Source organism: Gopherus evgoodei, chromosome 2 (genome assembly GCF_007399415.2).
Source record: "Gopherus evgoodei ecotype Sinaloan lineage chromosome 2, rGopEvg1_v1.p, whole genome shotgun sequence".
NCBI lineage: Eukaryota > Metazoa > Chordata > Testudines > Testudinidae > Gopherus > Gopherus evgoodei.
Genome location: NC_044323.1, coordinates 182,309,289 through 183,462,721, shown reverse-complemented (window position 1 = coordinate 183,462,721; position 1,153,433 = coordinate 182,309,289). Strand labels below are relative to the sequence as shown.

General features: G+C 42.8%; 3 protein-coding genes across 8 annotated transcripts; 2 read left to right on the top strand and 1 right to left on the bottom strand.

The window, feature by feature from the left end:
- The first annotated feature begins 376,513 nt into the window (after positions 1–376,513).
- On the top strand, positions 376,514–705,942 carry JARID2 (jumonji and AT-rich interaction domain containing 2). Its single transcript, XM_030552478.1, has 18 exons — positions 376,514–377,408; positions 516,469–516,604; positions 562,402–562,543; positions 617,636–617,805; positions 641,022–641,198; positions 652,710–652,939; positions 660,188–661,205; positions 665,590–666,083; positions 672,027–672,119; positions 672,667–672,785; positions 672,968–673,038; positions 681,201–681,315; positions 689,010–689,115; positions 693,019–693,201; positions 697,024–697,154; positions 699,344–699,527; positions 702,801–702,908; positions 704,065–705,942. Exons 1-18 carry the CDS (start codon positions 377,364–377,366, stop codon positions 704,236–704,238), a joined length of 3,696 nt encoding a protein of 1,231 aa, XP_030408338.1. The 5' UTR covers positions 376,514–377,363; the 3' UTR covers positions 704,239–705,942.
- DTNBP1 (dystrobrevin binding protein 1) lies at positions 702,919–879,475 on the bottom strand. 5 transcript variants are annotated; one of them, XR_003999052.1, is made up of 12 exons: positions 879,310–879,475; positions 875,559–875,609; positions 873,585–873,635; positions 858,963–859,023; positions 854,358–854,490; positions 829,303–829,435; positions 804,667–804,689; positions 718,004–718,159; positions 714,630–714,770; positions 707,161–707,370; positions 703,295–704,002; positions 702,919–703,099 (listed from the first exon to the last, which is right to left on the bottom strand). XR_003999052.1 is itself a non-coding variant. In XM_030552481.1 (11 exons), the coding sequence occupies exons 1-11, from the start codon at positions 879,363–879,365 to the stop codon at positions 703,092–703,094; spliced, it is 1,023 nt and encodes a 340-aa protein (XP_030408341.1). In that variant the 5' UTR covers positions 879,366–879,475; the 3' UTR covers positions 702,919–703,091. The 5 variants fall into 5 exon arrangements, 4 of the variants coding, with proteins under 4 accessions (XP_030408341.1, XP_030408340.1, XP_030408339.1 ...); XM_030552481.1 differs by lacking the exon at positions 703,295–704,002; XM_030552480.1 differs by lacking the exon at positions 702,919–703,099 and having other exon boundaries at positions 703,149–704,002.
- Positions 879,476–1,078,109: 198,634 nt separating this feature from the next.
- Positions 1,078,110–1,101,116, top strand: MYLIP (myosin regulatory light chain interacting protein). Of its 2 annotated transcripts, XM_030552475.1 has the most exons (7): positions 1,078,110–1,078,313; positions 1,079,870–1,080,060; positions 1,095,796–1,095,981; positions 1,097,143–1,097,340; positions 1,097,845–1,098,009; positions 1,098,669–1,099,089; positions 1,099,624–1,101,116. In XM_030552475.1, exons 1-7 carry the CDS (start codon positions 1,078,212–1,078,214, stop codon positions 1,099,711–1,099,713), a joined length of 1,353 nt encoding a protein of 450 aa, XP_030408335.1. In that variant the 5' UTR covers positions 1,078,110–1,078,211; the 3' UTR covers positions 1,099,714–1,101,116. The 2 variants fall into 2 exon arrangements, with proteins under 2 accessions (XP_030408335.1, XP_030408336.1); XM_030552476.1 differs by lacking the exons at positions 1,078,110–1,078,313; positions 1,079,870–1,080,060 and adding an exon at positions 1,094,469–1,094,925.
- The last annotated feature ends 52,317 nt before the right edge of the window (positions 1,101,117–1,153,433 follow it).

Sequence of the window (1,153,433 nt, the reverse complement as noted above, 5' to 3'; positions counted from 1 at the left end):
CTAAGAATTGTCAGAGCATCCTATGTACTTTATCTTTCAGGTGTCTTTAATTGCTTAAGGACATCTCAGTTCAAGGGAAACCTATAAAGAAAATAATTGTCTTGCTAATTGCATTTTAAAATATATAATATATATACTTGAAAAATTAAAACTTTAAAAAACTTCCTGAATTTGTGTTTCTTTATTGCTTCATTTAGATTTCTGGAGAATTCCAAACAGATTTATTACATTAGAAATTCACATGTTGTATCCTGATTTCCTGGACGCTGACATCAGATATACTATGCAAGTGAGATGGGAAGTGATTTTTTTATTCAAACTCTTTGTTTTTTTTTTTAACTATTTAACTCAAACACTAACTATTAGGAGAAAAGATATCCATGGTAAAGATTTAACACAACTGCTGTGCTTTCATTTATGTGATGAGAAAGATCACAATCAACTATAAGACCTCCAAGTAAACACTAAGGAAGACCAGATTTGACATTCAGGTATTTCTAAGGTAAAAAAAAAGGGTGGGGGGAACAACCTTTAAACCATCTCCCTTTTATTTTGCCTTTTGGAAAACATAAAACTTGCAGGCTATGTTCATATGCTATAAAGAATGTTAAAAAAGCACAACTCCATTTTTTTTCCTTTGCTTTTTAAGATAAAGATGCCTGTTAAGGGCTGGTTAATTAAGATGCTTTGGTTATAGGGTTGCCAACTCTGCAATATTAAAAACGGACACTCCAGCAGGAGTGCCGGAACCTCCCCTGACCCACTTCTTCCCCTCTACCGAAGGCCTGCCCCTGCCCCACCTCTTCCCCCAAGACTCCCACATCTAGTTCAATCCTCTTCCCCTCCTCCCCCCGTCGCTCAATGCATTCCCCTCACTCCCCTGCATGGAGGTGGCCCCAGCTGAGTTGGGGCTGGTGCAGGTGATTATCCGCGGTAACTGGATTTTTGGTGTCCGTCAATAGATCTGACTGGACACCGTCAGGTCTCCTTTTTTAACCGGACTTTCTGGTCAAAAACCAGGCACCTGGCCACCCTATTTGGCTAATCTAAAATGCTTTATATTAGTGCTGAAACACTTTCAGGAAAATTTAGCAAACTTTCCTCTCTTTTTCTTTAACAAAGAAAATTAAGTGCAAAATATGACTGTTAGGGAAATTTTCAGTCTTAGAAATTCAGCACAGGTCATGAAATTTAAAAATTAGGCCCCTGTTCCATAAAGACTTAAACATGCAACTTTACACATGTGAGCAGCCCTATTAAAGTCAGTAAAACTACTTATTCATGTAAAGTTATGTAAGTGCTTAAGCTTTTGAAGAATCAAAGCTTTTAAAGAGTCTTCAACCTAACCTGCATTTACACAAACACACAAACATACTTTGCGTAACTTGTGCTCACAACTTGTGGCAGTAGGTCATACTGGCTATCCTGCCCTGGATCTATTCAAACACCAAGCAGAAACCTTCACTTCTGGATTTGAGTGCACTGTTCTATTCAGGTTCATATATATCACACTTATCAACACAGTATCTAAGCATCATCCACTAATGCATCAAGCAAGCTGACTAACATCTGTCTCATGTTTGTTCTCTCATCTTCTCCCCAGGGGAACAAGTGTGTAGTGTTTTGTTTTGGATTTTATATATATGTATTTACATACACATAAGACACTGCTATATGTTTATGCTACAGAAGGCAAAGCCAAAGAAATGTGCCTCGACTCTGAGGGAAATGTGGTGAGGTTTTTGATTTCTCAACTTCAATGACGTGTTAATGTGAGTTTTAGCATTTATTATACATCTATATTCTATCTGAAATATTTGTTTTATATATTTTGTATTATATTTTTATTCTGGATCTGTATCAATTACTTATACCTCCAGTAGGAGAGAGAAACTGAGAGCAAGAGATCTTCATTTATTGTTCCTGATTAAATCATTTGTTTGCATAATATAGAAGAACTGTAACAAAATCACTTACAGAGAAATCCAAGCTGCTCCAAACTGGAATAATTGCCTTTCAACTTAATCTCAGGGACTGCATTTAATTTAGTTGATTTAAATGGATTTACTTTGCCAGGAGTAATGTAGTGGATCATGTTCATGGCACATTTAGATAAAAGCACAAATAGGTTCCCTATAGGAATAAAAAAAATTGTTTATCTAAAAAACAGTGCTTTATTATTATTGCTTGATTAGTTCAAACAGCAACACAAATGAGTTAAACAGCGGTAACCTAACAACATTAGAATCATTTGTTACTTATAAAATATCAAAGTCTGTACTAATAGCAAACAAATAAAATCAAAAGCTCCATATTCTCTCAATAATCACTAACATACATAGTGCATTCTCTATTAATGACTGAATTGTTCTATAACTAATTTAAATGTTGTTATATTTTGAATATAGTAATGCTAGAATAATAATGTCAGTAATTAACAGCAGCAATCCAGGGCACTGGATGTTGCAATAAAATTATACATTTTTAATACATACGTTTTTTGATCAAAATCCATCTTATGTTTTATTTAACATGATTTTTTGACTGGGTTATGCTTCCCATTGAAAGTGCAAAAACATTAATTGAGGTCATATACCATCCTTTTTAGTTTTTAAAGTACGTTCACAGATTGTCATTTCTCACAAACACGGGGCTCGTTCCTTGCAGGATGGGATGTTCCTTTTTGGTTACAATTATTTTGAAGTAATATACTTCTATCACACTGTATCTGATTGGGAATCAAAGCAAAACAAAAAGATTCCAAGACACTAGTGCAGGAAATATCTCTGAAATAAAAGAGAAGATAATTTTAGCCTCTAGCAAACATTTGTGATTTTCCAGAACAAACAAACACACTAGAATATCCTTAATTAATAAGCAACTGTTTATTGTCTAGAAGGAGGTGGGGGTGGGGATTGCTGTTCCTTATCACCATTCCAAATGTGACATGCTCACCCCCATTTAAGTTCATTACTTTGCTTGTAAAAGTGGACCAACATTGAAACTTTCCTCTGAATCCCTTCAAATTTGTGCAGGGTTCCAATCTGAAGCCTTAGGTGCACCCTCACCCCTACTACCCAACCCAATCAAGCAGGGGCAAGCATAATTGACCCCTTAGTTTCACAAATCCAGCTGTGAACTTAAAAAAATAAGTTTGAGTGAATTGTTGTTTCTTTAAGACTTTTATTCAAAAGACCTCTGAAATTACAATCACACTAATCACCAGGCCAGGCTGGTCACTGAGCATACATCTACACTGCAACAACCAACCAACCAGCCTGGACAGTGAGGCCATGTCTACATCTAAAATTTTGCAGCGCTGGTTGTTACAGCTGTATTAGTACAGCTGTATAGGGCCAGCGCTGCAGAGTGGCCACACTTACAGCAACCAGCGCTGCAAGTGGTGTTAGATGTGGCCACACTGCAACGCTGTTGGGCGGCTTCAAGGGGGGTTCGGGGAACGCGAGAGCAAACCGGGAAAGGAGACCAGCTTCGCCGCGGTTTGCTCTCGCGTTCCCGAACCACCCTGCAAACCGCAGGGAAGGAGACCTGCTTGCTCGGGGGTTCGGGGAACGCGAGAGCAAACCGGGGAAGGAGACCAGCTTCGCCGCGGTTTGCTCTCGCGTTCCCCGAACCACCCTGCAAACCGCAGGGAGGAGACCTGCTTGCTCGGGGGTTCGGGGAACGTGAGAGCAAACCGGGGAAGGAGACCAGCTTCGCCGCGGTTTGCTCTCGCGTTCCCCGAACCACCCAGCAAACCGCAGGGAAGGAGACCTGCTTGCTCGGGGGTTCGGGGAACGAGAGAGCAAACCGGGAAAGGAGACCAGCTTCGCCGCGGTTTGCTCTCGCGTTCCCCGAACCACCCTGCAAACCACAGGGAAGGAGACCTGCTTGCTTAGGGTTCGGGGAACGAGAGAGCAAACCGGGAAAGGAGACCAGCTTCGCCGCGGTTTGCTCTCGCGTTCCCCGAACCACCCAGCAAACCGCAGGGAAGGAGACCTGCTTGCTCGGGGTTCGGGGAACGCGAGAGCAAGCCGGGGAAGGAGACCAGCTTGATTACCAGAGGCTTCCTCAGGTATGCTGGGATACCTGCTTATTCCACGGAGGTCAAGAAAAGCGCTGGTAAGTGTCTATACTTGATTACCAGCGCTGGATCACCAGCGCTGGATCCTCTACACCCGAGACAAAACGGGAGTACGGCCAGCGCTGCAAACAGGGAGTTGCAGCGGTGGTGGTGCCCTGCAGATGTGTACACCTCCTAAGTTGCAGCGCTGTAACTCCCTCACCAGCGCTGCAACTTTCTGATGTAGACAAGCCCTTCAGTCTCACAACCAGAGACTCTAAGTATAATCAGACTAAAGAATTGCTTAGAGCCCTGAGCAGCTCAAGGGAGCCCCCATTCACTTTTTTAGTATGTGTTGTGGATTTAAAATCATGAAGACCGGTACTAATATTATCATACCTACGCTTGGCATTCTCCTCAAGCCCTTCAGAAGACATGATTTAGCCTTGGTGTTCCCCATTCACTCTGGACACCAAGTTACAGCTAGCTTGCTGCAGACCCTAGATCTCAAGTCAGTCTATCTGCTCATCAACATCGCTGCAACGCTGACCCTGTGGTCCCTGTCATCTTCCAGCTGAGCACATCCCCACCTTTCTGCCAGGGCACCTCTTTGCCTCCTCAGAGTCTTTTGACCTCGACCCTAGTCTTGGAAAGAGAACATGCTGTAATCTGCATGGTGCCAGGCAGGTAGGTTCTCCTCCCAACTGTGGCTCAGCCTTGTTTGTCTTAGCCTCTCGGGTATCTATCTCAAAGAGGTTATCTGATCGGTGTCATTGATTAATCCTTTCTGGGTTCTTTAACAACCCCTCTTTATAGACTCCTTTGGGAATGGAACTAGGAAAACAAGTCAGACATAATATTCCCATGAAATAATACCGACATTTTCCCAATTTGTCACAGCCTTGATTCAGGGTTTTAGTTCAGATTCATCTCTAATATTTAGTAGTAATGTTCTGATTGAGACACCATGCTTCTCTTTTAGGACAGGCCTACACTTAAAATGCTGCATAAGCACAGCTGCATGAAAGATGGTAGCTATGTCATCGGAAGAAGTCCTCCCCTCAACACAGTGCTGTCTACACCAGGGGTTAGGTCAGTATTACTGTGTCTTAAGTGGGAGGATTTTTCACACCCCTGAGCGACGTAGTTATACCAATATAAGTCTGCGATGTTGACCTGGTCTTACACTCTTAAGAGTAGATTTCCAACTCTCTCCTGTCATCTCCATAAAATATTAGGTCTTTATTTGCAATGTGAAATTAAACAAAGCCTGCCTGATATCAGATTTCTTTACAGACCTCCGCATTCCAGAGTCACTGAGGGCTGCAAACCTTAATGCGATCTTGGGCCATGTTGCAAACAAACTGCAGGACAATTTATGGTTTTGGATGGAAATCATGTAAAACCCAGTGCATTTGGCAGAGTTTTGCTCTAAGTTTTGAGTTCACTGAATGCAAAGCTCAGGGAATGCAAACCCACGTGAACTGATAACAGAATGAACATACATGATCCCCTGTTAATGGGAACCACTGCAGTTTTCACTGCCATAGCCACTATTTTCACTGCCATAGCCACTGTGTGATAATAAATATAAAGGGATGGGGAGAACTTCCAAAAAACTAAGGGCTCAGAGAAACCTGGGTCAGAACTTTGCCCTGATGCAAGTTATCATAGCTCTGGTGACTTCAGTGTTGCTGTGCTGACTTATGACAGCCAAAGATATGCACCCCTTTCCCCAATCCTATTTTTTTTTTCTATTTTGCAAAACAACTAGAACTTTTAGGCTCTACCTACACTGTGATCTGGTTAGCATCGGCGATCCCTCAAGGTTGAGAATGATCTGTTTCACAGTTTAATTTTTTATGGGTCATTTGGTGACTGAGGAGCGCAACCTTTGAGCCAAGGGGATCGGAGCCTTCCCAAAAGTGTAGGGGGGGCCCACTCTCTGCTTTTCCCCCTGAGGTCGCCTCCACCCCTCCTCTTCCCCCTGAGGCCCCACCCCTAGCCAAGCCAAAGTGGGGCAGGAGACCTCGCCCCACCACCCAGTGTGTGGGGGGGGGAGGGGCAAAAGCAACCCTCTGCCCATGTCCTCACTCTCCCAGTTTCACCACCCAGAGCAGGTGGAGAGACCCAGACTCACCACATCTGCCCACGTGGTTCTCCTCGACTCACCTCTGGCTTGGGGGGGCGGGACCTCGGAGCAGTGACACGGACCGTCCAGCTGGCCCCAGAGCAGGGGGCCTGTTGAGAACAGCCCCCGGCCCATGTCCCTGCATACTTTGCTGAGTCACAAGGTGGATCTGCCTTCTCTCATGGGTCAATTGTATAGGTGATGGTCCTTAATGGGCCATCAAGCAGGCGAGGCAGAGCTAACACCACCTTGTCTGAGGTGTCACCCAGAAGCACAGCATAAATTTGAAATACAGACAATATAGAGCTAATATTTATAACTTCAACTACAAAAATGATACACACATATAGACAGCATAATCATAACCAGCAAACCATAACCTCTTCATAGACATCTTATTTGACCCCCTTTATACAAGATTTGGTGCCACTACAGGACTTTGGTTGCAACAATGATTTATACCGTCCCAGTTTATGTCAAAAATGTCACATGTTGATCTTAGTAAATTCATTAAATAAAAACATTTCAATCTCCCTGTCCCCATTTAAGAACACAAACCTTGAAAGGGTCTAAAAAAAACCTATGTGAAATGATAAAATATTCTTTGTTATGGAGTTTGGTAGTTCTTATCTAGGAAAGCTCTCTCATTCTCATCTATTACACCCCTTCCACAGAGGGGATCCGTCAGCATCTACACTTTATACTTTTACTCCGCTATTCTCAAGTTCACCTAAGAGGAAACCACAAGCAAATTTTCAGTTGGTATGCTCATTCTCAGCTCTACTAGTCCTTGTACTGAATTGAAAGATTCGAGCTAAAGGCTGTTAGTTTTCTGTTTTGTCTGGGTGACATTTGAGTGGTTTGCATATATATGCGTGTGTGTGTGTGCACGCACACGCGCATGCCTCTGCTGCTTTTGTCAGGAAACAGAGCTGATGCTCGCAGTCACAAAGTGTGAGTTCCTCTGGGCCTCTGGCTCCCCACAAGAAGTGGCTCACTACTTTCATCATCAGATGCATCAGGAGAAACCTCCTTTGTAACAACAGTCAGAGATCCTAATCTCATTTCACAAGCAGCCTCTCAAAGGCTATTTCTCTGAAAGCGAGCATTCAAAGTTTAGAGATGTTGTCAAGAAGAACTTGTAGGAAAGTTATTTATAGCTGCAGTAGCTTGTGTTATAGTAAATAGTAGAAGTGGCAACATGAAACCGAGACAAGCAAAATTATTTTTCATTGACAAGTACACGCCAGCTTGTTTATAATATAGAAAGCAAAAGGACTTTGACAAGAAGCTCGAGAAGTGGTAGGTTTTTAAACCAGACTGTCTCAGGCGTGAATGCCTAAATCTACTTTTGGCACTTAAATAAAAGTGGCCTGATTTTTCAAAGATACCGAGTACCTGTGTTCCCATACTCCAGTTAGAATCTGGACACCCCAGAACTTTGAAGTGGTTGGGTCAAAATCCATATCTAGGTCTAAATAATGCAATTAGACCTTCTCCCTAAAATATATGAAATTCCAGCCCCAAACATGATCACCTCATGATCAAAATCCAGACCACATCCCGGAATCAAATTTTGTGACTCATTCCTTTCTCTGATACTGCAGAGATCGGGCTGGTGTGGACATGGGCCGTTGCAATTAGAATTCTCAACAGCATGTCACAGGTGATCTATTGCTAACTAGTAAGGGAGAATCTTGTTTCGCTCATGCAGCAGCGATCTGTCCTTTTGGAGCAGACTGATTGGAGTGCCAATCCAGCTGCCTTCACAATATCGTCAAAGAGCAAACAAACAAACAATTGAAAATGCTCAGCCTTTTATCTATATAGTACGTGTTATTTTACTTTCTGCCACATGCACACAGCAGTTAAAGATACCAAAACAAGGAAAATGTTGCTACATTTTGCAAAGATGACAGACAAATTCACCAAAAAAAGTATATTTGTTCAAACTGACTTTAAGCTGAGGGGGGCTACAAACATAAGCTTGCAGGCTGTTAGCACCAGCTAACACATTATTAAACATTATTGTCTTTTTCCACACTTGGTATTTAATGTGTTGAAAAACCTGTTAATTTAAATGCGTTAACTCATATGTTTAAAGCAATACACATTTTCCCAGCCTAAACAAATCTTTGGAAAGTTTTCTTTGCAACCATAAGGGCTAGAAACAAACTTTTATTTTAAATGAAAGCTTAGATTCCGCAGTCTAAATACACAATGCAGACCACATGTATACATCATGAAAACCAGACACAGCTGCTTATAGACTGTGGTTGACACACTTGTTCTATAGGGGTTTTTTAGTGTAATTCACTGAGAGAAAGCTAATTAGCAGGCATTTAGTTCTGAAAATGGTGAAGTACATGATCATTCTTCTCTCTTATGAGTTAGGTCCATAGCCTACATTAGAAGAGGTTTACCAGCATAGCGCTTCTGCTGGGATAGCTTATACCAGTTCCCCGAATGAAATAAGCTATACCTGCAAAAGATCTTCTTTTGCCAGTATAAAGATGTCTCAAAAAAATAAAAAATCACATCCCTGACCAACATCATTGCACTGGCAAATGTTTCTAGTGTAGACCTGGCTGAAGTCTAGATCCTGAGATAGTTCTGTCTCCCATACTTGTAAGGCTCCCCATTATTCAAGAGTCATTGTAGCAATAGCTCATGTCAGAGATGTGCCCCAAAGGAGACTACGCTTTTTAAAAAAAGAAATAAAGAGGCATTTCTATGGCACTCATCACAGTATCCTGAGTGCCTTTCAAACAGTGATAGATTTAGCCTCACAATTATCTATACGCTAGGGAACAATTTATTATCTCCATTTTACAGATAAGAAATAGGTAAACTAAAAGATTACTGTTCAGATTTTTGAAAGTGATCAGTGATTGTGGAAGTTTCTGGTTTTTGGATGCTTTAAGTTAGACCTACTTTGCAGGAAGTGCTGAGCACCTACCCTTTGAAAAAAATCAGACTTCTTTAAAGGGTCTAAATTTGGGCAACCAAAAACTGAAGCACTCATAATAGCGTGGCATTTTTAAACTTTTTGTTGTTTGTAAAACACAGGTTATAATTAGAACACCATCCTTCCTCCTCCAGGTCCCAAGGTGGTAGTAAGGACGTGGACTGTGCCTTGGTCAGCACCAAGCATGAGCAAATCCTCAGCAAATCATCCACAACAGTCCACCAGCTAACCAGTATGAGGGCATGGGGAATAATATTCAGAATTGTGGATCTTCTGCTCCTCCAAAAATACAGATTCTACCACTTAAACTACAGGAGAATTTCTATTAGTTGTAAGCACTTTTAAAGGTTTTTCTAAGCTTTTACAATCAGCTGCCCAGATGATGATATATTCACAAAAGTTTAAGCAGTTTGATTTCATCCAGGAGAAGGCAGTGGTGCAGAGCCAGTGATCAGTGCACTGCAGCATCCCGGATGCCATCCCCCATTTTTAAGATGAGAGACCTGTATCATGTGATCTATTGATGTTCTAGGGCAAAGGTTCCCAGGTCCATGGACTTCTGTCAGTCTATGGGGAGCTGGCTGATCATGTTGTGAAGTCCATTGCTCCCTATTTCCTGATGCTAAATTGCACTAAAAGGTTAGAATGGTTTTCTAAGATTATTTTTTCATAAAAGCAGTTGTTGTAGTTGCTACAGGGATATAATATAACAAGATGGAGAGGTGGTCCGGGAAAATGTTTCTATATTAAAGGGTGGAACAAAATATTAAAATGTTTGAGAACCACTAATCGACAGCATTTATTATCCACATGTCCTCTGACACTGATCAATTTCTTACTAATTCTGATGGGACAAATCGCTTTAAGTATAAGATGCATCTATTTCTTGGCTAGGTACCTACAAAACAACACCTTCTGCTACAAAATTGCCCTCTCTTTTTGCAGTCATAGTAGTTTTCATTTCTGAAATCACATTTGCCCTCCAAGCAGCAGCATTTTCAGAGCAGGTAAGAAGTTTGTTTGAATTACTGATTTATACTTCTATCAAGCATCTAGAATAGTGAGTACAGTTAATGATCTCATGAACTGAGCTATGGTTGTTGGTGGAGTATCTCCAGTTGGAAGTACATTGGAGCTCATTCTATGTCTTTGCTGCCTGATGAGTCATAATGGATCACAGATTATGTAAAAGGAGATGGGGGGTACAATGAAGCAACATAGAAATTGTTGTATAACATTTCTTCTAGTCAAGAGATGCATCACAAATAAACCTAGTGTTACGAAATGGCCTCAAGAAAAGTATTAAGGGATAGGGTCAATCAGCTGTCCCATTAATCTTGCAAGTCTGTGCTTTTCATAAGCACATGAAACCCTTGGGATCAGTTTACAAACCTAAGTTTCTTCGTCCTTGGGTTATCACAGGTGAGAGCTGCAGAGGCAATTCCTGGTTTGGGCCTCTGCAGTGACTGCTCTGGCTGATGTATGAATAGTTTAAATGACCCCTGAATAGGGCTGGGTGGGAAATGGTTTTCCTGTCTCCTGAGACTTAACAAGATTTTGACTAGTGTTCCTGTCCTGAAAAGCAAGACAAAAAATCAAAGTCTCCAATATTATTGCAAACTGAAAATCCCCTCAAATGTTTCAGACCAGGTCAACGAAAGGTTTCATTTAGATAATTTCAAAAAGTTTCATTTCAATTTTGTACTGTAAACATTTCAAAATGAAAACTGGTTCCAAACCAACAAATGGGACTTTTTTGTTCTGAAAATGTTGAAACAGAGTGTTCCAACAATTCTGAAAGTTCATACAAAAAAATTTTAATACAGGAAACCAACCTTTGCCCGCAAGCAGTTGCATTTTCCGATAATAAACATTTAGTCAAAACATTTCCAACTAGCTCTACCTCTGAACAGAGCCTTTGTAATGTACTAGCTGAAGAGGCATGTGATGTAGCCGTCTAAAGGCTGGCCTGCAAAGAGTCTATGGCAATCTACTACTATTAGATAAAGTTGTGTTTGCTCCGTTGGCAGAGGTCTGTGTTTTTGGAAATGAAGGACCAGGGTTCCAGCCTCAGTTTCTCAGCTGCAAGCATGTGAGATTTGTACAATAAATTTGTATAGTCAGTTTGGCCCCTCCCTACACATTTTAGTTACTGAATAATTCCAGTAGTCACTTGTATGAGTAAGGAAAGCAGGACATGACCAATTATTTGTTGTCTTCCCATGAATTCATTACACTATGGGCATGGCTACACTTGCAAATGTAGAGTGCTTTGAGTTAAACACGCCTTTGTAGAGCACAGTAGGAAAGTGCTGCAGTCTGTCCACACTGACAGCTTCAAGCACACTGGCGTGGCCACATTTGCAGTGGCATTTGGAGTGGTGCATTGTGGGCAGCTATCCCACAGAGCACCTCTTCCCATTCTGGTGCTGTGGCTTGTGGGAAGGGAGTGGGAGGTGCAGGGCATTCTGGGTCCTATCCCAACACCCCATGATGCATCGGTTCGCATCCCAGCAATCCTTCTGCTTCTGTCCACAACTGGCATCATCTTTCAAAGTTTTTTGTACTGTGTGCTCTGTCTTCCCTTTCGGTCTGCAGGAATGGAGCTCAAACTGCTGATATCAACTAGAGTAATGCATACGACATGAGATTGCTTGTGGCATTCACAGACATGCTCACCACCATGGAACGGCATTTCTGGGCTCAGGAAACAAGCACTGGATGGCGGGATCACATCGTCATGCAAATCTGGGATGATGATCAGTGGCTGCAGAACTTTCAGATGAGAAAAGCCACTTTCATGGGACCGTGTGATAAACTCACCGCCACCCTGCAGCACAAGGACACGAGACTGAGAGCTGCCCTGACAGTGGAGAAGTGGGTGGTTATTGCAATCTGGAAGCTGGCAACTCCAGACAGCTACTGATCAGTTGCTAATCAGTTTGGAGTCAGGAAGTCGATCATTGGAATTGTGTTGATGCAAGTTTGCAGGGCTATTAATCACATCCTGCTCAGAAGAACCATGACTCTGGGTAACATGCATAACATTATGGCTGTCTTTGCACAAATGGGTTTCCCTAACTGCAGAGGGGCAATAGGTGGGATGCATATTCAAATTCTGGCACCAGCCCACCTAGCCTCCTAGTACGTTAATCAGAAGGGGTATTTCTCTATGGTTCTCCAGGTGCTTGTGGATCACGTTTGGCATTTCACAGACATTAATGCAGGGTGGCCCAGAAAGGTGCACGATGCACACACTTTCAGAACACTGGCCTGTTCAGGAAGCTGCAAGGTGGGACTTTTTTCCCAGACCAGAAGATCACCGTAGGGGAAGTGGAATGCCCATTGTGATCCTTGGAGACCCCACATACCCTTTAATGCCATGGCTCATGAAACCCTACACAGGGAGCCTGGACAGCAGCAAGGAGCAGTTCAACAACAGGCTGAGCTGGTGCAGACTGACTGTGGAGTGTGCTTTTGGCTGTTTAAAGGGCTGCTGGTGCTGCCTATAGGGAAGGCTGGACCAGGATGATGACAATATTCCTATGCTAATAGCCATGTGCTGTACGCTCCATAACATTTGTGAAGGGAAGGGTGAAAGATTCACTCAAGCATGGAACTCAGAGGACACCTGGAGGCTGAATTTGAACAGCCAGAGAGCAGGGCTAAGAGAGGCCCAGTGTGGGGCTGCAAGGATTAGGGATGCCTTGAGGGAGCAATTTGAGGCTGAAAGCCACCAGTAATGTCTGGTGTCATGCACAGGAGTGAAGTGCAGTGGTTCAATGTGAGCAGGAATCTGTGTTTGCTGCATATGATACACTGACTTGCAGTGCCTGTTGCTTTCCTGGGCTAAGGTATCTTTTACTTTGTGCAATAACAAATAATGTTTTCAAAGCCAAAAAATCCATTTATTGAAAAGAAAATGCATTTATTGAAAGTAAACACAACTGCTTGGGCAAAGGGGTGGAGCAGGGAATGGTACAATAACAGATTTGCATATGTCCTGTTATTAGACTCAGCCTTCCTGTCTGGAGTGCTGTGCAATGAGTGCTGCACTTCAGGATGGCTATGCTGCATGGTGATGGGGGTTGAGTGCAGTGGGTAAGGGTTATAGTTTCCAGGGCTGGGTGGTGAAGCTACAGGTGTTGGAGGCAGCTGGTGGTGATAAGAATCTGGATGTTGGGGAAAGTGGGTTGGAGGTGACATGGAGACACAAGGGAAAGAGTTTTGGGACAAGGGCTGCAGGGCGGGGTGCGGACACGGTAGTGCTCCGCCTGCATGGCTATGAGTGCCTGGATCGAGTCCACTTGGCGCTCCATGATGCTTATCAGCCACTCCGTGCTTTGGTGCTGGCGATCCGCATTCTATTGGCGGACCCTCCGTTCACTCTCCCATCACTCCTGCACTTCTTGATTTTCATTAAGGGAGTGCTGCATGACTTCATGCAGCATGTCCTCTTTGCTTTTGCGTGGCCTCTTCATGATTCTTTGCAGCCTCTCAGCCAGTGATAACACAGATGGCTGAGATCTCAAGGTTGCATCTGTACAGGCAAAATGCAACACTTAACAGTGGCATCATTGTTCACACCAGACAGAGCAATGATTCCCCCGTACTTAAGAAGGGCAAGCACAATCTACACAATAGCATAATTTGTTTGTCCCAAAGCGAGCACACATAACCCATGGGAGCCCCAAAATGGTAAGTAAGCACTCGGTCAAGGTGGACTGATTGTTTCAGGGCTGTATTGTCCTCTGGGTTTCTGTGCCTTGGGGAGAGTCAATAGCTGCAGGGGGGCCCTATACTGAACACATTTTCCACAGGAGTTCATCCTGGAAGATCTCAGTGCTGAGGGTGACCTGGGAAGCAAGGGAGGGTCTTCTACCACAATGCGGCTTCTGCCCTGGCCCATATGCAGCTTGTCTGTGTGCATCAATGGTTCCCCCGCCCCTCATGGCACAGTGACGCGGACATGTTAGCCTGACTGGGACAAGGACCACAGTGGCTCTCCCACAAAACCTATGCAAGCGCATTGCCCAAGTTCTGGGTGAGATCACTGAAGCCAAGTACCGCGATGTGAGAGAGCACATCAGTGCCCTATTCCACACCTAGGTATGCATGCAGCCCTAACCCCCCTTGCCCCAAGAGCCCACACTGAATAACTTCCTTCCCAAAATAAAAGCTTCTTACCGGGCACCTCCTCTGGTGTTTGTCCTTCCCCAAGCACCGTCCGCCGCGACTGGCTACCTTTTTCCTAGCTTGAGAACAGCTCCTGGCTGCATGCATCTAGGGATGCCAGGTGTGTCTTCCTCCTCCTCAGCACCCTCACCCCCGCTTTGCTCCACCTCCTCCTCCTCCTGCTGCCTTGTTGGACTGGGCTCTGAAATGTCCATGGTGGTACTCAGAGTGGAAGTGGGGTCACCCCCAAGTATCACATTCAGCTCTTTGTAAAAATGACTGGTCGTGGGGGCAGCACCAGAGCAGCTGTTTGCCTCACAGGCTTTGCAGTAGGCATTCCGCAGCTCCTTCACTTTAACCCTGCACTGCAGTGCATCCCAGTCATGGCCTCTTTCCATCATGTCCCTTGATATCTGCCTGAAGGTATCGTAATGCTTATGGCTGGAGCGCAGCTGGAACTGGACAGTTTCCTCCCCCAACACTGATGAGGTCAAACACCTCACCATTGCTCCATACTGGGGATCGCCTGGTGCGTGGACACATGGTCACCTGGAAAGATTCGCTGAGGGCACTGCACACCTGGCTGAGCAAACAGGAAGAGGATTTTCAAAATTCCCAGAGAATTTGAAGGGTGGGTCTGACAGTTGGTCACCTGAGGGCAGAGCAGTAGAGTTCAAACTGATGACCAGAGTGGTTAGAACAGGCATTGTGGGTGTCATAAACAGATAGTTAAGGGTTAATGTCTCTTTTAACTGTAAAGGGTTAAGAAGCTCAGTAAACCTGGCTGACACCTGACCAGAGGACCAATAGGGGGACAAGATACTTTCAAATCTTGGTGGAGGGAAGTCTTTGTTTGTGCTTTTTTTTGTTGTTTGTTTTTCACTCTTGGAGCTAAGAGGGACCAGATGTGCACCTCAGGTTTCCCCAATCTTTCTGAAACAGTCTCTCATGTTCAAAGTAGTAAGTACTAGCTAGAAAAGGCGGATTAGTCTTATATTTGTTTTCTTAACTTGTGAATGTGTATTTTGCTGGAAGGAGTTTTACCTCTGTTTGCTGTAACTTTTAAGCTCAGGCTAAGGGGGAGGAAGTCCCTCTAGTCTATATGAGCTGAATATCCTGTGAACATTTTCCATCCTGAGTTTACAGAGATAATTTTTACTTTTTCTTCTTTTATTAAAAGCTTTCTTTTTTAAGAACCTGATTGATTTTTTTTTCTTGTTTAAGACCCAAGAGGATTGGGTCTGAACTCACCAGGGATTGGTGGGGGGAAAGGAGGGGAGGGGAAGGTTAATTCCTCTCTGTTTTAAGATCCAAGGAGTGTGGATCAGTGTAGTCTCTCAGGGTAACCCAGGGAGGGGAAAGTCTGGGAGGGGGAAAGGAGGGAGGAATGGTTTATTTCTCTCTGTTACAAGACCCAAGGGATTTGGGTCTTGGGTTCCCCAGGGAAGGTTTTGGGGGAACAGAGAGTGTGCCAAACACTATATTTTGGCTGGTGGTGGCGCTATCAGATCTAAGCTAGGAATTAAGCTTAGAAGGGTACATGCAGGTCCCCACTTTTGGATGCTAAAGTTCAAACTGGGGGAAAAATACCTTGACAGTGGGACACTTCTGGAGGCCGATCGGAGCGCATTAACAGACCAGGGTGTCCACACTGGCGCCGCGGTGCTCCAGCAGGGGTGCATCAAATGTTATTATACTCTCTGAGGTGGATTACCAGGATTGCTCAAGCCATGGGGTCGGAGCACTCTACGTGCCTTGCCAGTGTGGACAGGTCATGAGTTAGAGTGCACTGGGTTGCTTTAATGCACTCTAACTTGCAAGTGTAGCCATGCCCTAAATCCAGCTCAACTCAGTGTGAGGATGATGTGGGGGCTTGATGAGAGGACAGCATAAAATGAGGAAAGGATATTTTGGCTGGGGAATCCCTTATCCCCATCCAAAAGGTCTTTTTATTATTATTTGTATTGTGGTAGCTCACAGAGGTCCAGCCTCTGTGGCTCAGCCTTTTGCTGTAGTCATCCACCCTAAAAATTGTTATAAATGGCTGGGAAATGTTCTCTAGATTGTCCATATCAGTTTAAATCAATACAATTGATGTTTTTTATGGAAACCTCCACAATACCACCTGCTTTCACATTAGCAGCAACAGCAAATTTACAGGTATTAATCCCAAAGCCATGAACATGTTGCTGTTAACACCAATAGGGGCGGCAGATTTGTATAATTTTTGGTGGTGCCCAGAACAGGTCCAAATACTGCCTCCCCACACACACACACCCCTGCCTAAGGCTCTGGAACGGAGTTTGGGTGCGGGACTGGTGAGTGCTCTGGGAGGAAGTTTGGGTACGGGAGGGGTGCAGGCAGTGATTTCTCCAGGAATTGAAATGCAGGGGGTTGAATTTGCGAGGGGGATGTCAGGGCCGATGAGGGGTGAGACTGTGCGGATGGAGGTGGGCTGTATGGCACCATAGTAAAAACTGAAAAATGTTTCATGACCATTTTATTAGATTTAATTCATGTTTTAAAATCATCACACAAATTAAAGTTGGCTTCTCAAGCATCTATGAAGTACAACATCTACATCCTTCTTGGTTTCTTGTTATAATTTTGTACAACTCTGTTAATGAACTTCTTGAATGCAATACATTCATCTTTGGTGGCTTCTATTCAATGATGAAAAAGAATGCTCAACTGTAGCTATTGTGACTGGGAGTAGCAAGAGATGAATTCTTAGTCGTTTCATCCCAGGACACATAGCACAAAGAGCAGATCGAGCGACTAGTGATGATAAAAAAGAAGTTGAAGTCAAATCTTCATTCATTCGTCGTATGATATTCCACTTTGTGTTCAAATTCTCTATTTTGTCCTGTTCACATGGCAGCCCCATTGCTGGTAGTGCCTCACTCCACTCAGCTGTTGGTGCTTTATAGTACTGGCATCTGTAAAAGCTACATAGAGGTTGACTAGAATCTAGAAGCTGCTGTTGTAGATTTTTAAGAATCAAGTCTGTACTTTTTCATTTGTCTTAATAAACACATCTTGTCCTTTTCGCTTAAGAATTCCATAAAAATGCCTTCATTAGTCAACTTCTGGACTGAAGTCTTTGCTTCTTCCAGTACTTTTTCAATGGATAGCTCTCTGATTGATCCAAATGTAGCTTCTATTGCTGGACAATCTGCTACTACAGTTGTAGCAGATTCCTGGATGGCATTGTTTAATGATCAGTAGCCTTACGAGAGAGAGAATGGTAATAGTCTTCTCTGAACATAGTAGCAAAAGTAATCACCAGCCTCACTACTTAGATCCATCCCATCTTGGTAGATTCTTTCCAAAGTCAGTAATAATGGCTGGAGTAATTTTAAGACAACAGCCAGGGATTGCTCATGAGAAAGCCAGCGGGTTTTCCCAGGTTGGACTAATTTGAACTTTAGTCCAGGTGTATTTTTCTATATTTTCCAAGATATTCAGTCTTTTTGGACTCATGCTGAAAAAAGAATATAATAAAAATATTACATTTATAGCTTTTTTAATGCCTTTTGATGATTCTGCAGCTAGTACTAGTGCTAGTTGGAGTAGATGGCCTCTGCAGTGTATATAGGAGAGATTAGGGTTACATTTTTCTCTGAGCAGAGCTTGTACTCGCCCATGTCTTCCAGAGAAGTTTGCAGCTCCATCAAATGCACAAGCAGCCATCTGTTTGGGATCCAATTGACAAGCATTTAACTCTTCTAAGATGTGGGTTGTCACAGATGCAGCCGATGTGTCTTCTATAACTTGAACATCTAGAAATGCATCTACTGGCCTACCACTGACATCAAGATAACATACACAATGACTTAATACTTGATGCCCATTTGCATCGGTGCATTCATCAGCCATGTATGCAATTTTTTTGAATGTGGTTAGAGAGTTCTTCACTTTTTCAACTGCTGAGTCCTTCACTGTTGCACCGCATGCATCTAGCCAGTCAGTTTAGTTTCTTGCAGAATGATAGTGAGCATTTGCTGGTCTTGTTCAGAACCAGTGTCCAAGTTCAGGATGAACAAGTGACAATGCACTTAACATTGGCCTCCAGTTTATAGTGTGTGGTATCTCTTGCTTAAATAGAAAGTATGATGCCACAGCCATGTTTGTTCACATGAACTGTGTTGTGTCTCCAGCATTCTTAATAGCCTCTTTAAGTACTTCTAAAATTGGCTTTGAAAGTGGGCTAATAAGGCTTTCTGCATGTTGATGCACTACAGAGGCCTGGTGTTCTGCTGCCTTTTGACATAGTTTGTCAGCTTTGGCTTTGCTGATCGGTCTGACAAACCATGCTCCTCCACTTTTACCATCTATAGCTTTGGAGAGCTTCCCTTCTTCGCAAGAGGTGCACCAGTAGCCATCTTTTGTAACTTCAATAAATGGGAACACTTAGACCAACAAACATCAGGAACTGCCTTTAGGTTTTGGAGACACTGTTTCTTCAGTAGATAGCTGTATTTGTGCTTTGGGCTGGTCAGATGTAGATACACCACTTAAACTGTCAGATGACATGTTGATATATTTTTGGTTCTTGATGTGTTCTTCACCTTGGTTAATTTTTGAGACCTCTGAGTGGGAAAACTGTTGTATTGTTTTTTGTCTTTTCATTTTCACTTTGACCTGAAACATATAAAAGAGATATGAATAAAATAAATGTTTTGTTAGGATAATGCAAATTTAACATAAGGATAATGCAAAATCCACCAAAACACATAACAGGTCTAGATTTCTAAATAAAAAAACAATTTAAAAAATGTATTTAATTTAAATTGACTTTTGGAAAGTAAGTCATCATGGGGTAAGAGGGAAGTCCTCTCATGGATCAGTAACTGGTTAAAAGATGGGAAACAAAGGGTAGGAATAAATTATCAGTTGTTAGAATGGTGAGAGATAAATAGTGGTATCCCTGAGGGATCGGTACTGGGACCAGTACTGTTTAACATATTCATAAATGATCTGGAAAAATGGGTAAACAGTGAGGTGGCAAAATTTGCCGATGATACAAAACTATTCAAGACAGTTAAGTCCAAAGCAGACTGTGAAGAGTTACAAAGGGATCTCACAAATCTGGGTGACTGGGCACAAAATGACAGATGAAATTCAATGTTGATAAATGAAAAGTAATGTACATTGGAAAACACAATCTCAACTATTCATACAAAATGATGGGATCTAAATTAGCTGTTACCATTCAAGAAAGAGATCTTGGAGTTATTGTGGATGGTTCTCTGAAAATATCCACTCAATGTGCAGCAGCAGTCAACAAAGGAAACAGAATGTTGAGAGTCATTAAGAAAGGGATAGATAATAAGACAGGAAATATCATATTGCCTCTATATAAATCCATGGTACATGCACACCTTGAATACTGTGTGCGGTCACTCCATCCCAAAAAAGATACATTGGAATTGGAAAAGGTACAGAGATGGACAACTAAAATGATTAGGGGTATGAAACAGGAGGAGAGATTAAAATGACTGGGAATTTTCAGCTTAGAAAAGAGACAACTAAAGAGGGATATGATAGATGTCTATAAGATCTTGACTGGTGTGAAAAAAGTGAATAAGGAAATGTTATTTAATCCTTCACATAACACAAGAACTAGCAGTCACCCAATGAAATTAATGTTTTAAAAAAACAAAAGGAAGTACTTCTTCACACAACATGAAGTCAACCCATGGAACTCTTTGCCAGGGAATGCTGTGAAGACCAAAACTATAACAGGATTAGAAAAAGAACTAGATAAATTCATGGAGAATAGGTCCATCAGTGGCCATTAGCCGGGATGGGGAGGGATGCAACACCATGCTCTGAGTGTCCCTAGCCTGTTTGCCAGAAGCTGGGAATGGGCAACAGGGGATGGATCACTGATGATTACCTGTTCTGTTCATTCCCTCATACCTGGCCTTGCCCACTGTCGGAAGACAGGATACTGGGCTATATGGACCATTGGTCTGACCCAGTATGGCCATTCTTATGTAAAAATTAATTATAATAATAAAAATGTTTAGTACAGAAACTCCCCAACATAATGACCTCTCAAGATAGCAACATTGTGAGATAGCAACCTTGGCAAATAATGCATTTTAAAAATCTTGGCCTACTAGGAAACATATTTAAATAAGTTTCCATTCCCAGTCACGAATCTAGCATTCTGGGGCAAAGTCACTAAAATATAGTCCAACAAACAAATGTTTATTTAACGTACCCCTCACTTTTCCCTCCACCGCACCCCACTCAGCTGTGTTGTCCTTGGTCAGTGGAGACTCAGAGTTCAGAGGTGCTTTCACGTGAGTTCACCTCCCAGGTTGGGGGCAAGAAGGCACCTTGCTTGTTCCTCCAGCTGCTCACTATTCGCTCTGCCCACTGATGTTCTTTGTGCCACCATTCACTCCATCACTCTGTTGCCAATGGCCCTGCTCTGTCACCTTCTGGTGCCACCTGCCAGTGTGACCTCTGTGAGTTGGTCTCTTGAGATTCCACCCAGCTGTCAGTGATTTCAGCTGAGCCCTCAGTGGGGGAACCTCACTGCTAGGACTGGGATATCTCTTCCACAGAAATACCATCCCAGTTTCCAGCCAATGGGAGCTGCGGGGCCGGGGGCAGTACGCAGAGACACCTCCCCCCCGCAGGACCACAGGGATGTGCCGGCCACTTCCGGGAGCACTGCGGAGCGAGGGTGCGCAGGAAGCTGCCTTAGCCCCATGGCATTGTCTGTGGTGGCGGTGGCGTCTGGGACTCCCGGACCCTTTTAAATCACCCAGGGGTGGTAGGCGGGGTGAGGAGGTACGCAGGGGCAGCAGGTGGGGCTGGGGAGAGACCTGGCTCCAAACATTGGTGGAGCCGGACTCCAGGGCCCTGAATATTCCTGGAGTGCGGGCACCACGGGCCCATATAATTTGCTGCCCCTGAACACTACTGATGATTTACAAGGAATTAAACAAAAAGCAGCCCCTCTGAGCCCGAGCTGAGTGGTCTTGGATGCAGGAGCCAAGATAAAACCGATCCCTGTTTGCTCAGGGTGAGAGGGAAGAGACAGACAGACAAAAAAAAAACATGACCATGTGAAACTGTAAATTTTATATGGATTTTCATAAATCAGCCCTTGCTAACTCAAAAGATTCATGAGCCTTCTTAGAAAATCTTTCAGTGAACCATGCCTGAGTTTTGAGTTTGTAAAGAAACCTGAAACCAATCAAGTTTCAAGTAATTTCATGTTTAGCAATGAACATTTTGCTTAGCTCAAGTCAGTTTGCTCAGGAGTTTAGGCAAGCATGACCTTGGCTTACATAAGAAAAAATTTTTTGCAAATAAAATATACTACACAAGAACATAATTATAGAAAGCCTTTCCCTGAATACGTGCTGACTTCCTGCTCTGTGTGCGGTACATTTTATTTGTAGTAGCAAGAGTTATAGTTAAGGTTGTAATTCAATTTTCGTTTCAACCCTTTTTATCTGCTCATGATTTTCTCACTCTGGGATTGATTGCTAGACTGATTGCTTTCAGTACAAAGATGAATTTTAAGTGAGCACAATGATTTCAGCCATTTATAAGGCAGGCAAGCTGAGGGAAAATTTACATTTCCCCATTACGCATTAAAAAAAAAGAAAGATTTTCTTAGCATATGGAGACCTAAAATTGCCTCATTGTTTCATTGTGCTCCCCAGTCTGTCTATGTCCACTTATTCTTTCTTGGTTTGTAGTTAGACTGTAATCTCCTTGGGGCAGGGATGGTATGTTTGTCCTGTGTTTGTACAGCTCCTGGCACAAATGGCATCCTGATCCATGACTAGGACTCCTAAGCATTATGATAATAGAGATAAAACAAAACAAAAAACCAGTCACCCACATCTGAACTTTCAGAGGACACTGCCCAGTCAATTTAGGCTAAAACCTTAGGCCTAAATTTTCATAAGTGTTTTTGGTCGCCCCATTTCAGGTGCCTTGAAGGGCCCTGATTTTCATATGCGAGATCTGCTGCACTATCTGAAAGCCTGGTCACCTTATGGTGTTTGAAGTTGGGCCCCCCAAAATCAATAGTTATTTTGTACAAGGTAGGCTTTGTATAGTGCAAAATTCCATTCTTTTTAAAAAAAAGAATTTCAAAGGTAACAATGTATTTTAAAAGTCATTGGGAATTTGCCTGAATAGGGACTGCATAAAACCTGAGTAAGAACCTCAGGATTTGGCTTCCTGGTATTAAACACACACACACACACACACACACACACACACACACACACACACACACACACACACACACACACACACACACACACACAGAGTACGTTAATGCAGCATTACTGTTAGAAATTTAAACAAAAGTGAGAGGAAAATACAGATGTTATGGTTCCAATAGCAGTATTCCAAGCCCAGATTTGAATGACCACATTGTACATGCTACATATAAATTCTAACAGCATATGTAAATACTTACAGTATGAATTATGTGGCAGAGTTAATGTGGCTGCTGAAATTTAAACCATCATTTCCTGAATTTGTTTTGTTTATGTATCGACCACCTTAATGTTGCTTTAGTGTACAGTATGGTTTTGCATATATTATTGGCAAAGGCCCCCATGAATGCTTCTTTCTGGAATTTTAATGTGCTTTCATGAGCTACTGGAGTGACATCAGCTACATTAAGCCACAGTGTTCCTTGGAATTGCCCAAACCATTAGTGAAAACACTTTATAATTCCAGAAAGAGGAAGGCAGCAAAGAGCTTACCAACATAGTGTATCACATTATAATAGTGTGACACTTTGGGGTTCAACCCAGACCAGTAAGGGCTTATGTCACCATCTTCCCTACAACTCTGTGTGCCTTAAATGCTGTACTGCTGTGGCTCACAGCCCTGACACCAGTAGCCAGCAGACAAGCACGCAGGTGACACACTGGAAGCCACTGCCCAGTTACTTTTTGCAACCCCAACACCCTTCCAATCCCGAATTTCCCCAAACCATCTGCCAATGTGACAGTCCCATGAGGTTCCCTCTCAGCCTCAGGGAGTGAAAGTTTTGCTCCTGCTAAATTGTTTGACAGCTCCCTGACACATTAGCTTGTCTGCCTATGTCAGCAAACTCTTCAGGACTCTGCCAGTGTTACCTGCAAGGCAAGGTTTATAAACAGTGACACCTACCTCCTGAGTTCCCCAGTGACATCTCTCTGCAGTGCCCAGCTCTCTCCTGGAACACTCACAGAAGTTATTGATTGTTGTTCCTTCAAAGAGACAATTAATCTAGCAATAGCCTGAGTTTCCAGATGGTTTTTTTCCCCTCTGTTTTAATAAAATTTACCTTTTTTAAGAACAGTATTGGATTTGTGTGTCCTAAGAGGTCTGTGCACGTTGTGTTTAATTAGCTGGTGGCAACAGCTGAGTTCCTTTCTCATCTCTTCCCTGGAGAGAGGGTGAAAGGGTTTGAGAGTACCCTAATGGAAGGAATTCCCAAGTGCACCTTCCTTGGTCCTCAAAGGGGTTTTGCACATGGGTGGTGGCAGCATCTACCCATCCAAGGTCAGAGAGAAGATGTAACCTTGGGAGTTTAATACCAGCCTGGAGTGGCCAGTATTAATTTTTAGAATCTTTGTGGGCCCCCACCTTCTGCACTAGACGTGCCAGAGCAGGGAATCAGCCTTGACATCAAGCTTAACAAGAGTTGCTGACATAAAGTAGTGAATCACCAAGGGGCCTTTGTGTTGCAAACAGATTATAACTATTAGTTTTTCTGGTACACAGCTATGAAGAGCAGCTCTATTTTTAACAATCTTCTCACTCCCTACTGTCAGCAGTTTGTGCAGCTAGATGGAATATGTCAGATGCTCTGTTTCTCCATGTGCCTCTTCTCACTGCTTTTTTGAGGCCTATAGCAGGAGCCAGTAAATAGTCAAGAGTAGATATAAACCAACTAGCTATAAGGTGATATTTTTAGGGGAGCATGGAGTCCAAGAATCACAAAAGAGCTCCAGCATGGACCGAATGGGAGGTACGGGATCTGATATCTGTAAGGGGAGACGAATCCTTGCTATCAGAACTCCGTTCCAAAAGACGAAATGCCAAAATATTTGAAAAAAATTTCCAAGGACATGTAAGACAGAGGCTATAACAGGGACCCGCAGCAGTGTCACATGAAAATTAAGGAGCTCAGGCAAGCCTACCAAAGAGGCAAACTGCTGCTCCGTGTCAGACCCCCAAACATGCTGCTTCTATGATGAGCTGCATGCAATTCTAGGGGGTGCCCCCACCACAACTCCACCCCTGTTCATGGACTTCTGCAAGGGGGAAGTCTCACGCAACAGGGATGAGGATTTTGGGGACAAGAAAGATGATGAGGAGGAGGAGGGTAATGCAGAGCAGGCAAGCGGAGAAACCGTTCTCCTTGACAGCCAGGAACTGTTTATCATCCTGGAGCCAATACTCTCTGAACCCTCCCAAGGCAAGCTCCCAGACCTTGAAGGTAGAGAAGGCACCTCTGGTGAGTGTACCTTTGTAAATATAATACATGGTTTTAAAGCAAGTGTATTTAATGATTAATTTGCCCTGAAGACATGGGATGCATTCGTGGCCAGTACAGCTACTAGAACACATTCAAGCAACATCCGTTCTTAATCTCTCTGTGTTATCCTCAGGAGAGTTATATCATTCATGGTCACCTAGCTGAAATAGGGGAATTTTATTAAGGGGACATTCAGAGGTGGCCTTTCCTGCTGGGCTGTGTGCCTGTGGCTGGAAAGAAATCATCCCCACTATTAGCCATGTGGTGGAGGGAAGGGTGAAGCGACCATCCCAGAGAATTGGGTGTGTGTGCCGGGGGGGTTAGTTGGGTTTGCGCTGCACGTTAACCCGAAAACCACAGCCCCTCTGAAAACCGGCGGGCCCTCCATATAAGAGGCAAAATGCAACCTTGTACCGAAAGCATATGTGCTATGTAATGTTAACAGCTTGGTTCATTGTGAAAGAGTCTACCCATTGTTCTCTAAAATGTGTCTTTTTAAAGAATATTCTCCCTTTTTTTCCTCCCGCAGCTGCAAATGTTTCAACGCTCCCACTATCATCTCTGTCCCAGAGGCTAGCGCAGATAAGAAGGCAAAAAAATGTACTCGTGATGAAATGTTCTCTGAGCTCAGCCAGTCCTCCCACAGTGAAAGAGCTCAGCAGAATGCATGAAGGCAAACAGTGGCAGAATCCAGGAAAGCAGAAAATGAATGCGAGGACAGGAGAGATGAGCAAGAGGAAAGGTGGAGGGAGCAAGAGGAGAGGAGGCAGGATGCAATGCTGAGGCTACTGGAGGATCAAACTGATATGCTCCAGCATATGGCTGAGCTTCAGGAAAGGCAGCAGGAGCACAGACAGCCACTGCAGCCCCTGTATAACTGCCTGCCCTCCTACCCAAGTTCCGTAGCCTCCTCAGATGCCCAAGAATTTGGTGGGGGGGCGCTCTGGGCACACAACCACTCCACCCCAGAGGACTGCCCTAGCAACAGAAGGCTGGCATTCAATAAGGTCTGAAGTGCAATGTGATCTTGTTCTTCCCTCCTCCCTTACCCCTTCCCGGGTTACCTTGGCAGCTGTCCCCCTATTTGTGTGACAAATTAATAAGGAATGCATGATTTTGAAACAACAATGACTTTATTGCCTCTGCAAGCGGTGATCAAAGTGGGGAGGTCAGTTGGTTGGCTTACAGGGAAGTAGAGTGAACCAAAGGGGTGGGGTTTCATCAACAAGAAACAATCAGAACTCTCATACTGTAGCCTGGTCAGTCATGAAACTGGTTTTCAAAGCTTCTCTGATGTGCAGTGTGCCCTGCTGTGCTCTTCTAACCACCCTGGTGTCTGGCTGCACATAATCAGCAGCCAGGCGATTTGTCTCAACCTCCCACCCCCCATAAACATCTCCTCCTTACGCTCACAGATATTGTGGAGCACACAGCAAGTGGCAACAACAATGCCAATATTGATTTCACTGAGGTCTGAGTCAGTAAACTGCACCAGCACACTTTTAAACATCCAAATACACATTCTACCACCATTCTGCACGTGGTCAGCCTACAGTTGAACAGCTAATGACTACTGTCCAGGGTGCCTGTGTATGGCTTCATGAGCCATGGCATTAAGGGGTAGGCTGGGTCCCCAAGGGTAACTATAGACATTTTAACATCCCCAATGGTTATTTTCTGGTCTGGGAAGTAAGTCCCTTCCTGCAGCTGATCAAACAGACCAGAGTTCCTGAAGATGCGAGTGTCATGTACCTTTCCTGGCCATCCCACGTTAATGTCAGTGAAACATCCCTTGTGATCCACCAGTGCTTGCAGCACTATTTGCTGTTTATGTACTGGCTGCCAAGGTGGTCTAGTCCCAAGATAGGGATATGCTTTCCTTTTATCGCCTCACCACAGTTAGGGAATCCCATTGCAACAAAGCCATCCACTATGACCTGCACATTTCCCAGAGTCACTACCCTTGATAGCAGAAGCTCAGTGATTACATTGGCTACATGGATCACAGCAGCCCCTACAGTAGATTTGCCCACTCCAAATTGATTCCTGACTGACCGGTAGCTGTCTGGCGTTGCAAGCTATCACAGGGCTATCGCCACTCGCTTGTGAACTGTGAGGGCTGCTCTCATCTTGGTATTCTTGAGCTTCAGGGCAGGGGAAAGCAAGTCACAAAGTTCCATGAAAGTGCCCTTATGCATGTGAAAGTTTCACAGCAACTGGGAATCATCCCAGACCTGCAACACTATGCGGTCCCACCAGTCTGTGCTCATTTCCCAGGCTCAGAATTGGCATTCCATGACATGAGCCTGCCCCATTGCCACCAGTATGTTCAAATTGCCAGGGCTTGTACTTTCAGAGAAGTCTGTGTCCATGTCCTCATCACTCTTGTCACCGCACTGTCGTCGCCTCCTCACCTGCTTTTGCAGGTTCTGGTTCTGAACATACTGCAGGATAATGTGCAAGGTGTTTACAATGCTCATAACTGCCATGGTGATCTGAGCAGGCTCCATGCTTGCTGTGGTATGGCATCTGCAGGAGAGCAGAATTGCATTGGAAGTGGTGGTTGACAACAGATGCTGCAAGAATAGATATTTATAGAGAGATGCCACGAGAATAAATCTTTATAGAGAATGAGACAGGACCCGCAGGGTGGATTCATGAGAGCAGGAGAGCAGAGTTGCAGCGGAAGCGGGAGCCCATGACAGCCATCATGGAGAAATTCACTATCAATCGAGACAAGAGCAGGAGAGCAGAGTGGCAGCGGAAGCAGTCGTTCGATGACGACTGTTAGCAGTCCTACTGCACCATCTGCTGAAAGCAGTATGGTGCCCGCATGAAAAAAAGGCACAAAAAGGTTGTCTGCTGTTGCTTTCACGGAGGGAGGGGTGACTGACGACTTGTACCCAAAACCACTCGTGACTATGTTTTTGCCCCATCAGGCATTGGGAGCTCAACCCAGAATTCCAATGGGTGGCAGAGACTGCGGGAACTGTGGGATAGCTACCCACAGCGCAACGTTCCGAAAGTCAATGCTAACCTCGGTACTGTGGACGCACTCCACTGACTTAATGCATTTAGTGGGGGCACACACAATCGACTGTATAAAATTGCTTCCTAAAAAATAGACTTCCATAAATTCAACCTCATTTTGTAGTGTAGACAAACCCTTATTTAACTACATATATACAGATATAGAGCACTCCTGTAACAGATACAGCCTCCTGCTATGTAACAGAGATATAACCTTTTACAACCCTGTCCCTTTTCATGTGCCCAGGTATAGAAAATAAAGAACAGACTCTTACCAGCATTCCTGTATGGGGCACCACATCTATATTACACTGCTAGAATTGGAACATGAAAATTCAAAAGCAAAAGGTAATTTATCTATTGCAAAATAAAATAAATAAATAAATAAATAAATAAAGAGGTGGGGGAATTTTGAGGGGAGGCGGAAGTGTTTAAACTATTAGTGTGTTCTCTGCTGCAATCAGCGCATTAGGGTTCATAACTTAACAATCATCTAGAATATTCCCTTCAACCCTTTTACTAAGTGGCAAGGAATTTTGTAATAAAATACTGTAATAACTGCAGAAGGTTCTTCTCCTTTGGCAGAGCACAGATACCTTTTCTGAGGTAAATATCAAATTCCAGTACTTAGGGGTCTTTTGGAACTGGAAGAAGTGTGCCAAGGAAGAAGCTGTATCATTTGTTAAAGTGAAGGAATAGTAAGTAAGGCTGTCAAGTGTTTAAAAAAACTAATCCGCTGCTAAACAATAACAGAATACCATTTATTTAAATATTTTGGAAGTTTTCTACATTTTCAAATATATTCATTTCAATTACAACACAGAATACAAAGTGTACAGTGCTCACTTTATATTTATTTTTATTACAAATATTTGCATTGTAAAAAACTACAGAAAAAGAAATAGTATTTTCCAATTCACCTAATACAACTACTGTAGTGCAATCTCTTTATCATGAAAGTTGAACTTGCAAATGTAGAATTATGTACAAAAAATAACTGCATTCAAAAACAAAACAATGTAAAACTTCAGAGTATACCAGTCCACTCAGTCCTACTTCTTGTTCAGCCAATCACTCAGACAAACAAGTTTGTTAACATATGCAGTAGATATGATGTCAGCTTCTTGTTTACAATCTCATCTGAAAGTGAGAACAGGCATTTGCATGGCACTATTGTACCCGGCGTCGCAAGATATTTATGTGCCACATGTGTTAGAGATTCATACGTCCCTTCATGCTTCAGCCACCATTCCAGAGGACATGCGTCCATGCTGATGATGAATTCTGCTTGAAAACCATCCAAAGCAGTGCGGACAGATGCATGTTTATTTTCATCATCTGAATCAGATGCCACCAGCAAAAGGTTGATTTTCTTTTTTGGTGGTTTGGGTTCTGCAGTTTCCAAATCGAAGTGTTACTCTTTTAAGACTTCTGAAAGCATGCTCCACACACAAAGTAATAACTACCCAGTTGAAAGTTCAGCCTCTTTGTCTACTCCCCTATGATTCAAATGACACACACACTTCACATTCCTCTGCTGATTTATTACCAGTCAGTAATACACTTTTAGCAGGATTCTGCTCCTCTAATGACTGAGGTGGTAGCATTTGCACGATGCCAAACTGTAGCCACTTTAGCTGACCTCGTCTCCTGACATAACGCGGGTTCTTCAGCATTTACTTTACAAAGAACAGAGAAATTCAGAGGGTTTGAATAGGCTGCCCTACAGGTACCCCAACCGGAGAGAAGGGGAGAGAGAGAGGGAGAGAGAGAGGGAAGAAACAAATGGAAGAAGGGAGAGAAATCTTCTGACAATACTGAAAAGGATCCTCTGTCCATCCACCCATCTCTCAATATCTCTGCTGAGATAACACCTGCAGATGCTGTGTGCAGTAATGAGCAGGTTTCTCCCACACGCCTCCACAAATGCTAAGTTTACAGAATTGCTTTTCTTAGCTCAGAATTTAAAAGCAGAAGTTATCTGGGCATAAATCACCCTGCGCTTATTTGTGAAGTCTGTCTGGTGAGATAAAGGCAAGACAGTTTGACAAACTGGTGGGAGAAGGGAGGAGAAGAGGGAAAGAGGTAGGAGGGAAAAGGAAAGAAGCACACAGTTGACCTTCTGCTGTTACAGATCATAAAAAAAAGGTGCAAATAAGATCAAGAAACTGTTTCCAAATGTTTTAAGGCTGAATATTGCTGCATGCACCAACTGCAGAAGAGAGTGTAATAAATATCACGCTCACAGTGAGCATTACATCACATGGAGGGAAAAGCCAGAGGATGAACTCAGACTATAAAATATTTACTTGATATCTTGCCAAGCCCACATGGAAGACCCCATTATTAAAGAATTTAAAGCTCCCCAGAGATTGCCACATTTTCTACCCTCTATTCCCCACACTGTCACCTTTGCCTGCATAGAAAGTGCAGCAACTCTACCATCATTCACACTCCTAGAGCCCTGCCAACTGCCAATCCTGGACTCAGATATCACATGGTATAGTAGGAAATGCTGCAAAACAACAAGCCAAACATCTAGCAGATTTTGAAAGCCTGCATCTCTCTCTCCATTCTTAAAAATAAACTTCCCACAAGCCTGAAAACCTTAATTTATCCACACAAAGGGCCTGATTCTCATTTACACCAAGACCCAAAGGAGCATTAAAGTGGATGAAAACTTAATTTATGTCCATTTATAGCTAGAGATGAGATGGGAATTCAGCCCCCATGCCCAGTCAATCCTTGGCCTCTTTGCTGAAACTCCTGACAATTTGTATCAGTGATGGTGGCAGTTTTTGTGATGTGGACACCTGACCACTAGGAACAGGAATGAGACCTTCAGATTATAACAACTTTCATTCACTATCATCATGGGTGTTGATTTGAACATACAACCTAGACACACAACAGCCCTACTCACTAGCCAGGTGTGTTGCTGGCACATATGTCATAAACAGATAGCTAAGGGTTAATGTCTCTTTCACCTGAAGCACCTGACCAGAGGACCAATCAGGAAACCGGATTTTTTCAACTCTGGGTGGAGGGAAGTTTGTGTCTGAGTCTTTGTTTTCTGGCTGCCTGCTTTCTCTGAGCTTTGGAGAAGTAGTTCTGTTTTCTAGTCTTCTGTTTCTAAGTGTAAGGACAAAGAGATCAGATAGTAAGTTATATGGTTTCTTTTCTTTGGTATTTGCATGAATATAAGTGCTGGAGTGCTTTGATTTGTATTCTTTTTGAATAAGGCTGTTTATTCAATATTCTTTTAAGCAATTGACCCTGTATTCGTCACCTTAATACAGAGAGACCATTTGTATGTATTTTTTCTTTCTTTTTTATATAAAGCTTTCTTTTAAGACCTGTTGGAGTTTTTCTTTACTTCAGGGAAATTGAGTCTGTACTCACCAGGAAATTGGTGGGAGGAAGAAATCAGGGGAGATCTGTGTGTGTGTTGGATTTGCTAGCCTGATTTTGCATTCCCTCTGGGGGAATAGGAAAGTGCTTTTGTTTCCAGGACTGGAAACGGAGAGGGGGAGTCACTCTGTTTGGATTCACAGAGCTTGTGTCTGTGTATCTCTCCAGGAGCACCTGGAGGGGGGAAGGGAAAAAGGATTATTTCCCTTTGTTGTGAGACTCAAGGGATTTGGGTCTTGGGGTCCCCAGGGAAGGTTTTTCAGGGGGACCAGAGTGCCCCAAAACACTCTAATTTTTTGGGTGGTGGCAGCAAGTACCAAGTCCAAGCTGGTAGCTAAGCTTGGAGGTTTTCATGCTAACCCCCATATTTTGGACGCTAAGGTCCAAATCTGGGACTAAGGTTATGACATGAGTGGCAGTGGTGGGATATAGACAGAATCCAGAAGCCAGTAGAAATATTTTATTTTTCTTTTCTCTGCTAGGGGCTTTTTAGCAGAGAGAAACAGTTTGGTTTTAAAAAGGGAACCAGAGAGAATTTTTTTTTCTGCTCTCTCTGGCAGTTTGTGGCTTGCATGTTAAGCAAGAAGCCATTAAGGTGCTATTAAGAGTCTTTTGTCACACAATAGCACTCCCATTGAGAGTCATTACCAGCACTATATATATATGCAAATAAAGTGGTTTTTCAGGTTTACTTAACATTGAAAATTAGCTAAAGGCACTGTTGCTAGGCAGACTGCAGGAGGCAACAGAGAACCTGCAGTTCAGAAGATAAACACCGGAGGGCACCCCAACACAAGAAAACAGGAACCATGACTTCTAAGGCAAAAATTGAGGCCGAAGAGACCAATTCAGAGAAGCTGAACACAGGCGACAACTGGAAATAAAACAAAAATAAATGGAGATGAAAGAAAGAGAAGAACAAATCAAAGAGGCAGCACACAAAAGAAAACTAGAAGAAGAAGAGGTGGCCCACCGAAGGAAACAAGCAGAAGAAGAGGCGGCCCACCGCCGAGACATGGAAAAACAACAAAAAGAAAATGAAGAGAAGGAAAAACAGAGAAAACATGAACTGGAGTTGGCAAAAGCTGGGCTGCATGTGCCAGCCAACCCTAACAACCCGGCGCCAATTATTGCTCCACAGCACAGGAAATTTCCCACCTACAAGGCAGGTGATGACACCGAGGCCTTCTTGGAAAATTTTGAAAGAGCCTGTCTTGGGTACAGCATCCCCGAAGACCAGTACATGGTAGAATTAAGGCCACAACTCAGTGGACCTTTAGCAGAGGTGGCAGCCGAAATGCCTAAGCAGCAAATGAATGACTATAAACTTTTCCAAACCAAGGCCAGATACAGAATGGGGATAACCCCAGATCATGCCCGTCGGCGCTTCAGAACCCAAAAGTGGAAACCAGAGGTGTCATTTCCCAAACACGCCTACTACATTGCAAAAAACTATGAGGCCTGGATAACAGGAAACAACGTTCAAACCTTGGAAGAACTGCACTTCCTCATACAAATGGAGCAGTTCTTGGATGGTGTTCCTGAAGACATCACACGGTACATACAAGATGGAAAACCCAAAGATCTCGCTGAGGCGGGGGAGATTGGAGCCAAATGGATGGAACTGGCAGAAAGCAAGAAAGCTACTGTCAAGGGGAATGATTACCCCAGGGGGCACACAGACCATAAACCCTACAACCGAGGACAGCCAAAGACCCCACATACCACCCAAGTAAAGCCACAAACACCCTACCCTTCCACCTCACCAGTCTCCAGTAACTCACCTCGGCCCAGTGACCCATCAGATGGAAGATGCTTTAAGTGTAATGAACTGGGACATATCAAGGCCAACTGTCCAAAGAACACCATGCGAGTGCAATTCATTACACCACCATCACACCAAAGATCCCCAGGCCCGGATGCCTCTCAAATACCCTTGGAGCGAAGGGAAAATTTGAGAGTGGGCGGAAAGAAGGTTACTGCATGGAGAGACACGGGGGCACAAGTGTCAGCTATCCACCAATCCTTCGTTGACCCCAAATTCATCAACCCAAAGGCCAAAGTGACAATTTACCCCTTCATGTCACAAGCTGTAGACTTGCCTACAGCTCAACTGCCTGTCCAGTACAAAGGCTGGTCAGGAATGTGGACTTTTGCAGTCTATGACAATTATCCTATCCCCATGCTACTGGGGGAAGACTTGGCCAACCAGGTGAGGCGGGCCAAGAGAGTGGGAATGGTTACCCGTAGCCAAACCAGGCAAGCTTCCAGACCCATTCCTGTTCCTGAGCCGTCCACAGAGGCCCCGTCTGTGTTACCAGAGACCCAGACAGAGGTAGTGGACCCAGATTCCATGCCTACCACTGAAACAGCCACAGCATCTCCAGTCCCAGGCCCGGAACTGGAACAGCAACCAGCACCAGCAAGTGCAACCACATCTTCAAACTCAACGCCAGAGGGCGCCAGCGAGCCAGAACTGGCAGAAGCACAAGACAGCCATACCCAAAAGGCTCAGCCAGAGCCTGAAATACCCTCAGGTGCACCAGCGGAGAGCGGTTCACCAGCAACGGAAACAACCCCATCACCTACATCGCTTCCAGAGGGACCAAGCCCAAGTCCACAGTCTGAGGAAGAACTGGTGACCCCAGCCTCAAGGGAACAGTTCCAGGCTGAGCAGGAAGCGGATGACAGCCTTCAAAAAGCTTGGGCGGCGGCACGGAGCACCCCACCGCCTCTCAGCTCTTGTTGCTGGCACATATAATCTCCTTTGTACGGTAGAAGGTACGATAACTCTTAGCTACTTTTGCCCTGACATTTTATAGTACTGTGTCAGATTTCTCCAGGGATCTGCTGAAAGCAGATGAGATATTGGGACTCGGGGGGGGGGGGGGGAGGCAAACTGGCCCACTGGGGTTCTCTCTTTCTAATGCCTTCATTCTATCAAAATTACACTTAATCATATTTTGTTACCGTTGTTGTTTCCAAATAACCTTACATGACTTCTCCCATAGCAACTCCATCTGGTAGGTCACATTCTTCACACTGATTGCTCTTAGGATAAAAACATGCTCATTGGGGTCTGTTGTTTTTTTTTTTTACATTTCCTCCATGCCCAACTCAGCTCTGTAGCTTCCCTGACTGATCAGGGATAACTATACCCTACCCTCTTACTAATTTCACCAAGTTATCTAGAGATATTTATTTATTTAGATTTTAAAACCTACATTCTCAGAACACTCTCAACATCCCTTCCAATAACTAAAACAACTTGCTTATAAAGTTGCAGTGAACCACTAAAATTCACTCCTAAAGTAACCACCCATATAATCATTATTCAGTTCCACTCTAAGTTGTTGTGATCCGGTAAGTAATAAATGAACACATCCCCTCTTTCCACTCCCTCCTCAAATGGCTGCCAAAACAAACCAGCAGAGCCTTGTGCTTTGTCCTGAAGGTCAAAATCACTACATCACAAAGAGAATGGGAAGCATGTTTAGGGTTGAGGGGCTCTCAGATTAAAAAAAACAAGACTCTGCCAGTAACCCCTTCTCTTCTACATCAAGGGAATCTAGCCTGAGCACCTCCATTAGTCATAACTGTGGCAGTATGGCTTGCGGAAAGAGACACTCTCAGGCAATATGGACCCAAACCATTTCATTAGATAAACCATCCGAAATCCTGGAGCGAACAAAAGCTAGCCCCATATCACTGTCTGGGTTCTCCAATTAAAATAAAACAAGAGTGAAGCCACTTCAAAGTGGTTCACCTATTCATTTCTCTTAGACACACAGGCAAGTTAATGCACCTTCTAGTCAAATGCACCTGAGAGATGTTGTTCTCATAAAAATCCAGGAATTACCCTCAAGCAAGGCTACTATACCACAGTTTCAGTCTCATACCCAATACTATCTTGAAAGTTGAGGCCAACTAAAAGTACCCACAGCTGTCCGAGGCACACAGATGTTGGGGGTTAAGCAATCTGCATGTTTAGGGCCAAAAATGAAAAATCTCCTATTCTGGAGAACTTGAGAGAAAGTGTGTTTGTGCAAATGAGCTCCTCACCTCCCTCTCTTGTCCCACAACCTCTCCCTTTCTCTCCTTGACCATCACCAGTGGAAGTTCCTAGGTCCCGCAAAGGGGAAAAGTACCATTCCTGTCTCTGATCCCAACGAGAGGGAAGTAGGATCACTTCATTGTGACATTGCACTCTATATGATTTTATGAAAGCATGCGCAGTGTGAATATAATGTAACTAAAATATACTTTATGCAAAAGGTCTCCTGTAAGGTATCATTACAAAGCTTATAATCTCCTGAGTGTGGTCATCCTATTTGTATAAATGTATCACTCTTGTATCAGAAACTAGAAATATGAAATATAACTCTGAGGGCCTATTGTAATTATGTAAAGTGTGGGCCATTAGTGGTGGTTTGGAATCTTGATGGCTCCCATTAACCAGGACAATTGACTGTAGATGGCTCTATTTTACTTGTAAGACTTCTTGTATACCTGTGTGCTGGCAAGGGGATAATGAAGTTTTACAGTGACATGTGATCACATCACCTGAACTGGGATCCATCTTTAACCTGGTGCTTTTCCATTGAGAAAGAGCGGGTGGGAACTGTGATCCAGCATGGCCAGAGGGCAGCAGGAGAGGGTTAGAAGGGAGCCTTATTCCCTGTAGAAGGAAGAAAGTTTGCTATAGGTTAATTAAAGCATCTGAAGCCAATTAGAGCACCTGAAGCCAGTCACCTAGTTTCCAAAATGTTGGGTCCGCCTAGCTGAGAGCCAATGACAGCCAGACAGGGATAAGGAAAGGTTGCTTTATTCTGCAGGAGAAAGGAGAGTTCTGTACTTTGGTACAAAACACTTTACTCCATACAAAAACCAAGAATCTTTTATACACACTCACACACAGGCTTCAGTCATGTAAGCATTTGATTGGTGGTTAGCAAACCCTGCACTTCTGCAATCTGCTCAGCAAAAGCCGGCTTAGGACCAGCTTCAACTGCCTCAAGACCAATAAGGGAAGACAGTTCAAAAGTTCAGGCTACTGTGTCTGTGAGATGTCCAATTTCTCCTAATGTTTGCCAGCTATTATAAGGCTACTAGCTGTTAGGGAGTCGCTGCTGACTGTCACAACCTGATAAAAAAACCCTGCTTTAATCAGACAAGTGGAGGTGTTGGAGCAGAAAGGATTGGTATTGGAGCAGAGGACAGTTTGGAGAAGTGCTGCGGTGGCCTAAGACAACCAAGACCGTAGGTAAAGGGACACCTGGCTTGTGTAGAAGGAGAGCAGGAAGCCCCCACAAGCTGAAGGGCAGGAGAGAGACGTAGCCCAGGGGAAGGAAACACTAGTTCAAGTGATTTATCTCTATCCCTAGGGCCCCTGGGCTGGGACCCGGAGTAGAGGGTGGGCCCGGGTCCCTCCCTCTCCACTCCCCTCCTCTAGGACACTAGTGGAGCAGTTAATATCCCAGTTCAGGGGCAAGAAATGGCACTCTGGACCCCTCCCCCAAGAAGAGAAAGTGCAAGACCCATCATAGTAGTGCTGACAATTTGCCACAGAACCCAGATTGGGACAAAGGATTCCCACCTTATGCAAAAGATATATAAGTGGGTGGAACAGAACAAAAAATGTGGCCATCATGAGAAATCCCCTAGCTACCACCTGAACTGGAACAAGGGCTGTATCGGGGAAAGGATTGTGCCTAGACTAGGAAGGCATCCGGTCTGTGAAAGAAACTTATTGAAACATCTCTGAGGGTGAGATTTTATTTTTATTCAGTTTTATTGCTGTATTAGGCTTAGATTTGCATGTTTTATTTTATTTTACTTGGTAATTCACTTTGTTCTGTCCGTTACTACTTGGAACCACTTAAATCTTACTTTATGTATTCAATAAAAATCACTTTTTACTTATTAATTAATCCAGAGTATGTATTAATACTGGGGGTGGTGGAGGGAAGCAGCTGCGCATCTCTCTCTACCACTGTTATAGAGGGCAAACAATTTATGAGTTTTATAGAGAGTAAAATGGATTTATTTGGGGTTTAGACCCCAATGGGAGTTGGGCACTTGAGTGTTAGACAGAAACACTTCTCTAAGCTGCTTTCATTTAAGTCTGCAGCTTTGGGGCACGTGGTTCAGACCCTGGGTCTGTGTTGAAGCAGACTGGTGAGTCTGGCTCAACAAGACAGGGTGCTGGAGTCCCAAGCTGGCAGGGAAAGCAGAGGCAGAAGCAGTCTTGGCACATCAGTTGGCAGTTCCCAAGGGGGTTTCTGTGATCCAACCCGTCACACTCATTAACTACAGATCTTTACCTCTAAGGAAATAGTTACCAACAATATCCACATTCAAACACATTTTTAAATGTATTTTTACTTAATCCCTGTGCTCATTTCCGAGCCACAAAAACCAGGTAAATGTAGATTTTTAACAACATTTATAAATAGCCTGGAAAATTGCAGCTCTTAAGCCATTTTTGCTTTGCCCAGCTTGTGTTTTTTTGCTTGTACCTGTCAATATTTACAGGCTCCACCATTTCTTGGGTTATTTCTTTTCCCTGGCCTATTTCACTGAATGAATAATCTCTCTAGCATGGGAGCTGACAGTTTGTTGCTGATATCAGTCTTCATTAAGTTCACTGCTGAAAATACAGAGGGTGATGCTTGAATATGGGGGAAAAATGCTCCTGGAATAGCCTGCTGTTTTCAGTGTCACTTTTTTTATGGATTTTACTGACAGTCACTTTTCACATGTTTTTTTTTTAAACACTAACAGTCAATACATTTACTGACAGTTGGCAACAGAGCTTCTTCCCTTGACACCACGAAGGCAGCCCTTCCTCCTGTCCTTCCTGTTCACTCTTCTGTTTAGAACCATGACAGGGAGGACTTTGGCCTGATGGGTTCCCACTTCTTGTCCCTGTCTAAACTCCAAAACAGAGCTGTCTGCCAGGCCACAGCAATGTCTCTGAGCCTCTTTTAAAGGTGACCAGCAAAGGAAAAATTGTATTTGTTCTTTTTTTTAAAAAAAAGAAAGTATTCTTTATGATGTAGATAAAAGGCTGGAAGGGGCCTTTCCCTCCTACTACCACAATAAAAAGAAGGTGGAGATGAATATCTGCTCGGTCTTTTCACTTTGGAAATTCAAATCTTCTCTACTCTTATTTTTTCTGACTCAACGTACAACTGGAGCAAGGGGGAAATTGGTCCCCCTTGCAGCTACTGTTTTATCTGGCGCTTTTCACCTTGCAGTCCAGAATCTAACCATTCATTTTAAACAAAGTTTCTAGCCTCTGTGGCTTTAAAGATAGTTCACATCTTGAAGGTTATCTATAAACCAGTACAGTGATATTTGTGGCTTTGGGCTAACTAGGATCTGAAGATGTGAGGTAAGACCATGTTAGCTAGCTTAGTCTAATGAATACATTTTAAAACTCTAGTCAAGACAAGGTAAGTCACTTTAGCATGTGCTAAGCTGTTTAGGTCAAAGTCCTAAACTTCCCAGTAGGTTTTAACTTAACCAGTTTAGTACATGCCAAAAAAAAACTTGCCTTATCTTTACTAGAGTTTTAGGTCATGTCTACACTAGGAAAAGAGACCACCAGATTTACAATGAGATAGCTCAACAACAAAACAGTGAAACCCACCATAAAATCCCAGCATAGACAGATCAAGCTGTAGTTTTACCTCAAAGTAGTTAGTGGACGTGAACCATAAGGTTGTAAGACACCTGTTCTTGCCTACTTTAGATATGGCCGTACAACTTCTAAGAGCAAGTTACCAAACATGATCTATCATCATACCTTTAAATCCTAGTCAAGATTAAAACAGAGCATGCTGAAATCCTGAAACTGCAGCTCTGGCAAGTACGAATGGCTTCATTCATCTTTATGAGAGTGGACATGAAAGCTAACGATAACAATGTGGAAAATTTAAATTAACTATTGTGTACACAAAAAAGAGGGATGATTGTATTATGAAGGACTATTCATGCTAGTTTAAGCAAGGTGACCTTTTGGTGTCATGTATGAGTGGAGCTTGAGGGAGTCCCAACATTTCCTTTAACAAAACCAAAACTCACCTCACCTAACTAACTAACTCCTGGACTGGAGAACTAGGCTTATGAGAGAGTTGCCAGGCATGTGAAACCTGATTAATCAAGAGGATAACCAATTGCTGTTCACTGTTTCAGATAGTGACGTACTACTAACATTTTAACAAAGAGCATCCTCAAAACTTTACCATCTCAGTCAGTGATGCCTGCAACATAACCTGGGGAAAATACTCTTTTCCTGTCTCCCCAAAAGTATTCATGAATTTCTGTGTTGTTTTGCTCCCCTCAACCCTATCAGTGTTTCCACCCCTACACGTCTTGGTACACACCATGCTTCCTGCTCAGGACCCTGGGGAGACTCTCCTAACTTGCTCACACACCACATCTCTATGACCTCCAAGAAGAGGTCCAGCAAAACTAAGGCAGAGTTCATAGTCTTAATATTTCTAAGATAAGAAGACAAGCTAAAACACACCTTTAAAAACACTATTCAGGCCTTGTGTATACATCATTGAGAAGGGAAAAGGACACATTTTCCCATCCCTCACCCCACTCTCTTTTGCAGATCACCTTTAAGTTCTTTCCCTGTTGAACAGTATGTGATCGTGTGATCACAAACCCTCATATGCTGTATGTGACTCCAGTTATTGTACACATTAGAGAACATCCTTTCATAGTCTGTCTACTGCTCACTCAAGTCTGTTTGTTTATAGGTAGCCATAGATCTTGTTGGCAAAGTATTGTCTATCAGTTCATATGTTATTTCTCCTTAGCACTATCAACATGTACTAGGAGTGTCTGAAAGCTGATGGACCTGCTCTGGCTTACTTTTTGTGAAGCCCTGTAGTCATAATACAACTTATTTGTTTCCAGTTTGACAGACTCTCAGTTCAAAGTGGTTTCCAAATTTCCTCCCTACCCACCTGTAACAGCCTTGGATTAATTTTGTCTGGGGAAGACTTGTTGCCTTTGAGTCACTGCAGTTTGTTTACCTTCTCTGCTTACTGAACTCAAGTTCAGATGGCATTTAGTTAACACCTACTTATCAATGCACCCTGAGAGTATTCAGTGAGGTTTTTAATTCTTCCTTCTGGCTTTCCATTGCCCCATATCTTTTTAACTTTCTCCTTGAGTAATCTTCTACTGTCACAATACCAGTACTACTTGGGAGCCTTTTGAAACTGTAGTTAGCTTCATTATCTACAGTACATGTACAATATCATTAGTGATGTTTACAGTACTTCAGAAGCTTTCTATGTTCATGTCACATGTGCCAAAACTGAAACACCAAATAAAAAAAACACACTTCATGTTTTGGAGTGGGTTCAGATTCACATCGATGGGTTTGAATCTGCCCCTACAGCAGGGGTCGGCAATCTTTCAGAAGTAATGTGCCAAGTCTTCATTTATTCACTCTAATTTAAGGTTTCACATGTCAGTAATACATTTTAATGTTTTTAGAAGTTCTCTCTCTATAATATACAACTAAACTTTTGTTGTATGTAAAGTAAATAGGGTTTTTTAAATGTTTAAGAAGCTTCATTTAAAATTAAATTAAAATGCAGATCTTATCAGTTTAGTGTGATCCTTGCCCTTGCTTTTCCTTGCTGAGTTTTCCAATGTCTGGCACATATTTGAATACTTTAAGCTGCACACAGGCTTCTGAGTGATCAGTTGTTAACCGGCTCCGAGAGGGACAGAGGACAGATTTCATGTGTGAAAATACCTGTTCACACAGGTATGTGGATCCAAATGCTGAAAGCATTGCAAACGCAATTTTCTTCAAACAGTTAAATTTCACTGACAGGGACGTCCAGCAGGTCAGAATAGAGGCCCCTGATCTCTCTCGGTAGCTTTAAGTGCACTCTGCAGATCTCCAAACTTTGATGCCCACAATTCTGAGCTTTTTAACTGAATGAGCTGCATTTCGAAATCTTTAACACCCATCCACTGAAATACAGACAAATCCAAGTCACTTTCGTTGAACTTTTCAGATTTAATTAGAAAGAAAAGAAAGTATTGGGCCAAATCACTGGAAATCTTGAAATTGTTAGAAAATTCTGATTCCAGTTCTTGCGTGTACATTACAATCTCATCGACACTGACAGTGCAATGTGTCGATAGCTCTTTTATGTGTTGGAAGTAGAAGAAAGTCAAAGTTTGAATATCACGAGAAAAAACTGCTAGTTTTAGAACAAATGCCTTCCAGGCTTCATAAAGATCCAGAACTGTTTGCCCTGCACCCTGGGGACAGAGGTTAAGTTTGTTTAGGTGAGCGGTGATGTCAGTTAGAAATACGAGCTTACACAGCCATTTGTCATTATCCCGTTCGGGGTAGTTTTGTCCTTTTTCCGACAAAAAGGCCTTGATTGCAATCAAAACAGTTTACAAAGCACACCAAAACCTTGCCACAACTAAGCTACCAAATGTTGCTGTGAAGTGAAATGAATGGACATCTAACTTTGCTTTCTTAGGAGCTGACATTTTGTTAAATGTACCTCTCAACTTACGGTGGGGAAAAAAATCGTGACAGACACACTGTTCTATGTGCCATGATAGTGATGTAAGCAGCAAATCAGAACTTAAAAATATCCCAGTACAGTGGTGCTGGAACAATTTTTAAGGTGGGGGTGCTGAGCTGTGCCCTCTCTTGCCCCTGTCTGCACCCCCCACTGCCTCAGGCTGGGGCCAGTGGGCCACAGCTGGGGGCGGCTGCAGAGCCCCGGGCCAGCGGCCAGGACCCCAGGATGGCAGCAGAGCCACCAGGACTGGTGGTCAGGACCCACGCAGTGGGAGTGCCACTCAAAATCATTTCACATGCTGCCTTTGGCACACATGCCATAGGTTTCTGACCTCTGCCCTACAGCTTTAGCTCTGAGTTGGAGCCAAAACCAATAAAGGACAGTTTTTCAGTTCCAGTTCAATTGCAGCTGAAATCTGTTAAGAATGGTCCCTCTTGTCGTAAGAACAGACCCACGGAAGCTGGATCAGGCCCAGATTGCAGAAGTCTTGAGAGATCAATCAATTGATCTTGTGAGATTTCTATCACTTTGGGCTAAACATCATACACAAGTTGTAGCAATTATCATCAAACCAAAGCCAAGCCCCAGTTCTGATTTGATCTGGAGCTGAAAGCAAAACCTAATTTGGATCCAAACACAAGCTACTCTGCAGATCTCTAGTGAGCATTAAAGCCTCTTGCTTTATCCCCTTTGATTTCTCCTGCATCAGAATGGCTATTACCAACTTTTATTTGTTTTGTTCTGTAGAGTGTTTGTTTACTTACTTACCAATTTATTTGCCAATTTATTTATTGATTATCACTTTTTGCGTCAGCGATAGTTCTTACCACTTGGCATTATTGTTCAAATTTATTCCTATTTTGGCGTGTGATTGAGGGAAAGAGGAGAAGAACAATAATGTTTTACAGCTCTTCACACTTAGTTTGTTGGTGAATCAGTAAAATTGCTGATGAATTTTCAGTTTTGAATGAAAAGAACAAACTGAATTTCAGCTAGGAGTCATTTTAGCAGCATGCAGCAGAGAAGGAAAGGGATAGCTTTGATTCACTGGCATAGGCTTGAGCAGCTGTGTGTTTTCTGTGCATAAGTGGAGGTGTAAATACCATGCATGACTTTGTCTGGAGTGACAGTATCTCACACCCATGTCATTCTGCAAGATAAAACCATACATGAGTTTCCCAAAAGTGAAATGCTCAGACTGGCTATGCTCACTGCTGGTTTTATTTATTATTAGACTTTTAAATGATGTACTTATTTTAGAGAATTCCATTAACTTTGCTTTATTTTCCAAATTTTATGATTTATTAATTTTAGATGAAGTCCCTCACTAAACACTTCAGCATCTATATAATTTGCTCCTAAATTAAATTTCAAGGTCAAATCATAACTTGTCATTTATCAGCTGAGCATCTTCTGAGGCCATATTCTATCTAGTCATACATATTGGGTTATCACCATGTTACCTGAGTGCCCCCAAATCAATTTGGTTCTACCAGTGTAAGAGAATTTGTCCCAATATCCCAGTATCTTTTCTATCTCACATTTGTCATTAGTTATTGGAGACAGAAAAAGAAAATCAGACAAATATTTTGATCAGAATTTTTTTTAAAAAAAGAGTAAGCAAGATAGTGGGAACCAACAGATTTTAAGTACTTTCATGAATACTGGGAAAAGAAATGCTGCCATGTGGAAGAGGACTCCTTGGCAGTTTTGGAAGAGTTGACAAAACACGGAAAATTAATATTAAAAAGAAAAAAATTAGACAATGAGGAGGGCACCCTGATCTCTTTTCAACTTTTCTAGTTCCTTTCCACAAAATCATTTGGGGGTTACAGAGGCAATAGGGAAAGAAAAGAAGAAGAAGAAAAAAAGGAAAAAGTATGCACTTAATCCAAGATTTTACAACCCACTAAATCAAAAGAGACTGTGAAATTCCAGCTGGACAAGCTAACAGTGAGATTAAGTGGATTAGTCTACTGTACAGGAATTCAAGGAATGCAGTCCGCATGTGCTTTTGTTGTGGATTACTCAGCGCAACATTATGGTTTAACATCTCCCAGAAACATACAGGCATCTGTACTTATGCAAACCAACAAGAAACTGCATTTCCATGGCATGTGTCTTCACTACCCTGGGCTTGCTGATTTCATCAGATACAGGTTACTGTGTTTTCAGAGAGAGAGAGAGAGAGCATTCATAGCTAAATATTTTGCCACATCTGTTGCAAACAAAATGGCAAACAAGTTATTCAAATGAGGACTACACACACATACTTACGTGCTTAATTCACAAAGAAATTTCCACCTGATCGTTAACTGTTCAGGTTAGGTTGAGGAGCCCAAACCAAAAAACTCCTGATTCAGACAGCCCAAAACTTTGGGGAAGTTTGGATCCTGATCTGAAAGTTGCAGCTCAGACTCATATCTAAATAGTGTTTTTTAAATATAGTGTGTGTGTGTGTGTGTGTGTGTGTGTGTGTGTGTGTGTGTGTGTGTGTGTGTGTGTGTGTGTGTGTGTGTGTGTACAGGCTACACACATAAATAATCTGTGGAGGAAAAACCAAAAACAACAACCTAAGAAAATGAAGCAGTGACTGGAAGATAAATGAACAAACTATTACTAGCCAGAGTTAACAGTTTATATTAAGCAGTGAGGAATAAATAATTAATATAGCATAGGAGATATAAAGCCATTGTCATGGTATGTCTCATTTGGCTCTAAATAGAACTCTGGATAACCTACTTTGAACAGTAATGTGTTCACAGTATGTGGGAATTAACTGCTCAATATAATAAGTACTATTGAATTTCACATCTCTGCATAGATAAAGGACAACTGCCACCAAAACACAAAGTAATACCAGTAACTGAATGATAAAAAAAAAAAAGCAAACAAACCTGCTTTTCATTACATCCTTAAAATATTATAGGTTAAAATAACCCTAACGGGTTTAAAAAACAGCAATTAAGTCTTTCCATTTCTGTTTTCCAAGACTGCAGCTGAGAAAACGAAAGAGGCCTAAGTGCCATGCCGTGCTAGCCTTGCTAATAACTCTCTGTGAAAAATCTCATTAATTCAGTCTGCCTCTTCAGATCAGCCGCTAAGACCTTGTATTGTCAGTCTTCCTCTGGCCTTTTCAGGATTTCCATAGCCTAACTAGCAGTGTCTCCATGGAAACCAAGCAGTCATGCTTTGCACATCCGCGGAACTTTTTGTTTCTGACAAAGCTTGAAAAATCACATGCGGCAAGGAGAGTTTAACATAGTGAACTAAATCCTGACCCACGCTTATAAATGATAAACCTCAGCATATCAGCTTTATTATAAATTATTTCCTTACAAGATACTTAACCAAGCCAGCAAAATGCTGAACCAGACAATTTATCGGAAACACCGTTCTAGAAAGGGAAAATAAATCAAGCAAGCAAGCAAAGCTGAGATGCAGTTTCAGACTAGCTCTGCTTCCTTCAAAAGCACCAAAAATATGGAAACAAGTACACCTGACCGAGCATATGTTTTAAAGTCACATTTCCCTGAAAATGTTGTCCCTTTACTCCTCTAAAGTGAGTTTAGTCATCTCTCTTGGACCATACATCACGCTGTTGCCAATTCAGTTGACTGGAACACAAGCTGTTAACATGTTGCCAGGACCGGTGGAAGAGAAGATAAAGTAAGCACAGGACTGGGAGCCAGGATCTCCCAAGTTACTACTGCCTTTGACACTGAGGTCTTGTCTGGTTTAATGGAACATGTGATTTTAAACTGGTTTAGTTAAACTGGTACAAAGGCTGCATGGATACTTATTTCAGCTTAAACAGGGCTTATTTCCTGTTAGCTTACTTCTGTGTAAGCTAAACCAAAATCAGCCATTCTTAAACCAAAATAAGATGGCCACACAGACTGTTGTACCAGTTTAACTAAATCAGTGCAAATGAGTGTGCTGACACACACTGGTGATTTGGGCACGTCACTGACCAATATCTCTGACTGAAAGTAACTCCATCTTTAGAAGGTGGGTAAGAAATCCTTACCCACCTCACACAGTTCTGAGGAGTATTAGTTGTCAGTAAGTTGTTTTAAAAATGGGAAACACTGTCTGAGCCTGAGAGGGGCTGAGCACACACATCTCCCCTTCGAGTCAATAGAAGTTTCAGGTGTTCAGCACAGAGCTCACACTTGTCAGGATCTATGAAAGTAAAGTAATATTCTAAATGAGGAACTCTGCTTTCTGGCTGTTAAACACATGTGGAGGTTAGGGTATTAGTCATGTGCGCAGTCTGTAGTGAAGACAAGAACCACCTAGAACTTGTGTGGAGTTGTGAATGGAACCTGTCCCTGGAGATTGTACTTGGTCTGGTATGTTGATTGATGTTACCAAGCACTACAGCCAGTAATAAATATGGTCCTGATCCCCTGCTACTGCTCCAAGAAACCAAAACTCTGGATAAGTCACTAAAACACCATTGCTCTTTCAACCCCTGAAGGCTAGTGATCAACTGTGAATAGATACATATTAAAGAGAGTGAGCTGCAGGCTGCTACCTTTATTGTTGTACGCGGCTAGCATGCACACTACGGACACATCCCCTTTTGGATATCTTGCAGATCTGTGGAAATGACAGCCATGATTTTTGGAGACGGGCCAAATGAAAAGCTTAGCACTGAACATCCTGACCTTTGGGAACTGGATGAGCACTTGGAAGTGCAGGCTCCTCTCTAAACAGATTTTGAAAGGTAGGAAAGTCAAAATCGGTTGGCGGAACCCCTTCTAAAAAGAGTGGGCTCATTTCTCCCTGGCCTGCCCACCACAGCTTTCACTTTCATTGAGGAGTTTGTGAACGAGCTCCAAACTGCTCCACACATTCTGCGGCAAAATGGACGTTACTGAAATACTACCCGGGGACTGGTGAACATCCAAATGGCAATCTCCACACTGAGGAGCAGGCTTGCACATTCCTACACACAAGCTGAAGCCCAGTAACTCAAATGCTAAAGGACATGGTCCAGCTGAGAAGCCCAAGGCTTAATTTTTAGCAGCCTGAGAATGTCCTCCTGGTTCTGAAAAATCTATTGATCTCTCCCTACCTCAAATAAGGGCTGCTGCTTTGGTAAAACTTCATCTCCTTTGGTGGGTTAGCCTACAACCACCAACCCAGGGCTCTGAATGCCTCCCTGTTCTGCATCTCTTCTCACTAACATGCTGAGTGTTAAGTTAGAAGAGGCCAGCATGACCATCTATCAGTAGCATGAGCACGGGGCCAACTCTGAGATTAGGTTGATCATATACTCACATGCCAGCCACTCCTAGGAGTGCTATGAAGTCAGCATGCTTGGCCCATCACTGGAAGAGAGGGCTTCATAGCATTCAGCTCTAAACCCCCTGGGCTAACCAGGTGTTACATTGAGGCAGCTTGGAGAGACCCACTTCTAGCCTTCAGACATAAGGAGGGTCATCATGAAGTGGATTGAGAGAAATGAGAAAAAATGAAGGGGGGAGGAATTCATTCCTCAGGGCTGGGTTGGGTGAGAAATATAAAAGTGCGTTCTCATAATACATCAGAAAGCAGGTTTCTCGTGTAATTCAATACTCTGCTGCTTCTAACAATGGAACAGACATGCAGATGCCTGCGAACCAAAACACAGCTGGAAGATCTAATTTTAGGTTTCTCAATCTTGGCAGTGTCCCTGTAACAAGTGAGGAGTGTAGGATTTTCAACTATACACGCAAACAGTGAAATTCTAGTTACTGTAGAGAGTTACTCCTGTAATTTGGGTAAGGTGCCACCAACTGTGACTGGCATCCTAAAATAGGGTACTCACACCAATATAGGATAACAGAGCAGGTCTTTGGATATGTCTACACTACAAAATTATGTTGTCCTAAGTTATGCTGACATACAGCCACCACAATAATTGAATCACTTCTGCATCTCCACACTATATTCCTTGTGTTAGCACACGTCCTCTCCAGAAGTGCTTGCACAGACTGAACTGTCAGTGTGGAGCACTGCGGGATAGCTTCTGAAAGCCAGCAACAGTCGATGTAAGCAACACAGTGTCTACACCAGGGGTCGGCAACCTTTCAGAAGTGCTGTGCGAGTCTTCATTTATTCACTCTAATTTAAGGTTTCAAGTGCCAGTAATACATTTTAACGTTTTTAGAAGGTCTCTCTCTCTACAAGTCTATAAACAATTTTTGTAGGTAAAGTAAACAAGTATTTTTAAATGTTTAAGAAGCTTCATTTAAAATTAAATTAAAATGCAGATCTTATCAGTTTAGTGCAGTGGTTCTTAACCTGGGGCAGATGCATCCCCTGGGGCAGGGCCAGTGCAAGGATATTTTGCACCCTAGGCGAAACTTCCAACTCCCCCCCCACCCCTCCTTCCACATCGGTTCATTGAGGGGCAAATCCCAACGAGCCTTTATAAACCCCAGGGAACAGCCATGCCAGGGGCCAGCCATGCCCAGGGGCTGCTCTCCAGACCAGGTTCCCCCTCCCCACCCCCGAACTCCCCTGGAGGGTACACAGCCCCCCCACAAGCCCTCCCCACCCCACCCCACCTAGGTGGCCCCCTCCCCAAGTCCACTCACTGGCTTTGCCAGGCTTGGGCTGCTGCAGGAGCTCTGCAAGGGGGAGCCGCCTTCCGGAGGCACCGGACAGCCAGAGCATCCCGCTTGCAGCACCATCGAGCCCTAGCCATGGAGAAGCCGGTGCGGTGCAGGGGGGCAGCAGCCCTGCAAAGGCGCCAGCACCGCTAGTGGGGAGCAGCTACACCCCCTGCCCCTCCTGCCCAAGCTGTGGCCCGGCGTCCCCCTGGGGGCTCCTGCAGGCTGCAGTGGATGTATGTGGGCACCAGCCCCCATGCACCCCCCCCCAGTTCCCCCCTCGCCTAGGTTACCATATTTCAACAATCAAAAAAGAGGGGAGAGCCCTGCCCCAGCCCCGCCCCCATCCACTCCCTCCCACTTCTCACTCCGACTGCCCCAGTCAGAACCCCCAATGCCCCCCACTCCTTGTCCCCTGACTACCCCCTCCTGGGACCCCCGCCCCTAACTGCCCCCAGAACCCCACCTCCAACATAAGTCTCCCTGTTCCTTGTTCCCTGACTGCCCCCTCCTGAGACCCTCCCCACCCTAACTGCCTCCCTAGGACCTTACCCCCTACCTGTCCCCTGACTGCCCCAACCCTTATTCACAACATCACCCCCAGACAGAACCCTAGGGACTCCCACGCCCCATCCAACCACTCCCCTCCCCCTGACAGGACCCCCAGATCTCCTGACCCATCCAACCCTCCCCCTGCTCCCTGACTGCCCCACGGGACTCCCCTTACCAGGCCCATGCCGGTCAGATGCTGGCTCCACGTGGAGGCAAAACCACGTGGAAAGCTGAGGCACCTGGGGGGGGAGGTGCGGGGGGGAGTGGCGGCAGCAGCTCACACTTCCAGGAGCTGCAGAACCTGAGCGCAGTAACGGGGGAGGCGGGGGATGTTCCTGCAGTGGATGTATGTGGATGGCGGTCCCTGTGCGCCCCCCGGCTCCCCCCTTGCTCAGGCTCTGCGGCTCCCAGGAGTGTGAGCTGCTGCCACCGCCACCCCTCCCACAGCAGGCTCAGGGCCCCGTGCCCTGGTGGCTCACTCCCGGGAGCCGCAGAACCCGAGCGCGGTGAGGGGGAAGCCGGGGGGCATGCCTGCCACCAGTCTGGGGTCCCGGCCGCCGGCCCCACTCAGTCTCTGCTGGCCTGGGCTTCCGTTCACTCAGCGAGCCCCGCGCTGAGCTGGACTGGCGGCCGGGACCCCGGCTGGCAGCCGCGTGCCAGGCAAAATCAGCTCGCATGCCAAAGGTGGCATGCATGCCATAGGTTGCCGACCCCTGGTCTACACTGACACTGCATCGACCTAACTACATTAACCTAAGCACAACGCCTCTCGTGGAGGTGGAGTTATTAAATTGGTGTAGCAGGCAAGTTATGTAGGTGGGAGTGATGTTTTAGTATAGATGCTTACAGAGTTAGGTTGATGTAACTGTGGTGTTCACCAGGGCTTAGTCACAACATAATTCCCATATTTATAAAATCTCATGACAAATCTCACGCACCCTAACTATTTCTCAGCAGCAACTCAAGGAAGGAAGACCAGCATGCAGCTACAGAGTTTGAAAAGGTTTTTATGGATTACTTACAGCAGCATCATTACAACATATCTCTGACCTAGCTCTAGGTCAGATTTACGGAAACAAATAATTGAGAAAGAAAGAATGAGGAGTGCAGCACCTTGTTAAACTAAGTGTAGTGTGTTTAAGTGTGTTTAAGATACATTAGAAGAGTTAGAAGGGGAAAGATATTTTCCTTGTTACAATAAAAGTTTGCCATTCAAACTCCATTTGTACTGCGGATGGGCAGAAGTGGTGAGCTTTGATTAGGGATTTGCAAATCCAAAACCCAGAGTGATTTGGATTTGGGTTCCATTTTAACTGAACTAGAAAAATATTGAGCAATACTGGGGTTCTGCCAAAGCTATTGGTTTGGCCTTATGTAATGAGCAAACTGGGATGGGTTCTCTTGTTCTGGATTTGCAAAACCTCCTGGTGACTAGAATCACCACAGGGTGATTGGAATGAAAACTGTATTTTATGTGACCCACCAAAGTTCAGGTGGTGAGGAAAGGTGATTTAGATAAAAAGCCCTCCGAATTCTGGGTCTTGCCCATGGCCTTCAGCCCCCTGGCATAATTTAGACCTGTTTTAAGTTACAGGTTTATTGGGTGACCACCTCTGAGCTGAACTGGCTCAGAGTAACCAGACTACAATGCACTTCAGCTAGCATCCCTCATGCTCCAGACCACCATTTTATACTGGGGGATATGCAAGAAGATGGCATAGGGGATGCTCTCCACCAGCAGAGGAGCCCCTCTACATCATGGGAAAGATCTGCTGGGGCTTCAGTCCCTTTATGACCGTGGAATAGAAAAAGGGCCTGTATTTTCGCTCCTGCTGGCATACAACAGGAATTACTCCACTAAAGTCAACGGCAATACAGCAGTGTTATATTGCTGAGAGATAAGCATCAGACCCAACACTACACCAACCAGCAATAATCAAGGACATGAAACATTATACAGCCTAGGTGGATAAAACACTGTTCCAAGATCATCTTTGCCCAATACATATTAGAGAGAGAGACTGGAAAGGATTGATTTTTGTACTGAATGATGTATCTGCATTTTGTGAAAATAGGCAAAAGAGAAGGCTTGATGCATAACTCTGCTGGCTGCATCACCAGGTCTAGCTAAGGCTTGTTTTAAAATGCATGTACCAGACACTTCTCTAGTCTGTTCTCAGTCTGCTATGTAATAACTTGCATGACACTAAAGATCATCTCAAATACATCTTTCCATCTCTTTTTATTTTCCAGAGGCATCTGTCCCATCATTTACATAAGAAACTGACTGGATAATTTATAGAAACAAAAATAGTCTGCAACATTGACATAAAATACTTCAATAGATGGCAACAAGAATGAATGAAATAAATTCTGTCATCACAAAAACATTCTCTAGAATTTTACAAAGCTTGTGTGTACATTCAGAGCTAATAAAAACATGAATCCCACAAGATAAAAACAAATAATAAAAATGCATCCTCTACTTTTTCCATATGTTCCTGAGAGGCTGCAACATCAAGCAATGTCTTCATCCTGTGCAATCTAACATTTCCTAATTCAGTTCTAATAAAGAGGAGCCATTCATATACCAGAGTGTGTCTGCAGGTCAAAAAATACTTAAAATAGGGTGGAGGATGTGTTTTGATGAAAGTTGTATTTCACCTCTGTTTTCGGCAAACATTTTTTTGAGGAATGATTTAATGCTGCTTTTTAGGAGCTGGGGCCACCAATCTCACAATTTTCCAGGTACAGCAGCAAACACTGAAAAGTACTGTATTCCTTCCATCTCCCCTGAGGACCAATCTTCCAAACTTGATCCAGCCTGCATGTATAGAAACAGAGATGGCTGAAAGGGAGTGTCAAGGCAGGCATATGGGAGGATCTTTTTCTATTAATGAGCTGTTCATTAATTGTTCTTCAAATCACATTGCTTTTAAGCCTTAGAAATATATGATTGCTGAGTCATTTTCAATTAAGAGTTTAAACCAAACCAGTGTGACCTTTCTGAGCAGTATGGACTAGCCATAGTAGAACCACAAAACAGATGTTTAACAAATCCTCTGGAATAGGTAGGTCTGAATCAGTTTAAAACCAAGCCAGGCCCCAAATTCAGATACAAATTTTGACCACCTAAAGTCTGGGGTATTCTCATCAAGCCCATTGTAAATACAGGGATCATGTGTAAAATTGAGATAATGATCCATATTTTGATTTTGGCCAAGTTCCAATAAGGACCCTGAGCATAATAATAAAAGTATATCAGCTCTGTCTGAAAGACAGACACTCCAGACAGATATAGTCACTAACGTGAACTGTCCTCACTCCAGAAATACTCCTTCAAAATGCCTGCCCTTGGTGGGATTGTTCACTTCTGGGCACAGCTAAAGTCTACCCGTATTCATGCTGCTGAGCACTCAAGTAAATTTTCTCATTAACGTCCATGGAACTACTCACCCGAGTAAATGTGCAGCATCATGAGTTAAGATTTACACCAGGGGCCCTGAATGAGTCACTTTCAGGGCACTGTATTAATGCTAATATTTTAATGTTACTGGCTAACAGACTAAAATCTCTCTTGGAGGAGAAGTATAGCCAGGGCCTCATGCATTCCATGATTTTGCCACCAAAAATCCAACCTTAGCAGCAGAACTGTGCTCCAGCTTTTATTAAAAAGTTACAAGCTGTTACGCTTATAACGTAAACCTTCCAAATATGAACCGAGGGTAAACCCGTGAAATGTCTGCCTCAGGGCTTGTCTACATCAGAAAGTTGCAGCGCTGGTGAGGGAGTTACAGCGCTGCAACTTTGAAGGTGTACACATCTGCAGGGCACCACCAGCGCTGCAACTCCCTGTTTGCAGCGCTGGCCGTACTCCCGTTTTGTCTCGGGTGTAGAGGATCCAGCGCTGGTGATCCAGCGCTGGTAATCCAATGTAGACAGTTACCAGCGCTTTTCTTGACCTCCGTGGAAGGAGGAAGCCTCTGGTAATCAAGCTGGTTTCCTTTCCCGGTTTGCTCTCTCGGTCCCGGAGCCAGCCAGCAAACCGCGGGGAAGGAGACCTGCTTGCTCGGGGTTCCGGGACCGAGAGAGCAAACCGGGAACGCCGCGGTTTGCTCTCTCGGTCCCGGAGCCAGCCAGCAAACCGCGGGGAAGGAGACCTGCTTGCTCGGGGTTCCGGGACCGAGAGAGCAAACCGGGAACGCCGCGGTTTGCTCTCTCGGTCCCGGAGCCAGCCAGCAAACCGCGGGGAAGGAGACCTGCTTGCTCGGGGTTCCGGGACCGAGAGAGCAAACCGGGAACGCGGTTTGCTCTCTCGGTCCCGGAACCCCGAGCAAGCAGGTCTCCTTCCCCGCGGTTTGCTGGCTGGCTCCGGGACCGAGAGAGCAAACCGCGGCGTTCCCGGTTTGCTCTCTCGGTCCCGGAACCCCGAGCAAGCAGGTCTCCTTCCCCGCGGTTTGCTGGCTGGCTCCGGGACCGAGAGAGCAAACCGCGGCTAAGCTGGTTTCCTTTCCCTGTTTGCTCTCTCGGTCCCGGAACCCCCCTTGAAGCCGCCCAACAGCGCTGCAGTGTGGCCACATCTAACACCACTTGCAGCGCTGGTTGCTGTAAGTGTGGCCACTCTGCAGCGCTGGCCCTATACAGCTGTACTAATACAGCTGTAACAACCAGCGCTGCAAAATTTTAGATGTAGACATGGCCTCAGTCTTCAAACAGCCTGAAACATGAGATGTGTAACCTACTCCGTTCATATCAATGGGTTTTCAGCTTTGGAACCTGGTGACAATAAATTAAATTTAAACACTGTAAACTACTTCACTGCTGATTATTTAAGCAGAAAAATCCAGCTTGCATGTCATCCAAAGTCCCAAAGCACTTCTTCTAGGTACTGGATATCTCAGCTGTGGCCTGCCCAGCTGCCAAAATCTCCACCTTCCCCCATGGTCCTGCTACAATGAAATTATCCATTTGCAATAAAAAAAAAAAAATCTGCAGCACACTGAAAATTAAAAATGTTAAGGCAGCATAAAATTAATATCAAATAAACCAACAAAGAAAATCTGCATTAATTGTATTATTCACTTTCATGTTAATTCAGTAAAACCCTTCTTTTAAGAGTACAGATAGAATTTACAGACTGTTCTGCTAGAAATGTAACAGAATCCAGGGGTCTTGTTGCAGAATGCAGGCTGCCACAGAGTATGCAGTCTTTTAGCCTAGAGAAATCAGGGTGACTTTTGGTCATGTCAATAGGGATTTACCCCCCAAATCAGTTTTTTCTCTAAGTGAAATTTCCCCCTCCATCCTTCCTGGGTAACGGTTCCACCCTTATATTTTTATAATCCACAGGAAGCATACTTCAAATATTTATCATCTTATTAAATCAAACTACCTTTACTCCTGCTGGACCAAGTTTTATAAAATACCCATGAAACCATGGAACCTGCACTGTAGCTACAATTTGCAGCGGAAGGCAATGTAAACACTATGAATAATTTTTGTAAAGGGCAATTACAGATGTATCTGCTTAATAATAAAAAAAATGGATAGAAAGGCTGAGCATTTGTATGTTCAAATTTTGCAGTCTTATACTTATCACAAAAGAATGGACCATCAGGCAGGTATAGGTAAACCAAGCCACAATGGATAAGCACATTATTTAGATGTTCTTAGTACAATGATAGACAATGAAATGGTTAACAGTGTTTGCAAATAAATGTTCATAGTTAGGTTTAAAAGTTAAAAGCCCGTTACCACAAACAGAGGAAGTTCACACTTCTCTTGGCGCTATTTCATGTCCGCCTATGGACTCAAAGGGGGAAAAGTGCTTTCTAAAAATCAAATTAGCTAATTCATCTTAGCTAACACAACATGAAAAGCTCCATAGCACCCAGCACAACAGATTAGAATCATGTTAACTGGTCATAACCCAATTTTTAAAAGCACTCTTTTCCCAAGTCTTGATAAAATCAGATAGACAACACTATCTTAGGTATACATCATACAAGGTATAATCCTAGAGAGAAAGACTTATTTTCAGTATCAAAGTTAATATTCTGGAGAATATAGACAAATCTGCAGGAAGTCCGTGAGAAGACCTTAAAGTCCCAGGATATTGGTCATACATATATGAAACCAAAGGAATTCCGGGAGCCTAATATAATAAGAAATTAGCTCAAGCTGCAAAATTTGGATCCAGATTTTTTAACACCCTGAATTGTTTGGGGAAAGTTGTGGCTGGATCCAGAGTTTTGGTTCAGCCCACTGTAAACAGAGGAACCATTTGCAAAATTTGAATTTTCTTAAAAACTCCTGATACGTATGCCTCCTGAAATTTGGGAGGCATAAGATCTAAGGTTTTAGTTCCGACTCATCTCTAGTATGAAATGATTTGCAAAGGGAAGAAAAACTGTATGACACTGCACTTCATATTCTTCACAGTGATATTATTATAGGATTATGACATAATTATTATGTATTTTATGCAAGTCATATGAGGTGTCATTGGAAAAATTATTTGCTGAATATGATTACCCTGTTTATATGCATGCATCATTTTTGTATCTGAAGTTATGAATATTGACTATGTATCTGTATTTCAAAAGTAGTTACACCTGGGTAACAGCCACTAGACAAGATGCTTTCAGTCGAGATAGTGGGTGGGGAAGGGCCTATTTAGGGCAATGGGCAATTAGGAAAAAAAAATAGGCCTCAGGAGAAGCTTATCTCCCACTTGGTGATGACCCTTCCTGAGAATGCTCAAAACAGCCTGTGAGTAATGGCTGCTATGACTCTACAAGGACATGTGATCAGACCACATAATGCCGGACTCCATCTTGGGATGTCATGGACCCAGGCTAAAGGGATTTCTACCCTATGAATGAAACACCTGGGGATTCCAATCTGTAAAGCAAGTGCAGCTTGCTCCTTAAGAATTTGCAACCTGCTTGTATCATGTCTTAGGGTAAAAATCTGCTAATTCATATCCAATCTATTTCATATATTAAGCTTAGTTTGTGTTTTTTGTTTATTTGCTAGTTAATATGCTTTGATCTGTTTGCTAGATTTTAAGTGATTAAAAGTGCTATCTTTTGTAGTTAATAAACTTGTTTTTGCTTTATCTAAACCAGTGAGTTGTAGTAAAGCATATGGGAATCGTAGCTCAGGGGCAAAAACTGTTGCATATTCCACTCCACACTGAGGGAGGGGGTGAACTTCAGAAGCTTACGCTGCACAGTTCCCTCTGCAGCACCAGATGGTATAAGTTGGGGTTTATACTCTAGAGGGGGTGCATGCATGGAGAGCTGGAGTTGCCTTGGCTGTAGCCTTCCTATGCAGGGGCTGGTCAGAGAGTCTGAATGTAATTGCAGCTGTGTGTGGCCCTACCTGTATGAAAACTGGCAAAAGTGCAGGCTGGAGGGCTCTGCAGCTTGTCACAACAGTACAGTGTGAGAGGGAGCCCAGGCTGGTGGGTCGGTGGCTCAGTAGTACCCCAGGGGGAACCCATCACAAATTGTGTTTGTAACTGTTGAGGGGGAGGGGTATGATCTGTGAAGAAGGTGGAGAGAAATTGGTTTGTTTTTTGCATTAAAAAATTCAGGTCAAATGTTTCTTGATTTCACTGGAGGTGCCCTTGGATAACTGGTGAATTGGGCTGGTTGACAATTATGTGTCAAACCTATTCTTTGATGGAAAATTAGGTTTTCTATTAGACAGGAGTTTAATAGAACTCTAAATAGTTTTATTTAGTAATGCTGCCACAGTGCTTCATGAGAGTTGTAGTTCAGTTACCATGTGTAACTGGACTACATCTACCATGATGCTGCATGTCCAGGGACTCCCATGTACCATCTCTGCTCTTCAAAAGGGGAGAGTATAGAGCATCGTGAGAGATATGGCCTGAGGAGGGAGCCAGGAAAATAGAGAACAGGTACATGAGGCACCATGCCAGCATTTCTGAATCAAAGTGTTTTGGCTGAATTTTTTCTAGTTTTGAATTTCCACTGGAAAAAACAAATCCAAGTTTTCCCCAGGAAAAAAATACCAGTTATTTGACCAGCTCCCTAGGCTCCCCTTAGTGTTCTCCTGGAGCTGCTAACATACATGAAAGCTACAATCTGCCTTGTCCACAGCAGATTTCATATTGTATTACACGGAAAGAGTCCCAAACCCACCATGCTATCCCACAGTTGGGGCCATCTCATCCTGTGACCTGTGCTTCTGACATGAGCTACCTCTTCCTGCTACCTGTTCTGACCTAAAGCAACAGGAGGAAGGAAGGCAGGTCACCGTGGAAGCTCAGATTGTGGTTTGAGGATTCATTTGGAGATAAGAGTAGGCAAACAGATCAAAAGCCAAGTAAAGAAGGTTGGGAGTGGAAGAAAATTAACTTAATGGGATAGAATGGGATGTCAGATTGCGCTCCTTTGTTGTGGGAAGGATGGGAAGGACCTTAGGCTCATGTGTTGGAAGAAAAGGGGACACCAGTGGGGTGGAAGTCTGAAGGAGTGTCTCTTGGGGAAAGAGAGCTGAGAGGAGTTTGCCTATGTTCTTGCGTGTGGAAGACAGAGGATACGTATACCTTTTGTAATAGTTAACATAGCTATCAAAAGACAAACATCAGGCTGTAAAAACTACAGTGAACAAAATATCAGAGTACACCCTGGTGCTGGCATGACCTGCCAAGAATGGGAGGAATAAATATATTTTAAAGCATTAAATGATTAGGGTTGATGATCTACATCTTCCCCATTTTTCACACTCATGTTGTTTGCATAACAGGCTATTCCTGAGACGCAACTAGTGTACGTCTCTGAAATATAGGGAGATTTCCTCCAACTCAAGGGGCTGACGGCAATGGATGCAACCAGAGCAGGAAGTGAAATTAGAGCAAACACAAAGCAGTCTACTGTTACAACTGTCTGCATTCCTATTGATCTGAAGATTTAGTCTGCATTCTGGCTTCATCAGCCAGTGGTATCATAACTGCCATCTATTCTCTCTCATCCTCTTAACCTGGAAAGCACTTCTAAAGATACTGAGAGACAGTTATCAAAGATCCAGTGCCTAAAAAAAGAACAACATGCCACAGACGAAACAGTTGCCTGGCACCTTTGAAGAAAGTTTCCTGACACTTTTTCTATTTAATTAAAAAAAACCAAAAACCTCTATATATACAGGATGTTTCCCCTTACAGAACATTTCAGAACTGCTTCTGACAGTGGTAGATTATAATGAATCTCTTATCAAGATGTTGGCAGCTCAAGACAGAGGGTGTGCACGCATGCATGTTTGCTGGTCTTCTTAACATAAGAGACTAAAAGGGACACCCTGTGGGAGGATTTATTGTGGGGAAGTATCCACATATACAAAACAGTCTGAGCCTTTGCATATCCTTTGAATATAGAGAATTCTTTGCATGACAATTATTTCCGCTTCGTTTGTAAACCATTAACCCAATGAGATTGATGAAAGGGAGAACATCAGCAAATCTCTCTAGCTTTTGCACCTTTTAAATTAATTATTCATTTTCTATAGTCATTGCACAGCAACACCACCACAAAAGGCACCATCAAAAGTACTACAGAATTAGAAACAAGTGATCATGCCAAACAGGACAAGGAAATGCTTTCACTTTATGAACTGTTATGTTTTGAATTTAACACTGACCAATTCTCATGCAGGGGAAAGGTTTCTAAAATAATTATGTTATTTAAGTGCAAGATTGTAATTCACCCCATACGCCTGCTGTCAGAGGACATTGCTGCACCACAGTGCTCCCTGTTGGCCAAGCATGGCATTACCAATGCTCCCTGCCTCAATTCCCTCCCTCAAGGTGGGTGTTCCTGGCTCTCCATGCATCATGGTTTGTGCTGGAGATGTGACTTAGCCCTCTGACCAAGTCACAAACATAACTCCTTCTAGGATAGCAAAAGTCCCAACAACCAAAAGATACTTGGGCCCTTCAGGACTTCTCTTCAGCCAACCCCCTGGGGCCTGTTCCTAGTCCCTGGCTCAGGACCTTCTACAGAAGCCTGCCCATTCTCTGTGGTTCCTCTCCACTCTGGTATAGAGCACTAGGTTCCCCAAGCTGGATTCCCCTAGAGCAGTGGTTCTCAAACCCTTTTTTTTTTTTTTAAACAGACCACTTGAAAATTGCTGAGGGTCTCAGTGGACCACTTAATGATCTTTCCAAATGTTGTTTGTACCATTAGCTAACTATTGTAAAGCACTTTGGATAAAAGCACTATTAAAAAAAAAACCTTAATAATAATTTACCAGCATGGTTCCACTAATTAGGTGGGTGTCCCTTCATTCTCTTGTGTGCAGCCACTGAGGTGCGCACCTTAGAGGGAACTATCCATGGACCACCTCAATGGAGCTTGGACCACAGTTTGAGAACCTCTGCCCTAGAGTACCTGGTCTCCTCAGATGCTCACTCAAGACCTTCCATAGCAACCTGACTGATACCTGCTGTCCCAACACCACACTGACCTCTTTCACTCATCCCCTTTATAAGCCCCAGCTGTCCTCTAATCTATCACCTGATTCTTCTTATTCCCACCTCCTCAGGCTGAGAAGTAGCTAATTAATTATGGCTTGGTGTGGCTGGTTTCATCTTCCCTTAAAGAAGCCTGGGAAACACTCTGTGAGAATTTAAACCATGCCTGTGCATGGGAGTAAAGGGTGAAAGGTGCCCCAACCCTGCCCTGCTGTGCTGACCTGGCTAACTGTATTGCAGATAGCAGCATGAGGACAGCAGCCTCTACAGGGTTGCTACTATCCCCTCTTATACAAGTGGGTGGGCCAGGAGTGCTGGCACAGATTCCTGGGATAAGTGGGGAACCCAATGGGACCAGATTATGACTCAGAGGTCTGCTTCTGAGGCAGTGCATCTGCTTGCTGCTCCTTAATTGGGGCTTGTAGCACAGCTATAGTTGAGCTCTAAATCACTAAATACAATTATTTATCTGCTTTTGAATATTAACACTTATATTCCAATGCCAATCCTGGAAGTCAATGGGAGGTTTGCCATTGGCATTCAATGAAAGAAGAGGCCTATAATTACCAGATTTTATTTTTTATATTATGCTACATATTTATTAGAAAAGGGCAAAATCCCGAATATTTTATCTGAACTTCACACACTGACTGAACTTTGTGGGTTCAGATAAAATGGAAAAAAAAATAGACCAATGAGACTTGACCTAAACAAACTTAAGTCCCTTAGCTCAAGTCTAATATTTTTTGCCAGTCCTAATCCTGCAAACAGAAGAATTTATGCAGGCCCTTACCAACTTTGTGTAGGCATCAAGGACCACACAAGTGCATCCGTTTCCAGTACCAGAGGCAGGGAAAATGAGGATATGCCAAAATCTTTTCTGCTGTTCCTCTGAATAAACAAATAGTGAGAGGCAAGGTGAGTGAGGTAGTATCTTTTATTGGACCAACTTCTGTTGGTGAGAGAGACAAGCTTTCAAGCGTACACAGAGCCCTGAAGAAGAGCTTTGTATAAGCTCAAAAGCTTGTCTCTCTCACCAACAGAAGTTGGTCCAATAAAAGAGATTACCTCATCCAGCTTGTCTCTCTAATACCCTGGGACCAACCTGGCTACCTCAACTCTGCATAAACAAACAGCGGTCATTAGTGTTGAATAGTGGCTATGAAATCAAATATATAGTCAAGCCAACTGGACAAAAACTTATAACATTTTTTTTAGCATTGTTTTCATGGTAATTTCATGTTAACATGATGGATGAAATCCTCTAGCAACTGCAAGTAGCACGCACTTTTCCACTGACTTAAGGGGATGAAGATTTCACCCTATAATTCATAGCACATATCTATAGCAACTCATTACCCATATGTAAATCTATTTTAAAACTGAATAAATAAATAACCATCAAAATAGAAAAAACACAAAAACTGAATTGAAAAGAACATAAATTTGTATTAGATACATGAAGTCTTTAAAAAAATGTATTACTCTAAACAAAATTTGAATTATTGCAGGAGACATAGAAAGGGCTTGGAAATGCTATGGGGGTTTTCAAGCATTTATAAATACAGGCCCAAATCACAGTCAGTTGAGTGGCTCCTATAAACTTCAATGGCATGACTTACTTGGCTAAGTCAAGCTTGATTTGGTCCACAGTACATGAAAAATGCCTTTATTTGTGTACGAATATAGGAATATTTCACATCCCTAACATTCATCTAAGGTTCCTCTGTTGGGCTGTATGTAGCATCTGAGCAACATAGCATTTACACAGAGCTTTAAATGTTCAAAATGCATTACAAACATTATTGGATTCATCCTCGCACCACCTCTGAAGTAGAGAAGTATCATTCCCATATTTACAGCACAGGAAACTGAAACAGAGAGGTTGTTTCCCGAGGCCACAGAAGGAGCCAGAGCTGGAATTAGAACTCAGGAGTTACAGGTTTGGTCTAAAATACAAATGTGTATCAGTATAACTATCTTGCTTGGAATCCACACCCTGAGCAACGTAGTTACACTGACCTACCTCTGGTGTAGACAGCGCTATGTCAACAGGTAGGCTTCTCCTGCAGACATAGCTACCACCTCTTGGGGAGATGGAGTATCTATGCCGACTGGAGTAGCTCTCCCATCAGCATAGGTAGCATATTCACTAAGTGTTATAGCAGCGCAGCTAAACTGGTGCAGCTGCAGTGCCATAAGTGCAGCCCCCTGATTCTTATTCCTATGCCCATAAGAACTGCCCATCTCTCTCTTTAACAGAAATTTGGCCCATGCTGCATGTAGGTAACAGCATAATTCAAAATATATAATTCTCAGATTTATGAGACACACAAAATCCCTAAGTGCTTTTGATAATGGTTTAAAAGCCCAACTAAACATACAAAGAAACCTAGCAGCAATCACCACTATATTCAACAGCAGATGTTGATGTTATGGGTGCAGAATCTATTTCCAAAGTTTTACTAATGGTAATAGCCCCCACTTTGGAAACTCACCAGTGATTTTGGGTACGTCCAACCTGAGATGCTTAAAGGGACCTGATTTGCAGAGGACAAATGCTCACCATTTTGATATTAATTCAGATCCATTAAGTTCTCCAGATGGGAACCCCAAACTACTGGTCACTTTTGACAAAGTTTCTCCATTATTAAATACATTTGCAAGTGATCATTAGAACTACCTGTTAGAATTCAGAGTAAGCACATAAGTAATGAATAGGGAAGTGGAGACCTTTCTGGTAAAAGAACACTAATAATAATTTGCACTTCCCCAAGGCCTTCCAAAGTATTGCCAACCCTCATGCTTTTGTCATGAGTCTCATGATATCTGGGGTGTTTTAGAAGGGTCTTTATGCATTACTTATTTCTGCTTTCAATCTCATGAAGTTTTGCCCTCACCCAAAATGGCTGCCATCTCCCATCGAGGTCAATGAGACTGGAACCACAGGCTTCCCTCAGGGAGATGGTCACCATGTCCCAGTAACTATTGTAATGAAAATGAGGTTGCCCCAAGTAAATCTGATATATTTGTATTACAGTAATGCCTAGAGGTCCCAATTAGTGATAAAGGCTCCATTGCTAGATGCTGTATACACACACAATAAGATGAGGGTCCCTGTTTGCAATCAATATATATGATGAGAAAAAAACCAGTGGATATAGGACAGACAGAGAATGGGAATAAAAGATAACAATGAGACAATACTAGTCAACGAAATAGGCACCATTCACTGCACACCAGCTGTCTAGACATTGTGAAACTGTTATAGGCATCATGGGAGAACAGAATTTTAAGGAGGGATTTGAAGGAGGGCAATGAGGTAGTTTTGCAGAAGTTTATGAGCAGCTCTTCCTATGCATGAAAGGGCAGCATGGGAGACAGCACGAAGGTGCTTGTTTGAAAGTTAAAAAAGAGGTGATGAAGGCTGCCATCGTAAGCAGAGCTGCAATGGGAAAAGGAGGGTAAGAAGAGGGGAAATGGAGCATACATGGCAAGTAGCAGTCAAGAGACTGTGGAGGAGTATGCTGGGAGGATGAGTGGGGCAGCTTTCTGTACTGTCTAGGTAAGGATGGGGATAGAGAGGGACAGAACGGCAGCTCCCCATACCCAGATAACTCATGGACTTTAAGGTCAGAAGGGACCATCATGATCATCTAGTCTGACCTCCTACATATTACAGGACACAGAACCTCACCCACCCACTCCTGTAATAGACCTCTAACCTGGCTGAGTTACTGAAGTCCTCAAATCATAATTTAAAGATTTCAAGTTACAGAGAATCCACCATTTACTATAGTGTAAACCTGCAAGTGACCTATGCCCCATGCTGCAAAGGAAAGCAAAAAATCCCCCAGGGTCTCTGCCAATCTGACCTCGGGGAAAATGCATTTCCGACCCCAAATATGGTGATCAGGTAGACCCTGAGGGCAAGACCGTCCAGCCAGACCTGGGAAAGAATTCTCTGTAGTAACTTTAGAGCCCTCCCCATCTAGTGTCCCACCTCCAGCCATTGGAGATATTTGCTGCTAGCAGTCACAGATCAGCTACGTGCCATCATAGGCAGTTCCATCATACCATTCCCTCCACAAACATATCAAGCTCAGTCTTGAAGCCACTTAGGTTTTTTGCTCCCACTGCTCCCCTTGGACGGCTGTTCTGATCGTTCTTCTGATGGTTAGAAACCTTCATCTAATTTTGAGCCTAAACTTGCTGATGGCCAGTTTATAGCCATTTGTTCTTGTGTCAACATTGTGCTTAATTTAAATAACTCCTCTCCTTCCCTAGTTTTTATCCCTCCGATGTATTTACAGAGAGCAATCATATCTCACCTCAGCTTTCTTTTGGTTAGGCTAAACAAACTAAGCTCTTTGAGTCTCCTGGCACAAGGTAGGTTTTCCATTCCTCCGATCATTCTATTAGCCCTTCTCTGCATCTGTTCCAGTTTTAACACATCTTTCTCAGAACTGCACTGTAGCGAGGCGCCCTGGATCCCAGCTGCACCTGAGAGGGCTGAGCCCCAACGCGGACGTCTACACGTGGTGCCTTCTCTGAAGAGTTCCCCCCAGGATGTGGGCGCGAGCTCTCAACTCCGGTGAGAAGGGGGGTGGGGGAGAGAACATCCCCTCCCGGGAGATGGATATGTCACAGCTCTTTGCCCTCGTGATCAAGAATCAAGAGCGACAGCAGGCTGCCCAGTCTCGGCAGCAGCAGAAGCAGTGGGCCGCCCACCTCCAACAGCAACAGCAACTGGTCGAGCAGCTGGGAACCCAGCAGCACCAACTGCTCCAAGAGGCTGCTCACCCAGCATCAGGAGTTCCAACACCAATGCATCCTGCAGCTCAGGGCGGCTCAGTCCTCCAAGGAGCAGCCCCTGCCGGGGGGCACGGATGGGGCCCTGCGGCCCAGTCCTCTAATCCAGCTGACGAAGATGGGCCCCGGCGACGACCCCGAAAGCTTCCTCGTCACGTTCGAGGGGGTGGCAGTCGTCGCAGGGTAGGCCTGTGGCCAGTGGGCTGCCATCCTCGCCCCCTACCCGACAGGGACCGCTCAGGAGGTCTATCGAGGCCTGTCTGCGGAGGCAGCCCAGGATTATGACAGGGTGAAGGCCGCGGTACTAGACACCCTAGATGTGAGTCCGGAAACGTTCCGACAGCGATTTAGAAGCCTGACTTACCCCATCAGGGCCCGGTCCCGTATGGTGGCCCAAGAACTCCGTGAGACCTGCAAGTGCTGGTTGCAGCCAGAACGCCGAACGGCGGAGGAGATACTGGAGCAAGTGGTGCTTGAACAGTTCACCCACATCCTTCCCCCATGGGGAAGGGCCTGGGTCCTCCGCCATCGGCCTGCGACCCTGGCCTCAGCTGTTTCACGGATGGAGGACTTCCTCGCGGTGGAAGTACCGGTGGGCCCGGTGGTTCATGCAGCCTCACCGGGGGCAGAGCACCTTAGCTCCGAGAAGAAGACGGCACTCGGCCGGGCTGACGGACGAGTTGCACATTGGGGGCGGAGGCCCGGACCCGCACCACGACAGCCCCCGGGTGACCCGCTCGGACCCCGACTCCAATGGTGTGGGAGGGCCCCTGGAACTCTCCAGGGGACAACCCTGGGACCCGGCCGCGGTCCGGACGAGCGGACCTGGGGCCCTGTTTTGCCTGTGGGGAGTATGGCCATCTACAGCGGGACTGCCCCCGACTCGAGTGCACCTTTGGCCAGGTCTGTTCAGGGGAAGCCCATGACCGTCGGTCCCAGGCCGCCAAGATCACCGTGCCCGTGATGGTTGAGTGGCACCCGACCACGGCCCTCCTCCACTCGGGCTGTGGACAGACGTTAATCCGACAACGACTGAGTCCACCGGTTGATGCCCGTCTGGGAAAAATCTGATTACAATGCATCCATGGAGACATCCGACCTTACCCCAGCATCCACACCCAACTGACAGTTGACAGGGTCACCCGCTCGACGGTGGTGGAGCTGGCGCCGCAGCTGGCATATTCGGTGATCCTGGGTCGGGACTGGCCCAAGTTTCCCGCAGTCCTATGCTGCCACACCGGGGAGGGCCCGGAGCCCCTGACAGCCATGGAAGGAGAGACCCCAGCAGCCGAGAAAGACGAGCCGGAAGCACTCGAACTCGCTGACCAGCCGGGAGGGTTGGGGGATATCCCCCAGGAGCGGTGGAGGATCTCTCGGCCCCCACAGATTTTTACCAGGATCAAAGGGCCGACCTGATGCTCAAGCAGGCATACGAACAACTGGCCACTGTGGATGGAACCATCCTCGATCCCGACTGGGCGGCGCAGTGGCCGCATTTTGAACTGTGACGAGAACGCCTGTATCAGGTCGAGAGGGACCCACACACCGGGGAGCCCCAGACCCAGCTCCTCGTGCTCCAACGTCATCGGCGGGCGGTCTTGAAGCTGGCCCACGACCTCCCAGCAGCCAGACACCTGGGCCACTAAAAGACACTGGCCCGGATACTGAGACGCTTCTTTTGGCCGGGTATATATCAGGAGGTAAAACGCTACTGCAACTCCTGCCCTGAGTGTCAGCTGGCCGCCCCAGCAAGAACTCCCAAAGCGCCCCTAGTGCCCATGTCCATAATCGAGACCCCCTTCAAGCGCATGGCTATGGACCTAGTAGGGCCGTTCCTGAAGAGCATCGCAGGGTTTCAATACATCCTGGTTATGCTGGACCATGCCACCCGGTTCCCCGAGGTGATTCCCCTGCAGAACATCACAGCCCGCACTATCACAAGAGAGGTGGTGAAAATCTTCTCCCACGTCGGCCTGCCCCGGGAGATCCTCACAGACCAGGGGACCAATTTTACCTCGTGGTTACTACGCCAACTGTGTGACCTCCTGGTGATCAAGCAGCTGCGGACGTCGGTATATCACCTCCAGACCGATGGATTAGTCGAAAGGTTCAATCGGACCCTAAAGGACATGCTGCGCAGATTCCCCCAGCAGGACCTCCGCCGATGGGACCAGCTACTCCCACCCTTGCTTTTAGCGGTACGAGAGGTCCCCCAATAGTCGACCAAATTTTCGCCCTTTGAACTGCTGTACGGCCACCGGCCCTGGGGCCTCTTGGACCTGATGCAGGAAAACTGGGAGCAAACCTCAGCCCCCGTCCAAGGCCTTTTGAAGTTTGTGATCCAGCTGTAGGAGTGTCTTAGATAGGCGGGGGCTCTGTCCCAAGAGAATTTGAAAGCCTCCCAAGAAACGCAGGCCCAGAGCTATAATCAGACACACAGACCCATGACTTTCAACCCGGGGATCGGGTCCTTTTCCTTCTTCCCTCCAACGAGTCCAAGCTCCTGGCTTGGTGGCAAGGCCTGTATGAGGTGGTGAGAAAAGTAGGCTCAGTCACCTATGAGATCGACCAGCCCGACCAGCGAAAGAAGCTACAGCGATACCACATTAACCTTCTCAAGCCCTGGCGGGAACGAGAAGGTCTTTTGATTAACCCCTACCCACCAGAGTCTGAGCTAGGACCCCAGATAACCGATACCGAGGACTCGGAGGGGCCCCATCTTGCGGAGACACTGACGGAGGCACAGCTTAAGCAAACCCGGTGCCTCCTACAAGCGTTCTCCCACACTTTCACAGCCCAACCGGGATACACCACCTTGGTACACCACAGGATTCAGATTGAGCCTGGGGTGGTGGTCCGGGGCGCGACCCGGCCTCTGCCCTATCATAGGAGACGTATCGTTGATGAGGAGGTACAAAATATGTTAGACTTGGGGGTGATTGAACCCTCACAGAGCGAGAGGCGTAGCCCTGTGGTACTGGTCTCGAAGCCCGATGGCTTCCAACGATCCTGCATTGACTTCAGGTGGGTCAATGCCCTCTCCAAATTCAATGCATACACCATGCCCCGAATAGATGAGCTGTTGGCCCAGCTAGGAGAGGCCCATTATATCACCACCCTAGATTTAAGTAAGGCATACTGGCAGATCCCCCTTGATCCAGCTTCCCGAGAGAAGGCGGCCTTCGCCACCCCTACGGGCCTCTATCAATTTACCCGGATGCCCTTCGGCCTCCATGGAGCCCCAGCTATGTTCCAGCACCTGATGGACCGCCTCCTCCTACCACATCAGGCCTACGCTGCAGCCTATCTGGACGAGGTGGTCATCTACAGCCGCCACTGGGAGAACCACTTAGAGCGGGTCTCAGCCGTCCTCAGGTCCCTGCGGGCGGCCGGGTTAACGGCCAACCCTAAGAAGTGCCGCATCAGCTGGCAAGAAACCACCTACCTGGGGTACACCATCGTAAATGGACAGGTGAAGCCCATCGTGGGCAAGGTTCAGGCCATTGCAGCCTGTCCTCCACCGGCCACGAAACCCCAAGTCCATCAGTTCTTGAGGCTGGCGGGGTATTATTGACGGTTCATTCCCCAGTTCGCAGCGATTGCTGCTCCCTTGACGGGACTCCTAACCAAGGACAGCCCACAACAAGTGAGATGGACCCCCGAGTGTGACGAGGCATTTCAAACGTTTAAGGCAAGCCTCTGCCGCAAGCCCGTCCTGTATAGCCCCGATTTTGACCAGCCGTTCATCTTGCAGATGGATGCCTTGGAGGCGGGGCTCGGGGCTGTCCTTTCTCAAGAGGTGGATGGGGAAGAGCATCTGGTCCTCTACATCAGCCAGAAGCTGTTTCCCCGAGAGGAAAATTATGCAGTGGTTGAAAAGGAAGCCCTCACGGGAAAGTGGGCTTGCGACGCCCTGCGGTACTACCTCCTTGGGGCCCCATTCACCTTGGTCACTGACCACACCGCCCTCCAGTGGTTAGCCCGCATGAAGGACCATAACATGCGGCTGCAGCGATGGTACCTGGCACTGCAGCCCTATGCCTTCACCGTTCGCCACAGGGCTGGGAAGGATCACACAAACACAGACTTTCTTTCCCACCTGGGGGGTATGGAAGGGTCTGGCCCCGCTGCACGGAAGCCAGCCTTGATGGGGGGAACATGTAGCGAGGCGCCCTGGCTCCCAGCTGCACCTGAGAGGGCTGAGCCACTGCAGCCACCAAAGTGGGCGGAGCCACCACTGCCAGTCCCCGCCCCCCGGAAGTCAAGGGGCGGGACAGGAAGTATAAAAGCCTAGCCCCGGCGCTCACTTGGAGGCTGGTCGCTGAAGAGAACGGATGCAGGTGGCCGAGCTCCCGCCTGGCCTGAGCTTCCCCGTGCCCAGTATCCTGAGGAGCTGCCTGCACTTCCCCGTGCCCCCGGTATCCTGAGGAGCTGCCTGTGCTTCCCGGTACCTGGTATCCTGAGGAGCTGCCTGCGTTTCCCGGTACCCGGTATCCTGAGGAGCTGCCTACGCTTCCCCTTGCCTGGTATCCGGAGGAACCCATGGTCTGGGACCCACCGGAAGATGCCGGCGAGACACAGGTACCCAGAGAGGGGGAGGTCGGAAGTGGCCCGGGGGTAGCCGACCCTGGTTTGGCTCCTGGAGAGCCTGAACCCATGTCAGCGTGTTGCGGCCAGGATCCCCACTGACATCAGCGAGTCTTGGCCGCTGCTATGGCCCTGGGCTGGAACACAGTGGAGTGGGAGGGCCTGCGTTCCCCCTGCTACTTTTCCAAGGATGGCAGACTCCCCCTCTCGGTGGCAGACTCCCCCTCTCGCTGGCCTAAGGAGGCCTTTCTACTCGGCTCATAGACTATTTGTTTGCTCAACCCCTGCTGAAGGGCCTGAGCACTGAACTGCTTATCGCCCCGCCCTGACCCAGGGCCTGGGCTCATAGACTGTTTGTCCAACCCCTGCCGAAGGGCCTGAACCCTGACCTATTGGCTGTTGGTAGCAAGGCGCCCTGGCTCCCAGCTGCACCTGAGACAGCCGAGCCCCAACGCCGGACGTCTACATGCACACAGCATTCCAGATGAGGTCTCACCAGTGCCTTGTATAATGATACTCACACTTCCCTGTCTCTACTGGAAATATCTAGCCTAATGCATCATAGGACTGCAATAGCCTTTTTCAGGGCCACATCACGTTGGCAGTTCATAGTCATCCTTTGAGTAACCAATACACCCAGGTCTTTCTCCTCCTCTGTCACATCCAACTGATATGTCCCCAGCTTACAGAAAAAATATTCATGTTGTTAGTCCCTAAATGCATGACCTTGCACTTTTAAATTTCGTCCCATTTCTATTACTCCAGTTTACAAGGTCATCCACATCTTCTTGTATGATATTCTGGTCCTCCTCCATATTGGCAATACAACCCAACTTTGTGTCATCTGCAAATTTTATTGGCACACTCCTACTTTTTGTGCCAAAGTCAGTAATAAAAATGTTAAATAAGATTGGTCCCAAGACCGATCCCTGAGGAACTCCACTAGTAACCTCCCTCCAGCCTGACAGTTCACTTTTCAGTATGACCTGTTGTAGTCTCCTTTTTAACCAGTTAATTATCCACCTTTCAATTCTCATATTAATCCCCATCTTCTCCAATTTAACTAATAATTTCCCATGTGGAAACGTATCAAATGCCTTACTGAAATCCAGGTAGAGTATATTTACTGCATTTCCTTAGTATAAAAAATCATATATCTTCTCAAAAAGATCAAGTTGGTCTGGCACTATCTACCTTTAGTAAAACCATGTTGTATTTTATCCAAATTACCATTCACCTCTATGTCCTTAATAATTTTCTCTTTCAAAATTTGTTCCAAGACCTTGAATAAAATTGAGGTCAAACTAACAGGCCTGTAGTTTCCCAAATCACTCTTTCCCAGGGCTGGCTCCAGGCACCAGTGAAAGAAACGTGCCTGGGGCGGCACATGCTAATGAGCAGCATTCCATACATTCTTGGGGCTGCACAATCTGAGGGGCTTTTTTTTGCTTGGGGCGGCAAAAATGGTAGAGCTGGCCCTGCTCTTTCCTCTTGGAAATTGGAAATATATTAGCAATTCTCCAGTCATAATGTATAACCCCCGAGTTACAAATTAAATAAAAAATCCTTGCTATTGGGCTTACAATTTCATGTGCCAATTCCTTTAATATTCGTGGATGACTATTATCTGTGCTCCAATTTAGTCCCGTTAAATTGTCTGAGTTTGATTTCCACCTTGGATATGCTAATTTCTACCTCCATATCCTCATTGCCATTAGCCTTCCTGCCACTACCCTCCAAGCTCTTCATTAACCTTATTAAAAACTGAGGCAAAGTATTTGTTTAGATGTTGGACCTGGCCTAGATTATCTTTAATCTCCACTCATTCTCAGTAGTTAGCGGTCCCTCTTCTTTCCTTGTTTGATTTTTGTTTATATGGCTACAGAACCTTTTATTATTGATATTCCCTGGTTTATGGTCATGGGCCACCCTAGATCCCTTTCTGTTTTCCTAGTCTAATTGTAGACTTTATCTTGTACGCGTCTTAGGACAAGGACTTTTCTTTGTGCCTGAATGCCATGCATACCTATAATGCTGTAAAAATAACAACTAGATTATTACAGGGATGCATAACTCAGTAATCCAAGATGCACAGGTTTGTAGACTTGTAACAAAAAAGGTTTCCTAACCCCTGCTCCACCTACATCCACTTACACAAAGTAGCAGTATAACTGTGAATATACACACACTGCATCCTTCCTACTACAGGAACAACAACAAAACAGGATACAAACTGATTCAAATCTCTCCCTCTGCTGACCTCACTTCTACTTGCGGTGAAATGAAGACAACAAACCCTTGGAAATCGCCCTGTGTGTTTCAGTTTTTATTGAAACTTTTTAGCGGAGCTGAAAGAGAAAAAAACAAAACCACACTTCTCTGTGCTTCTAGTGAAAAGAAACGACAGCCATTAGATTCACTTCATTTGCCTCACCTGACCTGAAATGAACTCCCTCCCTCAGGCCTGTAAGAAAATTCAATTAAAAAGTCCATCTGTGAGGCAGCAGCTGAAGGGGAATTACTGTGGGGAGGTCCACATTTTCATTTAAAAAGGGCCCTCTTCCCCTTGCTCCCCTCTATATCCCTGATTAGGCCTTTTCCTTGCCTCTTAATCATGAGTCTCCCCAATTAATCAAACCTGATCAAGTAGCTTTTATGTTCTCCATTCAAATATAGGTACACTATAGATTTGGTACATCCCTTAAACATCATCGGGGTGGGCAGGGTAAAAGAAACAGAGGGTTGGAATCAGAGCAGCCTAGCCCAATTAAGCCAGCTGATGCAATGGGATTAATGGCTGCTAATATGCAAAGGGCTCTGCTGGCAGCAAAAATAATCACCATAAGGCAACAACAGTGTGTAGGGGCTTAAAAAAAGAGAGAGAATGGTGACAGGGAGAAAAGCAAGCAGCTGTAAGTGTGCTGTTGTGAAAGTCTTCCTGATGCACATGCTAAAAGCCATGTTGTGCTTTTATGATTTATTATCTTATAGAGCTGCCTAGAGTCACGTATCTAGTTGGTGTATAGTATTTGATGCAGTACTGATGTAACCCTTCTACCCCTCTGAGTTGGCAGCAACAAGGGCCGGGTTCAGTATCCAGGGGTTCCGTTTCAGTAACACAATGAATAACCGGCTCGAGCCCCCACCCAGTGTCAGGACACTCACATACCACACCGCCCTGGGCGCCTCTAGGAGGCAGTACTTCCCCTCTCGCAAGCACGGACTCTGAGTGTAGCAAATTCTTTTTAATAAAGGAAGGAATCAATGCGGCATCCCATTGGAGAAACACCACAAACAGGGTTATAACACAAACCATAAACAAAAACCCGCCTCCAAGTATGTTTGGCAATGTCCTTTTTCCCCTTAGGGTTTTAAGTCCAATCTCCCCAAAGTCCAACAACCCAAAAGTCTCTGGTCAATGCCACCCCAGAGTTCGAGAGTTTACCTGTAGAGGTCCCTCCCCGCAGCCTGGGTAGAAAGGGGCACCTTACGTGGCCCGGGGCCAACTGCCCTGCCTCTCTGTGGGTTCTGCTTCTGCCTTCTCCATAAACTGCTCCGCTTTACCAGCCGCTCCACTCTGCTCCTCCAGCCGTCCTCACAAACTGCTCCGCTCCACCAGCTGCTCTGCTCCATGAGCTGCTCCAGTTCTCCCTGCAAACTGCTCAGCTTCGCTCACTCGGTGGGCCGCTCCACCCATCCCATAGCTACTCCGCTCTGCCAGTCACTCCGTTCCACCAGCTGTCCCGTGATCCGCTCCAGCCATCCCCACAAACTGCTCCACTCCGCCAGCTGCTCTGTTCCACAGTATAGCTTCAGGCTCCCCCACTAGTTAGCACAGTGCTCTCAGCTCAGTAATTTCAGCTCTTTAGTGATTTCAGCTCTTAGTGATCTCAGCTCATAGTAGGGGAGCCCCAGTGCTAGTGCACCATTAGCCCAAAGTGAGTTCAGCTCAGTCACCTGTATCTAGATTCTTAAGGGAATAAAAAAATCAACTCTGACATTCCACAGTGGAGAGAGGAGGGGGTGGAATTGGTGCTTCTGGCTCCACAAGGCGACTGCATCACCAGGCACAGACACCTGTCCCCAGCCTCTCTCAATTCACTGGGTTTTGGAACCCATGTCCCTTGTCTAGCAAGTACCACCCAACTGAGGTTGAGTCATTTCTGTCACAAAGCAGTCCCACAGCTCGGCAGCCTGGGATGGGGTAGGCGTGCCTATGCAAATACACTCTCTGAAATTCTTTCCACCAGATGTCAGGGTAGAGCTCATCCTGACTCTGCTTACACTGATATTAAAGCTATGCTGGAGAGTCTGCGTGGAAATTGGGCAGCACATGTGACTCTTGGAGTCCTTGCTAACAGCTGATGACTGGCAGGGGAGTATGAGTGCATTTTTTGATCCCACCGGCTTATATTTATCTAGGGCTGGGTTCTCCATAACCTCACTTGTCACTTGTACTTCTGCCAAGTGAACATAAAATGCCACCAGATCAGAATGGCAGCATTCTGTGGCCATCCCAGACATGGGTAAATGACTAAATGTAGGGCAAGGCAGAAGAGAAACAGGAACCAGCAGTTTTTTCCCCCTCCGTGATGGCTTTTTGGGGTGTATTATGTTGATCTGTATAACAAATATATGGTTTTTCTTAATGCACAGGAACTCATGCTTTTTATTTTGCACTAGATGAACTTAGTTATAACTGTGCATGCCCATGCTTCCTGTGCACCTGCTTTATTGATGTTTGTACAGTGAAATCAATCACTTAAAAAAAGCTAGCTTCCAGTCCTTACCTCCCTGGTCTGATGTGAGTGGCACTGAATTATAAGAGAATACATTCAAACAACAACACTTTTCACTTCTTTCATCTAAGGCTCTCTAAGCATATTACAAACACTTCATTAAAATCGTCAGACTGCCCTTGTAAGGTATGTATGAATTATTTACTTATAAATAGAGACAGGCTAAAATGGAAATACCAGATTTGAATATCCTAGTTCTATAATGAGCTATATCAAATGCTCAGATCCAGCCTCCTAATGGTTTGGTATGTTTGAAATCCTAGATACGAAAAATGAAGCTTAATTTCTTCCCTATTTATAAATATCTGTTTTATAGATGAATAAATCAAGGCATGGAAAGGTTAAGTAAGTGGACAAAGTCATGCAGAAGACCAGTGACAGAGCCCAGACAGGGTCCAGTCCCTGGCTCTAAGACTATATAAGAGATATTGATCAATACAACCTGAATCAATGCCAGAGGTGTCTTGCACCAAAAAGGTGTTTCTAATTAAAACTAGTGTAGTTTAGGGGAAAATCTATAAGCAATCCACAAAGCAAAATGGATATTAGATGTTGGTATGTGCACAACTGTTTTTAAGACAGAAAACAATGTGTTTTCTGTGCAGAAATTTGGCATGTAAGAATGTCAGAGTGTGTGTGTGAAACCATGTAGCAAATAAGACCCTTGCTATCTTTACTGTTTTATTTTTGCCTTCTCATTTAAATATGTGAAATGAATTTGATTTTACTGCAATCTCAACTGAAAGTATTTTAAAAATTATAGACAGTTCAGAGAATAGAAAGGGCCCTGTAAATCAAGCAGAGATTGGATATCTGCTCACAGGGCCATCCTTAGGCATATGCAGCTGCGTAGGGCACCATGAAATTTGGAGCACCAGCAGCAGCGAGAAGCAAGCAACTCGCCCTAGCCCACTCTACCCCACCAGCTCCCAGATGCAGCACTATGCTTCCCTCCGCCAGTGAGTGCGAGAAAAGGTTCGCCCCCGCTCTCATTGGCGACGGAAAGCAGAGAGATGCGACCCCAGCCTGCTCCGCTTCCCTTGCCCTGGCTCCAGCCCTGTCCATTGGCTTGGGGGAAGGACCTTCCCGGTTCTCACCGGCGGTGGGAAGTGGGCTGGGGCTGGGCTGCTCTGCTTCCCGCCGCTGCCAGTGAGGGGATCCCTTCCTCCAAACCCCTCCCCTGAGCAACATGGCTGGGGCGAGGGAAGCGGAGCAGGCTGCTCCCGGCCCCCAGCTAATCCCCCGGGCCACTCTGGGCCTGTGGAGCCCCCCAAAGTGGCCCTCCACAGCTCCTGCCTCCCAGACCCTAGGGGGAGGAGGGAGGCCTGGGGCCCCACACAGCCCCCCCAAGGGGGGTCTGCATAGGACAACCAAATGGCTAAGGACAGCCCTGTCTGCTCCAGCAAGATCATTAAGAGTGCATAGAGTGAGGAGATGGCTGAGGCTGGAAAGAGGTTGGGAAAATGAATTTCCCCAGGGAATCTGAGCCCTCCCAAGTTTCATTCCTTTTAAGAACACTCCCTTGACTTTATTATTCATTTCCTAAAGCAGCTTTTAAGATCTCTATTGCTAGTCATGAAGGATTTTGCCATGTGTGTTTCAATGACACATTTCAAATCTTAACTTATTCAAATTGTCACAGCATGAGGGCCCTGGAATCTTAGGTGAAACCCCATCTTAGTGGAGGTACATTGGGGAGTGTGAAATAGTGTCACTGGTTGTCCCCGCACTGCACTCTTTGCATGAGCAATGTTTAATATTTTCCTCCATAACATGGGTATAATTAATAGTGTGCATAGCATTCTCTATGCAGCTGCTCTCTGTGTTTTTTGCAAAGCTCTCCAGCTGCTTTCAAGCTGTTCCTTTGAATCTGCCACAATACTTACGCCCTCTCCCCCACAGCGCTAAAGGATAGTCAGCAATTTGTTTCTCAGCAACTCTTTCAAGCCCAGGTATCTCTTAGGATGAACTGAGAGCCAAAACTGAAGGGGTGGGGGAAGGGTGGAGGGACAGAGAAGAGAGAGAAGGCATAAAACTAGCAGACTGGCCTTCACTGACCTGGATTCAAAATAGAGATCCCTAATGCAGGAGATATTGTTTAAATATTAATATTTTTTTCCACAGAAATCCCATGTAATCTTGAGCAAGTCTCTTAAATTTTCTCTCCCTCAGTTTCCCCAAATGTAATGTGGATGTAATATTTTCTACCTCAGAGAGGTGTTGTGATGCTAATTTCATTAACCTTTGTGATAGATTTTGAGATCTTTGAATAGAAGCAATGTTGCCAACCTCACATGTTCAAAAATCATGAATCAGACACCAAAAATATCCTGTGATTTTAAATTAATAATTAAATCACACTGTCCTTGGCCTACCTTGTGATTTTTTTCCCAAACCTGAAGGGGAAGGCACCCACTTATGTGTCATTATCTCAGCATCAATATTCAACACACAGAAAAATGCAGCCTCCATGTTCATTGATGAGAGGAAACTCATTTACCGTCTACCCTGAGTAGGGAATGAAATAGACTTCTGGGATTGAGATTTGGCACAACTGATTAAAAGAGCTTTAAACTAAGAACCTTGGGGGAAATGTTTGGGAGATACTCATATAATCTCCACAGTCCACACCTGATTTTAACATTGAGAGGGAGGAAAATCAAGTGAGAAAGGACACAGCAATGGAGAAAGGAACAGCAGTGGGTAGAAGAATGGACATTAAGAAGAAAGGTTTCAGAGTCGTAGCCATGTTAGTCTATCAGCAAAAACGACGAGGAGACCTTGTGGCACCTTAGAGACTAACAAATGTATTTGGACATAAGCTTTCGTGGGCTATTATGAGAGATTGTGCCACACAGTCTCAAAGAAACTATGCAACAACCTGATCAACATCCACTACAGCAAACAGGAAGATCAAGAATGAACTCTCAAAACTAGAAACTCTCTTAAAAAAACAGCCTTCCACACAAACTCATTTCGCTTCTCTACAGAGGAAAAAGGACACTAAACTAGCTAAACTCCTACATGCCACAAGGGGCTGCGACAGTGGTTCCCATAACTCATCCAACAATATTGTTAATCTATCCAGCTATACTCTTAGCCCAGCAGAAGAGTCTGTCCTATCTCAGGGCCTCTCCTTCTGCCCCACCACCCCTATAAACATGATACAGTTCTGCGGTGACCTAGAATCCTACTTTCAACATCTCTAACTCAAGGAATATTTCCAACACACCACTGAACAGCACACTAACACACAGAAAGCTTCCTACCAACACTACAAAAAGGATTCTGCATGGACTCTTCCTAAAGGTTGAAACAAGAGACCGGACTTCTACATAGAGTGCTTCCGCTGAAGTGCACAGGCTGAAATTGTGGAAAAGCAGCATCACTTGCCTGATAAACTCAGCCATGCAGAACATAATGCCACCCACAGCCTCAGAAACAACTCTGACGTTATAATAAAAAAGGCTGACAAAGGCTGAATAGGTTGGAATATAAACGAGACGCTGCTACACAACTTTCTGACACCACATTCTACAGGCCATTACCTTCTGACCTCACTGAGGATTACCAAAAGAAACTACACCATCTGCTCAAGAAACTCCCTAAAGAAGCATAAGAACAAATCAACACTGACACACGTCCAGAGTCCCGACCAGGGGTATTCTATCTGCTACCCAAAATCCATAAACCTGGGAATCCTGGATGCCCCATCATCTCAGGCATTGGCACCCTGACATTAGGATTATCTGGCTACGTAGACTCTCTCCTCAGGCCCTACGCTACCAGCACTCCCAGCTATCTTTGAGACTCCATTGACATCCTGAGGAAACTACAATTCTTTGGTGATCTTCCAGAAAACACCATCATAAGAACACAAGAATAGCCATACTGGGTCAGAACAAAAGTCCATCCAGCACAGTATCCTGTCTACCGACAGTGACCGATGCCCCAGAGGAAGTGAACCTAACAGGTAATGATCAAGTAATCTCTCTCCTGCCATCCATCTCCACCCTCTGACAAACAAAGGCTAGGGACACCATTCCTTACCCATCCTGGCTAATAGCCATTAATGGACTTAACTTCCATGAATTTATCTAGTTCTCTTTTAAACCCTGTTATAGTCCTAGCCTTCATCATAGCCACTATGGATGTAGAAGCTCTCTACACGAACATTCCACACAAAGATGGCCTACAAACCGTCGGGAATAGCATCCCCGATACTATCATGGCAAACCTAGTGGCTGAACTTTCTGACTTTGTCCTCACACACAACTATTTCACATTTGGGAACAATTTAGACCTTCAAGTCTGCGGGACTGCTATGGGTACCCGCATGGCACCACAGTATGCCAACATTTTTATGACTGACTTAGAACAACGCTTCCTCAGCTCTCATCCCCTAACACCCCTACTGTACTTGTGCTACATTGATGACATCTTCATCATCTGGACCCATGGAAAGGAGGCCCTAGAGGAATTCCACCAGGATTTCAACAATTTCTACCCCACCATCAACCTCAGCCTGGACCAGTTCACACAAGAGGTCCACTAGACACTACAGTGTTAACAAGCGATGGTCACATAAACACCACCCTATACCGGAAACCTACTGACTGCTATACTTATCTACATGCCACCAACTTTCATCCAGACCACATCACACGATCCATTCTCTACAGCCAAGCTCTAAGATACAACCGCATTTTCTCTGATCCCTCAGACACAGACGAACACCTACAGGATCTCTATCAAGCATTCTTAAAACTACAATACCCACCTGGTGAAGTGAAGAAACAGACTGACAGAGCCAGAAGGGTACCCAGAATTCACCTACTACAAGACAGGCCCAACAAAGACAGTAACAGAACGCCACTAGCTGTCACCTACAGCCCCCAACTAAAACCTCTTCAGCACATCATCAAGTATCTACAACCAATCCTGAAGGACGATCCCTCACTCTCACAGATCTTGGGAGACAGGTCATTCCTTGCTTACAGTCCCCCAACCTGAAGCAAATACTCACCAGCAATTACACACAACAAAAACACCAACCTAGGAACCAAACCCTGCAACAAACCCCGGTGCCAATTCTGTCCACAAGGGACACCATCATAGGACCTAACCACGTCAGCCACACCATCAGGGGGTCATTCACCTGCACATCTACCATCACGTGCCAGCAATGCCTCTCTGCCATGTACATTGGCCAAACCGGACATTCTCTACGCAAAAGAATAAATGGACACAAATCTGACATCAGGAATTATAACATTCAAAAACCAGTAGGAGAACACTTGTCTCCCTGGTCACTCAATAATAGACCTAAAAGTGGCAATTCTTCAACAAAAAAACTTCAAAAACAGACTCCAGTGTGAAACTGCAGAACTGGAATTAATTTCCAAACTGGACACCATCAAATTAGGCCTGAATAAAGATTGGGAGTGGCTGGGTCATTACAAAAACCTAAACCTAATTTCCCCCATACTAATTTCCCCCTTCTGTTACTCACACCTTCTTGTCAGCTGTTTGAAATGGGCCATTCTCATTACCACTACAAAACCTTTTTTTCTTCCCTTGGTAGCCTACTGTTAATTGAATTGTCTCATTGGACTGACCTCACACTTGGTAAGGCAACTCCCATCTTTTCGTGTATTTATACCTGCTTCTGTATTTTCCACCCCATGCATCTGATGAAGTGGGTTCTAGCCCACGAAAGCTTATGCCTAAATACATTTGTTAGTCTCTAAGGTGCCACAAGGACTCCTCGTTGTTTTTATTAAGAGGAAAGATAGTCTCAATACCATTGAAACTAACAGTCAGGCGATACTGGCAGTAGAATGACTGTACCCAATCAGGTGAGGAATGTGGGTGAAACCAAGCAGCAACAATTAAGATGTTTGTACACCAATGCAGGGAGCTTGGGTAACAAACTGGAGGGAACCTAGAACTACTGATATAGGAAGAGAAACCAGATATTATAGGGATAACAGAAACATGGTGGAATAGTAGTCATGACTGGAGTACAGGTGTTGAAGGGTATATGCAGTTCAGGAAAAGAGAAAAAAAGGCAAAGGTGGTGGAGTAGCATTGTATATTAATGGTGAAGTGGATTGTAAATAAATTAAAAGTTAGGGCCAAAATCACTTTGGGGAAGAAAGCTACTAGAGGTTCTCCTGGGCTAATGCTTAGCGGTTTGCTACAGACCCCTAGGATCCAATCTGGATATGGATAAAGACCCTGTAGTGGGGTGGTCACCCGCTCCTGGCCTGAAAGGGGTTAAAAGCTAGCCCTTGGAGAGGGCTGGGGCTGGGAGCCTTAGGCTGGGCTGATTGGGAGGCAGCCACAGCTGTGGCCACGTCCCAAACAGACTCAGCTGACCCTATAAAAGCCAGGGAAGCTAGGAACAGACAGACTCCCTCTAGCTTCTGAGAGTTTGGGATCCTGAGCAGAGTACCTGAGTGGATCAGGGCTGGGAACAGACTGAGGAGTTGGGGAACTCCCACCTGGAAAGCCCTAGGCTGAGGCCTAGCATAAGGCAAATAGGTACTGGGGGTTGCAGAAGTCAGCCCAGGGGTAGGCAAAGGCAGCAAGTCCAAACCCAACCTTACCAGTGATGAGTAGGCTGATACTGCAGTCTGCCTAGGGTGCGGGGGGCTACAGAATGACTGGCAGTAGCTTTATACTGAAGCGAGGTGGGGATAGTGGGTGGGGGATCTCTGGGGAGGGAAGGGGAGACCTTGAGAGAAAGGGGTTACTGCCAAGGGGCAGCACCCCAGATAATGGGGCACTGGGTCTGGGAGAGACATGGTGGCCAAGTGGCAGCAGGACATCAGCCTGCAGAGGGCGCTTGAAAGGCTGAATGAGCTAATTCCTAGTGTGAACCAGCAGGAGGCGCCACAGGGGTGAGTCCCACACGCCTACAGACCCCTTTAATGTTTTTAATGAAATAAATATTATTGGGAACTGTATGATTATGGGAGACTTTAACTTCCCAAATATAGACTGGAGGACAGAGGCTACTAATAATAGTAGGGCCCAGATTTTCCTGGGTGTGATAACTGACAGATTTCTTAACCAAATAGTCACCAACCCAACAAGATGTGATGCCATTTTAGATTTGGTATTGGTGAGTAATGAGGACCTCATAGAAGAACAGGCTGTAGGAGACAACCTTGGTTCGAGTGGTCATGAGCTAATTCAGTTTAAACTAAATGGAATGATAAACAAGCATAGATCTGCAACTAGGGTCCTTGATTTCAAAAGGCAAACTTTAAAAATTTAATGCAATTAGTTAGGGAAGTGGACTGGACTGAAGAACTCAAGGATCTGAAAGGGAGGAAGCTTGGAATTAGTTTCTGCAACTTTGACAAAATATCTGAAGCCTGTATCCCAAGCAAGAGGAAAAAAATTCATAGTGAAGATTTGAAGACTAAGCTGGATGAGCAAGTATCTTGAAAAGGTAATTAAGAGAAAGCAGAAAGCCTAGAAGGGATGGAAAATGGGATAGATCAGCAGGGAAAACTACCTCTTGGAAGCCAGAAAGTGTAGGGATAAAGTGAGAACTGCCAGTTCCAAAGGGAATTAAAACCATATACCCGGTCTAGACTAGAAACAAAGTCCGATTTAAAATGTGTCTGTTAGGCCTAGGTCTACACTATGAAAAGTTTGCTGGTATAGTTATGCCAGTATAGCTATACTGACAAACCGTCCAAATATAGACACAGCTTATAGTGTTACAGTAATAAATACTAATGACAAAGAAGTGCTTTTGCCAACGTAACTTTTATACTGGTTCCCTGAGTTGAACTAGCAACATCACTTCTATGCATCTACACTAGGGCTTTTGCCGGCATAAAAATGTCAAAAAACATCACATCAACCAAAGTTATTCTATGCCAACAAAAGTATCTAGTGTATACCTGGCCTTAAAAACATGTTAGCTTGTGTCACACAATATATTAACTATTTTCTTATTTTAATTTAAACGTGGCCTCAGTTAGATGTAACACAACATGGAGGAACAAATGAGAGAGAGATAAGGGCAACAACAGTAAGAGATTGTGAGTTAATCTTTAAAGGCTTGATTCTGTTGCCCCTGAAGTCAACAAGAGCTTTGCCATTCACTTCAATGGAAGCAGGATGGTGTTATAACCTGTGGGTTTTGAACCCAGATCCTTAGGGGTCATTATACTCCAATGATACACCCAATGGCTTAGTGGCATCAGTTAGAGACTCCTTGAAGCTCAGCTCAGATATAAGGTTCCAGGTATGGGCCCCACTTGGTGGAACACCAGGGCTCCTGATCAGCTGCCTCCCACTGTTTAAGCCAGAAGGAGGAACGTGAAGTTTTGTACAACTGGACTCTACCCTGGTTTGAACTATTCACCCAGAGCTACCTTTTGTTTCCCGATCCCAAAATTTTGGGTTTCCTGGCTCAGCCTGATTCCTAGTATCTGACTCTTGGCTCCTGATCTTCTGGTTCTGAACCTCAGCTGAAATGGGGACCCAGCCCTCACCATGCTAACCCAAGGGGGTATTGCCAATATAATAGCAATTACATTAAGTAACCAGCCTCCTAGACAAGTATTTTCTGAGATTGTGGTGTAGAACCCAAAGTTTTAAAGTAATTTAGCTCCAGAACTATTTATCCAAAGACAATACTTGACTGCTACTGCCCTTGGACATAATCAAGATTGCATCCAAGTGCTGTAAAACCGAAGGAGATGTTTACATGGCATCTCAATGACAACCCATGCGCCACTTTAATTTGGAGCTATCTGCACCAAAAAAATGCTTGGTTGCTTTTAATTCATTGTGTGGAGTTTGGTGCTGGAAATCATACCAGGAGAGTGTTGGGTTGCCCTGACTAATGAGGTTGAATTTGGAGGTATAATATTCTCTTAAGCAGTGTTTGCTACTTATAATTACAGTCTGAGGAACAGTACATTAAAGAGAGAAGGAAGCAGGATAGCATGTCTGATAGGGAGATAACCCTTAGCCCTGATCACTGCATGTAAGAAGACAAAGGTTATTTGGTGTCAGTGTAGCTTATTATATTTTCCCCTCACTAGAGAGTATGCGGTTTCACTGTAACAGTCAAACATAGGGAGTGCAAAAGCCAGCAATAACACTATATAATCACTTCATGAGGTGTCTCTTACAACCTAAAGAAAGCAGAAACAGAGCACAAATTTATCTGTGATTAGTCACTATCTGGATAGACTATCCAAACAGATATCACAAAGTTTAAACCCGCCATCACGTTTGCCTTCACCAATGAAGAAATAATCTACAAGTGGCACAGCCATGTGTAAGTTAGTAATCTTCTTCCCTGTGCGGTAGTCACATCAGACCTAGACCATCAAATTCTGTGTCAAATGAAGGGTGGAATGGAGGGTAAGACACCAGCCTATAAGTCCAAAGAGTTCAACTCCTGACCCTGCCACAGACTTCCTCTGTGGCCTTGGACAAAGTCATATAATCACGCTGTGGCTGGGTCCCCCATTTGTAAAAGGGGGAGAGCACTTCCTTCCTCTTCCACTGCTTTTCCTATCTAGTCTATTACTTTTGTAAGCAATCTGGGGCAGGGGCTTCCTTTTTCTTTGTGCCTAGTGCAATGCGGCCCCCCCAGTGCTACTACAATAACTAATCCCATTTTTTCCACCTGTAGAATGGGAATAATAATGCTGAGTCCTCTGTAGAGGCTTTAGGTTCTAGTGATTGAAAGGAGCTGTTATTAATAAATAATCATGTGCAAGAGTTCATCAGTGTGTACAGAACACACATGTCTGAAAGCCATTGGCAGGAGCACAGCATTTTGTGATGAACGCATTACAGGAGAACTTTGTAAAAAGGTTGCCCCAGGAAATGATTGACTAGGGTAGTAAAGAGATCAAGGAAATTGTTCAGGTAGCATCACAGAACCTCTAATCCTCTGACGTTCATGGGAGTCTAAATACCCCCAGGTTCCTACACTTTCAAAATAATTTGTCATATGTTATCTAAAAGATGCAATTAGAGCAAAGTTGTTGGGTACTGGTCTCCTATGGGCAATTGTGGGAAAGTAATGAAATACTCATTCACTCTGTGTGTGTTGATACTTGATTAGTCAATATAAACACAGTACTGTGCAGTAACAAACACTACTGGCTGTAATTTATTATACCGCCAGCAGCCTGAGCCTATCATGTTAAAAATTGCATTACCCTTTTTGTGCTACAACTGAATGAACTCAAATGAAAAATAAGACAAAACCAAATACAATCTGTCAAGCTGAAGAGATCATGCCCACAGCATGTTTCTGCGTCAAAAGTAAGACACCCTCTCTGCTATGATAAGGTAAAGCCCCAGATACAATTATTGGTATTTCTACCACTCATTTGTGTTCAGAACAGAAACAGCGAGCCTCTGTCTATAACTGGCTGAGCAGTCCAACTAGGAATAACTAGCTGGGTGGCTTGGTAGATAAAGCATTTGACTTTTACCTTGGGATTAAGATTCAAGTCTGCTATCTTATCCCAAAAGTCCAAAGTGCAATGTGCTTTCAGCTCAGTGTCCAGTGATTTACATCACAAAACCAACACAGTCCCACTCCCAGAACTGAACTGATGTGCTGTGCAGGATCAACTACCTGCCAGAGATAGAGAGGGCATTACCTCCAGCTGACTTGATAAATCCTTTGGTGGGTGGTTATGCAGCAGCTGTACCCGACACCTGTGGATCGAAGATAAAGGTCTTTGCTTCCATAATTGCTAGGAGATTCTTAATGAGATGTTACTTCACAGCATGTTAATAAGATAAATGCTCTTTTCAGAGTAGAACCACATTGTAAAATTGACTCTTTCTATTCTTAACTCATGACTTGTGGGAAGTAAAGGAGGGGCAACAAGAATTTGTTTGAATGTCCCAGCTTTTTTTTTTGTCCTCAAGCCGAACTATTTTAAATAGAATTTAGTGCTCGTAAGGGTGGTGGACTTGCAACCCTGATCAGTCTGAACCCTAATCTAGTCACATTATACTTATGTATGTCTACTATGTATGGTCCTGATTCTACCATTTCATATACCAAATAGCCCTCAGATGATAAATTTCAGTTACTACTTACAGACTGGTAGCTGCATGATGGAACTTGGGGATGGGTGAGGGGTTTAAATGAGTTTGCTCAAATAGGTAGTGACTGGAAGTTGTTACTATCAGATGCCCGTTTAGTGACTTTTGTGATGTGAATGCAGTGGTCTCATTATGTTTCTTGCTGGGGGCTACATCACAAAGCACGCTACCACAGTTGGTACTCTTTGTGTGCTGAGAGTCTTCCCAGAGGGGCAGCCAGGCCGAGGACTGAGTGGGCATAAAAAATAGAGATGGTGCTTCCAGGAAACGATTGGCATATTGTAGGGTACTTTTGTTCTGAGACTACCGATGCTACAGCCACCACACAGAGCACTAGAGGACTTCAGTCACCAAGGTGTCAGCCCAGAACCCTTCACAGTAATTAAACTCACTAATTAAACAATGGGACAAATTCTGCCATCCTCACTGGGGCAAAATTCACACTGAGAAGAACTGCCTGTCGTGGGCTGGATTTAAACTGGATTCACTTCCTGTTATTGATGCCCCGGGCCAGGGCCGGCTCTGGCTTTTTTGCTGCCCCAAGCAAAAAAAAAATGGGGGAGGCGAAGCAGCAAAGCAGGGAGGGGGGAAACAAAAAGAAAAACACGGCATGGCTGGAGCGGCAAAGCATGGGTGCAGGGAACAAAACAAAAACACGGAGCTGCCAGAGCGGCAAAGCCGGGTGGGAGGGGAGAGAAAACACGGCGTGGCTGGAGCGGCAAAGCCGGGGGGGAGGAAACACGGTGTGGCTGGAGCGGCAAAGGCAGGGGTGGGGAGAAAAAAAAAAACAGCATGGCCAGCAAAGCGGGGAAAAAAACAAAACAAAAAACCCTACAGCGTGACCAGAGCCAGGGTGCAGGGGAACTCCCTGTGCTGCAGAGTGCACACCTGGTTTAGTGGAGGGGAGCAGGAGGAGGAGAGAGTGGGGGGAGAGAGAAAAGAGGGGCGGGGTGCTCACCCCTCGGCCCCGACTGTCGCGCTGCCTGCCAGGAGGGCTCCATGCCTCTCCAGTCAGTGGGGAGGGAAGGATACGGGCGGCCCTGCCGAGTTTGCTGCAGGGCACTCCCCTTCTCCATGCCACCGCTCCCTACAGGGTGGCCGGAGCAACGAACAAAAATAAATAAATAAATAAAGCGTCCGTGCTGCCCTAGATTTGGGCAGAATGCCACCCTCTAGAATCTGCCGCCCCAAGCACAAGCTTGCTCAGCTGGTGCCTGGAGCTGGCCCTGCCCTGGGTCATACAGACTCCTCTGTTAAAACCTCAGTGCCAGTTTAAAAAGTTTTCAAAAATTTAGCTAGGGGAAAAAAGTGAGAACACAGCTATAAAACACAAGAAACCAAACCAGCCCTTTTTCAAATCCTTCCAGGATCTCGGGCAGGGATTTCAACACAAGTTCAGTACAATAAATGCTTAGTTAAGTCTGAATTGAACCCTACAGAACAATCCCCAGATATCATATTAATCTCTCCCTTTGGAACAGAGATATAAACTGCTCTGAGCACTTGAAGAGAAGAAGCATACACTCATCCATACATTGACCCCTTCAGAGCAGCTTGATCTGAACCCAACTGTCTTGCCACCCTCTGATAACTATCTGACCTTTCCTGATCTCCTTTCATCCTTGCTAATGAATCCACAAACTCCTTCCCCATAACATCCTCTGACTTCTCCCTGACTCCAACCCCTCAAACCTCTCCCACCCCACTGCCAAATCTTCTGTCCTGACTGTGAGAGGTTGGATCACAGAAACCCCCTTGGGGTTGCCAACTGATGTGCCAAGACTACTACTGCCCTTGCTTTCCCGCCTGGTTTGAGCCAGATACACTTGCCTGCTACAAACCCAGATCCAGATATGAGCCACATCCCCCAACAGCTGCAGGCTTAACTGAAAACAGCTTAAGAAGTGCTCCTGTCTCCAACACTCAGATGCCCAACTTCCAATTGGGTCCAAACCCCAAATAAATCAGTTTTACCTAGTATAAAGCTTATACAGGATAAACTCATAAATTGTTTGCCCTCTATAACACTGATAGAGAGATATGCACAGCTGTCCTCCCGCCCCCTGTATTAATACATACTTTGGGTTAATTAATAAGTAAAAAGTGATTTTATTAAATACAAAAAGTAGGATTTAAGTGGTTCCAGATGATAACAGACAGAACAAAGTGAATTACCAAGCAAAATAAAATAAAACACGTAAGTCTAAACCTAATACAGTAAGAAGCTGAATACAGATAAAATCACACCCTTGGAGATGTTCCAATAAGCCTCTTTTACAGACTAGCTGCCTTCTAGTCTGGGTCCAGCAATTGCTCATACCCCCATGGTTACTGTCCTTTGTTCCGGTTTCTTTTAGGTATATCCTTTGGGCAGGGCTGGTGAGCAAGGATGTTTCGTGCCCTAGGCGAAACTTCCACCTTATGCCCTCCCCCACCCGCGGCCCCGCCCTGAGGCACCCCCCCACAGCAGCTTCTCCCCTCTGCCCTGAGGCACCCCCCTTGCGGCAGCTCCTCGCCCCAACTCACCCCTGCTCCGTGCACAAGCACGAGCACCCGTCACTGCTTCACTTCTCCTGTCTCCCAGGCTTGCAACGCCTAAGCTGATTGGCCCCACAAGCCTGGGAGGCGGGAGAAGTGAAGCATGCTCGGGGAGGAGGCGTGGCAGGGGTGTGCTGGGGCGGCGAGTTCTCCTGCATGCCACCTCCCCCTCCCCCTTACTTGCTGCAGGTGGCCCTCCCCTCGCTCCCCTGCCCCAGTTCCCTCTACCTAAGTGCCGGTGGTGACCGGGGCTGCCGAAGATCCGGCCGCCGCAGTTGCTGCTGAAGAAAATGGCTCCCCCCAAATCCTAGCGCCCTAGGCGACCACCTAGGTCGCCTAAATGGTTGCACTGGTCCTGCCTTTGGGGATGGAGAGGCTCTCTCTTGAGCCAGCTGAAGACAAAATGGAGGGATCTCCCAGGGGTTTAAATAGACTTTCTCTTGTGGGTGAACACCCCTCCCTCCTCCTGTGTAGAATCCCAGCTACAAGATGGAGTTTTGGAGTGACGTGGGCAAGTCACATGTCCATACATGACTCAGGACTTACAAGTGCTACCTTACATGCTACCTTGAACATCCTCAGGTAGAGGTCTTATGTGGATTGGAGACTTCCAAGGTTCATTGTCCGTGTTTCTTGACTGGGCACTTAACTTGCAAATTCCTTTCTAAAGAAGCTGTCCAAATGCCTTACTAAGGCTACTTAAAATCAAACAAGTACACAGCCAATATTCATAACTTCGAATACAAAAATGATACATGCATACAAATAGGATGAATATATTCAATAGATCATAACTTTTGCAGAGATATGTTACATGGTCTATCTAGCATAAAACATATTCCAGTTGTGCCATATTTACTTTCATAAGCATATTTCCATAAAGCATTACGGAGTGCAACGTCACACCGACCATAAAAAGTCCCAAGTCCTGAACCTTCTTGCTGCTGAAAATTCCACATCAAGCACCCTAATCCAGTGTCTCTCCTGTTATTCTGTTGACACCCACTCACACACACCCAAACTGTAATACAGTCTTCCTCCCACACACCTTCAACCCCTCTTGATTGGTACCCCTCCCCACACAGCACACTGTGGTACACTGACTGCTCCCGACCCCAGTCATAAACATCTGGTGTCCCTTTCTCCCCCAGCACTCGTAGTGTCAATGTGTGAGATCCACCTGGAAATTAGATGGCATTTTAAGGGATAAAAAGTGGACCTTTCCACCCAGAAGGCCATACTGGCTTGAAGTCATTAGTCTATTGTATAAATCCTTCCCCTAGTTCACAGACCAAATTCACTGTAATGACTCTGTAGGAACCTGGCCCATGGGGTCATCTTGACTGCTCTACCTTGTGCAATATGTCCAAGTGACAAAAATCCAAGCACATTAAATGCTTCTTGAAAATATGTTGCGAGCAGGTGAAATATCCAGATTTTCAATCTCAGGATCTTTATTGTTTGATGGTTTATTTCCAGAATACCCAAAAGCACTAAAATCACATTCTGTGTTAAAAATTGAACTGAACTGAAGATCAGTTCACAAATTAGTAGCAGCAAATGTTGGCAGATTCTGATTTGGATAAGTATTCAGTTTAATCTGTGGTGCAAAATCTCACCTAGCTGTATCAATTCCATTAAAGACATACCTTCTGGATAAATAATTTCTGTAGATGAAACTCAGTTCAGAGAAAAGCATGTACTATCTTCTTTGCATATAACTCCAAGCATAGTAGTGATGTTGGCAGGGAATATATTGCTGGACTATGAGCTGACAGGGTTCTTGTCATCAGACATCCTCTCTGGGGTTGTCAGAATAATAATTGCATGCACCTGAGGCAAGATTTAATAAGTATTTCTGTTTTGTTTGTGAAATGTTTAAGCTAGACATTTAAATTACAAAATCTAAATGTATCAAGTTGTCAGCCTCCCAGGAAATAAATACACAAATAAAACACCATACCTGAGTTAATCCCAGCTTCTTAGGAACTTCCTGAAATTCTCCATGAGCTCTGACTGGCTCTGGTTCATTTGTTTTTAAGCAGAACTCCAGGGACATATGAAGCTTATGGAGGCTAATTAATTTTATCCAAAACTCAGCATGCTCCATCTTACTTGTATCGCCTGTTGTATTAATGTAGATGGAATAAATGAGCTAATGGCATTAACATAACCCAGTCACTGTCCAACCCTGAACAGAGTTAAACAAGGTTCAGGGTTTGATATACAGAGGCCTCAGCCTGCTTATTACCATGGCAGACACACCAGTAAAAATCCTTTTAATCTTTTATTATAGATACAGAAACGAAGGAAAAACACTTGAAACATTTGAAATGTAAAGTATAAAGTAAGGCTTTAATTTTAACATTTCTTTCCCTGTAGCTGGAGAGACTTTTAAAAGGAAAAATCCCTTTGTTTGACCATCTCTTAGATAGTATTAAAGATGGTAATAACGATCCTTTCAGAGAAAAGAAAATAGTTAGATCATCTGGTTCCACTACTCCACTGATGATAAAGGTCTGGGGGTCCCAAGACATGGTGGGGGTCATAGGCGTCAGCTCCGTGGGTTCTCCAGGACTGGACAACCCATGGGGGAAAAAATAGTGGGTGCTCAGCACCCCCCAGCAGCCCTCCAGCAGCTCCCTCCCTGCCCTGCAGTGTTTGCCACCCATAGGCAGGCCACGCTAATCAGCATCCCCCCCCTTCCTTGCGCCTCCCACCCACGGTAATCATCTCTTTCATGGTGTTCAGGAGGCTTTGGGAGGGAGGAGGAGGAGCGAGAGGGTGGTACGCTGGGGGGAGGGGGTCAAATGGGTCAGGAAGAGGTGGGGCAGGGTGGAGCAGGGGCGGTAAGAGGCAGAGTTGAGCGGGGCTTTGGAGGAAGGGGTGGAGTAGGGGCAGGGCCTGGGGCAGGGCCAGGGGTCGAGCACCCCCCATCACATTGGAAAGTCAGCACCTATGGTGGAGGTGGCAGCCATGATGATGAAGCTTGCTCCAATAGCCTCCTTCTGTTCTTTTCTCCCCCAAAACCGGAGTGATGAGTGGAATAGCCCATCCCCTCATTATTTTGTCCACCAATTAGGCCTAGTTGCCAACAAACCAAAATTGGTCCATTAATTCCTAGTTTCACGTCTTGTTTTCACCAAGCATGATTTCCACATAGTCCTTTAATTATATCAGTGTGGCCTTCTTTTGTTTGGACTAACTTAGTCTCCCTGGTTTTCTTGCATCTATTAATAACATTCATTATTGAAAGCAATTTGACCTACTTTCCATCAGCCTTTGTTATTATGGGTTATTGTTACATCTTATGAGCTTTCAAAAAAAATTTTTAACAATTGAGCTTAAAATTAGGGTCAAGTTGTAGGCTGAGGTATCACAACATGAACTGCTAGATATCTTGGTGGAGATTTTTACACCAACAGGTTTCTCTACTCTTTGTAGCCTTGAGAGAAAAAGGGAGAGAAAGACCAAAACAGATTGTAGATGACACAGTTTTATTTGAAATAAAAAAGTTACATACGTGGATGTTAACTAGTGATGGTTGAAATTATATCTCTCGTTAAAAAAAATGCCAAATTTTGTAAGTGGAAATTCTTTCAAAAACTTGAATTTTTCCCAAGATTTTCCATTTTTCAAGAATTTTCTGTGGCAACTTTTATTAGTTTTTTTTTTCTGTAATGGTGATCACTTTTCACAGGGTTTCATTATCAACTGTGATTGCTTAGCTTAGTCACATGTTGGGATTTTCAAAAGTGAGAACTTGTTTACAAACATTTTCAATTTCATAACTGAAAAAGTTCATTCTGAAAAATTTGGATTTTCAAGGGAAAGTCTGTTTTTAAAAATCCTGCAGATAATTTGGAAAAATGAAAAGTTGGTCCATTTAAAAAACTAATAGAAAGAAACCATATTCAAAATTTCTGAAAAACTCTTATTGATATTTAGACCTGCTTTAGTGGTCACCCAAACAGTGGAAGGTGGTTATGTAGTCAAAATACGAAGGTTTATCTGAAATAGCATACTGCCACCCCTCGAGCACCTCTAAATTAAAACCTGGACAATTTCAGAAGAAAACAATTTTTAAGTTAAATGTGAAAAAAGTATTTTAAACCATTAAACTTCACTTTTCTCTGTATTCTGTGGTTCTTCTCTCTCTTCCATCTAACGCACTTGTAAAATTAACACTGACTCTGTGTCATTTTAAAAGAACCCAATGGATATTTTTTCCAGATTCTCTGAAAAAAATTATTGCTTCCCAAGCTGAGACTTTGCCAAATTCAGCTTCAAGGGACTGTTTATTGCCAAGTGAATGTCTTGCTACAATAACACCATAACATAACTTTATTCCAGCAGGGAAAAGTAATTCACTAACCCCTTTTTGAAACCACAAAATTCCCTTCCTCGCTCACATTAGATGTTTTATTTCAGGCACTCTCTCGCCCGCTCACTCGCTCTAAGACGTTGTACAGCAGGAAACCTGACCATCAAAGGAGTGAATGTTGTCTAGAGTCTGAAACACAGGACTGAGAGCTAGGACTTCTGGGTTTGTTTAAAGATCTGTTTTACCTTGGACAGTTCACGTAACCTAGCTGTGAAACTGAGATAACAAGATTGCTGACCTTATATGGGTGTCACAAGTGTTAAATAATGTTTCTGAAGTACTTTGAGGTCCTTGGAATGAAAGTATCAATGAAAATACAAAGTAGTGTACAAGGCTGCTCCTTGCATAAAAGAGGGGCAAGAAGATACTCTCAACTACAGTGAACTCAGCCCTTCCTGCCTCGGGACTATGGAGTCAAGCAAAAAACAAGAATTCAGTCCTCCCACAGAGCAAAAATAGGAGCTACTTTCTTTTCAGCCTGGCTATAGATGTGTCCATTTTTCTCTCCTATAGGCAATTCCATTTTTTTAAGGGGAGCTCCATAAATTTTTTCCCCCTCCATCTTGTTGTACGATGTTTTTTCCGACAGTATGATAGCAGCAGCTGGCATGCTATTTCCTTCTCAGGTATAGTCAAATACTGGCCTTTTGGAAGGAGACCCGTTTCGTCTCCTTTCGCCATATGTTCCTTTGGATTGAGGAGTTTAATACATTCATTTTTGCAGTAATAGTTCATGTGTTTGTTTCCCCTCTTCTGTGTCTGTTACAGGAATGAATGAATTAATGTCTGAGGAAACAGGAGATGGAAGTAGGGATGATACACCAAAGCCTTCTCCAGGCAATGTTTCATTTTTTCTTTTTCTTTTTCTTTCCCAAAAGGTTTGTGCCCTTGGCTCTCTTTTTGGCCCAGAGCAGGAAGCCATGTCCATTCTTAGGCTTCTGGCTTCCCCAGCTGTCACTTCTCTGGGGTGGAGATGTGCATCTCACTCCCTCTTGATCAGGGTATTTCCAGGCTGAACAGTTCCCTGCCCACACTATGAACTCCCCAGCATGTCAGACTGCCTAAGCAGGCCTTGTTTTTCTCCTCAGAGGCTACAGACAGCATCATGGTTAGCTGTTATAAGGTACCACACAGCTTTCCTAAGCAATCATATTTATGCCTAAGGTGAAAGCATGCCAGAGAAAACAAATTAAAACCACAGTGGAACCCAAACACATACTAATAAGGTTACCCCAACCCCAGCAATTCCTCTGGTAGGAGTCAGTCCTTCAAACCCTAGCAAGGGTTGTTGTCTTTTTTGTTGTTATTACAAATTCATAACTGCCTTGGCCCAAACAAACGCGCCCCCCCACACACACACCCCCATGAATCTGAGTCATTTGTTTATACAGTTTGGGCCTCTGATCTTATTCTCATGTACCAGGTAATCAGCAGACAAAGAACATCTCTCCCCAGGGCAAAGTTTCCAACGGCTGAGATCTAGCATAAGCGGAGGGGGTATATTTGCATACACCTCCCACTAAGGATTTCCTGGGAAGCCCACTTAACTTTAAGAGCTCATTTTTATCTGGCACATTGTTTCAGACAGTCCTTTGAAGCTCACATTTGCCAGGCTTTAAATTAGTCATATCTCCTTCCTAGAGAGATTACATACAATCCATAAGAATACATAAATATTTGCACAAATATTTTTAAAACAATGAACTACTAAGATACATAAACTTAATTCAGTAAGGTTTGCCCAGGACATTGCAGAAAATTGCCATATCTGTTGCAAAAGTCTCCTAGAATGACCTGCTGCTGTTATTCAGGTCTGGTAGTTCCTACAACATGTGAGGCACTTTCCAAACACAAAAGAATGCAGCTCCCTGGTCCTAAGATCTGAGACCTGCTCTACACACGGCTTTTATGCTGCAATAATCATTTCAGTTAGGTGTGAATTGGTATCAATAGGTACACTAGTAGTGTGGCCACAATTATACCAATATAAAGCAATTTCCTATCAATATAGATTATTCCCCTTCGGTAGCTATACCAGCATAAGGCACCTTTATATTGATCTAATTATGTCCATACTAGAGGGGTTGTGCTGCTTTATAACTTCACTGGTCTATTAAAATGATTCAGTTTATGGTTAGATGACAATAGTCCACATCAATATAATAACTAAATGATTATTTATTTATTTATTTTGTGCAGAGTGGGATAGTTATATAGAATAACTTCAATTTCCACAATCTATTTATAAGAATTCCAGCGGAAGTGAGCCTTTGGGAAGAATTTGAATGTGGAAGGGGGTAGCATGTTCACAAGTCACTTCCGGAAGGATGTTCTGCATGTAGAGGATGTGATGGAAGAAGGGGTGACATTTTGGGGATCACCCAGACAGGTCATCACCCGCCCTGTAAAACTTTGAGGTGCCTTGCAGCTGTGCTCCAGACTCCCGACACCAGTAGACAGCCCACAAGGACAAGCTCTCAGCATGGCTCTCACCAGCCTCGTTACTCCTTGCAGGGTTAAACCAACAGCCCTTCCAACTCCCCAAATCCTTCCTCCCCAAGTTCTTAATTGCCAGATATCTGGACTGTTCCCCCTCGTCACCCCCGGAGGCGTGAAACCAGTCCCCCAGTTATCAGTTCACTTTGGCGCACACACTCCACACAGTTTGCTTCCCCTTACTGTTTCATTTTTGAATCTGTGTTTTTTCTATTAAATAAACCTTTTGTTGATTTTTACCCCAAACATCTCTGTTGTGCAAACACATACAAGTTACACAGTCAATACATGAATAGAATCTTGGGCTGTACATTTCTGTATTAGATAAAATCCCTTTCTAATGCAAGTTACCTCTTGCCTTTGTACAGTTTCCCAGCATGCTCCCTAGCTATAGGAGGGGCCCAGCATTTCCTGGACAGCTTCCCGCTTAGAGGCTTCCCCTCAGTTTCTGGATGGATTTCACGTCAAACCTCTTCCATTTTCAAAGGGAAAAGTTTTGTTACAGTTTTGTTTTTCCTTCAGTCACTATAGATATTCCAAGTGGTGAAATCCCCAGTTGTCTCAATGTCTTTCCATTAACTCGAATGGCCCATCCAGAGCCATCCCTTGGGTATGGCTAATCAGGGTGACCACCCCCAGGCCCCATGCTTTGGGGGGCCCTGTGGGCAAGGAGGTGAGGCGGGTGGGTGAGTGGGGTGAGCAGGCAAACAGGGAGATGAGCATCAGGCGGGCAGGGAAAGGGCGAGGAGAAACACCCCCTACTAAATCCTCCCCTGCCAGCATCTCCTGTCCACTGGTGGGCCTCACAGATTAGCGTCTCCCCCTCCCTCTCAGTGCCTGTTTTGCAGCATCAGGAGGCACTGTGGGTAGGGTGACCAGATAGCAAATATGAAAAATCGGGATGGAGTGGGGGGTAATAGGTGCCTACATAAGACAAAGCCCCAAATATTTGGACTGTACCTATAAAATCAGGACATCTGGTCACCCTAGCTGGGAGGGAGGAGAGAGGAGCGAGGGCACAACGTGCTCGGAGAAGGGGGTGGAACTGGGCAGGAAGAGATGGGGAGTGGGCAGGAAGAAGTAAGGGTATTGTAAAAAATCATTTAAAGGCTGGCCAGAAATGCTGAAGCTGGCTATGTAGGGTCCTGCTACATGGCTGTGGGGTCCTAGGCACTGCAGCAGTACAAATAATTATCAATAGTAATACGGTGGGAATTGCAGGTGCTCAGCATCAGGCTCTAAGTGCCTCTCTCTTAAGAACTACACCACTAGCTCAATATAACGCCACCCGATATAACATAAATTCACATATAACGCGGTAAAGCAGTGCTCCGGGAGGCGGGGCTGTGCACGCCTGTGGATCAAAGCAAGTTCAATATAACACGGTTTCACCTGTAACATGGTAAGAATTTTTGGCTCCCAAGGACAGCGTTATATCGAGGTAGAGTTGTATTATTATTTCTTTATATCATGGAAGCACCCAGAGCCCCTGCTCCAAGTCAGGAGTTCTGTTGTACAAACGCAGAGGTAGACCCAGTTCCTGTCCTGAAGAGCTTATAGTCTAAGAATGACACACATGAAAATTTTACAAATATTTGGGGCAGTCTGGGATGTATTTCTTGTGTAACTCAAAACTGACTATGCTGCTCAACTTACTCTCTACCTAGCCTGTCCTGTGTAGAGTAAACAAAAGCCCTATCAGACCACACAAGGAAACAATATGGTTATCAGTAACACATGTATTAGCTTACGGAGTGGGGGTGGGAGGGGAAAATAATTAAGATATTTCTTTTCAAGATTTCCCTTCCTCCCACACACCCGTTTTATTGACTGTGCTATTATTGTACAGCTATCTGCCTTGCAAAAATCTACTTTATTTAGAGCAACCTTTCATTGTAAAATCCCACTTTCACCAGCTAACAGCAGCTACCATCACACTCCACCAAAGTAAGGCAGGAAATGAATGTTCAGAACAGGTCATAACAATACCCAGGATGAATTTACCTTCATTGGTTGGGGTTGCCTCACCACTCTTAACTGCCAGATCCAAGGGAAGACAAGAGGATAGGGAATATGGCCAACCACACCAAATGCAAATAAATTCCATTTCCTCTGCATTGTTATTGCATATTTGCCTCATATGGCTCTTAATTTGTATTCACGTGGTCCTGGCTCCCACCAACTGCCCTTTTTAGGTCCTCAATCTTAAGGCTCTTCAGCCACATCTTTCTTTGCCTCCTTCCAGCTCCTCCAGCCCACTGCTGCCTCTTCTGAACCTGGTTCTCTCTGCACCCTGTGCCTCTGTCTCTGCCTCCTCTGGCCCTAATTCTCTTTCCTGGTCCCCAATCTCTCTCCCCCCTCACCCCAGCCTTGGCTCTTTCTACATGGTGCCATGGAACAAGTTCGTTTAAAAGCTGAATAATGACATATGTGCATTGAGAACAGGTTGCCATTCTCTCTGTGTGGCTATTGGCTGCCTGCCTATCTCCAGAGATCCTGTATGGCCGAAGGAGTTTTATACCGTATGTAGTTCCTTTTGCCCCAGTGCATTCACAGCAAGTGGCACCTCAATCTCTGACACAGCTGCCACAGCCAACGCAGCAGTTCCATGATTTTCACATTTTTTGACTCGTGTACATTTTCAAATCCAAGCAAAATCCCTTATCTCCTCAGCTCCCTGCCCAAGGCCTCTAGGCTGGAACGAAGTAGCCACGAAAATGTCAAACATGATGAAAACAGTGTGTGGGGGGGAGGGGGGGGAATCGCCATAGAGACAACTGACCACATTCACTGCTCTGTGTTCCATGGCAGATTTCCTGGCTTAACACCAAACATGACAAACCCCGTGCTGCTCTTAATATTCCTCCCCACCACCACCACCTTTTAAAAGATTTTACCAGTCAAGGACCTTCCCTAAGCCTCAAAGAGGAGATGCCAGAAAGACAGGGATGGTTCTACTAAGTGGTACCGTCAAGGGCAGCTCCAGGCCCCAGCACGCCAAGCATGTACTTGGGGCAGCAAGCCACTGGGGGTGCTCTGCCAGTCGCTGCGAGGGAAGCAGGCAGGCTGCCTTCGGTGGCATGCCTGCAAAGGGTCTGCTGGTTCCACGGCTTTGGTGGACCTCCCGAAGGCAGCCTGCCTGCTGTGCTTGGGGCGGCAAAATGCCTAGAGCCATCCCTGGGTACCGTAGATGTGTTTAAGTGCTTCACTGTAAACGGGCTTACTTCTATCACTGTTTGTGGGAGGTTCCCCCATGGCTCCATCCAGGGCTTTTGCTCCTTTCATTTTACACACTGTTTCTGGGCAATATTACCTGCTCACAGATTCAGGTAGCATGTGCATGCTATTGACTTACAAATCCAGCTGTTTACCACCGACCTGTCTCCTTCTACTCAGCCCCTCATTCTCAGCCTCATTCTGATGTCCCCTCTTGGATATCTTGTCTCCAGTTTAAACTGAAGGCCAAAAGGAAAGACTTGATCTTTCCTTCCTAGTTTTCTTCAGTTCCTCCGTTCTGTATCACTGTCCCCACCGCTGCTATCATCTTCAAAGCTCATTATAACTCTGCCCCTCCGACTTATCCTCCCTTGTCAAGTGCCATGGTCTCCTATCCTTACCGCCCCACCAGTATTGCTGTCCTTGACACTCATTTGACAACTTCTTGCACATGCGCTTCCATGCCTCCTCCTGTGCAGCCCAGAATGTATGGTACAACCTCCCTGAGCTCCTCCAGAGGTCCCCTACCCTGTCCACATTTAAGTCTCTCTTAATGACTCGCTTCTGTCCTGCTGCCCACAGCTGATCTAGTTGATTTGTGTAATATATTTCTATTTGTCATTCCTTTCCCTTAACTTCTATTTGTGGGTCTGCCCATAGATAGCTTCTCGAGGCAAGGACTGTCCTTTCTTTAATGTCAAGAAAGTATCTAGCACATAATGGTTGCTACTACAAATAAATTAATACGCCCCTATTGGCCCACATTAGCTGGCAGATTGCCCATCAAAGGAAAACCAATAGAAAGCAAGTGCTAGCTTTTCAAATTACTGTACATGTATGCTCAAATTAACCTATTTATTTAAGTGAATCCCTAGAGCAGTGAATATTTTCGGGGTCCATGACATAGCCGATGGAGTTCACATATATGCCTGAAGAATGCCATGGCTCAGTGCTAGCTGTCAACCTGAGAAAAATAATCATATTACTGAATACTGTCCATAGTGTTAATGGCAAGCCTCATTCTTTCTCCTCCACTGAGCAAACTGCTACAAGGCATAGAGGAGCTGTTGTAGTGATAACAAGAGTAAAAGTATTTGCAGTATGTGCTACACTTAATGGTGGCAACTGTTCCTGGAGACATTTCAGGGGCAGGCTGAGAATCCACAGAATCAAGCCACAAATTGCTCAATTTCTGTATGTTCAATTATTTCTCTATGTTTTCAGAGTAAAATGAAAAAGCAGAAGGATCCCACATCCCTCTACTCATGTGAGTAGTCATTAGAACTAGTCATGTAAATATGAGTTTACAGGATCAGGCTACATGGTTACTAAAATAAACACCCTCTACAGAAATGTGGTGGAGAAGAATAAGAAAATGAAGAGAAATTGAATGACTATAACAAATTAACTGAAGTGTTGGAGAAAAATGAGTTGAGCTAATATCATTGATATAACTTTTAGAGCAGTAAATATACTTACTGCAAACTGTGCATACTGCATCCTTTCTGTGGTCTTCCCTTATCTTTTGTATGTGACACTCTCACATCTACTGCTTACATGAGAAACTAACTTGTAGTGTCAACAATTCTATTGATCTTTAATAAAATCGAGAGCTAAAATGCCTCATGAAATTGTCACTGAAACCACATTCCATCAACACTCTCACTCAGTCATTGATATTCTTTTTTTGCAAAACAACAAACGTCCATGTCGTTGGACTAATCACTTCCTAAAGTAGCTTTAAAAACTAAAGCATTTCTTATCTAGTGGAAGGCAAAATAAATCATCATTTCTGATGTTTTTATGTGTGTGTGACTCAAAAATCAGGGGTCTTCAAATTTTATTTAAGAAAATATCTTGCTATAAGTGAACGTGGGTGTTTTGTTTGTCAGCTTGTTTTTTATGTCTAAGTTTCAACCTACCACAAATTTTTATAGCCAATTTCAAAGCCTTTGAAAACAAGGTTTAATTAAAGGAAGTGGTGAGGGATGTCTTATTACTGATAGTGTTCACACCACTTTTTAGGGGTGGCATTTCACCACCATTGGAGGCAGACAGTTCACTAAGGCCTGGTCCACACTACAGTGTTAAATCGATTTAAACAGCGTTAAATCGATTTAACGCTGTACCCGTCCAGACTACAAGGCACTTTAAATCGATTTTAAGGGCTCTTAAAATCGATTTCTGTACTCCTCCCCAACGAGAGGAGTAACCCTAAAATTGATATTACGATATCGATTTAGGGTTAGTGTGGACGGAAATCGAAGTTATTGTTCTCATTCTTTTACTGAGCTACCCAGAGTACACTGCTCCAGAAATCGATGGTAGCCTAGGACCATGGACGCACACCACCGAATTAATGTGCCCTAGTGTGGATGCGTAAAATCGATTTTATAAAACCAGTTTTATAAAACCGGTTTTAATAATTTCGATTTTATGCTGTAGTGTAGACATGGCCTAAGAAGGATGTTTTCATATGTGAATAGCTGCTGACTACATTCTCTTTGTCCTTTCTTCCTCCCCAGCAGCTCAGTTAAGAAATATGTTTTTCTTCTCCGTCTCTCCTATTTTTATCTCCTCTACTCTTCTTTGCAACAGAGGGGAACATTCTCTTTCCTTAAGAGGGAAAGCAATTCTGGTGCAATAGGATTTACCCCAATTTTCCACCTGGTCAGTTTTGGTGGTAAATTACTCAACTCCATGCCTGGTTTTTTCAGGTATCTAACAGACAGCATTATCCTATTACCCACGGGCATTTTGATGGTAACCATGAGTGCATGGACAAGTTGGTTATTTCAATACCCACCCAACCTCTGATAAGGAGGGCAATTAGATTAGTTTACTGGAGGCAAAATCAATACTAAACATCTGTGGTGAAGATTAGCCATTGCTAATTAGAGCTTTTAGACATTAATCAAATAAAATGTCTGAAGCTAATCAACCAATGTGGAAAAAAAACCCATAATGTCTTAAATCTATCCTTGGTTTTCCAACTTGGTTCACCTTGAGATTGGAAATGGAATTATAAGATCCTAAAGTAGAAGCAAAATTTACTAGACTGGGGAATGCAGGTTATTCACAGATAGCTTGCCATTCCTTTATCAGCTCAAAGGCTTTTCAGTATTAGCCAGTATTATTTTTATTATGATTAGAGCTGAGCAATACTAGCTCCCAGATATGGAACCTGGTCTTGAAAGTACTTAAGAATTTACTTGAATAAGGATGACAGAATCAGTCCCATATATCAAATATATTTACAGACGTGCTATTTTTAAATGGATTTTTTTCTCCCCTCTCAATCTCTGCTCCTTTTCTTTAAATCCTCTCCAAAGGAGAATCCAAACCCAATAATATTTAAGTTTTAAGTCAGGCTTTTAAACCCACAATGTTTAAGTGGGTTTCAGATTAGGCAAAATGAGCTCACCTATGACTAGTTTGAATAATGGGACTGTATTTGATCTGACACCAGTGTAAATCAGAAGTAATACTACTGGAATACAAAGGTTTTACCCAGGTGTAAGTGAGGTCAGATATATAAATCTTAGAAATAATGCACTTTAATGACAAGGAAATACCTGTAGTAATATGATTTCTTTATAGTCCATTTTTATTTCATGTTGCCTATACTGCATGCTTTTTGGCCTTGTAAATAGTGTAATAATTGCTATAATTATAGCATATTCTTTTGCAGCATCATATTTAAGAGTGGTCTCTCACAGACACATTGCCAAAGAGAGAACTACTCCATTACAGACAAAGCTGAAGATGGATAGAGAGGAGAATGTTTGAAAACTAGACTTCAGAGAATAATAAAAATAACCTCCTACCCCTTCTCCAACACCTCAGCCCCCTTACCGTGCCACTCAGACCAGCTTGTCTGGCTCTGCGCAGCACCAGACACGCTGCTGCATACATGCTGCCATGCTCCCCCACAGAGCCCACAGCCCCCACACACACACCCAGGACCTGCCTTCCAGATCTGAACACCTCAAAATTCAGGAGTGCTCAAGCTCAGTTTGGGCAGGTGTTACTTCATTTCTCCCAGATCAAATATACTGATCCACTGTAACTTGCTGTAGAAAAAGTAGGATAAAATTGAGCAAGAAATGCGTCTCAGTGGTTATTAGGACTGGAATTTCTATTTTCAACAGCCATTGCCTTTTTTTTGTTTGTTTGTTTGTTTAAAAGGAAGACAGTGATATTGCATTGGCAAATTCCCCATAGAAAGAAAGAGTGGAACAAAAGAATAATAAAGGCACCTCAACTTTTCCTCATTTATATAGGACAGTCTTACAATATGCATCCAGATATCCTGGATTATCACATAAGCTGAAAATTGTTCCAGTTTACTGCAGCTCTGTAACCATATGGGAACCAATCCTGTCTGTGTTCTGTGCACATCCAAAATTCCTGCTGAATGACCCACCCTGGGAGCGAGTTACCAGTGACCCAGGGCTGCAACGGAAGGAGGGTACAGGTGGCAGGGGGGAGAGCCCAGTGCTGGGGCAGCAGGAGGTGTGGGGGGGCAGGCACTGGTGGGGGGGAAGGGGAGAGCCCAGGGCTGGGGCAGCAGGGGGGTGTGGGGGAAGCCCAAGGCTGGGATGGGGGGCAGCCAAAATTTTTTTTGGTTGGGGCAGCAAAAAACCTAGAGCCAGCCCTGAGTAAGGGCTTGGGATTGCAGGGAATCTGAGAATCAGCCAGGAATCAATAGCCCTAAAAAAAAACTGTTGAACATGACAGAACCTTTAAATATGTCAACATCATTATAGTTAATACTGAAATAGTAGAAAAATTGTCTTAGCTTTTGGTTTATTTGCTATTTACATTTGTGGGTAAATGTCTGGCTTCAAAAAAAAATGATTGATAGCTCTCCCCTATTTCTAGACATACGCTGGATAGCTGGTGTACAAGTTCCTTCACACTATGCCAGGGCACCTTCTGTTTCTGATTCTCAACATCTCTAAAGCAGACACTGTGTTTACATAAACTTGAAATTCCAGGTGGAACTTGGGAGCCATGAACTGCGGTGAACTGAATCTTCTTGCTTTGGATCACTGAAACTTTGCGAACCAAATTCAGTGGGTCTCACACAACATTAAAAAGCATATCGACAGATAAACAGACTTGTCCTCTAACTACTGGCAATACAGTGAGATGGCACTAAAAAGTAACTACATAAAAATATCACCTTCTTATTCAACAGTTCATATGTACTCAGAGACAACTTATTTGCCAGTGATAAGAAAACACATGATTACATAGTAGCTACAATTTACAAGTTTTGACATGCTCTGAGACTGAGACTTTGAAAAAATTTCTTACTCAAATCAGGACCAAAAAAAAAATCTAAATCTTGAATATTTCTGTGAACCAAAATCTGAGAATTAATTTGGATCAGGTCAACCAAAATGCATCAATCTCATTTCAAAATGTTCCACTTTGATTTTGTCCTTTTTTTAATTTACATTTTTATTATAAATTAACATTCAAAACAAAAAGCAATTTTGAACAAAAGCAAGTTTTCATTTAAAAAAATGTCAAAATAGGACATTTTGACAATTCAGAAAAAAATTGGAAAAAAATTCTAAAAGGGAAATTTCTTGAAACCAATCTTTATCTGTGAACTGTTTTGTTTTGATGAATCTTCCTTTTCTGAGGCAAAAATGTTTCCTTAAACAATTCCTAGGCAGTTCTACCCACTGGCTCTCTCAAGAACCATTAGCCATAGAGCTGGCTGAAATTTTTCAGTTGAAAATTTTTTCAGAGAGGAAATGCAGATTAAGCAACATCAAAACATTCTGTGCACCTGTGTCAGTTTTGTTTATTAGTGTCAAACACCACCCCATTCAAAAAAAGTTGAAATGTTTCATTCTGATATTTTGAGAATGAATTTTTTTGATTTTCACAATTGAGAGTGACTGTTCTGAAATTTTATTCAAAATTGTTTAAAAAGCACTTGACATCAAAATAAAACATTTCATTTTGTGTGAAACTAAGCATTTTGTTTGACCCAGAACTAGTTTTTTCAACATTTAAATTTGCCAAAAAAAATTTTTTTAATGGTTCTGGTTCAACCCAAAACAATTTATTTTTAATGTATGGAATTGCCAGCACATCAAAAATTCTGTTTTTCACACAGCTTTTGTGAGCAGTCATCTGTAGGTATTACAGTAAGAGTGGGAACACTGAAAATTAAATGTAGATATTTCTGGGCCCACCTGCCCCAGTTAACTCCCTTCATTTTTCAGACAGAAACATCCAAGGAAAATTTTGGAAACATTAAACTCTAAGCATTCATTTGACTGGCAGTGTGGAAAACTGCCATCATGGAAAGGGTTAATGCTTCAGTAAAACTGCCAGATTTCTAGGTGAAAAAGATCTTTCGGTCCTTGTTTCTTTCATTCATTGATCAAGGTGATGATGAGCCTCTACTGTAATTTAACTATTATTAACTAATTACAAATGGAGCAACCATGGACCACCCGACCACTGTTAAGTAAGGCTAAAATATAGCGCTTCCTGGGGTGACTTGGATCATGTAGTTCAGTCAGTTCCCATCATCCTTTTGTCCCTCATATGTCTGACATGTGGATGAAACCCTCTCCATTGTGCCTTTCCTTTCTCTGAGAACAAAGAGAAATTGACAATGAAGTGGCTGCCAGCCCACTGCCACAGTCCATATATTCGCACAGCTGTCATTACGTAATCAAAGCAGCCTTACCCACAGAAAAGAATAAATGGCCTATCTGAGAGATAAATGATTTGACTGGAAAAGTTATATATGTGCTGTATGTGTTTAAAAATCCCTATAACTGCACTTTGTTATCAAAGAGTCCAGGTTTGAAGGGATTCCCTTATGTTTCTTTTCCAAGAACAGTATTTAACAGCTACTTAACCTCTCACCTGAAGAAAAAAAAATATGCAGCTCTTCCCCATGTAGATTTATTGATTTATTAAATTAGAAAATACTAGTCCTGCTGAGGGCCATCAAATCGCTACAGTGGAATTCTTGTTCGCAGAAGTGGCAGGTTGTTAGAGACATTGAACATTCCAATTTAATGTAAAGTAAAGGCAAATACTATGATACAATGAAATCACAGAACATAATTCAGTAGCTGGAAATATGCAGTGAAGCAGTCACTCCCCTGCTGCGGTAATGCTGCACATGGCTAAGTGACAATCTGAGCTCAAGATCAACAATCTCCATTAAGGTCCCCACTTAACCCACCCTTTCCCCTCATCAAAGCCAGTAAAGAGTGCCCAAGTTGTGGATTCATTGTTTCTGGTCTCCTGGGAAGAGATGAGAGATGGAACACACATGACAGTCGTATATGCTTTACATCAAGAAACATTAACAGTACATGGAGAAACTTCAGACTATGAGCATGACGAAATTGGTCACATGAACTTTCAGGGAGGTTATGGCAACTCAGCCAAAGATGTAGGTTGCATGTTAATTTCTATCGTGGGACAGGAAGAGGTATTGTGGTATAAGTACTGGATATGGACTCTGGAGATCTGGGTTGAATTTCTGATTCTACATATACTGCCTATGCAACCTTGGGCAAGTCACTTAATCTCTGTGTCTCACTTTCTCATCTTTAAAATGGGGATAATATTCCTTTGTCTGTCTTTTCTAAGCTTTTTGAAGCAGGCACTGGCTCCTAGAATACGTATGTACAGTCTCTACCCTCTTGGGGTCCCAATCTCTGTTGAACCCCTAGGTGCTATTGAAATACAAACAAGCAACAATGATAAAAATAAGCAACTGGGTTATTGTATAGCCATTAATAACATTGTAGCTAGGGAAGCTCAGAAAATGATAAAGGTAATAAAGCCTTTACAGCATAAAATCAATTCACACAATGCTCAGGAAGGAACTTCTCCATGCAGAGGCCTATGCAAGTGGTTAGGCACATTATGAGCAAGGGTAGGGGAGATGTTTTCTTTTGAAGCATGTGGTATTTAGTATTGACCACAGCCAGAAGCATGGTAACAGATTATATTGTTAGAGTGTAAGGGCAGAAAGGACCATTAGATCATGTAGCCTGAACTTCTTTTATATCACAGGCCATTAAATTTCACCTTGTTATCTCTGTATTGAGCCCCATAACTTTTGTTTTGCATTTGGAGATTTCCTCTGAGATAAGCTAGTTATTTCATAGAATATCACGGTTGGACGGGACCTCAGGAGGTCATCTAGTCCAACCCCCTGCTCAAAGCAGGGCCAATCCCCAGACAGATTTTTATCCCAGGTCCCTAAATGGCCCCCTCAAGGATTGAACTCAAAGGCCAATGCTCAAACCACTGAGCTGTCCCTCCCCCTTTAGATAATGTCCCAATATGAGGGATAAAAACACACTTACAATTACAATATGAAGCAGCCATCTGGGTTAAAATAAATTAGGCTAGAATAAGACCCACCCTTACCTTTATCCCACATCTTGAATTTGCAGCTAAATATGAACTTTGATTAAACATTTTCTTTTACTTTTATTTCTGTGTAGCTTGTGCTTCCTGCTTTCAGCTAGGTAGGAAAGACTAAACTACCACCAAAAGGGGTTTAGATATACCTTGATACAGGTATTTCCAGCCTGATCCAAATGAAGGTGTACCATTCCTTGCCGGATGAGGATTTGCTCAAGAAAGACTTCTAGCAAACAAACACAAACCAGCCAAACAAAAATGGGAGTAATCTCTGCATGTTAGGGTGCCTATTCTAACTTCACTGAACCTCCTGACCTTCTGAGGTACACCCACCACCACATTTAGGGGGATAAGGATGCGGAAGGTAGCATCCACTTTACTTAATTTAACATGACTCTTCTAAATGTAAGCATCTAGTTAAAGAGGCTGAGAGGCCAGCACTACATGCTGAGGCTCAGTTCTTTGACTGGCAAGCCACTTCCTTAACTATGCCCCCATCTCTGCTCCTTTCTATCAAATCACTCACTTTCTCTCTCTCTATCAGTGGCTTAACCTCTGCCTCAAGACCCCTCTGTGGTGTCTCACAAGGAACAGATCTGGGCCCTTCCTTCTTCCTTTTTTGGCACCTTGGCAATCAATTTACACCAGCTGAGGATCTGTCCCTTTATCCCTATTTTTGCCATGATACACTGATAATTCAACAGCATATGCCTTTTGACATCATGAATGTCACTTCCCAGTCCATCCTCTTGGCTTCAAATACCCTCTCAATGTCATGATCACATCAGCAACTCTGCTAGCTCTACATTTCAGGATTCAGTCCAAAACCAACACATGCAACCCATTTTTTCCCTTTTAAAAAGGAACACTCCATGGATCACTCCTCCCTCACTCTAGGCCTCATCTCTCCCTGATCCCTTCTGCATTTCCACCACTGGCCCTGCACAAAATCTTTCCACTGCTGGTGAAGAATTTTCTCCATTGTATCTCCTAACATTCAGCCTCCCTGTATTTATACCTCAACTCCTTTCCATCCCGTTTTCAGGCTTATCTGAAAACATCTCTTTCATTTTACCTATTACGTCTCTTCATTGCTCTCTTGCTCTATTACAGTATATTTTCTTAATCTCTTTAGTGGCCTAATTTACATGGGCTCCCAATCTACATGCAATATGCTATACAACACGTATTGTCTTGTAACAAGCAAGCTACCTCTTATACATCGGAAGGGGCCCTTTTGTTGGAAGGTTCCAGATTTTCAAAGGAGGTAAATGTCACCCCCAAATGTGAAACTCAGCTTTGTTCTGAAGGGACTAGCATCCCAGATTAGGTTCAAGACAATTTATCCGTTTAAGTCCATATTTGGCTCTGAGCCTCTTTTTCAAATTAAGATATGCAATTGGTCTTTGATGTCCTCATTCAAAGAACTTTGCACACAGCTCCCGCCAGCACTAAGTGAGGGGAAGGGGAGGGGAGAGGTGCAAAGAAATGCCTTGTGACACCCATGTATTTCCCAAGATACTACCAAAAAAGTACAACAGCTAGCAAATCACAGTTCAAATGTGAAACTGTGAGAACAGGTGCAGCAGACCACAATCAAGTTTGAGGCAGGCTCTTCAGAGCTGGAATTTCTTGAAACTCCCCACCAATTTTCCAAGAGGAATGATAATGGGATATGTCTTTGCTGCAGAGTTAACTCAGGTGATCAGCACCCGGGGTTAGCCTAGCCCAGACATGAGCAGTCACACGGCAAAGCCCTACCCATATTTACTATATCTTCTGTGGTGCTGGACTCATCCATACATGTCACTAGGGCAACTCCTAGGGTTCTTTGTGTTGCAGCAAGTTTTATGATTCTTTCCCAGTGAATTGTGGGAGAACTTGTCTGTCCTTCTAGGCATATGGGGGAATTGTAGGAAGACAGTAGAGGACTATCAGCACTCAAGTGTCACTAAAGCCTGTGTCCTCAACTGCAAAGGGGATGGGTTACCAACCTGAGTGAAAGTAACACCCAGGTTTAGCCACACCCTCAGCCAAACCAACAAGCCCAGATTTCAAGCACCACTAAACTCAAGTGAAAGGATTTTTGTGTATGGATTGGAAGGGGTTAGAAACAATACCAAAGCAACAGCTTGGATTAACTCTGCAGTGAAGACATGTCCTTGGAGGATGAACATGAAAGATAAGTACATGGCATGATTCCAACGAGGTTCAGGTTGGGTAACGGTTTGAATATCGTCTCTGACTTTGCGAAAAAGAGTCAACACCACTATGAAGGAGATTACAGTGCTGCCAATGAAAACAAACAGATCCTGGGTAAATTTTTCAAAAGTGCCTACATGTCCTATTTTCAAAAGTTACTTAGAAATTTAAGCAGCCTAATCACATAGGCACTTTTGAAAATTTTACCCCATATCATACACATCAGAAATATCTGGAAAATGCAGTGCAAAATACCAAAAGATCTCAGAGCTGGAATGTATACCACTGTAAGATGGGAACATCCAAAGGTGTTCAAGTTTGCTTTTGCTCACAGAGAGCTTGTCTATATTGGGAAATTTTATTATGTCTAAACACAGTTTTTAACAATTGAGCTAGCTGCCACGGTTCATAGATTTTAAGGGACCATTCTGATCACTTAGTTAGATCTCGAGTTTTATTATTCCTGTTTTACACAGGGGGAACTGAAGCACAGAGATTAAATGACTTGATGAAGGTCACACAGAAAGCAGACCCAAGACCTGAACCCAAATCTCGAGTCCTGTCCAATGCCTTTAGCAGAAAACCATCCTTCTTCTTATATGATGGTGACCATGAATTCATAGAATCATAGACTTTAAGCTCAGAAGGGACCATTATGATCATCTAGTCTGACCTCCTGCACGATGCAGGCCACAGAATCTCACCCACTCACTCCTGTATCTGAGCCATTGGAGTCCTCAAATTATGGTTTAAAGACTTCAAGATGCAGAGAATCTTCCAGCAAATGACCCATGCCCCACGCTGCAGAGGAAGGCGAAAAACCCCCAGGGCCTCTGCCAATCTGCCCTGGAGGAAAATTCCTTTCTGATCCCAAATATGGCGATCAGCTAAACCCTGAGCATGTGGGCAATGCACACCAGCCAGACTAACAGGCCTGTAGTTACCCGGATCACTTTCTTTCCCTTTCTTAAAGATAGGAACTATGTTAGCAATTCTCCAGTCATACAGTACAACCCCAGAGTTTATAGATTCATTAGCAAGAATTTTTAATGAGTTTGCAATTTCATGTGCCAGTTCCTTTAATATTCTTGGATTATCTGGGCCCCTCAATTTAGTCCCATTAAGTTGTTTGAGTTTGGCTTCTAACTCAGATGTGGTAATATCTACCTCCATATCCTCATTCCCATTTGTTGTCCTACCATTATCCCTAAACTCCTCATTAGCCTCATTAAAGATGGAGGCAAAGTCTTTGTTTAGATATTGGGCCATGCCTAGATTATCCTTAACCTCCACTCCATCCTCCGTGTTTAGCGGTCCTACTTCTTCTTTCTTGGTTTTCTTCTTATTTATATGGCTCTAAAACCTTTTACTATTAGTTTTAATTTCCTTTGCAAGGTCCAACAATACATGGCTTTTGGCCTGTCTCACTTTATCTCTACATGTTCTGACCTCAATAAGGTAGCTTTCCTTGGTGATCATTCCCATCTTCCACTCCTTGCAGGCTTTCTGCTTTTTCTTAATCCCTTCTCTGAGATGCTTGCTCATCCAGCCTGGTCTACAACTCCTGCCTATGAATTTTTTCCCCTTTCTTGGGATGCAGGCTGCTGATAGTTTCTGCAACTTTGACTTGAAATAATTCCAGGCCTCCACCTTTAGATCCACAAGTTCTTCAGTCCAATCCACTTCCCTAACTAATTTCCTTAATTTTTTTAAGTTAGCCCTTTTGAAATCAAAAACCCTAGTCAGAGATCTATTTGTGTTTATCCTTCCATTTAGTTTAAACTGAATAAACTCATGATCGCTCGAACCAAGGTTGTCCCCTACAACCATTTCTTCAATGAGGTCCCCACTACTCACCAATACCAAATCTAAAATGGCATCCCCTCTTGCTGGTTCAGCAACTACTTGGTGAAGGAATCCATCAGCTATCGCATTCAGGAAAATCTGAGCCATATTATTACTACTAGCACTTGTCCTCCAGTCTATACCTGGGAAGTTAAAGTCTCCCATGATCACACAATTTACATTAGTATTTACTTCATTAAAAAGGTCTCTATCCATATCCAAATCAGATCCCAGCGGTCTAGAGCATACCACTATCTCAGGGGAGGCTCTAGTAGCTTTCTTCCTCAATGTGATTTTTGCCCAGATGACTGTCTTATCCATTCCATCCCTTCTTATTTCTTTACAGTCTACCTCATTACTGATATACAATGCTACTCCACCACCTTTGCCTTTATTTCTGTCTTTCCTAAACAACACATACCCTTCACTACCTGTACTCCAGTCATGACTATTATCCATTATGTTTCTGTTACCCTTATAATATCCAGTTTCACTTCCTGCACCAGTAACTCTAGTTCCTTCATTTTGTTTCCTAGGCTCCTTGCATTGGTGTACAAACATCTTAATTCTTGCTGTTTGGCTTCGCTCACATTCTTTACCCGATTAGGCCCAGACATTCTACCACCAGTGTAACCTAATAGAATGGTATTTACACTACCCTTCCTCCGTATGTCCATTCTCCTACCCATGGCTGTATCCTCTCTTACTTTGTTTTCTTCCCTCTCAATGTTAAAATCCAGCATGGAGATTACCTGGACTTCTCCCTCCAATTTCTAGTTTAAAGCTCTCTTAATCAGTTGTGCCAGCCTCCATCCTAGAAGTCTATTTCAGTCAGGTGAAGTTCGTCCCAAGAGAACAGTCCTCTGTCCATGAATGCCTCCCAGTGGCCATACATCCCAAAGCCCTCCTTATAGCACCACTGCCTGAGCCATCTGTTGATCATTGCACCTTTGTTGCCCTTCTCTAGGAACAGGCAGAATCCCACTGAAGATCACCTGAGCCTCAATTCTTTAAGTGTCTTCCCCAGCCTGGCATAGTTTCCCTTGATACGTTCCAGCAAGAGTCTAGCCGTATCATTCGTTCCCACATGAAGGACAATCAGTGGATTCTTTCCCGCTCCCGTTAGGATCCTCTTCAGCCTCAGGTCCACATCTCGTATCTTAGCACCCAACAGACAGCACACCCTTCTGTTTTCCGGATCAGCTCTGGTAACAGGCTTGTCTATTCTTCTCAGTAAGGAGTCCCCAATCACATAGACCTGCCTTTTCCTGGTGACGGTGTGATTCTCCGGTCTATCCCCTGTTCCCTCTGGCTGCAAGTCCTCTCGATTCCTGCTCACCCTTGCTATCCTCCTGGGGATCATATCTGGTGTTATTATCTCCATTGACTCTTCCCCTCTTCTTATAGGACTAGCCGCTCTTCTCTTCTTCCTTGCCCTCTCACCTTCAGCAACCACCTACTGTGCCCCTTCTTCATTTTCCAATTCTGTAAACCTGCTTCTGAGCTCTATTTCTCCTTCACTAGCCCATCTTTTCCTCTGCCTGGTTCTCTTAGTCACATGCTTCCATCGTGCACTTTCCTCACCCAGCAGTCTCCCCTCAGAGTTCTTTGGTCCTGCTTCCATCTGCAAGTCTGAGCTTTTCTTCTCAACCTCCTCATGTCTTTGCTTCATCATCTGCTCGAACCTCCTTATAAACTCAACCAGAGTTTCCACCTGCATCTCCAGTCCTCGGATCTTTTCTTCCAACAGCTCTATCAGGTGGCACTTCACGCAGATGAAACTTTTATCAGGTAGCTCCTCCAGGATCATGTACATGCCGCAGTTTCCACATCCAGTCATCTTCAGTGTGTCTTCCATTGCTTGGGTCACTACAACTGCTGCCTCTGTGTCTGTCATAGGCTTCCCACCTAAATCCTGTAAATCTGGGAAACACAGATCAAACCAAAACACAATCAACAACAGGAAAACAAACCCCCAAAAAGCACCAAGACACTGCTAGAACACCGCACACTCCCTTCAGTAGTCTGTCTGTTCCTCCGCCTGCCTCTTAGTCTTCTCTCAAACTCCCACTCAAACTCCCCTTTTTACAGCTCTGTTTGCTGGCTCCTGTGCCGCTGCAGCTGTCTATGCCGCTGCCTGACTGGCTGGCTACCTTTATAGTACCCCAGTCAGAGAAACCCCACCCCCTAATCAGGGCTCAGCTTCTCTCTCAGCACACTGCCCCTACCAGCCTCCACACATACAAATACAAATAGCTACAAATACCTTCTCCTTCAACAGAAGTCCCACTCAAACTCCCCTGTTTACAACTGTTTGCTGGCTCCTGTGCCACTGCAGCTGACCTGAACCCAAATCTCTCGAGTCCTGTCCAATGCCTTTAGCAGAAAACCATCCTTCTTCTCATATGATGGTGACCATGAATTCATGGTCAGGGTAGAGAAGGACAAGTCATGTTTACCATCATGCCCACTAGTCCTGGTTAAACACCACTAGGACCTGGGTTTAAAACTGTGTTTAAATGAGGTAACATAGGTAAGCTGAAAGTCTATCATAAGAACATAAGAACAGCCTTACTGGGTCAGACCAAAGGTCCATCCAGCCCAGTTTCCTGTCTGCTGACAGTGGCCAATGCAAGGTGCCCCAGAGGGAGTGAACCTAACAGGTAATGATCAAGTGATCTCTCTCCTGCCATCCATCTCCACCCTCTAACAAACAGAGGCTAGGGACACCTTACCCATCCTGGTTAATAGCTATTAATGGATTTAACCGCCATGAATTTATCTAGTTCTCTTTTAAACCCTGTTTGGCTGTGCGCTGTGTGAAGAAGAGCTTCCTTTTATTTGTTTTAAACCTGCTGCCAATTAATTTCATTTGGTGGCCCCTAGTTCTTATATTATGGGAACAAGTAAATAACTTTTCCTTATTCATTTTCTCCACACCACTCATGATTTTATATACCTCTATCATATCCCCCCTTACTCTCCTCTTTTCCAAACTGAAAAGTCCTAGCTTCTTTAATCTCTCTTCATATGGGACCTGTTCCAAAACCCTAATCATTTTAGTTGCCCTTCTCTGAAACTTTTCTAATGCCAGTATATCTTTTTTGAGATGAGGAGACCACGTCTGTACGCAGTATTCAGGATGCGGGCATACCATGGATTTATATAAGAGCAATAAGATATTCTCCGTCTTATTCTCTATCCCTTTTTTAATCATTCCTAACATCCTGTTTGCTTTTTTGACTGCCACTACACACTGCGTGGATGTCTTCAAAGAACTATCCACGATGACTCCAAGTTCTCTTTCCTGATTAGTTGTAGCTAAATTAGCCCCCATCATATTGTATGTACAGTTGAGGTTATTTTTTACAATGTGCACTACTTTACATTTATCCACATTAAATTACATTTGCCATTTTGTTGCCCAATCACTTGGTTTTGTGAGACCTTTTTGAAGTTCTTCATAGTCTGCCGTGGTCTTAACTATCTTGAGCAGTTTAGTATCATCTGCAAACTTTGCCACCTCACTGTTTACCCCTTTCTCCAGATCATTTATGAATAAGTTTAATAGGATTTGTCCTAGGACTGACCCTTGGGGAACACCACTAGTTACCCCTCTCCATTCTGAAAATTTACCATTTATTCGACCCTTTGTTCCCTGTCTTTTAACCAGTTCTCAATCCATGAAAGGATCTTCCCTCTTATCCTATGACAACTTAATTTACATAAGAGCCTTTGGAGAAGGACCTTGTCAAAGGCTTTCTGGAAATCTAAGTACACTATGTCCACTGGATCCCCCTTGTCCACATGTTTGTTGACCCCTTCAAAGAATTCTAATAGATTAGTAAGACATGATTTCCCTTTACAGAAATCATATTGACTTTTGCCCAACAATTTATGTTCTTCTATGTGTCTGACAATTTTATTCTTTACTGTGTACATCGGCCAAACTGGACAGTCGCTATGGAAAAGGATAAACGGACACAAATCAGATATTAGGAATGGCAATATACAAAAACCTGTAGGAGAACACTTCAACCTCCCTGGCCACACTATAGCAGACCTTAAGGTGGTCATCCTGCAGCAAAAAAACTTCAGGACCAGACTTCAAAGAGAAACTGCTGAGCTTCAGTTCAGCTGCAAATTTGACACCATCAGCTCAGGATTAAACAAAGACTGTGAATGGTTTGCCAACTACAAAACCAGTTTCTCCTCCCTTGGTTTTCACAGCTCAACTGCTAGAACAGGGCCTCATCCTCCCTGACTGAACTAACCTCATTATCTCTAGCTTGCCTGCATATATATACCTGCCCCTGGAAATTTCCACTACATGCATCTGACGAAGTGGGTATTCACCCACGAAAGCTCATGCTCCAAAACGTTTGTTAGTCTATAAGGTGCCACAGGATTCTTTGCTGTCTTTACTATTGCTTCAACTAATTTACCCAGTACTGACGTTAGACTTACCAGTCTGTAATTGCTGAGATCACCTCTATAGCCCTTTTTAAATATTGGTGTTACATTAGCTATCTTCCAGTCACTGAGTACAGACGCTGATTTAAAGGACAAGTACAAACTATAGTTAATAGTTCCGCAATTTCACATTTGAAATTCTTTCTTATTCATATGCACTGAGCATGTGTAGACAACACAGAAGTTACAAACCATAGTTAAGAGTTCCACAATTTCACATTTGAAATTCATTCTTGCTCATATGCTCTGAGTATGTGTAGACAACACAGAGGTAATAATGCCAGCGGGCCAAGTGCTTCCACATTTGGTAGCAAAAGTGGTAGCTGTATCAGGGATAAATCAATAATGAAGAGGTTTCTGAACACACACAGGGTGGATGCAGTCACAGAAGGAGAATTAAGGATTTTTCCAAGTCCTACACAACTGTCTGAGCAGCCAGCAGTGTCAATTAAAATGAAATTAAGACCTATATAAACATCACTATTACCACCACAGGTGCAGGAACTAGAGGTGCAGGGGGTGCTGCAGCACTCTGAGATCCCAGCTGCCAGCCCCATGTGCCTCAGATCCCAGCCTGAGCTCAGGGGGCAGGGGAGTGGATAGGGTAAGGGGATCAGCTTTCAGCACCCCCCCTATTAAAAATGTTCCAACACCACTCCTGCTCAAAAGCATTATGAAGATGTTGCCAAAACACTAACACCACTTAAATCTAAACAGCCTGCATGAATCATGGAGAAACATTTTGCAGGGGATTGCCATAATTAAAGGGCAACCCTTTTCACTCCCTGACTCAAATTCAGTCAATCTGTTAAGGAAAAAAAAATAAATTAAAAACAAAACCTCAGGGTAAAGCTGTAAAATGCTGCACTTCCTAAACAATGTGTAAGAGCACAACAAAACCTCAATGACGCTGAAGAGGGAAACACACTATCTAGGACGTCTACAGGGAATATTAGTTGGGCCCTGCCCAAAACAGTATGTTCATGATCAGAACACCTGATTACTTTATTCTTAATGATGACAGACATGTCATAGGTTTTGCTTATTCCACACGTTTCTCCCCTATTCAAAGCACTGGAAAGGAACCCTCATTCTCTTGAAAGTCAGTCTCCCTCTTCAGTCAGTTGTGAGTCTCACATGGTCAGACATGCACTGCAGATAGTGTTAGTTTTATGATTAGAACTGTCTGCTGTAAGACACATTTTAAAATTCATGACCTTTCCTGTCAGGGTTCAATAACAGACCATCCTGAAGATGAAAGCCTAGCTCAGTCTCCTGCTGCAAGCAGCTTTCCTCTTCCTTCCTGGTCCCCGTCTTTTCCCCTGAACATTTACTTCCAATTATTTTACAGTTTGTCTTGCGTTAGCAGTGGTTTTTAAATCACTAATGAATTGAGGTAAATTAAAGTTCATCGATATCTGAACCAAGCATGTGTTTCAACTCTACAGACATGCCTGGCTATCAAAGGTATCTTCCTTTGTCAGGTAGAAGATACTCTGGCGAGGCCACAGCTGAGCAAAAGAGATAGAGCAGAGTTTTGAAGAGAAAGACAACAAGGGGGGGGGGGCACTGATACATTTCCTGTAGAACAGACATTTGCTGAGGCAATAGCTGTAAACCAATGGGGGTGGAACACACCAGACACAGCACACTTGCTGGCACCAGCACAGCACTGCAGACCCTGCCAATGGAAATTAAAGTGGAATGTGTTTGCTCCTTACCACTATTAGAAGCAACAACAAAAAACCCTCCTCTCAGTGGACTGTTGTCAGGAATTTTATTTTACCATCTTCCCATAGCCCTGCTGCTGGCTTCTTCTCAAGAAAAATCCATGAGAATAAACACATATATTCCTAATTTATACTCTACAGGTCAGGACATTTCTGCTTATTCCCCAGGCACTGGCATGAACCACGCTCCTTTGTCGAGCTGGCCAAAAAAAAACAATTCTGCTTCGTAAAACATTATGAGGTTTTGGTATTTGTTTTTGTTCAGGTGTGAAACAAGAATAAGACCCTGTTGACAGCTTGAGAGAGAGGGAGTGAGTGTGTCTCTTTCTGACTACAGCACAGTGGTTAAAGATCGTCTAGGATGTGGGAGACCCAGGTTCAAGGTCCTTCTCCAAATCAGGCAGCCCCCATTTGGTGCAATGAATACGATGGACCAGATTCAGCAGTGATGCACATGGTGAGGTATGTTACACGACAGGTATAAACTAGTTACAATTTGAGTGTCATTGGCAAAACAGTGCAAACACCACCACCTCTTTTGGCATTCAGTGAGTGTGCAAAATGAGTGTACTCTCACCAATTTGGCATTCCATGTGTACCTAGTTCAAGGCCTATGGTAAGCAGGTACAGTTCCTCCTTAAGTCAAAAGGATTGCAGCCACTTGCCCGAGGAATCTGGAGATTTTTGCAGTGTAAATCAAAGCAAAGGGAGCCCAATATATATTACACCCTCCTGTAATTTGTTTTTCTGCTACTACCCCAATGAAAATGTCCTATAGAGAATTTAATGGAGAATGACTACTATGCTATAGAAATTTGAAAACAACCTACAAAGAATTTATCCTTGCAATAGAACTCTATTATCTATTAAATTCTGCTGGGTGTTTTAAAAATTCTACAAGAAATTATCTTATTCCCTGTTCCATAGAATTAATAGGAATTTCCATAGAACCCTGTTTAATTTCTCTACAACTTCTCACTAGCTTCATCCCTGTTATGTTCTAAAAGTACCTGAAACCCAAGGCTGTTGGACAGATGTGGCATTTGGGCCGAGTAATTCACCATCTGTGCAGTCATCAAAGAAATTCTTGCATTCAAATTAGCTGTAGAGTAAGAAGTAGCATGGACAGTGCCAGGGGCGGCTCTAGGCATTTTGCCGCCCCAAGCACGGCAGGCAGGCTGCCTTCGGCAGCTTGCATGCACAGGGTCCGCTGGGAGGTCCATCAAAGCTGCGGGACCAGCGGACCCTCCGCAAGCAAGCCGCCGAAGGCAGCCCGCCTGCCGCCCTTGCAACGCCAGCAAAGCGCCCCCCGCAGCTTGCCACTCCAAGCACGCGCTTGGCGTGCTGGGGCCTGAAGCCGCCCCTGGACAGTGCACTCGTGGGGCAGTTTTCCTTTTTCTTGTGTGTGTTGGGTTCCAGATACCTCATGGGAAGCTGTCTAGAGTCTGATGTTCTCTAGCCACAGAGCAGATGTTGCCTGGGTAGCTAACAGCAGTACAAGCTTCCATATTTTGCCCCACCAAGATGCCTCAGTCCTGTCCTGAAGGAACCGCTACTAAAGATGAAAGAATGGTCAGGCACCTTGGCCCTTTCAATCCTTGGACAGTCTGCTGAGATTCAAGGATGCCAAGGATTGCCAGCTGTTGGGATATAGTTCCATTCATTCCCAGTGGATGTATCTAAGGTAAGTGCTTAGATCAAGTGGCAAGAGGCAACATTTCATCTCCTTGTGTGAGATAGGGGTATGAAAAATCAATTGACTCTAATAGGTAAGAGGAAAAAGCTATAAAAAAGCTTAAAAATATACATTTTATGTACTGTATTCTGTGCCATATTAGATAATATACTTGAATCTGATGCAATAAATATATACGTTATACACTTATGCATGTGTGTTAGTGTTCCTCTCTGTTACATTTCTTCTTCTAATGGACCTTGAAATTTTTTTTACTTCACCTTTCTCATATCTTCACCACCAGAGACTTAATTTGGGAACCTCAGACACCACTAGCAATCTCTTTCAAGGAGAATATCTTTCCTGTTCTTTTTCCTCTGCTGGTTGGCGATTTATCCCAAATTGCACATTGATCACTTGCACCAGCTAGTTTTCGTCATTTGCTATTGTGAAACTAAGCACAGCCCATGCCTCATAAAAAAGAAGGGGAATAAAGAGTAGCAGAGAAGTGGCTCTTTAGCACAATATGCTTGGTTTACCATCACCCAGCCTTTCCCCCTTTTCACTATACCCCTCTATACCTCTCCTTCTTAGAGCTGGCTAAATAATGCAAATACATTTAATTGTATAACTTATTTGATAAATCAAGGCAAATTTTGGCAAATACGTTATATATGGGATAATATTAAACCAGCTCTGCTCTTTCTTCAGAAACTAACAAATGTTTCAAACTTTTTTTTTTGCTTAAACTGCATCCCTCTAGTAACTTATTAATATGACAGTAGCATTTAGAGACCCCAACTCAGGCCGGCCGACAGCAATTCCGGGCCCCAGGGCAGACCAGTCAATGGGTCCCCTAGAAAGAGATGTGCCTGCCTGGTGGCTTTCGCTGCCACCGGTACCACCCTGCACAGGCCTAGGAGCCAGGGCCGGATTAACCTTTTGTGGGCCTGACACCAAACATATTTGTGGGCCCCCGTGGGCGCAGTGGAGCGTGGTGCAGGGAAGTCAGTACCTGGAGAAAGGGGCCAGCCAGGGGCAATGGGACATGGCATGGAGGGGGCGGTCCCGCTCTGACAAGCCCAGCGCAAGGGCACTGTTTACAAACTGGCAGCCGCCAGACGCACACTGGCCTTCCCAGCCCTGTACTGCCAGCATGCCCCTTCCCTTCTGGGGGGGCCTCATGCCGTGTCACACAACCCCCCCCATCCAACTCCCTATTCCCAGCCTCACCCGGACTCAGTATGCTGAGCGCTCCCCCCCAGCCCACAGCCCCACCACTACTGCCCTGTGCCCTGCACACCACAAGCCCTGCCCAGCACTCCCCCTGCCCACAGCCCCACTACAACTGCTCAGCACTCCAGACAGGCCCTGTAGCGCCCAGTTCCCCAACACACATAGATCTTCCCCAATTCCCAGTGCCCCCACCCCTCACAGCCCAGGACCTCCTCCACAACCTCCCCCCCAGACCCACTCCCCCATGCCCTGCCGCCTGGCTCCACTCACCAGCCCTGCTGAGCCAGCACAGAGCAGGGATCCCTGGTCCCAGCACAGTCCTAGTGGGCAGAATAGCTGAAGCTTGGGATCCCAGAGCAGTCTCATCCGCTGGGGCCTCACCCAGCCCTACCTGACTGGCGCTGCTGCCTGCGGTAGAGAGGTGGCATTTCATTGTAGGGGCAGGGCTGCCACTGACTTCCCCAGCCCTCTGCTTCTGCAGAGCGGGCCTGGTGGCTCATCTGGGCAATTTAAAAGGGCCCGGGGCTCCCAGATGCTGCTGCTACCACAGCAGCGGTGGTGGCTGGGGGCCCCTGGGGCCTTTTTAAATTGCCCAGGCCCCTGGGCAATTGCCACCTTTGCCCCCGCTATCGGCAGGCCTGTCCCAACTGAGATCAGGGCCCCATTGTGCGAGGAGCTCTACAAACACAGAGGGAGGACAGCACAATCATTGCCATAAAAAGCTCACTGTCCAAGGCCTTATCTACATTGAAAGGGTCTGTCGGTATAGATATACTGGTGGAACTATGCTAGCAAACCGCCCTAGTGGAGATGTAACTCATAGCAGCAAAAGAGTACATCAGTGTAGTTTAAACCAGTTCCCTGAATGGAATACGCTATACTGGCAAAAGTTCTTTTGCCTATATAACTGTGCCTGCATTTGGGCTTTTGCCAGCACATTATGTTGGGTTATGATTTTTTCACACTGGGAACTCACATAACTATGTAGGCAAATTTTTCAGTGTGGACCAGCCCTGAGACAGGCAAAAGGTGGCAGGGAGACTGGAGTGACGGCCCAGAGTAACAGGCAGTGCTGGGAACAGAAAACAGATCTTCTGGGTCCCAGTGCAGTGCCCTGTCCACTGCCTCTACAATTACACCATACCTTTATTATCCCTTAGACTTTTGTCTACACTACAAGCTAGGGGTGTGATTTCCCTGCCTCTGTACACATACTCCTGCTAGTTGTCATCATGTTTGCATAAGTACTGCAGAAAGGGATCTGGGGAGTCACAAGTTCATAGAATATTAGGGTTGGAAGGGACCTCAAGAGATCATCTAGTCCAACCCCCTGCTCAAAGCAGGACCAATCTCTAAATTGCCCCCTCAAGGATTGAACTCACAACCCTGGGTTTAGCAGGCCAATGCTCAAACCACTGAACTATCCCTCCCTTCCAAGTTCAAGGAAAGGAAGACAAAGACACCAGTTTGCTGAAGAGGAAACTTTTGATTGCCAGGCCACCCAAAGTTGAAGGACGTTAGCTGTAGGGCCCATGTTCCAGAGGAGAAGCCATGAACTGGAGGGGTGAGGTCCAGGAGACTGTACTTGGAACCCTGAAAGAACATTGACCCATATCCCAAAGAATGTTCAAGAGTGATGAGGAAACAGTCAGGAAATGCATAGAGGTATATATTGTTTTCCACAGATTTGTATCTCTCCTGTGCTGTCTAAATTATAGAATGATTGTTTTAGAAATCCTCCTGCAAAGTCTGTGTGTCCATTTGCTTCCACTACCACGTGTCTCTGAGAAGGAGCTCTGGGAAGGGTATGCTAAATGAGTCAACACTGGAACACTGTTGCAAAAAAAGCAAACATCAAATAAACACAACTACGACATAGCTGGCATAACAGAGACTTGGTGGGATAATAGGCATGACTGGAATATTGGTATAGAAGAGTACAGCTTGCTCAGGAAGGACAGGCAGGAAAAAAGGGGTGGAGGTGTTGCCTTATATATTAAAAATGTATGCACTTGAACTGAGGTTGATATGGAAATAGGAGACAGACTTGTTGAAAGTCTCTGGGTAAGGATAAGAGGGGTTAAAAAACAAGGGTGACATCATGGTAGGGGTCTACTACAGATCACCCAACCAGGAAGAGGTGGTGTGGATGAGGCTTTTTTTAAACAACTAACAAATTCATCCAAAGTACAGGACTTGGTGGTCCTAGGGGACTTCAATTACTCAGACATCTGTTGGGAAAATAACACAGCAGGGCAAAGATTATCCAACAAGTTCTTGGAATGTATTGGAGACAATTTTTTTATTTCAGAAAGTGAAGAAAGCTACTGGGGGGAGGATGTTCTAGATTTGATTTTGACAAATAGGGAGGAACTGGTTGAGAATTTGAAAGTGGAAGGCAGCTTGGGTGAAAGTGATCATGAAATGGTAGAGTTCATGATTCTAAGGAATGGTAGAAGGGAGAACAGTAAAATAAAGACAATGGCTGCCCTGACCACCCCCTCACACACACCAAACCCTCTGCCCTGACCCCACACACACACACAAACCGCAGCCCTCTGCCCTGAGTCCTGCACACACCCCAGGCCCAGGCCTGGAGCACCTTGCCCCGCACAGACCCCAGGCCCCTGCCCTGTGCCCTATACTCCACTCATAAACACCCAGCCCTCTGCTTGACTCCTTCACACACACACCCCAAGACCCCAGCCCAGACCCTGGCATCCCCACACATACCCAGCCCCCCCATGCCCCATGCACCCCCCACATCCTGACTCTTGCACCCTCCACATTCCCACCTGAACCCCTCGCACCAAATGGGAGCTGCCCAGGTAAGTGCCCAACACCCAAACCTCCTGCCCCAACCCTGAGCCCCCTCCCTCATTCTATCTCCTGGCCAGACCCTTCTCCCCTAGCCCTGTGCTCAGTGCACTCCCACCCTCAGCTCAGTGCAGAGAGAGGAAGAGAATGGGCCAGAACCAGGGAGAAGGTAGGTGCCCACTGTATGTGGGCAGGGCCAGGACCCCAGACCGGCAGCGGGCTGAGCGGGTCTGGCAGCTGGGATCCCGGCTGGCAGGAGCCGGAGGATGGAACCCCTGAGTGGCAGTGGGCTGAGCGGTTCAGCCCACTCCCGATCTGGGGTCCCGGCCACCGGCCCCACACAGCCCACTGCCAGTCTGGGGTTCTCGTTGCCGGACCCTTGTCAGCCAGGGCCCCGGCTACAGGCCCTGCTCAGCCCACTGCCAGTCTAGGTGAACAGGACCCCAGACCAGCAGCGGGCTGAGCGGGCCGGCAGCGTAAGATCAACATTTTAATTTAATTTTAAATGAAGCTTCTTAAACATTTTGAAAATCTTGTTTATTTTACAATACAACACTAGTTTAGTTATATACTATATAGACTTATGGAAAGAGACCTTCTAAAAAACATTAAAATGTATTACCAGCATGCGAAACCTTAAATTAGAATGAATAAATGAAGACTCAGCACAGCACTTCTGAAAGGTTGCCGACCCCTGATCTAAGCACTATACCCAGATGTACAGACACTCTTCTCAACCTGTATATTACATAATTTTAACATTAGCTTTAATATTTTTATATCTGAAAAATGCCTGACAAAATGGTTCAGTTATTTCAGAAAAGGAGGTTAAGGGAAAATACATTGTTTTGCCCACATTAAATTCTGGCAACCTTTTCTTCAAGAAGCTCCCATGCGCCCCTGTGCTTTGGATGAGAGTTTTTTAATTTGGCAAAAGGGTGGCCTTTGTGCCTTTTGCTCCTGTGAAAATCCACCCATATTTGACCTAGTTATAAGCCTTTGAAAAATCACCAATTGCACGTGCTCAGTAGATACTTGCTTTGCTAGAGCTTCACAACTTATATTCCTTCTGAAGATTCAGTTTGCATTGAGCATGGGCCAGCATGGGGCTGAGAAAAAAATTCCCTGTAATTCCAATTCTGGCCACTCTGGCCTGTGCTGGCTCTACCAGAACCAAGAGCAGGGAGACAGTCTCTCCTGTGCTCTCAATGACACCTGGCTGGGCCCAAGCAGAACGGAGGATAAGACTCCTGATTCAAGTGCAGAGAGGACAAGAGCCAGACTGAATAGGATGAGGAAGCAGATTAGAACTGGAGGCTGGCAGTGGGGATGGGAGAGAGGGAAACTGGGAGCTGGGGTAATAGGGACACTGGAAGCCACGGGGGCTTGGGGAAGGAGGTGGGGTGAGGGGAGGCTCCTCTGATGAGAGTCTGGTAAGGAAGAACTGGGACTGGGTGTGCAAAGAGACTGAGACAAGGAATCAGATGGAGGGGATGGACACTGAGATTGGATGACGAGCTTGGAGGGAGAGAGACTAGGACTGGGAGCCAGTGAGGACAGGAAATGTGAGCAGGAGTCATGAGTGGAGACTGCATCGGTGTGGGAGGAGAGAGAGATTGGATAGGACTGCATAATGTGGACTACAGACTGCATTATGAGACTCTTTAGTTACATGATCACTTTTTTTTCATGGGACATCTGCCTTAATCAGTGCACAGAATGGACCTGCTCTGAGGGCGAATCGGGGCTGCACAGCAAAGGAGGCTGTTGCCTGTGGGACGTCCGCTTCATTTGTTGCAGAAGCTGAAAGGTGTGTAGTGAATCAGGCAGAAAGAGAAAGGCGGGTCTCATGAATGCTGCCCTGGGGAATTGGATTCTATCTCTGCTTCTGCCAGTAAGTTCCTATGTAATGCGGGCAAGTCACTTAACCAAACTTTTCACAGGTGGTCACTGATTGTGTTCCTCATTTTCTGGGTACCCAACTTCCTACCCTGGAAGTCTGATGGAAAAAGTGCTGGCAGTCTCAACTGCAGCTGAAGTCACTGGGAGCAGTGCTTTGAACATATAAACATAAAAACAGCCATACAGGATCAGAACAATGGTCCATCAAGCCCTGTATCCTGTATTCCAACAGTGGCCGATGCCACAGGCTTTAGAGGGAATTAACAGAATGAGGCAATTGTTGAGCAATCCATGCCCTGTTGTCCACGCTCAGATTCTGGCAGTCAGAGGCTTAGGGACACCCAGAGCATAGGGTTGTGTCACTGACCATTTTGGCTAACAGCCATTGATGGACCTATGCTCCATGAACTTATCCAATATAAAATACTATAGAATGCGAAGCACTCTGAAAAGTCAGGCCTTAGTTGTCTCAAACTGGGTACCCAAAATTAGTGTACGCTTTTTATCTTAATGTGCCTGTGCCTCAGTTACCCAACTATAAAACAGGAATAACAAAAATCCCTTCTCTCATAGGGGTGTTGGGGAAATAAAGTCATTAATGTTTGTGATGCTCTCAGATACTGTAGTGATGAGAGCCATAGAAAGTCCCATTAGGAAATTAATAATTCTGTCTTCAGAACAGGATTTGATCAGAGTGTAGTAAATAAGACCGGGAGACACACAGTGAACAACAAGGAGAAAACTAAATATTGACTAGCTGCTCATTAAGTGCACACTGCATGCACTGATAGAAGCAGGACTCCTGTGGGAAAAAATAGTATGTAATCAGGAAATAAAAGACTGTGTCAAGGCATACGCACAAGGGGCTGACTTAAGGTTAAACAGAACCTTAATTCTGGCATTTGCTAACCTTTGAGCACTGAAGCTTAATAATGCTCTTTTAACATGGATGGGTTGTGTGTAACAGAGATAAGTGAACTTCACCAACATTAAGACAAATAATGACTTTCTATTCATTGATTATTACAGGATTTTAAATTAATGCTGGGTTTGTTTTAGGAGTGGTGCAAAATGTTTATCACAGATTTTTTATGAAGTTTAATTATTTGAGTTTGAAAAATTGTCAAGAAATTTCAGCAGTTACACTCAAACCTAAAATGTAAATGAAATTTAAACCAGGAGATGAAAGGAGGTAGATGATGGGGGTTAGCCCTGGGGTAGAGCTGCGGGGCTCAGGAGACTATTTAAAAAGTCTGGGGCTCCCGTTGTTTCTACCACTCTGATCCTTTAAATAGCCATCGGAGCCCCACTGTTTCCCCAGGGCTCCCAAGGGCTATTTAAAGGGCCAGGGCAGTAGAAGCAGGGGAGTCCCAGGCCCTGTAAATAGCCCCCAGAGCCCTGGGGTAGCGTTGGGGGCGGCTCCAGCTGCCTCTGCCACCCTGGTCCTTTAAATAGCCCCCAGAGCCTCGCCACTTCCCCAGGGCTCCTGCAGCTATTTAAAGGGCTGGGGCGGTAGAAGCAGGGGAGCCCCGGGCCCTTTAAATAGCCCCCGAGCCCCAAGCTGCTGCTGCTACCCTGGCGGGGGAGGGAGAAAGAGGGGGCACTCACCGTAAGGGTGGGCTGTACCCTCTATACCTGCACCCCCGCCCGCAGCCAGCCCCTGCTGCACCCCCTGCTCGCACCAGCCCCACACCCCCTGCCCTGCCTGCAGGAATTCCCTATCTCCAGCCAGCCCCGCACCCCCTGTCCTGTCTCCAACCCCACACCAGCCTGTCTCCAGCCAGCCCCGCACCCTCTGCCCTACCCACAGCCAGTCTCTGTCTCCAGACAGCCCCACACATTCTACTCTGCCTCCAGTCCCGCAGCCAGCCCGTCTCCAGCCAACCCCTGCTGCACACCCCTACCTGAAGCCAGCCAGTCCCGCACTCCTTTGACTCCAGCCCTGCCAACCCCCGCCGCACCTCCCTGTGGCCCGTCCTGAAGCCAGCCAGCCAACCCCACACACCCTTGTCTCCAGCCAGCCCCACACCCCTTGCCCTGCCTCCAGCCAGCCCCATGTCCGCTGGTGCCCTGCAGTTCCCAGGGCAGTAACCCTGCACACTTGCTTCAACGAAGGGGGCAGGGAGCAGCTGAGACCCACACATGTGCACACCCTAGCGTGACCAGACAGCAAGTGTGAAAAATTGGGACAGAGGGTGGGGGTTAATAGGAACCTATAGAAGAAAAAGACCCAAATATCAGGACTGTCCCTATAAAATTGGGACATCTGGTCATCCTAGCACACCCCCAGGGATCCACACATGTGAAACGGAGCTCATTTCTAGTTCAGGCCCATTTTTTTAAAAGAGAACTTTAGGTAGGGTTAACATACATCCGTATTTTCCCGGACATGTCAGACTTTTTGGTTCTTAAATCACCACCCAGGAGCAAAATATGGACGTATTGTAACCCTATTGGTACCAAAAATACATACTCTGGCACATCCCTTAAATCAGAACTTTTTATAGGGAACCAGTTGCTAAGAAATGAAAGGCTTTTTTTTACATGGTTGTTTTTTTCAGTCATCCCTGCCGGGGCCCTACCGAAAATGTTCGAATTGAGCCCCGCACTTCCTAAAGCCGGCCCTGATCTATAATACTACAGATGAAACCTTAGCCCCCATTGAAGTCAGTGGCAGGATTTCATCCAATAGGTTTACACATATTGAAAGATATGTTCGTTGCCCTGGCAAGCCTCTGGTGGAAGTAAGACAAACACACAAGATAAGACACAGGGCAACAGTTCAGGAGGGGGAAGATGAAGAAGACAGACAGGATTGCTTGAAGAAGTGGGCTTTAAGGGGAGGTTTCAAGGAGGAAACAGGATGCTTTGCAAGGTGAAGATGGATGGCCTAAGAGGCACAGGAGCACAGTGAGAAAAAGTACATTAAGGTGGAAGGACACAAGAGCTAGGCAGGGGGATGGAAAGAAATTAGATCTGAGCTGTAGGTGGGGGCAAAACTGTGTAGGACTTTCAGGGTAGGACAATGTCAGGCAGGACTCAAAGCAGGGCAGGAGAGAGTCCATGTGAGAGCAGAGTGTCAGGAGGATGACTATCAGCACCACTTTGGACATGCTGGAGAGGTAAGAGGCCAGGAGCTCAGAGACAAAAAGGTTACCTTTAATGGGAAATAGATTCCTAATAGAATTTAATAGGAATTAAACCAAAAAGTTCCTAAGGAAATTGCTTTAAAAGCCTATAGAGTTTGAGAAGACAATATTTCAAGACAATATTTAAATAATTTAAAAGAACAGAAAATTATGTCCCTGCTATTAAATGTCATGGTCTGGTTTTAAAATCCTATAGAAAGGTTATTAGTAAGGACCTCTTCATATGGTATGGTAAGCAAAATGAGAGATAACCAGGGCACGCATAAAGATTGCATTCAGCCAGATGTTTCCCTCAGATGGAGAGGTACAGCTCTGATGATGATCATAACTTTACCTACTGCGGTGTGAATGGTGCCACTCAATTATATTACAGCACTTGCAAACTTGATGGTGGGTTGGTTTGGATGGATGCATGGTTTAAATACAACAAATCCTGCATCTTGGCAGGGGATTAGACTTGCTGACCCTTGCGATCCCTTCTGATCCTACAGTTCTTTGACCATTCACAACAGCCTCAGCTCCTCACTGAGTTGTCCCCAAAGGCAGCAAGGTTTCTCCCAAGCCTAAACCTCTTACATGCTTGTGTAAAGCACTGTTATGTGATCCAGCTGGTGTGGGACACTGAATTAACATTAGGGGAGCAGGAAATAAAACACTAGAAATTAGCACTAGTCATAAATAAATCATCCCAATGCAAACAATTCCTCCTTCTCCCCCCCGCCCAACCTAAAACAGATAACTATTACCAGGGAAAGAGTTGCTTTTGTGTCCTATTATTAACATGTTAAAGTTTCATATGTAGATGTCGCTTTCAATAAATGCTCATGCTTTCCAGGGTCTGCATTTTAATTGAGGTGATTGTTGCTCTTTTTGAATGGCTAGGGAATTCATTAACGTAAAGCCAACTGGCTTATAAATGGCTAGCATAGTGAGCAACCAGAGGATCATGCGGAGAGTGGTTGATGTGGACACAGCCATATTGTGTGTTATATGCCAAGGAAAGATATTTATGATCACGGCTGGTCCTTTCCTAAAGTTTGCAAGTGCTGTAATATAATTGAGGAGCACCATTCACACCACAGTACGTGATGTCAACGCCCTATTTCTTCCAGGGTTTTACTCTAAATCCTAATTTAAGGAGAAAAATCCAAAAGTTGCTGGAGCTTGGAGGATGCAATTTCAACATAGGAGCAAGTTTTCTTCCAAAAATAGAACTTACCCAAAAAAACACTTTTTTTTTCTTTTTAAGAAGTCAAAGGTTTTTGACTGTTTCTTCCAAAATTGCTAGAGCTTAACTCCCACATTACAGCTAATTAAAGCAAATGGGTGCTGCACGGGCCTATCAAACAAGATTATAATCTATAAATATTTTTGATTGCTTGCCTCCTCTGAAATCTAGGTTTGATTTAAACCAGGGGAAGATGGGCATTCTGCTGCATAAGTCACATCTGGTGCCTGATCTTGTGGGTGGCCTCTGAGTACCCAGAGCAGACTGGGCCCCACTTAAATCCAGCCAGAGGCAGTGGTAGTGGCAGTGGTGCCCACCTTATAAGTTAGCCCAGCAGTTAGAGGACTCACCTGGGATATTGGAGACTCAGGTTCCATTCCCCCCTTTGTCTGAGGGGGAGAGTGGATTTACACAAGGATCACCCACCTCTCAGGCAAGTACTCTCATCCCTGAGCTTTGGGATAGTCTGATGTGGGGCTCCCTCACTCTCTCCTGTTGATTCTGGATAAATAAAGAGTCATTGCAGCAGAGCGACTGGAGTCTGGGTCTCCCAGTTGCCTGCCCTAACCACCAGGCTGCAGCTATTCCCATTCTTTCTCTCACCCAAAGACTGTTCCACTGTGGATACATACTTCAATAGTCATTGGGCTATAGTAAAAGAGACTGCACTGCTTGCATAGGCACTGACTCCATGGGTGCTTCAGGGCTGGAGGATGCACGGAAAATTTGTAGGTGCTTAGCACCTACCGGCAGCCAGCTCCATGCCTCCCGCCCGCCAGCAGCCCTACCGATCAACTTCTCCCCCTACCGCCCACCATGATCAGCTGTTTTGCAGCATGAAGGAGGATCTTGGAGGAAGGCGGAGAAGTGAGGACAGAGTGCGTTCAGGGGTGGTGGGGAATTGGATGGGAAGAGGCGGGGTGGGAACTTGGGAGAAGGGGTGGGGTAGGGCAGGCTTTGGGGCAGAACGGGGGGTGAGCATCCCCTGGACCCAGAGGAAGCCGGCACCTTTGATTACCTGAGTAATAAATTGACTTCACACAGCGACAGGGCTGCCCGGGGGGGGCAAGAGGGGGAATTTGCCCCAGGCCCCGGGCTCCACAGGGGCCCCCACAAGAGTTTTTCGGGGCCCCTGGAGCGGGGTCCTTCACTCGCTCGGGGGCCCCAAAAAACTCTTGCAGGGCCAGGCCCCGGGGCTTCTTCCACTCCCGGTCTTCACTGGCGGAGGAGTCCTTCCACTCCGGGGAGGAAGGGCCCCCCGCCATCGCATTACTGCCGAAGTGGGACCTGCCGCTGAAGTGCAAACTGGTCTTCGGCGGTAATTTGGCGGCGGGGGACCCTTCCGTTCGGGGACCCACCACCGAAGTGCCCCGAAGATCCGCAGCGTGGGCCCCCCACCACCGAATTACTGCCGAAGAGCGGGCTGCACTTAGGCGGCGGGTCCCGCTTCGGAGGTAATTCGCTGGCGGGGGGCCCCCGCCGCGGGTCTTCGAGGCACTTCAGCGGCGGGTCCCAGAACGGAAGGGCCCCCCGCCGCTGAACAGGGCCGGCTCTAGACATTTTGCCACGCGGGGGGCCCCCTGCCAATTGCCGGTCCCACTGCTCCGGTGGACCTCCCGCAGGCATGGCTGCGGAGGGTCCGCTGGTCCCGCGGCTCCGGTGGACCTCCCGCAGGCATGCTTGCAGATGCTCCATCGAAGCCGCAGGACCAGCGGACCCTCCGCAGGCACGCCTGCGGGAGGTCCACAGGAGCCGCCTGCTGCCGATGGCCCCATGCCCCCGGAATCCTCTGGGCAGCCCTGCACAGCGACTTGCTCCCTGACCCCTAGTTGCTCACCCTCAGTCCTCTCTGGCTCTGGTGCCAATGGGGAGACTGACTCATATAGCTGCATTTCTTTCCAAGTGGTAAGATGCACTTCATATCCATACCCTGGTACTGGCCGTAGCAGTGAGGAACAGTGTCAGGGCACCGCTGCACAAATGGGTGAAAATCACACATCCATCTTAGGTACTTCTATGGTCTCCATTACAATAGTATCTGAGCACCTCACAATCTTTTAACAGATTTATCCCCACAACACCCGGGTTAGCATTACTATCCCAGTTTTCGGACAGGAACTGAGACGGAGAGAGAGTTAAGTGATTCGTACACAGTCACACAGGAAGTCCATGGCAGAGCTAAAAATTGAACCTGCATTTCTTGAGTAGCAGCAGGTTGGAGGCCTAGCCACTGCCCCATCTTTCCTCACAGGTATGCAAAGGAGGAGGGAGGAATGAAGTCACTGGTGGGCAGGGTTACCAGATAACGACCTTCACAGGTTACTTTGAATAGGGCTCCACAAAACTATAGGGGCCAGCCCTCAAAATCAACAAACTCCCTTGGAGCAAAGGTTTCTCACATTACTCATGAGCAGAAGCCTTTGCTTCAGGCTGGTAAATGGGGGCAAAGTCCAACCACGGCTTTAAAAAAAATGAGAAGAGATACTTAGCTGGACTATTATCAGAGATTCAGGAGTATTAGGAGCCAGATAAGCTGTGCCCTGGCTAACAGGTGTCCATAGCAGTGAAATACAGTTTATATGGAAGGGGTTACTGGGATCACAGGGACAGCCAAAAAACAACAACAACAACGACAAAAAAAGCATATTAAAACTAGTGGTAGCCTGAGGGAATTCTGATATAAATAGGAACATTCGGGAGCTGACTGCGCTTGCTAAATGGCTTAACAACAGAATTAAGCTTCTCACATTGTAGTGGCACTGACATTCTAGTGAAACCCTGCCTAGGAGCCAGTTAAACAAAAAGCCTCAAACCAATGTATGACATGCTGGAAATCATTTTTCTCCTTCCTTTATCTTAACTTTCTCACTATCTGAATGTTCTGGTCATCTCTCTCCTTCCCTTTCTTTTGATCTAGTTCTCAAGAGAAGAAGATCCAATCCTACTAATCTCAAAAGAACAACAGCAGTGGGAGGCCCATTAAGTTTCATTTTCAGCTTGTCCTGTGAAACTGAGAGGAGGAAGCAGGCAAACAAGAGAATAGTCAGCAAGACAGTTGCCATAAATAAGAGAAAAGTGAGGGCAGATCAAAAGTGAAGAGGTTATCAAAGAAGCAGTGGTCCCAAGACAGAGATTATTAAAGGAGGACGGGGAAGGGAGAGGAGAGAGAGCACAATTGGTTTTCTCTGTGTAGCAAATGTTTGTGATGATGGAAGTATGAATCGAATGCCAAAAGCTACACTAATATAACATCAAGGTTGTAAATATGACTGCAAAGAATCAGGAAATGCAAAATTAAGATCCCTATAGCAAAAGTAATTCGTCTTATTGCGCATCCTCTATATTAAAATTGAAACTGGACCAAAATGGGAATCTTGAATCCAAATCCCTTCAACTTTTCTGGTGGCTCAGAAGATCATTTCTGAACCCAGTCCTAGAATACTTTTAGTTCTCCAAAGCTGAAAGCTCAAAGCTGCCTGTTCTCTGTTTTGGATTCAGATATGGCCAGTCTCTCAAGAGGAATATTTTTTCGCAAGATTTATCCTACAATATTTTTAAATGAGCAATAAGATAACTGCCACTTTAACTGGTGCTGAATAACAGCATACATGTAAGAAAGTACATAAATTAATCCCTATATAATAAAATACAGTACGTACAAGGTCTGTAACATTATTACATGCCAAGAAATGAAAATGTCACTAAAAACTCATTGAACTCTGTTCGCAAAGCAGTGGAAGGGAGAAATGTGAAAGGGTTTTGTAGATTAAAAAGACTATGTAGGTTACTTCTGGTCTTCAAGGCAAGTCTGGAGCACAACTAACCAACATATCTGTGGATGAACAATCCTAAGGGAATTGTGACTCTCTACACAACCCTGGCACAAGTCTGAAAAGAAGCATGATTCTGACCAGATCAGCACTTCCTGTTCTCTCAGAGCTTCAGAGGCAGCTGATAGGGTTTGGCAAATTCTAGTAATTAAAGAAACAGGTGGAACAACATAATACAATCACTCTGGAACTTAGCAGGTTTATTGTCCTGTGGGTCCTTCTAGACTGAGAGTCACACGCTTTCTCTTTCATTTCCCTATTATAAAATTCATTTTATGCTACAGGAACTGAGAGTTTGAGAGGGTAAAAATATTACCAAAACTTACTAATTTATAAAAGAAAAAGTCCAGTTAGTAAATCTAAGAGCTTAATCATGTTCACCAGTTTAGTGGGAACATGTTAATTAAATAAAACAGGTGTAAAACAGATATACAACTGGAAGATTAAAGTAACTAATAGAAAACACAGAAATAAAACAATACTGAAATATACAAGGTTAGTAGGGAGAAGGTATACAAACCAGAAATAACTTGCCTTTGTTCCAGTTAACTACATCTGAAAAATTGGTAGTTCTAAGTCTCATAATTTGGTCAGTATTTGCTTTGATCAAAGTGGCGAGAAAGAGAAACATTTTTTCCACACATTTGTCTGTGCAACTTTTTTCTCCTGCTGCCTTTTAGAATTTGACCTTCAGACAAACAGCACTGAAACAAGTGCTTAAACTAACTGGCTGTGTTTAATTACAGTGACTGGCTGTTACTTATATGCCTATATGAATTTCATTTCTGAAGTGACAATCTTTTCACCCTGTCCTATCCAACAGCAGATTACCACTACCCAAACCCCATTTCCCTTCCAGTTCACAGACATGATATAAAAGGATCTAGATAAACAGAGCACTTCATTCTCCAGGGTTGAAAGATAGGATGATCTTGAAGTTCTGACACTGGCCTGGGACTTGGGAGACTTGGATTCAATTCCTAGCTCTGTCACCAATTTCCTGTGTTACCTTGAGCAAACCATTTAGGGTCTCTGTGCCTCAATTCCCTACCTGTCAAATGAGGATAAAAACTTTTTCCCATGCTTTATCTGTCTTTCTGTTGAGACTATAAGGTCTTCAAGACAGGAGCTACATCACCTACACCAATCTCTACACCACCTAGCCCCAATCTCTTTTGGGACTTCTAGGTGCTATTATAGGACAAATAAAATAATAATAATATCTGATTTATTTTGTTGTAGAGTTCCAAATTGCATTGTGTATTTCACTGATGCATACTAGTCTGTTTGTGTGAGTTTGCACTTTTAAAAGCAATGGTGCAAGTCACTTTTCCAGGGTATGAACCTGAACACAAATGTTTGGCATTATTCTGTGCTTCAGAAGACTACAACTTCAGGTAGTGTGTCCTAGCAGCAGGGGTGAGATTAACTTCCCAGTAGGAGGGGGGAGGTTAAATCATTAAGTGAGGTGAAGTGGGCCTGGTGTCCCAACCTATTAACAGGGGGAAGATGCCCTTTCCTGCAGACAAGACATCAATACACCTTCTCTGTCATTTATGTTATTCTTGTCCTGTGCCAACAAGAGTTTAATAAATCAAAGCAACCAACCTCTTGGAACAGTGTTTGAAGGCTGTGACCTATTCATTCCTAAACTCAAGGTCTCAAGAGTAGCGAATCCATAAAGTTCACTAAGAGACTTCACTATTGTTGACTACATGCAGAGGATGATCTGACACGATAGTGAGCGATAGCAGTAGAAAAACTAAAAAGGGAAGGAGACAAAAAGAGAGAGAGAAAAACTGATTGTGGCAGGCCCATCAGGATGTGACACTAGGTGATCGTACTTCGCCTTGACACTAGGTGATCGTCACTTGGCCTTGGCAAGTTTGACTCCAGCACTGGAAGTAGAGAGGCCAGAGATGGTACTAGCAGCTACTGTTGCTTCCCCTCAGCCCCTTCAAATATTACCAGTACCTCATTGCCTTTCGGTTCTATCTTGCTAAGTTATATTTAATAAAGTTGCGGCCTCTTGACTCCACAAATGGAAACCCTCTTTTTCCCTCTTGGAGTGTAAGGTCCCAGTTTATAGCAAAGGCAGCTGGGATGGCAATTCTGTTTTAAACCTCTATTTTTCTGATCCTGCTCATGCTCCCCAGAAACACACACAAACTCTGGTTATAGTAATACTACCAGATGTACTTGCATTTAACAGGCCAAGCACAGCTGAAAATACATCCACAAAAGAACAAGCACTGATTGGAAGTTCTGTCCAGCAAATAAACTAATTGGCTACCAGAGACTGTAGATGTTGGCGCTCTTCATTTTGCCCTCTCTTGTTTCTATTGGTCAGTAGAGGAGCAGGACTACTTCAGTGGCCCTAACAAGACATCCTGACTGGACTGTTTTCAATACCTTTTGGATGTCACAGGTATTTATAAAAACCACACAAATTATAGCTCCTTTCAAAACCCTATGACTGGTTACTAAAACTGCCCAAGGTCAAGAATATGACCTGGCAAGGCCCAAAGAGTAATTGGCAGAGGGAAGCTTAAAATTATCTACCTAATATAGATCTTTAAGAGAGAAACCAGATGTTATATGAGCATAAACCGTTGTCATAAATATTTGAGTAAGATGCAGAGTGGAACAACAGTCTCTTAGTCTGTTGGCTGCAAGATGCCTGTTAAATTTCCAAACCCTTCTCTCTCTCTCTCTCTCTCTACTGGTTCTTTGCTCCTTGTGGCTTTTTCCACACTGCCTTTACATACAGTCTGTGGTAGCTAGATGGAAAGCTGCCTATGTTTTAAACTCTTCCTAATTTGCAAGAAAAACAAAATGTAAATCAAGACTCACATTTTTAGTATCTGGAAAGAAAATTTTAGGTTGAAAATTCACATATATAGAGCAGCAAAGTCAAAATGTCCCATCAAAGCTACTAGATAGCAATGTTTTAAACAAATTGTTTGCGAGAGATCTATTCAATAAAAGAGGCTTGAATGAGAAACCACTTCCCCCAGAATTGCTCAAGATAGTTTTGCATCCATCAAAATAAAAAACAAAAAAAAAAAAAGGCAGCTCCATAGTGCAAAGTACGTAGCATGCACGAGCTGAGCAATGTGCTAAGCAGATCCATTTATTTATCAACATTTTTATGCAAGATGAAACTCAGTTTAGTTGGTGTCAGCTAGTTTCCAATGAAGCCCTGTTTTCATGAAAGGGATGCTGCTTTTGTGCCTTCTTAAATCAGCTTGACGAAAGGACATAAAAAGAGAGAAACACCAACATTATTACAACTAACAATGAAAAACACAACAGACAAATATAGCAACTAAATGGTGAAAAGGTCTTATCTGTCCAAAGCTATAATGTCTGCATGTTGCTAGAGAAAGGACAAAGTGTGAACTAGTTCAATTAAGTTGAAAACTAACTCAAAAACTTTCAACATTTTCCCCAAACGAGAACCAGAAACATTCAAAAAGCACCTCAGCCTAACTCTGTTTTCTAATCCCACTAATTATGTTCATATCTGGGTGCTACATATTCAGCAGTTTAGAAAGTTTCTACTGAGTGTATTTATCACACTGGGGCATCCTTGAAATCCAGAGGCCTATTTATTGCTGGCCATTAGATGGGTAAGCTAAACTTTAGCCCTTGGCTCACAAAAGAGATTGCCAAATCAAAGAACCTCAAACATCAGCAAAGGTAAGTGTAAGGAATGGTGTCATCACCAGCATGGGGAGGGACTACCAATAAGAAGATGAAATGTAAATATGGGAGTGACTATGTTAATGTCTGTGTCGAGCCTCTGAGCATGTCTACTGGGAACTAGACATTTCCAGAAGCCTAAGCAAATTCATTCCCAGCTGGATTCTTGTACAGCTAACAAAGGCACTGTGCCGTCTCTCCTGACCCAAAGAGCCAGGTCCCAAATCATTTACAACTTTCCAGGTTAACACCAACAACATCCTGATTACCATCCAGAAGTTTATTGGCAGCTAGTGCAGATCTTGGCACGTTAATGTAATGTGCTCCCAGCATGAAACTCTACTAAAAGGTTGGTTACTCTATTCTACACTGGCTTCAGTTTCTGAATGGTCTCAAAGTACAGCCCCACGTAGAGCATATCATGGTAATGTAATCTCAGGGTGACAAAGGCATGGATAATTGCAGCAAGCTCTATATTGAAGAGACAAACATAACTTTCCTCTCATCGGGTACAGAGAGGTTAAAAAAATGCTGTGGGCCATAGTCACTATCCTAGTACACTGGAACAGCTCAAGGCCTCCCACCACACGGAAACTGTCCACCTGTGTTACGAACAGTGGTGATGCGCTTTCAGTTAGTTGTGCCAATATGAATTCCTCCAGTATTTCCAGCTGCTTCCACTAGCATAATCTCCATCTTGTCTGGATTGAATTACAGCCAGCTAGCCTTCACCACGTCCCAGACACACCTTGACACCATGCTACTTCACTGGAGGAGGAGAAGATGACTTACAGCCATCACTGAAGAAGTATGTTTCAAGGCAGGACTTGAGGAAGAGAGGATGAAGGTGTGATGAAGTGGGTCAGGAAAAAAGGTTTCCAGGCATGGGGATGCGGCAGGGGGAAAGGCACTGAGCAGTGTGGGAAGATGACAAGAAGGAAACAGCTAGTCATGAAGTTTGGTGGAGTGAATAGGATGAAGAGAGAGGAAAGAGATGCAAATTTAGAGCTCAATTTTGCAGGGTTTTGAAGGTGAGGACAAGGAACTTAATTTGATGCAGATGGCAAGAAGCATCCAGTGAAGGATGAAAGAAAGGACAGACATGATCAGAAGTCTGGGCAAAGAGGATGACTTTTGAGGCTGTATTTTGGATGAACAGAAGTTAGGCGTGAGGGCGAGGGAATGGAAATGTGAGAGAAGACTTCAGAAAGTTTGGATGACTCACCTTTTGGAGCTTCCCCAAAACATCTGAGAGGTTTTCATGTCACTGAGGCTGTTTTCCCATACTACCAGTGAGTTCAGTGAACCAGTGATGGTAGGTGCCACATGTTTAATGTTCTCAATACTAGATGCCTTACAAGCAAAGGTAAACTTTCCACATTTATTATGCGGTCTTTTGAATAGACAGCTTAGTGTCTGACCTGGGGCTGTGTGTGACTGGCTATCTGAAATGGAAATTAATTTTTCCTGTGTATTTTCTTGCATTTCAGCACTTTGGAGTTACTAACTGGTGGAGTGGGTAATTAACTACTGTGCTTAATATTTTTTAACATGTAAGTTGGTCTTGCAATAAAAACCTGAAATCCTTGTTTTGAATGACAGTCATCATTTGTTGACATTTCAGTTCACTCATAGCCTAGAAAGGAAAATACACAGGTTATTCATAGTTAGAGAGTGCCTCTCCTCTAGTCTCCCCAGTGTTGGACAGCTATAGCCTTGTGTCAATATTGTTACAATAAAGTCTTTTCATTACATGATCACATGAGTGTGTCGCCACATACTAGTTGGTAAGCACATTGTGATGCATTAGATAGTATATAATTAGAAGGCTATATTAGAAGGGTGGGCAGCAGTTGTTGGGGGTGGGGGGTAGGGATCTTCTCGTGCCCTCATCAGGATAACAGTGGTGTCCTCCAATCTGTAAGTGAAGGGTGAGTCTGAGCTTTTCTGGACCCATTTCAGAGTATGGACATCTCTGGCCTGTGCTAGAGTGGTGGACAGTAGTCTTGGGTGAAGAAGTGGAGAAGAATAAAAAGTGTTGCAATGTGAAGGGCCTCTGGCCCATATGCAGACAGTTGGCAGATGAGGTGGTAGGAATGGCATAGAGGAGCATTGTGTTCAAAACATAACTGAGACTCACCTGATGTTAGTATTGAAATTCTCAACTGTAATGTTGTAATAAAGGGTCTTTTGTAAAGAACATTAATTCTCAACCTTAACTTTGCATTAATAATTGACTGTTAACCTGCACTGTACTACGACACAACAGCTTTCAAATATTTAACTACTTTTTATTTTACTCCCTAAATAACAAACAATCTTAGAACAAACTGAAACGTTAATGTTTTTCTTTGCAATTTTCCTCCCATTGTTGCTTCCTCATGTTGATCAATGTGACTTTATACAGGCCTTCAATATGTTGAACTAAGCCATTTGTTCTGTATATTTGTATGAAGTTTATGAAAAAAAAATAAAGCTTCTGGGGAGAATCTTCTTCTTTCCCCCTTTTGAGTTTGCTTTACTACTTAACTGTGCTGGATAAGCACAGTGGTCACAACTGAAAAAATAACTTACCAACAGTTATCATACAAGGTTATATTAACTACCAAAGCTGCCTGCTATTGTAAGTTTAACTTATAGTACCGGGGTAACTGGGTAAAATTCTATAGCCTGTGTTATACAGAAGGTGAGACTGGATGATATAATGGTCCCTTCTGGCCTTAAAATCTATGAAAATAACTGGCCTCCCAGCAGGAAGGGGTGGGAAGGGGCAGGGGGTGGGAAGAAGCAGGGTGGGCGTGGAGCCTTGGGGGAAGGGGTGGCATGGGGGCGGAGTCTGGGCAGAGCCAGGGGAAACACCCTCCAGCAGATTAGAAACTCAGCTCCTATGACAGCCAGGGCTTCCACATGCCCACCCGGTTGCCTTCGCCACTGCCAGTACCATCCCGCATGTGCCTAGGAGCCCTGCGGCCCACTCGGGTGATTTAAACAGCGCAGGGCTCCTGGCCACTGCTATCATGGCAGAAGTAACAGCCAGGGCCCCCCGAGCCCTTTTAAATCGCCCAGGCCCCTGGGCAATTGCTCCCAGTATCTGGCATTTGCTGATAATATTGGCTTTTTAATGGGAACCACACTAAACCGAAAGCTTACTGCACATTTTACTAGGGAGTTGTTTAGTTTAAAAGATTGGGGGCTGGAGGATATAATAAAATCAAAACAGATTTTTAAAAGAACTGTGGAACTCAAACATTATTCACTTTCATTCAAAAATCTGGCTCTGAGTGTTTGCAGAATGAACCACAGACTGATAACTTGGTCTCTGTGATAATACTGTATGTACATAACAGATATTCATTCATGAACTTTTAATCATACATAGTTTGTGTCATGGTGCAAATTATCATTACCAATTTAGTTCAGGATAGTCTAGTTTTCTGTATCAGATACCGTTAAAAGATAAAGGAATGATCTATTGTATATGTACTGCATTAGGCTCTTCATTAACAGCAGGGCTAACCAATTTATGGAACTCATGAATCAGTAAAGTTATTGCTAGAACAATTAATAGTGAATTAACAGACAAGAGTGCACTGGCCCCCTATTCATCTCCAGTAGCTGCAATGTATGCATACGTATACACGTACCAAGGTAGATGGGGACACTGTCCTCTACCTATTCACTGAATTTCAGGTCAACTCAAATACAGTGACTAGTTCAACTGAATACATAGTATAAATTAACTTTATAAGGAGAAACTATTGTACTGTCAACTCTAAGATTCCCTCTTCAGTGATAATACATCCCTGTAGTATGTGAACATAACAAAGTAATAAACCTGTTAAATGTAGAGATGAAAACAAGACACAACATTTAGATATGATTTTTGAAAACGAAAAGGTGTTTTGCAGATCCAGGAGTATGGTTTCGTCCATTGCAAAGAAAATGGGTCAGCTGCCAAATTTTGATTCTGATCAGTTTAAGATTTCAAAAGCCCTCAAAGTCTGAAGGTGTTGGGAGCCAACATTTTTATTTGGACCCAAGTTTAGTTAAATCAAGACAAGCACTCAGAGTGAGTGATGAAGTGTGATGACCATTAAAGCTCTAGTGATAGACTGCGCATAACACATCAGCCTCCTGGTTCTGTGCATTAAATCCATCTGAATTATAAACAAGTCTGCATAATTTTATATTTATTTAACATTTCCTTACTGTGACCCTACAACTATAAAACTAGAGAACCTGGGCTTAAAAATTCTAAAAAAAGACTATCATTCTCTATAATTCTCTAGGACTTTTCCACAAGGGCTCTTTACCGTCTAATGCTCTTTTCTCTACTCATTACTGTACTCCTGGCCTACAAATTGTCTGACGACAAGAGAAAGGAAGTGGAAAAATAGGTTAAAATGCATGCGTACATAAAACATTGCAGTTTTGAAAATAAATTAACTCTACTTCAAAGGTTAACTTCATAGGTTTTATTATAGGAAAATATCAAAACACTGTTCACTTAGTGTAGTAATCTCCTGCCTGCTGCTTTGTTTCTGGGTCATGTAAGTGTCACAAAGGATCAGCTCCACATTACTTACAAGCCCGACTTGCTTAACAAGGTAATCCACAATCTTTCAAACATTTATATAGCTGTTAAGCATTGTTACACAGAATGTCTTTGAAATTAACAAGGTACACATAGGTCAGTTATAAGCACCGAGACAAAGGATCTCAGTGTATAACTATTGAGAAAGTAATAATGGACTTTTATTACATATACAGGCAGACACTCAGCTGGTGTAAATCAGCATCCCTCCATTCAAATCAATGGAAGGATGCTGACTTACACTAACTGGGGATCTGGCTCATCATATCATCAGTGTCTCTTGACTGCATTAGGATTTAATCAAAATTTGTTATCAGTTGCTTTGTACATTCATTATAGACTTTTTTATCCTCAAAATATTAAAACATCCCCACCAACACAAAGAACTACCACAGAGAGGAAGGATGGTCCTGTGGCTAGGACACTAGCCTAGGGCTTGGAAACTTCTCTGCTCTGTCATTGACTTCCTGTGTGATCTTGGGCAAGTCACTTAGTCCATCTATGCCTCAGTTCCCCATCAGCTAAATGACTATAACAGCACCACTCTACCTCACAAGGTGTTGTGAGGATAAATACGCTATGGATTGTGAGACAGTCAGATACTGTGATGGCAGGAACCGCAGAAGTGCCTTCCATAGCAGGGCCAAACTGTGGCTTGCAAGCCATATGAGGCTCTTTTACCATTAAAGTGCGGCTAGCAAGACCCCCACATCCCCCCCATTCTTTGCCTACCAGACTGGGGGATGGCAGCTCAGGACCTCTGCCTTGCAATGGGTGGTGGGAATAGGCTTCGGTCCAGCAGAGTGAGGGGTGGTCTCAGGGCTTCAGCCCTGCAGGGCGCACTTGCCGGGACTCGGGGCTTCCAAAGGAGTGGGGCTAAAGCACCAAGTTCTGGCAGGTGTGCTCTGGCTCTCAAACTTCTGAAGATTGTTGTATGCAGCTCAGAGGGCCAGTAAGTTTGGCCACCCCGTTATATAGTTTAGTAAGCAGGGAAAGCCTTACAAATAACATGACATTTTTGGAGAGTAATAGGTACTGTATAGAAAACTTAAGACTGATAGAATACAGTACCCTCTCAGCTTCATTACTTCTGGATCTCGATGCCTCAGCTGTGCGAGAGAGAGTTTTAAACCTACTACACTACCACAATTGTTCTACAGCTCCCTCTAGCGGCAGGATGCTTCATCTCTTACCCACAGATATTAACAGTAACAACCCCCTCAAAAACTTCATCATCATCATCTTAAATAGAACCTACAGACTAATCAACTGAAGTTTAGATGCAATATTTATATTTCTGGGATGAAAGTCCCTTTGGGGAAGCCTTTTTCTTTTCTGAGCACGCCAGGCAATTACATTCCTAATGGTGAATTTATGGTCATTTCATCTTGTTCTGCATGTGGGTCACTAGACTTGAGATGACACTAAAAGAGCAACTCAGTTAAAGCAAAACTGGAGAACTGGATGGCCAAATGTTTGTCCTGTCAAACACCAACATTTCATCACCGTTGAGGGCACTGTTAAACTTGCCAACCCTTTTGCTCTTCTTAGGAGTAAGACATTTTCTGAGGACCAGGGAGGGGAGAGGGCACTAAAATATACTTCCTCTATAAAGAGTTAGACATTTGTCCCTTATATGATTCTTTTATTCATCCTCAGCCCCCTCTGTTCTTACTATTATTCTTCCCTCTTCTTCTCATGTTGATGCCATCCCTTTGTTACCTTCCCAAATTAGTCAAGATGAAGTCCTTCAAGCTGTATCTAACTTTCTTGTTTTGAGGCTCTCATTTCTCTGGACCCTCTTCCCTCCTCCCCCAAACCTTCTTCTAATGTGTCTTTCATTTGCTTCCTTTCTCCTGTTATGCAATTATCACTGTCTGGGCTACTTTCAAAATAATTACATTACTATTGGGACTCACTAAGAATTAGCAGGTGTGTATTTGATAAAGCCAAGGGTTTGGAACATGAACTGTTTGAAATTTCAACACACACAATAAAAAGATAAAAGGAGAGGAAAAGATGGCATGAAAAATCCCTGAAAGGGCACTTGTAATTTCTGGCATGTGCACATGAGTACAATGGGCATTCATAGCCATAAAGCCACAGGCCTGCAGCTCATGTATCTGTACTACAACAGCCTGTCTGATCAAACGGCCACTTGAATAAATTGGAGTTTGGCTTTACATAGTGCCTTTCCTAATCCTGGTATTGCACAGTACCTTACAGAATGATAAATTAGCACACTGCAGTTATAATGCATTTAGCAACAGCATACAGATAATCTTGCACATCTAGAAACAGTTTTATTGAGAGGATTGTTGAGCAGGGCACCAGCATTATTCCCTGTCTCTTTGTTTTGAAGAGTGCCATTAGTTCTTTAGCATACCTGTGGGCACCATTAGAAGACAGGATGTGTCTTCAATGTAAAAAAAGGTGTGTTTTTACACTGAGATAACTAACTTGAGATCTCTCCTTCAGGCCATGGCTACACTACAATAGTGATGCTGTAGCTATGAAAGAATAAACTTGTAAGATAGACACAGCCTACAACAATGGAAGGCGTTTTTTTTCACTGCTGTTGGACCACCATCTCCCTGAGCAATGGTAGCTAGGTTGACGGAAGCATTCTTCCATAGATGTATCTGTGTCTACACTGCGGGTTCGGTCAACATAGCTACAGCAGTGGTGGGTGTGGATTTTTCATGCCCCTGAGTGCAATAGCTATGTTGACCTACATTTTAAGTGTAGAAGAGGCCTCCTTGTAAAATTTCAGGGGGTTGACTAGTTACATCGAGTTCAAAACTACCTGTGCTTTGTCCCCCACAAAGATTTTAAACTGAGAACGTTATCTCGAATTAGCTATCTCAGTGTAAAAAACACACCGTTGTAACAGTGAAGATGTAGCCTCAAGGGAGCTTGATTAAACATTTTAGTCAAAGGATTTCATCTCCCACTGTGAATCATCTGCAGTGTCACCACTGAGTTCAAGCCCAAATCCTGAACTGAGATTTGATCTTACAGCCCTCTGTCAGAAATGAGTGATATCAGCTAAAAAATCTGGTGGGAAAGGAGAGCTTGGACCTGACTGAACCTAGAGATTTTGCGTGCCTCATTGGCAGCAGCATCTTTCCAGTCAATGGCCTGGGCAGGATGGAGTTATTGTGCACCGCATAATAACTTGAAACAATTGTTTAATTAAGGTTAATTCACAGCCCACTAATACACTAAAGAGCCTCCAGCCATGAGAGGTAGGACCAAAGTCTTTGATCTTTATTGTGTTTCTTCAAAGCCTCATGGTTTCCTGATGGTGTGGTTTTGGTTGGTTGGTTGGTTGGCTGGTTTGTTTTTTACAGGAGTGCAGAGAGGCCCAGCTAGTGCAATGTTGATGAGTTTTCATTAGAATTGATTTCTCCTGCAAGCTAAATGGAAATACAGTATTTCATACAGCTCCACTCTCAGATGGCTTTGAAACTGTCCTTGGTGTTATAAGATGAGCCTCCCGCATAATGGCAGACTCCAGTTAATCTAGTGAGAGTGATTGTCAGCCATTTGCTTTCTTATTTGAAATTGGAAATGACCACACTTTCAATCGACATAACCATGAGTTTTAAAAAGTGCCTGTAAATGAGAGGGCAGCATGGTCCAGCAGACTAGGAATTAGGAGACCTTGTTTTTATTCTTGGCCTGTTGGGTCACCTTGGGCAAGTCAATTCACCTCTCTGCCTCTGTTTCCCATCCTACCTTCTCTCTGTTTTGTGTATTTAGATAGTAAGCTTTTGGGGGAAGATCCTGTTTCATATTCTGAGTATATGCCTAGCACAGTGGGACCCTGATCTTGGTTGGGGCCACTAGACACTACTATAAGACAAAATAACACCTACAACAATGAACATTTATAAATCAGGGCCCCTGTGTATAAAGCCGTTACCAAGCCATGTTAATTTTAAACTGCTGCATTCTTGTGCTTCTCAGTCTCAGCTTTCATTAAACCCAGTTAAGTTTTCCAACTCTTATGGTTACAAAGGAAATCTTTAAAATGTGAATCTAGTGCAAGCTGATGCAGAGACATCTGCTAGAGTCGGCAAACAGCCTATAACAATAGCTTCAAGAGGTGTGAACTCCCCCATTCATCCTAAAGGGGCGTGATAGTTTTGAAATCATTCAATATTTCACTCACTACTTCAACAGAAACGTCAAGATAATGTGTTTATTTGTCACTGCTAGATGTAATAGCAGTTCCTGGGACAGATGGATTAGGGAAATGCGTTGTTGTTATGGGTTGGATGGAGTGGCACTCTTTGTTTTACTGGAAATGTAAAGTCACCTGCCCCAAAGGAAAGAAAAGAAGAAAGGCATCCTCCTGTCTCCATTATCTTCTAGAGCCTCAACAGACATGAAAATACTAAAACCACCTCCCCTACTCGTTCCTGGGTGCCAAAAGCTTCCATAGTACCTTGTCCATCTGTCAAAACCTCCAGCTTTCTGCTAACAATGGATAAAGTGCAGTTGCTTGTTTTAAATTCAGAAATCTGTAGAACAATGAAAATTGTAATTTTGGGGCAACGTGTAATAGTCATAATACTTAGCTCTTACATAGCACTTTTCATGCCTATGTTTCAAAGCCCTTTACAAAGGTCCCTGTTTTACAGAGGGGGAAACCAAGGCACTGAGCAGTCCAGTGACTTGCACTAGTCCCTCCAGCAAAATATGGCAGATCCTGGAATAGCAAAATAAATTGCTCCAGGAACACCGTACTGACTGGACTGAATGGGAGAGGGACAATGATGAGGCACAGCCACAAAAATCCTGACTCTCTGCCACACCAATCTGGTGTCCTTGCTGCATAATCTGAGTCCTATGTGCAGTCGAAAACATGGCGCCTTTCTTATAATAGAAGCTTTTGTGGGGAGGAGCAGTGGTGAGCTCCAGCCGGTTCGCACCGGTTCGCAGGAACTGGTTGTTAAATTTAGAAGCCTTTTTAGAACCGGTTGTTCCAGGACAACCGGTTCTAAAGAAGCTTTTAAATTTAACAAAGGCTTGGGCAGCTGTCCACCCAGCCCTGGGCCCCAGCTCACCTCCCCCTCTCCCCTGAACACTCCGCCCTCCTTCTCCTCCCCCTCCCCTGCTTCCTGCGAATCAAATGTTCGCGGGAAGTCTGAAACAAGGAGCAGGCAGGTAAGCCGGGGGAAGGGGGGGGGGACGTGCAGAGGGCTCCAGGGAGGCACGGAGCACGTGGCCCAGTCCGGCTCCCCCTGGCCCCGGCCAAGCACCCCCGGCTTGGGCTGGTCCCGGCCAAGCGGCGCCGGCCCAGCCAAGCGGCTCCAGCCCGGCTTGGGGAGTTGGACCCTGTTGCGCAATCCCGGTGCCGGCCGAGCAGCTCCGGCCCGGCCCGGCTAGTCAGGCCCCGCGGAGCCAGTCGCAGTCCCGGCGGAGCGGACCCGGTCTGGGCCCCAGGCAGTGTGGTGTTCGATGGTTTTTGGGGGGGTGGATAGGGGTTCGGGCAGTCAGAGGGCAGGGAACAGGGGAATTGAATGGGGGCAAGGGTCCCGGGGGGCAGTCAGGAAGGAGCATGGGTTGGATGAGGTGATGGGGGGCAGTCAGGGACAGAAAGAAGGGGTGGTTGGATGAGGCAGGGGTCCCAGAGGGGCATCAAGAATGAGAGGAGGGGTTGGATAGGGTGGCAGGGGGCAGTCAGGGGACAGGGAAGGGGGGATGGGTCAGGGGTTCTCAGGGGAGGTGTCAAGGAACATGGGGGGTTGGATGGGGCATGACCCCGTGGGGGGGGCACGACCCCCTCCTGAGGTGTGGGGGAGGGAGCCTGTTATTAATATTTTGGCAGCTCAACACTGGGGAGGGGGGAATATTGAGCTTGAAAGTCAATAGGGTACCCAGTACCTGTTTCTGTGGGAGGATGAAGCATGTAGCTTTGTGTCAATCCATGCGGAGGATGTCAATCAGTGTTCAAGAGTCTCTTCACCCTTCCCCACCCCCAATCATAGCTCATTGTAGAAGTATCCAACAGAATGACACAATCCGCTGCAGTCATGAAATCTCTTCTCTCTAGTACCCAATTCCTGCCTAGTGCTAATCCAGACAAAAGGTAAACAATGTTCTCAAATGAAAGCAAAATGGCATTCAAGAGGCAACTACAGTTGCATTAAGTGTTTCTAATCTTGCTAGTCTGGCTCTTTGTCTGGAAATTGAGCTAGAAATCTCATGAGATCAGGCATTTGACCGGGCTCAAAGTACCTTATGCGGCCTCTCATGCAGTATTCTCACACCTGTTTTTAAACTATTATTTATTAGTACTAGTAACATGGTTGACAAAATACTGTGACGAAGGCCATCCAAGGGATTTCTGAATTGGCTGATCTAAAAAAATACTAGAAATCTTGTGAGAAAGTTAATCTCATGAAATTTTCATCCCAAAGAGCTCTGCATAAGCCTCAACTTCCACAACCACAGCTTCTGTGTCTTGCCCCTGACTGGCCTGAAGTACTACATAGGCAAATAAAAACTCTGTTTTGAAAAGTTAGCCAAAGTTCTTCAAACCTCAAAAATGTCTGATTCAATCCGAGTTTGGAGTGAAGGGCCAGGTCAGTTTTTACTTTATTTAAATCATTCATATATACCTAATTGTGGAGTTATTATACACTTTCTACTAATGTGCTCAGAGAGGACAACAGACAAAGGCCCATTGACCTTTTCTGGATTGGCTATTCCTATGCCCTTGTCGCAGAACCACAAGCTAGAGATTCATCCATATTCCCAAACACAAGCATTTGTTCTCTGAAATCTTCTCTGTCTATGCATCTATACTGTTTGATGAAAGGGTTCAGTGCCCAGCAACAAAATCTTTCAGAGAGAAATACAGTAACTCCTCACTTAGTCATCCCGGTTAACATTGTTACGTTGCTGATCAATTAGAGAACATGTTCATTTAAAGTTGCACAACGTTCCCTTATAATGTTTGGCAGCCGCCTGCTTTGTCCACTGCTTGCAGAAAGAGCAGCCTGTTGCAGCTAGCTGGTGAGGGCTTGGAACCAGAGTGGACCAGCAACCCCCCTATCAGCTCCCTGTTCCCCTAAGTTCTCTGTGCAGCAGTTGCCCAGCAGGCTAGCAATCAGCAGTTTGGCTGTCCCTTCCTCCCATTGCCATGTGCTGCTCCTGCCCTCTGCCTTAGAGCTGTTCCCGGAGCCTCCTGCTTGCTGTGTGAGGGGGGCAAAGGGGAAGAAGGGTGCTAATGTCAGGATGTCCCCCTTCCTTCTGCTTCTGCCCCCCACCTATCCCATCTCCATAGAGTGGGGGAGACAGAACAGGGCTCAAGATGGAGGGAGCATGCTGCTGGCAGCAGCTGCTATTTCATCTTGCTGACCTACTTAAAAGGGTAGTGTACTTAGAGTGGGATCACAATACTTAAAGGGGCAATGCGTGTTTCTTACTCACACACGGTGTATGTCTCTGCCTCTCACTACCACGCTGTCTCCCCTCCCTCCATTCCTGCTGCCTTGTAGAGTGTGAGGCTACATTAACAACAATGTGTTAACCCTTGAGGGCTCAGCCGAGTGTTAGTTCATCATTTAGCAGTAAGGCATTCCCTGGGAAATATCCCACCCTCTTCCACCCTCTGACTCCACCACCTCAACCAAGCTTCACATTCATCATTGCTGTGTACAGTATTAAATTGTTTGTTTAAAACTTATACTGTGTGTATGGTGTGTGTGTGTACACACACACATATATATAGTCTTTGTCTGGCAAAAAAAAATTCCCTGGAACCTAACCCCCTGTTTACATTAATTCTTATGGGGAGATTGGATTTGCTTAACATCGTTTTGCTTAAAATAGAATTTTTCAGGAACATAACTACACCGTTAAGCAAAGAATTGCTGTAGCTCTAAATGAAAAAAGAAAATATATTTACATTTGACAAATTGATGGGGCAGACACAAAACCCAACAAGACACCATAGACTGGACTTGCCAGTTTCTCTAAGACTCTAAATACATTTTTTTAAAGTCTTAAATTAAATTGCACAGCATTACTGGTAACACTACCCAACTAGCCATAACATGCCTTATAGACAAGTAGGTGTTATTAACATTTTATTGTTTTTATAGGAGGTACATGAACACACACGAGTAAATAGAATGGAAATAGAAATGCAATAGAAAGCAATTCATCTCAGTAGGGTAGGCAAAAGAACTTGTTCAAATGACTATATTGAAAGCTATTGATATACAGTATTTACATCTAACCCTCTTGATAAACATATTCTCAACTGTAAACCTAATCTTCACCATCCATTTTTTTTAAATTACTGACTCCATAATCCAATGCTAGTGAAAGAGGCATTACATAGGTTGAGCAGCAATATCCAGCTGTTTGATAAACTAGGAGTAATGCATCACAAGCTATACATTCTTACTGCATTACAAACAGGTTCTAGTTAAGGGCATTCATTCCCCCCCTCCCTTCCCACCCCTGCTTCCTCCACACTCCTTGATCTGTCAAGGTTATTAAAAACACAGAGAGAGCTGTATTTTTTAAATTCAAGTTTAACAATAATTAGCACTCTCCATCTCTTCTACTTTCAAAGCTGTCCATTATGCATTTAAATTTACCTCCATCTCACCCAAACTAGTGCTACGTTGCACATTATCTATATCAGAAATTATAATTATATTGGTATATAAGTAGAGTTAAGAAAAGAATTATTGACTTTTAATATAGTAAAGGCTCAATCCCGTGAGGTGCATCTCTCATTGAAATGAGTGGGAGTTTTGGTCTCTCAGCACTTCTAGTTGAGAGCTCTGAGCTTTAACTCCCCACACCTAATTGTGGTAATACCAAAACTGTGCAATGGTTGAAAGCATCTGCTACTTTGTACTGACAGTGGACAGTAAATCTGAAGGGAGCACAGATGTTTGTGAACTACTCCATACTGTGGTTCGCTTCATTAATAATACTTACACTCTAAAGAATAAGGCTTATTAGGACAAACTTCATTGTGGGGGAGTATATGTGGAGGGGAAATGAATGCTTGTTCATCACTTCTCAGATAAAGTAGGTTCTAAGAGTTAGAGCAGGGATTTGGGGAGTCAGAATTCTATTTCAGGATCTCTTCTCAGGGTTTTACCACTGTAGTATCTTAATAACTTCCATGCAAAATCAGTTGCAACAGTGAAGTTACTAGTGGAGTTTCTGACATACTCCGGGGTCTCAAACTGACTCCACTTGATCTCAGATATATCCCTTAATCAACCTGTGCCAGTTTCTCCCCCTGTATAACACTTCCCTACCTCAAAACAGCAGGTGTAAATCAAAATTCTTCAGGCTTTCAGGTTCTCAGATGCGAGGCACTGTAGGAAACTCAAAGTAGTTGAACAAAAAGAAGGAAACCTATCCATGTTACTCCTTTTTCCTAAGAAAAACCCTCCAACTGTACTGCACTAGAGCTCATGTAGACAGGACAAAAGGTGGCTACCAAGATTTTAAATATTGTGCATTTGGTCCAGCTCTGAGCAGAGTTAGACACCATTACCTATACCTCATCTGCACAGCATTTCTACACCTTGGAACTGGAGGGTGCACCGAGTTAAAAATAAATAAATAATTGGAGATATACCTATCTCCTAGAACTGGAAGGGACCTTGAAAGGTCATTGAGTCCAGCTCCCTGCCTTCACTATCAGGACCAAGAGTTCTTGGCTGTGAAGCTTCACGAGCGGTCTGAGCTGGTCCTGCAAGACAGATCAGAAGAATTTATTCTCCAGGGACTCTACCGACACCAAAAGAATAGAGTTCTCTTAACCAAAAGTGTCAAGCAGTGATCTTGTTGGATCCCACACAAAATCAGGCCCAGAGTCTGTTTAGGACGGGATACCTCCATGCTGAAAGACACAGCGCTGGTCATATGTCAACACTACAAAAAGAACCAAACCATGGCAATGATTGACAGGGACCCAGATCTACAGACTCAGGCTCACTCTACAGCACCAACAATAGCTGTGTAGATGTTCCTGCCTGGGCTGTAGCCCAGGCTCTGAAACCCAGTGAGGGGAAGTCTCAGAGCTCAAGCTCCAGTCTGAGCAGGAACCTCTACACGGCTGTTTTTAGCCTCATTGCATGAGCCTGAGTCTGTGGACTGGGGCTCTGAGACTTGGTCCTGCAGGATTTTGTTTTGTTTTACTGTTGCAGTGTAGACCAGACCTTAGTCAGTACTGAAGCAGTGGCCCAGCATGGTGTTTGGGAATACTGAAGTTCTGTCTTTCAGATTAGCTGTAGAAGTGTGGTCTTGACCATTTCATATATGTGCCAGTCCCAGCATTCGCTTGTCCCAGTTCCTACTTGGGTAATTACATTCTGCTGACCTAAATTCCCCTTTCAGTTATATTTTGAAATAGTGTTCATCATTATGAGTGCTATGCATTGACTAAAGGCTCTGATCCCCTACCCAAGAGCTAGCTGCACTTCAGTGATAAATTAAAAACTTCTTTTTTGGAAAATCTGAAATGCACTTTGGAATTTTTAGATAAAATGTGCTCTACAGATATTGGTTTTATATATTATTAATGATCAAAAATGAAAGGTGATGGTGTAAGGTGCTGGAAAGAGAGGGCTAGATATTAAAATGAAAAAGGAATGGTATTTAGGAAATAGAACTTCTGCTGCAATGTATCTCTCCACCATTGCTTATGCTGACCAGCAATTCCACTTCATAGAATTCCTCCCCATCCCACACGGGACTGACATTCCCTCACCTTTTTTAGAAGTGAACCATTAATCTCATCCCTGTAATAAGCTCTGAACCTAGGGTTTTTAGGGGAAAAACTGCCCTTTAACATTAGACGTGCTTACTGCTGTTTGATTTTTTGCAATACCTACTCTTTCTGATTTTGGCAATTTTATTCTCTCAGTCTGAAGGTGAGTAAATCATATTTCTCCCTGGACAATCTATTGAGAGATATAAAGTGATTACAGAAATTGCTAAAACTGAAAAGGTGGCAGCCAAAGGCAATGACATGGAGGGACAGATCCCCTGCAGATAGGACATAACTACTAGAGAAAGGGAAAATAAGCTAAAATAGACTCTGAAATGGATACAAACAACCAAAGAGATATAGACAGATAAGTTGATGTTTTCTTGTAAAACTGGAACCATCATTTTAGAATGTATAGAGATACTATGCGTACACACACTCTTCCAAATTAATCTCAAAATTGCTATACAATGCAGGCTGCCTATCAAATATAAATAATAAGAAAAGGCTGCAGTATTGTATATTTATCTGAATTTGCTCTTTACTGCCAATATTTCACATCAACAGCCCAGAAAAATCAAGTAAAAGGGATGAATGCTGCTCAGTCCCTTAGGTTTTTGTTTTTAGGGATGTTTTTGTCGCTGCTAAAAAAGAGCAAAAATGTTTTCATTCAAGCAATCAAACAGCACGTACATCCTATTTATATCAACTGCTATGATGGGCTGCCAGCATTACCCTATGGCAACATCAAAGTATAGAAACCACACATAAGCAAAAGAACATATTGGCTTAGCATATTCTTTTATCTTCTTATTTCTCTTAGGCTCGTATGCACGGACAAAGGTTATACTACTCCTTTACATGCTAGCCCTACCAAGCTTTTATGGCTTCCTGTGCCCATGAAAACGTGAACTGAAGTGCACTAGCATTCAACCACTTCCTTGTTATATAGCACAAACTTGCATGGAACTGATTATTCCAGTCTCTTTTATGTTGTTTCTCTGCAGACACGCTTTACGGGGCCATGCCGAGAGTTCTCATTTTTCTTCGCACAACGGGTCATCAAAACAGCTTTTCAGGTTGTCAGCAGATGCTGTGCATGTTTCATAACCAGTGGACTGTACCTGTCAGCCAGGGGAAAACACTGAAAAGATAAGATCAGTTTTCCTAGTAAAAAATGGCCCTGTCATAGAAAACAATCACACTGATTATATTAGAGGCTTGGGTCAGCAAACCATGCAACACAGATTCCCCCTTCTTACTATTTGCATCTCCTCCTTGCTTTCTATCAAAGTATCTCAGTAATCATAATAAGGTATAATGGAAGCCTCTTTAAGGATATACATTAAACATGAAGTGACTACACTTTGTTAAGGCAACCCATTTATTGACCTAATTTTTTTACTTCCCCTCTCCCATTTTTAAGTTTTGTGTGTAATTTGTTTCCATAAGCATCAATTACGTTTTTGGCAAATTTCAATGTAGCTAAAAGAGCAATGAAGAATATTTCATTTTTTTGAAAACTAATTCTTTTTGCAAAGCCATAGTGGCTTGGTTTAGAAATGTCAGATGTATTTTATTTAGGAGTCATGGACAAGGTCCGGTACACAGCACTACCTCTGATAATACTGGATATTTTTTAGGAAATATCTGAAAGGTCCACCAGGAAGACAATGGCCTTTAAAAAGATTGCCAAAAATCTGACTGACTTTATAACCTCTACTGGTGGCCAACCTCACTAGCAGAATTTGTAAGCACTGCCAGACAAGCTGCTTAGATTCAATGGGTTTCAATCTAGTTGTGGCAAGTATGTGATATTTCATTAGGGAGTGTTAGAGTGATTAGGGCTGTACAAAGACTCCAAAGAATAACGTGTCCATGCTCAAAGCAATCCTCAGTCCAGTTTGTTCCTGTATAGATACGCTCTTTTCCAAAACTAGCTTTAGATATATCTCATGACACTCTGTCTTAATTAAAATGCACAGATGATTCAAAAGGAAATTTCCCCAACAATAACAAATATCCAGCAGGACTTCACTTGGGCCAGCTGTCCATCTCCAATACTAAACTTTATTTTTTGGGGGAGGGGGGGGGGGGAAGGAGACATATTGGCAGGCAGGAGCGTATGTAATCTCCAAAAATTCTCTTTGAATTCACCCTTTCCTTCACTCTGCCCTGAGCCCACCAGCCTCACTGCTTTTTGTGGAACTGTGACATCTTTTTGACCCAAGCAGTTAGCCAATGTTTGGGGTCTAGCAGGTTGTTTCCATTTGGAGAACAAATTGATGGAGTTGCGTATTTGTTTGATGCAATCCTGTTTATTTGAAAAGACTAGACATAAAGTCATGTGTCCCTAAACACAGTAGAAATCAAACAACAGAAGACAGTACCTTTCCTCTCCGTTCCAAGCCTCTTTCAGTCAGCACTCTACCCAAAATCTCTCTCTCACTCTCTCAGGGCCACACTTCCAGTGTTTTTACACATCCTACAGTGAAATCCTTCTGCCAACATATTTGTATTCCTGACCAACGTTTCATGTGGCCTGTGTTTTGGGTGGTGACTTTCATTGTTTCAGCTATCTCATTCCATAAAGAAACTTAATTGCTTTTTACAATTTATTCTGAACAAAGAGCGGCTGTTACATCCACCCACTTCAAGATTTCACCCAATCCCCACCGTAACAGTATTATTATTACAGACTATGTACAGATCCTATGTCAGCAGCTATATTTTAAGACAAAATGCAAGTTTTAAAAGCATTTAAAAGATGTCTCTTTGGGCATTATCATTTGGCTGCTGATCAGTGTGTTTTCCACATGTATAACTCTAAGAAGATTTTTCCCAATGAACAGCACTTCACAGTAAAAAAAAAAAAATCACACAAGAAACTGATTGGACCAAGCCCCCTCCCCCAACATAGGAGTGTGGTATTAAGCAGCCACAGGCAACATCAGACTTGCTGGAGGAAAAAAAATAATGGCCCATGTACTTCTGAACTTGTTGTTTCCTGCTTGAAGTCATGTAACTATCACTGATATATTTTACAGATGTGCAAGTTATGTTTGGATCGAGGCTCCAGTGTCTCACAGCTTTCAGCCAGACATAGAGCTACAATGCCAGAGCCAAAATAGCTCTTCTAGTTTCCCACAGCATTGATGTCATTCACCCTAGCACTGGTGGTCAGAGTTTCCCAATTCCCAAGTATCAAAGGGGTTCTGAAGTTGGTGTACAACATCCCCTGTGATTAGGCACCATGTGGAAGAAGTATTTTCCAAAATCCTGTAAGTTTAGGGAGTTGTCCAGCCTTTCTAAATACATCCCACAGTAGGGTTAAATTCCATAGTCTTTCCTTATAACTCATAGAAACCACTTGCATTCTAAGCAGCATTATCGTAACTTCATTTAAAATGCTAGCCTGTTCTCTGCTACCCCATTAACAAAGCATAAAGCATATATTTACCAGCATCTCCTACAATAAAGTTATGCCCAAGAAACACCCTGACTCAACAACACAAAACAAGGAGAGGCTAAACAAAAATAGATTTAGTTTTTTAAAACCCAATTTTGTTATGATCTATGTAGGCAATGAGAAGGTTTGTCAACAACTGGCAGATGTGGGGTTCGGAGCAATGGGATGGGAAGATTTAAAGAATTCCTCATTTCCAGTGTCTCCCTCCTTTTTGGTTGCTGCTGATCTCCTTCACACGGTCAATCAAATCTCTAAAGCCCTCCAAAGCCTTGTCCTCTCCCAGTGCTGTATCCTATTAGCGCACTGACCCTTTACACAGCCACAGAGCTGGAAACCAAAAAAATGCCTTTTTGAATCAGAAAGCTGGAGCACAAAGGCAGACTTTGGGTTTGAGAAGGGCAAAGCAGAGGGGTTATTCCTCCTGGGACACATTCTCCTGTCAGTGACGCTGCGGTTGCACCAGAGGAAAAGAAAAGAATATGGCCCCTTGAGTGAATGCAATTACTTATTTCCCTAAAAGAGAAGATAAGGGGGCAAATGTATTCCATATTGCAGGTTTTCTGAAGCAGCCTTCTCATATACCAGACTTCATAGACCGACTGAAGTCGGAAAGATGAGGAGGAACAGAACAAGAGCACTTCAGCACCTGTGAAAAGTACTCAGAAGAAACAGGCAAACAACAGATTCTCAGGATCAAATAGTTCATCTGAGAAAGCACAACAGTCACGAAGTCTGACACAGAGGCAGATAGGTTTGCACTCTGTTCTTGCTTTTCACCTGCTCTTTTTACCTGTTCCTACAAACAGGCACGTTGACCTGATTCAACCATCTGATGAGGCTGTGGGAGGGATAATTCCAGCCTATGATTTGCATCAGTCTAGCCAGAAGTAAGAGAAGTGCCATTTTCATATTAACTGACAAATCTGCATCATGAGCCCATGGAAGGCAAGTGCAGCACAGCTCCACATCATGGTAATGTGATGTGGCTTCAGCATACAGAAGTTTGAGGCAGTAACCCAAGCCTGGGAGCAGCCTTGAAACAAATTGTCAGCTGAGTCTGCAGAGAGGAAGGATCCAGTCTTGCTCCCACTGAGGTCACAGGGAGTTTTGAAATTGCCTCTGTTAGAAGTAAAACTGAGTCCAAGATACACAGCAGAGTTGATAGGCTCCTCATCCAGCCCTGGGAAGGCGTGCATAAAATAAAGCCCAAAGGTAAAGATCACAGAGGAAAAGTGAGGGGCCATCTTCAACAGGTTCATATTTGGGGGTCAGCTAAGCATCAGAAAGATGAGATGCTTATCTAAGTGTAAGCAGAGTCAGGATGAGCTCTATCCTGACATCTGGTGGTGAATTATGGGGAATTCCTTGTATTTGCATTGCATAAGCCCACAGCAGCCTGGGATGGTTATTTTGACAGCTGGGATCCCCAATTTCTTTGTTATTAGGGCAGGAAGAAAAAAAAGTGTTGTCACCCTAATTATGTGAATGAGGAACTGAGACTGCTTTATGACAGAAATGACTCAACCTAAATTAAGTAGTACTTGCTAGACAAGGGACATGGGTTCCAAAACCCAGTGAATTGAGAGAGGTTGGGGACTGGTGTATGTGTGTGCCTGATGGTATGGGCCCCTTTTGAGGGCCTGGAACACCAATTGCACATCCTTCTCTCTCCACTGTTAAAGAGTAGAGCTAATTTTGATTCCATTAGGAGTCCATCTAGAGACTACTGAGCTGAATTCATGTTGGGCCAATGGAGCACCAGCACCAGGGCTCCCGTACTAAGAGCTGAAATCACTGAAAGAGCTGAGCTGAGATCACTGAGTGCTGTGTTAACTAGTGGGGGAGCCTGAATACCTATCGCTAAATGGCTGGCAGAGTGGAGCAGTTTGCAGTGTGTTGGAGCAGCCCATGGAACAGTGAGCGGAGTGAAGCGGTTTGCAGGGACAGCTGGAGGAGCGGCACAGCTGGTGTGGTGGAGCTGGTTGTGGTGAAGGCTGCAGCAGAACCCCACAGAGAGGCGGAGCGGTTGGCCCTGGCCCACGTAAGTTGCCCCTTAACACCCTGGGTGGACTCCCTGCCCCCATTTCCACCCAGGCTTGGGGGGGTAAAACTCTGCGGATAAACTCTTGAATTCTGGAGTGGCACTGACCAGAGACTTTTGGGTGTTGGACTTTGGGGTGATTGGACTTAAGACCCTAAGGGGAAAAGAACATTGCCAAACATACTTGGAGGTGGGTTTTTGTTTATGGTTTGTGTTATAATCCTGTTTGTGGTGTTTCTCCAAATGGGATGCCACATTGTTTCCTTCCTTTATTAAAAGGATTTTGCTACACTCAAGACCCCATGCTTGCGAGAGGGGAAGTATTGCCTCCTAGAGGCACCGGGGGTGTGTGGTATGTAAGTGTCCCAGGTCACTGGGTGGGGGCTCAAGCCGGATATGCATTGTGTTATTGAAACAGAACCCCTGGATACTGAACCCGGCCCTTGTTGCTGCCAGCTGAGAGGGGCAGAAGGGTTACATAAGCAATTCAGACTGTAAGAACCACACACGTTTGCACAACTGGACTAGAACTCTCAGGAGAAAGTCCTTTCTCATGAAACCTCCAGTGTTTCTAGTTCCAGTTTGGCAAGAAGTAATGTGAAAGCAGCTTCGCTCCTGGAATTTTGTATTTCTGGTTCCAATCCCAGCCAGCAAAACAAAGTGGAAAATGGATTTGAGTGGAGGCCCTTTGCATTATCTGAATTTAATACATATTTAATAAATATCTGAATTTATTTTCATTTTTCTGACAACATGGCTTCCAGTATTTCTGACCACAGAGGCAGTAGTTTTCATCAACGTGAGTAGATTCACCTAATGTATGTTTTAAAAGCTAGCAGCTAAGCATTGAGATTCTGTTGCAATATGCATTTTATAAGTCATGATATAAACACATCAAATGAGCAAAAGGTTCTTTTTTTTCAAGCAGGGTTAGCCATTCCCTGCTGTAGAAAACTCTGCTATAGAAAACCCTCCTTAGTAGAGATACAACTACTCCTTTGGAAAATCTCTCACCCTCATACTACCACCCATGTAGCTCCATTAGTAACAGGAGGAATCCCTAGCATAGACATGGTGCAAACACCAGTATTTTAAGCATCAGAGTGGGTCTAGACAACAGTGTAAAAACCATGGGTGACCAGCCTGTCTACAGTAGTCCACACACCCCCAGTGAAGCTGCAATGGTGAGAGATTTCCAAAAAACATCTAGGGTCAACACAGTCCCAGAGGAGGTTAATACATTCCATCTGACTGGCTAGGAGGAAGAGCTATTATGGGGAACAGGAAAGAGAGGGAGAGAATAAACTTAAAGTAAATCAGCAGTTCCTGGAATGCAAGGCAGGATTTTACCTGGAGTCTGATTCCTGAAGAGAAACACAGTGGCAAAAGGGATAATTTTACAATAGCTCATATTGTGCTCACACATTTTTTCCATGTTACTAAAAGAAATTAGCTCTATCAGCAGTTGACTATCGCCAAATTTCCCTCCTTCATGTCTGTCTTCCTCTTGGGGAGTAGCAAATAAAGGCCATACAGCTCATAACTTTTTTTTTTTAAACCAATGACATTCTTATTAAAAGGAAATAAAACTTATAATTTAATAGCCATGAACTGTTCCCAGCACAGCTATTATGATCAAGAGACCTAAAAAATTCCCTCCATGGCCAGAGGGCAGATTCTCCAGTATTAAATGACTATGGCATGACTCCAGGTGCAGAAAGAATCTCTTTAGGTTGGTTCTTTTTTGTTTTTAACTAATCCTCCCATGTGTCAAATCTGCTGCTCTGCCGCATGCCAGCAGGGGAATTCCAAATTTGATGCCTATCTGCCCAAACCCAGAATCAGAACCCTGCTGTGCAAAGTAGCCTTGCCCCATACATGCACAAATGACGCAGAAGCACATAGCTACCACATCACCCCCACTGTAGATGTTCCAAGAAAGCAGATATTAAAAACTGTGTTTGAGTGTGTCTCATCCAGTATCACATTTCTGCCATACCTCCTGGTCAAATGGCTTTCCCTTTGTGCTCCTATAGCCATCATTCAACATCTAGGTGGCACCTCATAGACAACTACTTCAACCAGGCATTCCAGAGTACACAGGTGTTGACTTTTACGTTTCCCAGGGGGTGCACTATCCCCGCTCTACCCAAGGCCCTGCCCCTCTCTGTGACCCTGCCCTTACTTCACCTCTTCTAACTCCCACTCCACCCCCCTCTCCTGAGGCCCTGCCCTCACTCCACCTCTTCCTGCCCTGCTCCACCCCTTCCCCTAAGGCTTCCCATCCACTCATTGCTCTCTGCCCTTCCCCAACATCTCCCACCAGCCACCGCCGCACTGTTTTTTTCTGTGGGTGCTTGAGCCCCAGAGCATCCACGGAGTCAGTGCCTATGCCAGGGTATGTATGTTCCATTTCTGCCTCAGTTTCCATTCACAAGAGGTCATCCCTTTAAGGATCTTGCCTCAAAACAATTTAAGACCCAACAGTCTCCTTTAAATCAGGATTTGTTAAGAACAGAGTGAAAAAATTGGATTAAAACAAAATAAGTGGACTGCAAATCTAATGGACAAATGTGCAAAGGTGAGATAGGTAGGTACAATTTGCAATAATACTGCAGAAAACTACCTTACACTTATAAAGAATGTATCCTGTATGGTCAACAGGTCCTTGCCTCCTCAGCCCCTCCCGCTCAGCATCCTGTCAGCGAGACACACTCTCTTTTCTAGGTAGCTGTTATATTTTATTTTAGAATAATTATATTTTTCTCATCTAAACCCCCCCATGCAGATTCAATGGACTAGATATTTTCATTTCCTCTCAAACTGTAATGTAATGTTATTGTGCACTAGCAGCTTGCTGTATTAAGCAGCTACTGTATTCTACCACAAAGGAAGCTGCATTTCTTTGTTGGGTGAAATGATTACAAACTATAGAGAATATTCAGGACAGTACTTTAGGGTCCTTTAGGATTAGAGGGGTGATGAAAATGTAAAACATTTGTTACTTTAACTAGATAGCTGCCTACTAACAGACGGCATGAGTTTTAAACTGCGGACATAAAGACTCTGAAATAGGGTTCTACCAAATACCTGTTACAGGCTGCCTGTCTTTAGTCACATACCTGCAATATATAAGGACACTAACTACATCCTGAGAGAGAATAGGGGGAGGACCTTCTGTCACAAGGCACACATATTAAAGTGGAAAAGACAAAATGCCCTTATCAAAACCAGCATAATGGTTTTATGAATCCTAATATTTTGATTTCTCAACTTATTGTCTCATTCTGAAGCAGCCCAGATATATAAATCTGTATAAAACTGGAGGTGGAGAGAGCAGTGTGTTTTTCTCACAAACAATCCAAACATTGCCAGTGCCAGACAATCATTTATTTATTTACCTATATGTCCAGGATGCCCTATCAAAAAAGCGCTATTTCCAGAAGTGACACTGAAACACTGTGCCAAGAAAATGAAAGTCCTGACTGGCTGATGTGCTTGAACTACCACTTGATCAAATTGTCAAGGACATCACCTGAGCGAAGTGCTGACTTTACTCATAAGCTGCAGAAATTCTCTAATAATTAACCAATAACTACTCAGAAGTGATTATTGCTATACTACATTACCTTCTAAGAACAGCATCACAAGGCAGCTCCTCGTTACATCTATGACTGTTTTATGAATAATATCCACAGCTAAAGGATAACTATTTTCTATTAGTACCAGTCACTCATAAACAAGTCATGAAGGCTGAAGAAGCCTAGGTGGAGAATTAATACACTGACCCTTCACCTTTTATTACCTATGTTCATATCTGCTGGATACCCAAATGAAAGGAATTTGGCATGTTTCTTGTGACTATTAACTTTGGTTCAAACCACAAAATCAGTCCTCTGCAATTTGACACACTAGGGACCTACTCCCCAGAGGAGGCCCAGAACTAGAATAGCATGAGATGTCGCAAACCAGGACTCAAGTGCTTTGGCAGAGCTATGTATCAAAAGTGTGCATAGACCCTGGCTACACTAGTCCTGGCTGTAGCTAGAGTTGTTAATCTCCTAATCTCTTGGGAAAACAAAAATTTAGACACCAAACCACCCTGGCCCTAATGCAAATTTACAGAAACGGCAAATTTGAGATTATTAATTTGAAGGAGTCACTCAGCAGCAACTGGATCAATTTAACACTTCAGACAGAAGGCAACCAGTTAATTTAGCACATATGTTTCTCCCTTCTCTTCCTCTTTCATATATGTCTGATCTTCCTATCAGTTGTTTTCTCAGTCTTTGCTGAACGAAATATAGTAGGTTTGTGCACTATATAGTCATGCGACTTATGTCTCTCTTTTTTAAGTAAACTGTTTCATCTCCTTTGGTGATTTTTTTATTGGATACATGTTTTAATACTTTTAGAAACAATACAAAAAAAGGACATGGACCAGATGAAAATGGATTTTCATTTTTTAATAAAAATATTTCCCTTTTATTCACAAGGCCTTGAGCATCCGCTTTCAACTGCCTTTTCTCCAATCTCACCCTCCTGTTTTAATCCAGTTCCCTACAGACATACACATACTGCCATAGCTGTATTCTCCCGCCTTTGCCCATATGCTTAGGCAGCCATTAATGTCACTTAGGGGACTAGCAAGTAAGGAAGTGCTTCAAAACCAATGCAGGCAGAACCTCTCCTTTCTCCTAAGCCAAGTGCATCATTCTGCCAACACATCTGTTTTCCCACCAAGCCAGCAGAGTGTCAAGGTCATCCTTGAACCTGCATATATAGTAAATGGCAGTGTAGAATGCCAGGGGAGGGAACAGCAACAAGGACAAAGCTCTCCCCACCCTCATCCCCTTTGATTAAAAAATGAGATCATGTCAGACATTCCACACCAGGAGGCAAAATTCCCCCAAGATAGAGGCAAATTTCCTATTCTCCAAGGAGACCCATGTTTTCAAAGACATGTGAGGTCTTACTGCAAATGAACTCCTGACCTGCTAAAATGCAGCACACATGTACCATACAGATTTATTACAAAGGACAGTGAAAAAGAAGAGAGCATTTTCTACTCCTAAGGCATCTTTATTACTGTACGAGGTCAACAGGACTTTTCCCTGGGGGATTTGAAAAAGGGTTAACATGAACAACAGGATGGGGGAACTCTCAAAATAAGTTCTCAAAAAATGTAAGGTATCCTCACATATGGGGTCCCACTGATTCTCTTTGGGGGTAACCTCAATAATCTAAAGTGACTTTAAGGGTGAAATTGAGTTCTTTAAAGTTTATAAACCATGCCCTAAAGTCCTTAATTTGTTTTTATTCTGTCTTTACTCAGGCAAAAACCCAATGAAAAAATAAATAAGTGGCATTTTAGAAACAAAAAGGCAATAGGCATTCAGTGGTCAGATTTATGGCAATATGAACAGTGTCAGCTAAAGATGGTTAGGGTGGGCTAATAGAGTATAATTACAATTTCCTATAATGGGGCAAGTTAAATAGACAAGCTCTCCTGTCCTGAGGAGACAGAGACAGAGGTCAGTACTGAGGGCTTTGAACATAAATGTCTCTTCCCATCCCACCCCTTTTCACATGTGGCACCGTAACAGTAGCAGACAGATGCTACACAAAGACAGACACACCTGATTAACCATGAATACAACAGCTGTCGTTTCCCCATTGCCGCCACCACTCACACCCCAGTCGTTTCCGTTTTGGTTTTCCCTTTCACTCTGCTTTCATGAGGAAAGTAAACCTACCATTAAAATCCAAGTGAGTGGAGGGGTATCAGCGTCATGGGCCTTTGTTTCTTTCCTCCCAGACATGTAATAGGTACCTTCTGATTTGTCCTTTCATCTGAGGAAAGGGAGGCCTACTGCTGAGAGCTCAGTCAACGCTGAACCTGAAGCATGAAAAAGGAGAGCAGTGGGTGAAAGCTGGAGTTCAGTCAAGTGAGAAGGAAAAATAAAGTTCACAAAGAGCAGCGTATTTCTTGGGCACAGAAGAGCACCTGGATTTCATAACACTGACTCTCCCCCTCTTACAGCCAGAAAAGCCGGTTTAAAACACCTACATTTTTCTTTTATTATTACTACTATAATTTATTTGCGGAGGGAAAGCTCAGCTCAGATGCAGCATCTGGTTTTCCATGAGGTCCTGCTAGTAAGTTCTCTATTTTCCAGCTGGGACAAAAGAGCTCTTGAATTGTTCTGCCATGGTGGAGGTAGTTGGGGTGAGGAATGCACTCTTCCAACAGGTGTTTTTTGGCCTATATTATTGCAAGGGGGAAAGTTTCCCATTTCCTTTCCCTTAAGAAGAGAGCTGAATGACCAGAGTGTGAACGATGTGTGATTAACATGGCTACACTTAACCTTGGTTTGCATATACTTTGAGTGAAATTCCTCCAGTCCATTAGCTTAGGTGAAGAAACATTACTACATGTTGTTAGACCCGAAAGTGGCCAGACTATGAACTGGTTACTGACAGTGGCCCCAATCCTGCACCTGTACTTGACGAGGCTCCACATGAGCACAACAGTCACCCATGAAGATCTGATTGCAGGATCAGGGCTAAATATGCACGGATCACTTTATCACTGAAATGCAGCCCTCTCTAGGGTGGAAGGCAGAGCAGTCTTTAGCAAAGAGTGTACAACACTACACAACTTTTCCGGATAGGAAATGAAGACTATCAAATTCAATGAGAACTACAGGAGACTACTTTGCTTTATTTTTAAAGGGAGACAGAACAAAATTAGTTTCCCAGCCTGGAATTCAGTAGAGATTAGCCTGAACGAAAACATGTAATTAAGACATCCCCATCCTTAGGAAAGTTGATGGCTTAGGCCAGTTTCTACCATTTAGCTAGCACACTGGGGAAAGTGACTGAGGAAGAGGGGTGGGCAAGGAGTGCAATTCTACGCTTTTGCACCGAAAATAGCATGATGCCTCACTGGAGTTATAGTTCAGGTACCTCATTCTCCTCCCTGGGTTGGGCTCTACAGGGAGGCAGATTAGAGGTTGTGGGGCCCTGGGCCAGAGCAAGTGGGGGTGCCCCTCTCCACCCTTTCCACCTGCAGCTCCTCCTCCTTCTTCCCCCCATGCTCCTGCCAGGAAAATGGGATCAAGGCATGGGAGCTTCCCCCTGCTCCCCGGCAGAAGCACTGGCGAGTGGGCAAAGGGCAAGCCCCTGTGCCCTGACCTCGCTCCCCAGCAGGAGCGCTGGGTCGGCGGAACAGGTCCCGGCGCAAGGGTGCCCATATTTCTGGGGCCCCCCCAATTGGCCGGGACCCCGTTGGCTCAGTGGCTAATCCACCACTGGCTCTACAACCAGACTTTTATTCTGATTTTGGAACTGAATTAAGAGATTCAGAATAAGAGATTTCTCTTCCGGAATAAGAATATCCACACATGGAGTTCATCAGAAATAGTTAATTTGCTTTAAATTCACACCCTACCTTATTCTGGATTAATTTTCACATGTAGACAAACCCCAAATTATTGTAAGCTTTTGAAGGGGTCTAAACTAATTCAGAATAAGGCACTCTGGCAGTTAATCAGTAATGATATTCCAGAATAACCCCCCTGTAGACAAGCTCTTGCCAGCTGGCCTAGCAAGTGATATCTACTACTAATTGGCTAAGAATTGTCCACCACTAGTGTTCTAAAACATTAGAAGTATTCTTTCACCCCTGCCTCCTTGTTGATCTCATCCACTTGTTATGTTTTGTTTATTTGAATTATAAACCCTTTGGGACAGGGATTGTTATGCAGTATACATTTGTACAATGCCACACACAATGGGTCTCACACCGGTTGAGGGCGGGCCTCTAGGAGCTACCTCAATGTAACTATTTAACAACAACATTTGCCACTTCCGTTTCCACTAGCAAAGCATATTTTCACATTTAAAAAATGACGACATTCCCATGCTGGAATGAATCCTGGATTTATTTTTTTTACACATTTACACAAAACAATTTTTCACTTGAGAAAACTTGCTATTAAAATATTTTTTGAGAAACAGCCAAATAACTGACACTAAAACATTTTGGCTTTCAATTAAACTAGCAACACGTAACAGAAAAATTACAGCTGGCTGAAGTGGGAAAGGTACTGGGAAGATCTCTCATTAGGGACTAGAGAACAGCATAACCCTCACACACAAAAAAACCCACAGACAAATAGACAAGACTACTGAGTCTCCTCCTGCATTGTGTTCTGCTGAATAACTACCACAAGGGAGGCCAGGTCATTCCATCTCAGATACTATGCCAATACGCTAGACCCCATGGAAATTGAGATTGATTTGAGTTATTTAAAATGCCAGCTCATTCAATGGAAGACTAAACAACTAGAAAAATGTTTCCTTTGGCTACTGTTTTCCAGTCACAATACTTTCCTGAAGTACAAAGATGGGGATTGGAGAGGGAGGGGAGAGAGAGGAGAGAGAGAGAGATACACATTTGGGTGAATAATGCTCTGTGACTAATAGCTGTGGTTTACCTGTCTGAATAGCTTCATGTATTCGTGACCTTTTGAAGAGCCATGTGCGAGAAACTAACATAAAGTTAATGTGTAATGTGAATTCTCACCTCCATCTTCTAAAATGGGCATTAAAATGAATAAAATGGCCACAAATAATAAATAGACTTAATCTGAGGAGTAATTCTACTAATATTCAGCAGTGGGTGGGCTGTGAGTTTAAAGATACACTGACACAGATTTACAAGGAACTGTACTGACTTCATTTAAATGACAGCTTCTCTTAATCACCCACAAATACTACTGTTGTTCCACTGCTCACACAAATGTGAACGGTACTTAAGTGATTAACAAAGTGCCGGCCCTTCTGTATATCTCCTTACATGATTTCACCGAGAGGAAGTGAAACTACTCACCAACCACTCCAAACATCATGTCCCTTGTTATCAACCACATAACTTTACACAGAATACTTCCTGCAATGTAATTTAACATCTTTAAATAGATTCTGTTTTCCAGAAGTTACACTGTAGTTAACTGCATTTTTAAAAATTTTTTACATCTCTTCTTTGTGAATAAATACAACCCCCACCCTATCTCTCTCAGGCGTGATCTCATCAGGTCTGACAAGCTTAGCAAAGCAGATTAATAATCATATATAGCTCTTATGTAGTGCTGTTCCATTGTGAAAGAGATCAGTATCATTCACTCCACTTACAGATGGAGAAATTGAGGCATAGAGCAGCAATGTGACTTGCCTAGTTCACACAACGGCCAAGCTGAGAAAAGAACCTAGGTCTCTAACCACTAGGTACACTGCCTCCCAGATTTAATCAGTATTTAGGCGAGAGGGACCCCACCCAAGGAAATACATAATAATATGGGGAGGTAATGGTGATTTGGTACAGATGTTTAATCTTGGTGTCTTGACTATTCTGCAATAAAGTCAAGTACATTTTGCTGATCTAAATTCCTCCTGCAGTTACAACCAATATGGTAATTTTTCATTATCTGTTCATGTGGTCCCTGAGTATTGCTGATATTAAATTCCCACCACAGTTTCAACTGGATACCGTAGTCTGCTTCTTCTCTTAGGACATACATCTGCAAGGAGGGTACTTAGTTCCTGGTACATCTGATATAAATTGTTGGTAGTGATGACACATTCCATTAAACCCACACACCAAATTCCAAATCAGTGAGGGATACAGAGATTTGTCTGTATATAGTTTATAAAGTAGTTTGGCACAAAAGCATTACAACCATTACATTATTATTAAAACTGAGTGAATAATTCACAGGATACAGTTTTATTCAATGAATTCATCCTCTTTCAACTCATGTAGATTACTGTTTCCTACATTTGATTGTTATTTGATTAAGATCTTTTCAAAAATTTTACTCTGAATTAAAGGTGAACATTCTACACATTTGTCATCTAGTTGTAACTGGTCATAGTCTCCTGGTATATTGTTTCTGTTCCCGACTAGAAAAGTGCACATGCATTTCTGATGCAAATATAAAATTCACTTAAGCGTTTGTCGTCCCCAATTTGTGATTCAGCAATCTCTGATTTGTTCCATGTATAAAACAAGCTCCCCCTAGTTAAGTTTTGGGTATGTGCATCTATATTTTAAAAGGTACATTATTACATGGCTGGCAAAATACTCCAAGTTCCCATGAACTAGTTGTAAAGAACGCTCATAAGGTTCAATGGAAAGTGCCCAAATCACAACCCAAGTCACTTGGAACCTCTGAAAAATTGAGCCACTTTTATTTAGATGCCTAAATATTAATTAAATAGCACTCCAGCTAAAAATTTGGCCTAGATGAAAAATAGTTAGTCTGAACTAAAACTCATTATGTGATCACCACTAAGAACTAATAAAAGTCCGCATCTGAATCCAACTTTGTGGCTAGCCCCTATGTCTGTAAAGGGAACTCTGAAACCTTGATGCAAACAACCTGAATTTAGGGGAAATTCAAATTCAGATTTCAGATCATTTCTGCCTTAACCAAACTTATTTACATTTGTGATCAAACTCACATTCATACAATAGGGCAAAACAATGAAAAGCTAGTGCATAGCATCAATAGATGATCATATAGCAATGAACTAGAACTTACAGTTATGGCTTGAGGTCCAGTACCAAAGATCAAGGCCATACCAACCTGAGAAAGGTTAATCACTTAAAACATGAATAAACATAAGATAACACCGTTATGGTACTATAAATTGGGAATTCTTCCCCTCAGTGGAGACCTACAAACTGGAGACTAGAAACTGTGGATGAAAACAGAAAAAGTGTGATGCAAAAAACATAAAAATAAAAATAAAAGCTTAAGGAAACGCACTCACAACTCCAAAGATGAGAGGTGACATGGAAGATTTTGAGGAGAGAAGCTGAGTAAACAGTGGAGAAGTCCTGAATAAGAAAGCTGACAGCCAGAAACTGTTTGGATTTTAAATGAGCTCAGTGGATAGACAAGGGGAAAGATCATTGAACTGTTACCCATGAATGACAAGGATGAGAACAGAGCACTGTGAGAAAGAGTATATTTGGCAGCAGTAGCTTTAGGAAGGTCTTGAACAGGGACATAGTGGCAACTGATGCTGCTCAGTCCATGACATATATCAAAGAAAAGATAGAGGATAAGTGGGAAAGTGTCTGACCCAGAAAGAAAGATGAAGAAGCAACAAGCCACCAGAAAAGTCATCAATGGCAGAAGAGGACCGGGAAGCCCTTGGGTCTGTGCAGAATTGCTGATGAAGGTGTTTAATGATGAGGTGGTGAAGGAATCTCGTCATGTCATTTCAACAGACTAGAGAGGCAGGAAAAGCACCTCAGTATTGGAAAGCGGCAGAAACAATCTCTAGAACAGTAAGAATGCATAAGGCATCTGTTGCTGTATTGTTACAGTGCTCTCAAGCAGAACACAGGAAAGCATGGGTGCAAAGTTATGGCAAACTCCATGGGATCTGCAGAGCAAACCAAATTTTTTTAAAGCCTGCAAACAGTATTTCTCAGAAGAACAGATCAGTTCCTACGATAAGTTTGCGCTTATAAATAGCTCTCTTCATAGTGAACAGCAAGGAAAGCTGAGAGGATAAAAGGAATCATGAGACAATCTGCTCTATTGCTCAAAAATTTCTGCTACTGCATTGAGGGATTGGGGGAGGTGGTTTTCAAACATGGAGCATCAGTAAATGAAAGCCCATCTATACTTAGTGAGCAGAACTCTACACAGTGTTCCAGGTGAGGTTGTGCCACAGAGCAGCACATGCTCAAGTGATACACATTCTAATCTCTTGGACAGCACATTTAATTATTTTCACACCCTGTATTGATCTCCTCAAAGCAAAATAAAGAAAAATCCCAGACACGAGGAGGTCTTGCATCCTATTCAGATAGAATTTCATGGCCTGGACTAGTGGGGCAAAGAGGCTAACAATGGTGCCTCTCCTTTCAGTACAGCTGCCATCTTACCCTTGGGCAAAAACAGAGTGCAGAGCAGCGTTCCGGCTGCCCTACAGGCTTTAGCTTTAGTTGTACTGAAAAACTTGCCAATTTAGCTCAGCTAGAGAGACATAGCTAGCCTCCAGTACCAGCAATATTCCCTGTACTTCCCTATACTTAATATAGACAATACCTTACATTATACAGATATTATCTATATGTCATAATATCTAGAAACCCGAGTCACGGACCAGGACCGCATTGTGCTAGGCCAGGGGTCGGCAACCTTTCAGAAGTGGTGTGCCGAGTCTCCATTTATTCACTCTAATTTAAGGTTTCGCGTGCCAGTAATACATTTTAATGTTTTTAGAAGGCCTCTTTCTATAAGTCTATAATATATAACTAAACTATTGTTGTATGTAAAGTAAACAAGGTTTTTAAAATGCTTAAGAAGCTTCATTTAAAATTAAATTAAAATGCAGAGCCCCCCTGGAACGGTGGCCAGGACCCGGACAGTGTGAATGCCACTGAAAATCAGCTCAAGTGCCGTCTTCGGCACACGTGCCCATAGGTTGCCTACCCTGTGCTAGGCACTAGACTGAGGTTAGTTTATTTCAAATCTTATTTACCTAAGACCACAGGCAAAGTTTTCAATACCACTAGTAAGTCTGGTGAGAGAGAGGAAGAATATATGTTCCCAGGGTAGAGCACCACTGTGGAGTCCTGGAAACCTACCTCTGGCAAAGGGTTTTTGACTAGTGTCTGCTCCTCATAAGCTGCTATTAAGGCTTTTAAAGGCTAGGGGTTTTCAATGCCTCACTTAAAAGCTGAAAGGTTTGGCAGGAGAGGCAAACACCCTTGTTCAGATTGGACTGCAGCACCTTGCAACAAGAGAACTAATCTGTTTTCCCTCTAATCCATCTTCAGCTTATTAGACATTTTGACACACTCTGTGAGGAAGCTGAGGGAGCCAGTCCAACAGCCAAACACGTTGTCGACTCTGTATGAGGCAATGCATGAAAAAAGGAACAGGGTAACCTAGGTAAGCTCTCAAAAACTCCAGTGTCCCACTGTTTGCTCCTGTTTAAGCAGGATGTAAGCAAATCGTTTGCCTCATAAACAGTGGAGAAAATTCTTCAAACTTCCTTGTGAATTTTGATTTGCTTTTCAGTTGGGCCATATTCACACGCCTGTTTTCTTTTGTACGTCTGCCTGGATCCCCCATTTACTGCTAACTTCCTGATTTTAAGATGATAGCTAATAGTTTTTGAACCTATTATTCAGAATGAAAGCTACATTTTCATCAACTGTATAAGTCTTGCATTATTTTCACCAATAACCTGCCTGTTAGGTAGCTGTAAAGTCTCCTTTTCCAATGGGCTAAATCCCAAGTTACTAAAGCTTTCCTTTATAATTATATTGTATAATTTTAGATTCTTAATGGCTGGTATAATCTTTGCTCCTCCCATTGCCATCTCACAGCAGCCGTCTCATGCCCCATGTCATAACCACCCACCTGTAAAGATAGATAGTTATCTATATTTAAGTAACTAAACGTGCAACTGGGAGCCTAAATTTAGGCACCCAATTGGAAAAATTTGGCCTAAACTATCATAGGAATGTCCAGGCCAACAGAATGATGTAATGTTTTTGTAATCATGACCGTGCTAATGCCTGTTCCAAATTGCTGAACATGCCCTTTGAGCTAGCAGTTTTCAGAAGCATGAGAAGATGCTGTCTGAGCAGAGTGCAGTTAATAGAAGTGCCTAACAAATCTGACTCCTTATTTTTTACTTATTTTATACTTTCCTTCAGACAGGAGAGTTGGACATCTCTCTTCAGAGGCAGTCCAGGAGGCGTATTAGACAAAATGTGCTTCCTTCCCCTTCCAAGGATCTGAGCCACAACACACTCAGTGTGGGAGTGAAGACACCTTTTTCCCTTTTAATGGAGTCTCTTAGCTTTATATAGATTAAGCACCCTGCATGAAAAGCACTGGTAAAAGGCAAAATGGTATTGTATAGTATTGTATTAACGTCACTTAATGGTAACTGTCAATGCTAGTGATGGAATAAATATGGAAAAGGAAATTATTATAATAGATTGACAGTCTAGAAACTTCCACATACAAGAGACCTGTAAGAGGCTGCTGCTATGCAGGCTATTAATGCAAATCATATGCACCATGCCTGCTCTCTGAATTATGCAATGCCATGTGAATGTCTAATCCATTTCACCAGGCTTGTCTTTATCCAGAAAAAATATTCCACTGGCATGCTGATTAGTATATTAAAAGAGTTTTAGAAGTTTGGTGCTAAAGTGGGTGCCATCACAGCATTATTAATTTAGTTCAGAAGACAAACAGCTCTGTGCAGCCATCAAAATCACTACATAAGTCTACAAGATAACTTTGTCAAGGCTGATGGGAATTTACAGGAAAGCCTTGTGATATGTGGTGGGAATTAGCAAATAGATAAGGAGGATATCGCTTTTCTAGGCAACAGTTGTTGAGGACTCAGTAACGGTATAGAATGAGAGACCCGCTAAGACCCTTGGAATCTCTGTGTGATGATATTTTACATGGATTTACAGAAAGAATATTGTGAGACCCTATAACAGAAACAGAAAAGAAGCTTGAGGGAGCAATTGGAACATTTATATTGTGGTAATGCCTCAAACATGTTTGGCTTTTTTTTCTTCTGCTTGGAAAAGTGACCACTAAGGGGGGATATATTAGAGGTCTATAAAATCATTACTGGTGTAGAGAAAGTAAATAAGGAAGTGTTATTTACTCCTTCTCATAACACAAGAACTAGAGGTCTCCACGTGAAATTAATAGGCAGCAGGTTTAAAACAAATAAAAATAAGTATTTCTTCACACAACACACAGTCAACCTGTGGAACTCCTTGCCAGAGGATGTTGTGAAGGCCAAAACTATGATCGGGTTCACAAAAGAACTAGATACATTCATGGAGGATAGATCCATCAATGGCTATTATAGGCAGGGATGTTTGCCAGAAGCTGGGAATGGGTGACAGGGATGGATCACTTGATGATTACCTGTTCTATTCATTCCCTCTGGGACAACTGGCATTGGCCACTGTCGGAAGACAGGATACTGGGCCAGATGGACCTTTGGTCTGACCCAGCACAGCCATTCTTACGGACTGTATAAGCACATAGGAAGACTGTGCCTAACCAAACACTTACAGAGTTAATGCAATTGTCTTTCAACTCTGAAAATTTAGGATCAAATCCTATTTAGGTTACTGATGAAAGTGATTTTGATGGGTTAATCCTAGTCCCTGGTGGGCATTTGTCCACATCACACAATTAGCATCACAGTATCAGCTAAATGGAGGCAGAGAATTGAAATAAACGTGGATTGTTGTGGCTCAGATTAAGCTCAAGTATGTGAAAGCAGCTGGCATAAAACCTGCTTTTGCTGTGTCTGGCTCAAACCAAGCCATTACTGACACTCCCTCATTTTCTTGAAAAGAAAAGCCACTCTTAGTTAAATAAAAAAATTAAATAATAGTAATAATAATAATAATAATAATAAACCATAACAGGAGACAGTGGCACTTGCAGGCTTCCTGCCAGATTTCTAAAATAACCCTTTAACATGCATGAAACCTGATATCAAATACAAAAACATCTAAAGGCTAAACACTGGTCATTTATCCAGTTTTAAATGAATGCCTAGAAACAAGGCAATCATTTTGTCACAAGACCTTTTTGTTTGTTTGTTTTTAAAGTAGTCAATGGCTGGCCATGGCAAAAAGGGACAAATAGCTCAAATATATAAAGTAGCAAAAATGAAAAAATGTCTTGAGTACTGCTTCATGATCAATATGTGTTTGCAGTTTAGTTGCAGCTGTGTTGGTCCCAGGATACTAGAGAGACAAGATGGGTGAGGTAATAACTTTTATTGGACCACTTTCTGTTGGTGAAAAAAACAAGCTCTCGATCTATGCAGAGCCCTCCTTCAGGACCTGAAACATTACATAATTTGGGGATGGAGAGGATAGAGGGAAAGAAATGTAAAGAAAAGGAAAGGAAGGAGAGTAAAGGGAACAGGGCAAGGAAGAAGTAAGATGAACAGGTGTGGAGTGAAGCTGAGGTGAAGAGACTGTGACGGAGAAGGAAGGCTGGAGCAGACTGCCAATCTGCTCAGGGCAGAGAAAGTCCAATCAAAACTGTAGAAAGTTATCTGAATGTTCAAAGCAGGGCCGGCTCCAGGCACGAGCCAACCAAGCTCGTGCTTGGGGCGGCACCTTGGAGAAGGGCAGTGCTTGAGTTTTTTTTTGTTTGTTTGTTTGGTTTGGTTTGGTTTGGAGGGGCAGCGCTGGAGGGATTTTTTGTTTGTTTTTGTTTCCACTGGGCGGCGCTCGGAGGGGTGGGGGCTCGGGCAGCACTGCATTCAGGTGGGCAGGGCTTCGGGAGGGCAGGGGCTTTGGGTTGCGCGGCGCTCGGGGGCGGGGGCTTGAGCGGCGCGGCACTCGGGGGGCGGGGGCTTGCGCGGCACTCTTGTTTTTGTCCTTGGGGTGGCAAAAAAGTTAGAGCCAGCCCTGGTTCAAAGATCCTAAGGTCCCTCCTTTGGCTGCTTCTGCTCCTCCTGTTTAGAGTCTCTGCAATTTTCTCCCAAGGCCACACCACAGGGAGGCCCTACGTGGTTTCTAAGTGCCCCCAAAGTAAGGCAGGGGGCTCCCAGATGAGCCCCATTTTTACCCCCACTCCATTGTGCGCTGTTCTTTACCAGGGACAATGCCAGTTTTAAAAGTGGACCAGTGCTCAAGTAAAACATCACACAATATAAGGCAATGGTTTACTTTTGAAAAGCATACTGTACATTCCTATATTTAATGGACTAATCTTGTCATCCCACAAGAACCCTGTACACCTGGAGCGAGCACATTGCAGAAGTGCTATTAAATTGCTCTGTAAGACACACACACAAATGGAGAATTCCAAAGATCCATATTTGATCAGGGTCTTGATGATTTTTTCTTTGTTTGTTTGCTATTTTTAATTATAGTGCTGATCAGGGCCCCACTGTAGTAGACACTGTGTACACATGAACTATAAACATAGCCTCTGACCCATGGAGGAAATGGCTAAGTCAGAGTTTGCCATGTTGACATATCGATAGCTTGTGTTACAATACAGATCATCATAACTTTAGGTGCCTTTATAATGGAGTTGTAAATGATTACCTGGAATTGGGAATATCTGCATTATATCAGCAGCCCCTAGCTAGGCTTCTGTGGCTCCTTATTATGATTAATGCAGGCTCCTGTACCAACTGTCTGACCTGGGAATTACAAATAGCTTCCATTTTCAATAAGGTGTGAGGAGTTCTTGAGTCTCTTTTATAATATTTTTTTAAGCCTGTGATTTAAAACCCTTCACAGTCATTTTAGGGAAGAGATCAACATAGGACTGTACGCCTTAGATCCTGCAATTTCCTGTCTGTTAAACAAATTCTGAGGATACAAAGATCCCAAAGGGTTAAACAGCAGTAAGTACACAGGTTCAGCACATTCACTTGCTCACTAGCCTGCACTCTCTCCCTCCCCAAGGTTTGTCTGGGAAGCCAAGGACTTCTGATGTTACAAGGAGACTCGTGTTGTTAATAAAGGAATGAACCTTTAGTGGTCTGGCTTTCAAATGGTTTTGAATTCACACCACAGAAGTTTATTAAAGTTTCATGGGGGTATGGAGTTCATTTGGAGTAGATGTGAGCACAGTGCAGTTTGGTAGAAGGGCTCTGTGGAGCTCATAACAAACTGAGAAGTATTTTTTGCCCTCTGAGGGATCGTTTGCAAAATTATTTGTTTGCTTGCAGCCTGGGGGAGGGGAGCACTTAGAGATTCGAGAAGATTGATGTTTAGAAACATGACTGGTCTCTTCTCTAGAGTGAAATGTTTCCCGTGTGCTCAGCTTCCAAGATTTAGGTTATGTCTACACTGGCAAAGTTACAGTGCCACTCAGAGAGCGCTGAAGGGAAACCACTGTTGTGTGTTCACACTGTCAGCTGCCTGCACAATAGCATGTTCACACTTGCAGCGGTATTCGGAGTGGTGCACTCTGGGCAGCTATCCCACAGAGCATCTCTTTCTCTTCTGCTGCTAAGAGTTGTGGGAAGGCAGATGGGGTCCCAGGGCATCCCGGGTCCTGTCTCAATGCCCCGTGATGCATTGTCTCGCATCCCAGCCATCCCTGTGCTTCCATCCGCATTTGGCACCATCTTTCAAAGGTTTGTGTACTGTGCACTCTGCCTCTTCAGTCTGCAGGAATGGATCCTGCACTGTTGACCAATATGCTGCTCGCTCTAACACATCACAAGTGGCAGTGGAGTTACTCCTTAAACTACAAAGGCCAGAGGAGTGCAACATTGATCTCGCCACGCATACTAGCTACGACACAAGAATGCTTGTAGCATTCTTGGAGGTGCTGACCACAGTAGAATGCTGCTTTTGGGCTCAGGAAACAAGCACTGAGTGGTGGGATCACATTGTCATGCACATCTGAGATGATGAACAGTGACTGCAGAACTTTTGGATGAGGAAAGCCACATTCATGGGCCTGGGTGATGAGCTCGCCCCAGCCCTGCAGCACAAGGACATAAGAATGACAGATGCTCTGCCGTTGAAGAAGTGCATGGCAATTGCACTGTGGAAGCTGGCTACTCCAGACTGCTACCGATCGGTCGCTAACCAGTTCGGAGTGGGAAAGTCAACCATTGGATGCATGTTGACAGAAGTGTGCAGGGCCATTAATCGCATCCTGCTCCAAAAGACCATGACTCTGGGCAACGTGCATGACATTGTGGATGGCTTTGCACAAATGGGCTTCCCTAATTGCAAAGGGGCAATAGATGGCAAGCATATTCCAATTCTGGCACCAGACACCTAGCCACCAAGTACATTAATCGGACGTAGTATTTCTCTATGGTTCTGCAGGCGCTTGTGGCTCACCATTGGCATTTCACAGACATTAATGCAGGCTGGTCCGGAAATGTGCATGACACATGCATCTTTCAGAACACCAGCCTGTTCAGGAAGCTGCAAGCAGGGACTTTCTTCCCGGACCAGATGATCACCATAGGGGAAGTTGAAATGCCCATTGTGATCCTGGGAGATCCTGCCTACCTCTTAATGCCATGGCTTATGAAGCCATATATGGGGCACCTTGACAGCAGCAAGGAGCAGTTCAACAGCAGACTGAACAAGAACAGAATGACTGTTGCATGTGCTTTTAGCCATTTAAAGGCCTGCAGGCGCTGCCTATATGGGAAGATGGACCTGATTCAGTGATTTAAAACACAGCCACTTTTCACATAGCTGTCACTAACTGACTCACCCTAGGCAAGATCACATGAGCCACAAGACCCTCAAAATGGTGAGTAACTACAGGGACTCTGAGGCCATGTCTACATCTAAAATTTTGCAGCGCTGGTTGTTACAGCTGTATTAGTACAGCTGTATAGGGCCAGCGCTGCAGAGTGGCCACACTTACAGCAACCAGCGCTGCAAGTGGTGTTAGATGTGGCCACACTGCAGCGCTGTTGGGCGGCTTCAAGGGGGGTTCCGGGACCGAGATAGCAAACCGGGAAAGGAAACCAGCTTCGCCGCGGTTTGCTCTCTCGGTCCCGGAGCCAGCCAGCAAACCGCGGGGAAGGAGACCTGCTTGCTCGGGGTTCCGGGACCGAGAGAGCAAACCGGGAACGCCGCGGTTTGCTCTCTCGGTCCCGGAGCCAGCCAGCAAACCGCGGGGAAGGAGACCTGCTTGCTCGGGGTTCCGGGACTGAGAGAGCAAACCGGGAACGCCGCGGTTTGCTCTCTCGGTCCCGGAGCCAGCCAGCAAACCGCGGGGAAGGAGACCTGCTTGCTCGGGGTTCCGGGACCGAGAGAGCAAACCGGGAACGCCGCGGTTTGCTCTCTCGGTCCCGGAGCCAGCCAGCAAACCGCGGGGAAGGAGACCTGCTTGCTCGGGGTTCCGGGACCGAGAGAGCAAACCGCGGCGAAGCTGGTTTCCTTTCCCGGTTTGCTCTCTCGGTCCCGGAACCCCGAGCAAGCAGGTCTCCTTCCCCGCGGTTTGCTGGCTGGCTCCGGGACCGAGAGAGCAAACCGCGGCGTTCCCGGTTTGCTCTCTCGGTCCCGGAACCCCGAGCAAGCAGGTCTCCTTCCCTGCGGTTTGCTGGCTGGCTCCGGGACCGAGAGAGCAAACCGGGAAAGGAAACCAGCTTGATTACCAGAGGCTTCCTCCTTCCACGGAGGTCAAGAAAAGCGCTGGTGAGTGTCTACATTGCATTACCAGCGCTGGATCACCAGCGCTGGATCCTCTACACCCGAGACAAAACGGGAGTACGGCCAGCGCTGCAAACAGGGAGTTGCAGCGCTGGTGATGCCCTGCAGATGTGGACACTCTCAAAGTTGCAGCGCTGTAACTCCCTCACCAGCGCTGCAACTTTCTGATGTAGACAAGCCCTGAGGCAGATCTCTGAGGAAGATTCCCATGAAGTGAGGGAATCAATCAACAACCTGTTCTGCCACTCAGACTAGCCATGTGGTGGTACACACATCATACAAACACAAGCCTGCTTTCTGCAGTCCTCCTGCCCCCAACAACTCACTTCAGCAATTCCCAAAATCAAAGCCACTTACTAGGGGCCTCCTCTCCTGTTTGTGCTTTGACAAGCTCCAACAGCTGTGACTGGCTAGCCTCCTCCAGGGTAGAAAAGAGCTCCTCACTGCATGCATCCTCTGCCTCTGGGTCGCCCTCCCTCTCCACATCCTCATCCAAGATTTCCTCCTCCTGGCTCAGTCCACTCTTGACTGGCACGTGAGCCAATGAAGTATCCACAGTGGCCTTCTCAGTGGATGTGGGGTCACCACCGAACATCACGTCCAGTTCTTTGTAGAACTGGCAGCTTGTGGGCACAGCATTGGAGCAGCAGTTTGCCTCCTGCACCTTGTGGTAGGCATTCCGCAGCTCCTTCACTTTGACCCTACCCTGCAGTGTGTGACGGTCATGGCCCCTTTCTGTCACCCATCATGAAATCTGTCCATAGGTATCATAATTCCTACAGCTGGAGTGCAGCTGGGACTGGACAGCCTCCTCTCCCCAAATGCTGATGAGGTCCAGCAGCTTGGCATTGCTCCAAGAGGGGGGAATCACCTGGTGTGTGGAGCAGGAATTGCCACCTGGAAAGATGCACTGAGACCACTTCATGCATCACTGAGCAAACGGGAAGGGGACTTTCAAAATTCCAAAGGAATTTACAGGGTGAGAATGGCGGTTGGTCACCTGAGGGCAGGGCAGTAGAGTTCAAACCAATGGCCAGAAAGGCAAGAACAGGAATTGTGGGACACCTCCCAGAGGCCAGCCTTAGTGCTGTAACCAACCCAGGTTGTCTACACTGGCCCCATGGTGCTGTTCCCCCAGCGCACAAAGCTGTATGCCTCTCATCGGGGTGGTTTTTTTACAGCACTGCAACTGCACAGTTTCTGCGCACTAAGTGGCTTGGCAGTGTGTACATCTCAGGAGTTACAACACAAAAAGCTGCTTTACTGTGCAGAAACTTGCCAGTGTAGACAAGGCCTTAGATTCTTTCCTTGTAAAACAGACTAATTCTATGCATGCTTATTTAACAGGAAGTTTACTTTATAACTGGACAAACCAGAAGCACAAAATTTGGATCCTGATTTCAAATGCTTCCAAAGTTCAGGCATATTCAGATCCAAACTGGGATTCAAACTCTTATATAGAAAGTTACCAGCTGTGAACCAACACCTCTCCTCCAAAGATTAGTGGTGTTCAACTTCAATGTTTTTGCTCTACTTCTGTAATCAAATTCCAGGAACACGGATGTTGTACAGTCACTGTACTTTGTATCCACGTGCAAATTTATAACACAGAGCCTTTTAAACGGAGTGCACTGTATTAATATTCCAATCAAAACAATCAGGAAAAGGAGAACAACTGGTATGTGTGGTGTCAACTCTATTAGGGGGAACAGAAGCCACAGATGAGAAGTAAGAAGCATCTGTATGTGAAAGCATATTTAGCTTTGAAGCTGGTTTGGGAATATTGGCTTAGTCCTTATTTTCCCCAAGTGTTATGTCATCTCCTGTGTAATGTTGACACTTAAAAGGATTACTTGTTAAATAATTCCTTTGCAAACAGCGGGGAATAATTCTGGCCTTTGATATAGACAGATTATGATCTTGCAAAGCTACTATAAAGATTTTATGTTCATATGAACAGGCTAAGCACATTCAGAAACACAAAAGAAAATACACAAATGCAAATTATAGAAAATAAACTAAAAAACCCCATGACATAGCACAATTTTTCATCATGAAAACAGAAGATACTACAGAATAAGTCATGCTGCATCAGTCTCAGATTTAGTGAAATCTGAATTTAATGCCAGTCTAGAATTTAAAAGCCTGCGTTTTCTTTGGGGCCTGCAAAAAAGCAGAGGCTGTAAATATGGCCTGCAGATATTTGTTTACCTGACAGCGCCCACAAATCAGGTAGCGGCCCAGTACACAAGCAAACTGCACATACAGTTCGTTATGCGCACAAAACTGCAGGGCAGATTGAGACGCCTTTAAAAATCAAGTTCCTAGCCAAACTGATCTACTAACATTTGCCCCACCCCGCAAAAAAAAGAAATAAAAAAAACGCAAGTCTCTTGACATTCAAGTTACATCAGCTGATGGCCAACACAGCACATCTCCAACCAACATTAAAGAGAACACACCCATCTGTTTAAATTTAAGGCCTGCTCTTCATGTATAAGCGGCGGGTATAATAGGTTGGGGAAGGCTATGCCTTCCCAAACAGCCCCATGTGGCCCCACCCACGCTCCGCCCTGAGGTCCCCTCCTTCTTGCTCATCCCACTTGGCCCCAGCCCAGGCAGGCTGCTCCTTTTCCAGGAGCCTCCTGGCACTAGAGTGGCTGGGACTTGGGGTGGCTCGTGGTTGGGGCTGCCCAGCGCTGAGGGGGGCCCCCAGTGCCGGGCTGTGCCGCCTGGTGCTCCAGGATTGGGGAAGGGCTACATGCCACGCGTGCATCACTCTGGGGCTGGAGGCACTCAGACGGCCCAGCAGGGCTGGCGCTACCATTTAGGCAGCCTAGGCAATTGCCTAGGGTGCCAGGATTATTCGGGGGCCGCATTATGCCGGGGGGGCGGCAGGCGGCTCCGGTTGACCTGCCGCAGACATGCCTGCGGAGGGTCCATTGGTCCGTGGCTCTGGTGGAGCTGCTGCAGTCATGCCTTCGGACGGTTGGCTGCTCGCGCAGCTCCAGTGGACTGCCCGCAGGCATGCCTGCGGCAGCTCCACCAGAGCCATGGACCAACGGACCATCCGCAGGAATGACTGCAGCAGGTCCACCGGAGCCATGGGATCAGCGTAGGGGGCGGCAAAATGGCCGTGCACCTAGGGCACAAGAAACTCTAGTGCCAGTCCTGTGGCCCAGGGCTGGTGGGGGGGGAGGGGGGCCCTCTGGGCTTTGGTGGGGGGTGGGAGGGTGGGGCTTCAAGTGGAAGGGGTGGGCCAGGCCAGGGGCTAGCCTCTGTGAGCCTGTGGTTCACCCACTGCCCATGGGCCCTGCTGTTTGGAGGACCCCATTGCTCTGAATATGTACCTAGGATCATCTGGCCTGTAGAAACCTGTGCTCCAGGGATACCACTCCTGGGAATGCACAGAGAAGGATGGGCTAGCTGCATCCTCATTTGGTTGGCAAACTGCAGCTGGTCCCACGACCAATGCTCAGAAAGCTAGTGTCTCCAACTGCATATTTCCTTAAGGAGGTGCCCAGGGCTAATCTACACTAGAAGAGCTACATGCTGTAGCATGTCTGGTGAAGATGCTTTGCACCAAAAGGAGAGAGGTTTCCCATCAGCATAATAAAATCACCTCCACAAGAGACAGTAGCTATGTTGGCAGGAGAAGCTCTCCCACCGACGTAGCACTTTCCACACCAGCGCTTAGGTTGGTGTAACTTACATTGCTCAGGAGGGTAGCTCATCCCTGAGCGACATAAGTTATACTGAAGTAAGTAGCAGTGTAGACCTAGGTCTTCACCTGTGGAGAATTAAGTGTCTGATTTCTCCAGTCCTGTTTTTACTTGTATCTTCCTTAAGGAACAGTAATACCTTGCTGATAAAGTGACCAGCAATAACAAACATAGAGCTGATCAGCTTTAGCCTCACCCTGAAGTCATTGAGAGAAAGCATGCAGACTACAAGCTACATTTTAGGAGCCTGCGGGCTGTCTTTGTCCCTGAGGCGGGGCCAATGTAACCACTAGGCAAACTAGGCAGCTGCCTAGGGCGTCACGATTTGAGGGTGCCAAAAAGTGGTGCCCAAAACATCTGGGATGCTCACCCAGCACTGGCTAAACGTGTAACCCTCTTCCTGCCGCTGTGCGAGGGGGCGCTGCAGCTGTGATCAGCTCCGGCCGGCTGGGAAGCGATGTCATTCCTCCTCCGGCTGCCAGGGGCACTGCGCTGCTCCTTGCTGCTCTGGCTCTCCCCCAGAGCCCCCGCCCCTGTTCAGCCCCCGGCCCCACTCCCCTGAGCGCTGCAGCAGGGCAGGGCCTGCACTCACCAGCGGGGGGAAGTGCAGAGACCCGGTTCCCGCCACGCCGCTGGGGAGTGCTGGGGGGTGGTTCCCCCCTGCCCTGCAAGCCAGCCCCGCCCCCCTGGAGGCCTTGGGCCCCCACCAAAGCCTGGAGCCCCCCTGCTCTCCACCCCAGAGGCCTGGGGCACCACACACCCACCCCTGCAGGGGGGCTGCTTAGGGCCCCAGAATATCTAGGGATGGCATTGGTACCAGCCATCCTGCCCGCAGCCAGCCCCTGCCACACACCCCTGCTCTGCCCGCCGCCAGCCCCACACCCCCTGTCTCCAACCAGCCCCACACCCCCTGTCCAAAGCCAGCCAGCCCCAGACCACCTGTCTGCAGCCAGCCCCTGCCGCACCCCCCTGCCCGAAGTCAACCCCACGCCCCATCTGCAACCAGCTCCACGTCCCCTGCCCTGCCCAAAGCCAGCCAACCCCACACCCTGTCTCCAGCCAGCCCCTGCTGCAGCCCCTGCTGCACCCCCTGCCGAAAGCCAGCCAGACCCGCACTCTCCTGTCTCCATCCAACCCCTGCCACACCCCCGTGCCCAAAGCCAGCCAGCCTCATACCCTGTCAGGTTATTCATTTATTTTCAATAAATATGTAGACTAAATAATGAAATTAATAAATTTTCAAGCCGAATGTATATTAATTCTAATGAACAATGCCACATTATGCAGTATTCATTTTTGAAAGTTTATAATAAGCAATGCTCCGGGAGAAAGGGGGTGCAAGGTAGAAGTTTCACCTAGGGCGCAAAATATCCTTGCACTGGCCCTGCCCTGAGGTCACACTTAGGATTCACTTAACATACTTTTCCCAGTCCAATGATTATAACAATGTGCACTATAGTGCAGTAATGCAATAAAAAGGGACATGCTTCTTGGAAGTACTTCATATAGACATGACCTTGAGCTTCAGAAATCAGTTCCAAACTTCCCCAAATGGAGTGTTTGGATTCACTGTCCACTTCAGGATCTGAAGCCAGACTTACCCAGAGCTTGGTTTGTTTAGACCCAGTGAGTGCTGTGATTCTAGTCTCTCTCTGTGTTCATAGAAAGCTCTGTGTAGAGACAAGGATATTAAGCTCTTATAATATTTTGCTGCACATTTGGCAATTTTTCCTTCTGCTCTTCTGAATGCGCAAACATAAAAGGGACAAATGCATGCCTGGCATATATTCTCTTGATTTCAGTTAAGTTAAGTTACACCAGGAATTAATTTGGCACCCACATTTTACTTTACTGTCCCTTTCACTGAGACATGTTTCCAATCTGTCTCAATCTGAGCATCTGTTATAAATGGATTCAGGGTGAATGACTGCTTTAAAAAAATTGCACAAAAAAGGAAACAGCGTTCATTTAATTTGTTTTCAAAAACTGCAAATCTTGTATATGCTTAAAGCAAATGAGGCATTAAAGCTGTGGAAATGCATTGAAGCCCTTCTACAGTATTTCCTTAAGTAGAAGGAGAATGGAAAAGGCCCCTTTCATACTGTCACATTGTCTTTTAAAACTGTTAGGTTTCTGGCCCTGGAGTTCTAACTCTTGGCACAGTATGGGGTTACTGAGGGCACTCAGCTACAAACAATTTAAAACTTTTACATAAATCTGAAAAACAAAGAGGCTTTTTATCTGGCTGCTGAAAAGAGTAAACTGGCAGTGCCTCTCTGCTCCCCACCCCCAAGGCCTGCTGCATGGCTGTGAGTGAGGTAATCAAGCTGATTGTCTGATGGCAGCACTGGATCAGACAGGCAGGAAGAAGAAATCAGTGAGGGAGATTTCTCTTCCTATCTTGCCATATGCAAAGGGAGGCACTGCTCCCTTCATGATATCATCATGGGTCTTATACACACACACTGGACTCCTCCAGATTTTCACTGCTGTAACTGAAAGCAGAATTTGGCCCATTGTTAGCCCACTCACTGAGCTCTTAACCGCAGTAATATTCAGAGAGGATCAAGCGGAAAAGCAAAGGCAGAAGAAATTTTCCAAACAACAGGGTATGTTAGGGAGAAAGACTTAAATGGCTGGAAGTCTGTAGAACATTTTATAAAACAGTTATTTTTCCCCCCAACAATGCTACTCTGTCCCTGACACTAATCAAAAATGTCACGAGGCAGTTTGGTGTAGCTGTGTGTGTGAATGCTGGGCATTGAGCTGCAGCAGCTGCAGGCAGACTTTGTGGTTAACCCTGTGAGACTTTCACTGCTACAGCTGGCTTCGACTGTGTCACTGCATCCGTGCAGCCTCGCATTCTCACTGCTCGCTCTGCTAAATTTAATCATGGCCTTATCTATACAGTGTCTTCACTTCCTTCCACCCAAGCATCGGTGGACTGGTTAAAAGGTGAACCAGATTTCAAATAAAGAAATACAAGAAACAAACCTGTCCAAGGTCCTAACTACTAACCACTGCAGAAGCATATTTAAATTTTATATATTCTAAAAGCTTATTGTCCAAGTGATATGAGTTCAGGTTTCTGCCTCTCTTCAGCAAGAGTCAATTCACATCACAAACTCTTAAGTGCTATGAGGAACTTTTCTCCACCAACAATTTGAAAGAAATTGCCATTATGGCCCTTCCACCACAAACATTAATGTAGACCAAGCAGTGGCATTTTTACCACCGTGTTGTCTAGTTCTGTACTCATATCATAGCAATAGCAGGAGATTTTCCTAAAATTGCCAGTGTAAATGAAGCTACAGATTGTGTAATACCGCAACAGAAGTGGGCAAGACACAGAAGGTATGTTGAACAAAAAGCGTTATGAACAATTTTTGTCTTTTCAAATTTTTTCATTAATAATTTTGAAATTTTCCAAATTTTGATCTAACCCTCAAATATTTTCAGTTTTTAAGGATTTTTTCACTTTCTCTCTTCCTTCCCTGCCCCCTTTTTAGTGGACAAAAAAAGAAAAAAGGGGAAAAATAGGAAAAAGGGCAGAGAAAAGTGAAAAAAGAACTTGAAAATATCAAAACCAAATATTTTCCATGGTTTATTTTGTTTTCATTTTTGAGAAAACCTTTTTTTTATTGAAAAGAGTTTCAAACAACACTTTTTGACCTGCTCTTCCATGAGAAACATGGAACTCTGAATGGAGGCCTTATCTATAATGGAAAACGTGCACCTGTGTCACTACATTGATTCAAAATCAATGTAGTGACATTGTTGTAAACTTCTAATATAGACACACTTAAAGCCGTTTAAACTAGGCTTGAAGAAATTTAGCTGAATGCAGTTAGTTGTGTGCATGGACCCAAGGGGTTTGGCACCAGTGTAACTACATCAGTTTTTACTTACTTTTACTTTTACTTACTGGTACCAGCCACTGCCAGATTCTCAGGATAATGGATTAGATGGATGTTGGATCTGACCCAGTATGGCAATTCCTATGTACACTGGTACAAACTTTCTAACATGAACCATGTCTGAGTTTGTGGCAGGTAAATAAAAGCCTTTCAGTTTATTTGTATTTATCTGTATATATGTAAGGATTCATATATTTGGCCAAATTCCACTCAGCTGCATCAGTGTAAACCCAAAGTAACCCTCCAGTATAACAGAGTAGAATTTTTCAATTTTCTCTTCATGATTTAAGATAAAGACCCCTATTGTCCCTCATGTAAGCTACTTCTAAGAAATTCTACGAAGGTCCCCCTGCAGTATTTTTCACAGCCTTCCTTTGGGGACAGTGTTTGCCACCTGTGGAAGTAGATAACTCTCAACCCTCAAAACCAGTGATTCTCTGAATGCTTTTTGCTGTTACAAAGATGTCTTCCCAGTGTTCTCAAACTTTTTTCCCTGGGACCCCCTCTGAACATATTTCAGGCTCAGATGACCTAGCCCCCCACCCCTCCAAAAGTGAGGACCTCTCCGTACCATGCCACTCTTACTTTTGCACTGCTGCTGGTGGCAGTGCTGCCTCCAGATGGGGGCGCCCAACCAGCAGCCACTGCTCTTGTGACCCCCCCTACAATAGTCTTGTGCTCCCTTCTGGGTCAGGTCCCCCTGTTTGAGAAACTGTGGTGTACAGTACACAGTCTTCTTAGGCCCCTTTAACTTGTGCAGGAGTCATGAGGACAGGGGATCCCCAAAAAGCTACAGTTCCTCTTTCTGAAGCAGTCAGCCTTATTGAAAACATCATCTTTCCAGCATGTGCACAATGGCTGGCTCTTATAAATATCCTCTTGAAGATTCACAGCAACATAAAACAAAGGGCACCTTGGATGGGCCTCTCAGTCAGTGAGGTACTTGGGATATGTGCTAGCAGCAACCACCCCTTTTTGTTCTTAAAGTGGACTATTTTTAAAAGACAGAGGCATAAAGAATATACAGTCCAGACACATGCACTTAAACTGCTTGCAAGAGAACTCAGTGTGGGTTGGCATGTCAGGTAGGAATGCAATAAAGGGTAGGATGTGATTCTCCTCCCCCATCATCACCCCCCAACCCACTGCTCCAACTGACAATGTTTTAGCCTGGAGCATACTTAAGGGCTACAGCACAAACTCCCCAAGAGGGAAAAAGCAACATGAAAGGTATTATTGCATCATTAGGCCACAATTTGTGCTAATCTCCTCAAACTCTGTGGGAGAATGTGTGTGTCTAGAAAAGAGGCTGCCTTTGGAGAGGGAAAATCAGGGTTGGAGTTAGACCACCTGTCATCATCTTTCTCCCCCGACTATCCCTTCCCTCCCTACGCTGGCAGAAATAAAGCTCCTTCCATGATTCTAATGCCAGCCTCCGAATGACAACAGCAGGCATGTTTTAATGAGCCCCAGTAAAGAGTGCCAATTTTTGTTCACACAAAAGACAAAAACTAAAAAATAAAATAGAAAGAGAGGGAAAGTATGAAAGAAAAGGGAACTCTGGCTTGCGTGTGAATGGGCTGAATGGGAAGGTGGAACGTGGTACTATTGTAAAGTACAGGGATCTGTCCTGAACAGTCAAAACAAACACCAAGTGCCGCCACGTGGGACTTCAGGGAGCTGGCCAGGAATCTGTAAACACCACTAGGCACCAAGGGCAAGGGGGACGTCCCTTTGTGGGCAGAATGATGGGAAGAGGGGGGCAAAAAAGGAGAACAGTGTACTTTACCGGAGGGATTTGAAGTCTAAAAGAAAACTTGCCAATCTGTGTAAGGGAAGGGCTAGAGAACCTCGCACTTTCAGTCGCACACTTCTTCCCCTACCCACCACAATGAAAAAGGAAGCCAGCACATTGGCAGCATTCCAGGCCAAACCCAGATCTGCCAAGTGAGTGTTTGGAGCAGAATGCATAGAGAACACCAGGCAATGACACAGAAACCAACTTTTTTTTTTCCCCTCCCTGTTCCTAATGATGGTCTGGCAAAGGCCACTTCACAGTTTATAAACAATTCAAGGGACATACTTTTGTGCTGTAGGGAGGTGTTAACCTTCAGATAAGGGGCAAAGCTGAGGTTCTGGCTACTTGTGGTCTTAAAATATCCCACAACATTCTCAAAAAGAGCATGAGTGTTACTCTGTTACCAGGGCCAAATTCCAATTTGGGTAATTGCGTTCTGCCACCTAAATTCCCTGTCCTTTCAATTGAATACATTATTCTACTTTGCTTTCTTTCCAAGTCGGTTGTATAGTGATTCTGTACACTATAAAGCAGCTGCTACGTCCCACTTCAGAGACGTAAAGTAGAGAGGGAGGAAGTAAAAGAGAGGTATTCTTCTGCAGAATTCCATACCTCAGTCAGTGTGCAAAAGCAAACACACTTCTACTCAAAAGGATACTTATAGATACTTATGAATATATTATTAATCATTAAGCACAGCAGGGATATTCTATTATCAGCAGAGCAATGGAAGAGCTTCCTGCTGAGAGAGAAAAAATGAACACGTGACAATTAAGTGATACTGTTTGGTCCAATTGTTAACATCTACTCTGCCTCTCAGCACAAGACTTTCTTGTCAGCTACTGAAGAAATTATTTTAAAGTAATGTCTATTTAGAAATGTTGTTCTGTCTTGTCAACGAGACAAACTCTTCAGAAAGGAGAAAGATTCTTGCAGACATGAAAAGATCATGTGTTTTGATCAGCAATTTATTATTACCACTGTTCTTTATGCCTATTCTACACTACACAAGGTTTGCCAGTATAGCTGTACTAGCAAATCCCCTAACTCTTTTTTGCCAGTATAATTTATGCCGGATTGGCAAGCAAAATAAGTTATACTGTGAAAGGACTTTTATGCAGTGTAACAGGTCCTCTGTCTGCCCCAATAAAGCACAGAGAGGCTTCTCCTTCTGCAGCACCCATGACTTTATTTACACATGTTCTCCCACCACCAGTCATACACTATATTCAGAGCAGGCCTTACAGTCTCCTCTTCCACCCAGAGTCTGCCCTCAGCCTGGAGACTGACCTTTCCCTGGCCATTCTCCCCTCTTCTAGCTGCCAGCCAGCCTTTATAGCCCTAGGCCCACAGGTGCAGCCAGTTCTAACAGCCAGGCACCAGCCTTCTCCCCAGCCCCAATCTATTTCCCCTGATTGGGGTTGGCTAAGCAGGGGCTAATTAGGTGCCTTTGTACCAGCACCCTGCTACAAGCAGGTATAACTGCATCTACACTAGGGCTTTTGCTGGTATAGAAACGTTCTTTAAAAAAAATCACCTCCCTAATTAAGATTACTATACCAGCAAAAGTTTCTAGTATAGACCTGGCCTTACTTCCCCTCCTGAGACTCCAGTTCTGCCAACATTTACCAGGATTTAGCTTATTTACACTGAAATCAATGGGACTACTCAACATAGTAAAGTTAAGCACGTACTTACATTTTTGTAGGATTGAGGCCTTTAGTTGCACAGCATTATGGACAACAGCAAAAACACCTGCAGAAACATGGTAAAAACAAGTAGTATTTCACCCCAAATGTCACTCTGTTTCAGTGATGGATGATCTCAACAGATCCACACAAATTCTATAAAGTGTCTTGGGGTCTTGTTCTTCTAGATGAAAAAGCTATTTATAAATATTATTCATATTATATGGATGCTATATTATATCCATATTACGTAAATATGATGCACCTTTAACTTTAAAGTTAAACATGGTATCTACCAGGTTCAAAAGGTATCCTTTGGTTTTAAAAACTTTTTCTAGTGCGGGGTGATATTTAAAAAAAACCCAACCCCAAACACAACCCTTACTTCAGACATCTCATGCACAAACTAACATGTGCAAGTGCACATTATCCATTATCATAGCTTTGTTTCTCAAATAGTGGTGTTGGGTGGGGGTTAGTAAGTAAAAGAGCTGTGCAAAATATTTGAAAACTTCAACATTTCCAGTTTTTATTTTTCACTTCATATTTGTACAGATTTGGATGAATCAAAAGTTATTCAATTTTCATTCAAACATATTAAACCCTATTTGAAATTTCATTTCAGCAAAGTCCATTTTTTATATCACACCATATGACATTTTTAAATTTCCTGTGTTTTGACACAAAAACTTCCATTTCATTAAGACAAATTCTGGTTGTCCTTTTTCATTGTATTGCCATGGAAAAAATATGGGCACTTTTCACCCAGCCCTGGTTAAAAACTCTCAGACTGATCCTGGGAGGTAATGAGATCAGGCAAAACCCAATGAAACAAAAGGAAGCCATAGGTGTTTAGACCCAAACCATCAAAACAGTGTTGGCACCATACTCCCGTTGAAATTAATAGAAGTTAGGCACCTAACTACCTTTGAGAGTCTGGGCTTTAGTTCTACAGAGATCAGTTTAGAAGCTACCTGTTGTGCTGATAGTGACCCTGATCCAGCAATCCAGCTCCATAACACAGGAGTATGGCTATTGTCATCTGGTTTTGTAGAACAAACAACAAAACAAACTCAGGTCTTTGCAGATACAATGCTTTTCACAGTTTGCCTTTAAGAGTAAGTATGTAACCAAGAAACTGCTTGTGAGAGTGGACATAATCGTAAGTTCTGTTCAAGCTAGGGCTATCTTTCTGGTCCTGGTCCATGACAGAGGGTTCCTAAATGCTGCCACAATGCAAATAATAAGTAGTAGTAGTAATATTGTAGCCTCACTGAAGGCAATGACAAAACTCCTGTTGATTCCAAGGGGGGTCAGGATTTCACTCAAAGTGTTTGTCAAAATCCCAATAAATTATTTCTTTTTTATTTAAGAAGCCTGCTGAATTCTAGGGATAATACAAAAGGCAACATTTCCTTACATTGAAGGTGATCGCCAAAGCATTTTTAAATGGTTGAGTTGGTGCCCTTTTTGTTATGTATAAATAAGGTCCAAAAGATGTTTTTCAAAGGAAAAAAATAGGTTCTACTCAATTTTTACCTTAGGAATGTCAAGTTTTGGCTTCCCTAGATTTTATGGTGAACTGAAGGAATCTCACAGATGTGCATTATAGAGTTTCATACCTTAACAGAAGGACTGAATCTTCCATTTCTCTGTCAGAAACTATACTTACTTGGAGGGATGAGAGTCAAAATGGAGGATAGGATTTTATAGAGTAACATCATCTCTCAGGTAGGATTACACTAATTAAGGCCCCGCTCCTGCAAACAGTTAAACTAGGGTGTAATTTTAAACACAAGTAGTGTTGTGATAATTGGCCTACAAATTTATCCTAACTGTGAGCTCACCTTTGAAAAGTGAGTGACTGTCCCAATAACCTCTAACAATAAGTGTGGATGAGATAACATGCAAAAGGAAGTCACAAAGGCAACCAAAAAGACTACTGACATAATTCAAAGAACCTCACTCCTGTTCCTGTTATCTCCTTAGGTATCCCCCACAATTATTTGGAATCTCAGACCTATGGATCCTCCCCTTAGGCTGGGGGGAGGTCCTTTAACAGTGGGCGAGTGGAAGCCTGCCCTTTCCTGGATCCCAACCGGACATAATTCAAAGACTATCTTGCCTAGTGAACAAGGGAAGGCAGGGACTGCAAATCAATGAACCAAAACTAGTGTTGGAAATTAGACCTAACTGGTGGACAAAATAATGAGGGGGTGGGATATTCCACCTGTGACTCCTTTTTGGTTTCTTAAAAAGAAGAGACTTTTAGGGCAAAATTAATAGAGACAAAGTAAAAGGGAGACAATTTGGGGCTAAAAAAGGAGGAAGGAATAAGTTTCACTATCATGACTATCACCTCCACAGTCTCCTAACTATTACATTGTTGGGCCTTTTGTTGTTATGATCCTGAGAGATGTCCTGACCAAGCCAGCGAGAGACAGAGAAACTCAGATGACATTGCCCCCTCTGCTGGTTCTGGCTGAATCCCAAATCCCAGCAGGGATGTGAGACTGTCTCTCTCTCTCGCACACACACCTCTCTGCGTCCTTTTCCTTTCCCACCTTATTTCTTTTATCTTCTATCCCTCTCTTTTTTTTCTCGTATCTAATAAGAGTCTGCCATAGCCAGCCAAGACTATACTTTGCAACATTGCTGGAAGTCTCTGACCAGAGAGCCAACTAAAAATAATGTCCTATATAGCACAATGCTGGTACAAGTTAACCAGGTCTAGGAGTAGCTTATAAGATCGAGTACCACACCCAGAGGCTCCGACTCCCTACTTTCCCCTGGGTGCTCGACCCCCATCCTCTGCCCCCAGCCCCGCCCCCACTCCACCACTTCCATGCAGCCCTGCTCCTGCCCACCTCTGCCCCACCTCCATTCCAACCCCTTCCCCAGAGTCCATGCCCCAACTCCGCCCCCTCTATGCCCCATTCCAACCCCTTCTCCAAATCCCCACCCCAGCCCTGCCCCTTCCCCTTCTCCTCCCTCCCAGCATGCCACCAGCTGTTTGGCGGTAGCCAGGGTGGAAGTGCTGGGAGGTTGGTCCTGGAGCGCCCATAGTGTCAGCACCTATAACCACACCTGTGTTTTTGCAGCACTGAGGCTGCAAGTGAGAGTCACCATCAGAAACAGAGGCTGCATTTTCTAGCCATGCTGTTCATTTTCTTTCCCTTCTTGTGTGTTTCTCTTAATTTGTTTTCTCAGCAACAGGACTGGCCTTTAACAAAAATAACAGCTCCAGCCCAGTGTCAAATACAGAGCTAGCATTGGGATTCTTCCACCACATCTACCATTCCACCATTGCTAGCACAGGACAAGACAGGGGGATGACTGGAATAGCAATAAAGGGGATGTAGCAAAGAGGCCCTTGTGCTGCATCAGTTCTCCTCTGCACTTTCAGCCCTGTAGGGTTATTCCAGCCTAATATAAATTAGAGCAGTCCTGAGGCTGCACTAACTTGATACAGCTCAAAGAGTTGGCCTGCACAGAGTAGCACCAGGACTTGATTTTATGCCACCTTTTTATTTATACACACACCCCTGAGCTCTGTGAATTTCAGCCAAATGCCAGGCGCTAGCACTATATTTTCAAAGCATCTTACAAACAGTGAACAAATTTAAACCTTGCAACACATCAGCAAACTAGGGCACCATTTTCATCACCATTTTATAAATGGTGGGGTCAGGCTGAGACACACAGAATACAATGATTTACCCCCCAGGTGGTCAGGGGTAGAGCTAGAAACAGAATGCAGATCTCCTACTATCCAGGTTATATTTTAACCACAGTACCATCCTTCCTTTCCCATGTTGTATGACAGCTCCCAGGGACTCCAATCAGAATCAGGACTCCATTGTGCTAGGCACTGTACAAGTGCCTGCTAAGACATTGCCTCTGCCACAAATAGTTTACATAGTTGTGTGTTCGCAGTTAAAAAAAACCAAAACCCTGGATGTAGGATCTTTACTTCCAACCCTCCAGTGCTGGCTATACTGTAGAGCCTGATACCTGGCAAGACCTGAACAATAGAAGCTGTGTTGATATCACCAGTGTCCAGGACAACAGAAATAAATACCTTAATCCCAGTGACACTGATGCTCTTGATCGTGTCAGGGAAGTCACAGAACTCTGGACTCCAGTAAGTAAAGGAGGAATTGACTAGCAAGCATTTTGATTTCACTGTACATATTTGTAAACGTGGGGTTTATATAGGCAATATTGCTTCTTGGGTTGCTGTGTACATCCATTCCAATGGGAGATGAGGGCGCTCAGCACTTGGCAGGACTGAGACCCTACTGACATGGAGTCTGTATTATTAATTACTTACACAGTGGTAGCATCCAAAGGTCTCAGTCAGAATGCAGGCCCCATTTTACCAGGTCTCACACAAACAGAAATGAAGACAAGCTTTGAAGATCTTACAGACAAAGATGAACTTGGGATGGAATTAAGGGGGAAAACAGGTAAGCAAGGTGAGGTGTAGTATATTGTTATTGTTAGTTCCAACATTTTGTGTGTTTCAGCTCTAATAGAGGGAAGGGATCTTAGCATCTGGGTGGAGATGGAAGAGTCTCAGTTTCTGCCAGTGGATAAGGATACGGTCACGGGCTCTGGCCACTGTTACCCTCCCCCTCTAATCCAGACAGCGCTCACCGCTTCTCCCTTTTTATTTTTAAAGACTGTGGGTTCATGTTAAGAAGCATATTTTCTGTATCACTCCCATTTCCCTACCCTACAGCTCTGTGTTCTCTCCCCATCACCCGTCCCATGTTGCTCTGCCCTGATTTAGATAGCAGGGGGAATGATGACTGCTGTTAGGTTTCATCATGTTTCTTCCACATGCTACATTCCCCAGAACCTTTTCTGTTTCATTCACCATACGCTGCAGTATTTATTGCAGGGTCTTAGCAGCAGCGGAAGCACATCCCTCTGAACCACCATGACCAGCCGAGTCGCCATACGTTTTACCACTCATTGTCCCGCTGTCATTGTCCTGGCTTTATTTCTGCTGAACGAGCAGAACAGCACTTTTCATCCTTTAAATGCGCCACACAAATGGGAGCACAGGTCAAACAAAAGCTGCAACTGCTCTGTTTACTAGAAAGAAAGATCAATGGGCTTAAATGAAAGGACAGGAAGCTGATGTTTTCACTGTAATTTGTTAGTAAGATAGTGAATAGTCCAATCGAAGCTGACAAAGGCTTTTTTTTTGTTAAATGAATCTGATGTAGAGGGGGAAAGTAAAGTTATCAACAGGCCATGAAATGGGGGACCTCAGCAAGTTTTATTCACTTCCTTTTTTTTTTGATGGAGAGTTAAGCTGAAACCTATCTAATGTGCAAAACCTCATCCCTGGAAACAGCTAACCCACTGGGACAAACAGGTGGGAGTGCAAGTCCGATAGATTTCCAGTGACATTTATTCAGCATCCTTATTGCTACTAATTTCTGGTTAGAGTTTAGGCATATGGGACATCTCAGTGGACAAGTGGATTGAAAAGAGTGAGCTATGCAGCTAACTTTCACCTCTTGCTCGAGGAAGCAGCAGTGTGTAGTAGACCAGAGAGCCGACTGCAACTCATAGTTCCTCTCCGGGCTCCCCACTTGCACTGTGGGGAATAGTAAGGAAGTTGTTTCAGCTCTTTTTCAGTATGTCAGCACTGCAGCTGGGAGGTGTGGTTCCCAGCAAAGGTAGATGGACTTGTGCTAGCTCAACTCAAGCTAGTGCTCTAGAAACAGCAGTGCGGACCTTGCTGCATGGGCAGCCTGAGCTTGGATCCAGCAGGTCAGGCAGGTTTGGACTCAGGTAGCTAGCCTGAGCTGCTGCCTATCCAGCAACATCCACACCACTATTTTTAGTGTGCTAGCTCAAGCTGAGCTAACATGAGTCTGCCTACCCACACTGGGAATCACTCCACCCAGCTGCATACCATACCCTTCTAGAAACATTGAGGCCTAGCCTACACCTACAAATTGTATCCACCCAGCTACATCCCTCAGGGCCGTACAAGATTTCATGCCCTGTGTACCACAGTTAGGTCAATTCAACCCCTGCTGTAGCTAGGGTGATGGAAGAATTCTTCCATTGAGTTAGTTATCTCCTTTCGAGGGGATTGATTTACTATAGCGCCGGACTAAGCCCTTCCATTGCTGTAACAAGTGTCTACATTTCGTAGTGCTTGTAGTGCAGACATAGACTTATTATGGGCCTAGCGAATGAGACAGGGGAGTAGAGTTGAGACTCTTCCCTCCCTTCTCTCCTGGGCCCACTGGTTTAGCAGCAGGAGTATCAGGGGAGCAGCCCCTGCTCTTCTTGACACAGAGGCAGCTGCAATCTGAGCAGCCTTTAGTTGGCTTAGCAGAGAAATAAGTGGGGCATTACACCCCCTTACATCCCTGCATAGCTGAGTGAGAGCTGTGACAACCTAACTCTTAGGGCCCTATTAGAAACATTACACCTGCTAGTAAGAGTTTGCATGATCAGGCCCTTATTCATAGATGCTTGGAGCACTTTGTGATACTGTGTCTATAAAGATGCTATGTACATATAGTGTTTTATACCTTAATATTTACACAGCATCATAAAATGTGCACTGGGCTTTGCAGAATATAGAATAAGACACAGTAAATGCTCAAAAGATGTAGTGCTTTAGCTAGGAATGTACTCACTTGCTCTCTCTCCATCTCCATATATATCCCCCCGCCCCTCTCTCTCTCTCTCTCTCTCACACACACACACACACACACACACACAGAGGTTTTGGGGGAAGTAAGTAGCAGCAATATTTCTTGAACAATTTATCATTTTAAAGTACTATTAACACCACATCAGTGGGAGTTTTGCTCCTGACTTTAATAGACCATGTATTATGTAATATTCCCCAACTGCTTTGAGTTACACGAACACAAAGTATATGCTATATCAGTGTATTTGGCTTGAGCATTACATAAGTATACCTCCATATAGAAATATATTACATACTGTATGTACATTATATAGCTCTTCTGTGCAGGTAAAAATTAAAATGCTCTCCTACAAATAAAGCCTAGGGATTTGCAAGAAGCTAAAATCGTTTGGTCTCCTTTACAACGTCTTATGCATAAAATTTCATATTTCACCTCTAACGTGAAGCTTAACACAGGGGAGATTGTGATTTTTCCAAGAAGGCTCAAAAGAAAATTCAGGATTATGTTATAGACATGAGGTGAGTTATTAATAAAGTTGTTCTTCAAAGGACCATAGGAACTGGGAGGACTGATGTCATGGGAAAGCCTAGTAATTGGTAAAAATGTTTTTAAGAGTTAACCTTTTCTTTTTCTGCTGTTCAAGAGGAATAAGTGTTGTAATAAAGGCCTCCTTCCTGTCTGCTTTGGGATTTAAGCATGCTTCCAAATGCTTAGCATTTGCAGTGATTCTGATTTTGCTCCTTAATGGTGGTTTTTCTGCCCCCATTCCAATGCTGATATAAAGCTATTGAAAACAACAGCATGCTCAGCTTCCTGAAGCCAAAGCAAGTCTTAATGGAGTGAGCTGCTGTGCCAAATAACTGAACATGGAATATTATATACAAACTGCAGTCTTTAGATCTCTTGCTAATCTCTGTTATAAACTTAAGATAACTTTCCTAATTTTCACATCGGAGGACTTGTTTGTTTAGATTTTTTCCACGTGAGAACAGTTGCTAAAGTTTCTGGTATTAGCTTAAATTCTATGGACAAAATGTGGGTACTTTAATGCTGGAAAGGCAATTTCGCTATATGCTAGAATTCTGTGCCGCCTTGTGCACAGCATCCGTGCATGAATTATTCCTGCTAGCAGTATGAGTACCATGCCCTGAAGTGTACAGTTAGAGGCTGTAAACATATAACCGAGGTCCTTGTGCCCACACACAGCATGTCCTTCTCTGGTTCCTGTGTTAGAGGCCTTATGGAGTGCCTTGCAAAGATGTTAGACAAGCCTGAAGTGAGGTATAGAAATCTTGCCCCACACTCCCGCACAGGCTTTGTAGCATCTGCCCATCCCCATGGTCAGTTAGAATTTGGTCCTATGCCTAGCCATCCTTTTAATGAGAATAAACAGGCTGCTGCCTCATTCTGCTAGAGTGACTTGTACCCGTAATAGAGAATTTGTAAATAACATTTCACACCAAATAAGACACACAGGACCCTTTTATGATACGTGTAATAAAAAGTATTGTTTCTGCAAATCATTAATTGCAGATTCCATAGTTACTGGATGTGGTCCTGGTAATACAACACTTTGAATTATTTTATGGGCATATACTTTAGACTAATTTTTTACTAGGTCTTTTCTAAACATGGAGTGAGTAAGGAACAGCTGTTCCTGAACAACTCCATGTATAGGCAGACATTTATCTAAATTCACACCCTACCTTAATCCAAATTAACTTTCAAGTGTAGACAAGACCTCGGTCCTCAATAAGAACTTGATCCTTGTGTGAGTAAAAGTGAAGAACTTCATAAGTGACATTCACCTTGGTGCACCTGGGCTTTAGAAGGTTTGTGTACCACTTAAGTCTCACTCACTCACTTAAGTCCCACCAAGCTTTATTTTGAAGGCATAAGTGGTGAACAGGCCTTCTACACAGGGACACATTTCATCTTTGGGCCCTGATTTAGGAGAGCATCCATGTTCAGGACAGCACTTAAGCCTCACTGAAGTCAACAGCACTGAAGTACATGCTTACAATTACCCATGTGCTTAAATGCAGCTCTGAATTTGGACTGATGTGAAAATATGTTAAGTCAGTGGGTCTATTCACATAAGTAAAAATTACTCATGTGAGTGAGAGTCACGGAATCTAGCTGTAATAGATTGTTGAATTGGTAACAAATGTGTCATTCCTGTGAGTAATCATTTTTTCTTAAACCAAACCATGGCTAGGTTGTTTAATTTAGAGTGTGTACCTAGATTAATTTGGAGCACAGACTAAGAATGTCAATATCAGTCCAAGAACAACTGCAAATTTGCAACAGTATAGGAGAACCATAATTGACTTTAAGATAATGTGTATACAACCAAATATGTTCAGTATCTAATGAATGCTAGCCAATTTTAGGGCTAGTGGGTGAATTTATAATCCTTGAATAAGGAGCAGAGCAGACCAGGGAAATAACTGTGTCTCAAAAGAAACTAAAGAGCATATGTAAGAGTCTCTGATCTCATCCCACATTATTTTTATGGCAGCCCTTTACAAGTTATGACTCAGAAAGGTCAACAGAACTTAAGGGAGTTAGGTACCCAACTACCACTGAAATTCAGGCTCCTCTGAAAATCCAAGCCTACATGCTGACTGACAAATTGGAGAAAGTCCAGAGAATAGCAACAAAAATGAGGAAGGGTCTAGAAAACATGACCTATGAGGGTAGATTGAAAAATGGGGTTTGTTTAGTCTGGAAAAGAGAAGACTCAGAGGGGACATGATAACAGTTTTAAAATATTGTACATAAAAGGTTGTTACAAGGAGAAGGGAGAAAAATTGTTCTTCTTAACCTCTGAGGATAGGACAAGAAGCAATGGGCTTAAATTGCAGCAAGGCAGGTTTAGTTTGGACATTAGGAAAAACTTCCTAACTGTCACAGTAGTTAAGCACTGGAATAAATTGTCTATGGAGGTTGTGGAATCTCCCTTATTGGAGACTTTTAAGAGCAGGTTAGACAAACACCTGTCAGGGATGGTCTAGATCAGTGTTTCTCAAAGCTGGTCTGCTGCTTGTTCAGGGAAAGCCCTTGGCAATCCAGGCTCCTTTGTTTACCTGCCGCATCTGCAGGTTCGCAGCTCCCACTGGCCGCAGTTCGCCGTCCCAGGCCAATGGGGGCTGCAGGAAGCAGTGTGGGATGAAGGATGTGCTGGCCACCCTTCCCACAGCTCCCATTTCCCTGAACAAGCGGCAGACCAGCTTTGAGAAGCACTGGTCTAGATCATACTTAGTCTTGTCATGAGTGCAGGAGACTGGACTAGGTAACGTCTTGAGGTCCCTTCCAGTCCTATGATTCTATGATTTGCAGGTTAGTTTACTGGAAGCATATCTTAGTATTCCTTCTTCACAGGCAACATTAATTCATGTGGGGGATTTGGGGGTCAATTTCATGTATTATTTGTATGAAAATAGCTGGTGCTTCAGCATTTGATGCAGAGGTCTGCACGCTGGATTATTACACCAGACACTAGCAATCTGAATCATTTCCATGTTTAGCTTCATCTCTGAAAAAAATCATTAACAAGTTAATGATTTTTAAAAAGTTTCAGACCAAAAGAATTTTTGTCAGTGTTAATTGTGTTTTATTAACAAATAATTAAAACTATTAATGTATGGAAAGCAATCCTCAAGTCTACTTCCTGAAGAGGGTTAAGCACTTCTCAGTTCCTTGCAGTACAAGAGTGGCTTAGACACCTAAGGGTAATGCCTAAACTGCAATTAAAACGCCATGGGTGGCCCATGCCAGCTGTCTCAGGCCATGGGGCTGTTTAGTTGCAATGTAGACTTCCAGGCTTGGGTTGGAGCCTGAGTTCTAAGACCCTGCAAGGTGGGAGGCCCCAGAGCTCAGGCTGCAGCCCAAGCCTGGAAGTCTACACAGCAATGAAACAGCCCTGCAAGCCCAAGTCAGCTAGCATGGGCCTGCCCTAGGTGTCTAATTGCGGCGCAGACCTACCCTAAATCCCACTTAAAGCTAGTGGGGACCTAAGTCAAGGTTGAAAATGGGACTTCAGGTGACCCAGTCAGTGACAGTGCTCACCAATCATGCCCCACACCATATTTCTTTGGGCTTTTTGCTCAGTGGTTGAACTTACTCAGTAGGAAGTGATGCTTTATCTCTACCATCCCCTCCTCATGAGGCTGTGACACAGACCATTAGTGCCAACTGGCAAAAGGTTCCCTGTTCATGACAAGCAAATCCTGTCTCAGACCTGACAAACTCATTACATCTAATAGACCATTTTCATGGTATTTAACCATAAAGGGTAGCATATGAGGTCTCCACTGAAGGTCTGTAACTTATCCATATTCATAATCCATGCAAGATGTGTGTACAGGTAATATTTAAGGAATACTGTAACTATATTGAAAATTATGTTCTTATGGGTTTGGAGTGAAAATGCGCCAGTAGGGAATACCTCAGTGATGGCCCATTTCTGTGGGGCTGCGGGGAGAGAGGTGGCGGAAGAGGGGAGAGAGAGCATTGTCATGTGCTCCCAGTTAGCTGATCATGTAACATATTGCTCAATTGTCCCCTGTTACAACTGCACAGAAAAGTCAATAGAAAACTATCAAAAATAAACTATAAACATTGAAACCACTCGGAAGTGAAAAGGAACTACATGACAGCAAGGGGATCGCCCCATCTGTGAACAAAGACTGATTCAGTACATTAGAAGGTGGAGAAAGACACTCTGTGGCCATTCACTGCAGAGGCACCTTCAGGATGAGCAAAAGTGTTTCAGGAGAGACTTGGTCCTTGGCAAGTACCTCAAGATTGAACTTTGGGCTGGGAATCTACTTTATTAGATAGTAAAGGTAGCTATCAATAAAGCGTAGGCTCTAGTTCACATTTTTTTATATGCACCCATTTGTTTCCATCAGTCTCTCATCTGTTTCTATTTGAAGTTCTATTGTTTCTTAAACAAATAGTGCTGTGCAGGGGCATGCACAGGAATTTAAATATGTCCCTTTTGGGGGGAGCACAGAAGCTCGCTCTCCCCCCTTCCCACCGGTGGCCCCACGAGGAGCTCACTGCCCCGCCCCTGACCCCAAGAGGAGCTCGCTGCACCCTGGGCCCAGGGGAGAGAGGACTCCCCTAGTTCTGGGGCTGCAACTCTTTCCCCACCACAGCCCCGGAACTGGGGGAGTACTGCATCCTCACTGATTATTGCGGGGGGGGGGAGGACATGCCCCTGCTTGCCCCCCTTGAGCACGTCCCTGGAGCTGTGTGTGATATAGGAGCAGGAGTCTAAGGTAGAACTGGTAAACTGAGGTACCCTGCTCCACTGAGAACAGAGGCTGTGGGATTTCTGCGAGTAGCCAGTGATCAGGGGCTGGATATCAAGGGGATGCTACAGAGGGACTCAGAGGCTGCATCTGTTGTCAGCCAGCAGGGCCGGCCTAGCCCAGAGGGGAGTGCTTGAGTGGCTGACTGGCTGGTTGTGCTAAAGAGCTAGCACAGCTGGCACAGGCAAGACTTCCTCAAGCTGGAGGCAGGTGGACTCCCAGCCGTGGGTGCCCCAAGAAGCATCACAGAGGACATGGCTGGAGTGGCCATGTTAGGAATCATCTGCGACTCCTGCACACAGGAGAGGGGAGGGGGCTCCATGCTAGGCCCCAATAAGCTGGTATTGTGGGGCCTACTGTGGTGGACCAAAGGAAAAGCAACTCCATCTGTGATTATGATGATCCCCTGGCTCAAAACCCTCCCATACTGGCGACACAGACTGGAACAGTGTCTGCAATTCTGCAGCCTGCCCAGGGGCTACAACAATTGAATTCACTGCCCAGCAACGTTATGTGACTCAGGCTTTAGGTGGCTGAGGCCATGTCTACATCTAAAATTTTGCAGCGCTGGTTGTTACAGCTGTATTAGTACAGCTGTATAGGGCCAGCGCTGCAGAGTGGCCACACTTACAGCAACCAGCGCTGCAAGTGGTGTTAGATGTGGCCACACTGCAGCGCTGTTGGGCGGCTTCAAGGGGGGTTCCGGGACCGAGAGAGCAAACCGGGAAAGGAAACCAGCTTCGCCGCGGTTTGCTCTCTCGGTCCCGGAGCCAGCCAGCAAACCGCGGGGAAGGAGACCTGCTTGCTCGGGGTTCCGGGACCGAGAGAGCAAACCGGGAACGCCGCGGTTTGCTCTCTCGGTCCCGGAGCCAGCCAGCAAGCCGCGGGGAAGGAGACCTGCTAGCTCGGGGTTCCGGGACCGAGAGAGCAAACCGGGAACGCCGCGGTTTGCTCTCTCGGTCCCGGAGCCAGCCAGCAAGCCGCGGGGAAGGAGACCTGCGTGCTCGGGGTTCCGGGACCGAGAGAGCAAACCGGGAACGCCGCGGTTTGCTCTCTCGGTCCCGGAGCCAGCCAGCAAACCGCGGGGAAGGAGACCTGCTTGCTCGGGGTTCCGGGACCGAGAGAGCAAACCGGGAACGCCGCGGTTTGCTCTCTCGGTCCCGGAGCCAGCCAGCAAGCCGCGGGGAAGGAGACCTGCTTGCTCGGGGTTCCGGGACCGAGAGAGCAAACCGGGAACGCCGCGGTTTGCTCTCTCGGTCCCGGAGCCAGCCAGCAAGCCGCGGGGAAGGAGACCTGCTTGCTCGGGGTTCCGGGACCGAGAGAGCAAACCGGGAACGCCGCGGTTTGCTCTCTCGGTCCCGGAGCCAGCCAGCAAGCCGCGGGGAAGGAGACCTGCTTGCTCGGGGTTCCGGGACCGAGAGAGCAAACCGGGAACGCCGCGGTTTGCTCTCTCGGTCCCGGAGCCAGCCAGCAAGCCGCGGGGAAGGAGACCTGCTTGCTCGGGGTTCCGGGACCGAGAGAGCAAACCGCGGCGTTCCCGGTTTGCTCTCTCGGTCCCGGAACCCCGAGCAAGCAGGTCTCCTTCCCCGCGGTTTGCTGGCTGGCTCCGGGACCGAGAGAGCAAACCGCGGCGTTCCCGGTTTGCTCTCTCGGTCCCGGAACCCCGAGCAAGCAGGTCTCCTTCCCCGCGGTTTGCTGGCTGGCTCCGGGACCGAGAGAGCAAACCGCGGCGAAGCTGGTTTCCTTTCCCGGTTTGCTCTCTCGGTCCCGGAACCCCGAGCAAGCAGGTCTCCTTCCCCGCGGCTTGCTGGCTGGCTCCGGGACCGAGAGAGCAAACCGGGAAAGGAAACCAGCTTGATTACCAGAGGCTTCCTCCTTCCACGGAGGTCAAGAAAAGCGCTGGTAACTGTCTACATTGGATTACCAGCGCTGGATCACCAGCGCTGGATCCTCTACACCCGAGACAAAACGGGAGTACGGCCAGCGCTGCAAACAGGGAGTTGCAGCGCTGGTGGTGCCCTGCAGATGTGTACACCTTCAAAGTTGCAGCGCTGTAACTCCCTCACCAGCGCTGCAACTTTCTGATGTAGACAAGCCCTAAGGGTGAATATAAATATAGTGCAGATCTATCTTATAAGGGATGACTCAAAGTGGGGCCTTTTTAATTAATTTTCTATTGGTGTATAATCCTTCCAGTATATCTCAACAATCTCCACCCCACTTTTTTTCTCTGCCCCCCGTATAACCCTGAAGTATTTGTTCCAAAGGACTGTAATAAAAGATTTATTTTCTTTTTCTAGTATGATTTTATTTTTAGGACTACTATAAAACAGGGTTAATATCAATAAAGTGGCATTGTATACATTTTCCCCACCTATTCCAGTCCTGAACCTCAAATGAGCACAGATGATGGTCAAATTGGGTGTTGATTCTGTGAGGCTGACAGGCATTCTCCATGCAGCAGAGTGAGACATTCATTTCTCTTGTGCCCTGAAAATAATTTGAACCCCCAAAAGTCCTCTCTCCTCTAATCTCCTATTAACTGATACACTAACTTCTTGGTACAACTGACCCCTCGATATCACGCTTGCACAATCTCAGCATAAAAAGGGATTTTTTTAAAAACTCATGTGGAGTAACCAAGTCTAAATGTGCACAGAAATTTCTCCCTCTCATTTACAAAATATGACACCTCAGTTCTTATGCACATAAACCACTGGCTTCCTGGTTCCAGTCCCAAGCTCAGATAAAATGGGAGGGTTAGGTGACTGCCTGGCAAGTCATCCCTGTAAAACATCACTGACTTCAACAGACAGAAGAAAAAGCCATAACATTTTCTGCAATTTCATCTGATTTGGCAGTTTCATCTGGAACCAAATTTCAGGATTCATCTAAATCTTCTACTACATTCAGAGGAGTCAGACTGCATGATAATGGTTCTTCCATAAACCAGAGATAGGGCAAGTGCTTGATACAAGGACAGCATGTCCACTTCTGTACTGATGTTAGTGTCTGAGGGTGAGATCATGGAATGTTCAGTCATTAAAAGCTCCTGGAAAAAACGACTCTGCTGGCTAAAGAATTGGAAAGACGGAATGTTGGCATACACAGCACACGGGAGACATGGTGGAATTTGAACACCAAGAGTACAGCTCTGATTCATAGTGGTCAGATCTTTTACTGTTGTATGTCTGTGATACATCTAATGGGAACACTGATGTTGCCCTGGTTTGTCCCTGAGATTCTGCACAACCGACTTGGTAGGTTTATTCTCCATGCCTGATAGCTGCCATTTTCAATTTGAAGGTAGGGCATGTGGTAGTTATTAGTGCATATGCTCCACATGATGAAAGACCCAGTGCTGAAAGAGATGCCTTTTATGCCTCATTTTTAGAGGATCTTGAGTATCTGGATGATACTGTCTTACTTGGAGATACTACTCACCAACTACAGCTAATTCTGGAAGAGCTGTAAAATACTGCAGAATCTATACAATTTAAGATCAACGGTAACAAAATTAAAGTTACTCATGCTGCCTATAAAACAGAAATAAATGACCTGCTGATACTGCATGTAAATGGCAATGATATTGAATGGTGAATGGTTTTATCTATCTAGGTAGGGTTATCAGCAGGAGGTTCTATGACCAAAGAAGTCACACCTGGGATTAGTCTTACGTCTATGGCATTTCAGTAACTTCAGAGAATGTCTGTGAAAACTAAGATATGAACATTCAACACAGTAGGGTTGACAACTCTGTTATATGGAACAGAAACATGGCCATTAAAGACAGCTAACGAGAGGAAACTAAATAGTTTTCAGTGTCAAAAGTTATGGCATATTTTTAATGTACATGGATTTGATTTTGTTACAAACAAGGTGATACTTAGATGATCCCAACAAGTTATAGTCTTGCACAAATCGAGAACAAAATGACTTCAGTGGTGGGGTCATTTCCAATGGGCAGAAGGAGATGCGCTTTTACAGGTTTATAGAGCTGAGGTTGAAGGGAGTAAAGCACGAGGCCAACTACAAAAGAGGTTGGAAGATGCAACATTGAGAGATTTAAGAAGCTTAAATCCTCCCATGCAAACTTGTGCTGAGGGAAGAAGACTTGTAAGGGAGCATTCAAGATGGAAGTCCATTCTATGCGCTACCATGGCTACATCATAGACATGTGAATCTGCTGCTGCACACAGAGCTGCATGCTGCATATACAAAGGTTTTACCTGGACAACCTACTCTGGAGTCTGATGATATCCTGAAAGTTGCTGATTAATTCACCACAGCAGCTCTCTCCTCTCAGTAACCTGTCTAGCAAATGTGTGGGTTGTAGGGATGGGGATCTCAGTGCAACGAAGCATAAAGCATGATATATTATTTCCTCAAATGTTCCCCTACTGAACGCAACATACGAGTCAAGTCAATGCATAAAAATTCTTCTTTCATATGTGCGCACAAGTGCCTACGTACATGTCACAATATGTTTATGAGAAAGGATGGAGTCAGCACCATAGAGTGATTCACATGATTAGGAATACACAGGGATTTTCTGCCATGACATAGGACAGAAAGGTATCCCACACCGGGGATTCTCTTTATTGTCCTGGGGGAGTGCTATGGGACAATCACATGTTTTAGGTTTCTTCTCTGCAGCAGTGTCAGTCCTAGGACCAGTTACTGGAGCAGTAGTGGTTTTCTCTGCTAATATTTTTGCATAGTAAGTTTACTATTTAGGGCCATAGTCCTGCTAGGAGTCCTTTGTTGGAGGACTCAGGAGCTAGTGCAGAATCTCACTGACTTTAATGGAACTTTGCACAGGTGCGGGTATCTACCTGCATGGAGCACCTTGCAGGACTGGGACCTAGGATTATACAGTGTAATATCTGCCTTAGGGCTTGATCTGTTGCCTTTTAAAGGACATGGCGCCTTTCGAAGGATGTGCACACATAGATGGGGAAGTTGGGATGCAGAAGATTGAATGGCTTGCCCAAGGTCAAACAGTGAGTCTGTGGCACAGTTAGTGTGCTGATCAGTTATCATGGTGATGAGCACAGTATAAATATCACAGAATAGAGCCAAGTCTCCCAAATCACAGACCCCTATGCTAGTTATTAGACAACAGTGTTTTCCTTATGGCCATAAAGGACCCTCCCTCAAATCACTACCTCTCACCTTCCTTGTAAGCAGGGACTCCAATTTCCAAAACCTCAGTATCATCGTTAAGCAGGGCTCTGTTCCTTTGTCTCCTGGAACACAGCAAAATCTGAGCTGAAATGAAAAACTCTACTCACTCTGCTGAACAGAAGCTGTTGCAATTAATTCTGTCTGTCACTCCGCATGAATGGCAAACAACAGAGGATTGCAATAAGCACAAGGAGAAACAAAGCAGGAATGGAGCAACTCTGTATAAGGCTGCTCTTGCAAGCCAAACTTTTTTCTTTTGCATGTGCTCGAGGTGTGATGTTCAAAATCTGCTCAAATGTGGTTTGGAAGCAGCAAAAAGAGCATGTACATCAAAGGGGAATTGGACAGACAGGCTAGTTTATTGCAACGATTTTTTAAAAAATAAATGGACTTAATGACATCAGATAAAGTATTTTTCATGGATGGCCCACCTTCCGGCCAACCAACTCAAAGTATATTGCCTGCCCTTGGACTAATGTGTTCTAACATATGAGCACACATGCAGATGGAGCATATGGCTCCCATACCTGCCATGGTTCAATAGAATAAAACATTACAGATTCTGAGCTTCTCTCTCATACTCGTGCACGGACAAAGCAATGCTACGCTCTTTTTGGCCAGAAGACAGAATGGCTCTTCGCTATCTTACATTTACATACCTCTTAAATATAGCACACAGGAGGAGCCTTTAATGCAGACAATACCAGTTGGTGGTTCTGGAGAATACAACTGTAGCTGATACAGGGCTCATGCTGTGCTAGGAATCTGAATTCCAGGGCAGGATGCTGTTTGGTGCTGAATTCTTTCAGGCTACTGAATGATGTGCACTGTGCTGATTCACTGGCAACAGCCCAAGAAAACCATGCTGACATTACCGATTAGAACCTTCCATAGCCTTATGTAACTGCCAGCGTCATCTGGCTGTGTGCTGAGCTCCAGTGCCTCGAAGGGATGGAATAGAGACAAGATACAAACTTCACTAATTTATCAGAGCGGAATTCATTAACTCTAGTTAAATTGCATCTATGGGATTCAGCAAACCGCACTCTCGGAATCCACACTGAAGGAGGTCGCTGCCACGGCTCAACACGTGATAGGATTTTCTCTTTGTGACATGCTCAAGAGCAAAGGGTTTAGGGCGCAGGGTAAATCCTTACATAACTGCACCATGCGACCTAGAGATCAACAGCTGGCTTGGATCACTTTACAGACCATGAAGGGAGGAGGGATGGAGAATATCGTAACCAACACAAGTTAGCCTTCAGAAAGGTTGTGCAGATTTACATCTGAAGAGCTTATTGTGGCTTAGAAGAGTGGGCAGAACTCTGCCCTGACTTACACCCTGGCCAATATAAATTAGGACAGAATTGGTTCCCCTGTTTTTACGACAGTCGATCATAGTCACAATAACTAACTCTAAATTATAAAACCTGGGCCTGGCCTTTGCAGAATTCACAAGGAGACTCCAAAGCTTCCATTGCCCCCATGCGGGGCACAGGAACAAGTGCAGGCTTTGTGCTCTTCCAAGCAAGGGACTGCTCCCCAGTAGTAGGTCTGGAGTGCAATGGGAAAGGGGAAAGGCAGGAGTATGGTCCCATTGTACCTCAGTAGGATGGTTGCAGAGAATGCTGCTCTTTTTACAGACAGGGGCCGTGATCATACTCTCCCTGCTGGCCATGGGAGATTCACCCAAGTGGAGGAGAAGCCAAGAGACAGGTCACTGGCTCCCACACTACCCTCCTTGCTGCTGCTGTGGATGCACAGCCGGGATGAAAGGTTGTGGGGGCATGGCCAGGGCTTTCCCATACCTCACTGATTGCACACTGCTGTATTGGCCCCTGGGGGCACTGGCACACAGGGTAGCACAACAGGTTGCTCCAAGTTATGCCATGGAACTGGCCCAAATACAAGCCAACCCAAAATCAGGGGAGTGCAAAGGCCTCCTTTGCATATGCTCTACTGCACAGTGAGCCGCTTGACGATAGCCAGGGATCTAGGTCTTCCTTCTTGTTTGGAGTTTCTATTTCTCCTGCAGACACATAGAGTGCTTACTGTGTTATTGATTGTGTGGTGGGCAAGTTTATCTCTAATGAACCACTGTTCACACCATTTAATTCAAGTAGTTTTTGTGCTAACTGGTGCATGCTTTGCAAACAGAAAATAAAAAGACTTGGGATAGTAACGAGACAAGCTTAGGGCCCAATCCTGAACTTTTAACTAAATCTGGGTGCAAAAGAAAAAAATTGGATGGGGCTGTACAGTTTGTGATCCAGAGAATGACGAGTCACTTCCATTCTAAACGAACTCACTAGGACTTGAAGTTTAGCACCCAGCAGGACCAGGAACTTTTGGGGCCTGATGGTTCATATTACATTCAGGATTATTTTATTAGGTTGGCTCAGCTCAAATCTAAGGAGCAAGCAAGCCCACATTACCAAACAATCCCATCTCTATTACCACCCTTGCTGGCAATCTTAGCAGAGAGGCCAAGGACTGCAAGGGGAATGGAGTTACTTCTCACCTCTAGCGGTATGGCTATCAAGTCAAGGATGAGGAACCTTAACAGGCCAGTATGGGAAGTTTGTCTGTGCAGTACCCACAGGCATAAATAGCAGATGTCAGTGTGGCAGGCTGCCAGTCTGGCACAGTGTGGTTATTTTTTAAAACATATTTGGGCTTTTTAATTGCCTGTCCCAGAGACCAACAGGATCATATCACTAGTCATCTACAACAACGCAACAACTGGAAACAAGAGAGTTCCCACTCTGAAGACTGACCATTACATCACACAACTATGGCTATGAAACACTCCTTGCAGCTGCCACAACCGGCCTCACCCTCCAAACACACACACACACACACCAGCCCACACAAAGATAAGTGTAACAATAAGGGAGATATAATATCATACTTTCTGCCAAAACCATATTGCTGCAACCTGAGGCTATTTCATACAGATGTGTATTTTCAGTACTGCAATATTTAGGCACTTGTCACTGAGCTATCTCAGTAAAATAATCCTTAAAAATGGAGAGGGGAGGGGAGGGGAAACAACCAACAACCCTGTAACATCTGCTGAAAAGCCAGAGATGAGATGCATTCGGTGTATCTGGCTATTCAGAAAATTACAGAGTAAAAATAATACTAGACTAATGTCTTTGGACAGCCAAGTCTTCTGTTTAGACACAGAGAAAAGCAGCAACGCTGCAAGTTTTCCTCAGCACTGACATGGAGAGAGCACCTCTACACAGCCTACCTAGCACAGCCTACAGCAGCGAGCTGACCAGACCAGGCCAACACTCTCATCAGAGAGTCTCAAGCCAGTGCTGTAAAAATAGGTGTGTAAACAGTGCTTTGAATTGCAGCTCATGCTGGAGCTCAGGCTCTGATGCATATGGGAGCGGGTGAGCTTCAGAGCCCAAGCTGGCAGCTTGAGGCACAACCTCATAGCACTGTCTACACCCTTATTGTTACAGTGCTGGCGCAAGCCCCACTATCCCACATCTGTTGACCAAGGCTGGGACACTCGCTGCCGTGAGCTGTCTAGACATATGTAAAGGGGTCCAATCCCATACCCATTGATTTCAGTGGGCATTCCTTCATTTACTTCAATTGGTACTGAATAAAGCCCAAGGTGAGACAGGCTTCATTCTCCATCCATAGCCAATGCTTTGCCTACAAGAGAGGTTCTAAGCTGTGGGGCTGGTTTTCTCTTGTGAAGAAAAACCAAGATGCATCATGTTTTTTTCAGAGCAAGCCATTTCTAGTTTTTGGAGTGCCATCCACCAGAGACATCAGAAATCAACATGCTAATCCCAAAATGCCACATCACCCCTGGGATTTACAGAAGAATCTGTAGCCAGACAGTTGCTCCTACAAGTTTACTTCAGCAAGTTAATCTATAGATAGTAAAAAGGATGGTAGGATTATATCCTCCCTGATATATATGTAAATCATAGATTAACTTTATTTAGCTAATAAGAATGGGCCTGATCCTGAGAGGTATTCAGTATCTGCTACTCTTGTAGAGCTCAGCTATCAGAATCAGGCCCTATGTCTCACAAACAATAATACCGTAGAATTGGTTACCCTGAATTTTGCTGTATTGCTTTATAACCTGCATCAGGCTGCCCATTTTTCTCCACCTCTCCAAGATTTAACATCAGCAGTGCTGTTGCCATGGGCCTCCTATGCAGCTAAACCTTCATTATTTTTACAAGATATACCACACAACATTCACTACTTCGTACTATCAGTCAGAACTGTAACTCAGTTTTATTTTCTTATCAAAATAAAGGAACAGAGTCCATTCAGTGATATCTTATCTTTTTTTTATTGTTTGCTCACAAACTCACAGATTCAGTAAATTGCAATGAGCCTCCAGCCATTAATGTGAATTAAAGTTCTCCTGTACATATATGTAACCTTCACTTATGCCCATATTGCTCCATTGTCTCACAAAGAGCATTCAAAGATCAGAAGAAAGTTGACAGCGTTCTTTTCAGTGCACATGAGGTTTCACATGTCAGCAGAGAATCTACAATAGTTATATTGTCCATGACATGCATCACAACGATTAGGGCTAGAAAATATCCTTTTAGTTATTTGCCGAAGAAAATATTTCAAAGTTATAAAAACCCAACATGTTCTTCTTGAATCTCTCTCCTCTTGTTCCATTTTCCCTGTCGACACAGGCTCAAGCATGTCCTGGTCCTTCAGATCCATAATTTCATCTCTCCCACAATGGAATCAATCTTTTTGTGACACTGCAGTGCAGCATGCCAAGCAAGAATGTGGCTCACCTTCCCAGGCTCTATAAGCTCGGCTTCTCCACTTAGCCCAGAAATCACATTAAGAACCCCAAATTTCTCAATAATCGACTGCTTCTTCTTATGATCCCTACTCAATTTTCACAGAGTACCCTACAGAGGGAAAACTAGGGAATCAAAGGATACCCAAGTATCCTAGAATAGACTCAGACATGTTCAGTAACAAATCTTAGCCCTATCATGCATCACATACATGTAGAGTTGGGTTGTTGTCAGTTCTAGGCAGTGATGTTTGGGATATGGTATAATGTGGATTTGTGAACTAGACAAATCACATCAGCTGCACAGGGATATTTGAGGGCTATGTTTGTCTGAATGATAGGTATGTGTACATGTGGAAATGTACAATAGATCTGAGCCTGCATATACATTCTGAATATGTCACTACACTAGAGTTAAAACCCACAAAGCCACTTTTAGAGAATGTCTATCCACAACACAGAGTTGACAACAACCACTGACACACAAACACACCTTGTCCTCGCCGCTAAAAAGGTGTGTTCTTTGCCTTGGGGTAACTAACACATATGAGCTATCCTGAGGTAAAAACAGTAAAGACAAGGTACTACTTTTTTACTGCAAGGTAAACTAGGAGAGGTCAGCCCCATACTCCCACCTGAAGCGTTCCCTCACATGCCTTTAACGTTAATGTTGCTTTTGATTAGGCACCATTAGCTGACCTATAGGTTTGCTATTGAAAGGACTGCAGAGAACTTCTCTGGCTATTATGTGAAGACCGCAGAGACTAAGGAAGAATCACACTAATGAAGACAGGAAGGAAGATGAGCTCAGACTAATGGAGACAGGAAGGCATACAAAAGCATCAGGCTGAAACATAACTGCAATTTGTATCCCAACTGCAGTCTTCATATTCTGAAGCCAAAAATGGCATAAAATACATTTATAATTAATGACCTTTGCACATGTCCCATAAGCATTCACCTACATAACAGAAACAGGGTCAGGAATAGTCCCTGTAAGTATATACATAGCTAGATTAGATAGTGAAACAATAAGAACTAATAAATTGAACACGACAATTACATCACTAATGTATTTGTTTTTAAACAGACCACTGTTACTGGACAAGTAAGGAAACCTTTCTGAACCCCCAGCAGATTGTTATTTGCCAGGGTGTATAAAGTTAAGAGTAAAAATAGGGACTGAAATATGTGCACTCACCTATTCATTGTGGTCAGTAACGTGTTAGAGCAACAAATAAGTTTTATTCTGCACCTGGAAAGAAAAAATAAGAATTTTTTGCTAACAGATGCATATTCTGTCAGACTAGTGATCCGAGTATTCAGTAACCCACATTTGGAGTAGGATTTGTAATATTTACCATCTCACTCTGGCATAAGAGTTCTAGTGAACTAGGAGAGGGGAGAGGGGCATCGCCACCCTCAAACAACACCTTCCTATATGAGTAAGTTGACACACTTGATAATTCTTTAAGAAGGCATTAAGACTCTGATCTTGCTCCCCCGAAGTCAAACACAAAACTCCCAATTACTCACAGCCTTAGTCATGTGGTTTGAACATGGTTTGATCCAGCCCCCACAGATAAGACTAACCCATTGTGAAGCACATCTGGGGCGACTACTGTGTTATAACATGATCCTCTGACAGGGTAAAAATGGCTGTGAGCTCAGACTCTATAGCTATTGTTTCAGGCTGTTGACTCAGGAAGATAATATTGCATTGTTTTCCATTTGAAAGGTTTCCTTCATGACCATACAAGTCAGAAACTTTTATTTTTTAAGTAACTACTTCAATTCTGCAGACACTCAGGGTCCACCACTACAGCAGAAGGAACGGCTTGATGGGGCTTAGGTTGTGCAACGCAGCTGGAAGATAACGTAACAGGGTTGCAAGGCTCTTCTGTTAGAACAGTGTATAAAGCTACTGAAGTTCTGCTGACTCATTGTGGCAGGTGCAGCTCATTAATTTCACCCAGGAGAGAATGGACGTGGGAGAGGCTCTTTAGAGAAAGTGGGAACAAGATCAGAAGATGTTCTGTAGGACAGTGCTAGGGACAACCAAGCTCAGGGAGGAAGCTAAAGATGAGGTGTATGTTGCCTTTCACAAAACTAACACTAATAAAGCCAAAGCCCTGGAAGGGAGTGAGTTTGTATACTAATTCAGGGTCTCTGCTCTGCTAGGAAGGAGATAGTGTCTCAGCCCATTCACAGATAAGAATAATGGAGGCATAAGGCCCCCAACCTTCAGCCAAATCACAACCTAGTTTTAGGATACGCTTGTGTTGATATATATGACATACAGAACTGCCTGAAATACTGTGCATTAGTACACTAGGCTCCCATAGAGCTGTGGTTCTGCTATTGTGTATCTTTCCTGTGTGGCTCTATTTCTCTTACTGTTAGTTGACACACACATGCATACTTGGGCTCAGCTAATCAGGCTTTAAAAGAAGGTACTGTATTTTCCTTTGAAGGGCATTTTGCATTAAGACAAAGTTTTGATCTATGTTGATTTAAGAAGGTTGATTACTACCAAGGTTTCAATTCAGTTCAGTGAAGTTCTCGTGGCATGGCAAGATACACAAATGTTGGCAAAGTGCAAAATAAAGAGGTAAGCCCTGTCCAGGAAAGGGCTACAATCTTTGTTGAGGGGTTTATCCTCTGTGTCCATTTGTCATTATTGTCCATTCCCGATTTGGTGGCAGGATGCTACACTTAAATCCAGTCATAAATACATGTGAATATAGGGTTTTCCTCTCAGCAGCTTCTGGAACATTATGGTCTGGATTCAGCTCCCACGAAAATCAATGGCAAAAGCCTCATTGACTTCATTTGGGCCCTATGCAGCAATTCACATACAATTATTGCTAACACAGCTCAGTAACTAGTCAATTGTAATATCTATGAGAATTTTAAAATGGAGCATTTTATCAGTTTTACTTCTTACATTTGCACTGCCTCAGACACTTGCCACCATTTTTATTTAATTAGCACTACAATTGTATTAACACCATGTTTTTTATATTTAATTATGCTCAGGCAGTATCCCAGCTACATCAGCTTGTTTTGTGTAATTAGCTCTCTACTTTAATACAAATTAATCTCACCAGAGAATGGCACCAGAAATAGAGAAAAACAAGAGATCTAATTTAATGGAAATAACATCAAATGATGACACACATATCTTTCTTTAACATGTTGTAAACAGACAAGGCGGGTGAGGTAATATCTTTTATTGGACCAACTGCTGCTGGTGAAAGAGACAAGCTTTAGAGCTACACTGAGCTTCTCTTCTCCAATAAAAGAGATTATTTCCCCCAACTTGTGTCTCTCGTATCCTTGGACCAACATGACTACAATAACACTGCAAACACCATGTTTTGGGGGCTGGTTCTGTAAGATGTCCCATCAATTTACTCACACAAGAAAAGCCTGAAGAATTGGAATTTTGATTAGCAACTTTATAATGTTACGACTATTTCTCACTGATACAGTGCAAAGAGTTAACTTAGTCTCCTGCCATATCAGTCAATTTAATCTGAAAAGAATGGGAGGAAGAATGGTTCCGGGTATCTGGTAAACATTCTCCTTATCACTTATCTCTAAAAGCCCTTTCTCACTTTAACTGCAGTCACAGGAAGTTTAAGGAGCATTCAGATTATTTGAAGTGACTGGGTATGTAAGTATCAGAGGGTTAGCCACATTAGTCTGGTTCTGTAAAAAGCGACAAAGAGTCCTGTGGCACCTTATAGACTAATAGAAGTATTGAAGCATAAGCTTTTGTGGGTGAATACCACTTCATCAGACACATGTGGTGGAAATTTCCAGAGGCAGGTATAAATATGGTTATGTAAGGTTTATGATGTTCTTTTCAACTCCAAGGTTTGTTTAGTGTTTGTCTCTCCTCCATATAAAAGGTAATGAACCTGAAGCACTAATTTCTTTCTCCAGTGATCATGGGAAGTACAACAAGACACAGCTAATTTCTGCAGGAAAAAAATTTTTTGCTTGTCATCCTTGTTTGTGCTCTGTACTTAGAATTGAGCAAATACAAAAAATGGTTTTGAATGAATATTTGCTTCAGTTATGTTTGTACCTTCCTTTTGCATATACATTTGAATAAGTTGTACCAGTGAAAATGTTTGTGGAGACAGAATATGAAAGCTAGACACACAAGTGTGTGTATGTGAAGTGGTTGCACATTCACCCAACCGCAGAACAGAGATGATGTGATATAATTTATCTGACCATTCATTATTAAATAACACATCTTGATTTTTGAATATTGGGCAATCCAGAATGCAAACATTATGACATGAAATCTGTTGAATAAATTTGAGGATATTATGATCTGCCTGTCTACATCCCACAAGCAGAAGAACATAGCTCCACTTGCTGAATAAGTTATTCACTGAACTTTATTTAAAATCAGAAGTTAGAAGTGAAAGACATATCGATAACTACCAACCAGGAGCATGACCTTGTTCCAAGTGCATTCTTGTGTACTTTATCTAGTACTATTTCATGAGGGGTGGGGCTCTTATCATTGCCTTTTGGACACTATTCAGCAGCATAATAGGCCTCTCCATTCACCCTTAATTTTCCTTTGCTCAGCTTCACCCCATAACTCTTAGTTGTAGACCACTAGCATTACCCTCAACCAGCCAATCTCAAACTTTATCCACTGACCTTTTCCTGATGTCCCTCAGAATTTTCTGGTGGCCCTCGGAATGAAGCATTTGACGAATAATACTGGGGCTGATTGGGCATTTAGGGGAAGAGGAAGTCCTTGGAGGCATCTGTCATGTATGAAGTTGTCCTCCTAACAAAAGAGCTGGAAAAATACTGTGGTAAACAACAATTTGTGATGGACAAACCTCAGAAAGTTCCATTCAGATATTCATCCAAACCCCTTTGCTCTGCAGAATCATACTAGAAATTTCATAACAGCATGAGTCATGGTGCTTCCTGCCTGATCAGAAATACAGCAAGAACAGTCTTTTTTCCACTATTATTTTGTTACTTCTGGTTCTGGTTCCAGCCACATCCTGGAACTCAGGAAAACAAAAATGGAAAATAAACATAAAATGTTAATCTATCATTTTTAAAAAAATTAAAAAAGAAGTTCTAAGCAGTAGAGCTGGGCAAATAATTGATTTTTTTTTTGTTTTGTTTGGTGGCCAAAACCAAAACAATTTCATTTCATGTCCAATGAAAGGTAACTTTATTTTGGTTAAATCTAGCTACACTTATAAACAAAACATTGTTTTAGAAAAAAAACAAATCAAAACACTCAGAAAATGTAAAAAAAAAACATTTCTACTTTTGTGGAAATTCTTCTTCCTTCCCCCGCCTCCCAACCAATTTGGGTTGAATTTGGCAGCATCTGTTGACCTGAAACTGCATGTTTTCAATAAGTAAACTATTCACCAAAAGTCTTTCACTCAGCTCTACATAGCAGATAACGGAGCCTGGACTGATGACAAACAGGAGTGCAGGAGGTGAAAAAAAATCAGCTGGACCAGCTAAATATACATAATGTTAGTCCATAATCTCCCAACCTTTTGGAAAGTTCATGCAAATTATGTTTATACTTCAGCTGGTAACCAGATGATCTCCAATCCTCTTGACATAAACAGATGGTTAAGGGTTAATGTCTCTTTTACCTGTAAAGGGTTAAGAAGCTCAGTAAACCTGGCTGACACCTGACCAGAGGACCAATAGGGGGACAAGATACTTTCAAATCTTGGTAGAGGGAAGTCTTTGTTTGTGCTGTTTGTTTTGTGCGTTGTTCGCTCTTGGGACTGAGAGAGACAGGACATCATTCCAGGCTTTCCCAATCTTTCTGAATCAGTCTTTCATGTTTCAAAATTGTAAGTAATAGCCAGGCAAAGCGGATTAGTCTTATGTTTGTTTCCTCAACTTGTAAATGGTGTTTTTTCTGGAAGGATTTTTACCTCTGTTTGCTGTAACTTTGAATCTCAGACTGGGAGGGGGTGGGTCCCTCTAGTCTATATGAATCTGAGTACGCTGTAAAGCATTTTCCATCCTGAGTTTACAGAGATAATTTTTACCTTTTCTTTCTTTAATTAAAAGCTTTCTTTTTAAGAACCTGATTGATTTTTCCTTATTTTAAAATCCAAGGGATTGAGTCTGAACTCACCAGGGATTGGTGGGGGGAAAGGAGGGGGGATGGTTAATTCCTCTTTGTTTTAAGATCCAAGGAGTTTGGATCCGTGTAAAGCTCTCAAGGCAACCCAGGGAGGGGAGAGTCTGGGGAGAAAAGGAGGGGGATGGTTAATTTCTCCTTGTTCTAGGACCCAAGGGGTTTCGGTCTTGGGTTCCCCAGGGAAGGTTTTGGGGAAACAGAAAGTGTGCCAGACATTAACTTCTGGCTGGTGGCAGCATACCAGATTTAAGCTAGTAATTAAGCTTAAAAGTGATCATGCAGGTCCCCACCTCTTGAACTCTAAAGTTCAAAGTGGAGAAAAAACCTTGACACCTCTACTAACAAACCAATCAGATTGAATTTACTGGCCATTTGACAACATACTTACCTTGTACAGACACAAATCAAAAGAAATGTCAAAGAACTACCAAACGCAGGGTTTTCCCTGACATTTTCAGGGTTCTGAGATAGCTAAACATAATAAACAAGACCAAGAAGAAATCTGGTCAGACCCTGTAAGCATCATGATATCCCCTGGGTAGCCATCTTTGGGGTTTACCTGTTAAAAACAGCAGCTCTAGAGAAGAATTGACAAACTGTAGTTCAATTAGTGATGGGTGAGCCTCAGAAGTTACAGAGATTCAGTTCAGTTTGGTAAAGTACCCCAGATGTTCAAAGGAGGGCTTTTGCCACCAATTCTGCTGCCACATCTTGCTCTGAAGGCAGTTAAGAGTTATGAACAGCTGCAAAACTACCAGTGGCGAATTCCCTAGGACAGGCACTTCACTGGGCCACCACAAGTGCCCTTATGCAAAGTCCTGGTGCGGAGAAGGTGGAGCCAGGAGGGGACAGAGCTATAACACACTCGGCTGTGTCCTTTCTAATTTACGCCACAAGCCATAGGCAGAAAGGAAGAGGCTCTGTCATTTAGAGCAGCCCCAATGGGCTACAGAAATAATACTGGGGGTGGAGAACCATTTCTTCCCCCAGAGTAGCCTGCAATCAGGAGAGACTTAAAGCCACCTGTGCCAGAATTTGACCTCATGTGCTTATCTGAACTTCTTAGTTCTGCACAACTTTCCTGGAAATCTTGCAGGAACAGCCCCTCTCACATTTTTCTGTCTCTTCTTCTCCAGACTGAAACTAGGGCTTGCTGAGGTGCATGAAGATGAACGCTACAGGGACACTAAAGGTTTTGTTCTGCTTTGGTTCAAGATGTACATGAGGGCCAAATTGTATTTGCTCAGCTTGCCCCTCATATTAAATGCACTGTAACAGGATTTTGCACTGTAATTGTGCTGTGCATCTAGATACTTGTTTGCGTTTACAAGAGCATGCTTGCTCAGTACAATATTATTACACTGATGGACCAAATTACAAATACAGTTCAGGAAAGGGCTAAAATGCCAAAGTTACACAATGGTCCCAGTGGGGCTGGTGTCCCTACAGGCCAGATTGACCTAGCACCTGCACAGGTCCACATGACTGGGAGAGCACAAAGAGTTTCTCCCCACTTGTCCTCCCATTCTGGAGCCTGTGACAGTTTCAGTCCCAGTGGCCTGTGAACACAAGACCTGATCCAGGCTAATGGATGAGGACGTAACTCCCCTTCTCCACTAGCCGGGCACAATGAGGAGCACATGCTGCACCATATTTAAGTGTAGAAGAGCTTTTCTGCATTGGTGATTTGCTCTGGTTACAACCATTGATGGCCAGGGCCAGCTCCAGGTTTTTTGCCGCCCTAAGGGGCGAAGAGAAAGAAAAAAAAAAGCAAAAAAAAAAGAAGCCACGATCGGCAGCACTTCGGTGGCTGCTCTATCGTCGCTGCTTCATTCTTTGGTGGCAATTCAGTGGCCAGTACTTCCCTCCAAGAGGGACTGAGCAACCAGCCGCCGAAGACCCAGAAGTACCACCCCTTTCCATTGGCCGCCCCAAGCACCTGCTTCGTGCACTGGTGCCTGGAGCAGGCCCTGTTGATGGCTTAGCCACAGGGGTAGCTGTACCAGTGTACACTCCTAGCGTAGACAGGCAAAATCACTATAAAATACAATTTTCATCAGTGCGGTTCACCAGAGTTGCAAGCAGAGATAAGGGGCTTGGGTGCAAATCATGACTGACAGCAGTTTATCCTATCTATAGTAGGGATTTGCTGCTGCACTTGTGGCTGGCCTTCAATAGAGAAATTGCCAATGTAGGGAAGGTGTCTTCCCTGCTGTGTATGTGCATTGCTAATGATAAAATATTAAGAACCAACTTTTAGATCAGAAACCTGCAGCAAAGGGAGCTTCTGCTAACTTCATAGATTTGATATCCCAAAGTTCAAACATACATTTTCAAAAGATGCCTCCCTCTTAAAGTTTTCTTTTTAGCACATTAAAAGCACTCCCAGCTAAAATCCCATGTTAGCACTCTCTGTGGAGAATGGCTGATCACTTCAGTAACAGGCTGAGTTACTTTAGAGATTAGTGACGCAGTTGTTTGGTATTGTCCACTCTATTTGCTAACTGATTTGTTCTGGAAATAATAAATATGGGGAAGAAACCTATTCTCCAGAACACCGCTGTAGGAGATAAGATTAGAATGATATCAAGAGGCTTTCAGCAAGACTTTATGCAGAAAATGTTCATAATGCAATACAAATTATGCAGTCAGTCCTGCTCCCCATGAAATCAATGGATGCTTTGCCACTGACTTTAAAGGAAGCAGGATCAGGCCATGTCTGAACTAAGCTGTTCAAGAACTTCCATTACACAGGAAATTCTGCAATTTCATCATTTGCAAAAAAGAAGAAAAACATTTTAAATTTGCTGAAAAACAAACTCTTTTTTAAAAACACATCCTTCCCAGACAGTCAAAACATTGCATTCTATATAAACCAAAATATTTTATTTCAAATGGGACTTTATTTAATGTTCTGATTTGGAATATAAAATTGATTTTCATTTTGAAATGTGTTTCAAAATGATCAAGAGGTCCCATTCCACTTCCATTCCAAGTGTTATCAGAACACTTTATTTTGATTTTTTTTCCTAAATGAAGTTTCATCAGAATTGACATGTTCCCACAGATCATTTTGATTTTGACAAATCAGCATTTTCTGATGAAAAAACGTTGCACTGGAAAATTTTCAACTAGCTCTAATTATGCTTTATTAAGGTCACTCTTTTTTTTATGTTAATCCAAATATAATATTAAGAGTTAAGTGATTAATAGCTGTTATGAGCACGTTACAGACATAAGTAGTAAGTTTAATAGATGGTTATACACATATAAGAAGAAGATGTTATGGATGTTATAAGCAGCCTATTGACCATTCAGACTCTACAGCAATTAACCATTTATTAACTATTTAAACTTAGTCTATTTATAAATGTATCCTAAATATAAATTATGGTCACTTTGTTCTATTTCTACACTACCATGTTTGCATAACTTGTTACAGACAAGTAAAAGCTATGGGACCTAACTCTACTGTTTCACGCCAGTTTGACGCTGGTGTAAAACCAATTTTGTCATAGTGGAGTAAAACTGGTGTAACATAATAGCATATCAGACCCCTAATCCTTGCCTGGAAGCTTTTGCAATCTCATTTATATAAGACAGGACATGACACAGGAAGAGATGACAAGCAGCAAGGGGGTGGTAACAGGAGGAAGATTTATGCACTAGAAGGTCATGAGGTTGCTTGTTTTCACATTGACCAACTTAATGTACTGTTTAAAGGCCATAGCAGCAAAAACAAATAATTTGTCAGGCTGACTTTTTATTTGTTGAGACCTGGCTGAAACTGTGTGGCTTGGTCTGTCCCCAAGTTGGGACAGAGATGGCAATTTCCTGCAGTATCTTTGGACAGTCTTACTGTACTAAGTTGATGTGTCATTATGGGCCAGGGACTGTAAGTAATTCCATGGGGAAGGATGACCACAACTCCTCCAGGAACTAAGAACAGTGTGGGGGTGATTAGGCAAATTCACTCAGGTTGTAACACTGCCAGAGAAGTATCACCACCTGAAAAGACTTACCTATACTAGTTCAAAATGGATTATCCAGAGACCAAACAGACAAAGAAAGGACTTTTGAATAAATATTCTGAGTTTAAACCTATTCAGAGATTTCTTTCTGATCCAGCAAATGGACAGGACCTTCAGTTAAGGGGGTGCCCTGTCCTTCCTGGAAAGGACTTTGGCCTCCAGAGGCCCCGTGATGGGTGACCTCTGGTAAACTTTTAGCATGCGTATCGTTTCTTTGATTGTTTTTAATGTTTTCTCTGTAGTGCTTTCATCTTAAGAATAAATGTGCTTGCTTATAAAGGGCTGTGTGGTAACTCATGACTGCTGGCTATTATGCTGCCCATAAGCCTATGAAAAGAAGCACTGCACAGACACTGGCCTATTTAGGCAGTCTGGCTTGCCGGGGGTACCACAGTGTTAGCAGGGAGCTGTGCTCCCTGGAGAAACCACAGACAGAAGGGAGACACGGGTCTCTGCCCCAAAGAGGTGACAGCTGAGGAGCTGGGGATGCAGAGTGGGTGCCCTTGGTGGACCATAAGAAGGAAATACAGGTGCAGTTGTCCTGAACCATTGTGACAATTCCCGGAGGCACTCAGTGTGATGGGCTGTACAAACCCCACACTGGGGAACAGAGAGCTAAGGAGAAGTTCTGGGCCCTGGAGGCTGCACCCCTAGGAGGCTCCACTTAGTTGCATCTGCTGTGTGATCTTAAAAGGCCACAGTGCAACTCAGTGCAAGGGAGCAGACCTACACTAATAGCTCCTGCAGGGATACTGCAGGAGTTCCATGTTGCCCCGAGCAAACCTTAGTATGGAGCTTCAGGCTGCTGCCTGAAAGACAGAAGAGCACCTGCCCACGAGCGAGAGGGAAGACTCTCTGGACTCCTTTCAGTTGAGTATACATTAAAAGTCAACAGCCAGACCCCCAGTGGGCCACTGGAGAGGCAGGGGGTGCGCTAGGAAGTGGCCCAGGGAGCAGGCTTGGTGAGACTCCTGCTCACCTGAACTGCCAGCCCCAGGGCCAAGGGATGGAAACCGGTGGAGTAGGAGGATCTGGGTTTCCCTACTGCCAATCTCCAAGGGAGTATAGTGAGCTAGTGGTCTAACCACTAAGAGAGCCTCACCACCACCACACCAGGGTTGTGAGGCACCTCGCTACCACCTGCCCTTAGCATGTGGCAGGAGATCCCTAACTCCACCAGTCACTGACAACACAAGCACTCCCTGAGAGCTCTGCGCAGGCCCCACTGTCACTCTACAGGTGAGCAATAAGCACACTTCAATACCCAAGCCCTCCTGAGCATCCAGGCCTTAGGCCACTGGACACTTGTGACATTCACAGATTCACTGCTTCCAAAAAAATGGCAGTCCCCCGCTTACCACGTCCACCTTAGATCACTGCTCCACTTAGCACCACAGCACTTAGATCTGTTTATAGTGAAATCAAGTGTAAGTTTATTTAATAGAGTGCAGAGATTCAAGTGATAGCAAGTAGATGTATTGGAAACAAATGGCTATATTAATCACATGCATTCTGGCACCTAGACTTACTTAACTAGATACTTTCATGTCTAATAGAACAATGATCACACAAAGTCCTTCCAACGTTTCACAGCCAGGGTTGGCTGTGATCTTCCATTCATGAGACAAATCATGCTGTTAGCATGCCTCCGAGGTGAAAGATCCAGGTGTCTGTTTCCACCCCAAAATACATCGGAACAATCCATTGTCTTTATTCATAAACAGGATGCCCCCCTGCTGGTTGCTTTTCCTGGTACACAACACACAATGACCAGACAGGGAGATAATTGTCACCCCCTTTCTGAGAGGAAACGAGACACATCATCTCCTGGTTACCTGCCATAAGAAAACAATTTTCAGTATAGGTACATAATTTCTTTAATACTATCTGTACATATATTTTGCAATGATTATGATGACCAGTGGCTAGAGACCTCACTTGTCCCTTTAGTAAATCATTATGTATATATCCAACCCAAGGAATCCCAGTAAAACCACTGCATCCTCTGCTATTTGGCACCAAGGGGTCCGGTCCCTAGATCACAACTGTGGCACAGGTACATTTTTTAAAAAGCAATAAATATAAAAAGCAGTGACCATGCAAGCTTACACACATCACCTTGACTCAGATGGATCATCACTAAGAGAGAAAGGGCAATTTGGTCTCTACAGTCATTTCAATCTTTGGATGCTTCCTTGCTTCCTACCAGAGTGTCAATTGGTGCTCATGATGATGGCAGCTTTTGTAATGTGGACACTGACTATTAGAACTGAAGCCACCAAATTTCACGTAGGTCACTCAACAGCCAGCAGATGGCTGTGATTTTAATTTCTGCTGAAGTAAGGTCCAATCATGAAAACTCCACACAAGTGGTCCTCGCTCACACAAGCTAACCCATTGATTTTTGTGGGGCTGCTCATGTGAGCAGCAGGATTGGGCTCAAAGTTTAAATTTCAACCAAAACCCTTACATGTGAAATGGTCTGTTTCCCATTAACAGCCCCCTCAGCCATCCGGACTCCTTTTTGAACACTGTCTTTGTTAACAGATTTCAGAACATGCAACAATGCTGTGTCCAATGTAAGGTGCTACATAACGCAATATAGAAAAGCTCTTCAGAATCTCCAGAGCTGCATATACTACGTTAACTTCTTTTATTAGATTCAAAGCTCCAGTAATATCCTCAAACATTTATGCATTTCTAATATGGAGCGCAAGCTCCCCTCAATCCCCCTTTCAAATTTCCTATCACAAAAATGAAAACAAAATATCATTCTCTGCATAGCAGATTCTGTGACTTGAGCTGTAAAGCCTTGGAGACTGCTCAGGTTCAGCTGCTAAGAGCACCAATTTCCTATTCAGGAATACCATGCAGAAAGAATGAAAGATAACCTACAGCACAATTTATTGCCCCAGAACAACCTTCTCAACTCCAGGCACAACCATAATTATTGGTAAGAAAGGCACTGTCTGTTAGCAGCATAATAATGATTTACAATGCAGTCCCCTTCACGATGCAAAGCCTTTAGCAGTCATAAATACGGGGGGCATATGTTCTGAAGTAAAGCTTGTAAGAGCACAAGAAGTTAAAGGGATGTTTTACAACAAGAAGTATGTTCTCTTCCATTACATTTAAACTGTCCAGTCACTGCACTTAGAGATTTTGACACATATCCAGTTAAAAACAGCCACAATTATGATAATGAGAAAGAAAAGAGGATATCAAAGTAGAAGCTTTATCATTTGAGATATCCCAACAGGTGTTTCTGGTTTACAGAAGGAGAGAGAACTTTTCTATATTAGAAATGTTGGATTGATTTAGTTAAATTGAATTAAAGTAGGTCTTGTTGGTTAAAGTGGAGCAAATCCCAAAAGTAGACACTCTTAAGATGATTCAAATCTCACTTAAAATGGTTTAGGTTAGCAAGGAAAAATTAACAAATTTAGCAAAACCAATTTAAGCAGAAGTTATAGCAGTTTAAGTACATCTACACTATAGGTTTGCTCCAATTTGAAATTGCTTTAGTTAAACTGGCGGAATTTTTCTAATGTAGACAAGGCCAGATATTATAAAAGTGACTGCCTTATAAATGTCATTTCCAAACTGCCTGAGACATTTGGAACTCAGAGAGTTCTATCTATTCCTAAATATGTACAGGTTGTAAAAGTCACCGGTACACGTTAAAACAAGAACACCACTGTATTCAAAATAGGTAGCATAATAAAGATGGATACTAACACATTATATGAAATGCAAAACTAAAGTAAGAAGTAAAGATTAAATGTGTATGGGTGTGTGGTCTGTGTTGTGACAGACTTCCACATGGACTTGAAAGACAGTGGGACAAATTCAGCCTTGCTCTGTGCACAAGTCCATTAGTTTCAATACAATTGCATCCATTTATTCTAGGGCTGAATCTGGCCCAGCTTGGCTTTTTGCAGGTGAGCAATGGCGCAAGATGCCCCTTCCCTTCACGTAGGGCTGGTTTGGTTGAGCTTCTAGTGTCTCAAGTGAAACTGGATTCTATATTCCTATGTGTTGTCTTATCTACTTTAAGCCCCAGTCCTATAATTGGATCCATATAGGTGAACCCTTGGCATCTGTGCTGAGCTCCACTCACTTTAATGTGGTTTTTCACTGGTCATCCCATGCTGATCCAGTTGTAGGATCAGGGCCATAGATTGCCAGTTTCTTTTTCTTTAAAGCACAGTATAAATTTAAAGCACCATAATAATTATTTCTGATAATGGTGTTCTATATGGGATCAGGGATAGTTAGGGAACCTTTAGCTAAGATTTTTGTAAGTAGGGCCAATGGATTAAAGTGGAGAACATATGGAGGATACCACAAGTGGTCAAAAGATATTTCTATAAACCAGCCAGGAAAGCGTTTGTCAGGAACACTGCTCACCCTTTTCCCAGAAGCCCCCACAATCCTGAAATTCTTATTTTGGGGACCCCTTCTCCTTGCTCCAACTCAGAATAATCTCAAAGGGCTTGACTGTCACAATCCCTTTCTGACTCCCGACTTACTTTCTTGCCTGGCCAAGAAAGGGCTGCTCACATTGCACTCCAGCCATGGGGCTGAGTCTCTCTCTGTGAACAAGTAGACAGAGAGGTGGTGGAGAATGAGAGGAGTAGGTTTGAAAGCAACATATTATTATTATTCTTTGTATTGTGGTAGACCCAGAAGCCCCAGCATGGACCAGGACTCCATAGCGCTAGGTACTGTACAAACATCTACTACTCTCACGAGCACAACCTCCATTTCTACCAGGTCTTTCTAAACTGCGTGGGAATAGGAGAGACTACCACCCATTCAGGAGTCTGATGAAATACATGATAGTCCTAAACTGTCTCAGCTGGTACAAACATCATCATACTGTTATGAAGTTTTCATAGCTTCCAAGAAAGTCAAAGTACTTAATAAATACTAATAAATTTGATTCTCAGCAAGGCAAGTATTGTTATTCTCATTTTATGGAAGGGGAAACTGAGGCACATAGCAAAACAATGACTGGCCCTAAGTTAAACAAGGAGTCCATGACAAAGCCAGAAGCAGAACCCATACTTCCTGACTCACAGTTCTGAGACACATACATTTAAAAAAAATTATTAAAAATCTGTAAGTATTGGACCCTATTGTTAAAACATTTTATTCTCATGGGGAAACAGAAATAGTGTTTTCATCAAAGTACAGCTCCAAGAGACAATAGGCCAATTCCCTACTAATGTAAATGGACAAAACTCTACTGCAATAAATACAGCTGCATCTACTTACACAGGCAGAGCATTTGGTCCAATATCTCCTATTCAATTTGTTGCCTTCTATAAATAAAGTCTCATGGCATTCACCCCAGGAACTATTATCCTTCCTATCCATAGCTGCTCCAGATTTAAACTCTGATAATCAATCACAAGCACTCCACTGCTTTTAAACTAGTAGTTAACTGAGTTTTTTGCTTCCAGCAGATATCAGCTCATTTGATAATTTGCAGGTACTTTCAGAAACAGGTATTTGTCCAGTAAATAAAGCAGAAGTGGTTTGATAAAAGATTGCTGAGAGGCAAAGGAATTCATTGAACAAATTAACAGTTCGCTAGATCTTAATAAATCATCAGCTCCTTCCTCTTGGCTGTTGTGGGAAAAACTTAAAAGATGCCTAAGGAGCCAAGTTCTCTCACTGGTGGACAAGACCACAAAGAAAATTAGTTAAAGGAGTATAGGCTGTGAGAGGCAGAGAAGGAAACTGTAAGGTCAGAGAAACAGTGTATGGCCAACTGTGTTGAAAGCATTAGAAAAGCCAGAGGTTTGGAGGGACACTCATGTTTGTAAGGTTCCGTTTCAGAACACAACTGAAAGGAGGAAGGAACCTGTAAAGTTCTGGAGCAACGGGTTAATAATCAGCGAGCCAAGTGAAAAAAGCAAAAAGCATGCAGACTAGAGGTTAATTGCGGCTGTCAGAGATGAGTGGTTACATGGACATGCTCATTTAAAATGAGGTGTTTGTTAGGTATTATAGATCTTTACTGGTGGCAGGACTATAAGAACAGATAGTGAAATGGACAGAAGCTCCTAAAGAACCTTGCCTCACTTGTGGACCTGATGAAGCCAGTAACAATGTGCATAGGTTTTGGATCCAGCAAGGAATCCTGGTGTGCCGTGCACTTGAGTTCACTACAGATGCAAGAGGACAAAAAGGTCAACAGAGCACTCATCAACCAATAGATAGTAGGGCGCTGACCACCTGCCATGGATTATCTTAATTTGGAATACTGCTCAGCACCTCTCAGGATCTGTTGAGACATTAGGTAGGAAAGAACAAACAAACAAACAAGAGAACTGCAATCATAGTTGTTAAAAGATTCTACCATCTGATGAATTTTTGGGTGGATCGAAATGAGTTGGTAATCTTAGTGCATCTCTTAGTGCAGTAATGACACAATTATAAAAATGCCTACATCCATCTACTCTAGAGCTTATATTAATGGCAGCATGGGTGCAACTGGCCTGCTGCTGAAAGTGAGTAAAATATTACTTGTGTAGATGCACTCTGAGATGTGTGCTCTGAAAGGGTACTGAAAAAAATGTAACCCAGTTTACATTGTCCCTTTAAACATCTTCAGTTCAGGTTCAGGGGCATCCGTTACTAAAAACTGTTCAATTTCTTAGTGTAGGGCTTGAGAAACTCCCTAGAGCACAGTCTTTTTATAATCTTTTAGGGATTAAGTAACTCCAGACTCATTTCCCTTAGGGCTGGGTTCCCCGATCAGTTTGGCACTGAGCAGTGGTTTCCCCAGGAATTGAAATTAGAAGAGGTGTTCGAATTTACAGGGGGGGGTGTCAGGGCCAATGAGATATAAAAGAGATATTAATAAAGTAAATATTTTGCTAGGATAATGCAAATTTAACAGAAGGATAATGCAAGTTACACCAAAACATATAACAGGTCTTGATTTCTATAAAAATATATAAAACAATTTTTTTAAATGTATATAATTTAAATTGACTTTTTGAAAAGCAAGCCATCATGGGATAAAAGGGCAGTCCTCTCATGGATCAGTAACTGGTTAAAAGATGGGAAACAATGGGAAGGAATAAATTATCAGTTTTCAGAAGGGAGAGAGATAAATAGTGGTATCCCTGAGGGGTCGGTACTGGGACTATCACTGTTCAACATACTCATAAATTATCTGGAAAAATGGGTAAACTGAGGCAGCAAAATTTGCAGATGATACAAAACTATTCAAGGTAGTTAAGTCCCAGGCAGACTGCAAAGTGTTACAAAGGGATCTCACAAAACTAGGCAATTGGGCAACAAAAATGGCAGATGAAATTCAATGTTGATGAATGCAAAGTAATGCACGCTGGAAAACAATCTCAACTATACATAGAAAATGAAGGAGTCTGAATTAGCTGTTAACACTCAGGAAAGAGATGTTGGAGTCATTGTGGATAGTTCTCTGAAATCATCTACTCAATGTGCAGCGGCAGTCAATGATTCCCAGCATTCTGTTTGCTTTTTTAAAAAGAACAGGAGTATTTGTGGCACCTTAGAGACTAACAAATTTATTTGAGCATAAGCTTTTGTGGGCTCCAGACCACTTCATCGGATGTAGCCCACGAAAGCTTATGCTCAAATATATTTGTTAGTCTCTAAGGTACCACAAGTACTCCTGTTCTTTTTGCAGATACAGACTAACATGGCTGCTACTCTGAAACCTTTGTTTTTTAAAGAAAGGGATAGATAATAAGACAGAAAATATCATATTGCCTCTATATAAATCCATGGTATGTGTACACCTTGAATACTGTGTGCAGATCTGGTCACCCTATCCCAAAAAAGAGATATTGGAAATGGAAAAGGTACAGAGATGGGTAGCTAAAATGACAAGGGGTATGAAACAGGAGGAGAAATTAAAATGACTGGGAATTTTCAGCTTGGAAAAGAGATGACTAAGGGAGGATATGCTAGAGGTCTATAAAATCTTGACTGGTGTGAAGAAAGTGAATAAGGAAATGTTATTTAATCCTTCACATAACACAAGAACTAGCAGTCACCCAATGAAATTAATAGGCAGCAGGTTTTAATAAAACAAAAGGAAGTACTTCTTCACACAACATGAAGTCAACCCATGGAACGCTTTGCCAGGGAATGCTGTGAAGACCAAAACTATAACAGGATTAAAAAAAGTACTAGATAAATTCCTGGAGAATAGGTCCAGGATGGGGAGGGATGCAACACCCTGCTCTGAGTGTCCCTAGCCTGTTTGCCAGAAGTTCGGAATGAGCAACAGGGGATGGATCACTTGATGATTCCCTGTTCTGTTCATTCCCTCTGAAGCACCTGGCCTTGACCACTGTTGGAAGAGAGGAGACTGGGCTATGTGGACCATTGGTCTGACCCAGTATGACCATTCTTATGTAAAAATTAATTATAATAATAAAAATGTTTAGCACAGAAACTCCCCAACATAATGACTTCTCAAGATAGCAACAATGTGAGATAACAACCTTGGCAAATACTGCATTTTGAAAATCTTGGCCTACTAGGAAATATATTTATATAAGTTTCCATTCCCAGTCACAAATCTAGCATTCTGGAGCAAAGTCACTAAAATATAGTCCAACAAACAAATGTTTATTTAACATGCTCCTTATTTAAGCTGTCAGAGGTGCTTTCACATGAGTTCATCTCCAGGTGAGGGGCAAGAAGGCACCTTGCTCGTTCCTCCAGCTGCTCACTGTTCGCTCTGGCCATGGCTGTTCATTGTGCCACTGTTCACTCCACCACTCTGTTGCCAATGGCCCTGCGCAGTCACCTTCTGCTGCCACCTACCACTGCGACCTCTGTGAGTTGGTCTCTTGAGGTTCCACCCAACTCTCAGTGATTTCAGCTGAGGGAAACCTCGCTGCTAGTGCAGTCTGGGCTGTCTTTTACACAAAAACACTGTACCCACAGGAACACTGTCCCCACGGCAGGACTAAGCACTTAGACTTGATTATCAGTGATTTCAGCTGCAGTGGTCACTTAACAGAACAAAAGACTATCTGTGGAGGCTAATCAGCTCTATCTTTAAACAGTGGAGAGGGACAGGTCCCTACCATCTCTCTTGATGCCCTCAGTCAGCACAGGCTAAGTACAGTTCTACTGCCCTTTACTCATACAATAAGAACATTTCAGTTCCAGCCCCACTCCCATACCCCACATTCAAGTGATTTGTAACCCAACCCCAGCCAAAATCTATCACTTGGGCAACACAGCTCTGTTTGCTGGATACCTAAGTAGATAAGGTGTGAATGTAAATACAATCTAGTCCTGAAGCCTTTTGCCCCAGCCCCCAGCTCATCACTAGCTGTCAGGGAGAACTCATTTAGACTTTGCTTACAAATCATCATTTGAAATTATTAGGTTGGCCAACATCACCGAAATGAATGCACTGACATTGTCATAAAAAACAACAGCTGTATAAGGAATCTAGTCTATGTTCATACTTTTCAAATTTATTATACTTTCAGATACACATATTTTATCATACACTTTATATGCTTTTAAAGTCTGTATTAATGTTTCAGTTTCAATTCAAATTTCCAAACAGTCACTAAATTGGCATGTTTCAGAGTAGCAGACATGTTAGTCTGTATCCGCAAAAAGAACAGGAGTACTTGTGGCACCTTAGAGACTAACAAATGTATGTGAGCATAAGCTTTTGTGGGCCCACTTCATCGGATGTATAGAATGGAACTTATAGTGAGGAGATAGATATATATACAGAGAACATGAAAAGGTGGGAGTTGCCAACCAACTCTAAGAGGCTAATTAATTAAGATACGCTATTGTCAGCAGGAGAAAAAAAAACTTTTGCAGTGATAATCAAGATGGCCCATTTAAGACAGTTTAACAAGAAGGTCTGAGGATACTTAACATGGGGAAATAGATTCAATGTGCGTAATGGCTCAGCCATTCCCAGTCTCTGTTTAAGCCTAAATTGATGGTATCTAGTTTGAATATTAATTCAAGATCAGCAGTTTCTAGTTGGAGTCTGTTTTTGAACATTTTCTGTTGCAAAATTGCCACCTTTAAATCTGTTACTGAGTGGTTAGAGAGGTTGAAGTGTTCTCCTACTGGTGTTTGAATGTTATGATTCCTGACATCAGGTTTGTGTCCATTTATTCTTTTGCATAGAGACTGTCCAGTTTGTCCAATGTATACGGCAGAGGGGCATTGCTGGCACATGATGGCATATATCACATTGGTAGATGTGCAGGTGAATGAGCCCCTGATGGCGTGGCTGATGTGGTTAGGTCCTATGATGGTGTCACTTGAATAGATATGTGGACAGAGTTGGCATCGGGCTTTCTTGCAAGGATAGGTTCCTGGGTTAGTGTCTTTGTTCTGTGGTGTGTGGTTGCTGGTGAGTATTTGTTTCAGGTTGAGGGGCTGTCTGTAAGCGAGGACAGGCTTGTCTCCCATGGTCTGTGAGAGTGAGGGATCATCTTTCGGGATAGGTTGTAGATCTTTGAGGATGCGCTGGAGAGGTTTTAGTTGGGTGATGAAGGTAATGGCTAGTGGCATTCTGTTATTTTCTATGTTGGGTCTGTCCTGTAGTAGGTCACTTCTAGGTACTCTTCTGGCTCTATCAATCTGTTTTTTCATTTCAGCAGGTGGGTATTGTAGTTCTATCAATGCTTGATAGAGATCTTGCAGGTGTTTATCTCTGTCTGAGGTATTGGAGCAAATGTGGTTGTATCTTAGAGCTTGGCTGTAGACAACAGATCATGTGGTATGTCTTGGATGAAAGCTGGAGGCATGTAGGTAAGTATAGAGGTCAGTAGGTTTCTGGTATAGGGTGGTGTTTATGTGACCATCGCTTATTAGCACAGTAGTGTCAAGGAAATGGACCGCTTGTGTGGATTGGTCTAGGCTGAGGTTGATGATGGGATGGAAATTGTTGAAATCATGGTGGAATTCCTCAAGGGCTTCTTTTCCATGGGTCCAGATGATGAAGATGTCATCAATGTAGCGCAAGTAGAGTAGGGGCATTAGTGGATTAGAGCTAAGGAAGCGTTGTTCTAAGTCAACCATAAAAATGTTGGCATACTGTGGGGCCATGTGGGTACCCACAGCAGTGCCACTGACTTGAAGGTATATATTGTCCCCAAATGTGAAATAATTGTGGGTGAGGACAAAGTCGCAATGTTCAGCCACCAGGTTTTGCATGTAACTAGTTCACAAAACTGGGGGAGGGAGTTGGGGAAATTCAGGGGGGGTGTAGGGAAATCACTGGCACTGAGGACAGGCAGCTGCATTATTTCTCTGCTAAGGGAAAGAGCATTAACCATCTCCCTGCCACAAATTGCATGGGGTCTAGACGTCCTTTCATAGCTCAGTTGTGATCTACACTTAAAAATTACATCTATTGAGCTACATATTTCTCAGGGCTGTGAAAAAATTTCACACCCAGAGCACTATAGTTAGGTCAACCTAACCCCTGGTGGGGATGCAGTTAGGTCAACAGAAGGATTATTCCATCAACCTAGCTACTGCTTCTCGGAGAGACTGATTATCTACATTAATGGAAAAACCCTTCCTTCGATGTAAGAAGTGTCTAAATTCCTTGAGTTTAGCAAGCAGGTCTCACAGTAAAAAGGCTGGCTATGCTACAAAGTTCTGCCAGCACAGCTAGGTTGGCTAGGAACGTGAAAAACTCCACCCCCCGGAGACATAGCTATGCCGGCAGAACTCCTAGTGTAGATGCAACCAAGCCAACAGAAGAGTACTTCTGTCAGTATAGCTAATACCTTTCAGCGAGGTAGCGTAGCTATGCCAAGGAGTTCTTCTGCTCTGTCAGCATACATAGCATATGTATCTACATTATGGGGATATGCTGACATAAGTATGCTGGCATAGGCTCTGTAGTGTAGACATGGCCAAAGAAAGTTATCTTGCATCTGCTAGGATAGCTATACTGTGGAAAACTTGTACTGGTGATATATCTCCTTTTGCAGTCATATAAAGGCAACAAGGCACCTTCCAGCATAAGTGCTGGAACTAGAGATGCTGGAGGTGCTGCCACACTCCCTAGAAGGAAGTGGTTTCCATCACATACAGAGATTACAGCTTGATTCAATGACTCTCTGTACCCTCACTAAACAGATTGTTCCAGCGCCCCTGCTTCGAGACAGCAAGAGGAACAGAAACATTGAGAAAACGGCCCCTGTACTCTCATATCACGAGGTTTGGGAGGGATAAGGGGGAAGATGTGCAACAAACTGTACAGCTCACTTTCCGTCACTAGTGGAAGTTCCAGTAGATTCCATAAGAATCCTTCAGTTGGCCTCTATTAGTTTCTACTGGTCTCTGTTGGTTTCATTTGAAGAACCATTACTAGGAAACAGCAGACCAATAAACCCGTTGCTCTGTTCTGAGCTGGAGCCAGCTGACATTTTTCTACTGGAATTTATACCACGGAATATGAAGGCTTTTCTTACAGGTATTTATCCACATTCACAGCCGGGTTATTGCTTTGTTTGTCCTATAGAATACAGTAAATATTCTTAAGACTCTCTTTGTGCTACCACTGAGTTCTTTATTATAGGACAGCCTAGTCTTCTAAGGTCTTTTCTGTAAGCCTCAATCTATGATTTTCTTCTTTCTTGGTGCCACTCCTAGGGATTTAGGTATGAGTTCTGGATATCAGCTAATGTACCTTTAAAGCCTCACTGACTTAAATCAGCAGCCAGCTTCCTCTCCTCCTCAACTCTTTGGTAACTAGCTATCAAAAGCTGTCAGCACAAGCCAGCCTGCACGTTTTATGAGGAAAAGCAGGAAGAAGCAGATACAGCACGGAAAGGAGGTCTGAGAACACCATTCTATTATGGGTGGTGTCCAAAGCAAAAGTCTTGTACATAACACTCACACCAAAGCTTGTCTCTGGCATATTCTGGAGCAATTGCAAGAGAAGCATCTGTAACCATTTGATCAGATCATAGCCAACATAATGAGCCTCTGAAAGATGTGGCATTGAGACATTCCAGGAATAGTATGTTCTGTTGCTAATAAAAAGTGAGGTCTGGTGTTTGCAGCTGCTAAGTTTAGCTTCTGTAGGTTAAACCAGATTTGAGTATTGTTACAAAAGGAAAATGCTAGTAATGATGTTTCAGCTATATCATCCATGCAACCTGGAGATTGCAGAAGAAACTTCATGTTTAAATTGGCGACACCTATGCTGACATTCTCCCAAATGCAGAAGGCCAGCACAAGGCCCCAGTGTTTAAGGCTGAAATGAGTCTCAAGTCCTTGAAGACCCTGAGGACTTAAATGAGTTCATAGGCCTTCTGAAATTTCACTCAGTTTAGATTACAGGTGCTGTGAATATGGCAAGGACCTTTACATTTAATTTACTTGTCACTATGGACAGACTCAGGTAGATGGAGAAAAATCAAATGGCTCCCAAAAGGGGTCTAGAGACTTCTGTGGAAACCATTAACTTACCAAGAATTTCCTGTATCTATGCTTAAAATACAGCGTCCATGAGTCAGGATTTTAAAGCAGATAAACAGATAGGGAGATCCCCAGTCCTTTGAGGAGAAATAGGAAACTGACTGGCCTGACCACATTTTCCCATAAGTGTCACAGTAGCAGTCAGTCAAGGAAGGGTTTATTGTAGGAAAAGCCATTCCGAAAGCTAGAGTGTCACATTGTGGTTGGTTCTTTTAATGGTGTTGCTAATATTTGTCCTGTTTTTACAAACTTAACATAGGAAGAGGTCTGTCTTAACAATACAACTGTGATATTTTGGGGGCAGAGTTTCTTTTTCATTTCTCAATACTTCATTTTTTCTGTCATCTCACTGTACTTATCAAAGTGCCAGGCACCAATTCCTTGCCACTTGATAAAGCCTGTGTCTTTTCTCATATGAGGGTCTATGCTAGCAGCTCTGCCTGTGGCTAGCATAGTACTCTTGTATATACTCCCTTAACTGGACATAAGCCTACCCAGCATATTCTCCTGTGTCTGGATCACACTTTCCCAAGTCCCCTCCCATATTCACATGTGTGGAGAGCATGAACGGGGAGAATCCGCCTCACATCCCTCCAGTTGTTCTATGCTAGCAGCAGGCAGGGCTGTAATCACACACCTCCTGTAATTTTGGAGCTTGATTCTGCATTCCTTGTGCACACCAAACTTTAACTTAAGCCAATGTAAACTTGAGGTATATGAGAAATACAGGATTGGGGCCTATCATGAATGTAAAGTATTTTTGCAAACACAAGAATTAAAGTGCAATAGCTAAGTATAAGCCAAACAGTTTGTATACTACAATATAGAAGACAAATGCAAAATCTAGCTCTCCCTGCATTACAGTTGTATCAGTTTTGCATTAAAATAACAAGTACCAAATTGCTGTGCTTTCTAATTAACTAGAGAGAAGACAAACTGTCAAAACTTAGAACACGCTATATCTCAGTTCATGATAAAGAGTCTTTTACACTATAATATATTGAAACAGTGCTACACACAGAACTACACATATTTGATATTCAGAAGAAACACAGGAGACGGTAAGTGCCCTCAGCTCAGTAAATTAATAAAATATTAGTCTATGGGTGAACTTCAAAAGCTTTGGAGGTTCCATTTCAGATATGCAGCCAAAATACTGCTGTGAAATATCCTGCTAACCTGCTATGAAACATTCAACTAAACATCCAAGTCACTCAAATAAGGCTTGAAATGCTGTGTGGTCAATCTGTATGGTCAGAGATCTGTCTTTCCACCTGCACTTCTAAAATGCCTGTGTTGATTCAGTGATTCCTTCTTCTGAAAGATGGATCTAGGACCAGAGATTTGACAGGTCAGAGGGAGCAGGGAGTGAATGAGGAATCAGGGGCTAAATACAACCTTTGTGTTAGTTGATGCACCTTCATTAGCCCCCAATAAGTTGCGTTCACTTATACCAGGGCTGAATTTGGCCAAGAGTCTATCTGGAGAGGAAGACAAGAAGCCCATTGTCAGGAAGTGGGACTGGGGCAAGAAGAGTCTATTTGGGCAATAGTGGGGAGAAGGGTCAAGAAGTTTGCAAGGAGGGAATCTGGAAAGGCAAAGTCAGTTTGGGAAGAGGATGTTTTACAGGGAACCTGGAATTTGGTAGATCTGGACCCATTTAGTCTTAAATCAGCCCATCGGCTTCTAGATGGGACAAAAACGCCACAAGGACAAGCTCTCCAGTAATATTTTGTCTCTCCCTCCTTCCTAGTTTCTTCTGTTTTCCTCAGACTTGTTTGCTCTAAACATGTTAAACTGCATGGGACACTAAAATATGGGCTATTGGTTGGGGGCTGAACTTCATTAACTCAAAGAGTTGAGATGCTCCATCTAATTTCTGCATTATGGTGCAGAACGAGAGTGGAGACATCCTTAGATGCACACTATTTATGAAGCTTTTGGCCCACTGCATTGTGTTTCTGAGGCTCCCTGACTGGTGGATATGTAGAAGGTGTGGATGAGGCACAACATGCAAATCTCAAATTGATCTGAGCTGCCAAGGGAGATCTTCTTGATCTCAGGCAGCATCCAAGAGCCTCCCTTTATTCTCTTCATGCTGCTTCAGATCCCCACAACCAAGTAGCAATGATAGCACAGCTCACCACGGTGCCATGCAGCCACTGGCTGGGAGCCACAGAAGAAGAGTTTCTGCTGCTCAGGGCAGCACTATTTTAATGTGCTTTTAGTATCTTAAGTTAGTGTCCTGAGAGAGGACAGTGCCATGTTAAACAGCTGTTCCATTTAACCCACTGGCCTTCCCCTTCGCAGCCACAGAGCTCTCAGCTGGATAAGGGAAAGGATTACAAGAAAGCAATAACATTGCAGTCCTGCCTTGAGTGCAAGGGACTGGACTAGATGACCTCTTGAGGTCCCTTCCAGTTCTATGATTCCGAGATGCCAGGACTTGGGACTTCTGGTCCAGTCCCCTTCCTGTGGAAAACAAGGCGGTGACCTTAAACCACAGATAATTATCAAATCCCACATCAGGGACTGGTAATGGGATACAGAGCCTTTCATTTCAGGTCACCAGTTCAACTCCAGCCATTACTATCTGATGGTTATTTGGTGACTTACATGACATCAGTTGTTGATCTCAGTGCAGTTCCTCATAAAAGAATATATACATCACAGCAATCATCCCAACAACTCAAAACCCAGCATTCTTCTCATATTCAACAGAGAGAGAGCAAGGATTAAATGGTGGTGAAGGCCAATGTGCCCTTTCATCCTGGCAGATATTCCCTTCATGCCAGGATTGAAGCACAGTAGAGGAAGAGTATGGAGAAGCTTCTATTGGGTGTTTTACCATTCTGTAGCTAAGAGATTCTGAAGCACAGTTAATGAGTAATAGTTGCCGGCAGGGAGGTTGGTTGTTTCTTTTTTTAATCCCAATTCATCAGTAACAGACAGATGGAATCCTTGCATTTCAGGTCAATTTAACACTCCCAGCATTCAAAGGTCCAAGTCGATGTTGCAGAATTTAATGAGCATCAGTAACAATGTCTCAGCATTATTGAACTAATTACTAGTTTCCCAAAAGAAAAGAAAAAAGAAAATTCTCTGAACAGATAAAACTTTAATTAAGGTATTACTTGTTATGGAACAAATGCCACTACAAAGCAGAAAATAGCCTCCAGGTGGAAAATAGATCTAATGAAAGGTACAGTAGTGAATTTTAGTATTAACTTGCTTCACATACATGACTTTAAGCCTTTAGAATAATCAGACTTCACTGCAACAGCCAACATTCTAATCCTCATGATACAAAGTTTCTGCTTTTACTGAGTAGACAATTTAGGAAGTTCATGCCCCTGCATTGTTCTGTAGCAGGTGGATACAGTAATACAGTCTGCTGCAATATGCGTTTTCACTTCAGGATTGTGCACAGTGAGCAGTTCTGAGTCTGACAGCAAACTACGGCTTTACAATTAAAATGATTATAAATTTGGTTGGCTTCATAGCTGCAAGAATCAGATGTACCCTTGTCAGAAAAAAATTAAAGGGGAAGATTCTGTTCTGTGTTACAGGCTGAAACTCTACTGAAACCAATGTAATTGCTTCATGGTTAAACCTGTGTAATTAATGGAAGAATTCATCCCCAAATAAATGAACTAAATGTAAAACTCATATCTGCAAATTAGCTCTCTCTCAATTAAACTCTGTCTCTCACACACATACATATACACATGGACAGAGACATATAAGAAGCTTCTTAACCTTCAAAACTATTTTTCCTATATGCTGAGAAGGAAGACATTTATTGCTATTTCTATTTTTACATGCCCGGAAACCTCTAAATTACTACAGTGATGAGGGGACCAGGTAAATTCCTAGATAAACTGGATTAGAAAACAATGAGCTCTGAGCATGCTTCCCCATCCTGTATATGCAGACGCCTTCATTAAACTATTCAGTCTTGTCTACATTAAGAAAATTCATATTGGTGTAACTACACGGATAGTCACACCAATGCAAAGCCCTAATGCTGATATGCTGCAGCAGCACCAAGCAGAATTTACACCAGTGCAGTTTAATCTGGAAACACGCTGAAGTAAATGGCACAGGTGTAAGCCAACCGGGATATCATAAACACATCTACATTATGCCTTTGCACTAGTGTAACCACATCAATGGAGGAATATTTGGGTGAATCTCCTTAATATAGGCAGGGCAGTAGCAAGCTAAACTTGGTGCTAATGCACACCCTACTCAATCTCGCTGAAGTCAGTGGGCCAAATCCTGAACTCACCTATTCACCACATGCTGGGCATAGGCATTGGGGCATAAATCAGCTGTGAATCTGGCCTGTCATATATTTGCTACTTGAAGGAAGGAACCTTTACAGTCATGAGTCATAGCCAATAAAATATAATTAGCATAAAGATGGGGGCTGGAGGAAGCTACTGCCTCCCCTCTTGAATAGCTTTCCAATGCACCCTTTCCAATTAAAGTAGTTTGCTCTGGGAACAAAATAGAAAGCATTCTGCTGCAGTGCAGAAACACAGGGGCCTTCATGAACCAGTGCTACCCGGAATGCTGCTAAGTCACAACCATAGCTATCAGATGAACTCCAAATAAGAAGCTGTAATTGGGAGCCTGTAGCAGCAAACTCTCCAGGGCACATTCACAGCCTGAGGGCTTGTCTACATCAGAAAATTGCAGCGCTGGTGAGGGAGTTACAGCGCTGCAACTTAGGAGGTGTACACATCTGCAGGGCACCACCAGCGCTGCAACTCCCTGTTTGCAGCGCTGGCCATACTCCCGTTTTGTCTCGGGTGTAGAGGATCCAGCGCTGGTGATCCAGCGCTGGTAATCAAGTATAGACACTTACCAGCGCTTTTCTTGACCTCCGTGGAATAAGCAGGTATCCCAGCATATCTGAGGAAGCCTCTGGTAATCAAGCTGGTCTCCTTCCCCGGTTTGCTCTCTCGTTCCCCGAACCCCGAGCAAGCAGGTCTCCTTCCCTGCGGTTTGCAGGGTGGTTCGGGGAACGCGAGAGCAAACCGCGGCGAAGCTGGTCTCCTTCCCCGGTTTGCTCTCGCGTTCCCCGAACAAGCAGGTCTCCTTCCCTGCGGTTTGCTGGGTGGTTTGGGGAACGCGAGAGCAAACCGCGGCAAAGCTGGTCTCCTTCTCCGGTTTGCTCTCGCGTTCCCCGAACAAGCAGGTCTCCTTCCCTGCGGTTTGCTGGGTGGTTTGGGGAACGCGAGAGCAAACCGCGGTGAAGCTGGTCTCCTTCCCCGGTTTGCTCTCGCGTTCCCCGAACAAGCAGGTCTCCTTCCCTGCGGTTTGCTGGGTGGTTTGGGGAACGCGAGAGCAAACCGCGGCGAAGCTGGTCTCCTTTCCCGGTTTGCTCTCGCGTTCCCCGAACCCCCCTTGAAGCCACCCAACAGCGCTGCAGTGTGGCCACATCTAACACCACTTGCAGCGCTGGTTGCTGTAAGTGTGGCCCCTCTGCAGCGCTGGCCCTATACAGCTGTACTAATACAGCTGTAACAACCAGCGCTGCAAAATTTTAGATGTAGACATGGCCTGAATTGAAAATGGTTTGGCACGGGGGGGCTGAAACAGCCATTGGGCAACAAGGTGTTGCTGCAGAGAGGAGCCTGTAGAGATCTTGTCCCAAAAAAGGGTGATGTAGACTAGGCAGGGATGTGGTCAGTAGCGTGGTGTTTCAGTGCATTCACTCAACAGCCTCTCTCAGTGAGAAGCTGGGCCAGAAACTACAGTTGCTCTCATAATGGAAAACCCTGAGGCTAGTGGCTCAAACACTGCCTGCCCTCTTTTGGGGTGAATCACCCATGCGGAGCAGGGAGACAAGCTGGTACAAGGAATAGTAATGCACACCTCTTTGCACTGACTTCATTGTACCTGTCTCTCCACGGGTGTCTGCCTTCTAAGGCAACCCATGCTACTTCCCAACAACAAGCATAGCTTATAAATTCAGAAACTCCCACAGACCAGGTTTAGCAATTTAACTGATCAGAATCCAGGTAATTACAGCCTAACATAAAAGTTCAGTTAGCAGCCCCATCCCCTTCCCCATTTCAGTATAAAAAAGAAACAACATTAAAAAAGATATAACAATTTGGTACGTTTAGCACACAAAGGACTTCCATGCTTGAGAGACCCAGTGCAGGGATAGCCCTGGCCTCACAGCATCCAGCTGATGCAATCTTAACACATTCCCCAGAAGAAATATTCTTCTCTTGATCAAAAACATAATCTTGGCATCGCTGCACGAGCAGCCATTCAACAGCACCTTCAGCTAATGGGAAGCAAACAACAAGACAAGTAAACCTATACAACAGGACAGATAAAAGGCAAGAAGCTACATAACATTAAGTTGCAACTTCCATTCTCATATCTCTTTCACCTTTCATAATCTACACATGACTTTTTAATAGGATATAGTGTGCATGTATTTTTTATATATACGTATGCAGGTAAACAGCAAAATATGTGACTGGCCTCCTCTTAATTTAAAATCTTATTCTCTGGATTAAAGCACAATAAAAATGTTTATCAATCAGAGGCAGATTCAAGATATAAAATGCTGATCCAGACCTCTCTGGCCCCAAATCTCAGTGGGGTTTGGTTCTGGAGTTTGGGTTTGGCCCCTGGGCCATAACAGCCATTTGCAAAATTTCGACCTGGATCCAGGATCACATTTCAAACATCCCCAAAGTTCACATCTAGTATGTATTTCCTAAATTAATTCAACATCCATCGATTTCTCACTATACAGAGAGAGGAAGAGGAGATGGAAAGGCCATATGAAACAGACCAGAGAGATTTACTTCAAATCCCTGAAATTGTTCAACTGACGTTACAAGAGCAATAACAAAAAAAACAGCTAACTGTGGTTAAGGACAAAAGCATTAGAGGGCAGACTTTTAAAACAGCCTATCACTCCTTGTGTGCTATCTGAGGATTCCCTTTTAATCTAGGACCCTCGGTCTGGTTTACCATCTGTCCTCTCCACTCCTGCCTAGGAATCCTGAAAGGTTATTGTATATGCAGGTACAACGAGGCCCACTTCTGTAAACAAAACTGCATAAAAATGATGGGGCCCACTCTTTACAGAATGCCTGTATTTATCGTAAAAACCTATGAAAACAAATATGTAATCTGGGAATAAATCTGGTAAATGAGCAAAAAGTCCCACTGAGTAAAACATAATGATTAGCAGAGCCATTCAGCGAAAGGAAACATCTGCTAACATCCAGTTTGCATCAGTGTTGTTCTCCATAACAATCCTTCTTAAAGCAGACACTAGTAAAGTTGGCGGGATATACAATCTAAAAGGTTTTTTTTAAATACCTCGAGCCCTATTCTCTGCTGCCTGTCAAATATAAACTATGTTATTTACAGCATGTACTGGCGACAGATTATAGTCACTCAGTTAAAATTTTTTAAATTGTCAAAAATCAACAAAAGCAATTGAAGACCAGTACAGAATACTGAAGCAAAGGTTACAGTGAGGAACACAAGCTCAACATGTGGGCACACATGCACAGAGGAACATGTTTTGTTTTAAGGCAATTGTTTAAGGCATAGAAATGGAATGTATATAAAAGTAATGAGGGATACACCTGGTACAGAAACAATCATAGTGTATAATTACTATATTTATTAGTGTGCAACATAACTGCTAAAATGTAGGGATTACTAGTCTATTTACCTGCTCTTGTTAACCATAAGTTCTCTTTATACATTAATATAAAACTGTAACCTGCTACACACACCTTGCTAAAGATCTTCTAGGAAGTAATCACAGTTTTTTTTCACCCTCTCCTCCTATTAGTAACATTTCCCCCCATATTTTCCAGTGTTGGTTGCCCAACCTTCCCCATGGAGCTGCTAATTAAAACTTCAGTCTCCACAGAAAGCGCTGGCAAAAGTTACCACAACTGATGCAACTTCGGAAAGTATTGTACCAAGCACTGATGTAATCCCCTTGAGAGACCCACAGTTACTCCCAGAGAGCATGTGCAATGGGGAGAGGCTGCCTTCTTTCAATCCGACTTCTGACTTCTTTTAATAAAAGAAATGCATAAGGCCAACATCTTATCAGGCCTTGTCTTCACAGCTAAAAAACTCAGAGGTTAAAAACAAAAAAACACCACACACACAGGTGACTAATGTGCATGAGCTACCCCAAGGTAAAAACCACAGTGAAGACCTAGAACATTAGGTTTACCACAAGGTAAACTTCCCGACGTCAGCCCTATCCCTGCCCGGGACTGACCTTGTGGTAAAACCGAAGTGCCTGGTCTTTATTGTGTTTTTACTTCAGAATAGCTCAAGTATGTTAAGTATCCGAGGGGGAGCCATGTTAGTCTGGATCTGTAAAAGCAGCAAAGAATCCTGTGGCACCTTATAGACTAACAGACGTACTGAAGCATGAGCTTTCGTGGGTGAATACCCACTTCACATGCATCCTACGAAAGCTCATGCTCCAATATGTCTGTTAGTCTATAAGGTGTCACAGGACTTTTTGCTGCTTTTTCAAGTATGTTAGTTATCCCCAGGGGAAAAAAATACAGTGAAGACAAGGCCTTAGTGCCCACTAGAGAACTAAAAAGACAGGCATCCCCCCCTTAATCCACATCCCCAATCAAAGCATAAAATAATGCACAGTACTGCACTATTTGTGTACTAATTGGCAAAATATGCATAGTAATTTGCTTGAACATATGCAACGATACTGATATGTATCTTTTGCAAATTATTACCAGCAGAGACTTACACATAGAAGTCAGCATGACACACATATATAAAAGTTTAATATATTCATATCGCTGCACTTACTGACGCTGCCTGATGACATTTTAGTATTTTTTTATTGCTTTTTCATACTTGATATGATTCTGATGGTACATAATTAAATATTAGACAAAGATTGGGTCTAATCCAACATCTTTTACTCACATGAATAATCCCATCAGTTTCAATGGCACTACTCACATGAATGAGGGTGGCAGGATTGGGTTTGTATTTTCCACAAAAGTAATTTTTTCCAAATTTCTATTTGGGATTTGCCATAAAAATGTGTCATAATCCTTCATCATTCTTTTAATGCACTCACATCCCCACCCCCATCTTGTATAAAAATGCAAGTACATTGGTGTGGCGGTTATATTCTGGCCAGCAGCGGAAAGAAGTAGCAGTTTGTGTTTTGTCAGGGTCTGAAAGACATACGGCATTTTTGCCAGTCTATATCTTAGTGTGGTTTCCTGAAATGATTAAGGGTCTGAAGGGGGGAAATTCTTCAAGAGTTTATGACTCACTTAAAATGTTGTTTCAGATACATAAAATATTTCTCTTACACAATTCCCCTAGTTACATGCAAAATGGGTCACTATTATATGCTGTCTTCAAGCTGTTACATATGCTAGGTTCTAACATACTAAAGTAATCCTCTCCATACTAATTTACATGCATTCCTATTTCCAGTTGAATTGACACATTTACATTTTCACAGGGATCTTTCCTTCAACAGACATTGGAGATGCAATTACAGATCTGGATCAGGAAGTGACATTCTCCAGTGTGTGAGACTGTTTTGAGTTGGACCCATTATGAAGCAAGCCTCTATATTCAGATTCACATGTGTTGCAATCCTCACTTTTGATCTGGCCCATTATAGACACTCCAGAGCTGGAGTTACCCAAAGCACTGGGGGTTTCAGGGTTGGGCCACATTTTAATTAAAAATGTATTCAATCCATTACTCCAAAACAAAACTGAAAAAGCCAAGAGAAGGGTTGGGCCATAGTCAAGACTACCCCACTCCCCAAAACTCCAGTCACATCCCATACACAGCAGTTTCCTTTCCTGCATTCCTCCATCTCTGCTTCCACTCCTTCACTTCCTATTCTCCCTAGTTAGGCATGGATTAACTCTCTGAACTGAGCCAATGATACTTTGTTCTCAGGCTATTCACAGCCCATTTTATACTTTATTCCCTTCAAAGCCCAGGAAAATCCCATCCTCCATATTAGGACAATAGGGGACACAACTTCATGTATTGACCCAACACCATTCTCATGAGCCCAACTGCAATGCCCAGGGAGGTGAATTTGGGCCAACTAGAGCTTAGAAAAAACAAATGTCCTTTAATATGAAGGCTGGTATGCTATTAACACAATATGAAAAATGAGATATTACGAGAATACACCTAACCCAAAAATGTGAAAAAATAAATGCATGCATGACATTCCACCACCGCAAAGCTGGAAAGTGGGGGGAGGGGGATGGAAATTGCTTTCTTTTGATTTTCAGGGAACTCTAGTCAACCAGTAACTTTAAGAGTCACTAAATCAACACAAACCATAACATGAGATGAAACCTTTACAACAGACAAAGGGCAGAACAATTTTGGTACCCCTGACAACGATACAAAGCCTTCTCCCTGTCCTGTTTACTCAGCAGGAGTCACAACACAGGGTAATCCCATTATATTTCAGCTGCTGCATGTTTGCAGTGATTTACTGACAGCAGCGGAGTTGTTTTAAAACGAGTTAAACCCAAATCTAAACTCCACTCGTGGCAGTGATCGCAATTTGTGTGACCCACATTGAAAGGAAAAGAAAAACAGTTGCTGACAAATGATCTGGTTCATTTGTGATCTGAGGCAAACAGTCTTGATCCGTTAGCCTTACTGTAAGGGAAGGGCAGAATCTGCTAATTGTGTTGCTCCTCTCTGGTTGCTAATGCTTAAGCAGGCTCAGAAGTGCAACCTTGGAAATGAGATGCACTTTTCTAGACTCATCAGAACAATGCATCTGTGTTCCCTTCTCCCGATACACAAAAAAAAACATTTTTTAGGATCCATTTGGGAAAGTTATGGATAAATTGGACAGAGTCCCAAAGAGAGCAACAAAACAATAAGAGGGTTAGAAAACCTGACCTATGCAGAAAGGTTAAAAAAACTGGGCATGTTTAGTATTGAAAAAAGGAGACTGTGGGTCCCTCCCCTCCCTGTCTTCAAATATGTTAAGAGCTGTTACAAAAGGATGGTAATCAATTGTTGTCCATTTCCATTGAAGGTGGGACAAGAAGTAATGGGCTTAATCTGCAGCAAAGGAGATTTAGTTTAGATGTTAGGAAAATATTGCTAACTGTAAGGGTAGTTAAGATCTGGAATAGCTTCCAAAGGAAGTTGTGGAATCCTCATCATTGTAATTTTTGAGAACAGGTTGGACATCCTGTCAGGGATGGTATTCTTGGTCCTGTCTCAGCTCAGGGGGCTGGACTTGATGACTTCCTGAGGTTGGTTCTAGCCCTACATTTCTATATTTCTCTCTGTTCTTGCCTTTCTTTTGTACTTTTTTCATTCTCCCCTGCCTCATTTGTTTCTGATCCCTCCATTTTTCTTCCAAATTAGGAAATTTTTAAACATGGCTTCAATACTGTATATATTGTATGATTCATCTATTTTACACTTCAAAAGCTTGTTTAAATTGTTAAGCTAAAAAAAAAGGGGGGTCCCCCAGTATTACTGATCTCCCTTACACATGGTCAACTGTTCTTTTTTAGAGCCAGCACAAAGCAGGGAGTCAGGAAACCGAGGGTTTCACTTGCTTACTCTGAGGTCTTATCTCCACTTACCAGGATATTTACGCACAGCGATCAATCCACTTGGGGTCAATTTAGCAGGTCTAATGAAGACCTACTAAATTGACTGCCAATCACTCTCCGGTCAACTCTGGAACTCTACCGGAATGAGAAGCATAAGGTAAATCAACGGGAAAGCTTCTCCCATCAACCCAGCGTGGTGTAGATACCACAAAAGGTCAACCTATGGTACGTCAGCTACAAAGGTCAACCTCCAGCTACATTAGGTCGACAGAGCCCTGTGGTGTAGATCTGCCCAGGCTTTTGACAAGTGACTTGAACTCACTGGGCCTCATAATGCTCTTTGTTAATTAACTGCTTTGTGAGCTCTGAGTTACTCATCATTAGCTCTGGAGGCAATGTGGTCTAGTAGATAAAACACTGACTGGGATTCAAGAGACTTAGATTCTAATCCTGGCTATGTGAACCTGGGCAAGTCACTTCGTTTTTATATCCCACCTGTCTTGTCTATTTACACCATAAACTCTTTGGGGCAGGAACTGTTTCTCAATGTGGTAGTACAGAGCCTAGCACAATGGGGCCTTTCTCTTTGTTAGGGTCCCTAGGAGCTACTGTAATACAAATAAATAATAATTAGGAGTAGCAGCAGCATTAACACAGTCTATGCATTGATTCAGCAGTGACTCGGGAAAATGCCATCTTACGAAGGCCCCATTTCTGCAAGTGACTCTGCTCAGATGCAATGGCTCATCTCACTTGCAGGACTGGGACCCTAAATCACAACCCAGCTTGCTGCGGACTCTGTTTTCCATCCAAATACTGATCAGGTCCAGTGCTGTTGACCCTGTGAGATCAGACAAGATCACAGCTGAAGGTAAAAACTTCCAGTCAGCAGTGAAGGAACTTGTTAAATCCTTCCTCAGTGTTTTCACTTGTGAATTAAAACTAGGAATCAGACACTATTTCCATTGAGTTCAGTGGGATTAGGAGTTGCTCCTAAGTGAAGAGAGAGGTTTCATAGGGATCCCGACTATAAAACTGAGAAAATCAAAATAAGACATGTTCTGAGGACTTTTTTTTTCCATTTTTCATCAAAGTTTCTTTTTCATGGACATTTTCTGACCAGCTCTACTGAAAATAATTAATAGAGAAAAAGATCAAGAAATACAATTAAAAGGGAAACAAGCAGAAAACAAAGAGAAGAGAATAAATGAGCATGGGTCCTGGGGTCAGGAAAGAGAGGAGCAGGTGGTGGAACAGATGAGGGATATTTAATGAACTGAGATTGACACGATATAATGAAGGAGGAGGTACCTAACCCTAACATTGGAGCTGTACACATATGGCCTTACAATAACAAATGGGTGCCAGCATGGTAATCAATCCATCAGCACTACATTACAGATAAGGCGAGTAGGAAGGAAGGAACCAGGTTTTATTTTCCCCCAAGTCAACCTAAATCTATTTGCATGTATCCATGTCAGCACTGTTTGCGTTAGTGTCTGTCATCTCTCCCTTCTCAGTTTCGCTAATAGTGTATGCCTGACACCACCATCAGAAGGTCTTTTTGGATACCAGTTCTGGAATTTAAGGTATGATTATATTGATTCTATGGCATATCCTACATAGTAGATCCCAGGCTCAGTCACTTCCATGTTGTGATTGTAAGAATCAGCATTTAAAATGCGTGTTGAGTTTTAATCAAATGCACATCACAGATTGTTCTGGGCTTCTGCATGATAGAAAACAGAATACTGAATCTGCAGAGCTGCCAAAAAGAGCATCCCAATGGATACCTGTTTCTCTCCTTTGTATCATTTAGCCCTCACTTTCTCATCCTAGGAGCAAATGCCAATTATATTCAGAGCTTTGTATGTTATTTAACTGTTTTAACTGAGGGGAAAGTTAACTTAATTTTCTAAGCCCATACTAAGGAGGGATGATTTTATAACAGCTCATTAAATCTTCCTTGATATGCTTACAATGCTAAGGCCCTGATTCTTAAGAGAGAACAGAAAGGTTGGACATTTTCCATGCAATTTCTCTCAAGAGTCTGTTCACGGGGCTCTCTTTGCAGAATCAGGGCAGCATTTGGGAGAAGTTTAACTCCTAGTTGCAAACAAGAGTTTCTATCTAGGAGAACAATGTGCTTAGATTAGCACATCTGCTTAGGCAGGGAAAGTCAGTATTTACGTCTTGTACAGAACCAAGCACACCTGTAATAAAAATATTGTAACAATGCATTTTAAATAATAAACTTGTAGATCATACACAAGAGTGGGAGTCAGGAGCTGTGGTTTTTCTTCCCAATTCTGCCCCAAACTTCTTGTGTGATCTCAAGCAAGTTGCTTGAATGATCTATGCATCAGTTTCTCCCATTTGTAAAACACCTTAAGAAGTCTGGCCTACCTTACAGGAGTGTCCAGAGAGTAAATTCAAGCACTTTACAAAATGAGATGGTGATCCTTGAATGGAAGATGCTATCCAAATGCAAAATATTACTACTATTTATTGGTATTGCAGTAACACTTCATACAAAAACAAAAATTTGTAACACCAGCGTCATGTCTGTCCTCTTCCATGGAGAAGACTCATGGAAATTCACAACAACTGATAAGAAGTTCAAATCATTCAAAAGTAAATGCTTCAAGAAGATTTGCAGAGTCCATTAGAAAGAGTTCATTACAACATCAGACATGGTGAAGAAGAGAACAATAGACATATTTAGGACACACTTTAAAGGATGCCAATAACACAAGTACCACATCAAGTGATAACAGAGACACCAACTGGAAAGAGAAAAAAAATGGGTGACTTAGAGCAACAGAAAAAGATGCTAAATCCACCAACATGATGGTTGGAAGCCTGAATAGACCAGCACAAGATTGAAATAAATGGAAGAAACTGGTGAACATCGTATGCACCTGAGATCGCAGGAGGATTAAAAACAAAAACCCATACACTCCTTGAGGCTCCATCATGGACTAGGACCCCAGTGTGGCAGGCACTGTACTAATACCGAACAAAGATAGTACCTGCCCTAAAGAGCTAACACTCTAAGTTCCTTATCTCTGAAAAACAGCCTTAGAACTGGCTGTTGGGTCTACTAATTGGTGGCAGCAGCTCTCCCAGGGAAATCAAAATGGAATCTCTTCCTGCCCACACCAGAAGAAACTACGTTAAACTTGTCTCATTTGGAAATCACCACTGGCATGTTACACAGCCCTTTTCAGAGCTGGGGTAATCCTGAATCAGTGCAGAGGTGTCTGGCAGCAGCTATTCCAATAAAAATGAACTGGCTACTAGAACAAAAGTATTTTTGCCACAGCTACTATTTGAATAAAGCATTTGCCAATTAAAATAATTCAAACAAATCTCTTGTATCTTGAGGAAAGGGCAGAGCAAAAGCAGACAGAAAAGAACAGTGTGTAGGCTCTACCACATCAAATCAAACCATGGAGAACAAAGGAAAAAAATTAAAACTGTATAATTGCAGCAGAAGTTAAATTACTCTAACTATTTATAGCTCTGCTAGAGGAGTATAAGAGGCATCCAGCAGACGTGAGTTTAAATGTACATTTTCCTGTTTGCTTTGGGTCCTGTGCACTTGCAGATTGATAATTCTCAAAATTCAAGTCCTTGAATTTCAATGAGCATTATCAGAATTGTTCAGATGGGTACTTCAGACAAGTCAGTTCTCACCTGACCAGTTCTGGGCCTGCTCCGAACCCCTTTGAAAGGCCACCCTGCACTCCCAAAGTAACTCTTTCACCACAGGGTTGATTCCTCCTTCAGGACTGGGACCAGCAAAGGGAAAGTGAACAATGGTCATGGAATGATATTGCTGGCCCTTAGGTATATACTCTGGTGGCTGCTGCGGCTACACTGTTATTTTTAGCAGGTTGACTTAATGAGAGCTAGTGTGAGTACGTCTATTTGAGCTGGCAATTACGCCTCCAGCTCCAACCCCCTTAGTGAGAGAGCATGACTCAGTAGGAAAAGCACCAGCCTGGGCTTCAGGACAGCTGGCTTCTATTCCTGACCAGCCATTCACCTGCAGTGTGACCTGAGGCAAGTCACTTCACCTGTGTTTCCCCTATCTCTCTTGTCTATTTAGACTGCAAGTTCTTTGGGCCTGGGGCTGTCCCTATGTCTTTTTACAGTCCTAGCTCAATGGACTCAATCTCACTGGATGCTTCTAGGCACTATACTATAATGCGAAACAACCATCATGGTCCCAGTGAGTCCTACTGGCAGGGTAGGGCAGGCAGGCGATTTGCACAGCTGCTGATCATGTGTACTTGTTCTTTGGAAAAATATAGGACTTCATTCTCTGGGGCTGTCAGGCTGATACCTTTCATGAGCCCCAAATTTACACTGTGGGGAAAAAAAACAGGTATATACAAATGGAATGAATTCCTACTACAGTCCCATCCCACTCTTGCTCCACTTGTCTTTGATCCTTTAGGCCATTTCAGTCTCTGTCACGTGTAGTCAATGTAGTGTCTGATTCAAAAGAAGTACAAAGAGATGATTGGGTTGGACCCTTCTTCCCCATGATGATTTAAAGGAGACATAGGGATTTCAATGCGGTAAGTGCAGAGTGAGAGGAGATACTACGGTGACGTTCCTGGGATTTCAGGTCCTGACTATTGGACTTGTACAGACACAACCAGCTGTATACTGTTGGCACAAGTAGTTTATAATTTGCACATGCATGCACACACACTTAACAGGTTTATCATCATCTCCTTTTTCTTCTTTTTTGTGTAGCCTTTAAATACGTCTTCTCTCTAACAACCCACAGACAACCCACCCCTGCACTCTCTCATGATCCTGATGGCTTAAATGTCCTGTCTTGATTCCCATGCATCACAATTCCCTTAGCAGAGGGAGGAGGGATAGCTCAGTGGTTTGAGCATTGGCCTGCTAAACCCAGGGTTGTGACTTCAATCCTTGAGGGGGCCATTTGGGGATTGGTCCTGCTTTGAGCAGGGGGTTGGATTAGATGATCTCCTGAGGTCCCATCCAACCCTGATATTCTATGACCCTCACCGCATCCCACCCCACAAAACCCAAAGAGACTAAATAACAGTAAATGCATTACTACAATATTTAACAGAAGAACGAAGCATTTATAAAGTCTTATTTTTTGTTGAAGGTTGCTCTTTCTGTCTCTTGCCCTTAGTTCTTTGTAACGTACCACACAACATACTGTCAGTAGAGATTGAATCTGGGACCTCCAGCACCAAAAAGACAGGTTTCTACCACACGAGCTAAAGGAATAGCTCCCGAGCTGCTAGCACTAACAGTTTTATTGACTTCTGTGGCAGCAGCACATGCCTTAGCCAACATTACCACGGAGGTAGGCAGTATAGAAAATTTATATCAGCTCTGACTGTCGCTTCCCCTCCCCCCCCGCCAACTCCTGAGTCATAGTGAGATTTCGGTGTGAACACAGCTATTTAATTCAGTAGTTCCATAGGATCCTCAGAGATACTGGTTTAAATGTTTTCTACTCACTCTTTGGACTCATCATGAAGAACAAGCCCCTAGAAGGGCATATCCATTTTTCCTACCTCCGGCCGGGCTTGGTTTGTGTTATCTGCCTGGCCACTGGAGTAGATGGGGCCAGGCTCATAATTTTATTGGTTATGGCTCACTGTAGCTGGATGCTGTTACACCAAAGGGGACAACTCCCTCCGGCCCACTGAAACATGATCACACTGTTTGCTGAAAGGTATCATGTGTCACCACCAATAACCAAGATGCAATTTTACAGATAGATCAGAGAGCTGTATTTTACTGTACCTACCTGCTGCTTGGGAAGGCAAAGAGCAGAGTTCTTGGAAGGCCAATCAGGGTTGTTTTGTTGAATGTGTGTCAGTCTGTAACCACTCCAGGATCCTCCAGTTCTTCCTGCTAGCAAAGAGTTTGTGTAAGATTAAACTTGCCAAGCAGATCTCTTTCATATTTACTTTTCAGCAGGATCCTGAGGTGGAGCATATCAACAGCAAACAGGGAAGGGAGACTGACTGTACATCTACACTGCAAAAAAGTCTCATACCCAAGGTCAACAGACTTGGCCTCAGGGGCTCACACTTCAGGGCTAAAAATTGCAATGTAGATGTTCCTACCTGGGTTGGAGCCTGGGCTTTGACACCCACCCCACTTGCCAGGTGTCAGAGCCCAGGCTCCAGCCCATGCGGGAACATCAACATTGATATTTATGGCCCTGTAGCACGAGCCCAAGTCGATTGACCCACACTCTGAGACTTGCTGCCAGCCACAGGTTTTTGTTGTCTTTTTTTTTTTAAATGCATAGATGTACCCTGTGAAACGAGGAGCACAAGACTCGTGATCAGATTTTGGCCTTTCTCCTCTTCATTCCACCTACAAAACTCTGGCTCCAGGCCACAGAATTAGATATAGTAGTAGGGAGAAGAAGGCTTAACTTTTATTTATTTTAGTGCAATCATTAGGATTATGTCAGGGGGGAAAAGCATTGATGCACAATCTTTTCCTTGTGCTACACAACACTAGCTGCTTTTAATTTAGAATTAAATTGAAACACTCATTTGGAGCAGCTTTGAACAGCAGCAAAGGCCTTTTCTTGCATTATGTTAGCAACTGGGTAGCCTTTCCAGCCTTTTTTCCCCCTGCCCGCAGTGCCTTTTTCAGACCAGTGGTAAAGGATGGTCACTACACTGAATGCACTTGTCACACTTCCAGAATGTCCAACCTCTGCTTGTCATCGAGATGACGTGCCAACAGACTCAGAACACAGGTGAATTGGAGGCTGGTCTGCGGAAACGTGTCGGCTATTTGTATGATCTCCAAATCACCCCAGCAAATAAAACTCCAAGTCACTAGCACTTCTGCTCTGATGGGAATACTGGATATGGAGCACAAACTTTTATATTTTATAAACAGAGCCAGGAATACATTAAAAAGCATATGAAAGTACACAATTTTTACAGACTAAATAGTACCTTGTTTTTTTTAACAGTGTAAGTTATTTTATTATGGTTGTTGCAAATGATCAGACAAGTTTAGACAAGGGGAATACAGTTTGGAGAGAGCTACAAACAGGCCAAACTAGGTTGGGTAGGGCAAAGCCTAATCCAGTTAAGTGAACTGATCATCCTGCTTTGATCATGTTATGAGCCTGTTTCACAGCATACTTACAAAACAGTTGAAGAAGATGCCTCTTTCTCTTCATTTTACTCCATATAAACACCACATTTTTGTGAGGCTAAAGAATCCACTGCAGCCTCAAGTCTTTTTCCTAATTATTGGCATTCACTAAAAGAAAGGGTGAGGGGGAATTGACATCTTTTCAATTTGAATGTGAAGGGAGCTCTGCTTATCACAACAGGTGCAGAGGCCACTCACAAAAACAGAAGCAGCACAACACTGAAAGGCTAAGAAATTACTTGTTCTCTTTGTCAGCTGCTCACAGAAGCAGTGTTAAGCCTACTTGGGAGGAGATAGTGTGTCCTTGTAAAGGCAGGGGGTGGGGGAGAAAGGGTTACATTTGGGAGGGACACAAAAGACAGACCCTGCATATTTCCAAAAGAATTTGGAAGATGTGTGCCAGAAAAATTAGACAAAAATACATTCCCTAGAAGCACAGCAGTGACAGATACCAGAAGGTTAAGTAAACTTTAATGATCTAGCATTTAATTTGAATGGCCAACAGCACAATAACTGATGAAAGCAAAGCATTCCTGCTGAAGTGCCCTCCTAAAGAGGGACCTATTCAGGTCTTTCTAATGTCTCCCTCTAATTATCCTTCTTTGTGTATGGCAGTTCACAACAAGTTCCTAGTGTGTACTTGTTCTTTGTCAGACAACCAATCTGTACAACACACTTATGCAGTCAATGAGTTTTGTTGTGGGTTTTCCCTCCCTCTTTTTTTAAGAGAAGTCCCTGGTGAGGAGCCTGGGGTTTGCAGGATTCTGTCTGTTTAGTTTTGTTGGGTTTTTCCCACTCTCTTCCCCTTTCAAGATAAAACATCACAGTGACTGAAACTCGGATCTCACTTATAACACCCCTCTGCTAATCCCTAGATCTCTCTCAAGTGCTGCATAAATTTCACTCTGTCTTCCCCAAGCTTGAAGTTGCTTGACATCTGGTGCATTTTATTTTCTGGAGAAGGATGGTTCTGGTTATTTGAACCAGGCAGAGAATGATGTGCAAAACAGTTGTGCCTGTTAGACACTGATTACTCCCAGAACCAGATGGTCAAATCTTCCTCTTTAAAGATAGCTGACTCAAAGCCATACAAGAAAAACACCAAAAATGAAAACAATCAGTAACAACATCAAAAACACACCCTGTGGTGGGGAAAAAAGGTTGTTCTGCTGGCACGGAGAAGAGGAAAACGTTGGAATAAAGATTGTAGCTTCTCCTGTCTGGAGACCAAGGACAATGTGGTAGAAGAATTCTCTCAACAGGAGTTTTTACAGTTTTGAATTAACTGCAGGAATCTCCTAGCTTAAATGTGGTAGATGTTTGTTAGTAGATGTTTGTGAGTGCGTTCTGCTGTAATCCCATCTGTGGTTCCGTGATCCCTCAAGGTAGAGGATGATCTCTTTCACAGTTGTTTTTTTTTTAAATGAGTCCTTTGGTGACTGAGGAGTCCTATTCTTGAGCTGCAGGCTCATTGACTGACATTGCATGCAGGTGGTGTTGGAAGTCTGGGTTGGGCCATGAATGCTGCGTGATAGTCGTCTATCCTTTCTTTTCTGGCACTTTTCTGTGACTGGGGCAAGGTGATTTTCCTCAAAAGTGGATGTTCCTTCTCTGACAAATCTACACCAGTTATCCCTATCCTGTGCTGCTGTCTCCCAGTTTCTCCCACTGCCCTAGGAAATGAATGTCAGTACTAGTAAAATATAGCTATGTGAGTTGTTGTTGCCCCCAGTTTTAGGCTCTCTATTACTTACCAGTTTCTCTCAGTAGGAGGTGTAATGATTTAGGTCCCAGACCAAAGAGTTTAAACCTAACTTCAATCATATGAGTAATCACCATGCTTAAAATTAAGCACATGCTTAAGTGCTTTGGTGGACTAGGACCTTTCTTGGCAGCAATCTTCCCTCTTAAACGCATGGCTACACTTGCGAGTTAGAGCACATTAAAGCAGTCCAGTGCACTCTTAACTCACTATGCATCCACACTGGCAAGGTACATAGAGCGCTCTGACTCTGGCTAGTGAACTCCTGGTAATCCACCTCGGCAAGTGGAATAACATTTGATGCGCCCCCGCTGGAGCGCCGCAGCATCAGTGTAGACTCCCTGGTCTGTTAATGAGTTCTGATTGGCCTCCAGACGTGTTCCACAATGCCTGTTCTAGCCACTCTGGTCATCAGTTTGAACTCTACTGCCCTGCCCTCAGGTGACCAACCATCAGACCTGCCATTTAAATTCTCTGGGAATTTTGAAAATCCCCTTCCTGTTTGCTCAGCCAGGCATGGAGTGCTCTCAGCGCATCTTTCAGGTGACCATGCCTCCACGCACTAGGCGATCCCCAGTATGGAGCAATGGTGAGGTGCTGGACCTCATCAGTGTTTGGGGGGAGGAAGCTGTCCAGTCCTAGCTGCGCTCCAGCCATAGGAATTATGATACCTTTAGGCAGATATCAAGGGACATGTTGGAACGGGGCCATGACCAGGATGCACTGCAGTGTAGTGTTAAAGTGAAGGAGCTGCGGAATACCTACCGCAAAGCCTATGAGGCAAATGGCCCCTCCTGTGCTGCCCCCACAACCTACAAATTCTACAAAGAGCTGGACGCAGTACTTGGGGGCGATCCCACCTCCACTCTGAAGACTACCATGGACACTTCAGAGCCCAGTCCAACAAGGCAGGAGGAGGAAGAGATGCAAAGCGGGGGTGAGGGTGCTGAGGAGGAGGAAGACATACCTGGCATCCCTAGATGCATGCAGCCAGGTGCTGTTCTCAAGCTAGGAAAAAAGTAGCCAGTCGCGGCGGCCGGTGCTTGGGGAAGGACAAACACCAGAGAGGTGCCCGGTAAGAGGCTTTTATTTTGGGAAGGAAGTTATTCAGTGTGAGCTCTTGGGGCAAGGAGGGTTAGGGCTGCATGCATACCTAGGTGCGGAATAGGGCACTGATGTGCTCTCTCACATCGCGGTACTTGGCTTCAGTGATCTCACCCAGAACTTGGGCAATGTGCTTGCACAGGTTTTGTGGGAGAGCCACTGTGGTCCTTGTCCCAGTCAGGCTAACATGTCCGCGCCACTGTGCCATGAGGGGCGGGGGGACCATTGATGCACACAGGCAAGCTGCATATGGGTCTGGGCAGAAGCTGCATTGTAGTAGAAGACCCTCCCTTGCTTCCCAGGTCACCCTCAGCAGCGAGATATCTTCTAGGATGAGCTCCTGTGGAAAATGTGGGGACAGTGTTCAGTATAGGAGGCCCCTAGCCATTCTGAAGTGCAGCACTCATTGCACAGCACTCCAGACAGGAAGGCTGAGTATGATAACAGGACATATGCTAATCTGTGATTGTACCATTCCGCATCCCATCCCCTTGCCCTTTCTGTTTCCCAAGCAGTTGTGTTTCTTTTCAATAAATAATTTTCTTTTCAATAAATGGATTTTTTGGCTTTGAAAACATTCTTTATTATTGCATAAAGTAAAAGATACCTTAGCTCAGGAAAGCAACAGGCACTGCACAGTGTAGGAAACACAGATTCCTACTAACATTGGAACCCCTGCACTTCACTCCCATACAGTGCACCAGACATTACAGGTGGGTTTCAGCCTCAAACTGCTCCCTCAAGGCATCCCTAATCCTTGCAGCCCCGTACTGGGCCCTTCTAATAGTCATGCTCTCTGGCTGTTCAAATTCAGCCTCCAGGTTTTGAACCTCAGAGTTCCATGTCTGAGTGAATCTTTCACCCTTCCCTTCACAAATGTTATGGAGGGTACAGCACGCGGATATAACCGCAAGGATGTCGTCATTGGCCAGGTCCAGCTTCCCTTACAGAGAGTGCCAGGGGCCCTTTAAACAGCCAATAGCACACTCCACAGTCATTCTATACCGGCTCAGCCTGTTGTTGAACTGCTCCTTGCTGTTGTCCAGGTTCCCTGTGTAGGGTTTCATGAGTCACGGCATTAAAGGGTGAGTGGGGTCTCCAAGGATCACAATGGGCATTTCGACTTCCCCTACAATGATCTTCTGGTCTGGGAAAAAAGTCCCAGCTTGCAGCTTCCTGAACAGGCCAGTGTTCTGAAAGATGCGTGCATCATGTACCCTTCCAGGCCAGCCTGTGTTAATGTTAAAGAAACAACCACAGTGATCCACATGTGCCTGGAGAACAATAGAGAAATACCCCTTCTGATTAACGTACTCTGATGCCAGGTGGGCTGGTGCCAGAATTGTAATACGCGTCCCATCTATTGCCCCTCCACAGTTAGGGAAACCCATTTGTGCAAAGCCATCCACAATGTCATGCACGTTACCCAGAGTCACGGTTCTTCTGAGCAGGATGCAATTAATGGCCTTGCAAACTTGCATCAGCACAATTCTAGCAGTCAACTTTCCCACTCCAAACTGGTTAGCAACCGATAGGTAGCTGTCTGGAGTTGCTAGCTTCCAGATTGCAATAGCCAGCCGCTTCTCCACCAGCAGGCCAGCTCTCAATTTTGTGTTGTTGCACCATAGGGTGGCGGCGAGCTCATCACACAGTTCCATGCAAGCGGCTTTTCTCATCCAAAAGTTCTGCAGCCGCTGATCGTCATCACAGACTTGCATGACGATGTGATCCCACCACTCAGTGCTTGTTTCCCAGGCCCAAAAGTGGAGTTCCACGGTAGTGAGCATGCCATAAATGCCACAAGCAATCTCATGTCATATCCATTACTCAAGTTGATATCATCAGAGTCCTCACTGTCAGTTTGGCTCTTAAGGAGTAAGTCGACTGCCAAACGTGACATGCTGGCGAAACTTCTCAGCAAATTCCTCAGCAGTTTGGGCTCCATTCCCACAGACCGAAAGGGAAGACAGAGCGCGCAGCACAAAAAACATTGAAAGATGGCGCTAAATGTGGACGGAAGTACAGGGATTGCTGGGATGTGAACCAATGCATAATGGGGCATTTGGACAGGACCCAGAATGCCCCTCCCCCCAACCCCTTCCCACAAGCCACTGCGCCATAATGGGAAGAGGTGCTCTGTGGGACAGCTGCCAATGTCACTGCAAGTGCTGCAAATGTGGCCACGCCAGGGCACTTGCAGCTGTCAGTGTGGACAGACTACAGCACTTTCCCTACTGCACTCTCCGAAGGCTGGTTTAACTCAAAGCGCTCTACATTTGCAAGTGTAGCCATGCCCGAAGGCCTTTTCTTCACACTGGTTTAAGAAAACCAGTTCACTCTCTGAGTGGGACATACTTAGGCATGAGCTGCACTCAAAGGTGCACCAATATAATTAAAAGTGTGACTAACAGGTTACACCTGTTGGGCAGAGGGGACAGGCTAAACTGCTATAAGGCAGGTTGAAATCAAGAGCGTCCACCCTCATAGTTGCATAGGTTTAACTAAATAGGTGCAACAACACATCTATAATTAAACCAGTCCAATGTTTGTGTGAAGACAAGCATGCTTTAGATTTAAGAGTCACTTACTGGGGTTGAGTTCCTAGTTGGCTTAATCTAAACCAAAGTAAGAGTAGCCACATAGCCTTTTGCACCAGTTTAACTAAATTGGTTTAACAATCACACCTTAAGGGATTGTCTACCCTTACATATTATAGCACTCTAACTCACTGGCTCAGGAGTGTGAAAAATCATGCCCCCTGAGCGCAGCAAGTTTGAGCACTTTAAAGCGATAGTGTAGGGCTCCAAGTACTGCGAATGTCTACACTTAGGCCATGTCTACATCTAAAATTTTGCAGCGCTGGTTGTTACAGCTGTATTAGTACAGCTGTATAGGGCCAGCGCTGCAGAGTGGCCACACTTACAGCAACCAGCGCTGCAAGTGGTGTTAGATGTGACCACACTGCAGCGCTGTTGGGCTGCTTCAAGGGGGGTTCGGGGAACGCGAGAGCAAACCGGGGAAGGAGACCAGCTTCGCTGCGGTTTGCTCTCGCGTTCCCCGAACCACCCTGCAAACCGCAGGGAAGGAGACCTGCTTGCTCGGGGTTCGGGGAACGAGAGAGCAAACCGGGAGAGGAGACCAGCTTCGCCGCAGTTTGCTCTCGCGTTCCCCGAACCACCCTGCAAACCGCAGGGAAGGAGACCTGCTTGTTCGGGGAACGCGAGAGCAAACCGGGGAAGGAGACCAGCTTTGCCGCGGTTTGCTCTCGCGTTCCCCGAACCACCCTGCAAACCTCAGGGAAGGAGACCTGCTTGTTCGGGGAACGCGAGAGCAAACCGGGGAAGGAGACCAGCTTCGCCGCGGTTTGCTCTCGCGTTCCCGGAACCACCCAGCAAACCTCAGAGAAGGAGACCTGCTTGCTCGGGGTTCGGGGAACGCGAGAGCAAGCCAGGGAAGGAGACCAGCTTGATTACCAGAGGCTTCCTCAGGTATGCTGGGATACCTGCTTATTCCACGGAGGTCAAGAAAAGCGCTGGTAAGTGTCTATACTTGATTACCAGCGCTGGATCACCAGCGCTGGATCCTCTACACCCGAGACAAAACGGGAGTACGGCCAGCGCTGCAAACAGGGAGTTGCAGCGCTGGTGATGCCCTGCAGATGTGTACACCTCCTAAGTTGCAGCGCTGTAACTCCCTCACCAGCGCTGCAACTTTCTGATGTAGACAAGCCCTTAGTTGACATTCCAAGCACTCGGAGCTAATCCCCTCATGGAGGTGGATTACCAGGAATGCTGAGAGAGCTCTCTCCCAGCACTCATGCACAACCACACTCACACTTCAAAGCGTTCCCATGGCAGCGCTTTGAAGGCTATGTAGACATATCCTAAGTTACACTGGTGCAACTCAATCCTTAAGATAATACTAAACCAATGCCCCACATTATATTGTGCTACTGAATATAGTCTTTCAAATAAAATGTACAACCAAGATTGTGACCACTTTAGAAAATCCCTGAGCAAAAATAAGAGTCAGGTTTCAGAGTGGTAGCCGTGTTAGTCCGTATCAGCAAAAAGAACGAGGAATCCTTGTGGCACCTTAGCCTCATTAGTTTGTTTGAATTCCAAACTGGGAAAATAACATCTATCTAAAATTCCTCCTGCAATTGCAGTATCCACTTCCTGTTCTGTAGTATTGCTGTGAACTATTAAACAGCTGGCATGTCCTTCCCTTCTAGCGGGGACTGCATTTCAATAGGTGGTGAAGTGAAAAGTTTGCAAATCAATTTGTAAAGTGTTTGAGGTCTTTGGACACAAGTCACTATATAAAATGTTATTTATTAATACTACTCAGCAAATTTCTTCATTCACAGTATAGGATCCCGTTCTCCAGCACAATGGCTTCTTTTCAAAATACTGTAGCCACTGAGTCATTCTCTCTCTGCTCCAGGTCAGCTTCCTCCCTTCCTTTAACCTTGGCTGGTCCACAGTTAACTAGGACCTCCCTGATTTGAAAGCATGCCCAAAGCTTCCTGTTCCCTGCTCTGTGAATCCCACATCTTTCTACTCTCACCACAAACAGCTGGTTGCTTTGTTCTGCTGCTGGGGATTTTCACTCTTCAAACACCAAGCCTCTGCACAGAAGTTGAAGAGAAGTGGTTTCCTCTTTTGTTCTCCCCAGGTAAATTCTATTCAGGTGCTGATAGTCCTTAGTGATCAGCTTAGTCATGGATAAACATGCCTACTGCCACCCATCACTTTAGCACAAGGAGTATGGGGCAGTAAACAGTAAAAGACAGTGACTCATAAGACATAAGAAAACAGTTCATAAAATCAAACTGGAATTCATAAGTTGTACATAGATTCCCCCATCATCATAGGGAGTTTTTCCATTTACTTCAATAATAAGACTGTTAGGACCCACTTCTATGCACAGTGAGGGCACTAGAGACAGACAGAAACTATGAGCTAGTCTACACTGGCAATGTTAAAGCGCTGCCACAACAGTGCTTTAAAATGGCTTGTGTGGTGGCAGCACAGCACTGGGAGAGAGCTCTCCCTAAAAACCCACCTCCATGAGGGCTGTAGCTCCCAGCACTGGTGCCCTGTCTACATTGGCACTTTACAGCGCTGAAACTTGCAGCACTCGGGGGAGGGGTATTTTTTTCACACCCCTGAGTGAGAAAGTTGCAGTACTGTAAAGTGGCAATGTAGACAAGGCCTACCTCAGTTCAGCCCCTGCACAGAAACATAGAAGAATGACAATGAGAGAAGAAATATGCATCCTATTTAGCTATTTCCATGTGTTATGGTCATTTAAAAATAATGAACCATTAATATGTATAAAATACATAATCACAGCATGCAAACATGAGCTAAGCATGTAATGATGTTGACTAATTTTTTATAAATGTTGAGTGAAAACTACAGTACTTTACACGCAGTTTGGAGCAGGGACTTATATGTTTGCACAGTACCTAGGACAAGGGGGCTCCAGTGTGATTGAGGCCTGTGCACACTACCACAATATAGATATTAGAGAATAATTACATACTCAGTACACAAACAGTACTTAAACTTCAGTGTATTGGATGCTGTTAAATATTTCCCCTACTAATTCACAAAAGGAGCCGTTACCCAATGTAGAATAGCTCTTTTCCAACTTAATTAAAAAGCACTTAGCCTTGTTTGTGTCAGATGAACTCCAAAAAGCATTTGTCCCCTTTGCCTTTGGATAGCAAAACTTGCTGGAGATTTGGGGCTTCAGTAACAAAAAAAAAATGTAAACCCAAGGTGTGAAAGGGGACAAGGACTCCATCCTGAGCAGACACACTGCCTCCCAAACTTCACCCTCTTTACTTCTGAGCCATTCCCTTGAAAACAAGAGAGTTGTAACTAAAGTCTTGATTCAGCAGGTGCTTAAGTGTGTGCCTAACTTGAAGCATGATTAAAGTTAGGCACATACTTAGACCACGTCTACACTACCCGGTGGATTGGCGGGTAGTAATCAATCTATCGGGGATCGATTTATCGAATCTCATCTAGATGGGATAAATCGATCCCCGAATCGACGACCATATTCCACCTTGACAGGAGGAATAAGCGGAATCAAAGGGGAGCTGCGGCGATCGACTTGAGGACGGCCAGGTAAGTTGAACTAAGATACTTCGACTATTTGCGCAGCTGAAGTTGCGTATCTTAGATTGATCCCCCTCCCCCTAAGTGTAGGCCAGCCATAAAATACATCACTGAAAATGGTCTTAAAGGATTAAAACATACTCAATGATTGTGGTGCTATAAACATACTGCAAAATATATAGTAGGGTATATAAAGATGCAGGTCTTGAGCATATTTTGAGAAACAAGAGACTGCACGATTACTAATGCACACCACATTGTATATGCACCTTTAACATTATGGCATTTTTCCTATCTTCAGTCACCTATTCCAATGATTATTTCCAATGACTGCGTCCACTCATTATGATGGACAGGGTCTACAGCCTCACATGTCTACCAACCTACCTACCTGTTTTGATCAGGTTGTCCATCACATGGTATTTGAGCCCCTTCCATGAATAGCGATGGCTATAAGAATGTCATGCAATGAGGACACACCAATTGTCACCCTCCCTGCTGCAGCACAGAGCCTGGGTCTGGAAGCCTGAAGTTGACTGTGGCACACTCCAGGATATCAGAAGCTTGTGTTAATTCTGTTTACAGTGTTATTTATATTTTATAATTGTATGTGTTTTAATAAAACATTGTTGTTGAATGTTGCCTTTTCTCTCACTTTCCCAGACAGAGACGAGCGGGCCAAGCGGCGGCCCCTCCATGACGCGCACCAACTCCCCAATCTCTCTGTCCTGACCTAATATTGTTCATCCACTTAAGAGAAAAAGGGAGTGACCAACAGTTCTTGAAGAACCATGAGGAGGTAAAGAGAGCTAAGCTTTGCATAGGGAGGTGGAGTAGCCTTGTTGTGCATCTGTGCACAGTTTTAGATCTCAGGAGTCTGGGAAATACAGCTGGAGCAGCTGCCTCACTGCCAACCCTGTCTGTGCATTCAACTATTACTTAAAACATAAAAATGGATCTTCACACGTGCACCTAACATATATACTCATCTACATCTCATTCTCATGTGTTCTTCAGGAGCTGGGTATCTGCGGGTCCAGAATAGTTAGGAATAGTTGTTGTTAAAACATTTGATTAGAGTTTGTTGAAGAGTTACTGAACACAGACAGTAGAACATCAGCATTATAAACACCTTGGGAATGGAGGTTGTCTGTAACTCTGAAATGTTCCTAACTCTGAACAAAACATTAGGCTGGTTCTTTCAGAAGTTTACAACTGAACATTGACTTAATACAGCTTTGAAACTTTACTATGCAGAAGAAAAATGATGCTTTTAACCATCTTAATTTAAATTAAACAAGCACAGAAACAGTTTGATTACCTTGTCAAATCTTTTTTTAAACTTTCCTTTTTTTTTAGTAGTTTACATTTAACACAGTACTGTACTGTATTTTTGGTTTTGTTTTGTTTTTTGTCTCTGCTGCTGCCTGATTTGCACACTTCCAGTTCCAAATGAGATGTGTGGTTAACCAGTCAGTTCATAATTCTGATGTTTGTAACTCTGAGATTCTACTGTAGTTTTGTTTTCTACAGATGTATTCTGTGTTGCGCCTTGAGGGATGAGGCCAGAGAAAGAGGGGGAGGTACTGGGCAGAGCAGGGAATGACCCTGTCCCACCTTGATTTCACTTAGGCCTACCTGAAACAGGCTGGTGTCGGGGAGGTTGAAAGGTGACAGAGCCAAAGGAGAAATCAATAGGAGCATTCTGGGGTTGTGGTGGGCAGGCCAATCAAATGGGTACTGCTACCTGTTCCTGGCTACGCTAGTTCGGCAATGGCTCAGATTGAACCGGTGCAGGCCACGGTATTTACAAGAAAGGCTCAGAGCTGGGGCAACTGTGCCAGGGGAACACCTGTGAAAGCATAGGAGCACTCTTATGTGTGGACACAAAGAAAGAGCACCCATACTTGGAGAGATATTTTCAAAAGAGCTCAATGTGTGGGTGCTGCTCACTTCTGAAAACTTGGCCATTATTTCAGTGCCCATGTGGGAGCTGAGCTCTTTTGTAAATCTGTCTCTATTCCATCACAAGAAAAGTAGGACCGGCACACTTCTTTTTCTTTTTTTGATTCACATGATCTTTAACATAGGGTAAATATGGGGGCTATACTTTTTGTCAGTATTTCTTTTGTATTTTGTTGTTTTACTCTTTCCTCCTCCTTCTTTGATGCAACTTCCATTCAGAACAGAACCACAAAACTTTTAGCTCTTGCTGCATGAGATATTAGGCTCGGCCAGTACATATGAAGGGGCTATGATTTAACTTTTGTTTATATGTTAATAGCACAAGAACCAAGCGATATATACTGTTCTGTAAAGTGTGAAAATGTGCTCACTACCATGCGCTGCAACTGGCTGAACATTCACTATGAGCTGATTTTTGCTGTCGTTATACTGATGTTACATCCACAGTAACTCCTACAGAGGTCAATGCAGTCACTCCTGATTTGCACCCATGCAAATTGGATCAGATGTTGGTTATTTATTAGCCCTTTCAGCATCAGTCTCATCTCCCAGCCCACTGAGCCATGTTGCATACAGTAGTGCAGTGCAATCCCATTACTACCATTGCTTGAGTAACCATATGAGTCCACTCATGCTAGGGCCATACCAGCGATGTTTCACTAGCAACATATGCCATCTTTCCTGGAACACAGACAAAGTTAAGGGAGGAAAACAAAGGACAAAGTCCTGGGGAGTTCCCAGAGGAAGATGAAGATAAAAAATTAACCCCTCAGGCAGCCACTCTGATTTTTGTTGATGTTTCTAGTTTTGTTTCTATTTCCTTGTGAAGGAAATATACCTTTAGCATCCCCGTGGCTGAAACCAAATGCTTGCATGATGCCAGATGTTTGTGGAGATGAAGGAGATAAAATAAACCAGTTAGTCCACATAAAAAGGCCAAATTCTCTGCTGGTGTTAAGATGCACAGCTTCATTGACTTTAGTGGAACTATGCCAGCAGAGAATTTGACCCGGTATCTATATCTAGACTGACAGACACATAAATAGGCAGCAGAAGCTGTTTTAATACTATGACATTCCTGCTTTGCAAAGAGATTTTGTGAGGAAGGGTTAATGACTTCTCCTTTGAAAGATGGTGTTGCAGCTGCAGATGACATCAGATTTTCTGCTATACTGGCTTGTATCAACACACAGGCAGTGTCAAGGGAAGACCAAGCACAGTTTGGGGCTATGATGAAAGGGATGGACAAAGATATCAAAATAAATGACATCATGAGAGATTTCCCCATCAGATGGTTGTATTTAAAAATATGAATATCTTCAGAGATTATCAGAGTGTAACAAGAGGACATACCTTACAACAGATTGAAAGAACAAACAATCCAAGGGCCCTCTAAGCCAAATTGTAACCTCAGTTACATATATGTAACCCTCTTAACATCAACTGACGGCATAATCTGGGGCTTCAGTTGTAAGTAACTGAGGCCCCTCTATCTTTATATTTTACCTTACAATGCAAACCTAAGGAGAAATGGGTTAATTAAAAGAGAATCCACGTGTACATCTTCATTTTCCATTGTATGTATACAAGGCTGTTTAGTCTCACCAAACGTTATTATTAATTATTATAAAAAGAATGACAAGTAGCAATTTATGAGAAGTTGGCTGCCCTTTGGCTGTGAACACAGAAGTCCTGAGGTAATTTAAATCAACCTCCTGAGTTGCAACTTGAACACAATGGATTGGTTTCCAACTCAGCATAACAATAAAAGATTATCATAGTATATTTTAAGCCAAAACACTAGAGAAAGAGGAGAAACTGAAAACACTAACAAGTTATTTTTCCAAGCAGAGAGTTTATAATACTTTTCAGTTAGCAATATTCCCTTTTGATCTCATCCAATTAATTACCTGCAAACCTGTTTTATTAACTCTCAGGGGGACTTGGTTGATGCAAACTTCACCTTGCTTGCAACATCTGCTTGCAAAACTCAGACCTGTTGCAGAGTCAGCAGTGCAGTAAGAATTTGGCTTCAGTCCTAAGTATTGTCACTCAATGCAAAAATCTGGACCGATTAAGCAGCAACAACTCCTATGAAAGCCTTCGGGCCAACAGTGACATAAAGAAAGTGAAATTTGATTAAAAAAACAGCTGAAAGTGATAAAATAATATCTGTTGGGCCATTCTGGGGCTATGCAAAATGAATATAGATTTACATGCCCCAGGGGCAGAAGGTGGAGAGTAGCAGGATAAGACACAACACTCCTCCTCTGGTTATTTTAGGGTTTGAAAGCTGTGGTTTTTTACCTCATGGTAATCAACATAGATGAGCTATCCTGAGGTAAAAACATAGTGAAGACCTGGCACTTTATTTTTACCACCCAGGTCAGCCCAGTATCACTGCCCCTGTTGCTTTTCCTAGTAACTGACCCCTCCCTTTCATGCTTTCTGGAAGGGATATCATTTGCTATGAGGCAAGAGGGGGCAGTTGTGACCCCCAGACCTTGGTTTCCTCTTCCCCTCCCTCCAGATTTTTCATAATTCTATATGCTCCAATGCTCCATTATGTCTTCCACTTATCCCACAAATTTTTCTGAAATGACACTCCTGCCTTCTGATAATGCAAACTACCTTCATTTCGCATAATTCCTGAATGCTGAATTGGTGCAAATCATACTATGTTACTCCTTATACCTGTTTTCTCACTTACAATGAACATATAATTCATCACTGCCGAACTTGGCACTCATCGTCGGGGTTGGGGGTGGGGATGTAATGCTGCTTTGCACCTGTTCCTGCTCCACAGGAAATCAATAGTTGCCATTGACTTCAGTGGCAGCGGGATCAGGCCCTTATGCAGGAAATAAAGTCTGTTCATTATACTTTTGACATATGTTTCTCCATTAAACAGAATTTACTGTTATTCTACTATTTAAATTTTTATTTTTATTTTTTTTACAGCAAGGACAGATCTGTCAGTCTGAACAATTAGGGAGACAAGGTGGGTCAGGCAATATCTTTTATTGGACCAACTTCTGATGGTGAAAGGACAAGCTTTCAAGGTCACATGGGTCTGAAGAAGGGCTCTGTTTAGCTCCAAAGTGTATCTCTCTCACCAACAGAAACTGGTCCAATAAAAGATATTACCTCACTAATATCCTGAGACCAACATGGCTGCCTACAACAACACTACATGAAACAATAATCTGAACAATGAAGATTTAAATTTTTAAATAGAGAAAAGCACATCAATGATTCACTAAACATAATGCCGACCCTCTAGAAAAATGTTACAGCCATTGTGGAAATATGCCATGGATTTGTGGACTTTTCCCCCTACCACCACAGCATGGACTATGAACCAGTGCATTGAGAATTTTTAATATATTTACTCCTAAATCTTCAGTTTTTGTCATGCAACTCCCATCAACATCAATGGGAATCTACAGCTAAATCCTCACACCCACTTTGAAAGTGTCACCCATGACTACCGACCTGACAGTTCTAATTTGCAGACTTCTTTGGAGCTGTTAGAGCCCATTAGGCAAATACATATTTTGAATATTTGCTTCTAAAACTTTTTTTTTAACCTCAAGAGCAAGCTGGTGATTACTATTATTATTACAGCATCACAGGCATTCACAGTGCTTTTTAGACAAACTAAAAAAGAAGTAAAGATAATTCCCAGCCCCAAGGAGCTATCTGACTAAAGGCCCCAATCTTACTCTCACTGAATTCAATAGCAGAGTTCCAGTTGAGTATAATGGGAGCAGGATTATCTATCAATTAGCTATAACACAGCCAGGCATGACATTAAATAAAGAGTGGGAGTATGGGGTATGGGAGGAGTAGGATTATAACAGTGGAAGATCACGAGGCATGCATGTTGTTCTTACATACATGTCCTGGTAGTTTCTCTGTATTTTTGTTTTTTAATTAACATTGAGGACACTTGCCCAGGATGAAGGTTGGGGTGGAGGTTAGCAATAGAAGGGAAACCTTTAGCATGGAGTTAAGGGATCAAGGCGCCAGCTGGTTTAAATCTGTATAGTTCCACTGATTTATACCAGCTGAAGATCTGGTTTTAAGACTTTTCCTATACTATCAAATGTTTTTCTTATAAACTTTTCTCTTATGCTATAATACCAGAGACACCACTTACCCTTTGGGCAGCAGCAAAGTTCACTCTTCCCTTTAATACTCCATTCTTTGGCACTCCCTCTTCTGAGGTATCTGGTGGATTAAGCATGGAGCCAGGAACTACTGAATTCTGAACCCAGCTCTGCAACCACTGATTAGGACAAGTAACTCAAACACATTGCCTCCATTCTCCATTCTCCATTCTGTAAAATAGGGAAAATGCATCTCCCCTGACACGTGTCTGGGGAGGATTATGCAGTGTAGTTGTAGCAATGTTTATCCCAGGATATTAGAAAGACAAAGTGGGTGAGGTAATATCTTTTATTGGACAAACTTCTGGCAAGAATTAATTAGCTAATATTTATAAAGCATTTTGAAGATGTCATATGCAAGGATCATTCATATCATTATCTCAGAAAAGTAACTTCCAGCTGTCCATAGTTTGTTTTTAATTTTTCTAATAAAAGAACAAACCACACCCACTACCAAAACTTTATTTTCAGGGCTGAAATTCAGCCCTGTACAAAGGGCCCATGGAGCCATGAGTAAGGCTACTTTTTAGTCATGGGAATTTTTACTAAATGTCATGGACAGGTCATGAGCAGTAAACAAAATTAATGGCCCGTGACATGTCCATGACTTTTACTAAAAATACCCATGACTAAAACTTGGGCGGGGGATCCCGGGTACACGGGAGTGGTCTGGGAGCGCCGTAGGTGCTGCAGGAGGTGGCCCAGGGGACCCTACTGGTGGCAGGGGGACCAGGCAGCATGACCTGGGACCCCTGCTGTTGCTGGGATGGATGACTGGGCCATGGCGTGCGGTTGGGGCTACCGCTGTTGCTGGGGCAGGGGGAAGGTTGGTGGGGCTGGCAGGAGCTCCCTACCCAGCTCTGCGTCCTTGCAGCTCCTAGGCGGCAGAGGGGTCAGGGGGCTTGGCGCACTGCTCCCGCTACAAGCATCAGCTGCCACAGCTTCCATTGGCTGGGAACCACAGCCAATGGGAGCTATGGGGGCAGGTCCCGCAGGCCCAAGCAGCGTGCGGCATGGAGTTCCCACCGACCTCTTCGCCGCCTAGAACTGCAAGCCTGTGGGAGCCAGGGAACCCCCCACCCCGTGGTAAGTGCCCATCCCAACCTCCTGCCCCTAACCCCTCCCACTCCCACATACTCAAACTGCTGCAGCTGGCCCAGAGTCTGTCCAGATCAGGCACCCCTGAGACAGCACCAGTGGCTGCAGAAGTCACGGAGGTCATGGGAAGTCAAGGAATCTGTGACATTCCATTACCTCCATGACAGACTCGCAGTCTCAGCCACAAGCACAGACATGTACCTGGCACAGTTCATGAATTCCCTGACACATGTCCTTTCTGCGACAAAAGGGAGACCCTGGCACACATCTGTGTAGGGTGCATCAGGTTTCAGACCCTCTTCCAGAACCTTATCTGCACTTCTTCCCACAACTTCTCATTTATACACACCCCATCCACGGCCCCACAAAGTCACAAGACCTCCTTGTCAACCTCCTCCTGGCACTAGCCAAGATGGCCATCCTTGAGACCAGGAGGAGGAAGCTGGATGGGAAGGTGCTCTGAGACTGTGTGGCCTATATCCAATCCCTTGTTCAGTCACGGCTCTGAGTGAAGTTCTTCTAGGTGGTGTCCACTGACTTGTTAGATGCCTTTGAGGAGCAGTGGGCACTGTTGAGGGTTCTCTGCTTGGTGTCCCCTTCTGGTTCCCCCATATTTAACAATTGACCTTCACTCTCTTCCCTGTATTTACTTGTGGATTGCATTCCATATCAGTTGAGAGGGAGGGCTTCTAGCTTTGGGTGGGCCAAAGCTCACGATTTCCTAGCAACCACAATAGGTGCAGAGGGTCCACACAAGGCAATACGTAACTCCTTAAGCCTTTAAAGAGCACATAGGGCCTTGGGCAGCCCTAAATTTCCTTAAAGTGAGGCCCTCCCAGTCCCAACCTATTTGTCACACACACAGCTGCTTATATACATTACTCTTTGCTCATCTCCACCATCCATTGGGCCATTCTGCCAACTATATTTTAATGCAAGAGGACTTTGCAAGGTGAACCATGCGAAAACGATCAAGGAGCTGTTCTGAGGTATATAACATTGACACCTACTTTCATTAAATTTATCTGAAAACCAAAACATTCTTGGATTTGAAGGAATCCTTTCACTATTGAAATGATATTGGAACAATTTGGTTTTGTTGCAGGGGAAACCTCTCAGTGTAGGCACAGCAATAGGGGCATATGATCCTCTCCCTTATATAGCATAGAGTGGACTAACACAGCAAAAATTGCACTCCAATTGCCCCATAATTACTGGAGGAAGGAAAGCAGATCCAAAGCAGCAGCAACCTCCTTCTCTGTGAGACAAAAGCAGCAAATATCCTGTGGCTGGGCCCGGAAGATCACGATTGGGTGGGGCATAGCCAAATAAAGGGGATGTAGATGCTTTACATTGTATTATCTTCCAGCAAACCCATGGGGGAAATTCCTGCAGGGGTTAGTCCTGACCCTGTCAGCATTAACTTCTGCAGAGTTCAACTCTGTACCTTTCACTTCCTCTCAAGAGAAGGAGGCTAGTGCATAAGGCCCATCAGGGAAGCAATAGCAGCACAGCACCATGCTGCAAGAGTCCCATGGAGTAGTGCAGAAGGACCAACCTTCCCTGTGGATGTTCCAAGATCCGCAGCATTTCCCCATCAGCCAGATGTCAGGACATCTGTGCAGCCACATTCCTGCCCTGTCTGCCAGATGGCAAACTTCTTCCATCCTAACATCTCACGAGTATGAAATCACAGAGGTCCTCATGTTCCTTTTTTCTTGCCCCACTTTTTTCCATGAAAGGTAATTATATATAGCTAGTATACTTTATAGCAGGCAGTAGAGCTTTGAACTTGGCCTTGCACCTTCTGAGGTCAATGAGAGATGTGCCGTTGGCTTTAATAGATCCAGAATGAAGGCCATTGTTTGGTTCTTAAGTACCCTCTGCAGAATCATAGACCTAGCCTGCAGTTAGTGCTGATTTACAGTTCAGCACAGACCAGTATTGGTCGGGCTGCCACAATTCATCCTTGAGATTTGCCAGTAAAGGCAACAATTCCTTTGATCTTCTTAATGGAGAGAATGGGAGCAATACAATTAGTCTTCCTTCTAATGGTTCTGATAAGTCTGAAAGGGGAATGACTGGGAGGGGGAGAGAGAGAGAATCTCTATGTTTTGAACAGAAGGGTCTTCAAATCTTGCTTGCCTCAAAATATCAAAGTATTTAAACGCTCCCAGTTCTGCTCCTAAACATGTCAAATATACATTGAGCTGAACAGCTCTTGACATAAGGCTGGATGAGTTCCTTCTTCAGAATAGACGGAGCCATAGGATGAATAGATCATTTTTTGACTGAGAAATAGCTTGTCTTTCCATAGAATGTTTAGAGAGACAAGGTGGGTAAAGTTAGTCCAATAAAAGATATTATCTCACCCACCTTGTCCCTCTAATATCTTGGGACCGGCACGGCTACAACAACACTGCATACATAGGATGTTTGTGATTCTTCATGCCAATGATTTAAAAAGTGTCAAGCAAAGGGGGGCTGCTGGCCAAATATGGCTATATCGTGAAAGGCTGTGTCTACTATGTTCCCATCTGATCTGTAAATCTGCTTGTGTCTACAACACAGTAGCTCCCCAACATGGTTAAAACAGAATTTGCTTTTGTGATGATTGAACCGTGGTCCAGATCATTGGCTACAACCCCAGCAGAGCCCACAAAGTAGCTAGGGATGGAGAATGCAAAGGTGGCCTTTGTGCTGCCTTGAGCTTGGACCTCTAGTGTAACTCAGAGCAGCACAAGGGCTAGAGTTGCCAACTGTCTAATCACCCAAACCCAAACACCCTTGCCCTGCCCCCTGCCCTGCCCCTTCCCCGAGGCCCCACCCCAGCTCACCCCATCCCCCCCTCCCTCCATCGCTTGCTTTCCCCCACCCTCACTCACTTTCACCAGGCTGGGATAGGGGGTAAGGGTGCGAGCGGGGGTGCAGGCTCTGGGCTGGGGCTGAGGGGTTCAGAGTGTGGGAGGAGGCTCTGGGCTGAGCCTGGGGTTTGGGTTCAGGAGGGGGTGCAGGGTGAGGGCTCTGGGAGAGAGTTTGAGTGCAGGAGGAGGCTCGGGGCTGGGGCAAGGGGTTGGGGTGAGGGAGGTGGTTAGGGTATGGGCTCTGGGAGGGAGTTTGGGTGTGGAGGGGCTCAGGGCTGGGGTTGGGGTGCAGGAAGGGATGCGGGGTGCGGCTCTGGGAGGGTGTTTGAGTGTGGGGGTCTTAGGGCTAGGACAGGCTGTTGGGGTGCAGGAGGGGGTGAGGGGTGCGGGCTCCGGCCCGGCAGCGCTTACCTTGGGTGGCTCCCAGAAGTGACTGGCATGTCTGGCTCCTAGGCTTAGGGGCTACCAGGTGGCTCTGCGTGCTGCCCCTGCCTGCAGGCATTGTCCCTGCAGCTCCCATTGGCTGCAGTTCCTAGCAATGGGAGCTGTGGAGTTGGCACTCGAGCTGGGGGCAGTTCACAGAGACTCTCTGGCCACCCCAGTGCCTAGGAGCCAGAGGGACCTCCCAGTCACTTCCAGGAGCCACACGGAGCCACTAACCAGACTTTTAGCAGCCTATTAAAATCTCCCAGATTGGTTTCAATAGCCACTGAGATATTGATTTCGATTCCAGGAGATTCCCAGCCAATCTGAGAGGGTTGGCAACCCTAACAAGGGCTGATTACAAGATGCCATCTGCCAATAGCCTCATGGGACTGATACAGCAGCCCACAGATCAGCAGGGTATAAAGAAACTCCAAAACATGCTAGTTCTTTGACTTTCAGCAGCAGGACTGGTATGCTGGTGTCCCCAGAGGGTGGGGATTTTTTCATAGTTCGCTAGACTGTTGTTAAGCAAGGAGAAATTAATGGCTGCCATTGGGTGGGTCTTTGATCTATAGACAATCACAGAACTGGTTAAAGCTGCTGGGTGTACTAAGCACCTGTCTTGCAAGTTCAATGGAAGGAGCAATTAAGTCCATTATGGAGTGAGATAGGTGAAACCACCAGGCAACTCAGTAGGCCCTATGGCAAGGCCTAACTGGAAGCTAAGCCATGTGATCTGAGGAGTTATCTCTTTGCAAACACAGGGATTAGGGAGACAGCAGACAGAGCTCCTTGGGCACAGAACATGCTGGAAAGGCAGGCTTGGGGATCTCTGAGCAAGGAAACTGCTTGCTGTTGTTCGTTCATCTGTTCAGGGAAACAGGATTTAGTGCACATTTTCTGTAAATATACAGGATTGCACCAAAGAAATACCTGACTCGTATCATCCATTTCTCCTCCTAATGGAAACAATCCTGCAAAGCCCTGAATATTGTCTAACTACTTGGACTAATGGGGCAACACTATAGGGTCAGTATCTCTTGGTGTTCCAATGCAAAATGGCTGCATTGCAGCTCAGTCTCCCAATTTAGCGGTAATTGCTTAAAACAAGGAACTGCTGACCATTGTATCCATAAAACCATGCAACATGAAACCAAACTACAAAGGTATTCATGATCAAGTTAGGAAGAACCACAGTATTTGCCCATCCAGTCTCCTGGGTTATTTTTTAGGTATCAACAGTCAAAAACAAATGTCCCTTAAACTGCAATATTCATTATTGGCTGCAATTAACATTAAGGTAAGTACAAAAGAACATTCCCTGGCTACTTTACAGGTGAATAGGGCATGCTGGGAGAAAGATAGACCTTATTTGTAATGGATTCCCTAGGTATTTCGAGAACAACCTGTGAACCATTGTGGACAAAGATCTGATCAGTTAAATCAACTCAAAAAGATAAAGGTGGAATATACAATTGCACTATCATTTAAATTTACTCTATACCTTATCATTTGCCTTGCTAGTCTCTTAAAGTTATATCCATATCCTGCTGACTGGTCTCAGTGAGAGCATTCAGAAATCTGAAGCACTCATTGTTTCTGAGCTATCCAGAGAGGAACAGACAGTAGATACACCAGGTAATTCCTCCACAATTAAGAGTTTTTAAAGATATATATTCATAAAGCATTTCTTTAATGAACGGTGTCAGAATGAAGCAATGCAAGAGACCTATAAATATTCAAAGAAGTCTACTGGAATGCTTTGGTTGATGTGACACAGAGTACATACTCATTAGCTCCCACCTTGAACTTCAGATCTGGTTAAATATCATAGCCTTTTCTAGACTACTACTCAGTGAACTGTGAGCATTAGCATTTTGTATGTGCATACTTGAAAGAAATAAACTTAAGCAAACTCCAAAACAGCCCAACTCCAAAAACATCCAATATACTCAGTTTCAGAGGACTTTGGCAGGAGACATACGTCACTTGCAGTTCAGGCTCCTTCAAGTCATTTATAAGCTAATATACAAGAATATTGCTGTGTCTCAGATGATAATTTGTGCACAGTTTAAGATGTGATTGTGCCCTCCAGATTATGTCCTCCAATATAAAGAAAACACACTGGAAGGCCAAAATTAAATAGAAAACTTAAAGCTAGAGGAATTCCCACCGTATCATCTCCTCTGGTGGATGGAGATTTGGCCTTCCAAGGTCACAAATATCCTAAGATCCATGGGGAAATCCTACTGATCTTGAGGCATCAGTGCAGAAAGCCCATTTGTCTTACTCTAGGAATGTATAAGGTGTCAGGCACCAGTTTATCTAGGCACCAAATACAGTGATACAATTAGTAAAAAATGTGCTACAACTGCAAGCTTCTGCCTGAAGGCCCCAAGTCAGCTAATCATGTAAGCAAATACTTAAGAACATGCTGAAATCAATGGAACTGAAATGCTTTGCTGAACTGGGCCTCAGTTCTAAAGTTTCAACTTCCATTTTCAAATAGCTGTTTCCAGGTACAGAGGACTAAAGCGGTACAAGTAAACCTGAAATGCCTTTTTTGCTGCCCTTTGTGGCAGGGAGAGAATTTGCCTACTAATTAATTATCGCGATTCCTCTTTAATTATTAATCTAGACTAGGATAAATTCACACAGCAAACAGTAGGTTTACGTTACTACATACAAAGCCTATTTAATCACGCTGAGAACTAAAAAGACACACTGAAAAGGTAACATAATGAATCTGTTCTCTCATTTAAAAAAACAAAAACCAAATTCCAGTTTGCTCTAGTTATAATATGCAGGCATAACTTTTATATTAGAAGATAAAATACAACACACAACTATAAGTAAAACAATATGTGTATTCTTGAATAATAGGGAAAAGCTTGCCAATAAGAATATATTTTGACCTAATGAAAGATGACCTGAAATTGACTTTGTAGTTACAACCCGATTACTTATAAAATAGGAGGTGGGGGTTGGGGAGGCAAGAGAGAGAAAGCAGTGGTTGGGAAGAGCTCATATTATGTGGCATATTGATGTATTTGAAAAGTTTTTTCCTTTTGATGAATAATAAAAACAATGCAGTAACAACAACTTTCATGCCAAGAAAGAAGATTGTCTAGGGATTTTGCATCTCATATTCCTGTATTCCCCAAGCCTCGCAGTGTTAGAAAGCCACATTTTAAACTGGTAGAACTAAAACAAATAGGTTGAAAAAAGAATTGCTTTTAATTAGAAAAGAAAGGCACCTCTGAAAAACATTTATTAGCGCTATAGCCTTAAGAAGGTGCATCATGCAGAAGGCAGGTTTCTTCTGTGCTCAAACTCTGAACAGATGCATCATTTTAACCATCTTATCCATTTACTTCTTTTAATGTTTAAACTGAATTCAAAGTTCACGATAGCCTTGTAGGCTGAAGTGATCTATTTGTTACTTTGGACAAGTGACAACCTCTATGCCTCAGTTTCCCCTTCTGTGAAACAGAGGGGACAACACAACACTGAGCTCCCTCACTCCATTGTGGTGAGAATTTGTTCTGAATGTTTGCCAAATACTTTGAGGTCCTCTAGTGGAAGGTGCCTTAAACGTGGAAGTGGCAGCGCATGTTTTCCCCACACCACCCTGCCAGCTTATGCCAACCCTGGAGAGTCTAGCCACCCCGGAGAGTCTAGCCACCCTGGAGAGTATAGCCACCCCGGAGAGTATAGCCACCCTGGAGAGTCTAGCTCTAGAACTGAAGCTCTGTGGCTCACTGAGTTCTAGCCTCTCTGCTGAGACTGCCAATTGATGCTGAACATGATGGCGTTTTCTGAGCAAGTACATCCGGCTAGTAGGAAATAGACTGAGACCAACTCATTTCACATCAGCTTCACATCCACTTCAAAGTTACCCTTCTGGTTCACAAACCTCTCCTTGGATTCTGACTTCATAGTCCCTATGTAATCACAAGTTTGGCCTCTCCCAAAGAAATTTCTACCTGTATACAGGAGAAGGAAGATTACTCTTTCCATAGTTCTCTCATTCACTGAAACTCTCCCTAATCCTCCTTCCCAGTAATTTCCCTCTTTTAAAATCTCAATTTAAAAGATTCTCTCATTAGTGTAAGGCTGATTGACTCTCTCTCTCAAGGATGCTGCATTTCTGTCTTGTCCATATGCTAGGGAACTTCCTTGAAAAAATACCCCAGACAAATACTTTCATACTTATGAGGCAGCCAGGCTCATAGCTTGTCCTGATTTCCAGCTAATTTTGAGACTTACATGAAATTCCCCACGATATAAAATGAAATATTTATTATATAAATTTGAGCAACATTTCATGTCTTGGAAAAACAATATTGAGGTTTAAGCAGCATTTTCTGTCCAATATTCTTCTGACATACAGTGTTTGTAATGGCATCCTGACAGCATCGATCCAGGTTCCTGTTTAACTTTCTCAGCTGGACCTGTTCACAGGAAACAAGAGGACCAAGATTTACAGAACTCAAAGCAGCACTTTGTTGCTTTTCCTGACTAACTCGACAAGGTCAAGCAGTGAGGAGAGAAAGGAGAAACATATACAAAGCCAGTGCATGGAATCAAGCTTGATTATATTATAGTTGGGAAATATTAAAGAGGATTTCTTAAGCTATTACTTTTCTAGGAGAAAATTAGTTTTAAAACTAAGATGAAACTGTCAAGTTGGCTAAAATGTGGAATTCAACCATCCTCCATTTTTAACAGAGAAGACCATGTGCACAGACAATACTATTCTCCAAATGCAATGAGCCATGCAGAAGGCTAACCTTATCAAGATGGAGCACTGCATCACTGTTCTCTAGATTTGTGTATTAGCCTCTCATATGACTGCCTCAACATAGCCTTCTCTTTTGTCCTCCCTGTTCTTCTTGTCTTGACTTACACTGTAAACTTTGGGGGTAGGGAATTCCTCTTCATTGTATTATAAAGCACTGTGCACACTATATGGAACTATGAATAATATGTGGTACACATGATGCAAGTAATAACTAGTAATAATAATCACACGCTGGGACCTCATTCTCCTATAAAAGATGAAGGCAACGGCAATTCGTTCCATTTTGCAAACCGGGCATGGTCTTCTGGGTGGCTCTTCAGCTGAGCAAAGAATTAACCCTTATCTCTTGGCTATATGGGAAAGAAACAATGAAAACATGTCTGTTGGCTCCATGACTGACATTGGAACTATATTTTTGACAATGATTTTCACTGGTACTGACAGGCTTTGTTTTCGAAAACTATTTGTTTTAAGATCACAGTCCATTTGTTCATATGCTATTTTTTACTGTATTTTTCTTTTATAGGAGTGCTTGTTTTCTTTATAATCTGTTCCAGAAGCCTAGTTCAGGCCTTGTAGGAGGGAAAGAGGTCAGGGAACTCAATAACTTTTAATGCAGCAATGCTCTCTTTGGGCTATGTGCAGCTCTAACAGAACGAACCACTTCAGATTAAAAACAAAATTTGCTTTGTTTTACCTCACAGTGCATCTCATGTAGCAAATCTGGGTTTAGGGGGAGCATGCCAAAGATTCCAGAGCTACGGTCCAGTTGAGATTAGGCATACTGTGAGTTGACACTTTGGTCTCTAATGTAAGAGGATGCTCTTGGTAAATTTCCTTCTGAATAATAGATCTCAGAGCAGACTGCAAGCCCTATAATCCTAAATGAAGGGAATTGATAATTGGGCAATAATACATAGTGGGTGTAGTCGGTGCTAGGCTTGTTATCTCTCTATCAGGGATGGCATATGGTTAATTAAAGCACTTCTATCATGATGCAAAGTGATGGGCTGGGTGACTGACTAGAGGTTCCTTTCAGCTCAAATGATTCTGCAAAAAGGACTGCAGAAATGATAGTCACTGCAAAGGAAAAAAAGAGCTATAGAGTGTTATGTAGAAGAGAATAAGATGAAAGATGGTGGCTCTGGAATGAAGAGATGAGCAACAGCAAACCCTTGGATGTGCTGGGAGGGGACTGACACGAAAAGAGGAATTGATCTTTTTATAGCAGCTATAATTTGATTCAATTTCCTGTCTGCAGTAGTCTATCTGGTATATTTTGCAAGTACAAAACACCATGAACGTCCTCTCTTTCATAATTTCTGGCATTCCTGTTCAAACACTTTTTTCACTGTTATGCCCTTTCCCTTCCAATGACGTCACAAAGCAACCACCTGCTTTCCCTGCTCTATTTAAGTCTATAAGGTTTTCGCCAACATTCTTCTTTTCCTGAGTCAGCATCTGTTTAAACTGGATGCTTTAATCAGGTTTGCTCTTCGGGTTGCAAATCTTTCTCTGTCCATTTCTTATGCCTGTCAACAACCTCAGGAATTGGGCCCCAATGGTAGATATAGAGTTATGTCAAAAGATATCTGACTCTTCTTTAGAGCAACTTGTTCCACATTCTCATATCTGTTCACTATACACTGAATTTCTTTAACCATCTACAGATTTGGGAGCACTTTAGTTCTAGACATGTAGCAAAGGTAAGTGATCTTAAATACACTATGCAGCACATTGCTTGCTCATTGTTTAGTAACATTTTTCCTTTAAAAAATACATCTGTCTTGTAGCACATGCATCATTGCTTCATTGTGACAGATTCATACCCATAAGAAGGAACCATTTACAACTGCTGTTATGAAAAGGCTCCAAACCCAATCCATTTCTCATAAAGATCCTCAGGATAAAAGGAGGATTAATGTTCAAAAGTAAGTTAAATGAAAAACTGAGTCTGCCCAGAGGGAGATGTTAAAGACTGACTGGCATAAAAAAGTTCTTTCTAACAAACCTCTGGAAGTTCTAAAAGAAAGGGGTCAAGAGTCATCTGCTTAAGTAATGGTCTCCAAGGCAAAGTATTGGCTGGCCAATCTTTTTATTACAATGGACTATTATGTGTATGTTCTATAGGCTGAATGCATCATTTATACTGATCATGTGGTTTTTAAAAAATGCTTAACTTGCTTTTCCCTGCTCTTCAACATAAGACAAGACATAAATTAACACAAAAGCATACATGGACATATTTTAGACCTTCCCAACTCCTTTATTTTAAGCTTCAAAGTTTAATTATTTAATTAAGAATGATTTAGAGGGTAACCATTCAGATCTGAGGGAGCAACATACCTTTCTCTCAGAGAAGTTCTAGCCACCAAACATAGTTATGCAGAACTGAGAAAAAGGGCGTTGTCAGTCAATAAAAATAATAATTCATCTCAGACCAGGAACTGAGAATCTCAGTGCAATGTTAGTTTTAATAGAAATGTATTTTTTTAAAAACCACCAATGTTTATTGCCTGGTGTAAATCAGAAAGTTGGAAATGTATTAGGTTCTAATACCATTATCATGCTATTGCCCAGGAATGTTTTGCTGATAAAAATCATTAGAAGCAATGTTCTTTTACAGTAAATAACTTTTAATTGTAGTTCACTTGAATGTTCTGACAGGCCAAAGGATTTATCCCCAGTCTGATTCTTTCCTGAGAGCCAGACTGAGAGGAGGATAATAGCTAGGTGTTTGGAGACCTCATTCCAGGGTGACCTCAGCAGAGAATCCCACATCTTCACCTGTATTTACAGCTGGATCTAACATTATTGTAAATACTATCTGAAAACTAACAAAGTGTCTTCTTTCCATTTCCAAGTCTAAGAGCGACATCCTTCCCTCAGATACGTACTGTCTCATTGCTTGTAAAAGATCAAACTCTACCACATGCAATTGCACACACAAGTGTAACAACAACAGAGCTTAACCATAGGGTAGGGCTGTAGCCCTAATGTTTCTGAACACCACTTCTATACTAGTGGCACTGCTCTGCCCTCACCACTTCTCACTCTTCCTGGGCTGCTTCTCCCCCTTGGCTCTTGCATAGGGTGACCAGATGTCCCAATTTTATAGGGACAGTCCCGATATCTGGGGCTTTTTCTTACATAGGCATCTATTACCCCCCATCCCGTCCCAATTTTTCTCACTTGCTATCTGGTCATCCTACTCTTGCACAACTGCACAGAGAATGTGTGATAAGAAGTTCTCTCTGCCCTGCATTGCACGTAGCATGCCCAACTGGAATGGAATGAATAATAATTTAAGAACTTATTTAGTGATGCTTTAAGATTTAAAACAGAATATCATTACATTATTCTACTCAGCAATATTCAGGTTCCTTGCTGTGGTGCTGGTGGTGGTGTGGAGGGGGAATGACAAAATACCCAGCTTCCCAATATATAGTCTATCCTCTCCAGGAGAAGATAGTTTGCATTGGGAAGCTACTGCAATGCTATTACATGGGGGAAAATTGCTTTTTTTTCTCTTCTTTTTTTTTTTTAATTCCAATAGTTTGCCAAAACTAAGACAAAGAAAGAATTTTTGACTCTCGAAAGGACTGCTGGCCCTGTGGTTAGGGTGCTAGCCTAAGGCTCAGAAGATATGACTTCAATTCCCAGCTCTGCTGCAGACTTCCTATGTGACCGTGGCAAGACACCCAGGCTACAGTGGCATGTATCATACAGATACTGCAAATGCCCCTTACACAGGTATAATCAGCAGTGTAGATGATGAGACACTGCTTAGGCAAGTACACTAAAGACACACCAGAACCTTAGGGTATTTGCCCTCGATGGCTCTCTGCTTGTCCAAGCAGTGTCTCCCATATCTACACTGCTATTTTTGAGAGCATAGCGTTCCACTGCCTCTCCACTGATGGAGTCTTTCCCTACCACAGTGAAAGACTCCAGCAGCAGGAAAAGGCTGAGACAGCAAGGAAAAGCTCCAGCAGCTCCCAACTGCCAGAGCCTTTCCCTGCCAAAAGCAGCTACACACCGTTTGTGTACACACTGCAGTGTGGGCACAGCCTGCTTTTCACTGGGTCGTGTGGCTACACATAACCTACACAGTACTGCCAAGGCTTTAGGGTATGTCTACACTGCAGCTGTGAGTGAGCCTCCCAGCCCAAGGAGACAGATTCGTGCTAGCTTGAGCTAGTGGACTAAAATTAGCAGTGTGGACATTATCAGAGGGGTAGTCGTGTTAGTCTGGATCTGTAAAAGCAGCAAAGAATCCTGTGGCACCTTATAGACTAACAGACGTTTTGGAGCATGAGCTTTCGTGGGTGAATACCCACTTCGTCAGATGCATGTAGTGGAAATTTCCTGGGACAGGTATATATATGCAGGCAAGCTAGAGATAATGAGGTAGTTCAATCAGGGAGGATGAGGCCCTGTTCTAGCAGCTGAGGTGTGAAAACCAAGGGAGGAGAAACTGGTTTTGTAATTGGCAAGCCATTCACAGTCTTTGTTTAATCCTGAGCTGATGATGTCAAATTTGCAGATGAACTGAAGCTCAGCAGTTTCTCTTTGAAGTCTGATCCTGAAGTTTTTTTTGCTGCAGGATGGCTACCTTAAGGTCTGCTATAGTGTGGCCAGGGAGGTTGAAGTGTTCTCCTACAGGTTTTTGTATATTGCCATTCCTAATATCTGATTTGTGTCCGTTTATCCTTTTCCGTTGCAACTGTCCAGTTTGGCCGATGTACATAGCAGAGGGGCATTGCTGGCATTACTGACAAACCAAGCCTCTCCACCACAGCGTGTAGACAATGTGTGGACATTGCAGCATAGCTGGTGGCTCAGGCAAGCTGCCCAAGTTTGGACCCATGGGCTCAGGCTGGCTTGGACTTGTGTAGTGTTACCGAAATATTGGGTTTGCCTAGCTGAGAGCCAATTAACAGCCTGACAGGGATAAGGAAAAATGCTTTATTCTGCAGAAAAAGGAGAGCCTATACCTTGGTACGAAAGACTGTGTTTTACACAAATTTTATAAACTTTTTATATACATTTAGATAAAGACCCTTGCGTGTTAATACTTGATTGGTAAGTGTAAAATTTTATGTTCCCCTTATCTGGGTAGTACTGACTGGTTTGGAGCAGGATCTTTCTGCTTTGAGGCAGAGGAAAAGAGATAGTGAAAAAGTTCAGGCTCCTGCATCCATGAGCAGTACTTCCCCCCCCCCCCCACCTACTGGCCGCTTGTAATCAGCCAGCTTTTACAATAGCTAGCCCAACCTGCTGCCCACATTGCAACATACACTCTGCTAGGAGGCTCACTCACAGCTGCAATGTAGGCATGCTCTAAGTTGCTGTGCCATTGTAACACCGACAGACCCCAGTCGTGGGCGGGTGGGACTGAGCTTAGTGTATGAGCCTCTACTGCATGAACTGAACGCCAACTAGCTGTTAGCTAAGGCTGTAGAGCAGATTCATTTTCTCTCTCTCTCTAAGTGGTCTCGGTACCACTAGATGGGACAGAAGCCACACCCGGAAGTTGTGTGGGTTACACCATTATCTGTATCATGGGGATAACAGTACTTCCCTGCCTCGCAAGGGTATTGTGAGGTGTTCAGATGAGGGCCATATAAGTGCCTGAGATATGCATTAAGATTATGAGGTTTATGCTGCGCACAAGCGACCAGGGAGCTTAGAGAACAGGAGCTGCTAACTGGGAGTTTCGCAAGGGAGTTCTCCAGGTGAAGGAGGAGCAAATACAGCATCTGTGGGGTAAGTGACTGTCTGCAGTGTTTGTGTTTGGGGGTTACTGGCTGTGTGCTGAGCTTGTGTTTGTCAGTCTGTTTGGTTGTTGTGGTGGTTTGTTTGTTTGAAGGACCTTGTGCTGTAGCTGGCAGTTGGAGGCTGAGCTACCAAGGAAGGTTTGAAAGCTAGAAGCCTCTGGTAATGGGCTGAGCCTTTACCAGTGGGCGGGGCATTCACTCAGGCCAGGGCTTTATAAAGCTGCGCACAAGTGACCAGGGAGTTTAGTGAACAGGAGCTGCTAACAGGGAGTTTCGCAAGGGAGTTTGGAAGGGGAGTAGGAAGGGAGTGGGGGTCCCTTGTTGGTCTCATCTGTGACCCATTGGTCCCCTGAACCTATAAACCAAGCCACATCCAAAATCTTTCTGTTTGAAGCAAAGCAGAGCGGACAGGGAGCTGCAGATGGGAATTTGAGAGTGTTTGACAGAGGGAGGCTTACGATGGTTAACAGGACCTGCAACACCTGTGGCAGCACTGCTTCTGTCTCCTCCACCTGCGCCTGTAGCCAGAAAGAGCACCAAAGCATGGATGCTTTTACCCAGATTCTGGTGTGGGTTTGCAAAGACTGTAACTTGCAATTTCCACTTACTGATATCCAGGCTGGGGGTGACATCCAATGTGAAAGGTGCCTACTGGTGGAATCTCTCAGGCAGCAGGTGGGAGAGCTACAGGAGGAGGTGGCTAGGCTGAGGAACATCCGTATCCATGAGCAATTCCTGGACAGTATCCATGTGGAGACAGATGATGTAGCTGTCCCAGCTCACAGGACTACTGACACACCAGTGGAGGAGGAGATGGCTCAGGGTGGACACTGGCAGCTGGTTACTTCTGGCAGCAGGCAGTGCTCCACCCCTGCTGCAAACCCTCCTGCTGTGGTAATAGATAACCGTTATGCTCTTCTTGATACAGGAGAGAAGGAATCACCCCCAACAGTGAAGGAGGGGAAGCCTCATACCCCTAAGGCTTGGAGGTCTGCTGCCACCACTGATAATAAGAAACATAGGGTAGTGGTGGTTGGAGACTCTCTGCTGAGGGGGACAGAGACACCCATCTGTCGCCCTGACCGTTCATCCCGGGAGGTATGCTGCCTGCCAGGGGCCCATATCCGAGATGTTACAGAGGCATTGTCGAGGATTATCCAGCCTTCTGACTACTACCCCATGCTACTCATCCATGTGGGCACAAATGATACTGTGAGGTGTGACACTGAGCAGATCAAGAGTGATTACAGGGCTCTGGGAGTACGGGTTAAGGAGTTTGGAGCGCAGGTGGTATTCTCTTAGATTCTTCCTGTCGAAGGTAGGGGCCCGGGCAGAGACAGATGCATCATGGAGGTGGATGCCTGGCTGCGAAGATGGTGTCCCCAGGAGGGCTTTGGCTTCCTCGACCACGGGATGCTATTCGAGGAAGGACTGCTAGGCAGAGATGGCCTTCACCTTTCGAGGAGGGGAAAGGCCTTATTTGCGCACAGACTGGCTAACCTAGTAAGGAGGGCTTTAAACTAGGTTCGACGGGGACAGGTGAGCAAACCCCAGGTAAGTGGGGAACAAGACCTGGGAGATGGGTCGGAAACAGGAGGGCACATGGGCTATAATGGCAGAGAGAAAGGAGGGTCAGGGCAAAGCTGGGAGGCAAGATCAAGCCAGTATCTTAGATGCCTATATACAAATGCAAGAAGTATGGGTAATAAGCAAGAAGAACTGGAAGTGCTAATAAATAAATACAACTATGACATTGTTGGCATTACTGAAACTTGGTGGGATAATTGCTGTGGATGGGTATAGTTTGCTCAGGAAGGATAGATGGGAAAAGGGAGGAGGTGTTGCCTTATATATTAAAAATGTACACACGTGGACTGAGGTGGAGATGGACATAGGAGATGGAAGTGTTGAGAGTCTCTGGGTTAGGCTAAAAGGGGTAAAAAACACGGGTGATGTCGTGCTGGGAGTCTACTACAGGCCACCTAAACAGGTGGAAGAGGTGGATGAGGCTTTTTTCAAACAACTAACAAAATCATCCAAAGCCCAAGATTTGGTGGTGATGGGGGACTTCAACTATCCAGATATATGTTGGGGAAATAACACCACGGGGCACAAACTATCCAATAAGTTCCTGGACTGCATTGCAGACAACTTTTTATTTCAGAAAGTTGAAAAAGCTACTAGGGGGGAAGCTGTTCTAGACTTGATTTTAACAAATAGGGAGGAACTCGTTGAGAATTTGAAAGTAGAAGGAAGCTTGGGTGAAAGTGATCATGAAATCATAGAGTTTGCAATTCTAAGGAAGGGTAGAAGGGAGTACAGCAAAATAGAGACAATGGATTTCAGGAAGGCGGATTCTGGTAAGCTCAGAGAGCTGATAGGTAAAGTCCCATGGGAATCAAGACTGAGGGGAAAAACAACTGAGGAGAGTTGGCAGTTTTTCAAAGGGACGCTATTAAGGGCCCAAAAGCAAGCTATTCCAATGGCTAGGAAAGATAGAAAATGTGGCAAAAGACCACCTTGGTTTAACCACAAGATCTTGCGTGACCTACAAAATAAAAAGGCGTCATATAAAAAATGGAAACTAGGTCAGATTACAAAGGATGAATATAGGCAAATAACACAGGAATGCAGAGGCAAGATTAGAAACGCAAAGGCACAAAATGAGCTCAAACTAGCTATGGGAATAAAGGGAAACAAGAAGACTTTTTATCAATACATTAGAAGCAAGAGGAAGACCAAGGACAGGGTAGGCCCACTGCTCAGTGAGGAGAGGGAAACAGTAACGGGAGACTTGGAAATGGCAGAGATGCTTAAAGACTTCTTTGTTTCGGTCTTCACTGAGAAGTCTGAAGGAATGTCCAATATAGTGAATGCTTACGGGAAGAGGGTAGGTTTAGAAGATAAAATAAAAAAAGAGCAAGTAAAAAATCACTTAGAAAAGTTAGATGCCTGCAAGTCACCAGGGCCTGATGAAATGCATCCTAGAATAGTCAAGGAGTTAATAGAGGAGGTATCTGAGCCTCTAGCAATTATCTTTGGGAAATCACGGGAGACGGGGGAGATTCCAGAAGACTGGAAAAGGGCAAATATAGTGCCCATCTATAAAAAGGGAAATAAAAACAACCCAGGGAACTACAGACCAGTTAGTTTAACTTCTGTGCCAGGTAAGATAATGGAGCAAGTAATTAAAGAAATCATCTGCAAACACTTGGAAGGTGGTAAGGTGATAGGGAATAGCCAGCATGGATTTGTAAAGAACAAATAGTGTCAAACTAATCTGATAGCATTCTTTGATAGGATAACGAGCCTTGTGGATAAGGGAGAAACGGTGGATGTGATATACCTAGACTTTAGTAAGGCATTTGATACGGTCTCGCATAATATTCTCCTAGATAAACTAGGAAAGTACAATTTAGATGGGGCTACTATAAGGTGGGTGCATAACTGGCTGGATAACCGTACTCAGAGTAGTTATTAATGGCTCCCAATCCTGCTGGAAAGGTATAACAAGTGAGGTTCCAAAAGGGTCTGTTTTGGGACCGGCTCTGTTCAATATCTTCATCAACTATTTAGATGTTGGCATAGAAAGTACGCTTATTAAGTTTGCGGACGATACCAAACGGGGAGGGATTGCAACTGCTTTGGAGGACAGGGTCAAAATTCAAAATGATCTGAACAAATTGGAGAAATGGTCTGAGGTAAACAGGATGAAGTTCAATAAAGATAAATGCAAAGTGCTCCACTTAGGAAGGAACAATCAGTTTCACACATACAGAATGGGAAGAGACTGTCTAGGAAGGAGTATGGCAGAAAGAGATCTAGGGGTCATAGTGGACCACAAGCTTAATCTGAGTCAACAGTGTGATACTGTTGCAAAAAAAGCAAACGTGATTCTGGGATGCATTAACAGGTGTGTTGTAAACAAGACACGAGAAGTCATTCTTCCGCTTTACTCTGCACTGGTTAGGCCTCAACTGGAGTATTGTGTCCAGTTCTGGGCACCGTATTTCAAGAAAGATGTGGAGAAATTGGAGAGGGTCCAGAGAAAAGCAACAAGAATGATTAAAGGTCTTGAGAACATAACCTATGAAGGAAGGCTGAAGGAATTGGGTTTATTTAGTTTGGAAAAGAGAAGACTGAGAGGGGACATGATAGCAGTTTTCAGGTATCTAAAAGGGTGTCACCAAGAGGAGGGAGAAAACTTGTTCACCTTAGCCTCCAATGATATAACAAGAAGCAATGGGCTTAAACTGCAGCAAGGGAGATTTAGGTTGGACATTAGGAAAAAGTTCCTAATTGTCAGGGTAGTTAAACACTGGAATAGATTGCCTAGGGAAGTTGTGGAATCTCCATCTCTGGAGATATTTAAGAGTAGGTTAGATGGATGTCTATTAGGGATGGTCTAGACAGTATTTGGTCCTGCCATGAGGGCAGGGGACTGGACTCGATGACCTCTCAAGGTCCCTTCCAGTCCTAGAGTCTATGAGTCTGAGTCTATGTGTTGTGATAGACCCAGGCCAGTTGGGAACAGCAGAGTAATAGAAGGGAGATATACTGGCCACTGGATAAGCAGTTTTCTGTTCCCTGAGTGACCAGAGCAGGGTCTGCTCCAGGCTAATGAGAACACCTGACTCCAATTAACCTGCTAAGAGTCAGGTGAGGCTGTTAATCACCTGACTCTAATTAAGGCCCCTCTAATGCTATCAAAGGGCTCACTCCAGTCAGGCCAGAGGAGAGGAAGTGTGTGCAAGGAACTGGGAGCAAGAGATGTGCAAGAAGCTGAGAGTGAGTAGGCAAACTGCTGGAGGACTGAGAAGTACAAGCATTATCAGACATCAGGAGGAAAGTCCGGTGGTGAGGACAAAGAAGGTGTTGGGAGGAGGCCATGGGGAAATAGCCCAGGGAGTTGTAGCCACTGTACCAGGAGGCACTCTAGACGGCTGTAGTCCACAAGGCCCTGGGCTGGAACCCAGAGTAGAGGGCGGGCCTGGGTTCCCCCCAAGCCTCCCAACTCCTAATCAAACACAGGAGAAGTTGACCTGGACTGTAGCTTCTACCAGAGGGGAAGGTCTCTGGGCTGTTTCCTGACCCACAGAGTGAATCTGTGAGGCAAGCAAATCTGTCAATAAGTGCAGGACACACCAAGGTAGAGAAGGAACTTTGTCACAGTGTGTTTTAGCTCAGCATGTCACAAAACATATCCCATGAAATCTCTTCTTCTGTTGTAAGGAGAACAACAAAATTGACATGGATGGATTAAGGCAGCTATTGGCAGATATCCAGGTTCTGTGTTCAAAAAGGACCTCTCAATTTGGGAGCAAGTCTCCAAGGATCCATCACAAGCCGTCTGGGAGCAGTAGCTGAGATTGTGAGTCAGTTCCACTGATGGGAAAATGGGTTGGCCCTTGTCTCTCTCTGCCTGAGAGCAGGCCCAAGGTACTGAACACTGAGCAGCAAGCTGATTTGAAAGACACCATAAAGCTTTGTCACTGCTGGGCCTTCTCCCACATTTCCTGCAAGGCATAACAAGGGGCTGCTGCTTTGATTCAGGAGTAGAAAGGAGATGCTGAAATACTCTCCACTCAAGTGGGAAGTAAAGGTGCCTCTGAAACCCCTCCCCACCATCACCACTACTTGAGGTGAAGGAGTCCCTGCACCAAGAGATGAAGATGGATACAGACTTTCTTAGGAGCTGTGAGAGCCTGAGGACTCTCCTGGGAACCGCAGCTGTGAAAGGGGCAGAATGTGGGGCCACCGGGCAGCCCCACGCTGGCAGCTCCTCCAGTGTGGCTGCTGTACTGCCCCTAGCCTCCCATCACACACACACATTGCTCTCAGCCCTGTCCTCCGGCGAGGCTGCCATACCACCCCACCTCAGGAGACACAGCAGCTCCATGGAAGGGCTGGGGGTAGTACAGCAGCTGTGCTGGAAGAGCTGCATGTTCTGCTCCTTTCACCGCTGCGGTTTCCAGGATAGCCTGCAGCCCCATGCTGGCAGCTCCTCTGGCACAGCTGTACTGCCCCAGCCTGGGCCCCAGCCCATCCATGCAGCAGCTGCATCTCCTGTGTCCTCCTGCCTGGGTCTGTACAGCAGAAGTCTTCGGGAAGAGGACAGAGCTTCCCCTACCCCTGAGATAACGTGGGATGGATGTGGATCATGGGGAGGGGACGGGTAGAGCACAGGGGCCCTGGGCTGGGGGCAGGGTGGGGAGGAGTCACGTGGGGAAGTCACATGCCGCGCCCCCCCCCCACGTCCCTCCCATGAATGCAGTATACCAGCAAGAACTGATTTCTACTTGCACCACTGACTGTTTCCCACAGGCAATGGTGATTTTAGCTGGTATCTCACTCCTGGGGCTAACAAAGGCACTAAGCACATAGCAGCTACTGGCATCCCACAGCTGCCTGGGCCTGTATGCCACTAACCTGTTTACTGCAATGGTGCCAGCTACATTATTACAGGGGCATGGAAAAGTGTTCTACTGCAGAGGAAGAAATAAGGCAGCCCTGCCTAAAAACCTTTAGGAAAGGACGGCTGACTACCTCTACAAGTTTCACTGAGATCTCAGGAGGATAAAAGGGACAGCCCTACACTCATAAACAAAGTGCTCTACATGCCACCCCTCCCCTCCTTCACCTGGCAGGTAAATGAAAAGCAGATGCCAACTCTACCTCTGTTGTACCTCTACTTCATCTCATGAGTAAAACAACTTATAGCTGATACTTGTTTCTTGTTAACATGAGGATAGGCTGGGCGCTTGCCTTTGAATTTAAACCCTGTTAAGGAAAAACATATGCACACACTTACCTGAGGTCCTGCTCCCTTCACCAGGCTCATATGTGCTTGCTTGGTGGGACTGGCCAGACTTTGGAAGACTCTGAAACAGGTCCTGGCATGGCTAGATACCATGGAAGCACATCTCCTGTGCAATCCGTTCATAGATGTCTATATTTCTACAACTGGTCCATAGCTGTGCTTTCACAGCCTCTTCTCCCGCAGGCCCAGGAGGTCCAATATCTTCTGTCTACTCTAGACAAGAGTGCATCTAGTGCATTGAGCCAGGGTGATGAGTTGAGCGGTTGTACACAAGGGCAAGCTGAAGGTGTGCTCAGGGCAATCAGGAAAAGGAACTTCAAAAACACATGGGGAGTTTTAAAAGGATGGGGTGGGGGAGGCTTCAAGTCTCTGTGACTCCTGGGCAGTGGAGTTTACAACTGTAACCAGAGCTGTCACTGTAGCTAGAGGACATGGGGCTAGAGGACTGTTAGGGTAGACACTGGTCACACAGTGTCTACACTCACACTACATTGTCCTCGGTAAGTTAACCACAGCTTTTCAGTGAGGCAGTTTTACGGCTTTGCAGTAATGGGGAACTTATGTCAGCCAGAAACAAATCTTAGCATAGAAACATGCAGAAATAGGTCAATTCACATCGACCTAACTTTTTAGTGTAGAGCTGGCCCAAGTCACCACCTAGCTTCCAGCAGTTAGGAAGAAAAGTTGGTAGGAGTATCTGAGACTGCTTTTGGTGAGGATCTCAACATTCTGATAGATGCAACCCTAATTTTACTTTGAGCTACCCCTGATTGTTGCCACATTTACACTGCAAGGGAAGGCACTATCCAAAAAGGCATAGTCGATGTCTTTGAGTAGTAAGCTGGGTGTGATTCTAAGAGCACTCCAATGCCAGTTGGCACCCTATTGTCATGATAGATACCCAAAAGGTGGCACGTAATATATCACTAGGAAACTATTAACTCACTGATCATTAATATTCATGAGTGCTGTATGCAGGGCCGTCCCTAGCTATTCTGGGACCCTACGCAGCTGCCCCATGGGGGGGGAGGGCTGGCCCCAGGCCTCCCCGGGGTGGGGGGATGGCTTGGGGAGCAAGAGAGAACCACCCCCCAGCACTCACCGGTGGCACAGCTGGGGCCAAGTCCCTGCCCTTCCTGCCACCAGTGAGTGCAGGCTCAGCCCTGCTGCAGTTCGCAGGGGTGGGGCTTGGGCAGAGCAAGGGCAGGAAGGGGCAGGGCTGGGGCAGAAAGAGATGGAGCTGGCGTGGGGGAGGCTGGGGAAGAGGCGGGACACGGGCTGGAGCAGCACGCAGCTGTGCAGGGTACCAGGAATTTTGGTGCAGTTTAATGTCTCTTTAAAGGAGTGGCGAATTTAACTTCTACAAGCATTCAGCAAGAGGGCTGGACATTACAGGGCAGTCAGTTTTGAAGAAATTCAGGACTGGGAGGGTGTTGGGGTTACCTTGCAAAAAGTAATTGGGCAGTGAAAGCCAGGGTCTGACCTGCATGCTTGTATGCTGGCTGTTGGTGTCAGGGCTGTGAGCCATAGCAGCATAGCATTTAAGGAACCCAGAGCTGCAGGACAGGCAGTGACACTATCTATCCCTTTGGGAGCTGGGCTGAACCCCAGAGAATCACAGTGGGTAACCAAAAGTGTTGCACACACAGTGAGAATGCTTAGAATCATCTCAGGAAACGAAGCCAAACAGCTACAATACCACATAATTAAGAAGTAATTGAACACTCTGATATGATAATTGATTAGTGTGCATTGCAAGAGAGCAAACACTAATCACATGACTTTCAAATTACAAAAGTTACAGCTTCAATGGCCAGTTTAAGGTTTTGGGTTCACACAAATAATTAGTTTTATTGTTTACTATTTACAGTGTAATAAATAAAATCTCTGTAAATTAGACAAGAATCTTACAGGTGAAATGGCACAACTTAAAATAAGGAACTAATCAGTGCTCTCAAAATGGCTTCAATCTGCCTTGAAAGCTCTAATCATTTCCAGATGATAACATGGGACTGATTGGATGTCTCTGGCAGCAATTCTTATCAAGGTCTGATTACAACAGCTACAATAAAAAAAAAAGAAAAATTGGTTATATAACACTGGCCAAAATGTGGTCTGTGGAGATTTGCAAACAGCCTGCTCAGATCAAGAAGAAGCATTGTAAAACTGCTTGAACTTGTGATGAAGGTTGCAAAAGAAAGCCATGATGGTAATTTCTAAACAATACCAGAATTACAGATAATTAGAAAATTTTTGTTAAAAGTTTTGTTAGAAAATGCCATTTTGACAAAACCAAACCTTTTCACAATATTGCATTAATTTTGACAACAATTGATGTAGAAAAGTAGGAGGGGAAAGTTTGAAAGTGTCAAAACATCCTGTTTCAACGTTGAGAATCATGTTTCCATTTTTCATTTCAAAATCACATTGTTTTGAAATTGACTTTAGCTTACATATTAAAAAATTAAAAGGTTGAAAATGAAATGAAATAATTTGATTGACGTGACATTAATTTTTTTCCTGTTGCTTCTTGTGAAAAATTTTGCCTTTTCATCCTGATTTGTGATGAACAATATTCTGAAATTTCAAAAATTTTGGCAGGACTGATAATCTGGTTTCCCACCTGTTTTAGCTGTGATGTATTTCACAAATTCGGTCAACCATTTGTAGAAGAAAAGTGTCAATAGTTTGACTTCATATTGAAGATAAACAGATATTCAAATACCGTCAATTCCCATGAACTAGCAAATATAACCAAAACATTTGTGTCTGTGTGCTCCCTTACTTGTTCCCAGGTCTTTCAGCTCCTCTTTAATTGCACACAACTTTATATCTTAGGGCTAGTCTACACTGGCAATGCTAGAGCGCTGCCACAGCACGTCGCGCGTGTGGTCACAGCAGAGTGCTGGGAGCACAGCTGCCAGCGCTAGGAGCACTACTTACACTGGTAAGTTACAGTGCAGAAACTTGCTCCGCTCCGGGGGGTGTTTTTTCACACCCTGAGCGAGAAAGTTGCAGCACCGTAAATTGCCCGTGTAGGCAAGGCCTAAGGAATCAGCAAACTCCACTGCAACAATTCTACTTATAGTGCTGTAAGAAAACAGCACAATTGTTATTCATTATTTGTATTGTAGTCTGGGATGAGGACCCCATTGTTCTGGGCACTGTACAAATGAATAACAAAAAGATGGTTCCTGCCCACAGAGCCTTGCAATCTAAGGGTATGTCTACATCTACAATTTTGCAGTGCTGGTTGTTACAGCTGTATTAGTACAGCTGTATAGGGCCAGCGCTGCAGAGTGGCCACACTTACAGCAACCAGCGCTGCAAGTGGTGTTAGATGTGGCCACACTGCAGCGCTGTTGGGCGGCTTCCAGGGGGGTTCGGGTAACGCGAGAGCAAACCGGGGGGAAGCAGGTCTCCTTCCCCGGTTTGCTCCAGTGTTCCCCGAACCCCCGTGCAAGCAGGTCTCCTTCCCCACGGTTTGCTCTCGTGTTCCCCGAACCCCCGAGCAAGCAGATCTCCTTCCCCGCAGTTTGCTCTCGCGTTCCCCAAACCCCCGTGCAAGCAGGTCTCCTTCCCCGCGGTTTGCTCTCGCTTTCCCCGAACCCCCCTGCAAACCGCGGGGAAGGAGACCTGCTTGCACGGAGGGGGTTCGGGGAACGCGAGAGCACACCGCAGGGAAGGAGACCTGCTTGCACGCAGGGGGTTCGGGGAACGCGAGAGCAAACCGCGGGGAAGGAGACCTGCTTGCACGGGAGTTCGGGGAACACTGGAGCAAACCGGGGAAGGAGACCTGCTTCCCCGCGGTTTGCTCTCACGTTCCCCGAACCCCCCTGCAAACCGCGGGGAAGGAGACCCGCTTGGGGGGGGATTCGGAGAACACCGGAGCAAACCGCGGGGAAGGAGACCTGCTTGATTATCAGAGAGGCTTCCTCAGGTATGCTGGGATACCTGCTTATTCCACAGAGGTCAAGAAAAGCGCTGGTAAGTGTCTACACTTGATTACCAGCGCTGGATCACCAGCGCTGGATCCTCTACATCCGAGACAAAACGAGAGTACGGCCAGCGCTGCAAACAGGGAGTTGCAGCGCTGGTGATGCCCTGCAGATGTGTACACCTCCTAAGTTGCAGCGCTGTAACCCCCTCACCAGCGCTGCAACTTTGTGATGTAGACAAGCCCTAAGGCCATTGCTACACTTGCAGATGAGGAGCGCTTTGGGTTAAAGCAGCCTTTGGAGAGTGCACCAGGGAAAGTGCTGCAGTCTGTCCACACTGACAGCTGCAAGCGCACTGGCGTGGCCACATTCATGGCACTTGAAGCAGCATTTGGAGTGGTGATTATGGGCAGCTATCCCGCAGAGCACCTCTTCCCATTCTGGCGCTGTGGCTTGTGGGAAGGGGGCGTGGGGCATTCTGGATCCTGTCCTAATGCCCCATGATACATCGCTTCGCATCCCAGCAATCCCTGTGTTTCCATCCCCATCTGGCGTCATCTTTCAACCGTTTCTGTGCAGAGTATGCTTTGTCTTCCCTTTTGGTCTATGGGAATGGAGCCCATACTGCTGTGGAACATGCTGACGACTCTCACCAGCACGTCTCCTTTGGCAGTCGAGTTACTGCTTAAGATCCAAAGTGACAGTGAGGAGTCAGACGATGATATTGAGTTGTGTGATGCATATGACACAAAATTGCTTGTTTCATTCATGGACATGCTCTCCACCATAGAACGCCACTTTTGGGCTCGGGAAACAAGCACTGAGTGGTGGGATCACATCGTCCTGCAAGTCTGGGATGACGAGCAGTGGCTGCAGAACTTTCAGATGAGAAAAGTCACTTTCATAGGACTGTGTGATGAACTCGCCTCCACCTTGCAGCGCAAGAACACGAGATTGAGAGCTGCCCTGCTGAAGAAGAAGCGGGTGGCTATTGCAGTCTGGAAGCTGGCAACTGCCGACAGCTACCGATCAGTCACTAACCAGCTTGGAGTGGGAAAGTCGACAGCTGGAATTGTGTTGATGCAAGTTTGCAAGGCCATTAATCGCATTCTGCTCAGAAGAACAGTGACTCCGGGTAATGTGCATGATATTGTGGCTGGCTTTGCACAAATCATTTCCCTAACTGCGGAGGGGCGATAGATGGGACCATATTCCTATTCTGGCACCAGACCACCTAGCCTCCGAATACGTTAATCGGAAAGGATTTTTCTCCATGGTTCTCCAGGTGCTTGTGGATCACTGTGGTTGTTTCATTGACATTAACGCAAGCTGGCCTGGAAGGGTACATGATGCACGCATCTTTCAGAACACTGGCCTGTTCAGCAAGCTGCAAGCTGGGACTTTTTTCCCAGACCAGAAGATCACCATAGGGGAAGTCAAAATGTTCATTGTCATCCTGGAGACCCCGCTTACCCTTTAATGTTGTGGCTCATGAAACCCTACACAGGGAGCCTTGATCGGTTCAACTACAGGCTGAGCCAGTGTCGAATGACTGTGGAGTGTGCTTTTGGCCATTTGAAGGGTCACTGGCACTCTTTATGGGAAGTTGGACTTGGCCGAAGACAGCACCCCCATGGTTATAGCCGCATTCTGTACCCTCCATAATATTTGTGAAGGGAAGGGTGAAAGCTTCACTCAGGCATGGGCCTTGGAGGTTCAACACCTGGAGGCTGAATTTGCACAGCCAGAAAGCAGCCCTATTAGAGGGGCCCAGCATGGGGCTGCAAGGATTAGGAATGCACCCAGACAAGCAAAATGCAACACTTAACAGAGGTAACATTGTACACACCAGACAGAGCAATGATTCCCCTGCACTTAAGGAGGGCAATCACAAAAACCATACTTTGACTGTCCCAAAGTGAGCGCACATAACCCACGGGAGCCCCAGAAATGGTGAGTAAGCACAGGGTCTATGGGGACTGATTGTTTCATGGCTCTACTGTCCTCTGGGTTTCTGTGCCTTGGGGAGAGCCAACAGCTGCAGGGGGCACCTACACAGAACACTGTCCCAACATTCTCCACAGGAGCTCATCCTGGAAGATATCTTGCTGCTGAGGGTAACCTGGGAAGCAAGGGAGGGTCTTCTACTACAATGCGGCTTCCACCCTGGCCCATACGCAGCTTGCCTGTGTACAGCAATGGTCCCCCCCGCCCCTCACGGCACAGTGGCATGGACACATTAGCCTAACTGGAACAAGAACCACACTGGCTCGCCAGATAAACCGACACAGGTGCATTGCCCACATTCTAGCTGAGACTTTTGAACCAATGCCAATTACTGTGATGTGATAGACCACATCAATGCACTATTCCACATCTAGGAATGCATGCAGCCCTTACCCTCCTCGCCCAAAGCGCCCATACCTAAAAACTTCCTTCCTAAAAAGAAAGCCGCATACCAGGAACCTCCTCTGTTGTTTGTCCTTCCCCAAGCACCAGATGCCATGACTGGCTGCCTTTCTCCTGGCTCGAGAAGAGCTCCTGGCTGCATGCATCTAGGGATTCTGGGGTGTGACCCCCCACCTTAGCACCATTGCTCGCGCTTTCCTCCTCCTCCTCCTCTTCCCCCCCCCACCGTGCTGGGCTCGGAAGTGTCCATAGTGGTCATAGCAATGGAGACAGGAACGCCACCAAGTATCACGTCCAGCTCTTTGTAGAATTTGCAGGTCATGAGGGCAGCACCGGAGTGGCCGTTTGCCTTGTGAGCTTTGTGGTAGGTATTGCGCAGCTCCTTCACTTTAACCCAACACTGCACCGCATCCCAGTCATGGCCCCTGTCCATCATGGCCCTTGATATGTGCCCGAAGGTATCATAATTTCTATGGCTGGAGCGCAGCTGAGACTGCACAGCTTCTTCTCCTCAAAACACTAATGAGGTCCAGCACCTCGCCATTACTCCATACTGGGGATCGCCTGACGCATGGAGGCATGGCCACCTCGAAAGATGTGCTGAGAGCACTCTACGCCTGGCTGAGCAAACAGGAAGAGGATTTTCAAAATTTCCAGGGAATTTAAAGGGCGAGTCTGATGCTTGGTCACCTGAGGACAGGGCAGCAGCGTTCAGAAGTGATGACCAGAGTGGCTAGAACAGGCATTGTGGGACACTTCTGGAGGCCAATCAGAGCACATTAGGTATCTACACTGGTGCTGCGGTGCTCCAGCGAGAGTGCAACAAACATTATTCCTCTCGGGGAGGTGGAGTACCAGGAGTGTGCCTTTCCAGTATGGACGGGGAGTGAAATAGACTGCTCTTGGTGGCTTTATTGCACTATAACATGCAAGTGTAGCCAAGGCCTAAGATGAGAGCTGAAGCGATGGGTGAAACAAAAACAGAAAGGAGCACAAGATAGCAGTGAGGTAATTATGAATAGTGTAATATACTGCAAACACAACACACCAGCTGCCTAACCCTTGTTTTGGGCTGTTGGTTTCTTTTTTGGTATGCAAAATGGCAGAGAAGTATTTAAAAAAGGGATATGAAGGAGCATGATTTGGATGCTTTGCAGATTTCTACAGGGATTTTGTTTCAGGCATGAGGGGCAGCATGTGAGAAATACAAAGGAGCTTGTTAGAAAAGTTGACAAATGGGCAATCAAGACTGGCATCACTGATGGAATGGAGGCAGGAGTCACCATCTCAATAGTATAAGAGAGATGATAAGTAGGCTGGGGTTAGACCATGAAGTGCCTTGAAAGTGGAGACAACAAGTGTGTGTTTGATGTGATGGGAAAGAGGGGAGCCAGCAGCGGGATGCAAAGAGTGGGCTGATATGGTTGAAGTAGTGAGCCAGGAAAATTATCTTTGTAGCAACTTTCTGAATTGATATAAGTCAGGCAATATGGCATTTGTCAAAGGCCAAGAGAGCAGGAAGCTGAAGTCATTAAAATATTGATGATGGACTAGAGATGAAGTTAAGTGAACAGAAAGGAAAAAGACAGATACAAGAGATGTTGTACAGGAAAAAGCAGCAAGATTTAGACAGGGACTGAATTGTATGGTTCTAGAGAGACAAAAGTCAAAAGTTTCTTAAATAAAACAAAATTAGGATGGAGGGTCTGATACCTACCAATGTGGTGTTTTTTGTTTTTTTTTAAATGTATTTGTGGAAATGTTTTACTTTGTCTTAAATTTTTTAGACACAGTTCTCAATTACCTGACTAAAATAGGCATTGCAGAATCCACAGGGGTGAAAAAACGTGGCCAATTCTGTGATAACTAAAATAAATCAAGAACCATAAGTAAAATAAATCAGGAAAACCAGAACATATGTCCAAAATATACTACAGAGTAATCAGAATTGCATCACTCAAAGTATTAACGATAACTTTTTTTTTTTTTAATCTCTCTTCCTCTTGCTTGGCAACTGTATTTAATATCTACCTCTTTCTGTCTGGAAGGAAAGTCAAGTGTAATAGTTGGGACCATTATTAACGGCGTCTTTTTTAAATTAATAATATTAACACCGTATGTGACTTTGTAACAGGGTGCTGGCCAAAAGGCATTGACTCAGCCCCTGTTAGCTCAGAGCCTGCTAGTTCAGCTCCCAGTAAGGGGAAGAGATTGGAGCTGACAGGCTGTAGTTGATTAAAGCCCTAAAGGAGAGATACCTATGAGCTTGATGGGGGAAGGCTTGTAAAGCTAGCAGGAGGGAAGGAACAGGAAAGTGAGGAGTTAGGGCCTGTTGCTCTCAGCTAGTGGTAAGAGCAAGCTGTTCCCCAAGGGGCTACCTGCCTGATAGTAAACTGTATATATGTGGTGGTAGGAAAAATACAAGGAAATAAAAAGGCACTGGTGTTTGAAAGAGTGGTCTCCTGCAAATTTGTGCCGTAGAGCAAGGAAGAGCACATCTACAAACTTAAACAGGAGAATTTGATCTGGCCATATTTTAGAGACAGGAAGAAATACCCCATCTTTCCTTGTAGTTCTTTATTTGTCTTATGGGATTCAGCGGGGCAATGACAAGGTTTCAGCAACCATATGACTATTGACCAAATGCACATCTGCTCTGAATAGATGCAGTCCCACTGAAATCCATGAAGTAACACTCACTAACAACCATGTCTTAATCTGAGGCCCAATCCTGTCCAGACTTATGCACATGCTTAACTTCAAGTACGAGTAGCCCCACTGAGCTCAGGGCACAGTCAGGCCCTTAGTCCGATAACCTGATTTGTGTAACATTTCTGTTGTGTAACCCGAAACCACCACATGCAACTCAGCTAGTTTCATCACAAATTCAAGACTCAGCCCAGGTTCTCTGGAAGTTTCCTTAAAGTTGACAAAACTTTTGAGAAACTCGTTGCTTTATTGTCTCTTGTCCCAGCATGAGAAACTTGCACTGCTCTGTGGTTTTTACTTAAAATCGGATGAAATTCTGTTTGGATTCAGCTGGGATTCGTTTATACTGGAAAATCAAAGTGCAACTCAAGATATACCCACTCATCTGAATAAAGATCCAATAAAAGGTTTCCAAAGCCACTGAAAACACCAAATTTCAAATAAAACTAAAAAATAAAATTTAGGCCCTTGCCAAAACTTCAGGCCTGAAATACCCCTTAACTTTTGAGGGCAATGCCTCTTTTGGTATAAGGGGAAAGTAGGGAAGATTATACCAAAAATATGTCTTCATCTGATTTAAACTAGCTATGATACAAAACAGCTATGGAGGTATGGTGTCCTGAGCAGGAGATTATACTAAGAAATTTTGCCTTCAGTATACTGGCTGTCACTGACACCATGGAAAAATGATATGGAAAAATCACTGAAACTCTGTGCCTTAGTTTATATAAATATTCTGCCTGTGGTACAGATAAATGAAGTATCTTACATGTGTGTTGTAAGTATTAATGAACATGACTAAAGTTCTTTCAGATCCTTAGATGAAAAATCTTGAGTGAAATTTATACTTTTCACATAGTACAAAACATCCCCATTTGGTATGCATTACAACTGTTGTCTCAATTAAAATATCCCAATACTAATACTTCTTCTTTCAAATCCAGAGACTTCCTTTCCGTGTCACAGACTGTAGAATAAACTGAGAATGTCACACTGTGAATCCACTTTTAAGATCCTGAGGGTATGACTACACTGCAACGTAAGCACAAGGTTAGTAGAACTTGAGTTAGTAGATCCTGGGTTTGTTAACCTATGGCTTGAGTGTCTACACTCATTTGTATCCCCAGATTAAGAATTGTTGAACCCTGGGTACCAACCTGGGGCTCCAGCCTCTACACTGTATTATGCCCGGGCTTCCAAGCCCCATCCTAAAATGTGGCCACTCTAGCCCTTTGTTCGTGGTGCAGTTGTAACACTGACCGACCCCGGTCATCGGCAGGCAGGATCGAACCTGGGACCTCTGGAGCTCAGTGCATGAGCCTCTACTGCATGAGCTAAAAGTAGGGCTGTCAAGTGATTAAAAAAATTGTGATTAATTGCACGATTTTAAAAGAATTAATCGCGTGATCAATCACGTTGTGAAACAATAATGGAATACCATTTATTTAAATATTTTTGGATGTTCTCTACATTTTCAAATATATTGATTTCAATTACAACACAGAATACAAAGTGTACAGTGCTCACTTTATATTTATTTTTTATTACAAATATTTGCACTGTAAAAAACAAAAGAAATAGTATTTTTCAGTTCACCTCATACAACTACTGTAGTGCAATCTCTTTATCATGAAAGTTGAACTTACAAACGAAGAATTATGTACAAAACATAACTGCACTGAAAAATAAAACAATGTAAAACTTTAGAGCCTACAAGTCTACTCAGTTCTTCATCAGCCAATTGCCCAGACAAACAAATTTGGTTACAATTTGCAGGAGATAATGCTGCCTGCTTCTTGTTTACAATATCACCTGAAAGTGAGAACAGCCATTTGCATGGCACTGTTGTAGCCTCCATCACAATATATTTACATGCCAGATGCGCTAAAGATTCATAGTTCCCTTCATGTTTCAACCACCATTCCAGATGACATGCATCCATGCTGATGATGGGTTCTGCTCGATAACAATCCAAAGCAGAGTGGACCGATGCATATTCATTTTCATCATCTGAGTCTGATGCCACCAGCAGAAGGTTGTTTTTCTTTTTTGGTGGTTTAGGTTCTGTAGTTTCTGCATCTGATTGTTGCTCTTTTAAGGCTTCTGAAAGCATGCTCCACATCTCATCCCTCTCAGATTTTGGAAGCTACTTCTGATTCTTAAACCTGAGGTAGAGTGCTATAGCTATTTTTGGAAATCTCATATTGGTATCTTCTTTGTGTTTTGTCAAATCTGCTATGAAAGTGTTCTTAAAATGAACATGTGCTGGGGTCATCATCTGAGACTGCTATAAGATGAAATATAGGGCAGAATGCAGGTAAAACAGAGCCAAAGACATACAGTTCTCCCCAAGGAGTTCAGTCACAAATTTAATTAACACATTATTTTTTAAACGAGCATCATCAGCATGGAAACATATCCACTGGAATGGTGGCCGAAGCATGAAGGGGCATACGAATGTTTAGCATATCTTGCACATAAATGCCTTGCAACGCTGGCTACAAAAGTACCATGCAAACACCTTTTCTCACTTTCAGGTGACATTGTAAATAAGAAGAAGGCCACAGCATCTCCTGTAAATGTTGTTAAACTTATTTGTCTTAGCAACTGGCTGAACAAGAAGTAGGACTGAGTGGATTTGTAGGATCTAAGGTTTTACATTGTTTTGTTTTTGAGAGCAGTTATGTAACAAAAAAAATCCTAAGTTTGTAAATTGCACTTTCATGATAAAGAGATTGCACTGCAGTGTTTGTATGAGGTGAATTGAAAAATACTGTTTGTTCTGTTTATAATTTTTACAGTGCAAATATTTGTAATAAAAATAATATAAAATGAGCAATCTACACATTGTCTTCTGTCTTGTAATTGAAATCAATTTTTCTTGAAAATGTAGAAAAAACACTCAAAATATTTAATTTCATTTTGTATTCCATTGTTTAACAGTGCGATTAATCGCAATTAATTTTTTTTTAAAGAGAATTGCGTGAGTAACTGTGATTAATTGACAGCCTTAGCTAAAAGCCATATGGGCCTTAGCTAAGGCTGTAGAGCAGACTCAATCTCTCTAAATGGTCTTGGTGCCAATAGATAGGACAGAGCACCACACCAAGGTGTTGTGTGGGTTACATACTTCCCCTAGCTGAGGAAGCACGTGCCAAGCTTCAGAGACTTCCCAGTTGAAATCCTGGATGAGCCCCACCCTTGTAATATCAACAGACCCCGGGGGTTGTCAGTGAGCAGGGTCAAACCTGGGATCTCTGAAGTTTAGTGCATAAGCCTCTACTGCATGAGTAAAAGCCACATGACCCTTAGCTAAGGCTGTAGAGCAGACTCATTAATCTCTCTCTACATAGTCTTGGTGCTGCTAGATGGGACAGAACACCACACCTGGGAGGTGGGTGGGTTACACAATGTGGGAAAATTTGAGTGTTCAGAGAACAAAGAAATTCAGCCATTGAAATTGTGGGATACTTTAGGTGGACTCCTAGAGCACAAGTCCAGTGGGGTTGTGTCTATACTGCAAAGCAATAGGGCTTGAACCCTGGGTCCCAGCTTGACTAAGGTTCAAATCCTCCACTCCCATGGGCTCCTGGGACCCTGGGTCTGATCCTTGGATTAGTACAATTTTTGTGTAGACAGAAGGGGGGTTAGGCTTGTGCCTGAGTTCAAACCCTGAGCTTACACTTCAGTGTAGACAGGCCCTTATACCGTATGTCTACATTGCAATAAAACACCTGTGGCTGGCCCAGGTCAGCTGACTCGGACTCATGGGGTTATAAAATTGTAGTGTAGATGTTTGGGCTTGAGCTGACACGTGGGCTCTGGGACCCTCCCCCCTTGCAGGGTCTCTTCCCCAACAGGGGTCCCTAGGTACTACTATTATAATTAATAATAATATAATCATCTTTATCAGGTAGCACTGGAAAAAGCAAATAAATTAAATGCATCTCACAAAATCCCTAAAACAGCTGGTGCTAAGTGGAACCCTGCTTGGCAGTCTCAGCACAAAAATTAAAGATGGGTATTGAATTTCCTTCTTACCCTTACAGGTGGCGGCAGCTCCAGGTCAGATTTGAAGATCACTGGCAAAGTGACATGGAAAAGTTGGCACCATTACTGCCCAAGCTGTTCCTGTTCTGAGGACAGATAAAGAAATATATTCTTAAGGGCAGTCAAATGTTCTTTCACCCTGAACAGTTCAGTATGGTTGCCCCTTGATCATATGACACCTAAAAGATGAAGGCTTAGATCCTATGGCAAAGAACAGAAACGGCCTCCTACCAAGCAAACACCAGCAGAGTGTGGGGCTGGGAAAAGAATGAGGGCTGTTTGTCCAAGGGACATTCTTAAAGTGAAACAAACAAGATTTTATTTAAAGTTCAGTGGATTAATTAATGCAATTGGATTTGGAAGGACAAAGAAAACTGACATGCCACTATGATCAATGTTCATTGATCTGATTCTAATTAGTGATTTTAAAAAACTGTCTCTCTTAAAACACTTAACTACTTCTTTTCTCTTGGCTATTCACACTATCTCAGCACCAGCTGCCTCACATCCTCAACTCCAATCCTACCAAAACATTCCATTTTAAAAATCATTTTATGTATTCAATTTTGAGGGTAATGCATAGTGGAAGTTAAACATCTGAGCAAAATTAACGTCTCCCTTCCTTGGCTTTGTTTGGTTTTGTACAGTGCATTGCATGATGGGGCTCCACTCCAGATAGAGATCTCTGGGCATTAGGGAAATATACATATTTGACAACAGCAACCTGCTCCTATGGGGAAATTTCTTCCTAAACCCATGAGTTAGGGACTGGCTTATGCGTTGCAATATGGGGGTTTATAGCCTTACTATTTTATCTTATCTAATGTAACCATGTATGCTATAATTTTCCATATAAATGTCTAAACTTTTTTTAATCCCACCAAGCTCCCAGAGATGACTATATCTTGAAGCAATGAATACCACCGGTCAGTTATTCACTGTGTAAAAAGTATTTCCTTTTATAAATTTTCAAAATTCATTGTCTTTTAGTTTCATTAGGTATCCTATTTTTGTATTTAATATTAAAAAGGGTATATAGAGCACCTGATTAACTGTCTGTATAACATTCATTATTTCACATCTATCTATCACATCCCCACTTATTCATCTCCTCTGTAATGCAGGTCCAGTCTTTTCAATCTCTTGTTGAAATGGTCAGCCCCAGTTTTTAGCTTTCTTCCACATTCATGCAAATACTGCTCTATAGAGACAAGCAAGAAAGATGCTGGCAACAGGCTTCAGAGCCAGAGGAAATAGTCTATCCATTTTAGCTTATTGGGATCATGATTTGTCCCACGGCAGTCCATCATACTGCAGTCCAAATTTAGCATTAAGCTAACTGAACATATCTGTTATTCTTATAAGAAACCCACAACAGTAGGTAACAGTCAAGATAATGACTCCAGACCAACCAGATAAAAAGTAGATACGTTTCCTATCTATACAAATTTGATGCAGAATCTGCAGCTTTGCCTTGACACAATTAAACAATGGAATTTTCTTTTGTAAATTACACTGACAGTGATGTTGCATTGGTGACTTGTGTGAGGCATTCCGTGCCCCTCGTGCACCCTTTCAAAGCAAGTATTCCTAGGAAGAATTAATTACATTTTTCTGGCTTTTTTGAACCCATCTGCTTTGAACGCTTAGCAGAATTGGCATGGAATCTGTGAAAGCTCTCTGATTATTTGGATTCCCTTAAGTGATAAAATGAATATACTTAAGCTTAATTAGTCATGAGAACACAGCTTTGTGCTATTTACACCTAGCCTGTTTCCTGTGGTGTAGAATAAGACAAAAGAAGATGATGCAGCTCAAGAGCAGGATGGAGAACACTCAGAGGTAAAGCTGGTAATCACTGGACTATATCATTAAACTTGGTAATATTATGTATTTTGTTAAACTGAGAGTAGCATGTGATGAACCGCAGTACTGTATTGTTTTGTATACTTTAAAGGCTGCCTTGATAAGGTGGCTTTAACATTTTTTAAATTATTTTTTATTTATTCCCTCCTCCTTCAAATAAAAGTTTAAAATCTAGTAGTACTGATTTTTTTCCCTCGAAGGCTGAAATGAGTGAATTACACGACTACTATAGTGGTCAGTAGTCTGGAAATGTAATGAGTTTGCACTGTGACGCTACTGATATGTAGCAAAATTTGCCAGTTGGCTGACATGGAATTTATGTCATTGACCTCGAATGAGTTTGGAGATCTTAACTTGACAGTCCTGCCTGAAACTTTTGTGGAGTACAGATTCATGTTTTTTTAAACTGTATTTAATGACTCCTGCTTTTACCATACAAAAATTGATCATTTCACTGCTACTTCATCTTTCACCCTCCCCACCCACAGCTGTTTGAACATCTGTCATAATTCAGGATTGTAATGATCTCTTTGGGCTGTATACTGACTTCATCCATAACGTCTGGACAGTACCTAGCACAACGGATCCTGACTGTGGCCTCCTTGGCTCTGTTGTAATATAAATTATACTAATGACTCCTTCTGCCAACATTAGAGATAACTTTAGTTACATGACACTGTATAGTGTGTGAGTGCATGGTACATGCCACGGAGGAGGAAAGGCAGAGCTGTAGCAGGAAGAGCTACAAGAGAATGATTACAGTGTAAGGGTCTGTCTACACAGCCGATTGGCTCAGGGGGGTGTTTTTTCACACCCTGAGCGAAGAAAGTCTCTGCGCCGTAAGTGGCAGTTCAGACACAGCCTAAGATACAGCATGTCTCTTACTTTTCTTGCTTCCTTCTGTAGGTTGCTTTTCCTGCAACACCCATGCCCTTCCCCCTCTCAGGATATGAAACCCTGCCCCTGTCTAACCTCAGGATATTTTTCAAAAGTTTCCTACCCTTGCCAGGATGGTTCAGCTCCATCAGCCTTAGCAGCATAGTGTCAATACACTGCTACTTGTGGCCACTATTTTCAGGCCTGCTCAGAGAAAATGTGGCTAACACCTGTCATGATGAACCAATGATAGCAACAGCAAAAAAAATTGGAAAAGTATCCTTGATGTAAACAAGGCCTGTGCTACACTTGCTTAGCCTTAATTGTGTCTTCCTAAACAGGGCGATTTAAAATTTCCACTGGGGTTGTTTTAATACAATACCCATCCCAGCTCTCTACAACTGACCTATTCTTTTTCTAATTTAGCTTTTTGCACATTGTGTAGCTGATTAAAATACATACTAAAGACCCGTGTTGGTGTTCAGGTGTCAGATTTAGACTCATTCCTACAGTAGACTGTGCAATTTCCAGAAGACAAGGACAGATTATACAATGTATGAGAGCTAAATCCTTTAGTGAGAGGGGAATCAAGCCTTTTGTGTGTTATAAAACTAAAAACTATTCTTGAATGAGATAAACACTTGATGATGTAAATTAAGCTAGGCAATAGGCTAAATAAAATAAAATAGCACAGAAATTCCCTACTCCTTCCCCCAAAGGAACTCCTGGTTTTGTACTTCTAGTGGTGAGAGACTGGAGTCAATAAACTGTGACTTCTTCTTAGATATTGATCAGTCCTGAAAGTTTTGATAATTTAGTGACAACCATTAATTGTTAGGACATTACAAATGGGATGGACCAGATCCCCAGTTGTTGCAAATCGTAAATTGTAACTGGTGTAAATACACCATTGAGGACTGGCCTTCATGTCTCAGATTTGTCTCACAGATGGAAAGAGTACACTTTTTATTTTCTCTAAACTTCAGCCCCATTTCTCTCTCCTATGTATAAAACTTTGTGATAGTTTTTATAAGGACTATGATCTCACTGTAGGTTTCAACATCTGCAAAATCCTGCATCATCTAGGAGGGATGCATCAAATGAATAGCATTTATAAGAGGACCCTCTGACCCTTCTGTGGCAGCTCCACGGAGTGAATCCCCTTTACCATGCTCATTAGGACTCAACTATAAAAGCCCTAATGAAAATGAAACATGAATGTCCTACATAACGAGGAAAGGATCAACTGTTGGAAAAATGAAACAGGTGTGAAATTACAGCATAAGTGTGTGTGTGTGAAAGAGATGAACCTTAGTTTCCCAGAAGAGAATTTGAAAGTTCATGAATATTTCCATTCACAAACTGCATTCAACATAGGATTTTTTTGGGAGGGGGGCAGGTCACTAGAAGGAAGATAAAGCAATTACAAGTGAAGCTACTATTGCTGGCATTGAAAAAGTTTCAGGGAGTAGGTAGGGCAGTAGGTTTGTGTCTATAAACTTAACCACAGTATAAGCAGATGCTGTTCCAGTTGCAGTAAATGTGAGTTTTGCCTGGAGTCTATGTACCTTAGGTTGAGTTACCATGAGGTCTACACCATGAGGGGGTCGACAGGAGAAACTCTCCTGTCAACCTACCTTACTCTTTTCCTCAGGGGTCAACTGAAGAACGATCTGCTGTTGATTTGGCAGGTCTTCACTAGACCCACTAAATCAATGGCCAGTGGATCGATCTCAGAGCTTTGATCCCAGCTGTAGTGTAGACTTGCCCTAAGGCTGACTCTTACCCTTTGTTTTTCCTTTCTGAAGACTGAATTCATCTTGCTTGAGTCACAAGCAAAAATGAGTGGGGTGTAGTTTTTATTTCAGTCTCTCATGTCCATCTCAAGATCACGGAACAATTCAGGGCAGAGTCACATGAGGAAGGGAATGCCTGGGTCATGTCTGGCTGTGGTAGATTATTTCAATTTCTCACTCTCAAGAGGACCTAATTTATTTTTAAAGAGCATTTTAGTATAGCATAACAATATTGCTACACATCTTGCTCAAGCAAAGAATTTTTCCAATCTATATTCCTTGCCAGATAGAGTGACTGCAAAATGAGTTAACTACTGTACCTTAACTCTCTGCCTTGCCTGTAGTGACAGGAAGTTAATTAAACAAACTCCAAGGGTGTCTTCCAATCCTCAATTCACATTACTTGAAAGCAAGAGAAATTTCTGTTACATGGGAGTTAATGCTTTTGGAACTTGCTCAATGACAAATAAAAAAGGGTGAAGTAGCAAAGACCATAGCCACACTAGAGTTCAAATCAAATTAAGAAACTCTGTTCCAGAAAAACCTATTTCCAACAGTCAGGGAAAATGCAGAAAAATCAAGTTAGAAACATGTTTAAAACATGTGCTAGACCAGAACAGTGTTTAAAACAACTTTTCTAACACAGTTTGATTCCACTAGACTATTCCTAAATTCCTCAAGCTAGATGGCGCCAGAACTGACTCCATATCATGATCTTAGCAGAACTGATGACACTTTCCAATAGCTGTTCTGAGATCGATCTACTGGCCGTTGATTTAGCAGGTCTAGTAAAGACACACCAAATCAACTGCAGATTGCTCTCCAGTCGACCCCTGTACTCTACCTCTGGCAAGAAGAGTAAGGTGAGTCGACGGGAGATTTTCTCCTGTCGACCCCCTGGGGTGTAGACCCCGTGGTAACTCGACCTTAGATATGTCGACTCCAACTACATTATTCACATAGCTGAAGTTGTGTAATGTAAGTCGACTTATTGCAGTAGTGACATAGCCTTATTTTTAAGAGGAATCCCTAGGAATTGAACCCAGCCCTTCTTGCTGCAGACTCCACCTGGCAGAAGGGCTACGTACAGGTGTTAACTCAAGAGCAGAGGGCCACGTGACACGTAGCCCAGATGTTAGATTCAAACATCTGAGTATTTCTCAGTGAGTTTGACTTACGTTAATACTACTTAGGTGGAACAGATAACATTTAAAAGGAACATAGTTCTCAAAGCCATTTCCCTAGAGACAAATGTCAAGGGATTTCACTGACTAGTAGCGTATAACAGGTTTGTGAGCAACAAAAATAATTATTAATACATAAAAATGGAAAGCCCAGACTTCAAAATCCTGCTTTGTGGCCTGGGGAAGCCTGACATATACATAGGTTCAGATCACAAATATGATTTGTTACTGCTAAACAAAGCTTGACAACTGTGAATAGGGGCTAGCAGTGTGATTGATCCCTGCCATAGTGTAGACTTGCTCTTATAAACAGAATCATCCTCAATTCCCCCCACCCACCCCAGTAATCTGGGAAAACTAAACACCACCCTGGAGCGCCTTTTGAGAGGCAATATTTTCCCACTTGCAAGCACTTAGTGATTTCTCTGGGTAGCAGGGAAGCTCTGTGCTATTCCCTCTTTGTTGTCTTTCACTGCAACACTGACCCCACACCAGATCTAAGGCCATGTCTACATCTAAAATTTTGCAGCGCTGGTAGTTACAGCTGTATTAGTACAGCTGTATAGGGCCAGCGCTGCAGAGTGGCCACACTTACAGCAACCAGTGCTGCAAGTGGTGTTAGATGTGGCCACACTGCAGCGCTGTTGGGCGGCTTCAAGGGGGGGTTCCGGGAACGTGAGAGCAAACCGGGAAAGGAGACCAGCTTCACCGCAGTTTGCTCTCGCGTTCCCCGAACCACCCTGCAAACCGCAGGGAAGGAGACCTGCTTGCTCGGGGTTCCGGGAACGAGAGAGCAAACCGGGAAAGGAGACCAGCTTCGCCGCGGTTTGCTCTCGCGTTCCCCGAACCACCCTGCAAACCGCAGGGAAGGAAACCTGCTTGCTCGGGGTTCCGGGAACGCGAGAGCAAGCCGGGGAAGGAGACCAGCTTGATTACCAGAGGCTTCCTCCTTCCACGGAGGTCAAGAAAAGCGCTGGTAAGTGTCTACACTTGATTACCAGCGCTGGATCACCAGCGCTGGATCCTCTACACCCGAGACAAAACGGGAGTACGGCCAGCGCTGCAAACAGGGAGTTGCAGCGCTCGTGATGCCCTGCAGATGTGTACACCTTCAAAGTTGCAGCGCTGTAACTCCCTCACCAGCGCTGCAACTTTCTGATGTAGACAAGCCCTAAGGCTTATCTCCCCCTGCTCATCAGTGATTTCAGCTCTAGTAATCACTGAACTGAAACTAGGACTCAGCTGAGTCCAATCAGCTGTCTTTAAACACTGGAGATGGGAGGGACAAATAGTATCTGGGACTCATTATTTAGGAAGAACTATTCCCATCATTTTCACTGGGATTCCCTACTCCCTGCTTAGCAAGTAAGGTTCAGTTTAGGGTGACATCCTCAGTCAAGGCAGGCTAAGTACAGTTCTGCTGCCCTCTACTCATACAATAAGGATAACATTTCATTACCCTGCACTCAAAGGAATAGTAACCAAAAAATAGCCAAAATTGATCACTCTGGCAATGCAGATCTGTCTGCCGATCATGTTGGCAGAGTAAATGTGTCTATGCAAATATGGTCTGCTCCTGAAGTCTCTTCCCCCCAGCGCAGCACTAGATGTCAGGGGAGAACTCGTTCAAACCCTGCTTAAATCCACGATACTACAAGATCCAGAAATGTAAGACATTAGCATTTATCAGATAGTAAGAATGGACAGGGTTGTTGCATCAAGTTCCAATAGTTTCAAGCTCAGATAGCTCTGCTGTTATTCATGATGAACCAACATCAAAAGATTAGGGTAAGTATCCAAATTTGGATGCATCCTTACAAACTACATAGACCGTTTTTCTGCCTAAAGGAGGCTCAGCTAAAGAAATTACATTAACCTCAGGAAGTCAGGTACATAAACTCATGGCTCCAGATGAAGAGATTACTTTGCTACTTCTGTTACCTTTGCATAGTGCCAAATCAGTGTCTGCCTGACACAAAGAGACTGTGCACTCTGGGAAGAATTGGGCTGAGGGATATTATGTATACTATGCTTTATGTATTATTTGTATAGTGCTAGTGTTTAGGAGCCTCGAACAGCAATTATTGTCCCATTATATTAAACACTGTAAATCAGATACCACAAAGACGGTCCATGCCCCTGAGAACTAATCTTTGGCCTCTCACATGCAGTATCTGGCTGAGGTAGCGAATGGGAAAGTGGGAAAGTATTAGGGAACAGTGCATATGCCTAGACTGTAATCACATAATCTGTAACCCTTTTCCTTCCTTACCCTATCACCCCAATTCTATTTGTTAGCCTCACTCAACACATCATGTCTAAATTTAGACTGCAAACTCCTGCCTTTTTATTTGTTCTTTGACATGCACAGGACAGTTTGGGCCCATGCAAGACAATAATGATCATATTAAATTATTAAACAAGGTAAATATCTTCCAACAAAACAACCAACCAACACCTGATGCTAAATTCTGCATCTCACAATAATCAGATTATCAAGATGACCCTGGTTGATATATACACGGGCTACTCCAGAACATACTGCTGATGGAATATGAAAGTAGGTGCAATATATCGTGCTATGATTATCTGGATTTGCAGATCACCAAAGAGATATACACATTAACCTAACAGGATTCTTGTATCCATCTGACCCTGAATCTTCCATAAATCTTTTCTACTCTAAAAGAAAAAAAAGTTATTTGTTTAAAACACTCTATTAAAGATTTATAAACAATACAGCACATTAGTTTATACACACCGAGTAGTATGGATATATACAGCTTAATGGGACTATTCACCTCTGTTTCCCCTCTGGGCTAAATGGTCCTGACTGTCAGTTTCAAATGCTAAGCAACTCTTCCTTGTAAGCTTGTAAACTTCAAGCTTAAAATGAGGAAGCTAGAGCATATAATAAGGAAAGACTGGAAAGCCCTCTAAACACTGCTCTGCTTCTCCTCCTCTTTAGAGAGAGCAGATGCAGGGACAAAGTTCAGCACAGCATACTCCTCAAAATAGAAGTTTGCAGTCTCACACTCCACAGGTACCGAATGCCACAGCCATACTGCACACTTCTGTTTCCATAAGGAGGGGTGGGGGAGGGAGCTCCTTCACAGATCAGCAGTCAAGGCTGGGAGCTATTTGGATTTGATGAGGAATTTCAAGTGGAAACCATCTGAGTGAGTGTGTGCCTGTGTGAAGCTAAACTATATTTAAAGAGAACAAATGACTTATTATAGTGCCTCCACAAGGTCTTTTTTGAAAGGGGCATAAGTAAGCCTCATTTTTTTCTTACCACTATAACCTTAAAAGGGATACAAGCTCTTTTTTATCCTCTTCTGAAAAGTGGCTTGTACTAATCAGTGGCCAAACCCATGAAAGCAACAATATGAATAAACTCACAAGATACACTGTAAATAGCTTTATTTTAAACAAAAAAAACCCTACATTATGTTGACAGGTTTCAGAGCGGTAGCCCTGTTAGTCTGTATCAGTAAAAAGGAGTACTTGTAGTCTCTAAGGTGCCACAAGTACTCTTCCCTCTTTCTACATTCTGTTATAGCTATTCTAGTAACCTTCGGTCGTAGTCTTCCTCACATCCTGCTGCAGAGCAGATGTCCTTAACGTATTACAGGAACAATTCAAATGGATATCAACAGATTTAGGCCCTGTAAAATCTCTTCTGACTGAAAACCTAGAGGTAGCCTCCACCTGCAGCACAAAACCACTCAGTATGATCAGTCATTACATTCCACTCATTTTCCAACCCATTAAGATGATGTGGCCACTTAAACCAAGAACTGGACAAATATTAACAGCAATTCCTGGGTTGGAATTTTCACAACAGGTTATTGGTCATAATAGAAGGTTTGCCAAAGATGAGCATCTCGCCTGACTGAATTTGGCTCATAAAGAGAAGGCCAACACAAGGCCTTCTGCACCACCTAAACGCCGACTTGGAGCTGTCTGAGGAGCTGAGGTGGAGAGCCAGGATGGAGTAGTTGCTCAAGGGTGTCTCTCAGTGCTCTCATTGCATTGTGGAATGCTCCTCCACTGGCCTCACATAGACTAGTATACAGGAGAACAATTAAAAAGAGGCCAGGGAAGAGCCATCCATACTTATGCAAAGCTGTGGCCCTCAGTGCATAGGCTGGGGGATAGGCTGTATAAAGTCAGGGGAGAGGACCCCAGACATCAGTTAGAGGATGCATTTAATAGATTATATCCTTCCTTCTCAGCACTTTGCCCACAGAGACCAATTACCTGGTCTGTATGGGAGTGGAGTAAATTTCGTAGCTTGAACAGACAGGAATGTGTCACTCTGCCAAAAAAAAAATGTCCTATAGAACTGAAATCCAGATATCGTTCTATATCCATAATGTTCTTCCATGTAAATGTTTGTTTGGAGACCTTCACATTTGAGGTCTGTAAAACTATGTGGCATTCAGCCAAATACCATTCCCCAAAATGGAAGAATAATTCTGTTCCTATAATTATGCATAGAAGTTACAATAGGCACATTTTATGATAGAAAAATATAAGTTAAGTTTCACATGAACTAGCCAGTGCCATGATAGAAGCCAATGTAATGATGTAATGTTCTCAGATTTTTGCCTCCAGATTTACAATCAAGACTTGAAAACAACCAAAAAGAGTCTTCTCCACAAAGAATACACTCTGAATTTTACCCTAGTGCATGCTGCGGCACTGTATTAGTAGCTGAGTCCAGGTATCCTCATAGCATACGTACGCACTGAAGACGTGATTATTAAAGTTCATCGTTATTCTTCTCACTCAAGCCTCAGAGCTTGATTTAAGGAGCTCATCATCACCTAGGGCATAAGTATACTATAGTTAAAATGCTCATCTTTGGCAAACAATGCTCCCTTTTGGGAATCCATAAGCCCTAATATGAATCTGGTCTGAAAAGCTATTTGGAGTGATCAGAAATTCTTTAGAATCCCAACTATGCATTTCAGCCCCTAAAATGTTTGCATTAAGTTGCTTGTCTGAGCTTTGCAACATTGATAACAGAAATTTACCCTTAGTATTTAACATAATCACTGGTTAGTTCTGGTTTTTTTGTTTGGTTGGTGGTTTTTTTGGTATCTTTTTTACAAAAGTATCAGTGTGGATCCATTTGTCAGGTGCCTCAATATAGCATCCCCTTCAGCATTTGCCCACATAACGCAGAATGACACTGCAGTGTATATCAATGGTTACCATCTGGTAGTACAGTCTCCTTGGCTCACCATGGATGAGAAGAGAGTTGTTCCTGAGTTTGTTTTTCACATGTTTGTCTGTCTGCCCAGCTAATGATGTCAGAACAACTCTCTTCATCCAGGCATGTTTTTCCGTTCAGTAACCTACTTCCAAGAGGATCCACCCTTGAATATGAAGTTAGAAATAGTGTTAGTGAATTCAGTAGCAACTATGACACAGTATTCAATAGGAAACAGGGGAAGGAAATGGAAAACTGCATTACTAAGAACTAACTAGTAGTTTTGATCATTCTGTTGGCAACTTTTGACAGAGGAAGTACAAACAAACTGCCATTCTTACAAGACACAAGGTGGGTGAGGTAATATCTTTTATTGGACCAACTTCTGTTGGTGACAGACAAACTTTCGAGCTTTCACAGATCTCTTCTTCTGAGAAGTGGAATTTCCATTTCCACTTCTTCAGAGAAGAGCTCTGTGTAAGCTCAAAAGCTTCTCTCTCTCTTACCAACAGAAGCTGGTCCAATAAAAGATATTACCTCACCCGCCTTGTCTCTCTAACATCCTGGGACCAACATGGCTGCAACAACAGTGAAAACTTTCTTAGAAGTCACAGTCCAACTGCTTTGTCAACCAGCATGAGAGACCTCTGAAAGGAAAGTTAGGTCCAGCCATCCCAACAGGTTCATTTTATTTTGAAAACTCACTCTGTTAGCATAGACAAATCTGGATTAACCATTCTAACTGTCAAGTCATGTCCTCAAGCTATTTGCATTCTAGTTTCCACTTATCAAGTGCCAGATCTTCTACCCTTCTCAGATATTCAAAGGATACATATGTTAATACCCAACCCCCACCCTCAAAGCAGCTTTTACAATAGAAGCTAGGCTTGAGCAATTAAGACCTATAGACCTTCCTCTCACTTCCTTGTTCAAAGTCATTGTGGAAACCCAGCTGAAACCTATTAAATTCAATTGAGCCCAAATGGCCCATAAGTCATGAGGAAACTTCTTTTCCTGTGGGGCAGTTAACTAAAGAGCCTTCCTTTAAATTCCAGAATCCAAGTAGATTCTGTTTAATTATCATACAGAAATTTAAAATGAAAGAAAATGTGTAGGGTTAAAATGCATCAAGGCATAGGGAGGAATATGAAAGAGCACAATCAGTTATTTGCATTGTGAAGAACATCATTTATATTACATTCTTACATTAGTGTACCATATTCCGTCATGGCAACCTTTTCTTAAGCCCTGATAAGAAAACAAGCTTTATCCAATATTATCATCATACACAAAGTCAGAAATTGCTAGTGTCAAAAATGCAGAATTGATTGTTGTTATTTGGATAACATCAAGATCTGAAGAGAGAAAATAACTAAGGCATGTTGCTTTACTGTTCATTTGTTCTGATTTTTCCCCAAGCTACTTGTAAATGTAGTTTCACTTTAGAACTTTTAATTTATGCTGCATTTAAGATCCATGTATTCACTATATGATCACAAGACATAAGACTCAAAACACTGGCAAATAAGACTGGATCTGAATAATCATTAAGCTAACTTATCCCTTAATACATCTTTATGCAGGTTCTATGCTTTTTAATTATTATATTCACTCCTGATGAGCAGAGTGTCAGTCCAAGGCCTGTGCCACAGTTAAGTCCTATTTACCCCTTATTCTGAGGCATTAAATGGGACTTCGGTGCTGTACAGGATTTGTGCTGAGCCTCTGCACAGGGATGAATTTCACCCTAAGGGCTTTGAGAATGACTGGAGGCCAAGAACTTTGGGGCTGCAAGGTTTTGCAGTTTTTTAACTTTATGATTTTGTATCAATGTTTTTCAGAGTTTTTTTAAATAAGAGCTTTGGTTTAAAATATCCTGCATGATCCTGTATCTTTGGCATCACAATAAGGGCTCACGAGAATTATTTGAATCTCTTATGACAATAAAATATATTTTGTAATTACCAACTAATTCTTGATAAAAAGCAAACTGTGAAATAATTACCTGAAGTCTATCATCTCAAACACATGCCATACGTCTCTCTCAACCCCACTCATTCAAATGTGCTCACTTTACATGTTACAGTAAAGGTTATTTTTTTGTTTGTGTTTTTTCCCCTTAAATGTGAGGTCTGCAAATTCACCCAGGGATCTATGAACCAAATTGAATTCAGCCTGAGTAATAAAGGATCTACAGACCAAATTCAACACTTGGTGACCCTTGTGTTACCCCACTCCCAATACTGCACTTCTCCCAGCCTCTGCTCCTTGAATTGACAGAGGCTAGGAAAAGTGCAGCAGTGATTTTTTTCCATTCTGGAGTAGGGTTGCCAACCCTCCCTGATTGGCCAGGAGTATCACAGAATCAGCCTCAATTTCCTGGTTGCTATTGAACGTAATCAGGGAGATTTTAATAGGCCAAAAGTCCAGTCGACGGCACAGCAGGGCTAAAGCAGGCTCCCTACCTGCCCTGGCTCTGCATGGCTCCTGAGAGTGGCTGGCATGTCGAGCTCCTAGGTGCAGGGGTGGCCAGGGGAGTCTCTGTGCACTGCCCCCATTCCGAACACCGACCCTGAAGCTCCCATTGGCCAGGAACTGCAGCCAACAGAAACTGCAGGGGCAAGGACTGCAGGCAGGAGCTGTCCCTGAGCCTAGGAGCCACGGGGACATGCTGCTGCTTCCGGGAGCTGCCCAAGGTAAGTACCGCCTAGCCGGAGCCCGCACTCCACACTTCCTCCTGCACCCCAACCCACAGCCCCGAGCCCCCTCCCACACCCAAACTTCCTCTCAGAGCCCACACCCCAAACCCCCTCCTGCACCCCAATCCCCCATCTCAGCCCTGAGCCCCCTCCCGCACCCAAACTCCCTCCTGGAGCCCGCACCCCCCATCCTGCACTAATAACTGTGCTGCACTAATAACATTTCCTAAAGGAATCAGGTAGGTGAGGCAGGCTCATTGTGTGCACATGTACATTCCAGATAGGGTTACCATACATCCAGAAAAAAGAACAGGAGTACTTGTGACACCTTAGAGACTAACAAATTTATTTCAGCATAAGCTTTCATGAGCTACAGCTCACTTCTTCGGATGCATAGAATGGAACACACAGACGGGAGATATTTATACATACAGAGAACATTATCACTTCAAAAAAATTTTTCTCCTGCTGACGATAACTCATCTCAATTGATTAGACTCTTCCTGTTGGTATGTATACTTCCACCTTTTCATGTTCTCTGTATGTATAAATATCTCCTGTCTGTGTGTTCCATTCTATGCCTCCGAAGAAGTGAGCTGTAGCCCACGAAAGCTTATGCTGAAATAAATTTGCTAGTCTCTAAGGTGCCACAAGTACTCCTGTTCTTTCTGCAGATACAGACTAACACAGCTGCTACTCTGAAACCATACATCCAGACATTGTCTCTTTTTTGATCCTCCACCCTCTGTCCAGGAGGATTTTTCAAATAAGAGGCAATGTCCAGGTTTTTTGCAGAGCAAACGGTGCAGTTCAAAAAGAGCCCCAATTGGTCTGTTTCCCCATTGGTCCCTCCCCTGCATCCGCATCTGATTGGTCAATCATAGCTGCCAGATCCCGCCCAACCAGGCCCCAGCTGCCAGCCCTGGGGAGGGGGAGAGCCTCACAGGGGCACTGATTGACGGCTGTCACTGTGTCCCAGGTCTGCAACAGCGAACTGTACCCCCACCCCTCCAACACTCTCTAAATACCCTCCCCATCACACTCACCTCTCCAGCACCCCGTCCCCAACTGTACTCCCCCACCCCCCTCTGGCAGTGCCCTCTTTTTGGTAACCTGAAACATGGTAACCCTAATTCCAGGCAGGGCCGGTGCAAGGAAGTTTTGTGCCCTAGGCGAAACTTCTACCTTGCGCCCCCCTACCTCCAGCCCTGTGGCAGCTCCCCACCCCCCCCGCCCTGAGGTGCCTCCCCTGCGGCAGTTCCCCCTCCCCCCCCGAGGAGCCATGCAGTACCTCCCCACCCAAGCTCACCTCTGCTCCGCGTCCTCCCCAAGCATACTGCCCCCACTCTAATTCTCCTCCCAGGCTTGTGGCACTAAACAGCTGATTGGCACTGCAAGCCTGGGAGGCAGGAGAAGTGGAGCAGCGATCGTGCACTCGGGGAGAAACCACTGTAAAACACAAAAAAAATTGAGGGCACCGCTTTTTGGCGCCCGCAAATCTTGGCACCCTAGGCAACCACCTAGTTCACCTTAATGATAGCACCAGCCCCGATTCCAGGAGGATATTAAACTGGAAAAAGTAACAGCTACTCATTCTCCTAGACCACCTCGTTTTCAAATGAGCCCCTTTTCCACTTTTGTTGGCCAGGTGGATACAGCCCTCCCACACTGGGTTTGTCAAGACTAGGGGTTTCTCTACACAGCGCCACAGTTTGGACTATGGGGGCATGAATAGCAGTGTGCACCAAAAAAGGTGATCCCTAATTCCTCTGTGGGGACACTGCAGGTATGAATTTAAAACTCCTCGTTCACATTAATGGAATCCTCTTTGAATAGGATTACATTAAATGCTAACTAGGAACTCTTAAATTCACACCTGCAGTGTGCCCATGAGGAGCTACACTGCAGCACTTTGGGGCACACCTCTGTTTGTACCCCTGTAGTACAGATGTAGCCTAGGAAAAGTGCTGAAGATTAAAGTAAAACATGTAGCTCTGTATCTAGGCTAATGAGAAGGAGGAGGTAATTTGAGATTAGCTAATATTTGTCAACTAACCCCAATCTAATTTGACCACTTATCCTAGTATAGACAAACCTGCTGATATTCAAGATCTCACTCCAGAGAAGGTGGACAATGAAGTTTTAAAATCCTTAAAATTGTGCAAGTCTGAAGATTTTAAATAGACAATCATAATTGTTAAGGGTGTTTGACAACACTTGTCAAAACTGTCAACAGGTATTTTAGAGAGTCTCCTTTATTTTCCTGTTTCTAATTCAAAAGGGGAGGGGGGATTTCTTGGACTATTTTAGTCATTTGGGGACAAAAACTAAAACTGAAGAGGAAAGATACTGAAACATTTATCTGGCAAAGGTATGTATCTGTTTATAAAACTATCAGTATTGAGTTAAAATAGGTACTATAATATAGTAGACCTCTAAAAATATACATAGGATGTACTGCATCTCAAATGATAGCGGGGAAGAGAGAAATCTCTCTCTGTACTCTGATTCCTCACTACCAGGCAGCAGAGAAGTAAAATTGTCTGAGAAATCAAGCGTGCTGTAATCACCCTTCTGGTAGATAAAAGTTATCTGAGGACAGATTCATCCCCGCGGCTGTTACACTGACTCCCTCAGCTACACAGCACTGAAAGTGGCAAGAATTAAATTCAAAACAACAATAGGCTATATTCTTGCTTTATAAAAGAAAATGCATCAGTATTATTTAGTCATTTCCATTTAAGTGGTAAGAAGTTCAACATACCATTCAAGCTGCAGGATATAGCTTTGGTCTATGGAGCTGGCCAACATCAATCTCAAGTCTGCCTAGATCCGTTTTGGAGTGGGGGAAGGGTGATCCCTGCCGCAATAACTATGAGATGCTCGCCTCAGGCACTGGCTCTCTGCAGGTACTGCCACAATGCCCTCTGTCACCCAGTGCAGCTGCCTCACTGCTGCTTTTCAAAAGCACTTTCTTGCTGAGCAAGAGCCCTGGTCTCCATTTTGAGAAGAGGACTTGGAAATGGAGCTGGGATTTCTGGGGATTAACAGGCATTTTCCAGGGAGTTATAAGAGTTTAAATTCTCTTCCTACAATTCCCTGGAGAGTCCAGAAAATGCCACTGCTTCAGCAAACTGCCAGGAACTGTGAGATAAGAACCCAGAATGCAGTGCCCACTGCATTGGTGAAGCAGAGTGCCAGTGTTTGATGCAAAGCAAATCTGCATTCAAAACAGCATGGCTAATGTGGACAGACTGATATTTACTGCTGATGCTATCCGACTAGTTCAGTTATTAATTCTTCACTACACAGCTGATGTTACCCTAAAAAAGAATTAACTCATTTAATTATATACATGCTGCTAACTGAGAGGTTCCTGGAAGAAAGAAAACTACACATAGGTAAGGAGGAAAATGGAACAAAGAGGAAGACAAATGTTTCCTTTGGAAGAGAATGTTAGGAAAGTGTTTGATGCTAAAGCCAGATGTCTTGAGGAAACAAATCTCTTGTTTTAAATTGAAACCAGTCCTGTATTAATTCTGGTTCAGTCCATTAAGTTATCACTACTGACTGGTTACAGAAAAGTACAGTCATTTTAAAAGGAACAACAGGATTTTCTCCATCATGGATGATGCTGTTATGGGGACTAACCTCCAAGTATTGTTTTAGCCTACGTCCACACTACAGCTTTAAATCGATATTAGTAAAATCAATTTTATAAAACAGGTTTTATAAAATCGATTTTACGCGTCCACACTAGGGCACATTACTTCGGTGGTGTGCGTCCATGGTCCCAGTGTACCATCGATTTCCGGAGCGGTGCACTCTGGGTAGCTCAGTAAAAGAATAGGACCAATAACTTCGATATCCGTCCACACTAACCCTAAATCGATTTAGTAATATCGATTTTAGGGTTACTCCTTTCATTTAGCTGGAGTACAGAAATCGATTTTAAGACCCCTTAAAATCGATTTTAAGTGCCTTGTAGTGTGGACGGTTACAGCGTTAAATCGATTTAACGCTGTTTAAATCGATTTAACGCTGTAGTGTGGACCTGGCCTTAGTATTGACCCTGAAGCAGTAGAGACAAGAGGAGATAGTCACCTTGTGCAATTTACAAGGGGCAATAGAAGATACTTTTTGCTTTCTAATTACTTTACTGTGTAATTCATCCTTACACAGCAATTAGTGATAAAGCTCAAAACACTCATGCATTATCCTGACAACATTTAATTATGACATTAGATACAGACACTTCATGAGATATGCATCTTAGTGAGTAATAAGATATTTGCACACAAGGGCCATATACTGTAAATGACAATGCAATAAAAGTAAAGGAACACCATGAATTTCTCAGGATGCCATAAAAATGATGCCATAAAAATGACCCAGATGCTGAAAGAACACAAATACTAACTCTTCCAACACCGGAAAACTGAGAAGTCTTAAAAAATAGGGCCTGAAGTTCTGTTATACACATTGATTTCCTGATTTTAAAATATTAAGATAAAGTTCAGTTCTTAGGCAGGTATTCATGGGCTTTACACTAACAATTTAAGGGTATTTCAATTCTAATTTCTTTGTGTGTAATTGTGCTGTTTCCAATTCTAGATATTCTATCTGAATATGACAAAATAGGAAAGTGACATTTTTGCTCTGATTATCTGTGAAATGTGTCTCCTACTTCTGATTTACATAGGCCCTATTCATAAGAGATGATTAATAGCCAGCTAGTACTGTCAAAAAGCACATAAATCTGGACATCTATGCAACTGACACACTGCTCGTCTCACAGACCCATGCAGCTCTGTCTTACACATCTGATCCCAAATGGGCATATGCTGGAGCTGATTATGCAATACAGCTGCTGACTAGGAAAATCTGGAGGTTATGTTACTGATGGCACACTATTAGATGGTGCAGGAAGCAGTGTCCTTCCCAGCCTGTACTAGACAGGCATGATTAAGTGTTAAATACCTTCTAAATTAGCATGCACCACCACAGATGAGTAACTTAGCAGGATAGGAAACCAGCTCCCCAGTTTACTGTATTCTCATTTACAACTACCTTCTTGAACAGAACTAGGAAGCAATACCATAGACATGTCTATTCACTATGGCCTGATGCAGCAGAGCACTTAAGCCCATGCTTAACTTACATCGATGGGGCTTAACTTGCTTGAAATTTATGCACTGTGCCACATGAAATTCTTCTCCCATTTTCCTCATTCACAAGAGGCATGAGTTTTTACCTCAAACACAGAACACGGGTAGATGTGTGCACCACTCCACTTGGAATATTCAAATGGCATTGAATTAAATGGCAAAATAACTTTTATTAATGCAGAGTTAAGACTGCCTCGTGATAGTTCGTGAATGTTGAATTCAGCAAAACTGGAGCAACTTGGAAGAGATGTGATTGTGATAGGAGGAGATCTGGCAATGAGTTTGAGGAGCATCATAGAGCTGTGATTACAATATGAGGAGATCTCAGATATAAAGACACCTCGAAGGTCAACCTCAAAACGAGCAAGATAGACATTAAAACCTGGGAACTCGCTGCACTGACCAGACCTAGATGGAGAGATCTGTCCCATGAGTCTGTGGCTGCTTTTGAGGAGTGGCATGAGAAGAGAGCACATTATAAGGCCAATGCCTCAAACCCTCCCCCAGCAATTAGTCCATTTGCAAGACACGCAACTGCATTTGAAAATCCAGCATCAGATTTGCTTCCCATGTGAAAAGCATAAAAACAAATAAACCCAGCGCTCAAGTCAACACTAAAAAGCAACAGAAGAGATTCTAGTTCTCATCTATGTTTGCAGTTGATATACTACTCTAGCTAGATAGTAATAAAAATAAAATAAAATAGTAATAATAATTAATAATAAAAGACCTAGGCTGTTATCATCTCTGCACTACAAAGTTTGGTCAACAGCAGTTGCATCGGCATGCAGCCAACAACTGTTGTGTATTGCTCAGATGCATGCACATTTGGGTGCTTGCATCAGCACTGCACGTACTCACAAGTAGTTATGTCGATGGAAAAAGTGGTCTACCATAGGTAGGTATCCAAGTGTGCCCGGTGCTGCCTGCTGGTTCAATGTCTTGTGGGACATTTTAATAATGCTTTATGGGATACCAGAAATTCACCCAGGGACAGAGGTGAAAGTAAGCCAATACGCCCCGGTACGGATCGGCTTTCTCTGGCAGCAATTTAAAGGGCCCGGGGCTCCCATAAATGGCTGGAGCCCTGGGCCCTTTAAATTGCCGCCAGAGCCCTGCTGCTGGAGCCCTGGGTTGGCAGCGGCAGAGCTCCAGCAGCTATTTAAAGGGTCCAGGGCTCTGGCAGCCACTACTGCCTGGCCCTTAAAACAGCCGCCATAGCCCCGCCGCTGCCTCCCTAGGGCTCTGGGGACAATTTAAAGGGCCCGGGGCAGTAGCATTACTGGAGCCCCGAACCTTTTAAATCGTCCCTGAAGCCACACTGCCAGAGCCCTGGGAAAGCGGCAGTGGGGCTCGGGCAGCAATTTATAGGGCCCGGGGCTCAGCCGCTACCGCCCCAGGCCCTTCAACTTGCCGCCACAGCCCCGCCGCCGCTACACCAGGGATCTGGCAGCAGGGCTCCAGGAACAATTTAAAGGGCCCAGGGTGGTAGCAGCAGCCGGAGCCCTGGGCTGTTTAAATCACCATCTGAGCCCACGGCTGCCGCTACTACCCTGGGGCTCTGGCAGCGCAGCTCGGGTGGCAATTTAAAGGGCTCAGGGATCCCACTGCCCTTTAAATCACCACCTGAGCCTCGCTGCCGGAGCCCTGAGGTAGCGGCGGTGAGGCTCTGGCAGTGATTTAAAGGGCTGCCACTACTGCAGTGGAGCCCCGTCCCTTTAAAGCTCTGCCAGAGGCTGGGGCCCCAGGGCAGCGGTGGCAGCCGGGAGCCCCCACGATGGTGATTTAAAGTGCCCAGGGATCCACTGCAGTAGTGGCAGCTGGAACCCTGGGCCCTTTAAATCATCTCTGGGGCTCCCAGCTGCTGCTACCACGGCCCCAGCCCAGGCACTTTAAATCTTGATTTAAAGTGCCTGGGGATTTAAAGGCCCCGCCTCTTCCAGTAGAGGCCCCGCACCCACATAAGGACTCCAGAGTACCCTTAAGTCCTGTAAGTTACTTTCACCCCTGCCCAGGGATGTCCCACATATACCATTTCAGTCTGTGCCATTTCTCTGGGGGAAGCATTGATCTCAGAGTCATATTCTAATGTCCATTGCACAGTTCTCCTGTATTTGCCAACCTTGAATGAGTACTATTACTACTGGGTGTGTGAGGAGGAAAACGTGGAGATGTTCAAGCATGATAACTGGATGCTGATGGACAAAATAAATAAAAATGCCAGATTGCTGCTGGCATTCATGGAACGCCACTTCTGGACCCAAGAAACGAGTATTGATTGGTGGATTTGCACTGTAACGCAGGTGAGGGATGACAAACAGTGGCTACATAACTTTCAGATGCAAAAGGCCACATTCCTGGATCTGTGTGCTGAGCTCACTCAGCACTCCAGCACGGGGACACCAGAATGAGAGCTGCATTGGCAGTAGAGAAGCAATTGGCAATCATGCTCTGGAAGCTTGCATCATCAGATTGCTATTGGTTAGTGGCTAATCAGTCTGGAGTTTGAAAATCCAGTGGGGAACACTGCATCCAAGTGTATACAGCCATTAAGCATATCCTGTTCCACAGGACTGATACTCTCAGCAATGTGCAGGAAATAGTAGATGGATTTGCAGCAGTGGGGTTCCCAAACTGCAGTGGGGGCAATAGAAAGGCTGAAGTCCCTATTCTGGCACCATCCCACCTTGCCAGTGAGTACTGTGACAAAGTTCCTCCTCTACCTTGGTAGGTCCTGCGCTTATTGGTGGATTTGCTCACCTCAGTGATCTTCCCCTCTTGTGGAACCCACAGTCTGGGTCAGCTCCTCCTGTGTCTGATCAGGAGTTGGGAGGTTTGGGCGGAACCCGGGCCCGCCCTCTACTCCAGGTTCCAGCCCAGGGCCCTGTGGATCGCAGCTGTCTGTAGTGCCTCCTGTAACAGCTGCATGACAGCTACAACTCCCCAGGCTACTTCCCCATGGCCTCCTCCAAACACCTTCTTTATCCTCACCACAGGACCTTCCTCCTGGTGTCTGATAATGCTTGTCCTCCTCAATCCTCCAGCAGCACACTCTCACACTCTCTCACTCTCAGCTCCTTGCCCTCTTGCTCCCAGCTCCTCACACTTGCTCCTTCTCCTCTGACTCCTCCTCACCTGACTGGAGTGAGCTCCTTTTTAAACCCAGGTGCCCTGATTAGCCTGCCTTGATTGGCTGCAGGTGTTCTAATTAAAGTAGCTATCTCTGCTGCCTTCTAGAAAGATCTTCATTGGCCCCAGGTGCCTTGATTAACCTGGAGCAACTGCCATTTGGTTACCAGGGTCCTAGGGATTTGTTTAGCCTGGGGCTAAAATACCTGTTTCTCAGTACTTTACTGTAGCCATCTGGCCTTGCCCCATCACAGTACATAAACCAAAAGGGGTAACTTTCCATGCTTATGCAAGCCCTATTGGATCAACTTCACTGATATTAATGTGGGTTGGTCAGGGAAGGTGTATGGCGCTCATGACTTTGAGAACAGAGGACTTTTCCAAAAACTGCATGCAGGGACATTCTTCCCTGACAGGTACAGTACCATTAGCAATGTTGAAATGCCAAGAGTAATTCTGGGGGACCCAGCCTACTGCTTGCTCATGAAACTATACACCCGCCACCTCGACAGCACCAGAGAAAGATTAAACTACTTGCTCAGCTGGCACACGAAGACTGTTGAATGTGTTTTTGATAGATTAATGGCTTGTTGGTGGTGTTTATAGATCAGACTGGATCTCAGCCAGGCAAACATCTCCATCATTACAGCTACATATTTTGTATTGCATAATATCTGTGAGGTGAAGGGGGAAAGGCTACAGGCAGGGTGGAGGGGTGAGGAGGACTGGCTTTCTGCTGAGTTTGAACAGCCAGACACAAGGGCTATCATTACAGCCTTTCTGCCCCCACTTTCGATCTGACCAAGGAATACTGGCAGAACCCCCACTTCTTAATCCTGGGAGAAGACCGACTTCCATACACCCATGGGGCCACCACTACATTCCAGAGGTTAATGGACAAAGAGTTATGACCACATGGGCAGTATGTGGCTGCTTATATCAATGACATGCATTAAACATGATTGATCCAGGAACCTGTTTTGTTTTTAATTTGCAAACAGATACATCTGTCATCAGCCTTAGAGCTGTACTGTCACAAGAAGTGGGGGGAGAGGAACATCCTGTCCTTTTTCTTAGCAGGAAGTTGTTCCCCCAGGAAGTTGTCTATTCAGTGATTAAGAAGGAGACCATAGCGATAAAATAACCTGTAGATGCTCTACACTACTACCTATGGGTCAGTCATTCTGGCTAATGACTGACTATGCATCCCAAGAATGGCTACAGTCCATGAAAGACCACAACTCCTGAATCTTGCGGTGGTACTTCTCTTGCACTTGTGCGGCTTTGAAGTATTACATAAAACCAGAAGAGATCATAAATATGCAGATTTCTTTTCATGAGCCCAGGGGAGGGGCCTTTCATCACAACTCTTCCCAGCAACTCTTCCCACCACACTAAACCAGAGCAAGACACAGAGCGGTACTTGGCCAGAGAGATCCCACTCCTCAACAGCTGCAGTGTATGTCCCAGGTGGAGGGACAGTTTAAAAAGGGCACTGGTAGCGCAGTGAGAGGGGAAAAGGAGTTACAGGCTGCACCAGGAAGGGAGGTAGATGCCGGGAACTGTGGGCAAAGAGACTACCACCTTGGTAAGGCCACTCTGGGAGCAGTGATACATAGTGCCCTCCCTTCCTGCCCCGCACACCCACTTTGAAGCTGAGAAGATAGGAGATTCCCCAAAGAATGGTACTTTGTGCCCTGGCAGATGAAGCAGAAACTACTAAAACTGTGACCACTCCTAAATGGGGGAACCCCAGCCTCCAGTGACTAGGGGCGGGAGGGAGAGAGTGTAAGTTGGGGTGTACCAATGAGTGGTTTGGAAACTGTAACACTTCTTTATTTAGGACCCTGGGTCAGGACCTGGCAGAATGGGTGGTCCTGTGTCTCCCTCCTGTAATCCCTCTCCTCTCTGTTGTGACAGAACCCCAACAAGGGAAGAGGGAACACACAAGAGAATCTGAGGCCTGCATATACAACACAGACAGGCCCCTTCCAGCACAACCAGACTGAAAAGAACTGCTAAGCCACTGCCTGACTGCTAGGCCAGATGGCTATCTGACTGACCTGCTACAGAGCATTTGATACCTGGTGCAATGATCTGAGCCCTCATTTGAGCTCTATCCATACGTGGGGACATTTTTTCATCGAAATGTGTCAAGTTCAAGAAAAGCTGTTTTTTTTTCCCCAGGGCTATACTCAGGAACACCTTGGTCAAATGGCTCCACATTTTGGATCACTGACCACACCCCAGACCCCGATGAGGCACACCAAATTTCAAGTTTCAGAGTGGTAGCTGTGTTAGCCTGTATCAGCAAAAAGAGTGAGGAATACTAGGGGCACCTTAGAGACTAAGCTCCTTCTTTTTACCAAATTTCAAGGCAATCGGACTAACCATACAGATTTTAGAGCACTTAGAACATTTGAGCTTTAAACAAAGCTTGTCTTAACTGTAAAACAATAAATCTCAACATGCTTTTCAAGAACCGCATTGCTAAATACTTTCCAGGCATTATCTTGTCCCTCATGCAGCCTAAAGAAAAACTGTTTCTAAGTAAAAGTTTATTTTTCTAAGTTCTAAGAGCAAGCTTCAACAACTGTGAATTCCATGAGCCTTACACCTATTTTCACTACTACATAAAAGCAAATTGATTTTTGTGATAAACTTGATATTAATTAAGAGAGTTTGCAAAGTACAAGTTACGTGTGTTCTTCAAAGGAATCAAGGCACATTCCATTATTTATTTAGTATGAACAGTTTCATTATAAAGAAATGGGCATACCCCTGTTCTGTACATTTTTGTAATACTTGGGGGTTAATCTTTTAGTGTTTATGAGACTGACAGTACTCACAGCAGCCTGTGTGGGTAGAAGCTGTTCTCATTTCCTCAAGCAGCATTGCCAATGCACCTCATTCCTGACCAGCATTCCCATATACATAATCTTAAACGTCTCCTGATTAAAAATTATGAACTATGTAAAAAATTGCTGGTTTTTTTTTAAAAGGAGACTGGGCTGAGACCCAACAAACTGATGCTACTTGTGACCCAGAGTCATATTTAAATCCTAACTTCCAGCTTTATCTAGTTTTTAAACTAATTTTCCACATAGCTTTTGATCTTAAAAATTCTCTCTTCCAAAAAATAATACAAAACCTTCTGTTACAGTAACCATTAGTTGTGTAAGGCCTATCTGTGATGTCCTGTTTGATACATACAATTAATACAGCATGTAAGTAAATGTAATTCAAATCCAATAATTGGATATGGCACCAGAGTGGGAGGCAGGAGATCTAGGATCTAATCCCAGTTTTGTCATCGACTTGCTGTGATGCTCTGGGTAAGTCACTTCATCTCTCTGTACCTCAGTTTCCCAATCTACAAAATGGCAATAATAATCCTTACTCACTTTTGCCAAAAAGGCAGCCGACAAGGCCCCCGATCTAGTCAAATGAGCCTTCACAATTGGTGGTGAAGGGATTCCCGTCAGGTCATAACAGGTACAGATGCATGAGCTGATTCAGTTGGAGAGCCGCTGAGTGGAGATCGTCTGACCTTTCATGCGCTTGGCCGAGGCGACGAACAGTTGCGAGGACTTTCTGAATGGCTTAGTCCGCTCCAGGTAAAAAGCCAGAGCTGTCTCACATCCAGCGTGTGGAGGTGGTGCTCCTCACTGGAAGCATGGGGCTTGGGGCAGAGGACCAGCAGAAAAATGTCCTGACCCATGTAATATGCGGAGACCACCTTCAGGAGGAACGAAGGGTGTGGGCAGAGCTGGACCTTATCTTTATAAAACACCGTGTACAGGGGCTCATAGATCAGGGCCCTGAGTTCCGAGACCCGCCTAGCTGACATGATTGCAACCAGGAAGGCCACCTTCCATGAGAGATGTGACCAGGAGCACATGGCTAGCGTCACAAACAGGGGCCCCGTAACACTGGCCAACACCAGATTTAGGTCCCACTGCGGGACTAGGGGCCTAACATATGGGAAGAGACAATCCAGCCCCTTAAGGAATCGGCCAGTCATAGCACAGGAGAATATCGAGTGGCCCTGTACCAGCGGCTGGAAGACTGATATGGCTGCCAGGCGCACCTTGACTGACGAGGGCACGAGGCCCTGGGCTCTAAGGTGAAGGAGGCAGTCCAGAATAAGCTGGATTGGGCAGTCCTTGGGGAAACGCCACACTCGTCCACCCATCTGGAAAACCAAGACCACTTTGCCAAGTAGACTCAGTGGGTGGAGGGCTGCCTGCTTTCCAGGAGGATGCGTGAACCCCCTCCAAGCACATCCTTTCCTCCCTATCTAACCATTCAGCAGCCATGCCATGAGGTGGAGTGCCACTAGTTGGGGTGGAGGAGGCAGCCCTAGTCCTGGGAGAGCAGGTCCAGGTGGGACAGCAACAACCACAGCGGGACGACCACCTGCCTGTGAGGGTCCCGTACCAATCCTGCCTGGGCCATGCTGGGGCAATCAGAAGGACCTGGGCCTTGTCTGTCTTTATCTTTTCCAGGACCTTGCCGATCAGCAGGAACAGGGGAAAGGCATAGAGAAACTGGCTTGACTAGAACAAGAGGAAGGCATCGAAGATAGCACCCCATCCCAGCCACCCCGGAGCAGAACCGGAGACAGCGACAGTTCTGTCAAGTCATGAACAGGTCCACCTGAGAAGTTCCCCACACTTGGAAAAGTCTATGCACCACCTCTGGGTGGAGAGACCACATGTACTGAGAGGAGAAGTCCCTGCTCAAGCGATCCACCCGCACGTTCCGGGCGCCCAGCAGATGGAAGGCCTGTAGGCAGATGTCATGGACTATACAAAAGTCCCACAGCCTGAGGGCTTCGTGGCAGAGGACAGAGGATCAGGCCCTGCCTTGCCTGTTGATGTAGAACATTGAGGCTGTGTTCTCCATGAGGACCCTGACAACCCGGCCCTCCAGGTGTGGGCAGAAGGCCATACACACCCTGAGCTCCTTGACGTTTATGTGGCTGGTCAGATGCTGAGCCAACCACAGACCTTGGGTCTGAACGTTCCCCACATAGACCCCCCATCCCAGGTCTGATGCATTGGACACCAGTTCCAGCAATGGGGCCCTGCCCCTGAATGGGACCCCTTGGAGAATGTTTCTCAGGGAGGACCACCACCGTAGGGAGGTGATAACTGGCTCAGGCACTGTGAGGACTTTGTCCATCCTGTCCCTGACCTGGGAGAACTCCGAGGCCAACCAGAGCTGGAGGGGCCTCATCCTGAGTCTGGTGTGACAGACCACATATGTGTACGCCAACATGTGACTCAAGAGCTGGAGGCACGCTCTGGCTGTTGTCACCGGAAACTTTGTGACCGTGTCAATGAGCCCCTTCAGGGTCTTGAACTTGTCCAGTGGGAGGGAGGATCTGACTGACAAGGCGTCCAGGACTGCTCCAATAAACTCTATGTGCTGAACTGGGATTAATGTGGACTTGGTGTTGTTTACTAACAGGCCCAAAGTGATACATGTGGGCAGGAGGAGTGCCACGTGATCCTGCATCTGTGACCAAGAGCTGCCCTTGACCAACCAGTAGTCCAGATAGGGGAAGATCTGGACCCCGCAGCACCTGAGGTAGGCCACTACCACCGACATACATTTCGTGAATACCCTGGTGGCAGTGGACAGGCCAAACGGGAGGACCATAAATTGATAGTGTTCCTGCCCCACCGTGAAACGGAGGAAGCATCTGTGCCCCTCGAAGATATGAACGGGGAAATAAGCGTCCCGCAGATCAAGAGCGGCATACCGGTCTCTGGGATCCAGGGAGGGAATGATGGAGGCCAGGGAGACCATGCGGAACTTGAGCTTCACTATGTACTGGTTCAGGCCTTGCAGGTTCAAGATTGGCCTGAGCCCCCCTTTGGCCTTTGGGATAAGGAAATAGCGGGAGTAGTATCCCTTGTCTTTGAACTCCCCCGGTACCACTTCCACCACTCCTAGACTCAGGAGCCGCCCCATCTCCTACTCAAGCAGAGCCTCATGCGAGGGGCCCCCCAGTAGGGGCAGGGGTGGGGAGGAAGTAAACTGGAGGGTGTAGTTCCGGGAGATGGTGTTGAGGACCCATCGGTCTGATGTCAGCCTCGACCACTCTGGGAGGAAAGCACACAACCGATTGGAGAAGGGAAGCTTTATTGAGGGTGGATCCATGAGGAGAACTGGGATCCCATCAAAACCGCCTTTTCCCTGCTTGCTTGCCCTTGGAGGACCCAGGCTGGGGGGCAGGCTGAGACTGCCTCTGTGGGTGCCTGTGACTCTTATAAGAGGTCTCATATTTTGAATGGGTGGCCTGAGCGAGAGTCTGCTGCAGCTTGAACTTAGGTTTAGCCGAAGCCAGAACATCAAGACCCAGAGTCTGGAAAGTTGTGCGGGAGTCTTTCAGGTCATGCAACTTTGTATCTGTTTGTTTTGCAAACAGAGCTTTGCCGTCAAACAGGAGGTCCTGCAGGGAGGTCTGTGCCTCACCGGACAGCCCAGAGAGCAAGAGCCATGACGCCCTTCTCATGGACACCACAGAGGCCATGGACTGCATGGCTGTGTCTGCTGCATCTAAAGCTGCCTGGCAGCCGCTGTGCCCTCCTCCACCAGCGCTTTGAACTCCTTCCTGTTGCGCTCCTGGAGGGAGTCCTAGAACTTGGGCAGGGAGCCCCACAGATTGAACTCATACCAGCCCAGGAGAGCCTGGTGGTTTGCCACCCAGTAACTGGAAGCTCAAGGATGAATAAATTTTTCTTCCAAATGAGTTCAGTCTCCTTGAATCTTTATTTTTTGGGATAGGAGCTGGTTGGCCCTGCCATTCCCTGTGGCTGACCGACTCGACTACCAGGGAGTTAGGAGCAGGGTGGGTGTATAAGTATTCATGCCCCTTGGCAGATACAAAATACTTGCATTCCACTCTCTTAGAGATGGGGGCCAATGAGGCTAGGGTTTGCCACACAGCATTTGACATTTTTGCCATCCATTCGTGGAAAGACATGCCACCCTGCCTGGTGCCAAGGAGGACAGTACAGTAAACAGGGAGTCCGAGGGCTCCTCCATCTCCTCTGCTTGGAAGTGGAGGCTTGATACCACCCTTTTTAAGAGTACTTGGTGGACCCTAAAGTCCTCCCGAGGGACAGAGGGAGGAGGAACCGTAATCACTTCATCCAATGAGGGTGAGGAGGCTGGTGCGTTACTTTGTGCATCCACCGGCACCAAAGAGTCTACAACCTTGTCGGTCTCTGGGCAAGGTGCCAAGGATGTAGGTCCCACGGACTCCTTCCTCAGAGGTCTGGAGAGGGAAGCCAATGGTCCTTCTGAGGCTCTGGCCACCAAGCGAGCCTCCACCAGGGGCAATGTCGGGGGCCACGGTACCCACTGGTACCATTGGGTTGGCCATGGGGCCCGGTGGCACTGTACCTGTTGTGGCATCAGCGGAGCCAGTTGTTCAGCTGAGCTGGCCTGGCCCATAGATGGACGACTACGAAGGGAGGCCGGGCTGACATACAACTTGCCACTGTCCCTGGACCAGGAGGAGCGAGGTGCCAGAAGTGATGCCAACTACGGGATCACAATCCCGAAGTGGAGGACAGCTACTGTCAGTAACAGGTGCTCCGCGATCGGCTCCAGCGGGTGGACCTGCGACAGCAAGACGATGGCGATCAATGCCTGGGGCTGTGGAGGCGGTGCTATGACGGAGTCCTGGAGCAGGAAAATGAATGGGAACGACATCGACGTTCATGCTGTGACTGGCTGCAATAGCCCCTCCGAGACGAGGACCTTTGGCGTTGTCTGCCTTCGTCCCATCGGTATTCGCTCCTCGAGGTGGAACGATGCTGAGAGTCTCAGTCAGACAAAAGCCAACCAGACAGCCTGGGTGATCCATGTGAACTTTTCCCTGAATGGACACTGGGCGGTGAACAGCGTCGGGAACGTTCCCTCGACCAAGACCGGTACTGAGCCCGGGGTGTCTGCGGAGATCCCAGCAGCAGCTTGCCTCTGGAGTGCAGGGCCAACATCGGCGGGGCTCCTGGCACCGGCATGGACATAACCCCCAGGCTGCTTGCAGGGCATCCGCTGTGGAGGGCATCTAGACATCTGGGGAGGCCTGCTCCGAATGGTCCGGGCTACTCCACTCGGCTTGAGTCGGAGACCTAAAGGCAGGCGGGGATCGTGGACTGCCCAACATGGGTCTAGCCTCTGTCCCGGGTTTACTCCAGTGCCACGGTGAAGAAGACTTCTTCCTAGCCTTCTTGGCATGCCCCGGGGATGGGGAGTGGTGCCGACTAGTTGATGGCGCCAAAGGGTTGCCGCGCACCGACACTGCGGTGCCTGGTGCTGACTTGGAGCAATGCACCGGAGCCGGGGTCAGCACCGACTCCATCAGAATAGCCTAGAGCCTAATGTCTCTTTCTCTCTTGATCCGAGGATTAAACAACTTGCAAATCTTGCAGCGATTGCTGAGATGGGTTTCCCACAAACAGCGTAAACAGTCCGTGTGCGTATCACTGACTGGCATAGATCACCTAGAAGTGTTGCACATCTTAAAATCCAGGGCATGGGGCATGCCCCAGCCCGGGCGCTCTATCTAAACTAAACTAATGAAACAACTAACTAACTACAGGTGCCATACACTGAATGAACAAGCAGTTTTGGGGACGAGCTACAGCAAAGCACCTTCACTGGTGGCAAGAAGGAACTGAGGGTGGGGGGAGCATGCAGCGCCCCTTATACCACATCATGGAGGTGCCATTCCAGGGGTCATGGGGGGCGCTCCCCTATGGGTACTGCTAGGGGAAGAACTTCCAGCACCAGTGCACATGGCAAGCACAAACACCTATTGTGGAATACACACGAGCAATCACTTGAAGAAGAACTAGCCAACTACAAAAGCAGTTTCTCCTCCCTTGGTGTTCACACTCAACTGCTAGAAGAAGGCCTCATCCTCCCTGATTGAACTAACCTCGTTATCTCTAGACTGATTCTTGCCTGAATATTTATACCTGCCTCTGGACATTTCCACTACATGCATCTGACGAAGTGGGTATTCATCCACGAAGGCTTATGCTCCAATATGTCTGTCTATAAGGTGCCACAGGACTCTTTGTCGCTTTTTACATGCATATAAAAATAGATTACAATAAGTCCCCCACTAAGCAATGCATTGCATTTATTACTATTTTACAAGATAGTGTGCTCCTCCTGGCAGGATATTTATTGAGCTGCCTAAAATGTCATTTACAGCAGGCTATTTATGTGATGACGTTTCTGTCACACTGAAATTCCTATCTCTAAGACCTTTCTCTTCTCCAAGGAGAAAAATTATTTTGCAGACAAAACTGGAAGTTTCTCAGTGATTTAAGGAAAGAGATTTGACGTTTCTTTTCTTTAATGTAAAATTATTTCATTTTTTTAGCATTCAATTACCTATGTTAACACTAGAGAGAGATCTAACTAATTTTATATAGTATATTACACCAAAAAACTACATTGAAAACATTAAGGTTTCAAAGTCAAGCGTTCAAAAATTAGGATTGCCTAAGGTTGCCCATGCAACCTTGACTCAGTCTCCTTGTGCGTATGCATTATGATACAGTCTTTAATTAAATGTTCACATATGTTTTTCTCCACTGGACCCCTGCCTCATTCAGTAAAGGATGGACAGTACTCACTTAATTAGCAGCACTTCAGTATTTTATCTTCATTGCTCAATGTGTAGCCCCATATCTTATTTACTGCACACTATTCAAACTCTGTTCTGAGATGTAATTATTAATTTCCTCATGGGTTTTTTTTATGGTGCTCATCACTATTATCTGAGAGCTTTACAAACACTGATTAATTAATCTTCACATCATCCCTCTTAGAGTGGGCAGCTGGGTGAGTATATCCCCATTTTACAGTTGCAGAATAGAGGCATACAGAAATTAGGTAAAAAAGTATCCATTAATGTTGAGTGCACAATTTGAGGCTTAGGACCTGATTTTTCAGAGTACTTAGCATTAAAGAGCACTTTCTGTGTTCAAGATACAGCTCCCAGTGACTTCAAGTGCAGCTGTGAGTGCTGAGAACGTCTGCAAATGCTAGGGTCTCAAGTTGGACACCTAGAAAAGTAGGAACACACAACTAATGAAAAGTTTGGTTTGGGACAGGAACTCTGTTGCAGAGCCAGGTATAGAATTCAGTTCTTCAGGGCAATATTAATCTCCTTTAACCATGAGACCATTCTTTTTCTTCCTGCAATCCCTTGCTTTACTCACCACACACCTTACAACTTCTGTAAAAATTTGAACAAGGGGTCCTACAGACAACAGCCTCCTTCACTACATAACCCTGATTCATCCTCAGTGTACAGACCATTTTCTGCACTGAATGTGGCAGGGGCCCTATGGAAAAAACAGTATGTGATCGTGCAATTTAAAACTGTATCATAAGGCATATACTTAAGGAGACTGAATTAAAGTTGTAAGGCAACCACCAGGATACACACTTTGGCAGTGGGTTTTACAGATATTTTTTGACAGCAGAGGAATGGTGAAACTCAGCAGTCTTGCTCACCATTCCAGGTTCTGCAGCAGAGTGTGTTCTAATAGAAATAGACGCTTCTGCCCCGTCCCTCCAGCCTGTGGCAGTCCAGGCTCTCCCCAGCGCACCAGTCCCTCATTCCAGTCTATCCCCCTACCCCTACTTACTCATTGTCCCAGTCTCTGCCCTCCTCAGCTCTTTATTCCATTTCCAGTCTCCTCACCCAGCCAGACATAGTCTCCCTGCCCTCCCCTCCCATGTTTCTCATCCGGTCTCAGTCATCCCCCACACAGTGGCTCCTACTCCTTTCACTCTCTCCTGTTTCCATCCCTATGCTCTCATGCCCAGTCTCCTTGCCTAACAAGTCCTAGTCTCTCTCAAAGCCAGCTCTCAATTCCTCTCTGACCTCCCCACAGGCTCCTTGTCCCAAGACACTCACTCTACTTCCACCACCCCACATCCAGCTTCTTTCCTTTGCAGTCAAGCCAATCAGCTTCCTCCTCCTTGATGCCTAGGAGCTGGCATGAGGAGGACTGAGAATACAGGAGAGGCAGACAGTCTCCCTAATCTCAGTTCCTGTGCCCAGGGCCACAGTGGCCCTCAGCATCCAGAAGGAACAATTGCAGGGAAAGTCCTGCTCAAATTCGGCGTTCCTGGGATGGAGTATGCTCAGTATAGATGGAATGTTTGGATAATTTAGCTGCTAAATTCCAAGTCTCTACTGAACATGTGTGAACTGAGACTTTTCAAAGACTCATAACTTGGCCAAATTTGGGTAGTTTTTCACAAAAATGGCAAAAGGCACATCCCTGACACCAGGGCAATCCCCCTGCCAGTTTCAAATTCCAGCTCCAAAGCATGGAGTTGCTAGAGCTTCTCAGTGAAACAGCTGTGAAAAATTCTTAAATGCAAGCAAAACAACATATTTTTTTCTTCCTAATTTTGTTCTCAAAAATGGCAGAGCGATTTCTGCTGGAACTTTGCCAAAAAATTCAGCTCGAGGCAGACAGCTGGCATGGAAACTTGCAGACTAAATGGTATGTATTTGGCAAAGCTATAAGCAACTGAAAAGAGAATCTCATCATGAGAAATGTCGGACAACCTTCACTGTAGGTGGCACCATGAGCTCCGCCTATAATTAGTACCTCCTGTGACAGGACTGTCTGTTCCTCAGGATGAGGGCAGCCAGTGCAACAATGCATTGGCTACATACCACTAAGTAGCCAGTCTGCTCAACATTAAGAGGCCCCATTCAAGTCCAAGGCCTTTCATGATGTGAAACAAACCATATAATAAGTGTTCAAAACCAAAGCAGCATACCTAATGCAGCACAGAAACAAAAATAAAACATCTAACAGCTAAAGGAAATAAAGTAGATCAATAACATTTTCCTTTCCACAATCCTGCATATGGATAACCAAGCCAAAGTGAGGGGACATAGGGAAGACAGAAATGGAAACCTGGCTTGTAAATGAGTCCTCCCTTTTATCTGGCTTACTAGCCCAAATGAACCTTGTTGTGACCATAAAACAGCCACCTGTCACCTTGGCAAGTGGTTGCCAGATATATCCCTATATGATAGCCAGCACTCACTCCCAAACACATCTTCCAGTGGCTGCTGTTGGTTGGGTGGCCGCACAACAATCTCTCCTTCACAGGAGGACCATACAGTTGTCCATGCTATGTGTGACACATAAAGAACATGACTGCTATATGCACATTCCTCTTCGCCCCCCTTTTTCACAGTGCTGACATTACTGACTGCTGACTTCTCTCAACATCAGTCTTATATGTGTCTTTGAACTATATGTGTAAATTAATGTTCCACCCTAGTGCATTTATTCAATAAATTAGAATGTAATACAGTGTCACAAAGTTCTAAAAAATTCTAGAGGCTTTGAAAGTCTGTGTGATATATTTTTGCACTTAGCAGGACTATAAAAAATACATTAGTTAATAATTATTTTATTTTTCCCAGTAGTAATTGGGGGAAGCACATAAACAATTATATATTTTTATGGAAATTCAAACCCAAAGACTCAACTTCTTAGGGTTTGTCCCCTCTCTCCTCCCACCCCACCCCCACTCCTTTTTAAACCAGAAAAATACTTTTTGGCACTTATTTGTGTTTTCAACATTGTCCTACATCTGTTCTTAAAAAGCACAGTGAAAGGGATGCTTTTAATTACAAACACAAATAAAATATGGTAATACTCTATTTTTCTGTACTAGGGAACTGCTAAGTAATAGGAATTTGCATGACTACGTTCTATTATGCTGGCACATGCAAAACTTAGGAACATTCATTCTTTCTAGTTTGACAACACTTAAAAGAGAAACACTGCTTCTACCTTCCTCTAGAATACTTTAGGTCTCATGCACGATGAACACTATCATTCAGCCATGTCAATTGGAAAACAGCTATTTAACGCTGAGTTCTCTTAAACAGAGACATTTGGGTAGCAGCTTTAGCATGTGAACAAAAGGTCACTGGGGCCTTTAATACAGGTTTCAGACATATTTCACTTGAGATGCCTCTACCAGGAAGTTGCCATAGTATTTTGAATCCTCATCTTTACATCTAAATGTCTATTAGCCTATCAAGTAATTTACAAAAGTCCTGAATCCCATACCCATATATCTGATTGAAAATAACACCTAACTTGGGTGCCTAAGGATAGGCTTGTAAACCATTAACTACTAGTGACCTAATTTTCACAGATGCTGAACACCAGCAGCTCCAGTTGACTCCAAGAAATGGTGGGGGCTCAGCCTGAACTGAGAATCAGGCTGCATTTGTTTAAGTGCCTAAATATGGATTTAAGCATCTAATTTTGGGCATCCAAGTTTCAAAATGCCATTTCACTCTATACTTTCCTTAAAACATGATAAAAGGAAATTTCCCTATGCTCATTTCAGGTAATATATTCCATTTTACACTGCACTGTACCTTCAATCTAGATAAATATAAATAAAATATTACCACTTTAGTGCTAAGCATAGAATGAGCGGTCTGGAGGTTTAAGTTCTAGTGCCAGCTCTTCTGTAGACTTGCTTTGTGAACGCTGGTAAACCACTTACTCTCTCTGTTCCATGTTTTCCCCATCTGCAAAATGATTGTTGCAAGGTTTAATTAATATTTGCAATGTTTATTAAGTGTTTTGAGATCCTCTCATTAAGGTTACACAGAGCTACAAAATATTATTACCAAGATTACTTTGACTGTAAGCTTTTTGGAGCAGAGATTACCTTTTTGTTCTGTGTTTGCGCCGCACTTAGCACAACGGGGCTGGGTCCATGACTGAGATGCTTAGGCACTATCCCAATACAAATAATAATAATTCAGAAATATTTTAAACAATATACATTACTAACATTAACTTAATCAGGAAGGCTGTCTGACTAGCCCTGGTGGATTACATATTCTACAAGAATCTTGAACTAAATGATTATGAAAGTTATAGATGAATAATCTTGTACCAGATATAATGCCAAACACAGTGTAAAATTCCTCACACAGCTTGGCTAGTGAACTTTTCAGACCTGGCCTGCAGCATCCTATGATAATAGGGCCAAATTTTGGCCTGGATCAAAGTTTTGGGCTTCTCTTGAACACAGATGGATACCTATACCAAAATGGTGTGGTAATTTCAAGAAGAGAGCAGAGATAAACTCCTTTTCACCTGTGACCCAATTCTGAAGTTGAACCTAGGTTTCTGTTTTTAAAACTCAATGTACTAAACTTTAGGCAGCTTCTCAACCTTAATCACTGCAGCTGTTCCAAATTATAAGTTTAGATAATGCACTTCAATTTTCCTCAGCTGTTTATCTGTTCCTTCTTTAAAGCGTACTTCTACTGTGGAAAGTAACCATGTAAAGATAGCACCTTGTAACTCAATAGACATGATTCCTTGTCTGTATTTGGAGTCATATTGGCTTATTTTACTGACTAAAATGCTGACTACTATGAGCGCTGCACAGCTAATACAACTATGGGAAACAGAACTAGATTCTCTTCTGCGTCATCCACTGTCTGTAGAATTCTTAGCTAAATTGCCACTGCAGAACCTCTATTCTGATAATATGTAAACAAGAAAAATCCCAGTTTGATTTCAAGATTCCAGACTGAGTTGGCAGAACTAGTGTTAGAAAAAAAAAACTTTTTACTTGTCATTTGAGTAGATTTGATCTGGAAGTCATTAAGAGACAGAGTCCAACAATGCCATTTGTACAAAATCAATTTTCAGAATAGAATAACACATTAGAAAGTGTCTGTCAGTCTTCTGTGTTCAACAACACATCAATACCCTCCCTGAAGTTCTGCAGATGTTGTTGCTTTGGTGTTCCTTTGTGCACTGTACAGGCTGGGGCATAAGAGCAGCTTGCCCTTGCATGGATACATTATCTGGAAGATTAAAGTGCTTTGGCTGCTCACTGGAGCTGAGAGTGCTCCATACTGAAATGAAGGTAAATTTTACTTTGTTTTGATTTCATATTCTCTATGTTCTGAATGCAGCTTGCCTCAGGTACCCCCTGCCAGAAGCACCACTAATGTTTTAGTAAGATCATAAAATTATTGAAATAAGAGATGGAAAAGACCTATAAAATCATCCTGGCCACTGCTTGGCAATGCAGATTATTCATTATAGAATATTTTCAGCCTTTGTCCAGTCTAGTTTTAAATTACTCAAGTGATGGCACTTCCTCCACTTCCCTTGGGTGATTATTCCAGTTTAACAGCTCTCAACAGAAAGTCATTTTTCCTGATACTCTGTTTAAATTATCTTTAGTTCATGTTTATACAGTAGAACCTCAGAGTTACGAACACTTAGGGGATGGAGTTCGTTTGTAACTCTGAAATGTTCCATAACTCTGAACAAAACATTATGATTTTTCTTTCAAAAGTTTACAACTGACCCTTCACTTTGCTTTGAAACTTTACTATGCAGAAGAAAAATGCTGCTTTTAACCATCTTAATTAATGTGAAACAAGCACAGAAAGTTTCCTTACCTTGTCAAATCTTTTTTTTAAACTTTCCCTTTATTTTTTTTAGTAATTTATAATTAACACAGTACTGTACTGTATTTACTTTTTTTTTTGTTTTGCCGGGGTGGGAGTGGGGAGGGTGTCTCTGCTATTGCCTGATTGTGTACTTCTGGTTCCAAATGAGGTGTGTGGTTGACCAGTCAGTTAGTAACTCTGGTGTTCATAACTCTGAGGTTCTACTGTATTGTGTTGGTTGCTGATTTAAATCCTGCCATAGACATATCGCTCACAAATTAACACTTCTTGCAATAAAAGAAAAATTATACAGTCTCAGAGTGAAGAGATGTTGGACAAAATACTGTGTCGTAATTCAGAGGTTTAGATTTGTTACCATACAGTGCATGTAGCAGATGTCTCCCGAGCAGCTTACTTTTCTGCTCTGTCTACTTTGGGTTGCAGCATAATTGTCTTGGGCGGTTATGCAATGTTTTATGCTTCTCAGCTGCAGACCAAACCTTGAGGTGGGGGGCTAGGAAAGATAATACATATCTTGCTATCTCGTGTTGTGCAAAACTGGATTGACAGAACAGTTTTAATGTCTGACTTTCAGAAAGGGTGGAAGAAGAAATTTACTGTAATAAATTGATAGCTATGACATTAGCAATGAAAGTTTCTGGTTTTTAGGACCAAATGGTTTGGAGGTTTCCTTAAAGAGATAATGGGTATCTTTCATTTAAGAAATGAAAAAAAATCTATTTATGTGCTTTAAATTGTAACAGTCACAATCCTGTATTTCCCATTTTCTATTTGTACAGTATTTGGAGGCAGGTAGTTACTGCACTGAGATGTCAAATGCTTGTTACAATTCCCCACACAAAAACAGATATGGCTATGAATTTGGCCCCACATATGTCTTACCAATTTAAAATTTGTAGTACTGTAGTATCTGGGCTTTACAATAAGAAATTAACAAACATATGTATCCTAATACTTAATAATAAAACAAATATTTTTAACTGATAATACTTATACCCAACTGCAAAAAGTTGGGCAACGTGCTGTGCTGTCAGCATGCAACTAGCATGCCAGCTTCTATCATCACTGTGTAATACCACAGAGAAGGTGGATGGTAGTATATGAGGAGCATTTGTAGTCTTAGGCAAAGCCTGACTATGTAGCTTTGCAGTAAAGGGAATTCATATTTATTCCTGGATTAACTCTGCTGAAGTCCATGGTACCCCAGGAATTAATTTGGGCAAATGAGAGATGTGTATAGCAGGTTACCCAGTTAACAATCAATGATGATGACAATATCATCCAAATACATGAAAAGGGCTCTGAGAAATGAATTAATTTCCTATCTGTTCGAAAAAATGTATCATCTTTATTTTCCTACCATAACTATAAATATGTAAGTCAAACTCCACCTATTATTGAAGTTAATGAATGGGGGTTAATGCACGGTGGTGTGGTGTGGTTTTGTTGTTGTTAAAGCACATAGAGTGTCAGAACCTGTTGTTGTTGTGATCAGACCTGCAGAGAACTTGATGTCTGCCGTTTTGAGAAAGGCCTGCGACAAATCTGCGACTAATATGTTATTACTCTATCTGTTAAATTAATTATATTTGCTGATAGCAAGTTATATGCTTATGGTCAACCTGGATTCATGGCAGTCATGCTCTACCACATCATGTAGGAGTAGGACACTTGAGCTTGGGAATATCTTCAGGAGTCCTGCTCTCGAAATTTGAAATATAGGAGAGCTAGCAACATTGCTGCTCCTTGAGCTAAGTGAAATTCAGAATTTCCATCCTGTGGGAAATTCCAATATTTCAACATTTGTTTTTGTCCCAAACTGGGAGTTGGTTCAACATTAAACTACATTACTGTAATGTGGTGCATTACCTCTTGAGAGTTGTTGTTTGGGAATTGGATGCCCACATTCTCACCTGTGGACAGAGCCCCCTGGCCCTACTATATCTCCCATGATGCATCTGCATCCACAAGACTCCCATGATGCACTGTGCAGGTTGATCAGAGAACTGTTAGCATTGCATCTAGGAAGATACAGTTTAATGTTGAACTGACTACACATTTCAGATCAGTTCAACAAAATGATATTCCGATTCAGGTCAAACCACCCCAAAATGGAATACTTAATTTAGATTTTCCCAAAATCAAAATCAAAACTTTTTGGCAAAATTAAAGTTTTCCTGTGGATTTTGCAGAAACAATTGGAAAGTCATTCTGACAAACATTCTTGACCTGCTCTAGCACCAACAACTATGCCTGCAGGAAAAATGGGTAATTGTGATCATGATGAAGGCTCTAGGTTGTGTCTCCACTACCTCTTTTTGGGAAATCTCCACTGATGATAGTGCAAATGAATGGGAGCACAAAATGGGACCAGAAGTCCTCCTTTCCAGAAACTGAACAAATGGTGCCCAGGAGCAGTTGACATCAGTAGAGAGATAAGAGGTTAGAAGTGAAGGAAAAAAGCTAGAATGAGGAGGTGATGCCTCAAAAAATTACTGTTGTTGAATATGCAGATCCAGGATCATTTTAAGTTCCCCTTTTTGCAGCACATTGAGCATTGCCCTGGTGCTGAGAAGTAAGGATTTTACTTAAATCTTATCAACAATCAGAAAAAGTGGTCATCCACTATTCAGGTGGATCCTTCCCTCAGAAAGACATAATTAGCCTCATCGAAAACATTATCTGCATTTGTATTGGCCCTTAGTCCTGAGAAATCCAGACTCATGCCCATGAGGAAATCAAATGCATAAGAAAGGAACCTTAATGGCTTGGTAACATTCTCTCTTACAAATTAACATTTTATAATCATTTGTGAGTGTTGCAGTGTAGCATTCTTTTGATCCTCCTACTGGGAATACAGGGCGGTGGTGGCGAAGGTACTTATGCTCAAGATCCCATTATCTTAGCATACTGGGAAGACTAAACTCAAGTTATTCCTTCCACGGAAGATGCTACTGTGAAGCTGTTTAGCCTGTTTACATTTGATGTATATTCTCATGCTCTTGCAACACCTGACATATAGTGAATGAACCCAGGCTTGTAAAACACAGTGACTCATTGTTCATTTTCAGTTCAGAAATTCAAGGTGGGACTCGATTTCTGGAAAAGTGAGCGTATGCCCTATTTTTTCTGCTTTATGATATTTATATTGCAGGTGGGCTTGAGCCAAAAAGTCTGGATTATGATTCTGTCTCCAAAAGTTTGGGGCATACAGTCTGAATTCATCTTTAAGTTATATATGCATTGTGTGCACGTGTGAACCTGTGTGTATTATCAAAGTGTCAGCAGAGGTTCCATTCAGATTTTCACATAAAAACTAACATCCCTCTGTCTCTCTCATTCTAATGACTGAATTCAATCTCCAAATGTGGCACAATAACTTTTCATGCGTCAGTCGCATTTTCTTTGCACCTTTTTTGATTAAAATATTTACTGGCTATTGCAAAGGAAACATTTTAAAAGGCTTCCTTTTTGAAAATTTTCCAGTTTCTTCTCATACCTGTGGATTTATATGTCTAAAATTCAGTCTCCCAAACTCCGTACTTCACATGCACATTGTGATACCATCTCAGACATAAGCCACTTTTGTAATTTTATTGCATTTAGTTAGAAGAACTGATTGAACTATGCAAAGCTTAGCTGATGGAACTGCTCTGACTCACCAGCTACTACCATTTTCTGAAACTGTCAACCTACTTCCTGGTCTCAGCAGCTCTGCTCAACACAGAGAGGCTATGGAACCAGGAAGACAGGCTCTGGAGTGTGGGCTCTGGGGATCTCTTAAATCCCACTGAGGATTATGGGATGAACAGGTACATGGATGGATAAGTATTCTATTGCTTATCTTCTTTACTCATTGTAGTAGGGTACAGTGTATGTGGCACCAAAGACATAGCATAAAAATACACAGCCAACTTTGAAGATCTTCAAAACTTAACTCTTCCTCCTGATTCATTACATTACATTAACAAAATCAGGCAATTTTACAGCCCAGTAGCCCAATTCAGCTGACATGGAGCCAGCTTCAGGTGTTTAATAGCAGTGTAGATTGGTCTAAATGACACATTAGATGGGTTCATTGAGAAGTGCTCTCAGAAGCAAACAGCAATAGGAATCTACAAACCAAACAATCTCCACCTCTACCTCTAATTCTGTATTCTTCTGTGTCTCTGATGAAAGTTCGGTTCTGAGTACAGTAAAGAAAGGTCTATTGATAAATCTAATGCATCTTTTGGAGTATAATGCTCTTGAATTTTCAGACTAAGGAAGTTCTGCTCCAACTCTAAAGCTCCCCTTCACAAGTCAGCTCTTTCTAACCTTAGACACTCAAGATTGTTTAGAGCAGTGGTTCTCAACCAGGGGTATGTGTACCCCTGGGGGTACATAGAGGTCTTCCGGGGTACATCAACTCATCTAGATATTTGTCTAGTTTTCAGGGCCGGCTCCAGGGTTTTTGCCACCCCAAGCAGCAAAAAGAAGAAGAAGAAAAAAAAGCCGCGGTTGCAATCTGCAGCTCTACCGCCGCCACTTCACTCTTGGGTGGCGGGTCCTTCGCTCAGAGAGAGACTGAGGGACCTGCCACTGAATTGCCACCGAAGACCCGGACGTGCTGCCCCTCACCGTTGGTCGCCCCAAGCAGCTGCTTGCTGGGCCAGTGCCTGGAGCCGGCCCTGCTAGTTTTAGAACAGGTGACATAAAAAGCACTAGCAAAGTCAGTACAAACTAAAATTTCATACAGACAATGAATTGTTTATATTGGTCCATACACTATACACTGAAGTGTAAGTACAATATTTATATTCCGATTAATTTATAATTATATGGTAAAAATGAGAAAGCAAACTATTTTTCAGTAATAGTGCTCTGTGACATCGTTGTATTTTTATGTCTGATTTTGTAAGCAAGTAGTTTTTAAATGAGGTGAAACCTGGGGTAACGCAAGACAAATCAGACTCCTGAAAGGGGTACAGTCATCTGGAAAGGTCGAGAGCCACTGGTTTAGAGCAGTATTTGGGTCTCTAGGTTAGGTTTTGTTTGTTTTTTTGTTTTACAGGATTGCTAGGCATCTGGTTTCCCTTCTCTACTTAGCTCTAAAGAGCACTTATGCCAAGAGAGTTATTAACCTCTGAGAATCTAAACAGGGTTAAACAGCACTATGGTAAACATGTCTGTGTCAGGTCTACACAAACACTCCAGCTGTTGCTAGCCCAGGTGGAGGTGCACTGGTGTTACAGCAAAAGTGGGAGAATTCCCTAAAATCCTCAGTGTGAAGGAAACCCTAGAAGAATGGTAATTTTTACACTGAGGAAAAAATGACGTCCCAGACTATGCTATTCAGACTCTTCTCTTACCGGATTTACTATGGAGCAAGATTGAAGTGACTGCTCCTTTGCCATGTTTCCCAAAAGGAAGCAGCATAAAAGGAAGAATTCTTATTAATAAAATGCCACTTATTGTGTCTGTCACATAAAAATACAAGAGAACTCTTCAGAGCTAATCAGTCTACAGGTGCAGTACCCCATAGTTGGACAATTGATGTGGCAATCCCAATTCTATCTACATATCAGCTCTTTCTCAAACTACATAGGCTGAAATCCTCCCCCAGGATTACACCCATTGTGTTTATATGCAGACAGGAGCTCTGAGGCTCACTTGCCATCAACCCAATCTCTTCTGAGCCACACCACAGGTCAAGCTCATCAATGTTCACGGGCAATCCCTCAATTCATTTACTCCCCACCCCCTGCCTGCAGTGACCATTTCCTTTATCAATTTTTAAGAAGTTCTACTCATCATGTTATACATTAATCAATAGGGATTTTTTTTATCCAGTTTTTTAACTGTCATTTGCACAGAATGACAACAGGCTAATTCTGCTCCCACTGAAATCCATGTACGTTTTGCTCCTACTTTCAAAGGGAGAACTAGTGGGCCAACATTTTTGAAAGTGGGTCCCTATAGATTGTAGAAGTTTTTCACCATTACCTTCTTTTATATGCCATACTTAGTACGTTGTCTAGATTATGCTATACGGCATACCCTTCATAGAAATAATTTTCCTGGGCTGTTTGTGTACTATACTCAGAGTAATACACAGCATTTCCACATGCTCCATGTTTCTAGGCCTACTGAAAAAAGCATGATTATTTTGCTGTAGAAAAATAGTTCATGACCATCTAATAGAAAAGTATCATAATGCATATAAAGGTATTCAAAACATCACAAACATAGAAAACATCACTCCGTCAGCTATCCAGCAGAAAAAATAAAACAAAATTGGCTGCCCTTAAAAATTGTGTTTTCTAGATTCTTCTTCTCTTCACCCATTTCTTCCTCCCCTTGTCTCTCAGTCCCTTTCTCCCATCTTCAGTTACCGTAAAACACATACTTTTCTTTTATATCTACACTAGTTTCCTTTTACTTCTTATTTTCTCTGATGTTAATCACATCTCTTTCCTCTCTAATTTTCCTGCCAACGTATCTCTTTTCCCCACTAGCTTTTTTGGGGGGGCCTACTAATTTTCTCTTTCAGTAGGTCTTCCAAGTTTCTATTAGTAGTAGTAGTATCTTATTATAGACAGCTTTACTGAAGGGCATAGCCTTTACAGACAGGTAAGGACAGTGTTCATGCCCCAAGGGGTTTACATGTAAGTTAGACACATCACACAGGCTATGCCTACACTGCAACCAAAGGTGAGATTGCAGCTTGGGTAGGCACACTATCTTTAATTTAGCTAGCACAGCAGTGCAGTGCAGTGCAGAAGCAATGGCACAGACCTTGGCATGGGCTAACAATGATAGCATGTAACCAGGGTTCTGTGCTGAAGCCAGAGCCAGTGCTGCTATGCCTTCACTGCTATTTTTAGCAACTAGATTAAAGCTAGCGTGGGTATGCCTAACTGAGCTGCAATCACACCTGTGAATGCAGTGTGGCCAGACCCACTGCGAATACCTCCTGCAAAGGGAATGGGGTTAAAGGACGGATGAAGTTTACATAAAATAAGGTTGTTGGCTTACACCTTTTTGAAGGGTAGATGACATGTTCAATTACTATCCAACATCTTAACCCTTCCACTTCTCTCCCTTCCTGTGCTTTTTCTCCTGCCCCAGCTTGCACCTCTTTTCTTCTGCTTTCCTGTAGAGTTTCCTCTTTCCCTTTGCAATTTCCCTCCCTTTCTAGTAAGAAAGACTGAATCTGGAGCCAGATTTAGCTCTGCAAGTGCAGAGAGATGCAGTGTCTCTCTCTCTGCATATTTACTGAATCTCCCTGTACCACATTCTGAAAAGAAAAGAACACCTTTCCTACTTATCTCTTTCATCCATTCCTGTGGTTCTTATACCACCACATGCAAAGTTTCTGTTATGTCAGAGTTAAACACATAGAGTTAAAAACTGCAGGATATAGCATTCTCTGTGTTCTAACAACAATAACAAACTCTGTCAAGTGGCTTCAAAAGTTCTTATAAACTCTTAAAAATGGTGTCCCAACACAATAGATAGATTGAAAATACTGGGTCAAAAAATCATTGCCTGCATGAGCGTATGCAACTCCACTGAAGTCAAAGGAATTGTACCCATTCATGCAAGGTCTGAATTTGGCTCAGTTTTTTTTTAAAGATACTTTCAGTTTACTTACATCATGTGAACTCCTGAAGGAACTCCCTTGGTTCCCCTTACATTTTAAAGTAATTTAGAGTTTAGATTTAGGTCCTACTAGTGTAACCACACGGATGCAATTCCACCAACACAGACCCTAAATGAGATGCACTGCACTAGTGCGAAGTGGAGTTCACATCAATGCAGAATACTTCAGTCATTTGAAGCCACACCTATAGGAGACATGCTATGGGCCAATGCAGTACACCTACATTAGAGGTTTACGTTTGTGTAACATTTGTTTTGTCTTCACTTCCCAAAAAGTTGTTTTTACTGTGAAATAATTAACACATTAGCTATCCTGTTTTAAAATCTTAGTGGACAAGGCTCTGTAGTTTTCGCCAAACTATCCCATAGAAATTCAGCTACTAGCAGAGTGTTGACCTCACCTAGCTAAAAACTCCAGGTACTTTGTCTTCATTAGGGTTTTAAAGTGGGATTGCTAACACACATTATTCTATTGTAAAAAGAAACCACATTTCTGCAATGAAGACAAAGCCACTGATGTAGTGATGATAATTTCCCTAACACAGTTTCTTATCTGAGCACCTAGAATGTGCACTTCTCACTCTAGAGGGAAAAAGCATTGGGACTATATAATTCACTAAATGATCCTTAATCAGCCACCAATATTAGATGTTAATAACTCTAATCAAGGGGCTACTTAACCTGACTACTAACACAAAGATATGTCTGCCACAGCTACTGAACAATACATTTGCCAATTACATTAACTAAAAGTAATTCCTGTAGTCCAACAAAAACAGAGCAAATCCATGTGGAAAACCAAGTGTTTATACCCCACCACCAAGAATCACATTAAAGAAGGGGAGGGCAGTAAAATTATCCTAAATCACTGAACTTTTATCAGAAAGTAAACTCTCCTGAAAATTCTGGAACTTCAAAATCTTGAATTTGTTGGTTGTATACATTTAGATCTAATCAATCCTGTCACTGCATTATAAATAGTATAATGCTATAATAAAACAGATGCAGACACTAAATACTAGGGCCGCTGAACCTTATTAAAGACACTGGACATGACAATTATTTATTTAGATGATTTTCAAACTATTATTGTCCAAGAATAGAATGTTTTAACTGAAAGCAGAATAGTTGGTAAATCTCAGATGGGCTAGAGGGATTTTTCTCTCTCTCTCTCATTAAAACAGCTTAAAGAAATTTTCTCTATAAATTTTTTAGGCACTAAAGTGGAAAATTTTTAATGAGCAGCATAAAGTTTTCAGCCACACAACTCCTACCTACTTTAATTGGAGGCGACTGGTTAAAACCACATACCCTGATTTAAAAGGTGAACACTTTGCATTCTAGAGTTAACAATAGAATTTTTAGCTCTTGCCTTGCAAATGCTCCCTAACATACTACAAAATAAAATAAAATAAAATTAGAACACAAATTTTATGTACTTTAAGTACAAAATGGTTCACCCCCGTGTTTTATTTAACAGACTCACTATTTCCAGATTAACTCCCCACTGGGGTCGTAGTCATCTACCAAAAACATCAGCACCACTAGGGACATGAACTTCGGCCCTGATCCTGTACTAAGATCTGATAGCGCAGACCCATGTGCTAATCTCTGTTTAGGTCAGACCCTATGGGCGTGCCTACACAGCAGTAAAACACCTGAAGCTGGCCCATGAGTTGATGCAGGCTCCCAGGGCTTTAGCTGCAGAGCTATAAAACTGCAACATAGATGTCTGGGCTTGGGCTGGAATCTAGGCTCTGGGACCCTCCCTCCTTGCAAGGTGTTTTATTGCAGTGTACATACACTCTGTGGGCCTCAGGCCCTTGGTTTGTGGAACAGAAAGAGGATATAGCAGTGTTGAGAAGTGACCAAGTTCAACCTGAGGGGACGGAGCAATTACCCTTCCATGGAGGGAGGGGCATTAAACAACAAGCTTCAAAGGTTGCTATGTTAAGGCCTGTTTGCCAGAGGGAGAGCTACAGTCAGGTATCTCTTTTAGGGAGGGGAGGAATCAAATGGAAATAAACTGGAAGGTATTTCAAATGTTCATTGCCCCACATACACACACATAAATATCATGTAGGGATCCCACAAACTCACTAAAGGAAATACTCATAACACTTAAGGTTTAAACCTATGTTTAACTGCATGGAGCACTTTCCTTCCAGTTACATACCAGAACCTGGTTGCATCTATATATACAGTGAAGACTTTGGAGCCAAACTGTGTAACTGGTGAAATCGATGTAAGTATTAATGTCACTGGAGTTGGATCCACTTACACTAAGTCTGAATCTGAACCATAAATGTAGTTGGGAATGTGGGAAATCTTTCTTTTGTAGGTTTAATGCAGACCTTTAACATTCTCTTAATGTATTTTTGATAGGTGAATTATTTATTAACCAGATACTCCCACTGATCAACACACGGAATTCCCACCGAAGTTGATGGAACTTTTGAATGCAAATTAAAAGCAGCATTTAAAGGGATATTCTTCCTTTGATGCATGTATGTAACACATAAGTAATATTCTAGAAAGGAGATGGCATAATTTGGGGGAGAAGGGAGAGGATTTAAAATAGGTTAGGGAATTTAAGGCTGTTTCTTTCTTGTAGTTAAGCCAGCTCCTTTGTGTTTGCATTGGGTAACAGAAAGGAGATGCTTTACAATATAAGCCTCTGAATCCTTTACCGAATCATGACATTTCATGAAGAAACTATTGGGGAGGATCTGCTTCTTCATAAGACTGATAAAAAAAGAGTGATGGAATCTTCCTTACTAATTCCTAACATTCCCCATCTGCTTGTGCACATCACAACACTGACTTATGCATTGGAAATCAATTAGATAGAGTTAGAAATAAAAGCATGTGTCCTTTCATAGCCACTTATATACATGAAAAAGAGACTAAAGCCTGGTCTATACTACTAAGTTAGGTTGATGTAAACTGCCTTGCGTCGACCCAGTTGTGGATGTGTCTACACTTAAATATGTCTCTCATTGATATAAGTTTCCCATTACAGCAACATCTCCTCCCTGAATGGTGTAGAGCCATGGCCAATGTAATGAGTGCAGGTCCTGCATTACCTATGTTGGCCCTAACAGTCCTCCAGCAGCTGTCCCATCCTGCCTAACACTGACCAATGTGGTCATATTCGTGAGCGCCACAGACCAGTGGTTATGGAGACCAGAAGTCCTCCACTATTTAAAATCCTGCGAATTTCTGAAATGCCATTTCCTGATTGCACAGTTTGGCAAGTACACCTAGCAGCTCTCCATTGTTGCATGCAGCTGTCCAGCTGATCATGCCAGCTACATGCTCCAGATGCTCTCCGGCTTGAAGTAGACAAGAGATATTGGATCTCCTGGGCCTTTAGGGAAAAGAGGCTGTGCAGCTACAGACCAACCACAGAAACGTGGACATCTATGAGCAGATGGCATGAGGGTTGCAGGAGAGGGGGTATGACAGAACAGAAGCAGTTAGGCATGAAAGCGAAGGAACAGTGGCAGGAATATCAGTGGTAGGGAGGCCAACAGTCAATCAGGCGCTGAGACACAGATCTGCTGCTTTTACAAAGAGACACTGTCACCAGGGATACTTCTCAGGAACCAGAGAAACAGACCCCTGCCCTGAATGCCCGGGAGGGCGAAAGCAGCCCCCTGCCCATGTCCCCACCCCCAGGCCTCCTGCCCAGGACAGGTGGAGGAACCCAGGCTTCCCACAGCTGCCCATGCATCTCTCCCCAACCCGGCTGACCGGGGGGCAGGACCTCGGTGCCGCAGCCCAGCCATGATAAGAGCTGATCATGCAGCTGTGGGAAGCTGGCGTGGACCCTCCACCTGCATGCGGTGTGGTAGGCCCCAGGAGAGCAGCCCCTGGCCCAATTCCTCACCCTCCAACCCCATGCCCACTGCAGGTGGAGAGTCCACGTTGCTCCCCACAGATCCCTGCGCAGCTCTTACCATGGCTGGGCTGTGGCTCCAAGGCGCCCCCACCCTCTCCCTCAGCAAGAGCCAGGTCAAGGAGAGCCACACAGACAGCTGTGGGGAGCCGGCACGGACTCACCACCTCCAACTGCCCTTGGCCAGGCAGAGAGCCCGGGGCTAGGGACATGGGCCAGGGGAAGAAGAGGGAAAGGGGGCAGGAGCTGGACACTCTTATGGACCTACAGGTTCAACAGTAATGGGCTCACTTCCGTTTGTAGTCCATGAAGAACGCCATTTTAGCATCTTCTTACACTCCTGCCCTGGACAGTCGCATCCCTACCACTACCACTCCACACTAGGGGGCATTAAGGACAATCACAGCTTCATGTATGTTGACCTGTGAGAGCTACGGTTGTACATGTAGCCAAAATGGATATGAATGCTCTTTCCCTTTTTTAACTTATTAAGTTTTTAATGAATTTGCTTTTAAATTGCACAGATTTTTCTTTGCACTGGTTTTGTTACTCCCTAAAAATCTATTCTTTGGAAAATAATTAATTTAGTTCACAACACATGTTGTAGAATGCTTAGTGGTACTGAAGGCAACCCCTTCTTTGTTATTGTACAATGTGACAACTCCTAGGATCAGTGACAAACAGTGTAAATAATTATAAGATGTACAGCAAGCACCACTAAAATAATAGGTGCACTGACAGTATTATATTCATAGATATATACCAAGCACCTCACAATTCTTAACATCCCCCAAAACTGCAGAAACAGGTAGAGCAGTTCGCCACAATATATTACTGTGGTTTGCTGTTAAAAGTGTTTTTTCAAGGCCTCCATCAGCTGTACAGCTCCGCTTTGAGCACTTCTACTAGTCCTTCAGTTTCGCTCTTCTAACTTAGCAGACATCTGCTCCACCTCTGCCCCGTGGCACCTTTTCCTCACAGACACTATGCAGGACACAGCAGGCAGTTATAACCATTACGATATTTTTCTCACAGAGATCCAATTTTGTGAGCAAACCAATGCCATTGTCCCATCTATTTACCAAAGCACATTAAACAGCCATTCTGTACCTGCTCAGCTGGTAGTTTAATCTGTCCTTGGTGCTCTCAAGGTGTCTGGATCCATGGGCCAGGGGAGCAAAGGGTAGTCTCCCAGGATCACTATTTGCATTTCAACATCACCAATGATAATTTGCTCATTTGGAAAGAAAGTCCCTGCTTGTAGCTTTCTGAACAGTCCGGTGTTCTTAAAGATATGAGCGTCATACACCTTCCCTAATCAGACAACACTGATGTCGGTGAAGCATCCCCGAAGATCCACCAACACTTGCATAACCATAGAAAAGAACCCGTTCCTGTTGATATACATTGGAGCAAATTGGGCTGGTGTCAGGCAAACCCGCAGCCAAACCCAGGCTGCTCACAGTGCTGCCATAACTCACCCCTCCAACACAACCTGCAGTGACTCAGACTTCAGGCATACTGCAGCATCCTATCCCTGAGCAGGGCCTGGGTCAGATGACCAACAGGCACAGGTATTTCACTGACCCTGCCACATCTGCAAGTTAGGCCACATCCAGACTAGGTATTAAAATCGATTTTAGATACGCAACTTCAGCTACAGGAATAACGTAGCTGAAGTCGAATTTCTAAAATTGAGGTATTCACCCATCTGGACGGCGCGGCATCAATGCCCGCGGCTCTCCGTGTCGATTCCGGAACTCCGTTCGGGTTGATGGAGTTCCGGAATCGATGTAAGCGCGCTCGGGGATCGATACATCGCGTCCAGACTAGACGCGATATATCGATCCTCGAGCAATCGATTTTAACCCGCCGATGCCACTGGTTAGTCTGGACGTGGGCTATGTCTGTGCAACAACACTACTTAGCCAGAAAAGCCTCCTGCTGCCTCGCAGCATCAAACTCCCTAGGTTTCCAGCCTGCCCTTGATCTTATTTCTGTTCCAGCCCCAGCCTTGCCAGAGCCTTGTCCATGCCCGACTCTGACCCACTCTAGCCGTGCATCCACCTTCTGACCCCCAGACTCTCAGACTGACTCCAACCTGGCTTTAACATTTGGCCTGCATCTGGACTCCGACTACAGTAGTGATTTGACTTGCCTACAGACTCTGATATTGGTTCTTACCCACAGCCTGTCCCTAAGCCCCAGTTTCAGCACTGCCCTTGATGCAGTCCCAACCCCACATCCAGTGCTGACCACTGCTCAAACCACCAGGCCTGACTGCCTGGAACCAGAGCCGGACAGTTCGTGCCAAAATAGGGATATGTGTGCCAACTATCACTCCACAGCAATTTGGGAACCCTATTGCTGAAAATCCATCCAGTACATTCTGCACATTGCCGAGAATCACAATCCAGGTAGCAGGCGACGATAAATTACCCTGCACCCTTGCATGACAATGGCCTCTACAGTGGATTTTCAACTCCAAACTGATTTCCTGATGACTGGTAGCAATCTGGTATTGCAAGTTTCCACAGTGGAATTGCCACTCACTTTTCCACTGTCAGTGCAGCTCTCATTCTGGTGTCCATGTGCTGGAGGGCTGAGGCAAGCTCAGCACACAGATCCAGGAATGTAACCTTCTGCATCCAAAAGTTTTGCAGCCATTGTTCAGTGTCCCATGCCTACATTACGATATGATCCCACCAGTCAATGCTCCTTTCTTGGGCCCAGATGCAGTGCGCCACAGTCTGCAGCTACTCTGCGAATGCCACTGACAACCATGAACTGGTTTTCACTATGTCCCACAGCAATCTGTCCATGAAATTGTCATGTTCCCTGCTGATTCTGTTCTTCTTATAGCTCTGCAAATAGTGGAGGATTGTGCATCCTGTGCTTGCAATGCTCATGACAATAAAAAGTACAGAGCTGTGCAGGTTCCACACTTCCATCAGAGATGGTGGGCAGCAAGAAGGGCTGTGTGAGTTCATGGGATTTTTAAACAAGGTGCAAAAATTAGGTGTTATGAATGACATTATGGGATGGGGATAGTTGCATGCTGGGAACTTGACCTTTTGCTCGCAGTCACTCCTGAACAACTTGTTTCTGCCTCACGATATACTGCCAAAACTTCTGGAAAGATAGTGAGCTGAATGGTGACAAGATGCACACTGGGATACCTTCCCATGGTGCACTGCACTGTGCATCCACACTAGCACTCCTGGTGAATATGCACAGCACCAACACAAGGAACCAAGCATGGATGCACAATACAATAACTGCAGAAGTTTTATGCTGATGTAATTTGTGTTGGTGTAATGTAGACATTGCCTATGAAAGTTTGTTGGGTTGAGCTGGATGTTACATGTTATTTAATAAGGGAAAAATACCATGGGGTGACAGTTGCAGGGCTAGCTGCACCTCTGGTCCTCTTTCTGATCTCTCTGAGGTCATTCACACCTCTGGCTTTGTAACTTTACCTAACCCAGCATGGAATTCTGCAATTCTCTCAACTTTTAGATCAGGCACTTGGTTACAGTAGTACCCTGTATATCAGCTGGGTCTGACTGAGCTCAGGTACCTAAGGTTCCTCTCTTCTGGAGTCTGTGACCAGTGCTATATAGTACAGCGGACATAGGCGGCAGGCTATATATGTTTGCGGTGCTCGAGCACCAGGAATGTTCAGGGCCGGGTGCCCTGCTCCAGCAATATTTGGAGCTGGGTCTCTCCCCCTGCCCTGCCTGGATCAGGGCCCGGCCCCCGCGGGTCTTCCCCCGCCCCACGCCTCGCCACATCCCTTCCTGTAGCAGGTCCCGGCCTTTGCCTTCCACCCCTCCTCCTGCTTCCCCCCCGTTCCTGCCTGACAGAGAGCAGCCTGTGCCTCTCTCCTGCCTACTCATGCTGCCAGAGAGCGGCTCCTGGCAGCACTGCTGTCTGCTGCCCCAGGGTCCTAGCGCCTGCTATTCACTAATGGCAAGGCAGGCTGCCCTTACCCTGCCCTAGCCCTGAGCCTCTCCAACGCCCCAGTCCCCTCATCCCCAGCCAGAGCCCTCATCCCCTCGCACCCTAATCCTCATCCCCAGCCAGAGCCCTCATCCGCCTGCACCCTAATCCTCTGTCCCAGCCTTGAGCCCTCTCCTGCATCATGAGCCCCTCATCCTCAGCCCCACAGCCCTCACCCCACACCCCAACCCTCTGCCCCAGCCCTGAGCTCTCAACCCCCCGCATCATGAACTCCTCATCCCCAGCCAGAGCCCTCATCCCCCTGCACCCTAATCGTCATCCCCAGCCAGAGCCCTCATCCCCCTGCACCCTAATCCTTTGCCCCAGCCCTGAGCCCCCCCCCGCAGCATAAATCCCTCATCCTCAGACCCAACCCTCATTCCCCTGCACCCTGAGCCTCTGCCCCAGCTCTGAGCCCCCCCACATCATGAACCCCTCATCCTCAGCCCCAACCCTCATTCCTCTGCACCCTGATCCTCTGCCCCAGTGTGCACCACCTCCGCCTTCCTACACCCCCACCCCCAGCGCAGAGCCTGCACCCCTCACCCCCTCCTGCACACCCACCCCCTGCCCCAGCCCAGAGCCTGCACCCAGCACCCAAACTCCTTCCCAAAGCCTGCACCCCTCCTGCACCCTAATCCCCAGCCCAGGACCTGCACCCCAGACTTCCCCCCCGAAACCCCGCCCAGAGCCTTAGGCAGGTGGGGGCAGAGTTTGAGGGGGTGGAGTTGGGGGGGCGGGTTCTGGGCACCACCAAAATTTCTACAAACTTGCCACCCATGCAGCTGGCCAGGAATTTTCTGTCAGAATGATTTCCCTTCAGACAATTATTCTGAGCTCCACAGCTCCCCTGCAGCCTGTCAGGCAGGTTGCTGCATAGCCAGGGCTATCAGAGTCCCCAACTCCTTGGCAGCCATCCAGGCAGGTAGCTGGAAATTCTGGGGTGTATTTAATCTTGGAAACATCAATATGTTCCCCACTGCAGGAACATTTTCATATTTCCAAAATAAATTACTGCATCATTTCAGTTCCATGATAAATTCAGGTATTGGTTTTCCTGAAAACTAATTTTTTTGTGGAAACGAAATTTTGTTTCCCTGACAGCTCCGGCGTACAGTGACAAGACAGCATTTTTAAAACAAAAGCACTGTTTTCAATAGTTGGAACAAAGCAGTTAGAGAAAAAATATTTTAAAGTAACAAACATGACCACCTTACAGAAAGGCTTATTATCCCCAAATGGTAAGATAGGCAGGCCAAACTTCTTCAGACACTCCAGTGAATGCCTGCCTCAGTCTGGTTCCCCCAAACAACTCCCCCCACCTCTTGAGAGAGGCTCCCTTTTAATCCTGCCAGAGTTCCTTTGTTCTTGTGAATTGTCAGGCTTTCACCCTTCTCTTCCAAACTAGTCCTTTAGGCTCAGAAGGAGATCAAGCTAGCATCCTCGGAGCCAAGGGTCCAGGCACTGTCTCTTAACAACTCTCTAGTGTTTGCTCAGGGGTGGCATATCTTGATCCATTATTTTCCATTTTGCTTGTTTGTCCTGATAGCCCCCTAAAAAATGAAACCATTATATTCACAGAGCAAACATCCAACTAGCCAAGTCAAGACGCAATGTTTCTAAATTATTAGAGAGCCGCTGTATTTCTGTCAAAACCTCATATGTCAAAAAAATATTAAATGACAAGAGAATTGCACAGGTTTTATTACTCCCATATTAGCTAGAATAATTTCAGAAAGGGCCAAGTCTAGTTTGACATTTTTATGTCTTTAAAGAAAGCATTACTTGGAGGCAGGTTAGATTCCAGCTAGTATTAATGTCAATGACTAGTCCAAGAAACAAAAATAAGAAATGTATGTGCTAAGCTGAAACTCCATTGTTCACCTACCAAGTTAATATTACCTATGTATGGCAGTATATATGGCATGCAAGATGATCTGAAATGTGATTACTTCTCCTATCCAGACACAATAGAGTTGGTTAAGAAGAACATTTCATCTTTTAATATTGAATTGTCTTGCCTTTGTAGACAAAAGTCAGACTCCTACAGTTATAAGACATGGAGGTGATGGTTTCATGATCTAAGAGCATTGGAACTATAAGTTCAAACATGGAACGGGAACTTAAGATTTCTGAGATAAAATGTATTGTTGTTCATGCAGTTTGAGTCTTTTGGCATAGATCTTAAGAACTAAGGTATCTGCTCCACTTGTATGTGTGACGATGCGCTTCTGGCGGGACCCAACCGAGAGTGCCAATTCAGGACCAATTGCTTAAACAGGGCAGTCACAGCTCAAGGCTGGGGTTTTTCAACCTCAAAGCAAACCAAACCAGCCAGACAAAAATGACTTCGGTTTCACCCCACTGGCTAACCACAAGTCACACAAGTAATTTCCTTAGACCACTCCGGTCTCCCAGTGTCACCACCAGTGCCACCTGTCCTGGGGATGAATGCTTATGAAAACCAACACCCCAGTAAAAGAAAAAGGTTCTCTCGATCCCAAAGGACCAAGCCCCAGACCCAGGTCAATATACGCATCAGATCTTACCCACAAATCACACTGTTGCCAATCCTTTAGAATCTAAAATCTAAAGGTTTATTCATAAAGGGAAAAAGGTAGAAATGAGAGCTAGAATTGGAATCAATTACATACAGTGATGGCAAAGTTCTTAGTTCAGGCTTATAGCGGTGATGGAATAAACTGTAGGTTCAGATCAAATCTCTGGAGAACATCCCCGCTGGGATGGGTCATCAGTCCCTTGTGTAGAGCTTCAGCTTGTAGCAAAGTCCCTCCAGAGGTAGGAAGCAGGATTGAAAACAAAATGGAGATGAGGCATCAGCCTTATATAGGCACTTCCAGGTGTAAGAACACTTCTTTGTTCTTACTGTGGAAAAATACAGCAAAATGGAGTTTCGAGTTACATGGGCAAGTCCCTCCATACTTTGCTGAGTCACAAGGCATATCTGCCTCCTCTCAATGGGTCAATTGTGTAGCTAATGGTCCTTAATGGGCCATCAAGCAGGCTAAGCAGAGCTAACATCAACTTGTCTGGGGTGTTCCCAGGACTGCAGCACCAATTTGAAATACAGACAGTATACAACCAATACTTATAACTTCAACTACATAATGATACAGACATACAGATAGCATAATCATAACCAGTAACCCATAACTTGGTCTTAGACACCTTATATGACCCCCTTTACATAGGATTTGGTGTCACTACAGGACCTTGGTTGCAAACCATGTATTATATGGTCCCAGTTCATATCAATAACGTCACAGTATGCTAAAGACTTGATTTTCATCAAGCTGAAGCCTTAACTTTATGCACGACAATATTTACACAATAAAGTCATTTTCATAAAGCTCTTATGGTCCTTTTCATAAGGTTGCTGCAGTGACCTGGGCCAAAAATGTTCCCTCCCCAGCATCAGAGGTACCTAGAGGTAGTTGCATTTTTGTGGAGCTGAACGTATACTGTTTGTGAAGTGTTTTGGAATCCTAACCTCTGTTGTGCCATGCTTTGATTATTAAATTTCTTCAGTGAAAGAGAGGTGTGTATGACTAACTTGGCAAAGCAAAACTAATCTAAAGCATTAAAACAAAAATTATATATTTCCTGAAGTTGTATGGGTAACACAGGCTTATAAGAAGAAACTTCTGATTTTTAATCTGAATTTTAATCAATTTGGTATCAGATCATGTGTTATTTCCAACTGAGTTTTGTGCTGCTGTTGATAGCAATACACACACACACACACACACACACATATACACATTTAGGAATATGCTGACAAAACCTTATTATATCTTATAATAGCATTTACTTTAACACAAGATCAACAAAGAATTATTTAGAAGAAAATATTGATATTTCAATGTAAATTTAGATTTATTCATATTCAGGAATAACTATTTTAGCTTTTTTTCCCTGAGATATTGGATTTTCACTAGAGCTTTGCAAAATTTGTGTGTGTGTCTCTTTTAACTCTATAATTGTTTCACACAAAGAGATATTTTTATGTTTTCAGGTAGTATGTTATGGAAAATTCATCCTAACTTGACAAGTACTGTAGTATAATTCTCTTGAAAATTGCCCACAGTGGGGGGTTTTTTGGTCAAGGATAATTTTACTTTGACAAATTGTAATTACTTCCTGCTATATTGTGGAATCTACCTTTGGTTTGTCTATTGCTAGTATTTTACTACTGATGCTGTTGTTTTCAAATCTAAATATATATAGACTTTTTTAAATCCTGTTTTTAAAAACAAAACCTCAAACTTCTGATACCGTGGTTAAACTTGTATACAAAATTTTAACCCTGAGTGAATTTGTACAGCTGTGTGAAAGGATATGAGTCTATTGCACACGTGCTACCAGACCACAATACATAATGGACATAAACTGTGCAATGAATTTGCATAAACGCAGTTCTCAGCTGAACTAATTCCTGCTTAGATGTTAGGCAGGGACAACACGGAAGCTGCAGAACACAATAAAGAATCTTGCAAACAGCCCTTACAACAACAACCAGGGCAGTAGCAGCTTACAAGATGGGCCTGGTCTGGTCAGATGCCCATGATGCCATGACTCTACTGAACCACTGCAATAGGAGTATTTTATTGCCTTCCACTAAGGAAAGAACAACAGTTTAAAGCAGCAGACTGACTGGTTTCTTTCTGAATACTGTTTTATTATAATGTTAAACATTTTCTTTTAAGTCTGTGATTAAATTGTTGTGCAGTACTGTGCCACTACGTTTAAGTAAACTACATTTTCAACTGTTCAGAAAGTTTCTCTATCATGTGTCTAAGAAGGGTCTAGGAGACTTAGTAGGAGATTAAAACTTCCCTCTTCCCCCATGCTGTGGCAATGGCACCATGTCACCTATGGAAACTATTGGAAGCCTCTTGGTGTGACTGGCAAGAGAGGCCACCAACAGGGGCTTCTCCATGTCCAGCAATTGGGTTAAACTGGGGAGTGGTCAGGTGTCAGGCCCAATACCCAAGTATGCCACTCTAAAGGAAGGATGGTCCAGTAGCTAGGGCACAATTCTAGGACTTGGGAGACCTAGATTCAATTCCATGCTCTGCTACAGACTTCATGTGAGCACTTGATCTCACAGGTGCTTAGTATCTCTATGACTCAGTTACCCATCTGTAAACCTTGCAGGGTGTTGTTAGGAAAAATACAGTGAAGAGCGTGAGGTGCTCAGATACTAGAATAATGGAGGCTTGATAACACATCTAAGCTAGACACTGACAGACCAGACCACAGCCACCAGGAACAGATTGGACAGACCAGATCCATCTGGACAGGCATTTGAGTTTGTGGGAAAAAAGGGGAGACCTCTCTTTAAGATACCAACCTTGAGCTGTTTTATAAAATAACATTCATACAGGAAGGTAGGTTGAGTCTATAGCCAAACAGCTTCTTATTGTGACATTCGAGTGGTGACAATATCCTCCTGAACAACCTACAGGTCCAGAGGAGGGGACTGCGAAACCTGATGGGGGGGACAGTATTGAAGAAGACATTTAAAATTCCAAAGTAGCACAAAGCAGGGGAATATTTAAGTGATTAGAAACTATGGGTGCTGTAGAAACACAGACATATAAGATAGGGAGTGTTAAGGAAAGACAGACATTTCCTGTTGGAGAATGGAGGAGGACAGGCACATATTACAAAAAATATAATTTCTGATTTTGAAGCATGGGGTCATGGGAGGTTTTTGGAGTCACAAGAAGGCATCAGTTTGAAGAGTATGAGGCCAAAAGGTTTAGGATACGTCTAGAGAACTAGTAGCAGCATTAGTGCTGCCATCTACAATGTTTTCCTTTCAAATAAAATTGTTTGGCTTATTGCCAAACAGCCAATTGTTTATTACTAATTATTTTATTTTAGTGCCAAACATCTGTGGTTATATCTGAAGTGGCTGTAGGGTTAACACCAATTGCTCGGTGCAGGGGGTAATCAAGTGGCCAACACATAGTCCCTTCATTTACAACACGGCAGAAAAATCATGTGACACATCATAAAAGGGATGTTCTATGATGTATATACACTTCTCCCAAGAGCATTATGTGACTGTTTTGAGGAAGCTAAAGACCTTTTCCATACTAAATTAATTCATTTCTGCTTTTACACTGATTCTCAAGAATAATTATAAAGACAGCCTCCCTCTGCCAGTTTCAAATGTGTTAAGTTTTCAGAAGTATTTTTTAATTGAATCATGATTAATAATAGCCATAGGCTAGTCATATCAAAAAGGCAAGTTCTCACATTCTGTGATGATAAAGCATGTCATCAGTTTGGAGGAAAGAAAAGAACTACTACCCACAGAGTTGCAACATCACATTATCCGTGCGTTGCTGAACATTCAAAATCCCACAGCATACCCAACACTGATGTGTTACACAAAACAACATTAGAAGTAATTGAAGTGTCAGATAGTGATTTCATCATGTGTCAGGCCTCCTACTAAAAAAAAATTATTCATCTTTTCAGTGGTGACACCTCAAAGAGTTATTAAGGAAGAAAGAAAGAAATTCATAAACTTTAAATTGAAAAGTATACTGATATTTTACTCCCAGATAAAGAAACGTTTATGCAGGTAGTGAGAATGCAGTGGATTCCTCATAGTATTAACCCTTTGTTCTTTTAAAGTGTAGTTCTAACTTTGAAAAGTGACTCTATAAAAGCAGTATCACGGGGTTTCATGTTTATTACATCTCAGTGGCTTCCAGATCAATTGGGCTCAATTTACAAGTAAAGATATAGTTTTTTTTTAAAACCACCAGCCTTGAAACTCAGATTGGAATGGGAGAGTCATGCTGTGTTTTCTGGTTTGTGCACTACCACCAATAATAAAGATTATGTAGGTCAAAGTAAGTTGGCCCTTACAATCTATTCACTGATTACAACCCAACCCCCACTGAAGGCAATGGGAGCCTTACCACTGGTTTTAATGGAAACTTGATTGGGAGAGAATTTGACCTCCTAATACGAATTACATAATCTCTTTGGTGTTGCATGAGCCAGAACAGAATACATCTCACCTCCATCTCCCATTTAATACTAACGCTGCAGTGTTAACAGGACTAAAAAATAACCCAAACTTATTTTTGTTCGAAGAAAGGAGCCTGGATACACACAGAGGAAAGATGTTTTTAACAGGATGGTACCATTTTTACCTAGTCACTTTTTCTTATCATAACTGCACTTCACAGCTAAACTGATCACTCATTTATAAAAGTATTTTAAAATTTAAATTAGGCCATGCTATAATGTTATCATCTTTGGGGCCTGAGAGTGACACACATCAAGGTAAGAATTTTATCCCAACTATTCCTTTTGCTGGAGGGAGAAAAATCAGGTTAGAATGGTAAACTGCCTCCAACACTGGTCATGCTATCAGTAGAATAGATTGGGCTGGCCTGAAAACTGTAGCAAATACAAACCCCAAACCCAAGGGGTCCAAAGAAGGTATTTATCTTGCTTGTGTCTTGCTCTGAATATGAATTCCAGAGATAATACTGTGTTGCATTTAATAGCTGAAGAAAATAAAGTATAAAAGAAAATTACCTAAGTTCCTATCTTAAACCTGTCTGTTCATATTGCATTCCTCCACACAATTTCAACAGTATTAATTGGGCCATCTTGAGTATAAAAGAGGTCCAGTCTCTCCATCATTTCTGATTTAGCATGACCTCTTCACTAGAAGCAGTGGAATGTAAGATGTAATATAAGCCAACGAGGATTTGTATTTAGGAACATTTGCATGGCTTTAGGGTAAAATGAAAGGATGATCAAAAAGAAAAGAAAATATCTAATGCTTAAAACACTTTACCATAAAATCATACTCTCTTTTCCCCATGTTAAATCAAGTAGAAAAGTATGATAACATTAAACCTTGATTTAATTTAAATACATTATTTTCTTGCAAATGTTACAACAATCATTACATGCATCATTTGCCCTCTCCCCTGCCCAGAGTCTTAAATTATACTCCATTACATTTAGGTATGAAAAAATAAGCATAATGTTTAACAACATGAGAATTTTTGTTTTTAACTACATAAAAGGTAAATGTTATTTTCCAACAGTTGGTAAAAACTGCTCTTAAATCATTATGGGAGTTTGCACAACAAACAGAATTCTCATGAAGATATTCCTTTATAGGCTACCTGCAACTTTTTATTGTACATTTAGGACTTATTATATTCTAAGTCTCTACAATGTTCCAGACATCAAAGAAACTGACATGTTCAAAGAATGACATTGTTCTTGCAATTGTTTACAAACATACAATCCAATGACATATCAGGCCTCCTCTACATAGTACAGCTATACTTTCATAATCAGTTCATGTCACTTTCATCTGACACAATCACAAAATACATGGTTGCTGTATATTCACACAACCAGGGATAATTATCACAGCCATGTATATCTATGTTTATTCTTACACATCTACCATGCAGCCAAAACCAGGTTTGTATCAGCGCCGTCCAGTAAAATCTGGCTCAGCAGAGGATAAAGTGGCTGGAAGACATGCATACACACCTGAAGCATGTGGGACAATGAAGCATGAGATGCCCCCATGAATAGTTCTCTGAGAGGAAAAGGAGAAGACAAATTGGTTATAGAAGCATGACTAAAGGGTTCCATCTACATTGCCAAAAACCCGTCCCAGAAATCACAATGCACCAAATTGGTTACCAGATGACTACTATGTACTAATCTGGGCCACTAGCAAGGGTGAATCACAGACAGTTGCCAAAGTAACTAACCAAGTATTAATCACATTGTGTGTTGAGAGAAACTGCTTTTAGGGCTTGTCTGCACCGGCAATTTACAGCGCTGCAACTTTCTCGCTCAGGGGTGTGGGGAAAAAAAAAAGCTCTCTTCCAGCGCTGTGCCACAACCACACAGGCCATGTTAAAGCGCTGCCGCGGCAGCACTTTAGCATTACCAGTGTAGACTAGCCCTTAGAATCAACCATGATATTAACTGGTTACAAACCCAATTAAATGCTTTTGTGAAGAAAAGACCCTAATGTTCAGTTCCTATTGTAGGTACATCACATTTCATATACAGGATTTCAAAATCACCACTCTTCTTTGCCACTCTATTTGTGGGACAACTTCAGGTAGCATGCACTTTCTCCTATACAATCAATGATGTTTCTGTTCAGAAAACAATGACTCCTTGAAGCAGGCAAAGCTAACTATGCTATTAAGATTGACCAGTTCCCCTTCTTAGGATGTTAACAAATAAACGAAAAGCAGGGATGATATTTTAGGTTCTTTGCCAGACTGTGTAGAGGATTCCAATATTTAACATGTCTCCACATGCACACAATTCCCGACAGGAGTACTAGACCCTTTTGGAGGGGATAGTTCAAGTTTAAGATTAAGATTTATTATTTGTATTGCAGGGGTGCAAAGAAAGCAGAACCCCACTGTGCTAGGCACCATACAAACACAGAACAAAGAGATCGTCCCAGGCCTGGAAGCCTTACAGTCTAAATTAGCTGATCTCGATTTTAAAAACCATTCTCCATGGTACGGAAGCTGAGTCATTTCATGTCACGGAGAGGTAAACTGACATATTACGGTTACGATCACATATATTATTACTGGATCTAAAACTAGGTCACAAGGACAGGTATTTTTAAAATTTACAGGTCATAGTGGAAAATAAGGGTTTTAATATGAGTTTCAAAATGACTTTTTTAATTAAAAAGAACATAAATATTTGTTCTATAAAACATGGCTCTGGAGCAAATGCTGTGCCAGCCTGTTCTCTCAGTTGCAGAGGTCTGTGACTACCGCAGAACTGATGCAGTTCCACTGAACAGAGGAAGAAGTAGAATGCCAGGAGTCTGCACATGGGCCTGCAGAGCTGTGCATTTATAGCAACCCCAAATCAAGAATAATTTGATCAGTATGCTATACTCATCTCTTCATGCTAAGAAGACTTGAAAAAACAAGTTTCTATTGTGAAACTATCCATCTACAGACTTAAAACAAAACAATTAAAAAAAATGGGACTACTCTTATACTGCATTCCCCAAAAGACAATAGTAGAGAACCATTGTCACAGGCCTGAGAGAGAGAGCAGGCGATCTATTCTAGTGGCCAAAGTAAAAAGGAGGAATGGAGTTTGCTGTTGCTGTTGGGCAGAAAGGAGCTGGAACCACTATAGCCCATTAATGTGGCCTTGAAAGAAAGCAAACAGCATCTTTCAAAGATAACTATTTGTTCGTAGACTGGACAGAAGAAGGCATCACGTACGCTGGCTGGCTGGCATCCTTCACCAAGGTACTGAGTACAAGGCCTTTTTGGCACATTGTGTCTGCATCAGTGAAGAAAGCAAATCTGAAATTGTACCAAAATCCCTCAGAACGTTATAATTGTTCTGCTGTCATTTTGCTGTGCTGGCCTTCTCTCTTTTAATTTTCATTTGGCTTCCATTGCTACCTTCTTGTGCCCAATATCATATTCAACACCACTTGACAATGAAGATTCAATTTTATTTTAAAAAGCATCTCTCTGAGCCAGCCTATATTTTACAATCAGTGAACAAGCTCTAGAAAGCAAGGTTCCTAAAATATCCAGACTTTTATATTTTCATCCTCTCTTCAGTAAAGCATTTCAGAAAATAAGTCCTACCGATTCTCATAAAACTTGAAACTGCTAACCTGAATATCTTGATAGCAGCAGACAATGTCCTCAGAAGCAGCTGGCCTCTCACTTTAGCTTCTGACACTGAGGAACTGCATCAGCATCAACTGTGTTTTAATACCTTAACATGACAGAAGAAATAACATGAGCTGAACAAAAATTATAGTGTGATTTCTAGCAAAATAAATTTGAGGTCATTATCAACAGACATCTTAGAAACCATATATACAAGTGGATACCATTCACAAAGGCTCTTAAGCAAAGTAAGCAGTCATGAGATAAGAGGGAAGGTTCTCTCATGCATTGGTAACTGGTTAAAAGATAGGAAACAAAGGGTAGGAATAAATGGTTAATTTTCAGAATGGAGAGAGGTAAATAATGGTGTCCACTAGGTGTCTATACTGGGCCCAGTCCTATTTAACATATTCATAAATGATCTGGAAAAAGAGGTAAACAGTGAGGTGGCAAAATTTGCAGATGATATAAAATTACTCAGGATAGTTAAGTCTCAGGCAAATTGCGAAGAGCTACAAAAGAAGCTCTCAAAACTGGTTGACTGGGAAACAAAATGTCAGATGAAATTCAGTGTTGATAAATGCAAAGTAATGCACATTGGAAAACATAATCCCAACTATAAATATAAAATCATAGAGTCATTGTGGATTGCTCTTTGAAAACATCCACTCAATGTGCAGCAGCAGTCAAAAAAGCGAACAGAATGTTGGGAATTGTTAAGAAAGGGATAGCTAATAAGACAGAAAATATCATATTGCCTCTATATAAATTCCACATCTTGAATCCTGCGTGCAGATGTGGTCACCCCATCTCAAAAGAGATATATCGGACTTGGAAAAGGTTCAGAAAAGGACAACAAAAATGATTAGGGGTATGGAACAGCTGTCATATGAGACGAGATTAATAAGACTGGGACTTTTCAGCTTGGAAAAGAGACAACTTAGGGGGGATATGATAGAGTTCTATAAAATCATGACTGGTGTGGAGAAAGTAAATAAGGAAGAATTATTTACTCTTTCTCATAACACAAAAGCTAGGGACCATCAAATGAACTTAATAGTCAGCAGGTTTAAAACAAACAAAATGAAGTATTTTTTCACAAAATGCAGTCAACCTGTGGAACTCTTTGCTAGAGGATGTTGTGAAGGCCAAGACTATAACAGGGTTCAAAAAAGAACGAGAGAAATTCATGGAGAATAGATCCATCAATGGCTATTAGCCAGGATGGGCAGGGATGGTGCCCTTAGCCTCTGTTTTCCAGAAGCTGGGAATGGGCAACAGGGGATGGATCACTTGATGATTACCTGTTCTGTTCATTCCTTCTGGGGCACATGGCATTGGCCACTGCCAGAAGACAGGATACTAGACTAGATGGACTTTGGTCTGACCCAGAATGGCTGGTATTATGTAAGCCAGTAAATTTAAGAGTTTGGTTAATGTAATGGAAGTTGCCGTTGGTATGGATTATAATCAGGTATCAGAGGCAAAAGTTAAACTTACACCCAAGTTTATGGACGACAGGAGCTAAGTATATATTAACAAGACCAATGCTTTCCTTACATCATTCACATGTAGACCCTGATCCCTACCTATCAATTCCCAACTTAATGTCTTGATCCTGTTAGGTGCTGAACTCCCTCAATTCCCAATGAAGCTAATGGGAGCTGAGGGTGTTCGGCACCTGGCAGCATCAGGCCTTAAATAAGCAGCTGACACAAACAATTAGTTGTTTGGCAAACCTCATGATGACTAAAACAACCATTTGTTCCTTTTGGTCTTTTCAACAGAAGCCCCCACAATCTGAGCGTACAAGCTTATATTTGTTTATAAAATTGATCATTTATTAAAAAACTTCATAGCTTCCACTGCAGTAGGTATTAATTACAGCCTATTGCACGTAAGCTTGTCCTTCAAAATTTCTTAATGTTATCTTTAGATACAACATAAAGGCATTATGAAGGCTAACTGCAGGCTAGCACCAGTGGGTACAGTGCTAGAAGTACCTGCAGCAGTTCCAAGTAGACTTTTTTCCAGGAAAGAAGTCTCCCTCATTTTAAATTGAACAATTATTATTCTATTGCATATGAACTACTATCCCTAGATGAATTATCTAATCATAAGGAAGAAAATTAAAGATTGAGGACTTCTTTACATAGCATACATGATTGTACCTTGGAAAACATGACTACTGCTATAATTGCTTAGGCATGAGGGCTTGTCTACAGTACCTGCTGGATTGACGGGCAGCGATTGATCCAGCAGGAATCCATTATCGCATCTAGTGTAGATGTGATAAATCGACTGCCGAGTCTCTCCTGTCAACTCTGGTACTCCACTAGGGCAAGAGGCACAGGCAGAGTAGATGGGAGAAGGTTAAGGTTGCCAAGTCAGGCATTCAAAAATTAGGAAATGTCAGAATTTAGATTGCCTGGGCAACCTTAATTTGCCTCCTTTGTGCAGATGCATTATGACACAGTCTTTAATTGCATGATCACATACTATTTTTTCCCTCAGGATCTCTGCTCCTTCACTGCAAAGAAGGCCCTGCTCTGGAGAGGAATCTGGGCTGTAAAGTGAAAGAGGCTGTAGTCTCCAGGGCAACTTTCACCTGTCTTAACGGTCTTTCTGTAGTCCTCAGCAAGTTTGTGTGTTGATAAAGCCCAAATGGAGAATTTCATGTCCTCAAAGATCAAAGTAAGCTGGTACGGGCCGGTACGGAGGACCGGTAAGAAAAGGAGACTGACTGAGGGAGAGAGAGAGAAGCCTGCTCCCTGCATAAAAATAGTTTAAACTCAGTTGTTCCCTGATGGTTCAGCCCCCAGGGCTAGGTTTCTGGCATCCTTGTTAATTTCACTCACAGTAGCTGGGGGGAGGGGTCGAGGGGAGGGTGTGTTAGACCATGGCAGGGGCAGTCCTTTTCTGCCCCCAGGATGCGGGGATCTCCTAAACCAATCAAATCAGGAACCATTTCCAAGTTAAAATATATTCCATTCCCTCCCAGCAGAGGATCATGGTTGTGATGTCCAAACTGCTTGCAGATCCTCTTCGAAATGTTACTGTTTAAAAAAAAACAAACACAAAAAACATGGAGAACATGGTGGAGAGATGTGTCATGATGATTATGGTTTATTTTTGGCAAAGTAATTTTGCTAAAGCAACTAAACATTCACAGGGAAAGCAAATAGCCCCCATAGACAAAACCACAAAGGGATTGGAGGGGAAAACTGAATATTCCGGGAAATTATTGTGCCTCCTTTGAAAGAAATAGTAGTTTTCATTCCAATCCACCCTCTTTATATATTGATTTAAACACCTGAAATGTCCTTAGGACATCAGGTGCAATCTCAGATCTCTTTTTGTTTTGTCCTGCCTGCAGAGTGCAGAGGCTGAAATTGACAAAACTTTCCCTAAATATCTTGTATATTTCATGAAGGCTATTCCAGTTGTCCTTCATTCACCCCTGACTCCCCCCTCCCCCCATCCCTGGCTGGCTGGCTGTGGTTTTTGCCTTGGTTACTTACTCCTTGGCAGACTCATAGACTCAGACCCAGCCCAGCGGCACCTGCTGGCTCTCTGCAGGCAGCAGCCCACAGGGGCGGTTGCTGGGGTCGCTGCTGGTTGGTAGCAGGCTGCAGCTGCATTGTTTGTGACACATTCATACACATACACACAATCAGAGGTGAAAGTAAGCCGGTCCAGTCCGGTACGGCATACCGGCAAGAGCCAGTACGCTGTGCTGGACTGCATCGATTTCCACGGCGGAGAGCCCAGAGCCCTTTGAATCCCGGCCATGGCTCTGGCTGCCAGGCTGGGGCCAGGATTTAAAGGGCTCCAGGTTTCCCTCAGTGGCAGAAGCTCTGGGCCCTTTAAATCCCTGCCCCAACCCCACAAATCTCAGGGTTCCCCCTGGCGGCCAGAGCCCTGGGCCCTTTAATTTGCCCCTGAGCCCCTGGGGGCTCCCAGCCACCTCTGCAGCTGGGAGCCCCTGGTTGATTTAAAGGCCCTGGGTCTCCCAGCCACAGCTGGTTCCCCAGGGCCCTATAAATCCTGAGAGCCATGCCTTCCAGATGAGGCCACGCCCCCCCTCAGGAGTCAAGCAGTACGGGTAAGTCCTGTAAGTTACTTTCACCCGTCAAAGGTCTTTCTTTCTCCCCTTTTGAAGTCTAAATAGTTAGCTGCCTCTCAGAAAATGCAGTTCTACCTTATCCTTTCTTGATTCCTCAAGACAGAAGGACATCAGGGACAAAACATACAGTGAGGTTATACATACAGTCTAGACAACAAACTGAAAGGAGATCTTAAAGTAACTGAAGAAATTTTTGAAGGTATAGAAGCCTGCATACAAAGATAGCTGCCTAAAGGGGGTTTTAAACTATTAATCCTGAAGAAGAAATTGTCTCTGCTTGTTGCCTAGCAAAGTTCTGTCCTCTCAAACACGAAACAAAAATGTATTACTCATGAATGGTGTGGTATAAAGGCTTTACCAGATGAGTCTGGGATGTTTGTGTTACTCACAGGTGAGTGATGCTGGCCACCCCACACAAGTACTATTAAAACACTTATCCCACAGCATGCCATCATGTACTCTGTATGTCACATTACAGAAAAACGACTATAGGAATATTTTAGAGTTTAAAAAAAGTTGGTTTTATTTCTTAAACCCTATACCTGTAAACCTAGTTGCCTTAGTTATAATGAATCCAGCTATATAGAACTGAGAGGAAGTCATTAAAACCTCTAAAAATGACCAAAAATAGTTTTTCTATGCATAAAAAGTAACAAATTTTCATATCTGGTGTTTTGGGACCTCCCAGGGTTAGACGTGAATGTTGTACCCCAGTGGGAATCTGGAAAACCACCTTTTCCAGTTATATAAAGTTCTTGTTTCTAGCCTTACAGGTACATGAGATGTCAGACTTTAAAGTTGTATCTATTTTAGGTCTAGAAAATCCATTCATTTTGGGCAGGTATAATTTTGGGGAAATATGCTACATTTGGGGATAGGTATCCAGAAGTCATTTGTATGAAGTGGTAATCGGCCATCTGTTCACAAACAATCACAGATTACCCTGGATACAAGGTTCCTTTCTTCTATGGCTAGGAAAATCTGGCATCATGCCCTTTGTTTGCAGGCTGGTGAGTTATCACATAAATTCAGCCCATGTTCTTTCTGCCTCTCCTGTACTGGTTATACCAGTTTTATATTGTAGGAGAAACCAGAAAATGACTGCTTGGGTGTGTAGCTCATCTCACTGTGCAGCTATATATACCATGACCCTATCCATTGGCTCACTGAAAAATCTTTCCCTAGGAGAACTTTAAGGTCAGTAAATATTTCACCAATCTGCCTTCCAAGTTCAAAGACACATCAGAGCAAATGACCCAGGCTGAAAAATGAAATGAGGCACTTCCACATATGTTGGCTATGAATGATTCTCTTTTGCAAAGAGGCCACGGATCTTTTTCTCGGGTCTTTAAAATATATTCTGTCCATGCCAAGGCTGCCCTCAAGCATCAGTTGGCTGTAGAGGTACCACTGAAGTTCCTGCTGAGTGAAGGATCTACTCACTTCTCAACAGCATCTTTGGGTATAAAACTGTCCTATGTGGGAATGATCCTATTTCACTACGGAAAAAGAACTACATCTGCCTTAAAGCTAACCAGATAATATTTGTTTTGCTTACATTATCAAAATGTGTTGCCTGCTTACTCAAGCACTTAGATTTTGTGGAAAATTCCCATTTAGATCTGGTTGAATTCTCCAGTACCAAGTAGAAAGGAGCATCTGGACCTAGTTTGACCAAGGGAGAAAATATTTTCTTGTTTTCCTCTCTTGCTCTGGGGACTTAAAGCACCATGTAAGCATTGTCTCAAAAAAGCCTAGAGCAAATAGCTCATCTTGCACCTGCCTCCCTCAGGCTCCCATTCAGAAAGCTGACCTTCCGACAAAGAGGACTTAAGACTCACATTGCTTACTGTATTTGGCATGCTCTCTTTTTTTCTCTCAAAGCTACTGTGCCTAGAATTATTAGGTACAGAAGACTCCAAAGTGCATAAAGGTCTTCTCCTTTTGTATCTTGTCTTTCAAGAGATTAGTGCCATTTAAAGGTCATATTGTGATATGATTGATAGTGATTGAAAGATCTGGTTCTGCCACAAAGGTTGCAAGCAACAGTTGAATCCCCATGTAGAACATACTGATCTTGCTGAAGAAGAAACAACTTCATTTTCAGATTTCTGCATAATTAGAAAACATAAAAATAGCTTATGATAAATAGATTTGATCTAGAAATCAATGACACACAACATGTGACTCCACAATGCCATTTTTTGTCACTTTTCAAACATCTCCAAAGCAGAATAATTTGATGGTAGCTAGGACTAAGCTCATTATCACATTAAGGCATCCATGGGAGCCCCTGATCAAATTCAGTGGTAGCCACTGATGCCAAGAGCAGTTCAAACCAACTGCATGATATTGACTACACAGTCACAGTATCAGTGTTTAATAAATCATTTATGTAAAACAATCTACTTTATGTATTTATAGCAAGTCAGTCAACACAGTACTGAGGTGGTGAAGCACATGGGATAAGAAGGGCAGGATTCCTGGACCACAATGGGTGCCTTCTTGTGTAACTTCCCCCACAACAGATTGTGAGAACACAACCAAGGATCTTCAGCAACAACAGCCCAAATCTCTACTAACTGAGCTAAAAGAGAAACAGCAATAGCATGCTCTTATCTGTTATGTGGAACAGCCACTATCAGGAAACAGGACACCTTTAGCCAAACTGAAACATCTTGCTAAAAAGCATTCTGAAGGTGGAAAAAAGGGTTTTTGCTAATTTATATTGTACAAAAAAAAGGCCTGATATGTTTGTTTCAAAAATGTTTTCTTCTTGTTAACTTAGAAATATCAGGAATGTCAAGCCTGATTTTGCTGGATGTCTCCTTGCAGGATGCAGAGATGTCTCATCTTACGCTGGGGTTACGTTCTGCTGTCAGCGCATAAAGTGAAAAACGCGTATAGTCAAAATTACATTGTGTGTAATGGCAGGCGGAATCGCCCGCACTACAGGAACAGTATTTAAACTGTTATTTTTCTCTTTTTTTTTTTTTAGCCGACCGCACAAAGCTGAATTCGTGCATGTTAAATGCACGTAAGATGAAACTCGTCTGTATATCAGTTAATCAGATTGTACTTGCTTGTTACCAGTAATGCAATAATTGAGCCTTCCAAGAAAAAAAACCCAGTAGGTGAGACCTGAATTTGTGAAGTAAAGCACAAGCAGGAAAAAAAATATATAAAAAACAACAAAAAAACAAAAACTTGCAAGCCTTCTGTATACATCATGAAGAACCAAAAGTAGGAGTTTTAGCCCACCTCTAACATAAAAACAAATTATATTCAAGTGATGACTAAGTAGCCAGCTGATGAGTGTATTTCCAATTTAGGATGAAGCATGGAAAGATGAAGCTATCACTCCATTTGTGTATATGAATTCTATAAGTAATTCTCTGATAAATAATTCCCAAGACTATAACAGGGCTCAAAAAAGAACTAGGTAACTTCACGGAGGATAGATCCATCGATGGCTATTAGCCAGGATGGGCAGGGATGATGTCCCTAACCTCTGTTTGCCAGAAGCTGGGAATGGCTGACAGGGGAAGGATTACTTGATGATTACCTGTTCTGTTCATTCCCTCTGGGGCACCTGGCATTGGCCACTGTCAGAAGATGGGCTAGATGGACCTTTGGTCTGACCCAACATGGCCATTCTTAAGTGGTATTCTACAGCTCTTCACAATAGGACTTCAAAATGTAATTTTATTATTACAGCTTTTACCGGAGTTTGTTTCATAAAGAAATATATAAGTAATCACTTATAGCAAAGTTAATAGATTAGATATTTTACAAAGCTGAGAACCAAAACTTAAAAAAAAAAGTTTAAAATGTGCCAGATTAGAGAAACCCTGAAATAAACAACAAACATGGAAAAATATGAAGGGAAAATTAGAATATTAAAAAATAACTTTGTTTTTCATTTAACATTTTAAATGCAGTTTGTACACTAATTCTACAGGATGCAAGCACAATGTTCTCTCTTTAAGAAGGAAGGATGGTTTTGTGGGTAAAGCATATGACTAGGCATCATAAGATCTGGGTTCTATTCCTGGCTCTCCCATAGCCTTTATGTGACATTGAGCAAAGTCACTAACCTCCTTGTACTTAAGTTTCCACATCTATAAGGTGAAGATATTATTACCTCAGAAGAATGATGTAAGACTAAATTACAATTTGGGAAGTGCGCTAAGAGCCTCATTTGGAAGATGTTATAAATGTAGAGTATATTATTTGGTTGCATGGAAAAGGAGAAACGGCCAAAGGTTTGAATACAGAATTAGTAACCGGAAACATCATCCAAAGTCTTCCACAGACTTATATCTGGAAAAGTCACTCAAATTTCTGTATCCCCCATGTCTCATCTGAAGACAGAAATTATTCTCTGCCTGATAGGGCTCAGGTGTTATCTTTGAAAATGTAAGCTTTCTTATCACCATTTCCCTCCCCCTTCCCTTTTATAAAAAAAATTAAGTTATCTGAGCAACCCACAACCAACACACACTTAAAAATGTGGTATTAGTAATTTCCTAGCTTGTATATGTTACCATGTCCATTTATTTATATAATTAAATCAGATGACCATTTGATTCTTGTGTATAAACAAGGGAAAAATACCCAAATATTCTGGAAAAAGCAAAAGGCACAATAATTTAATGCAGACTGAGGCAATTAAAACGTCACATACAATGAACTACAGTAAATGTTGCATTTATGAGAGTGTGTTTGTTTTAATTCCTGGGAAATATTTTACCTTGATAAAACGTTACAAATTGAAATCGCAAGCAAATCCTCGTCTCTGCAGCACACCTTGGCACCAGCAAAACCAGGGAGGTTTTAAAAATCTATCAAGCTATAGGATTATGTGTGTGTTATTTTACTAGTCCTGCTGTTGCTGCCTAGGAGTTTCAGCTCTTTAAACTAATCCAGTGCAGCAGCAGGGATTTTGCAGCATTACGTGGGGGAGGGGGAGTGACCTTAGAATACCCTGGAGACATATTGAGTAAGTTTTATATAAACCAGGCACAGTGTCCTGAGGTGACACACACTGAAAAGCTAAGCAGGCGCCCAATAACTAGATGTAAAGCAAGAGGTCCCTTTAGACAACAGGATAATTTAGGTAAATTCCATTTTTTACTGCAGTTTCCTAACCCACTCCAGGCACTTTAATCCGCATTCTCCCCTCAAAATGCCTCCCTCTCCCCACTTTTGTAGCCTCCCAGGAAAGTCCCATTTCTCCACCCAGTAGCATATAGCTACTATCAGCCATAGCCCACCAAGGAAAGGTGGGCTGGACATGCCTCGCCCTTCTTTTCCTCCCATCTCTATTAACAATATCCCCCTCCCACTGCCTCTTAACCAAACGTGCTCCCCATCCGTTTCCTCCTCCCTTCCAAGGTCTCCAAATTAAAAGGTATTTTGGAGTCTTCCTTCTGCTCCACCCCGGCTTTCCAACGACAACACAGCCGTCCAGCAGCCGGTCCCTGGCACCACTGTCATCTCCCCACAGCCTCCCACTAAGAAGGGTCCTGCTTCCCCCACCCACCCTGTGTCGCCCCTATCCCCGCACGCCCTCCGAGGAGTGCAGCTTCCCTCGCCATAAACAGGACCCCACCCCCTGGCCGGCCCCAGCCACTGGAGCCCCCCAGTGCGAGGCCCCAGCAGCAGCCCGAGCTCCGCGCCGGCCAACGTTCCACAGCTCGCGCCAGGCTCCCCATGCTCCAACCTCTTTCGAACCCCGTCCGCCGAGAGGGGAGGGGGAAGAAGGAGAGAGGTGCTTTGCGGATAATCTCCCTCCCTTTGCCTCCAAGGCAACCAATCAAACAGCCCTGGCGTCCAAGGAGAGGGGCGGGACGGGGCGGCTGATAGAACTCGACACCAGCGTCACGTTCCAGCCGCGCGGGGCAGGCTGGGAATTGTAGTTTCTCCTCTCCCAGCCGTAGCCATTTTGTGGTGAAGGGAACTACAACTTTCCCAGAGCCCAAGGATCATTCCAAGGGGGCCCGCGGAGTCCCCGCGACGCGTTGGCCAGCGAGGCCCCGTGCTGATAGCCCGGCGGGGCCCGGCGCGTGGGATGTGACGGGACGAGCGACTCGCGCGGCAGGAGAATAATTCAAGAGCTTTGCAGACAGGGCAGTGGGAGGGGGGTGAGTGAGTGTGCCGCGCGCTAGGGATCATCGCCCAATTCCCCGCTCCGCTCCCTCGCAGGGGCCGCCGGCCGCGGCTCGCCAGAGGCCAGGTTTGAATGCGACAGGGAGGCCGAGGTTTCTGACGTTTGCCCTGCACGAGGCGCTCTGCAAGGGCCGGCTGCGGCTGCTGAATGCAGCTCGGTGGGGGCTTGCGGCCGCGGGCCCGGGTGCGAATTGAGGCCAAGCCCTAACCGAGATATTAAAAAAAAAAAAAAAAAAATCAGGTCCATTTAAAGTTGCTGCCGGAGCGCGGCTCTCATTGGTTAGGGGAGAGTTGGAGGAGCAGGGACACACACAGTGCGTGCAGCCTTCACTGCTGCTGCGCTGCTGCTAGAGAAGCTGCTGCTGCTGGAGTTGTCTCTGCTGCTTTCCCTTGCTGCAGCAGCATAAACGTGACTTCCAACGTTTTTATTTATCTTCTCTTTTCAATCCTTTTCCTTTTGCAAGATGTAACTACAGCTCAGACACTAAGGACGTACAGATCGCTTAGGTGGCTTGGGAAAGAGAAAAGGGGGATATCAAGGGCGTCGTTTTTTGTGTTGGGGAGAAAATTTCCATTATGAATGTTTCTCTAAAGTGATTTTTTTTTGTTTGCTTCGCATTCTTTTTTTTTTTCCATTCCCCATATCTCGGATTTATTGCGAAGAAAATCACGTTGTGAAGAAAGAAAGTCGGATTACAAGATACTACTACAAACAAAAACTGGATTTTGGGGGGGTATTTTAGCAAAAAATTGTTGCGACTTTACTTCATGAAGCAATTGTCCCCTTTTGCAAACAGAATTTGGATACCAGAATGAGTAAAGAAAGACCCAAGAGGAATATAATTCAAAAGAAATACGTAAGTGGTTATAACATATATCATTTGACTCCCAGTTTTAGGAAATGGCTGTGAATGTCAAGTTTATAGCTAATCCTGAGGCTATAAAGGTTTAAAACAAATGTCTGGTAATAATGATCTTTATTTTCCTTAGATGTGTGGTAGTTTCAAAAACCCTTTTAAATTACAAAACCTTCTGCCCAGTTTCGTTATAAAGACAGATTTGTGTAGCGATACCTCAAGTGAATAAATGTATTGACCTCAAATGACACAATCATAATCTAGTTTTAGATGAAAGGCAGGGAGCTCTAGGGGGGCTGCTGCGACAATGTCACTAAACTGCTTTTTCATTTGGATGTATTAATAATGCACTTTACATGCAAAATAACATTTTATATGTGTGTGTAGAGTCCTGTTTAGTGAAGACACTATGGTTGTAGAAAGCCCTTTAAGTTGAAATCAAATGTCTGGTTATGGCGAGCTTGTTTCTTGCACTACCACATCAAATGTAATATATGTGATCGTTTGCTTATCTGGCTTGCAATAGAAACCAAACCAGTTGGGGATCATGTTACAGGGAATGCGTTTGTTAGGATTGACTTTAATAATGGAGAAATGGCTTGGTTTAGTTTACAAATGCATGATGGTGTCTCGAAATACTAGAAGAATATGGTATAGTTCAGGCTGTACACCTATCTCTGTTCTTACACAACTGCTTAACCAGACGCTAGAGATAGGCTAACCCTTTAAACATATAAATTTGCAGGGATAGTTGCGTTTTGGTCCTGCTTCAGCTACGTTTTGATTGGCATAAGGCGAGTCTTTAAGTTTGGAAAAACGGAGGGGATTCGTCAGATATGCAACAGAACTAATAATTTTATCTGCATATTAAAAATAAAATATTTCACATTCAGAAAATGATTGCTTCAAGATATATTAGATGGAGCCCCCCCCTTTTTTTTCAAGTTGTAGAATATACGTATTATAATTTCTGGCTTTTTTCCATGGGGGCTGTATAGATGTATTTCTTCGGGGGGGGAACCTTCGGGACCCTTTTGCCTTGTTTTAAAATATTTAATAAAAGGTAAATTGACTTAAGATGCCTATTTCTATCGATGTTTGTCTCTTCTATTTAAAATATAGTTTAGAGAAGCGAGTGGTTAGGAAAAAAATAAAAACTTAAAGGTATTCTGCACCGAATTTACGAATTAAAAATACATCCGCATTGCAGAGGAATTGGGAGTCTGAAGCGGACTAGTTTAAAGTATTGCATCGAAACAGGAACATTGTCTAGAAAGTCTAACGAAACATGTAAGACGTGCACGTTTCCCAGGCAGTGAAACAAAGCAGAATGGGAGAAGAATTTGTAGTGTTTAATTAAAATAAAATAACCTGTATTTTTTTAAAGCCACACTACGTCTGTACGAGTGAACAATAGAAGCTTCCTCTGGTTTTGCCTATAGTGTTTGTTAAAGAATTAATAAAACTGTCACCCCCACTCTTGCCCCATAGGCAAGGTATGAGAGAGACATGTGAGCATGGTAGGGAGACAATGTATCCTGTGTTCACAAGTTTGACTCTGGAATGGAGGGAAATCGCTTTTGGGGAGGGGGGCAAGGGAGTGTAGGTTACTGTGTTCGTGTGTGTCCGGGGGAGTGTGTGGGTTGCTGCACTATTGCAGTGAGTAGCAGGCACAGACGCAAGCATGGCTGCTGCTTCTGCTTTGCGCTGGCCTGGTCGATTTCCCATGCATCCTCTCGAGCAGCGGCAACAGGTTAAGCGAAATGTCAGTACAAGACCCCGGGTTCCCGGCCACTCAGCCCAGTCAGTGCCAGGGTCGTCTTGTTGTTCTGTGACGTCACAAAGGGAAGGGCCTGGGCTCGGTGGAATCTTCGTCTCATCAATGTTCTGATTTCCCCCTCCCCCTCCTCTGACGTCAAACGTGAGGCGGGCCGCTTAGGCTGGGGAAGAGGGGGAGTCACGAGGGCACTGGCTGCTGCTACTGGGGAGGATGCTGCTCTGGCACCCAGCACTGTTCTCTGCTCTTACCAGGTGAGCAGGTGTAGCAAGCCTTGCATACACAGCAACTTCCATCAACCTCTCTCTCCCTTCCCCCTTCCTATTAAGTGGCGTCTGAGTCTATTTAATTTGGTTCAGAGCAGGGAGCTAATCTACCTCATCTTTGGGTAGGAGGCACACTTCCCTGATGCCCTTTAAGAAGAAAGGGTTAGTCATTCTATCTTTCCTGCGTAGTATAACTTGATATGGTAAGGTAGAGGCACTCCTGTGTGGGTTGGTGGCACAGGAGATGAAGTTGTACTAACAGAGCATAGCACCTTTCTTTTTTTTCGGAAACATCTTTAAGTATCGCAGCGTCATAGTAGAGCATCCTGGGCAGCCTCTTTCCTTTAATACACACACATGTTCACCCACTCAAGTCTTTTGTCTGCATGTTTCAGTCCCAGGCACGATCACTCACACCCCAGGTTTCAACCACAGCTCTCAGAAAGGGCCTCTAGTTCCCAACCTCTTGTGAAGACTTTATTTAAAAATATAAAAAAGGTAGTTTTGCCTTTGATAGTGTGCCCACTCTTTTTTCCATTTAGCTAATCTCACATAGCTTGTCCACCTGAACTCCTTCCGTCAGAGGGACACAGTTTAATTTCATGCAAAATCTTTCAAACAATTTTTTTGTGAAGTGCAAGTCTGATCTATATTCCAATTGCTTTGGAGGTTTTGCTATTTTAGGGAAACTGAAAAATTTGTGTTTTACAGCTCATAGTTTAACACAGCTGATTTTTTTTGAGTAACTATTTCCTGATCTTTGTTTATGGAAGAGCTGGCTTGTAAAGGATTATGTGACATTCCTGTAGTGGAGTATAACAAGGGTCCTCCTAGTGTCATAAATTGCCTATATTGTTGGCTACATATGATGCTTTTCTGCAAGGATGGATTGGAAGTAAGATATGTTCTACACTGGTCGGTGACACAAGGAGACAGGTCAACTAATTGCTAATTGTCCTGTCAACTCCCCCTTCCCCCCCCCTCCCAAAAAAAGTATTGTTTTGTAGGCTACTTAGCTCTGGTCTTCAGATAAACCACAAAGGCTGCCACAATGCAACCAGAGCCTTTTGCTGAATGCTGAAAAGTAATTGTCTAAAATGTACCCTAAAAACAAAAAGACTCTGAGAACAATAGAGTATAGCACAGTGTTAAGATTATTGCCTTGAGACTTAACTTGCTGTTATGCAAATAATCATACATCAGAGGTTTAAATAAACTTTTGGTTATTACCCTGAGAGTTCTTAATCCAAGAAAAAGGAAACGTGTGTCTTATTTTTTAAATGTTTTCACTTAATTTTTAAAAACCATGGCTGATGCATACAAATCTATCTTCTCTCTTCACCCTCCTCCCCCTCAAACATCTTGAAATATGAAATATTTCTTTTTGGCTCAAACCTCAAACGGACAGCATCGTAAAGCATCAGCTGTGATGCCAGACTTTTTCAGTGTGCATTTGGAATTAATAGTTCTTAAATCAGAAACTTTGACATCTTAAATATAATTTCATAAGTGCATTTTTTTCTGTCCCTTTTTATGATGTCTTATAGTAAATCCAATGGTCATTGTGGTTTAGTTTTTGAAGTAACAGACCTTTTATTACTGTAACGAAATACCTGTGTAGTTCTGCTGTGGTAACAGATGGTGAAATATAATTAAGTAGTAATGACAGCACTGTCTCCTTGTGTGATTTGTTTCTCTGTCCTTGCAGGGGTAAAAGTGCAGTAGCTTGTCTTAAGGTGACACACTTCAAATAAGGACAGCCTAGGTTTGTCAAATTGGGAGTTCAAGGCCTAAAGAAAATTAGTACATTCTAGAGATCTGAAAATACATTGATGTTTTTGAGTAATGCTTTGGACTGTGTAATTATACAATATCCTTGTGACAACAGTAGGAAAAAAATTGCTTCATACATCATTGAAACGTAGCCGTCTCTAGGCTGGAACGTGGCAACTGCATCATAATGCACAACAGTATACAGTAGTCTGGGAAGCATGATATACCAGAGCCAACTGAAACTGCAGCGGGGAATTTATTTAGGAAGAACGTAGCTGTGCTGGATTTTGGTAATGCCTATTACCTTGCTATCCTTGCATTCAAGTGCTATCAGATTTCTAATTTTCATAATTGAGTGGGGCCTCTGTGTCCTTTTGGATGATATACAGTGCTTGGTTTGGCACTGATGAGGAGGACAATGCTACTTTCTGAATTACTGACACCAGATTCTTCCAATGAAAGGAGGGGGCAGAGCTGCTGTGTCCTGCTTGAGCAATGTAGTCCTGGGGGGTAGCTTTAACAAACAAGGGGAGTTCAGTCTTTATGTTGCTCCAGCCCTTATTTTAAGGGCGAGGAATAAGCTCCTCCGTCAGCAAAAAGAATGAGGAGTACTTGTGGTACTGGAGAGACTAACAAATGTATTTGGGCATAAGCTTTTGTGGGCTAAAACCCACTTCATGGGATGCATGCAGTGTAATGCCCAAATAAATTTGTTAGTCTCTAAGGTTCCACAAGTACTCATCATTCTTTTTGCCGATACAGACTAACACAGCTACCGCTCCTCCATTAGTCCACTACAGATAGTGTTTTTTCATGCCTGGCTGGGATTCTGATTTTTTTTAAAATATTTCTTACAAGATTATGGCCTTGGCTACACTGGCGCTTTACAGCGCTGCAACTTTCTTGCTCAGGGGTGTGAAAAAACACCTCCCTGAGCACAGTAAGTTACTGCGCTGTAAACTAATCCCCTCGGGGAGGTGGAGTACGTGCAGTGCTGGGAGAGTTCTCTCCCAGCGCTGGTGCTGCAACCACACTCGCACTTCAAAGCGCTGCCGTGGCAGCGCTTTGGAGTTTCGAGTGTAGCCAAGCCCTATATCTAGCCCTTGAAAGGACTCTGTCAGCCCTGAGTATGGCCTTCGACTAGCATTGTGGAGAAACTGCTGTTAAGTGCTACAGGTATTCCACTCTCCCTGCTGGGCCCTCTTTGTCTCAAGGCCTCTTAAGTTTGCTCAGGACAAAGATTTATTACAGCATCTTTCTCCACAAAATAACACTTCTTTTTTTTTTTCCTTGTGAAGAGTTGTAGCTAAAGCTTTAAGGGTGCAACCTCATGGAAAAACTTTCACTCTTCAGGGGATCTGGCTGAGACTGGGCTCCTTCCTGACCTCTGTTAGTTCCGTTGAAAGACTTAATGCAAGCCTCTGCTTCATGGCCACACCACAGCTCTTCTAGGTCTACAGACTTTTGGGCCTTTATTCCTTATTGGCCAGGTGAGTTAGCTGCTGGTATTGCATATGAAAAAGGGGAAGGCAGAGCTGGAGAACTGTTTTGGAATATCTGGATAGGGCAAGGAGGTGATTAGGCTTTGCCTTGGGCTGAGTTTACTTCAACAAATATCAGATAAAATAATGTAATTACTCAGCATTATGTAAAAATTGGCTACAACATTATGTGTAATTCAGAGAGCTAAGGATTTAGTGGTGTACCTTACAAATATACGACTTATCAGTGCGTAATTTTTTCTTGTTGCTGTGAATAATGTCTAGAAAAATTGTTTCTTATTGATTTGGGGGGGTTGGGGGGCAGGGGAAGTGACCTCTTACTTCAACCAGATGCATGGGCTAGAAACAAAGTGTGTAATTTATACAATATGTTCCAGAATTACAGATGTTGAGTTATTAAGACTATAGCAAATGGTTCATAATAGTTTTAGTGTTCATTGAGCACTTTCACTGCCTGTAGTGATGCTTGACAGGCCTATTAAGCTAGTATTAAAGGTATAACCTCTTTTTGTTAAAGGAACTGAATAATACTTAGCACTGTGCATGTTAAAGCTTGGTACAAACATTAACTGATCCTTGCATTGACAGAGGTAAGATTGTCTCCATTTTATTGTTGCAAGACATAGGTCTAAATGCCTCAACCAAAACAGCACATCACCTCAAGAGAACGGACAAAGCTAATATCCAGTGTTTCTGGATTCTAGTACCATACTCGGTCAACTCGATTATAATGCCTAATTATGGTACACAGCATCAGCTGTAAAAGTAGTACAGGTAATCCACATCATTAAGAGTTGCAGCCCCATTGCAATGTTTGCTAAAACTGTTCCTCTAACGTAATGTAAAGGAATGCTGAAGTCTGTATTTAAGAATTTGTGCTCTTTGTGTTTACTTGAATAGAGATGTGATATCTTGCAGATGATGGAAGTAATTTCTTATGATGATTTACTCAGTGGGGGGAGTATTTAATTAAGCAGATCCCTCTCATACGCTGAAGCAAAAAGGACTGCAGGTTTAAAATTTTGACATTCTGTTTGCACATGTTGCTAATACTGCTCAATTTATATAAAACTGGAAGTGTTGGGTGGAAATCTATTCGGCATTTATGTTATATGGCTACTTTTTATTTCATTCAGCTTTGACACTGAAAAGATACTAGTCACTTTCAGCTTTTCTTATGCACTAGAACATTATTGCAGTATTTGCTTTCCAATAATGCAGAGGAAGGCTCAGATGGAACTGCAAATAGGGAGAGAAATATGTTTTTTGCTTCTTCATGATCAGGAGCCAGTGTTTTGTGATTCTACAGATGTGGAGAATAAATGCATTGCAGCAGAATCTAATTTTGCATTTAAAACATATTTATTTTTTCTAGGCTTTATAGTTGTGAACAAACTTATCCAAATGTAAACAAAGTTTAACTGATGCACTGTCTGAATGTGTGCAGACCACCTGAAACAGTAACTCTGGTAGATTTGCTTGCCTTCCTTAATCTAAAGGGGAGGTTAATTTTCAAGTCTAGTAATACAGATTTCTGTGATGTTAAACCTGAACAGCCTCCATATATTCCCAGATATCAAGAGCCCCAAATATCCCCAGCCAACTGCCCAAACCTTCAGCTTTTCTGAAAATTTTTGATTCACCTATCTGTTTTCAACACAAAATTCTGCAGCACATAACACTTAAAATGTAGAGCATGTGTAAAATAAATTGAACTTAATATCAGATGATTAAATACCAGGGAATCCTGTACTTAATCACTCACTTTCATATTTAATTTGATTAAAAATCACAATTAAAAATTATCCGAAGCTGCCACAGTATTTACGAAGTGTTCAAGATGTTTTCTGTAACACTTAGGTCGAGTTTGCTTTGGAGTATGTGGTGTTTAATTTAAGGTATATAAAAAAGGTACATTAAATATCTAGCCTTCCCTTAGATCTTTTCTGAGGTATTAGCTGATTCGTCACCTTTGGGGATATTGAGTATAGTCTTCCCTGATTTTGCTACAGAGTACTAGAGAATATTGTTGAGAGCTTTCTTGGCTCTCATTTGAGAAGGCAGATGTATTTCAGTCTTTGATAAAAATGCTCTTTTGAAGCATTTGTAGGTGCAAACAAGTTTTAACGATCTGATTGGAAAGCTCTTCTTTCAGTTACTCAGGTTTCACTCTTTCCTCCCTTGTAATGATGTTCTGATAGTTCATGTTCAGAGTTTTTATGTAAAAATAGAGCAGATGACACCTGGTATTTCCTGGTGTGGAGGTAACAGTAGGGGAGGGCAATGGAATACAACTGTTGTTTTTTTTTTTTGTTTTTTTTTTAAAACAGAAGTGAACAGTCACATTTATTTTCAGGATGCTCTTGTTCCTCATTTTAATATGCAGATAGAGTCTGATACTCTGAACACTTATGCTTGTGCTTAAAGTTCATTATGTATATTGACTTGTTGATGTAAATCAAACTATTTACAAGTAAAATGAAGCATGCATATATGTATCTGCAGGATTAGGGCCCAAGAATTGGAGCCAAACATGCTCTGAAACAACCTTATTTCCCATTGACTTCAGCAGGGATCTTGAGTGCTTGGAAACTCTTAAGATCAGACCTACAAAAAATAAAAATAAAATATAAATTATAAATCTTTTCAAATAGTTCATGGAAAAAATTCTAGCTAGTATTAGGAGCTTGGTTTTTGAAAAGCTAAATGTAGTACCTAAATGTACTGCTTGCAAGTGCATAAGAAACACAGATGTACCATTTAGTCAAGAACTTCAGCTGGAAAAGCTCTGCTACTCTCTCCACCCTGAAAATAAGGAATTGGCTCCTGTAGCTTTAGTTTCTCTCTGGTCATCCTTCCCTTTCTCCTTCTGGAATTCACTTTATTTCCTTTTCTTTCTTAATCCTGTGTTCAACCTTTCTTTCAACTCTTCACTAGAGATCAGGCCTGTAGAATTAAACTAGTATCTAGTCCGTTTCAGTTTAGTGCTTGATGGTTCACAAACTGGGTGTGTAGTCACACAGATTGGCAGTGATAAATATCGCATGGGGAAGTGTAGGGGTACCACAGGTAGTTTTTTATTTTCCTTGTTTGACTGGTGTGACTTGAGTGACATTTACTATATTTTTAACCTTCCAAAATGCATCTCTTCATAATGTTCTTGGTTTTTTCTGCCTGGATTCTTGTGATCTTTTGCGGCAGATACTCTTTCCTGCAAATTGTTCTGCAAAAGGGTAGCTTTGGATCTGAGATCACTAATGAAGTGGTGGTGTAGCTCTGTCAGTCTCAGGCTAGTAAAGAGACAATGTGGGTGAGGTAATATCTTTCATTGGACCAACTTTTGTTAGTGAGAGAGACAACTTTTTGAGTTTGCACAGCCTCTCTTTCCAACAAAAGTTGGTCCAATAAAATATATTACATCACACGCACACATGCTTTATTTCTCAGGCCATTGATGAGTCACTTCTGCTTTCTAATATCTCGGGGAAACAAATAATAAAATAAATCTCACTGGAAGGTCATGTCATGTTGCAAAGCCCTAACAATGTTGTGCTCTACCATGTCCCTAATTTCTGCTTTTTTATTCTTCAAATCTACCTTGTTAGTCTGACCTCTTTTGGAAGGTGTGATGGTTGCAGAAGATGGAATACTTAAAGTTCAAACAGATCAATGATACAATTATGTTTTCATACAGCAACGTGATGACTGGCTAAAGTTTATTCTTACCTTTTATAGTCCATGGGAGTTCATCCTGTAATAATCTAATAAATTTAGTTTTACACTTTGATGCTGTGATATTTCATTCAGTTTAGAATATCTATACAAACATTAATTTTTATCTTTTGTTGCAGATTAGTTTGAAAGCCTGTATTCTCAAATTAAGAAACAATGATGGGATTGGAAAACTGATCAGCTGTTTTTAACTGACCTCTAGAAAGATGTATCTATGCATGAGCATAGTTTTACTGTACGCTTTTTTCAGTGAAAATCATCTAACTTTGTTCTTATACACACAATTTGTGTAAAATAAATATGCACTTTCTAGTATTTCTGTTTAATCCAGAACAGAGAGCTGTGCACACCTTTTTATTTATTTGTTTTTAATAGCCTACTCTTCCTGCCCATCACTCAGACTCTTCGAAGAGGTGGAGGACAGGGATCCAGGGAGGTACAAGAGAATCCCCCCCAGTTGAGAATCTCAGCGCTTCCCCAACACCTCCATGGGCATTGATGTGGTATGGTGTTCTGCCCCTGGATTTTGCTGAGGAGTTGAATTTTTTTTTTTTTTTTACTGGCCTTTTGGCCCAGCTATTCTCCCCTAAATCTGACTGTGGGAAGGGAAGGGCTGTCTTCTCTCTCCTTCCTATTTTCCTGCATATGTGTTTTTTCTTCTTCCCCTCCCCACAGGATCATGCCTTGCAAGCTCTGGTATGGATCAGTGTTGGGTAAATTCTACTTTTGTGCTGGGTGAATTTGACTCTGTCAGCAGGAATCTTGCCAGTTTCACTATGGCATTATGGGCCCTACTGCAAGAGTATGCTCACTATTTGCAAGCTTTAAATTCCTTCCTTCCCCTTTTCAAAGAATTAAGATATCTGCAAACACAGTTTCAGAAGTCTATTGCCAATCTAAGGCCATGTCAGCATACAGCCACCACAGTTACTAAATTGCTTGTGCATGTGCGCTCTTGGCTCCTTGTGTCAGCAGTGCACATCCTCACTAAGAGCGCTTGTATTGATTGTACTGGCAGTGTGAGGGTGTTGTGGATGGCTCCTGAAAGCCAGTAACAGTTGACTTAAGCAACACAGTGTCTAGAGTCTAGACCAGGGGTCTCCAAACTGCAGCCCGCGGCTGGATTCGGCCTGGGGTTTCCATTTGTCTGGCCCTCCAACCAACAGGAGAGAAATGAACAGCTGAGTAGGCACCCTGAGCAGGCACGGGGAGGGGCAGCAGCAGCTCGCATGGGTTGGGGGGTGGAGTAGCTCAGCTGACCTGTGCAGAGGGGCGAGTTCCTCTGGGAGCCAGTGTCTCCCCAAAAGGGGAGCCAACTTAGGGGAGCGTCGTGGTTGCAGCTGAGCAGGTACAGAGAGAAGCAAACAGGCGGGCTGCAGCTGAGAAGGCACTCCAAGCAGGCAGGGGGAGGGGCTGCTGGCAGCAGCTCACCTGGTGGGGGTGGGGGGTAAGCTCAGCTGAGCTGTACAGAGGGGTGAATGGCCCCTGGAACCTGTGTCCCCCCCCAGAAGGGGAGCCAACGCTAGGGGAGAGTTGCTGCTGCAGCCAAGCAGGCACAGACCCCTGCCTTAGAGTGAAAATACAAGCCAGATGCTTAATTACATCTCCAGTAAATGGAGTAAAAAAGTTGGAAATTAACAATTTCATAATGGTTAAATTTTAGCTACAGCACTGTTAGAACCAACCAGTATTTGCATGATACAAATGTGACATTTTTAGAAATAAAATAAAAATCATTTCACTTTTTTTAATGTATTGACAAATATTTTGTGTGATTTCACAGTACCTGCATCGACTAACTTTTTTATACCCGATTTAGAATTTAATGCAACACTGACACAGTGGAGTAGTGTTTGTTATTTTAATGATTTTGCATACCTTTAATTTCTTTCACAGTTGCTTCGGCCTGCAAAGCCCCTTCAAAAATCGAATATGGTCCTTGTCTCATAAAGTTTGGAGACCCCTGGTCTAGACTGACACTGTGTCGACCTAGTTACATCGACCATGACTCTGTGGTGATGTTACTAAATTGGCGTAGAGAGGCACTCACGTTGGTGGGAGCCAAATTTAAGTGAAGATGCTTCCACAGCTAGATCAAAGCAGGGCAGTCTGTGTTGATCTAACCATGTAGTGTAGACCAGGCCTGAGTGTGGTGGCAGTCTGTCGTAAGAATACAGAAGGGAACCCAAGAGAGCTGAAGTGCAGCACTGTAATGAACCCCACACAACATTGAATGAATTATTTTTGACAACACCAATGCTAAAATTTAAAAGGAGTCTGTGAATCTTGGACATGAGTTTGCTCAACGTTTAACCCTATTAAATGATCGTAATTTTTATTGGTTTTCATACCTGCTATCTTAACTCTTAATGTGCTGTTCTCAAACTAGTAACCTATATTCCCAAGAAGCTTTTACTTTAGAAGTAGCATTTGTGTTTCAAAAATGGAGTGACTTAAACCAGCGTATATATTAGTCTTTTTATAAGATGATTGATTTGGCAAAGTATGTATGTTTTTAAATGCATTACTTTCAGTTTGCCCCCACGTTCCTCTCCCTGCCCAACACATCAAAGTTGCAAGCCAAATCTCTCAGCTATGGAGAGCCAAGATTGCACACACACACAATTCATAATACAAGTTTCCAGGCCTGCTTGTATGCCAGATCAATTATCTCTTCTTAGCACAACTAGAAGTGGAATAGAATTATGTATGCTTCTGTTTCAAGGATACAAAACTCAGGCCAAACTTTGAGTTTGAAAAACTCCAAGCCAAATGAAAAGAGAGCATTTTCTAGTGTTGGTTGTAAAGCTGTCCACTTGTCTGGCACATACCTCTTAACTGCACCTCCTTTTTGGTAGAGGAAGGATACCAAACTAAGGGACTTGAAGTGAATTTTCACCAGATAAATGTGAGTTGAAAAGGTGGAAGTGGGGAGGAAAGAGAGTGAGTGGGCGTGTATGTCCAGGTATAGTGATGGTGATGAAACTCGCATGGCTCATTACAGACATCTGGAATTCCTATTGGATAACTAAAATCTAAAGCCGAAATTAACATGTTAGGTTAGTAGTGCTTTTAATAAATGATTGAAAGAAATAAGAGTTTGTCTACTACTGAGACTTGTCTTAGATTTGAAAATTTTTCACTGACATTATTTGCTTATAGTTATTAAGCATAATGGGAATGTGGTATATTTGTAAGAGAAAAGGCTTTGTACTAATTTAAACTTGGAGAGAACCCCTATAGGCAGGATGTCCCCTTATTTGATTGTAACACTTATTTCTTACATGTTACAAATCATATATTGATTAGAATTACATGCCAGTTATTACAAACTGGGCTTTTCCTTCTTTTAAGTATTTGCCTGTAACACCGTATCCTAATTAAAGCCACAGCTAAATAAATGAGGAGAGGCAGACTTTGTTTAAACATAAAAAAAGAATTTTAAATAGCTGGAGAAAGACATGATGTCAAACAGTGTATGGCTTTAGGAATTTTCCTGCCCAGAGACTCCGAGTATGTCTACACTGCAGTTGAAACATCCTGGCACATGTCAGCTGACTGGGGCTGTAAAATTGCAGTGTAGACATTTGGGCTTGGACTGGGGCCTGCTTGTGTGTCTGAGAGCGAAATACTTATTGTAATAATTCTAGCATCAAGATTTCTGAGGGAGAGTGGGAGGATGGCCTTGTGGCTTCGGCTTTTTCGTATGGCTGGTGTAGAGCAGCAACTATAATTTCACCTGAAGTTGATGGAGCCAGATGCCTACATCAGGAGTAGCAGAATTTATTGCAGTAATGCCTCCTTCCAATTTATATATTGGGCAGTAGGTAGTATATGTTTGCAAAGGCCTGGAAATAGGAGTTGAGAAAATGCTTTCCATTTTCTATCTAACAAAATCGTCTGCTGATCACGTTTTACACTGATTGTTTGCCTTGATTTCAACTATTTTACCCATGCTAGTGCTATTTTGGAGGGAAGTAGCTCTTATGCAGCCTTCCTGGTCCACAGTACCCTCTCCAAGGGAGGAAGAGGGATTACTGCAACAGCACCTGCTTCCTTTTTTTTTTTTTTTTGCAGACCTGAAAGGAAGGCAAGGAGCAGTGGCTGCAACTCACTTTTTGGGGCATTGGCACTGGGGGGAAAAAGAGCACATTTGTCTTCATTCCTATTCGTCAAGTGTGGCTCCAGAATTGTAAGATGATAATATGATTTTCCCCCCACCCCCCTGTACCTCGAATTTGCATCCTTGCGTGATACCATGTAGAATTAGGCAAATACTGTTAATAGTGGGTGGGGTTTTTCGTTTGTTGTATTTTTTTTTTGGGAGCGAGGGTCTTTTTCAATCCTTTTTCATTTTATTTAAAAATATGGATTTGCTGTGGCCATGCTCACCCTTTTCATGTTCATTTTGTGAACATTTGTGCAGTTTAGTTACTGTGATATGAATGATCAGGGAAAGTGGATTTTTTAGCCACATAACTAAGGATTCACAGACATCACATTTTAGATACACATGTCCAAGTATTAACTTATGCATTCATCCAGTCAGGAAACAAAACAAAATAAAATCATGTGAATTAACTGATTATTCCAAGTGCATGGATAGCTATGATTAATGGACTTTGAATACTCAGTCAATCAACAGAGGAAATTAAAATTGATAAAAAATTGAACATGGTTTTTAAGGACAAACATAAGGAAACTACAGTCTGCTCATGGCTATTCTGCAAGTAGAAAGAGGCTAAATTATTAGTGACAAATAGAGCTACAGAGCTGAGTGAGCACTTTAATTAGATGTGTTAATATTTGATGCATGCATTCTGTGTACCTGTCCTATTTTGCCCGCATATTGGTATTTAGAGACACCTCTCTCTTCAGACAGAAGTCTCCATTTAGATGCTTTTTCTGTTGAAAGAAGTCTTTTTGCGAAAACATATTCAGTCTTCTGGCAAACTGCCACAAACCACTATTTGTAAGAGAAAAGGTACAGTTGTTAGTGGGTTTTTTGTTTATGCCCTTAGCCAAAGGAATATACTACAGCATATGTATTTATTTAACCTTTCTTTCATTTCAATGAAATTTTAAACTGAAACTAGCAAATGTATTATGTAACAAACATAAGTCCAGTTTTCTGTATTAAACCCATGATGGGGTGTGTATTAAAGGGTTTTCTTTTTTTTTTTTCCAGTGTCCGTTTCTATATCATTACTGCTGCCAGGTCTAATTGTGATACGCATGGTACAAACGTAAAGCATAAAGAGCGTATGCTCTAAATAGAAAAGACAGAGGACAAGGTACAGGAATCAGTTGACCTTGTCCAGGGTCACAGAGGGTATGTCTATACTGCATTACAAAAGCTGTGGCAGTGAGTCTAAGACTGGGTCTGCAGACTCCAGCTTGCAGGATGGCACTAAAAGCAGCTGCTTAAACGTTCGGACTCGGGCTCAGAATCCCCCCCAGGTTTCAAAGCCTGAGCTCCCCCCACCCCTCCCCGAGCCTTAATTTCTACACAGTAGTTTTTAGTGCTGTAGCATGAGTCCCAGTCTGTAGACCCAGGCTCTGAGACTTGCTGTTGTGGTTTTAAAATACAATGTAAGCATATCCATCGAAAATCATTTGGCTGAGATGTGAATAAAACCAAGGTTTGCAATGCTCAGTCCAGTGCCCTCTCCACTAGCCCATGCTGGCTGCCAGTGAGTTTATTTTACATGATTCTCCTGTCTGGTACTTCAGGGTGTGTTAGTATGAAAGTAAACAATAACTGCATGCAATTCTAGTGCAGAAAATTCTATCCCTTTTTAGGCAATTAAAAAAAAAAAAGGTATATTAAACGTTCAGTTGAATCTCTCTCTGTTATGGAACTTGACTTACTGCTCTGAAAATGGGATGGCAGTTGACTTCTGGTTTTCATGTGAGAATATAAGAACATCTGTCAGTTCACTGTTTCTGAACCTTCTTTGCTCCTCCACATGTGCACCTCAAATTTCAGGTTGGTCACTAGTGTCCTCTTCTCTTCCCCCCCCCCCCAATGGAACCTTCCACAGCTTTGGGCATCTGTGAGTCTTAGGTGTGCTGGACACATTTTTTGGATAACTTTTTTTGATATTTTTATTATATAGTAAATAAAGGAAATTACAGGTAATACTTTCTTTGTTTGTTAGATAATGAACTGAATTTTGTGTTCATGTCCTTTTTAGAGCTAGTAGATCTCATCCTCTCATGCTTAGCTTTTATTAATAGATTGAAAGAACAATCTTTCCTCCTTTTTTCAACTTTTTTAAAAAATCTGGCAGCAAACAAATACTGCTGAATAATATTTTTGTTTAAATGGTTTTAATAGATTAGCCCTTAATATAAATTGTCAATTTAAAATTTCAAATTGGTATATATTTTAAAATCTGTATTTTAATTTAAAAAATAAAAGATTATCAACCCTGCTGTTGGGATCTGCTTGCTCATTCCAACAGGGCTAACAGCAGCTTTGTTGAATTCCTCTATTTTTGTGTCCTGCTCCCCCTTCTGGAATATTGTAGAATTGACTGCATGGAATACAAGTTCAGCACCTCTGCTGTAGAGATCAGGAGCTTGCTTGCTTTGTTTGGAGAGCCTTTTTTCCTATAATGTTCCTTTCTCGTTGCTCTCTGGCTGCATGTACTTGTGCAATATTGTATCCTGGTTCAATGTGTGAACTAAAGGGTCTCCTACAGGAACTAAAGTCCCCGTGGTGGTGATTAATGCAAATCCCCAGTGCAAATAACAGGTCTGTGGAAGTTCCACCCCTCTTGGGGAAATAGCATATACTAGTTTGACCTAGTTCAAGAGACCTGGCAAACGGAGATCTTGAAATGGTATCAAGTGACTGCCCTGACATACAGAGAAATTGCTCACACTCAATCCAAGAACTGGCATGAAACTGTGATGGAGAGAGAGGTGTGTGAAGTTCTGAAGTACTTTAATCCTATCAGGGTCTCCATGTGGATGGTGAGTGACAGCTGGTAAGCTATACAACCGCATGTAAATTGCTTATTGCTTTGATTTCTCTATAATGCTTTCGGTCTGAATAAATAGTTCTTTGCTTTATGAAAGCTGGATGATCACTAGTTAGCCCTGTCATTTGACCGTCTTAGACTTATTATCAGGACTCTGGAAACTGTTCACGATAAGTAAAAGCTCCCTCAAATGTGGCTTTGAATCTCTTTCCATCTGTCTCATTGCAGCTATGATTTGCGTGGTTATGGCTCTTGCTGCCCTTCCTCCATTTATTCGTATAAGGAAGTCTCTGTAGAGAGCTGGTGAGTGTTTCCGTAGTGGCATGACCTTTACAGGATTGATGGTATGAGTCTTAGCCCTCTTGAGATACAACCCCCCAAACTTTAGCTGTTTTCTGTGTTTTGAGTTTACTTCAAGCCATAGCCCTGGTCTACACTGGGTGCGGGGGAAGAGGGGGATATCGATCTAACTTATACGTCTTCAGCTACATGAATAACGTAGCTGAAGTTGACGTACTTAGATTGACTTACCGTGGTGTCTTCACCATGGTGCATTGTCTCCTGCTGCTCCCCTGTTGAGACTGCCTGTGCCTTTCACAGTGCTGGAGTACAGGAGTCGACGGGAGAGGGCTCAGGGGTCGATTTGTCGCGTCTAGATCTAGACACAATAAATCGATCCTTGCTGGATTGATCGCTGCCCACTGATGCGGCGGGTAGCGTACCCTATGTCACACAATGGAGCCTGAACTTAATGCTACAAGGTCTGGTCACCCTTTCAACCCTTGGCTAATTTAGCCTCTTCTGTTTAAAGGTAAGCCTTCTCTTATCAAGTGTCTTCATGAGAAGATCAAATTGCTTAGAAATGGTTTCACTACAACATGTACATTTACAGTTCTTTCTGGATAAGATAGTACAAAGACCTACTCCGTACCAAAAAAGAACACCAGGTTTCACGCAAACCAGTCAATTTCCTTGACATCATTTTTACCTAGTTCTGAATGTCCTCTGGAAATCTAAATGCTCTGCACGTTGGGACTTAATCATCTATCTTTGGCCATGGAAAAGACTGAATGTTTCTTTCCTTCTTTATGGCAGTCACAAGAAGGGCTATAATAAGGTTGGCTGCTCATTGGCTTATGTCAGCCATCTTTTGTGTTTTTATATGGCAGTCAGGATAAACTCTCTGAAGGGCATCTTACCATCTCCTGGAAAAGGTGCCCCCACATCCAATGTGGAATTACAGCTTCTGTAAAATAAGATTTACAGAGCCATACTAGGTTGTCCATTAACTTCTTCACCAGCTGTTATAAAGTCGGCAGTTTACCATGGGAGAGACTGTTCCCCAATCTGCTCTTATTTCACAGTAGCCAAGAGAAGTGTGTGGTCAGAGTGGGGGAGGGGAGAAGCCAAAATCCATTTCTGATGTTTTTTTAATTTTCCTTCAAACCCATCCACTTCTGCCACCCCCTCCCAGCCCCCAGTTTTTGGTAGTTATAGAAGCAGTGGCCTGTGAGCCAAAATGTAATGTTTGAAAGGAATTTTAAAAAGGCTTTCCTGTAACTTTGGTTTCTCCTAATATGGCATTCACTTTTCTAGCCAGACCCTGCATCGAGGAGAAATATACATATTTGAACACGAAAAATGCAAGATTTTTTTTTTTCCCCTTTCTTTATTTCTGCTAGGCATGTTTCTAGCTCCTGAATTAATTGCCTGTTTCCAAATTGTCCCTTGTGGGTTTTTTCCCCCATTTTTTTTTATCAGTTGTCTATATACGTCTTCTAGTTCCTCATCCTTGCAAGCCATCATCTGGAGGATCCATGCCAGCGGTGAGGCAAATAAGGGAAAGAGGGAGACAGACAACTAAAAAAAGCTGCCTTTGTACAGTGTAAAATGAGTAAGCACATCATAGCTGTAATGCCAAGAACAATGGTTGCCTTACAATTGGAAATCAAGATTACATGTTTTAAAGAAAAATCCAAGAACTAATTTTGAGCATCAGTGTGAAAGCACCTTGAATTCTTCTTGCAGTTTACCCAATCCATCTTTTTTAGTATGTTTGGGTGTTCATGCACAATTACATATTTGCATAGCTCTTTCAGTCTTTGAAAACCTGTACACATACTAAACTTCATAGTGCTCCTGTAAGCTAGCTAAATATCCTCATGTTATAGATGGAGAAATACATGCAGAGGTTAATTGAGTTGCACAAGGTCACAGTGAGTCCCTGGCAGAAGCACTAGTAGAATGTGAAATTCCTGGCTCCCAGGCAGATGGCCCATCTAATAGAACACTGTGTGGAGAGTTTTTTTTCCTTTGGATCTCTGACTTTGTTTTTAAGAGTGATGTTTGGTAGGATGGAAGAATAGGATACTCTTATTTGAGTTGCTGTAAATTTCTAAAACCAATAAATATTTCATGTGAGAACTTGTTCCTCCACAGAATTCTCAACCCTTCTCTCATCACACGTGCACTATCTACTGGTCGACTGTGAAAAATCTGTGTTAGTCAATATCTTGCTGATTTGTTACTATTTAATGCTGTAAGCCCTCTGGCTTAATGCCAAAAGAATCTCCTCCTCACAATGGTGTTAAGCATGGGGCTCACATATTTTTGATTTACTTACGAGAGTCTCCATTCCAAACTGCCTGTGATCTCAAGGTCAGTAACTCTGAGGGTCCTGACAGACAATTATATTAAACGTTTTTCTTTGTGAACTTGTTTCACGAAAGTGGTTTTGTTTCCCCCCTGCCCCCCTCAACATTTTATTAGGGGTTATTTTAGAACTTATTTTTCAGTTAAACCATGTGTGGTGATTACCCATATACCTAAGAACTGTCAATTAGCAATTAGTATGGCATCCATATTTTTAAATGTTACATTATTTTAAATGTGTTTTAAAATAGCTTTTAGAGCTAATTTTTATAGGACATTTCTGTCTCAAATTTTAATGTAATGCAGAATATTTCACAATAATGCCTAGGTTAACAATGATAGTCTTGCTGTATTGTGCAAAAAAGGCTTCTGTTCAGACCCAGCTGGGTTTCAGGCTTAATTCATTGCTCTATGGTGGGATCACCACAGCTGCTGTGAGGCCTTTACAAATGCAAAAAAGCTGTCAGTGTTTGTTTCATCAGATGCATAAGTGATGAGGCCAAGTTGAGGAATCCATTCCAGTGTGCATGTTTTAGACATGGTTTTCAGAATTAGTGTTTGAGATTTAAAGTATTTGGCACATACTATGCCTTACACTGGTCCTATTCCTAAGATTTGTTTGCTTTAAGGTTAATCTAGTTCAGGCTTTCAACAACACTTAACTTGAGTTTATAAAAATGTTATGGTGTACCTGGTTTTTTCTCCCAAGCAATACAGTTCTCCCCCCGCCTCCCCAAAAGCTGTTTGTTTGGATTTTAATAGTTGCAAACAAGCACAAGATTAAAATATTTAAAAAGCTTTAATTTTAGATTAGTTTTTTTAATCAGTCTGGACAAGATGCTCTATAAGTCATATTACCAGTCTCGGATCCCCATAAGTCACTGCCACCTTTTTTCCTTTGGCAGACAGACTGAACAGAGGTCCTTCTAGCCAATTAAGGAGTAATGTTGGTTAATTGGCTTCAGAGGTTGCTGTTTAACATGGCATGGCATGCCCCTGTACCTAGGGGTTCATTGTATTGCCTCTGCACCACTTCCATTTCCATTTGGTTGAGACAGTAGGAGTATATCCCAGAATAGACTTCATGCTTTGCACTAAGCTAGCCAGGCACATTTTTCAGTTCTTAAATTCTTTCTCACTCAATGCTCCTCTGCTCTTTTAATCTTACTGTAATGTACTGACTGTGCATACACCACTTTTTTCTTTCTTTCTTTCTATACAACTCCACGAGTGATAGCAGTAGTGGGAGCTCTTGTATAGACCATGTGCAGGTATTTTAACCACTGTGTAGTTTTAAGCCTGTCTAAGGTGACTTCACTAAGTGCCTTTCTAAGGTGGAGTTCTTTTAATGTTGATTAGTATATTTTTCCTATGATATAAACTGAAGTACTGGACAGTGCGAAGTAGGTCTCCAAATGCTAGAAAATGTTCATTAGATTGGGGATGAAGTGTGTTTAAATGGTGTCCGCTTGGTTCAAAAAAGCTTCTTGCAGCTTTTTGGTACATGTCCTACTGGCATAGTAGCCATGTGTCTGATTAAGAGTGAAGCATATCTGTAGAGCTATCTAAAAACCTGCTTGTGGCTAGCCATTGCTTTGATGGCATATACAGAGATTAACATGTATTTAGCATGGCTTAAAAGTAGTTGTATCCAAATCAGATTATGAAACTCATGCTGGTCAAGCCCATCCTATGTTCTAACTCAAGGGTTGGCAACCTTTCAGAAGTGCTGTGCCGAGTCTTCATTTATTCACTCTAATTTAAGATTTCGCGTGCCAGTAATACATTTTAACATTTTTAGAAGGTCTCTTTCTATAAGTCTATAATATATAACTAAACTATTGTTGTATGTAAAGTTAAATAAGGTTTTTAAAACATTTAAGAAGCTTCATTAAAAATTTTAAATTAAAATGCAGAGGCCACCGAAGCGGTGGCCAGGACCCGGGCAGCGTGAGTGCCACTGAAAATCAGCTCGCGTGCCTCCTTCAGCACCTGTGCCATTGGTTGCTACCTAACTAGATGAAAACCCCATGCCATAGTCCACATTGGGACATAGGTTAGAGCCAGGTGTATTTAACTCAGTTACAGTATTGGTGATGGCCACACACTCAAATCAACCGGGGTGTTTCACAACATGGTTGGGAATAGCTTTGTGTTACGTGGGATACGTGATGCCAGGATGTCTACAGCCCCAGTAGGAATGTGAGGAGGAAAGAATTTACTTGGTGTAGTTGCTACAGCTGCCCCATTCTTGTTCATTCCTCCCAACTGAATCCCAGAATGCTGTAGGGGCACTGTTTTGTGTGCCATGGTACAATACAATTTGGTTTTGGTTGTGTGAACAGGATCAAACTCTTCTAACAGTTATTGTTCTGCAGCCTTGGCCTGTACAAGGCTGTGGCACAGTTAACATGGTTAAAACATGGCTTCGTCCTGTTGACATAGGTAAGGCCAAACCATGTAATATGGTTGCACTACTGCTGTGTTATAATAGTGTTGACACTTGTAGATGGGCCTTCAAACTAATTGCCAAAACTTGGAAATGTATGCTTGCTGACAGGGGGAAGACCTGGAGTCCTGTTGGTCAGGGAAAATGATACAATTAGAGACTTCTCCCCAATTAGTGTGATTCAGGGCATAGATGCAAGCTGGTTAGCCAGTCTGCAGTTTGCTGACGTCCTTACTTCCTCTTTCTGCTTCTGTCAGTCATAGCATTCAGCACTCCCAGGAACATATACAACAAATCTCTCCATCCTAAGGTTGCCTACCTTTCAGGATTATGCTGGACTTTCCAGTAATTTAAAGATTAATCTTTAATGACTGTCATGTGATGAAACCTCCAGGAATACATCCAACACAAATTGGCAACCCTGTTCCATCCTTGAACTAGTGCAGTCCACTCTCTAGAGAACGGTGGTAAATGCAAATGGGCAAAAACAAGTAGGGAGGTAAGGGGAGACCCAGTGAAGGGAAAGGCGAGAAAAGATGTGCACTAAGGCCTCCCCTATGCTACAAAGTTCTGTGGACGTGAGCCGCTTTGTGTTGACTTAGTTGTGCATGTGTCTATACTTACATTTAAGTGCCCTGTTACGGTGACTTAGTAATACCACTTTCCCAAGTGGCATTCATCCATGGTTAAAGAGCTGAGGTTTACACAGCTTGACAAAGACACTGTGTAATTAGGCCCACCCTAACAGTCCTCCAGCAGCTGTCACACAGTGCCTGACTGCTCTGGTTACAGTCATGAACTCCATTGGTCTCCATGACTCCTAGACAGAAGGCTCCCCTCCCTTGTAAGGCCCTGTGAATTTTTGAAATGCCTCTTCCTGGTGGCCCCGCTTGGCCAACACACCTAGCAGCTCTCCCTTGTTGTGTTCAACTGCCCAGCTGACCATGCCAGCTACACGCTCCAAATGCTCTCTGGCTTGGAGTAGACAGAAGATATTGGCCTCCTGGGCCTGTGGGGAGAAAAAGCTGTGCAAGCTGCGAACCAGCTGTAGAAACATGGACATCTATGAGCAGATTGCACAGGAGATGGAGGAGGAGGAGGAGGGGTATAGCAGGCCAGCTGCAGTGCCGTGTGAAGGGAAAGGAACTGCATCAGGCATATCAGAAGGCCAGGGAGGCCAAAAGTTGATCTGGTGCTGATGTAAAAGAGGCCTGTCATACTTGACGGAGACACCACCACACCACAGACCATATTGGATACCTTTGAGGAGCCTAAGTCACAGGCCCTTGGCGTGACCTGCAAGGGATGGGATGGAGGAGGAAGAGGAGATGAGTAGGAGATGTGTGACTGGGCGATTCAGCTGTGTCATGAGCCAGGATCTGTTTGAGGCTCCACTGCAGTCCAATCAGTCCCAGCAGGACCCCGATGCAGTGGAAGGAAACCTGGGTAAGTGTGTTAATTTATTTCCCATTAAAATGAGGTAGCAATGGTGCCCCCTCACTCCCCACTAGTTTAACAGGGTACAGCTATCAGCGTTTCATCAATGTACATGTACTAGAAGAGGAAGCAGTACAACAAAGAGAGGTAGTGTTCTGATCTGCTTTTCGTTCCCCTGTAGAGTTAAGTAAGAAGAGGCCATGCTGAGAAGTTTGTTTATGTACACAGGGATGTTCCCTGAATTCTCTTGAGAAAGCTTGATGGAACTTTCTTGGAGGTTTACTCTGCAGTCCTCTCCTGAGGGTTTCTAGGAATAGCAGCCTTATTTTTTCCTCCACTGTAAGAAACTTTCCCATGCTGGTCCATAATTACTGTAATGGTGCCGGCCAAAGTTCAAAGGCTAGCAGCCTTCGGGCACGGGTGGCTTCAGGATGGATGGCAGCAGTAGCTATGCTCTCTGTACCTTTGTTACCCTCAGGAGTGAGAGAGTGGCTAAAATCACCACAGCTTGTGGAAAATGGTCCCAGTTCCCAGTGTTGATAGTTTCTTGCAACCGAGCAATTCCCTTCTCATTTCCCACACCCCTGGTGGGCCATACTCACTCTGGCTGGAGCTGTGAGTGGTGCTGTGCACAAACACTCTGACATGGAAGTGCCAATAAGCCTGTCTTTTTAAAAAAAACTTTAGGGGGGCAAGGGAAGGGAGTTTGAATCTTAACTTTCACTTTCCACTGTTACTATACTGAGAATGATACCTCTGTTTTTTATCTGCAGCTGCTGCTGTGGCAGCCTTGAGAGTCTGCCCCTCAACACCTATGGATCACCTGAGCCAGATAAGGAGGAGGAAGAGGACGACTTGGGATGATATGTTCGATGACATCCTGCAAAAGACTGTGCTGCATAGACTGTGAGCACAGGGCCTGGAGGGTGAATTTTGTAGTCAGCCGAAGAAGTAAAGAGCAAACAGGAGAGAGTCCTAGAAGTCCCAGCAGGAAAAGTAGAGGGCTATGTAGCAGGATATAATGGGGCTCCTCTGGCAGGAAAACCAGATTCTGGAGACTCTAGTGAACCTACAAGCTCAACAGTCATGAGCTCCCCTCCCTTTGCAATCCATGGAAGACTTCATTACAGCACCTTCCTGCACCCACTTCTCCCTGTTCCATGTGGCATTGGGGCTGCATCGCTGCCCCATCCCTAACTCTGCACACCAGGGGACATTAAGGACAACCACAGCTTCACGTACAATGACCTGTGAAAACCACAATTGCTGTATGTGTAGCTAAAAATGACGTGAATATTCTTTCCCCATGTTTAGTTCTGTTCAGTACGTTTAAAAATAATAAATTTGCTTTTAAATTGCACAGATTTGTGTTTTGCACTGATTTTGTTACTCAAATTATTTTTCAAATAGAATTTTATCTTTATTAATTCACGACATACAGATTCATAGACTTTATGGTCTGAAGGGATCACTGTGGTCATCTAGTCTGACCTCCTACACAGTGCAAGCCACACAACCTCACCCACTCCTATAATAGACCTCTAACCTCTGTCTGAGTTAACGAAATCCTCAAATCATAGTTTAAAGACTTCAAGATACAGAGGATTCACCATTTACACTAGTTTTAAACGGCAGCTGACCATGCCCCATGCTGCAGAGAGAGGCGAAAAACGTCCAGGCTTTGCAGAGTGCCTAGCAATTCTGAAAGCTCCCCCTTCTTTGTACAGTATGACACAACTCATAGACATACATGAAGCACCACGTAATTTCTTACAGGCCCCAAAACAGAAGAGCCAGACAAAGCGCAGAATACTGCAGTGCATTTCTGTAGCTCACTGTTAAATTGCTTTTTCCAAAGCCTCCCTGAGCTGTATAGTTCTGCATTGAGCTTTTTCTAATAGCCCTCGTGTCTGGCTCTTCACGTTCATCAGACAGCCGCTCCACGTCTGCTATCCATCTGGACAGCACCTTTCTCTTCCTTTCTTTCACAGATATTATGCAGGACACAGCAGGTAGCTATAACTATTGAGACTTTTTTTCCACTGAGAGCCAATCTTGTGAGTAAACAACGTCGTCATCCCTTCAATCTACCAAAAATGTATTCAAATGTCATTCTGTACTGCTAGGTCAGTAGCTGAATCTTTCCTTAGTGCTGTCGAAGTGGCCAGTGTAAGGATGCTGCTTCCCCCCCCAGGATCGCTGTTGGCATTTTAACATTGCCAGTGGTAATGGCAGGGGGGGAAGGGATAGCTCAGTGATTTGAGCATTGGCCTGCCAAACCCAGGGTTGTGAGTTTAATCCTTGAGGGGGGCCACCTAGGGATCTGGGGCAAAAATTGGTCCTGCTAGTGAAGGTAGGGGGCTGGACTTGATGACCTTTCAAGGTCTCTTCCAGTTCTAAGAGGTTGGTATCTCTATTATTATTTATTTATTTGTTTATTATTTAATTCACTGGCCGGGAAAGAAAGTCCCTGCTTGTAGCCTTCCGAACAGTCCTGTGTTCTTAAAGATGCAAGTGTCATGGACTTTCTCTGATGAGGCAAGACTGATGTTGATCAAGTGTCCCCAGTGATTCATCTACACTTGCATAACCCTAGAAAAATAATCCTTGGTGATGATGTGCTTTGTGACAAGGTGGTCTGGTGCCAAAATAAGAATATGCTCCACTTCAGTTTGGGAACCCCACTGCTGCAAATCCATCCACTATGTCCTGCATGTTGCTGAGAGTCACAGTCCTTCATCGCAGGAGATGATTAATGATTCTGCTCGCTTGCATAACAATGACCCCCATAGTGGATGTTCCAGCTCCAAAATGATTTTCCAGTAACAGTAGCAATCCGGTGTTGCAGCTTTCCGCAGTGCGATCGCTGCTTACACCTCCACTTTCAGTGCAGCTTTGGTGTCCCCACGCTGGAGTGTTGGGGTGAGCTCAGCACACAGATCCAGGAATGTGGCCTTGCACATCTGAAACGTCTGTAGTCACTGCTTATCATCCCAGTCCTACATTATGATGCAGTTCCCGCCAGTCAGTGCCCATTTCTCACACCGAGAAGTGATGCTCCATGAATGCCACCAACAACCTTGAATTGATTCTCACAGTGTCCCAAAGTGGTCTGTTCTCCATGATATTGTCATGTTTCTTGCTGATTTGGTGGTTCTTGCGGCTCTGTAAATACCAGAGTATCATGCATCCTGTGCTCACAAGGCTGATGAGAATAGTGCATGTGCAAGCTCCATGCCTCTGTCAGAGATGGCAAATAGTAAGATGGCCACATGAGTGGATTTTTTAAAAAGTCACAAAAATTACAGGATATAGATGACATTGAGATGGAGACAGTTGCATGCTGGAAAGTTGACCCTTTGGTCCCAGTTATCCTTGAGCAACTCATTTCTGCCCACTATGTATTCATTACCAAAAGTTCCCAAGAGAGAGTGCGCTGGATAGTGGTGGGTTGCACACTGGGATTCTTACCCATGGTGCACTGCACTTTGCATCAACACACAAGCGCTCCTGGTAAGTGCAGCACCAATGCAGGAAGCCATGTATGCAGTTGCATAAGCAATATACTAACTGCAGTGGCTTTATGGTGACCTAACTTGGTGACCAAAGTTTATAGTATAGATGCGGCCTAAGGATGAGGGTTTCAAAAAAACCTGAGTCATGCACAAAATTCTTTTTGAAATTGAGTGGGTGTCAAATACCCTAGACTCCAACCAAAACCGCAGCCAAAAAGTAGCAGGGTCTGTTAATATTATGTATTTTAAATGTTTCTACATTTCAGCTGATGTCTTAAGGGCTGTTTTCTATGGATGGAATTCATACGAACTTTTGACAAAAAATGTTGTTTCCTCACCGGGGGCGTGGAGTGCAACTGAAGCTGGCACTAAATATTTGGAGTGTCGTGCCTTCTTGCTATCTTCAGGTAACACACTAAGTCTTATGAGGCATTGGTATTACCTACAATGCACATGAATTCCACTTAATTGTGTGGAAATAAATATGGAGCGAGATGCCCTACTTATGCTGCTACCGTTAATGCCATTGTTAGTGACACAGCTAAAACCAAGCACGTGAATAGACTATTTTTAAAAAACAAAGGTTCCCATGATTTATTGTTTTCAGTGGCTTAGCACATTATTTCTAAATGTAGAGTTTGTTTAAAAAGATTCTAGTAAGAGTCTCAAGACTGTGGCTATATAGAACAAAATAAATCCAATATATCTATGAAACTGTTTGCATATGTTTTTTGCATCAGGAAGCTTAAAACAAAAGCCTCAGAATATGTTACCAGGGCAGAGAGCTGAATAGTTCTGTTTACTAATAAACTAATTTACAAAAAAAACCCCACCCCAACTCCTGCTTGGTGCTTGGGGCACTATACAAGATAATACAAACGAATCAAAATAACAGCAAAACAATTAAATGACCCTATCAACATATAAACAAATAAAAGCTAATGAGTTTCATATGAGCCAAAAAGTAGGGGGGGGGCCAAAGAGAAAGAGAGGAATGATAAGGAAGGGTAATAAATACTTGTCTAAATCTTGCTTCTTGCAAAAAGCTTTCTGTGATAGAATCTGAGATGACTGATTCACTAAGCTGCGTGGCTAATAATACACAGAGGGGGACAGGAGGAGACCAAAAGACAAGAAATCAGATGTGAAATTCCAGGTCTTTTGTATTTCACAGTACTACTGAAGGACCAAGGTTATTTTAAGTGAGGGGGTCGGGGGAAAGCAGCTGCTAGCTGTCCACCATAGTACTACTTTGCTGAGCATCAAAACAGGACTTCCTAGCGTATTGTCCTTTTGAAGCTGACTGAGATGAAGTTGATATTTAACACTGCTTCAAATGATCTTTAAAATTAAAAATTATCTATTTGGGAAATGTGCTAACTTTCCTGACATTAATTTACTTGAAATGCTGCATTTTATCTAAGGGATCTGTTCAGTGATACCAGACTTGATCTAAAATTCCAGCTGGATGCAAACATGTACTCTGTAATATTTATAAGAAGTTACATAAGTGGATCTATCGAGGTATTTTATTTCATGCTCATCACTGTAGTATAGTATTTGATGGCTGCTGTTGTTCACAATATCTAAAAACCTGGTGAAATCCTTGCTCTGTTTCAGTAAATAACCTCCAGCTGATTCTGTGTAGAGGTTGGATTTCATCCCTGAAGCTTTATAACAGATTTGTCATTTAGGGCCTGATCCACAGTCTATTAAAGTCAATGGAAGATGCCCCTTAACTTCAGAGGGCTTTGGATCAGGACCTTAGAATTGTGGTATAGCTTAACAAAGACCTGCATAGATTTTTCCTTCTGATATCTTAGAATATTTTTTTGACTATTACAAACATTAAAGCAGAAAAATGTCTGTCAGTGCAACCGATGGCTCCAAGCAAACTCTAGCGTAAAGCTGTAAAATAGTTTTGTGATCTTTAGCTTTCTAAACTATGTAAATACTTAATTATTTCAGTTTTTAATATAGTGTTGACAGTTATGAAACTGAGAATGGCCATAACATTTTAGGGTAGAGTGGGTATGGTGGAAAGACTGACCACACTGCTTTGGCAGTGTAACAGAATCAAGAGGCTTGGTTATTCCACTTGCCTTAGAAAAGTACAATAAAATAATGTGTATAATATATTTTCTTCAAACAAATCATCTTCAGTTGATTGGTTTCTCTAATTCTTGACCTTTTATAGGGCTCAAACATGATAAAGTAGGTCAATTACCAGTGAAGACTCACTTAACCCTGGCTACACCAGAGAATTAAAAATCTGTCTGGTACTACCATAGTTTTAACTAATAGTGGTAAAAATACTGGAAGCTGCTGGAGCCTTGTCTACTCACACAATTTTTTTTTGTAAGTTTCATTGATAAAACACAGTTGGATCTTATCATAGGGCTCTTCCTTATAGATTTATAGGAATCCAGGTAAAACTCTGTTTTTATCACTCTTGGGTTAAATCTTCATGTTATAATTCCTTGTTACAACCAACCTTCAATGATTTGATTTAAAGCTAAAGGAAAAATCTAAAAACCTATCTGTTTACTGTTACCACATCAAAATTGAGTATATGGGGAAAGAAAATATACTGGTCACTCTCAGTTTCTGGTTCCCATGCACTTACATAGTGCTGCAATATTTGAGTTACATTTACCACACAGGAGTATTATTAAAGAAGACCAAATTATTTTCTTGGCATTATTTTAAAACTTCATGGATTTGTATAATCTTTTTTTAAATAAAAACATAAATTATTAGCCCAAATCAATCTGGCATTTTCCTTATTAGCCCTTAAACTGCCAGCACTTTGCAGAATGATGCTGATGAGGAAAACACTTACAGGTTGGATATTTCTTGGTGTAAAGTATATTAAGAAATGTTTAATAACAGTGTTCCAGCCATAAGCAACTATTATTATTACTTCATAGCAAAAATAAAGTGTTTAAACTCTTAAATGAGAGAGTCTTCTTTTCCATTAAGAAGTCAGCTTTAGATTTGTAAATCCTTTTAGGGCTTGTCTTCATGGGGGCATCCAGTAAAGTTAATCCAAATTCATTTTGGAAATAAATTAAACTAAACCAAATTAAGACTGTTTTAATTGTGAATGAGGGTGTTCACATGGGGGTTTAATGCAATTTAACTAATCTACTTCAGATTCATGCCTTTAGTTAATTTGGATTATTTTTCTTGGTTGTCCCTTTGTAGACAAGTCTTCATTCTCAAATTTAACACTTCTGTCAGCATTAAACACTGAAGTGTGTTAAGAAATATAGTATGAGTACACTGGTGTTTTACCCTGTATGATATGTCACTTAATAAACAAGATGGCCATTGTTTAACAGAAGATTCAGAGAAGCCAATTTTAATTTAACTAGAAAATATAGCTCAGTTTCAATCACAGAGAGGTGTGCTACTTAACCACTGGACCTCTAGCAGTAGCAGAGCAAAATGGTTGGAGTCATCCTTTTAAGCTTACTTCATCAGTCCTGCTAGGATAAATAGGGGATAGTAGTGGTGGTGACGGGGAGAGCAATAAATTGTTATATGGAATTGAAGAAACTTTGCTCCAAAAAGCAGATGGCTAGTTATTAATATTATATTGCAAAGTTTTGTTGGAAGGATGGATTCTGGTTTATGGATGCTATGGTAATGAGGTGCCGATATAAGAAATTAAATAATAAAGTGGAAGCAAGATATTGAGATGAGAAGGTGAGTGTGGCATGAAGCATGTGAAACCTCTTGGACTCCTTTCCTTGGCACACATTTGCCTTTCCTTTCTCCCACCCTCATCCGCTTGCTTAATTCTCCATTACGTAATTTTAACATAAGGAGAGCTTCTGCCTGTGCTTTAGTTGACAGAAAGTTCATTCACATGCAGCTGCAAAGTTGGTGTTTCCTTTTCACAGCTTTCTCACTTTAAAGACCTTGAGAACGACAAAACATTCTGTTGCCTTCACCTCCTTTTTTAATTTTCAGAATTTGAAGCATAGTTTTAATTAAAGGAAGTAGGGGTTAGAGCCTCTTTGTTTGCTGGGTCATCTTACTCAAACAAGGAACTTAACCAGTTAGACTGCAAAGTGGAAAATGCAAGGGATTGTGTAGCTACATTAAGAAAATGTTAGTTTGGTTTTTTCATCTGTATTATTCTATATTATTCTTGAGGTATATCTTCCAGGCAGTCTTAATGAACTCAATCTAGAGGTGTGCAGAGGCACATTTTATCACTTGACAGCCAGCAAGATGGCATGCTATGACTGGCAGACTTATCTTGAGCTTGTGTAATTGTCTGATCTTGTCATATGATGACAAATGAAGTGGTGATTGTATAAACAACAAAAAAGTTCAGAGTAGCAGGAAGGGTCTGAATAAATCCACGAAATTGAAGCGATTCTCGCTTTGACAGCTTGTCAGCATGGTGTGTGGTGGTGTGTTTTTTTGTTTTTTTTTTTGTTGTTTTTTTTTTTAGTTTGAATAAATGCAATTTTAGGAAAAAAAGTACAACTGTGTAAAGTTATAGATGGACTGTCAGCTAGTCAATTTTTTAGCCTAACTCTAAATTTACTTACAGTTGTGGAAGCAAAGTCCCTTCAACAGTAGTTTAAAAAAAAAACCCAAACCAAACTTCAGTTCTTAATATCATCCGGGTGAGTATGTACCAGACGTTTGGTAACTAAAGCTTCGTACACTAGCAAGTGAAAGATAAAACTTTTGTCATTCAGAGGTGTTAAAAAACCACACACAACCATGCCCCCCCCCAAAACAAAAGCTTTGTCAGTGACAAGCACTGGTGTGAACAGTGCTTTGTTGGCAGAAGCTCTCTTGCCGACAACACTAACGCAGCTCGTTGGGGCTGGAAGTTTTTTGCTCTCCTGCTGACAAACAGCGGCTACACTGCGCACATTTTAGCGGCATGGCTGTATTGGCACAGCTGTGTCGTTAAAAGCTGCGTAGTGTAGATATATACAAAAGTTAGCCTCTTAGCTGCCAAAGTCTGATTTGCACAATGAGCTTATTTAAAAAAAAAAAAAAAGAGAGAGCAAGGTGAGGGCATGCAGAAAAATGAAAACCTGGCTAAGCACAGTATTGATTTCAGGCAAATCTGTCTGAAAAAATAGCAATTCCCTTTTTCTCCCATTCATCTGTCCACTTTACTATAGAGAGAAATTAAATTGAGTAAGAGAAGTTTTTTTATAAAAGATATTGCATTTCTCTTCCTGATGTAATAATGAAAAACAAGTAGTGTTTATAAAGAAATAATTGTTTTACTTTTGTGTATATTGAACTGTTGCCAAAGAGAATTCCTTTTTTGAAATTGTGAGGTATAGGAAAACAGTTTTTAATATATCATCTGGAACTAAATGCAGTACAGCGATATTTTGAAGGTTTACTTCAGCACTGTGTTGCATCAAAAAAGCTGCGAAGTATAGGGCCAGAAGCTGGATTTTTCAGAGGAAGTGGGGCAACTCAAGAGTGTGGTTACCAGTTAACCATGGGAAAAAAAGAATCTCAAATTTCTTCACACCTTTTGCTGCTTAACAAATCTGCATTCAGTCATTTTTGGGGCACTTCTGTAAAGGAATTGCTGTGAAAGATGCTGGTGACCATGTTAATTAAAACTTGCATCCTTTGCAATTTTTATTTCTTGATATAGGAGAAGATTTTCAGCAGATAATCACCATCTGTGCTATAGCAGGGAGACAATACAGAATCCCTTCCTTTACACTTTTCATCCATATTCTCTCTGGAGAATTGCTTCAATCCTGGGTTCTCCTATTGGCTTTCTAGGCTCTACACTTTAAATGCTAATGGTGTATTCTGATCAAAAGAGAACACTTTTGGGGCACTTTGTTTTGGGGGGGGCAATAAACAAATACAGTGGGACTTTGAGTTCACTGTTCAAAAGTTAACTAACACTGTTGTTAGGATTGACTCTTAACTGTGACTTTTCTTTTCCTAATGCCAAAGCATTCCTCCTATTACTGGTTTCTTTTTTTCCCCTTGTGATGTGTGATATGAAATGCCAAAAGAGCTGCTAGTAATTTTAGTCTCTGATTGATTTAAAAAAAAAAAATTAAGGTAGTTGAGTATTTTAGTTGGAATTGTGACAGTGGTTTTGTCATTGATTTAACTGGTGGAAAAATTGCATTTTGCTTGGGTCCATTTCAGTAGGTGGGTACAGCTGGGACTCTGATTTTCAGTAAAAATGCATTCACTTGAAGTCGTAGTTAGAGATTTGACTGTAAGAATGTCACTGGTATATTACCTAAACCTCAACCTGTACTTTATCAGTTACGTCCACTTAACTGCAGTGACAAAATTGTTTTGATTACTCTTTTATTCATCTTGGCACTTTGGAGCAGCATAACTAAGGACATGCCTACACTGGAAGATATTAGAGAACTTATTAACTATGGCTTAGTTCCTGTCCACACTAGGTGCTGTGACCAACCAACATATTTTGAATATGACCATGTTTGCCCATAAAAAGGGTGAAATTGTGTCTGATGTTTTAAAATGTGTTAACATGTTTTAATTAACATGATACTTTCCCAGGGTAGATGTAGTGTGAGGGAGCTGGATTCCGTTTTGGATAACATAATTTTTAAGTGTCAGAGGGGTAGTTGTTAGTCTGGATCTGTAAAAATCAACAAAGAGTCTGTAGCAACTTATAGACTAACAGATGTATTGGGGCATAAGCTTTCATGGGTGAATACCCACTTCATCAGACGCAAGTGGTGGAAATTTCCAGAGGCAAGTATAAATATGCAGGCAAGAATCAGTCTAGAGATAAGAAGTTAGTTCAGTCAGGCCTTCTTCTAGTAGTTGAGGTGTGAACACCAAGGGAGGAGAAACTGCTTTTGTAGTTGGCTAGCCATTCACAGTCTTTGTTTAATTCTGAGGTGATGGTGTCAAATTTGCAAATGAAGTTCAGCAGTTTCTCTCTGGAATCTGGTCCTGAAGTTTTTTTGGGCTGCAGGATGGCTACCTTTAAATCTGCTATTGCGTGTCCAGGGAGGTTGTTAGAATGATTAACTAACTTCAGTTGCAGAACTGACGCTGCAGAAAAACGAGCATGATTTGAAGATTCTAGACCAAGTTAGCAGTGTTGGCAGCTATGAAAAACATCTTATAACTTCCTAAATTGAACATGTTTTCATCTGGAAGTCCTTGGAGAACCAATAAACATGGAGCTCCAAAGAGTTTGTCACTTTTCAGAATAGATAAGTACTTTGAGGAAGACAGATTGCATGCTCTCTCCCCTCTTCCATCCCCCCTCAATAATAATTTAGGAATAAAAGGATTGAGGATAGTTGTATGCCAAAATTCAGGGAGTGCCTGCAATCTCAGACATTAGATGTTGGGGTTTTTTTGTAACTGTTTTGCATCTTAGGGATTGTCTACAATGGCAATTTACAGTGCTGCAACTTTCTTGCTCGGGAGTGAAAAAACACCCCCCTGAGCGCAGCAAGTTTCAGAACTGTAAAGCGCCAATGTAAACAGTGCACTAGTGCTGGGGGCTACGCCAGTGTAGACTAGCCTCTGTTGTAGCAGAAAACTTCATTTTAATAGAATTGGGAAGTAGTTGGTAACTACAGCAGAGCATAAAGGAAGGGAAACATTTTTAAGACACAGCTGTTGCCAGCAGTAGAAAAGCCTAGTATAACACTACTTCATCTCCTTGTGGTGTTAGTCTGTCAGAATGGGATGACAGTAGTTGGTCTTGATAAATGGTTTGTTTGTTTTTAAAGGTGTGGAGAAAGAGCCTCTTATTTTACAAATGGAAAGCTCAAGATCTGTGCTAATGGCCCATCTATACTAGGGCTATCTGTATAAGAGTAATATCTGTCAGTTACACTACCAGGCTTGTCATGAGAGAGTTGCACCAGTAGAACATAACATATGACTTGAAAGCAGTGCACAATGCTGTGTGAACACTCTTATTTTGGTATAAGGCCTGGTCTACACTTAAAATTTAGATCAGCATAGATTTGGCACATGGGAGTATGAGAGATTCACATTTCTGAGCGCTGTAGCTATGCCGACCTAATTCCTGATGTAGACATGGCTAGGTTGATGGAAGAATGCTTCTGTCAACCTAGCTACTGCCATGTGGGGAAGTGGAGCTCCTTCATTGACCGAACCCCCCCTTCTGTTGCTGTACACACGTTCACGGCAGTGCTATAGCACCATAGCTGTGCTTCCATACCACCTGTAGTGTGGACATAGCCTAAGAGTAGCTTATTTAAGTCTAGTTAAACTTGTTGCTAATCAATTTAAGATAAACCAAAGTAAACCAAGTTTATGCCAGAATAAGAGCATCCACTCTGCCTCTTGTACTGGTTTAACTAGATTTGTTTTAAAGTTGATCTGTGTTATCAGTACAATTCTTCTGTATAAACAAGCTCCAAATATCCCTGTCTAGATAAGCCCTAATTTATTGTGATAAGATAAATCCTCAGGTTTAAGTGCTTCAATTGTTAATGACAAATACCTTTTTTAGACGGTAAAGGCGTTAGAGGTGCCTGGTAAATTTGTAAGATTGCATTGGTTTAAAGATTCTTGAAATAATCCATTTCCCTTGCTTTAAGATTTGTGTTCCCACATGTTAGTTTTAAATTTTGAAAACTGAGCATGTCTAATCCAGAAACTTTAGCAAAATGTGGACTTAAATACCAAAAGCCCAGTCACCCCATTAACTGAATGTAAGCAGTTCCCATTGAAGCTGATGGCTATGATTGCAACCCAGAGGGCTAGTTTAAATTGCTCCTTTTTTATTAATGTGGTGAGACATTGAGAAACAAAGATAAACTGGACGGAATTTCACTCTTCTTCCCCTTCCAAGAAAAGAGTATGCTATTGGTTTAATCTTGTGTTACATTACTATTTATATTACTGCAGTACTAGTGTCTAAGAGTCCTAGTCATGGACCAGGATCCCATTGTGCTAGGTGCTGTACAAACAGAACAGTAAGCAGGTCCCAGGCTCAAAGAGTTTAAAATTTAAGTATAAGACAAGAGATGACAATTGGGTATAAACATGGGAGCACAAGGAACCGATGAGACAATGGAGGGATTAAAAGAGAGGGTGACATAATCAAAGGGATGGGCTAGGAAAATGATCTTGCAATCTGGGCTATGTCTGAGTCTTGCCAGTTCTTTCAGTGTGAGATCTCTGTAAATCTGGCCTTTTTATATCCATCCACACAGCTACAACTTTCTTGTCCAAGCTCTCATCTTATTGAGTCTCAATTGTTGTAACATCCTTTTCTTGGGCCTTAACAAATGCAATCTTTCTCCACACATATCCATTCAGAATGTTTCTGCAAAGATAGTTCACTAGCCTGTCACTCAGGCCACATCACCCCTCCCTTTGCATCTCTTCTCTGGTTTCACCGTCTCTATCACATCAAAAATAAACTACTTGTCTTCCTTTTCAAGGCATTTCACAGCTTAACCCCGACCTACTGTCACCTCCCATTTGCTGTTGTGGTCAACTCCTGCCTCCATTTGACCCACAATGCCTCCATTGCCCACTTTTTAAATTTTTAAAGTTAGAAACCAAGCTTAAGTGGGTTGCCCCAGGTCTCAAAGCAACTACACAGCTACCCCGATATAGTGCTGTTCTTGGGAGCCAAAAAATCTTACCGCATTATAGGTGAAACCACGTTATATTGACCTTGCTTTGATCCGTCGGAATGTACAGCCCTGCAGCGCTGCTTTACTGCGTTGTATCCAAATTTGTGTTATATCGGGGTAGAGGTGTATATAGCAGAGACTATATTAGACCTTGGGAGTTCTTGGCTGTGTGCTAAATCCATTAGACAGAATTACCTGTATTTGTAATTAAGGCAGTGTCTTCTATGAGAAAGTGGTTGCATGTGTGACTCCAAATTAAATTTATCTCCGACATACTGATTCATGCTGGTTTCACAGCATATTTCAAGAGTATGTCTAAACAGCTGTGAGGATGTGTGATTCACAGCTCACATAGGCATTCAAGTACTAGCTCTGCTTGAGTTAGTGCACTAAAAATAGCAGTGTAACTGTGGTAGAAGAGGCTGTGGCTCAGGCTAGCCATCTGAGTAAACTGCTCGACCTGTGGGTACATACTCAAGCAGCTATCCTAAGCCACTGCCTGTGCTGCCATGGCCACACCATTGTTTTTAGCATGCTTTTCCACTGAATTTGGGTCCACCTACCTGTGTCCAAAGTAGTGTAAATCTGACTTGTTTCTCCTTGGCATAGTTCTCCATATTGGGGGTGCAAGCTGAACTCCTTGATGAAAACACCATTTAATGGCTGATAAATACAACCATCACTGGTATTTTTCTCTAGCTTGACCTCAAAATGCTGGATTGAGTGACGGGGGAATAAACTGTTCCCTCAAATGTGTATGTGCTACCTTTTCTAGTACAGTGTATAAAGTTTTCCTTTGAAAAGAAGAATGAAGTGAGCACAAACACACGGTTGTTCATGTTGCAGCACTTCACTAGCATTAAAGAGGAGCTGGAGGGTGGGGGACTTCAGTGACTCTGAATAAGTCTGCCAGAGAAAATGTTGGCTCAGTATCTGTCATGGTAATATAGCGTTTCTCTAATTTTTGTTTTGCGTTAAACTAAAGCAGGGCCAAATTGAGAAATTTAATTTCTCTCTTTCTACCTTCCAGTTCCAAAACACTTCAGCTTCCTCCAGTTTTCCTCTCCCTCCTTAATATTAAAAAAACATTTAGTGTAGGGTGACCAGATGTCCCTATTTTTATGGGGACAGTCCTGATTTTTGGGTCTTTTTCTTATATTGTCCCCTATTATCCCCCTACCCATCCCGATTTTTCACATTTGCTGTCTGGTCACCCTAATTGAGCGCAACTGGGCTGGTGGAAACTATCGGGGCTTCATCAGACACTCTTGTGGCAATCCGATTTCTATTGAGCTTGTCAGTGGTGTCTGAGCAGAAGGATTTTGCAGTTGTATATGGGACATGCTAATATTTTGGTAAGGTAACAGTTTAATGCATATTATTTGATGTGAAGAATGTATGATGGCAGTAGTATCTGCCTCGCTGATATTTCACATCTGGATTTACTTCTGGATTTGCAGGCATGAATTCAGAATGTCTGGATTTATGGTTTGAAGACTCCACTGCTTTTAAAAAATACATAAAAATATGGAAAGTGTTACTAGGCAGCTTCTGATATATGTTGGGCAACTGAATTAATGAAGATGCTTCACTCTGAAATGTGTGAATGTGCATGCATAAGTTTAAAATATCTAATTCCCTTTGTCAGTTTTTTGAAATGGGAGGGAGAAGAATCTCTTCAGTAAATAAAAGAAATTCCAGGATTTTAGAAGGAAATTCTTACTGCTGAGGATAGTAGCCTTTTTTTTTTTAAATTTTATTTTTAAGGCTACTGGCCTCTATCTTAAAACATCAGCTCTATTCTTGCTCTCCTCCTCTTCAGCCAATTTAAAACAGTGATTAGAGTGAGTGGCTTGACAAATGTTGACAATCCTGTTTCCAGTATCATTTTCACAGCTCATTGTGGCTAAGTTGGGTGCGGGAGGGATTTTGATGGAGGGAGAAGGAGAGGGGTCACAAAATGTTTCAAACCTGAGAGTAGAGGGGAGATGAAGAGAAAATAGAAAAGCAACTGCTTTTTCTTAGGGTAAGAATTATAATTGGTTTTTAGTTAACACTCCAATTAACTATACTCATTTAATTAGATTGGAACCCCAGACATAGAAACACACTTTTGAATTCCCTCTTTAATCTTGTGTGAGGAGTAGGTTGACCTGATGTCCCTATTTTATAGAGACAGTCCCAATTTTTGGGTCTTTTTCTTATATAGGCTCCTATTACCTCCCACCTCCATCCCGATTTTTCACACTTTGTCTGATCACTCTAGGCAGGAGTGAGGATGAAGGTATATTTGATGCATGTACTGGAGTAGCGGGTATGCCTTTGAAAATGAAAACCCTAGTTCAGGTGTCTAAATATGGATTTAGAAGTATAATTTTAGGTGTCCACATTTGAAAATACTGGCCTTGGTCTTTTTAAAGAAAAAGCTTTTGGTAAAAATAGGACTTTTTTTTTTTAAAAATCTGTTGTGCTTGTAATTACCAGTTCTGGTAATTACACTTACCTTCCTATATTTTCTCTAATTTCAGTTGGTTTTAGTGCCAGATCCTCAGCTAGTGTAAATTGGCAATTGCACTCTAACACTGACATGCCAGATTACATCCTCTGAGGATCTGCCTCATGATATTCTTCACTTTCAGTCCTTAACATATAAAGTAGTGTCACTATACAGCTAAGAAGCTGCTACATTTTAGAGATCTGAGTGATTTATTGGTGTGTGTATAAATAAATAATTAAAAAAAAATTAAAAAAAACACACCCTTCCCCCCCCCCCCCCAAAAAAAAAGGTTTACTAAGCACTTTTGAGATTGTCTATGATGGATATTATATAAATTTAAACTTACCAAAACTTTTAGCTCAGCATCAGTAAAATGTTACTGTTAAAAAATCAATTAAGTGTAGCAGAGAGGATTAATAGTTGGGTTTTCTCTTTTAGAGTGTCGGTTAATTTATGTGCTCTTTCCCAGTAAAACATGCCCATTCTGTGTCTGTTGGTTTGGTCCTCTGCCTCTCCTTAAGAATTCTGGTTGGAGACAAGATTAGTCTTCGGAATCTCTGTATTTCACATGTCTGTACACCACTCATGAAAAAGCAATCACTGCAACTCATAAATACGTGCTCTATACCTCTAAAAGAACAGGAGTACTTGTGGCACCTTAGAGACTAACAAATTTATTTCAGCATGAGCTTTCGTGAGCTACAGCTCACTTCTTCGGATGCAGAGAATGGAATACACAGACAGGAGATATACCTCTAAAGACATGTAAAACATATTTAAAGTATAAGGCTATATAAACATCATGCAATTCTGATGATGACATCCAAACCACCAGGGAGGAGGTTGGCTTCATCTCTTCAGAACCTAGAAATGTTTGCATAGTCTTGTTGCTCAGCTTTTTTTTTTTTTGTGGGTTTATTTTTTAAATGTCTCATGAAAGAATTAAACAAGAGAATCATTTTTTCTTGAGTTGTGTAATAAAATAGCGTCCTGCCTTGTGGTCTCTCACAGGCCATGTCTACACTTACAGTTTTGCAGCGCTGGTAGTTACAGCTGTGTTCGTACAGCTGTGTAGGGCCAGCGCTGCAGTGTGGCCACATTGACAGCTACCAGCGCTGCAGTGTGGCCACATTTGCAGCACTTGCAGCGCTGTTGGGAGTGGTGTATTGTGGGCAGCTATCCCACAGAGCACCTCGTCCCATTTTGGCGCTGTGGCTTGTGGGAAGGGGAAGGAAGTGTGCGGGTCTTTCTGCTTCCTGTTCCAACGGCCTGTGGTGCTTTGCTGCACATTCCGAGCAGTTTGGCAGCATTGTGAGTCTGCCGCGCCATTTCTGAGATTTCTGTTACAAATGGAGCCTGAGCTGCTGAGGACCTTGCTGATGAATGTTGCCAGCACATCACGCATGGCAGTAGAGCTATTCCTTCAGCTGCAAAGTGACAGTGAGGAGTCAGATGATGATATTGAAACGCCTGACGCTCAAGACACTCAATTGCTTGTGGCAGTAACAGACGTGCTTAGCACCGTGGAACGGCGCCTTTGGGCTCGGGAAACCAGCACTCAGTGGTGGGATCATATTGTCCTGCAAGCATGGGATAACGAGCAGTGGCTGCAGAACTTTCGGATGAGAAAAGCCACTTTCATGGGACTGTGTGCTGAGCTCGCCCCTACCCTGCGGTGCAGGGACACGAGATTGAGAGCTGCCCTGCCAGTGGAGAAGTGGGTGGCTATTGCAATCTGGAAGCTGGCAACTCCAGACAGCTACCGATCGGTAGCAAACCAGTTTGGAGTGGGAAAGTGCACTGTTGGAATGGTGCTGATGCAAGTTTGCACAGCCATTAATCGCACCCTGCTAAGAAGAACTGTGACTCTGGGGAATGTGCAGGACTTTGTGGATGGCTTTGCACAAATGGGTTTCGCTAACTGTGGAGGGGCAATAGATGGGACGCATATTCCTATTCTGTCCTCACCCCACCTGGCATCAGAGTACGTGAATCACAAGGGGTATTTCTCCATGGTTCTGCAAGCGCTTGTGGATCTCCGTGGGCGTTTCACTGACATTTACTCAGGATGTCCTGGAAAGGTTCATGATGCACGCATCTTTTGGAACAGTGCCCTGTTCAGGAGGCTGAGGGCCGTGACTTTTTTCCCAGACCGCAAGATCACAGTAGGGGACGTTGAAATGCCCACTGTGATCCTTGGAGACCCCGCTTACCCCTTAATGCCGTGGCTCATGAAACCATATACAGGGAAGCTTGACAGGAGCAAGGACCGGTTCAACTACAGGCTGAGCCGGTGCAGAATGACTGTGGAGTGTGCTTTTGGCCGTTTGAAAGGGCGCTGGAGATGTCTTTATGGGAAGCTAGATTTGGGGGAAAGCAGCATCTCCGCTATTATATCCGCGTGCTGTACACTCCATAATATTTGTGAAGGGAAGGGTGAAAGATTCAGTGAGGAATGGACCGCCAAGGTTCGACGCCTAGAGGATGAATTTGCACAGCCAGAGAGCAGGGCTACTAGAGAGGCCCAGCACAGGGCTTCAAGGATTAGGGATGCCTTAAGGGAGCAATTTGATGCTGAGAGCCAACAGTAATGTTTGGTGCCTTTGCTGTGCTCCTTTCTACCTTGGGGTACAATATTTACCACTTCCTGCAATAATAAAATGTATTGTAAAAGCCATAAAATCCTTTATTCAAAGTACAGTACATAAAAGGCCAGGGGGGTTAAGGTGGTGGACTGTACATTCAGAGGTTTGAATATGTCCTGTTTGGATTACTGTTCAATATCTGCTGCACTTCAGGATTACTATGCTGCAGGGTAATGGGGGTGGAGTGCACAGGGTAAGAATTGTAGTTATCAGGGCTGGTAGGTGATCGTACAGGTGTTGGGAGCAGCTGGGGGTAATAAGAAACTGGCTGCTGGAGAAAGGTGTTTTGTGCAAATACTGGGGAACAAGAAAGAGAGCTTTGGGCGGGGTGTGGCTTACCACGGTACAGATCTGCCTGCATGGCTACGAGAGACTCGAAAGAGTCAGTTTGGCGAGCCAGGAGGCTTATCAGGTGCTTTGAGGTTTTTTTGGTAGGCAATTCCTTTCTCCTGCTTTCTGTTTGCCTCCACTCATACATTTTCTCTCTCCATTCCTGCGTCTTCCTACTTTCTCTGTTGTAGTGAATCATAACCGCTTTGATCAACTCCTCTTTTGATTTTCGCGGATTTTTTCTCAAGTTCTGCAAGCGACGTGAGGCCGGTGATCCGGCTGTATTAGTCAAGGTCACTAAAAAAAACATAGATAGAAACATGTAATACACAGAGGCTACATTGTTTATTATCACACAGTGAAGGAGATTTTAGACTTTTTGTAGCTTCCTTGCCACATACCTAACATAACACAGAGAGGCCAGGGAAGCGAAGGCATGGCAAGCAATGGGGTTGAATGTTTCTGCCCCGACTGCACCTGAGAGGGGGAATTGACCGATGGGTCACTGGGGTTTATCTGCACTGGGTACAGGAGGTAGCTGGTGTCCTGCACAGGGGACAGTAGTGAACAGGAAAGTGGCGAGCTGCTGGCGGGGTGGGGGTGGGGGGAGGAGGTCCGTGTAACTGCTGGTGGAGGGGGGGGGGAGGCCGGAGCGCACTGCGGGGCTGGCTGCCTGCTGGAAAGGGCGGGGAGAGAACGGAGCGCACCGCGGGGCTGGCTACCTGCTGGAAGGGGGTGGGGAGACCAGAACGCACCGCGGGGCTGGGGGGGAACCGCGAGCCTGGTGCCCTGCACTCAAGTATCCCTAAATTCTCCACAGGGTTTCCTACTGCCAGATATATCACTGCTGCGTGTTACCTGGGAAGAGAGGGAGGGTCTTCTACAGCAATGTGGATTCCGCCCTGGCCCCTATGCAGCTTGCCTGTGTGCAGCCATGGTACCCCCAACCCTCACTGCACAGTGGCTCGGACGAGTTAGCCTGACCGGGACAAGGACCACGGTGGCTCTCCCTATAAACTTGCGAAAGCACATTGCCCACACTCTGGCTGCAACTTTTCAAGAGATTACCGAGGCCGATTACAGAGACGTGATAGAGCAAATCAATGGGCTATTCCACGTTTAGGCATGCATGCAGGCAGCCATAACCCAAACCCTCCTCTCCCAAAACATAAGAATCTGCTTACCCCGAGCACGCTCCGCAGCTTCTTCCTCGCCAGCAACTTCCAGCTGCTGCGACTGGCTAGCCTCCTCCTGGCTTGAGAAGAGCTCCTGGCTGCATGCCTCCTGGGACTCCGGGGTGTCTCCCTTCACGCCAGTAGCCTCACTGTCTGCTTCCTCTACACCCTTCCCCACTTCTCCCTGCTCTGAACTCTCCATCATGCTCCTAGGATTGGCAGTAGGGTCACACCCAAGTATGGCATCCAGCTCCTTGTAAAAACGGCAGGTTGTGGGGGCAGCTCCTGAGCGGCGATTTCCCTCATGGGCTTTGCAGTAAGCACTCCTCAGCTCTTTTATTTTGACCCTGCACTGCAACGCGTCCTGTTCATGGCCCCTTCTCAGCAAGGAATTGTGATATCTGCCTATAGGTATCATAATTTCTCCGGCTGGAGTGCAGCTGTGCTTGCACAGCTTCCTCACCCCAAACACTGATGAGGTCCTGCAGCTCGGAATTGTTCCATGCTGGGGCTCGTCTGGGGCATGGAGGCATGGTCACTGATTGATTGATTGATTGCACTCCACACCTGGCTGAGCAAATAGGAAGGGGATTTTTAAAATTCCCGGGGCATTTAAAGGTGGGGTCAGCTGAGCCCAGGGCAGTGGAGTGTGCATGATTACCAGAGAGGCTTCTAAGGTATGCTGGGATACCTCCTTATACCACGGAGGTCAATAAAAGCGCTGGTGGGCGTCCACACTTGCTGACCAGCGCTGGATCACCAGCACTGGAATCCCTACACCCGAGGCTCTACCGGGTGTACAGCCAGCGCTGCAACCAGGGAGTTGCAGTGCTGGCTGTGCTTTGCAAGTGTGGCCACATCGTAGGTTGCAGCGCTGTAACCCCCTCACCAGCGCTGCAACTCTCTAGTGTAGCCATGGCCTCAGTGAGATGAGAGACCTTCTGTCCAGTTTCTTGGGCTAGGGTCTAATTCTTCACTGCTTTTCACCTGGTGTCATCATTTCCACCTGTGCAAAATGGGTGTAAATGATGACTTACAGTGCAAGAAACAGAGAATGAGATCCTCCATCTGCTGCAAATGCCTTCCTGTGAATTTTAGCTCCCTGGAGTCTATTACAGCAGAACCAAGCTTCAGTTCTAGGAACTAAAAATTGACTTATTTTGTGCTACTTGTATTTAATTTGGAAAGCAAGTAGTTAAATCTTCTTTGCAAAAGGCACTGTCTCACTAAAAATAGCAGCCACTATACTCTGCAGTGCACCTCTCTCTGCGGTGTGTACACCAATGAACCTGTGCACTGGAACTGGTTTTGGGAGGAGGAGCTATGTTGGATGGCGTATGGAATGAAAGATGGACACTGTTAGGCTATAATCATTTGTGTTACAAACAAGGCCAAAGATTATTAAGAGAAAACTTTGAAAAAAAAAAATCTAACTTCTCTTCCTTTTATGCCTATATACAAGTGCAAGAAGTATGGGTAATAAGCAAGAAGAACTGGAAGTGCTAATAAATAAATACAACTATGACATTGTTGGCATTACTGAAACTTGGTGGGATAATACACATGACTGGAATGTTGGTGTGAATGGGTATAGTTTGCTCAGGAAGGATAGACAGGGGGAAAAGGGAGGAGGTGTTGCCTTATATATTAAAAATGTACACACGTGGACTGAGGTGGAGATGGACATAGGAGATGGAAGTGTTGAGAGTCTCTGGGTTAGGCTGAAAGGGGTAAAAAACACGGGTGATGTCGTGCTGGGAGTCTACTACGGGCCACCTAATCAGGTGGAAGAGGTGGATGAGGCTTTTTTCAAACAACTAACAAAATCATCCAAAGCCCAAGATTTGGTGGTGATGGGGGACTTCAACTATCCAGATATATGTTGGGAAAATAACACCGCGGGGCACAGACTATCCAGTAAGTTCCTGGACTGCATTGCAGACAACTTTTTATTTCAGAAAGTTGAAAAAGCTACTAGGGGGGAAGCTGTTCTAGACTTGATTTTAACAAATAGGGAGGAACTCATTGAGAATTTGAAAGTAGAAGGAAGCTTGGGTGAAAGTGATCATGAAATCATAAGAGTTTGCAATTCTAAGGAAGGGTAGAAGGGAGTACAGCAAAATAGAGACAATGGATTTCAGGAAGGTGGATTTTGGTAAGCTCAGAGAGCTGATAGGTAAGGTCCCATGGGAATCAAGACTGCGGGGAAAAACAACTGAGGAGAGTTGGCAGTTTTTCAAAGGGACGCTATTAAGGGCCCAAAAGCAAGCTATTCTGATGGGTAGGAAAGATAGAAAATGTGGCAAAAGACCACCTTGGCTTAACCACGAGATCTTTCGTGACCTACAGAATAAAAAGGCGTCATATAAAAAATGGAAACTAGGTCAGATTACAAAAGATGAATATAGGCAAATAACACAGGAATGCAGAGGCAAGATTAGAAAGGCAAAGGCACAAAATGAGCTCAAACTAGCTATGGGAATAAAGGGAAACAAGAAGACTTTTTATCAATACATTAGAAGCAAGAGGAAGACCAAGGACAGGGTAGGCCCACTGCTCAGTGAGGAGGGGGAAACAGTAACGGGAGACTTTGAAATGGCAGAGATGCTTAATGACTTCTTTGTTTCGGTCTTCACTGAGAAGTCTGAAGGAATGTCCAATATAGTGAATGCTTACGGGAAGAGGGTAGGTTTAGAAGATAAATTTAAAAAAGAGCAAGTAAAAAATCACTTAGAAAAGTTAGATGCCTGCAAGTCACCAGTGCCTGATGAAATGCATCCTAGAATACTCAAGGAGTTAATAGAGGAGGTATCTGAGCCTCTAGCAATTATCTTTGGGAAATCATGGGAGACGGGGGAGATTCCAGAAGACTGGAAAAGGGCAAATATAGTGCCCATCTATAAAAAGGGAAATAAAAACAACCCAGGAAACTACAGACCAGTTAGTTTAACTTCTGTGCCAGGGAAGATAATGGAGCAAGGAATTAAAGAAATCATCTGCAAACACTTGGAAGGTGGTAAGGTGATAGGGAATAGCCAGCATGGATTTGTAAAGAACAAATAGTGTCAAACTAATCTGATAGCATTCTTTGATAGGATAACGAGCCTTGTGGATAAGGGAGAAGCGGTGGATGTGATATACCTAGACTTTAGTAAGGCATTTGATACAGTCTCGCATGATATTCTTATAGATAAAGTAGGAAAGTACAATTTAGATGGGCCTACTATAAGGTGGGTGCATAACTAGCTGGATAACCATACTCAGAGAGTACTTATTAATGGCTCCCAATCCTGCTGGAAAGGTATAACAAGTGGGGTTCCGCAGGGGTGTGTTTTGGGACCGGCTCTGTTCAATATCTTTATCAACGATTTAGATGTTGGCATAGAAAGTACGCTTATTAAGTTTGCGGACGATACCAAAGTGGGAGGGATTGCAACTGCTTTGGAGGACAGGGTCAAAATTCAAAATGATCTGAACAAATTGGAGAAATGGTCTGAGGTAAACAGGATGAAGTTCAATAAAGATAAATGCAAAGTGCTCCACTTAAGAAGGAACAATCAGTTTCACACATACAGAATGGGAAGAGACTGTCTAGGAAGGAGTATGGCAGAAGGAGATCTAGGGGTCATAGTGGACCACAAGCTTAATCTGAGTCAACAGTGTGATACTGTTGCAAAAAATGCAAACGTGATTCTGGGATGCATTAACAGGTGTGTTGTAAACAAGACACGAGAAGTCATTCTTCCGCTTTACTCTGCGCTGGTTAGGCCTCAACTGGAGTATTGTGTCCAGTTCTGGGCACCGCATTTCAAGAAAGATATGCAGAAATTGGAGAGGGTCCAGAGAAGAGCAGCAAGAATGATTAAAGGTCTTGAGAACATGACCTGTGAAGGAAGGCTGAAAGAATTGGGTTTGTTTAGTTTGGAAAAGAGAAGACTGAGAGGGGACATGATAGCAGTTTTCGGGTATCTAAAAGGGTGTCATTAGGAGGAGGGAGAAAACTTGTTCACCTTATCCTCCAATGATAGAACAAGAAGCAATGGGCTTAAACTGCAGCAAGGGAGATTTAGGTTGGACATTAGGAAAAAGTTCCTAACTGTCAGGGTAGTTAAAAACACTGGAATAAATTGCCTAGGGAAGTTGTGGAATCTCCATCTCTGGAGATATTTAAGAGTAGGTTAGATAGATGTCTATTAGGGATGGTCTAGACAGTATTTGGTCCTGCCATGAGGGCAGGGGGCTGAACTTGATGACCTCTCGAGGTCCCTTCCAGTCCTAGAGTCTATGAGTCTGGGGGCTTGTCTACATCAGAAAGTTGCAGCGCTGGTGAGGGAGTTACAGCGCTGCAACTTTGAGAGTGTCCACATCTGCAGGGCATCACCAGCGCTGCAACTCCCTGTTTGCAGCGCTGGCCGTACTCCCGTTTTGTCTCGGGTGTAGAGGATCCAGCGCTGGTGATCCAGCGCTGGTAATGCAATGTAGACACTCACCAGCGCTTTTCTTGACCTCCGTGGAAGGAGGAAGCCTCTGGTAATCAAGCTGGTTTCCTTTCCCGGTTTGCTCTCTCGGTCCCGGAGCCAGCCAGCAAACCGCAGGGAAGGAGACCTGCTTGCTCGGGGTTCCGGGACCGAGAGAGCAAACCGGGAACGCCGCGGTTTGCTCTCTCGGTCCCGGAGCCAGCCAGCAAACCGCGGGGAAGGAGACCTGCTTGCTCGGGGTTCCGGGACCGAGAGAGCAAACCGGGAACGCCGCGGTTTGCTCTCTCGGTCCCGGAGCCAGCCAGCAAACCGCGGGGAAGGAGACCTGCTTGCTCGGGGTTCCGGGACCGAGAGAGCAAACCGGGAACGCCGCGGTTTGCTCTCTCGGTCCCGGAGCCAGCCAGCAAACCGCGGGGAAGGAGACCTGCTTGCTCGGGGTTCCGGGACCGAGAGAGCAAACCGGGAACGCCGCGGTTTGCTCTCTCGGTCCCGGAGCCAGCCAGCAAACCGCGGGGAAGGAGACCTGCTTGCTCGGGGTTCCGGGACCGAGAGAGCAAACCGGGAACGCCGCGGTTTGCTCTCTCGGTCCCGGAGCCAGCCAGCAAACCGCGGGGAAGGAGACCTGCTTGCTCGGGGTTCCGGGACCGAGAGAGCAAACCGGGAAAGGAAACCAGCTTCGCCGCGGTTTGCTCTCTCGGTCCCGGAACCCCGAGCAAGCAGGTCTCCTTCCCCGCGGTTTGCTGGCTGGCTCCGGGACCGAGAGAGCAAACCGCGGCGTTCCCGGTTTGCTCTCTCGGTCCCGGAACCCCGAGCAAGCAGGTCTCCTTCCCCGCGGTTTGCTGGCTGGCTCCGGGACCGAGAGAGCAAACCGCGGCGTTCCCGGTTTGCTCTCTCGGTCCCGGAACCCCGAGCAAGCAGGTCTCCTTCCCCGCGGTTTGCTGGCTGGCTCCGGGACCGAGAGAGCAAACCGCGGCGTTCCCGGTTTGCTCTCTCGGTCCCGGAACCCCGAGCAAGCAGGTCTCCTTCCCCGCGGTTTGCTGGCTGGCTCCGGGACCGAGAGAGCAAACCGCGGCGAAGCTGGTTTCCTTTCCCGGTTTGCTCTCTCGGTCCCGGAACCCCCCTTGAAGCCGCCCAACAGCGCTGCAGTGTGGCCACATCTAACACCACTTGCAGCGCTGGTTGCTGTAAGTGTGGCCACTCTGCAGCGCTGGCCCTATACAGCTGTACTAATACAGCTGTAACAACCAGCGCTGCAAAATTTTAGATGTAGACATGGCCTGGGTCTATGCTGTTTGCTGAGCTTGGACAACAACAATAGACAGATTAGTTGCACTTGTTTTTCTAATCTTCTTCAGGTTTTTGTACACTAACACAATGCAATGCAAACAGCACAGGGATTTTTTGTTTTGTTTTATAAACCTCAACAGAAGCAGGGTAAGCCCTTTCCCCTGATCCCCATTCTAATCATCACAGGAGCATCAGCATTGTCAACTCCAAATATATTTTTTTAAAAGACAACCTCCAAATAATCATAAGATTGGTTTTAAAAATCCATAATTTTGAGGTTCTTCATATTTACTTTCAGACTTCAGAGGCTTTGGGATACAGTTGGGTCATGTTTTCAAGCTTTTCTCTGCAACCATGAGGGCTAGAAACATATGTATTACTATGTATGCCCATATCGGATATTTTAAGCAGAAGAGATTCTCATGTATTTACCTGACTCCAGGAGCTGAGGCTTTAAAGAAAATACCAAATATCATGACTTTCAGAAAGTTCCAAGAGTTGGTAATGCTTGGAACATGGCTATTCGCCTGGGATTATACAAAGGCATATTCTCACAATGTGAATCTGGAGCAGCATTTGGCCTGACTGTCGCTGTTTGAGCCTTCTTGTGCTGAAAAGTGTGACTAAATCTTTAATTTTCCCCTGACCACAACTACCAGTGACTGAGAGAGTTATTTCGACAACATTTCACCCAAAAATTGCCCTTCTAACCTAATTCTGCACATTATCAGACTCTTGTGAGAATGGTGTTTTCTGGATTTGTATTTTTTTTTAATTTTTTTTTGAAGTTAAATTCAGTTGGACTGCATTTGAACTGCCTTGACTTTAGCCTTCCTCCAGATCATTGCAAGAGTTTGATTGGACGATTTTCAACTACTGTATTGTTTTGAGGAATAGGAAGTCAGTTTGAATCTCCTACTGTTTAGAATGGGATCTGCCTTTTGAAAATAGCTGCTTTGTTCATCTCTTGAGAAACATAGCTTAAATGGATTTCATATTCCTATTTTTAAAAGTTTCCTTTCTTCAGTGTACCACAAATGGTTGATCTGGTAGCTGAAAGTAATGAGACTCTTTTGGATATTATCATATTGGTGACTTCTAATTTGTCGAATTGGGGGTGGAGTGGATGCAGTTAAATAGCAGTGGAAAATCAGGGCATGGCTACACTGGAAACTTGCACTTTGAAGTGGATTAGCTTTGAGTGCTGGGGACCTGTTTACACTAGCGCTTTAAACTAGCGCTGTAAAGTGCTCAACTTGCTGTGCTCAGGGGGGTGATTTTTCAATCCCCTGAGCCAACAAGTTAGAGTGATATAAAATGTAAGTGTAGACAAGCCCTCAGCAAACTAGTAAACGTACAGTCTAGCAATTGTAAAGGAGAAGTTGTAGTGAAAGTCTATTGTAACACCTTTTGGGTATGGCTGTCTGAGTAGAATCTGACCCCTTTGCAACCTGCCTGTGTGCTTCTTGGAGGTTCTGAGTGTACATTTCTTACCGGGTAACATGATTAAGGCAGGATCTTTCCTTCTGTGAGAGTTCTACCTCATAAAATCTTTCCATTGTTATCTAGCCCTGGATCTGTTATGTGTCTGTTTCCTTGCTGACCTAAAATCTGCTTTTTAAAAAGATTTTCGAGCTTGCCAGAATAAAGCAGAAGTTGGGGAAACAGTTGAATTTGTAAAACTAGCTTTGGGCAAAAGAGGCTGTTTTACAGTGACTTCCTTCCCACCACCTTTAACTTAACTTCAATTATGAATGTTTTTAAATCATAATTTGCTAAAAGAAAAACATGCTTCCAAATACAGTAATCTGGGTCAAAAATTGTATGTATGTATTTATTTCCTTCCTATTTTTAACCATGTTCTTTCTCCAATGAAATGTAAACAAATCCTAGATATAAAATTCTGTAGGAGTAAATGTTGCGGAGTGTCACACTCCATAAATCCAGTCTACAGAGAAAAGCAGTTAAAGCAAACAGTGAATATAGTAGTTTTAAGAAAGTAAAAGTAGTCAGTACCTTCTGATGGAAGTTTTTTTTATCTTGTAGTACAAAGGACAAATTACCACCCACCCCCTAAATAGAAGGAAAGCTTTTTTGGCTTTGGCATTACATGAAGATGGTGCAATCAAGAAGTGGCTACAGAAAGATGAGTTGTGAATTTGCTGAATGTGGCTAGCTGTACAGCTATTTTCAGCTAATTCTTTGCACTTCGTTTTCATTTTTATTAAACACTAAAGGTATATTTAGTGATCACTAAGGTTGTTCTCTATAAAAAGGCTGTGGAGTATAAAAATGCTTAAGTAGTGGAGGTTGGTGATGAAAAACGAGTGCTATCCATCTAACCATTATTGTGTTCTTTTCCCCCTAGCCAGAACACATAGGGTGCCTCTGGTTTTCTGAGGGTTTAATTTTTATTTTTGGAGTACATGCCCAATATGGCAAAGCCACATCAGTCTGGCTTTTGATTTTTCTGTTAGGTGGGTTGTTTTTTGGGGGAACCATTAGTGAGTGAAAAATGTGAGTGAATCTAATACTTATGAAGGGGAAGGACTTGTAGAGAATGGCTTGAGGCAAATTTATTGTAGCCAGGTGTTGAGCAGGCTTCACTACACATGCACATACCTTCTTACCTCTGACCTTCAGCATTCCAAATGAGCCTGTACTAGGTATCTCTTTTGATTAGAGATTGCTGATCATGTCCCATTTCTCCCCCATCTATTTCAAAGTACTTGCAAATATCACCTGAAAGTCTACTGGGAGAACAGCATAATGACTCCAGTCTGGACCTGCAAAGTAACTTCAGACACTTAACCTTTAAAGTTTTATGTGACATTTACTGCAATGTTTATCTTCCCTCACTGAGCCCTATTCCCATGGCAAGATAAAGAGTAAATTACCAAGGTAAATTAACATAGGCTGGCAAGCGGGAAGTAATGGGTTGGGGGATCACATGGCCAACTAGAGTAATAGGTGAGAATCATTTGGCTTTTAAATAAACTCGGGCACAGAAACTATTTGCAATAGTTTATTTATCTTCTTTTAAAAAAACAAACAAACACTACATGCGATTGTCATCACTAGAATAACTGCTTGTATGAAGTATTGCAGTCTCCCAGCTTTCCTCTATCTTTGTCTTCTTATATTTTAATTTCTTCAAGACCGAGATTCTCTTCCTCTTTGTTTGGGAAGCATCTGGCATATTTTGGACACTCTCTCTCTTTTATCTCTAAACAATTAATAGTAAGATTATTTCAAAGAACAACTAATAAACCACTTTTTTAAATACTACTTAGTCAAAGAATGTCCTTTTCCTGCTTAAATAAAGATACAACCAAACTCCATAAGCTGATTTGTCTGTTGGAGCAGATGAGGCTATTCATAGAACCCTAATCTTCCATAAGTAAGTAATATACTTTTTATTATGTCCTCAAAAGGCTCCTGCTCTGGTCCATAAAAGCAGTTTAGCAGCTGAATGTGTTCGACCGTTCCCACAATTTCATGTCAAGAAGCAAAACCAACATCCATAACACACAACCCCAAAGGAATAGTAAAGCATAATATTAAAATGTATTAGGAAACCTTTAGTGTGCACCAGCAGGATCTATGTGGCCCAATTAATGTCCAACATGTTCGTGCGCTGTGGAACTCCATATGCCCATAATGCACATTACCCTGCTGTGTAGACAAATCCTCAGCTGTGTTTCCTTCTGGATGCTTATCCCACAGTTTCGAGCACAGGTCCGAGACAGACTCTGGGAGATTCTGAAAGGCCACCTGTGCATGGTGGGACAACAGTGGAAGGATTGTTTGAACCATTAGTGCTATTACACAACTGACCTCCATGCACACTGGCAACTAAATGGAGTTTGGCATGCACCTATAGCTTGGAGCCCTTTTGTGTGTGGATTGGATGCATTTTACAAGACTGTTAGGAGACTCTTCTTAGAATAGTAAATTTCCCTAGGATCGATGAAGCTAAAGTGCTTTACCTTATTGAGTAAGAGATTTTGTTGTAAAAAAAAAAAGAATCTGTCTTACATTGTTCACACTGAAGCAGTGGTTCTCAACCAGGGATACTTAGAAGTCTTTGGGGGGGGGAGGTTTACATCAACTCATCTAGAGATTTGCCTAGTTTTACAATAGTCTACATAAAAAGCACTAGCGAAGTCAGTGCAAACTGAAATTTGATACAGACAATGACTTATTTATACTGTTCTATGTATTATACACTCTGAAATGCAAGTACAATATATATATTTCAACTTATTTTATAACTAGATTGTAAAAATGAGAAAGTCAGCAATTTTTCAGTAGTCGTGCGCTGTAACACTTTTTTGTATTTTTATCTTTGTTTTGTAAGCAAATAGTTTTTAAATTATGTGAAACTTAAGGGTACGCAAGACAAATCCAAGCCCTGAAAGTGGTGTGGAAAGAGCTCAGTTTGTTACAGTTTGGTCTTCTCTAATGTTGGTTAGCAAAGTCACTCTTTTTCCCTTGAAGCACCCCCCCCAACCCAAACAAACCCTAAAACAAAACAAAAAAAACCAGCTTTCTGTTGGATAGCCTTCCGTTTGCTTGGTTACTGTTCTAGTGGGACAAAATAGCTGTAGGTATTTTCTTGAAATGCCTGCTTAGTGGATCGTAAATCTCCTCTCCTGAAGTTGCTTCCTGGGCCTAAAGCTAGAAAGAATACAAACAACAAAACTACTTTCCACCTGAACTATACAGCCTCTGTGGGCAAGCCAATAGTCACAGCAAGTTCATATGTAAGAAACATATTTCTTATTCTCTTAGGAAGCACATGAATTAAATGGCTGGATGTGAATAGGCTGGCTTTCTTCTTGAGCCTCCAACTTGAACTGGAATTCTGCAGTTCAGGGTGAAACTGAAGCTTGCCTGAAAGCGCTTCAGGGCCCTTAAAATCTGTAGTGTCCTTAAACTTAAAAAAAAACAAAAAAAAAAACAAAAACCAAAAGCAAAAAAAACCTTGTCCCTGTTAATGGACTGTTAATCAGTCATGTGTGTTCGTCTGTCTTGTGTGTATGTGTACAGATATTTAAATACTTTTACTTTGTTGTCTACTATTATGTGTGGATTGTACTACTTTTCCTCATCCCCAAGTCTTCATTCCTCTATAGGTAGGGGTGTGTAAAGGTGAAATCTTGAATTCTATGTCTTTTGTCAATTTAATTTGGAAAACCTGCTGCTTAGTTGGGGATCTTCCTAGTTGTTTCAATTATTCTAAAACTCTTGAACAATAAATAATAATTTGAATGTCCAGTATGTCATTTCAAAATATCTTGAAGCCTTGCTCTGAAATGCAGTTTCCTTTTTTTACATATTTGCCCTATGCTCACTTTGGAATGAATTTGACAACTGTGGTCAGAAATGTTTGTTGCTTTTTACTAATATTCAGTTACAACACAAAAAGAAATGCAAAGAAAATTTAATCCTTTAGGAACATTTTATCCTTTTGCATCTGCCATTTGGTCAACAAATCAACTATGTAGCTTTAATTTAAAAAAAAAAATTGGTCTATGTGACTATACACAATCTTTTCAACTTCCCTTCCTTTATTCCTTCCATCCCTGCTCTATTTCCTTTCTAATAATGAAAGCTTCTGTTCTGTGTTCTGAGTGATCTGAAGGCATGGCATGGCATAGAATTCCTTTTAATGATACTGCTGTAGTATAGTCAATGCCTGTGAGATAACTGCTCCCAATTGTCTCAGCAAGAATTTGTGTGGGGAGGCTTTTATGGGAGGGGCATGGCTTACCATAGTGACTTAAATCCAGGGCTGGCTTCACCTTCTGTCAGTTTTGATTAATTGATTGATCAAGGAATCCTGGGTTTGAAAATCCTATTTGAAGAGGTCCTGGTTGTACTTGGCTCCAGTAGGCCATAAACTATGCCACTAATTCAGTCACAACACAAGGTTCTTTTTAACTGTTTGCAGGAAGGAGAGGAATGACAACTTTTGAAAATACAGATAGTTCATTTCAAGTTATGAATGAAATTTATGAGCCAATTATGGGATAGCGGGGTGTTTGAAAGACTAAGCAGCCACATGTTCTCAGTGCAGTTTGTTTTTTGTGCTGTGGAATCAATCCTCCCTGTAGCTCTTGTTAATACAGGATCCCATAACCATATGGGAGTCCGGCAGTGCCTCCTGTAACTCACATCACAATGTCCGCATTCTCAGGCCTTGGCTACACTTGGAGGTCTGCAGCAACTGGGAGTTACAGCTGTCTTCATACAGCTGTGTAGGGAAAGTGCTGGAGTGTGGCCACACTGACAGCTACCAGCGCTGCAGTGTGGCCGCATTTGCAGTGCTGTTGGGAGTGGTGCATTATGGGCAGCTATCCCACAGAGCACCTCATCCCATTTTGGCGCCGTGGGTTGTGGGAAGGGGAGGGAAGGCTGTGGATCATTCTGCTTCCTGTGCCAATGCCCCGTGATGCATCGCTTTACGTCCCAGCAGTCCCTGTTTTTCCTTCCACGTTTGGCCCCATTGTGACTCTCCCAATGGTTTCTGTGCAGTGCGATTTCTGTGGGAAATGGAGCCCGAACTGCTGAGGAGTATGCTGACAAGTCTCGCCAGCACATCACGTTTGGCAGTTGAGCTATTCCTTAGGCTCCAAAGTGATGAGTCCGATGATTGCGAGTCACCTGACACGTACGACACGACATTGCTTGTGGCTTTCACGGAAATGCTCAGCCTCGTGGAATGCCGCTTTTGGGCTCGGGAAACAAGCACTGAGTGGTGGGATCACATTGTCATGCAAGTCTGGGATGATGAGCAGTGGCTGCAGAACTTTCGGATGAGAAAAGCCACTTTCATGGGACTGTATGCTGAGCTCGCCCCCACCCTGCGGCGCAAGGACAGGAGATTGAGAGCTGCCTTGCCGGTGGAGAAGTGGGTGGCTATTGCAATCTGGAAGCTGGCAACTCCAGACAGCTACCGATCGGTCGGGAACCAGTTTGGAGTGGGAAAGTCGTTTTGATGCAAGTTTGCAGGGCCATTAATCGCATCCTGCTAAGAAGAACCATGACTCTGGGGAATGTGCAGGATATTGTGGATGGTTTTGCACAAATGGGTTTCCCTAACTGTGGAGGGGCGATAGATGGGACACATATTCCTATTCTGGCGCCACGCCACCTAGCATCAGAGTACATTAATCGTAAGGGGTATTTCTCTATGGTTCTCCAGGTGCTTGTGGATCACCGTGGGCATTTCATTGACATTTACACAGGCTGGCCTGGAAAGGTGCATGATGCACGCATCTTTCGGAACAGTGCCCTATTCAGGAGGCTGAGGGCGGGGACTTTTTTCCCAGACTGCAAGATCACAGTAGGGGATGTCGAAATGCCCATTGTGATCCTTGGAGACCCCGCTTACCCGTTAATGCCTTGGCTCATGAAACCGTATACAAGGAAGCTTGATAGGAGCAAGGACCGGTTCAACTACAGGCTGAGCCAGTGCCGAATGACTGTGGAGTGTGCTTTTGGCCGTTTAAAAGGGCGCTGGTGATCTCTGTATGGGAAACTAGACTTAGGGGAAAGCAGCATCCCTGCGGTTATATCCGCGTGCTGTACCCTCCATAATGTTTGTGAAGGGAAGGGTGAAACATTCAGTCAGGCATGGACCTCTGAGGTTCAGTGCCTGGAGGCTGAATTTGCACAGCCAGAGAGCAGGGCTACTAGAGAGGCCCAGCACAGGGTTTCAAGGATTAGGTATGCCTTGAAGCAGGAATTTGAGGCTGAAAACTAACAGTAATGTTTGGTGCCTTGCACGAGAATGAAGTGCAGTGGTTACAATGTTAGTAGGAATTGGTTTTTCCTAAGCTGGTTTGCAGCGCCTGTTTCTTTCCTGGGCTAAGGTATCTTTGACTTTCTGCAATTATAAAGACTTTTTTCAAAGCCAAGAATTCACTTATTGAAAAGAAAATAACTTTATTGACAGACACACAACATTTTGGGAACCTAAAAGGGCAGGGGGATGTGGTGGGGAACTGTACAGTCACAGGTTTGAATATGCTCTGTCTGGAGTGCTGTGCAATGACTGTGGCACTTCAGGATGCCTATACTGCATGGTGATGGGGGTTGAGTGCAGAGGGTAAGGGTCGTAGTTCTCGGGGCTGATTGGTGAACGTACAGGTGTTGGAGGCAGCTGGTGGAGGTGAGGACCTGCATGCTGGAGAAGGGCTTTTGGAGCTGACATCGGGGCACAAGGGAAAGAGCTTTGGCGGGGGCGGGGGGGAGCGGTGCGGTAGTGCTCTGCCTGCATGGCTATGAGCACCTGGATAGAGTCTGATTGGCGCACCAGGATGCTTATTAGCTGCTTTGTGCTTTTCTTTCTGGCCGCTGCGTTTCTCTGGTGGATCCTGCTTTCCCTTTCCCTCCAGTCCTGCAGTTTTTTATTTTCTCTGGCAGAGTGATCTATAACTGTTTGCAACAGGTCGTCTTTGCTTTTTCGCGGCTTCTTCCGCAGGTTTTGGAGTCTTTGAGCTGCTGTTAACACGGGCAGCTGAGAAGTCAAGGTCGCTTGTGGAAAGGAAAAAAAGACAACAGTTAACAGGCAGCATTGTTTATATCTCAGACAGTTATTCACACATAGTGAAGGAGTTTACAGTCTTTACTTTTAGCATAATTTTCCCATATCAAAGAGAGCGCACATGACCCACTGGAGCCCCGAAATGGTGAGTAAGGGGGACTGATTGCTTCAGGGCTGTGCTGGGGTTTCTGTGCATTGGGGAAAGCAAACAGCTGCAGGGGGCACCTACACTGAAGTCTCTCCCAACATTTTCCACAGGAGTTAATCCTGGAAGATCTCGCTGCTGTGGGTCACCTGGGAAGAGCGGGAGGATCTTCTACAGCACTGTGGATTCCGCCCTGGCCCCTATGCAGCTTGCCTGTGTGCAGCAATGGTCCCCCCACCCCTCGCGGCACAGTGGCGCAGACGTGTTAGCCTGACTGGGACAAGGACCACAGTGGTCTCCCTATAAACTTGTGCAAGCGCATTGCCCATGCTCTAGCTGAAACTTTTGAAGAGATTACTGAGGCTGATTACCGCAACGTGATAGACCACATCAGTGGGCTATTCCACATCTAGGCATGCATGCATGCAGCCCTAACCCTCCCTCCTCTCCCGAAACATTTCCATCCTGAAAATAAAAGCCGCTTACTGGGAACCCGCTCCTCTGCTTGTTCTTCACCAAGTACCGGCTGCTGCAATTGGCTACCTTCCTCCTGGCTTGAGAAGAGCTCCTGGCTGCATGCCTCCTGGGACTCCGGGGTGTCTCCCCCCACCCCAGTACCCTCACTCTCGGTTTCCTCCTACCTCTCCTCCTCCTCCGGCTCCACCTCCAACCCGCCCGTTCTGAAGTGTCCATCGTGGTCCTCGGATTGGCGGTGGGGTCACCTCCAAGTATCGCGTCCAGCTCTTTGTAAAAACAGCAGGTCGTGGGGGCAGCACCAGAGCGGCAGTTTCCCTTCACGGGCTTTGCAGTAGGCATTCCGCAGCTCCTTCACTTTAATCCTGCGCTGCACCGCATCCTTGTCATGGCCCCTTTCCAGCATGGCCCTTGATATCTGTCCATAGGTATTGTAATTCCTACGACTGGAGCGCAGTTGTGACTACACAGCTTCCTCCCCCGAAACACTGATGAGGTCCAGCAACTCGCCATTGCTCCATGCTGGGGCTTGTTTGGCATATGGCGGCATGGTCATCTGGAAAAATTCACTGATTGCATTCCACACCTGGCTGAGCAAACAGGAAGGGGATTTTTAAAATTCCCAGGGCATTTAAAGGGCGGGTCACCTGAGGCTAGGGCAGTAGAGTTTGAACTGATGAGCAGAGTGGCTGAGCAGGCATTCTGGGATACCTCTGGAGGCCAATAACAGAGCTTTTGGTGGCCACACTGGCAGAGCAGCACCGCTACATCACCAGCGCTGCAGTTGTTCCCCAGGCAGAGGTGGAGTACATGCAGCGCTGTAGCCAGGGAGGTACAGCGCTATATGTGCCTTGCAAGTGTGGACGGTGAGTAAGTTGCAGTGCTGTAAAGCCACCACCAGCGCTGCAACTCTCCAGTGTAGCCAAGGCCTTAGTTTGGGACTGTTTTGAAGAAAGATTGTTGCTGCCAAGGCCTACAAACTCATTGCTAATGGGCCGTTCATAGTAACGGGACAAGCAGTGTGTGTAACAAATGAAATATGGTAAAAGTCTTTACATCTACAATATCAACTGACTTGTCCCATGAGCTGTAGCTGTGACATGAATCTTCAAGATGGGAGTAGGGTTTGTTTTTGATATTAGAGTAGTCTTTTAAACATAGATTGAACATTGACCTCTAATTTTGCTGTCTTAAATCAGAATTTTATCTTTTTTTAGTGGCTTTTTGTTGTTGCGTTTGTGAGGTGCAACAACAGAAATATTTTGTAATGCTGGTAAATCCCTCCTGTTGAGGAGCCTGGCAAGATATTGAGATATTAAGTGAGAGGAACTTCACAGTGGACATCTTGGGCTTCTGTGAGTTTACATTTATAGTTAGAACTTCTCCTTTAGATCTTTATAATACTGATCATTATCAAGTGTTATGTTTTCACATGTTAAGAATCATGATCTCAAAGGATGAGAGTTGAATAAATTTTCTGTATTCGTGCCGTTAAAACTTGTTTCCATGATATATACATATAGCCACCTAAAATTAATGCCTTCATCTTGCTCTTGTCACTTGTCCTTCAGGGTTGTATCTTTCCACACAAAGTTAGTGTGTGAATTTGGATAGGAAAGGGAAAACCCTTTCAGTTGGTCAGGAATCAGGAAATTCAGCAGTACTGCTTCTAGAGCAACCTTACCTTTGTCCCACTGAGTGTAAGTTGAGTAGTCTACCGTGTTGCACTTTCTTTTAAGCTTGTACTGAAAAACTCTGCTGTAAAGCATATGCTGATTGTAGTGGGCCAGAGTTAAGCTGCTTTGGAAATACTTACTGTTAACATCCTGACTCCTCTGCACTTCAGAATTTCTATTATAAGAGCCCATTGTACATAATTCTTATTAAACAAAAAATACTGGCAAGTTAAGAAATGCTATTGAACCAAATTGGAAGAGGTTTCATAGGAGACAAAATAGCAGCTGAAGTCTTGTGCACCAAATAAGATTGACCTTGTGATTTTGTAAGATTTGAGGCAGGGGAATGGAATTGGGTTGATCCACATGCTGTGTGTTTCTAGCGGTAATTAACCCTTAGTTGAACCACACCACTATCTTCTGTAATTCTCTCAAACAGGGAACCTCCAGAAGCACAGAGCCCAAAGTAGTTGCTGTAGTGTTTGTGTCAAAGATGGTTAAACTTGATCAAGTGGATGGAGATTGTCAGTCAGTTTGGTAAGAGTAGTTTCAGTGCAGTGAGAATAAAATCCACTTTCCAGTGATTTAAAGAAAAAATTAGGGGATAAGTAGCTTAATCAAGAAGTTTAAAAGGGAGGAGGAGAACCAGGATTGTGAAGTATGGATTAAGCAGGGGTCTCAAACACGCGAGGTTATTTTCTGCGGCCCGTGAGCTCCTCACGGCCCCCCACCCTTCCTCAGTGTTTACCTAGAGCGGCTGTGGCCCGGCGTCACTCTGGGAAGTGGAAAGAGACGCAGGGGTGTGAGTTGCTGTTGCTGTTCCCGGCCAATGGGAGATGCTGGGGGCAGGGCCTGAAGCAACAGCAATGCACACACCCCTGTGCCCTTGCTCCACCACGTTCCAGCTGCTTCCTAGAGCAGTGCGGCACAGGGGCAGAGCAGACAGGAAGGGAGCCTGCCCTGCCCCTGCTGCGTGCCAGGCCAGAGCCCGCCCCCCGAGCCCTTCCTGCAGTTGAACCCCTTGCCCTGAGCCCCTTGCTGCACCCTGCACACTGACCCCCGTGCCACATCCCTACTGCACCCCAAACCACTGCTCTGAGCCCCTGCCACACGCCACACCCCTCCTGCACTCGCTGGGGGCAGGGAGGGGGCAGAGTTGGGGTGGGGATTTCAGGGAAGGGATTGGAATGGGGGCAGGGAAGGGGTGGAGTGGGAGCAGGGCCGAGGGCAGTGGGGGGGAGGTGTCAGTAATGCGCTCCTTGGGCCAATGTACTGGTCCTCATGTGGCCTTTGTGGTCATTTGGCTTTGAGATCCCTGGATTAAAGGATACTTTTTTTGGCTAGGTGCAACAAAGGTGCATAGGAAAATGGAGGGAGGGTAGTCTGTGGACAGCAAGGCAGAGGATAAAGGAGAAGAAACTGAGGGAATGCGTCTGAAGAGAGACTCTGTGGGTGCCAGAGGAGTAGAGCTGGTCAAATAGTGGGAGAGAATTTTTATGAAAACATAGTCCCTTGTTTTGTCAAATGTCCAAGTTTTGAATTCTAATTTCAGAATGTTAATTACCTTCTTGTGTGCGGTCTCCTGTATGTCACCTTCCCTAAACCATTTTGAGATGTTTGAGATGAAGGAAAGAAGTTCCTGTCATAGGGTGTGGGGAAAACACATATAGCAACTTTTCTTGGAGAGATTAGAGGCAAAGAACTGGCATAGCATGGAATGGGGCTAAAATAAGTGAGAAAATTGCAGAATTCTGGGGATATGGTGGGATTGAGGGATAGTTATGTCTAGTGAGAGAGAAGATTAAGATTGGGGGGCTGTAGGCACTTTTTAGGTTTTTTAGAAATTATTCTACAATGACTTGGTCTTCACTGCTAAAAAAGGTAGGTAACTAATGCATGTGGAGCACTTCATAAGGTAAAAACACGGCTAAAACCAGGTGCTTTAGTTTTACCATGAGGTAAATTCACTGAGCTCAACCCTGGGAGGGGGAAATAGATCTGTCTCTTTACCTCAGGATAGCTCTCGGTGGTTAGTTACTGTGAGGTAAATGACACATTTTTTAGCAGTAAAGATAAGGCCCTAGGTAGCAAACCTTTACATAAATGCACGTTTCCAGTTCCCCATCAAGCCTTCCCTATGCTGACATATTTATAATGTTTTTGTACGAAAACGTAGTATCAAGTTCTCCTGAGTGTTTTGTTTGAGGTTTACTCAAAACTTCCTTCATTTATAAGGTCAGGTAATTCCTGGTTTTAAAATGAGGGCATTTAAAAAAACAAAACAGGCAACCTAGATTCTGTAGTCCTGTGGCATTCTAGTAGCAGATAGCTTGACTAATGACTAACTGGATTTCCCCTCTGTTCTTTACAGCACTTTATAAATGCAAAAATTTTTTGCAATGAGGAATTTGTTTTAACACATTTTCCCATGTATTTTTTTAAATTGTTATAATTGTGACATTCCTTCTAATCTAGTTTACAGCGTGGAAGAACGTCATCCTCATCAGATGCAATATTTTCAGCTGCGTGCACATAATACTCAAAGGATATTAAAAGTTCAAATGGGAAGCTGCAGACAAAATTTTCATATAAATATTATTGCCAAGTTATTCTATTACTAGTCCTTTATGACATCAATGCCTTTTAAAAAAAAATGGATATATATCTATCTCATAGAAGTGGAAGGGCCCTTGAAAGGTCATTGAGTCCAGTCTAGTCCCCTGCTTTCACAGCAGGACCAAGTACGGTCCCTGACAGATTTTTGCCTTAGATCCCTAAATGGCTGCCTCAAGGATTGAACTCTCAACCCTGGGTTTAGCAAGCCAATGCTCAAACCACTGAGCTATCCCTCTCCCCGGAATCTTGGTTAGTTCAATCTTTCATGCAAATACCTGTTTGGGCTGTTGGGTTGAGTGAAAACTAGAAAGCACTTGCAGGCCAGTCTCAGAACATACAGCATGCCTGCTGGTTCTTCTTGACAAATCCCAGCTAAGTATCCATCAGCTGAGAGGGATAGACCTGGAAACAATAAAATGATCATTCCTTTCTCCTCTCACCTTGTGACCATTTCTGGGAACTCTTTGCTGCTTGTCTGTCTGGATGCGTGCTTGTAGAACTCTTCCTTTCCACAGAGAGGAGTTGTGTCTCTGGAATTAGTCCCCTGCTCACTCAAATGTCTTTGAAAAATTAATCTAATCCAGTCGCAATATGAATAGTCCCTTTCGTTTCCATATTAGTTGTTTCTGTAGAGTTGAAATTACAGGATCAGAAATCTCTTCCCTTGAAAAACATACTTCTGGTGCCAAATTTAAACATACTTTCTCTAAGCCAGTGGTCCCCAACCTTTTTGTGGCCACTAGCACATTCATGTTTTCAGAAGAGTGTGGTGGGCGCCAACAATTTTCAAGGCTTATTTTGTATTTGTACGTGAAATAATATGAAAATATCATTATTTAATATTACATAATATATGAATCCATAAGATAAAAAGGGTAATTTAACATGTAAAAGGTATTAATTAATTTGGCAATTTCTCTTTCACCTTACCATGTGAATTTGCTCTTTTTTTATGTACCTGTCAGAAAAATTAAGGCGTTATTACAAAATAAATATCAAACAGTTTTCATCTTACTTATTTTAAAAAAGTAAAACATTGTTGAATTGCTGGTCCAAATATATTTATTATCCTTGCTTTAACATAGAATGAAGCCTGCAGCCCTGGAGTTCTTGGCCCCGTCAGGCGCAGCTTCTCTCTGGCTTAAGCCATGGCCCCGTGCTTGCCAGGGACCGAGAACACTGGCACCCGCAGCCCTGGAGTTCTCTGTCCCCGGCAGGGGTGGGGCTGTGGCTTTTCTCTGGCTTCGAAGCTGGAGAGAAGCTGCAGCCCTGTGCCTGCTGGGGACAGAGAACACCACCGCTTGCAGCCCTGGAGAAACCGGAGACAAGCTGCAGCCCTGCACGTGCCAGGTACAGAGAACGCCAACGCCCACAAGCTTCAAGCCCCAGAGTACTCTATCCCCAGCAGGCGCTGGGCCCCAGCTTCTCTCCCCTGCTGGGCACTAGGCAGGCGCACATAAATGCCCCGGTGAGCGCCATGGCGCCTGCAGGCACCACGCTGGGGACCAATGCTCTAAGCACAGTCTCTCCACTAACAGTTTTTTGCTAATATTGGTCAGTGTTGTCCCCTTTTTCTTTTAAAAATATGAAATTTTTACAATTTTTAGATCTTTCTTATAAAAATACTTGTAATTTTTAGACTTTCAGAGTTTGCTGAAAATCTTTATTTTTATGTTCTTGAACAAAAATCTTTTACTTACTGTTCTGCCTTCTATCACTATGTCACTTCTGTTGTTCTAATTTTACTCCCCACCCCCCCCACCCCACCCTCTTTCCCAGTTTGGCCTGATATGTTACCAATTTTACCTTTTTGTAGACAAGTATCTGATTTCTAATTGTTGTTCAGTGTTCAAGCTTTTCTGCAGGGTGCAAAAATGAGCACTTGTTTAGAAGTGCCCTCTCTTTCTTGCACTTTTCTTAAGCCAACTGAATTTCCCTTCCATCAGGGAAAGACTGGTCTCTCTTCACCAATGTAATTGATGAAAATACCTGATACTGAATCAGTATTTCTGAGTGTTATTGGCTTCAGTCTGGGTACTTCATGGTTCTGTTCTAGAAACGTTATTAAAGCATAATTTGTATATATGCTGTGGTGCCACAGCCTCAACCGTTTAGCCCCAGATTAGGGCATCCCCATCCTTTTGGGCTCTAGCCAGCTCTTTGGTGCATGATAGTAAAGCTCGTTGTGACCTACACTGAGACTGCTCCCTGGTCCTAGGCCCCAGTCCTTAGATTAGACTCTGGGACTGTAGTGTCCATGCAGTAGCAGCACACATCCCTCTGCCTGAAGCTCATCCTGTGCAGTTTCCTCTTGATTGGCATCCCCAACTGCCAATGGCAGGAAGGCTGGTGGCAAGGAGTCGGGGCTGGGATTCCTGCCAGCCCTCTAGCCAATTAGGGCTTTTTGGGAGGCAAAAAGATCAACTCTTCTCCTCTGTCTCCTAACTGATCAGTGTTCACGGTGCAGGGCTGGCCCTTCCACAGCACTGCTGCTTACAGGTGAATGGGCAGGGGAGATTAGTTTCTTCCAGTTGTTAGCAGCAGAGGGTGAGCAGATCAAAGGTGAAGGGAGGGAAAAGTAAGCTTCTCTTGTCTGCCTACATGAAAGGGTATTAAAAGTTGTAGTAATACCTAGCTTTTACATGATGCTTTTCATCAGCAGATCTCAAAGGAGCTCAAAATCCATTAGCTCCACTTTACAGATGAGGAAAATGAGGCACAGAGAGAAGTGGTTTGCCTAAGGTCATCCAGAAGAGCAGCAGTAGAACCAGAAATAGAGCCCAGGTCTCCCAAGACCCAATACAGTGCTCTGTTCACTAGACCTGTCGTGTATCTCCATGTGAGAGTTTAAATTTGGTTAAGCCAACTGATCTGTGAGAGTAAAACAGTTTCCCTCTCCCACCCCCTTTGTTTAGTAATTGGCAGAAGGAAGAAAGTAGTTGACTGAGAATAAACAGATTTCAAGCATTCCTAGACTGGGAAACCTGCTTAGCTTTCCAAAATTGGTCTCCTTGGTGCTCTGCTAAAAGCGTAATTGGCTGACATTTTGCATGTGAGAGATTTACTCTACTGGCCCAAACTCAGTTATTTTGTGTAAATGTCTTTGTGGGATTTATAAAATACCTCTTCAGACCATGTATTTGTGTGTAAACTCTGGACCATTTCTTTTGAGAGAGTAATAACTAGTATTAGTTGTTGTGGCCTTGGCATGGAGGAAGATTTAATGAGGAATTCAGTTTACACTTTCAGTTAACTTCGTGAAGGATTTTGTTGGTTAAAAACTAAATACCTGTGTTTTTTTTCTATCATACAGCTGTGATAAGACGCTTGGCTTTCCTATGATTCTGAAACAGGATACATGCTTGAATATTATGTTTGAAATCATGAAGGCAACTTTTATTAACAATTGCATCAGTGTTCAGATTCTATGATGATAGGTCTTGCATCAGTACTCAGTTTTAGTTAAAAAGAAAATTTAGCCAATGTCTATTCTAGAGTATATTTATCTTGATCGATAAGTTGTAGCAGAAAGCATTTTGACATCTAGTTATTTTAAAATTCATGCTATTACTACATATTCTTGCTATATCCAGATGAAACATTTTGTGGATGAATATTGCAAGTAAATAAAATATTGCTGATTCTAAATGCCATTGATCTGTATTTTTTGCGCCAGTGAGCTAGGATGATGGGGTAGATCAGTTTTGTGGAGTAAGAACAATAATCTCAGCAAGCGTAACTTTATTCTTAAGCTTTTTGGTTACTTGTAGAAGTGCATCCATTGGTAGTCAGTGTTTAATAGGAAGATCAGAACTGAAGTACCAATGGAATGCAAATAATTTCTGTTGTGGTTCTTCAAAGTACACTGCCTTGTTCTGTTTTCAGTATATTGCAATTAGCATTTTCATTCAAGGTTTAATATTCTTTGGAGCTTTGCCTAGGAAAAAACTGTACACGTTTAACCCAGCTGTTGCAAAAAGATCCACATCATATTAACTGAAATTTGCAGGTCAGTTTTGGAATTTCAAGATTGTCTGTAACTTGCTAGCCAGTTGGATTCTTTTCTTCAGTGTTAGTTTCCTTTCCTCAAGCTCCTTCTGCAAATAGCATATGGCAATCAGATGAGAATCAGTTTTGTACTGCCACATGACTTTATGTAACAATGTGAACAGGTAAAAAATGGATGGACTCCCTTGTTGATAATAGGATATATTTTCATGAAAATTTGGGCCTCAGTGACTTCATATGAGATTATATTGTTCTGGGATGACCAAATGTCTCGATTTTATAGGGACAGTCCTGATATTTGGGACTGCGTCTTATATAGGTGCCTAGTACCTCCCACCTCCTATCCCAATTTTTCACACTTCCTGTCTGATCACCCTATATTGTTCAGACTTCTGGATTCAAGATCCTTAATCAAAACTGACATTTTATGTGAGTAATGTTGTCTTAAACCCAAAACTCTTTCCAGCAGTAGGTTTAGCCTTGTCAAACGTATTCCTCATCCAATAATGTCATTTCAGCCACACGGTAATGTGGAAAGTTGTGTGATGAGACAATCAGTTGATCTTTTTGTTCTGGGATATATGTAAAGTTAGGGTGGGGAGTTATGTAAAACACACAATGGCTTTTTGCGTGGTTGGCAGGTAACATTGCAAATAACAAATCTGTCATTAAAATAAAATTTGCTATCCCCACCCTTTTTTTGCAGTATGTGTATATATATACAAGGGAGTGAGGTGAAAGAATGGTTTTGCCTGAAAAAATGCCAGCATTTTACACAGAGCACTAACTATATTGACCCTGGCACTTGTTATAGTTAGCAAATTTGAGTCTGTGGTGTTCTCTCTGTCTCTCTCTCTCTCCGCCCTTGCCCACCTCCCCTCCAAAGGTTCCTGAAATACTTTTTGTTCAGTGCTGAGTTCACAGTGTATTACGAGCAGGCCTAGGGAAGCAATAAAACCTTGCATGGCTTCACTTTTACAATATTCTTGCAGAACTTGTTTTTAAAATAAATAATTTAAAAGCTCTAAAGAGAGTGACATCCTCTTTTAAAATCTGCTGTCAAAACAGAAATGAAACATAATTCAAACAAAAATCAAATTCTATATATGTAACAATGACCTGTCTAAGTTGTCCACAGTGTGTGGTCCATGGAATTGAAATAGCTTCTGTTTTAATTTATAATATGCACAAACTTTGCAGAGTGCCCCTTTTTTTAGGGGGAAACAAAAAGGCCCTGTTGGAGGAGGATTAGAAGCAAACTGACAGTGTGTTTATTACACAATGTGTAACTTACCAAATAGCTTCATTTTTCTTAGTGGTCCAGACGTGTCACTTCTATTTGGCAAATCCTGATAGTGAAAAGTCTGAAAGCAGCTGTTACCGGCTTCCCTCAGATCCCTGCTCAACTTTTACTTACTTTTTGGTTACAAATCTGTTACTGAGATAACAAATATTGTTTTTAATTAACTGGCCATATTTGATCTTTCTCTGAAATGTGAACAGAGTGCAGTGCAGGATTTCCAGGAGATAGAATGAGAGTGTGAATATGTCATATATCCAGAGAGAGAACGTAATTTTTAAAGCACTTTTCTTATTCAGTACTTTTTTTTATTCTACAGAAAGGGCTGCAACAACTGCTGGGTTACCAGTTATGTAAATGGAAACTACAGTTAGAATCTTTTCAGTTAAGAATATGAAAAATTGAGTGTAATGGTGATGGGAATGAGCAAGAGAAATAAAACATGTATTAAGTTCTGGGACTTTCTTGATTATGACCATCACTCCAGGGAGTAGTTAAATTCATGTTATCATATTTTCATAGTTGGATATCACTTATTAGGGACCCTTCAGAGCTGGTGTAATTCTGCCCAGTCTGGCTATGGAGTTGCTTTGCTGAGTTTCTTTCCCCCCTTCCGCCCCCCTTTTCCACAGGAAACTCTGTTTTGATGATGGATGGCCACTGCATAGCACTACAGTCCCAGTTCACCAAAGGCTTGTCTAGCAAGGCCTTGCAGGAGTACTGTAGAGGGGCTAGTGTGCTGGAGCAGGAAAATGGCGAACTACTTTGTCTTATTCTACTTATCTCTCTCTCTCCTGAGAGCGCTTTGATCTCCTGCCCTCCTTCATTCAAGATCTGGGAAACAGCACCCTTTCCTTTCTTCTTACAGGCATAATTATTTGGGGATCACTTGGCAGCAGTCTGGGCACTCGGTCATTTAAAAACTTTTTTCATTGCTATGCACTGAGCCGCACCAGTAGAGCAGCCTGAGGGAAACCTGCTGCTTACCTGCTTCAGGACATCAGCTCCAACATTGTCCTGAATGGCCTGTCACAGTCTGCCTGCAGAGCTGAATCTCCTAACCAAAAGCATTGTAGTGTGGCTGAAACTTCTAGTCTTGCTTAACCACTGGATTTCTCATACATCCCTCGCAATATTTGTAAAAGTGGAAGAGAGTCAGACACCAAGACCCACTTGGTCTCAGCACATTGTATCCTGATGGTAGGCTCCTTTTTCCTTCATGTAGCCATTCTGCCCATAAGAATCTCCTGTGCCCTTTCCCGACAGACTTCCCTTCACCCTGCATAAAAGTACTCTCCCTATTACTAGGCTTGCAATCTCATGCTCTGGATAGCCCTAAACCTTGAATTGTCAGAAGCTGACACTGGATGACAGGAGATGAATCATTTGAAGTTGTTCTCTTCTGAAGCACCTGGCATTGGCCACTGTCGGAAGACAGGATACTGAGCTAGATGGACCATTGGTCTGACCCAGTATGGCCGTTCTTATGTTCCCTCTTAAGCATCTGAGACAAAAGGGTCCAGATATGCCAGTGACTAAGTGTCAGCCATATTGATTCTAAGCTAGGAGTGACCAACCTGAGCCTGAGAAGGAGCCAGAATTTACCAATGAATATTGCCAAACAGCCACAGTAATACATCAGCAGCTCCCCTCCCCTGCTCCCAGCACCTCCCAGGCTACTGGCAGCCCCACCTTCAGCACCTCCCACTACCTCCCTGTGCCTCCTGCCCGCCACAATCAGCTGTTTTGCGGTGCATAGGAGACTCTGGTGGGGAGGATGGAGGAACGAGGGCATGGCATGCTTGGGTGAAGGGGCAGGGGCCTTGGGGGAAGGGGTGGGGCAGAGCAGGGGGTTGAGCAGTGAGCACCTCACAGCGCATTGGAAAGTTGGCGCCTGTAGTTCCAGCCTCTGAGTCAGCGCCTGTGCAGGGAGCCGCATATTAACCCCTGAAGAGCAGCATGTGGCTCTGGAGCCACAGGTTTGCCACCCCTGCTCTAAACTGTGTATTTTTTTTATTACTTTTTTTTTTTTAAATAATCTGTGTCTGAACTTTTCTATTTGATTCTAAGAGTTCAGATTTACACTTCCACTCCATCCTACTCTGGGATTTGCTCTGATACTAAACTCCCTATATCAGTGGTGATTTTGTGCAGGTGCATTGCATAATTGCTTAAGAGTTCAAATTTTCTGCTGCATATACTGTACCCTCCGGCCTGGAAGACAGATGACCTTTTCCTATGGAAGGACTTGACGATGTATATTCTTTGCCTCCGTTTCTTTTCTAGCAAGGAGTTAGGAAGATCAGTGTGTACAATATATCAGTGACTTACCATTCCTTTCTTTTAGCCATTGGTTCCCTGATTTTAATAGAGTCCATTTGGAACTCCTGGCCTCTTCCAGTATTGGAAGATCCCTGCAGCGTGTTTAGTTCTCCTGGGAGCTTCAGACACTTCATTTAATGGCTTGGAACCTGAGATCATGAGCCTCTTCAGCTGGCAAACATACTGAAGTCTAGGAAAGCCTCTTCTTAAAGAATGTAGTGAAAAACATTGAAAGGCTGGTTCTTTTGGTGTGTAGGCATAGACTTAAATTGATGCAGATGACATTAAACATTCTAGTTTGTTTTGGCAGCCTTCTCTGAGGCCTGATTTATTCAAACATATTGGCACTGTATGTTATTAACTTGTGATTTTTCTTTATCCAACTTGTGCCTTCATTCTTCTGTTTTCTAGGCTTTTTTAATGTAAACAGCAGCATGCATTTAAATGCATTTAAAAAGTTGGGTTTGTGCCCTCTTTGCTTCACAATTGTGAAGAGACTTGTACCTATTTCTGCCCCGCATTTTCCCCAACACCTTCCTTCTTGGGTGTCATACTTGTTTGTTTTTGCTTTTTTTTTTTTTTTTTTTTTTTTTTTTCTTTTTTTAAAATCAGGAATGTCAAGCTGATTCTTCATCCTCAGTTTTGCTGCAGGCTCTCCTGGAAGGGATTAAATGATGGAGAGTACTTTTTATTGAAGGGGTAATGGTGTTTCATCTTTAACAAAGACCTCTTTATTCCCAAGTGTTCATTAAATATTGCAGTTAAATAAGTGTAAACAAAAGGAAGCATGTAGCATTTTCAACAGTCTAACTAAAATCCTTTGCCTTCTATTATTCAGTTTTTACTCTCTTGTGATATCATTTTAATAAATGATCACTTTTCCAGGGTAAAGAAGACCTGAAATTCTGATATGGCCCCCCCTCCCCCCAACCCTGAATGTTTTGTAACCAGATATCTTTCGAGACAATAAAGACACAAAGGGCACAAACCCAACTCAGCTGGCCAGAAGAGCCCTTCTGGGAAAGGATCTGTGCCTTCAACTACTTCAGGGCAAAATGGTTCTCTGTCCAGATCTTGGTTTTGTCCCTGCAAGAACATAGACTTTCATCCAGACCCACAACAATTCTTCCATCTTTGCCCTAATTCTAAGAAAACTGTCTGCCTCTGTAAAGGAGGGCTTATATAATCTGAATGTTAAAGGTTTGTTCCACTCTATTTGCATAACTTCAGATAATGGAAAAATACTGTTCTTTGCACTATTTTGGGACTGAAAATATACATTTAGAAGTGTATTAAAATAATGCAGCTTCTATAGTTTGTTTTGTATGTATCTGGTCTATTTACCATTGGTGTGTGGTTCTTCAAGGGTTGCTCCTCCCAGCAGAGAAGTTCCCATGAGAGAGAGAGGTTTCAGTGTGAAGAAGAGGAAGATAGGGATGCAGGGGGAGAGTGGTTTTAAATTTCTTACCTTTTTTAGTTTTGGTTCCTCCTAATAATAATACTTATTGATAGGGACACACCCTTAAGTTGTACTAAAGGCTTGTCTACACTGCAGGCTATGTTGGTATAACTTGTGTCCTCCCCCTCCCCCACCTTGTAGGTTCACTTAGAAGTGATTGTACGCTTTGTTTTCTGACCAGTGAAGGAATATTTGTCTCAGATAAAATGCCCAGCCTCTTTGTATCCTCAGCCCAACTTCTAGAAGAGTATAGAAGTATACCCAAGTAGCCAATTAATTAGATATCTTCAGTTTAATTTTCTAAAACCTCATGTGAATGATACCAGAAAAATCTAGATCTATAAAATAAATGGGCAATATATTGGGGATGAACATAGATCAGCATGCTTGTGGGCGTCCTCCATTTTGGTGAAACATTAACTCTTTATTGAAGATAAATTGCAACTTTTTTTTAATTATGATTTTACAAGAGGCAGGAGTGGGAAGAATGTGAGTGTTGATAAAAGTTACAGTAACACTGTATTTATTACAGTGTGAGGCAATCAGGCACTTCCTCTGGTTGTGAGGTGTCTGAGCAGCCGAATTGCTGGTTCCATGGTGGTGGCAATGTTGCCTACGGCATCAGCAGGATGTAGTATCTGAAAGGTCATTCAAACAAAATGTGTTTCATTGCCTTGTGAGTTCATTCGTAGAAATAAAATATTTGAAAGAAGTTATCCATAATCTCATCCCAAAATGGAGTTTTGTTTTTGCTTTGCTTTGAGAAAGCTTTCAGTCCCATTGGTGGGGTTGAAGATGGGAGGTTATTTCAAATTTTACAGGCAAGTCTAGTGTCCTAGACATACTAGTCTTGAATAAATCAGAAGAATAATTTTATATCTCTCTTCTCCTCCTGTCCCCCCACCCCCAAATGAAAAAAGGAATATCAACGCTGTATGGCTAGTATGTAATTTTTGAGTTTATAATTTTAGAGGATGTGTGGTTTACAATTTTAATGATAATTTAGGCCAGAGGTTGTTAGTTAAAATTTGTTAGTTTTTTACAAAAAAAAGTTTTAAAAAAATAACGTATAAATTCTGTTTCAGTTCTTTTGCAGAAAATACTTGACATTTTCTGGCCAGCTCCCTTTAGCTTTTCTTCAAATCTGCAGAATGATTTACAAACTTCCATTTTTAATCTGCCCTTGTGAGTTATGAAAATAGTGTTACTCTCATTCGGGGTTGTTGAGATAGAGAAGTGATTTTCCCAAGGCCGTTCAGTAAACCAGTGGCAGAATCAAGATTAAAATTCTACAGTTTCTGCCTACCTGTCTTATGTGCAACACCAGGCTGCCTTTTTTTGCAACAGGAAACAACACTCTTTGGTCATGCTCAGCACATCATCATGATTACAGCTGGTGGAAAAATGAGGGTGAGGAGAATCCAAGATATTTCCTGTGGAAAATATCTATATCAAAATATCAATATGTTCAATACTTTAGATTTTAGTTTTCATTTTCAAATGGATTATAGTAACTTGTTTAATATATATCTGAAGGAATTTGTTTAACACTCTTCTTGAAGGAGTAAATCAATGGCAAGTTTAAAGACAAGACTAATCTTTTAAAACTTGATTTATCCAAATGCAAAGAGGACTTCCTCCATTTTAAAAATAGGCATACAAAATGGTTTTCACATTCAGACAGTTGCAAACTTCAACACTGACAGAAACCCAGCTTGAAAGGAAAGCTTTTTATAGTCACCGTGTGAGAGAATATAAATAGGGCTTTAGGTTGGAGACCTCTTTCATCCTGTGTCTGGAGTGGTTGGGACGACATTTATTCATGTCGTGGAATTGCTGAGTTGGATTTGAGAGAGCCAATTAACTGAAACATAGTTAGTTTAAAATACAGTGATTTAGTTTATATTTTTGTATAGATACCCGCAAAAAAAGTATTAGACCAACAAGCCCCTAATTTTACACAAAATTTTTGTTATTAATCTTTAAAGCTGTGCTCCAGAAAATATTTCATGCCTAGTGTTATTAAAATTGGAAAATTACATTTTTTCCAGCATTCTAGTTGATTTAAAAACTCTTTTCCTACAATGAAAGACTTCTCTCTAGTGAGTGATAAAATGACATTTGTGATGAAAGCACAAGCTTTACAAGCCCGTGTAACCATATTTTGTTTTTAATTAAACTAAAATACTTTTGCGACTTCTAATTTTACTTGCTTTCAAACATCAAAACTTACTCAGTAATATCTAATGGCTTGGATTCATAAAATTACTGCCTAGTTAGAAAGGGAAGTTACAGGAAAAAATTACTGTAACAAAAATTAAAATATTGTTTTTTTTGTTTTTTTTTTTTGGGGGGGTAGTGTCTAGGTATTGACAATAGACTTATGGCATAAATAAGAGTTACTGTGTAGGTAGGACCTTGCAGAAGCCCCAGAATCTGGGGCCCAATGTTTACAAAAACCTGACATTGAATGTAAGCTATACTGGCTTGGTGTGCACTAGAGATGTTATCCTGGTATAACTGTGCCCATGTCTATCTACACTGTGGGCACTACAGCCTCATAGTATGCTGGTCTAACCCCCTAGTGTAGACACAGACTAGAGCAATGGAAGGATCCACCTCCCTGAGCAACAGTAGGTATGCTTTTTTTAAACTGATATAAACCCTAGTGTCAATGAAGTTCTATGCTGGGATTAAGCTGCTTTATACTGGTATAGTTTATTTTGCTTTCCAAACCAGAATATGCTACACCTGTCAGTATAAACTTATGCTGGTATAACTGTCCACCCATGATGGTGTAGAAGATAGGGAGACGAAATACATTCAGAGCAGGTTCTCGGAACATCCTGTGTATTTAGCAAGAGCTTTCATTAGAGTTCCACCCCCCCAACCCTCACTTTAAATGGCAAAGTGACTTAAAATGAGAGTGCTGCTTCAGTAGTTATGCAGCATCAAGGTACAGATGCTGTTGCTGGGAAATGAAGACATACTGAGAAACGACACTATCATGAATCTTTCGTATTGGTAATTTAAAAACACAAAACAAATTTTATATTTTCTTTTTCATGCAACATTTCACATGTAGTAATTTTAAAGGGGAGAAGGTTGATCTTATTTCTCTTTAAAGCCTCCCATAGTAAGCCGGCCTCATGATGATTATAAACTCATAAACTGTAGCAGCTTCATTAGAAACAATCTGTTTTAAAAGGGAACCGGGCAGGAGGTAGGAAGCAATGCCTAGTGAGATTCCTAAATTGCTCAGGATGTTGTAAACTCAAATGCCTTCTTTTGATCTTGTGAAGGGTCGTTGAGATGCAGTAGTTTCACCCAAGGATGTTAGAGGCAAGTGGCAAAAATCACATAGTTTCCGTCCTGCATCCCATTTTACCCGCATTTCCATTTATTTTTGCCTGCGGCTGGCATTTAAGAAGGTATAGGGAAGGAGCCCAGACAAGCTTTCCTTTTGGCTCTTATCAGTAGTGAATTAGAAAATTTGTTTGTACTTTTGGTCTGTTTCACCAGATGACATGGCGTCATCTTGTTAAACTAGCCAGCAAGAAATTCTCTTTAAATACTGCATGTCATAGCTGAGGAAGGGGAAAAAAAAAACAACTAAATGAACAACAGGAGAAGCTGAAAAAGGAGATAATGCTACAAGATTGACATTTTGTGTGTGTTATGAAGAAATGTATTTCCAGCTATTTTATCAGTGTAGCTGAGATAGGCAAACCTGACATTTCAGAGAGGGGTGTGTGTCTGTGTGTGTATGTGTAACTAAGATAAAGATATAACACATGTATATTCAACATTTATTTAAAATTTGTGTATTGGCTCTGTTCTTTCCTCTCCTCAAAGTGTTTGCAAGGAAAAGACAAGTATTTGAAGGGTTTAAACTAGGCTGAAACAGGAGAGAGAGGGACTTGTGCTGTTGATTGTTTTGATGAAGCTTTGTGAACCTGATAACTTATTCTATTTTTTCATACCACACAAAACTAAACATATTCTTAGTCTCTGCAGGCCCTCAGTAAAGAAACCATTAGTCTTAGTATTTCCCAAAATCAACATCGTGGTAACTGGCAGGTGAGAGAGTGAAAACTCATTCATCTGAGGAGTTTTTACAGTTTGTTTTCAGGGAAGTGGGGTAGTCAAAGCGAGTAGCGTTTTGGGAATATGTCTTAATGCAATGTATCCTGTGACTTACGGATATTTTCTGTCAGACCTTAAGAAACTGTCTCCACTCGTTAAGACTATTTTTCTTTTTGCTTTAAAGAGGTTGTGTTTATGGTTTAATGCACACTGCAAGGAAAGTCCTATTGCGGGAAGGACTTCTGATATTGGGTCTGGTATCAGTAGCATTTTATATACTTGCTAGGCAATATATATCTTCAAAGATACTGTTGGTCCTTTATTGTATCCTACTGAATTTGAGGTTCTGGTGATGCAACCAAGAGGAGTAACTACTTTGTTGGTGATCTTTCATGCTAATTCTGTTTGCTAGACCTTTGCACTGGCCCAGTGCTTGCATTAGGCCTTACAGCATTCAGTGTGTTTCAGCACATAATACACAAAGGAGAAATGTCGTGTGTGGGAACTTGGTGCCTATTAACATGTTGTAGAAACAATGCTGATGGCATTCATTTTTCTTGTTTTCATACTTAAAGCCCATGGAACTTTGCTGATCTAAGTATTGAATCAGAGATTTCAGAGTTATCCAGTGGAGAGGGCCCACTTTGCCTGTGGACCTGGCTATAAATTTAGGTTGATCTGTGCTTTGAAGTCCTCAGCAGAGCATCCAGCGATGTCAGTGAGAACTTTGCATAGAGATCTAGGGTGGAATATGGTCTTTATGTAGTGATTAAACTTCGAGCTGTTCAGTATCTTATTGTCACTTTGACATTCAATGAGGAAAATATGCTCCCTTTTTTAGATCCATCACTGTTTCTGTTTCTGTTTATTTTCCTTCTCTAACCTCTGCTCTGCTTCTTTCCTTTCCCCTCTCCTTTGTGAGTCTCATCTCTTCTTTACTATGCAATTCCTTCCCTACAGGAATTCTCATTTCCTTTCTGGGAGATTCAGTTCCACTCCCTTCCCCATTTCATTTACTAAAGTAATCAGCAATGCTCATATTTAGCATGTCATCATTTGGTTTAATTTCATTTGTGAATTAATTGGGGGAAGATTTGGCATAATGGTCCAGGAAACGGAAACTTTCGGTCCGTTTCAGACTTTCTGCAGACGTGGGAAGAGACCTTTGCATCATTTTGCATTCAAGTTTTCAAGGTTATCTTGACTTGGTAAGTTGCAGGAGGTAGAAACTTGTATCTCTTTTAATAATTAAAGAAAAACACTTCTGAATTTCTGTGCACTGAGAAGAATGTGGGACTAAACAGAATGCATGGATAGATCAAATGAATGGAGTGTTAGATGGGTCTGGCTTAGATACTGTGGTGACAGGTGGTATGAAAAAAGGTCACTCTATGACTCAGTGGGAGAACCTGGATTAAAACTTGGAACTTCCCACCTCTGTGCTCATTTCTCCAATCATGCTGTCTCACATCTCCAGTTGTGCTGTCTCACAGTGATGGAAGATTTTAGGGTTAACAGTACTGGATGGCCTCTCTACTGAGTGGGGCAAACTGCGATGTTTGAGCAGTTCATTTTGCTAATATATACGCTGATCACAGGCCATTCATATAGAATTATTCTATGTGAAAATCATGTTCTTACTTTCATATTTGAGTTGCATACATAGGAGCTAAATCTTCTAGGTTTAGGCTTTTATCAAGATTTCCTTGGAATAATTTCCAAATGGACCTAGAGTAGAGGCTGAGGAAACCTGTTGTTGAAGAAAAATGTCAGTCCTGGTACAAATTCTCAACAGTGGAGCCCTAGGGGGGAGGGATAGCTCAGTGGTTTGAGCATTGGCCTTCTAAACCCAGGGTTGTGAGTTCAGCCCTTGAGGGGGCCATTTGGGGATTGCTCCTGCTTTGAGCAGGGGGTTGGATTAGATGATCTTCTGAGGTCCCTTCCAACCCTAATAATCTATGATTCTGTATAATTTTAGCATATGCGCAACGTGCCTGAGGTAGCACATGACCAAGATTCATCACCAAGTTTGGTCCCTGGTTGAATCGTTAGCTTCCCAGCCCCATACAGATGTTATAAATACATGTCCATAGTGATCCATATGTATTTATAACAAGCATGAGAAATACCATTCACACATTCATGCAAAAATATTTCCACAGTAGATAGGCATTTCCTTAGGTTTGTAAGTTCTAAAAAATTAACGTTAGCTTAATCTGTGTGCCTAAAAGGATGGGAGCAAAGGCTAGGAAAATGCTCTAGATAACTTACTAAAGATATATATATATATATATATATATATATATATGATATGAAGCCAGTGTTTTGAAGAAAGTTTAGTTTTGAAAGCTACTGTACTTTTACCCGTCTGGTGTGCATTATGGTGCGGCTGCTAAACAACATGAAACTATGTAGCTAATGACATGAAATGTTTCCTCCAGTGATCTAATCAGAAGTCTGTCTTGAGCTGCTGGTTTAGATCTTCATCAGAAAAGAATATAGGAAACAAGTACTTAGTATTTTGCTTTGGCATTTAGCCTCATGAGTTCTATTATTACTTTTTGAATGGATCAAATGAGGTCAGTGGAATGAGCTTCCTGCATGAAGTCTTAGAAGTAAAAGTGACATCTCTGTTTTATAGCTCTCTAATTTGAAAATAACATGAAAAGTAATCTAGAACCTGGGTAGAAAGGTGGCTATGAAAAGCAACAGAATAGTTGCTTTAAGCTTGCATATTAAACAAAACAGTTCTCTAGATTGCTTTGAACTAAAATAATTAGTGGCATTTTCAAGATTTGTGATTATGGTATAATATGAGAATTAGTGACATATGAACTGATGTTCTGTTTGCTGCCACTTATTATTTTGAAATCTCAAATTTGACATAGTTTGTATTGTGTTTTGAGAATAAAAAAGATCAGTTCAGGCTTGATCAGAAGAAATGTATAATGAGGGATGTGTGTGTGTGTGTGTGGGGAATTTGCATCTCTCCCTCTGTTTATGTGACTTTATCTCTTTTAAAAGCCTAACACAAGATATGTTGCAGGAGACCATATGATTCTCTGCCTGTTTTGCATCTTTTAAAATAGCTACATTTCTAATCAGCTAAACATGATCATGCAGTTCAGTTGCAAAGCTGCAGAGGTACAGTGTTAGAATGATGGAATTAAGATATTTTATAGGTTTTAGTTAGTTTTGAGTTCACATTCACTTCAGAGCATGTGACCATCTTCCAAGAAACCTAATGAACTTGAATCCACCATACAGAAAAGTGTTTGAGAAAACCTGATGATGTGTTTGTGTCACTGTAGTGTCCATACATCAAAGTTCTGGAAGAACTCAAGCTCACTGAAAAGGAGGACCCAGGTAAAGTGGGAGGGAGGAAGCATCTGTGTTCTCTAACTAGCGGATAGAAGGGACTGTCTCTGTGTAGAAGGAGAGTTGTCAGAATAAGAGTACATCTATACTATCCACTGGATCGGCAGGTAGTGATTGATCTATTGGGGATCGATTTATCCCGTGTGGTGTAGACACGAAAAATCGATCCCCGATTGCTTTCCCGTCGACTGCTGAACTCCAGCAGTACGAGAGACGGAAGCAAAGTCGATGGGAGAGCCGCATCTGTCAATGCAGAGCTGCGTCTGTCAATCCAGTGCCGTGAGGATGCCAAGTAATTAATTTTAATTCGATCTAAGATACGTCTACTTCAGCTATGCTATTGTCATAGCTGAAGTTGCGTATCGTAGATCAACCACTCCCCAGACCCCCAGTGTAGACCAGGCCTATGAGGCCTTTTGTGTGCAGATGTGGGAGGAAGAACTGGAAGAAATAAGTATGACTGTGTTGCCAACGCCCATGATATTAGGTGGTTTTTTATCACACTAGCTTCTGGAATTAAGTTATTTATCTCAGCTTTCATTTTTTAAAAAGTAGGCTTCAAATCTTTGTGGTGGTGAAAAAGAAAGCTCAGAAACGCTCAAAAATCAGAAGGCAAATAAAAAGACATCAGCTAATTTTTTTCTCTTTGTGACTTTTAAGCAAATCTCATTGCTGGGGGGAGGAGGGTGCTCATGCTTTTGGTATGCTTTGCATTGGTAAAGCTGGTGTAAATAGCATAAAATCCAAATGGGAAAAACAGAATAGAAAAGAGAAACACACTATATACTATAATGGTGTGAGAATAAATATGGTTTCAGTCTCTTATTTCCTTGGCTGAAGATAGCCTAGCACTTGCTTCTGAGGATTGTGGTTTTCTGATGAGCTGATTTTTTCAGAAATAAGGACACGAAAAACTGAGAGGATATGGTCTTCTGTCTCTGAATGGAGAGATACTATCACTTTCATATGCTCTGGTTTAAATTTTAATTAAACTCAGGCGAAAAAGTGCTGCTGACTAGACTAAAGCAAAATCCAGGCAGAGGCAGAATGGGAGGGAATGGTACATGTGGCAGATAAGGAAACAATATTTAATTCTATTCAAGTCTGTGGTTTAAATGTTTATATTCTGAAATTCTTCAGTGAAACCCAGTTTGAATTGGAGTGTATTTCTCAGTGATTTACGTCAAGAAGTCAAAAGGCAGAAAGGAAATAAAATCAATATGGTGAGGAAAATATCCAGTAATGAAGGGAAGGAGAATTGTAACCACTCCTATCATTCTGTATTCTCTCTTCACTAGTTCGGATGACTGGGTTAGGAGACATGTGCAAGCAAATGTTCTTTAATTTTTGTCTTGGTAATTCCTTCTCCACACCCCTGGCTTTCTGTCGTATGTGGCTCCAAGCTCTGATTTATATGCATGGCTGCTTGCAATTACTGCTGCAGGGGGGCAAGGGAAGTCTCCGGGAGGCACATCAGCTGGCAGTGACCATGCACAATGCAGCAAATGATGTAGTGTGGAAGCTGTCTGAGGCTTGATGCGTCTGCAGATATGGTTTAGAGGGATAATTGACAGCATGCCTTATTCAATACAAAGAACAATGTTTAAGCATGATTGCAGTGATGTGCTGAAATAAACTCTGTTATGATTATGCTGCTACATTCTTGGCAGACTTATTGTAAACCACAGTGTGTGTTTTGGTGTGTACGTGGCTTTTTTTTTTTTCTTTTGGGTAAGCAGATCAGTTAACGTCTGCCTTTCGTGAGCAGAAGCTTTCATCCTTAATACTAGGGTAAAACTGCATTCAAGCTGTCTATATTCTGTGAAGGTCAAACTACCATTTTGGATTTCGTTGTCTTGCATTAAGCGTTTGTACCAGAGTTCTGTCATAGCAGTGTGGCTAAATCTCCTTTGCAGGGAGTGAATGTGTTTCAGTCAAAGCTATTGTAATGTTTGTGGCGTTTCTGAGAGAGGGCTTGGCATTGCCCCGCTACCCGCCACCCTATTTAGAAGTGTTAATGTTTATGTGCATCGTATTACATATTCAACTTTGAAGGCAGCAAAGGAGAAGTAGAATGTGCACCTTTCTCCTGTCCCTCATTAGGATACTGTGCCTCAATTTTAATGGGTAATGAAATTCTGCCTATCAGACCTTAGCGAAATGGGATGTAGTGAAATTTAATCTCCAATAGCCTCTTACCTGAGGACGGATGTTCTAAGGGAGAATTCTAATGAGTGTTCCAAGAATTAAATATACTATGTGACACATAGACAGTGTTTTTTCTTTTCTGACCCCTCTCCCACCCTCTTTAATAGGGCTACTTTCATGTTATGCACTAAATGAACCTTTCTCAGACGGCTTTAACATTCCCCATATGGTTCCAAAACCAAATTAGAACAGTGCATTGTTTTAATTATTTTCCACTTGTGTGGTCAGGAGGTTATTTGGTCTGGTGAGCTATATACTTCAGGCCCTTTTTCTCATTAATACCACCTTGTGCACATCCTGCACGAGTACAGGAATGGATAGGTTATCCACTTGGGTGGCCAGCTCTTGATATGACATAGCGGCCAGTATTTACAGTTACAAGAGGAAACTTCTGTGACTTTGTATTTTTTCCAGTAACATTAATTATTTTAATAAATTTCAACTCAACTCTAAGAATAAAGTTCTGCTAAAATATATGTTGAAAGATTCAGTTATCAAAAACTAAATTTTGGTCACTTAAGTTTACAAATAATATGTATTGAGGAGCCTGTTTTCTCATTCCAAGGGAACTCTATCAGTTTTCAAAACCAAAAAGACTTACAAAAAACACACAACTTGATGGGTGTAAAAATCTACATAGATGAAATGGGACATTGCCGTATCAGTTTTTGAGGGTGGAGAATCAGTTTTCATTGTAATGCAGTGCAAATACTTGGAGTTGAAAAAGGGAAGCTGGAGATATCGCAACTAGACATTTCATGTCACTTGAAGTTTAATGCATCTTTCCACAGGAGCACTGATAAGGGAAACAAATCAACTAATGACATGCGGTCGGAGCCCCTACTAATGTAACTGAATATATTGCAGCTTTTAAAATATTGTCCTTCATGTTAACAAGGGATGTCGTTTTCTAATTGTTGATATGCTCTAAATTGCAAAACCGAGCCAGCAGTCACCAGTGGGACCGGCCGCCACGCAGTACAGGAACTTGGACAGGACATTATTTTGTTACTGATTTTTTTTTTTTCTTCCCTTGACCTTCAGAAGTACAGAAAACAAACCCTGGGGGGAATATTAATACTAGAAGAAAACAGAATGGTAATTAAGGACACCGCATTTGGAACTTTGACAGGGATTTTGAAGCTGTATCTGCTTCGAGACACTGCTGTAGAAGTAGCAATCACCTTAAAGAGCTTGTCTGTAGCTTTTAGAGATACAACATAACTGAAATGTTGACAGGGATGTTTTAAGAGGATGAAAGACATTCGCGCCGGGGCTTAGGGAGAGAGAGACTTGTTGCACCTGAGAGCAAAAATAGCCATTCTTGGCATTATATCAACTTGACTTGCCTCCAAGTCACTACAGAACTTCCCAAGGGTCACTGTATTTAGAGTAGAGTGAATATACAGGGGCAGTAATTTGAAAATTAATTCCTTCAAGTATCTAGTTAGAATGTATTTTATCTAGATGCAGAATGTAATATTAAAGCACAGAATTTTGTACGTCTCTAAACCAAGCAACATCAATTATTGGGAAATGTTACTAAAGATGAGATCTTGACTCTAATAGGTGTATTCCTAGGAAGGTAGTATTATTTGCTTATATTACCATAGTGCCTAGGAGACCTAGGCATGGATCCAGACCTAGTTCTGCTAGGTTGCTGTACAACCACAAAACACACAGTTCCTGTCCCAAGGAGCTTACAATCTTAACTGCAGCTCCTAAGCATCATCCATATTGGAAATATGGAATTAAAAAGACACAGAATCCAAAATCAGTAGCACAGAGTAATATGAAAAAACTGAGTAACTTCTGTGGCTTGGACAAGTATTGCAGTCCTCTAAAGCCCTAGATTATTGACCTGTGTAACTGTTGGCAGAACAAGAAAGGGATTCAGACGTCTATATATTTAGTTCCTGGTCAAGGCTGTGCAGTTTGGTAATATAGCGCTACTTGCTACTCCGATAGGAGGAGGTGTCTCTCTCTCTCGCTCTCTCTCTCTCTCACACAAACACACCCTTCTTAAAACTGAAATTCTTCTTGATTTTTTTTGTAGCTTTGAAGGTTGTTTTTTTTTAATAACTCAGTATACTCTTAAGAACACATGGATAGTTTCCCAAATTATTTTGTGTTTATGGTCTCTTCACTGACTTCACAGTAGTTCCTCTTGAAATGGGTCAGTGTCATAATGCAGACTGTCCCAGCCTGCCTCCTTCTGGTCAGGCATGGTGCCACTGTTGGGGCTGCCTTGATTTGATTTCCCTTCACCTGGTGTATAAAGTCCATGCAGGCTTCAAATATTAAGGACCATGCTATTTGGGTATATCTACACTATGAGATTATTCTGATTTTTATAGAAAACGGTTTTTTAAAACAGATTGTATAAAGTCGAGTGCACGCGGCCACACTAAGCACATTAATTCGGTGGTGTGCATCCATGTACTGAGGCTAGCGTCGAATTCTGGAGCATTGCACTGTGGGTAGCTATCCCATAGTTCCTGCAGTCTCCCCTGCCCATTGGAATTCTAGGTTGAGATCCCAATGCATGATCAGGCCAAAACAGTGTTGTGGGTGATTCTGGGTAAATGTCGTCACTCAATCCTTTCTCTGTGAAAGCAACGGCAGACAATCATTTCACGCCCTTTTCCCTGGATTGCCCTGGCAGACGCCATAGCATGGCAACCACGGAGCCTGTTTAGCCTTTTGTCACTGTCACCGTATGTGTACTGGATGCTGCTGACAGACGTGGTTCTGCAGTGCTACACAGCAGCATTCATTCGCCTTTGCAAGGTAGCAGAGACGGTTACCAGCTCTATATCACCGTCTGCAATTGGAAATTGGCGATGACGGTTATCAATCCTTTTGAACCGTCTGCTGCTGTCATGAGTGCTCCTGGCTGGCCTCGCTGAGGTCGGCCGGGGCACATAGACAAAAATGGGAATGACTCCCCAGGTCATTCCCTTCTTTGTTTTTTCTAAAAATAGTCAGTCATGCCTAGAATATGGGGCAAGTGTACTGGAGAACCAGAGAGCGCAGCCGCTCCGGGTCAGAGCCCCAGATATCTCGCAGAAATGATGAGCTTTATGCCATTCTACAGGGTGCCCCTGCAACAACCCCACCCGTTGCTTCCCCCCTCCCACACCCCTCCTGGGCTACCATGGCAGTTATTCCCCCATATTTGTGATGAAGTAATAAAGAATGCAGGAATAAGAAACACTGACTTTTTAGTGAGATAAAATGAGAGGGAGGCAGCCTCCCGCTGCTATGATAGTCCAGGCAGTACAGAATCTCCATTAGACATGAAGTGGGGGGAAGGGTGAGGTGCTCAGCCTCCAGTTGCCATGATGAGGACGGTTTTCAATCCTTTTGTACCGTCTGCCGGGAGTCATTCCCATTTTTGCCCAGGCGCCCCCGGCCAACCTCACCGAGGCCAGCCAGGAGCACTCACAGGATAACAGTTTCCAAGCCTTTTTGTACCGTCTGCCGTCAGGAAAGGAAGGGGAGGGCATGCTGCTGTTCAGTGCCGCAGCACCGCGTCTACCAGCAGCATGCAGTAGACATACGGTGACATTGAAAAAAGGCAACAAACAATTTTTTTCTCTTTTCTTTCACGAGGGAGGAGAGGGGCAAATTGACGACATATACCCTGAACCACCTGGAACAATGCTTTTGACCCTTCAGGCACTGGGAGCTCAGCCAAGAATGCAAATGCTTGTCGGAGACTGCAGGGACTGTGGAATAGCTGGAGTCCTCAGTCCCCCCCTCCCTCCCTCCCTCCATGAGCGTCCATTTGATTCTTTGGCTTGCTGTTACATTTGTCACGCAGCACTGTGTGGAGTCCCTATTGAGGCCTCTGTCCGGAGATTTTTTTTTTTCAAATGCTTTGGCATTTCGTCTTCTGGAACGGAGCTCTGATAGAACAGATTTGTCTCCCCATAAAGCGATCGGGTCCAGTATATCTCCCGTACAGTCCATGCTGATCAGTGCTCCATGCTGGGCAAACAGGAAATTAAATTCAAAAGTTCGCAGGGCTTTTCCTGTCTACCTGGCCAGTGCATCCGACTCCAGATTGCTGTCCAGAGTGGTCACAATGGTGCACTGTGGGATAGCTCCTGGAGGCCAATACCATTGAATTGCGGCCACACTAACCCTAATCCAAAATGGCAATACCGATTTGAGCGCTACTCCCCTCGTCAGGGAGGAGTATAGACATCGATATTAAGAGCCCTTTATATCGAAATAAAGGGCTTCGTTGTGTGGACTGGTGCAGGGTTACTTGGGTTAATGCTGCTAAATTCGGTATAAACGCGTAATGTAGACCAGGCCTTTGGCAGGTCTCATTTATTTGACAGACAATCCACAACAAAGCACAAAAAAAGGCTTCTTCCTAGCTGAGAGACTGACTTTGTCCCAGTCCACATGTTCCCAGTTATGTCCACTATTTGCTGCCCTCTTCAGGAGTCAGGGGTTTGTGGAGCTCTGTCAAGGGCAGCTCTTCCTTGGGACAGCTTTTAGTTCCTGGCAGGCTGGGCTTCCTACCACTGTCTGGGGACTCCCCTTGCTGAGGCCAGGTGCTGTTGGGTGTCTCCCAAATAACTGAATGTCAGCTCTCCCTCTAGAATTCTCCTATCTCTAAGAGCTGCCCATGCCCTTATCTCATGCAATTCAATGATAAATTTCTTCTGGGAAGTTTTGACCAGTCATAAGTTTTGTTCTTTCCTAGGTGACCAGGTCAGCAGGACATATGCTCTCAATGATGGCCTACTACAAAAATCCAGTTTTAGAACAGATTCTGTTTGGTATCTACATCAATGAGTTTCCCTGAATATGTGGATGGAAATTTGTCTATGCAGATGACATTGTTCTGACAAGAGCCACAGGACCTACTTACTGTAGAACAAATCCTAACCAAGGACCGTAAAACCATGGAAGAATATTTCTTATGTTGGTAGCTAGAACCAAACCCCACCATAAATGTGGGCAGACTGGGACCCATAAAAGGCCAGTTGTCCTGTGACATCCAGATTTATTTATTATTATTTTACTTGCAAAATATACACTACCTTGCCAATAAAAAGGCCATAGCTGGGAGGGAGATTGATGCACATATCTGTATTAGACTACAAGGCTTGATTTGCTGTTTAGGTTGTGGATTCACATGGAATCATTCAGATAACTACTTTGAAGGGCTTCTGTATTCTTTGGATCTGTCTGAGACATATCTGCATGTTCCTATTACTCCGTCCAACCAATATTCTAATTTTACAGCTTGAGTGAACAGTGCCAATACTAAGGTTTCCCACTGAGTTTAGCTGTGGTTGAGAGCTTTTAATGAGTTTGTTCATCCTTGCAGCAGCGTACAGAAGTCAAGTATTTATCTATCTCCAGCTCAATAAGTGGCAGTGCCAGAAAGTTTTTAGAAATGCACCGTGAAAGTTTCCAGCCATTTTCCCTCCCTCCCACTGTTATGTAGTAACTGACAATTCACAATCACTCTAAACAATTTTCTGCTGGCATCTCAGCCTTGACTTTGCCTATCTGCCTGGTAGGTTGTTCCAAGTATACTGTTAGTTGCATAGTTGTGAATCTGTGAGCTGTTTGTAAGATGCATAGTGTAGGTTTTAAAAGTAGTAGGATATTGAGTCCTTGTGCTGCATGCCTCTAGGCAATCATGAAACTCATTCACCTCATTGTGTGCAGGATCAGGTCCATAATGTTCAGTACATTAATTGTTATAGTGGTTGAGGGAAAAACTGTTGTTGTATAAAGCACTGGAATATTTGAAGTTTTTATACAGGACTGTCAGTGTGCGTTAGTCTGTTTCATTTATGACTTCTGTGTAGTAAACCAGTGGCTCTCAACCTTTCCAGACTACTGTACCCCTTTCAGGAGTCTGATTTGTTGTGTGTACTCAAAAGTTTCGCCTCACTTAAAAATTACTTGCTTATAAAATCTGACCTAAAAATATAAAAGTGTCACAGCACACTGTTACTAAAAAAAATTGCTGACTTTCTTATTTTTAACCACATAATTATAAAATAAATCAATTGGAATATAAATATTGTACTTAAATTTCAGTGTATAGTATATAGAGCAGTATAATCATGTAATTATATGAAATTTTAGTTTGTACTTACTTTGCTAGTGCTTTTTATGTATCCTGTTGTAAAACTAGGCAAATATCTAGATGAGTTGATGTACTCCCTGGAAAACCTCTGTTTATCCCCAGGAGTACATGTACCTCTGGTTGAGAACCACTGTAGTAAACAACTAATACATTGTTTAATAATGAATAGTATAGATTGTGTGTTTATATACACACATCTGTTCTATCAAAGCTCCGTTACAGAAGACGAAATGCCAAAGCGTTTGGAAAAAAAATCTCCAGGCTACACAGTGCTGCATGACAAGCGTAATGGAAAGCCAAAGAATCAAATGGACGCTCATGGAGGGAGGGAGAGGATACTGAGGACTCCAGCTATCCCACAGTCCACAGCAGTCTCTGAAAAATATTTATATTCTTGGCTGAGCTCCCAGTGCCTGTAGGTTCAAACACATTGTCCAGCGTGGTTCAGGGTATAGCTTGACAATTTACTCCCTCCCCCCACACGTGAAAGAAAAGGGAAGGAAATCGTTTCTTGACTTATGTCAATGTCACCCTACGTCTACTGAATGCTGCTGGTAGGCGTGATGCTGCGGCAGCGAAGAGAAGTATCTGCTCCTCTCCCCTCCCCGGTGGCAGATGGTGCAGTAGGACTGCTAGCCGTCCTTGTCATCAGTCTGTGAGTGCTCCTGGCTGGCCTCAGGTGAGGCTGGCCGGGGGCGCCTGGGTAAAAATAGGAATGATTCCCAGTAGATGGTACAGAACGGCTGGTAACCGTCCTCATCATAGCAACTGGGGGCTGAGCTCCATCAGCCCCCTCCCTTTCCTGTGTAAAGAAAAGATTCTGTCCTGCCTGGACTATCATAGCAGCAGGATGCTGGGCTCCTCTCCCCCGCACCGCTTAATGTCCTTCCTGGACTGTCATAGCAGCGGGATGCTGGGCTTCTCTCCCCCACACCGCTTAATGTTCTATCTGGACTGTCATAGCAGCGGGAGGCTGCCTCCCCCTCATTTTATCTCACTTACAAGTCATTGTTTCTTATTCCTGCATTCTTTATAACTTCATGACACAAATGGGGGGGGACACTGCTGTGGTAGCCCAGGAAGGTTGGGGAGGAGGGAAGCAACGGGTGGGGTTGTTGCAACCCCCGTGAATGGCATGCAGCTCGTCATTTCTGCGGGATCTGACATGGAGCATCTGTGCTCTCTGATACACTGGTTCTCTAGTACACTTGCCCCATATTCTAGGCAGGACTGACTCTATTTTTAGATACCATAAAGGAGGGATTGACTCTGAGTCATTCCCATTTTTACCTTTGTGCCCCCGGCTGACCTCAGCCAGGGGCACCCATGATAGCAGCAGACCGTACAAAATGACAAATAACCGTCATCTCGTTGCCAATTTACAGTGGAAGCAGACGGTACAGAACGACTGGTAACCGTCTCTGCTATCATGCAAAAGCAAGTGAATGCTGCTGTGTAGCGCTGCAGTATTGCCTCTGTCAGCGGCATCAGGTAGACATATGGTGACAAAAAAAAGAAAGCTGAACGGGCTCCATGGTTGCCGTGCTATGGCGTCTGCCAGGGCAATCTAGGGGGAAAAGGCGCAAAATGATTGTCTGCCGTTGCTTTCCCAGAGGAAGGAATGAGTAACAACATTTACCCAGAACCACCCGCAACAATGATTTTTGCCCCATCAGGCACTGGGATCTCAACCCAGAATTCCAATGGGCGGGGGAGACTGCAGGAACTATGGGATAGCTACCCACAGTGCAACGCTCCGGAAATCGACGCTAGCCTCGGTACATGGATGCACACCACCGAATTAATGTGCTTAGTGTGGCCGTGTGTGCTCGACTTTATACAATCTGTTTTACAAAAACGGTTTCTGTAAAATTGGAATAATCCCGTAGTGTAGACGTACCCTCAGAATACTAAACCAGAACACTTGAAAAATCTTTGTTTACTACTTGCAGTATTTCTGGTTACTTTCTGTATTTCATTTAGGTAGACAAATGAAATAGTCTATTCCATTTTTTCACCAGATTCTCTTTCAGGTGGTCATACACCAGCACAATCTCACTATATTTGGTCAGCACAGGAATGTTTTAAAATTAAAAACAAAAAGAATCTCAGCTTTGATTGGTTTTAAATTCTGGAAAATCTTAATTTTCCCCAGAACTCAATTTTGAGGTCAAATTTTAACTGAACTTTCAAAATCCATATTACAGATTTAACTACAACATTTTGACATTTTTGAAATCAAAATAGTTAAAAGATTACAGACCTTTTAAGTATATTAAAAAAAATACAAAGTTTTTGTTCTTGTAGGTGTGACTTGAGCAAAACAGAGGCTTAGTTTGCTTTTGGCCTGAAATACTATGTGACAAGTTCAGCCTAAATATTCCCCTTCACTCCCAGTGGAGATCATAATTGCAATTTCTTATGAGGAAATGCAGGAACAATGTTAACTTTATTGCTACTACTGGTCACTCTGCTGTAATATTTAAAAATCTTGATTGCTTTGTTGCTTTGTTTGCTGTGTAAATACAGCTTTGCTTAGTTTGCTTGAAGATTGATCCTTTGTGCCCTCTGCAATTGGGCTCTTAAGAGTAGTAGCACACATCTTGTTCTGGCTTTTTTTATAGTATGCAAAATAATAGGAACAGGTGCCTTTGTTTAAGATTTTAAATGAGAAATCTTGTTTTTTGTCTACATAGTTTTCCATTGCCTAAATCTTTGAAGATTTTTGGATATGTAGTAAAATTTGTTTTAAGAGCTTTTGTAGTCTTTGCAGTCAATAGAGTTTTAAAAAATATTTCTTGATAGATTACTTGGAAGCTAAAACATCTCATGCACATGCTTTATATTTTGTTTTTAATTAGTGAAACTTTCAAAAGGAGGAGGTTTTATTAAGTGGCACAAACAAGAAATGTGATTTTTGGCAGGTTGAGAAATGGATTGATTGTTGCGCACACCACTGAAGGGGCCTCTATATTTTTCTGACTGGGTAGCTGTTAACAGCAAAACATCTTACAAATACATAAATTGACAAGCCAGATTCAGAGTGTGTCTGTCTGTTTTTTCCTAACAAGACTCCTTTCACAGTTGTGCAGTTGTTTGAAGTCTTTTACAATACTCCGTAAAACAGAAGTTTGAAGTAAATTAAAATATTTTCTTTTCTAAGTATGTGGGTGTGAAAAACACTACCCCCGTGATGTTGGCCAGAGTGAGGTTTCAAGATTTTGGGCCTTCCCTCCCTCCCTGCTCAGATAGAACACACTTGTGTTATATGATCCTTTCAGTCTGAGATCAAGCCTAGATCTTATCTTTTAAGTCTATTTACCCTTTCCCTTTAGGGCAAAGCAATCATTCACCTTACAAATCCTCTAAATCTTCTGAGGTGTTTTCTTTGTCTGAGTTTCTTAAAGAGTTTGAATAATCTCAGTAAGAGATGTCTGATAACCCAGAGAACCTTGTTTTTGTTTGTATTTTTATTTGGTTAAACTCTTTGCCTCTTACTTGAGGGCTTTGCCTGTATAGGTTCAGGAACCCATTGTTTCAGTCTTACTTGTTCATTTGTTTAAAGAAAAAAAAATCACCATGTATGTACTGTAATGTACAACTGATATAACAGCTGTCTCCACATGAATACTGAGGTACGGTGGCTGAGTGTTTGAAGTGCTCAACTACAATCCTGAAGATTGTGGGCTTGAGTTTTGCTTGATCTCACGCTGAAGGACAATCTCCAGTTCACCTAGGCCTTGGCTACAGTGGCGCTTTACAGCGCTGCAACTTTCTCACTCAGGGCTTGTCTACATCACAAAGTTGCAGTGCTGGTGAGGGGGTTACAGCGCTGCAACTTAGGAGGTGTACACATCTGCAGGGCATCACCAGCGCTGCAACTCCCTGTTTGCAGCGCTGGCCGTACTCCCGTTTTGTCTCGGGTGTAGAGGATCCAGCGCTGGTGATCCAGCGCTGGTAATCAAGTGTAGACACTTACCAGCGCTTTTCTTGACCTCTGTGGAATAAGCAGGTATCCCAGCATACCTGAGGAAGCCTCTGCTAATCAAGCAGGTCTCCTTCCCCGGTTTGCTCTCGCGTTCCCTGAACCCCCGAGGAAGCAGGTCTCCTTCCCTGCGGTTTGCTCTCGCGTTTCCCGAATCCCCGAGCAAGCAGGTCTCCTTCCCTGCGGTTTGCAGGGGGGTTCGGGGAACGCGAGAGCAAACCGTGGCGAAGCTGGTCTCCTTCCCCGGTTTGCTCTCGCGTTCCCCGAATCCCCGAGCAAGCAGGTCTCCTTCCCTGCGGTTTGCTCTCGCGTTCCCCGAATCCCCGAGCAAGCAGGTCTCCTTCCCTGCGGTTTCCAGGGGGGTTCGGGGAACGCGAGAGCAAACCGCGGCGAAGCTGGTCTCCTTCCCCGGTTTGCTCTCGCGTTCCCCGAACCCCCCTTGAAGCCGCCCAACAGCGCTGCAGTGTGGCCACATCTAACACCACTTGCAGCGCTGGTTGCTGTAAGTGTGGCCACTCTGCAGCGCTGGCCCTATACAGCTGTACTAATACAGCTGTAACAACCAGCACTGCAAAATTGTAGATGTAGACATACTGTCAGGGGTGTGAAAAAACACACCTCCCTGAGTGCAGCAAGTTACAGCGCTGTAAAGCGCCAGTGTAAACAGTGCCCCAGCTAATCCCAACGGGGAGGTGGAGTATCTGCAGCGCTGGGAGAGAGCTCTCCCAGCGCTGCAGATACTCCACTCTCTCCCAGTGCTGGCGCCGCGACCACACTCACACATCAAAGCGCTGGATCAGGTACCCTTAGCTGCCAAAAGGGTACCTGATCCATTGGAGTAGGGCAGTCAAAGGTGATAGGATGTGATGCTGGCCACATCACTCCCTGGGGTACCGTTGGCTATGAAAGTGACTTTCCTTAACTGCATCTGTTGGCTAAGCTATTGGCTTGACAGAAATTTGACTTCAAGTGAATAAAAAAAATTGTTTTGGCAGACCATTTTAACAACATTAGTAAAGCTGCCTTGAAAATGTTAAACTGCCCCTCTCAAAGCAATGAAACATAACTATCTTTCAACTCCCCCCTCCCCCCCTTTTTTAAACTCTCCTCAAAGCACCTGTATAACTAGTGTATGGTCTTATAATTCTTATTGTAGGGCACTTTCTGCTGCTCTTTGTTTAATTCTCACATTGAGTCTCATTCTAAAGAAAGTTGTTAAATATTTGTTTCAGCTTCCGTTGTTATGCTGATTTGTCACTCCACTCACTCCTAGCCTGTCTCACCAGATCTCTTGCTTTTTTCTGCTCTCTCATTGGATGTCTTGATGTCTGGCTTGAAAATTATGGTCCAAACTGATCTCTTGTTTTCCTTTCTTTCTGTTACTGTTGACAGCAGCATCCTAGTTCCAGTTAAGTCATTTCAGCCTTGTTACCTGTGCCTGATGCTAGCCCTGAACATCCAGGCTGTTGCAGCTCCATACCATCACTGAGATCTGGTTTGTTTTCCGACCCTGCCTCTAAAACTCTAATTCAGGTCCTCGTTTCCTGTCCTGACTATTTCAGCCTTCCCCTCTGTGGACTTTCTGCCACTCATCTTGCCCCTTTCAAGTCCATTCAGTAAAAAATGCTGCTAAGATCTTCCTTTTCACACCACCCCAGTTCATTTTGACAGTGTCACCCAGCACCTCCTCATTCAAGTCCCTCCACAATTTCCTACTCCTGTTACACATCAAATTCCTTGTTCTCATCTGTTTAAGGCTCTACTTTTAGCCCTCCTGCTTATCTGCGCTAATATTTCAGTCTGACAATCTGAGGCCCTAGGCACAACACAACTTGGGCTCTCTGTGGTTCAGGACTTCCCCCATTTTGAATGGTATGACAGAAGTGCCCCCCCCCCCAGAGAGAAGATGGGTATATGGCATTAGGACCCCTTTCCTCTCCCCTCCCTTTGGGTTGTAGGAGCTCCCCCAGAGTAGTCGCTTTTGGAGTTAACACCTGTTGGATGCACAAGGCGGCTCACACTTCTCAGAGTTCTTCTCTCAGGGTGTCTGCAGACTCAGGCAGACATCACTACAGATTATGCTGGATTTACATTCAGAAATTTGTCTTCAGAACCATGAAGGCTCAAAACTTTATTTTTAAATGAAAACTGAGACTTTCTGGTGTCGTCATGTGATGCCAGGAACTGTGGCCATAGGTATAGGCTTATCATACCTGTGCCTTAATTGGCCATGACCTCTACCTTCTGTGCTCCTCCAAAGACACTAGCTGTCAAACATCAGTACATCAAATCTTACAGCAAAACTTTTTTAGTGCATGGTAGCAGTACTCACATGGCCACCGAAGGCGGAAGCTGGTGCACTATAAATTATTCTAGTGGCTCATTCCCCTCACTACTAAAAAGTTAAGCCATATTTCCAGTCTGAATTTGTCTAGCTTCAACTTGCAACCGTTGGGTCATTTTATATCTTTCTCTGCTAAACTGAAGAGCCCATAGTTAAATGTTTGTTCCCTGTGTAGATACATATAGACTGTAATGAAGTCACCCCGTAATCTTTTCTTTGTTAGACTCCGAAAGCTCAGTCTATTTATCTTATCACTACAAGGCATATTTTCATGGCTCTCCTCTGAACCCTCTCCAATTTATCAACATCCTTCTTCAATTGTGGGCACCAGAGCTGGATAAAGTATTCCAGCTGTGGCCGCACTAGTGCCAAACATAGAGGTGAAGTAACCTCTTTGCAATTGTGGCTGCAGCATCACATTGGGAGCTGATGTTCAGCTGATTATCCATCACAATCCCCACTTTTTTTTCTCCAGTCACTGCTTCCTAGGATAGAGTCCTTCACCCTATAAGTATGGACTTCATTCTTTATTCCTAACTTGGACTGTAAGCTGTTTGGAGGCAAGGACTCTTTCTTCCTACATGTTCATACAGTACCCAGCACAATGGGCTCCAGTTCTCATTTGGGTTCTGAGCTGTACTGTAATGAAAACATATCTATAGTGATGATCAGGGGTAAATACTGACCAGGTAGACATTTTATTAAGTGAAGGTAAATTTTATTCTTTTGCTTCTGAGAAAGAACATATTCATTTTGCTGACTGGATATGATCTCACAAGCTTCCAAGTATTTCTGTAATAAGTAGGTGTCTAAAAAGCTTGTCAAAGAAAGTGTGAGACTCATTTCCTTAAGTGTTGGGTTAAAATGACACTTTCACCACTCTGATGTCTGTCAGAGTTCTGTAGTGTTTGAAAGAGGTGCTCGGCCTGTAGAGAGAAACCACTGAAGTGACTAACTCTAGTGACGTTATAAATTACAATTGCTGTAGTATTTACATTAAAACTGTTTTCAGCGGCATATAACTTCCCTTAAAAAATACCCTTTTGAGGCTCAAGTTTTTTCTTCAGAATTTAGTCCCAAAGGAGGTCATTCGGTAACTTTTAAGCTTGAAGTGTGAAAAAAGTGATTCACATACTAAGAGAATTGTTCACACTTTCTCTGTTTATAGCTCACTAGGTTCGCGCTTAAAATCTTAAGCTTGTCAGAAGGTAAATATTCAATGAGGAATTTGTACTTTAAGCGTGGAAAAATTTGCCAAGAGAGACGTTATGGATGACTAAAATTATACACAGCAACTGTATTTCCCATTAATGTCAAGTGCTCATGGAGAGTGTGTGTGTGTGTGTGTGTGTGTGTGTGAGAGTAAGGATATGTACACAGAAATCTTCATCTTAAAGACTCTCCCAACATCCATTCAATTACACCTCTACCCCGATATAACACGACACGATATAACTCGAATTTGGATATAACGCAGTAAAGCAGCGCTCTGGGGGGGCGGGGCTGTGCACTCTGGCGGATCAAAGCAAGTTCGATATAACGTGGCTTCACCTGTAACACGGTAAGATTTTTTTGGCTCCCGAGGACAGCGTTATATAGGGGTGGAGGTGTATGCCTATCCTTACAGTTTCCTGAATCTTGTCTCTTTTCCCGACACGCTATCTTAGAAGCTGAGGAGGAATTGTCCATTTTGAATAGTTTGGAATTTCTGGTTCCCCGTTGGTTCCTCCAGTCTGAACAGGTGTAAGAACTACCAGATAAGCTTATCTTTGGTGTTTCATGGTTACCTGAAGCAATCTTTCCAAAAGTAGGTAGGAAAGTAACTTGATTCAGATCAACAATTGAAAATGGCAAACCCCACGTCCTTCCCCTGAAATATTGCACAGGTGTAAAACAAGAATTTTCTAGGGTCTTCTCTCCCAGAACTCTACCTTGTAGTCTGAATTGGTAAGTGTTAGAGCTAGTATAGGGCTACTGATGCAAAACGTTTTAGTCATCAGACTTCTGAGCAAGCCATGGAAGCATAACAAAGTGCCCTTACCTTGTCAGTATTGCAACTCTGAAGCTATGCAGTTTATTTTCATGATGTATGGACTGAATATAGTAATGTGCATTGGGACATCATGCTGTAATTATTCTTGTGATTCTCCCTGAGTTTGACTCTCTTCTTCCTCGAGCCGTGTTCTCCTCGCTGTTTGGGGAGAAAACTCTGGTGGTTCTGGTCCTCCCCTGGGAGGACAGAGGAGCTCATAGTGATGCCTTGTTGCTACTCTGGTTTGTTCGTTGTGCTCCTGATAATTTTGTGTGTATAGAAGCAGTATAAGGCATGCTGCTTTTGCTCTTCCTGAGATGAATGAAGAATAAGGATGAGCAACAGGATCAGTGGATCCCTGGTGAGTGAGTGAGTGGTTTGAGAGCTGTGAATTGAGCCCCATGGGTGTAGCCTGTCAGAAACACTACCATGCCCCCTCTTCTTCTTGTGCCAGTCCCCCAAATTGAGATGCATAGAATTATCTCTGCTATAAACTCAATCATTATGAGCAAGGCTATCTTGCTGTGTGTGAAAATTCTGAAAATGTCTTGTTTTCAACTTTGTTAGCATGCTATGACATCATTGGGCCAAATATGTCTATGAAATAGCAGCTAGTATTAAGCAGAGATCCGTAACATCTTGTTTCAGTTTGGTAGGACATCTCTTCTTACAGGTTCAGTGGGGTAAATTCAATTTTAAGTGTTGGTAGTGGATTATAGACATTGTGAGCTAATGTTCTATCCGCATTTATGTATGAAATTGGTAATTTTGAAATGTGCCTCTTTCAGGAATGTGAATGGATAGTGTTTTTGGTTAACTTGGACACACATTGTGCATATGCTACCAACATTTTCCTTTTGCAGCCTGATAATTATTTGTTTCCATTGAGTGCAGAGTGCCTGCTAGAATCTCTGTAAGTGAGTAAACAAGTTTAAAATGATGCACAACAATCTCATTTACATGATGTCAGAATATATTGCGTCAAAAACTACCCATCTCAAATAAAATCCTCCCTCCTCAATCCGTCCCCAGAATATTCTGGATAAAAAGATGTTCATTGCAAAATTTTTGGAAAACCAACAAAATCTGACTGAAATTTTCTTCCTTCAATTAGTGGGGCAGAGTCAAGGACTTTGCATGGAAAATGTTTTGCACCCAGAGCCAGATGTGGAAGCCTAGGTAGGGATTCTCTGCTTGAGTAGTTGATTGGCATTTTCAGGACCCAACCCATGAAGAGCCTTTAAGATTAAAACCAGCATTGTGGATTGCACCTGGCATGAAATGGAAGTCAGTGTGATTTATGCAGCACATGGTTTAGCATGTTTTCTGTACCAATAACTCTAAGTAAGCGGGTAGTTCATTCCTTTTTGTACAAGCTGAGGGTTTTAGAGTCAATATTTTCCCTCAGCCTCCATTATAGAAGCACTTGTAAAACATTTGTTGCAAACTATGAGTAAATATGTTGTGTCTCGATCCCTGTTAAGTTTACTCATGAGTATTTGGGAATGTGTATGTGATCAGCTAAATCCGCTAATTGGACTAATGTTAATACGGCTAAAAGAACAAAGCTTTTATGTTAGAAAAGTATCTCCAAGATAGCTTGTTTGTATTCATTGCAGCCACTTGAGTGTTTTATGTCAGTTCGTGTTATCTGGGCATCCAGGTGATAGAAGGAAAGAGCTATAGGCTTTGTGTGCATAACCTACTAGCTGGTGAGATTCCTTGTGATTGTGTTTAATTAATGTGGTTTTGGGAGGCAAAATAAGGTTGTTGTTTTTTTTTTATATTAGTCTTGCAGTCATTAGGGTTCTATTGTCATTTTAAATATTGACATTTTGTAATTTAACTTTGTCTTGTCATTTGGCCCTCCAATATTTAGCAGATGCTTCTCTGAGTTAATGTCACTCCTCAGTTATCTTTGACAGTAGCAGAGTCTGTTTAACATCAGAGGGTTTAGACTAATGTACATTGATCTTGCCAGGGAGGACATGGACTTCCTGAGCTTACTAGGCAACACAGGCCTGCAAATTGTTACATTAACAAACCAATTAATTAATAAGTAGGAAATTGATGCAACCTCTGAGGCAGTATGTAGGATGCGCTATTCTTATCTTTTAAAAATAGATGCTGCTTTTATACATAACATGAGGTATTCTGCATGTGAACAAAGTCTTAATCTAGAAATGATTTTTACTTTTGTGATAATTTAGCTCAGATGCCCTAATTATTTATCACTGATAAAGATGGGGGGGGGGGAGAGGAGGGGGAGAGCTGTTCTGGGCAAGTACCCATACTGTTTCTTTCAAAATTATTGCAGGATTTTCAAAGGCAGTAGTTTCACAGATAGGGCAGTTTGTACTGGCTCAATAAAAACTGAATTGTTGCATTGTTTTTCTGCAACTTAACTGGTTGCAAAGCTGCTGTTACTTTTAATTTGCTTTCTTACATTTAAACCATGACTTTAAAGACAGGGCAGATAACTCCATACAAAAGCGGATAGATGTATGGGAGAGACGGCATCAGTGAAGGGCAGCAGCTTATGAAGTCTAGGGTGGTTCATCTCTCCCTTTCCCCATTAAGTTTCTGGGAGAGAAGTGTCTCTTGAATTCCAAACAGGAAACTGTCTTTGGACCCTAGTTGGTGGTTTAATTTTTCATATCCTTCCTGTGGCTAGTAGGTGGCTGATAAAGCAGCTACCTTCACACACTCTCGTTTCCCCCAGTTGCTAGAGGGAAATTTCTGTCTCACTGTGTATCTTCACTCAGGGTCTTCTGATTTTGGAGGTAGGGAATATTTGGGAAGGAAAGGAGGCACAGTATCAAGCACAGGTTCAATATTAGATTTGCTGCTCTGATGTTGTTTTTGCAACTCTGAACTGTTTGGGATTGACCCAGAATGCCTAAATATCCCATGTCCTTTTATGACATATGGACATCATGCCTCCTTGCAAATTGGAAAAACAGATGAAGAGACCCTCGGAATAACAAATACACCTCTACCCTGATATTGCGCTGTCCTTGGGAGCCAAAAAATCTTACTGCCTTTATAGGTGAAACTGTGTTATATTGAACTTGCTTTGATCTGCCGGAGTGCACAGTCCCCTCGCCCCCCTTCCGAGCGCTGCTTTACTGCGTTATATCCGAATTCGTGTTATGTCGGGTCGCGTTATACCGGGGTAGAGGTGTCGTTCTTAATTGGTTGTTAACATGACTTGAAGAAATTTCTGCTGCCATGTTAAGGAATCTGTGGTTTCATTCCTCAGAGAAAATTTCTAACTGATAAGAGTCTTACAAGGATGAGAGAGAAACCAGCTAAGCTTATATTCTAGTTTCCTTTCCTACATCTCTGACACTTGTTTTATGTAAAGCTCAGTGGTTGATTTTTACTGCTTACTGCTTATATATATTTTTCAAGTTATGCTAGCATTTGTTTGTAATTGAGAACTTTGAGACAGTTTCTGTAGTGCTCAAGTTCTTCCACCCCCGAATTAACTCAATTATTAAATCGGATATTACACCTCAAAAGAGAGACTGTTTAGATTATGGGTCTGGGTACATACTTAATTTTTTTTTTCCTTGTATAACCTGAACTGGAAGGATAGAAGTGTTTGGGGGAAGAAGAGAAGAATACAAAATTTTGTTTGCTGCTACAGCAGTGTCATGACTGAGAGTACAGATGTGTATGTTTGCAGACTAAATTTCTCAGATGAGATTAAATTCAGGAGCCCCTGGTGCCTGTGTGTTTGAACTGTTGCTAGAACTTTTTGTATTTTAGGAAACACTGCAAAACCTTCTTCAAAAAGGCCTTTACTTTGTAAGAATGACAGCTGCAAAAATGAAGTGCCTCCCCCCCCGCCTTCTAACCAGCCAAATCACTACCTAAACCAGGGGTCTCAAACATGTGGCGCACGGGCTGCATCCTCGCAGCCCCCCCCCCCCCCCCGCCCTCCTCCAGTGTTTACCTAGAGTGGCTCCTGCTCCCTCCCTGCCTTCCCTGCCCCGCCCCTGTGCTGCTCCAGTAAGCAGATGGAACCTGCGGAGAAGAGGCACAGATGTGTGTGTGTGTGTGTGTGTGTGTGTGTGTGTTGCTATTGCTGTTGCTTCAGGCACCGCCTCTAGCAGCTCCCATAGGCCGCAGTTCCCTTTTTCTCAGCCAATGGGAAATGCTGGTGGCGGTGCCTGAAGCCCACCCCCCACACACAGTGCCTCTGCTTCCCCATGTTCCAGCCACGTCCTGGAGGGCGCGGGGGCAGGTCGGGCGGGCTGGCAGGCAGGGAGCCTGCCCTGCCCCGGTGTGTGCCAGGCAAGAGCCCGCCCCCCGAACCCCTCCTGAAATCTAACCCCCTGCCACACCCCTCCTGCACCCCAACCTACTGCCCCCTGCTGCACCCCGGATCCCCTGCCCTGAGCCACCTGCCGCACCCCTCATCCATCCTGCACTTCACACCCCAACTTCCTGCCCTGAGCCCTTGCCACACCCCATACCCCTCCTGCTCCCCCTAGGGACAGGGAGGGGCTGGAGTTGTGGTGGGGATTTCGGGGAAGAGGTTGGAATGGGGGCAGGGGTGGGGCTTCATGGAAGGGGTGGACTGGGGGCAGGGCCAAGTGCAGTGGAGGGGGGAGGTGTCAGTAATGTGGCCCTCGGGCCAATGCACTAGTCCTCATGTGGCTCTCATGGTCATTTGGGTTTGAGACCCGTGACCTAAACACACACACACACATCAAAACCAAAAAACCCTATCCTAAGCAGGGCGTTTATCCCAAAAAGAGAGAAGTGCAGGAGATTCCATAAAATCCTTTGGGGACTTCATTATTGCTAATGAGTTTGTGAAAGGTATTCAGATATTATGGTGATGGGTGGCAGTATATAAAACCCTTAGCTAGGGCCATTTACAAGACAATTCAGTGTTGGTGTGTCAGTTGCAACTACATTAGAAAAGTCTGGGTGATGGGAAGGAAAGATCTTGAGGGGAAAAATGTATGAGTCCTGTGAGCGTACTGAGAGAGACAATAAGTGACTACTGAAAACTCTGTTGCGGGGAGGTGGAATGGGGAAATGCCCTCTTTACTCTCCCCTTTTCCTCCAGTCTTCTCCACGCCATTTCCAATTGTGTCTGTAATTGATCACTTAGCACTGGGCTAGAAGAGCTTTTTCTTAGATAGCTAGCATCTGAGAAGGAAAGTCAGTTGTGTGTGTGTGTGTGTGTACAAATTCCAACAAACATTTAAAATATGAGGAGACTTGCAGAACTTAATTTAGTAATGTCTTGGACAAAGTTGGAATAGGAGTTCCTACGTTTCTAAATAAGGGGCCACTTACAGTTAACACCACTAGTGATAAATGTTAGACTGTTCTGTATTAATGCTCTAATCTGATTTCGCCCCATTAATTTTTAAACTAGCAGTGGAGGTCGTTAAATCGCAAGTCTCCCTTTTTGTTCTAAATGCTTGCACCTCCGTGTTCTTTTAGCTTTCTGAGATTCTGGTTCTAATTAGAGTGGTGATTGTGGTTCATGGCTTGTCAAGCAGATTAACATGCATTTAAATTTTTTTTCTTCTTCCCCCTCGGCCCTTTGCTTGTCTTCCTGGCTTTTTTGGTTGTTGCTGCACCTGTATACAAAGTGGTGTGAAAAGGTTTTCGCTCCCACTGTGCAGGCTTGGGTGAAGTGTAAAGAGGGGTACAAGAGGGAATCCAACACAAATCTTGCTTCACAGAATGTCACATAAATTCCAGTTTCCCTCTAAATTAGCATCAGTTAGTGACAAATGCATGCTTTTCTTACTGTGTTTTTAGCCATTTTAGATACGAACGGTTTAAAAACTGATGATTTAAAAAAATCATCTCTGTATTTTTCTGATTTAAATGATAATTTTCTAATTCTTATTGCAGTGGTGCATAACTTTTGCAGAACCAGGGGCTGGGTTGACAACTTCTCAGGAAGCCTGAGGGCTGCTTTTTGCATGTAAATTTACATAGGATTTTAATTGGAGATAAATGAACATTTTTTATTTATAGAGCACTGCAAGTGTATACAGTGGTTTTTTCTCTCTCTCGCAGTGTCTTAGTCTGGATCCAGTCCAAACAAAGGACCCCAACAAACCAGTTATGTTCTCCTCCACTCTGTGGACCCAAATGTTGAGTCCATGAGTATCTTGCTGGCCCGGGTATATTGATGATTCATCCCTGCTTGTGAGGGGCTGTAGTGGAAGGACTATCTATAGCAACTGTTCTCAAATTTCATTGCACTGCAACCCCCTTCTGACAAAAAAAAATTACTACACAACCCCAGAAGTGGGGACTGAAGTCTGAACTTGTTGCCCCAGGTTGGAGGGACCAAAGCACAAGCCCCACTGCCCCAGGTTGGGGGGCCAAAGCCCAAGGGCTTCAAGGCAGGGGGCGTGTAACCTGATCCCTGCTGCCCAGGGCTGAAGCCGTTCGGCTTTGGTTTCGTCCCCAGGCAGTGGGGCTCGGGCTTCAGCCCCGGGCCCCAGCAAGTCTAACGCCAACCCTGGCGACTCCATTAAAATGGGGTTGCGACCACTTTGGGGTGCAGACCCATAGTTTGAGAACCCCTTCTATAGGAAGAATCTACTGCTTCTCAGAAACCAGTTTCACATTGAGGTGGTCACACACATCAACTGTTTTGTCCGTCAACATTTTTTAGCACCCGTCCTTGAGCAGTCTACTTGCTGTCTGTACACAGCTTTCACCACTTCTGTGCTGCTTCAGTGAGAATTTGAAGCTAAGGACTGCATGTTATAGACTGGAGACCAACTAAATCTTTTCTTGACTGTCTTCTGTGATATACAGCCATAATGAACTGGATGGGCAGCACTTTGGAAGATAAAATTAATTGTTGAGTAATGTAAGGTAATGCCTATTGGAAGCAATAATCTGCTGGTTTATAAGTTAACTGTAACCACTCAGGAAACAGATATTGGGCATCACTGAGCACATCTCACTGAAAACCTCTGTGCATGAGCAGTCAAAAAATAAAATGTTAGATGTCTGCAGAAGGGAATGGAGAACAATTTTGAAAATATTCTGATGCCATTTTGTAAATCAGTGGTATATCCTCTTTTGTAAAACTGTGTTCGGTTTTGGTCACTTAGTCGCAAAAAGGATTCTGCTGAAATAAAGGGGGCCCAGAAATGATGAAAATGAGTAGATGGCTGGAAACCCTTCCATATGAAGAGAGACTGAACAGATTGGGATGGGATTTTTAAAAGCACTAAATTACATAGGTGTGTACATATACCACCCCTCATAATGCTGTTGTTAGTCAGAGCTAGAGCATATACTGCATATACCCCCACCCGCACCTCTCTCTTCAGGCAGAAATAATAACATTCTTCCATGTAAATGGAAAAAGAAAACATGGTGTGGTACAAAAGTATCATGCTACCACTGGAGATGGATATGTGTGAAACCAATTATAAAACAAATACCCTGTGATTCACATTTTCTATGCCACCTGCACCCTGTGACTATATAATATTTGCTCTAAATTTTAGATGCCTAACGCTGCAGCCTTCTTGTATCTTTTTAAAACTCTTCTAACTTCTCTCTAGCATGTATCAAAGGCCTGGCCTAATTCTGGTAGAGGTCTGAGATCCTACAGTAGCTTTATGAACTTGCCATATTCAACACAACTTCTACACACCTGCTGGTTGTCAGAGTTCATAGCCAACCTGAAAACCCATAACATTGTCATGGAATGTGCTGGTGGTCCTATTTCAGAAGTGAATAAATACTGAAATAGGGTGACTTATGTCGTTAAAAAAGGCAAAACTTATGTTGGCGGCTGCTGAGATCTAATGAGTGAACATCCAACAAAGCCTCACTGTTGTGGAGAAAAATGTTAAAAATTTTCCAGCAAGGAAAATCGCTTTACCTTTTTTATACTAACTTCTCCAAAGCATCTTGGTCAGTTCACCCCAAATGTGTCACCAGGCATCTCCCTGTTTTGCATGCTAATTTGTAATCCCTCAAAATACTTTTTCTGAGGACTTCAGTGGGGAAGCAGAACTTCTTCTCTTTATTACAGAAAGGCTGTTTGGAACATGAAGTACAGAAAAACTTTTGTCTGTCTCAAGTACCATAGATTGAAATGGTTACTGACCATAGTAAAATAACGTGTGGGGGGGGGGGCAGTAAGTTTATCACTTATAATCCAACCTTGCTCCCATGAAGATATTGGGAAATGGCTGTTAGCTTCAGCAGGTATAGGATTGAGACTGTAGAATGACTTCAGCCTTCACTGGAAATCGACTTAAGGGCCTAATTATATAGATAATGAAGATTTGTTTCTTTCTAACGTGGATACAAGGGCTCTAATATTTGAATATGGGATAAGAATGGCCATACTGGGTCAGACCAAAGGTTCCTCTGGCAGTCTAGCCCAATATCCTGTCTTCTGACAGTGGTCAATGTCAGGTGCCCCAGAGGAAATGAATAGAACAGGTAATCATCAAGTGATCCATCCCGTTACCCATTCTCAGCTTCAGACAAACAGAGGCTAGGGCAGGGGTAGGCAACCTATGGCATGCGTATTGCCTTTGGCGCACGAGCTGATTTTCAGTGGCACTCACATTGCCTAGGTCCTGGCCACCAGTCCGGGAGGCTCTGCTTTTTAATTTTAATTTTAAATGAAGCATCTTAAGCATTTTTAAAACCTTATTTATGTTGCATACAACAACAGTTTAGTTATATATTATAGACACATAGAGACCTTCTAAAAACATCAAAATGTATTACTGGCACGCAAAACCTTAAATTAGAGTGAATAAATGAAGACTCGGCACACCACTTCTGAAAGGTTGCCGGCCCCTGGGCTAGGGACACCATCCCTGCCCATCCTGGCCAATAGCCATTGATGGATCTATCCTCCATGAGCTTATCTAGTTCTTTTTTGAACCCTGTTTATAGTTTCGGCCTTCACAACATCCTCTGGGAAGGAGTTCCACAGGTTGACTGTGCATTGTGTGAAAAAATACTTCCTTTTGTTTGTTTTAAACCTGCTGCCTATTAATTTCATTTGGTGACCCCTCTTTCTTGTGTTATGAGAAGGAGTAAATAATACTTCCTTATTTACTTTCTCCACACCAGTCGTGATTTTATAGACCACTATCATATCCCTGCTTGCTTGTCTTTTTTCCAAGCTGAAAAGCACCAGTCTTATTAGTCTCTCCTTATATGACAGCCATTCCATACCCCTAATCATTTTTGTTGCCCTTTTCTGAACCCTTATTAAATGATCTCTTTCCATCTGTCACTTGCGATACAGTCTATTAAACTTGCTTTAGCACTAAAGAAGTAACTTCAGTGATTTAATTTTAATTTGACTTCATTCTTTCATTTGATTTTGATTTCAGTCTTTGGTTCTATAATGTAACCTGATTCTCAACAATAATTTTACTGAAAACTGCCTTTAATTCTTATGGTACTGAGTAATATTTAACTTTGTTTCTTTTCAAGGCAGGTGGATTAGCAGATAGCTACTAATCAACATGCAGAACACTGTGTACCTTTTTGTTTTCAGAGATCTTTCTTCTCCAACTAGTGTAATACTTTTGTTTGCTAGCGCTGTGAGATGTCTATATACTGTCAGATTCCTTTTTGTTCTGTTTAGTGAAATATTAACAGTTTTGGTTTTAGCTTTATGATTATTTATTAATTGAAGATATGGTTGTTTAAAGATTAGTCACATGTTGCTCATCTGTGTGTGTGCTTTTTCTGTGTTATATTGGTTCTGTGCTGGGGTAGGCAGCACTGCATATCTGAAAGGACTTCTAGTCTGTGAGAGTGAAGGGCTTTTTTTTTTTTTTTCTTGACGCTCTTGAAAATGTATATGGTTTCTTTAATGTAGTAATTTTATTGAACAGTTTTATATACAGTTCCTACATGTGTATTATATGTGTATACTTGTGAAAATTTTTTTGTAATGCATTCCAGAAGGGGAAAGAAATAGCTAGAAATGCATTGAAGTTGAAATATTATTTTCCCTGGGGACTTTCATAGCCACTGATGTAATTCTTTCTCTGTGTTTTGCCACTATTACATCTATGTCTTTTTTAAAAGCAGATTGTTTCCATTATGTTCTGCATTTTTAAAGACCAATTCTGAAATGTTTGTTTTAAACTAAATGCTAAGTGTCCCAAACCTTCTGAAACCTGAAAGCTGAAACAATCTCTATCTCAGATTTTTGTCAGTCTTTTCTACCAAGCTTGTGTGGTGTTTTTTAAAAACTTCTTGCTGAACTGTAGCAACTTAGTAATGGCTGTGGTAAATTTTCCATCAGGTGAAGTCTTTAAATTCAGATTGGATGATTTTCTCAAAGTTATGCTGTAGTTTAGACATGAGTTTAGTCAGCATGGGGCAGGAATTTACCTGGTGAAATTCTATGGCGTACTATGTTATGCCAGGAGGTCAGACTAGATGATCATAAGTCTTTTCTGGACTTAATGTATGAAAGTATGAACATCTGTGGTGCAAACTAAGGGTACTTCAGCCTGAAACTGCTTTTGGGAAGAAGAATAATAAAGAATCTGTCAGGTTTGATGTTTTTATCCTTTTTATTTAAAAAAAATCTCTCTTGTTTTTTTAAAAATCCTGAGCTCTTCCAGATTTCAGCATTATGTTGCAGCCCTGAAGAAAGTGCAGCTGGATAGAGATGAGAAGCAGCTGTAGTAAAAGTAGGTTGGAAAGGCTAGCCTAGCTAATCATAGTATATTCCCCACAGAGTTCTAGGTTTAAGGGACATTTACTACCCCTTTCAAGTTAAATGTAAACATAATGTCTGTTGTATGCATCTTTGGGGAAGATAGCATGCCATAGTTCACAAATATGGGATGCAAATGTTAATTATTGCTTTAAAAAGTAATCTTTATCTACTTAGAATTTATTTTTATTGCCTCTTTAATAGCTTAGAGTATTAAAACTGAAAAATAAAAATATTTATCACCCTTTTTTACTACTTCATTTCCCTGCATATGGACAGTGAAAATAGATTAATCAGGTCCTTTTCAGTTCTCATTTAGGGCACAATTCTGTCAGATCGTGTTTAAAAATACCACAGAAAAATTTTAAGGCCATCCCACCATAGTGTCCAATATTTCCTTGAACAAAATGTATCATGAAAATGTTTTGGGGCAGTTTTCAAAACATCTTAAAACCTAAAAGTTGAGTGTAAATTATCATCTGGGTATGTTTACCATGACCCAATGAAAGAAACCATGGGGAAATTTACTGTGTGGAAGCATTTGCAATTTAATCCAGACTTACTAATTAACAGGCAAAAGGGAACATGTAATGGGATTTTCCCCATGCTTGCTGTAACCTAATTTAGGAGACTACTACAATTTTACTTTTCTGGGTTGACCTTACAGTTGGTGTTTCAACATTAACATTCCAAGAAGCTACCCTCATATTAGGATTTTTGGCTTTCTGACTTAGAGATTCTGCAGTATGATTGGCCTACTTGATTTGTTGAAAGGAAAGTTTGAAATGGGAGTCTCTGGTGACCCTTGTGGCATCAGGCCATTCAGAAAAAGGAAGATAGAAGGTGAAGAAATTTAAGGGTTGGCTTTTAGTGCTTTTTATAAAGTGGCATCTGGAGGTGTACTAAACCAGAAAAACATGCTAAATATAGCTCACTTTGAGAGGAAAGTTAGCACTAACTGCAGATGGCTGTACTTTTAACTCTTTCTTGTACCCAGTCTAGCAAGCCAGACCTTTTTCTGCTCAATTCCTTGTAAAGGTAGAACAGTTGGTCAACTAGAGGGTTGGTGCAGAGGAACTTGCAGATGAATAATTTTATTTGTTGGAAAATATTCCTTTTCTGTTTCTAGCAAGCTGTTCAACCTAGTGATAAAGCAAAAATGTAAAAGCAAGGCTGGATTTTGGCATTATGAACTTTAAAAATGTAGTTTTGGCCAAAGTTAGTTTATATGTTTTGGCTTGCTGACATGAGAGTAGCTCATGGAGAACAGCTGAATGAAAGGAAGGATACCATAAAGGGAAATTAAACTTGTGAAGAAAATGCCAACTTTTTATTCTTTAAACTGCAGCTCTGCATCAACTACACAATGAAAAAACACAAGTGGCTCAAAAAGCAATTTTCAACTTCCATCTCTGGTTTTAATCTTACGCATCCTTCTGTGTTTTTCTGCCAACAGCAAGAGGACTGCAGAGTACTAAAGCGAGTGCAGGGTTTCCAGGGATTGTAATCATATTTTAACAGAGCTCTATTGATAGGTTGATGATATTCACCAAGAGAAAAAACATAAATAGTTTTCCTTCTGCTGAACCCCTCTTTGCTCTCCCATGCACCTCCTAAGGGACCAAAGAATATGCTACTTTTGGATGTGAAAATGTGATATCATGGCATAGCTATATGTAATGCTACTGAGCATCAGTGGGAACAATTAAGATGCAATATGTTGTGAGCAGTGAATCTTGACAGATGCATTCGCAGTACGTGTTCCTTGCTTCACCCTCCCATGGGTAAGTCATGAATCTGGTTATAGAAGAAAAGTGTCATCTCTAAAATGTGATTATTGTTCTCTTAACTTCATACTTCTATCATTTTGAAAAAAAGTCAGTAGTTTTGAGCAGCAAACATATTAGAAATAAGAAAAAAAAATATTATTGTGAACCTATTCTGCCCTTTTCTGCTTCCTTGCAGAGCTTTTTCCTAGACTCTTCCCCAACTCGTACTAATCTGCTTCCTGCTCAAGTACTGAAGAAACAGTGCACAGTATTGTAAACATCAAGCATTCAAAAATCATGTCAGGACCCCAAAGTTGGTTTAATATGGGGGAAACCTGCCTCTTCTGAAATCAACAGGAGTTTTGCCATGGATCTCAAATATTAGAAAGCAAATAAAAAGAATCTCACCATTGTAAAAATGTATTTGAGTCCTTTAGGATTCTGGTTTTACATTTTTTTTTCTTTTGTCTCTGCAACTGGGATGAGAAGAATTTTTTTTTATTTTTATTTATTTTTTTTTAAATGAAAGCTAAGATTTGCATGTGATTGCATGATTTCAGGAGCTGAATCTGTGAGAAACACTATTTGGGATTAAAATTGTGAGTTGGCAATTCTGAATACGTGTATTACAAATAATTGTGCAGTGATTCAAGTAAACTTTCAGTTAACGATATACATGAATTTCTCCCCATGACTCCTCTTGTTTTCAGGAATATTTTTACGATTAAATGCCTACTCGCTGCATAAGCAGCAAAGAGTCCTGTGACAGCTTATAGACTAACAGGTGTATTGGAGCATGAGCTTTCGTGGGTGAACACCCACTTTGTCGGATCCACGTAGTAGAAATTTCCAGGGCAAGGTGTGTGTATATGTATATGTGTGTATATGTATATGTATGCAAGCAAGAAGCAGGCTAGAGATAACGAGGTTAGTTCAATTAGGGAGGATGAGGCCCTCTTCTAGCAGTTGAGGTGTGAAAATCAAGGGAGGAGAAACTGCTCTTGTAGTTGGCTGCTCACTGCATGAAAATTGTACTCCCAGAATACAGGTGGCAAAAATAGTGTCTGGACACATGAGCTCTAATTTTTTTCCCTAACCATGCTGTCTCACCATCCAGTATTTGGGTTAGAAACCGCTTTGCACTAAAAGTATAGTGTCTGCCTACTGGTGCAAACAGGAACATCAATCACATTTTCAGACATACTTTCTGTAACTTTTTTCTCACTGCTCACTGAACTCTGACTCCTCTTGTACATTTTGGCCTACTCCATTTAGTCACTCTCATGACATAGGCCCTTAGACTCAGGTGAGAACCAATCTATGTTTTATATGCAGCCAAGGTAGAGGATTTGGGAGATGACCATGTTGTAACCTACTTGCACAACATAGTTCCAGTCTGTATTGTAGACATGATCCTGTATTTTCTAAATCTGAGGTTGGTTACAGGACGTGACTAAGATCCCATCTACACTACAGATTGTATTGTGTTACAGATAGTAAAAGAGAGGTGTTTTTGAAAGGCCAACTCAGCCAATCAACAATATCAAGACTGCCTGAAGGATCTCCCGGGGCGTGAATTGGTCTTGTATTTTGCTGAGAAGTGGTTCTGGTTTCTTTCAGAACCAGGAGAGGCTGGTTTATTATGGTCTAGGTCAGATCTGCGCAACTCATAAAGCAGCTAGGGCCATATAACTCCAAAGAAAAGAGCTGAAACCCACTGGCCCCCCTGAAACATATCCTCCCCAGTGCCGCCCAGCCCCTCCAAAACACCCCTCCCCCAGCATTGCCTGTCCCGCGGGAACAAACACCCCTTCCCCAGCGCTGCCCTGTTGAAACAGCGGTATTGAACCTTGGTAATATGTTATAGCGGGCTCCTAAAGTAGTATAATTAAGATAAATTTTTTTGCTAGAAGTAGAATAAGATCTTCCTCCCACTTTGCAATCAGTTGCCTGTTGACTGAATGAGGTGTGGCTGAGGAAGGCATGGAAGGGTGCACCTCCAGACAGCTGCAGTCCTTGGAGAGGGGATGGGAGGCAGATCAAGGACAATTAAACTTGTCAAGTGGGCTGACTAGAGGAGAGCAGACATACGGATGGCCTTGGGGGTTAGAAGCAAGCACCTTCCTTTGGGAACACCCTCTTTGCAGCATTGGGACAACCCCCAGCCCAGAGAGAAGTAGCAAAAAGGACCAATTTTTATGAGAGACCAGATCAGTAGAACAGGTCAGCCACTGACTCGCAGCTCGTCTCCTCACCCTCCCCCCACTGCCTGCCCGCTCGCTTCTTCAGCCCTGCGCTCTTCTCCCCCCAGCCACTGGCTCACCTGCCATTGCCCGCCCGCTCACTCGCCTCCTCAGTCCCTCCCGCCCCCAGCTCACCTACTCACCCCCATTGCCTGCTCCTCAGCCCCCCTCCCTTGCTGCCAGCTCACCTGCCCCTCCTGCCACTGCCCGCCTGCCCGCTTGCCTCCTCATCCCCTCCCCCCTGCCCCCGGCTTGCCTACCCTCCCCCCCCCCCACCGCCACCAACTCATCTACCTGTCTGCTGCCGGCTCGCCCGCTGCCAGCTCACCTGCCTGCCTGCCGCTGGCCTCTTACCTTCTGCCGCTGCCCCTGCCCCTGGCTCACCCTCACTCCCCAGCCTGCCACTGGCCTCTTCACCCCATCCACTTGCCGGCCAGCCGTCACTGCTTGCCTACTCACCCCCTGCTGGCCTCACAGTGAGTCCACGCGGGCCACATGTTGTGCAGGCCTGGTCTAGGTAGTGAAAAGTGTCTTCTTCCCCAACCATTTGTTTGGTCTAGTCCTAACTGTGAATTTGATTCTTTAATGTCATTAGGCAAGTTGCTGAACACGTTCCCTTTTTTCTGTCTGTGTTTGTTTACTCCACTGTGTCCATGTCTACATCATGGGAAGAATGAGATAATGGGTACATTGTGGCCTTTTGGATTGTCAGCTCTGACCTTTTTCAAAAATAAGGTGGATCTACCTACCCTGTTTGGGCAGAGTGTGCCTTTACATTAGTCAATGGCAATAGATAGGAATCCCTTCAATCTGGACTGTTTTGAATGTATTTGGAGGAATTACATTGAGGGTGATTCTACCTCTGATTTTGGTTTCTGTCCTTTATCTGTAACAGTCTGCAGAGCCTTCCAATTCAGCTTGAGGGATTGGATCAGAGGCTCTGAACATTTCCTAACTAGCTATTTTTTGGCCATATTCCGAAAGCGATGAGACTCTCCCTCCTTAATGTTGGGAACAAGATTTTTTTTGGTTTTGTTTTTATTACTTTAGAAATAGGTTGTCTGTATATTGCTGTGTAACTATAGAGATGCTTCTTCCCCCCGCCCCCCAGGGTGGCAAATCTGTTTTAGGTCTTTGTATTTATTAATAAAGAAAGTGGTCATATGTCTTTTAGAAATTTACCCAGTTTTTCCCCCTTAACTTGCACAGCTTCCTTGTGATAAGCAGCAGCCAAACACCAATTTTGGCAGCAGTTAGTTGAATTTAAATCTTGGTTCTCCTTGCATGTCCCTTTTCTTTCCCTTCAGTTTTGAAAATCTTTGGAAGGAAAGTTCTGCAAGGAAGCAATCTTCTGTATTACTATCCCAAGAATTGTCCAAGAAGCAGCAATGCTAATGCTAATCCTTGCTTGTTCAGTTCTGCTTCTGCATATGGAATTCCAGTTGGAACAACAGCGTGAAACCAGGCAGTATCATGCTGGTTTCTCTTTACATCTGTTTGGGAAACTTTATGGACAGGAAAAATGAAGAGTCCTTGTGGCACCTTAGAGACTAACAAATTTATTTGGGCATAAGCTTTCATGGGCTAAAACCCACTTCATCCCATGGATGGAATGAAAAATACAGTAAGCTGTGTGTGTGTGTGTGTGTGTGTGTGTGTGTGTGTGTGTGTGTGTGTGTGTGTGTGTGTGTGTGTGTGTGTGTAATTTAAAAAAAAAATATAGCGCATGAAAAGATGGGAGTTGCCTTACCAAGTGTGGGGGGAGTCCATGCTAAGAAGGCCAATTCAATGTGAACAGGAGTGAAAGATGGTGAGAAGAGAGTAATGGAGAGGAAGGAGCTTGATCTTTACATAAAAGGTGTGACATGAAAAACGCATACCTTTTCTTTAGAATACAGCCTGTCTGAGTTTCCTTGTGGCTACTGTTTTTTAAAGTCATAATTAATTGCTTTGGTAAGGAGAAATTCAAATATCCCTTTGCTAAATTTGAAATAGGTGCAGAGTAAAAACCAGGGACATATTCATTAAAACCCTGCAATAATACACTTTGTATTCTACTTTTGTGTAATGGATAATAAGAAAAAAATTGTGGTCAAAACGGTGGTGAATTCTCTCTCCCTACTTTATTTCAGTGTAACTTTCAATTAGAGTTGGTTGGAAAACAAAAACCTAGTTTTGAACAAAAAAAATTTTTTTTCCACCTGAAGTGTTTAGAAACTCCTCAGTTTCTTTTTTTATAAAAGGTATTGCAATATTAAAAACTGTTCAGAAATGTATGTAAAAGTTATTTTGATATTATTATTTTTGGTGATGCTTTTTAAAACGGTTTGGCTCAGGAGAAGCAAAAGCACAGCACTTCTTGGCCCCCCCAAAAAATAAGTCATAAAGTCCATAAGTTTCATTTTCAAAACAGGCCATTTTTTAAATAACCAAAGAATTTTTGGTTGAGAAATTTCAACCAATTTTGCTTTCAGTGCTGCAACTGGAGGTATGAAATTCTGTAAGTCAATACGGGGAAGGGAAGTCCCACTGTTTTGAATAGGTTCTAAGGCCTTGGCTACACTGGCGCTTTACAGCGCTGCAACTTTCTCGCTCAGGGGTGTGAACCGCCCCCCCCCCGCCCCCGAGCGCAGCAAGTTACAGCGCTGTAAAGCGCCAGTGTAAACAGTGCCCGAGTGCTGGGAGCGCGGCTCCCAGCGCTGTAAGCTAATCCCCTTGAGGAAGTGGAGTACCTGCAGCGCTGGGAGAGCTCTCTCCCAGCGCTGGCACTGCGACGACACTCACACTTCAAAGCGCTGCTGTGGGAGCGCTCCCGTGGCAGCGCTTTGGAGTTTCGAGTGTAGCCAAGCCCTTAGTTGTTTGGAAAACTGCTATGTTTTGAGACTGGATGTGTAAGAGCAACCGCCACTCCTGCTGTTTCTAAGCTATTCTTCCAACTGTGTGTCTATGATCAATAGAATTCAGCTTCTGCTGTAGGGACCCACACTAAGAGACCTATTTAAATGAGCCTACAAGTTGTTTGGGGGAAGGCTATTAAATGAGTTCCACCACCTTCCCTAAAGGCTTGCGATATATTTGTAAATGGGCAATAATACTTCTAGCTCCTTTCAACAAAGAGCTGTACTGTATAGTAAACAGGCCTGTGTGTCCGATCATTGCTAAATCTTACTACTACTCCCTGTATGATGTTTCTAAGCTCTGGCCTTTCTTCTTTGTCCACACTTATAAAACTCTGTTCAGGGCCTTCATGATTTTAAACTGTGACTACTGCTGTCTCCTTTCTGGCCTTGACAAATGCCATCTTACTCCATTTAAAGCAATTCAAAACACAGCTACAAAGATCATTGTCCTGACTCATTTCTCCAACTATGCTATCCTGTCATATTCCTCCATTCACAGCTATCCACTTTATCAAGCATGAACTGTATCTTTACTTATAAAGCCCTTCACTCATATCCCCATTCTGACTATCACTTGCATGCTATCAAGCTGTGACCCTGCCTCCCCAGCTCCACTACTGATGCTAGTATTTATCAACTGTTGTTCCAGTTTTTCAAGAAAGATTTTCTCCTATACTAGTCCTTATGCCTGAGAGGAGCTCTCTGTGAAAATCTGCAAAGCTACCATGTTATCCTCCTTTTAGATTGCCTCTTAAAACTCACCTTTGTCATGATGCCCATAAAACACTTGGAGTGCAGGGAACACTGCTTATTACATTAATCGTAATTGTCTTACTGGTACATGGTGCTCCTGCACTTCTCCTACTTGTCTGTTGTATCTGCCTGTTATCTCACATCTATTTCAATTCTACACTATTTGAGGAAAGGACCATTTCCCCCATTGTTTGCATTGTGAAAGTCTAAGTTTTAAGCCTAACCTGGACTCAAGCCCACTGGGTTGTCATTGCTGTCTCCTGCCGTTGGCATCTCCTCTCCTCCTCTTACCCTCAGCAGGAGAAAGGGTAGTTGCATGCACTCCTGAAAATCCCGTCCTAAAATGTTATCCATGGACGTTGTTTTGTATTGCTATAGTGCAGGGGTCAGCAACCTTTCAGAAGTGGTGTGCCAAATCTTCATTTTTTCACTCTAAGGTTTTGCGTGCCAGTAATACATTTTAACATTTTTAGAAGGTCTCTTTTTAGAAGTCTATAATACTTTTGTTGTATGTAAAGTAAATACGATTTTTAAAATGTTTTAAGATCTTAATTTAAAATTAAATTAAAATGCAGAGCCCCTCTGGTCTGGTGGCCAGGACCTGGGCAGTATGAGTGCCATTGAAAATCAGCTCGCATGCTGCCTTTGGCGCGTGTGCCATAGATTGCCTACCCCTGAAGTGTGTATTCTGAGTACGCTTGAAGACTGGAAAATATTTTAAAGATGGGAAATGTTTATTTTAAAGTCACTAGCTTGTTGGCTTGTGTCTGCAGTAAATTGTTTGAAATCGAACAACATAACACTGCAAGTCTGTCAACATGTCAGTCTGACTTTTTGAGGAATCCCTCCCATTTCTTATGTCAACAAAACATCTGTTTAGACATTGTAAACTGAGAGAAATGTTTTCTAAAGACGTGAAATCCTGGCTGTGTTATAAAGGCTTTTAAATTTCCCATAATGTGGTGAAGCTTCCTGTAAATATAAATGGCTTTCATTGTGTCTCTGAGAACGGGGGACAAGCTCTGACCTACAAATCCTACTGCCACTTGACGTGGTTTGTTGTTTTTTTTTTTGTTCAATAAATTCAAATTGAACAAGTGTCTCCATCCCCTCCCCAGTGAAAACTGCTTTTAAAGAAAATTGATTGATAAGATTTCTTTAGTCTCCCTGACACCACAGGTATTTTTGTGTGTGGCACTGTGCAATTTGCAGTTTTGTGTTAATTGATCTACATGGGAAAGCCACCATTAAAAGAGCATGCCTAATAACAGCAGCTATGAAATCCTCCTGGACAACAGCATTTAAGAGGAAACTTGTAATGGTTCTGCTGTTCTACAAGAGTCAGGCTAATCTTACTCCTGTATACTGTTTATATGCACTATCACTCCGGCTTTGACACATTGTTTTAATTTTCTATTTCTATCAGGACTTCAGAGCAATATGCAAAACCTATTTCTTTGACCTTTAATCCCTTCTGTCCACTTCTTTTCCCTCCCCCAAAACCCCACATTTTAAAGTTTTTTTTTCTTAAACCAAAAAAAAAAAAAAAAAAAAAAAGTGGAGGGGGGGAGGTAAAATGCACTCCAGCAGTCGCTGCTGGTAGTGAGAGGGAGAAGAAAGATGAATATATCTTTGTGTGCACTTCATAGTTTTGGGATGTGTTCAGACACAGTGGCGATTGTGGCTTATAGAAAACCTAGATAAAAGGACTATTTGACAAGTTTTGTACAGTAAACAAATATCTGTATGGTGGAAGGAAGGGAGAGAAACTTAAGATGTGTAAAATACATGTTTCAAGAAGCAGTTTTTAAACTACTCAGGCATTTGGATTCTATACAGGTGATGAACATGATACAAAACTTAGCTGTGCTCTTTCTATTCTATGTGAGGGAGAAAACCCCTGACCGGGGTAGTCAATAGATGGACTGTGGGCCCAATCCGGACTGCCAGATGCTTTTGAACAGACCCCAAAATCTTTTTATTTACTACTTATCGTTATTTTTGGTTATTATTTTCTCTAGAGTCTGGACCTTGACCCAGAAATTTGGACCTAGACAAAAATAATTGACTACCCCTGCCCAGGACCATACATAGACTGAAAGACAACAGGGGTGATAGTGGACAGCAAATTTGATATGAGGTTTTTAGTGACGTTTGCAGCAAAAAAGGCTGTTGCGGTTTTGGGGTTGCACATATGGAGATATCAGATCACAAGAGTAGGTTTGCAAATATTTATAACTGTTTCTAAGTACCATATTTGAGAGGTCAAAATGTCAAAGCAGGAGAATTATTTAGAATGGTGCAGGCAGGTATCGCTAAAACTGAAAGGATGAAATGGAAAGGGAAAATTCTGAATGAATGTTGGAAAAATGTTCAGAATTCAGATTGATCAGGATGTGTCATGGCTTCCCAAAGGGAAATAGAGGAAGCCTCTTTGTCTAGGGTAATTAAAATTTCCTGGATAAAATACAAGGATACGTATTATACAGAACAATTTTATGTTGGCAGAGAATGAACAAAATGACTTAATGTCCTCTCTCATCTCTAATTTCTGTGATTCTAAAAATGTGTACTCTCCAGACACGTTCCCCCTCTGCCTGACATCTGCAACTTTCATGTAAGCATGCTGTTGTGCATTTGTGTAGAAAGAACAATTACGAGTGCTGCCATTAGCAAGGATGTAGCTGCTTATGGCCACCTTTGAAGACTGTCCACTGTGGGGAGTGAGATACTTGCCGCTGTTTTATTTATGTGGCATTCATAACTGGACCCTTCATACTCTGTTGAGGAGGGAAAAAGTTGGTCAAGTGCCCTGAGAGTTGTGGGCTAAGATGAGAGGATTTAACCTGTGCTCATGGTCATCATGGAAAGTAGGAGTAAGGCAACTATTGAGAGGTAGAGAGAAGAGGGATAATTGGCTGCTTCTGAATGCAGTGTATAAGATTAAAGCGTTATAACACATGATATTTAATACTTTTATTGGGTCACAGTATATGAACACTGTGTAAAATACATCTTTTATTAGTCTCTCACTTGGTGATATAGCAACCACAGAAACCATTACCAATTTTTCATATATATTGAACACTATTTCTTTTAGCAAGTGGAAGGAAAAAAGTACACGTAATTTTCCAGGGGGAATGCATGAGCCTGGTTCTGGTAAACCAGTAAGTAAACAAATGGCCTCCATTTTTATTGCTCAAATGCAGCAGCTAGCCACCAGTGAGATAAGTAGCATAAATAGAGAGAGACTGACTTATCTGAGTTGTTAAAACAGTGGCTCTCAACCTTTCCAGACTACTGTACCCCTTTCAGGAGTCTGATTTGTCTTGCTAACTAACCCCCAAGTTTTAAAAGTGACTTGCTTACAAAATCAGACCTAAAAATACAAGTGTCACAGCACACTATTACTGAAAATTGCTGACTGTCTCATTCTTACCATTTAATTATAAAATAAATCAACTGGAATATAAATACTGTACTTACATTTCAGTGTATACTATATAAAGCAGGATAAACAAATCATATGAGATTTTAGTTTGTACTGACTTCACTAGTGCTTTTTATGTAGCCTGTTGTAAAACTAAGCAAATATCTAGATGAGCTTATATAACCCCGGAAGACTTCTGCATACCCCTGGTTGCGAACCACTGCTTTAGGGAGCCAAGCAGCGTCAGAGGGAATCCCATTGTGTCATAGCTAAATGGAGATGTTCTTATATAAAGGCAGTTTGGGGCTAATGCTGAGGGTTTTCTTTCTACCTTAGGAATTAATGCTTATTCCACCAGGAGGCTTCTAAGATAATGAGTGTTTGCTGTTCTTTAAAAGATAGCATAGTAGAAGCCTACTAGTCACAGTTCTTCAGTATATGTCCATCTCATCACCCTTCCAGAAAACCAATACTTTGCTGACAAAATGGTTACTTCATGGATTATATTAGGTCAAATATGGTGTAGACTTCTGTAAATCTGCTTTTTGGCCTCTTCTGCGTGGCTTTTGTTAAGCACTACAAATTAAATGTTTTGGTATCTGTGAAAGCTTCATTTGGTAGGGAGATATGGTGCAAGCTCTAATGCTTGAACCCGTTTCCCTAGAGCAGGGGCGGCCACCCTGTGGCTCCAGAGCCGCATGCGGCTCTTCAGAGGTTAATATTCGTCTCGTTGCATAGGCGCTGACTCCAGAGCTGGAGCTACAGATGCCAACTTTCCAATCTGCTGGGTGGTGTTCACTGTTCAACCCGCTGCTCTGCCCCAGGCCCTGCCCCGAATCTGACCTTTTCCCCGAGCTGCCATGCCCTCATTCCTCCCCCCAGAGCCTCTGGCCCATGTGAAAAAGCTGATTTGCGGCAGGCGGGGTCACTGACTGATGGGGCTGCTGGTGGGCGGGAGGCACTGTGGGCTGGAGCATGGGAGCTGATGGGAGGCTGCTGATGTATTACTGTGGCTCTTTGGCAATGTTCATTGGTAAATTCTGGGTCCTTCTTAGGCTCAGGTTGGCCACCCCTGCCCTTGAACATCTCTAGCTTTTCTCTTTGCTAATCTTGTCCTCTGTTCCTTGCGCTAGACGCCTTCCTCACTCTGTGTTTACATCTTCCCAATTAATCGTACAGTATACGCTCTGAGGGCAATATCAATACGTTAATGTTCAAAGATAAAAGTAATTCCTGAGATTGTGGTATTTTGCCTAAAGCAAAAGGCTCACAGCAGACATTCCCCCTTCTTTGCTATTTTCCTCAGACGGGTTCATTTTTGTCTGATTTGTAGACATTTTTGGTCTTTACTTGCCTGTGTGAGGCAAGACATGCATTTTTCACATTATTAGCAGTTTTCAAGGCAGACAGAGGACACGCTCTAGGACCCCATGTAGTGCACCCAACTTTTGTGGGTGTGGGTTTGGGGCTTTCTGTGGACCCCTGTTTTCCTGTTTTTAATTTCTTTTGCCCATCCCCCAAGCAGAAGCAGCTTTCAGAATGACCAAGGTCAGGCGCCCGCTCTGTAACATGGAGAGGAGTAGGCTCTGAGACCTCTTTCCTTCTTTGTGGGGTGAATACTGAGATGTTCCCCTCCATGATCATTGTCCATAGCAGCAGACTATGGGGTGAAATAGCTCCATGCTGCAGATGTGAGGTAAAGGGAGCAAAGGTCACTGTAGCTGTCGGAACTCTTCCTGCTGTTCATGTTGAAGTCTGTGGTGAGTTTGATATACCCTATTGCTTCTATTTGCACATGCTATTGCCTGCTTGTAAGATCATAGTACACATGTAGTTGTGATCTTGGAGCCCAGTTAAACCAAAGAGCTTTAGTTTAAAATTTGTGTGCATGCACGCATGTGTGTGTGTGTGTGTGTGTGGGGACAGGGCAGACTTTAGCAAGGGCGGGGCCCAATACAAATAGCTTCAATGGGACCCCGGCAGGGATGACGCACCTGGTGGCATTCCGGGTCTTCGGCGGCACTGAAGGACCTGCTTCTGAAATGAAATGCTGCCGAAGACCTGGAGCGAGTGAAGGACATGCCGCCGAAGACCCAGTGCGCCGCCAGGTGAGTAAAAATTAAAAAGGCGCCCAAGTTAGGCTCTCTTCTTTAGGATGTGGGGCCCAATTCAGGGGAATCGGCCTAAAGCTGGCCATGGTGGGGGTAGAGGGAGGTAGTTTCTTACAGCTGGTTGAAAAACCAGAAGGGTTATTCACTACCTTTTTTTCCCCCTCCCCGCTCCACCCCAATTTAAGTCCAAAATTTCCCAACTCTAGAAATTAGTCTTAGTCTCTTCAGATTTTATCACTTTGGCCAGTTGAATGGTGATCTAGAAAAGGTGGATTAGTGTCTTTCAACATGTGAATTAAATATTTTCCTGTCTTTCCACACCTGATGCATTTTGCAGTTTTGTACTTGGGTGTTTTTGAGCTGTCCGAAAGTGGGTAAATATGCTAAGAAACCTGAGAGGAAAGAGACATTACAGCACTTCGGTAAGCTTTCTGTGGGGCTTGGCAGTTCTTCTGGCTGTATAGTACAGCCTGGAGAAGCTCTGAGAGAGTAAATGTCCAGGGAAGGAAGTAACCAATACACTATTAAAAAATTAATTCCTGGGAAGTAACATTTACTAATGGGAAATATAGATTAAGTTTTGTGGTGGCAGAGTGCTTGCTGTCATTCAGGGCTTTTATTGTGTATAAATCTAAATGATAAATGCGTTGGTAAACTTAAACACTTGAGGGGGCAGGGAGTGAGACACAATGCTGTCTTGAGAGAGTGCTATTCTGAGGCCTGATCCTGCAAGGTGCTGCATGTGAGCAGGCGTTTATGGTTGTTCGGAGCTCTACTGATTTTTCTATCTTTCTTTCTTTTTTTTTTAGTGAGACCATGTGTAGGTGTAAGAGACTGCAAGCCCCATTATATGATATAAAAGATTGATTAAAGATCATGCAAGTGCCCCATATTGACCAGTCTGTTTCCTTGAAAGTTTCAGTTGGCTGCCAAAGACTAAATAGAAATGTTGCTTTTCTTTTTGGGCTGGGGGAAAGGAGCATATGTTGCTTTGGAACAGAAATGTCAGATATCCTTGGTGAGTAAGATTATTGTAGTAACACATACAGAATATTTGTAGGTGCTTTTTATTTCTTGGTACAATGCTGTTCAGATTTATAATCAGAGGGATCTTCTGGCTAATTTCTATCTGTACTTTGTTTTCCAACTTCCCAAACATTTAAAAACCCAGTCAAGCTATAGATTGGCATGTAAAGTTGAAAGCTTGTTGCCAAATGAGGAGGATGGCTGTAAAAGGAAAAACTTTTAATCTGCTTTTACCCTTACCATTTTTTAAACTTAAAGTAAACATGAAGTTCAGTGAATTTCTATTAAGCAGCTTACTTTGCTTTCTTATCACGTACTGAGCAGACAATTGATGGCATATTTCCAGCTGGCAGGGCTGTTGAAAGGTAGCATGCAACTTCAACTCTATTTTTTCTTTTCAAACGTATGATTGTGCAAGTCTAACTAAACTCATTGGAGAGTAAATATTCATTCAGTACACAAAATGAAGAGTAAATCTGCAAATTGGATTGAGAGAGTAAACAGTATCACACTACAGTTTGGGTTTTTTTCCTAAACACAGCAGGTGCAGTAGGCATAAAGATTTTCAGAGCTGATGTGATATTCACCTAGATATTGACTGTCTGTTAGTTGGATTTCGCTTTCACCTTTTTCGTTTTAGCTCAGTAGGTGCTGCTGATCCATTTTCTGACATCCAGATGGAAAAATATTTAACTTCAATTTGATTATGTTCATTTTTATAAGAAGGGGAAAACAGTATTTACTGCCTGCTAGTGGTTTATTTTCACGTAAAATATTTTTAAGGTGTTTTGGGTCTGCTGATGATGATGCTTTGCACTTTCACAGCACTTTACATCTTGATACTGCATGTACAGACATTAACTACTTCTCACAATATTCCTCTGAGATAGGTAAGGAAATGTTGAGAGCTTAATCTAAGCCCAGTGAAGTCATTGGTAAAAGTTCAGTTGATTTCAGTAGAGACAGGGTTTCATGCACTCCCCCTTAAATTAGGGCTGAATTCTGCCCCCCATTATATCCATGGAACTCCATTCTGCTCGATGGGAATGAACAGTTGTAACTGGGAACAGAATTTGGACTATTATGGGTGAGTGACACAACCATTAATTGAATTTCTCAAGTCTAAGCTACAAGTTTAGGTTTAGAACTTGAAAGTTCCTGGCTTTCCCATCCTATGATGTACCATTGAGAACATCCTACATTGCCTGTTGTTCTTTGTGACATACTGGGAATGCTCAAGAGGTGTAAAACAAAGGTAAAATAATAGAGCATTGGTAGCACAGTGGAGTCAGTCATTTCATTTGAGCCTAAATTATGGCATTGCTAATTATATGCTCAGGCACCTGTCCTGTAACTGACTTCACATGGGCAGATATGTTTTCATGTGGAGCCCTATTTAAGTTAATGGAGCTCCATGCAGAATCAGTTGCAGGATCAGGACTAAGGAGCTACTTTTTAAAGATGTATGATTGCGTACATTGCTCATGTGGCTGGTAAACTGTTGTTCATGTTCAATTGCAATATATGGCACTGTGTACCCCTGTATATCAGAAAGGAACATTTAGAGGGACAGTGTCAACTTAAAAGGGCCTTTCATCACAAAACTTTGTATATGCTGTACTCTCGGTGCGTAAAAGTATTGTGGAACAGAGCAGGGAAGATCAGTCTCTGAGGTATGGCTGTATGTACAGTTCACAGAGGTGATGCAATTGTTAGAATTTGACTAATGGAAGAGGAGGAGGTGCTTGCTGAGATGTGATGCATTTGTAATGATACTTGTGCAAGGTTTGGGAGCAAACAATCTTGATATGAACTAGCAGTTTTATGATTATGCACTGTGCTTTTATGATTATAATCTGACATTGAACTCATGCTTAAGGAGTTGAAAGGCTTTGAGGAATACAGGAGCATAGACATACCAGTAAATCTCCTTTGAGTAGTGTGCTAGTTAATTTGAATTATATACATCTTGGATGCTTCACTGACATTGTTGGATTCACTTGTATGGAAGCAATCTATTTTCAGTTCACATTGTCACAGAGCAGAACTAATATTTAATCTTCATTATGGTATTTGAAGCATAAAGGGGAAACATTCCATACAACTTCAGCAGAAAAAGTGATTTGTCTGTTAAAAGGGTGTGGGGGATGGATGTTTGAACTATAGAGAATAAACCTATAGTACATAGTGTGAAATCACTGCCTGGATCCTAAAAATCAGTCTCTGTATTTCTGCTGTAAATCCCAGCTACAAAAACATACTGGTTTTGTTTGTTTTTCTGTTAGGTTTTGCTATTCCATAATTTAATTAAACACATTTCTGTAACAGGGTGTACCAGGCATTTGCTGCCCCTTAGTTTTAGACCTTCAGTATATACCTACAGAGGCCACCCAGGATCAGTGGCTGGGGAAATCAACGAGAACTGGTCCTCCCGCAGTAGAAGGACTGGGGAAGCAGGCCAAAGCCAATCAGGATCCAGCAGGTGAAGTAAAAAAAGTGAAACTCGGACAGGAGGAAGGAGCTCCCTTATCTTAATGTAAGAGGCCTGGTCTGATCAAGGACCTACCTCTGAACTGCACCTTTTAGGTTGAGCCAGCAAAAGATTGTTTTATGTTATAGAATTTATATCTCTGGTGGCCAGCCTGAGTTAAATATTAGTTTGCTGCTATTAAATGAAGGCAAGCTGGCTTTGTGAGATATTCTACTGGCTCAAGTGAACTTGTGACACCTTCATCCTAAATGCTGGAACCTGAATGCTCGAATAATGAATAATGGTCTCTTTCCTGTGGCACTACATGTGTATGTGCATATAATTTATTTTGTTTGACCTGAGATTCTATCAGGATTGGGTTAGGTATTTCTTAATTGATGGTTTTTGGCTGCAGAAATTCCCCCAACAGAAGACCCATCAAAATCCCTCCGTGGCTTCCGTTAGCCTATGATGAGAGTCCTATTTTATTTAAGCTGGCCTTTATATTTTTTATAATGCCCACTATTATACTATCTTAGAGCTTACTAGATGGGAAAGCATCCTTGTATATGGGGGAGGGCAGGGGAGAGTGTTCAGAGGTACTGGGTTTGCCATGTTTAATACTTTTCTTTGTTGTCTGCTGTGTATTGTATTTGCCTGTTGCTTCTTGGATTTGTAATGTTTTATATTTGCTTTCTGCCGCACAGGGTATAAACAAACCTATCCAAAAGGCATCTTTTGCGCTGAGATTCTGTGGGGGTGGGGGAGGCATTATAAAACCCTAAAATAGATCCAAAAATGAATTAAATTGTTAAAACCCAGATATTAATTTTTAATTTTCTCAGTGCATGAAATACCAGGATTGAATGTGGATTGTTCTAACAGAAAAAGAATACAACTGTGTAAATCTCTAATTGTGATGGTGTAAATGGATCCAGTCCTGCAATCATTACTCACTTGAGGGGCTTCTCTGAAATTGGAGGGATTAATTGGGTGATTTATGTCTGGGATCGTGCCCTCATAGATTATGTACTACACATCAGTATCTGAAGAGTGGAATTTTATATATCTGATATAATGGAGCACATTAAGGTTATTGTGACAACAGTAATATGGATCCTATGATGATGAGCACATAAGAAAACCTAAAATAGACTAACTCAGTTTTTCTCGTGTTTTATTTTAACTTAAAAAGCCTAATAAACACAAACCAACCAACCAAAAACAAACACACACCTTAAGGTCTTTAACATGTTTTTTTCACTTTGCACCATGTGGTTCATAATATGTTAGTGGATTTTTAAATAACTGTAGCTTGAAAATAGCAATGCTTAGACTGCAGTTTGACTTTTGACAGCAGCTGCATAATTCATTAAATCTTAGAAGCTTGAGAGTTTATAGCTGTGATGCCATTTACAACTTTTATGGAAAAGCTCTTAAGTTTGTGAAATGCGTTAAAATTTTTGAAGTGCATTATATTTGTAACTTGAAATAATCTGAAACCCTCTCTATGGGGGGGGGGGGGAAGACTTTGAAAATCATCCCCTTTAAAATGTGGGGAATTCCAACAAGAATTGAAGAAAGTCTTGTCTTAAATTGAGCAGTAAAGCACAAAGATGGAGGTAAAAGTATTTGTAAGTGCTAAAATATCCATTAGTGCACTTAAAAGCTTAATGGGTGTCTTTGATGTCCCTCTGATAACTTTGGTAAAGTTTAAAAGTTTCCATCAATCAGACAGAGATGGAGAAGGGACAGTAGAAGAATGATAAACAGTTCTTGTAAAGCTGAGAAATTTGTTTTGGATTTTGGGGTCTTTACAGACACTTAATTCACTCCAAAAGCAGGGTAGGAAATGAGATATATATTTATATTTTTATAAAGACATTTTGTGTTTAGGTTTGCTCTTCAATATTCCCAAATAGCAGAGTTGATTGAAAAATGCAGCAAAAATTTCATGCATTTTTTTAAATTTTCATTGACATTTATAATTTTCCAAAAAGCATGCCTAGTCCATAAGCTGGTTGAAAAATCTTCATGGAAATTTAATTTTTTTTTTAACTAACTCTATCTAATAGCTACTTTTTGTGAACTATTTGTGCACTAAAATGTCTTTCCATGCAGATAGAAGAACATGTTCCCTACAGAAAGCTCCATGCTTTTTCTAGTTTTTTTTCTAGTATTTTTTTATTTTTAAAAAAAGGTGTCATCACTGATCATCACTTCAGCTGCCTCAGTGATAGCTGTGTCTTACAGCTACTCCTGCTTCCATTGTTTTAAAATATATTGATCACTGCAGATCACATATGGCAATGCCTAGGGTGAGGAGCTGCACATGCATTTGTCAGCTTTTTAGACATCTAATAGCATGATTATGTACAATAGTATATTTTGAATACTTAGCTTTAGCATATCTAGTAAGCTGCCATGAGTGCGGTGCTAGGTATGTGCCTTTATAACTTCTTTTAGGCTTAATTAATTGGAATAGATGCTCTGCAATACTTCAAGTTATTGGACAGATTCACTGAATAGTCGCTAGGTGACAAACTGTTGAGCAGATGCCTTTTTATTTAGTTGAGTTTTCCTGGAACAGCATGATAGTGTCTTGCCTATTGGAAAGTTATTGAAAGTAGAGATAGGACTTCTTTGCTGTTGGTGTGTGCAAGCCCTTATCTCTTGAAAGATAGTAATGGGGTGTCTATACAGTGCAGAAAAAGTGGCAGTGAGTGGCAGAACCTGGGTCAACTGACTTGTGCTCATGGTGCTTGAGCTACAGGGCTGTTTAGGTTCAGGCTGGAGCCCGGGCTCTGAGCCCTCCCCATCACTGGGTTTCAGAGTCTAGGATCAGCCCAAATGTTTACGCAGTTGTTTGTAGTCCTGCAGCTCAAACTCCTCAAGCCCAAGTCAGCTGACCCACCTTGTTGGTATTTTAGTTTTTGTTTTTGTTTTCTTTGCTATGTAGACACATCCTTAGTCTCCTCCAGCTATAAGGCCTGGTTTTCACACAGTGTGCACTAAACTAAATAGTTCAGTTAAATATGTGTAGCCCCCTTTATGTGAACACTCTGACATTGGTTTGAGTGGTTCATGTTGATTTAGCTTAATTGGGTTTATTACCAGCCCTATGTTAAGGGTGTTCAGCTACCTGGGAATATGGAAAAGGAACTAAGTTGCCTGCAAGAACTCAGTTAATTTGGTAACCAATGAACTAAATATTAACACTCTTAAACCAGTGTAAGAATGTCCATATAAGGAGGTTGCATCAAATTAACTAAATGAATTTAGAAAACAGTTTAGTGGTATTGGTGAACATTTGCAGTGTAGACAGGCCTAAAAGTCTTAAGAAGGGAGATAAATCAGAAGTGGTCTCAGAATGGTTTAGTTCACCCCTGCAATTATCTATAGTAGGAACAAAAGTAAAAGAAGATGAGCTTTTACCTCATCTTAATCCTGGTGACTTCCTGAATGAGAGAAATCCCATGGACTAATTGGAAGGTGAGAAGCCTAGTCAAACATTTGTAGGCTAACGGAAAGGATTTCTTGTGGCTGACTTAGGCCTGATCTGCAAGTTTTTTTGGCATAGCTGTGTTGGTTAGGGGTGTGAAAAAATCACACCCCTAACCAGCATAGCTGGGTTGGCAAAAGCCCTAGTGTAGACACAGTTATGATGGCAAAAAAGTCCTTTTCCCCATTTACCATGTTTCATTTGGGGACCTAATATAACCTGTACTGGCTTTTTTTCGTGTAGACAAAACCTAAGTTTTCTTGTTCGTGTTTCTGCATAGTTGAATGTCTTTAAAAACAGACAAATTATTAACCATAGGGCTGGTCTACTCTTGTTGTGTTGTACTCATGTGAATAGATTAGATTTAGTTTCTTTCACTGGCATAACTTGTCTAATATTGATCAGCCCCCGAAGATGTCCAGTGTTCCTGACCTGATCTGCAATGACCTTCCAGGTGCTATGAAGTGCCTAGTGCACGTTTAGGTCCCTTTTAAAATAATGAATAGCAAGAACAGTGCATTTAAATGGACTTTCAAGCCATTTTAATTTTTGTTGTTTGTTATTGCTGTAATTACGATGCTGCTTTTGGCACATAACAAAGGTTACAACTTCATGGAGTGAAGGGTCAGGCATTCTATTCTGAGGGTGCTTCAGTCTGACGATAATTAGATGCAGCAAGTTTGGGTTGAGTTCAGGAAAGCTCACACCTATAGTTTGTCAAACCTCTAAAATGTAACGATCACTTTTTACTGTTGTTAGCATAGTTGCAGACTATCTGGCTTAAATACTATAAGAAATAAGAGCTGAATCAAAATGAAATTCACTTAGGAACAAGATGCTTGAGTTTAATTATCTGGAGCTACTTTATACCCTTTCCCCTGCATTCTAGGTACTGCATATGGAGATGTGCTCAGTAAAGAGCTTTAATGAGAGCTCAGAGGCAGAGAGAATGTTTAGAATGTGGAATCTCCCAATTCCATGCAGCAGTTTCTAACCAGAGAAGCAAAAGGTTCTGGATCTAGCAACAATATGACTTTCCTTCTTTCCTTCCTTCCTGCTTTATTCTTGGGCTGTACCATTTAACCACAAAGGTGTAGGGCTATGGATGTCACAGCACATGTGGCTGCCTTGACTACTGGCTCAGATGTCTCACATTCCCCATCTCCAAAGAGCTGAATTGGCAGCCGCCCAGCAGATTTTTATAAAAGCTCTGTTGGTGGCCAGAGATTCAGGCTGTCAGAGTTGTTGCATAATAAATTATTTTTCAACAGAAGATCACAATCCAATTTCAGCAGTAGTATTTTAATAGGCTGCAATCAAAGACAAGTACACATTCTTTTATGAGGTTTCAAAAAAGTCAAATTTGCTGCGTATGAGTGTGTGCTGTCAGTTTTATTTTAAGCCTAATACTCTCTCTGTACTGGAACTATTGCTTTTCATTTCATTATTTTGCTTCAGTACTTGGGGAGGGGAAATGTGTGTATGTCCAACAGTTGCAGCTAAAGTGACCGACCATCCTGTATTTTAAGGGACATTCCTTATTTAAAGACAAATGTCCTGTAACCCAAATCCAATAAGGAACTACTACAAAACTTTTGATCAGATATAAATTGGTTTCTAGCAATAATCCTGTAAAAGACCTTACATTTGTTTCATATAAATAGTATTGTGGGGTGGTATCCTTTTTTAAAAATTAAAGAAGCTCTCATTTATATTTCTCATACAGTTGCTTCTTTATTTCCTGACGTAGGTCATTCTAGGTTTTGGTGGGTGATGATCCTTTAGTGATGTCATGGAAATAAGAATATAAAAAGGAGTATTTTGCCATCTGAAAATAATGATGTATACAGGGATTAAAGGCAATTTGAATGAAAACAGCCATACTGTTTTGAAGTTTTATTTTTTGAAGTGTTAGACATCGGAGTGACTTTAATCTCTTGAATTCTTTCTGTACTGCTTTCTCTTCCACTAAGGTTACAATAAGGTTGTTGTCCTATTCTGCTTTTCTGTCTCTCCCTCCCATCTACTGGCCACTGGAAAAAAAAACAACCCAAAACTTCTTTTGAGACTTGTGTGTGTTGCTTTGTTTAAGTTGAAGTCTGAACTCCTTTCTGGGTGCAAAATGATAATTACATTGTAAATGCATTTTTAGGAAATGATGGCATCCAAGCAAACTATAGCCAGATGAAAGACACATCTGAAGTTCTGTTCTAATTTGATAAATGAAAACTTTAAATGCACACTAACATCAGTTTTGTTTGGGTTTAGTATTTCTTCAAGTATTTACCTTGGTAGACCAACAAGAGCAACAGTTATGTTTTTGTATGCTTTCAGTATGTTCATATACTTTCCTAGATGTGCTACTTTCCTAGATTTGAAAAGCCCTTGCCAAGGGCTCTGGATGCATATAAAAGAATGAGTTACGCATGGAGCCAGTACTAAATGGATTTTTAACATTTTAAAGCAAAATTTTTAAAAAATGTCTAATGATTTTGGGTACCTCAATTTTAGGGTGTCTATTTTGAGAAACGTTTTTCCTCTCTCTCTGGGGGAGGAGGGGGGTGGAGTGTGGGGGAGGAAAGGCCTGACTTGTATGAAATGCAGCTGGAGTCACCCTCTGAAAACTGGGCTTCTTCAAGGTATTTCAAGGTAGTCACACTAAAATTTGATGTGCCCAAAATCACTAGTATCTTGTACTTAGAAAAAAGTTTTATTGCCCTCCATCACTGTATGGTTATGTGCACAAGATTAAGTAAATCAGACTCAAATCTTCTTAAGTCCTTTTGTTGCACAAAACCATGTGGCGTTTTATCTGCCATACAGCTCATATGTGAGAACTGAGAGAGAGAGATGTCCTTTGAAGCACACACAATTTCTGGAGCCATGTTTACACAGTGGTGGCACTGCTAGGGTGCTGCAGCTGAGCTGTTGTAACACTGTAGTGTAAATGCTTCTTACATTGGTGGAAGGGGGCTTTCCATCGATGTTGTTAATCCACCTTTTCGAGAGATGATAGCTAGTTTGACAGAAGAACCTGCTGTGCCTACGTCAGAGGCTCGATCAACTTTACTGCAGTGTTCAAGCCACAAAATTTTACACAGCCCTGAGCGACCAAGTTAGGTCAATCTTAATTTTTAAGTGTAGATCAGGACCAAGAGTGTAGGTTGCCAGGAATGGAAACTCCTAGTAGAAAAGATGTGGAGTGGTGTTTCCCCCTTTCGTAGCCTCATGTGGGGAGGGAAGGGAAGATATTTTTGTTTTTTCCTTTCCCCCCCTCTCCACCAATCATGAAAAGAAGGTTCTCTCCAAATTAACCTCATACCTACTAAACAAGAGCTGCCTTGTACCAGAAGGTCTTAAAGGAAAAATTGATATTTTTTTTCTTAGGAAATTTTCTATCTAAATACCTAAAGCACTAAATGCTAATTGTACTGCTAATAGAGAGAATTCCCCCCATGTTAGCCAACACGTTTAACACGACGTTGCACCTAATGTAAACACAGTTGAACACCTTTTTAACCAGGGATGGGCAAACTGTGGGCTAGATCCAGCCTGCAAGCTGTTTTAAGCCGGCTTGGAAGCTCCATCTGGGGTGGGGCCTGCACCACTCGGCTTGGCCCCGCTCCGGCGCTCCAGCCAGGGCGCTGGGTCAGGGGTTGCTCCACGTGGCTCCTGGAAGCCGCAGCACGGCCCTGCTCTGGCTCCTGGGTGCTCCAATGGGAGCTGCAGGGGCAGTGCCTGTGGACGGGGCAGTGTGCAGAGCCGCCTGGCTGCGCCTGCACATAGGAGCCAGAGAATGGGCACACCACTGCTTCCGGGAGCCGCTTGAGGTAAGCGCTGCTCAGAACCTGCACCCCTGAGCCTCTCCCCGCACCCCAAACTCCTCATCCCCATCCCCATCCCGGAGCCTGCACCCCCAACCAGAGCCCTTACCCCTCCTGCCTGCCATACAATTTCTATTCCCAGATGTGGCCCTGAGGCAAAAAAGTTTGCTCACCCCTATTTTAAACAATGCCATTTGGTCATAGAATCTCAGAGTTGGAAGGGACCTCAGAAGGACATTTAGTCCAGCCCCTACACAAAGCAGGACTAATCCCCAGACAGATTTTTACCCCAGTTCCCTAAGTGGCCCCCTCAAGGATTGAACTCACAGCTCTGCTTTTAGCAGGCCAATGCTCAAACCACTGAGCTATCCCTTCCTCCCTGTGAATGACTCTAGCTGCTTGTCATGGAATTCATAAGCCATTTTAAATGTTAGACTGTCTATTAGGTGCAAAATCATATTTGGCAATGTGCTAGGACACGTTAAAAAATGTTAGCTATTTTCCTACATTAGACAGGACGTTAGGTTTCTCAGCAGGCAGAAATCTGTATCCATAAAACTTTATCAATCCTCATCAATTTAACTCCTTCACAAGGTTTTACTTTTTTGCACTGTATTTATATAAAAAGTTTGTTTTAAATGAGCAACACTTGCATCCTCTGGATAGTTAAACTTGCTAAAAACAAGCTAAGTATTAAATGTGTGAATTTTATTCAGAGTTTGGTAGAAACTAGTAAACCATAAAAATTAGGGCTATCTCCTTGCAAACTATCAGAGGGATAGCCATGTTAGTCTGGATCTGTAAAAAAGCAACAAAGAGTCCTGTGGCACCTTATAGACCAGGGGTCGGCAACCTTTCATTCACCGTTTATTCAGTCTAATTAATGGTTTCGTGTACCAGTAATACATTTTAACGTTTTCAGAAGGTCTTTTTCTCTAAGTCTATAATATATAACCAAACTATTGTTGTATGTAAAGTTAATAAGGTTTTTAAAATGTTTAAGAAATTTAATTTAAAATTAAATTAAAATGCAGAGCCCGCTGGACTGGTGGCTAGGACCCAGGCAGTGTGAGTGCCACTGAAAATCAGCTTGTGTGCTGCCTTCAGCACATGTGCCATTGGTTGCCTATCCCTGTTATAGACTAACAGAAGTATTGAAGCATAAGGTTTCGTCAGTGAATACCCACGTCATCAGACGCAAACGGAATATAGCTCTATTTAAGCATAATATAGCACTTAACTATAGAAAATCTAGGTTGAATGATTGCTACTAGGATATTTTACTTTAAACAGGTGTGTTGTAGAGTAATGGAAAGCTCTAAAACACCTGGCTTCACATACCTGTGCTGTAGGTATAAATTCTCTTGCGAGTCTGTGGTGAGCACGATGGTTTATTGGGTGTGAGGACAGAACTAAGCTTTCACGTCTAGAAATTGTTACTCTAGAACAAGGTTGAGAGACATTCGTGGGACAATAAAGGGGAGTTCTGTGCTGTACATGGGGGAGTGATCTCCAGGCTTGTTAACTTGCAATATTTCACAAACTCTGATCTTATGATAAAAATGAGAGTAAAATTATATACTTTACTTTATATATAAAAAAACCACAACTGAAAACAGTGAAGGCTTCTAACTTGAATTAAGCAGAGAAATAGGGCATATACACCTCTACCCTGATATAACGCAACCCAGTATAACATGAATTTGGATATGATGTGGTAAAGCAGTGCTCCAAGGGGCTGCATATTCCAGTGGATCAAAGCAAGTTCGATATAATGCGGTTTCACCTATAATGCAGTAAGATTTTTTGGCTCCTGAGGACAGTGTTATATCGGGGTAGAGGTGAATAATAGTAAAATAGCAGACTTTCCCATGAGAATCTCAGTGCTGTATGAACATGACCAAATTCAGCTTCACAACACACCTGTACAAAAGCATTATAATCCTATTACACAGATGGAAAATCTGAAGCACAGTGAAGTTATATAATTTGCCCAAAGTTGCACAGAAAGTTTGTGGCAGAGTTGGGAATAGAAGCAAAGTTTAACTATTAGACCATCCTTTCACTTTTGTCTTTGAACTTTGTAATTGCTGTCCTTACTGCATCTTTGTTAAAATCTGTCACAGGGTGCTATTTATTTAGTAAACAAATACTTCAGTTTTAGTCCCCTAATGAGAGGGGGGAAAGTGGGATGGCATCCAATTGTTATCCCAAAAAATTCACTCTGCTATTCGTGCAGAAGGCAGATTCTTTCATATTTTAGCCAGCACAAAAACTGTCTTTTAGGTAGGTCTTGCTCAAAAATATCTCCTGAGGAAAGGACAGAAACTTGTGGCTTATTTTTCCCATTGCTTCAGACTGACCTTCTTACCTTTGTGGGAGGACTCCCTTGGGGCTGCCAAACCATGAAAGCATATTCATTTAATGCAGTGGGTAATGCATGGTAATCTTTACCAACTGCTGGCTCCTGTGCTAGGCTTTTTTTGTTTGACTGGGTTTGTTTACTGTTTTGCTGATGGCAACTTGGCATGAGAAATGGGGTCAAGAAGTGCTTGCTGAGGAAAGACCCAAGAGAACTGGAAATATGCTAGACATACTGAGTCATAACCTACCTGTCTATAGCTATCCTTGTACCTTACAAAGTGCTTACTCTTTAAATAAAGCCATCCTTGCAGTTAAACTATTTATGTTAAGTAAAACAAATAACCTTCTGTGTTGTGTGCATTTGCCCTTGCTTCAGGTGCTTTTTTACCATATGAACTATTTGCTAAAGGCTAGGCGAGCCTAAGAATGTGGTATCAGTTGAATGAATATAGAAATTATAGTGCTTTTGGTGCTTGTTGTAAAAGCAGTAGCATTAAAAAGGTGAAATTCAACCTGTGCAGAGAGCCTATGCACCACTTAAATTCTCAAAATGGAGCTTAAGTGGGACTTAAGTGATGCATAGTCCTTGTTGCAGGCCCTCGGCACAGGGTTGAGTTTCACGCACAGTGAACAAATTGTAAACTCTGGTTGCATTGTGAGGTGCAAAGTGGCACAGGTAAAGAACTTAAAATAAAACCACTTTAAAATGATTTGTATATGACAATAGTTTGTCACTTAGCTTCAAAAACCGTGAGTATGAAATTTTACAAATAAAAGAAAAATGTACAAACCAGCTAGCTACCTTGGAACAGTGTTGTCCTTGGTTCATTTAGCAGAGTTGAAGGTTCTACAGAAGCTTACTACTCCTCTCTGGCTGGTAGAGGCTTGTGTGCCAAATCATAGGGAATGATGTATTTTTCTTCTTCCATATTGTATTCAGCAATCTGCCACTTGCAGGCACTTCGGTACCCTGATATTTAGATACTAAATGTGTGATCCAAAGTTCCCAATAATTGTTTAGCAGATGAGGAAAATTAAATTGTAATTGTTTTTGTAACTATTTAAAAGAAATACCGTAATTAGCATTTTAACTCTGTGATCTGTTGGGACTTGTACTACTTCAATTATAAATAAAATTAACTCATATGTTATAAGGTTGGAAGGAAGCACTGTGATCATCTAGTCTGACCTGCTGTTTAACACAAGCTATAGGATTTGCACTTATTTAATTTGTTTGAAATAGAGCTTTTATTTGGAACAACATCCAAACTTGATTTTAAAATTTCCAATAATAGAGGATCCACCACAATGCTAGGTAAGTTGTTCCAATGGTTGGCTACGCTCCATGTTAAAAAAAAAAAAAAAAAAAAAGAATAAAAAAATTGTACACCTTCTTTCAAGTCTTAGGCCATGTCTACATCTAAAATTTTGCAGCGCTGGTTGTTACAGCTGTATTAGTACAGCTGTATAGGGCCAGCGCTGCAGAGTGGCCACACTTACAGCAACCAGCGCTGCAAGTGGTGTTAGATGTGGCCACACTGCAGCGCTGTTGGGCGGCTTCAAGGGGGTTTCGGGGAACGCGAGAGCAAACCGGGAAAGGAGACCAGCTTCGCCGCGGTTTGCTCTCGCGTTCCCCGAACCACCCTGCAAACCGCAGGGAAGGAGACCTGCTTGCTCGGGGTTCGGGGAACGAGAGAGCAAACCGGGGAAGGAGACCAGCTTCGCCGCGGTTTGCTCTCGCGTTCCCTGAACCACCCTGAAAACCGCAGGGAAGGAGACCTGCTTGTTCGGGGAACGCGATAGCAAACCGGGGAAGGAGACCAGCTTCGCCGTGGTTTGCTCTCGCGTTCCCGGAACCACCCTGCAAACCGTAGGGAAGGAGACCTGCTTGTTCGGGGAACGCAATAGCAAACCGGGGAAGAAGACCAGCTTCGCCGCGGTTTGCTCTCGCGTTCCCGGAACCACCCAGCAAACCGCAGGGAAGGAGACCTGCTTGCTCGGGGTTCGGGGAACGAGAGAGCAAACCGGGAAAGGAGACCAGCTTCGCCGTGGTTTGCTCTCGTGTTCCCCGAACCACCCTTCAAACCGTAGGGAAGGAGACCTGCTTGTTCGGGGAACGCGATAGCAAACCGGGGAAGGAGACCAGCTTCGCCGCGGTTTGCTCTCGCGTTCCCGGAACCACCCAGCAAACCGCAGGGAAGGAGACCTGCTTGCTCGGGGTTCGGGGAACGAGAGAGCAAACCGGGAAAGGAGACCAGCTTCGCCGTGGTTTGCTCTCGTGTTCCCCGAACCACCCTGCAAACCGTAGGGAAGGAGACCTGCTTGTTCGGGGAACGCGATAGCAAACCGGGGAAGGAGACCAGCTTCGCCGCGGTTTGCTCTCGCGTTCCCGGAACCACCCTGCAAACCGTAGGGAAGGAGACCTGCTTGTTCGGGGAACGCGATAGCAAACCGGGGAAGGAGACCAGCTTTGCCGCGGTTTGCTCTCGCGTTCCCGGAACCACCCAGCAAACCGCAGGGAAGGAGACCTGCTTGCTCGGGGTTCGGGGAACGAGAGAGCAAACCGGGGAAGGAGACCAGCTTCGCCGCGGTTTGCTCTCGCGTTCCCCGAACCACCCTGCAAACCGTAGGGAAGGAGACCTGCTTGTTCGGGGAACACGATAGCAAACCGGGGAAGGAGACCAGCTTCGCCGCGGTTTGCTCTCGCGTTCCCGGAACCACCCTGCAAACCGTAGGGAAGGAGACCTGCTTGTTCGGGGAACGCGATAGCAAACCGGGGAAGGAGACCAGCTTTGCCGCGGTTTGCTCTCGCGTTCCCGGAACCACCCAGCAAACCTCAGGGAAGGAGACCTGCTTGCTCGGGGTTCGGGGAACGCGAGAGCAAGCTGGGGAAGGAGACCAGTTTGATTACCAGAGGCTTCCTCGGTGATGCTGGGATACCTGCTTATTCCACGGAGGTCAAGAAAAGCGCTGGTAAGTGTCTATACTTGATTACCAGCGCTGGATCACCAGTGCTGGATCCTCTACACCCGAGACAAAACGGGAGTACGGCCAGCGCTGCAAACAGGGAGTTGCAGCGCTGGTGGTGCCCTGCAGATGTGTACACCTTCAAAGTTGCAGCGCTGTAACTCCCTCACCAGTGCTGCAACTTTCTGATGTAGACAAGCCCTAAATTTGACTCAGTTCAGCTTCCAGCCATTGCATCGTGTTGTACATCTTTGTCTGCTAGATCTCTTATCGCATTTCTGTTTGTTACTTTTGGACTATGATCAGGTCACCTTTTAGCCATTGCTTTGATAACTAGAGTGAGCTCCTTGAGTCTTTCACTATAAGGCATTCCAAAATAGTTTTTAATGCACATGTACTCTATGGCGTGGTCTACACCTGGAGGGGGATCAATCTAACATAGCTGAATAACATAGCTGAAGTTGACATATTTAGATCTATTCACCGCAGTGTCTTCACTGCAGTGAGTCGACTGCTTATGCTCCCCCATCGACTCCGTCTGTGCCTCTCGTGCAGGTGGAATACAGGAGTCGACGGGAGAGCACCCGTGGATCGATTTATCGCGTCTAGACTAGACACGATAAATGGACCCCCGCTGGATTGATCGCTGCCCTCTGATCTGGCAGGTAGTATAGACATATCCTATTTTATCAGGTGAGTTAACTAACCCAATTGACTGGTAGCGTACAAAGTGAGGCATTCAGCAAGTCTTCCTTCACTGATGTTATGACGCAAAGTTCTGACCAAAGTTCTGAACTAAATGTGTCAAGAGTTGGAACTTACTAGCTGAAAGAATGCAGTTGGCTCCAGGTCAGCTGCTTTCTGCCTCCAGTCTGTTTTTATATTGGATGCCTGAGGGGAAATGTAGCTTATGATGATGATACATTTTTATTGCTTTTTTAGATGTGGAGATGTGCAACCATGGTTATTGACAATGGCTTGATCCCTTATTTTGCTGTTCTTGAAAGATACTGTGTTGGAAAAATTGAAGTCTTTACTGAAGCGGGGTGGCTTCTTTGTTGTAGCCTTCTCATATTGCAGTGGGGGTAGGACTCTGGGTGGGTGGAAGTTCTGATTGTGGAGATACCCTTCTTCTGGGGCATATAAATTGCAAGTACCACTATTATGGTGTAAAGATTAAGCCAGCATGATTCGTCTTGGCTCTACAGTTACGCAAAGGAGAAGATTGCTCTGTAATAATGTGAAATGTAATCTTATAGCTTTAGTGGTTGCAGAGATCTATCATTGTTCTAATTTTTGGAACCCCTTTGTTCTCTGATAGAACTGCTGATCATCAGGTCCTTCAACAGGTGTGTGAGGTTACCAGAGACTGTTCTGTGGTAAGGCTGTGGCAGCCAACTTTAAAACAAAAACAGTAACAAACAAATCTCACTGTGCAATTGCACTATGTCCTGGTGAAAGTTCTACCAGGGCCTCTTCTGGCTCTGTAGTACTTTGTAGGAGGAGAAGGATCAAAGCATTGATCTTCATGTTTCAGTAACTTAAAAAAAAAAGTGAATTGTCTAAACCTAAGTTGGTTAGACATGCCTCTCACTTTAGATTTTCCTTTACTACTTCCTCTTGAATTGTGTCTGTAACTGAGATGTTCCAGAGAATATACTGTACATTTCATAGGTCACTCACTCAGTTGCACTCTGCTCACTGGTAAGTGTGTGCCAGGAATATTTTAAAGGTCAGTGTCAACAAATTTCACTCTGATGGCATTGGAACAAAATATTCTGCCATGTTCTTTCATTGGCAGTCAGCTTCCATATCATAGCGAAGTGGATTTCAGTAGGATTTCTTGAATTTAGAAAAGCTGCTTTTTTATCTGCTGGGATCAGTACCTGGAGTTTTCAGGTGAATTTCAGGTCTCTGGGGGCATGAAGTGTCTATTCCAGTTGCTGTGGGTGGGGAGGGGGTGAAGTGAGAGCCAAGCAGTTTTTGCCAGTGGTTTCTCCATTAGGGTCAGTGGATCTAAGAAAAAGGCACCAGGAAGTTTATTGACTTATTTATGATTTCTTAATTGCTTCATATCTGTAGTTTAAACAAAATATGTAACTGTGTAGGGTGATAGTTTTGTTGCTTCTTGTTTGGATGCCCCATATAACTCAACCATGACATCACAACTCATAGGTAATGTCCTCAGGCCATATTTGAAATGCCATTTAAAGCACACCACAGTTTTCCCTCGCCCCAGTCATCTGTGTAGCACCATGTATAAATACCAATTTAACATTTTAAGGAAACAGTAGACTCTTCACGTTATAAACATTAAATGGATAAGCTCAAACAAATGCATTAGATGTCATGGCCTTTTTTCTAACTGAGCAAAAATACCTTTACCACTAAGGGAAAACTCTCTTAATTAAATCATCATGCTTTTCTCATCTGCTACCTAACTGAGAGATCAGGACGCTGCCAGCAATGATGACAAACTTTGTTGTCAACATTGTTCTACATCAGAAGCGATCCCTACTGTAGTTTACTTTCAATATGTGTTGGTGTGTGGGGAAAAACACAAGTGACACGCCTGCTAATCTTTATTAAAGTTATGTCTAGCGTGGAAACCTGTAACTTGATTACTATCCTCGCTCTGCCAGTTCTGGTCATGCCTAGTAGGGGAGAGGAGAAACGTGTGGACTGAAGTTGTATTGGCAGGAAAATGGCAAACAGAAATTCAATTTGTGTAAATAACTGTTGTTAAGGCAATTGAAATCACCATTCTCTTCAAAGTACTTGCCTAGAGAATTTTCCCATTAATGTTACAAAGTCTGCTTTCTTGGCTTGAAGTTCCATATATTCCAAAAGCTATCTGGGCATAGTTCTGCGTGTGTTTGTAGTATAGTAGCATGTCCCTACTACCAGGATACTAACTTTTTTCACTGTAGTCATTGTTTGGCCTTCATATATGTATATTTTGGTCAAGTAATCAGTCAGGCAATTGGGAGGAAAAGATGTATGCTTAGCATTCAACAGGCTCCTCCTAGCCTCAAATATCTCACTGTGTAGCTAAGAAAAGGCGCTGATAGTCACCGTAAAATAAGTTTATTTTTAAAAAGTTAATGTTATTGGTCACTTCTCTCACACAATGTAAACCCTATTGCCCTCTGGAGTGGATCATTGATAGTGATGTTTTGGTTTCTCAGTGAAGTGTGGCAGTGCAGTGGGGTATGCTTGCGTAAACAAGGGCTGTCCAGAAAACTCTAATCCTCCCACTTGATAGGGACACAGCCCTTGAGGAATTCTAGGGCTAGAAACCATAAATTATCATTGTAAGAATCCTGAGACCACAACAGGAAAGCTAGAGCATAAGAAGATGAGATGCAAAAAGACTTACCTTACTCCTACATATGCCCTTAGAACAATTTTCTAACTATACTGATGTGAATGCTAAAAGTGTTAGGGAAATAATTTTGCAGGAACTAATCTTTTAACTAAAGCAACTACCAAATACTACATACTCTAGTGTTCCTTTTTGCAATACAATATTTGTCTCCTAAAAGTAGCTTAGAAAACAATATGCTCCACAGGCCAAATTCCATATTCTACTCTATTAAACTACAGTAACTTCATTGTAGTCAAATGTATTGTACTAGTATAATCCAGATACACTGTTATACCAGTGAGCAGTTGATATAGTATCAGTATATAAAATATTGAGGCATGAGGCAGTATCAAGACACATAAATGACAACGTTATGTTGGTACACTGTATTTACTTAAGTGTTTTCTGTAGCTCAATTCAGTGTTGTTTCTACTTTTACCGCTCTCTGAGAATGGGGGAATATTTTCCAATTGGGATAAATTTCTCTGTGCAGTAGGGTTCAGTATAGAGATTTAAAAATAAATTTTACTTCTTCTGTAGTACCTGATATTGGCTATTGCTAGGAGCAGAATAATGGATTAGACGGACTAATGGTCTGATTTCCATGTTCTTGTCATGTGTTAATGCCACTGATGTTCAAATTATAGGGTTTGCGTGCTACACAGTTTTTATTCTTTGTCTAGATAGAAAATATCTTTTGAACTTATTTGTTTAGATCCTTCCAGTAAATGTTTCCTTTCCATTATCATTTTCTCTAGGATGACAGCGATGGGATTCCGTGGTCAGAAGAGAGGGTGGTACGAAAGGTGCTTTACTTATCTCTAAAGGAGTTCAAAAATGCACAGAAGAGGCAACATGGTGACGGCATTAATGGGAGTCTGAAGACTGTGAATGGTAAGTCTCTTCTCTGGTTCAACTGGAAGAGTGCTCTCATTTTAAGTGTAATGCTAGTTTTGAGAAGCAGGAAGACAATACACAGGTTGACAAACACATTGTCCTTTTGATCGGCACAATTTAGGAGAACTTGGATATTGAATGCTTAAGGGGTTCACTTTACCTTTACTGACTCATTTGTCCCCAACAAACTGTGTAGACCTGGGGCTCCATAAAAGCAGGATACTGAGGCCATGTCTGCACTAAAACCTTTGGTCGACACAAGTTATGTTAGCGTACAGCTGCTGGAGTTAGCGTATTTCTTATGTGCGTGCTTGCTTGGCCACTTGTGTCAGTGCTGCACGTATTCACAGAAATGCTTGTGTCAATGCAAAGTGTGGTGCACCATAGATAGGTAACCCACTGGGCCATGTGCCACCATCCAGCACAATGCCTTTTGGGAAATGTTCACAAATTGTTGTGAGGCAGAAATGAGTTGCACAGGGATCGTTCTGGGCTAGGGATCAAGTTCCCATCATGCAACTTTCTCCATCCCATAATGGAGGCAAGTGGGCGGAAGTGGGGGCAGGGGGAGGTGAAAATAGAGAAGTGTTGCTGAGATTGGAAAGAGTTTAATTTTCATCTTTGTCATTAAACCCTTTGGCCAATGAAGGAATGGTTTCACAGTCTCTCAGTACTTTGCTCTCTCTCTTTGAGTAAGAAAGTTGTGATACCTTCAAAGGAGAGTATAAAATGTGGCATTTCTGGGTTCATTCAGTGATACACAACCCTTCCTTACATAGGTTTTATCATGCTGGGTTGAAAATGGAAAATGCCTGACAGTGTTCAGGTCTCTGGGCGAGTTTGTGTTTCTCTCTTCGCTGACAAAAGCTGATAGGTTTCTTTACAGAGGCTTAGTCCAGATGCTTGTCAGCATATGAATAACTGTCCATGCACTAATACATTAAAGCAACAGCTGGGCGCTTACTTGGTGGATTATTCATATTTGTAGGCAGCTTCCATTTTTGACATGGTGAGTCAAATTTCACTGGAGTCTCTGAGAAGCTGACTTATTCCCGGGGAGGCAGACGCTAGTGGAATACCTAGACAGAGATTCTCACACTGTGGGTTGGGACCCCTCAGGGTGTCGCAAGGTTATTATATGGGGGGTCATGAGCTGTCAGCCTCCTCTCAAAACTCCACTTTGCATCCAGTGTTTATAATGGTGTTAAATATATAAAAAAAGTGTTTTTAATTTATAACGGGGGGTTGCGCTCAGAGGCTTGCTATGTGAAAGGGGTCACTAGTACAGAAGTTTGAGAACCACTGGCCTGGATGGATGGATAGATACACACTGTGTACGTTTAAGTTATTGCGTCAGATAAACTATAGCCTCTTCAATATGATTAAGGAATACTCTCTTACTTCTGAAGTCAGTAATAATATCAAATACTAATCTGAAGGGAAGGGTCACTCTAGCTTTAGCCGCAAGCCACTAAGAACTTGAAGGTGTATGCAAAACAGTGTTGGCTTTCTTTTTTCTCCAGCACTTCTGCTGCATTGATCATCTGTCAAGCATGATTATTTTTTTTTTTTTTTAAGTTTCTTATTCCATTGTGGGGGTTTTCTTTAGTCAAAGCAAAAAAATCTATAGGCGTGAAGCACAGTAATTGTGTGTTAGAAAGCTTTGATAGTGTGCCAGGTTACAGGATGGCTAAGGGTTTTATGGTGTCTGGTTTCTCCAAGGGCAGCCTAGATGAAAACTGAGTTGGCTGGGAATGCTCTTTCAGTGCAGGTACCAGACACGGAGTATGCCATAGTCTTGTCTGGCAGTGGCATGGCCTGTGTCTTCAGAATATGCCTTACTAATTTGGTATTTTATAATACAATCTCCCCTTCCACACACATGAATGACTAAGGATATGTCTTCACTGCAGCTGGAGTGGTAATTTCCAGCTCAGATGTATGCACCCTAGCTTTAATTGAGGTAGCATGCTAAAAAGAGCCATGTAACTACACTAGCGTGGGTGGTAGCAGGAGCTAGGCACACAAGTATGTACCTAGGGTCTTGGACAGCATTGTACTTTGGTGGCTCGCCCATGCTGCCATTCATGCCGTTGTGGCTACGTTGCTATTTTTAGTGTTCTAGTTCGATCAAAGCAGTGGATGTTCATCTGCTGCAGCTGGAAATTGAAACTTCAGCTGAAGTATAGATATGCCCTACTTTTTTTCTGAGCCAGAAGGGCTTCCTTTCTAATTCCTTTCTGTTAATGAAATGTTTCACTAGGTATCCAGCTGCAGAGCTGTTGCATTTGAGGAAGACAACGGTCCTTCACTAAATCTGTTTAACCACCACCACCATTTAAAAGAAGGGTGAGGTTTTGAGAAAGGGAAAAATGGTCTGATATGGAGGAAAAGATATTTAAGAATATATTAATGACACTCCATTTTTTAAAAAATATGGCCACATACATTAATTTAAATTTAAAACTCTTACGATATGGGGAATAAGGAGATGCAGATCATACTTAATTTTCACAAGGTTACTATGCAATGGTGAGAATGTTGTGACTGTTGGAGAGAAATGTTAGAACCCCTTTGAGAGTTGATTGGAGTTGTTCAAGAGTTGTGTGGCATAGGTCCTATATGGAAGAGAATTTGGTGTTACTTCTTTTTATATGCATGAGACAGAATTTTCAATCTTGGGGACCATAAGTCTGGGATCTAAATGACGTCCTGACTTTACAGAGGTATTGAACACTATCCACTCCCGATGACTTCAATGGGAATCTATCTTCAATGGGAGCTACATGTGCTCAGCATTTATAGAAAGGAGGCCCCTTATTAAGTGCCTGAATGTTGTTTTATGTACTTAAATTCGAGAGAGAGACAGCCTTCGGCATTATAAAATCGTGGTATTGCTCTTACCATGTGTTGCAGGCAGTGGAGAGCATCCTCCAGCAAACTGCAAAAGTCAGATATCTGGAAGCAGAAAGCAGACTCTGATACCATGATTGTCTTCAAGCACTTCTAGGTATTCAGAATTCCATTGCGGGTAGATGAGGACCCCAAGTTAGATTATCATAGCAATGGTGCCAATGTCCAGATTGCTAGGATATTTCCCACTATCTCCCCTTCTTTTTAGAAATATGTCGGGCATGCAGCCTATAGTGTATTTTTATCACTATTAAGTTCTGTGTGATGGAGGAAGGGGCAAAGGAAACATTCAATAACCTTATGCAGCCACTGTTTCTAAAACTTTATTTTTATGGATTACAAATTGTTAGTCACAAACAAGCCCTCAAAAAGAATTAAAACCAGTGTGAGCTGTAGTATACGTACTGTTTTGCCAGCTGGAACCATTTACCTCACCACTTTAGCTGCCTGTGTGAAAAGCAGATCCAGTAGAAATGGACACATCTATGGGAGCCTATATCTACAGTAGGGCTTGTATTGGCTCTACCTAGAGGAGACTGACTGGGCTGTGTGTGTATAATACAAGACTTTTAAATGAAAACATTGATGTAATTATTTTTGTTTAAAATAGTCTTTAAAATACTGAAAGCTGAATTGTATTAACACTTTGCTGTGTCCCCATATCACTGATAAAGAAATCACAGTGGATAGTTATTTCTAAAACAAACCTTGCTTTTTCAGTTTGTTGCAGAATAGTGTTTGTCCGGTCCTGGTTAGTGTTCAGTAGTTTCCTTAAGGACAGCCTTCCTCATCATACCTTTTTCTTTAGCTTATTTTTTGTCCCTTTAGTAATGAGTTAAAAAAAATTATTTGGTACACTTAGCATTTGTCTTTGTGCCCTTCTTACAACATTCCCCTCCCCCAATACTTAACCAGTGGGGTTTTTAGAGGGAAGGATATAAGAAGCTGATGAAACATACTATATCAGTATGTTTATGATGACTCTAAATATTCAGAGTATAGAATGACCCACTGTCCTTTTTTGTACAATATGCCTTTTGTTCACTAGGTTCTCTTCCAACATGTGGGAACAAAAAAATCAGACTAGGATGTTTCTATAAATTGTCAGGAAACCCTTTGTAGAACTAAATGGGATACTTTTATCTTTGATTGTAGTAATGATTTTGCACACTGGAAAACACAAAGGGGACTTGTACTGTGCTTTTGATTATTATTGCCTGTCATTTGAATTAAAATTTTAATAATAGAGACTAGTGTGTTTAGGATTGAGATGCCAATTTTTAGTAGTCCTCTTACAAGAGGAAAACTAGTTCTCATTGAAATAGTTTTCTCATGTAGCTTTAAATGTAAAATATGGCTGTACAAGAAAAAAGATTTAATTATTGCTTGCATTGTGTTTACATGAGTGAATTCAGAGCCCTTAAAAGAGTAGCTCATAAACCAAACTTTTATGACCTTTTACAATCCTATTTTTAGATTTTTTTGTTTATGGTAGCATTACCTTCAAAAATGATAAAAGTGCAAAGAATTTTTTTCTGGTAAGATAATCAGTAATAGTATACTATAAAGATGGTGAGGTAGTCATTTTGCAGACAGCAGAAATACTCCAATGTTCATAAAATTTGTCAGTAACCTTAGGTTTGTTCCATAAAGCTGATGAATGAAATAGACTCCAAATATGCTAGCTCAATATATTCTCCCAAACTTGTGTATAAACATGACCTAGTCAGGGCCGGTGCTTCCATTTAGGCGGCCTAGGCAATCGCCTAGGGTGCAAGGATTATTGGTGGGCGGCCTTTTGCTGGAGGGGGCAGCAGGCATCTCCGGTGGAGCTGCTGCAGTCGTGTCTGTGGAGGGTCCGCTGGTCTGCGTCTCCAGTGGAGCTGCCGCAGTCGTGCCTGCAGACGGTTGGCTGCTCCCGTGGCTCCGGTGGACCTCCCGCAGGCACCACTGTGGCAGCTCCACCGGAGCCATGGACCAGGGCATGGAGCGGTGAAATTTCCATGCACCTAGGGCGCTAAAACCCCTAGCACCGGTCCTGGACCTAGTTGATGAATTTGTAAGCATGAAGATGAGTTCTCGTTGGTCTTGGGCCTGGAGTACAAAACCTTCATGTATTTTTTTTCTCTTTAAATCTTCAGTCTGCTTCTTGGTTTACTGAGTATAGTATGCCTGCTGTTCTGGTGGAATATTCATTTTTCTCCCCTTTACATATATGACTGTTAGATGAGGTCTGCTCCAAAGAGCTTACTTTTCGTGCATGTATTTGTACAGCACCTAACACAAAGAGGTTGTGGTCCAGACTGGTTCCTAGGTGCTACAGTAATACAAATAGTAACAATTAATATTTAAATTTAAATAAAAATACAACATAATAGAGCATACTTAAGGACCATAAGGCCATTGCGGAGAAACTAAATGAATTCTCCGCGTCAGTCTTCACGGTTGAGGATGTGAGGGAGATTCCCAAACCAGAGCCATTCTTTTTAAGTGACAGATCTGAGGAACTGTCCCAGGTAGAGGTGTCATTAGAGGAGCTTTTGGAACAAATTAATAAACTAAACAGTAATAAGTCACCAGGACCAGATGGTATTCACCCAAGAGTTCTGAAGGAACTCTAATGTGAAATTGCAGGACTACTAACTATAGTCTGTAATCTATCATTTAAATCAGCTTATGTACCAAATGACTGGAGAATAGCTAATGTGACGCCAATTTTTAAAAAGGGCTCCAGAGGTAACCCCGGCAATTACAGGCCATTAAGCCTGACTTTAGTACCAGGCAAGCTGGTTGAACCTATGGGAAAGAACAAAATTGTCAGACACATAGATGAAAATAATTTTGTTGGAATAGTCAACATGGTTTTTGTAAAGGGAAATTGTGCCTCACCAATTTAATAGAATTTTTTGAGGGGGTCAACAAGCATGTGGACCAGGGGGATCCAGTGGATGTAGTGTATTTAGATTTTCAGAAAGCCTTTAACGAGGTCCCTCACCAAAGACTCTTAAGCAAAGTAAGCAATCATGGGATAAGAAGAATGTTTCTTATCTATTAACCATTTACCAATCCATGAGAGAACCTGAGTGTAGGAATAAAGGGTCGGTTTCCAGAATAGAGAGAAGGGTCCCCCAGGGATCTGTACTTGGTCCAGTCGTATTTAACATATTCATAAATGATCTGGAAAAAGGGGTAAACAGTGAAATGGCAAAATTTGCAGATGATACAAAACTACTGAAGATAGTTAAGTCCCAGGCAGACTGCAAAGAACCACGGAAGGATCTCTCAAAACTGGGTGACTGGGCAACAAAATGGCAGATGAAATTCAGTGTTAATAAATGCAAAGTAATGCACACTGGAAAACATAATCCCAACTATACATACAAAATGATGGGGTCTAAATTAGTTCTTACTGCTCAAGAAACGATCTTGGAGTCATTGAGTCCGATAGTTCTCTGAGAGCATCCATTCGATGTGCAGCGGCAGTCAAAAAAGTGAACAATGTTGGGAATCGTTAAGAAAGTGATAGATAATAAGACAGAAAATATCATATTGCCTCTATATAAATCCATCTAAAAAAAGATATATTGGACTTGGAAAAGGTTCAGAAAAGGGCAACAAAAATTATTAGGGGTATGGAATGGCTGCCATATGAGGAGAGATTGATAAGACTGGGACTTTACAGATTGGAAAAAGAGATGACTTAAGGGGAAATATAAGAGAGGTCTATAAAATTATGACTGGTGTGAAGAAAGTAAATAAGGAAGTATTATTTACTCTTTCTCATAACACGAAAGGTAGGGACCATCAAATGAAATAATAGTCAGCAGGTTTAAAACAAACAAAATGAAGTATTTTTTCGCACAACACAGTCAACCTGTGGAACTCTTTGCCAGAGGATGTTGTGAAGGCCAAGACTATAACAGGGTTCAAAAAAGAACTAGAGAAGACCATGGGGAATAGGTCCATCAATGACTATTATCAAGAATGGGCAGGGATGGTGTCCCTAGCCTCTGTTTGCCAGAAGCTGGGAATGGGCTTCAGGGGATGGATCCATTTGATGATTACTTGTTCCATTTGTTCCCTCTGAGGCACCTGGCATTGGCCACTGTCAGAAGACAGGATACTGGGCTAGATCCAGTATGGCTGTTCTTATAATTAATGCCCAAATCCAATTGAAGCACATTGGTACAATTCAGTATAACTCACTATCAGCCAACAAGACGATGAAGTATATCGGTCTAGAACAGTGGTCCCCAACCTTTTTGTGGCCAGTAGCACATTGTTTTCAGAAAAATGTGGCGGACGCCAACAGTTTTTCAAGGCTTATTTTGTATTTGTACATTAAATACGAAAAATGTCATATTTAGTATAACATAATATATGAATCCAGAGAGAAGCTGGAGAGAAGCTGCGAGGACAGAATACACCGGCGCCCACAGCCTGCAGCCCCAGAGTTCTTTGTCCCCGGCAGGCGCAGGGCCGCGGCTTCTCTCTGGCCTAAGCCACTGCCCCCGCACCTGCCAGGGGCCGAGAATACTGGCGCCTACAGCCCCGGAATTCTCTGTCCCCGGCAGGTGCGGGCCCATAGCTTGTCTCCTCAGCTGGGCACTAAGCGGGCCCCACGCCTGCTGGGAACAGAGAACACCATGCTCGCAGCCTGAGTTCTCTGTCCCCGTCAGGTGCAGGGCCGCGGCTTCTCTCCCCTGCTGGCCACTAGGCGGACGCACATAAATACCCCGGCGGGCGCCATGGCGCCCACGGGCACCACGTTGGGGACCACTGGTCTAGAATATTATTATGTATTTTCTGCCTCCATATCTGCCAGGTCCAAAAACCAGGATACACAAATAGTTTAGAGTTGCAAATAATTTGTGGTGCATTTATTTCTGACATATCTTTTACGTAGAATCTGTATGTACAACCTCTGCAAACACAACAAAGGTATTATGATAAAGGTGAAGCAGAATCATACCCTGTATATATTAGGAGTCTTTGGGGGCAGTCTCTTAAGACAAAATGCTGCCGAATAAGAGTGACCTCTTTTACTGGTTTCTAAATTAACTATGCATGGTTGAAGAGAGAATATCTACTAAGGCTGTCAAATGATTAAAAAAATTAATTGCGCTGGTAAACAATAATAGAATACCATTTATTAACATATTTTTGAATGTTTTCTACATTTTTCAAATATATTGATTTCAATTACAACACAGAATGCAAAGTGTACAGTGCTCACTTTATATTTATTTTTATTACAAATATTTGCACTGTAAAAAACAAAAGAAATAGTATTTTCAGTTCACCTAATACAATTACTGTAGTGCAATCTCTTTATTGTGAAAGTTGAACTTACAAATGTAGATTTATGTACAAAAAAACCCTGCATTGAAAAATAAAACAATGTAAAACTTTAGAACCTACAAGTCCACTCACTCTTTCTTCTTGTTCAGCCAATGCTTAAAGAAACAAATTTGTTTACATTTACAGGAGTTAATGCTGGTAACTTCTTATTTACAGTGTCACCTGAAAGTGAGAACAGGTTTTCACATGGTAATGTTGTAGCCAGAGCGTTGCAAGATATTTGTGTCAGGTGAGATAAAGATTCATATGTCCCTTCATGCTTCAACCACCATTCCAGAGGATGTGCTGATAATGGGTTCTGCTCGATAACGATCCAAAATAGTGTGGCCTGATGCAGGCTTATTTTCATCATATGAGTCAGATGCGACCAGCAGAAAGTTGATTTTTCTTTTTTTGGTGGTTTGGGTTCTGTACTTTCCGCATCGGAGTGTTGCTCTTTTAAGACTTCTGAAAGCATCCTCCATACCTCATTCCTTTCAGATTTTGGAAGGTGCTTCAGATTCTTAAAACTTGGGTCAAGTGCTGTAGCTATCTTTAGAAATCTCACATTGGCACCTTCTTTGTGTTTTGTCAAATCTGCAGTGAAAGTGTTCTTAAAACGAACAACATGTGCTGGGTCATCATCTGAGACTGCTATAACATGAAATATATGGCCAAATTTGGGTAAAACCGAGCAGGAGACATACAGTTCTCCCCCAAGGAGTTCAGTCACAAATTTAATTAACACATTATTTTTTTAATGAGTGTCATCAGCATGGAAGTGTCCTCTTGAATGGAGGCCGAAGCGTGAAGGGGCATACAAATGTTTAGCATATCTGACACGTAAATACCTTGCAATTCTGGCTATAAAAGTGCCATGCAAATACATGTTCTCATGTTCAGGTGAAACTGTAAGTAAGAAGAGGGCAGCATTGTCTCCGGTAAATGTAAACAAACTTGTTTGTCTTAGCAATTGGCTAAACAAGAAGTAGGACTGAGTGGACTCCTAGGCATTAATGTTTTACATTGTTCTGTTTTTGAGTGCAGTTATGTAATGAAAAACCCCTCTACATTTGTAAGTTGCAATTCCAGGACAAAGAGATTGCACTACAATACTTGTTCAGCAGATCTGGCCTATAAATACTTTGCGAAGCCAGATACAAAAGTGCCATGCAAATACCAAGTCTCACTTTCAGTATTTCAAAATCCTAATCCAATAAATAATAATTACAGTGCAGTTCTACTCTGAACAGTTTTTGTTTTTATTTTTAACAAATGATGTTGGTTCTCATTTTTGTCACACTGATTGATTTTAATATCACACCTTTTCAGTTTAAAGATGCAATTATTTTTCTAACTGCCATGCTCTGTACATTTTAGACTGGGCTCTGAGAATCAGGATGGGTTTTTTCTACTTTATCCATCATCAATTGATTTATAAAGATCCTACAGACCAAACTATGCCCTCAGTAACACCTGCACAATGCCACTGTGTTCAAATGATGCCTTCTTTGCAACTTCAATTTTATGAGGAACCGTTTTTTAAAAGACCACCACTCCCCTAATCCCCCAGTTCTTTCTCCCCCCTCCCGGCAAAAGATATAGAAAACACTGTGACTCATTACTGTGTTGCATCTCTTTCTAACTATGAAACATTATACAGACCTTTGCAAATAGCTGCTATTGTACCTCTGTGGTTTTATAGTTGGTGACTCTAAAAATATCACTTTGCTACAATTATCCATTGCCAACTATGGATGATGGAGGGTGGGGAAGATATATAAATTGTAAAGTTCTAAGATCTTGAAGTAAAGGATAAACAGAAACAATCAGTGCCGTTCAGTCAATATAGATACCACTTCCTTTCTTTCTAAACTCTATTAATATGAAATGTAAAACGTATTTTGATAAAGTTTTTCTTATGTATCAAGCACATTTAAGGTAGTTTTATTTAACCATTTTAAAATGCTGGCTTGTGCATTTTTAATTGAATTTTAAGTTTCATTCAAATAGAGCTTGACAAATCTCAAGTAAAAAATTAATCCTTTAATAACATAAGAAATGCATCATTAATTATTTTTTAACATAGTAAAAATTAAAGTTAAGAAACTGTTAAATGTAAATTAAGATACATAATTGCTAAAATAAATGTCTGTAGATATAGGGTATCCTCCTGGTTAGTGTTTATTTAAAAAAAAAAAAAAGCACCAAATTTAGCATAAAAGTGATCTCTAGGTACAAAGCAACATGTTTTAATGAATATCAATCGAGATTCAACCTTTCTTTAGGAAAATAATTGAAAAGTACAAATGCAAAACAAAATTAAAATGGATGATCTAAATCAAGGTTTCCTGCTTGTTGGTTTAAATTGCTTGGATTTAAACCAACGGGTTTAATCCTGATTTAAATCAATCAATCCACCGTTGCCCACAACAGAAAACAAAAGTGCATTCCAGATCCAGGGTAATATCTGCTTCAGTTTACTGCCTAAAACATTTTTGTTGGATGCTGTCAGCAGCACAGGCCGCTGTAGTCTAGGGAAGAGCAAATTATATTCTGTTCTGCCTCCTGTAGCAATAAAATTGCCAGCTAAATTCAGACTGTGGAATCTTTTTATAGCTGATGTATGCAGCAGAAATAACACAGCTTACATTTCAGCTATGTGATAGAGCTTGGAGTACTGTCAAATCTTATTCTCCATCAATTTCTGTATTTTATGTGCTTGTTTTGGAAATCAAAACAAGATATCACTTCTTCTGTAGATTTACTTTTTCTGACTATCGTCATGCTGTCCATTCATTTCTGTATCTGAATATGCACAGATTTAGCATACCTTGAATTAATCCTACAAAGATGTTTGAGAGCATATATATAATTGCTAGATAATCTGACTAGTTACTCTTCCTGTTATAAAACCTAACACCTGGATCTGAAAAACACTCGTTCCTTTGGCAGGCAGATAGGTCTGTTTTATACAGATTGTAGGTGATCGGATTTCCTCAGGATATTGAAAATCAGAAAGATCTGCTTAGAGCATCAATCTTCAAAATATGACAACTTGGGATCTATGGAATGCTTTCTGGTGAAGTGCAGAGAACTGGCTGGTCCCATGGTGCTGGCTGCTTTTCCTTATTTCCAGGTGCTAAATTGCATTAAAAGAAGCCAAAATTACAACAGTTGCTACAGGGATGTTATGGGATTGCAAATGGGAGAGGAGGTAGTCCACAACAAAATCCATCTAGTAAGCTGCAGTTCACACTATGAAAAAGGTTTGAAGGCCCCTATTTTAGTGTATGCAGGGCCAGTCCACAACATTTTGGCATCTGAGGCAGGGAGCTCAAATGACACTCCCATTCCCCCTTACTTGGGCCAAAACTTTGAAAGGTCTCAATTCTGCCTTCTTCCTGTTCTACTCCTCTCATTGTACTGCTCTGCTACCTACCCCGATAAAGGAGAACTAACAACTTAAATGCCTTGTTCAAAAATTTTAAGTAACACTTAACTTTCAAACGCCTGAACAGCAAATTTAACTTTTTTTGTCTGCATAGTAAACACTGGCATTTTTATCTGTTTGAATAATAAAAGTGGTGCTTTCTGTGCCTTCCTGGTTGCAAAGATTTGAACTGCTTTTTGAAGATCCACAGTCTGGGCCAGCTCATGCTCTGTTGAGATGGTTGCAAGGCCGACCAGTAACTCCTGTGTTATTGTGGAGCATAGATGTGTTTTTATTAACTTCAACTTGGAGAAGCTGTGTTCTCCACTGGCAACTGTTACAGGAAGTGTTAGAAGCATGCGCAGAGCAACAAAACTGTTTGGAAAAAGTGGTCATCTTCTTTGTGCACATATATTCCAGAACAACCTTGGAGTTGATCCTGCTGAAATGTATCTTGAAAGGGCTTTCAGTTCATCACCTAAATCACTCGTATCATCATGTGTCAACACTGTCTCTAGTGCCCTGCATTGCTGGTGTAGGTCGTCTTCAGGTATAGTGGGGAGTTTTGGAATATCATACAACGTCCCAAATATACTGCTGTGTTCCTTGAGCTGCATGAAATAGTCTTCAACTGACAGTATTGCACAATCTAGCACCTGGTTAAAGAATTCAACTTTGAATTGTTGTTTGGAGTCTCTCTTATGGGATTATCCTGTGCCTCATAATCAAAGTGTCGTCTTCTTTGGTGACTTTTGTATTCTTGAATGGGTGAGGAAGTAGCTTTAGTGTGATGTTCCTCTGCCAACTTCCGTGCACTCTTTGGAATGTTTGAAATCCCTCGTCTGACCAGTAAGACTGTAGGTATGACTTTGCTTTGTCCAGTTGTTCCATTGCTCCAGATATATCAAGGTCAACACCTTGGAGTCTCTTGCTTACAACATTTATTTCAAACAGTATGTCATGCCAGAACGCTAGGCAACACAGAAATATGAAGTATCAGAGGGGTAGCCGTGTTAGTCTGGATCTGTAAAAGCAGCGAAGAATCCTATGGTATGCCATGAGAAGGCAGCAAATCACCGATGAATGCATCCGATGAAGTGGGTATTCACCCATGAAAACTCATGCTCCAAAACGTCTGTTAGTCTACAAGGTGCCACAGGATTCTTTGCTGCTTTTACAGAAATTTGAAGTTATGTTTCTGGTGATTCCATTTCTTTCTGCCACTGTTCTCTCAGGAACAATTTCTGTCATATAGCATTATCCTCCGTAATGGCAACTATGGCATCTGTCTTCCCAATTTGGTGTTTGATAGGCTTTATCACCTCCACTCAAGTTCCCCATCGTGTGGCACTCAGTGGTTTCAGTGTCAGAGAGGATGTTTCCAGATGTTGCTTCAAAATTTGCCATCGACGAGTTAATGCAGAGAAAAATACATCAATGCTTTGAATTACATTAAAAGATCAGCAGCGTTACTAGAAGCTGATGCTGCATCACTGACCAATGAATGAGAACTGCATGGGACAAAAAAAGCTCAAGGGTTTAACTCTTGGATCCGTGTCTGCACTCCTCTGTTCTTTCCTCTCATGTTGGCACCATTATCGTAGCCCCGACCTCTCATGTCAGCTATCACAATTCCCGTATCTTCCAGCCTTTTAAGAAGCACATTTGTCATACCAGCTCCTGTAGTATCATCAATGTCAATACATTCTAGAAAAGGCTCTCTGACAGTCACCATTGCAGGGACATTTTCACTAGGTTCTGTTGTTAGAAAACGCACCATTAAAGTAATTTGTTTCATATGGCTGATATCAGGTGTGCAGTCCAGAATAACAGAGTAGTATCTTGCAGACTTCAGATCTGCCACAACCTTCTGTTTGACTTTCATTGACAGTAACTGTATGATCTCATTTTGAATAGTTTTTTCCAAGGTAGTGGTGTATGTACTTCTTGGGTGGTGACTCTTCTTAGATGCTCCTGGAGTACAGCATCAAACTCAGCCATCAGCTCCTCAGTTTTAAGGAATTTTCCATTATTTGACACGTACAGCTGATCTGAAGTGCCACGCAGTGCTAGGTTTTGGGCAGCAAGCATTTTCATAATGGCAACGAGCCTTTTCAGAACATTTTGTCAGTAAAGAGACTCTGATGCAATCTTCTCTCAATGCTGATCATCTATGGTTGCTTTTCTCAAGCTCTTTCCACCTATGGAATGCTCTCTGGTGATTTGCTGCCTTCTCATGGCATGCCAGATTTCTAGCCACATTTTTCCAGTCCTTTGTTCCTGTGGAACCCAATGTGACTGGAACATTAGACTGGAAGGGTTTGCAACAAAAATAGTATGCAGCATTCTAGGTTTTTGAGTACATAAGCCATGGCCTCTCCAGTTTTGTCACCAATGGGGATTTCATGTCAGTAATATGTTGGATGAAAACCTCTATTTTCATTGTCTTTGGGGAACATGAAGTTTTTCACTTGCTGTGGCCCATGCAGTACAAAGAAATCCCTCAGGCCACTGCTCAAGTAGGTCCACAGTCCTGGATCATCTAGACTTAAGGAACTAAACTCAGCAGCAGCTGTTTTTTGCTCCTCCACCACACTCTTCGCTGATCTACACTTTTCTTCAGGAATGTGCATGGTTACATCCATTTGAGATGGAGATATGGATGCTGCAGCAGCTGCCAGGTCACCTGCACTCTGACTAACTGGAAGATCAGGCATCTCCTCACCATTCACATCCTCACTGGGGCCGGAAGGCTCACTGTAAACATTTGTGTCTATAATCACACACACAGTCTGGCACCTGAGGCGGCCACCTCATGGAAAGGCCAGCCTTGACTGTATGGAAATACTATGGGGATGGGGGCAGCAAGATAGGACTATGTTATGTTGGACAAATGTGTGGAAAATCCTTTTCATTTAAAAAAGAAAGGTATATGGGGGATTTTATTGTCTCTTTTGCTCCCCTGATAAATTGACAAGCCAAGTGACTGATTAGTGCCAGTTGAATACTAATGTTTATAATCTTTATTAAAATCTTCATATAACAGATGAAAGATTGAGCTGGCATAATGAAATTATATTAGGGCTCTCGATTAATTGCAGTTAACTCACGCGATTAACTCAAATTAATTGCGATTAAAAAATTATCACGATTAATCAGTTTTAATTGTGCTGTTAAACAAGAGAATAACAATTGAAATGTATTAAATACTTTGGATATTTTTTACGTTTTCATGTATATCTTGTATTCTGTGGTGTAATTTAAATCAAAGTGTAAATTTTGATTACAAATATTTGCACTGTAAAAATGATAAACAGAAGAAATAGTATTTTTCTCTTCACTTTACAAGTACTGTAGTGCAATTTTTGTCCTAAAAGTGCAACTTATAAAATGTAGAATATTTTTCTTATATAACTGCACTGAAAAACAAAACAATATAAAACTTCAGAGCCTATGAGTCCGCTCAGTCCTACTTCTTGTTCAGCCAATTGCTAAAGCAAACAAGTTTGTTAACATTTGCTGGAGAATTGCTGCCTGCTCCTTACTTACAGCGTCACCAGAAAGTGAGAACAGGCATTTGCATGGGACTTTAGTAGCCAGGATTGTAAGATATTTACATGCCAGATCTGCTAAACATTCTTATGCCCCTTCAGCCACCATTCCAGAGGGCATGCTTTTATGACATTAGTTAAAAAAATAAAGCGTTAATTAATTTGTGACTGAACTGTTTGGGGGAGAATTGTACATCCCCTGCTCTGTTTTACCCACATTCTGCCATATATTTCTTGTTATGGCAGTCTCGGATGATGACCCAGCACATGTTGTTCATTTTAAGAACACTTTCACTGCAGATTTGACAAAACACAATGAATGTATCAATGTGAGATTTCTAAAGATATTTACAGCACTTGACCCAAGATTTAAGAATCTGAAGTGCCTTCCAAAATCTGAGAGGAACGAGCTATGGAGCATGCTTTCAGAAGTCTTAGAAGAGAGACATTCCGATACAGAACCCGAACCACAAAAAAAGAAAATCAGCCTTCTGCTGGTGGCATCTGACTCAGAGGATGAAAATGAACATGCGTCGGTCTGCGCAGCTTTGGATGTTTTTCAGGCAGAATCCGTCATCAGCATGGACACGTCCCCTGGAATGGTCGTTGAGGCATATGAATCTTTAGCACATCTGGTATGTAAATACCTTGCGTCCCCGGCTACAACAATGCCATCCAAATGCCTGTTCTCACTTTCAGGTTACACTGTAGATAAGAAACTGGCAGCATCATCTCCCGTAAATGTAAACAAACTTGTTCCTCTAAGCATTGGCTGAACAAGAAGTAGAAGTGAATGAAATTGCAAGCTCTAAAATTTTACATTGTTTTATTTTTGGATGCAGTTTTTTTGGTAAGTTCAACTTTCATAATAAAGAGATTACACTAAAGTACTTGTATTAGGTGAATTCAAAAATACTGTTTCTTTTGTCTTTTTACAGTGCAAACACTTTTAATAAAAAATAAATATAAAATGAGCACTGTACACTTCGTATTCTGTGTTGTAATTCAAATCAATATATTTGAAAATGTAGAAAACATCCACAAATATTTAAATAAATGGTATTCTCTTGCTTAACAGTGCGATTAATTTTTTTATCACTTGATATCCCTAAATTATATACCAAATTTTATGTCTACTTTGTACTCCAGTCTTTGATAGAAGTACTGTTGATACCCTATTGGCCATCCAAATGCCTCAGTGGTCTAGTGCCAATGGTCTAACCTGCAGAACACAAAACAAAGGACATAACAGATAAGAGAATAAGATGAAAGATGGGCAGGAAAATAGAGTACATTCTTTTACTAGGGTAAACGCAGCAAAACACAAAATAAAATAAACCTAGCAAGTAAATACAAATATTTTGAGTCTGATTATACCTGAGCTTGTTTGATACAATTTTAGAAAGTACCTTAGACAGTCTAAAGGAAAATGTATTTTGTGAAAGATTTTACACACACACGTGCACTGCTTATGTACATGATTACCTATGATTGAGCCTTTTTATTTTGAAATTAGGTTTTCCCCTCTCTCCCCTTCTCTCTCTCCATAGGGCTTTTGCACAATGCTACACTTCATGCAATATTTCCACGTTAAGGAGAAATAAATAAATTTTCAACTTAAAAAGTTCTTAAAATACAGGCTTCTCCCGTTCTCCCCCTCCCTGTTTTCCAACGAAGTATTTTAGAAATGGATGTCCATGTTCAAGTGTTAAAATTGTTGATTGAACAGAATATTCTTGGTTATTAGGTTCTGTTTAATCAGTGCAGATGTCATGTATGCTATAAACCTATGCAAATCCAACACATGTAGTAAGGTGATTTTAAAAACAAAAAGTACAATTTAGTGACAGATGGTTATAGCTGAACAGATGGGCACAGTGAGGATTATTACAAGTTTCCTGACACAACTATCAACACACCTTATTCCTGACCTTGAAGTTCCCTCTACTACCTGTATTCCCTATTTTTGAGCTTCTCTGGAGCAGAGATTGCCAGTCAACAAAGATTATGTGATGCTTTTTGTGACGTGAACTAGAGCAGGGGTCTGCAACCTTTCAGAAGTGCTGTGCTGAGTCTTCATTTATTCACTCTAATTTAAGGTTTTGCGTGCCAGTAATACATTTTAACGTTTTTAGAAGGTCTCTTTCTATAAGTCTATGATATATAACTAAACTATTGTTGTATGTAAAGTAAATAAGGTTTTTAAAATATTTAAGAAGCTTCATAGAAATTAAATTAAAATGCAGAGCCCCACCAGACTGGTGGCCAGGACGTAGGCAGTGTGAATGCCACTGAAAATCAGCTCGCGTGCGGGCTTTGGCACGCATGCCATAGGTTGCCTACCTCTGAACTAGAGTCTGAGTACTACAGTAAATTGATACTGCTAAACTCACTTCATCGACTAATCCACATTTGAAGCCGGGATTTCTGTTGTGACATGCTGGAGAATTAGTAACACTGAATGGCTGGCTACCTGCTGGTTGTGTAAGGAATAATAATTTTCCTGTTACTGTTCTACTAAATAATTAATCCAGATTCTGAACTAATTACTCCATTTTTAAAAACTAATCAAAGTAATCATTTTAGACTAATTCATTTTGGCCCTTTGTGATAATGAGATCTTATTCTCCCAATGCCTGGGAATGAATATTAAAAAGCCAAGTTTTAAATGCTAGAAAATAAACATGGAATAAGACATAGGAAATGTTCAATATTTGGTGGTATGAACTACACCAATATAATAAACATGCATACAGTTTTGTCTTTATTGTATGGATAGCTCAGATCCCAGATCAAAGACCAATGGGGTGTCCATTTCAAGGATTTATTGATCAGGCTATCATTTTTGGTATTTTTAATTATCTGGATTTTCCTATTTTTTCTTTTTAAGTGAATTTACCATTTGTGAAAGGGATCCAGTTCATAGCAGTGTTGCACTCTAAAGTTTTTCATTTATGCACATGACAGGATATGCAATTGGTGGGGCATTGCAAGATCCAGCACAGTGTCTTGTCCATGTGCCCCAGCTATGTCTGGAGTGACCAATTTCTAGGCCTTGAGAGTAGCTGAATTTCCCTGGTTATCAATTCTTTTGCCTCCATGTCAAGATTGCCATTAAGGTGTAATCGCAGTTTGGGCTGTGTGATGTTGAAACCTGTCTAAGAAGATAATTCGTTCCACATAAGTCAATGAATGGACAACATTAATTCTTTCTTTGCTCAGAATTTACCATGCTTTGTTCAATATCAGTTTGTGAAAGACTCCACGTCTTAAGTAGGGTTTTTTTCTTGTGTTCTCTAGTCTGGCTACATGCTAAAGTGGGGAGCTGGAAGGAGCTTGGCAGGAACATTCCTCTTAGAATCCCACAGAGGAAAGAGCTGGCAAAGATGGATCCTGTGCCTCCGAGCTCTGTTATGATTTGGGAAGTCAGGAGCTAAAAGCCAGTCATTCAAGTTACGGTTTTCTCCCGAAGTATTCGGCCTGATCATCCATTCTAACTTACTCCTTTTCTAATGCTGGAACCACACCACCTATTTTGCTAGTTATTCCCACACCTTTCTTCCATCACTGAGCTTTAGTCACAGCTGGCCTTTTGGATCAGTCTTCTGTCTAGGAGTAACTGCTCCAAATTCATGATTGCTCAGCCCATCTCCTAGGTCCTCTCTGCTCCAAACGTAAGAGCCCTCTATCTGGAGCTTGCTTTGTCTTTGTGTTTTCACTCCAGCCCTTCCGATAGGATATTGCTGGCAGGTGTTACAAAGTGAGCCCATTGAATACCTTCCTTCCTGGTGGAGTGTAGCTTGTGTATCCCACCACATCTGACTTAGTTTCTGTTTTGTTTTGAATCTCTCTCTCTCTGCCTATTACGCATTCAGAAAGCTATATTTAAAAAAAATGTTGCAAAGTCAAGCATTCAGAAGTTGGGAAATGCCAGAATGAAGGTTGTCGATCTGTTCACACTTAATTTGGCACCTTTATGTGCATGCTAATGAAAAAGTCTTTAATTATATGATCACATACTATCCCCCTGACCCCCTGAGGATCCTTGCCGCATTCAGAATGGGCAGTGCTCACTTAATGAGCAGCTATTTATTATTTGGTTTTCTCCTTGTTCAGTGCATGCCCCTGGGCCTTATTTACTGCACAGTATTCAAGCCCTGCTCCAAAGACAGAATTACTTCCTCGTGGGCTTTTCTGTAGTGCTCACCGCTATAGTATCTGAGTGCTTCACGAATAAGTGAATTTATTTTCAGAACACTTTTGTGAGATGAGGGGCTATTATTATTTCCATTTTACAGATGAGGAACCAAGGCGCAGAGAAATGATGGTCAAAGTAACTATTAATTGTGGATGCCCAGTTTGAGATTCTGAGGACCTGATTTTTTCAGAGTACTTATCGTTACGTAGCACTTTATATGTTCAAAGCACAGCTCCTTTTTCATTTAGTTACAGCTGGAATGCTCAAGGTTTCAAATCAGGGATCCAGAAAATGAGGAATACTCAATTAGTGAAAAGTTTTTAGTTTAAGTGACCAGTATCACATAGGAACTCTGTGGAAGAGGCAGGGGTAGAATCCCACTCTTCAGGACAGCATTCATCTGCTTTACCTATGATAGATACCATTCTTTCTCTTCCTACAATCCCCAGCCTCATTCACCGCACATCTTCCAGATTCTGAGGTAGGCGTCCTACAGACATGTCTCCTTCACAATCCTGTTTCATCTCCAGAGCAGGTCCATTCTGTGCACTGAATGAGGCAGGGGTCTAGTGGGGGAAAAATAGTATGCAATCATGTAATTGGACTAGATCATAATGCACATTCACAAGGGAGCTGAGTTAAGTTTGCACAGCCAGTCCCAGTCTCTGCTCTTGGCTGCCAGTCTCCTTACCATGCCAAATACCAGTCCCTCCTCATTTCCCGAAGGGTTTATGAAAGTGCTGGTAGCGTAAGTAGTAGCTCTGAGACAAGAAAGGGTCCATATCTGCGTCTTCCTGGATGACCACCTTATCCAATTATCTTCATAGACCACACTGCCAGTAAAGGTGCTGCAGAACCACGGTATAGTGACAGTCAGTTAATGCCACTGACCCTGCCTTCATACCATAGATGAACGTCAGCCTCTATAAAACAAAGTAAATGGTCCTTCCATCTTTCTGCACTACTCATTGCACTCAAAGCAAAGTGGTGGTATACTTTGGATGTACACAGAGCTGTTAAAAGTATATAGTCGCCACACAGCTCAGTTTAGAAAGACACACTTTTTTTGTGCTTTATCATCCAGCATCAAAGGGAAAGAAGTCTTCAAAATCTTCCACTTCCAGGTGGCTAAGTTATTGTATCTCAGCAGTGGACAAGTCCAAAAAATATAAATCCAGCCTCCAAAATCAGAGCTCATCCCCTCAGAATTATGGCAGCTTCTTGAGCGAAAGATTACATGCTTCATACGAGGAAAGTTGTAAAGCAGCCACCTGCTCCTGTGTTCATACCTCTTCTAAATTCTACAAGGTGGACATTGTTGTCATCCTCTGATGTTGCCTTCATTAGATGAGTGCTCCTTGCAGTAGTGTCCCAGTAACTGTCAGGAAAGGATTATCCCCTTTCATGTCTATAGATAACTCTCTCTATAGTTACCCTCCCAAGTGGATATAGCTATGAAAATCGCAATGTCCTGGATCTGTAGACTGAATTGCAAGAAAGAATATCCATGTGTTACCTGAAAATTTCCTTTCTGGGAGTAACGAGAGCCACAGATCCTATCCACCCTGAATGAGCAGTTAATGGGGGAAAGATGTGGGATTATTAATTGACACTCAGTTTGTTATTCGTTGAATTCTTTGCTCTGCAGGAATATTGTTCTACTTTTCCTTATCAGTAGAGCCGTTTAGATATTTCCTGAGTTTTGGAAGGGTCTCAACTAGCAGTTTCTCCAAGAGGGAGCCACACCTCCCCCACCACTGATTGGTGGGTTTGGTTTGCCTCCAAGGCTACACAGAGCAGAGATCTAATGTTGTGGATCTATGGGAACTTTCAGATTAAGGAACAGTTAAAATTTCCTGTACCACACAACCCAGACCCAGCAGGACGGTCATGGAGAGCTTAGGACAGTCTCTCTGTTCACAGTTCAGGTGACTAGACTTGGATCCAGAACCATCTGCAGCAGCTCAGCAGTTGTAAAGAGAGTCTTGCACAGCCTTGCTAAAATCTAAGAAGTGTCTACTGTGAGCTTTTGCAAACTGTGATATTTTTTTTTCCTTTTCTTCAAAGTGATTTGGCCAAATGATTTCCCGTCAGCTTATGGCTGTATTCTAAATAGTCAAAGTAATTATTACAGTAAGTTTAGAGAAAAGAAATACTGAAAATACTGAGGTAACAGTATCTGTTTATTTGGGTAAAACTGACAGTTTTTGAGTACAGACCCGCCCCCCACCTTACGCAGTTGTTTCGTTCCAGAAAGCCTTGCGTAACTCGAGTTTTTTGTGTAAGTCGGAAACATATACCCGTACGTTACACACAAATTTCCGTAACTTAAAAATCCTATTTCTGGCTTATGGAACTTTTTCCGTAAGTACGAATTTGCATAAGTCGGGTCTTGCGTAAGCCGGGGAGTGTCTATACCACCATGCTGTGTGTCTCTTTCTCGCTCTCTCTTCTCCCCCCTCCACACCCCCCAGCACGCTTTCCAGGCATTGGTACCACAATTTTTTCTGTTTCTGACTCTGCAGTTACTAAAAATAGAATTATACACTATGCTTGACTAAGAAAATAAGAGCTGGTACATTCCTCCCTTCCTCCAGCACTGCAACAGGTCTGAAAATTCACCGTCCTCTCATTTTAATTTCAACTCCCTTTTCTCCCTGTTCTTTTCTGCCATGGAAATGCAGTTAAAAACAGGATCATGGATTACTGAAATAAAATGTACGCGCCCTTAAGGTTGCCTTCCTTGTTGCCATCCCATTCTTTCTCCCACCCCCCTCCATTCCCCATTTTCTTTATTTATTGTTTCATCATTTTCAGTCCCTCACTTTATACAAGATACCTAAATTCCTGAAACTGGAGGTTGTACGTTTTGGCACAATCAGCTGAGCCATCTCTAACTGCATGAAACTTTATCTTCTTCAGCAGGAATCAGTTAGGGACCAGTCTTCTGGTGGAGACCTTTTTCACAGCCCTGGTGTAGAACTCCCCCTGCTGTGTTTGGATCCTGCACACGTGACCTGTGTTCTCTTAAGCTTGCTTTGGCCTGAGTAGACTACCTCAGTGTCTCTTTTTGGCCTTTTGGGCACATGTCCTGGGCAGAGAGACTGTTCTCCTTTCATGGAAGTGGGACCAGGCCCTCAAGACCAGTGCTGACTCCTAAAGATACTTCAGTTGTTTGAGACACTTTGCCAACAAGGTTGGTGTTCTGGGAATGTGATTTACCACATACCTCTCCAAGGACATGTGGTAGTTGAAACATCTAACACCCCACTTTGCAAAAGTTTCTAACAAAATTAATCTTTACTTTAGCAACAACAAGCAATATGTAATAATAGACCTATACATGTTTCTCTGCCAGTTTCCTCAAGAGAGAGAAATGTTCTTTGGCATCAGGTCAGAGTCTTTTAAGGAGTCCAGGATCCTTCCTGTTTCCCTTCGCTCTTGCACCTGGCTTCTCGTCCAGTACATTGAGTCTCTTCTCATTCTTGCAGCCAGCCTTCTATTTTTCTTCCCTCCCATTCTCTTGAAATTGCCTAGTGAGAGATGTTTTTCTTCTTGACCTCTGGTTCCCATTGTCAGCTGACCCTCGTAAGCGTCATCAGCTGACTAAAGTGATCTTTTATTTACTTAAAGAACTAGTTTTCTTGATGACCACCTCCTTTGTCTGAGGGGCTTCTATTTAAATAGATGACGACCAGGGTTTAAAATATAACCTTCCATTGCTAACCCTGTGTCACCACCTTGTGGAATTTCAGTCCAACATGGAGGTAAAAATATAAGAGGAAGCAGGCAAGGCCCTCTTTCAAAATAGAGTTTGTAGTCAGCCACAGATACAGAGTCCCCACTGTCAAACAGTCTCTGAGTTGAATAGAGACCGATTCCCCAAATCGTCACACCTTAAACTGTGCATCAGTGTATCTGTCCATAGTACGTCCCATGTATACACTGAAGAATTTTAGGAAAAACCTATCAGGTTTAATATGCCCAGTGGTCAATATATTGAAAGCTACCGGAATTTTGGTTACAATAAGTCTCCCACTGCTGCTAACTCCAGCTTAGCTGAACTCAGTGGTGAGCTGTCTGACTTTTTTTTCCCCCACTACAATTCCCTGATGAAGTCAAATATCTGAGACTGTCAGCTACAGCTGAGTTGAAGTACTAGGATTACCCCGCACTGCTGATGTGCAACAGATGCTGCTGAATCAGTTCTGAATACATTCAGAGCTGTTTCAGAAACTGCCTAAAACCTGTTTGGGTTTCAGAAACATCAGAGCATAGTTTGGTTCTGACTTGGAGATAAGTTTTCAGCACCAACTTAGCTGCACTGCCGATGACCATTGTCAACAACATTTATATTCCTTAATGCTGTTTCCCTGCTGAGTATATTAAGGGATTTCATTTTAAAATTGTTTGACTCATGGTGTGTAATATAGTTCCAAGAAAAATTCCCTTTCCATGCTATAAAATTATGATTAATGCCCTCTTTTTGTGTGCTCTCTTCTTCCTATGGCTTTTACCCCTTCTTGTTTTCTGTTATTGATGTCTCCTTTTCTTCTAATCAAAAATTGGTGGATTCATTCTCACTTCTATTTCTATTTATCTTTTCCCATTCTTGGTGTTCCTGTTCAATCTCCTCGCTTTCTAAGTTTTGGCATGTCTCCTCTCTTCGCACATTGACGGTACTCCATTCCCCCCTTAAACATACGGTCTGCTTACTTAATTTTACCAAACTTTGTGGGCAGTGCCATGATATCTGGGTCACACTGTTACAGCCTTGCAGATCGTAGGCTTTCTGCAAATTTCTGAATCATCCTACCTAAGTGAGAACAGGCTAGTGTTAAAATTTGGAGAGAGTCTATAATAAGCACTCATAACATGCTGGCAAGAAGCATCAGCTTGTTTTGCCATCTCAGTTGGAGCACTGACTGTACATTATTTCTTTAACTTACAATTAACTATATTGGTTCCTTACAGAAAATGAAATTTATTTTCAAATACTACTTATTTTTTAAATCTCAAAGAAACATAAGGCAGTAAAAGCTCTATTATGCTTTCACCCTTCAAAAGCAATCCCTATCTCAACGACCTGGCCTACATTCTCTTTTTGCCCTTTCCAAGAGACAGTGTGTGAATTTTAAAGTCCCAGAAGGGAGGGAGGGAGGTTGTTGTTTTTTTTTTTTTGTTTGTTTTGTTTTTGCTGCATGTATTAACACATGAAGTTTGGCAAAAAGGTAGTGCAGCCTTCATGTCTTCAATAATTATGCACTTTATTTCTTTAAAATGTTTCTCTCTTGCCTACAGGGAAGAGTTAAAATCAAGAAAAATGAAATTGAAAAAACGATGTGTGCACCCTCATTCCCATGCAAACTTACTACTTTCATGTAGCCATCTGCTGCCAAATTCTGCTGCTGGTCCTGCATTTTAGAAAAAGAAAAACATAATAGTCCCTCCTGAATTCCCTTCCCGTTTACATCCTGCTTTCTAGTTGGGATCCGGTCATTCTTTTTTTTCCACCCCCTTTAGTGTCAGGCATTTGGCACTCTGAGTGTTTGCCTTTTGTGTTTTGCTTTAAAAAAAAAAAAAGTTGATGTTCACATTCATTATTGCACTTTTCATAACTACATTTTCATAAGCTCCTTTAGACACATGGAGTTAAGTCTTACCCTTTGCTGCATGATACACAGGGGACTGGTGAAGAAAATATCTTTTCTTCTCTACTCCCCATTCCCTGGCCCCAACCTTTGCCACTAGAGCTCTCAAATCTACTGGATCGTGAGGTACAGGAGACACTTCAGCTGACTCAGGCTATCTGTTCTGCTAAACACCTAAGTCAGTCAGTGGTCCACCAGAGGTGGGGACATAGAGAGAAAGAGACAGATTGACTCCCCATGCAGATACCGTGTAGCCTAGTAGAGTCATCCCTGATCTGTTTGAGGATCAGAAAAACATGCTGGGGATCTGAAAGTCCAATGCTCAAACCTTGCTGGTCACCCATGTGGAGAACGCTTATGACTGCACACAATGGAATTTCCCCTCCCCTCCCATCTTCCCCCAGTATTTAAAAAATAAAACTGGTTTTAGTTACTACACACTAGAAGAAAACCAACATTAAAAATATTTTTGATTTTTAAAAACCCGTTGTAATTAGTCACTTTTATGCACAACGCAGAACAAAATGCCGCTGTTCCACAGGTATTATTTGCTTGCTTGTGTTACACACTTCCTGGTTTAAAGGTTGACAGGTTGACCGTCAATTCTAACCTAACTCTCAAGGATTGATTTACTATGCTGACTGGTACCACCACTGCACTTATGGGTTATGACCCGATTTCCAACTACCTTGCATCTCCTCTGAGGTTATTTAGCACATGCTGGCTGTGGAAATATGTTGTTGTTTTTTCAAAACACATTGTGGCCCAGACATGGTGTGGCTTCCAACCTGATCCATCCCCCCTGTGCTTAAAGAATGGCTCTGGTATCCACTGTATGTCTGGCACTCCTCCTTCCTCCTCAACCTGCCACATATGGGTCCCGCTGATAAGGACAGGATTTTCTCCTAGCTGGGTAATACTCACATTACTCAGTGACTTCAACCATATATTTATGTACATAGAACTTCAGCTAATTCCTCTTCTGTAGATGGAGTGGCTCAATAGGTCTGTATAACATTTTGAACATATGAAGTGGTATACATTGTAAGCGCTCAGTATTAACAACATGTAAGCAGTCTTTGTAACTCCATTTGGGTCATTGGGGTAGTACTTTGAGGCTACACAGCGATTGCATTGTGATGGATTAAAATGGGACTGTGTGGAGTCCAAAGGCAATTTGTCTTGACTGATTGTTTCCCCTGCACCCTCCCTCATGCCCCCCTACCCCGGTTTCCTTAGCTGTCTTAAAAGGTACAGAGGTCGTCCAGTTTTTGTTTTTTTATTTTTTCCTTTAGTGCCTTGTAACTTCCTAGAACAGTTGGGTTTTATAAATTTCTTTGAATGCCAACTACACACATTTGAGCCTAAATCCATTTTTTCAAAAGCAATAATAAAAAGGCAAAATTTAACTAACTCACACACACACACGTTTTAATGTTTCGTTTATTGTTTGCATCCTGCATTTCCACACTAACTATATGCTCAAAAAACTCACTTATCATGCTGTTGCTACACATAAACAAGAAGTGAACTAAGTGGAACAGGTTGTAATTTACAGTGTTTTGCATGAATGGGAGGTGAATTCCACTGAAAGTCCTTTTATGGAAACCTTGTTATTTTCAGTTTTTTTGGTTTTAAGAAAATAAGCACCGATTTTTAAATGACAACTGATAGTATGTTGTTTATCTTGTTTGTTTAATCAAAAAGCTAGAATCCTTAAATACACACTACTGGTTCTACTGACAAGTTATGCCCATGGTATCTATTAAGTAAGCAAGCATTTAAATTTAATGTATTTTACCTTCCCATCTCTCCTGAGAACAGACACACAAACACTTTTTAACATCAGTGGAATATTTTAGGGCATAGGAGGGGGAGAGAAGGAGGAAATTTCTTCAGGACTACTATTTCTAGTGTCAGATTTTCCAAGTGTTGGCCCCATACTCCTAACCCTAATCTGTTCCCTCTGTGGTTCATCTGTGGAGATCTCGCTAAAGGAGAAGTGAGAGTAAGGGTAAGCAATTGGTCACAGTTCCTACAAATAGAGATGAAAATTGCTTGGCAAATGAGGAACACTTCCTTTAAAAGCTGTAACATCAATGGCAGTGCGTATGTGTGTACTTGAGAGGATTTTATTAATCTGTATAAGGATAAATTGGATCCACTAAGTAAAATCGGTGTACTCTGTACACACATTCCTTCTTCAAATCTTTGGCAATCAATTGCAGTTTATATGTATATTATCCAAAGCCTCTGCCTTTAAGCATGTCACTCTTGATTCAACCTATGCCTTCTTCCCATGATGAGATTCTCAAAGATTGACTGACCAGTGAGCATTGGCTTCTCTTGCTTTGTTTCCTCATTTGCTCTCAAGTCACTGATCACATTATCATCAAATGACACTGCAGTGCTGAAGCCAATCTAGGAGAACACTGGACCTCCCAGCTATAAATTTCTTTCTTGATGTGTTCTTTGAATTGCACGTGCCCAGCAGGTAGACAACTGCTGTGCATTAAAAAGACATCAGACACAAGTCCCTCCCACTGCTTTCAGAATCAAATATGAGATGTACCAGGATTCTCACCTTAGGCAAAGGCTTAATTCTAAAGTAGAGGTAACATCTCAGCTCTTATATATATGTGTGTGTGTGGTAGCACAATTCTTTTGTCTTGTGACAGGCTTTCATATTGTAGTTATGATTTCATTACATGGTGACTGGCTGAAAACACTTCAATCTCAAAGTCATGTGTTATGTATATTGATTCCTCTCCTCCTGCCCCCCCGATCATTCTTTAAATAAATTACAGGGGGGCTGAGGAAAAACTATATAAAAAAAAGAACAAACAAACCCCAAACCCCACCACAAACAGTTGTTCACCATAGAAAAGAAAATGAACAAAATTTTGCAAGGCTACATGATCAGAATGATGATTTTCAGGATGCTCTTAAAAATGTCCTTTCCTACCACGTCAAAAATCCACTAAAACCTAGTTGCGTAATTCTATAGTGATGTAAGAACAAATGCTGTGCAAAAACCCATTGTCAATTTAGCAAAGATATATATGAAACCAGTGATGGGGAAGAAAATTCCAAAAGTTTGGATGAACATCCTGAATTTTGGATGGTTATGTGGTGTTTCCAACCACCCCTTGTTTGACCAGCCCTGCCTGCCTTCTACCTGCTGTCACCTTGTGGGAAAGCTTGGTTGTTAGATGAAGACATTATCTAAAATAGTATACAGAAATGACTGAGGAAAACAAGACAGAAAGGTTGTCAGGGTTTTTGAGGAGGGAAGAGAAGGTGCCTGGTGGAAAAATATTGGGAGACTTGTACATAGAAAGCAGTATAAAAGGCGGCTTCATACTGAGATGAGAAAAGGAGGATATCCAAAAAGAGAAGATGAAAATGCAAGACTGGACAGAATGAGAGGTTTGGGAATCCATTGTCATAGAGTTGCTGGCTGAAATGATGGAATCGGCTACCTATGCCTAAATAAATTTACCTATGGGTGGCAGAGGGGTAAAAAGGGGAGGAGAGAAAAATGAAGAGTCACTCAGTTGAGGGATTAGGAGGAGAAGATGTAAATGGAGTAGTCCTCTAATTAGGAAGCCATAGAAAGTGGAGGAGAATAATCAAGTATGTCAAAGAGAGCGAATAACTTCAGTCCCTTCAATTTACCTAATAGGTTTTTTAGCAAATGTATGGTTTTGGTTGAGGGGAGAACCAGTGTTGTAGGGATTCTAGGAGAGAGTTGGAAGATGGTAAGTATAGATACCAGGAAACAAGCTAAGATACTCCAGCGTTTAGCTGTGGATCTATGGAGTTTTATATATGTTTACCACCATAGTAAATACACATTTATCAGTTTACTTGTTGTAACTCATGAGACAAGGGTATGCTTGAATGGTTCTATTACTTTTAGGGTATGGCTACACTTACATTTGTGCAGTGCTGGGAGTTACAGCTGTGTAGGGCCAGCGCTGCAGTGTGGCCACACTGACAGCTACCAGCGCTGCAGTGTGGCCACATTTGCAGCATTTGCAGCGCTGTTGGGAGTGGTGCATTGTGGGCAGTTATCCCACAGAGCACTTCATCCCATTTTGGCGCCATGGGTTGTGGGAAGGGGACGGAAGGGTGGGGATCATTCCGCTTCCTGTCCCGACGCCCCGTGGTGCATCACTACACATCCCAGCAGTTTGGCACCATTGTGAGTCTGCAGCAAGATTTCTGTTAGAAATGGAGCTCGAGCTGCTGAGGACCTTGCTGATGAATGTTGCCAGCACATCACGCATGGCAGTGGAGCTATTCCTTCAGCTCCAAAGTGACAGTGAGGAGTCAGACGATGATATTGATTCGCCTGATGCGCAAGACACTAAATTGCTTGTGGCAGTAACGGACGTGCCCAGCACCGTGGAACGCCATATTTGGGCTCGGGAAACAAGCACTGAGTGGTGGGATCACATCGTCCTGCAAGTCTGGGATGACGAGCAGTGGCTGCAGAACTTTTGGATGAGAAAAGCCATTTTCATGGGACTGTGTGAGGAGCTTGCCCCCACCCTGCGGCGCAAGGACACGAGATTGAGAGCTGCCCTGCCAGTAGACAAGCAGATGGCTATTGCAATCTGGAAGCTGGCAACGCCAGACAGTACCGATCGGTCACGAACCAGTTTGGAATGGGGAAAGTCGATCGTTGGAATAGTGTTGATGCAAGTTTGCAGGGCCATTAATCGCACCCTGCTAAGAAGAACCGTGACTCTGGGGATTGTGCAGGACGTTGTGGATGGCGATAGATGGGACGCATATTCCTATTCTGGCACCACCCCACCTGGCATCCGAATACATTAATCGCAAGGGGTATTTCTCTGTGGTTCTCCAGGCGCTTGTGGATCACCGTGGGCGTTTCACTGACATTTACTGAGGATGGCCTGGAAAGTTGCATGATGCACGCATCTTTCGGAACAGTGCCCTGTTTAGGAAGCTGCAGGCCGGGACTTTTTTCCCAGACCGCAAGATCACAGTAGGGGATGTCGAAATGCCCATTGTGATCCTTGGAGACCCCGCTTACCCCTTAATGCCATGGCTCATGAAACTGTATACAGGGAAGCTTGACAGGAGCAAGGACAGGTTCAACTACAGGCTGAGCCGGTGCAGAATGACTGTGGAGTGTGCTTTCGGCCGTTTAAAGGGACGCTGGAGGTGTCTTTATGGGAAGCTAGACTTGGGGGAAAGCAGCATCCCTGCGGTTATATCCGCGTGCTGTACCCTCCATAATATTTGTGAAGGGAAGGGTGAAACATTCAGTGAGGAATGGACCTCCGAGGTTCGACACCTAGAGGCTGAATTTGCACAGCCAGAGAGCAGGGCTACTAGAGAGGCCCAGCACAGGGCTTCAAGGATTAGGGATGCCTTAAGGGAGCAATTTGAGGCTGAAAGCCAACAGTAATGTTTGGTACCTTGCACGGGTGTGAAGTACAGTGGTTACAATGATTTGCTGTGCCTGTTTTTCCCTTGGGGTACAGTATTTCTCACTTTCTGCAATAATAAAAACTGTTTTAAAAGCCAAGAAGTCATTTATTCAAAATACAGTACATAAAAGGGCAGGGGGGTAGGGTGCTGGACTGTACATTCAGAGGTTTGAATATGTCCTGCCTGGATTGCTGTGCAATGCCTGATGCACTTCAGGATTACTATGCTGCATGGTGATGGGGGTTGAGTGCATAGGGTAAGGGTCGTAGTTCTCAGGGCTGGTAGGTGAACGTACAGGTGTTGGGGGCAGCTGGTGGTGGTAAGAACCAGGCTGCTGGAGAAAGGTGTTTTGAGCAAACACTGGGGCACAAGGGAGAGAGCTTTGGGGGCGGGGGGTAGCACGGTACTGATCTGCCTGCATGGCTACGAGAGACTGCATACAGTCCGTTTGGCTCACCAGGAGGCTTATCAGCTGCTTTGTGCTTTTCTTGGTAGCCAATTCCTTTCTCCTGCTTTGTGTTTCCCTCCACTGATGCATTTTCTCTCTCCAGTCCTGCAGCCTCTTACTCTCTCTGGCATACTGATTCATAACTGCTTTCACCAAATTTTCTTTGCTTTTCTTTGGTTTACACCTCAAGTTCTGTAGTCTTTCAGCAGGCTGTGATAGGGCCGGAGGATTCAAGGACACTTAAAAAAACAGAAATAGAAACATTTAATACAGAGGCTGCATTGTTTATTATCACAGTGAAGGAGTTTGTAGACTATTTGTAGCATCATTTACCCATAGCAAACATAGCACAGAGAGGCCACAGCAGCGAAGACATGGTGAGTAATGGGGTGAGTGTTTCTGCCGCGACTCACCTGGGAAGGCGAGCTGCTTGAGTCAGGGCTCACTGGGGTTTCTGTGCATTGGGGAAAGCAAAGAGCAGCTGGGGGGGGACCTGCACTGAACACTATCCCTACATTTTCAACAGGATTTTCTACTGCCAGATATATCACTGCTGCGTGTTACCTGGGAAGAGAGGGAGGGTCTTCTACAGCAATGTGGATTCCGCCCTGGCCCCTATGCAGCTAGCCTATGTGCAGCCATGGTCCCCCCACCCCTCGCTGCACAGTGAATCGGACGAGTTAGCCTGACCGGGACAAGGACCACGGTGGCTCTCCCTATAAACTTGCGAAAGCACATTGCCCATGCTCTGGCTGCAACTTTTGAAGAGATTACCGAGGCCGATTACAGAGACGTGATAGACCAAATCAATGGGGTATTCCACATCTAGGCATGCATGCAGCGATAACCCCTCCCCCCCCTCCTCTCCCAAAACATTTCCATCCTTAAAATAAAAGCTGCTTACCAGGAACCCGCTCCTCTGCTTCTTCTTCACCAACAAGTTCCAGCTGCTGCGACTGGCTAGCTTCCTCCTGGCTTGAGAAGAGCTCCTGGCTGCATGCCTCCTGGGACTCCGGGGTGTCTCCCTCCACCCCGGTAGCCTCACTCTCGGCTTCCTCTACACCCTCCCCCACTTCTTCCTGCTCTGAACTCTCCATCGTGCTCCTCGGATTGGCAGTGGGGTCACACCCAAGTATGGCATCCAGCTCCTTGTAAAAACGGCAGGTTGTGGGGGCAGCTCCTGAGCGGCGGTTTCCCTCACAGGCTTTGCAATCGGCACTTTGCAGCTCCTTTACTTTAACCCTGCACTGCAACGCGTCCCGTTCATGGCCCCTTTGCAGCAAGGACTTTGATATCTGCCCATAGGTATCATAATTTCTATGGCTGGAGCGCAGCTGTGATTGCACAGCTTTCTCACCCCAAATACTGATGAGCTCCTGCAGCTCGGAAGTGTTCCATGCTGGGCTTGTTTGGGGCATGGAGGCGTGGTCACTGATTGATTGCACTCCACACCTGGCTGAGCAAATAGGAAGGGGATTTTTAAAATTCCCGGGCATTTAAAGGGTGGATCACCTGAGCCCAGGGCAGTGGAGTGCGAAACGATGAGCAGAGTGGCTGAAAAGGTATGCTGGGATACCTCCTAATACCCTGGAGGCCAATAAAAGCGCTTTTGGTGGCCACGCTTGCTGACCAGCGCTGCATCACCAGCGTTGGAATCGCTACACCCGAAGCAGACCAGGTGTACAGCCAGCGTTGCAGCCAAGGAGTTGCAGCGCTGGCTGTGCTTTGCAAGTGTGGACACAGAGTGAGTTGCAGCGCTGTAACCCCATCACCAGCACTGCAACTGTCCAGTGTAGCCAAGCCCTTACTGATGCCCTTTTTTTAAATTAAGGATAGTCTTTATTTTGGAAGGTGGAGACAAGCTGCAAATAGTGCAGTTAGGGTAATTCAACTAAATCTACTGTTTGATCTCCAGCACTGGCACTGTCTAAAAAGCAGTTTTTCTGTAGTTGAGCAGTTGCTGCCTCTGAAGGAGAGAAATTAATGCCTCTGCTCTGGATAGTTTTCTGCCAAGTGAAATGTTCACTCCCTCTGAGGGAGTAGCTGTTACATTTGTCCTGAAAAAAGTTGCCTTTACAACTTTAGGAAGATAAAATAAATGCACCATTACAGACAAAAGGCTGGCTTAATGCTTCAGGAAATCACTGACTAAAAAACTTTATTGAGAAACACACGAAACACTCACAACATCCTTCCTTTCTTTACTCCTATTTATTAGGAGAGTTTAGCATGCTGGCCTGCTTTTCTAGTGGCAACACAGCATTGGGGTTCAAAACTGATGTCTAAGCTCCCCCTCTGGAAGGGAATTGGAAAGTTTGCACTGTGCAAAATATGCCCATCCCTTGATGTGTGTAGGCGGGAGCCATGTGTCTGGCAGTGAGCCATTCTTCCTCCCAGCCAATGCAAGCAGTTATGTTTATTGTTGAGTTCCAGAGGGAGCCACATCCAACTCTCCTTAGAGAGAAGGGTGGGGTCATTACATTGCAGGGCCTTCAAGGATTTTGGAAAAGAGGTTAACCAGGCTCAGAGGCCCTTTCCAGGTGGGGAGGGAAGGGGAATTCTGGTCTCTAGAAAACAGCTTGTTTGTGCATCGCCTGTTTTCTCTCCATCTTTCACCCTTTATTTTGAAGGTAATTATGTAGAAATAAATATATCTTGATTTCTAAGGTTAGTGAGAAATCGAATTAAAAATATTAATTGTTGTAAAGTTAGAGCAATAAACCTCATGAGTTCATAATTCAAACATTTGGTAGACAGTGGTACATCAAGAAAAAAAATACCACATGTTTCCACTAAATGCTACAATTAACCATAAAGGTTTGCTGGATAATCCATAAAGGTTTACTTTGTCAACAGATTACCTTAAATTTTTAAAAGTGAGTGAAATTAATTAGAACTGATCCCCTCAAATGTCAGTTGTATTGGCAGCAACTTGAGTCTTCTTGTGTGGAACATTTAACCCACCAGTTTCTAGGACAGAATAGAATTTCTATTCAAGCCTTTTAATTTTTGGTCTTCAACTGATATTTCGTATAACAAAATATCTGCAATTAAGAGGCTTTTAAATGGATATTCATACATTCATTGTGGGGGGAGTCAGCACTCCATTACTAGGTCATGTGTTATTGCAGTAAGGGTGATCTTCAAAGCATGTGTCACATTGGAAAAATGTTTCTTCAGTCTGCCCATGCTCTTGGCAAAAAAATATGAAAGACAAATCCTCAATGAAACACATTACAATATCAAATGAGGCTATATAATTGGAAATATGTCATTCAGCATTTACCTTTCATGGCTTCTTTTTTTGACTCTCACAAGCAGAATTACAGATAATTAATTGGAGAATAACCTCTCCAAAAGGTCTTTCTGACACCTTTGCCCTCTTTTTCAAAGTGTATTCTGTTGCTAGGATTCTTTCTTTCTGATCCTGAGCTAATGCTTTGCTAGCTTTCATCGTTCTTCTCCCCAAATATATATCTGTATCTATATCCTCTTGTGCTGACTCCTCTGTTACTAATTTAACCTGGCATACTTCTTGGAATATATAACTTTGGATACCTTCTCTTGCTACAGATGATTCCCTTCCACATGATATTAACTTGTATTGCTGAACTTGTTTGCTGCAGTCTTTCTGCTGTGCTAAATCTGCACTTCTTGGTGCCAATTCTGCACAGCCAGAGCAGAGAATTGCAAGTAGCTTTACAGACATCACCCCTGCAGAGATACAGTTCTGAGGAGGACTATTCCAGTGGCCTTTCAGATGAATGCTCTTGGCCTTCTGTGAAATGCCAAGGACACATTTTTCTAGTCTATGAAGATGGCTCTTGTTGGAGAAATTGGCCTTTGTGATTTGTCTGAGATAAAGCAGCCCTGTTTGTATAACCCATCATCCCTTATGTATAAGAAATGTTTGAGACTGCTGCTTTGTTGTAGCTCTCCAGCTTGGTGCAGTTATGCTGTTTGGAAATGATAGGGCCTGTAAACGGTCCTTAGATATCTGCTACTCATAAGAAATGCCCCCCCATAACCATTATGCATTTGGGTTTCATCTGTAGCATAAGGGTTTTGGTGTGTTCAGGCATTTCCTTTTCAAGGCTATAAAATATTCATCCCTAGTGGTGAGGCATTATGTGTACCAAGGGTGATGAGACAGCAAGTATGAAAAATCAGGATGGGGTGGGAGGTAATAGGAGCCTATATAAGAAAAAGACCCAAAAATCGGGACTGTCCCTATAAAATTGTGACATCTGGTTACCCTGTGTGTACCCTGTCTTTTTACCTGCTCATTCATTTGTTTGCTTCCTCCAGTCGTCAAACTCTTGCTTATTTTGTAGTATTTCTTCTACTCATTTCCCCACTCCCTTTTTCACTTTCAGAGAAGCATTTAGTTACTTTGTCCCTTCTACCCCATGGAATAGCAGTTGTCCAGAAATGCATTTTATTTATAGGCTTAACTATTCCTTTCCACATGGCACCCAAAACAGCTACGATGTCATAGATTTTGCTGATCTGTTTTAGTTCTGCCATCGGGATGGATATTTGAGGATCAGACTGCCTTTGGCTACCAGTCCTTAATGGTAAATCTTTCTTTTTTTTGTTTGCAGACCTTTTTTTTTCATTTGCAGACCTCTTTTTTTTTTTTTTTTTAAATAGAGGTGCGGATCCCTTTGGAAATCTTAGACATCGTCTGCGGACCCCTAGGAGTTTGCAGACCACAGGTGGAAAACCACTGTGTTACAATGTTAAGCTAGTTCAGGTGAGGCTAAAAGCAACTTTTAAGAAACCAGTGCGTAAAATAACTGACTAAACCCCGAGACTGCTAGGGGAAAATGTGTCTTTATTTGTGTTGCTTCATGATATATAAAGAAGGTCTTGGGATATCAGTCCTCTCTGCCAGCTCATGTCTGCTTCCTGTTCTGTACATTGGAAGCTCTCTCAGTCCTTGACTTTAAGGATTTGGGGTGCTGAATCAATAACACATACCTTTTTCTCCAAAGCATTGGTTAGGAGTTAGAGTTAAAATTTTGAGGAAACAAGATTTTTAAACTGTGTGAGTAAAAATGCCTTTCCCTCTCAGTGGTCTTAATCATCTGTTATTTGTGATGCCATCCTACTGGTCCTCCAGTCATCCACAGAATTGTCCAGCAAAATCAGGATAAAGAGGAGCTGGTGTTTCTAATGTAAAAAACAAGCAGAATTTATTTTTCCAAAAAAAAAAAAAAGAATAAAAACCTCGTTCAGGCTTTTGAATATTTTTGTTTCTTTATCAGATGTGTTTACCACTTATTTTTCTGTTGCATATGTACCTTAACTGCAAGGGATAAAACCTACGTGTCTACTGTGACCTTGCTTTTTGTGTGCATTTGTGTGCATGTGAATGGTTTGGAATAAAATATGCATTTAACTCAATTGCTAGTTTGTTGTTATAAATAGGAGATGTAGCAAGAGTAGTCTTCATTGGAGGACAGATGTCCTTGGGCATAGCTACCAATCAAAAAGACATTTGTTCACTACGGGCAACATAATACCATTCATCCAGCCAGAAAACCAACATGAGGTACAAACCAGTTAAGTATTTTCAGACTTGAAGATTCAAAGTTCCTCTTCCCGCCACCAAAGCAGGGAGTAGACATTTGTAACGAGTAGCTGCTACCTTTCCTATAGAGGCCTCACTGTCCTCTGAAGCTTCCTGGTTGGTGTAGGTCTAGGCCCAAAAGAGTGATGGGGGACTTGCCATTCCAGGATGAATTATGGGTGTAGGCTAATCACAACAATTAAGGTGTATTTCAACATCGGCAATAAGAAGATAATATTGGGCACATTTCCCCACCAGTATAAAAAAAATCAGTATTTTAATCGTTTTATGGTACTGTGAAAATGAACTGTGGTTCCACTTGGCCTGTGAGCCTATTAAAGGTTTACGAAGGCTTTAAGTGTATATCTCCACTTCAGTTAGACACCCACAGCTGGTCCATGCCAGCTGACTCAGGCTCATGTGGGGCTGTTTCATTGCAGTTTAGACTTCTGGGCTCAGGTTGGAGCCTGGCTGTAGAGTTCTGCAAGGTGACAGAGTCCCAGAGCCCTGATTCCATCCCAGGCCCAGAAATCTACACTGCAATGAAACAGCCCCACGAGCCCAAGTCAGCTGGTGCAGGCCAGCCACTGGCGTCTAATTGCTGTGTAGACATACCCTAAATGACCTGGTACCTGCTTGTCACAAAAGCTGCCCCCTGTCCTGATTCCATGAGGCCACAGTTCCAGTCAGTGGAGGCACTGTATTTGGAGCCTCTCTCTTCTAAAAGAGAGGGAACAGCTAGCAGGGTTTTCTTTGTGAGTTTCTGTTAGCTTTGGGTCTTGCACCCCTCTATCCTACTTGATTCACAAGAGCCCAAGATTACTCTAGACCTTCCAGACTTGCTGCAGGGCCCTTCTCTTTGCCCCTACCTGTGAGGAAATTGGAAGGCTCTGTTGTGAGATCCTAAATATCTTGATCATGTTTTTTTGGCTGCTGGCTTATTGCCAGCTGTTGTGGGTTTGTTGATTAAAGGTTGGAAGAAGTTACAGGAGTGGTCTATTTATGGTTATGTGCTTCAGAATGGTTGAGAAGTGCCTATGCCAAGGGATAGGTGCCCCTTTTTAATGGGTTTGTGTATAAATCTAATTTAATAAAACCGTAGATTTCGTGAAGAGAGCTTCTGGATGCTGAACTACAGCTATTGGGGTAGAATGTGTTTTTTCCCCAAATGTTGTTCTGTTCTCTCACCCCTACCCCACAGCCAGTCTCCTTCTGCTTCCCCCTCCCCCTAGTAAGGCTCAGGCCTACCACGCATACTAGGAGGCTGGAATATTTTTCCTTTTCATTGGTTGCAGAAGCCCATGAATGACCAATACTAATACTTCTCAGATGCTGATCAATTTAACACCCCAAAAATCCTAAACAAATGTTTAATCTTGAGGTTGAAACAAAGAAATTATTTAATTTCATTTACTCAGACAGACCTATTGGCACCATCTATGTTCATGTACAAAATATAACACAACATATAACATCCTATACAATGAAAGCACATGAATGTTTTTGTTGGGTTGGCTGGGGGTAGACAGCTTCTCTCAACCTGCTTTATTAAACTAATTCTCTTTGGTGAGCTCTTCTTTTGACAGGCTGACAAAAACATCTTGTGCTGTAATGTCATTCATGCTTGGCTTCCATAGTTATGGTGTATATCTACATATAAAAGCACTGTTCTTTTCATTTATTAGAACTGTAAAAGTTATTTGCTAACAGTTTTTGACATAACAATACTACTGCATATATATACATATCGGTATGCATATGCGTACCATAATCAATGTAATGTCCAGTGGCTTGTCATCTGAAAAGTCTGGGTACCATTAGGTACTCTTATGGTGGCAACACGGAGCCTGGGTGGCATAGATGTTGACTTTAAATGAAAACCTTCAGAATGAGGCATAATTGCAGGATACTGTTGTAGCTTTAGATTATCACTGGAGGCTAGGAGAGCATTTTGTTTACTATGAAGTTGATGATAAATACACTAGACACAAGGACAGAATTTTATCCCAGAGAAAAATGTGTTTTTTAAATTATGTCTTTGAAAGCATAGTTTTTCAGTCTCTAAGACAACCAGGAGCCTTATTTTTTTAAACATGTTGTCTAATATCAATTGTTATCTTGTCATACTGTCACAAGGTGACTGATGGCATTTGCTCAATAAAACTAAATTATCATTTGTGCATATACAACAGCTATATACAGTTGCTCTATACAATACACTTATTAGTGAAAACTGTTAAGAATTTTAGAGAGATTGGAATATTTTAATTTGGCATTAAAGGGTTCATGATTTTTTTTAATGTGCCTACCAGATGTATGGTAATAAATTGTCACATGTGCATAAGGGCTGTTGTTTGGTTTTGGTAGTTGTGTATCTTTAGAGTAAGGAAGAATGAGATCCTTATTCTGATCACATTTCAGTTACATCTGTTTGCCTTATACTAATGGAAAAGAGAAGAGGTCTGTTCAATAAAGAGAACTTACAGCAAGTAAACTTGTGGATAAAACTAGCTCATCATAAATTGATAAGTGAAGTGTGTCTCAGGCTGAAAAAACAAAGCCAAATAATTTAGACTCCACATTTTTGACTGGTCTTTAATTTGTTTTTGAGGGAAATGTCACCTTTAATTGTAAATATAGTGTATATTATATAAAATATGTATTTCTAATCTTAACTTCAGTAGTTTACTAATATGTTAAGGTTTCATAATAAGTTTGTTTCTCCACATTGTATGTCTGGGACTCATTTTTGGCCTCATACAATGCAATTTGCATATGAATCAGTTGTAGCTGTATGTACGTACAGTAAGTAATCTGAGGTCAGAAATGGGCTTCTTGGGGCACACTTAAGAGTTTAATTTGAGCATATTCTATGTTCAGATGGACGTAGTTATGTGATAACAGTAATTTGTTTATTTACTTTAATATTCACATTTGTAGCATTACTGTCACGCTAAGCTTTTTATATGCAGTTTTTCCTGTAAGTGATAATGAAAAGAGAATGAAGTAAATGACTCTTGTTTCCAAGTGACTTATTGTACACTTCTAAAACCGCACAGCTATTGCATCCCACAGATCAATAGGAGCCCTGAGCTGTGCCTATGTAATCAAAATCTGTTGTGTATTTAGAATTACAATACTATTATATGACTGTGGAATAATGTAATGTGGTAAGAAAGTTGCATTGTGTGTAACCCTCTTCCCCCCCCACCCCCAATACTTGTAACTCTGATATTTAATTTAAAAACAAACGAACAAAAAAAAAAAACTACGTTGGAGACAAGGCCTCACTACCAACCTAGGTTTTTTCAGTTTGTAATGCTCAGTTATGAATGTACAAAAAGGGCTTAAAATGTCTTTACAAGAGAGAGTATGTATGCATGTGTGAGCAAGAAATGAGGATACTATTTATAATTTTTCATATTCTTGTGCAGAGCTAGACAGCAGAAGAACTGTAATCTCCTCTTTCCAGAGTGTTAACTGTTCACCCCATATTGAAGATTATGAATATAATTGTGGCAAAATTTCCCTGTGTCACAATTGTCTAGGTCAATTTATGCTCTTAATATATTTGGCTTGCGTTATTGCTTGTTGAGTGTTATTAATGTTATATCACAATAGCTCTTGTCAGCTGCTTGTGACCACAGGCACTGGGCTGGAAACACAGATGCATCTATTTCAACCTTCCAAGCTTTTCTCAGTGCAATGAAGTGAAGTGTGCAGAAATCTTCACTATGTCACTGTCCTGTTGTGAGAAAGAATAGGAAACTTTACTTCCAGATGCCTTATTTGAAGTAGGATGAGAAATGCATATAAAGAGTTCTAGAAACATTATAAAAATCCCTTCTCAAAACCATTTTTTTTGCTAGCATTCTGCCAGTACGATCTATTTAGATGTGTCCATGGCTGCTTCAGTGCCCAATCACTTTTTAATAATGAAATCTTCCAATAGCTTTTCCCCATTTCACATTGGTTTGTCACTGAACTGATTTCACCCCTGTTCCTCAGAACTTATGATCTGATATGCTTATTCGTGGTTTCTGTATAAATTAGTCTTTTTTTTTTTTTTTTGTGGGACTCACTTAAGCTGATTTAACCCTTGCTTATACTGAGCACTAAGAAAGGGTTTGGCAGTCACTGTAGACAGATCAATGAAGACCTTCATTCAATGTATCATTGCAAAATAATTGTGGCAGGCTCAAGAATCACTACTAGCTACATTCAAAAGAATGGATAGATGTGCCGAGTCTCTCCTGAGGGTTTTGAGGATTTCTAATTACATCTTGTGCTGGCATCACTCATGATAGATATGCTCGAGGGGCAACCGATAGATGAAACCTGCACGAAAGTTTAAGCAGACACTGCTGCACACACCTTGGCCATGTCTGTGGTGATGCTAAGCTCCTCTTGGCTCTAGTCACTGGGTTTAACCAGGGATGTTCAAACAGTTATGGAGGATCTTCTCTTCAAGCTCTGTGACCTCTTCAGCTCCAAGACCAATGAGGCCCTCCATTTGTTAAAAGATTCTCTGGCTATCGTGTGCTTTTTGGACTTGTACACTTCAGCCCCAAGGAAAAAGCAAGCCAGGCCTCATAGCTGCTTCAGGCAGTGCCCTCTGCCCATAGTACTGTAACCCATAGAGGGAACTGGAATCAGTGAGGAAGAAACAGATTTGAGCTGGTGACCTTCCTGCCACTTCCTCAGCTGCTATGCACTCTACATCTTCCTCTTAACAGCAGGTTTAACACCACTGAGAGCCTGGCAAAACCTACAGAGGATATGGAACTATTCTCCCTCACTCCCTTTTTGTCAACTTTTTTTTTTTTTTTTTTTTTTTTTTGGTCTTTTGTTCAGTAGGCTTGGGCGGGAATCAGCAAGAACCAGTGGATTTTCCTTTGTCAGCAAATGGTATTGCATATAGTTTTAGGTCCTTTCTACCCTGCCCCTCCCCCCCCCCTTTTTTTTTTTCCCCATCCCTCCTCAGGAACTCTTCTTACATGACACTATTGAAACAGGAGCCCCTATTGTAACTTGGAGCAGTGGAGAAAGCACCTTAGAGTTCAGGAGCAAGGGGTTCTACTCTCATTTTCTAATCTTAAAAAAGAAAGGGTATTGGTGCCTTCAGGGCCTCAACAAGTTCATCTGTCATTTCAAGTTCAGGATGGTGAGTCTGGTCTCTGTAATCCCCTCAATTCTGGTTTGTGGCTCTCAACCTTCAAGAGGCCTATTTCCACCTGTTTGTATGCTCAGCATACCTGAAATACCTCAGATTCTTGGTAGGAGAGACTCCACTACCAGGATAGAGTCCTGCCCTTTGGTCTTTAAGGATGTGGCTGTTGTGGTAGCATAAGTGGGATGGCAAGCTATTCAGATCTACCTGTACCTTGGCAGTTGGCTCATCTGAGGGAAATAATCATAGCAAGTGACCAGTTCTATCCACATAATTCCCAAGACTCTTTGCTACTCTGGGTCTCAAAATAAACAGAAAAATCCACCTTTGCTCCAATTCACAGCATAAAGTTAATAGAAGATGGATTAGATTTGAGGTCAGTGAAAATTTATCTCCCACAAAAAAGATTCCAGACTATAGTGGACCTTGTCAATCAGCCACCTGTAGGCTTGTCCAAAGACTTTGAGTGTGCCTCATGGTTCTGAGATTGCAAGGCCAGCAACTAAAAGAGGAGAGAAAAAGGCCATCCTTTTGTGCGTAAACTGATATAGAAATCATCTAGAGGCAATAAACTCCACAATACCACCATTAGAGCAATTTTTCAAACAGAGCTGTATTAGAGTGTTGTTTTCCCTCTGCACTTTGCTAGGAGTATATTATCTTTTCCTGACAGTTGTGGACCTTGCCACAGTCCTCTATGCCTTTTGTCACTTTCAGACTCCGCGGATCACTGTATACTTAAGGAGATGCAGAGTGTGATGGTCAATTTACTTAGCAGTTTTATACTTCAGCTATAGCTGCTCTGGCTTTGATTCATTTCAGGTTTTAATTCAAGGTGTTTTGTTTATATTTGCTACCATTGGTTATCTGATTTTTTTTTTTTAATGATAAAGAACATTGTATAAATGGGGTTTGTTGGAATAATGGGAGAACCAATGTTTTTTTCTAATAGGGAAACTTATAGTCACCTTCCAAATACAATAATGGTTTGGCAGGGTGGGAGGAAGAATGGAAATCATCTTCCAAATGCAAGTGAACTGACAGCCCACAAGGTGATTTTTCTTGATTCCAACACTTCAGGTTGCTGATATTGACATATGGCATCTCTCCAGAATAAATATTGCTTTTGGAAAAACTAGTTGAATTATTTCATAATGGTTAACTTACTGAAAATCAGGCCCCAAACGTTTAATTTGGACTTCTGTGGAGTTTACAGACTGTAAATTTTATCATTAGCATTTTCAAGTTAAAATGCAAAGCAAAAATTGAAGTTGAGTTAAAGCCACACTTCTGTGCTGAATGTCTCCAGTGAGGATATTCTGAATGTAAATAAAATCTAATTAAGGTTTTAAAATATTTTCTCCTCCATATGACTTCCTCTGGAATCTTCCTGAAGGGAGCCCGAAATGCATCATTTTTTGACATCACGAATGCTATAGACGTTTCGTAAGTCACAGTGAGATTTCTGGCATTTGTTGATGTCCTTCAGTTTGAGACCTTTAGTGACTCAGGAAATATTTAAGGGGATTTATTAACAAAAGGGAAGTGAAAATTTAAACAGAGTCATTTGACTTATTTCTGTGCTGTGTTTGCCTTGCAGACTAGTTAGTGAGAGCATTAAACACATCTTAAACTTAACCTCATTTAATTTTTTCTTTGGTATTGTTTTAAATCTCTCTCCCTCACACCCCCCCAATGAAATTCAGGCTTCTGTTTTTATAAGGGATGTTAAAAAGTAGTGTTTAAATATCTGTCTGTCTGTCTCTCACACCTACCTCTGAAACTCTCCAACTGTAGCCACCATGTATTTGCTTTTGACTCTAAGTGAAGAGAAATGTAATGCAATCTAAAATGTAATGACTAAGTACAGACTTTAAAGACAAGGCAGGTGGTGATATAAGGGAGCCCTTGAATTGGGTTGTTTTGAAAGGGCTGGCTAGAGCTGCTAGAGTGGAGTCAGAAGTCCCAAAATGTTTGAGAATCTAGTAAGAGATATGTCATACTGGCACACAGTATCAATGGGAGCACTGACTGGGCAGAGGACAGTAGAGGGCCTTTTCCTATTTCAGTGCCTGTTCGTATACAGCAGGCTGCATGGGGATGAAAGTTCCTTCCTGATAGTCTATTTACTCTCAGAAGCTGCTTTGAAGATGTGCACAGCTGAGCACTAAGGAGTTTGATCATTGTATTGATAGTGCTGCACAAGGCAGTCCTGGGAATGGCAGTGTCAAATGGACTATGATCATACAGTGTTTGTGATTAGTTTTGAACTGTTGTTTTTCGGTAACCATTAGTGCTGCTATGCGGTATGCAGATTGCTGCTGCTTGGCATGCCTTGGAGGGAGACAAAAAGAGATTCAAGCAGGAGGCTAAAATGAAAGTTGAGGAAAGGGTGGCTAGAGGGAGTGAGGGAAGTGTGCTACTAGCAGTTGCCTGGTGGAGACAAATCTCTGACACAAAACTGCTCATGCCATCAGCAGGAGTATTTTGTTGGCTTGGAAAAAGGGGTGGTATTGTCACAGTAAAAACTGGAATTTCTGCAGCTATCAATTCTTAAAACCTTACCTAAATATTGAAAAAATATCTGTCTCGAGTTTAATTACTCTTTAAGTGTGAATGGTTTTAGTGTGCTGCTGTTCTACTGGTGCTTCTCAGCATCAATTTAGGTCAAATCATGCTGTCCTTACGTGAGTAAGATAAGCAAAATTTGTTCATCTACCTATGTAGGGCTAAATGCCCTTTCCCACCTATGTAGCTCTGCTGCCTAGGGTGCTCTTCAAGTGAAGATAGGAAGTCACGGTGGGGAAAGGTGGTTGTGATATATTCACTCCTATTTTGTGTAGCTTTCTCATCATCTGCAACTACTATAGCTGAGTGGGACTTTGCTAGACAAATAGGAGAGTTAAGGGAAACAAACCTTATGTTACCACACCTTTGAGACTTGCAGTGCTTAGCACATCATAAATTGCAATGGTTGGAAGCAGCAGAATGAAGAGGAGAAATAGAAATTGTCCACATAATTTATTTTTAAATTGATGCAGAGATTTATGCAAATGACCCCTATTAATGCCAGTTACAGTAACTTGTATAAATTTTGTAATACAGAGATGAGATTATGCCGCTAAAATTATGCCATCTTTTTTTTAAGGAATGGGAAAAGATTTTCAGTGTGATCCCCAAGCACTTTTTCTTCACCCTTTGTACACTGATTTGGAATCGACATTTGCAGTTTTCCACTAAGCTAAAGATCTGCAGGTTCATCCGTTTCTATATGGAGTACCTCTGTGAAAAATCATGACCAGAAGAATACTGGGAAACATTAAGGGATAGATAACTATCGTGTTGCCTCTATATAAATCCCTGGTACGCCCACTTCTTGAATACTGTGTGCAGATGTGGTTGCCCCATCTCAAAAAAGATGTATTGGAATTGGAAAAGGTTCAAAAAAGGGCAACAGAAATGTTTAGGGGTGTGGAACGGCTTCCGTATGAGGAGAATTAATAAGATTGGGACTTTTCAGCTTGGAAAAGAGATGGCTAAGGGGAGATATGATTGAGGTCTATAAAATCATGACTGGTGTAGAGAAAGTAAATAAGGAAGGGTTGTTTACTACTTCTCATAACACAAGAACTAGGGGTCACCAAATTAAATTAATAGGCAGCTGGTTTAAGACAAACAAAAGGAAGAATTAGATAAATTCATGGAGGATAGGTCCATCAGTGGCTGTTAGCCAGGATGGGCAGGAGTGGTGTCCCTAGCCTCTCTTTGCCAGAAGCTGGAAATGAGCGACAGGAGATGGATCACTTGATGACTACTGGTTCTGTTCATTCCCTCTGGGGCATCTGGCCCTGGCCACGGTTGGAAGACAGAATACTGGGCTAGATGGATCTTTGGTCTGACCCAGTACGGCCGTTGCTCATTTTTGGAAGGGAGGAGTTTTGTAGCCTTGCGTTTGCTGTTGGTATCCTGTGTGAACTTTCTCCTGGCCTGTTGAGTATTATTAATGCATTTTTTGAACATTCTGTACTGTTTTTGTCTTGCCCTTGCAGGACTTCTCACTAATGGTTCATCAAAGGGATTAGGACCAGGATCAGAACAGTCAGAGAACGAGAAGGATGATGCATCTCAAGTGTCCTCAACTAGCAATGATGTTAGTTCTTCAGATTTTGAAGAAGGGCCATCAAGGAAAAGGTTAGTGGTGTTCACAGTTCCCAACTTTCATGCAGTAAATAAGCACCCTGATTTTCACAATAAGCCAAAAATCAAGCTAATCCCATTTCAGAACAAGGCCAAAACAAGTCAATCCCGAAAAACCCCAACGCTCTGTGACTGGATCCCCCTAGTGTGCAGTCTGGGACTGTGGTGGGCCAGCTCTGCACCCCGACTCTCTCTCCCCTCCCCTGCCCCTACTTGCCCCCCCTTGCCAGGAACCAATATTAAAAAAAAAAAAGAAACTACAAACTAGACAAGCTGCAAGCCAAAAACTAGCCAACAAGCAGTTCACAAGCCAATTAAGCCAAAAACAAGCCCCATTTCTGCTTTTTTCCCCACAGGTTTGGCATGTCTGGTGGTCGTTAAGAACTCAAATAATCTTTTAAGAGTAGCACTGCAGCCTAATGTAAAGTTATAATTAAGTCCATTAATAATGCTTGCATTGCCAAAATCTCCTGTACCGTAAACAGATGTTCAGGTGTAGAGTGTTTCATGCAGCTATAGGGATATGTTAACATTTTGGGTCCATCGTCCTGCATCCTTTACAAAGTAGGTGTTCTGTAGTTTAGCAGTGGAAAACATGGCAATGTCGCTGTCATTTTACTGTGGTTGGATGATTGTTAAATGAAATCTTTACTCAGTATTTTTTGGGTCTGTCAATGTGAACGTCTGTGTTTTAGTTTACGGGATCAGGATAATGTAACTTCAACAAACAGGATACATTTGTGTCATTAAATTAGAATTACTTTTAGATTTGCTTTGAAAATTAAAATGGTTACATGTTAAAAAGGTTTAAAATAAATGCAGACTCTGAGAATACTAGCTGTATAGGGAGCCTCACCATAAAGATGCAGGTTATTGTCTGTAACTATTACTCTGAGCCAGTGGTCCCCAACCTTTTTGTAGCTAGTAGCACATTCATGTTTTCAGAAGAGTGTGGCGGGCACCAACAATTACTCACATACAGGGCCGGCTCCAAGCATCAGTGGAGCAAGCATGTGCCTGGGGCAGCACATGCTACAGGGCAGCATTCCGTCCGTTCTGCAGAGTCAGTGGTTTTTTTTTTTTGGTTTTTTTTTTGGTGCCAGTTCTGGGCAGTGCAGAGAGCTGGGAGGGCAGAGAACACTGGTGCCCGCAGCCTGCAACCCCAGAGTACTCTGTCCTTAGCAGGTGCGGGGCTGTGGCTTCTCTCCCCTGCTAGGTGCTAGGCGGGCGCACATAAATGCCCTGGCAGGTGCCATGGCACCCATGGGCACCATATTGAGCACCACTGCTCTAAGCTAATGCTGTGGCAATCTGGCTCCTATTCCTTAGAAATCAGTTATGAAATCCCTGTTGAAGTCTCATTATGCTACAGTCTTGGCCAATTCCTAAACATACAAAATGTAGGTTAAAATTGCAGGGTTTAAGCCAATTTTTTGTAGAAAATATGCTGAAGGTGCAGTCAGAGGTCTGGTATTTTCTCCTTCTTGTATACAGTAAGAACTAAAATTGTGTGCCTGAAAAATGTATTATAAATAAGCTTTTGGCAAAATTTGATTTTTATTTTTTGTAATTCCAATGGATAATATCAATTTTTATTTTTAAACATTTTTTATTATCAGTTTTATTTTTCTCAGGTTGTGAGAAATTATGTGTTTTAAGGATTTTATTTTTATTGATTTGAGTTTTCACATTTTGGGGAAATGAAAGGGGATAGGGTTAGAGCAACACTGACTGTGGGTTCCCAGTGCTGCCGAGGGGCCCAAGGTGGGGGTGGGGGTGGGTCGCTGTGGTCCTGGCCCGGCAAAGCAGAGACTGCCCCCCCAGCTATGGTCACAAGGAGCAGAGTGAGCCCTGAATGCATGTGAGGTCACCCTTCTGCTGAATGGCTCCTCCCCGGGAATTACTCCTAGCCATTGAGTGAGAGAGCAGGACTGTGACAGCAGGCTGCAGATTGCTCCCTGGGTGACAGTGGGGCTGGTAACCCTGGATTCCTGAAGCCACTAGGTGCGGGGGAGGCTGCACTTGATGACTGTTATTGATATTGATTATATATATATATTCTGCATGTCAGGTGAAATCAAGATTTTCTGAGGACTAACTATTTAAATGTATAAGCCACCTTATAAATCCCCTGTACCTCCCCCTTTGAAAAAAAATCACCCTAGAATAACCCCCCAAAGCAAAATGGATTTAAAAATAAATATCTACCTAAAACACAAAACGGACTTTTTCACATTTCTATTTCCTAGGTAACCTTACAATTTGTTTGGGAATGTCTTGGGAAGTCTGAGAAAGGGGGTAAAGAGAATGGTGTCCCCCCCCCCCCCCCCGGAAATTAAATGAGCAGAGTTTGCCTTTGGATATGCATAAGTGTTCCTGTATATGTCTCAAGACAAAATTTGCATTTAATATTTTGTACCGATAGAAATGTTGCAAGGGCAAGTTGACCTGCAAACGAGAAATGAATTAGCTATGTGCCCTTTTCCCCTTTTTTATGTGAGGTATAAAGAAGACTTGAAAGTCTTTCTGTTTAGAAATTTAAATATTGTTTAGCATATTTTTCCTGGGAGACTCAGCATATGATTCAGGAACTAGTGGAACTGTGACGTTACTGAGGAAGTAAAACTGGACAGTTGGGAGGTAATGGGGTTATTTGGAAATACCATTGAAAACTTTTTTTTCTAAATACCTATTTAATTCAAGCACTTGAGATATAATAAAAAACTGGGAGGAGGCCTTTGTTAATGGTTCACCACCACCACTGTTAAGGGATGTGAAAGTCCCTGCTCCATTTTTTGGGGGCCTCCAAAGAACAAAAATAAGTAACTTGAGACTCTTGATGCTTTTGAGATTTTTTTTTTTAAAAAGCCAGCTGAAAAATCCCTAATTTTTTTGGCTTTTGTGGAAGTGGGAGAAACATTTCACTTTTACTTCACCAATCATAGAGAAGCACAACCCTCCTCCCACCACAAAAAAAATAAAATAAAATAAACACCCCACCACCAATCTTCTTTACCTGTGGAATTCACCTTTATATAGAACCTTCCTGTTTTTCTTCTTTGACGCACTTTTTTTTGTCTACTTTGCTCCTCTCTGACTCCCTCTGTGCATATCTACCTACCTTCTGATTTTGTCCTTCTGCTCTTTGTGCTGCTTCTCTCTGTATTCTCCCTTCCCCCAGCTACCACATTCTTTTCCCCCTCTTTTCTATTTCTCTGTCCCCTCTTTTCCATTCAGTATTATATATTATTATATCTGGTACCATTTTGTTCCTCTGTTTCTGAGCTGATGACATTTAGGAAATTATACCCCCCTAGCTGCCGAACTTCTCAATGTTCCTTTTCAGCGTTGAACAAGACCGATGACCTGTTGCCAGCTGAGATATGCATTTAAACGATGAACATGCCAAAGCTAGACTATCCACAATTTTCTCAGCCCAAAATTAGAATGTGCATTGTTCTTGGTCTTCGAGAAATGCTGCGCATTATGATGAGCAGCATACACAATGGAACAAATTTAAACATTTGCATAGATAGAGAAGTATACACCTTTTGGGACCTGTGCTATTTAATAAAGTAGGCTTAGTGTCTGGTAGCACCGTTTTGAACTATGTATGTATGTAAATCACTATTTATCCTGTGTGTGTGTGTGTGTGTGTGTGTGTTGCAGGGTGAGGGAGGTTTTGGGAAACTTGAACCCATATTCTGTATAGTGAAAGCTCACTTGTATAGCCTCTTCTCTTATCTTATTTAATGATATATAGAGAAAAGGATGCTAGATGGCTATTCAAAATAAATACGGGCAGATGTAAGATTTCCTGGTTACATAGCTGAGTAATCTAAGAAGTCTTTCTAATTGAATTTCATTTCAGATTCGTCTGTTAAAGGATTCTTTTCCCACCACAGAATACTTTTACAACTTCATTTATTTTGCATTTCTTACTTAAGTTGAAATAGTCTTTACCTGAACTGCATTGGGCTCGTTGATAGTTCAGGTTATATTTGCCAATGCTTTGTACTCCAGCCAGTGTTTATACATAAGGTATACGCGGGAGAGTAACTGTTTTGAAAATGGAGCACTGCTTCACTTGGCTAACCTTGGGCTTTTGGCCAATTTTTTTCTGAGGACTTCTTCAGAGATGTCAGGCCCTGGACTGTGCTGAAGCTGCAGCCATGAAAGCATGACATGACATTGAATAGAAAAGTGCAGTGGGTCCTTTTCAGTTAGGCTACCAAGAAGACCGTTGTAAAGATGGACTACTGTTTGGATTTGACTGATGATCATAGGGGTCATTGAAATGAAGGTTTGGAAGTAACTTTTGGATTTCATCTAGTCCACCCCCCTGGCTGATGCAGGACCTAGTTCATCTGACAGGTGTTTGTCTCACCTGTTCTTAAAAATCTTTAATGACAAGAATTCCACAACCTCCTTTGGAAGCCTGTTCCAATACTTAACAATCCTGATAGAACATTTTCCCTAATATCTAAATTAAATTTCCCTTGCTGCAGATTACTTCTTGTCCTATCTTCAGTGAACATGGAGAACAATTGATCACTGTCCTTTTTATAACAGTCTTTAACATATTTGAAGACTGTTATCAGGTCCCCCCTCAGTCTTCATTTCTCGAGACTAATCAGGCCTAGTTTTTTATACTTGCCTTGTAGGTCAGGTTTTCTAAACCTTTTTTTTTTTTTCTTTTTTAATCTGCTTTCCTGTGGACTCTCTCCCATTTGTCCATATTTTTCCTTAAGTGTGGCACCCAGAATTGGACATAGTAGTCCGGCTGAGGGCTCACCAGTGCCAAATAGAATGGAACAGTTACCTCCTATGCATACGAGACTATTGTTAACACACCCTAGACTGGTATTATCATTTTCACAACTGCATCACTCGGAATGTCCAAGACTGTGAGTTACCTGGTTATGAGGGAGTCTTTCTTGTGGAGCTGGGTGTCGGTGCCTGTACACCACTGACCTTTCAACTACTTAAGCATTCTCCTCAGGACTCTGCTGATCCTGCTTTGCGTTGCAGGTTAACATTAGGTGCATCCCAATCCCTGATCCCTCTTAAAGAGTGTTTCCCTGTAGTGTCCAGCTCCTGTCACTGGGCGCACTGAGAAATGATCAGGCAAGCTGCCTCCCAAAGAGACAGTGTACAGGCAACTGGAAGGTTACAACTTGGGTTTCCAGCTTTGGTTAATCCGACAGCACTGATATGTGTTCATGATATTACAAGAATGTTGTACACTCATTAACAAAGATAGAGATTTAAGAGCAAATGAGTAAGGGTAATGGAAACAGAAATGGTTACAAATAAAAGTAAAGTATAACACACTCTCCAGAGACTAACAGGTTACAATCCTTGTCTAAAGCAGCCTTCTCTCACCTAAACTTTTTCTTGCAGTGTTTCAAATGAGCTTGGTCGCGATGCTGTTTTCAATGGCAAAACTGCACTGCCTGGTTATCCCTTCAGCTACAGGATAAAAGAGGAATTTTGGTGCCTTGTTCTTAATACCCCAAAGTCCATTCTTTTTGTCTCCACAGTCAGGATGCTCTTCCCTGTTGAGTTCAGATCCCCCTGTCAACCTGTTTTTCCTATGGACATTACATGCACAGGGGGCTTAGTTTTCTGTTGGTTTTACAATGCTTAATTCACATGGGAGACAAGGCAGATAGGTGATTCCTCATCCCTTTTGTCTGCCAAAACCTGCTTGTCTACCCTGCCAGGGACACAGATTCTAAATGTATTTTCAGTACATACATACAACTTCTTAAACATCACCTATACACACATCCCACAGTGATTAGGTGCATCGGCATGAGGTAAGCTTCCACTGGACACCTTATACAATCCTTTGTGCATAAATTATTTGAAAGCAGTGTGTTAAGTGTAGTGAGTTTGTCAGGCCTGATACGAGTTGGTGTAACAACAGTGAACCCTTTGTCATTTGGCATGGAGGGGTTCTTAGGATTACAGTCACATTGTTGAGTGATATTCAATTTGTGATCCACTGTAACCCCCAGATCCTTTTCAGCAGTACTACCATCTAGCCATTTATTCCCCATTTTGTAGTTGGGCATTTGATTTTTCCTTCCTAAGTATAGTACTTTGCACTTGTCTTTATTTAATTTCATCTTGTTGATTTCAGACCAATTCTCCAATTTGTCAAGGTTGTTTTGAATTCTAATCCTGTCCTCCAAAGTACTTGCAAGCCCTCCCAGCTTGGTGTCATCTGCAAATTTATAAGCATACCCTCCACTCTACCCACGCAGCAAAGAGTCCTGTGGCACCTTATAGACTAACAGACGTATTGGAGCATGAGCTTTCATGGGTGAATACCCACTTTGTCGTGACATGCATCCGACGAAGCGGGTATTCACCCATGAAAGCTCATGCTCCAATACATCTGATAGTCTATAAGGTGCCACAGGACTCTTTGCTGCTTTTACAGATCCAGACCATCACGGCTACCGCTCTGATACTTGACACTCTACCCAAGTCATTAATGAAAATACTGAATAGTACCTGACTCAGGACAGACCCCCCGCAGGATCCCTCTAGATGCACCCTCCCTTTTCCACAGCAAATCACTGATAACTACTTTGAATACATTTTTTCCAACCAGTTGTGCACCCACTTTATAGTAATTTAATCTAGTCCTCATCTTTCTAGTTTGCATGTGAGAATGTCATGTGGGATTGTGTCAAGTGGTTTACTAAAATGAAGATAAATTACTTCTGCAACTTCTTCCCTATCCACTAAGCCAGTAACAGTGTCAAAAAAATTAAGCTGGTTTGACATGATTTGCTCTTGACAAAATCACACGGGCTATTATTTATCACCCTGTTGTCCTCTAGATATTTACAAACTGGTTGGGTAGTAATTTGTTCCAATATCTTTCCACATAATTAAGTTAGGATTGGGGTCCTCTTTGTTCCCCTTTTTAAAGGTAGGTACTATACTTATCCTTTTCCATACCTCTGACCCGAACTGTTCTCTGAGTTTTTGAAGATAATTGATTCAGCTAGTTCCTTATGTATCGTAGGGTGAATTTCATCAGGCCCACCGACTTGAATACATCTAACTTATCTAGATATTCTTTAACCTGTTCTTTCCCTATTTTGGCTTGTGTTCTTTCCCCCTTGTTAATATCATTTTAAGCATCTGGTCACCATTAACCTTTTTAGTGATGACTGAAGCAAAATAAGCATGAAATACATCAGCCTTCTTGATGTCATCCTTTTTTAGCCCTTCTACGCAGCTAAGTAATGGACATATATTTTCCTTCATCTTTCTCTTGTTCCTAATATTTTTCTAAAACCTCTTTTTATTGTCTTCTGTATCCCTTGCTAGGTATAACTCACTTGGTGCCTTAGCTTTTGTAGTTTCGCCCTTACATGCATGTGCTGGTCTTTTGCACTCATCCTTAGCAATTTGTCCATGTTTCCACTTTTTGTAGGATTCCTTTTTATTTTTGGGGGGTTATTAAAGATCTCCTAATGAAACCATATTGAGCTCTTACTAGTATTCATATCTTTCCTTCATGTTGGGATAGTAGGCTGTTGTGCCATAAATATTGTCAGGGCTGCCGGAGAGGGAAGTGAGGCAATTTGCCCTGGGTCCCGCAGGAGCCCCCATGAGAATATAGTATTCTATAGTATTGCAACTTTTTTTTGTGGAAGGGGCCCCCAAAATTGCTTTGCCCCAGGCTCCCTGAATCCTCTGGGTGGCTCTGAATATTGTCTTTGAGAAACTACTAGCTCTCATGGACTCCTTTTCTCGAGTTTTCTACCCATAGGACCTAACCTGTTAGTTTTCAAAGTTCGTCTCTTTTTTTGAAGTCCATTGTTCTTATTATTCTGCTCTCACTCCTTCCTTTACTTAGAATCATGAAGCCTATAATTTCATGATGACTTTAATTTAAAATTTATATGCATGATCCATATTTTTCATATGGCAGAGGGAAACTGTGTGTGCGTGCAAGCTCTGCTTTTCATTTTCCAGTTGTAAGTGAGCGTGAGCATTTCCCAGCTGTTGTTGTTACACTGTGTTTATATAGTGGAAATTGTTTCCACTAAAATTTTTTGGGAAAGATTAGAAAATTTATTTTTCCTGCAAGGATGAATAGGAGAGAAGGCCAATCACATTGCTGCTAAGAAATGAAAATTAGAACAGAAATCCTGCTTGAAAGAGCTAGTGAGTTGAGCTTACCCTAGGACGAAAATGAAAGAGGGACATCATGAAGGCTATCGCCTAAAACAGTAAAGTGACTCCAACTGAGCATTTCTTAGGCCTTGTCTACACACTAAATTTTCACAAGTTATATTAGTGTAACATGGCTCTCTGCCCCCCTCCCCACGCCCCATGAGAACACTGATTCTTGTATAAGGGAGGCTCTTTTTCCTCCCCTCCCCCCATCTTATTTTAAACCCTTTCCCAAGCAACATAAACAAAAAAGCCACATGGGGGGTGGGGGTGGGAATGGAGGTCGAGTTTACTGGTATAACTATCTCGGTTTAAACTTGATTTGATATTCCTCAACAATATTAGACCAACTAGTCTTTGAAGTTACTGCCTCAGTACGATAACTAACACCTTTGCTGCAGATTGGTTGGAGAGTTTTCTACAAAGCCCCGTTAACAGAGAATCAGAGAAAATTGTCTTTACAATAAACTATCTTCCTCTCTTCCCCTCCTCCCCCCCGGTGTGTGTCTTCTGTAGAAAAATAGCAAAAATGGTGGAAAAGCGCTAAAAATGCACAGCTTAATTTGTTTAAGCTACAATTTTTCACTGTCCCAGCTTGATGGTGGTAGGAAGGGAAGGAAATATATGTAAAATGGGATTTATTCTTTAAATCAGATTTTTATTTCAGTTGACTTTAATTTACATTACATATGGTGTATCTTTTAAAAATCTATTTAAAATTAAATTTCAAATGTTAAGGGCTAAAATTATTATAATTGCATAAAATAATTTAAAATAAATACAAAAATAATACTAAACACTGTTTGCTGCCAAGTTTAAACCACTGAATTGATGGAAGTCATTGGCTAAGGACCTGAAACTAGAGTTTGTTAAAGTAATAAACCAGTTTTTGACAGCTGTAACATTTTCTGCCAGTGCAGGGAGAATATTTTCTTCATTTCAGTTTATTCAGCTTCTTCACTTCAATGAGTAGTTCACTCAAAGTTAATAAATGAATTGTGACTTGAAAAAGCAGGAAAACTTTTTCCCCCTCTTCCAATCTTTGAATAAAAACTAGATATGAGAGGATCAGATCTATTCATTCTAAAATCTAGACAAACATGATAACCAGAAACAATCAGTTCAATACACTAATTACAGATAATACCGCCCTTGTTTAATAATTCAATTAGTTATAATGCAAAAAATTCCCCACCTATGTATCCAGCACATTTAAGGTAGTTTTATTTAATTAAAAAAAAAATGCCTTTTTTGTGTATTTTGATTGAATTTCAGTTCCAGTCTATATAGAGATGAATTCGTATCACAAGTACAAAATTAATCATCATCTAGTAAATAAGAATACATCATTTACCATTTTCTCATAAAAATGTAAAAAATGAAAATCTGGATAAATGTAAGTTAAGCTGTATAATTTCTTAAATAAATGTGTATTGATGTAGTGTATCCTCCTGATTAGCAAAAAGAAGCACCATATTTAGTATATGGGCTACATTTAGTTTCAAAACATGTTTTAGTGGTTACCAGCTGATGAAAATCAACCTTTCTTTAGGAAAATAACTAAAAAGTACAAATGCAAAACACAATTAAGATACATTATTTAAATCAAGGTTTCCTTCTTGCTGATTTAAATAATGATTTAAAACCAGTGATTTAAATCACCTTGATTTTAAATCAATTCACCTTGATAAAGCTTTACTCATAAGGTTTCTGGGTCAGTCTAACCATTGGAAATCTAATTTACAGAAGAATAAGAACATGGGACAGTTCTTTCAAAATATGGTTACTTGTGCATGTGGTGATCACTTCAATTTACTTGAGAATGTTTGTGTGTTTGTATATTAAATTTGCTAAATTTCCACATGTAAACCTCCTCATTTTTGCCCAACGTCTCAAAATGCATACAAGCAACTGAATTGTGTGTGCCAAGAGAGGCTGGGTTGAGGCTGTTTTGAAAAACTTGGGCCATACTGTATTACTTTTAAAGTAATCTCTGAGTACTTAGAAGTCTTTATGATCTTCATTATTATGACATCTGGCTAACTTACATAGTTTTTATTGGTCTTGCCCAATACATGGTTTGGTTTCTTGTGTATGTTATTAAAGAGACCACTTGCATGAGGATATTTCTGTTTATTTTTAGTAATAGCAGTGTCACTTTCCAAATGTATATGAACAGATAGGTGCCAAAGTTATTGTAACATTTTGGAAGCAAAAATATGGCAATAAAGTATTGCTTTTGTTCTTGTGTTTGCTAGGATTTTTGTTTAAATGTTTTAAAATGCTGTGTTAACACCAAATCTTTTGTTTACTGGGTTGCATTCCAGTTCCCATGTGAGCAGAAGCAGTCTTAGCCTGTTTCATTTTGTTGGTGGAGATGGTCTGAAACCCTGGCAAATGACTAAAAGACAGTAACATTTTGAGACCATCCATCTGTTGTGGTGGACAGTCCTCACAGATTGAAGACCTAGAAGTCCTAAAAAAGCTACCCCATAAAGGATAATCACTGCTTTTTTATCACCAAGGGAGAAGAAAAATAACTTGCATCAGGTTTTGAATGCTCTTACGTGGATGAGTGTCTAATTTCAGGCAATGCTGTGATCTTCAGTTGAGGAGGTTAACAGTATTGTTCAAAGTAGTGTGAACCATCATACTGGATGTCTTCAGATTGTTTAAAGGTAGCTTTAGGAATTTGTCTGCTGTCAGTGAATAGCAGTGCACAGTGATGACTGTACACTTACTAGTAACAGTAGTCCTACTTCATTCAGAAAGGACCCACGCAGAGCAAGTTGGGTATAAACAGCACATTTATCCTCTGGTTTTTGGAGTTAGCATCTTGCTTGTTCTATATTAGTAGTCAGGTGGCTGTTCATTTATTTGCCCTGAGTGTAACATACATTTGTAGAAAATTGTCAAAAGTGTAAATGCATTTATTTTTTATTGTGCAGCACTATTAATAAAATGTATTTTTTGAATGAGCCAATTCCAGTTGTAACAAAATTAATCCACATATTTGTAGGCGTTTTAAAGATTTTAATTCTTCTCTCAAATACTTACATAATTGAGATTCTCTTTTCTTTCATTTTGAACAAGTAAGTTCTTGTTTGTGGGGAGGGGGGAAGAAATTAAAAGTATGGTTGGGAAACTTGAACCTGAGGTCCTAGGGAGGATAGTAAAAAGTGTTCCGCAGTCACTAACTTTCATGCCCCACTGCATTTCCAGTAGGGAATACTTATTTTGTATATTAAGCTCTGCAAGTTGCACTCTCCAGTCAGTGCTTGTAATTTCAGTTGGTTGACACGGCATGTAAACCAGCATGCACAGTCTGACTAGTCACCATATTTAATGTTAAAATGAATCCCAGAAAGAGTGGAGCAGCTAGAGCACTGGACCCGATGTGTGTGCGCGCGCGCTTAATTTCCTGTGTACAGATTTACACTGGCCTAGTTGTAGTTAATGGTCTTTGCACACTTTAAAGCAGACTTCACTGGAGAAGCAAAATGAATTTATGGTTTGAGGGATAGGGAGGGAAGGGGTTGGGTTGTGTGTGTAATGCAAGTACACAAGGAGTCAACCTGGTTTTCTTCATTTCTTTGTGATTTACAAAGTTTTTCACTTCCATAGCACCTTTCGTCTGATAATCTCAAAACACTTCACAGTCAATGGAGCCTGTAAGAGTAGGTAAGTATGTATGTATTGTTCTCCTAATTTAGAAGGTTTTGTTTTTTCTTAACAGCTGATGGGTTTGCATTTAAATACTATACTTGTTGTTAAAAAAAATTCAATTTGCCAGAATAATATGGATGAGCTTTTGGGTTAAACTGTGTTCCTAGTTGAGGATGAACTGCTTCTTTAGTGCGGGGCTGTTAACACCATACACACAAACCATAAATGAGGGTTAATCCTGTTCAAGTGTCTGTCATAATTGATGTGGAATGTAGAGAATAATAAATAACGGGCAGTGATATAATATGGCTCAGTTACAGAAGGAAGGGGATATTCATAATACTTCAGGTTTTCATCTTTTTCTGTATAATGAATAATTTATTCACTAGTGGGAACAAAGTACAATATATTTTTGTTCACCTGTTGCTCACTGCCATGTACTGTAATCCTGTTTACAGACCAGGTGCTTCAGTTACCAACCTCTGATTTTGAGAGGGTTATGCAAAGTTGCATTAGTTGTTTGCTTAGTGAGGGAACAACTGCATTTATCCATGCTAGAGACGGGAATGGAGATTAAAGTGTTAGGTACAACTAGTTTTTTTTTTTTTCCCCTGGAAATCCTGAAATAGAATTTATTTAATGTAGTGCATGTATATTAAAACAACAAATTGTATAAATAAAGCAATTGGCTATTGGGCTGGGTTTCCACTAGGATGATTAAAGGAGTGGAGAACATGCCGTATAGTGATAGACTCAAGGAGCTCAATCTATTTAGCTTCACAAACAGAAAGTTAAGGAGTGACTTGATCTCTGTCTATAAGTGCCTTCATGGGAGAGAAATATTTGATAATAGATAGTTCTTCCATCTAAGACAAAGATATAATAAGATCTAATAGTTGGGAATTGAAACTAGACAAATTCAGACTAGAAATAAGTCTCAATTTTTGTTTAACAGTGAGGATAATAACTATTGGAACAATTTAAGGTTTTGTGGTGAATTCTCTATCATTGGCAATTATTTTTAAAATTAAGATTGGAAGTGTTTAGTCTAGTTAAAACTGGAAGTTCTGTGATGTGTTATGCAGGAGGTCAGACTAGATGATCACAATGGTCTCTTTTGGATTAAAAATCTATGGACCTGTGAATCATAGGATATAAGAACTATAACTGCCATCTCCTTTGAACTTGCTTACCCCTCCTCAATCCATTTTTTCCGCAAAAGCCTGAGAGAACACAGATATGTTTTTGCAGCATGCCTGGAATGTTGCCATCTTGCGCTCAGTCATATCAAACTTAGGCTGGTGGTTGGGAAAAGGAGCCAAAGGTGTTCCTTCAAGTATGTGTTGATGTGGATCCCACTACAGAAGTGTGTGCACCTCATGCACATGAGATCAGAATCTCTTGAATAGCTGTGTCTGTTGCCCTGTGTCCCCTGTGCCAGAGCATAAAGAGCAGACCCTCCTTCAGTTTCTTCTTACTGCCTATGGTAGCTAGATGCAACCTAGAGTATGTCTGACTTGCTTCTTGAGTGCTTCAAAAACTCTGTTTTCACAGAAATTAGTGAAGAACTTTATTCTCTCCACTCTTTTGAATTGGATGCCCCATCTACCCCGCCCCCAAAAGAGAGAAGAATAACTCGTTGGCATTACCCTTTCTTCCTCTTCTCCCCCCCACACCTCCTCCATATCTCCTGTACAATGGGGTGAGGCAGTTTGGAGAAACCATCATGTTTCATCATGGCCTCTGTGACGACTTTGATCACAGAGATGCCCCTGGGACTGTCACCTGATGTGCTGGAACTACCTCTTAACCCGTTTTCCTTGCCAGCTTGAGACTCCAGAATCCTGCCTTGTTGAGTCAAACATGCTAGCCTGCTTCAACACAGACCCAGGTCTGGTCCATGACCCCAAAGCTGCAGACTTGAACCAAAAACTGTTCAGCAGGTTACCTCTCCAGCGCCCAGACAACCAATTCCCAATGGGATCCAACATCCTGCTCCCACAGGGTTTACTGTAGGAAAAGATGTTGAAGTTATGTTTGGGTTAACACATTAGCTAGTCCTGACCTTTCCCTAGCATAGGCACAGGATAACATCTTTTACCTTGATTTAGCTGGCCTGCCTCTTTTCCTAATGCAGACAAATCCTGTGAGAAGCAGAACAGCTTCTTCACCTGGCTATAGGGCAATAGACCACAAAGTGGCAGATCATGAAGGGAGTTGCATGAGACCAATCTTTCCTTCCCTGGTCCCCAAGTCCTGATCCAAGAAATCCCAGAACAAGAGACAGGGCATATGCAGTAGTCTCTACTCTTGATTCTTTGGGGCAGTAGTTCCAATCCCAAAGGGAGTGAACATGCATTTTCTTCATAATTCCCAAAAGGCTAGGAATGGGCCAACAAGCTGATCCGCATATAATTGATCTCAACTGGCTGAGTCAGCTTTTCATAAAAACTCCCTTCTAGATGGAATCGGCAATTTCTGCAATCCTCTTAATCAATCCCAACTACTTCATGTGTAGACCATCACAGTGTTACACTGAGCAGAGGTGATAGGCAGTACCTCTCCTTTATTCTATGATCCAATCACCCCCAATGCTGTAAAGCTTTTCAGGCTAGAACAGTCCCCAGAGTATTTTTACTGTAGTCATCTGTCAGGGATGGTACTTGGTCCTGCTAGTGAAGGCAGGGGGCTGGACTTGATGATATTTCAAGGTCCCTTCCACTTCTATGACATAGGTATATCTCCATATATTATTTATCCCATATCTTGGTGATGGATTAATCAATCTTTTGGCTAAGCAAGGGACTCAGCATTTGTTCCGACACTGTTGCAAAGACCTTGATATTTTGGTAATTGAGACAGAGATATTTAAATCTAGCTTAAGAAAAGAGATGTAGAACCCTTGAGTATGTGGTTCCAGCTTCTAACCAAGCAACAAAAGTAAAGCAAAGAGCTAGTAGACATGATCTTTAACGGAAAATCAAGGAAAACTGGTACTGGAAACCTTATTATATTTTATATGGGTTGTTTAGGGAAGAGTTTTTACTGAAGGTTGCATATAATGTCATTTTCACTGTAATTACACTAGGAGTCCCCATCATGGGCCTAGGAGCCCATTGTGCTAGGCACAATATACCTACTCAGTGAAAAAATAATCCCAGCTCCAAAGACTTTACAATTAAAGTAAATACTAAAGTTGCAAGGCTGAAGCTTGATTTCAAAAATTATTTGAAGATCATCATCTTTTTATAGTGTATATTAGTTGAAGACTATTGAATTTTTATTTTTTGAGGCTGGTTTGGAAGCTACTCAGTGTTTGTGTGAATAATATGTGGTTGACATGTACTTTCCATTTGAAAGTGGGGATGTGAACTTCTCCTGAGTCACGAAAAATCACTTTAGTGAGTTAGCCTTTTGGTATCAGAGAACAATTGAGCAGTAACATTGTAAAGCTTTTAATGAAAGGAGGTTGAAACTATGGGGACTGCTCTCAAGTAACTGGACTGGATAATGAAGTTAAGAGGGGGACAGGGCCCTGGCCAGATCGGAGATTTTGAATCTATCCACACTAATGACTTTATAGCTTACAGGGGAAGATTTTTTTAAAAAATCCGATTGAGCCAGAATGATAATGTAAACGTTCTTCATGGAATCTCATCAGGTTTTAAATCCCAAGTGTCTGATATTAATATAAAAATCATTTTGGAGTTGAAAATAAATGGCCCGATCTCAGCTGGTGTAATGCTTCAGTTCTCAGTTTTGTTGAGAGAGTCTGGCTAGTGGTTTATGTCTAGGAACACTGTTTCCTAATGGAAGCCTAGTGAAGTTTTTGTCATTTTACTGTGAACCCCTTTCCCTACTTTATGGAATGTTTATGGATAAATAATTTATGCCATCAGTGGTCATGCTTTGCATTGTTTTTACTTGTGTTTTACTTCAGAGCCTTATTCTCTCCATGTATTCTTTACTTTGATTTAAATAAGCTGAGATTTTGGGGAATCATCGCCTGTGTGGCCTCCAGTTCACCACCCTCTGTTGGTATTTTATGTTGTGGATCAGCGTCTGCTGATAGCATCCTTACTTCCATCTCACCTGCAAGTTCTGCCTTGTATCCTTAACTGTTACCATGGAGACTGCTAGCTACTATTCTTGCTCTTCCTTCTTCTCTTCTCCCTGCTACCAGAGCTCCTGCAGCAGTCACCTTCCTTTTCATTAATGTCATCATTTTTGTGCAAATCTTGTTTTCCAGTGTCCTTGCAATTGAAAAATGTTGTTACATGGCCTCAATTTACTATGTTTATATTTCTGAAATGGTGTAGATAAAATTTTTTGTAGCACACAGAATTTTTAGATATGAGGTGGAGGTCCTTAGGTGGAGGGATATTTTCTTAACTGTTAGCTTGTTTAGATTTGTGTTAATGGCTGAGGTATTTACTAGAGTTATATTTTTTCTAATGTGAATTGACTGGTATATTTACCAAAAGAAAAAAATATGCCATAGTGTTAGAATCCAAGATAGCCCTTAGAATTGAGATTTTTTAAAATGACAACTTTTGGAATTTGGTTTAAGTATGCCCTTGTGCAAATTAAATTTTTCATATGAAAAGATGAAAAAAGAGCCAACTCTGTTTTATCCTTTTAAATCTGAGGAGGCTTGTTGCACAATGCATCACCATTTAGATAGCACTTTGTACACGGCTTTGTATTTTCAGACTTTGTGGCATGTGGACACTGTCTTGGTTGCCTGCTTTCATGACCTGAATAGGGTAGTTTAACTTGTCTGGGTACACAGATCATGTGTGCTTATTTTATTTCCATACTTCCTGTTCTTGTGCAATGGTGCTGGATTTGATGAAGTCAGCACTTGATCTACTGATGTTTGGAGGGAAGGTATTAGAAGCTCACTCAGGGTAGCCTCACTAGTCATCTCCCAGTAAAATAGTCTACCATTGTCATCGCTACAGTAAATTCAGATGATATGATAGCTATGAAGTTGGCGGACGCTGGCACCATGTTTCACTAGCTGCTTCATACGGGTGCAGCTGCACTGTTACTATAATATAAGTACTAGTGTTTCTAGTGTGGATGCACCTTGAGAGTTTTGCTTCTTCCATCACTGGTTGAACAGAATTTTGTCCTACGTGACTGATTTGAATCTTCACTGTCTACTTGACTCACAGAGCAATAAATTCTCATGATTTTTCTGGAATCACGAGCTATTGTGAACCAGGTAAGGAGCCCTATATTTGTCTCTGCATGAATGTCTCATTCAGGGCTATTTGTTGCAGTCCATTAGAAAGTTATTTCATCTGTGGTATTATACAGATATTTCAAAATATTTCCCTTGCTCCTTTTTTTCCTAGTGTAAAATGAATAGGTATTCACAATTAAGCCCAAACAAAAATCTTCTCCTCAAACAATGTTATACAGATATTTACTTTATCTGCAAAGCTGCATTCAAATCCATTTTAAAAGTATTGGTTAAATTCTGACTCCGCTGAAGTCAGTGGCAAAACCTCTTTTGATTTCAGTGGGTCCAATTTCATTCTAGGTGTGTAGTGTCCTAATGAGCGCCTTCCTTGTTAGAGCAGTGCTGCCTCATGGGGGAATAACAATTCTGATTTCTCTCTCTCTCTTCCAGATTCTCCAGCAAAGATAAATTTATGATGGTTTCCTGTCAGTGTCTTATTTTGTTGTCCCTGTGGGTTGCAATGTGAATGTGGGTTCCCCATTGTGAGCTGGAACTTTTGCCCACTAAAAGCCGTAATGAAGTATCTGCTCATTGATGTGGCACCTGAGTCCTCTGCCACGTTTCCATAAAAATCTATATTTGTCTCATGTCTGGTTTTTACCTTCATTGATGCTGGCTAATAATATTGGGAGAAAACAAATCTGGCTACAAGTAGGTGTCTTGGGATTCTTGGTAGCTGTTGCATTATCATTGCCGTTGAGACCTATTCCTCAGATGCACAATTGCTTGTCTAAAACAGCTTGTATAAAGTGTCAGTCTTTTCCAAATTTAGATTGTGTTCCAGATTGTGTTATCCTTACTGAAGCTGTGCCTTACTGAAGGTCCTGCTCAGCCTGTGTTAGGGTAGCAGAATCTGTCCCTTTGTTGTTTACTCAGTGCTACAGTGTGATTCTATCAGTTTAGCTTCTGAAGGGTGGGAGTAGATCTCAGGAGTGATTGCAAGTTTCCCATTATTAGAACTATACAGTTGGAACTTTTTTTTTTTAAATAATTTTCAGCTCTTGGTTCATTTCTTTTTCTTTTTGCTCTTTACTCATCTCATTGGGTTTTGTATGTTTTTTTCTTAACCTGCTTGTCTTAAGAAATTTAACTGCTCTCTTGTTGTTTCTAGCTTCTCTCTCTCTCTCTCTCTCTCTCTCTCTCTCTCTCTCTCTCTCTCTCTCTCTCTCTCTTGTGTATGATCTTTACACTTCAAACCTTTGGACTGACTGCTACCATAGCTTATCTGTTTGGGTTATTACATACTGCTTCAAAGCAAAAAAAGTTCAGCCCAGTCTACATCTTGGGTATGCAGCTGCATGATAATCACCCAATCTCCACAAAACATTCCCAGGTGACAAGCCCAAAGATTCATCTTACTTGCCACGAGAGAGGGAGTGTGCTGAGCTTGGGGAGAGGGAGCAGGGTGGTGGATGGCTTGTTACTGTGGTTCTTCTGAGCTCTGGTTCACCTCCATCCTCTTTTTTTTTTTTCCTCCCAGAGCTGAACTGTGATGTTTGAAAACTCTGCTGTCACAACACTCGCTCCCTCTGATTTTAACTAGCAAAATTCCAGTTTGCAAGTGAATTTGTCATGTATTGCTGATTTTTCCAGCCTGCTAGTAGAAAGTGTTAATATAATACAGTTTGTCTTCATAAACCACGTGTTTATATGCTGACATTTAAAGACATTTTCAGGTTTTAGGTGAGGCCTTACGGTACGGCAGGCAGCTACACTTCAGGATCTGGGCAAGTTTACAGAACTTGTTGCCTGCTTAGTGTTCTGATCTTCTCTGATCTAACTGAGTGCTTTCATACAAGACCCTTATGGTTTCTGGTCCTTTGCTCAGTAACATGTCTTCTAGATTTGTTAGATGGAGTCCTGGAGCAACAAAGTTATTGAAGTGGTGGCTAGAGGACGCATGTCTTGTCCACAATGATCTCTTTTCAGGAAGTGGAATGTTTGATCGACTGAGGGGAGTGTTTCTATCAATATATTTGCCAGAGGATAAGGCCATTCCTCCGCCCAACAGGTGTTGGAATTATTTTGTGTTTGAGGAAGGTAGCCATCTCAAAGGGATTTATTACAGAATTAAATTTTCCTACAGTCTCTCATCCCCTGTTTTCCACCCCCCCAAAAAAAAAGAAAAAGAAAAAGTGGTGATGGTGGGGGGGAGAGATAGCAAGAAAACATTCCCTTGTATTGAGTCCTGGATTTTTCTCAGTATTGGCTGAGACAGGAAGAAAACCCTTTTATCTCCTTTTCCTCCCAGTCTATGGGCGAGCTCCCTATGGGTTCAGGTTTCCATTCTTAGTATGCTGGGAATGATGGTAGAACGATACCCCTAGGATTATATCCTCTGATGTCTCACTTCCTTGGGGCTGGAATTTGGTGGATTTTTTTTTTTGTCTTGTTGCTGTGGCTTTGGACCATCTCATCCATCATACTTAAGAGTTTTTTATCTGGGCTCCACTGGGAAGAATCTGTTTGGTTTCCCAATATTTGCCTTAATTTGTTCAATAAAAACTAGAATTTGTGGCATTTCCTGCAATTCAGGTTAGCTCTTTAGTTTTGGTTAGAAAGGACTTGGGATGGGGGAGAGGGGGAAGATAGAAAAAGAAATCCACTTGTCTTACCTGTCTGATGCTATTGCCAGTGAAGGGTTGTAAAACCACATTTAGCTTGGTGAATTCGGTGCTCTGCATTTTTGAGACATATGGGAGTTCTTTATCCTCGGAAGGCTGTAGTTTATTCCATCAATTAAAAAAATCACAGATTTCCTTCTCTCACACTGTCTAATAAATAGCTACTAACCCCCGTACATGATTTAGAAGGTTCTGCAGTTGTAAATCTCTGAGTCATAGATACTGTAGAACCCTTTTAAAGGGTGGGGAAACCCACACATAAAAATTCATGCTAACTTGAGCCCCCTAATTATTTTAATGATTATAAAAATAAAAAGCTCCAAATGCTGCTGGGAAAAGCACCATGCCACAATGGTTACTCTTAAGATCTGAAAAAAAAGAAGGATTTGTGTGACTATTTCAAATAAATTAGTAAGGTGGTTGAGACATGGAGTAAGAGTCTCAAGTACTGGTGGTATTCGACAACAACAGATCTCACCAGCGGTAACATCTGAAATGCTCTTGAGAATTCTTCACTAGAGCAAGATGGCTCTTTGTTGGGAATTGCAAGTACCAGTAGTCTTTTCAGGATATCTAAATCAGCTGCACTGTGCTGATGCGGTAAAAAAAAATCTGTAATCACAATTTTCCGCTGCACTCCACCAACTTAATAGGCCGATGTTTGAGTTGCATATCACGGGTCAGCACAAACGCTTATCTGGGGAATGGATTATGCATTGAAGCTCATGAGGATTTTAGCTGGTACTGAGGTGCTAGAAGGTGCCAGCCTTTTCGAATGTATGTGGTATTCTGACCATCATTGATTCTTTCTATTATACACCCACAAGTTAGTAGGCCCTGTTATACAGTCATGTGAAAGTTGATGCTGAATGCATAGTGACAGCTTGCATGCTATCATTGCATTACAAAAATGTAATCTGTTCATTGCTCTGGAAATGTCATTATACAATACAGCATGGTATTTCACAGTCTCTGTACAGGTAGCATCTGAAAGAGTGTACAGCACCAAGTTGGGTATTTTAGAATAAACTTTGCATTACTTACTGAATTTATCATGTATCATTAAGATGTGTTCCATCACTTCAGCTGTTTAACTCTTCTGGCCTCATACAATGAACATCTCCAGGGATAAGCTTCATTCTTCAAAACCCATTATTATATACAGCTATAAGCATACACAATATAAAGAGGAAAAGGATACTTAAGCTTGAGAAATGCCATGCAGTAAAAGTTAGGACTTTTGCATATTGCAGGAAATAATGAGTATACGAAAACTGGTGATGCTGCTGTCAGCTTGTAACATTAAATAAAACCAAATGTCTGTGCCCATGGTAAACCAATCCCCAACTGGAGGCATGCCAGGTCTTAGGGTAGGTCTTTTGTATTGGTGACGCCTTTAACATAGCAAGCCTCTGAGTGCAACCCTCCCCTTTTAAATTAAAAACTCTTTTTAATACATTTAACACCATTAGAAACGCTGGAGGCAAAGTGGGGTTTTGGGGTAAAGGCTGACAGCTTGTGACCCCCCATGTAATAATCTTGTGACGCCCTGAAGGGTCCTGACCCCCAGTTTGAGAACCCCTGCTGTACATGATAGGCAGCATTTTTGGTCCTCAGATTCCTCTTTCTATTAAAATTCTGACCACTCATCTTCAGGGTCTCTTATAGACAATTGCAGTTTATGTGGGGAGAATTTCCTTAAGTTAAATGGAATCAAAGAAATGACTGGCCCTTTTTAGGAGACGGGTGATACAAAGCCCTGGACGCTTATACTGTATAAGTGAAGGGTTCTGTTCTAAGCAGTGAAGGCCTGATTCCAGCCCTATGCATTGCTTTGGAGCCTCGTGCTGTAGAGGCTGTATATGTATATGTAAGGTATTCTAATGTCCCAAGCTGTATACTTTGGTATCATTGTCTGTTCCAGTTCTCTGTTTTCTGGGCTGTGACAATTGCAATGGTGGAAAAAAATCATCCCTCGACCCAACCTGGAAAGGAATAATGGGAGGTTTTGGGCACTTGGGTTACATGATGATGGGAGGAGGTATGATGGTAGATTTAGGACAGGTGGGGAGAGTGCTGGCCAGAGCTGGTTTGAAAGACTAAGTAATAGAGTAGAGAGAGTCTCTGTGCCGATTGGGAACAATGATGTGTTTGGTGCTGATGGTGGGGGCTGGCTGGTGGAGTTGCTTCTCTTCTCCATCCTCCTTTCCTCACTGAATGCTCAATAAGCAGAAGGAGATGAGGCAAGTGAAGGCTCCACTGTATGTTTGGGTTGGGGCAGGAGAGGGCAGAGAAGGAGCAGGGCATCAACAGGAATAGAGCCAAATTGCAGCACGGTGAAGCCCTGTGTTCTGTTTAAATCAGTGTGTCCCGTACCCCCGTCTTACTCAAATTTGGATTAGCCGACCCTCTGCAATGACGGAGGCCAGATCTGAGCGGTGCCGCGACCCCACACACTCGTATCGAATGGCTGGGGCCTCTCAGAAGGATGCGTTATGCAAGTGTACCGAGTGCAGATTGGTTAATGTGGGCCTGAGCAGGTGTGGAGATGGAATCAGTTGTTACTTCCTTTCTCTCCCCTAGCTCTTGCTAACAAACACAGGATTATGCAGGATTTTTTTTGGTCTGGTGGAGGCGATGCGACCCACTGAGAGCACCCTTGCACCTCACCTGAGCATCTCATTCCATGAGCTGAGAAACACTGGGTCTGTTCCTTTGATTGGCTATTCTTAGTATTATGAAACGTTACCTTATGTCTAGCCTACATTTTCTTTATTTAGCTTGTGCCTTTGTTCAGCTGTGTTCTGAGACTGAACAATTCTGTCTCCATTTGTATTGTTACTCTGAAGGTAATAATAGACTGATAATATCTTGCCCTTAGTCGTCTTTTCTAGAGTCTGTAAATTTAGTTTTCTTAGTTTCGTTTCATATGTCTTATCTAGGAATGTGACAAATCTGAGGGGGACGGGGAAGAGGTAAAGAGGGAGGAAGATGGTACTGTCTGAATACCAGATTTTCCTCTCTGTTTTTGCTGAATGGAAGATATTAAATAGGGATAATTTTAATAATGGTGGACCTCAGTTTTTTATATCCTGGCCCCTTCTACAAAGTAGCTATCTAGAGCAATCTAATGTTGAAACAGAATGATTCTCTGCTCTAGTGCCGATCCAAAGAGAATGTTCTGCCTGATTGATTTACATCTGACAGGATGGAGAGCCCAGGTACTGTTGTACCTTGCTAAAGGGCCTTGAGAATCTCCTACTCTCAGCCGTGGAGGGGAGATTTGAGTATGGAAAACCAGCACAGACTGTCTGACCACAGTGTCTTGAAAAATTTGACACCAAGTAGCATAAGGGTTTATGCCAATAGTTAGAGGTAGGTACAGCAACAAGGATGGGGGACTCTGTACCGGATAGGTCTAGGGATGATGATTTGGTAAGATGCAGGTTGTGTTCCCTCGCCCCCCAAAATCCTCAGCTCCTGGTAAGAAGAAGGCTCGAATTTCTGCCACAATGCTGTCCCTGGACTCTGCTTGTGTTTTTCTGCGGGAGGAACCTCAGGCTTATATATTAGCCAGAGAGGGCCAATGTGTTTGTCTTTATAAATGTGAAGGTCAACAGGGAAAAAACTTCTCGTTGTTAGAGCCCCCTGACCACTTTAAAGTTTGGAGATTGACCATTCTCTTTCTAATTCACTCTTCTGCTGCCTGACAAAGCTATGAGCAGCAAGAGACTCATTGCTGTCTGTCTGCAGACTTAGGACAATGCCTCTGCATCAAATAAGCACTGGTTTGTATCTGGACAGTTTTCTTTACAACAGAGGGCTAAACTTTTAAATTAAGAAAAGAAACCTCACATTCCGCAGATGTGAGGATGTCTGATACTCTTCTTGTACTAACTATGGGAGGATGAGTGGTTGTGTGTTTTTTTAAACTTGCTGGTTGTGTGTGTGTGTGTGTGAGAGAGAGAGAGAGAGAGAGACTGTAGTGTTGTTTCACTTAATACTCAAGTGAGTACTTCACGGTTTCTGTATTCCTGTGCAAATCAGCTATTTACTCTGTCTTTTTCAACTGTTAGCTACTGTTCTTTATATATTGTCAAATTTTTCTCTATCCTTCTGAAACTGTGGAGACCAGAACTGTACACCCTGTTCTATCTGTGATTGCAATATGACTATAAAGAACATCACTGGTACTGTCCTAGTTTCTTTCCAGTGCATCTTGTCTGGACCTATAGATTAATGTAAGAAGGCCATCTAGGTGTTGCAGAATGTAGCTGCCTGCCTCGTATGTGGGGAAGGCGATGATGAGTATGTACTATTATAGATGGATGTCATCTGCAAAATTCAGGTCTAGATATTGAATCCTTCACAAAGCTGATACAAGTATTTAATATAGACCTTTAGGGGCCAAAGGTATATTTGTTTCCAGGTTCGAACTCTGAATCGCCACATTCTCCAGAGTATAGGAGTGTTCATATCTGGAGTTTTGGTTCAGGCCCATATCTAACATAAAACCTGTGTTCAAGTCTCTGCCCTGAGAGAGCAGTCATCTGAGAGACCACTGTTAACTGCTACAGTGGGCTGTAGAGGAAGTCTGGGATGCAGGATGTTTTTGCAGTTAATTCTGGACTTAATGATTCAGGATCTTGAGCGGCTGGGGTTTCTCAGGGCTTGTCTACACACAGTTAAAAAAGTTAAGACATGATTTATTTTTTTTAAAGCAGTCTAGTTAAACCAGTGCTAAAGGCTGTGTGGACATTTTTTTTGGTTTAGTTTAAGTTGACTAGGAACATAGGTTTAAATTAAACCAAAATGCATCACTCTTCAAACAAAATAGGAGTATCCACACAGGCATTTCCACTGATTTAACTAATTTATTTAATTAAATTGGTGCAAGTTTGTTTTCGTGTAGACAAAGCCTAGAGAAAGGCCTTTCCTGCTCTGGCTTCTGCCATTTCTTTCCTTGGCAGTGACAGGATGAAAGATGTGTTTTTTTTTATTTGTTGGCTTTGTTTACTGTATTCATCCCCTCTGGTTATTAACATCTCGGTGCAAACTAACAGCTGTCAGTTATGTTGTCCACTGTGGTTGCCTTTGTAGTTTGATTTATTTTGTATTGCATTCCTAGTAGCTAAGCCTATAGATAATATATACTTTCACCCCTGGATGTATATAACATTAAGTTAAAGGACTTACCCGTGTGACGGAGTCCTGGGCAGAGGTAGGGCCTCAACTGAAGAGGCGGGGCCTTTAAATCAAAGGCCATGGGGCTCGGGCTGTGGCTGGGAGCCCTGGGTCCTTTAATCACCCCTGGAGCTACCAGCTGAGACAATATTATCTTCTCTTATTGGAAAATGGTGTAAAACTATCAGACATTTTGGAATCCTCACTTAATCTGCTTGCTCTGGGGACGGAGGGAGGGATAGCTCAGTGGTTTGAGTATTGGCCTGCTAAACCTAGGGTTGTGAGTTCAATCCTTGAGGGGGCCACTTAAGGATCTGGGGCAAAAATCAGTACTTGGTCCTGCTAGTGAAGGCAAGGGGCTGGACTTGATGACCTTTCAAGGTCCCTACCAGTTTTAGGAGATAGGTATAGCTCCAATTATTATATTTATTATTCTGATTCCTGAAGTGCTTCTATTTTTGGTTTTGTTTTTTTTCCCCCTTCCTTGAGCCTCTTTTTTTTTTCCTGATTATATTTATAGAACTTTTCACTTTCTTTGATTTCCCTAGTGAGCATTACTTCACTTTACCTTTTTGTCTTGGCAGCTGGCTTTCCACTGTTCATTCCAATCTCCTCTGTTTTTCATTTTCTCTCTCCAGTTTTTTGTTGTATTCAGTTTTTACAAACTTTTGTCTTCTAGCTGCATGGGGTTTTTAAGCCTGGGCTAAACTAAGATTAATTTAAATCCCCAACTCTTTCTTTGGATGAACATGAAAACACTTGAACTTCTGCAAAAAGTTTAGAGACTGTTATATCACTACCATAGCCTTACTAGTGTGAGCTACTTACTTAACCTGAGCTTGTCTGCACTGTTACAAGCAATGGCTGTCACATTTGTGCTGGATCAAGCTGAACTTAAAACTAACAGTTATATAACATTTTTTATATTCAAAACACTGTACAAACACTAACTAACTAACCCACAAAACATCACTCTGAGAGAGATTAGTCCGTGTTATCATTTTACAGATGGGAAAACTGAGACAAAGTGAAGTGACTTGCTCAAAGAGATACACAGCAAGTCAGTGCAGATTGGAACTGAGACCTTCCTGGTTCTCAGCCTTGGCTCATTGCTTCAGACCTCACACCCAAAACTTTCTATGTATTGGGAAGAAGCAAAGAGTATGAATTCAGCAGAAGATGTCAAAGGGTCATTGGAACCCTTGGGAAACTGAATTTTGCTGTTGAGACCTTCCCCCCTGTTAGCAGCATAAAGCCACTGAATGGATTTTGCTGACTGCCTGTCCAGCAGGTGCAGGTTGTTAACTCCACCTGGGTTTGAGAGATGGAAAGAACTATGGTCTGGGCAGAAACAGCGAACTCCTGTAAGGAAACTGATTTAAATATACAAGCTTGTAGAGAAAGCTTAAGCTGGGCTTTATATTCTGTTAAGTCCAGTCCTTCTGGTTTTGTTTTATTGGTAGATTTGAACTTACTTATACAGTGTATTGTAGACTGTTTGGATGAAGGTGGTCATAGGGCCTTAATGTAGTCCTGTAACAGAATATCCTCCTGTGGGAACATCCTCCTGTGGGAACATCATAGATTTCTGGAGCAGGGAGTGCAGCAGTGTATATGTAGATCACCTGCCAGATTGGTTTACAAATGGCTGTGGGGTAAGAAGACAGTGACCTTTTGATCTGATCCAGTGCTGGGAGTATCATATATACTTTATCATAAGCCGGTTTGTTTATAGGCCAACACCCCCCACCACACCTGGCCCAAGATGGATAAGTAAAAATGGAAAATTTTTATGACCTGTTCGTAAGCCAACCCTATAATTCAGGGGTCAGCAAACATTGGCTCCCGGCCCATCAGGATAAGCCACTAGTGGGCTGAGATGGTTTGTTCACTTTGAGCATCCGCAGGCACGGAGGTAAACCTAAGTAAACAAAGTGTCCCAGTGCACCATCTGCTTACCCTGATGGGCCGAGACAGTAACTGGTGGGGAAATTTTGGGGGGGTGGGTGGAGAAGCTGGGTTTCAGAGGAGTAACCCCTGTGACCACCCTCACATGACCCCACCCCTTGTCTGGGACCCCCACACTCTCCCCATCCCACCCCTTCCCACCTTTTCAGGGGGAGGGGAGCAGGGGAAAGATGTCTCTGGCCTGGCTGCAGCCTGCTCCGGCAGGCCAACCTGCTCTGCAGGGCCGGGCTGAATGGCATGGCTGCAGCCTGCCAGCCCCGGAGCTGCAGCTGCTTTGGAGGCTGTGGGGAGAGTAGGGTGGCCAGAAGCGGTGAGCCTCTTCCCTTCTGTCTCTGCTGGCTGTGCTGCCTCTTCTTGCTTCCTCTGTTGGAAGGAGGGGCTGTGTTCCACCTCTCCCCCTCTATACCCATTCATAAGCCGACCCCCTTCTCTAGTGCTTCCCTTTTTTACTAAAAAAATTTGGTTTATGAACGAGTATATACGGTATGTTGTTGTTGAGCATCCTGAAGATGGATCTCTCTTTAAACTAAATGAAACCATTAGAGTATGTTTAGACTAGTGGAGTCATTGTAAGTGACCCTAACGTTACCATGTGTCCTTGAAAATTAGAAATGCCACTGTTGCCATTGCTCTGTTGAGCTGGTGAAATTAAATTGAGCACGACTGTATCTTACTGACCACTCCAGATGGGCCTGTCTCTTGTTGGTACCCTGTCTTCTTCCATCTAGTGAGTCCCTTCTGCTGGACATAGAACCCATTCTGATTCCTAACAGGGTGGTGAGTGGCAGGCTTGCAGGCAGCATCTCAGTCGCACATTTCACAGTCTGTAGGAAGTACCTGCACCAGCAGCCATACTTTTCCTCATTCTTCTTGCACTAGAGGTAAGAATGTATTTGATGGGACACAGTACCTAACGGACCCTGTTTCTGGGGAAGAGGAGCAGAACCCACGAACTAAGCCTTTGCCTTCACTGCCAAAAAAAGGTGTGTGTTTTGCCTTGGGATAACTAAAGCACATTAGTTATCCTGCTGTTAAATCATAGTGGAAACAAGGCATATTAGTTTTCCTGCTGTTGAAAACCCACTTTTTTGCAGTGATTATATAGGCTAAGAGTAAGTAGTGGGAAGGCGGATCAGTGATTCTTTACCTCAGCTGACATAACCTTCCTGTGCACAGACAGATCTTCACAAAGACACAAACTTTCTCCATCTCCCTGACAAGCATATTGGTTTTTACTTTGAAAACTCTGGTCACCATAAGTGGTTCCCTCCCTCAAAAAGTTCTTTATGCACACACTTCAATATTTTGCCAGTATTTCTGCATAAGAAGCAGAATGGAGACTTGCTTCAAGGAAGAAACAAGCTTCCAGTTCTTACTGTTGCAGGTAAGGAATGGAAGTCCACAAGATGACTGTGGATGGTGATGGCATAGGATAGGTTGCCTTAGTTTCCATACATATCATTAGTTTCTGAGGACTTCATCCATCATTCAGGGAGAACAGGAAAGCCTGCTCAGTCAGCCTAGCCATCCTCTTCATAGAGTTTCATGTGTCTCAAAGGGAAAGTACAGGGGGAATGGCCTCTTTTCTCTTTCCAGGATAGCTTGGCTGGTGGTGTGATGTGATATAGCTTGAAAAGAGATGTGAAGAGAGTTAATTTGACAATCGACTGCATCTGCCCTGATTGACTTGGAAGAATGGGCTGTTCCAGTCTGAGGGAGGAAATGGGGAAAAGGTAGCAATCCTAAGGAAAGCTTTAAAAAAAAAAAAGTGATTAATTACTCTGGTGTAAGAAAAGAAGGGTGACCAACCATAGAAGGTGACATCTGCTAAAATTTGGCTTTTGGTATCAGATTTGTACAAGGATGATGTGGATTTATTTGTTGATGCTGATTTCATAGCCCACTTGTGGGGGTTTTGTTTGTTTGTAATCTTCTTTGGCAAGATTGTGAATATCATTGGTGGGTCTTTTATGCAAAATAGATGACTCTGCTGCTTATCAGAATAAAAATTATGTAGCTGATACGATGTTTTGTGTCTGTTTTTAGCTTTCTTTTTCTGTGGCATTAGCCATTTTAGTTTCATAAAGGAACGTCAAGAAAATATTGGTAGCCAGATGGTAGTAAAGATTTCAAAAGGCCCAATGTATGATGCAGGTTTCTTGTTTCTAGTATGCTTAAACTGCAAGCAGCCACCTTCACAAGAGGTTAAACTGCCTTGAACCAGACTGACCTTGCGACTTTTATCAGTTCCTGCCAGCAGACAGGGAAAATTTACTCAAAACAGAAGAACATAATTAAACAGGAAGAATTTCAGCCCTTCAGAGGGTGGCTGAAATGAACTGTCCACATGATTATCTCTGGCAACCTGGCTTATATTTGTTGATTCTTCTTCGAGTGATTGTTCATGTGCATTCCAAGCAGGTGTGTGCGTGCCACGTGCATGCCAGTCGGAAGATTTACCCTTAGCAGTGTCTGTAGGGTCAGCCCTGGAGCCCCCTGGAGTGGTGCCTCCATGGCGCCCTATATAGGGGCCCGCTGACCCTCCAGCCCCTCAGTTCCTTCTTACCGTCGGTGATGGCTAGCTGGAACTTTGCTCGCTCTTGCCGCAAGCCTAGCAGTGTCTCGTCTAAGTGTATATAGTTTCCTCTTTCATAGTTTAGAGTTAGTGTTAGTGTTAGTTGTAGATAATTAATAGTTGTTGGGAGGCTTCCCCCCCAACATACCCGTTGCCCTACTGGGGCATGTCCAGGTCCCCACAGTTTAAAGTACCTGCACTGACTGTGGGAAGTTTATGCTGGAGTGACCTGCACTCATCCTGCTTGAGGTGCCCTGGGGAGAGTCACCAAAGAGACCAGTGCAGTATCTGCAGGAGATTTCATCAAGGACAGAGAGCAGAGACTCAGAGTGCTCCTGATGGTGGCGGCCTTATGGCCGCACTCGGACCCTGAGCCTGCCGACCCGGCTCCCAGCACCTCATCCTTGATGCGTGGTGCTCTGGCATCACTAACAAGACAGGAGGCCCAGTCTAAGACCTCTAAGTCCCGGCACCGGAGAGGATTGGGACATAGAAAATTGGCCTCTGTGAGGCATCGGTCACCATCTCCGGTGCCTGCGAGAAACAAGAGGCCGGTGAGGGACCGATCACCCCATCAGGACCTTAAAAGGCCGGCGGCATCCACAAGTGTGGTGGGACAAGCTGAGCCACAACCGCATCCTCCAAAGGTCCTGTCAACTCCTGCCCCGGTAGAGGTGCGGTCAAGTCCTGACAGGTCTAGATCCCTGGACCTCAGCGAGGATGTGCGTCTCCCATCAACGCCAGAGGTGTTCGAGGCAGCCTCTGACTTATTAAACTTCCCAGTGCCGGCCTCCCTGCACCTGTGGAAAGAGCCACCAGACACGGCTCGACCCCGATCCAATCAAGGCAACGGGCTGAGTGGGACCCCCGACCCAGCCCGCTCTTCTCTGATGGGGGCAGGGGGCAGAAGCAAGCTTGGTCCTGTCAGCTGCTGTTGTATGGCAGGCTCCACCAGCAGCCAAGCTTCCGCCTCCCCCGCCTCTTCCCCCACCGTGCTGCATCAAGCCCTGCCTCCTCTCCCTCGACGCCACTGACGGCCCTTGCGAGGGAGGGGAGAAGAGCAGCCCCAGCGCCCTCGCTGCTCAGACTGGTAAGGAGCCGGGGAAGGGAGGCAGGAGCGGGGCATATCCCTCCAGCCCCCTGCCATGAGCCGCTCAGCGCAGGGGGCTGGGAGCCCCCCCACCCCCAGCCCTCTGCCCTGACCCCTGCATCCCCCCTCCCATGACCCCCTCCCTGATTCCTGTAGCCTCCACATATACCCAGCCACCTTACACTCCATGCCCTGTCTCCTGCATGCCGTCACACATCCCCAGCCCTCTGCCCTGACCCTTGCACCCCAGCTCCCCGCATCCCCCTCACAACCCCATCCCTGACTCCTGCACCCTCCACACATACCCAGCCCCTCCACACCCTGCCCTGACTCTTGCACTCCCCACCCTGAGCGCCAAATGGGAGCTCCTGCAACCCCCCCCACACACACACATTCCAACCTGCACATCTTGCACCAAATGGGAGCTGCCCAGGTAAGTGCTCCACACTCAAACCTCCTGCCCCAACCCTGAGCTCCCCTCTCATTCTAACTCCTGGTCAAACCCTTCACCCCCAGCCCTGTGCTCCTGCATTCCCACCCTCAGCCCAGTGCAGAGAGAGGAAGAGAATGGGCCAGAACCAGGGAGAAGTTAGGTACCCACTGTATGTGGGCAAGGCTGGGACCCCAGGTTGGCAGCATGCTGAGCAGGGCTGGTGGCTGAGACCCTGGCTGGCAGGAGCCAGTGGACGGAACCCCATACTGGCAGCGAAATGAGCAGCTCGGCCTGCTGCTGGTCTGGGGTGCTGGCCGCAGGCCCCTGCTCAGCCCGTTGCCGTCCTAGGCGAACGGAACCCCAGGCTGAGAGCAGTCTGAGCAGGCTGGCAGCTTAAGATCAGTATTTTAATTTAATTTTAAGTGAAGCTTTTAAAATGTTTTGAAAACCTTGTTTACTTTACCTACAACAGTAGTTTAGTTATATTATATATAGACTTACAGAGAGAAACCTAAAAAACTTTAAAATGTATTACCGTTATGCGAAACCTTAAATTAAAGTGTATAATGAAGACTCGGCACACCAGTTCTGAAAGGTTGCCGACCCCTGCAGTAGATCGAGGAGCAGGAGGTCAGCTTCTCAGGCAAGCCAATGACCTTACCTGGCGCAGTGGCAGCAACAGTGGCAACCGCCCTCCCAGTAGCCGTTCTGGACTCCCTGGGTCTACCATCAGTCCCTGGGACAGGCGCACGGCCCACGCTCCAGGTCTGCGTCGGTCTCCTCGATGTCGGTGGCTCTGGCGCAAATGTCTCCACCACCGGCACTGCTGTCTGACAGGAGTGTGCCACAACAGAACGCAGCACCTGCCTAATCAGACACCGGTACCCACGGGGACCATGTTTCCGACACCGCAGGCACCCAGCACACCTTGTTGTTCGGCGTCAACCCTGGTACTGGCTGCGGTGCTGCATCCTACATCCACACCGGCCATGCAGCCAGAGTACCGTGTGCCGCAGAACCCTGCAGAGGTTGAAGGTACAGAGGAAGGTCCTTTGCAGCGATCTCCTCCTGTTCCTCGCCAGATGAGGCGGTTGCACGAACTTCAGCAGCACCGGCCCTAGAGGACAACTGGGTGCTTGAACAGCTACTTAAGTGTGCTGCTCAGAGCCTGGCGATCCAGGCGGAGGAGATCGAGGTGGATGTAGATCCGGTAGTGGACATCCTGGCCCCCTCAGGCCCGTCTAGGGTTGCCCTACCATTGATCAAAACGATAGCTGATACATCCTGCACCTTGTGGCACATGCTAGCTTTGTTGGCCCCTACGGCCAAAAAGACAGCGAGGCACTACTTTGTACCCTCTAAGGGCCATGAGCACCTATATACCCACCCTCCCCCAGACTTTCTGGTTGTGGATACGGCCAGCCAAAGGGAGTGTCGGGGATTCCAAGGGTCTATACCGATGAACAGGGAGGCCAAGAAGTTGGATGACTTTGGTAGAAAGGTGTACTTGACGGAGGGGGGCGGGTGGCTGCAACTACGTATAGCCAACCAACAGGCTATAGTGAGCCGGCATGGCCATAACACCTGCTTAGCCTTGTCCAAGTTTGCTGAACTCCTTCCCCAGGAATCGTGAACAGAATTTTCCGCTCTGGTAGAGAAAGGGAAGCTAATTTCCCAGGCATCCCTCCAAGCGACCCTGGATGCAGCGGATGCAGCCTCCCGCACGCTGGCAACCGGGTTGGTCATGCATCGGAGAGCCTGGCTTCAGGTCTCAGGCCTTTCCCATATCCAACAGACCATCCAGGACATCTTCTTCGAGGGGCCCATGCTCTTCTCCGAGAAGATGGACAAGAGACTCCATTGCCTAAGGGACTCAAGGGCTACCTTGCGCTCGCTAGGCCTGCACACCCCAACCACCCAATGCAGGCAATTAAGGCTGCAGCTGACCCCGCAGCCGTACCAGCCCCAAAACTGCCCGGAGCCCTCGCGTAGGTGGAGCAGAAATGGCCCTCCGACCAGTTGTATGGCTAGCTGCGGCCTCTGTTGGGGCCTAGACCCCAAATTTGATGGTGCGGTTGAGGATGACCTACCAGTCAGGACTCTGGATCCCACCAACCCTACCTTTTCATCACGGTTGTCCCTCTTCTATCATCCCTAGTCCTGAATCACATCGGACATTTGGGTGCTCCGCATGGTAGAGAGAGGATATTCTATCCAATTCTCCTTCCTCTCACCCCACCAGCCCCCCTCCTCTCTTCAGGGACACCTCTCACGAGCAACTTCCAATTCAGGAAGTGCAGTCCTTCCTTGTCGTATGGGCAGTAGAGGAAGTTCCTCAGGAACTCAGGGGCAGGGGTTTTTACTCCCGGTATTTCCTAATATCAAAGGCGAAAGGGGGCCTCAGATCCATTCTGGACTTGCGGCGTCTGAACAAGTTTGTAAAGAAGCTCAAGTTCCGTATGGTCCCCCTGTCCTCCATCACCCCTCGATGGATCCTGGAGACTGGTACACCGCCCTCAACTTGAAGGACGCGTACTTTCATATCGCAATAATCTCTCAGCACAGACATTATCTTAGGTTCATAGTGGGCAACACCCATCTCCAGTTCACAGTCCTACCTTTCGGCCTGTCAACGGCCCCAAGGGTCTTCACAAAGTGCATGGCAGTTGTAGCAGCTTTTCTGAGCAAGCACGGAGTTCAGGTGTTTCCCAGCCTGGACGATTGGCTCATCAAGGGCCGCTCCAAGACACAAGTGGAGGCTCAGGTGGTCTTTATCAGACAGACCTTCCTCGAGCTTGGTCTCCTGTTGAACAACGCCAAGTCTACCCTGTCTCCTGTCCAGTGGATAGAGTTCATAGGGGCAGAGCATGCCTACTGGAGGCCAGGTTTCGGTCTATGTCCGACATCATCCTCTGTCTCTGCCGTTTTCCGACCACCACAGCGAGGAGCTGCCTCAGGTTGCTGGAACATATATGGCTGTGTGCATGTTCGTAGTGAGCCATGCGAGATTCAGGCTGCGCCCTCTTCAGTCCTCGTTAGTGATTGTGTACCGACCAACCAGGGATATGCTGGACCCAGTGGTGATGCTTCCCTGAGCGGTGCTGGATTCCCTCCAGTGGTGTCTCGAACTGTGGGTGGTCTGTGCGGGAGAACCCTTCGCCAGCCCTCAGCCAGCCCTATCCTTGGTAACAGACGCATCAGATCTAGGGTAGGGGGCACTTCTCAGGAATCTGAAGACCCAAGGCCTTTGGTCCTCAGAGGACCTCTCTCTACACATCAATGTCAGGGAGCTACAAGCTGTTCGCCTTGCCTGCCTCACTTTCAGATCTTGCTTGGCAGGCAGGTGCATTGCAGTCCTCACAAACTATACCTCAGCGATGTTCTATATCAACAAATGGGGGTGCACACTCCTCTCCCATGTGCCAGGAAGCCCTTGGGTTATGGGACTTTTGCATACAGAACGCAATTCACCTAATGGCATCCTACCCTCCTGGGGGTGCAGAACAGCCTGGCAGACACCCTCAGCCGCTTGTTCCATGGTCATGAGTAGTCCCTTCGCTGAGACATAGCACACTCAATCTTCCGTGTCTCGGGTTATCCCCAGATAGATCTGTTTGCCTTGAGGAACAACAGGAAGTGTCGACGGTTCTGCTCCCTCATGAGGCCCAGTCCAGGGTCTCTAATGGATGCCTTCCTCCTCTCGTGGGAAGGCGGCCTGATTTACGCCTTCCCTCTGATACTCATGGTCCACAGGGTACTCCTCAAGATATGCAGGGATCACGCTCACATCATACTGATGCTGGCGCGGCCACGCTGGCGCTATTAGTACACGTTGCTGCTGCACACGTCCATGCAGGCACCCCTCACGTTGCCCCGACTCCCGGACCTGATCACGCAGGATCAGGGCCACCTCTGCCACCCGAACCTGGAGTCGCTCCACCTCACAACCTGGATGCTCCATGGCTAAACCCGGTGGAAATGCAGTGCTCGCAGCAGGTCAGACAAGTCCTCCTCAGTAGCAGAAAACCCTCCACCAGGACCACATACATGGCCAAGTGGAAACGTTTTTGTGTCTGGTCTGAACAGCAGGGACAAGCTTCATTGCTCACCCATATCCCTCTCATTCTTGATTACCTACTCCAGTTGACACAGCAGGGACTTTCCTTCTCTTCGGTTTGAGTCCACTTGGCGGCCATCTCTGTGTTCCAGCCAGGAGCTGAAAGTGGTTCAGTCTTCGCAAACCCATTGGTTTGTTTCTTCCTCAAAGGCCTGAATAGGCTGTTCCCGCATACTTGACAACCAGTCTTGGCTTTTAATTTGGTCCTCTCCACCCTCACAGGGCCCCCCTTTGAGCCACTGGCTACGTGCTCTTTGCTATATCTCTCCTATGTCTCTTGCCTCATGGGAATCACCTCGGCCAGGAGGGTATTGGAGCTCAGAGTGCTGACGTCTGAGCCTCCATACACTATCTTCCACAAAGACAAAGTCCACCTCAGGCCACACCCGGCATTCCTTCCAATTCCGTTTCTTCGGCATGTCTCCCAATTCCACACGGCCCAAGACATTTTTCTCCCTGTGTTCTACCGTAAGCCACACTCCTCCAATGCAGAGCATAGACTGCATTCCCTGGATGTTCTCAGGGCCCTCGCATTCTATATTGAATGAACTAAAGTGTTCAGGAAATCAACCCAACTCTTTGTAGCTGTGGCTGGCAGAATGAAGGGGCTCTCCTAGTGATGGCTGGCAGAATGAAGGGGCTCTCCTCTTCTCTTCACAGCGTATCTCCTCATGCATCACGGCTTGCATCCACGAATGCTACAATCGGGCCAAGGTGCCTGCCCCGCCAATCACAGCCCACTCCACAAGGGCACAGGCCTCCTTCGCAGCATTCCTAGTTCAGGTCCCGACACAGCAGATGTGCAGGGATGCCATGTGTTCCTCAATCCACACATTCACGTTGCACTATGCCGGGGTAGGCAACCTATGGCATGCGAGCTGATTTTCAGTGGCACTCACACTGCCCGGGTCCTGGCCACTGGTCCGGGGGGGCTCAATATTTTAATTTAATTTTAAATGAAGCTTCTTAAACATTTAAAAAATCTTATTTACTTTACATATAACAGTAGTTTAGTTATATATTATAGACTTATAGAAAGAGACCTTCTAAAAACGTTAAAATGTATTACTGGCACGTGAAACCTTAAATCGGAATGAATAAATGAAGATTTGGCTCACCACTTCTGAAAGGTTGCTGACCCCTGCACTATGCCATCACGCACCAGGCCAGAAACAATGCAGCCTTTTGCAGGGCGGTGCGCCAATCTGCAGTGAACTCTGACCCCACCACCTACACTAAGGCTTGTGAGTCACCTGCTTGGAATGCACATGAACAATCACTCAAAGAAAAAACTGTTACTCACCTTTTTGTAACTGTTCTTCGAGATGTGGTGTTCATGTCCATTCCAATACCCACCCTCCTGCCCCTCTGTCGGAGTGCCGGCAAGAAGGAACTGAGAGGGCGGAAGGTTGGTGAGCCCCTATATAGGGCGCCGTGGAGGTGCCACTCCAGAGGGCGCCAGGGCCGACCCTATGGACGCTGCTAAGGAAAAATCTTCCGGCTGGCTTGCACGCAGCGCGCGCACATCTGCTTGGAATAGACATGAACAACACATCTCGAAGAACAACAGTTATAAAAAGGTGAGTAACTGTTTGGGGAGGAGTGTAGTAAAAGAGGTGTTTGGGATTAGTATGTGTTTACTGAAGAAGAAAGAAAGTAGTCCCTGGAAATTGTTTTTTCTAGCCCCAGCGTTCTGATTATGTACCCTCTGCTTTGTTAGCAGCAGGCCAAATTTTTAGGGCATGATAGATATTGCACTAGCATCGGGTGCTTCTGATAACTTCTGTACTACCTAGCATCTCATTTGTTCCGCATCTTGAATCTCTGTTACAACCATTCTGGAGAGGAAATGTGATCCCAGGATGGTACTGAATCTGTACTGAGAATTCACATTCCAGGGAGAATGCTGAAGCATTATGATATGCTTGAGAATGTAATGAGAACATCTGACAGCCCAGGCCATTTTAGTTTTGTTTAATTTCTTCTGGTTAAGAGGAAACTGCTTTCAGCATGCAAGCTTTCCAAACATCCATCACACGTGTGAGAGTGCTGAAAATGACAACAGAAGAGTAGCTCAGTTAAAAGTGTTTGTTGTGCTAAGATTAGCCTGTTGGCCTTGGAGTAATTAGATGGGGGAAAAAATCAGTGAAGTAATTTTTCATAAAGGTTGATAGCAGTGCTTTGATTGAAGGAAGCATTCTTTACTGAGTGATCAGTTAATTTCTTAATTCCTCCTTCTATACTAGTGCATACAGTAGGCCGTTGACAATACCTTGCCAGTAGTTGGAGACTGGGCAAGGGAGCTTCTGAGTTAAAACTTCCTTCTCGGATAGAAGGGACTTGCTAGTTCAGAATCGTCCGTTGTCTGTCTCCAGCAGGTGGAATTATGCTGCTGTCTGAAAAAGAAAAATATACCTGTAACTTTTCTACAGAAGAAGGGTGTCCAGAATTTTAAAAATCATTGAGGTTTCTGTCAGTGATTATTTAAAAAAAAAAAGGGAGGGGGGAAGGGGGAAAGAAAAACCATGTAGGTTCTCCCCCCGCCCCCCTCGCCGGACAGGTGTTTTCCAAAGAGAAACCTCACATTCTGTGGATGTGGCACCGTCTGATCCTCTTGCTTACTAACCCTGGGTGGATGAGTGATTGTGTTATTTTTATAAAACTTGCTGCTGGTGTGTGTGTGAGAGAGAGAATACAGGGAGACATGACTGTAGTATTATTTCACTGAATGCTGAAATGAGTACTTCAGGGTTTTTAGTATTCCTGTGCAAATCAGCTATTTACTTATCTCTTTTTGCATTCTGTTAGCTACTGTTCTTTATGTAGTAAGTTTTTCACTGTCCTGAAACTCTGGGAACCAGAACTGTACACCCTGTTCTAACTGTGATTGCAATATGGCTTTAAAGATCATCACTGTTACTGCCCTAGTTTCTTTCCAGTGCATCTTGTCTGGACTTGTAGATTTATGTAAGAAGGTCATCTCAGTGTTGCAGAATGTAGCTGCCTGCCTCATATGTGGGGAAGATGATGGCGAGTATGTACAATTATAGATGGGTGTCATCTGCAAAATTCAGGTCTAGATGTTGAACCTAGGTGAATCTTCAGCAGCCTTAGAGCTTCCATTCCTGAGTGGTAGGAGGCTGTTCTAGTTGGTACCCCAACATGGCAGACCCAACAGGCCAAAGGCGACTTCCAGAAGATGTGTCCACTGCACAACCCTCAACTCAGACTAGCGGGGCTGGGTTTGTTTACTTAAAATTGAGAAGAGAATGCAGACAGACATATTTTCTCAATTTAGGTACATATGGGGGAAAGAAAGAAGAGTAGCTCCATTTAGGGAGTGCACAGGAGTGGACCAGTGCAATAGCTTTATCTCAGCTTTCTTGGATTGTATAGTCAGCTACTTCTAAGGCCCCCTGTGGTAGATACATGATAAACTTCTTGATATGCAGATGACAAGAGGACCAGGACAGCAGATGCTTGCCATACACTTAGAGCCCTCTCCAGAACAGCCCTGCCACATAAATCCTTAAATATTCAATTAAAAACAAAAGCAACCTCTTGTCCCGCCTCTCTGGGTTACCACTCATAACTCAGTTCAGTGTTAGTTACCCTAGGTTTCTTAGACTCAAAATGAGGCTACTCCAAAGTGAGAGAATTGTCACAGGAGAAGGAAGGCTTTGCTCCACCAGCTTATGACATTTGGAAGGATCTCTTCTGCCATCTGTTGTTGTTTACAGGTCAGCACAGGTCCTTATGGAGGAGAAGGAATTACTGTCTAACTCCAGTTCCCAGGAAATTGGAGAGTTTAGATTTAAAACATGTTTTCGTTGCATTACAGCTCTTAAACAAAAGTGTTTCTGATCTTTTTTGTCAAGCATGCTTTACATTTACCCCTTTTTATATATTGCTGAATGTTAATCCAATCTCCAGAGAGATTTGTTACTGGATAAATTGGTGTAGTTCGGATACTGCAGCATCTACCTTTTTGTGGTCAACAAATTTGCTCAGAAGTCTTTAATTTAGTTCCAGGAATCATGGGAGTCACATTTAGTGTTTAGTACATACGTACAAGTAATCAGTTGTGGTTTTAACTAGAGCCATTTATCAGATGGGGTAAGATCATTTACCCTTCATTTGATCTAATTTTCAGACCTGTTTTCCATCATTTTATTCCTGAAGACATTTTTACAGACTTGTGATAGTAATTATTTCCCTTTAAAAAGTAAAATAAAACACGACCCTTTTGTGCTGGAAGGTTTAGAGTAAAAAGTAGAATTCAGTAAGCCTTTTTTGTTGATATTCAGGCACTAAAGTGAGGTAGTCAGAATACTTTACTTTGGAGCATTCATTTAAAAACTGAAGGGTGTTTAAATTGTGCAACCAATTGTTAGGGTATGTGGACTAGCTTAAAAGAAAAAGGTTAGGGCCAAGTAGGGGAAGGATACTTGGAAAACAGAAGGCTACCGCAGTGGTTCTCAAACTATTGTACTGGTGACCCCTTCCACATAGCAAGCCTCTGAGTGCGACCCCCCCTTATAAATTAAAAGCACTTGTTTTATATATTTAACACCATTATAAATACTGAAGGCAAAGTGGGATTTAGAGTGGAGGCTGACAGCTTGTGACCCCCCATGTAATAACCTTACAAACCCCTGTGGGATCCTGACCCCCGTTTGGGAACCTCTGGGCTACAGGGATACGGGGAAAACAAGAGGTAAGAATTTCTAAATTGGTTTACCTGTTAAAATTTACTTTAAGGTATTAAATACTTTAAATCATTGTAAACTTATGCTCTAAAATACAACAGAGGTTCTTCTTGTCAGTAATAAATATATGTTGAAAATAGTGTCTTCTTTTACATAGATATTATGGGGCTAGATTGTGATTCCAGGTTATATGCTTTTGCAAGACAATAAAGAGTAACAACCCCATATTTTTGCTTACGTGGGCTGTCTGCACCTTGGATGTGCAGGTGCATAGGTTTGATTTGGATTTATGCCCTCTTACTTCCTCTCCTGAGCAAGTGGGTGGGGAGGGACAGGAAATGGTTGGAACTTTGGTTTTATCACCGTCTACTTGCCGGCCCGAACTGCTGAGCCAAGATGGTGATGGTGGAAAAGGGTGTAGTATTTTATTGCTGGTATAGGCCAGTAATTAATTGCTATCCCTTGGGAGCAAGAAGGAAGCAGGAAAGGAAATGTGACTCAAAGGAAGGCCTCACAGCTTGTGTTCACTGCTTAAAAAAAGCTATTTTTAACCTCAGAGTGACCAATGTACATGAGTTATCCCAAGGTTAAAAAACACAGTGAAGACCTGGCATTTGAGTTTTAGTATGAGATAAACTTGCTGAGGTTGGGCCTTTTACCCTGCCTAGGGATGACCTCTGTGAGTTTACCTCACAGTAAAACCGAAGTGCATTGTCTTCACTATGTTTTTAACCTCAGGATGGCTCATGCACATTAGTTATCCTGAGGTTAAAAAGCAGTTTTTCTAGCAGTGAAGACAAGCCCCCAAGTCATCCTGCCATCCGCAGTTATTCTTAGGCAAGAATGCACAGGTCTGTGACTAAGCTTACAGTTTAGCCCAGTGGTTCTCACACTGTTGGTTGTGACCCCGTTTTAGACTTAGACTTGCTGGTGTCCAGGGTTGAAGACCAAACTCCACTGCCCAGGCCGAAGCAGTGCTCAGGTTAGAGGCCCCTGCCTAGGGCTGAAGTCTAAGGGTATGTCTACATCTACAATTTTGCAGCGCTGGTTGTTACAGCTGTATTAGTACAGCTGTATAGGGCCAGCGCTGCAGAGTGGCCACACTTACAGCAACCAGCGCTGCAAGTGGTGTTAGATGTGGCCACACTGCAGCGCTGTTGGGCGGCTTCAAGGGGGGTTCGGGGAACGCGAGAGCAAACCGGGGAAGGAGACCAGCTTCCCCGCGGTTTGCTCTCGCGTTCCCCGAACCCCCCTGCAAACCGCAGGGAAGGAGACCTGCTTGCTCGGGGGTTCGGGGAACGCGAGAGCAAACCGGGGAAGGAGACCAGCTTCCCCGCGATTTGCTCTCGCGTTCCCCGAACCCCCCTGCAAACCGCAGGGAAGGAGACCTGCTTGCACGGGAGTTCGGGGAACGCGAGAGCAAACCAGGGAAGGAGACCTGCTTGATTACCAGAGAGGCTTCCTCAGGTATGCTGGGATACCTGCTTATTCCACGGAGGTCAAGAAAAGCGCTGGTAAGTGTCTACACTTGATTACCAGCGCTGGATCACCAGAGCTGGATCCTCTACACCCGAGACAAAACGGGAGTACGGCCAGCGCTGCAAACAGGGAGTTGCAGCGCTGGTGATGCCCTGCAGATGTGTACACCTCCTAAGTTGCAGCGCTGTAACCCCCTCACCAGCGCTGCAACTTTGTGATGTAGACAAGCCCTAAATTCCTTCCAAGCTGGGTGGCTGCATAGCAGTCTGTGAAGGCGTGTGCAGGCAGGGAGAGGCTCCTCTCCCTCTGGCCCCAGAACTGCTGTGGCGAGAGAGGGCTCAGGGGAATCCTGTCTACCCCCTGCAGCCCCGGGGAAGCCTGCACCTCAAACACCTCATCTCTTGCCCCACCTCACAGCCTGCACCCCCAGTCAGAGCCTGAACCCTGCATCCTACCACTCTGCCCCAGGCCTGAGCCCCCTCCCACGCTCCAAACCCCTCGCCCCACCCCTGCCACACATCACCTCCATATTGGTGCACATGAAATTCATTCCACACATGGATATAAAAAATTAGAGGGAACATTGGAAGCCTTTGGGTGCTTAAGTTTCCCCTCCAGCCCAGGGAAGTAGGTCTCAGGCTTTGGCTTTGGCCCCTTCACCCAGGGCGGCAGGGCTCAGGCTTCGGTCCCCCCTCCTGGGGTCATGTAATAGTTTTTTGTTGTCAGAAGGGGGTTGTGATGTAATGAAGTTTGAGAACCCCTGGTTAGCCCACAGTGATTGGAGTTGTATAAGAAACTAAAATACATCTAGCTAGAACATTGTTTAGATAGTGTTATTAAGCTAAGTAAAATTGTACAAATGTGCTTTCACAAGAAAAGGAGACCAAGCTGTCTTGAATGCATGTTAAAAAGCAATTTGTTTTTTTCAGATAGTTTTAAAACAGAAGATTTACCCTCATGGATTAATTAGAGTGAAAGTAATGTTACATATTCTGGGTGTGTCTCTGACATTATCATTGGCAGAAGTGAAGATTTTTTTGTGGCAGAGGATTGACTGCCAGTCTAAGCCCCTGCTTTCATGTGCTGCTAATGCTCTGAAAAAATGACCCTTGGTGCTGAGTGTCTCATGCTTGGTCTCAGACGCGGTGAATATTTTTGGAAAATATATAAAATTCCATTTGGCCGCTAGTTTGTGTGAAAGGCCGTAAGAAATTTTCTAGTGGTCTTGTGAAGAACGATACCCCCACCAGCACGTTTATTGCACTTGCCATGGACTTTTCCCACCATGAACACAAGTACATTTAAGATGCTTGATTTAATATAAGATAGCATATGATTTTCAAGTACTTAATTTGTGGTAGATTATTTGGAACTATTTTAAACAAAATTCAGCGGTTCAAGGTGCTAGATACATTCAGGTTTAATTATAAAGTATCTGAAGAATCTCACTGGCAGATGCACTTACTTTAAGTGACCTTGTGTATGTAAGAGTATCTTTGCATAAATGCATGTTCTGTCCTCATTTGACTCTCTCCTATGCTGAAACAAACTTGAGGGTGTCTTTGGTGTCACACTGGTTGGGTGTGAAGGACAGTGCATTCTGGCCTGAATTGGAGAAGCAGCAGGTAAACATCACAGAGGAATCTCTTGCTAACTGAGCAAAATGTCAGATTAAGGAATGAAATAGAAACAGGCACATGGACAAAACCAGAAATCATAAATGTCTTTATATAATATGATAAGATCAAAAACAGATGAACTAGAATGCCAAGCTGTGGAAAGGACCCTTGATATAATGAGCATTATTGAAACTTGTTGGAATAACAGAAATCAATGGAATATTTTAATGCCTGACTATAAATGTAGACTATAAATTATTACAGGAATGTCAGATTAGGATGAAGAGGTAGAGAGGCAGTGCTAGATTTAAGATTCAGTGAAATCTAGTGAGATGAAACAGTTGGCTGCAAATCCCAAACTCTAATAATACAAGTATGCTGCTAGGTCTAAACTACTACCCTCCAGATCAAGAAAAGAATATTGAGTGTGTAATACTGAGAGAGATCAAAGAGGCAGCCAAGTCTAACAAAGCAGTAATGACAGGGGACCTCAACTATCTACACATAAACTTGTCAAATATCACAATGGAACAAAGTGTGGGGAAGCAATTTCTTGACATCTTAAATGATTGCTTCTTGTAACAGCTAGAGTAAGAGCACACAAGAGGAGAGGCTATTTTTTATCTAATCCTAAATAACAGCACAGGAGTTAGTTCAAGAGGTAACAGCAGCTGACCCACTAAGCAATAGTGACTGTAATGTAATAAAATTCAGTATTCTGAAATTCAGTGTTCAAAATAATAAAGTTCCCAGGAGCGGGGGAAGGTAACAAAAACTAACACAGTGACACTATAGTTCAGAAAGCCAGAGAAGTAAAATCCTTATATTTGGCATGGTTGTTACTTACACACAACTCTGGAAGACAAGTATGCCCCGAACAAAAAGGGAAGTACAAAAACAAGAATTAAACCACTGTGGTTAAATGGGATAGTTCAAGACATTATTTGAGACAAACAACCTTCAAAATTTGGAAATCTAACAGCAAGCCCCTGTTGGTGCCAGGATACTGGACTAAATGGATCACAAGTCTGATCCAATATGGCAATGTCTGTCTTACTGTGAACTATCTTACAGGTGTTAGTTACTGTGTTGAAGCATGGTGGTGCTAATTATATTCCAGTGTCTGATTCCTTTAACATTACTGTGTGGGCTTCAACCCACCAGACCTCTTCTGTTTTGAGATGTCCATGTGTGAGGGTAATCTTTCTTAGTCTCTGAATGTTGTGTCAGTTTGAATATAATCAAATATATTAATTGCAATCAGGTTCTCCGGCCTAACCTTTATGCTGTATCTACACTTGGCTTTCTAGTGGGAGTTACGGTGTGGTAAACTGAATTCAGTATAAGACTCTCGGAGAAATGTAGAACTAAAAGTAACCTACTGATAATTGTAAGTAACTTCCTGACAAAAGTGCTGTGCAGTGTAGTCCACTATTGAGAGCTTACTGTTTTTGTATTAAGTTTTGGTTTTATTGTCTTATATTTGTGTAGTAATTTTTAAGGTATCTTAAAAAGCTTGTTTACTAAGTAACCGAGTGCATAGGATAATCTAGAACACGAATCTTTACTAAAATTAATACAGTTGTATTAATAACTTGGGCCTTACTTTGCAGAGTGTCTTGTTTAGTGAGTGTATTCTTCCTCAGTGTGACCTTGTCTACACTACCAAAACAATGGCCCTAGGAAACCCTGGGGTGGCGTGGGTTGGGTTTAAAAGTACTTTTAGCTAGTTCAGTCTTGGAACTGCAGTGTGCATGGTTTATAATTTGCTTACAAGGCTTATTTATATAATAATTCTAGACTAGAACAGTTTTCAAAAAGTGTTTGTTACCATAAACCAGGACCACACTTGATAAGAAAACCATGTCAACTAAATTATTTTTTAAAAATATTTTCCTAACGTGGCCTTCTTTTGTAGCATAGATGCAGTCTTAGAATATTCTTATTGTGTAGACCTCTCCTATTTTAACACACTAATATCTTGCATCTAAACACTTGATAATTGTAACTAGCTTTTGTAGAAATGTTGTATAGAAACTTGGCAAAGGCTCTTCTCTAGTCAGAGATTTCTGGGTCTTGGTTGCTCAGTTTAGTGAATTTTTAGAGTCTATTTAGCTGTGTTTTGGGGAAAAGTGTATTATTTCATGGCTGTATTTTTTTAAAAACAAAAAATTAATCTAGGTATTTGTAATGGTTGGTTTTCATTTTTCTATTTACGTAAATTTTACACTGCTTATTATTATTTTGAGGATTTTCCCTTCACACACTGTAGCCTTTTTTGTAGGAGTATTTGCCAGCTCTGTAGTGTCTATTTTGGCCTAGAGTGGACAGGGTAATTATTTTGGAAATAGAAACAGCATTCCCCCCCCCTTTTTTTTTTTTAATTGGCCTTTCAGTAAGTTGGCAAACCAACAAGAGCTAGTTCCCTATACCATTCAAAGAGAGCAACCATGTTGGTCATTTTGGTATTTGCCAGATGCAAAATGTCTTGCTCTGGAGTGAACAGACCACCCACTCTATCTTTGTTTAGAATTGGTACGTAATCTAAATAATTGGATTTACTACTTTAAGGTTTTTCATATTAGAAAGTTAAATTAATAAGATTAAATAAGTTAATAAAATTAAAATTAAGTCAAGAAGGGAACAGCTGAATGTTACCAGTGCTTTGAATTGTATAGCACATTTAGGTTTTCCCTAGGCCATGTTCTGAGACTTTGTCGTTTAGTAAATTATGAAACTGAGACAGAAATCTAATTTTAAACATTGAATCAAAAATTTAACCTAGAAACTGCAATTCCACAATATTAAAACTGCATGATAGACTAAACATCTAGTTATTAGTCACTCTCTGCCACATGTTAGCTAGTCATATACTTCCACATATCACAACTGAAGCCTGTGGAACTTGTGCCAATCCATATACTAATGGCAGTTACTTCGAAAGCCCCAAAGAGTAAAAATGCTGTAAGTTTGATTTTGTTTTTTAAATTCACCTCGTTAAAGTGAATTGGCCAGGCCTTTTTAGTTCATAAATCTTGACATTTCAGGCACTGAGGGTCTGGTTCCCTGGCCAAGAGGTAGTGTACTGCAGGAGTGAGAACAAAGCAAGAGAGAACAGAGAATACATCAGAAGTGGTGCTAACTCAGTTATATCAGGGAGGGAGAGACTGAAAGAAGAGCAGTTGTTGAGACTTTGTTAATGTATGATCAAGTGTGCCATCTCACCCCCTCTGGTAGTAACAAAGTCATGGTGTGTTTTGAAAGTGGACTGGGTGAAGATCTTCTGCCCTAAATGTCATAACTAGATTGGAAGGCCTCTGCTGGGGTTGGACTGTTGTGGGGTGCATAGACATTTTTACTATCTGGTAGCTGGGTGAGGTTGGAGAAATGTAGCATTGAAGGGGTGGTCAGAATATGAGGAAAGTGTGTACTGGATTTGGAACGAGTGAGAAAGGAATGGGGCAAAACATACATTTCAAGGCATTTCGAAATGTACTTTTAGTTTACTAATTCAATAGACATTAGTATTTAGGATAAATATACTGGTCATTCCCCACTCCCTTTCAGCACCCCATTGACTAAGAATATTACTTTGCTCCTGGGAGGTGATGATTGAGTAGGAACACACTCTGACTCAAACCTCATGTGATGGTACATTGTGTTGCAAATAACCAGATGGATAATCCTTAATGTAAAGGGTTAACATTAAATCTTATGACAGGCTTCAAATATGCATTTCTTGGATTTCAGTTCAGTCACCCTTCGTATTACTTCTTATCTAAATCATCTTCTTTGAGTGATTGCTCATGTGTTCCACAATAGGTATGCGTGCTCACCATGTGCACTGGTGTCAGAAGTTTTTCCCCTAGCAGTATCTGTAGGGGAGCACCCCTTGCGACCCCTGGAGTGGCACCTCCATGGTACAGTATAAGGGGAGCTGCACGTTCCCCCCACCCTCAGTTCCTTCTTGCCACCAGTGAAGGTGCTTCAGAACTGCTCTGCTCCAGCTTTGCTGCAGCTTTTCCCGAGAACTGTTGTTCGTTCAGTGTATGGTACCTGTAGTTAGTAGTATGATTTGTTTTAGTTTAGTTAGTGCACCCAGGCCAGGGCATGCTCTGCGCCCCGGGTTTTAAGTCGTGGGATACTTGTAGGCGACTGCTGCCAGTGAGTGATCTGCACACGGACTGTTTACTCTGCTTGGACGAAATCATCTCAGCAATCACTGCAAGATTTGCAAGTCATTCAAGCCTAGGACCGAGAGAGAGACACATTAGGCTCCGGACCATCCAGATGGAGTCAGCGTTGACCCCAACTCTAGTGCGCCGCTCTGAGTCGGCACCGAGTACTGTGGTGTTGGTACGTGGCAACTCCCTGCGGCCTCTACCAGTCAGCACCATTCCCTGTCCACAGGGCATGCCAAGAAGGCTAAGAAGAGGCCTTCTCTGCCGCAGCACTGGAGCAAGACTGGGGGAGAGGCTAGACTCATGTTGGGCAGTCAACGGTCCCCATTGGCCTCTAGGCCTCCAACTCAGGTCGAGCAGAGTAGCCCGGCCCGTTTGGAGCAGGCTTCCCTGGATGTCCGGATATCCTCTACTCCAGAGGCTCTGCAAGCATCTTGGGACGTTATGTCCATGCCAGTACCAGGAGCACCGCCAATGTTGGCCCCGTGGTCCAGAGGCAAGCCACTGCGGGGATCTCCACAGTTGCCACCGACTCGGTACTGGTCATGATTGAGAGAATGTTCCTAATGCCGTTTGCCGCTCAGCAACCATCCCATGCGTAGGCCATGCAGGTTGCTGTCGACCCCCACCAGGTTGTCTGGCTGGGTTCTGATTGACAGAGACTCCAGGCATCGCTCCGCCTCAAGGATTGAACATCGACAGGACAGACAAAGCTGAAGGTCTTCCTCTCAGAGGGGCTATCATAGCCAGTCACAACACGAATGTCAGTGCCATTCCTATTCGTCATCTCACTCCAGGACCCCACAATGGCACTGCTCCCACAGCCCCAGGCGTCGATTGCCTTCACCTCACTGTGGCAGATCCGCCTGCCAGAGCCGACCGCGGAGCAGCTGCTACCAGTGGTACCATTCTGCCACGTTGGGATCACGGTCTCATGGTTGGCACCGCTTCCAGCGCCGCCTCTCCTCCTGGTCTGCGGACAGGTCGTACGTCAGCCTGGCCTCTCCAGCAAGAACTATTAGAAAGGGTGGCATCAAACCTCAACCTTCAGACAGAGGAGGTGGAGGAGCCCTCGGACTCGTTTTTAATGCCCTGTCCACCTTGGTGCCGGGCAGCATGGCCTTGCCACTCCACAAAGGGGTGGCAAAAATTTCAAATGCCTTGTGACAAACCCTGTCCTCATTGCCCCCCATCTCTAAGAGAGTGGAACGCAAGTATTTTGTGCCTGCCAAGGGATGTGAATATCTATATAGCCATCCTGCTCCCAACTCCCTGGTGGTCAAGTTGGTCAGCCACGGGGAGCGGCAGGGCCAGCCATCCCCCACTCCAAAAAATAAAGATTCAAGGAGGCTGGATTCATTTGGGAGAAAAATTTATTCGTCCTTGAGCTTCCAGTTACAAGTGGCAAACCATCAGGCTCTCCTGGGCTGATGTGAGTTCAATCTGTGGAGCTCTCTGCCCAAGTTCGAGGACTCCTCCAGGAGCGTGACAGGAAGTTCAAAGCTCTGGTGGAGGCGGGTACAGTGGCTGCCAGGGCAACCCTGCAGGCAACGTTGGATGTGGCGGACATGGCCGCGTGCTCCAGGGCCTCCACGGTGTCTATGAGAAAGACGTCATGGCTCCTGCTGTCTGGGCTGTGCAGTGAGGTGCAGAACTCCTTGCAGGACCTCCCGTTTGACGGCAAGGCTCTGTTTACAGAACAGATGGACGTAAAACTGCACGGCCTGAAAGACTCCCGCACTACGCTTAAGACTCTTGGCCTCTGTGTTCGGTTCCATCTAGACCTACGTTTAAGCCACACCAAGCTCCCACCAGGCCACCCACTTCAAATATGAGCCCCCTTATAAAAAGTCACGGGACTATAAGAAGCGCTCACAGGGGCAGTCTCGGTCTGTCCCCCAGCTTGGATCCTCCAAGGGCAAATAGGCAGGGAAACGTCAGTTTTGATGGGATGCCCGGGGGGACCTCCTGGTCCTCATTAGGGACCCACCAGCAATAAAGCTACGCTCTCTGGGGAACATGCTCCAATGGGGTCCCATTCAGAGGCAGGTCCCAGTTGCTGGAACTGGTGTCCGACACATCGGACCTGGGGCGGGGAGCCCATGTGGGAGATGTTCAGACCCAAGGTCTGTGGTCTGCAGAGGATCTGGCCCGCCACATAAATGTCAAGGAGCTCCGGGTGGTCCGGCTGGTGTGCATGGCCTTCTGCTTGCACCTGGAGGGCAGGATGGTCAGGGTTCTCATGGACAACATGACCTCGATGTTTTACATCAACAGGCAGTGTGGGGCTAGATCCTCTGCCCTCTGCCTAGATGCCCTCAAGCTGTAGGACTTCTGTATAGCCCATGACCTTTGCCTACAGGCCTACCACCTACTGGGCACCGAGAACTCATGGGCGGATTGCTTGAGCAGGGACTTCTCCTCTCAGCACGAATGGTCTCTTCACCCAGAAGTGGTGCACAGACTTTTCCAAGAGTGGAGAACTCCCCAGGTAGACCTGTTTGCCACTCATCAGAACAGTTGCTGTCCCCAGTTCTGCTCCTGAGGTGGCTGGGATGGGGCGCTATCTCATATGCCTTCCTCCTATCCTGGTCAGGCCGGTTTCTCTATGCCCTCCCCCCCCGGTTCCCGCTTTTCAGCAAGGTCCTGGAAAAGATAAAGATGGACGGGGCCTGGGTTCTCCTGATTGCCCCAGCATGGCCCAGGCAGGATTGGTACGGGACCCTCAAGAGCCTGGCAGTTTCCCTACCGTGGCCATTACCATCCCGCCTGGACCTGCTCTCCCAGAGCCGGCACTCCACCTCACGGTGTGGCTGCTCAAAATGGTTAGGCTTGGAGGAAAGGATGTGCTCAGAAGGGGTTCAGTGCATCCTCTTGGAAAGCAGGCAACCCTCCACACACCGAGCCTACTTGGCAAAGTGGTCTCGGTTTTCCTGACTGGCGGCTGAGCAGGGCGTTTCCCCCGTGGCTGCTCGTACGTTAGGCCGCCATTCCCACAGTAGGACTTTAACTTGGTGCTGGCCCTGCTGATGGGTCCCCTGTTCGAGCTGCTAACTGTGCTCTTGGTCACACCTCTCATGGAAGGTGGCCTTCCAGGTAGCGATCACATCGAGTAGGTGGGTCTCGGAACTCAGAGCCCTGACCTCCGAGCCCCCATACACAGTGTTCTATAAGGATAAGGTCCAGCTCCGCCCACACCCTTCATTCCTTCAGAAGGTGGTCTCCACCTACCACATGGGTCAGGATATTCTCCTGCCAATTCTCTGCCCCAAGCCCAATGTGTCCAGTGAGGAGCACCACCTCCACATGCTGGATGTGAGATGGGCTCTGGCTTTTTACCTGGAGCGGACTAAGCCGTTCAGGAAGTCCTCGCAGCTGTTCATTGCCTCGGACGAATGCATGAGGAGTCGGCCGATCTCCACTCACTGGCTCTCCAACTGGATCACGTCGTGCATCCGTACCTGTGACGACCTGACGGGAATCCCTTCCCCGTCAATTGTGAGGGCACACTCGACTAGGGCGCAAGCCTTGTCGGCTGCCTTTTCTGCCCATGTCCCCATTCAGGACATTTGCAGGGCTGCCATGTGGTCCTCAGTTCACACGTTCACCTTGCATTATGCGATCGTCACCCAGACCAGGGAAGACGCCGGATTTGGCAGGGCAGTGCTGCGTCCCGAGAGTCTGTGAACTCCTACCCACCTCCAACAGATATTGTTTGGAATCACCTATTGTGGAATACACATGAGCATTCACTCCAAGAAGAAAAGACAGCTAACTTTTCCGTAACTGATGTTCTTCAAGATGTGTTGCTCATGTTTATTCCACATCCTGCCCTCCTTCCCCTCTGTCAGAGTTGTCTGGCAAAAAGGAACTGAGGGTGGGGGAAGCGCACAGCGCCCCTTATACCATGCCATGGAGGCGCCACTCCAGGAGTCACTAGGGGTGTTCCCCTATGGCTACTTCTAGGGGAAAAACTTTCAACACTAGTGCATGTGGCGAGCACGCACATCTATTGTGGAACAGACGTGAGCAGCACATCTCGAACACCAGTTATAGAAAAGCTAGCTGTCTTTTTGGTTGGGGTGGAATTGAACAGGGGAATTCGACAAGCATTTGCCCAATTTGGTGTATGGATTGTTTGTTTTTTGATGGCATGGTTGGGAGATTATCAGAGTGCTTCCCCCCCCCCCAATGAACTTATGTTACAGCAGCAAGCAGGGTTCTTTTCCCGACTAAATTTAACGATCTGCTTTTTGGCTAGAGAGAGTGTAGATTTTGTGCACAAGAGAATCCATAACAAAGCATTACTTGTGGCCGCCTGTGTGCTTTTGGTGATAGAAACATAACCAGTTGAAGTTAAAATCACATTTATCCAATGCAAGAGCTCTCTAGTCTGCATGAATGCAGAGGGGATCGTATTCTACATTTACAAACTGAATGAATTTTTGGGACAGATGTATTGGTGTATAGAAGCGCTTTTTTACTAAAGGATCATTGTTCCTAGAGACAACGAATATGAATGTTCAATTAGTCTGTTTCAGTTCAAGAATCATAAGCACTGTTATAATAATAAGCAGTATATGAGCCCCTGAGGAGGTGGAAATAAACAAGCAATATATGTCTATCAGGAATTTAGCAGAGTCTTCTGATCACCATGAAATATAGTTTTCTTTATGGGCAATTGTGTGAGACTGTAGGGACAACAAATTTAGAGGAATTGTTAAACAATTCATTTTCTGTCATTATTAGAGGGTATAAATAATGCTGATATTTTTTCAGTGTTTTAACTAGGCATTTCTTTGCTTGAGAGAACACACATTGTACATAGTATCGACCACAACACTTTTTTGAAGATAAAACCATAAAGTATGTGGATGATACTTCTACTGCTTTCTTGGTGTTAATATGCATGTATGTTTAGAGAGCAGCGTAAGCCTGGCAAGGTATTTTAACTCTGAAATGTCTTGGCTTTGTAGATTTAAGGCAGGTCTTAAAGTTCTTGGGAGGAAAAAATTCTTCTTCCCACCAATCTATAGCTTTTCTATGCAGACAGATTTTAGTGTCTCCCTCGACTGTGACACTCATTCTCCTAAGGTATTATTTACTAGATATTTTTAGGATCACATATATAGATGCTGCTCTTTGGCACTTAGTTCTCTGATATGGTTTATAAATGCCATCTCTTTCCGTAGCAAAAACTTGTTACAGGTATGAATGGCTGCATGGCAGAGTTTTAATAGCTGTGAAATTGGAGAAGGTTGCAGTTTACTGGTTTTACCCTCACTAATTGATTATCTTTTACATCTAAATTTTTGTCAAATCACAATGATAGTTTGCAATACAATGACAAACCTGGATTATTCTGTGGCAATATTTGTTACAGATCTCAAGTTCATATTAGATAAATATGGTATTAGTAGAACCAGTAATCAGTGTAAAATTGCCTTCCCTCTCCTCCAAAAATTGATATTTTAGGTCTTTTTATCATCTTGTTCCAGCCATGTCACTAGCAGCCATCTATGAGTTAGCTGCCTTTTTTTCTTTGAAGACTGGAATTTTAAACTAGCTTTTATAAAGTTATAAATTATAAAGATTGTGAGTTATTAACATCTAACTATCTGAATAACTTTTGAATTTTGACTGCTATGAAGCCCTTTTATTCTGTACTGTGTTCTCTCTGTCAAACTCGTGGAATGCTTGGAAATCTGGGTTTGTCCAGGGCTCAGTTCAGCAAGGAATTTAATTCCCACTCACTTCCATAAGACTTGAGTGCTATGCAATATCAGGGTCAAAGTGAGGCACACAGTTGTTCCCTTCCAGTTGACTTCCCTGCACAGGGGTATTTTTCCTAGAACAAGTTTCTACTCTAAATTATTTATTATTATTGCAAATGACTACCCACGAGAACCATAGGCGAGTTTTCTCATTTGTAATATGAGTCCCAAGTCCACTTTGCTTGTCTTCAGTCATCTCAGCCAAATTAGATGACTAAAACACTACCAAATTCACAGCCATGAAGAATGTGTCACGGACTGTGAAATCTGGTTTTGTGTGTGCTTTTACCGCATACTATACAGATTTCACCGGGGAGACTAGTGTTTCTCAAATTGGGGTTCTGACCCAATGGGGGATTGTAGGGGGTGGCAAGGTTATTTTTGGGGAGGTTGTGGTATTGCCACCCTTATTTCTATGCTGCCTTCAGAGCTCGGCGGCCAGAGAGCAGCAGTTGTTCGCCAGGCGCCCAGCTCTGAAGGCAGCGTTCTGCCAGCAGCAGCGTAGAAGTAAGGGTGGCAATACCGTACCATGCCACCCTTACCTCTGCACTGCTGCCTTCAGAACTAGGCAGCTGGAGAGTGGCGGCTGCTGACTGAGGGCCCGGCTCTGTAGGCAGCAGTGGAGATGTAAGGGTGCCAATACCATACCATGCCATCCTTACTTCTGCGCTGGTGCTGGCCGCGGCTCTGCCTTCAGAGCTGGGCTCCTGGCCAGCAGCCATCACTCTTCAGCTGCCCAGCTCTGAAGGCAGTGCTGCCGCCAGCAGCAGCACAGAAGTAAGCATAACAGTACCACCCCGCACCCCTACAATACCGTTGCAACCACCGCACAACTCCTTTTTGGGTCAGGACCCCTACAATTACAACACTGAAATTTCAGAATTAAATAGCTGAAATCATGAAATTTAAGATTTTTAAAATCCTATGACCGTGAAATTGGCCAAAATGGACTATGAATTTGGTAGAGCTCTATAGATGACACATACTCAAGATTAATCTATGAAGTACATCTAGTCACAGAGGGCAAGCAACAAGATAACCTTGTTCTTCCCTTCCCTGTTCTTCGTTCTTGCTAATGCAGCCTTGCAAAATTGTCCTTGAATATTTACAGCCCAAGTACAAAATCTACTTGCTTGCTCTTTACCAGGCTGCTGACCATGGGAAATAAAACTAGATATTTTACTTGCTGGTCAAAAATAAAATGCTTTCCTTGACACTTTGCAAAACTGCACTTATGGATGTACAACAATACAAGTGAAGTATGTGTTGATGCTCCTGGATTAAACTCTTGTGATTTCTGTCACTCTGTTTTGTGCAGTGTAGTTTTAGCCATGTCTGCCTCAGGCTATCTTTTTCATTGGACCAACTTCTACACAGAGCTCTTCTTCAGGTCTGGGAAAGGTATTTCCAGCATCACAGCAAAATGCAAGGTGTAATGGATTGCAGCCCGCTAACCCTCTCTTTTTGTCCTGTGACTGTAGAGGTGTTATCAGGCCACTCCACTCTGTATGGTCCCTTAGAATACGTGCTAACTAGTCATGCTAAACAATCTGTTCCATATTGCATTTTGCTGTAAAACTGGGAGTATCTTTCCCAGACTGGAAGAAGAGCTCTGTGTCTCTCAAGCTTGTTTCTCTCACCAAAAGATATTGGACCCACTTTGGACCTCGCCCACTTTATCACAAACAGTCAGTTTTAGTGAATTGGAATAAGTTAAGAAACTTTAATTTAAAAATGTTCAATTATAAATTAAGCAAAATGTTAACTAGGCTAGAACCAAAGTAACAAATGTTTTTGCACCTTTTCAAGAAAGAGGTTTTCATGAAGGAAAAATAGCAGATATTAGTTGGTGTAATTTAATTATACAGAGTGGGTGAAAATGTTTGGAACATATAACATGCTAGTCACACTTATGCGTGAAAAGTTCCTTGTTTGCTATACTGACTTAATGCAAAAAGCTAGGTAAAAATCACCTTGAAATTCTTAAAATTGCAACAGAAACTTTAAAATAACTGTGGTAAAACAAACTTTCGCACAAACTGAATAAATCATAATTGTTACACTTCAAAAATACGTTGTGGGCTAAACACAACTAAGAAAGATGTTATTGGTAATAGATTGATTTCGCCCTCTCGTCTCACAGTGAATTGTTAAATTTAAGTATGTATTCTTGGTTCTGCCTAATCTTGTGTTTTTCTCTTCTTTTCACAGGCCAAGGCTGCAAGCACAAAGGAAGTTTGCTCAATCCCAGCCAAACAGTCCCAGCACAACTCCAGTAAAGATAGTGGAACCGTTGTTACCCCCTCCAGCTACTCAGATTTCTGACCTCTCCAAAAGGAAGCCCAAGACAGAAGATTTCCTTACATTTCTCTGCCTTCGAGGTAGGAATCTTACAGCAGCCTAAGGGAACAACCTGTAGTTCAGAGAACAAGCTGCAGTATCACACAGTACAGTCTAGCGCTGGACGCAGTGGTGCTGTCCTTGAACCTATTGCACACATTTCCACCCAGTAGTCTGACTGTAGCTATAGTGGAGTAGCGTTTTACTTCATCGATATAAGATTATAGAATTAGGCCAATAATAGAGCAAATGGAAATTACTTTTATACTTAGCACCCTTTCTCCTTGTCCTTCCATCCCTCGCTCTCAATTATGTCTGATTGTATAAACTAAGGCCCTGATTAACCCTCACAAGTGCTTTTTTATTTCCGCTTGGAGTTGCTGGTTATTCCCTTCCTCTACATATGGAGTGTTCATTAACTGCTTTTCACCCCACCAGCTAAATCCCACAGCAACAAGCCTTATCTGACTAGAAGAAAAGGTTCGTTTTGGTTTTGTCTTTGCATAAGAAAAATGTGTTTATTCAGTGGAATAACGTATGCATGTTCGCTATCTCACTGTAAAACCGTAGTGGAAACAAGGCATCGGTAGGTCTAACCAGGAGGAAGGTAGATATGGTGAACTTCCTAGCTAGCCTATGTCAATTATCCCACTGAAAAAAACGCACGGGTTTTTGGCAGTGAAAAGAAAAGCCTTTGGATAACACATTGATAATTCTGTCTTGATTAAACCAGAGACTCGCTGCTAGGTTACACTTAGGCTCCCCACAAGGTGGGACTTTTTCATTACCCCCCACCCCCAGCAGAGGCCTGGTGATATTTTTCTCCTGTTTAATCTCTTGATTGTGGCATTAGACCTGCATTCTAACATCCTTCATCTGAGAGTGCTGGGAATGCCACCGGCCCCTTTATAGTTAGATGGTGCTGATGTGTAATGTGCCAGAGGGGTTGCTGTTGCCATTTCCCTGTGCTCTTCACCACTGGCTCGCAGGCCTTGCAATGAAGAACACTGCCATTGCTTTTACCTTCCTGTAGCCTGGTTGAAGGAGTGTGCCTTCATTACAGATAGTGCCTGCCCTGCTTGCAGAATCCTAACGCAATGGGCTAATCCCCTGAGGTTTGCTACATTTGCCTCGTTTCTCAGTTACTACTACCACTTTGCAGGTTCCTATTGCTTCTCTTACAGCACAGTTCTCTCACTTGGAATACAACTGATCAGCATCAATCATAGCTACCTGCCTTGGTTTTCTCCTCCTAGTTCAGCATGATTGAATTTTCCTCTGCTTATGTATACTGCTGCTAATGGCTTGAAACTAGGCTGCCAAGCTGTCTGTCTTGACTCTCTCATCCAGTATGTAAAGGGGATAGGGATGGAAGGTTGTTGTTTTTTTTTTAAATATATATGGATTGTGAAAAGTAGCATCCAGTGGAGACTAAAATACAAACTCAATCCCTTTCTACATTTCTGTGGATTAGATCTAATTTGCTGTGTGGTAATTTGTTCTGTCTGTTGGCAGCACGCTGCTGGAGTGCTCAAGGCCAATTGGTGCATTCTGTTTGTGGGAAAATTCAGCTAAGAAGTGTGTGCACATGGGTGCATTCATACAGATATATTTTTCTCTTCTTCTTAAGTATGTATTGTTAAATCTCTCAAGGCCCCCACCCCTATGGAGAAGCAATTTGATAAGGAGGGAGACTTTACCCTCAGCAGTCTGACATGAATAATGCGATATGAGATCCAGGTATTTTCTCCTGATCCAATGCTTCATGCAGCAAGATTTTTCTCTTAATAGTGAACATTTGGATCTGGTATCTGTAATTTTCTTCTAATAGATGTTCTGCTGTAAAGTAATAGAAGTTTTCAAAAGTTGTTGAAGGTCTGCAGTCAACTCCAAATTTCTTCAAGATCCAGAAATATGGGTGTTTTTCAAACAATGTGTGCATGTAAACAAAAGGTTATAGATAGATTCCCTCCCCCAGGAAGTATTAGGATAAAAATACAGTATTAGGATAAAAAATAAACCTTACACAGCTCTATTGTCACTGTATAGGGTCTGAGAACAACATACAGGGACTCTGGGGGGAGAATTCCTGTGGCACAGGCACTGCATTGGATTGCCTTAATCAGGGACGTGTTCGGGGAAGGAGCCTAGGGCAGAAGACGGTGGGCCATAGTGCGTGTCACTATGTCCATTCTGGCTTGTGCTTCAAGCCACAGGGAACACTGTGGAGTATGCCATAATTTAGAGGACCCAGGCTGCTCTGAATTATGCTGGGACCATTGCAGTAGGGTACAGATTCTGTGCTGTGCCTGCAGGAGACAACAGGGCTCCTGGAGGCAGAGCATCAAATATGGCCCATAATGCACATTTTACTACTTAATTTTCACCATTTTTTTAATGTATATTTATTAATTTACTTATTTTCCACACACCTGTAATATAAAAAGTTACAGGGAGAAGAGATTGGACAAAGGTTATGCAAAGGAACTTTACCCAATATGTGCAAGTAGCAGTGGTGGGGAAATTTTAAAGATTCCCCCAAGATTAAGCCATTGTTTCCCAAGGAAAACACTCCGCTGACCTCCCATGGGAAGTTGCAAAACTTAGACTAGTTGGTGATTGTACTTTTTATGTTTTTTTCCTAATAGTCTTTACTAAAGTGACACTGCTACGTTAAAATCTTGCATTTAAAAAAAAAAATCTTAATCGTGTTACTAATAAACAGGCATCCTAGTTTAAAAAAAAAACAAAATTATCCTGTTAACTCCCCCCATAAAACCCCACATTTTTCTGCGATTGAAATGAAATGCTGAACTTTAGTTTCCCTAGCCATAATATATATAGATTTCAGTTGAGCATAATGGTTTATTGATATATTTACAATTTTTAAGCAAGTTTGAAGCCTGCCAGTGCCATCAATCATTTATAATAAAATTAAAATTAATAGAATGATCCAGTCACAGTGCGTTGGTTCTTTACTGTTATCAATGGTCTTGCTGTTTCTGCCTCTTGTTTTTGTTCCTTTTCATCCGGTTTGTGCAGAGCTTTGCATGTGTTCTACAATTGTCTGCCTTCAAATGTAATCTACAGAACAGCACATTACCATCAACATGAAATTTGTCCATGCCAAACTCAGTGACATGGTCTTTAGGGGTGATAAAGTTTTCGGCATTTCTTCGTAACTTTAATTACTCACAGCTGGAGACTGAAGTGAACTTAGAGATGCATTAAAACACAAATCCCTACATGCTGTTGATCAACCTCTCTCTCTATATGCCTGAAGCAGTTTATTGGAGTACGTTTAGCTATGTAAATTTAAGGCACACTAAAAAAATCAACCACAAAAGGGGTAGATTGCGTGCATTGAATAAGTGACACTGATACTTTAAGTAAAATTTAGCTAATAGTTAATATATGTACTTTTTTTCCAGAGAATGTAGAAAACTCTGTAAAAACGCAAATTCTGCATTTTTTCCACGATTTTCAGAGGCAAATGGATTTCAAGGATCTCTGCTATTAACACAAAGATTATTGAATCTAAAATAATTTTAAAAATATCAATTCCTCACCTTTCTCATTTTATGCCATCTTGTTTTATTACATTTTGCTCAACATGGACAATAATGACAGAATGGATATAAAATTGAAATCCATCTGTCAATTTCTGATTAGTTTAAGTTTGTTGGATCTGCAGTATTCTGCAAATGAATAAGTGCTTGAAGAGAACCTTGTTTAAAAAGAACTTATTTTTTTGTTAGCCAGCCTTAGTTAAAAGCATGTTGTAGAAAACATCATTCTTAAGCTTTAATGGACAAGAGAATGTCCTTTTAAAAACATTGGAAAAACTGATATTTTCCCCACATCTTGCATTGTGATCCACAGTTTTTTCTAAATGAAGTAGTTGAGACTATGGTTGACATACATTTGTAACACTATTTCACTCCAAAGTCATTGGTCTACCTAAAATTATGAATCTAATGTCCTTTTTCAAATAAAGATTCAGAAATGTTAAGGTTGACCCACTGCTATATCCAAGTACTTGCAAATATTTTTGTGAAGGAAAAATCAATCTTGCTGCTGCTGTTGTGTGGTTAAACAAAGTGATTCTGTAAGTGGAGTGAGAATTTAATTCTGGTGTGACTACCATAGAACACCCCCACCCCGCAATATCTCTTTCCATCCCCAGGACTCTTTAATACAGCTTCAGCCCCATCCTTCAGTACACACAACATTTTAAGATGGATTTTATACTGGTGATTGTTCAGCAGAAAAGAACATTTGAAGATGATTTTAAACTGTTGGCTGGAACCATGGGACACAAAAGAATAGAAAGCCTGCCTTGTCTATGATTGAAGCACCTTTCTCTCTTCAGATGTTACCATGATTAAATCAGATTATTAGAGTTGAAAAGCCGGTAAAAACTTGGTGATGAACCCAAAGCCCTTTAGAAATGGAGGAAAAATTCCAGTCAAATTTTCAAATCAGTTTAGGTCACTCACTCACACCAAGCAAGCACTACAAGACTTTTTTCTTTCAGTACAATCACTTATTAAACACTAAGAGGCAAACTTTCAGAACTTTTCATGTGGGGTTTCAACTCTGCAGCTTCAGTTGTTACTGAGAGCTGTGCTGCTAAATCCCACCCAGTTATTTTACAGTTTACTCTGTGTGACAGACCCAGACCAATGGGGTACAGGAATCTGGTAGAGGGCAAATATACTGGTCACTGGATGAGTAGTTTTCTGTTCCCTGAGTGACCTGAGCAGGAGCTGCACTAGAGTAATCAGGAACCTGCTAGAACCAATTAAGGCAGACAGGCTGATTAGAACACCTGCAGCCAATCAAGGCAGGCTAATCAGGGCACCTGGGTTTTAAAAGGAGCTCATTCCAGTCAGGCAAGGAGGAGCCAGAGGAGAGGAAGTGCGTGTGAGGAACTGGGAGCAAGAGGTGCAAGGAGCTGAGAGTGAGTGCGTGTGCGCGCTGCTGGAGGACTAAGGAGTACAAGCATTATCAGACATCAGGAGGAAGGTCCTGTGGTGAGGATAAAGAAGGCGTTTGGAGGAGGCCATGGGGAAGTAGCCCAGGGAGTTGTAGCTGTCATGCAGCTGTTACAGGAGACACTATATACAGCTGCAATCCCCAGGGCCCTGGGCTGGAACCCGGAGTAGAGGGCGGGCCTGGGTTCCCCCCAAACCTCCCAAGTCCTGATCAGACACAGGAGGAGTTGATCCAGACTGTGGGGAAGATCACTGAGGTGATCAAATCTGCCAATAAGCGCAGGACCCACCAAGGTAGAGGAGGAACTTTGTCACATCTGGTATTGTGTAAAACTGAAATTCATGGCAATGTATAGGTTTAGCAGTGATGTAATTGTTGGTAATATAGTACCTGTATCATGAGACACATGTAGAACATTTGTTCAGGTCTTTGAAAACTGTGCAGCAGGTCAGCTCATGAGACAGTACTGCAGGGTGATCCTCTTGTGCAGAGTCTAGTTGATTTCAGTGGGACTCTGTCATTTTGCAGGATTGGGAACTAGTTTGGCTGATGAGTCAATAGTATGAGCTTTGTTGTCTTAGTGACTGCTTGAAAACTACAATGTGATACTATACGGAGAGTAAATTTTTTCCTGAATCATCTTGTTGAAAACAGTGTAAATGTATGGCACTGTATAAATGTTTGATATGTGCGTTACAACAATCTCTCATTCTGAGAAAGTTGTACCACTTGGGCTAATTAGGCCAGTTTCACAGCAGTGGAGTTTTACACACTTCTGTTGGGCCTCAAAGTGTTGCTGTTCTGTTGGCTGGAGAGTGTATTTGGAATAAATTGTACGCTCTGTCTCATGTATTTCATAAGGCAGTGGGGAAATGAAGGGACCCTATTGGGTTTCCTACTCAAATTCCTTTTACAGATGGTATACAAAATATCAAACCTCGATGTTAAAGGCCATGAGGACTTAGAGATTTGCATCCCTTCATAAAAGTGTTAGTCCTTTAAAGTATTGAACAAATGCTCATATAAAGTGACTCTTCCCTCCCAATAGAAGCTAATGGAATAGCTTTGTTTCTCTGTGAAGCTGATCTTGTTCTCTCTGTAAGTTATTTCAGGAAGATATACTGAGCTTTGTAAACTTACAGCTACCATCTGTACTTTGTGAAACGGACGTTTATGCCACACTTCGCCCTGTAAGTACAGTAATTTAAACATTCCAGTAACAGCAAGAACTTCACTCTTCCCTTGAGGAGGGAAGGTTTTTCTTTATGGCTTTTAACCTGCAAAAATGTAGCTGGAAAGTCTAATTGAATTCCAGGAACGTGGAAAATTACATACAGGTTGTTGGTGGCAGACAGCAGGACTCCACAAAGGACGAAAAGGCCCGTGCTTAGAGATCCCTTTGTAGGACTGAGGTCTATATTACTTTGGGTTCTTCTTTATTTCTCTGAAAGTTTATGATCCTAATTATTCTTTTTAAACATGCTCTAATTTAAGTGAGGAGCAAATTTACTAATTCGTGCTTGCTTTCATTAGCACAAATTGTGAGGGCTGTGGACACTTTTTTGAAATTACTATTCATTGATTTTTCAAACTCTTCACTTGAAAATGGGCATTAATGGGCATTTTTAATTTTGTTCTGTTTTTAAAAAAGCCATATGGCTAAGACGAAAAGCTTTAACAATTAATAGGTGTATTTTCAAAGTATTTAGAATACAACATTGACCAGGCTTGGCAGAATTCCGGTTCCTTTATTATTTTAGTTTTTAAATCATGCCTCAGAATTTCCAACATGAGAAGGAATGGAATAGTGCGGATACTTCTGAAGTGTTTGCCTGCAGTGTTCTTATCTTTAAATAGCTTCTTTGAAGGAGCCCATGTGCCCTTTGCCAGAGGCATAATTAGTATCTTTCAGTAGTGCATGTGGAGAGGAACATGTCATCTTTATGCTGTAGTACAATAGCCTGTACTTTTACTGTGTTTTCTGTGACTGAGATCACATTATTCCTAACAGCTTCTGTTTTAAGTTGCCTTTACCTCCCTACAGTTATTTACAGGTTAAAAATGTTAATGGAGCAGTAAAAGTTGAGGAATTAGTTGTCTTTCCACTCCACCTCCACCCTTCAGGGGAGATGATAGTAGCAAAGATGATGATTAGTAGCCAACATTAGAAAGCTTTCCCAGGGTCAGTTTTCAAAATAAGCTGGAGGTCTGGGAACTAGGTTTTATTGATTTTTAGGGATTCCTAAATTAGAGGCACTTCAGTAATTAAAGCCTCCAAATACAGTTTTCAGCCTATGCTAACAGAACTTCTGGCCTTTCATAACCCAAAACACACAATTCTTCATTCTTTCACATGATTTAACGATTTAATCAATTTGACAGTGCTGCAGTGTTGCGAAAACGTGTGCAAGCAGCAAACTCCACTGTCACTGCAGCAAAGATGTGCATATTTTTCCAAACTTTGGCACCTTTCACCATTCCAGTGACCCTGTCCTCCAGAGACGGCCCGTACCTGCTGATGGGGATTGGGGAGGGAGGACATAATTCAGAGGCACAGCTCAAGTCACGCCCCCAGCTCGTTACCCTTGGTCTCCCTCCCCAGAAAGCATCAGCCTCTCCATGTAGCTCCCAGCTTTTGCTTCTACCTCTGCCCTACCTCAGAGCAGCTCACTGGCTCTCGCAGCTGCCCCACAGCTGCATTATCATGTGACCTGGCAGAAATCTGGGGGTGCACAGGACCCCGGGTGCCTCCCCCAGCCACGTGTTGCCTCTGCTGTCCTCGCACAATCATTCCACTCTTAAATAGGCCATGGGACAGGTGTCACCTTTTGGGATGCAGTTGAGAGCAGTGAGAGGTTGTGCCACTGTTAGTGCTAGAACACTGAGTGCCACCCTGCTGTTGTAGCTCCCTGTGTGGACACTCCAGCCAGCACACACACATGCACTGGGTGTCTGTGTGTTAAGTAAGCAGCCTTGGTTCAGCAACTCTTGACTCCATCAGCCTGCTTGTCCACATCACAGCCATGCTCTGGTCTCCACCACTCTTGGTTGCAAGTAGCCAAGTAGCCCAACACAGCCGAAGTCCTGAATTTCCCCAAAATAGTCTGCCCTGAAATGGTCAGTAATTAGACTGTGATGTGGACAAGCAGGCTGATGGAGTCAAGAGTTGCTGAACCAAGGCTGCTTACTTAACACACAGACACCCAGTGCATGTGTGTGTGCTGGCTGGAGTGTCCACACAGGGAGCTACAACAGCAGGGTGGCACTCAGTGTTCTAGCACTAACAGTGGCACAACCTCTCACTGCTCTCAACTGCATCCCAAAAGGTGACACCTGTCCCATGGCCTATTTAAGAGTGGAATGATTGTGCGAGGACAGCAGAGGCAACACGTGGCTGGGGGAGGCACCCGGGGTCCTGTGCACCCCCAGATTTCTGCCAGGTCACATGATAATGCAGCTGTGGGGCAGCTGCGAGAGCCAGTGAGCTGCTCTGAGGTAGGGCAGAGACCAGAGCTTTAAAGAAGCAAAAGCACAGCAGCTTGTGGCTTTAACTGGAGCTTTTAATAATCACTGAAATTCAAATACAGCACTGGGTTGATGTAGAATAAAAGCAAAAGCTGTGTATTTCATCAAAAAGAGAGATTTGAAATAAGTTCAGATTTAAAGGTTAAAGTCAAACGGTTACAAACAAAAATGAAAACATGCTTCTAAAAGTCTAAAACTTAATGTAGCAAGATACAGTCTTTGTTCAAGATGGTTTTTCTCTCTCCCTCCCACAGTCTTCTTTCCAGCTTTTTACCGTTCAGGACCTATCACAGAGCTCAAATAGCTTGGTTTTTTGTCTCCTTAAGGTGAAGGGTAACTTGGGATTCTTTGCCTCTCCCTTTGACAGTCCAATAATCCTTTGAAATATATTTTCTGAAGGGTATTTAGTTAGGGATTGGTCCTGCTTTGAGCAGGGGGTTGGACTATATGACCTCCTGAGGTCCTTCCAACCCTGAGAGTCTATGATTCTACCCCCTGATAAAGTTCATTAGTTCATGCTGAGTAAAGGAGACACAATGTTTGGAAGATCGAGCTTCTTGAGAGTTCCTCCCCTGCTGTTGGTTTTTACTATATAAATGATCTCTTCCTGCTGCAATCTCCGATACAAATGAATAGCCCATTGAATCTGGGCCACACCTGGTTTACAGTATTGGCCCCTTTCCATTGTCTGCAGAAAACTTAGCAATTGCCCATCTTTTAGTCACAGACTTTAAAGCATAACATTAGTAAATATCCATAATTTCACATCAGCATTTTTACATATATTTTACAATAGTAGTATTGACCAGAGTGGAGATAGCTTTCAAATGTTATCTCACAAGGTGTATTTTGTACAAAAATTATCGCAGTAGTATGTAGGGTGTGAACACTGGGGTGCCTAAGGTCACAGCTGGATGAATTGATTTAAATCAAGGTGGTTTAAATCAGCAACTTAAATTGTGATTTAAATCAAATGGAAAGTGTCTCAGTTGAAATAACTGATTTTCATAAATTTTCCATTTGTACTTCGGTTACTTTCTAAAGACAGGTGCATTCTCATTTGGTTGATATAGCTATTAAAACATGTTAATTTACCATTAAATAGAGCCTTTACATTATATTTGGTACCATCTTTTTGCTACCTAGGAGGGTACAATATAACTATGTACATTTATTAAGGAAATAACTAGCTTAATATTTTCAGATGCTGATTAATTGTACATTTTAGTATGTTCAGGTAGGAGAAACTATAAAATAAGAGTATGAAACCACCCCCCGGGGAGTGGGAGGGAGAATGGTTAATGGATGATCCTCATCAGATACATGATGGTATCTCCTGGATTCAGAGGCTGGGTTCCAACACCTGTGGTGACTGACAGTCTCTTACACCCAGGTGCGCAGACCCTGGATCCCCCACAGGATGAAGCCCTTAATACAGTACATGACCTGTTGTGCCATATTTATAAAGATTGACCTCAAAAGTTAGGGCTTGTCTACATCACAAAGTTGCAGCGCTGGTGAGGGGGTTACAGCGCTGCAACTTAGGAGGTGTACACATCTGCAGGGCATCACCAGCGCTGCAACTCCCTGTTTGCAGCGCTGGCCGTACTCCCGTTTTGTCTCGGGTGTAGAGGATCCAGCGCTGGTGATCCAGCGCTGGTAATCAAGTGTAGACACTTACCAGCGCTTTTCTTGACCTCCGTGGAATAAGCAGGTATCCCAGCATACCTGAGGAAGCCTCTGGTAATCAAGCTGGACTCCTTCCCCGGTTTGCTCTCGCGTTCCCCGAACCCCGAGCAAGCAGGTCTCCTTCCCTGCGGTTTGCAGGGTGGTTCGGGGAACGCGAGAGCAAACCGCGGCGAAGCTGGTCTCCTTCCCCGGTTTGCTCTCGCGTTCCCCGAACCATCCTGCAAACCGCAGGGAAGGAGACCTGCTTGTTCGGGGAACGAGAGAGCAAACCGGGGAAGGAGACCAGCTTCGCCGCGGTTTGCTCTCGCGTTCCCCGAACCATCCTGCAAACCGCAGGGAAGGAGACCTGCTTGTTCGGGGAACGAGAGAGCAAACCGGGGAAGGAGACCAGCTTTGCCGCGGTTTGCTCTCGCGTTCCCCGAACCACCCTGCAAACCGCAGGGAAGGAGACCTGCTTGTTCGGGGAACGCGAGAGCAAACTGCGGCGAAGCTGGTCTCCTTCCCCGGTTTGTTCTCGCGTTCCCCGAACCTCCGTGCAAGCAGGTCTCCTTCCCTGCGGTTTGCAGGGGGGTTCGGGGAACGTGAGAGCAAACCGCGGCGAAGCTGGTCTCCTTCCCTGGTTTGCTCTCGCGTTCCCCGAACCCCCCTTGACGCCGCCCAACAGCGCTGCAGTATGGCCACATCTAACACCACTTGCAGCGCTGGTTGCTGTAAGTGTGGCCACTCTGCAGCGCTGGCCCTATACAGCTGTACTAATACAGCTGTAACAACCAGCGCTGCAAAATTTTAGATGTAGACATACCCTTAGATGTTTTCCCCCTGATTTTTTCTTTATATAGCAAAGCAGTCTTTAAAAACAAATTTGTAATAGAAGCTCTTGGATTCAGCATATTTATTTTTGTTATATAAGTGTTTTAAAAGATGATAAATTTTTTGAGCTTAACATAGTTTATATTAAATTCAAATTTCATTTAAAACAGGCTTAGTTTGAAAAAGAAAAACTTATTATAATCTGAATAAAATAAGATGATTAACAATTTAAAAAAAAAGTGAAGAAAAAAATAATTTTCTGTCCCTTCTGCTGTGGTGTACCCCTTAACTATTGTCATTTTCCTGGGTGGAAAATGTAGTGGCCTGGTGTCTCCATCCTCTGCTGTCTTAACAGGGCATATCTCCTCTGTGTGTCATAAGCTTTTTAAACTAACACCGCCCCCACACACATTTTAAAGTCAGACAGGGCCATCACGATGATCTAGCCTGACCTCCTGCAGAATGCAGGCCATAGAACCTCGCTACTCCTGAAATAGACCCCCTAACCTCTGGCTGAGTTACTGAAGTCCTCAAGTCATGGTTTAAAGACTTCGTTACAGAGAATTCGCCATTTACACTACTTTAAACCTGCAAGTGACCCATGCCCCAGGCTGTGGAGGAAGGTGAAAAATCCCCAGCGTCTCTGCCAATCTGACCTGGGGGAAAATTCATTCCCAACCCCGAATATGGCGATCAGTTAGACCAGGAGTCAGCAACCTTTCAGAAGTGGTGTGCCAAATCTTCATCTATTCACTCTAATGTAAGGTTTCACGTGCCAGTAATACATTTTAACATTTTTAGGTCTCTTTCTGTAAGTCTATAATATATAACTAAACTATTGTTGCATGTAAAGTAAATAAGGCTTTTAAAATGTTTAAGAAGCTTCATTTAAAATTAAATTAAAATGCAGAGCCCCCCAGACTGGTGGCCAAGACCCGGGCAGTGTGAGTGCCACTGAAAACCAGTTCGCGTGCCACCTTTGGCACCCGTGCCATTGGTTGCTTACCCCTGAGTTAGACCCTGAAGACAAGACCTCCAGCCAAACACTTGAAAAATAATTCTCTGTAGTAACTCAGAGCCCTCCCCATCTAGTGTCCCATCATCAGCCATTGGAAATATTTGCTGCTAGCAGTTGCAGATCGGCTACATGCCAGTGTAGGCAGTCTCATCATACCATCTCCTCCATAAATGTATCCAGCTCAGTCTTGAAGCCAGTCAGGTTTTTTTGCCCCCACTGCTCCTCTTGGGAGGCTGTTCCAGTACTTCCACTCCTCTGATGGTTAAAAACCTTCATCTAATTTTGGGCCTAAACTTGTTGATGGCCAGTTTATATCCATTTGTTCTTGTGTCCACATCAGTGCTTAACTTAAATAATTCCTCTCCCTCCCTGGTATTTATCCCTCTGATATATTTATAGAGGGCAATCCTATCTCCCTTCAGCCTTCTTTTTGTTAGGCTAAACAAGCCAAGCTCTTTGAGTCTCCTCTAATAATAAGGTAGGTCTTCCATTCCTCAGATCATCCTAGCAGTCCTTCTCTGCACCTGTTCCGGTTTGAATTAATCTTTCTTAAACATGGGAGTCCAGAACTGCACACAGTAGTCCAGATGAGATTTCACCAGTGCCTCATATAATGGCGCTAACACTTCCTGTCTCTACTGAAAATACTTCACCTGATGCATCCTATGACTGCATTAGCCTTTTTCACAGCTGCATCACTTTGGTGGCTCGTAGTCATCCTGTGATCAATCAGTGCACCCAGGTCTTTCTCCTCCTCTGTCACTTCCAACTTCAGCCTCTTAGGGACTACATAAGAACTATACAGACAGCTTAAAGAAAGCCAAATAAGATCATTCCAATCAAATGGCAGGTTTACCAATATAGTTATGAAAGGAGGGCATTAAAATGCTGACACTTTGGGAAGAGAAGATTTTTAATTGCTTCATAACCTTGATTAGTTTAATTCTAAAATACAAGGAATTGCAACATGAAGACTTGAGGTAGTTTTAAAAAAAACTGGAAGGCAGTTTTCATAGCTGGTTTGTGGTACTAAATGATTTGGGCATTTGAAGTTGGGCTTTGGGCATGACAAGAAATAATAAGAATTAATTCTGTATCTTTTGTGTAAGCTTTGAAGTGAACAGATTTTAATTGCTTGAACCATTCTGTTAATGATATTACATTTGTACAGAACACCTTTCATCCCAGAGAATCCTAAAGCCCTTTTCAAAATTCAGACTAATACACAGTGCTCTGCCATAGATAGAGCTTTTCTCATATGTGGTATGAAAAATAAATATATGTTGTATATGGGATCACTTCACCCACCGGTAAAATATGGTGCTGTGCATTGTTAACAGTCAGTCATTTAGGACAGGAAGTGAAGAATAAAGCATTAATTTACGTTGTAATGGTGGAGATTTAAAAACTTACAAAGCACACACTAGCCAGAAGAGCATATACAAGATAATGGTGGAAACCATAGTAGTAAGGTGCGAGTGATGAAAGTCTACTGACCTTCCTCAGTTGTTAGGTGTTCTGTTAGGAGGCTGTCTGGACTTCTATCTTTCATACCAACTTCTAGCTGGAAGATGTTTGATAAATTAGAAATGCAGCTAGAAGGCAGAAGGAACTTTCTATTTTTTCTCTACTCTGTAGCCTCCCGAGTGCTGCAGAGGAATCAAGATTCTCCCTTATGCTGTCCCCTAACCTCCATTCACATGAATGACTTCAGTGCCTGCTTCTGCTGCTATTCATATATTGCTGCAGCAACGTGAAATTGACTTGATTCTAGGAACAAGAGGGGCTGGTCTTCTGGGTTCTTCTCCCATCTGTACCACTGACTCACTGTAGGACTATAGGCAAGCCAATTAGACTTTCAATACCTATTTGTAAAATGGGAATAACATTTTACTACTTAATAGAGGTATTGATGTCACTGTGGTTTTGGCCTTTGTAAGCCCATATCTATGAACCCTCTGATTTTTGTAATTCTAGAAATGTTATGGCTATTTTTTTACTTTAATTTTAAAGGAACAAAAAAATCTCTCCCCCATCATGTGATGACAGACATGAAAATGCAAACCAGGTTCCAGGGTTTGATGTCTATTGTTAATGTGAAAATGTTAGGAAATATAACAATTATTGCGAACCCCCATTCAGTGTCTGTCCTTCCACATTCTATATGTGCTGCCACTAATGGTGCCAAGGCTAGTTCAAACTCCCTCTTGGCTGCCAACCTGCAGCTGAAGATAGGTCTTCTGCTGAGCAGCAGCGGTAACCTCTGACCACAAAGAGGAATAGCTTAGTAGTGTAAAAAGCATGGTCTGGTGGAATATGTATGAGAATGAGTTCTAATTCTAAACCAGTCCTAGTTCTGAGACTAGTTCCCTCTATTGCTTTGATATGGTCAGGTCACTTATTCATTCTGCCTTAGCTTCCCTATTTTTAAAATGGGAGGTAATGTACCTGCATGGGTTCTGTGATGAGTAGATAAGTTAATGTTCGTATAAGTACTGAATGCTAGAGTGGGGAGGAAGAACTATGGCTAAACAAGGGGGACTTGGAGAAGAGTATGCAGGAAGTAAAGGAGTACTAGAGTGGAGAGCAAAGAAAAATTTGATGCTATATTTCAAGGAGAAAGAGAACAATAAGTAGAAATGAGAGAAGAGAATGGTAGGTTATACCAGCAAGGGTCTTGCACAAGTGTGGTATGGGTTAGAACATTTCAATGTATGTTCCTTTCTTACTGTGTTTCCTTGGTTGACATTTTATAACCTGAGTTTTGAGAACATTCATACTGCTAAGATAACCAATAAATGATTTGGTTGAAAATGGAGCCTGTGTCCACCCAGCTTCCTTTATTATATAGTAAAGGCTAGAGATTAGACAACGCATGGTTAAAATGCTGTCAGCTTAGGGTTCCCAGGTGTCCGGTTTTCAACTGGAAAGTCCAGTCAAAAAGGGAACCTAGTAGTGTCCAGTCAGGGCTGCTGACCTGACACTTAAAGTCCGGTCACCTGTAGTAACCAGTCTCTACCACTGGGGGTGTGTGGAAGAGCTACCGCTGCAGCCTGGAGGAGCAGTGGAGCACTCAAGAACAGCTCCAGTGGAGAGAGGTACCAGCGTTCTCCCCCAAGCGCAGCTCTCCCTGCCCCACTCACCCTGCACCCCTAGAGCATGGCGTTCTCTCCCCTGCCCCAGTTACCGCTCTGCCCCCAGAGTGTGGCTCTCCCTTTCCCACCCTGCCCCAGTTACTCACCTCCAGAGCTCAGCTCTTTCCAACATCATGCCCCAGTCACCCCTACACCCCTAGATCCCTGCTCAGCTGGCAGGGGGAGGGTGAGTGGAGACAGCAGCAAGCGATTTTTATTTCTTTGAATAGGTCACCTGTATTGCTGGTTGCTCTGGAGTCACTAGTTAAATAACCTACAGTTCATGAGAAAGTAAAACCTTCTGGCAGCCGAGGATCTTGTGAATTATCACAATCCCAACATTTTTGTTGAATTGTCCCTTGGAGGGAAAAATGCTGGCAACTGTGCGTGATTTTGAACCAAGCACAAGCAGCTGCTCTGCACTTCTGCAGTGAGAGAGGTTGATGATGAAACAAAGATATTTCTCCTGCATAAAATAGCCAGTTAGTATTTGTGGAATCATCAGGGAAAGCAGTCTTGGTAGCACTGTAGCTGAAGTCCAAATCCTGTTCATAGTGATCTGATCATGGTGGAAGGAGTGTGTGTGTGTGTGGGTGGGTGCGTGCACGCGCGTGGGTGTGCGTGCACGCGTGCATGTGAATGAGAGAAATTGCTCCACCATAGAGGTTGGAGTAAAATTGCTCTAATTGCTTTGAGATCTTCAGATAAGAAATCTTGTATAAGTCCCCCTGTTTATTTTTTACCGTCCAGTATCCTACTTCCTACCTTGTGTCTGTGTGTCTCTCTCATCTACCAGAAAGATTAAAATTATTTTTGTTCTGAAAATTTCCATTGATCTCTAGCTTTCCCATCCCCTTCTCCCGAAGGATAAACAATTATCCCATGCTCCATTGCTTTCACAAGCTGCTTTAAAAGGAAAAAAGGAGAAATTGGGTTGTATGTCTTAGCTATAACACTAGGCAGTTCATGGTTCGGTGATGATGGAGGGAGCATGATTTGAAGGGCAGTATGCATATGTGCTCTTTGCCTCACTTGCACACTTTGGATATACGCGTCTCCAAGTTATTCAGGCACCAGAGAACTCTCTGTCCCATTTGATTATTCCTGCATGTGGAATTAAATAAATGAAATATAGTTGCTCTTCCCTTTGGAGGCTACATATCTGATTCTCAATAAGGCTCCATTATGCCACCCTCACAGTATAAAAGGGCCATAAAATATGGGTATAAATTAAGTTTACTCTCCCTTTAACGACCATTTACATTGCCTGCCAGAGCAGCATAAAGAGGGCCTTATTGTAAATGAGAATTTGGCCCTGTATATTTAGCACAGAGGTGCAGGCATGTCAGCCCTATTCAGAAGGCAAGATTTTCCACCTGTATGCTGCATCAAAATGGGGCCTTATGTCAAAGGCAGGGAAAAACCAAACCTTCACAAAAAGCCAATAGTGTAGTATTTGGCATGCCACATATTTATTGGGTCAGGCTTAAGGCGCACATAGCTTGACCTGCCTCATTCTTAAATCACTGTGACGGCTTAAATTGTTTTAGTGTTTTTCAAAAGCACAGCTGGGCTATGTTTAATTGTTCGAAGAAATAAGAGAAGGGGGCTTAAGAGGGAGTCTGTGTAAATAATTGAGGAAGAAGAATCCAATTTTACAGAAACCGCAGCCCAAATTAGAGAGAAGGCTGTTGGATTGAAATGATTTCTGTTGTGGTTGTAACATACCACAATTTGATCTCTGCCCAGATGAAAACATTTGGTTTGCACTTCAGTAAACATTGCAGAAACACTGCCAGCTAATTTTTGAAGAGTAACAAAATACTGCTTTTGGCAAAACACTCTTTCCATACTCCTGAGTCCATAGCTCTGACCCAAATTCATGGGTTTTTTCAGCTTTGTTAATGCTCTTATATAATCTGAGGCAAAAATGCTTGTAATTTCATAGGAAACAGTATCTTTTATTTTTGAGGGGAGGGGAATTGAACATTCCACAAATAAAAAATATTAATACTCACATTTTTCTTTCAAATGTGCCAAAAAGAGAGTAATTTGTTCTTTTGCATCAGCCACTTTCTTCTGAGGTTGCAGTGTAGGTGTGTGCAAGTAATGTAGGTAGCTGCCCGAGTTCAAAACCCCCTACTTACATATGCACATTGAATTATATGCAAGCTTAAGGGCATGTCTTCATGAGCAACGTTAGCACTGCCATGGCAGCTCTTTAACGTGGCTGTGTAGTTGTGGCACCAGCGCTGGGTCTCCTAGCGCTGTGAAAAACCCACTCCCACGAGGGGAGTAGCTACCAGCTTGTGAGTGCAGCTCCCAGCACTAGTGCACTGTCTACACTGCCACTTTACAACACTGAAACTTGCAGTGCTCAGGGGGTGTTTTTTCATACCCCTGAGTGAGAAAGTTGCAGCACTGTAAAGTGGCAGTGTAGAAATGGCCTAAGTTTTGCACACTTTGCGCTGAGGATTTTTAAAGGAAAAACATAATTTAAAAATCAAACTTCCGTATGACTTTTTTTATTCCTATTGTTATACAAATAACACTTAAGATGACTCTAACTGAAAGAGATTAAATAACAATTAGCTTCTTTACTTGTACATTAGGCAACACTTTGTGTATAGTCAGTTTCATTGTTTCCCCTATATAGTCAGTTTCCTTTGTGTAGATCTTTCACAGAACATCAGACAGGAGGAAAACACTTACAAGAAAGAGAGAAATGTAATTGTGAAACCACAGATGTTGGCAGATTACCTGAAAACACATTTAGCTCATTTTTAATAAAAGAACCGGAAGAGAGGAGTTCAAAATTAGCTGTTGAAAGAGATCTTGGAGTCTGTGAAAATTTCACCTCAATGCACAGTAGTGGTCAAAAAGGCTGACAAAATGCTTGGAACTATTGGGGAATGGATAGAAAATAAGACTGAAAATATCATAATGCCACTATATAAATCCATGGTGTGCCCACACTTCGAATACTGTGTCAAGTTCTGGTTGCCCCATCTCTGAAACTATATAGTGGACATGGAAAAGGTTCAGAGAAGGACAACAAAGATGATCAAGGGTACAGACTAACTTCCATTAAGGAAAGACTAAAAAGATAAGGGCTGATCATCTTAGAAAAGAGGTGACTACGGAGGAATATGATAGAGGTCTATAAAATCATGCATGGTGTGGAAAAAGTGAATAGAGAAATGTTACTTTTTCCCCCCACCAAACAAAAACCAGCAGTCATCTGATGAAGGTAATAGGCAGTAGGTTTAATAGAAAGGAGAGAGTATTTTTTCACACAATGCACAATTAACTTGGAGCTCATTGCTGTGGGATGTTGTGATGGCCAAAAGTATAAATGAGCTAAAAAAAAAAAAGAACTAGATAAATTAATGGAGGATTGGCTCTTCGGTAGCTCTTAGGTCAAAATGGACAAGGATTCAGGCCTGTGCTTGGAGCCACCCTAAATCTCTGACTGTCAGAAGCCGAGAAGGGAAGATGGGTGGATCACTTCAGTTGCCTCTTTTGCACACTCCCAAAGCTTGGCCACTGTAGGAGACAGGATACTGGGATGGATAGACCATTGGTCTGACCTCGTATGGCCGTTCTTATGTTCTTCAGAGTTTATTTGCAATCCTTTTGTAGTAAAAGACAAAATATCCAGAAAATTGCTAGACAGAACTCACTGTTAACATAATGATGATCAATTAAAACTCGCATAAAGTAATTCCTGTAAAATATCTCTTGTGGGCATCTGATTGGGTGGATACTGTTTCTTTCTTTGAAAGAAACATTTTAGTCATTTGAGTTTCTGTCATGCTTATTTTTCCAGTGGAAACCTGAGAACAGCAAACCCATGGCCCATTTTCAGTAGGAAAAAAGGTGTGCTAAGTTAACGCAAGGCGAAATCCTAGTGAAGATAAGGCAATTGTTATTTTTCACAGTAATTAGCAGATTGAGGCTCCCCTACAAAGGAAGATTGTTTGCAGGACTCCATATCTTGCCAGGGAGAAAGATTCTGCAAGCGGAGTTTAGTACTGGGAGATACTTTGGCTTAAGAGTGGTTTATCTCTTTAAACTGTTTCCTGATATACTCAGCTGAAATAAACCTGATTTAAATCAGAATAAGAGGGGTCATAAGAGACTTTTGTATCTGTTTAACTAAACTGATTTTAAATCACACCTTAAGTCAAACCAGGTCAATCTTAGGTGTAGAAAAGTCCGTGTTTTCTAGCCTAGACAGAACCTGAATCTTTAATGTAAGCAGGAAAATAAAACCCTTCCTAATTTAAAAATGAAAATCCTTGTCTGCCTTCTCTCTACATAATAGTAAATTAAAAAAAAAATCTAAAAAGCGCATAAGTTCTTTTATTTCTTTTTTGCAGGTCACCTTAATAAATCTCTGATGAAAGAAGGGGGAGAACAGTAGGTTTTCTCTGATGTATTATACTTTAGACTTGCTAGATTAGTGAAGTGAGAATTAGTGCAATTCTACTGTATTATTGGAAACTGCTAGTCCTTGGATGGGTGACCGCCTGGGCTGGAAGTATACTCCCCAACCAGTCTCAGCTGTCAGAGGAATGTGGTTTAACCCTTGTTGTTCACAGTTCACAACTGAAAATAATTAAAGTGTTCCAACTAGAGATGGCATGTTAATAGAATGAATGGGGCCAAGAAAGATGGCTATAGCTGTGCTCTCCACTGGGTTCTCCTTTTTAGAGCAAATTTGTACTCTACAATAATGAGCTTTGAGCTGAAGTGGGGTTATTATTGCTATTATATTATCAACACTGCTAGATACTGTGTTCACATATAGTTAGACTTAATTTCTTCTCTGAAGAACAGTTTGCCCGTTCTGTAATCAAAGAGGAAAAACGCACAGTAAATGTGGGACTGATCAATAACATATGGATCCAGATCCAAAACTGCTAAAAGCTTGAGGTGCATGTGGATTTGGGTATTCATATTCAGCCACCTCTGTTTTTGTTTTTGTAAAATGTGCATTATTTATTTATTTATTGTTTGTTTATTTTAGTTAAAAGCTGTCTTTGCTAATTGACTTTCTTTCGGTATTCTCCTTCTTCTGAAATTTTACAGGCTTCATAGCTTGGTGCGTTTTGAGCATTAAATTGAATCAATGAAGGCAGCAGCTATTACATTTTTGAAAACTGGCATCTCAGAATGTACAGTAACTTTGTTTTCCTGCCAGGATTTGTGTGGTGATGGCATCAAGCTAGTGGTCCTTGAAACTGATTTCATGGAGTGAGTTGCCACAACATGCAGAGCCAGTAATTCTTGGATACACACTGCAGACTAGTGTGGAGGGAAGAGAAAGGAGGAATGTCTTTTTCATTCAGAACTGTCCTAGGGTTATTGCATCCTTGAGACAGTTACTGCAGAAGAGCTGGGCCAGTCCAAAAGGAATTGTTTGTTTCCCTCCCAGCACCTCTCATCTTCTTCAGACGATTGCTTATGGTGTGACAGAAAGTTTCTGTCTTGCAGAAAAATGTCCTATTCATTTTTTGTTAGCTGCTTCAATTTTCTTGCTTTCAAGCACATCTGGAATCCTGTTTTTGCTGATCCTCATTCTGTAGAAATGTGATGGTCAGGGTGTGCAGTAGACCAGGAGAGAGAGAGAGAGAGGTGTGTGTGTGTGTGTGTGTGTGTGTGTGTGTGTGCGCGCGCGCGTAACATAATATTATAATCTCTTTGCAGAGAAAAGCACCATCCTGTGCTGGGTGTTGCTGGTACAACCTACCTCATGCTCCTGGCCAGTAAGTGGTATCAGGGACAGCACCGGCTGCCACCAGGCAGGGCTTTAGCTCGTGCTTCTAAAGGCAGCCTCAGCCGTAAGGAAGAGATAGCATCACCTGTGCTGTCTCTAGTCTAGCAGATATCTATGAGAAAATCACCATGCCCACCGGAATAGATGTGGAGACATGTGTATAGTGATGAAGTGAAGAGGAGATGTTTGGGTGGGAGGTGAGGAGATGGGTACATAGGGGGAGTGAGAGCAAGCTGAAGTGAGCAGCTGAACCCACTTAACTGCTTCCGTCTGTGTGGTCCTATGTAGCAGCCTTTGACCTCAGGCTCTTCCCCTTGCTACAGGTCTTGATCCACTGCCAAGAGGGTACTCTAGTTGTGCTCTCACCGCCTTTTTCTCATGTTACAGGTAAGGCTGCTGGAGAGGGAGAAAAGTAGCTGCTTGGTGCCCTCCCACAGCAGATGCAAGGGTTGCTAAAGAAGTTGAGGACAGAGACTGCTATGTATGGTCAAAGCCTGGGTGTCTTCAGTGCAGTAAGCCCTGGCGTCTTGACAGCCACACTCACCTTCTCCCCACATGAGCGGCTTCTCGTCTGTTTTGGGGAGAGGAGTGATTCTTCTTTGGCTTCTGCCAGAAATGTTTGTAGGGGATACAGGTGGCAGGCCCCCTACAGATCCTCTTAGGGCTACTCTTGCTATTGGAAGCAGGTGTTTCTTGCTGCTGTTACCAACTCTGATGATGACGTAGTTAGGTGAGGCCCAACAGAGGAAATAGGGTTTCTTCCTAGAAAACAAGTTGCCTTCAGAACTGCTGAGCAGTCAAATCCCAAAATATATTTTTACTTCTGAGGAGACCAAGGTTGTAGAGCTAATCACGTGATCCTCAAAACAAGGTTGATGTTTCCAGCCACTCTTTCCAAGGCGTCACAGATACTTTGTATAGATTCCTCATCCCCTTCCAGCATAATTTGTGTTGTGAGAACCACTTTCCTGATGTCCAGTTGAGCCAGGAAATATTAAACCCAAGTATTAACTCGAATAAACTGTAGGTTTTTATAACAATGCATCGTTTATATAGTGCAGAAACTATGTGGCAATTTACAGCAAGTCACAACAAATGAACAACAAGGCACCAAAAATTAAACAAGCATAATCGCAGCTCCAAAGGGTTTGCGGAAGGTCTCTCAGACCAAATGGTAAACTACTTTTTGCAGCTCTGCAGAACTTTCCACTCTTATTTATCAATAGGACAGTAGTACATTAATAAGCTCCATTTTCATGGAGATTTTTTTTTGGAACACCAATAAACCTTTGTGTGCATAGCTGCATAGAATACCCTTGGGCATCTGTCCCTACTGGGGACTCTCTTATCTCAAGATCACACCTCTAACGTGGAATATGGGAGGTTGTTCTTTAGGCGTCAATAGTATTTGTGTATGGTAAAGTAGCTACTAGAGGGAGACAATCCCGTATCCTTGAGTAGTACAGAAAACCCCATACGCTCACATTACACACACACAAAGGAAATGCTGTGCCAGGATATTCATTAAAAATCTAATCCTGGCTTGTTGTTCACTGCACTTTTTATTTCTCATATGTCTTTTACTGATCGGTACATTTAAAAATATTTGTCCTTTTGTGTGCAAGTCAAATGAGATGGCACATTTTATGACACATAGGAGATCTGGGAGGGAGCATAGCCAGAAGACTGGGTAGTGGACAGAGAATCAGGACATCTTGATTCTATTCCACTGTCTACCATTGACCTGCTGGGTGAACACAGGCAAGTTACTTAGACTTCTTTGTGCCTTGTTTTTTTCTATCGATAGAATGGAGACAATAACCCATCTGTGTAAAGTACTTTGAGATCTACAGCTGGGAAGCACTATAAATACTAAGTATTATTACTTCAAAGTGTTCCTGGCCTATGGGTTAGTTTATCCATACTCTTTGGCCGCAATTCAGCAAAGCATTTAAACACATGGCTAAGACCACCACTGTTCAGCAAAGCACTTAGAGACATGCTCAGCTTTAGGCATGTGCTTAAGTGTTTTGTTGAATAAATAGGACTGTTAATCTGGGCTTTTAGGAATAACTTCTTTTTTGTTTTTGTTTTTTGTTGTTGTTTTAACTTAGTAATAGAGTCTGGAAGTGTGGCCTTTGTATACATCCCTTTTGTAATAGCATTACTAAAACTGAAGGCATGCATTAGTCTGACCTCCTCTTTCCGCTATGTTTAACACTAAATTAGGTTGTGATTAATGCTGGTAGCTCAGAGGAATAATGGAATGACATTAATGAGCCTTTTCTTCATAATGATCAGGTTCTCCAGCGCTGCCCAGCAACATGGTATACTTTGGAAGCTCTCAGGATGAGGAGGAGGATGAAGAAGAGGACGAGGAGACAGAGGATACAAAGGCAGCCACAAACAATGCTTCATCTTCATGCCAGTCAACCCCCAGGAAAGGAAAAACACATAAGCATGTTCCAAATGGGCATGGTAGGTCCTAAATCATTCTGTCTGTCTTCCTGCGGCATACAGTTGAGAAGAGAGGGTGGGGGTTGCGGGGGACACTGCCTCGTAAAGAATTCTAAGAACTGAATTATATTCTCAGCCCTGCAGTGACTTCACATCTGGGAGAAAACTGATACTGTCCATGCTATGAAAATGGTTTGCATCTTCCCTTTTATCCAGCTTCTGTCTAGAGGCTGCAATTCTGTCGGTCTGTGGGAGAAATACAAATGAGTAGCCAGGGAGCTGATTAGAGCTATATGGTGAAAACAGTTTTGCTAATCCCTGATGCTATTGTTTGGCATTTCCTAGCTGCCTTTACTTAGATATTTAATCTGGAATAATTTAATGTTATTAATTTAAATATAAAAACCAAAATAATCAATAAATGTTACCAAAATATATCCAAGAAGGAGCATTTTTAATGTTAGATGTTGCAAATAAATAAATAAAATGTAGGGGTGAAGTCCGATGTTACTGACAAGGCTAACACTGCAGTTTAGAAACTGTTGCAGCTGAGTTTCTAAGCTGCAGTGTTAGCCTTGTCAGTAACATCGGACTTCACCCCTACATTTTATTTATTTATTTGCATATCATCAGCTGTGCATTAGTCACAATCTATTTTCCTATGGTTGTCAGTCATATCCAGATAAACTAATCGGTGTGTGTCACCACAACATGTACTCAACACCTACTAACCTCAGGACTAAGCCTACTAGCCAGGATGAAAAGAACCTTATCGGCCATGTCCCACTACCACCAAAGCCTACATGGTCCAATAGACGTCAGCATTGCCCTATATTAAATCAGGGCTGTTCACCACAATAAACACATTCTGTATTCCCAATTCCCATCCACAATAGCTCTTTGCTATGAATAGTTGACCCTGCAATATCTGCTGGATCCTTTCCCTTCTCTCTGCAGAAGGGCACAAACTCCTTGTCATAGCCGGCTTTCCAGGGACGATGGAAGTGGCCATTGCTGGCTGCACCTGGGTTCTTTGCTCTTTCTTCCTTCTGAGGAAAACACTAGGAGATCCAGGCTTCTTTGCTTCTTGCTGTCTCATTCCTATTTTGCACAAGAGTTTTCTTTATGAGGAACTGCTTGTAGGATCAAAGGTGGTATTGCCTCTTCTTGACCCAAGCAGCTAGTCAAAGTTCAGGACTCGGGGGATGTTCTGGTCGGAAGTAGAAATTGATGGAGTCTGGTACCTTGGTGCAGTCTGGTTTATTTATAAGGACTGTACAAAATTCTGCTTCTCCAAAAGCAGGAGGAACCAAGAACAAAAGGAGCAATTCTGTAGCTTGCCACCCAAGCCTCATTAGCTAGCATCAGACCCAAACATCTTCCTTCTAGCTATTTTCCAGGACCACACTATGCTTACAGGCTGTTTCTTGGTTTTCTTGCTTTTTGCCTCTGTCTGTCACTCTCTTCTGTGTGTTCTCAGTTTCTGCATGTTCTGCCTTCCCTCATGCATGCATGCATGCATGCATGCATCCATCCATCCACCTGGTCACAAAACCAGTGGAACCCTTCCGCTGCGCCCCCTCTCCCCCCCCCCCCGGGCACTAGTTTCTGGGTATACTCTATTAGCCCTTTTTTTAGGTGTGGCACTTTATGTTTCTTACCCTTCACTTAAGATGGTTATAAGTTTATTTCTCTGTTTTTGGGCTAGTTGCACAGAAATAGAAGGGAAGAGGATACCTGGCCATACTACAGTTCACAAGTTTTTAGCAACAATTTTAGTGTTGTAAAAGACCTGAATCTGAACACCTTTGATTGTAAGATCCAAACTTTACACCTTGCATCAAAGTGCAGAATTAACAAGTACAGAATTGTGCATAGTGCAAATGAGATTATCTGCTCTGTAAGATGCAGGGCTTTAAATACATGCTGCTTATGTTGTGCCAGAACGGTTACTGTACATTAGCACATTTTCTTTGAGAATTCCCTGAAGTGCAGCCACTTTGAAATTAGCTTGAAACCAGACACACCTGAACCCTCAGTTGGGGATATAATGTTAATTATTTTCACTCTTAATATTGATTTGATACTCTTCATCACTAATCAGAGTCAATATAAGTGAGGCTTATGCATTAATAGTTATGCTGAAGACCTTTATATAGTACATGAGGGATTATGTGAAATGTTTTGTTAAAGGTGATGAAACATAATCTCCCCCAGAAGGTGGTTTATGTATTAAAAGCTGCCTTGTTTGAGAGTTCCTTAAGTTTCAGTGTCTGTCATATTTGTTGCTGGTTTGTGTCTGTCTATTTCAAATGAGACCACATGCAAAAGCAGATGGGAATGGCTGCCCCAGTTGAGCTTAATCTAGCATGAGAGTCAATTTTTAATGGATTAAAGTCTTGTTTTTACAGTACTATGTGTCGACAAACACTATAGGCCTGAAAATGTTAAACCTTTGCTATGACATAAAGCAGCAAAGGTTCAAAGTTTGATTAGTGTCATTAGATAGTGTCAAATAATTGCTTCCTAATAAATACAGGACGCCTCTTAAATTTCCAGGATAACATGATCATTTACCACTATGATTGTACTGGCCTGTAGCAGTAATGTGATGTGTTGTATACTCAGTTCTTACAGACTATTTATTTATGTTTTTTGTAAACTGTGGAGTCTTTTGTTCTGTGGTGTTGCCTAAGTAGAAAATATACACACATTAGAAACTTTTATACGTGTGAATTAGTTTTACTTGTATTAGAAGAATGAGTAAATTGGCTTCTTTCTTCCTACCCTGCTGCACTATTACATGTATTGTTATAGTCCCACTTCCTTGGTATTTCCATCACACTGTGAATATCTAGCTGTGACATAAAGTAGGAGAATGTATAGGGAGATAAGTGTTTCCTCCTCCACCTTCCCTCCGAAACCTTCATGCTAGAGTGGAGAGAGAAATATGCAGTAGTATGATCGGCATTGTCCCTGACGCAATATCAAAGTGCAGGCAGCAATAATTTTGTGGTTAAACTGTTTTCTGAGAGATTGGTGCAGTTGCCACGAGGGAAAATGGTGGCGCTGTGCTTTTAAAAGTTGGTACCACTAACTGATATGGGGAGAGTCTAGCAGCTGTTAAAATGAGTTTGCAGCAGCCCCTGTTAAAGACTTGGATGATGATGATGATGATGGAGTCTTTTCCTGGCTTTTAGTTTTGGTCAGACATTAATATTTGGTGAAAAGGAGTCCTTTGTACAGTTTCAGGTGCATCTTGTGGAGTAATTTGTCACCATACACACCAGATACAGTTTGTCTTAGAATTGTTTATGGGAACTTTAATTTATTTTTGAATGTGTAGCAGCAAGATGAGCCAGACAAAAGAGCAGATTGATTAATATGAGCTTAGCAGCATTTCCTCTAAAGGAGAGAATTTATAGTTGCTTGTGGATAGTAACATAGAATAAAAGTGATAATTCTTGTAAATTGCATGTTCATGGACTAAAGCACAAACAAGTGCTACATGTAGTTTGTAAAATCTCTACCAAATTGAAAAATACCAATGACTTTTTTCCCTCCATTGTGTGGATCTTTGTGTGTGTGTGTGTGTGTGTGTGTGTGTGTGTGTGTGTGTGTGTGTGTGTGTGTGTGTGTGTGTGTGTGTGTAATGTTTCGAGTAAGCCCTAAAGCTAAATGTGGCATTGAGCTCCCAGTCAGAGTGATTTTAATTGCTTTAGGATTCACTCCAAGGGTTAAAATGGTGAAAGCTAAAAACTAATCAATTGAATCACTTGATTTCCACTCTGCAGATGACTTCAAAGACTATCTTACTAGCTAAGAGACCAGATGAATCTTTAGTGAGAATAAAAAAAAAAAAAAATCACTCTTGCTGTTATAGTATTTTAAAATGGTTGAAATAGATGTATAGAATGTGCATCAATGGTCTTTCTGTTCTTTTAAAATCATGTGGTTGCCTTTTAACTTCAGGCTTCCTGATATATATTATAGAATTTTGTGGTGAATTTCAGCATTAATTTATGGAAAACAGAGGAGTTTCTGTGTTGCAGTGGTTAGAACAGAAGTTCTGGAGACTGAATTTTAATCTCAGCTGAACCATTCACTCATTTTGACCTTGAGCACATACCTCCATAATTGGCATGGCTTAGATGCGCAGTGCTTGTAAAATGTTTGCAAACTCCCCAAAATGGGAGAATCACAATTCTCTTGTAGCAGACTAAGAAGCTTAAAGTAGTGATTGGCTAACTTCTTCAACTGTAAAGATTTCAGGATTCCGTATTTCTGACCTCAATTAAAAAAAATTTGTCAAAAACGGAGAGATCTGTGAATGTGGCGCTCCCTTATCTGTGAAGGTCTCTTTTGTTCTCAGTATGCTCAGTCATCCAAGCTCAACTTTTCTCCATAAAAACTATTTCCTTGGCCAGTGCAAACTGGGCCTAACAGTATCCAAAACCGTTATAAACCATGTTCTGAAATGTGTCTAGAATATGGTTTGTAAAACTGTTACTATTAGGGGTTTTGGGCAGAGGAGAAAAAAACTATTCTTGGAAGGGTCACATTTAAAAACCTTTCTGGCAAATACATTTTCACTCTTAATGTTGATTAGGCAAGGAGACATCACTGCAAATACTATGTTGGATTTTAAGGCATCCTGCTTCTTTATTTAAAAAAAGAAAAAGAAAACACTGAAGAAAGAACACTTCAGTTCTCAGTTTGCAGTGGGTAATTTAGCAAAATGTTTCTCCGTACATATATAGACTCGTAGTAACAAATTCCCTGTAAGAGATCAGGGGGTGCTTATTATTCTTCACTTCAATGCATCACTCAGTGTATTGTTCCTGTGAGCTATGCCATAAGTAGCATCACTTGTGAATGTCAGTGTTTCTGAATGTTTGCATGGGAATCCTGAATGTGTAGTTGAATGCAAATTATGCTACTCAGTTTTGTTCTGCATTGAATTTTATGTTTCAGAATATATGCATGAGGTACAACTTAGGGTGACCAGATATCTCGATTTTATAGGGGCAGTCCCGATATTTGGGGCTTTGTCTTGTATAGGTGCCTATTTCTCACCCACCCCCGTCCCGATTTTTCACACTAGCTGTCTGGTCACCCTAGGTACAACTTCTATCACAGCCAATTGGATTTGTCTTGGCAAGGGGAAAAAAAGCCATAGAAACATATCTGTTTGTTTTCCCCAGTATAGAATAAGAATATTTTAGAGGCAGAGTGCTAGCCTAGAGAGTGAGTTGTCACTTATTTGTACGATTTGCAGCCTTTTGTTGAAATACCAAAGAACCAGTAATTGTTGCAATAAACATATTTTTGCACATATAATTTTTCTGCAAAAATATTTATAATGTGAAAATTACCAGTCCTGCAGTAATTTGCATATCTAAATATGCAAATTAGACAACACAGTTTGGGACTCTTGTATCTCAGCTACCTAAAAGCCTCATGACCTGAAGAAAGGAATAGGGGAGCCTGAAACTGAAAAAGAATGAAAGACTTGTTACCTCACATGGGCTAATGTTATATGGACTCGCTACTTGATGAGAGACCCTTTTGACATCTGTTGGTCATGATGGATAGGTGAGTTGAATAGTGAGGTAGGTGCTAGAATAGGACAAAACTCTGCATTTTAGCTTTGAAGGTTTGAAAAACAAAAATATTTTACATCATTAACATTCCTCCCTCTCCCCCACCACATACTTGTTTACACATCGTTTTAAATGACATAATTGGCTGCAAGAAACTTACAGCATAATCCACTACAACTGCCTTTTAACTTTAGAATTCAGCAAGAAATCTTACCATGGAATTGTGCACCTACAGTTTAGATAAAGTTGAGCTAGGGTTGAGGTACATGTACAACAATGCCATCCTATTTTATTCAGTTCAGCATCTGATGATGTAGTAAGTACCTCCTTAAACCGACATAGAAGAATTTGTGGGGTCAGAAAGCAAGTTTGTGAGAAATGCTTAGTACAACTCTGAAGATATATGGCACCTAAAGAAAACTTGTGACAATGCTTTAAAATAGTTAGATTTGGGTGAATATCCAACATCTCTAGTTCATGCAGGAGGGAAAAACCTTTTAAAATTGTTTGGTCCTTTAAGGCTATTTGGGAGCCAAATGAATGTTTTCAGACACACTGACTTAAAAATGAATTTCTGCGAGGGGGGAGGGTGTCTTTGTATAAAAATGCAGAATTAGTACCAGGCAGTCAATTTGTATTTATTATCGTGTTTGGGGAGAGATGTATGTAACGATATGAGGTGTGTATCTGAATATCTAGCTCCTGTTCAGGAAATTGCTGAGGTTCCCTTTTCCTCTCCAAAATAAAACTTCTCCTTTTTACCCCTGTTCCCCTCCTGATTTTATATATATAATTATTATTTATTAAATACAGTGTTATTAATGTGTAGATTCATTTTGTTAATGCAGCACAGGCTCTGCTGCACATTGCCTTATCCTCAAAATACCGGTGCATAGGAGAATCTGCCACAAATAGGTTTCTCACTAATCATCCCAATACATTCATACAGTATCTCAAGTGTAAAAATAAGGTAGGATAAGCCCAAGCAGTGTTTGTGAGGGAAAGCTCTATACAAAGAGCCAGCTGTAGCTTGATCCTAACTAGTTAGTGTTTTAAATATTTATGAGACTGAGTTTAGCTATCCTCATATACAGTACAAAGCAGCTCTGGTGGCTGGCTGTGGCTTAGCAAACTTGGGTATGTGTTTAGTTTTTAAGGACTTTTCTTAGAAAAAGTGTTGCAAAAAGTGCAGTAAATTTTAAAAACTCAGTAAGTGGCAATTTTTCTCAACTGTAATTTATCCCCAGTAATGAGAAGAGCTGAGGCCTTATCTGTAATGGGGTTTTGAGCCACCATTGTAGTGGTACCAGTCAGATGTCAACTGTGGACACAGTTTACACCAGTGCAGTGCAATTTGTAGTGGGGCAGGTTTCAGACACAACAGCCGAAAGTCATCATATCTGAACCTTTCTGTGACTACGTATGCTCAGAATACAAACACGAGAGCTGAACCAGGGGAAGCCATGCTGGTACAAATCATGCTGCACCTGTGAAAATCATGTACCCTAAGGCTCTCCACCGGTGCAGCTATACCAGTGGCTTAAAAACCCCAGTACAGACAAGGCTTGAGTTAAGGGTTCTGTTTCCTTCGCACATTTGGTCATCGCCACTGACTTAGAGGAGGGAGTTGCATGCACTCCATATATTTCTCAAACTGCTTTAGGGAAACAGTATTCTGAGTATAGGTGTTGACAGATCCATCAGATTAAATGGTTCTGAACCGTCTTGTTTGAAATTATATGCATTGATTAATAATTTGCCTATAGAGGTTGTTATTGCTTGGGGATAGTTCTCTCTCTTACTTGCTTTTTAACTGAAGTCTCTTTTAGGAGAACAGACCTGCTTGCTTATAATAGCATAATAATTAAAGACTCCAAAAGGTTTTTCCTTGAAGCTGTTTTCTACAAACACAATTAAAGACTGAAACCTTTTTCTTCCATACTTTCAGTTGAGAGTACACTTAGTAAGAAAACTGCTACACCTCTAACCTGATATAACGCTGTCCTCGGGAGCCAAAAAATCTTACCACATTATAGCTGAAACCGCGTTATATCGAACCTGCTTTGATCCACCAGAGTGTGCACCCCCCACCCCGAGCAACACTTCACCACGTTATCGTTATATCCAAATTTGTGTTATATAGGATCACGTTATTTTGGGGTAGAGGTGTATAAGAAAAGCAGAAATTTAGCTAGCAGGCAGATGAGAGTATTTCTGGGGTGGCAGACACTGTCACTGTAATGAATAAATATGTATATTCAGTTTTGTTTAGATAAGCTGTAAAGGTATGACCTTCCTACTTCTCAAAACAGACAGCCAGATACCAGGAATTAGTAGCTGGCTTGTTTTAAATGAGATTTAATCTCAGTAGTATCGCACTTGCCTAAGAAAAAGAAAACTGTATGTTGCTTTCTTCTAGTCAGAGACACTTTGACAATATGATTTTCCCCTTTAATTATTTTTCTCATATGGTGATACTTTTATAATTTCATAGAAATGACCTTTTGTCAGCACTTCAGGCCAGAGTCCCATTTCATTTATGTTGATTCACACTGGTGTAATTTCATTAACTTGAATGGATTTACTTCTCACTTTCACTTGGTGAGATCAGAATGAGAATTTTTATGTTTTTACTGTAAATGTTTGATTTTTTTTTTAGCATTAAAGCCTAATTTAACTTTGAGAGGTTTGTATATAAATAGGTATACTTGTATTCATTATTAGAGTGGTGTTTTTTATATGGGCACAATACCAGTTCTTAGTGTTGTTCAAAGAAATTAATAGTGATCTTTAAAGAGGCTGATACCAATTATTGTTTTAATTAGGGACGGTATGACTAGAACTGCTTTGCATCCAGTTTTCTCTTTTTTTTTTCTATTATGTTTTCAGGGCTTAAGTTTTTCCTGTGAGAATGAATATATTTTTCCTCTCTCCTACTTCTCCCTCTCCCGCTTTCAAGAATCTTACAAATTAAGACAAAAGATAATTACTCAGAGGGGTAAAACTGGCAGGGTTCCCACGACACTTATAATTAATGATCTGTTGAGTACAAAATATACTTTCTCTTGTTCATGCTTTTCATATATATATATATATATAGAGAGAGAGAGAGAGAGAGAGAGAGAATTTGCAGATATAAAATGGCAACGGGATACAGAAAACCTATCTTTTGACTTATGGTTCTGTGTGTGCAGAACCACTTATGCAGTAAACCCAGTTTGTTCCCACTGAGTAAAAATGCACGTGCATCCAGTCAGGAAATCCATCTTTAACAGAGTTAAAAATTCATTGTGTGTGTAATGCATCTTATTTAAAAAAAAAAACACCACAGTATTTTTGCAAAATCCTCTTTGGTTAATATATAGCGTTTTCATAGTGCCTTCTGTCTGATCTTAGAGCTCACTACAAGTAAGAATAAATTTATCCTCCTGACACCTCCTAAGAGAAAGGGATGTATTATCACCCCCGTTTAACAAATTGGGAGATTGAGGCACAGAGTCTAGAGGACTTGCCCAAAGTCACACATGAAGTTTGTGACAGAGCTGGGAATAGAAACCAAGGAAAAAATCTTGGCTCCGTCAAAGTCAGTGACAAAACTTGCAGTGACTTCAGTGGCAGCAAGATTTCATCTCAGATCTTCTGCGTCTCAGTCTGATGCTGTTAATCCTGAGATCATCCTTTCAATATTTTTTGTTATAACGGTAGTTTCCACTTGCTCTGTGCCCCAGGAAATGGGAGGTGCAGAGGATGTAAGAATGAAGTTACCCAGCTGACCTCAAACTTTTACATTCATCTTCTTGAATGTTACCACCACAACCCAACCTGGTAAATAATCCAAATAACCACTCCATTCGTGACACATTGAACATGTGCTGTGGGTGGGGGAGGGAAAGCAGTCACCACTGAGGCAATCTAGATGTAGAAGCACATCATTCTGTCCATTAAGGGTGTGTTTTTGTTTGTTGTTTAAAGTAATAGAGAACATGTGTAGGTGGATCTGAAATCCCCGTTCTGGATCTAATGGAAAGCATAGCAAGCCTGCGTCATGTTTACTGAGGAGAAAAAGCTGTAGTGCAGCTTTCATTTTAGGAGAAGCATTTCATTTAATTCGCATAAGCAAGTGTTTCAAACAAATAACACTAGTAGTTAGGGGTGTGTGCCCAGAATCTCTTATAAAATATGTTCTAAATAGTATCTCTGTGTTAAAGTAATTAATTTTCTCATCTCATTAGTTCCTTTTCTTTCTTAATCAAGGAATCTTTTTTATTTGCAGCACCTTTGCTCTAAGAAAACACCTTAAAGGGAAATTGTTGAGTCAGTTTGAGTCAACAGCCTTTTTTGTTGTTTGATTACTAGAATATTCTCCAAAGAAACACTTGCATAATTTTTAAAAATTCCAGTGAAAACAATTCTTTTTAAAGCAACACCATTCTCCTATAGTGTTTGTAATCCCAACAGTGTAACTCCAGAAAACTGATTAGAAACTGACTATAAATAGGGGGTGACCATATTTCTCTATGCTGAATATTGGACACTTGGTAAAATTACTGGTATACAAGCGAGTTCTACGGCAATCAGTCAGAACGATGCAGTACAGATGTTCAAATTAACATCTAATTGACTGAGTCCCTTTTATTTACCTTCTTATCTTTAAGGCTATAGGGGTCACACGGGAACAGTGACATTCCCCCCACACACCCCTGCCCCCCACTCAAAGGGGCAGGGGTGTGTGGCCGACAGCAGAGTCATATCTCCCCCCTCCCTCCCCCCCCCGCGCGCATGATTTCTGCCAGGGTTCACACCGGAATGTGGCCAGTAGCAGCCTTTCTGCCCTCTGTGGGAGCGAAGGGACAGGAGCTGCTTCCAGCTGTGGGGGGGGGAATGACCTGGTCTGTGTTTTGCCAAAACTCATTCTCTCCCCCCGCACCCAAAAAAAAAAAGGGCAGCTAGTCACTTCCTGCCCACACACTAAGGAAAGGCAGCTAACACCTCCAGGCTGCTGCTGGCCACCAACATAACCCAGAACAGGCAGGAAGGGGTTAAACCCTAAGTATTAGGGTTGCCAACCCTCCAGGATTGCCCTAAAGTCTCCAGGAATTAAAGATTATGTCATGGGATGAAATCTCCAGGAATACATCTAACCAAAACTGGCAATCCTACTAAGGATGCATTGTGCACCAGGGCCCAGGGAACCTGACTACATGGCTTCAGTGAGCCCAGCCAGAGAAGTGGTGCAACAGGGGAGGGAGCAGTCTTGTGCTCCCTGGCATCAGGATGCAAGGCGAATGTCTGTATGTGTGAGAAGAGAGTGCTAAGCCCCCGCCCTGGGAGCTTAGCATCCACCCCCTTTGTTGGTCACTGGACCCCCCCACCTCACCGCTGGTGGGCAGGTGGCTGGTGAGCAGGATTCTGGCCAGCAGCAGGACCTGCCATTACTGATGGGGGGGAGGGACAGAAAATATGGGAGAATTTGCCCATTTTTAAGAAAAAGTCAGGACACCTGCAAGAGTGTTTAAATATGAGATTGTCTCTTTAAAAACAGGATGTCTGATCACCCTAACTGTAAACAAACATCATATTTGCTGGTCTGTATTTGTTCAGACAGTGAAAACAGGAATATACCTGGTGAATGTTAATTTAAATGTTAAATTCTGTCTGTTTTTGATAGTTTAAGGTCCTGGCTGTTTTCAGGGAATCTGTTTTTATAGATACACAAAATGTAACCTGGTAGTCCCTCTAGTTTTTTATTTGTCTTTATTTTGATTTGTATGTAACTAGGCACCTACTAAACATCTAATGCTGACAGCAGCTTAAAGGTCTGGTTTTTTTTTAAGCTTTTTAAATGAAGAAGCTGTTTTCAAATATATTTTCTTTTTTGTTCCCACACTCAACCCCTATCTCTCCACTCCTTTCCCTTCTCACCTGCCAGTCTTCAATGGGTCCAGCAAGTCAACAAAGGAGAAAGAAACTACCCATAAACACAGAAGCAAAGAGACCACATCGGGGAAGGAAAGGAACAGTGAACACAGGGCTGAGAGCCGAAAAGACCAGGCTGCTGCTAATCACCATCCTACTACAAATATTGGCTCCTCAACGAAAGGGCTCACTGCTAACAACCACCACCCTCTTCATAGATCGGCTCAGGACTTAAGGAAACAGGTAATGTGTTGTACTCTCATTTGGGCACATGTGATTCACGTGCTCATAAAGTGCTAACCCCAGTACGCCAGCCCCCATTGAGGTAACTTTGTAACCTTTAACATGTGGTATGAAGAAAAACAGGGAGTTGACTTTAAGTGAGAGAGAGAGAGAAAAAAAAATTACGTAAATGGACAGTCCCTCATTGCAATACAATACACATTATTACCGCAGCTTCACATCACACGTGGGTGTACGTAGGGTATTCACATTTGGTTTTTTATGAAAACTGTCTGGCACCCTTTTTGGCCTCTCTGCTGATATTGCCAAGGTTGGCTGAACACAGAGAATGACCTTTTTTTCCTACAGGTGATCCTTTCAGGTTACGTTTGAGAGTTGGCATTGTAGGGAAGCTTGTATTATCACTGTTGTATTGTACTTGGCCAGTAGGAACTCAGAGTTTGAGACACTACTTGGAGCTCTTGGAAAATTATCTTCCCATTACCAGCATCCCAATATGACAGTCCAAACTGTCCCCGCTCTCAGTGGCACTACCACCAAGGTCTTCATGGGGCAGCAGATTTGTTGACTTTCACTCTGCTGGAGATGTTTTAAAGGACCAATGGCCTGGTGGTTGTGGCTTGCTACTGACTGGCGTTCAAAGAGGAAGTGTCTCCATCTGTTTTTTGGCAGTTGGGGCAGGAGCTTCTAAAACAGCAGTTTTCAAGTAATGTTTCTTAAATGATTAAAAAACCCATGTCAGTGCCCTTTTAAATCCTTCCACTGGTTGCCGTATGCTAATTAATCCAGTCTGAGGCTTGTTGAAGGTGGTGCATGGGATGAGAGGAGTGCAGCAGGGGGAATTTGCTGCTCTTATGGCTTAGTTTCTCTTTTCTTAATGGATGGTTCTGTAACATGCCCTTTCAGAGATGATGTTTGTTCGTTGGAGTATATAGGCTTTCCCTCTGGATATCTGGCCCCCTGTAGAGCTACAATCTGGATTTTGCATGGCCCTCCAGGCCTTGGATGGGCACCTGCTAGGGTTGGGCTTTAGATATTGAAAATAGCAGAAGGCAAAAACACTGTATTCAGTGCCAAGAAAATACCTACTTAGTGCAATGCTATGAATATCTTTCAGTCCCTCTTAAAATGCCCCCACCGGTTCCCTTTTGTCTTCTAAACCAATTTCAAGTTCCTCAAGCCTTTGCTTTCAAGGCTCTCCACAATATACGTCCCTTCTACCTCTGCTCCTGTTCCTCTCCATCACATGCTGCTTGACTGAATGCCTCTTTCTGTCCTTTGCCTTCTTCCATGTGGCTATCTATACCCTCCCTGTACTCCTCTCTCCACCTAAGTCCCTTTTCAAAGCTCACTGCTTCAAGGCTTAAGCTATAGTGTTTATATGTATTAAAACGAAGCATGCCGTTGTAACCTTTAAGATGCTTGAGCTAGGCTGCAAACAAACTGTATGGTCATTTTGTGTTCACCCTCGTCGTCTTGCTCTGCCACTCGTACCACCTTCTCCCCCTTCAGCCACCCAACACACTCTCACACACATCCCAAACCTATCTCCTATGCTGTCATATCCTTAATTTTACATTAATTTAGCTTATTTCCTTGGGGCAGGCTAGTCTTTATTTTTTTGCATAGCACCATGCATATCTAATGCTATATATAAATAATAAAAGAAAAGCTAAGAGATGATCTCTAAATGTGCTGCATAAGATATATATTTCAATTTTGAATGTTTTTAAACTTTGATCTTACTTGATCTGAATGAACACTTGAATACTTATCAAAACTGGATAATAGCAGTACAAACTAGATACATACTGACATGTAATCTTTGTACAATACAAACATTTAGTTAATATTTTGTGATTATAGTAAATCTTTTGTAATATATGAATAGCATTTGTTTTTGAACCACAATAATCATAGCTAAAATCAGATTTGTATAGTACAGAGTTTGAGCACTATAGGATTCTGACCAGGAAATTCTTTCTTTCTTTCTCTAATAGGGATTTTGGCATATGTAACTGTGAAATACTTTAAAGTTGCAATATAAAACTAAATTAACAACAGTGTCAACTATTCCTAAAGTACATTGTTACTGGGGAAAATAACTCTGATTCTGAGATTGCCAAACAGCAGATTTGTATTTCACTTTTTTCTATCTAGCCTATGCTATTTAGGGGATATATGTGAAGTAACTTCCTCCAGGATTCAAGATTTTGGGTGTTCTTATTACATTGGGCAGTTGTGTGTATTCACAATATTAGACTCTGTCATGCTACAATAAGGAAGACACAAATGCTAAAAATGATCCTTATATATTCCTCTACTGTTCATAGTGCTATGCAAACATAAAGTAATCTGCCTCAACTACAGTGATCATCTTAACTCAAGAAAATAGAAGGGGCTCAAAGTTGAGACAGTTTTTGTAAGCTTAAAATTAAATCAGAAAAAAAACCTTAAATTTTCATTCGCAACCCAATACTAGAAAAAAACTGGCTCCCTGTTTGTATGAATCTGTGGATAAAACGTGACTGTTACTAGCTGAGCTATCGGAAAGGGGCTGGTTACTCATATACAGTGATTTAACTGGTTGCAAAACATTAACCTTGCCAGTTAGTGTGGACAGCATTAAATTTCTGCTTCTGATAAATCTTTGTTTATTTTTTTACTGTTTTCCAAAAAGAGGAGAGTTGTTTCATTAGAGTGCCAGCCACAGGACCATTCTATTTTCAGCATGCTTTTGCTGGTAGTGATGGCAGAGGATGATGAGGGGGTTAGTTGTCCTATAGGAAACAAAGAGCATCATAGACCCACAGATGTGGTTTTTTTTCTCTCTCTCTCTCTCTGGTGTTCAGTTGCTCTTGTCAATTGCACTCTCCCTGCCTTGCTGTCTTCCCCCAACCCCCTCCCCCCCAACTCCAAAGGGATTGTGGGGAGAGGAAATCTAGTTCAATAGGGCCCTCTATTGGTCTAATAGGATAATTTAGCTCTGCAAAACTCCCAACTATGTACCAGTGCAAATGAATGAATAAGCAAATGAGAAAGCTTGACATCTTATGGGACTCAAACAATTACAATTACATTTTTTTTTCTAATAAGATATTTTTTGGGGGGTGTGTGTGTGTGTGAGAGAGAGATTGAGGATTGATCCTAGGTGCTGTGTAGAGGCATGTGTAAACCAATGCAAAGCTAACAAACAATCTTGAAGGAATACTTTAAACTTTTTAATAATAATTTTTTAAAAAGTGAGGAGAGATGCTATGGCAGTGGTTCTCAACTTTTTTTGTCCTTTCACTATAGTCTCTGAGTGCGCCCCCCCCTTAAATTAAAAACACTTTTTATATATTTAACACCATTATAAATGCTGGAGGCAAAGTGGGGTTTTGGGAGGAGGCTGATAGCTTGTCACACCCCATGTAATAACCTCCTGACCCCCAGTTTGAGAACCCCTGCACTATGGAATCCTGAAGGATTCTGCATCCATTGATGGCTCCTCTGTGAAGACCAAAAGATATTGCTGCAAGACTGTGTGATTGCCCCATACACTTTAACATTAAAAGAGCTAACAAAATTTCATGTGGTAAGAGAGTACTTTGGTTGGTACCATGAACAAGAGTGGTGTGAAGACAAATATAATCAACTGAAACTGAGAGGGTAGCTGAAAACTAGACAAGTATATTGGTATGCCTGGTTTCACTGTTAGCACAAAACTTTAACGGGTGATGAAGGCTATTGTCAAACACTTTGTTACTACCTGAATTAAATTGACTTCTTTCTTATGTGCTCAGTGTAAGCACTGCCGCGGGATGGAGCTGTGTCACTAGACCCCATATGGTGAACCTGAGCAGCTGGGAGTGCGGTCAATTTATTAGGATGACTCTGTGTGTGTATGTTTGGTTTGGCGGTTATTGGGGGGAGACATATCAACTATAGAAAGGTAAGAAAATGCCTACCACAATTATTTTGTTTTCTTTGGTACCAATCATCTGTTGGATCCTGAGAGACAAATACAGGCAAAGGAAGCATAGGTGGGTGCTAGACAGACAGAATTTCACATTTGCCAATGAGAAATCCTGAATCTACCAAACACTCTGTTGATGGCTATGACCACATTCTTTGTTCCATTTGTTTCCCATTGAAGAAGCTTATTGCAGCCTAATACAGTTTGAAGCATGGTCTGTTCTGGTCCATAAATATTTCTGTATGTAAATATGCCAGGTGCATGCTCTTTCTGTGTATGGGATATAGCTGCGGGCTGCTTGGGAGGGAGGACAAGAAGAGTAAATGAAGCATCTCAAAACCATAAAGTTGTAGCTAATCTAAAAAGACAACAGTCTGAAGAAAGTTCTCAAGTTCTCTTTAGCCTTATAGGGTTGGCTTACTGCTGGGGAATCTAGAAGAGAAGTGTATCTTCAAATGTAGAAGACACTAGTACAGATATAATACTGAAAGCAGACCAAACCCTCTTTGAAATAACTTTGTAGGGTGAACCGGGATTTAAAATGTTGCCCTCATAATGTAGGGTGGAAGGTTAGATAGCATTAGTCAGATGAACCCCTTCGGCTTTATAACTGGCTCTGAGAGATCTGTCTTCTTGCTATGCCGAGGCATTGGAATGGCACTAACTGGTTACAGTAAGTTGCAGTTTTCATAGTAAATGCAATTTTCCAGGGTTTTATATCTTGGCAGTTTTAATTCTGGCCTAAAACTCGTAAAGGAGTTCAATGCTTTTTTTGCCTTTGGAAAAGGGAATGTTTTAGGTATCTTATCAAAGTTGTCAGGATCCCTCCGTTCTCCCTCATCTGTTTTTCTGAGGACATGTGTCACAGCTACCCTCCTAAATGATTGCCTGGGATTTCCTTTAGAGCCACTACTATGTAAAAAAGCCAGAAGGGGATGCTCAAGGTACCTCCTGACCGTCGGGGGCTGCCTCCACAGCTCTCCCAGGCCACAGCTGCTCCAGGGAGTGAGAAACCAAAAAGGATCTTACCCAAGTCTCGCATTCAGCATTTCCCAGGTCACAGGGCAGGCTCGCAAATGCATTTTTAGTTGTCAATGGTTAAGTTTTATGTACAGTATAAACTCCCATTTATCTAAGGTTTCAGAGTAGCAGCCGTGTTAGTCTGTATCCACAGAAAGAACAGGAGTACTTGTGGTACCTTAGAGACTAACAAATTTATTTCAGCATAAGCTTTCGTGGGCCACAGCTCACTTCTTCGGATGCATAGAATGGAACACACAGACAGGAGATATTTATACATACAGAGAACATGAAAAGGTGGAAGTATGCATACCAACTGGAAGAGTCCAATCAATTGTGGAAATACATAAATTAAAAAAGGAACTGAACTTGGAGGCTTTAGCCCAGTTCAGTTTGAACTGTGAGTGTCAGAAGTTTGGACTGGTTTACTTCGTTAGACTCTTCCTGTTGGTATGCATACTTCCAACTTTTTCATGTTCTCTGTATCCATTCTGTGCATCCAAAGAAGTGAGCTGTAGCCCACGAGAACTTATGCTGAAATAAATTTGTTAGTCTCTAAGGTGCCACAAGTACTTCTGTTCCATTTATCTAAAACGCTCACAGGGAAACCTGAAACCATCCGGTAAACGGGTTCTCCTCAGAAGAAGCTGGGCTTTGGTTTCTCTAACGGCTGGAGCCATGTGAAGAGGAGAATGCTGGCTGGTTTTAAAAGGGCACCATTCCAGCTCCAGACTCTGGAGAAACAACTGCGAAACTGTGTGGAGAGTGTGTGTGTATATATACAGTACAATTCATTGGGCATAACTAAGAGGGAGGGCTTGTCTTGTAGAGGCTAGAGCAGCAGAATAGGAGTCAGAACTCCTAGGTTCTCCTTACCATTCTGCTGATTTCACTATGTGACCTCAGCAGGTCATTTAACCTTTTCTGTGTCTCAGTATATCCAGTAATAAAATGGTAGGCTAACCAAACAGCAAGTATGAAAAATCAGCACAGAGGGTGGGAGGTAATAGACATCTATATAAGACACAGCCCCAAATATCAGAACTGTCCCTATAAAATTGGGACATCTGGCCATCCTATAAAATGGGAGTAATAATACTTATATTTATTGCAGAGGGATTATGAAGTTTAATTATTTGAAAATGGTTTTGAAATCCTTGGAAGGACATTTATAGAGGTGCAAGGTATTAACTGAGTTCAGGTTAAGTGTGGTTATACAGTATGAGCATCCGTTGTCGGTACGTATATTGAAGGTCTGGACTTCGGATATCTGAGGGGTTTTTTGCATTCTCATAAACTGCTGATGCCCAGTTGATAAGAATTTAAGGCTGCAGTGTTTAAACTTGGCTTCCTAAATTAACTTGCTTAAATAGAAGTGACCTGGTTTTCAGACGTTCCCTTAGAAGCTAATGATCGCTGTCCATGCTCCACACTTCTGATGGTTAGGCTGTTACTTTTAGTTTCCTAACTGGGTTTAGATGCATAACTTAAAGCACTTGAGTTGGATAATATGATGCAATAAAATATACTATATAGAAGTAAAACTGCCCAGATATAAAACTTAAACAAGTATCAGAACTACTGTACAAACTTCTATTCCGTATTAACAATTTAAAAGAGTGCCTCCCAAAACTCAGTATACATGATAAACTGGATCCTTCATGGCCATCGTGATCTGTTGGGTACATAGTGTTTCAGAGATATAGACAAACACATGTTTGTGTTTTGAATATAAATTTCAGATTTGTAGATTTATCAATTTCAGGTCAGTAAAGGAGGGGAGTGGGTGGGTGTTCTGTGCACCTTCTGTTGATGTTAACCAACCATGTCCATCTCACTAGTTTATAGTAGGTACAGGAGAGTGACTAGTTCTTTTTAGTTACAGACTCAAGCATTCGTCCTCATGATGCTATCAAGGACTTTACAGTAGATTATGAAATAGAGTAGTGTTCTTAACTAGAGATGCATGAGTCAGGTGACCCTCTCCTTAAGGCAGAGGTACCTGTCTCATACTCGGAGAGCAGGCTTGACTTTATTTGTTTTCAGTTCTGGTTTTGTTTTTAAAAGTGTCCAGATCCTGCTCTTCTCTGGATGAAACCTGTGAAATGCAGATTGCCCTAAGGGGTCCATATCCTGCAGCCTCATTAGGAGTCAGGTCTGCATGATTTGGCTTTCTGTGGGTGTCTCCATTCAAATAGTCTTTTATTAATTTACTTTTTGTTTTCTCTTTTCTTCCTTCTGCTTCCTCTACAATACTTCCGGCTTTCCAGGTTTCTAAGGTCAACGGAATCACTCGAATGTCATCTCCAGGTGCAAATGCAGCCAGTGCCAAAAAGATGAGAGAAGTCAGACCTTCACCATCCAAAACTGTGAAGTACACTGCAACAGTGACAAAGGGAACCGTCACATACACCAAAGCCAAGAAAGAACTGGTCAAGGAAACCAAACTAAATCACCACAAACCCAGTTCACCTGTTCACCATACAATCTCAGGGAAAACAGAAAGTAGCAATGCAAAAACCCGCAAACAGGTGCTATCCCTTGGAGCGTCCAAGTCTAACAATATCACTGTTAATGGTGTCAAGGTCAATGGCAAGTTGAACCAAAAGGCATGTACTAAGGAGGTGGGGAGACAGTTGAGGGAGGGGCTGCGCAATTCTAAGAGGAGGCTGGAAGAGACGAATCATATAGACAAAATACAGTCACCCACCAAGAAAATGAAAGGAGCGGTCAGCTTGACAGAAGCTGCAAGTAAAAAGGCAGCTGTGGAAAAGCCCTTGCTGAATGGACATGTGAAAAAGGAAGTGCCAGAGAAGATTCTGGAAAGAAATAGGCCGAAAAGAGCCACTGCTGGAAAGAATACGCCAGGGAAACAAGCACACAGTAAAACTGAAAATGCCTCCTGTGAAAATCATTCTACCTCTCAAACTGAGTCCTTGCACAAGCCACAAGACTCAACAGGAAAGCACGAAAAGGGTAGTAGCAAGTCTGGGTGGGCAATGATGGATGAGATTCCCATCCTTCGGCCCTCCGCGAAGGAGTTCCATGACCCGTTGATATACATTGAGTCAGTCCGAGCTCAGGTAGAGAAGTATGGGATGTGTAGGGTGATTCCTCCTGCAGACTGGAGACCTGAGTGCAAGCTGAATGATGAAATGCGGTTTGTGACACAGATTCAGCACATACACAAGCTCAGCAGGCGCTGGGGACCCAACGTGCAGCGGCTGGCCTGCATCAAGAAGCACCTCAAATCTCAGGGCATTACCATGGATGAGCTCCCACTCATCGGTAAGGGCTGTGGCTCCTGCAGGCCTTTTGCTTCGGTTTATAAGCATTGTGCAGTAAATTTTGTGCTTCATTTGATTTTGTGATTAATTGAATCCCTGTGAAACTGCAGGATGCTGGATTTTCCTCTGTTTATTCATAGGCCAGGTGCCATGCAAGTGGGTGCAGTGCAGGCTTCTCCATGCTGATTCACTTAAGCACATTAATACTGCCTGATGCTTCATTGATTTTACCTAGGGCAAAAGGCTTCATAGGTGTCTCTACTCAAATTTCAAGATCATCTCCTTTCCCTCCCACTTACTTATAAAAATAATAAATATAAATATTAAGATTCTTGATCTAAAGTTACATTGGAAGTTTTTAGGGGTTTTCCAGAGATGTTTTCTGTTACAGTTTATGTAGTGCTGCTAAACGAGAAAATGAATCTTACTTTTTCCATCTCCAGAATTGTTTTTTTGAAAAAAGGAATCACCAGCCAAACAAAAAAAAGGTCTTTGAACTGACTTCTGTTTGGTTATCCAGACACTTAAGATCACAAATTTCTAGTGACTTGCAGACATTTAACAACCATTAAGTGTCAAGAATAGGCAGTAAAATGTGGTTCATTGCAAAATGGCGGTTTCATTATTTCTCCCAGCAGGTGGCTGCCATGGCTAATGCCTGAGTGAGAATCGTTTATTTAAAAGAATTCTTGGTTTATGGTCTGCTGTCAGATATGACATAAGTAATAGAAAGGTGACAATGGCTTGTAAAGAACATACATGCTAGTTAAGGAAAACATTTTAATCTTTAGGAAAAATATCTTTAAATCTGCTTTTTCTAATTAGCCTAGAAAATATAATAAATTTATCTTAGTTGCTTCAAATTTTTATTTAACACTTCTTTTTTAGTAACTTCTAACAGAGTTATAACTCATCTAACAGTACAACTTGAGGCACTGCTTTTGTAGCTGAGGCATTATTCCCTGTGAGACTGCTCTGCACATTACTTGGTTTAAAGAAAGCTCCTTTCTTTCTACCTCAAGTGCACACACCATTTATTTCTATGTTAAAAGTTTATTTCAGTTTTCACAACATAAATCCATGAAAAAAACAAGAAAACAAACTAATTCAGACTTTGCAAGATTATAATATTAACCAAGAACTCCTCTGTAATGTGCAGTACAATATTTCAGGATTTAAGAAAAAGGAGTAAGGATTAGTATTCTACAGTAAAATGCCTGAAGAAAAGTAGGATTGCTGTAATATTAAGTTGTGAGATCAAATACTCAAAAGTTCAGGGAATTCCAAAAGTTGAGATTACTCTAGCAGAATTAAATTGATCCTTTGGCATTTCTAATATCTGCAATGGTTGTATGTTAATAATAAGGAATATTAAATTCATCTTACATTGGCAAGGGAAAGCGGAAAATACAACATATGTACAATATGGCAGCATTAACACCTATTAATGCAACATTAACTTTTTGATTAAATTTCCTGGCTCTTGTGTACCTGGTCTCACAGCTTTAAGATGGTGTTACTGTTAATCTTTACACAGTTAATTTCCTACGTCTTTTTTAAGTTTAAAATTAAAACAAAATGTTGAGAAGGGGAAGAGAAATCTGAAGGTAATCAGAGTGCATGGATTAGAAATATATTGGTTTCAGCAATAGAGACTTTAAATTCTTTGAGATAACAAGTATGCACAAATGCATACTCCTGCTGTAAGGACCAAATCTCATTTCCACTGAAATCATTGAGTTTTGCCATTGACTTTAGTGGGACCGGGCAGGATGTGGCCTTAAAGGCACACCTGAAGGGGTTTTTTTACATTTTTTTTTCAGAGTTTGCTCAGTTTTTCAGCTTTCCCAACATTGTCAAATCAAAACTTAAAAAACAAACAAACAAACAAAAAACGTGTCAGATGAGACTCCTTAGTTTTTGCCAAGTCTTCAATTTCAGCTATTTGCTATGAGTCCTTTTAAAAAGAAAGAAGAGGTTAAATTTTTTTTCATCAAACTTAAAATACATATTAACCTGCAGGCAGAGGCCAGCCTTTAGAAGTTTCACCCTAAAAATGAGTGTTTCAGAAAATTATGACCATGTGCAATGGAGTTGTAACTGAAACCATTTAACAATCTTTAACGAGGGCAGGTGTTACAAAGCACCCACAGTAATACAGCATACTTACTCAGTGAGAGAACTCAAGCTCTGACATTCTGAAGTAGCTTCCATCTTGTTGTGCTTGAGAACATTCCATTTTTAAGCATGTGATGAAGTGTTTTGAGATTGGTGATTTAAACTGAGCCTGTAGATATTTGTGTTGTATTATAAAGCTATTTATATGAAATCGAGCCATTAACGTAATCTTTCAGAATTGAAGGGATGTTACTCAGCTTCATACAGATTATATGCCTTCCATTTGTTTGTCAACTGTGGGCATGAGCAAAAACGCTGTGTGTTGCTTGAGTGCTATTTTATGTAAAGGATTAAAAATAACAGAACAAAAACCTCTCAAACTTGTTTCCTTTCTCCTATGCTGTTGCTCTCACCACCCCTCTCCTCATGGGTGGAAGTTGCACTACTTTAACTAGGAATGGTTGCTAGATAGAACATACTTTTTCTGCCCTTTGACTTACCCTAGAGCTTTGTCAAACACTTGGAAAATCATTGCTTATTGTTTCAGCACCAGTACAAACTATCCTGTGATCTAGGCACAGGCATTTTTGTCATCTACTCAGTGATGTGCTATCAACGTGTTCTGCCTCAGTTGCAGCACTGTAGATAAACTTTGCAAAAATTTTCCATGTGTCTCCAGGCTTCTGAGCCTCGTCACTGAGTTTGCCTTAAAGGAAGGTGCTGAAGGGTAGGGAAAAACTGTCAAGGAAGAGAATGGGGGAGATCAGAAATCTGAGAACCGCTATGAAATAGTGTAAGACAGTATGGCTAATTTGCAGGAGATGCACACATACAGCTCAGATGCTATGCTAAAGGGCATAGTAGAAGAATCTGAACAGACTGTTGACTAGGCTTGAGAGGAGGTAGCTATCATCTCAGCAGTGGAGGAGTCATTTAGAACGATGATGCATCTTTCTGTTTCCCAGTACTGTTTCCAAGCCGTATTAAATTCACATTAAAAGACTGCTAATCCTTAATGTTTCCATGACTTTCTCAGAATGGAAAGAGGAGAAAAAGATGACTTGGGAACAGTGCTGATGATGATAATGTTGTGTTTTTTAGTTTTTCCTATAGCAGTTGTCCTTATTTATGGGCAGGTTTTGGTCAGTGTGCGAACCTTTTTCTGTTGATGGTTAATTCTGTCCTTTGACTAAATGTGATACTGAGGTTTTCTTTAAAATTTTTATTTTTGGATGGAAAGTTTATCGTTAATTTGACTGTCTTTATGCTAGAATTTAAAAGCTTTTGTATAGTCTTTATTTTTTTTCTTTGATTGAAGTTTCCCAGAAAGTAATGAATCATTCTCCTGATGGTCTTGCAGTTTCTAAAACTAATATACAGTGTAAAATGCAAATGACCGTCTTTACTAAATTACTAGAGGATGCCACTCTGTGGACTCATCTGGAGCTTTTTACTTTAGATCAATCACATTTCATCTGTTTGAGTTGACAGAAACATGTTTGTGATGCTTATGGAGATAAGAATCTCAGTTGTCCTCAGTTTTTCCTCCTGGTTTTCCCCTTGTTTTTGTTTACTAATGTAGAAAAATGCATTATTAATAGTAATACTTAGCTTATGTAATATTTTGAAAGTGTTGTACCAATGTTTAAAAACTCTGCACTACACTTATATAAAACTGGCTGGGAATTTTTTTTATTGTCAAGTGCTGATTCATCAAAACCAAAACTTTTTGTGGAAAGTCAGTTTTGACTAAAGTTCACTGGGAAGGTTTCTGAGTGGATGAAATTTCAGGGAGGGTGGGGAGAGAGAGAGATTGGGAGGCATGTCGTCAGAGTAGCTGGGTATTGTTAGGTCTCCTGTATTCCAGGTGAATGCCCTATGTTCAAGTCCCTGCTCTTAATCAGGCAGAGCTAGGGCTTGAACTTGTGAGGTGGCAACTGAACCCAAAATGGAGGCCAAAAGTAGCTGTGGGGAAGGTTAGTGTGAACACCAAAATGTGATCCACTTAATTAATAATCTTTGCAATCCTAGTATCTTAGTCAGAACTTGGGCACTTTAAAAATGGAAACACTGACTATATGACTGTTCTGTTCTGTTTTTGTATCTCCACTACTGAGGATTTTGAGAAAATGGAGTGTCCCACCTGAACAGAATTTGGTATTATATAAGTAGTAAAGAAATGTTGAACGCAGTCTGTGAAAAATTTTCCTAACTGTTTCCTGTATTTCCCTCTTCCCTCCCCACCATCACACACACACGGACTCCAGGAGGCTGTGAGCTAGATTTGGCCTGCTTTTTCCAGCTGATAAATGAAATGGGCGGCATGCAGCAAGTGACTGACCTAAAGAAATGGAACAAGCTGGCAGATATGCTACGCATCCCCAGAACTGCACAGGACAGGCTAGCAAAGCTGCAGGAAGCCTACTGCCAGTACTTGCTCTCCTATGACTCCCTCTCCTCTGAGGAGCACAAGAAACTAGAGAAGGAAGTCCTGCTGGAAAAGGAGATCTTAGAGAAGAGGAAAGGCCCTTTGGAGGGACACTCCGAAAACGCCTATAAGTTCCATTCCTTGCCCCGGTTCGAGCCCAAAAATGGACTCATCAATGGTGTGGTTCACAAAAACGGCTTCCGTAACAAGTTGAAAGAAGTTGATATCCCATTGAAAACGGGCAGGCGGCGACTCTTTGCTCAGGAAAAGGAGATCGAGAAGGAGGAGGAGGAGAAGGGAGTTCTTAGCGACTTACACAAGTGTATATACAAGGTAGTAAAGACCACTTCTGCTGATTTTCTTCTGTGAAAGCATTGAAGCAGATGTTCTCTGTGCTGCAATGTGGTAAGACCCAGCTGGAGTCAGTCAGTAGGCCACAGGGTTGTTCCAGCGTCAGTGGCTGGACTATTAATTGCTGCAGGCAGTTTGATGAAGGGGTATTAACTCCATCCTGATCTTTCTGGGGCTTGACAAACTAGAAAACGTTATTTTTGTGCTACATAGAACACTAGTCCCTCTCCATCTACAGAGTTGACCCTTTTTATAAGAAATACACTAAGCAATTATCCTAGCAGACACATTTGTTTTCAGTTTTTAGTGACATTTATAGTAACGTTCCACTCTCTCACGCCTGTTTCTTGCCAGTTGCTCGATGAGCAGAGTACTGTTCCCCTGATAGAGCCATCAAAACTAATGTCACTAAAAATACACAAGATTTAGAAAGTGCGAACTGACATGCAAACGATATTTTCAACTGTGATGCCAAATTTTGCTAAGCACAAATAGTCACAATGCTTGTTCCCCCAGACTTTAAACACATCTGTTTACAAAGGATTGTTGTCTCTTTCATTGTATTTTATTGGCAGCCTCCCACTATTGAGCAAGAATTGGCATCATAACTTGCAGTGTACTTTTTAGTTAAATTGAATTGTTTAGCAGAGAGGGAGAAATATACAGTACTTACTGTCTGTGGCCAGTAAGCTGCTATACCACTCTTCCCTCCCCAGTCTCACTCCTGTCACTATGAAATGAAAACAAGTAGCATTCCAAGTGTTGCTGTCCAAAGTAGTTTTTGTTGAGCTATTTAGAGACTGACTAAGCTCATGAATTGCTTTTAAGAAAGTTCATTCACATTTCTTCTGCCCAGCAATGAATTAGAGTTTGTCAGCTGAAGAGTTTTCTGTTCTGGGGCTCCCTTCTCACTCCCGTGTTAAAACAAACCGTTAATGATGTTTCTGTCACATTAAAAAGATACAAGCCTTATCGAATGGCAGCTACATTAATGTGCATAGTTAAAAGGCCTTTTTTTGTACTTAATATCTTGAATTTAATAACAAATGAAGCATGACTAGAACATACTGAGCTGCACATACAACCTTAACAAAAGGGAGAAAACACCACCTCACTGCTTACCACTATAAAGTCCCCAAGTTATATTTTAGAGGGAGATGAGAGATCATACACACAAAGAGTGAGTCTGTGCAGAGAAATATCCTAATCAGCTGTTAGAATTAAGAGAGAGTTCAGGAATGAACACTCTAATAATGAGCCTGAACCTGCTAAGTTCTGAATGCCTCCTGCAAAGTGCTAAACGCTCTTAAACTCTCATTGATGCACTTTCAACACCTTGTAGTAGTCTCTCAGGACTTCACAATATCAGACCCAGTATAGAATCATAGAAATGTAGGACTGGAAGGAACTTTGAGAAGGCATTATGTCCTGCCCCCGGCACTGTGGCATGACGAAGTACAGGTCTAATGAAATTTTAATAAATGTACTTTTAAAATGTACATATGCTTTAGCATGTAAACTATTTAAATATTAGTGAACTTGGCTGACATAATTCATGCTGCCCCCATCTACCAAAGGCAGCCAAGATACAAGAACCAAACCAGACAGGAAGTCTTGAATAACAGGGTGGTACGATAGATAACATTGCAACATGATTTCTGTTTACAACCAAACTTGCAATCCTCCTTAAAACCACACATACAGTCAGACTCAAACCTGTTTTGAAAATTGGTATGGGCCAGGGTAGAATATATAGTACACATTTGAGAATGTTTGCTCTAGGGGTTCCAGAGACACAGCCCCCCAAAATATGACCACCTAACCTCAAACTCTGGTTCTGTTACTAAAATCACAACGTTTTATACTTTTCTGTACGGAGGTAGGGGAAAAACATGCAATGAGAACTGGTGTCTCGCATCAAGAACAAGCTCTGAAAGCTAACTCATTTTTGGTTTTAAGATTATATTTTGTTCTTGACTTTGCAGAATGAACAGCTGCCCTGCTGTGAGTCAAGTGTGGCTCTCAGTCATAGTGTGCAGATGCCTTAGCTGAGCTGTACTATTTATGGATTAGAGCTAAGGTTGTGTGGTTTCATTGTGAATGAAACAGCACTTTAACTGCAGATTCCCTGGCTTGCATAAATATGTTTGTTGGTGGGAAAGTGGCATTTCTTGTCACGCTAACATTCTTTTGGGGGCATGTGAGAAGACCGTAAGTGAATATTTCCTAATATTTGAGTTTTTAAATCTTATGTTCCAGAAGGGAATAGGGATAGGAAGGTCCTATTGTGTGACAGCAACCTTAGCTCTGCTTTGAGAGAGGTTTTTGTAAATTAATAGATGTAGGGCCGGAAAAGACCATTGTGCTCATCTATCCTTGCCTACGTTACACAGGTCATAGAATTTCACCCAGTAATTCCTGCATCAAGTCTAATATCTTGTGGTTGTATTGGGGCATATTTTTAAGAAGAGACCACTCATTTTCAAGTACGGTTCTCACCAATGACATATAAAGAAGTAATAAAATATTTTGATAAAATACTTGAATAGTCATTGGGCCAGAGAGAGAGAGAGAGTGTGTGACTCTGTGGCTTGAGAGGTGGGAGAACCCAAGGTTCGAGTCCCTGCTCTAATGACTATTTATACAAAGTGAAACTGCTTCAGCAGGAGATATTGATTCCCCCATCCCAGAAGAGCCAACAGACTGGTGGTTAGGGCACTCACCTGAGAGGGAGACTGGATTCCAGTCCCTGCTCTAGAGCTGGGATTCAAACCTGAGTTTCCCACACCACTACTATCTCTTCCTTCGCATGCCTAACTCCCCTGGCGAGTCTAGCAGGAAAAAATCTGGGTTTGGATGTTTTGTTTGGATAATGACAAAACAATTAGTTTAAACCAAAACAATTCACTAAAAATGGCATAAACTCACAAAATGTTTTGTTGACCTGAATTTGGGTTTTTCAGCCAAAAAAAAAAAAAAAAAGTCTGAAAAATTTCATCTAGCCGTAGTCTGGGCACCCCTGACTTGAGTTAATGTTCAGGACTCCTATTAAGGAGAGAAGAGGGAAAGTATATGAGCTAAGATCGAGTGTAAGTAGTCTCTTGGCCTATCCAAGGCCGTGATCAAGTGTCTTGACGTTTTTGATCTTTTGGCCTCAAGATGAAAACCTTGTCTGTGTCTCTTGGACCTTGAAGTAAAAATATTAATGAAGTATCACAATAGAATTTTTCCATTCAGCTGTTCTTCTGTTAGGCTCCTCACAGCTTCAAAGCTTCTGCTTAATACTTCTAAGTTCCTAGAGGATTCTTTAGTACACCTCTACCTCGATATAACGCTGTCCTCGGGAGCCAAAAAATCTTACCGCGTTATAGGTGAAACCGCGTTATATTGAACTTGCTTTGATCTACTGGAGTGCGCAGTCCCGCCCCCCCCCCCCCCCCCCCGAGCACTGCTTTACCACGTTATATCCGAATTCATGTTATATCGGTTGCGTTATATTGAGGTAGTGGTGTATTCACTGTTCAGATCTTCTCAGGGGCCTCAAAAGGAGTTTTGCACTTCAGTAATCATTTTGTATTGTGAGTCTATTTTCAGCCAGCTCCATTTTAGAGTGCAAAGCCTTAAAATATTTTCTCTTAATGATCCTCAAGAAAATATTTTCTCTTAATGATCCTCAAGAAAAAGCTTTCATGTAGAAAGCTCATCAGCCTGTATATGTTTTGTGACTTTTGGGCCGAGGAGGAAGGATGTGAAATTTTTGATGGAAGTTCTTGATTTTCTCAATCTTTTAAATGATTCTGTCCGCTATTGTATGCAGGTTTCTTCCGTATGATAGCGCAACCACCCATCTCAGAATTTGGAGGACATAGTTGATTTTGGAGGATCAGTCCTGAACCCTATTCTGTTTTATATGACAAAGTAGCAGGCAAACAATCTTAAACTTGAAAAGCTTCTATAGAGCATTTGTTAGCAGCTAGTCCTCGGGGAAATATATGTACAAGTTTGAAGACTGTTTGTAGGAGCAGAACAATTTGAGGACTTGTTTTAAAAGCCTGCCACAATAAAAGATTCACAAGGGCAGTAAAAGATGAAGGAAATTGCTCATTGTATCACAGGGCATCCAATTGTGAAGTTTGAGAGTCTGGGGCCCTGGGCATTTTACAGATTTCTTGTAGTAGCTAATTGCCATTTATTCAGTTTAAAACAAAACAAAAACGAAGTGTTAGGACCTTAGATATTTTAGCAACAGACTTAGTCTCTTATAGGGGAAAAAAAAACTGCTATGTAATTGTTCCTAGTTTACTCTTGGGTAGAGTTTGTGCTCAAACTAAGCAGAAATACAGTCTTAGCAATTTAGCAGATCCTGTTTCAACATTTAAAAACAAAATAATCTAACTGATTAAATGGTCATTTACCAGAAGTTTAGATCCCGGGGTGGTGGATCTTAGGTTTTCCTTTATTTTTTGAGAGGAAGAGGATTGGCAAATGTGAAGGAAGGTATTTTGGTATCAGAGGAAAGAGAGGTAGATATGGGGACAAGGGATAAACTTCATGTTTGTAAAGCAGAAATTCCCTTTCAAGTCTTGTACTTGGCCTGGCCTATTATAATTGGTACACATCACCATGACCAGACCAAAATATTGCAAGGTTTGGTGGCTAAGTGGCTGCCTTCCTTCACGTCTCTTAGCTTTTTAAGGTTATTTTCTTAGTCTAGTATCAGAGGGGTAGCCGTGTTAGTCTGGATCTGTTAAAGCAGCAAAGAGTCCTGTGGCACCTTATAGACTAACAGACGTATTGGAGCGTGAGCTTTTGTGGGTGAATACCCACTTGGTCGGATGCATGATTAGTCTAGAGTGATGGAAGAACTTGAAGCACCCAAATATAAGCTGCATTTTCACCAAAGGGTATAGGAAGGTTCCAATATCCCCAAGCCTTAAAGGGAGGGCATGTTACCTGTCTCCACACGGTCTCTTTTCCTGTAAGCCTTTAACTTGGTCTCAGTTAATACTAACACAAAAATGCTTCTAAGGCTTATTTTACACATTTCCAAATTTGGATCATACACTGAGAACTTGACCTCCACATTTTACTAAGATCTTTGGCAATCTGGTTGCAGATGTATGAAGCGCTGGTGCTATGTCTTCCTATGGATCTCTATTAGGTTGAAAATGTGTTTATTATTATATGCGTGTGTGAACATCTATTAATAATAATATACACACGAAAGAATATTGAAAAGTTTGCTCTATAGAAACAGAATAAGACAGTTCCTTGTCCCACCCAGCTTACAATCTAAAGGACATCATGCAGACAAAATAGTGGACGAAGAAAGCAAAACATTTTACTATTTTGCTTTTGTAACCTCGCACCCCCACCACCCCATAGCAGTCGCTGGTCTTAGGCATGGTTCAATAACAATATTATTTGCCTTGTTGTTGTTGTTATACATGCAATTACTGAATATAAAGTATAACATAGCTTCAGCTCATCCTTTTTGTGTCCACCTGTAATGCATGTTCTATCCTGAACAGAATGTATTTGCACAGAAAAATAGGTTAAATAAGTTTAGGGAAAGTGTTTTAACAACTGAGACCTTAAAAATGGAAACTGACTGGGTGCAAGTTTTAAAATATCATCTGCATAGGCTCACTTGCTGTATCAGCTGCTGCTTGCCATTATAAAAGCTGGAATCCTCTACTGCTTTTAATGGCATTTGAGATACTTGCTCCAGGAAGAAATGTATATTATATCAGTGGACTGTGTGGTACCTATTCTTAGAGAACGTTCTGTCCTTTCCCCTCTCCGGGTCCTGGGTTGTGCAAGGTAAGGTTTGCACAGTAAATAACACTGGGGGGGGGGGGGCGGAGGGGAAGGGGGAAGGAGCCATTTTTATTTTCAATTTAATTGTACTCTCTTGATTCACAGGGTAGGTCTGTTTCTTTAACAACCTTTTACCGGACGGCAAGAAACATCATGAACATGTGCTTCAGCAAGGAGCCTTCGGTAGCTGAAATAGAGGTGAGGGGTAACAGAGCAACTGGGGATGGGAAATCTTTCCGTATGGAGGATTTAGGGATGGCTCTGCAAAGTTAAATCGCAAAGTGGCACAGTAAACTGGTTGAAGGTGTCTGATGCAGGAAGAGAATCAAGATGTTGTCTCTGCTCTTCCCTCTGACATTATTTAATGTTGTCAATAAAGGCACTGACAGGTTAAAGACAGGCAGAAGAGTTGGCTGGTCTTGTGGTTGAAGCACCAGCATGGGAGTCAGGGGACAGGAGTTCTGTTTTTGTCTCTGCGAAAGTCTTCCCGTGTGAGTTTGCACAAGTCATTTCACCACTCTGTCTCAGTTTCCCCATCTGTAAAATGGAAATAAACAGTCTCCAAAAGGGATGTTAAGTCTTAATTCATTGTTATTTTTAAAGTTCTGTATATCCATCTCTAAGAGGAGATGTTTTGTTGGAGCAACACTGAGAGTATCAGTGCAGTGTAACCTTCTGTTGATTGGTGAACATTTAAAGGAATTTTCTCACTCTGTTCATTTACTACTGCCTTCTTCTGCTATAGCAAGAGTACTGGAGGTTAGTGGAACAGAAGGATTGCCATGTAGCAGTGCACTGTGGGAAAGTGGATACCAACACACATGGGAGCGGCTTTCCTGTGGGAAAATCTGAACCATTCTCAAGGTAAAGTTATATAAATAACCTGGATTTTTATAGCATTTTGCCTGTTATGCTACAGCTATTCTATTCAGTACAGAAGCCGTATAAGAACGATATCCCCAAATGTTTGAGATATGGAGCAACTATAAGACCAGTTTTTTTTTAATGTTGACCCATAACGATGTGTGTATCACTTCATTCAATAGGCATGGGTGGAACCTTACAGTCCTTCCTAATAATACAGGATCCATCCTGCGACATCTTGGTGCTGTGCCTGGTAAGCAGATTTTTCCCCTCGGTGTTCTGTGTGGTATTCGGAGTCAACAATTTTGGCATTGTCTGGAGTGGCCAGAATCAATTTTGTTTTGTTTTTTGTTCTGTGCAATTTTTACTGGAGAAAGCCATGTGTACCCACTGTTTACAATTACAGAGGTGTAAGTGGCATTGTACATTTTAATAATTGGGATTGTCATGGCTACAGGGTGAACTTTGCCTTAGACACCATTCAGTCCCTCTCAAGTGCCCCCCTTACATGGTAAGCCTGGCTTCCTGCACCCTACTCTGGGTGGAATCATGCAGCCCACCTACTCTTAGATTGGCTCTCTGGGCTGCAGCCCCTTGGTTTCCAACCATGTTAACAACACAGGCCCAATTTGGTTTTGACATGTGTGAGTTTCTCTTGGGGAGCCTGTCACAGCATATGTTTGCAGTGATACAGAAACAGCGTCCGCAAAACAAAGTATTATTTATTCATTGCTCAAAGGTACAAAGCATGTAGAGCAAAGAGAAAAACAATAAAAGGCCTAAACTTATGCCTTACATAAGCAGGCAAGGAAAGCTTAAGTACCTCTCAGCCCTGCTAATTCCCTCTGTGGCAGGGAGAAGCACACTGCCCTGTTGCAGCATGTTCCCTGTCTGTGTGCCTCAATCAGTCTGTCAGCTTTCCCCAACATACCTTGAGCGACCTCTCTTGGCTCAGCAATCCCCCTCCCTCACCCCTTTTCTAGGGTCTTTGAGATTTAGGACTCTCTAGGATTCCAGTCTTTTCGCCTTAGGAAGAGCAACTCATTCCAGCCAGGAGGGAGCTAGACAAGGGATATTCTGCTTTTGCCCTTCAGAGCCTTCTCTTTGCCATTGTTTTGCTTCTTGGTTGGTTTCCCCTTTACAACTGCCTTTGATTTAACTCCTGGCCTTCAGGCAGGATAATGTCACCCAGATAAACTGGGGGACATATGATACCTATAAAAAACAAGGCCAATCTGTCGCAGTTCTCCACAGGATAGCAAACAAGCCTCCGCTTGTTGCAGCATTTATAACCATGTTGGGTGGAGACATGATTTCCAATTTATCCTCAATCTGTTCTGTGGACACGGGCACTCTTCCTAGACCTAGAAAGGCGCTGATTTGTTTTTTAACCCATATGGATGGACATTGCCCTGGAATATTGTGTTTCAAGGCGCAAAATGTGATCTGTAGGTTCAGAATTGATGAACAGTTGGGGCCATATAGCTGTGGGCACTTACTTCTTGTAATGTCCCTTTTAGTTATTGTACATCTGTCAACATTTTGCCCAGGGTAATGAATGATTGAGATATTGCTTCTGTATTTATAGAATCTAGAACACAATGCCAGGCAAAATAGTGACAAAATTTACTGTGAATATTCATTTGGACTTCATTCAAGTTTTAGTGGTTAAAAAAAAAAGTTCACTGAAAGCCGAATTCGCAATCACGTGTACAAATATCAGTGCTGGAGTACTATCACAGTCAGAGAATAAATACAGTTTCAAGTGACTTATTTGACCAGTCAAAACTAACCTTGAATTTTGGGTATTGTTTATCAATCCATAAAGTAGAAAATTAAAAGATATTTGAGTAACTAATGAATTCAATGCCATTGCAATCGCCTGTTAAATATTTTGAGCTGAAAGAGTCTAAATTTGTTTAATATATTATTCTTTGTGAATTATTCACTCTGCTGTTGTAGAGACAGAAAGTTCTTCAAGATGCATTGTCCATATATATTCCACTCTTGAGTACTGGGCACATGTGCGCCAAGTCTGGATTCTCTTGGCCAGCAGTGTTTGTTGAGGCCGTGCTTCCAATGGAGGACATAAAGGGTGGGTCAGCCCCAACTGCCTCTTCTTTCCTTCTTAACTCCTTTGGCTATGAATTGGAACTTAGTGTCCCAAGTCTCTTTGCTCCACTGTGAACTATGTAAATTGTTAGTTAGTGATTAGTTTTTAGTGTTAGTAATATATCATTTCCTTTCTCCCCTTTTTGCCTGCCTGTGAGGGGAGGGGCAATCAGTCTGTCTGGGTATGGCTACACTGCACCGAGAGGTGTGATTTGGGGGGAGGGATAGCTCAGTGGTTTGAGCATTGGCCTGCTAAACCCAGGGCTGTGAGTTCAATCCTTGAGAGTGCCATTTAGGGAACTGGGGTAATCCATCTGGGGATTGGTCCTGCTTTGATTCTATAATCTATGATTGCAGCACAGGTTGGCATACCCATGCTAGCTTTACTCTTGCTAGCACGGCTAAAAATAGCAATGAAGCTATGGCAACATAGATTGCAGCGTGGGCTAGCAACCCAAGTATGGTCCCCAGTGTGCTTGTACAGCTCATATTGCCACTGTTATTTTTAGCTGCTCTAGCTAGATTTAAGGTGATGGCTACGTGTGCTGCAGTCACACCTCAGATTGTAGTGTAGACATACACTGTGACCGAGCAATCCAGCCTTCAAAAACTGCCCTTTGTGCAAGGCTGCAATGCCCCTATTTGATGGGCACAGCAAATGAATATTGCCTCTGGTAAGGGGCACGTTACCAACAGACATGCCATCTGTAGATCCTTTTCTAAGAGAACCCAGAGAGCGATGGAGTCTTGCTTAATAAAGACATTTCTTTTGGAGAAATCTGTGTTCCTTCTGAGGCTCCAGGATGCCCAGGGCGGAAACCTCTGAGCAGTCATCAGGTACTCATGGGGCTGAAGTTCCTGTTTCTAAAGATTAAATCTCCTGTTGGGTAAAATGTCAGGTGACAGGAAAGAGAGACCACAAGGTTCATAAAGAAAAGAGACAGATTCCTCCTCACCAGGTCCTTTAAGAGCAACAAATTGTTTCTGGTTTCAGAGGTAGGTCAAGTGTGACACAAGGCCCCAAAACGGTCCCACTGGCACCCATTCTGGCACAAGTCTTCATGCCTCAGGAATGTGTTTTGTCGTACTGCATAAATGCCTGGTTCTGACTCCTCAGCACCAATGCTCCTGGTTCTAGGGCAGTCTACTTAATTTGACTTCAGTGCTAACATATTCATTACCAAAATCCAATACAGCGTCAAAAGACCTATTGGTCTTCTTGATACCAAACTGCCCACTACCAGTGGTGGGGAGGGTGCCTCCTCCAAGAACCAACAGCTGCCCTGACACTGGTACTGCACACATCTACAGAACCAGCTAAAGCACATTCCATGGGGGCTTCCGCACAACAATTGTTACAGCTCCTGTTCTGGAGGGGTATGCATTTTCATACTCTGAAAGCACTAGGGGAGGTTTCACCAGGTTGTTCCTTGGTGTCTAGGTATTCAGGATAGTTCACACCCGGGAATGTCATGAGCTGCTTCCTATTACCACAGACACAGAAGTTCAAGAAGGGTTACTATTCTTTGACACCCTACCCCTTGAATAGCTGCCATTTTGCCTACCAGCACTGTTGGCCTTATAAGGCTCTGAGGAAAATGCATCATGCTGAAAGGCCTGCATCAGCATTCTAGGTGAGTGCTAGATCTCAACCACAGCTTTACAACGGGACATTACAACTAGGCCAACTGCTCCACTACCTGCAGTACAGACTGGTCAAGGCTCAGATGAGGAAACCCAGACAGAAAACCATCCTGCCTTGTTGGGATTCTGTGAGCAAATTTATAGACACATTTCCCCAAGACAACGTATATCATGGCTGAGTCAGCTTACGGCACATGTATCCCTACAGGAATCCCCTACATGCTGCAGATACAGCCTCTAGATCAGGGGTTCTCAGCCTTTTTCTTTGAGGCCCTTCTCAACACGCTAGAAAAACTCCAGGAACCAGCGGGGGGTCCTCTGGACCAAGGGTGGGACCCTGGGGCATAGGCATAGTTTGACTTCTATTTGTGGGGGGGAAGGCTGGGAGGGCTCGGTCCAACTCTGCACAGTGGGGTCCAGGGAGGGAGTCCCACCTCCAGCCCTTGACTCATCTCATCAGGACACCCTCCTGTCTGGGGCTGTGTGCGGTGGCTACTCTGAGGGCTCTGCTGGGCCTGGAGCTGCCTGGGCAGCTCTGACTGGCTGCGTGAGCAGCCAAAGAAGGCTGGGAGCTGAGGAGCAGATGCAACCCCAGGCACCAGCAGCAGATGGGAGAATGCCACGGCTGCCCACTCCATGGCACCATCAGCCAGAGGAGCAGTTTCCCCTCATTGCCTGGCTATGTCTTCCTGCCTAGGATCTGGCCAGAGGGTGTGGGCTGAGGGAGAGGAGGAGGTGGGGGGTGCGGACCTGCCCGCAGGACTGCCTCAATTGGGGTAAGGCACTGCAGCTTGGGGGACAACACCCTTGCGCCCTTCAACACTGCCCATGGTTTCAAGGTTTCTGCCTGAAGCCCCGCCACTCCTGACTTCAGAGGGATGGGGGACCTTGGGGTTTCAGCCGCACACTGCTCCCGGTTTCAGCCCCATGAGCAGTGTTGGGGCTTGTGGCTTCAGCCCATGCCGCTCCCGGCTGCAGGGTGGTTAGGCGGCTCAGGGTTTCAACCCCACGAGGGGTGTTGGGGCTCAGGGCTTCAGCCTTGTGCCGCTCCCCACTTCAGCCCCATGGGGGACACTGGGTTTCAGTGGTAGGACTCCACAGCCCCCCTGAAAGGGCTTATGGAGCCCCGTTGAGAACCGCTGCTCTAGATTATGGCCATCTCAATTGCTATGAGTAGATTCTCCTGGCTCCACAGTTCAGGGATCCCTAAAGAAGCTCAAATAACAATTGAGGATCTCCCCTTTGAGGAATTTGAACTTGTTAGTGTGAAAACAGATGAGATCTAAAGGCCTTGTGTGCCACACTGAGATTCTTAGGAGTCCACACTCCTGCCCCAAAGTGTAAGCAATGTAAATACTAACCACAACAGAGGCAATCCCTTTGGCCTCAATATAGGCACTTAGGCAACGTCTGAAATTTCCCAGGAGGAGGTCATCAGGATCCACACCACCCTCTCTGCTGATCAACCTCAGTTGACATGAAGGCAGCAGATTTGACTTCTTGATCTAAATCAAACTCCTTTGGCTCTTCCAATTATATCCTCTTCATTTGGGAATGATTTATTTCATCAGTGGGTTCTGGAGCACCAACAATATTGACCGCTGGGTCTTGGAAATTGTAGTTTATATGTTACTCTGTACAGTTCCAGCCCTCCCCAACCCGCCTTTCCCATCCCTATTCAGGGACCTCTCCATCTGAAAGCATGCTATATCAGAAGGTGCAGTTGCTTCTCAGTGTTGGAACAGTAGAAGAAATTCTTCAAGAACACAGGGGAAAGGTCAAATTCAGGATGGTGACTCTGGCCTCTTTAATTCCAAGCTTAGATCAAAATAACTGGTACGTAGCTGTCGACTTCCTGGACACTTCCATATAGCTATCCCGCCTGCCCATAGACGATATCTCAGATTTCACGTCGGCAATTGTCACTACTAGCACAGGGCATCACCATTCGGCCTACCAACAGCACAAAGGGTATTCATAAAAGGGCTGGTGGCGATGGCCACTTACCTTAGGAGAGAGGGATTCCAAGTTTTCCCATATTTTGATGATTAGCTCATTCATGGGAAGTTGTGCCAGCAAGTAAGACTCCATTTAACGGGCTCTGCAACTGTTCGCCTCTCTAGGCCTTAAAGTAAACAATGAGAAGTTAATACTGACTCCAACACAAAAACCAGAATTCATAGCAGTCATGCTGGTCTCCCTAACAGTGATGGCTTGTCTACAACCAGAGAGTCCAAGTCATACTAGACGTATCTGCCGACCTGCACATTTACCACACAATATCAGTGAGAACTTTTTTGACACATGGCCCCTTCACCTTTGTAATTCAGCCTGCCAGGCTTCTGTTGCATGCAAGGGTGTTTGAGATCTGTACTATCCATCAGTCAAGCAAACATTACCTGTCCATCCTAATACATGTTCCACCAGAAGTGCTGTCATTAAATTGGTGGAAGGGGTCCTTCAAAGTCTGCAAAGGGACAGCCATTCTCCCTTCCACTGCTATCAAAAAAATTGGTGACAGATTCCTTTACTTTAGCATGGAAAGCCCATTTAGGCGATCACCAAACAAAAGCTACATGGACTCCTCAGGAAGCAAGGCTCCACACAAATGTCCTGGAGCTAATAGCCATTTTATATAAACAAGCAGTGGGGTGTAAGGTCTACTTCTTCATGTTAAGAGGGTGTACATCTTTGGAACTTTTGGATCCATCATGAAATTACTCTGAAGGCTGTTCATCTGGCAGGAATACAGAATGTGCTGGCAGATCACCTCAGTGAGCAGTTTTCAAACAACCTTTATAGACTGATAGATGATAACATAAGACAGCTCTCTCAAGTGTAGTCATCCCAGCATACACTTCATGGCCAGAAGAGTGAAAAGGAAATGTCAAAATTTCAGTTTTGGAGGGAGACTTAAGTCAGGGGTCATTGCCTTATGCATTACTGATTTCATGGTCATCAGGCCTCCTGTAAGCTTATCCTCCAATTCCGTTCATCCCCAGCGCTTTCAGGAAGCTCAGATGGGACTCTGCAATAATGATCATGGTAGCTCCAGCGTGACCAAGACAGTTCTGATATCAGGCCTGAAGAATCGCTCCATTCAACCATCAATACGTGTAGCTCTCCAACCAGAGGTCATAATATGGAGCCACGGCCAAGTCCTTCATCCCATATTCCCTGTACTTCACAGCATAAATGTTGGCTGACTGACTTCAATAGAAAGAACTTGCTCATCTGCAGTACAGAGTGTCCCTGTCCACAGCAGAAAAGTCTTTACCAGATGTACTTATGCTGTGAAATGGAAGAGATTCATGATCTGGTCACACCAACACCAGTTAATACCATCTCAAGCAAAGATTCTAGGCAGACTGGACTATCTCTGAGCTTGTTAAGGGGTTGGTCTAGCAACCGTCTCAGCTCTCCACTGTCCATTGCAAGCAGCTTCTACATTCTCACACCCCACAGTGGCCAGATTCTTATGAAAGTTAAAGAACCTCCCCCTCTTTGGGATCTAAATATTGTTCTCACAGGGTTAATAGGCTCACCTATTGGACTTTTCGCTATAAGTTCTTTCTCATCTTTCCATGAAAACCGCCTTCCTAGCAATAACATCAGCCAGACGAGAGGGGGAGATAGAAGCATTGATGTCAGGGCCCCCATATCTGATTTTTCATAAAGACTGGGTGTTATTGAGACTTCATCCTAAATTTTTCCGAAAGTAGTCTGCCTTTCATTTAAATCACATTATTCTCCTTCCTCTATTTTTCTCTCTCCAAAATACATTAAAATAAAGATGAGGTGAAGTTCCACACTCTAGATGTCGTAAGGGAGTTTTCATTCTCTATAGACAGAACTAAGCCATTTAGGGTATCCCCTAGATTTTTCATAACCTGTGGAGACAGGATTAAAGGACAAGCTATTTCAAACAAAGACTTTGATACAAACTTCTGTAGATTCATAAATATAGCTCCATCAAGGAAGGTTGCTGCTCACTCAAGTACAGTGCAAGCAACCTCAGTTGCTTCTTTGAGAAACATTTCTCATCCTAGTCATTTGTAGGGCAGCTATTTGGGAGTTCAGTGTGTACGTTTACACAGCATTATTCTATCATGGAAGTGAGAATTTTGTCTGTCCAACACTCATTTTTCAGGTAGACTGCAACACCCATCTCCTGGGATCTAGGTTACTTCTTGTGAGTTATCAACAGTAGAATATCCATAGAAAAGCTGTTGACTTACTTATAGTAACTGCTTCTTTGAGACTCCATATATAATTTCACAACCTGTCCTTGTTCCCTGCTACTATAAAGTCTGTTACTATCTGGATTCTGTGTTGATGAAGGAACTGAGGGGTGGGTAGGGCTGCCCTCCCTGTTATGTGCTTGGTGGGAGGCACAAAGACGTTCAGGGTGCAGGGATGGCCCCAACAAACACCGCTGGCCAAGATAATTCAGACTTGAGTGCATTGGGTGCATGTGCACCAAGAGTAGACTATATATAGACAACATACCTAGAAGAACCACAGTTACTGTAATGTTAGTGACCGTTTAATTTAAAACTCCTGGGTCAACTCAATGGAGAAGCAGGCTTTTCAGCTGAAATGTGTTCCAAAAATGACATTCTAATCCATTCAAGTTTATTTTTAATTCCTGTATTTTAGGAGTGACAATTCCTTGGCTAAATATTGGCATGGTCTTTTCTACCTCATGCTGGTCTCGAGACCAAAATCACCTTCCATACATTGACTACTTACACACTGGTGCTGATTGCATTTGGTGAGTATCCCTGCAGTTTGTCCCATTACTTGGAGCCCCAATGGCTCTTGGTAAGAAGGTTGGAAGCTACTGCAGTATGGCTATTGCATTTTGCCTGAATGAGTCACATCAGGAAGTGAAGTTTCTGTGATTACAAATTTAATGGGAAAGTATCAAATTTCATGACAAGTGGTGTATGATATAAACTAAGTGGAAAAACCTCTTCTAAAGGAAAGGGGTTTAATATTTCTTCCATTCTCTGTTTTAGGCTATGTAGCAGCAAACAATTTTTACTTTTTGTAGATTTCACTCTGCAGAATGTTTCTGAACACCTGGAATTCAAATGACAGCTAGTCAAGGCAGGATTTCCTTAGACTGATGTGTAGAGAGATTTGTTCAAGCCAGCTCTATAGTCTCATTTCTAAGATGACTGATCCCATCCTTCTGCTAAACTGTCCCCACTCTTCTACTTCACAAGGTATCTTGAGACTCTGTAGATACCAAATTACATACATATTTTTTATTTGTACCCAGTGATACCTGCCTTTGAAGCCACATCCTTCTAACATTTTGATGTGAATAGTTGCAAGTCTGTAACTTCTTGTAGCCACATTTTTGTGTTTTGTGGGCATCTGTTGAAAATAGGTTTAACACATGCTCACACATCTGCTTGGAGGTGGCTGCTACTCACTGTAGTCATTACACAATATTGGTCAGATTGTAATGGAAGTACAGCAGCTGATAGTGGAATCACTGGAAGCAGATAGTGCCAGCATTTAATATGCTTATCTGTGTTATTCCTGTAATACTATGTTATCCTGAAAGGATCTTCTCTACAATAAGAACAGTATAAGCAGCTAAACTTGTAGACCTTGATTAAACAAAAGTGTAATAAAATAACTAAGAAACCCCTTGTTTATAACATTTTGATGCATGGAGGCTGAATTATAATGGCTAATGATGCTTGGCATGTACCATAAATAGTACTTTAAAATGCTTTGTAAGATTTCAAGAAAACCAAACATACAGAGATGTTCAGTTACCCTCTTAATTGCTAATTAAAACTATTTAAACTCTTATCAGTTTTAATGGTGCTAAACTTGAGCTGTGGTTATGTGCCGAGTTGTGTGAATATAGGTGAGTTTATGTCACAGCTAAATGTTCCTACCAGGATCTGGGTCCCATTGTCCTAAGAACAAACTTAGAATAAAGAGGCTGTCCATACAATGAAGAGCTTACAGTCAGTCTAAGACAAGACAGATCCGTAACTGGGGAAAGAGACAATATACAATTAGAGTAAATTGTAATGCCTTATAAGTGTCATGTGAATTCTATTAATTTTATAAAAATATTTTTTGGGGGGAAGAGGATGGGAGAGGAGGTTGTTTTTCGCATTTTATTATAGGCAGAGCTGGTGGCACTCTCTACAGTTAAGGTTGCCTAAGACTGTTTTGGTTGTGTAAAACTACTGGACTTTAACTGTTTGGTCCCATGCTGGCTGTCAGCCCTAAGCTAAATTTCTTTGGAAAGTTTCAGCAAAAGCAATGAAGCAAGCGTTTAAAAAAAAAAAAAAAAAGTCTCCTATTTTTTTCCAGAAGCTCTAGCACCTCCATGCTTTTAAGCAGTGATTTCATATTTGGCAGTGCATGACCTAGTGTCAGGGATGTGCCTGTTGCTGTTCCCATGAAAATCCACCCACCTTTGACTAAGTTGTAAGCCTCTGAAAATTGCCATTTGTACATGCTCAGTAGAGAGATAGAGGCTGGCTATTTAAATTCCATCTACACTGAACATGCTCCAGGCCCAGGCTGAGGACTTTACCTGCAATTGCTGCTCCGAGCCACCAGGGGCTGTTGTGGCACCAGATATAAAAACTGAGAACAAAGGTGTGTCTCTCCTGTGCTCTCAATTCACCTGCTTCTGCCAAGGTCCCCAAACTTTTTCTGTTGTGTTGCTGCCCCCCCCCCCAGTCTGTGTTCCCCCGCCCCCATAACCATTGTTGGGGGATGAGCGTGTGTGTGTGGAGAAGTTGTGTTCCAGGGCCGGGATGGGGGAGGGGGAGCTGCATTCAGGGCAGGATGTGGGAGCCGCTGATACATCCCTTGCCAGAGCCATCCCTGAGTGCATCTCCAGGCCCTAGCAGCAGCTCTTCCCACCCCTCTCCCCCAGCGGCAGAGGCTGGTTACTGTGAGTAACTGGGCTTTTAGTGTCCAGGCAGTAGTGTTGACCGGTCACTGTCAGGTCCCCTTTCTGGTTGAAAACTGGGCACCTTGCAACTCTAAGCCAGGGCCAGGCGCCACAGCTGGGAGCCAAGGCCAGGAGGGGAGCCATGGCTGGGACTGAGGGCAGGGCCAGAGCAGGGCTTGGGGGCACTCCCTCCCCACCTCTTGGGGAGCTGGCCCAGGTCTATTGCAACCCCCCACCCTGGATGTTCCTCTGTGTCAGTCTAGGGGGGCACACCACAGTTTGGGAACCACTGTCCTACTGGCACCCAGCTAGCATTGAGGAGAAGAAAGTACCCAACTCAGATGCTGGTTGATGAACAGAGTTGGAGTGCTGAAAACTGGCTGTGAGGGTGGATAGGAGCCAGGGCTAACCCCTCAGTGTTTTGCCCTCGGGGATGTATGTGTGTGACACACGTTTGGTGCTCTCCTCCACCCCACTGAGTGGCTGAGAGGATTTTTTTTTAAAAAAACCATGTGGACCAATGGAGCAAAAAAGCTGTTTTAGAAGCAGTGGGAACAGAGACAGAAGGGGAGAGGCTTTGTGTGTGGGGGGAGGAGGGGATATAGTAGGGAACAGAGGCAAAAGGGGGGGTGTATTATAGGGCATGGGTGGGTGAGGACAGAAGGCACGAAGGGATTAGCAAAAAGGAAAAACAGAGGGGAAAAAGAAGGGTGTAGGAAGAGCTATGGGGATAGGTGGGATGGATGGAGAGGAGCATGAAGGGCAGTTAGAATGAGGCTGAACTGAAGATATTGTGGGGGTGGAAAGAGACTGGAAGCAGCAGCTTATTGTCGGCAGGGAAATCTGTTCAGAATAAAGTCTATAGCAAGGGTAGGTAACCTATGGCACGTGTGCCAAAGGTGGCACGTGAGCTGATTTTCAATGGCACTCCACTGCCTAGGTCCTGGCCACCAGTCGAGGGGTGGCTCTGCATTTTTAAAACCTTATTTACTTTACTTTACATACAACAATAGTTCAGTTATATATTATAGACTTATAAAAAGAGACCTTCTAAAAACGTTAAAATGTATTACTGGCACGCGGAACCTTAAATTAGAGTGAATAAATGAAGACAGCACACCACTGCTGAAAGGTTGCCGACTGCTGGTCTATAGAAAGAAGTCTGACATCATCAGTGTCCAAAGGTTCCTACTGAAACTGCTTCCATAGGAGCTCTTGCTGGCATGTCTCTGGCTACTTACACCCTGGAGTTTTCTTTCCTTTCCTGAGCCTACATGGTTATAATAATAATAAATAACTGGAGATTATACCAATCTCCTCGAACTGGAAGGGACCTTGAAAAGTCATCAAGTCCAGCCCCCTGCCTTCACTAGCAGGACCAACTACTGATTTTTGCCCCAGATCCCTAGGTGGCCCCCCCCCAAGGATTGAACTCTCAACCCTGAGTTTAGCAGGCCAGTGCTCAAACCACTGAGCTATCCCTCTCTCCCCATGGTTGAGAGCAGGGGCAGATTGCATGGGCCCTAATGGGTCTCATCTTTCTCTCTCCTTTCTAACATGGTGCTGCAGTTGAAATATGGCCCCTAGCTGACTACAATGTGTTTCTAAACACATTCCAGGTAAGATTGGGTCAGTTCAGAAATCTGGTGACAGAGATTTAGAACCCAAGCTTGATTCCTTTTGCACCCTGGTCAGCTCTCTAAAGATCCTTCTGTCTGTCTGAACTAGTGTCACTTAACAGCTACGAAAGCTGTGACTAGAGGAATGGTTGCAAAAGACACAGGACCTCTGACAGTTGAAAGAAAGAAAGGGGAGGGGCCAATGTTTGAGTGAGAGAGAATAAGAACATGTTCTCCTTTAGACTGACTTGGAAGATGGGGGCAGAAGTAAACTGCACATACAAAATGAGAGATGCACACAAGATCCCAAATCAGAAGAGAGTATACATGTAGGCTCCATTTTGACTGAAACATGAATTCAGGATTTTGTTTTCAACCATGGAACAGTAGCCCATGTCACAAACACCTAATGTCACAAGGGAAACAAAAAATGTCAGTAGGAAAATTACTCCTTTAAAAATAAAAATCTAGCTGAAGAGAAGAGCTAAAAGATTTTAAAAACCCTCTCTTCCCCTCAACTCATGTATCTGAAGAAGTAGTGCACCATAGCCCACCCAATTCACTCTAAACAGCAGTACCTGCCTTTATTATGGAAAACACTCTCTGACACTATTTCAGGGGTCAGCAACCTCTGGCATGTGGCTCACCGGGGTAAGCACCCTGGCAGGCTGGGCCAGTTTGTTTACCTGCCATGTCAGCAGGTTCAGCCGGTCCTGGCTCCCACTGGTCCCTGTTCACTGCTCCAGGCCAATGGGGGCAGCGGGAAGCAGCGGGGGCCAAGGGATGTGCTGGCCGTGGCTTCCCACTGCCCTCATTGGCCTGGAGCGGTGAACCGCAGCTAGTGGGAGCTGCGATAAGCTGAACCTGCTGAAGTGGCAGGTAAACAAACTGGCCCAGCCCGCCAGGATGCTTACTCTGACGAGCCACGTGCCAGAGGTTGCCGACCCCTGCTCTAGGCCTTTCATTTCATAGGAATCAAGAGCCGTTGCAGATACATATTTATATTCACGCACACAAATGAATTCCTACTGAGCCCTCTATAAAGCAGCTCCAAGCAACGCTGGTGGATCACAGGGATGAGACTGCCTTCTATCCTGCACACCTTCCCTTGTCCAGAGTTGCATGATAAAGTTTTGGCAAATTTCAAATTTTCAAAGGAAACCTAATGTCATTTGTGAGTGACCCTAAAATCAGTATTGCTCAGCATTCCTCAGATGCTGATAACAATTATCAAATATTTTGGGGAAGAATGAACACGGCTTTTGTAAAGGAAAATCATGCTTCACCAATCTATTAGAATTCTTTTGGGCATCAACAAACATGGATAAGGGTGATACAGTGTACTTGGACTTTCAGGAAGTCTTTAGACAAGGTCCCTCACCAAAGGCTCTTAAGCAAAATAAGCAGTCATGGGATAAAAGGGAAGGTCCTCTCATGAATCAGTAACTGGTTAAAAGGCAGGAAACAAAGGAAGGAATAAATGGTCAGTTTCCAGAATGGAGAGAAGTAAATAGTGGTGTCCCACTGGGATCTGTACTGTTCAACATATTCATAAATGATCTCAAAGAAGGGATAAACAGTGAGGTGATACAACAGTTACCAATGATACAAAATTACTCAAGATAGTAAAGTTTAAAGCAGACTGTGAAGTGTTGCAAAGGAATGTCACAAAACTGGGTGACTGGGCAACAAAATGGCAGATGAAATTCAATGTTGATAAATACAGAGTAATGCTTATTGGAAAACATAACCTAACTGTACATACAAAATGATGGGGTCTAAATAAGCTGTTATCACTCAAGAAAGAGATCTTGGAGTCATTGTGAATAGTTCTCTAAAAAGATCATTGTACAACGGCAGTCAAAAAAAGCTAACAATGTTAAGAACCGTTAGGAAAGGGATAATGTTCTTTACCCCTTCCCACAACACAAGAACCCACAATCACCCAATGAAATTAACAGGCAACAGGTTTAAAACAAACATAAGTACTTCTCACAACACACAGTCAACTTGTGGAACTCTCTGCCAGGGGATGTTGTGAAGGCCAAAAGTATAACAGGGTTCAAAAAATAATTAGGTCAGTTCATGGAGCATAGGTCCATCAATGGCTATTAGCCAGGATGGTTAGGGATGCCTCCCCATATGCTGGGTGTCTCTAAACCTCTGACTGCCAGATGCTGGGAGTGGGTGACGGGATGGATCACTTGATTGCGCTGTTCTGTTAATTCCCTTTGAAGCATCTGGCATTGGCCACTTTCTGAAGACAGGGTACTGGGCTAGATGGACTATTGGTCTGATCCCATATAGCCATTCTTATAAGCAACATACCCTGCACCATGGTGGTTTTGCACAGAAGAAATTGGAGAGCATGTAGCTGAAATCTGAAGAGTTGAATGGTAAAACCACACAGACTCTGCTCCCCCCCATCCCTGCCCCCACCCTCCCTTTAAGGCACTGCACTGAAGGAAAATTGGATCTTTTAAAAATCTTCTATTTTTGAACTTGTCTCCTTCACCACAGGTGTTTCAACTTTCATGCATTTAAGAAAGTATTTCATTGATCACATTTCCTGCATCTCTCTCACAGATTTAATTTCAATTTTGCCTGGGAGTTTTTGGGGAAATTGGGTATTCCTAATACTCTTTTAAATGGCAGGAAAGCCACACTTCTGAGGAGGAGAGGTTGCGGCAGGCATGGTTTGGAAAATTTCTACATTGGTGTGCCGAGACAACTGCTTGTTATACCAAACATAATTTTCACTATTATCTTTTCCATCTCCCTGTTTGTTTTTACACCTGTTCTCTTTTTGGTGTTATGCTAAGATTGTAAACTCTTTAAAGTAGGAGCAGGCCTTTTATTACATGTATATGGTGCATAGCATGATGGGGCATTGATTGGAGACCCTGGGTGCTACTGCAATATAATGAAAGAATGATTATACTGATAAGTGTTTTTCTTCTACATTTCTTTCCCCTTTCCCCATGCTGTGTATGTGTGTCTACTTCTGCTTCCCCTTCAGTCTTTATTCATCAGCCAGATCACACCTATACATCCTGCACAGTGGCAGTTCCCCAGCTGCATAAAACCTAGATATAGCTAGACTGTTTCATGCCACTTCTGCTGGGGAAAGCGCTAATGGCCATGAGCACAGATGGGACTGTGCATAATTTTTCCACTTTGGTGGCTAGCAAAATCTGGGAGGAGGTGAGAGAATATGGGATGCCTGTAATTCAGCACCCAGTTTAAACCTCTCTTCCTGTGCTGCCCGCTGTGTTTTAGGCATTTGATGGCCTCTGTTGCAGGGAAAAGGAGGAAAGGTGAACTTGAGACTTGTCAAGTAAGTGAAGGAAGATGATCTTGGAATATTTTGCTTTTATTAAGCAAATATTTCTAATGTAAGTTCCAATATCTGTATTCTGTTACTGATTTGGAACCACAAACATCAGTTTTTATTAAAGAAAACAATGTGGCTTACATTTTAACTTGGTTTAGGCATATGTAACAAATATAGTCATTTAAAGTAAGGATTAGTGTAACTGTATGCAGTGTAGGTGCTGAGTAGATGGCAACCTGACTGCTGATATCCTTGGTACTGTAGACATCAGGATGTTACTGATTCTCTCCTCTGATTTTGTACAGTAGTGAGTTGTCACATGTTCTGCTTTGGGAATAGCTTGTAATCATTTCAACCTTTTGTTTTCCTTTGATTATGGTAAATACTGAAGGTTTGAGTCCAAATAAATAACTTTCCATGAATCTGAAGCATCTTGCCAAAACAGCTGGGAGGGGTTGTTATAATTTTTTTCCAGTTTTTGTTTTGGAGTGGATTTGGTCAATCTGTTTCTGAACAAGTTGGGGAACACCATTTACTACATAGTAAATGCTCCATTTTCTCTCTAAAACAAACAGGTATTGCATTCCTGCTGCGGAAGAGAACAAACTTGATGATGTGGTACATACCCTGCTGCAAGCCAATGGCACTCCAGGGCTGGAAATGCTTGAAAGCAATGTTATGGTAAGTTGAATTTTGTTTTGTATCTGTGAGAATCCAATGCTAATCAGAAGAGTGGTTTTTTGTTTGTTTTTTTTTTAATTCACTCATTTTATTGCTTTTGATTTTAAAAAGAAAAACTTTGCCAGTAAAGTCTGGAGCCTTGCTACCTGCAGCAGCATTTACCACACAATACTTCCAGTATTTTCCAATTCTATAGAATGCCAAAATGCTGAAATAAAGGTTAACCCTGCATGGCAGTAGATGTCCATTCTTTTCAAAAGCACCCACAATCCATTTAAACCTGTAAAATATTCACATGTCCAGTAAATCTCTGTCATGGCAGATGAGTCCTTGTTGTCTTTTACGATGTCAGTCATGGATACCAGTAGTTAGATGATTACAGGTAATTAAGAGTTCAGCTCCCTTGTTTACTTTATAGTGGATACTTCCTGTTTCGTGTATGCAGTGGTATTGTAGCTGTGTCAATCCCAGGATATGAGAGAGACAAGGTGGGTGAGGTATTAGTTTTTTATTGGACCAACTTCTGGTGATGAGAGAGACAAGCTTTTGAATTTACAAGCTGGTCTCTCTCACTTACAGAAGTTGATCCAATAAGATATATTACCTCATCCACCTCGTGTCTCTAACTTCCTATTTTAAGGATTTAAAAATGCAAATTTAATAGGCTTTTTCCCCTTGGTGCTCTTGTCAAAAAAGCAGTTTAAAAAAAAAAAAGCTAACCATCTCTCTGGATAGAAATTCCATGCTTGACTAATAAAATTATAGCAGTAGGGATATACTACTGACCGCCTGACCAGAATGATGACTATGAAATGCTCAGGGAGATTAGAGAGGCTACAAAAATAAAGTCAGTAATAATGGGGGATTTCAACTATCCCCATGTTGACTGGGTACATGTCACCTCAGGAGGGGACACAGAGATGAAATTTCTTGACACCTTAAATGACTGCTTCTTGGAGCAGATAGTCTTGGAATCCACAAGAGGAGAAACAATTCTTGGTTTAGTCCTAAGTGGCACACAAGCTCTGGTCCAAGAGGTGAATATAGCTGAATGGCTTGTTAATGGTGACTATAATATAAATAAATTTAGCATCCCAGGGAGGATTATACCCAAGAAGCCCACTACAGTAGCATTTAATTTCAGAAAGGGGAATTACACAAAAATGAGGAAGCTAGTTAAACAGAAATTAAAAGGTACAGTCCCCAAAGTGAAGTGTCTGCAAGATGCTTGGAAACTTTTAAAAAACACCATCATAGAGGCTCAAATTAAATGTATACCCCAAATTAAAAAAACATAGAGGACCAAAAAAGTGCTACCATGGCTAAACAACAAAGTGAAAGAAGTAGTTAGAGGCAAAAAGCATCTCTTAAAAATTGGAAGTTAAATCATAATGAGGAAAATAGAAAGGAGCATAAACTCTGGCAAGCCAAGTGTAAAAGTATAATTAGGCAAGCCAAAAAAGCACTTGAAGAACTAGCCAAAGACTAAGAGCAAAAAATGTTTTAAGTACATCAGGAGCAGGAAGCTGCTAAACAGTCAGTGGGGCCACTGGATGATTGAGGTGCTAAAGGAGCACTCAAGGAAGGTAAAGCCATTGCAGGAAAACTAAATTCTTTGCATCAGTCTTCACTACAGAGGATGTGAGGGAGATTCCTACACCCGAGTCATTCTTTTTAGGTGACAAATCTGAGGAACTGTCCCAGATTGAGGTGCCATTAGAGGAGGTTTTCAAACAAACTGATAAATTAAACAGTAATAAGTCATCAGGAGCAGATGACATTCACCCAAAATTCCAAAGGAACTCATATGAAATTGCAGAACTACTAGTTGTGCTGTGTAACCTCTCGTTTAAATCAGCTTCTGATCCAGTGGATATAGGGTACTTAGGTTTTCAGAAAGCCTTTCACAAGGTTCTGCACCAAAGGCTCTTAATCAAAATAAGCAGTCATGGGATAAGCGAGAAGGTCCTCTCATCGATTAATAACCAGTTAAAAGCTAGGAAACATAGGAAAGGAATAAGTGGTCAGTTTTCAGAGTGGAGAGAGGTAAATAATGGTGTCCCCCAGGGGTCTGTACTGGGACCAGTCCTATTCAACATATTCATAAATGATCTGGAAAAAGGGACAGATAAACAGTGAGGTGGCAAAGTTTGCAGATGATACAAATTACTCAAGATAGTTAAGTCCAAAGCAGACTGTGAAGTGTTACAAAGGGATGGCACAAAATTAGATGACTGGGCAACAAAAAGGCAGATGAAATTCAGTGTCGATAGATGCAAAGTAATTCTTATTAGAAAACATAATTCCAACTGTACATACAAAATGATGGGGTCTAAATTAGCTGTTACCACTCAGTAAAGAGATCTTGGAGTCAGTGTGGATAGTTCTCTGAAAACACCTGCTCAACGTGTAGTGGCAGTCAAAAAAGATAACAATGTTAGGAACCATTAGAAAAGGGATAGATAACAAGACAGAAAATATAATGTCTCTATATAAATCCATGGTACACCCACATTTAGAAAACTCTGTGCAGATCTGGACACACCATCTCAAAAAAGATATATTGGAATTGGCAAAGGTACAGAGAAGGGCAACTAAAATGATTAGGGGTGTGGAACCGGTTCCGTATGAGAGGTTAAAGACTGGAACTTTCTAGCTCAGAAAAAAGATAACGAAGGGATATGATAGAGGTCTATAAAATCTTGACTGGTGTGGAAAAAAGCGAATAAGGAAATGTTATTTACTCCTTCACATAACACAAGAACCAGGTGTCACCCAATGAAATCAGTAGGCAGCAGGTTTAAAACAAACAAAAGGAAGTACAACATCAAATGCACAGTCAACCAGTGGTACTTTCTGCCAGAGATGTTGTGAAGGCCAAAAGTATAACAGCGTTCAAAAAAGAATTACATAAGTTCATGGAAATAGGTTCATCAATGGCCATTAGCCAGGATGGTCAGGGATGCAACCCCATGCTCTAGGTGTCTGTAGCTTCTGACTGCCAGAAGCTGGGAGTGGATGATGGGGATGGATCAGTTGCTGATTACTTGTTCTGTTCATTCTCTCAGAAGCATCTAGCATTGGCTACTGTCGGAAGACAGGATACTATGTGGACCATTGGTCTGACCTAGTGTGGCCATTCTTATGTTGTACTTGAAAGCTACATTTTGAGGATGTTTGTTATGCTGACCTGGAGCTCTGTGCCAGTCTTAAATTTTTGGCCATTCCTTAATAGGGAACTTTGATGTTGTAAAACTGGGAAAGGACAGGTGAGGAGTAGGTGGTTAATTTTTGGTGTTTTTCAGGTGTGTTGATATTTTCGAGGCCTTGTTTATTGAAACCAGGAATTCTTTGTAATAGTAAATTCCTTAAACTATTCTTAGCTTCCAGTGTTTAACATGTCTTACGTAGAACGCATGTAATACAATATGCTTTTAGATGCTAAATATGTTTTATATATAAAATAGATCTGCTTAGGCCTTGAAAGGCAGATTTATTCTCTGAGTGTCTTTAGAATGGCTTAGTTACAGTTGCCTTTGTTACAGTATCTCTGTAAAGAAAAACTAGTGGGGTGAAGTGCCAAACCTGCTAGTTGTTTGTTTTAAATCACACCGTGTTTTCATGTAATACAGTTGAAGCTGTTGGCAAGTGACATTTTAAAGTGGTACTTTCAGATAAAGCCTTCACTGTTGTAACTGCACCTCCACCCCCAGTACTTGACATTCTGGACACGGGAAATTCAGTGTTTCATATTGGGCATGGTGGGGGAGATCAAATTAATGAGGTGTCGGTATTACATGTGATCACCTTTCCATAGCAAGCAATGCATGGCGGTGCCCAATGAAGAGGGGATCTAACTATAAGAAGGATTCAAACTTTTCCTCATATTTTTATTCTCTCTAGATCTCCCCAGAGGTCTTGTGCAAAGAGGGGATCAAGGTGCACCGTACTGTACAGCAGAGTGGGCAGTTCGTTGTCTGTTTTCCAGGATCCTTTGTGTCTAAAGTGTGTTGTGGCTACAGTGTTTCTGAAACAGTGCACTTTGCTACCACCCAGTGGACAAGTATGGGTTTTAAAACTGCCAAGGTAAGGTGGAAAACAGAGTTTAAAATGGGTTCATAACCCTATCAGTATCTTTAAAAAGTCAGCAAACCAAGCATTCCGACATGTGTAGTACACAGTGATACAACTCCAGAGGATTTGCAGATTATTTTAAAATATCTGTTTCTGAAATTTGTGGGACACTAAAACTATAGCTTCACCCCAGAAAAGAATCCTAAATCAATACGTGGTAACCAAAGACTGTGTAGGTCTGAAAATGGCATAAGTTTAGTTTAGAGTTAGAGCTGTAATCATTCACAAGGACACTTGGGAAAATTCCTAATGAGCTGTCAACAATATATGTATTATGCTTACTAGATTTGTTTAACGCAACTTGTCCAAGGACAATTTGAATCTCAAATATAAAGATCTGATAAAATATGGCTAATTTGGGGGATGAGGAGTAGGCAAAATCCATTAATTTTTACAGCTACATTGTTTGTATGTCTGTCTGTTTGATCCTTCATCAGTAACTAGCTGCTGATCTGATTTGACTTGAACTTAAAATTCCTAGGCAGATTGAGCAACACATCTGACCTGAAGCTGAAAGTAAAACTAGCTGCCTGCATCCTTTTCATACCTCTGAGTGACATGCCATTGACCTGCGGAAACAAATGGCTGACATGCATGCCCAGCATGCTGCTTAGCTAAATTTTTCCTTGGCCTCCATGTAGTCAGTTTTTGGGGGCAAGAATGTTTTTTACTAATTACCTCCTCCCCTGAAATGCAATATGGACTACATGTGTACTTTGGTGGCATTTACACATAAGCCAGGACCGATCTTTATTTCCAGCCTCAAATCAAATGGTCAGTACACCCAGCATTTTTAATTTGAGAACAGCAGCATGACTATCAGGCAGTAAGTTTCATTTGTCCAGACCAGGTTTTACTTCTTTTGCATTCTTGGTAAGTAGCATTCTTCCAAGTCTGTTTAATGTAAAACATATTTTTAAAGTAACGTAGTGGTAAGATGAAAGGCATGTTGCATTTTTTTATGTGGATGGAATAAGATCCTGATTTAACCCTTTAGTAACTGGAACAAGAGTTATAAACTCGACATACAAAGAAAGGGTCTTACTAAGCGTGTGTTCGACTGTCTGGTTGTGAAAAATCCAGTGCCCTAAGGGAAAGGGGTTGTTACTTAGGGATGATTGAAAATTTTTGCTTGGTGTCCCAAAATCTAAGGAAGAGTTTCTTTTGATTAACAAGCTTGGCAGTGGATGAATATAACTTGACTGAAAATTCAACAGATTTTAACTATGATAACCTACCTTGGAATCTGATGTTATACCTTTCACAAGCTTTAAAAGAATCTAGATATATAGTTATATCAAAATATAACCTTGGAAACTTTTTTTTTTTTTTGGACTCCTTCAAACCATGCTACCTTCTCAACTCCCCTTTAAGCCCTGGAAATTCCTCCTTGGTTCCTTCACTTCAAGGAGAGATATTTTTCCACTTTCAAAGACCAACTTTGTGCTTTTCAGAGATCTGTTATGTAGGTATCAAAATTCTTCCTTCAGGTTGTTGATGAATTGACTGACAGCCATATGCATATCTAGTCTTCTTACAATTCTGGACAGTAACACTGATAGTTTGTCATCTGCTTTGATTACATGTTGACTTTGCTCTTATTATTAGCTGTTGTGATTTTATTTTATATATATTGCACTGTATAGCGTTCGTAGCATGTTCCATGTTATGTTTTGGCTTTCTTTTCTAAGGAAAACTGAAATTCCAAATCAGGAATTGGATTGTGAAGTTTGACTAATCTGACTGCTGTTGTGAACCTAAGATAAAAATCAGTGTCCTTCTCTGAACTGGCAGATTGCATTTAAGGAAATTTTGGCACAGACAGAGAAGTCTATTTGAATTTTTTGTCAGATGGGCTGATGAAGAATTTATAAGTCCAGCCCTTCATCTTGTAACATTCCCCTGTGCTGCAAACCAGGCATTTTAGGACTGATACTTCAGCAACAATCTGTGGAACTGTCATTCCATTAGATGCAAATCAGTCACAACTTATGATGCCTCTATCTTATCGTTTTCCTCTTTCCAGTTTAAATGTGGCCTCCCAGACTAAGGCTACTGCAATCTTACCCTTGATCCTGCCATTCTGAACCAACTACTGTACCTTGCCACTCAAATACGTTTCATAGGGTGAACAACTATTACCAGTAGCTAAATAACAAAACATTTAATACTTTTCCCTCCAATGTCCAGCAGAGAAAAATCTGCCTCAGCTACTCTGTCACCACAGAGGAACTCAGTCAGCTCACTAAGGGTCTGTCTATACTACAAGTGCTACAGTGGCACAGCTGCAGCATAACAGCTATGTCACTGCAGCACAGACCCTTAGTGATGGAAGGGGTTCTTCTGTCACTCTAGTAAATCCACCTGCTTGAGAGGCAGTAGCTACGTTGATGGAAGAATTCTTCTGTTGACTTAGGTTGACCCCACTGTAAACACAGCTAACTGCATCAAAGAGAGTGCAACATTTTTCATAGCCATGAGCTGTGTAAATAGGCCTAAGAAAATCCAAGATGCATCTGAACGACCTATGTGCCATTCCTACCAACACACTCATCCCAACTGCACTCTGACTCCAGCACAGAGAACCTAGTTTAACAAACATTTTTCTCTTCACTTGCACTGTGTCTCCATTTTGGTGTTTCTGTGTCCACTGAAGATATCCCAGATAGTGTCATTACTCATATAAGAAGTCTCACTTTAACCATGCAATCTGCGATATTTGTTCTGTCACAGAATGGTGCATTCTGGGGTACTTCCAGTGAGAGAGACAGTACCAAGAGCATTTGCTTAGGAGGGTAGGACCCAACTTCCTATTCATTATTTTATATTTATTATTTCTTAAATGCCAACAATATGTTTGATGCTGTAAGAGACTCAAAACTAAGCCAGACCCTGCCCAAAAAGACAGAAATGGGGAATACTGACCATACTGGGGAGCTCAAAGGAAGGAATATTTAAGTGATTGGTTTGGTTCACTTCTAGTGGGCATTGCAGAACAAATGAGTCTTTAGGAGGGAATACAGAGAGGGTGTTGGCTTGATGAACCAATATGGATTATGCATTTATTCTGTGTGTAGGGGTCCCAAGCCAGATCATAGTGAGGTCAATAAAAAGACTCCCATTGATTTCAGGAGGTAGTATTGTGATTTGTTTCTCTGCCCTTCTTTTCTTCAGTTTCTTGACATCTATACCTACTGTCCTTCCTGCTAATTGAATCTGATTTTCTGTCTCTACTAAGATGTGACTTGAAATGTGGGGAAAGTCAGTTGGCACTGGAGTATCTGCCAAATACTTATTAAATATTTTATTTATCTGAATGAATTTGTCCTGGATGGACTTGTCTAACTTAATTGTTTCAGTATTCGATTTCACAATAAAGTACTCAAAAATTTAAGGAAAAAAATCAGTAACAAAAAAACTTAGAAGACTGACTTCTTAGCTGTAAAGAGCATTATGTTTTACGGTGACTTTTCTTGTGTCAATGCCTTATATTGGAGAGTATTAATTTGAAGGTATATAACATTTTCTCTGTAGGGAATGCCACTCCATGGCAACTTTGTAGCACATTTGTTTGTCTGTCTTCAGTGTTTTGTTCTGTCACATTGCTTAACCTAGAGCAGATGCAGAAAGCCTCCACTCACAGCGCTTTAACAGGAAACATATAGCTTTAAAAAAACAACCCAAGAAAAATCTAACTTTGTTCTGCGTTAAAATTATCCAATTTTTTTTCATTTAATTTTACTCAAGAACTAACTTGGAAATCTGTTAACTCAGGAAATGAAGCAGCGACGTATAGCCAAACCATTTTCAATGGAAAAGTTGCTTTATCAGATTGCAACGGCAGAAGCAAAAAAGGAAAATGGACCGACTCTCACTACAATATCAGCACTGCTTGGAGAGCTCAGGTAACAGAACAAGGCATCTGTTTCATGTACCCTGTGTTTCACAGAGAAACTCTGATGGTGACACAATTTAAGTAACAATCTGAGTCAAATCTAGCAATCACTGACCCAGCAAACCTGCTTGGGCACAGCCATGTGTAGAAGAAACGTTCTTGGCTGTATTTGATGTCCGAGTACCAGTGGTTAGGATATCTTGCTGTAAAATAACATCCCTTTTGTAGTATCAAAGCGTTTATATAATACAGGTATAGAATATTTTTACATAGGGCAAACTCTTTTTACCATTGGGTAAATCAGGAGCTTCTGTACTGGTGACCACGTGTTGTGCACTAGCAGTTGGATGGGAATAACTTCACACTCCTTTTTTCTCCCTACAGTGATTAAGGAACCATATTTAGGGTTTCTTTTGAGGTAGGAAGGTTTAAGAAGGGGGGAAAAGGAAACATGATACCATGTCAGCTGGCTTCCGATGTAATGATCTTCTCTTTTGTTCCCTACCATGTAGCGTCGCTACCTATCTTTCAAGTTTGTGACAACTGGGTAGTGCTGGTCGTAGTACATCGAGTAATCAAGATGTCTGGAATCTACAAATTGTATTTAACAAACTAATGTTAATATGTTACTGGAAATATTCCAGATTAAGGGGGGGGGGACCCATGCACAATTATTTGTATTCGTGTTCAGAGTGAATTGCAAGAGGGAAATTTACTTCCAGGTGTGCTAGAATATGCTACCTGAAGCCAAGTCCCCTGTGGGACTAATAGCATCCACATGCATTTTTTTTTCCTTGAAGGGAAGAAAGTCTGCAATTGTGCAGTGAGGAACAAAAATGTTAGTGCTTGCTGTAGAAATGCCACATTGAACTTTATCAGAGTGGTTCTCAAACTTGTTCATATTCTGGGTAACTTCTTAAGGTCAGGATCCTCTGAAGGATCTTGGTCATTCCTGTGCCTGCTTATGTGAAAAACCAAACCAAACTCTAGGGGCTCTGTTTAATCTGCAGCTGCGAGCAAGTCTTATCAGCCTGTGTAGACAGACTAGCTCTAGTTCTGCTTGAGCTAGCATGCTAAAAATAGCAGTGTGGATGTTGTGGCTTGGGCTCTCAAGCCTACTTGACCCCCTGGGTCTGAGTTTGGGTTACTAGCCTGAGTCTCCGCTGGGGTCGCAATATCCACAGTGCTATTCACAGCATGCTAGCTCACGTGAAGCTAGCACGAAACTGTCTACCCAATTGGGAGGCACACTCCTAGCTCCAGTTGGTCCTGGTCCTGGGTCTCTTGCTGCCTCCTCCTCTGATTGCTCAATCTTCCCGTTTAGCTTCCCCCCACCCCCGGCCCCCAGTAGTTTAGTTCTCTCTGTACCTGTGTTTAGCTTCTTCTCCCTCCCAGCTGCTAAGCTCTTTTCAGACCTCCTCTCCTCACTCAAGCACAGCTCAGACCCATCCCCTGCTGTCTCCTAGTGCTGCACAGCCCAGCACAGGTGTTGCATACAGGGTGACCAGACACCAAGTGTGAAAAATTGGGACCAGGAGGGGGGTGGTAATAGGAGCCCATATTAAAAAAAAAAAAACCCAAATATTGGGACTGTCCCTATAAAATCGGGACATCTGGTCACGCCAGTTGCATACCACCTTTCACACATAGTCTTCATTACAAATGTGGTGTCTCTTCTCTTTCCCCTCGGTGTACAGGAAGATCTTTGCCTTTCAGTGCAAGCACTGGGCCTACTCCCCACTTCCTCCCTGAAGGGCTGCAGCTCTCTGGGTCATCTCCACCTCCTGGTGAAGGTGGCTGTGCTATCCTCCTAGCAGTAGTGGCTCCTTGCAACTTGAGGAAGGGCGGGCATGTTTGCTGCTACTCCTGGCTCTTCACATGAGCCAGCAGCTCCCTTCCAGACTCCCAGGCAGTGCTCTACTGACCCAAGGTTTTGTGTATTGGTTTGAGAACCACTGGTTTGATACAATGGTTGCTGTTAAAATCTCTGACTGCAAAAGCAGCTCCAATCTTACTGTGATGTTGGCTGCATTTCCCATTCCAGGTACAGGGAATAGCACCAACGCGGAGATGACGCAAATTGTTTGGCTGTGTGTGATTTAAGGTTTCAATGGCGATCATTGTATGAGATCTCCTGAGTGTAGCTTTTCAGTATTGCATGGGAGATGCCAGCTTGCTAACTTCCTAAAATATTCACAGGGATACAGAACTGAGGCAGCGGCGGCAGCTTTATGAGGCAGGCCTCCATTCTTCAGCCCGCTATGGGAGCCACGACAGCAGTAGCTCGGGGGTGGATGGAAAGAAAAAGCCTCGAAAGTGGTTGCAGTTAGAGACGTCAGAGAGGAGGTGTCAGATTTGCCAGCACCTATGTTACCTTTCTATGGTGAGGAAAACCCTTAGTATGTCTATAGCACTACTGACACAGTAACCATTGCTTTGTTTTCAGCCTGGTTTCTATTAAACTGTAAGCGTTAGACAAACAGACACAATGGGCTTCTCTTCATGGTACTTTAGTTTGCACTAGAGGGGTGCAAATTTTAGTGCACACTAGCATGTTGCATGCTAACTGGCCCATGTCGATCTTGCTGGTATCCACTAAAAGTTCCCTACTGCACATTAATATAATGCTGTTTCAAACATTACTATGTTAACATGCATTAGGGAACTTTTTGCCTCCTCTAGCAGGTTTGACATGTACCAGTTAATGCACAACATGCTAGTGCGCCCTAGAATTTATATCCCTTGTGTGTGGACTAACACACCATGTAGTGCAGCAGTTGCAACATTATATACTGCAATACCAAGAGCCACACTCAAAAAAATCTAGATTTCATTTTCCTAGAAAGAATTTGAAATGGGGGTTGCTAACAAACCCCGGGTGAAGAGTTAATCTCAGCTCAGCTTCCTCCTTGCAGAGGAAGGGCTATAACTTGACTGAGTCAGCAAGAGAGGGTGATTTATCTGGGTTAGGATAAAACTCAGTAATGCCAATGCAAGTATTCAAAAATCGTGTGATTGGCTAAAAAACTGAAGTTTTAAAAAAATAAATGTAGGGGTCTGGAGTCCTTAAGGTGCATTCATGTCACATTCTCAAGCTTTTCTCTGCAACTCTGAGAGTGATAAACTTGTGGTGATGGTGGTGGTTTTTAAATGAAGCTGTTTCTCATGTAAATCACCTGATTCCAGAAGCTAGGATTTAAAGAAAATCACCAAATAGTGCCAGACATTCACACCACGGGTCATAGGACTGGGCTGAACCCCAGGTGTGAGCAAATTTTGTTTCTCCTCTTTCCTTGTTTGGATTTGCTTCTGTTGCGGTTAAAAATGAGGTTTCCTAGGCTGACCGTGTTGGATTTTTAAACTCCCTCTGGACAAGTCCTGGTTACGTCTGGTGGGCTAAACCATGTTAATTTAAGCAGAGTTAGCCTGAACTAGCTTTAAAGTGCAATTCTGCTCTGAAAAATTCTGGTGGCACCTGTATAGCCAATAATTCTGAGACAGAGAGAGATTCAACTCTATTTCAGGGATCCACAACAGAATCTTTATGAACAAAGTTCAATTACAGGGCCAGATTCTTTACTCGTTTAAACCTATTCAACCTCACAAAAAGCCAGTGTTTAAGTGAGGGAAGAGTTTGTCTTGCAGAATCTTAATTAATTTAAGCAAGACCCTGGCTGAGTTTGCAGGACTGGCAGTTATAAAACTATCATTGTACTTTCAAACTGAGCAACTTTTATCTGAACTCAGGCCATGTCTACATCTAAAATTTTGCAGCGCTGGTTGTTACAGCTGTATTAGTACAGCTGTATAGGGCCAGCGCTGCAGTGGCCACACTTACAGCAACTAGCGCTGCAAGTGGTGTTAGATGTGGCCACACTGCAGCGCTGTTGGGCGGCTTCAAGGGGGGTTCGGGGAACGCGAGAGCAAACCGGGAAAGGAGACCAGCTTCGCCGCGGTTTGCTCTCGCGTTCCCCGAACCACCCTGCAAACCCAGGGAAGGAGACCTGCTTGCTCGGGGTTCCGGGAACGAGAGAGCAAACCGGGAAAGGAGACCAGCTTCGCCGCGGTTTTCTCTCGCGTTCCCCGAACCACCCTGCAAACCGCAGGGAAGGAGACCTGCTTGCTCGGGGTTTCGGGAACGCAAGAGCAAGCCGGGGAAGGAGACCAGCTTGATTACCAGAGGCTTCCTCCTTCCACGGAGGTCAAGAAAAGCGCTGGTAAGTGTCTACATTGGATTACCAGTGCTGGATCACCAGCGCTGGATCCTCTACACCCGAGACAAAACGGGAGTACGGCCAGCGCTGCAAACAGGGAGTTGCAGCGCTGGTGATGCCCTGCAGATGTGTACACCTTCAAAGTTGCAGCGCTGTAACTCCCTCACCAGCGCTGCAACTTTCTGATGTAGACAAGCCCTCAGAGAGAGACAGTAACTAAGGAACTGGGTGCTGGTTTTAGTTATTTTTCAGAGCAGAACCACTGCTTTACATTGTATTTAAAAGCAGTCCCCAATTTATCCCCATTCAAGACATGGTTTAAATTAATGGTAGAACTACTGTTCAAAGGAGTTGCCTTGCAAGAAATCGTGAGGATGAAATGGAAGATGCTGATAGAGCTGTACACTCGTGGTATAGCTTGTGTCTGTTCATTATTACTGCTGGTTTTTTTTATTATTTAGATTGCTAGCAGTACACAAAATGGAATAGGCACTTTTTCCTTCTTCATCTTTAGCTCATCCCATCCTTTATCTCTTGCTTATCCTTCTGCCACTGGTATGCAATATAGTAACAAAGGGCTATGCTGCCCTCAGAGCCTTGTCAAGACAGCTCAGCTCCTAACAGTATCTTAGAATTCTGTAGCACCTTTTATCCAGAGATTCCACTGCGCCTTGCAACAATATCTTGTATTCAGAAATACCTCTGCTACCCCTTGGCAGAATACCTCAATAGTTTACCACCACAAAGCATTAGTATCCTAGGGTTTAGGATAAGAAGTGAACATTGCTTTATCCTATTGAAACTGCAGGGGGAATTTAAGTAGCTTCAGTGTAAACAAACACTGGAATTTTGTAAAGAATTTCATGGCAGCCCCCTCTTGGGAGAACGGCTCTTGTGTAACTAAATCCCTCAGATGGCCAGGTCTTCTGTTATGTTTCATCCCAAAGACTGGCACTTGCCACAGAATGAAATGAGGCACTGGGTGAGCAGGACACTTGAAGTGGAGGGGCCTCATTCAAATGCTGAGCAGGCCTTGGGTTATTACGAGCTCTTATCTCAAGGTGGTTTGGCAGCACATGCACCTGTGAACATTTTTTTCTCAGCAGTGGGTGCAGCAAATCACTTGGACTTGCATCCTTTTCCTAGAGCCAGGGAGATTCATTAACCTCATTATCTTTTTAAAGATGTGGTATTTGTCCATGATGATGTCTAAATACTCAAATACTTGGTGGGGAGGGGAAGAGAAGAAAGTCAGCACAAACGTTGTCCTTGTATTAATTCGGATATCCCACCTACTCCAGTCACTTAGCATAAGTTCTTCTATTTTCCCCCTCTTTTCTTGCTCCCCACCCCAGAAAATACCCTATTTTGGGTATGCCACGTGTGTTAGATGTGACTGTGATTTGAATCATATTAATGTTTTCTATCTGTATTTTTGTTAGGTCGTACAGGAGAATGAAAATGTTGTCTTCTGCCTGGAATGTGCCCTCCGGCATGTGGAAAAACAGAAGACTTGTCGGGGACTGAAAATGATGTATCGTTATGATGAGGTCTGTACAATATAGTTTGCATACTTGAGGGTGGTGATGCCAGATGGCCTCCAGAGTTGGATATTTCAGCCTAGACTTATTTCCTGGCTCCTGCCTAGTCTGATAGAGGCTCCAGGTAGTCAGGAGAGCGTGCATGCAATTTCTGGTAGAGCAGGAATATGCTTAGTGCTGGTATGTTGGCCATCAAAACACTATAAATAAAAAGAGAAAATACAAGATGACATCAGTTAGAAGAGAGCTGTAACTCATCATCTGTAAAGGTGGGGAGTATTCGGGGGGAGGTATTTATTGGGTTGGGACCCTTGTAAATTATGATGTAGTTTCATTTGTCAATTTAGAGTAACTTCAATACATGCTCTCACTAAATTAAATTAAATTTGACTTACCATGATTCCAGCCTGAAACTTTACTGGTAATCTTGTAGTGTTGGTGGATGGAGTCACAGTAGTGATTTGAGGTAAGTTAGAAACCAATCGGAACAGTGTGATTCAGTAGTTTGAGTGATGCTGGAGAACAGAAGGCTTAACAATATCAGCAGCAGAGCAGAGAGGATGCTGGACAGAGGGGGGTTTGGGAGTTGTACTTGTTCACACATCAGGAAGAAGCAGTTTGTTGTTGGCAGGAGCGGCTCTTTCAGTGTTCCAAGCATTTTGAGAGACTGATCTTTCAGCTGTTTCTAAGGCATGGCTAGGGCTGAAGATTTGGCACAACAATGAAAATATAATGGGTAGTGTGACTTCACATTTGAATGAGTAATCCCAGCCCAATGAAGGGGCTGGAGAGTGAGCCTGCAGTGGGTCTTGCCCTAGCTCCCTATTCCAGGTATTGCACCCTAGTGCACAGGAGCGCAGTGCTACTCGTGTCTCTTTACTCTGTTGCCAGATTCTCTACAAACTACTCTATTTAGAGATTGGAATGTAGTGCAGTGTCTCCATTTCCATTTTCAGACTGTTGTCTTGGTTTGGTGGAGGGCTGAACAGCCAATAGGATTGTTTGAGAACCTTCTCAACCCTCACAGTTCTAAGATGCTGAACAGAATATCTCTGCCAGGATTCTGTTAATAGGGTTACTTTTAAAACCAGCATCTTAGGCTGCTGGGGAAAAAAGAGAAACAAGATATTATTAACTTTGTTGTTTTTTCTCTGTCTCTGACCAGGAACAAATAATCAGTCTAGTCAATCTCTGTGGGAAAGTCTCTGGTAAAAATGGCAACATCGAGAACTGTATCAGCAAGCCTACACCAAAAAGAGGACCTCGTAAGAGAGCAACAGTCGACGTGCCATCATCTAGGCTTTCATCCTCCAGTTCATCCAAAAGTGCTTCAAGTTAATCCTGAAGATGCCAACACTCATTTTGTCAATTTATATATATTTTTTTGTAATTATTATACCATAGTTTGGAGTACTTGCTGTAGAATACAAGCTGTCTTTGCACTAGCTCTAAAGAAGATTTTCTTCTGGTTTTAGAGAACTAATTTTGTTTTAGCATTAAACTGTTGAATTTTTTTTGTACTTAGGATAGTTACATACAGCAGTCAAATTTTTTTAAACTGCTATATGTTCACTGTTTTAAAACCGGCAAGGGGGCTGATAAAACATTAATTTGTACTGGCCCTATGGCTGAAAAAAGCCTTTTTTGGTAACTGTGAAAAAAGGCTTTTAACCCATTTTTGAATAGGTTAAAGTTTGATGTGTTTTATAATTTGTTCTCCAGTCATGTGAGCAGATTTTCTAGAGAGAAAAGGGATAGGAACAAAACTTGAAAGAAATTGCTTTACTTTGGCTGTCTTTTATTCTGTCACAGGCAAGATGAGTTTTGTAATTTTTTTAATTGGAGAATACACTTTCTTCAGGAGGTTATGGCAGCTGAAGATGGACTTTGTTTCCTAACCATAAGCAAAATGAGAAGATTTGGAGTAAATATGTTCTCTTTTACCAGCACATCACTATGCATCTGTTTGAGGGGGGTGGAGGGGGGGGCGGGGGGGGAGAGAAGGAAAAAAAGACTGCCTGCCTTGAGGGAGTCAAATGAGGGAAAACTGTGCCTGATTTCATTAGGAAATCCATTCTGTTGTTTTTTGGTGCTGTTGGCTACTTTATCAAAAACCCTTCAATAGCATCCTTTAAAAAATAAAAGTGATTGAAGCCATAAGTGCTTCTTTGTCATAGACGTGCAATCTTTTTAACATTCCATTTCCATTCCACTGCTGTTTTTCACATCTCTACACAGTCAGCATTAATTTTTGTTATGAATTTTTCATTATATGATCACATTTAGAGCCACTAGCAGGTCTGCATCTTTCTTTTGAATGTGAAAATGCATTTGCTCTCATCGTGTCTATTTTTTCTCTTCATATTGTAACAAAAAAAAATCACACCTTTTGTACATACGCCTGTAAATTGTTTTAAATACTTGAGCCTTTTCTTGGGATGGGGCGGGGGTGGGGTGGTATAGAGACAAGATGAAGAAAAGCCTTACGTTTCACTTTCTTCATCGGTTGGATTGGATGCTTACAGGGTTTTTCTTGTAACATTTATAAGTGCTGCTTACATCACTGAACAACAACAAAAAATAATAATGGAGTAGCTGTTGCCCTTTTCTGGTTGTGTGTACAGTATGTGTGGAATAAAAAAGGGAAAATGTTTTCACAAACTGTTTTGTTTCATAATTGAATTCAACAATATCGTAGCTACCCATATTGCACTGAGCTTGCCAGTGGTGACTGTCAGGAAAGTCCTAATACAATTTGTTGGTTGTTGTTGCAGAAGACTGAACTGTTTTGGAATATTTAACAATAACATAAACAGAGTCAAGTGTTTTTTAAATGTGGTTGTCTGGTTTTTATGGCCTTGCTGTGTACTTTTCCCTCTTGACAGTAAACTTCTGACAATGGCTTACAGTTTGACATTTAATTTATTAGCGCTGCTCTGCTCTCTTTCCTTGTAAGGGAAGACTTCATGTTGTTTATTGCCAGTTTTTGTTTACTTTTCAGGTTTGTACTACAAGGTTTAATAAAAACAAAACTTTTTTTGGACACTTTGTCTGTCTTCTGGGAGGTGAGTGAGTGAAATAAGCTATTTCTTAATGAGATTAACCCTTTCTTAAAGTTAATTTATCATGCAGAAGTTTGTTTCCAGATTTAATTTCACACTGCTGAAACAGGAAACACACTACTAAAAAGCAAGCAAAACAGCTGAATCCTTAGGAAACTGGACAGTTCCCAGCTGGCTGGACATGGGGACTACCTCTTTCCAAGCCACTCACTACCACGAAGTAAGGTCTTTTGGAAGGTAATGGCTGCCTGTTGCCAGTCACCTGTTACTTTTAGCTTCCTCAGGCTAGATTTCTCTGTCCCTCAGTGTAAGAGCAGCTTCGTACTGATAAAGACCCTGAGAGCTGAAGAGCCTCATCCTGCTTGTTAGGAGGTCAGATCCACCCAGATGTTTAGTATGGACTTCACACAAACTTTGAGTTAAGTCATGGTGCAGTAATTTTTTCCCTAATTTTTTCTATCAAGATGTGGTCAAACTGAAGTTACTAGAGAACAGGAAATTAGGCAACAAAGCAAAAGCTGCATGATTAGGTTTTCCAATCACTAAATGATTCTCCCAAAATACCCATTATAAAATTAACTTGCAGGAAATGGTTTGGTATAAGTAGGAAGACAAGGCTGGGGTAGAAATACTTTATTAAAAGAAAGGAGCAATGCTTATAACTGTGCTAAGATGGCTGCTCCATAAGAAGGGTAAGATTTCAATGTGCAACTCCCATCCGTTGGTAAGTATTTCATTTGTAGCTAAAGTTATCCCAATAAATTCAGCACAGGGGGAGTGGATGCTGCATCGTCAGTGTCTTTGGCAGCATGTAAGGTTTTGTTTGTGAATCTTCTATATTCAGCTACATAGCTCAAACATGCAGATAAGGAACATTGTGACATCAATGTTAAGGAATTTCAAATAAAGAATTTAAAAATTAGTCAAAGTATCCAATCTCCTTGTTAGTTCTATACACAGTATATACAAAGCTTGACTGCTCCAAAAACCCCCAAAACTTTAATAATAAAGTGTGTAGTTTAGGCAATTTAAAAAAAAAAATCCACATGGCTGGCAACATTAGACTTTCATGATTAGTTAACTAATTCCTACAACATGGGTGAGTGCTTCATTCATTCAAAAGTCAAAGATTCTTAGAAGATATGGTGCTAGGATTCAAACCGTCTGAGAGTCACTTTCATCACTGTCATCCGAAGTACCTTTTCTTTCAGTATTTACAGCAGCAAGGGCAGTGTCCACTTGAACTTCCTCCTCATCAGACTGGATAACAGGAGACTCTCCTACTTCACTGGTACCCTGGCTGGCAGAGTCAGTCCAGGTTGATGATGATGAAGACAATTTTTGCCTTAATTCAGACTGGCTTGGAACCTGGAGGCTTATTTCATTCTGACAGGTTTTGGATTCAGGCCCTTCAAATAGTAAGGGGGGAAAAAAACCACATCAATCAATCTATTGAGCTGTAGTCTGTATGATATTGACTGGGGTTGAAATGCTGTTCTTAATATTAAAATGGCATACTGGATGTACTAGCACAGAGCCATTAATGCAATGACTGACAAGCCAACTGCTTAGTTAAATGGTGGTCCACAGCTGAGGTGTGTTACACATTAACTCTCTGGACTGCACTTCTCCATTTGTTTCCAGGTGTAATTTAAGATAAACCACTTTGGGCTTTACAGCCTGAAGTGGTTTAAGTCCTAGCACCTTCAGAAATTTTCTCCCCATCTAAATCATGCAGATAATTTAGATCAAATTGTGGGATTAAGCAAGAGTCACAGTTGATCTTTGTTCTGGCTGCTGCTGCTGCTGATCCTTCAATTTTCCCAGTAATGGTTAGTGATTCTGGTATTTATATCAAAGTCAATTCAGATTTCTGCATCTACCGCAAAACAATTTACTCACTGTTTGTACTGCATTAGCAGGAAGAGGCCACAACCAAGAGTTTGTCTACACTGGAGCATTAATTCTGAATAGCTTTGAAATGAATTAAAAGTAGCCTCAATTTGGTTTGAATGTCAACACAGGAGTTTAATGCAGTTTAAAGTCACAACTTTAGTTCATTTGGATTAGCTTCTCTGAGTATTCCTGTGTAGACCAACCTCACGATAAGAGCCTCCTTATATTAGAGACTGTCTTATGAGTATTTTGGGGCAGAGACTAAGGATGAAAGAAAGACAGTAGTATTCACATGTAGGGAATTAAGATTCACCCATGGTGTCGGAAGAAGTCTGAGATCTGGGCTTGATTACCAGCTTTGCCTGTTTCATTCTGATGCTTTAACAATAAAGCTATCCTTCCTCCCCACCACTTCCTAAAGTGAGGGGGGTTTTGAGTTCATGTGATTTTGAAAATCTACAGCAGAAGTAGAATTTCACCCTTTAATACTTCAAGCTCCCCAAGGTAAGCCTTAGCTGCAGTTATCAGTAAGTCTCCAGTAGACAGCTAAGGATAACTCAGTAAGTAAAATAAGGAAAGAAGCTAGAACAAGGAAGGTTTACAGATAGTTATTTGGGAAGAGCTCTCTCTTCCCATCCTACAGTCCTCCCCTGGCCCCTTGGAGGCCAACGTATGTGATTAGGCTCTCCAAATTTTAATGTAATAGTGTATCTTGGTCCCAAGCAACACTCTAGAGGGAGATGGGAGAGAGACAGGAGAAGTACTGTTAACTCTTGTCACATGTCTGAGTCAATCTCCATTATCATCAAATAATACTCCATGTTTTACAGGAACATTTTAGTATAATACACTTAACAGTAACTTAAATGCAAACCCATGAGTTTGTATTTAAGTTACTGTTATTTTTTGGAATGAAGTGGACTAGTACAGCAAAACTAATCTTCTAAAGCAGGAATTCTCAAACTTTATTGCACTACAACCCCCTTCTGACACCAAAAATTTATACATCACCCTAGGAGGGGGGACTGAAGCCTGAGCCTGCCTGAGACCTGCCACCTTGCATTTGCAGGGGAGGAGAAAAAGTGGAAACCCAAGGGGCCTGTAACCTGAGCCCTACTGCCCAGGGCTTTGGCTTTGACCACAGGCCCCAGCAACTCTAACACCAGCCCTGCTGCTCCCATTAAAACAGGGTCAGGACCCACTTTGGGGGCCCCATCCACAGTTTGAAAAATGCTGTTCTAAAGCTATACACAAATGCACTTTCCTCCTGTACACAGCCAAATTTCCCATAGCTGTAACTTAAATCTGAGGGAGCAAGGACAAAAAAAAGTAATTAAAATGTATTAACTGGATGATTTTGTCTTGGTTAACATATGTGTATTTTGTATTAGGAGAGGGGACAATTCAGTGTCCAATTAGTTAGAATGCCTGTTGCTGAAAGGTTAAGTGTCAATAGTTCTAATACAAGAGCAAACAAATTCACCCCCACCCTCTAGCTGTAAAATTCCATATGGACAGACAATTCTACAAGGAAGGAAGGAATTATAGGTGATGGGAGAAAGGGAACTTTGGTTTAAAATAGTGCATTGTGCTCACCCTGACAAGGCTAGAAAGCATCTTTTCACATATTGTCCAAGCTCAGTAGGCACTAAACTGCTCTAGGGTTGATTCTTGCGGTCAACTTAATTCTGTGAGACTAGCTAACAACCAAAGATTAAGAAAATACATTATATTACAGTAGCACTAGGAGGCTGCAACAGAGAAGTGGAGTCTTTTGCTAGGCATTAGGGCAGGGATTGTGTCTCTGTACAAAAGGTTTGCACTCCAGACAAAGGGTGGGAAGGGAAATGGTGGCACAAATAGGAGAAGTGACTTATCACACAGTAGGTCAATGGCAGACCCAAAAATAGAACCCAGATCACCCTAGTCACAGGCCAATATCCTATCCCTTACACCACACTGCCTCTTCATGCAATACAAATTTTGCTTATTTGAGCACAAGCTGGTGTAGGAAGCTAGTAACTGAATATGTAAAAAAGTTGGAAAAATTTGCACACAGTATACAAGAAGATTTGGAACAGGCTCCCACCAGAATGCATGTGGGCAAACACTTTTGTTTTAAGAGAGCATGTAGCCCACAGAGCTAGCTTTAGCATTTTCATTTGCTTATCAGTAACACAAAGAACCTACAGGTTGCATCCTATAAGGCATTAGCTTAAGCCTAAGGCTTTGAGGCCTATGAACTTTGGCACATATAAGTGGCCAAATGGTCAGCCTGAGTTTTGGGGAATAGCATGCTTAAGCAGGAGATTCTGTGTGAAGTGATACCAGGTAACTGCAGGAACACTGAACTTTGCTATTTTATGAGAGAGGCCTTGACAGATGCTTAACCACAAACTTGCCTTGGTAACAAATTGATGTATATGGTAATAAGCTAAAATCATTAATATACTAACCTACCTATAGGATAAAGACACCCTAATGTTGTTAGGGTGAGGAAGTTGCAATTGTTGGACAGGGTAGTTTGGGATGATGGGGGCAGGGCTCAGCAGCCCTGAGGGTTCCTTTGCTTCTGGTTTGTCTGATGTTGGGTGGCTGGTTCTTGCTCCTCTGCTCAGAATCTAACTGATCACTCTATGTGGGAGTCAAGAAGGAATTTCCCCACCTTCCAGGGATACAGCAGATCTTTCTCCAACCACGAATGGTCCATTTGCCTGGATATTGTGAGGGACATTTTCCAGAGGAGGAGAACTCCCCAGATAGACCTGTGTGTGACAAAGTACAATAGGAAGGGTCCACAGTTCTGCTCTCTTCACAGTCACCACCTGGGCTTACTCGCAGATGGTCCTTCCAGGCGAGAAGGAACACATCTTTTCTATTCATTTCCACCCATTTTGCTCGCATTCAAGATCCTGTATGGCAACAGGGTAAATATTCTGGCCTATGCAGACAATCTGGTCCTCATTTCAGACAACTCAGAGACTTTCCAACAAATACTCAATGGCATCAGCCGGGTTGCCAACTAGCTGGGGCTCCACTTCAATGCTAGGAAATGTGCACCCCTGCATATTGACAGCAGGGGAAGGGACTCAGTCCAGATGATACCGTTCCAGATCCAGGGTGAACTCTTGATCTTCCTGGAGGATGGGCAAGCATACTAACATCTCAGCACGCCCACAGATTGACTTCCCTACTGGCAGCATGGTGGCAGATCAATGCCTTGAACACCTTCCTAATCCCCCGTATTTCATTTGTCCTGAGGGGATCTGCCATGGCGAAGGTACCTCTGAACGAGGTGGACAGTACCATCCGGCAGCTAGTGAAGAGGTGGATGTTTCTTCCCTGGAGCCCCAGCAATGAATTGGTGTACATTTCACACCGGCAGGGCGGTGCCAATGTCCCTCAAATGGGTGATCTGTGCAACATTGCGATGATCACTCACGCCTGCTGCCTTCTGATGTGCCTGGATGCCATGGTAAGGAACATCACAGAGAGTGCTCTGCATGATGTCATCAGGAAGCGAATCATCAGGACTCCCTCCAACCAAGATTTTGCCACGTACCTGAGCGGCTCCTTGAAAGGCAAATTTGGAAGAGACAGGGGAGACTGCTTCACTTTAGACTTATCCCTACAATGCTATACAATGACTGGAGAAACATATCGGCTGCCACTGGATGTGGTGCAAGGAACGCCAAGAGCTGGGAGTCCTGGTGCCATCGGTGAAAAATGCAGAGCACACAATCATCACTCCGAGAGCTAGAACCAAGCTGGAGAGGACCCTGAAGGATGCCACCCCCTGGCAGTAAGTGGAAAATCTGAAATGGAAGCCAGACCAGGGGAAGGTCTTGGAGGTGACATGCAAATGGGACTTCAGCAACCACTTCCTCCTCGGGGGCAGCTTCACCCAATTTGCCAACTGGAGGTTCATCTACAAGACCCATCTCAACTGTGTCCTGCTGAATTGAATCATCTGCCATGGGAATTAGGACAAGCGAAACAGGAAGTGTGGCTATGCCAATGAGACACTACCCAACATCTTGTGTAGCTGCAAGCCTCATTCCAGAGCCCGGCAGCTGCGCCACACCACCATCCAAGATCGCCTTGTTAGAGCCATCCGGTCACCTGTAGGGAAGGTGGCTGTGACCCCCCGCCATCCCCAGAACAGTCAGTCAACTGCGACCGGACATCACCATCACCAACAAGGACAGGAAGAAGCTAGTCATGGTGGATGTCATAGTTCCCTTTGAAAACAGGACCCCGGCCTTCCATGACACCTGATCTCAAATTGGGACACCTTGAGAGCTAGGGTTACGAGATTCAGACTCTCATGCTGATTGTCAGAGCCCTTGGCCCATGGGAACCCAGTAATGAGCGAGTCTTGCAACAATGCAGAATTGGTCAGTGCTATGCTCGGCTGATGCAGCAACTCATGGTGTCAGACACCATCAGGTGGTCAAGGGACATCTATCTAGAACACATCACCAGACATCAGCAATACCAGGAGAGATCAGGTTGAGAAACAAAGTTGGGAAAGTAACTGACATACCTCCCTGATGGATTGTACAACCTATCCTAAATCCTCAAATACTGAGGGGCAATCTTCACTCATTGCTATATTGGCATTCCACAAGCTATTCTCAGTATAACCTTTCTGAGTGGGGTACCCATTAATTGGATGCTAATACTTTAACTGTATCACTGAATTTATTAATCTGCAGTATCCCAAATTAAGGTTGTGTACTATATGTATCTTATGACTTTCCAACCAACCTTTTTACTTTTGAATAATTTAAGCACTATCCCCAGACGTCCAGGCACTCTTTTCTTAACCTGTGTATTATACAATTTTAACGTCTGTTCCAATTCCAACCATAATATTGTTAAATCACAGACAAGAGGACACTTTAAAACACAATCTGCATTAAGTATCAGCAGTAAGAATGTAGACACTTCATGCTAACCAAAGGAAGTTAACACTGTTACAGCGTAAGTGTTTTCATAGTCAGGGCATACACCTAATCTTAGCAGGAGAATTAACCCCAGTAAATTTTACCTCTCCAACTCCATCGTGCTCAGTTTGTGACAAACTTACCCTAAGGTAGAGAATGGTGTCAGACAATCTTTTACTTTCACTATCAACACATTTAGTAAAACACTTTCTTTCCTCTGAAGAGACAGGTTGATTATCCTTAGGTTTAAGGAGACTTATTCTTGACACCACTTTTCCTAAAAAATTCTGGCTTTACGACTTTCTTTGTTTTTTGAGAAAGGCATTTTGGTGAGAACAAAGATTATGCACTTTGCAGAATAAAATTTTAATGTACAGCAACTGCTTGAGTTGACCAAACATCTCTAATCGTCTGCAATCAACAGCTAAACTGCTCAGGCATGCTACAGTAAGAGATCCCAGTACATCTCCATATATCAAAAGTATGTTAAATCACACTGTCTTAATATATTAAAAAAATTCACAAAGGATATAAAATAATGTAATTGCTTTAGAACAGGGATTCTCAAACTTCACTGCACCACGACCCCCTTCTGATGATAAAAATTATTACATGGAGTGGGAGGAAGAAATGAAGCCTGAGCCCACCCAAGTCCCACCACCTCTGCTGGCGAGGGAGACAAAGCCAAAGCCCCACCACCCAGGACAGTGGGACTCAGGCTTTGGCTTCAGCCCGGGGTGGTGCGGCTCAGGCTTCAGCTTTGGCCCCCGAGCCCCAGCAAGTCTAACATCAGCCCTCGTGCCCCCATTAAAACAGGGTCATGACCCACAGTTTGAGAACTGCTGCTTTAGAATACCGAGTCAGTACCTAAAAGCAAAGAGAAACTGAGTGAGTTTTGATTTAAAGGGAGGAATGACAGCATTCCTCAGTAGTTTTTAGAAAAAAAAGTTTATAGCACCACCTCTAACATGGCTCAGATCAACATGGATCAAAGAAATGTATTTTATAAGCTACTTACTGTCTGTTCAACTTGTACTCTGGTTTTATTTATTCAGAATACCAGGTCATATGAAGTAACTGAATGTCTCAGTCCTACTGCAAGTTATTCTCTTCAATTAGTAAAGTAACATACCTGAATACACCAGTGTAGAGAAACTCCAGAAAGAATCATTTAATGCTGAGTTCCAGCCCAAACATCTCCCTGTGAGTCTTGACAAAGAGAGACTACATCTTTGAGCAGCTTTTGTGATGAAAGTGGTCATGGCTTACTTCAAAATGACAAATTCAAGACTAATTATGGGGAAAGTATTCTACTTAAAATAAAAAGCTGAACTACCACAAAGGAATTAAAGCTGTTATTGGTGAAGGTGTGTGTGTGTGTGTGTGTGTGTGTGTGTGTGTGTGTGTGTGTGTGTGTGTGTGTGTGTGTGTGTGTGTCTGTGTGTGTGTGTGTCTGTGTGTCTGTGTCTGTGTCTGTGTGTAATTAAAATGCCAATTAATAACTTTTTTTAATATATAAAGCCAAAGATCCTGTAAAGCAGATTCTTTCCCCACCTAAAAAAACAAAAACGTACAAGCCATCTAACCCCAAGACCCTCAGAGGGATGCCTAGGGCCAGAGGAAAAAAAAGGTCTCCTGGAAAAATCAAGCAGCTTTGCAGTAAGCTCTTACACCTCATGACTGAGGTTCTGTAGGAAATACTAACCTTCAGAAAACAGATACAGTATGAAACACTATACATTCTAGATTAGAGTCCTAGTGATTTATTAGTGTAAGCACAACTAGATAATTTACAAGGCATGCTCTAACTGTTCATTTCATACCCAAAATGGGAGATAATATGCTATCGTCCTCTCCTGAGTTCAAGAAGACATCTAGTGCTTCTTGGTCAGACATATCCATCAGGTCCATCTGTTCCAGCATGTCCACATTCACCTCCATTGAAGACATACTTCCTATTGGCTCTGCAGCAATAAACAATATGAGTGAATTGACAATGTAGCAATGTACAAAGCTGATGGTCTTTGTCTAGAAATGTTATTACAAAGACTTCCACAATTGCCACATTATTATACTGCATCCTTGATTATTAAACAGCTATTCTCAAAATGTAATATTACATACATTGGCAAACAAGGAAACTTGATTATTGATAGGAAACAGCTTTGGTAATCAGAGAGAAAACAACAAGGTATGATCTTGATAACAATACAAGCTATCGTATTTATAGCTTTTTGATATGAATTATAAATAGCTTCTCACAGGCAGTCTCAGAACCTACAAAAGCAGGAAAGACTTCTTTGTTTCTTGCTCTCATTGTTTTAGAATAGGCTGCCATCATTATCTTTGTAAAAAGGTATTTTATTAGTACTAATATTTGTATTACTAGAACCCAGAAGCTGAGGGAAGGGTGGGGGGATGGATCAACATTCATATAACACTCCCTCTCAGTACCCAGCCCAAACAGGAAAGGTAATGATCCAACCAATGGCCCAAATTCTGTGATGAATCCTGGTCACATGCCACCTAAGGCACATTGTGCACATGCTAAAAGAAGATAAATCAGAAGACACAATGAGAATCAGGGCCCTGTAATGTGGGTGCTATAGGAATGCCTATCAAGAGACAGACCTGCCCAAAGGTGCTTACTAATCCAAACCTTTTCTTCTTCCTGTGTCACAACTCTACTCCCCACCTGCACATTTAACAAAAATCCCTCAAGAAAGAAAAAGTACAAGACTGTACAATGTACAAGTATCAACACACTGGAGTTGTGAAAATACAAGGAAGAGTTGTAATTCTCAAAAGGCGGTGTTTTCTTCCCATTCAACCCACCAGTGTGATCAGTGGTAGCAGACTATAGTGCAGAGCCTAGACCAGGGGTGGCCAAACTTACTGATCCTCCAAGCTGCAAACGACAATCTTCAGAAGTTCAAGAGCCGGGGCAAGCCTGCTGGTGCTCAGGGCTTCAGCCCCGCAGGTGTCTGCCCAGGCTCGGGGGCTTCAGACCCACTCCAACTGAAGCCCTGAGTCCCAACAGGTGTGCCCCCCAGATTTCTGCCAGGGTTTGCTGACCCTGCTCAGTCACATGGTGCTGCTGAGCCCACTCCCTGTACAGCAGCTGCTGAAGCAGGCAAGCTGGGAGCTGCAGACAGAGCCACTCCCTTGCTGCTGACTCTCCCCATGGAGCTAACGCAGCTCCCACTCCCTGCAGCACTAACACCTGGGAACCACAGGGAGGGGTTGCTGACGGTAAGGGGAGGGCGTGACTCAAGCTGCTGGGGGGGACCTTTAAATTGTGTCCCTCCCCGTCCCCCCAGTCAGGAGGAACCAGTCATCTCTGGCAGAAAGCCCTAGCCCCACCACCCTGCCCCAAGGCAGAAGCCTCAAGTTCCTCCCATCCAGTGAGATCGATGGGGAAAAGGGGAGTGGGGCTCCGCAAGCCACACTTTAACTGTAGAAGAGCCACATGCAGCTCACAAGCTGCTGTTTGGCCATCCCTGGCCTAGACAAATGTCAAATGTATTGTCCCATATGGAGACTTCACACCATTAAAGACAAGTGCAAACTTCTGATTAGTATCAGTATAATGCCAACACCAAATTCTTGAAGAAATATCTTTCCTTTAACCTAATAAACATATTTAAAAATGTACAGTGACTCCTCCCTTAACGGTGTAGTTATGTTCCTGAAAAATGCTACTTTAAGCAAAACGATGTTAAGCGAATCCAATTTCCCCATAAGAATTAATGTAAATGGTGGGTTAGGTTCCAGGGAAATTTTTTTCACCAGACAAAAGATTGTATTATATATATGTATACACAGTATAAGTTTTAAACAAACAAAGTAATACTGTACACAGCAATGATGATTGTGATGCTTGGTTGAGGTGGTGGAGTCAGAGGGTGGGATATTTCTCAGGGAATGCCTTATTGCTAAATGGTGAACTAGCACTCAGCTGATCCCTCAAGGGTTAACACATTGTTATTAGTGTAGCCTCATACTCTACAAGGCCGCACAAATCGAGGTAGGGGAGACAGCATGGCAGTCAGAGAGATGCACATTGCCCCTTTAAGTATGCTGACAGCACTCAAAGTACATTGCCTTTTTAAGTAGATTAACACACTGAGACAGCAGCTGCCTTCAGCAAGCTCCCTCTGTCCTGAGCCCTGTCGTGTCCCACCCCTGCTCTACGGAGATGGAGTAAGTGGGGGGCAGGAGCAGGGGGGAGGGGGACAGCTGACATTAACCTCACTTGCCTCCCTCACACACACAGCAAGCAGAAGGTTTCTGGAAGCAGCTCTAAGGCAGAGGGCAGGAGCAGCACATGGCAGTGGGGGGAGGGACAGCTGAACTGCCAGCAACTGATAGCCTGCTGGGCAGCTGCCGCACAGGGAACTTACGGAAGCGGGAAGCTGATACGGGGGCTGCTGATCCACTCTGGTTCCAAGCCCTCACCAGCTAGCTCCAACAGGCTGCTCTTTCTGCAAGCAGTGAACAAAGCAGGCGGCTGCCAAATAATGTTATAAAGGAGCACTGAGCAACTTTAAACAAGCATGTTCTCTAACTGATCAGCAACGAAACAATGTTAACCGGGACGACTCAGTGAGGAGTTACTGTACAAGTACTTTCAGCTGCCCCCAAAAGAAGTTTGTGTTTTGACTCTGCCGCAATTATAGTACATCAAATAAAGGAAAGATTAATAATGACTAAAATAATTATTTTTATAGCTCTCATATGAGCCCTTATTTACCTTTTGTTTTGCAGTAAAACTCTGACTATATAACAGGTAACCCAAAGAAATACCTTAAGTATGCATATTACCAAAAAGTCTCAAACAATGCTTATGCCAGTGTGTGAATGGAGATGCACTCCAACTCCTTCCTTTGATTACTTTATTTTCCAAGTATAGCATGTCCCCCTGTCTTGCACATCTGCAGCATAGTAAAATACTGTACTCAGCAATAATTAGGTTCTTCCTTGACTAGCGCTGGTACTGCATTATAAAACAAAGATCAAACATAAAGATATACCCATTTCTCTCCTATAATACACTGCATTGCTGTGTTTACCTACTGTGCACTTTATTAATAAAAGTTTCAAAATAAAAACAGTACAAAAAGAAACCAAAATAATCCTCTCAGTAGCCTTCTAGTTGTGAATCTATGGATTAAGTGGAGGATATTTCAAAACTTGCCTCGTCTCTCTGCTATCTGCAGGTATCCTGTAGAAAGGTATTGCTCCATATCCTGCTGGAAGGCTTCTTCAAAGAACTTCTGACGCTCCTTTAGCTTCATCTGCTGGGTATGCTCCATATCCAACACCTTCTGGGCATGCTCAGCATCTAGCTCAGCTGAGGACCAACAATAAAAAAAGAATACACACTATTAAAAATGTAGAAACATCTGTAAATTTGCTTCTAACATGACTTATCAGAATCACACCAACAAATTATCTAAGTATATCTTCTCAATCATACACTCATATTTAATATAGTATTAATACACAAAGACCTCCTCTTGAAACATTCTGTCTCACTTTCTAGGCTATTTTTAAAGAAAAGGACACATTTATCATTCAACCCAACTGTTCAAATTATATGTACCTCATCTGCACACAACTGATCACTCATCACAGTCACTGAATTCTAAGACCCATGGATAAACAAAGATTGGATTACACAAGTCTGAATCTCTATGTACAGTGATGTATAAGGGCAATAATGATATGATGTTATAGCATCATTTCTGCACTTCCTGAGTATTGCAGATAGTCCACTTTCAAAATTATACCTCATTACTTCCATAAGGCAAATATGGTATACTATGAGGTACTAAAACCGGATGCCCCAATATTAAACTGATATAATTCCAGATTTCTTGGAATGAATAAACTGAAACACTGATTGAGTACAGACTTCAAATAATGACAGTGTCAGAATACTGCTGAGTAAAATTAGCAATAATGTTGTTACACAGATTTAATAAACAAATTAATGTCAAGATGTTATAGTCTTCATTTTTTTATCTGTAAAGTGAACACAGTTGAGCCCACTTTGAAACTTCAAAGTAATGATGCCACTTCAAATAATAAACTGTCAGCTATTCCCCATTCCAACAGGATAAGAAAGTACACTTCTTATGATTCTCTTAACAAAAACATAATTCAGATACTCATGGCTGAGATGTTCTATTATCACAAAATATTAGTAATGTAATTAAAAAGAAAAATTAAAGGATTAAAGGCGGGACACTCAAAAAGTCAGATTCCTGCACCAACCTCGATCAACCTTGGAGAAGTCATACAGGAGGTCCAGAAAATTAATCCTACTTGTCACCAGTGTTCTAAGTGTACTCAAGATTTGGAAGAAATGGAAGAAGGATGCTTGAAACCACCCAAGTTTTCAGACATGTAGCTGCTTTGAAGGATATGTCTAAGAAAGGTACACATGAGATACATCATGAACAAAGGCAGTTTAACATGCCTTTCTGTGCAACCATGGAGAACCTTCATGTAGCAAAACCCCTGTGGTTCCACTACACACAGAGTAGGTCAGAATATGAAGAACCTATGAAGGGAAATGGATTACATTGCATGGAGCCATTCCCCTTAGCATGCTGTGAGTGCAAGTGGGGCACAGTTCATCAAAAGGCTGAAGTAGCAACTACAGAGCACAACTGCTGCCACTGAACGGTCAACTGTGGAAAAAGTTTGTGATTCTGGCTCTGTACAGAAACCAGGATTTAAGTATTAGAGAATTCACACTTCAATTGTTTCAGGTGGCATGTCTGCAGTGTGGGTTCAGGAAAAAAAAAAAAAAAGAATAGTGTCAACAATGTTTGGGATGTTATTCACAACTATAAGGGCTGGAAATGTAATCTGTTTTTTAAATTAAAAAAATAGATTCATCCAACAGTTTCTGCAGAGCTCCCTACTTGCCAGGAAATTTTTCTGTTTATTAGTGCATGAATTTGTCAACTCTGAGCTATCAGGATACCGAAAACCATGCGGGTAGTGTGGTTTCTAGCATCTGTTAGGAGGGTGCTTAGAGAACAGTGGGATGGCTGTCTTGCAGTATGATGGTGGATGAGGAAGTAGTGCTCCCTTGGACTGTGTACAAAACCAAAACAGAAGTTTGTAATTTCCCTAACATCAATAAGAAGAATCTAGCCAAGGGTCAAATATTAGTCCCAGATACATTAGATTTGGTTTGGTTTGTAAATTAATATGTAAAGTTTTAGCAGGGACAGTTAGTGTCTGATCTGCTTTAAAAGCAGAAGAGGATGAGGAGGCTGTAAAGGAAATATTTAAAATTACAGGTAAACATGCGAGGAGATACAAAGGCAGAGTTAAAGTACATGCAGAAAAATTATAGGATAGCTTTGATTTTTTGATTTTTTTTAAAACAACATTCTATTGTCTTTTTTATGACAAATATAACGTAATTAAGCTAGACTTTCAAGTTCTTTTTTCCTCTCTCTTAAATGGAAGATTCCATAAATGTGGAAAGTGTTGTGCCAGCTCTTGCCCAGTCTGTAATGTCAGCTGAGCACTGACAAACTCATAGCTGGAAACCAAACCAGCTCTCCTGTACGTTAGTTTTGTTAAAACAGATATTAGTCTTATAAGAATGTATTGAATGTTTAGACTCTATGAAATGCTTATAAATTGTGCCATGCATTAATCTCACTTGTCGTGTCTGTATTCCATGCTATAAAAATATGAACATTTTGCTTTATAACTTTGAAAACATTTGCTCTGAACTTGTGAACCCAGGCATGAAAATTGTCCCCTCTCCCTATTCAGGAGGCCTATGAAGATCAAACGGCCCATTAAGGAACATCACGATATAAAGGGCTGGTGAATAGACCTATCAACACCTTTGAAATGCTACATGCAAGGGAGATCTTCTCATGTACTGGAAGGCTAAATGTAACAGATAAAATAGGGTCACAAGAAAAATTTTCTTTTCTTTGCTGTTTGAACTCACAGGGCAAATGACAAACTAAGCCAGAGTTCCCCAGTGGTTACCCCTGGGTCTGCCGTGAAAGACATTTTGAATCAACACATTACTGCTACACCTCTGTCATCTTTAACCATCAGAGACGGTAAGTCATTTGTGTGCATGCTTGCTAGCATTAACCTGTAAATAACTCATTTCTTATTTCTAGTTAATAAACCTTTCTTTAGTTTACTACAGGATTGGCTACATCACTTTTTCCCAAACTGTGTTCTGCGGAACACTGGTGTTCCACACAATGTGAATAGGTGTTCCGTGAAAGAATCGTAACTTAAAAAAAAAAAAAGTCTTTAAATTTTTTTTAATTTTAAATTTGGCATATATGAAGCATAGTTTACAACTCTTTTTGAATGACTATAATTAACAAAAAACTCTTTTTTCGGTTATTGATAGATCTCGTATTGAATATCATGGCGTAAAGAGAACGCGGCATGCAAGCATGTTGACGTCTATCCCCTTCGGGCATGTTTCAGTTAGTGACATCGTACCCCTTCCGCTCGAGGCTACGCAAACTGCAGCAGTATGCATACACCATTCTCTTTACGCCATGTTGAATATAACATTCACTCAACACGTTCAATCCTGTGGATCTTTACCATGTGTGCAATAAGCACAACTAAACTAGCTTTTACTCAAAACAATGTAAATATTTGTGAAACAAAATTTGACAAAAATCAGTATTTCTAAATATTGTGACTAAACCTAATCACCATGGATTTGTGGCTAAAAGAAGGAACTTTGAAATGAAAAGCAAGTTCTTCTGGTACTCCAACTGTGGCCAAAATAAACGAGCAAAATATTGTGACACTTCAAAGTGAGGATGAACAATCGCAGTCTTTTGTTGCCAAAAAATCTGTTAGTACTAGTGAGTTATCTAACGTGAAAGAATTTCCACCGAAGTATATCAAAAAACAAGAAAAAGCAAGTGTTAAAAGACTGCAACAAAAGTATGATGAAAGTTATTTCTTTCGGTTTCATGTATGTTGGAAATAAAGATGTTCCTGATGTGCAGTGCGTCGTGTACAACAAAATACTAGCAAACAGTTCATTGGCTCCTGCTAAACTTTGTAGGCATTTGGAAACCAAGCATGCTGAATACAAAGATATGTTTTTTTTCAAGAGGCAGCAGGATTCACTTGGAAATTGTAAACTTTTGATGACTAAAATTACTATAACAGACAACCAAAGTGCAACAGAGGCATCTTATCGGGGAGTTACCATATAGCGCTTGCTGGAGAAGCTCACGCTATTGGAGAAACGCTTATCAAGCCTTGTGCAAAAGATATTGTAACATGCATGTTGAGCGAGCAGTCTGGTAAAAAAACTGATGCTGTATAGTTGTCAAATAATACTGTTGCACTCCATGTTAAAGATCTTGCCGATGACATAAAAAAAGAGCTAGTTTGCCAACTGAAAATTTGCCATGAGTATTCACTGCAGCTAGATGAGTCCACTGACGTTTCAGGACTTGCTCTGCTACTAGTATTTGTCCGATATAAATTTAATAATATTATTGAAGAGGACCTGCTCTTATGTGATTCTCTGCAAAGCAACACGACTCGAGAAAGAATATTCAACTGCATCAACAAGTTTATCAGAAAGCATGAAATTAGTTGGGGAAAATATATTGATGTATGTACTGACGGTGCTCGGGGAACGATTAGGAAGATGAAGGGAGCTGTAACGCGAATCATAAGCGTGGCACCAGAAAGCACTAACAGCCATTGTGTTCTACACAGACAAGCACTTGCAGTAGAAAAAAATACCAGCATATCTGAAAATTGTGCTCGCTGAAGCAGTACAAATTATCAATTTTGTCAAATCTCAATCACTTCAATCCAGATTATTTAAAATTTTGTGCGAGGAAATGGGTAGTCAGCACAAAATGCTTCTTTTACATACAGAAGTGAGGTGGTTATCCAGAGGAAAAGTGCTTGTGAGGCTTTTTGAGCTTCGTAGTGAACTACTGGTATTCTTCCCTTCAGATAATTCAGGACGAAAATTTAACAACTGTCTGACAAATCCCTCGTGGCTAATGAGACTTGCGTATCTTGCAGATATTTTTGCAAAATTAAATGAAATTAATCTGTCGCTGCAGGGAAAGAATATGATCATTTTTATTACAATGGATAAAATTTTGTCATTAAAAAGAAACTGGAATTCTGGGCATCTTCTGTAGAACAGAATAACTTCAACTGCTTCCCTACAATACATGAATTTCTGACTGAAATAAACTCTACAGTCCATGAAGAAGTTTCCAGCACCATTTTACAACACTTATGTGACTTGCAGGCCTTTTTATTAGAATATTTTCCTACAACTACTGATGATAATGCTTGGGTTCGAAATCCATTTGTAATTACAGCCAAACCAGTCGGCTTTACTATGCACGATTATGAAAGCCTAACTGACTTAATTTCTGACTCTGATTTGAAACAAAAGTTTAAGGCTCTTCCACTGAATAATTTTTGGAGCAGCCTAATAGAAGAGTACTCTAATGTGGCTAAACGTGCAGTTTGAGTGCTCCTTCCTTTTGCCACAACTTATTTGTGAGAGACAGGATTTTCGTATTATAATACAACAAAAACCAAACATAGGAATAGACTTGATACTGCGCCTGACATGCGGATTCAAACTTTCCAGCATTATTCCTAATATTAAGCAAATCTGTGATAGAAAAACGCAGAAACACCAATCCCGTTAAATCCAGATTTGTATTTTGGTTTATAAAAAATAGATTTTCCTAGTAAAAATCTAATTTGTTTGGTGTTCATGTATATATATAAAACAGGTTTTTTTAACAGAACACTGTTTTAAATTTTGACTCTTGCACTTGATTTTTGTACTACTTTATACGCACTTTCCAGTTAGAAGTTGTCAGTTCAAGTTATTTTAAATTTGTATTTTTACTTTGTTTTATAAAATATATTTGAGCATAAATGCAATTTTTTATTTGAAAACCAAAAAAGACTACAAAATAATATTATAAGTGTTCCATAATAGACTAAAAAGTGTTCTGTGGCCAAAAAAGTCTGGGAAACACTGGGCTACAGGCATTGTCTTTAGTGTGAGATCTGAGATACAAGTTGATCTGGGGCAAATGACAGGTCTCTTGAGACTGGGAGCAACCTGAATATTGTGTGACCATTTATCACTAAGTCCAGCTTGTCTGGGTGGCAAGATAGACTGGAGAACCTGAGGGGACTGTCTGTGACTCTATACTGGATTGATGAAATCTAATTATAGAACATACCACCAGTTTGGAGTGTCTGCCCTGTTTTTGACAGCCTGCTTTGAGGTAAGCACTCACCGTCATGAGCCATTCCAGACAGCACAACAAGCACATTGAAAATGCTAATTTTTTTCATTCTTTAGGATTATTTACCTATGCCCATCAATATTAGGACTTTAGTGAGGACTTCAGCTATGTTAGGCAGAGCTTATAATTTCTTTGAGGGTGTGCTAGCCATTTTAAGGGTAATTATAGAGACCATTACAAAATACACACTGTGTAATCCTATACCATACCCCTTGGTACCAGCATTCACTGTTCTATATAGCGTTAGCAATACATTTAGTAACTGGAAATGCAAACATCTGGCTCAAGGTGATTAAATGATACTACTGACTATGAGACGCATCACAACAGAATTCAGGGATCTTACACATTGTATTGGAGAAAATGTCAGGAGACGGATGGGGACTTTTCCAATATAGAATCAGTTGACTATTTCAGGGTAGCTATAATCAGCTACTTAAATATTTAGAGGTACAAAACCAGAGCTCTGATTCACTTACTAAAAGCTTTCTAACGATACATTTCCTTCCATGAAGGAAGTAGTAAATCAATAAAAATTTCTCCCCTGCAGAATTCATATTCCTTCCCTTGTGTTTCCCAATCTTCTGGCAACTATCTTAGAGGCTACTTACCTTAAAGTAACTGGAGTTGTTTGAGATGCCTTGGTCTACACTGTAGATGTGCGTGCCCCACACACATGGACCCAGAATCTTTTAGCCAGCAGTGTCTATTGGGACTGCACATTCAGCCTGAATGTCCTCATGTCCTAGCCAAAGGCAGAGCAGCAGCAACTGGCATTCAATCCTTCACAGATACAGATATTCAGGTAAAGAACTTTGTATTGAGAACAGGGCATAGGTCCCATGCGGACAAAGGCATCTTGAGGGGGGGAAAAACATGTTACTTGCCTGTATAGTAACAATTATTCTTCAAGGTGTTTTGTGAACATATATATTCCATTGCAGGTACAGTGCATCTAATGCACATGAGTCTGATTTGTCAGCACTATCACTAGGCAGCACACATGCCCATGCTCTCCTCGTGCAACTGTTCGAGGGCATAAAAGGGACGTGTCTGCCATTTCCTTCTCCATTCCTTCACATCACTGTCTATCTAATGTCTGAAGTAGTGAGGAAGGTGGAAGAGTCATGGAATGTATATGTACACAAAATCTCAAACAATAATTACTGTATAGGTAAGTAACTGGTTTTTCTCCTTTGAGTGATGGTGTATATAAATTGCACTCCAGGTGATTCATTAGCTATTCCCTCACAAGTGGAAGGACTCTGGATTATCTGAACAGAGATTGTAATCCCAGCTTCCCAAAGTTAGCATTGTCATAAGGAAGGCTGAGTGACAGCGTGTCTGAAAAAGATATGCACAGTGAACCATGTCACTGCTTTACACTTAACAGCTCTTGGATACTGCTCAGAAAGACTGCTGAAGCAGAACTAGCCCTGGTGGAGTGAACCATTATTCTCAGTGGAGGAGAGATGTCAGCAACATGGAAGTGGAACTTAATGTAATCAGAAACCCAATGTGAGATATGCTAAGATGACAATGATCAACTCTTAACTCTTTCAGCATGGGCTACAAAAAGCCTAGAAGAGGCTCTAAAGGACCTCATGCAGTCCAGGTAGAACATCAAAGCTCTATGAACATGCAAGGTGTGGAGTCTTCCTTCATCTTTGGAAGAGTGCTGTTTTTCTTGAAACCCCATAATATTAATAATTTGGTTCAGATGGAAAGCAGAGACCACTTTTGGCATAAAACTGGGTGTGACCTAGGGAAAATCTCATTTTTATGGAAGACCACGAAAGGAAGATCAGCCAGGAGAGCCTGACATTCCAAAACTCTTCTTGAGAAAGTAATTACCACTAGAAAAGCCATCTTCATATACAACAGAAGTAGACAGGTTGTCACCATAGGTTCAAAGTCAGATCCCACAAGAAGACTAGGTTTTGATACCATATAGATAATGAATCAGACACAGGTGGGTAAATGTTGAATAGGCCTTTTAGATGTCTGAAAACCAGAGAGTGAAAGAAAATGGAAAACCTAACTATTGGTGGATGCAGATATGGAGACAGGTGGACTATAATCAACCTGAGAGGCCAAATGATTTCAGGTGCAACAGATACGCCAATATATGTCTAACTCCTGTATGATGAGACAATAGTGTTGAGTTTGTGCCAAAATCAAAAACCTCTTCCACTTTGATGTGCACGTGGCTCTAGTGGAATCTTTGCTGTTGCTTACCAAGACAGCTTGAATATCTTGGGAGCATGATCTCTTGTGAGTACTTAACCAGAGATCATCCATGGTGTGAGGTGAGAGACTGGAGGTAAGGATGCAGAGACTTGCCCTGGGTCTGAGACAGGAGATCCTTGACTAGCAACAAAGTTATCAGAGGCCAGACAGAGTGCTGATGCAAGTCCGTGAACCAGTACAGCCTTGGCCAAACTGGCATCACCACGATTAATGATGCTTCATCTCTTTTTAGTTTCCTGATTACCCTTGGAATGAGAGAAACTGGAGGGAATGCATACAGGACACAACTGGATCAAGGGAGAAGATAGGTTATCTGTGATGGAACCTAGGCTGCAGCCCTTCCTGGAGCAAAATTGTTTGCATTTGTTGTTCAGGTTGATTGCAAACAAATCCAACTTGGTACTGCCACTCATGGAAAATCTGGAGAGGTATGGCCTTTTTTGGGGGGAGGGGGGGAAGAAGATATACCTATGTCATAGAACTGGAAGGGACCTTGAAGGTTATCATGTTCAGTCCCCTGCCTTCACTAGCAGGACCAAGTACTGATTTTGCCCCCGATCCCTAAATGGCCCCCTCAAGGAGGGAACTCACAACCCTAGGTTTAGCAGGCCAATACTCAAACCACTGAGCTATCCCTCTCCCCTAATTTCTGATTGACCACTTGTGATGGTGTATGAAATCCATGCTGAGGGAATCTACAATTGTATTTCTCACTCCTGGAAGGTGGAACACTTTCAAGGAGATACTGTTCCTTATGCATAGGTTCCACAGGTGTATGTATAGCTTCTTGGCATATCTGAGGTGACCCTGCACCTCCCTGCTTGTTCAGATAAAACCTAACAGTGGTGTGGAAGCTGAATGAGATGGGCACCCCAGCATTTGGTAGATGCATCTGTTACCAGAGTCATAGTAGGTTCTGGGGACAGAAGTGGACTTCCTTTTCACACGATCCCTGGATCCAACCATTAATCCAAAGAGAAGCATTCAAGCAGGTATGCAAACTTGCATGTCCAAAAAATGCCTGGTAGGGATATACTGAATGGAACCAGGTCTGTAGACAGCAAAGATGAAGTCTGCCATCAGGAGTTACCTATGTGTATGAGGCTACATGGTCCAGGAGCTTCACGCAGGAATGCATCATTGTGATTGGGTTGGACTTTAAACTTCCAGAGAGAAAAGCTATAGCCTGAAACCTTTCCTTGTAACTTTGATTTGTCAAAATTTAGATTCAGGACTTGTCTGGAGAATGACAACAAGGATGCTGTTTTGGACTTGGTTGCTTAATGTCCCTCTGAATATCTAATTGTCCAGGTAAGGAAATATTTGAATGTCTAAATGGCACAGACCTGATGTTACCACCGGTGTTCCCTCTAATTTTTTCCATCCATGTGCAGAATACATTTTGGTATGTGCACCAAGGTATGTGCCTATGTGTGCCACCAATAGAAACAAAAAACCTAAATATAATATATATTTTTAAAAAGTTACCATAGGGATAAGTACTCCAGACAGGACAGGTTAGGCATTTTAGAACTCACTTCTCAAATAATTATATCTAAGTGTAAGAGAAACAAAAATTATGAAAGGCACAGACTAGTCAAAACACTAAAATAACACACTTTGGAAGAATGAAATTACAGCGAATATATGCACATTGCAGGAAGTACCAAGTAGTAACAATAACAACAACAACACAAGTATGTGTTTGGTGGTGAGTATGTGACAGAGACTGGGTTCAATGTTCCCTCCAATTTTTTATGTCCACGTGCGGAATATCACCTTCATATTGGTGCACATAACATGCAGGTGGTAGAGGTGGGGGCAGAAAGGTTCAGAGTGTGGGAGGGGGCTCAGGGCTGGGGCAGAGCATTGGGTGCTCTCAGGTGGGGCTGGGGATGAGGGGTTCAGGGTGCGGGAAGTGGTTCAGTGCTGGGGCTTGGGGGAGCTGAGGACTGGCTAGGAGTGCAGGCTCTGGAGTGGGGATCGAGGTGTGGGAGGGGGCTGAGAATTGGGTGCAGGGGCTCCGGGCTCCGACTAGGGGTGAAGGCTCTGGGGTGGGGCTGGGGATGAGGGTCTCGGGTGCAGGCTGCCCAGTGGCTGCGGAGACTCCCCTCAGCCCTCTCTCACCACAGCAGCTTGGGGCCAGGGGAGAGGCGCCTCTCCTCAGCAACTTCAGCAGGGCTGGGCTGGGCCGGGCCAAGGGAGAGGTTCCTCTCCCCCAGGTGTGTCAAGTCTGGGACAGGTCCGGTTGTTGGGGCTGGGAGAGGGGCACCTCTCCCTGCCACCGTGGCAGGTCCATGCTGGGTCTGGCAGGGAGAGAGACCTTTCCCACCACAGCCCTGAGCCTCTGTGTGGGGCTTAATATGTGGCTGCACAGCTCTGTGCAGTTCCCTGTGTGCAGCAGCTGCACAGAGAGAACTTAGCTGTGGGTGCGCGACACACAGACAAAGTGTGTGCTGGCTGCTAGGGAAAGCTGTGTGCTGTCTCTTCCAGACACTCACTGAAAGCTCTCCAGAGCCCTGTTGTCTCCTCTTTTCCGCTTTGCGGAGATGGGGTACATGGGCAGGGCGGTGAGGGAGGGAGAGAGTGTGACTGACTGACTGACTGTCTGAGCTGGCTGCTGAGGAAATCTGAGAAACAGTGAGAAAAGAAAGGGACTCAGGCAGTCACCAGTCAGACCTCAGCAGCTCTGAGCCCTCCTAAGCCAGGCTGTCCCCTCTGCCCTGCTCTGCAGAGATGGGGCACCAGGGTGGGGGGAGAGGAACACCCTGACATCAGCACTCTCCTTCCTCCCTGCTCTGCACAGCTGGGGGAGGGGCACCTGAACACATACTGCCAGCTGTGCGTGCTCTCCTAATCAGCTGGGCAGCACTTGAATCTCTCCTGCATAGCCGCTCAAGCACACAGCTTACAGGCAACACAGGCTACCACCACCATGCACTTGATGAAAAACCCTTGGGGCTGAGAACAGTCTAAAGCAAAAAACTGTCATCATAATGCATATTGCCTACTATGAAACAATGGTACTTCCTGTGGTCTGGATCTACAGCCACATTGAAATACATGAGCAAATTGAGGGCAGCATACCTATCTCCAATATCCAAGGAAGGGATAATAGAAGCAAAGATGAACATTTTGAACTTGATTCTCTTGATGAAATGATTCATCCTTCTTACAGCTAAAATGGGACATTTACCTGATTTCTTTCAGACCAGGAAGTAAAGCTTCCCCTCCTCCCTCTGTGTTAGTAAGGAACCTCTTCCATGGCTCCCCATTCCAGGAGAGAGAGCATTCTTTTTGAAGCAACACAGTCTTGTGAGATGGGTCTCTGGAAGTGGACGGGGAAGGTAGATTTGGAAAAGGAAGGGAAGTGAATTGGTAACGTATCTCTCCATTATTGTGCTTAACACCCACTTGTCTGATGTGATTTTTTTCCCCCAAGCACAGCAAAAGAGTGATAGGTATCTTTGAAAAGGAGGAGATATGGTCAGTGTGCTATCCTCGACTGAGCAGTCAAAAATGACTGCTTGGAAGTTGAAGTAGTTTGGTGAGAAAGGTCTGTTGTAGATGAAGCCAACTGGTGACATCGAGATCTAAACCTTCTCTTCAAGAAGTCCTGTGACCTCTGTTGGGAATAGGATACTGTAAAAGTGAGGTCTAAACTCACTGTTTCCCTGGATCTTAGTCACTGAGGATGCAAACTTCTAATGAACGAAGTGTTGCCCAGGGTGTGCATAGTATTGTCTGTTTTTGAAGAAAATAGTCTGGACCCTTCAAAGAAAAAAATTTAAATAGTATTCTGCTGCTTCTTCAGATGCCAGAAGCCTGCAGTCAGGGAGAATGCCTCATGGAGATGGTGGTGGCAAGAGAAGGCAAAGTTGTATCAGCAGCATCAAATAGCTACTTAAAAGGATGTCCAGGCTGTGAGGTATCCTTCTAAAACCACAGCCAGGAACTCTTCCCTACATTCTTATGGTAGTTTATCAGCTTATTTAGTAACTAATGTAAAACTAATAAAATTAGACACGAGTGCTTGATAGTTGGCCACTTATTTGAAGAGTAGTGATGGAATATGCCTTTTGGCCATGTATGTCCAGTCTCTTGAACTCCTTGGTTTGGGGAGTGACTTTAGGATGGGATGTCAAGATCACTCATTAATGTTCGTGACCAGTAAGGAATCAGAAACTGGATGGGTAAAAATGTAATTAAGTTCTGTTGTGGAACTTAACATCCCTGTACTCACTTGATCATAGGTACTATAGAAGTTGGAGTCTACCATAGTTTTCATCTGCTCTAGCAAATCTCCATCAATGGGAAGGGCGCAAGCTTTCCCAGGGCAGGGATCTGTAACGTACCAAGGAAGCTTTGTGGGTTTTCTTGTACAAGCTCAACTTGCACTCCTAAGGAAGTGGCCCCTCTCCTCATCAGGTCCTGAAAAACCCTGAAGTTCTTTAGGGCGGAAGAAGGTGGGAGAGGGAGAGATATTGATTCAGGGGTGATGGCTTTATCCAGAGATGATGAAATATGCAGGGGGGACATCTAGGGGGTCCTCTGTAGGATCCTATACATTTGGTGGATGGATGATGACAGTATTCTGAGCCAAAGTTTCCTGTACTGGAGGAGGAGACCTCCTCTTAGATTGTGATGGAGGTATAGAATCCCTTGAAACAGCCCCAAACCAGTAAGGACCTGGGGGATTCTACAATGTCTGAAATGCCTATGGAGGAGGCCAATGTACTGGGGCCTCAAAAGAAAGCCAGTCTTGATCTTTAGACCTGTAACCATGGTATGAGGCCTATAAGATGATCTAAGAGATTCTGAAGATGATACAAGTTCCTCCCTTTCAGAGTCCAAAGAAGAAATGTGGGTTTCTTCAAAAAAGTAAACAGCAGACCCCAGGAGCGTCCAAGGTGGTTTGGGGATGGGAGGTGCCCAGGAATCCAAAGACGGCAAGGGTCAAGGCAGTTAGATTGCCAGAGAGGTAAAAGGAATAAATTGATTGGAATAAAAATCCAAAATAATTTTCCGTAAAAGTTTCAGTTGCAGTATAAGAATAACTATCTTTATAGAACACAATGCATATAGGGGTCCTGCCATCTGAACCTGTATTTCACTCACTCTGCAAGCTGAAGTGATACATGCTAAAAATACTGTTTTTATAGTGAAATGATGCAATGAACATAACATAGGTTCAAATGGAGGATCAATTCAGGACATGAGCACCACACTAAAATCCCAAGTAGGAAAGGGCTCTAACAGGTGAAATAAATGAGTCAACGCTTTTAATCATCTGGAATCAGTGAGATGGGGGGTAAAATGAATAACCCTCAGCTAGCAGGTGGTAAGGCAGAGACAGCGGTCAAATGTACCTTAGTACAACTGACCAAGTCCTGAATGTTTTAGAGTCAAATAGTATAGAGAAGCAAATAGAAGGCTCTAAGAGTTGAATATGCCTCCCCCCTAAATAAATAAATAAATAAATAATTTAGCCTTATATGTCTACCTTGTAGAGATCTTTCTTTTCTGACTCAAAACCTCTTGGACTGTTACGAGAGAACTGGACATAACCCAACACCATTTTGTGCACTTGGCCACCATAAGCTGGCGGCGAGGACACCACGTAATGAGGAAGAATTTGGTCTTTGGTCTTGCTTTGGCAGACAAAAACAGCTCCACAGCTGCAGTGTTACTAACAAGAATAGATAAAATAAAGTGACAGATTCAGGAGAATGGAAGTGAGTGTGGACAGCTGAACTGGAGTCTGGGTCTCTGTAACTAAGTTTTTTGCCTTACTTATAAGTAGAAATTATGAGTTCTTTCTGTTGCTAGGGAAATGGCCAGCCCATTAGGGGTTACCTTGAGTTATGCTTTGTTTTGAGTTACCTATAAAAAGATTAGTTAGAGTGTGTACTTTGGAGAAGTTTGGATTTTCAACGAGCAAGGAGACACTGATATCAACCTCCCCAGCAGCTAGGAGGAAGGCTGACCACCAGAACCCTGCTGCTGCCATGCAACACCACTTCAGACTTTAGTAACTATCTCTGAGGTGGTGTTCTAGACTATTGTCATTTTTTATGTGTGCTTTGTACTCAATAAAACAAGGATTTTTGAGTGGAAGCACTTTTGTGCGTTCCAACCATTTATCAGATGGAGCTACTGTGTCCCCCACTGATTTACTTCCTGACACTGCTGTGAAAACAGAGATTAGTTACCACATCTTTGCATTCAGATAACCCTGGGTAATACGACCTCTACCATAAAGCATCCATCAACACAACATAACCAGCTAATCTCCCTGCCATCAGATATAGGTACACTGGGTCTGGCTGTAACCCTGCACTTCGGTTCTGTGAAATGATGTTTGGAAGTGGAAGATGTGCAGACTGAAAGCTCCATCAAAAGTGATGTGCCATCACTTCCCAAGCCTTGTCCTGACATATCTTCTTGAGGACTCTGAGAATTAGTGGAGTGAGGGGGGGAAAGTATATAAGCAGCACCTTTTCCCACAAACCAGAAATGCAGCTGCCAGAGAGCCCAGACTCACTCCTCCTTGGGAGAAAAATACAGAGAACTTCTTGTTCAGATCACTGGCAAACAGATATCTTGAGGGTAACCCCTAATTCCAGAAAACCTATCTAAAACAGAGTCCATCAGTTCTCACTCATGGGTGATGAAACCCTTTCTACTTAGGTCATCTGCCAAATTGTTCTGGGCTATTAGGTTGATACAATGAAGAATGCACCATTCCCACAAATTGCTTCTCGACATAAGGGGGAAGATCTTACAACCCCCTCAGTTTACATAGTGCATCACCATGGTATTATATATTAAAATCTGAGTATTGGTGTCCCAAGGCAGGGCTGGAATGCCTTGCAGGCTCAACAAACAGCTCTCAGTTCAAGCATATCTATGTATAACCAAGATTCCATCCAAGACCAAAGGCCCTGAACCCGGACATTTTCTAAATGAGCACCAGAGCCTTACTTGGATTTGTCTGTTACAAGAGTCCTTTCCAGGTTGTAGTGGTGGGTGAAAGAACACTGACAGACTTGAAGGGGGTCTGTCCACCAACGCAGAGATGTCAGCAGCCTTAGATCTTCTATCGGTGAATCTATGCTTTGTCTGACTGGATGATAAACCAAACAACTACCACCAAGAGGACACAGATGCTGTTGTGTATGCAGTTATGCAAGTACAAGCTGTGATATGAGCCAGAAAGCTAAGACAGATTTTCATTAAAGTTTTGTTTGGGAGCAGACGTTAAAAGTGATGATGAGTCATTATGAAAAACTTCTCCAGAGGAAGATATGCTTTTGCTGATACAGAGTCCTACCTTGCTTCTATAAATTATCAGTTCAGTAGGGGGTGAGTAAATTTTTCTTGATTGATCTCGAGACACATACAGAAAAAAAAATTGAATGTTTGTGTGAACATCTGACAATTTGGTGAGAAGTGTGTTCCCAAATCAAGAAGTCACTGAGACAGGGATTACATGAAGACCGTGTCTCCTCAGGTGAGCAGCCACCACTGAAAGGCATTTGGTAAATATCCTCATGGCTGCTGAGACTGAAAGGTGGGACTCTGAATTAGTAAGGATGTTCAATGATCATGAAATGTAAAAACATCCTGTGAGCTGGATGGATTGCCACATGGAAGTAAGGGTCCTCAAAGTCAAGAGCTGCAAACCACTTCATGAGAAATTTGTTGATTATGTCTGAGGGCCAATATAGGATGCTGACCTCCTTTATTTTTTTGAATGAGGAAGTAGTGGGAATAGAACCCGTTGCCACACAACTCTGGAGGCACCATCTCAATCACACCCTACTGAAGAAGAAATTTTATTTCCACCTGCAGCAGACTATTGTGAGAAGGGTCCCTGAGAGAACTCTTCACCAAGCTGTGATATCCTGTCTCGCTGGGGAAATTGTACTTATCCAGAAAAGCCTTATAATTAACTATCTGAATTCATAGACTAGCTGAAGAATATATTTTTCTCCGTTGGTGCCCTTTTGGGGGTCTACTTGGGAGAACTAGCCTACTTAAGATTTTTCATGGCAGCTGCTACTACTAAGGATCCAGTAACAGGGCCAAAAAGAAATATTTTAACTCCTTAGGATGAACTTAGTAATTACAGTCTGCTTTTTTAATTATTGCTGAAATAAGTACACAAGTTTGCCACAAAGCTTAAGCTAAGTTGAGGATACCCTCAATGACTGATAAGGCCAAGTTACCTGGGGAGACTGGATCCGGAATGTCATATAGTTTGAGACCTTTCCTGAATTACTTGGAGGGGTAGCTCTAAGGTCTCCACCATACTTTTAAGAGATACTGAAGGCTCTTAAAATCAATTGTGGAAGGAGCAGATGGTTTTACAGCTTCACATGGATAAAGAAGAAATAGCCAAGTGACTGCATTGATTCTCATATTCCTCCATCAGCAACTTGCTCTTCAGTATGAGGATCATGCTAGAATTCTCCTGCATCAGCCCCTGGTAAGATGATTGCATTGTGTCAGATAGTTCCTTCGGAGGATAAGATATATTCCTAGATGTAGATTTAGAGGAATAAGGAGCAGGAAAATGATAAGGGTACTACAATGACCAATAAAGCCAACATTTCAGGAAGAGCAAAGCCACAGGGTAGAAACCAATGGGCCTGAAATCTTTCAGAAGCATGGGACCTATGACTAGAAAGGCTCCTTCTTAGGAACTAGACTAGGAGAATGGCTTCTACTGTCAAGAGCCGATGAATATGCAGACAAATATAACGCCTATAATGGTGGGGCAGCTATCTCAGGCATGCAACAGACTGAGGAGAGCCAGAGTCTAGCCTCTGAAAAACAGACATTGGTATCACAGATGATGCATGCAGAGAAATTTTCTTAACAGAAGAAACTCTGAACCTGTAGATATTTCAGAAATATTGGAGAGAGCAGACTCTGGTTTGAGAGTGAACACCATGTCCACAGATGCGCTCCTGTGTTGAGAAAAAACTCATTACTGAAGTAGACAATACCAAAATCGACCATATGGATATAGTCGTCTCAGAAGTATAGGTCTTCTTATTACTACACTGTACCAAAGTAACAGTACTCATGTCATCGGTATTGAAAAGTGGTCTGGTCACTGAGCATCATCTATGTGGCACTGCAGCAGAACGAGCTTCCACAGCTTCTCAAGACACTGTGATGACAAATTTTGGGGAAAAATGGCTTGGAGACTGAGTGATGAGTGTTGCATCTCTTTTTAGTTGGTACCTGGGATGGTGACCAGTCCTAAGTACCATCAGAGGATCTCTACTCCTTCCTATCTCAGGCAGCAGGAATTGCTAACTAACCCAAGGATGACTGAAGAGATGGGTCAGCATATTTTTGAGAAGCATGAGGTCTCAGAGCCAGAAGACCTGATAGCTCCCAGAGTAAACTCACTTTAAGACAGAAGACTGGTTTTGAGAAGGGACTTGAGAATTGTTCATAGTCTTTTCCATCAGAAACATTTTAAAATGAGCATCACAAGCTCTTGATACATGTTTTGAGAAGGATTTGCAGATTCTGGGGTTAAGTTTCTGTTGTTGCCACTGCCAATGGGCACTAAATAAAAAAGACAATTACTCACCTTTGTAACTGTTGTTCTTCGAGATGTGTTGCTCATATCCATTCCAATTAGGTGTGCGCGCGCCGTGTGCACACTCATTGGAAGATTTTCACCCTAGCAACAGTCGGTGGGTCGGCTGGCTCGCCTCCTAGAGTGGCACCGCCATGGCGCTGGATATATACCCCTGCCGACCCAATGGCCCTTCAGTTCCTTCTTGCCAGCTACTCTGACAGAGGGGAAGGAGGGTGGGTTTCGAATGGAGATGTTTGAGGTGGGCACCCCAGGCAAGAGATAACGCATCCGTTGTCAGGGTCATTGAAGGCTGAGGCGGATGGAATGGCATCCCTGCACAGATCAAGGAGGACATCAACCACCAGTCCAGGGAGCCGAGGATGCTCGGGGGGGATCGTGAGGATTGTGTCTATACTGTCTCTGCCCGGGTGGTATACCAAGGAGAGCCAAGTTTGAAGGGGACGGAGACGTAGTCTGGAGTGTTTGGTCATGAATGTGCAGGCAGCAATGTGACCCAAGAGGCCGAGACAAGTGCGAGTTGAAGTTGTTGGGAAATTTTGTAGGCCTTGCAAAATTGATGCCATTGCCTGAAACCGAGGCTGTGGTAAGAAGGCCCTGGCAAGATTGGAGTCCAGAATGGCCCCAATGAAGTCTCTTCATGTGGGAACCAGAGTGGATTTCTCTATGTTGATCATCAGGCCTAGTCGCTTGAATAGGTCCTTGACGATGCCCAAATGATGGGTGACTTGGGTCTCGGAGGCCCCTCAAATGAGCCAATCATCGAGATACGGGAAGATGTGTATCCGACGACGACAGAGGGAGGCGGCGACTTCAGCCATGCATTTTGTGAACACTCGTGGGGCTATAGAGAGGCCAAACGGAAGGACCGTAAATTGGAAATGTTGATGGTTGACCACAAACCAGAGGTACCGTCTGTGCAGAGGGTAAATGGCAATGTGAAAATACGCGTCCTTCATATCGAGGGCAGCATACCAGTCTCTGGGATCCAAGGATGGGATGATGGTCCCCAGGGATACCATGCGAAACTTCAACTTTATCATGAACTTGTTGAGTCCTCGCAGGTCTAGGAGAGGTCTGAGACCTCCCTTCACCTTGGGGATTAGGAAATAGCGAGAACAGAACTCCTTGCCCCTCGAGTCCTTCGGCACCTCCTCTATAGCTCCCATGGCAAGGAGCGTCCGTACCTCTTGCAAGAGGAATTGCTCGTGAGAGGGGTCCCTGAAGAGGGACGAGGATGGGGGGTGGGGGGTGCAAAATAAACTGGAGGTGGTATCCGAATTCTACTGTGCGCAGGACCCAACGATCCGAAGTTAGTTGGGTCCACGCAGGGAGGAAAAGGGAGAGGCAGTTGTAAAAGGGAGAGAAAGGATCCTGGGAAACAACTGGTACGCCATCCTCGGGCATGCCTTCAAAATTTTGGTTTGGGTCCCCTTAGGTGGTTTGGCGGGACCCTGATTCTGACCCCCTTGGGGTCCAGACTGCTGTCTGCGATTGCCTCGGCTGCGCCTTCTGCCGAAGTCCTGTTGTGGCCTAGGTGGGGGGTAAGGGCAGTGAGGCTGGGGGCAGAAAGATCTGTGCTGAGTCAGCGGTGCGTGCAACCCGAGCGAGCGCATGATCACCCTATTGTCCTTTAGGCTTTGCAGCCTAGGTTCAATCTTTTCAGAAAATAGGCCTTGGCCATTAAAGGGCAAGTCCTGCATGGTGTGTTGTAATTCAGGTGGAAGGCCTGACACCTGAAGCCATGATATTCGCCCCATGGCGATTCCAGAAGCCAGAGTGCTGGCTGCGGAGTCAGCTGTGTCCAGCGAGTCCTGGAGAGAATTCCTCGCCACCTTCTTCCTTCCTCCAAAAGGGCAAACTCTTGGCGGGAGTCTTGGGGAACTAATTCCATGAATTTTCCAACCGCCGCCCAGTTATTATAGCTGTACCGGCTAAGCAGGGCTTGCTGGTTTGCCACCCTGATTTGGAGGTCCCCAGCAAAGTATACTTTGCAGCCCAATAAGTCCATGCGCCTCGCCTCCTTTGATTTTGGTGCAGGAGCTTGCTGGCCATGGCGCTCCCTTTCGTTGACTGATTGCACAACAAGGGAGGAGGGTGCACGTACAGGTACTCGTACCCCTTAGAGGGCACCATGTACTTCCGCTCAACTCCCCTGGCCGTGGGCGGAATAGAGGCTGGAGACTGCCAGATGGTATCGGCATTTGCCTGGATTGTACGAATGAATGGCAAGGCCATTCTTGTGCGGGTGTCAGCTGACAAAATATCCACCACAGGGTCCTCTATCTCTGGGACCTCCTCCACCTGAAGATTAATATTCAGGGCCACGTGTCTCAGGAGGTCCTGATGTGCCCTCAGGTCAACTGGAGGAGGGCCCGAGGAGGATGTCCCCGCCACCGCTTCATCTGGAGAGGAGGAAGAGGAAAGACAAGAGAGTCCTGCGTGGGCGCCTGTTCTTGGGTGACGTCAGGCTCAGGTGGGACCTGAGAGTCTGTTGACTGAATGGGAGCTTCCTCCGTACCCGCAGGAGGGGGGCAGCTGACAGTCACCTCCAGCACCCAGTGTTCCGATGGTACGGAGTGTGATGGCACTGGAGGCGCACCTTGGGCTTGATGATATGCCCAAGGTGTCCAGAATGACCACTGATGAGGGAGGTCCTTGTTCTTGGGCCTAGGTCTCCTGGAAGACTCGGGTGGGCACATCTGAGCCACGGTCCTGTGCATAGGAAGCACTGTCCATGTGAGATGACACAGATGTGTGTAGAGACGGCCACGGAGGAGCTGAAAAGCCCTGGGAAGGGTCTCCATCTCTAAACGATCTCTCTCTGTGCGGCACCGGAGAGCGGTACCGGCGTTATACCGGTACTGGGAACGAGACCGGGACCTGCGACCGGAGCGGTGCCGAGAGGTCAACCAGGATCTCGAAGCTCGACATCTGGAGCAGCTGCGAGAGGCGTGGTTCCGGGAACGGTGCCAGGAGCTGGATCGGTGCCGAGAGTACCGGGCTGGCGAATGGGACACTGAACGGTGCCGTGAGTGCATCCGGTACCAAGATGGAGAGCGGTGCTGGGACTGCAAGCAGCGTTGGGACCGCGATCGTGATCGGTGCCGACAGAGGATGGTCTCAGGAGGGCAGGCTTGCCAATTGATTGTATAACCCGCACTGGCAGTGCCGGGGGTCAAGGCAGCGCAGACTCCGTCAGCGCGATCAGCTCCCTCGCCGTGGAAAAGGTCTCCAGCGTGGAGGGAGTAGTGAGGTCAACCACGGCGTGCGCCGGGGAGCTTTCAGGCACCGGACTCGACGGCCCTTGCAGGACCAGAATCGACGGTGCCGAAGCTGTCGGTGCCGCAGCAGCTGTCAGTGCCGGGCCATCTGACTTAGGCGGGTGCTCTGACTGTGGTGCAGGCGGCATGGAAGCAGCAGGAGTCTTATGTTTCTTAACCCGCAGGGAGAGGGAACGGTGCCGAGCGGACATCTGTGCCGGTGACGGTCAGTGCCGAGGGGCCTTAGCAGTACCAGTGTGATCCGGTGCCAAAAAACTGCTTCTCCCTGATGCGGACTGTCTGGCGCTCGGTGCCGAGGGCGGAGGAGTAAGAGCTGCCTCCATCAAGAGCTGTTTGAGACGAAAGTCCCGCTCTTTCTTCGTCCTCGGCTTAAAGGCCTTACAGATCTGGCACTTATCCGAGAGATGGGATTCCCCAAGGCACTTAAGACAGGCGTCGTGGGGATCTCCCGCTGGCATCAGCTTGTGGCAGGCTGAGCACGGTTTGAAGCCCGGTGAACCGGACATGGGCCCCAGTACCGGGTGCAGGGAAGGGGCTAATCACCGAACCCCTCTCAACTATAAAAACTAACTATATTATAGAACTATAGAAATTATAACTATATACATAAGAATTAGTAAGAGAACTACGAGTAGCTAGGGAAGTGGAGATCAGCTAAGCCGCGCTCCACTGTTCCAACGACCGACACTGGCGGTAAGAAGGAACTGAAGGGCCGTTGGGTCGGCAGGGGTATATATCCGGCGACATGGCGGCGCCACTCTAGGGGGCGCCCAGCTGACCCACCGAGTGTTGCTAGCGTAAAAATCTTCCAACGAACGTGCACGCAGCGCGTGCACACCTAATTGGAATCGATATGAGCAAGCACTCGAAGAATTTTTAATTACTAAAAATAGTAACATTTACTATCCTAACACTATATAAGAAACTACAGGGAAGCAGATGGATACTGTAGTCTGTCACACTGTGTTGGGTGGTAAAAAGGAACCGATCGGTGACTGGGGCTGCTCTGCCCTTTATACTCTCAGGATGGAGCATACACAGCCCCAACGGACCCTGCTGGCTAAAAAGACTCTGGGCTTACACACATGGGGCGCACACATCTACAGTGGAATCTGTGTGGACACAGCTTGAAGAAGAATACAAACTTTTATAGGATGCCAAATTAGGTATAAGTCCTTAATGAAAACCATTACTTAAGGCCAGAAGGGACCACCAGATATCTGGTCTGACCTCCTGATATATAAAGTAAAGAATCAATTGAAAGCAATACTTTTTTTTTTTTTTAAAAGTAGTCCCCCTTTACATAAGGTACTATCCAAACAAAACAGATGTCATCTTTTAGCTAGGCAGAGATATCAGAAAGCAGTGGCTGCTGAGCAGCCTGTGTCAAGGTCATTACACGTATACTGAAACAACCAAGACAAGACAGCAGCTGACAGTTATAAAAAATGGAATGACATGCCACCTACCCACAAAAATGTCTGCCAATAAGCTGAAACCATTTTCTTAGAATAAGACTCAGGAGTAAAATATTAAAGTTTTCATGTAAATCGCCATCTCTTCATTGCCAGATATACAGTAGTGTATAATCACCAGATACTACACTGTTCCACCCAGTGCAAACTTCTTACTCTTATCCTGAGTTATAAGCAATTACAAATTCTGTTGTGTATGATGCAGAAATGTCACTGAATTGTAATACTAAAAGCCAGCACCTATTATTGACTGTAGAAATCTCTTAGATTTCCCATAGTAATTTCTGACATTTTTGTACTCTGCAATGGTAGTGCAGGATTTCTTTTAGTACTCAAAAGAGAAACAGTACCCAAGCAATAAATGACATTTATGCAACCTCTAAGGATTTCATCTTTCCAGGTTTTCCTTTTTGCCTAAACTGTACTTCAGCTGTTTAAATGAACACTGATCAAAGGTAACCAATAACAGTCACATATAGCACTGACTTATTCTAAAAATTTTCCCCCAAGAGGGATAAATCAGCTCAGAACATTTTAATAAAGAACTGTAATAAGCCTGTTTTCTAAGCCCAATTACTGAGAGTTTACATGAAAAACCTTCTGACATGATTTCACACTTCTGTCAGTTACAATAAAAATCAGCTACACTAAGCAAAAGGAAACCGCTGCACCAAAGATTTTTTTTGTTTTCAATAACACTAGCAATGCATGAAAACACTCAGCAAATTTGAAATAACACGTGCATCATTCTTTTTCCAAAGACATTTTGAGTCACATTTTGCATCATCCAACTACATGTTATATAAAGGCAATTTATAATAGAGCTGAGTAGAGCTGACATCCACCTTTCAAAGCCTTAGAGAGAGAATAATATGGGCCACATTTTGCCATAGATCCATACATGAACTCCAACTAATGTTTGACACATGCTTCTTAAGGCATTATGTTTTTTTCCTCCACCCGAAAAGAGAACAGTGCTTTAGAATTAGAATTTCCCAGCAATACTTCTATGTACAGAGAAACAAGATGGTACAAAATACTAGTTCACAATTAGATCCAGGCCTGTAAGAATTGTAAGTTTAGAACAGAGGCAAACAATTAACAGTACAATTTTATTACTTAGTATGACACTCAGGTTTATGGTTCTTTTTTAATTTGCATTTCTAATATCCTTTAGCATTCAGAACATATGGTTGCACTTCCACTACAAGTTAATTTTTTGCAGCCAAGGCTTTCGGGATTGTTTTGTTTCATACTTTCCTTATAACTGAGCGCCATCCCTAAAAAGTACAATCCATATCCCAGTGCTTTGAAGAGTTTAATCTTGAAATGAGCAGCACGAACCACAAACATATCACACAGCTGCTTATCCATCTACCAGGAGATCAAATGCATCTTTTTTGATACCATAAGTCTGATTACTGAAAGTTATTCCTATATCCAAATTTGCAACATGGCAGCCCAGTGCTCTATGAAACCAATAAATAGCCTTAATATTTCTGACTTTAGTTTGTAAAAAAAAAAAATCCCAGTGTGAACTATGTGAACAGCAATGTGAAACAATGGCCAGAAAAGCAGACTAAAAGTGCTGACTTCAGAGTTTGCCAATATACCTCTTCTTATCCCTAACAGGGAAGTGAAAAAGATCAAGCTATCAAAACAGTAAAGGCAAAAGTGTTTAATAAATATTTCTGTTCCGTATTAGGGGAAAAACAGATGATATAGTTTAATCATAACACACTTTCCATTCCACTAGTATCTCAAGAGGATGCATTTCACTGACTCTTGCAGAAGTTATAGCAACCAAAAAGGCTGTCTTTTGGGAAAGAAGAGAAAATGAGTAAGTCGCTAATGTCTGACTGAGAACCCAGGAAAGCAGCCAGAACAGTACTGAGGTCCCATAATGGGACCAGCTCCTTTACTACTGGAAACAGAAAGACAATACCTTTCAGAAATCTTGCTACCCTGGAGTCTGAGAAGATTGGATTGGGAAGGTAGAATGCCAAGATTGTCATCAAGTAAACTCTCTCAGTGAGCTAAAAGCCAGACCGGAGGACTTCAAATGAAGCAAATAGTCCAACTCAGAAGTATATTGCTTGAGCACTTTCAAAAGGCCTCAAATTCACTTCCAGGTGAAGAAATATTCTACCATTTTACAAGCAATCTCAATTATTGATTGCCTAAGTTCTTTAAAAACAGTTTAAAATGTAAACTCCCAGGTAAAACTACATGTAAAACTAGAATTTCTATATTTACTTCTAGTCTTCAGAGATGCTTATTAGTGCAGAATTATGCCAGTTAATTTTCAAGAGTGAAAAAAGCATGATAATCTCCTTCTCATTCTTCCAAGTAAATTAGTATCCAGAGCAATAATTCTTAATAAACATCTTCTTACTGTACAAGCTGTCAGAAATCATCTTGCAATTGTGCTGTTATTAACATGCAAAACAAAAGAGAAACAGGATAGTGCAGTAAAGGTATTGATCAGCTGCATAGAGTGTCTCTCTAAATTACCAGGTAAGCCACACAAAGAAATTCACTTACCTTGAGAAATTTAAACAAACAGACTGTTTATTGGAGATGTCTGCTAATCACCAGAATGAATCTAACCAAGTCCTAAAGCACACACCTGAAAACAACTGCCTTTGTGTATCAAGATTTCAAATTTTTAAAAGCAGCTGGAGGAAAAGCAGCTTCCTAATACACCACAGGAAATACTACTGTAGAGTCACACGGAAGTCTTTATTCTGGCCTTTTCTGTTGACTTCCCGGAAGTTATTAGTATTTAGAGACACTAAAGATATGCTCTGCAGAAAACACCTGAACCAGGTTTTAAAAGACTGAAATAACAAGTCTAATACACAATCAGACAAGCCTAAAAAACCCTACATTCACTTGCACAATTTTAAAGCACTAACAGCTTACAGACAAATTTTAGAATGTTTGTAGGCCAAATAAAGAACCATGCTGTATTTATATTTGCTTTTGCTGCAGACGTTTTTCCTGATTTTTCCTTCCTTGCATTTACAGGGTCAGGATAAAACAAAACAAAAAACAAACAAAAATGACCTTGCTGAGGTAGAGCACACTGGCCTACTACTGTACATGATAGGAAAGCACCTGGCCTCTGGATTGATGTTTAGCAGCTGCTGTCTGCTCCCAGAACCTTATGGACATGTTTGATGGTTCATACAAAAGCAATACAGCAATTACACACACAGGATTTGTCACAAACCAACAGTATCCAGTCTTGAGATTTCCTTCCCCTGCATAGAAAGACTGCTTCCTGCCTTGTCCAAATGCAGACTGTTTTTATTGTAAAAAATCAGAGAGAAAAGTATTATAGAAAAATACCATTAATGTGGCACATATTCCTTATTTTGTTTTCGGTTTACTTTATTTTCTGCAAATCCAAAAATATACTAGGCTGGAGGCTCTTCTCTAGAAGCATGACTTTAGAAATCCCATGTTTCAGAAAGCAGTAAAAATGTTTTTAGTTATTTTAGTTACCACTAAGGTAGTCTTAACTTTGAATATATTTGTCTTCACCTAGAATTAAGAGCGTTAATCAAAAAGAGCAGACAATTTTTCATTTGTCTGCAAACATGTTGCGAATGTGAAACTGTGCTTAAGAATTGGCACTAGCTTACTATAGTTCAAATAGCCACTGTACCATACCATAAATACAGATATTACTTCAAGATGTAGCTAGGCACCTGTTTTACTACCATAGTATGTAGAGCATACTATATGTCCTTCACAAGACATATTATCATAGAAGCACCAGCAGAAGCATCCTCTCTTCCCAGCCTACATTAGACTTGTTCCAGAATACCACGCCCCAACTAAAATACCCACCTTCCTCTCTGGGGCTAGGAAACTACCGTGGGTAGCCTTTAGCTTCCTAAGAGGGAAATCAGGAATAGTTGTAATGACTTCATTACGAGCTGGGGAAAACTGGGCACACACCAGGCCCCCTCTTCTGCCCCCACTAAATGAACAAACCAATTCCGGGTCACCTTGCCTCTGCTGACTCATTACCTGCAGACCCTTCAGTATATTATTAGCATCTTAAATGAAAATTGCACAGTACATCATCACTTGTTCTAATTCCAGCCATACCCAACCACAGCATTTGCCATGCAGCTCTTTATGTGAGCTTTTCTTCCTCTCATTGCCTATTACTTTACTACAACAATGCCATCTCTCCCTTCCCTCCTGCTTTAAACTCTTCTTCAACCACCTCAGCTTGCCCAGCTCCCCACAAAAATATATTGCTTCCTACCATTGTGGGTGATAACAGCTAGCTATTAATTATTATCATGTATACATAACCAGTCAACACACGGTTAAACAAGAAAGATGAGGAGAAAGTAAAAGTGTTATGCAATTTAATTCCTTGGGGGCAAGGACAGTTATTTGTTCAGCACTTGGCACACTTTGGGCACTGGATAAATTAATTGATAATACTACATATATGGCTCTTTGGATGTACTCTGTACACTTTGCTACTCTTTCCAAAATGAAAATGAGAGGTTCAATACCAGACAGCAGAAAATACCAATAAAGTATGAAATTACAGACATTTAGAATTATTTAGGAAGACAGTATGAAATAGGGGAATGAGAATGCTGTTGAGAAACAGGAACACATGAATTCTAATTCCAGATCTGCTACTGGCTCATTGTGAGGCTCTGGGGAAGTCACTTTTATCTGCTTTGATTTCCCAGGTGTAAAATAGGGATAATACTTACTTCAAAAGTTGCTTTGAGTGTTAAGGTTATGAAGCACTTTGCATATTCAGAGTGTTAAGTACTATCATTTTTTAATTCACTAACAGCTATCCTTTTGAATTCACTAATAGCTATCCTCAGACTCGTATTAAAAATAGACATCTAGAGATCGTAAGAAAGAATTCTGCTGTAGACCATGTTTAATGTGTTCACTGAAAACTAGGAGTGTCTGTTTCCCAGAATGGCAGATGCTGGAGACACCACAATAGAGAAATCTTGACCTTAATCTCTCTCCTGAGATTATAGTACAGTATTTATTTTTGTGAACCTAAAATCACAGCTGCCCCAGGTGTGCTGCTAGACACCATGCAAAAGGCTGTGAATTTGAGGGGGAGGGAGAAAGCTAAAGTTCATAAAAACTGATCATTTTCATTTCCCCCTGCCACTTGTGCCCCCTTCCAATTTCTGGAAAGCTGAGACAAGGTGGCAAGGGAAAGCCTAATAATGACTGAGATCTCTTCAGTAAAAGCAAGTAACTTGAAAACAGAAAGTCAAGCATCTGAAATAGCAGGTTTATTTATTGGCTCACAACAAATGTAGTAATCTACCTACTACATTAACAATTAACAATGTTAATTCTGCCAGAAAACTGAAAATTGTTTATTCTTCAATATGAACAAGTCTGGCAACTTTAAAAGTAGATTTTATGCACAATCCATTTACAAGGACACTACGGCTACAAAATGTGTCCATGCAGACATACAGTACTCTAATATTATAAAGCAATATAAAACAACAATCAGCATTTTCCATTCTTATAAGTTGAATTTTTGCTCAATAACTTTTTTTTTGGGGGGGAGGAGAGTTTGCTCTAGAATTGGAATATACTGAAATGGAGATTGCTGTTACGGGGTGATGCAAATATTAAAGTTCCTAAAGTTCAGAAGTCACCAGATAAAAAGGCATTATTTATATTTGAAATCATTAAAATTCAAAATTTGTTGGCCACATCCTCTCTGTTATCACAGATGAGAATTCCTATTCAAAGTAGGTGTTTAAAATATGGTAATTGTCAGGAGCACTATTTGGAGAACTGTTGGCAAATGCTAACTTTTGTCACCACTGTATGAACAAGAAAAAAAATTGCTTTTCTTGCCTTATTCTGTTTTTTCTCCCACACCATGTCTGTAAGTCCTATTACAATTACTGTCCTCAGGGAATGAGTAGCAGAACCAGGCCACTCAATATTTGCCTAAGTTTTGTCTCTTCTGAAAGATAATACTCCCAAATGCAGCCTCAGTACTAGAGAAGTATATTAATTTTTAAATACCATTTATCTAATATTATTCTGTACATACACAGCAAGGTATTTAAGGAGGACTACGAAAAAAAACTGATTTGAATTAACAAATGTCATAACATTTGCAAGTAAAACAGATACATTCTTTGTCTACTTGCTACTAAAGCAAGTTTTCTCCCTCCACACTCATCCCATATTACCCATGTCTTCCATTCCATAAGTGGAATATGAATCGCAAATGTCCAAAGGAGGAATAATTTCCTGAATTAAAAAAAATATTTCATCATATGCAGAATAATCTTTATGGTTCATGAGGTAGCCTCAGATGTGGTCAGAAGTGCTTTAGGGCATATGAGGACTAATTTGTTCAAATGGTTAATTCTGCTCAAACTGAACTTAAAGAAACACGGAGAAAACAACACTGTAATTTGTTTCTACTATTTCATGTTGATTATCTCAAAGCACGCAGTGCAACAGTTTTCCAAATATAAAAAATCTCCACTAAAAAGGAATTTTATTTTGCAATCATATTTGCCGATTTGTTCTGTTACATATGTATCAAAATCTGTTAAAAAAAATTTTGTTAGCAGAATAACCCAAAAAGATAACCAAAGCATACAGACTCCTGGGGAGTCCATCTACCCCTTGGTCCCAGTGAGGTAGATGGTAGATGCACTCAAATGGCTTGCTATAGGACGTATGCTGAGAAAGCACTCTTTGGGGTCTGTTGCATAGTCTTAATGCTTGTGTGACTAACTACAAACTGTGGGAGTGATCAAGGGTTATAAAAACAGGCCAAGACATACTGAATACACACAAATATTTTGACCAATAAAGAAAGCCACCAAGGTCTTTCCAGCTCCTCTTTCCTTTAGTACTAACTCAGACTCACAGTTATCAGGGCTACAGCTGTATACAGACACCAGCACCTACTACCCCATTATTTACTTAGCCTAAACTTTACTGCCCAAGAGACTTCTTCCAGATTCTCAATGCTGCAAAATTTGTATTGCAAATGCTATAATGGAGCATTTACTTTAAAAGTTTTAAAAGCTGCCACTGGAATTTAAAAAAATAAAATCAAGAGAAACATTTCAATTGATCTTAAGTACTGAAAATTAGTTGCCATACTTAAATCAACTTCAAGCTCTTGGGGTAGGACTCGTGATTTCATACATGTTTGGAAAGTGTCTATAACAACAGTGCCCAGATGCTAATTGAACACTACCACAATACAATTAGTTATTTTAAAAAATGGGAAGAGAGGAGAGAGGGGAAAAAAAACAAAAAACTATGAGCTCTCTAGTACAGAGATAGTTCAGACTCCCATGCTTGAGGCAAAGGATAAAAAAAAACCTGTCAACTATTGTGTGTCAATTCTATATTTACTATAGTGAAACAAAAATCAGAAAAAAAATTATATTCTATTTGGTTCTAAACTGGAAACTACATTTTGGTAACTTAAAACCAGCAGATTTCAATGATTTTTTTTTTTGAGACAATCTGCCTTCTAAAACTTGTTTCTTCTAAACAGAATTATTATTCATATAACCAAGAAAGCCAGTTATGATGAATAGTGGTACTTATGAGTTGAGCCACTGAGGTGGTGTTTTGGTGTTTAAGGTGAACACTTGGGTTCAGAAAGGGACTGAAGGTTTTTTAATGAACCAGTATGCACATTCTAATACAAATCAAAACACAACACAATCGAAGCTGTCAGCAACAAGAATTCCCAAACCCTCCTTTACCAAGAAAATTATACAATAGTTGAGAGATGAGACAAAGGCATAATGAAATTTTTGCTTATTCCCTTCATGTGATATGAAAAAGTATGTACAATGTAGTCTCCATTTTAGTAACAGCTCTGAATTTGTAAATCTGCAGAAGAAAACAGCATACAATAATGAATGAAATGCCTATATCTGTCAGCACCTTGCAAATACATATTTCAAACAGCAAGGGAAACTATTATAAGAGTCCACAATGCACTATCAGTATTTGACAGCAGAGGTTGTTTCCAATCATCTGTTCTGCTTCTTTTGAATAGCAGTGCTAAAGTAATCATGAAGCTATTTCACAAACTTTTTTTTAACAGTCTAAAGATGGAAAGCATGGAATCTTCAATAGCTGTTGAAATTAACCACAAGGTCCCTTTCCTGGTTGTCAGTAGCGGCTTCCAGGTATCAGTTGACCAGGAGGGCATGGATTTCACTCTGGAAGTCAGAGTTTTACCACTGACTTCAATAGAGCCCAAATTTCTTCCCCAGAAAATATGTTTGTTGTACACAATGTACTGAGACTAAATAAAATAAGGTCTACATCCAGGGCTGTGTAAAGGCTGCTACTGCTGAGTGCATATTGGTTGCTATGTTTGCCTACTCAGCCCATGCACTACTAATATGAAATTTACTGCTTTATAAAGAACTTTGGAATAACTTAAGTATGAAAGGTGCTGCAGAAAACTAAATTTTGTTCTTATTTAAGTCCTTTCTGTTTTAGGTAAGTATGCAGGCACTGAAATAGACAGGGAACTGCTTCTATAAATCAAGCTTGAGAATAACCAAAAACATGCTTTTCTTCAGCCTCAGGATAACTATCAAGCGGTCACTGCCATATGGCCTGTGATGAAAAAAGGGAACATAGATTACTACTCTGTTTCAACAGATACAAGTCTCATATTGTTTGCATAATTTAGGTTTTCATGTGTAGTAACACTTTAAAAGAACGGTCACATTCAGTACAATTTTGTAAACAGAACAAGTGAAGCAGAATATCTCTGTTAAAATACAATGAAGCCACTAAATATAATAATGAAATTAAAGACCTTCAGGATATCTGAAGTAAAAGATTAATCATTTTATATCCACAGCAATTTCTCATTTTCCACTATGAAATGATATTCTAGCCACAAACAGAGTAATAAAAGTTAGATGAAAAAAAGGCAGTGTTCAGACAGGGTGGAAATATGCAGTTCCTGTGGTTTCTTTATTGCATAGTTACAAGGGATACATGGCCCTTTACATAGTTTTCAAAACACAAACAGAGTTTGCGCAAAACGCACATAGTAATGCAAAGTGTGAGATATAAAAATTTATAGCTGCATGGCAATTTTATTTTATGTAGTTACAAGAGATGATGAGGTCAAACTAGTGGTTCACAATTTAAATATTGCCTACCATGTCATTAAAAAGATTCTCTCATGGGCCAGCTCCCTTATTAACACCCCAATCCCACTCTCCTTGGTTTTTTGTTTTATCTTGTGCAGCAGCCATGAATAGGTCAGTGAACTATTGAGAACAACTGGCCTAAATCATCTAAAATTAATCAAGACTGGAAACTTACATAATGCTATATGTCTTTCGTTAATTTTAACTTCTCCAAAAGAGCCTTGGATGAACAGAAAGAACCTATTTGGGGAGAAATATTTGTGAAAGTTCTTTTAAGAAAGAGTACTTTGAAAGATAAGCAATTTTGGCACTGGAAGACAGTTATCTCTGGAACTCTGAACTACAATGTGAAAAAATGCAAGTTTATAATTGTAAGTGTTAAAGACGGCAGAAACATTCATCATCAAATCCATCCTAATGCCCATTCAACAGTATTCTGTTCCCAAACAGCATAATTCTCCATTGCTTTGTCTAGTTTAGTATTAAGTGTCTTCAAGGACAGACTTTGAAAGACAACCAACAAAAAGGAAAAAAAACGGAGCATGTGCCCTTTACTTTCGTCGGTGTATAAATTAAGCCAAAAAAGGGTTTATTTTGCTTTTTAAACAAACATTTTTTCCTGTTAATTTTTTTGCATTAGCTGTAACAAGACATTTGGACCTTTTTTGAAGCAGAACCAGAGGTCTCAGATATACCTGGTAAACTTTTTTGGTCCTTCACCAAAGATGTGAGGGTACTAAGTCTAGCAAAGATATATTTTTCTCTCAAGTGTTTCTCATGTATTCAAATTAATCATGAAAAAATAAAATAAATGAGAATTTTTTAAACTATGAATAAAATCACTTCGTACCTCCAAATCATGGTTCACTTGCATGCATGGAATCTCTAATGATACAACTTTACCAGTGTTCTAGTTGTTCATATTATCTTCAAGGAAATTAGAAGGTTGCTAAGAGTGAATTTTCTAATAGGAAAAAGAACTGGGGACAGATACCTATCACTTTTAAGGACTGTTTTAAAATTATAAAAAAAAGCACGGATGACAAAAAATTTTCCCTGGAGCAGGTCACCTGTAACAGAATTATGTAACAACTTTTCAAATCTTCACTCAGAAAAGTTGCACCAGATTAACTAAATCTATTTTAAATCAGACTGGCTAAACCAGTGCAAAGCACTCAGATGGACAAACTTTAAATCATTTTAACCCTGTCTTAAATTGGTTTAGCTTGTGTCAGTACTGAATTAAGATTAAACCATTTTAGCCAGTCAAATTGCTTTAAATGTGCCTACAGTACTTTGTCTGCACCAGTTTAACTGATTTAAATTAGATTTAGCTAAAACCATGCACCTTTTCTAATGTAAACAAGGCTTGGATTTTGATAGCTTGAGAAAACAGCACTGAAACAACTAAATGTGTTATTAGGTCATGTGAATCCCTTTACTTAATATCTGTCCCTAATTCAGGAGATTCTTGCATGGTTTGATGTCAATAGTCATTTGTACTCTTGCAAAGTAAGATGTTCCCCTATGACATTAAAAGCAATGTGAAATTCACTAGAAGCTATCGCAGTCCTAATGAATTTCACACTGCTGGCAGAACTGTGGAACAATTACTACTGTCAAAAAACATAGGGGATTGTACAGACAACATACTTCCCCCTTAAATTGCTGGTGCATGTCCGGAACAAGAAATGAACATGCTGATATAAAGGGAAAAGAAATGGAGAACAGGGAGGAGGCTGGAACAGAGGAGAGAAAAGGGCTATTGACAACTCAGATCAGATGTTGAAAGAACTAGTAAATAAAATATGTCTCTGTTATTTCAGATTTCTCCAGTATGAGAAAGATTAAGGCTCTGAGCAAGATATCATGTTTAACCTAGAGAAAGACAATGTTACTGATCATTATGGTCTGAAGTTATTTCTAGAACACGCAAAATCGCTTTGACATCTTAAAGCTAATTGCTGAAAATGCAATTATTAAAATCACTAGGAAAATAGAAAGTTTTGTTAATTTAAATGATAAAGTTAAACACTATTGAGAAAATATATACCACTGAAAATACTGAACTGCACTAGAAAAAGAACCATGGGAGCAATTATAAACCTATCTGGTAAGAAAAGATACGAGTGAGGAAGCATATAGTGAGTGACTGAGAGAATCATCCTGAAGGGTGCTTGTGTTCTGATGCTACCTACTTCTTAAGGATCCCACTTCCATATCTTAGGTCACCAGCCAATCATGGTTTTTGTGATGTATTCTGGGATGTAGAATTCACTTCTCCCTCCTCCCCCAACATCTGTGTAAGTCAATTTCAATCCATTTTAAACAGTTAAAACAAATTTCTCGAGTATTTTTAGTTAGATTAATGTTAAATCCATGTATAATCTTTTCCTTATTCATGTTTTTTAGGTCCCTCTCATTTTCTCCTTTAGATTTTATCTTTAAACGTATATTATTGTTAAGTATTTTGGCATTAAATAGCCCAAAGTATCAAACCGCACAATATGCATTTGGCTTTACTGGATGTAAGAAAGAGAGGGTATAAAACAAATGTTAGTTAAGCAACTGCTTAACTGATTGCCCATACCACCGTTCTTAGGGTTCTTTTAATTTTGATTGCTTAACTAAAGAGAAGGACTTAAGAAAGGAGATTCATTTTATAAAATTTTATTAAATATCCTTAACAATAGCAACTATTATAGGACAGGGATTGGCAACCTTTGGCACATGGCTCGCCAGGGTAAGCACCCTGGCAGGCCGGGCTGGTTTTTTTACCTGCCACGTCCGCAGGTTTGGCCAATCGTGGCTCTCACTGGCCATGGTTCACCGCTCCAGGCCAACTGGGGCGGCAGGAAGGGCGGCCAGCACATCCCTTGGCCCGCGCCGCTTTCTGCTGCCCCCATTGGCATGGAGCAGTGAACCGCGGCCAGTGGGAGCCGCGATCAGCTGAACCTGCGGACATGGCAGGTAAACAAACCAGCTCTGCCCACCAGGGTGCTTACCCTGGCGAGCCGCATGCCAAAGGTTGCCGATCCCTGGTATAGGATATAAGAGGGGAAGAAAACAGCATTGGACTATGATTTGGCTAACTAGGAAATTTGTCAATCTCTCTCAGAATCAAATCACAGAACCAGAACAGAAAATAATACTTATCCGCAATCAGCACCTTGGGAAGGTGACTTTATTTAGATTTTTGACTAAGAGTCTCTCAGAATTGGGCCTCACCTGTGCCAAATCATTATCAACTCCAGTGTTGCTCATACAATCGGGGTGGGGGAGAGCTCAAGCATAAGACAATTTGGTCAATTACTTACATGCCCAATTCACCAAGGTCTTCTTCCCAGTGGATGTATAACAGTCAAGCTTTTTAACCTATTTCCCCACAAATTACGTTAGCCCAGATCAGACTAACAAACCCATCTAACAAACTCCTTTTACAGACTGTATAGATTTAGTGCAGTTCACGGCTTATACACTTGGTCTGCTTTGTCTGTATGCATACAGAACTTGAAACACAGCATGAAACCATTTACTATGGCAGATGCATGTAGTGCTCTACAATCTTAGCTAACAATAGTAACTTGTTCAAAGCTACTATAACAATCTTGATTGGAACCTGTTACAAAACAAGAACACACATTGCAACTTTGTGATAATCTTTAAAGCCCATACACAAACAGGTACATTTCCTTTCTAATTAGGTATCTAGGAAGTGCTCAATTGACTGATTTGGGTCATCATTCAAAGGAAAGTCTGTGTAGTAACACACACAAGATCTTTGCCCAGCCATCAGCTTTCAGCTCACTTACTGTTCATAGGAAGAATTGACACTGCAAACACAGGTGGAGTGAAGGATGGACAAGTCTTTTCCGCAAGCAGGCAGCTCAAATTGCTAGAAAGTAGAAAAACTGTTAAAAGTGCCTATCCAAGATAGGTACGTGATGTCACCAGGATTCTCAAGGTGGCCAGTCCAGGATCTCAGTTTTCTCCCTTCTGGATGTCTGTGTCTTTCAGGAAACAATGTGCAGAAGGAGACAGGCCGTTTGATCCCATTTCTGCCAAGTGGTCCAACCTGGTTTCTCATCTAGGAGTTGCAGGCATGGACCAAACAGATGGTGACCTCTGCTTCTGACGAAGATTCAAAATGTCCAATCAGAATGAGAGTAGTCCTCTCTCACATCCAATCAGGGAACAAGGGAATCTTTTGAATTCTTGCAACTGGGTCCGGAATTTTCCAGTCTTCTTGTGTAACAAATCTTACATCATCATACATGGACATGCGACTTGCCCATGTGACTCCAAAACTCCATCTTGGAGCTGGACTTTGCCTAGGAGAAAGGAGGGGGTCTCCACCCACAAGAGAAAGTCTATTTAAGCCTGTAAGAGACCCCTCCATTTTGTCTTCAGCTGGCTTAAGAGATAGCCTTTCCACGCCCAAGGATACCTGAAAGAAACTTGAACAAAGGGCAGTAACTACAGAAGGGTGTGAGTGAATGCTGGACCCAGACTAGAAGGAGATTTGTTTGTAAAAGGAAGCTTACTGGAATTCCTCTAAAGGTGAGGTTTTTATCAGTACTCAGTTTTCTTACTGTATTAGACTCAGACTTGCATGTTTTATTTTATTTTACTTGGTAATTCGCTTTGTTCTGTCTGCTGTTACAGAAAGTAGGATTTAATTGGTTCCAAGTATTTAATAAAATCATGTTTTATTTATTAATTAACCCAGAGTATGTATTAATACCTGGGGCAGAGGGTGGGGTGGGCAAACAGCTGTGCATATCTCCATCAGTGTTATAGAGGGCAAACAATTTATGAGTTCACCCTGTATAAGCTTTATACAGAGTAAAACGGATGTATTTAGAGTTTGGACCCCATTTGTAATTGGACATCTGAGTGTTAAAGACAGGAATACTTCTCGAGTTGTTTTCATTTAAGTCTGCAGCTTTGGGCCACGTGGTTCAGACCCTAGGTCTGTGCTGGAACAGACTGGCATGTTGGGCTCAACAAGACAGGGTGCTGCAGTCCCAAGCTGGCAGGGAAAGCAGGGGCAGAAGTATTCTTGGCACATCAGTCGGCAGTTCCTAAGGGGGTTTCTGTGACCCAATCCATCACAGTCGACCATCATCTAAACCTCCTTCAGCAGTCCTGAAAGATGCAGCCATGACCCTGCCGCATCACAGCCACTGTTAAAATCGAATGGGCTGCAGTATCCACAGAATCTAGTGCAGGCTGTAGTGCTGTTTTCTCCACTAATTGCCCCTCCTGTATGATGGCTTGAAATTGGTCTCTGTGCAACTCTGGCAGGTGCTCAATAAAGGTATTAAACTTGGCGTATTCACATAGTTGTATTTGGCCACTAGCACTTGATAGTTTCCAATTTGAAACTGAAAACTTGTTTGGGAAGAAGGCCTACTCTTCTGCGAGTCAAGTCTCCTCCAATCCCTATAATAAGAGGTGGATTTTGCATAGTGCTGGTAGCCATGGGAGTTCACCACCAACTAATTCCATTGTGGAGGATGGGGAAAGAGGAACTCTCAGTCTTTGGCTGGGGGGACGGCACAACAGATATAATACTTCTTGTCAGCCCATTTGCACATTGGTGTGGCTGATGCTAGTGTTTGTACTACGAGTTTGGCTGGATCCAAAAGCAACTTGTTAATGGGGAGGGCGATCCTCAAGGAGGATGTAGTATATAAAATGTCCATCCAATTATAGTGGGTGTCCTACACCTCCTTGAGAGCGATTTGTAGTGTATCTGCCACCCCCATTGTAAGGTCCTGAAAGGACCTGAAATCATCTGCCATGGATGGAGGAGGGGGTATCACTGCCTCATCTGGAGAGGAGGAAGAGAAATTAGTTGGTGATGTGGTCTCCTCTTCTAGTCCGATCTCCTGTTCTGAAATTTCCTGTGGAGGCTCTAGACGCAAAGGCAAAAGGAGAATGCCTCACAGATTCCTGATGGGTGACATTAGATGCCTGGGAGGCACGGTGCCTATAAGCCACCCATGGATCTCAGTAAGGCCACTGGGGTGGCGGAAAGGTCATGGGTGGTAGAGCCCATGGCTGATCATACCATGGGGGCTGAGGTCCAGCGAGAAAGCGTGTCTGGGAATATCTGGGTTGATGGTGGGAATGAGCATAATGTGAGTGAGAGAACCTCCTCCTGTTCGCTATCAGAGTCTCAGCTGGACACTGGACATAAGCAGGGCCCTACCAAATTCAGGGTCCATTTTGGTCAATTTCACCATCATAGGAATTTAAAAATTGAAAATTTCATGATTTCAGCTATTTAAATCTGAAATTTCAGTGCTGTAATTATATGGGTACTGACTCAAAAAGGAGTGTGTGTGTGTCTGGAGGGGTGGGATTGTGTCACAAGGTTATTATAGGGGTTGTTGAGGTACTACTACCATTGCTTCTGCGCTGCTGCTGGCAGTGGCGCTACCTTCAGAGTCAGGCAGCTGCAGAGCGACGGCTGCAGTCCGGGAGTCCAGCTCAGAAGGCAGAGCCACTGCCAGCAGCAGCGCAGAAGTAAGGATGGGTCCTGACCCAAGAGGGAGTTGTAGGGGCAGTTGAAAGGTTATTCTAGAGGGGTTGCAGTATTGCCACTATTACTTCTGCGCTGCTGCCTGCAGAGCTGGGCCCTCAGTAAGCTGCCACCACTCTCCAGTTGCCCAGCTCTGAAGGCATCATCACAAGAATAAGGGTGGCATGGTATGGTATTGCTACCCTTACTTCTGCATTGCTGCTGATGGGGCGCTTCAGAGCTGGGCACCTGGCCGCCCAGCTCTGAAGGCAGCACAGAAGTAAGGGTGGCAATACTGCATCTTCTCTAGGATAACCTTTCAACTGCCCAGTTGAAATCCCAATTTGATTCTGGTCTCCCTGATGAAATCTGTATAACAAAGTAAAAGCACACAAAAGACTAGATTTCATGGTCTGTGACATAGGCGCCGACTCTGTGGGTGCTGCGGGACTGCAGAACCCACAGGGAAAAAATTAGCAGGTGCGCCGCACCCACCAGCAGCCAAGCTCCCCCGGCCCCACTCACTCTTTGCCGCCTCCTCCCCCGAATGCGCCATGTCCCTGCTCCTCCCCCTCCCAGCACTTCCTGCCCACTGCCTAACAGCTATTTGGCAGCGTGTAGGACTTTCTGGGAGGGCGGGGAAGGAGTGGAGACGTGGCTCGCCCGCAGAGGGAGGTGTGAAGAGGCAGGGCAGGGGGAGGAACTTGGGGGAAGGTGATGGAATTGGGACAGGGGTCGACCACCCATGGAGCAGAGGGGAAGTCTGTGCCTATGGTCTGTGATGTATTTTTCATGGCTGTAGATTTGGTAGGGACATACCAGGGACATTTGCTAGACATAAGGAGAATGGAGGCGAACGGCTCAGTACTCATGGTGACCCCGGGGTTTGAGAAGTACCCGGTACCGAGGCCCCAGTACAAAGGACTCTGAGGGTTTCTGATAACACCAGAACCTTAGAAAATCTGAATTCCTGCGGCGTCGTGGTCATTGGTACTGCCACGGCTTGCCGGTACTGAGGCAATTGGTGACATTGGCTGAGATGAGTAGTCTGACAAATTTTGTGGGCCACCTCTTCTTCTTGTAGTTTTCTGTGGTGGCCTGCATTTTTGGCTTCTTCTTGTTTTTGTAGCCTTACCATTTCTTGTTTGTGAGTTGCCTCATCTCTGGCCATCTGTGTTCTGAGCAGTTCTATGTGTTTTTCCATTGCCTCGAGCTGTACTGCATCTGGTTTTCGTGACATCTTGTTTTCTTGTGTTGGGGTGCCCTCCGGTGTTTATTGTCTGAACTGCAGGCTCTGTTGCCTCCTGGGGTCTGCCTAGCAACAGTGCCTTTTTCCCTTTCTTTCTCTAGCTAATTTTTTCAATGTAAAGTAAACCAGAAAAACCACTTTATTTGCATGAGTATAGTGCTGGTATCTGCCTCCTAATGGGAGTGCTATTGTGTGACAAAAGACCCTTAATAGTCTCTTAATGGTTTCTTGCTTAATATGCAAGCCACAACTGCCAGAGAGAGCAGAAAAAAAAATTCTCTCTGGTTCCCTTTAAAACCAAACCCTCTCTGCTAAAAAGCCCCTAGCAGAGAAAAGAAAAATATAATATTCCTACTGGCTTCTGGATTCTATCTTTCCCAACGCTGCACACCATATCATAAACCTAGTCCCAGATTTGGACCTTAGCGTCCAAAATGGGGGTTAGCATGAAAACCTCCAAGCTTAGTTACTAGCTTGGACCTGGTAAAGCTGCCATCACCCAAAAAATTAGAGTGTTTTGGGGGACTCTGGTCCCCCCAAAAACCTTCCCTGGGGACCCTAAGACCCAAATCCCTTGAGTCTCACAACAAAGGGAAATAAACCTTTTCCCTTCCCCCCTCCAGGTGTTCCTGGAGAGATACACAGAAGCGAACTCCGTGAATCTAAACAGAGGGAGTCCACCCTCTCTATTTCCAGTCCTGGAAACCCAAGCACTTCCCTCTTCACCCAGAGAGAATGTAAGGTTAGGCTAGTAAATCTAACACACACAGATTTCCCCCTGACTTCTTCCTCCCACCAATTCCCTGGTGAGTACAGACTCAATTCCCTGGAGTTCCCCCCTAAAGAAAAACTCCAACAGGTCTTAAAAAGAAAGCTTTATATAAAAAGAAAGAAAAATACATAAAAATGGTCTCTCTGTATTAAGGTGACAAATACAGGGTCATTTGCTTAAAAGAATATTGAATAAACAGCCTTATTCAAAAAGAATACAATTCAAAGCACTCCAGCAACTATAGACATGTAAATACAAAAGAAAAAAACAATAACCCTTATTGTTTTTATGAACTCTGTACTCACAACTTGGAAACAGAAGATTAGAAAGCAGGAAATAGAAATCCTCTCATAGCTGAGAGAGCATACAGGCAGAAGACCCCAGAACAAAGGACTCACACACAAACTTCCCTCCACCCAGATCTGAAAAAATCTGGTTTCCTGATTGGTCCTCTGGTAAGGTGCTTCAGGTTACTTTTTTTTTTTTCAGGTGAAAGAGACATTAACCCTTAGCTATCTGTTTATGACACGAGGCCCCAGTACAAAGGACTCTGAGGGTTTCAGATAACACCAGAACCTTAGAAAATCTGAATTCCTGCGGTGTCGTGGTCATTGGTACTGTCACGGCTTGCCGGTACTGAGGCAATTGGTGACATTGGCTGAGATGAGTAGTCTGACAAGATCTGTTTAGTTGTCGTCGGTACCAAAGGTTTCTGTATCAGTGTTGACTTCACAGAGGCAATACAGGCAATGCTTCTGTCTCTGATAGGTAGTACCACTGCCTCAGCCCCTGTGCCCAGATGGTCCATAGACTTATTCCCACTGTTCACACGGGCTGACATGTGCAACTTGTGGATACTGTGTTTAGGAGCTGTCACTGTCAACATGACCAAATGTGCCGGGGATCAGCTCTGGCTGGTTCAGGACTCACCATGAAGATGAGGGCTTTCTTGTTGGAGGTTTTATGGGGAATCTGAAGGTTTCTTTCTCGGTTCACTCCCTTCAGAGGCAGAAGAGTGTGCTGATGGCTCTCATCGCTCAGGAGACTCGGGACCCGGGTCAGCTGCAGATTACAGAGCTTCCTCCATGAGGAGTACGTTTAGCTTTAGTTCCCAGTTTTTCCAGAATCTGGGTTTTCAACTGCTGATAAAAAATACACTTTTGGGGAATGTGGACCTCCCTGACGCAACGGACCCTGCAGGAATGACCCTCTTACAGAAGAGGCACCCCTTAAACCCAGGGGATGTGGGCATGCCCCTTGCTGAGAGCAGTGCCCATTGGGGGGAAAAGAAAAAGCAATGGAACCCTATTACCTAAGAAGAAAATGTGAACAAAAACACTAAGAATGACTAGGATAAAGGATTTCTAAAGTATCCGTGAACAGACTGCAAGTCACTCCATCTGTAGCTGGGGGCAGTTGAGGAGGAACTAAGGGGTGATTAGCCCACGCAGTACTAAATCAGCCTCAAGAAAGAGCGGGGGAGGGGGGGAGGGGGAGGGAGGAGGCATGTTCCAGCCAAACGGACTCTGCCACCAAAGATCTCTGATCAGAAGCGCAGAGACGCATGCAAACCTACAGTGGACCATCCAGAGGGACACTACTTGAAGAAGAATCTGCAGTTGGCTCAACATTTCTGCAATGAGCCTAGCTGTAGGGCAGCAGGGCATGACCACTGCAAGTTTCAGTAGAAGTCCTTTCTGCCATACTGTATTGTACGCAGAACTAAACTGAATCCCACACATATAATCCCAACCACCTTTTCACCATGTTTGACTCACTCCTCCACTTCTCTCTCTGAAGAGGTTCTCTAAGATTTCTTCCAAGATAAATTTGATAAAATACAATGTGAACGTCCATCTCCCTTCTGCTGGTCTGCCCTTCCCTCATCCCCTTCAACAACTCTCCTGCTCTTTTTCCTCTGCCACAGACACAGAAATTTGTAATCTGCTCTCCTGCACTAATCCTTCCACCTGCTCCAGTGACTCCATCCTAATCATTGTTCTGAGGCAGTGTGGCATAGTGGACAGACCACTGAACTGTGACTCAGAAGACCTGTGTTCTATTCCTGGCTCTGCCACTGGTCTGCTGGGTGACTTCCCTGTGCCCTCAGTTTCCCAATGTGTAAAATGGTAATAATGCTACCAAACTCCTTTGTAAAGAGCTTTGTGATGTAGTGGTGAAAAGCATTATATAACAACTAGATATTATCTCCCTCATGCTCACATTCATTCTCTCCTTTATTCTTCTCTAATTGTTTTCCCTCACAATATAAAGATGCTTTAGTTTCTCCCATCTTAAAAGGCCCATCATTTGGAGCCCATTTGCCTCTTCAACTACAAACCCATCTCTTTCATCCTTGAGCTCACTGAATATGCTGTTTATAATCACCCTCTCAAGTTCTCTCCTCCAATTTCAACCCTCTCCAATCTGGCTCCCACCCCTTGCACCTTTACTGAAACTGCTCTCAATAAAGTCTCTAATGACTTCTTCCTGGCTAAAGCTCAGAACCAGTTCTCCATCCTCATCCTCCTTGATCTGTCAAACATCTTATACACTGTCAACTATGGTCTTCTTGACATCTTGACCTCCCTTGGCTTCCATAACTCTGACCACTCCTGGTTCTATTTTCTATGGCATGCCCTTTGGAACACAGGCACCATTCCTTTCCCCAGGTGTGCTCAACCTCCCTCAGCCCCAGGCCCTGCCCCCACTACATCCCTGGAACCTAGTGCCCCCGCCCCCCATTTTCATTCATTCTTATAGGGAAATTGGATTTGCTTAACATTGTTTTGCTTAAAAGTAGCATTTTTCAGGAACATAACTACAATGTCAAGTGAGCAGTTACTGTAATTTATTTCAAAATACCTGTCAGCAAGTAGGTCTGTAACAATACAGACAAAAAAGATTCAGGAAAAGTTTTTTGAAAAATAGATTCCTTACTAGGCATATTAATACAGAACTTTGAGTAGTAATTCATTTAAACTACAATATAGAAATATTTCCTGCATCCCTCAGAAGCAGTACAAAGGCGTGGAGGAGTCAGGAGTAATTGAAGAGCTGAGCTAGGGGGAAGCAATTGCTGGGAAGAAGCCTGGGAGTGAACCGGAAGGGTGCTGGTGGGTGTGGACACTGTGAGGAACGCAGCCTCTTCTCCTCCCTCTGAGTTCCCTCTCTGTTCCCAATCAGGAGGAGCTGCCCCTGCTCTGGCACAACAGCAGTCTCTGGTGGGTGAAAAGCGCAACTGCAGCGCCTCTCCAGCAGAATGTATTTTCTGTGGAGAAGAAAATTCTGCAGGGGACATGAATTCTGTGCATGCACAATGGTGCAGAATTCCCCCAGGAGTACTACTTGTCTTCACTTTCAAGACCCTACATGGTGTATACCTTTCCTATCATTGCTCATTCATTATTGATATATGAGCTCCTGCACCCAATCAGTTTAGGATGCCAGCCTCCATTGCCCACTTGTTACATTTTCCTGCTAGAACATTCATGCTTTCTCCAATGCCAACTTAAGGAGCCATTCATAAACATCCACAAAAATGCCTCATTTAAACAAACTTTCCTTTGCTGTGATGCCTACAAAATAACTCGATAACGGTTCAACTGAAACCACTGCATATCATGCTAATAATAATGTCTCACTGTTTCCTTGTACTTCCTCATCTGTCTCTATCCATCTTTATCTGTTGTCTTAGACTTAGACTCCAAGCTCTTTGGGGCAGGAACTGTCTTTTTGTTTGATCTTTGTACAGTGCCTAACACAATGGGATCCTCATCTTGACTAGAGCTCCTACGTGCTATGATAATACAAATAAATATTAAGGTTATGTTTTAATCATGGGTATTTTTAGTAAACGTCATGGATAGGTCATGGGCAATAAACAAAAATTTACGGCCCTGTGACCTGTCCATGATTTGTACTATAAATACCCCTGACTATATTAGGTGCTCTGGGGACCTACAGGGCATTGCTGCTGCTTTGGGGGAAGGGAGCTGCCCAGGGCCCCACAGCTGCTCCTCCAGGGAGGAGTGCTGCCCGGGGCCCCGCAGCTGCTCCGGCGTCCCCCGGATCAAGCAGCAGCAGGTGCAGGGGGCCCTGGGGCTGCCCCATTTGGGCAGCCCAGGGGTAAGCCGCGCCACTACTGCAGGAATCACAGAGGTCCCAGAAAGTCTTGGAATCCATGACTTCCGTGACAGACTTGCAGCCTTAATAATAAGGTCTACCACAAATACATTTAAGCTGTCTGAGTGTTTTAAAACCTGTGGGTTAGATCCTCTGGAAGGATAAGAGAGGGGAGGTAGGGCAGATCAATGGATGTATTAAGTAGGGAAAAGAAATGAATAAACAAGTTTTTTTCCTGTTCCCCTCACAGTAGTTTAATCAGTTCAAATTAGTTTAGAAATGGATTTCTGTTGTGCCCTAGTGGTTTGCTAATAGTAGGATGAGTAAGATGAGTGGCATGATAAACACTCCCAGAAAAGACTGCTACTTTCAAATTTTGAAGAGCGAATACATTTGCTTGGCTTACCCTTTCCAGGACCAAGGTATCTTCTAGCAATTAAAGGCTATGTGAGCAGGTTAATCCTAAATATAGGTCTCAAAGTTTTGTCCATTAAGATTAACTGTGCCAAGAGAGCCTGGCTCTGAGGCAGGAGACAGCCAATAGAAGACCCTTCTGTTTTACTGTCCATCTTGGACAAATGGAAAAGATCCTCTTTCCAAGTTCCCTTGCTATAGACCTAAGTGGTTACTGAAATGGGTTCTGTACTTCCAGCACATGAGAAACTGGGAAATTTACTTAGCTGGAAAGTTGTGAGCCATTAGAGTATCAATAATAGTCTCACACATCCCTCAATCACACCCTCAAATATCATTTCCTGAACACCCTATAAGAGATGCCAGCATCATTAGAAGAAAGGCTGTCAGAGGTGCCTCTCTTAAAAGACAATGGTGTTATGTCATCACAGCAGTACTGTGAAGGAAACATTGCTTTTATTCCCAGTTCACAGAAAGCTGATCCTTTAACTTATTTAGCAGAGGTTGTCTGGAAAGTGGCGGAGGTTTTACTTACACAACTCTAGGGTGAAATGGGGGGAGGGTACAGAAGAAAACTAGTGCCTGGTCAGAGGATGGGAGGGAAAGAATAAGACTTAGCACCACCCAGCTGATTATAAGCTGAATATTGGTCTATTAGACAAACAGTTTCATAAATGCCAAGAAACATATGTTCCCTGGAGTGGATGGCAGAAGAGCAGGGGTTTGTTTTAGGTCCTGCAGCACAATTCCACTCCACTGAGAGGGAGGAGGATCTCCTTGTGATGAGATGATAGTTTAAAAAAATTAGAACAAGGACCCTGAAGAGAACTTGCTGTTTGGTTACTAGCCATAATTTTAAACAATAGTAAAACTGAGAAGAAAGAGGTTATATGGGGAAGAGATGAATGCCAACTGTTCTGCCAGAGGCAGAACTTTCTTGAGGATTCTGGATATAGGCAAGCCTCTCCCCAATAGGTACCCTGACTGAGAGTTCTGGACTGTCCCCAGTTATCATGCAGCATAAAGAACGACATGTAGCAGACTAGCAGGGATATTTTGAAAAACAATGGTCCTTATATACATTTTTTTGTATGTGTTCTTCTAGTACAAATATTTCTCTCTAGGTTTTCATTAATGGCATACCAACAAGGCATTCAAGAAGCTTTGAACAACTGTGATGTACAGTGATCCAATGATCTAAATAATCAATTTTACTCGTTTACAAACAGGGAACATCCAAAGCAAACTGTTTCCTTCAACGTGTGTTTCAGTTTTCATAGAATCTAACCACTCCACTGTAAAGTACTCTACAATTTCACGAAGCTTTAATAGAAAGCCCCAGATTTTGACACATATTTCTCTGCCAATGCTATTCCTTCTAAACTGTTCTTATTTTATTATCTACTACATGCTTTCCTTGGATAGTTGTTTATCATGACTGGGTTTACAGAATATAACACTAGTAAAAAGAATACTTACAAAGAATGCAATTAGTGTAATCTCAGCATGATAAATTACTAAAATTATGCAAAACAATATCATAGTCTAGGAGGGAAAAAAACAACCTAGAATTATTCTAACACCACTTGATGATAAAGTTACATTATTAAAATAAAGCTGGTTAAGGTTATAACAATATCCAAAGGGCAAGCAGTTCTTTAAAAGCCACAGTAACTCAATAGGTGTATTTGTATTTAAATTTCTAACACCACATCAATTGTTCCCCCTCCTTGGATGTTGTAGCCTAGGAGCACCTCTGTTTACAAGAATAGAATATTAAGATTCCTTGTAATATGAATGTCTGTAGACAAATTGGCATATCAGAATAATGCTTGTAACTACTTTATTACAAAAGGCATAATTTTGAGTAACTAAAAGATCTCAATTATGGTAGAAAAATATTTAAGGTAATCCTAGTAGAATAAACACATACATTTACACATCTATACAATAAGCATAAACACACTTGTAAAATCATAAGATATGTAAGTGATTCTGCAGGTAAAAATTGTAAAGTGTAATGTCAAGGGCTATTAAAAAAATGATGTTTGTTTGGCTCAGGTATTTTGCAAGGCATCATTTTCCACCTGTTATTTGAAACAGGTCAATCTTTATATTACACATACTTTTTTAAAATATGGGAAGTGTGGCTGTTTTAATCAGAAACTGACATCAAAAGAAGTGTTTGAACGTAGAGGGGTTGGAAAACAACTTAACTGGCAACACTGCTTAGTTACCACTGGAGGGGGATACGGATGTTCGGAGGGATGGAGGGTATAGGGAAAAATCATACTTACAGGTGTGACAGCCTGTTTTTCTAGATGCTCATGCAGAATCTACAGTAAACTATAATCACGTGATGCTATTCCAACCAATCAGAAATTAGAAAAAATATGAAAACTGAACATTTTACATTTTGTAGACACATCTATACTTCTGTATTCAGAAATGAATTCAGCACATAAGTGCTGATTCCAGAATTATTGGTAAAATGAATAATTGTGTCCTCCCAGTCAGTATCTTCCACGAGGAAGGGCACGTAAGCTTATACTCTACTTCTGAATTGACTCACTAGATTATGATAGAGCAAGTTACACAATACGCATGACTGGAATATTGGAATAAAAGGGTACAGCTTGCTCAAGAAGAACAGGCAGGGGGAAAAAGAAGGAGGTGTTGCCTTGTATACTAAAAATATATACACTTGAACTGAGGTTGATGAGACGGAAATAGAAGACAGACTTCTTGAAAGTCTCTGGATAAGGAAAACAGGGGTGTAAAAAAAAAAAAAAGGGTGATGTCATTGCAGGGGTCTCCTACCAACCACCTAACCAGGAAGAGGTGGAAGAGGCTTTTTAAATAACTAACAAAATTACCCAGATATTTGTTGGGAAAATAACATGGAAGGGCACAGGCTATCCAACAAGTTCTTAAAATGTATTGAAGACATTTTTTTATTTCAGAAGGTGAAGAAAGCTACTAAGGGAGAGGCTGTTCTAGATTTGATTTTGACAAATAGGGAGGAATTAGTTGAGAATTTGAAAGTCACAGGCAGCATAGGTGAATGTGATCATGAAATGGTAGAGTTCATGATTCCAAGAAATGGCAGTAGGGAAAACAGCACAATAAAGATAACGGATGTCAAGAAGGCAGACTTAAGTAAACTCAGCAAGTTGGTAGGTAAGATCCCATGGGAAGCCAGTCTAAGGGGAAATAAAGTTCAAGAAAGTTGGCAGTTTCTCAAAGAGACATTCTTAAAGAGCACAAGAGCAAGCTACCTCAGTGTGTAGGAAAGATAGGAAGTATGCCAAGAGACCAGCCTGGCTTAACCAGGAAATCTTCAATGATCTGAAAATCAAAAAAGTGTCCTACAAAAAGTGGAAACTAGGTCAAATTAAAAAGGATGAATATGTATGTAGGGACAAAATCAGACAGGCCAAGACACAAAACGAGATTAAACTAGCTAGAGACATAAGGGGTAACAAGAAAACAATCTACAAATACATTAGAAGCAAGCGGAAAACCCAGGACAGGGTAGGCCAATTACTCAATGAGTGGGGAAAAAACAATAGCAGAAAATGTGGGAATAGTGGAAGTGTTAACTGACTTTTTTGTTTCAGTTGTCACCGAAAAGGTTAGTGGCGATTGGATGTGTAATACAGTGAATGCCAGTGAAAATGAGGTAGGATTAGAAGCTAAAATAGGGAAAGAATAAGTTAAAAATTACTTAGACAAGTTATGTCTTCAAGTCACCAGGGCCTGACGAAATAATTCCTAGAATACTCAAGGAGCTGACTGAGGACATACCTGAGCCATGAGCAATTATCTTTGAAAAGTCATGGAAGCAGAAAGAGTTCCAGAGGATTGGAAAAGGGCAAATATAGTGCCAATTTATAAAAAAGGGAAATAAGGCCAACCTGGGGAATTACAGACCAGTTTGCTTAACTTCAGTACCCAAAAAGATAATGGAACAAATAATTAAGCAATCAATTTGCAAACACTTAGAAGATAATAGGTGATAAGGAACAGCATGGATTTGTCAAGAACAAATTATGTCAAACCAATCTGATAGCATTCTTTGACAGAGTAACAAGCCTTGTGGATAGGGGAGAAACAGTAGATGATGTGGTATATCTTGATTTTAGTAAGGTTTTTGATACTGTCTCACGTGACCTTCTCAGAAACAAATTAGGGAAATACAAACCCAGATGGAATTACTAGAAGGTGGGTGCATAACTGGTTGGAAAACCATTCCCAGAGAGCAGTTATCAGTGGTTCACAGTCAAGCTGGAAGGGCACTGAGTGGGGTCCCACAGGGATATGTTCCAGGTACAGTTCAGTTTAATCTTCATCAATGTAGCATGTAGAATATATATACTAATCAACCCCCCAGTATGGGTACAGACAGTAGTGCAGTGAGGCATGGGTTAGGCAAATAAAGACACACCTGAACCCTGTGGGTACATACCCTACATGGTTCTCTACTCAATCCCTTGTCTACATTGCTATTTTTAGCAGCATATGCCCCACTGATTCCCTGCTGCTGGAGTCTTTCCCCTTGCACAGAAAGGCTCCAGCAGCAGGGAAAAGCTCCAGCAGCTCCCTGCCACCACAGCCTTCTCCCACTACCTCCCCCTGCCATAGCCTTTCACTGACACGTGGCAGTGTGGATGCAGCCTGCTTTTCACTGCAGCACATAGCTGAACATATCCTAGATAGCATTAGAAGTGGTGTGCAGTGTAAATGTAGCACAAGTGGGACTAGGCAGTAGGGGGCTCAATGCAGTCCTAATTGCTCCAAAATGTATTCTTTCATAGTACTACAGAAACTTGTAAGAACTTTTCAACTAATCATTATGAATAGCAACTACATATATGAGGCATTACATAAGTAAACAGATTCTTCATGTAAGCTTCTCAATAGTTTGACATCAAATGGATGAACAATGAGAAACACAATAAACCTCTATCACCATATTGCCGTCCCAAACAGTTTCATGAAAATCAGATCAGCAAATATGTCCCTCCTCAGAAAAAAGAAATTATATGATATGACAAATGTTTTCTCCAAGTCAGGCAGGTCCACTTACGCTATACGTGTGGAAGGTAAGCCAGCAGCAAAAAGACTAAAGAAAGGGATGTGAGGGAATTATTAGTTTAAAAATTACATAGGTTATAAAAGAGAAACAAAATAAACAGCTACCATTAAGTCGGGGACTTTTCTGCCAAAGGTTTCATTAGCAAATGCATGGAAGATTAACTCAAATTTTTCAAAAAATGTGAAGTGCTGAAGATAAGCCAGCTTGCACATCTCATCTACCAAGGCCTATGATCTATACAAGTTATGTGAAATTCTTGCAGGAATTCCATGTGCCATATATGCTTCCCATGGAGAGTAAAGATGGTTTTGTGACTAATGACACTGGACTGGAACCTAGAAAATCTGGTTTCTAACCCAACTATGACATATTCTCCTGTGTAACCTTCAAGGAATCTCTGTAACTTATCTATAAAATGAAGATACTATTTTCCTACTAAGGGATGTTGCAAAGATAAAAAATGTTGACAGCCAATCTTTAGTGAAAGGTTGCAAATAAAAACTTTTTCATGATGTGGTTATGTTTTCATAACGACTGTCTCATTACCATCCCAGCTTCTAAACATGAGCTCATACCACCACTGCTTATACGGAAAAATATAAAGAATAAGAAAAGTATTTTCTTAGGTTATTGGCTTTAGATGCAAAACACTTCTTTAAAAAGGGTTACTCATACCATCCACTGCTGATCTGAATTTAAATTTCTCCTTTGTCTGTCTTCTCTCAGTTGGAACCCCGCCCCCCCAATCAAGAACCATAAGGCTAGTCAGCTTTATGCAGACCACTGGGAAGTGGTCCAAAAATTACATGTGGGAACCTCTGTTAGATGACTCTGCTGCATGGCTAGATTGGTAACTGCCAATTGGCTAACTTACTCTAGTGTCTGCACTGAGAGCCAAAGGAGGAGGGGAAAAAAGTCAGACTACAGGTCTTCTGGCTTCTCTCTTCCTACATGATTCCAGTCATTTGGATGGTTCATTGATACTGGAAGGTTGGTGATATATATAGACTAGAGAACTCTTCTGTGTTGCTGTGGAAAGCCAGTGTCAGATGTGGTAAAAGGCAAGTTTGACTAGGCAATACTGAGAAATCTGGAAGGCATGCAGATTTGGCTTGCCAGATACTTAGGCACCCCTAAAAAGGAGATCATCTGGTTCTAATGACTGAAAATCTAATTTATTTAAAGTTCCCAACAGTTTCTAAGAAAAAATCATCACTCCCAAGCTTTCTGTTTTGGAGAACAGCAAACCTAATACTACCCTCCAAGTAGAGGCAGTAAACTGGAATCAGAGTGTGGTGGTATAACTGTACACCAAGGAGAGACTGATCTAAAAAACCCTACACCCTCAGTTGTTTCCATTGCTGTGAGATGGGAAACAGTTAGATGACCAATAGAATTAAAAATCAGCATAATAACTAGTGCCCAGTTAGTGGCCTGTGGTTAAATGAGCTGGTGATAGTGGATAGATGCCCCATTAAAAAAAAACTCACTGTAGTAGGAAGAAAGCCTGAGACATAAGCCCTTGTATCAGAGCCTGATATAAGGCAGGACCTGCTCAAAGAATCTGGCAAGAACAGGGCTGATAATGCAGAAATACATATTTCTAAGAAGTGTTAAGCACAGAGAACTCATGCGAACACATCTCGATATCAAGGATGCTATAAAAAAACATTCCATAAGGATAACAGGAACACACTGACCCCTTCTAAAAGATAAGGTCAGGATGACAATACGTAATAGAGATGTTTTGATCAAATCAACATGTACAAGGTGATGGGCAATAACTAGCCATGTCAGGGGGCAGTAACTAACTATGTCAAAGGCAGTACTAACTTGTTTGTATCCGGCTATAAAGATGCATCTTAGAGGGAGTATCTTTGTCCATTCGAGGGGGGAATGGAAAGTCCCACCTTTCACTAAGCTGCATCCATTGTCACGGGCATACATGTATTAGTATCCTCATAGAATCTGACAGGTGCTACTACCATGCTTTGTCAACAATAAACCTGGCCTGGCGCCTTCATACCTTAACAAATCTTGTGGTCCTTGGGCAGTTCGCTCAAGGTCTGCTGTGATGGCTGTTTGTGCAGAGCTGGGGCAGCACAGAGAGAGAAAACACTCATGCAGCCGAACATCTAATCACATCCACCACTATAACTGGCATGTTTGCTGTCAATCTCAATAGAGAAGACAAGGAATGAGTGAGCATGGAGACTGAACTACCCCCTCATTAGAGCTGATATCTCCAGGTCAGAGCTGGGGCTTTATTGATGAGGCAGTACACACATTTCAATTGCGCTTTCATTGTCCGTGTTGTGATTATTCTGTTAATAAATACAGGACTCATTCCCCAGACTGTTAACCTGCACAAAATTCTTAAGTCGGGGACAAAAAAAAAAACAACAAAAAAAACCAAGGTGGTCATTCTTTAACTATTGTATAGATCAGATTTACACCTGAAAAGATAACACGGTTTTTTGTTCAAGACCGACAAGTAGCTAAAGCCTAAATGACCTGTAAAAACTGTTACATGGAAAATATTCCTCTGGTTATAACACACTTTTCTTAATTATAATATTTCTCACTGTGAATGAGAAATTGAGGCTTCCCTACAGCACAATCAGCACTGTTAGAAAAAACATACTTGTCAATGTGTAATCAAAATATGGTTTCCAGTCAGCCAGAGTCTAAAGCTGAGCTTCTGAGTTTTTAAATTACAGGTTTCCAAAGTGTATTACGTTGTCACACCAAATCTGCCTCCATTCCTTTGGAGATGTTAGATTAGTCACTCGTATGTAATTCTACCTCTCTGACTGTGAAGGGCAGCAATAGATGACTTACAGTATCACTGCTTATGAGCTTTAATGCAATGTTCTGGCACTCCTCCAAAACTGTGGAATGAGTGGGAGACAGCTTCCAAGATTTCCTTACAGCTGGTGACATCAGAGATCACAAGGATCTCCATTAACTTCTTTTACAAGTGCTTATAGACATTGACAACTTTCACTTACAGTTATGGTCACAATTCATAAAGAACACGTTGGAAAACAGTTAAAGATACCAGAGGAACTTTAACTAAATTTTCTGATTTTTAAAAAATGCAACATAACATTATGACTACATAAATGCATTTTGCATTAAATATACATCCTATATAAACACAAGATATTACATATTACACATAAAAAGAGCAATAAAGAAGATATACACAACAGAAATGTCTGCCTTTCAAATCTAATAAGAACAGGGGGTTAGATTCAATTCCCTATGTGTTCTGTGACAAGGTGAATTTAAAATTCTGTGACAAGATCACTTGTTTGCGTGGCATACCAGATAACCTACTAGAGAGAATTTCAAAAAATAAGGTATTAACTGAATTAAATATGAAAATTAACATTCAGTGGAATAGGTCATTTTTTAGATTAAATTCAACTTTATACAACCCCAAATCTTTATTTAAAAAAAAATTCCTGCAGAATTTCATATCTAAAATGCACAACTGCATTATAGAAGTTGTTAGTGGAGAAGCTAGATCTTTTGACAGTTGGGAAAGGGGCATTTGTTACCTAGGTTTCTAGCCCTCAGAAGGGTGAGGAACAGCTTCCCAATAGGAGTTCCGGAGGCAAACAACGTAATTAAGAGATAGAGCTAGACAAACTTATACGAGAATTTGTATGACACACTACTTGTGATGGTAGACAGGCTCACTTCTGGTTTATGTTCCTAAAAGCTCGTACTTCATAGTTTCATATGGTCACCAGCAGGAATCAGGAAGGGATTCCATCCCCCTTCCCCAGATATATTCTGGTTTTGTTTTTCATCTCCTTCCTCTGAAGCACCAGGGAGGCCATGGCTGGAAATGGGTTATTGGTCTGAAATGGAAGCACTCTCTTTCTCAGGTGCTTTGCTGGCTGGTTCTCGCTCACATGCTCAGGGTCTAACTGATCACCATAAGTGGGGTGGGAAAAAGAATTTTTCCCCAGGTAGACTGGCCATGACTTGGGGTTTCTTCGCCTTCATCTGCAGCACCTGGGTGTGGGTCACTTGACAGGATCATCTGGTTATCTCTCACTTAAATCATATCCTTTCATTGTGGGGGCCACAAGCACAGGTATGGTATTGCTAACCCTGCATACCTAAAGCAGCAGTGTGGACACATGTATACATGTGGACACAGCGTTATACCGATGTCCAGCACAGCATATTATATACTCTTGGGCACAGGCATGGGAAGCACAAGGGAGCATGAACACCAATCAGTAGTAAGGTATGTGCCCCAGTGTAGACATAGCCTATAAGAGATGCATCTGTCACTACAGTCATAGATTGGAACAGGGGAGTAAACGGGACTCCAAAACACACTTTTTGGGGTTCTTCTACTAATGTAGAGAGTCTAGAACCTCTTAAGAGATCAATACTAATTTGCCGAGAGGGTGTTCGTTGGAGATGTAAACATTTCTCAGTCAAGCCTGGAAACAATGAAGGTGCAACCTGGCATACAGTGTTACAAAGATACAGGCTGTCATATGACCCAGGAGCTTCAAATATATTCTGTTGTCTGTGGGCTCATTTGAACCTGAGAAATGAAATTTATCAATATGATAAACCTGTCCATGGATAAGGAAGCCCTAGATGTCATGGCTTCTATGATGGCTCCTATAAACTGTATGTGTTGGACTGGCATCAAAGTGGACTTCCTGTTGAGTTCAGGTCCTATCATGTTGAACAGAGCTATGGCTTTTCTGACTACAAAGTGACCTTTGCTGTGAGAGGGAGCCTTGAGAAGCCAATCGTTGAAGTAGGGGAGACGACTATTCACCATTCACACAGTTGAACAGTTACCAGTGTCGGAACCATCAGAAAGACTCTAGGGGTGGTAGAGAGTCCAAAGGGGAGCAGTCATTATTAGAAGTGCTTCTGACAGACTATGAAATGTAGAAACCGCTCATGAACTGGGTGCTTTGGGATATAAAAAAAAAAAACAAACACATGAACCAGTCCTCTGGATTTGGAGATAGTATTATAGATGTCAGTGTCACCATCCTGAACTTTTGCGTTTTGATTAAAGTATTTAACATCTTGAGACCTAAGACTCGTCACCCTCCACCCTCCTTCATGGGAACCAGAAAGTAATTGGAATAGCACCTCTTCCCTCTGTATTGAATAGGTGCTGGTTCTACAGCTTCTATATGAACAGAACTTCCTGTCTCAGCAGATGTTCAGAAAGTGGGTTCCTGAAACAGGATGGGGAAGGAGATAAAATGAGTGGAGTAGCCCAATCTTATGACTTTCAAACCCATTTGTCAAAAGTAACTTATTCCCAGGACCATCAAAAACAGGAGAGAGAGTCCTCAAAAGGCAGGAGAGGAAGGACAGGAGAACACTGCTGTGGGTCTGGCTGGAGGGAGTGTCCTCACACAAGACATTCGAACAGATGCTTGGCTGAAGATGAAGTTTGTGAAGTTGCTGCAGTGGAAGTGAAAGGTCTCTTCTTTCTGGAACATGGATCTCTTCTTTAGAGGTTCTGGTAGCCTATGGTAGATGGGGAACTGAACAGCTTGAGCCCTCTGTGCTTTGTGACCTGCTGAATTTCCTTTTGTTTGCCAGGGTGTAAATACCGAGAGATAAAAGCGTAAAACTTGAATCCTTCAGAGTCTAAGAACTCATCAGAGAACTTGCTAAATACTTTGGATTTGTCATGGGGACATCTCTCTCGACAGTGCTCTGGACCTTTCCTGAGATTCCTGATGATCATAGCCAAGACACATCGACCATAATTAAGGTTACAATTGTGTCACGAAGGTCACAGAAGTCATAGATTCTGTGACTTCCAAAGACCTTCATGACTTCAGCCTGCGGTGGCTAAGAGCTGCAGGGTACCGCTGCCTACCACAGGGACAGGGAGTTGTGGGGTACCCCTGCCACCTGAGGTGGGGTGGCTCCCAAGCTACCGTAGGCCACAGGGGGATCCCTGAAGCTCCCAAGCCCCAGCAGGCGGCAGAGGGATACCTGCAGCTCCCTGGCCCTGGTGGACAATAGGGAGATCCCCGCAGCTCTCTGGGGCTGGGGGAATCCCCCTGACACCCACTGGGGCCAGAGAGCTGCAGGGATCCCGCTCTGGCGGACAGCAGGGGGACCCCCGCAACTCCGAGCCATGGATGGAATGGGACCCTGGAGCTCCAAGCTAGGCCATGCAGCTGCCCAGCAGCGTCCCATTTTGTCATGGATATTTTTTAGTAAGAGTCAGGGACAGGTCACGGGCTTCCGTGATTTTTTCTTTATTGCCCGTGAACTGTCCATGACTTTTACTAAAATATCTGACAAAATCTTATCCTTACCCATAATAATCGCTGCTTACAGAGCGTAATGCTGTGTCAGCTGCATCCAGGGATGCTTGCAGCAAAATCCTTGTTAAGAATTGCTCCTCATTGCTCTCTTTGTTCTTCAGTCAAATGATGAACTTCCCATAATTGGGTAGTTCTTTTTGCCATTAGGGCTTGATTACTGTTGATTTTAAATTACAGTAATGCATAAAAATAATTATTTGAAGCCAAACAAGTCTAATAGTTTCTAGTCATCATGGGGGTAGATCTACAGGGTACAGCCTGTTTCGTTTGCTGACTACAGCAATGACCAAGGAGGCTAGGTGTACATACAGGAACTCAATCTTAGCAGGAATGTATTACTTCTTGTCCACTCTCTTGCAGGCAGGGTATGGTAGCTGGAGTTTGCCAAACTGCTTTTGCAGGTTCAAGCAGAGTCACATCTATAGGCAGGGTTATGCTCCCAGAGGCAGCAACATAAATAACGTCAATCAATTTGTGTTGAGTCGCATGAATCTCTTCCAAGAGGAATTTGAAGGGTTAATTGGCAATCCTTTCTATGAGATCCAGAACTTTGTTTAAAATTGTTCATTTATGAGGAGAAAGGAGAAAAAGATATGCGGTATAGCTTCCTCATCAGCCCTTCTTTCTCCTGATCCTTGAAAGACTCCTCCTGAGAAGTTATGGATAAGAGGAGGTTGATTTCTTTCACACTCGCCCTGGGTGTAGCTCAGAGCTCTAGGGAAGTGCTCTCTATAGGCAGTCCATGATCCCAGAATGACCAGTGGGGTGGGAAATAAGGGTAAGAGTGGGAAGCCATGATTGCTTAGACCAGAGTGACCCATGTATGTCTATGCCATGAAAAAGGTTTTGATAGAGGCAGCTCTGGACTGAGCAAGGCTTGAACACAGATCTAAGTCATAGAAGCACCTTCATCATAGTTGGGCGGAGGAGGGGAGATGATGGCGGAACTGAGATAGGGAGTCTGCCCATTCGAGTGGGTACCCAAGAGCATGTCTCCGCTGGGAGATCACATTACAGATTAGACGCAAGGTTGCACTATTGTCAGTCTTTCAGTATCCATCAGCAGAGGTGACTCTGACTCCTCCAAAGCAATCAAGTCTTCAAAATCCAAAGCAATCAAGCAATCAAAATCTAAACTCCTCCAGTATCAGGGGAAGCTGAGCAGGAACCTAGCGAGGTTCAAGACTTGGAAGGTGGTGATAGGGCGACTGACCCTGACTTTGAGAGTACTGGTCTGACAGGTTGTGGTATAGTTTTGGTATTGCTGGTAGTGCAGGAGCCATTGACGCTGAAGACAGTACCAGTCTAGTCAATGCAGAGTACTTAGAATTTCTAGCATCACAAACCTGCTTAGGTGGTACTGAGATTGGCTTAGGTACAAATGATGGTTACTGTGAGCCTTAGAGGTACATAGTGCTCCCTGGACTAAAGGTCCTGTGAAAGACCTTGGACCCTCAGCTGTACTCTTTTTAGGATGTGACTTCTCAGCACTAACTTCTTTTTGAGGGGATCCAGAACTCATCTTTTTAGAATTCTTAGAATTGTCCCCCACAGACGTATTGGGTGAGTAGGCTTATTAGGCGAGTGGGCTGCGGAGATGGTCAATGGGGCTCTCTGGTTCTCAAAGGTCCCAATGTACGCCTGGAGGTACCTAGGCCTAAAAGACAGAGGGAGTGCTCCATCATAAGAAGTCTCAACTTTATTTCCCCATTCCTTCTAGATCTACTCTTCAACCTAGAGTAAATCCTACACTTAGATCAGACATTGGTGTCCCCTAAAGAACAGAGACAGTGACGATCATTAAACTGGAACAGGCTCCCGACAAGTTGGGCAACCCTTAAACCCCAAGGATCCAGGCATAGCCTGAAGGAGATAAAAATTAATTCCCTCAAATAAAAGTAGAAACCCTCCAGGAAAGGAAGAAGGGGAGATGAAAATCACAAAAAACTAACAAAAACAAAGGAAAGCTAAATAAAAACTTAACTAAACTACTAAAACTACAGAAAATCTAACTCTAAAGCAGACTAGTTAAAGAAGCAGGCAGCACAAGTCACTCTGTCTCAGGCTGAGGCAGCTGAGAAGGAATTGAGGGAGGTCTGTCAGACACTGCCCTATACAACCTGAGTATGGGGAACAAGGAAACCTAGGAAACATGGGTGGACTCAAACAGGTATTGCTATCAGAAGTCTCAGATCAAAAGTGTATGCACTCTGGAAGTGGAACACCTAGGAGGACAGTATTCAAAAAAGTATGGTCCTCAGCTTTCTTTTCATTCATTCCTATTGCACTTCAGATAAGGTTCAGATCTCAGTGTTCACACTTTTCAACTGCTTGATGAGGAGGATAGCATGTTAGCAATTTCAGACAACGGTTGAACATGCCATGCACCAATTTTACATTTGCCACCAAAATGCAGGATACACAAAGATTTCCACTGGTCATTTTTGCCTCAATGGCAGAGGAACTCAACTGTTTCGGCTACAAGAACAATTGACCAGACTGTTGGAGGTGGCTGGCTTCAGTTTAAATACTCTTACGATGCGAACAGACTGACCCCAGAGGGCAATTTTGTGCTGTTTGTGGGGGAACGCAGCACCAGCTTGTCCAGTAAAGAACTGAAATGGCAGCATCAGCCAGCGTCTGCAAAAACTCTTTAACAGAAATATAGTGTTTTGTTCTATTTAGTGAACAATATAATACCTGTAAGTAAATTAAAATAAAACCAGAATTCCCACATGTCCCCACACAATTCAACGATCTCTCCTTTAATCAACAAACGGACACAGATAAGTAGTAGTTAACTAATAGATGAGAAGCATGGATCATGACTAAGGCTATGATTTGGTCATGGATGTCACGGAAATCACAGAATCTGTGACTTCTGCAGACGTCTGTGACTTCAGCCCGCAGCGAGTGAGAGCTGCAAGCTACCCCCACCTCCCGTGGTGACCAGGAGCTTTATGGTACTCCTCCTGCCTTGCGTGGCGGTGGTCCCCGACAGCTCCCCAGCCGCTGCAGGTGCCGAGGTTTCCCACAGCTTCCCAGCCACCATGGGTGTGGGGGTCCCCCACAGCTCCCCAGCCACAGTGGGCAGCAGGGGATTCCAGGCAGCTCCTCACCCACCACTGGTGGAGGAATCTCCCACAGCTCTCCCACTGCCACAGGCGGGGGTCCCTCTCAGCTCCCAGCCACGGGTAGGGGCCGCAGCTCCCAGCCACAGCAGGGAAGGGTACTGGACCCTCTTCCCTCTCCCTTTTTGTCATGGACATTTTTCGTAAAAGTCAGGGATAGATCATGGCTTCTGTGGATTTTTGTAAATTACCCATGACCTGTCCATGACTTTTACTAAACATGTCCATAACAAAATCATAGCTTTAATCATGACCACCTGTTTTGAGATCATGCTGTATGAAAGGAATAGTTCACGTCTAAGAACTACTGCAGCATTTAACAAACACACAGTGCTTCTATCTCAGTGTGATGTAGGCATAAGAACCATTCTGTATCTTTACAGTGCCACTATAAACATATCAGGCACCACCTTGGGGCTGATACAGATAAAATGTATATTTACACTGTTGCTCTGGAGCTCCATATCAGACTGAACAAACATGCACTCATGTTAATTTTCTAAAAACAAGTAAGTGAACAAACCAATAAAAAGAATATTGCATTAGTTAATTATAATGGTTAAAAATGAATTTTAAATATTCATTTTACCATGATGCTTTCACATAGTCATTTACAAGAACCTACAATTCCATGTATTTCAGCCTTGCAAAATGTTACTTGCAATCTTACCATAGGCAAATAGTTTAACAGACAGAAGTTAATAAGGGATAAAGGAATATTTTTATCTATCATCATAAAAGGTGTGCTAGTCATTTTTCATGAAAACTACAATACCCCCCAATCACAGTTTTGCAAGGGTCATGTATTTGTACTTCACCTCTTACCACCAATAGGTTTTGGAACATAATGTGAGAAAAAACAAACAAGCACCTCTCAGACACACAGGGTGCTTAAATTTCTTTTCCAAAATAAATACAATTCTGCCATAAAGGAGTTTCTATTTCCTTTTCCAAGGCAGTTGTGGAGGAATTTGATAATGCTTGGGACTGCATGTCAGTAATGCATTGAGATTTCATATTCTAGTCCTTGGAGAATCTTCAATTTAGTTTTCAATTGTTTAGCCCACAAAGGTACAAACTTAGCAATCCTGAGCTTCAGGGTACTATTATCTAGGAAGGAAAGAGTTGCAGGAAGATTGTAATTGGAATTTGGGGGAAGGGGAAAGTTTATGATAAATTTCAATCCATCCAACAAAATAAGATTAGAGATTCTTGGAGGGTTAGAGGAAAAAGAAAGGTCTTATAACTGGATTATACCAATTATAATAGGGCTGTCGAGCGATCAAACAAAAATTAAGCACACGATCAAAAAAAAATTTAATTGTGCAATCAATTGCGCTGTTAAACAACAATAGAATACCATGTATTTTAATATTTCTGGATGTTTACTACATTTTCAATACGTTACTTTCAATTACAACACAGAATACAAGTATAGACTGCTCACTTTATATTGTTTTTTATACAAATATCTGCATCGTAAAAAAACAAAACAAAAAATCCCAAATCACCTCATATCATCAGTACTGAAGTGCAATCTCTATCGTGAAAGTGTAATTTACAAATTTAGATTTTTTTTTGGTACATAACTGCATTCTAAAATAAAACAATGTAGACGCTAAAGTTTTACAAGTCCACTCAGTCCTACTTCTTGGTCAGCCAATCAGACACACAAGATTGGTTACAATTTGCAGGAGATAATGCTGCCTGCTTCTTGTTTACAACGTCACCTGAAAGTGAGAACAGGTGTTCACATGGCACTGTTATAGCTGGCGTTGCAAGATATGTATGTGGCAGATGTGCTCAAGATTCATGTGCCTCTTCATGCTTCAACCACCATTCCGGAGGACATGCTTCCATGATGATGGGTTCTGCTTGATAACAATCCAAAGCAGTACAGATTGATGCATGTTCATTTTCATCATCTGAGTCAGATGCCACCAGCAGAAGTTCGATTTTCTTTTTTTGGTCATTTGGGTTCTGTAGTTTCCGCATCAGAATGTTGCTCTTTTAAGGCTTCTGAAAGCATGCTCCACACCTCATCCTTCAGATTTTGGAAGGTACTTCAGATTCTTAAACCTTGGGTTGAGTGCTGCAGCTATTTTAGAAATCCCACATTGATACCTTCTTTGTGTTTTGTCAAATCTGTTGTGAAAGTGTTCTTAAAATGAACATGTGCTGGGTCATCATCCGAGACTGCTATAACATGAAATATATGCAGAATGAGGGTAAAACAGCAGGAGACATACAGTTCTCCCCCTAAGGAGTACAGTCACAAATTTAATCGAATTTTTTTAATGAGCATCATCAGCATGGAAGCATATCCTCTGGAATAGTGGCCCAAGTGTGGAAGGGGTATATGAATGTTTAGCATATCTGGCATGTAAATACCTTGCAACACCGGATACAAAAGTGCCACATAAATGCCTGTTTTCAGCTTCAGGTGATACTTTAGATAAGAAGCAGGCAGCAGTATCTCCCATCAATATAAACAAACTTGCTTGTCCTTAGCGATTGGCAGAATAAGTAGTAAGACTGAGTGGACTTGTAGGCTCTAAAGTTTTACGCTGTTTTGTTTCTGAGTGCCGTTATGAACACCAAAAAAAAAAATCTGCATTTCTAAGTTGCACTTTCACAATACACAGACTTCAGTAGTTGTATGAGATGAATTGAAAAATATTTCTTGTATCATTTTTACAGTTCATATATTTGTAATAAAAATAATACAAAGTGAGAACTGTGCACTTTGTATTCTGTGTTGTAATTGAAATCAATATTAAAAATGTAGAAAACATCCAAAAATATGAAATTTACTAAATTGGTATTCTATTCTTATAAGCGCAATTAATCACAATTTTTTAAACTGTGATTAATTTTTTTTTAGTTAATTCGCATGAGTTAACTGCGATTAATTGACAGCCCCCTATATAATACATATGCTTTTATTAACCTGGCACCATTTTGACTGCATGGCTGCTATGATAAGTATCTCATGTAATGACAACACCGGAGTATATTCTGCCATCTTGAAATGAGTGAACAGTCAACTGTCATCTTTAAGTTTAGAGGAAAGCATGTATCCCAAAGAGCAAATTTTTGCTGTCAATCTGAATTTGAATAAATTTCCCACTGCCACATTAGCAGTTAAGAACAAATAATGTTCAACAGTAAGGCTAAACATCAAGTTTAGCATTCGTGTAGCGTATGTATCAAACCAATTCTACTAGTTATATTACAACCCATATAGTAGGAGTCTGATAAAACATGGCCTTTTGTCTAACAGGTGTTATTTTAAAAAATATCAGTTTGATGCCTAGGGCTGAAAGACACTGGCATACTAATGAAAAAATGCAAAACATTCCAGTTGAACAAAATTAATCCAGCCAACAGCAGATTAAAAGAATCAATAACGTAAAAATAACCAGTGCAGATATCTGGTTTGTTTTGATTTTCAAATAGCTAATTTACAAATCCCACCAACTTAGTTAAACTATTCAAAGCATAAAATGACTTGTCATGTTTTACAATGCTATTTCATATGGCACGTGAACAGCTCCCATTAAACTGCTTTATGTTAAAAAATGTAATTGAACTAAGTGTTAGCATTACAAAGCTGCATCTAGGAAAACTGATTCATTACTACACTTGGCAGTCTATCTTCTGATAATACATCTCCCTCTCCTCTCTAATATTAATGCATTCCTAGTAAAAGGTCTATGTGATTACTGTAATTTAAACCACTGAGTGGTAATACAGACTTTTATAACAGTTAAAGCCCTTATATATCCATGCATTTGTGCTCTTTTATTAACCTTGATTCACGCATGCTGCCTCATGAATATTACTTTGTTAATAATACAAAGGAACAGACAACACTCCTGAGAAAACTGACATTCTTTACGACCCTGTTTCAACCTGTTTTACCAAATCAAGTCGATATCTAACCCCTTATTCACAGCAGAAACATTATAAGACAAGCTATGGTACTGCAACACAATTTATTGACTAATCTAACTTCAATTTTGTTTTGTATTTGAATAAGCTTTGAACATGAGCTTGACTGATAATAAAAACAAAATAAAGCTGCACCTACAGGAACTCCTTTGATTATTCTCGGTGGCTCCTGGAGATGACATGGCAGTGAAAAATTAGCAAGTAAACAGAAGCACAGTGCTGGTCAAGTGAAACATCCAGTTATGAAGCAGCTCCACTGATGTGCATCTTCAATGATGCAAAACAAAGCGATGTTAGAAGCCTGTTTTTTCAAAGGAATAATACCGAGCTTGCCAATTTTCAGTTAGGTCACTCATACATAGATATACATAATACAGACACTTCAGCTCACTGCCTTTCCAAAACCTTAATGCAAGCTGTCAGGAGCCGTGCTGTACCAGGATGCGGGCATGTATTTGGGAACATACCACATGCTGTTAAAGAAAGGGGGTGGTAAGAACAGTGTGACACTATAGATTTTTTCAATCCAATAATACATAATTTACACTATGCATTTCTTTGATAGAGATAATCACATTTTGAAGCAAGACAGTGCTTAAAAGGATTTCTGTTATGTTTTGTATCAAACATTTATGTAGCTCTCCCCTCCAAATTTTTGCTTACTGTGTTAGCTCAAAAATCTTACCCCACCAGATTCTATACAATAGCCTTACTTCAGATCTAAAATATTAAAAAATACATTAATATGATTTTTGAACAAATGAGAATGAGACTTCTGCAATGAACAATGTATTTATGCATTACAAATCCAAGTTACCATTACATTGCATGTATACTAAATATAAAGCTAATGTTATCCTCATTCTTTAGTATACATACAACAAATTTACAATAAAATGAACCTTCCCCCGCACCCTCCCCTCCGTCAAAAAATGTTGCATCTGTGCAGCCTAGAATTTTCAGGATTTTTTTTTTAACTCAAATCCTTAAGGTTTGTTTTAAAAAAGGTTTTTACTATAGACAAACATTTCTTTTAAGATCATTTCATTCTTTATTTTGAATAAAGGCATACAATTACTTCCTCAGTTGAAGCGTCCCAGAGTTCTTAATGATGCCACGAACCAAAACAGAATAACCACTTAAAAAGTCCCTAAATATACTGTAGGTTTAGGTAAAAAACTCTGATGTTTTCTAAAAACCTGTTACACTTAAATAAAGTCACAATTTAAAAAGAAAAGCATATTTTAAAAATACTGTATATTTGTAAAAGCCTCTTGATGAATACTTGTGTAACTCCCTTTTTGCCTATGAGTCTATATTTTTTTCAAAACCATTATTAAATGAAAAATCAAGCCAAAAATTAGAGGCTTATGAAAACCCTGGTTTTCTTTCATCGAGATGCTGAAGATAATATATACAATCCTTTCTTAGGAAGACTCAAAAATATTGAGAGTAATCTTATAGGATATTCAGTTTGGACTTTAATATGTACAAGGGAGAAGTCAAGGATAAAGTTGCAGAATTAAGTGAAATTCCATTTTTGTCTGCATTTCAGCTATCCAAGTTTAACATATTTTTAAAATATTACCTTTTTGAAATGTTATATTTTCTATATTAATTCACACCACCAGGACAATTTTCCTGCCTGGAATTCAATAACTGACTCATTTTCCCTGACAAAATACTATTGATATTTTACCCATCAGTCCAAACAAAAAGAATCCTGATGAGATTACAACACTGCAAGGCTGATTGACACTGATGGCCAAATTCTGTCCAAAGTGACTTCTGTGCAATCCTCTGAAGTCAATGGGAGTTGCAAACACATATCCAAAGACTATCTGGCCCTTAGCAATGACACTAGTAGTCTTAAATTTGCTGCAATGTGTGTACGCATGTGAACTTTGACAGAACAAGACTGGACTACATGTAGAATTAGTTGCAAATACAGGAAGATTACCCACTGAATGCCTTTAAACAGAAACAACAAAAATCCAACTGCTAGGAGAATACGTTAGTCCCAAAAACCACATTGCAACATATAACATAGCATGAAAAAGCAGAATAAAATATTTATTGCAAGAAAACAAAGTTCTCTAGCAAAATTTAAATGAAGCAAAGCTTACAACATGAATACAAGCCTGTTTTGAGTCCGAGATAGCTAAAGAAACCTCTTCAAGATAAGGTCTCCAATGCTTGAGCTTTCCAATAATTTCCAAACGACAAACTGATTACTTGCATACAAATTTCATGTGGCAGCCACCACATAATATTGCTGATATAAAATCATATAGACAGAACACTGATGAAATAAAGCCGTATGTTCAGATAACATGTACACAAGCAGAACCATCATAAATCACAAATATAAAATTATACAGAAGCCAACTGGCATTATACCAAAGTATCTAAGAGTTTAAACTTGAATATGATAAGAATGCTAGCAAAAAAAAATACCTTTCACTAGTTTTTTTAAACTGAAATTTGCACAAGTATTAATGCCAAGAAAATCTGACAATTCAATATGTCCATGCCTTCTATGAAATCTCCCACTGTATCCCTTTTCATCTCTAAAATTTCATTTTTCCTCGACACTCAAACTCACATTTACAACTACCGAAATAAGATCTGTAAATGCTTTAAGACAAAGTAACTGCAAATGCAAAAAAGGCAGAAAACTTTTTAAACAAATTCAAAATGGAAATGCAGTGCAAGAAAACATACACAGCATTCCAGTTTCTTCAGTGTTGTCAGATGTAAAGGTTCTATTCATCATGTAAACGGACATATAATTTGGAAATTCTAGACATGCACCAATTAAATAACAAATCTTTGTCAAGTTGTCTTATAGATTCAAGACTGGAAGGGACCTCGAGAGGTCATCGAGTCCAGTCCCCTGCCTTCATGGCAGGACCAAATACTGTCTAGACCATCCCTGACAGACATTTATCTAACCTACTCTTAAATATCTCCAGAGATGGAGATTCCACAACCTCCCTAAGCAATTTATTCCAGTGTTTAACCACCCTGACAGTTAGGAACTTTTTCCTAATGTCCAACGTAAACCTCCCTTGCTGTAGTTTAAGCCCACTGCTTCTTCTTCTATCCTTAGAGGCTAAGGTGAACAAGTTTTCTCCCTCCTCCTGATGACACCCTTTTAGACACCTGAAAACTGCTATCATGTCCCCTCTCAGTCTTCTCTTTTTCAAACTAAACAAACTCAATTCTTTCAGCCTTCCTTCGTAGGTCATGTTCTCAAGACCTTTAATCATTCTTGTTGCTCTTCTCTGGACCCTCTCCAATTTCTCCACATCTTTCTTGAAATGCGGTGCCCAGAACTGGACACAATACTCCAGTTGAGGCCTAACCAGCACAGAGTAAAGCGGAAGACTGACTTCTCGTGTCTTGCTCACAACACACCTGTTAATGCATCCCAGAATCACGTTTGCTTTTTTTGGCAACAGCATCACACTGTTGACTCATATTTAGCTTGTGGTCCACTATAACACCTAGATCCCTTTCTGCCGTACTTGTATCATTTTGTATGTATGACACTGATTTTTCCTTCCTAAGTGGAGCATTTTGCATTTGTCTTTGTTAAACTTCATCCTGTTTAACTCAGACCATTTCTCCAATTTGTCCAGATCATTTTGAATTATGACCCTGTCCTCCAAAGCAGTTGCAATCCCTCCCAGTTTGGAATCATCTGCAAACTTAATAAGCGTACTTTTCTATGCCAATATCTAAGTCATTGATGAAGATATTGAACAGAGTCGGTCCCAAAACAGACCCCTGCTGAACCCCACTTGCTCCATCTTTCCAGCAGGATTGGGAACCATTAATAACTACTCTCTGAGTACGGTTATCCAGCCAGTTATGCACTCACCTTATAGTAGCCCCATCTAAATTGTATTTGCCCAGTTTATCAATAAGAATATCATGCGAGACCATATCAAATGCCTTATTAAAGTCTAGGTATACTACATCCACCGCTTCTCCCTTATCCACAAAACTCATTATTCTATCAAAGAAAGCTCTCAGATTGGTTTGACATGATTTTTCTTTACAAATCCATGCTGGCTATTCCCTATCACCTTACCACCTTCCAAGTGTTTGCAGATGATTTCCTTAATTATTTGCTCCATTATCTTCCCTGGCACAGAAGTTAAACTAACTGGTCTGTAGTCCCTGGGTTGTTTTTATTTCCCTTTTTATAGATGGGCACTATATTTGCCCTTTTCCAGTCTTCTGGAATCTCTCCTGTCTCCCATGATTTTCCAAAGATAATAGCTAGAGGCTCAGTTACCTCCTCTATTAGCTCCTTGAGTATTCTAGGATGCATTTCATCAGGCCCTGGTGACTTGCAGGCATCTAACTTTTCTAAGTGATTTTTAACTTGTTCATTCTTTATTTTATCTCCTAAACCTACCCCCTTCCCATTAGCATTCACTATGTTAGGCATCCCTTCAGACTTCTTGGTGAAGATCGAAACAAAGAAGTCATTAAGCATCTCTGCCATTTCCAAGTTTCTTGTTACTGTTTCTCACTCCTCACTGAGCAGTGGGCCCACCCTGCCCTTGGTCTTCCTTCTGCTTCTAATGTATTGATAAAAAAGTCTTCTTGTTTCCCTTTATTCCCGTAGCTAGTTTGAGCTCATTTTGTGCCTTTGCCTTTCTAATTTTGCCCCTGCATTCCTGTGTTGTTTGCCTATATTTATCCTTTATAATCTGTCCTAGTTTCCATTTTTTATATTACTCCTTTTTATTTTTCAGATCATGCAAGATCTCGTGGTTAAGCCAAGGTGGTCTTTTGCCACATTTTCTATCTTTCCTACCCAGCGGAATAGCTTGCTTTTGGACCCTTAATATTGTCCCTTTGAAAAACTGCCAACTCTCCTTAAATGTTTTTCCTCTCAGTCTTGATTCCCATGGGATCTTACCTATCAGCTCTCTGAGCTTACCAAAATCCGCCTTCCTGAAATCCATTTTCTCTATTTTGCTGTACTCTCTTCTACTCTTCCTTAGAATTGCAAACTCTACGATTTCATGATCACTTTCACCTTGTGAAAGTATTGAGGCTCTTGAAAATAAAAAGTATCCTCGTGTGATAGTTGACACTAAACTGGGGGAAGAGGTAGATACGCTGGAGGGTCCAGAGTGATGTAGACAAATTGGAGGATTGGGCCAAAAGACATCTGATGAGGTTCAACAAGGACAAAGTTCAGAGTCCTGCACTTAGGAAGGAAAAATACCATGTATTGCTACAAGCTGGGAACCGACTGGCTAAGCAGAAGAAAAGGACCTGGGGATTACAATGGACAAGAAGCTGGATAAGAGTCAACAGTATGCCCTAGTATGCCTTTTATCACAAAACTACATATTTGTTCCTCAGAGAGAACAGTTACTTTACAGTAACTGTGGTTCTCCAAGATGTGGGAGATTTTGGGGGCACATGCACCCCGTGAACACAAGGCTGGAATTGTTTTAAGTATCAGCATCTGTTGGGTCTGTGCCCATGCACTTTCCAGTGCCCTGTAGCCAAATGTATAAAGGGCAGAGCAGCTGCAGCCACTCTCCAGAATTCAAACTGGCAAAGACTCCAAAATAGAGGGTAACGAGGAGGTGCATGGAATATATGTGGACAACAAGAACCACAGTTACAGCAGGGTAAGTAACTATTTTCTCTTTTTCTAGAGTTAGCCCATATACGTTCCACTCCCGGTGACTCTCAAGCAGTAACTCATGTACTGGATGGTGAGTGTCCTGATCTACTGGATTAATAACTGCAGGACAGTTTTACCATAGCAGGTATCAGATTTGCAACCCTCTAAGAATGAATAATGCTAAGCAAAGGCGTTAACTAAACTCCAAGGACCAGCTTTACAAATCTCTGGAACTGGGACACCTCAGAGAGATGCTGCAGAGGCTGCCTGGGCTCTCATGGATAAGCTCTAATATGCCCAGGCAGGTCTAAGTAGGCCAGCTCACAGAACACCTTAATACAGTCAGAGACTCATTTTGACAGTCTCTGAATGGAAGTAAGTTGTCCCTTCATTCTGTTGGTAAATTCTAGGAACAGCCCAGGAGAATGCCTGAGCAGCTTCATTCTGTTCAGATAGCATGAGAGGCACCCAGGGTATGAAGCCCAGTTTCTCTCTGAGTAGTGAGAGGCTTGGGAAAGGAGACAGGTAGATGACTCATCTGATTAAGATAAAGTCAGGAACCTTGAGGGAGGTCTCAGTCATTTTGGCCTTGTGCAATACTGTGTAGTGAAAAGACCTAAATAAACATTAGCCAAAAAAATACTGTTTTGGTCAACCTGAACCAAAAGTAAATTTCTGTTGAGTCACCAACAGTTTCAACTGAACCGAAAAATCAAAATGTTTAGCAAATACTGATTCTGAACAGTTTGATTCAAGATTTCCAAAACAATTCAATTTTTTGGACTACATTCACAAAACAGCTAAAGGGGGAAGTGGTACTCACTCTCCTTATATCATTTAACTCCTGAAATCTGAGACCGGGGTTTTATAACCCCACTACCTAATGTGGAAAAGGGATGGACGTGAAGTTGGATCTCCCACGTTGCAGGAGTGTGCCCTGGACACTGGCTATGGGATAATCTGGCCTGCGTCTTATAAGCTCCTGCTGAAGCTGTTCCATTTTTTATAAATAAATTGTCACTGGAGTCAGGGACTTGAATTTGGGTCTTCTAAATCCTAGCTGAGTACTCTAACCACCAGGCATAATGACTATTCATTGTCATTCATAGGGGAAATTCATAATCACTAGGAGTGGCATATGTTCAGCACCTCTGAAAGTTATGCCTTTAATGGCTGAAAAAAACATTTTATAAATGTATGTGAAATTTCCAGGTGATACAATGACCAAATTTTTGCAACATCTGATCTTCATGGATCAGAACTGTTAAGAATTAGCCCATATAAAACAGCTAGACTTTTCCCTCTTATTTTCCTTCTTTTCTTGAGTGTTATCGACTTCACTTTGTGATGTGCACTCTTCTCTGTCACCCTTTTGTTTCTTACTTACAAGCAGAAGGGACAGATTATGATGTAAACAATGTGTCTTATTAAACATAGTATGCTACTATCTGAGAAGTTCCATTAGATCTACCAGTAATGAGATCCTGAATTATGAAAGGATCATTGTAGTTAAGTTCACCAGTGTGCCTTACACCCACACACATCCTTGGCAGCAGAGACATAGGGTTGAGAGACCTGAGGTTATGTATTAATGCATGTAGGCACGTGAGTGCTTTGATGAAAGCTTTTAAAAGCAAACAAACACCATCTATTAATTATTTCCTACTGCCAGAGGAGATTCAATGAATATCAGGTTTCAGTGGAGCTGAATGATGCAAAAACCCATTGGCAATGACTATAATGGATTTGTGCTTTCTAGAGCAATGATTATTTTCCCCACATTTCCTCAAGTCAATATCAGGAACAATGCCTCCGTGCTCAGAAATGGCTGCAAACATATTCCAGTTAAAATATAAAAATATATAGCTAACTTGAATAAACTGGTTTAAAAGATTTATTAACCTTAATGCTTGGAATCTTTTTGAGCCCTTTTAGTGACTAGCAGGGCTGCTGTGACAGAGAGTCTGGGAGGGTGGAATGAGGTAAGCTAGAATGTGTTTTAGGGACAGTACATAGGAATCCCCAGAAATAAGGGAAAAAAGCCAAATGAATATACACTGTATACCAGTAAGAATAAAGATAAGGAAAAAGTCAGTGTTTCAGTTGGTTCAAATTTTACAAGGCAATTATGTAAGGTGATGAGTCACTCCTATGACAGAGTCCAGCCAATTCACAAGCCAGGAACTGATCTGGTAACTCTCAGGACAGGTATATAAGCACTACAGGAGGAACAGCAACTTAGTCTGCTCAATGTCATTCCAGGACTTGGAACTCTCTCCTGCCTGACACTGGCAACAGACTCCCCAAGCCTTAGCCAGCTCCAACTTTGCTCTTGCTCCCTCCCTGTTCTTAGTCATGCTCCAATTCTGCTCTGGACTCCTGATTCGGCTCTGACTCCTAGGCCCGACTGCCACAGCTCCAACCACTAGGTACAATCACCCCATCACAGTTTGACAAATTATATGGTATTACTGTACACCTGCTTCATTTATTTGAAGGTAATACTTTAAATACGTTGGAAATGCTAGTGGATTCAACTGACTTTTCAATACTGAAAAAAGATCAAAACTTAGTTCAAGTCCCTTTGTTATGACATCTGGTAAACTACGGAAAATCTGTATAATAGATTAATGAATTGTTGCTCAGTATTTTGATGAAAAATAAGAATTTATTTTTCCGATTAAACTCTATCTTAGCTATAAGAATGTTTACTGATTAGGATTTTCATGATATTTATATTCTTCCTTATTTAATGAACTTAACAAAAGGGCATTTAGAAATAGGTTCCTGAGCATAAGCATGTAGAGATTCACTGCTTTCAAGTACTCACTTCTAGACAACCACGGTAATTGCACAGAGCTCTGGAAGGGTGCAGTTTTAAAAATAGATTTGAGACAGCAGTGAGGCTTGTTCTCTGTTGCTTCATGAACTGGATTCCTGTTCTTTTATTCTTGCCAACAGGTAACTACTATTTTTTTCTTCTTAAACATGCAATTACATCAGTTTGCATGTTGAATTCATATTTCCTGTGCTTGGCTGCTTTGACCCTCTGAACACAGCCTACCTGAATTCCTAGAGGCACAAGTTTACTTTTTGTACAAAACGATCAATTCTGTACAACTCATAGAGGCACTAACACGATGCTTCAAGAACTGCACTGTTTCTCCTTGAAAATGTGCAATATGGTTGTATTCTTTTCCTCTAATAAAATATCTAAGAAACACTGATTTTCATGAATACCTTGACTTTTCTAGATTTCATCTGAATTTGTATTTACAATATTAATATTCCACTAACTTGTTTTATACAAGTATCAGAGGGGTAGCCGTGTTAGTCTGGATCTGTAAAAGCAGCAAAGAATCCTGTGGCACCTTATAGACTAACAGACGTTTTGCAGCATGAGCTTTCGTGGGTGAATACCTACTTTGCCGGATGTAGCCACTACATGCATCCGACGAAGTGGGTATTCACCCACAAAAGCTCATGCTCCAAAACGTCTGTTAGTCTATAAGGTGCCACAGGATTCTTTGCTTGTTTTATACATAAAATGAAACATCTATCTGTGGGCCACTACCCTTTCTAAATTAACAATAAGCAATAATGAAGATAAGACTATGAACAATTATGAAGAATATAAGTTAAGGACCAGTCCAAACTTGAGTGTCTGTTCTCCTTTCCACGAGAACTCTTTGATTAATGTAATCAGAAATTATACACATGCACTGAAGAAAGTCAGTGTATAAATGTATGCAAGATAATAAAAAGTTACAACATGCCAAGCTGGAATTAATTTATGTAACTTACAAACCAGATTCTTGCCAGTCCTGATCCAACTCACAAGAAGTTTTTTTTCTTGTGGGGGTGGGCAGAGATGACACATTACATTGCATGACATCACGATGCATTCTCTCTTCACATGTCATCATTATACAAGCAAGCAATAAATAATGTTATATAACTACGTCAGAATATGTTTAAATAATTTTTTTGGACAGACTATTTAAAATGGTGCATTGATTACCTTGGTGACCTTTTGGTAGCAAGTTAGTTCGAGTATCAGTAGAAAAATTAGGCGCCAGTTTTAATACAAACTTTCAAGAAGCCATCAGCATTTACAATGAATTGTGTCGAGCATTTTCATCATCTCTTTTACCCATTTATTTTCTGGGGAAAATTAAATCTTGTTTTTAAATATAAATGGTGTTCATTTATAGGCATCAGAAGCACACACAAAAACAAGAGCAACATGTTACTAAAAAGCATTAGTAAAGAGCTTAAAAACTTTTTAAGTTACTGTGTTCTTTTTCAACAATTATCTCCCCACTCTTGGAAACTCCATGAGCTTGTAATCTTTAGAAAGCAGTATCAACTTGGGTAGGTATGCACTTTCACTCATACACAATATACTCTAGACAGGGGTATAGCTCTCAAATGCTCCTCAATTCTCTGACTGCTAAAACAAAATCCTCAGATTTACTAGTGGTGCCCCTTATCAACTTCTGTCAGTTTTTGGTCTTCGTTTATCTAGCTTAATTTTTTTTTTTTATCATTTGACACCCTCCCCCCCCCCGCCCAATAAACAAAACAAAAAAAAAAAACTTTCTTGTACCTCACATAGTTACAATTGAGTTCTGATAATTGACACCCAGTTGGGATGTCCCTCTCTTTCTTCATAACCCACTACTGCAGACATATTTTGTCTTCTCCTAGATTATTTTGGTCTGAAAATAGCAAACAATGTCAAAAAGCTTTTAAACCCCTATAAATTGTGGCCACACTGCCCACTTAAAAAACAACAAACAAACAACAACAAATAAACACAGTGCACTCTTTTTATAAGAATCACATTTGTCCTAGATTATTTGATTCTTATAAGTAGCTGATTCTTACAAGAGGAGCATAGGTTAGTATAGGAATGATTTTGTTTCAGTGGTTTTGATCACTATATGTGGTAGATTCTTATCAGTGAGTCTTATAAATGGAGTGTACTGTACAAAGTGTCTGTATGAAGGGCACAGTATGGAAATATATTTTATACCTCTTTCCTTCACTGCCATGACCCAGAAAAAAACCTTAGAGGGCTGCCTCCAATTCCTGTACATTGAAGAGGACTATTAGTGCCCAGTCAACTAATTCAATTGTCAAGCACCTGGGGCCATCAATATAAAAGGGTGCAGTGATACTGAAAGTCAATGGGAAGCACCCAAAGTAGTATCTCTAAAGCTTATCAGAGGCTTTAGTGCAAAAGCAATGTACAAAGCTTGATCCAAGGCCCTGTTAGGAATGCACAAGGGCACATTCAGCATTGTCTTCTCAGCATCAAGATCATCTCCAAAGGAGACCTGTCAATATAATAAAGCAGAGTCCTGGATATACCTATTGTGTGTATAATTTATTTTCTCCCAGTGCCAAATGTGGTTTTGTGAAGAAGACAAGTAGGTTGATGGTTTGGTTCAGACTGGAACCATTTTGTGGATGAATTTTGGGTGAGGTCTTGGCCTTTGGATTTGTTGATTATGGAGGTTTGGCCAAAAGCACCTGAAGCTCACTCACTGATTCTTCTGGCTGAAGTGACCATGACTAGTGGCTTGTCAACACAATTAGAACATTGCAAGCAGGGTGTGAATCTACAGCCAATAGCTTGCCATACACTAATTGGCTGTGTGGACCCTACTAACATGCACTAAAAGTTCCACAGGACACTGACATACTCGCACTATAGAACTTTTAGTGTGCAGCAGCATGTTCACATAGCCAGTTTGTGCACTGCAAGCTAGTGTGCTGTAGATTCAGACCCTTGCTTGTCACGCACAAATTTTCTGTGTAGAAAAGCTCTAGGAAGTTTGTCTTCAGAGTGAAGTGGTGCAAGGAGCATTCTGAAAGAGGGGCTTGATGAATCTCAGAAAGGCTCTATTGAGGCCCAGGGCAGGAAGAGTCTTGTGGGTAAATATGTAGGAGCCCTTTAAGAAACATCTATACCAAGCAGTGAGAAATGACTGAGCAGGACTACAAAGGCAGGTGACTAGATGAAATTGCTAGAGACATATATTTTAATATAGAACTGAGCAAAAAAACTGGCCTGTTTGAAGTGCTGTAGTTTGTCCAGAATCTTTGATATCAAGGCTTGAACTAGATCACAGCCTTAGTGGGCTACCCATATTGAAAGCCCTTTACACTCTGAAGAGTGCATTCTTCTGTTGGATATTTTCCTGCTTGTATCAGTATTTTCTAGAGGCTGCAGGGAGCAGTTCCTGTCCATTGCACTTAGCCACTCTACAGTTACACTAAAAGGTGGAGTGACTTTGGATCTGGATAGAGTATCTGGTACTAATGCTGAGATCACATCCAACCAGACTGGGAACTGGATAGAGGGCTAAATAGACCTCTGCAGTACATCCATCTGCCACAGTGATCTCTGCCACTACAAAGCCACTAGAATGACCATGGCTTTGTCTCTATTTATTTTGGAAATCATCCTGGGAAACAGGGAAATTGGTGGGAAGGCGTACAGCAAACTTTTGTTCCATTGTAGGAGGAAAGCATTTGGTAACAACCGTGGACTCAGACCGCCTCTGAAACAAAAGTTCTGACATTTTTGGATTGCCCTCAGTGCCAAACAAGTCTACTGAGGGGGATTCACACTGATGGAATGTGACTGCAAGGACCATTCGTGATTGGTCATTGACTGTCTGCTCAGGAAATCTGCTAAATTGTTGTTTACTCCAGTGAAGTGAAGGGCCATCGATGTCACCCCATTCTGATGGCACCAAATTCCATAATGGCTCCCAGGCGGAGGAGCAAGGAACAGACACCCCCTTTCTTATGTAGTGCATGACTGTCGTGTAGTCCAGGAACATCTACATTATCAAGTTTTGGAGAACAGATAGGAACAACATACTGGTAACCCTGATGGCTACAAGCTCTTGGACATAAATGTGCTTCACATAGCTTGAAGACCAGGTTCCTTGGATCTGCAGATAGTCCAAGTGACCTCCACAACTTGTCCCTGATCTATGATTAGTGTCTTTGTCAGGAAGGGAAGTGAAAAAAGGGAATTCCTTTATGCACGTCTGGGGGTTCTAACCACCAAATCAGTTTAGCAGTGATGTGACTTGGTACTAGGATCTTCCGTCTACTGTGTTTACCAGAAAACTGATTCTGAGCCAGAGCTGAAGGGGTCACATATAAAGTCTAGCAAGTGACATCATGTACGTCTATGTCAACACTTTAGGTCACGCCAGACTGTAAAGTATGTTCCTACCATTATAGGTAGCTCTGATGTCAACAGAAGTAAGAGTGCTTGTACCTGAAATCTGTTGTTAGGGAGATATGCTCTTTTTGATCTGGAGTCAATCCAGATTTCTTCTGAACTTCACCATCTGAAATGGGGTAAGTACATTTTTATAGTTCACTGAGAGGCCTAGTCAGGCAAATAGGAACAGAGTGCTGTCCTAGCTCACTGACATCTCCATTGTGACCTGCCCCGATCAGCCAGTCACTCAAGTAGAGGTAGATGCGAATGCTTTGTCTCCTCAGGTGCGCTACTATCCCTGTGTGGCATTTCTTGGAGACCTCGGTGCCAGTGAGAATCCAAATGGCAATACCTTGTACAGAAAGTGATTGGATCCCACCACAAATTGCAAATACTTTCCACGGGCTATGTGGACCACTATATGAAAATATGCATCCTGCAAGTTGAGAGCTACAAACCAGTCTTGAGCCTGAAGAGATGGAATAATGGAGACAAGTGCTGCCATCCTGAACCTGAAGTGGTGCATATATTTGTTTAGTCTCCTCTGGTTTAGGATAGTAAGAAGACCCCCTTTTTTCTTTGGGATAAGGAAGTACCATGAGTAGAAATCTCTTCACCTGTATTCCTGTGGAACCCTTTACAACTCTTAGATGAAACAATGAAGCCACTTCTTTTTGTAACAGATTTTGTGTGAGAAGAGTTCCTGAACAGGGACAAGGAAGAGATAATGATAGGCGACTATATCCAACATCCATTTGTCCAAGGTGATATCAGCACACATCCAGTGGAACAGGACAAGGTGGCTTCCAATGGTAGCTGCTGGCTCCTGAAAGGCTCTGATGTGGCTCCTGTCATTCCTGTCAAATCTGCTGTCTGGCTGATGGGGCAGTGTTTGTGACAGAGGTGGTGGATGAAGGATATCTCCTGTTCTCACTGTTGGTAATCTGGTTGTGTGCCCTGAGAGTAATGATGTACCTATTAGCTCTGCTGAGGCTGATATTTATATTTATATTCTTGTAGGAGGACAATGTATAGATCCCTAGGGATCTCAGGGTGGCCCCCCAAGTCCTTTATGGAATGAAGTGCTTCATCAGCCCTTGAGTTGAACAGCTCCAGCTCCTCGAATGGGAGGTACATTGTGCCTCCCTTGGTTTCCTCAAAGTATCCCTCTATTTTGAATGGGTTTTCTTCCCAGACTTCCCTCTCATTAGACTCCAGTGGTATCTGCCTAAAGGAACACTTGCTAAGGAAGATGCCTGGGAGTCCTTGGAGGTTGATGTTGATGTCTCTTCCAAGTCTGATATGAAGCGCATTGATTTCTCGAGCAGGTGTAGTTTGATCTGCATGTCCCTTGCCTTGGGAGTTCTCGATAAGAAGGTTTACACATCTCAGAATTATCATGAAAATGACTTTCCCTAGACCGAAAAGGCATCAACTATGCCTCTTGACCAAGGGGATGAGCATGCTGCATGTGAGGCAGGCCTTAAACCTGGAAGGCAAGGGGGAAGAAGGTGGAAGGGAGTCTTCTTCTTCGAGTGATTGCTCACATCCATTCCAGTTAGGTGTGCGCGCCGCGCGTGCACGTTCGTCGGAAACTTTTTACCCTAGCAACTCCAGTGGGCCGGCAGGTCGCCCCCTGGAGTGGCGCCGCCATGGCGCCCAATATATATCCCTGCCGGCCCGCCCGCTCCTCAGTTCCTTCTTACCGCCGTGTCGGTCGTTGGAACTGTGGAGCGCGGCATAGCTGTCCTCCACGTCCCTAGCTTCTCCTAGTTATCTATCGTTATCTATTGTATTCTCTAGTTCCATTACAGTTGTTAAATAGTTTGTTAAGTTGATAGTTAAGTTAATTAGTTATAAAGTACTTCTTCGCCGGGGGCTTAGCCCTTCCCGGCACCCGGCACCGGGCTCATGCCTGGTTCGCCGGGCTTCAAGCAGTGTGCGGCCTGCAAGAAGCCCATGCCTACCAGCGATCCCCACGAAGCGTGCCTGAAGTGCCTCGGGGAGTCGCACAGATCTGACAAGTGCCGCATCTGTAAGGCCTTTAAGCCGAGGACAAAGAAGGAGAGGGATCAAAGGCTCCGAACTCTCCTGATGGAGGCGGCACTTGACCCGGCGGCTTCGCAGGCCGTGGTATCGGCACCGGCACCGGATCGCTCCGGCACCGAGAAGACTCCTCGGCACCGACCCTCTCCGGCACTGGAGCCAGAGCCAAGGCCGTCGAAGTCTAATACTCCGGCCAGGCAGACCCGGCTAGAGCGCCCGGCCTCGACATCAGCCGCGGCGCCGCCGGCACCGTCAGCACCGTTGACTCCGGGCCCGGCGGGTCCGTTGAGTCCGGTGCCGCCGAGCTCCCCCATGAGATCTGGGGTTGAGATAGTGGTCCCATCCACACGGAGACCTTTGCCTCGGCTCGGGACCTTATTGCCCTGACGGAGCCTACTCGGCTGCCACCCCCGGTACCTCCGGTGCGGGTCGCGTCCAGAGGCAAGCCCATGATGTCGGCACCGCCCACAGACAGTCGTTCGCCATCCAGGTCCCGACGTCTTGGGCGCTCCAGATCCCGACGCCGCTCGCAGTCCCGGCACCGCTCCCCTCAGCGGTACCGGTCGCACTCGCGGCACCGGTCGGCATCGAGACGGTCGCGGTCAGGCTCCAGTCGACACCGGCACCGCGACTCCAGGAGCAGGTCCCGACGCTACTCGCCGCACCGGTCGACCTCCCGGCACCGAGCTGGTGGCAGGTCCCGGTCCCCGGTCCCGGTCTCGCTCGACCCTCCCGGCACCGAGCTGGTGGCAGGTCCCGGTCGACCTCCCGGCACCGAGCTGGTGGCAGGTCCCGGTCCCGGTCGATCTCCCGGCACCGAGCTGGTAGTAGGTCCCGGCACCGAAGCGGCGCCCGGTACCGAAGCGGCGCCCGGCACCGTGACAGATCCCGGTCCCGGTCCCGATCCCGGCACCGATATGACTCCCGGCACCGGTCCCCGGCACCGAGACGATCCTCCGTGCCGGCCCGCGCAGACCCATACCATCCAGGGTCGGCCCCGCCGTGGCCCTCGAGGCAGCCGTCCGTATCCTCCCAGACGGACAGCGGCTATGCGCTGGGCACCGACCGGCAGGCGGCGCTGTTTGCTGATCCGCCGCTGCAGGACCAAGGCCCACAACAGTGGGGATTCTGGACACCCTGGGCGTACCATCAGGCCCAGGGCCCCCAGCAGCTCCCTGCTAGGCCGGCGACTGCGGAGCGTAGGGCCCCTGAAGCCTCTTTGTCTCGCCCCCCTCCCTCCCCGGAAGGGGACGAAGGGTCCAAACAGCAGGACTCCGCTGTGGCTCCGGAGACAGAGGCGAGGGCTGAAGAAGACCCCCCGTTGGACACTATTGTGCCTGGGGTCTCATCATCCTCCTCCCCGGATGAGGCGGTGGCGGGTACCTCCTCCAACAGTCCCCCCCCCGCTGGATCTCAGGGCGCACCAGGACCTCCTCAGGCGATTGGCTCAAAACCTGAGTCTGCAGGCAGAGGAGGTCTCGGAGATAGAGGACCCAATTGTCACCATCCTCTCTTCCGATGCTCCCACCAGGGTCGCCCTGCCGTTCATACGGACCATCCAGGCCAATGCCAATACTATCTGGCAGTCCCCGGCCTCCATCCCTCCGACAGCGAAAGGAGTCGAGAGGAAGTACATGGCCCCTTCTAAGGGGTACGAATATTTACATGTTCACCCGACTCCCGGTTCACTGGTAGTGCAATCGGTGAACGATAGGGAGCGTCACGGCCAGGAGGCTCCGGCCCCCAAATCCAGAGAAGCCAGGCGGATGGACCTCCTTGGCCGTAAGGTGTATTCGGCTGGGGCGCTGCAGCTCAGGGTCTCTAACCAGCAGGCCCTGCTGAGCAGATACGCCTTTAACTCCTGGGTGGCAGTGGACAAATTTAAGGAGCTGCTGCCACAGGATGCTCGCCAAGAGTTTACGGCCATCCTGGACGAAGGCAAGAAGGTCGCGCGCACGGCCTTACAAGCCTCCTTGGACGCTGCGGACTCGGCTGCCCGTACCCTCGCGTCAGGAGTTACGATGCGTCGCATCTCCTGGCTGCAGGTTTCCGGCCTTCCGCCAGAGCTCCAGCACACGATACAGGACCTTCCTTTCGAAGGCCAGGGCCTGTTTTCCGATAAGACAGACCCCAGACTTAAGAGTTTAAAGGACAACCGGGTCATTGCGCGGTCCCTCGGGATGCACACCCCCGTGACACAGCGTAGACCCTTTAGGCCGCAACAACAGCAGCACCGTCGGCCGTTTTCCCAGTTCCGCCAGCGGCAGGACCTTTACAGGCGCCGCGGCAGGAACGGGAGGCGCAGGCAGTCGGGGAACCAAGGGGGGCAGAACCAAGGCTCCTCAAAACCCCCGCCTGGTCCTAAGCCTTCATTTTGAAGGTGCGCTCGAGGGCGCAGTAACAGTTTCCCCTATGGATCCTTCCCCCCCGTTTTCCAACCGCCTTTCATTTTTCCTCCCGGCGTGGTCCCAAATAACATCGGACCGCTGGGTCTTAAGCGTGGTGCAGACGGGGTACCGCCTGCAGTTTGTTTCGTTTCCTCCTTCCCGCCCTCCTTCCTCGTCCCTCTTCAGGGACCCCTCTCACGAGCAATTCCTTCGGCAGGAGGTGCAGACGCTCCTCAGCAAAGGAGCTATAGAGGCGGTTCCCGAAAACGAGAAAGGCAAGGGGTTTTATTCCCGCTATTTTCTGATCCCCAAGGCCAAGGGGGGCCTCAGGCCTATCCTCGACCTGCGAGAGCTCAACAAATACCTCGTGAAGTTGAAGTTCCGCATGGTATCCCTGGGGACCATTATTCCATCCCTGGATCCGGGAGACTGGTACGCCGCCCTCGACATGCAGGACGCGTATTTCCACGTTGCCATTTGGCCACGCCACAGACGCTTCCTCCGCTTCGTTGTGGGGGCTCGTCATTATCAATTTGCGGTCCTCCCGTTTGGCCTGTCCACGGCCCCGAGGGTGTTTACAAAATGCATGGCAGTTGTCGTGGGCGCATCTTCGGCGCAACCGTGTCCACGTGTTCCCTTATCTGGACGATTGGTTGATTCGGGGCACGTCGGAACAGCAGGTGTACAGCCATGTCCGCGTGATCACCGGCATGTTTGCGAGTCTGGGCCTCTTGATAAACACAGACAAGTCCACCCTGAGGCCCACTCAGAAGGTGGAATTTATCGGGGCCGTCCTGGACGCCACTGTGGGCAGGGCCTCGCTGCCTCGGCAGCGGTTCCAGACCATGGCGGCGATCGTTCAACGCTTGCGGTCAGCCCCGTTGACGTCAGTGAGGACATGTCTAACCCTGTTAGGCCCATGGCGGCGTGCACTTTTGTGACCGACTACGCTCGGCTCCGCATGAGGCCTCTCCAGCTGTGGCTTATCAGTCATTACAGGCCAAGGCAACCGTTAGACATGTTAATCACAGTCCCCCAGAAGGTCTTAGATTCCCTCGGCTGGTGGTTGGACCAGTCCGTATTGTGTGCGGGTCTTCCCTTTCACCCGTCTCAGCCCTCGGTATCCCTGACAACGGATGCCTCAGATCTAGGCTGGGGGGGCCCACCTAGGGACCCTGCGGACGCAGGGCCTATGGTCCCAGGAGGAGGTGGGGCTACACATCAACATGAGGGAGTTGAGAGCGGTCCGCCTTGCTTGCCAAACGTTTTGTCATCAGCTTCAGGGTCGTTGTGTAGCCGTGTTCACGGACAACACGACGACCATGTATTATATCAACAAGCAGGGCGGCACCAGGTCCTCCTCCCTGTGCCTCGAGGCGATACGACTCTGGGACTTTTGCGTAGCCCACTCCATTCACCTCAGGGCTTCCTTCCTTCCCGGAGTACGGAACACGCTGGCGGATCGATTGAGCAGATCCTTCCTGTCACACGAGTGGTCCCTTCGCCCGGACGTCGCTCTCTCCATTTTCCGGAGGTGGGGTTATCCCCGGGTGGACCTCTTTGCGTCCAAGGGGAACAGGAAGTGCCAAGCGTTCTGCTCCTTTCAGGGCAGGGAGCCGGGGTCGATAGCGGATGCCTTCCTCATCCAGTGGTCGACCCACCTGTACTATGCGTTTCCTCCGTTCCCTCTGGTTCACAAGGTCCTCCTGAAGGTGCGCAGAGACAGGGCTCGTGTGATCATGGTGGCCCCGGCATGGCCCAGACAGCACTGGTACACCATGCTGCTAGACTTGGCCGTAGCCGACCCAGTCCCCCTGCCCCTTCATCCGGACCTGATTACCCAGGACCACGGGTCTCTCTGTCACCCAGACCTGCAGTCGCTGCACCTAGCGGCGTGGCTCCTGTGTGGCTAGCTGGTTCCGAGCTGCGCTGCTCCACGCCTGTGAGAGAGGTGCTCTTGAGCAGCAGGAAACCGTCCACAAGAGCCACATATTCGGCAAAATGGAAACGCTTCTCCTGTTGGTGCGTAGAGAGAAATCTCCGCCCTATGGAAGTTTCGGTATCCGAAATCTTAGACTATGTTTGGTCCCTCAAAGAACGTGGTCTGGCCTTATCGTCGTTGCGAGTCCATCTGGCAGCTATCTCCACCTTTCACCCGGGTGCGGACGGTCGCTCCGTTTTTTCTCACCCGACGGTGTCGAGATTTCTTAAAGGGCTGGAACGGTTATTCCCTAACGTCCGTCCCCCTGCTCCAACCTGGGATCTTAACCTGGTGTTGTCCCGGCTCATGGGGCCCCCCTTTGAGCCGTTAGCTACTTGCTCCCTGCTTTACCTCTCTTGGAAGGCTGCCTTTCTAGTAGCTATCACCTCAGCTAGACGGGTGTCGGAACTCCGAGCCCTTGTGGTAGACCCCCATATACGGTCTTCCACAAAGACAAGGTACAGCTTAGACCACACCCTGCCTTTCTACCCAAGGTGGTCTCAGCCTTCCACGTCAACCAAGAGATTTTCCTCCCGGTTTTTTTCCCAAAACCTCACTCCTCAGGCAGGGAGCAGCAGCTCCACTCGCTGGATGTCCGTAGAGCTCTCGCGTTCTACATAGAGAGGACCAAACCCTTCCGCAAATCCCCCCAGCTTTTCGTGGCGGTAGCGGACCGTATGAAAGGGCTTCCTATCTCCTCCCAGAGGTTATCCTCGTGGGTTACGTCCTGTATCAGGACCTGTTATGACTTGGCCCATGTCCCTACGGGCCGTGTGACTGCGCATTCTACCAGGGCGCAGGCGTCGTCGCTGGCTTTCCTTGCCCGTGTGCCCATCCAGGAAATCTGTCGGGCAGCGACCTGGTCATCGGTCCACACCTTTGCTTCCCACTACGCCCTGGTACAGCAGTCGAGAGAGGATGCGGCCTTCGGAACTGCAGTGCTCCGTGCCGCGACTTCTCACTCCGACCCCACCGCCTAGGTATGGCTTGGGAGTCACCTAACTGGAATGGATGTGAGCAATCACTCGAAGAAGAAAAGACGGTTACTCACCTTTGTAACTGTTGTTCTTCGAGATGTGTTGCTCACATCCATTCCACACCCGCCCTCCTTCCCCACTGTCGGAGTAGCCGGCAAGAAGGAACTGAGGAGCGGGCGGGCCGGCAGGGATATATATTGGGCGCCATGGCGGCGCCACTCCAGGGGGCGACCTGCCGGCCCACTGGAGTTGCTAGGGTAAAAAGTTTCCGACGAACGTGCACGCGCGGCGCGCACACCTAACTGGAATGGATGTGAGCAACACATCTCGAAGAACAACAGTTACAAAGGTGAGTAACCGTCTTTTACCTGTTGTCTCTTGCCCCCCCCAACCCTTTTTTTTGAATGCCCAAATAAAAAAATTGGCACAAATAAGTCAGTGAAGAAAGATTTATTCAAAAAAAAAAAACTAGTGTGGAAGGTGAGTTTGAAGCTCAAGAAAAATAGCGGTCAAACATTTGCCAGGTTGCATCTCAATTCAATAAGAGGAAACTGAGGGAAGGCCATGGCCGCTCCATCCTTTATGCCCTCACATAAGAGGGCACAAGAAGATATAGAGCACATTCATAGTCCAACAGACACTTACCCAAAACAAATCCAATTTTTCACAGTAGGCACAAATCCACCTACAATGGGATCAACACTGACACATATTCGAAGGAAAATGTTTCACCCCTGGTTATATTTTAGTTAGTTCAGGGTTTATTTTACTGCTGAAAAATATAATTTATAACAACATTTATATAGCACCACCTTCAAAATATAAAGTTTGTTTTACAAACTGATCGTCAAAGTAACTCTATTTTACAGATGGGAAAGCAAAGAGGTAAAATGATATGTCCAGGGCTGCACAGTGAGTCACTGGGAAAAAAGCTTAGAACCTTCTGGAATTCAGTATTCTTTCCTCCATGGTATTCTGTTTTATAGGGGCATGTCAGAGTTGGTTTGAAAATAAGTTCTTACTCCTTGCCTGGAACAAACTATATACTCTTGAAAATCATTACACAAAGAATACAAAGTACAATATCACTGGTACTGCTTGTATGCCTAAAAATAAAATGAGGGAATAATACATATACTGATATAGACAGCAAGATTACATAAAGTTTGCCAGAAGGCATTTACAGCTGTTGAAGACATAACAGCAGCTCATCTTATCTGTTTTCAATAGCCTGAATGACGGTTCACAGAAACAAGGATAAAGACACTTCTTGCTATTTCAATTACCTAATCAAAATTAATCTAGCTGTACTAGCTATTCAAGTAAAAAACTGTTTTTCATTATCTACAGTAAACATTAAGAAAAATATTTAAGAATCATGCCTCTTTGTATCAAAATGAAAAATTATTCAAAGTTCATTTGTTGTGTCTGCATCTGCCTTTTCATTAGGTCCATATGGCAAACTAGTCTGAAGAGTAATGTAATAAATGCAAGTGTAAATATGAATGTCTCACAATTCAGTCAGTTAAATCATTTGCACTCTATGCACCTGAAAGCACCAGAGACCTCCAAAGACCACACGGCCAAGCTACACAAGCAGCTACGGGCGTCTGTTGATGTTCACAAACTGACTCCAGAAGTCACTAAGGTATCAATACAAATACGGAGGATTGTGTTTTTCAGCCTATGAAGGAAAACTTAGCATCATAAAACTAAAAACTGTACTGCCTTGGAACAGAATCAACTTTGTGTTGTCTGGCTATCTACTGAGTGAGTCCGTGCTTAAGGCTGTCAAACCAATGAAAAGAACTGCAGTACAGAGCTGCAGACAAAGGTGACACTTTACATAATCTGTGTCACTTGTTGTCTGGTAATGTTAACTTGATTGTTTTTCTTTTTTTAGCATTATAATAATAATAAAATAAGTTAATGAACCAAACAGGCAAAGACAGTGTTCTGTAGAAATTTTCAGCCATATTTTAAATTGCACAAGCTAACATGCGTGAATCAAACTTCACTAATCTTTATAATATACATGAGATGGAAAATATCATCTCACACTTGTGTTTTACCTAGATCAAAAGGGTACAGCTAACTTTTAAACTGATCACACATTTCAAATTCTTAAGTAGCAAATTATAAATTTAAATGCAAGGTTTATTAAAACCATAAACACCAAAATCTTCTGCCAACACACTATAGTGGCAAAACACTGTCATACTATGTAAAGTTCCCACCCCCTTTGTATTATGTTAGACTGACATATAGTACATTCTTGCTTTAAAACAAACCCAACTGGAGAGTAAGGGAGAAAAAATAAGCAGTCAAAAAAAATCATATTTTTCTCTCTGATATAGTGTAATACAGTGAAAACTATCAGACTTCTGCATAGCTGTTTCCAGATAGTGTCAAAAACCAATTCAAGTTGAAAAAGACATAGTAACTACCCTATGACCTGATGTCTTTCACTTCTAGAAAACCCTCCAGGAGAGAGTTAAACTAGGTATGGGATCTTTGAAATTTAGCATTTCTCTCACAAGACCCATAGAAGAAAGTCCCATCTGTGTTTCTATAGCATTTACTATTATCCTAAAAATGTCAGCAGCAGAAACAGATAGTGACAGAGTAACAAAACACTGTGTTTGTGACATAAGATGAACGTCAGCCAATGCAAAATAAAAGCCTTTTACCATTTTCACATTTAATACAATAAATATTGAGAAAACTGCAGCAATTCTAAAGTGTAGAACTAAAAAGAGAAGTTACCTTTGAAGCTTTCAAGTTCTTTCCTGTAGGAGAGAGAAAGCAGAATATAAAGTCTCAGATTAAAAACAGATATGTTCCATAAATTCAAACTGCAACTGGGATTATCTATGAAGATTTGCAATGGTTTAAAATGCATGAAAAGGTGAACTGAAGGATATGAGTATTTTGACATTTTTAGAAACTTGATTAATGGAAACTTCTAGCTGCATATACAGAGCTTGAAAAAATTGCTTTCCTGAAGCAAGTAACTGATATCAACTTCTTTAGAACTGAGCTATCACATATTATAAATATATATTACATATAAATATCTATTCTCACTGTTTCTAGATCTTCTGGTTGCAAAGGTAACATGAATATGAACTCAGTATAATCAAATAATAAATGAAGGCTTCTTAAGTCCACTGACAGACATTAAGACATCCCTGCTGCTTCCCAGAGTTTTGTCAAGCTGTAGAAGAATGAAAACTTGACTACTGTCTTGTCAGTTTTCAGGACTGACATTCAAAACCCTATGGTTAGCAGTGAAATAGACACAAATCTGGTAAATTTCACGGTGCTGCTTGAGAAAGCTGATTTTGGAGTTATTTACTGGAGGAGGAGGAGGAGGATTCAAAAATATGGAAGGAATAGCGACACCACAAAACTCTGCAACCTGAATGAAGGAAGACAGGTAGAGCAGCAGACTCACCCATTCATCCCTTCATACATAAGCACTTCCCTTTCTGCCTGAAGGCATTACAGTGAGAGGTGAGTAAGAATAATTTAACCTTTTTTCTTCCTTCTAGCAATTGGGGAAGGGGGGGAATTAAAGGGGTTGTCTTGGAATTATTATTTATGCAGGGTATTACAACGCTAATTGAACCATAAATTCCTTTATTACATTCAAAGGCAAAATGGTATTTATACAATTGCTCTAAATATGCCCCAAAATCCTAAATAATAAGCAATTTACTACATCCAAAACAGTAACAAAACATTTAAGCATTTGATCAAGATACTTACAAATGGGCTAAGCATCAGGGTGCTTAGACCCATATTAGTCGGCTCCAACATGGTCAGGCATATATTAGCAACAACTCCTTTAAGAGTTTATGTTTTCATACCATTTAACAAACAAGTGATGTCACTGCCAATTACTGACTTCAGCTAAAAACCAATTTGAAACACTTCATACTCATTTCCAGTCTCAAATCGAGGTAAGATTTATAATCTCCTTTCTCCCCATTTCTCCTTAATCTTTTCCCCTCCTTCTTGCTGACTATGATGGGGCAGAATGGCCCTACACTGGTACCGCAGGGGTTAACCCTTCTTTCCTGGCAGAGGAAGCCATGCTCCGGAAGCTCTGCTGGGCGTGCTCCAACTAGAGAACAGGTATAAAAGCCTGCAGAACAGCTCAGTCTGACCGCTGGAGAAGGAGGCATGCTGCCAGCTCCTGAGGAGGGGGAGGCTGCGTGACAGGATCTGGAAGCCAGCCAAGCCGGGACACTCCCTGATACCCCAACGGAGAACATCACAGTAGAAGGACAGATCGGAGGACCTCCCGCAGCAGAGAACCTGGCATTTATGGTAGGAAGTTGCAGGCGGATCCCTGCTGAGCGGGTGGCAAGGAGAGCTTGCCACTACCAGGGACCTGGGTTGGGACCCAGTGGAGAGGGCGGGCCCAGGTCCCTCTACCATCTCACCCCTGAACTGTGAAGGGATTGTATGGACTCCAGCTGCTAGGCTGCAATACCCCACTGGCAAGGGGGAAAATGTATAGACTCTGGCCACGAGGCCACACTACCCTGCCTGCGAAGGGGATCGCACGGACTCCGAACGCTAGGTCACGCTATCCCGCTTGCGAGGGCGATTGTATAGACTCCAGCCGCTTGGCCGCACGACCCTGCTTGCAGCGGGGACTGTACAGACTCTGGCCGCTAGGCCACCCTGCCCCACTTGTGAGGGGGACTCTATAGACTCCGGCCATTAGGCCACACTGCTCCCACACAGGGAGCAATGTATGTGGACTCTGGCCATTGGGCCACACCACCTGGGTACCTGGGGCAAGGTACACAGACTCTGGCCCACGGGCTGCACTACCTCGCCAGGCAGGGACGATTGTGTGGAAGCAGCAAAGAGTCCTGTGGCACCTTATAGACTAACAGACGTATTGGAGCATGAGCTTTCATGGGTGAATATCCACTTCGCTGGATGCATGCAGTGGAAATTTCCAGGGGCAGATATATACATGCAAGCAAGAAGCAGGCTAGAGATAATGAGGTTAGTTCAATCAGGGAGGATGAGACCCTCTTCTAGAAGTTGAGGTGTGAAAACCAAGGGAGGAGAAACTGCTTTTGGAGTTGGCTAGCCATTCCCAGTATTTGTTTAATCCAGAACTGATGGTGTCAAATTTGCAGATGAACTGAAACTCAGCAGCTTCTCTTTGAAGTCTGGTCCTGAATTTTTTTGCTGCAGGATGGCTACCTTTAAATCTGCTATTGTGTGTCCAGGGAGATTGAAGTGTTCACCTACAGGTTTTGTATACTGCCATTCCTAATATCTGATTTGCGTCCATTTATCCTTTTCCGTAGGGACCGTCCAGTTTTGCAGATGTACATAGCAGAGGAGCATTGCTGGCATATGATGGCATATATTATATTGGTGGATGTGCAGGTGAATGAAGCGGTGATGGTGTGGCTGATCTGGTTAGGTCCTGTGATGGTGTCGCTGGTGTAGATATGTGGGCAGAGTTGGCATCAAGGTTTGTTGCATGGCTTGGTTCCTGAGTTAGAGTTACTATGGTGCGGTGTGCAGTTACTGGTGAGAATATGCTTCAGGTTGGCAGGCTGTCTGTGGGCGAGGACTGGCCTGCCACCCAAGGTCTGTGAAAGTGAGGGATCATTGTCTAGGATGGGTTGTGGATCTCTGACGATGTGTTGGAGGGGTTTTAGCTGGGGACTGTATGTGATGGTCAGTGGAGTTCTATTGGTTTCTTTCTTGGGTTTGTCTTGCAGTAGGAGGCTTCTGGGTACATGTCTGACTCTGTTGTTCTGTTTCCTTATTTCCTTGTGCGGGTATTGTAGTTTTGAGAATGCTTGGTGAAGATTTTGTAGGTGCTGGTCTCTGTCTGAGGGGTTGGAGTAGATGCAGTTGTACCTCAGTGCTTGGCTGTAGACAATGGATCGTGTAGTGTGCCCGGGATGGAAGCTAGAGGCATGAAGGTAGGCATAGCGGTCGGTAGGTTTTCAGTAAAGGGCAGTGTTAACGTTACCATCACTTATTTGCACTGTGGTGTCTAGGAAGTGGACCTCCCGTGTAGATTGGTCCAGGCTGAGGTTGATGGTGGGATGGAAGCTGTTGAAATTGTGGTGGAATTTTTCCAGAGTCTCCTTCCCATGGGTCCAGATGATGAAAATGTCATCAATGTAGCGTAGGTAGAGAAGGGGTGTGAGTGGACGAGAGCTGAGGAAGCATTGTTCCAGGTCAGTCATAAAAATGTTGGCATATTGTGGGGCCATGCGTGTGCCCATAGCGGTGCCACTGATCTGGAGGTATATATTGTCATTAAATTTGAAATAGTTGTGTGTGAGGATAAAGGCACAGAGCTCAGCAACCAGTTGTGCTGTGGCATCATCAGGGATACTGTTCCTTACAGCCTGTATTCCATCTGTGTGTGGGATGTTTGTGTAGAGGGCCTCTACATCCATGGCGGCTAGGTTGGTGTTTTCTGGAAAGTCACCAATGCATTGTAGTTTTCTCAGGAAATCAGTGGTGTCATGGAGATAGCTGGGAGTGCTGGTAGCATAGGGTCTGAGTAGAGAGTCCACATATCCAGACAGTCCTTCAGTGAGAGTGCCAATGCCCGAGGTGATGAGGCGTCTAGGATTTCCAGGTTTGTGGATCTTGGGTAGTAGATAGAATAACCCTGGTCGGGGCTCTAAGGGTATGTTGATTTGTTCCGGTGTTAGTGTAGGGAGTGTCCTGAGTAGATGGTGCAGTTTCTTAGTGTATTCCTCAGTGGGATCTGAGGGAAGTGGCCCGTAGAATTTGGTACTGGAGAGTTGTCTGGCAGCCTCCTTTTGGTAGTCAGACCTGTTCATGATGACAACAGCACCTCCTTGATCAGCCTCTTTGATGATAATGTCACGGTGGTTTCTGAGGCTGTGGAAGGAGGCCAGTAGGACGTGATTGGCCGCCCACAGAGAGATGGGTGCGGGAACTTGAGAGTGGCGAGGAGCCGACACCACAAAGGGGAGCTACAGTGCCAGGACCGCCACACTGATCAATAGTTTCTCCTCTGCACCTTGGTTTACATAGGCCCTAATTTTTGAGATAACATTGGTATGTGGGGGTGGGAAGAGTAACGCTGGCTCATTTTAAGACATATTCTCTTTGTCATAATGAAAACTCTCTGCAGCTACCCCTATTGGTCAGAGGCCTTCTTTTTAGAAACTTCCTTCTATTTCATTATTCTTTGAACAAGACATCCACCCTACTTCTTTCCTTCTGGCCTTACAAGTCATTACTTTCAAGGCCTTTCTTTTACTTGCTAGTTAGGGCCTTTCTTTTCAAAACATTTCCTTAATCAAACTTAAGCTAACCTTAATTCTCTAATTTTATATTTACTCTACAGAGTGAGTACTCAATTTGTCCATATCCAGTTCCACATAATAGGTGTATGATAAATTTGAAGACCGAAGCAAAGTTGCGGTAGTAAGCTTATGTGGGGCAGGGAAAAGCTGGCATCTTCCCAGGGCAATGCCCTTGTATAATATCTATTCACTACCTGCTCCAGTCTTTAAAATCAATCATTAGCTAATAAGTTTAAACTCTCTAGATGTTAGGTATCTAGTAACTTTCCAAGCCTTGCATGCAAGGCAGACAAGAGAGCAAGAGAAAAAGTGATGGGTTGCGTATGGAATATTTTTTTTTTTTTTTTTTTTTTTTTGCGGGGGACGGGTTGGAAGTAGAGAGAAGAAAGATGACAAAAATCTTGAGATTAGGCGGCTAACTAGGGGAACAGATAAAAGGAAAAAAGCAAACAGACATAATTCTGGAAAAAAGGACCATAAGCTACTATAGGAAAGAAAAACATTAAATGAAATCAGAAAGGGAAAGGTGGCATAAGACAAGATGAAGTAAGTAGGGCCTGCAGAATATTATTCAGTCAGTATTTTAGACTAATTTCACCTATAGTCATAGGATAATTTGACAAATGCTATTTGATATGCTTTGCTAGTCAAATACTATTTGACAAATATATTATTCAATACCAGTGATATTCAATGAATATATTCAAATATTTTCCTATCTGACCAGCCCAAATAATAAGTTACAATATTAAGATGTTAATAAAATGATATTTGAGGCAAGAATATTGCACATTTTGGGTGCTACAGCAATATAAAAAAATTGTTTGACAATGTCGCAATTATATACAGCCTACAAGTGTTATTCCTTTAAATTGCTCGACTGTGGCAGCACAGGTATTCTTTATTCTGTATAGTAAGCTTATTTGAGGCTAGTATGTGGTGGGCAGGGCCCTACTAAATTCACTATTTGGTTAATTTCATGGGCATAGGATTTTAAAAATAGTAAATTTCATGATTTCAACTATTTAAATCTGAAATTCCATGGTGTTGTAACTGTAGGGGTCCTGACCCCAAAAAAAGTTGGGGGGCAAAAGGGGTTGTGCTGCTACTCTTACTTCTGCGCTGCTGCTGGTGGTGGCACTGCCTTTAGAGCTGGGCTCCCGACCAGTAGCTGCCGTTCTCCATCTTCTCAGCTCTGAAGGCAGAGCCCTGCCAGCAGCAACAGTGATGTAACGATGGCATGGTATGGAATTGCCACCCTTACTTCTGCACTGCCTGCAGAGCTCGGTGCCCGGCCAACTGTTGTTCTCCTGATGCCGAGCTCTGAAGGCAGCGCAAAAGTAAATGCGGCGATACCGCAACCCCCCTAATATAACCTTACGACCCCTTCTGTATCTCTCTTTTGGGCAGGACCCCTAATTTGAAAAACACTGGTCTCCCCCGTGAAATCTGGTCTTCTGTATGCTTTTACTCTATACTATACAGATTTCATGGTCCGTGAAGCATTTTTCATGGCCGTGGATTTGGTAGGGCCCTAGTGATGGGTAAGCTTTAACTCTTTTGGTTTTTACTAAAAAGATATTTTTAATAGTATTTTTTTAAAAACAAGTAAGAGGGCTATTTGAAAATCAGAGCATACTTCTGATAAGGCTCTGTGATATCACTGATGTTTGGAAACCCATGGAAAGGCCTTCCTTTTCCACATGATATTACTCTCCCTCCTACTCTTCCAACATAAGTCATGGGGAGGAGAAAGGGAAAAACTGATTCAGCAGCAGGAGCTAAGATTATTCATTCATGTACTAGTGATATTATATTACTAAATTAGGTTTCCTCAGTTACACAGTAAGAGAGGGAAAGTCAGAAATGTAAAGCTTCAAATGATCAATAAAATACAGAGTAAAGGGTCACTTGGGTTTTTTTTTTTTTTAAATACGACAAAACATTTGATGATTAAGTAATGCTTCCTGAATTTCTCCTTTAAAATCTCAAGTATAAGCAAAAATGATTTCCAGTTGATATAGCTTTATTCACAGAGTAACTGGAATCATCATTTTAATTGTCACAGGTAAATTACTTCTTTTGCAGGAACTACTGACATCAATTACAAGCAATTATATAAACTATCTACAGACCAGTAAGAATGCACCCTCCATCAAGACATGGTTAAATATGGTTTTGGACCAGTGCCCAGAGAGGAAAAAAGAACAAAAAACCAACATGAAAAAGTTGATTATAAAGCCTTTTACCCTCTAAAATACCAAATCAAGAAGTTTCTTGGTCTCTTAAGCAATACACTTGCTCTCCTTGGAATGCAATATTTGAAGCTTGATTTGTAAAGGAAGCCAGTGCATCACTGTATCCTAATCTGGATATAATACAAGTCTCTGCATGCTCATCTTGTGATGGCCCACAGGAATCTCAGCGTCAATCAAGAATTTTATTCTTGCTTAAGGAAGAACATAGCTAGAGAAAAACAAAGAAATGAATGCATGATAAACTGCATTTTTGGGTCAATATAAAGAGATAACCAGAACCATCAAGCAATTAGCAACTCTTTAATGGTAATAAATATTGAACATGGAAGTGGGAAGAGGGATATGCTATGGCACCAATATTCTATCAGTTATCTAGACACAAGCGCTTATTATCCATGAACTAACATCAACGTCTTGAGTCTCCCTCCATACACACCATTTTCATTACAACATATACAGGATGATTACTTCAGCTTCCAAACAAATTACTCACTGCTGCATTCATTCTTGCACAAAGAATAGCAAACTGCTTCATCCAAATCTGAAACAGCTGCTATAGGGAAAGTCAGAGAATAAACAGAAGTAGGAGGTCTCCTAAACCTATGTACATACAGCAGTGCAACTGTGCCACCAAACGACAGACCTAGGTTTCCAAATATTCTAAATGAATTTAGAAAGTTGCTAAATACACTCTCACATTACCACAGACAATGAATCCTGTAATACTATTTGATAAAAAACAACAGGAAAGGAAATGAACATTTTCCATAGACAGAAATAAACCTATGCTGAGGAAACATCTTGTAAAGAATTCTTCCTCTTATTTTTCACACTAGCTGCTCCTAAAATTAGAAGCACTGATGCTGATGCTGCCCAAAAGAAGAGGCAGCTAATAGGTGATGATGGTTGTATTAGGGCTGATCAGCAAGCAATCCAGGTTACCTTTTCTTGGAAGGAACACTTCCTTTTGTCTAACACCTGTAAGTATTACTTAATCCAGCAACTCTTCTAGTTCGTCCATCAAAATTTGTGCATTATATACAGCCTGAATTAGTCTAGTTTCAACTTCCAGCCATTGGTTCTTACTACATCTTTCTCAGAGACTGAACAGCAGAACTCTATCATCAAATTACTGTTCCACATGTAGGCATTTATAGACAAAGTCACTCTTAACCTTCTCTTTGATAAGCTAAATACATTGAGCTCCTTAAGACTTTCCCCATAAGGCATGTTACCAATCTTTTAATCATTCTCTCAGTTCTTTTCAGAACCCTCACCATTTTAATCAACATCCTTCTTGAAGTGAAGGCACACAGTATTCCAATAGCAGCTGTACCAGTGGCAATTACAGGTAATATAACCTGTTATTACTCAATATTCCCCATCTTATACATCCAAGGATCACATTGCTCATCATTTAATCACAGAATTGCAGTTGCACTCAGAAGCTCAAGTTCAGCTGTTTATCGACCAGGATCCCCAAGTCTTTTTTCAGAGTCACTGCTTCAAAGGATAAAGTCTCCCATCTGTCAGTATGGCCTACATTATTTGTTTCTAAATGTATGACCCTTATATATGGCCATCCGCACAATGGATAACTTGGTAAGATGGATGCAAACAATCTTTTTGTCATCTGCAAAATGTGTCAGTTTTTTCCAAGTCACTGATAAAAACATTAAATAGCAAAAACCAAGAAGCAGCAGAGTCCTGTGGCACCTTATAGACTAACAGACGTTTTGGAGCAAGCCAAGAACTCATCCTTGCAGGTCCCAACTAGAAATACAGCTGCTAGATGACTTCCCCACTTGTACTAACATCTTAAGATCTATCATTTAACCAGTTTTAAATCCATTTAATGTGCGCCATGTTGATCTTGAATTGTTCTAGTTTATTAATCAAGATGCCATGCAGTATCAAGTCAAATGCCTTAGAGAAGTCTAAGTGATGGGGACAGCACTCTTGGCAGGAGCTGACAATCAGAATGCCAAAAAGTACGTGATACTTCCTGAATGACCATTGTTTCTATATCCACGGTTATTACCACATATGTTAGGAGACCCTGACAGGCCCAGATATCGACTGCTAGGGCACGGGCTGGCTGGACTGCCTTGTCCAGTGACAATGATTCATTTGACAGAGACTTTTTTTTAAAAATGCTTAAATTGGGATGGATGTCAGCAGACTTGTTGGATGTGGACAAGCAGCCACCAACTGAGAAGATTTCAGTCAGCAACTGCGCAGAAACCCCTTATCTATTGTAGGATAAAATATGACAGGAAAGTATTGCTCCTAATGGAGAAGATTCGGTGGGGGAAGAGTTCATCCCAGCTTATGATCATGCACATAAATTTTCTCTGTCTGCATCTGTTGGTACATAAATTTCTAGTTCTGACGACTAATGGTTAAAATGCAGGTAGACAATATTGCTGATCTCTCTCAAAGACTGAATGGTTGAACTACCAAGAAAATTTTCAGCCAGACTCATTGCATACTCCTTATAACTTTTTAAATAGGAAGAGAAACCTCAACCCTACGTGAAACGTCCCACCTAAAGGCACCTACTTTGAGAAAGAACTAAGGATTTATGCCTCATGTTAAGACTACTTAAGAATGCACTTGTATGGGTTTAGCTACACTGCAGCTCAGAGTGTGCTTCCCAGCTCAGGCAGACAGAAGTACTAACTCTGCTTGAGCTAGCCCACTAAAAACAGCAGTGTAGCTGGGCATAGCTTGGGCAAACCACCTGTGTACAAACCCACCTATATACTCTGAATTCATACTCTCCTGATCCACCACACAAGCTATCTCCGGTTATGCTGCTATTTTTAGCATGCTAGCTCAATGCAACATAGCATGTCACACGCTTCCCCCACCACCACCTGTTCCCAGGAGACAAGTCCGGGCAGAGAGCAGGCAGCCACTGCTTCCCAGCCAGGCTCTCTCAGGTGAAAGTGGCTCCATCCTGCTACCCGCCTGGCTGCCAGGGAGATCAGCCAAACATGACCAGAAGCACAGGAAGAGAAGGACAGAGAGCCCCTTCCCCTCCACCTCCCCACAGGTAATGTGGGGTGGGGAGAGTGCTGCAGCCCTGGGCTGGGCGCAGGGTCATTGGGCAGGGGAGACACCTGGAGTGGTTACATGCTGGGGAGAGGCACAGGGAGAGAAAGACGGAGCCCCTCTTTCTACTCACCCCTGGCAGGCCAATCTGGGGGTGTGGGGGGGCACTTGACCCCCCCCCATGTCCAACCTACACATCACGTGTGGTTTGTTATATCAAAGTCCTTTTCAGTGACCAGTCACTTTTATTGTTCACCTATTTTTGCTGTTTAAGCTTTTCAAGATTCTGTCAAGACTTTTCTTTTCTTTTTTTTTTTTTTAAATATTGGGCCATGTATAAGGCCCTACTTAATTTGCGATACCACAGAAATTCTGGATCCTGCAACATTAGGCTTCCACTGCAATTTGATTAGCTTCCTTTGCACAGTCCATAATTTTGCATATATTTTGAGGTTTGCAACACACATTTCCCTCCCACCCCCCATTAGTATAGCAAAACCCTTTTTATCTGAGCTGATAGCAGCTCCTGCTGTCAGCCCCATACACGGCAGGGCTTCCGCTGTCAGCCTCGTGCGTTAATGACTGTAATACAGTTGCAGCAAAATGCCAGTTATCAAAAAGTATTAGCAGGCATAACAAAACACTTGACTTTTTATATTATTCCAGCAAAATTTTCTTAAAAACAAATACTGCCATTAATAAAGGTCTATTGTTACTTTTCCGCAATTTTCCACTTCTTGTCTGCAACTCGGCTGCAATTATTTGACAATCATCCTGCGATTCAAGTAGGGCCTTAGCCATGTATTTATTCTTATTTAACTCTATAGTTCGACACTTTTCCAGAATTTACAGTTGTGATCTCAATTTCAACTCTAGTTAATCTATAACTGCTATTATATCTGTCATAGAATACAGAAAAGAGCATTTGATTCTTTATTCAGCCCTCACTGTAATTAACTCAAATACCTATCTGCAAGATGCCAAATATTGAGAGCTGAAGGTTTGCTTTAATCTCAAGGTCTCTTTCCCCTTGGATGGATTCCTGAAGTACAGCTCATCTTGCCTACCTAGGGAAACCTGGAAGATGGCAGTAGTGTAAGCTTGACATACTCCTGATTAAGGCTAAGAGTCTGTCACAGAGGTCACGGATTCTGTGAGTTTCCAGGACCTTCACAGAAGCAGCTCGGGCAGGCCTTAGGCCAGGCGCACTGGCCGCTGCTAGGTAGTCTTGGGCCACCACCCCACCCCCAGCAGCAGCAGGGGTTTGGGTGTGGGAGGGGGTTCAGGACTGGGGTAGGGGCTTGGGGTGCAGGAGGGGGTGACGGTTCTGGGTGGCACTTACCTCGGGGTCTCCACAAAAGCGGCAACATGTCCCTTGGCTCCTAGGTGGAGATGTGGCCAAGTGGTTCTGCGCACTGCCTCTGCCTGCAGGCGCCGCCCCTGCAACTCCCATTGGCCGCAGTTCCCAGCAAATGGGAACCGCAGGATTGGTGCTCAGGGCAGAGGCAGCATGTGAAACCCCCTGGCTGCACCTCCGCCTAGGAGTTAAGGGACATGTCACCGCTTCCAGAGAGCCTCACAGGTAGGGAGCCTGCCAGCCCTGCCCCATGCACACCCTGCAGCAGCAGTGGTGCCAGGTAGCACGCCACCATTCTTCTCTTCCCCCCTCTCCCTCCACCACCCAAGATTTACTCAGAGGTCTATAGTACAAGTCATGGACATGTCACAGGCCATGAATTTTTGTTTACTGCCCAAGACTTTTACTAAAAATACCCATGACTAAAATGTAGTCTTACTTCTGATAAAAAAAACAAAACATGAAGCCTCCTGAGCGCTTAACTTAAAATATATATAAAATGTTCATAGGTTAAACGCACACTTAAAATACTATATTTGAAATGTGTAATTTTTTGGCAATGCAACTCAAATATCCTTTTTAAAGTTATGCAGTAGCTTTTAACTCAGATTCCAAAAGTAATAAAAATAATCACTTTCTACATTTGATGTAAGAGCTCAGTGTGAAATGGTATGTAGCTGCAGCACTTTCTAGGATTAAAGCATTGTAAGTAAGAATAAATTTTACTTTTCCAGAACTACACTGCTACGAAGCAAAACTGTATTGGTAGAGCCTATCAAACTGATATTCTTGAGCTAAATTTTCAAAGATTTTCTCTATAGACTAGCTCATTATGTACATCAGGCAAGAGAACAGTTGACATTTTTAATGGGATACATCAGGCATCAGGGAATAATATTAAAACAATATTAAAACAGATTGCAGAAACACAATCTGATATTCTGGCCAACATCACAAAGATGGCAGAAACATTAGAACGTTATGGAAAACTCTGGAGAACCTCTGGGTTTGTTTTTAGTTCATAAGTTAAAACTAAGCGGATTTTTTTCAATTTGGCGAAGTCACTTTTCCAGAGTGTTTCCTCCTCCCCACCCCAACCACTAGAAAAATATTGTGGAAAAATCCCAGAAAGTTTTATGAGGATGTGATTCACTTTATACTCATATTTACTGCTTCAAAAGTGTGCATATATTGTTCAAAATGAAAAGCTTGCAGTTTTGTAAGTAAAACAGATCACCAATTGAGTCCCCAGTCTACTAACTTGCTAGACTTACCACTCTTCTGTATTTGCTTTTGGTAAATGTATCATGAATCTGTTTGCTTTCTTAGGAACTATGTGTCATAACATTTCTTCCCAGATCTGGACCTTAGCGTCCAAAATATGCGTGTTAGCATGAATTCCCCTAAGCTTAATTACCAGCTTAGATCTGATAGCGCTCCCACCAATCAGGAATTTTTAGGGCCTGATACCCTCTGGTCCCCCCAAAACCTTCCCTGGGGGACCCCCAGACTCAGATGCCTTGAGTCCTACAACAAAGGGAAATAACCCCCTTCCCTTGTTTCCTGGTTACTTCCTCCCAGGCTCCCCTCCCTGGATGACCCTAGGAGATTCCCTGCTTCCAGTCCTGGAAACACAAGTACCGAGAGAGCTAATCTCTCTTCCCCCTCACCTAGAGGGTATGAAAAGTCAGGCTTAGTAAATCTAACACAAAGAGATTTTCCCCCTGACTTCTTCCTCCCACCAATTCCCTGGTGAGCTGCAGACTCAATTCCCTGGAGTCCCCACTAAAGAAAAACTCCAACAGGTCTTAAAAAGAAAGCTTTATAAAAAGAAAGAAAAATACATGAAAAATAGTCTCTGTATAAGGTGAAAATATACAGGGTCAATTGCTTAAGAAAAAAAGTGAATAAACAGCCTTATCCAAAAAAGAATACAATTCAAAACACTCCAGCAACTACACACATGTAAATACAAAAAAACAATATAAACCTATTGTCTTACTATCTTTGTACTTACAACTTGGAAACAGAAGATTAGAAAGCCTGGAGGTAGGAAAATCACTCTCAGAGCCGAGAGGGTCAGACACAAGACAAAGAACAAAGAACTCACACCCAAAACTTCCCTCCACCCAGATTTGAAAAAAATCTTGTTTTCTGATTGGTTCTCTGGTCAGGTGTTTTAGGTCACTGCTTGTTAACCCTTTTTTAGGTGAAAGAGACATTAACCCTTAGCTATCTGTTTATGACACTATGCTATTATGAAATTTCAACCAAACAAATTTGAATGTTCTGAAATACTACTCTCATGTCGAGCGGGCTGGACAGAAAAGCAGATCTCTTAAAAATGGACAAAATTGTGAATTCATCATCTCTCCTGCTTTCAATGATTTTGCTTCCACCATTTTTCTGTCACTTTGATGCAGTCTCCATAATTGTCTCTGTGTCTTGAATGACAACATTTGCAAAGTGGATCAAAGAATCCTTCAAGGTTTTTTTTCCAGATCCAGAAGAAACAGAATTGAGTAGAAACGCTTTTTTTCCCTGTATCTATACTTGTAACCATTTTTAGGTAAACTTCCATGTTCAACTGATCATCTTGCACTCATATCAATGTGGTTTATTTTAGCTCTTGTTTTAATTCCCCCCTCTCCTGCAGCTGAAACATGTAGTTTAAATCTATAGGAACACATGGAGGGCAAAATGCTTCTATCATTTTCTTTAAATTGCTAAATTGAGGGCAGTATTATAATAGCAGCGGTTTTCATTTGTTTTTAATAGATTGATTACCAGTTGATCTTTGCTATCTTTGTGTGCAGAAAATAAAAATTGCTCCTTAATTAACTGATGTGGCAAGCTGCTGAAAATACTGGTATAGGGACTTCTGAATTATTTTTATGGATACGTTTTGAATACAACATTCAAAAATGTCTCCTCCCTTGCAGAATCATTGATCTCTATCTTCTACTTCACTAGACAAAAAGTTTTACATTTGATTTTGAAGAATCAAAACAGAACTATTTTCTGCACCCTTTGGGACAATAGATTAACATGAATCCTTTTCTGCTACATACATCTCGATATGTAAAGTTTACTTTGGAGAGTTGTTTTAAATACTTCAGTCCATTCCATCTCACTTATTCATGTAAGCACTTCAAAGTGACATTTGAGATAAAAAGAAAATTAGATCCCCTGGGGGGAAAAAAAGAGAGCCCACTGTGTCCTTCTTGGAGGAAAAAACAAAATGAGTTTTTTCCCCAATCCTGTCAAATATTCTTCATAAATATATAATATATAATTTAGTGACTCTTTCCCAATGAGGCATCACAAAAGTGATCTGAAAGGCTTTATACCTGACAACATCTGAGATGATGCCTTCTCTGTTGCAATTGGTATCACTAGAACCTGACTCAAGGAATGCAGCTCCCTGCACCAAATAAGCTGTTAACTTTTCCTGCCACAGCAGGGAAGATGCAGCATCTTCTGGATTTTATCTTGGATTGTGATAAGCAAGTGATGGGAAATATTTTTAAACATAAAATCGCAGAGAAACAATCTATAACTTGTCTTAACACACTGTATGTTATGAATTCCACGTTGCAAACAATATTCTATCTGTACTTGTTTGAAAACACACTTCAGCTTACCTTTCAACTTAATGGCAATATGTTGAACTGCTGCACTGTGATTTTTTACTTTGTCAGAGGAACATTTGTTCATTGGTTCCCACTTACTAGTTAGTCTCTCTCTCTCTCTCTCTCTCACTCACACACACACACAGTTAATTCATGCTTACCATTCATATGTGACTCATGCAATTTCTCTCTCTTTTTTTTTAATTACTCTTTCATTGCTACCTACTCTTTCCCTGAAATGTCAGTTGTGCCTGCTGGCACTGTACTATAGAACTTGACGTTCTTCTTTAAGTATGTGTCCCTCTATAGATATGCACGCATCTGATGTGTGAGAAATCAGACTATTTTGAATAGCAGTATCTGTCAGGGCCACAAATGCATCACATGCTTCCTTGGGTTTCCACGTGAGCATATAAAGGGTGGAGTGGCCACAACCCTCCATCAGTTACCTCTTACTGCCTGTGGCAAGGAGAAGGAAAAGTAAGAGAGAGAGAGAGAGAGTGTGTGTGTGTGTGTGTGTAGAAATCTTTCATTTCCCTCATTTGTTAATTCTTTTAATTTGGACATTCCAAAAAAAGACTAGGAGACGCTGTGTGCAGTGACGCAAGCCACTTTGTACACATGCACCCTGAGAGTCCTTGTGTCCTGCACCAAACACACAAAAGGGTAGACTGGGCCATCTGCCACTCAGTTTCCTCCCCACTGAAGAATGCTGGGTGGTTATGGACTTTTAGGTAGAAGGGATGGAGGGTAAGTCATGAAATCTGCTTATAGAAAACATCTGAAAGAACTCCAGTTACTAAACAGGTAAGTAACTTCCCTTTTTTCAGCAATGCTGCAGGGGCTGCCTGAGCTCTGGTGAAGTGAGCTCAGAAGTAGGGAGGATCCACCTTAGCCAACTCAAAGCAGGTTCTCACACAGTTAGATATCCATCTCAACAGTGTCTGAGGTGAGCTGGGTTTGCCTTTCATCCACTCCAGGATGGAAAAGTCTGGGTGCAGATCAAAGTCATCAATCTGAAATGTACTGGGAGGTACTATAGCTTTGTCAGGGGATGACTAGGACAGCGGAATCCAATAAATTAACTGAATGAGATAGGATATCCCTGGTAAATCCTCAGGTTGGAGGGAAATCTAATGTGGCTGTTGCTCAGAAGCAGCCTGAGTGACGGAGTGTAACATTACTCAGGGTACAGTCTGGACTTATGGACAGCTGTGTCGTCTCAATTCTTCAACCTGGGGTATCTTTTACCCTGCTTTGCTCTGAAAACCACCATTCCTGGTCTGCTCGGGCACAGTCTTCAGCATGTAAATCACTCCCAGCTACACTGTATGCATGCTATAGCCAGCCATTCACAAATTACATTACAAGGCCACACCAACAAACTCCCAATCCCACACTTTCCCCCAGACACGTGTGCCTTGTACTGCCCTCCTGGACAATACAAGTTCATATAAAATCCATCATTTATTAACAGAAAAATGATATGCACAAATCTTATCTTGTTTCCCCAAACACTTCAATCCAAACACACAAGGTTAGATAAAACACAAGAAATTGACTACAGAAATATTTTAATTAACTACAAGTAATGAGGCATATAATTCAGAATTGATTATGAAGAAATAAAAGGTAAAATGCAACTAACACCTAATTTAACAAGTCAAGTCAATACAAAGCAAAGGTCTCTCACCACGTTCCAGCAGTCTTACTAGCTGAATCTCTTTGAGCCAGAATCTAACTTCCGTCCCCCCTCTCCCGCCCATGGCTCCCTTTCTTCTTCGGGTGTTGATAATGCCATGGATAGAGAGCAAGACAGAGATTATCTGGGGCATCTGTCCTCTCTTCTTATAGCCCTTTCTCTAGCACAAGAATCATCTCTGGCTGATGTTCAGAAAGTCTGTGGGGCCAGGAACCTTAAGTTTCTTCTTTGTCAAAATGTAGCTTTTTTTGCCCACACCCTCTCTCCTGCCCAAGACTGGCCACTTACTCAGGTGTTGGTCCATTTGAACTTGTTGACACCTGGCTGAGGCGTTAGCTAGCCTTTTGTCTCTGTGGAACTCGTTTGTGACTGCCCCCCAGAACATGTTGGAATATGTCTTTGTAATATTATACAATGGAATTTATATCTTTACATACAACGTTGCCCTACATTTAACCAGGACAATAATGATCAGCAAATCAAGTATGCTTTGTACAAAATTTAATATGGTTTTGTAAAAAGGGTGAACAGAGAGGTACAGACGGTCACACTGAGCTATAGATCAAAAAGCTCTATAAGGCAGAGGTCTGTCCAGGTAATCCTTCCTTCCATGAGAGATCGATGGCCCCCAGTCAGCCACACAGGTATTGAGGGTAAGTGCCTGGTGGCCATGGGCAGGAACCAAGGTCTGTGCCCAGCTCAGGGAACACCACATCTGTTGACAGACCAGTCTCTAGATCAGGGGTCGGCAACTTTTCAGAAGTGCTGTGCCGAGTCTTCATTCATTCACTCTAACTTAAGGTTTTGCGTGCCAGTAATGCATTTTAAAGTTCTTAGAAGGTCTCTTTCTATAAGTCTATAATATATAACTAACTATTGTTGTATGTAAAGTAAATAAGGTTTTTAAAAAGTTGAAGAAGCTTCATTTAAAATTAAATAAAATGCAGAGCCCCCCGGATCAGTGGCCAGAACGGTGTGAGTGCCAATAAATATTAGCTCGCGTACCGCCTTCGGCACCCATACCATAGGTTGCCTACCCCTGCTCTAGATCCACTATCTAAGACAGGAGATAGTTGCAAGGGCAACCAGCCTCTCCTGTGTCATTGTGGAGCGTAGATGTGCTTTTACTAACTTCAGCTTGGAGAAGCTGCATTCTCCACTGGCAACTGCTATAGGAAGTGTTAGAATATGCGCAGACCAACAAAAGTATTTGGAAAGAGGGTGGTCATCTTATTTGTGCACATATATTCCAGAACAGCCTTTGGAGTTGACCCTGCTGAAATGTATCTTGAAAGGGCTTTCAGTTCATCACCTAAATCACTCGCATCAATATCACGCATGTCATCATGTGTCAGCACTGTCTATAGTGCCCTGCATTGCTGGTGTAAGGTCTTCAGGTATAGTGAGGAGTTTTGGAATATCATACAACATCCCAAATATACTGCTGTGTTCTTTGAGCTGCATGAAACGTTCTTCAACTGACTGTATTGCACAATCTAGCACCTGGTTAAAGAATTCAAATTTGAATTGTTGTTTGAGGGTCTCTGATGAGATTATCCCGTGACTCGTAATAAAAATGCCGTCGTCTTTGATGACTCTTGTATTCTTGAATGGATGGGAAAATAGCTTCAGTGTCAAGTTCCTCTGCCAACTTCTGTGCACGCTTCAGAACATTTTGAAATGCCTCATCTGAGTGGTAAGACCAGGACAGGCAAACTTTTTGGCCTGAGGGTCGCATCGGGTTTTGGAAATTGTATGGAGGGTCGGTTAGGGGAGACTGTGCCTCCTCAAACAGCCAGGCATGGCCCAGCCCCTGCCCCTTATTCCACCCACCCTCCCTTCTTCCCCCTCCCGCCCGACGGTCCACCCTGGGACCCCTGCCCCATCCACACACACCCCCACTCCCTGTCTTCTAACCACCCCGGGCACCCCCACACCGCCCCATCCAACCCCCCGCTCCCTGATTGCCCCCTGGAATCCTTAACACCCCATTCGACACCCCCCCCGTTCCCTGCCCTCTGATCGCCTCGCCCCCTATCCATACCCCAACCCCCTGATCACTACCCCGAACTCCCCTGCCCTCTATCCAACCCCAGCTGCTCCTTGTCTCCATCCCCCCCACCCTCCGGTTACATCCATTTGAGATGGAGATATGGATATGTAGTAGCTGCCAGGTCACCTGCACTCTGACTAACTGGAAGATCAGGCATCTTCTCACCACTCACGTCCTCACTGGGGCTGGAAGGCTCACCATGAACATTTGCGTCTGTGTATCTCAGGAGAGCTCCTTCCTGTTTAGATGGAAAAGCTTCTCTTGCTTGCTTTCTTTTTCTGAATGCTGCTCCAGATGGCCATTTTCTTCTTTCACTCATGACTGTTGTTCTGTGCCAGCTATAGTGGCTCTCAACACTCAGCTGAAGAGGACAAATAAGCAGGCAGGTAGCAGGGCCTGAGTGAGGGAAGATATCAACATCTTAAGGGCCTAACTGGCTCCTACTACTTCAGTTGACTGCCTGTTCTCCTCAAGTGGGTTCAGGGGAGGGGTGTTGGCCACTGGAAGGTGCTGGGGGGTCACGCCAATGACAGAGTGCCCAGTAGCGATTATGCTCTGCGCACCGGAGTAGGAGCTAGTGCCTACTCCACGTCTCTATTTTTTTGTCCTGGGTTTGAAGGACCTGCAGATTTTACAGCATCGCTGATATGGGATTCGCCCAGGCAGTGGAGACAGTTGGCATGCAGGTCACTTCTGGGCATCGAATGCCTACAAGACTCGCACGATTTAAACCTGGGGGCCCGGAGCATACTCTGGCCCGAACTCTAACTAGCTAAACTAGAACTTTTAACGGACTAACTGAAACAGGTACTACTGAACAAGACAAGATTTGGGACGAGCTGCAGCAAAGCTGGAGCGAGTAGTTCTGATGCACCAGTACGTTGCAGGTAAACAAACTGGCCCGGCTTGCCAGGGTGCTTAACCTGGCGAGCCGTGCGCCAGAGGTTGCTGACCCCTGGTGTACACCATATTGAGAGAGATTAGAGAAACAATTAAGCCTAATGAAAGTACCAAAGCTCATGACTGAGCAAATTAAAAGTCAGACTCTGCACAGTGGCTATTTAAGCATATTATGATGACAGAAGATATGCCTAGCCATAAAAAGAAGAATAAAGCAGGAAAACGAGATAAAACAGAAAGGTTAAATAAAAAGGTAAAAACTTATTCAAGCCAAAAGAGATTCTTCAGAAAATGAAAAGCCAACCCTAATGAAGCCAAAAAAAGAATAATCTACAGCACAAAATATAAGACGGCTATTAAGAAGTGAAGGACGGATGGACAAATAGCCAAAGTCAAAAACAAACAAGAAATTCTTTAAGTACATCAGAAACAAGAAGCCTGTGAGAGAATTACAAATCTACCTTGAAAACAAATTTCATTTTGAGTCTATTATGTTTAAAAGCAATTTAACCCTTAGTTAAATGGATCTGTCTCTTTAAAATGTCCCCAGACAAAATAGTCCTGCCAACGATTACAATAATGTTAAATGCTCAGTTCCTAAAAAAGATTACCCTACCAATAATAAACCCAGAATTTTAGATTTGTTCTAATCAAGAATAGCTTCCTTCCTTCATCTTTCTGTTGGCTCTATTCTTAAAAGCATGTATGGACCTTAGAGAACAAGAAGCCTACTTGTTTTTCAAAGAACTTCAAGGGCAACAAACAGTCCTGTCAATTTCAAACCCCATAAAATTAATATGTTTGAAACCAGATAAGGAACAGCACAACATGCACACATATTCCTAACTGCAGGAAATTTAGAGACTGTGCTCCAAATTTTGTCGTTGATCAGTCACTCAGCCTAGGAGTTGTGACACGATATTTAATTGTATGTGTTATATTAGCCCCGCCTGATTTTGAAAAACAGTGAACTATAAAAAAAAAATTTAAATAGAAATGTGCAAATCAATTAAGTGTGTGGTTGTTAGACTACCAACATCTGGAACCATTAGTACAAGATTAACGTGAGTAAAACCTTTGAAGTTTTCTTATTCCTGACACTGCTACTGCCTTGTCATCTGAAATTTACCTACTGATTTCATTAGTGACCAAATCTTTTTAGGTTTTTCTATATGGCTATTTCTGGTTGTTTTATTGCATTATTCTTCATTTTGCACCAGGGTCCAACTGTACAAAGGGCTGTACAAACACAGACGGTTCCTGTCCTTTCTTAGGCCATGAACCTACAGCTTGTTGCATGCAGGTATATTCCTGTGCCCACATGTAAACAACTGGAGGATTAGGGCCTAAACAGACAAAACAGTTACAATTTAGAATCCAAACTTGAGAGAGTAATGCTCTGATAAACTAAACAGGCTCGAAATGCATTATAATTAAGGCTATGTTTAAGTCACAGATTCCGTGACTTCCAGAGACCTCCATGATATTCTCTGCTTCAGCCCCAGGGGCTGCGGGACTCGAGCTGGCAGCCAGCAGGGCCCTGGCAGGGTTCCAGAGACAGCAGCAACAGGGGGTCCCCTGCAAGGTTCCAGTGACAGATGATAGACTTCTGAGGAGGCCCTCCCCAGAGTCCCGGGAATAGGCGATAGCCTCGAGCAGGGAGGAAGGGGGATTCCTCAGGCAAGTGGCTGGGGGTGTCCTGTTTCCTCTTTGGGAAATATGGTCACCCTGCAGCTCCCAGCCGCCCTAGGCGGAGGGCGTTCCTACAGCTTCCAGCTGCCCTGGGAAGTGGGGGGAACCCCACAGCTCCCAGCCACCACGGTGGCACGGGAAATCGTGGAGCCGCAGCAGCAAAAGTCACAGACAAGTCCAGGCTTCTGTGAATTTGTTTATTGTCCATGACTTTTACTAAAAATAACCATGACAAAATCTTAGCCGTAATCATAATCAAATATTTAAGCATCTTGTTGAAGTAGTAAACTTCTAAAACAGTTACTCAACATACAATGGCAAAACATAAGTCATCTGACATGGACTAGATAAAGAGGTCCATTTCTGAGAGACAGTTCTTCCATAACTACGGTGAAATGAATTTTAATGGTTTAATGTTGACTTAAAGCATTATTTCTTTCCATTCTAAATTTTATAACACAGTGGGATCTTCCAAAATGCTACACTATGCATAAGGCCACTAATCATTTAAAAATGGCCTACATCATTCATCAGGTATAATTTATGTTGTTTTTTGTTATTTTGGCTACACATAACTAACATCAATCAATCTAGTATAAGTATGCCAAGCAAGTGAAGCTATTTATAGAACTGACAGCTGCTTAGCAAACTTAATAGATATTTTGACACCTTGGAAAATAAATTACTTCCGAAGAGATTTCTTTGAAAAGATACCTGCATGCCTCAACACATACACTGAATAAAATCCTCTCAGAATGCTTCAGAAGGATTAATACATTTAACTGGATTCAATAATATACTTCTTTACATACAAGATTTTAAATAGTTTTGTGGCAAATTAACTAGTATTTGGGAATTGGTAGACTGGCACTCTTCAGGACTATACCTGCGCCAAACAGGGTGGTGATAAAAAAAAACTGAGTCCACTATTGGGTAATATTGTCCCAACAGAGAACGTATGGTTGTCAATTAATCGCAGTTAACTCAAGCAATTAACGCAATACAAATTAATTAAATTTAAAAAAATTAGTCATAATTAATAGCGGTTTTAATTGTGCTGTCTAATAACAGAATACCAATTTAAAACTACAAATATTTTTGGCAGTTTTCTACATTTCTCAAAAACAAAACAATGTAAAATTTGAGAGCCTGCAAGTCCACTCAGTCCTACTTCCTGTTTAGCCAATCACTGGGAGAACACAATTTGTTTACATTTATGGGAGATAATGCTGCTCGCTTCTTATTTATAATGTCACCTGAGAGCGAGAACAGGCATTTGTATGACACTGTTGTAGCTGAGGTTGCAAGGTATTTATGCGCCAGATATCATTTGACGCTGGACATTCATATGCCCCTTCACACTTCGACCACCATTCCAGAGGACATGCTTCCAAGCTGATGACACTTGTTAAAAAAAATAATAATAATGTGTTAATTAAATTTCTGACTCAACTCCTTGGGGGAGAATTGTATGTCTCCTGCTCCATGGTTTTACCCACATTCTGCCATATATTTCACGTTATGGCAGTCTTGGATGACAAAGCAGCACATGTTGTTCAATTTAACACTTCCACTACAGACATGAAAAACTGCAGAGATTTTTAGAGGTTTCTAAAGATAGCTACAGCACTCAACACAAGATTTAAGAATCTGAAGTGCCTTCCAAAATCTGAGATGGATGAGCTGTAGAACATGCTCTCATAAGTCTTATAAAAGGAACATTCCGATGTGGAAAGTACAGAACTCGAACCACTAAAAAAGAAAATCAGCTGTCTGTTGGTGGCTTCTGACTCAAATGATGAAAATGAACATGCATCACTTGTGCACTGCTTTGGGTCGTTATTGAGCAGAACCCTCATCAGCATGGAAACATGTCCTCTGGAATAGTGGTCAAAGTTTTACAGTAGTTTGTTCTTGAGTGCAGTTACGTAAAAAATTCTACATTTGTAAGTTGCACTTTCACTACAGTAATTGTACGAGGTGAAATTAAATATGCTATTTTATCTTTTTTACGGTGAAAATACTTGTAATCAAAAATAATATAAAGAGCACTGTACGCTTTGTATTGTGTTGTAACTGAAATCAGTATATTTTAAAATGTAGAAAACATCCAAAAATATTTAAATAAATGGTATTCATTATTAACAGTGCATTTAAAATTGCAATCAATCACGACTATTTTTTTCATCTCGCGATTGTCATTAATTTTTTTAATCATTTGACAGCCCTAGAAAAAAGTGATGCTCTTGTTCTTAAGGCACTGGTCTGGGAATCAGAAGATCTGGGCTGAGTTCCCAACCCTACCACAGATTTCCTGCGTGACCTTGGACAAATCACGTAGCCAATTTGTGACTCAGTTCCCCATCTATTTCATGGAAATAATGAAGCTTCTTTTCTCCCACTCTGGTCTTTTTCTATTTAGGCTTCAATCCTGCAAACACTTACACGTATGCTTAGCTTTACTATCATGAGTAAGGTTCCACTTTTGTCATGGAGGTCACAGAAGACACGGATTCCGTGACTTCTGCAGCGACCCATGCGGCTGGCCAAGGAGCTGCATGAGCAGCTCGGGTAGCCCTTGTGCCAGTCATCTTCTGTTGCTGGGGCAGTCTCAGGCCACTCTCCCACCTCCAAGCAGTAAGAGTTTGGGTGTGTGGGAGGGGGGGGGGGGGTGTGGCTCAGGGCTGGGGATTGGGGTGGTGCTTACCTGTGGTTTTATTCATATTTAACTAGAAGACTTCTTTTAGACACTCTCTTGACAAAAACACAAAGACCCAGAAAGTGATTAGTCCATTTCTAGCGTCTTTTTTTTGCTTTTTTCAGAGACTCTGCACACTCCTACTTATTGCTACAAGTGGAACACTCTAGGACAGTCCATGTAAAAAACAGTGACAAGTGAACAGTAGTGGCAGCAAAGGCCAATTTGGGGAGAGCATTTATTAGAGGCAGAGGTGGAAGGTAGATTAGAGAAAAAAGTAGTTTCTACTTTGTAGATTAGAAAGTATGAAAAATACAGGTATGGGATAAACAAGAACTTTTTTTAAAATGACAATTAATTGAATGTTTTCTTAGTGCCTTTATTCCTATTGCTTGTGGCAAGCAACAACTGAAATTCAGAGGAATCATTTTACCCACATCTGAACACTAATTATACACTGATGTTTTTTCAAATGCATACTCTGCATACTTCACTAACAGCAAAACAAATATGTTAAATGACCCTATTGTAGATCATATGTCAATTGCCATAGATAACCCTGACATTTACAAATTATTTGACAACAAAATGGACCACATCCTATGATAAAGAAAAGCACCAAGATCATTTTACATTGAGAATTAAAGGTTTATAAACTAATGACTTGATAGTTATTTTTATGTTACCATTCACAGCATTTGTAGTTTAGTTACCTTTTTGTTTTCTTGTAGTTTTCCAGCTGTAGTGCCTGCATATGTTTGTACCTTTCCAACTCATACTGTCCACATAGGTCTTCAAGATGCAACAGATGATTTTCCATTTCCTTAAAGTTTACCTCTAGCTGGGCTAGAAAAACAAGAACAACAAATAATAGCCAACTTCATATATATGAAAGATAAACATATTTTTCCCAGTGAACCAGAGGCAAGTATTAAAATTGCTTAATATGGTAAAATTATGCATATATTTGCATTTATCCACTTTTTCTGGGTCAAATTTCAGTCCAGGTAAGCAAGAAAGGCACAACAGACTCCTATGAATAGCTATTATAACTATGATTCAGTTGCCCCTTGTGGTCAGATACCGGGCTGCTCTGTATTGGATTCAACCTTTGGATTCCATGTGCTTTTAATTCTACTGAGTCTTAGCAGCACCTACACCAGAGGCTGGCAAACTACGGCCCGCAGGACCCTCCTGCCTAGCCCCATAGCTCCTGCCCCCAGACACTAGTCCCCTCCCCCAGAGCCTCAGCTCACTGCGCCGCTGACGCAATATTCTGGGCAGCGGGGCTGTGAGCTCTTGCCAGGTAACACAGCTGCAGAGCCCGGGCCTGACCCGGTGTTCTGTGCTGCACGGTAGCGTGGCTGACTCCAGCCAGGCGGCACGGCTGCCTGTCCTAGTCCACTGGGTGACACAGCTGTAGCGCCACCGGCCACCGGTGCTCCAGGCAGCATGGTAAGGGAGTAGGGGGGGTTAGATAGAAGGCAGGGGAGTTCAGGGTGGTGATGTAGATAGGGGTCAGGGCTGTCAGAGAGTGGGGAACAGAGGGGTGAATGCGGGCAAAGGTCCTGGGGGGGCAGTCAGGAATGAGAGGAGGGGCTGGATGGGGCAGCAGGGGTTCCAGGGGCGGTCAGGTAGAGGGGTAGTTGGATGGGGCAAGGGTCCCCAGGGGGCACTCAGGAATGAGGAGGGGTTGGATGGGGTGGCAGGGGCAGTCAGGGGCAGAGGTTCCAGGGGCGGTCAGGAAGAAGGGGTAGTTGGATGGGTCAGGGGTCCCCCGGGGGCAGTCAGGAATGAGAAGAGGGATTGGATGGGATGGCGGGGGGCAGTCAGGGGCAGGGGTTCCAGGGGTGGTCAGGGAAGGGGGTGGTGGATGAGGCAGAAGTCCCGGGCGGGCCATCAGGGGGTGAGAAGCAGGAGGGGTTGGATAGGGACCGGGCCACACCTGGCTGTCTGGGGAGGCGCAACCTCTGCTAACCAGCCCTCCATACAATTTTGGAAACCCTTAGGCCAAAAAGTTTGCCTGCCCCTGTTTATACACTGCCTTAGTCCAGCCTTTCATGCACCCTCCCAGCATCCAGATTCTTGGGATGTGGTGCTCCACAGCCCACCTGACCATGCCCCAAGACTGTGCTGCCCCTCCAAAGGCTCCCCAGTAGTTTAAGCATGCCCTACCAGAGCTCCACTACATGGACACTCCTATTTACAGTTTAACTCATTCTGGACCTTGTGACAGCTAAACCAAATGGAATGCACAGACTTTGCAAAGAAACTTCTAAACCAGAGCTTACTTATTAGACAAAACACAGAAGTTACAAATCCATCCCACTCCATCTACTCAGTCTTCTCTTCTCTTCCTGTTCAACGGATGGCCCATGACAGCCACAGACTCAAGCAGCTCTGGCCCTTGAAGTTCTGGCCCCTTTTGTTAGGTGACCTCCCAGGCAACTTCAAAACCTGACAGTTCAGCCTTGGGTTCCAAAGTGAGAAAACTAATTCCTCTGGATTCCAGCAAGCCTAATGTACTAAGGTGGACTCATCTGAATGAAGGACAATCAAGGTTAAAGATTCTTGCTGGTTTTCCCATTGCTAGCCCATCTGTGAGGTGAAGGGACTTCTTCTAACACCTCCTGGGTGTCCCAGCCCAGGCTGAAGGCTACACAGCAGACGTGAAGGTATAGTAAAAGGTTACAATCAAAATGAAGTTCACAGAACAGAATGGAGTTTGTAGATAGCATGTGTCTGTATCAGTTTGCCACAGTGGGTAAACTGGACGCTGACCAGTCCTCCCAATCCTGGAGATGAAGAATCCTATACGTGATGGGAGATGAGGACAGAGACAACTCAAACAGCATTGAACTCCAGCAACCTAATGCAGATCCTAACCATTTTTCCCCTTTGCTCTGGGATCTCTGAGGGCTGCAGTAACCCTCATGCAACAACAACAAACAGGGAAGAATGCAGAGAGGTGGTTCAAAGATGAAATCTCCTTGTGTTTTGGATGCTCAGCAGAAAGGATCATCAGGCTGAAAAAGAATCCCTGTCATCTTGTCTGGCTGACAGCTTCATTTTTGCTGTGTTAAGCTGGGGACTATCTTGGGCTATACAAGCTTTTCAATTTTCTTAGCCATCACTCAGCCAGAAATTGCAAATCCCAATGCCCACTAAGAGAGCAGGGAGCTACCATTTCACAAACAACTCACAAGCTTGCCATACATGGCAGCCAGACTCTGTGGAATTCAGCACTGTTTCAGCCCCTCACCAGAGCGCATGGGAGGGCAGCCACTGGCTCTACACAGCAGCTTCAGAGAATGAATCTCAGGATTCACCTAAGCATCTTTCAAGCATTGCTGAGCTACTGATGTTTTCCACACTGCAGATGTTACTAGGATCAGGAATTGATAACTTTTGAAAGAAAGCAGTTTTCTTTACATTACTTGTTTGAACGTACATTAGTTTTTGAATCTTGCTTGATTAGGAAGATCAATTTTGTAAAATTGAACACATTTTCTGGAAAAATGTTTTCACTCTTAGTCCTAAAAGATTAATATTGTTGAATGTTTGTCTACCACACGCTATGCTAATACATCTCTATGCTTCACAAATCCTAGTGTATGCTTTTAAATTATGTACACCTCTACCTCGATTTAACGCTGTCCTCAGGAGCCAAAAAAAATCTGACCGCATCATAGGTGAAACTGCGTTATATCGAACTTGCTTTGATCCACTGGAGTGCGCAGCCCCACCCCCCCAGAGCACTGCTTTACTGCGTTATATCAGAATTCGTGTTTTATCGAGGTAGAGGTGTAGTTTCAAACTGTATTTATGTGCATCTGTAGGCTCCATCAATGAGCTCTGATAGTAATACATCTCACAATGGAAAAAAATTGGAAATAAAAAACAGTATTTATGTAGGGCAGTGTTTTGTGAAGCATGCACTGTACCACCCTGCAGCAGCACCCCTGGGAACAGGGTGAAGGAGGGGGGACTGCATACAGGCCTCTCAGTTCTCTGGAGCCTCAGCTTTTGTTTCACAAAGAAGTCAGTCTCTAGTTGTTATGGTTGCAAAGAAAAGCATGAAAACATGACCCAAGCGTCAATGATGCCTGTCTCAGTCTACAAACCGCTTCAAACAATAGCTCTGAAGTGTCAACTGCTCCATTCATTTCCATAGCTTCTAACTCAAATGTCAATGATAGTACTGTAAAGGTCACTATTGTTAACTCATTCACTGCTCAAAACATGGAAGAAAGCAGAATATTAAAAGGATCTAGATAATCTTCTCTTAGGCCATGTTTACACTACAAAATTATGTTTACCTAACTTTCACCAGCATACAGCCATCAGTTATAAAGTCACATGTGTGTATGCACACTTGACTCCTGTCACCAGCATGTGTCTTCACCAGGAGCACTTGTACTGATTGTATTGTCCATGTGGGGCATTGTGGGACAGCTCCTGAAAGCCAGTAACAGTTGACTTAAGCAACACAATGTCTGCACTGACACGGCATAAACCTAATTACATCAACTATGACTGTACGCTGCTCAAGGATGCAGTGTTATTAAATCAGCGTAAAGAAGCACTTACATTGGCGGGAGTCAAATTTAAATGAAGACACTTCCATGGCTAGGTCAACGCAAAGCAGCTTACATTAACCTAACCCTGTAGCGCAGACTAGGCCTGAGAGACTGATCATTTTGGTTTAATGCCATGTGGCAGGAATGAAGGGGGAGATGCAGTTAGTTTCATTTTCTTGGAGAGACTCAACTTTCCAAAGTTTGGTAAATGTTAGTGTGTGGTGTTAAAAGTTTTCCTGCTGCTTGTTTGGAAAGTTCTGCAAAATAATTATTTCCGGATCTGTCATCGTTCAAAATGACATCCAGAATGTATGGCAAGGTTAACTTTATGATACTTCACATCGTAACACGATCTTTTGTTTGCACAGTATGATGTTATGCTGCGTTTAAGGCTGGGATAGCACATCCATTCTTAACCACCATTTTCAATAATTTAATTTCTCCAGAGGTTTTAGACTGATTTCTCTAGTTTGTTCTCACAGCTCAGAATATCTTTTGTTTGGAAAGTGTGATAAAAATCTGTTGAGCTATTTGTGTGCATAATAAAATAGCCTATTCAGTATATTATGACTCACACCTAATAGTTTGTTATGACTAATCTATATTAGTCCAAATTATATTAGGTTTTCAAAAATCTAAAATCTTCATTATTTATAATGTGATATATTTACACAAATCACACCAACATTTAGAGCTTTGCAAAGGACCACTTTTAAAAATTAAAGTACTACCCATTTTGCTACATAAGTGACTCAGGTGGAGATCTTTCTGCTGCTAACCAAAATGGCCCAATAATCTTGAAGGCAGACTTTTTTCCCACACTGCTCAACCAGAGATCATACAAGCCATGAGGTGAAGAAATTGTAAACGAGGGTGCAGTGACCAGGTCTGGCTCTGAGACAAGAGATCTTCAACCAAAAGGCAGAGCTATAGCTGATTAAATTGAGAGCTGATGTATGTCCATGTACCAGTACTGTTTTGGCCAGGCAGAAGATACAAGGATTAAGATTGCCTCATCTCTTCCTAGCCTCCTGATTATCCTCAAAAGTAACAGAACTAGAGGGAATGCAGCAGATTACTCAACCAGGGGAGAAGTAAGCATTTATCATGGAGTCAGGGCTGTGACCTGCCCTGAAGCAGAACTTTGCGCATATGTTGTTTAGGATGGTTGCAAAGGATGCTATTACCAGGTACCCTCATGGACAGAAAATCTCTTGCAGAATCTCCTCCTTTACTGACCACTTATGCTCTATAAAGTGTCTGCTGAGGAATTGTGCTATACTATTTATCACTCCTGGGAGCTGAAATTTCTGTAGTGATATGTTGTTCTTTTATGCAAAAGTTCAACTTATTTTTGCCATGAAGTGATCCACTTGTGGATCTTGCATCTCCCTCCTTGTTCAGATAAAACACAGCAGTGTGTTGTTGGTAAGAACTTGAATCACCTGATTCTTGACGGTAGTAATGAAATTTCAAAGGCACAATGAATGGTTCAAAGCTCCAATACATTTATATGGAGAGAAGACTCTTGTGATGTCCATAGTCCATGAGCCTAAAAAGCTGCCACAGATGGGAAGCTTAGCTCATGATGGATGCATCTGTTACAAGAGTCATTGTTAGCTCTGGTGGAAAGAGCCCATTTGCAGGTGTTCCAGGGACCTAATCCACCAATTCAGGCCCCAAAGCACCTGTGCAAGTGAGCAAATCAGCATGTCCACAAAGCATATGCTTGGATGATATACTGAGTGAAGCCAGGCCTGCAGACATCTGAGGTGAAGTCTGGCATGCTGAACATGTAGACACCTGAGCCCATATGCCCCAAAAACTGAAGGCAAGAATGCATTGCTGTCCATGGGTCAGATTTGGGGTTTTCACAAAGGAAGACTGAAACCTGTCCATTGGAAAGAAAGCCTTCGTGGGCAAGGTCCAGTTCTGCTCCTACAAAAATTAATTTGTTGTGATGACAGTCATGTCAATTTCTCTACATTCAACTTCAGCCCCAGATGAGAAAAGATCTCTGATAATGATGCTGTTTTGTACATTTCCATTTGACATTCTTTGTGCTAATCAATCAGCCAGGCAGGAAAATATGATGCATATGGGCTGTTCCTACTGTCATAAGCTTGGTGAACACCCTCAGTGCTGAGGACAGACTGATGGGTAGCACTGTGTATTGGCAGTGCATGTTCCTAATTACAAATCAAACACACTTCCTATGGCTTGAATGTACTGTCACACTGAAGAAATGAACCAGGTGAGGTAACCTCTCCTTTACTGTGTTAAGCACCCAGGTCAGACTCTAACCTCTGTAAAAGAAAAATGCCGTAAAAATCTGAGGTTCACCCAGACCAATAAAGGATTCTGCCAATGCCTGTTCTGTAACCCCAGGTACTTCTGTGGAACGCAGTTTGGCTCAGAGCCCTGAAACCAGCATCATGTTCACAGCACAATGGCATCACCCTGACTTCATCAGCTTGGTTACTTTTTGCAGGGTGATACCAACAGCCCTTCCTATCCCCTTTGTAGTCTCTAGTCCCTCCCACTGTATCCTCACAAAAATCAAATTTGTTGCCTCCAAAAAGAGACAGAATGCACACCAGCCTGGTTGTTTACTCAGGATTTTACCCTCTAGTTCAATATACAGCACTGAAATGGTTTTGTAAAAGTAAAACAAGTTATCAACAGAAAAAACAGTTACTCACCTTCTCATAACTGTTGTTCTTTGAGATGTGCTGTTAATGTCCATTCCAATTAGGAGTGTGCGGGCAGCAACCCGGAAATTTTTTCCCATAGCAGCATCCATCACGTCGGCTCAGGCACGCCCTTGAGTCATGCCTTCATGATGCTGAATCTAGAGCCCTACCAACCCAACACCCCCTCCGTTCCTTCTTGTTGACTACTCCGACAGAGGAATAGGATGGTGGGTGTTGGAATGGACATGAACACCACACATCTAAGAACAACAGTTACGAGAAGGTGAGTAACCGGTTTTTCTGCAAGTACTTGTTCATGTCCATTCCAATTAGGTGACTCCCAAGACTAAAGTTCTGGAGGTGGGGTTGGAGTTGACTACTAATTGGAGTACTGCTCTACCAAAGGCCGCATTGTCTCTGGCCTGCCGGGTGATTGCATAATGCACAGTGACCTCTGTGTATGAAGGGCTACATCACCACTCTACATATCTCCTGGGTGGCAACCTGCGCCAAGAATGCTGCCGAGGAAGCTGCGCTCTGGTGGAGTGCGCAGTGAGTAAAGAAGCAGGCACCCCTGCCAAGTTGTAGCACTCCCAGATGCAGGACGTGAGCTATGATTAAATTTGTTGGGAGGAGACTCGGACACCTTTCATGTTGTCTGCCACAGCTACAAAGAGTTTAACAGACTTCCATAACAGCTTCATTCTCGCGACGTAGAAGGTTAGTGCTCTGAAAAACATTCAATGAATGCAACCTCTGCTCCCTGCCACTTAAATGTGGTTTAGGATAGAACACTGGGAGGAAAATGTCCTGGCTGATGTGGAATTGAGAAACCACCTTCCGGAGGAAAGCTGGATGTGGCCTGAGTTGAACCTTGTCTTTATAGAATACTGTGTAGGAAGGCTCTGTTATTAGGGCCTTGAGCTCAGACACCCTCCTGGCTGAGTTTATCACCACCAGAAAAGCCACCTTGTATATGAGAGAGGGAGCATGTCACAAGTGGTTCAAAGGGTGGCCTCGTCAATCTGGAAAGGACCAGACTGAGGTCCCAGACTGAGACTGACTGTCGGACATGCAGGTATAGCCTGTTGATACTCTCGTGGAAACAGCTAACCATAGGATTGGCAAAGACCAACCGGTTCTCAGTACCTGGATGGAAGGTTGAGACAGTGACCAAGTGAACCATTACTGAGGACATGGACAGCCCCTGCTGCTTAAGATGGAGAAGGTAGTCCAATATACACGGTACAGAAGCAAGAGTGGGTGATGAACTGTGTTGTGTCACCAGATTGAGAATCTCTTCCACTTGGCTAGCTAGGTAACCCTGGTGGAGGGCTTTCGACTGCCAAGGAGGACTTGTCTGACCAAGTCCAAACAGGAAAGCACCACTGGATTCAGCCATGGAGCTTCCATGCCGTGAGGTGTAGTGACTCGAGGTTCGAGTGCTGGAGATGACCGTGATCTTGGGTCAACAGGTCCAGGAAGAGCGGCAAAATGACTGGGGCTTCCATGGACTCGTGATGTGTACCAGTGCTGGTGGGGCCAGGCTGCAGCTATCAATATCACTGAAGTTTGTTCCCTCCGCATCTTGAGGAGTACCTTGTGAACGAGCAGAATGGGTAGGAATGCATAAAGAAGATGGTCTCCCCATGGGAGGAGGAATGCATTTGTGATGGAACCCGGACTGTAACTCAGGAAGGAGCAAAACTGCTAACACTTCCTGTTGCGCCATGTGGCAATCAAGTCTATCTGGGGAAAGCCCCACTGATGGAAAATGGAGTTCATGACATCCAGGCATTAAGGACCACTCGTGGCCATGGAACGATCTGCTGAGATAGTCCGCCAACTTGTTCTGTACCCCAGGAGGTACGATGCTTGAAGGTGTATTGAATGCTCTACACAGAAGTCCCACCACACAAGGACTTCCTGGCACAGGGGAGAGGAGAGGAGAGTGCACCCCCATTTGTTGATACAGAACATTGCCGTGGTGTTGTCTGGCATTATCAATAAACATTTCCCTGATAAGTGGGTATGGAAAGTCTGGCATGCCAGGCGCACCGCTCTCAGCTCTCAGAGTGATGTGGAGAGCGAACTCTGCCCCAGACCAGAGGTCTTGAATCCCGAGGTCCCCCAGATGTGTTCCCTAGCCCAGTACTGATGAGTCCATCACTAGGGAGAGAGACAGCTGATGGCTGGAGAAGGGGACCCCTACACATACTACCTATAGGTCAAGCCACCACAGGAGGGAGTTGAGAATCTGGCAGGGTAGGGTTATGATCCTGTCCAAATTGCCCCAGGCTGGCTGTTACACCAACGCTAGCCAGGACTGAAGAGGCTGAAGTCTGAGCCTGGCATGCTGCACCACATAGGTACAGGCTGCCATGTGTCCTAGAAGTTTCAGGCAGCTCCTTGCTATAGTGGTGGGGAACTGCCTGGGACTTTGAATGATGTTGCCGAGGGCTTGGAACATCATCACTTCCAGGAGGTACTCCCTGGCCAGGGTTGAGTCCAGTACCACCCCTATAAATTCTATCCACTGAACTGGAGACAACGTTGATTTCCCCACGTTCAGAAGAAGGCTCAGATTGTCAAATGTCACTCTTATGAAGTCGACTTGTGCCTCCACTTGAGCTCTGGAGCAGCCTTTGATGAGGCAGTCGTCGAGGTACGGGAACACCTGTAAATGCCGCATGTGCAGGAATGCGGTCACGACTGCCATGTACTTGGTAAACACTCAAGGTGACGCTGACAGGCCGAATGGGAGGACTGTGAACTGGTAGTGGTTGTTCATCACAAACCCGAGGTATTTTCTGTGGGGCAGAGTTATTGCTATGGGTAAGTACATGTCCTTCAAGTTGAGGGTGGCATGCCAGTCTCCTGGATCCAATGAAGGGATGATGGAGGCCAAAGAGACCATGTGGAACATGAGCTTCTTCATGAACTTCTTGAGTTCTCAGGTCTAGGATAGATCTGGAAATATCAGGAAAAGAAATCCTTGCCCTTCTGCTCCTGAGGAACCTCTTCCACTGTCCTATGCAAAATGAGCGAGTGCACCTCCTATATAAGGAGTTGCTCATGAGAGGGGTACCTGAAGACGGGGAAGGGAGGGTAGAAGAGCAGGAGGGTACAGCATTGGACGGAGTATCCGCACTTTACTGTGCAGAACAGCCAGCAGACTGAAGTGATATGGGACCATGCACAGTAGAAAGGGGGTAGTTGGGATGAAAAAGTAAGGCAGGGTAGATCCAGTTCTTGTTCTGGTGTGCCGTCCTCGACCACACCTTCATAAGGTCGGTTTGGGGCCGGGGAGCTAGTTTGGGTTGGCCAGAGCTCTGGCCTGAGGATGGGTGTGGCCTTTTCCTGTCACTCCTATTTCTCCTCCAGGAACCGGCCAGTCGGTTCCATTGGTGGTAGAACCGCGGAAGAGGTTGCAGTCTGAAATGTTTCCGCTGCGTGGCGGGAGTATGGAGGCCCAGCGATTTGAGGGTGGCTCTTGAGTCTTTTAGGCTACAAAGCCTTTTATCTGTCTTTTCAGAAAACCGAGTCACACCCTCAAAAGGGAGTTCCTGAATAGTCTACTAGACCTCATATGGCAGACCTGAAACTTGGAGCCAAGAGCCCCGTCTCATGGCAACCCCTGTAGCCATCACCCTGGAGGCAGCATCAGCTCCATCTAGCACCGCCTGCAGGGAAGCTGAGGAGATGAGCTTGCCCTCCTTGACCAAGGCCGAGAACTTGGCATGGAAGTGTTGTGGCAGCAGCTTTGCAAATTTTCCATTGCTCCACATGTATTATAGCAGTACCTGCTAACAACAACAGCCTGCTGGTTTGAAATGCGGAATTGCAACTCACCCATAGAATAGACCTTTCTACCAAAAAAGGTTGAGTCTTTTCGCTTCCCTGTTCTTAGGGGAGGATCCCTGATAGCCCTGCTGCTCATGCTGGTTAGCAGTGTCCACGACCAGGGAATCAGGCAGCAGATGCAAGTATAGATGCTCGATGACAGAAAGTAGCGTCTGTCATTGCACTTAGCTGTGAGGGGCAACGAGGCTGGGGTCTGTCAAAGTTTTGGTTGTGACAGATACAGTTTTGATGACAGGGAGGGCAAATACGTGCAGGCTTGGAGGGCACTAGGATGTCCACCATGGGATCCATGTCTTTGATTACCTTCTCCTCATGAATGCCTAGGCCCTGGGCAACTCGTCGCAGCAACCGCTGCAACACCCTGTTACCCTCCAGAGCTGGGGCTATAGCGGTGCCCGCCAGCACCTCATCTGGTGAGGAAGAAGCCCCCATAAAGAGTGGCTGTTCTCTCACCATGGCACCCAAGGAGTTCCGCAACTCCTGGGGATCCTAGGCTGGAGCTGACCTGGATAATGCCATTCCTGTAGGTGCCGGGACAGAGAACACCCATGGCGGGGCTGCAGGTGGTGCTGTAGGTGTCAATGTCAGCACCATCAGTGTCGTCAGTGCCGACTGCGCAGACAGTGGTGCCACAGCCAATGCCAATCGACGCATGCTGTGGCAGTGCCTCAATAGCTAGCTGCAGTGGCTGGGAGATCGCCAGGCCTGCAGGTCCCTGAGGGGGTGGAAGGTGGAACAAAAGTAGCTGAGGCTACTGATGTTGCTGCCGAGAACTACCCTTGACTCAGTCCCTGGCTCTGATAGAAGGCTCAGGCGTCCAGAAAGGCCACTACACTGGGTTCTGCCACTGCGGGGGCCATGGTGCCAGGTAAACTAGTCTCTCCCGCTGTGACCTGGACCTTCTGCTCCAGAAGCAGTTAAAATTCATGGGAATGATGTACGTGAAGTTCCCCAGCTTGAGGGTTTGTACGTGACCTGAATAAAACATACAATTTCAATTTCACAGACCAACATAAAATTGTAGAACAGTAAAACCTCATTAATCCACACATTTTATAATACTGAAATAAGTGACCCGTCCCACCACCTAGCAAAAATTTCAAAGAGATGTGATTAAAATATTCTTCTATTTCTGGTAAATCTTTAATATTTTGTGAAAATAAGCATTTACAGCACTAGCTCATGAAGTATAATGAACCATAATTTTCAAAATAAATCACAGAAAACTGATCCACTAACTTGCTTTTTAAATAATTGCTCACTTACTAATTTGCAAAATTCACTAGCACACAACAGGTCTCCCACAGTGTAATTTAGAGTGATGTAGTATTTTACTAGTTTTCTTTCTGTTTTAAAAGAAGAGGAAATCATGCAATAAAATCGAGCAATTTTAAAAAAAAAAAAAAGAAAGAAAAGGTGAAAACTAGAGTCCAGCAACAGGCAACCATTTCTGAGCAGCAGTATTTGAGCAGCCTCTAGTGGGAGCCTGGAAGAAAACTTATTTACTTGCTTGAAGAACAGGGATTTGTGTTTTAATCCTAATTAGAGCTAGCTACAGGACAACAATTCAGTTTTACAGCAACTTTCAAGGTTTTGAAATTTGTATACATTCCACACTGGAAGAAAAGCAAAGCCTTTTGACCATTTTCACAAAAACATAATTGGGAGAGAAGAACTTTTTAGCTAAGTGGTTAGGACACTGGTCTGGGATTAGAACTTGCTTGGAGTTTTTCAACAAGAGGTTTTTTCCCCCAATCAGACATCAAATCATTAAAACCAGAATTTTCACAAAAATGTTCTCAGGTCCAGGAGGGAAGGCGAGGAGAAGACGCAGGAGAAGGGGGAGAGGGAGGGAGAAAGGGGAAGAAGGATAACTGACCCATCCCACAACAGCCAATAGCTTGGTGGTTAGGACACTCATCTGGGATGTGGGAGACCCAAGTTCAGGTTCCTGCTTTGCCTGATTAGGAGCAGTGTGCAATCATGGATCTGAACCTGGGCCTCCCACATCCCAGACCTGGGACCTAACCACCACCACCACCACATTGCAGAAGTATATATCAGAGCTGGTTTACCTGATTCAGGTTCGTGCTATGGGGCTACAAAATAGGAAGTGTAGATGTTCCCACTCAGGCCGGAGACTGAGCCTTGAGATCCATTCCCCCACTGGGTTTCAGACCCTGGGCTCCAGCTTGAGTGGGAACAGTGACACTCTCCATTTTTCAGTCCATGATCCCAAGTCCGTTAACCTGGGTTCTGAGATCTGCTGTGTGGTTTTGTTTGTTTGGGTTTTGTTCTTTTTGTTGTTGTTTTTTTTTTGGGGGGGGGGGGGTAGAATAGATGTACCCCCTCTCCCTTTCAAGAGCAGGCAAGCGCATGAGGAGCCTGACCCAAAAACGTTCCCAACCAGCAGAATGTCAAAATTTAATTTTAGTGAAAATGTTGCAAACAGCTCTAATCCTTATCCACAGTAAATTCTAGTAAATACATTCTGAAGTTACAGAATCCAGTTAGTGTCCTTTATCATTCCTTGCAGTGCAACACTCTATACGCCAAGGATATAAATACCCTTCAGTTGCTCTCTACCTGCAGAAGCGCTATTTGCAATTGGGCTCAGAAGCAGAGGAAAAGAGGCAGGGTCACTGCAGCTGAGTGGATAGAATACAATTGAAGAACAAGAGCTACTGTTGAAAAGTAACCTCCTTTTCTTCCCTTGCCTTCCCCTAGTCCTACTGTAGGCAACTAGGTGCAACCTCCCAGAGGAGGTAAACAAGGAGTCTTTCAGAAAAGGGGACTGAATTAGTACCTGTGATGCAGTGTCAAGATATTGAATCATGAAGGTGCAAGCCAAAACTTCATACAGCAGCTCTAAAAACTACACAAAAAGGTAAGTGTGCATCTGTGCCATTAAGATTGCCATTTCCCTAGTTGATCGAGCCCAGATACATCAGCTGGTTCCTAACTGAGGCGGGTTAGTCTTTAGATTTGACAAAGGGCCATAAATAAATCACATTTCAAACTGGTGGGGTTGTAGTTGTTAATACCTCGAGACTCAGGCCATGTAGCCTTACTTCACTATAGTTCTACAGCTTTGGGGGAAAAGGCAGGCAGCGGTATGAACAGAGATGGAAGTTTGATAAAACTTTTGTCAGGAATTTGAGGATGGGGTTTGAATATCACCTTGTCTTTGTGAAATAGTGTAAAATGAATGGGCCACCAGATTGTGCAGCTCAAACCCTCCTAGACTAAATAATGCCCACAAAAAGTGGAAGCATGTAAGCTGAAGCAAGCAACAGCAAGATTTTTCATTGTTTTGTTTAAAATTCCCCGAAGATCAGTAGGTTACTGGATAGAATTCCTGAGCATTTTAAATTTGTTTCATCATGGGATGGTAAAACACCAGTGACTAACATATCCTGCTAAGGAACAACATAGAAGATAAATAAGCATTTGCAATGAACAGGAATAGTTGCCTTGAGTAAATCATTTAAATCAACTCCATTCAGCCATGTAAGCTGCCCAGCAGAAGGCTTTTGGATTCCAACATTACTTCCTTTATCCCTCAGCTAAGCACAAGATATTCTCCCCTAAAAACTCTGCAGCTAAGACATATGTTTTAGGGTTCCAGAGGTGGTATTATTTGGATTCACTACTCTACCTTCTGATGAGACAAGCTTCACAGGAAAGAGAATAGGTCACTTTAACAGGGCCAGAAACTCCAAGAACACATCTACAGGATCACTAACTCTGTCCTGTCAATTCTTCAATACCCTGAAAGCCAGAAGAATTTGAAGGAAGGCATGAAGGAGTTTTTCTTCAGTTTAAATGAAGAAGTTATATTTATCACCTTAGAATGAGCACCTGTATTTAGGCAGCACTGAATACTGGTTCGGATACGTTCCTGTGGCACCATGGTGTGTGTTGGGGGTTTGAAAGGAGGTTCCTTTATAATTAAATCAATTTAAATTTAAAGTCTAAGAACCAGGACTTCAGGGTTAATGAGGAGGGGATTATTGCCATGGCCTGATCCTTCACAATCTTTTTTGTCATCTTTACTCTCATGTGGGAAAGGTGTAAGGCATAAAGGGGACATTTCAGCCTGGGGTGGGCAAGCTAGGGCCCACGGACCGGATCCGGCCCCTCAGGACTTTGGATCCGATTCACGGGATTGCCACCCGTTGGGCCGTGGACCCATGCTGCTCTCAGACGCGACTGGCATCACCTCCCTGTGGCCGCTGGGCAGGGGGGCAGAGGGCTCCATGCGTTGCCCTTGCCTCCAGGCACTACCCCCCCACAGCATCCAATGGCCGGGAATGGAGAATCACGGTCAATGGGAGCTTCAGGGGAGGTACCATGGAGATGCGACAAGGGCAGCGCAGGCAGAGCCCTCCGCCTCCCCTGCCCCAAGGCCACAGCGCTTCCTGGAGCAGTGCAGGGCCGGGGACAGTGCAGGTATGCAGGGAGCCTGCCCTGGCCCCAGTGTGCACCACTGCCATCCCGGACTTGCTTTAGGTAAACAGCACTGGGCCGGAGCCTGAACCCCTCCTCTATCCCACCCCCCAACTCCCTGCTTTAAGCCCCCTACCTGCACCTCACACCCCTCCTGCACCCCTGCCCTGAGCCCCTTCCCACAGTCAATGCACCTCTCCTGCACTCCTTGCCTTGAGCCCCCTCATACACCCACATCCCTCCTCATGCCCCAATCCCTTGCCCTGAGCCCCTTCCTGCCCACAGCACCCCTCCCACACCCCACACTCCCTCCTGCATCCCAACCCCCTGCCCTGCATACAATTTCCCCACCCAAATGTGCCCTTGGCCAAAAAAGTTTGCCCACCCCTGTTTTAACCCATGTCTGAGATGATGATGGTTTTGGCATGATTTGTCCATGCTGGTATTCTTTAAACTAAGGATATGATTTCGTCATGCATTCTGTGACTTTACCAGACCTCTGACTTCGGCTTCAGCTGTCAGCTACGGGGGCGGAGCTGCAGCTGTGCATCTCTAACCCATGTCTTCTGCTGCGTCTGTGCACCCCCAACTCTCAGCTTTGGCCACACGCCTGGGCTGTGCACGCCCCCACATGGCAGTGGGCTGTCACTCCCCCTCCATGGGGCTCCAGTTGTCATCCATTCCCCACCTACCTTCTCTCCCCTATTATTTTTAGTAAAAGTCACGGCTCCATGAATGTTGTTTATTGCCAGACCTGTCCGTGACTTTTACTAAAATAACCCATTGATAAAATCTAACCTTACTTATAACCCTATTATCCTTTCGATACTTACAAAAGAATTCATTCCACTATCTCTCCGAATTTCAAGTATCAAAGTTAAACTGACTGATCTATAAGTTTCCCAGGTCTGCTTTGTTCTCTTTTTTTAAAGATAAGCCCTATGTTTGCCCTTCTCTCGTCCTCGAGGACCTTACCAACCCTCCATGAATTACCACAAATAATTGCTAGTGCTTCCAAGTTTGCTTCAGCTAGTTCCTTAAGTACCCTAGGGTGAATTTCATCAGGCCCTGAAAATGTGAATACATCTAAAATTATCTAAGTATTCTTTAATCCATTGTTTTCCTATTTTGACTGATTTTCCTTCCCCCTTATTAACAGTGTATTGTATATCTGGTTACCATTAACCTTTTTTGGGAAAACTTATGCAAAATAGGCATTGAACACCTCATCCTTCTTGATGTCACCAGTTATTAGCTCTCCTTCCCCACTATACTTTCCTTCATCTTCCTCTTGCTCCTCGCGTATTATAGAACCTCTTCTACTGTGTCATGCCCTGCTACGTATAAATCCTTTTATCGTTTAGCCTTTCTGATTTTGTGCTTACATGCTTGTGCTATTCTTTTGTAATTAGCCTTAGCAATTCATCCATGTTTCCACTTTTTGATTTTCAGGTCATTAAAGAGCTCCTAGTAGAGACTGTGATGCTATGTATAAGAAAGATGACTATTTGTATCATTGTTGCTACTACTGTTATACAATGCAACAAACTTGTCCAGTTTCATGTAAGGAGTAAATTGCAAAATTATGAATTGCTAAGTATGATTATCCTTTATATGCAGGTAACATCTCTATATCTGAAGTTATGAATACTGGCTATGTACTGTATCTTAACCTTTTTTGCAGTATTCCTGGGTGACAACCCCAGACAGAATTTACATTAGGGCTTGACAGCTATTGTGTTGACCGCCTATCAAGGACACTCCACTCTCACAATGAACCACTGAAGAAGCTCCTGTTCAGATAGCTCTTCTTGAGAATGCCTCAGACAGCAAACGAGCAATGGCCACCCTTGTGATTCAGCAAAATGTGTAGGCATGTGATGTGACCATGGGACTCCAACTTGGCCAGTAACTTTCCACATACATGGGCTGAGGGCTTTGTTGGGGACAATAAATTTCCATGCACATGGCAAAGGATATAAAAAGACCTGAGACACCTCCATGTTGCTTCTTCCCTGCTTTAATTCTCTCAACTGTGAATTTACAACTAAAAGGAGCATCCTGAACTATGGACTGAGGACCTTTCAATCTTTTGGAAGACAAGACAGACTTTTGCAAGCCAACAATCTATTCCATCACTGCTACAAACCTGATAAGGATTTTACATCATTTGTATGTATATGATAATCATTATAACTTTTATATTATTAATCTTTAGTTAGTAACTAAGAATTGACTTACATTTTGATGTTTTGATAAAATCTGAAATCTGAGGATATGTGCCTGATCCTTTGGGATTAGAAAGAACATCACATATGATGAAACAGGTTTCTAATAACCTCTCGCTATATTAGATTTGGTTGTCCGGATCAGAGCCAAGGGCTGCAATTCCCAAAGGGGACTGTGTTTGGCTTCAGGTTAACCAGTGTGCTGGAGAAGCTCTTACGTTATTGCCTTGGTGAATTAACTTATAGAGCAAGGGACTCAAACTCAATTTACCTTCGGGCTAGTGCCAGTCCTCAAATCCTCCCAGAAGGCCAATGTCACTCATGCCACCTGGAATCTGTCCCCCAAAAACTCCACCCCCCCACCTGCCTACGGCTCTGGGACAGAGTTTGGGTGGGGGAGGAGGTCTGGGGTTAGGGAACTGGGGTGCAGGCTCTGGAAGGGAGTTTGGGTAAGGGGAAGGGTCTGGGGTACAGGATCTGGGATGGAGTTTAGGGGCTGGGGGATGTGTGGGGAGTGGGTCGGGGGTGCAGCACTTACCCGGGGTTCCAAGGCAGGGCAGGCTGGGGGGCCCCCACGTGCTTCTTCCCCCAGGCACTGCCCCTGCAGCATCCCATTGGCTGCAGGGGCGCTCGGGGCAGGAGCAGTGTGCGGAGGCACAGCTGCCGCGCGCCCTGAGCCGCACAGAGGGGCCGGCAGCCACTGGAGTGAACAGGCAGATGCCACTCAGCTCCACAGCGCTGCCAGGGCCCCTGAGGGGGGAGTGCACGGGGGCGGCAGGTGATGCTAAGGGAGACGACCTGGCCGAAAACTGCTGGAGCCCCGCAGGCCACAATGGGGAGGCCTGCGGGCTAGGAGTTTGAGACCCCCTGTTATGAAGTAAATCACCAGCTCTGGTGATGGTCTGCCCTATTACTTGCAATCTGCTGTGAGTATAGCATTCTTAGTGTGGCCCATCCAAGACACCTGGCCATAGAGCATATTAGCCTCCTACTATTCTTCCTATAGTTCCTTTGCAGCGGAACAGGTTGCAGTTGTATGTTTAATACAGTCTCCCTAAGAAACTGTCAGCTCTCCTGAATTCCTTCATCCCTTCGATTTTCTTCCCGGGCACCCGATCTGCTAATTTCCTCAGTTTATTTAAAGCTGCTTTTTTGAAGTCCATTTTCCTTACTCTGCTGCCGTCACGCCTTCCTTTCCTTACAATCATAAAATCGGCATAATTTCAAAATCACTTTTACCCAAATGCTTACTGTAGCAGAAGCTAAGGAATCAATGGGTGACTCTTCCTGATTATATTTTCAGGGATCTCCAGGACGTTATTTGTATACTTTGAAGTTTTGGAACATAATGCTGTAATGGACTGCATTTCCACTAGAATACTGATTTCATTATGGGCTGCATGCCATTGTTTCTCTTGTACTACAAAAAAATTCTTATACCCTTACTAAAATCTGCCTTTCCCACAGAACTGGTACCATAATTCTCACACATAGGATATGGATATTTTACCCTTTATCTTCTGATGCTACTAAGATCTTGTTGATAGTGTTGGTTTATATTAATTTATTTTGAGGAAAGGATAAACTTGTCCCTAAGACAATGAGTGAGTTCAATATTACATCTAGGCTTGCCAGAGGTGTGGTTTTTTTTTTTTTTTTTTAACAATTCTGATGGATAGTATTGATGTATCTATAAGCATATTTTCCAACTGTTATCCATTTACATTTTCACAACTGCACAAAGTTATGGCTTTTAAGGATTTTCTCCCTATTTCATCTATTTAATTTTCAAAGTTGCAGGAAATTATGGGGGGAGGACTCAAGACAATTTAATGACTGTAATGTTAAAGTTAAAAGATTTATAAATCTTAATTGTTCAAACATACACTGTCAACCCATCAAAATATACCAAATGAATATCCTTATAATTTACTTACTTTGTCTATCTGTACATTTAGATTATTGTTGGAAATATCTTGGTGTGTGTGTATGGTGAAATTAACATTTACTGCCATTTACCAACAAAAATCTATATTAGGCTTTGAAGGATTAGCCTTCCTTGATTATCTCAAGCACCCATTTGCTGAGGTGGTTCACTCCCAGATGAGGGCACACCCTGAAACACCTTTCAGAGGGATGCAATCAGCCTAAAACTGAGAAACTAAAAACAAAAACACAAGTTCAATTGTTTTCTAAAGGAAGACCAAGGCTGGGATTTAATTCTCAGAAGAGAATGGCCTTCTTCTAATTTGTGATCTCAATACTGGAACCTACATGAGCAAATTCTTCATAGGGAACACCTGCTGAGATAAAATAATTTGAAGTCTCTCTCTCTCTCTCTGCCTGGAATGAGGGAGGGACTTATTCTCATCTAAAGTTCAATGACTGCTTTGTCTGTATGCTCACTTTACCAACAATACACATGGAATAGTATCAGATATTAGCCTGAAATATTCCAATTTCTTCAAGCAGAGCTGTAGTTGCCCCTCAGACACACCTCTGAAAATTATGAACAACAGTAAATCAGTCATGTGCAGCATTAGGCCCGAAAAGCTGCTAGGAAAATCTAGTTTAAAACAGATTATGTACTTTTTATTTGTGTGCACGCTCACAATTGTCTCCTAAATGAGAACAGACCTGCACAATAAGAGATTGCAACCAATACTCAGCACTGAGGCTGTTGTATCCAAATTTAGTCTGTGTGATGATTTCACTCTCATGTCTCTGTGTCTGGCAGGAATATTCCCTCAGCTAGTATGATCAGGCCTTTTACTAATGAAATTGCAGGCTTCAGCTTAGCCAGAGTAATGAAGATCTTTTAGTCCTTAGGTACCAATGTGTCTTCATATGGATTTCCCACGCCCCCTTAGTTACACCCTCAAACCAGGTAAGGAAGAACTACATATCATTCCTTCAACTTTTCAGGGTATTTTATTAATGTTTCATTTTCTAAAAACATAAGCACATATGAAGTAAGTCTTCAATTTGGCTTAATTCTGAGAAGCTTAATTAAGAGTCTCCGGTATCTCACTCAAAATCCCAGGTCTAGAGATTCAGCCTTCTCTTAAGAAGATCTAGAGAGGAGACTCACATGAGAGGTTTTAAGAAACTGTGCTGCCCCTTTAAGAGCAAAATGTGAAGCAACTGCCTTCATCAATCCTTGGGACAAATCCTTGAGAGGAGAGGGAGAGCACATTACCAGGGAGATCAAAAAAGAATCTGCAGAAACATATCCTGCATGTCTGTCCCCTAAGGAAAACAGTAGTCACATTGGGTTAGATCTACAAAGGGACTAGGGAGACAAGGTGGGTGAGATAATATCTGGGAGATCTAAGGGACTTAGGATCACGCACCCTGCCACCCAGTGGAATCAATCCCCAGCCCCACATTAGGTGTCCAAGCTTTCTATACAATGCAAGGCAGTTAGGCACCTAAAAAAGCAAGGGATTCGTAAAAGCCTGCACACAGAGCAAGGAGGTGCCTAAGCTGGCCAGTAGGAAGTGTCAAGGAAAAGGGTGCAAACAAAGCCCTGACCCTGAAATTCGGTTAGGCGTCTATCCCTGCTTGGGATTCACAGCTGTGAACCCTCCCTTGAAATTAGACACCTACACCAGGTCAGCCCTTTTGCAAAAAAAAGAAAAAGAAAAAATGGAAGTGGTGGCGGTACACGCCCTCCCCCTTATGCCCAATAGTCCAGTGGTTAAAGCACTCACCTGGGTAGTGGGGGATATCCCAACTCTGCCTAATTTGGAGCAAGGACTTGAACTCATGTCTCCTAGGTGATTGCCCTAACCACTGAACTATAAAGCTATTCTGGGGTGGATGTCTCAGTCTCTCCTTTTGAAGCTGTTCTACTTTGCATGAATACTTAAACACTCCCTTGGAGCAGGGACTGGGTATCCCAAGAAAGTGTGCTAATCACTAGGCTATAGAATCATTCACTCTCTCTCTCTCACTCAATCAATCTGTAAATTTTATACAAACAGGAGGTAGATCCATCTGACAGAGAAGGGAGTCTGAATCACTTCACCTCATGCTACCGGCTGCTGGGTCCAGACTGAGTGCGGCGTGCCAACACAGTATGGGGAGGGAGCCGGAGCCACTGGGAACAAATGACTCACTAGTATTAGAAAGGCTGCAGGAGCTGGCATCTTTTATGGCAGCTATGGCCTTGTAAGACAGACAGCTTGTGAGAAGGGGGATATTTTGTACTTTTCAACCATCTCAGCACAGAACCTGCCTATGTGCTGGCTGGGAGCAGGAATTTCTGAGTACGTGTGTCTGTTTAGGAGTTTTGAGGAGAAAGCCCTTGAAGACAAAGAAGAAAAAGTTAAAGTTAATCTTTTACAAATCCTGTAAAGGCTCTACTACAAAGAGAGACCTATCATCTGTCATGTGTGCCATTTGGAAGCAGAGAGTTCTGAAGAGTTTTTCCTGATGAAAAGTCCTATGCTCAGAGCACAGATATGCTCGGCCTCCCCCATGGAGATGGGGAATGCCCACTGTGAAGACAGACATGGAGGCTACTGAGAATTATTCAGTTCTAAATACCCATAACCTTGAAATACAAGACAGTGGTAAGTGATACTTGCTCAAATTTACAAGATGAAAGCAATATATAGTATAAACCTCTAGGAGGCAGAAGAGTTACACTTATGAATTGCACTCTGTAGGTTATTTTAAAGCTTTCCGCCACAGATTCTAAAGCGAAATATACAAGAAAGCTGTGACAGAACTAATTTAGTACATTTTAAAGAGAAAAAAGTATATACTGTCAGTACTGTATCATTTTCTAAGACTCCTCTAATTCTCCCTCTACTGAAGAGCCTATCAAATGTTCTTAATATGGCAGTGATTTGAAAGTTGAAGCACAATCAGGTTTTTCAAAAATGCCTTAGTTCACAACAGTAATTCTACTTTTCAAAAACACTGAAGATCATAATTCTCTCAAATACAAACAGCATATATTCTAGTACATAGTTATTCTATGAATCAGGATATGTGAGCATGCTCCACTGGGCACAGTATTCTGCCCCCTCTTCTGTCCAGTGCCATCCAACCCGTCCCACTCCTGTCTACTACTAACCCCCAGATTCTCATCCCAATCCCATTTTCTTCTGTTAGCCAATCCCAGTCTCCACTCCCCAGATTTCCCATACCAGTCCTCTTGCCCAGCAGTCCTAAATTTCACTCATCCAGACTACAGTAACTCCTTGCTTAATGCTGTAGTTATAGTCTTAAAAAAAATGCAACTTTAAAGTGAAATGATGTTAAGCGAATCCAATTTCCCCATAAGAATTAATGTAAAGAGGGAGGGGATGTTAGGTTCCAGGCTAATTTTTTTTTGCCAGACAAGAGACATTATATACATATACTGTGCAAGTTGTAAACAAGTTCTAATCAGAGGATTGTCTGGGGACCTGCTCATGAGCTCCTCCTGAAGCAATCGTGTTGATATCAGGTGGGATATTTCCCAGGGAATGCATCGCTGCTAAATGATGAACTAGCACTCCGCTGAGCCCTCAAGGGTTAACATGTTAATGTAGCCTCACACTGTACAAGACAGCACCAAGGGAGGAAGGAGACAACAGAACAGCAGCTGCAAATACTTCCCTGGGGAAACAGAACGTGATGAACCACCCCTGCTATCCCTCTGGAGCGCACCACTCCTTCCCCTGGATGGCGCAAGCGCAGCTGCACAGGCGTCTACTTTCCAAAGTGATGGGGGAGGGCAGGAGGGGGCACTCAACCCTCAGCTTTGCCCCAGGCCCGACCCCACTCCACCCCCTCCCCCAAGCACATCCTCTCTCCTCCCCCTAGCCCCCTGACTGCCCACGAAACAGCTGATTGCTGCGGGCGGGAGGCACGGAGAGGGAGTGGGGAGTTGCTGATCCAAGGGGCTGCCAACCCACCCTGGTTCCAACTGCCACAGCCAAACAATGTTATAAGGAAACACCGCAAAACTTTAAATGAGTATGTTCTCTAATAGAGATCAGGGACGTAACAATGAAACAATGTTAACTAGGACAATGTTCAGTGAGGAGTTACTGTACTTGTCCCAGTTCTCCCTCCCAATCCCGTTGTCCAAACAACCCCAATTCTCCTTCCACATCTCCTTATCCAATCTGTGTCTCCCCCACCATTACCTCATGTTTTCCATACCCACTGGGTCCCAGTCCTAATCTCCCACCCCAGATGCCCCTTGCATCTCAATTCCAATCCCCGTATGTGTCCCCCTAGCTACTTGTCCCAGTCTCTTTGACTAGCCAGTCTCAGCTCTTCACCCCACACCCCAGCTTCTCATCAGATGCGTTTCCCCTCACTCCCTCTGTCCTCAGTACCGATCTCTTTCCACTCCCAGTTCCTCGGCAAATCTCTCACTCTCCACCCCTCCCACACACCCCTATTGGGTCCTAGTTCCCACTTCCACCCTATTTCTCTCTCTGGCTCCCAGTCCCAATCTCCTTGCCTAGCCTCCCACCCAACTAATAGTCCCAGCTTCTGTCTTCTGCTCCCTCTCCTCTCACACCCTTTGTTAGGTTCTGCTGCAGGCTGCTTGTCACAAGCTAGTCCATCCACCCCTAAATGTCTATCTATTGCCCCCTCTGCATTCGAACCAGACAGTTTCCTCCTCCATGGCTGCCTAGCCATCAACAGGAGTGTCACTGACATCACAGAAAGGAATCCTCCTGTTCTCAGTTCTGCTGCCCAGACAGACTTGGTCCACAGCAGCCCCAAGCTGCAATTACTGGGAAAGTCCTGCTTAGTTTCAGGCTGCAGCATGCCCAGTACAGACAGAATCTTTGGGAGAATTTAGTTGCTGAAATTTATTAAGTCTCTACAGAGCATGTACAAACTGCCCTTTTTCCAAAGGCTTATGACTTGGCCAGACTTCAGCAGATTTTCATAAGGACAGCAAAAAGGCATATCACTGAAACAAAGGCTACCCTCCTCCTAAATTTCAAGTCGCAGTTCAATGCTTGGGAACACAAGAGCTTTTCAAAGAAAAGGTTACCAAAATTGTTTAGCATGGACATAAATAATTCATAGATTCATAGACTCTAGGACTGGAAGGGACCTCGAGAGGTCATCGAGTCCAGTCCCCTGCCCTCATGGCAGGACCAAATATTGTCTAGACCATCCCTAATAGACATTTATCTAACCTACTCTTAAATATCTCCAGAGATGGAGATTCCATAACTTCCCTAGGCAATCTATTTCAGTGTTTAACTACCCTGACAGTTAGAAACTTTTTTCTAATGTCCAACCTAAATCTCCCTTGCTGCAGTTTAAGCCCATTGCTGCTAAATCTCCCTTGCTGCAGTTTAAGCCCATTTTTCATTAACCTTGTTCTTGGAAACGGATGAACCATTTTGGCTGAAATTTTCCAAGTATTCAGCATGAGGCAGACATCAGCAATAGAAATTTCTGCCCAAAAGGCGCTGTTCAGAAAGTTGTAGGGCATCTGAAAAAACTGATCTTATAAATGGATTTGTTGGGCAACCTTAGTAATAGGCAGGGCTCATAACAATGCCTATGATAAGACCAACACCAACACGAAAGGCTAGCCCTGCACTCCCAAAGTGTCTTGGCTATTTACACTATACCCGTAACAAACAACAACAATGTACAATTAAAAACACTCCTGCTTTTATTTTAGCTACCAGCCGGGGTGTCCCAGATTAGGGGATTCTCCTCGCAGAAATGCAATTTACAGATAAATTCTCTAAGAGTGTGCAGAATTCAATACTTGAATACACTCAAATTATGTATGATAACCAGCTAGTTTTCAAGACGTTCTATAAAATAGAGAAATCATCTATTAGAGTAAAAATGGCTTTACAATTACAATTATCAGAACAGCTGAATTATTGTCAGTCCTTTGTGTTGTTATGTGACTAATTTTTTACAATGTTTTTTACACCTGTTAAAAAACACATCACACATAGCTTACCCAGATTTGCTGTCATGGACTCCAGATCTGCTAAAAACCCTGGAACTTGCTGGAGTTGCTCCTGCAGCTCTGCTAGACTACTCCTCTTCTTCTCCCAGTGTGCAGAAAGCATCACAACTTCGCTATCCACTAGCTGTAATATTTACAACCAATGATAAAACTTAGTTTGTATTTACTTGCAAAATAGTGATTATTAATTCATGAACTTCACCTTTAAGAGCATCTTGATTGATTTGTATAATCCATACAGCCACAAAGCCTATGACTAGAGCAATGAAGTTTCAGTGCTGAGAGAGATGTTCACAGTATGCTTTAGTACAAGTTGCGAGGTGGGACGTTAAATTTTTAAGTTCAATAAGCTCTAACAGGTAATCTCCATAAAATGTAGACTTTGCTATTTATTATCCAGTATTTATTTCTACTTATTTCAGGAATAAACATTTATAAAACGGCTTCTCTGAAGATTCTGACCCACCTTTCCCTCAAATTTAAGCTCTCAAATATCTTAACACCCTGTCCGTCAGGGCAGAGTGATTTAAAATCAATCAGTATTTAAATCAGCAAACAGGAAACTGATTTAAATCATCTATTTTCCATCTTGTTTTATATTTTTCATCTCAATGACTGGGTAACCATTAAACATGTTGATTTGCAACAAAATATAGCCTTTACACTAATTCGTGCTTCATTTTTCTAAACCAGGAAAATTGCGTAAATCAATCTGTATAGATAAAGTATACTATATAGCTTTTACATATATTTATTCAGATTAAGTTTTTTAATTATTACGCTAGGAAAAGGTGAAATGATGCATTTCTTATTTACTAGATTATGTTTAATTTTATTTATGTCAAGGCCTACTTGGATGGAAATTCAAATTCAAGTAAAATGGACAAAAACAAAATTTAAAAAATTTATTAGTTTACTCCTAGGAGAATTCTGCACCACTGCAGGCACACAGAAACCTGTTCCCTCGTATGCCCTCTCTGCTTTCACACAGAAAAATGGTTTCTGTGGGGAAGCAAAAAGAGAAGCTGCACCAGTGCTCACTCACCCATTCCAGCAGTGGGGGTGCATCTGGTTGGGTACCCAGAGCAGCCGGGGGACAGTCACTGCCTAGGGACATTAGTTCCAGCTGGGTAGGGTGAAGAGGGGGTGGAGTTCAACCCCCCAGAAACCTCCCCCACCTAAGCTACCGGAAGCTCTGCAAAGCGGGGTGGGAGCAGGGCTGGCAGGAGATCTCTGGCTGCAGAAGGTGAGGCTTGGCTGGGGGGGCTGGGTGAGGGTCCAGATCCATGCAGGTTGGGCAGACAGAGGAGCAGCTCACCATACAGTGACCCCTCTCCCCACTTCCTGGCCCGACTGCTCCTCAGCCATGGGTAAAGAAGCCACTGTATGGGGAGCTGCTCCCCTATCCGCCCAACCCCCATGCATCTGGACCACTACCCCGCCAAGCCTTACCCCTCCACACACCAGAACCCCTCATTAAACCTTCCCGCCCCGCATCGGAGCCCTCTGCACCCAGAACCCCCTGATCCCCAAGCCTCACTCCCTGCATCAGGAACCCCACACACCCAGACCCGCACGCCACTGAGCCCCAATCAGCTACACCCTGGCCCTCACCCCACCAAGTCCCACTCCCCCAGCATCTAGAAACCCTGCTGAGCCCTCAACACCCAGACTCCCTGGAGCCCTAACCACTTCCTCAGAACCCTGCAGATGCCCATTCTCCCTGCACCCAGAACCCCCAACAAGCCCCTGTGCATCCACAACCCACACACAGAGTTGCCCGTACCCAGACTGCATCACACAGAACCCCAATACCCAACAGAATTGTGTGCCAATTTTTTTTAAAAAATTAGAATACTGCAGACCATTTTCAATTATTTTGGTAATTTATTTCAAACACTGGTCAGGAAATACTGAAAATTACATGATTATATTGTGTTATTTTGACAAAGTATGCAGAATTTTGCAGAACTTTAAAAATATAGTGTATAGAATTTTATTTCTTGGTGCAGAATTCCCTCGGGAGTATTAAGTTAAATAAAACTCCCCTAAATGTGCTTGATACATAAGAAAAAGATTTATCAAAACATGTTCTACTTTTAAAACCAACTGATTTATTAAGCAAAGAGTATTATCTATATTAAGTGAATTGAACAGAATGTTTCTGGTCACCACATCCTTCAGAATTTTAGAACTAGTTGATCTCATTCTCCCAAACCTAGTTTTTAATACATAGATTGGAAGACGCTTCCTTGCTCTTTCAACTCCAATTGGTTTCTTAACTCCGAATGAACTAGATGAGTAAACCAAAAGAAGGAAGATATTCTTCTGCAGGTGAAAAGACAGGCAACTGCTATCAAAAGCTGTTTTAGCACTTAAACTCTGATTTCAGGTGCTTAGCCAGTGATTTCCCCCAGTGCAGTAGTAGACTCTCTTTACAACTTGCAACAAACATGTGCTACCCAGCATTATTTTTAATTTAATTTACATTTGAACAGATTATACACTTAGGCCTTAACATAATGGTCATAATTTCACCTTTATTTAAAAAAAAAAAACCTGTATTAAATTTTTAAAAATCTGATTTTTTTTTTTTAAACATTAAATTTTTTATTTGCCCTGCTGCCCTTACAATTAAGGATGGAGAGCTCCCAATTCACATCTCTGGGTCCTCTGAAGAAGTCCTCAAGGAAAGAAATGTGAGATTCCAGATATTTTTAAGGTTAAAAACTATGCAGCTCTAAAGTTGTTGGGTTTTTTTTTTTGGTAAGTCCTTCAGACCTCTTTAAACATTGTAAAGGAAAAGAGGGTACAAAATAATCTTGAACTGCCATCATATCACCTTTAAAATATAAATACAATGCTCTATGTGAGCACAACTGTTAGAATTAATATTTAAAATTAATATTAATATGGGAAACCAAACACTAATTTAATCAAATTCCTTTATTATATTCAAAAGGCCAAACGGTACTTTTGCAATCTCTAAACATGCCTAAAAAGACTAAATAATAAGCAATGTACTATATCCAAACAGTAACCAAAACACACACACAAGTATCTTGATCAAGATACTTACAAAGGCTAAACTCAGAGTGCTTAAACCCATATCGATTGGCTCCAACATTGTCAGGTAGGTATTAGCAATGAATCCTTTAAGAGTTTACTTTTTATACCTTTAACATACCAGTAATGTCATTGCCAATTACTGACTTTGACTAAAAACCAATTTGAGACAGTTCACCCTTATTTCTAGTCTTACTGTCACGGGGAAAAATGTGAAAAACTTCAGGCATGACAGCTCAAAATGGTCAAAGCAATTTTACAGAGCAGTGGGGATAAACCTTTGACAGAAGATGACTGGACTCTAAGACCAGAGGTTCCTCCCAATCTTGTGTTCTAAATATCAACATTTATAACCATATTAGCTTTTTTGCATCAATTTTATCTTACGTTGTAAGCCTACTTTAGTCTTTACTGAATTTTAGAGATATTTATAATTTTCACACACATGATGCTTGGCAAATAATAGCTCGTATTTAAGTTTGTAGATGCCTGTTTTATTAAATTAAGTGTTTAGGCTAATAACAGAAATTCCTAGCAGGAAACTGCTTTTTTCCCCAAAATGAGTGACAAGGAGAAAAGCTTCAAGAATACCTTCCCTTTGTTAAGGGATAGGAAGATATTTTTCTAGGATTTCAAAGAGAAGTGGTGAATAGTAATAAATTTATCAAGACTACATACCTTTGTCTACACCTATAGTAGCAGGTAGAGGACAGGAATTACAGGTGTAGCTACACGCTGCAATGAAAGGCTCTGGAAGCAGGAAGACAACAGGACACTACACTGCCAAAAATATTGTGTGTAAGTTTCCACTGCTTGGAAACGTTGAGAGCTCGTGAACGGCTTATATCGTGGGGGATCAGGCAAGTATGGCACTCTACTCCCTAAGGCACACCTCACCATGTGTCCTGCTACTTATACCCCAGCAAGCAGATCACGCAGTGTCTGTACATTACATTACTACCACAAGTGAATATGTACCTTAAGTCACCCGTCTGGTATAGTGAGTTTTTAAATCTGAAGCATCAGACTTTTTAGGAATTTTGGAAATTCTGCTTCAACAACTACCTGCTAAATACAATAGAACCTCAGATTACGAACTGACCAGTCAACCACATACCTAATTTGGAACTGGAAGTACACAATCAGGCAGCAGCAGAGACAAAAAAAGGCAAATGCAGTACAGCACTATGTTAAATGTAAATTACTAAAAAAATAAAGGGAAAGCATCATTTTCTTCTGCATAGTTAAAGTTTCAAAGCTCTATTAAGTCAATATTCAGTTGTAAACTTTTGAAAGAACCAACCTAATGTTTTGTTCAGAGCTATGAACAACCTCCATTCCTGAGGTGTTTGTAACTCTGAGGTTCTACTGTACTGGATTAAATCAAGTAAAAATAGTCAAATCTAATTTAACAATTATCCAACTGTAATGTAATTTGAATCATTTCTCAAAATACTGATTTTTATTAGAATTTTTAAAAAGTTTCACAGCTCTTCAGATATTTTAACAGATGTAATTTTTTTTTCTTACCTCTCCAGCTTTTGCACATTCCTTAGCTCCTTTGTGAAGGGCTGCCCAAGTGTCTTCATACCTGAACAGAATAAAAATTGAACTTTTGTGGTTATGCTTACCATAAATTCAGTCTCAATTCAAAACAAATGTTATGAATGTTGATGTTTCATCTTATCTGTGTATTTCTAAATGAAAGTTTCAAATTAGTAGCGTATCTGTCCCAGTTGAAAACTTTGCATTTGCTGCTTAGTGCTCCATGGATTTCCTAAACTGCTAATTAACCTGACTAGAAAACACAGCCGAGTCGTATCTTCAAAACTGTACAGAAAAAAAACTAAAAAACACTAGTCCCAGGAGGAAAGCAATAAAATACTAATATTAAATATCTTATAATTGTATGCAACATAAATAACATTCTGAATTTTTTTTTTAAAAAGGTATACGTGCCTATGGACTCTGCACTCGGAATACATACATCCATGTAAACTTTTACTGGAATACTCAGTAAGACCATTGATTCCAGAGTTATCTAAGAAGCTCTTCATCCGTACAAAAAGAACAGGAGTACTTGTGGCACCTTAGAGATTAACGAATTTATTTCAGCATAAGCTTTCATGGGCTACAGCTCACTTTTTACAGTGACTGTTTATTACAATGCCAGGTGCACTTCCAGATGCTGCAAATATAAACTATTTCATTAATTATTTACAGTAGCACCTAAAGGCCTGAAGATTGAAGACCCACTATGATAAGGTATCTCAGCCCAAAAGAACTAAGATATACAAGTATGTGTAAAATAAATCAGATGGAATTATGGAGGAGCAATATGTGTTTTCATAGGCCAGGGTGGATTGATTTATATCCAAGTGATTTAAATCAGCAACTTTAATCTTGCTTTAAATCAAGATTTTCTGCTGTTTGATTTTAAATTATTTATGATTTTTAGTTATTTACTCAAGAGGTCAATTCTCATTGGTTGGTAACCATTAAGCCATGTTGATTTGCAGCTAAATATAGCCTTTACACTAAATTTGGTTCTTTTTTGCTAACCAGGATACACTATATCTATACACTATTTATTTAAGCACCTAGTATAGCTCAAATTTATTCTGATTCCTAATTTTTACACTTTGTTAGAACTGAATTATGCACATTTCTAATTAACTCTTTGGAATTTTCTCCTACTCTCTCTCTCTCTCACACACACACACACACGTGATTTGTGTCAAGCTGTAGCTGGATGAAAATTAGAATTCAATTAAAATTCATAAACATAGCATTTTCTAATGATTGTAAGTTTAACAAAAGTAATTTAGATATGCTGGACACCTAAGAAAAAAGTTTATCAAAACACATTTTGCATGTAATACTAACCAATTTATTAAACAAAGGAAGTATCTGTAGTAGTGAATTGTGCTGACAGTGACTAGAAACAACGACCAAAATGCACAGACAAACTCAGGTGTCTCAGTCTGGGTTTAGGCACTGCTGTGATTCACAAAACGTCCGCATACCTCTGAAGATGCCTAAACTCACAATGCCTAAATTTTCAGGGGAAGAAAGTCCCAAGCTTCTGCTGCCTCACTCTAGGTCCCCAGATGCCTATCTCCAGCCTAAGCCCCAGAGCAATGCATGAATGGGGAAAGAGAGGCATTCGCTTGCCTAACTCACATGCGGGACCTCATCCAGTAGGCGATCTCAAAGGCCACTACCAGATCAGGTCCCATTCAAAATCTGGTCAGAGGACGACTAGTTCCAGAAGGATCTATGCATAAGGTTGGCATGGAAGAAAACATGAAAGTGCTTTTGGAAGAAATAAACGTATAGATAAAATGACTAGCATAGTTGGTGAGGCATAGCAGGGGAAAGAACTCTATATTGCAGGATGCTTTGGGGCGGGACTGGAGGCTGTGGCCAGAGTCAACACTGAGGATGAAGTGATGGAAAAGGAAACGGAGGAGGGTGTAGGACAGGATCATCTGGCGGCATGGCAAGCCAGGGCCTTGTTTTGACTCCAGAGGGCTCTAGCCAATCCCAGCACTCTGGCTCCAGCATGCCTGACGTAGGAGAGCAGCAGCTCCGGTAAGCAATCATTTTGATTTTATACTGCATGGTGACATGAGCTGGAGCTCTCCTTTACTTTGTTACATGGTAGAAGTGGGAGAAGGGATAGAAATCAACATTATGACTGTTTGCATCTGCTTCTAATTCCCTGTATAGCTACCCCATTTAATACACAGCGGGATGTCCCTGGAATCCTCCACAGAGATCTCCGGGAAATTTTCCTGGAGGTACTCTGCAATCCTCTGCTGAAGGTTCCATGCAAGAGCTGCTGTGTTTCTTCCCCCATTGTAGGAAACTTTTACTGTGCCAATCAGCAATTATTTCTGCAAGAACCAAAGCAGCACAGACTGGTCTGAAGTTGCACGCATGCAGGAGATGTATCCTTGGTTACCCTCAGTTATGAGATATCAGCTTCAGTCACCCCTGCCTGTGGAAAACAGTGCCAGTATTCAGAATAGTGTCCCTATGGGCTAGTAGAGATCCCCTTCTGATCCAGATCCTTTGTCCCATCTTGCCTCTTTTCCCCCCAGGCCGAACTCACCATGTTTAGGACTCTTGCCATGCTGCATGCTTGCCAAGGGAAAGTGAGAAAGAGGAGTATGTTACTTTCATGATTCAAGACTGAGTGCACTCACAATTCTGCCTCTGTGCATTGTTTCTTTTGCTTCTGCAGATGTCGCCTTGAAGGCCACCTCATACATACCATCAGAGCACCTCTGTCAGATGAGGCAAATGAGCAGGAGTAAGGAGGTCATGTTTAGAAAAATGCTGCAATCATCTGACACTGCAGATAGTGAGCACAGAGCATGGAGAGAGACAATCAATGGAAAAACTCAGAATTGATAGCCAGGAGAGGAGACCAGGGAGGCAGGCATGGATGATAAATCTGGTGGAGGACCAAACAGAGATGCTGAAGTCCCTGATTTTACTGCAGTCAGAACACAACCCAACTCAACTCCTGCAGCAGGTCATACACAACTGCATTTTATGCCCCTCCCAAATTCCCCACATGTTCCTCACACGTTTACAGCCCGTCGCAGTACCCCTTGCACTCCACCCCAGGGATGTGTTTATAATGACAGCTCTGAGAGCCTCATTTGAGAGTGCTCCGCAATGTCATGTCCTTTGTAAGAAATGGAAATCTGTCTTACTGTTTAATAAAAATTTAGTCTTAGAAATACAATTCTTTATGCCTTACATATGGTGGTTGCTGCTGAAATCCATACACCATGGCAGTCAGCACATTTGCGGACTACAATTAATGCTCAGGTAGCAATCATTATAAGGGCATTCAAAGTGGCAAGTAAACAATGCCTTACTGAATATATTAAAGACAGACATTACTGGGGCTGTCAAAATGCTGCTTCAAAGCCTACCTGATTCAAAAAGCTCCACTCCCGCCATATTGCGGTCCTCCAATAATGTTGGTATCTGGCTGCTCAAAATCAGCTCACCTTAACGCTCCAGCCCTGTGGAAACTTTCCCCCCTTAGCTTCACAAATGTTATGCAAAGCACAGCATGTTGCTGTGACCACGGGAATATTTTCCTCATTGAGCTCTAACCTGCCAAAAAGACAGTGCCAGTGACCTGTAATCTACCAAACGCACATTCAGTGGTCATTCTGCACTGGCTGAGCCTGTTGAAGCGCTCCTTGCTGCTGGGAAAGACTTCATGAGCCGTGGGAGTAAAGGGTAGGCTAGGTCTCCCAGGATCGCTATTGGCATTTCCACAGGATGTATTGGAATCTTCTGGTCTGGAAAGAAAGTCCCTACTTACAGCTTTCTATACAGGCCAGCGTTCCTGAAGATGTATGCATCATGCACCTTCCCTGACTATCCCGTGTTGAGGTCAGTGAATTGACCCCAGTGATCCACCAGCATCTCCAGTACCATATAGAAGTAGCCCTTTCTGTTGATGTACTCCGTCACAAGATGGTCTGGAGCCAAAACTGAATTTGCATGCCATCTATAGCTCCATCTCAGGGAGTCCCACTGTTGCAAAACCATCTGTGATTTCCTGCACATTGCCCAAAGGCACCGTCCTTTGTAGCAAAAGGTGATTGATGGCCCTGCATATTTGCATCACCACCACCCTCTCAGTGGACTTCGCAACTCCAAACTGATTCGTGACTGACCGGTAGCAGTCTGAAGTTGACAGCTTTCACACAGTGATAGCCATTTGCTTTTCCAGCATGAGGGCAGCTCTCATTTTGGTGTGCTTGTGCTGCAGTGCAGGGGCAAGCTCCGCATACAGTTCCAGGAAAGTGGCTTTGCCCACCTGAAAGTTCTGCAGCCACTGCTCATCATCCCATACCCACATCACAATGTGACTCAACAAATCAGTGCTTGTTTCCTAAGCCTAATACCAAAGGTCCACCCTATGCAGCGGCTCTGTGAATGCCAATATCAATCTTGAATTTTCTTTCTTTCCATGGCCCACAGCAGTGCAGGCACCACTGTATTATTTTCAGGTCTGTAGCTCATGAAATAGTGTAGGATCAACCGTGTTGTGTTCGTAACACTCATCATAAGATTGTCAGGATCCATGCTTTCAGGCAGAGATGGCAGACGCACAGTTTACGGAGTAGTTGGAAAAAGGCTCAAAATGTAGTCGGAAGGCCACCCCTGTGATGCACTGCTATCCATTCCCAGAACTCCCAGCTGTAGAAGATAGCAAGTTACACACCGGGATAACCACCCAAGGTGCCCTGCTCTCTGTTGAAGCTACCAACTGTGGATGCATACCACCGAAAACAAGGAATGTTGTGTGAACCTGCACAAGCGAAATGGTTACAGCAGTTTATGATCACTGACATAACTCAAGTTGACTTATCTCTGGAGTGTAAACCTAGCCTAAAATCCTTAAGTAGATACTAGTAAGCATCTTATCTTCATTTTTCTTGTAACCATCTGACTCTTATGCCTCATTACTTATACTCAAAATCTCTCTCTGTAGTTTAATAAATTTGTTTTACTCTTTGATCTAATCCAGTGTGTTGGAGTGTCTGGGTGACTATTTAAGGTAATGAACTGGCATATTATTCCCTTAAAGGAATGACAGACTTACTATATTTGTACTGTCCAGGAGAGGGGTGGGCAGTACAGGATATACATTTCTGGAGAAAATCTGGGACTGGGGGAGTGTTGGGTCACCCTACATTACAACCAACGCTAGTGAGAGCCAAGATGTATTTAGCAAGGTGCAGTTACACAGACACTCAGAGTGTGGCTTGCATGCTTGAAGGCTGTGAGTGGCCGAGGTGGGAGCCACTAGAGTGAGGCATTGTAAGGCATCCAAGGTTGTAGGGGAGGGATGACACAGCCCCCTTTTAGTCTGGATTGTGCCCATTTATGTCACATATCTTTGTAACTCTTCACAGACAATTTTGGACTTACAAAATTATTCCTGATAGTTATCATACAAACTTTGCTACCTTGCTGTTTAACCCTTTTTCCAGATCATTTATGAATATGCTGAACAGCACTAATTCCAGAACTGATCCTTGGAGGACGCCGCTATTTAGCACTATCCATTCTGAAACTGACCATTTATTTCTACTCTCTTTTATTTCCTATCTTTTAATCAGTTACTAATCAATGAGAGGATCTTCCCTCTTATCCTTTACTTTGCATAAGAGACTTTGGTGAGGGACTTTGTCAAAGGCTTTCTGAAAGTTTTTTACCCATCTATAAAGTTTATTACTTATGATTCACTAGACAGAGCGCTCTACTGATTTTGGGAATAATAGACTTTAATTTTAACTTCTCTTGAAGAGAGTCCCTGCCAGAGGTGGATCCACACTCAAAGATATAATTTTTGAAAGGTCTCCACAGAGACACATACAGAAGAGATTGCAACTGAAGCAATTGTTGTTTTGTTCTGTTGAGGTATTTTAACTTTTTCTTTTCCTTTCTCTAATACTAATTATGATGTCCCCTAAGGCATAGGAGAACCCCCTGTGACTGAAATAGGAGTCACATCCCTGCATTGGCAATTGAGGTCTGCTCTGTTATTTCTTGTTTCTGAAGTCTATAGTATAAACTTTCAGTTATTTTTAGAACAAAATTACTTGTCCCTCAACCACTTAAAATCGCCTATTTTGCATACTACTACTAATTTTTGCTTTATATGTTGAAGAAGCAATTTAAAAGGGTAGGATGTATTCTTATGCAGACCAAGATTTCTCAAAAGTTTAAAATATAAATTCTCATCCATTGATCATGAGTTTAATAATTCTGAATAACTACAGTTGAAGTCTATTGAATCAAGTCATAGCTCAAGGAAAGACACAAACATTCATACTGCCACTTAAAATTCTCTGCTCATTTGTCCAATGTTTCCTAGTTATTGCTACCTCAATGCACTATTTCCATTACTGTCCAGTCATAATGAAAGTGGTCAAAATCCATTTGACTCAATTGATGAACCTCTGAATAAAATTAATATCACTAAGAAATTAAAAATGGAATGATTGCTTTCTTTTTACTTATTAATTATAGCTTTTATAAAAACTTTTGAAAGCGAATCCACTAGAATGCAGTATTTTTGTTCTTGTTCTAGTTATTCTTCTGTCCTGTTAATATTAGGTAGTGCTTGTAAGAAAAAGGTAGAAAAATGTTAGATGTGACCCGCCCCCCTCAAGTTGATAACTCTTGAATCTAGTTCTTTTGGTCCCTGTTATTTAAGTGACCCTTTTTTCATCAGGCTCTCATGCCATGTTTCAAAACTACTTTAAAGAAAATTAGGAGTTGCTTTACAAAATCCTGTAAAAACTACTTTGCTTTAAAAATAAAAGGCTTTTAATTAAAGCTTTAAATTAGCCTACAATATCTCTTGAGTCTCTTCTCTTCCTCTAGGTCTAAAGTGATATTCTGAAACCTGCTTCCAGTAAGTGGCAACTGAGTTTTGTCCTTAAGCAGGCCATTAATTTCCTACCCTTTTCCCCAGAATCTGCCTTTGGAGAAGATAGGTTCCAAACTTCCTATAGGTGTGCGTTTGGGTGGGGGAATACCAAATCCCCACAGTGCTTTTTTTTTTTTTTTTTTTTGACTAGGCCAGGGGATTTAGAAAATTCAAACTTTTTGTAACACTGCAGGATAAAAATAGAGTGACTACTATTTCTATTCAGCATCTTAGTGGTTGTGTATTGACACTTTTTTGTGATAGGATGACAATAATTGAGGGTCTTGGTCATTCTGCTAGGGCTAAGGTGGTTTCAATGGTGTGTTTCCATAACTTCTCTAATTTGGAGATTTGTACTTTTTCTAGCTGGCATTCTATACATATATTTTATTCAATACTAATCTCAATTTGCAATCTGGGTCTGATCCTCATTTTGGCCTGGCAGTTGTGCAAGTACTGTGCACGTCTTCCTGAGAGAGTCTTCTTGGGAGGCTCTTGGCGATGGAGTAGTGGTCACCACAGAAGATGGTGCGCAGCTCCTTGTAAAAGTGGCATGTCTGCAGCACTACACCAGAGCAATGTTTGGCCTTCCTGGCCTTCTGAAGCACCACCTTTAGCTCCTCGATCTTAACACACTACTTTGGTGTTCCTTTCTTGTCCCTTCTGCTCCTACCATGAGCAATTTGCTTGCACATCTCAAAGTTCTTGCACCTGGAGCAGTGCTGTGACTGCACAGCCTCCTGTCCCCACAGACCCAGCAGATCCATCTACTCCCATGACTCCAGGTGGGAGTGTGTTTGCTGCAGAAAGCCGCTGTGATCAGCTAGGAAGATGCTATGTGAGCTCTCCACACTGAGCAAACAGCAAGTGAATTTTCAAAAATACCGAGGCTTTAAAGGGGGAGAGCACATGCCTGTGTATATGGCTGCAGGGCAGTGGAGTTTAAACTGCTGACCAGAGCGGTCATGATGGGCATTACGGGACACTTCCGGAGGCCACTTATGGAGGCATAAGCAAGCACAGTGTCTACACTAACACTTTATCGCTCTAACTTCATCACTAAAAGCTCTATGCCACTCATCAAGGTGGTCTTATTACATCAGCGTAGCAGGAAAATTAAATTGGCGGGAGGAGCATCGCCATGTGTACACCTCCACTGTTTCACTGACAAAAGCTGACTTTTGTCAACAGACCTGTGTACTGTAGACAAGACCTTAGTTGCAAAGCAAACCCTCTCACCACAAGATCCAGCAGATTACTGACCAAATTTTCAGGTCAGGACCACAACTGCCATCTTTCACATAGTAAATAAGCACCCTGACTTTCACAATAAGCCAAAAACCAAGATAATCCCATTTCAAAACAAGGCCAAAACAAGCCAATCCTAAAAACCCCACCACTATGTGACTAGATGCGCCCGGGGTGCAGTCTGAGACTGTGGTGGGCCTGCTGTGCACCCTTGACTCTCTCCCCATCAGCTTGCCTGGAGCCGATCAAAAAAAGAAGCAACAAGCCAAAAACTAGCACAGTAACTCAAGTCAATTAAGCCAAAAAGCAAGCCCAATTTCTGCATTTTTGGCATGTCTAGTCAGGACCCCTCCCCCAGAATCCAATTGCTGTTTGCTTGTGTCTTCTCAGGTGCTGAGAATGAGATGGGCAAGGAGAGACAAGGGTGCCTTCAGATGTTTTTGTCCCTCCTTTTTAATAGTTTCAGTCCCCTTCTCAAAAACATTTCCAGCTGAGACCCGAAGACAAAGTCTACAAAGAAAGATAGGTCCTGCTGTTTTTTTTCCACCTGTTGGAACTTCCTTTGTTTTCCCTCCTTGCTTAATATCTCCATTTACTGCTTAAATGCAAATTAAGGAAAGCACTCATTGCTTCTGTTGTTTAGGACAGATCTGACTTCTGCTTAGGTAGAGCAGTGGCGTTTGGAATGTATGTTATCATCATCATCCAGGGGAATCTTACAAGTCAGGGGTGGCCAAACTGTGGCTCTTTTATACTTTAAGTGCGACTTGCAGAGCCCCCACATCTGCCATTCTCCACCTACCATACCGGGAAGCGGGCAGGGGAGAGAGGAGCTTGGGACCTCTGCCTTGCAGCAGGGTGGTGGGGTAGGGGTTTCTACCAAACGAGGAGGAGGAGTTGTTTTAGGGCTTTAGTTCCATAGGGCATGCCTGCCAAGGCTCAGGGCTTCAGCTAGAGCAGGGTTGAGCCCCAAGCCCTAGCAGGTGCCTCTCGCAGATCTGAAGCCCTGAGCCCTGGCAAGTGTGCCTCAGCTCTCAAAATTCGGAAGATCGTTGTACAGAGCTCTCATGGTCAGTAAGTTTGGCCACGCCGTTATAACTTCACAAGCAATGTTGTTAGCAGACATGTTACTAGGACAATGATTATAAGTTTTCAAATGATACCTTACAAGGTACTTTTCACAAAAATTACTACAATAGTGTATAGGAAGTGAATACTGGAGTATGTTCCATCACAGGATCTTACCAAACTGAGTGACTGGGCAACAAAATGGCAGACGAAATTCAGTGCTGATAAAAGCAATGTAATGTACAATGGAAGACATAATTCCAACTATACATACAAAATGAAGGGGTCTAATTATGCTGTTACCATTCAAGAAAAATCTTGGAGTCATTGTGGATAGATCTCTGACAAACATGCTCAACGTGCGGTGGCAGTATAAAAAGCAAAAACCTAACAACGTTTAAGCAATGGGAGATTTTAGGCATTTCAAGAGTAAAGCGGCAGCTGAAGAGGAGTCTTGATCTCAGAGGCACCTAAATTTTGAACTTAGGCACCTTAATCTTTGTGGATCTCTGCTTTGGAGGTTTATCGCAAACAAGTAGTTTGGTATCATATTTCTCTATGTCTCTTCCAAATTACTTATGCATAAGATAGAGCTTTAACAACTATTAAACTTCTATTTCCAACGTGAAATATTCACGTTACCAATACTCTTACATTTGATCCAACTTATCACAAACTTTTAGAGTTATATGACTGAAATGTAATTAGATGTTACCTAACAGACTTACACAGGAACATGTTTTGTAATTGACAGAACCAACAGGTTTTCGATTTTGGAATTAGGATAACAAGTGACTTCATTAGCACAACAGCACGGGGTGTGGAGGGGGAAGATACCTAATTCATATAGCCAAGGGCAGAATCATGCATTCCTTGTGCAACTTACCTTCTACTGCCATATGACAATGCATTAGGTAATACCATCTGCTTAATTATCTTCTCCAGAACTCAACTTATTAAACCTGGCATGCACACATACTGATACATAAAAACTATTTTTGCATGTATTTCATATGCTTCTTCTGCACACGTTTCTTTGTATTAAATTAGTTTGATCTCAAAGAAAAACATGCATGTATATAAGGATTTTTTTTTCCAACTGCCTCTCTCAGAAGAAATATCCATTCATATAATTATTCCAGAACATTTGATAAGATTCTTTCATTATCTCAAGAAAACCAGTGCCAAAACAATAGTTATATAACAGATAAAGTATTTATAACTGGGAGTCAACTCAGCAGTCAGTAAGAGAAAATATGAACTCCAGAGAGATCCAAGTCAAAGGAATGAGTAGTCATACAAGTTAAAAAAAAAGATTCAAAGCAACACCTGTAAGGGTACGTCTACACTACAGGATAATTCCAATTTTACATAAACCGGTTTTATAAAACAGATTGTATAAAGTCGAGTGCACGCAGCCACACTAAGCACATTAATTTGGCGGTGTGCGTCCATGGTCCGAGGCTAGCGTCGACTTCCAGAGCGTTGCACTGTGGGTAGCTATTCCGTAGCTATCCCATAGTCCCCGCAGTCTCCCCTGCCCCTTAGAATTTTGGGTTGAGAGCCCAGTGGCTGATGGGGCAAAAATCATTGTCGCGGGTGGTTCTTGGTAAATGTCGTCAGTCATTCCTTCCTCCAGGAAAGCAACGGCAGACAATCATTTCGCACCGTTTTTCCCTGGATTGCCCTGGCAGACGCCATAGCACGGCAACCATGGAGCCCGTTCAGCTTTTTTTTTTTTTACAGTCACTGTATGTGTACTGGATGCCGCGGACAGAGGCGATACTCCAGCACTACACAGCAGCATTCATTTGCTTTTGCATGATAGCAGAGATGGTTACCAGTCATTCTGTACCGTCTGCTGCCAGTGTAACTTGGCAATGAGATGACAGTTATTTGTCCTTCTGTACTGTCTGCTGCTATCATGGGTGCCCCTGGCTGAGATCAGCCGGGGGCGCAAAAGCAAACCCGGGAATGACTCCCCGAGTCAATCCCTCCTTTATGGTATCTAAAAATAGAGTCAGTCCTGCCTAGAATATGGGGCAAATGTACTAGAGAACCACTGTATCAGAGAGCACAGCTGCTCCGTGCCAGATCCCACAGAAATGATGAGCTACATGTCATTCACGGGGGGTGCCCCTGCAACCCCACCCATTGCTTCCCTCCTCCCCCAACCTTCCTGGGCTACCGTGGCAGTGTCCCCCCCATTTGTGTCATGAAGTTATAAAGAATGCAGGAATAAGAAACAGTGACTTGTTAGTGAGATAAAATGAGGGGGAGGCAGCCTCCCCATGCTATGACAGTCCAGGCAGGACATTAAGTGGTGCGGGGGAGAGGAGCCTAGCATGCCGCTGCTACGATAGTCCAGGCAGGACAGAATCTTTTCTTTACACAGGAAAGGGAGGGGGTTGATGGAGCTCAGCCCCCAGTGGCTATGATGAAGACGGTTACCAGCCGTTCTGTCCCATCTACTGGGAATGACCGAGAATCATTCCTATTTTCACCCAGGCGCCCTCGGCCAGCCTCACCTGAAGCCAGCCAGAAGCACTCACGGGTTGATAAGAAGGACGGTTACCAGTCTTACTGCACCGTCTGCTACCGGGGAGGGGAGAGGACCGGATACTGCTTTTCACTGCTGCAGCATTGCGTCTACCAGCAGCATTCAGTAGACACAGGGTGACATTGAAAGAAGTCAAGAAACGATTTCTTTCCCTTTTCCTTCACGTGGCGGGGGGGGGAGGGGTAAATGGACGAGCTATTCCCTGAACCACGCCGGACAACGTGTTTGAACCTACAGGCACTGGGAGCTCAGCCAAGAATGCAAATACTTTTCGGAGACTGCTGGGGACTGTGGGATAGCTGGAGTCCTCAGTACTCCCTCCCTCCCTCCATGAGCGTCCATTTGAGTCTCTGGCTTCCCGTTACACTTGTCACGCACCACTATGTAGCCTGTAGATTTTTTTTTCAAACGCTTTGGCATTTCGTCTTCTGTAACGGAGCTTTGATAGAACAGATTTGTTTCTCCATACAGAGATCAGATCCAGTATCTCCCATACGGTCCATGTTGGAGCTCTTCTTGGATTTGGGACTGCATTGCCACCCGTGCTGATCAGAGATCCACGCTGGGCAAACAGGAAATGAAAATCAATTTCGCAGGTTTTTCCTGTTTACCTGGCCACTGCATCTGAGTTGAGATTGCTGTCCAGAGCGGTCACAGTGGTGCACTGTGGGATACCGCCCGGAGGCCAATACCGTCGATTTGCAGCCACACTAACCCTAATCCGATATGGTAATACCGATTTTAGCACTACTCCTCTCGTCGGGGAGGAGTACAGAAACCAATTTAAAGAGCTCTTTATATCGCTATAAAGGGCCTCGTAGTGTGGACAGGTACAGCGTTAAATTGGTTTAACGCTGCTAAAATCGGTTTAAACGTGTAGTGTAAACCAGGCGTAAAACAAACTATAGAAAAAGAAGCCTAACAGGAAGACCACAGAGACTGGAAAAAAATGCGGACAATGAGAGTCTGTTAGAGATTTCAACTGAAATCAAAGCACACTTTGGAAGCATCCATACCAGAATCACAGCTTTAAAAGCAAAATATGACATCCTAGACTTGTGAATGATAGTTCGTTTGGCAGGGAAAAACCCCTCTACAGAGGCACAAAAAGGTAGAGCCTCCACATAGGCATCATAAGAGAACATGTTGCTAAAGAAAGATTATGGGCAACCAAATAAGAGTTAATTATCTGAGCTTCTCGCAATGACTGGAGCTACTGTGGTCTTAGAGAGAAACTGGTCCTGAATTGGATGCAGCAGACAACCCAGATAACTGAAAGCCACAGGAACAACTTGTATAAAAAATTCTAAAAATATATATTGAAGTTGAATATTCTTGTACACTTTAAGTCCAGAAAAGGGAAGTTTAACAGTCAAGGAGTCAGTCCTTGTAGGACAGCCTAAAGCAACTTCAAATCTACATAACGAAGAAGAATAAGGAACTCCAGCAGGCTGTTTTCCAAATCAAGAGAAAATCTGACTGCAGCTAGAAATGCCATAGAGCTTAATGAGACAAAGTGGGTGAGGTAATCTTTTTCATTGGACCAGCTTCTGTTGGTGACAAAGACAAGTTTACAAAGCTTTTCTTCAGGTCAGCAAAAATAAGCTGAAGAAGAGCTCTGTGTAGACCTGAAAGCTTGTATCTGTCACCAACAGAACCTGGTCCAATGAAAGATATTACCTCACCCACCTTGCCTCTCTAATATCTTGGAACTAACACAGCTACAACACCGCATAGATCTGAATGATATTTCAACTGAATCAACTAAGAACACATCAAGAAACAACCAGGAGAAATCCCCAAGTGAAGGTATTTTGCCAGATTTATGCTTCAGATCTCCAGTATTGTGATGTGTCAAAAGAGCAGACCATATGATATTTTAGAAAATGAATTTGAGTGCATCAGAAAAAAACTAGATAGCAGAATAACTCAATGTAATGTTGATTGTTTTTCTTGAAGTGGAAGCAAGAGCGTTTGGGGTCAACAGAACAGTGTTTTTATTCCACTTGATCAAATAAATTTTTTTTTAATCCATTCTTTCCCTCCAGTCCAAGAAGCAATAAAAGAATAATATTTTCTTTAACATTTAAGTTTAAAAATTTCTTCAAAATTAGCAAGGAGTACTAAAGGTGAGAGGCCTGCTATAAAGCCTGATGGCCCTAATCTACTTACAATGCATGCCGGATGTCTTTTTGTATTAGTCAAGGATAGACTGCGCCAGCATAGAGACCAGTTGGGCTTCAATGGCATGAGAAACTGGATAGTTGTAAATTATCAGTCTAATCCACAGTACTTAACTATATATTATATGCAAAGAGACATTAGAAGAACTGCAAGATTCAAAATATAGCAGAATTAAGGTTGCACAGTATTCCTGCTTCACTCAGTGCACAGGATGAATGCTGCTCTAGGTTTGAGGCATCTGTTCGATGTATCTATCCTCCTCATTCAATTAGTACAGACGCCCCCCACATTTACACAAATCCACATTTATGGAAAAAGTTTCGTAAGCTAGAAATAGTTTTTCTGGTTTGTTTTTTTTGCATAACGGTCGGCTATATGTTTTCGACTTACGCAAAATTCGGGTTACGCAAGGCGTTCTGGAATAGAAAGCTTGCGTAAGTCAGGGAGTGTCTGTAGTCCCTTCCTTATTTACTGCACACCATTCAAAACCTGCAATCAATACAGCATTTTCATTTTCTTATGATCTTATTTACTACTTATTCCCCCTATAATATTTTGATTAGGGAAAGAAACCATGGAAAAAACACATTAGTATGAAAATGGAAGGACATACCTGCTGAGCAATTCCAATCCAGCAGAGAACTTTGGCAAATACTGAACAGTCCTGTACACAGAATCATAAAACCACAGAAGTTAAAAATGGAAGAGAATAAGGTCATCCAATGCATCTCCCTGTCAGTGCAAGATTATTCACTGCTATCCTCATTTCCTACCATTTAGTTTGGTCTAGTTCAAAACATACTAAGTAAGCAATCTACTTTAACAAGAATATAAAAGAATACAAAACCACTAGATTTCAATGGTTAAGTCGATATCCACCTACATTTTCCCTTTTTTGATTACTGCATTACACCCCTTAACAGTGCTCTATTTTTGGTGTTCATTAGAAACAGACAGACAATGTACAATGCAATTTTTACATCTAGTACTAACTTTAAAATTAGATTATGAAATCATAATTATTATGTTTAACTACTTCTGCATTAATATGTTGACACTAATCATTCAAGCCAAAAGATTTTGCATTTAATGCACTCTACATTAAAACTGTGATTCTGACAAAATGGAAAGAATCTTTGCCAGCCCATAATCTAATATTGGGGAGAGGAATAATGCTTAATTGTACTACACTTATTCTTGCTCACTTATGCCAAGACTATATCCTACAGTGCCCTGGGACAAATCTCTCAGCACATGGCTTAGGCAAATACAAAAACTGTCAAAAGTTAGATGAATGAGTGTTACGAAACAAAGGTATAATGTGGTACAAGGAAATAATGTAAGATGTATGAAAGCTTTGCATTAAGGAGTATTTTCATGCCCCTGTGTTTGGAAGGTAACAATCAAAACAAAAGATGGGGAAGTACAGGGATGCACCAATGACAAAGCTGGCACCAACTGGTAAGTTAAACTTTAAGTGATATGAGCAGTGAGTGCTGTGCAGCTTATAAACAGCCATCCTATAAAAGATGACTAGTTTAAGTGGCATTTGGGAAGCACATCTTCTGTGTAAGGTGAACTGAACATGCTGCAAGACTGCGCTTCCTGGGAAAGACAAATGTACTTACTCTTTCCTTCCTGTACCGCATTGCTTTGTCTTTAGACAATAAAACTGGCTTAGCTTGGTTATTTGGCTTCTTGAAGATTTTTAACATTGAACCACACACTTTTAACGTTGAACCGCACATATAGTCAATGCGTTGGCTATACTCTTAGTCAATAAGAAGTATAATTGATCAGCAAGAATAAACTTAAATATGAAAACAATGTTACAATGCTTCCAGCACATACTAAATATTAAGAAGACCACACTTTATAAATATATATTGTACATCTAGGGCTGTCAAGAGATTAGAAAAATTAATTGTGATTAACTGCAAATCACATTTGAGGTATTGTATACAGCTATAGCAAAATTGTACGTTTCTGCAGTTGAATATTGTATAAATATGCCATTTATTCATGCTGAAAACAGAACAAAATTTTAAAATGCTGACTTCAGAAACATTATAACCAATGCTGTTTTCAGCTATGCTGCAGAATGGTTTAAGATTTCTCTTCTGAAATTACCATCCCTTTATCATCAATTTTTTAAAGCAATGAAAGGCAGTTATTTCTGTTCTTGTACTTTAAAAACACCTCATAACATAAGAACGACTGCAGTACTTAAGAGTCACATGGAGAAAGATAATAAATTCAAGTGTCATAAATGTTTTGGGCAGTGATACTGTTTAATTTACTATATTATAAAGGACAATATAATTTAGTTACAGCAAACATCTTTAAACAGAGTGCTGAGCACCAAAAAATGGCTAATTTTAAGAAGTGGGAACTAGAGAGTTCTATTAAATCATATGTTTCAGGTACTTCACTTGTCAATAGAGCAGCATATTCTTCATCAAAATTTCAGTATTATGTAAAATACTATGTAAATAGTTTTGCCAAAGTATATTAGCTATGTTTAAACAATGTTTTCATAAATATAAAGACATAAGACAAAGATGTATATTTCAGCATACAGAAGTACCTCTGCTTGCTTATTTTTGCTTCTCTTGATTTGTCACCCAAAGTCTTCAACCTATAATTCAAAACAAAAGTATCAGGTCTTTGCTAACTACCACAACAGAAAAATAGCTTGACACAGTAGGTGCCCAGGGTGCACCTTGAGGTTTATAAAGGTCAATTTTGCTTTAGTTTATTTTGGAAGTGAGAACTGTCTCCCTACTTATTGTATTTTTCAAGACTATTACATGAATGATTTTTCCATGGACTGTACTCTTCCTCTCTTCTCTCACACAGTACTGTACAAACAGCTGCATATGGGATTGTCAAATGCATCTAATGTGATTTAGGAGTACAAGTCCCATGTATGCATCTACACTGGGACTTTTGCATCTTGTCTACATAGGGAAGTTTTATCAGTTATAAAAACCTTGTGCAGAAATTCTTATAAGAATAAGTGTGACTTTATTTTTTGGGTAGCTTAAACCCTTCCCAAGCAACATACGTAAAACCAAACAAAACCATTTATTCCGGTGTAAGAGTTTCCATGGAGGAACTTATACCAGGATAAACTTATACCAGGGCAGGGAGTTTATACCTGTTTAACTGTATCAATGTATATTTCAGAATTTACATCATAAAAACTTAAAACTATACAGCCACAGTCCTAGTCACGTTTGAAAATTCCCACTCCTCCATGCCAACAAAACTTCTTTGGGAATTTTCCACCATTGCATTACTACTCCACCATTGTTTTTGGTAGTAAAATCCCTCATGCGCTTCAACTGCATGTAAAGTAATACCTTTTATGAACCAAGAAAGCATAGACCAAAAAGATAGAGACTTCCCACCCTTAAGAGTACTTTCCAACAATGAAAATTTATAATTCTCTAAATCAGCTGATCTCAAACTGTGGCTCGAGACCCAAAAGTGGGTCGCAATCTCATTTTAATGGGGTCACCAAGGCTGGAATTAGACTTACTGGGGCCTGAGGCTGACGCCCAAGCCCCACAACCCAGGGCCTAAGACCAAGCGCTTCAGCCTTGAGTGGTGGGGCTTAGGTTACAGGACACCTGCCTGGGGCTGAAGCCCTTTGGCTTCTGCTTTAGCCTCCGCCTTGGGCAGTGGGGCTTTGCCCCCCCACTGGGCAGTGGGACTCTGGCAGACTCAGGCTTCAGTCCCCCATCCTGGGGTCATGTAGTAATTTTTCCTTGTCAGAAGGTGGTCGCAGTGCAATGAAGTTAGAGAACCCCTGCTATAAATTCAAGTGTCAGTATAAGAACAAAGGATAACATTTTTCAAAAACACCTGAATCCAATTTCAAAAGAGACTGAGGGTAGGACTATGGCCTGGACTACACTACATAGATAGCTCAACATAAGCTGCCTTGCACTGATCTAGCTATAGAAGCGGCCTCATTTAAATTTGGCTCCTACTGACTTAAGTGTCTCTGTATGCCAGTTTACTAACACCACCTCCTCAAGCAGCATAGAGTCACAGTCTATGTACAGTAACTCCTCACTTAAAGTCATCCCGCTTAACGTTGTTATATTGCTGATCAATTAGGGAGCATACTCATCTAAAGTTGTGCTATGCTCCACTCTTACGTTGTTTGGCTGCCTGCTTTCTCCACAGCTGGCAGCCTCCCTCATCTCCTCCTCCCCACCCCCCGGCCCACCAGCAGACCCCACAAATCAGTGCCTTGCCCCTCCTCCCCCTGCCTCACTGGCTTGCAGTGTTTTGGAGGTAGGAGAAAGGGGGAGAGGAGCAAAGACTCGGTGCGCAGGTTCCCCCCAGCCCTCCCACCTACCTAACAGGGTTAGCCAGCTGATTGACCCTGGCAGGAGGGAGGAGTGAGGACTCAGCACGCTTCCTCCCTCCCTCCCCTGTCTCCTGAACACAGCAATCAGCATTTAGAAGGGAGGGGAGGAAGAGGAGGAGGAGCCAGGATGCAGTATGCAAAGTAAAGGGGGAGGACGTGGGAGGGGAGAAGAGGTGGGTTAAGGGTGAAGGTTTGGGGGAAGGGCTGGAGTGGGCAGGCTGAGGGTTGAGCCCCCCACCCCTGGTTTGTGCAGAGTAGGGGAAGCTGCCCTGGAAGCTAACTCCCCCCCCCATTTACACTAATTCCTATGGGGAAATTGGATTCGCTTAACATCATTTCACTTAAAGTCACATTTTTCAGGAACATAACTACAACATTAAGTGAGGAGTTACTGTAATTAGGTCAATGCAGTGTCAATGTAGATACTGCATTGCTTATGTCGACTGACTTTCAAGACCTGTTCCACTATGCCCCACACTGACAATACAAATGATATAAACACTCCTGGTGAGTACATGCACCACCTACACAAGGAGGCACATCTGCACACACACACATTAATAACTGCAGTGGCTATCTGCCAATGTAAGTTAAGTTGACATAATTTTGTAGCCTTCACTACAAAGACCATGCCACCATAGAGTATCTGCAGAAGAGCTTTTTTTTTTTTCCCTATCAGTGTAGGAGCACCACCTCTCCAAATGACAACAGAAACCCCCTTCTGTTGACACAGTTGTATCTACATGGGGTATTACCTCAGTGCAGCTATGTCATCAGGTTGTATAATTTTTTTCAAATGTAAACCAAGCCTTAGACTCCTACATCCCACTGACTTTCATTTATTAGATCCTTATGTGGCTGGACAAGATCACAGGAAGCAGCCATAAGTCAAGATCACTGCAAATAATAAAGTACTGGGGAGGGAGGGGAAAGAGACGCATCGTTATCTACCGGTAAGTGGTTTTTTTCTTCTGTAAATACAAGGATGTGGGACAAATTAAACTGAAGCTCAGCTTTCTACTTTTGGTTTTCCTTTCCCATTCCTAAAGTATGGGTGGAGCCATTCCTTCCTTCCCCGCCTCCTCCCCTCACATGACAGTCACAGGCAGAGACGCTAAGAAGCTTTTAGCGGGCAGTGTAAGATATAGGGCCGCCTATCAAGTCGCTACTTTGATCCAAGACGTTTTGCTGGTCAGTTCCTTCAAACCACATTTACCACATGCCGACACGTCTCCATTCCCGTTTCCCCCACTCCCAACAATGTTAACACGGCCAGTTACCCCGTGCCCGTTCCCCCGGCGCCTCCAGCCACCTCTCACCGGCCCGCGTTGCAGTCCATTAGCGCTGCAAGCCCCGCGCCCTGTCCTGGGCGGAGGTCGGGGGTCTGACGGGCCGGGGGCGCCCCAGCCGACACGTCTGTATCAGCTCTCCGGGGTGATGCCCTGCGGCACAGCCCAGAGCTAGGGGCGCCGGGGGCCCGTTCCTTGGGCCCTACCGCTCTGCCGGAAGCGGCGTTTTCGGAGAGCAGCGGTTCCAGCCAGAGCCTCCACAGCTGCCCGGAGGTTTCCAGAGGCTGCAGCCCCCTGCCCCCCACACAGAGCTCGGCTCACGAGCCCGGGAGCCCTCGGGGAGGATCTCGGCGACCGCCCCGCGTCTCAGCTTGGGCATGGGGCGCTCGCTCCCGCCGGCGTCCGGGCGGGCCCCTGGGACCAGCGGGGCAGAGACTGGGACACGGGGGCTGAAACTTTTGGTTTTGAGCCACTACCCGGCACTCAGCCTGTAACCGCCCCCGGGTGGGAGAGGGGTTGTGACCCTGCCGAGCTGGGCAACGTGCCCCGAGTCCCGCCCGGCTCCCGCAGCCCGACCCCACGCGCTCCCCGAGCACCGTTGTCCCCGGCGGGGACTCGGAAGAATTTGCTCCGCGCGCGCGGAGGGGCGGGGCGGGGCTACGCACCCCGAGGTGAGGTCCTGCTGCACGCTCAGCAGCCGCTCGCGCAGAGTCTCAAACATCTTGTCCTCCGCGCGCGCGCGCTCCTCTTCCCCGCTGCCTCTCACTCACTGCGGGGCGGGGCGGGACCGCCTACCTCCGCGAGCAGAGGGGGCGGGGAAAAGGCGTCTCTCGCAAGGCCATTGGCGGCAATTACCTCCCCACTCTGGCTTTCATTCCAGCAACGGAGGCCCCGCCCCAGAGCCGTTGTTATTCCCTCCCCTTCCGCCTCTATCGCCGTCGCTCAGTGATGTCATGACGTAGATAAAGAACAGCGATGGCGCTGCTTTCTTTTGCCTTTGCCTGGCGCCGTGTGCGCGCGGTCTCCCTCTGCTGGGCGGGAACCTAAGGTCTCCGCGCCTGCGCAGGGCCTCTCACGCGGAGCGAAGCTGCTGAGGGGGACGGGGGCGGTGGCTTGTGATACCCCGGAGGCCGCTGGATGATCTGGTGGCCCGAAGTTCTGGGCTTGGACTCTGTTACTTTATTGCCTCCTGCAATAGCGGAGAGGGGAAGAGACTGTGTGTGTCCCACGTTATCACAGCCATGTGAGCCCTTTGAAAGTGCTGGATCCGTGGTAATGCAGGGTTATCTGCCCCCGGTGTTCATCTCTATCCTCTGCCATCCAGGGTGTGTCTGGTGCTGCCTTGTTGAGAAACAGCTGCAGCCTGAGGAGACTGCAGTCATTGCATGTTATGCTCCATCTGGATGCAAGCATGTTGGGACATGGGATCCCCCTCTATTACATTACTCTTAATGAAGATGGAAATAGGCTGCATTTTAAAGTATCATGGGCCAAATGGGGTACAAATTGCACTTTGGATGTGTCATTCAAAACCGACATAGGAGCTGGCTGGACTCCTTTTGAAAGAGCAAGAAAGGCAAGAGAAAATGGCAGTGGGGAACGGTGATAGGTGGTACAATCTGAAACTGGGGGACTGCTGTGTTGCCTTAACTCTCCAGTCAGGACTACTTCTTACAATGCTGTACTAGTGACACACAGCAAAATCCTCCAGATGCTGTAATCCCTCAGCCAACAACATGTAGGGACACACCCACATAAGTTGCATGAATGCATGACAAGCCACTCATGAACTATTCAGAAGGAGACACCACCAAATCCCCCCAGCCTTGCACCCCAGACATGTACCATCTTACACTGCTCAAGACCTTCTTTTGAACAATGTAAATTTATTAATTAGTTCACCACTTCATCAAAGGATAGTGGCCATACAGCGGCCTTTGTAATCTGAGTGGAGTCACCAAACACTTTAGACAAACTCACTGGTAAGGATAAAATATTCAAATAAGTTTATTAACTACAGAAAGATAGATTTTAAGTGATTATAAGTGGTAGGCATAGAGGTCAAAGATGGTTACACACATAAAAAATAAAATAGTCTACATTCTACACCTTATCAGACTAAGCAAGTTTTGAATCAAACAGTTTCTCACCCCACTAAGCATTGTAAGCAGTTCACAGTTCTTAATACACAGGCTGAATTACTTGCTCATCCTGGGTCTCTCCACTGCAAGGTCTTTTTTTTCAAATGTTCTTGTCTTCAGAGTAGATGGAAAAGGAGAGAAGCCCTGGGCTGATGTCACAGACTCGAATTTATACTGCCAAATCCATGCGCATAGAAAAATACTGTCTTACAATATGTGACACCTGACTATGTTTATGTGCCCGGCTGAGACTCTGGGCTCTATTGTTCATGTCTTTTGGAGGGGTCCTCTGGGAGAGTGGCTTCTACTTAATAGGCCATCAACCCATGGTTGGCTAGTCCTAATATAAATCTGTCTTGGGGAGGGGGGTTAGTTGCTCCTTTGTTGCCACTGAAAGACCAGCTCTGGGTATATCCCAGACACACAACATTTCAGTAATACACACATAGCAAAACTTCATGACTTCACATACAATGGTAACACAACAGAATAATAATGTTCAACAGATCATGGCTTCTCAAATGATACCTCACAATGCACACTTTGTACAAAACATATCATAACCATATCACAGTGGTGAATATGTAGGTTCCAGGGTGGTATTTTGAGGTACAGAAAGTCACTGGAATGAATGAAATACTGTTTTCTTGCTGAAGATGATTTTGTTCACCCATCTTTTTTTTAAATGGGCAGGACTAAAGAAGCAAACTGATAGGCTGCTGAATATGCCAATCTGTTACCCAAACAATTGCAAAATAAAGATCCCCACACATTGGCAGAATGGCACCTTCCCCCTCAAATCAAACCACCAAAGTAAAGAATATAAACTATCGTTTTTATCATTTATATTTAGGATAATAGAATGCCAATACTGCAAACATTTATGCACATACTTCACTTTACTACCTTGACTAGTGGACTACTCACAATAGTATAATTAAGCAAATGCATAAGGATCAGGGCCTAGGTATTCCTAGCACAGAAAGAAAAAAATAGTCTGTCCCTGAGGCATTTATAACCTACTTTAAACAAAAATCCATTGTAAAAATACCGACTAGCCAAGAAATAGTGACATTAATGAGACTCAATGTCTAGGATTCAGAGAGGAGGAAAGGTATGTGGAAGAGAATAAAGTCTTTATGAAAACCCAGGTTTGACTTAGTTAAATGCACATATTAAAACTTCTTTCTTACATATTGTATGGCAGAAGAATAATGACAAACAACAGGCACAACTATGAAAATATGTCCCTCGAGTCCTTTCAGAAATGAACAGGCTGATGGGCCGGCTGCCTTAACAGTGAGATGCATGGGATGGTGACAGCAGTCAATATGATCCAGCACATGATATGATGTGTTCCCAAAGATATATCTTTATTTTGGGAGGTGGAAGATGCAAAGGAGATGACCAGCATGGTGTGGTTTGTCCCCATTTAAAGAGTGCAGCTTAGTTCTGGAATGTGGGGTTTTGGGGTGGAGAGTGGATAGGGCAAAAGGAATATTTCCTGGATGAGCATAGTTGGAGGACAAAGAGTGGACAGAGCAAGAAGGTGCAGGGGACTGGAATTAAAAGGAAGCTGTCTTAGGGTAAAGGGGTAGAGGATGGAGAACACAAAGGAGGAGCAGATAAAAAGGAAAAAGAAGAGGCACTCCTGGGCCCTATCTAACCAATTAGGTTTGTTGTTTTTGAAGATCTCTCCCATACAGAAGGTGCAGCAAGACTCATTAAAAAGGGCATCTGGTACAATATGTGTTTTTTATGTAATATAATATAATGGAACCTATAATAATGAAGCTTGGATAGAAAACTCTACGCTAAAGCACTGAGTGCTGACACCAAAAGTGTAATAAAACCATTACTAATTATTCATTGTGTTTTTCGAGTTACCCATGCAATCTGCGTCAGACACTCCCACTGAAAAGTTATAATTACAACGTCTTAAAGTGCAGTTCTAATCTGAAAAATGTCTCTGTGAAAGTGGCAACTTCTTACTCATAAGAACTTCTCATTATGTGTATCTAATCTTATTTTCTTACATTAGTAAAATGATATGTTTTAACTGAATTGTCACCCTGCAGAACCAATACAACCCAGGGAGAATGAACTGTGTTCTTTTCTAGCTTCTGTATCAGCACTACTATTGTTAACTAAGTTCACATTGCAAAGGCAGCTGTGGACCTTCATTGCCTTCAAATTACACCCTGAATGACACCTGTGTATACCCACATTTGTAATTTAGAGCACATTTAGAACAGGTGTAGCTAAAGGCAAACTATGAAGACAATGAAGTTGCACACACAAAATAGGGCAACTTCTGTTTTCCAGAATCTTTATGATGTGAGCCAGTAAGATCACAGTTTGACTTTCAGATTCCAGGTTGAGATTACAGGGTTGATGAGGGGGAAAAAAGATCTTTTTACGTATATAATAAGATGATTTGATATGGAGTCATGGCACAATATACAATGAAATTCCATGTTGCCCATTTTACAGTGGCTTTTCACAGTAGAACCTAACTTTAATAGAGCCAAACACAACACCATGTTGAAATAAATTTTATTCATTAAAGGTTTTCAAGAAACATAATTTTCTTGTTGTTCTTTTTCCTCCTCCCACCAAACCACCAGAATTGAACTTTTAACAATTTTCCTTTCAGTACTTTAAAGCAATACAAAAAGAATGTGTTACTGGGAAAGACGTGTGGTAGATTTTTTTGAAACAACAACATAAAGCCTTAATTTCTATATGACCATGTACATTTGCTATGGTAACAGTTTTATTATTTGGATTTTTTGGCTCTGGCTTTTTTTTCCTGCTCTTGTAATTCTGCCTGTTCTGTTTCTGTCCGTCAGTAAAATTAACAGCCACCACTACAACACACGTGTCATGCACAGCAGTTTGAGGACTGATTTCTTTGAGTCTGTGTTTTGCTTTTATATTTGATCCATCTAGTCAACAACTATGAGTACTGTAAAATTATTTCTGAGCATGTTGGAATTGAGTAATCTAGCGTATTATTTTTTGTTTTTAAGGCTTCTAAAAGAGGTGTGAAGATCCAAAAACGTTCATGCTGACCACTCAGTATTTTTTTAGCAGTTGCAAACAGAAGATATGACACAGGGCCTGAAGTAATCATAAAACCTGTGAAGTGGAAAGGGCTGCCAGAAATTCACAGAATTTATAACTTGTGTTGGCCTGTCTGCTTAGAATGTAGCCAAATAGGTTTTTTCCATTGTGCCATATTCAATTTAGTGTTTATGGATGACAGAACAATGTCTCAGCTTGCTTGCAGCAATTGTTGGCAAGCAGGGCATTACCTTGCTCTGGTTTAAAGACAAGCTTTCATTTTACAATGAAGGCTTAATCTTAAAGACCAAAAATGTTTTAATTTAGGGAAATAAGGTTAGAAATCTAAATATATAATTTGATCACATATAAATGTGACTTGATTGTCAGAGATGCAGACCACCTACAATAGCCACTGATTTCAATACTTATTTGGGGAAAGCAGTCAGTGTGTGCTTATCTCTACACTTAACCTTGCTGAAATGCTCATTTGCATATTACACTAAACAGTCACTTGCAAGATTCTGACATCAGTCTGTGAAGCTGTTATGAAATCTTTGGTACTTGGGTGTACCTTAGGCAAGTCACTTCACTCCCTGCTGTCTCCGTTTCCCCATCTTTAAAACAGAGATGATGATATTGACCTCTTTTGTAAAGTGCTTGAGATCTACAAAATAAAAATGCTACATACGAGCTAGATGTTATTATTAATAGACTTCTGATATATGCTTAATAAATATTGTGTATGACTTCTGCATGAACTTCCCTTTTCTTTTCTGTATATTGTCTGTGGCTGCACCAATACCAGAGAATTATGGCTGGGATTTTGAAAAGGGCCTACGGGGTTTGGGTGTTTACCTCCGTAAAATTGTAGCCTAAACCATAGGTAATTGAAAACGTGGAATAATACCAGTTTTAGGAGCAACAGTATTATGTCTCCAAACTGCCTGTGCTCATTCAGTTTAAGTTTTGCTTCTTGTTTTAGAAGGATTATGGTTCCATATAACATGACAGCCCCACATTCACACCAGTTCAAGGCTGGACTTCTGTAGTCAGTGCTGTTGTCATAGTAATATGTACTGTGCTGCAGGGATTTGTGAACTGGACAGCCAGTGTGTCGTAGATTGAGGGATTTGGGATATTGAGATTTCCAGACTATGCAGGAGTGATTGATGGAACCCATGACTCCCAACAAGACTAGGTGTACATTGTACCGATTTCCTAGACATTCGCATAGGCTGGCCAGGTAAAGTACATGATACAGAATGTAGACTAGACAGGCAATCAAAGCAGTGACTGGGACATTGTGGAAAGATAATGAAAGGATTATTTGCACTGGTAGGGCTATTATGCCAGCAGTCTCCATTCACACCAGAATTGCCGGGGGGGGAGAATGGCACGGTGAAGGATCTCACAGTGGTTAGCTTTCTCAGATCAAGCCTAATACAAATGGTAGTTGTAACTGCTGTGCACCGTTGGGAGTACTTCCATGTATGGATGCATTACAGGTATGTTGGAGGGCCTGTATGGTGCAAAGCACCCATAATTTCTTTAGCGTAGACAAGGCGTATGAGTCTGATTATCCAATGCCTTATACTGTGTATAGTCAGACACCTATGCAAAGTGCTTGAGAAATACTACCATTCTGACTTGGTAGCATTTTACCCCCACTTTGCCCAGATGACGGTATCTACTCAAGATTCAAGGTGATGGGAAATCAGGTTATATATCCATTTGTTGTTATAGGTTACTGTATAATGGAAGGAGATATTTTAACTCTGTTATCAGGTTATCTACTAAATTAACAATTTATCAGTTATATGTAAGGCTACAGTTTAGTCATGGGTATTTTTATTGAAAGTCATGGACAGGTCACAGGTAATAACCAAAAAGTCACAGGCAGTGACCTCTCAGTGACTTTTACTAAAAATACCCCTAATTAAATCTTAGGTGCTGAGGGGGGCGAGATGCTCCAGGGGATGCTGCCGCTCCTGGGGGTGAGGGGCAGCCCAGGGCCCCACTGCCACCACCGCAGCTTTGGGTGGGGGTGTCCCAGAGCCATACCCCTGCTGTTGCTCCTCCCAGCAGGGGGTGGCATGAGGTGCCGCTGCTCCTCCCATATCGCTGCTCCGGGACCTGGGACCGCCAGAGCAGCAGCCAGGGCAATTGGCCCCAAGGCTGCCCCAGCTCTCAGGAGGCCCTGGGGTCAGCTGCACAAGCTACTGCACCTGCGGAAGTCACAGAGGTCCCGGAAAGTCACAGAATCTGTGACCTCCATGAAAGACTCACAGCCTTAATTATAAGTGATTTAGCCAATCTTTCAGACAGTTTAATTTAAATAAAATCAATCCTTTTCAGGACAATAGGTCACTCTTTCTGGATGACTATGATCAAAGTGGCAGTTTCATAAAGTAAATGTTATCTTTTACCCATGTGTTTTCAATTAATATGTAGCAGTATTACTTTGGGCATGATTCTGCAACTGCTATGTGCATACAACTTTCATTGTATTCAGCTGGAGCTATCCAGAATGAGGTGCTATAGAATTTGGATCTTAGAGTATTTAAATAACCTTTCTAATCCTGTTCTGGCACAAGTACAGAAAGTATAGTGTTTCTGTTCACATTTTGTAAATAGGTATGTCATTCTGGTATGATATGATTATAAGATTTTCTTTTGTGAAATAACTCTAATATCAGTAAAGCACCATAATCCAAATGCAATAGTATTAACTATTACAGGGGTTCTCAAACTTCATTGCACTGTGACCCCCTTCTGACAACAAAGTTACTACAGGACCCTGGGAGCAGGGCAGAGCACAAGACCTGCCATCCTAGGTGGGGGGAGAAAGAGTCACAGCCTGAGCCATGCCGCCCCAGGTGGGGCTGGAGCTAGGGCTTCAGCTTCAGCCTTGAGTCACACCAACACTAATGCTGGCCCTGGCAACCACATTAAAATCAGGTCGTCACCTTCTTTGGGGTCCTGACCCACAGTTTGAGAACCACTGGACTATTCAAGATATCTAGTGGAAAGGAGACAGCAGAGGAATAACAATACCACTGAACCAGTGTTTCTCAGCATTTTGAGGTTGGCTACTCTTTATTCAAAGTCAAACATTTTTACAAACTCCTTGCATTTTCTGTAAAAGTAAATAATGTGTCAGAGATACAATGACAATCCTATATAATTTATTTATATGTGTTTTTCAAGAGGTTGATAGAGAATACTTGTCCTTGAAGGGTGAGGGGAGTGGAAGAGTGAGATTTTGCTTCAGATTGTAATACAATTTCAGCACCTTGTGACCCTATAATCCCTCTGAGTATGGCAATCCACCAATTGAGAACTACTGCACTAAATCCAGAAATAAAGGTCTAGATTCTGGGTGCTCATCTAGCAGTGTAAAAGCAGCTGTAAAGCCAATAAATCTGGCCCCTTTGGATTGGTTGGATGATGTAGAGATATTCTCATGTGGCTCCTGTGCCATCCTCATTCCAGGCCCTCAAGTAAAGGGGATACAGCAATAAGAAAGGCAGATTTCCAGCTGCTGGAATAGCCTGCTAGGGTCATGAGCAGCCAGATGTAAATTAGAGCAGCCTGAAGGGGACCAGATAGATTCCCAGTCAGTTCTAGGATGGTAGCATAAAAGATAGTTCAAAGATACCATTGCCCCAACAGTCTGGTGCCAAATGTAGTTTGCCCATATCAGATGATCTGGCCCAATTTGTATCACCAACATTATATCTGCATGATCTGAGTCCAGTCTGTAAATTTTGTCTTCCCAAATTAGATACTGTTTCTATCCTGTTTGGCAAAACAGTAAATAAAAAATTAAAAGGCAAGCTTAAAAAAGCAACTGAGTTTAAAAGGACACTGTCAGGTAAAATCTGCCCTGTACTTCTGGAAGCAGAGGGGAACTGAAACAATTGGGTTCCTGTTGTGTGGATACAGAAAGGTGGAGATTCAATTCCACAAATTCTCCCCCAGAAACTCCTCCACTGGATTCCTGTGGACTTTATTCTCTGTAGGGTTTTGGGAGGAAGCAGACCAGCCAGTCTGCATGGCATGCTCCCTGTAGATTTCCAAGCAGAAATCCAGATGAATGATAATATTAGTTGGGGAAACTAATGCTCAGACACCTCTCTATAGCTGCTGCAGTATAACTGGAGGAGGAGTAAGCCAATGGCAGCACAGTTTCTGAATGAGTCCTGTGGCAAAGCCAGCTGGATGCCTGTTTGAAGGCACAAAGCCTCTATAAACCATCTGAGAGACCTACTGCTTTAGGGGATTGTTTTTGCTTGGTTTTTTGTTGTTGTTGTTTGTTTTTTGTTTTTTGTTTTGTTTTGTTTTGTTTTTTCGGGAGTAAGGGAAACTCAGCTTCTGCAATGGAATGGTGACCAATGAATTCAGAATATCTTGTCCCGGCATAGGGAAAACCTTCACCGTTGCAAATTTAGTGAGTGATACAATGTTGGCCCCTGCTGCAAGCAGTCTTGCAATGATATGAAAAGTTCCAGCCTGCATGTGATTTTGGAGAAGCAAAATCAGAAAGCAGCCCATCCTGCACACGCACCCACAGAAAGCCCTGCAGCTTAGGAGAAGGTCTGCTAAACTGCAAGATAAGAGACCTTGTGTTCTAGTCCCATTTTTTCCATGATTGCTGTTAGTGGTTTTTGGTGTGCTTCATAATTATTAGCTGGGGGTTAATCTTATACTGGCAGGTGGAAAATAACTGTCATTCATCTATTTCACAGATAAAACAACTGAGAGTTTAGGAAAAAAAGAATGTTGGTCATACTTACAGATGGGGGACTTTATCCTGGGAAGCAGTAACTCTGAAGAAGACTTGGGGGTCATGGTGAATAATCAGTTGAACATGAGCTCCCAGTACAATGCTGCAGCTAAAAAGGCTCATGCAATCCTTGGATGCATAAGCAGGGAAATCTCGAGAAGGAGTAGAGAGGTTATTGTATTTGGCACTGATGTGACTGCCGCTGGAATATTGTGTCCAGTTCTGGTTTCCACGGTTCAAGAAGGATGTTAATAAATGAGAGAGGGTTCAGAGAAGAGCCACAAGAATGATTAAAGGATTAGAAAACATGCCTTATAGCAATAGACTCAAGGAGCTCAATCTATTTAATTTAACAAATAGAAGGTTAAGGCGTGACCTGATCACACTCTATAAGTACCTGAGTGGGGAACAGACATTTGATAATGGGCTCTTCAATCTAGCCGACAGATATAAAATGATCCAATGACTACAAGCTGAAACTAGACAGATTCAGACTGGAAATAACTCATACATTTTTAACTGTGAGGAAATTAAGCATTTGAAAAATTTACCAATGATTGTGGCAGATTCTCCATCACTGGCAATGTTTAAAGCAAAACTAGATGTTTTTGTAAGAGATATGCTCTAGGAATTATTTTGGGGGAGTTCTATGGCCTGTGTAATATAAGAGGTCAGACCAGATGATCACAATGGTCCCTTTTGGCCTTGGAATCTATACACAGTATCAATTTAGAGTAGAATCCAGGCCGTTAACATAATAGCTAAGACTCATGCACTTTGCCACAAACACTTTCAGAAGGAACGTGCCAAATTAGGTGCTTTTGTGACCCACACTAACACAGTGTAGTTGTGTCAACCCCAAGCAACTACACCACATATAGAGGTCTATGACTCTCCTAGTACTTCTCTGCTAAGAGGTGTGGTTCTTTATTTGATGTGATAGAGACCTATGCTTTTGTGCCCAGAGATTGAACAAGGTTCCATCCCCACAGTTTATCCAGACAGGGGTTGTATTATATTTAACTATACTGTCTGTAACTAATGTACAGCAATCTGGTTCAAGAGCCATCGGTAGAAACCAAAAATCATGATGCCCAGCATACCTCTACTCTCTCACAAATGATTATGTTTGGCAAAGTACTTGTAGTTACTCCTTGCAGGGTGACACCAACAGCCCTTCCAATCTTGACTCTTCCCAAATCTGCCTACCCTGAGTTCTTCCAACTATTAGACACTTAACTATTTCCCCTCTGGTTCATCATTCCCATCCGCCCCCCCCCCCCCCCAAAAGCAAGGAAACCTGCTCCCCAGGTTATCAGTTCTCTTTGGGACACACATTCCACATACTTTGCACAACAATCTTCTTGGGGTAAAGATAAACAAAAAGTTTATTTAATAAAAAAATCATAGATTCAAAGATAAAATAGTAAGGAAAAACAAGTTACACAGAACATAGAGAAAGATACAACCTCAGGCTTTAAACTTCATTAGCTAAATTCGCTTTTCTGATACAAGTTACTTTTTGCCTCTGAACAGTTTCCCAGCATACCCTCATGCTCTTCTAAAGAGGCCCTAGTGTTTAATGGACGGTACCCCACTTAGATGCCGGACCTTTGTTTCTGGATAAAAAACCTGTTTTGCCTCCTGAGTCTATTTACAGTCTCCAAAACATAATATCAGAAAGAATCCAGGATTTCACATACAGCTTCAGTACATACATTTCACAGTGATTAATGACTAGCATGTTGTTACTTTTCAAGTAATATATTACAAGACACCTTTTAAATAAATATCACAGTGTGTTAGGTGTATTAAATGGGTCAGACCAGCTGGGTTTTACTGATACACCTCTATCTCGATATAATGCTGTCCTTGGGAGCCAAAAAATTGTACCATGTTATAGGTGAAACCGCGTTATATCAAACTTGCTTCGATCCACTGGAGTGCACAGCCCTGTTCCCCTCGCCCCCCCCCTGCCCCGGAGCACTGCTTTACCGTGTTATATCCAAATTTGTGTTATATAGAGTCGTATTATATCGAGGTAGCAGTGTACATACCAGGGTGCTCCTTGTTGTCTGATTGGGTTACTCTCAGGTCACAACTCAGATTCCAGTAATGGGGGGCCATATAAGCACCTATGATAGACAAAGATGCTCAAAGATGTATGTAAAGATGTTCAGGTTTCCCAAGTTAAAGAAGGTTCTTTTGCAACAGTAGGACAAACATCCTACATGCATCCAATGGAAGGATGCAATTTGAAATTCATAGAATTGCCTCTGTTCTGATCAGGAGCTCTTGCAATAGTGTATTGTACTGTTAGGAACAGCATTTTGACCATTTTTAATGGCTTTTCATTTTGTATTTCTGAGTTTTCAACTCCAAGGACAATTTCAGAATTACAAACCTAAATCTGTCGTAGCCCAATTTCATGTTTAATAGCAGCCCAAACCTCTCCTAGTACTGACAAATCTTGCAATTTAATCGCGTGTCACAATTTATTGGTTTTTCTTAAACCCTTAGCTCCCAAAGTCAGAAAATTGCATCAGCATCTTGGCTTTAATATTTAAAAAATGTAAATATCTAGCCTTTATGGTTGCAGAGAGTAACTTGAATGTTTTAACCCTAATCACTCCAAAACTAAAAAGCAAATGAAAAGAACCCAGCATTTTTTAAAATCTCATTTAAATCAGCCTCATGATTTTTGGGGGCTTGACTATGATTTTTCAATGTTTGGGATTACCAATGGTGTACTCCCCAAAAAGTTTTTAGTTTTGGAGAGAAGCATGCTATACATTTTAACTTACCTTCAGCATCACAATTTCTTCAGCATTTTTAGGTGGTATAATTTCCATGGATGGCAGCTTTAGAGGTGTGTAAGTAAATATATTTGAAGTTTTATATTGCATCTGAGATTTCAGGCCATAGCTCTGCTTTTGGTACAGAATATACAAATGTTATATATTGACAAACTTATCAGGTACTGTTATGATGTTGAGCACTTTCTCACATCTGTCATTAAAACTAATATGTTTTTCTTAAACAATGCCTTTTTTTTGTAAATTGCTCCAATAATTCTTTTCTTTACAGATTATAAAATAATGTTAATTGTATTTCTATTGGGTTTTTTTATTTTCTCTAATATTTCCTCCTAATTTAATTTTCTCTTTCTCTGGGAATAATTCTTCTGGTGAAAATATCTTAGACATAAGGTAGATATGAGAGGTGAGATTCATATATATGCTTATCTTTTTAATACTATTCCACACTCTGAGGGCTAAATTTTCAGAGGTTTTGACCATTTGCATGTCCCACTGATATTGACCTAGTGATTGAATTATGATTTTTCTTTCTACTGAGCAGCCTAAATTAAATTGCTTAATGTAGTTGAGAAACACTTTATTTTTGTCTAACAACTAAGACCACTAGAGGGCACAGCAGTGTGAGGAAAACCAAAAAAAGAGTATACTTATCAGAAAAAAAACAACACAATGTACCTGGAAGCAGCCAAAGGTTACTTGCAATTTTTCATGTGCTATTCTTGCAGTACTGCACCACAAAAGCACATTGAAAAACTCCCTTTTATTTCAATCACAGTGGTATTGGGTCCCTAGTATATAGAATAAAGCATGTAATAGCCACACCATCCTTCGGTCAGTCTCGGGCCAGAGCATCCCCTCTATACATTCATCCAGTGTTCCTTCCATAAGCAGATCTCCCTTGATTGTGTAGAAGGAGGAAACTTTCTGTAGAACCATTCCCTGCTATCTTCCTGGTACCACAGATGCCTTTCCATTGGTGCTGTAGAGAAAAGGGATTCCATGAGTTTTGGATCAGAGGGGTAGCCGTGTTAGTCTGGATCTGTAAAAGCAGCAAAGAATCCTGTGGCACCTTATAGACTAACAGAGGTTTTGGAGCATGAGCTTTCGTGGGTGAATACCCACTTTGTCAGATGCATGAGTTCTGGGTGAGAGGTAGAGCAAGGGAGATGCAGAGCTTCATATTACCATTCCCAGATGAGCCCATAGATATTCTAGCAGAACAATAGTTTATTGCTGCTTCAAGCACCAACTCCTTTTCAGTTCTCTTCATGATTTCTAGTGAGCAGCCACAGGAGGACTTAACCAACGGCAGTATGACTTCAGCTGGAGCCATGCTGCCACAGATAGGGAGGACAAAAATCACAGTGTTGTAGGGAGCAGGTGTCCAGACAGCTTCTGCCTCTGTTGCTCTTGAAGTGTCCTTCAACTTGGATTCCCAGTGCACCGGTAGGTGATCTCTTCTCAACAGAGGGCTGCACAAATCCAAAAGAGGGTGAAGTGGGTGGGGGTGAGGGGAGGAACAGTAATACTAAACTGGTAGTAATTCATGAATGTGTGTCTGCATCTGTCAATTCTGTTATTCATATTATAAAGTGTAATTACTTAAGTGAATGTTACATCACTTGGCTTCTATGGCATCCTAGACTACAAACATCTTCCATAAATGCCCTGTGAATGTTACCAGAGTATGAGACGTGCCATGAAGAACAGGATGTTCTGTGTAGAGTAAAATATATATTTCCCCCAGCACTTAATGATTTATTTTAAACTGTTCTATTTTACTTTAACCTTCTTCCTCCTCTCATTCCCCTGCCAATAACAGCCCAAGTCCTGCTCCCATGGAATTCAGAAACATGGTTCAGTGGGAGTAGGCCCACAGCTTTTGAAGGATAAATGAAGTATGGGTCAATTTTACTGTTTAGAGCCAATTATCGCAATTAGATCAACTTTAGTTTTATGTACAGAGATGTTCATTATCCAAGTGAATTCTAAAGGGGATCATGACAGACAAAAGTGACTTCTTTTCACTGTTAACATAGCATTTTTCTAGGTTTGTGTTTGGTATTAAGCTGCTAATTGGCTGACTTCATCTTACATTACCTCAGGGTCTTGTTTTTAAAAACAAGATCTCAGTCATCTGTCAGTGTCTTTTTTGTGACAAATGTCCTCTCATAAGTGAATTTTAATTGCCTTTGTTGCCATGAAACCCTCCCCTTCTTTGCTATTTTCTTACTTAAGGGAATTTCTATTGAGCCATTGTGGCAGACTGCCTAGCATTTGGTTATTATCGTTGATTGTGGAGTCGTCAGCTTCACACTGTTTAGCTTTTTAAAATGGGATTCTGTGTCCTCAGTTTGTACAGGTCTGCTGCTTACTAGTCCATTATGCAGGGAATCTAATCCACTTATGATGTAAGAAGCTTGGAGACTTTATTCCATATCATTCAAACTGAATTATGCTCAATAAATATAACATGATGATCAAAAAATAATCAGCAACTCTCATGTTGTAGCAGGACTTTATCACAGTGTTTGTCAGTTTAATTTATTTTATCTTTCTTGCAACAATTAAGAATTTCATTACTAGCTAGCACTCAGTATTCCAAGTTACAGTCAACTTCAAGAGGAACATGGGGAATTATCCATACAAGTGATTTAAAGAGATCTTTGCTCCATTTTTTAAAGCAAATTTTATTTAATATCACCTCTCATTCCAGGCCCACAGCGTGCTTTGCATGGATAGATAAGCATTGTACAGAAAAAAAAAAGAGATACAAAGAGGGTCAGGCTAAATTGTTGCATCCAATGAAGTGGTCTGGAGCCCACAAAAGCTTATGCTCAAATAAATGTGTTAGTCTCTAAGGTGCCAAAAGTACTCCTGTTCTTTTTGTTCAAATTTGGGTGCCTATATTTAAGGCATCTAAATAAATGGCCTGATTTTAAGCCAATGGGAGCTGTGAGAGTCCAGCATCTCTGAAAATCAGGCCATTTTATTTAGGTTCCTACTTTTGGATGTAAGTGCCTAACTTAAGGCACCTAAGTTTGAACATTTTGGCCTAAGTGTCCACAGTCACACAGTGAAAGTGTGAATTAGGAATGGGCCAGTCTTTTGATGAAATATTGCAGTGAACGCTAGAATCATCAGCTCTGGCTGTGTAGGTTTCCTTTACGGTATTCAGACAAAAACTCTGCCCAGAAAGGCATGGTAACTAATGAACAGTTTCAAATTAATTCCTGACCTCAGTATCAGAGAAATAGCAGCTGATGGTACATTCATGACAGAGGAGAGGAACAGATAGTAGCTTATCTTGAGAACAAAAAAGACAAAAACTACTTACAAATGTCCTCCAGATCTTACTCACAGTTAATAGGTAGACTTTTCTAATACAGTCAACAGCCTTTCAACAGCTCGAGGGGTGTCATACATCCTTTTTAATGTGATAAAGTGATTAAAGTAATACTAGACCAGAGTTTCCTATGTTCCCAATAAATGAAGAGTTTGGATTCTTTAGAAAGCATAGTCCAAGTTCCCCAGCTATCCCTCCCTCACTGGCAATATGCTTCACACAGTTACACAAATGCATTTACCTCCATCTTCTTGTTTATTTTTCATCATAACTCTTATTGTATATATAGCAATATTATTATATAGCAGGAATATAAGACTGCTGGTCACTTAATCCATCTTTCTTAGTGCAGCCACTTGTTATCCTTCAAGCACCTTGTCAAGAATTCCACTGATACGACAATGTTTTTTATGCTGTTTTACTGGACAACTTCATCTCTGTAATGCATTTGAACTCCAACAAGGTGGTAGAGAGTTATGAGGTCACTACCCAGCCCTATGGACTGCTGTCAGATTAGCAGTCCAGAGTGGAATTTTTCAGTCATGAAAGCTTCTGTCTGAGATAGATTTAAACTGTGTCATTCTTTATTTTTACTGTGGATGGCTGGGCTGAAAATTAGGTCCTAAGTTTTTTAGACATTCTTGCTATGGCATTGTTGGTATTGGGCAGGCTGCATGGTTCTCTTGCTTCCTAAAAACCTACAATCTCTGGTAGTAATTTGAATTGATCTCATTCAGTATCAGTCTTGAGATTCTGAAAAGTTTTCTGAATATTGGTGAATGAAGATTAAATACAAATGAACATGAAAAGTTTTTGTTAAAAGTTCATCAATAACTCAAGTTTATTGCATAATCAGAGATGCTATTTTGTCAAAGTCTCCAACCTTGAACATTCAGATTGGTCCAAATACTACCACTGATTCAGGTGTCAGTGCTTTACAAAAGGTGGAAGCACTCTTTACATACATTTTTTTATCAGACAGGTTGTGAAATCTAGTCCCATTTAAAAAAAAAGTTTGAATTTTCCTTTCTGTCTGGGAGATGCACAGTTTAGTTTCTCTGACTTAGCAACTGATATAATTACATTCTTTCTGATATTTGTCATCTATACTGCAGAGAAGGAAAACATCCTACTCAGCTAATTTATACTGGAAACATTAATTGAGTTTATCACAAAATATACTTACTGTTGTTACTTGATTTGTTGGTTGTGTATTAATTATATTGATTACTTAAGAATTCCCAATTAACAGTCTGAGGTTTGGTAGGTTCTCATCCAAGATCAGGCCCAGTGTTAGAATTACTGTTAAGTGGAGAACCCTGGCGGGCATGGTTGCAATGCTCACTCTTCAGAAGAGCCTTCTGTATTTGCATTAGTTTTATTAATATGGTTAGCAAAGTTACAAACAATTTAACCCAGCAAGGAAGGTAGAGATAATATAACATAAGCATCTGAGCATCCATATACTCACATCATCCCTTGCAGAAAAACCTTAAGTTTTAGTCATCATCCTCATCACCAGTGGCCATCATCCTCTCGTCCTTCAAGGCACAGAGGCCAGGATACAGCTTTTATGTTTTGTTACACTGATGCCACTATGCCTAATGCATATTTGGTAGGGGTTTCAGCCTCGTTTCCTTATTTGAACGTCCACACCCCACTAATGTCAGGGTGTCATTCTCCCATAGATTACTAGGCCTTTTACCTCAAGCTTATTAGCATATACATCAATTAGTTAAGATGGCATTCTTGTGGTTGGACATCTGTTGATATTCCTAACTTAGTATCTCAGACTGATATAAACTATCATCTTGTGGTTACCTGTCAGAAGTTTCATCATTGCAGCATTCTAGCTTGTGATATCTTATGGTCTATGGTTACACTTGGTTAGCTAAGTATACTAAGGCTTTTTAGGCCTTACTTAGTTTAGCTGAACTATTGTTTTACAGGCCTTGAGGGTTTTATGGCTCCTTGCATTATTGCCTTAACTTATATCTATGATTTACCTAGCAAATACTTATACCTATAGGCTGCACTTTTCAGCTATTGTAAGACTGGTAGCTACATCTTTCTCTCTTCCAGCTAGTAAGTACCTGTTATGTTTTCCTTTTCTTTTTATGGCTATGATGACACATTCATCTTATATAGTATGTCACTGAACCTGCAGTCCTATCTCAGGTAAAACTCCCACTGCCACTGATCTCAATGGGAGCTGTGACAGTGTAAAGACAGTAGGACAGTGTCTATCTAGAAGCTTTCGAGAAAGCCAAAATTAGAACTGATAATAGAGCACAACTATAAGAAAATACTAACACAAACCAGCTTTGAGGTGTTCTCTGCTATAGTGGTTCGACTATCGCAGCTAAACTGGAGATATGAAACATATTAGCTTTAACTTGATAGCAGTAGTTTAATGCAGCTTGGCTGGTGGACAAGTAATGCTGAAAGCTGTGGCCTGCTATCTGTTTCTATGTTCAGAGGGGAAAGCATTTTGAATACAAGCTGTTTGAAGAAACAAAAATATCTAACAGGCTGATTCAACACATTGGACCAGATACTGAGCTAGTTGGTTACTGTCATAATTCCATGGAAGTCAATGCAGTTACAGTAATGTACCCCAGCTGCAATCTGGCCCATTATTTCTACTTATCTGTAGTTCCTCATACTGCATGTTCTCAGAAGTGGTCACCGTTGCTGACATCTCATTAAATCATGCAATTTAATTTAATTATATTAAGAATAAGAGGGCTGCTAGTGATTGGGTTAAAGTCACATTCTTGCCAGCATCCAAAACTAAGCAAATCTCGTCTCCCTGTCGAAATCACATAATTTGTAATGCTTATTTTATGTTTTTTAATCAAACTCATCTCCCTTAATAAGATCTATAATTATTAAGCAGGAAGGCATAACGAGATTGGCTGATTAGAACACAAGGAGCATAGTCAAGTACTTTTAATTCCCCAAGGGATGAAGCTCTCTGATGATGGCCAGAGTCTTTTTAGAGCTGCTACACTGCTATTTTTAAACACATTTATTTTGAAAGAATTGTGTTTATGGGAGATTAAATTTTTATTTTGGAAGGATTAATAGCCTTTTATTGTCATTGCTTTTACATTCTTTTGGCATTAATGTTTGCCTCCAGAATTAAAAGAATTAAAATCTTCTTGTAAATATTCCATGTTAACTGGATCAACGTCTCTGATGTTTCTATGACTGCAGTTTATGGACCCAGTCCTGCAAATCTTTACTGAGGTGATTATTCTCACTGACTTCGATGGCTCTGTTTACATGAATATGGCTTGGAATATCAGATCCCTAATTCCTTTCATCCCCTTCTCAATTTTTGCATAAAGGGCTACTTTTGATCATGCAAACCTGGGTGGTACTTAATTATTGTTATTACTGACTTCAGAACTTAGTCTGAAATTTAGATCCCAGGATGAGTTTGCAGCATTGGCAGTTAAAACTAATACATATTTATGTGAACTGAGCAAATTGCCACAATAGAAATAGAACTTCACAACTGTCATTCTGACAGCGGGCCAGGCATCTGTCAATAATTGTTATTTAATGTGGAGTAAAATTAATGTGAAAATTGCATTATGGATATCCATCATCTTCATTTCCAAATACAAAGAGATATATAGAACAGATCTAAGCTAGCAAGACAGGGTCTGTCTGCTCAGTCAAGGAATTAAACATGTGAAAGGAGGTTAATTAGCCTCCTCTCACCTCAAGGATGTAAAATATTTAAATACATCTATTGTGTCTATCAAGGGAGCGTTAACAGACAACTAGGCATTGCATACCACCTTGAATGGATTAGGAAACACCACTTTGTGGGCGAAAGAAAGGCTGTCTGGATAATGAACCAGAACAAGTGGATAAACATGTTTAGTGAAAAATGCCAGATATAATAAACTGCATGAACCCCTTTGATCATCAATGAACTTCTCATTTACCACATGTGGAAGGACTGATGTGGGTGGGGGGAGATGAGTGATATGGGACAGCGGATATGTCTACACTGCAATTAGAAGTGTGATTTGCAGCTTGTGTAGGCGTACCTGCACTAGCTTTAATCTAGCTTGCTCACTAAAAATAGCAGGAAAGATGCAAGGGTGTGGGCTGAGAAACATGAGTATGCACCCAGAATTCCAGGCAGGCTTGTATAGCCTGTGCTGAAGTCATGCCACCTCTTCTTTACTGCTATTTTTAGGTTAAAATTAGTGTGGGTATTTCTACCCACGTTGAAATCACATCTCCCAACTGCAGTGTTGTCATACCCTAGGACACAGGAGAGAGTGCATCTGAGACTGGCTGGCCAAAAGAAACAGTGAAGAATTGATTTCTAGGAATATAATTCACTCTCTCTTTTACTTTAACTGTAACTGAACCTATTTTAAGGAGACTGCTTGCTTAAGTAACTTCTTGCGAGCTGGTACCAAGAGAGCAAAGCCCTTCTAAGGAGAGCTAATGACTGGAATCTCACATCACTCAGGTATTCAAACTGAAAGGCACAAACTAAAAGAGTCCTCTCTTCTTGTAGCAAGTATGTGGTGAGCAGAGGTATGGTTCTGGTGGGCACAGTGGTGGGATGCCAAGGGATGAATTCCTGTAGTATCCATTGTGCTGGGCACTGTACAAATGCAGAGTACTAGACAGTCCCTGCCCTGAAGAGTTAAAAGTCAAAAGACAAGACAGACACAGGTTAGGGGGAAGGGACATGACATACCAGCAGAATGATGGTTGCAATCGGACTGTCAGTGGCATAGTTTCCCCCTCTCTCCCTTGGAGGATTTGGTTTTGTTTATATAAATTCAAGTGTGGTTATGGTAGGAGGGGATTAACTAAATAGAAAGACAAGGGAAGGGAGAGGGGAAATGGGGGTGCAGGGTTAGAGAAGAGAGAGGGCAGGTAAAATAAGGCTGAAATGAAGAGACTTCCAGGGAGGGGCAAGAGCGAGGTTGCAACAAACAGTCAGTCAGCACAGGGGCAAGACTGTGCAGCTACAGACTTTAGACAGCAGCCTAATGAATGATGTCATCAGGGTCCCTGCTGCGAAGATTGCTCCTGCCAGCTTGAACCAGGCCCAAGAGCATGGGCCGTGGGTGAACCACCCCTTCAGGGAAGTTAGCCTGCTGGCCCCACCCCTTCCGCCTGAGGCCCCGTCCCCCAAGTCTCTCCTCCCCCCCATGGCCTAAGCCCTGAACCCCGCACAGCCTAAGCTTTGCAAGCCCAGCCTGAGCCTCCCCAGCAGGCCCAACCCCAGCCGGCCCGACTCCCACTGGCTGGCCTGGCAAGCCCCAGGCTGAGCTGAGTCCCCACCAGCTTCAGGGTAGGGGGGAATGGAACATGGGCAGGGCCACAGCCTGATACCTGCCACCCCTACCCAAGAAAACTGAGTTTGAGGGGTGAAGGTGACTGTGGTCAGTGATAAGTATGCAATGAGAACCTAAGCAAAAGAATTATTAAACACAGGCGCACAGAACAAGAGGAAAAAAGAGAAAAATCTGTTTATTTTTTTATTAGAATAAGACCAAGGCTTGGTCTACACTACAGAGTTAAATCGATGAAAGGCAGCTTACATCAACCAAACTATGGAGGTGTCTCCGGTACACTGTTCCTCCTGCAACTTTAGCTCGGTGAGAGGCATATGCAGTTAGGGCAATGCTGTGTCATTATAGACACTGAATTGCTTACATTGACGTATGTGGCCTCCAGGAGGTGTTCCACAATGCTCTGGTCACAGTTTTGAACTCCACTTCCTGGCAGCCAGGTGCATGCCCCTCCCGTTTTGAAGCCCTCAGAATTTTTAATTGCTCTTTCTGTTTTCTTGGCATGGAGAGCTAACATAGCAACTGCCCAGCTGACTGTGCTGGCTCCATGCAGCAAACGTGCTCCTGCCTGGAGTACATGGGAGGTGGGAAATCTCATGGGTCTGTGGGGAAAGAAAGTTGTGCAGGCACAGCTCCGATCCAGCCATAGGACTGTTGACATCTACGGCCAGATCCCTCAGGGCATGGAGGAGAAGGGACATGACAGGGACATGCAGCAGTGCCGTGTGAAAATCAAAGAGCTCTGGTAGATGTACCAAAATGCCAGGGAGGCAGTCACTCTGATGAAGAGCCATAGACATGCCACTTTTACAAGGAGCTGCATGCCACCCTCAGCAGCAACCTGACCTCCTCTACCAAGAGCCCCTTGGATTCTTCAGGGGAGCTGGAGTCACACACTATGGGCTTGGATACACTTGCAAGTTACAGCACATTAAAGGAGCCCTGGGTGCCCTAGCTCACTCTCCATCCACACTGGCAAGACATGTAGAGCGCTCTGTCTCTGCAGCTACAGCGCTGCTGGTACTCCACCTTGGCGAGAGGAATAATATTTGCTGCTCCTTGGCTACAATGTACGAGTGTCAGTGTGAATGAGGTCTTAGGTTACTGCGCTCTGATCGGCCTCCGGAAACGTCCCATAATCCCCTTAAGTAGGGTGACCAAATGGCAAATGTGAAAAATCGGGACAGAGGGTGAGGGGTAATAGGAACCTATATAAGAAAAAGACCCAAAAATCGGGACTGTCCCTATAAAATCAGGACATCTGGTCACCCTATCCTGAAGTCAAGTGGCCACTCTTGTCATTGTTTTGAACTCCTGTAGGAATGCGGAAATGCCAGCATGCAAGCCATTAGTGTGGAATGCTGTGTGTGAGAGAGAGGCAGGCGGGTTGGGGGGTTGGGGGGAAGAGGGTCTGCTGCTGTCTGAACTTAAAAGACAGCATGCTGACATGCTCTCACCGCCGCAAAACCCCACTCTCTCTCCCCCCACATACACACAACACACTCCCTGTCATGCTCCACCCCACCCCACCCCACCCCATTTGAAAAGCATGTGCAGTCACTTGCATGCTGGGATAGTTGCTCCTAATGCATGATTCCCAATACCACTGCAGGTGCTGCAAATGTGGCCATGCCAGTGTGCAAGCAGCTGTCAGTGTGGACAGACTGCAGCGCTTTCCCTACTGTGCTCTCTGAAGGCGGGTTTAACTCACAGCGCTCTACATCTGCAAGTGTAGCCATGCCCTACCACAGTGAACCCTGAGGACAAGGTGCTGGACAAAGAAGAGGAGAAGTAGGAGTATGTGGGACAGCAGACCACAGGATCCAGTGGCATGGCAAGCCAGGACCTGTTTTTGACTGCTGAGCAGTTGAGCCACATCCAAAAGTCCAGCACTGGTGAGTCTGATGCGGGGAGGGAGCTTGTGGCAAGTATTGAGTTTGCCTCAGTATTGCAGGGACACGTCTGCTCATGTACTATTTTTCTTTTTAAATCAGGCCAAAAGTAATAGTGAAATAACCAATAGAGGTACAGTTGCTATCTGCTTCTCATTCCCCTATACAGCTAGGCAGAGGGGGCCCTTCAGAACAGTTTGTTTATGTGCACTGAGATATCCTAGGAGTCCTCAATAGAGATATCTAGGAAACTTTCCTGATGTGGTCTGCAATCCTCTGCCAAAGGTTTCTGGGGAGGGTTGCCTTGTCTTTTCCACTATGGTAGGATACTTTGTCACATCACTTAGCAATTAGTTCAATAGGCAGACAACTGGTGCCTCCCCCTACTGGGGTGGGGGACAAAGCCAGCTAAAGGAAAGGACACGCAGGCCCAATCGGGGGGGAGGGGAGGGCAGGAGGGTCATTTGTCCTGGGCCTCAAGCTCAAAGGGGGCCTCAAATTTAGACAGCTGTAAATTTTTTGGCATTTGATACGTTTCACAACTTGTTTTTATCGCATCCCTATCAGACCAAAATGTGAAACACTCTCTCAGCTTAGAGCTGCAAATTTAAGGAAATAAGAGATGTGATTTGGTAAAAGACATAATTTTTTAAACTGCTATAGATTTTGTCATGTTAAAAATGTTCATAAATATTAATAAAAATATATTGGTTCTGATGGCACAAGATTAGACCGTGATGAACGTGTCCTGTCAGATCAGCTGATTATATAAAAAAAATGACTACTAGTGGCTGGTGCTGGATCAAGTGTGTGTTGAAAGGTAGAGAACTGTTACATTTTAGCGTCTTTATAATTTTATGTCTAGTTGACTAAGGAATTATTTATATGTGAGAATTCCTCATTATTATCTTCATATGGTAGCTAAAAGAGGTGACTGGCTGGTTTGTTGGCTGAGCCCTAGCTTGGTAGCTTGGCCATCATCATAGGCTTTCGTAGTCTATAAGCCCAAGTTCAAGGTGAAAATTTGTGAGCACAATCTTGTACCATGAGTTTCGTAAGGACACATGTTTGAAATTTTTGGACATTATCCCTCTGTCTGTATCCGTGTCGGTGTTTACTATATATATGTTATCCTTTTGGCTTCAGCTCAGCCTGTTTTATTATATCTTGTGTGCTTGAATTTTGATTCAGTGATAAGGATAATAACCTGTCTGACTGTTTCATTTTGTGTTCTTAATTAGTATTCTTTCGTTTTAAGTCTTTTCAACATCTGTGTACCATTCAGCATTTGTGTGAATCTCATTGCGAAGGCTCAAACTGAACTTCAGTCTATTCAGTTGCACATGTCCATATTTGAATGCATTCTGATGTCATCTTTGTGGATGAAGCTACTTACAATGATCCACCAAACTAATCTGGTAATTGAAGCACACAATGCTGCACTTTATGTTGAGAGAGATAACATTGAAAGTCTTATTAATGACATTCAACAGGTTCGTGAACAATGGGATGAGATCCTGACTGAGTCCAAATTAGTAGCACAGAATATTGGCATTTCATCTGAGTTCTCCACCAATCGCAACTTACCTACTGAATCCTATGCCGAGCAGTATTATAGGGTCAATGTCTTCCTTGTCATCATTGACTTTGTTCAATCAGGTCTTCATGCAGATTTGAGTCACTGCAACTAATTTATACTCTTTTTGGGTTTCTTCGGCATTTCAACAGACTGAATAATGAAGATCTGCTTTCTGCAGTTGAACAATTTCCACAACAGTACAACAAAGATCTCGAAAGATCTCAGTGACAAGGTCATCTTTCTCAAACAAATTTATTTCACAAACTTTAAATTGGATTGCAAGCCAAAGGCATACTTGAACTTGGACTCTCTGGGGTGTTTCCTAATATCACAATTGCATTGCGTATTTTCATCAGTTTGCCTGCATCAGTGGCTTCAATGTGTTGAAGCAGGTAAAGAACTATCACCGTTCAACTATGGGACAAGAGCATTTGAATGGGTTCACCATGCTTAATATCAACTGTGACATTGCATGAAAGCTAGATTTTTCCTCAATAATTAGTGTATTTGCACAGAAAAAGACTAGAAAAGTATTTGTTAAGTAAAAAAATATTCAAATTATGTCTCACTCTTTTTCTGGTGCCCCATTTTGTTTTCATGTGTTGTCATTTTTTAATTTTTATTGTGGCTAGGGGCCTCAAATTCTGGAAGTGGCCTGGGCCTCCCTGGACCTCTGAGAGGGCCTGAGGACACGTGACCTCTCCATGTGGCTCTGCCCTGCCCCCAGCCCAGTGCCCCCATGCTCTCCCCATCCCCTCCCCACCTCACGTTACCTGGGGGGGGGCTCTATTCTCCTGCTGTGCTAGCTCCCCCAGCATGTTCAGCTGCTCTCCCAAGCAGCCAGGCCCCGGAGCCACTCCTGGATGCTGCCTGGTGCAGCACAACAGCTGCCTGGGAGAGTGCCTGGCTGCGGTGGCAGCAAGCTGCCTCCCTCCCTGGCTTGGCTTCCGGGATAGTGGTTGAGTGAGTTGGAAGGGGACAGGAACCGACTTGGAGCATGCCAGGGAGTGGGAGTGGGGACTCCGGCTTGCTCAGCCACTGTCCCCAGAAGCTGAGCCTGGGCGGGGGGCAGCCCGCTGCTGCCGCAGCCAGGTTGTCTCCAGTCAGCCACTGTGCTGCACCCAGCAGTGTCCCAGGCAGCGTGGCTCTGGCCCCATCTCTTCTCTTACAGCTCTTTGCACATTCTTTTTGTTGTTGTTGTTCTTTGCTTTTTTGGTTGCTTTTTTAAAAAGACTTGCAGGCTAGTAAATCTGCTGTTGTGAAAAGTATCACTTTTCACAGCCTTCCAGCTAGCTACTAAGTCTGCTGTGAAAAGAGATATTAACATACAAATATCATTTTTCACAGTAGACTTGCTCAGCCCTTGGAAGCCTGGGGACAAATTAAGCCCTGAATGAGGAGGTGGGTAGAGAGACAGCAGGGGTCAAGGGTGATGGGGTGGAGGGGTTGTGGGGGCAGAGCCAACGAGGGTGGGGGAAGCCGGTACAAATTACTGGGGCCCGGCCTGTGTCCTCAATCCCTGCAGGAACGTCTCCCCCTTTGCTTCACATATATTATGAAGCACACAGCAGGCAGCTATGACCATGTGGATATTATCCTCGCTCATTGAGGTTTAACCTCCTGAGTAGACAGCGTGAAAGGCACATTCAACAGTCATTCTGCACCCGCTGAGCCTGTTGAAGCACTTCTTGATGCTGTCGAGATGGCTGGTGTGTGGCTTCGTGAGCCATGGGAGTAAGGGTATGCTGAGTCTCCCATGATCACTAATGGCATTTCCACATCTTCAATTCTAATCCTCTGGTCTGTAAAGAAATCCCTGCTTGCAGCTTTCTTTACAGGCCTGTGTTCCTAAAAATGTGTGCATCATGCATCTTCCCTGACCAGCCCACACTGATGTCAGTGAAATGACCCCAGTGATCCACCAGCACTTGCACTACCACAGAAAAGTTGCTCTTTCTCTGTACTCTGTTGCAAAATGATCTGATGCCAAAATAGGGATGTGAAATCTCATAAGAATCCTGCACTCAGGAGAGAAGAATCCCATGCACTGCTACAGACTAGGGACCGAGTGGTTAGAAAGCAGTTCTACAGAAAAGGATCTAGGGATTACAGTAGATGAGAAACTGGATATGAGTCAACAGCGTGCCCTTGTTGCCAAGATAGCTAACAGCATTTTGGACTCTATAGGTAGGGGCGTTGCCAGGAGACTGAAGGACGTGATCATTCCCCTCTATTCGGTATCGGTGATGCCTTATCTGGAGTACTGTGTCCAGTTTTGGGCCCCACACTACAAGAAGGATGTGGAAAAATTGGAAAGAGTCCAGTGGAGGGCAACACAAATGATTAGGGGACTGAAGCACATGATTTATGAGGAGAGGCTGAGGGAACTGGGATTATTTAGTCTGCAGAAAAGAAGAGTGAGGGGGGATTTGATAGCTGATTTCAACTACCTGAAAGGGGGTTCCAAAGAGGATGGATCTAGACTGTTCTCAGTGGTAGCAGATGACAGAACAAGGAGTAATGGTCTCAAGTTGCAATGAGGGAAGTTTAGGTTGGATATTAGGAAAAGCTTTTTCACTAGGAGGGTGGTGAAGCACTGGAATGGGTTACCTAGGGAGGTGGTGGAATCTCCTTCCTTAGAGGTTTTTAAGGCCACGCTTGACAAAGTCCTGGCTGGGATGATTTAGTTAGGGATTGGTCCTGCTTTGAGCAGGGGTTGGACTGGATGACCTTCTGAGGTCCCTTCCAACCCTGATATTCTATGATTCTATGTGTGTGCCATCTATTGCCTCACTGCACTTCAGAAACCCCATTGCTGCAAAACCATCCACTATTTCCTACACATTGCCCAGAGTTTGTCCTTTGTAGCAGGACACGATTCATGGCCCTGCAAACTTGTATCTCAGCAATCCCTACACTTTATTTCCCAACTCCAAACTGATTCCTGACTGATTGCCAGGGCCGGTGCAAGGATATTTTGTGCCCTAGGCAAAACTTCCACCTTGCGCCCCCTCCCTCCCCTTGGAGCATCACTTATTATAAATTTTCAAAAATGAATACTGCATAATGTGGCATTGTTCATTAAAATTAATACAAGGGAGTCAGAGGAGATGATCACAGCAGTCCTTTCTGGCCTAGGGGAACCTATGAGCAAGGAGGAGCCTGAGAATGTCCCCAGCTCGCAAGGTCTGTAAAGGTTCCCTGGCTCTGAGTACTTCGCCCTCCAGGGGGGGACCCAGGGGCAAGGATGGCAGAGCCAGGATCTCCCAGGGAGCAGGTGAGGATCTCCCTGGGGATCAGGGCTGGCTCCCCACATTGGTACATTGCACCGGGGGGGAGGGTGTTGGTGTTTGGAAGCGGCACCTGCGTCAGCCTTTTCCCCTCTGTCATGCTGTGGGGTTTAGTTTCACTTTCCCTCAACCTAGGAGGCAGCTGCACCGGGCCCCAGGCATCGCACATTGGAGGGCGAAGCTCACCTGAGCTCAAGACCGCATCCTGCCTCCCCCAACGGCTCCGTCCCTCGGTCATGCTGGTTGCTGTGCCCGGCCGGCTGTCTCCTCCTTATTCCTCTGCAGACTCCCACTGACCATCCTGCACGGTGCCCCGCACTGCGGGGGTGGGTTTGTTATGGAGGCCTCGCTCCCCACCCTGCCCCGCTCAGCTGACTCCCGGACACTGCTTTTTGGCACCCCCAAATCTTGGCACCCTAGGTGGCCGCCTAGTTCACCTAGTGTTTACACTGACCCTGCAGATTGCTACCAATCTGGGATTGCCAGCTTCCACACAGCAATTGCCACTCACTTCTCCACCATGAGTGCAGCTCTCATTTTGGTGTCACTGCGCCGGAGGGCTCAGCCGAGCTCTGCATACAGATCCGGGAAGGTGGCCTTGCATATCTGAAAGTTCTGCACCTACTGCTCATCATCCCATACCTGCATAATGATGCAGTCCCACCAGCCAGTGCTTGTTTTTTGGGCCCAGAACCAGCACTCCACTGCATGCAGCTGTTCCATGAATGCCAACAGCAGTCTTGAATTGTTTCTTTCCACAGCGCACAGCAAGGCAGCCACCAAAGCATCGTCAGACTTGCAGCTAAGGAAATACTACAGGATCAGGCACATTGTGTTCATAACACTCAGTGCAATACTGAAGAGCAATGAAGGATCCATGTTTTCTGACAGATGCCAGGGCCATCCCTAGGGGAGTGTGGGGCCCAGGACAAATCAACCTGTATGGGCCCCCCATGGGGCAGGAGGCACTCTGGCTCTCCCCCGGGGACACTGATGGGGGCAATGGGGCTCCAGCTGCTCCATGGGGCATAGGCCAAGGTGGCTTACCTGGGTGCTGGTGCTGCCTCCTGCCCAGTCTGGGCTGGGGCCCCCAACCCCCGCTCCCTGGCCTCTGCATTTGAATAATGGCGAGGCTGGGTGCACAGGGTGGGAGAGCTTCATGCGCAGCACCATTCAGCCAGCACTGTCCCGGGCCCAGCAGGGACCCAAGAGCTCAGGGAAGAGGCAGAGCCAGCACAAACTGTGCACAGGTGCCACGGGGGAGCACAGCTGTCTGCATGGCAGCCAGAAGCCCTTGACCTGGGCCTGCCAAGCCCCCCACCCCAGCGTTGCCAAATGGTATGAGCCTCTGGGGGGAGGCGGGGTCAGACACACCATGCTGCCTCCTGCTCGCTGGCTGCCTGTGCCTGCTCTGCACACTGCTCAAGGCGGATAGCTGCTGTCCTCACCTCATCTGACACCATGATGTCAAAGTGTGGGGCCTCCCATAGTGCAGGGCCTGGAGCTGCCGCCTTGCCCTGATTCTTTCTACCCAATGGACGGCTCTGGCAGACACACAGGTTACTAGGCCTTTTGAAAAGCAGCGTGAAATGTACTAGGTTGCCCATGGAATGATGGGGTGGAGAAAACTTCACTGGTGTTACTTGTAACAATAGATAAATATTCAAAAAGAAATGTGATTTTAAATGGACAGATATATTTCAGAAGTAGTAATTGGTAAGCGTATTTGAACCTGACCAAATCAGAGGCCAGGGTTCTCTTTTTCCTGCAATAGTTGACCACGTCATAAACTGGAACAGGGAGCTGTGTTCCTTACAGTGCTTTAGATACTTGTGATATTTCACTGGCTAAAATCAGGCTGAACTCCAGTCCAGCCAGGTAAGTATGAATCCTACAGAGCAAAAATGTAGCTATGAGGGAATGTGTCTTAGCTGAAAATGATACCCTTGATTGTTCAGTACATCAAAATAGAGGAGTCAGAAACCTGATCTCTTGCTGAGTTCTACTTCTGCATCCTGATGAGCAGTGTGTGATCAGGAGGGAATGGGTTTAGGTGAACAGGCTGGGCTCAGAGTAGCTTTTCTGTGCTGTTATTTTTTAGGGGGTAACACCAAACAAACAATTTAATAGTTTGGTGGTGTGAAATCAATCTGTGACAAGCATGTTTAAATTCACCACAGTCCATTTTGAGGTAATATGTTTTATTGGTCCAACTTCTGTTGGTGAGAGAGAAGCTTTTGAGCCACACAGAGCTCTTCTTCAGGTCTGAAAAAGGAATTCCAAGCATCATAGCAAAGTACTAAGGTGGAACAATTGTTTAGCATAAGTAGTTAGCACATACTGTAAGCCTTTGTAACGGACCTTTCCAAGTAGAGTGGTCCATCAACACCTCTGCAGTAGGACAAAAAGAGGATTACAGAATGTTGTAGTAATTCATTAACGCAGTAAGTCTGTTCAGTCCATGATTTTAAGGGCTAGTGGGGCACAACTACCAGTGCTGGGGTGAGCTCTCTCCCAGCGCTGGTGCCATGACCACACAGCCACGTTAAAGTGTTGCCGCGGAAGCGCTTTAATGTTGCTAGTGAAGACATGCCCAGAGTGATTACTGTGTGAACAGTGTTCACCCACAGGTGATAGTGTTAGGTAAATAAAGCAAGTCCTCACTCACCTCTCCAGCACCCGAGTTCGTGCGGAGTTGGTATGGGGCACACAATTCTGTCAGAGACCAGACACCAATGCGTTGATCAACGGGCTCACACTATCCTTAGCTCTAAAAGCTTTAGATTAGGTGTGGCGCCTTTATTAGGGGTGAGCATCAGTATTTATACACAGAAGTAAACAAAGTGATTAACAAAAGATAATGGTCATGCATAATCAATTAAGATTTTACAGGAAAAGCAAGTTAACAAGTAAATGCATAGAGATAAAGGCTAATGGCTACTTGAGAAAGGGGGTGTCATGAGTAGTTTGCAGGTCAGTGTTTTGTTCAAAAGGGTTCAGGAAGGATTATGCAGAGACAGCCAGTCTGGGTGTGTTTTGGCTCCCCAAAGTTCACCAAAAGTTTAGACCCAACAATAGGGTGTTTTTGTCTTTTATCATTTTCTTGTGAGAGTTCATTCAAGTGTAGCCTGAGTGGCACATGATGGAGGTTGGGGGAGGCAAAGCTGCCAGGGGTGGGGATAGTGGTGGATTATTGCCTGGGTCCCCGGGGCCTGTGCCCAGGGGCCCTGGCCAATTTGGGGCCCCCGGAAAAATCTCCCACTGCCAACCCAGGGCTGGAGGAGTTTTTCCAGTCTCTGGGCCACAGCTTGGGGAAGGGGCACAGAAAGGAGTGGTGGGGGGCAGGGCCTCAAGAGAAGGGGCGGAATGAAGTAGGCGATGAGCAGAGTAGCAGCCATGGGGTGGCTCTGACTGAGCTCTCAGCCCTCCCCTGATGTAGGGCCATGGGGGAAGAAGGGGCTGAGAGCAGAGAGTGGAGGCATGGCCTTGTCTGGAAGAAGCAGGGCAGGGGACTAGTCTCCCCAAGGGGAAGCTTCATCCTCCACCCATGAGTGTAGTGATTGGTTTCACCCCATTGTTATTGTGGCATTTAGTGCACTGGATGAGGTAGAATACATGCTGTGGTTGGAATGTGAAGGATCCATGGATCTTGAAAGGTGTGTTGTGGAGGGTGTGATGATTGGGATCATTGTAGCAATGGACATATGTCTGCAGGTTTTGCATCTGTTTTTTTTTTATCTCTGTTCAAACTGTATTTCCAGTGGCTATTTATAAAAGGGGCAGGGACAGGGACAGGAGACAGCCTCCCGTGGGGGGGCCCAGGACAGGGCTCTTCCCCCAGCTGTGACTGCAGGGCATGGCCCGATGGGCCAAGGAGCTGTGGGCAGGGGCCAGGCTCTAGGCCTAGCTGAGGTTGCCCTTGGTGCGGCTGTCCTCGTCTGGGGATGCGGGGCCCGGCTCCAGATAGTCAAGGTTGCGCCAGTTGGGCTGGAGCAGGTACTGCTGCTGTCTGAAGTAGACTTTGAGCACCCTCTTGGTGGCCACGAAGGTGATGCCGCTTTGGCAAGGTCTGGTGCCAGCTTAATTACCTTCCCCAGACCCAAAGAGACCTGTGTGGCTCAAAAGCTTGTCTCTCTCACCAAAAGAAGCTGGTCCAATAAAAGATTCTCACTCACCTTGTCCTCCATCAATATTCTAGGTATTTGACTTCCTCCTCTGCCTGCTGTTATATTTCCCTTCCTCTTGCCGTCCACCACCCCTATTTATATCACCTCTTTTCCCAGTATAGTGTTCTGATTTTTATTCAGTTATCTTCAGAAGGTATCTTTAATAATCAAAGATATCTCACTATCCTTTACATACATTACACACTCTTAAAAAACAGTGCCGAAGCAGGTAGCACAAAGAATTCTGAGGTGTCAGGCCAAAAGGGGCTTGTTGTACATGAATTAGTGGAAACATCCTGTGGAAAGGATCCGTTAAGTGCAAATCTATTCACCAGAGAAGACCAATTTGGGAATTTGCCATGACAATTTTAGGATTATTTTGACATTCTCAGAAGCCTCCTTTTTATAGTCTGCCTATATTTCAAGAATAATTCTATCAATAAATCCCTGAAAGGGTCTTTGAAACTGAAATACGGTACTCTAAATATTGCATCATAGAAAAGGAATGTACAGATCCCTTAAAATGCTTCTTTTGATTCCAATATTTCTGCTGATGGAAGCCCGTGAATTCAATTTACCTCCTGTAGGTTACAGCCTTTTGCCAGTAGTCACATTATTTGCACCAGGTCAACCTTTGTAAAAATGCATATTGTCAGGGATAAAATCCCATACTTAAAGGATGTAATAATTCACTGGCAACTGGGATTAATTCTGCTTGTTACTTCAGAAAACATCTATTTCTTTTATGGTAAAAAAGTATTCTATTTTTAAAGTTTTATTACATTTTGCAATATCAGCCAGAAGATTTGCCTATAAGTTAACATAGTATGCATCTTTTTCTGTATAATTCAATTCTATTTAACTGGCTTTGACTCTGCTCAGGACTTTTGTAATATTGGAAGATTATTTTATGTCAAAGAGATTTCAAAAATTCAGCAGCTAGGATGCTTTGTAATCTCTTCATGCACAGAAAATGCATTTGATAAAATCAAACAGAGCTACTTTCTTAAACAAAATCTTTTTAGCCTGGATAAACATTTCCACCATCTGTTACATTTTCATATGATTCTCTTAAAGTATCAGTGCTAACAAATGGTCTTATCTACATAAGAGACTTATGGCTGCCCTTTCCATATTTTTCTTTTACAGCAGTGAACTAATTTCTAAAACTTTAGGCTTTAGTCTTGAAAATAGTATGTGACTATTTAGCAATAGATGTTTTTAAGCCTTTTACAGAGGATTTTTTAAAACTAATTATACATTAATATTGTCAGGATGATTGCGTTTTATGTAGCCTTCTAGCTTCCGGTAGATATATTTGATTGACATAATTGGTGTGTCAATTATGAAGTGGAATGATAAATCAGTGGGGTACTGTGATTCCTAGCTACAAGCTATATAGGAATATTAAGCTGCAGGTGAATTTCTAAGAATAGTTTATTATCTTCAAAAGAGACCCTAGATGCTACCCACAGATCATTAGAGTGGAAGTGACCACAGCAGTGATGACTGCTCCTGAATCTATCATCTGGTTGGGGGCAAAGTTATGGTGAGGGAGCTCAGCTATTTAAAGAGTGGTTGAGCTACTGCTGCAGCCTATGCTCTTCTGGAGCTCCAGGAAGTAGGGTTGCCACTTCCCAGGTGTCAAGTTTTCAACTAAACACTCCGTCGAAAAGGGAACCTCCCCAGTCCTCCCAAGCCCAGTGAAAATGAGCAAGTGAGTGAAGGTGGGGAGAGAGAGCAACAGAGGGAGCAGGGAAGATGGACTGAGCAGAGCAGGGCCTCGGAGAAGGGGCAGGGCAAGGGTGTTTGGTTTTGTTCAGTCAAAAAGTTGGCAACCCTACCAGGAAGAAATGTGTGTAGCTTTCACTGCAGGAACTCCCCTCCTGCAATGAAGAGCTGTGCCTTGAAAGCTCAGTCTAGCCCAGGTTGTTCTCGTAAAGGCATAGCTCTGCGCTGTGTGTCTGATGGGCAGGATGGGACAGTTTTTGCAGGAAACAGGATGGGGGAAGAAATGGGCCCTGTTACACTCACCTTTACACTTACAAAGTCATAACAATAATAGAGATAGTAATGAAATGATTCTGGGTCAGGGCTTAATGTGCATATATATTTCAGACGCATGCTAGGGATCTTATTAGAGCTTTAAAACCCTGTAAAAGACTTTACTTCAGCAAGTTCCATGCTCATTTAAACCCCTGGTTTATCATTATAAAGTGTATTAACTTTCCCATGTTTAATGCTTATTTCTATCCTGAGAGAGAGCGCAACAAACAGCACATCACAAATGGGTTCCCTGGGAAATAATGGATAGTGGCAGCAGGGCACCATTTATACTTGCAGATGATTGTTTTAAAAATGCTGTTCTGAAGTTCAAAAGGTGAAAGGCCAGACTTGGTAATCTTCTGCCTTTTATCATAAGGTTTCTTTTTCTTTATTCTGAACAAAATAGAATTACTGAAATCTTTTGACCATCATTAGGCAGTTTCACCCTGTAGAAGAGCCAAGCAGGAAAGTAAAAGGCAGAAATACTTATCCAGCGTCATATTTGTTTACTAGCTCCTTGGAATAGCTTCAAGAATGCTAACCCAGTGCAGGCATCCAATGAATGCTGCCTACTGTATATACATAGGTGATTCACCCATCTATAACACTGAATCACATTGCTGTAACAAAATGCTTCTTCCTGCTTTTAAAAGAAATGGGTTAATGGCAGTAGTTAGTGGCAAGACACAGGCAGTTGCTGTACACTGTTCTTTCTCCACAGATACTTTTGTCATAAAACACATGGTATTCCAGACTTGGGCATCTTCTGATCATATGCTGCTAATCACATTCCATTTTGGAATAATAAATATTAATTTTTCTGATGTTGACAAATGTCTATTGAGGACTAGAATTAATGTTGATTTCTGTGATCTAATCCAGAGTTGAATCCAAGAGAAAAGCTAGTGTATTAATGTTCAGTGCTACAGTATCTTGCCTTTTTCACTAAATTATTCTCAGATAAACTTTTCAAGTGGATTTGACTTAATTCAATACTTAACTATTCATATTTGGGTGCTGAGAGTACAGGTCTCATATAAAAATGGTGTGGTTTTTCAGAATGTTGAGTAGTTGCATCTCCCTTTGGCCTAATGAGCACAATTCTATGACAATAACACAGCACAGCTTCTCTATAAATCTAGCCCCAGCATCCATGGAATTTGTTTGTTACAGAAATGTGTCATGGGAGGGGGCAGAAGAAAGACTGGAATGAAAGTATCGCTTCTCGGCCTTTTGGCTAAGATCAAGTGTTATAGCATCCCCCCTATACTCTGTATGTTGCCCCCAATGACCAACAACTGACGCTTTGAACTCTTTGTATCATCTTTATTTAAATATTCTCTAATAAACTTTTAAATCTGAGCCAGGGTGGGGTGTGCTATACTAGAATTGCCTTGCAGGAGGTACCGCAATTCTGTGCAGAGAAGTAGAGCAATTTCTAAGTTAAAAGTTTTACTTTACAGCACTTTCTCCATGTGAAATTAAGCTCTTAAAAAAAAAAAAAAGCGGGCATGCTGTAAAGTTAACACTTATGACTGATGCATTATTAATGATCCCCTAAAGGCACTGAGAGAGAAAATTGCCTCTTTCCCTCATTTAAGGACATTAGAAGACTCAGAGAGTTCAAAGCTCATGAAAGAATGTTAAGAGACTGAATGAGGCTTTAAAAAAAAATCAAGATAAATTATTTGCTCAGCATTTCAAGGACAAGTTTCCTTTAATGCACTGGCACAAGAAAACTTCTCAACACACAGTTACACACTATTCATTTTTTTTACTCTATCTTATCAATTATGATTTACTTGCCTATGTAACATTCTCACTGTGTACCAAATGGGCCGTAATTTTGAACAGATGGGAACTAAATCTGCATTTTAGTATTATATCTTAGAACCTTAAGTGTGAGAGCCCCCAGGTCCTGCTGACACTTGCAAAGACAACACAACATGCTGGAAAAATATTGTGTAAGGTAAGCACTATTTGCAATATCAATATCTTCTCCCTCCCCAGCGGTTCACAGAATAATAGAATCCATATCAGATAGTGACTTAACTGTTTTTCAGAGAGAGGTAGAAAAGGAAAATAACTTTAAATGGGGCTAATTATACTTCATTTGTCTTTCCTTTGTAGTGCTTAAGAGTGGCTTTGCCATGAGCCCTCGGTATGGGACAGGGTTGTGTTTCACTGCTTCAGAAGCAGATCAGAAAACCAGAGCCTAGTCTCATGGGTGGCAAGTTTGTAGAAATTTTGGTGGTGCCCAGAACCCACCCCCCCAAACTCCGCCCCCGCCTGCCTAAGGCTCTGGGGTGGGGGTTGAGGGAGGAGGTCTGGGGTGCAGGTCCTGGGCTGGGGATTAGGGTACAGGAGGGGTGCAGGGTGCAGGCTTTGGGATGGAGTTTGGGTGCTGGGTGCAGGCTCCGGGCTGGGGCAGGGGGTGGGTGTGCAGGAGGGGGTGAGGGGTGCAGGCTTTGGGACGGAGTTTGGGTGCAGGCTCTGGCCTGGGTGTGGGGGTGTAGGAAGGGAGGAGGGGTGCAGGCTGTGGGAGGGAGTTTGGGCATAGGGAGTGCAGGGGTGAGGGCTGTGGATGAGGGATTCATGATGCAAGATGGGGCTCAGGGCTAGGTCAGAGGGTTGCGGTGTTGGGTGAGGGCTGTGGGGCTGAGGATGAGGGGTTCATGACTGGGGCAGAGGATTAGGGTGCAGAGGGATGAGGGTTGGGGCTGAGGATGGGTTCATGCTGCGGGGGGGGGGCTCAGGGCTGGGACAGAGGATCAGGGTGCAGAGGAATGAGGGTTGGGGCTGAGAATGAGGGGTTCATGCTGCGGGGGGGGCTCAGGGCTGGGGAAGAGGATCAGGGTGCAGGGGAATGAGGGTTGGGGCTGATAATGAGGGGTTCATGATTCGGGGGGGCTCAGGGCTGGGGAAGAGGATCAGGGTGCAGGGGAATGAGGGTTGGGGCTGATAATGAGGGGTTCATGATTCGGGGGGGCTCAGGGCTGGGGAAGAGGATTAGGGTGCTGGGGGATGAGGGTTGGGTCTGAGGATGAGGGGTTCATGCTGCTGGGGGGCTCAGGGATGGGGCAGAGGGTTGAGATGTGGGGTGAGGGCTGTGGATGAGGGATTCATGATGTGGGGGTCTCAGGCAGAGGATTAGGGTGTGGGGGGCTGAGGGGTTTGGGGTGGTGGAGAGGCTCAGGGCTAGGGCCGAAGGGCAGGGTAAGGGCAGCCTGCCTTGCCAGTATGGAAAGGCAGGCACTAGGACCCTGGGGAAGCAGACAGCAGTTCTGCTCCAGCAGCAGAAGCAGGCAGGGATGCGGCGGGGTGGGGAGACCCACGATGGGGGGCGCACGGGGGGGCGGGGGTTGGCAGGCGGAGGCCAGGACCCGCTACAGGCAGGGACGCAGCTGGGCGGGGGGGGGGAGGCCTGCGGGGGCCGGGGCCCGATCCAGGCAGGGCCGGGGGAGAGACTCAGCTCCAATTATTGCTGGAGCAGGGCACCCGGCCCTGAATATTCCTGGTGCTCGAGCACCGCAAACATATATAACCTGCCGCCTATGCCTAGTCTTAATCTGCCTCTGGATCCCTATGCGCTGTGGGGTACATTGCCCAGGCCGAAACTATACCTGGCACTGCATAAATACCTTGATGAGTTGTGCGGAGTGGGGTGGAAGATGTGTTCAGTCACCACCCCTTCCTGCCCACATGTGTGCAGTAGATACAGCAGCCCCATTCCCCTGCCCACAAAACTATCCAAGATATAGAGTAGCCAGGTTTGGTTTTCATTTTAAGTATAATTGTCAGCCTGGCTTGATTTTTGCAAAATCAGCTGGTTCAGAACAGTGTCATATTTTGTCAGAACCTTTAAAGTTTGGGGCATTAAGACAAATGATCCCAACTATTCTCCATCCCTGCCTCAGATCAAAAGCTCAGAACCTTTAGAATGAAACATTGTAAAGTCCCAGGAGATCTATTCTCATCTCAGTGTGCAGTAATTTACATCTTTACCTTCCATCAGCATTAACAGAAGCGGGGCACACAAAACTCCACATGCTGAGATGACAAACAATATACCCTTTTGTCTGCGGTGGACCACAATGGACTTCCAGCATGTCTCTGCCACACCATAGCGACTTGACTTTTATAAAGATAAATCTGTGAGCTACTTTGAAGAGCTAGAATAACACATTTGCACTCATTGCAGAGTTTTCCATTTAATTATGGGTTTTTAAAAAAAATTCCTACCAGCAAAATAGCATTAGTAATTTATGTTCCATTAAATCCCTCCAAAACAACTCTTAGGCTCTGTCTTCACGGCTTTAATAAAAAAGAAGAAGTATTTTTTACCATGGGATAACTAACAAGCATTAGCTATTCTGCTGTAAAACCTCAAAGTAAGTTAGGCGAGATCAATCATGGGCAGGAAAGAGAGTGCTGACCTTGCCTAGCTACCTCATGGTAGAAACTGCTAGCGCTATTTAACATATGAAAGTTATCTGTGTACAACTCCCCCCCCCCCGCCCCTTTGTGACAATGAAGACAAAATCTTAGTGATTCATTAATGCTCTCAGGTAGGCTAACCAGATGTCCTGCTTTTATAGGGACAGTCTCGATACTCGGGGCTTTGTCATATGTAAGCACCTATTATCCCCCACCTGATTTTTCACACTTACTATCTGGTCACCTACTCCGAGGTTACATTTAAAGCCATTTTAAGAAAGCAGTGTCATGCTTCACAAGGAACACTGTCACATGGTAACTTGTGACCCACCTTCCAAGGTACAGTGTAAGCTGTGATGGTACAAATCATGCATTTGAGGCTGACACTGAAGTAAGATTAAAAACAAAACAAAACCGTGTATTGGAAGTGAATTGAGGGAAATGGCTGGTTCAGGGGATTGACAGTGCAATAGTGAGATATAGAACCGTACACCTTTCACTTTCTGGTTAAAACAGCTCCATAGCTGCTGCAGAGGGATGCTTCCCATTTGAGGCCTTGTCTACACAAAGGGTTTGACTACATTTACTAATTCACCAAAAGAGCTATTCTGGAATCATTCTTCAGCTTGCTCTACTTTGGAGCCAGATAACTATTTATTTGTGGGCGTGCATTTTGAGAAGTTGATAGAGAACACTTGACCTTGAAGGGAAAGGGTGAGTGGAGGAGCGAGATTTTTCTTGACTTCAGATTGTAATAATATTTTCAATACCTTGCAACCCCGATTGCCTTTTGTGACTCCTCTGGAAGTGGCCACCCATCAGTCGAGAAACACTGAGCTAAATTGCTCCTATTTTAAAAATAACCGGGGCTTGCAAACATGGGTTTTAACTGGGATTTTGAGCCCTAATGCACACTGATCATTCCCTATACCACCTGTCCTTAAGACTTCAGATAGGGATACCTTTTCCAATGAGTTTTTGAAACGCGCGCGCATACAGAGTTTGTGAGGGCCTCCATTTTGTGTTCAGAAACGTAGGCTTTGGCACCTGGGAACTGTTAATGTTTTTCATACACCTTCAGTCTGATTGACTTATTTTAGATTTAGGGAAATAGCCAATCAAGAGAGAACAAAAGTAAAGTGCATGAGAGAGCACAGTAGATGTTTCTTCTGTAACCATGCTGCAGCAACTCTCCTTTACAAAATAGCAGCTGCCTCAAAGTTACCTTTGCAGTAGGCAGGGAAGACTCCTCTCTGTTTAAAAGTGTAGCATGCAGCAGAATGATCGTATCTACTTTGTCACACAGCAGCGTACACCATGCAGAAGGGATGCACTTGTATATGGAGGGGCCTACTGATAATTTAGCTCGAAGTGTTAAATGTGTATCGCTAGAGTGATTGCCTTATCACCACTAAAAGCTAATCAGATCCCATCTTTGTTTCATTACAAACAGGGCCTCTTGTAGGGTGATGAGATGTCCCAATTTTATAGGGACAGTCCCGATATTCTGGGCTTTGTCTTATATAGGCACCTATTACCTCCCACCGCCTGTCACCCTAGCCTCTTGTTTTATGTAAAAAGTAATCATTAATTTATTTAAATGTTGTCAGTGATGGACTTCATGAGGATTATTTTTTAGGGTTGTGCACATACTCCATGCAGCATCTGTGAAAGGACTAACATTTCTCTCTCCTCTGTGGGTATTAAGGCTGTCCAAGCAGCTGAGAATAGCTATGTCTTTGGCCATGTCCCTAGTGAAAGGTGTGAGGGTAGACTGCCGTAGAGCCATTCTGGCAGCTCCCCTTATGGCAGGAGTATTCACTAGAGGCCATTACTGCTGCCTTTGTGCTATAACAATGGTGTAAAAAGGCTGGGGCAGAATGGAGAATCAGAGCCAGAGTGTGTGTATGCGGCGTGGGGTGGGGAGGGGAGAGAGGAAGGTGCACATTGAAGATGAGAATGTGTTCTTCTTTTCAAAAGGAGACCATATGAATAATATATTAAGTTCAGCAAGTGTTACCCGCCCTCTTCCCTAGTACATCTGTGGTCCAATGTTGAGTCATATAAAAGAACTATTTGACATAATTCTCTGGGTTAAATTATAGCGGGAGAGGCCAACCTGTGGCTCTGGAGCTGCATGCGTCCCTTCAGAAGTTAATATGCAGCTCCTTGTATAGGCACCGACTCCGGGGCTGGAGCTACAGGTGCCAACTTTCCAATGTGCCGGGGGTGCTCACTGCTCAACCCCTGGCTCTGCCACTGGCTCTGCCCCCACTCCACCCATGCCCATGCCTTCCCCTAGCCAGTCATGCCCTCGCTCCTCCCCCTAACCCCCAAAGCCTCCTGCACAGCACAAAACAGCTGATCGGGAGTTGTGGGGAGGTAAAGAGGGGGAGGCACTAATCGGCAGAGCTCCAAGTGGGTGGGAGGTGTTGGGAGTGGGGGAAAGCTGATGGGGGAGCTCTTGACATATTATTGTGGCTCTTTGGCAATGTACGCTGGTAAATTCTGGCTCCTTCTCAGGCTCAGGTTGGCCACCCCTGAATTATAGGAAAGATGCACAGAGGCGGATTAGGGGTTTGTGGGGCCCTGGGCCAGAGCAAGTGAGGTCCCCTCCCCACCCCTTCCACCTAAAGTCTCCCCCTCACGCCCCCCCCAGTGTTCCTGATGGGGAAATGCGGTTGGAACACGGCGGCTTGCCCCACTCCACCCACCCAGTGATCCTGCCAGGGAGAGAGGCAAGCCTCTGTGCCTCTGACCCCACTCCCCAGCAGGAACGCCAGGTGGGTGGAGTGGGTTGGGTTGCAGGAGTGCCCCTTTTTCTGGGCTACCCCAATTGGCCAGGGCCCCTGGGCATGGGGCCAATTGGCCCAGTGGCCAATCTGCCACTGAAGATGCAGAGTGCATGACTGGCACGAGAAAAGCCCATACAGTATCAGATTCTTAATTTCCAGTGTTGTTTAATGTGTTACCATTAGCTATGTATAATAGGGAATGTTTGGCACAAAAAGTTAATGCATTAGCCTTTCACCCCAGAGACCTGCTATATTCAAGACCCGAGCCACTCATAAGTGAGAAGAGTTTGGTGTCTTCATCTTATTCTCCTCTTGACATTTATCCACCTTAGAAAACAGCTACACAATTTTACCTGCCTGACTGGTAAAGAGGGTCAGAGGACTGATCATGGGGTATTGGCAGGGCAGCGTGGACAGCATCTATGCATGGTATGCCTGGCTCTAGTCAGTTCTCTTAGTCCCTCGGTTTCCTGAGTGCTAAATTCAGATCCTTAGCTGGCATAAATCAGTGTAGCTCAACTGAAGTTAATGGTGCCAATTTGCACCAGCTGAGGATTTGGCCCTACACTTTTAAGATGTAATAACATTAATATCATCATCTATTAATTAGATGTTCATTTAATTGTGCCAAAAGAACAATATTCCTCCAAGGGCTAACCATTTTGAAAGCATATTCTCAGAGATGGAGAGGCACCTGTTTGCTGTGGCTCTTCCCGTCTACTAGGAAGAAAATAAGCTAAATTGTGTAAATTTGCATCCCTTATTAGAGGTACTATTTTTCATAATCATGGTCTAACTATTATATTATATAAAGAACAAATGACAGTAGGCTGGCAGGGCATTGTACTGCATTGACTCTCATTCAGGGCTTTACAAAGACTGCACTCACTTAATTATGTGTGGTGTAGATGGTACTTAAATATTAACAGTCTACAAAATCCATTTGGAAGCATTTTAAAGATAAGCCTTTGAGATGTTCCTTTTCAAGCTTTTAATAGCAAAAGGAGGCCAAAATGTGGAGATGTGGAGGCGAGACTATAGACACAAGTAGGGCCCAATACCTCCGGAGAATGTCTACAGAAATTCAATGCAAGGAGCTCCTGCAGGAGCAGGCCTTCAGAACTAGATTAAAATTTTAAAATCACAAACACAAGCATTTTAATTCGCAGGCTAGCAGTACGTATTCAGACATCCCTAAATCAGGGATGTGCAGTATCTCTGCTTTTCATTTATAACCTGTCAATGGCGTTTATGCACATGTAGGATGGTTACAGGGAAAAGGAAGGTTGTGAGTTGTTTTTTCTCCTAGCTTTGATATTTGCATGATTGTCAGAGCTAAGTGGATCCTAGATGTCCTCTAAAGCAGAACTAGGAGCATGTTTTTATTATAATAATGCTCCCTTGTTTCTTTTTGTTTTGCTTTTTACTTCTGAGGTTCTGATTCACTGACTCCACAAAGAAAACATTATTTGAAACAATTCTGCTGCTGAGCTAGCCCTAGCCATAGCTATTCATTATACACCGGTAATGCCTGTAGATTTGTTTTGGAAGGAAAGAGGGAGAAGCACATACTATCTCTTGCATTTAGTGCATAATCAAAAACTAACCTAGGGGAAATATCATCCAAGGTCTAACATTAACATACTTCAGTGCCTAGGATTAAAACAACTAGCCTGAGAAGAAATTAAAATGATCAACTTGAAACAAGAAAGACCAATGCCTAAAGCTAAAAGAGATAGGGGTGGAGGTGTCATTGTCCTCTTGTGTACCAATGTAAATCATGAATAACTTTATGGGAGTTACTGGTATAAATTGTAATGGAGGGGAGAATCAGACCCATAGTATTCAATACTGCCTTGATTCAAATCGATGAGAATTTTGTCAAAGACATCATGGGAGCAGGATTAGGCCCACACTATGGGTTAAATTTTCCACAGTTGTGTGCCACTAAATGGGGGGGAGAGGTCCTACACCTCAGACCCAGGAGGAGCTGCAAAGCTTCTCTGCATAAACTTCACTAGCCCAGTGGCTGATGTCACCTCTGAGCTATTACTCACCTCCTGCACTGTGAGGTAAAATATGTATAACTGTGGATTCTCCAGCTCACCCTTGTATCCTCTTTGGACTGTCCTTACCAGACACCCCTTCCATCCTCTCCTACTGCTGTGCAGGGAGCTTGTGTGCAGCAGAGCTCCATGCCATACAGATAGTAAGTGTTCCTTCTGTGTGCCTCTCCACCAATCATCCCTCTTTTGCAAAGTCCTGTTGCCCTCTGGGCCTTCTGAGGGGAAGTGGGTGGATTTGCCCCTTAGAATTAGACCACAGCCTTGGTCTGCACAGCAGTGTACAGGGCATGCCAGTCTAGTTCTGGACACATTCTACTTTCATCTGTGAGGAAATCAGTCTGTTTCAGTATTCTTTGTTTATTCTAAAATGCCCAAACATCTGTGATTAGATGAAACATCCTCCCGTGAAACATATTCCTCTGAACCATGGCATTTGGCTACTTCACACTTTAATTATTCTAGACTGACAAACACAACAGGAGGATTCCTGAGGCTACTCAGTGGAATTAACAATGAGCTCTATGAATTTATAAAAGAAACAACCATGCTGATAAGAGCTGGGGTATTAGTCAGTTTAAATGGCATTCAGCAAATGATCCTTTAACTGAGATGATGCATTGTGGCACAACATATTCCGTTCCTGGCTTTCTGTTAACTTTCATATGACCTATTTCTTTACCTCCTGACAGGTTCATCTCTCTGAGAACCTCACAGACAAAATAATAATTTCTTTATCTCTCTGCAAAACTGATATTTGAATCAGGTGACTCACATTCTATGTTAAAAGCAATATGCTAAAGGTGTTAATACTGCTTCATCCCCCACCCCCCATTTCTCTTAGATTTTCTTCTATTTTTCTGTCTTCCTTTCTTAACCCTCCTTCTTTTGAAGCTTTGCGTTTCTCACAAGGGAGGAAAAGCTATGCAGTTGTCATTCTTCACAGTGCTTCCCTATTTGGATGATTAGAATAGAAGAGTTAACTTGCATTTGCTAATTTGGAGAAACAATAGAAAGCAAGCAATACATGTAACAAAGTTTTATGTAGGTCTTAAAAAGGATACCGTACCTTAAACAAATATTTAGCACACTCCAGGCATTATAACTAACAGCTTTCGGGACCAGGAAAATAAAAATATCTTGTCCTTGTCCTTGATTCCTATTTTAAATCCAGTGGGATTACGATTTGCTGTCTTTTTGGTAAATAAATATTATTTTTAGATTAATTTCACAATGCTTGTGCTGGTCTAATCATCCTTAAGTGAATGGGAACTCTGCCTGAGAAACCCTACAGGAAGTTCCTGTTGAAACATCTCACCTGGTTCCTATAGTTTCCAGTTAACGAGTGGCCATCATGTGCCTTCAGTCTTAAAGTGGAACTCCCAGAGTCCTGCATAAAAACTAATGACAGCCATAGGATTTGGAGCAGAACAATGGATTTGTCTGCTGGTTCCTGGAGCTATTGGTATCCATCTGAAATCAGTAGAGATCAGTAGAAACCAGTATAGACCAGCCTGAAGGGGTCTAATGGAGGATGTATATTTCCACTAGGAAAAGCCTGGAAAGCTGGGTCTACCCTACAGCTCTTCAAGGCAAGGACCTGGTTATTTTGTTATGTAACACAACATATACATCTATAACACTATTGTAACTAACAATAATTTAGTACATTAATATGTTCCTCTGTATTTCTTAAAGAAAAGAAGCCAATCTGGCTCTTTTATTTGCCATATAGATTATACACTGTTGCCATCAATGAGGCAATGACTCTGAGATTAGATACCTTTTTGATTCATGTTCTGAGTCTGCAGTAGAGTCCCAAATCTAATATGATAGGTCCTACATAAAAGCTGTCATTTAAAAAAAAATACTGAAAAAATAAGGGGGGTTCCTCCCTTCAGAATAGTATTTAAAGTGACAGAACATTCCCAACAGTTTACCTCAGTTTTGAGGTGGACCATGTTCAAATGTGAAAGTGTCTCTTTGAAATGAAACAAACATTTGTTTAGTCAGGTTAACTTTAGTTTGGTTTAAGGTTACAAAAAAAAATCATGTTATACTTCCAAAATGAAAATCAAGCTGTATGCAGTAATAGTACAGTATCTGTTATACTGTTGAGATCTGTGCTCGAAGAGATAAATGCAGATGAGGCTCAGTAGAAAATCATGTATAGTGTGACAGGAACAAGGAAAGGACCATTGGATTATGCAGAACTCATTTTATTTATTTCGTAGTTCTCTGGGTTTTTCTTTCCTTTCACTAAACTATATTTAATCCACTGTATTGCCCCTATCCTGGGAATATAGCTTACCATACCTTAAACAGCACACCTTTCATACAAATTTAGTCACTGTAAATTGTTATCTAATGTCTCATTAAGAGAAAAGCTGGCTGTTTACCCTTGGTTGTGATGGTTCTCATGAGCTAACGGAAAGATTAAATTGCTGTGTCAAATATTGTACTGTGTATTGCAGCCCTCCCAACATGTTCCAGAAGAAGGATTAATTGTATCCTCTGTAACCTTTCCTCCATCTGCTGCCCAGGAAGCAATCAATTTAAATTCCCAATTGAAGTAAAACAAAGAATAGTGGTGTATGGTTGCTAGCCGATTTTCTTTATCCTGGCCTTCATTTTCTAGTGTTCTTCCCTCCCCGCAATAATCTCACAGACACTGAGATCGAAGGAGCACCCTTCATTTCCTCCCTCCATCATCTCTACTTTATTTTACTGTACCATGGACTCCGTCATAGTATCTCCCAAGCCTGGAATATAGCTGAATGCTACCATTTTAATTTAAGCACACTCAAGCTGAGGAGGCTCTATGGGTTAGTTTCTATCCTCTACTAGTGCACAAGGTGTAGGGAAGCTCTTTTCCCCCTGTACAAACAGTGGAGCAGCATCTCTCCTTGGTGGTTAAAAGTGCTAGGAGAGCAATCCAGCTGCTGCACTCCCAGAGGGAGATTGTTTGTCTATAAGGGGAGTGCCACACTCATATGTATTTGGGTGCCATGGCAATTGTTGGGAGTGGATGAGTGGTGAGACAGGTATAGTAATTTCCTGCAATATCCTGGACCTTATTGAATTAAGTTTAAGTATCTTGGGAGTTCATTGTATTAAAAATGCAAATGTGTATTATGGGATTTAATGTTTCTAGGGAGGAGAACTGATTAATTAAGCCCTTGGAAATGTTATGAACTCCAAAGGACTATTTGAAACAATGTGAAACTTTTAAAATTAATTGGGTTTCCAAGGAATTCCTGGGAGGGATGTGCAAATGGGACTCTCCGATTATCAAGAACTCAGTCTTTTGAAGCTCTTCTCTGGGGAGGGGAACTTTCTTCTGGCTGTATTTCTGTTCAGGGTCACTTCAAAGTACCAGACTGGTTAAAGGAGTGACTCACTGTGTCACAAGTGTGTGTGTGTGTGTGTGTTCCAAGTGAAAGCTGTTATGATCCTGTGACCAGGCAAACACCTCTGGGTGGGGTTTGAAGGATTATTCATTGGCCAGAGTCCTTAGTGGAGAGGGGATGATCTCTGGTAAACTGATTAGCAGGTATGTAGGTTCTTTATTGTCTTAGGCCTGGTCTACACTACAATTTTAGGTTGAATTTAGCAGTGTTACCTTGATATAACCCTGCACCCGTCCACATGACGAAGCCCTTTTTTCGACTTAAAGAGCTCGTAAAATTGATTTCTTTACTCCACCTCCAACGAGGGGATTAGCACTGAAATCAGCCTTGCCGGGTCGAATTTGGGGTAGTGTGGACGCAATTTGACGGTATTGGCCTCCGGGAATTATCCCAGAGTGCTCCATTGTGACCTCTCTGGACAGCACTCTCAACTCAGATGCACTGGCCAGGTAGACAGGAAAAGTCCCACAAACTTTTGAATTTCATTTCCTGTTTGGCCAGCGTGGCAAGCTGATCAGCACAGGTGACCATGGAGTCCCAGAATCGCAAAAGAGCTCCAGCATGGACTGAATGGGAGGTATGGGATCTGATCACTGTATGGGGAGACGAATCCGTGCTAGCTGAACTCCATTCCAGTAAATGAAATGCCAAAACATTTGGAAAAGTCTCCAAGGGCATGAAGGACAGAGGCTATAACAGGGACTTGCAGCAGTGCCGTGTGAAATTTAAGGAGCTCAGGAAAGCCTACCAAAAAACCAGAGAAGCAAACGGACGCTCCAGGTCACAGCCCCAAGCGTGCTGCTTCTATGATGAGCTCCATGCCATTCTAGGGGGTGCAGCCACCAGTACCACAACCCTGTGCTTTGACTCCATCAGTGGAGTAGGACGCAATACGGAAGCGGGTTTTGGGGACATGGAAGATAATAATGAGGAAGTTGATGATAGCTCCCAGCAAGGAAGCGGAGAAACTGGTTTCCCCCAACAGCCAGGATCTGTTTCTCACCCTGGACCTGGAGCCAGTAACCCCTGAATCCACCCAAGGCGTGCTCCTGGACCTGTAGGCGGAGAAGGGACCTCTGGTGAGTGTACCTTTGTAAATATTAGAAATGGTTTAAAAGCCAGCGTGTTTAATGATTAATTTGCCCTGGCATTCGCGGCCAGTACAGCTACTGGGAAAGTCTGTTAACCTGTCTGGAGATGGAGCGGAAATCCTCCAGGGACGTCTCCATAAAGCTCTCCTGGATGTACTCCTAAAGTCTTTGCAAAAGGCTTCTGAGGAGGGTGGCCTTATTCCGTCCTCCAGAGTAGGACACTTTACCATGCCAGGCCAGTAGCACGTAGTTGGGAATCATTGCAGAACAAAGCATTGCAGCATATGGTCCTGGTGTTTGCTGGCATTCGAACAACATCCATTCTTTATCTCTCTGTCTTATCCTCAGGAGAGTGATATCATTCATGGTCACCTGGTTGAAATAGGGTGATTTTATTAAGTGGATATTCAGAGGTGCCCATTCCTGCTGGGCTGTTTGCCTGTGGCTGAACTGAAATGTTCCCTCCTGTTAGCCATGTGGTGGGGGAGGGGTGAAGCCCCTGCAACCTTGTAACGAAAGCACATGTACTATGTAATGTTAACAGCGAGGTTTACTATGAAAGAGTGTACCCATTGTTCTATAAAATGTGACTTTTTAACTACCACTTTCTCTCTTTTTATTCCTCCACCAGCTGCATATGTTTCTCCTTCCCAGAGACTAGTGAAGATTAGAAGGCAAAAAAAAATGCACTTGGGATGAAATGTTATTTGAGCTCATGCTGTCCTCCCACACTGACAGCACAGCAGAATGTGTGGAGGCAGACAATGTCAGAGTACAGGAAAGCATAATATGAATGCGAGGAGAAGTGGCAGGCTGAAGAGAGTAAGTGGTGGGCTGAAGATGATAGGTGGCATCAGCTTGCTGACAGAAGGCAGGAGTCAATGCTCAGGTTGCTGGAGCATCAGACTTATATGCTCCAGTTTATGGTTGAGCTGCAGGAAAGGCAGCAGGAGCACAGACTGCCGCTACAGTCCCTGTGTAACCAACCACCCTCCTCCCCAAATTCCATAGCCTCCACACCCAGATGCCCAAGAACGCAGTGTGGGGGGCCTCCAGCCACCCAGCCACTCCACCCCAGAGGACTGCCCAAGCAACAGAAGGCTGGCCTTCAATAAGTTTTAAAGTGAAGTGTGGCCTTGTCCTTCCCTCCTCCCCCACCCCTTCCAGGCTACCTTGGCAGTTATCCCTCTATTTGTTTGATGAATTAATAAAGAATGCATGAGTGTGAAGCAACAATGACTTTATTGCCTCTGCAAATGGTGATCAAAGTGGAGAGGGGAGGGTGGCTAGCTTACAGGGGAGTAGAGTGAACCAAGGGGGGGTGGGTGTCATCAAGGAGAAACAAACAGAACTTTCACACCGTAGCCTGGCCAGTCATGAAACTGGTTTTCAAAGCTTCTTTGATGCACTCCATGCCCTCCTGTACTCTTCTAACTACCCTGGTGTCTGGGTGCATATAATCAGCAGGCAGGCAATTTGCCTCAACCTCCCACCCCACCATAAATGTCTCCCCCTTACTCTCACAGATATTGTGGAGCACACCGCAAGCAGTAATAACAATGGGAATACTGGTTTCGCTGAGGTCAATCCGAGTCAGTAAACTGCACCAGCATGCTTTTAAACATCCAGATTCACATTCTACCACCATTCTGCACTTGCTCAGCCTATAGTTGAACAGCTCCTGACAACTGTCCAGGCTGCCTATGTATGGCTTCATAAGCCATGGTATTAAGGGGTAGGCTGGGTCCCCAAGGATAAGTATAGGCATTTCAACATCCCCAATGGTAATTTTTTGGTATGGGAAGAAAGTCCCTTCCTGCAGCTTTTGAAACAGACCAGAGTTCCTGAAAATGAGAGTGTCATGTACCTTTCCTGGCCATCCCACATTGATGTTGGTGAAACATCCCTTGTGATCCACCAGTGCTTGCAGCACCATTGAAAAGTACCTCTTGCGGTTTATGTACTTGCTGGCTTGGTGCTCTGGTGCCAAGATAGGGATATGGGTTCTGTCTATTGCCCTACCACAGTTAGGGAATCCCATTGCAGCAAAGCCATCCACTATGGCCTGCACATATCCCAAAGTCACTACCCTTGATATCAGCAGCTCTTTGATTGTGTTGGATACTTGGATCCCAGCAGCCCCCACAGTAGATTTGCCCACTCCAAATTGATGCCCGACTGACCAGTAGCTATCTGGCATTGTAAGCTTCCACAGGGCTATCGCCACGCACTTCTCAACTGTGACCGTTGCTCTCATCTTGGTATTCTGGCACTTCAGGGCAGGGTCAAAGCAAGTCAAAGTTCCATGAAAGTGCCCTTATGCATGTGAAAGTTTCGCAGCCACTGGAAATTGTCCCAGACCCGCAACACTATGCGGTCCCACCAGTCTGTGCTTGTTTCCCGGGCCCAGAATCAGCGTTCCATGGCATGAACCTGCCCCATTAACACCATGATGTGCACATTGCTGGGGCCGGTGTATATGGCATCTGATTTTCCATTGTGACATTCATTTTAATTTCCCTTCTCTGTACTATTAGTCCATCATGGATCCTGAACAAAGGAAATTATATACTAAAGCCACAGTATATTTCACAAGACCCAGGATCACTGTATATTTCAAAATTAGTGGCTCTTCTGGTATTAGCTGCTGGTTTAGACCCATTAGTTAAGAAAAATTCAATCCTTAACTGCAGATACTTGCACCACTGTGAACAGCTCAATATGCACTGGAGCCCAGCAACAGTGCCAAGGATTCTGCTAGTAATCTACAACTGCCTACCTTCCAAAGAGCCCCTTGGTGTCCAGTCGTTCCAGCAAATCACTCGTCATCTCTTTTTAGAACAGGTTTGTTTCCTCTGGAAATCAGGGAATTGGTAAATGTTTCATTCCTGATGCTTTGCTTAACAGATCTAGACCTCTCTTGCATGTTTAAATATACTTGATCGAGATTAAATGAAAAGATAGTTTCTTCTCAAGTGTGCCACAAGGAGATGAGATACAAAGTGGCCAGTGAAAAAAGGGGCAGATCACAGGAACAAATTTTGCTTGTTAGTAGTTTACCTTTTTTTAAGTGTAGCTGTATATGTAATATATCCTATGTACATAGGAAGGTACAGGGTGGATATTTGGTACAGCAGAGGTATAGTGTATAACTATCTGTTGCCCATATCTACAGCCCTGTCTGCATAATTTTGTAGAGGAAATACTACATTTGGGGAAAAGAAGGAATGTTCTTGCAGCAGGATTCGTTAAAAAAAAATACAGAGGCTGCTTAGAGAGCTGGAATGTTAGACTGAGGCCAGGTCCACACTAGAGCGTTAAATCGATTTAAACAGCGTTAAATCGATTTAATGCTGTAACCGTCCACACTACAAGGCACTTAAAATCGATTTTAAGGGGTCTTAAAATCGATTTCTGTACTCCAGCTAAACGAAAGGAGTAACCCTAAAATCGATATTACTATATCGATTTAGGGTTAGTGTGGACGGAAATCAAAGTTATTGGTCCCCTTTTACTGAGCTACCCAGAGTGCACCGCTCCAGAAATCAATGGTAGCTTGGGACCATGGACGCACACCACCGAAGTAATGTGCCCTAGTGTGGACACGTAAAATCGATTTTATAAACCCTGTTTTATAAAATTGATTTTACTAATATCGATTTTAAGCTGTAGTGTGAACGTACCCTGAGTGAAAGGGCAGAAGAGTGCTTTGCAGTTGTGAAACTTTGTGAGGAGCCAATTTCCTTTGTGTGACATAAATAGGGTGACCATATTTCCCTATGCTGAATACGGATACTCAATAAAATTACTCATATTCAAGCGAGTTCAACAGCGATCAGTCAGAACTATGCAGTACAAATGTTCAAATTAACATCAAGTTGCCTGAGACTGTGTTAAAAAGAAATATTGCATACCTGGATTCTTTTTATTTACCTTCTTATCTTTAAGGCTTTAGGATTCACACAGGGAGAGGTCACACACACACACACACACACACACACACTCCTGTACACCCCTCTCACATGGTGTGTATGTGTGTGTGACTGACCGACCGACCCGACTCTCCCTGCCCAGTGCTCCCCGCCCTCCATGCCTGGCTGGGCTCCCGGGATGGACCTGCCTCTCCTGGTACCTGGTGCCACATCCTCCCGAGCCAACACATGGAGGGGCCATTGTTTTCAGTAACCTGTGAGGATAGGACAAGAAGCAATGGGCTTAAATTGCAGCAAGGGAGGTTTAGGTTGGACATTAGGAAAAACTGTCAGGGTGATTAAACACTGGAACAAATTGCCTAGGGGGATTGTGGATTCTCTGTCATTGGAGTGTTTTAAGAACAGGTTAGACAAACACCTGTCAGGGATGGTCTAGTTATTACCTAGTCCTGCCTTGAGTGCAGGAGACTGGACTAGATGACCTCTCCAGGTCCCTTCCAGTCCTACATATCTATGATTGAGAAGAGGAGTGAGGAAATACATGCTGTCATATATACACAATATGTAGATGAACCCATCTCTTCTGCCCCAATGTAGTTGAATTAGTTGCCCAGTTTCTGATAGAGCTGGGATGTAGATAAGGGCTGAGACTCACTCCAAATAAGGGTGAGATGATGCTTATATGGTAGTGGAAGTGTACATTGGTGATGGCATAAACCTACATTCAGGGGACTGCTAACTGTTTTTTACTCAGATTTTCTGCCTGCAGGACTTGTTTGATCCTTAGCTGCTGCTGGATGTACAGGTAACAATGGCTGATAAGAGTACTTTTCATCCTTTGTAGCCAGAAGGAAGATGGCAGCCTTTTCTTTCCAATGCAGAGCTCGTAACAACCATTCTTTTTTGGCATCATAAAGGTAGCTTATTGAGTGTGCTCTACCAATCGAAAACACCTTATTCATTGTAAACCCCAAAAAATTGATGTGGAGTTATTGAGACAAACAAGGACTTCTGAATGCTGTTTTTCCAGTCATTTTTGAGAACAGTCTATCCAGTGTTGTACAAATAACAGACCTTTATTATGAACTGTTTCGTTGTCCCTGGCAGATATGTTATGTTGTTTAGAATGTAACTTCTCGGCTGGTGTGAGCTCACCTCATTAAAGTTGCTCGTTATTTTAACCTTTACTTATACTGGTATTAACGTCTGTTTAAATTGTGAGATAAAATGGAAGAAGTGAAATGGTCTACTGAGCTGTGCATTTGAAGACAGGAAAGGTACTGAAGACTTAGGCCTGGTTTGCACTTAAAATGTAGGTGAAGATAGCTACTTTGGTTAGGGGTGTGAAAAATCTCTGAGTGATGTAGCTATATCAAACTAGCTCCCAGTGTAGCTGGATCCAGGTTGATGGAAGAATGCTTCAATGGACCTATGCTTGGGGAAGTGGTGTTCCTACAGTGATGAAAAACCTCCTCCATTGGGTAGGCTATGTTTATGCTCCTGGTTTATGTCAGCACAGCTACGGTGCCCTAGTTAAGCCTTTACGGTCCTGGTACTATGGCCTTGTCTATACTCTTACCATAAACCTATTATACCCAGAGCAGTACAATTAAGTTCCAGTGCCTAAATAACTACTAAATCACCACCTATGACCATCTGCCTCCCCATAATTATCAACAGAAGCTGCAGCTACCACCATCTTTGGTAGACTGCTAGATTTTCATGCTCATGTCTTTAAAATCACCTTTAAAACCAAATTTTCATCTTTCATCCTGCAAATTTCTGTACTTCATCCCTATATCTCATGCATTTCCTGCCTCTCTAGCCATTCAGATATTGCTCCTCATCATCAGCTTGCCCCTTTTGCCAGGTGCAAAGAGCATTGCTTTTCAATGTTCTGTAGATTCTTAATTGCATCTTGCACTTTCAGCTTTTCTGCCTCAGATATCTTAAGTATTAATCACTTCATAGTCACTTGTGCTAATCTGAATGTCTCTATCTTCTTACCTCTCTGTCATCAACATAGCAACATGCAATGATTAAGTATCTGAACACAGGCAAGTCTGCCGCTTTTTTTTTATTTACTATGTCAGAATCTTTCTCCATAGTGCACCATCCCAGTGTCAATCTTCTGTACATTTCTTCTATACAGCTGTCCTTTGTTGTACTAAGTTGCCCCAGCAGGACATACTCGTCAACCTTTTTCATGGAATTACCAACAACCTCTAAAGTAATGTGTATCAACCCTCTATAAGGCATTCTCATACCTTGTTAATCTTATTTTCATGTTCCTGTCTCTCCTGAAACACCTACTATCACCTGGCCTATTCACTTAAATATCTGTTAGCAAAAATTCAGTTTGTGGTTTTTTTTCCTTTATGACACATGGTTTCTAAGCGAACCATGTGGCAAAAAGAGCAACTTGAGCTGTTACCGGCAGCTCTGGGTGGAGTGGCAGCTTGCTGGATGGGTCTGCTCTAACTTTTATGTAGTTACTGAAGAGGTTAGAATTGTCAGATCAGAAGTGTGAATGAGACTGGAATGAGCATAGCGTCGTACCGTAGTAGCCTTTGGAGAAACAGACCTTCAGACTGCATTAAAAAGATCAGAAAGACTTCTGGAAGTTATCCAGATCCTGACTACAGAATAATAAATTGGCTAGTTTGCATGTGTACCATTCCCATATAAATATCGGATAGAATGAGAACTGTTTAACTGTGTCTTAGACCCTTTGCTACCATCAGATACCAGATTCTTTTTTAGCTCAGGTGGCAGGAGGCTGCATTTTAGGAGCAGGAAGATATAAGCTTTATCTCCACTGTCACCATGAAGTTCTAAATGCTCATGGTATGCAAACATTAATAACTGTGAACTCTTAGGTAACCATGGTCTTGTTATAATATTAACACTAACACATGCAGGCATAGATTCACATGCCTTCAGATGATTGGTGAAGGTTCTTCACGTTGAAAAGGAATTTTGCCCTGGCTCCAACTTTTGCTTAGTTACTTAGTACTTTTTAACATGACTCATGTGGAACTTCACAGATGTCTTCTACCTGACATCTTATGTATTCAGTGTTCCAATTGGTATGTTCCAGGTCAGCTATAGCATTGTTTTGACAGAGCCAATTCTATGGATTTAGGCTGAAGCATCAAACCTACGACAAAGCTATTCCTGTGACTGACAGAAGGGGGCATGTCTTCATTTTGCCCTTTTTTTTTTCTTGAAATGCTGGTGGTCAACTAGTTCTAATGGTATGTCTAAAAAGTGTTTGGTGTCTGGGTTATATCATAAGAACATAAGAATGGGCATATTGGGTCAGACCAAAGGTTCATAGCCCAGTATCCTGTCTGTCGACAGTGGCCAATGTTAGGTGCCCCAGAGGGGGAGAACCTAACAGGTAATGATCAAGTGTTCTCTCTCCTGCCATCCATCTCCACCCTCTGACAAATGGAGGCTAGGGACACCATTCCTTACCCATCCTGGCTAATAGCCGTTAATAGACTTAACCACCAGGAATTTATCTAGTTCTCTTTTAAACCCTGTTGTAGTCCCAGTCTTCACAACCTCCTCAGGCAAGGTGTTCCACAGGGATCATAACCAAATTGTGATGTCTAAATAGTGGGTAACCAAATGGCTTAAGGAAATGGAATCTGGAGCTTTTCTTCTCGCAAACAGATTCAATGAGAGTAGGTCAGTAGTGCCTGAAAGTGATCTTCTAACTGTTCAGTCACCTCTATCTGAAACTAGTTGGTGATTTCAGTCCATTTCCAAATGAACAGGTGTTTGCAAAAAGCACCATCACAGCTGGCACTAACTGGTGTGCTTGAATGAGCTTGGAAGCTGAAAAGCACTCTCACCCCTTAAAATGATCTAATCAGTACAGGGCTGAAGCGCACTAATGGGGTAGTGTGAGGAAGTTTGTGCTACTCATGCTGTAGCTATTTTATGGATAAACAAATGGCTTCATTCTCAATGACTCATGTTAGTACCATTCCAGAGCCCTATAGTACATGAAAAAACCCTCACCTGGAAATGTAGTAGTGCAGTATAATGCAAGAGGCACTCTTGTAAATACGCACAGATTATTATGCATCCTGCTCTTTAAAAGATCAACAGATAACCCACTGCTACCTTATGGCTTTCATACTCTGCTCTTCCTCCATTACTAGAGTGGCTTGCTATGCTGCACAGCATGTCATAGACGGCATTGTCTGGTTACACTTGAAAAGCAAAATACGATGTGCATGTTTATATGCCTCACACACATACCATATGTTCATATACATATATAAACATATCCATATAAAAAGTGACATTCTGAAATATATAGGCCCAGATTTTTATAATTATTCTGGGTCAAATTATGACTTTAGTATAAACTGCACTGCCACAGGAGTAGCTCTGGGAGGCATTGTGCCTCAAAGATACACCTCTGAATCACATTGCCCTTCCTGTTTCTTCCTTGATCCTGAGGGGTAGAGAGTTACTGCTTCCCCACACCTAACATTGGGATAGGGCAGCAGTAAATTACTACCCATTCCATGCTGGCTCAGCTATTCTAGCTGGTAAGAGGTTTGGAGCCAAGGCTCACTCAGTCATCCACGAAATACATTAGTATGGTTTGATGTTTATATTACAATAGCATCCTGCCATCTAATTCAGAATTGTGGCCCCCATTGTGAAAGCTGCTGTGCAAGCACAAAAACAGTCCCTGTCCTGAAGAGCTCGCCAAGAAGCCATGCAAACCATTATCATGAATTATTTGTACTGCAGTGGCACTTAGAGGTCCCAGCCAGGGATTTGGCCCCATTGTGTCAGGTGCTGTACACACGCAATAAATCACAAAAAGAATATCCATTCTCACTTATTACATAGGAAAAAGGCCCCTGCCTTTGTGACAACAGGTAACAAGAGTTGTTCAAGTACTCAATCCAGGCAGGCACTGCTAATGATATGGTGTTTGTAAGCGAGACTCGCCAGGGCTCGACCCTCCCGGATGAGGAGGGGAGCCACACCAGCCTCGACTTGTCGTCTGCGGGTCTCGGTCTCGGGACTGTCGCCCACCGCGTGGGTAGTCGGTCCCTATGGATAGGACCGGGCAGTGGCACAGTCAACGGGGGCCTGGCCCTGGATTCAGGCGGGCACCAACACACAGTTAATTAGGAGCTCAGGTCGCTTGCTGCAAGGCTGAGCAACAATATACAGTCAGTTCAGGGCTCAGACCCTCTGCTGCAGGGCTGAGTAACAATACACAGTTATCCCAGCTCCGGCCCTTTGGTTCAGGGTGGGCTGGCAGGAGTGCGGGTCGCTTGGGTCCTTTGGAGCAGGGCAGAGCAGTGGCAAAGTCAGAGGGGGCCCAGCCCTTGGTTCGGGCGGGGCACCAAACACAGTTATAACAGCTCTGATCCTCTTGCATCAGGGTTAGGCAAACACACAGTAGGCCTAACGGCCTCCTCAGGCCAGGGGGAAGGGGGATTCTGCCACCCGGCTACGGGTGGCAGGGGGAACGCAGGCCCACCCACTCCACTGCGTCCCAGCCCGGGGCCCTAGTAGCAGTGATCACCGCTGCAGGTGGTCACTGGGGATCCTGACCGCAACACACTGCCATGGGTATCGGGAAATCTGCAGCCTGACTCGGGTCGGCTGCTCCCGGGCTACTTCCAGTATCCCCCTCCGAGCCTACCTGGTTCATGGGATCAGCTTCAGGGACCACATCAGCTCCTCACGGCCAGGGCTGGACGGCAGGTCCGGCAGCTCTTCTGGGAAGTCCGGCCAGGCCTGTTCCGGGGGGTCCTCGGGACCGCAACAAGGGTAGGGCGGCTCTGGCCACTCCTCATCATAGCAGGCACGGGGCAGCTCCGGCAGCTCCTCATCATAGCGGGGAGGTTCTGGCCAGTCCGGACACCGGCCTGCGGCCTCAGCAGCTTCCCAGTCAGGAGCTCCCGCGGACAGGTCTGCTCCTAATGGTGGCTGGGCTCCAACTGAGGGCTGAGGGATGGCTTTTATTCTTCCGGGTCGCCGCTTGACCCTCTGAGGGGCGGGACTTCTGCTTTGAGGCCCCGCCCCTATGGATGATTGATGGGGCTCGACCCTCCCGGATGAGGAGGGGAACTACACCACCTCATTACATGCTGTATGGTCGAAAACTGCTGATCCCATTTCAGTTATTTTTTTCCAATAATGTTATTACATTATTGCAGCAAAGTAAAATTACCATGCTTCATGTATCATCCCTGTTCAAAGGATAGATCTAATTGCATTACTAATGTTGTGTGAGAATACATATCCAGTCTGTTCTGGATCAACATGGAAAGATGCAAAACTTGAAACTGTGGTGAACCACTTATTAGTTCAGTAACGATAGCACTGATCCTGATGTGATATTTGTTTAGTTATTTTCATAGTGAGTCTTGGGCATTCATCTGGGTAGGGTAGTTGTACCTGAGTGGGGTTATTTAGCACTTGGCCCTATATTTCAAGAGAAGATGGCCAAAATTGTCAGTTATTGTCAGGGTTCTATTGAGCAGTATAAGGTGCCGATTCCTGGGGTGCAAGGCCTGGGTTTGGGAATTTGCTAGTATATATATACTATAGTTCATGTATATAGTTCATGAGTGGCTGGGAGAGCATTTGTGTAACTTTGCTAGGAATGACTTTCCATGCTAATGGCTGCGTGTGAGCAGATCCTGGAGAGGCTGCTTGTTACTAGCAAAACAGGATAAAAATCACCCTGGGCTGGAGAATTAAAGGGAGACAGCAGTTAAACAGTCCAGATTGTACCCGGGGTGATGTCACAGCTATAGTGGGACAGACTGTTCAAAAAAAGCTCAGAACCCAATGTGCTGTTCTCTTCTGATAATTTTGCCATAAATGTCACAATGGGAGCTGAGCAATTTACTGCTCAAGTTGTACCTTCCTCTGAAAATGCTCTGTTGGCACGAACCCACTTGCACCTGTTACTGCAGTGGCAAGTGCCTGATATTGTGGGCACAAACTCTTTGAAAATGTGGCCCTGTGAAGGCCAATCCAAAAGGTACACAGATATTTTCTAATTTGTGCTCCTGAGGCAATGGGACAAGATAACTGGGGTTTTATGGACTACATTAGGGAAGTGATGATAAAAACAGATGAGTTTGTTAAGACATAGTGAATCCCTGATGACATCTGAGTCTAATTAAGCCAGGGTACTTTTTTGTTGGAATTGAATACATGTAAGACAGTTCTTTTGGAAGAGGATATTGTATTTAGGGGTGCTATTTCCAAGATTTAGAATAACAAACACTTTCATTTAAAAGACTATACTACCTTAAACCATTCTGAAATCCCTCCAGCTGTTTAATGTTGCTGTCTTGAAAGGTTTTGATGGAGCAAGGTAAGTTCAAGGGGTCTTCATAATGGCCAGGGGAGTCTGTTTGTAGCTTGGAATAAATATGCAATTCAAAAAGCAATCATCCTGAGCAGTGAGAATGGGCAACAGTCATAAGAGTTCCATGCTTAAAAATAAGTGAGTAACAGAAACCTTTCTCTCAGTCTCTATGAGAATGCGTGAAGCTCAGGGTGGTAGAAGTGCACTACGGTTATTGCATTAGGATGACAGCTTTTACATACTTCTTCTTTTGATGCAGTCCATGCATTTTAAAATCTGGAGCTTTGCTTTTGGATTCAGAGTTGATTTTCTCACCTCTCTCATCAGGCTGTAGTGTTCCTCTTTGCATGCAGCTGCAAGATGATGAGCCATATTTGAGGTTTATTTGATATACTTTCTCCGAACACAGCCTAGTAATCCAAGGGATATATTGTTCTGTCAATTAAACATTGCTCCTCTGACTTAGCTGACATCACACAAACAACCATCCTTATACTCTTTTCTTCAGCACTGCAGTGATTGGTCACTTGCTGCTCAGAAACTCATGTATAGATAATATCTTACTACCCAGTTCTTCACCACAATCTATTCAGGTAAGTCTGTAGTCAGTGGTGGCAAGAAAAACACCCTGAAATTCTCAATGGGTCAAATTCAGAATTAGTGTAAGCTGGGAAATGTTCCCGTTATTGTGGGAAACTTTCCTGGCTTCTGCACCACCCTGGTGAAATGGGCTAGCAAAAGGATCAAAGTCCTCACTCCCACTTCCTTTACCTAGAGGCCTCCCTGCCTTTGAGGACTCCCCTTCCACTCTCCTGTCTGGTAGAGTCCTCGTAACCCCAACAAGGTTGGGCCCAGGATTCCCGGGGGGCTCAACCCCCAACCCTGCTGTGGTCACCCAGGACAGGGGCTAGGGTGTCCCCACTCTGGGGTGCTCTCTCCACACTGGGCACCTCTCTGACCCGCTGATCATTTCATGCAACTTAAAGCAAATACAAGTTATTTAATCAACAATTAATTTAAAAAAGAATAAGGAAAAACGGGAAAGGTTAAAGGAAAACATATCACCCTGCTCTGTGGCAGGGAACATTACAAACAGCGTCTCTGGAATGTCAGGGCAGTTCACAGATCTCAGGCCTTCTTCTTAGGCCCTGGCTGTGCTGCAAGGATGCTGCGGGTTGGACACTTGCAATGGTGGTGGCCACACACCTCCAGGTTTTGTGTGATGGGACCCTTCTTCCCAAGGTCAGCCCTCCATTGGGTTAAGATCCCCCTCCTAGTCTGGCCTGCAAGGACCCTTGGCTGGGGGTGTCTTTCTGCTCTGGGCCCTTTGCCCAGGGTCCCCCCGGGCTAGCCCCAGTTGCTCACCGCACCCTGCTTCAACCTGCTCTAGCTCCGGCTCCACTCTGCCTCAGCACCAGCTCCAAAACTCTGTCTCAGCTCCTGCTTCACTCTGCCTCAGCATGGCTGCTGCTGCTGCTCTGCCTCCAGCTCCCTAGGCTGCTTTTCTGGCCCCTCTGGCTGGCACAGCTCTGCTCCCCAGCTCAGCCTGGGCCCCTGCTCTCTCCTTAGCTTGACCCCACTCTGTCTGATCCAGGCAATTCCAGCTCACACAGTCGATGGGACCCACCTTGGCCTCCTTACTCCCTGATTAGCTTGCCCACCCTGTCAATCAGGCTGACCTGGAGCATTGGCCTCTCCCCATTCTTTTAGTGCTGGGAGCTAGCCAACCAAAACACCCCCACTGAATGTTAGTAAGGGGACAACAGTCCCCTTACATTAGCATAAAAGGGTGCAGCTTCAGTGACTGTCGGATGTCATTCAGTATCATTTAAAACTATTTAGGATGGGTGCATATGAAAATATTTAATAGAAACCTGGGGTGCGGGGATAATAGAAACCATATTAGAAAATGTTTACTTTCATTAACTGGAAATACAAAGTGCTGGGTGTCAGCACTTGAAAGTAGCCTGGTGAAGGGAGGATGCTGGAGCCCTTTCCCCCAGTTTGGACTGGTAGGACTTTGGTAAGGGAAGCCACAAAGCTCCTTGGTTGGAATGTCCTATATACAACAGCTACTTGTATGGGCATGGTGTGCCTGCCAGCGGGTGGCACAACTTTGCATGTGTATGGTTCATAGAAGGTTCTTCCTTGAGCCCCTTCCTAGAAAGGTGTTGGCAGCAGGAGCCCAGCGAATTTTAAAAGTCAGATTTTTCAGAACTGCAGATGTACACCTACATGAACAAATGCATGCATAGTTGTGCTCTTAACTGGCATTTTCAGTTTTGTTGGTTTTATTTTGGTTTCACAGTGTGTATTTTCAGATTGAACTACAAATGTGTATGCATTTTTACATCCAGAAATGTCTGAGCCCAGTTCTAGAAATCTGACCCTTAATGGTGAAAGAGAGGTACATATGTGAAGCAGACAGCTGATAATGCAACCTCCTGCGCGCTACTTAGACATTAATGCCTCCTTTTAAAAAAAATACAAAATTAATAACTGCCTTTGCTTTATCCAAGTCCTATTTACTACATTTGCTGTATATCTGTATATCCATCACTTTGTCAGTTTCCAGTGCATCAGGAGAAAGGTGGCATCTTTCTATCACATTCTTTGCTTCATTATAAGATTGCATTGGATATGCCAGATCACAGAGGCAATCTTAAACTCCACAAGCAGACTTCGTGGAATCATATATACAACAATAACATAAGCAAGATTCTATGAACAGCAAGGAAGTACCTTATCTAGCACAACCTTTTTTTTCTAAACCATCAGGGCTTCTCTAAGTGGGCCAGGCACAAGGGAACAAATATTTAATTGCAGTGCATGATATTTACATATTCTATTGCCTATAAATGTTACACAGACAGAGAGTTATTGGAAAGGGCATAATCATATTTCAAACTTTTGGCCTGTCTTAGAAGAGAGACGTAACCATAACTACGTCATAAAGAAATAGTCAAACTTATTAACTCAGTGAGCCATATTGGCAGCTTGCCAGGAGCCCCAATGACTGCACCTGATTTGCATAATTTTAGAATATAATTTTTTTCTCGTATTAGCGGCTTGTTTGCTAGATGAATAGAAATTGCCTGTTCAACAGCATAAAAAAGCTGAAGTTGGTCAGTTTTGCCTTCATCCTGCAGCTCAAGTGCAGGGAAGCCTCGGGCTGTATTTTAGAAACCCATAACTAAATTTCCTCTGCCCCCTGCAGCATGATGGTCACAGTATTACTTGGCTCTATTGCTATCAATCATAACCGGGACTTTTTCCAGGTCAGGATGGATTGTGTGGCAAAGTTTTTTCAGACATTCAGTAAGTGTGTGCAGGGTTCTTTTAGTTATTTCAATGCCAGTTCTAATCCAGTGTTCTCATTGCTTGAAAACACAATGGAGAGAAGAAAGTCATGGCAAATCTCTGAGCTACTCAGTGACACAAAATGGCTGTGTCATTTCATTATTTGGTTCACAGACCACATCCACTGGAAACCTGTCCACAACCATTTTCCTTACGGGTGACACCTCACGATGTCTCATCTTATTAAGTCAGAGGTTCTATTCCACCTTCTCAAATGAGTTTTCTGTATTATAGACCAGTGGTTCTCAAAGTCGGTCCTCCACTTGTTCAGGGAAAACCCCTGGCGGGCGGGCCTGTTTGTTTACCTGCCGGGTCTACAGGTTTAGCTGATTGCAGCTCCCACTGGCTGTGGTTCACTGCTCCAGGCCAACGGGGGTTGCAGGAAGGGCGGCCAGCACATCTCTTGGCCCGCGCTGCTTCCCGCAGCCCCCATTGGCCTGGAGCGGCAAACCACGGCCAGCGGGAGCTGCAATCAGCTGAACCTGCGAGCGCGGCAGGCAAACAAACCGGCCTGGCCTGCCAGGGGCTTTCCCTGAACAAGCAGTGGACCGGATTTGAGAACCACTGTTATGGACTACTAAGGATATGTCTACACTACCTGCCGGGTCGGTGGGCAGCGATCAATCCAGCGGGGATCGATTCCTCGCAATGTGATAAATCGACCCCCGAGCACTCTCCCGTCGACTCCTGTACTCCAGCTCAGTGAGAGGTGCAGGCAGAGTCGACGGGGGAGTGGCAGCAGTTGACCCACCGCAGTGAAGACACCATGGTAAGTCGACCTAAGCATGTCAACTTCAGCTACTTTATTCACGTAGCTGAAGTTGCATAACTTAGATCAACTCCCCTCCCCAGTGCAGACCAGGCCTAAGGCTGTATCTAGGGGCAGAGCTTTCATTAACAATGGACACAGCCTTCTAACTTTGAATATCTTGCAGGACTGGTGCAGGAATATTTTTGTCTGGATACCAGACCGAGGGGAGCACCATCTCCAATGAATGCCACAAGTTTTGCTATTGCTTGCAATCTGCATTGTGAAGAGCATGAAGCTAATCAAACTTACAATTGGTGCAATCTATTTCCTCTTTGAGACACAATCTTTGAGTGAAGATGGCAGTAGAAAATCCTCCTTTAAGGCCTAAGGAAACATCTTTTTCAAAGACGCTGACATAATCTCTTAAAAACAAATTACTCCTTTTTGGAAACCTATCGGTCCAGCTACCTCCCAAGTATTTTCTATGTGATTGCACCATTACCTACAAATTGCAGATTGTGATATCCCCCCACTCCCACTTTAAATGCAGGAGAGAGAGAGAGAGAGAGAGAGAGAAGTTACTGAGGAGATGCATCATTACGTTTCTTTCTGCCCAGAGAAACTGGTAAGATAGACTCCATTGTCTTACATACCAAACCCTGAGGAGGACACTAAGGCCCATATCCTCAAATTTCAGTGGGAGCTAGCCCCTTAAATACCTTTCAGGATCTGGGCCTACATGACTTGTGTTACTTATTGCAGTATGCTGAAGAAATCTGAAAACTCGTCACCTGCTTTTCATCAACATATTTATATCATTTTGGGCACATGCTTATAGCAACTGCTATGAACCACATTAAATATGACTCTTTATCTTTCTCTGATATCAGCCCCATCTGCTTGACCTCATCTCATCCATATTCATGTTGCCTTTATATGCTTCTCAATAGCCTTTAGGTAGAAGGCCCAGATAAAAGAATCCTCCATGATCACAGAATGCATGATAAGGTATTGCATAGTTAATTGTTGTTTGTTAAGGACCCTCCAGGAAGGAAAAACAGTGAATTGTACATTACTGAGTAGAGAAAGAGCAGATGTAAAAACTTGAAGAGAAGCTGATTCCCCTTGCTATCTGCTTTTACTACTGCATTTTTTAAGAAGCAGCATTAATTTTACATTCAAGAACTGGTGTCTTTTTTGAGTATAAAGCATCTGTGTTACCCATGGATGAAGCAAGAAGAATTATATAGAGTAATGAAATAATATAATCATTATAATACTTAATTTTATAGCACTTCTGCTCTTAAAAGTGTTAACCCCCTGGCGCCCCTGAGGGTACAAACTCAGGAGGTATGGGGTACGCTTTACCCCCTAGGGCCCAGGTCATCCTGCTAGTGTGGATCTCCCTGCTGTGCTCACAACTCGTCCCACTAGTTAGCTGGATTATTTAAAATGATACTCCAATGGCAGTGCTTCCTGGGCAATGATGGGTAATCCATCCTACCAGGGCATACTGTGCTCATGTCATAACTAAGTACACAGTTCTCAAATTACCAAATAACTCCAATAAACTTTATAGAAACAATAGAAATTATAAACACAAAAATTGTAAAGAACAAGTTATACTAAATAAATATATATGAATGTGGCTAGGTTGTTTTAAGTATTATATATATATATAGGAGGTGGAGTACCAGAATTTTTTTTCCTCTCTCTCTTTTTTGGTCACCTAACAAAACCACAGCAAAGTCTCCCTGACTCGAATAGTTAACTCAGCCCTCTAACATGTCAGTCCCCAGTTGAGGTCCCTGCTGGTGGTGCACTTGTGGATGCTGCAGGCACTGTGGTCCAGCGTCTGTCTTGTCTGAGGGATCTGATGATCCATGGAGCAGTGTGTGTCTCAGAAGTAGCTTTTCAGCTCCAAGGGAATCCTCCTCACACTGGAGTGATAAGCTTAGATGTAAGCTTTCCACTTTTCCTCCTAGTTGAGGTAACTGTCAGTGATCAGGCTGCAGGCTGAGGCAGCTGAAGTAGCTGGCTGAACTGTCCGTTGGGCAGTCACTTCCTTCTCCCAGGTGTCTGGACTCTGGGGTAAAGAACCCAACAGATCTCCCCTCTTTGGGGACATCTGGGGCTGCTACATTCATTCCCTGTCTCCAGTCTCTTTTCTTACAGGAGGGCTGCCTGTCAAAAGAGCAGCAGTCTGTTGGGATGCAATCTTTGGCCCTGGCAGGGCCCACATAAGTTTCACAGCCCCACGTATGGTAAGAGGTGTGGGGGAGGTTACAAAAGCAATTTAATACTATTTATTAATGCTCACCATAATGTTCTGAAGAAGAGAGGGAGTTGCAAGCAGGGAAAATGAGGCAGAGTGATTTGCCCAGAGATACAAAGGATGTCACTTTCTGAGCTGGAACTAGAACTCAAGAATTCCTTGCCACTATACCTATTTTCAGACCAATAGAAAAGCAGTGCCTTCCTCTGATACCCTGTAGATGTTGTGAATTGCAGGCTAGCCATGATGATTCAAAGAGCAAGAGGAAAGGATGAGATGGGGGCACATAGATGCAGGATTCTATGTTTTAGAAGGGATTGCCATTTGCCCATATCAAACAAAGCATTTAAGTACATGCTTAACTTTAAGCTGTGAGTAGTTCCATTGACATGGTTTTTGTAAATCCTTGAATTAAGTTTAAACTAAGCTCTATCATATAGGCATGCAGCTTGTACTTTAAAATATGTATGTTTCTCTTGTGAAAGATGAACTGGTCATGTGGCAGTGGGGCCCTTCCATTAATTTTTACTAGTTATTGAATATTGGAATATGCTGCACATGCTGTTCTGGAATATCGGTTTAAACTTAGTCACATCTAACCAAACACATTTTCATTGCATTCTAGTGCGGTCTAGCCTCTCTCTGACAGAAGTTGTGGGTCAAATCCCACATCTGTATTTAGGCTCATAACAATGCAGACAAGAAACTTTCACCACTTGAAGTGCTATCCTCTGGAAGAGATGACCCTTAGCTTTGTTTCCCAACTTGGATGCCTGCTGTGCCCACCACACCTGACTCCTGCTCTATTAGGCCAGATCACCTGCATTCCAGTGCACAACAATTCCCTTGCCTGTGCTATTGTCCTATATTAAGTCTTTGATCTTGTCTAACTCTTCAGGATGTGGAACATGTTTCACTCCAAGTCTGATCTTGCTGCAGCTGAAGTCAATGGAACAACCCCTGGTGACTACAGTGGGAGCAAGATTGGGCCCTATATTTGTAAAGTGACATGTAAGTTACCAGACCAATACAGATGGCTGATAATAAACAGTGAGGTAATTAACAATAGTGATACTTTTCAAAATGAAAAGGGGATAATTTCGGTGCTCTGGCTAAGATAACTGCCTTCCATAAAAACAATTCTAATATCTTGAACAGTGGGTGGGAGAGCTACTGTGAGTATATAATGATAGCTCTGTTGTCGTGTGCTGTCATTGCATTATTATGGCCAGATTCTAGAACTCCATAATACCTTGCCACTAGTCTGTTACACTGCAGTAAATACAGAGGAACCCAACTGACAAAAGAGGAGTTACTCTGGATTTGCACTGGTGCAGATAAGGTCAGAATCTGGCAGGGCTGCCTCAGGTGCCAGCTTGTGGGGAGCGCTACTAGGACCCAGAGTGTAGAAAACTGTGTCTGCTGCTGGTGCATATGTATTCTCTCTGCTCTAGATGCACAGAGATGGTGGAGTGCTGTGCTGGAGGAAGGAGGGCACAAGAGACATAACAGGCAGGCAGGAGAAAAGATGAGAGGGAATAACAGAAAGCAGCAGGAGCTTCAGGGAGAGAGAGGAGGAGGAGCCTCTCTTATACCTCTCTAGCACCCTCAAGAACCTGGACTGATTAACACCAGCTTCTCAGGGAGCTTCCTCTTTCCTGCTACTTCCTTGAACCCACTTGAGGAGAACAGGCAGTCAACTGAAGTAGTAGGAGCCAGTTAGGCCCTTAAGATGCTGATATCTTCCCTCACTCAGGTCCTGCTACCAGCCTGCTTATTTGTCCCCTTCAACTGAGTGTTGAGAGCCACTATAGCTGGCACAGAACAGCAGTCATGAGTGAAAGAAGAAAACGCCCCTCTGGGGCAGCATTCAGAAAAAGAAAGCAAGCAAAGGAAGCTTTTCTATCTAAGCAGGAAAGAGCTCTCCTTATATACATAGACACAAATGTTCACGGTGAGCCTTCTGGCTGCAGTGAGGATGTGAGTGGTGAGGAGATGCCTGATCTTCCAGTTAGTCAGAATGCAGGTGACCTGGCATCTACTGCAGCATCCATATCTCCATCTCAAATGGATGTAACCATGCATATTCCTGAAGAAAAGTGTAGATCAGAGAAAAGTGTGGTGGAGGCACAAGAAACAGCTGCTGCTGAGTTTAGTTCCTTAAGTCTAGATGATCCAGGACTGTGGACCCACTTGAGCAGTAGCCCAAGGGACTTCCTTGTACTGTATGGGCCACAGCAAGTGAAAAACTTCATGTTCCCCAAAGACAATGAAAATAGAAGTTTCCATCCAACACATTACTGGTGTGAAATCCCCAATGGTGACAAAGTGGAGAGGCCATGGCTTAGATACTCAAAAACCCAGAATGCTGCATACTGTTTTCGTTGCAAACTCTTCCAGGCTAATGTTCCAGCCACATTGGGTTCTACAGGAACAAAGGACTAGAAAAATCTGGCTAGAAATCTGGCATGCCATGAGAAGGCAGCAAATCACCAGAAAGCATTCCACAGGTGGAAAGAGCTTGAGAAGAGATGAAGGTTAAAGGCCACCATAGATGATCAGCATCAAGAGAAGATTGCACCAGAGTTTCTTTACTGGCAAAATGTTCTGAAAAGGCTCATTGCCATTGTGAGAATGCTTGCTACCTAAAACCTAGCACTGTGAGGCACTTCAGATCAGCTGTATGTGCCAAACAATGGAAACTTCCTTAAAATTGTGGAGCTGATGGCTGAGATTGATGCTGTACTCCAGGAGCATCTAAGAAGAGTCACCACCAAAGAAATGTTCACACACCACTACCTTGGAAAAACCATTCAAAATGAGATCATACAGATACTGGCAACAAAAGTCAAACAGAAGATTCTGGCAGATTTGAAGTCAGCAAGATGTTACTCTGTTATTCTGGACTGCACACCTGACATCAGCCACACGGAACAAATGACATTAATGGTGCATTTTGTTACAACAACAAAACCAGTGAAAATGTCCCTGCAATAGTGACTGTCAGAGAGCATTTTCTAGAATGTATTGACATTGATAATACTACAGGAGCTGGTATGACAAATGTGCTTCTTTAAAAACTGGAAGATACGGGAATTGTGATAGCTGAGAATGCCATGAGAAGGCATGAGAGGTCGGGCTACAATAATGGTGCCAACATGAGAGGAAAGAACAGAGGAGTGCAGACACAGATCCGAGAGTTAAACCTTTGAGCTCTTTTTGTCCCATGCAGTTCTCATTCATTGAACTTGGTGGTCAGTGATGCAGCATCAGCTTCTAGTGAGGCTGAAGAATTTTTTAATGTAATTCAAAGCAGCTATGTATTTTTCTCTGCATCAACTCATCGATGGCAAATTTTGAAGCAACATCTGGGAACATCCTCTCTGACACTGAAACCACTGAGCGCCACACAATGGGAAAGTCGAGTGGAGGTGATAAAGCCTATCAAACACCAAATTGGGAAGACAGATGATGCCATAGTTGCCATTATGGAGGATAATGCCATGACAGGAACTGTTTGTGGGAGAACAGTGGCAGAGGGAAATGGAATCACCAGAAACATACATAACTTCACATTTCTGTGTGGCTTAGTGTTGTTGCATGACATATTGTTTGAAATAAATGTTGTAAGCAAGAGACTCCAAAGTGTTGACCTTGATATATCTGGAGCAATGGAACAACTGGACAAAGCAAAGTCATACCTATAGTCTTACCGGTCAGATGAGGGATTTCAAAACGTTCTGAGGAGTGCACAGAAGTTGGCAGAGGAACTTGACACTGAAGCTATTTTCCCACCCATTCAAGAATACAAGAGTCACTGAAGAAGACATTTTGATTACAAGGCATGGGATAATCTCATCAGAGACCCCAAACAACAATTCAAAGTTGAATTCTTTATCCAGGTGCTAGATTGATGGATTCTCTGCAGCTTGAGGTCTTCAAACCACAATTTGAAGACTTCAATAACTCGGACATAGGTTAGGGGTTTGTTACAGAAGTGGATGGGTAGGGTTCTGTGGCCTGCTTTGTGCAGGAGGTCAGACTAGATGATCACATTGGTCCCTTCTGACCCTAAAGTCTAAAGTCTAATACAGTCAGTTGAAGAATGTTTCATGCAGCTCAAGAAACACAGCAGTATATTTTGGGATGTTGTATGATATTCCAAAACTCCTCACTATACCTGAAGAAGACCTACACTAGCAATGGAGGGCACTAGAGACAGTGTTGACACATGATGACATGCGTGATATTGATGCAAGTGATTTAGGTGATGAACTGAAAGCCCTTTCAAGATACATTTCAGCAGGATCAACTCCAAAGGCTGTTCTGGAATATATGTGCACAAATAAGATGACCACCCTCTTTCCAAGTGCTTTTGTTAGTCTGCGCATACTTCTAACACTTTGTGTAATAGTTGCTCTTGGAGAATACAGCTTCTCCAAGCTGAAGTTAATAAAAACACATCTATGCTCCACAATGACATAGGAGAGGCTGGTCAGCCTTGCAACCATCTCAATAGAGCATGAGCTGGCCCAGACGGTGGACCTTCAGCAGGAAGCAGTTCAAATCTTTGGAGGGGAGGGATAGCTCAGTGGTTTGCACATGGGCCTGCTAAACCCAGGGTTGTGAGTTCAATCCTTGAGGGGGCCTCTTAGGAATCTGGGGTAAAAATGTGTCTGGGGATTAGTCCTGCTTTAAGCAGCAGATTGGACTAGATGACCTCCTGAGGTCCCTTCCAACCCTGATGTTCTATGTTATAGAACTTAGCACCCAAGTATACATACCTTGAATGTGCTACAGTTGAGCACTTTGATAAGCATGGCATTTATTTAATTACAATCAATAAAAAGAAATATATCCTGCATAAAAGTCCAGTGGCAGCTTCCCATCCACTGGCCTTGCAAAATTATTTCTTTTAAGCTATACATAAAATAGCATATAAGAGAAAAAATGTCCTATTTTTTCCTTTAAGGTAGCATAGTCACTGGATTCCACATTAGCAGGCTTCAGCCAAGGCAGCATCAGTTATGTGCTGTACTGTGCTGTACCTCTAGGAAGTATTTTGCATTGTAAAACAATGCTTGAACTCATCTGTTGATTGTGCCTAATGCTAGTCCTCAGCCATTCAAAATAAGTGCTGCCTTTTGTGACAAGCTGCAAAGTGGAAAGGAATGGTTTAATCACGCTGCCATGCCTCTCAGCAAGGATGCCATAATGAAACATTGACTTTATCCCTCTTTCAGTGTAAATAAAACTCATCAGACTGCATCACTTATTTTTTTCTGAATTGCTCCCAAAATAACATTCTTCTTCTCCTCCTCCTCCTTCCCCCCGCCCCAAAAGCATGAGAACCCTCGTGACTGGGCAGCCCCTCTGCTTCACTCAGGAACTGACAGAAAAAACAAATGTCTGCTCTACATTAGAAGCCCTACCTCTGTGCAGCTGTGCTGCTGTAGCCTGTCTGGTGAAGATGCTCTGTGCCGACAGGAAAGCGCTTTCCCCTCAGCATAGTGGCTCCACCTCTGTGAGAGGCGGCAGCTATGTTGGTGGGAGAGCATCTCCCGCTGACATGAAGCCAGTGTGGACAGAACTTAAGTCACTGTAACTTGCGTTAATCGGGGACATCTTTTTCACGCAGCAACTGCTCCCTTTCTGACTGACAAGATTCCATCTTCATGATCACTCTCCTTCCCTCTTTCTGCAAAGCTTGTTGTCCCTTGCCTCTGCCCCATCCATCCACTCACACCTGCCATGGCCTTCAAACTATTCCCACTTGCTCCTCCTAGGCTGCCAGAGATTCCCGGGTTGATTCTCTCAGCTCCACTTTTTCCTCCACCCTTATTCACCACACTGTCCATCTAGCTAGCCTCCAAACTCGGCTCACGCTTTGCTCTTGCTTCCTCTACTCTTGCTTCCATGCCCCTGAATGCCTGCAGAAAAGGGAACTGAGGGGCCAGGCAGACTTTCTGCACTAAACAGCTTTGTCCTTTCAAATCTTCCTCATGCAACAGTCCTTCTATTCCCAACAAGTCTCAGGCCAGCTACCCACAATGACTGTTTGTAACCTTCCGTTCCCTCCTCAAGTCTTCTTGCTCGCCATTCGTTTTCCTAATCTATCATGGCATTTACTGACTTCAAGTGGAAGGTTGAAAGGAATTAGTATGAGCTTCTAGCAATTTATGTTCTTCCTTCCATGGTTCTCTCCCTTCCCAATAGCCTTTGCTCCCAGATTCCACTTGGCCCTCGACCACCATGTCCTCTCAGCTACTAAGTGGCTGTGCACTTACCCTCCCCAAAGAGGCCAGCATGATTAAACCATTCCCTTCCTCTCCCTTTTCTCTCTCTACTGCCTCCTTCCATTCAGCTCACAAACGTGCTCTCGCAATTCCCATCCTTAAATAAATAAAATAAAAACAAGAGCCAAAAAACCTCAAGCCCGGTGACTCCCCTGTGACTGTCCTATCTTCCTTTCCTTTCTAAGTTCCTTTAATGGGTCACAGCTGCTGTAACCTCCTTCCCTCTGGCTTCCTAGATGCCCACATTATTCCCCACAAGTCCATCAAAAATGCAGCTGCCAAAATGTTCTTCCTTGACTGCCAATCAGATCATATCACTCCTCTCATTAAATCCACAGTATATGAAGATTAAATGTCTCAGCCTAACATGTCATCCAGCCTATATTGCTGATCCTGTGTCCTGACAGCAATGCAACCCCACCGACCTATTCACTTCCTTCTCCCACTACCATTGCTTGACCTTCTTACACACTGCCTTGTGACTACCCAACCCCAGTGCACCTCCATCTCCTCATTCAAATTCCTCCTCCGCACTCACTGCCTCAGGGCCCTCAAACACTAGGCCATATCAGTCCTCTGCCCTCCCCACCCTGTTGTTAGCTACAGGGGAGTAAAAGATGGAGGAAAAGGTGGATGTTTAAAGGAAAATGGATAACAAATTTTACCTTGCCACCTTCTCTGGGTCTCCACAGAGTCTTTCGGTTTGTATGCTCCTTAGAGTAGGGTGTTTATATAGGTCTTGTGCAGCGCCAAACACATTGTTAGTGTTTAACAAACAATTAATAGTAATAAAAGTAAAAGGCTCTGTTCCCTCCACTTGGTTAATGGGAATTGCTCATATACGGTGGCTGTGTAATCAGGCTCCTATCTCAGCAGTCTGTCAGAGCGTCTCTCCCCTGTGAGCAGCAGTGAATGACTATGTATTAATAATGAGCTAGGAGATGCTTGTGATTTTCATCTCCTAATTAATAAGAAAAAGCCAAAGGAAATGAATGTAAGTGATTCTTGTCTGAAGTGTGGTGAAGATGGCAGGCTTGTGCACTCTCTATTCTTTTTGCTTAGCCTTGTGCTGTGTAGGACAGTGCTTCTCAAAGTGGTGGTCTGCGGACCGCGGCCAGTCCGTGAGCCATCAGCTGCCGGTCCGTGGCGAATTTCTTCATAAGAGCGTCAAATAGGATAATAATATGGCACCAGTCCCTGGCACACTGGAAAAAAAAATGGCTGGTCCCCCACATCAGATAGCTTGAGAAGCACTGGTGTAGGGTACATGGTTAGTGGGGCGAGGGAGGGGGATGGAGGGGTAGCTGACATGGGACACTTAGTGCCAATTCCTGGGAGATGCTGGTAATGTTACTGGGAGCTCGATGCTCAGTAGGTGCCTGAACCTGCACCTTTGATGTTAGTGGGAGTTTCACCATTGGCTTTGATGGAAGCAAGCCCTGTGCTCTGCTCTGAACCTGTGATGCACTTGGCACCCTCAGCAGTTGTTGAAGTCCATGGGAATGGGGAAGCTTAGCACCTTGCTGGACTGAGCCTCCAATGAACAGTTCCATCTCGGATAGTTTGGGTAAAGATGGTTTGCAAAAGGCTCTGTTCGAGTGAAATGAATGTGTTGCTTCTCAGAAACAAATCATTCCAAGTAGAAGTATGCCAGAATTTTAAATCCTCGCTCCTTTCAATTTTAGGGCACAGTGGGAGTTGCCTTAAAGTCAGATCCAAAGGCAGAAGGTGCTTATTTTCCACCTTTGGATTTTAACACAAGATTACAGGACAAGCTAGCAGAAGTATCATAAAATAGACGATAACATGAGATTTCCATTGTTCTTCCTCATGAAAACATCTTGCAAGATTAAGACACTATCAGACTGAAACCTTAGTGTGAACATCTCTAGTTCCAATACAGTGATCTCTAGTGGGCTTTCATCAATCACAGCTCACTCTGCCGTCTCTGTGGGCAATAGCTTATTTCCCCTGCATTCCTGAAGGACACTGGGAGTTATTCATAATACAGGAAGGGAGAATGATCCATCTGAAATGGCCAACAGAGATTGGCCTGATTCTTCATTGTCCTGCACCTTGTGTAGCCATTTACACAAGTTTAAAGTAGGTGGAAAGCACTGACATTCTGTTCTTCTAGTTCTTTTAGGGTAGGGTGACCAGATAGCCAGTGTGAAAAATTGGGATGATGGTGGGGGGGTGGGGGTAATAGAAGTCTATATAAAACAAAGCCCTGAATATCGGGACTTTCCCTATAAAATTGGGACATCTGGTCACCCTATTTTAGAGGTCAGTTTGTTAATGCTGTCTGCAGTGTTGTCATGTGCTGTCTGAGCTCACAGCACTGAAGAGGGTCTGATATCTGAAAGTGATTTCTGTTAGCTTTGATCATGTGCCATGGTATCTCACTCCAATGAGAGGGGCAAAAACAAATTAGGAAATAACGTCTAATGGTAATGTCTATTACCCTATCAAAGGGAAAGTGGGAGCCTTTTTTCTGCTGCAGCTCTTTTCAAAAATCAAAAGATGATGCATTGTTACTTAGACGAGTGAGTGAGTTTTCTACAATCTCTCAAATATGAGCCCCTCTGAGATGCTGAACATGGGCTTTTACTGATAGCTATTAGCATGCTTTGCTTCCCACTCACACGCCTAATGGGGATAGTTGCATAACACTGCAGGCAAACTGGAGAGGGTGAGAGAGAGCAGTACTTGGATAGCACAGGCTGTTTACAACCCTGCAACGGGCAGAGGTAAAGCAAAGGGACGTCTTTAAATTAGTTATTGGGGAAAGAGTTTCAAGATGATCAGGATACTGGAATGGAACTGATAATAAAAATTGCCTATTTGTACCATGTGATCTGATTAGCTCAGTAGAATATACTGTGTTACAATTAGCATCTGAAGCTTATTCATCTGTAAACTGGCAAAGCCAATGGTCTCCAGAGGCTTAACTGGAAGAATCACTCCTCTTCTGTCCTGTTTATAACTTAGTTGGCTATGAAAGGGTCTGATACAGTGAAAGAGCTGAGCCTTTCCTGCAACCTGCTGAAGCTACTGAAAGTTGAGGGTACTCAGCACCTGATAGGAGTGAGAGCTACTGTTATAGTGTTCTCTGCTGAGTGTGGCATTCTGCAGTGCATGGAAATCCTTTCCTGATAACTAGAGCTGGTTGGGATTTTTTCATCAAAATGTTTGTTTGTTTTTGACAGAAGATGCCAGGTCATTGAAACCGAAACTTTTCATGGAAATGTAACTGCTTGATGGGAAGGTTTCATTTTCAGTTCCAGGATGGAATTAGGGGTGGAAACATCAACCTATCCCACAATAGCCATTAGCCTGGGGGTTTGGGCAGCTCATCTGGTATGTGGAAGATGGAGGTTCACGTGCCAGCTCTGCCTGATTCAGAGCAGGGGCTTGAGCCTGGGTATGGTCTATCCCAGGTGAGTTCTCCGACACACACAGTCATTCTCATTTTCTTTCTCTGGCCCACTGAATGGGATGTGGGAGACAGGTTCAAGTCCATGCTCTGAATCAGGCAGAGCAGTGACTTGAACCTTTGTCTTTGGGTCTCCAACATCCCAGGCGAATGGTCTAACTACCAGGCTATTGGCTATTCAGGCAGGTGTGTTCGGGAGTGGGGAATACCCCTCTCTTGCTATTATGGAAAATGTGTGTGTGTCTCATGTTTTCGTGAAAAATTTCAAAATGTTTTGTTCCAATGCAGAGCAAAACCAGATCTCTAAACTTGACATTTTTTTGTGAAATGGAATTCTTGTTTTCTGGCTAGCCCTATTGATAGCTAACTTAAAATCGTGTTATTACGCAGGATTCAATCACTACTGAAGCAATAATTAATAACTGAAAATAGAATGAATGGTGGTGAATTACTCAAACCTTTCTCACATGTATACATTTAAATTTATAATCTTAATATTGCTCTTACGTAATGTTTTTGCATTTAATTTATTCTAAAAAATGAAAACCTGAATGTAACTCTGACTCTACTGTATGTCTTACTGCCAGGGAAAGCATTCATAAAGCTGAGGGATACTCAAATTTTCCCCAATTGAAGGCTGCACTAACAACTTGCCAGGAGTCAAAAAACAAAACATAACAAAACAAAAAAACAACCCCACTCCCCAATGAAGATGCATAAAATGAACAGATGCAGCCACTTTTATCTTTCAGTCTGGGGATGGCTTAGGGGACTGCAGGTCCCAGCATGCTGTGTTCCTTTCTGAATGCTTAGAGTGTGCATTCTAGGATCTCTAGCATTCAGGGACAGCATCTCCATATCAGAGCTGAGGGTAGCCATGGGCAACATTGTAGAACTCATTGAGCTTCTCCTTAACAAAGTGAACAACTAAGGGCTAGATACTTTCATGTGGAAGGGGATGACTGAGGACAAGATTCTGTACTGACTTTTTATACTGACATTTAGCGTATTTTTTTCCTTCCTTAGTTTGCTTCCTTGTTCCAGCATCTACTGAGACTAACAAATTCCCGTCACCTATTTATAGTTATACCATTAAGGTATAATACACTGCAGTTATGGCCCTTTGAGTTTTCTCTTCTCTAGATTATGTAAATATAGCTCCCATAGTCATCCCTCAGATTGGATAGTTTATTTTCCAATTCTGATATGCTCTCTGTTAGACATTACTTTGTATCTGGTTTTTCCATAACCTTCCCACATACTATCCCATGGGCAATGGTGTCAGGGCTTATGTCACAGTTATCACCTTAATTGTATATGTGACCATCCCAATATATATGGTACATTGGATAATTTAAAAATTTTTTTGGCAAAGTGCTATGGCATCACATTGAATGCTTGCATAGAGTTGCCTAGCATTAGCCCTGAATAAGATATGTTAAAAAATAAGTAGACTGCCACTTTCTAATCTTGTGGAAGCTCTCTGGTGAATTTGTTAAAAATTCTTCATTTCTCCCACTCTCTGTCTGTCTTTTCTATTTAGACAGTAAGTTCTGTCACTTACTATGTGTTTATGCAGCAGCCAGCACAATTTGGATCCTAGTCATTGTTGGGGTCTGTCGTAGGGTGTACAGACCTCATGCTATCCTAACCACTAAAAGGTGAAGAGAGAGATGAGCTGCCACCTCAGTTGGGGCTGATTGGTGGCCCTGCAGCAGCTGAAGAGATAAAAAGGCTTCCAAGAAGAAGGAGGAACACCTGAGAGCAGCAGTCTTCAGCAATGGGCTGGAAGGAAGTCCCTGAAGGACAAACTGATCTGAGCCTAAGTTCCCTCTAAGCTGCACAGCTGAGCAGTCATGCAGCAGGCTATCAAGGGCCGCGCTAACAGGGAGAAGCGCCTCTCCCCCAGCCCCGGGCTGCTGCAGCGAGAAAAGGCTAGAGGGAGTCCTATCTCCCTGCCACAGCCCTGGGGCAGCCTGCATCCCAACCCCCTCATCCCTGGCCCCACCCCAGAGCTCGCACCCCCAGCCAGAGCCCTCACCCCCTAACCCCAACCCTCTGCCCCAGCCCTGAGCCCCCTCCCACACTCTGAACCCCTCGGCCCCACCCCCACCACACACTACTTCTATATTGGAGCAAATAACAAAATCCATTCTGCACATGGATGTAAAAGATTCAGGGAACATTGAGCCCCAAGGGGCTGGAGACTGTAAACTTTTTGCTAGGGTTACCGGCCTCCAGACTCTGTACCACTCCAAGAGAGGAGAGGCTATTGATGATCCAGCTGAGGGTTGGAGTCTTAGCAAGGAACTCCTGGACCTAGGGCTAAAAACTGTGATTTGCTGAATAAAGGGAACAATAAAGCAGGCTGTCCCTGATACCCTGTGCAACTGTGAGGGAGTGTCAGAGACTGAACACCCTCCTAGGCAGAATCTGTAGGTGCTTTTTTAATACAAATATATAATAATAAGTGATTGCAGTGATGGCTGAAAATCAAAGCCAGGTGAAAAACATTAGAGTCCTGAAGATATGGGTGAAAGACCAAAATCTCATCTATTTTGCTTTGTGGGTAACTCCTTTTTTACAGCTGTACATTCCCAACCTCCTGCTGTTATAACAAAGTGAGAACTGAAGGTGCTAATGATCTGAACTGGTGCTGATTTCCCTGAGCCATATGTGAGAGCAGCAATGCAGGTTCATTAATCTGCTGCAGTAGCTATGAAAGCTCCTTTTAATTATTTAACCCATTCACCCAATGAGATCTTAGAATTATTAAACTTTTTCCCAGATACCTTCTGAGAATATTTTTTCCAGACCAAGTTTTCCCTTCTGTGCAATTGGCATTTCTCACACATACAGACATCTTCCCTAATCTCTCCATCCACTAGTACATTTCCCTTTCTTCTAGAACCTCTTGCAAATCACAAGTCCCCCATAAATATCAAGTGCAGCCTCGTCAAGGCTGCGCACAGATGTCTCTTAATGCCCTAACTGAGATCTACCCTGGCCTTAAATTCTCTTCGATATATGGGGATATCCCTTAATTTTCTAAAGTTATCTATGCTGTGATACAAACTAGGTTTAATGAAACAGAATGATACCACACGTTTGAGCTATCTGTTCATTTTTCTTTTAGAATTACACTTTTAAAAGCTATTTTTATCAGTTTTGGAATATCCCCAGCTCCGTTTCTCCTCCATTTGGACTTTTCCCTCCTGTAAACATACCATGTCAAGGAAAGGATATACAAATCTTAGGGCTATGGAAGTGGAGGACCAGGGCTATAATCTCAAGTCTTTATGAAAATCCACCAGTCACACACGGTCCTTTTTAATCACTCCTTCCTCTCACCAATCATGTGAAACATTCAAAAGAAAATAAGAACATAAGACCAGTCATACTGGGTCAGACCAAAGGTCCATCAAGCTCAGTATCCTGTCCTCTGACAGTGGCCAATGGTAGGTGCCCCAAAGGAAATGAACAGACAGGTTATCATCAAGTGATCCATGCCCTGTAACCCAATCCCAGCTTCTGGCAAACAGAGGCTAGGAACACCATTCCTGCCCATCCTGGCTAATAGCCATCGATGGACCTATTCTCCATGAATCTATCTAGCTCCCTTTTGAACCCCATTTTAGTACTGGCCTTCAAAACACACTCTAGCAAGGAGTTCCAGAGGTTGACAGTGCGTTGTGTGAAAAAACACTTTCTTGTGTTTGTTTTAAACCTGCTACCTATTAATTTCATTTGGTGGCCCCTTGTTCTCGTATTACGAGAAGGAGTAAATAACACTTCCTTATTTACTTTCTGTATACCATTCATGATTTTATAGACCTCTATCATATCACCCCCTTATTCGCCTCTTTTCCAAGCTGAAAAGTCCCAGTCTTATTAATCTCTCCTCACATGGAAGCTGTTCTATACCCCTAATCATTTTTGTTGCTCTTTTCTGAACCTTTTCCAATTCCAGTATATCTTTTTTGAAATGGGGTGACCACATCTGCACGCAGTACTCAAGATGTGGGCGTATCATGGATTTATATAGAGGCAATATGATATATATTCAGACTAACAGGTCAATTTCCTTGTCCTTCCGGCTGAACCATGCTCAGACCCCACATCCCATATGCAATAAGCTGATTTCCCAGCCCATAATGCATTGTGGATCTAAGCACCAGACTCCTTTGCATCTGTGTTCACAAGTGGGAAAGACTCATGAAACCAAACCTCTATAAGGAGTGTTAGCTCCAGGATGCTTTCAGTCCCAACCTCTCTAAAGGACTGCACTTCATCATATTGATCTCAGACCCTTTGAATAGCCATACTAGACTTTTGATCTCTGCTTCCTTCTTCAGCGAGCTTGGGTAGCCAGGCCTGAGGCAAATGGGCTTTGTGAGAAATGGCAGAGGACCCTCCCTCCCCAAGTCACTGAATGGCAATGGAAATGAGTCATGGCTGCTAGAAGCCACAGAAGCTTCCACTACTTCTGCCTCCTTGCAGTGCAAGAGACAAGGCCCAGTGGATCCATTGGCTCCATTTCTGCTCTTTCACTCATCAACTTCTGGCCTTTTCTCCCTCAAACCATACTGCACAGACTAGACATGAGGGCTATGCAAGCCCTATGCAGGCTCCAGAAATCCAGACCTGGTACATGCAGTGGTGTTTCATCAGTTGCGTGGTTCTGCTGAGTGTGAAGTGTCCACAGCTGCAGAAGAGGAGGCAGGACTTGTTCCTGTGATTCATTGCTTTGCCCAGTTCCATTTTAAATGACTCAAGAACTGAAGCTTCCACTGCTTCCCTTAGGAGATTATTTTGCAGTGTAACAGCCAGCTAGGACATTTTGCCTGGTATTATCTGGCTTAAATTTTCCTTTGCTCAACTTCATCCCATTAATCCTAGTTATAACAATTCCTTTGTCTCTTTGGATTTTACAACCTCTAAATACTTTTCGATGGTTATTGTAGTCTCCACTTAGTTGTAATGTGTCATTATGTAGTTCTTTCTTCTTGCAAACTGTATGTTGCTATTAAATTGAGTGTAATTGTAAGTTTGCACTTTGAAACTAATAAAATTATATTTAATATAGTTAACTGGGAATTGATTGAAAAATAGAACAACACTCCTAAAGATAGAACAAGAACCTCATGCTTGCCATAAACTAGTTCTCCTTACATTTACACTGGTCTTACAGTGTAACTCCAGTGACTGTGGAGTTAATTCAGATTTACAGTGGTGTAGGCAAGAGGAGAATAAAACCCTGATCCTTCACACACTTACACATGTGCTTAAGGTCAAGCAGATGAATAATTCCACTGCATGTTCTTTGGGTGCATGTTCTTTCAAATGTGAATGTATAGCATGGTACCTTGCACTGTTGAGCATGACTACTTCATGGCTATTACACAGATTGTAAATTATAGCTGTTCTTAGACAGCAGTGGTAACTGTGTTGATTTTATTTATTTATTTCCTCCTTTCCTTCCAATGTATGCATTTGGTATGGAAATAATTAACAAGAAAATTACACACACACACAAAAATTAGTCCTTCTTGTACATATAGTTCAAACTGGGGGGGAGGGGATTCACAGCTTGAGAACATGGCTCTCTCTGCTGTATGACTACTTGAGCAATCCCTGCCTTCAAAACATCACCATACATTTTCATCACTTCTGCATGCTTTCCCTGTCCCCGCCCTCCCCCACCCCAGTCTTTTATGGCCAAAGAGATGTGTGTTTGTTGTGCTAGAGAATGACTTCTGCCTTTCAATTAGTTAGTGGCAAAAACTTGACTTCCCTTTTGCCATGGCATGGGTGCTAGTGAAGGTAGAATGTCTTCGGCAATTTCTCTATCTCAGGGCTACCCCCACAATTTTCTCAGCCAAGGACCCCAGTGGGGTCCTGTCTACAGTGACCTGATGTCCTGATAAAATTGAGACTGTCCTGATATTTAACCCTTTCTCCTGCGTTCCGATCAAGTATGATAGTCCCGATAGTCAGGTAAGAAGGTGAGTGGGAGGAAGGTGCTGACGCCGTGGGTGCTCCAGGGCTGGAGCACCCAGGGGAAAAATTGCAGCCAAGCTCCCCACTTCTTGTATCCTCCTTCCCCCAGCCCCCAGCATGCCGCATCCCCGCTCCTCCCCACCCAGTGCTTCCCACCACCTAACAGCTGTTTGGTGGTGCTTAGTGCTTTCCAGGAGGGAGGGGGGAGAAGTGGGTATGTGGTGCACTCAGGGGAGGGGGCAGAGAAGAGACAGGACAGGGGCAGGAACTTGGAGGACTTTCACAAACTATGGAAGTTGGTAGGTACAATCCCATGGGAAGCAAGTCTAAGGGGAAAAACAACTGAAGACAGTTGGCAGTTTTTCAAAGAGACATTATTAAGGGTACAAGAGCAAACTCTACATATGCATAGGAAAGATAGGAAGTATGGCAAGAGACCAGCTTGGCTTAACCAGGAAATCTTCAATGGTCTGAAACTCAAAAAAGTGTCCTACAAAAAGTGGAAATTAGGTCAAATTACAAAGATGAATATAAACAAATAACACAAGCATGTAGGGATAAAATTAGAAAGACCAAGGCACAAAACAAGAATAAACAAGCTAAGGATATAAAGGGTAATAAGAAAAGATTCTACAAACACTTTAGAAGCAAGAGGAAGATCAAGGACAGGATAAACCCATTACTCAATGGGGGGGAAACCAATTGCAGAAAATGCAAAAATGCTAAATGACCTTTTTGTTTCAGTTTTTGCCAAAAAGGTTTGTTGCAATTGAACATCTAAAATAGTGAATGCCAGTGAACATGATGTAGGATCAGAGGCTAAAACAGAGAAAGAACAAGTTAAAAATTACTTAGACAAATTAGATGTCTTCAAATCACCAGGGCCTGATGAAATAATTCCTAGAATACTCAAGGAGTTCACTCAGGAGATATCTGAGCCATTAGTGATTATCTTTGAAAAGTCATGGAAGAAGGGAGAGATTCCGGACGGTTGGAAAATGTCACTATATTTGCTCATCTATAAAGAGGGAAATAAGGATAACCTGGGAAATTACAGACCAGTCAGATTAACTTCAGTACCCAGAAAGATAATGGAGCAAATAATTAAGCAATCAATTTGCAAACACCTAGAATATAATAAGGTGATGAGTAACAACATGGATTTGTCAAGAACAAATTGTGTCAAACCAACCTAATAGCTTTCTTTAACAGTGTAACGTGGTATATCCTGACTTTAGTAAGGTTTTTGATACTGTCTCACATTACCTCATAAACAATAAAAATGAAATAAAATGTCCTCAGTGGAGCTACTATAAGGTGAGTGCATAACTGGTTGGAAAACCATTCCCAGAAAGTAGTTTTAAAAGGGTCACAGTCAAGCTGGAAGGGCACATTGAGTGGGATCCCACAGGGATCTGTCCTGGTTCTGTTCAATATCTTCATCAATGATTTAAATAATGGCATAGAGAGTACACTTATAACATTTATGGACAATACCAAGCTGGAAGGGGTTGCAAGTGCTTTGGAGGATAGGATTAAAATTCAAAATGATCTGGACAAACTGGAGAAACAGCCTGACGTAAATAGGATGAAATTCAATAAGGAAAAATGCAAAGTACTCCGCTTAAGAAGGAACAATCAGTTGCACACATACAAAATGGGAAATGACTACCTAGGAAGTTTTGCAGAAAGGGATCTGAGGGTCATAGTGGATCACAAACTAAATATGAGTCAACAGTGTAACACTATTGCAAAAAAAGCAAACATTATTTTGGGACGTATTAGCAGGAGTAAGCTCAGTGGCGTAGCCAGGTTTTTGGCTTAGGGGGAGCACAAAACATAAAAAAGGCACCCCCTCCCCTTGGCTCCCCCTCTGGCCATGCCCCCAGACCGGACCCCCCCCCAGCTCACCTTCCCTCCTGCGTGCTCCTCCGTCCATGCAGCTGGCCGCGAGGGCTGGCAGGTGCGGCTTCCACGTCTGCCTGCCACCCCGTGGCTCCTCCGGCTGTGCGGTGGGCAGCGTGGGCTGGCAGGAGTGGCTTCCGAGCTGGTCTGCCGCCCCATGGCTCCTCCAGCTGTGTGGTGGGCAGCGTGGCCGGCAGGCGCCACTTCCGAGCCAGGCTGCTGCTGCCGCCCCGCTGTTCCTCTGGCTGTGCGGCTGGCAGGCGCCGCTTCCACGCCTGCCGGCCTAAGCGGAAGCAGCCGCTTCTGCTGAATCCCACCAGCTACGCTACTGTGTAAGCCAGACATGAGAAGTCTTTATTCCGCTCTACTCTGTGCTGTTTAGGCCTCAACTGGAGTGTTGTGTTCAGTTCTGGTTGCCACATTTCAGAAAAGATGTGGACAAATCTTTCAAAGATGTGGCAAAGTCCAGAGAAGAGCAAGAAAAATGATTAAAGGTCTAGAAAACATGACGTATGAGGGAAGATTGAAAAAATTGGTTTTGTTTAGTCTGGAAAAGATAAGACTGAAGGGGGACAGGATAACAGTTTTCAAGTACATAAAAGGTTGTTACAAGGAGAAAAATTGTTTTCCTTAGCCTATGAGGATAGGACAAGAAGCAATGGGCTTAAATTGCAGCAAGGATGGTTTAGGTTGGACATTAGGAAAAACTTCCTGTCAGGGTAGTTAAGCACTGGAATAAATTGCCTAGGGAGGTTGTGGAATTTCCATCATTGAAGGTTTTTAAGAGCAGGTTAGACAAACACCTGTCCGGAATGGTCTAGATAGTACTTAGTCCTGCCATGAGTGCAGGGAACTGGACTAGGTGACCTCTCAAGATCCCTGCCAGTCCTACAATTCTATTAGAGATTTCCAAACTCCTCTTTGGAAAACTTCTTTCCATACCAGTCATTGGATGGCTTCCTCCTTGCTATCACCTTCCTTCCACTCCAGAAGCCTTGTTCTATCTGCAAATTGAAGGTATGCACTAAATCACTGTGTCCTGTGAGTCACTGCTGTGCTCAAGCCTTCTCGAGCCATTGAGCATGGATCTCAAGAATCCTGCCTTCAGCCGCGTGTGGCTGTATATGTCCTTTTTGTTACATTTTATTTAATCAAATGCTTTGGATAAATAATTATTTTCTTTGGTCACTATTTATTACTATTTCACTTCCTTGAAATGAGAACTCACTAGAAGCACTTAGATAAGGGAAAAGTTCTCTAGTTTTATTGGAGCTGCCCCAGCCAGGCTGTGCGATGTACCTGAGAGCAGCATTTGGCCCAAGGTCTGTAAATAGCTCTGTACTATTGGCTGAAATGCTAGTTTGAAACATGGCACAACAAATGCTCTGCAGTGAACCACAGCTGAGAATCTATTCACTGCAGCATGAGCAGTACACTGCAGGGACTACTATTCCTGTTATATGCTGTGCTGGAAGCATAGGAGTGTCATAAGGTTTTACTGTGTCAGGGCCTCAGCCCTCTACTTTGAAAGGACCTAAAAATAGGTGCATTTCGTCAGTACCAGCTCTTCAGACCGAAAGAGGCAGAAGCTAATTTGATATTTTTTTTCTATTCTACTGAGACTTTCCAAAGCCATTATCCTTCTTGGGTTTTTTCTTTAGTTGTTGCTGTGTTCTATATTTACAGCATTGCTTTTGTTAGTGTTACAATTTCCTAGTTTCTGTATCCTGTGTCTGAATTTATATGAAATGTCTCTCTGTCCTTTCCAATTTCCTAGGTGAGGGCCTCATCCTGCCCCCTTTGAAGTCAAAGGAAATATTCTTATTTATTTCAGTGGTGCATGATGAAGCCCTTAATATGAATGGTCCTACAAACCCCCTCTCATCCATTCCTGAGCCTTGAAGTATGAAATATCACTTCAGTCTCAGGAGGAATTTTGATAACACTGATACTAATAATGTTTGCCAAACTTTTTACATAGGGTGAGTGTGTATTTATAAACAGTGTCATTCTGAAAAGCCATACACACATAAACTGTAGGACTACGAATAATATGCATCCACCTGCATGACTGTTAGGCCACTCCTAAGCAAGTGTACAGATACGGTCGTTCTTCGTATCTGTCCTCCTAAATGTAGGGTTAATGTGCTCCGGGTTCCCGGGTCAATGTTGGTGAAACTACAAGAACCATTTAATTGACTCCTGTCTTTGAGATGTTGAATCTGGGAATCTTTCAATCTCTGTCACAGTTCTGGTAATATTTGCAGTAGATCCATGCAGACATAACACTTCAGTTCATTTTATAACTTTTTATTGGCAGAACATATTAAGCAAAAGTGGCCAAAGTGTAAAAAGAAACACAATGTTTGGGTCTTGGCTGGAGGTAGATTCAATATATGAAGCATCTACCTAGGACAGAACTTCCCAGATTGTGGGAGTTAACACACACATGACTTGTTTATGGTGACCAAGCTTTGTTGTAAATATTAACACAGAAGACTCAAATTCCTGGTGATTGCATGAGATGCTTTCAGCTCACTCTTATTCATTCTCTCTGTCTTTAGTAATGATTTTAAGAAAGACCCCATTATTGGAGATGTGCATTTCCTATTGCCCCAGGGTCTCCTTAGCAAACCTCAAAGACCAATCCTTCCAGTTTTCACTGCAGTGGAGCCCTTCTCCTCTCCTGATTCCCAAAAACAGCTTTAAGATTGGCTAGTGATTCTGGATGCCCAACCTGAGACACTTTAAAAGGTGAGGGTGGTTGCTCAGCTTTCTCTGAAAATCAGGCGCCTTCAAGGCATCTCAAGTTGGACACACACCCTGAATTGTTAGTCACTTTTGGAATTTTTGACCTAAGACCTTTTGATTGATAAATATTATAAGATTATATATGATGAGCTCTGTTCTTTCATGCCTGCATCATCAGACACATCTGCAGAATTCCTCCAAGACTGAGCAGTGCTGTGCTGGTGGAATACATTACAATAGACCTCCATATTCAAAAACAAAATTTAGCAGCAGAACTGAAAAGTGCACGTCTTGTAGCTGTTCTAATTCTAATTTGGCTCAGTCTCAATTCTTCCCAGAGAGTGAAGGCCAAAAGTCATTTTACAGAGAAAGGCAACTAGAACATTAAAACGCAAGAGGACAATTTTACAGCTGTTTGTGGCTTTCTGCAACAACCTTTGTATCATAAACACAGACAGTATGGAGAGCTACAAGAGTAAGTCAATATATCATTACCTTCATGTAATTTCTTCCTCAAACCTCTCCATCTCTTCATAAAAATTGCCCTTAGACCCGGAAAACACTTTGTGAACTGATTCTTGAGGCGGCTGTCTTGTTCATATCTCATCTCAAGACAAATTGACAAAAAATGAATGAAATTCAATAGTACAAAGTGCAAACTCATACACCTAGGTAATAAAAATTTCTTCTACAAACTCGAGGGCTCATCAGATGGAAGTAATGGAGTAGAGAGAGACCTGGGTGTGTGGGTTGATCACAAGATGACTACGAGCTGCTAATGTGATATGGCTGTGAAAAAGGCAAATGCAATCCTGGGATGTAGTAGAAGATGCATTTCCAGTAGAGATAGAGAAGTACTGTATTAATGACATTGTACAAGGCATTGGTGACACCTCATTTGGAATATTGTGTACAATTCTGGTCACCCATGTTCAAGTAATATTAATTTTAACTCGAACAGGTGCAGAGAAGAACTACGAGGATGATCAGGGGAATGGAGGGCCTATCTTATGAGAGGAGATTGGAAGAACTTGTTTTGTTTAGTCTTGCAAAAATAAGTCTGAGAAGGAACATGATTACGCTCTATAAATGCATTTGGGGGATAAATACCAGGAAGGGTGAAGAGCTATTTGAGCTAAAGAACAATATTGGTACAAAAACAAATGGATATAAACTGTCCATGAACAAATTCAGGCTGGAAATTAGAAGAATGGTTTCTAACCACCAGAAGGGTAAGGTTATAGGATAGCTTTCCAACAAGATTTGTGAGGACAAATAACAATTAATTTTAAGAGAGAACTGGACAAGTGTATGAGTGCAATTGTATGATGCGGTTGTTTGTGGGAGGAGGAGGGGGGCTAAACAGCCCTGCTTTATATCTCATGTTATGGTTTATAGCTTATGTTTCTAAAACTTGAGTTTTAGAGTTTCACCTAGCCACTGGCAGGGGTCAGGATGGGATTTTTTTTTTCCTTCCAGTGTATAAAGGGAGGTTTGTTTGGTGTTTTTCCCTTCCTTCAAAGGATTAGGAATGGCCACAACTGGAGATGGGCTGCTAGATGGGGTGGGCCAGGGTTCTGAGGTGGCACTGAGGGATCTCTCTCTCTCTCTCTCAGATTCGCCTGCCAGCTGTTCTTGCTCACATGCTCATGGTCTAACTGATTGCCATATATGGTGTGGGTAGGTATTTCCCCCAGGTCAAATAGGCAGTGACCTTGAGGGTTTTTTGTCTCTCTCTGCAGTGTGTGGATGCAGGTCACTTGCTATGACTCTCTGGGTATATCTCACATAATCATTTCCCTGGCATTGCTGGGGCCTTGAGCCCTGGCACACCTTGGTCCCTCCCTTTCTCTGCCTGTGGCACATAATAGTCTATTTTCCTGTGGGTCTCATGTCATTTGTTAGGTTTAGTGTGAGGTTGTTGGTGGCCTGTGATAAACAGAGGTCAGACCAGATGATCTAGTGGTCTCTTCTGGCCTTTGACTCTATGACACCTATAAGAAATTAACCAATTAGTGATGGCGAGGTTCAGGGGCTGGTTGGTAATAACCACTTGTCTTTTTAGGCTCCAGTCCTGCTAAGACTTTGTGCATATACTTAACTTCACACACTGTGGGTGGACCCATTGGCTTCAAATGAGAAATAACAATTAAAACTATAAACTTCCCTGTTGGGAGAAGACTGCAGGTTCCACCCAGCTTCTCCTCTTTAGAGAGATCGTTCAGTCTCAACTGGCTGAGGAGCTGCTAGCCCAGGTAACAGATGGTGCTTTCATAAACCTTTTCCTCATATGAACATCTTATGCTCCCAGTTGCTGGGGCTAGTGGCTACAGTGCTGGGCATGTGAACAACACATTCCAAGGATACTCTTCCTCCCACATAAGACGTCATTTTCCCTGTCAAGGGACAAAGGTGGAGAAGGGAGAAATGCCTGAACCTTCAAGCATAATCCTGACTTAGGAAAGATGAGTCTGATAAATCAAGATACCATCCTGTGTAACTGCACTGGTGAGTGAATTACAAGTTCCCCTCTGTGTCTGGTCTGCAGGGGATTTGAGGCCTAGCTCCTCAGAGGTTATTTAGGCACCTAACTACTAATGATTTCAATGGGAGTTAGGCACCTATATACCCTTTGAGATTCTGGGCTTCAGTGTATCGCAGCCCCAGCATGAGAGCTTTGGCTCTTTCACTCTAGCTGGAGGATATCATATCTTTAGTTCTGGAGATCTGTGAATCAATGTGCAGTGTGTTGGCCAATATGGTGGCCATCACACCTGCACCAGCTATCACTTTCAATATTTCTGTGATCATGAGTAAAGCATAGGATGATGGGACTCCTTACTGCCAGAGATTAAACTGAGAGAAATATATAGAGTAAGATGAACCCATTAGTTTTTACTCCTGCAGAAAGTAGGCTGAAACAGTTCTGAAACATTCTTAGCAGAATAATGTATCTGGAGAGCTGCTTATTGCAAGATATTACTCAAAACCTCTTTTGCTGATACACAATGAAAAGAAAGTGAGAAGAAAAACCAACAAAGTGGGCTGTCTTTGAGTTGAAGTGGAAAAGATATACAGGAATGGGGCAGAGGGTAAAATAACACCATTTATTTTACAACCTGTAGAAACAGTTACAGCTAGGTAGAGAGAACTAGACAGAAGTGAGTGCTCCTGTTGGAAACCTAGACTTGTGCTGCTCTGTCTTTGGCCATGGTCCAGAAGCGTATATGATGTGGCTAAAATGATACAATACACATTATTATTTATATAGCACTATAGGTGACACATGTACTATCAGAAGATGAGGTCTAGGACCTGAGAAGCTTACGCTCTAAGTTAGGCAGGTACAACACACTGTTTAATGGTAAGACGTGAACTAAGGAACAGATAGCTTTCCACAGCTAATCTCTAATTCAGAGCTAGCTGAAAGCAGCAAATATTGTACAGGAACCTGAAGATGGCACGGAGAAAGACCGGCAGGAAACTGTCTAGTGAGAGGAGGCAAAGGAAGGACTGTGGAATGGGGAGAGAGTAGAAAGGATGAGAGGGAAGGTGAAGGAATGAGAGTTGAAATTAGGCAGAGCTGTGCACTACCTTGGTGAAATAGGACCATGAGCTTGACATGGAAGATGTCAGGAAGCACTAAATGGATTCAATGGTTGGAGAAGGTAAGCTGTAGAATTTAAGCAGCAGGATTTTCTATTCCACTGGATGTTTTCTTATGAGATAGTATTTTCAAAGCACCCAGACTGGAAGGGGCAGGAAGAGGAAAAAAGTAGTTGGTGTGTATTCACCCAACCCCAACAGAAAGCAGGCTATGGGGCCTCACCAATGGAAGGACTGCCTGGAAGAGGGTGCAGGAAATGGCTCAGTGGTGCAAGCTGCCTGCAAACCCCCACTCCACAAAGGCTGGGGCCCTAGAACTGGATGGTGCTACCCACAAAGTGGATGAGGTCAGCTTGGCATGGGTAGGGTCAAGCTGCTCAGTAGGGAATTTGATTCAGCATGTCTCTTATGGAGATCCAGAAGTTTCCCTGGGGTAGGTGCATGAGAGGGCAGTAGTGCTGAATCCCCCCTGCGCACAGCTGCTACCCAGTGCACAGAGAGGCATTGTATAATGTTTGCCCTCTGCACTAGGGAAGGTGCATCTAGCCTATTTATTTCAAAATTAGCAGGACAACAGTATCTGCTTAGTAACACTGGGCCAAAATTTGTCTGTGTTGAACTGACTTAAATGTAATTACTCCTGGCGAGGATTTGGCCCATTAGGCAGTTCTCTGAGAGACTGTGCCACAATTAAGCAGACTTCCTACTTGTGCACAATCTGAGGTACATGAAATGCACCATCCCTGAGAAAGGGCATACTACACGGTCTATAAGGGACAAAAAGAAAACCATCTGTCTTTGACTGGGAGGTGAGGAGGTGCAGGTAGAGTAGCCTTTCTTCACCTATCCCCTAGCCTGTATTGTACTGCAATCTATGGTTACAAACCCCTCAGGTGATTTTTTTGTTGGATGCAATCTCATAAAAACACTTTGAACAAGTCCCGAATATTGTGCACAGGCAATCATTTGTCTATTCACGTTGCGTTTCCTTTGCAGGTAAATGGAAGAAGTAGGGCCAGGTTTTGTATGTGGCATCGGGGAAACGTTTCGGCATACATTTCATGGATGGACAGTACAAACTGCTAGAACAAAATGCATAGAACTTGTGCAGAGGCTTTGAGATGGCAACACTGACACTCCATGTGGACTGAGTTTACTGATTAATTAAACAGGAGCGTTACTTCTAAATTGGCTGCAGCTGGAGGACATAGGACATGTTGAGAAAAGGGAAGCAGTTACCACAGAGGCAGGGCTTGAAACAAGCCAGGATGGAAATGGTAGGCTGACTTGCTCCCTACTGTATTGCTTGCAGGACATGTGGGAAATTTTTGGTTTGCTCTTTTGGAAGTTCCTCAGCAGGACACAGTGTGACAATCTGCTGGTGCTCCCAGAACTATGGGTTACTGTATTATCCCTCTCAGCCACAGCAAGTGAAAGTTTTGCTACTGCTAAGCTGTGTGACAGCTCCCAGATGCACCCACTAGTCTGCCTTCCCAGCAAACCCTTCAGGACTCTGCTAGTCCAAACCTTTCCTTGAAGGTAACAAAGAGTGAACCTCAACTTCCACATTCCCCAGAAATATCTCCCTGCAGTGTCCAGCCCCCTTGCTAGACATTCACAGCAGTTAAGTTCGTTGCTCTTTTAAAGAGACATGCACTGCAACCTGTTAGCTTAACTGGGGTAAATACCCCTTCCCTTCAGTTAGTTCACTGAAGTGGTTTTTAATAACACCAGTTTATTTAATAAAAGGCCATAGGATTAAGTCATGGCAAGTATAAGGAGTAAAGATAGAAAGGGTTGCAGGCATCTGAAGAGCTGGGATTTTTTTACCCATGAAAGCTTATGCCCAAATAAATCTGTTAGTCTTTAAAGTGCCACCAGACTCCTTGTTTTTCATAACTACGGCCACACACTTCTGCACAGGACTAATCTGGGATAGAGTGATGCCTGCCTTGTTCAGTTAACTTTCCTGGGGTTTTTCTGCCAGTGCTATTTGCTTTACAAACCTTTTACTTAAGACCAAATAGGTCCTAAGAGACAGGTGTCGGGTAGCAAGCCATTGGTGGGCCATCACCAGCTTAGAGAGGCTTGGGGTTTATTCCAGAGAGTGCAAGTCACAGGGCCTTTAAAGGCCATGGTCTTATGTGGAATCTGATGGCCAAACTCCAAGCCTTCGCAGATGTGTTGATAAGATAGTTTATCTAATAACAGATATAAGGAACACTAGGCAGAAAGAGAGGGACAGAGAGATGTATTTGACTGACAATTATGTAGGAGAAGGGAATCAGCAGCAGCAGCTAGTGACATAATATATTTATCTTCCTCAAGAACAATGCCTTCTAAAGCCCAGGTATTTTTTGTTTCATTTTCTGCTCTTCTTCTCTTTCCTCTCTCTTGGCCTGGAGAACCAGCTCTTGATACTTCATCTGGGAAACTGACTCCGAAAACCTTCCTCCTCACAAAGGAATCCAACTCTATCTGAATAATTTTGAATTGGCAGTAGCAATTTGTAAAATCGCCTCCCACTAGTGAATCATAACTCATTTTGGGGATCTATTGTATTTTCTACAAACTTTCTCTTGCTGGGAACAGACAGGAACTCTGGGAGACAGAGATAGGTAATTTACACCCTTTTCCTCAGTGCTCACAGCTGCCAAAAGAAATACTGCTGCTCCTGGAAAGGAAGTATGGACATATTCAAAATACCCTCATACATTCCCGCTGCAAGCCTTGCTGATGATGAAAGCCCTTCAAGTCTGGGTTGGTCAAAAGTTTGCAGTGTGGAAAGCCTTTAGAGAGAATCTCTTCCTTCCAGGGCCTTTGCCTTTCGCCATTCACAAGTTCAAATCCAACTGGGTTGACGGTCACCATCTGAAGTTGATTTGCTGTTTTACATCAAATGAATTTGGTGGGTCCCATCCATTTCTTAATGGACAGCTATTCCCAAATCACCAGCACTACCGGTACTAACAGTCAGACTCAGGTGACAGTCTCAGCAGAGGGTCCCAGGAGGGGATAGGTCCTTCATATGGTCCCTCCAGGGTTTCCTTGAGGTACATTGACTGTTGCCTATATGGTACCTATTCTATGGATCAATGGAAGGCATTTGTTCCCACTGCTGTCATTCCTAGTACCCGTCATCAGAACTAAATTCACTTCTGTTTTCAGGTGTGTTTTGGAAACTGTTTACAACTTTCACCGCATTCATGATCATATTAAAACAGGTATTAATTCTTTGGGTAGAGTGTTGGATCTTTCAGTCATTCATTCATTCATTTGTTTTCCATTCGATCGGCCATGGTGGTATAGCATCCTTCTAATGTAGTAACTGTTGTTTAAATGGTTCATCCTAAGCATTGATTTGTCTGGCTATGAATAAGGAATGGAGAATCTGGCCCTGAGTAAATGTTACATTGTAAGGAAATAGGAATATGTAAGTAAAGCATGTGGCTGTACTGTTGTTTTACAAAGTACTTTCACAAAAAGTTCAGAATGTCTTTTAGGCTCGGATTACTGCATGAATGACCAGCATTATTTGAACAGTTTTGAATTTAAGAGTTTTAAAAATCAGGATAAAACCATCCATCCACCAACATAATCCTCTTCACAGCATTAAGAACCTACCTCATTGCAGGAGAACAAATTTCAGCTGACAAAATCTTCAAACATAAGGAAATGACTTTAACCTTTTGTGCATTAGAAAGGGAAGAGAAAAAAGATTATGGCAACCAAATTATAACACTTGCATTTTGAATCATTTAAACCGCTTTAGGCATGTGGCTGTATTTTTCTGGAGTTTGTTTGTTTTTTTGTACATACTGGAATAAAACTTTAAAGCAGTTACAGTAAAACAGTCCTAATTAAACTATCAGGATGGTTTTGTTAAAGGTTAGTTGCATAGTTTGGCTCATGTTAAAGGCCTAAATTACCATATGGGGACCAGCGATTTTGATACACCTTAATGAGGCTTGATTTTCAGAGGTGATCAGCTCAAGCTGCACACCAAAATAACTAGTTGCATTCAATAATGTGTAGACCATCATGTCTAATAATAACCAAGAAAATGCACTGCATCTATTGTGTGCTTCATTCTCTTGTTGGTAAATAAGACAACAAAATTAGAAGATTTAGACATGTTTTAAAAATTAATGACTAAGCATAGGATAATTTCACTATGTTTGAATTTGTCAGTTACTATTAGAGTACTAAACCTGAGCATGAAAATGTTACTAAAGACCAAATCTGGGTCATTTTCTCAGAACTTTTATGTAACTAAAGAGTTACACAGCTAAAAACTTCCCTCTACTTTACTACCCATTCCCCTCTTCAACTCTCTATGTTACTTATATGCCTCCATCACCATTATATCCATGTGCCTTGCAATATGTATCCTTACAGCACCCTGTGAGATAGGGAAATGCTATTATTGCTGTTTGACAGAGGTGATTAAGTGATTTGCTCAAATTCACACAGGAACCCTGTAGTGGAGTAAGAAACTGAACCCAAGTCTTGAGGGTCCTAAGGTAGTGCCTTAACCACTGGACCACCGTAGTCTTCCCTATCAGGGAAATCTTTGAGAAGCCACTGATATAGGGAATAAAGGGGCTTTAGGGCTCTGGAAGGAGAAGCAGAAAGTATCTGTGCCAGTCAAAGAGGCACAAATGGGATTCCCCCAACTCCTAGTGATAGGCATAAGTCACAGGGACAGTGCCACAGCTGATGTATGCTCGGTTGAGTTATGGCAGTTTAAACCCGCTAAGGATCTGCCCCAGCGAGTTCAGATTAAGATCTGACCGTTCAAGTCTGGTAGGGAAGCTGTGTTCCAAGTCAGCTCAAGATGTTTGGGTTTAAATCCAAATTTGAGCTTCTCAAAAGTTTGGAGGTGGGTGTTTGGATCTGTCATTCCACTTCAGACCCATCTGCAGGGGTTTTGGTCTCACAGTTAAATGGGTTGGTTGGGAGGGGGCATAATCCAAATCCTATCTAATCTAATCTAATCTAATCTATCCAGGTTTCTGTAATGACACCCATTATAAGAGTGCCTGAGCACTTTCCAAAGACTTAAACTCCAAAAACAAAGCTGGAAGGTAATTCCTTCACTATGGAATAACTGTTAAGATAGGTCAGCATGCAGGCCAAATGACCTTCATGAAGTACTTCTTAAATTTGGAATTTGGTTGTATCATTGTGTTAAAGTATTCTTTATGCCTGCACAGCATCTCCAGGTGTTCTGACCAGTTCTAATTAGAACCATTAGCCCTTACCTCCAGCTGGCAGAATTGGTATAAGTATCTGAATAGAAGGGGAAAATATGGGAAGGGAAGAAAGTAAGTTTCCCTGTTTGTGTTAAAAGTGAAATCATTTAAGCATGAGAAATGCCCTCAGATCCCTTCCCCTAGCCTTTTCCTTTCCTCTGAGATTAATAAATAAAACAAAGGCTACAGAGGAACATTTGTATTTCCCAGGTTGATTTTTATTTTGTTTTATCCAGGGAGGCAGATGCACATAGTCTGACAGGAGGCATTAAGCTCAATGAACTTTTTTCACTTCACAGATTTCTCCCCCTTGAAGTAAAAGACTTTAAAATGGGGCACGGAGAGGGAGTGAGCCTTTTACGGCAAACCTAGCAAACACTAGTGCTCATGGCACTTCCTGTGTTTCACATCAAAGGAAAGAGCCACCCTTCATTAAAGGTAAAAGGCAGATTATTACAGGATCTAATTCATCTTTTGATTCCAGCAGATAATACACTGATATTACCATGCTTAGCTGCTGTGCAGCTCCCCAGGGCAAAGAAAGAGAGACCACAGGGTGGTTAATAGTAATGCAGAAATCCCAATCAGTTCGAAAGTCTGTCAAGCAAGCATCCAAAAATTCAGAAGCTCTTTAGACTGGAAGTTGCACAAGAAGAGGCTCCCCTGGGAGATATTTGGAACGTCTCAGTTTTCATCTGAGGCAAAACCTGAAAGCTCAGGAAAAATGTAAACAAACAAACAATTCTAAGCAAACTTTTTTGAAACACAAAGATGGTCCAGGCTCATCCATTTAGTTTAAAATGAACCTTATTTATTCCAGACCAGTTCTCTCATTTGTAATGGTAACACAAAAGTTATGATGGGAGCAGAAAGGGAAAGTTAACTCCTGTGAAAGAACTCCTGTTTAGGTCCTGATCCTACCAGCTGAGGTCAGTTAGGAAGAATGGGTTTGTAACAGGTGTGAAGGGAAAATAATGGACTGTTTCCAAGCGTCAAGCACCTTCTTAAAGAGGTATTGTCTGATTAAAAAGGAAGATTACTGCTGGGGAAGTTGTTCTGTTACTTAATCCAGATTCAGATGGTCTTTTTCTGTCCTCAGTCATAGGTATTGAACCCCAGAACCTTCAGTGATGAGGCATATGTATGTAAGTGTGTGTAGCGTGAAAGACAGGAAGGTCTCCTAATTGAGGTATTGGACTTGGACTCAGGAGATCTGGGTTCATTTCCCAGATCTGACACAGATGTCCTGTTTGACTTTGAGCAAGTTACCTAATTCATCGGTGTGTCAGTTCTCTATCTTTGAAAGGGGGATAATACTATTTCCATATCTTATAGGAGTGATGTAGGATAACTTCAATGTTTGTGTGTCGCTCACAAACCATGGAGGTTGGTCTGTAAAAAAGCCTATAAAATTAATATGTCAGTGTAAGGCTAGATAATAGCAGAATATCTTAAAGTCTTGTATGTCTTATATAAAGAATGGAAGGCTGAGGAGTAAGCTATTAATTTAAATTTGAATTATCCCAACCAAAATTGCATTGGAGAGTGTCTCTTTGCCACAGATCAAAATAATGTTCCCATGGGAACCAAGCTGTAATCTCTATTATAGGGCATAGTGCTGATTCTAGGGTGAAAATGTTTGCTCTGGAAGTCTACTTGATGCTGAAGATGAGGCAAGAACATACATTTTATTTACGACCCCAGGGGGGCACTCAAAATTCTGCAAGAGTGTAGGGTCTGATAATGGAAAAATGTAGGGTCTCTCTAAATAAGTCCAAGATACCAAGCCCTTTCATGTCTCAGGTCAGGCAGGGTTACTTTTAGAGATTTATCTGGAAACTAAAGCCTTTTTTTTAAAAAAAATCAGCTTATAAGTCTAGTGAATTGACCGTACTGCTCTACCGAGGTCTTTTTTTCTACTTTAATGATTTTTTTTTCATGTTTAACAAGCTCTCCACATTTTAGTTCATGCACCATTAATGTAATCAAATCATTACACTGATTTTAAAAATCCACTCCAAGGAGCCAATAGACTGTGACAACTACTAACTGAAGTTTCAAGGTTGTTGTAAAAATCATAGAATCATAAAAATGTGGGTCTGGCAGGGATCTCAAGATGTTATCAAATCCAGCCTCCTGTGTTAAGGCAGGACCAAGTATACCATAGACAATCCCTGACAGGTGTTTGTGTAACCTGTTCGTAAAAATCTCCAATGACGGAGATTCTACAACCTCCCTTGGAAGCTTAGTCTATTGCTTAATTATACTTATAGTTAAAAAGTTGTTCCTAATATCTACCCCAAATCTCCTTTGCTGCAAATTAAGCTCATTACTTCTTGTCCTACCTTCAGTGGACATTGGAGAACAACTGATTGTTGTAATCTTTATAACAGCCCTTAACATATTTGAAGACTATCAGGATCCCGCATTGGTCTTCTTTTCTCAAGTCTAAACATGCACATTTTTAAAAAAAACTTTTCCTCATAAGCTCAGATTTTCCCAAACCTTTTGTCATTTTTGTTGCTCTCCTCTGGACTCTCTCCAATTTGTCCACATCTTTCCTGAAATGTGGCACCCAGAACTGGACACAGTATTCCAGCTGAGGCCTCACCAATGACAAGTAGAATGGGACAATTACCTACTGTGTCTTAAATACAACACTCCAGTTAATACACTCCAGAATATATTAACCTTTTTTTCACAACTATATCACATTTTCAACAACTTCCGTTTTGTGATCCCCTATAGCCCTTGGGCCCTTTACAGCAGTACTTCTGCCTAGCTGGTTATTCCACATTTTGTAGTAGTGCATTTGATCTCCTACTCCCATGAAGATCTTTGCAATTGTTTTTATTGAATTTCTTCTTGTTGATTTCAGATCATTTCTCCAATTTATCAAGGTTGTTTTGAATGCTAATCTTGCCCTCCAGAGTGCTTGCAAGCCCTTGCAGCAAGGTGTCATCTGCAAATTTTATAAGCATACTCCTCCATTCCATTATCCAGGTCATTGATGAAAATATTGAATAGTACTGGAGGCAGGACTGACCCACTGTGGGGCCCCACTAGATAACTTCCTCCCAGTTTGACAGTGAGCCATTGATAACTACTCTGAGTATGTTTTTTCAAATAGTTACACATCCACCTTATAGTAAATTTATCTAGACCACATTTCACTAGTTTGCTTATGAGAATGTTATGTTGGACTGTATCAAAAGCCTTGTAAAAAGCAAGATATAGCACCTATGCAGCTTCTCCCCTATCCATTAGGCCCGTAATCCTATCAAAGAAAGAAATTAGGTTGGTTTGGTATGTTTTGTTCTTGTCAAATCCATGCTGTCTATGCCTTACACCCTATCATCCTCTAGGTGCTTACAAATTGGTTGTTTAATATTTTGTTGCAGCATTTTTCCAGGTAGCAAAGCTAGGCTGAGTGGTCTATAATTCCCTGGGTTCTCTTTGTCCCCCTTTTTAAAGACAGGTACTATATTTGCCCTTCTCCAGTCCTCTGGAACCTCGCCCATCCTCACCCATCCTCCATGAGTTCTCAAAGATAATTTTTAATGGTTCCAAGACTGCTTCAACTTGTTCCTTAAGTACCCTAGGGAATTTCATCAGGTCCCTTCAACTTCCTTCCCCTTTGTTATTAATATTTATTGTGATAAGTATCTGGTCACAATTTACCTTTTTAGTGAAGATTGAAGCAAAATAGGCATTAAACATCTCAACTTTCTTGATGTAGTCTGTTTTTGGCTCTCGTTTCCCACTAAACAATGGATTTACACTTTCTATCATTTTTCTCTTGCTTGTAAAGACCTCCTCTTATTGCCTTTATGTTCCTTGCTAGGTGTAACTTGTTAGCGTTTCTGATTTTGTCCCTAGATGCTTGTGCTATTCTTTTGTGCTCATCCTTAGCAATTTGTCCATGCTTCTAATTTTTGTAGGATTCCTTTTTGATTTTCAGGTCATTAAAGACTACCTGGTGGAGTCCTATTCTCTCTTACTATTCTTCCTATTTTTCCTTCACTTTGGGATAGTTTCCTGTTTCATCTTTAATAGCTGAGAAACTACGAACTCTTCTGTCTCCTTTTCCCTTTGATTTTCTTCCTTCAGGACCTTACATACCAGTTCTCTGTTTGTTAATGTCTGCTTTTTTAAAGCCCATTGTCCTTATTCTTTCTTTCTTTCTTATGATAGATTCTATCATTTCATGATCACTTTCACCAAAATTGCCTTCCACTTTCAGATTCGCCATCAATTCCTCTCTGTTAGTCAAAATTAAGTCTAAAGTGGCTGTCCCTCTCTGATTACTTCCTCCCCCATCTGATACAAAAAGTTGTTTTCAGTGCATTTAAAGAATTGATTGGACATTTTGTGTTTTGACATATTACTTTTCTAACAGATGTCTTGGTAGTTAAATTCCCCTTTTACTACCATATCGTGTGTTTTGGATATTTCATTACATTGCCAGGGTTCAATGGGTCCTGCTATTCATCCTATGATCTTGCCTTCTTTGAAGCATCTTCAGATGCCAGCTATCCCTCCTATCCAGTTGGAATTCTCTTCTTTCTCCTGTTATTGCCCCTATTTTGACCTGATCTTGTGTATCCCTGTGTCCCTGTTCATCTGCCCATGCAGAAGGACCTCTGGCATGTATGTCCTCCAGGTTGAAGAATAATGTTCCACAGATTCCTTAGTGCCTAGCCCACTGCTGCCACAGCACTTTTGAAGTTCTGTGTCAACAATTGTTTAGACACCAGAGGTTCTAGAAGTATGAGAGTTTTTGGACTGGAAGGTAGTCCGAACCTAAGACAAGAATGCCAACTGTAGCTGGGATTAAGGATAGATACAGGAACTGAACTGGCAGGATGGGAATATACTTCACCTGTAGAGGAACCAATGAATGATGAAAACTCAGCAAAGATGGAAGGATTATTGATTTAAATGAAGTCCAGGACACCTGGAAATCCCAATAAACTTGGCTGTCTGGTCTCCAGAAGTGGCTAAGATCTCTTCTGTCCTGTAGGTGGTGTCAAGTAATCTAGTAAAGGCAATTCAAGCTGGGGGAAAAGTCCATAAACAGCCCTTTAAATGCTGTTTTGTGATTTTGACATTCCATCTGAACCTTCTTTAATGAGGCCAAGTTAGGAACTGTTTTGATTCAATGTCTGAGCTGGAATGCCTTGAATAATTTTTTTTTGTCTCTACAGCCTCATACAAGCCTGATTATTCCACTAGAGATGTTGTGAGACTAGTCCAGGAAGTTATGTTTTGAGCTTATTAATAGGCTTTATTAAAACTGGCACATACAAGTAATGATCAATGAGCGCCTGGCACCAGTACACTGAACCACATTGTGCCGGGCATAATATTGATGTTCACTGAATATTTACAGCATTAAGCAATGGTTCATTTAATTTAAAAAAAAAGTGCTTTGGAAAATACTTTAAAGCGGAGGTGGTAAGTAAAATGCTGCACAACAAAATACCATCCAAGCTTTGATGTAACATAAATTTGTTATTTCTAAAGGACAAGAGCCAGTGATAAAAGGCAGTTAGTTAGGTACGGGATCTGTGTGAAAAGTTCTGCACAGAATTGGCAAATAAACCCAGTGGGTTTTGCTGGTGTAATCTCGTACGTTCCTTTCCTTAAGAAAGAGGAAATTTTCAGTAGCCAGTGATTCAGAATTGCATCAAATAACTGTGCACGAATGTGCCTGACATTGGCTTTTGCATACTACAGTGGTGGGTGCATTAGGAACATGTAGATAAACAGACACCTTTTGCATTTTTTCCAGGAGCTCAGATAAATAAGTAGCAATAGTACAGTATTCTATCACTGCAGGAGGTCTCCATTTTACTAACATTTCTGCTCACCATTCTTAGTTTTTGCTTTTTTTTTTTACCGATGTGTTCTTTTCTAATCTCATTTGTGTACCTGTTGCTGATGAGATTAATGGTTCAGCATCTCTGAGACACTTGTTTAAGATGTGGAAAGTAAGTTATATATCAGCCATGCACATCTGTGCTCTACAAGTTTAAAATCACCCTTTGTTGAGAGACATAGAAAGAGAAGGAACTGCCTGGAATACACTTTAAAATGCTACTGAGCAGCTTTGTAACCTTCGTCCTGGCATTTAGTAGTTGTCATTTAAAAGGCAACTTTTACTGATTTGTACTATTTGAGTGTATTGTGGTATTGTCCTTTCTAAGTGTAGCTGTCAAACATTGCATGGCAGGAAGAAGTACATTTTTAATGACCATCATATACAGAAAGATAGATTTTACGTGATTACCAGAAATAAAGCATAGAAGTCAGAATTGATTACAAGAAAACAAAAATAAAATGTAACTAATGCCTACCTTAAAACTAAGTGAATTCAAGGCAAAGGTCTCTCTCACCACATGTCTCATCAATCTTACTGGCTGATCTTTCAGTCAAGATCTCGTCCCCCTGTCCAATACTGGTTCCTTTGTTCTTCAGGTGGTGTTGATGCTGTGGGCAGGGAGAAAGGGAGAGACAATTTGGGGCACCTCCTCTCTCCCTCTGTACAGTTCTTTCTCCTCTTTGTGAGTCCTCTACAGCCAAGATTCAGGAGACAGAAAGTCTGTGTGGATGGGATCTCCAAGCTGTTCCTTTGTCAAGGTGCAGATTTTTCGCCCAAACCCTCTTTCCTGCCAAAGAATAGCCACTTAAACACATGATGGCTTATTTGATATTGTTGACACCTGGCTGAGGCGTTGACTAGCCTTTTGTCTCTGAGGAACTGGTTTGTGGCTTCCTGCTCTCCCCTGCCCCGCCATTATGTCTAGTAATACCATATGGGTATAGGATTCTACTACATATACAATGTTGCCACACATATTTTACCAGGACAGTAAAGATCAGCAAATTGTGGTGATACCTCACAAGGCATACTTTGTATAAGATTAATCATAGTCAGTATGAAACAGATGAATACAGACTGTCTCACCACCCAAGAGCCCAAACCCCTTCAGCCTACCATCTCCTCAACCCTCCTCTTCTTTTTATCTGCAACCCACAAAATGGCTTGAAATATATCCTGTAACCCAAATTTCACAATACTCTACACCTGCAAGGGATTGTGGGACATGGGAGCCACAGGATAATTTTTCAGCCACTCTGTGAGTTGCAGACTAAATCAAGCTGAGAATCATTGTTGAAAGCTAAGCATAGAATTGAGACACTCACAACCTAGTTCCTGTTAGCTGGTCAAGAAGATTTCCTTTCTGCTCAAATAGCAGAGCTGACTATAGATTATAAGAGTTCCTTCCAGTTCAATTCCTATTTCTGATAATGTGTATATAGTTTGTCCAATTACCACATTAGACTGAGTCTGCTGAATGGGTAGATCTGGCCTATTGTCTGTCCATAAATTAGCAAGTGCAATTGATTATATGTAATCAATTCTGCCCCTCTGCCCCTCTGAGTTAGCAGCAACAAGGGCCGGGTTCAGTATCCAGGGGTTCCGTTTCAGTAACACAATGCATAACCGGCTCGAGCCCCCACCCAGTGACCTGGGACACTCACATACCACACCCCCCTGGGCGCCTCTAGGAGGCAATACTTCCCCTCTCGCTAACACGAAGTCTGAGTGTAGCAAAATATTTTTAATAAAGAAAGGAATCAATGCGGCATCCCATTGGAGAAGCACCACAAACAGGGTTATAACACAAATCATAAACAAAAACCCACCTCCAAGTACGTTTGGCACTGTCCTTTTTCCCCTTAGGGTTTTAAGTCCAATCACCCCAAAGTCCAACAACTCAAAAGTCTCTGGTCAATGCCACCCCAGAGTTCGAGAGTTTATCTGTAGAGGTCCCTCCCCCCAGCCTGGGTAGAAAGGGGCACCTTACGTGGTCCGGGGCCAACTGCCCTGCCTCTCGTGGGTTCTGCTTCCGCCTTCTCCACGAACTGCTCCGCTTTACCAGCCGCTCCACGCTGCTCCTCCAGCCGTCCTCAGAAAATGCTCTGCTCCACCAGCTGCTCTGCTCCATGAGCTGCTCCAGTTCTCCCTGCAAACTGCTTGGCTCCGCTTGCTCTGTGGGCCACTCCACCTGTCCCACAGCTACTCTGCTCTGCCAGCCGCTCCGCTGCCACTAGCTGTCCCGTGATCCGCTCCAGCCGTCCCCACAATTGCTCCACTCCACCAGCTGCTCTGTTCCACAGTATAGCTTTAGGCTCCCCCACTAGTTAGCACAGTACTCAGTGCTCTCAGCTCAGTAATTTCAGCTCTTTAGTGATTTCAACTCTTAGTGATCTCAGCTCTTAGTGGGGGAGCCCCAGTGCTAGTGCACCATTAGCCCAAAGTGAGTTCAGCTCAGTAGCCTGTATTTAGATTCTTGAGGGAATAAAAAAAATCAACTCTGACTTTCCACAGTGGAGAGAGGAGGGAGTGGAACTGGTGCTTCTGGCTCCACAAGGCAACTGCACCACCAGGCACAGATACCTGTCCCCAGCCTCTCTCAATTCACTGGGTTTTGGAACCCATGTCCCTTGTCTAGCAAGTACCACCCAACTGAGGGTGAGTCATTTGTCACCAAGCAGTCCCACAGCTCGGCAGTCTGGGATAGGGTAGGCGTGCCTATGCAAATACACTCTCTGAAATTCTTTCCACCAGATGTTAGGGTAGAGCTTATCCTGACTCTGCTTACATATATTTGACTTAAAGCAATACTGGTACCAAGTTTTCAATGGAAAAAAGCTAGAGCAATAAACATCTGCTGCCTGGCCGCTGCTCAGTTACAAATTACTGGGAGTCTTTCATTGATACATTCAATAGGCTGACATGTTTTTCTTCTATTAATAAGGTCGTAACACATACTTTGCTGTGGGGAGGGGAATCCCCTCCCTAGCCAGATCAGTGTAATTGAGTTGTCTGGTCTTCCTTTCTCTCTGTTCTGTATATGGTAAAACTTCCTGAAGCACACTGGCATGTGTGTTACTGGTGCTGCTGAGTGTGCATGTCCTCCAAGTACTCTGCTCTGTGGTTAGGCAGTGGCTGCCTAGATTTTCCCAGAATTCACTGACTAAAAACATGGTTAGACAGCATGACAGGTGTTTGGCAGATGGTTGTGTTGTGAAATAAGCTCCACCACATTTGTTTTAATTGAATCAGAGGAAGTCACGGCCAGTTTATAAATATGGTTGTTATGACTCAGGCACAAAATGACAGCTGCACTGATAGTTCTTGATTTGTGTCACATACACACCAGTTTATACCAATCCCTATTGACTTCAATGGAATTGCTTCTGAATTAAATCTCTATAAGGCCACAAAAATTGCATGACTTTAACTAAATAATTTTCTAAATCAATTTTGTTACATTAGTGGAACTCCTCCCTTCTGTTAAATTGGTTTAAAAGTGGCTCATATTGATGTAGCTTGATTCAATAAAACAATCTGAGTGTCCACACTAAACAAGTTGCATCAATTTAACTAAATTGATTTAGAATATGATTTTCTTATAATGGTGCAATTCCCAAGCGTAGACCAGCCTTAAGTGAATGGAGAATTGACCCACGTTGTTGATGAGGCCTGAGTAAAGACTGCAGGAATCCGGGGCTGGGAGATTTTTGGCATATTCTTTTGCTGTTGCAATGCATATTTTCATATTTTTATGTAGAAAATATGAGTAGGAGGAATGATAGAGTAACAGTAACAGTAGTAATTTTAATTGATTAAAATAGATATGATTTTTCAACATTTGTTTTCATTCCAAATTGGGACAGAAAGTCAAAATATAAAAATTTGTAACAAACTACCTTCCCCCCCCCCCCAAAAAAAAATGTGGAAACATTGAAATGAAACATTTCATTCTGGTTTGTTGAACTGAATTGAAACATTTAGTTTTGAGTTAGTTTTATTTTAAATGCCATCTGCCTCTGGAGCCTCATGGGAGTTGTAGTTTGGGTGCTTCATGTTCCTTCTCACCCCTATGGCCCAGGCTCCCTGATTGGACTACATGTTCCATGATGCACCCTCTGTCATGTTACATTCCCCCATAATGTACCATTTAGCTTGGTCAGAGGTGAGACTACAACACATCACTGGAGATTGTGGTCTGATGAAGAAGCCCAAATCAAGAGGAGAGAGAGGATGATGTTATGGAGAAGAGAAAGTTTACAGCCCAATAACCTTACAGTGAATCCCACTAGCAGATGGTCAGTTCCATAACACTTAAGACCAGAACCTTTAAGTAACAAGAAGCCCAGCCAAGGAGATGCAAATTGCAATAGTCAATGAGACAAGCAGCAGCCTAATATCTATTCCCTCTCCCTGAAAATTGAGGTGGAAAGGAGATGGGTCAGCAGCCCTATAGGAAAGCCCAGAAGTAGGCAAACAGCCAATGTACCCCTAGTCCCTCCAAAACAAAGCATCAGTTCACACTCTGTGACACAATCATCATTAATTCTCATTATTTGTATGTGGTTTATTGGAACAAATCACACACTCTGCCAGTATTTCTGTGTACATTCATCCAGTTACAGAACACTGCATGTGACCCTGCTCAGTCCACAGTTACAAATTACAGAGTGACAAGTAGCAAAGAGGTGGAAGAGAGAAACTTTTTTTGATTAATATAATTCACGCATTTACATTTGTAATACAATGGTGGTAACTGGATGGCTGCTCTGTTTTTCCTCAGTAATGATCCAATCTCTGCACTCAGATAAACTACAAGCTTTGGGCCTCATAGTTAGTCCCCTTGGAAACCAGATTATTGCCTTGTAAAATAGAGCACTCCAATTATCCGCTAAATAGTTTCAATTATTGTGCTTAACCGCTTAGCAACAAAAGATGTATTGTCCACTATGCCATGTACAACTTAGCTGGATCATTTAAAGGGGACCCGCAATTTTTTTTTTTTCCATTTTAGTCAATAGCCTCCACTCCAGCAATACATTTGGATAAGCCCCAAAAATGATAAGGACATTCAGCTTGTTATTCGTATACAGTATAACCTGTGTTGTAGACCATTTTTTAAAGTACTCACTGTCCTAAGTGATCACCCCATAGTATCCACATACAGCATCAGATTTCCTGTATTAAAGATCTGATTCAAAGCTCACTGAAGTCAATGAAATGGCATGTGGGTTTCAGTGGGCTTTGGATCAGGCCATCTCTCCAACATGATCACTGGATACTTTACTGAATGTTTTGGTTTGTGTTTTTTTGGGTTCAAGCTTAGTTTTGAGAAGTCTGCAATTCTTCCTCTTGGGCTGTTTAAACTCATCCGATGGTAATCAGGGAGACCATATAGTTCAGTGGATAGGACATTAGGAGAGCTGGATGGTATTCCCGGTTGTCCCACTGAACTGCTGTATGACCTTAGATCATTTACATTGACCTAGATCCATTAAGATACTTAGGCCCTTAAATCTCAGACTTCTGCACCCAAATTTTAGGCTAAACTGTGATCCACAAAACCCCCACTTGGCTGAAGCCTAACCCTGTAACCTAAACTCATTCAGCACCTAATTTTCCAGGGTGAAAGTTTCCTAGATGTCTGTTTCTGCCTCTGAGCATGCACACTGCTGACTCCCTTTGGTGTCTTGCCACTTATCTCCCACCCAAGCTCCAGAGCAATTCATAAACCCTAGGAAGATAGATGCTCCACGACTTTAAAGAGTTGTTGGGCTAGAGAAAGAATGACTCTGTAGCCTGGTGCTTATGGTACCTACCTGGGAAGTGAGAGATCCAAGGTTCAGTGCTCTAGTGACTCTCTTTTTATTTATTTATTTATACATAGTGGAACAGTTTCAATAGGAGAGACTGAGGAAGTCCCATCTCAGAATGTCCCATAGTCGGTGGCTACAGCACCCTTCCGAGAGCTGAGAGTCACTTACTTAGTCCATTCTTGTGCTTTTCTGCACATTGGGCTACCCACATTTGCCATCCTTGTGTGTAAACTGTCAACTCTCTTTCTCTCCAAATCTTCCCATTTCATGTTGAGGCACTTGATGTCATTCAGAACTGTTCATTTCCATATTATTCACGGGCGTCCTCTTTCTTCTGATGCATCTGAGGAAGTGGGTATTCACCCACGAAAGCTCATGCTCCAAAACGTCTGTTAGTCTATAAGGTGCCACAGGATTCTTTGCTGCTTTTACAGATCCAGACTAACACGGCTACCCTCTGATACTCTTTCTTCTTGCTTTTTCTGGCTTCCATTCAAGGGCAGTCTTAGTAAGCGTTCTTCTTCCATTCTCCACACGTCCAGCCACTGATGTCTTCTTTTGTAGATTATTTGCGAGAAGGTTCCTTGTCCAGAAATTTTTCTGATTTTTTTTTCATTCGTTATATCCTATATACTATATATTTCATAAATGTTTCCAGTCATGCCGTTCAAAAGAAATGAAACATAATATTCAAATTTCATGTAAAAGATCAAAACAGCATGTACAAGCTTGTCCATCCACTGCAAATGGGATCTGGGAATCCCTGCCATGAATCAGCATAATTTAGTTTGTCAGGTGCAAATCATTTGGGATTATCTGATTTAGAGGAGAATTATACCCCTGGCAAGATCAAAAAGGGTTTGTTTTTCTCTTTTAGTATGGCAAATACTCTTCTTATTGAACTCTTTTAACCATAAATCTTATTCTCTTCCCCATTAGTTACTTTGAAGGCAGCATCCAAAGAATCAAGTCAACTCCCAACGATGTCCCTATTCCCAGTAAAACCAATCCTAATTAATTATATTCTCCATCCTAGCTTGGGTAATTCAATATTCAAGGTACAGAAGGCTATTAAATGTCTGGCTGATATAGGTGTGAATTCTTTTTGCAGAAACTAAAAAATAAACAACAACAAAAACATGTCCAGATCCAATATTTTGGTTTACATTCAGTGAAGACCCTTCAAAGTATCACACATATATGAGATTTGTCTCTCTCAGCCCTGAACGCCCTGTGCTTTCTTTACAGTCTGATATCTAATATAAATTGTTAAATTAAACAAGGAATATTTGTTCTAAGGTTAGAGTAATGTGGGAACACATCACAGGACAAGAGATTGATGAATGAGGTAATACAAACTAGTCCCAAAATCTATACTGAGCTGATGCAAGAGAAAAACAGTACAACTGTGTACCTTAATTGTACATTACTCCACTGTTCATAAGCAAACTTAGTTCCAAGGGTTTACCCAAGCCTCTGAAATATGACACACAAGAACAGTTGCTAGTGGTTGTCCTCAAGGGTGGTTTCATATTGAGAAGCTTTACTGTCCATCTTGTGCAGTTGTTTTAATGTATAAATACCCTTTCGACCCCATGGAACTTCTGGCTGGAAATTTATAATTTACAAAGTTTGTTCCCTGAGAGTCTCATTTTCTGTGGCACAGAAAACAACCCTCATAAACTGGATAAAGATTTCTTAAAATATTGTTCCCACGCTGAAAAGAAAAACAAGCAAGAATGAAAAATTAAATCAACATTTCCTGGGCTCTGCAGTGCCATTTCTGAACTTTCTGCCTGGAAGAACTCAAAAGATGGTGGATTCAGGCATGACTGAATTAGCCTTTGAATTATCCCACCCCACATAATCCATAGCAAGTTTCCAGGTGCATAGAGAGAGGTTTCTTACTCCTGAAAAAGACAGGATGGAAATGAAATCTTCTTTTTTTCAAATTGCTTTGGGTGAGAGGGATTAGAAACATTCACACTGTATCAGATGAGAGTTTTTTTGCTTACAATGATAGAAAAAGAGTGTTTTGTTTGACAGGTTGCTGTGCTGTTGTACATGTATGTCCTTGATTCTTTCGTTACTCAAAGTACATCTTGAATATGTTTGTTACATGTACTAATTTATACCAATGAAATATAATATTTTAAAAATCCCCATTTGTGGATGCAAATCAGCATGTGCAAATGTAGTCTTGAACTGGAAATAGACCTAAACTGCAAAGTTTGAACCAAAGCTCTGCAGAGTTTGGGAATCTTGAATCTGAAGTGATGGCTCAGATCCCTCTCCATTTTTTACACACACAGACTGATATATTTACAACATTTCCTGGGGCAATTAGAGAAGCCTGCTGAGAATTTGGTCTGGTGTATTTTGCAGCCTTTACTGAACTATGAAAAGAAATAAAGAGTTCTTGTAATCAGACTCCTCCTGAAGCCAATTTGGACCCCACTCTTAGAGAAGCATGACAGAACATTTCTAGTCAGAGATTCTGAAAACTAATAATGCGAAGGATATGCCCTCTTACAATTTTCACAAATTAGCAGAAAACTGGCAGAGACTTTGATCGCATAATTCCAGAAGGGCACAAGTCTCTTGGAGCAAACGGAGTAAGGGCTGGTCTACACTACGAGGGAAAATCGATCATAGATACGCAACTTCAGCTACGTGAATAACGTAGCTGAAGTCGAAGTATCTAAGATAGAATTACTCACCTTCCTCACAGCACGGGATTGATGTCCGCGGCTCCCCCTGTCGATTCTGCAACACTGTTCGGGTTGGTGGAGTTATGGAATCGATATAAGCGCGTTCGGGGATCGATATATCGCGTCTAGATGAGACGCGATATATCGATCCCCGAGCAATCGATTGCTACCTGCCGATACGGCAGGTAGTGAAGATGTACCCTAAGTTAATTCTATGGAAGTTCAAGGTCTAACTCGTTCACCTCTAGACATTAACATTTAGCAGAAAATAAGTGTATTGCTTCAATTCTTGGGTTAAAGAGGGTGCTTTCTCCTGATTCCTGAGATTCTTCATTTGGTTTGTGTTTAAAGATGGCTTCTTTCCATAGATTTGCAAGTAGCTCTCAGAGTCACAGGAAATCAGGATTAACTGCTTCATTGCTGTCCAGAATGCCAGATAGTGTTTGTGTTGCCAGCTCATGGAATAGCTGTAGAAAATAGCTGCACACAATGTGCAGTGGAACACCAGATATAAGTAGTTAAAAGTCCTGGAAACCAGACACCTCTTTCACATGGGTGATGTAGTTCTGCTGATTCCATATAAGAGCCTACTGTTCTCTCTTGTACCATTCCAAAGCTATTAATCTGTGATTTATTATATACCAGCTCAGTTCCTGGGGTGTAGGCTGGCTGCCTTTCATCAAATTGCTAATGAATACTGCTTTTAAAGTTATTGGAGATCATTCTAGTGTAGGGGGATTCTCTGTTGATATAAACCTGGAATACTACCACTACCACTCTGTTTTCTTTTTTTTTGTTTTTGTTTTTTTGCAGGGAGCGTGGTCAGAACTTCCCAAGGCTGTGCAGATATCAGCTATTATATCAGTCCCTGGGGGTGTTGGCAGATGCTGTAACTCACAGCAGCCTTCAGACTGTTCTATATTTGGCTGTGGAACTAGCTCTGCAGGCAGCTCATCTAGGATTGAGAGAGCTCAAAAGCCACCCATATGCTTGCCCCATTTGCCCCTTGTCTACAGTCCACAGCCAAGAAACCGAGTCACTAGGTCAATTCACATTGAAGAACATTTTCCAGTGACTCATTGTCACTGCCAGTTAAAATATACAGATTAGGCTGAACATTTATCATAGAATATACAGAGGTGCTTGAACAATGTGTATAGTGGGGGTGCAAAGAGACATGGAACCAAATTGTAAACCCTGTAGATGTGGAAACCGATTCAAGCCAGGGGCTTTGGCAGCACCACTAGTTCCATCTCCTATGAAAATATATTGCTTTTAGTTTGTTTATATAGATTCAACAGTTCAATATTCCTCTATGACAATACTGGTGTCTCTCTGAGCTCCCAGACTGACTCCTACAAAAGTCAATACTTCATTGATGTCAGTGGAATAAGGACCAGCTCCTCTCTTTACTAAACACAATAAATGCATGAAGGGCCTATTTCTGCCCTCCTGTTCAGGTGCTCAATTCCTGCTGATTTCAGAGACTGTTGCATGCCTGTATTTGAGGGCAGAATTTTGCCCTATAATGTGGGGAAACCTAACAAGATTTTGGCTTGCAAAGCCCAGGGCAACAAGAGCAGCCTGTTCATGCAATCACCCACACTGGAACAACTTAATACTCTGAGCCTGCTTGTGGATGCGCTGAGCACTTCTTTCTTATCTGTTAATTGCTTTGACCTTTTTGTTTACTTCGTACTCAGGAATTTCAGAATTTGCTGCACTAAATTGACCTTAGGATTGAAGCATTATACAAACATTGACTTAACCTTTTCTGTTACTCTGTCAATATTGCTAGTCTATACATATGCATGTCCTATCACACTGGCAAAACCTGAGTTATGCTTGAAACTAATGCCCTTTACTTGGTTTGGTGTGTAGCGCAGATTCACAAAGCACGCATCTGAATGTCTTTAATAAAATGCCTAACTCCTGTTAAAAAGAAGTGTTTCCAGAGGATGACAGACCAAAAGTCTGTCCTATTTTAGAAGGACCGTTCCTGCTCTGACAGCATTTTTCTCACCTCAGCTTTCTCTCTCATTCTTAAAAATCTATTACTATGCAGGTACAAACTGTAATACCAGTTGCAACAATGTACAACTCCGTTTGATCCCGGCTACTGATCCTGGCTACTGCTAGCCACTAAACAGGAGTTGCTAGATGTTTGTTTAACCTTTTAGTTGCAGAATTAATATAGTGCTCAAAGTGCATCTCTAACAGGTATAGTTGGACGCTATGCAGACACTTACATGCTAGAGTGGGGCATGCTATAGAAACCCCTAAGACTGCTAGATTGTTCATGGTACATATAGCTGCATTCTGTAAAAACTCGCTGATCAGTGGGTACAGGGGAGGAAGAAAATAATTTACAAACCCTAGAATAAATATCTTTGAAAGACTTAATTTATAACTTAAATGACAAAACCATTATTTTATAACTGCTCTTTAGGGTTTCTATTTATTCCACCAAGGTCTGAATTTCTACCTTATTTCCTGTGGATTTTGTTATACCAGTTACTACTCAATAGTTTGTAAAGTGCCTCGGGGTCCCTTGAGTTTGAAAGGTGCTGTGTAAAACATTTGATTCTACTTGTTTGGTCTGGAGAGCAATCAAGCAAGGTGACAGATGAAGAGTTGTTTACATACCGGCTCCACTTCATGTCATTTTTGGACACACTTCAGGTTCAGCATAGTTCCATACTACTCTGTGCCTAATTTTTGTCATGGGAAACAACTGAAACTTTCCCATTTATAATTGATATTTCTCCCTCTATTAAAGAGAACATTTTCAAAGATGTTTGGATCAAACTTTGACTTACTACTCAATGATGGGATGTTAGATGGGATGGGATCTGAGTTACTGCAGAGAATTCTTACCTGGGTGCTGGCTGGTGAGTCTTGCCCACATGCTCAGGGTTTAACTGATCGCCATATTTGGGCTTGGGAAGGAATTTTCCTCCAGGACAGATTGGCTGAGGCCCTGGAGGTTTTTCACCTTCCTCTACAGCATGGGGCACGAGTCACTCGCTGGAGGATTGTCTGCACCTTGAGTTCTTCAAACCACAATTTGAGGACTTCAATAACTCAGACATAGGTTAGGGGTTTGTTATTGAAGTGGATGGGTGAGATTCTGTGACCTGCATTGTGCAGGAGGTCAGACTAGATGATCATAATGATCCCTTCTGACCTTAAAGTCTATGAGTCTATAATGCAGTTCTTGAAATCTGTTTTTCCTCCCAAATCCCAAATGTTTCATTTTTTAAAATGCTTGAGGCCTAGCATTAGCAAATGTGTGTATGTGCATGTGATGGAAGGGGGAAAATATTAGTAAAGAAAAAATAAACTTGGATGTCTGAAACCAAAGTATAAGGAACGAATAGGGGGAAATGAAGGCTGGATGAAGATTGGTAGAGAACAGCTTTAATGTCACAGAGTTATGATGATCCCCTTTTCCCTACCCCTACTTTCAAGTGCCAGGGAGGCCCATGGATTTTCTGAGTTTAAAATAGATTTAGTTGGAAAGTTTGCTTCCTCTTCTAACTGAAAGACCAGGCCTGTCTGGCCTTATGTGGTTGGAGCTCATTATAAGTGCTATTGCAATACAGATAATATCCAGACATTGTGACATAGTCCATACCTGCCTGTAGGTGTTAAAATGAAATGGGACCCAATGACTTATATCAATAGTTGTTAATGCACCTCACTTGTTAATGTGGGAACTTTTTTTAACTTAACTTGCCAGCAAATATTATTTTCTTTGTTTTATTTTCTCACAGGCTGCCAGGGAGGACGACTGCTGTCCCCTGTAAATTCCTTTTATGGTATGTAGCCTAAAATATTTAGTTCTGTGCACCAGTTCTGTGTAAGTTGAAACAAAATGGAGGAATTTGGATCTGAAAGTGAAACTCAGTTGGCCAGTCCCAAGTTCCATTCAGACACAGTGGAGACTCAGGCCTTGTGTTCACTGCTACACAAGGTGTACATTTTACGACAGGGTAACTATGCCTGTGAGCTATCTTGATGTGAAAACACTGCAAAGACCTGACACTTCAGTATTACCATGAGGTAAACTCACCAGGGTCAACTACTGGAAACGATATAAGGCTTACAGTAAAACTAAAATGCCTGGTCTTCAATGTGTTTTTACCTCAGGTTAGTTTGTGCATGTTAGTTTCCCTGAGGTAAAAAACACAGCTTTTTTTAAGCAGTGAAGACAAGTCTTGAAGCTCAGTTTGCGAGGTAAAGGAGGCTGGGAACATTGTAGGGAGAACAAGTCCCTCATCTCGTTCTGCAGCCTCTTAGCTGAGGAGAAAGCAGCTTTCATGGGCTCTAAACAAATCCCCATCCAGCTGTCTTCAGGCAAAGAAGAGCTTGGACCCTTGAGGGAGGAAAACTCCTCTGATGAGGATGAGGGACTGGGGGAGGGAAGCTCTCCAATAAGGAGAAACACGCACAAAAATGATGTCCATGCTGAGCTGTATAGTAGAGGAAGTTTAAGTGCTACCACTTTGGTTTTTTTTAAAAAAAGCCATGAATCAACCCTTTTAACTTAAGTCTTTTGGAATTTTCTCAAAAAAATTATGTCCTTTTCACTGAAGCTCCAAACCTTCCCAGTTGATTCAGTTTGATGCATTTGGTCTCTATAGAAACAGCAGATCTCACACCTAACTGGGAAAGGTCACCTTCTGTTCCTAAAAAACAGTAAAAGGAAACAAATGACAACATGATGGACTCACCCAAGGATCAAAAAGTTCTTTTCCAGCTGTGAACATTAGTGAAAGACCAAGCCATTCAGCACTCAAGCTTGCTGACCACCTTGGGTCAGAAGGAAGCATACATTAAATGCAAACCAAATGCAATCATTGAATAGAAGGAAATTAAAATTGCTCTGAACTGTCTGGGGGCCAACAAGGCTAATGAATAGCACCATTTCTAAATGGGATCTCAGGATCATCATGTGAGGGCTTGCTTATGTGCAATGTTACACCAATTTAATTAAAGGTGTGATTTAAAATAGATTCAGAGCAAAAGCAAAAAAGTGTGTGGAAACTCTTTAATAGATATCAACTAGTCTTATGTCAGTTTAACTTAAGTTTAAGTTAAGGCAAAATAAGCCACTACTGTCTACTATCTGGAGTTGTAGATTGCTGTAACTAAATTGGTTTAAAAAACAATTTAAGTTTAAACTAGTGCCATTTCTGTGCTTTAAATGAAGCCTCAGACTTTATAGTATGTGTCTGAATGTTAACAAGGCAAGTCCAGGGCGAAATTGATGAGTGTGGGGGAGAGAGGAAGAGAGTGTGGATTGATGCAGTATTTAAAGTAGTGACAAATTCCATGCCTGTAAATAGATGGATCTCACTGATAAGGAACTGGGATAAAAGGAAGTTGAGTGAGTGTCCTGGACTCTTTCCCTACACTTTTCCAATGTGCAAATTGCATTTCCAATTAATCAACCTCCTTGTATAGCACAGTTGTTCTTTGAGGGGAAAAAATGACTGTGTAGGTAAGATACATTTCATCCACACAAAAAGTGGATCTTATACAGGTGAAGGGCTGATGATCTGGGGAGGTGAATCTACATCCCTTGCTTATGGTCAGACAGTGGGGCTGCAGTGTAGCCAGCCTGCATCTGCTACTTCTACCTTTTGTGGTGTTTGGATCACAGGCTCCACATAAACACAGATCCTGTTGTTTTCCCCTCAAGCCTGCTTTCCTTCCTCCCACCTCCCATTCCAAGATGCCCTCTGCATTCTCATATGCAGTTCAGGAGCACAGGTTTCCCTCTTGTGCTGCGTGTCCTTAGGGGTGAAAATAATTTACAGGACTTACTGGTACTGTTGGAGGCCCAAGGGGGGCGTGGCCTCATCTGGAAGAGGCATGGCCTCTCAAGATTTAAAGGTCCTGGTGAACCATCTGTGGCTGGGAGACCCGGGCCTTTAAATCAACCAGAGGCTTCCAGCTGAAGAGGTGGTTGGGAGCCCCCTGGGGCTCAGAGGCAAATTAAAGGGCCTGGGGCTCTGGCTGCTGGGGGTAACCCCGAGCTTTGCGGGGCTGGGGCAGGGATTTAAAGGGCCCAGAGCTCCTGCCACTGAGGGGAGCCCCGAGCCCTTTAAATCCCGGCCCCAGCCCGGTCACCGGAGCCACAGCCAGAATTCAAAGGGCTCAGGACTGCCCGCAGCCCCGGGGAGCTCTGAGCCCTTTAAATCCCAGCCGCGGCTGGGATTCAAAGGGCTCTAGGCTGCCCGCAGTGGCAGGGAGCTCTGAACCCTTTAAATCCCAGCTGTGGCCGGGATTGAAAGGGCTTTGGGTTGCCTGCAGTGTCGGGGAGCTCTGAGCCCTTTAAATCTCAGCCACGGCTGGGGGGCAGCCCAGAGCCCTTTCAATCCCGGCCCTGGAAGCTGGTGCGGTCCAGCACGGCGTACTGGCTCCGGACTGGCTTACTTTCACCTCTGCATGTCCTGCTATTAAGCACAAAGACACGCTCCCCTCTCACCCCATATCCAATCTGGAATAGTGCAAAGGGCCTGGCACTGGCCTTCTGCACTGGGGTGATTTCACTGGCTACACTGGCAACGTGTGACGTGTGGTTGCAGCAGAGTGGTAGGAGAGAGCTCTCCTATTTTTTCCTATTTAAAAAAAAATATTAATACTATTGCACTGGTCCCAGTCTACAGCCACTGAATGGGTGCACAGGCAAAGGGATGCAAACCCTCAGTCTACAGCTCCATATCACTAGCTCTGTTCTCGTTTGTCTTCAGAAGACATAATTTCCTTCTAGAGGTGGTGGGTTTGGGGGATAACTTACTATTAAATGGAATATGGTTTCAATCTCTGATAGGACAGCGATTCTTCTAGCACTCAGACACGCTGAGCAACAGTCCCAAATTTATCCTGAAAAGGGTTGTCAATAACCCTGCCACTAGAAACATGTTCCAGTTTAGTAACATTTTCTGTCTTTCCATTTGAGGAGATCTCTGTCTTGGAGGCTGGGAAATAAATATGATTTTCCTCTGCTAAAGGATTTAGTGGAAAAAAACAGGTCAATGAAAGTTCATTAATACCCATTTCTGCTCACCATGCCCACAAGCTATTGACCAAAGTGTTCAGAGTCTGTAATAAGTGTTTAACCTTTTCCAAATTCTATTGGGTAAGTGAACTCTCAAAAATGTCAACGCCTGTCATGCCAATGCTGCAATAGATGAATCAAGTGAGTGAGGAGTTTATAGCAAACCATCCATTTAGAAATCTCAGTTAGGATGCCCTTTCATTAGATTATGAGGCAAGGGACATGACTACCTTTCTCTGCAGTGAAGAATTTAATGCTAGAGGAATTCCTGAGCAAAACTAGAGCCAAAATTGCTAATGAATTCTATTTTTAATTGAGATTAGTCTGGTGGGAGCTATTTCAGTGAGGCAGGTTTTAGCAAAACAAGTTGAACTAACAAGAAATAACTTCTAAACATGGCACTGATGCTGCTATCACATAGCGTGGCTGTATATTCAGTCTTGCTCGCTGCAACTGGTTCCTTACTCTGTGTGGTAGAGAGTCTGTGGGAGCAAACAGAACATGAGGCATTGTGACCTTCAGGATATTATGGTGACTTTTTAACAGCCTACAAAAGCTTAATCCTTTATATCACAATAGGAAGGATCCTGTTTTGCTCTAGCGGAGAGAGGTGACACAAAACGAGCTGGCTTGACAGCCCTGGAAACTGAAATACTCTATGTAATCAGTGAAGAAATACAGCATATTTAATAACAGTAGAAGTTGCCTGACAGTGCACCCCGCCAGCATGTCTTAGTTCTGTTCTGCAGAGAATGCCTCCAAAGATGAGAGGATAATTCCAACCCTATTTAGCCATTCACCTCTGTGCTGACTCTGCTACAATGATGCCAATTAGTGCCAAATATGCAGATAGATTGGTGATGTGGACACTTGGTCACTAACAACTGGACTGGGGTTGTCAACTCATTTCATATGGGACACCAATAAGAAAAGCCCAGCAGGAAACCCCTGCCCTATAAATGATGCTAAGAAGAAAAATTTAGGAAGAAGCTTAGCTAAAAGCAAAGCCCAGGAAATATAGTGTCAAGCAGGCTATTCAGAGAAAGTTCGTCTGGTATCTGTATAAAAATGCAGGAAAGACTCAACCAAAATCTAGAGTGGTTTGAGAAATCTGTGTTGTAGTTATAATCTGAAGGCAGAGCAATTTTGTAGATGTTCAATATCCAAACCCCAGAGCAGGACCTGAATTTTGAAAATGGCTCCTTAAGGGCCAGATTCAACCATCACCACATTTTGTCAAGTGGTAAAGCTTCAGCTGAGTCTTGAGTTTATAACTTGAGCTCAGCAAGACACCAGTATGTTTTCTCTGTGTGTTTTAAACAGTTTTGAAGGAACAAGCACTTTTAAACTCTTCAAGCTGATCATCTATTTTTGACTTCCACTAGAAATGGCACAGCCACTTTTCAAATGCAGAATTCTTTTGGGTGGTTGATTTGTTACTAGTGCATATAATGGATATTTTATCCCTCTCTTAACACACCAAAAGCAATGTCTGTATTCATATAATTTTTGTGACCTAAGTTAACCCATAAAAGCAAGAAAATAAGGCTCAAGCTTCCTCTTTAAGGTCCTGACCCAACAAAGAATTTGATGTTTAACTTTAAGCACATGAATAATCCTGTATCGTTCAATGGGAATGATCATCTGATTAAAAATAAGCACATGCTTAAGTATTTTTCTCAGTCTGGGTCTAACTCACTCCACTCCACTCACTAGTTATTACAAAACACATAGGGCACGATTGTGTCTGGTCCTGTATGAGTGTGCAAGAGAAGGAGAGGAGCTTTCCATCCAAATCCATTCCACATTTGCACAAGGACCACAGCAATCAGTCTTTGCACTTTCCTAAGTGCAAAGATTTCTCTGCACTAGTGCTGCTGGGATCTGTAACCAAAAGGTGTGAAGGGGGAACAGCATCCCAATGCCAGAAGCAAGGGGGTCACTGGTATCTGGTAGTGAGTTTCAGTTGGCCTGAGCATTCAGCATACCCCAACTCACTAATGTCATAATCTGTATCTAAAAGGTGTCACGTATGGTGTCAATAGAAAGCTAATAACATACTGATCATTAATATTATTGCATGGTGTATATGTGCAGGACAAAATCAAAATTACAAACTGCACAGTTTATCACTTCAACTGGAGTTAACTAACACTTTAATTCAAACACAGCCTGGGTTGGTTTAGATTAAAAGTAAAACAAGTATATTAACAAAAGAAGATAGGATTTTAGATGAGTTCAAGTATGAAGGATAGAGTTAGAAATGGTTACATGCAAATAAAAGTGAAAAACACATTCTAGAGGCTAAGACTTAACAAAACTACAGTCTTGGTCCAAGGTAAGATTTTTTTACCACACTATCTTCCAGCCAGATGGCTGATCTCCACTTTGTGTTCTTAGGTGAAAGATCTCTGGGGATTCTTTTCTCCTCTCTTCTATAGTCCAGTGAACCTTTGAAATGGATTCTTCTGAAGGCCACTCCCCAATGTAAAGTGCATTCAAGCTGTGAGGAAGGAGAGATGGTGAAGGAATTCCATGCTTGTGTTTGCTAAAATGCAAACTGATCTGTCGTTGCGATCACCTCCTCCTGTTGTGATGCTGAGTTATCTCCTCCCCTGGTTAGCTTAATGGTTTTGTTTACCTCTTCTGTAAAGGCATTTCCATTATCTCTTAGTGTATATTAGAATTACCTTCAAGGTGCACAGTTGCAAGAGGAGACCCAGGGTATATAATGTTACGCTGTGCAAATAAACATTTTTTCCTTAATTTGACCCAACGTATTATATTGCAGGAGAGTTGTACAGTTAGTCTTACTGTCTAGGGACCTCTGCTATACCTACAATAGGGCTAATTGTCCAATACAGCTGCAGTAGAAGACAGTGGGTCAAATTAGGGAAAGAATTTCAGACAAAAGTTGGAGTTTAATATAATCAGACTGTGATGTTTAATTTTTTTTCCACAAGTAAAACAAAATACAAATACTCCATTGATACTCCCTGGTGAGCCCATGATTCTGTCATCATGTCAATCATCTCATTTGCATGTTGTTGAATTCTGTGAATTATTCTTATTAAGCATTCACTTCTGGATCCTTCAAAGTCAGTGTTTACTATGAATGCTTATTACTAATAGCACTGAAATCAGTATTCAGGATTCATAATAGGGAATGAATTAACTGGGTTTGTGTGCTTGTATAATTCAGTGTAAAATTGCTGAAGAAGATGTTGGAATGAATGGTGTCAATATGTATACACAATAGCATGCATTTAGCAAAATGGTTAGCAAAACTCTTTTCGGAAAAATATACACTGCAAATATTTTATAAATACTGTTTGATCTCCAATACACTAAACACTCTAGTGATCTTTGGAGTCTTTCTAGTAAAGACTTTTTAAATAATACACTTTCTCCAACCTTTAGTTTGTCATGTCTTGGACCATGATCTTGCAAATGTTTAAGCACATGCTTAACTTTAAACATCTGACTAGTCCCAGATAAGTCAATGTGACTGATCACATGCTTAGAGGTAAGCACATGCTTAAGCATCTGCATGATCAAGGCTTGGTCTCTGTTCCTGCAACTATGGGAAACTCATGGGGTGAACCACTTGGTTGCCACCCCGTACCACCATCAAACCAATGGCCTGGTCAAAAGGTTTAATGGAACTTTGGGGGCCATGATACATAAATTCATCAATGAATACTCCAATAATTGGGACCTAGTGTTGCAGCAGTTGCTTTTTGCCTACAGGGCTGTACCATATCCCAGTTTAGGGTTTTCACCGTTTGAACTTGTGTATGGCCATGAGGTTAAGGGGCCATTACAGTTGGTGAAGCAGCAATGGGAGGGGTTTATGCCTTCTCCAGGAACTAACATTCTGGACTTTGTAAGCAACCTACAAAACACCCTCCGACACTCTTTAGCCCTTGCTAAAGAGAACCTAAAGGATGCTCAGGAAGAGCAAAAGGCCTGGTATGACAAACATACCAGAGAACGTTCCTTCAAGGTAGGAGACCAGATTATGGTCTTGAAGGCGCAACAGGCCCATAAGATGGAAGCATCATGGGAAGGGCCATTCACAGTCCAAGAACGCCTGGGAACTGTGAACTACCTCATAGCATTTCCCAATTCCTCTCTAAAACCCAGAGTGTACCATGTTAATCCTCTCAAGCCTTTCTATTCCAGAGACTTACAGGTTTGTCAGTTTACAGTCCAGGGAGATGATGCTGAGTGGCCTGAAGGTGTATACTACGAAGGGAAAAAAGACGGTGGCGTGGAAGAGATGAACCTCTCCACAACCCTGAAACATCTGCAGTGGCAACAAATCAAGGAGCTGTGCACTAGCTTCGCCCCATTGTTCTCAGCCACCCCAGGACGGACTGAAAGGGCATACCACTCCATTGACACAGGTAATGCTCACCCAATTAGAACCCCACCCTAACGGGTGTCTCCTCACGTCCAAGCTGCTATAGAACGGGAGTTCCAGAACATGCTACAGATGGGTATAATACACTCATCTACCAGTGCATGGGCATCTCCAGTGGTTCTGGTACCCAAACCAGATGGGGAAATACGCTTTTGCGTGGACTACTGTAAGCTAAATGCGGTAACTCATCCAGACAACTATCCAATGCCATGCACCGATGAGCTATTGGAAAAGTTGGGACGTGCCCAATTCATATCTACAATAGACTTAACCAAGGGGTACTGGCAAATACCGCTAGACGAACCTGCCAAGGAAAGGTCAGCATTCGTCACCCATGCGGGGGTGTATGAATTTAATGTCCTTCCTTTCGGGCTGCGAAATGCACCCGCCACCTTCCAGAGGCTGGTAGATGGTCTACTAGCAGGACTGGGCGAATATGCAGTTGCCTACCTCGATGATGTGGCCATTTTTTCTGACTCCTGGCCCGAACACCTAAAACACCTGAAAAAGGTCTTTGAGCGCATCAGGCAGGCCAGACTAACTGTTAAGGCCAAAAAGTGTCAAATAGGCCAAAACAAAGTAACTTACCTGGGACACCAGGTGGGTCGAGGAACCATAAACCCCCTACAGGCCAAGGTGGATGCTGTCCAAAAGTGGCCTGTCCCAAAGTCAAAGAAACAGGTTCAATCCTTCTTAGGCTTGGCCGGGTACTACAGGTGATTTGTACCACACTACAGCCAAATCGCTGCTCCACTGACCTACCTGACCAAAAAGACCCAGCCAAATGCAGTTAAGTGGACTGATGAGTGTCAAAAGGCTTTTACCCAACTTAAGGTGACGTTCATGTCTGACCCTGTGTTCAGGGCCCCGGATTTTGACAAGCCATTCCTAGTCACCACAGATGCATCTGAGCGTGGTATAGGAGCAGTTCTCATGCAGGAAGATCACAACTTCCATCCTGTCGTGTTTCTCAGCAAGAAACTGTCTGAGAGGGAAAGTCACTGGTCAGTCAGTGAAAAGGAATGCTACGCCATTGTGTACGCCCTGGAAAAGCTACGCCCATATGTTTAGGGACGGCGGTTCCAGCTACAAACTGACCATGCTGCGCTAAAGTGGCTTGATACTGACAAGGGGAACAACAAGAAACTTCTTCATTGGAGTTTAGCTCTCCAAGATTTTGATTTTGAGATTCAACACATTTCAGGAGCTTCTAACAAAGTAGCTGATGCACTCTCTCGTGAAAGTTTCCAGGAATCCAGTAGTTAAAAAGTGTTCTTAAAATGTAAAAGTCTGTTAGTTATATACTTAGTGGTATATGTAAAGGTGCATGTGTTGTATTACTCTGTTTATTTTAGAGTTCTAGGAAGAAATCGCCGCCAGTGAGATTCCCCACTGTCTGCGATTTGGGGGGGGCGTGTCATAAACAGATAGCTAAGGGTTAATGTCTCTTTCACCTGTAAAGGGTTAACAAAGGGAACCAAACACCTGACCAGAGGACCAATCAGGAAACAAGACTTTTTCAAATCTGGGTGGAGGGAAGTTTTGTGTGTGAGTCCTTTGTTCTTGGTCTGTTCTCTTTCTGGGCTCTGAGAGTGACTACAGGAATCTCCAGGCTTTCTAATCTTCTGTTTCCAAGTTGTAAGTACAAGGATAGTAAGACAATATATTGTTTTTTTTTTATTTACATGTGTGTAGTTGCTGGAATGTATTCTTTTTGGATAAGGTTGTTTATTCATTTTTTCTTTTAAGCAGTTGACCCTGTATATTGTCACCTTGATACAGAGACCATTTTATGTCCTTTTTCGTTCTTTCTATATAAAGCTTTCTTTTTAAGACCTGTTTGAGTGTTTTTCACTGGTTAAGGCTAAGAAACGAAGGGAGGGGGAAAATCTCTTTGTGTTAGATTTACTAAGCCTGACTGTGCATACCCCCTGGGTGAGGGGGGAGAGAGATTAGATCTCTCGTTACTTGTGTTTCAAGGACTTGAAGCAGGGAATCTCCCAGAGTACCCAGGGCGGAGAAATCTGGGAGGAGGTAAAGAGGGTGGAATCCCTTTGTTTAGATTCACGGAGCTTGAATCTGTATATCTCTCCAGGAACCCAGGGAGGGAACACCTGGAGGGGAAGAGGGAGAAGGGAAGTGGGTTATTTCCCTTTGTGGTGAGACTCAGGGCATCTGAGTCTTGGGGGTTCCCCAGGGAAGGTTTTGGGGAGACCAGAGTGAGCCAGACACTGGAATTTTTCTGGCTGGTGGCAGCGATATCAGATCCAAGCTGGTAACTAAGTTTGGAGGTTTCATGCTAGCTTCTCATGTTCTGAACTCTAAGGTTCAGATCTGAGTAGGACAGTTATGACACGAGTCTTGGCCCCTGATCTTGCAAAACTCCGAAAAAGAAAGGAGGATTATAATGGAAATATTGATTCTTAACTCGGACAATGCTATAATAAAACATTTTGTGACAGATTTGGTCTTCAGATAATTGTTGCAGGTCCTTCTGAAATGAATGGCAGCAATGCTTGTGCATCAGAGGGCAGGAATCTTTCTGTTGTTCATCCCTACTGTGCTTGGGGTTAGATATATTTTGATCAATAATCCTTGTGAATGTGAGTCCTGGATGCAGAAATGATTGTCTAGTTAATGATTGTCTAGTTATTGATTGTCTAGTTAAGATTAAATTTAAATCTAATCTCTCTGCCTTCCACATTGTAAAATTACCTGGATGCTTCTTGTTTTGTTCCTGTGTAATCAGATTATTATTTGAAGATCATTCCATCACAACTGATTTGTCCTATAATGTATTAAATTAGTGTGATGTACAAACTTCTAATGTCTTATGATGCTTTTTCCCTAGTGCTGTCCTCGATCATTAAGTCAGTATATTGATGTGAAAATGTTATATGAACTCACACTTGGATTTGCTGCTAATTGTATGCAAATAAAGAGAGCATCCTATAGTATAAATGGATAAATCACACACATTTTTCGTCAGCGTTAGAAACAATGCTATAGCCTATTTTATTTCTCATTATATCTGCAGCTTTGAATAGCTCTTTAAAAAATAAGCCTTCTCCAACACCTCATCCCTTCTACAGACGCTAGGATCCCTTCTGCAGACGTTGTCAACCTAGGATTGATTTTCATCATCAATATTCCAATGCAAAATAAAAATTCATGTATAACATAAATCCTGGGTTTACCGCATTATGTGAGGAATCCCATTCTAGTGATGCTAAAGGGAGATTATGTGCTGGACTTGAAATTTTCTATTTAAATAGTAATTCAGTATCAAGACCTGACAATGGTTGGATTGGCCAAAACATCAGCTACAATGATTAATGAAACAGTGTGAAGCAGTAAATGTAAGAAAACCTTCTCCTAACTATGCTTTGAATTTGTGAGGTTCATTCTAGTTATTGGAATGGAGCGCTGGAGCTGCAGATGCTAAGTAGAATGGTTTATGATTTTGTATAACTGATTCGTCTATAGAGCCACAGGCCATCTTTCATTGCACCCTATTATAGATTTTTAAATCGCTGTATTAGAAATATTTGGAAGTGGATGACTCAGGGACCTGATAGTGACATAATATGCTTTTATATCTAGGTCACTGATCTCAAGCCAGTGAGCGGCTGGCAGGGTGACTGATGCCAGAGCAAGCACCTGGACATCGGAGTGAGCAAGGTGCCCCCACTCCCTGCGGGGTGGGAGGTGAGCTCACGCAGATGCACTTCTGAACTCTGGGTCTTCGCTGAACAAGGGCAATAGCTGTGAATGGGGTATGGTGGAGGGAGAAGGGAGGGGCATGTTAAAGGAACTTCTGGTTGAGGGACTTAAGAACCTGAGGCAAAATGACACTGCCCAGCGGGTGGGTATTTTGCTCATGGCTTTAGGTTTATGAATCCTGTTTATGGCATTTTCCCAAATTAATGACGGATGACTTCTCGTCTTTCATTAAGTTTCTTTTCTACACTCAGACTCTGTGTTTGCGAGAGGGGAAGTTTGCCTCTTAGAGGCACGCAGGGGATGATGTGCAATTGTCCCAGATTACTGGGTAGGGTCTTGAGCCAGTTTTGTGTTGTATTGTTGATAAGGAACCTTAGGTATTGAACCTGGCCTTCGTTGCAACTCCAACTGGCAGAAGGGTTACATTTTATTAACTGTAATAGTTTGTTTTATGTCTAGAGCACACAAAGCGTGTAGTAAACTCCAGTGGCCTGCTCTGAAGTGAGGCTAATTGTTTAGCCTCAGATCTCCTTTGGACTCTGTGCTTACACTTAAAAAATTGCTACAACGTATAACAATAATGGTGCAAAAACCTGCAGTAAAGCTAGTATAAGGAGTATTGTTTTCCCCATTAAGGAAGATTTCACTATATATTATTCTTTTGGGGAAACAGTATTTTCTGTGAGAAATTTAGAAAGGAACAACTGTGGAAAAATGCTGACGTTTTCCAATAAAAAAGAATGGTGACTTATCTTACACTAACTGAGATGTGTTGTCCACCTGAATTCCACTCTTGGTGTGCATGCACCCCATGAGCATAAACTCAAAATCTTTTGGCCAGTAGAAAAAACTGAGGCCACGTCTGCACCCCGTATGCTTTGTGCATCCCACAATGGGCATGTAGGGCAAAGCAGGCCCAACCATCCCTCATCTCCTTCACCAGGACAGAATCCAGGTGGTATAGAACCCCATAGTAGTTGGGAACTTTGGAAAAAATTTGTGGGTTAGTCATATGTGGAGGGTCTTTGTGTAGAGTGGCTTTGTGACTGGTCTGATTTCTCTTAGGGACTGGCCTGTAGATTCCCAAATAACAAACAGTGGCTCCAGAACCTTTCAGAGAGTGCACAACTTCATTGGTTCTTACATTAAATAGGTCACAACCTTAGAATTGACCTCCTCTGGTATTCCTGACAACTATAGCCATGGAGCCGTGTGCATGGTGAGTGACCACTGAGCATGCAATATGATGGGGGCTAATACAATATGCAATGGGGGCTAATTTAGCTACAAAAAGTCAGGGAAAAGATCTTGGAGTCATTGTGGATAGTTCTCTGAAGATGTCCACGCAGTGTGCAGAGGCAGTCAAAAAAGCAAACAGGATGTTAGGAATCATTAAAAAGGAGATAGAGAATAAGACTGAGAATATATTATTGCCCTTATGTAAATCGATGGTACGCCCACATCTCAAATACCACATACAGATGTGGTCTCCTCATCTCAAAAAAGATATACTCACACTAGAAAAGGTTCAAAAAAGGGCAACTAAAATGATTAGGGGTTTGGAACGGGTCCCATATGAGGAGACATTAAAGAGGCTAGGACTCTTCAGCTTGGAAAAGAGGAGACTAAGGGGGGATATGATAGAGGTATATAAAATCATGAGTGATGTGGAGAAAGTGGATAAGGAAAAGTTATTTACTTATTCCCATAATACAAGAACTAGGGCTCATCAAATGAAATTAATAGGCAGCAGGTTTAAAACAAATAAAAAGAAGTTCTTCTTCATACAGCGCACAGTCAATTTGTGGAACTCCTTACCTGAAGAGGTTGTGAAGGCTAGGACTGTAACAGCGTTTAAAAGAGAACTGGATAAATTCATGGTGGTTAAGTCCATAAATGGCTATTAGCTAGGATGGGTAAGGAATGGTGTCCCTAACCTCTGTTTGTCAGAGGATGGAGATGGATGGCAGGAGAGAGATCACTTGATCATTACCTGTTAGGTTCACTCCCTCTGTGGCACCTGGCATTGGCCACTGTCGGTAGACAGGATACTGGGCTAGATGGACTTTTGGTCTGACCCGGTACGGCCATTCTTATGTTCTTATCTGATACATCAAATGTAGTCTTTAGAGAAGAGAAGGTGCAAGGAGCGTCCTTCCATGGTGCCCCTGTGCAGGAAACAGCCACAGAATAAATGGGGGGGCACAGGAAGTGTGCATGGCAATGGCTCCTAGCATTGTTAGCCTCCCCATAAGGGAGAGTGCTAGTTGGGGTGAGACCATGGTTCTGCCCCAGCTGAACCTGGCCGAGCACAGAGGAGAGCACTTGGTACTCCCCAGGAATCCCCAGAAGGAATGATGACATTGACATAAAATACTGGCTTGCCAAATCTTTACTGCAGCTGATGATGCTTGGGAAGTAAAGGACCCAGCTTTGTCCTCAGAACCCAGTTTGAATTTGCAGAGCTGGCAGCTAGAAAAAAAAAATCTTTCTATCTGTGGACTGAGCACAATTGACAGACAAATCAATGGACCAGATTCAGATTTCAGTAGCGCCAACAGAAATCCAGAGTAAATTTCATTGAAGATTATGGAGATAGTGTAAATCTCCACTTTGTAAATGAGATCAAGATTTGGCTCGGGGGCTGGAGAACCCACAGGGAACAAATAGTGGGGGCTGAGCACCCACTGGTGGCACTGCTGATCAGCTCCTCCGCCTCCCCCCAGCACCTCCTGCTCACTGGTGGGCCTCACCAATTAGCTCCTCCCCTCCACCCCAGTGCCTCGCCAATCAGCTCCTCCTCCTTCTCCCAGCGCCTCCTGCCCGCTGGTGATCAGCTGTTTACAGTGTGCAGGAGGCGCTGAGGGGAGGGGGAGGAGCAGGGGCAGTAAGAGGCAGAGCGAGGGCTGGACATGCTCGGGAGGGGGAAGAATGAGACGGGAAGAGGCGAGGTGGAGATGGAGTCTTGGGGGAAGAGGTGGAATGGGAGTGGGGCCTGAGGCAGAGCAGGGGAAACCGGAGAGTTGGCGCCTCTGATCTGAGATCCCCAGAATTCTTCCACTAAGCTCCCACAACACTAGGGCAGCCCTCTGCACCTGCCTCCACTGTGGCCTGTGGCTTTCAGTTACAGTCCAGCTCCATACTATTAAATTAGTGAAAGTGGCTTGAAAGCATTAGGCCAGGATAGCAGTAATTTTCTCTGGCTTCCTTACATCACACGAAAAAAATATGTGATTGCCATTCCTTATTTCACTCCACTACTCTCTGTGGATTTTTTTCTTCAAATCTCTGCTGCAAATGATCTTTGAAGGAGTTTATTATATCTCTTATAATCAGCATTGTACTGAAGTCTTCCTGGAACTACAAAGCATAGGTGTTTGAATTGAAAAAACATTCAGGCAGTGTAATAATGATTTTCTTTGCTTTTTGTAATGAAGGATGAGAGGTCCTTGCTATTTACCCCTGGGCTGAGGTTTCTCCTATTTATTTGCTTTCCAAGTGGCAAGGATGCATGCACTACATCAGCAGGGTCTTGTGCATGCTAAATATGAATTATTTTTGTTTTTAATATGCCTCCAGTTGTCTTTGTGTTAGTTCAAATGAATGTATTTCTTGCTGAATGGAAAAATGAACTTTATTCTACTGAAAGTATATATTTACATGCGTGGTTTGAAGGTTTTATTTGTAATTGGGAGTTTATTTCTATGGATAAACCAATTTCTCCACTGAAGGATAAATAGTGGGATTATGTGGTTATTCTTTTAATACACTAACAAGTGTCAATCATTAGTAAAAAAGCCAATTGTCGTTGTCCCTCTCACACACATATATCTAGCAGATGTTTTGATATGTCTAAACAGCACTACTCTATATGAATTGCATGGCTCCATTTATGGGCACTTGCACTGTTCCCCTCTGTCTGGTCTCCCCAGTAAGTTTTGAAATACGACAAGCTTCACCATGCCCATGAATAGGATGATGGAATTACAAGCAACAAATAACTCTTAAAAGAATCCTGTTACCATCATGGTCTTTCTGAGTGTCATCTTTGCTAGGAGCTGATGTGACCATGTTTCGCTTTGGGCATGGGGGGTTTTTACCCACGAAAGCTTATGCCCAAATAAATCTGTTAGTCTTTAAGGTGCCACTGGACTCCTTGTTATTTTTGTGGATGCTGACTAACACAGCTGCCCCCTGATACTTGACATGTTTCCCTTTTTTTTCTATGATCAACTTGGGCCCTTTCCATTGTTGCCTGGGACTCTTGGATGAAAGGAAGAGAGACTATGGCCTAATACTGAAAGGAGAGGACTGAGAGTCAAGATATCAGGGTTCAATTAGTCAAGAACTTGAAGATGTTACCTCAGGAGGTTATGGAATCTTCATCACTGGAAATGTTAAGAACAGGTTAGACAAATGCCTGTCAGGGATGCTCTATGTGTACTTGGTTCTGCCTCAGTGGTGGCGATGGACCTTGTAAGGTTCCTTCCAGCCCTAACTTTCTATGATTTAGTTATTCCTGTCTCTGATCCTGACTAGACATGTAGCCCTCAGCAAAGTCATTGAGGCCTCAAGGCTGCAAAGGCATTGTTGCCCTGATCTAGCAAAGCACTTAAGTACATGCTTAACTTTGAGCACAGGAGTAGTCCTTTTGAAGTCACAATGGGACTGATCATGTGCTAGAATATTTTTCTGGACTGGGGCCTGAGTGCTCAGCTCCTTGCAAGACGAAGCACTTAATCTCTCTGTGCTTCAGTTTCTCCATCTGTACAACATTTCCCTGGGGTGTTGTGAGGCTAAAGTAATGAACATTTGTGAAGAGCTTTGAGATGGTAGCACTATAGATCTGAAATGAATTTTTATTATTTATTAGTAAGGATCAAATTCGTGCCTAGGGCCTCTTCATCAGCTCACTTCAAAATCAGATGAGAAGGCCCAACTGACAAGGTCATGTGCATAGCAGTGGTCCCATCATGATAGCACTTTCTTCACTCTTCTCAGACACTTGGGTTCTAGTCATGGTTTTCTTAGTCAATTTTCAGTAGAGGTTCTGGGCAATTATAACCTGGCTACAGGTTTTCCTTGCTGTTCAGTTTGTTGTAAAATGCTATTACAATGAAAACCCTTTGTACCAGCAATTCATGTGAGTCATGCAGAAACCACCATGCAACTAAATTTCTCCTAGTTTACAGAAGCATAACAGGTTTAAAATTTCATTTCTCATCTCCAAATCTAAAGTATCATCTGAATAAGAGGAAACCCAATAATCATATTGTCTGAATCTGATTCTCAGCCTATTTGCCCATTCCTACTATAGCTATCCAAAATAGTTTTCTGCTCCCCCAAAATGTGGGAGAGGAGGTATTTTAAAGGATTCCTGTCAATTTATTGGACAGTGTGGAAGTGTATTGCATGCAGGGCCAATCAAAGGGGGGGGCCAGGAGGGCCATTTGGTTGGGCCTCAAGCTCAAAGGGGGCCTCAAATTTAGACACTTGTTAATTTTCTAGCATTGGATAAGTTTTGAAAGTTATCAGAGGGATGTCTGTGTTAGTCTGGATCTGTAAAAGCAGCAAAGAATCCTGTGACATCTTATAGACTAACAGACGTTTTGGAGCATGAGCTTTCGTGGGTGAATACCCACTTCGTCAGATGCATGTAATGGAAATTTCCAGGGGCAGGTATATATATATATGCTAGCAAGCTAGAGATAATGAGGTTAGTTCAATCAGGGAGGATGAGGCCCTGTTCCAGCAGCTGAGGTGTGAAAACCAAGGGAGGAGAAACTGGTTTTGTAACTGGTTTGGCAAGCCATTCACAGTCTTTGTTTAATCCTGAGCTGATGGTGTCAAATTTGCAGATGAACTGAAGCTCAGCAGTTTCTCTTTGAAGTCTAGTCCTGAAGTTTTTTTGCTGCAGGATGGCCACCTTAAGGTCTGCTATAGTGTGACCAGGGAGGTTGAAGTGTTCTCCTACAGGTTTTTGTGTTTGAAAGTTGTTTTTATGCACATTCCTATTGGACCAAAATGTGACATACTCTCTCAGCTTAAAGCTGCAAATTTAAGCAAATAAGAGATGTGATTTAGTAAAAGCCATAATTTTTTTGCACAGAAAAAGGCTATAAAAGCATTTGTTAAATAAAAAAAATTCAAATTATGTTTCTCTCTTTTTTTGGTGCCTTATTTTGTTTTCATGTGTCGCCTTTCTTATTTTTCTTATGGCTAGGGGCCTCAAAAGCTGGAAGTGGCCCGGGCCTCTCTGGACCTCTGAGAGGAACTGATTGCATGTAGGGTCTTATAGCCATTAATGCAATAAAATGTTAATGTTTTTATATCTTTAGTTTTGATTGTTTTATAGTTTGTATCCAGAAGATAAGGAAGTGGTAAAATACCAATATATGATTAAGCAAATTTATTGTAATTTCTTCTTTTGTTGTATGGCTCTGATTCAGCAATCATCTGTATGTCTTATCTATGCAATAGAAATACAAAGACAAATTCTGCATGCATTGAGATGCATGGGAGTGTTTTTGCCATTGACTTTGGGAGGAGCAGAAATGGACACCAAACATTTATGTTTTTTTTAAAGAAGTTGCTAACCTATATTTAAAAACCTGAGCGTTATTCAAACATGTAAATCACTTTGCTTTAACTTCTGCATAAAATAGATTAGAGTTAATGAAGTCTGATCCCCCCTATGGATTAGTATGAGTAACATAATTACACATTAACAGAGTAGTATGTATGGTACTAGAGTTACTGGCTATCATTAAGGACAAGGAGATTCAGGAAATAGCATCCGTTTTTGTAAATGCATTAGAGAACTTACACTTTTGAGCTTCTTTTTCCCCCAAGATTCTTTTGGAAAGGCCTTTAAATGTAAATAGCCAATATTGTATTGAAATGTGTGGGCCAGGCCTAGCTTAGCAGTCAGACATATTCAGAAAAAAGAAGCTTACAGAAAATGACCTGGCTAAAGTTAATGTAGATCTAGTCTAAATGTTGACTTGTTATAGAAAAACAGCAGCCAACGCTGTGATCTGAATGGAATTTTATAGAAATGCTCTTTAATTGTGTTGATCTGGTCTGATCTGGTTCAAAAGGGGAACAGAAAAACATCTTGCTTACATCTTCCCAAATATTTCAATAATTTTTCAAAAACTTATGCTATCTACCAGGCCCTCTACTTGTTCCAGTTGCAATCCATAGCAAAAGTCCCATTGGCTTCAACTGAAGGAGGATCAGATGCTAAAGAGGGATAATGTATTGTAATGTAAACTGCAAACAGCAGTGGACAAAATTAACTGAGGTGAAAGTATATAAAAGAAAATCCAGTAGCAAAATTCAAGCATCATAGATGTGATGATTTTGGTTAAACATCCTTTTTTAGGAGCTAGGATAAAACCAAAATACACTGAGGTTTACATGAACCACTCGCTCTTCGAAGGATAGACTTCACACCAACTTCTAATGCTAATGAATTTTTCTCTGCAGCTATTTCCCACAACCCATATTTGAACTGGCTGGCCTTCACGTGAGATAGAAATCCCTTGAAATTTCACATGCTTTTCACAGCCATATGACAGTTCCATTTCTGCTTGACTCCTCAGGGCTATTTGCGGGCTTTAATTAGATAGATTCCCTACTGTTGTAGTGCTCTCTCTTTCTTTTCAAAATGATTATCGGCAGGAAAAGTGAAAAGTGGCTGGTTTACACAATGCATATGACTGCCTACAGTTTGTTTCTCTCAGAACCTTCCTGGGAAAGGGTCACTTTGCAAACAGAAGCTTGGGGAAATGGAGAAAGAGACAGGGTCTCAGATTATCTGCTAATGGAAAACAATGTCTATATATAGCCCAGTATATGCACAGTCTCTTTGTTCTGCAATATCCCATGCCTCCTCCTAAATATTCTGGGCCCAGTCCTGATCTTGTTCACAAAGTGGGGATTTACACTATCTCCATAATCTTCAGTGAAATTTACTCCAGATTTATTTTGGTGCAACTGAAATCTGAATCTGGCCTATTGATTCATCTGTCAACTGTGCTCAGTCTACAGATAGAAAGATTTTTTTTTCTAGCTGCCAGCTCTGCAAATTCAAACTGGGTTCTGTGGACAAAGCTGGGTCCTTCACTCCCCATGCATCATCAGCTGCAGTAAAGATTTGGCAGGCCAGTATTTTATGTCAGTGACACCTGTGCAATGCCAATGGGTTGGAACATAATGAAACATAATAACTAGTTCTTATTAAAGGACCTGGGCATCATTTCAGACAGCTCTATGAAAAACTACTGCTCAATGTGCAACTACGGTTGCAAAGCAATCAAGATATTGGGATCCATAAGGAATAGGATGGAGAATAATATGAAAAAAAGCATATAACAACTATTAGGGATCGATATCCATGTGATACCCAGGGATCACATCTTCCAACACTGAAATGCAGCTACTTCTCAGGTGAAGCTCAGTCACTATGTAACAGAGTTTAGCAATACTGGATAGCTCAGTGGTTTGAGCATTGGCTTGCTAAACCTAGTGTTATGAGCTCAGCCCTTGAGGGGGCCATTTAGGGATCTGGGGCAAAATAGGTACTTGGTCCAGTTAGTGAAGGCAGGGGACTGGCCTTGATGACCTTTCAAGGTCCCTTCCAGCTCTGTGAGATAGGTATATCTCTGTATAATACTGGATAGCCATTCAGGTTAAAGATCCAAGTGAAACTCCAGGGTGAATATATCAGAATATAATTATCCAAGCTGGAATTTGTCCAGAATACTGAAATTAACAGACCTACCCTTGCAAAAAGTGAAGTGGGATCTTAAATGACCACAAGTGGTCAGGATCTTGGATTTACATCTTGTTCAAAACTCAGTGCTTATTGTAGCTTCCTAACATCATGCTGTGACACTGGGTCAATACCTATTCAGATGGAAGAGTACTTACCTACGGAATAACCAACACCATATTCAGCAGCACCTACTGTAAGCTAGGCTTTTGTTGGAGGTCTCCCCTGTAAGTACTGAACCTGGCCAAACTGTGCTAAGGTTGTGAGAGCTGACAGGATGCCAGCCAAAGGTAGTATTGTTGTAGGCAGACCACTTCCCATTTGAAAAGATTGTCTTCCAAATTTTTTTCCACACTGTTTGCCCACCTGAGAAATTCCACTAAACAATTTGCCTTGAGCAGAGATAACAGTGAGGTGGTCTTTGGTTCTTTGTCAGTCTAAGGGCTGGTCTACACTATGGGGGGAAATCGATCTAAGATACGCAACTTCAGCTATGTGAATAATGTAGCTGAAGTCGATCACAGTGTGGGATCGATGTCCTTGGCTCCCCATGTCGACTCCGCTACCGCTGTTCGGGTTGGTGGAGTTCCAGGATCGATAGGAGCTTGTTCGGAGATCGATATATCTCGTCTAGATGAGACGCGATATATCGATCCCCGAGAAATCGATTGCTACCTGCCGATACAGCGAGTGGTGAAGACGTAGCCTCACTTTGCCTAGGACAGAATTCCTGCACTTTCAGTCCCTGCTAACGGTCTCTCACCGCCTGTTTGGAAGTGCAATTTAAAGGAAGTCTCTTTTTAGGAAATCATAGTGGTATAATTTTACCACTTGACTGCTGATAAATGAATGCCCTAGGTATACATGGCAGCACATCTTTTGTGCTACTGCACTTAGCAGTCATGGCCCTGTATGTCACTGATTTTGTGTCAGCAGTACAGTCAAGGAGTTACAAGATAGGACCTGCTGTGAAGGGTCTAACGATATGAGATGATTTATACATGAGTCCATTGCTTCAGAGAACTCGGGATAGTAACACAGATTTCTCTCACTCTTGCTTTCTCTCTCTCTCTCTGTCCTACACTCAAATGTTGGTGATTGTAGCGGGGTGGTCACCCCGCTCCTGCCTGGAAGGGCTTAAAGCAGTCCAGGAGATGGCTGTGGCAGAGGAAAGCTGGGCTGCTGGGGAAAGCAGCCACAGCTGTAGCCAGTGCAGTTAGGGCCCAGCTGGCCCTTGTAAGAGGGCAGTGGGCCAGGAGCAAGGAGTTTCCCTCTACCTGAGGAGGGAGATGGACCTAGCTGCCTGAGTGCTAAAGGGTACTGGAGTGAAGCAGGGCTGGGGAAGGCCAGAGGAGTTGGGGAGCTCCAGGCTGGCAACTCCTCAGGCTGCAGGGTCTGGTCCAAGGCCTCTGGAGGTACTGGGTTGCAGGTAAAGGCAGCAGGTGAAAACCTCCCTTGCCTATGAGGACTGGCTTATACAGATTGCAGTTGGCCCCAGTAAAAGGGGGCTAGATGATGACTGGCAGTAGCCCATAGGCTGAGGCAAGATGGGGATAGATGGTTGGGGGTTTCCCAGAGAAGGGAGACCTAGGGAGACTGGTGGGGTTATTGCCAGGGGGAAGCCTCAGGGTAAAGGAGCACTGGGTCCTGGGAGGGAAACAGGAGGCCAGTAGCAGTGGGACACCGGCCTGCAGAGGGTGCTTCAGAGGCTGGAAGACTTAATTCCCTAGATGATCAGCAGGAGGTGCCACAGAGGTGAGTCCTGCACATCTACAGTGACCTTATTGATCAGCATTAATTCAGACAGTCTGTATAATGGAGTTGTTTTCCATGTCCAGGACTGGTCATGTGAGGATGTGAGTTAGGGGTGAAAAACTGGCATTGATTCCCTTCTCCCACCAGGCGTAATTAACAAGGAGAATTAAAAAACCTGGGACCAGAAGCTAATCAATCATGTCTCTGACACTGAAAGGTAATCAATCACCTAAAAGCCTTTGAAAAATGAGGCAGATTTACATCCAGCTCCTTTCAAACTGACACCTACCATATCACTTGACAGATGGAGAGGGACTTGCAGCTGTCAAATTTGTGTCTAGCCAGAAGTATAGGACTTACAGCCTGGTTCTCCTCTGAAAAGTCCTCTCTTACTCCCAGTTCAGCACTCCTGGGCATTCAGGTCCTGCAGCATTCAATCACTAGAAAACTGAAGAAACACCATAAGTGATTGTTTTATATATTTCAGCTCTCATGGAGATAATTGTGACATCTTATGGGCTGTATCTTTTAAAATTCCATCTCAATAACACAAGAAGCTGCCTTATCATTTTGATAATCTGAGCATTGTGTTGTAATGAGGATGGTGTTGGAAGCGGAGGGGGGTGCTTCTTCCCTGTTCCTGCTCCAAGGCTACAGGGCTCTAGTTGCAAAGCGTGGGAGCAGAGTCAGCTCGAAAAGAGCCAGCTTAAAGCAAGGTGGGATGACTAGTGCCTCTCTGGTTCAGGGAGCAGCCTGTTTGGGGGTTCTTGTGTGTTTCTGGATCATCAGAAATAAAGTAGTGTTATGCTGCAACATTCTAGTAGGAGTATTTTGTGTTTTTATCTATTTTCTGTTTGCATCCTGTGAAACATAACACTCACTAAGGGGCATTGTTTCAAAGCTTGAGTGATGGCTGCTACTTCAGCCTGTGCACCAGGTATTGAACCATGGAGCTCCAAGTATGAGCATCTCCAATTTAAGCTAGAGAGGTGGGCTCTGTAGGGGTGGTCTACAACAGAGGTTCTTAACTGTTTTCTTTCTGAGCCCTCACCCCACTTGCTATAAAAACTTCCTGGCCTAGCTGTGCTACAACAACTGTCCTTGTGCATATAAAAGCCAGGGATGGCATTAGGGCAGGCATCTCAGACATGTGGCCCATGAGGTTATTTCCTGCAGACCATCAAGCTCCCCTCCCCCCTGATCCTCTTCCCCTGACCAGCACGCCACATCCCTACTCCTCCGCCTACCTCCCAGCACTTTCCTGCCATCAAACCGCTGTTTGGCGGCACTTAGGACTTTCCAGAAGGGTGGGGGAGGAGTGGGGACAAAGTGCACTCAGGGGAGGAGGTGGAGAAGAGGTGGGGCAGGAATTTGGGTAAGCGGTTGGAATAGGGGCAGAGTTGCGGCAGGGACTTTAGGGAAGGGGTTGGAATGGGGGTGGGGAAAGTGTTGGACAAGGCAGGACAGGGGTGGGGCCTCATAGAAGATTTTAGTGATGCGGCCCTTGGGCTGATGTACTAGTCCTCATGTGGCCCTCGTGGTGATTTGAGTTTGAGACAGGGCTGGCACCAGCTAAGGAAACCAATACAAAGAGGCGACACTCTGTCCACTATTGGGGTCGCCCATCCGGGTCTTCTGCAGGAATTCGGCAGTGGGTATCTCAATCCCTCTTTCTCTTTAAGCAGCTGCTGAAGAGGAAGAGAGGGAGTGAAGGACCTGCCACTGAACTGCCGCCGAAGAACGGAGCAGCGTGATTGAGCTGCAGCCGAAGTACTGCCGATCAGCTTTTTTTTTTTTTTTTTTGTCCTGCTGCTTGGGGCGGCAGAAAACCTGGAGCTGGCCCTGGTTTGCGATCCCTGCATTAGGGGGTAGCAAGAGGACAATTGCCCGGGGCTCCTGTCATAAACAGATAGCTAAGGGTTAATGTCTCTTACACCTGGAAAGAAGTACCTGAAACACCTGACCAGAGGACCAATCAGGAAACCAGACTTTTTCAGATCTGCGTGGAGGGAAGTTTGTGTGTGAGTCCTTTGTTTTTTGGTCTTCTGCCTATCTCCCTCTCGTCTATGGGAAGGATTTCTCTATTTCCTGCTTTCTAATCTTCTGTTTCCAAGTTGTAAATACAAAGATAGGGTGTTTTTTTTTGTATTTACATGTATGTAGTTGCTGGAATGTTTTGAATTGTATTCTTTTTGAATAAGGCTGTTTATTCATATTTCTTTTAAGCAAATGACCCTGTCTTTGTCACCTTGATACAGAGAGACCATTTTTATGTATTTTTCTTTCTTTTTATATAAAGCTTTCTTTTTAAGACCTGTTGGAGTTTTTCTTTAGTGGGGAACTCCAGGGAATTGAGTCTGTGCTCACCAGGGAATTGGTGGGAGGAAGAAGTCAGGGGGAAATCTGTGTGTGTTAGATTTACTAGCCTGACTTTGCATTCCCTCTGGGTGAGGGGGGAAGAGAGATTAGCTCTCCGTACTTCTGTTTTCCAAGGCTGGGAACGGGGAGGGTGGAATCCCTCTGTTTAGATTCACGGAGCTTGCTTCTGTGTGTCTCTCCAGGAACACCTGGAGGGGGGAAGGGAAAAGGTTTATTTCCCTTTGTTGTGAGACTCAAGGGATTTGGGTCTTGGGGTCCCCAGGGAAGGTTTGGGGGGACCAGAGTGCCCCAAAACACTCTAATTTTTTGGGTGGTGGCAGCTTTACCAGGTCCAAGCTGGTCACTAAGCTTGGAGGTTTTCATGCTAACCCCCATATTTTGGATGCTAAGGTCCAAATCTGGGACTAGGTTATGATAGCTCCACCCACAGGGGGACTCATGAAGCTAAGTTGCTCAGGCTTTGGCTTCAGCCCCAGGTGGTGGGGCTTGGAGCCCCAGGGTGCAGTCTGGTGTGGTGGGCTTCAGCTTTCTGCCTTGGGCCCTAGAGAGTCTTATGCTGGCCATGCTTGGCAGACCCCCTGAAACCTGCTTGCAGTCCCCAAGGAGGCCCCAGATACCTGGTTGAGAACCACTGGTCTACAACAGCCTCCCATGGCATATGTAACATAGTGACCAGTAGCTTTAGGGTAGCCAACCCTCCAGGATTGTCCTGGAATCTCCAGGAATTAAATATTAATCTTTAATTCAAGATTATGTCATGTGATAAAACCTGCAGGAATATATGCAACCAAAACTGGCATCCCTGTGCATTAAATCTGCAAGTCTCCTATTACTGTTTGGAGAGTGTTAAATATCTTTTTCTGTGTCATGTTGAAAGCTTCCTCTATTTGTATTTTCTCCTATTCTGAAGTGATTCACAATAATAATAATTAATAATAAAAAGACTCTGCTTTGGCAAAGCAGAAATGGTTTAATATGTGAATCACATTGAAAGCGTTTTATTTTAATTATCGTGCAGCAGACAAATGCCAAAACATGACCTGCTTAATAATGAGGGGGGAAATCGGGTAACTGATGTTCTGTGTGATCTGCATGTTACATTCGTTTATGTGATTAAAGCTAGAGCTGACTTACATTATCCGGGTCAGTTATGTAAACATAAGGCTGCAATGGCTGAGGAAGCCAAGATACAAGCTATGGGGAAAAGCAAGAGCTAGAACAAGAAGTGTTCTGGATGCTACCAGGTAAGATGAAGCTGTGCAATGAATCAAAAAACATTGTGCTGCTAAACCACCCTAATTCTGCTTTTGTGGAATCTCTCTTTTTACATGAAACTGAAATTCATAATTAAAGATGGTCATATGATTCTTGGAAAAAACAGGCGGAACCCTGGCAGCCTAATTCTGCCCTGATTTACCCTCTGTGCAAACCTAGCCAATCACATCATCTGTGGGGAATACCTACAGGAGGGCAAGGAAACTCAGTGGCGTTGGCTCAATGGCTTTTGTACATCTGACAGATGGGGTTTGCTCCCTCCCCCTCCAGAGTGGGAATAGGACACGATGTGGGCAAGCTATCGTGGAGATAGCAGAAGCATGCAGCAGTGCCAGGGACTGTACTGAGGTAGAGCTAACGTATCTGCTGGGTTTAGAGGGGGCATGAGGGAAGAAAAGGAAGGGTTACTCCTTGTCTGCTATTCCCATCTCCCATGGCAGCACTGCTCAAACCTTTGAAATAAGGCTGCTACCAGTGTTTCCCCCAAAGGATTAATGGTGGTGTCCACACACCCTCTTGCATTTGTAAGTTTGGCCTGGGTCAGTTCTCTGAAATTTTTTTACATCTGGCACATCAGCAGAGAGCTCTTGAGTATAGTTCTTGTAGTAGATTTGATCAGTACATAAGCCTGGGTTTGCAAACATTTTATGATTGTCATATATTGGGATTTCCTTATGTGATCATCCATAGAGAGAGCCCCGTTGTGCTGAGACCAGACCCAGGCAATAGATGTGTCACAGATAGTAGGCCAACTGCACCTCTCGCCCCTCCTGGTGAGTGCATGCCCTTCCAGGTCCCAATCCTTGAGCTGTCACCTGGATCAGGGCAGGATCAGGCAATTTCCCCATTCTCAGACAGGGCTCTGGGTGGCAGTCTCTTCCTTCAAGCCAAGTACTATTGAAACAAGAACATCTCAGAGAAAACATATCTTAAAAACAATAAAACACCCTGTGTGCAATGGCTGCTTTCCCTGAAGGCTTACTGTTTCCTGGATCTTGAAAGGCAGAACTCCTTCAGATTCCTTCGCAGTGTGTGTTGGTCAGCTTGACTTCTGGACAAAACTCATTGACAATTGACTCCCTCATCTTCTCTTGAGAAGCTCTTTTTAACTGCTATGTTACTTCAGCCTGAAGCCTGGAACGATATCATTGTCTTATAATTGTCACCCCAAGTGTTTTGCTGGGAGTTGCTTATTTGGGGAGCAATTGTATTGCCTTCCTGTTTTATCTTCTCACAGAGCCCTGTTATAAACTCATAGACTTAAAGGCCAAAAAGGATCATGATGATCATCTAGTTTGATCTCCTACACGTTGCAGGCCACAGAACCTCACCCACACATGTGTGAGTAATAGACTCATCACCTCTGGCTGAGTTACTGAAGTCCTCAAATCATGATTTAAAGACTTCATGTTACAAAGAATGCATCATTAAGGCAGACCAATATACTCATACCAATATATTATAACTTGCCCACACTGACTGGATCATATACAAGGTTCATAAAATGGTTACATCTCAGTGTTCTTAGATTGTTGCTTAGTAACTCCTACTGTATTCATAGCATTATTACATATAATCTCCACTTATGACAAGGTTTCTGGCACCTCATTACTTAAACTACAGAGTAGCTTGACACTGAGTGTCATCATTTAACCATTCACAACGTTCAGCCACAGATCATGAAAACATTTCTCCCTCTTTTTCATTTTCTCTTATGAAGCTAGAATTTTTCACTGATGTGGTTCTGGAGCAAAATATGACTGAAGTACTTGCAGAAGTTCCTGGTCTGTGTAAAAATTTTTGCTCATCATCAGGCGCATGTGTACAATCTGATTTTCCTGGTGTGACACTTGTGTCTAAAAACTATGATTGAGGAGTTTCACTGCTCATTCAAATGACCTGTAGGGACCTGTCATCTGCCATTCTAGTGTTTCTTGTTTAAGTCACTACTGCTAGTGTAAAGAGTATAGGATCCCTTATTGAAAGATTTAATTTCCCTTCTGAGAGTGGGAGTTAGAAGCTGCTCTTTTCTGATGCTAAACCTCTTTGCATCCCTTTCCAGCAAGAAAAACTCCTAGGAAGAAATTGTTGGTGCCCCAGGAGAAAGAAAGGTTTGCATGGAATGTTTATTAGATTACACATATGATGCATCAAAGTAGTTGATTAGCATTTGTTATTTCTAAATAAAATGTGTGTAAACAGGTTCATTTTTGATTAATCTATCCTGTACTTACGGAGAATTTTTTGTTTACTCAAACTAGTCACCATAACTTATAAAGTGCAGCAAGAAGAGTGAACCTTTCAAAGAATCCATTAGTAGGACTGAGCAGATCTCTGATCTCCTCTTACTACGTCCTTCTCATCAAGTTTGCAGTGGAGAGCTACTGTACACCCTTCTTCTCGCCATCCCAGAGATACCTAGCAACCAGCCCCCACCTATTACCTTGTACTTAGTTTCATGCCCTGAGCTAGTCTAAACTCTCTCCATTCAAACCCTCTCTCTGTCTCTGAATTAGAACCAGACAATAGTTACTTGCTAGAAAAGTGAACTATTACTGTGTTTCTTCATTAGTTAGGAGAGTATTTCTAGTGATACCCCTCACTGGCTGTTTGAACAGAGATGGAACAAGGCATTTCCATCTTTAATTTAGAAAAAATGTGTTATGTGATGCATTTCATAGCATGCCTTTAAACTCAGTTCTTAGGGCCTGATCCTGATCTCAGTTTCTTTAGATGCACTTCAACAGGAGCAAAAATAGAAGGAGGGGCCCTAGACCAAGATTTTTTCAAAAATAGCGTAGTAATTTGTTGTGCCTCCATTTTTGGGTGCCTGAGCAGAAACATCTTAAAAGTTGAGGCATCTTTGCAGAAGTTGGGTGTTCAGGACTTTCTGCAAATCAACCCCCTTTAAGGCATCTCAAGTGGGTCACATAAATAATAATGAATCATTTTTAAAAATCTTAGCCATAGTCTTTGTTTCAAACCATATTTATTTTCAGTTGCTGATTATGCTTCAAGTTTCACATCAGACTATGCAAAGATTTTTTCCTTATTTGTATATGGTAATTTACCTACATGGAATGGAAACTAATACACATGATAAGTTGTAGCTACACAGAGGTTTGATTTATTAAATACCATATGGATAAAAAGGGCCACAGACAATCTTTGATCTTTGTGCAGTGTTCTCTTTGCTAGGTGGAGGTCCATACTAACCAGTTGCTATTTCAGGTTATTTGGTAGGTCCTATAGTAATTACTGTGAAGCCCAACATATGTTCTGCTGAAGAAAACATACAAAATAAAACTTTAAAAATGTTTTGTTTAGTGTACAACATAAAATGTACTTACCCTGCCACAGCAAAGGTCTATTATCTCTTCAGGTACATAACAATTACCAGGTCAGTTAGATGTTCTAATAAGATATTTGTGACCTGTAGGATGATAATGCTTTGCACTCCTCCAGAGCTTTTCATATAAGGAGCTCAAAGTGCTTTATATGCATGAATTAAGTTATCCTTACAACACCCCGAGTAAAGTATTATTCCCCCTATTTCTCTGTAGATGGAGAAACTGAGGTACAGAGAGGGTAAGGATCTATACTAACAACAGGCAGCTAGTAAATGGCAGATCCAAAAGTACAATTTAGGATTCCTCACTCCAGGCCTCTTCACTAATAACTGGATACATTTTATTGTTAATCTCTAAGAAAAGGTTGAAATGTTTTTATTTGTCTCTTGCGTCTTTTACCTGTCTCCTGATCAGTACCACTGAGCTGGAAAAAATGTGAATGCTACTGGGCAGCATGAATGAACTAACTTGTCCCTGGTGTGGTGAGCACGTTTCCTAGTGAGATAGGATTTTTGCAAAGCTTTCATGAGCTTCCCAATACCATTTCTCCCAGCTGCAACCTGCTTGAACACTTGATTGAATGCAGCTTTTATTTCACTGTTTCTGTTTGGAGGAGTACAAAGAATTATTGTTGGTTTTTAGCACAAGCTCTGCCAGAAGCTGGGGGATGTGCAAATACAGGCCTCCAGAGTTTAAATAAGAATGCACCAAAACGATAGGGATGGTTTTAATTTCAGGAGAGCTGTCCACAAGCAGAAAGAGTCTTTGACAGTGTACATTGTTAATGTGTCTTATTTGCTGGACAAAAAAAATGAAACTGTTAGTGAGTATAAACTGTAAAGAAAATACTTAAGGGAAAGTGCGGATGAAATCAGTGTCTGCATGATGGAACTGCTGCCACCTCTTCATCTGACCACTCTTTACTTAGCTCCTTTAAAAAAATAATCTGAATCCTTTTCAGCCCTAACATTTCAAAATAACACAGCTGTATGCATAGTAATCAGGGCACAGGAGAAAGATCATGTTGAACCTTGCTCTGCTTTCGGACAGCATCAGGAATACAAATACACTCCTCACTCTCTAGCTACATTTTGTTTGACATGAAACAGAGATGGCCAGATTCCCTTCTGGTGCCTGTCTGGATCAATAACCATTGTTGGTTCAGAAAGATCTTCTTTAGCTTCTCAAGCTATACTCTGAGCTAATGCGCTGAAGGAGAGAGGCTAACAGTTTGACAGGGGACAGTTTTATTTACAGAATGCTGCCCAGCTAATATCGGTTGAACTGCACTAAACGATGTACGCTTTGTTCAGACAAAGAGATGAAAAGTTATAACAGGCTGCGCATGCTGACTGCTATTTTATGGACTTTTCTATGCTACTCATCATCCTAGTAACTGGCCTTTGTCTATATATTAAGGAATTTCTCCTTGCTACACTTCTGTGCAGTAGAGAAATATAATTAATCCTTACTTTACACATGGAGAACTAGGCACAGAGCAAGTACATGACTTTTGTAAGGCCACATAGAACATTTGGGGCCGAACCCAGATTTTATCAATCCAGTCCTTAACCACAAGATTGTCCTGCCTCCTAAACTGATCTATTAGAACATATGTTCTCTCCCACAGACTTCAGTGAGGACAAGATCAGATCCTAAATAGGCTTTTATTTTGCCCCTCCTACTTTAGCTATCTGGAACTCAGCACTGCTGCCCTGATTATTATTTGGTGGTTATTCCCACGTACATGGCACCAGGCATTTGCATGTGGTGAAAACCATTTGTCCCAACTTTTCTGCAGTGTTTTTTTGTTATTGTTAATGAATTTTCCAGAATGTGAATTTTGACATTTCTCCCCTCATAAGTGAGAGCAAACTTCTCTGAAAACTAATTGATACGCTCCCCCATTTAGAGAGAGAGAGAGATGGGTCTGGATGTCCATTTTCAGCCCAAAGTTCTGTGTATGTGCTATTAGTACAGGCTGCTTAGAATTCTGGCTCTGCAGAGCTAACCTAGGTAGCAGTATTAAAAAGGGACTTTAGGCATAGGGATAATTTTAGGGGAGGGGAAAAAAGAGAATATATCAAAGCAATTGACTTTGTTTTCCTCAGATCCACGGCGTTCAGAGCTGGATCCAAACTTTCCCAAAGTTAAGGCTATTCAGAGCCAAAGTTTTGGCATAGGCCTTTATAGCACTACCAGTCCATGTCGTCTTTTTGATTAATTTTGGATCTGGTCTCAAATTTCCCCATAGTTTAAGAGTGTTCTGATCTCGGCTTTTAGTTTGAGACTGTCTTCCCACAGTTGACCATATTATCACGCTGTATACTGAATTGAGACCTTTTCCCTTACAGTGCCCAGCTTTTCATTTTGCATTTCTCTGCCATGAAAATGGCAGTCCTCTATGATTTTGCACTTTAATTTCATGGAACTTAGTGGGCTGCTTTAAAAACAGCAGTATGTGATCGAAATGGAGGAGATTGTGGTCTGTGTGAAAGGTGGGAAACAAAGCCCTGTTTAAACAGAAAAATGATCAAAAATATTTTAATTGCTTTTGATAATTAATACAATTATACAAAAGAAAACTGATGGAATTTTTATCTCTTTTGAAAATAATTTTTGGGGAAGGAGGCACCCTGGGGCACTGTGGGAGAAAAGAAGAGAAGCCTGTGGATGTTGGCTAATGGGCCTAAGGAAGGAATGCCCTGCTGGGAACCACTTTTCCTCTTTTGATTTGCATGCTCAGTGTCCACAACTTTTTCTCTGCTGTTGCTTTCTGCTATTTCCAGAGACAATTGGTTAGCAATGGAGACCAGGAGTGAGAAGTTTGTGGCACGAAGCCCAGATCAGCTCTATGCAGGCCAGCTATCAGTAGATAAAGATGGACAGATGAGGAGGATCATGTTGTCTAATTGCCCAGCAAGAAAGTAGAGATAGTAGCTCCTTTGGAGGAGCAAGAGGGAACATGGGCATGAGGGGAGGTACTGAAGATGAGCATATTTATATCTGCTATCTTGACACAGCATGCAGAGGATGAATTCTTAGTGTTCCAAGGGTGAAGTGAGAGATAACTGAACCATTTGCTCAGTATGGAAACAGAGTTCAGTGGCATGTTTACTGGGATTCAACTAAATTGATGTGGTAAAAGATTATTAAATCATGCAGCAGTTCATCATAGAAGGAACCCCAATATACAGTATTTTAAAGTGCTTTAAATCATGTTTTTATGGCCTGATCATATTTATGAACCAGATGAGACTCCTGTTGGTACTGCTTGGCTGTTAAACATGTGAAAGAACAGCCTGTTTCTGTCCAGTTGAGTAATGCCTTTGCACTGGAAACAATACAGTACTAAGCCTGAGCACAAATGCCAGATTCACTTGTTTTCTAATTCCCATCAGAAATTTTACAGAGAGTAGCGGCAATAAAATATTTAAGGGAATATCTTGACAACTTGTTTTCTTTCACAAGTTTGCCCTTTCCTTAGTCGTATATCTCCAGTGTATCTTTTCCCACCTCTCCAGGCAAAGTATCAAACACTGTCTGTCTTCTGCTATCGATTCACTCCCATGTTCCATCAGCCTCTGCCAGCAGAAAGCCAAAGCTGCAGGACCCTGATGGCTTACATTATGCACGCACCACTGTGGAAGTTCACAGTGGAACAACTCTGATCATTAAGTGGTCTTGAGATGGAGAACACTGCTCCACAATTGGATGGGCCTCAGTGGGGAGGGGCATGGCCAGAGTGCTAAAGAAAGATTCTCATTCAGGGCATCTGCCAGTCAGCGCTCCTATGCATCCCAAACCACTGTTACAGTGCCTTCCCTTGGCAGGACTCCAGCATGCATGTACCACTGCCCTTGCCCAGGAATGAATCTCCTTCCTCGTTTGGGCACAGCTGAGTCTGCTGGTCCTGAGGGATGCAGTTTGTATTCCCTCTGTCATCAGCGTTGACTCATCCCCAGCAGTCTATTCAATAAATTATCTCCAGCATATGCTGGAAGTGTCACCATCGACTTCAGCTTAAAAGACTAACACTGAGCTCCTCCCAAATCCTCTTCGCTTCCAAATTTTCTCCATTACTGTCTCCAAGGCTTACAACCCCAATATCATTTTTAATTTCTCCCCTTCTCCCTGCATACATACACATCTACATCAGGCTTCCAAAATATGTGTGAGCATGCACAAAACTGGAATTGTGTATGCATGCAGCTGCCTGTGCTTGCAGTATCTTTATACACGTTTGTGCATATTTTATGGGTGCAACGAAGGTGTTTATGTTAGAAAATTTGGCCCACAGTGTTCTGGCCATTGGACTCATTGATTGGAATAAGGGAAAAATAATAGAAAGCTTGCTTTTTCCCCCAATGTCAATTATCATCTAGTTCATGAGTGAAGAAACAAAAAATCTGAAGGTTTACCATTTCTCCCAATGAGGAAAAGAGATTATTGCCAAGAAAAACTCACATACAAATCAGACCATATGTTATGTTACAAACAACAGGGGGTTGGTGCTATTTAAATCAATGGAGATTGCAGATGTTCAGTTCCTTCAAGATCAGGCAATGAAATGCAAAATTTGGAAACTATAATAATTTAACATTTGACATCATGGCCCAATCATGTCAATATGAAAAAGTTGACACATTTTCTGTCTATCCTCCTTACAGCTGTCCTTTTAAAGCCAAATACACTGTTTCCCCTCTTTGAGTTAGCATATTGTTTTAAAATAAATTACTAACATGCACATTTTAAATTTTTCTGTTTTAGCTATTTATTAATAAGATGGTGTTGAGACATTTAGACCCCAAATGTAACCACCGCTTGAAAAATCTTATTAAAGCTAGAAATGTTTCTTCTTATAGATTTGTAAACATAGATGTGTATACACAAATTAATTTGTTCACGTGGCCTCTGAGTGCATATGTATATAGATATCCATATGTATAGATAGATGTAGAAAAACATGACATTAAAAGAATACGAAGGTTGCAAAGTCAAGCACTCACAGGTCAGAAAATGACAGAACTACGGTTGCTTGTGGAATCTTAATTCAGCTATCTTGTGTGTAGGCATTATGATATAGACTTTACATATATGATCACAACCATTTTTTCCACAGGACCCCTGCCTCATTCAGTGCACAAGGTGGACCTAGACTGGAGATAGATCAGGGTTGTGTATTGAAACTAGCCGTTGTTTCTAGGATCCCTGCCTCATTTATTGCTGAAGTTGGAAGGTGTGTAGTAAATGAGCCAGGGGACTGCAGGAAAAGAAAGGACCGTCTAATGGTTAAGACAGTTGAATGCTCTCCTGGAGAACTGGATTCTATGCCTGACTCTGCCACAGAGTTCCTATGTGATGCTGGGCCAGTCACTTAAAGCAAACTTTTCACAGGGGTCACTAATTATGTGTTCCTCATTTTCTGGGTGCCTGATTGAGGCCCTGAGGTCCGGTTTACTGAAGTTCTGAGCACTCGCAGCTGCAGCTGAAATCAATGGGATTGGTGCTTTGATCATATAATGCAACATATTCTAAAAGATCAGGCATTGGGCACCCAAAATTGGTGGATGCTTCTGGCCTTTGATTTATAAAATAGGGATGATAATACCCCTCATCTCACAGGAGTGTTGTGAAAATCAATTCATTAGTATTTGTGAAGCACTCAGATATTTTACTGATGAGTGCGAAAGAAAATCCCACGAGGAAATTAATAAGTCTGTCTTCAGAGCAGAGTTAGAATAGCGTGCAGTAAATAAGGATTGGAGCTTGTCATAAACAGATGGTTAAGGGTTAATGTCTCTTTTACCTGTAAAGGGTTAAGAAGCTCAGTAAACCTGGCTGACAGCTGACCAGAGGACCAATAGGGGGACAAGATACTTTCAAATCTTGGTGGAGGGAAGTCTTTGTTTGTGCTTTTTGTTTTGTTCGTTGTTCGCTCTCGAGACTGAGAGGGACGACACATCATTCCACGTTCTCCAAATCTTTCTGAATCAGTCTTTCATGTTTCAAAATTGTAAGTAGTAGCCAGGCAAGGTGGATTAGTCTTATGTTTGTTTTCTTAACTTGTAAACGTGTCTTTTTGCTGGAAGGATTTTTACCTCTGTTTGCTGTAACTTTGAATCTAAGGCGGGGGGGGTCCCTCTAGTCTATATGAATCTGATTACCCTATAAAGCATTTTCCATCCTGATTTTACAGAGATAACTTTTACTTTTTTTCTTTCTTTAATTAAAAGCTTTCTTTTTAAGAACCTGATTGATTTTTCCTTGTTTTAAAATCCAAGGGGTTGAGTCTGAACTCACCAGGGATTGGTGGGGGGAAAGGAAAAGGGATGGTTAATTCCTCCTTGTTTTAAGATCCAAGAAGTTTGGTTCGGTGTGAAGCCTCTCAAGGCAACCCAGGGAGGGGAAAATCTGGGGGGAAAAGGAGGGGATGGTTAATTTCTCCTTGTTTTAAGACCCAAGCGGTTTAGGTCTGGGTTCCCCAGGAAAGGTTTTGGGGGAACAGAGAGTGTGCCAGACACTAAATTCTAGCTGGTGGCAGCGTACCAGATTTAAGCTAGTAATTAAGCTTAAAAGTGTTCATGCAGGTCCTCACTTTTTGTACCCTAAAGTTCAAAGTGGGGGGAAAAAACCTTGACAGAGCTGCACATTAAACAATAGGATACATCTAAATTAGGATTCCGAACTTTCTACTGGCACAAAACCGAACATCCCTTGCCCCACTCCCTGCCCTGCCCTGCTGCTTCTCTGAGGCCCAGTCCCCACTCACTGTATCCCTCCTCCCTCCGTTGCTCGTTCTCCCCACCCTCACTCACTTGTTCATTTTCACCAGGCTGGCTGAGGGGGTTGGGGTGTGGAGGGCTGAGGGCTCTGACTGTGTGTGCAGGCTCTGATGTGGGGCCAGGGATGAGGGGTTTGAAGTATGGGAGAGGGCTCCAGGCTGTGGCAGTGGGTTGGGATGCGAGAGGGGGTGAGGGCTCTGGGATGGGGGGCTTGGGGTACAGGTGGGGGCTAGAGGCTGAGGGGTTGAGCCAAGGGGTTCAGAATATAGGATAGAGCTCAGGTCTGAGGCAGGGGTTAGGGGTGCAGGGTTGGGGGTGAAGGCTCTGGCTGGGGGTGTGGGATCTGGTGTTGGGCTGGGAATGACGGATTTGGGGTACAGGAGGGGGCTCCAGACTGGGATCGAGGGGTTTGGAAGCAGGGAGGGGAATCAGGACTGGGGCAGGGGGTTGGTATGCAGGAGGGGTCAGAGTGCAGGCTCCAGGCAGTGCTTATTTCAAGCAGCTCCCGGAAGCAGAGGCATGTTCCCCCTCCGGCTCCTACATGGACGCATGGCCAGGCAGCTCCACACACTGCCCAGTCAGCAGATGCCATCCCCACAGCTCCCATTGGCTGCAGTTCCTGGCCAATGGAAGCTGCGGAGCCGGTACTTGGGGTGGGGGCAGCATGAGGAGCCCCCTGGCTGCCCCTATACGTAGGAGCCGGAGTAGGGACATGCCGCTGCTTCCGGGAGTTGCTCAGAGCCAGGGCAGTCAGGGAGTCTGCCTTACCCCTGCTGCACTGCCAACCAGACTTTTAATGGCCCGGTCAGCAGTGCTGACCAGAGCCGCCAGGGTCCCTTTTTGACCGGGCGTTCCAATCAAAAACCAGACACCTGGCAATCAGTGTTCCTTCTAATTTTTCCTACCCGTGTGTGTAATGAATTTTGTTATGTGCACCAATATGAAGATGATTTGTGACATATCTCCTCCATACTGGTTTACATAACAAAATTCATGTGGTGAGGGTGGGGCCGATGGATTCGGAGTGTAGGAGGGGGCTCAGGGTGTGAGGTCTCCAGCTGGGAGTGCAGGCTCTGAGGTGGAGCTGGGGATGAGGGGTTTGGGGTGCAGGAGGGTGCTCCAGGGCTACAGCAGGGAGAGAGGACTCCCCCCAGCGCTCTCTTCCCTCAGTAGCACCTGGGCTGGCGGGGAGAGGCGCCTCTCCCTGCCACGTGAGCTCTGGGGCTGGGGCTGCAGGATAGGTGCCCCTTCCTGGTCCCAGCAAGTCCGGGCCGGGGGAAGGCCATGCCACTGTGGCCAAGGTTGGCTCCAGGTGGCTCCGGGGGCTAGGAGAGAGAGAGAGAATCTTGTCTGCTGTTCAACAAACAAAGGGCCCTATAATTCCTTAAGGAATAAAAATGAAAAGAAAAAATAACCTGCACAAGCTGGAAAACTGAACTGAAATAGATGAACACTCTCAACACATGGTCACCTGCCTAATAAACCCAGCCTATGCCTTATTTGGTGGAGGCCATCACAGCTCACTATTCCCATAAAAGGACACAGGCAAGGGGAAGGGCAGACTGCAAAAGTGGACCTACATACGGCAAGTTGTGGAGGCCAAGGGGGAAATAATTAGCATATGTGTGACCAGGCAGCATCATTGTGTAGCTGTAGCTGGTATGAGAATATGGGGAGCAGAACAACTCTTATTGCCACCAAAGAGTGTGAGGGCTGAGAAACATGGAAATGGTTCTATTTAAACTTAAATTCATGCATTAGCCACATGGTTTAGAACCATTTAAAATGGAAAAGTATTTTTTGGAGAAGTTTTTATAGTGACCTGGGGTGTACTGGAAAGACTACTCGGGGAGAAAGTGTGTTTAATGGTTAGACCTGCAGGTGGTGAGGGAGAGGTCAGGTCCTAGTTCTGCCACTATCTTGCTGTGTGATTTTGAGCAAATCATTTAGGCCAAATTTTTCAAATATGGAGGCCTAAAGTTAGACACCTAAATCAATATTTAGGCTCTTAATCACTAACCTGATTTTCAGATGGGCCATTTTAGGGTTCTCATGGAAAGTCACTGGGCCTTGTGCTCCTAAGTCATGTAAGCACTTTTCAAGATCCTACCCTAGGTGCTTACATATGGAGTTAGCTGCTTAACTTTAGACACCCACATGTGAAATTGTTGGCTTTTGACTTTATCCTCTCTTTGTGTCTGGTGTCCTAGATATATAATGGAGATACTTCTTAATGACTTCACGGGTTATTCTGTGAATTAGTTGTTTTTACGTGTTTTTACATCCTGTTTTTATTTTGAACATTATGTTACTAATACTAGTAAGCTAGACTTCCAAAAGAGGATAATTATTGAGAGCATACCTGGGGTGTGAAGCTTTTTTTTTAACTGGGGAAGAAATGAAAAAAACTATGGCAGCAGTAGGGCCTGAGACCAGATAGGGTAAACCCAGCTTTAAGTCATTAATAGAATGCAGATATCCTGACTCCCAGCCCTTTTTTTTAACCATTAGCCATTGCTTCCTTCATGTCCAGATTTATTTATGTCTATTGCATGCCAACAGTTCAACATTTTATTCTTCCTATAAAAAATGCACTTGGAATGTCAGTTTTCTTCAAGAATTCAGAAAAAAACAAACTGAAAAATGAGCCACCGACTCACAGACTTTAAGGTCAGAAGGGACCATTATGATCATCTAGTCTGACCTCCTGCACAAAGCAGGCCACAGAATCCTACCCATCCACTTCTATAACAAACCCCTAACCTATGACAAAATGACAGTGAAAGTAGTTCTGAGCAATATAATCCCATCAGATTTTCATAGTAGTTCAGATGTTTTAAATATAACTTCTTCTTTTTTTGCACACCCCTCTTTGGGAGTGCAAATAATTGCAGGTGCAATTTCATGCCTGGTGTGCTTGATGTATCTGTAGATGTAATTGGTGTCGTTAGGATATATAAAATCCTGGTTTGTGCCTAACTGCAGTCTTGTAGTTAGAAGTAACCATACCAAATTCTACTTGCTTACTCATCTGGGGTAAATTTTTAGTGGATGAGTCATTGTATTTTTAAATCACTATCCTGCTAGAGGGAGAGCAAATAGACTTTGTAGGTGGGCTGGTAAATTTTCATGACAATTTCAGAGGATATAACCAGGGATAGATGTAGAGGTTACTCTACTAAGTAACAAATCCTTCATCCATTACTTTCCAGACCAGTCCATAATCACTGATAGTGCCTACTCACAAATGACTTATTGCTTGAATATTCTTTATTTTGGCCAATACTAGTTTGCTGTCATAATCACTTCTGATCAGTCTAAGCCAAATTTTCAATGCATAGCACCCATTTGTATGTATGGAGCTTTTGTGCATTCTCCCTCCTGTCCACAAGAGATGGAACTGATACATGCAAGTCCCAGTTGTCCCCACAAATAAGCGCAACTCAAGCCCAGATGGCTTTTGTGCAAATGGTAGTGGGCAAAACTGCATATTCAAACGATTGTGTGCACCTATCTATGCATGGACAGAAAGGATTGTGTTTGCCCCAGAATGGTTGGTCAAGACTCCTTTGAAAATATGTGCCTCCAGGCTGCTGTTGCCACAAAGTTTATTGTCACAAAGGACTAGATTATGGCATTTATGCCACAACTGTGTACCAAGGTCAAAGCAGAGTTGCACTGCCCCAGGACAGGTATGGAGAAGATTATGGCACAGGCATGACACAGTCTCCCCAAGGATTTCTTAGTGTGTACAAGGGGATGTATAATCTGTTCCATCTGTAGACTGTTGCCTTATATGCCAGTCCCACTCCATGGACTGGTGCAGTGGGAAGCAGGGCCATGATCCCCTCCTTTCCATCCTATTTTCAGCTTCTTGCCCCCTAGCGTGATAGCAGGAGGAGCCATCCTTGTGCTCTCTGGAATGCACGGACCACTATTGTGGATGGTCCTCACGCAACTGTGCAAAGGATGGGGAGAGGCCCCTTGCATGCTCTTGCACACCCACACAAGGGCAGATGACAACCCAGAGCCCTAGCAGAGATGTCTCTCTTCCCCATCATTTCTGTGCAAAGGAGATATAAAAGACTGACATATGGTAACTGTCAAACCTGAGCTTGAATTCTTGTTCCCTTTTAAACTTTGAAAGGTTTTAACCTGCTCTGTGCAATCCCTTTTTGCTAATAAATAACTCCTACAGCCCTGCTGTTCTGCTGCAATTCATCAGTTCCGTGGAGTGTAGCCTGAAAGCAGCCGTGTGTTGTCGTCATAAATCTGCTGTGCAGTTTGGCCACCTTTGTGTGATGTTCTCTGGGATACTTGCAAGATCATTCCTAAGTCATGATCTACAAGCATAAAATATCTTTGAGGGACTGCTCCAACCAAGCTGCACTTTATTGCATAATTGTGGATCAATGTTTTTCCAGAATATGCAGCTCTACCTAAGCGCCTTTCCCACTAGCAGTTGTAATTAATGATCAGTGCACCTGTAGATAATGTTTTCTAGAAGAGATGGGACATGTGTTTTGTAACGTGAGATCCAGGTTGGTTAGTGCTGTTCAAATCAATACCATCTACAGTATGTATACCTTTTAAAGAAGGGCTGTGTTTGGCATTTATCACTTCTTCACAGCAGATCATCTCTTGGCATCAGGTTCGAACAGGGAGTAAAGGCAGAAGCATTCCTAGCTCTGCTACTGACCTGCTGTTTGAGCTTGTCTATGCTTCGGGTTTGCCATCCTTAAAATGGTTATAATAACTAAGTGCAAAGATAGAAGTGTAGTGCGTCTTTATTGGCACCTTTGCTTGGTGTCTATGCTCTAGTGGTGTTGCAGCTTTCCCAGTTGGACCAAGGAAGAAAAGCGAGGTGAATCTTTGCTTTTGGCAAAATGTGCTGGTCTTTTCCTATTGTGGCCCTGAGTTTTTTGTGGGAGACAAGCTTGGTACGTTATAATGAGCTGAGCAATACTTTGAGCATTTTGCACCAATAGTTGCTTCCAGTGGTATCAAAAATCGACTCACGAACAAGCCTCGCCTCCTGGAGAAACTTTAAACCTCAGAATCTCTAGCAAATATTGTGAGAAGGCTGCTCAGAGGGATTCAGCATTTGTTCCCCCTCCTAGTAGGAAGCAGGGATTTCCCCACCCCCCGCCATACCCCCAGGGAAGTGATGGTGAATGACACAACTGCAGCACATGGTCTCGGTAAAGTTCAGTTATAAAAGGGAAAATTAACTTACCTTGTGCCTCTGCTCATATGAAGCTATCATCTTGTGGGATACTCACTCTAGGGTCTTAAATCCTTAGCATAAAAACAGCAGAAGTCCCTAGTTCTTTTGTTTGGGCTTTTTGTGTGAGTTTTTTTTTTGCGCATGAGGGCAATGGTATTAGGGTGAAATGCTACCAAACATTTAGCTATGTTCCCTCATGGGACTTTCTAAGGGCCACAATGTGCCGTAGTAACCTAAGGTCTTTTTGCCACTAACCATATAGAGAAGTGCCTTGCAGGAAGGGCAAGTGGGCCTGAGAAGAATTTTGGCAGGATAGTAAGTTTATTAAAGTAGAACGCTGATACCGCCATAGAGAACCATCTCAAATGTGCACATGGGTAGTATGGCTGATGGAAATGAGTGTCCAGAAATGGAAATTGCCGTATCTGGGATTGAAGAAAAACTTGAAGAGCTTAATGTGCTCAAATAAGGGGGACAGGCTAATTTCCATCCCAGAGTTCTGGCATATGAGTTTGCTAGTCCGGTATTGAGGATTTTTAATGTATCTCTCTATTTGTGGATAATACCATATGACTGCTAACATTGTACCTGCATTTAAGAAAAGGAAAAAAACATAATCCAGGCAATTGCGGATCTGTTAGTCTGACCTCAGTAGTATGGAACGCTTTAGAATAAATTGTGAAGGAAAGAATAATTAAATGTATGGAGGTAAATGGGATGGAATATAATATGGATTTACCAAAGATAGATCACGCCAGACTAACTTGATTTCCTTCTTTGAGAAAATAACTGATTTTTTAGATAAGGGAAGTGCAGTAAATCTAACAAACTTGGATTTCAGTAAAGCATTTGACATGAAACCACATGTGAAATTATTAGCTAAATTAGGGAAGATGGAGATCAGTACAAGAATTGTAAGGTGGATAAGGGACTGGCTAACAGGGAGAAGGTAATGGTTGTGCTGAAAAGTGAATAATCGGGCTGGAGGGAGGTTACTAGTGGAGTTCCTCAAGGATGGGTCTTGGGATATTTACTAATGACCTTGGCACAAACAGTAGGAGTGTGCCAATGAAATGTGCTGATGATACAAAGTTGGGAGCTATCATCTCTACAGAGGAGGATATTGTACAGGAATATCTGGATGATCTTGAAGCCAAGAGTGACAGAAATAGGATAAAATTCAACAGTACAAAGTGCAAGGTCATGCATTTAGGGTCTAATAAGAATTTCTGCTACTAGCTGAGGGTTCAGCAGTTGGAAATGACAGAAGAGGAGAGAGACCTTGGTGTGTGGGTTGATCACAGAATGACTATGTGATGTGACTGTGAAAAATGGCAAATACGATCCTAGGATGTATCAGGCAAGGCATTCTCAGTAGCATCCCACGAGTAGAAATATACAGAGGACACTCAAAGAAGCACAATCAGTTTAATTTTTTTTTTTATTTCTGTTGTCCATGACTTTCAACCAGAAGTGAGAGGACAACACATTTGTATGGAATATAAGTAACTTTAGCCCAGAACCTCAAATGATTTTAGGGTCCTAACTTTCATTCATTTTTCACTGGATGTTAAGAACCTAAATACCATTAGAGATCTGGGCCTTTGGGATTAAAATGGATGACATCACTACAAATTAAGTACTTCTGAGAGGTATGCTGCGAAGTGAAGACACTATCACCAGAAAAATTATTTTCTCTGTCGGAAACCTAATCTCATAGGGATTGAGTGGTACAGAAGGAGCTTTCATTAGCTCTATGAAGACACCCATTAATATTCCAAGACATAGGTTTCTTAATAGGAAGGTCCAGAAGGGTCTAGCTGTGCATGAACCTGACAATAAGAGGCTGCAGAATCTACTGGTCTGCTTTCAACTAATTCATGCTAGACTGAGAGAGCTGTCAAATATACCCGGATGATCTTAGTCTTTACATAAGACTCAGGCCATGTCTACATCTAAAATTTTGCAGCGCTGGTTATTACAGCTGTATTAGTACAGCTGTATAGGGCCAGCGCTGCAGAGTGGCCACACTTACAGCAACCAGCGCTGCAAGTGGTGTTAGATGTGGCCACACTGCAGCGCTGTTGGGCGGCTTCAAGGGGGGTTCGGGGAACGCGAGAGCAAACCGGGACAGGAGACCAGCTTCGCCGCGGTTTGCTCTCGCGTTCCCCGAACCACCCTGCAAACCGCAGGGAAGGAGACCTGCTTGCTCGGGGGTTCGGGGAACGAGAGAGCAAACCGGGAAAGGAGACCAGCTTCGCCGCGGTTTGCTCTCGCGTTCCCCGAACCACCCTGCAAACCGCAGGGAAGGAGACCTGCTTGCTCGGGGGTTCGGGGAATGCGAGAGCAAGCCGGGGAAGGAGACCAGCTTCGCCGCGGTTTGCTCTCGCGTTCCCGGAACCACCCAGCAAACCTCAGGGAAGGAGACCTGCTTGCTCGGGGTTCGGGGAACGCGAGAGCAAGCTGGGGAAGGAGACCAGTTTGATTACCAGAGGCTTCCTCGGTGATGCTGGGATACCTGCTTATTCCACGGAGGTCAAGAAAAGCGCTGGTAAGTGTCTATACTTGATTACCAGCGCTGGATCACCAGCGCTGGATCCTCTACACCCGAGACAAAACGGGAGTACGGCCAGCGCTGCAAACAGGGAGTTGCAGCGCTGGTGGTGCCCTGCAGATGTGTACACCTCCTAAGTTGCAGCGCTGTAACTCCCTCACCAGCGCTGCAACTTTCTGATGTAGACAAGCCCTCAGACAGATGAAGAAAGTAGTCATTGTGGACTTCTTTGGGATTGACAATGCTTTGCAGTGCTGAGAGAAGCCTATCTGTAGTCATTCCATTTTTATAATCTAGTCCTTTGGTTGGAATAGTTTCACTTCAAAGAGCACTGATCCTGGAGTTTAGCCCCCAAGGTGTCTTTTAATAAGGCACAAGTTTTTAACACTGAGAGTAATTAACATTTAGAAAAACTTACCAAGGGTTGTGGTGGATTCTCCATCACTGGTAATCTTTAAATCAAGGTTGGATTTTTTTTTCTAAAAGAGATGCTCTAGTTCAACCACAGCTAATGACTTGAAGCAGAAATTAATTCAGGGAAGTCCTAGGGTGTGTGTTATATAGCAGGTCAGACTAGATGATCACAGTGCTGCCTTCTAGCCTTGGGATCTACATATCTGTGATATTTATGAAAGAAAGCTTGAAGTGAGCCTGTGCTTTCCTTTGGGCCCAAGGTGTGAAGCAAATCCAAATGGAGCATTGAACCAGGGAATGGCCATTTCTTCAACAGATGAAGCAGCTAATATGGTCATCTGATTTCAGCCTCTAGGGAGGCAGGATGCACACCGCTTAAAGGTGGATTTCTTATCTGGATCAATCATTATGCTTTCAATGTGGTGGCCCAACATACAACTATGGACAAAGAATCATTGTTTTAAATTACTAAGACATATTGCATCCTACTGAAATTTGTTGGCACTCAAAGTTTATCCAAATGTATGAACTTTAAGTCAATAATGTCTTTTTCTTAACTAGTTTACAATAACCTGCAGAAATATTTGCACATAATGAAAAAAGAAAATATATCCCTTCTGTGTTTTTTTCAAAAAGTATATGTCAGTATGGGGCTCTTACATCCTTTCAGTACCCTTCTGTCTTATTGTTTGCTTTTTCAGTACAAACAAAAGGGTTTGTTTTATGGGGAAGCAAGGAACTGAACCTGCTTCTACAATGTCACAGGCTAGTGCCCTAACCAATGAAAGTCATTTAATCTTTCTGTGCTTGAGTTCCCCATCTGTGCAATGAGGATCATAGCATCACACTGTCTGGAGTGATTCATGACTGTGAGTGCCTACCTAAGGGCAAACTGTCAAAAAGCAGGGCAGACGCCCCAAACTGGTGGAATGTTCTATAATTAGATTTCATCAAACCAGTAACAAATGTGAACTCCTGAAGCACTATACCAGTCTTACCATGGAGTCACAGACACTCAACTTGGGCATTCCAGTCTATCTGGCTACCCAGGAAAGCTGGACTTTGTGATGAATGGCCACTTACACCAAAAATCAGAAAATATTCAGGTTACTTCAGGTCCAAAGAGACCAGTCACTCATCCTAGATCAATTTGTACCTTAGATCTCACACCAGAAACAATGCTGGTATCCAATCCCATAGTAAACTAACTAGGGATTTATTAAATAGGGTAAAGAAATGAGTTATTTACAGGTGAAAGCAGGCAACGTATAAGCACAAATGAGTTCCAAAAGGTGACAGAGATGTATTAATCTCTCCACGGAATGTCTTTTAGGGCTAACCCAGCTTGACCTTGGGGATCTCTGCTTTAGTTTCCTAGCTCTAGCCCTTGTGAGAGTTCAAACAGCAAAAATATAACTATTTCTTCTTGTGAGCATGTTTATAAGCCCTTCCCCCCACAGTTCAAATGGATGGTATGAGCAGGAGCGCACACAATTTCTTCGTGGCTGGATGGGGCAATCAACAAAGTTTTTGTCCTACAATGGCCCATTTAGTTTTGATAGTCCTTGATGGCAGGGAGGAACCAGTTATGTAACAAAAAATCTATATTTGTAAGCTGCACTTTCGTGATAAAGAGATTGCACTACAGTACTTGTATGAGATGAACTGAAAAATACTATTTCTTTTATCATTTTTACAGTGCAAATATCTGTAATAAAAATAATATAAAGTGAGCACTGTATGCTTTGTATGCTTTGTATTCTGTGTTGTAATACAAATCAATATATTTGAAAATGTAGAAAAACATCCAAAAATATTTAATAAATTTAAATTGGTATTCTATTGTTTAATGGTGTGATTAATCATGATTAATTTTTTAAATTGTGATTAATTTTTTTGAGTTAAAAAATAAAATAGGCATATCTCCATATATATTTTATCTCATAGAGCTGGAAGGGACTCTGAAAGGTCATTGAGTCCAGCCCCCTGCCCCTTCAAGGATTGAATTCACAACCTTGGGTTTAGCAGGCCAATGCTCAAACCACTGAGCTACCCCTCCCCTCTATAAGTGAGATTAATTGACAGCCCGATTTTGTATATATATTTTCATGCATAAATACCCAACAATACTTCAGATTCTGTTTACTGGTGATCTCACATCCACTGTGAATTAGAGCTGTACTTCAGTAAAGATTTAAAGAAAGAAATCTAAAAACTCATCTGGACCCTATCTTATATTTAGTTTACAGAGTCTATAAGCCAGGCCTCTGATCCTAACCACAGCGTTAGGATCCCACAGTCTCAAAAATAAACACATGTAAAGAAAAATCTTGACAAGCTGTCCAAAGCCTGTGTGCCACAGGAATACTTTAGAGTACAGTGAGCGGGAGAGGGGGTGTTGTGGTTTGTCATTCATTTTGATGGACTGCCTAGCAACGCAGCCATCAACAATTCAGTGCTCCCAGTATCAAAAAGTTCTTTGCGATCCAACTGTTTCCATTGTGGTTTTCATCCTTTGGTGGCTCTAAGGAAGAGGGGTGAGAGGGAAAGGAAATCAAGAACTGAATGGCATCCTCTGACTATGCATTATTATAAATCCCACATATGGCCTGGAGTGTGGGGGATAGGGCAGGTCTTGCTAGATTCCTTTCTCATCTCCAATAATATCTTATCTGATAGGAGATAAAATGCAGGTAATATTATGTGAGGCACAGTTTTGAGAAAGGGCTTGATGAATTTTTAGTTACTATAATCTTTAAGTAAAGTGGCAGCTGAATTCCTAACTGTGCTGTGGTGTGCTCTCTCTCTTTCTGTCTCTGTGGTGAGAGTATATGGGAAACCTTTAAACCGCTAGGCTTAGTAAGTCATGTTCTAATGGTAAGCAATTTTGACATGTTACTCTTTTGAGCTAGGTTCAGTTTTCTGTCTATTCTGCTATGAACTCTTGCTTGTGAGCATTAGTGCAAAGTCTGTTGTCGTGATCAGGTTGAGCAGCGTGTTGTAGGCTCAAACATGACCTTTGGGCAATTGCTTAGCAGATTTCTACTTTGCTTTTTCCTCCCCTGCATGAGAATTACAGCAGCCCTTGAAGTGATGCCTTTCACATCACTGCTAACAAAGCACGTCAACTACAACATTTCCTTCTTTACAAAAATATTCAAAAATACACAAATTCTAAGGCAGGGTGGTCAGTGCTGAACAAAGAAACAGCCTTCCCAATAAAGCTGGGTGAAGAATGGATCTTGTTTTGTTTTGTTCATTGGCAATTTCAAAAAGTTTAAACAAAATGGTTTGGACTGAAAATATTTTTTTCTGACAAATTGAAAAGTTTTAAAAAATGGTTTCAGGTCAAACTAAATATTTTGTTTTGACAAAATGTACATCTTTCATTTCAATTCTGATAATTCTTACGCTTAAAAAAATAACATTAAAGAAAATTTTGAAGCAAAAAGTTGTCAACTGAAAAAATTTGTTTTGAAAATGTCAAAATATTCAGATTTTTTTCCCTAAACGATCAATTAGGCGAAAGTGACACAAACCATGGTGATGGAGGTAGTGAATCTGCAAAAAATGTCACCCAGTTCCACTCCCTAATCCTTTATGTTATACTAGTATGCTGACTACCAGTCAAAGGCAGGTTTCAAGAGTGGTCGAGTTCATGGCTGTGTATTTAAGAATTGTCAGTTAGCTCTTAGAACCTGGGATAGGAAATTCATTCTGATGGAAGTGTGTATAAGTCAAAATGATTAGAGACTAGGAATCCTGGTTTACAAACTTTCATTAAAAGTAGCCAAGAGACCACTTATATAACCACATACAATAATACAGATTTATTGTTATAAGACCAAATCAGGTGAAATCAGTGGGAGTTGCAGCTGTTTGAGAATAGAATTGGCCTATAAGGTTTAGGTTTGAGGAGGAAATCCTGGCTCTAGTGAAATCAATGGCAGACTTCCCTCTGACTTCACTAGTGCTCAGATTTCACCACAGATCTTAAATGAGTTCTGTGAAATGAATTTTGGTTTGCCAGACTCCTTGTGATCCATTTTTTCTCCTGTTTCACTTTGAGTTTCAGATTTCGATGAACAAAAACAAAACAAAACTCAGCCAAAACTACCAAGTATTTCCTGGTTTGGAAAAAACAATGTGAAGCTCCATGTTTCATATGCTTTCAATCCCAAATCAAAACAATGGCTCAAGGTTTGCTTGCTATTTGGCCCCATACTTTTAATTGAACCACCAAGATGTGCCAGTGTCTAAAATAAGTAATATTGGGACTTTATTTCTGTAACACTTCCCTCCCTAGAGTTTGTTACCCTCTCTCAGTGTGTAAAGTCTAAAATCAGATAGTAGAGGGAGATTTTCAAAGGCACAAAGGCAATTTAGGTGACCAACTTTCAATATGAGTTTCAGAGTATCTAACTCCTCTCTGTGCCTTTAAAAATCTCCCCCATAATCCTTCAAGACAGGTCATGTATCTGTTCTTTTTAAAGCTGTGAAGCACTAACACAGTCTCAGGCTGTAAAATAGGAATAGCAGAATGAATAACTAATACTTTGAACTCCCCAAAGTTCAGTGCTCCTGGATTTCTAGGTTTAGGTAATTGTTTATTTGTATTCCCCACACAATGTGCTAAATGCTATACAGACAAATATGGAGACAAGGTTCCTGACCCAAAGTGCTTAATAGCTTATAAGGTGACCAAGTGTTCAGTTTTGGACCAGAACAGGGATCCTGGCAGTTCCGGTCAGCACCATTGACCAGGCCATTGACTGTCTGGTTTGTGGCTCTGCACACTGGGGCTGGCAGGCTCCCTGCTCTCCGCCACGCAGTGCGGCGCCTGGGTTGGGAAACAGCCAGCATGTCCAGCTCCTAGTGTAAGAGGCTGCCAGGGACAGGTCCTCGTGCTGCCCCACCCACAGGCACTGCTCCCATTGGCTGGGTCAGGGCAGGGGAGGAACTAGCACCACTTGCGAGTGCTCAGCAGGTGGCTGTTGAGGGGTTGTGTGGCACGCCCCTCTCCTGCTGGTTCCCAGCCCTCTTCCCCTCGCGCTTCTCGTGTGGCTGGGCTTGAGCTGCAGCACGTGCTCTGCTGCGAACCGCAGTCTGTCGTCCCCTTGCCGGCACCCAGGAGTTGGAGGTATGTGTAACCCTGTCTCCGAGTGCTAGGAATTAGGACTGCACTCCCTTCCCCCTCACTACATCCCTCCCCGTCCCAAACCCCGGCACCCCCATCCCCCCATCACTGCATCCGTCCCCGTCCCAAACCCCCTCCGCACCCCCATCCCCTTCACTGCATTTCTCTCTTTCCCACCCCCATCCCCCCTCACTGTATCCCTCCCCATCCCAACTCCCACACCCCCATCCCCCTCACTGCATCCCTCCCTGTCCAAACCTCCCACAGCCCATCCCCCCATCACTGCATCCCCCTGCACCCCCATCACTGCATCCCTCACCATCCCAACCCCCTGCACCCCAGCACTGCATTTCTCCCCATCCCACCCTGCACCCCCACCCCCTTCACTGCATCACTCCCCATCCCACCCCCGCACCCCATCCCAACCCTCCCACACCCCCATCTCCCTGTCATTGCATCCCTCCCTGTCCCAGCCCCTGCACACCCCCATCTCCCTGTCATTGCATCCCTCCCTGTCCCAACCCCCGCACACCCTCATCCCCCTCACTGCATTCCTCCGTCCCACTCCTGCACCCCCATCCCCTTCACTGCATTCCTCCCCATCCCACCCCTGCACCCCCATCCCCCTCACTGCATTCCTCCCCATCCTAACCCCCCACACCTCATCCCCTGTCATTGCATTCCTCCCTGCACCCATCCCCCTCACTGCATCCATCCTCATCCCAAACCCCATCTACACCCCCATCACTGCATCCCTCCCCGTCCCAACCCCCATGTCCCCATCCCCCTGTCATTGCATCCCTCCCCGTTTCAACCCCCCTGTACCCACATTCCTCCGTAACTGCAGTAGATGCTCATGAACTAAGCTCTAGAGGTCCCGGGTTTGATCCCGCCCACCGACAACCAGTGCTATGGTGTTACATAGCATCTGGCAGTTGTGGATCTGATCCTGCAGGGAGCTTCATACATATTAACCCTTCTGGCTGCAATGAGTTCATTGCAGGATCAGCTCTGCAGTTTGGCCCTATCCTTTAGCATTGGGTTTCATCACATAAGGTTTGCACAGCTTCCCCTGATCACCACAAAAGTCTAATCCTCCTGCTTTTTACCTTGAGGAAACTAACTGATTTGATTTTTTTTTTAACTTGACCAATTTTTAAAGCTAGAGAAGTAGACTGTCATCTTAGCCTTGAGAGTGTGAATAGACAAAATAACTTCAGACATGCTAGATCACAAAAGCAGAATGAAAAATCGCTTTCTCTAACGTTTTCTGTTGTGAACCTAACCAAAGGGATATTTCATTTTTTATTCCCCACAAAAACATATTTTTTTAAAAAATTAAAATCAGCTTATTTTGTAAGACTCCTTTTTTCAGATTCATACCTTTCAGATTTCAGCAATAAATCTTTAACTTTCTGTACAGTATTTTAGTATCCTAAATTATTCACCTCTCAAAGGGTATATCTACACTACGGGATTATTCCGATTTTACATAAACTGGTTTTGTAAAACAGATTGTATGAAGTCGAGTGCACGCGGCCACACTAAGCACATTAATTCGGCAGTGTGCGTCCATGTACCGAGGCTAACGTCGATTTCTGGAGCGTTGCACTGTGGGTAGCTATCCCATAGTTCCCGCAGTCTCCCCCGCCCATTGGAATTCTGGGTTGAGATCCCATGCGTGATGGTGCAAAAACAGTGTCGCGGCTGATTCTGGGTAAATGTCGTCACTCAATCCTTCCTCCGTGAAAGCAATGGCAGACAATCATTTTGTGCCCTTTTTCTCTGGATTGCTCTGGCAGACACCATAGCATGGCAACCATGGAGCCTGTTTTGCCTTTTGTCACTGTCACCGTATGTGTACTGGATGCTGCTGACAGAGGAGGTACTGCAGCGCTACACAGCAGCATTCATTTGCCTTTGCAAGGTAGCAGAGATGGTTACCATCCCTATTGCACTGTCTGCCATTGTAAATTGGTGATGAGATGACGGTTTTCAATCATTTTGTACCGTTTGCAATTGGAAATTGGCGATGATGGTTATCAAGCATTTTGTACCATCTGCTGCTGTCATGGGTGCTCCTGGCTGGCCTCACTGAGGTCAGCCGGGGGCGCATGGACAAAAATGGGAATGACTCCCCGGGTCATTTCCTTCTTTATGTTTTGTCTAAAAATAGAGTCAGTCCTGCCTAGAATATGGGGCAAGTCTACTAGAGAGCCAGAGAGCACAGCCGCTCTGGGTCAGAGCCCCAGATATCCCGCAGAAATGATGAGCTGCATGCCATTCTAGGGGGTGCCCCTGCAACAACCCCACCCATTGCTTCCCTCCTCCCACACCCCTCCTGGGCTACTGTGGCAGGGTCCCCCCATTTGTGTGATGAAGTAATGAAGAATGCAGGAATAAGAAACACTGACTTTTTAGCGAGATAAAGTGAGGGGGAGGCAGCCTCCAGTTGCTATGATAGTCCAGGCAGGACATTAAAGAGTGGGAGGGAGAGGAACGCAGTCTCCCGCTGCTATGATAGTCCAGGGAGTACAGAATCTTTTCTTTAGACATGAAAGGGGGGGGGGAAGCTGATGGAGCTCAGGCTCCAGCTGCTAGGATGAGGACGGTTACCCAGCATTTTGTACCATTCTGCCAAGAATGACAGGGAGTCATTCCCATTTTTACCCAGGCACCCCCGGCCGACCTCACCTAGGCCAGCCAGGAGCACTCACAGGAGGATGACGAGGATGGCTATCAGTCATTTTGTACTGTACCGTCTGCCACCAGGGAGGGGAGGGGAGAGGATGCTGCTGTTTAGTGCTGCAGCACCCCGTCTACCAGCAGCATACAGTAGACATACAGTGACATTGAAAAGAGGCTAGAAATGATTTTTTCCCCTTTTCTTTGAGGTTGGGAGGGGGGAGTAAATTGACGACATATTCCCTGAACTACTGGCGACAATGTTTTTGACCCTTCAGGCATTGGGAGCTCAGCCAAGAATGCAAATGCTTTTCGGAGACTGCAGAAACAGTGGGATAGCTCGAGTCCTCAGTCCCCTCTCCCTCCCTCCATGAGTGTCCATTTGATTCTTTGGCTTTCCGTTATGGTTGTCACACAGCACTGTGTTGAGTCCCTGCTGTGACCTCTGTCTGTCATAGCCTGGAGATTTTTTCAAATGCTTTGTCATTTCGTCTTCTGTAACGGAGCTCTGATAGAACAGATTTGTCTCCCCATACAGCAAACAGATCCAGTATCTCCCGTATGGTCCATGCTGGAGCTCTTTTTGGATTTGGGACTGTATCGCCACCCGTGCTGATCAGAGCTCCACGCTGGGCAAACAGGAAATGAAATTCAAAAGTTCGCAGGGCTTTTCCTGTCTAGTTGGCCAGTGCATCTGAGTTCAGATTGCTTTCCAGAGTGATCATAATGTTGCACTGTGAGATACCGCCCGGAGGCCAATACCATCGATTTGCGGCCACACTAACCCTAATCCGACATGGCAATACTGATTTCAGTGCTATTCCTCTCGTCAGGAAGGAGTACAGAAACCGGTTTAAAGAGCCCTTTATGTCAATATAAAGGGCCTCGTTGTGTGGACGGGTGCAGAGATAAATCGGTTTAATGCTGCTAAATTCAGTTTCAACGCGTAGTGTAGACCAGGCCAAAGTATTGCCACTGTAGTTCAGAGGATGATCAATGCTTTGATCAGGCATCACTACTTTTTCATATTGCTTAGAAATATAAGTGATGAAAATTAATCTGTACTCCATGCCATGAAAACAAGTCTTTTGATTGAAAAATCAGCGCCAACATGACATGAACCAACAGTTGTCTCTACCCCAGTCACCTTCACCTATACCTTTCTTAGGGTCTGTAGCCAAGCAAAACCAAACAAATAAGAGGGAGACCTATGCAGTCCTGTGAATGGAATTAAATTGGATTAAAGACAAGTACAAAGTCTTCAGATTCAAACATGGTGTTCCATAATTCATACCAGGATATAAGCGCATACTTTGTCATGCAGTTCACACTGTTTGTTATAGTCTGTTTCGCTACACCACAATGAGAGTTTATCAAGTATTTCATAATCTGATTCTACAGACCTCTTGTGCACACATAAATTCCATTGCGTTCCAAGTGGACAACAATGGTAGGATTGGATTTTTTGGCAACTGTACATTAAAGCGTGTTAGAACGACAAACATAATTATGTAGCAATAATTTATTAATAAAAATCAGCTGCAGCCATGAAAATGACATGCTTCTGCCAATGTGGCCTTGGAGGCTTTGTGATCCAAGAAATCAAATTCTCTCTGGATTTGTTAAATTCTACCTATGTAGCGGCCATTAATTCCATATCTCACTTTTCACCACTTATCAGGTTCAATATTCTTTTGTGTGTGTGAAACACTTAAGTGGCAGTTGAGATGAAGAATAATTGCAGTCGTACAATGTGACAGCACAATAGAGATATGCCAGATAGTTATTTTAGATACTGGGGTTATCCATATAGAAATTTGATTTAAAGATCACACTTATTTAAAAAGTACAATGTTATTACTTTAATTAGAGTTCACAGCAGACATAAAATGTCACTGCGGCAACAGCAACTACTGTAACTAGCTGGCTATTTTAGGTATTTGGAGGAAATATGGTTTACTAGCAAGAGCAAGCATTTTCTCCTGGATAAAGCACAGGCCTAATAGAGAAGGTATCCAGGTTCTACTTGCAGTCTACTGCAAGGCAAGTCAGTTCACAAGGCCACTGACTTGCCTTGTGAACTTGAGTAAGTCAGGTAGCCTCTCTGTGTTTGGTTTCCCCTTCAGTAAAATGAGGTTACTAGTATATTCCCTACTTCATAAGGATTTTCCAAGTCTGCATATAAACCTCTTAGAGATTATTGTGGTGGGAGATGCTATAGAAGTACAAAATATTAATACACAATGTGAGTAATCCTCTTCTCTGCCTCTTCACCTGCTGCTGCTGCTTTTTGAACAGCTCATGTTGAGGAATAGGATTGTGACATCCTTATTTCCTTTCTCCTTTGTCATCTTCTTGGTTTTGCTGTCCTTGGGAACTGAATGGCAAATTGTTACCATTTCCAAAGTATCATGCCTCCATCTCTTCTTCTGACCTCCCTCTTCCTCCATGTCATTGCCCTCAATTTGTTTGCACTGTGGTTGAAATGAAATTACTAGAAACATGATGACAGGTTTCAGAGTGGTAGCTGTGTTAGTCTGTATCAGCAAAAACAATGAGGAAGTGGGTGTGGGTTTTAGCCCACAAAAGCTTATGCCCAAATAAATTTGTTGGTCTCTAAGGTGCCACAAGGACGCCTCTTTTTTTTTTTTGTAGAAATATGATGTTATGTCTGCTATTTGCAGACAGCACCTGGCTATAGCTATTACATAAGGCAGAGTGTACAGATCTGAAGTGGTTGTTTTAGAAACTTACTTTTTAAAAAATTGATCCATTCTTTTAAAATTGTAGGTATTTTCCAGATAGTAATCACTGCTAACTGTGGATAAGAGATGTTTGATCCCCAAAATGTTTTCATTTAGACTTACTGCATGGGGTTTTATCATTTCATTTTTGATCACCTCATGGTATACTGCACCCTCCATAATATGAAATACTGTACTCTAAAGCCTGAATTTTATTTTATAAAACAAAACCAGTGATGTTAAATGAAATAACTAATATTAATGCAGTGTTAAGGTTGGTAAATTAAGCACTGCAAAGTCAAGAAATTCCAAAATGTGTTTCTACCCCAATGTTAAGTTGATCACATTGCATATTTTGTATATTTTATATACAATAGTTTTAATAATAAAAATAACATGAAAGTTTACATCTAACAAGCATAGCACTGTTTAGTACATGTGAAGGAACTCTTTGGTGCTGTTAATAATCCATCAGGATTTTTTCACTCTGATAACAATCACAGCCAAGTTATTAATAAGAATACCTTGGTAACATAAACCAACAAATTCTTCCTTATAATGAGACATTATCACTAGAGAGTATTTAAAACATTATGGGCCAGACTTTGATCTCTGTTATAGCATTGCATATCACTGAAGATATTCCAGAATTAGATTGTCATAGCTGAGATAAAAATATGGTTTACTGCACATCTCTACATTTGCACAAGGAAAACAGTAATAGAATATGTATATATTACACACACTCTCCCCCATATATGGTTGAAATACCATTCCAATAGAATTCTCAGTTTTTGAATTATTTTACTATGAATGGATTTCTCAACATTAACACTGCACTAACATTTGTTTTTTGCATTTATTTTTCTCTGGTTTCTTTTAAAAATAAACCATATTAAGAAGAATCACCACTAAATTGCTTTGAAGATGCCCCAATGATGTTGAAACATTTTGGATCAAATCCTCATTAGCTGAAAAATTGACATTGTTTCATTTATGCCATTGACTTCAGTGGAGATCTACTAATTTACACTAGCTGAAGTTCTAGACAATGATTAATAATAATACTTTGTACTTTGGTAGTGCCTTCTATCTTAAGATCCCAAATTGGTTGTCAAGCATTCTCTGTCTGGTATCACTGAATTAACTGGGGAGCTCACAAGCAATTGTAGTTCAAAACAATTAAAATCATATTCAGCTGTGGAAGACATAAATCTTATTATATATACCCTTTTCCACAAAGCAGTGTAAAGGTGACAGATGACCAGAGCAACCTCAAACCACATGTCTATGAACAATCCCCTCAACCCAGGTAAGACCTATTTGAACTGAAATGCAACTGGTATATATAACACTCTGGCTCATTGAAGAGAAATTGAGAACTATGTGGAAAGTGGAAGCTGTTGGCAAGATACAATATTCCTATGGGACACACACCAGAAGTTTCTTACTCCTGATGACCAAGCTGCTGATTTGGACTGATAGATTAGTAAAAAGAAGGCAATCAAGAATATTTGCCCCATTTATCATGTCATTCTCCATTTTCATGCAGTAAATGAACTGTCCTTTCAATCCCTAACTCTCAGCAGGATGTTTATATGGTTATAGCTCTTATCTCTTTCCATTTCATATTGTTTAGTCTTTTTCCCCTGTCATAATCCATAACTATTTCTCTGTCTCAGGTATTTCTCTTCTTTTTCTCGCCCATATTGTTTGATTAGTCATCTCCCACTCAATGCCCAAATTATTTTTCTTCTGAATATTACACTCCTTCCAGTTTGCTGCACAGTCTGAAGACAGGATTTGGCCACAAACTTTACTTTTCTCAAGTAGCATTTTACTTATCCCAATGTAGTTGTTGTTCAGCTCTTTGGTCTTCACATCATTTTAACTCCTCTGTCTCCATATGCATGACTTGCACTGTATTATGGACTCAAGTTCAAGCCAGCATGACTCATCTTTTAATTTATGTTTTAAATGGATATTTTGAGGGGAGAGTTTAAGGAGCTTTCTTCGCCAATAAGCCCCAGTGCCAGGACTGAATATAATCACAGTCCTGATGACTGCGTGGAAAGACTTAGGGCTAGATTCACAAAGATTACCCTCCCCACCCCATCATAGTTAATAGCCCTGTGGTGAGTGTACTCACCTGAGATCAAATCCCTGATTATGAGCAGAGACTTGAACCTAGGTGTCCCACACTCCAGATTAGTGCCTGAGCTACCAGACTCTTGGCTATTCTAAGCCTTTTTCTCCATCTCTCCAGTCAAAGCGGCGCCATCTTGTATAATTATATATTAATTGGGCCAGAGAGAAAGCGTGAGTGAGACTGACTCTCTAACCCGATGGTTAAAACACTCACATTGCATGGGGGAGGATCAGGTTCAAGGCCCTGCTCCAGTTGAGATTGTTGTCCTTTTTTTTGACCTGACCAGCTAGTCAAAGTTTAGGACCCTGGAGATGTTCCAGCTGGAAGTAGAAGTTGATGGAGTCTGGTATTTTCTTTGATGCCATCTTGTTTATTTACAAGGATTGTACAAAGTCCTGCTTCTCCAAATGCAGGAGGAACCAAGAACAAAAGAAGCAGCTTCTTAGCTTATACCCCAAGCCTCTTTAGCCAACAGACTCCAAAACTACTGCTTGGCTTTCTTGCTTTTTGCCTCTGCTTGTCTGTGTTCTCCACTTCGGTGTATTCTTTTATCCATTCACAGACACACACATTGCTCAGCATAAGCCCTTCACCCACACAGTCCAGTCTCCTGAGTGGGTTTTCAACCCCCTTTTTGTCTTAGGTAGGGGGTTTGTGATTAACTCATCCTGACAGTTATGTTAGCTGAGAGTGCGTCACACCCAATCTCATGGACGTTTGTGATCCATACACTCACCAGTACCTTTCAGCATAACAATACTTCATTATTGATACAAAGCGGAGCAGCTCCAATGGAGAGATTGAGAGCAACTGACCCCAGAAAGCCCAATAGCCTGGTGGTTAGAGCATTCATCTAGAATACAGAAAATCTGTCTTCCAGTCCCTCCTTCAAATCAGGCAGAGTGTGGATTTGAACATGCCAGGAGAGGAGAGCAGAGGCACCTGCAACCATTTGCACAGTGCATATCACTGGCAGGGGTGCCAAGTTATCAGTGTTGAGCCCTCCCAAAGACAGTGGCAAGGAGGAGCAGCATTAGCCACCCCACTGCCCACAGGTTTGGCCCCCACAACCCCTCCATCATGACAAGGGAGGGTGTGGGGCTGAAATTGAGTGAGTGGTGGTGTGACCTGTTGCACAGAGGTCACAGTCCTGGGGAGCCTTGGGGTGTACCATAGAAAAAATTGCTGGGGATGGTCCCGCAGGAGAGTGCCCAAACCGCTGGGCTATTGGGTCTTCCGGGGCGTTTTTTTGATTTTCAAGATAAAGACTCTCTACATCAACCATAGTTACCAGAGACTTACATAAAGGAATAACATGATTCCATTTAGACTTTGTCATTTTGAGAGTCTTTGAACATGTTTATCTTTTCTTCTTAATGTTTAAGGGCTAGATTTGGCCCCACTAATTTACTTTGGGGCAGTACCTTATGCCATGAGTCATCTCATTAATTTCAAAATCTGACTTTAAAGAATAAATTCTCAGAGTAATTATGATGCCAACTTTTTCATCCTCAAACACTCTTCCAGAATCAAAGTCTTGTTCACGTTAAGATTAAAAGGAGGAATAGGAAGCAGAAAGTTCTCTGTCCTCCATGGAAAAATTTGATTTATTTAGAAAATAAGTCTTTTTTTAAAAAACAAACAAACCAACCTTGAGTACACAAGGTTTGTCACACAGATCAGATACTACAGCCCTTATTCATGTTGGGTAGTATTTATGCACATGAGCAATCTTATTGAATTTTGATTACTTGTGTTAATAAATACTATTAAGCTTAAGAAGAAGTTGCAGAATTAGAGCCAATGGGAATTGCAATGAAAAGAGATTTCTTGTATCACTGTACCTGGTTAGCCCTGTTTGCTGAACCTAAGAAAGAGCTGGATCTTAATTAGCTGACATTTATTTTTAAAAAATTGGCAACAGGATGGGAGGGAATGCAAGTCTGGAAGTCTGAGGGGCCAGGTAGGGTTGCCAACTTTCTACTCACAAAAAAACGAACAGCCTTGCTCCCTTGCCCCACCCCTCCTCTGAGGCCCTGCTCCTTCTCCAAGGCCCAGCCCTCCCTCTCACTCTATCCTCCTCCCTCTGTTGTTTGCTCTCTTCCCCCAACACTCACTTGCTCATTTTCACCAGGCTGGAGCACGGGGTTAGGGTCTGGGAGGGGGCTAAGGGCTCTGGCAGGGGCTTAGCGTCTGGGGGGGCTAAGGATGAGGGATTTGGGGAACAGGAAGGGGCTCTGGGCAGGGACAGGGGGTTGGGATGCAGAGGCAGAAGAGGGCTCTGGCTGAGGTTGTGGCCTCTGGGGTAGGGTTGAGGATGAGGGGTTTGGGGTGCAGGAGGGTGCTCCGGGTTGGGACTGAGGGGTTTGAAGGGCAGGAGGGTGACTGAACATAAGAACGGCCATACTGGGTCAGATCAAAGGTCCATCTAGCCCAGCATCCAGTCTTCCGACAGTGGTCAATGCCAGGTGCCCCAGAGGGAATGAACAGAACAGGTAATTGTCATGTGATCTATCTGCTGTCACCCATTCCCAGCTTCTGGCAAACAGAGGCTAGGAATGCCATCCCTGCCCATCCTGGCTAATAGCCATTGATGGACCTATACTCCATGAATTTATCTAGTTCTTTTTTGAACCCTGTTATAGTCTTGGCCTTCACAACATCCTCTGGCAAGGAGTTCCACAGGTTGACTGTGCGTTGTGTGAAAAAATACTTCCTTTTGTTTGTTTTAAACCTGCTGCCTATTAATTTCTTTTGGTGACCCTTAGCTCTTGTGTTATGAGAAGGAGTAAATAACACTTCCTTATTTATGTTCTCCACTCCTGTCATGATTTTATAGACCTCTATCAGATCCCTCTTAGTCATCTTTTTTTCTAGCTGGAAAGTCCCAGTTTTATTAATCTCTCCTCATATGACAGCCATTCCATACCCCTAATCATTTTTGTTGCCCTTTTCTGAACCTTTTCCAATTCCAATATATCTTTTTTGAGATGAGGCGACCACATCTGTACACAGTATTCAAAATGTGGGCATACCATGGATTTATATAGAGGCAATATGACCCCCTCAAAGAATTCTAGTAGATTGGTGAGGCATGATTTCCCTTTACAAAAATCATGTTGACTATTCCCCAACAAATTATGTTCATCTATGTGTTGACAATTTTGATCTTTACTATAGTGTCAACCAGTTTCCCCTGTACTGTAGTCAGCCTTACCAGCCTTTTATTGCCAGGGACACCTCTGGAGCCCTTTTAAAAATTGGCGTCACATTAGCTATCCTCCAGTCATTTCATACAGAAGCTGATTTAAATGATAGGTTACAGACTATAGTTAGTAGTCCTGCAATTTCATATTTGAGTTCCTTCAGAACTCTTGGATGAATACCATCTAGTCCTGGTGACTTATTACTTAATTTAGTTTTATCAGTTTATTCCAAAAACCTTCTCTAATGACATCTCAATCTGGGACAGCTCCTCAGATTTGTCACCTAAAAAGAATGGTTCAGGTTTGGGAATCTCCCTCACATCCTCAGCCATAAAGACCTATGCAAAGAATTAATTTAGTTTCTCCGCAATGGCCTTATCATCCTTGAGTGCTCCTTTAGCACCTCAATCATCCAGTGGCCCCACTGGTTGTTTAGCAGGCTTCCTCCTTCTGATGTACTTTAAAAAAAATTTGCTACTACTTTTTGAGTCTCTGGCTAGCTGTTCTTCAAATTCGTTTTTGGCCTTCCTAATTATATTTTTACACTTCATTTGCCAGAGTTTATGCTCCTTTCTATTTTCCTCACTAGGATTTAACTTCCACTTTTTAAAGGATGCCTTTTTGCCTCTCGCTTCTTCTCTTACTTCACTGTTTACCCATGGTGGTTCTTTTTTTGGTTCTCTTACTATTTTTTTTTTAATTTGGGGTATACATTTAAATTGAGCCTCTATTATGGTGTCTTTAAAAAGTTTCCATGCAGCTTGCAGGGGATTTTACTTTTAGTGCTGTACTTTTTAAGCTCTGTTTCACTAACCTCATTTTTGTGCAGTTCCCCTTTCTGAAATTAAATGCTACAGTGCTGGGCTGCTGTGGTGTTTCCCCTGCCACAGGGAGGATAAATTTAATTATATTATGGTCACTATTACCAAGCAGCCCAGCTATAGTCACCTCTTGGACCTGATCCTGTGTTCCACTTAGGACTAAATCAAGAATTGCCTCTCCTCAGGGCCGGTGCAAGGAAGTTTCACACCCTAGGTGAAACTTCCACCTTGCACCCCCCACCCAGGTAACCCCCCCCATAGCAGCTAACTCAGCCCCCCACCCGGGGAGCTCTTCCGCAGCAGCTACCCCTCCCACCGCGACAGCTAACCCCTCTCCCCCCTGTCCCCCCACAGTAACTAACCCCACCCAGGGAGACTCCCCCTGTCCCCCCATGGCAGCTAACCCTACCTGGGGAGACTTACCCCGTCTCCCCCAGCCACCATGGCAGCTAACCCTGCCTGGGGACACCTCCCTCCGCAGAAGCTAACCCTGCCTGGGTAGCCCACCCGAACTCACCTCGGCTCCGCCTCCTCCACTGAGCACGCTGGCGCTGCTCTAATTCTCCTCCCCACCCAGGCTTGCGGCGCTGACTGGAGGAGACTTAGAGCTGGGCTATGTGCTCAGTGGAGGAGGCAGAGTGGAGGTAAGCTGGGGTGGGAAGCTGTTCCCCCTCCCCCGTTACTGTGGGCAGCCCTCCCCGTGCGCCCTCCCCACCCAGCTCACCTCCACTCCACCTCCTCACCTAAGGGGACTTTTAGGCATCCCCAACCACTAGGCGGCCGCCTAGTTTCCCTAAATGGTTGCACCGGCCCTGCCTCTCCTCTTCTGGGTTCCAAGACTAGCTGCTCCAAGAAGCAGTCATTTAAGGTATCAAGAAACTTTATCTCTGCATCTCATCCTGAGGTGATATGTACCCAGTCAATATGGGGATAGTTGAAATCCCCCATTATGATTGAGTTTTTATTTTAATAGCCTCTCTAATCTCCCTCAGCATTTCAAAGTCACTATCACCATCCTGGTCAGGTGGTCAGTAATATATCTCTACTGCTATATTCTTACTATTCAAGCATGTAATTACTATCCATAGAGAGTCTATGGTACAGTTTGGTTCATTTAAGATTTTTACTTCATTTGATTCTACGCTTTCTTTCACACATAGTGCCACTCCCCCATCAGCACAACCTGTTCTGTGCTTCCGATATATTTTGTACCCTGGTATTACTGTGTCCCATTGATTATCCTCATTCCACCAAGTTTCTGTGATGCCTATTATATCAATATCATCATTTAATACAAGACACTCTACTTCATCCATCTTATTATGTAGACTTCTAGCATTGGTATATAAGCACTTTAAAATCTTGTCACTTTTTAGCTGCCTCCCATTACATGATGTAATTGAATGAGACTTTTTTTTCATTTGACTATTTCTCATCAGATCCTACCTGTATTTTATCATCTTCCATACTCTCCTCCTTACTAGGACATAGAGAATCTCCATTACTAGAGCCTCCTCTAAGGGATGTCTCTGTCCGAACCACATGCTCCTTCACATTTGTCAGCTTTCCGCCAGCCCTTAATTTAAAAGCTGCTCTACAACTTTTTTAATTTTAAGTGCCAGCACTCTGGTTCCATTTTGGTTTAGGTGGAGCCCATCGTTCCTGTATAAGCTCCCCCTTTCCCAAAAGTTTCCCCAGTTCCTAATAAATCTAACCCCCTCCTCCCTACACCATTGTCTCATCCATGCGTTGGGACCCTGCAGTTCTACCCCTCTAACTGGCCCTGTGCATAGAACTGGAAGCATTTCAGATAATGCTACCATGGAGGTCCTGGGCTTCAATCCCTTACCTAGCAGCCTAAATTTGGCCTCCAGGACCTCTCTCCTATCCTTGCCTATGTCATTGGTACCTACAGGTATCACAACCACTGGCTCGTCCCCAGCACTACACATAAGTCTATCTAGATGTCTCAAGAGATCCACAGCCTTCGCACCAGGCAGGGAAATCACCATGCGGTTCTCCCGGTCATTGCAAACCCAGCTATCTATGTTTCTAATGATTGAATTGACCATTACTAATACCTGTCTCTTCCTAATAACTGGAATTCCCTCCCCCAGCGCAGTATCCTCAGTGTGAGAAGATATAGCAACATCATCAGGGCTGGGCAGAGGGTTGGGGTGCTGGGTGGGAGGAATGAGGGCTCTGGTTGGGGGTGCAGGCTGTGGGGTAGGGCTGGGAATGAGAGGCTTGGGGTGCAGGATGGTGCTCCAGGCTGGGACTAAGGAGTTTGTAGGGTGGGAGGGGGATCAGGGCTGGGGCAGGGGGTTGGGGCGCAAAGAGGAGTGCAGGCACCAGGTGGCGCTTACCTCAAGCAGTTCCTGGAAGCAGCAGCATGTCCTCCCTCTGGCTCCTATGTGGAGGCACGGCCAGGTGGGTCTGCGCTCTGATCTGTCTGCAGGCACCACTCTCGTAGCTTCCATTGGCCGTGGTCCCCAGGTAATGGGAGCTGCAGAGCCGGCACTTGCGGCAGGGTAGCATATGGAGCCCCCTGGCTGCCCCTATGCGTTAGAGCTGGAGAAGGGACATACCGCTGCTTCCTGGAGCCACGCAGAGCCACAGCAGGTAGGGAGCCTGCCTTAGCCCTGCTGACCAGACTTTTAATGGCCTGGTCAGCTGTCGCCAGGGTCCCTTTTCAACTGGCAACCCTAGGGCCAGGGGCTGTGCTCCCAGTGGACTGCTCCTGGAGCTAATGCAGAGAGGAATTGTTCCAGCAACCAAATGGACAAAAGAGACTGTGAAGTCCTTGATTGCTCAGGCTGTGAGGTAACAGCCAAGAAATTTTTGGTTGCTGAAGTTACTGGTTTGAGGGGCAAACTTGGGGAAGAGACTATTTGGCCTGTGAGGTTTTTATTTGTTTTGTGAAAATGACCTAAAATAAAGCCCCTGCCCCTGCTGGAAACTGGTCCCCTGGATTCCTTGAGAGAGCTCAAGCAGAATTGTCCCAGGGAGTGAGCTGGCTCAGCAACAGCAAAACCTGGTGTGGCAGGAGAAGGATGCTATATGATAGGCCCCGATCCTTTCCAATGTGGTTTTTAGTGGTTCAATAATCATGAATTGAGTAATAATATTGTACTTTAATTCTTTATTGCTATCGTTTGTGTTAATGCACAGAAGTTCGACAATGAAAAGAGTTTCTAGGTATTTTTTTATATTTTTTCATGGTTCCAGTTTTCTATCATTTCATCTACAAAATACTTTATTTGAAGTTTTTTTTTTTTCCAATGGCTTTTAGAGGGTTTCTTAAACTTAGCTGTTCCAGTAAGTTTCCTGAGTAAGCTTGGTTGAGGGATTCTGTTTCTGTTTTAGATTTTTTTTTTTTTGTTTGGGGAGGAAATAAATAATAGAAAAGTCTGTGAAGGGAGGCCACATTCCCCTCTCCTCGGATCCTTCCTGTCACCACCACAAAAAAAAACAAACAAAAAACCAAGCTCCTTATCATTGCTTTCAAGGTCATGTGTAATCTTGTCTTTACATACATCTCAGCTCCCATTTTCTCCTAAAAATTCTAATCCACAAAGGATAAAATTCGTCCATGGTATTGAAGGGCCAGTGCCACACCCTTTGCACCACTCAAGCAAGAACTGTGAGCAAAGAAGCCATGCAGGGGTGTCTCAGTGACCTCTGCAAACTATTGAAACTGTTTTTCAAGAACCTCCTTGGAGGGCAGCAATGAGTCTGAGCTATGGGATCCGCTGGCACCACCACACAATGCATGTGGCATGGAGGGACTGGAGCTGCAACACCAGCCTATAGGCTGAAGCAGTGGCCATATAGCCCATTATGCACACATGTCCCTAAATGGCTGTCTCCTGGGATTTTGGATGTCTAACCATGATGGCATAATCAATTTTCCTGAGCCTTATGTGAGCATAACAAATTTGAGAAACTGATAAGTATTTATTTCATTGACTTGTATAAATTTGAGACAAATGTTTCAGAAAATCAATAGCTCTTTACTGGATTCATGAAACCAGAAATCTTTTCATTGATTTCATGCAACAATTAATTTGATCCATCAATTGTACCAATTACATTGTGAATCAACTAACCCTTCCCTGTCTGCGAATGATATTATGCAAAGCACATATTTTAAAATAAACTTTACCTAAGTGATAAAATAAATATTGTAGTTAAAACTTTTTTTTGCTAAGTATGATGCCTGTAACATAACCTAGTTCAAGCAGCCAAACTCTGTGCTGTGGTGTTGCTCAAGGGCTGAGAGGGAAGAAGTCCTTGCCTGACCACTCCACAACAGAAGAGCTACTCTGTACCTCCAGAATGGAGTAGCGCATTTATCACTTGCACCTTCCCCTTCCATGGATAATAATAGCGGGTGGATCTGCATAGTGACAGAACCACTGGCTCTGCCACCAAATCCTCACTACAGAGTGGCATGGAGGGAGAATCCTTGATTTGACCATGTTAACTCCCCAAATCCTGCACCCCTGGGCAGCCAATCTGCAGCAGTTCTGCTACAAGAGGGCATTCTTAGCCACAGAGGAGGAAGCAAGATTTCCACTGAGAGGTCTGAACTATTTCTGCTCATTTCACTGAGACTCAGAGATGTTTCTGAACTATTTTAATTTTACCCCTTGATTTATATGGCATTTCCAAGCTTCATTAACTTCCCCTCTCTCATCTACCCCATACTTTATGCACAGTTTGATTCTACTGACCAGTAGTGCTCATTTTCTGGCTGGTGACCAACTAGGAAATTTGTCAGGGGTTAATTATGTTATTTGTTAATTTTAACTTTTTTTCTTTAAAAAAAAATGCAAATTATAAAAACAAACAAAAAAATCCTCAAACAAATTTACCACCAATTTATTACCACAGTATCTGAGCACTTTCCAGTAAAAACTGAGAGTCTGATTCTTCTTTTACCTGCCAGTTTAAATCAGAAGTGTTCACAGTGAATTCACTGGAGTTAGAATGAGACTTATAGAAATGTAGAGCTGGAAGACACCTGAAGAAACTAGTACATCCTGCCCCCTGCACTGAGGCAGGACCAAGCAAACCCAGAAAATTACACCATCCTGAAACTGGTGTAAGGAAGAGTAAATCAAGCCCTTTGTTTTTTGTAAAAATCTATTCACAGAAAAGATTAATGACAGAAGGTTATGCTGGTACTGCATGGAATCGACTTTGTTATGCTTTTTTTTTAATTGGTTTTTTTTTGCAGTCTTATTAGCTAAGGCTGAGAATAATCTAGTCCAATGTCTTGACTGCAGATAACATCAATAGCGTGGTAGGAGTGTATCACACAAGTGTATATTGTGAAAAATACTCTAAAAACAAAGGTAGGCAGATCTGTGTTTTGTGAATTTGTTTTTGTCTTTCATTTGCTAAATACTGGGATATTAATTCCTAAAGTCTTTTAGAGCATACACAACTAGCTGTCTTTCAGAGCTGTTGTGACCTCAGTGCCAGTTCACACCAGGCCTGACATATTCATTTCCCCAATTCACTGTTGGAATAATCTATATCTAAAACATGTCATGTGTGATCAGTTTGCTATTAATAATGTTATTGTATAATAAACGTACAGGAGGTATATAAAGAACTCTAGAGGTGTGCTGGAAATATGTTCTTAAAATGTGTTAGGCTGGGCTTATGAATGGTTTGCCAATACCAGACAAAGAAATATTGTTTCGCCTGCTTGACTGTGCCTCTAATGTAAATTGAGCAAGCTGAGTCCAGAAACAATGGACATACATTTACACAGAAGGTAAACAAAGCCATCAAACTAGCAAATGGGGGAGATGTCCACTTAATGATCATGACAAGGGATGGAGGCTGGATCCTCAGGAAGCCTTCCTGGCTCTTGAAATAGAGACAATGGACTTTGGGAAATATAAGTAGAAACAAAGTCATTCTGGCATCCATCATCTGAGGGACACAAGATGCCAGAGCTCTTAAAATCTGAGAAAGGTGGATTTCTCTGGGAACTGACTATTGGTGAGAAACCTGCTTAGACAAAGATTGTAACTTGCTGAAGGTAAGTTTTAGTCACTAAAAAAGTGTTTTGTTTGTAACCTTTCATATCTTTCACTCTAACTTGAAATTACTTAAACCTGTGTTCTGTGTTAATAAAGCAAGAATTAACTTATTACAAAACCATCTCAGTGCTGTTTTATTTAAGTGAAGTGTGGGTCCACAGCTAATCTAACAGGCTGATGAGTGTTCTCTCTCTCTCTCTCTCTGAAGGCAGTGAACTGACCTTCTGTGAGTATCCAGTCAGGGGGACAGACACTGCGGAAAGATGCCTCTTGAGAATTTGGGAATTGAGGTTCACTGATTGTTACTTGCAAGGCAAAGTTTGGACCGGCAGAGTCCTGAAGAGTTTGCTGGCAAGGCAGAGAAGCTGATGTGTAGGGGAGCTGACACATAGCTTAGCAGCAGCAAAGCTCACTCTTGCTGATGCAAAACGGTAACACAATGACTCACAATTCTGGGTGACCTGATCAGGATGTCACAGCTGTGTCTTCTCAAACATTATTAATAGCCCATAAGTGGATTTGACATGCAGCAAACAATAGTGCTCTGTGCACATTTGAAAAATACAGAGATGCATTAACTAGGTAATTTTCCTTTATTTTGTTTTGGATCATGCTGGTAAATCAGTTGATGTACTTAGCACTGACTAAGAATAGTATGTTAACTTTTTTTACTGGGTTTTAAGTTATATATGATCAAAGAAATATTATAGATTTGACATTAGATATAATACAAATAAATATCTTTTGCTCCACTTTGAGGAAACAACTCTTGATAAAACATCTTATTTGTTTAACAAGATGACCATGTGTTACACAGGAAATGACAGGCAAAGTAAAAAAGAGGAAAATGGTATAACTTGGCTATTCATATTTTTTTCTCACAACTAACATTTAAAAAAGAAGTCATGGGAATTCCTGTTGTTGAATTCAATGGAAGAAGACAACCATTTATTTTCATGAGTAGTTCACTCTGTGTGACATAAAATATTATTTGATATGAAGAGTTTGACCTAAAAGTGTGTTTCTAAGAGCTCGTAAGTGGCTCTTAGAACTCTCATGTCAGTAGAACAGAATGTTATTGCAGGATAAGGAATTTATTATAATATAAATGGATCCTTTCATCCAATCAAAATGCAGGGTAAAAATCATCTTACTGTATGATTCCTGTCTCTGTATCCACTGTTCAGATAATGCCATACCAAGTATTTAGCTATCTGAGTAGTCTCAAAGCCTGAAAGTTCCAAACACAAAAGAAAAATTCTACTTGTTTCAACAATGATCAGATTGTCTTGTAAATCAAGGAGGTGACAGCGTTTGTTGCCCAAAGTCTGATTACACACTGAAAAGGAACTTTAGAAAAGGCACCTATTGGTTTCACATTTGTATCTCACTAGCTGCCATAACAAATTCACTGAATGTACAAGGAACAGAAGATTATCTGTGAAACCTCCATTCTGTCCCCTTAATCCTGGTATTTCCTAATCTTTGAACAAACTATTCTGTAACCCTAAAACTATATATTTTAGCATAAGTCTTTTTATTTGTGAGTGAGAGAAACTTTTATCAGGGAATTAATGATTAGTAAAATGTGATTGCCTAACTACAAATATGACTGCAACAATATCACCTTGCTCAGTAGGTCTCTGGGTGTCATATCAGCTCACTTTAGTGACAAATAAGATTTTACTACTTATGGGCCAATCAGAAGCTAATTTATCCATACAAGTACAGCATAGTCTCTATAAACTACATTTATGGTTTAAATAGTTTCTGATTGGCTGAAGCACTTAAGTTATGTAATCCAATCAAAAAGCAGTAAATTAACGTTTAGGAGGAGCGAGGAGACAACACAGACTTTGAGGCACCCAGGGAGTGATATTTGGACTGTGATCCAGTGGAGACAGTGAATGTGGGCAGCAGGGGGTGAAGTGGGAAATTGGAGGTCCGGATGGAGGAGAAAGACAGATGAGATGAGGAGCTGCAACAGAAAATGGGATGAAGAGCTGCAGGGGGTACGACACTAGGTGAGAAGCCGGAGAAGGAGTATTGACTGGGAACAAGTGAAGAAAGGGAAGATGAGTGGGGGAAGCAGGGAAAGGAAATACAGGGGGACTGGAGTCTGGCTGGTGGGGAGGAAAGGGCTACTGGAGCTCAGGGGGGAGAGACAGATTGGATGAAGAGCCAAGTGGGGGGTGGGGACTGGAATTGGCTAGACAAGGAGACTGGGACAAAGAGCTGGTGGAGAGAGGAGGGGAACTGGGAATGGTGGTACAAGGATACTGGAATTGGGGTGGGGAACTGGGGCAGGATGTTCAGAAGTGTGAGAGTAGGTAAGGAGATTGGGACTGGAATGAGACACCTGAAAAGTGGAGACCAGGACTGACAAAGTGAGGAGAATGGGACTGGGATGAGGAGCCAGGGTTAGGGAAGAGACAGGACTAAGACAGCAACAAGCTGGTGGAGACAGTGCAGGAGGGATCACACTCAGGAAGAATGAGCAGATGAGCCTGTGCCCACTTGAGCACACTCCCTTCCACAGTCTGGAATGGAACCCTGGATTCCTGAGTCTCACCATTCCTTTGCTGTCAGCAAATATCTGTGAAACCCACTGGCAAAGGGTCTCAGCCCTCTCTAGTGCTGGTCCACAGAGAGGATTAAAACCTACTACTGCTATCAGTTACTCCATTAACACTGTTAGCAGAAGATTATGTGGTGGAGCTAAAAATTCCAACCCTGCTGATGACCCATATGGGTGTCAGTATTATTAAGGTTGGAAAGTCAAGCACTCCGAAGTTAGGAAATGCCATAAGTAAGGTTGGCCTTACAACCTAAATTTGCCTCTTGTGTATGCTCATTATGACACAGTTTTTGATTACATGATCACATAGTGTTCTTCCCACAGGACCTATGCCTCATTCATTCATAGGATAGACTTGCTCTGGGGATGAATCAGGGTTGTGTAGTGAAGGAAACCATTGTCTGTAGGACCCTTGCCTCATTTGTTGCAGAAGTTGGAAGGTGTATAGTGAATGAGGCAGGAAATTTCTGAGAAAGTGAGGATGGTCTCTGACTAAGGTAAGTGAATGAAGTCCTGGAGAACTGCTGTGTATCCCTACCTGTGCCACAGAGTTCCTATGTGATGCTAATCAGGTCACTTAAACCAAACTTTTCACAAGTGTTACAAATTGCATTGCTCATTTTCTGGATGCCTGACATGAGGCCTTGGGGTCTAATTTGAAGAAGCCTTGAGCACCCACAGCAGCAACTGAAATCACTGGGTGCTATGCTTTGAACATATGAAGTGCATATAATACTTAGTACTCTGAAAAATAAGGTCCTAGGCACCTTAAATTTGGCACCCAGAATCATAGACTTTTGACCTTATTCTCTCAGGGGAAAAAATAATATTCCCTAATCTCACAAGAGTCTTGTGAAAATAAATTCATTAACGTCTGTGAAGCTCTTAGACACTATAATGATAAGCACCATAAAAAAGAATTATGAATTTCCTCACAGGCTATCTTCAGAGCAAGGTTTGAAGTAGGCAGTAAACAAGGCCTGGAGCCACACGTAGGACAATAAAGAAAAAACAATAGATTGAACAGTTGCTCACTCATTGAGCACCATCCATTCCATGCATTGAATGAGGAAGGGGTCATAGGCTATAGAAAAAAATAGTGTGTGATCATGTAGTTAGACTATATTCATGCACGCAAAGGGGCCGAATTAGGGTTGCACAGGCAACCTTAATTCAGGCATTTCCTAACTTTTGAGTGCTTTGACTTTTCAGCCTTAATTAAGTTTTTAACCTATTTTTTTGCATGTGTAAGTTGAACTTTGCATCATACCCATAAAACCAACAGGAAAGCATAATAAAACTGTAGTTAAGCCATAAAACAAAACAACGAGCAGTACAATTCTGGCTAATAATTTTCTGGCTGTAATAGTATTACATAAAATGAAACTGAAAGCCACATGACTTTACTGACCAGGATAGTGAAGTTACCACCTTAAAATTCATTTCTTAGTTTGTATTGTTGTTAGTATATGGAACTACATAAGAAAGGAAAATAGATCCATAAACTTAATGGACATTATATAAATATACATTATGTTAGCAGAAGTATTTATTAGCAGAAAATTAGGATGCTCTAATACTTATCATGATATCTTTACAATGTAGTTTAATAAGCTGATATCTAGGCTTTATAAAGTAGGTAATAAATCAAATAACAATGTTATTTGGAAAATTGTTCTTTAGCAGTGTACAAACAACAGCATTGAAATATCAAGTCAATATAGATCCGCATTATAATAGAAACTAGGTCACTGAAATAGGACATCCAGCTCTGCTTTACTGGAAAGTTTAGGTACACAATATCATACTGAAAGTGGATCTCAGGATATTTTTAACAACTGTAGGTGTCTTTCCATTTTCTGTTAACTGCTATCATGAAAGCACAACTGCAGCCGAAAGCCTTCCCTTCTGCCTCACCGCTAGAAAAAGACACAAAATCAAAACCAACGTTGCAAAAACACAGCAAAAGGAAATTGAATGTAAGAATGGCCAAACTGGGTCAGACCAGTGGTCCATCTAGATCAGTATCCTGTCTTCCAGCAGTGGCCAGGGCCAGATGCTTCAAAGGGAATGAGCAGAACAGGGCAATTATCAAGTGGTCCAGTCCCAGTTTCTGGCAGTCGGAGATTATGGGACACCCAGAACATGGGTTTGCATTCCTGACTGTCTTGGCTAATAGCCACTGATGGTCCTATTTTTCTTTATGAACTTGTCTAATTCTTTTTTTAAGTCAGTTATATTATTGGTCTTCACAACATCCCCTGGCAATGAGTTCCGCTGGTTGACTGTGCGTTGTATGAAGAAGTACTTCCTTATGTTTGTTTTAAACCTGCTGCCTGTTAATTTCAGGTGACCCCTGGTTCTTATGTTATATGAAGGGGTAAATACTTTCTCCACGCCATTCATGATTTTACAGACCTCTCTTATATCTCCCCTTTGTCTACATCAGAAAGTTGCAGCGCTGGTGAGGGAGTTACAGCGCTGCAACTTTGAAGGTGTACACATCTGCAGGGCATCACCAGCGCTGCAACTCCCTGTTTGCAGCACTGGCCGTACTCCCGTTTTGTCTCGGGTGTACAGGATCCAGCGCTGGTGATCCAGCGCTGGTAATCCAATGTAAACACTTACCAGCGCTTTTCTTGACCTCCGTGGTAGGAGGAAGCCTCTGGTAATCAAGCTGGTCTCCTTCCCCAGCTTGCTCTCGCGTTCCCGGAACCCCGAGCAAGCAGGTCTCCTTCCCTGCGGTTTGCAGGGGGGTTCGGGAACGCGAGAGCAAACCGGGAAAGGAGACCAGCTTCGCCGCGGTTTGCTCTCCCGTTCCCCGAGCAAGCAGGTCTCCTTCCCTGCGGTTTGCAGGGTGGCTCCGGGAACGCGAGAGCAAACCGCGGCGAAGCGGGTCTCCTTTCCCGGTTTGCTCTCTAGTTCCCGGAGCCCCGAGCAAGCAGGTCTCCTTCCCTGCGGTTTGCTGGGTGGCTCCGGGAACGCGAGAGCAAACCAGGAAAGGAGACCAGCTTCGCCGCGGTTTGCTCTCCCGTTCCCCGAGCAAGCAGGTCTCCTTCCCTGCGGTTTGCTGGGTGGCTCCGGGAACGCGAGAGCAAACCGCGGCGAAGCGGGTCTCCTTTCCCGGTTTGCTCTCCCGTTCCCGGAACCCCCCCTTGAAGCCGCCCAACAGCGCTGCAGTGTGGCCACATCTAACACCACTTGCAGCGCTGGTTGCTGTAAGTGTGGCCACTCTGCAGCGCTGGCTCTATACAGCTGTACTAATACAGCTGTAACTACCAGCGCTGCAAAATTTTAGATGTAGACATGGCCTTAGAAAAGAGATTACTGTCTCAGTCTTTGTAACTGACATGTTCCTGAAAACATCTTACATTACCACACCAATCTGCTATGAAACATGCTCTGCCACCAGATTTTTGCACTTTTAACTTTTATCAGTGTGTGATTTTATTCAAACAAACAAAAGGGGAAGATGACTAATTAATGGACTTCACAGGGAAAATAGTGAAAATTATTATAGACAAAGTGGAATAAAATGCACAAAGTAATATTTATATTCTCTAATCTCTTTATTAGGTGTTATTTATAATAATAGTGTATTAAAATATGCTGATGGTGTCCCTTTAAAAATTTATGGGATACAGCAGAAGTCATTATAAAATCAATATTTGGTCGCTGACCATACAGTTATCACAAGTATTTTCTATTCTAAATATGGGGGAAACTAGTCATTTCAGCTATATCTCATTTACTGTGTGGAAAATGTCAAATATTGATGGTGTCAGAATCAGGTCTATTGTTCACTACATATTGGTCAGTCATGATCACAGAAAGCTTTTAATAGCTACCTGTTTGTTTTGTGTGTCCTACTTTTATTATTTTGGCAACATAATGCCCTCAACCCTGATTTTTCTGAATGATGTTTGTTAGTTTCCCAGGAAGATGAAGATAAATGCTGTGTTATGCCTAAAAATAAATGTTAGTCTGCTTTAAATATCAGCATATTGTTCCCAAAATCCCAGCAGTCATGGATTAAGGGTTAGAGATTTGATTTATCAAATGATGTTAGACTTACAGTAGTGAGGACTAATGTTAGGAAAGATTTTTGTCATCTGGGTAATAATGGCTACTGATGTGAAATCCAAAAACTTTGGCTCAGCATTGCTAAAGCATGAAAGAACATTTTAAAGACATGAAAATAATCAATTATGACTCTGTTTTGAGAACACTAAAGAATGTGAAATGCTCAGAAATTAAATTGGTGACCTGGAAAAGAAGCTCAGATTAAAAGGTGGCATGCTGTTAAGAATTCCTGAAGGTGCAGCGAGAGGGCGAGGATATATTTTTCTGCAAGGAATTTTAAAAAGGTTGAAGATGACATAAGAGGAGCAGATCTTACATGTAGCAGCAGATGGTATGTCACAACATCTGCATAGAATTTTACAGTGATCAGTTCTGGGCTCAAATTGAGAAGGATACTGGGGAAGGAATACTATACTACTTCATAAAGTAATCAATATAGGAAGAAGAGAAAAACTATAGAGGCCCTGATAATTCATTTTAATAACTGGCATGTAAATCTGAGCATCAGAACCACATAAAAATTATTGAATGCTCATGAAAAATGTTTAGCTTTTATAGATGGAAGCATATACTAAAAATATGGGTCAACTTCTAATCTCAGTATTTAGAGAAGGGGACTGGGTGTTAGCACTTGTATGTGCTATTCCTGACTCTGCAACTGACAGTTGTATAGCTTTCTGCATGTCACTTAACATCTCTAGGCCAAGTTCAAGGATGATACATCTGATAAAAGATACGTTAGTATAAATTGAGGTAAATCATTGTAAATAGGTGCATATTATATGCTGGTGGCAGAAGGGTGGGGTTTCAGCAGGAAAAGTAACAGAGGCGTAAGAACATATACAATAAAGAACCTCCTGGGGATTTCTTACATCCACCTGCTGCAACTTCCTCCTCCCACTCCCATGTAAATTTATTCCAGCTTGTACACACTTAAACCAACTTACTGACATGTAGCATCATGTACATCACTCCTGAATTTAACCCTCATTTCTGGGTCCCCATCTTCAGACACATACAGAGGGCCCAACTTTCAGAGGCTGGTTGCTCAGAACTTACTTTAAAGGGGACTCATTTTCAGTATCTCAAGTAGAGCATCCTAAAACTGAGCTATCCAAAATCACTAGTCACATCTGACAATCTTAGTGAAGACGTCTGTCTGATAGTGCTTGGTAGAAAAGAAAGGTGACAACCAAATAATCGCATAAAACATCTCATTGTAAGATGCTATGTGCTGTTCTGTTTTCATTACAGAGCAATGATTATGTTGGTTATCGCAAATTTGCACTGGTGGAAGCAGCAACATCTTTCAATCATTGACATTCACTTCCCCAGAGAACCTTATTCAGCACAACAGGCCTGGAAGTATTTTTTTTAAGTTAAGAAAGAGATATGTGAGAATATTAGAAGGACCTTTTATGTGCAAAAGAGAGTATTTATGTATATATGGATAGATAAGTGTGCCCCTCAAAGCATCAGTTCAGTATTTTCATTAATGACTTGGATAATACAGTGGAGAGTATGCTTATACAAGTTGTAGATGACACCAAGCTGGAGGAGTTGCAAGCAACTTGGAGGATAGGGTTAGAATTTCAAAACATCCTTGACAAATTGGAGAACTGATCTAAATTCAACAAGATGAAATTCAATAAAGAGACATGCAGAGTACCTCACTTAAGGAGGAAAAAAAACAAATGCACAACCACAAATTGGGTGGGGGGGGGGAATGTTTAAGGGATAATACTGCTGAAAAGGGTCTGAGAGTTATAGAGGATCACAAACTGAATGAGTCAACAATGTGAGGTAGTTGTGGAAAAAGCTAATATCGGTCTGGGGTGTATTAACAGGAGTGTTTTATGTAAGATATGGAAAATATTTGTTCCGCTCTACACAGTACTGGTGAGGCCTCAGCTGGAGTACAGTGTCCAGTTCTGGATGCCATACTTCAAGAAAAAAAGACAACAAATTGGAGAGATTCCAGAGAACAGCAACAAAACAATAAAAAGGTTTAGAAAACCACACCTATGAGAAAAGTTTACAATAACTGGGCATGTTTAAACTTGAGAAAAGAAGGCTTAGGGGGACATGATAAGTCTTTAGATATGTTAAGGACTCTTATAAAGAGAACTGTGATCAATTGTTCTCCACGCCCACTGAAGGTAGGACAGGAAGTATTGGGCTTAATCTGTGGCAAGGGAGATTTAGGTTAGATATTAGGAAAAACGTTCTACCTATAAGGCTAGTTAGGTTCTGGAGTAGTCTTCCAAGGGAGGTTGTGGAATCCCTGTCACTGGCAGTTTTTTAGAACAGGCTGGACAAGCACCTGTCAGGAATGGTCTAGGTTTACTTGGTCCTACCTCAGTGCATGGGACTGAACTTGATAACTTCTCAAAGACCCTTTCAGCCCTACATTTCTATGAGTCTGTGTTGGACTAGCTTCTAATTCTAAGCCTCCCTCCATGTGTCTCAATTCATACACTACTTTCCACATGAGTGACATGCACCAGCACGACCAGCAATCAAGACAATTCCAAGAAACAGCATGCACTATGACTGTTCTCACACACAAAGGAGTTTTACCTAAGGAGAAGCTGCCAGAAGGAACTGACTGTAATCATGTGATCCCAGTCAGTTTCATTCCATGTCACGTCTGGTGCATAAAGTCTATTTCTGTAGCAGTGTTAGTCCTTGGCTGCTGCTGGTAGTTTGACCCAGAATGTGAAGAGACAGACACAGGAAATAAAGAGGAGCAAAAGAAAGGAGAGTTAAAGTAATAATAATGGTACAGTGTACTTCTGTAGTCCCTTTCTTTTAAGGATCTCAATGCACTTTAAAAGCATTGCCAAATTGAGAAGGTGAGAGAGCAAGGAATAAGAACAGGAGAGGCAAAGTGGGAGAGAGAGAGAAAAATATATAGGATAAGAGAGAGGGAAGCACAATAGAGAGGCCTTCATTGTTCTGATCAGTGGACAATTAAAAAAAACCCACACAACTATGCAGAAAACATTGTATTTCACATGCATGTGACTATTCTCCCAGATGGATCGTAAATTGCATCATATATAACCAGTGTGGTTAGGAGCCAGTTGGTACTCAACCTGCTCATCAAAGGGTTTGCATCTGTTTATTACAGAGATGCAGAAATTGACAAGGTGTCTGTGATTATGGGAGCCTGCTTGGCAGCTTTTGTAGAGCACCAATCCCTCACCAATAGCTAGGATAGCACAGCAGCTCAGGAATTGTTCTGCTCATGTCTCTTGCATGCCTGCCACCAAATCAGGAATGGACAATACAGACAAATACTAGCGAGCACCAGGAATTTACTCTTATACACTCTAAAACCCCAAGCTGGGTAGATGTTTTAGCTGACAGAGACTCCAGGACCTTTGGCAACACTTGTATAGTTTGTCATAGAAAATAAAGACATTTTGAATTTGACTGCTACAGATAACAAGCAGTTCCAGAAGGGATGTTGGAGAAGAGCAGGTTTGGGTTTCACCATGGTACATGGTCAGTGACAGATAATGAAGCAATTTCACTAGTATCTGAAGCCTCTGGTAATTGGCTGAGCCTTAACCAGTGGGCGGGGCATTCACTCAGGCCAGGGCTTTATAAAGCTGCACACAAGCGACCAGGGAGCTTAGTGAACAGGAGCTGTTAACAGGGAGTTTTGCAAGGGAGTTTGGAAGGGGAATAGGAAGGGAGAGGGGGGTCCCTTGTTGGTCTCATCTGTGACCCATTGGTCCCCTGAACCTATAAACTGAGCCACATCCAAAACCTTTCTGTTTACAGCAGAGCAGAGCAGACAGGGAGCTGTAGACAGGAATTTGAGAGAGTTTGACAGAGGGAGGCTTACAATGGTGAGGAGGACCCGCAACACCTGTGCCAGCACTGCTTCTGTCGCCTCCACCTGCGCCTGTAGCCAGACAGAACACCAAAGCATGGATGCTTTTACCCAGATTCTGGTGCGGGCCTGCAAAGACTGTAATTTGCAATTTCCACTTACTGATATCCAGGCTGGGGTTGGCATCCAATGTGAAAGGTGCCTACTGGTGGAGTCTCTCAGGCAGCAGGTGGGAGAGCTACAGGAGGAGGTGGGTAGGCTGAGGAATATCCATATCCATGAGCAATTCCTGGACAGTATCCATGTGGAGACAGCTGACGGTGCTGTCCCAGTTGACAGGACTACCGACACACCAGTGGAGGAGGAGGCTCAGGGTGGACACAGCCAGCTGGTTACTTCTAGCAGCAGGCAGTGCTCCATCGCTGCTGCGAACCCTCCTGCTGTGGTAAAAGATAACTGTTATGCTCTTCTTGATACAGGAGAGAAGGAATCACCCCCAACAGTTAAGGAGGGGAAGCCTCATACCCCTAAGGCTGGGAGGTCTGCTGCCACCACTGATAAGAAATGTAGGGTAGTGGTGGTTGGAGACTCTCTGCTGAGGGGGACGGAGACACCCATCTGTCACCCTGACCGTTCATCCCGGGAGGTATGCTGCCTGCCAGGGGCCTGTATCCGAGATGTTACAGAGGCATTGTCGAGGATTATCCGGCCTTCTGACTACTACCCCATGCTACTCATCCATGTGGGCACAAATGATACTGCGAGGTGTGACACTGAGCAGATCAAGAGTGACCACAGGGCTCTGGGAGTACGGGTTAAGGAGTTTGGAGCGCAGGTGGTATTCTCTTCGATTCTTTCTGTTGAAGGTAGGGGTCCGGGCAGAGACAGATGCATCATGGAGATGAATGCCTGGCTGCGAAGATGGTGTCGCCAGGAGGGCTTTGGCTTCCTCGACCACGGGATGCTATTCGAGGAAGGACTGCTAGGAACAGATGGCGTTCACCTTTCGAAGAGGGGAAAGGCCTTATTTGCGCACAGACTGGCTAACCTAGTAAGGAGGGCTTTAAACTAGGTTCAACGGGGACAGGTGAGCAAAGCCCACAGGTAAGTGGGGAACAAGACCTGGGAGATGGGTTGGAAACAGGAGGGAGCACGGGCTATAATGGCAGAGAGGAAGGAGGGTCAGGGCGAAGCTGGGAGGCAAGATCAAACCAGTATCTTAGATGCCTATATACAAATGCAAGAAGTATGGGTAATAAGCAGGAAGAACTGGAAGTGCTAATAAATAAATACAACTATGACATTATTGGCATTACTGAAACTTGGTGGGATAATACACACGACTGGAATGTTGCTGTGGATGGGTATAGTTTGCTCAGGAAGGATAGACAGGGGAAAAAGGGAGGAGGTGTTGCCTTATATATTAAAAATGTACACACGTGGACTGAGGTGGAGATGGACATAGGAGACGGAAGTGTGGAGAGTCTCTGGGTTAGGCTAAAAGGGGTAAAAAACACAGGTGATGTCGTGCTGGGAGTCTACTACAGGCCACCTAATCAGATGGAAGAGGTGGATGAGGCTTTTTTCAAACAACTAACAAAATCATCCAAAGCCCAAGATTTGGTGGTGATGGGGGACTTCAACTATCCAGATATATGTTGGGAAAAAAACACCACGGGGCACAGACTATCCAATAAGTTCCTGGACTGCACTGCAGACAACTTTTTATTTCAGAAAGTTGAAAAAGCTACTAGGCAGGAAGCTGTTCTAGACTTGATTTTAACAAATAGGGAGGAACTTGTTGAGAATTTGAAAGTAGAAGGAAGCTTGGGTGAAAGTGATCATGAAATCATAGAATTTGCAATTCTAAGGAAGGGTAGAAGGGAGTACAGCAGAATAGAGAGAATGGATTTCAGGAAGGCGGATTTTGGTTAGCTCAGAGAGCTGATAGGTAAGGTCCCATGGGAATTAAGACTGAGGGGAAAAACAACTGAGAAATGTTGGCAGTTTTTCAAAGGGACGCTATTAAGGGCCCAAAAGCAAGTTATTCCGATGATTAGGAAAGATAGAAAATGTGGCAAAAGACCACCTTGGCTTACCCTTGAGATCTTGCATGACCTACAAAATAAAAAGGCGTCATATAAAAAATGGAAACTAGGTCAGATCACGAAGGATGAATATAGGCAAATAACACAGGAATGCAGAGGCAAGATTAGAAAAGCAAAGGCACAAAATGAACTCAAACTAGCTATGGGAATAAAGGGAAACAAGAAGACTTTTTATCAATACATTAGAAGCAAGAGGAAGACTAAGGACAGGGTAGGCCCACTGCTCAATGAGGAGGGGGAAACAGTAACGGGAGACTTGGAAATGGCAGAGATGCTTAATGACTTATTTGTTTCAGTCTTCACTGAGAAGTCTGAAGGAAAGTCTAGTATAGTGAATGCTTACGGGAAGAGGGTAGATTTAGAAGAGAAAATAAGAAAAGAGCAAGTAAAAAATCACTTAGAAAAGTTAGATGCCTGCAAGTCACCAGGGCCTGATGAAATGCATCCTAGAATACTCAAGGAGTTAATAGAAGAGGTATCTGAGCCTCTAGCTATTATCTTTGGGAAATCATGGGAGACGGGGGAGATTCCAGAAGACTGGAAGGGGGCAAATATAGTGCCCATCTATAAAAAGGGAAATAAAAACAACCCAGGAAACTACAGACCAGTTAGTTTAACTTCTGTGCCAGGGAAGATAATGGAGCAGGTAATCAAAGAAATCATCTGCAAACACTTGGAAGGTGGTAAGGTGATAGGGAATAGCCAGCATGGATTTGTACAGAACAAATCGTGTCAAACTAATCTGATAGCATTCTTTGATAGGATAACGAGCCTTGTGGATAAGGGAGAAGAGGTAGATGTGATATACCTAGACTTTAGTAAGGCATTTGATACAGTCTCGCATGATATTCTTATAGATAAACTAGGAAAGTACAATTTAGATGGGGCTACTATAAGGTGGATGCATAACTGGCTGGATAACCGTACTCAGAGAGTAGTTGTTAATGGCTCTCAATCCTGCTGGAAAGGTATAACAAGTGGGGTTCCGCAGGGGTCTGTTTTGGGACCGGTTCTGTTCAATATCTTCATCAACGATTTAGATGTTGGCATAGAAAGTACGCTTATTAAGTTTGCGGATGATACCAAACTGGGAGGGATTGCAACTGCTTTGGAGGACAGGGTCAAAATTCAAAATGATCTGGACAAATTGGAGAAATGGTCTGAGGTAAACAGGATGAAGTTCAATAAAGATAAATGCAAAGTGCTCCACCTAGGAAGGAACAATCAGTTTCACACATACAGAATGGGAAGAGACTGTCTAGGAAGGAGTATGGCAGAAAGAGATCTAGGGGTCATAGTAGACCACAAGCTTAATATGAGTGCAACAGTATCACACTGTTGCAAAAAAAGCAAACATGATTCTGGGATGCATTAACAGGTGTGTTGTAAACAAGACACGAGAAGTCATTCTTCCGCTTTACTCTGCGCTGGTTAGGCCTCAACTGGAGTATTGTGTCCAGTTCTGGGCACCGCATTTCAAGAAAGATGTGGAGAAATTGGAGAGGGTCCAGAGAAGAGCAACAAGAATGATGAAAGGTCTTGAGAGCATGACCTATGAAGGAAGGCTGAAGGAATTGGGTTTGTTTAGTTTGGAAAAGAGAAGACTGAGAGGGGACCTGATAGCAGTTTTCAGGTATCTAAAAGGGTGTCATCAGGAGGAGGGAGAAAACTTGTTCACCTTAGCCTCCAATGATAGAACAAGAAGCAATGGGCTTAAACTGCAGCAAGGGAGATTTAGGTTGGACATTAGGAAAAAGTTCCTAACTGTCAGGGTAGTTAAACACTGGAATAAATTGCCTAGGGAGGTTGTGGAATCTCCATCTCTGGAGATATTTAAGAGTAGGTTAGATAAATGTCTATTAGGGATGGTCTAGACAGTATTTGGTCCTGCCATGAGGGCAGGGGACTGGACTCAATGACCTCTCGAGGTCCCTTCCAGTCCTAGAGTCTATGAGTCTATCTGGCCTATGAAGCAGGAAGTATGGGATTGGGGATGTGCCAACGGCACATCTTAGTTCTTACATGGTGACTAGAGTGGGGGAAGTTTTGTTGTTAAGGGGTTAGGCAAAGAAATTCAAATCATCACGCCATGTAAAGGATCTTAATTACACCTGAGGGTAGATTGAAAAGATAGCAACGGCTGACTTCTGCCACCATCCCAGACCCATCATCATACTTCAGGCCTGTGACAGCACTTCAATAATACTATTGATGCTGGTGAACAACCTGCTCTTGCCATAGACAGGGGGTCTATTCCAGGGGAGGCTCTAGGTATTTTGCCGCCCCAAGCACAGCAGGCAGGCTGCCTTCAGCAGCTTGCCTGCGGGAGGTCCCTGGTCCCACGAATTTGGCAGCAGCCTGTGGGAGGTCCGCCGAAACCGCAGGACCAGCGGACCCTCTGCAGGCATGCCGCTGAAGGCAACCTGCCTGCCGCCTTCGTGGCGACCGGCAGAGCACCCCCCGTGGCTTGCCACCCCAGGCATGCACTTGGCGCGCTGGCGCCTGGAGCCGCCCCTCATCTATGCTCATCTTGCTAGATTAATCAACAGTGGTTGACACCATAAATCATGATGTGCTGCTGGTTCACCCAAGAGAGCTGGCAGGAGAGTGCAGTCACAATGAACAGAGTCTAGTGAGTCCTCTCAGAAAGATCCCAAAGAGTTATAACAGGCAGTTGCATCTCGGCCATGAGAGCTCTCACTTGCGAGGTGTAGCTCAATTCTACACTCCATTTTGCTCAGTATATATGTAAAACCCCTAGAAAAGATTATGAAATGAAATTTATTTCTTTGCCGGCAGTATGGAAATGACACACACATAAAGAAATGCTTGGTTTTCTAAGAATGCTTAATTAACCTATGCATGCTATTGCTATATGATATTATTGAGGCCAAGAGTTTAGCATGATTAAGAAAAGGATTAGAAAGGATTAGACATTAATGTATTGGAGCTGTTATGTACATAAAATAAGGTTAAAAGAAAGGGAAGGAAAAAACTTAGGAAGGGATATAAATATTGACAGAGATTGTAAGCTCTTTGGGGCAAGGCTCTTTTAGTTTTGCTTTTTTGTTCTGTATGTGTACAGTACCTACCACCATGTGCCCCGAGACCAGATTAGAATCTCTGTATGTAACCATAATACAAATAATAATAAACTCTTATGCTTCAGGTATAAATAGGGCCCTACCAAATTTATGGCCCATTTTGGTCAATTTCACAGTCATAGGATTTTAAAAACTGTAAATCTCATGATTTCAGCTATTTAAATCTGAAATTTCACTGTGTTGTAGGAGTCCTCCTCACCCAAAAAAGGAGTTGGGGTGGGGCACAAGGTTATTGTAGTGGGGGTTGTGGTACTGCTATGCTTACTTCTGTGCTGCTGCTGGCAGTGGCACTGCCTTCAGAGCTGGGCAGCTGGAGAGCGGCGGTTGCTGGCTGTGAGCCTAGCTCTGAAGGCAGAGCCGCTACCAGCAGCAGCACGGAAGTAAGGATGGCACGGTATGGTATTGCTACCCTTACATCTCCACTGCTGCCTACCGAGCTGGGCCCTGGTAGCAGCCGCTACTCTCTGGCTGCCCAGCTCTGAAGGCAGCAGCGCAGAAGTAAGGGTGGCATGGTACGGTATTGCCACACTTACTTCTGTGCTGTTGCTGGCAGGATGCTGCCTTCAGAGCTGGGCGCCTGGCGAACAACTGCTGCTCTCTTGCCACCCAGCTCTGAAGGCAGTGCAGAAATAAGGGTGGCAATACTGCGGGCCCCCCTAAAATAACCTTGCAATCCCCCTGCACCTCTCTTTTGGGTCAGAACTCCCAAGTTGAGAAACGCTGGTCTCCCCCATGAAATCTGTATACTATAGGGTAAAAGCACACAAAAAACCAGATTTCATGGTCTGTGATGTGTTTTTCATGGCTGTAAATTTGGTAGTGCCCTAGGTATAAACAAACATTAACTGCCCAGTATTAGGAATAAAGTTCTCTTGATGGCAAGTTCTCATACTTCTCAGGTAGGGGTTTCTTGCACCTTCCTCTGACCATTGTCAGAGAGGGTATCTGATTAAATGGACTGCTGGTCTGCTTCACACTGGTAGCTCTTTTGTTCCTGGGTAAGCTTTATCTCAATAACAATTCCAAGAATACTTTGGTTAGATGCAGAAATTATTGAAACTACACTGATGGTGAAGTATAAATACCTGGAAAAAAAAAATCTTAGCCCAAGCATCCACCTAAACTGTCTGTGAAGAAAGGATGGTGAATACAAGCAAAGCTCCTCCTAAATAATTTTTAAAAAATTAATCCTGGAAAACTAACGTAGTTTGCAAACCTCTTCACTCCACTTGCATTTTGTATCCTTTTCCCTCACCCTGCATGTGTCTTATCTATTTAACCTTTTCATGGCAGAGATTGTGCATTACTCCATTTGTACAGTGCCTAATACAATGGGGACCTTTCTAGGGTGGCATCCAAGAATTACTGTAATACAAATTAATAATAATGGTCAGACACTATGCTGATGGATGCAGAACAAATACCCAGATAGACAGAAGCAGATGAGCCATGCTGAGTAAACTGCAGCAAGAACATTAATGTCCACCCATGTGGTGACATTCTACTAGTTAGTTCTGTACTCTTTTTCCTTTTATTCTTAAGATTTTTTTCCAGAACCCCATTTTTCCCTCTCAACTTTTATTCTTGTCAGACTGCCTATTCCTATGCACTCTGTGCTGCCTATCATTCACCTGGACTGCTACCTCTTTCTGGGACCTCCCTTGTCTGCTGATGTGTTCCTTACTTTCATACTGGCTTATGTGACTCCCTACATAGGTTAAAGCAGCTAGAGCAGTGGTACGCAACCTGTGGCCCATGGGCCACATGTGGAAGGGTAATCTGCTGGTAGGCTGTGAGATAGTTTGTTTACATTGACTGTCCACAGGCACAGCCACTCGTAGCTCCCAGTGGCCATGGTCCACTGTTCCTGGCCAATGGGAGCTGCTGGAAGCAGCGGCCAGCACATCCCTGTGGCCCGTGCTACTTCCCGTAGCTCCCATTGCCCAGGAAAGGCAAACTGCGGCTATGCCTGTGGACAGTCAGTGTAAACAAACTGTCTTCCAGCTCGCCAGCGGATTACCCTGACTGGCCGCAGGTTGCCCACCACTGAGCTAGAGACTATTTTACTCACACATGTTCTGTGCCTTTGTCAAATGCATATTTTAGGTAATTATCTAGTGCAGGTGTTTTTCCTCTGGCCAGCCCACACTGTCTATTACAGTAGTTCATATCTACTGAGTTCTGTATGCAAGGAGAACAGCCCATCATCCTTTGTGCCCAGGTGCAGCATCACAGTGCATGGAGGTTGGTGAACCTGTGGCACTTTTGCACACAGTTTGCCCCATCTCCTGTGCTTTGTACACTGTGCAACAAATGGGATAATCAGGACATAGCAGAGACAATAGTGTTAATCTTAATATTGGTATTTCAAATTATTTTCCACTAACAGAATCAGATGAGTCACTTTAGCCTAGAAATAAGATACCAAAATACATTTTTATAATTGTATATTGTACTCTTAAATGAATAATTCTGAGACAGTCCTTGCTGTTGGGTTTTGCCTCAGCCTCTTCCATCACTACCACGCAGTGCTGACAGGAGGGAAGGGAGAACAGTTGTACCAGAGCCCCAAGTTCAGAGAATCACCCAAATGTAGTAGCATCTGAGTAAATAAAGTGAAATAAGAGGGGATGTGGTCACAGCAAACATGATGTACTACAGCCCAAAAGTTCTCTCACCGGGCCTGCCACCACATCCAGCCTGATCACTTTACACAGCATGGCTGTGGCCAGACATCTACCGCTGGTGCAGACACACCCCTAGACCCACCAGCAGAGCCTCCAGACTGAACTCTAAAGCGGATTGGACTAATTTGGGAAAAATCCCTCTTATTCCAGAACAGAAGTGTCCACACAGGCCGTTATTCACGAATAGCTATTCCAGAGCAACTTCACAGGAAGACAAGCTTTTAGGCTACTTCTGTGCTACGGCCCCTATGCCAGCCCAGCTATGTTGGCACAGCCAGGTAGGGTAGAGGCAGCCTACACTGCCAGAATGGGGTTTTCTGCCTGTGTAGGAAGGCCATCACCCAGAGCAACAGTCACTCTGGCAAGAGCCGCTCACATCCATTGAGCCAGCTGCGTCCACACGAGGGGGTTGGTAGCATAGCTGGATTAACAGGGGTGTAATAAACTTCTAATACAACCAGATATAATGTTTAAGTGCAGCCCAAGGCTCAGCGTGGCTGGCTCCTTGCTTGAGGAGGCTCAGGACAGCCTGGCTGTGTGCAAACTCAAAGACCTCCAGGGCCTGTCATTGCTGGGGCCAGGCGGCTCCTTCCCCTCCCTCGTGGGGACCGAGCCCCGCAGCGTGCAGCAAGCCCCGCCCCTCCGTGGCCGGGCAGGGAGCAGCAATAACAAACCGTCTCCGTGCCACCGCGGTCGGAAGAGAATCTCACTCTGATTGGCGAGAGCGACTGTCTGCAGCGACGAGAGACGCATTGTGATTGGCTGGTTTTTGCCGGTCGGCAGCAGAGGCGGGGCGGCGGAGCGGATATATGGGGGGGGTTGCCCGCGCCGGCGGCCGGTAAGAGCGCAACAGACACTAAAGAAGCGCGACGGGCAGGGCAGTGCAGGGGCGGCACCGCGGGCTAGACCGGACGAGCGGCGGGGGGGGACCGCGGCGCACTGGGCAGGGTGTGTGGCTCGGGCGGCGGCGGCTCCGGTGTCCGAGGCGGGGGCCGCGCTGGCGGTGGATGTCTGCCCCAGCCATGCTGTGCTATGTGACCAGGCCGGACGCGGTGGTGATGGAGGTGGAGGTGGAGGCCAAAGCCAACGGCGAGGACTGCCTCAACCAGGTGAGCCGCCGCCCGGGGCTCCCGCCGCGCGGCTCCCCAACGGCCCCTGGCGCCGCAGCCGTTGCGGAGAACGCGACCAACCCCCAGTCCCGCACCCCGGCCCCTCCCTTCGCGAGGCGGCGGGGGTGGGGGGAGGCTGCCCCGCGCGGGGTTCGCGCGCCCTTTGCTAACGCTCGCCCCGCCCTCGAGGGGGGTAGCTGCGCGGGAGAGGGGCAGGAGCCGCCGCCGCTGGTGCTTCTGCTGCTTTCCTGCGGCGCGTCTCCCCATTCCGCCTCCATGTTGGCCGCAGAGGCTGCTGCGCCCTCGGATGCTCGGTCTCCCCCGGGAGGGGACCCAGCCGGGCGGAGAGAGGCCTGAGCGTCTCCCCTCTGCTTGCGGCGAATTCGCCCTTCCCAGGCGGAGGGGGCGGGACCCCCCTAGGCATGGAGCCCATCCTAGGCCAGACCCCGGCTTGTGCTCGGGGCGCCCCCCGCGTGGCACCGCAGAGGTGCCCGTAAGCGTTAGACACGTGGCCGGGACGGGGCTACCCTGGTGCCTCTGATCTGCCCGTCCTCCCTGCCCCAGCTGAACCCTGCTGCCTGCTCAGTTGACTCCACTTTGGCCAAAGTAGCCAAAACCGGGTCACTCCGCCTGTGTTAGGCACCTAAACAAGTGGCCTGGTTTTCAGCAGTGCACTTGGCTTCCTTGGGAGTTGCTGATGCTCATAAAAAGGGCTGTGCTGGGTCAGACCAATGGTCCATCTAGTGCAGTATCCAGTTGTGCAGGCAGTGACTAGTGCCAGGCATTACAGAGAGCATGAACAGAACAGGGCAGTTACTGAGTGATCTGTTCACTGTGGGTTCCCTGTTATCCAATTCTAGCAGCTGGCAATCAGAGGCTGGGGACACCTAGGCTCTGAGCATGGGATCGCTTCCCTGACCATCTTGGCTAATAGCCATTGATAGAGCTATCCTTGGTGAACTTAACTAATTCTTTGTTGAACCCTGTTGGCCTTCAAGATATCCCCTGCCAATGACTTTCACAGATTGACTGTGCCTCGTGTAAAGAAATACTTTCTTTTGTTTGTTTTTAAACCTTCTGCCTATTAATTTCATGGGGTAACCTGGTTCTTTGGGGGGTAAATAACAGTTATTTACTTTCTCCTCACCATTCATGGTTTTATAGATATTTATCATATCTCCCCTTAGTCATGTATTTTCCAAACTCAGCATCATGGAGAATCAAGTCACTCTTGCTTAGGTTCCCAGGTTTTGGGGAAAAAATAGTGGTAATTCCTGTGATGTGTGTTTGGACCAACAGAGATGCCTCCTGTTTTTATTGCCATTTCATATACATATCTGTAGGTTGCCATCTGAAAAGCTTCTTTAATGCTTTGCTTAGTTTTGATGACTTCTTACTGAAAAGTGATTCAGTAAGATAACTTTTATTATTTGAGCTGAGGTTTTCTAATGATGTGAGAGCAGTTTTAAAAAAGCTACACTTCTGTGTTTGGGAGATGGCTTTGGTATTAGCTATGTTGTAGATCCACTTGTACAATACTTCCATTTTTGTTATAGGTATGCAGAAGGTTGGGGATTATAGAAGTTGATTACTTCGGACTGCAGTTCACTGGCAGCAAAGGGGAGAGTTTATGGCTGAATTTGAGAAATAGGATCTCCCAGCAGATGGATGGACTAGCTCCTTACCGATTGAAACTGCGTGTCAAGTTTTTTGTAGAACCACATCTTATTTTGCAAGAACAAACAAGGTAAGATTAATCCAATCTTGAGTGAACTTCATTTCACATTTTCATGATCTGTAATTTAATACTGTAAAGTAGCTATATGTTGTCTGTATCAATCATTTAGTAACTCTTATATTCAGCTTACTTGCTTTTGAGCTGTATGCGTAGCTTACTGTGAAAACCTAACCTGACTTTAAATGTATTGTTCTGTCTTTTTGGAGATTGAAGAGGAAGGGTGCTACTGTAAATTATTCATAATGTGTAGCTAAATATGAGAGCTAAGAACAGCACAGTTAATTCCATACATATTTAATACTACAAGTGAAAGAAAAATACAAGAGGTAGCATGTGATATTTATATTGCTTTTGCATGCCCGATAGTAACCTCTCTTCCAGTGTGTTACTGCAGGTCATTCTAAACTGCTTGTGCAGGAAGTAGTTTCTACCACAATACTTAAACTTGCTAAACTCCTCTTGGTCTGGTGTCATATTACAATAATTTTCCAACAGCTATAGGTCCTCTCTCAAGCTACAAAAGGAACAGCTTCTCCTGTAGGAGACCTACAAACAAAGCACAATAACTAAATTGATGATAAATTACAGTTCAGAAAAATTCATAGTTACCAATCTTTTGAGTTCCAAACTCCTGCAAAAATAGTAATGAAGTCTTATTGATTTTAATTTACACTAGAAAATGTCACACACATCTTTACTTGATGGGTCAATAACTTTCTTGCTTTTGAACTAGCAGCATAAAGCATTTGTATATTTAATTTCTGTCAGCCCTCAAGTTCGTGTTAAATGGGGGCCATAAACTGATGAAAAAAAGCAGCACAAAATTACAATGATCCACTATCTTAATGCAGCAGAAAGTCCTGTGGCACCTTATAGACCAACAGACATTTTGGAGCATGAGCTTTCATGGGTGAATACATGCATATGACGAAGTAGTTTATAAGGTGCCACAGGACTCTTTGCTGCTTTTACAGATCCAGACTAACATGCTTTCCCTCTGATAATTGATACTATCTTAATGTGATATTCAGGTTTGACCATGCATATCCCAGGATTGTCGGGTATTTCACTTTGTTTTACCAGTAATGTTCAGCTAATCCATTTGTGCAGTGTGGTTGACGATCTGATCTGAATGCTTATTACACAGGAGAACTACATATTAGGCATGTCCTTTCCCCTCTCTTTATGATGTATGAAGACCTGAATTTTTTTCTTTTTAAAAATTTGTGTTTTATAATAGAAATTCCAGATCCTTTCTATCTTGGAAATTCTTGATCATCCAGAGATTTAGTGAAACTGCTTGGCAATTTACTGAAAATAGAGCAGTTGAGAGGGGAAGGTGTTTGAGAGTGGTCCTTTAGTTTACATATTGAACTCCAAAGAACATTTGAGAGCAAGAGACTCTTATATAAGGATAGAATACTCCTGGGTATTCAGTTAAGGTGTGAGAGCTCACAGCCTAAAGCCTGAGAATCTCCAAGAAGTCCTCTATAAAAAAGGAAGAACTGGCTTGACAATCTTGATATTTCTCTGGTTGAAAAGACAGGAAAAAAATGTATAGAATTCCTTTATAATAAAAAAAACCACAAACTTAGTTTAAACTGAGGGCTTGTCTACACTCCAAGTGTTAGTGGCCCAGCTACGGTGCTGCAGCTATGCGCCTGTTATACAGTAGTGTAGATGCTTGCTAGAGTGATGGAAGGGATTTTTGTTGATTTATTGTTAATTCACCCCCTTAAGAGGTGGTAGCTAGGTTAACAGAAGAGTTCTTCCATTGAAGTCATAGCATCTATATCAGCACTTAGGGTATGGCTACACTTGAAACTTCAAAGCGCTGCCGCGGCAGCACTTTGAAGTGTGAGTGTGGTCGCAGCGCCAGCGCTGGGAGAGAGCTCTCCCAGTGCTGCACGTACTCCACATCCTCTATGGGTGTAGCTTGCAGCGCTGGGAGCCGCGCTCCCAGCGCTGCGGCACTGTTTACACTGAGGCTTTACAGCGCTGTATCTTGCAGCGCTTCGGGGGGGGTGTTTTTCACACACCTGAGCGCAAAAGTTGCAGCGCCGTAAAGCGCCAGTGTAGCCATGGCCTTAGGTTGGCTTAACTACGTCTCTTGGGGTAGCTAGGTCAGCCTAAATTTTAAGTGGTCTCAAGCCTGGTCTAAACCTATATTGCTTGTGTAAATTACACAACAAAACTTTTGTGCACTCACATATTGAGGTAAATAGGTGTTTTAGGCTGCATCTGCGATAGATAGTCAAACTACGAACTGAATTGGTGGGGTTACAGTGGTGCAAGCTACAACAATATAGGCCATACTAAGCAATGCTCTTTTGGATATACATGGCACAACAGCACCTTTGAACTGCATAATGTCTGCTTTTCTTCTAGTCACATTTCTAGTTTAATTCAGTTAATTCCAATGTTTCTGTCCTGCAGAAAGTACTACGTGTGGGCTATGAAGGCCAGGAGCTACAGCCGTACACATTTACATACTCAAACTGCAAATGCCATGGCTGTTCTCAGGCCTGCATGGAATAAGGGGAGGACATTGGGGAGGGAGAGCAGGCCAGAAGCTTGTCTGAGCTATCACTGAATAGTGAGCAGGTGTACTGTCATGTTTGGAGGATTATTTGTACTATTACAGCTGCGACACCTTGTTTCTTCATTGACATTGCAACCAGGCAGATAATACAGGGATGAATGATATGATAGTCAGCCTTAGTCAAAGCAGTTGTGTAAATACCTGTCCATAGTTGATGATGAAAATTTTGTACGTAAAAAATGTTATTGGTGTCAGATGGTAAAAACAGTGGTTAACATGACAATTTCTCTAGTGTAGATAAGGCCAGGATGTCTAGCTTGTACCACATTACATATTGCCTCTGAAGTTAGCCTGTGTTCTTCACACCTCAACACATGACATATGCAGATCACAGTACTGGATTTTCCTTAAATTAACTAAATATCATAATTGTTTTTAAATTGCAAACGCATGTTAGCTGTAAATTACTAGACACTACAAAATTGAAGAGCTGGAGTGACACAGTTGCAAAAAAGTGTTTGAAACCCCCTTTTTTGAATGGTTTTAAAGACAACACAAATAGACAATTTTACTGTTTCATTAGAAAGATCTCTGTATACGTACACTTATGATTCAACCTAGAGGCCTGGTCTATGCTTAGAAGTTAGATTGACCTTGCTACATTGCTCAGGGCTGTGAAAAATTTTGTGCTCTGAGCGCCATAGTTAGGTTGACTTTACCCTGGTGTGGACGTAGTAAGGCTGACAGAAGAATTCTTCCATTGACCTAGCTATCACTTCTCAGACAGGTAGATTAAGTACATCAAGAAAAGCCTTTTATTGATGTAGGTAGCGCCTGCACTGTGGCTCTACAGCTGTAGTGTAGTCATGGTCTGTGGCCATGTCTACACTACAGCATAAAATCGAAATTATTAAAACGGGTTTTATAAAACTGGTTTTATAAAATCGATTTTAGGCGTCCACACTAGGGCACATTAATTCGGTGGTGTGCGTCCATGGTCCTAGGCTACCATCGATTTCTGGAGCAGTGCACTCTGGGTAGCTCAGTAAAAGAATGAGACCAATAACTTCGGTTTCCGTCCACACTAACCCTAAATCGATATAGTAATATCGATTTTAGGGTTAATCCTCTCGTTGGGGAGGAGTACAGAAATCGATTTTAAGAGCCCTTAAAATCAATTTAAAGTGCCTTGTAGTGTGGACGGGTACAGCGTTAAATCGATTTAACGCTGTAGTGTGGACCAGGCCTGTGTGTTTAGTGTCTATTATTTTCATGTCCGTTAAGTATTCAAAACAACTTCTATAAAATAGATACTAGAAAGCTGTTTTGACTGCTGAGTGCTAACCTTTTTGTTGCCTATGTGGAAAATAGTGTGACTCTTACATATTTTTTACAGTCTTTATTTTTCTTTGCATTGCTGGGCTTTCCAGGGCATAGCAGATTGTTAGTTTGTCTAACCTTTACAGCCATGGAACAGTTTCCATTAGTTAAATAAGTGGAGGTGTTGCATGAAGTATCTTATGCCTACTTACTTTTTCTTCCTTTTTCAGAGTGGAGAAACAGTTGCTTTTAGTTGGTGCACTAGTGTGGGTTTCGGTTTATTGGCTGGCTGCTGGGTGTGTTTTAAATCTAAATCCTTTGTTGTGATGAACTATGGCTGCAAAGCTAACCAGTCTAAACTTGTATCCAGTGAAATAAAAGGTAAAATGGATCAATGCAGGCGTAAATCTATTGAAATAATATGCTATGGCAACTCAAATTTCACAAGCAAGTCTTCTCAGACATAGAAAGGAGCAGGGCTGTTTCAAAGACACATGTTGTATACATTTCCAGTCTTTGAGGCTTCTATGGTGTTCTTTGAGTAAGAAATATATTCCTTTGAGAAAGAGAAAATACTTTTTCATTTTATCTGAAACATTACCAGGTTATGTTCTAACACAGTTTTTAAAAGACATTTCCATTTTTTGTGGCTTTCAAAATATTTTTTGCATTTGTAAATAGACATTTTAACAGATGGTCCAGGCTTTGTTAAAGCATTTTGTTCATTAGAATAACCTATGCTGTCAAGTGATCACTTTAACAGGGTTCTTGCTCCATTGAATTTGAAGGAATCAGGTTTTAAGGAGTGGTGTTTGCTGTATCAAAGAACTTGCTATAAAACAGTTCTCTCTAACAGAAGGCAAACAGGATTTTAGAGTAGGGAAGCAAATGGGTTTGAAATTATGATCCAAGATGACTGGCAGACTTGAGAAGAAGTTTTAGCTTTATACTTTCAGATGGGTTTGTTAAACTTTAAAACCTCAAAAGTGACTAGGAGTGGCTCTTCTGTTCTTGTTTAGCGCTGAGAGGCTCCAGAGGCGGCTGTATGACTCCCCATGGTAATGTAACTTTAGGTCATTGACTGTGAGTAACCCCTGACTAATAGCTGCTAGGCATGTCTAACAAATCAGTGACTGCTGCATTGGAACACAGCCCAGGATCTGAAGACATTCAGTTCCTGATTGGCTTAGAACTCTTGTCTCGAGGCAGAAAGTTCTGTTTTTATGGTTAAAAGGTTTCTTTGTGAAACAAGTACAAGTAGCAAAGAAGTCTAGAAACTTGTCACCTTTATAACAATAAGCAATGTTTGCCAAACTGTATGAAGGGGCAAATTGCAGTAAATAGTAATACAAAATAATAGAGCAGTACATTTCAGAAGGAAAAGTATGTTGAGATAAACTCAAAACTTGAGCCCATATGTACAAAATGTGCATTATTTATGAAGCATAGCATTCAAATTAATTTTACAGTAAATATTATTCTGAATAACATAAAATAAGCATTATTTTTATTTTTTAAGCTCTTTATTTAGAAAGATTTAAACAGACTTTACAAATCCTTGCCTGGTAAATATCAGAAACTAAGCTATCATTGCAACAGTTCTCTTTTGTATAAAGAGACATTATACAAGAATTTAATGATCAAATCTTTGTATTAAACAGAGTGTTACCATATTAGAGTAAGCATTTTCACAACACCTGTATTGTTTTTAGTGATTTTATTAAATTGAATGAAATCTCTATATACACCTATTTAAGACAAGGCATGTTGATCAAATGTTAATATTTTTAAAAAAAGGATAGATGTATTTTGTCTGAGTATTGAATAAAAGGTAGCCAAATATCTAAGTATCAGTCTGCCCTCTGTTTGCTGGGTTAATTGGTGTTCATTTTTCCATAACCACAACCTCCCATATTTCTTTGAACCATTCCTCTGTGGTTGTCTGTTTTTCTTTTTCCAGTATGAGGCTGTCAGTAGTGGAGTAGCTATTAGCGGATGAGACCAGTTCCACTAGGAAGCCTCAACAGGATTACCAAAGGAGGCTTTGGTAATAAATACCCAACAATTTGTGATATTTGGCTATGGATTGCATCTCAGTACTCTAATGACTGGACATGACCACTGGATAACCATAAAATCTCCTCTTTGGCCATAATTTCTCCAGCATTATTTCCTTTTTATATTTTTATCCTGACTGATGTGAGGTACTGTTGGAACAGTATCTGAAAGAAATTTCATTGTGTTAGACTTAGTCTTTTCCAAATCAAACCCCATTCCTCTGGGGTAATTTGTCCACATCTTTTTTCCATTATGTAATATATGGACACTTAATTTTGTTAAGAAAGCTTTCTGCAAAGATTGATGTAAATGAGTTGTATTGTTTCCTAATGGACCAGAAGCCATCACTTCTATTAAACTTAGCTTTCTGTTTAAAACCAGCTTTTTAGAAAGCTGAGAAACATAATGCCTGACTAAAACAAACTTTATTAATGTTATTTCAGTAACCTGACACTGAGGCAAAGTAGGTTATATAATTTACTTGTGTGAGTGGGTTGAAAATCGGATATTCATATACAGCTCTTGGCACCTTTTTGTCAAACTGACATATTACACTGAAAAGTCTAATGAATTAGCATTTAAAATAGCTGTTTTACTTGTTTGAAAACCATTTTGTTCAGAAATATGGCTTTGCCATATTCCACTGAGAAATGTTTTGTGTACTTGTGTATTTTTTAAATATATGTATAGTGACTCAGGAAGGAAAATAAGCATTCTGGTTTAAAGACCAGTACAGTGAACTGCTTCATTGCCACATTACCTAGTTGCACTTGTGGGCTAATTTTAAAGAATGTCTGATTTGTTGATGTAAATTTATAGCTATTTTAAACATTTGATTATATGAGCGGGGGGAGAGTAGAGTGAGGAAATGGCCAGTATCTCACTTTTTTTACATAGTAACACTGGCTACCCATGGATTTGGATTAGATATGTTGCTCTCATTTTATAAGAGCAAATAAAAGCTAACTGCTGCCATTGTTTGTTGAATGCATCTAATTGTTTATCTGAAGCTGAGTTGAATAGCTGTTAGTAACCTTTCACCTACTTCTACAGAGAGAAAACTAGGATAGAGATACTGGGAAATATAATAGGAGTACACCAGGTGCAGAATTTTCGTTTCTCATGTCAGATGACTTACATTGGGTCATCTTGTTAGGGTAGGTGGACCTTATTTTTTCAGGGTTTCAGTTGGTGATTTTTCAGCAGAACTCCATTTTGAGAGAATTATACTTCATAGTTCAAATTCACATCATGCAAGGAGCTGCAAATTACATTTCAGCATCAGTGAGAGGGCCTCCAGGTACTGGAGCAGTTTAGCCCCAAAGGACTGGCAGTATTTCTACCAGGAGCACAGCAACTGGAGGTTCCAAGAGATGCATGTTCCTGGTTGTGCCTTTGGGAAACACTGGTCACTATTGCATCTCCCACCACAGAGTGGAGATTGCAGCTCCTTTTTTTGCTACTTCAGCCTTATTTCCTTGTAGGCACCATTCAGCTGGAGCATGGAACAAGAAAGGGATTAAGACAGCACTGTTGGACTGTTCCCATATGTACCTTACTGGACTAAAAAAATTTAATTATCTTTATGTATGCAAAAAGAATATTTTGAGGTCAGAACTTGCATATTACGTGTGAACTTTTTTCTTAAAGGGAAAGTAGAATTTCAAATGTGACTTAAAATCTGGAATAGGTACAGTTATATTTTCTGTGGGCTGCTGAATTTTGCTCGTCTAAATTTCATTATGGCTCCTAAGTAGCTGTTCTGTTTGCAACAGCTGTCACTTCAGGGGCTCTACATAAAGCACATATTAAGGGAGGAACAGTAGGCACAACATGTAGATTTGTGTTATTGATTAGGACTGGTAGTTTTCAGTACCCCTAAATTGTTACTTTTTCGTACTGTCAGTCATTCATACAAAAATTCTTATGTTGACCACCTTTTCTGCATCAGTAGTATTACTTTTTTACATTGGGGAAAAAAAATTAGGTACTATCAAAAAGAAAAATCTAAGCCAGTATGCATTTGATTCGGAAATTTTTTTTTCTAAGGCCTGGTCTACACTATGGGGTTAGGTCGAATTTAGCTGTGTTAGGTAGATTTAAAAATGAATGCATCTACAAAATCAACCCTTGTTCTGTCGACCTAAAGGGCTCTTAAAATCAACTTCTGTACTCCTCCCCAGCGAGGGGAGTAGTGCTAAAATCGACTTTGCTGGGTTGAGTTTGGGGGTAGTGCAGACACAATTTGATGGTATTGGTCTCTCGGAGCTATCGCAGAATGCTCCATTGTGACCACTCTGGACAGTGCTTTGAACTCCAGTGCACTAGCTGGGTACGTAGGAAAAGCCCCAGGCACTTCGGAATTTCATTTCCTGTTTGGTCAGCTTGGGGAACTCAGCAGCACAGGTGACAATGTAGTCCCCCAGAATCACAGAGCGTAAAATGTTTCTACGCTCCCCCTATCATCTCCGTCCCTGCGGTTATCGCAGATTAGAAGGAGGAAAAAAACCTGCTCGCAATGACATGTTTTCTGAGCTCATGCAGTCCTCATGCACTGATAGGGCACAGTTTAATACGTGGAGGCATTCAGTGGCAGAGGCTAGGAAAGAATTAAGTGAGTGCGAAGAGCAGAGGCAGAATGCAATGCTAAGGTTATGGGGGAGCAAACGGTCATGATGAAGCGTCTGTTGAAGCTGCAAGAAAGCCAACAAGAGCACAGACCCCTGCTGCATCCGCTGTATAAGCACCTACCCTCCTCCCCATGTTCCATAGCCGCCTCACCCAGATGCCCAACAACATGGAGAAGGAAGGCACCCAGCCACTCCACTCCAGAGGATGGCCCAAGCAACAGAAGGCTGTCATTCAAAGAGTTTGCTTATTGTAGCCACACTAAAAATCAATGTGGCCTTGTCCTTCCCTTCTCCCCCACTCCACCCAGATTACCTTATCCATTATAATTTTTTTAATCGAGAAAGAGAGAATATATGGTTTCAAAACTATACTTACTTTATTTTGAAGTGGGGGGTGTGGTTGGCTTACACGGAATTAAAATCAACAAAGGGGCAGGTTTGCATCTAGGAGAAACACAACTGTCACACAAAAGTGTGGCCAGTCATGAAACTGGTTTTCAAAGCCTCCCTGATGCACAATGTGCCTTGTTGTGCTCTTCTAGTCGCCCTGGTATCTGGTGTGAAATGATTGTCTGCCATTGCTTTAATGGAGGAAGGGGCAACTGATGACATATACTCAAAAACACCTGCGACAATTTTACCCCATCAGACATTGTGAGCTTAACTCAGAATTTCAATGGGCAGCGGAGACTGCGGGAACTGGAGGATGGCTACCCACAGTGCACTGTTCCATAAGTCGATGCTAGCCACATTAGTGAGGATGCATTCTGCCGACTTAATGCGCTTAGTGTGGACATACGCAATCGATTTCTAAAAATCGACTTCAATAAAATTGACCTAATTTTGTAGTGTAGACATACCCCTAAGGGTTTGTGTATGCTGCTAAAACATCAATAAAAATATGAAAAAGATTAGGGCAGTATAAAAGACAAGATTAAAATAAACTAATTTTAATGTTGTAGGTGCCTGGCCAGAAGCCACTTGGTACTGTTGTTCCATCTGCCTGAAATGCTTTATTCAGTCAAAAAAGCCTTGGGAATCCTGAGTCCTGTGTGGGCTACAATTAGCTAGAAATGTCAAATTGAAGACTAAGGGCTTCTCTAGAAGGGAGTTGGCATACTAACTAAAGGTGTAAAGTTAATGCACATATATTAGTGCATTAAATCCCTGTGTGGATCCTTGCATTCAGAAGTAAAGTGGCCTTAATTCTAAGGATCAAGCTACAGCAAACTAAGGCCATTTTACTTCCAAATGAGAGCATCTACTTTGGGGTATAATGCACTTTAATATATGCACCTTCACTTCACCTTTAGTTAATTCTCTTAACTTTTGTGTGTTATTCTGTATGGACAAACCTTTAGATACTTTGCAATTCCGACAGTAATTCTGTAGATTATATTTTGAAGTAGTCTGCTTTATATCCAGAAGTATACTGGAGCACCGGGCTTCATTCTCAAACAAAAATATTCATACTAAAAATGGAAGGCAAGCTTTAATAATCCTAAAGCTATACAATCTTGGGTGTATTGCACTGGAGGCAGGAAATTTTGGATTGTCATGCAGGAATACTACAGCTAAACTTGAGGAGTATTTGTCCTACACTTCAGAATAGTAAAAGACTAAACTCTTAACTTCAATTTTTTCCTATTAGTGTTACAGCCTTATGTGAATCCAAGGTGGCAGCCCTTTGAGGAAGGTATGGGTGACTTTCTGTTACTGCACTAAAAAGCAGTTTTTCTGTATACAAGTGATTTCAGAGTTGCTGTTTTTTCACAGACTTAGTAATGTCAGAAGTGTGCCAATGTCTGGGAGATATTAAGATTAACACAAACCATGGTAAAACTTCATTTAAGAGTGAAATTTTGCATTATGAAGATTTGCTGTGGTTTTTATAGCGGTTTTAAAGTGAAACTGTACAACTGGTTCAGAAAAATAAATTAAAGAGCTACTTGTTTGAATCAGTCACATGATATAAGAGAAGCAGGAATCTTGTAACTCCTAAAGTACTGACTTTTTTGTAGCAATTCTAATGAGATTAAAGTAGTGTTTTTCCAGCATGTTTCCAAGTGTTAATGTATCCTTGCATAACTAAAATGTTAAAATATAACATAGCTATGTAACTGTCAATGACTCTTTAATTCAGTTTTAATAAACCGGTTGAATTGAAATAGTTTATGGCAATCAGTGCAGTTGGTTTAAAAAAACTGAAAAGAAACAAATTTAAAGAAGGCTTCAGTTTTGGAATTATTGAACTATTACAGGAATGCTCCTTGGGACTGCCACTTCATTCTTGTCTTGACTTTCCAGTCAGTATTCTGAATGTGCTGAATGTCTCTGCCTTGTTGAACAGAGTGTCCTAGAAATGTATGCATTGTTCTGAAGAATTGAGCACCTTTTACCTTAGAGAGCCACCTGAGAATGCCTATCCAGGGAATTCTTGAAGGAGTCTTACTTGGGATATTGAAATGGCAGCTATTCACTGGTTTTTGGATCCAATAAAAGCTGTGTGCTCAAGCTCCAAAACTACCATAGTTTGCAGAAATTTGGCTAAATGCCTCCTGGTAGTTAAATCTGAATAATAAGACTCAAGAATGCTACAGGCAGTCCATTCAGCCCTGCAGATGAACTTTGCAGGATTAGGAGTCTAGCTGTTAAGTCAGGGTCCCAGAAGGGGACATTCTAGTTTTACCTTGAATATGTCCAGGGGAAAAAAACGCTTCTGGTTCACAACTCTTCATGTTAAGTTACACACCAACATTTTAGTTTGGTGATCTGCCCTGAGTAGTATCTGCTGATTTCACCAGATTCTGTAGTTCTGGGTGTTGCATGTGTATCAGGCAACTGGAACCTAGATATTGATTAAAGTTGACTGATGAAAATGACTTTGGGGAGTGTGAACAGAAACAGGTTGTATGAAGAGAGCACTCTGGTCAAAATAATTAGCATTTTAAACTGAGTGCTCTGTATCCACTGATTGGATGGAAAAATTTCTAAAGGCTTTAATCAATTTTGCTTCCTTTTTGCTCCATTCAAGTATTCTTGTTTGAAAATAAAGGTGAAAAAGCTACAGTGGGCTTGTATCTGAAGTATTTATCTGTCTTTATCTGGCCCCCATTATCTGAACATCTCATAACACCTCTGTAAGCTATGGAGCTGTTATCTCCATTTTATAGATGAACTGAGGCACAGAGGCTAAGTGACTTGCCAAAGGTCACACTGGAATTCTGTATCTTCCCTGCATCTTCACTTTTTAGGCTTGATAGGTCTTTAGCAAGAGAAAGTGGAGGTGGTTCTAGAACAGTTGCCTCTCTTGTATTTGCTTCTCTAATACAGTTCTATCTGCGGGAGAAATCTTGTAGCTTTTTCAGCTCCTTGTTAATGTCTGTAGAGCCTTTTCAGTAACTCTAGAGATCGTCTTGCTATTTCTCCTGTATAATCAAAGCGCTGTCAACTGCACAAAGCACGCTGAAATTTTTTTTGCCTTTTTTCACATGTAATCTTGTCACTTGCAGCTATAGTAGGAGTAAATCTTTTCAGGCAAACGTTTTCAAGTTTGTGGTATCCCTTTAAATGTGTCTGATACATAAATCACAAAGTACAACTCTACCCTGACATAACACTGTCCTCGGGAGCCAAAAAATCTTACCGCGTTATAGGTGAAACTGCATTATATCGAACTTGCTTTGATCCGCTGGAGCATGCAGCCGCGCCCCCTTGGAGTGCTGCTTTACTGGGTTATATCCGAATTCATGTTATATCAGGTCATGTTATATCAAGGTAGAGGTATATGTTCAGAGCAGTAGTATGGAGAAGTATATGAACAGGCTTTTCATTTTTCTAATCTGGGGGGCAAAGTTGAACAAATGATTACTGATAGACAGCTATCTTGACCAGAGCAAGTCTAAGTAGTTTAATTTAGATAACCTGCTTTAATTGCTCTTAAAAAATTAAATATATTGTCAGATTGCATGCATGTGGCTAAAATTTCAATTTGATATAACACCTACAGTTAAACATCTTGCAATTTTTTTTATAATGCTTCAGTTTTTTTATTAGAAGTAAACTGCACAGCAAAAATAAAATGAATTAATTTTTGCTTTTTCTTTCATGGTGCATAAGGATTGCTTTATAAAACATTTATTTTGGGTAGTTTTTATTTGGTATATCAGTTCTCACTCTGGTGTGTGATGGTACAGTCAGATTGAAGACCTAAGCATCCCTTCTCCTACTCTTCTCCGCCCCCCCTTGAGGGGCGGGGAGGAGGAAGAAAGCTGCAACTCAGGTTGCAACTCATCACCACTCAGGCCTTGGCTAGCTCACATTATTTTTAGTCTTTACAATATTTTATTCATTAGATAACTTTCTCATTCTAACTGTAGCAAATGTGAGATCTGCTGCTCAGTGCAGCAAGTTGGGTGGCAAATGTGTAATGATTACCAAATGTAAAAACTTATTTGCCTCAGCATGTCTAAAGTTAAAAACGTAGGGAACTGGTGAACAAATTAGCAGAAGTAATGAAAATGGATAATTCTTCTAAAATGGTCTAAAATAAACATGGTCAAAAATTGTTTAGCAAGATTAGATAGGTTTTACGTTCATCTCAAAATGTAGAAAATATTTAATTCTTCAAGATAAAATATGCCATTGCATAGAACTTTCACTATTGAAATGGAAGAGCAGAATATTGATTCCCAAATAAGGTCCGGTCTACACTGTAAAATTAAATCAACCCAGCCACATTGCTCAGGGGTGTAAAAAGTCCACACCTGTGAGTGATGTAGTTTAGCCAGCCTAGTCCCTGTGCAGATCATACTAGATGGGTGGAAGAATTCTTCAGTTCACCTAGCTACTCCTCTCAGTGAAGTGGATTAACTACAGCAACAGGAGACCTCCTTTTGTCACTGTAGTAAGAGTATATACACTGAAGTGCTACAGTGACATAGTGTTGTAAGTGTAAACGTATCTTAAGGCCTGGTCTGCACTGAAAAGTTAGGTTGACCCAACTGCTCAGGGGTATGAAAAATCCACACCCCTCAGCAGCATGGCTGCACTGGGGGCTAGGTCAGCTTACGCAGTGTTAGGTTGATAGAATTCTTCTGTTCACCTAGCTACTGCCTCTTGGGGAGTTGGATGGCATACCCTGACAGGAGAACTGTTGGCATAGTAGTGTCTACACTGAAGTGCTAGAGTGGTGCAGCTGTAGTGTTTCAAGTGTAGACAAGCTCCAAGACTTTCAGCATGATTGTCACTGTTGAGATGTAACTACAATGATAACTGCAGTCCCTGTGGCAGACTTTGCCGTGGCTCAGCATCTTACTTCAGGATGAGTCTCTGCTTTAACACCCAAAATATGGCAGATTAGTCTGTGATCACATTGATTTACATCACCAGTTTTAACTGATTTAAATTGGCAAGCAGGACATCATGACTCTTAATCTCGTTTTGCATTTGTACTCTGTAGTTCAGGTTTCCCTACCGCTACTGTAGGGAAAGCCCATGGTGGGCTGGGCTGGTGTGTTTACCTGTCCCGTCTGCAGGTCTGGCCGATCGTGGCTCCCACCGGCCATGGCTCCCACTGGCCGCTTCCAGCAACTCCTATTGGCCCGGGTTCTTAATTTTTACATTTTTATTATCTTAACAAATGTGAAGCATTTTCATATTTACTTGATTCATTTTTTTACATGAGATTTGTTTCAGGCTGTATGTGGATGGAAAACTAAATTAAATGCACAAACTATGTTTTAAAAATTTGGTTTTATTAATTTAATAAAACTACCTTGTGTGCTGGATACATAAGATAAAGTTTATCAAACATGTTTTGCATTTAAAACTATTTTATTAAACAAAGGAAGTATTATCTGTAGTTAGTGAATTGAGCTGGTGGTTTCTGGTCATCAAGCCCGTCAAGATTTTAGAACTAGGACATCTCATCTTCACACCTCATTTTTATTTATAATTCAGAATATTAAAACAGGCTTTCCTACTTTTTTCAGTTCCCTTTCAGTTTCTCAACTTTGAATAAATTTGTCATTGAACTGAACTGGTTGAAACAACTGTCATGAAGAAAATAGTCTCTGCATCTGCAGAAGAGACTACTGTCAAAAGCTGTTTTAGCATTTCAAACTGATTCCTGGTGCTTAGTGAGTGATTGCCACCAGCTGATGCTCCAAAACATCTGTTAGTCTATAAGGTGCCACAGGATTCTTTGCTGCTTTTACAGATCAAGACTAACACAGCTACCCTTCTGATACTTACTTGCCACCAGTTCAGTGGTTTGACTTCTTTTAAAACAGCTGAAAATATGTACTGCTTGAAGTTTTTTAGGTACTGTAAGTTATTTTAATATCTTATAAGTAGTTTAGGTTTAAATATAGGTTGTCAATTTTAAATTGGTTTAATTTAAATGGATTTAAATAAGTCTGAATTTTTTTAAAAATTGATTTTTATCCGTCCTGTTTTTTTTTCAGCTGTTTAGCCAACATGACAAATACAGATCTAAAGGTCAGAAGTTAAGTCCAGAACAGCAATAACTGGCTGAATAAACATGCTTACAAAGTAAACATAGTATATTTTCACAGCATCTTTGTGGGGTTTTCAAGTATTTTTCATCACACCATCTCTCTAGGACTACTATAGGAGAGCTGTTTGTTTTGAATAAACGGGGAAATCTCCCGCAGATTTCTCAACTGAAATTTCACAGAACTGCATGTGCTGATTTATGCTTAGTATTTTACAATATTCACTTCATTTAACTATGAATAATAGTGCATACTGAAGTAATGCATATTTATTTAGAAATGACAGTGCAGCAACATAACTACATGGTAGCCTTTTACATGCTATGAGTGCTTTGTTTCTTTAATCTGTAATTCTCACTTGATGAATGTAACATTTCAGATATTCACTGACAGGGAGAATTTTTTTAATGGCCTTAAGATATTAAAGTATTTGCTCTTTTTGGATTTGCTTGACAGTTCAGTATTTAAATGAAGCTGCTGAAAGAAACTTATCTTTTAATGTAGGCTGGCTTTTGAAAAGATAGCATAAGCGTTAACAAAACCAAGTCAATTTTCTAACTCTGATGCCAGAACTATTGGGTATTTAATATGCTCAGTGACCATTCTAGAGTCTCAACCAATTATTGACTTCTGTGCTGGTCAGACTTTTTAAAAATAAAAAGTTATTCTCTTGCAGGCATATGTTTTTCTTGCATATAAGAGAGGATCTTTTGGCTGGTAATCTTCAGTGTTCTTCAGAGCATGCCATTGAACTTAGTGCATTGTTGGCTCAGATGAAGTTTGGGGATTATAACCAGAATACTGCCAAGTACAGCTATGAAGAGTTGTGTGCAAAGGAGCTCACTACTGCCACCTTAGACAGGTAAGTAACTGCTCCAGCTACTCTAACAACCAGTGACAAAAGTTGTTTAAGAATTTAAATTAGTAAATGATAATGTCTGGTTATTTGGTGCTAAAATTTAAGTGTAAGTGGTATTGCAAAAAATATCAAAGCTAATGTTAAAGTCAGCTATTCTTTGAAAGGAAACCAAACTCTAACCAGAATGTTTTTAATGAAAGTGATCCTACATATCTGCTGCATTTGTAGATGGTAGTGTACATTTCTTTTTTGGAAATGGAAAGAGGTAACTGTTTACATTTTCCTTGATTCGGAAGTAAAGGCAGGCTGAATAGTCTGATCAGGGTAATTCCACTTACCTTGCCCAGCTGCACACTATGTAAGGACACTGCTCAAGGGAGAGCCAGAACTATTGCTTTTTGATGGATATTCAAGTAAAATCAACATTCCAAAAAAAGAGAACTTGCATAATGTTGGCTGATAGTTTACATGTACTGTACAGCAAAACAAAATTTCCCAGGAACCTAACCCTTCCCCCCATTTACATGCATTTTCATGGGGAAATTGGATTCACTTAACATCGTTTCACTTTGTAGTTATGTTTCTAAAAATGCTACTATGTTAAGTGAGGAGTGACTGTATATAATCAAGTTCAAGAATGTCATATAGAAGACTACATTTGTCTAAAGGCACAATTTTAGGACTTTAGATACCTAGACCCTCCATAATTTTAGTACCTTTAGATTTTGTTGTAAACTAGCCCAAGACTACTCCCTGCAAACGTGCACACATTTTTTTAGTGTAAAACCTGAACATCAAGGAGAAAAATTCTAAATGTTGTATTTGCATGCATGTGAATTTTTTTACTGCTAGGGACTTTGTGGTCCAAGAGCCTTTCTACACAAGGGATACAGTTTCTAAAATAGCATGCAGCTTTTTCTTTTATAGTCAGTCAAGTAAATACAATATATGGATCCTTTAAGTAGTCCAAGAATATGTAATTAGTTCTGTCACTTTAATGATCAAAAACATGTAGCCAGCTATAACTAAACAGACCAAGTAATTTAGTACTTTTATATAAGCACCACCTAACATGATCATTTAGAATCTTGTTAAAATGAGATGTTGCTGTAGATTACTGCATATGGCTGAATGGTTCACCTGTCCGTCTTTTTTTATCCACAGTATTACTGCAAAGCACAAGGAACTAGAAGGGCTGAGCCAGGCTTCAGCAGAGTACCAGGTTCTGCAGATTGTGTCAACACTGGAGAACTATGGGGTAGAGTGGCACTCAGTGAGAGACAGTGAAGGGCAGAAACTTCTTATTGGTGTTGGACCTGAGGGCATCTCCATCTGTAAAGATGACTTCAGTCCCATTAACAGGTAAGTTCCTGGGGTGAAAGAATCTAATCTTCTGACTTTTCTGTGAGCTATACTTTGTTTCTATATCTATATAATCAAAACTGTGTTCTTCTAAAGGAAGTGTGTTAGAATCTTTTGTATCTTTGTTCTGGTTTGGACCATGCAAGAGCTGCTGAACCATGCAGTGACTAGGGATTTATCCACTTCTGATAGCCTTTTCATCAGGAGACCATTGATGATGTAAAACACTGTTTGGGGCTATACACATAAGTTATGTGCTTACATGGGGACTGGATTAGTGGTATAGCTGTCCTGTATTTGTTCAGTGCAGCATTTTCAATCTAACATTATAGAAAATTGAAAAGGCCTCTTTGTTTGCAAATGTAGCTGTTAATTTCCTCTGGGTAGTCTTAGACGATGTTTCTCATAGTACAATACGTGAGTGGCTGTAGAAATTGCCTTAGTTTTTAGAGGGAGAATAATTCGCCACGCACACATTACTCATCATTTTCTATTCACATTTAGGATTGCTTATCCTGTTGTTCAAATGGCAACCCAGTCTGGGAAGAATGTGTATCTGACGGTCACCAACGAGTCTGGTAATAGCGTAGTTCTCTTGTTTAAGATGATCAGTACCAGAGCAGCTAGTGGACTGTACAGAGCAATAACAGAGACGCATGCATTTTACAGGTTTGTATTGCTAGTGGAGTAAATCACTTGTCCTACCTTTTCAACAGCAGTTGAGTCAAGGATTTAAACTTGGCACAGGATTGTCGGTATTTGACATTTCCTCACACTACCTTGCATTTTAGATATTCCCCTGCAGAATTCTATCATATCTTTGCTGCTACTCCTGCACACACAACACCAGGAACAGCAGCAGTGGTATGAAACAAAATTCAGACATAGTTCTATTCTGCTTCTGTTACATTCGAGAGCTGGATAGATTCTTATTGCTGAGGTTTTCTGGGGCGGGAATATACAATTCAAGATAAGCAAACAAGATATTTCTCTGCACTATCACAATATAAATAGCACTTCCTCAGAATGAAAACTAAATCAGTTTCTAATACAGATACCTCAGTAAGCAGTAGACACTTGTTTTCATTTCTAGCATATATGTTTATAATTTATTGAAAAGATCAAAATCTATAGCTTCATTCCTCTAATTCAGTTTTTAAAAATCCTTGCAAATACAACTGTCATATAGAAACAAAATTATGTAGGGTAAACATGCTATGGATGATTTCATCCTTCGTGGGTGTCTGAGCTTAGGGAACGAAAGATACATTGAGGTTTCAGTATTAACTAATTAATTTTTTCACTTGTCTCATGGGTTTGTCTTGTAGGTGTGACACTGTTACTAGTGCTGTCATGATGCAGTACAGTCGAGATTTAAAGGGCCACCTGGCATCCTTGTTCCTGAATGAAAACATCAATCTTGGTAAAAAGTATGTCTTTGACATTAAACGAACATCAAAGGAAGTTTATGACCATGCGAGGAGGACTCTTTACAATGCTGGCATTGTGGATCTTGTTTCAAGAAGTGATCAAACGCCACCAAATTCTCCGCTTAAGTCTTCAGAAAGTAATATGAACTGTGACAGCTGTGAGGGTCTCAGTTGCCAGCAAACAAAAGCTCTTCAAGAGAAGTTGCGGAAGCTGAAGGAGTCTATGCTATGTATGGTGTGTTGTGAGGAAGAAATCAATTCTACCTTTTGTCCTTGTGGCCACACAGTATGCTGTGAGACCTGTGCTGCCCAGCTGCAGGTAATTGCAGTGTCACTTGGGACATTCCACACTAATGTATTTAACAGCTGATTTCACTTTACAGTTCATTTTTTACTAGTATAATTAACTGATCTTGACCAATATACTCATTGAAGTTTGGTATTTAAATTCAGTTTGCATAATGTCTTAGTTTACAGGAATGTTTAGATGATAAGCTAAATAGGTGGGGCTGTAGTGTAAAAAACAATGTTGGTGAGGTAATTTATTGGACTAGTTTCTGTGGGTGAAAGACAAGTTTTTGAGCTTGCACAGAGATCTTCAGGTCTGTTATAGTATGTAGTCATTCCTTTTGATGAAAATTAATGTATTTTTTGCAGAGAAGTTAGGAATTAGTGGCATAAAAGTTTCTTGTTGTGTCCATATTGGAAATATGGAGACAACAGATCTGAATACTTCAGTCTCAGCAACAATATTTATTCATTAAGGAGATGACTTTGTGCTCATGAGACATAGAGGGTCTCAAAATTGTGGTGAAGGAGCATTCCCTAATACTTTCTATTTCTTTTTCTCCAGTCATGTCCAGTTTGTAGGTCTCGGGTAGAGCATGTCCAGCATGTGTATTTGCCAACTCACACCAGTCTGCTCAACCTGACAGTGATATGATCTATGTGTACACTTCTAAAGCATCATGTACTTTTTACAAACTGCACTAAAATGAACTACAGCCATTGATTGTGAAGAAGGCAATCACTCCAGCTCCTGCCTGCAATGAGAAGCAAAAACCACACTACATCTCTGGGTCAGAGAGGGGTCAATATTCTCTGTTCACCATGCCCAAGGAGAGGTTTTGGGACATCTTGTGAAAACAGAACTCTAAAAAAATTCATGTCATCTAAAGGAGGAAAGTTCTTCTTGATGCATGAGCTTGCAATGTGGCAATAGTGCCAAAAGCTAGGTAATTCTGGGAAATGTGGTGTAAAGTCTATTTGATATACCCAGCAGGGATAATTCAGTATGTAGTTTTACACATTTTATAATTGGTTTTAAGTTTTTTTATTTTGTTCCTTTAGTGTGATCACTCCATTATTTTTAATAGCAAAACTAGTTTTTTACAAATTTGTACGTCAGTTTTAGTGTGATGATCATAGTTTCTGTGTTTAGTAATTGTTCTAAAGTGAGGGGAAATTATTTTAAAAAACAGTATTTTTTAAAAACTGAGGTTGCAAGGCTTTAAGCAAGCAATTGCATTTAAATCAGCAATCTAATGAAAGCTTAATTCATATGGCAGTGATAATTTTGGAAGGGTTTTTTTTGCAGCAAATTTTAATTTCTGGATGTTGAAGTGTTAGTCAGGAAAGTCTGTCCTGCTTAGTAATGATGCTCCACTGAGGAACTGTTCTGGGGCTTTGCTTGCAAATCAAAAGGGAAAACCATTTCCTCTTGGGGAGGATGTAAATTAGCCAACCCTAGAGATGTGTCCAGGTTGCCACAGATTCAACTGTCAGCTGTAAATCTGCCTTAGCTGTGGAGGCTGATTTTGCTTGAACGATCAAAAATCCATTTTGGCCTAAAATAGTGTAAACTTTGTATAATTTTTAAGTGCTTTCATGAGTTTAACTTTTGAGTTGCTTGGTTATCTTTCTTGCTAAAACTTATCTTCCACCCCCATTTGGGCATTTTGGACTTCAGTCAACTAGTGTATTCTCCATGATTTAGAGGAAACTAGGAGACTATCTTTGGGTGCAATACTAGCTAAATTAAAGCTAGAAAACGACACTGTCACTTTACTGAGATTTTCTGAGTATACTTTTCATATTGCCTTAATGTAGCAGTAATGTGTATGTATGCGTTTGTTTCTTTGCACAGACTTTTGTCAAAATATTAAAACTCTACTTTTTTATCGCACATATTAGCATATAAACCTTACTCCAAGAGGTATTTATTTTTTCACTTTGTAAAGAAATTTTGTTTCCACATGAAGCAAGAACTCTGTCCTATATCATAGACAACTTCTGTCTTTTTATATTCAGGTTAATAAAGGACTTTAAATCAGATGTCTTCCTACATTATTGGTGTTTGGAAGTCTGCTTATTAGCTTTGTTGTGAGAAATAAAGGCCATGTCATACATAATTTAACCCATTCTTTTGTAGTTAGCATATTGCCCATTCTTTTTCCTAAACCTGCATTTTTTGGGACTGATCTAAGAGGTACTGACCATTTGTAACTGCCATTCTGGTTAATGGTGCTCAAAATCTTTCTGGATCAGACTCTTTTCTCTTCTTGTTCTTCTCTTGAGCTAGCTGAAGGAGGAAGCTTTTTTCATGTTGTAGCTACTTTTTGCTTTCAAGTTATATGGCCTAAAACACCTCACTAGTCGCAGGGTTCTTAATTTTTCTTATAGAAACATTCAGAGGAAATAAAAGGTTTCTGTGACTAGAAACTGAAAAATAAGATACTGTTTGACCTAAACAAGCTGCTTTCAAGATTTAGAACTTAAACTTTGAGTTTCATCAGTCCAACCGAAGCAGTTAAAAAATCTTTTTATACTAGGGTGTAGACATTTACAGTTGAGCCACTAATCATCAGCTATATCACTCTTCAATTTTGAACGCTTCATTTAGCACTACTTATCCTATTGAAGCTAAAATCTTTCCTCATTTGGCCTCTACCTGAATACAGTTTAAATTGATAATCCAAGAAACCTTATTACTTGAACCTATTAATGTCATTTAGAGCAAGTGAAATGATATTCCAGCTCAAAATAGTGTAGTGGGTGAATGTAATTTCATGGAATTTTAATATGTATAGCAAATCATAGTGGCCATTTCTAAATACTTTGGAATGGCCAGGCCTGAACTAAGCAGTGTGCTGCTTTTATTTTAAGCAGTTTTATGTCCAAAAGGCCACTATGGTTAGGGTGGATAGGAGAACTACAGTCCCTCTTGAAAGCTGAGGCAGAACTTAAGAGACTTCTCTGAAGAGTTGTTCAGGGCTGCCTCTACATCTTCTGCTACTTAAGATGAAGTAGCAGTTGTCAGTGGTTGAAGATACTGAACAGATCATTGCCTGCCACAGATTAGCTGTCACACTTTGGCCTGCCTTGCTGTGGACTAGTACATCTTCTGTTGCCAGATGCTCTATTCTATTAGCAGGGTATGTCTTTGCACTGTTGTCAGGCCCAGCTGTGAGGGGAGTGAATCAAGTTCACAAACTACAGTGATGAGTATGATGTAAATGCTTGGATCTAGATCTATGGACTGAATCAATAATGCACAGATCACTCCCCCAAAGATTCACATTTCTTTTCAAGGAAAATTCATTTTGATGAAAGCTTCATCAGTCACTGGCAAACATATTCCAGACCTTGCTATCTGACTGATTTTTCTTTTAATACTTGGAGTTTTGAGGATCAAGGAGTGCAGAGTAGCTCTACTATCCTTAAGGGTGTGGAATGTTTTATCATTATTTAAGCTTAAGAGCTCACGATACTTGAATGGTAAATCTGTGATGGTTGTCTGAGTATGAGAACTGTAATCAGGTTCTGCACATTGTAATGTCTGTGGCCACCAAATAAACTGCCATGCCAGGCTTCTAAAATTGCCTACAAAGTTGTCTTCACCATGTGTTGCCCTTCTGACATGATCTCTCAAGTTCTGCTCTGGTATTTTGTGCAAGTGTTCTGTCTCATGTTAAACTGTATGTCGCCAAGCAAACTTGATAATGTATGCTTGTAGTGTCGTAGAAGAGTAGGCTTTTCTGCTTAGCAGTTTGGCTTGTCGGTGTCTAGCATTTGGGAGTCCAAATGGTTTTTTCCTGCACTGGAGAGAGAAGTTACTAGAGCTTGTATGGGAGCAGAAGTACTTCAGGCTCTTCTATGGAACTTGGTTCCTTTTAGCTGCCCTCTTGCAGGTTGTTGCTTGTTAAATTTTCTGGAGAAAATGTCACTAGGGATGAATGGTTGGAGTGAGTGGGTTTTATGGGAACTAGTAATTACAGCCTATTCACTTAACACGATACTGTAACTATAAACAGTTTAAACAACTTAAAAGAATTAGCATTGGAGAGAAAGCTATGCACTTGTTAACACCGTTCAAGAAATTAGAACTGGGCCAATACCTAACCTTTCAATTAACTGGCAGCTCCCATAAAATTGTGTGATCCAAAAAATTCTTGAATTGTTTTACTTCAAATAAAAGTTGTGAGCTTTTCCAGTAAAAATGAGGAGTCCTTGTGGCGCTTTAGAGACTAACACATTTATTGGGCATAAGTTTTTGTGGGCTATAACTGACTTCATCAGATGCATGGAGTGGAAAATATCGTAAGGGAGTATACAGCACATGAAAAGATGGGAGTTGTCTTACTATGTGGCAGGGGGGGTCAGTGCTAACGAGGCCAATTCCCAACAGTTGACAAGAAGGTGTGAGTATCAACAATGGTCACAACTGCTGGGAATGGGCCACATCCACCTTGATTGAATGGGCTTTGTTAGCACTACAAAATTATTTCCCTCTGTTCCAGTGTGTGTATAAATAATCATTGGCACGAAGACCAAGGGCCCCAAGCACTAGGTTATAAATATTCTCTCTTGGCCTGTGACTATTTAAGTATTTTATACAAATACTTCTCGGATTCTGGGCACAAGTCTTTTACTAATAGGCTGACAAAAGTATCCAAAGGGGTTGCTTCATGCAGTAACAAACATTTAATTTAACATAAGCATCTTCCCCTATTAAGAGCTTGGTGCATAGATATGTGAAGTGAAAGTGTTGTCATCCCTGAACTAGAAAATGATCTTCCCCACTCTTAACATTGAAACATTTGCATTTATAAAACATGATCACTACCTCAGCTTCAGTGTATTCACATAAACAAATACACAACACAAGCTATCATCTTCACTGCCTTCAGTTACATCTTTGAGGAGAAAGAATAGCGTACTGCACCAGCCTGAAGTCCAAAACAAAGAACTTGCCACATAAGTGGGTATCCCCAAGTAGCTAGTTGGTTCTGTGGACAACACAGATAGAATCTAAATCCCTGTATCACAAGAGAGCTGGCTAAAACTGATAACCAAATTGTAAATTAACATCAGGCTTGATTGTTTTAAGTCAAGGTAGTTTAAGTAATTGGTAATCTTTTTCCATTTGTATTTTTCTTTTCTAAAGAAAGGTGCATTCTCATTAGTCCATATACTAATTGATTTATAACTAAATAAGCCTTTATACTAGACTTGGTATATCTGGTGAGCTAGGAAGGTACACTAACTAAGCAATATTTTCATTTTAATTGTACATTTTTAGTATTAAAAAATGGTGAATGATATTGCTTAGTTACTAGACAATTAACTTTTTGCTCATGATTTGTCAACCTGCATTAGAATAACTGGACTTTAAACTAGGGCTGTCAACAATTTAATGGTGTGATTAATCGTGTTTTTTTAACAATAGAATACCATTTATTTAAATATTTTTGGATGTTTTTTACATTTTCAAATATATTCATTTCAATTACAATGCTACAAAGTGTACAGTGCTCACTTTGTATTTTTATTACAAATATTTGACTGTAAACAAGAAATAGTATATTTCAATTCACCTACTGCAAATACCGTAGTGCAATCTCTTTATCATGAAAGTTGAACTTATAAAGGTAGAATTATGTACCAAAAAAACCTGCATTTAAAAACAAGTCCACTCAGTCCTACTTCAGCCAATTGCTCAGACAAACAAGTTTGTTTACATTTATGGGAGATATTGTAAATAAGCAGTCAGCAGTGTCACCTGAAAGTGAGAACTGGCATTCACATGGCACTTTTGTAGCTGGTGTTGCCAGGTATGTTAAACATTCATATGCTCCTTCATGCTTCGGCCACCATTCCAGGAGACATGCTTCCATGCTGATGATGCTTGTTTAAAAAAAAAAAAAGGCATTAAACTTGTGACAGAACTCCTTGGGGGAGAATTTTATGTCTCCTACCCTGTTACCCACATTCAGCAATATATTGCATGTTATTTCAAGTAGGAATGAATGGACTTGTAGACCCTAAAGTTTTGCATTATTTTGAGTTCTGTTATGTAACAAAAAAAATCTACACTTGTAAGTTGTTTTCACAATAGAGACTTGTTTACAAATATTTTCGCTGTAAAAATGATCAAAAATATAAAGTGAGTACTGTACACTTCGTATTCTGTTGTACTAGAAATCCAAAATACTTAATAGAATGCCAATTGAATTTTAATAGTGTAATTGCAGTTACTTTTAATCGTGTGAGTTAACTGATTAATCAACTGCCCTACTTTAAACATAACAGCATATCTTTTTTATTAAACAAAACTGCTGTAAATGTTTTAGATACTTCTCAAAAATTGTTTCACATTTACAACTAAATGATTTATTAAAGGAACAGCTGGATTAACAGTGAATGGTTATTTTAGGTCTGCCTGCAGAAGTTTTCAAATACACTAGAATTTTGTTGAGTTTATTATAGCTTTACTGCTACTTTTAAGTATTCTGCTGTATGGGCATTTTCTGATGTATCAGTTGTTTCTGTAAGAGACAACTCCATCTTCTGTTACACAAGCACATGATAGGTGGAGCCAATGATCCACTAATAAGACATTAATGAATTTACTGTCAATGGTTTTTGCACGCTGTTTGATTTCCTTCTCATAGACTGTTCAGAAACCTTCCTGCAATGTCTGCTCAGCCAGATGGAGCATAGCTTCAGCATAAGGATTGAACCATATCACTGAAATGTTTGTTCTGAGCAAAATGAAAGGGAGAATTTGTTGTGTAAATTAACCGAGCATTCTCTTCATTTGAGTCTTGCTGGAATTTGCTGGTCCTGATTATGAACTCATCCATGGTTTTCCTGGATGAAGAATTTTTTTGATACTGGTTTTTTATTGTCTGATGTATACGTTGTTGCAGCACCTCCGGTGGTAACCAGCAGATTATGCCGAAGTTGTGGGCACTGCAAGTGATGGACATTCATAACCCCTTGTGTCCAAGTTGGACCATGAAACAAAATGGTAAAAGGCACTCTTACTGAATTATGCAGTGCACTGCTTTAAAAATAAAATTATAAATGAAAAATTCTTCCTACTGCAGCTATTTGTACCACGGTTTAAATGGTATAACTTATTCTAAACCTAGTTTTATACAGAAAATGAAAAATCATAACTACTACCTAAATCTTTTAAAATACTTACCTCTAGCAACATACCTAGTAAGTTGGGGCGGGGGATGGGGGAATTAAATGCCTAATAAAACATTAATCAGGAAATGTTCACCTAGGATGTTTAATTACATTGAGCAATAAAACTATCAATTTCAGAAATAATGGTAAAAATGTAATTGATAAATACTTCAAAAATACCAATTATATTTTGAACACGGTTTGTTAATAAGTAAGCCATCTCAACCACAAATTTATGAGTTATTTACTGGCACATAAGACACGATAGGCTGTCTAAGGGAATGTGCAAAACTAGGTTTATTAACCAATTGATCCAGATTATGTCCATATCATTGTTAAACTCATTACCTTCTGAGGAGCATTGTTCATAATGTTTCATTCTGACATTCAGGCCTTGCATTGTCTTGTTGCAATCTTTATATTTAGCACGTTTCTTTTTCACCTACAGGTACAGAAATTTCTTGAAAATATCTCAGGGTGTTTTTTAACAACCTGCACCCATGGCAGTTTTTCCTGCAGTTCCCCATGCTAGAGGCTGCCTTCTGAAGAATATGGTCCCTTCTTCAGTGTCCTGCTTTGACACCAGTGATGTGCCTTTCTTGTTACATAACTCCCCCACCTCTAGAAAAAAAAGAACCACCAACACTGAAAACTTCATCTCTGTAACCCACATGCCTTTTACATGGCAGTTCTTTGTGGAGAAACTGAGACAGCTCATACAAACAGAAATCCATTAATTTATCTTTGTCTACACATACAAGGAGAGACAGCAAGATTATCTACTTGAAGTGCCCAGAATCATCCAGAAGCAAGGGCTGGTAGTTACTGGCCTGATCATTGTTTTTCCGTAAGCGGGAGACTAAATTTCCATGATAAGGTGAGTCATAAATATTAAAGTGAGAACTGAGCCAGAGTTCAGGTAGGGAGAAGTTATAAAACAGGCCTATGTGAGAGCACCTGGGGCAGGGGGTTTAGTGGATGATCTTGATGAGATACATGAGGGCATCCCCTGTAGTCAGAGGCTGGATCCTGATACCTATGATGACTTTGCCAGTCTCTTCCAACCAGAAGCAGAGCCCCTAGCTCCCCCACAGGAGCAAGCCCTTAATAGTGTGTCACATTAATAAAAATTGACTTCAAGAGTTAGCTCTCTTTCCCCTGACACTTTGTTTATATAGAAATGCAGCTTTTAAACATCAAGTTTTTGGCTCGGTGCTCATGGATTCAGCATATTTATTTATTTAAATTTTTAAAAGAAGTTTAGACCTTTAAAAAGAAATCTGAATATAAAAAGGTTTATTTTTAATTAGATTAAAATAGATTTTGAATTCATCCTGATTAGACTCATAGACTCATAGACTCTAGGACTGGAAGGGACCTCGAGGTCATCGAGTCCAGTCCCCTGCCCTCATGGCAGGACCAAATACTGTCTAGACCATCCCTGATAGACATTTATCTAACCTACTCTTAAATATCTCCAGCGATGGAGATTCCACAACTTCCCTAGGCAATCTATTCCAGTGTTTAACTACCCTGACAGTTAGGAACTTTTTCCTAATGTCCAACCTAAATCTCCCTTGCTGCAGTTTAAGCCCATTGCTTCTTGTTCTATCATTGGAGACTAAGGTGAACAAGTTTTCTCCCTCCTCCTGATGACACCCTTTTAGATACCTAAAAACTGCTATCAGGTCCCCTCTCAGTCTTCTCTTTTCCAAACTAAACAAACCCAATTCCTTCAGCCTTCCTTCATAGGTCATGTTCTCAAGACCTTTAATCATTCTTGTTGCTCTTCTCTGGACCCTCTCCAATTTCTCCACATCTTTCTTGAAATGCGGTGCCCAGAATTGGACACAATACTCCAGTTGAGGCCTAACCAGCGCAGAGTAAAGCGGAAGAATGACTTCTCGTGTCTTGTTTACAACACACCTGTTAATGCATCCCAGAATCATGTTTGCTTTTTTTGCAACAGTATCACACTGTTGACTCATATTAAGCTTGTGGTCCACTATGACCCCTAGATCTCTTTCTGCCATACTCCTTCCTAGACAGTCTCTTCCCATTCTGTATGTGTGAAACTGATTGTTCCTTCCTAAGTGGAGCACTTTGCATTTATCTTTATTGAACTTCATCCTGTTTACCTCAGACCATTTCTCCAATTTGTCCAGATCATTTTGAATTTTGACCCTGTCCTCCAGAGCAGTTGCAATCCCTCCCAGTTTGGTATCGTCCGCAAACTTAATAAGCGTACTTCCTATGCCAACATCTAAATCGTTGATGAAGATATTGAACAGAACCGGTCCCAAAACAGAACCCTGCGGAACCCCACTTGTTATACCTTTCCAGCAGGATTGGGAGCCATTAACAACTACTCTCTGAGTACGGTTATCCAGCCAGTTATGCACCCACCTTATAGTAGCCCCATCTAAATTGTACTTTCCTAGCTTATCTATAAGAATATCATGTGAAACTGTATCAAATGCCTTACTAAAGTCTAGGTATATCACATCCACCGCTTCTCCCTTATCCACAAGGCTCGTTATCCTATCAAAGAACGCTATCAGATTAGTTTGACATGATTTGTTCTTTACAAATCCATGCTGGCTATTCCCTATCACCTTACCACCTTCCAAGTGTTTGCAGATGATTTCTTTGATTACCTGCTCCATTATCTTCCCTGGCACAGAAGTTAAACTAACTGGTCTGTAGTTTCCTGGGTTGTTTTTATTTCCCTTTTTATAGATGGGCACTATATTTGCCCCCTTCCAGTCTTCTGGAATCTCCCCCGTCTCCCATGATTTCCCAAAGATAATAGCTAGAGGCTCAGATACCTCCTCTATTAACTCCTTGAGTATTCTAGGATGCATTTCATCAGGCCCTGGTGACTTGCAGGCAGCTAACTTTTCTAAGTGATTTTTTACTTGCTCTTTCCTTATTTTCTCTTCTAAACCTACCCTCTTCCCGTAAGCATTCACTATACTAGACATTCCTTCAGACTTCTCAGTGAAGACCGAAACAAAGAAGTCATTAAGCATCTCTGCCATTTCCAAGTCTCCCGTTACTGTTACCCCCTCCTCATTGAGCAGTGGGCCTACCCTGTCCTTAGTATTCCTCTTGCTTCTAATGTATTGATAAAAAGTCTTCTTGTTTCCCTTTATTCCCATAGCTAGTTTGAGTTCATTTTGTGCCTTTGCTTTTCTAATCTTGCCTCTGCATTCCTGTGTTATTTGCCTATATTCATCCTTCGTGATCTGACCTAGTTTCCATTTTTTATATGACGCCTTTTTATTTTGTAGGTCACGCAAGATCTCAAGGGTAAGCCAAGGTGGTCTTTTGCCACATTTTCTATCTTTCCTAACCATCGGAATAACTTGCTTTTGGGCCCTTAATAGCGTCCCTTTGAAAAACTGCCAACTTTCCTCAGTTGTTTTTCCCCTCAGTTTTAATTCCCATGGGACCTTGCCTATCAGCTCTCTGAGCTTACCAAAATCCGCCTTCCTGAAATCCATTGTCTCTATTCTGCTGTACTCCTTTCTACCCTTCCTTAGAATTGCAAACTCTATGATTTCATGATCACTTTCACCCAAGCTTCCTTCTACTTTTAAATTCTCAACAAGTTCCTCCCTATTGGTTAAAATCAAGTCTAGAACAGCTTCCCCCCTAGTAGCTTTTTCAACTTTCTGAAATAAAAAGTTGTCTGCAATGCAGTCCAGGAACTTATTGGATAGTCTGTGCCCCGCGGTGTTATTTTCCCAACATATATCTGGATAGTTGAAGTCCCCCATCACCACCAAATCTTGGGCTTTGGATGATTTTGTTAGTTGCTTGAAAAAAGCCTCATCCACCTCTTCCGCCTGATTAGGTGGCCTGTAGTAGACTCCCAGCACGACATCACCCGTGTTTTTTACCCCTTTTAGCATAGATATTATTACATTGAGAAAGGGGGTGAGGTAGTATCTTTATCAAACCAGCTTCTGTTTGTGTGAGAGGGATAAGCTTTTGAGCTTACACAGCTGGTAGGCCAAAATATGCACCCATGTTTTGAAATATTTGGCTTTCTACAAAAGCAGATTTTAAAATAGGTAAGCAGGATTTACACTGCACCTGTACTGAACTGACTAGGCAATTTGTTTGACCTCATGATCATGTAGAGAGATTATAACTGCTGGAAAAGGGCTTAATGCTTAATTAAGAATTGGGTTTTAGTTGATCTTGTATTGTAACAGACTGAAAGTTTACATGGGAATGCCCACTTAACTGAGTGGCTGCATTCCCTTAGGAGCTGCCTACATTTAGTAGTGACAGTGGAAAATGAGACACTCTAGACCAAAAGTCCTGTTCCCAAAATGGCTATTACTCACTGTAATATGCTACAATTTAAGTAAAGAACATGTAGCCGCCATGTTGAGTGTGAACTGTAATTAGAAAGCAGAACAAAAACTATTTGAGTGTGCTTTTTATTGCTCCATCTATATAGGCAAAAGCCCTTCTTTTTCTCTGCAAGGCACACATTGCAGAAATCCCCTGCCCTGACTTCCTCTTTCACACTACAAAACCCTGGCATGCTTTCTGATGATCACATATTGTGCAACTGAAACTAGCTGGATGTGTAGAGCAAATCTTTTGATGGTTTAAAAAGTATTTTTTTATATTTTGCTGTAAGGGATAGGATTTTTTAAAATATTGTTTTAGAAAATAGTGTGAAACAAAGCCTCCTCAGGACTTAATTTAGTCTCCAGTGTTTCTGGGTATCATAGTGCCAGAAAGGTTCCTAAGCGCTAAATAGAAGCTGATGACTGCAGCAAGAAGGGAGGAGATCATTCAAAGTTAGCAAAAGCTGCTGTCTAATCCTTTACTCATTTGAGAGGCACTTAACACATACCTATTTTGGTTTTAAACAGTGCAGACTGAAATCTTATCAGAAGTTTAGGAGGTAAATTAAAAATCCAGCTACACGCTGCCACACCAGCTACCTTAGAAAGGCTGAAAGCGTAAGGGTATTTGCTTTGTTCATATGGCTTTCCCCAAGAGCCTTGCTTAAGATAATATGACAACACACATGAAAATAATTTCTCGTAGCCACACAATGCAGAGTTCAGCTGATAGATTATGGTGGGGATTTCTGACAATACTATGTATTCCATGGAAGAGCACTACACCCAATCCCTCAGGAGCAGAAATCTGCTGAAGGAGGCTAAAGAATTTAAAAACAGGAAATAAACCAGCTAGCATCTCTAAATTAAACACTGTGCTGCAGTACATATCAATTGTTCTTTATGGTGAGCGCCAGTCCCTGTTTCCCAAGAAAATATTGATAAAGTTTGCTTTCTTTCCTTCCAAAAATATTTCCACAATTTAAATATTAGCAGCTATGGAAGTGGTGTTAAATAAACACTACTGCAAATTTTATTGAAATTAGTGAAGTTAATACTATTTTATCTTTGTTTTTTTTGCAAGTGCGGAGGGCCTCCCCTGTATTTACGTTCTTTAGTAGTCATTTTCTCCTTGCCTGGAGACAGAATTTTTAGTTTTATACAACAATGATCCTGTATTCCTTGTGCACCTAAAACTCTCAAAGTCAAGAAGACATGCTCTGCTTAACTCCATTCCAATACAAAAAGTATATTTAGGCTAACTTATAGAAATAATACATATATAGCACTTTTAATTTCAAGCACATTACAATTTCATTAGTGTCATTATCCCTATTGTACAGATGGGAAAACTAAGGCACAACAGTGATGTGACTTACACAAGATCATTTGGCAGGTCAGTGACAGACACACAACTACCCACCAGGTCTCCTGACTTCCAGTCAGTGCTCTATCCATTAAGCCAAAATCTCTACATACACACACTGAACATTGTGTGAAATATTCAGTGGGCCTAGTGATATGCAGCACGTTATTTTAAAGGCTACAGTCTCAAGTTTTGCTACAAGTAAAAATAACCGACTGGAGGAGAAAAGCACAAGCACTGGAGCTAGCATGCTTGTTTATTTGATGGTATGAAATGCAAACCATATTGTTCTGTATCACCTTCTACCTCACAATTAATAGGATCCCTTTTTGATTGGGTGTTCTAGTCGAAAACTGGATACGTGGCAACCCTACTGAAAGAGCTATAGGTGCATTTGTGCTACTAACCCACCTTTTCTCAGGATAAAAAAGATTGATTGTCCCACTCTTTTCTGAGGTGAGGAAGGAAAAATTCTGCTGATTGGCCCCAGCCTGATGGAGGCAGCTGCCTGTGGCTTCAGCTCCCCTCATTTTCTGCAGACAAAGGGAGATCTGCACATTGAAGACCCACCTTGCAAGGTTCTACTGTGTGGCCTAAGGGTTTCTTCTTTTTATTCACTTATGAACAGGAGCGGCTCTAGCTTTTTTGCTGCCCCAAGTATGGCAGGCAGGCGGCTTTTGGCAGCATGCCTGCGGGAGGTCCCCAGTCCCGTGGATTTGGCGGCATGCCTGCAGGAGGTCCCCGGTCCCGTGGATTTGGCAGCTTGCCTGCAGGAGGCCCCCGGTCCCGTGGATTTGGCAGCTTGCCTGTGGGAGGTCCGCCAGTCCCACAGTTTTGGTGTACCCGCCGCTGAATCCGCGGGACCGGCAGACCTCCCATAGGCATGCTGCTGAAGACTGCCTGACTGCCACCCTCACAGGGACCAGCAGGGCACCGCCTGCAGCTTGCTGCCGCAGGCAGGTGCTTGGAGCACTGGTGCCAATACTGCTTATAAATATCTTAAATATACAAATTAGCATAAAGGCTTCAACCTTACTAAGGGTATGTCTACATTAGAAATGCTACAATGGCACAGCTGCAGTGCTGCAGCTAGCCATTGCAGTGCTGTAGTGTAAACACTGCAGGCATGGAAGGGGTTCTTCCATCACTGTAGTAACTCCACCTCCCCGAGAGGTGGTAGCTAGGTCAATGAACAAATTCTTCTGTTAACTAACCCGGGCTTATGCTGTTTAACTACATCATACAGAGCATGAAATTTTTCACACCCTTAAGTGATGTAGGTAAGATGACCTATAAGCTTAGGTTTCCCTTGGTTTCTCTCCTGTGCTCTATGAAACCACATTCAAAACAACTGGCCGCATGAAAGTAGTGGACATAGGTTTTGAGCTTTGTTTTTCTATAATATATCAGGACTGTTTTATGTTCTCAATAAAACACCCTTAGGGACAATTCTCATTGGTCAGCCTGCATTTCCCTCGGGTGACATCTGTTTCTCTCAATTCACAGCCAAGCAGTACATGGGCACACTGATCATAGAGACAGAAGGGTATTGTCTCTGCAAAAGAAATATTTGCAAATAAGATTTCTTAAATAGAGTTTGAAGCTACAAACAAGAAACTCTATAGTTCATTTATGTACATTCTTGGAACTATCAATTGTCAGAGCTTACTTCAAGTATGCAGTCAACTACAGTTCTTGAACTTCACTCTGTTTTCCTAGTGAAAATAATGATGTGTTTAGCTGGGACAGATTTTTACTCTAAAGGTTCAACTAAACCAGCTAGACTTTGAGTCAGTGCCTCTGTGGGTGCTTGCAGTTCGGTAGGGATGGACATTTGCTGGTTCACCTAGGGAAAGTCTAGTGAAGTTCCTGTTTTGGGGAACCGGAGGAGGAAATCACTGGGTACAGGCTGAGGGTCCAAACTGAGAGAGCAAATTCATGGATCAGACAGAAAAACTGAGGAACAAGATTTAGTTGGGTTGGAAGGAGGAGGGAAACACATGGGGAAAGGACAGACCTCAAGAGATTTGACTAAGCAGCCAACATTTGAGGCAGGGGGTGAAATCTGTCCTAACCTTCAAACCTCTGGGGAGTCCATTCATCAATTTGCTACCCAGAATACGTCATCTTCTGTTGGAAAAGAAGGACACTTTTTTTAATCACAGAAACCACATTTCAGTGTCTTCCTTTAAATTGCCCAGGCCTTCTGGAGTATCTGTTGGGACCCAAAAGATCCCTGGCCACATGGAAATGTTCCTTATCATGAAGGAGGTCATTCTGCCATATCGGCAATCTCCACTCCTCTCGGGCCTGACTCTTCTCTGTGATGTCCCCATATGCAAAGATGAATCTCTATGCCTGATGCAGGAGAGGCCCCCCTCTTCCCTGCACCACTCGACAGCCCTCCAGTACCGATGGTCTCACTGCTTCTGAGAGAACTGTCTTCCGACTCTGAAGAGTCCTTGGATGTGGCAGTGTAGGAGCCCAGACACATGGCCCAGGCACCCTTACCTTCCTTCCTATGACCCACCTAGGGAAACCTGGTACTGCTTCTCCTGGGACCTTCCCTGACCAGTGGAACCCTCTTTCTGGCCCTACTGAAGCCTGTGGGACCCATGCCAGAGATGTCTGGAGCCATTGCAAGAGTCCTGCTGTACTTCCCCCTGTGCACCCTCCTCCACTGTTGGTATAGGAAGAGGAAGACATCAAGTCAGTATCACCGGCACCACTGGTCCCAACTGGAGCCTCCTCATTACCAGATGAAGCAATCATTCTGCCTCCCACTCTTTTCCCCTGATCATCATCATCAGTATCTACAGATTCCCTTGGCAGAAGTGCAGGATCCACATCATCATCTCCTGGACATTCTCCATCCACAGAGACCTTCCAGAGTGGCTCTTCTGACAAACAATGCCATCCTGGAACCTGCCTGAACAGCGTGATACATGCCAGCCTCATTAGCATCCACACCAAAGAGGGCTGAGAGACGCTACTTCACGCTGGCGAAAAAGCCGATTTTTTATTTACACACCCAACTCCCTGGTCATTTAGGAGTTTGCAGAACAGGCTCAACAGCAGCCACAAAAGTCCACCCTACCTGACAAGGCTTCCAAGAGAACTAGGCCTCCTGGGCAGGAAGGTCTTCTCATTGGCTGGACTACAGTTCCACATTGCGAACACTCCGGCTCTGCAAGCCAAATATGATTTTAACACCTATTACAGGCTTCAAGGGCAAGGCTTCAAGGACATGCCCAGAGTTCAAGGACAATCTCCCTGCTGATGACCAGGCACTGTTTCAGGACTCTGCCTGGGGATGCAGACTCTGGGGTGGGGATGGGGAGGAGGGATTTGGGGTGCGGGAGAGGGCTCCAGAATGGGGCAAGGTGTTGGAGTGCCAAGGAGGTATAGGGTCTGGACTTTAGGTGCAGGCTCCAGATGGGCCAGAAATGACGGGCTCAGGGCTGGGGCAGGGGGTTGGGGACTCCGGCTGGGGGTGCAGGCTCTGGGGTGGGGCTGGGGTCAAGGGGTTTGGAGTGTGGTAGGGGGTGCAGGCTCTATTGGAGATGTGGGCTCTGGGTGGGGCCAGGGCTGAGGGGTTTGGGGTCCTGGAGGGGACTCAGGGCTGGGGCAGGGGTGGTGATGGGGTGCGGCCTCCAAGAGGGAGTTTGGGTGTGGCAGAGGACTCTGGGCTGGGGGTTGGGGTGTGGGAGGGTTTTTGGGGTGTGGGGTCCCAGCAGAGCTTACCACGGCTTTCAGGAAGCAGCTGTCAGGTCCCTACAGCCCCTAGACACATGGGCAAACAGGGAGGCTCCGCGCGCTGCCCTCGTGTCCGCAGGCGCCACTCTTGCAGCTCTAATTGGTTGCAGTTCCTGGCCAATAGGAGCTGTGGAGCAAGTAGTCATGCGGAGGCAGCGCCTGGAGCCTCCCTGGCCACCCATGCGCCTAGAGGCTGCAAGGATCTTGTGGCAGCTTCCTTAGCCTACCATAGCTCTGGGCCCCTGATGCACTGCCGACTGGACTTGTAATGGCCCGGTCGACGGTGCGGACCGGAGTCACCAGGGTCCCTTTTTGACCAGGCATTCTGGTCAAAAACCGGATGCCTGGCAACCCTAACTCTGCTCATGCTGTGTGTGCACTGAAGAAGAATGAGGTAATGTGTTTTTTTTCATTTCCCCAGGGCTTCCTTCTGTATCCCCTGAAAAAGGTTGTGGTCTCCCAAGAGAATCTGCTCTTTCAAGTTTGAAAAGAGCACTCAGAATGGGTGAACTGGCTTTGTTTATTTGCTTGCATTTACTTGTTTCTTTGAAACAAAAGCATTTCCTTCAAGAATCTTGCTTGAAGGGCTAGAACACAGGAGTCTTAAACCTTTACGTGGATATTAGTTAGGGAAGGGACAATAAGTTCAGCTGCTTTTGAGCCCTATGTTCTACTGTAGAAGTAGAGAAAAATGTGGCCCAAAGGGGTTCTGATATTTTATACAAACAGCCTTGATTCTTATTTACACTGAAGTTCCTTTACACTGCCCCTGACAGGGCCGGCTCCAGGCACCAGCCCAGCAAGCAGGTGCTTGGGTTGGCCAACGGAGAGGGGTGGCACCTCCGGCTCTTTGGCAGCAATTCGGCGGCGGGTCCCTCAGTCCCTCTCAGAGCAAAGGACCAGCCACCAAATTGTCGTCAAAGACTGTAGCGGCAGCAGTAATGCCGCAGATCGCAATCGCAGCCCTCCTCCCCCACTTTTTTTGCGCTGCTTGGGGCGACCAAAACCCTGGAGCTGGCCTTGGCTCCAGCCATGGAAAAGGGCTTTAAAGTGGCTGTTATATTAATATCCATTCTGAGGCCCTGTTATACTCAGAGTGGTGTAAAGAGGCCTTTGTGTGAATATATAGGGATCAGGCCCAGACACATCTTTGTATATGTTGGTATAGACCTAGTATAATAGGCCCCAATGGCACAATTCCAGTGTAAGCATGTAACAACCAACAACAGTAGCCAAATAAAATATGATTAAGTCTCTGTGGGCTGCAGTGTTATAAAGTCCCAGCATGCAATGCTTCCATCTTGATCTGAGCAGCCAGGCTCCGCAGGCAGCACATCGATATTCAAATTGAGTACAGAGGTAAAATGCTCCATTTTATGAAAATGAGGCACTGTAGCCCTTGCGCTCTGAGCCAGTTGCTAATGTGGCCCTCAGCTGGGCAAAGCTTGAGTGATCCTAGTCTACTGGAATTCATAGCACTCAAGCTCTTTTTCTTTAGGCACATTTTTGTTAGAATTGGGAGTATGGAATGTGCTCTGGTTGCAGCTCCATATGCTCCTCACCTGAGTGGAGGGGAGTACAAAGCAGCAAATGTGGGGCAGGCAGCCGGGAGCACTGCCTCCATGGCATACTCCCCTCTGACCACATGGAAGCAGCTTTGCAGGCATAGCAGAGGGCCTGGGCTCTAAAGCTGGGAAAGAGTAGAGGACATGAAGACAGAAGCTTTTTGCAGCATTGTCCCATATTTTGAATTTGCTTGACATCCTAGCAGAAGTCAATGCAGCCCTTGTTCAAGTTCCTGCCTATAGACCCTGGTTTTCAGAAGTGCTGGGCCCCTGCAGCCCCATGTAAAGTCACTTTGGGGGCTGGGAGTGCTCAGCTCCTTTGACAATCAGCACCATAGAGACTGCTGCCACAGTAGCACAGTAGCAGCCACAGTAACGCTAGTTTTGCAAACTAGGAGAGGGCCCATCCTTCCATACCAGCCCATGGAACAGACCCCACGCCGAGACAAGTACATGCTGTTTCCTTTCCAAAGGTGTAGCAGCAGTGGCCTCAAGCACAATGCCTCCCAGAGCAATGGGGCAGTGGTTTAAAGCCACCAGGTTTAACCCTGTATGAATATTGACTATATCATCATTAATATTTGGCCTCACTTTTCTAATATGTACATTTGTTCTGACATTAGCATTTTAGTGATTATTCATATGTCTCTTTCCTTTTAAAAGCAAACTGCTCATAATCAGTAAATAGACATTTCATATATTCAATCTAAGAGCTTTTCAATTTTTAACATGCTGGTTTCCATCCCAAGTCACATTCCATGTATAAGGAAGTTTATATTATATATAAAGCATTTTAGCAACTGCACCAAATAAATGCAAAGCCATTCGTTACTTACAGAAGAGGCCTACACAGAAAATGGAATGGGTACCAAGAAATAAGAGAGATGGAAAGAATCTGCTCCTCCTCAAAGTGTTCTCTTCAACAACAGATGGTCTGTTTGGGAATGTTTGTCTTTGAGAAAATTGAAGCCCTGGACTAAGCGGAAATGCAAACCACAATTTAACTACTTGCATATGTCTGGCTTTTGGCGTAGTTTCCAGTCAGATATACTGTGGAACGTTACACACTGACTCCCTCATTTTTGTTTGCATATGTTTTTTGTTTGCCCTGTGAACCAATGTGACAGCAAAATGGATGATAGTGCTTTACTAACTCACAGAATAAATAAAAGAAAAGAACTTCTTACAGAAGGGAAGATTTGGGATCATGGAAGATTTTATATATTAAAGGGATTCTGAAACTTCATTGCACTGTGTGACCCTAGGAGAGGCACCCGAAGCCTGAGCCTGCGTGGCCCCGCCACCCTGAGTGGAGGGGCCAAAGCCAAAGACCAAGGGCTTCAGTCCCAAGCAGGCAGCCTGTAACGTCAGCCCTGGGCCCCAGCAAATCTAAGCCAGGCCTGATGACCCCATTAAAATGAGATAGCGACCCACTTTGGGGTCCCAACCCACAGTTTGAGAACTGCTGCGAAAGGAATGCAGTTTTTCACTTATAGGCAGAGCTGGGACCACTGCCTATTAAAGTTGCCTGACACTTCCCATTATAAGACCCTGTTTTCAGTTGATTATGTCTTTGCCAGCTTTAACCATTTGGGTTGAAATATACCATGCTGGGTGTTCTGGGAAATTTCAGCCAAAATGATTCAGCCACTTCTGAGAACAAGGCTAGGGACAAAAACACTGTTTTGCCCATGTTAAAAAAATACTTGAGATCTTTTCTTTGAGATGTTCTAGGGTCCATATGCCTTGGAGCAGGGACTTGAAATTTAGCAAGGAGTTGGTTTTTGTGTCACGGATGGGCCTTTTGCCATCCCTGTGAAAATATGTCCAAATGGGGCCAAGTTATAAGCCTCTGAAAAAGTGCAGATCATGTATGCTCGGTAGAGACTTGCTAGAGCTTCTCAGCTAAAATCTCTGATGAGTCCATCCTCACTGAGCATGCTCCAGCTCCTCATGGATCCTATGTATGACTGTATTGTGCATGCACCATCCCCACAGAGTGACAGACTGGGAAGAGAGCCTGGCACAAGGAGCAGCAAGAAAAGAGAAGACTGAAAGTGGATGAGGAGCCCAGGGAGGGGAATTGGGACTGGGAGCCAGTGGTGTGGGACAGAGGCAGATCAGACAAGGAGTCAGGAGGGGGGAAACTCTGGGTGTGCAAGAAGACTGAGATTAGGTGTGGGGAGGAGAAACTGGAAATCATGGGGAAGATTAGGACTTGTACAGCACACCTGGAGGAAGAAGAGTAGCACTGGCTGGGCAAGGAAAATGGGACTGGGATGAGAAGCCCAAGGAATAGAGACTGTAATTGAGTAGGCAAGGAGAAAGAGATGGAGCAGAGAGGGGAGGAGACAGTAGTAGGGGAAGGACACATTAGAGGGAATAGGGGGAGTAGGTGTCAAGCTAGGAGGAAACCCGCAGAGGAGTATCTTCCCATTAGATCACACTCCCATACAGAGCCTGGAATGGAACGCAAGACTCCTGACACTCCCCATTTCTCTGCTGTGAAACCCACTAGCAAAGTGACCCATCTCTCCCTAATGCTGGTCCACAGAGACATGACTACCTGTTGCTGCTATCAATTACTCTGTCAGCTCAAGTGGTGGAGGTCCAGATGGTGGCTCCAAAGGTTCCATGTGGCTTTCAATGTGATGTCACATGATGGAATTCATTTTTTTCAGATTGCTTTTTTAAAAACTCTGTGAAATCAAACACACATTATTAAGGTTGCAAAATTAAGCACTCAAAAATTAGGAAATACCAGAAGCAAGTTTGTCTCAGCAATCCTAATTCAGCACCCTTGTGCAAATGCATTATGATAGCTTTTAATTACATAGTTACATCGAATTTTTCCCACAGGACCCATCTCGTTCAATGCACAGGATGGACCTGCTCTGGGGATTAATCAGATTAATGCAGAATGGAGGCTGTTGTCTGTAAATCCCTGCTTTATTTGTTGCAGAAGTTGGAAAGTGCAGGGGATTGTAAGAAGAGAAAGGATGCTCTCATGGTTAAGGCAGTTTAATGCTGCCTTGCAGAATTGGTTGCTATCCCTGACTCTGCCATAGATATCCTCTGTGATGCTAGTCAAATCACTTACACCAACCTTTTCACAGGTGGTCACTAGTTATGCTGTCCTCATTTTCTATGTGCCTAACTTGGACTCTAGGCTGAGCCTGTTTTGCAGAAGTGCTGAGCATTCACAGCTGCAACAGCAGTCAATGGGAGCTGTGCTTTGAACAAATAATGTGCTTTATAATGTGGAGTACTCGTTAAACAATGTGTCTCCCAGACTAGGCACCCAAAATTAGTGAATACTTTTGACCTTAAACTTTCTGTGCCTCAGCTCCCCAACTGTAAAACAGGAATAAATCACCCCCTCACCTCAGAAGTTTTCTGAAGATAAATTAAAGTTTGGGAAGCACTCAAGTACTATAGTGATAGTAAAACCCAGGAGGAAATTAATAATTCTCTCCCTAGCAGGTTTTGAATAGTGTGCAGAAAATAAGGCCTGGGGGTACACACTGAACAATGAGGATAAAATAAAATAATGAACAGGTGCTCACTAATTAAATACCATCCACCTTGTGCACTGAGTGAGCCAGGGGTCCTATGGAATATAAAGTATGTGATCACGTCATTAAAAAGAGTATCTGTGGCAAATGTGGGAGATACCTATATTATTTTTTTGTTCATATTGTGTGTACCCCAGTTTACTTGTTTGATATTAGTCTGTCTAACCACCTGGAGTTGAATCAAAAGGGGCTGTTAGGAAGAGCAAACAGGAAATGAAAATCACCACAGATAAGATACTTCTGGCTAAACAACTTCAAGGCTGGTCAGAGACCCATATCTGGGCCATTAATTTCCAGGATATTATTGCCAGGCACTAGCCAAAGATACATTGCTGGTTTGACAAGGCTGAGGGCCTGAGGTCAAATGGACACTAAATAGTTTAAAAATTCTCACTTTTCGGGGGAGGGCAGTTCAGTCATCTGGAGCCGTTTGCAACGAGTACAGAGTCTTTGACACAGCTCTGTTGGATGGGTGTGAAGTAGCTAGGCTTGCACACGATTTGAGGGGAAATGATAAGCTTTAGGTAAGGCACAGGCTTGTAGACTTTTGTTGTTTTGTTGTTGACCTTTTCTCTGATTGCTATTTACGTTTGGGTGAATAGACAAATTTATTCCAAAGAAGCTGTTTTGAGTCACTTCAATCAGCAGATGGTCACAGGCTCTTGGAAGGAAGTTTTTTACAGGCTGCAAATGAGTTGGGCCTGTTGAGTTAACATAGTTGGGAAACAAGGGGGCTGTAGCCCAGAGAGTCAGTCTAATAGCATCTGAATTACAGAGTTCTACCGTGAGAGAGTTGAAGGAAGCAAAGCTTGGCACTTGAGAGCAGACTGCAAAGGGTCTAAAGTTCAGCTCACTCTATAATAGTTACAATGTCGTAATGCACATGCACAAGCAAGTTGCATTTCCCAACTTTTGAGTGCTTACCTTTGCAACCTTAATAATGTTCATTTAAAGTAGTTTGTGTGTGTACTATAGATCACTTTTCATCTGAGGACTGTAAAAAGCTCTATAAAAAGTGGTTAATAAAAGTTCACAACAAGCCTCGGGGTGGGTTAGAATTATTGCACAGAAAGGTTAACCAACTTGACTGAGGACACCCGGTATATTAGTGGAAGAGCTGAAGCAGAGGCCTCGATTCATCCAGGCCCTGTTACCCCTTTTGACCAGAGCGGTTATCCAAATTCAGGGCCCTGAAGGTTGTTTTGCTTAGGAAGGTGAAACTGATGGAGTCAGGCATCTTTGTACATTCTTTAATGCCATCCAAATTATTTACAAAGTCCAGTTTCCTTAGATGCAGCAGGAATCAAACAGCAGGAGACAGCCTCTTTGCTCACAGCTCACCACTTGGCCTAAAAAGTTCCCTTTCTAGCCTTTTCACAGGGCCACACTCACAGTATTTGTTCGGGCTGTGTCTGGTGCTTCTTTTTCTCTCAGCTTTTCTGGTCTCTCTGCCTCTCTTTCACAGAAGCAAACTTTCACAAAACAATAGCCAGAGAAACCCCTCTACTCACATGTGTCTGTGTATTGAGCAGTGACATGTGCCTGTGTTCTGGATGGCAGCTGCTATTGTTTCAGCTGCTGGTTCCATAAAGGAGCTTAATTGTTTCTTATATGTATCCCAAATGAAGGGCAGCTGTTACATCCTCCAGTTTCAACAAGGTTTAACCCATAACAGTATCTAGACACATGCTTAACTTTAAGTGTGACAATAGTTCTACTGAAGTCAATGGAACCACTCGTGCTTAATGTAAGACACATGCTCAAGTACATTGCTGAACCAGGTCCAGAATACAGAAGCGCTGAGTTCCTTTAACTAGTAGAACACACTGGCCTCTTACCCGCCTTTGAAGAAAGCAAGTTTTTAAAAAGGGGGAATCACAAATACCAATAAGTGTGGGGGGGGGGGGCAGTGAAGTTGGCTCCTCCCATTGCACCTGGAGCTACCAAGATCTCTCTTCTCTCCTCCCAAGCAATTTATAAAAGAGCCAGCTCCTGCATTTGGAATACACTAGAGTTTGCTCTGTCTGGAGAGAAGCAAAGTAATCTTCCCTACTGACAGTCTGAAGCTGCTACTAGCTACATAGGCGGCAGGTTTGTATAATTTTTGGTGGTACCCAAAATGGTGGTGCCCGCCCCCATCTCCATCCCCCACTCTCACCCTGAAAGCCAATATAAAATGAAGCTACAATATGTCGGCACCACAAGATTACAAGGGTCATTTAAAAGTGGAAAGTCAGAAGCAGCACTTGCCTGCTTCAATATACAGTATTATATTTTGTTGCACTCGTTGTGACAAAGTGGGAATGTTCTTAATGTTTTCTCTGAATACTGTGTGGGTGCCTCAGTTTCTCCTGCAAGGTGCCAACTGAAGGTGCTGGGGACAAATAGATCAGAAGAGATCCAGAAAAGACACAAAGGCTAGAGGAGGGAGTGTCAGTTTGCAGCTGGCTGGGGAAATGGGGAGAGGCCCAGAACTTGGGTCTAGGCTCCCCACCCTCCAAGATGGACCTGACTGAGGGGTCCTGTTTTCTGTACCTACAAGCTTTGTTTTAGACTGTGATCCTGTCATCTAATAAACCTTCTGTTTTACCGGCTGGCTGAGAGTCACGTCTGACTGCAAAGTTGGGGTGTAGGGACCTCTGGTTGCCCCAGGACCTGCCTGGGAACACTCGCTGCGGAAAGCGCACAGTGTGGAAAGGCATGCTGAATGCTCCGAGGTCAGATCCAGGAAGGTGTAAGCTTCTTGCCCTGGAGACAGTATGCTCAGAGACAGAAGGCTCCCCCAGAGTCCTGACTGGCTTTGTATGGAGTAGTTCCAAAGCATCCCAGCATCCTATTCCACACCATGCGCTTCCTGGAAGTCCACAGAGGCACTGACACTCTCTCCTCTGGCCTTTGTCTCTTTTCTAGGCATTAGGAGGCCACCTGATCTCTTTGTTCTCCAACACCTTCAGTTGGCACCTTGCAGGAGAGCGGCCCAGGCCATCAGTTGCCCGGAGACAGGGTTTCAGCCATTCTCTGTGCAGACAGCATCACACTGGCACTCTAGGGCTCTACAACAATCACACACCCTTATCCCACCATCTAGATCCTTGAGAAATGCATAGGGGAAACTGAGGCACCCACACAGTAGTCAGAGAAAACATTAAGAACATTCCCACTTTGTAACACCTGTATACTTTAAAGGGTGTAAAATAATCAAATGTTGTGCTAAACACAACGATACTCCAAACTGACCACCAAATTCAAGTTGCACGTTTTTCCCCTCAAGTGAGGGCTCTAGGATGGGGCTGGGGATGAGGGGTTCACAGTGCAGCAAGGTGCTCAGGGTTGGGGTGCTGGGGGCGCAGGCTCTGGGGTGGGGCAGGGCTGGGGATAAGGAACTTGGGATGCAGACAGGCTGCCCTAGGGCTAGGGCCAGAGAGGACTCTCCCACCTCCTTACTGGCAGAAGCAAGCTCCGGGGGGCGTGCGGGAGGGACACCCCCCCCCCCCGCAGCACACTCACTCTGCACCACAGTCACTGCACATGCTCCTAAGGACTCTCTCAGGTCCAGAAGGCTCACTCGCCTCCCCTATGATGGGTACCGGGGCAGGGGGTTGCCATCATGAGTGGCCTCCCCAGCCCTGCTGCTGCCTCTGGGTGCCGGGGGGTGAGGGTGGGGGGAGAGCTCCCAAGCACGTGTGTGCCTCCTTCCCCCTCTTCCCCTCCCCCGGTGCTCCAAGAGGCTGCCTGCCACTGATCTCTATAGCCTTAGGCAAAAGCAGCACAAACAAAGGAGAGAGACACTGGTGGTTTTCTTTCAGGCAGGGAAGCTCCGAAGCGGGGGCAGGGGAGAAACCCAGCTCCAAATATTGGTGGAGCACAGCCCCCAGCCTTGAATATTCCTGGTGCTTGAGCACCTCGAACCTATATAAGCTGCCGCCCCTGACTAGCTACTCTGTCACTTCACTGGTGACTCAGATTGATTAGGTGTCCATGGAAGGGCTGGGAAATCTCTTCCAGGTACTCAGGTGGGTGAGGTAGGGATTAAAGAAAAATAAATGTGTAAAATTTACTTAAGCATTAAATTTGGGGAAAATTGAAATAAATTTTTGAGGCGGGAAAGAAAGGGTGAAAAAAGAAAGAAAACAGGGAAATAGTTGCTGTAGAAGAAGAAAATTAACCAGCGCACAGACATAAAAGTCACAGTGTAAATATCTTTGGGGGATGACACGAGGAGGCAGTGATGTCTAGTAGCTTGAGCAGGGCACTGGCACTCTTTGAAGTCCTCAATTCTATTCCTGACTCCACCACTAATTTTGCTCTGTGACTCTGGGTGACCTCTTTGTGCCTCAGTTTACCCATCTGTAAAATGGGAACAATACTTTCCTGTCTCACAGAAGTGTTGTGAAACATAATGAATTATTCTGAAGATACTCAGATGACTGATGCTATATATGACAGCTACAAAATACACAAGATTTAAGGGAACACCTTTAATTTAGATAACAGTAGCAGTAACATAACCATAATGCCTAGAAGTCATAGTCATGGCTCTGAACACCACTATGCTAGGTGCTGTACAAACAGAACACAAAGATGGTCAGTTCTGCCTAAACATTTTTGTCACTTTGTAATACCCACTATCATTGAAAGATTATGGAAACTAATATTTTAACTACTTTTTTGTTTACTTTTTTTTGCACATGACAGCACTTGGTGAATAGTCATTGTCATGGTTCCCCCTGAACAATCAACTGTTAGTGAGTCATTCCCTTTTGTTTATGTGGGTTTTACACATGGCGACAGGCAGAAAGACAGACATTTAGGATCTGGTTTCCTCCATCCTTACCTTGCATGGGCTGATTACCATTTCTCCAAGTGCAAGGATGGACTAAGAGATAGAGAGAGTGTTTAAAGTGCTTTTAAGTCACCTTTTTACTCCCTGTATTTTGGGGTGATGCAACAGCCTCCCTAGTCACCAGAGTAAGCTACAGCAGCCCCAGGACTGTTCCCTGCTTATGCTCTGCTTTCCATGATCCTCTGTAGTGCCCAACCTCATTACACAGGAGGGCCACATAAACCTAAGCACACCCTTGTGTGGGCCAAACAGATTCTACACATTTTAATAAATTTAAAGTCACTTGTATTTTTAAGTTTACCTTGTTTTGTATGTATTTAGACAGAAACAACCTATGTACAGTGTTGTCTATTTACACACTTGTGTAAATTAAAATGATGTAAACATGATGACACAACGCTAATGAATCGTCCGTGGGTATGTTGTGTTGAAGCAGGCTGTGGCCTTAAGAAATGCTCTAGTGGGCTGTTTATGGCCCGGAGGTTGGGCACCTTTGAGGGAGTCCTAGGAACAGGGGTGAAAGTAACTTTAAAGGACTTACTGGTATGCCAGAGTCCTGAGCAGGAGCGTGGCCTCAACCAGAAGAGGTGGGGCCTTTCAAGATTTAAATGCCCTGGGGCTCCGGCCGCAGAGGCGGCTGGGAGCCCTGGGGCTCAGGAGTGAATTAAAGGGCCCGGGGCTCCGACTGCCATGAAGCTCCAGGCCCTTTAAATCACCATGGGAGCCCTGCTGCCACTACCCCGAGGCGGCAGGGCTCAGGCGGTGCAGGGGACAGAGCACCGGGCCTTTTAAAGCGCTGCCGGAGAAGCCGGTCCAGTCCGGCACAGTGCACTGGCTCTTGCCAGTATGCCGGACTGGACCGGGCCAGCTTACTTTCACCTTTGCCTAGGAAGCAGAGAATAGCTGTATCTTGCCTGCCCCCTGTGCTGAGGGTTGGGAGCAGGGCTAGTTTAGAGTTAGCCATCAGCCTGGAGCCCTTACACTCAGTTATGAGTTCTGTATAGATACACCAGCTCTATGCTGGCCTGGGAAGCCCCTTGTGGATGGGATGTTATCGGGCGGGGGGGATCTCCATGTTTCTAAGGCCCCGTTATGCTGCCAGAGTGGGCTAAGAGGACCTTAGTGTAACAGAGAATTAAACCCCTTGAGTAGTTACACAAATAAGCTCAAATGCATGTGTGACTGAGAGGCCAGCAGCTCTCTCTCAGCTTCTCTTCCATGGGGAGGTAGACTTTTGAGACTGGCTACAGCTAGTTTTTGCTGTTTGTGTTTTTCCTAGTTCAATGCTTCCTACAGTATTTACTTTGTCTAGAATGCTACAGCATTCTAAAGGCTAATGTTAAAGTCTCCTCCTTAGACAGGAGTTGCAACATTATGGCAGAATGCACTGAGTCTAGATATCCCCACCACGCTACCCTCAAGACACTCCTAACCTCACAGCCTCCCTTTGGGGTGAGAGGCATCAATTTTGTAACCCAGTGTACAAATTTTGTGCCAAGCCTAGTTACAAGTCTTTGAGACATTTCTTAAAGTGACAACTTGAAACCTAATCAGTATTTTTTTTTTAAAGTTTAAAGTAGTTCCAGGTGCTGCACTTGTCACCAAGCTTCCCTGCCGATTTTTTAATTTTTAAACAGGACATGATTGTAAAGGGCTTGATTCTGCCACCTGAAGCTGAGTAGCATTTTATGATGCAAATGGTCTCACTGCCAATCCCTTTAAATGGAAATGTCTTTTTGGAGTTTCACCAGACCAAACACTGCAAGACCTCTATGATGGAAAAGACTCCTTCCTCCCAGTCACAGGAAGACGTTTTCCCCATGATATTGGCCTCCTTTGTAAAGCACTCAGATCTCCTGATGAAAAGCACTAGATAAGTGCTATGTATTATTGTTACCCTTCCTCAGATCACTCATACAGGAACCATTCAACTTTCTCACTTCCTTAACAGATGTTCTTCTACCCACTGTGCCTCAGGGATGTGTTCCAGACAGGACAGGAGACTGCATATCAATCTCCTCAAGCTCAGAGCAGTTGGGGGACTACCTTTACAGCAGTTCAAGGACATGGTCTCCCAGGATGAGGAGACCATGTGGCTATCTGACAATGCCATGGTGGTCTCATATCAATCACCAGCAGGGCACTAGGCAAAGAACTTTATAGTCAGTGGGACAAATGCTCTCAGAATGGCTGGAGAAGAATTTCAGAGTTTTAGAAGTATCACATTTGGCAGGAGCCCTCAGCTTGCAGTCAGACTGGCTGAGTTATCAAGCCATCAGCCCTTGTGGTCGGTTTGTCTCTCTCTCTCTGTCCCCCCTCTCCCCCCCAAACTGGGGGAGACCCAAAATGGATCTCGTTGCCTTGCCACAAAACCACAAGCTACCAAAGCTCTGAAGCAAGGTTAGAGATTCTGAGGCCTGGGCAACAGATTCATTCTCAATCAGATGGTTCCTCATTATGCTGTTATCCCCTTTCCATTCATTCCAATGGTCCTGAGAAAAGCAAAATTCAATGGAGCTGGAGCAGGCCTAATCTCTTCTAAGAAGCAAAATTTACTCTTTTTTGCTCCCCAGTTCTTTTCCTTTCCAAACTCCTTCTTGTGCTTTGCACTAGAAATTTCTACTGTACATATTCTGTCTGGTTCATTGGGTCTATAGAGTATTGCGTACTCATACATTGAAATTGTTCTGAGAGGCATGGTGACACCCATTGTGTGCATGCCCTCACAAGAGTTGGAGGCACTGTACAAAATCACTGTTAATTTGATTACGTTAGATCCTGCCACAACAACCCTGGCAGCAGCAACAGCTCTTTCCTAACAAGTGGCATGACAAGTTGAAGGTCAGTAACAGAGTTCCTTCAGATAAATGTCCAAGAGAGCCGTGGCTTTATTTTGTTCACTAGAATCCCACCTGTGATACATCACAGTGTCATGTTATTGATTCATCTCTCAGCATTAGAGACCCTAATGGACAAAATCCTATTCTCGGTTACTTCAATGAGGTTGCACCAGTATAATTTAGTGAAAATGTGACTCTGTATGTCACCTGCTATCACCATCAGAACACATTTTCTAAGGTTAGTTGAATCCCAAAGGTGCTACTGAAGAAAAATAACTGTCTGGTGTTAGATGATAGATGTGCTATCTTGCTGAGAGGAGAGAATCCACTACAGTCTAAAAATAGCTTGAAATTTCACAGTAAGAATTCTATTGCAAAGAAAGGAAAATATATCTAAGAGGATATTTCCATGTTTTCTAAACAGCTCCCCATCTCCAAGACATCCCTGTGCCACTAACAAGCTGGCAAAACAAAATATTGTACATCTATGAATGTTTAGTGTTATTCAATTGTAGATCACACAGTACTTTACAGAACAGAGTCAGTATCAATAGCCCTATTTTACAGATGGAATTGCACAGCAGAATGATTAAGTGACTTGACTAAGGTCACACAAGTCAATAGAGATCACATGCCTCTTCACTCAGTCTTGTATACATCCATTGAGGCACAGCTCCCTCATTCAGGATTGCCTTCAGACAGTCAGAAAACAACAATTTCTACTGGAAAAATTCACCCATGTTGAGTTCTTTTGAACTTTTTTTTTTGCTCACACCATAAAAAAAAAGACATCATTTTCAATGCCTTAGTCAAACCCTAGGATTGACATTTTAATTTTCATTATAATTATACCATCTTATTTGCTGAGTGAGCACCCATAAACTGGGCTGATGATTTGGAATTTGAAATTAGCATAATAATTATATTTCACAGGCCACTAACTGACTGAAAATTGCATTTCACTTGTAAATTTGCATGCTTTGAAATAGGTCAGCGAAGCAGATGGCTTTGAAAAAAATGTTGGGGGTTGGTCTCTTGTTTTGTTTATTTAATTAAGCTCTTTCTGACAGCAAATGTTCAACTCAAGTGATGTGATTCAGTGTAGCTGAATGAATAGCCAAGAGTGTCTTTGGAACTTTCCTGGGGGATATTTTCTGTTTCCAGTGTTATACACAGCATGTCAAGAAGTCCCAGCTTATTACTCATATTGGCAGCATCCTCCATTAATAAGGTTTAAAAAAAAAGCAGATGAGCCTGACTATCTGAGAGTCCAAGGGGCACGAGGAAGAGCATTTTTTCCAATCACCATGACTCTGAAACTGTGACTAAATATAGGTGATGCCAGCAGTAGGAAGAGCATTTTGATTGTGTGGACACTTCTCCAGAGAAGTGATTTCAGCTTGCACTATTTTGTGGCATTTTCTATGGACACTTCAAAAATTGGGGACATCCACATTTAGGTTTTTTTGTCACAGCTTCAGTCACAACAATCAGTTGTTTCAGGAACAGCAGACAGAAGCCACTCAAGGCACACGAATGTGACCCAGCCAAGTTTCTTCATAAAGTGTTTGAAAGAATACACATTACAATGTGGTCTATTTTTCTCTCTAATAACATACTGTGTCGAGAGGGTATAAAACACTTTTCATGGCCACAGAGAGCATACCTCCCCAAAGGAAGTGTTTCATTTCAGGCTATTGTGTGTGTTTGATGTATGTCCTTCATTTTTCCCCCATCACACTTACTCTCCTTTCTGCACAGGCAGAACCTGTCATTTCTGCTAGTGGGCTAATCTCTGAGTCCCAAAAAGAACTAATACAAGACCTTTACAAAATGACTTTTTATGAATGACCATTTACCCCTTGGAGAAGATAGTGTTACATATGTGAAATCTCTTTACCAGTGAGAAGGTCTATGTTACATTTCATATATATATATATATATTCACAACTGTATGGCCACATAGGAATTCACAGATGTAACAGTGCTTCACACCAGGAATATCTGAATGAGAGCATGGTAAAACTCAGATCATCCTTCAACAGATGCACAAGTCCCACACACACTGAAGGAGAATCTGTTAGCAGCCTTAGGCCTTTGAAAACAGGCCATTTGTATTTAGTTGCCTAAATATGGATTTAAGAGTCTAACTTTAGACACTCAGTTTTGAAAATTTTCTCCTGAGTATTTTAGTCTGTCTAGGTGTTTGTGTCATATGTGAGCATCTCCCAAGTATCTCAGAAATAAAAATCACAACCACCATGCTTGCTTTCTTCCAAGGAGAAATACTATAGGCTTTTTATTTGCTAGTTTATGCTTGTGGATATGTGTGCGTGAATGAATGGATATGTCACGTGTGAAGAAATTATTGAGGGGAAGCTGAGTTGCAGAAGTGAGTTTTGCATCTCATTCTGAAGTAGTTAATTCCACAGTCATTCTTATCTCTTGGGGAAGTGAGTCCTATAATCCAGGTCCAGCTCCTGTGAAAGGTCTGAATTCAGCACTTCAGCTTCTTCCTATCAACATTACCTCAGTCTTGCTTGGATTCAGCTCTGGGCAACTGTTCTTCATCCAGGTGTTGATTTCAGCCAGGCATTGAGAAAGCTGGGAGATGGTGCTACATATACTTGGCACAAGTTGTAGAACTATGTGTTATGTGTGTGCTGCTATAACATCATCTGGTCCTGTTTCACCAGCTCTCTCAATAGCTTCATACAGATGGAGGAGGAGAGGATTGAGCCTTGGGGGACTCCAGGCAGAGAAACAGCTGCCAGTTCCAATCCACTGAGCTCAAATGGGGAAGAAGGACCAGAGCCATTTCAGGGCATTTCTGTTCACTCCAGTAACTGCTTCATGATGGCCAAGACAAGCTGGGGATCAATAGTGTCAAAAGCCATAGAAGGCAAAGAATATGGATGCATTTCCATCATCTGTGGATAGAAAGAAGTCATCCACAAGTGCTGTGTCTGTACTATTCCCTGCTCTGAAGCCTGACTGAGAGGGATCCCAGGTGCTGGCAGCTAACAGAGGGTATCAGAAACTGTTTTCTGCAAGCTGTCTAACTATCTTACTTAGGAAAGGAAGGTAACTCACTGGGCAATAGTTTGTGAGGTGTCTAGCATCAAGCAGTAGTTTATTTAGTACTGTTCAGACTATTGTATACTCTAGATGGCAGGTGCTAGATTCCTTCCAAAACAGGTGTTGATAATCTTGTAGCAATCTAGCCTTGCTTTAGTCAATCCTTAGTCCGATTATATAGTTTTTGTTTTGTTATTTTAATTGACTTCCGTTTGATTCACATGCACACAAAAATAGATAATCTACCACTCTACAAAGAACATATCTCTTTGCAAATGATTAAATTATGAGTAGGATATAAAATGCAAAACAAAGGTGTGTCTGGAGTAATTCAACTTATCACCAACCATGAAAAGTGGAAACAAGTATCTTACAAAATTCACAAGAAAAGTAATCCATAAGAAAGGCACAAAGGACTAATGTTGTCAGCAAAGAAAGCTGCAACAGGAGAAAAATAAGAAAAAAAAAAGAAGGAAAATATTTACTGCTAAGTTTGGGGTTCTACTGTCTCCCTGTACCCAACAATCAGCTCGATTATCCACTAACTAGATCTACATTTGACTTTTGATGTAAAATGCTTTCATATGATTGACAGAGAAATAAAACAGTAATAATGAACTAACTGCATAAACTGATCAATCTTTAATGTTGTCAATAGACTGGTCAGAAGTTATCACAGACCACACATTTTTTTCATCAGCATTTGAAAATTTGTTGAAATCCAAACAAACATGGTTCAGTTTTGATGAAGTTCTGATGGGACCCAAACAGGTCATGAAACCTGCCTATTTTCCTGCCATCTTGCCTGCCTGGCTCCTGGTCAGTGCAGGCTCCCAGAGCTTTCAGGGTCCCTGGCTTCAGGATAGCCAGGGCTCCATTCCTTTCCACAGAGAATTTTGAAATGTTTGGTTTTCATTCCAAATCCAAAGTAAACCAATTTTTGAAAATCAAAATCTCCTGTGAAACAAAATGACCGTTTATTGTCCTGCTCTAGATGTAGGTTTCTCACTAAGAATTGGCACACTGGAACTGTCCATAATACCCAGATCTGCTTTGATTATATGGTACATGTGAGACACCCAGATACCTTTCAAAGAGGGCCTCTCATAACCTTGATATATGCCTTCATTACTATATGTCATCTTGAGAACATAATAAATATGGCCTCAGCAAGCTGTGAAGGCCTTTTCTCATTTTATTCTTCTCACATGGTGGTCATTCATGAAAGTACTTCTGATTTTTTTTGCACAAAGATACTTTCTGTTTTTGATTTGGGGTCATGGCAATTTAGATGTTGCACATTATAGCAAAGTGGCAACTCTGCATAGTTAAGATTTAGAGTCACTCTAAAATCCACATGGTGGCTTGGATTGTCTTGAAAGTTGCTGTGCTACACGGGCTGGGGGAAGGATTCACATTTGGGATCCTTTGAACACAGAGTTCCTGAAATGTAGTCCCCCTAAAAGTCATGTTTACAAAATCACTGGGTTCTTCTAACAGTTTTTGTGCATACCTGGGTTTTGAACAATGGCTCTAACCTTCTCCACACTGATTTTATTTGCTCTGGATTTATCTCAAGTATTGCATGCTACCCACTGCCTCTTTGGGGAATGCAACATTTCCAAAGCTTTACCCTGGGTCAAACCTAACTGACAAGCCAAAGAGGGAAATGCACATGTACAGCAAGACTAGGGTTCTGTTCATGCCAGAAAGTTCACAGGCAATCTTATCACAGCAACTGGATGGCTCAAGGTGACATGCTATGGCTACTGACCCTGAGCAATGCCTATGAACAGTAAATTGGAGCTGTACCCTTGGCAGTTTTCAGAGCATCTGTATTCTACATTTGAGTTCTCGGCCTGCATTCTGAAGGGGCTCCTTTTGGAAAGTTTTGCCCTGGTTTAAGAGCCAATATTTTGAAGTGCTCTAAAATCCACATGCACTCTGCTTTTACTTTAGAAGTATTACCAAGGAAAATAGTATTAAACAGAGGTAAGATGAAAGATTCTTGTAAAGGTAATGCAATTATGACTCATGAGTGTCAATCATTTCCTGAACAATAGGACTGAATGTGATCAAAGGAAAGCAAGTAAGTTGATAGGTCCTTTGGTCCTGGGGTTAGTGATAGACAACCCATTAACATGAGCTGCTCATAACAATTTCAGATTCTCATAATCTTTTTGTTTCATAGGAACATGGGAATATGGGGGAATTGGAGAAGGGAGGGGGAAATAGGGGTATATGTTGGAGCAGGGCAGGCAATGTTGGAGTTGGGATTGAAGATCTGCCCCTTTGCCAACCTGACACAGCTACTGAGAGGCCAGCACACACTTAGACAATGACTTTTATTAGTGCAAGGGCTCATACAAGCATTATGTTTTTGAAAACTTAGTTTGATTATTAGAGCTTTGATGAAGAACTAAGTTTCCAAAAAGTGTAGTTTTTCTACAATCCCTCGATGAATAAAGGATCATCCCCAAAGGGATCTTTGCACCATGGGAGCTCATAAGTACTGACAGAACGGTACCATAAGGAAGGGAAAGGAAATGGAACCAGCTTTGCCTTCCCCAAGGTCCCTTACAAATACACCCATTCACCTCAAAGTTCCTTCCCATGGCTTCTCCACTAGGCCAAGGGAGGGGGCTTAGTGGCTCTCCTTCCCTTCAACGAAACCTGATTGGAGAAGGAATCCAGGACTTTGTCCTTCCCCATGTTGCTCCAGGATGCTGGATATTGCTGCTTCTAAGGGGAAAGGGAAGGGCAGAGACGTGCAGAAGAGTGTGGGGAGGAAAGGAGAGGATCAGAGCTGTGCACTGGGGGAAGTAGGGAGGCTTCAGCTGCATCCCCACAACATACCCATGCCCCTCATTTTTGTCCCCCCTTCAAAATATGCCTTTACTAACTGTATCAGTGCCTGTATTATTCCTGCATCCTGTACCCAGATTCTCAATATATTGAGCCACCCCCACTGATGTCCATTCCTCTGTGGGTAGGAAGACTGGGAAGGGAGGACCAGGCTGTGCTGGACAGGCAGAGAGATGATCATGGGGCAGTGAAGGGAACAACATCAGTTCAGTACCTTCTGTGGCCAGAGTAATAGTTGTCAAGGAGCCAGAGGCAGTAGAGATGGAGAGATGGCCTGTGGAACATGAGGTTCTTAGAATTTTTTTAATGGAAATTAATGGCCCCCAAACTTTGTTAAGGCAGAGTTAAGATTGTCCAATCATGCTTCATCTCAGAATATCAAGTTCAGTTACACTTAAACCTCGGAAATCTAGGAAGTGAAGAGCTACGATAATGCAAATTAACCTTCTGAAAGTCAGGAAATACAGAACTACCTGCCATCCCCACAACACAACCTTAACTAGGCCCTCTTTGAGCCATGTCCCAATATGCCAACACTGCACATACTTCTACTCTGCCCTTGCAGATTCTACAGAACACTTCAGGAGTGGAGTACATGATCACTGTAGAACAGTAACACCTTCTCTCTGCTAAGGCAAAACTAGGGTTTAGGACAGATATAGTGAACAGGAGCTACCTACACTTGGCCTACACTCAAACGCATGGCCTACTCCACAGAAACCATTCCAGACTTGTCAAATGGTACCATCAGCAAGGCCCATTCATCCCCCTAAAGAGTGGCACAGCCCACTTCAGACGATGGTGCAGAGAAGAAGTTCATTGGCTTGTCCCTCCATGTAGGTGTGCCCTAGAATGTGCCCCAAAAATACAGCCCCTGCACTGCCTTGAATGGTCTTGGCATGGATCGTGCAAGGGGAGGCAGCTTCTTGTTCACTACCATTACCACACATCACTGAGAGAGTCTGCCATAACCTGGCCCTAAAAGTTTAGTAGACACTGGCCTCCAAGAAGCATAACAATAATTAGGACTATCAGCCAGGTACTGCCCTAGTAAACCAATAAGCAGCAGCCTACTCGAGTGCCTTGAGGAGTGCCTGGAAATCCTTGTTAAAATTGGAGTGATTTTGCTGCCTCTTATAGCAATTAGCTTTTCCTCCCTATTCCTTGCCCCTCCCCCGCTCCCCCCCAAGTACTAATAGATCATCCCTGCCACAGACAGCCTGGACAGTGGCAACAGTACAGCCTCCTGATTCAATGGGTGTGCTCACAGTGGCGAGAGAGACCCCTCCTGGGATGTGGTGGGGGAGTCAGCCCAGCTATGCATCAACCCCCACGTCCTTACTGCCTGGAGACTGGGACACATGGGGGCATCAAACACCTCCCTTCAGCACTCCACTGCTCCCTCTTATACATTTTGTTCTTCAGGCCTCCGTAGCGGTGTATGACTCTGACATCATCACACAGTGACATGGCTGGGAGCAGCACCACCATGATGCAGGACCTGAGCTATGCATGGTTTCTTGTGCAAAGGAGTAAATGCAGTTCCCCATTCCTTCCCCCCCCCATGGGGGGGAAGAGTTGCACCCTTGTTTTCATGCTTTCTGTGGCTGCAACTGAACCCACAAAACCCATCTAAAGCTTACCCGATCCCAAGGCTCATAAAATACTGCTGAAGAGAAAAGTTCTTACTTTTCAAATAAAGCAGATTGCATCAGCTGACCAGTACTTTAGAACAATTTCCTGGAGAAAGATGCCCTCATATCTGTCTATAAGGGTCTTCCTCCCTCTCCACCCTATCTCACTTCAGATGATACAGTTTGAACACAGTATACTCTCAAAGTACTCAGTGTAATTTCAGCATTGCCAGCCTTCAGTGTTCAAAATCCATGAGCCAGGCCCCCCAAAACCATGAGATTGGCTTAGCAAGCCTGAGCTTTTAAATAAAATAATGACGCTTAGCTTCTTTTTATTTGCCTTTCGGTTTTTAAGCCTTTAAGTTACACATTTTTTAAAATGCACCTGAGTCTCACATAATCACAGGATTCCAGGAGCTGGGACTTTGAGAAAAAACACCAAATACAGCAAGATTCACAATCAAATCATGAGAGCTGGCAACATCGTAGGGGCGATGTATACATATATAGCCAATGCACTGAATAGAAGTTTGTTTGCACAGTGACATTCGAGTCTTCTTAATTTATTGTTATGAGACAACATTTTTGTTCAAATTATTCCATTCTCCGATCCCTCTTTCCACTTGTCCGCAAGCATACACACCCCTGGGACAAGGCTAAGGAAGTTTTTGTTAAAATATTAACATATTTGGTAGTACATCACTGCCAAATAGTGCCCAGCTACCTATGCCCAAATTTCTGAGCAGCAGTCCACACAGGAGCTGATCTTTAGGCAGAAATCTTCCCTATCATAGCCCATGGTTTATTTGGCATTTTGCATTCTTACCAGAGCTGGCTGGGAAATGTTTTGTTCCTACAAAAAAAGTTTCAAACTGAACCAAAATTTTTCATTTTTGTCAACATTTTTCTTCAACAGTTTTCCAGTTTATGATGAAAACCAGAACACTTTCAGCAAACTGAAAAATTTTGTCTGGAAACTGAAAAATATGTTGTTTTCAGCAATTAAGACTTAAAAGTTTTTCAGTTTTTAGCCAAAATATTGTGGGTTTGTTTTTTTGACAACCTGCTCCTCACAAATTCTTTTTGGCAAAATTAGACAGTTTCCTCTGAAATTTTCATTTGGCTAAAAAAGCCATATTTAATTTGAAGAAACAAACAAACCAAACCAAAACCTGTAAAGACTCAAAACAAAACAAAATACACCTTTTGAATGAAAAATTCCATCTCTTTCTACTTCTTACAAAGTTCCTATGGAATCACATCTTTATTTGCATTCTTTTTCAGATGGCATGTTATGGGTGATATCTTTTTCTTACTTCACTTTCTCAGCAGTACATTTTTTCCCCTAGTTCTCACAGAAGATGGTCACATTAGACATTTGTCTTACATTTACTCTCCAGTGGGTGTAATCAGTTTCTGCAATGGAGCAATCCACCAATGAGATGAGAAAGCCAAAGGAGAAGAGCTGTCCTCACTGTAAACATATATGAATCCCCAAAAGGCAAGATAAGGAGAAACCAACTGCAGAGGTTTCTTCCGTCCTCTGGCTCTTATATTACAAAAGGACATTCTTACCTCAGAGGAGTGTTTTTCAAAATTCCAGATCTTCTCTGGATCCAAGAGAAGACAGCTGTACTTGCTGACGGATGCCATTTTGGATCACGTCAAGGAACTTATCTTAGCTCATAGAACTTGTGAGTGCTGCTATTTATACCCTTACACAGCACCCTCTGTGCTAAGAATGTGGTACTAAAGCTTCTTATTGAAAGGAATGGTGAACAGTCAAATCCTTGTTAGACAAGGTGGGTGAAGTAATATCTTTTATTGCACCAACTTCTGTGATAAAATAAAAAGATATTACCTCACCCACTTTGTCTCTAATATCCTGGGATCAACACAGCTACAACACTGCAGAATACTAATTAGCTGTTTTTGATCTGGTCTGGTCTATCATGCCAGGTAATTATATTAGTGCTTCTGTTGTTTTGTGTGCTTATGAATGGGTGGTATTGATGACTGGGAAAGGCTAAGATGTCAAATTGGAAGCTATGAAACAAAAATATAACGTCAAAAGCCAGCTGGGAGAAAAGAGAGTCACTGGCTGAAACCAATGGCCTTTAAAATTAGTCTCCAGCACCTAAACAAATCAGGTTTAACACAGCACTCAGGCACATTCTATAGCGCTAATCCTGCAATGAGCTCTGTGCACCTCCTGCATCCATGTGAATCTCATAGCAGAATCTGGGCATAGGCCCAGAGCCTCAAAAATATTCAGGCACCTAAGTCCCATTGAGATCAATGAGTGTCAAGGGCTTGGATATCACTGAGGCTCTGTGGCCGGGTGCTTTTGCTGGGATGACTTTCTGCAAGGTGACCTTAATTTTATTATCTGACTTTTTCTAAGTCACATTAATTCACTTTTTGTGGGATTTAAAATAAAAATACCCCTTTTACATAGACTACTGACTTCTTTCTGTGCTTCCTCTCCTCAATGGGCCTGATATGTCGCTGCTTTTACCTCCTACATAGTCATTTAAACCCATGCAAAGCGAGTGTAAAATGCTGATCCTGATTTGATAGCTTTTCACAACTGCTTTGGACTGGTGTCTGGGCATCATGATCTAGTGGGAAAGGCATCAGACTGGGACTCAGGAGATGTGACTTTATTTCTGGCTTTGCCACTAACCTACTCTGAGACCTTGGGCGAGTTACTTTACCTCTCTGTGGCTGTTTCCCCTCCCACCCCTTGTTTGTCTTACCTTTTTAAACTGTAAGCTTTTCAAGGCCAGGATCATCTCTTATGTGTTTGTACAATATCTAGCACAGTGGGGCCTTGATCTTAGGGCTTGTTGGAAATAATTTTTCTAAGGTCTAACCATGATTCAGCTTCCACACAAGCATTCCTTTATTAGTCCAAAGGCCACGAGGTGCTGATTACACCCAAAAATACAAATATAAGCATATACGCACTTATATTCCATACACTAGCAACAATACAGTTATATGCATTGGCCAAATATGTACAACAGGATCAGGCCCAGGCGATACCTTCCAATCATAGCATGACTCCAAATGAAAAGCTCTGACAAAGAGTCCTAAAGAACCTTGCTTCTTATACACTATCCTAAAAAAGTGATGTCACTGGTGGTTATCAGACCTTAGATAAGGCCAGATGAAGCAGTTTAGGTCTGGACACTGTCCTCTGCTCCAGTCAAGACAAGATTAATGAGTAGGCCTCTTTCTTCAAAGTTTTCTTCTTATCTCATTTTGCCATAATTCTCCCCAACTACTGGGCTAAGCACTTCTTTCTAATAAATTAATCCAACCAATTATGCAGTGCACTTGGTATCCAATTAACCATGCTTTTCTTTATTTCTATTACCTCATCCCAAACCTTAAACAAAATAATGCTGGTATTTCAAAGGTCACTACAAGTTTAACACAAACCATCTTTCTGTCTCATGAGTTCATACATTCTAGTCACACACTCCGGGCTTGTCACTCATGCTAACATTCAAATGCAAACCCAGGTGTAATGTGAGCCTATAATCCCTACAGGGCCTCTAAGAGCGACTACACCACAAATAATGAATAATAATAAAACAGAAATAATTAATACTAAATTATAAGGGCTAAGCCAGTGGCGAACCAGGCCCACAGATTTTTAAAGGCACCTGAGACCCATAGTTTCATGTTGCAGCTCTACTGTGCCAGTCTGCACATGAACAGCTTTTATGTACAGTTACTGGCACAATTATTTTTAACTCAAACTGGCTTCAATCTTGCAAAATCACTGCTCCTTAATCCTCAAAGCTTGCCTCAGTGAACAGATTTACTGGCATTGCTTCACTGCTGTGTTGGACGACAGGAACACTTAAAATCCATTTTTTTGGCTCATAGAAGCCATTCTGTTGCACTTGTTCTCAATGCCATTCAACCTTATTTTCTCAATGGAACACTTCACAGAGGTTGGAAATGGACCATTCTCAGTACTGGGTCCTATCCATAAGCCTCATGAGTGCCGCTTTATTTTCGGGCTCTGGTGCCTTGTGAATGGCCCTTACCTTTCCAGGATTTGCCATGAAATGTTTTCTGCTTAGTCAGTAGATGCCCAGTGGAGCCTACTTCATTCAGCCAGACTTTGTACTTTCTTACAGTTTCAAGGTTTTTGCTACTAGCTGCAATGCGAGCCTCTGACTATGCTTCTGCCATGTATTTCTAAACACATATTCAAATGTCATCTCTAGAATTTCCAAACTCTCAGACATTTCTGGGATACTTACACTGCAGAGAGATTACATGAATCAACAGTATGCTGGACAAACTGTAATGTACAGTACACAGCTTCTAGCATTCCTCCTTTAGCCGTATATGCCAATGCCATTGATATGTAGCCAATCTAAAAAACAATGCAGCATTGTCACTAACTATAGTGTAACATTTTCTGCCCTACACAACAAGTAAAGCTTCTTTTTCATTATGTTTTAAATCTCTCAGGACTAGGAAGATTCTGATTTTGTTTAGCTTCACTGATAGTACCATGCTAGTCACCCAATCAGCAGCCTCTCAGGTACCTGGTAATCATATTTATTATTTTCATTTGCTCCAATTCAGTTTATATATTTTTCTGGGTGGTTGTATGGCTGGATTAAAAAAAAAATACCTAATTTTTCCCATCCAGCAGCCAGAAAGGCATGTGGCACTACTCAGCATAAGTAAATTGAGACTTGTCTTTGAAAATGAAGTCATCAGTCCTGCAACTAGATGTACATTGGTGGGTCTAAGAGGATACCCATCAAAGTCAGTGGATAAAGGGATCCGCATTTGTGGAGCTGATAGCAATGATTCATCTTCTTTTTTCTCGTCACTTCTCTGTTTGGGATCAACAACTCTCAGAGCCTTCTTCCAAAGCTCATGACTGTATGCTGGGCTGTTTTGCAAATAAGTCTCTCTCTAAGGTCCACTGATAGCCAGTCCATGTACTGAACCTTTGGCCTCCCCCTTGCTTGTCTTCCATCCACCATCATTACAAAGTCCATCCTATCAATCTATGTCTCAGGTCTCTGCCAGACATGTGCATTCCAAAATAGCCTAGCCTCTCTCAACTTGTCTTCAGTTGGGGCTACCAACAATAGGTCTCTCACAACCTCATTTTGTTTCCTATCACAGCGCATCCAATCATTTGCCCTTGTCAACATCTTCATTTCCATGGTGGTGATGAGCATACTGATTTATTTTCTTGTGACTGGCCAAATCTCTGTTCCATATATTAGGATGGATCAAATTACAGTTTTATACACGTGACCTTTTAACTTTATATGATGCTGCTGTTGGTGCTGAGCCCAAACAGGTCTGTAATGTCAGCCAGGTATTTCTGCTATTTGCAGGGCCAGACCCTCAGTTGCACCAGACCCATATTCTCAGATTCTACACAAGCTGAGGATTTGGCCCACAGCGTCTTCAGAGTTAGCACTAAGGAAATTTCCAGCATGTCTAGATTTAACCATGTTATGCAATCTAGTCTCTCATTTCACTAGGAGGGTGGTGAAGCACTGGAATGGGTTACCTAGGGAGCTGGTGGAATCTCCTTCCTTAGAGGTTTTTAAGGCCCGGCTTGAAAAAGCCCTGGCTGGGCTGATTTAGTTGGTATTGGTCCTGCTTTGAGCAGGGGGTTGGACTAGAACCTCCTGAGGTCTCTTCCAACCCTAATCTTATATGATTCTATAAAAGTCTTGCTCAACTATATAAGAGCTATTATTATTATTCACAGTGCCTGAGAATGGATGGAAGTTAGGCGTCTGGCTTTTTTAATGTACATGTGAATCTCTCTAATGACATGGGCTTATTTAAATTAACATGTAAATAAGTGTAGGTTGCTATCTTCCTTATTCAGCTTCTGTTAAATCCTAGCTAGCAAAATATTCTCTCCTCTGATATCAAATTTAAGTGGATCTTACTTACTATAGGCAGCACAGGTAGTGATGCCTATAGTTAAGGTTGTCTGACACTTTTTATTATAAAATTCTAGTTTCAGATGTTTATAACTTTGCCAAACTTAAACCATTTGGGCGGAAATTTTCCAGGCCACATGTCTTTTATACAAAAATGCATCTGCCATTTCTTAGAATCAAGTTAGCAGAAAATACGTTGTTTTGCTTAAGTAAAAAACTCCTTAGAGCTTTTTAATGAGGTGCTCTAGAGCGTCCATGCTTTGGACCAGGACTTGAAATTTGGCTAAGGGGTCACCCTGGTGTCAGGGCTGTCTGTTGCCATCCCAGTGAAAATCCACATAAATTTGGCCAAGTGATACATTTCAAAAAAAAATCTCAGTTTGCAAACGCTCAGTAAAGAGTCTGGCACTACAGCTGGCTGGGAAATGAGTAATCCCTTCCTGCCAAAAAAAGGTTGCTTTTTTGAAAAAAACTGTTATGGATTGAGTGGAAAACACCAAATTTTTCATGGAAAGGGATTTCCACAAAAATTCTGTCTAGGAAGAACTGAAATGGAATTTTCCAGCTCTCCAGTTGCCTGGACTAGAGGCTCTCCTCAATTGTTCCTGTGGCAGAAAGTGAAATTGACAAGAATCTCCCAGGCAGACTGTTGAAGGCTGAGCACCCAGGTTCTTTCCCTTCTGGCTCTCCACCTTCCCCCAAGTTGAACTTTTGGAGAGCTGGGGTGCTCAGCCTCCCCACCTCACCCTAGGGCTGGGACTGGAACTAGGATGAGTTGGTTTTGTGGATTTTGGGACTGGGATGAAGATCTATGGGGAAGACTGGGATTGGAACAAGGAGTCCATAGGGCGTGGGGGTCTATGTGTGCCTAGACTGTGACAAGGAGATGAGAGGAGTGGGGAAGGGGCAGACTGAGACTGAGACAAGAGCCAATGGGTGGGGTTAGGATTGGGGCTAGGATAAGGGCAGTCTGGAGGAGCCAGAGACAGAAGGGTCTGTATCCCCTAGAGTATTCCTCTCAGAACCTGGAATGAATGTCACCTTTGCGCTCCATAGGCCTGGACTGTGCTGTGAAACCCACTCTCTAAATAAGTGCCTTGTCTGCCTCTATTGGCCGGCCCAAATAGAGGATGACAACCTATTACAGTATTACTGTCCTTTACTCTGTTAGCTCAAGCAGAAGATCTGTGCTGTGGATCTAAAGGTTCTAACCCTCCTGGTGACCTATGTGGGTGTTAATATGATGCTACATGATGGAATTACTCTTTTATCATTTTGTTTGTTGAAAAAGCTAGGAAAAACTACACTGCCACGAGTAAGGTCACTGCAAATTCTGAGGGATGAGTTCCTTTGAAGAGCACTTGATTGAGCTTCTATTGTATTTCATTTCTTCACATTTGCCTTTCTTTTCCCTTTTGGAAACTGCTCCTTGTTGTGCTAGGGGGAGCTATACTTCAGTTCAGTTTCAATTTTACACCTACAGCTTTCAGGGCCAGATCCTGAATTAAGTCCAAGCTGTGCTCAGAACAGTCCAGGCATATGGAGAGCAAAGGTAGCATTAAGCCATCTTGAGTTCAATTCTCATTTTGGTGCTATTCTAATTCCTGACATAATGCAGAGGGCTTCTTTACTTTATCTGTCTGGCAATGGTACCCCAGGGTCATTTCAACAGTCAGGGATCACCAAGAAGCCAGAACTCCTTAGCCATACTTCCTTTCCCTTAAATTGGGGGCCAATATGGAGGATACCATATAGGATGCCCCTCTTCAGATGAAATCCTTCTTTTGTCAAGTACATTTGGTTTATGGCTGGGTTTTTTTTCCTGGATGGACTCATGCAAAGCAGACACAACAGAACCTGGAACATGGACTTCATTCCATACTTTCATTTGGCTTTGATTGATAGTCAAATATTATTTGCAGTCACAGTTTATTTATTTTGTGATGCATAGTTTGGGTGCTGTAGAAATAATACATAATTTAGTAATGACAAATTAGATCATTAGTGCTCTGAGTTTGTGCAGGGTTTAGCACAATGGAGCACAATCTGTATTTAAATCAGTAGATGAGATCACACTATAATATACACAATAATAACAAATGGATATAATACCGATCTAATGCATAGCAATTCTATAGCTATTTGTTCATTTAATTTTAATTATGTGAAAGGCTCCTCTTCTGTTCGCTAGGTACCTACACATTGTTTATAAAGGAAAAACAGCCATATAGGGCTTTTAACATGTAAGCACTTCATAAATATTAGCTAATTAATCCGCTGTGAGGTGGGTAATTAAATGTTATCTCCATTTCACAGATGGGGAAACAAAACAGAGAACTTAAGTGACTTGCACAAGAAACTAGGCTGTGTCTTGCACAGAGGGCAATGGTCTCAGAGCTGAGATTAAAATACAGAAATACCTGAGTCTAATCAGACTCAAACTAGTAGAGTATACCTGACTTGGAATTTAGAACTTTTGAATCAATTCCGTGTCTTTATGATAATCCTGAACACTACAGATAAGGCCTTGAATCAGTGACTCAGAAGACTGAACTCATAGGTGCTCAGGACTTCTGATAATCTGACTACTTATTTATGTGCCTAAATAGAGATTTAGGAGCCTATAGTTAGACTCCTGTATTTAAAATCTTGGCTACAACTTTAAAAATAAGTTCCATGGTTGATAGTTCTCACCCTCTTGAGATTTTCAAATGGCTGTAATGTCCTTCTTAGAACAAAAACATTATTTCTAATTCCAAAACAAACACCTTGTCACAGCTGGGCCCCCATTCATAGGCACTTCAACCTACCTAAATCGGGCATCTTGTGCTCCGTCTCTATCATCACTAACTTTACCCAGCCCCCCAATAAACCTCCTCCTCTGAGGGTTGGATTGGTAGGTGGTAGTGGTTTGTGTTATATATTTTTAGTGGCTCCAAATATTGTACAATCACCATAACTGTTTGTACAGGACATGCACATGTGTGCACCCCCACTCCCACCCCCATTATGCATTATGTAATGTAAGACACCTAAACTGAAGAGAATTAATGTGCAACTTTATGGGCCACTCAGAAAATATTCTTTGATTTATGTGTATTGTAACATTCTGGCATTTAAACTTTATTACATTAAAATGACTATTTTAGTATTATTTCCCTAACTTTTGCTATTCCTTCTTTCCCTTTTCTATTCCTTCATTCTTTTTTTAATTCCTCCACATCTCTGTGGTATCTGTTTTTAATTAATCTTTCCAGGGTTTCTCTTTTGGGCTAATTCATCTTTCTCTATCCCAGTTCATCACCCTTCCTCCATATTCTTTCATATGTTACTCTCGCCTTTCTTTCCAGTAGTATTTCATCCTGTCTTTCCATCAACGTTCCCATCTCCATCAACATCTGACTCTCTCTTCCCCCATCCACAAATACTCCCAACCCCCTTTCAGGCTCTCCCTCCTTGTCTCCATTACTCTCAGTCTTTCCTCTCCAGTCTGCCTTTACACCCTCAGTCATCCTGGCCCTCCTGCATCCACACACCCATTCTCATTCATTGTCTTTCTCACAACTACTCGCTCACTGATTCCCCTCAATACACCTTGCTTCCTTATAGCTAACACACCTTACATTCTTCCTCATGCCCCCATTCCCAGTTGAGTTCCTCTCCCACCCACTGTTGTCCCCCCAGCACTGACATTTCACTTACTGTTGGCTTTTCCATTCTTACTATTTGATCATTAGTCGGCTTATGTGATGGGGTGGCTGTGATAGGCCACACTGAGAAGGCCACAATCAGGGCAGACTGCAAGAAATAGGGCACACAATCCCCAAAACTGGGGATTTACTCTATAATTAGATTCCCCAAACCAGTAACAAAAGAGCTTCTGCACTTCCACACTGGTTAACCAGAAGCCAAACACAGTGACCTTTAAGGATTCCAGTCCTTGGCTCCCATCCAGACAACCAAGTCTAATATAGTGAGAGGTTACTGAAAACCCGTTTCACATGTGAGGTTCTTACTGATCCCAAAGGATCGGACACTTACCCCAAATCAATATATATCTCACATCTCACCCAAATATCATATTACTATCAAATAGGGTGTCCCTTTACTATCTCACCAGGTGCTGTGGGTATTAAATAGCTAATGTTCGTAAAGTGTATTGAGATCATCGGATGAATTGCATTATAGAAATGAAATGTATCATCAATTATTGTACATTATTTGATGATAGGTTTTTTTAACAGTTGCTGACAGACATTATTTTTAATAGTTGCCACCAGACATTTGATTTATGGTTACTTTCTAATCTCGATTACCCCCAGGTCTTCTTTCTCATCGGTATCTTCCTGCCACTTGTGATCATGTACGTGAATCCCTTTTGCCATTTTGAACGGACTGACCCTAGTCTTATTCAGCAGTTGCTCTAATAGATCACCTGAATTCCTCTGTCACAAGGATGTTTTTATATGCTCCTCAGGGGGAAGGAAGGTGCTATATAAATGCCATTTTGTATTATTATTCTCTCATGCTGGCAAGAAAGCAGCATTGCTGAGTTTCTGATCACACACATTGAAAGGCAGGGCCTTAAAAGGAAATGCAAAAGTGCCCTCTGGTGGCTTCCCTATCACAATACATAGGTGCCTACAGCTGGTGCCTCATGTAGAACCTAGTGGACAGGAAACAGGAGTAGCAGATTCACTGGGTAATTTAACTATCTCATGTCACATCACAACTTGGCAACTGACTTAAGGGAAGTGGGCAGTGGCCGCTGGCATTTGGATACAGCCTGAGATGCAAGAAGATTTGCAATGTACCTTAGTTCCCCTTTTCTTTCTTTGAGCAGATGAGCAAAAATAAGGCCCCTCTTCTGGTGTATGGACTAATGAGAGCTCTGCACTACTATGTATATGGTGCTTGTAATTGCTGGTAGCTGCACATTTCATGACTTCAAATTATATCCTCCACTAGCATAGCTTGTGGGGCTTATGGCAATTACCAACTCTGCCAGCATGGTGCAAAGCGGCCTGAACACTTTGTGAGCATAGGAGAAGTAATTCTCCAGCTGTGTAACAGTCAGAACTGAAGGCTCAGGACCAGTGACATAAGTTTAGTCTGATTTGTGAATTTAGCTGCAGAATTTTTCAGGAGCAGAAGAAAAACTAAAAAATAGGAAGGGAAGAGATACTGATCAGCAGTCAAGTACAACAGTCAAGCCTGGATGACAGCAAGGCGTGAACTAATATCTTCTTATCCTGATAAGATGAAGCCTGGAAGTGTTCCGAAGATGCAATAAGAATTCTTAAACTGAGGTTATAAACTTGTCAAGGGCATTTCATAGTCAAAATAACACCACGATTTCAAACAAGTATATCTGCCAGGGGACCAAGTTTGACCTATTCAAGGGCAGATCAAGTGTGTGTGTGTGTGTATATATGTATATATAAATTTATAAAGGTCCAGATCCTTCAGTGAAGCTCCACTGACACCAACTGATGATCTAGGCCACGTTTCTCAGGAACCGGGGTCCCACTCTGTCCTTTCTATGCCTCCCTATTCCTTAGTAAATGAATAAGAGCATTGTGGAAGCACTGTTCCAGCCAGTGGCCTTCTGGAATGGCGCTGTCCTCTGTGAATTATACTTCAGAGCAGACAAAATCTTTGCTGTTTGGTCCGTTTCTCTCTCTCTTCTCTTTATGATAGCAGGAAAAATCTGCATTTCCCAATCATAAAAACCTGATACAAATTTTTTTTTCTAGTTTGGTCAGAAATACAATTTTTTTTATCCATACACAGGTCCACATGAAATTTAAGTGTTAAGTAAACAAATAATTCTGTCTTCTTGCTCTTGGTATAAGAGGTGAAAGATCTGCAGCTCTGTCATGGTATAATTCCCCACTCTGAACCTTAGCGTCCAAAAGATGGGGTACCAGCATGAATTCCTCTAACCTCAATTACCAGCTTAGTACTTGTAGCGCTGCCACCAACCAGGAATTCCAGTGCCTGGTACACTCTGGTCCCCCCAAAACCTTGCCCGGGGACACCCAACACCCAGTCCCTCTTAACACAAGGAAAGTAAACCCTTTCCCTCACCGTTGCCTCTCCCAGGCTTCCCCTCCCTGGGTTACCCTGGAAGAACACTGTGTGATTCAAACTCCTTGAATCACAAAACAGAGAGGACAATTCACCTTCCTCCCTCCCTCCTTCTCTTTCCCCCTCCCCGACACTTCCTGAGAGAGAAAGTAATCCTAACACAGAGAGAAAATTAACCTTTCTCTTCCCCTTCCCTCCTTTCTTCTCACCAATTCCCTGGTGAATCCAGACCCAGTCCCCTGGGGTCTCACCAGAATAAAAAACCAATCAGGTTCTTAAACAAGAAAAGCTTTTAATTAAAGAGAGAAAAACAGTAAAAATTATCTTTGTAAATTTGAAACGGAATAAGTACAGAGTCTTTCGGCTATAGACACTGGGAATACCCTCCCAGCCTAAGTATACAAGTACAAATTAAAATCCTTTCAGCAAAATACAAATTTGAACTCCTTCCAGCCAAATACACATTTGCAAATAAAGAAAACAAACATAAGCCTAACTCGCCTTATCTACCTAGTACTCACTATTCTGCACTTATAAGAGCCTGTATCGGAGAGATTGGAGAGAAACCTGGTTGCACGTCTGGTCCCTCTGAGCCCTCAGAGTGAACAACAACCAAACACTAACAGCACACACAAAAACTTCCCTCCCTCAAGATTTGAAAGTATCCTGTCCCCTGATTGGTCCTCTGATCAGGTGACAGCCAGGCTCACTGATCTTGTTAACCCTTTCCAGGCAAAAGAGATATGAAGTACTTCTGTTCTATTAACTCTTACATATCTGTTTATGACAAGCTCAAACAGAAAAATGTAATGAGTAGAGATGAGCTCAAGCCACCAAGATTTGATCCATGGCAGAACCTTTCCAAAGTTTAAGGGACCTTCAGATCTGGAATTTTGGTTTGGACTCATCTATATTAAACAAGGTAACAAAAGTATCATCAGTCATTCATCACACACTACTTTTTTTTAAGTCTCAGTTGAAGAAGAGCTGACAAAGAGAATAAGAAACTAGTATCAGTTTTCCATATTGTACCTGAACTGGAGCTGGTAAAAAACCCCTCCAACAACCTATTTGCACAACAATTTTGAAGTTGTTTTCATTTCAAAGTGTTTGAAATGGACCCATTTTTTGTTTTTAATTTTTTTCACAATTTTTTAAAATACAAAGGTCAAAATGGTTATGTATTTTTTTCATTCACCAAAACTTTAGTTTTGAATAATCAAAAAATTAGACAACCATTCTGATAATGTTTTCAATAATATTTTTGTAACATTTTGAAAAAAACATTGAAAAAAGGAAAACATTTTTGCAAAAAAAGTTGACAGTTTTTCATAAAAAATAAATATTTTTGAAAAAAAAGACTATTTTGACAAAAATAATCTGTTCTTTTAACTATTTTGACCAGTTCCAACTGAACTTTTGGAGCTGAAAAGCAGAGCACAGAGAAAATGGGTCTGATTCTGATCTGACCTGTATCAGTTTTACATAGGGGTAACTCAACTGGCTTCAACAGAGTTATATGGGATATATATTTATGTAAGTTAGGGGAGAAAGAAGCAAATGTCTGTTAACATAGTGAACATTACAAGAATAGGAGAATAATCTACTGAGGAAAGGGTCTTTCTGCTGAATCGCGTAATAGTTATGATTCATGCAGAGATCAATTTGTGACCAGTGAACTAGACAAATTTTTCAGCCGTCCATTTATTCACCCCACCACCAGATGTCAGTGGAGGCACATACACCACCGAAAGATTGCAACTACATTTTTTCCCAGCCAGGGCTGTTATAGATCACAGATTCCTGAAAAGCTGTTGGTCTGCTAGCCAGTATATTAACACCTTACAGCAATGTGTGTGGGCGGAAAGGAGAAAGGTAACCAAGGCCTGAATAGAAGAGGCACTAGCAGGAACTGAATTCTGATGAAAATAATCAGGTCAGTGTATTTAGGACAGAAGGAAAAGAGATAGTGAGTGGTGGAGGAGAGGTGGTGCTCTTGTCCAGTGTTAACTGTTTAAGCCCTAAACTAGCACATCCAGGGTTCTTAGGATGAAGTGTCTTTTGGACTGGATGGATGCCAGCAGTGGCACTTGACATTCCCTTGTAAAAGACCAGGAAGCAGCTCTCGGGATGTGGTTTGAAACAGATCTCCTTTTCAGTTGTGTTTACTACTGTAGTGGCTGCAGCTATAATAAAGTGGGGTTAAGGGAGGGGACTTGGAGAGAAGAAAAAGAGGTGTTGGCTTGGCAGCTAACTGGAGCTAATTATTCTGTTTCCCAGAGAGCTGTGCAGAACAGCTCAGGAAAGTGATTTTATGTGGCCCCCTTTCTGTTTGTGAAGAGAATGAGCTGCTTCTTGGGTAGCCAAAAGGAAGTGATTATTTGGCTTCCCACAGTGCTTTGCCTACACAGGACAAGCCTTTCCTCTTCTAATTCAGCAGATGGAAGAAAAGGAGATAAAGGACTCAGAAGCCTGATGAAGAGTCCTCACTCTGGTCCTTGTTATTTAAGGACCAACTCAGGCTTTAAGTTGAGCTGAAGGAGAGCTGACATTGTAAGGGGGAAATGGAAGTTGAGCTACATCCAAGGGCTAAGGCTGCACACAGGAAATACAAGGGATGTGGATGAGAAAGCCAGTAGGCAAATCAATTGTGAGTCTTAAGAATAGCCATTTCTTTATAAGGATTGAGCTAACAGAACTGTCATTATTAGTCTGCCTGGAGCAAAAGTTCAGGCTATTACTGAGACTTTTGACAGTTTAATCTGAGGAACTTCAGAAGAAAGCAAAGGATATTAGCACAGTGTGTACTGGAAAAAGCAGATGAATAATATCTTACATTTATGTCACACTTTTCATCCCAAAAGACCCCAGTGCACTTCACAAACCATACACAGAAACGACTTCAGCCTTCACTGAAATACAGCCACCTGTGGGGTGAAACGTGGGAACTGTTTAACATCAGAGAGCAACACTATTATGTAGCAACTGAGGCCAGGAGAGAGATAGATGAGAAGCAATCAATACATAAAATAACAGGCACCTTGCCGGGAACGAGAGGAAAAAAAGCACTACAATAAGCTGTGTTTTCTATCGTGTTACCACCTACTGATAAGGTTTGATGAAGCAAATCATTAACAACATATAGCCCAGTGTTTCCAACCAGCAATTTCAATTCGTTTAACTTATTTTTATTGGGATGCATTTATCCATCTACTATTTACATGTATTTAATTTAGTTTAATATTTCCAATTATGACAGTGAAAGAAATCCTCTTTAGCTGTTCTCTCCCTCAACTTCACACTTACGAAAATGATGACAGGAATATTTAAATGGCCTGACTCTCTCCCCACCTTGTGCTCCCTTGCCCCTGCTCGCCAGGAGCCAATAAAAAAAAAAAGCAACAAGCTACAAGCCAAAAACTAGCCAACAAGCAGTTTACATGCCAATTAAGCCAAAAACAAGCCCAATTTCTGCATTTTTTTTTGCAGGTTTGACATGTCTGGTCATGACCTGTGCTTGGACATGATTGGCTTTAGACTGCCGTTATGCATACCCAGTCTTGGGGCTAGCCAAAGCCAAGTCTTTGCCAACTGGCATTATCGGAGCACAGAAATGCTCTGGCCAATCCCTTCCCTGGCCAGCCCCCTGCTATGGAGATTGCAAAGGTTGCACCTGGGGATTCCCCCATGCTTAGATGGCTGGGCAAGCCAGCTTTACAACCCCTTTGCACTGGTGAAGTTGTCGAAAGGGGTCATTGAGCCAGGACCTGGACCTACAAGTTTACAAGACTACATAGTGAGGAGTAAGTCCTTTTGTTTATTATACTAATTATATTATATTTATTTATTAACTTTGTAATTACTACACATCACTTCTTTCATCTGAGGATCACACAGGGCCTGACAAACATTTTTAATTAATTAAGCCTCACAGCACGCTAGTGAAGCTTTATACCCATTTTACTGATGAGAAAGATACAGAGGGCCAAATGCAAGGATGAAGTAAATCATTGTCTACGCTACACATTGGTATCCTGATTATGATCTCACATTAGTTTTACACCAGTTGAACTCTAACCATTAGGTGTGGGCTAGTATCTATAGCTGTGCACTTGTAAAAGACTTATGTGCTAATAAGTTTTAGTGTTAAGCAACATTGCAAAAATTGTTGTAAACATTTACAAGCCCAGGCACAAAATCTATAATTTCCATTTTATCAGGATGAATGAGGAAAATGAAAATAGCTAATGAGATTTTACCCACTCTGGGAAGAGATGGATAGCATTTTGGTAGGTTGTTTTAAGAACAGTTTTACCTTTGCTGTTAGGGAATTACGGGTAAGGAACTAGAGAATAGTAATGGGAACTAAATGTGTTAATCTGAGGCCTGGTCTGCACTGGGTGGTGGGGGTAGGGGGAGATCAATCAAAGTTACACAACTTGAGCTATGTGAATAACGTAGCTGAAGCTGATGCACTTAGATCTACTTACTGCAATGTCTTCACTGCGGTAAGTCGAAGGCTGATGCTCCCCTGTCAACTCCGCCTGCGCCTCTCACTCCAGTGGAATACCGGAGTTGATGGGAGTGCGCTCGGTGGTAGATTTACCACGTCTAGACTAGATGCGATGAATCGACCCCCACTGGATTGATCAATGCCCATTGATCCAGTGGGTAATGTAGACAAGCCCACAGTCTGTGTGTAGAAATGGTAACAAGCTAGTATGGGGCAGGCAACCTATGGCACACGTGCCAAAGGTGGCATGCAAGCTGATTTTCAGTGGCATTCACACTGCCTGGGTTCTGGCCATTGGTCCAGGGGGCTCTGCATTTTACTTTAATTTTAAATGAAGCGTCTTAAACATTTTAAAAACCTTATTTACTTTACATACAACAATTTTTTAGTTATATATTATAGACTTACAGGTGTAGCTTGCAGCGCTGGGAGCCACACTCCCAGCGCTGCGGCACTGATTACACTGAGGCTTTACAGCACTGTATCTTGCAGCGCTCGGGGGGGTGTTTTTTCACACCCCTGAGCACGAAAGTTGCAGCGCTGTAAAGCGCCAGTGTAGCCATGGCCTTAAGTGCCATACACTATACTCTCAGAGCTGCTCTCCTGTGTAAAGGCTACAGCAGACAGCACAGAATGAAAGGTCAAAGAGGGGAAAACCAGCAGTCAGAAGGAAAGACAAGAGACTAGCCAGCCACTGAAGCCTAAACTTGAATGACAGCCTCAGAAGAAAGGAAATTA

Excerpts from the sequence above, each read along its gene's own strand:
- JARID2 (XM_030552478.1), top strand. The coding sequence starts at position 377,364 with ATGAGTAAAGAAAGACCCAAGAGGAATATAATTCAAAAGAAATAC. Across the intron at positions 377,409-516,468 it reads ATATAATTCAAAAGAAATAC|GATGACAGCGATGGGATTCC; the intron begins GTAAGTGGTTAT and ends CATTTTCTCTAG. Across the intron at positions 666,084-672,026 it reads TACACAAGTGTATATACAAG|GGTAGGTCTGTTTCTTTAAC; the intron begins GTAGTAAAGACC and ends CTTGATTCACAG.
- DTNBP1 (XM_030552479.1), bottom strand. The coding sequence starts at position 879,365 with ATGTTTGAGACTCTGCGCGAGCGGCTGCTGAGCGTGCAGCAGGACCTC. Across the intron at positions 859,024-873,584 it reads GGATTGGAATTGCTCAGCAG|GTATGAAGACACTTGGGCAG; the intron begins GTATGTCCTTCC and ends TATTCTGTTCAG. Across the intron at positions 707,371-714,629 it reads CATATTATCTCCCATTTTGG|GGCCTGAATCCAAAACCTGT; the intron begins GTATGAAATGAA and ends TACTATTTGAAG.
- MYLIP (XM_030552475.1), top strand. The coding sequence starts at position 1,078,212 with ATGTCTGCCCCAGCCATGCTGTGCTATGTGACCAGGCCGGACGCGGTG. Across the intron at positions 1,095,982-1,097,142 it reads ACTACTGCCACCTTAGACAG|TATTACTGCAAAGCACAAGG; the intron begins GTAAGTAACTGC and ends TTTTATCCACAG. Across the intron at positions 1,097,341-1,097,844 it reads GACTTCAGTCCCATTAACAG|GATTGCTTATCCTGTTGTTC; the intron begins GTAAGTTCCTGG and ends ATTCACATTTAG.